The following is a 1153433-nucleotide window of genomic DNA, read 5'->3' as shown; positions in this document are numbered from 1 at the left end:
CCCACACTCTCAGGTACTCCAGACCCCAAATATATAGTAATTGTCAGAAAAGATGATCAGAAACGACTGAATACAAGGGTCAATTATAAATGAATGTTCATGGTTCACAGGCTTCCTGCTACCCAAATTGTTGAAGGAAATGCAATCTTACAAAAATTAATCATAATAGCAATGGCATGGATGACAATAGTAATGCTGTGCATAATAAATAAAAAAGGAAAGGCTAAGAAAGTTTCTGGGGAACAGTGAAGAAGTCTCCCTTGCCATTGCTGAGCACTTAAATATGATTTTCCCATTTATTCACAAATCAATACTTTCATTGCCCACAGTCAAGATTATACAATTGTCTGCTATTTTCTGTGAATACTGGGTAGCAGTTATGCCCTAGTTACTTTCAGAACCACAGCAGCTAGAATCTGACTTGGTTATCTAAGGAAATAGTTATTTTCAACATCAAAAGTCATTGTTTTTTAAGGCAATAAGAAAGATGGTGCTGTGAAATGTGAGCTAAAAAAAAGTTATACCTTTAAAACAGATTTGAAGAAACTGATGTTCATGATATCTTTCAAAATTAAGTCATAGAAATCAGGAGGCAGTCAATTCCATTAACAATTGATAGTGGTATTTTCTCACCTTAATTTAAAAGCTAGGTTAGTAAAGGACACTTATTCAGCTTGACATAGACTACATTTTAATTTAATTTTAGATTTACTGTAGGGTAAGTGGCAATTTTAGTGTATTCAGTCCTGGAAAATACAAGTGGAAGTGAGCAATGAAAAATTCTAGTATGAAATCATAGAGTCATAGAATCATAGACTTAGAAGGAACCTCAAAGTTATTTAGTCCTAACACCTGATCAGGTTCTGCTAAAGCATTTTGGACAGATGGCTATTCAACATCTTACTGAAGACTTCCAGTGAAGGGAAACCTACCAATTCATGAAGCAACCTATGCAGCTGGTGGATAGTTCTTACTATTAGGATATATTGTACCTCATAATCTCTCATCTGAATCTCATTTCTTGTAGTTTCACCTCACTTGTTCTGGTCCTGTTTTACAGGGTGATAGAAAACAAGAGTATTCCCTCCTTTAGATATCTGAAGACTGCTATTGTATGTCTCTTCACTCTTTTATTCTGCAGGCTAAACTCAATCAGTTATTTTAATTCTTCTTCATAGGGCTTAGTTTCTAATTTCCTTACCACCTTGGTAGATGTTTGAACTTTCTCCAGTTTGTCAATGACATTTTAAACTGTGTTGGCCAGAACTAGACATAGTATTTATTGTAAGAGGGACCTGACCAATGCAAAGGAAGTGGAACACTTACTGCCTATGATCTGAAATGGAGTCCATACATCTATGAATACTTCCAACTGCCACACACTGTTTGTTGTTGTTAACTTGTGAACTATTAGAATGCTCAGGTCCTTTCCATGTGGACTATAGTTAGGAAAAGCCTCTATTCCAATCTGTTCCCAATTTTCCATAGTAACTTAATAACTTAAGGACCTACATTAAGCAAAGGTATTCATACTATATCCTCTCACCTTTTCAAATAAATTAGAAACCCAGGTACTTATATATTCAACATACAATTATGGTACATTTTTTAAGACTTTTGCCAGACATTGGAATTATTTATGCCAAGACAAAACTCAGGACAAATAACTAGAATAATAGCAATGATTAAGATCTGTACACAGGGACCAGCTGCATGTGAATATTTCTGCAGGCTTTCTAATCAGAGACAGTAATGCTTAATTTTCAAAGAATTGCTTGAATATCAATACAACCCATTTTCTGAGATTTCAGAAAGTATCTAGAGAGCCACAATTAGTGTGAGATGTTGGAGTAGATAAAATGTTGACCATCAATCCTCATGCTTTTAGGGTGTATTTTATTTTCACCAAACCTCAACGTTGAATAATCAAATAAAAAAAAACCTGACAGCTAAAGAAATTAATGTCCCTCTCCACAACCAGAGACCAGGAATTTGTATTCAGTACCAGTACTGAACTGAACACACACAAAAAAACCTTCTCGTACTTCATTTCAGCAGTCTAATTTAGGTGGGAATTAGTGTTTGTGTGTTACTTTTACTAAAGCAATTAGGAATTATAAAACTTGACAGTTTATTGCAGAAGACTTAAAAATGAAGCACTAGATTCCCATCGATTTTCTGCCTACTTCATCCCTGAATTTTTGGGTCGTAGACCTGAACCAAATTAAAATTAAAAATGCTATCAAAAGAATAATTCTCCCAAAAGAAGAGCTGAAAATCTTGGTCAATGTATCTGAAATAGCTCCATCATCTTTCCATTTTTCATTGACTAAAACGTATTTCCTTTTCCATCTCCCTTAAAGAAAACATATTTTCCTAAGCCCCAGTCTTGCATATTTTTTTAATCCTTCCTTCCTTCCTTCCTTCCTTCCTTCCTTCCTTCCTTCCTTCCTCCCTCCCTCCCTCCCTCCCTCCCTCCCTCCCTCTTACAACAGAAGAAAAATTATTTAGCACAGACCAATAGCTGATGTAAATTTCCTTTCTCTTCTTTCCTTTCCAACTTTCCTATTGTCCTACCTCTCCCCAGCCATGTAAGGCTGGATAAGGCTTTCCAAGATCAGGATTTCCTTGGAAAACATGATGTGAGGAAGCTGGAAAATATGGCAAAATGTGATGCAACTTCCTCTCTTCCTGGGCAGGTTTAGGGCCTATGATCTTAGGAAAATTGTTTTAAAAGTAAGCTATCAGACCAATAGTTTTATACTATATGCTAATCTCTGTAACAAAATAAAATGGGTCTTCATGTTTTTCCTCCTAAATAAATGTCTTTTTATAGTTATCTTGAAAATGAATCTTATCAGTACTGACATATGAGTTCTTCAAGACAAAATTTGTGAAAATTATGAAGCAATATTTGCTATCAACAATCCAATTATTTCATTTCATTTTATTTTCTAGTTTCTTATTTTATGATTTGACATGTTTTGATATTTGTGTTTGTCATCTCTGTGTTTTAGGATGATTCAACAGTCATATTTAATTTCCTTTGTCCAACAATATGATACTGTTTTGAGTACCATGCACTGGTGAGGTATAAATTAAAGCAAATATATGAATAATTATATGCTGTATTCTGCATTTTTAATTACTGTTCTATCATACTTAGTTCTATTTGCAAAAACTGGTGACAGACTAAATTTATGCTACTTCTTAGTGTTTGTTTTCAGTAGTTATTTGTAAATTTATACATTTATAAAGATAAAGATCCAGTATGGTTATGCTTCAATACAAAATGCAAAAAGTTAGGTTTACTGTTACACTGTGACAGAACTAAAGGAGATCGAAGATATATTTTCAGTCAGGCTATTTTCAAAATAGTTTTGCACATGGGAACAATAATAGTCAGAGAGATGTCAACTGACTTTCTCTGAATCTTGAGCCCCTTTATCTTTTATTCTCTTTACAGTTTTCTAAAGCTTTGTGAGGCCTTAAACATCCTGAGTCATTTAAGCTCCCCAGTATTTTTCACATGGTTCTGTTTGAATGCCACATATCACTTATGAACACTAAGAAATGATTAAATTACTATTTCTGTTCCTACTAACCTTTTTTGGAAAACCCCTACACAAATAGAATATAAGGTTATTAAGTAAATCTAGTTTATATAAGCAAGACTGTCTTCATTTCAGGTAACTGTTGCAGTGCTTTGGTGGAATTCCTACATGAGCTGAAATTGTGGGTGACAAATCAGTCTGATTTCCTATGGTAATGAATACACATAGTATAAAGTATACAAAAGGGAACCTTGATAATACTAAAACATTTTATAATACAATACTTGGACCAATGAAGCAAAAACTGAACTCTTCAGCCACAGCTATACAAGATGCATATGGAGAAAAAAAGAGTAAATCGTTTGAAGAAAATAACATCTGGCCAACTCTTTAGCATGAGATGGCTCTATTATACTTGGGTTTATGTGGCAGCCAGTGGCACAGAAAATATTTTGCAGGTGGCAGGAAGAATGGATTCAATTAAGTAACACCTTATCCTAGAAACTAATCATTTACTACCTGGCCGAGGTCTTTCAATAAATGTACTTTACTGAAGCCCAGGAATTATTGAACTTGAATTACATATCAGTATTACAAGCAGAGAGAAAGAGATATCCTTTCAAAATTTGGAAATTACAAATTGAATTGCAATTTTTTGGGAGCAATTTTTTTCTCATAGAAAAATATTTCAGTACATAATTTTTCTGAAAATATAGTTTATGAAACTATATGGAGTTTATGAAACAAGGTCATAATTGACTTAAAGTATTTATTCAGTCATGAAGGCTCTGCAGATTTTCTTATTCTTGTGGATGAATCCAGCCTGGCAAGTTTAATTTAGCATTTGATTTTGTTCTACAGAATAACTATCCCTGATATTGACATAAAAATATAATAGATAATAAAGGCAGGTACTAGACATAGTCTAGTTTGAATGGAGTATACCATGGCAAGCTCTTTCAATAATCATAATCATTACACATGAAGTACTACCTTATATAACTGAGAAATGTGACTTCTGGAGTCAAAGAGCCAGTGGTGCCAACTTTCAAATGTGAAATTATATCTATCAAAACCTGCTTAAAACAGAAATTCTTTTAAAATCATTTAAATTGCTTGAGCACTGTCAAATTGTTTTTACTTCAACCTATTCAGGTAGAATCTTTCTTCTTTTAGTTTAAGACCATTATTTTATGTCTTACATCTTGGGATTATAGAATACTGGATTTGTCTTTCTTTTCTGTAACCTTTTTTACAGAAAATGTAACCCTTGGAAAAGGTTAACATGCCCTTCCCCCACTGAACTGTATTGATTTTTCCATAGCTTTTCCCATTATTCCACTTAATTACTTCTTTGAAGTTTTCATCAATTTTACCATGCAGTTTTTAATTGGCTCTGTTTCTGTATCATATTTTAGTAACAACTTATAGATGTTCCAATAAATTATCTTGATTCTTTATATTGTATGTGTTTCAGATTCTGTCATCTTTCACAAGGTACCTCCTTCTTTCTTGATATCACTTATTCTTTCAGTAATTTGTAGGTATCATAACCATGATAATTCCCTACCTTCATTAACCAATTCTTGCTCTGTCAATAGTCTGTTTTATGAATCTAGATATACAATATTGGCATATGTGATTAAATCTTTCTTACTGTAATTATCTTTGTAATAAAAAAGCATTTGATGGTGATATTAATGGAGAAATAAATTTTCATTTGGTGCTTGATTTTTTTTTCTTCTTCTTTTGTTTCTTTATACCATAATAACTGTGAAATCTATTCACTAAACCATTTCTTTCTAAAATTAATATTCTGCTGTTTGGAGATTCTATCCATTCATGATAAATAACTTGCTTGATAATATAGTTTAAGATTAGGAAAAGCAAGTTCACCTTTTTTCTTTTGAATCTTGTTCTCAGTTTTTATAAATCTATTAATTTTTCTTTGCCAGACTTGCAAACTTTTACTAAAAGTATAATTGCTGCCACTGGAAATAAAAAAGTTCATTTTATTGAATGTATTCATTTTTACTGTCACAGTAAGTCCCAGCAAAGAAAGTTTTAAGTTTTTCCACCTGTTTTATTTCTTTCCATAATTTGTTGTAATTGTTTTGAAATATACCTTTATTACATTCTGTCAGATAAAGTACTAAGTATTTCACTGAATCTTTTGTTGTCTTACAACCAGTCTTTTTTTTTTCCCCACCAACTCTTCTTTTTCAGAAGTTAGGTACCTTGTTATTAATGTATTCTAGTGCATTTATTATAAACGCGGTATTGCCTTTCATCTTTCTTTTTGTAATGTTGTTACCTGGAATTTTAGGCTTCATTATTAGCTTTTTAATAAAGGTGATATTAGCATTTTAGCGTGGCATCCGTGCCTCCTTTTGAAGTTTATGAAACCACGTTTTTCCTTCAGCCAAAACCATTTTCTTTGTTGTACAAAAACTAGCCTGTTCAGAAACTAAACAATGGGACTGTATTTTGAAGTTCTTGGGTGTTGCAAGTGTTAAAGAAACAAGCCCAGTTGGAAAGAAGGAGATGGATCTATCTTTTCTCATGTCTAACAAAAGAAAACCTTTACTGCACATCAATATCTTTTATTGTTTGATTTGTTGCTTTCTTATGCATCACATATATCTAATGTATGTATATTTCTTTCTGAACCCTATATAAAGACTTGACACACACACACACCCCATAAACACTTTTCACTTTGCCTTGAAGTACTTGTGGTTCGTACTGTCAGCGTGTGTGTGTGCAAAAGCCTTTTTGCAAAATTATAGGGTTTCTCTCTCAAAGTCACAGACTATGTTCTTCCCAGCTCCAAACCAACTCAGGTCCCTGAATTTCCAGGCAACAATGTAACCTGTTTGATCTGTATGTATTATTTCAAAAATGTACTTCTTCATAAATTCAGCTCAGAATTGTGGTAAAAATCTTATGATCAACAGTGAATAAAAAACTCAGTCAATATGATTGAGATTTCCTTGCATCATTTCCTTTATAAATCAAAGTTGTATATGGCACTATTTTTGTCACTTGGATTTTTTCCTTTGTTCATAGCAGTGATTCCACCAGTTATTCCTCTAACTTTTTGTAATATAGTACTGAACTGTCAGCCTATCTTGGTGTGGCACCTTTCAAATTTTGATAATCTCTTCTCTTTAAGCCCAACACCCATCCTCATTTCTTTTTGTAAGATATCAGTGATTGGGCTTAAATTGCCATTGTGTGTGTGTGTGTTTTAATACCAGAAAAGTGAATTCCGGTTGGAGTAAAGTTGCTGGTCTAGAAACCACAGGACTGTGAGCTCTAGGTCTCTCTTTAACAAAATCTGGCTGGATGAATTTGGGCCATTCACTTTCTGTCAGCCCAACCAGTTCACAGGGTTGTTATTTTGGGGAAAATAGGAGGCAGGAGTATTAAGTTTGTTTGCTGCCTTGAGATAGGTAGGTAGGTAGGTAGGTAGGTAGGTAGATAGATAGATTACTATTACTAATAGTACTAAAATTACTATTAATAGTAAGTGTTTAAAAAAAAAGTCATACATAAATATTTTGAAGCACTGATGAGCATTTGGGATGAATGGCCATAGACTAGTTTTCTTTTGTTTTGACATTTCACCAGCAGCTGTGGCTAGCATGATAAACAAAGTGAGCTGCTTTGCACTCTACTTGTTGGCAATCCACAGGCAACTAAACTGGGCTGACTGGGCTCTTGCATTTCAACCTGGCAAGCTGCTCTCTGATTAGTCCATGTCACAGGAGCCCAAGAAAGCTGGTTCCTGATTGGTTTCTTATCTGGCTGGACCTCTAATTGATCCATTTTGAAGAAATTCTAAAAGTACTGGTTCCTGATTGGTGTATCTTTCAGCCAAGCTGCTTCTTTGTGTAGGTGGACTTCTGATTCATTTTGGAGACTTCCAAGACAGCTGGTTCCTGATTGGACTGTTTTTGTGTCAGAGTACTGCTTGGTATTCTTTCTGCTGAGGCTGCTGCAGGTTCTTTTTTATTAGATAAGGGCTGTATAATCTTGGTGTGCTTTAATGGTTTTCAAATTCTGCTCCTTTTTTTTGAAGTTGTTGGAATGTTTATGGATCTTGATGGCCTCCATATGTAGTCTCACATCGTAGTTTGATGTGGTTTCCAGTACCTGTGTGTCTTCAGATAGGTCCTTCTGGCAATATGAAGTAGACTATCTTCTGCTAGTGCTCATCAGCAGATACAACAGGTACAGGCAGCCACATCAAAGTACCATGTGTGATACCAGTATAAGAGTCTTTTTTTTAATTCTCAGAGGGTGAGTATGTATATACATGTGCAAATGTGATGTTGCAGTCACAGTAAAAAAAATTACTACCATTTAATAGCCTCAGGATAGATCTTGACTTTGATCCATCCTGGCAAAGAAGGTTAGTTATTATTACATCACCTGAAAAGAATATAACAGATATATAAAAGATAATATGGGTATATTATAGGAATTTGGAAGAGTTAAGACTTGGAGGCTGACAGAGGGAGAATAGGGGTTTGGGAAAGGTATGCATCTCTGCTTTAAGCTCTTATTTTCAGGACTATAAACTACTCCTACAGGCTAATTCGTGTGCAGCTCTGTGCTAATATTTAAAGATTTTATAAATCCGTATTGAATGTTTAAAATGCCAGCAATGAACTTCTGAACAAATTTCTTCTTTTAATCTTTAGCTGAAGCTTTTATTTACTTAGAGATAACCAAACTAATTCACATTTTTATTGGTATTCCAGCTCTCGCTTTTAAATTAAGTTCTTTTTCATGATGTAAGTGTGTGTGTGTATGTGTGTGTGTGATTTAAATGAACTCAGTTGTGAAAATATATCCCTCCCAAGAATCAATCAGATTTTCATATTTGCTAGTCTAGCTGACAGTAGCTTTAGCAAATTTCTTAATTATGAATGAAAACACTTTCTCCTAACACTCCAAAGTAAAGGTTGTCAAAAGAGACTGTTACAAATACAGAAGGGGGTAGATTAAGAACAAAGGATGCCTATTGTGAAAGGACACCTAATCATCACAGACAATGAACACAATTAATCACTAATTATTGAACATTAAAGATGAAGAAAGTGTTTGGGCTAGGCATGACATTTATATCCCTTTCTGAACTGATCCAGATGATGCCTATCAAAGCATTATTTTGGCATTTACAATCAAACCTCAGCTATGCATGATTCTGCTCCCATATAATGAAGACTTGATTAGTTCAGGACTGTATATACAAGTGCACAAGGAATATTTGTTCTCTAATGTCTACATTGTTACTTTCTAGTGGTATTACTATTCATTTTCTACAATTTAAAAAATAAGTATAGTTCCTTCATTCACTGAAAGTCCAACAGGCATGATCAGGTTCGGTTAATACATGGATAAGAGACCATCAGGAAATTCCAGATATGGTGCACCAGGAATTAAAAAAAAAAAAAAAAAACCTAAAGAAGACAGTGGCAAACTACTTCCATACTGCTGCCAAGAACTGGTGTGGTGTTGTGATTAATGTGAGATGGGTGGTGTCTAAATTTGAAAATATAAATATAAATAAATAAATATATATAATAAATAAATATATATAAATAAATAAATAAATAAATAAATAAATAAATAAATGTATTAGGCGATGACTAGAAAAACCAAGGTTCTAGTCTACCATTAGCCACCAGTCACTCACTTTCAATCTATCTCACAGGGTTGTTATTGTGGAAAAATAGGAGGAAGGAATGCAACATACACTTCCTTGAACTTCAGTGAAAATAATGAAATAGAATTTAAGGAAATAGACTGCATATACAGTAATAAATATATTAAATATTCAATTTCATATAATTGTATTTTTTTAATTTAAACTACGATATTTCCCCAGAATTCATCACCATCATCGTAGGCTTCGATATTTCCTTAAAGATCCTTATAAAGAGATAATAAAGTAAATCATGTCTTATTGTATCATTTCTGTTCCAGTTTTAATAGATATTTCCTAAATTTCCTATTCAAGGGAGTTTAAAGGGTCATACTGACATATAAGTGTAAATATCTCTTGAAATATTTAAGTTAGTAATATGTTTGGCTTTAAAATTAAGAAAAGCCATGTAAAAATTAACAAGATACCAAATTTAAGCAGAATGTGTCTTGATGGTTTAAAATGTATCTTTTTGAACGCTCGGTAACACTAGTTTAAACATTATCAGGGTTGTATGAAACATTTACAGAGGAGATTACCCGACATATCTATGTCAAAATAGAAACTCATCCTTAAATTAATGTATTGACATTCCTAATTAATTTTATTAGAGACACAAATTTGAAACATGGAATACCTTAAATCTTGTCCCTCCATCTATCATACAAAGAAATAAGCTATGAATTCTACTGATTTAATAGAGAGTGGTATGTCTATTTCTAGGAGTAGAACTACAGGTGTTTGAATACACACACACACACACACACACATATACAGTGGAACCTCGGTTCACGAACTTAATTCATTCTGTGACTCTGGTCGCGACCCGAAGCAAATTTTCCCATAGGGTTCAATGTAATTACCGTTAATCCGTTCTGGCGTGGAGGACAGGGAGGCAGCTATTGCTTGGAGGGAGAGTCCCCCTCCCTACAACCACGTGTCAGGGGAGGAAAATGGCCGCGGACCACGTGTCAGGGGCAGAAAAATGGCTGTGGACCACATGTCACGGGCGGGAAAATGGCCACGGACCGTGTCACGGGAGGGAAAATGGCCGTGGATCCTGTTCGTGACCCGAGGCAGAGTTCGCGAACTGAAGCAAAATTTTGCAGCCGGAGCTGGTCGTCACTCGAAAAGTTCATGAACAGAAGCGTTTGTAACCCAAGTTTCCACTGTATGTATGTATGTATGCATGTATGTATGTGTGTATATATATATAATTATCCAAAAAGATATTTACTATCACACAGGCACTAAAGGAATTGCAGGTTCTCTTCTGTTCTAACTGAATATGAGAATTAGATACTTTTTTTTCCCTAGTTGTGTTTAACAGCCAGCACAGGAAATGAAATATATCACCTTAATAAAGGGTGTTTATTTATTTATTTATTTTTATTTGTTTAAAAAACCTAAATCAGTTAATTTGCACTAAAGCATATTTTCAAAAGACTGATTTAAGAATAATTATTTCAACCTTGGAAAAATATTAGAACGGATATTTCTATATGGGAAAAAAATAAATTCATCCTGGTTAGAAAAAAATTGCAGCTGTTAAAATGAATGTTCTATCAAGACTGAATTTTCTTTTTCAAATTATTCCATTTTTTATTGAAAATAAAGTATTAAATGACTGGCATAGACAAGTAATGAATTATATATGTTTTAATAAAAGGCCAAGGATTAAATTCAAGAACCTGCAAGACTCAAGAGAATGAGGTGGTGCAGCAGCTCTGAACTTCAGACTATATTATCATGTCAGCTGTCTGAGATGGATTTCATAATGAATAATATCTCCCTTTAGTTCAGTCACCCCATAGAAGGAGCAGGGTTGATACAAACAGAAATAAACAATTTATAAGACACAAAGCAATATTAAGTAATTTATTGAATGTTTGTTGTAAATGGAGGAAAAGAAAAATCCCAGACTTTTTGTATCTTGCTTTGCAATTGTTGTTGTTGTTGTTATGGTTGGTTGCACAGTCAGCCAGATGTGTAGACTGGATTTGGCATTTTTAGCCACCTATCAAGTCCTTTCCAAGGACCTGGGATAGGCAGATGTTTTCGTTTGATGGTGTTAAAGTTATTGTCACAGGATATACTGTAAGCTGTTCCAAGTAAAGCTGCCTCTTGCAATTGACTGATGGTGATTTTGTCAGTGCCGATGGCCTTCAAGTGCTGATCCAGTTTGGATTGCACCTAACTATAACTATTGGTTCTATTTTGCTTTCTTTTGCCATAGTCGTTCTACTTCTATTTGCAGGTCTTTGTATTTTGTTATTTTCTCCAGTTCTTTCTCTTCTCTTCTGCTGTCTCCAGGTACTGCACTGTCCAGACTTTTTTGTCTTTCTTATCAACAGTTGTTAAGTCTGGCTGTTATGTGGCAGGTGCTTTCCTGATTGAATTCTAAAGTCCCACAACACTTTAGCTTCTTCATTTTCTACTACTTTGCCTGTTTTGTGGTCCCACCAGTTCTTGCTTGCAGGCAAATGGTATTTCTTGAAGATATCCCAATGCAACATTGTTGCTACTTTGTCATGCTGTTGTTTGTAGTCAGCCTGTGTGATCTCCTTGCAGCAGCTAACTAGGTGGTCCACTGTTTCTTCAGCTTCTTTGCAGATATGGCATTTGCTGTCTGTTGCTATCTTCTCAGTTCTGGCTTTATATGCATTTGTTCTTGAGGCTTGGTCTTGTGCAGCCAGAATTAACCCCTCTGTCTCTTTCTTCAACTTCCCCGCCCTTAGCCATTGCCAGGTCTTGTTGTTATCTGCTTTGCCTGCTAGTTTGTGTGTCTGTGTGTGTGTGTGTGTGTGTGTGTGTACTGGCCATGTAATACTTTGCCTTGCCATGTCTCTTTTCTATTCTTCATTTGGTCTTTCTTATAGGCCAGTTTTTTTCTCTGGTATTCAGTAAGCCTTCATAGTGTTCTAGCTTCACTGTCCTTCACGTATTCTTCCAATGCCCTTTTTTCTTCTTCAACTGTCTGGTGTACTTGTAACATTTCACACCCACCTATGCTCCTTGGTAAGTAGAGTCTGTCAACAGTGCTGCATGGATGAAGGGCATGATTCTGTGTCATTATTTTTTCTGGTCTTCCTATCCAGGGCTTTATGATCATTATTTCACAAAGAAAAGATTTTGCAGTATCCTTTACCATCTCCTTTTCCATCTATTTTAATAAACTCTTTATCATTAAAAATGTATGTTGAAAGACCATATGAAATATATATTTAAATCACTGTCAGATAAATCTGTAAGGTTTATATGGTATAAATTATAATATTCAGTGCTCCAAATGTAACAAGTCTTCATTGGATATTTCTTCTTCAACTATCAGTTTACAAAACCTGCTGATCAAATTTGCATCATCTTTCACACATTTAGAGTTAACGTTCACATACTTAAAGGTTGGGTGGAGAAAATCCAACCGTTGTTTATCTTTTGGAGGAATATGAGAGTCCCATAGAAAATGAATTTCACTTTCTTTAATCCACTGTTTGTTTCTATTTGATCTCCATGTTGCAAAAATGACATAGAAAAAGATCTTTAAAAGACTTCCTACCGTTATATATTTCCAGTCTGTTTGATCAGTCTTGAACCAGACATTTCTAAGGACATGTTAAAAATAAATATGTGTTGAAGTTAATGTGGCATTGCTTTGGTAGATATATATTAGCACTAGCCTGTAAGATTTCATTTTCCATATTAGCATGCAGTTGTCCTTCCCAGATGCAATAAATGTTTGACCGCTCTTACAGTGATAAGTAAGCCCTCATACTTTCTTGATCAATACTTTGATAATATCTCCCCAATGGAAATTTCCTTACTAAATATTTTTTAATAACATTTGTGCTTAGAATTGAACAGTGTTTCTTTAGCAAAGCAGCACTTTAGATATAATATGCTTTTGGTTTCTATCCTATTTAATTTGTATATAAATGATATTCCAAAGTTTCTACAAGGAACCGATGCCCATATCGCTAAAGTTAAAAATAAACATGCAAACATCCTGCTTTATGCAAATAATATGGTACTGATGTCTCATACCAAGTAGGGATAATAAGATTGCTGTGTAGGTTCAGCTGTTATTGTGAACTTAATTCCTTGAGCATTAATAAGTCCACAGTGGTTGGTTTTGGGAAGAGATGGGGCAGGTATAATAGAGTCTGGTTAGGGAACATATAGACTAGGTTAAATCCTACATGTTTGTTTGTTTGATACCTTCAGGTCAGTGTTGACTCATGGCAACTGCCTGAAATAGTCCCTACAGTTTTCTTAGCAAGGTTTTTCAGAAATGGTTTGCCATTAACTCCTTCCTAGGTCACCCAGCTGCTTTGTGCCTAAACTGGGACTAGAACTTAAGGTCTCCTGGTTTCTAGCCTGGTGCCTTAACTACTACACTACACTGGCTCTCACTTGTATTTAGGTATAGTATTTTCAGAAACAGGCTTCTGTCTTCCACATTTTAAGAAAAGCTCATTAAAGGTCACAGCCAATGCCAATTCCATAATGCAGCTCTCTAACAGCAGCTATCCTGGATCCCTAATTCCAATTATTAAGACATATCCTTGTCAGTAGTTTGAACATTCCATCCTGCTATATTCCACACTAGGATGAATAAACTACTTACAGATCCCTAACTTAGTAGTCAATTATTATGTTCAGTCCTCTTGCTGTTTACAAAACCAGAAGGACTTGCCTCATTTATAACTTGTGCATTATTAGTATCAGTTTGATTTAACCCGTGGGCAGGTTTCTCTTTATTTATTCTTTGACTACCAGTAATTTCTTATCTTGTGGTAGGATTAGCCATTGGATCTGGGCACGGTGTTATTTCATCTGAGATATTTAGTCTGACTGCATTTGTTTGCTTATTAAATCCAAGGGACAAGTTTGGTTCTCCTGCCTGCTGGATGCCATTGTGATTTAATCTTGAAAAATTAAATGCAGGTGGATGCAGGGGTCTATGGCAAGGGCCTAAATTATTTGCTGCCTCTTGGGAAGGGAAGGCAGGCATATTATTTTAATATTGGGGGTTAATATCTGCTATTATCTGAATCTGTTTCCCTGTTAAGATTGTAAGGACTATATTATCTTTTGGAAGAGGATGTTCATTATGTCTTTGCCCAAAGAAATTTGTTTAAAATATCACAAAATAAAATTGCCCCTCGGTACGCACTTAATAAAACCAAAATCAAACATGAACATTATCTGAGGTGTGTTACAGTGCCATTCCTCCAAGAGTTCCAGCAAATGACTATGGTTCCAGCAAATGGCATCAGCAACTAGAGAGGGCTGATTTCTCAGTATCTCATATAATATGTGCTTCTGCCCTCGCTCCAAAGAAATTATAGAAGATTTCAGCCATTATTTATTGTACGGCTCTATTTCCACTTCAACACATGGAAATTTCTGGAACCTCTCTTGATAAGAAAATCATTTTGGCCTGATTCATATAAAATTGAATATCTAGTGAATTTAGACAAGGAGACACTGCTATGGAAATTAGCAAGCTTTGCATGAGCTGCTGCTAAACAGAGAGAATATTTTATCAAAAGTTCCTAATGTTTTCTAATATTTTACTTGCTGTAATAACACTGTTTTGATGTTTTTACTTATTTTTTTTACATTTTAATGAATTTTTTTAATGTTTAGCCACTTTTGTGCAGGTTTTATCTCATTTGTTATGACTGGTAGTCCAAACAATAAATAAATTGAAATTGAATTGAATATTAAGAAATATAATGCCAAAATAATTCTGATTATAATATAGGGTGTGAAACTATGGGGACTTATATTGGAACAAAAAAAAAAGTCTTCTTGAAACATATTTTAAGGGTAGATATATCTACTCCAGCTTCTGCAGAAAGGGCAGAGCTGGTAATACCACCCTCCCCCCCATACAGAGTCACTCACAATTAAAGTAGTTAACTGCTGGCTGAAGATTGTATCAATGGTTTCAGATAAATTAGCCAAACTGTGTTTGAACAGCAGATTCTCAACAAGTTGTCTTGTACCTGAGCTGTTTAAATTGAAAACACCATTTCACAATATGGTGCTAGGTTTTTAATTTTTGTTTTATGGTTTTATGGTTTGTGATTTTATTGTTTGTTGTGAGCCACCTAGATTGTACTTTGAGATGAGTGTCCATACAAATCTTTTAAATAAATAAATAATGGACTTCCTGTTCAATTTTCAATTCAAACAGGCCTGAAGCCCAAGAAAAGTTTCAAGCATATTATCCTGGATTTTTTTATGCTGTTCAGGATGACATTGCATCCCTTAAACATGGTAAGTCCTTGAAGAGGCTGGTACAGCATAAATCTTTTTTTGTTTCCCCAGATAGAAAAATATTTAACTTTACATGCCTCAGTACCTTAGAAAATCTTTTCTAAAGTATAGTTTGAACAAGGTAAGCTATGGGATGTTTCGTGGATTTCCACTTGCAAAAAGATGGTGTACATCTGATGTTCCAGACATCACATCTATCTTGTTTGATTGTAAACTACCATATATATTCATGGATGGGCCCATTGGCAGATGAGCCAAGCCTTGAATTTTTAGCCAAAATACCATGAAAAATGCACCACCTCCAGAGAAGCCAATTCTGAAAATTAAAACATATGAAATTTTTCAGGACTGGCTTATCTGTGGGTGGCACATTTTTCATGATATTTTGGTTAAAAATTTGAGCGTTGGCTTATCTGCAGATAGGTTAATCCATGTATATATACAATATCCCCTTTTTTAAATAATATTTTATTAAAGTTTTACATAAATAAAAGCTAATAGAAAACTAAAAAGATATTTAAAAGAGAGAGAGAAAGAGAGAAAGGGAAAGAAACATAAAAATGACTCCCCCTCCCTCCAAACAAGTATAAACATTTGCAGTAACTTAGCATCTTCTCTAGTACTACAGAAAAAAAAACCCTCTTCTTCCCATTTCTCATCCATTAACAATAGCCAAATTATTAAAAATTCATCAATCAATCTCACTCAGCAAAAGCATTAAGAGTACCAGTAATAATAACCTATATATTTTAACCTTATGACTTTCTCTTATAAGTAAAACATAAAAGATTTATCCCAGTAAGCAGAAAAAAAAAATAACAATAATAGTAACATATATATCTTAAACTAAATCAAATAGGTCCCTTTTACATTCTAACCTATAGCTTTCTCTAACAAATAGGACATAGAAAGTTCATCCCCATATCAAAAAAATATATAAATCCTCGTCTTACACACCTGGTTAATTTTTTTTTTTAAAAATCCAATAATAACAGTCCAAAATCACAACTTGTACAATTTAACCCTGATCAAATAAGTCAACTTTGAATTCCTTTTTTCTTCTTTTTAAGAGGCTTGAGTTTCAGTTGCTTCTTCAAATAAAGAAGCAACTGAAATCTCTTCAGATCTCTTATCATTTCCTCCCTATCTGTTTTCAGAAACAACTTCTGAAATTTAATACTTCCTTTCTGGATCCAAACTAAGATAACTCTCAGAGTCATTTTTCTGATTTATAATGTGGATGCCACCTTTAATTGTTAAAACATCAACCAGAATAATTTGTAGGTCCAGTGAAGCTTTTTTCTCCATGTCATAGTCAAACATTTTTGTCCCTTTTCAAATCCACATCTTTTTCCACATCTTCCATATCTGTGACATTTTTTTTAAGCCTATTTTAAGATCCCTATTCAAATCATTCTCACCCTCTGTTTTATCCAATAGAATCTTTTCTTTTTCTCCACTTTGAAAGTATCGAAAACTTTCAAAAATAAGTCCTGAACACCTTGTTCCCAAGCCAATTTAAATAATATTCCTCCATTATGTTAGTATCTTCTCCTTTAATTGCTCTCTGGTTCCCTCTAATTAACCTTCAATGCTCAGTTTTATCTTTTGTTTATTTTCAGAGTCAAAACTTTCCCACAGAAAGGATTCTTACAGTTAATTCCAAAATCATCAGCTGTATTTTTATAAAATTTAAAGCAGTCCATAAAAACTATTCTTTCAGATCTGTCTGGCTGCTTAAATGTCCACGTTCAACATTCTAAACTGTCTTTTGCTGTTCCAAAAATTAAAATTTTTCCTCTTAATCCTTAAACTTACTTGAATCTTCTTTCTTCAAGGATGGAAGGAAATTCTCCCAGTGCACAGCAACTTGCCATTCAGAAGGCTTTTAATTTTCAAATAAATTGATAATAAGTAGTTTCCTTTGTCAATTAAAAGAGGAAGTGTATGCAAATCTAATGTCCTTTTGAAGGCGCCGAACCACAGCTTGGGCTTGATGTTTCTTTCAACTCCCAGAGTGCTCTTGAAGACTGCTAATTTGTGACCTCTTCACAATAAGCCTCCTTAAGGAGTACTTGTGGGTGATCCAGTCATCTCCCTTGTCCAGAGATGTTTCTGAAGAGCCAGATCCTTTGCCAGCTCCTCTTGTTTGCCATGGCTGTCAGCTCTGCAAAAACAGCCATCTTCAATCTGCCATTACTCCCCTGGAAGTCCCCAAGTATATATGGCATATACTCTGTAGGAAGGGCTGATTACTTATGCCCTTTCTTAAAATTTAAGAAATACTTGAAAAACTTAATATAAATTGTTATAGTTTTTTCAGGAAACAACTTGTATATTACTTGGAGGACCATGTATTTTATATCAAAAACCATTCAGAAGAGAATGGATCACTTAGAACTGATTGAGATTGACTGTGAAGGTGATGATATATTTGGTTGATATATTTTGTGCTTTTTCCATAGACAGACAAATAGGCAAATATATTTTCCCTAATATCGGTATATTTACATTTTTGATCATCACAAAATTCAGAGGATACAAAATAAAGAATACCTTCGTTTTGGTTTCCTTGGTGACATTCAAAATGTAAATCTAATAGATTTACACTGATAAATGACCCAAAGCAATGATCTAGTACCTAACAAAATACTATTTAAAACACTTTTCTGGAGGCAATGTACTAATGTTCAATTAAAAAAAAAATCCCAGCAATTATATACCTGAACTACAGAAAGAATTTTACAGTGTGTACATAGCATATATCATTAATGTCATTTCCATACCCAATAGGGAACTACAGGCCTGTCTACTAGCCTGGAAATAGTACAATTGCTGAGTTCTCATTTCAAAATAAAATACCAGTATTATTGTGCTAAATTTTCATATCTGCTGTCTCAGATTCTCAAAAGATACTTCTTTAGCATTTGTGAATTTAACTTAATCTGCATTACAATACATCTGCAGTATATTGTTACATTTAAAGAAAGGCAATATTTTTGAAGTATCTCATGTTAAGAGCTAGGTTTTGTTATATCTTAAATATCAAACAATCATTGTCATATCCTTACCATCAATTACCAGAAAACACAAATAAGAGTATAAGTACATTTCTTGTCTTTTATATACTTGTCAATCTTGGCTTATCAATCTCAGAGCTTGCATAGCCAGCTAATGTGTGTTTCAGATGCATATTCCATGGATGAAAGGACATCTATTAACTGATTTTTGCTGGTCCAAATGACAACAACTCCAGAGTGCTGGATTTTCTGTCCTTTACAGTATATCTCCATCCAAGTTTACACTCATATAGCTCACTAGTTTAAGATTATTGTCTGCAGATTACATTAACTTTAGTTCTGTAATTTCCTCAGGTATACTTCTATCTCTTGACTATATTCCAGTCTTTCTTTCTTGGTACATTCACCTTCTTGCACAGTTTCACTCTCTCAACGTCTGGCCTAGTGACTGTTGATATGTACAGAAGCTTACCTATTGCAGTCCTATACTCACTGTTGACTTGTAGAGGCTTATTGGTTTCTTTATATTTAAAGAAATTTGTCTCCACTAGCAAATCTACTAAATTGGCCAAGGTAATCTATCACATCTGTTATGTTATGCTTCTGACAAAAGCTTCCACCTCTTTTCTTATGTCCCCTTACAAGAAACCTATCTTTATACCTAAACACCGAACATGCATTTCTCTTAAAGCTGCAGTGTTAAGGGCTGTTCTCATTAAAGTGTGTTTTGCTGTTGATGCAAAGGATTCATCATAATTTCTACATACTCATCATAGTTTCTACAATATCCATATCAGGTTTTGTAGTGTCTGATATTTCCTGCTGCCTCTTATTTAACTGTGAAGACTCATTTGCATCCAATGAACTTCTTCTTGCCTTTTGGTAACTGTGTGAATAACCCTGTGAAAGACCATATTTTATTCTTGTGAAGAAATTTAATCTCTTCTCTATCAGCTTGTAGCTACATTTGTATGTGTCACCTTGTGGAAAGGCTTAGTGTCTCATCCTTTCTGGATAAAAATGTAAGTCTTTTGGGTAGCATTCCCCTGAAATGGTTCCTTGAGCATTTTACCTCTGAAGAAACATTCTGCTGACCTCTGGTTTAGTTGTTTTGTTGCCACTGCATATCAGATTCAGTGAAATAGTTTGAGTTAAAACATTGGGTGGCTCCTCGAATTAATTTCCCTCTATTGAATTTGATTCAGATTTACTCCATAGATTCTCTCTCTGATAATAAATAGTTTGGGTTTTGCTCTCCCTCCCTTTTCTTCTTTTTTCTCTTTTCCTGTTACTTTGTCTCATCAATGTTTCCTTTGAAGTTTGTCTCTTGCATTGAATCTGTTTGATGGACCTTTCTCTCACCTAAGCAATTTTCTTCCTATCCCAGTCCCACAACCCAATTCCAGACCTGTCTCTGTTGACTGTACAGTGGCAAGACATGGTTCTGCTGCTGGGTTAAGGCTTGCCTTGACTTAGCTTCCTTCTCTCTACTGAGGGAGTTTTGTTACCACTGTCAGCTGAAGTACCTGCAGTCTTTCAAGTCAAACAACAGACTCAGCTTCTGCTGCTGCTTAGTTTCCACCCTTCCTCATGGGCATTAGCTGCCCCCAGAAGAACTCTAACCAATTCTGCTTTCTCTGCCATCTGTTCCTTTCACCACCAGCTATTGTCCCCAGCAGCCATTTCTAGCAAGGAACCCTGCTTTTTAACTCATTTTCCACCTGTACATACACACCTTCAAAGTAAGGTATAACAGTAGTACAAGGTGAATAAGGCAGTCATGTTTGTAGGGCTGCACCCATTTCAAATCATCCAGGTGCTTTGTAACATAGTCCATTTAAACTGTTGGGACCATCAACACCCCTATAATATTCTCCCATAATATTATCATTGTACCCATAACATTTTCCAATCACGTAATGCCCACAATGGAAGTAATAGCTTGCAATGGTGTATTTCATACAGCTGGAGCTATGAGAAATGAAAAGAATATATTCTCTTGCACTTTTTGCATATCAAACCATTGTAAATGGGGAAAGATGAAGAAAACATTAGGAATATCACTTTTTGCTCAGAAAGGAAAGATAGAATATAAACCTAACAATCATATATGAATTCTACAACAGACTTCTAGGACCTGTTTCAGGTCATATCATTATGATCATGAAATAATTGTAGTAAATAGTTTTGAGCAGTTTTAATTCCATGGCTTTTGCTTCTCTGTTGTATGTCTCTATATTTAAGTTTGCAGGAACTTAAATATCATTTGTAGGAAACATATTAACTGTGTGATATGTAATTATATAAAAATTTCCCTCTCACCTGTATGGGTGGTATGTGTCTTCTCAATCTCAGGTCCTCTACCAGAGGCCTGGGAGTTTGAGGATTCTGCACAGTGTCTTAGCTGTTCCTAGCACTGCACTCTTCTGGACAGAGAGCTCTGACGTTGTTCCTGTGATCTGTTGGAGCTACTGTCTCAGCTTAGGAGTCACTGCCCCGAGTGCTCCTACCACCGCTGGAACCACTTTGGCCTTTACTTTCCACATCCTCTCTAGTACTTCCTTCAGCCCCTGGTATTCTCCAGCTTCTCATACTTCTACCTGATGTTGCTGTCACTTGGCACTGATACATCTATCACCACTGCTGTCTTCTGGTCCTTGTCTACAACCACGATGTCTGCTTGATTGGCCAATACTTGCCTGCCATCTGGATCTGGAAGTCCCACAGGATCTTAGCCCTGTTATTCTCCATGATTTTCTGTGGAATCTGCCATCTGGACTTGGGAGGGTCTAGCCCATACACTGTGACTCCTAAGCTAGGAGAATGGCTCCAACAGATCCCAGGAACAACATTGAAGCTTTCTGTCCAGAAGAGTGCAGTGCTAGGAACATGTAAGATACTGTGCAGAACCCTCAAACTCCCAGGCCTCTGGTAGAGGATCCAAGATTGAGGAAGATACACACCACCCATAGGGATAAAAGATTTTTTTTTAAAAAAAATCAATAGAGGGGAATATATTTCAAGAAGGGGACGCGGTGGCGCAGCGGCTTAATGATGCCGAAAGTTGCCGGCCAGAAATGGCTGACGCTTCGGCGGTTCGAGTCCAGCCTTCGCGTTAAACAGGGTGAGCTCCTGTTTCCTCCCCAGTTCCTGTCAACCCAACAGTTCGAAAACTTACGTGAGTAGATAAATTGGGACTCTCACTCCGGTGGGAGGAAAAATGCTGGCGGCGCCTTGCAAAAAAGGAGTTGGGAGCAGTTGCCGGTAAGCGCGAAAAACTGTGTGCGCCCGAAAAAGGGCGCGAAGCAACGGAAACCCCGCCTCCTGCGCTCACCAGCTGGGCTCTGCCCTAGGAAGGAGGCTCTGGCAAACCACTTCCGAAAACAGTTGCCTTGAAAACTGCAAGGACTCGTCCAAGCAGTCACTGCAGGGTCAGCAATGACTGAGCGCAGACAAAAAAAGAAATATTTCAAGAATCAGATTATCCACTACAAAAGCAATTCAAACTCATGAATTTGTATAGGAAGTCTCAATATATTTAGTCAGGTTGAATTTCAGATTAGTGTATAGAGGATTGTAGTATTAATGTGGCATTTCCATTTTTTAAACAGAATTGAATTTAAAGATCAAATAAGAAGGAACCTAAATGTTAGATTCTAAAAGAAAGAATCACACATTTGTAATATGCTAGCTTATCTATGCATTATATGTCTGTGTTTGTGTGCATGTATGTATTTGATACATATATTTACTTACCTTGGTGTTTTCACATTCTGGTTTATTATCATGAATAGATACTTCTGTTTCAATTAAATAATCACAAGGAACAATAACCTTCTTAGAATATATTATAGTGACCTTTCAATTTTTAAAGAGAACTGAATTTACAGATCAAATATGAAGGAACCCAAATGTTAGATTCTTAAAAAAAAAAAAAAAAAAAAAGAATCATGCATTTGTAACATGCTAGCTTATCTATGCATTGTGTGTGTGTGTGTGTGTGTGTGTAAATATCTATCTATCATCTATCTATGTATCTGTGTATCTATCTATCTATCTATCTATCTATCTATCTATCTATCTATCTTCTTGGTGTTTTCATATTCTGGTTTATTATCATCAAAAGATACTGCTATTTTGATTAAACAAACACAAGGAACAGTAAAATAAGATCATACCATCTCTGTGTTCAAAACAATTTAGGACATTTTGTTGTATAAATTATATTAATATAGAATATCATCATCACTGGATCACTATATCTTTGCTTTTATGGAGCCACCAATCTCCCTTCCTTCCTTCCTTCCTTCCTTCCTTCCTTCCTTCCTTCCTTCCTTCCTTCCTTCCTTCCTTCCTTCCTTCCTTCCTTCCTTCTCTTTAATTCAGTGGATATGGTTACTGAAGCTTAAAGAATTTAACTACATTGGGGGTCTAGATTCCTTTGTGTATGTTCACATGGGTAACACATAACTACTGTGTTTGAGTCATCTTCTTAAATGATGACAATCTTTAGAGAAAAGTTTGAGCATTCTGCAAAATTTCATGCACACACATATACACATATATACAGTATGTGCATGTACAGAGACAGAGACATACATATAGTATATCACATGCAACATGACCACTTAGTAAACTGAAAAACACTTAGATCTAACTCATTTAAGTCACTGTTCCTTTGAAAGGGAATTAATACAATCATCAATATTATTAATAATAATTCCAAAGTGCCTTTGGCCCCGGTGGTAGGCAACCACTTTTTAAGAATTAGTATGTTGTTAATGATGATGATTTTCATTTTCTTGTTTTTATTGTAGATAGCCTAGAGTCTTGATTGATAAGGTAATTCATAAATACTGTTAAATCAATCAATCAAATCCAAATGTAGTTCACCAGGGAAATGTATTTGAAAGTATGATATACTTCTACAAAAACTGACATTCTTGAGACAAATAATAATCTGAGTATTCAAAACATGCCCACTTACTCATATGTAAAAATTATTTTTCACAGGACCCATTTTTCTTAATCAGTTCTTTTATTGCTATAAGAATTTACCAAATAAATGTATTAAAAAGCTTTTATAGTCTGCTATTATTGATCTTCAATTCCTTGAAAATATAACCTGCCTGTGGTTATATGCCTTTGAGTTGTTACAGAACTTATAGTTGTAATCAAACACTGTTTGCAGATTGATTTTGCCTTTTAAATACTAAACAAAAGCAACAACTCTGTTTCATGAGAGCCCTGACTAATGGCAGTAATGTACCAGATCAGTTTTATATTGAAATGAGAATTATTGAGCATTTGATAAAGGTGTGCAGATTTTTCAGTGGGCACTTTATTTTCGCAAAAGCCTGAGTGATGCCTTTCTCACGGCTGCTTCACAAAATGAAGCAGCCTCAATTCTAAAAATGAAATTGTTTTGCTTTATGTCTTTTCTGAAGTCTTGTTTCTCAGCTTCAACAGCCAGAATGCAGGAACAATAACCAGAGTATTCAGAATTATCTTCCACCAGATGTTTTCACTGGTTGAGGCTATGACGTGACACAATGTAGCAGATCAAAACAAATCTAAGCCCCCTTGCACAAACTGCTACTTATGTGGTTTAATGTGTACCACTGTCTAAATTATTTAATCCTTCTGCTACACCCTGAGACTGAGGCTAAGACAAGTCAGATGCGACCCTGTTTTTGTTTTCCTCAGTTGTTTGTCTCATTCTGAAAGGAAACTTTGTGCTCAATCCTTATGTTTACTCATCAAAAACGTTCAGTTTTCTTCTGAAGAAGACAATCTGGTAGCACTTCACTTCAACAGTAAACTTGTCAAGTTTCAGCAATATTACCATATTCTGACTATAAGAAAAACAGTAGATGTTCAGTTGATATATATCACGTATATCATGTAGGTATGCATTATTCCCTATTAATTAAATAATTAGAAGAAAGTGAACTTTACTGCAAATGCAATAACATAGTAATGGGAAGCTAATAAATTCCTATTCTATGGGAGAACCTTCCCTCTCTGTAATACAGACTTCTTCAGTGAATTCAGAAGGCTTTTGTTCTCAGTAAATAACAGAGAATTACATTTTATTACAATATAATTTTTTTCACCATTGTTAATAAGCAATAGGCCTAATCTTGGCTTCCGAATTCATAGAATAGATCTGAAAACCCCTTTTTGTTTATCAGCTGATTCTGAACTTCTTTCTTTAAATTATGTTTACACATCAGAGCTACATGATAGGCTGAAGTATTAGTTAAAATAGAAGAAGACATCAAGAATTCTTTAAAACAATTAATATTAGAATCCACCAAGACTTTACTGAATAGTGCAATAGAACTTCCAAACTATGCTGTTAAATAACCAAATAAAGTTTTTTTTTTAACCTTCTAAAACACATATTCATGGAACCAACATGATATCATTTGGGTAGAGTTCTAAATGCATAAAATACTTTGGAAAAGGCCCTATCTTTTGTGTGTAGCACCCTAACTTTTCCTGGTCAGGAGACATATAATAGACTATCTGATTTAAAAAAAAAAATCAAATGAAATGCAAGTTATATAAAAGGAATAGTTTTCAGGGTAAGCTAGTTCAGAGCTGGCTAGGGCTGTAAGATTCCCATTCAACACTTTGAATTAGAAACAAGCTGAAATCTAGTGAAATTCATTCAAAATCAGTAAATAATTATCTCTTAAGTAATTCAAGAGAATAATCTGGCAGTAGCTTTTTACACAAAGCTTCAGATAGATATAAATTTATGCATGTAGCCGTAGATATAATTGTGAAATTAAAATAAAATTAATCTTCCATCAAGACAGATAATTGACATTTTTTAATTATTTTTCTAAATAATCAAGGATTGTAGTAGGGAGGAGTCTATTAGCACTAACATTTGTATATTTATATATAGATTTAATGTTCTATGTTTAAAGAATTGCCAGGCAGAGAATTATGAAATTCGATGTTACAGTCTTTTGCTAACTAAAAAAAATAAATAAATAATAAGCCACACTAACTCCAGAGCCAAACTCTTAGGTTTTAATTGGCTCTTGTTTTTACTGCAGCTAATGGTGTATAATTATTCTGTTTCCACTGCAATGATAAACAAAAGAAAAACATTAAAGTAGAGACTGGTTTCAAATCAAGAATTATCCTAGGGTGATTGTTCCCATAACAATTATGTATTGCATCTGGAATAGAAGGCAGTTTCATGGAACAATGTATCAAAACTATTTAGCAATACTTTATGCCATCTGTATCTGTGACACAATTGGCCAAACAATCCGTACAAATCACATATGAAGTAACAAACCATGAAAAAGTAGCCATTTATTACATTTTCTAGATGACGAAGATAAAACATGCAGTGACATGTGTTTAAACTTGATGCTAGTGCTGTTCAATTTACCTGAAGCAAAGATTCAATATACAGTATGTTTAATTTGTTGCTATTCTCTTATACCATTCCTTTAGCAATGAAGTTTCTTGTGCCTTAAACTGTTTATTTTGTTTTAAAAATATAACAGATGTGTGTTTGAGAGAGTAAACATTTAAGAATACATGACATAAGTTGCAATGACACAGAACATTATGTAATACTTAGCATGTTAAACAGATCTCCCTCAGGGGATGGAATGTTTATTGAATGTGGGAGCCTAAACAAGTACTGACCTGGCCAAAAATATTGCCTGCAAGGTGACTTCTCATTTCCCAAAGGAAAAGTTATGTGGTCAAAAAAATACCAGACTCTTTTTGATAAAATACATGCTAGCCCAGGAGGGTAAAAGTTTATCCATGTTATATATGGCCTATTTTTCAATAAGTGAAGATGGCATCTTACATTATAGAAAATGGTACTATATACTTAATGTAGTAATTGTAGCAAGAAAAGTTTGTTGTGGTGTGAGGAAAAAGTCAAGATGGGACCAGATATAGCTCAAAGCCAGGTAGTTCAGATCCTTAACATAGATTAATAACTCACATGGGACTCACTCTAAGTGAATTACTTGTAGTTCAATGGAAAGATAACATTGGAAAAGCAATTCAGAAGAAAAAGGCAATGATTTATAATAAAGTATAAGAAAAGCATTGCTGGTTCAGACCAAAGGCCTATGTGGTTCAGGATACTATCACCACAATAGTCAATCCATTATTTATGGGAAGCCAAAAACCAGACACGAATCTGCTGCCACCCTCCCACTCATGTTTCATAGCAACTGATAACTCAGAAGCATACTGCTTCAAATGGTAGAGATAATATGTGCATCATGATTAGTAGCCACTCATAGTCTTATCTTCCATGAATCTGAATCAATTTTTTTTCACTGAGTAATCTACAACAATTCCATTCTAATTTTTATTTTAATGCATATTCCTTGAGTATGAAGGAATCAATTTCAAGCTCTTAGTAGCCCTTATTGTTTCAGTAAGCAAATTAGATTATTGGCAAAAAGCCAATATACCTAATACCTATATACCTATATACCTAATACAGCTCCTTAGGGTCACATTCCATATATAATGACATTGAAATAACTTTCAGTTGTTCCTACTTTCTATTCTTCAGCTATTTACTGGGTTCAGAAAAGGATGTGTGTTCTTACACAACATCACTTTTTTTAAACCTTTTCTAATCCTAAATAAGCAAGACCTACTAGGTTATCCCTCTCTCTCTTTCTCTCACTCTTTGTGTGTGTGTGTGTGTGTGTGTGTGTGAGAGAGAGAGAGAGAGAGAGAGAGAGAGAGAGAGAGAGAGAGAGAGAGAGAACTCTAAAAATATGACCAAGACAGGACTTGCCATTTCAGATGCCAAATAGATTTTTCTTGCTCAAGACTTGTCATTCTGTATATTTGGTAATTTTGTACCCACCACAATGTTGGTCTATGACCGTAATAAAGATCTGATTTGATTTGATATATCCACCATTTCACTCAGAAAAATCAATAAAATAAATGACCTGTAAATGTGGGAGTCTCCTCCATTCCATATTACATTGTAATATCAGTAATTCTGCATTTAAATTCCTGAAGAACTCTTGGACACAATTCAAGGTGAAATCAATAATTGAGGAATTCCACTCAGTTTAGTTCATGCAGTATTTTACTAGAATGATGGAGAATTTCTGACTTTTATTAGGACTATGCTTACATGAAAAAGATAACATAAATAAATATCTTCAATAATGACATAAGCTGGGACAAATGTCTTCATGATTTGCCAGAATTGTATATGAAGATATCTTTGAACTTAGACTTTCTACATTATATTTTACAAAGGATTACAGGTACATATGAAACCAAGAAGGGGTCAAGTTATTTTTTTGGTTGGAGAAAACAATAGACTGAACTGGCCTTGATGTATTAAAAGTTCACCAAAAATACAGACCTAAATAAGCAGTAAGCTGTGTCTAAACCCTTCAATTTCAAATTTAAAAATAACATGTCATTTTTTTTTCTTATTCACTGATTGTGACAATTAAAGCATACAGTATATTTAAACAAAGGAGACATTACGAAGATATAATCTATTGCTATGATAAGTCTTGAGTGTGTCTTTTTTTATGGTACTGCTTCATTCTGAATATATCTAGGACCACATCAGAATAATTACATATTATGGTGACATTAGAATTGTTTTTCTAGAGATATTTGGAATATTTTAATGTGTGGGTGTGGGTGTGCGTGGGTGTGTATCTGTCTCTCTATCTGTTTGGTTTTGAAATGTTACTTTTCTAGAAAAGTAGGTTATGTTACTATCTCTTATTGAAATTTCCAACTGTTGCATTTCATTAACATAATATTTCATTTGTTTGGATTTAATTTCAGAGTTTGTTCATTTCTTTGTGTTGTTATTGTTGATTTGTAGTTATAACTTCACATTTCTTCCAGATATAAGAAACAGATGGAAATATGCCACAAAATGATCTAATGAATTATGTTACATAAAGAACTGGTCTACCTGCTTCAACTAAAAACTGTTGAAAGAGTCAGATACCCAGAAACAAAATGAAATTTAAATTCTATTTATCAGTGTGTTGGTTGGCAGCTAACACTATTATTATTCAGAACTCCTTCATCTATGGCAACAATCAGCATTCCGGTAGCAAGTGTACCACTCCATCCTGTTATTCACTTTATTATTATATAAGATCTTCCTGCCTAGCCCATCCCAAAGAGCTAATGTAATTCTGAAAGAACAAATTTCACTCATGAATACCTGAGTTGACTGACTTTGGAATGAAATGAAATTAGAGCTAGGGATAGTTTAGGCTGCTGAATGAAATAGACCCAATACATTTGTCCCATTAGCTGATAAAATGTGGGATCTGAGCAGGACATCAGCACCCATTCTTCCTTCATATACTGCATGCAATGATACAATAAAGTTATAAGGAAAAATATGTGTTTTTACTAGCCAGGTTGAAAAAGTCAAGAACTTGTAGAAGAGGCTACTTAAATGCCCTGGGGAAGAAATAATTCCCTTTTCAAGAAATATTACAATATTTAGTTTTTAGTTTAGGGGAAACAGTAAAGAATTGACAAAATATGACAGACTGTAATAGTAAGTGTAGTCTAAGGAAGGTGGATATAGAAATATTATAGAATACTATCCAGTGCAGTCAAACAAATAGAATGGAACATTATCTAATTTGCAAGTATTGTAACTCGATGACTTGAGGGATAAAGCTTTCAATTATTACTAATCGTGATGGCTACATGCTATCTTTAGAATCAGAAAAATCAGACTCTAAATATCAGATTTTGGAGAATGAGAGCAGGAATGGACAATTCCTGTCTTGTTCTGCTTGTGATCTTCGTATAAGCATTTGGTTGACCGCTGAAAAAACAGATTATTGGAATATAGAGGCCTTTAGCCTGACCTTGGCAGGTTAAGTTTTAAACATTTTTATACCACTACAAAGTCTTGTACAGTGGAACTAAACACTTCTTGGCATCTGAGCAAACTCAGCCATAGCTGAGGACATCAATCTGCAAGGTCCTGATAATGAAAAGTTGTTTTTTTTCCCCCCCATAGGCCATTTGCTACTTTAACAGCCCTGACTCAGGCTAAATGCACACAATAATGAACAGAAATTACTTTACACAGCTTCTGAACTGAGAAGAAAATAAAACAAAAACAAATAATAGAAGAGAAAGAACTGGAGAAAATCACAAAATACCTGCAAATAGAAATAGAATGACTGTGGCAAAAGAAAGCAAAGATAGTACCAACAGTAATAGGCGCGTTGGGTGCAATGACAAAACATCTGGAGTACCACCTGAACATCATTAGCATTGACAAAATCATCATCAGTCAATTGCAAAAGGCAGCTTTGCTTGGAACACCTTACATCCTGCAACAATACCTTCAACACCATCAAACAACAACACCTGCCTATCCCAAGTCTTCTGGAAGGACTTGATAGGTATATAAAAATGCCTAATCCTGCCTAAATATCTGGCTGACTGTGCAATCAACAATAACAGCAACAACAACAACAACTTGTTTTCAGTGTTCTACCTTTGTATTCTGGCTGACATTGTTCCTGTCAGTATTTGAAGACCCTTCAACTAAGCCTACAGAAATGAGAGAGAAATCCCATACCTTTCCTATCATGTTAATTCCTGGGAGCAAAACTGATCCTGTTTGTGACATGGACTGGAATCCCTGAGCATCTTCTGCCCAAGCCAGCACATTAACATGTCTCCAATCTGTCCTCCCCAAGCTGTGTGGAGAAGAAGCTTCTATTCCCATTTCTTGGCATCCCACATATTGCTTATCACTCCCTTTTCTAATCCTTCCTCTACTACTTTCATATATCCAGTAATTTATCTGCCCAGCTGAACAGCAACAGTAATGTCTGGGCACCGGCAAGCATTGATGCCAGCATTAATCACTGATTCCTTAGACTATACCTAGTTCCTGATCTATCATCTGTACAATCACTTTCTCTCTCTCTCTCTCTCTCTCTCACTCTCTCACTCTTCCTCTCTCTCTCTCTCTCTCTCACACACACACACACACACAAATGTATTTTTTCATGCTTAGGGATCTGAAATTGAAGGATAAATTGTGATTCATAGGGGCACAGAAGTAGCATTGGAAACATATTAGATGAAATACATTTTTTTCCCTTAGATATAGCAACAGCTTTATATACATATGCATTATCCACACAGAGAGAGAGATTGAGATACATACATTCTATGAGAACAAGAAGAGCCCTGCTGTATTGAGCCAACGGTTCATGTGGTCTAGCATTTGTATTATACAATATATGATCAGGTGCATTCAGGAAGCTTACAAACATGGACAGGAAACTAAATGATCTCTTCCATCATTTTTCCTTAGTAGCTGTATTAGCTACTGTCTGGATTTAGCCAGTAGAAAATAGCCATATCAACTGATAGCCTGCTTTTCCATGATTCTTTCTAGCCACTTTTAAAAATCATATTAATTATTGGCTACTATCACATCCAAATTCTATACTTTAAATATCTGGCATGTAAGGAACACACACACAAACACACACACACACCAATATATCCGATTGCCGACAAAATGGCCTAATGAGATGCCATTTTAAACCCAGCACATTAATCTACATCTGTATCTACATCTGATTCAGTGCAATGAAAAAATCATTTCCTTTAACAATTTGTCAGTCAGCAGAGCTACTTTCAGCTTTTTCTTTCTGTGAACAAGAATTCTTTATCATTATTGTGCAAAATGATCTATTTTGTGTGTTTGCTATTGCTGTCTAAAATATTAATGTTATTCCAATACAATTCCATTTTTGTTTAATTAAAAAAAAGTAAACTATTCTACCTAATAATTCTGAGGCTTTCCTGCCAAAGTCTTATAATCACATTTCCTCTCTGTATTATTGCCCTCCCCTACTGCTGCCCATGTATTTATGAACTGTGGTAGTAGCTATTGCATCTACCATAAACTACTTTGTTTCTACCTTAAGTACTTTCCTACAGTTAATAAGACTTAAATTATTAGTGATACAGAATTCGATTAGTAGTGTCTAGGCAGTGGACATTAAAGCCTCTCTATAGCCAGTGAATAAAATATTACAATGTCATGTTTTTTCTGTAAAGCCATTTCCCTTCTCTATAAAAGAACAGAATACTATCCAGATTTGTAGCAGTAGTTGCTACAACTACTATTGATGGGTGTGTAATTGCTCATAATGTGTATTCTATTCTGTATTACAGAATATTAAAAGTATTACAATTTATTTTGCTTTGTTGTCATAACCCTGTTAATATTTTGCATAATCTCCCCATTATTTGTTGTTATTCTTGGCTTCCCTTCAAATGCCATTTTTTTACTGCCATTTTCACAATATAACCTGGACAATTCAGTTTGTAATCAATTACAGACTTTGATCTGTGAATGTCATGTCATCCTAGAAAACAGTTAACCATACAATAACTGAAGCTTACATTTAACTTTCCACAGACATAAGAAATAGGAAGTTGCCATATGTTCACTGAGATCACTGGACCATTTATCTAAATATTGTTTTCATTATGCGCTCTACACTTCAGATAGGACTTTCTTTTACCCTATTTACATATGCCATTGATGTCCTTGGCTCTTCTGATTGGAATGGATGTTTTCTACCTGTCAGCCTTTACATTCTTAATGTAAGATGGACAATCTACAGGAAAAGAGCCTGGGGTTGTTTTGCTTACAGTACATGCATTTTAAAAAAAATACATTTATAAGTTATAAACTCTATGCAGAAAGCAACAATTACAATAAGTAAAAAGAATAGTAACATTTAAGTGTAAATGATTCATAGAATGATGGGAGCTGATGCTTATATAATACAATGCCATTCTGACACAAAAGGGAGGTATGAGTAGGCTTTGTGCAAATGAACTGTTTTCAGTAACATAAATCCACAGAAAAAAGAATTTAAAATTTTCAGAAGTAGTCCTCAAAAATGACAATAGAGCACGTATGGGGAGATTTAAATTAAAACAGAGAGAAGGAGGAGGAGGAGGAGGAGGAGGAGGAGGAGGAGGAGGAGGAGGAGGAGGAGGAGGAGGAGGAGGAGGAGGAAGAAGAAGAAGAAGAAGAAGAAGAAGAAGAAGAAGAAGAAGAAGAAGAAGAAGAAGAAGAAGAAGAAGAAGAAGAAGAAGAAGAAGAAGAAGAAGAAGAAGAAGAAGAAGAAGAAGAAGAAGAAGAAAGGGGAGTGGGAGAGGAAGGGGAAGGGGAAGGGGAAGGGGAGGGGGGAGGGGGGAGGGGAGAGGGAGGAAAAGAGAAAAATGAAGGAAAAAATTATTGGAATGAAATACCTGGAGTACTAGTCTCTGCACTATTTAGTTGAACCCTCACTTGTTTCACTTAATGTGAGAGCTTCAGAGGAATTGTAATGTTCCAATAGTAGATGCTATTATGAGGAAATTTTTTTTTTAAGGCCAAGAGTTTTTGCCTTTAAAATCAGAATTTTTGGTCCAGTGATAATATATCCAAAGTATATCCATAATATATCCATAGTAGTACTGGTGAATAGTAACAATTCTAAACACCACACTAACTACTCTTTTTAAAAAAAATTCATGATATGAGGCAAATCTTATTTAGATGAGAAATCTTACCAAAAAAAAGTTCCAGACAATATGATGAACAAAACACAAACTTTGTCAAAAAGAGAGAAAAAAGAGAGAGAAAGTAAACATCGCCATTTTAAACGCAAACATTTATTTAATGTTGAAAATGATCACACAATTCATTTATTTAGCAGAATTTTGTTGCTAATGAATATATCAGAACAAAATAGGTTATATTTTCTGCACTTTATATATTTTTAAAAGATGTCCATTCTAGCTGTTCCTTTTTTGCAACAGTTTTATTCTAGCATTAACATTTATGTTAATTATTATTTCTGACAAAAATGTTTAGCATTTCTGGAAAAATTATGCAAACCTGGTAAGTGTTCATAAAAGCTAAATCTATCTCTTTATCAGGAATGCTATGAGTCTTATTCTGGCTGCTTGAGTGTGGAACATACACTCAAGCAGCTAGAGAGAAAATTGGATTGCATCAACAGTTTCCTGTCTTGATAACTGTGCTGGGAAGAGATACAAAAGAAGAATCTGAAGAGAAATATTTATATACCACCACTGATTAGAAGAAAGCTTTGTTTCTGAAAAATAATTTATTTAGATGAGACTTCCTCAACTGGGATCTCTTCAGATATGTGGTAAAATTCCTAGAAAGTTCAACCAGATTGTGTATTCTAGATGTAGCCATTGTAAACCTCTATCTTTCCAGTTATCACATCCAAAGGCTCAGTTATCTATTTATCTATATTTTGTTGTATATGAACTTTGTAGTAATAATACTTTAATTATGGACAGCCAAGAAGCCAACAAAGCTACAATGACAGTATAATGTTCTGTAGTGTAAATACTGAATTGCTTGAAAATTGATTGTAATGTAGTCTAAGCATTTACAATAAATGCTTTTGAACCTCACCAAGGTATATGTTCTTTATATTCCTTCCCTTCTTCACTTGCACTAGAAAAAAGTGGAGAGATTATAACTTGTAAGGTTTAAGATTTGTTATCAGCAAGGTGTGAGGTTCACACTTTCTATTCTTACTCATTGTAAATGTCTAATGGTGAGTATGTCAAATGCATTACAGCCAATTTTCCTACTGCTAGACACAGCCTCTTACTTTTATTTTCCTAATTAATTGAATTTATCTTGCATTCCTAGGTTTCCTATTAAGCAATAATTCTTTTGAAAACAAAAAACAAATTGACTTTATACAGTAGATGTCCACTGTCTGGAGACATAAAAATAAAATAGTAAAAAAAGAATGATCTTCTAAATTCTTAGCTTGTGCTGATTAGCACAGTAGGTAGTTGTCAAGAGCTTGTCACTGGCATACAAAATATTGCTTATACATGAACACTCTTGTCTTGAGAGCTTTCCCATGTTGTTTGCACAACTGAAATTAATGTCATAATGCACATTTAAGGGGAGGAAAAGCTTTCAGTTAGGAATCTATGATCTAAGGCTTACTCCATAATAAGCAACCAAGCATCTGCAACGTGTGTGTGTGTATGTGTGTGTGTGTGTGTGCATACTCATTTTTATATTACTAGTGTTATATTTCTGTTACTATTGTTACTTTATGTTTGTTTGTTTGTTTATTTATTTCAATATTAGCTCCCTTGAGCTTCTGGAGCTGGATAGGACATAAATATTAGTTCATATATAAATAAAAGTCATGCTTTCCATAATATTTTACTATTCCATACATTTCCTCTCATGACAGAGAAAGTTCAGTTCTGTAAATCTCATAGGTATTTTGGCTACATCTTTTAAGGAATTATACTGATTCTGCTAGCTAGTTCCTTGTCTTCTGTTTTGTTGTTGAATATGCAGGGAAAGGGTATTGAAGTAATCCTGGTTAGAATCCTCCAGTATATTCACTAAGGTCCATATTTAGCAGAGCATATACTGTACGTGTACCATTAAATAGAATTAGATACAGATACTTAAGGTCTGGAAGGGTAAGAAAGATTTATTAATGAGATTGCATATTATTTTCTAATAAGGGAAAAGTAGACAAGGAAAGAACAAAAGAAGTTCTTGGTTGCTATCTGTGTCCCTAATGCGCCTAATAGTCAAACAGGATAAAAGTACAAAAAATTAAAACTTCTGGAGCTGGATCCTGAGCAGAATGTATAACTCTTATTTAAAACTGGTCTTTAATCATTTTAAAAATGGTAGGATGGCTATAAAATATACCACTAGCAGGAACAGTGACAGTGGAGAGGAGCAGTTCAAAATGTGGTTCTTTTGCCACTCCTATTGTCTAGCTTCACAAATTAGGTGGCAGTTTGCTCTAACCATAGTTTGTGACTAAGCTACTATGGCTAGGCTCCCATTGCATTTAGTCTTAAACCACCATTTACAAACTATAATGACTGGCTTCACATAGCGTGACATGTAAGCAGATCTAGAGATTGGCTGCAGCAGCGGAAAGAAAAGGAGAATATAAAGTTGTACAAAAGAAAGACAAAAAGACAACAAGGAATGCGAGAGAGAGAGAGAGAGAGAGAGAGAGAGTTTTTAAGCAATATAACTAACAAGATTAACAGTAAATTTATACTTTGGTAAATCAGAAGTTCCTAGCTAAAAAACTGAGCAGGGAAACAGTGGAACTGTTGGATCGTAGTAGAGGACGATGAGAGATTCCAGGAATCTGAATTACTACTTTTCATTTATCTTCACTACAGGAGATGCACAGGCCTGAACTGATATTATCAGGAGGGATGTTGAACTGAGACAAATTATGGTGTCAAGAGATAAGGTTTATTTTTTATTGATTAAATTTATAAAGTACACTTCACAGATGCACTGAAAAAGTCTGAATTGACACTGACTGACTGACTAGGAAAGAGAATTTGGAGTTGTGGTATATAAAAATAAAAAATATTTATGGCCATGCAACTGGCCTATAAGCAGCAAATTTTTGTTGAAGAAGACATTGGAAATAAAATTTCCAACACTGCAACACCTTGCAATAATGATTACAATACTGTTCAGAGTGGGATCACCATATCTTCAGGATGTTGTCAATCTGAAGAAAAATCAAAAAACACAATTTCCCTCTGAAAAAAATTAAAATGTTTGGATTTTTAAGGTTAAAAGGGGCAAGGGATCATGACAGAGTGTATACAATTATGTATGGTATAAAGTTCATGAGTTACATCTACCCTCCACTCCACTACTAAGAAAACTAAAAACCAGGATCATCCATATTTATTAGCTACTGCATGCACTGATGACTAACACCTTAGGCAGTTTTGAAAGCATATTAAATGGATTCATTGAAGGTAAAGCTCTCAGAGGTTATTAACATGATGACTATGTAATTATAGCTAGGTTTTGTTTGTTTGTTTGTTTTTGTGTGTGTGTCTATGTGTGCCTTATAAGTCAGTGTTGACTCCTGGTGACTGCCTGACAGGTCTCTGGCAGGATTTCAGGAGTGGTTTGCCATTGCCTGCTTCCTAGGACTGAGAGAGGATGACTGGCCCAAGGTCACCCAGCTGGCTTTGTGACTAAAGCAGGATCAGAACTCCCGGTCTCCCGGTTTGTAGCCTGATGCCTTAACCACTACACCAATCCAGTTCTCAAAAATATCATATGCCTTTCAGTACCAATTGCTTACTCATATTCTGCTTGTGGGAGTTCTGTAGATCTTCTTATATTAAATATTGTTTCTTTATAAATATATTTTATTGTGATTTTTTAATTGTCCTGTCTGATAGTTCTAAGAGGCTTCATTGCTACAATGACAAGAAGTTTTATTTGCTTTCCCAACCATATCCTTCCTTTTCCTGGCCTCTGTTATATTCATTTCAGGACTGATGTTTCTAGGCTGGACAGTTTTTTTTTTTTTTTTAATGTTTCAGTGAAGTTATTAACCATTTTCTGATTGTGTGTATGCACTATCCATATCTGCTTCATCCATTTTTTTTTATCCTACCTTTATTACTTTTATAAATAACTCAAGGCAGCAAAAATACCTAATACTCCTTCTTCCTCCTATTTCCCCACAACAACCACCCTGTGAGATGAGCTGGGCTGAGAGTGACTGGCCCAAAGTCACCCAGCCGGCTCTCATGCCTAAGGTGGGATTTTAATAAAGTGCTGACTTACCAGCATTCTTTGTTCAAGTAGATGACTAAATAGTTAGAATTTTTGCTGGAGAAATAGTGAGTGGGAAAAGAGGAGGATGAGAGGATGGCATGGAGTGATAACTTCTTGCACATGTATAAAATTCATCCAATGAGGAAAAGAAATGTAAACTTGGCAAGTTGATGGTATAGCTAACTTTCAAAATATATCCCCAAATTGTCAGGGATAAAATATTATACCATCTGGGATCTGACAATCAGTAACATACTATATAATGGCAATAGGTGGCTAAGAAACTACTTTAGAATCAAATGTCTGCACAGTTTTTAATGATTTAGCACTCTAGATGAAGGATGAAAATGACATTGATTTCAACTGCATGTAAGAACTAAAAATCTAATTCTATTTCTCACTGTTTAACTCAATGAATGCATGGGTATAAATTTCTGTAGCGGTATATTTTAAAAAATAGTACATAGGAATCTTGTTATTACTTAACACCTACACACCTGGTAAATTTACAGTAGACACTGCACTGTTTTTTCAGAAAAAAAGACTAGACACAATTTATTCTACCAGGCACCATTATATTAGAATTGTTGTCCTTCTCCTTCTCCTTCTCCTTCTCCTTCTCCTTCTCCTTCTCCTTCTCCTTCTCCTTCTCCTTCTCCTTCTCCTTCTCCTGTTATAATTATTTAATTATTACATGGTGATTAAGCCTGAATGAAATTCATAGAATTATAATAGATAGCTGGATCTCACACAAGTAGGGCTTTACACTAAATAACAGCAAAGCAATTTAAAAAATATATATATGATTTTATGTCATGTGATCTGTATTTGACCAAGATACACCAATGTTTCTGTATGATTACATTTCTGGGCATGCTCCCTTGTCAGTAAGTTCAGGAAATACATATTTGTGTTAGTATTTACTCAATGTATCATCTATTTTCTCTATATAGCTAATATGTAAAGGAAGAGGAACATATGTGAAAAGGTCTCTTTCTGTCCCTTGTGGCCCATTGTTGGGACCCACATGCATTTTGGGTTGGCTTTCTTTAAAAGAGTAGGTTTAGTGAAGATGAGGCTGTGATTTAGTTTTGAAATACCCCATCAAGAAATTGAAGCAGAGGCTGGTTGCCATCCTTCTCCTTCTCCTTCTCCTTCTCCTTCTCCTTCTCCTTCACCTTCTCCTTCTCCTTCTCCTTCTCCTTCTCCTTCTCCTTCTCCTTCTCCTTCTCCTTCTCCTTCTCCTTCTTCCTGCTGATGTCTACCTTCCTTGAAATAAAGGGCAACCTTTTAAAATCTAGCAACCTTTCTGCACTCCTACTTTTCCCTTCTATCCAATTTTCAACTCTTATCACATACTGAAGAGCAATTTAATGCAGAACCTACTCCCTACTCCCTGCAACACAATCAGATTTTTTAAACAATTGAGCTATTGCAGTAAACAAAAAAAGAGATGAAGGAATCCCAACTGCCAGTAGAAATAAATAAATAAATGCCCTTCCATGTTGTTCTGTTTTTGTAGCAGGATTACAATAAATAAACAAACAAACAAACAGACCAAGTTTGGGTCTATTATGGCATGTGCCTTAGATCAATTGTTTTAAAAAAACATTTCTAGTTGGCTTGATGAATTTTGTAAAATGTACTTGGAATTACCTTTTCTTTCATTGATTACCTTAAGTTACTGGCCATGTATTCAAGAGATAAAAAGTAGAATAAAAATAAACCAAATCATTGTTTTACCTTTAACCAGTTGATAGATAGATAGATAGATAGATAGATAGATAGATAGATAGATAGATAGATAGATATACACCTTCAAGTCAGTGTTGACTCCTGATGGACTGCTTGGACAAGTCCCTGCAGTTTTCTTGGCAAGATTTCAGAAGTGGTTTGCCATTGCCTTCTTCCTAGGGCTGAGAGAGAGTGACTGGCCTAAGGTCACCCAGCAGGTTTTGTGCCTAAAGCGGGACTAAAACTCACAGTCTCACAGTTTCTAGCCTGGTGTCTTAATCACTACACAACATTGGCTCTCCTCAACCAGTATACATTTGAATTTTCTCCAGTTCAAGTTCATCAACAAGATTTTGCTTTCATTTCTGCTTATACGCAAAGAAAGATGAACAACTGAGAGACTATGTTTTTCTATAGAACACGATTTAAAGAATACACATGTGCATTATTGAAAGTCATTTAATAGTAGTCTAGATATGATTCATTGGTTAGAATAAATGTAACTATTTAGCCTAAATCCAAATTCCATCTGCATTAAGACAAGTAAGCAAGCAAACCTTTCTCTAAGGATTTTTTACCTTATAAATAAATAGTAGTATTATAGCATTACTGTATATATTAGTAGAAATTATATAAATGCTCCATTATTGAATGCTGTAATGCATAGCCATGATTTTACAATATTTCAAAACTTATCTTAATGTGTTCACCTCCAGCTGTGAAACCGAGGGGCACCTAGGTAACAGTAAATACAGAATATCATTTTTATAGCATTATACTTTCTATTTCTTTGTCAAATCAACATTTTGAATTTAAATACTGTGAACGAGACTACATATGATGGTGACTTGTTACTTAAGATTCTAAGGCTATTTCAACTGGCTTCCCCCCCCCCGCCCCCGCCCCAAATTGTAACTACTAAAAGTGGAAAGAAATTGGTGGAGATTGTTAAACTGCCTTTAGGCAAAGTCCAACCTGCAATATTCCAGTTTAACATCTGCTATCATTTCTCAATTCATTTTTTGACCCATATGAACTCCAAGAGTTTATGGTTGATTTTTAGTCTGGAAGGAGTATAATATTTTTTACCAGGTGCCAAAGGACAATGTTTCTTCATGCATTCTGTATTATGCAAGTTATACAGACAAAAATCCAAAATTCAGATGAAAGTTTATTAAGGGTAAAGAGAGATACAAGGAAGTATGGGGGAAATAAGGAGCATTTAAAAGGAAACAAAACATTTTACTCTAATAATCTAAACCTAGAGGAATGGCAAATATATTTGAAGGTATCCAAGTAATTGAGATATGACTCTTAGGTTATAATGTAAAAGGAAAACAAACCCCATTAAGTTTTAAAGTTACATTGGAATTTTAAAGAGATGGCCATTTCATTCTCACATCTTTTCCCCCAAAGGCATTTCCTCACATGATATGAACCCAACAGAAATTACTCCTAAACTAATATTTTGCTGGGAATGAAGCCAACTTTGGTACAAGACTTTCCTTACAAGCCAGAAAGTCAGCTTGCAATAGGGTGTTTTGTTTCAGAAAAGAGAACTAATCCACCTTCATGATCACTGCAGTCCCTGTCTTTATTTTTCCTTCTAATACCTGCTAGTTCCCATTGCAAAAGTAATCACATTTCTGTAAATGCTGCATTTAGCATCACCTGTACCTTGGCCTCAACAGTTGCTGCAGACAATTGTTGATTTGTGTTTTGTAATGATTTTTGAAGTGGAACACTTGCATCTACTTCCTGTGAGGAAATAAGCATGTTCTCATTGCAGGTAACATATATTGTTCACTGCAGAAGAAATGTAAATGTTCAATTTTAAGATACTATAGAATACGATAGGGAAATAGAGTCCTCTGGGGAAAGGACCAGGATTTATAAGTCCAAAGTAGGGATGATTCATAAATACAAGCTAGCAATAAATGTTCAAGTAAGCATGTCTAGGATTACAGCCTTTTTAAATTTCATATCTGAGTCATAATTCTCTTTGTAAAAATTCCTATCTTATGCAACCCTCTGAGGCCATTTCCACATGTTAGCCAGCATCTCTTCCCCTTCGCAATCATAACCAGCATTTTTGTTTCTATGTTTGTTTGCTCCTTTCCAATGACATTCACTTCATTTTCACTTTAGCCAGACAGTGCTCTGTTTACTGGTCCTCCACCTCTTCCTTGCTTTTTCCTTACAGAACCTGGAGATGAAAAGAGTCAGCCTTCAGTACAACATATCCACTGGGAAAAAAACACTGGGTTTGCAAGTAGCGACTGTGGTGAGGAGCATATTTACACAGTTATGGCTAGGCTGCCAACTACAACTCTTGTTAAGCAGTTTGGGCTAAGTGACAGTTGTCCATGCCTTAATTTCAACCTGTCTTAACTACTGCATTGCATTTTACAAGAGGCTATCCTCAAAAAGCATCCAGAAATTGCAGTTGGTATAAAATGTGGTAGCCAGGCTGCTGACTGGTACAAAATACATGGGTCATATGGCACCTGTAGTAAAAGAACTGCACTGATTACCAACTGATCATCAGTCACAATTGAGGATGCTGCTATTGACCTTTAAGACCCTAAACATTATGAACTAATTTCTGTGATATCTTCTGTACTAGTCAAATTACATTACTTAGATCGGCAAGAGAAACCTCTGAACATGCCCCTTCTTCAGAAACCTGATGATCAGATAAGTTGGAAAGAAACTTCTTCTGTCTACCTCCCAGACTATGGAATGTGGTCCTGAATAAGATGGTTTCCCAGTATATAGGAAGATTAAAGAAAAAGAAAAAGAAAAGAAAAAAAAAGAATGTCTATTTCACCAAGCTATCAATTGTTAATTATTTTAAAGATTGATTTTGTATTAATTTTGATATGAATTTATTCTGGATCTTTATTGCTGTAAACTGCTTGACAGCTGGAATAACCATAAAAGTAAAGAACAATAATTATGATGGTAGTGTTATTTTCATTTAATTTAACTAATGTATTGGATCTTAGATGAATAGATTTAGAGGATTAGATTTGGTAGACAGAGTGCCTGAAGAACTATGGACGGAGGTCCGTAACATTGTACAGGAGGTAGCAACTAAAACCATCCCAAAGAAAAAGAAATGCAAGAAAGCAAAATGGCTGTCTGATGAGGCTTTACAAATAGCTGTGGAAAGAAGGAATGCGAAAAGCAAGGGTGAAAGGGAAAGATATAAGCAACTGAATGCAGATTTCCAGAGAATAGCCAGGAGAGATAAGAAGGCCTTCTTAAATGAACAATGCAAAGAAATCGAGGAAAACAATAGAATGGGGAAGACTAGAGATCTCTACAAGAAAATTGGAGATATGAAAGGAACGTTTAGTGCAAAGATGGGCATGATAAAGGACAAAAAAGGCAGGGACCTAACAGAAGCAGAAGAGATTAAGAAGAGGTGGCAAGAATACACAGAAGAACTATACAAGAAAGATCTTAATGTCCCTGATGTCCACGCTGGTGTGATCACTGACCTTGAGCCAGACATCCTAGAGAGTGAAGTCAAGTGGGCCTTAGGAAGCATTGCTAACAACAAAGCTAGTGGAGATGACAGTATTCCAGCTGAGTTATTTAAAATACTAAAAGATGATGGTGTTAAAGTGCTGCACTCAATATGCCAGCAAGTTTGGAAAACGCAACAGTGGCCACGGGATTGGAAAAGGTCAGTTTACGTTCCAATTCCAAAGAAGGGCAACGCCAAAGAATGCTCAAACTATCGCACAATTGCACTCATTTCACATGCTAGCAAGGTTATGCTCAAAATCCTACAAGCTAGGCTTCAACAATACATGAACCGAGAACTACCGGATGTACAAGCTGGGTTTCGAAGAGGCAGAGGAACTAGAGATCAAATCGCCAACATTCGCTGGATCATGGAGAAAGCACGAGAGTTCCAGAAAAATATCTACTTCTGCTTCATTGACTATGCAAAAGCCTTTGATTGTGTGGATCACAACAAACTGTGGCAAATTCTTAAAGAGATGGGAGTACCAGACCACCTTACCTGTCTCCTGAGAAATCTGTATGCGGGCCAAGAAGCAACAGTTAGAACCGGTCATGGAACAACCGATTGGTTCAAAATAGGGAAAGGTGTACGACAAGGCTGTATACTGTCACCCTGCTTATTTAACCTATATGCAGAGTACATCATGAGAAATGCCAGGATGGAAGAATCACAAGCCGGAATTAAGATTGCAGGGAGAATCATCAACAACCTCAGATATGCGGACGATACCACCCTAATGGCAGAAAGTGAAGAAGAACTAAAGAGCCTCTTGATGAGGGTGAAAGAGGAGAGTGCAAAAGCTGGCTTGAAACTCAACATTAAAAAAACTAAGATCATGGCATCTGGACCCATCAATTCCTGGCAAATAGAAGGGGTAGAAATGGAAGCAGTAACAGACTTCATTTATTTGGGCTCCAAGATCACCGCAGACGGAGACAGCAGCCATGAAATTAAAAGACGCTTGCTCCTTGGGAGGAAAGCTATGGCAAGCCTAGATAGCATATTAAAAAGCAGAGACGTCACCTTGCCGACAAAGATCCGCATAGTCAAAGCTATGGTTTTTCCAGTAGTAATGTATGGCTGTGAGAGCTGGACCATAAAGAAGGCCGAGCGCCGAAGAATTGATGCCTTTGAACTGTGGTGCTGGAGAAGACTCTTGAGAGTCCCCTGGACTGCTAGGAGGTCAAACCAGTCAATCTTAAAGGAAATCAACCCTGATTGCTCATTGGAAGGATCGATAATGAAGCTCAAGCTCAGATATTTTGGTCACCTAATGCGAAGAGAGATCTCTTTGGAGAAGACCCTGATGCTGGGAAAGATTGAAGGCAAAAGGAGAAGAGGACGGCAGAGGATGAGATGGTTAGATAGCATCACTGAAGCAATGAGCATGAAACTGAGCAAACTCAGGGAGGCAGTGAAGGACAGGAAGGCCTGGCGCAATATGGTTCATGGGGTCACGAAGAGTCGGACACGACTTAACGACTAAACAACAACAACAACAACAACAATTGGATCTTATGACTTCCAGGATTTTAGCTATGCTGTTTAAAAAACAAACAACCTGTATTTGATACCATTCCCTTCACTTTTTCATCCAAGTCATTAATAAAACCTTTGAAGAATATGGATGCTAATATGGCTTCCCATGTGATCATTCCAGTTTGATAAGATACCATTGATGAATGTTCTCTGAATATGAGTATTGAGATGTATATTGTATTCTTTGTCATGCTATTCAGCAAGCACTGAGCTAGTTTGCTAATCATTTTACTTTGCTAAATACTAATCTGAGATACTTGCTAAATGCTATGCTGAAATCAAGTACAATACTTGTACATAGTATTCCTATAATCTAAGGAAATCACCAAATAAAAAGTAAGATCATCAGCAGGCATACAAATTCTTACTCTCTCTCTCTCTCTCTCTCTCTCTCTCTCTCTCTCTCTCTCTCAATACCAGCTGGATAGCATAGTGGTTAGAATGCCGTCCTTTGATGTGGAAGACAGGGTTTCGAATCCTGGCTGGTATCTACCTTACCAGTAGGGATCTTTGGGCAGAGACTCCCTAACACTTCACCTGCTTACTTGGATATGAGAGTGATACAAACTAAGAGAGTCATGCCAGCTTGGACATTGCCCAGATTAACAAGGTCTGGGCCAGATCCTGAGAAAACAGGACAATCTAACGATAAGGGGCCACTGGAACAAAGCATACATGGATGAGACAAAAGAGTCTGGAATTGATTAAATGCTACTACAATAGTAGACTTAATGACAGAGGATATATAAAACATATGAAGGAACTATAGATGGGCAGAAGACCTACATCCTCACTGAGAAACAGCTAGTTACCCAAAGCTTTAACATAGTAAAGAGGAACTATTCTCACAACTTGAGATAAACTGACTACACGTTACATCCTGGACTCAAGAAGACCCAGAAGAACTGTATGTATAGCTAGTATGTTAGAAGATGCCAATAGAGACCTCGTGACAATCCCTACTACCACCATAATTCAAACCAATGAACTGGTATACACTACAGCTTCTGTAATCCTGGAGATGCTTGGCTACACAATCAAAAAGAACCTTGGTAGACCACGATGTCTGATTTATTGGTGAGTACCTGCCTATCCATCTGGATCTGGAAGTGCCACAGGACCATTATTCTCCAGGACCTTCTGTAGAATCTCCCATATGGACTTGGATCATCTAGCCCATACATTATGCAGATGTTCCTGTCCACAATGCCAGCTACTTGGTTGTAGTGTTCAGTATATGCTGTTCCTGCCTGCATCTTACATCCTGCCGCTATGTGTTAGACTGTCTCTGAAGCCTCTCTGAGCAGTCTGCAGCTTGGGTCCTGTCTAGTGGGGTAGACCCCTGCTTATATGGACCTGGTCCTTAGTGCCTGTTCTTGTGCTGCTATGATCAGTGACTCAGTGCTGTCTTTTAGTCTAGCCCTTTCCAGCCACTGGTAGGATTTCTCAATGTCAGCCACCTCAGCTAACTGTATCAATTGTATACTGTATCCCATGCAGGGTCTTGTTTTCCCATGGCACTTCCTCTGCTTGAACTTTCTCCCATGTCTGTTGTTGTGTTAGGCATTCTCTCAGCAGCTCATATTGGGGTGCCATCTTGCCTATGTACTCCTGGATGCTCCAGGTTTTGTTTAGGGCAGTGGCTTTGACACTCACCAGACCCTCTTTCTGGCTGGTGTAGAGTCTCTGGGTGTTGGATTTGGGGTGGAAACCTCTGTACATTGTGAGGAGCTTCTGGGTCTCCACATTGACAGCCTTCATGTCCTTCTTTGGCCAGCTCACTATACTGGCAGGGTATCTGATGACTGGCAGGGCATACATATTGATGGCATGGATCTTGTTTCTCCCACTGAGCTGGCTCTTTAGGACTTTTCTTATCCTTTGGTGGTAGTTGGATGTTGCTGTATTCCTTTCCTCCTTATTGTGGTTCCCATGTGACTGTGGGATACTAAGGTACTTGTAGCTGGTGTATATGTGCTATGTGACCCACTGGCAGTTCCACCCTATCAGTCTTAACTACCTTCCTCTCTTTACTACCACCCGGCCACACTTCTCCAGTCTGAATGACATCCCAATGTCCTCACAGTAGATCGATATTCACTCTTGGCATACAACTTGATGTCATTTTTGTAGAGTAGGTGCCTGTTGGTAGTTCCACTCTTGAACTTGTTATCTATATCCAGTCCTTGTGATTATCTGGATGAGGGAGTTCAAGCCTATACAGAACAGCCACAGGGACAGTGCATCACCTTGCTATATACCACACTTGATGACCACTTGTGTGAGCTGTCTTGAGTTCACTTCCAGTGTTGTCTTCCACAGTCCCACTGAGTTCTTGAGGAAGGTCCTTAGTGTCCTGTTGACTTTGTATAATGTCAGGTATTCACAGATCCATGTGTGGCATTGAACCATAGGCTTTCTTGTAGTCAATTCAGTCTGTGCTCAGACTGGTCTGTCTAGACCTTGAGTCTTGGGCGACTGCTCTACCTATGAGCAACTGGTGTTTTGAGCCTCTGGTGTTGTTCCCAATGCCCTTCTGAACTGTGTTCATGCACCGGCACATATGGTCCTACTAGCTTGGCAGCTATGAAGCCTGACAGGACTTTCCATGTTGCGGGGAGGCAGGTTATTGGCTGGTAGTTGGACGGTGCTGTTCCCTTGTGGGGGTCTTTCATGATCAGCACTGTCCTTCCTTGTGTTAGCCAGTCTGGGTGGGAGTCTGCTGCTAATAGCTGGTTCATCTGTGCTGCTAAGCATTCATGTACTGCTGTTAGTTTCTTTAGCCAGTAGGTGTGGATCATGTCTGAGCCAGGTGCTGTCCAGCTCTTCGTGTTCTTAACTCACTGTTGGATGTCTGCTGCTGGGATGGTGACTAGTTCCTGTTCTGGGAAATTGCTGTGGTCTGCTCTCAGGTCCTGCAGCCACTTTGCACTGGTGTTATGTGTCTTTTCTTTCTCCCATATGTTCTTCCAGTACTGTTCAGTTTCTGCTGCTGGTGGCTCTGCTGTTATTGTGTGGTTGCACTGCAGTTGGGAGTAAACCTTGGATGGTTCTTTGGAGAACAGGGCATTTATTTTCTTGGCCTCTGGTTCTCTAGTGTATCTTCTTAGCCTGGTAGTCAGTGCTGTGAGCCATTGTTTAGCAGTCTCTAGGTCTTCAGATGGAGTCAGGCCCTTGTATTTTTTCAGTAGCTGTGTCTTATTGTTAATCTCCACACCCTTCTGTAGTTCCACCAGCTGACTAACTTCTCTCCAAGTTGCCTTGATCTTAGCCTCTGACTTCATTTTCTGGGGTGGGGGGGAATGTACTGGTGTTCTTCTTGATCGTGTACCCAAGCATCTTCAGGATTACAGTGGCTTTAGCGCATACCAGTTCATTTGTTTGAGTTATGGTGGTAATATGGATTATTGTGAGGGCTCTATTGGCATCTTCTAGCATACTATCTGATGGTACTTCTCCACTGAGCCTTGGTAATTGGCTTCGAGGGATGACTGTAGCTAGTTTATCTTATGCCTCATATCAGCTGCTGTGCTCTGTAATGGAGGGGGTGGCAGTGAAGTTCCAGCTTCAGATGTTAGCTGCACATCCAGTTGTTTTTCAGATCTTTTTGAGTCTGGGATGCAATGTGTAGTTACTATCTCAAGTTGTGAGAGTAGCTTCCTCTTCACTATGTTGGATAACTAGAAGAATGTCTGTAGCTCATGGGTGAACTGTAGAGTCCTTGGTATATTCTGAGCTTGGTCGTTTTCTTGTAGGTATTTTGTTACCCAACTAGATAACATCTTGAGTGCTAGAAGGGAGTGGGGTTTGCTCTTTGTTTATATTCAGTAACTTGCCCTGTCGGTGTTGGAGGGGATGTCGTTTTTCTTCTTCGTACAGTAGTTATTTGATTAGGCTGTTGGTTACTGTTTGATTGTTTGACTGGTGTTAATCCTGGTGTTAATCCCTATTTATCTGGGTGTTGATTGCTGGCAAGGAGGTTTTCTGGTCTTTTTATTTCCTTTTTTAGCTTTCTATTGTCTCTTTTGAATGGTGTATAAATATTTTTTTATTTATTTTTTATTTATTTATATTTCAAATTTGTCACCACCCATCTCACTGTGGGATGATGTGCCTGTTGATGGTTGACTTGTCTGAATACCAAGCTTCCAGGAATTCCCTCATGTTTTTGGATTTAGCTTGGTCTTAGATGCTGACAGTTTCCCATTTGAAACTATGGCTGAGTCTGTCCATGTGTTGTGAGATTAAGGAGCTTTTATTGTGTCTTCTGACTGCTTGTTGGTGTTCATGAGTGCGCTCTGCTAGTCTTCTGCCTGTCTGTCCTATAGTGGCTGTTACAGTCCTTACACTGTATGTTGTAGATGACTCTTGTCCCCCCCACCCCCCCAGCTTGGGCTACTGGGTCTTTGGTTTACTTAAGATGTTTTGGAGGGCTTTAGTTGGCTTTTGTGCTATGGTGATACCATGTGGTTGTAATAGTCTGTTGGTTGTTTCTGAGATGTTTGTGATGTATGGCAGTGTTATCCTTTTCATAGCTTGTGTTGGTTGTGCCATAGTGGGTTGAGTGGTCAGGTATTTTTTGATAAAGTTGTGTGGGTATCCATTTTGTTGGAAGATGTTATACAGGTGGTCTGTTTCCTTTCTGCTATTCTGGGTTGTTGCAATGCATTTGTGCTCATCTGAATAATGTTCTTATGCAGCTCCTCTTGTGGGAGGTTGGGTTGTTACTTTGATAATGGAGCACTTGGTTAGTGTGATTTTTTTTAATATATATAAACTTTTGTTTCCAGTTAGCCATCATTTCCTCTGCTGTTGTAGATATCCAGAAAGGGTAGTGTGTTGTTGTTTTCTTCATCCCTTGTGAATTTTATTCCTTTGAAGATGTTGTTGATTGTTTCATGTGTGTCAACATCTAAGGATAGGCAATCTGGCCATCAGCAGAAGTTTTTGGAATTAAACTCCATTAGCCCCCATCAGCATGAACAATGACAAGGTATTATGAGAAGAGTAGCCCAAAAATATAGAGTGCTCCAGGTTGTCTATCCTTGTTGATATTATTTGAGTAGTCAGTTTTTTACCTATGGCATTATTCTTTCCTTTTCAGTGCTCTTCCAATAACTGAAATAATGGTTAATAGACTTTATCCTTCTTGAGCTTCCTTCCTAAATCTTCAAAATTCATGGTATAATTGTAACTGCTCTTTGCAATATCAGCCATCCCGTAATGGGATAGTAGAAGACAATAACTGCCACTGTTTTTAGTATATATTCAAAGTTGTTCTGTCACAGTTTTAATCTGTGTTCCAGGGACCACACTCCATGAGCTGATTGGCCCAGTTAGCAACATTTGATTCCTCATAGTAGTGAGTCACATACTACTACGGCTTTTTGTCTTCTTTCAGGTTGTAGCTCCTCATCATTCTATTTCCCATTCACAGAGTCTTTTTCTTCAATTAAACTCCAAGGTGCCTTCACAGAACAAACAGGTTCTAAGTTGTTTTGGGTTTCTGTACAGAAGAATATCTAGTTTCTTGCAGTCATTTTTATCCATTGGGCTTGCTTCTTTGTATAATTATCTTGGTAATGGAGAGTTGTTTCCAATATCATATTCCTGTTTTAGCACCCAGTTTATTTGATCTGAAATGTAGTCACTTGTTACTTCCAATTCTCTGCCTTTTTCTTCAAGCACTATACAAATTTGATCTTACTGTAAATATATGTCAGGTTATTTTCAGGCAGGTAGGTAACGATTTCAAAATCATGCATATTCATCCTTATTTCTCTTTCTTAAAGTAATCACCAGAATTGCTTTTATTTCTTCTTGTCCCTTTTTAGTACATACTGTTAACTTCAATGGAAAATTTATTAGAGAACTCCTCAAATTCTCCTACCAAAATTCTCCATTAACTCTTCCTGCTTGCTTCATTGTTTTGCTTTCACCATGGAAACTGCCTGAGTTATGTTTTTGCTAAAGTCTCAGGTTCAGCAGCTGTGTTAATTATAAATCCACCCAAAACTTATGTCAGAGTTTTCCAACAGTTTTGTACCATTTTGTTCCACCAAGCCTGGATTTTGTACCCACCTAATTTAGGGGATACTGTCATTTCAAGCCCAATTCAAATGAAACACCTGGGAAGAAATGGAGCCATATTGTCATATTTACCCAGAATATGTGCCAAAGTTTTATTCCCCCTGTCCCCACACACAAGAAAGTAGGTAGCTAACACATCACTTGTAGAAGATTATAGAGGAGTCCAAAACCATCAGGATCCTATCAACCCCAAATTAACACTAATATTTTGTCCACTAAACTGGATGTAATCCCATATATACACTGTACTATACTAGGAATAATTTTATTTTGATATATGCAAATTATTTCTTGTCATGGGGGTGCAGACAAGAGAACTCAGTTAGTAAGGAACCTTGGTACTTTCCTTATTTCTGAGTTTAATCAATTTAGTCCTGTACTGCAATTTATAATGCAACTATTCTATGTTAATTGCAGTGTGGAAAAAAAAAAGTATAGGTGATAAACAACTTTTAAAATGCTCTTTCATGGATGAATCAGTGTAAAAACATTAACTTATTCTAGGTATAACTGCAATTAATTTATTCAGATCCAGAAATAATTATATGTGTTCAAAACATATTTTACTCTGGTATTTTTGGCTAACAATATATGAATTTACTTATATAAATACTTACAATAACAACATTTATTACATATAACAATACTTAAAACTTACAGCAGTCTTCACAGATGAACATAGGAAAAGAACTAAAAATAACTTTAAAAGTAATCCAGTCTAGTCTACAATAATACAGAGACACAGGAAGAGGGAGTTGAAATCAGCACATTGCCTAGCTGATTAGTAATTATTAAGAACTCTTTCTGTATCCTTTTAAACAATAATCAAGAATGTCAACAGAACTACCTGTCCCCTAGGCATTCTTATAAATAGGATTCTCTCAGTTCAATTTATCCTGTTTTTAAACCTTACAGCATGGCCTGATGCAGGCATTTCTTTGGAAGGGGCAAAACTAATTTTAATATACATGAAGCATATTATTTTTCTTAAATGTAGGAAAAAAACTTTTTATATCTTAAATTTCTTTGTAATATTACTACTACTAGTAGTAGTAGTAGTAATAATAATAACCTTACTGAATACATGGTATGTTGCAAGTAGAACAGACAGTTGAAGAAGAAAATGGGCATTGGAAGACTATGTGAAGGACAGTGAAGAGGATGCACTGAAGCTAGTACACCAGGAAAGCTTACTGAAAAGACCAAATTGGCCTACAAGAAAGACCAAATGAAGAATAGAAAAAAGACATGGCAAGGCAAAGTACTATATGGCCAATACACACACACACACACACACACACACACACAGAGAGAGAGAGAGAGAGAGAGAGAGAGAGAGAGAGAGAGAGAGAGAGAGAAATCTAGCAGGCAAAGCAGATAACAAGAAGACCTGGCAATGGCTATGAGCAAGAAAGTTGAAGAAAGAGACAGAGGAGTTCATTCTGGCTGCATAAGACCAAGCCTTAAGAACAAATACCTATAAAAAAGCCAGAACTGAGAAGACAACAACAGACAGCAAATGCCACCTCTGCAAAGAAGTTGAAGAAACAGTGGACCACCTAGTTAACTGCTGTGAGATCACACAGACTGATTACAAACAAGAGCATGACAAAGTAGCAACAATGGTGCATTGGAATATCTGCAAGAAATGCCACTTGCCTGCAAGCAAGAACTGGTGGGACCACAAAACAGACCAAGTAATAGAAAATGAAGAAGCTAAAGTGCTCTGGGACTTTAGAATTCAAACAGACATACACCTGCCACACAACACCCAGACTTAACTGTTGATAAGAAAGTAAAAAAAGTCTGGATAGTGGACATTGCAATACCTGGAGACAGCAGAATAGAAAAGAAAGAACTGGAGAAAATCACAAAATATAAAGACCTGCAAATAGAAATACTGTAGAATGACTATGACAAAGAAAGCAAAGATTGTACCAATAGTAAGAGACGCCTTGGGTACAATCCCAAAACACCTGGAGTACCACTTGAAGACCATCGGCACTGACAAAATTACCATCAGTCAACTGCAAAAGGAAGCTTTATTTGGAACAGCTTACATCCTGCAACAATACCTTTAACACCATCAAACAACAACATTTGCCTATCCCAGGTCCTTGGGAAGGACTCCATAGGTGGACAAAAATGCCAGATCCAGTCAAAACAACTGGCTGACTGTGCGACCAATAATAATAATATAATTCAGTGATTCTTATTTTATTGTGTAAGGCTAAATGTTGAGGTAAGATACCAAAACCCAAGTTCTGGTAAGAAAATATAGTTAATAAATAGTAAAAACTGAGCATGGGTGAAAGAATGGAACAATACTGACCCAGAAGAAAGTCCCACTCTTTTCAGTTGGGGTTATTCCAAGTGAGTGAACTTTTCTTTTTATGGAAAAAGGGTGAAAAAAAATCAATATCAAGTTCATAAACTTAAAAAGTAATTGTGTTGCTGTAAGCGTAGCTATAGAGCAACTCTTTACACACATACATGAAAACTTAACTTTGGAAAGTAGAGCAGAAAAAGTTAATGGTAGAAGTTAACTTTGGAAAGTAGATCAGGAAGTAATACCCAAGCATGATGGATTTATAGAAAAAAGTATTTTTTCATTATTTTTCATTTTTTGGTATATATACCTGTTTGCGAGCTTTTTCCCCAGTTTTCTCCATATTGTATGACGCCATGTATTTTGTATTCCCAAACGATTAATATAAAGGTTACTTGTGTGGTACTGGAAGCATGAGTTATTCACAATGCAGATTTCAATTTATGTTTCAGTATAATAATACAAATCCCAAATGAACATATTTGAGTGATTATACTTTCATTTCTTGTCAAGTTCTCACACATTTTTAGCCCACACAGATTTAAATTGTTTAATACAGTTTAATAATGCAGCCTGTTTTTGTTTTTGTTTTTACAAAAACCAAACAAAAGTAACAAAAACAACGAAAGCAACCAAGTATTTCAAGACTGCTCAAATTTTGTTCTGAAGATTTTTGTTTTCATCCTTTGGTATGAAATGAAATTACCAGGGCTTCAGATGAATTGGTCTAGCTGCTTACGTTATTCTCAAAGAGACAATCCATAATCCAGAATGATAATAAAACTAATCTAACACTGAACTCAGTAAGTCAGTTGAAATAAAAAAGAAATAAAGGCATTTACTACCAGTGCTGGTAATTAGAAAATCAACTTCTTTTCCTTAAAAAAACAGAATAACAGGTATGGATGTTTCTATCAATAATACTCAATTTCATAATTTTGGATTTCTTATCTTTAATCTACATCCTCTCTATTTTTTTTTTTAAATTCCTTTAGTGATATTTGAGGTTTTTGTTTGTTTGTTTGTTTCTTAAGTGGTTACAGCAAAGTAATTTTATATACAATTCTTCTAAGAAATAAATGAGGCTTTCCGCAAAACATCTAGTCATATTTTTGCCCAAAATATTTAAATTTCGCATCAGGATAGATGATAGATAGATAGATAGATTTTTACAAAGCAAAATAATGTATCCTTTATTAGTTTTATAGTATTCAAATTAATCTTTGCTGGTTTTTCTACCTGCAAAGAGTTTTATAACTCCCTGCAACTATGTAAGCTATAGAATGAATCTTCATTCATATTCCCCAAATCCACTATATTCTGTTTTAACTATGACTCCTTTTTATACTCTGTTCTTTTCAAAAACTGATTTTGAAAATAAATAATTACAAATGTAATGTACACATACATTCATCATGAACTTCGGACAGCTGGATCTTTCCATCTGTAGATATGAACAGGAAATACAGGAGAGAATTTACTTTTTTAACCATCAATGAATAAATAGGTTGATTGGCTTACATCAGTATAAAATGAATTTTGAAATGGTAAGCAGGGAGACAGCCTGGAAAGTTGAAATGATTAATTGATGTTCATAGAACTTTAACAGTAATTTAGAAATATTGGTAGAAATACTACATTAAACTACATTGTTTTCTGATGAAACAATCCTAATATAAATAAGTGGGGAAAACACTATTTAAAATGCTAAGTCACAAATAGGCCCATTTGAACTGGGAAAACAAATGGGCCTGCAGACATTTCTCTTAGTGCCTGCCAGGTGCCATGTTTTGTTTTGTTTTTTAATTCAAAAATAAAGATAAATGGAAGCTGGAATTTGTAAACTGCCAGAGTCTAGGATCATTTTTATTTCTACTCATGTCTCTGGATGCCAGAGGCATTCTTACAAATGAAAAAAATGGTTAGCGACAGCAGTAATGTTTTCAGAGCCCATCTCCCCATAGAAAAAAAAAGATAAGGTTAAGTAAAACAGCAATGAGAATTTGAGTTGTAGATAACTTTGGGGGTGGGAGGCTAAAAAGGGTGGTCAGTCCAATTTACTGAGTTTAAGGTTTGGTAATTTAGTGATTATTTTTTAAAAAAGGGTCAGTGATTAGTGATATAGAACAGGACTAAAAACAAAAGAACATGAAAGACATTTTTTAAAAATGATTTATTTATCTATTTATTATTTTATATATCTACCCATCTTGCTACAGTGCCTCTGGGTGGCTTACAAAGTTAAAAATCCAAAAAGCAATAAAAAAAAAAATCAAACAAAAAATAACTGCCAAAATAATTGAAAATGCTTAAAACAATAAAACTATTAAAAATATAACCAGTGGGACAGCACCACTCATTTTCTTAAAAGTACAACATCACTGGATCCCCAGTCCAGATGATAAAGCTATGTCATCAGGCTCTTCAGGAAGGCCAACAAGGTTGGGGACAGTCTCACCACAGGGGGGATGATGTTGCACAGGTTGTGTGTGTGGTAGAAAATGCTCTCCTCCCGGGTCCCGTCAGATGATGTTGCTTTGTAGATGGGACAAACAACTTGCCCTTTCTGCTGGATCTGATGGGATGTGTAGATGTGACTGGGGCGAGGCAGTCCCTCACATATTAGTGGGGTCTTAAAAGTTAAAGGAGTCGTTTTATGAACAAAGCAATGGCAGCAGAAAGAATTCTTATGATTCTCCCAGAGATGTTAGAGTTCCTATTTAACCAGAAGCAAATGAAGTCATCCTCAAGCTGGTAAGATTACTATTAGTAAGCAGAGTTGTAAGAGTAAAGTACAAGTTGCTATAGAAAGGATATCTAGAAATCTGTGGGCTAGAGTTTCAGCTTTCTTCAAGTCACGGGGGCAGATTTGCACAAGGGTATTAGTATATCTTCTTGCCAAAAATTGCCTGCTAAGGATAAAACTCTGCAGTGTAATGGGCAGGTAATATTGAACAGATAATTTGTTGGCATGCAAAATTTCCTATTTATATGATGCCAGTGTCGATTTCTGCTTCACTTGGAGAGGTATCTCAGAAAAGGTGCTGCTGGTTTGTGGTTGTAGCTTCTTGTAGGAGGGCTGCATTTGAGAAACCACACTGGCATTGATCACTCTGGATTCTTGCTCTTTAGGAAGAGGATAATATGTCAGGAAGCAGCCAAGGAGTTGCTAGAAAAGTGATGATTGAGCCAAAAATAAAGCTAGTATATACAAACCCTGGAATCCAGAAGAATCATCCCAGTTTATAATTACGGTGTTACACTAAGACATAGCAAGTTACTTAGAATAGTGCTCTTAGGAATTTGGAGTGGATGATATCTGAGGGCTTTAAGATATTGTATCCAAATATTTGGAAGCTGTATAACATCTGAGAAATGGATTTAGCTTTAAACCAACTTATGGCCACAAATATGTTTTTGCTTCCTTTGGTATAAAATAAGCCAAATCTGGCCTTAGTGCTGTTGTTAGCATTGCCAGAAAGAGATTTGTTTGTGCCACATTTTTTGAGGCTTGGATACTATGCCAATATATTTGAAGGATGAAACCTACTGTTTATCTGCCATTGCTGTTTGCAGCATCTCAGTCCTTTCAAGAAGAACATACTTTTGGTTTTTGAATAGTTTATTGTGAGTCCTTCTTTCTTCCTTCAATAGACTGCTAGGGTCCATAGACTTCTTCTGAGGCCAGCTTGAGCCAAAGGGAGACTAGCTGCATCACTGACATAGAGAAAGACAGCCAACTGTCTATTTGCAAGTTTAGAAGGATGAACTTATATCCCGGTTAAGGTTGTGATCTCTGAATTCACAAAGATATGGGGGGGCAGGGCGGCAGGGGGGGCTTGTTTCTGCATCCTTTATGATTAACCATGTTTCCTGATCCAAAATATAAAGTTGTCCCTTCCCTCCCCTTAACTGAAGTATGGGATGCTAGGGAACCTGTGGACTGCTGGAAAATTTATTGCATAATAAAATCTACCAAGAGTCAGGTTTTGTAACTCTTAGTAGGTGGTGAACTTATTGCAGTGAGAAATATATGCAAAAATAAATAAATAGACAAACAAACAAACAAACAAACATATCCTTTAGCTATTAACATCACAACCATAACAATTTGCTAACGTTTGGATAAAAATATGGTTTCTTTTTCATCAAATTGAATGATAAAATGCAGATTTTTCAACATTATATCTGGAAAACCCTACAGAAGAATTTGCAAGGGAAAATTCATAGGAAAAAGAAAAAATAAACCCTCCTACCTACCTACACTTTCCTCTTCTGTCCTGCATTAGCACTTCACAATGAAAATAGGTTTGGTTTCTTTGCAATGTCTAGCCTACTGAAGGTGATTAGAAGCCCCAAGCAGAATACTCCAGATATTCACCTTTTGTACATGTTTAGTCTCAGCAGATGAGCTATGCTGGAGTCTTAAAGGTTATCAATGGGAACTGCAGTAATTTTTGTCCTTAAGTAGAACAGTGGGGGAGTAGATGAATTATCCAAGACATGAAAGAATCATGCTGGGTAGGTCATTATCAAGTTAGAAAATGCAAGTTGGAAGAAGTAGCAAATCCCACAGCACTGAGGAAGATGAGGATCTGAGTCCATAGCAAATATAAAGGTCACATCACGTTTAGCATGAAACTTAAAGATAAGCTATTCTACTTATCGCATAAATGCCATTCATCTCGGTATGGAAATTGGTATAAAAACCTTGCTACTTGCCTCACTATGGTACTTCTGGGGTTTCACTATTTGGTTAGAATGAATACAATGTGGATTTTTTTTTAATTGCCATATTCAATTACACTAAATTCAGTTTCAGAATAAATGCAATTAAAATATTCAGCTCAAAGTGCATGTTTCTTTTATCACAGTTTGTTCTGGTCACAAACAATTTGACAAGAACCATTGGATTGAAAATGAAATATTAAAGGCACTCTGTCCAGATAATTTTCATTATTTAATGTCCTTGGTGGAAATACATATCATCAACTTTGGGAGCAAGTAGTGACTATGGACAAATGACTAATAATTGAGCTACTAGATTACATTATTGTCACATCTAACAGAGGGTAGGAAATTAAACATGTACAACAAAAGAGAAATAACAAAAGGGATTAAGATGTTTTGTGTTTCAAGAAGGGAAGTATCAGACTCTCAGTAAATGATGGAAACTCCACATTCCCTATGATTGCTTCCTTTTATATTTACATGGATTTTCATTCCATAGAACAGGACAGCTCGAGCAGTGTGGAATGGAGTTGGCTTTTTTCATAGGAAAACAGGAGAGAAAAGTTTCTACTCAGAGTTCTTAATATCAGTCAATGGAATAAGACATCAAAAAGCCTTAGAAATATTTTATTATACCTTTTCCCCACGTTCAGTTCAAAATGGGATAAAATCCTCTAAGTCATGACAATGTGCACAAATGTTTAATTTTGGAGTTTATTTTATCCTGCATAAGGTGAATACAGATACACACGTGTGTGTGTGTATTCATACAATTTTTTAAAAAAAACTGAATCCTAAGCACACACACACACGTATATAAATTTTGTCCATGCATGTATGTGTGTGTGTACAGGTCATTGTATGAAACACATTGTCTCTTCAACACGCATACACTTTTAAATTAGAAGAATCATATTTCTCACTAAAATGCTTATAGGAGAAGGGTTAAAGAAGCAGAGGGTTGAATTTATTCATCTTGATTAAGTCTGACAGTATTAATGCTTATGATTTTAGTGATGTGAGTGTGACTGGCAAAAAATCAATTTGTTATCAAGATAGCTCAATGAAAATAGGAGCTGCAAAATAATGGAAAGAGGAAGCTGGTGATAAATACAAATGAAGCAAGACCCCAAATAGTGTTGTATATTGGAGGATCAACTTTACCAGTCAATCATTATTTGTCATTGTCCATTCAAAAATGCATACACTTCATAGAAATGTTAGAATGGATATCCACTGAAACTGTCTAAATTTGATGCCCACTGAAATACTCTAGAATTTATATTCAGTGTAGAGCCCTTTTGTTAAGCTGTCCAGTATTACAGTCTGCTTAAAAATGTGGGGGTTAAGCTTGAGTAACTATTTGCGTGATTCCTTCTCCTATACTTCTTCAGCTGGACTACCACAATACACTAATTAAAAGAAAAGCAAATACAGAAACAATGAGGCAATATCCCCCTTAGCTCCTAACTGACTAAACTAAATAATGGCCTGAAGTCTTGAGTGAGGTAGAATATTTGTGAAATGGGTAATTAGTAGAAAAGAACACTTTTTTTTAATACTCTGGACATAGGAGTATATTAATATAATGTTTTCTTTTTTCTTTTTCCAGCATAGACTACAGCCCTGGGCTTTTCTAGGAGTCTCTCATCCAAGTTTTCACCAAGCCTAACTCTGTTTAGCTTCCCAGGCCAGTCAGGATCATATATCTGCAGATTCATAAACTAAAGTGGCATTCCCAGAGCTGCTTCAGTTTATTTTATTTTTTATTTTTATTTAAAATGTTTTATTCTCCTTTTCTACTAGGCATGAACAAAACTGATATGTTTTATCTCAGTGAAACACATTGCACCACAGAGGCAATGTGGTTTTCTCAACAAGGTCCATCTATGATACTAGTTTCCTTATTGAGTGTTTCATGTTGCTTCTGAGGTCTTTGTCAACATATACAATAGCCCAAAGAGGCTTCAGTACATGTGCAGTGCATGCACAGAAATTTCCTTTAGCTATTAGGCATGCTAGAGGTCTCAGAAGCAGCATGAAGCAAAGTAACACAACAGCTTCTCTTTGCTGTTAGAAGTGGGGAGATACTTTGGTTCACAAAGCACTTTGAAGGGGTACTTCGCTAAAGCTATCAAAGTGAAGCACTCCTTCTAAGCTTTGCACAGCCCTATTTTCTACTTAAAATGCCTCAAGGCAGTTTTTGCTATTTGAGATACAAATCCATAGGGACTGCCTTCCCAACTTCATACTACATTTCAATGGAGAGTAACTTTTGTTTCCCAAAGTATGGCTTAGTTATACTGAAATGCACTTACGTATTCTCCATCTATCAGTACATCTATGCAAATAGTAGTCATGAAACCCGAAATAGACTAAGATGTCATTAACCTGATGACCCCTTGTAAAATTAATTTCTGCCTTCAAGCTGTACAATGCATATAACTTAAGGAAGAAATAAACTGTGGTGAGTTTATTAAATATAACTCTTTCAATTTAATTATAAAACAGAGTGGAGTTTAGGATATATACACACACACTGAAAAGGCCACATTGTAAAAGAATTGAAGGATGAAAAAAGAACCATACTGTAAAAGAATCCAAAGATAACACTGCTCCATTTTTATCTATTTAGGAAAGAGGAGGAACCCTGATTTTGGGACAAAGAAGGACATGGAGTTTACCCCATTGAGGTGCTAAACAGAAGCAACTAGGAAGATAAAAATCTGCCACTGATTTCTGTGAATGATATTGCAAAGCCAAATAGATTTAATTATAGTATGGACATCATTGAATCAAGTCCATTATAAGCTGCCTTTTTCTGGTAAAAAAAATCAACATATACGCATGCATACACGCATACACACACACATGCCTTACACATTTACATACCATTTGCATCTGGAAGAATGTGCATTTGTGTAAATTGCATGCAAGAAGGAGTAATTCCTGACATCAGAATTTCGTATATCATGGAATTTTGAATCTAAATAGCATAAGTAAAATATTCATAACAAAGTATGACATTTATGATAAGAAAATTAAGTAAAGATACAGTATGTACATTAGGGAAAACTATTCATATATGTCAGTTGTTTACATATGTAAATACAGACTTTTAAAAACTTTTTTTATACTTACAGTTCACATAGGTTGTGAGTATTTACATATTGTTATTCATGATCTGCAAGCTTTTGCAGTCTCAACAATTGTGTTTTAATTCTTATTTGCTTTTTATCAATTTCTTATTTTATTCTTCTAAATAAATCAAGGGAACACATGGGTTCATCCTATTCCATCTTGGCATAAACCCTGTAAAATAATATGGACTGAATGTAGAGTAAACTGAAAGTTGCTCAATATAAGTAAGAAGATAGTCAGGGAAGAAGAAGAAGAAAAAACCCTAGTCCTTTTTATTAATTGCCTCCTATGGTATGATGGCAATTTTTAGATTTACTCTCAAGACTTTAATACTTACTCATAAATCTGGAATACAAGTAAAGTGTCAAAAGGCTTTTCTGTTTTTGCATTTGAACCCAGCACAAACATGCTCAGACATTGTTGTTTTTTCTGCCATGTCCCTATTTTGTCCAGCCCATGAGTTAAGCATGCTAAAACATATGGATTTTAATCAAACTATCCTGAATTTAAAGTAGAAAAGTTTTACACATTCATTTACAAAATGTACATTTCCTCTCTTTTAATATTAGAGGTATCAAGCAATAAATACACACAACACTAAGAACACAAGGATAAAAGCAGAAGACTGGCTTATATCGAAGTTGGGTTGCATAGGTTAAAAACACTGCATTTCTATCTTTACCAGCCCTAGAATATTTCATTCCTAGGAGACAAAATAGCAAGTTATCGTTCAGTTAAATGCTTGAGTTTGATTTAGAATGCATTACTTTGGAATTCAACTTGAAGGGTTTATATGCACATTCCAACTTTCTTTCAATGCCAATACAAAAAAAGAAAGAAATGAAATGAAATCAATAAAATAATTAAATGTTTTGGCATGTGCTTAACTACTTTAAATGTTTGGAAAACAATACCCTTGAAATCTTAAGGTTATAGTCATATTCTGCTATACAGCTGGCAGTTATAAAAAGGCTTCTAAGCTTTCGGAATTAAGTCTGCAATAGCAAGGCTATGGGTGCATAATTTGCTTAAACCCAAAACTATAAAATAGGCATAGCATGTGGGTGGGAAAAATATATAAAGGCTGTGCATATTCAGGAAGTCAAATTATTTTGTACATTACATATGGTGCTTCATTTGCAAAGGATATATGTAATCTTGTTTCAAAACATTACCACTGGTGATGTATACCAGCTGTCCCAAGCAGAGAGAAGATGAACATATTGCAAACATATCCAACCTACAACTCTTCAGATTATCTATCAGGTTCCAGTAAGCAACTGTGGAGAATGTATACCAATGGACAAATTGCTTAATACATACATCTTCAAATAATAAGACATTACATTCACTTTCAATTATTAGGCAGCCAATGACTCCTAATGGGATATTACAGTATTGTGAATGAACTAATTAGAGTAAAATATCTAATGACAGTTTAGCAGCAGAAGCATTTCAAAGCACAGCATTGTGTCCTAATATTATTGATTCATCCTTTAAGTGAAACTTTATGCACCAGAAGCCATTGTAACACATACCTACTGAAGCTTTTGAAAGATATGAAGACAGAGAAAGACATTCATAACTGATTTTATTGGGATCGGTGTTGGAAGACATGCTTATCAGGGCACAGAACTGAAGTCTGACATTTTAGCAGCAATGAAAGATTTCTTAATAAAACTAGACCAAAATACAACTCTCATGCCATATAATTTAATGAACCTGATTTAGAGATGGATTGTGCCAGAATATGAAACTTATTTTTAAGAGCTTCTAAAGACAAAAGAAATAATTAACAGTATAACTCCATTAGCAGACTGAAGACTTTAACAGAAGTTTAATAATAACAAAAGAAATTAAAGAGAAAGTGGTTATGGCCTCCTTAAATTATGACTAATATTAATTTATGATGATGATGCTTTGCTATATGCATGTGAATCCACACATAGTTTCACTTCTTACAAAATTTCTTCATTCCTGATGTTCTCCCATTTCCCAGTAACTTCCAATGATCTGACCAGCACTCCAATCGAAAATTGTTGTGTGTCTTTGTTTTTTTTAATTTTCATTTTGTATTGCTATATTAATGTTCTTAATTGTGTTCTCCTAGAATTGTTTATGTGAGAGGACCATCTATATAAATTGAATTAATTAACTAAATACATAAATATTGGTAGCCCATCACTACCCCCAATTTTTGTATTTATTCTGCTAAATTTATTTTTGTGATTTTTTAAAAAAGACAGTCACTATAGGGACAGTTGCACCTATTTTCCATTCAATTTAATCCTTCAAGGCTATTGTGATACTATGCAGCTTCTCAGATCTGGCAGGGAAGATATTAGAACTCTAGGTTTCTGAGGGTTAGGTAATGACTTTAATTTGTACAGACTTGAATCCTTGTTTCTTCAAGAACAGCCTCCAGTTTTATTTTCTAGTATGGTAGGGAGTTAGATGGCATACAATTTATATTATGTATGTGTGTATGTGTATGTGAATGTGTGTATGTGTATGTATATGTGTATGTGTTTGAGATACACATACGAGATACACAAACACACACACCCCTCTGTAGGTTTCTTTATGTACCACTTACAGTGGTGGAAATTATTTTTAGTGTTGGAAAAGAGGGTTCCACAGCACCTCTTAAGAGTTTTAGAATGGTCTTATAATTAGTATTCCTATGCCTGGTGATTTTAATTTTAATAACATGAATTTATGGTATGTTTCAGCTTTCTCCTCCAAGCATAGGATACTGCTTTGGCTGCTATAACACCTGCCATTTTGATATCTAAATTAATATCTTCCAAAAGTTCACAATCAAACAATATGATTACGGCTTCTGATTTAGTGTCTGATTACTATATATAGATAGACACAGATGTTTGAGGTTATCAGTGTGTGAGTAATTCAGAGTTATTAAATAATGTCTCCTTGATTTAGCACAATCATTGATTTTCTGTAAGAATGCTCTCTTCACCTCTCAGTATTCTGTCAAATTGGCATAATTCATGGTTTCTGCAAATAATTTTATGATTGCGTTCCAATTGCCTTAAATGTTATATTATTAATAGTCCTTAAATTTAATTTCTCTTTCTCTCCTGTCAGACTTAATATTAAGCTTGTATTACTACTTTTGAAAGGCTACTAACATAGCTACAGCTATGGTGATTATATAGTAATAGTAGAAGTAGAACAGAAGTAAAATTTAGAAGAGAGATTGAAGAAGCTGGGTATGTTTAACTTTGAGAAAAGATATTTGAGGGGAAATATGATAGCACTCTTCAAATACTTGAGTGGATATCATACAGAAGAAGGGCAGGATCTAATCTCTTTCTCACCAGAGTGCAGGACATGAAATAATGGATTAAGTTTTATAAAAACAGATTCCTACTAAATGTTAGAAACATCTTAATAATAAGAGTAATTTGGCAAGTGGAATCATATGCCAAGACAGCTGGTGGAGTCCCCTTCAGTGGATATGTTCCATCAGGAACCATACAGCCATGGGGCTTCTGGTGAGAATTCATGGTGAACTAGACATCCCTGAAGGATTGGGACAGCATTGTGGCAGAGATCAGCAGCCAATCAGTGAATTCTGGCTGGTGTAATCTCTCTGGAAAAAGAAGAAATTGTGAGATTGCCCACTTGCACTCTGGACAGCTGCTCCTCATGAATAGACTGCAGGAACTAAGATTTTTGTGGCTGGCTCGTGAGTTGAGCAGCTGGAAGTTGAGGGATTTCAATCAAGCTCACAGCCGTAATGCAGCCTATATGGACATAAGGTTCACACAAGCCTCATTTCTTAAACACTTTTGGATGTAACTAATGTACATCTAAAGAAAGATTTTATGAGTGGCAGGATAAAAATTCCATTTGGTGAGTCATCATTTTTTCTGGATTAAAAAAAAAAAGTTTTAAAGACTTAAAAACTTTGGGCAAAAAACTTAATAAGGAGGGGATGTAAGAAAGTTTAAAACCGATAAAGGGGACAGGTATTTTGAAAGATTATTTTTTGGTGAAGTGCTTTTGAATAAATTGGAATTACAATAGACAAATAAACTGGACCTTTGTGAGAATGTTTTTTTGTTTACCATTAAAGAGTACAGACATTTGGTGGATTTTACAAAACAAAAGATAAAGGTAACATGAGCCGGACTGTGATGCTGACTGTAATTATGGAATTCCACTTGAGACAAAAGTACTAAGCACACAGGAAGACAAAATAGAAAAAGAAAAGGGGGGAAAGAAGGAGGGGGAAGCTTGCCTTTTCTCTTTCCCTGGTTTGAGACACTTTCATTTTTGGATTATAATACTATAATGGCAAACACCAGAAAAGTGGTAAAAATGGAGGAGAGGAGAAGATTGCTAGAGCAACCTGCAGAGAAAGGAATTACACCAGATTTGCTTCAGAAAATGTTTGAGCAACTGGCCAATAAATTAGCTGAATCACTTCATACTAAATTGACAACTTTTGAAAAAAGAATGGATGAAAGACAGGTAAAGATGAAAGAGAAGATGAAACAAGAAGTTAAGAAGATGAAAAGCTCTGTAAAACAAGTGTCTAGGGATGTAAAACAAATTAATGATGAAGTGGAAATTTTGGAGAGCATGACAGAAGTTATAGATAGAGAGTTGGACAGAGAACTAGATATTTTGGCTCTACTGGAATTGAGAAAGAAGAAATGTTGTTTGAGATGAAGAGCAACCCCAGAAGGTTCTAGTGAAGATATTAGGAAAAAGATTATTAAAGCTTTAGCAATTTTTTTTTTTTTTTTGGTTTGAGATGAGGAAGATACAGAGGCAGAAATTGATAAAGTGTATAGAATAGATAAAAGATTTGCGAGAATTAGAAATGTTCCAAGGGATGTTTTGGTGCACTTTGTCAGGAAGAAGACAAGGGATCAGGTTTTGCAGCAGCATTTTAATACAAGACTGAAGATTGATAATATAGATGTAATTGTTCTTAAATAAATTTCTATTACACTTTTGTGCAATAGAAAAGAGTATTCTTTTTTGACTGAGATATTAAAACAGAAAAAGATTCCATTTTAGTGAGACAAAGTGGAAGGTGTGATTTTTACTTTGAAACAGCAGACGTTTTGATTGAATTCTGTCCAAAAGGTGAAAAAAATTCTAGAAAAATTTAAAGAAGAATTGGAGGAGATTCAGATGGAGGTATCAGAGGAGACTACACAAAAACTCCAATGAGTACAACAGGAAACTAAAAGGGATAATACTGAACTAGGCACTACAGATATTAATTTTTCTAAATTTTTGGAATTTGGTGGATTAGCAGGTTTCAAGATTAATAAACAGAAGACGAAAATATTAATAAAAATATGAAGGTAGAGCAAACAGAATTGATGAATAACATGGGTTTTAAGATTGATAAGAAGGTAAAATACCTGTGTATCACTATGACAAATAGAAATTGCATGTTATTTCAAAGTAACTATGTTAATACACGGAATGAAGTTTAAAAAGACATATTAAGATGGGAGAAAGTACAACTGTCATTGCTAGGAAGAATTTCTGTGATACAAATGAATGTTTTGCCTAGAATGATACCTGTTTTGACAACTGATGTACCATTTAAGCATTGGCAGAAGAATATATCTAAATTTGTATAGCAGGGGGGGAAAAACATAAGTTAAATATAAGGTGTTATAAAGGAAAGAGGAGGATTGGGTCTACCTGATTTGAAATTATATTTTGCAGCTTGCTGTTTGGTTTGGTTTGGTTTGGTTTGGTTTGGTTTGGTTTGGTTTGGTTTGGTTTGGTTTGGATGAAAAAGTGGGTGCTGCTGAAAAATAGAAGATTCTTGGAGTTAGAAAGACACAGCCTGAGATTTGGGTGGCATAGATATTTGTGGTATGACAGAGTCAAGGTTAATGTGGATTTAAAAAATCATTATGTTAGACATGCCATATTGAGAATATGGAATAGATACAAACTCAGGTTGTACCCAAAAACACTTTTGTGGCTCTCAGAACAAGAAGCATTTTATAGATGAGAAATAATAGGCAAACATAAATGGCTAACTTATTGTGAGATACTAGAATTTTGTCAAGGGGAATGTAAAATATAATCAAGAGAACAACTGGTACCGAAGAGGTACAGTTGTCAATGGTTTTCTTATTTACAATTATTAGAAAGATTGAAAGTAGACAAAAGAATGTATGATTTTGAACATTTTAAGACTGAGTTTGAAATAGCATTGTGCACAAATGATGAACATGTAATTGTTAAAACGTATAAACTTTTATAATTTTTGGTTATAATATACAGATGGAACAATGGGAAAACATGCTGTTGAAGGGATCGAAATTTACACTATGTTACAATCTTAAAGAGAGTTTTTATAAAACGATATAGTGTAGGTATATGCTACCAGAGAAACTGTCTAGAATGTATAAAGGTACTTCCAATTTATGTTGGAAATGTAAACAACAAGAAAGTACATTTTATCATGTTTGGTGGTATATGAAAAAGCTAAAAAATTCTGGATTCAAATACATATACCAATTCAGAGGATTTTAAAGATTAATATACAATTGAGACCAGAGGGTTTTTTTGGGGGGGGGGGGATTGATGGGCAAACAGAAAACAAATCAGGGAACTTAGTTTTTGTACAGGCCATGGAGAGTAATAGGGCTAAGATCCTGTGGGACTTCCAGATCCAGACAGACAGGTAGGTACTGGCCAATCAACCAGACATGATGGTAGTAGACAATGACCAGAAGACAGTGGTGGTGACAGATGTAGCAGTGCCAAGTAACAGCAGCACCAGGAAGAAGGAGCATGAGAAGCTAGAGAAGTACCAGGGACTGAAGGAGGAAATAGAAAGGGTATGGAAAGTAAAGGCCAATGTGGTCTTAGTGGTGGTAGGAACACTTGGGGCTGTGACTCCTAAGCTGGGGGAGTGGCTCCAACAGATCCAAGGAACAACAATGGAGCTTTCTGTCCAGAAGAGTGCAGTGCTAGGAACAGCTAAGATACTGTGCAGAACCCTCAAATTCCCAGGTCTGTGGTAGAGGATCCAAGATTGAGGAAGACATATACCACTCATAGGGGTGAGAGGGGATGATGATGATGATGATGATGATGATGATGATGATGATGATGATATGCTATACAGCCATGTGCCTCTTGGGATGACTTAATCTAAATTTTTGCACTGAGGCTGCAGGTTGATGGCATAAAATAAACTTTTTCAACTCTATAATTAATTGTTTAGGAAAAAAAAAAGATAACATTAGTATTTTTCTTTAGATGGGGCAGTGCATCCAGTGGCCCCACCTGTTTATACTGTAGGTTCATGTCCTCTTTTACAGTCAGAATATATGGAGCAGACTGCTATATTAAAGACCTGAAGACAATGGTGTTCTACTGAACAGACTGCTCTTTTTCTATTAATTGTATGGACCTAACTTTTGTCCAAAGAACCCTGAAATCTTGAAAAACTTCGAAACATGAAAGAGTCCAATAATTATACTGCATGTTAGAAATTTTCATGTAATTCCTGAAAGTGTACAGAACAAAGTCTGCTACTGTCATATAATTAAATTGTCACATATGAGTTCAATGGTTCAAAAGAACAGAATTATGAATATATAGTAAAGTGCAGGTAGAATGTATGAACATGTACATTACAAAAAGCTTAACTAATGTACACGATAAGAGAAGGCAAAACTCATTCAAATAGGGCATTTCATCACATTTTAAATAAAACTTCTCCATGGATATGCTTTATGAAAAATGAGGAAATACAGTTCCAAGTTATATAGCCTTCTTTATATAATTAGAATTCAGTACTATATATTTCAGAGGGCCATCATATTTCTGAACACCTTCTGCTATGTTCATTTGCACCACCATTTTTTTCTGCTTGGAATCTCAGAAATATTTCAGAATGGAAAATAAATAATAATCTTCATTCCCTCTGTCGAACTACCCGAGTAACTGAAAAGCTGTTAGAAGATTAACATATTTAAAGATATTATTTAGGTAAATTAACTTGGCAACTGTAATACTTAGTAAAGTCATCACAGTTTGACTGAAAACAGTGTATTCAGTGGTGGAGATTGCTTGTTTTAACTTAAACATTAACTCATTTTAAAAAATAAATTATATTATCAAGGAAGATGTGTATTGTTATATAATATATAACAATCACAATATACAATTATATTCAGTAACCATCATTCATTACTGCTTTTTAATTTATTTAATATCTTTATTTTTTCTAACAAAAATAATCTTTAATCTTACACTTGTTACAGAGAATGAGCTGGAGGGGGGTGCTATTGACATTATGTCCTGCTTGCAGGCTTCACATCAATATCTAGCTGGTCAATGTGGGAAGTAGATATGTAGTTGTCTGATACAGTACTGGAACCTCTTCTGACTTATTTCCACTATTTATTTCATTTATATGTCATCTTTTCTTTAAGGATCTCAAGACAGTGTACATGGAACCACCACTTATTTTATCCTCACAATAATGTCCAAGGAAGTTGGGCTGACAAGAGGACATCTGGGCAAGTCATCTCTTGAGCTGTTGAAGAGAAAATAACAGTTTAAACAGGGACTTGACTTTGTGTCTCCCAGACTAATATCTTATCCACTATGTCATACAGACTTATTAAATAATATATACAGTACGTTGATATCTGTGTCAAAATTATGAAGAAACAACAATGTTCTAATTTTTAAATAGGTTTTTAAACAGTATCAAAAATTAAACTATCTATTCCAGGACCCTGGAAATTGTATTAAGTATCAACTGCCATAAGCTGTACAATTTTTGTGCAGATTTGTGCAGATTTTGCTGAGATAGAGTGGTTTAAAAATTGAAATGGGAATAGACCATTTTGTGAAATGGACCATATGTGAAATATGGATAGAGTTCTACCTGCACATTTAGTCTAATAGTAGAATTTGGGGGAGCCCCTGTGCTTTGCAGAGCTGGCTGGCTGGCTGGATGGATGGATGGACAGACAGATGGACAGACATGTATGAAATAGGAAAAACTATCAGTTGACTGGGGAATCTATTGAATCTATGTTTTGAATACTTCTTCTCAACCTCAGTGTTGTGCTGAAACACCAGTACACTCTAAACTACGAATACATCGAGAATAACTGGTGACACGTCTGTAATACAGAAGTCTTTACATGCAGCAGAATATAAAATCTCAAACTGTAATTTCTTAGGGTTTGAACCATGAGTGGAAATGAAAATCACCTTAAATTCTAAATCCTAAACTTTAACATTTTAAAAAATTATTATTGAACCATTTGTTTTTACTATACCCATTCAATTAACTATTCCTTCCTAGATTTTTATTTCAACTGCTTTTATGCTAATTTATTACAACTGACTGACCTTTAAAAGGAATCATTCCAAGTTATGCCATATTTTAAGTGAGAATATCCACAATGTAGTACCTCATAAACAACTGTGAAACATAAATCATGGAATGCAATGTTTTCTGCATAGCCTTTCTGTGACAGTTTGTTCGTGCATACTAATTGGTAGATTCCCATGGGCAGTATTTTTTTTTCTCTGAATACTGAAAAGGTTTAGTGCTACAAGGAGAAAATGCAAATCATATTAAATTACAGAGAACATACAATGTCACACATCATAGAATAATGATCAAAATTGCTAAAGGGAACCTAGCAGAAAATAAAATAAAAAATAAAGTTGTGCCAAAATGAAATTAAATTTCTGACTACTTGAAACTTATTAAAAAGAGATAATTAATATGCAAAGTTGTCCATAATGATTGTATTATCAATGTTTCTTTAAAAAAAAAAAAAAACTTCCAAAACACTTCCTGGTTCAGTAATTCCACAGGGCTGTATCTTGTCCTTCATCCTGTTCAATATGTATGTAAGACTGTTGGGCAGAAGCATGAGAAAATTTAAAATAAGGCATCACCGGTATACAAATGAGAATTCTTTGTTTCTCTTCTCTGCACTAGCCTACAGCCTCTTACTCACATAGTTGAAATGTAACAGTAACCCAGGATTTTTTTTTATTTGCAACTGTGGCTCATAAGTTTCTTTCTTCATTTCATGAATGAGGGAAAATATTTTACATATCACCAGTTAGTTTTAAGGATGATACTATATAAGAATTTATTGTAACCACTCTTTCTATTTTGGCTGGAATTATGTTCAATACTTCATTATGCCATACACTATATTTATCACTAATATTAATTTGTATAATTTCCCAAAAATTTCAAACCATTTTTGTATATATGTAATATCTTTATTATTTTTAAAAAAGTTACGGTTAGCTTGGTTTCTAATTCCACCCACCCCTCAGCATAACCAGAAAACTAGCAAGAACCAACTCCATCCTTGTTATTAGCTAGGATTAGGTAAGATACTGTATGTTGTGCTTTATTTTGAAGGAAAATATTAGCCAACTGCAAAGATGTGTGTCTTGTGCAAGTATTGCTAATAATAGGGTTGAGGTTTTAATGTTATAAGTTGAATCTTGTTGACACTGAGCCTACAGGTAGCAAAGACTACATTGCCCTAGTTTGTTTCCTGAGTGGTGCTAGTAGATTGCAAATAAAGAAGTATGCATTGTGCTAGTTCAGAAGAAAGCAAGATTCAGCCAATAATCAGAAAATCATATTTTTTGTTTTTATTGTTGTTCATGGACCATGTTGATATGAAACATGTTGTCTGCTTTTATTTCCTGAGCTTCTTTTACCATTTAAGCAGCTGGGAAAAATAGGTTTAAATTGTTGCTTCTCTTGTTTCATATGGACATTTTAAAAGCTTATTTTCTAACTTTTCTATAGGTTCATTTGTAGGTAGCGATTGGAAGGGTTCACCAGCACATTTATGTTTGCGACAATATAGTGAAAAATGATGAAACTTGTTTCAAGTTCCCTTTGTTCCTTACTGTGCGACAATTGAAATGTTTTAACTTTTTTCCATGTGAACACAGACAACTGACATTTTCCAAATTTTGTTTCATGAGAACATAGCCATCTCAAAATATTCTAACAGAACAGAGTAAGGCTGCTTGATACCAAGCTTGAAACAAATAAAGCTTTTCTATTACTTTTGCAGAGTGAAATAGTTGGAAAATATAGACATAGAGTATATTATTAACTATCTACTCTGGGAAAGTCAGTTTGGTATAGGAGATAAGGCACCTGGCTAGAAACCAGGAGGTTGTGAGGTTTTAAAAAAACACTGGTATATATTTTTATGAGATGGGAATAAAATATTGGCACTTGTATTTTGTTCTGGGAACAGGTTTTTCAGCTCAAGAATTTTGAGCTTGGAATGTTTTGCCCATTCCTATCACTTCTAATGAAATGGCCAAAGTTTTTTTTTTTATTATTATTATTATTATTATTATTATTATTATTATAATTATTATTATTATTATTTCTATACATGTCAATAGATTTATGAGATACCCAAATAATCTTTACTGATTTACAGATTTAGATTACTAGAAAATGTCTAAGATATTTGATATTTCACTTTTTTTCCCTGTAAAGCACTCTATGCTTTGTTAGTATTGAATATTATCAAGAATGCACCAGGACTAACCCCCTCCTAAAACAAAAACAAAAATTGCCATGTATGTCAGGAGCAGAAGCAGGTTCTGCACTGAAGCAATGAGCATGAAACTGAGCAAACTCAGGGAGGCAGTGAAGGACAGGAAGGCCTGGCGCAATATAGTTCATGGGGTCACGAAGAGTCGGACACGACTTAACGACTGAACAACAACAACAACTTAGATTTGAAGGTTATCAGCTAGATTTCCGCAGCAAGGTTGACTCTTGCTTGCCAAACAGAGATGGAAATATAGGCAATAGCAATAATAAAATATGCTGAAATAACAACATTCTAACTATGAAGATAAAGTCTGAATTATATATAAGTAAGCAGCATTCTTCAACACATTTTCCTACACTATAGTAGTAAACTGATTAGACTTCCATCCTTCTTTCCCTTAGGTTAATTCAATAGATGATTGGGCAACCATACACTTCCATGAAGTAGGACATTATGGTATCAGCTACAGATCTGCCACCTTTTCCGTTCATGACACCAAATTATTTTGTTGCCAAAGCAAAAGTGAACAATGAAAATCTAGAAGAGTCCTTAAAATTTGAAAAAATGCACCTTAAAATAATAAATATGGTTTCAGCAAAATTAAGTGTAAGTTGATCAACTGTTCCACTACCACTTCTCTCCAATATTCTATATATTGTCTCAGCTGGCAGTGATAAAAAAATAAATAAATATTGGATTACTATAGGGAAAATATTGATCTAATGTCTAACTACATTGGGAAAAAAAGCAAATTCCTTTCTGAGTAATATTAGGAAAGGAATTGAAAATGAAGCCATCAATATCCTCATGTCTTTCTATGACTCTATGATGTGACCTACTTGGAAAATTAGTATCAGGGCTGTTCAAACCATTTGGAAAGCATACTTTCCAAAACATGTTAGATCATGTGTCAGCCTTGTGAGGTAGACCCATAGACAGGAAGCACAGCCAGATCAGCTAATTCTATTTTATTGTAAGGTTACATTAACAGAATCTTCCAAGTCTGAAAGTAAATTTCTCCCCCCATGGCCTTTACAGGCCAAGAAACTAGGGAGGGTCCCTTCTGGGCCACTTGCCCTGCCCACATTCCTGCTTTGGGCTAAGTTTTTATTTGCCTTTTATCCCTTGGCTGTGTTTCTTCTCCCTGTCTCCCAAGGTCCATTACCACACACATACCATTACATCTAGAAATGTTAAAAAAGCCATGTCCTTTGAAAGGCTTATACGATTTCTTCAAAGAGTGTTCTCAATTGTCTGCATATGTTTTACATATACAGATAACACTTCCACTGGGACTGACAGTGAAGGCAAGTAGTTGTGCAAGCACACACACAGCTGAGCAGAGCATTCAAAGCAATTGAAGGAGCCTTCCAAACAACATATTGTAGCTCCTTTAAAACTTTAAAGAGAGGCACTTTACTTATACTAACATGCTTTGTGAAGCATCTCTTTCCATTCCTTTGCACAGCCCTAGCACTGGAAAAGAAAAGAGGATAGAAAAAAAAATCCTTATGTATAAAGCAATTCCAAGAACACATACTGTCACTTTGCACAGATTTTTACATGGCTTTAAGGTGAAGGTGCACAGTTGTAAAGGTGAAATATGGGAAACTTACATCCCTTTGTCTGCTGGGAACCCCTCTTTATTTATAGCACAGGATGGGCCACAGGACAAATATTCCACCTCACAAATCTTGTCAACAGTAAAGCTCAAAGCAGCACAGAGACAGCCTGTTTTTATAAAATATATCTATGCATTCTTAGTTGTTATGCAATCCAAGTTTTTTTAAAAATCACATTAGTTAAGAGCTGCATTAGCTTAAGCTAAGCATTACCAGAATTACAAGGCAAAAGACTCATACTCGATAAAGGCATATTTACTATTGGCAGTGTCAGAACATTCCCATTTCCATGTCCAGGACATCTTAACAGTTGGAATCTGAAACAGACAAGAAATTCTATACCTCTTTGTCCTTGTAGCTGTAAAAGTAGAAGGGAATGATGTCAGTGGATAAATTACACATGATACGAAAAATGCTTCTAATGAAAAGGTATTGGATCTAAGACTCCAGAAGTTGATTTCCTTCTGGTTCCCCCCCCCCCCCCATCATATCAAGATCATGTAAAGAAGCTGAATCATGAGTGTTTTGTGAGAAATTAAAGAGAATTCCTTTGTTACCCACCCCCTTCCAAATATACTCTTCAAGTGGCTGGGAATCCTCCCAGCAAAAACATACCTTGATTCCCTCCCCCCCCTTGAGTTATACTTTTGAACTGGAACAAATCAGGATGGATAACTTTCAGGTTGACCCAAGGAAATCAATTTCTGGAGTCTTAGATCCAAACCTTTACAGAAGGCCAGGTGGTTTCCGTACTGCCTGAATACTAACTATTTACTTTAACCTAAATATTGACTCATCTTCTTTGAGGGTTATAGTCCTGGGAAGAATAAAGATCAGGGCAAAATCTCTTCAACAGCTTTAATTTATTCTGTTCAACACTGGAGGCCTTCTTGAAGTCCTAAGTCTGGTATCAAACAGGAATATAGCTGATTGTTTGTTTGTTTAGTAATACCAGTTTCTTAGAATGACTTGCTAGAAAGACTTGGTTGGGCCCATACTATATAACAGTTTAGTTGTTTCTGTTGCTTTTAACAAAAACAAGATTGGTTTGATTTTCTGTTTCTTCTATTTATTTGCCTTATTTTAGTGTGGGCTTGTATTTGCAAACATGCATTTGTTTGTTGTAATGCTGTATATGCAGTTCATTTTTTAGTGTTTAATGCCTTTCTTTCTTTCTTTTTTTAATTTATTGCTGTGAGTTGCTTTGTGCCATTTTTGGGGAGACGATATGTGTATGTCTTCGTATATTTTATCTCCTGTAATTGTTTTTCATAAACAACAACCATTAGATTAAAAAGGATTTTTGTTTCAGATAGCCTTCTATCAAACTTTCTTTTCATTTTAAAAACAGTAATTATTCATCATGACTATTTGTCAGTTGATCCATTAGGGGAATACTCATAAGCCATTTCCAAAATAGCAAGTCTCAGTACACACTAATGGGAATCACCCCTGTGCAGTTAATATTAGTTCTTACACTCTCATCTAACAAGAAGTGCATTGAGCTTAGCTGCTATTTTATAAGTTAATAATACAAGATATAACAAGGTTGTGTTTTTGCTTCTCTAAAGCAGAACATTAAATGTGACATAACTACTAATTTTACTATACCCTTCCAAAATGCCTTAAGGGCCATTTATTAGAATGTAAATGATGCTGCTGTTTCTGCAACTGCTGCATAAATCCCTAAATATTTGAGGTCTTGAAGAGGAAATATTTAGAAATATATCAGAAACAAAATTTGTTTAGTCTGTAGCTTTGGATTTTTTTTTTTTTTTTTTGCTAGAACAGTAGTGCTACATATACTTATCTAAAATGTTTTCTTGGCTGCAACAGCCTTGACTTGACCAGGATTTAAAATGGTCTACCCATGTATTGCCATGGTTAGTCACCAACCGAATATATTAACTACATTGTGAAATTTAACCTATAGTTTGCACATGCAAAATATGTGAAGAAATCACCAATTTCCAGTTCCCTTTCCCTTATGTGCACATTTTCCCCACCCCTCATATTTCATTCTAATATAATGCTTTCAGTCTTCAAACCATGTTGTCTTTGGGGAAGGACCTAGTTTTGTGGTGTCTGAATTGAAGAAATATAAAAATGCATAACTGATTACATTTAAACCATAGTAAAATGTCTGGACCAGGGATAAAAGGATTGTCTACTCTGGCTATACATTAAAGAAACATTCTTATGTACACTTAAGAACTGTGGCAGTATCTACATCTGTATCCCAAAAAGCTGTCTTGCAATTAGGAATATACAGAAGTCATTCAATTCATTCCAGAAATAGTACAGAAATAGTTTCTGTTGCTCTGAGGATAAACTGAAATGCCTTGGTTCCTGGATCCAGAATATTAACTCATGAGTATCTGCAGAGAGGGGGATGTAAAGGGGCCAATGATGATCTGTGCAATAGCAATTCTGTCCCTTTTGTACTTGCGTCACAAAGTCACATGAAAACCTTGCTTGCTACAAACACCCCTGAATATGATTTCAAAAAGAGAACTCCATTCTTATTGGTAGAATTATCTCTGCAGGGTCAAAAGGAGGAAATGAAACTGCATAAAAAACAAAGTAAAGACACCTACTGTATGTACACAAAGCTGTAGAGGCAAAAGAAGTGGGGAGCTAACTAGAAGGACAGAAGACAGAATAAAGTTACAGGCAAACTAGAACTCATGTCTCCCAGTTTCTAGCCTGGTATCTTAACAACTACACCAAGCTGACTCATCATCACAGGCAAACTAATAATGGTGATATTTAAAAGATGAAGTTGAATGCAAATAATCATCTCTGAAAGAGATAAAAAAATCAAATCCGCTTGACATGTTTATCTTTAAAATGAAATAATTATGGGAAAATATGTTAAAAAGAGAAGAAAATGAATGGCAATGAAAATTAAATGAAAGAGTCAAGTGATAAGTACTGCTGATAACCAGTTGATAAATTTGTTATATAATTGGGGAGGGGGGGCTATCATGTGACTATTCTGGATGACTATTAGGCAATATTAAGGTGCTATTGTGAGCAAATTTAGTCCAGCTTTAAGTACTACATTTAAAGGAGGATAAATTGGAACACATCCAAATAATGATTATCAGGGGAGTGGATGTTAAGTCCTATGATTAAGGCCACTGGGTATGTTTAGCTTTGAAAACTGAGGAGAATATGGTGGCACTCTTCAAGTACTAGAAGGATTGTCAAACAGAAGGCAGCCATGATCTATTCTTTGTTGCTCTAAAACTAATAACTGATAGAGGCTATATTCAGACAGAGGATGGATAAGCTTATGGAGGTGATGCTTGGATTCCTATCCTGGCCATGAGATTGAACTTGATTTCTGGAACAAACTCTTTCAACTGTATGATCTATGATACAATTTCCCCTTCAAATCCCTATTAGGCATTCCATACTCATTAACAAAATATATGTATGGAGTTGTGATTGCTATTTATCTAGCTCTAGAAAAGTTGAAGTTGGCATTTATTTTTTTTTACCCTTTTTCTTTTCATTACCTTGTCTATAATCTGTAATGATGCTAAAACCGTAACTAAGAGTACAGTGCCCTAAAAATATATCTGTTTTTCCCTGAATTCTTGGCACATAGGATGTTGCCCTACCTGATTGCAAAAAGCAAAGAAAATTATATAAGGAGACTTCAGTCCATACACTGGTACTATTGTCACAGTAATCATGTAATTACAAGCTGTTTAAAATAGTGATTGCATTTTTTGCATCAACATAACATTACTGATTCATATTCTGACTGGAAATTTCCACAAAAGATTCTGCATTTAAGAAAATGTTTTTGGTATAATCATAAGACAATCCTGATGGTATTGCTGGAATTATGATTTTATATTTAGTTTACATACTGACTTGAGCATAGTTCTGAAACTATTATTGGATTATAATGTAGACAGAATTATTTATAATTACTTGATTTATAATTATGAATGTTAGGGAGGTCACCCATTTCTATTCAGAATGGTGGAAATAATTATGTCAGTGGTCAGGAGTCATAGAGGGTGGAAGAGTGACCTGGAAAGTCCTGCATGATTGCTGCAGAGTCCAAGGCAGTGCTCCTAAACACTTACTAAATCATCTACATGTCTAATCAGGCTTGGCATTGCAGGTCAACCTGCAGCAGATTGAGACCAAACATGACAGCATATAAGTGTACAATACTTATGTACTTAAAGCATCTCTAAACTACTGTTTCATCTAAAAGGGCTAGGATAATATGCATTAAACTACAAATTATACTCTAGCAATAAAAAGATTTTTAAAAATACAATAGCATTAAAAAGTACGTGTGACTTTTTGGCCAACAAAACAAACAGTTGTTCTAAAATGTTTGGAGAGAGAGAGAGAGAGAGAGAGAGAGACAGACAGACAGACAGACAGACAGACAGACAGATGAGTTGGCTTTAAAAAAGGTACAGAGTTACCACCATTTATATTCCTTCAGGACGGTATATCAGGTCAGCATTGTCAATATTATACATGAATCTCTTTTATTTTCACTTCATAATGACTTTCTTCAAACAATGTAGAGCAAAGACCATTCCCCTCTGATTATTGTACGGATAGTTTGGGAAGAGTTGTACTTCAGCAACTATTTGGACCACAACCTGTTCAAGGTTTTAAAGGAAAACACCACCATCTTGAATATAACTCATTACAAAATGAGAAACCAATGCATTTTCATTATTATTTCTATAATCCGGCTACATCCTGAATTTTAACAACAGAATTATGTACTAGTTGAAGGTTCTGGACCATTTCCAAAGATACATATTACACTATAGTAAACTTTCCTGGACATTAAATGAGTATAGATCACCAATATACATTTTTAAAAGGCTATAAATTAAGTCCATGTGAATAAGACTAAATATCTTAGATCAAATATGATTAGATCCTATTTGATGGTTAAAGATGGTTTTGTTTCTTGGAATCAGGAGTACTATACTATAACTCTTATGAATGTTTTGATTCAAGGAAGTGTACTTAGTGAGGCAAAGTATAAGTCCCAAGTTTAAAAGTATTTTTGTACTAATGCCAGACCGGGGGGGGGGGGAGAATGTTAGTATGTATTTTCAAAAAATAAAATGTACTCTTCCTTAAATAGTAAGAAAAAATATTAAGTATAATGGGCTTTCAAAATCAGTTGTTCATAATGGATTTACACAATTAAATAAATTCCTCTGCTCATTATTTTCTCTTCTGCCAAAACTGAATTTGAATGAAAAGGTTTCACTGCAATCTGCAGTTTAGAAGAAAATATTATTTGTCAATTTCTTTCAATTAACCTTTTCTATAGAAAAATGGTCACAAGGTTTGAAATGTTAAGTGAAGTTTGTGATTCTAACAAGGCAAGACAATACAGGCACAAAATGCCTATCTATTCAGTAACCAAATGGGAAGAATCTTGTAAAAACATCAGCTGAAAAACCTATTTCAATGTTTCTAGAATTGGTAAAATATAATGCTGATTATGAAATAGAATAATTATACTCTATGTGTCTTTATAGAGTGGTCTTTTGTATATGCTGAATCTTTAAGTGAAGTAAAGTTGAAGATGCTGACACAATCACTATTTTTTCTCTTTAAGGGAGATAGATAGATAGATAGATAGATAGATAGATAGATAGATAGATAGATAGATAGATAGATAGGTAGGTAGGTAGGTAGGTAGGTAGGTAGGTAGGTAGGTAGGTAGATAGGTAGATAGGTAGGTAGATAGGTAGATAGGTAGATAGGTAGATAGGTAGATAGGTAGATAGGTAATAGTGAACATAATAAAAACACAGCATGTTAAAAAAAAAACAATAAACAATATTGAGCCCTCTCAAAAAACTCACATTCATCCACAAACTACCCATGCCAGGTCCATCAGTATCATGAGCACAATCCCTGGGACAAAAGTCAGATCTTCACTGTTTTCCTGAAGGCTGATAGGGTAGGGTTCATCTCTTGGGGAGAGACTGTGCCAAATCATGCCAAACAGATAATCTCCCTCAGTGTTTTTATGTAGATGTAAAATAGGAGTGGGGGGAGAGTCAAGCCCTGCAGCACCCTAAAAAGCAGCTTACAGCTAGACACCTCCCCCTGCTCAACATTAATTGGAACTGGCTTTTGAGGATAGAGGAGAACCACTGAAGAACAGTTCCTCCTACTCCCAACTCCCTTAGCTACCTCAGGAGGATAACATTATCAACAGTATCAAAAGTTGCTGAAAGATCAGATAGGGCCATGATGAATATACCACCCTCATCCTGGGCTTGCCAGAAGTCAAATGCAAGCATGATCAGCGTTGTCTCAGTTCTATATCCCAGTGTGAAACCTGTTATTAAGAGACCTTGATCAACCAGGAGGGACAGTGTCAGCCCTCCAAGGTAGACCAGACCAGGAAACCAAAGTCATGTAGACCAATACTACTTTTATTGTAAAGTTATGGTAACAGACTCTTGCAAGACTGAATGCGAACCTCTCTCCTTTTATTTTCATTTAATCTAGGGAGGGCTTGTCTGACATTTTCTCAAGTTACAGTTCTGTCCTGGACTCAGTTTCCTTTTATCTAACCATTCCTTTGATAGCAGCATTTCCTTCTGTCCTTCAAGGCCATTCCTGATTCCCTCTACAGGAATGCATTCCAAGTCGGCCCTCTCATCCATGATAACCATAATGACAATATACATGTTAGTCCAATTTTAAAAGAACATATTGGGAATCATGTCAATGTTTCTCTGTTTTGACTGTTTGTTTTTGTCAAGCACCATGGGTAACATTAGTTGTAAGTAAGTGTGTTCACCACAGGAGTTGGTTGTCTTTTTTTTTTTTTCCCTTGATTTTCCAGATATTAATTAAAAGGGACTTACCCACCTGGATGCAGATATCCATAGTACAATTTTTACTTAGCAAAATCAACAGGAGCTGGTAAAGATCAGTAGGGAACTGAGGTAGAACAGCTTCCAGGAGGTACCCAATCTAAAAGGGGAATGACACATCATAATGCAGACATAGATTAACCAGCTATAATAATATAAAGAAATGTCTGAATGCATGTCTGTCCACAGAGGGGAGGCAAGTGGAGCAAATGATGAAACATGTGGGGATGTCCTTGAAGACCATTTGAAAGTTGCAACTGGTCCAGATGCAATGGCATGTGCAGTTTTAGGTGCCCTACAGTTCATCAGAGTAACACTACTGCTCCCTGGGCTGCACTGGCTTCCAGTTGCTTTCTGGGTGTAATTCAAGGTGCTAGTCATCACCTTTGAACCCCTACATGGCACAGGGCCAGGTTACTTGTGGGATTGTCTCTCCCTGAGGGTATCTGCCCAGCCTACTAGGTTAGATAAGGTGGGTACTATCCAGGTTCCCTCCTTTAAATGTTGCCATCTGATGGGACTCAATATATTTTCTTCAATTCTTATTGGAATTATTGAAATAGAAAATTGATCCTTGGTGAAATATTCATTTTTACTATTGATATCTTCCTGACCAGGACAAATTTAACTTTTTCCATATTAAAATGTATGCCATTATGTTTTCAAAATTTGTGAATAGTTACTCTTAAATAAGTCTGTTATACTTTGTTAAGTAATTCAGAGGGACTTAATCAGTTTGACATTGATATGAAACCCTGTTATTTGCTGCAAATATTATTTGTCCACTTCAGATCAATTGAATGTAATCATTTGCATGTTGTTCTTATTAATCCAGTATCCTAATACTGAACCATACTGCTGTATATATTCCATTATTGAATCTAAAGAATCCTTGGATAGGTAAATGTAAATACATAATCAGTATATAATTTTATGTTCTTGATTTGCCAAGTCAATTACTGAAATGTTATTCTCTTGCTGTATATTCCTTGCCAATTGTTCTAGTGTGGATATGCTAGATGATGTCATATTGAAATATGTGTGTGTATGTATATATGTGTGTATGTATTTTCCATTTTCCATTATCTTAACTCCTTGTTCATTATAAATATTCTGTATCCATGTGAGAAAATTAAAGCTGCAATTCATCTTCAAAGTCATGAATATAAAGGGCTATTCCAAATAATCAAAAGCTTTCTCTGCATCAAGAAATATCATAGCCACTTCCTTGTTTTTTTTCTGATTTATATGGTCAATGACATTTAAAATAGAGAATAATTTTTAATAAATTGGTTAATCAGCTCCTCTGGAGTATCCCTTTTTATCCCAAATTGAAGTAATAACTCTTTTCTTTTATTCTTTCTGAATTTATGGGCTAACAATTTTATGTTATCTTTTTCAAAATATTTTTGTTTGACAAAATTAATTTCCCTGTAAATTCAATTTACTTCTATTACATCTAGTTGATTAGAAATCACTTTTAACTTTTTTCTAGATTCCACATTGGATTCTCCTTTTGCATTTATTCTAACTGCTTCAATTCTACTATGTCAATATGACATCATCTAGCATATCCAAATGGCACATACCTGAGATATGTATGTGTATGTATACATACAACGGACAGATATTTATAAAGATAGATATAAATAAATATAAATATTATGAACCAACAAGAATGTTTATTTCTTCTTGCAATATAAGATTCATAACTCAATGAACAAATTATGGTTTATGTAGTGATAAAGTTGCCCATCATTAGCAAAAAAAAAAAAAATCCTTAATAGCTAACAGGTAATTTATATTTATCTTTGTAATAACATAATCTTTAAAGTTTTTTTCAAAAAAATATGCAAGTGTTAGTCTATTTTGATGAATTATTTCAGTGATTTATTCTTCCAGACTTATTCCATAGAAATATCATGATCTATAGAAAAGTGAAAAACATTTTTTTCTTTTCCTTTTTCAGCTTTAAACACTCTGTATGTCAACAACAAGGCAGAAATCTAGTAGGACATTTTTCAATATAGAGAACCACAGAGATGATCTTAGAAAAGGTATCTGGCAGCACTTAGCAAAACATGATTTAAGCCCAGGACAGGGAGGGAACAATAGAAAGAAATTTAAATTGGTTCTGCCTTAAGTCTTTTTGGTATAAGAGGGAGGGAAGGAGAAAAAATGCTGTCTGGCTTTCAAAATTCTGTTACCATAGCACATATCAATAAAATAGAATTGTGGAGTCTGTTTAATGACCAGACCTATCTTGAACACCTGACAATTGCCTAGTACTTTAGCATACCGTAATAGGGTATTATAGTTTCTAAAATAATGTGATAAAGAAGAAACAACTCTGCTGTTTTACAGTCTCCTTACAGAGAGCCTTTGTATGGACCGCTTGTGGGAGATCCCAGGTCCTCTTTTTATCCAGATAGGAATTTCAAGGCAATGATACATTTGTCAGCTCTTCATTCTGCCCTGGTCATTGGCTCCGCTTTCAGTCTTCAGTCTGCCATCACTTCCCTGGAAGTCGCTACTTGTAACAATTAAGATAAAGAGAACAAATAAATTCTCTAATCTGATACCTGTAGAAGGGTGGGAAAGTAGTGGTATGTCAAAATAATGTCTGATTTACAAATCTCTTTGGAAGAGAGTCAACTGGTAGGGTTCCCAAATTATTGACAACTTATACAGTATCATCAGATCATATCCAGGTATGTGGGGTGGAGACCATGTTTTACTTTAAAATATCCCTGTCAGTAGATCAACTTTCTAAATTATGACTAAGTTACTGATAAGATGTGCCATCAAGCCTTGACATAAACCTAAACCATAGCCTAAAAAGGTGCTGTGCATCAGCCAGTCAGTTCAGGGGGAGTATCTGCTGTCATTTTGAGATTCCTGAGAAATTGAAGGAATGTAGTTTCACATACCTTTTCTTTGTCTCTATAACTATCTTAGTATTTATTCAGTAAAATACTTTTTGACCTTTCACCCACGTTTCAGCCTATTGTCTTTGAATCCTGGCCATATGAGCTCAATTCAAGATGCTATGTTTAACCTTTAAAGTCCTACTTGGGCTAGCACTTTCTCTGAGGGGATATTACTAGCCAGTTTAATATTAAAATGCCAAATTGTTAGTATGTAATGCTTCAGAATTTGTACAAATGAAAAATTGGTATTTTTTGTTTCTTGTTTTATAAAAAAATCTTCTATAGCCATATATACAAGTAATGTTAACAAATTTGATTGCTTCAGTTCAACTTTGGCTATGTAAATCTGAACTTTCTCATCAAACATTTGGGATGATAAGGGAAAAGCAGCTATTTTCTGAGAATTATCTGTTCATCAACAGGGCATCTGCTTGCAAGAAAAGTCTGCAAATGATGAGTCAAGCTGCAATATATCTTCATGGCTTCTTCTGGCTGAGACTGTAGAAGAGTTGACAATGTTCCTTTCGGGCATTGCTAGTACAGTAGATGAATGCCAGAAAGGGAGTATATTTCCCATCTATCTTGGCCACTTCTCAGAACTGGTGACCCATGTTTAGTTTTTCATGCTACCTCTTTAGTTAATACTATTTTCCACTGAGTTTTATTTTCAGAGATTATTTCTGATCTAAAACTGATAAGCAAGTACTTTGCTCAAATTTAAGGGACAGTCTTATTCAGGAACTCCTTTTCTCTTACCTTAAATGTTATCTTATCACAGCTGTGCTTACTACACAACAACTATCTGATTAATATGCTTTGACTTCTTAATTGTGCAAAGGGATCAATTACAGAATATTATTATGATGTACCTTTGTCCCTGTAGTGATTGGAACTCAGACTGACACTGCACCAAGCCATATATTATGACAAGTATTCTTCAGGGTTTGAATTAGATACTTGAAAATTGTTCAAAATGATAAAATATAAATACCGAGGTACTCATGCTATGTAATTAATGTAATACACAGGAATCCATAAAACTGATGCATGCATCTGCATTGCTAGGAAAAAAAAAAAGACCCTTCCTGTCAATATAAATAGGGATATCAAAGTTTTATATAGTTCAAAGCAGGAAACTGAAAAGAGTTTAAATTGTACATAAAAGATGCTCTCTTCACATACTACAGAGAAGTCAAATTGCAAGATGCATCATTTTCTCCAATCCCAATGTTGTGAAAGGCAATTAGCCATCTACTGAAGTATATATGTTGAACATAAACATCTGTATTGAGGGCTGCTAAGACACCTATCCTTTAATATGGAAAAGGGCTTTGACAGAGCCCTGTCCCATACTAAACACAGCTTTCATGTTTCAGATGAAGGGTTGTTCCCATGCTCAAGCAAGTGCAAATACAGCTCCTCATCCTATCTTCTGATATGCCCATAGAGGTGGAGAGATCAGGGGACAGAGTCAGTTGTCCATCCCATCTCCCTGCTTTGACGTTTTCACAAGTTTGAGTAAACATCAGATAGGGTTTTGATCTCACTGACTATAGATATATAATAGTTTCATGTGAAATCAAGAAATTCTTTTTCTCTCTGGACATTTTTGAACTATATATCAAAATGATGGATGACCTTTGAAATCTGATAGGTACTCCAAACCATTGGAATTTATGTTATACTTATTATACCATACCTGAACTGAGTCCCAAAGAGGGTTTTGCTGTTTGAATTTGGTTGCTGGCTTTGCAGAGTTGTAAATGTTTATTTGGTAATGGATTTTTTTCACAAGGTTAATAATGCATGCCAGGATGGTGGTGGGTTCACATTGTAGGCTTGTAAAGAGAAAGTCTTTCTGATATATTGTACAATCCTAGCTATGTCTCAGAAAGAAAGATATGAAACTTTATATGATTTGGAGATGTAAGAAAAAAATTCAGTATTTTGTTTAACCATTATATATTTAGGTATTCTGAAATTTTCACCATGTTCACAAAATTTTGAAAGTACTGGAAATTTTTAGAATTCACGTAAAAGAATTGGCTAAGAACTCAGCAGAGTGGTGGATTGTAATCTATAGTATGGCAAATATATTATCTTCACACTACAACTATTCCTATCTTTTCATATTATGCTCTTTGTCCTTTGTGTGGCTATCTTCATCTTCTACACTAACTGGCACTATATTTCTCTAAGCTAAAAGGAATTCCAAGAGTTTAGTGATCTTACTGTCAATTAAGTGGGTATAAACCTTAATTCACTTTGAAATAATTGATTTTATTTACAAATATATCATTTGAGTATAGAAGATACACAGAAGAAGATACACAATGAGCAAATCCATTGCTCTTTCTAAATACCAGAATTAGGCAATTTTCAAAGATGCTTTCCAGAATTTGAAATCAGTGGACACTTATTTTTCAGTCCAATGCAGAAAATGTATAAAAACAAGTCCATTTTACATGGTATTTATTATTTATTTATGTATTTATGTATTTATTTATTTATTGCTGCCTTTGAGTCAGTGTTGACTTCTGGTGACTTCCTGGGCAAGTCCCTGTAGTTTTCTTGGCAAGATTTCAGAAGTGGTTTGCCACTGCCAGCTTTCTAAGGCTGAGAGAGAATGACTGGCCCAAGATCACCCAGCTGGCTTTGTGCCTAAGGCAGGACTAGAACTCACCATCTCCCAGATTCTAGCCTGATGCCTTAACCACTACACCAAACTGGCTCTACATGGTTATTTACTCAGATGGAAAAGATTTGCAGTATCTGGGGGTGAGGATGAGGGTGGGGAACATCTATTTCCATGGTATCTGGAGTTACTTTCTACTCATTGTGATCCCTTTATCTGCAATTTCTTTAACAAAGCATACCTGACTTTGCCTTTTAATTATTTATATATGCAGATAATCATATTGGCCTATTTTTTTTCTTTTTCTGTCCAATTGTTCAATACATAAATTAAATAATCACATTTTAAAAAGTGAGACGTATCAGAAGCCTTATACTTTTACCTTAATATTACAAGTAAATTCCACCAGTTGCTACATTCTATTTAGTATAACTACATGGAAAATAGCTGATATTCCATTTCCTGATATCTTGATGAGTACTTAAATTCATTCTGAGTAGTGCTGCTGCTGAGAAATATCAAGGTATGCATTCAAAGTTCACAAAGTATTAACAATTTGTTACAATAGCAGGGACAGACCAGATTCTGTCTTGAAATTCCTATCTAATCTTCTAAATTATGATTGGTAATTTTTAAGAAAGCAGCATCAGATGTACAATACCCAATTGGAAACTGGAAGCAAGATTTACATATGATTATCTCATTTGTTTTGACATTTTTCATATCTTTTCTCTTCTAATACAAAAATAGCTGGGTTTTTTTTTCTGATAAAAAGAGATCAGTTTGTAGAGAATTGACCTAAGCTGTTTTTCTGTTTTCTTCTGAAAACATCCTATCTATTATCTTTTTAAAAGTCCACTACTCATATGATATAAACCCAGTTGGCTGACTTACGCAGCAATGCAGCAGAAACAGAGGGCAATTTTTATTTCTTTTGAGTTTCTCAAAAGCTGAGGCATTCTCCTAAATAACAACTAAAGCCTTCTTGCTAGCCTAATTTTACTGTGAAATTATGTGTCTAGCAAAATAAGGTATGCCTGTATACAGTGCACAGTGACACCCGCTAAAGCAAAGTAGATGTGTCATTTAAGAAAGGTCATTCTCCTGTGGAAATTATTTTTTCTCTGTTATCTTGAATACCATTGTTTAGTTTTCAAACTTTCTCAAGACATTCAGTTTAATCATGACAGTGCATTCCATTAACTAACTAACCAAATAAATAAACAAGCAAATAAATAAACAAGCAAATAAATAAAATAAAATAAAATAAAATAAAATAAAATAAAATAAAATAAAATAAAATAAAATAAAATAAAATAAAGAATGGCCTTTAATCAGGCAGAAGTTCTAAAGGACCTGACAGTTTTATGAACTTATTTTTAGTTATATAAAAACTGCATTTTGCTTTTGTTTTTCTCATAGTGAATGAAAGAAAGGCAAGTCATTTGGGATTTTCTGACCAGTAATATCTCTGGAGGATACTGTTGTAGATGGCAGACAGTGCAGAGAAGGCATACTTCCTAGGTGCTGAAATATAACATTCTTAAATTAATGGGACCTGAATTAACTGGACAAACTGCAGTTCCAGAAGACTTTTTGAATAAGCAGGTCAGAGAGAAGGCCACAACAAAGAATAAAGTGGGCCATCTGAGAAAACGTAAGAATGACTAAAGCAACATCCAGGTCTTGCCATATGGGAGATCAGTGGTAAAATCTAAGGAAAAATATCTTAAGTCCTCTATGGGGAAGGGAGGGACCTGTTAGTCTGGGGCTTGGTAGAACAACAAATATGGTGTAAGGAAACATAATTTTTGAAGTTTGCTCTAGTCTGAGGCCCCAAATTGTCACAGATAAGGAGAAAGGTAATTTTATGTACCCCCAAATGCCCAGGTGGCTGGTTTTCATGACAGATTTTAAACACTTCCTCCTTCAAGAATGGACACATACTGTAGCTGATTGTTACAGTGAAGTTCTCTCAGGGGAATGAAAAAGACAAACAGCTGCCCTGAAGGTTATATAACAGAGACCATATATAAAGGTCTTATGTCTTGCTGAGCATAGATTCAGTCAATTAAGAGAGGATCCTTCCTTCTATTTCTGAGTCTCACAGATTTGGTGGATGTTGGAACAAGGAAACCAAAGGTTTTACTGTTGTAGAACAGAGACTGAGAGAATGTTATAAGGTAAGAAATATTCTGGTTTATGAACTAAGGCATTGGATTGTTTGTTCTGTGGGCTTGGAATGTAATTGATTAGAAACTCAAAACAAACAAACAAACAAACACAAACAAAAAAGGCCCTCTTGACCCATCATTGAGCAAAGCTGTGAGAGGTCTAGCTACAGTATTCTAAACTTTCAGACTTTCACAGAATACCATGTAACTTCTAGGAGCAAAAAGGGGAACAGTTTTATGTATCTGATAGTATGGAAGGAGGGGAATGCAGTACCCCCAGTAGGATAATAAGGGCAAGTTAAAGGCACATTTCTCTGGCTTACTGCTCCCCCTTGGTTGCCATGACAGGCAGAATCCTCACAGTAAATAAGGAAATAATCTAAATACATTATCAAGAACTTGTCTAGAAACTCATAGAAACACATAAACCTTTGAAAGACCAAGGAGTTGTTCCCTAATTCAAAATCTATTACCATATATTTCAACAAGACAACAATCAGAACTGTACCTCCAAACCAACCATGAAACATTTATAGGAAAGAAAAATAAAGGTTTTGAAATGGCCTTCAAAGCTTCCAGATATAAATATTACTGATAGTCTGAGTGGAGATCACCACCATGCAGTATATGTGGCAGACCTAAGAATATTGCTGAAGTAGAAAAACCCATGAGGAAGAGAGGGGAAAAAGAAAGATAGATTCCTAGCTGCTTATAGCAAACATTTGGACACTTATTTCTTCCAAAGGAGACGTTACAAAGTACTGATGGATAGACTGTCCAAATTTTTCCATCATATCCACAATATTCTTATTCTGAATTAGTTAAAAAAATACACATAAATAGTAAACATCTTTTAAATATTCAGAAAGATGCCGTACTTAACTTTGTGCCATGTAGAGTAGTGTAGGCTTCTATTCATGTAAAGATTAATTTAAACTTACAATATAACCAAATATTGCATGATACTATATTCATCCTTCTATAAGATCAGACCATCTTCACTCAGATCTTTATGGGAGTGGGCAGCTAAAATAAAATTTAAATAATAATAATAAAAATAATATCCTTGCCCTTTTTCTTAGTTTCAGATATTTATAATATAATGTATTATAATTAATAATTTCTCAAATTTATGCCCTTTTCTGCACACCATTCATTATATATAGCATTCCTAGAATCATAGAATTGGAAGGGGCCAGGTTAGGATATCAAGCATTTTTGGTTATTCTTTGTTATCTGTTAGCATTTTGTCACTTCACCGAGAAGATGGTTAAGATTTGTGTCTTTTCTTTTTATTCTGAATACACTTGAACAAGTACTTTTTCTTAGAATCCTTTATACGTTCAGGTTATCTGAGCTTCAGCCTTTCTATTTATATTTGTATTTATGGTTATTTGTGTCTTGGGCCTCTTTCCACCTTGTAGATGTTACTTTTGTTGCTGTTATTGTTTTCAGAATATTACTATTATAGTACTAATATTACTACTAATATTATTAATATTACTACTACTAATATTATATTATTATTATTACTATTATTATTCATACACACTGTTTTTCTGTTCTTGTTTTCATCTCATAGGAGACTATTTGTGCTTTTAGCATCTTCTTTTTTAGAATTTCCATCTACTTTGAGCTGAATATTCCATTAGCTTCTGCTGCCATAGAATCCAGTTATCATTATCCAGTTATTATTATTAAAATCAGCTTTAAAAAATTCAAGGATATGATTGAAACCAAAGTATATTCAGATTTAAGGGGTTTTGTTTTTGTTTTAATCAGAATGACAGAATTAAGTAGATACTTTCTTCCTGCTAATTCTGCTTCCTTGGCTAAGTGCTACTTTTTGTTTCGTATCAACAACTTGATCTTTTTATGCCTTCCTCTACCCTTTGGAAAATAAAGTTGTCTGTAAATCAGATTAGGAATATTTTGGCAGAGTTGGTCTCTGAATAGATGTCAGGGTAAAGTTACCCATATCTATGATTCTTAGAAAAAACTGCAGTTTCCTTTTGGAAAGCATCATAAATATCTTCTCCTTGGATGGGTGTGCAACAGTAACACAAACAACAATGTTGCTTTTATTCAGTTCTCAACCTATTTTACCCAGAGGTTTTCTACAATATACCCCCATGCATTTATTTGGATTTCTGAACAGGTGTGGGCACTTTTATCATATAACACAATTGTTAATCCCTTTCTCTTGTTTCTCTTCCTTTTGAACAAATTCAGGTCACTAGATCTGTATTTGTTAAAATGGGATTTCCTAGCCTAAGTTATTCCTGACCAAAGTGTCTTGGTGTTACTGAAAAATAAAAGTATCGCTCACTGATTTTCTATTATTTTTTAACTGATCTATTGCTTCACTACCAGATGCCAGACAAATGTCGCCAAAGTGTTTGGAATCAAGCTGTTCAAGTTCCGTAGAAGTGAGAGTTAAACTAGTTTCCTCCTCCTAACATTTTCTCTTAATTTGATTGTGGACCAGACTGCCATCCTGCATGGCTTTTAAAGAATTGCAACAAAGGATTCCAGTAGGGTAGATGCTTGCAGATTATGATAAAATCAACAGGCTTTTCTAGATGCCATTTATCTATTTTTCAGAGTTGATGATTGTTAACCTCTACAAACTACCAAAAAAAAAACCCCTCTCGCCATTCATTTTTTCTTTTTGTTTCCCAAATGTCCTTTCCTCCAAAGCAATTGCAATGGAAAAATGGACATATGGCTCTGTATTTTAACTGCTGCAACAAGCTGCTGTACCACCTGGCAAGAGAGTAATGTGGAGGTACAAGCCTTGCTCTTCACCCCTGGAGGTTTAGCAAGTACTATAACAAAGCACCTTCTCAGTGCCTAAATCACTCAGAGTGAGAAAAAGGGAGTGAAATCAGACTCTAAACACTGCTGTTAAATACAAAACAGGTACAATTTATTGCCTCAGTGAAAGGTCTATAGGGCTGAAATTTTGCTGTATTACTTTTCTGTGTTGTTCTCCACTTCCTCATACTGTTGTAAAGCTAGAAACAGTTCTACTTATGCGAGGTAGTATGGGAGACATATGATCTGGAATATCCAAATCAGGAATGAGGGATCTGTGGCTTTCCAGATGTTGCTGAACTGCAGTTATCAGTAATTCCAGGTAGCATAGGTAATGCTGAGGCATGATGGGGCACTTCAACAAGTTCCCTTTCCCTAATCTAAACTATTAATCTATTCACAGGCATACAGTAAAGCTATTCTATAATGTTAGAGACATAATAAAAATGAAAACAACCAAGAGTTGTTAGGAACAGATGAGTCTTTCCAGTGTATTTGAAAGACTACAAATCTAATGGAAGATGCAGAGTTTCCTTACCCCCCATTCCCCCAAGTCTACTGAACCATCTCCCATGCTGTTCCAGAAAGTTTTTTTTTTTTTTTTTTTGGATGTACAGATGGTAACAGGAAAAGATATCAAGTAAAAATGTGCCTTTCATTAGCTGGAGATGCTGTCTATAGGACACCAAGCATAGGATGACAAAATTCAGCTTTCATGAGTTTCAACAGCCATATTTCATGTACTCAGATATATAAACATCTAATTATATATTATATGATATAATGATAGATAGATAGATAGATAGATAGATAGATAGATAGATAGATAGATAGATAATAAAACACACACTCATAATATCAAATATTGTCCTTATTTTGTTCTCCACTAGCTATAGTTTTCAAGGGAATAAGCATATATATTGCAATACCATGAATTCATGAGATTTTTGGTATCCTGCCATAACATTTTTTTAAAATGTGTATATGTGTGTTTTAATAATTTTGAATCCCTTCTGCTTAATAATTAGGCAGATTCAGCTACAATAAAGTGGCACGTTTTGTCTGCATTATGCCACAAATAGATTATAAAAGGTTTCTGCACTTCTGTTTCCATTATCATCTGGTTCACACATTTTAGAAGTGAGAAATTGTATACTGAACTTTTTTTTTTATTAGCATTCACACTGATTTTACCATTGTTATCTAAAAGCTGCATTCAAGAAAATATGAAATGAGTAGGTATTAAAAAGAACTACAGTTAAAGTGACTCTTCTTCTCAAAAACAGAAAGCACATGGAGGGGGGGATAAGCACAATATTCATTGCCCTATTTGGATGGAAATAATATGAATATTTCATGAAAAGTGGTGGGAGATTTGATAAAAATAGGGAAAAGTGCGAAGATTGTCAGCATGTATTCCATTCCATTATCTTTACATTTCAGTACTGACACCATTTGCAAGGACTTCATGGTCATCTGCAAATTCAGTCAGTTAAAATAGTATAGTCCTTCATGGTCTCTACCATTTCAGATTTTACATGGTGATGAGAGAGAAAGAGTGCTTTTGTACAAAACTAGAAGGATAGGTAAAAATATAGGCTGCTGTTTTATAATCTGCATTATTACATTCACAGGATTTAAAGTGTTTTATTCTTTGATATAAGGCCATGCTCAAAAATTAACTAACTTGTAGGTTCAAAGTGATTTTCATAAATATTCAGAAGTTGTTACTATTTCATTATTTTGTATTGCATGGTAGTGGTAATTCAAGAGCTTATCATAACAGTTCCCCTTCATTGTAAATTATGAACCTTAATTATCATGCTACTCCAGTCTGGGTTGGTAGATACATGTTTTTTAACTTGCCAGTCTAGGGCTGAGGGACAGGGTCTTGTTCATTCACCCGAATGGCTTCTGGGCCAAAGGAAGGACTAGAACTTGGGTCTCCCCTAACCACTATATACACAGTGTCTCTCTCTTTCTCTCTGTCTATATATCCCAAAGAGTAGAAATATATAGCATAATGCTGTATTCATTAGGATCATCTGAGACTAATACTAGAGTTCTTGTCTCCTAAACTCCTGTTCTTTGTAATTATAGTAGGTAGTGCTAGGATTGTGGCCAACAATTTCAGCAACATTATTTTATTGTTGGGAGGAACTTTACCCCATTCAAGATGAAAATTCCTCATTGTCAGGTGTTCTTCAGTGTAACATGCCCTATCAATTATCCCCTGCCATTAATGAAATTTCAGGGTATTCCTAAACAAATAGTGCTGTCAGGAGCATATAAGCTTTTCTGACTGACTATTCTATCTTGGTCTTTGAACAGTATGCTGGGGTAAGTTGAGAAATGGGCATAGCTAAGAGAAACCAATTGATTTAATTTGATTCAAAGTTATATTTAACTAAATTAAAATTAAATTAATTATGTAGAGTTAAATGTATTACTCCTAATGCGCTTGATAATGTTATCATTTTGTCAGATCATAAATTATAACTCAGCAGCAATTTTGGGAGAGGCTTTATTGTCCATTCCTGTTATATATTCTTCAGAGTTCAATGAATTCAATGTAAATACAACTACAGATGCAGGTTCATATTTTTCACCTGTTCAAGGAGTAAAATCAAAGACCTTTTAGAGAAGCAATATTATACTTTTCATAGGTATAGCAAGTTCCCTTGAGAAGACATGCATATGATACCACTGAACCACTATATGTTGTTTGCTTAATCATTAGAACTTGAGAGATGTGACCTACAAACCTATAAAGAGCCAATTTAATATCCACATTAAAAAAAAGAGAGAGAAACTCGTTCCTGGCAAGACAGTCAGGCTTTAACTTTGTATATATAAATTTAATAAATAAATACACACACATACACACACATTCACACACACACATACACACACACACATATATATATATACACACACACACATACGTGTGTGTGTGTGTGGTATGGAAAGATTGACAGACACACATACAAACAAAAGAATGCTGAGGGCAACAAGAAAGCAAGTAATAGCTAGTTGTGTTCCTGAAATGGAAAGTTGGGAGGGCACAAGTGTAGGGGGATTAACAAGTGGAAGAATGTGGTCCCTGTGGAGTCTTTGGAGTTCTCTGAGCTTTGTTGTTTTCTTACAAAACATGTTATCTAGCCAGGTAATGAATTGTTTGCAAAAAAAACAACCAAGCTCAGAGAACCCCAAAGACTCCACAGTTCAACCCTGAGCTACAGATATTCTCTTCTATTGGTAATATGGTCCCTGTAGTCCAAACTACATACTTTGCAAGCTGTTGCCAAAGAGTCCAGATTATTCAAACCAGCATAAATGCAGGATAGAAGGAGCTTAAGTATGAGTTTGCCCAGTGCCTTTAAAGTACCACAACATATTCTCACCAATTTGGTATTGCTGTATTCTTCCTACAAGAAGTTTCAAAGCTATTGGAATTCCCCACCCTCTCACCCAATCCAGCAACATTATTTTAAAAAAATACCTACACAAATCTATGCAGAACACTTGGTTTTAATAGTAATTTTTTCCTAATTTTATATTGAAGTATTAACTTGGACCAGATATAAACATACTTAATGTCAATCAGAATAAAAATGTGGAAATAGATGTCATGTGATTCAAATGGTTAGAGCTTTATTGACTGCAGAATACAGCATAAATCTTTATCCTATAAAAGTATTTAAAGTATTCACCCGTGTATTTTGTCCATTGTTTTCACCATGAGATGACTTAATTTTAAGTAGACCTATTCATTGCAATTAATTTACTTGTGATACCTTGCTGTCCACTGGAGAATAAATAAAATAAATATGAGTTACCAAAAGTTCCCTTTCCTAATAAGCACTTGTACTAAATTGTTACTTTAAAATGTAACACTTTCATACCAGTATAATCAGTGAGCAGTATATATAAAACTAAATAGATGCAAGGCTCTCTCGTCTTCTCCCTCTCTCTCCCCGTCTCTCCCTCTGTCTCTCCCTCTCCCTCTCCCTCTCTCTCTTTACTCACACACACACACACACACAAACTTCATTCACCTCACTATGCTGAAAATCCAAGAAGTGACTTCTGAACTGTATAGCCCAGTAAGTGTAGCAATACAATATTTTAACAGTTCCCATGAGATTTGTGGGATGGGGTGGGGGTGCATACATGCACGTGCAATGACAGATATAAATAGAGAAACATGTTTACAGTAAGTAATATTAACATTCTGAGTGTTCAGGGCAAAAGCCAGGGATTAAAAATTCAGGCAGGTATCAAGTCTTCATCCTTCAATCGTAAAGAATGGATTGACAAAGTACACTAGCAGGGGCTGGGACACAAGGTCAGTTTCTCTAGCCACAATAAAAGTGACATTGTGAGATAATTTATTTAAGGGGAGTGGTGATACTTAAAGTGGCATCCAGGGGCTTTTTGGACACATAATGTACAAATGTTGGCATTCTAAATGCATTCACAATTAAAATAAAAACTCTTTTTTTTCCTGGTACAGTCTGTGTTTCAGTACTGCAAAATCATATTAAGTATATAAGAATTAACTTGACAAATATTAAGATTGATTTGATACTTCTCCTGGCATCAGATGGGCTTGGCCCTGAAGCAACAACATTTCTGGGAAGGTGAAATCAAAACCGAAAGAAGCTATTATCTGTTGAAACTATATTTAATGATAGCATTGTTTATTCTTCAAGGGCTGAATGTGTATTTTTTTTTTCTATTACAGCATTGCATAATATCAGTCCTGTTATTCTGTTTCAAAATGTAATAAATTGGAGATCTCAACTTCTAATCATGAAAATCCCTAGCAGACATAGTTAATTTTGTTTTTCAGAGATAGTGAATAGATTTAAATTACAAGAAAACAGATTGAAATGGAATTTTAGGGGGAAAAGATCCTTCCTAGCAGTAAAAGAGGTTCAACAATAAAATCAATTACTGAGAGAGTGGTGGCCTCCCCTTCACTGGAGGCTTTGCAGCCATCAGTTCCAGAATGCTCTAATTTGGATTCCTACCTTGTAAAGAGGGATGGACTTAATGGTCGAAAAGGCCTTTTTTAACTCCATCATACTACATAATACCTAGAGCTAAATAACTCGTGCTCAAGAAACAAACTAAATAATTAAAATGTCTAAATAAAATATATGGTCATCTTTCTGTAAAAAATCAGCACTATTGGTTTTTATAATTTGTCTTTCTGCATTATTATTATTATTATTATTATTATTATTATTATTATTTGAATTTTTGCTTTGCATTCTGTGCCTTGTTGGCATATCCTTCCTCTCAGGCATAGCTGAAATGTTCTTAAGTGCAGATATGTGGCAAAGAAATACACAAGGAATCTGTTGCTGCTGCAATAAAATAATAAGCTAAAACAAATGGGACGCCCATTCTGGTACAGGTACACACAAATATACTTTGCAAAGCAAGGCTAAATTATTCACCAATATGTCATCAATTACACTGCCAAGATGTATCGGACGAAACAGATACAATACTATACAGTAGTATTGTATAGCACTGAGAGTCCCATGGCTTTTTTGTTATTTCTTTTTATCCCCCCCCTCCCCCGCCCCACTTTCTTTCTGATGAACTGTGAAAAGAACAAGAGCTGTTGAGGAAAATGAAAGCCTTGCAACAGACGGTGCCACCCCTGCTTTGCCTTACTCCAGCCCTAACCGTTGAGCTGCAATGAGTAAAAGATTGAGCAGTGATTCAGAATCAAGGGGTATGACAATAAGTATCATACCTGTAACAAAAGCCTCTTATTAAATGCAGAAATCCAAATTAAAGTACTTTAAAAAAAATAATAATAAAAAATAAAATAGCTTACCAGCCTTTGTCTGAAGACATCCAGGAAAGGAAAATCTACTTACCTTGTGAGTGGCCAAATTGGTTTTGCCCATCAAGCTGTTCATATTGTAATTTAAGTGCATTATTCCATATTTCAGAATAATAGGTAATAGAGGTTAAATCAATGTTTTCTTTGAGTAAACAGCTTTATTTAAAGCTTTATCTCCCAAAGAGTTACTTCTCTGAGTGGATTTCTTTCTTTTTTCTTTTCTATCACTGACTGCATAATGTTTACATTAATTCTAATAAGCCACAATAGTGCTCCATTTACTTATTATTTATTTATTTAATTAATTTATAGGCCACCCAACTTCTAAATAATTGTCTGTAAATTCTACTTTCCTTCCTTACCTAAAATCTCAGGATATTTGAAGAAGTGTTTGTTCTGCATAGAAAATCATGGAATGAAACTTTTAGCTGTCAATATTATCATGTGATAATTAAGATACAACTACCTGAAATAAATCTAAATATTCATTTATGTATTATTTGTTTCTTAATTCTTAATGCCTGAATTTCCTATTCAATCTGTGAGGAAACTGTGGTATAAAATGCCTTCCTGATACCTGTTCCGTAATAGATCAGATGCTTAAATAACCCAATATCCAGCTTTGAATTGTTCAAATATATATCAAGGCTGCTTCAGTATTTAAATGTAATGCAATTGTAGATCATTGTGTTAGCCTTCTAAAATACTTGTATCTTTTCAAACTAGCAAAAGCAAAGCCACGCATAGAGCTAGAAAGCATAATATAACTTGATAAACTTCAGGGTCAATGAATTACACAGTTAAAAGTATATAATAAATCACACTTACCATGCATCTTTGAGCACCTCAGTCTGCCCACTAATTCATGTGTCGGATCTATTTTCAGCATACCAAAATTGTGAGTCACTTTAAAAAACTGACATTTCTTTAAAGTTAACAACCCACAAATATATATATTTTCCTCTTTCTCATAAATATTGCTGAGTATTTAATTAATACAAGGTGAAAGATGAATTCTAGTTCAATGACGAGTTTTAAGTTCTATGTGGTTGGCACTGGACACCATATTCCATTGCCAAGCCCATACTGGAGGTGAAAAAATAGGGAATAAGAAAATTTGTTTCTGAAAATAGAAAGAACAGACAAGCATATGGACTAGGCTAATGGAAAGGGTAGATCATTAAAACAAACTAATTAGCAACAATTACACTAATAGCACATTCTGTAAACTACTCAATCAGTGGTCTGGCTGAGATAATCAATAAGAGATAGAGCAGTGTTCTTATGAAGCTTGTGAAAGTGATCAGTTGTCCTAAACAAATTAACCAGAGTTTCAAATGCTCCTAATAAGAAGAAACAAGGTTGTTGTTGAGTTTGTTTGTTTGCCCTACAAACTGATGCAGTCTGTCAATGAAAGTTGCTAGTGATATTGCTTACTTTTTATTTTACAGTCAGATGGTGAAAAGTAGCAGAATGTTATACAATACTCAGGTTATGAAAGGACTTCTGAAAAAGTGCATGAATTAAAAATAAAATATAACTTTACAAAGGTATTTGCATTAGGCTTCACATAGATTTTTGCCAAATAGCCAATTGGATTTAATAGCAAACTGAGTAGCTCTAGAATTATCTGATAAAATTTATGTAGATCTTTACAACCACCATTCTTTGCTATTTTTGTTTAAGTTAGGCACTCAGCGGGATTGCACAAATTAATATTTATTTCGCTAAAATATTTGCACCGTTTATTTATTTGATTTACATCCCACCTTTATTTTTATAACTCAAGGCCATATACATAATGCTTCCTTCCTTTTTTTCCTACAACAGCAACCTTGTGAGGTGAGTTGGACTGAGAGAGGGTGATTGGCCCAAAGTCAACCAGTTGATTCCCAAGCCATGGCAGTTGCCCTTAGAAGAAGATATACATAATTATTATATACAGCTATATTAGATTCTCATATTAAAATTCACATTATATCCCTTGTAAAACAAATAGTAAAGCTTCATTAAGGCACAAAATTTAATAAGTGGATTGAAATGAAACTAAATCATAAGGTCATTTAAGAGGGCTGCAATAACTTCTAGTAGAGTTTGTTCCATAAAGACTCAGTATTGATAATGACCTATGGCTCTGTCATCAACAAAATATTTCTTATTGATATGCAAGAAGATAGGACATCTAAGATATGTATTCAAATAGCCTCTCAGAAATCCTTTAGATAAGCCATGCATTAGCAGTGAGGTTGTTTAAATGTTACACAACAGACTCAGATGCTTCATAAGGCAATACTAGGCTAAGAGGATTACGGGGCAGCTTTGTTGTTTGAACACACTCTCATTCTTTTTGGACCAAGCCTGAAAAACTGTAAAAATGGTATGTAGGGATCAAGCACACTTTTTGATATTGTTCTAAAGGATACAAATTAATAGTTGTCATAAAAATAAATATTATAATATGCCTATACAAAAATTAGACCAAAATGTAAAGAAGTTTAACATTCAGCATTATCTAATTTGCCACACCTGTGACAATGTTTGTTTAATTTTAAATCTGATGTTTAAAACCTCATCAGTAGATCATGAATATCAACCTTTAAATTATTTCCTCAAGAAATGTCATTTTTATAAGCTTGGAAAAAGAAAGACTACTATCTCTTCTCAAAGCTAGTTGATCTAAGATAGAACAGTGAGAAGAAGAATGATTAGCAGTAGGAATGGATAAGAGTTGAGTATCAGTTTGAAAATCAGTCATGAGAAAAGATTGGTTAGAAGACCCATTGGGTCTACTCACTATGCAAAGCCAATCTTTCTCCAACCAGGATGGCTTCTACACGTGTGGGCTTACAATTTATAGAAGTTCCAGCCAGCATGACCATTGCTGAGAATTCTGTGGGTTAAAGAACAAGGTTTTGGAGGCCTCAGAGCCTGGGGAAGGCTGTATTAAGACATTACATGTTTTGTCTGGTTCTGTCTTGCTATGAACTGAGCCAGTTCTTGCTTATTCAATAAAGCATGATCACACAGATTGGATTAGAGATTCAGTTGAATGGAAATTATCAGGCTAGTTGCTTAAAATGGAAGAAAAAGAAAAGAGTAAATATGGCCAGCAGTGTTAATAAATATATATATTCTTAAAAATTGTTTTTTCTCTCTCTTTATATCTATAATTACTAGTATATATTTCTATTTATTTACAATATCTGGCAAATTTGCATTAAAAGTAATCCCAAACCAGAGATGGATGGATGGATGGATAGATAGATAGAATATTTTTTATTAAATACATGTTTCCACAGAATAAAAACAATACAAATTTTGAATTAAAGATAAGAGAAATGGGAAACAGTAATAGAAAATGAAAAAGAAATATAGAAAAAGAAGGAAAAAGGAAGGAAAAAGGGGGGAAAAAAAGAATAACAAAGAAGTAGCTTCTGGTCTTCTTAACAGCAGTTATAAGTACATTTATATTTTGTCCTCTCTCTCAAAGATTACATCAAAGTTTCCTTCTTTCCATAACATATCCTTTCTAAATGTCAAATTTATAAATCATCATTTCATTTTTTTTCTTTTTTCAGCAAAAAGTCCAAAAGGGGTTTCTTGTCACTAATGAATGTAGTAGTTGATCTTTCTCTAAGCAAACTAGTTAATTTTGCCATCTCTGCTAGATCTGTCATCTTCACCAACCATTCCTCCATTGTGGGTATTTCAGAATCTTTCCATCTTGGCACATATAGTTGTCTCAGAACTGTGATCATATATAAAAAAATTCTGCCACGGCTTTTTTTGTAGTAGTTCTGTTTTTGACAGAAACAAAAGTTCTGGTTTCAGCTGAATCTTAGTCTTTAAAATTCTTTGTAACAGTATGTGTATTTGAACCCATTTTTTTCTGGCTTTTTTTACAAGTCCATGAAGCATGATAAAATGACCCTTCATGTTGTCCACATTTCTTAACTGTATACATTGTAGATAATTTTATGGAGTAATATACCAATGGTATATCATTTTATAAAAATTATCTTTTAATTATAATAGAATGTGAATTTCAATCCTTTCAACCCACTGTTGAAACAGCATATTATATCCAAAATTCTTAGGCCATTTTATCATACATTCTTTCACTTGTTCATCCTTCATTTTGAATTTCAGGAAGAATGTATACATTTTGGCAATTACGTGTTCATAATTTATACATAATTCAGCTTCAAATTCTGTCCTCTGTTCCTCAATTCCAAATGTCCTGTTATCTACCTTAAAACTTTCTCTTAACTGTGCATAAGAAAACCACTGAAAACTAAATCCCTCTGCAGCCAGTTGTTCTCTTGATTTCATCTTATATTCTCCGTGTTCTTCTTCTAACAACTCTCAATAAGTTAACCATTCCTCTTTATCTGCTGTTTCTTTCCTATAAAATGCTTCTTGTGCTGAGATCCATAAAGATGTTTTCTGGCACAGTCTGAGTTTATATCTATTCCATACTCTCAATATGGCATAGATAGAGAGAGAGAGATTCCCTCTCATTCCATGAGCTGATTTTGATATACATTATCAAATATACATAAAAAAGCAATTCATGTAGTAGAATAATATGGAAAGTATCAGTGGAAGTGCAGACTCACTGAACTCGCTGAATGAATGGTCTGGTGACCTTTAAAGACCATGGCCTTGCAGCAGATCTCTAGATACATCACATAATGCCATTAGTCTGATAAGGTGCTGAAAACCTTTTGTATTCTTTGAGCTCATTGACAGACGATTTAAAGATATGTCTACTTAAAGCATATTGTTTCTCTAATAATGGAATGCATGACAAAAGCAAAACCTGAGGTCTTAGAACATGCTGGCTTTTATTATAGGGAAATTTTAAAAAGTAAAGAAAAGTAGTCTGAAAAGCTGGTCTAGAGAAAATGGATGGCATTGAGAATGCATAAAACTAAGGATTTATGTACTGAAATTCTAGTGTCAATATTTTGTGAAATGTGGATCAGCAAACCAATGTTAAGTTGATATTTTTCAATTATTAAATAAAGGTTTTCAAAATCTTTCAGGCAGTAAACATTTAAAAGAAAAATCTACTATAACAGGAAAGAACACTGTATTTTATCATAAAAAATCTGACAGTTTCTTTGTCTTGATTAAATCTCCTCCTCCCTGTCCCCCTCATGATGACAAGCAGCTGAATGTAAGCTAAGGCAATATACATAAAAACTGAATTTTATAATCTGTTTAAGAATGATTGGAATATGTTTCCTTTGACTCGTATTACTTTAGCAACATACAAATGATATATGTCTTCTTGATACAGAGCTGGCTTTTTGTAACAAGCAACCTGCATTTTCATGTTTCTGTTGTTTTAAGCATGCTACTGGCATATCACCTTTGTAATTCATAGTCTTCTTAAATACATAAACTATCTTGGGGAAATTCTAACAAGAAAGGTAGAAAATACAGTATTGTGCAAAAGTTTTAGGCAGGTGTGAAAAATGCTGTAAAGTAAGAATGCTTTCAGAAACTTATATTGTAATTGTTTTTGTTTATCAATTTACAAAATCCAAAGTGAACAAACAGAAGAAAAATCCAAATCAAAATTTGGCGTGACCACCCTTTGCCTTCAAAACAGCATCAATTCTTCTGGTACACTTGCACACAGGTTTTGAAGGAACTCAGCAGGTAGGTTGTTCCAAACATCTTGGATAACTAACCACAGATCTCCTGTGGATGTAGGCTGCTTCAAATCCTTCTGTCTCTTCATGTAATCCCAGACAGACTCAATGATGTTGAGATCAGGGCTCTGTGGGGGCCAAACCATCACTTCAAGGACTCCTTGTTCTTCTTTACACTGAAGATAGTTCTTAATGACATTGGCTGTATGTTTGGGGTTGTTGTCCTGCTGCAGAATAAGTTTGGGGGCAATCACACACCTCCCTGATGGTATGGCATGATGGATAAGTATCTGTCTGTATTTCTCAGCATTGAGGACACCATTGATCCTGACCAAATCTCCAACTCCATTTGCAGAAATACAGTCCCAAACTTATAAGGAACTTCCACCATGCTTCACTGTTGCCTGCAGACACTCATCATTGTACCACTCTCCAGCCCTTCAGCGAACAAACTGCCTCCTGCTACAGCCAAACATTTCAAATTTTGACTCATCAGTCCAGAGCACCTGCTGTCATTTTTCTGCACCCCAGTTCCTATGTTTTTGTGCATAGTTGAGTCACTTAGCCTTGTTTCCATGTTGGAGGTATGGCTTTTTGGCTACAATTCTTCCATGAAGACCACTTCTGGGCAGACTTCTCCAGACAGTACATGGGTGTACCTGGGTCCCACTGGTTTCTGCCAGTTCTGTGCTGATGGCACTGCTGGATATCTTCCAATGTTGAAGGGAAGTAAGCATGATGTATATCTCATCTGCTGCATTAAGTTTCCTTGGCCGACCACCGCATCTACAGTCCTCAGCATTGCCCATTTCTTTGTGCTTCTTCAAAAGAGCTTGAACAGCACATTTTGAAACCCCAGTCTGCTTTGAAATTTTTGCCTGGGAGAGATCTTGCTGATGCAGTATAACTACCTTGTGTCTTGTTGCTGTGCTCAGTTTTGTCATGGGGTATGACCTGTGACACAAAACTATCTTCCACAACCTCACCTTAGTAGCAGAGTTTGGCTGTTCCTCACCCAGTTTTAAGCCTCCTACACAGCTGTTTCTGTTTTAGTTAATGACTGTGTTTCAACCTACATATGAAATTGATGATCATTAGCACCTCCTTGGTATAATTGGTTAATCATACACCTGACTCTAATCCTACAAGATCCCTAACTTTGTGCAAGTGTACAAAGTGTGCAAGTATAAGAACAGATGCTGGTTTGAAGCTAAAGGGTAGTTACACCAAATATTGATTTGATTTAGATTTCTCTTCTGTTTGCTCACTTTGCATTTTGTAAATTGATAAACATAAACAATTACTATATATTTTTTTGAAAGCATTCTTATTTTACAGCATTTGTTCATACCTCCCTAAAACCTTTGCACAGTACTGTAAATACATAAAAAAAATAAACAAATGTAGCCCTGAAATCACACTTATATATAAAATTTAAAAAATAGCAATAAAGGCCTTTCTTTTTAAAAAAAATGATATGTCTCCAGAATTTATTTGATTTTAAATCTTTTAAAGATTTCCATTGAAACAAAATTGGAAGTAGAAAATCAAAATAAAATTATACATGTGTCTAGTCTTGGACAGGAAAAAAAGACTGATTAAAACCAATTTATTAAATCAATAAATACCTTACAATAATGTCATCTTTTTCTTGATTTGATTTTCCTTTTTGGGTGGCAAAAACTGACTAAATATTCACTTCAGCTCACCACACTAACTATATGTCTACAAGATGCTCACTATCATGACTCTTTTGATAATGTTGGAACCTCCAGGCAATAAAAGGCCACTTTGAGATCCACTCTTAATGAAGGAATGTTGCTGGAGAATGACTTCTAATGAGTATTTTCTTGCTACTCACATATGCCATTAGCAATAGCAACAACTGAAGAGATTCATCAGGAGACATTGCTTCAATTTTTCACGAGTGCCTTGAAATGGTAGCTCCTGACTTCAAGGGATGAGCAAGAATAGTTCCTCACTAAGCCAAACCTTCAAGGCATAAAGCTGACTTGCTGGAAACAGCCCAGTCAGGAACACTTCAGAGTGTTCCTGGTGCCTTGAAAAAGTAGCTTCCAAAAGCTACATTCACCCTTTGCCTGCTATGTTGGAAAAGTCAATAGCAAGCAAAAGTAGCTCACTACATCTATGAGAGAGGAAATAAATTTGTGTGGGAATGGATATGAGCGTATGATAGGGAAGGTTAAAAATGTGTTAGGAAAACATGATGGAGTTTGTATGCCCCAGTCTGGGTTGCATTCATGTACATTGTGGCATATAACCCTAGATTGATTTATCTGTGCATTTATTACACTTAAACGTTGTTGGAATCCAATGATTCTTGGTGGCTTACAAAGTACATAATATAACCAAAGTTCAGATATCCACAATACAAGTATAAAAACAGTAATAGCATCACAAAACCTACTAACAAACACAAAAAAACAAATAATAAGGAAGTAAAAGATGGCTCAATGCTTAAGTGAAAAGAATGTCTTCCAGAAAATCTCCAGAAAAAGAACAGTACAGCAGGAGGGGGATAGCCTGATTTCTACCAGAGGGCCGTTCCAAAGCATCGGCATGGCTACAAAAGAATCAGCACCTTCTCACCTTGCTCTTTTGCTCAGAAGTGTGCGACTATAAGCAGCTTCTCCCTACAAAATCCAGTGGGTTGTACTGATTCCAGTTGGAGCAGGCAATTCTGTAGGTCAACACCAGCACCTTAAGCTATACAAGGATACCAACTGGCAACCAATGTAGGGCTTGCAGAATCAGTGGTATATGCTCCCAGTACTGGAAGCCAGTAAATTCTACATTCTGAACCTATTGCAGTTTCTGAGTAGACTTTAAGGGCAGATCCACATAAAGCACAATGCAGTAAACCAGTTGGGTGGTAATAAGGCCAGGAATTACTATAACTAGATCTCCCTGCATCAGCAAAGGTTGCAACTGGCACATCAACAGAAGCTGGGCAGAGATCCCTTTAGCCATGGTCTAGTTGCTTTTCATGCAAGAGCTGTGAGTCCAAAAGTATCCCAGATCATGAACCAACTCATTTGTGGATAGTGCTTGTTCATCCAGAAATAACACTGGCATCAGTTGAGAGCCCCAGTGTACAAACAGCAACTCTGTCTTACTTGGGTTCAGTTTTAAACAGTTCCCTCCCATCCAGACCCTTCAGACTCTACAAAATGTAATGGGATGTTGACAGGATCTCCCCTATTGACCACAGTGGTGATATAAAGTTGGGTATCATCTACCTCCTGATGATACTGCACCCCAAACTGTCAGATGACTTCTCTCAGCAGTTTTAGATATTAAAAAGCAAGGACATAGACCTGACCCTGTGGTATTCCATAGAATAGAGGCTGCTGGGCCAATCTCTCATCCCTCACACCATATACAGAAACTACTCATTGAGGAAGGAGTGGGACCAATGTAAAAGTCCAGGATGATTACGGTCAATGGTATTGGAAGCCACTGACATGTCCAAAAGCCAAGGAGATGTGCACTACCTCTATCCAGGTCTTGACACTGACCAATGCCATCTCTGTTCCATACCGGGGACTGAACCCTGACTGAAAATGGTTCATATAATCTGCTTCTTCTAGGTACTGTGAAGTTAATCTGTTAGCACTGTCTCAACATTTTTATCCAGAAATGGGAGTCTGGAAATTAGAAAACCCTTGGATCTGGGGATGGCCTCTTCAGAAGGGTGCATATCCCAGCTTCTTTCAAAATTTCTGTTAACTTTCCCTCCATTACCCACACAGCTAGAATCAGCAGGGGTTCAAAAACAGGTGGCAGAAGGCAACTGTCATGGCCCCAGACTCAGTCTCTGATTCTGACTCTGAAGAAGCTGCTCCAGCTGAATCAGTAGAATGTCAGACTAGGAATCACCTGAGGCTGATCAAACACAGTCACCATTGGAACAGCTGGAGCAGTCAGATAATGCAGTATGACCTCCAAGCCCTCAGACCTGGTCAGTGGAGCAGATACCAGAGCAAGGATGTTCCATGAGGTTCCTTGCCAAGCAAGGGAGTAACTATCTTAATTGAAGATAGTTGGCTCTCATGATTTGAGAGGCAGTCTTGACCCATGCTTCTCTGTTGGAAACAACTGTCTGATCTCTTGTTCTGGTATGTTGTTCCTGTGAATCCTGCTCCTGCAAAAAACCCTGAAATTCTGAGTTTCGGACTGGCTGGCAAACCTGACTTGGCTCTTTGAACTTTGGATTGGATGTTGACTTCATTTATGTGTTCCTGTTGAAAGCAAAACTACCCAGACACTCTGTTTTCATCTACATTCCTTTCCTTGTCTGTTGGTTATCTACTCAGCCTTGACTAAATTGATATTCTCATCTATAAACTCTGTGTGTGAGAGTTTGAAACCTGAAACAGTACAACAAGGTAGACAGCACACTATCTACTGTTTCAGAGTTCAGCAGCCAAAAGGAGTCCCAGATAATCTTGGAACGCAGTGCTTAAAATAGCACTGAATATTGCATAGTTCTAATGAACCTCTCAGAGCCAAAACATTCTTAACACTTGATATAATAATATTTTGCAAACTAAACACTACTGTTGGATATGTACAGAGTGATTTAATAAAATCAAAACTTAAAATAACATTCCTGAAATGATGTCCAACACCCATGTAGTTCTATGACCATAAAGTCTAGTATATCTAAAATATTAATTCATTGCAAAATATATATACATTACTAGAAATAAATTTCAAAGGCTCATTCCACTGATATTTCAGCTTTTATTATTGATTCCATTCTGTTAAAGTAATATACATCCATTTGTTTTAATAGAAATGTCATAAGATTTTTTTTTCCTAAATATTTCTTAATGACTTGTATGAGCCTTGGTCTGGAAAGAGATTGTCATCTACCCCATCAGTTAAAACATATTTGTACTAATGTAATGTTTCTATAACTCTAGTAAACATTATTATATCCTCTGTAATAGTTATTTCAGTCCCGTGTTGTTGTTGTTTATATTATTATGTATTATTATTATTATTATGTTGTTGTGACTTCTTTCTGTCCCATCCCCAATAATTAAATATTTGGGGTAATAACCCTACCTTGCTTTTTCCTGGAAAACCTACTGGATCCCTTTCAATAAACTTGTTCAAAAATTGTGAGGACTGTAATCTATTTTGAATTATATTCATGCTGAATATTGTTGTCTAGGATAATGATGGCTTTTTTTTTTTTTTTTTGAAGTGACTCTGTTCTGTTTAGAATGTAGGGAGAAAAGAACAAACCATTTATATGCTCTCTTTCACTGTCTCAGTATAATATTTAGCTTGCCGCACCAAGGGAAGAAAGTATTTATTCTGCTATGAAGTTATATATTTTTTTTCTTAGCAGTAACTGCAAATGTTGGGCACAACAATCATGCTGTGCTGTTGTGTCTCCTTTTGGAGCTGTGCCTGAATTACATTACTTCTGGAGGTGTTTGACTGTAGTCATTTGAATGCACATCAAGAAAATTCTGATGAGATTGACCCTTTGTTCTACCCACTAGTTGAAGGGTGTCAGTTTTACAATATCTGTGTCTTCTCTGGCTTTTCCTGCTGAGCTTTTAAAATACATTTTATTTTATATACCATGCTTGAAATATTCTTTACCATACTCACATAAGCATTATGAGAGGAGAGGAAAAAGTAAAACCAAACTGTTATAGTAATTAAAGATATAAAAGTATACCTCATAAAATAAATGATCATATATCATTCTTTGGAGCCTTATTTCTTTCTATTAGGCCATGCAAAATCTATGTCCAGACTTGATCTGTCCTTGAATTTAAACCTGAGGGGTTTGGGAAAGGGATAATTGTTTCTTTTATATCAAGACTGGTCTACTCAGAAGTAGCCTTTCTCAAATTTGCAACTGTATTGATTTGAACTCATTTGATCATGCTGACTGCAGAAGATAAGAATTGATATCTAATACATCTTGAGAGAACCAGATTGCGGTAGGCTGAGCTAGAAGATGATTAGTGACAGTAAGTTTATGCCTTCTTATAAAGCATGTTCAAAGATAGATATGAGACTGGAACATATTAACAAGTCATGAATCCCTAATAACTCACTATACAAATTGTTCAATCAGTTAAAATGTTACAGAAAGAGAGAGATTAGTTAAATAAATTAAGTCATACAATCAAAGAGATGACACACCTCTGGACACAAGTGCAGGAAATAATAATACTTACTGTCATCATCTTGTTGCTTGTAAAAAGTATGGTGCTTGCATGCTCTTATAAGTGAAGATGTTTCTCCAGAGTGATTATTAGACTGACCCAGCATGATAATTCTTTGATCCTTATTTGTAGTTTAGGATGCTGTTGCTAAGAGAGACCTTTACCAAACTGTGGGAATAGTTAAGACTGCCCCTGCACAGGCAATAATAATCTCTTTACTGATTCCTACCCCCTAACTGCCAACAATGTCTAGTTGTCAACATTTTCCCTCCTGGGGTAATTCTTTTTCCTTAGTCATTCAAAACAAAGTGTTTCTTTTCAACTGCTTTCTCTGTCACCTACAGAAGAAGCACTCATTCCCTGGCAGCATACTTTCTTTCTCTCTTTCTCTCTCTTACTCTTTTCCCCTATCAATTTTTCCAAATGCAAAACAGTGGTATGGTGGTATGTGAGTGCAAATTTTCTTTCTCCCTAGCCACAGGAACTGTATACATAAAAATACTTCAATGTTTGTAACACACAGTAAATATTTTCCCACCCCAAGATGTGATTTCATCTAACCTGGAATTTTGCACAAGAAATACTATCTTTTTACTTAGTCAGGTGTGATTTATTGACAGCATGTCTGCAAGAAACTAGCAGATGGAAAACAAGTATTTTGAAGCTAGGTTACCAAATGTTCTGAGAAACTAATGAGAGAGAGATTTCTATGTCATATAATTCTAATGGTGGCATATTGGAATTTATTGCAGTCAGCAGGGCATTAGTGCAACTAAGGATATGGGCCACATTTTACAAAATAGAAATAACTATATAACATGTGGAATATGTATCACATAGTGAAGTTGCACATGTAACATGTAACATGCTGCCATGGTGAATTTTGAGAAACCTTAAAGACTAATCAGTTCACCTCTAGAAGAAAAAAAGCTTATTTCATGAACAGCTTCTAAGGTACCATAAAACCCTTTTGATTTTCTGTAGCTGGGGATTAATGCATACATGGCCACCTTATACAGTAGATAAGTCCTCCCAGGGCATCATACATTCACAAAATTAAAATCAGAAAAGGTAATGAAACAGAAACAGAAGATAAATACTTAACCATTCATTAATCAAATAGCACTTAAAACCAAAAATGGCATAATATTTTAATCAATGATGCTGGCTGAATAACTCAGTTACAGGCCAAATGAATCAGGTAAGTCTATAAAGCTCACTTGGAGTTCTAGTGGATATCAGTGACAACATTAAACATTAAAATAGAAGACATTACCAAGAAGATTCTATCTTTCCTAGTCATCATCTTAAGAGGTGGAACACAAGCTGGTGTTTTAATGCATCTCTCAGAATGCTAAAAGAGTAATATGGGTAAAGACAATGTACTGGCCATACTGTCCTTCAGATTGCCTCGATCCAAACTGCATGGAGCTTTCATCATGCAATATTCATGCTTTCAGTTGGCTGCAGGAATACTTTATCAAACAATGTAACTGGTACAGGAAAAAAAAAACACATTTGCATAATACACTAAACAAGGCCTGCACAACATATGGCTCAAGGGCCAAATGCAGCCCCACAAGCAGTCTTGTGAGGCCTACTGACTTTTTAAAAAAGTCAATACATTCACTGCTACCGGAAAGATGTGCTGCTGAGTGCATCCAAACCTTACTGCCACCAGCTCCAGTGCAGGTATTCTCAAAGCTTAAATGGTGTTAGGTAATTTGTGTGGCTCAGTGTCTTGTGGAAACCTAGCTATTAAAGGGACATTCACCAAACTATATTAAAAAATACAAGTTCTTTTCTGCCCAGGTTAATCTTCCAGCATAAAACAAATAATGAAGCAGTAGTTCTACTGATTGTCTTGGTCTTACTGTTTTTTTTTCCCATAAATGTTTATAATACACAAAAACATCAGAAATGAAACAATAAAAATGTTTAAAAAATTTTTAAATGTATTTTAAAATTATAAAAGAATCAGAGTTCTTTTTATCCTGAAAAGTAAATAGAGTAAGAAACTGCACAAGGCTCATTAGTATAATTTGCTATGGCTAATGAACTTGATATGGAAGACACTGAGATGTAATCGCAATAAGTAACTTTCTGAAATATTAAGAGAGATGGATAGAAGTGCAAAATATCTTATCTTCTTTCAGCTAAATACATGCAACCCAGGTGAACATTCAAATTTAAACTGATGTAGTTCACCTTAAGCCATAGCACATAAATTGGCTAAAAACCAAACACTTTGATTTAAATGGGACATGGATCATCTATTAGATATTTAGCTGTCTTGTATAAATATAATGTTTAAGTATGTTTACAATGTGAACAGGAAAGCTACCTGTGTAAATTTTTACTGAGTAAAAATTGATTTGGGAGATTGTAACTGTACTTTATAAATTACTGTTTCATCTAAATATAAAGTTTCTCAATTCATCATACTTTTATTGAAATTGTTGAATAACTTTCCAAAATTCTTAATTTTCAACATTTTGTAAGGAAAACATAACAAATAAAATTGACTGACACATAATTCTCTACTAGTTTACTAAGAAGTAATTCTCACAGAGTTCATTGGATTAACTTCATGTTTAAAACCGCAGTATTAAAAGGCAACACCAAGCTAAGGAATTTGAATGTTACATTAATGTGCTTGGAAACAGGTTCCATACAAAGTTTATCATCTGCAGTGTCAATAACAGACATTGTATTAGTTTTACCAGTTTCAACAGCATCAAATGAAATATTCTTCTTTGTGGAGAAGTGAGTTGCAAGAATAGACTGCAAGAATCACTACATCTGATGGATGCTTAAGGGATCACCTGCTATTGGCTTGGATCATGAAGCTGCCAAGAATATTGATATCAACAAAGCTATTGCAGTTTTTGCTAGTTTAAGATTACACCATTCTCTAGTGATATAGGCAGTTATTTGACAGATGCTATAATCTCTGGTTACCTTCAAGAAGCACAGAAAATTCAGTTTAATTTGTTTATGCTCTTAAAATTTTGTCTTCAGTGGATGATGGACAGTGATTAACCCACAAAAAGCATTGGAAAGGGGCTTAACGGGTGTTGAGTTAAAATGGAATAGAGTTTCCATTCTAACTGCATATTTTTGTTTATTGTCTATTAGAATCACTCCTAATTTCCTGTGAGTGAAAGAGAGTTGAAAGTAAACAGAAGGCATAGTTTACCTGATACAACAGTTTGGAATTAAGCACACATACAGATCATAGAGAGCCAGTTTGGTGTAGTGGCGAAAGCGCTGGCCTACAAACCATAGATCAGTAGATACAAAGCTCAAATTGCACTCTATAGGCAGAATCTCCAATTTCAGTTGAATCAGAAATGTTTCTACCAATCAATGGAGGGACTACAATGAACCAGTCAACACCTGACAAAGAAGAGACAGTGCAATTCTGGGTGCAGCTACAGTATGGGACAACCCAAAGAAATACAACAAGAATGCAGCTTGGATAAAGGAGGTAGATAAGAATAAAATAGAAGCTGAAGTGAAATAACTTGTAATAATGGCAGAAATGGTGGAGAAAATGGCAAGGAATATCAAGAACTGGTCAGCACTAGGTAAAGATGAACTGTATGGTTTTTGGTTGAAACTTCTGACTGCTCTGCATCCACTCATTGCCAAGCAGTTTAACAACATACTGCAAAGAGGTGAAATTGAAGATTGGTTAACGTCTGGCAAAACCAACTTCATAATGAAAGGTCCAGCAAAAGGGCAGCACCAGGCAACTACAGGCCAATTACCTGCTTGCCAACAACTTTCAAATTGCTAACTGGCATGGTAGCTGATGCAGTTCAACAGTACCTAGTTGAAAACAAGCTCTTTCCATCTGAGCAGAAAGGAAACCACCCAAACAGCAGAGGGACAAAAGATAATCTTCTAATTGACAAGATCATTTTGGAAAATTATAAGAGAAGGAAGACCAACCTGAATGCAGCTTGCACTGATTACCAGAAGGCATTCAACTCCCTGCCACATGACTGGATAATCAAGTGCCTAGAAATAACAGGAGTCAGTAGAAACACCAGAAGCTTTGTGCAAAGATCAGTGGCACAATGGAAGACACACTTCCTGGTCAATGGTGATAGACTAGAAGAGTTTAACATCAAGGGAATAATTTTTCAAGGAGACTCACTATCATTACTACTGTTTGTCAATGCATTGATTCCTCTGTCAACAATACTGAACAAGTCAGGACATGGCTATAAAACATCAGAAGTATCTGCCAGGTTATCCCACCTCCTTTACATGGATGATCTGAAGCTGTATGGAAAAACACCATCTGAAATGGAATCGCTGATCAACTCTGTCCGAATACAGTGCCAAGATAATGCAATGGAGTTTGGACTGGACAAATGCACCACCCTGACCATCAAGAGGAAAATAGTGAAAACTGAAGCACTCTAGATATTCTGTGGAAATAATATCAAGAATCTGGATGAAGAAGATTACTACAAATGCCTGGGCATCATTCAGGCTGACAACATCAAGTACACTGAAGTTAAGAAGAAGGTTAGTAGTGAATACATCAGAAGAGTGAAGAAGATCTTAACATCCAAACTCAGTGGCAGAAATACCATCAAGGCGATTAACACCTGAGCAAATCCAGTCATTTGATAGAAAGCTGGAATAGTGGACTGGACTCAAACTGAACTAAAAGCCCTGGATAGGAAGACCAGAAAAATAATGACAGTAAACCATGCCCTTCATCCATGCAGTGACACTGATAGACTCTACTTACCAAGGAGAATAAGTGGGTCTGGAATGTTACAAGTCCACTAGGCAGTTGAAGAAGAAAAAAGGGCATTGGAAGAATATCTGAAGGACAGTGAAGAAGATGTACTGAAGCTAGTACACCATGAAGGCTTACTGAATACCAAAGAAACCAAACTGGCCTATAAGAAAGACCAAATGAAGAATAAAAAAGAGACATGGCAAGGCAAAATATTACACAGCCAGTACGCAAAAAAACTAGCAGGCAAAGCAGATAAGAAGACCTAGCAACCACTAAGAGCAGGAAAGAATGAAGAAAGAGACAGAGGGGCTAATTCTGGCTGCACAAGACCAAGCCTTAAGAACAAGTGCATATAAAACCAGAATTGAGAAGACAGCAACTGACAGCAAATGCCGCCTCTGAAAAGAAGCTGAAGAAACAGTGGACCACCTAGTTAGCTGCTGAAAGATCGCACAGACTGGCTGCAAACAATGGCATGACAAAGTAGCAAAATGGTGCATTGGAATATCTGCAAGAAATACCATTTGCCTGCAAGCAAGAACTGGTGGGACCACAAAACAGACAAAGTAATAGAAAATGAAGAAGCTAAAGTGCTCAGAACTTTAGAATTCAAACAGACAAGCACCTGCCATACAACACCCCAGGCTTAACAATTGTTGATAAGAAAGACAAAAAAATCTGGATAGTGGACACTGCCATAACCGGAGACAGCAGAATAGAAGAGAAAGAACTGGAGAAAATCACATAATATAAAGACCTACAAGCAGAAGTAGAACAACTATGGCAAAAGAAAGCAAAATAGTACCAATAGTTATATGCACCTTAGGTGCAATCCCAAAACATCTGGAGTACCACTTGAACACCATTGGCATTGACAAAATTACCATCAGTCAATTGCAAAAGGCAGCTTTACTCGGAAAAGCTTACATCCTGCAACAAGACCATTAATACTATCAAATAACATCTGCCTATCCCAGGTCCTTGGGAAGGACTCAATAGGTGGATAAAAATGCCAAATCCACTCTTAACATCTGGCTGACTGTGACCATCCATAATAATAGGTGTCTACAGTAATTATACATAGTTTCCAAAAATGCCTTATGTGCATGATTCTGGCCATTTTTAAAAAGCATTTAATTTATGCTTATTTAATTTGGAGGCAAGAGTTATTTGGGGTGCTTTTTTGCTGATTCATGCTTCACTCCCCTTGGAGTGCTCTAGGCCAAGCATGCACCAATGGTTATGCCAGTTTTGTCTCACTAAATTATCAGTTTTGCTTGCCTTGACTAATCTAATGGCATCTGATCCATTATTATTCCATTATTATGGGGTTCTACATGCTTTGGAATTCCCAACAAAGCAGAAATATCAGATAATTTCCCAGCTGCAGCTTATGCCTCTTTTCTTTTCTATCCTATACTAGATAGCCACTGACCAGGAAGGCCTAAAGGCTCTCAGTTTGCTTTAGGATAGACTCAAACCAGCCCAGAGCACTGGACAACTCCCTTACTCTGTGCAGTTGGCCATGTTGGTGGAATTGATGTTGCAGCTGAAGCATGTAGAAGATATAAAATAACTTACCCCTAAATAAGAACAGAGGTATCAAGAAGTAAAGGTTACTGCTTTACAATAAGAAAGGAGAAACACAAGAATCAAGTGGATATAGCTATTTTTCATTTGGCTTTGGGGTATCAAACATATAAAGGCAGGATTACAAATGTCTGCCTGCCTGTCTATCTATTTGTTTGTCTATCTCTCCCTGCCCTCTAGCCACAGTAAGAGGGCATATATAGACTTGGTACACTTAATAAATCTGCATTCCATAGCTGTTTATACTGTAATTTATTTTCATCAAGCTACTAAATTTAATTTAAATAAAAGTTAAATAGAAGCCTTGTTAGTAGCACAGTCTTAAAGCATATGTACCTAAAGTAAATTCCACTGAATTCAATGCAGGAGTTATTCCCCATAAGGAAAAAGAAAGGGGGGGGGGATGAAAATCTGTGAATAAAAAAGGTTAAAATCCTAATTAATTCTAGATAATATGGTAGCTAAGGGTTTAGTTATATTATAAAATAAAAGGGACATAAGGACAATAGGTTAAATGCAAATAGGATGAGAAATGTACTTGGGTCAACATTTTTACTGCAAGCATATACCTTGTTTGGGCAATAGACTAGGTCAGTAGAAAGTCACTATATCTTCTGAACTGGGTTTTTTGCTTTGTTAAATTCATGGCCAGGGCACTAAAACATGTAGCACAGTAACACATTAGGTGTCCTGGCCATGAATTTATTTATTAATTTTAAGTATTTTCCTTTTAACAAATAGGTCTTAGGGTTTTCACAGATGTTTAGGCATGTAAGTAATTGCTTTCAGATTGGGTCTGTTTAGCACCATGTTTTTCTTGACTATATGTTAATTCTGGATGAACTCTCTGCACATATAATTATCCTGCTATGCTATAACCAATATTTTAATATATGAGTATACTTCTGTGCTATTTTTTTCTTTACAAAATAAGTATTTGAAATACAAAACTGACTTTGCCTTGAAAGTGGCAAATATAGAGAATGTATCAGTTTAACCCATGAAATACTGGGTTTTGGAGTTTCAACAACTGAAGACAACTACACATAAAATATTCTGTAATACGGTGGCAGAAAAAAAAAAAAGAGTGAATGAAATTGAGCACAATTATATATCCATGCTTGGGAATATACTGTGGTGAGAAGAACTGTGAATGGTACTTTTTTTGTCCATGTTTATTCAGTTTACAGACTTGTGTCCAGTGCCCCTGTTCAAAGTTACTTCTTCTCTTTTTGGAAGGATAGGATTGAAGGTCCTCCTACTGATCTCTGTGACATGTCTGCAAGTTTTTTTTTTTTTTTTTTTGCAAAACAAATAACCTTGCATTTGCTCAGAACAGGACTCCACTCAACTGGAATCTGGGGAGATGACTTCGGTAACATTCTGACATCCTTTTAAGCTTGTAGAGGATACAGATGGAACTCTTTATGATTAATTCAACCACCTGCATCCTGGATCCATGTTCTCCTGGCTCATTTGAGCAGCCAGGTATGGCTGGATTCAGGAGATGCTTAATATTTCTTCTCTTCTTGAAGAAGATGGTGGTGTGTCACCACCAGCGCATCTCTTGAACCAGTCATTCTAGGCAACTACTCCACAATCTTCAACTTGTTATTTTTGGAGAAGGTCTGGGTGAAGACTGCAGGGCTTCAGCTACAGAGAGCCCTTGGAACAAATGGTTTTTCTTAATATTTTCCAGGCTGGTTTCATGCTTGGGTATGGGATAGAAGTTATATTGGGTCACATGGTTGATGATCTTGGTTGGGACCAGGTTGGAGTGATTGTGCCCCTCCTTGTCCTTTTAGTACTCCTGGCAGCTTTCAATACCACTGACTATGATATCTGTCAGGTTTCTCCGATCCATGGAATCAATTAGGCAAGCAACAATAAATCTTAGAACCTCTGAGCAGTGATCTTTTATTGACTACCAGCAACTGGTATAATATACTGCTGGCAGTAGTAGAGGTAGCAGTGTAACATCAATGTTCCAGTCACTGCACTGACTTCTAATTTCCTTACAAATCAATACAAAATTCTGGTTATCACCCATGAAATATGGCTCAATTTCCAGTTACATGCATGACCATCTCTCCTGAAAAGTTTCATCTGATCCTGTGTGTCTTTTCAGGAGGGTCTACTAGGGGTCTTCATTCTTTGAGATAAATAATTCAGGGTTAGGAAGTATTTGAGGTCTATCAAGAACCTTCAGCTGGTACAAAATGCAGCAGTCTATATGCTGAGCCACTACAGAGCAATTACAATCATGTGGCACCAGTATTGTAGGTTCTGCATTGGTTGAATAGGCTTTCCAGTGCAATTCAAAGCACTTGTTTTGACCTGTAAGTCATGTATATAGGTGCTTAGGTATCTTCAGATCAATCTTCTTCAGGTAGAACCCCACATGCCTGGTCCACACACCTGAAGTAGCGATATTGACATTCTCCCTCGCATGAAGTTGGGGGCAGGAGTGGGGGATCAAAAAGACTATTTTCTTCTGTGATGGCACTATCCCTTAACCTACTGTACTTCCAGACATTCATATGGCACCATCCATTATGACATTTAGCACAATGGTTAAGACCAAGCTTTTAGGAGGAGCTTTTAATTTTTAAGATTGCATCTAGATGGGGATGCCAGGGATTTATAGTATATTAGTTGGAATTATATGCATCTGTTTTTATAGTTTAATTGTTCTATTCTGTCCAATCACCTAATATAGTTTTCAAAAAGATATTCAGTATTCTGGGAGGTCAAAAACAGACTTCCAGGAAATGTGCAGATACAGACTTTTTCTTGTGAAGCTGGAAAAAAAAAAAATCTCTTCAGCCACTGCGAATAAATCCTGGTTAAACTAAAATTAGACATTAAAGTCAAAAGTGGGCATAATTCAGCTAAGCTTATGAAATGAGCTTCATGTTTGACTTGATTTGAGATTCAGTTTGAAAAGAAGTTTCATTCATAGTCTTTAGCGGAAGCATCAGAATACTTACAGCTGCTCCACTTTCTGGCAAAATGGAATGAAATTGTCAGGAATGGTAAATTGTTTCAAACTCATTAACTCTGCCATATTTCAGCAAATCACTTTAAAGGTTTTGATTGATGATAGATAGATAGATAGATAGATAGATAGATAGATAGATAGATAGATAGATAGATAGATAGATAGATAGATAGAAAAATAGAAAAATAGAAAAATAGAAAAATAGAAAAATAGAAAAATAGAAAAATAGAAAAATAGAAAAATAGAAAAATAGAAAAATAGATGACAGATGATAGATGATAGGAGAGAGAGAGAGAGAGACGGAAGGGAGAGGTCCCTTTTACCAATCTGAAGGCAGACATAACAAGGAGGGAGAAAGAAATGCACAGGAGTTCCAAATTGTCCAGTAAAAAATAAAGAATAAAGATTTGTGCTGAACCAATTGCAGAAAATGTCATCTTCCAATGTATAAATAAAACTTATTTAAAACCAAAGTCTTACTCTTTCACATGCTTTTGTGGGGTGGGGTGACATTGCAAACTTAGAAACTTAGTCTTAGAAACTATAAAATAACATAGTTGAAGTTTGATATTTTGATCAGCTGAAGCTTTGAGGCTGTCAGAGTTCTGAGAACTTCATAACCTTTTGGGAACTGTCATGTTCACATAAATATCAATGAGAATATAGCCAATGAAAAGAAAGGCAATAAAGACTGCAATCTTTGTGTGTATGTGTATAATATATTTGTTCATTCATTCATATACCTTTTCAAAGAGAAAAGAAAATGTTCATTTTAGACATATCCTGCAGAAAAAGTGACAGCTTTATGAGGTACTTTACAAGGCTTGCCTCTAAAACAGCTTTAAAACAAGTTGCTGGTTAGATACAAATACACTTCAGCCCTGGGCACCAACCACAAGGGAACCGGTATTTAATTGATGTACAGTCTCAGGAACTGGCATTTGACACTTATGCTCCTTTTTAAAATTCAGAACTAATGAACTTTCACTCAACACATGATGCATTGGTATCAGAAAAAGATACTGAACCCAGGTCTCCAGAGCTAACAAGACTTTTAATTTATCCACAGGTCCATCATTTCTTTTCTATATGCATAACCAAGAAGCTATTTAATCATTACTTTGCAGCTGGAAAAAGAAAATACTCAGGGAATGCTCTGGTTGTTTGTTTTTACATAAAAAAAAAAAGCTTTTGAAAGTTTAGTGTAGATATTGGTCTGATCTAAGAATGACCTCCTTACCTTCTAGCTGTTTGTTGTTGTTTTTTTACATGTGAGCATATCATAGAGATCGCAAGATTTTTCAGTGTTTAAGATTTTTTTTATTTGTGTTTTGCATGTGTGAATTGTGAAGTTGAAAAGTTAAAATTCTTTAAAATTAGGTTTTCTTAGTTAAGATTTTGATTTTTATGTTAAGTCATGTTTCCTGTGTCAGTAGAAAATTGTATAGAACTAAGACAATTGCTGGGTTTCAGGATGTTATTTGATGCAGGAGGCAGATAACAAGCACAGATTTGCATTTTCAGGAAAAGTATGGAAAAGGGTCACTTTAGCATAAAATAGAAAGGAATGTATATCAAGGATAATGAAAAGACTAGGGCACCAGCCTCAAGGCTAAGTCCAGTTGGCTACCTTATTGTTGTATACTTCCTGCCTATGCAAATGTAATTAATTGTTCATGTCTGTTGATACACCTTTTCTATCTCCTAGATAGATAGATAGATAGATGATAGATAGATAGATAGATAGATAGATAGATAGATAGATAGATAGATAGATAGATTATGTGCCATAAAGTCAGTGTTGACTCTTAGTGACCACATGGAAAGATTTTCTCCATGACAATTGAGGGTCATGATGGAGAAAATTATGGGAAATTCGAGGGCCAGAGCATAGATGAGAATGGGAAAGTGCTGAATTAGAGGAAACAGCATCTGCCATATGCTTTTGTCCTGATTGCCAAAGGGAGGATGAGAGTAGTCCTAAATTGGGAATAGAACAGGGAAGTGTTAAGGAAGGAATGCATGTATAGGGATGCCGAGAGATTAGAAAACAGGATGCTTGCTGCAACAATGCAAGGCCTTGTGGCCAAGTGACCTTTGGACAGGGAACTAGGCACAAAGAAACAGCTTCAAAGCAAAAAATTATGCTCTTGTTTGCAATCTTATTAATAATTGATGTCATGTCTGTAACTTCTGTAATTAAGTAATCGGGGAGGTGGAATTGATTATAAAAACTGAGGTGTGGAATTGTTCAGGGCTCTTCTACCTTATTTAGAAGAGTCCTCCTTTATATTGATCTTCAATAAATGAGACAGCTATTTCTCCCACTCTGTGTGATTATTGGGTTCCACACCGAGTGCACAAACTTAAGGGTCTTTTGGACCAACACAATCTATCTCTAACCGGATCTTTCAGGTCTTCCAATGGTGAATTCATCACCACCATAACTGAATCTATCCACCTTGCTGCTGGTCATCCTCCTCTTCTCTTTCCTTCTCCCTTTCCCAGCATTAGAGGCTTCTCTAGAGAACTAGGTCTTCACATAATGTGTCCAGAGTAAGGTAATTTGAGCTGGTCAATTATGCTCAAGTGAGAAATCTGAGTTGATTTGTTTGATGATCTATTTATTTGTTTTCTTGGCTGTCCATGGTATTCTCAGAAGTCCACTCCAACACTAAGTCCAAAAGTGTTAATACCCTTCCTATCCTGCTTCTTCAAACTCCAACTTTCACTTCCATAGAGTATCACAGTGAATACCACTGCTCTTTTTATTCTGAACCTTGAAGGTATAGACACATCACAGCATCTGAATATCTTTTCCAAGGCTTTCATGTCTGTTCTACCAAGTGATAGTTTGTGGCATATTTTTTGGCTACTTATTCCTTTATTGTTAATGGTTGATCCTAAAAGGCAGAAGCTATCTGCCACTTTGATATCTTAATTCTCAATTCTGGTTGCTCAGAAATCTATATTCAAGGCTGTTGTCAATTTGTCTGGGAGCACAGTGTTCACTGTTTCAGGGTATTTTAATAATGAAACTTTGTTGTGGATCTCCATTGCTTTGGTTCATATTACAGTAGATTGCTATTTTTTTCCATGACAGAATCAAAAAATGTGACGGATTACAATCATATAATCCTACTTAGAAATATGTCCCATTTTCTCCAGTGGAGTTTCTTTGTAGATATGGCAGTATACAATTGTAGCTTCAAGTTAGGGTCTGAAAGGGATTTTTTTTCAATTAATTATTTAAAAAAGATTAATTATAACACACATAATTGAACAGTATCTTCCCCAAATAACATTTTTAAATGAATCCCAAAAGATCTTGATTAGGCCACCTGTCAAGTGATGTTATTATCACTAGGCATCTACAATTACCCTAACTACATGATTGTAGGATGGAGCTTTAACACTGACCTCCCACACACAAACACATATACAAGCTTTTTATTATTATTATTTTGATTTTAAAAATACACCTCTCTTTTTCTCACTGAACATATCAACTGTCTGTTATAGAAACAAACATTCTAATTTGTTTCATTATGCAACATGTTCCTAGGAACTCCATGAGAATGTATCTTAACACATTTCTGGAGGAGGTCTGTGCCTGAGTTTTCCATTCTTTGTAAGCAAGGTTTAGTGCTCTTTTAAAAACCATGCTGATGAACAGATTTGTTTAGAGCCAAGTCCGCATTCTCAGTTTTTTACTAAATATTCAGAAACATAATCAGAAACTGGATGGAAAAAGCACTGCATGACTGGCTGCACTTCTTTCCCGTGGGGGAGAGGACAGGGCTAATAGAAATGGGCAAGAGAGGGACAGGAAGAAATAAGGATACCTTACTTCAGATGACTGAACATGTGCTATGCAAATCACCAGGTTTACAAAAAGAATATCTAATAAAGGTGGAGGATGAATAGAAAGATTAGAAATAGTATCAAACAAATTTTGATCAAAAAGTTTTTGCCAGCACTGTGAGATCTTATGGTATTATTTGTGTACTTTGTATTCTTTTTCAGCAGGTCCCACATTTATTGAAAAGACATAGAAGTAGTGAAAAATGTGTGCAGTAGTAGGAAAGATTAGTTTTATATTGAAAATAATATACATTCACATTAGTGGTTGCAAATAAGAAAACAGAGGAAGGGAGAAGAATATGGTCAAAACAGGTGCAGGGAACATTGTGGAGGCGTTTTTTTTTTTTCCTTCTTATTTGCATTTAGAAGAAGGGTTCATGTCTCATTTCAACTTTCTATAGCTTTTCTTCCCATGTGTTCTCTTCCAAGTAAATTAGAGTAATTCCAAGGCTATGGTGCTACTCTGATTTTACTTGGGCCCCATCTAATTTGCTTCCCATATGTTACTGAATAATTTTAAAATAACAGTGTCAGGATAAATTTGTAATAGAAAAACTGGTGTTAAAAGCTTCACACTAAATTAAGTATGGCTACTCAGTAAATAACTGGGCCCAGAGCATTAGTGAGCTTCTCCTGTGGCTGATCAAACTTTCTGAAAACAGCATGCTCCAAGTGAGTTAACAGCAGTGCCGGCTAATTCATATTCCAGCTACCTCACATAGTACTGCTTTAAAGAAAGTACCCTGAGGGAGGATATACCCACCAGCATGCATTCAAGAATGACTGGATTTAAGAGAGGAAAGGGGCTGTGTAACTTTTGATAATAGTGTAGTAGAGGATGGTTTAGCAGTTTAGCTTTCCACCCCTTTAGCACTATGATTTTGCCAGATATGCTTGCTAGAACATGGCTTTACACAGTTATTAAATGTGTGTAAAGAAATGTTCTTTTCTGCATTTTAGTTTGTAGCTTTTCTGAACTTTGGGTTCCAGTCAGTGAACACAGTGTCTTCCTGATTGTTTCAGCCTCATTGGGATCTCTCTCCCTCTCCCTCTCCCTCTCCCTCTCTGTCTTTGTGTGTGTGTGAGAGAGAGAGAGAGAAGAGAGAAAGCGAAATCACCTTGCATTCTCTAGTACAATAACTTCATACTATAGAAGAGTATCGATTCAATTTTTGTCACTTCTTATTTTTCTCTGATAGGTTCTGGGAAGATGAAGAAAAAGTTATCTGAGGCATTGTTTCAGTCAACCATTTCCTCTCCAGAGACATCATGGTTTCTTCTGAGGAGCATTGCATTTGATGGGGATGGCTATTAGGGTAAAACAAAAGCCACATAGAAGATGTGCAGATTTTTGTGGCTCCTTTGATGTTTCTATGTTATGCATTATTACTTCTTGATCTTGCTTTTTCACTGTTCATCAGTTTAGGAGAAACAACAAAAAAAACCATTTTGTTTGTCCTAAGGTACTATTATTGTGCAACTGACAAGTTACTCATCACTATATTTAGAAGGCTTAGAAATCTGCAACTACTACCACACGATGACTCAGTTAAAAAATTGTGCCATCTTCCTTTTCCACACTGATCCCTTTTCAGCTCTGAATTGTTGTGAAAGCTATTCCTTATTATATTTACAATGTTTGGGGCAAAAGTCCTGCTTCACATATGTACTATTTCTATTTTTAATAATTGTAAACCGCACAGATAATTTTGTTATGAGCTTGCATAAAAACTTCATAACCAGCAAACATTTGACAGAGATTTCTTTTTTTTATGCTGAGTCTAGGAAAGGAAAAGAATACTAAATGTCATGGAAAAAGATGAGGAGTCTACATTAATAGCATTTCTATGACATAAAATCTATTTACGTATATCTAAGATAGTATGAAATAGCAGAGTAAATTGCAGTAAGAATATATGCAGGCACACAGATTGCTTTAGCCTTCCACCTTTCAAATTAGCTGCACATTTTCCTTTCATTGAGTTTGATATTAGCATTGAATATCCCAATTTCTGCTATTTCTGGTCACTGGCTAAGTCTCATAACAATTTTGCACGCTGGTTTATTATGACTGAATTACTGCTGTAGCAAAAACACACCTTTAATAAAATGGGGTATCCAAATCAAAAAGACTTTTAAGCATAAGTATATAATAACGCATAAAGCAATCTGGTTTGAATTTGTTCTTTATATGCTTCAACATTCTTGTATGTACTGACTTCTGCGGGAGTAATGGTGGATTGAGGACAGCTCCGTTTTCACCACCGACAACTGTGGTGGCTTAGAGGAGCTGGCAAAAGGTCCAGCTCTTCAGAACCATCTCCAGGCAAAGGAGATGACTGCATCACCCGTAAGTACTCCTTACAGAGGCTCCCTGTGAAGAGATTGCATTTTAGTGATCTCCAGTGGTTTGAGCACTCTGGGAGTCACAGGAAACATCAAGCCCAAGCCATGGCTCAGAGCCTTCCAAAGGACACTTGATTTGCTTTCACTTCCTCTTTTAAGTACCTTTGGAAATTACTTATCACTGATTTACTTGGACATTAAAAAACTTCTGGAAGGCAAGTTGCTGTACACTGGGAGAATTTTCTTCTGTCATGGAAGAAAGAAGATTTAAGTAAGTTTAAGGATTACAAAGAAATATGTTAACTTTTGGAAACAGTGAAAAGGAATTAAGAATGCAGACTGGGGACAGCTAATGGGCCAGATGGATTTGAAAGAATAGTTTTTTGTTTTTTGTTTTTAATGAACTTTTTTTTAAATTTTATGAAAATACAGCAGGTGATTTTGAACTTAACTGTAAGGAAACCTATTGTGGGAAAGTTTTGGCTCTGAAAATAAACAGAAGACAACACTGGTCTTTGAAGGTTAACTAGAGGGAACCAGAGATCAATTAAAGGAAAAGATACATCCTTACATAATGGAGGAACATTGTCTTACTATAGATGGATTTAAATCTGTTTGGGAACAATGGTTCAGGACTTATTTTTAAAATTGGATCTAACAGAGGTTATAGAAAAAGGAAAGATTTTACTGGATAAAACAGAAACTGAGGATGATTTGAATAAGGAATTAAAATGGACTTTAAAGAAATGCCAGATTATAAAAGAGATACGGAAGATATGTAAAAAGATGTTGTGGATCTGAAAATGGACTTAAAGATGTTTGATGACAAGAGTGACATGGAGAAAGAAGTTGGAATGGATATACAAACTTTGCTGGCTGGTGTTTTAATAAGTAAAGGGGGTATCCAGATTACAAATGGAACAGTGAGTTAGAGACTTATTTTGGATCCACAGAAGGGAAGTGTTAAATCTCTGAAGTTGCTTCTGAAAACAGAGAGAAAATTATACGAAATCAGTATGTGGGACTTTATTTGAAGAAGCGACTGAAGATCAAGCCTCTTAAAAAGAAGAAAAAGTTGTTCAAAGTGGATTTATTTGACCAGGGTTATATTGTATAAGTTTTGATTTTGGGTTGTTATTATCAGAATCATTTTTCTGTCCGGGACCGCAAGAAAATGTAAAGATTTTTTTATATATATAAGGACAAATCTTTTATTTTCCATTTGTTAGAGAAAGTTAGGGGTTAGTATGTAAAGTGGACCTATTGGATTTAGTTTAAAATGTATATGTTAATATTATTGATATTCTTTATGTTTATGGGGATAATTTTTTTAATGTTTTACTTATTAGAAAAAGATATAAGTCAAAATGGAAAATAGATTTAGTTGTTTAAGCTTAAAACATATGGGTTATTATTACTGGTATGCTTAATGCTTTTGCTGTGTAAGACTGATCAATTATTTTTTTTAATAATTTGCTTATTGTTTAGTGATGAGAAATGGGAAGAAGAGTTTCTTTTTCTGTAATATCAGAGAAGGTGCTAAATTACTGTAAATGTTTATACTTGTCTGGAGGGGGGGGTGTCACTTTTTGTATGTCTTTCTTTTCCCTTTCCTTTTTCTCTTTCTTTTTCTCTTCTTTTTTTTTTGTATATATTTTCTAATTGTGTATTAGCTTTTAATTATATAAAACTCTAATAAATATTATGAAAATAAATATGCTTGTATGTATAAAATCAACTGAAAAGAATTAATAGAACAGAAAAATCAACCTGTCACAGAATTAATAGAACAACAGAATATAATTGTACACAGGCTAAACAGGCTAAAAGCATCGTGCTAGCTTCCAGACCTAATGGCTGGAGAGGATCACAAAAAGAGTGTTATAAGCATCACCAAGATTATCATCATTATTTGCAGTCAAAGATCAAGTATACTTGAAATGTGCATGCAAAATATGAAGTGTCCCAAGGGCTCAGTCCTCTCCCCCATCTTATTTTACATCCATATGAAGCCACTGAGTGTGGTAATCTGCCAGTTATGGGTAAGTTATTGTCAATGTGCAAAACATACCAGCAATATTTGTTTGTTTATTTATTTATTCAATTTCTATGGCTGCCCATCCTAGACAAGTGACTCTGGATTTTCACCCCAGGTCAAACAGGAGATGTGATGGAAGTCCTGACAAGTCATCTGGAACTGTCAGGATCCTGGATAAGGAAAAAAGCTCAGATTCAACCCAAGCAGGATGGCTGTTAATTCAGAAACAAACTGATTCTGGGATCATACCAACTTTGACTCTCAACAGGGTTCTGCTTCCAGGAAAGAACAGGCTCAACTTATACTGTATGTCTTCCTGAACACAAAATTCTTTTTTGAGGAGCAAATGGAGGTGGGAGAGCATTTGCCAGCTTCAGTTGATTCTTAAATTGCAACTTTTCCTGGAATAGTAAGCCTTGAGGTTAATCTTAACTGGGTTACTTTAATTTGCTCTATATGGGCCTATCCTTAAAGACCATCTGCACACTTCAGCTGGTACAAAATGTGTCTGACGTGTTTCTGCCATGTGACACTACTGCTACAGGTGTTACACTGATTTTCAGTCTGTTTCTGAGTGCAGTTTAAAATGCTGGTTGGTACATGTCTTGGAGATGGCATATTTGAAACCCCTTTTCCAGGGATAATTGGGGATTAGAAAAGTTGCTGAAAGGAGGACATATTGTCCTCTCTTGAATGATCATGAGTAGTGGTTAGAAGGAGTAATATTAGAACTGCCAATTATGCCAAATAAAAAGGGCAGTGAGGGGACATGTGCCCTTTCCCCTGCTCCCCCCAGGCAAAGTCATAGAAGTTCTTGCACAGAAGCATTACAAAATCTACCTTCCAGTAACATAGAAGCAGACCATTGAGTCTGAAAAAAAATGTGAAATCTCTACTAGATGGACTTAACTTTTTAACTAAATATTTAGCATAGGAGAACAGTTTTCTAATCAAGCCTTTCCCATACAAGGACTCACTTGTGCTGAGGTCTCTCTGGAGATTGATATTAAGGACCTATTTCAATAGTTTGAGAGAGTCAAAGTCAAATGTTTAACAGATAGCCACAAAATTTAGCCTCTAACATCCAACACATAACAAGAAATTTGAGACATACCTAAGAACTTGTAACAAGGCTTTAAAAATGTAGACTGGACTACTTCTAGAAGTAATTCTAGATGATTGAATCACGGTGATTACAAATCTGTGTGCTGTATAGCAGGTGGCTAATTACTTTTGCTCTGAAGATTTTTATTGCAGCGGGTGCTAATTGCTACCATTACAATTGGCAAAATGCAAAATGGCATTTCCAAGTTTGTGGGTCTGAAGATAAACAGACATTGTTGTTTCCAGATTGCCAAGGTTTCAAAGCAACTACCTAGGTATTTAAATACCTTAATTTGCTCATAGAAAACCCATTAATTTTCTAAGAACAATGGCGGATGGCCAAGCTTTAAAAAAAAAAAAAACTAATTTTGTTTTTATTATAGTTGGTTATCAGTAGGCCCCATAAGGGCGGAGGGGGGGAACTATCAAAATGACAATGGTTCCCCATCAAAATGGAGCGTGGTAGTAATGGAATTCAACAAGGTTCAGTTCTGGACTCTGGACTCTTAAATAATTTTAAATGAATGAGTTAGATGAAGAAGTAGAAGAAATGTTTGTGAAATTTGCAGATCACACAAAATTGGTTGGCATAACTAATATGTTAGAAAACAAATTCAAAACAATCTTGATCCGTTTAAAAATGAACTGAAAGTAAATGAGTGAGTGTAAAGTATTTGAGTTAATACCAACATACCTAGCATTCCCTCTTCAACAATGGGGTTGCAAGCAAGCAAGCTAACAAATGAACAATGGAAATTTAGGCTGAATATATATAATTTATAATTTCCAATTCACAAGAAATAATATTTTTTATTATGGTACAGGGATGGATATTTGCAGGATTATCAACTCCAGTTATCTCTCCCTATCCAACCAGATTGAACAAAGTTGGCATGATCTGGGTTCTACCTATTAAAAATATTATTTTACAGAACTCGAGAAATTTGCCTCCTGAACTGTTGCATCTGTCTTGTGGAGCCATATCTGCCCTTCCCAAGACTCAGATGATCTTGACCCTGTCAATATTTAGACAGGCCTGGGTCTTCCTTCTTGTATTAGGACAGTGAAGGAATATATAAGTTATTAGCCCTGGTGTTCTCTAAGTTTGTTTGTTTGACTGGGTGTGTTTTAATTATTCCTATATGTATTTTGATGTTTTTAATCTTCTGTTAGCCTCCCAAAATTGCTTGGCAAGTGGGTGGACATAGAAATTGAATAAGTAAGTATCATTTTCTTTTAACACATTAATTTTAAATATTTTTAATTTGCCATTATTATTCAATAAATTGCTTTTTACTTTCAACTCATTTGTGAGTTCATTGCCTCCAAATCCCAGAAGCTGCCACCCGTAATATACTGTGGCAGAACATTTAGCTAAGCAGACTGTGGAGTGGGTAGCTACAGACTTTAAATATCTGAAATGGTCCCATGAAGAAGTAGGTCAAGAGTATTTCCTGATGATAAACAAAAATATTGCTTAATTTTATATTAAGATATTCAAATTACTGTTAAATAAAATTACATTTGTTTGTTTTTTTACTTCATTATTTTAATTGAATATTTTATTATAGAATACTTAAGGCTTACTTTGCTTCATTTAGAAGATACTGATTCCTTCTATGTCATTTTCATTTTCATTTAAGAAAAATTACAGAAAAAGGAATCCATGTATACATATATCTATAAGTGAATGTTTCCACCAGTGACTAGATGTGAAGATATATCTTAGGCCATATGTACATGCATATATTTTCATGCATTTATATTTGAGTGGGTGCCTATGAACATGAATCTGCACTTTAGATGTGCACTGAACCGAAGATTCAGTTCAGGCCTGAGTTATCACTTCAGAAAATAGCCTGAACTGACTTGGAAAATTTCAGAAGCTGATTGATTTGATTTAGAGGCTCAATTCAAAATCATATATTTGGCTCCCAGTGTTTCCCACAGTAAGTCAACAAATCATTAAAAAATACTAGAATTATTTTTTTTCCCAAGTATGTAGACACACTAGAGTGTAAGAATCAGTTTGATTCTTTAAATTCTATTTTTAGAAGGAAAAGGGAAGAAAGGTTGTATCTAGATTGTTCTTATTCCTCTCTTGTGAAAATAACCTGCTAAATGTCATATACAGAAAGGTGAACAAGTTTTCATAGTTAGAGCATACATACCTATACACATACATACCATTAAGCCATTCCTTTTCAAGGTTAGTAACAATGAGCAGTATTGATACAATTTTTTTTTCAATGTACAATTAATTTATTCACTTTTACTTTCAGATACTCCACTGAGTCTCACATGCCTTCTGAGGCTTTGTGGTGCATAATCTTGATTTGTATGTGTGGAGGGGGGGTGAATTTGTTAGTGGATATATTCATGCATTTTCAAAAGAGATAAAACAGTTCAGGTTCTTAGAAAGTAATTACATGTTCAAAGGAACACATAGCAGGCAGAGAATATTTGTTAGCCCAGAAAACCTTTATTAATTACAATTGTTTAAGCATTACATGTGTGTGTACACACACACACACACACACACAATGCACTCATAGTCATTTTCATTACAAAAGTGTAATGAGACAAGTAAGTGTTGGGGAAGACAGGAGATTGTTTCGTGGACAAATTGGGGTCTTCCCACAGAGTACAGCTTGTCCTTTTCTCCTTTGCCAGCTGCATTCCAACAGCATTCCATCACCCATCACCTTAACAGTCCTTTTATTGATTTGTTAGGTTTTGGGTCATACATGATTTGCTTCAGGGCAATTAACTTTCTTATTTTTGGTAGCTGTCATTCCAGACCTGGTCTTATGGTTTCTTTGTTTTTCACCTTCCTTTCCATGTCTATATTTTTTTCTCAAGTTCAAATTCCATATATTTCTCCCAGCATTTTATTTAAGTTAAACTATCAAGAGGATATCATTCATACATGTCTTACTCCCTGCATAATATCGAACCATTCACTAAGTATTCCACTTAATGTCATTTATCCTTTACTTCTAATAGGTACAATTCTTGTTGCATTTATAAATTATCCTTCATATTCTCATAAAACATTCCATATTTTAAGCATATTCACTTTTTTTTCTAAATCAACAACATACAATAAATTTACTTTCTTACATTTATATATTTTTCAATGACTTGTGGAATTGCAAATATCTAGTCTGCATTTTCCCAGTCTGTCATAAAGCTGCACTGCCAAATATTGTTCATTGTCACCTTTAGTACCTTTTCTTTGGTTATTCTAAGCACACTTAACAATTAATCCCCTTTTAGTTTTTGCAGTTATTGTTGCTCTCTGTCCCTTTGTATTAGTCAACAGTAATGATCATTTCTGTTAAGGCTGAGAATGAATGCTGTCTTCATACTCGTTAAACAAGCCACTCAGCCACTCCATAAGCAAACCATATCCATATTTTCCCATTTATCCAGTTACATTGTCACTTGAATTATACATATTTCTCTAATTCTCATTTCTTCATCAATAATTCTCTTCTATTTTTTTTATCCACTCATCTCCAGCCTACATTTGATCATTCCACCAAGCTTCCTTTCTCATATTTTCCATTAGCTTAACTTCACACATTTCTGTGACACTTTCAGGACTTGTCATAGGAATCTACAAAATCATAACAATGAACCATAAAATTAATCATTCTTTTAGATTAATTTGTTATGTTTACATGGATAAACTTATACTTAAATCATATATTCAAAACAATTTTTTTTTTCTAAAGAGATACCAAATGACCACCATTCTCATTCTATTCTTGGAGTCTCCAAATACCCCAATTGCTTTCTGATCTCATTCTCACTTTACCTTTTTATCACCTAACAGAACAAATGTGCCAGAACACATTTATCCATACTGTTCACAATTTCTTCCAAAACTCATCCCTGTTTCTTTCATTATCATCATTTATTGTAATGTAACATGCAACAATCACAAGCTATGAATTCCTATTTTCATAGGTACCCACAACAACCTAGATAATACCAATTATACTTTCTGATATACAGTACCCTTTTTCATTTATAACTAAACCTACAGTCCCACTTCCATGCATACTGTATATTCATTAACTTCATTCTTCAAGATCGGACTATTTTCACTCAAATTCCAATTCTCCTGATTGGTTCACGGAGAGTGGGAGTGACATTGTAGAGGTTGTTGTTGTTATTTTAATTTATCATCCAAGACCAAACCAAGAAATATTAAAAATACAAAGCAGTTATATCATAATCATAAATATATAAATTATATGAAAACAAAACAAACAAACAAACCCCCAAAACAAAAACAAAATTGTGAGGAAGGCACTGATTCCTATAAAGTAAAGTTACAGATAACTTTTTTATCACCAGTCTTGATACCTCTAAAAATTGTTCACTTAAAAGGAAAGCAGTGCTTTCCTCATCATGAAGGAGATTAAAATTTCCAATAACTGGAGTTACAAAGAGTGGACACTTTAACAGAACATAAGATATGGATTCCATAAGATATGGATTCCACTCTGTATTTGAACATATGAGTTTCATATGGGAGGTTAAAATACCGTTCAATTGTTTCCCTGTTGGGTAGCACATCAATCTGTGCCAGAGAAATAACCCTTATTAGATTCCATGCAGATATTTAGATATATATGGATATATACTGTATATTATTTGAAATTTTTCCCACCCACACAACCTGAGATTTCATACAGAACACAGATATTTTTTGCAGAATGTTTTCTAAACACTCATCTGAAGTTTCCTGATGGTACCAATGCAGTTTGAGTTTCATCACAAGTGTCCCACCTTTCTTCATAGGGCCACGGAAACGGTTTGAAGGAATTAAATTTTGCATGAGGTTTTGAAGAAATAGTAGCCTCTTGTCTCCAAATTCCTCAGGGGAACAAAGATCAATGAATGTAGGGAATGATACAAGGTAACTGAAATTTGTAGTTATTTTCTTTCTTTTCTCATGTAATAATAGTCTTGTTCAGGAGTTATTATAAAACAACAAACTAAATAAAAGTGGTTCATCAGATGAACATTTAACCACATGAAGAACTAATTAATTATTTACATTTTATGGGCCAGAAGTTTGGAGGAAACAAGAACATGTTGTTAAATTTTGTGTCTTAAAATTTGCTATGAACTTGAATTCCACAGCTATTTGATATTTTGGCAATAAACCTCAAAGCTTTCTCTAGTAAACATATTGTTCTGATGGATCCACATAAAAACCTCACAGCTGTTTCCAACATTTTTTCTCATGCTTCAAAATAGTGTCCTTGCCTACTACATGTTGAATATAGAAGACAGTGGTTTTGATAACAATGATTGACAATATTATTAAAATTAAGAATAGGTTGCTAATAGTTCCACTTTTATGTGATACATTATTTCATTGGTCATATCCACACAGTTGCTTTGCTGTGCTTTCCTCCCATCCAGAAGCCAACAGGAAATCATACTGCTCTAAATTTTGCTGCTCCACAGTATACTTGTACTGTGTACCCAGAACAGATCTGTCCTGTGCTGCTGCTACCTGTATAATTTTAACACCCAACATCATAAGGGCTGTGAAATTTCCCTTAATGGAACTTTCAGCCCTGCCCAACACCATCCAGCATGTAAAAAGTGTTCTCCTATTAGCATGTGCCACACTCTCTTTATTCCAAGCATGCCTTTTTCTTCTTTTTACCTTCCCTTCAATTGAACTTTTTGCAGCTATGGATCAACTCTTTGACCTGTGAGCCACTGGATGGCAGCAAAGCTTCAGCATATTTTTGTGTCTTTTGGCTGACATCTAGTGGTCTTCAGATTTGTGCAGCCACCACATAAGTTTGAAAAGAACTGGAATTTGAGAAAGGAAGATAACTGGGGCAATCACTGTGTGGGAGCTATAAAGTACCTTAATAACATTATGTGCAAAGAGAAAGTGATGAACCAAGCCTCCTGTCACCAGCAGCCACTTGAACAAGAAGAGATAAGTAGAAGAGATAAGTAGGTTTCAGCACTTTCAAGGTCAAACAGTTGACCAGCACATTTAATAACAGCAGCAGCAGCAGCATCTGTGAAAGCTGGGGTTCCAATCTCCCTCACAGCCAAAAACAGACTGAGGGGGAGATAAGGGGTCAGAAACCAGTTGGAAGGGGATGAACAGCAACTCTCAGAACCAGTTGAAACCACAAGTTTGCCAATATGGATGTATCATTTCAGGCCACCCTCTCCATCTATCAACACACCCTACATTGCCCTGATGTGGATTGAGGCAGGATATGGGGAACAGAACATCTAAAGCCTTCTTCAGGATGCCTCAGCCATGGGTGGACAATGAGATGGAAGAAGTGGACATGTTGATGTTTCCCTTGAAAATAGCTAGTGCGTTGTCCTGGGGCCAAAACAAGAAGGCTCTGTGGATTTCCATGCTCATTACCTGCATTAATCTATTGTTTCCACAGGAGTTTAAATAATGTAACCTGCAGGTTATTTGATCTATATCTTTTAAAGATAGATATTAGTAACTTTTTTAATCTATAGAAGCTGTTTCATGAATGGGACAAATCATCCACATATCGTTTGGATATAATGAGCCATAGATAAAGTAAGCATTCCATTAAATATTTCTGTTAAACTAAAAAGAGTTTCCATAAATATACTTCCATTTCAAAATATTTTTATTTTAAATAAAATAATATTTTAGATATATTTTGAAGAATATATAACACTATTAAATATATTTTGAAGAATATATAACACTATTAAATATATATTTAAACACACTGTTGGTAAAAATATATTGAGACAGCTCTTGGAGTTCCAAAAATAATGTCAGAATGAATTGAGAAATTGCTAATTTTTATTTACTCATGAGTGTTGCATTGTAAAGAATTAATTATATTTAAACCTCTTTATATCCCATATTAAAAGATACAAAGATAAAATGTATGAATACTTGAAGTAGCCTGCTTGCAGTCAGTGTGAGAAAAATCATGTTTGATTGGGTTACATGATGATAATTATTAAATTCTGCTAACAAATTCCAATTAAAAAAAGATTTTTAAAGTACAAATGTCTGAGGTAAAGTGTAGTTTTCTCTGTCTCTTTCTGACAGAAAAGAAAATATTTTTCCTTTCTGAGAAAAATATGAAGAGACACATTATATGAACTGCACATCTCCATTCATCCTCCAGTCTACAAAAGTGTGCAGCAGAGGAAGCAAGGAACAGAGTTACAAACTATCAAAGGACTAGCATATCTATGTGCTCAGTGATTTCTGATAGATAAAAACCTGCAATGGCTGACAACCATGGCCACAGTTACCAGCCACGTTGGCACAAAGAAGGATAATACAGCAAGCAGTGCTCTTCACCCCTGGTGATAGCAGTATTACAAGGCTCCAAGTAACCAGAAGAGTGGAGGAAACAAATACAGACTTTCAGTGAATAATCCACAGTACTCTGAACTGTGCAAGGAGAATAGAAAGTCTCAGAAAGGATATAATTCATACAATGAAATTGCATCAAAGACAGCATTGCACAGCTGGATGGATTTTACTTGTATATCTTTTTTTTTGGTATATATTTACTATTTATATTTATATTTGTGTGTGTGTATGTATGTATGTATGTATATATATATATATATATGTATGTGTGTGTATATATATATATATATATATATATATATATATATATAGTATATATTTACTTTGTATATGCATGTGAGAAATGAATTAAAGTTCATCATTATTGTACCCATATTAGAGAAATACTCAGACAAATTAGCCCTATTAATTTATTCTGTGTTGCTGTACCTATACTGTTGGGAAAGAGAATTGTGAGAGAATCACATAAACCAATCCCATAAGGTGATGTCATATGGTTATGCAGTCTGCTGACGTAATGGCTGAAAGAGGTTTGCAAAATACTTATATGAAGAGAAAGTGTTAATCACCCCACCCTAATACTGTTTCTTATATTGTTAAAAAAAATTAATAAGGGGGAGGAAAATAAGTTTGCTTTGAGCTTCATAGATTTTAAAGTGCATTTTATAATGTGACAATAGAAGAAACTGCCACCAGTCCTGCCAATCATTAGTTGGTTTTCTATCCAAAAATTATATATCTCCTTCACAAAATAAATCCATCACATAGCAAAAAGTCAGGCAAGTATGAGTACCTCATTTTCAGTTTAATCTAAACTCTCATCCAGTGATCAGCTGCACACAGAACACTCATACTTCATATGCACATAACATTTTTGTTCAGCAAAATGCCATGTTATTACATCAAGACAGTCCCAAAAGTGAACCATGTTCCACAGCATTCCTTTTGTTGTGTCTTTATTCCTCTGTTTTGTTTCTTGCCAAAAAAACATAGGTGCATGGGGCTATTATTAGCCAACTTTGTTTTACTGTGCCTAATATCTAAAAAGAAATAAACCTTTTGGATTGGGTTTTCAGGAAAGAACCTAAAAACATGCAGCCTAAATCTTTGGTAAGGATTGTTTGGTGACATTAAAAAAAAAAAGCTAGACTTCTTTTCTGTACTTCATGTTGCATTTCTACAGGGAAAAACATTCTTTATAGTCTGCAAACTATTCTAGTAATCCACCATAAAACTCACCATATTCACTTTTCTTAATCTTAAAGCCAGTTTCCACTGTAATTATCTTAGTTTTTTCTTCATAAGCCAAGATTTCAATCACCATCTACTGCCTTGTTGCCAACCGACTTACCCTAAAGACTAATTCACATTGGGCCATGGAGCCTTGGGTGACATCTAAAGAGATAACAAATGGGGAAGACAAATCTTTCCATCACAGAACAGATGTTTGAAGGCATTTCCACCCGGAACACTTTCAAGAATCACTCACCCAGATGAATGGATGAAACTGGTTTCCAAAGTTTGGTTTCTGACAGCCTTTCTATCTGGGACCACCTTTAAGCATGGATTCCTGCCTTCATCTAACTTGATCCTTCCCAAGGACACAGAATAGAAGTGGATAAAGCTTGCTTTTAGGGAACTCCATGTTCTTCCAGTTTTGAAAAGTCATAGGAGAAATTAGACAGGTTTGGAGATGAAGAATTCCATCAGCATTCTTGAACTTTTCTTCCATTCTTGCTTCACCAAGGAAAATGTAAAAATTTGGCTGTTAAATTTCTGTAATTGGGGCAGAAACATACCCACATGTCCCACCAGAAAACCTAGTAAGCCTCATCTGTGGCAATGGTCAGAAAAAAAAAAATCCACCATATAATTCATGTTTTAAATAATGACACTGTATCTGAACTGATAATTGATCAGTAAGAGTTGAGAACAGAAAAAGCTTCATAATTATTTACTTCATACAGAGGACCAGTATGATTTAAATTATTTGGCAGCCTTCTTGTGATAGAAGGATGAGGGACCAGACAAGCTGGATTAAAAGAAAAAAGAAAAAACTTGTTGTTTTTTTTGTGGGGGAGGGTCAACAATTGAAATAGACTTTGTCAAAATAGCTAATGAACCGACTAGGTAATTTTTCCAACACCGGGAGTTAAAATTGTTTCTTACACCTAGCATTAATTAGCATTTTATTATTATGTATTAATTAGCATATTTATATTATGTAAAGCAAACATATTTGCTTTAATGTAAGTGACTTGTTATGACTTGATTGCCTTGATTGACTTGATATTTTAAATGTTAACAAAGCAGCATATACAGCACAGTAATTCCTTGATATCCTTGATATCATGGGCCATGAGCAAACCACTTTGTGGTAGGTACAATGGCCATAAACAGATATAACCATTTGCAAATGCCTTGGTAACATTATAGGTATGCTGAATGGTACTAATTGGTGTATTTTACCTACTGTAGAGCAGAGATTATAAATAAACAGATTATTTGCTGTTCCATAAATGCATCTGAAGTGGGTCCAGCATGTTAATTTATCTGTTTCCCCCTTCTTCACTAACATATTTATCTTCTATTTAAAATATATGAATGATCAATAAGGTATAGAGGGAGAAAAAGAACATTGATGTTTTTTGGCAAATATTTCTGTGATATGATCCTTACAAATAGCATTTGATTAAGGCAATATCATTATGGGTCTATCTCACTATTCCCCACATATGTTTGAATTTTTCTTGTAAATTATTTAATTTCTTCTAATATTAGGAAGGGAAATACTTTACAGAGGCACTACCATTCCATGTTACAGTGGAAACCAAAAGACAGCTCCTTATAAGGGAATTAATACACAAGCATGTGCAACACAACACACATCTAGGTACAAGCCCTTTTTTTTTTTTTTTTTTAGTATTGGCTGGTATTTAAATTGGAGGAGGGGGACTTCTCCAGTTACAGGGCTATCCAAGAACATTTTAAAGTTTAGATGAAAAAGGAAAAGGTAAAGCCAGGACTTTTATCTGTTCAGATTATTTTGATATCTGAGGAAAAAAAAATAAAAAAGCTTCTCCGTAATCCTGACAATAAAAATACAACATTAATAAATTAAATAAATGTTCCTTTGCTACCTTTTCATAACAAGCAAATTTAACTACCTCAGGCAGTCACCTTTATCTGCTTAAGGGTAGGCTGATTCTATTTTTCAACCACAGGTCTTGGCCAGAAAAAGAGACAAAAACAAGTTGATAAAAGTCAGAACAATGGTTGTAATGAGAATAATTATAAAAGTTTTATAACTTAGAATATTCAAAGACTTTTAGAAGCACTATGTTAGAAAATCTTACAAACATAACAAGTATTCTTCAATTTAGGGCCAGTTCTTTATGGTTAAATGAATGAAAATTAGAGTGCCATCCCCCCCCCCGCCATAAATTGTTCTCCCATTCAGTATATGAAATCAAAATCTGCCCCCAAGTGTTCATTGTTTGGGGTGATCAGACAAATGTATAGGGACTTAAGAAAAAAAATTATTTCTACAAGTCTCTGATTTTCAGTAAAATTCTTGCTGATTGCTCTGAACTATATAACAAGACCACCTAACTAAGCAGTATTTAGTTTGATGAACTTCTGTTCTTGAATCATTCAATTATCTGGATTGTTGCTCACAAATATTTCATGAGGCTACTATCTGCCATGAAGATCTACTTCCCTCCTTGTTGGGAAAAAAAATTATTTCTACAAGTCTCTGATTTTCAGTAAAATTCTTGCTGATTGCTCTGAACTATATAACAAGACCACCTAACTAAGCAGTATTTAGTTTGATGAAATTCTGTTCTTGAATCATTCAGTTATCTGGATTGTAGCTCACAAATACTTCATGAGGCTACTATCTGCCATGTAGATCTACTTCCCTCCTTTTTGGGTATTATTAAATAACAAGGGTTTGTAGATGAGTCTCCAATGTTGTTGATATGATGAAGGAAAGTAGAAGCAAAGTATAGCTCAGGATATGGTAAGCACATGTGGTTCACTCTTATAAGAGAGCAGATAATGCACACATACATACCCAGGACCCTATTCCCTTTCAGATAAGCAATGTTACAGGAGGAGGAGGAGAAGTGGGCAAAAGAATTTAAAGGCAGGAAAAAAGAAAAAAAGAAAAGCAAATTTATCTAAATATAATTTTCACAAAAGTATTCATTATACTGCTCCATACTTTCACATCTTGCAAGCTATTCTTACCTCTTCCACAGCCAATACCTTATGTATTGTCCATTCAACTTCTCACCTCTTCTTTTTTTTTATCAGGTTCTCATCAATTCATCCATCCATTATCTCTCTTCCCATTCACTTTCCTTTCTATATTTGTTTGTGATTTCGTCATTATGTCCTTCTCTGTTTATGACCAAACCAATTCAATATCATTTTTTAATCTTGATCACTCACTTTTGTATTCAACTCACATTCACTCTGCATCCATTCATTCTTGTATACCTCTTCATGTTTTACCACAAAGACTTCTTAAGCATCCCACTCCCACTGCATTCAGCTTACTTTTATGTTTCTCCTGACACACACAAGACTCAATTTCATATAACAAAGTGAGCAAAAGCATGTTGTTATACACTGACATTTTTAGTTCTTTTGATAAACTACAAACTACATAATACCCACTATCTTTCTACCAGCATTTATGCATTTAATATTTCTTTATCCATTTTCTCATCTTCAGCAACTACATATATCTGATTTTTTCCCAGCATTTTTACATAGTGGAAACATATAATTACACCCATATAATTTGCCAAAACAATTGGAAAGGGTCCAAATAATCATGTTAGCAAATACCATGACTCGCTAGATACTGTGCTTTTGGAGCAAAAAGCCCAATTCAAGGTTACTATGAGTATATATAGGTTACACATATATAGTATGCAAGCATTTGCAATAACACCTTTGACAGTGACATAGGTTGTTGCTTGGTAACAGTGAGATAGCTATTTCCTGATGAGCCCCTAAATCCTGACTGTGAAGATACAACAAAGAAGTCCTTTGGTACGTAATGTTTATCCTTCATTAGGGAGGCTATGTGATAAAGAAGTACAGGCCATTTAATCATGCTTTAGGTGCCTGGTCTCCTAGGAAATGAGAGCCTTTCATACAGATCAAGGAATGGGGCTCTGGAACTCTCACTCATGCCCAGTTAATTAAGTGGTATCATTTGTTACAGGAAGCTAAACCAGTATGATAACATGAGGTAATTACATCAATGAATATTTATCTATGGTCCATATATAGTATGAGTATAAATGTATTTGATCAAACCAAGTGTACAGTATATCTGTTTCTAAATAAAACATTTCAAGAGCCAGATAAGATGCTTAAGTAATATAATCTATAGTGTCTTTCCCAATATACAACTTTAAATAATTCATTCCACTTTCTCTGTCAAGCACAGCTACCTGGTTTTAGGAAGAAAGCAATGGCAAACCATTTCTGAAAAACCTTGCCAAGAAAACTGCAGGAACTTGTCCAGGCAGTCACCAGGAGTCAACATTGACTCAAAGGTACATCCCTCCCCCCCCCAAAAAAAATCAGAACCATGCTTCCTGCAATCTATTTAATGTTTGCTGCAAATCATTTGGTTCTCACAGAAGAACAGTTTCATATGTATATAAAAGTACTCACACATTCATGTTCCCAATCAACACTCCTTTAATATCGTCACAAGCATTTCTTATACATTCACTCAACCAAAAGATCATCACACATTGTGTCTCATTCCCTGCTCATTGTTCAACCATTGACTTAGAATTATGTGTACTGTTTTTTATGCTTTACTTCCATCTTATACCACTTTCACAATCAGCAAGAAAACTTCATCTCCATGTTTGTGCAAAATGTTTTATAATTTAAGCCTATACACTTTATCATACACTTCCTCACATTAATACATTTTTCAAAGGCCTAGTGGAAAGGAAACATTGATCTGCACTTCCCTAAACACCTTCCATATTTTACTCACTGTCAGTTCTTTATACTTTCTATTCAAATTCTTAAAAACACCCTCCATCCATACTTAACAAACTAATCTCCCTGTAATCTTGGTTTTCAATCTTGCTACCTTTCCTTTTGTATAACAGAATAGTAATGAGATTCTTTAAATTATCAGGTAAAGATGAACTTTCACATATACAGTATATCCATATTTAACATTTCCCCAGTTATATCAGCCCCTCCAACCTTGCTCTTTTTCAACATTCTAGAGCATGTACTGTATGCCTTCCTTCTAACCACATTTTCTGTTAAATCATTATATTTATGCAGCTGTATTCATTTTGGTTCAACTCTTGGATGTATTGAGATCATTTCCATACATTCCTCTAGCAATTGCTCTGTTTTAATTCCATACCAAATTTAATCATTTTTATTGTTGACTCCATTCGCTGTACTGGAAGCTTGTTGTGTAGCCCTTTTCACCCACTTCCAAAACAATTCTTTATTTTTATCAGAATCATTCTGCATCTTTTGTGCTTCTTTTAATCTTGTTCTTTGATTATACTTTTACCCCTATGCCCATTATACAGCATCTTTTCTCATCATTTTTCAGCAATATTAATTGCATTCTTTCTCACTCACCACCTCTTTCATATCATCATTCCACTAAGCATCTTTTTTCAAATTTTCCATCAGCATAATTCCACATTCTTCCATGGCACTTTGTATTATAATTTATTTATTTCTGTTCTAAACAGCTTCCACATCTACTCTATTACATTTACTTTCGATTCATTCTTTTTGGAGATTAATCTAATCTTAATCCTAATCCTAATACTTTTTTTTTCATATATAATTCATATTTTCTCTTTCTGTAGGCATTCTTCTTTCTACATTTTACTTCTCTCACATTCTTTCTTTCCACGTTCTGCCTTACATTTGGAACCTCCTATCAATCTTACGTTCTTCATTTTCTCAATCTTTCATCATAAATGATCAATTCAGTCATACTGTCAGATGTATGTTCATTTCTTTTCCATATGTATACACGGACTTATTAAAACATGTATTTGAAGCAATTTTTTTAAGTGGATGCTTACCAGACAATTACCAATCTGATTATTTTTCTGTACTCTTGTTTCATTTCCATGTAATATAACACACACACACACACACACACACACAAAAAAGTCAGAGCTATAGAAGTTAATGTTTTAAAGAGTAAGGGTGAAGATAACAAAGCGAATAAAAATATGTAATTACTCCGAACGTCTGGTAACCTGCTTAAACCTTTGTCTTATAAGAATCTAGTAAATAGGTTTCTTTTAGTTGCACTGCAAAACCCTAATCTCTACCAGAAGTTACAGTAGTAATCCATGAAGCATTAGTTCATTTGGGAACAGATTGAGGATACTGTTGCTGCTTGGCAGGATTATTCATCTATAGTGCTGATGACACTGGCCTAAGAAGTGGCATACCTGGCTATATTCAGTTGAACTTTTCTTTCAGTGTTCACACATGACTGTAAAAACAGGGATACATTAATTCCTATGAAACTTGTGGTGTTGTATAAATCAGTCTTATAATTGCATGACTCTGTGAACTGTTCAGAACCCGAAAGCTAAAAAACACCATTTTAAGGTCTTTACTAGGACATGAAGAACAGCTGTTTGGAGCATGACAACTCAGCATGACTTACCAAGAATGGCATGCAGCATCTGTATAGGTCACACTGGGACAAAGCCCTTGTCACTAGGCATTGAAACCCAAATAGATGTTTTCACCATCTGTCTCTGCCCAGCAGCAGTTTTATTACCACTTCATATCATCTACTGTTTATGAAATCTATGTCTGAATGCCTTTGTTATTGTATCACTGCAGCCTGCTGATTTACAGAGAGCAACATTATTGTTTTGGCAGAAAAAATACAAATGTAGATCACTCTCCTCTCCAGAATCAATGGAAATGTGAATATTTTTGATGTAGGACATACCAATATCCAGTTCTGAATTTCAAAGCTTCATATCTATGAAGCTGATATCTTGAGGGAGGTTTCTTATTTTGAAATAATGCCAACTTTCTTTACATTAAGGACTTGCTTTAATTGTCTTTCCTCCTATTGAAAACATAAATAATTTTACCTAAAAAAATGCATGTTTATTTCTATGAAGGATTTTTAAAATTTAATAAGAATAAAAATAATATCATTAAAAACATAATTTGATTTCACCAGTTCTAATCCCTTGTACAGGTTATATACAGCTATGTTCTTGACACAAAAATAAATGGGAAAAAAAGAAGAGCTAAATATATTTAAGTGAAAAATGAAGGAATCTAGTGTAGATGGGAAGGGAGTTGACATGAGAAACAAGGAAATTAACTTGGGTGCTAAAAATCTAGTTGTGAGGTTGTAATTGGAAAGAAGCAAACAAATGAGAGATGCTTTGGTAAATAATAGGAAATAAGAAGAAAATAGATGCCAAGAAAAAATAAGGGGTCTGGTAGCAGAGCTACTGGAATCCACAAAGAAATCAGAATTGGGGATCTCTGAAAGGAGGGGAAAGTTGTCCCCAAAGAATTAACTGAAAATTTTAAAAATTAGAAAGGTAGCCCATGAAATAATGTTGCTATTGTTTCACAACTATGCACAACTTCCATGAAAGCAATGGCAAACAGAAGATGGTTCCACTGACTGCGGTGGAATGAGGAGCCGGTGAATGGACAGGCTTCTCAGAATTCCTCTCTGGATAAGGAGAGGATTTGGGATTGCCCAGAAGTGCTCCAGAGAGTAGCTTCCCCAAGGAGACCACAAGGCAACGGTCTCCAGCAAGTTTACAGCTCTGGGAACCGAGCGATCATCATCTTTGCCCAAGCCATGGTTGGCGCCTTTAATAGGACACTGGGTTCATATACTTCCTTTCTTAATCACTTTGGGAAATTGCTTGTTAATGGTTTTTTGTTTTGTTTTTTTGATATTAAGAAACTTCAGAACAACAAATTTCATTACACCAGGTGAGTTTCCTTCAATCCTAGGTAAAAGAAGTTTTATGCAAGTTTAAAGACTTAAAAAATTCTTACGTTGGAATAAACAGCAAAATTACTCTTAAGATTGTCTGCTATTATAAAAATGGATTTAAAAGAAGTTATAGAAGAAGAACAGGTTTTACTGGACAAAACAGAGATTGAGGTTGATTTGAATGTGGATTTAAAAATGACAGGTTACCAGAATGATATGGAAAAAGATGTTACACTGGATTTACAAACAAAACTGGCTGATGTCTTCATTATTAAAAGGGGTATACAAATAACAAACCAGAAGAGTGACTTGGTTAACTTTCTTATTTTAAGTTTACAGAAGTTTTGAAGGAGCTTCTGAAAAGAGACAAAAAGAAAATGAAAAGAAATCAAGTTGTAGAACACCATTGTCAGGGGAAAAACCACGTTAAACACGGGAGGCAGACACACCATAAAACATGTCACTTCAAAGTTCTAAAAGCTTTATTAAATGTTAGTTCAACAAGCACGTAAAGTTCAACCAATAACATACAAGGTACGTACTTAGATTCACATTGCAATTCCATGAAGGCTACTAACCCTAACCCTAACCACATTAAACACGAGAGGTAGACACACCATAAAACAAGTTACTCCGAAGTTCTAAAAGCTTTATTAAATGCTAGTTCAATAAGCAAGTAAAGTTCAACCAATAACATACAAGGTACATACTTAGATTCACATTGCAATGAGATGACCAACTTGACCGAGCTGTCAGGTAGACAGCTTGACCAAGAGGTGTCATTTACTTGGATGCCATCCTTTTTATCCCTTTAAACTGCAAACCACAATTATGATTCTGAGATCATTCCCAGAACAAAGTTCAGCACGTCCCGGTGCCCTGTCCCTGGCACTTCTGTTCTCATCAACAAATTTGCAATTTCCTTCATTTTGCAAGTTCCTCTTACTTCTAGTCATTGCCATACAGGTCACATTTCAGTTATCTTGGCTTTATTACATGCAATCAAAACTAACATAAAAACATATAGAAGGCTACTAAAATTGACAAGGCTTTGAGAATTTGTTTATAGATAAGAGATGAGATATGGGAATAAGACAACTTTTGTGGTAGTATCAGAAATGGTGATAAGTTACTGAAATTGTTTGTACTTGTCGTGATGAAGAGGGAAGTCATTTCTTTATATATCTCTTTTCTTTCTTCATGTGTGTGTGTGTGTGTGTGTGTGTGTGTGTGTGGCTGGATAGCGTAATCATTAAAGTACTGCCCTTTGATGCAGGAGACCAGGTGTCAGGCCCAGCCCAAGAACAACAGGGAAACAATCCAGCCAAGTACAGTTGTTTATTGCTTACAACATATGGACAGAATCTTGCCTGACTAAATCTGTGCTATGCTAACCTAATAGATATACTCCAGGACAATCTAGGGAATGGCTATCTTAAGTCTCTTCTTCCCATGCTCCTTCTCTGGACAATGTTGCCTCTTTTCTTCCCCTGGAATGCACTCCCTCCTTCATGAGAACCTGGATCTCTACTGCATTCCATCATACCGCCTCCCCCTTTGTAGATACATTCCATCACACCGGGTTTTGAATCCTAACTGGTACCTACCTTATCAGTAGGGGTTCTTTGGCAAAGACCTCTGAATGCTTCAACTGCCTATCTCAAATATGAGAGGGACAAGAACTAAGAGAGTCATGCTGACTTGGACATCGCCCAGATTAACAACAGCATTAGCATTACATAGAAATGTGTGTATAATGTGATGTAATTGCATGCAGTCATCATAGTCATAATTGTCTTATTTTAGAATTATATATTTTTCACGATAAAGTTATTAGTATAATCTAATTTGGAAAAAAAAATACAGACGTAGTTGTCTCAACGGGTAGCAACATGTGGCCAACCTTGCCTGAACTCATGTACGAGTTACCAGGAAATAAGTTTATTTTTTTAATAAAATAGTTGAGCTTGCTACATTCTATTTCATTCTCACTGAGTTTTATATCCAAGCTACATATACATGATAACATGGTTGAGAACAAGGTAGTCAGCAATTGACTTTTTTCATTTAAACATAATTCTTGGCTAATAGGACAAAATGACTGCACACCATATTAAATTAACTTCTGAAACTTTCTAGATAATATCTTTGTGTGTGTGTGAATTTTGGTTTTGATTCCTGGCAACTGCTAACAAAATGTGGGAAGCTATGCATAAAAGAGAGCTTCTTCACCTGACCTCTGCTCACTCATATTGTTATTATATATATAAAAATAGTAATTGATTATGTGCCATCAAGTTGTTGTCAACTGTTAGTAACCATATAGATAGAACAGATTTTATTGATGATGATAGTGATGATTTATTAAACATGAAATGTCCCTAACTTGATCTTTCAGGTCTTCCAACAGTACACCTATTGCCACTGTAACTGAGTCCATCCATTTTGCAACAACAGTAATTATAATAGGTAAATTTTAATCATATTTCTAAACATATATTTCTTGGGCCTATGCTTTTTTTTAAATTTCTTTTTCCTAAATACAGATATTAAGTCTAATATTTCCGTACTAAATTGCTTTATTGTTCATGTGCACTGACCTTTACAAAACCAGAAATCACTGTCATAGCCACGAGATTTTGTTTGAAACCAAACAAAAGAAATTTGTTACCACAGAATAAAGATAGAAAGCTGAAGAAAGAATTTTATCATTATCTCTAGACCCAGGAAAATCCAGAATTACTACTTTCAGTGTGTGTATAAAAGAAATCATCGCAGAGTTCAGCTGTTTATGTCCTATTTTCCTAGCAATTATTAAAATTTAAGAAGAGGATTTGTACTGCAATAGAACAGAAGTTACCCTGTTTACACATTGTTTCTGTTTCCTTCTTCCTTTCATCAAGGCAAAACTGGTTTTAGATATAACTGTAGGCAAGGAAACAGAAATATAGACTCCCAATTAATCTGAAGGGACTAATACTAATTAATATATTAATATATTATATTTATAAGACATATGATAATGAAGCTGCCGTGGCAATTATATGATGATAGCTGTCATAGCAATTATAAATTTGTGAGATTATTTATTTATTAGATTTATATCCTTTCTTTAGTTGTACAATTCAAGATTGCAAATATAATGCTCCCTCCTCCTATATCCCACAACAACATCCTTATAAGGTAGGTTGGGCTGAGAAAGAGTGTCCATAGTCACCTAGTTGGCTTTCATAAGGACTAGAACCACTACAACAAACTGGCTCATTAGATTTATATCCTGATTTTTCTCCAAGAGCCCAAGATGACATATATTGCAGTCCTTCCTCCAATTTTTCCCCATAATAACAAACTTGTAAGATATATTGAAAGAAAATGACTGGTCAAAAGTTATACAATGAGATTGAAACCAACATGTTTTAGTGATACCTTAATCAGTATTACTAAACCACATTGCTTCCAGTCATAATTAAGGTGGTACCAATAATGGAAATTAAAATAATAATATTGATGGGGAGGGATGTGTGCGCTATTATCCAGTCCATATTTATTCTGCTAATTTTGGCTCAATCCGTTTTTCCATCTTGAACCCACTTATTTCTAAGTATGAACATATACGTTTGCATCATGGGATGAGGAGGAGGAGGAGGAGGAGGAGGAGGAGGAGTGGCCAAAATTCAACAATCTGAACTTGCTCTTTCAAGATAAGCATAAATGTGTGCATAAGAGAAAGTGCTAGTTTGTGTATATTTGCAAATTAAAATGACTTGCTTAGCATAGATTTTACAGCTTCCTGGATCTTAGCCTATTTGAGCCTACACCATCTCTGTTGGCAGCCTCCAGGAAAGTACCTTAGGTGGACCCAGAGACACCAGAGGGTCAGAGTAGTACTTTAATTAAACATAGATATTGCCAAAGGAGAGCTAAAATATTTTAGCATACTAAGCAGGAGAAATTGGGTATGCATTTAATTTTTTGATCAAGTGAACAACAGTACTGGATGAGTCAGACGCAAACAATGACACACCACTCTCCCTCCCTTATGATTATTCAGTTTGCTGGTCCTTTTCTCTCTGTGTGTGGGCTTGTTTTCTCTATTCCTGGAATAGTTTTAATTTCCCACATTTTTAGATTTGCTGCAATGACTAAAGTCAGAATATCCTGGCTCATGCTGTTTCTCTCCTTTTAAAATATAAATGTAAAAATAATCATTATAGGGTTTCCTTCCCTTACTCACCCTTCCAAAAGGAAAGAAACCTCAATATCCAGTCCTCCTCCTCATACAAGGTGACACAGAGTGTTAGCTGTGAGGCTGTATTTTAAGGCATTCAGGGGCCAATCAATATGAACATTCTGAGTATAGCTGGATTTAATCCCATATAGAAACAAATAGTAATCTAACAACTTAATCCTATACATATCCATTCAGGACTATGTCCCACTGAATTTAATAGGGCTTACTTTTAATTCAGTGCAAGTATGATTATCTGTCTGTCTTTCTCAAAGCAATGACTCTTCCTCACAGACGTGTTAATGTGCATTTTTCCCATCCTTGAGTCAATAGAAAAGAATGCTGGTACAAATTTCATTACACTCACTGCTGAGCCTTATTTTACATCATAATGAAGCTGGGCAGTGGTGGACCTTACAGTTGCAATGCAGGACAAGTTAACGAAAACAGCTGGTGGATTCCCCTGGTTTCATTTGCCCTCCACTAAAGAGCTACAGTTGGCAGGAGAAACATCCACCAATTGCTGCCCATAACAGCGAATGGGAATAAGAATGGGGAAGAGGTGAGTTTTGATAGATGGCTAGTTTGGCAGGTTTACTTACTGTCAACATTTGCTTTGGTTTTGGAGAAATGTTCTGCATAGATGCATTCAAAGGGATATCAAAATTGCTGTCAGCTGATAGTTGGGTTCCTTTTGAACACAGGGTTAGAACTATTCTGGAGTCGTACTATTCTAAAATAGTGCCAAACCATGCTTAAAAGTAGCCCCCCAAATATATGATGGGAGTAGTAGTTTGCTAAGTGACATGAGAAGGAGCTCTCCATTTCATGTCATAACTACTGTGTTCCTACGCCTGTATGCTGCTTTACCAGACAGCTGCTACCCACCCTGCAGAACAGTTGCAGCACCAGATACACATGGAAGGTTGGAGCTACTTTACTATGTAGCCCAATGCCTACTATAGATCAAGCATTGCTGCTGAGCAGTAAGGATTAGTTGCAGTTGCCTGGCATTACTTTAGAAGCTGTTCCATTTCTGAAAATATGTTAAATCTGTGTTAAAATATAGCTTGAAGAATACATGATAGATGGTAGGTGAATACATGATAGGTGATAAGGGGCATGTCCACTACAGCCTAATATAGCCAGTGGAACTAGGCAGATCCCAGTTCCTTACTGCTTTATCAACATGTCAATGAGATGTCATTGTGATGGAATGGAATGATGAAGGCCAGGCTCAGAGAGCTAAACATTTTCTTAGCTCGCCGGAGGAGCGTGGGAGCTACAAGAAGATGAGACTGGCACCTCCCTGAGGAATTCACACTGTTGTGGCTGGCTGACTTGGGAGATGGGGTTTCAGTCTGGGAAGATTCTTGCTAGAGGTTGTAGCTAATAAACATAGATGAACTGAATTTGCATTGTCTCTTGGAATTCCTTAGGCTAGGCCTGACATCAATCTTCCCAGACTGAAACCCCATCTCCCAAGTCAGCCAGCCACAACACTGTGAATTCCTCAGGGAGGTGCCAGTCTCATCCTCTTGTAGCTCCCACGCTCCTCCGGCGAGCTAAGAAAATGTTTATCTTCCTGAGCCTGGCCTTCATCATTTCATTCCATCACAGTCATGGACCATTGATATGGCAGATGTGTTGGGAGAAGAGGAAATACTCTTTTAACATTGGAACAGCTAAATCCAAATATAGGATGTCTCCACAGTAAGCTAGGGATGAGGTGAAGATGACATCATGAGGATATGTTCTTTAGTTAAGGTTAGTGGAATGTCTTTGTGCCATGGTTAGCAGAACCTGAGAAGGATAGCAACATAAGCAGTCACACTTGGTTTTTATTTGGATTGGGATCCACAGGAAATTTCAGAGCTGTAGACTAGATTGAGGCAGCAGAATCTATGGTGGGGAGGGGAGGGAACTATCACACTAGTCAGTCTGACAAAACAGTGTCATGTTGCTGCAACACAATCCCTTTTAAACGTGCATTACAACATTGCCTGTATGTCCAAAAGAGGAGGACTTTGTGGTGCAATACTACTTTATGAAAGTAGCTGGAGCTGTGGATGCCCATTGACTGCAAAGTCAAAACTGTCATCCTGGGAAGTCAAGAAGTCATTCTGGAAAAAGGCAATGTCAACTGCTTCAGTACTGATACCACAACAAGTACATGGCTATGTCCATGAAGTTGCCAGCAGTAAATATCATACCTTTCTTGATGGCTAGTTCTGAACCTGTGTGTTTTACAACAGTTTTAATGTTAAGCACTGAGTCATAAAAAAACTTCTGTAATAAGAAACTAATATCTAACTTAGGTAAAGGGAGCTTCCTCTTTCCTTTTCTGTTATTGTACAGCATAATTTTATAGATCTTTATTCAGAAATAATCTCATTGAGTTCACTAGGGCATTTCCCTATCCTCTTTTTCCAGGAATTCTGGATTTTGATTGCTTAGTTCTAATTTCAGATTGTGATTTTTATATGTTTTATTTCAATTCTGTTTTATAATTTGTCCTGATATCTTGTTCTTGAGCAACATAAATGGCTATATCATGGTCTCTAACACTAGCTTACAGGAAGTTGTAATTAAGTGAATCTATTTTCACTGGTTTCTTCCACTTGATTAAGAATTACAAGTTTCCAGTACTAGGGCATGAAAAAGAACTAGAAAGGCTAGCATGTTCAGGACTACTTACCTTAGAAAAAGGGTGACTGGAGTGGGACATGATCAAGATGTATAAAATTGTGTATAGTATGAAAAAGTAAACAGGGAGAAGTTTTTATTGTAAATTATTAGGACTAGGAGTTATTTACTGAAGCTGGTTGGAAGACTTAAAGCAGATAACAGAAAACACTTCTTCATACAGTGCATAACAAACCTGTGGAATTTATTACCATAAAAAGTAGTGATGTTCAGTAACTTGATGGGTTATAAAGAGGATAAACTAATGATCTATTGGAGACTGGTAATTTTAAAGAGCAAATTTTATCTTTGGGTTGGGGGAAAGCATAACTTCATATGCCAGTAATATGGAATAATAGCAAGGGATGGGCATGTCTCTATCTTTTGGGGTGAGGTATCCTGTTCACCCATTGTGAGAAACAAATGCAAAGAATGAGATAGACATGATCTTGTTATGAACTACTCCAGAAGTACATTTTGGACTATTATTGGGTAAGCTGAAGCAAAATTTTGATTCTGAGGAACAAGAGGTTGGAGAGGTGGACTGACTGATTCAGTGAAGAAAAGAAAAAAATATTGTAAAGTTTAGGGGATTAGATATGTGAAATTTATTAAAACATCTCTGGTTAAAAAACATTTGAACCTCCTTGTTAAAAATAAAATATGTTATCTGTTATAGCATTGTTGTTGTTCACCCTTAAGACATATATTAAATATTACCTATTGATTAAATATTGGGACTCAGAGGATTTAATTATTAGATCTTATTTTCATTTTTTTCCCTTCATCTTCTTTCCCTTTTCTGTTACTGATAAAGTAACCAATAGTGAGAGAAAGAAAAGGGAAAAATTAATAGAATTACACAGATAAGTATCTCAGTAGGGAGGCTGGGTAGTGGAATTAACAAGAAAATGCTGCAATAACCTTTATCATCACTTCCCAAGAACTTATTGATCTGGCTTTCTCACTCAACTCCCATTGCGTTGAGTGTGCAAGATTAAACATATAGCCCTTTTATCTCTGCAAATAGTTTTTGAATTCAGATTTTTAGAGCTTGCCTGAAATCATCAAGCACATTGCTATCACAGCAGAATTTTTTTTTTCTTTGTATTTTTTTTCTTGCATTACTTCACATTTTACTGCTTAGAATCTGTCATCTATACTCCAAATGATACATTTTCAGTTCAGGTATGTCAGTGTATGCTAAAAGATTGTCAGGAAGACAAGAATTCAGCCTTAACCAATGATGATTGGAAGATATAAGGTCACACTCATAGATACTTACTAAGAGTGTGGAAAGACAGGATTAATTTGGGGGTACAAGGTGATCTTCAAAGGTGGTCTAATTTACTCAATAGTGAATTGGAGGATATTCAACCCAATGCAGCACCTGAATTTGGAACTTTGTTAATCCACTGTCTAACCTAGAAGAAACAAAATTGGCTGTATTTTTTTTTTTTTTACCTATTCACAATCTGGAATGATAATTTGTAATAAAATTATACTTTTATAGCAAGGTAAATCTTGCCAAATATTACCAAATTTAGTGGAGTGGGTTTTGAGCCACGTTTATTCAAAATATTATTTAAAAATAACAGCAACATTTGCTCATTTGCTTTAGCACAGGATTTGTAGAAATTAACTGTAACATTAGACCTGTGAAAAACATCCATGAAAAATACAACAAAAGTTTGAGCTGTTGAAAAGAAAGCAGAAGTGGTATTCATAAGAAATGTGGGGGATGGAAACACTCTTAAATGAAAGGAGAAAACAAAAATAAAAACCCAAGCCGATTCCCATGATTTATGTAGAATGAACAGCAATTTCTGTGTCATCTAGAGAATGATAAAAGTGGCTGCAGTTGTAAAGGAAGGCAATATAAATAGAACCCAACTCTGATATGGAAACCTTACTAAGCAAAGTAAATTAGCTTATACAAGCTTCAGAGATGAAGAATCATTCCTAAGAATCTGCTGATTAAGAAGAGCACATGGAGTAAATTACAATAAAGTATTATTGTATTCTACCTACAGTATATTTTTGAAATATAGTGGGAATGTAAAAGATGGAAATATAAAGATTTGAATTAAACTGCCTACTTCTTAGGAAAAAATAAAACAAGAAAATTGGTTGAAAATCAGTTATCAGTAGAAAAGCAAAAATAAACTTGCAACGTACCGCTTGCAGCTACTGAGATATAAAGATGCCCCTAAGCTGAGATCATTTCCTGGTAACTACTGTACATGGATACATTCAAGCAATTTTCTTGACATCAGCACAATAAAGTCTTGCTATTCCCTTCTATAGAAAAAAGATAATTTCTTATTATAAATATTGAGATTACTATGAATTAAACCAACTGAATGATTTGCTTATCTAAAATACAAATGAATTGTTCTATGGAAGTGCTTTTTTTAAACCTTTTCAGGAAAACACATGATGAAGAAATTTAGAAATCAATTCTTAGCAAAGTGAATATTGTGGTAGTTGTATTCAGAGCTAGATTTTCTAAGGGCGAAAATGCCAATTATGTCAACAATCAACTGACCTAGAACTAAGCATGAGAAACACAAAGCAAGATCCATGAGAAGAAGGTGATGAGAAGCGCTGCTAAATTTAAACTGCCCAGGATATATCAAAGAGTTTTATCTTCATATTTACAAAGGACAATTAAATTTAAGCGGATTCATTCTAAAATGCAGTAAAGATTCTTATCGAGCCATTCCATGTCAAGTGTATTGAGTAACTTCTGCTGAGTTCTAGCTAGCTAAAATAGGTAAGGGTAACAGATTATTTACTTTGCTGCCCTCTCAGTCATAAAGCTTATGAAGAAACCTATCTGGTTTCATGTGTACGAAATTCTTCTGCTATTAGAGAGATTTTGGGGCAAGAAAGTGATAAACTTGCTTGGGATTCTTTCATAATTGTCTGGTAAGGGACGCAGGGTCTTGTTACTGGCTTGCAGCTGATGTTCCTGTTCCAGGATCTTCTGGGACTGCCACCGGAACAGGGCCCAACGGTAATTCTACAACACTGACTGGGCAGCTCACTCATTATTGATTAATTTATTATGTGCTATTAAATCAGTGATGACTCCTAGCAACCACACAGATGGATCTTCTCCAGAATTATCTGTCCCCAACCTGCTCCTTCAGGTCTTCCAATGGTGCATCCATTACTGCTGTTATTGAGTCTATCCATCTTGCTGTTGCCATTCTTCTTTTTAATTTCTGCCCATCCTTTCCAACACTGTAGCCTTTTCAAGAGCTAGGTCTTTGCTTAATGTGTCCAAAGTAAGATAATTTGAGTCTGGCATTTATGCCTTAAGTCAGAACTTTGGATTGATTTGTTACATGATCCATTTGTTCGCTTTCTTATCCATGATAATCTCGGGAATCTTCTTGAATAACAAAGTTCAAAAGTGTCAATACTTTTCTGTAACCTGCTTCTTCAAAATCCAACTTTCAGTTTATCAGGGAATACCATTGCTTGGACTATTCTGATCTTTGTAGGTAGAGACACATCATGACATCTGAATGTCTTTTCAAGACCTTCATGGCTGCTGTACCAAGAACTATCTGTGGCATATTTCTTGAGTGCTTGTTCTTTTACAGTTGATGGTTGATCCTAAAAGGCAGAAGCTGTCCACCATTTCAATAACTTGTCAGTTCTAAGGCTGGTTGTTCTACCTGTTGTCATTAGTTTGGTATTCTTTATAGTTACTTTAATTCCATTTTTTTTTTCACTGTGCTCCTTGACTTTGCTTATTTTGTTATTTAAAATATAGTTACAAACACCCCCCTACTTGTAAACTTTCACGTTGTGAACTTTCACTAATAGAAACAGGATGGACCCGGAAGTCAGAGCCAGAAGTCAGGCCAGAAGTCAGAATTAGAAGTAGGGAGAAGACAGGAAAGGGTTAGTTTGTAGTGCACCACAAACTAACCCTTTCCTGCCTTCTCCCACACTCCATTTGTATTTGAGGTTTGCATTGGTGTTAGAGTTCCCAGAAAGGGTCAGTTTATGTGGCGCACTCCATTGCTCGGTGAGGCAGGAGAGGGGGTGGTGGTCTCCTACCTCACCCAGCAACAGAGCCTGCTGTGCCTCACTGGCTCATCCTTCATTCTCCTCTCCTCCACTACCACCTCCTCTCCTGCCTCACGTGGCAACACATTGGGAGCAGAAGACAGTGCTTCTCTACCCACACCACTGCCCTGCTTCCTGCCTCCTCCTCTTTTACTTTTTACTTGGTTGGACTTACAAACAAAACAGATTTACGAACAGCCTCTTGGAATGTAACCTGATCCTAAGTAGGAGACTGTCTATACTTAAAGAGGAGAGGCATTTATTTTCTCCCACTCTTAAACTAACAGCCCATTCCCCTTATAAATTCATTTCTGTTTGAGAGACAGAGATTTTAAAGAGGACTGTACCTGCTCCTTTTTATTCCCTTTAGCCAGAATTCTGTCAAAACGTATCAGGCCAGATAGATATTTTCTTGCTATTCACTTAGGAGAAATTAATTCAAATGGAAAATTTACTAAAAGTTACCTTTGATGCAGCCTGTTTATGCTCAGTATTTGGTTTCATCTGAAACCCAATTATTGCAAAGATGAAACTTGGAACAGGGGAAAATATTTCCGTTTGTATTTTTGACATATCACCACATTAAACTGCCACATAGAGAAGTAAAGCATCCTGATTCTCAGTTCTTCAGCACTTTCCAAACACAGGCCATTATTCTTCACTTTTGAGTATACTAGCTAATTAAAATCAACAAAAGTTGAAGTGCCACTTGTAGCCCATTCCATTTCTTTTTGTTTCAACAGGTTCCCTACATTTTGGAAACGTTGTGAATAGTATTTATGGTTGGGTGACAAAACTTCTATTCAAAAATAAAACAAGTCTCTTGTTTGAAGATCTTCTTTCCTGCCGGAAAGCATATTTCAGATGCTTTTTATATAACTGAAAATGGGAAAAAAACTGTTTTCCTGAGAAACAAAACAGACAATACTAACTAGATTTCCTTTCTTTGGATTAAAAATGTTTATTTGCAAGTGTACAAACAGGACATAGTTAAATTACAGAAATGTGTAAGTGTACCTCACATGCTTTCAGGAACTCTGAAGAGCAGTTAATTTCAGAAGTGACTCCAGGAAAGAAAGAAAGAAAGAAAGAAAGAAAGAAAGAAAGAAAGAAAGAAAGAAATAAAGAAAGAAATAAAGAAAGGAAGGAAGGAAGGAAGGAAGGAAGGAAGGAAGGAAGGAAGGAAGGAAGGAAGGAAGGAAGGAAGGAAGGAAGGAAGGAGGGAAGGAAAGAAAGAAAGAAAGAAAGAAAGAAAGAAAGAAAGAAAGAAAGAAAGAAAGAAAGAAAGAAAGAAAGAAAGAAAGAAAGTCATTAAACCAGAATAAAGGTTCCTGTTTCTCTTCCCTGGTTCCTTTTAATTTTGAGAAGAGTCACTTTTAAACTTTTTAAATACTGTCACTAAGGGAAAACATTCAGGGTCATTAAGAATAAGTAAGCATTAATATATCAACTCTCTGATATAATCAAAGGCAAAAACATCATAGTGGATTAATTCAAACCAAAACTGATTTATGAGTCTGAACTCCTACTGTTCTTCATATATTCTTTAGCCTAGTTTCCTGCTTTCTTCACATTTCTTATACATCTGTACATAATTTTATTTTCAATATTGTGGGTTACTCATACTGAGGTCATCATAAAAACCTGAATATATACAGAACAAAAACTTCACTCATAGCAATAACTGCTGGAATTCACAAAAGAAGACAAGGATCTATCATTGCAGGATTTGCAATGAGCAAAGAATAGATTATGTTTGACAGAATAAAGCATATGCTTTTTAATAGGATGGAATTTGCCTATGATAACACTGAAAAGGAGAAGGTAAATGTAATAAGTGGTCTGGCTAGAGACTATATAGAAGAAACTAATTTTCTTTTATATGACAAACTTGAGTTAAATGTAGTGACACTTATGTTGCAGTCCTAGACTCTTTTACTGTCTTGTTGATCCTAACTCTGTGTGTGTGTGTGTGTGTGTGAGTGCATATTTTATACATAGTCTAATAGATGTTCAAAAAAGCATCTTTTTGAAGTCCCAGCATAGGCCTGCTGTTTTCCACAATAATACATTTTCAGTAAGACCATACAGTACAGCTGTTCTTATTATGCCAAACATTTGCCAAATAGTGATTCTTGTTTATGCCAGGCATAAGAGGATGAATTAAAGAAAGAAAGTACAATAGTTTGTTACAAACTCAGGAAATTCACTTCTTGTATATTCTGCCTGAAGGCTTCTATCTTTGTATTTGGGATCAATGATCCTATCATAGCTATTAGCCAAAATCGTCTTTCCATCTGTGATTTCTTCACCCTGAATTCTTAAAGTGCAATTTCCCACAAGCAGTGTTATTTTATACCTAATTTAAGATCTGCAGGAATACTGATGTGTGTGTGAGTGTTGGTTAGTAACTCAAAATATCTACTGGAATGCCCACAGCTCTTCTATTTTTGGTACTTCACTATTTCCTGAATACTCAGTTTGATTATCTGCCACTAGGCAGAATTTTATTACCTTTAAGAGGCTATCTTACTCCGTGATGGTCTATGGCTTGTAATCATAGCTTAATGTTTCAATTTTCTTAATTATTTTGTCTCTGATTTTCCTTCCCTTGTGACTACTGTAGATGCTATGATTTCAATTTAATTTTCCACTGAATTTCTACAGTAGGTTGAGTCAATGTGTTAACTTCAATGGAGATTCTTCTGCTTGAACCAGATGTGGATTTGGCCCAGTGACTGGTATGTGACTTGGGCTAAAAAAATAATAAAACAATTACATTTCTTGGTTTCTTACTAAAGATGGACTATGGAATATTTTCAGAATAAAAAGGGGCAGGGAAAGAAATTTAACACTGCATGATATTTGTGAGAGATACATGGGAACTAGACTTTTCTCAGGATCACATGGCAGCTGGAAATGGTACTATGTGGAGTAAAGATGGCTGCTTTGAAGACCTGCAAATGAATGCTATGTTCGCATCTGCACGCACTGCAAGTATCTTTTTTTTAAAAAAAAAAATACTCCAAAGCATTGTATAGTTCTACTAAAAAATATCTACCATCATTTTTTTATATTATCTACTAATAAATAATAGAATGTTTTATAAAACTATCAAATAGAAATAATTGTTTTCTATATAGTATTAATGCTACCAACAGAAGTCAACCTGATCAATAGATGATAGTAACAGAGACGTGCCAGGCATGTTATCAATAATTAACCATCCCTCCACTTTCTTGGGTGAGCTGTTGCCGGGTCCATAGATGAGCACAGGAGATAACTGGAGTGATTGCACTCAGTGTGCTACCAGCAGACAAATGTTAACACTTCTGCCTAGATAGATGGGCTAATGAGGAAGCCAGGATGCTCCCAAGTGATTTGAGACCTAGGTATCTGTGTTTGTTATGATATTTTTATTATTGTTCTTTTTAATGCTATTATCTGCCTGAAATTTTTAAGGAGGAAGAGATATAAATAGAAATGTTTTAGACAATTACTTTATCATTTTAAAACAAATTATGAAGTGAACAGGTATTTGAAGCATGCTCCCCCAGATCGTTACCTTCTTTTTCTTTCTTTCTTCAAAATAAGTTGCATCACAAATTACCAGTTACAGAGCAGTAGGATAACTGAGAATATGTCAAACGGAAACTAACTCTATTGGGGGGGGGGGGACCAACTGGCTGATGCAGTTTTATTTATATTTGTCTTAGCCATTGTCTAAAGAAACTAGACACGCACTTAACATTTTTCAATTTAGCAAATACATATAATACTCAGGCAGAACACATAAAGTAGAGGTGATTATTGTCTGGCAGGCTTAAAATGCCAAAGCTGCCTTCAACTAAAACAGTAAGCTGAAAGAATGCTCAAGACTCACATCAACAAATAAACAGCAGGAGCTAGGGATAAAATTAAGTTTAGTATCATATAAAAATGAAAAACAAAAATCAAGAAGGATGTAAGAGAAATTATTTTCCAAAATGGTGCCTGGGTAATTCACACACACAGACAAATACAGGAACAGCATACACTGAACAGCACAACCAAGTAGCTGGCATTGTATACAGGAACATCTGCACAGTGTATGGGCTAGATTCTCCCAAGTCCAGATGGGAGCTTCCACAGAAAGTCACATACAGATAAACATACTGTATTTTCTTTACTTCTAACTTAAAAATAAAAATAAAAATTGTTCTATTACTATTACTAAATGAGCAAGTCAGAAAATCTTGCTGATTTAATAGAAACCAATTATCATAATTTTAGTAAACTCTAATATGCCATCTACCTGTAATCTTTCAATAATAAGTCATCTTGTAAGTCAAAATACAGTGTTAAAACTCAGAGTACTTCTAGAATAAATGTTTCTCCAGATCAGCTACTGACCAAGGCCTACTGAAGAACACATTCCGAGGAAGCTAGTAAAAGGATGCTGTCTTTCTAAACTAGAACAACAGTGGATCATAACAACCAATTTAAAAATTCACATTCATCAGTGCTAGCAAGAAAATGCATAATAAAATGTTAAAATCCCAGGTTGTTTGGCGGAATGGACTGGAAGGGTATAAAAGAAGAAGCAAATGAAAAAGCGGCTATTGATGGTTGATTTCTGAGTAGGTGGCTGGGTGGTGATGAATTTAGCATAGTCTCTTAATGCAAAACAATCTAACATATTTTTATCAATTCTAACATATTCATAAAAAAAATAGCAAAAATGAGAAAGAGCATTGTGAGTATCATAACAATATTAAACACATGAATAGAAGGATCAAACTAAAGTTGAAGGGCAGAGAAAGTGAAAGGACAAAAGACATATTGCACCATCAATTTAATGTCTATAAGAGACATTGCTTAGATTTTATGTCTTATTTATAGTAAATAGTGAAACACCTAATAAAATAAATGTCATTGTCGTTGCTACAGGGCTTTAGTACTTCCTCATTTTCGTCAGTTCCACTGCACTGTTTCAGTTCTGAGATAGTTTATGCTTTGGACTACCAAACTGCTAAATGCAAGCTTACCTCTTTTAACTCCTTTAAGGATGAAGACCATTTAAATTTCATTTCTACTGTTAATGTACTACTATATGTTTGGTGCTTCTTAAATCCAAACTAAGGGTTATATAAATGCAGCTCAACAGTTTATTAGCCACTGCTCAATTTAATTATACTTGTAAAATTGGAATACCTTGATTCATGTTTTTTGTTACAAAGTTGATTTTATTACTGAATTTTATTTTACTACTTTACTGTTGAATATAATGAATTTTATTATTTTATTTCTAAGTATACTGAAAAGAAAAGATTTTTTTTATTACTAAGTTTTATTACTGAAACTGGCAGGGACAAAATGTGTACATGATTCAACAACTTCTGTTAGTTTCTGCACAGCCAGTCTGGTTTACTTCAAAGGTACTGAATCACTGAAATATAGTTTCAGTTAAACCTGATTCTTCTATATCTTCTAGCACAATCACATATTTTCTCTATACCTGTTTATGGGTACTGAAGTATTGGATCATCTAAAGCAATATGTGGACAGAGTTTACTGTATCTATCTTATAAAATGATCCCAATTTTTTTTTTTCATTCTATGTATTATTTCTTTCAACACCCAAATGTTCTTTCTATTTGAATATATTTTATGTGTAAGACTTGGGGAATTTATGACACAACTAGAAACAGCTTGTTAGCTTTCAAATAAATGACTATATAACTTTATATTACTTTAAAAAAAATATTAGGATTTATATCCCACCTTTCAACCAATCCAGTCCACGGACATATGGCTTTGTTCTTATCAAAATATGTCTCAAGTACAGTATTTTATCTATGCCCAATTCCCATTTGGAGTGACTGAAAATTAAGTTGTTCTCTCTCTCTATTTTTTTTTCTTTTTCTTTTTTTGATGCTTTCAATCAAGGGTTGGAAACAAACTTTGTTTTCCTGTGGAGTGTAGAAATTAGCATGTAGTGTGGAATTTATATTACATTACAGTGTAACCCTATGGACCCTGAAGTAACTGAAATGTTGGAAGTGAATTTGATGCAAATTTCCTTTGGAGATTAGGATATTTTAGAATAGCATTGACAGAGGTTAACCACATTTTTTAAACAAAGTAGCTACATACTTACATATTAAGGGTGAGGCAAACTATTAGGAAGACTTTGACGGTACCAAGAGGATTTTAATGGGTGAAGTGCCACACCATGTACATGTACCCTAAACATTTTTTCAATGAACCTTTTTAGTCATCAGATTGCCACTTTATTTAATCTAAACCAATCTCCAGGCATTTCCAAAATTCATACTGCAATGACAAATGAATCTCTTTAATGAAATAGGAGAAATACCTTGACAAACTGGAGCAGGGGGAAAAAAATGACTCATACAGCTTCCTGGATTATATTTCAACTGCATATCTTTACCCTATATTATTTGTACCTGATTCTCTCAGACAGCTTCTATATGTAACTAATGCCCAGGCTATTTCAATAATGGATACTTTCAGAACATTTTGCTGATTGAAATTACAGTTTCATGTTTTTAAAATAAAAATATTTAATTTCTTTATATACCTTTTGGTCTTTGTACTTTTTCTCCTTGCCTAAGGAATTGGTAAAACTTCACATTATTAATAATATTCATATCAGTATGACTATTATTAGAATCCACAAATGGTAATATGTTTGGTATCTTCTTTCACAAAAGTAGAACGCTGATATTCTTTTTGTCTCCACTGTCAGATAATAAAAGTTAATATGAGAAAAATAATCCCATATGGAAAAAGACGGGAATATTCTGACTGAACTTCACACTCCTTTTTAATGTACAGAACACTCTAAAGCTGCAATTTTGGCTAAAGGCTGGAACCTCTCATTACAGTACTTGCAAAGACTATCATTTTGTAATAAATAAATAAATAATGTGGAAAAATGTTCAGGGCTGAGAAAAACTGAAGGGATCAGTAATGGAAGATAAAATGCTGATATTTCAAACACCATGCTTGCCTCAGCCAGGCTAAACTATTTTATAACCTTGGGAGAAAAAAATACTTTAGTCTGATGAGTTGAGACTAAAGCACAATTGCAGCTATGGGCATAAAATTGGATCAAGTACTTTCAAGGATAAACAATTTAAAAAGCAGACTACTGCTGTAGAGAAGCATTTAACATGCTTGGGAAAAGACTTTCAATAGCACATAAAAGCAAGTGTGACCATCAGTTTGGTTTCTTAAAAACATTGAAAGTAAACAGGGTTTTGAAGAGTAAGTTATATATGTTGTAGAACAATCAAATAATCTGAAAGAATGAGAAAAAAAAGAAGCATTTCTGATCATGAATTAAGTACTGTTGTCATGTTTATAAGATACAGTGGCAAACACTGACTTCCATTCAGTACATTACTAAATTAAGAGAGATTTATATTACATGTTTATACCTAGCTATTGTATTGCAACTTTTAAGGAAACACAATTGATAGAAAATGGAAAAAAATAACAAGGTTATAGGAGGCTGCATTATTTGGGGTGTTTAAAATCTCTCTCTCTCTCTCTCTCTCTCTCTCTCTCTCTGTGTGTGTGTGTGTGTGTGTGTGTGTGTGTTCTTGGAGCTCTCCAACCAACCTGAAGTCCAGTTACATGCAACTTCAATTCAGATTTTTCAAGTTCTTGAAATCTTCTCTTCCCACAACTGATGAACATAAGGAGTACAGAAGTATTCTCATCTGTAATGTGTTCCCTTTAAAAAGACTTAACAGAACTTAAGATCAAAGGAACATGAAAAAACTCTCCCCACCACCAATTTCTCGGTGTGACCTTTAGATGAACTACTTGGTTTAAATTTTAATTAAATTACAATTTAATTGCTAATTGTGTTTTTAAAAAATTTAGCAGCTGTTTTCCTCCTTTTGCCAATTGATGACCTCAGCCTGTGGCTTTATACAGATGTTTAATAAGAGTGGGGAGAGGGTCAAGCCCTGAGCAATGCAACAACTTAGTACCATAGTGCTCAACTTCCCTCCTCCTTCTACCACTGACTTGACCTGCCAACTTAGGGAGAACAAAACAATGCTCCTATGAAACAATGCCTCCCAATCCCAACCCCCAGAGGTGCTCCAGAAAGATATTATGATTGATGATATTGAAAACTGTTGAGGGATGAAGCAGGACTAGTAGGGTCCCACTCTTATCCCAATCCTACCAAAGCTCACTCACAATTGCAATCAATGTGGTTTTGATAAGAATCATCAAACCTGATGGATAATGCAGATAACCTGTTACTTTCAGAGTCCTTTGAGGTTGAAGACCTATCACTTCTTCAGCACCTTTTCCCTTAAGGACAAGATTAAAGCCTGACCAGTAGTAATCCAATTTTGCCAGGTCAAGTGAAGGTTTCATAAGGATTGGGCACATCACTGCTTCCTCCAAGGCAAGCGACACCAACTCCTCACTCACATCCCATTTACTACCCCTGTGAACCAGCTACTGTAGCCCTCCTGGAAGCTTTCACCTACCAGGAAGGACATGCATCCAGTCTGTGGGTGATATAATCGATCTAATACTATACCTTAGATTGGCAGGTTTCTCATCCATACAGGTCCTGGTAATACAAACAAGAATAGCCCTCTTCTGTGCAACAGGATTAGGATGAAGACAGTCTTATTACAGGCAATTCTGGCAAATCAAGATAACACCTATCAAAAAGGAAGAACAACAATAACAAAACAATAAACAAGGAAAGGAATGAGCCTATCCTCCCATGTTTCAATTAATAACCAAAAATGCACAACTGCCGACAACCTGCTTCTACCAATCATAACACTACTGGGGGCTCCTACACTTATCTAAAGAATCAAGTAGATGGTTGCAACCTTTCCATCACTTATCACTACAATGTCATGAGAAAGTAAAGACTTATTATAAAGGGATAAAATCATGGTACCTTTCAATATCCCTGCTTTCTTGACATCAGTTGAGCCAAAATCAGCTAAGTAGCCGATCACAACAATATGCAATTTACCCAACCTAATGAAATACACAAAAATCAAAATATCCAAACTTAGGAAACTCACTGATTTATGCTTCACCACATACGTTCAACATGACTGACAAATCTAAAAATAGTTCAGTAGAATTCCCCATCTCATGACATAGTAGAAGCAGTAATGAAATGACTAGAAATTATAGTCCTTCCAAAAATATATCCCTAAATATGGACACACTGTGTGACATTTTTGCCATAATAACAAAAGAACAATTAGAACACACATAATAACAAAAGAACAATCAGAACAAAAGAACTAATCAATTGCACATTAGAAGGAATCTTCCTACAAAAGAAGATGATACCAGTTTAAAACTTTTTTGACAGCCTTATCAGCAGAGAAAACAATGGCACAGTAGAAACTGAAGTTCGTAGGAAAGCAATGCACACAAATCAAATCCCCAACTACAACATAGCAACCAACAGCACACAAAAGAGTTGTATATAAAACAATATTCAGTTGAGGGTCTGGCAGTAATGTGGAATCATTTAATATGCTCCAAATAATTCAGAAATAACTCAAATGATTGAGAGTTTTTTTTTTAATTAATTAGGATGATCATGTTTGGATCATTTATGGATTAAAGTAAATGAAGATCCAAAGAGGAAGGGTTGATTCTAAGTTCTGCTGTGCTTATTGATATCCTGATGTGACTAGTCATTGCCCCCATCCTTGCAGGAAATGAGAATGCCCTCAATAGGGGTGGTGGGGCGGGAAGTGATAACTGTTGTATGGCTTAAAGTTTCCAATGAAGTTAATTTTGACTTGAACACACTAAAAATGCAAACATGCATGATGATTAAATTATCTTAATGCCATACAATTAAAATATTCAGTTCACTGTGGCTTAATTCTCATTGTAGACTATGAAACTAAAAGTGTACCTTTTTCAGTACAGACGAAAGCATTTTTCCCATAATGCTTTTTATAACCTATTAGTCATGAGTGTTTCTCTTTTACAGAGTTCTAATCATAATATCACATGAGAAATCTCAGTAAATGTCTTTGTTTCTAATTGCTAAAAATGTTGAATTACCCATGCAGTTGAAAATACTTATTTAAAATGACAAGGTATGAAAATGAAAAACAGGGCTAGGCTGCAAGGAGCAAATAAGTTATAAGCATAAGGACAGGAGATCCTTATGCTTGTAACTTAAGTTCAAAAAACCCTTTCCATTGTATACTAGCAATATGCAAAGTCACAAAACAGATTATCCAGAAGTATAATAAAGATTAAATTAGAATTAGCTCCTGTAGAGCTTACAAACTTCATACAACTATAACTAAGGTATAGGTTTGCATGTAAAGAAATAAACTTTCATCATCTCTTATTCTTAATTTAGAAATAAAACCTTGTTAAAAAAAAAAGCATATGGCTTAAATACAAATTGACCCTTTCCATGAAAACTGAACATTTATAATCCATTTAATATCTAACATCAGAGCAGAATCAATTAGCAATACAGTAGAAGAAAAGTTTTCTTTAAGAAGGCAGAGCCTTTAATAAGCTATGTACTTTTAACCTTGCTTTTTCATTTTAAGATTATCATAAACTGGTTAGAATACTATTTTGTTTCTGCTTTCAGTTATATCAGATATACTTCTGAAATCAATTATACTCATCAAAGATAGCATTTCCAGTATTTAAAAATTAAATGTATTTATGAATGAATAAATTCTACTTACAGTCAAAATATAGTCAGAATACAGCAAAATTAAGCATAGCACAACTGGAAGACAAAATCAAGGCTGTATGTTCAAACATTCACTAATGTTATAAAAATATTATAAGAAGCCTGGTGTTATTTCACCTTGAGCTTACATCTTGCTAAACAGAATTTGGCCACATAACTATATGGAATGTAATGCTTGACTGGCAATCAGATAGTAAAAAGGAAGCATAGCAATTGGGTAACTTGGAAGATTTGATTCAATAAGGAGTGAAATGAGCTTACTACATATGTCACTATAATGCTCACTGGAAAGTAAGACATGACTAGTTTTTTTAAACACACTTGACCTACATAGGCATGTTTCCTCCTCGTAGGGAATCTTATTAAACCAGCTCTATAGCAAGGCAGATGGCAATGTATTAAAGTGGACCCAAGAGAAGGCTCTGTGATATCTAGGCAATCCCAAGGTAGTGAGCTAGTTAGCCAACTTTATACTAATATCCAGTCTCCAAATTAAACTAATTAGAAACTAGATTTAGATTGTTTTGCATTGTTGTGGTTCTAGTTTGTTCATATATCATAATGTCAAGAGCGCTGATGAAAGAGCATTATGATAGCTCTTTATCCAGTGAGGCTTTCTTCTGGTTTAACTAATATTTATCAAGGATTATGAAGGTTACTGAAACCACTGACAGAGATTCTGCTTTAGCCAGAAACTATAAATTGCTAGCCATGCTCAAATTTTCATTTTAGACAGTGCAACCTCCAATTGCAGAATTACATGCAGCAAATATCTGGGAATCTGAAATTCCAGCAAAATGTAGTTGAAATGTAGGCATAAATGAGCTCCGCAGAAAAGACCTGACCACAAATAATTTGAAAACAGCAACAACTCTTCTCTTTTGGGGTAGAAGAACTTTAGGATTGCTGCAGCACTACTGGCAGTGTTGTATAATCAGTTGGAGCTTCCTTCTTGCCTGAAACATGAAAAACTACCCAATGTTTAAAACATTTAGATATTATCATCATGAATTGTTTGTTCTAGGTTCCTTTAAAAGAACATAATCCTTGTTTTCTGCAAATTAACTTTGATGGACTATAATAGGAACCTTACTAGGCACAAGTGAACTATCTGAGCAGCTTGAACTCTTCCTGGTTTATTAGACATTGGCCAATGTCTAATATTAACTGAGTGTGCTTATAAAATTTGTTTGATGAATTTATGTGGTACTTCCATTAACTGCTGTGTAATGTGAAACCTTTCATAATGTGTAATTGAAAATATACAATTTGGATTGTGGGTAGGACCAGGCAATCAAAGTCCTGCCCCTTTTATATGTGTGTCATATGCACTGTACACATATAAAAAGCAGCAGCACAGTTGCGCTTGCCTTTTGAAGCTGTTGACCACTGAAAATAACAGGAAATGTATGGTCACAAAGGATAAAGAAGTTCTCTGTTAGGAATTATCTATTGTAGGCTGTGAGAACAATACATAACTTCTATTTTCTGGTTCAGTGACTGGACACAGGATGACCATGCTTTTTCTACATTTGCTTGCTCACTACTTACATTTCTTTCACAATGTAACAATCTAAGAGAACCAGCCTGGCAGACCTCTTTGTTCTTTATTTCCAAGATAGTACGCTGCCATCATTTGTGTGACTTAAAATAGTTATTATTGCTACCTACATATCCTGGGAGAGCAATGTTTTAATTAAAACAAACTTTTGAGGCTCCTTTCTTGGTTCCTTCTAGGATGAGTTGTTAATATTAAATACAAGAAAAATAAGATCTTAGGCACCTTCTAATCCTCTTAATTGTATCGCTGAGCCACTTCCATTTCCATAGGCACATGCATTCATATATACCTACCCAGCACCTTAATAATACATAACACTCAAGAATGAGGCAGTCCTGATAATTAGGAAGCAGCCAAGAGATAGAGGTGGGGATTGGCCATGCATGAGTTTCACAAAGAGAAGTTAATTTAGTGTTAGAGTGCCTTATAGGGTCTCATAAAATAAACCTCTAAAATAGATTGTGAACCTTAAACTATTCCATGGCTCAATTAAATTCCAAATACTTTGCAGGAGTCAGTGTTAGAAATTCTCTAGACCATTGTAGTTTACATCTAGAGGAATGTATTAGCCCATTCAAAATGGCACAAATATTTGGGAAAGCTGTCTTAAGCCAAGCCGAGCCAAGCCAAACCTTTGCTGTTTGGGTACCTGTTTATCCAGTATAATTTGGCAAAATTGTGATCATCTTCATCATTTTACTTTATTAAATATTCTTATTTTATTCATTATAACTTGTCATGCTATTCTAAATTCATTTCTGACTGAAAACAGCCAGACAAACCAGAATATAATTCTCCATGAAGACACTGAGATCCAGAATGTCACAATGCACAAGCAAAATATCCCTGATGTGATCCAGTAACCAGTAACTGAACCACTCATGGTCATTAAAACAACTGAAAGCTTATTCAGACTAAGCAATAACATTTCTGTTATTCATAATTTGGATAAAGCGTGGCTAAGTTGTTCTGTAAAAGGGTAATCAGCTTGTTTCTCAGGAACAGCTGAGAATCTAGCAACCCACTCCAAAGTATCTTGGCCCTGCAAGTTGTACAATTTAGCATGGTCCAAACATGAATATGTCATTATGTGTAGTTGTTTTCATTTTGACAGGACTGGTCACATCCAGTGTGCTTTTCCTGTTAGTTGGAATGCTAGAGCAAGTGTTAAGAAAATATATTTTGATTGGACACACTCATCCAATGTACTGCAATATTTGTTGGGTCTTGACCTGTGTTTACAGTACAAGTATCCTTGTACTGCTTACTGAAAAACAATTACTGCAGTCATAAACATGTCTACAAAGGTTTTTTTTTTCTTTCATGAGAAAAAAAGTTTTTTTTCCCTCCTCAAGTGATATTTGCTATACTTTTTGAAGAGCTATTACAAATTTAAACAGCAGTATAAGTATAGGAATCTATGTTTCCAATATTATGGAAGCACAGATAATAATGGAGTTGTTTTCCATTCAGTTGTTACATAAATGATACAGTTAATAAAATCAATTTTTAATAATACAGATCTTTCACATGGCCATTCTTATATGTTTATATATAAATATATAAATTCATAAACCATGTAAAAAAGAAACAGAACAGAAAGATCAAAAAAGAAGGGGAAAAGATACTATTTAAATCTTTGAACCAGTTTAAACAATGTATATTATCTGACCTGTAAGAAACTGTATAATTTATTTATTTGTTTATTTTCAATATTGGGGCAACATATAGAGTAGAATTAGAATCCATGCCTCTCCTTCTAGATAATGGCTCTTTAACAATACAATCCTAAGAAAAGCACATTATTGAAGATTTGGAAGCATAGGTCCAGCCATATATATGGTAGAGAAGAACATGATGTGAAGTTGATCTGTAGTCTTTATTCATCCATTCATTGTTATATATCATGCTTTCCTAATGGACAAAAAGTAATAGTCCTCACCATCTGCCCAGTGGTATTCAGTAACTGATTACCACTGAAAAAGGACTGTTCATACTGCAAAACTCCATTGTGTTGTCATATCCTCAGGCTCCTAGCCAGCATCAATATCATTGTATCCCTTCAGGAATTTGTCTCATCTGCTTTAAAGCCAAGTCTACCTCACTCTAAAGTTGGTTTTGAGTAATGCCATAGCTAACTGAGATGGCTGCTCTTTTTGTACAAATGCCAGCAGGTGGCACTATGTAGATTAAATGCATTGAGTGCCCATTCATTAAATAAGTGCTATATAAACATTTTAAATAAAAGATTTAAATAAAAATCATTTGGGGAAATTAATTCTACCCAAGAAATCTTCAACATCTTGTCAATGGACAGTTTTAGGATCCTTCCCTATTCAATCTTTCTATAAACAAATTGGAACAACATAAGAGATCTGTTAGATCATACTATAATGCCACTTAACTCTGTCTGCACAACCCTAATTACTATTGTTTATTTTCCAGATGTTACTCTAATATCACTTTCCAGTTGTTTATCAGCATTGTTTTTTTTATTATTATTATTATCATCTGGAGGATAAAATTGCTTATGTCCTGTCCCAGTTGGATACCAAGCATGCAGCATGGTCTATAGAGATGCGCAGGGTATGGACTTACCCTGTTATCTGGGAACAGTTTGATCCTGTTGAACCTGAGGAAGTAGGCAGGGTCCTCCGAATGGTCAATGCCACCACTTGCTAACTAGATCTATGTCCCTCCTGACATAGGATTAAGGCTGCTCGGCAGGTGAACTGTGGGTGGGTCCAGGCAATGGTGAATTCATCCTTGAGGGAGGGGGTGTTTCCAGCTGCCTTTAAAGAGTATGGAGCTACCTTTGAACAGTATTCGGAAGCTACAGCTGGTTCAAAATGTAGCCACACAGTTGATATTAGGAGCCCCTAGGATGGTACATGTCACACCTTTGCTTCGGGAGCTTAATTGGGTGCCAGTTTGCTTCCAGGTCCAATTCAAGGTGTTGGTTATCACCTTTAAAGCCCTACATGGCATGGTCCAGGTTACCTGAGGGACCATCTCATCCCCATTACATCAACCCATCCCACCTGGTCAGGCAAAGAGGGCATGTTGCAGACCCCATCAGCAAGAGATTGTCGGCTGGCAGGGCCAGGAGAAGAGCCTTTTCTGCCATTGCCCCTGCCCTTTGGAATATTCTTCCCCCAGAGGTGCAGTGGGCCCCTACCCTCCTGGCTTTCTGGAAAGGATTAAAGACTTGGCTCTGCCAGTGTGCATTAGGCAATATGGGCTCTAACTGTCCTTGAGGGTGGTTAGTGCCCTGATGATGCTCCCTTGAATTATTTGCCGACTCTCCATTTTTCTTGGAAGCTATTTATTATTAAGACTGTTTTATGTTGTATTTTAATGAATTTTATCTCTGCTGTAAACTGCCCAGAGTTGCTTCAATGAGATGAGCAGTGACAAAATTTGATAAATAAAATAAATACAAATTATGAAAAGATAGTACCAGTGTAGTACTAACTTGCTTTTCCACTATGTCTCAGAGCAAGTGGTTTGTTCCATTTATAAGTTCTACTTTATGAGAATTTATGCTCCTTGACATATAGGGAAACTTCCCATCAGCACATCCTCCCTGTCTTATTAAGACAGCTTACAACCAGATACTGTATAACCCTGTTCCATAACTTTCATTCATATGTTTTCTCCTAACATCAGCTGTACAATTCTTCCACTTTGGTCAAAACATCTATTATTTGCATATAATCACATATACAATCTCATCCTTGCCTTTTCTGTACCATATGCAGAAACCCCTGTGATCTTTATTCACTGACAAACCTCATTTGCTAAATCTACATTGTCTCACTTTGTACAGTTACCCACTTTTTATACTATTGCGTCTAAGGATGATTTTTCTCAAACTGGATGCTCCTTATTTCTTGCTGGCTTTTCACCTGGAATACTTTAAGAGCTTCTCTATTACTTTTATAATAGTACATGCCTGTAAACTGATACTGTCCTGGTCCAAATGCATCTTGATACCTTTTTGTACACACCTAGCTGGTCCCCAAAAATATCCCAGTGCCTTACAGACCCAGACTTTCATTTTATCCACAGGCTAACACTACCAAAATGGGACTCTGCACTTGGAAAATATAGTATTTTTGTTATGTTTACAATAAGAACAAATTGCCGTTATAGCGAATTATAATGAAACGTGATCCACTGCATAGGAGAAGGAATTAATAGCTTATATGGCAAGAAATTATAGAATTGTAGAATTGGAAGGAGCCATGTAGGCTATGAAGTCCAGTTCCCTGTGCAGTGCAGAAATCCAGTTTAAAGATGGCTTCCTAGTCTCCACATGTACACATCTAGTGAAGGAGAGCTTACCATCTCTTTGGATAATTGGTTCCACTGTCAAACTGCTCTTACTATTGGATTCCCCCCCCCCCCGCTTTACATTCATTCACATTCTGCCTCCTAGTTACTTAAAACTATGAGTTCACATCTTACAGACTGAAATCATGGAGGGAACATGTCATTTTAATGTCACATTTCTTTAGCATGATGTCCATTCAGATATTTGAAATTGTTATCATATTCCTCCTCAGTGTTTTTTCCTCAAGAATAAGCCTATCTAGTTTCTTCAGTCTCACCTAGTGTTAGTCCCTTGTTCATCCTCACTGCCCTTCTCTGAACCTGTTCCAATTTCTCTGTATCCTTTTAAAATGAGGTGCCCATCAGTGGACACAGTATTTGAATAAGGTAGAACTATTATTTTAGTGATTCTAAAATTATACATCTGTTGATCTAGCCTAAAATTTCTTTCTTTACTGCCACATCACATTAACTAGTCTTTGGTTTGTCATCAACAATTATTCCAAGTTTTTGTTTTCAGAAATAATTTAACCCCATCTTATATCTATCAATTTGATTTTGTATTCTAAGTGAAGAACTTTGCACTTGTCTCTGTTATTTGCAACTACTCTCAATCAATATCATGTTGAATTTTATTTCTGACTACTCAGGTAGAATGTACTCCAACCAATTATGTGTCATCTGCTAAGCATTCTCTCCTAAGTGTGCTGCTTGATATTCATTTGCTGAAAATTCTAATTTTCATTTCCTGAGTTGCCCAATGCATAAGTTTGTAGCAAAGCTACAAACTAACACTGCTGGGCATATAATAAATAATAATAATAATAATAATAATAATAATAATAATAATAATAAACTTTGACTTCCGGTGACTTCACAAATGCATCTATTTAGTTTTCTTGGCAGTAATAGAGAAGGGATTTGCAGTTGCCTTTTTCTAAGATCCTTTTTTTTTTTCAACTGTCTACCATCCTTGGAATATCCTGTCTTGATACTAATCAGTCCACTACTTCTTAGCTTCTGAACCCAGAAAAGGTTACCCGCATATGACACAAATATATATTACTTTGCTTATACCCAAGTTTCATTTATTACAGTTGTATTTACTAATATGCACATAGCCTTGACATGTCAGTTGAAAAGGTCTCCTAAGAGTGCATAGAACTGAACCAGATAACTGAAGTTGAGCAGACTACTGAAATCAGTTGTACCCTTTCAAATGGAAACCAGTTGCATGGAGGAGACCATAGTGTATATGCTTTATCTCTCTGTCTATGTATGACTTTCTTTATCAATTATAAGTATATACAGGGTTGTTGCATAGGCTAAATAATGGAGAAAGTTATTTACTTTTACAGAAAAAAATCAATAATTCAAATTCTTCTGAAACAGAAGCAAAAGATATACTAGGGCAGAAGAGAACAACGTACAAGAAGGCTCCTGGGGTGGGGAGAAAATAATCATCCTCTACAGAAATGATGAAAATATGACTGTCCAGTGTGTACTGACTAGCTCATTACTGATATTTGTTGTAAGATCTATGAAAGAGCTAACCCTGTCTACATTGTTTATTAAGAATAGAGAATATGCAGTTCTTGAATCTCTATACTGCTTTGGATAAACTATAAACAAGCTAATATTCTGTAAGAAAAAGAATACAGGTAACAGATATATGTAGAACATAATGTGTTGGGTGGTGGAGTTTTCTGTCTCTCCTGCAGTTATTCTGCCTCACATTCCCTTCTAGGATGCAGTAGGAACAAGGCTGTTTCCTGTGCTGCTTAGATAATGATATGGTAACACTAAAATCAAGGAAAGGAAAGGAAAGGAAAGGAAAGGAAAGGAAAGGAAAGGAAAGGAAAGGAAAGGAAAGGAAAGGAAAGGAAAGGAAAGGAAAGGAAAGGAAAGGAAAGGAAAGGAAAGGAAAGGTGTTTCAGAAGTCATCCTTGGCCTTTCCCTAGACATCTTGGTATGGAATTGGCAAATAAAGTGGGGAAAGCTGACATCTTTACCATCTGGTGCTGCTTTCAGGCACACAGACACACACATGTACACTGGTGAAAAAGAAGAATGCATATGATGCTTCAGGGCAACAGAAGGGCAACAGAAGAACGTAGAATGGAACAAAAGAAAAAGGAAGTAGAGCATTAAGTTTAGCTCCAGGTGGTGGTGAAGCAGCTGAGCAAAAAATAAAACAAACTGTCTCAATGACTATTCCCTGTATCTGCTGTGTCTGCTGTTATGCAACCCAGAACTAATATATTAGTCCTGGGTTGCATAACAGCAGAGTATTAGTCCTTTAAAAAAACAAAAGACAAATCTATTGCTTTATCAGAAGAATGTTAAAACTATGTATGTAATGCCTGAGCCTTGCTTTCCATGTCCTCAGCCACATTATTGAGAAGGCATTATAGATCATATGCACAGCCAAAATCATATTAGAAGAAGAGGGAAAACACTACTTTAAAATTGGAATGGCTAAATATGAATTTCAGCTGCATCACTGAAGTCTGGGATGAGATAAAGGAAACATCATTAAAATATGTCCCTTATAAATTCATGTTGTGGTTGGAGGAATGTGCATCTGAACCCCAAGGAAAACAAATTTAAGGATGATATCAGGGAGTTGCACTTCTCCTTATTCATCATTATAACTTATCTTCCCTTCACAATAGACAATAGCCTTTTTTGTTGTTCTTTTATCCCAAATCCCCTTATATTTTGAATTCTTCACCAGAGCACCTGATTCTGAATATTAGTCTTTCTGACTCTATCTTCTAACTCTTTCCGATAATTGAGCTAACAGTTTGTATTCCTCCTTGGTTATCAGCCTCTGCTTCCAGTTAGTATACTTCTACAGTACTTCTTGCTTCTCAGTTAGTCAGTGAGCACACTTTCCTCCATCTAGACTTCTTAAGACTTTGCCCTTTTTTCCTTCTTATGGGGGATTGTTTGAGCTGCTGGTTTCAGCATGTCATTTTTTATAATTTCCCATCCCTCTTTAACTTGTTTAGGATTTCAAGCTATGTATGCTGCCCAGTTTTTGCCTAGGTTCATTAAAATCTGCCTTCCTTAAGATCAAGGTATATGATTGACTTATCTTAGCATTTGCCACCATTGAGCAACGAAAGTATTTTGGTAGTCTGAATAAATTAAGTTACTGTTGTTAAAGTGAAAATTTCAGGCTGTTTTTATAAAGAACTGTTTCTATAATAGAAGCAGTTTGCTAACCATTAATGTTCACCTATGGCAAATAGTTTGTTTGGCAGATGATTCCAAACATCTTTCAATGGAAATGAATTCATTCCTTGTTTCCCATTTCTCCATCCTGGTATTTTATGGAGAAACAAAAGCTTAATGCATTATTTTCCCCTTCTGCATTCAAGGTTCAGCTTTTCTGCATAGTCAGACTCACAAACTGCATAACAAGTATCCCTTCAAAGGGATTAGGCTTATATGAATCACCCGTATTTTGATTTAGATTGGAGATCTGAGATTCAAAAGGGCCATGATTTGACTCAAACTCATGATTCAAGGGCAAACCTATTTCATTCAAGCACCTTCAAGATTCAATTTGAAAGAAAGAATTATCCAAAATCTATAACAGGGAAGCTTCAAAATGCCTGCAGTACCTTCATTTTTCTTGCAGAATGAAATGTGTTTCATCTGGGGGTGATAAAAATAGCAGAGATGGTAGGCCCTTTAGAAGACATTCACCCTGCTAACGTTCAGCCAGATAGCTTCAAGGTTTTCACCACAATAGTTTTTGAAGTATTACCCCCATCCTCTTTTAAGGCTTAGATAGTATGAATAAGAAAAGGATAGCACAGCAATCTCCAAATAATCAAGCAAAAAGAAGAATATAAAGAAGGTTAGTTGTAACAATGAAGAAAGTGCACTAAAGTAAAAATAAAATCAGTTTTAAAAGTAAGCCTTAGTTCTCCATGTGCTTTTTGGGATGCCAGGCATGCATGACACTGACCCCTGTCAATTGATCTACCTTGTAGACTGGTATAAATATACTGTCTCTTATCACTGGATTTTCAGGGCTGCCAGAAGATTTAGTATAAATAGGTGAGCAGTTTGGCCTCGCCTGAAAAGAAGTGCCTTGCCATTTGTGTTGGTGAATCTTCTAGCTGGGCAAGGCACTTTCTCAAAGTTTGGTCATTTCTGGGAGGACATGGTTATGTCAGGATTCTATTTTGGTAGCAACAGTTCATGCTACTAAATTAGAAGATGCAGCATAAGAGTCCCTGATACAATGCCAGGGAAATAGTGAGGTCAAAGACAAATGTAACATTCATATGTCTGCCACTTACCTGTTCCTCAAAACAGAAAATGTTTGGGGCAAAAACTGTAACTGTTAATGTAATACTCATTCAGACTTTCAAGAAACTTTAATCTGCCCCAATTATACAGAATGTAAAAGTAAGAATTGATCCAAGAGTACATATTGGACTTTTCAGCTTTGAGCCCATATTCAGAGTGGTAAGAGCTGAGTTGTACTCCCATTTTTGTGGCAGAAGAAGCACAGAAGTTTAACCTTCCAGCAGCATAAGTGAAAAGGAAGTTAAGGCCTGTGGTTGGCTATATTCAAGAAGTTTAGAGTAAAAAAAACCTGGATAATGCCCATTCAATGTTAATGTTGCCACTCAAAAGGAGCATGGATAGACAGAGTACTTAATGAGGTCATAATAGTAACTGGCAAGCTACTCACATTAATGTTAGGAATATTCATAGTTTTTCCCCACCCCCATTCTCAATCTATGGAATTGAAGTCACAACACTGTGTATTGCTGTATTGTCACAACATCAAAGGTACTAAATCTGTAAGCCACTTTGCAGTGCTGTTGTAAATACAGTTTCCTTGCCAGCTGGCAGAACTCAGACATTCCCAATAAATATCCCATGAGCAGACTGCAGATTTAGAATACACATTTTCATGAGGAAGAGATGGCCTTTGTCATGTAGGCACAAGAAATATCCCCCATCTCTCAGTGAAAGCAGAACATTTTCATCATTTACAAAGGCAGAACTGAGAAAGGAACTGAAGAAGAAATTGTGCAGGAACGCTAAGAAAAGAGGAACCCAAAGTTGTTCCCCAGAGCTTCAGATTCATGTTGAAATTTTCAGGAAAATGGAAAATCCATGTAAAAGGCATCAGGGCTATTTCAAGCAAAATAGAGATTTCTGTGTAAAGTTGTATACTTTCTAGCCAGGATTCACATTTCCTTCCTTCCTTCCTTCCTTCCTTCCTTCCTTCCTTCCTTCCTTCCTTCCTTCCTTCCTTCCTTCCTTCCTTCCTTCCTCCCTCCCTCCCTCCCTCCCTCCCTCCCATGATGCTATCATCATCATCCTGGGCAGCTCACGAAAGAACAATGAAAATATGGGGAAAACCATAAATAAATAAATAAACAAACAAACAACCACAACTCCAGCATCCCAAAGGCAAACACTCCTCTGCACATAAGCATTCATTTTTACTGGGCTCCAGCCTCATCCTAACCCAAGACTTGTGGAAAAAGCCAGCTCTTCAAGGCTTTCTGGAAACTAGGAGGGTTGGGGCCTGCTGGATCTCAGGGACAACTGTGTTCCACAGGATTGGGGCTGCTATGGAGCAAGCATACTTCCTAGCTCTCACCAAATGATAACATTTAAAGGAAGGGACCTTGGACCCACCCACCCTATCTGAACTGGTATTGTTATTATTGTTGCTGTTGTTTATTCTCTGTATGAATAATGAAGTATGTGTAAATTTAGCCTTTACTCACCTTTATACTGATAAGGAATTAATTAATTTTATAATCCGGTAGCTTGTATGTTAGAGTGCATCATATTTCAGTTTGCTCAAAAGGGCTAATTTCTAGCAGACTGTCTTGGGTCTATCTGTTCCTTTTTCTGTGTGTGTGAAATCATGTCTTAGTACCTTTATTAAAAAACAAAACAGAGCTACACATGTATAAAATCAGAAGGGTATCAAAGTGGCATCTGTCACTCTGCCAGACTGTAATGTGCACATTTTGAAAGTGGGGGAAAGTATCATGCTGCCACGCACCCCTCCATCTCCACCCTATAGAAAAGAAGCTGATAGCTGCAGGAGAAAAAAGTAAAACATAAAAAATAAATTGAGCGTGAAAGAATGGAATCTAGAGAGATATAATTGTACTGAAAAGATTGATAACTGGAAATATTCTACTACAAATGGCATTGAGAAGGTAAGGTAAATTCTGTTAATTACTATAAACATCAAATTGGTTGATTCTTTCAAAAATAACATATAAGACTAATCAAACAGCTGCTTTGCACTTACAAAGAGACACTTCTGTATTTTTTTATTGCTAATCTTGAGGCTCTTGATGGAGAGTTGTTTTAGAACAAAATCATTTAGGATATAGAAGCTAAGCAACAGCTTTGCACTGCAGTACTCAGTACAGAACACATAATAGAGCTTTCATTAAAGGAAGCAGCATTTAAAATGAAGGTTTGGTTTAAAAGAAACTGCTAAAAATACAGTTCAAACATTAAAAATAAAAACAAAAAAGTTAGAATGTGAAGAATGTGACTCATAAGTTTCTTCTTAAAATTGTAATTGAACCATTCAGCTTCTGTTTTTCCACTGAGATTAAAATGGCTCCCTGCGATTTAAGCATATGAGACTAATAATAGCATCCATCCCCATAACCATACTATTAAGGCAGAAGATGACAGCAGGAGCAAGAGAAGAAGAAACAATAATATACATAAATTATCCAGCACTAGGAAAAGAGAGAAATATAGTGTTGAGGCCAAAGATAACTATTTACCATTCAAAAAGCTTCCAAAATGATGAAAGGCATTGTTGTGGGCCAACTCTAAAAATAAAAATAAAAAATAAAATTCAAACAATGAAATTGAAAAATGAATAGAGAATTTAGGTTTCAATCATACATATGACTAGTTAGGAGTGACAGGGATTGTCCCAGAATAAAATATGTAGGATTGCCCTGTTAATGAGATTACTGTAGTATCTATAATTATTGCCAATGAGATAATTACAACAAAACCTACAGTTACTCAGGTTTTCCCTAAAGAATTTAAACAGTAATGGAACTGTAAAACACAATTCTTAAAGAGTGTAGTTGGGTGGGAAGGTAAATAAAAGCCACATGCTGTGATGTACAAAAAGGGGGAAATGTAGAGCATGATTAATGTATAAGGATTGTACAAAAACTGCCCCAAATCCTTTGTGGCTGAATCCTCAGGTCTGGAAGGAACCCAACCTGCCTTGTGATAATCCATTCTCTCTCATTTCAGATTCAGGAGCATGAATAAGGAAAAACAGAGTCCAGCCATTAGCATCAAAAACAACATTTCCCTCATGAGCATTTTGTTCTTTCTTCTATTTTTAAATGAGACAGTTGTCAGACCATAGACCCTTCATTTTCCTAGACAGACAGCTCTATGTAGATAGGCTCAGCCAAATAATTTTTTACAAGTCACACTACCACATCATTATGCAAGCCAATTAGCTCCAGATGTCTAGAGAAGATGAAACAAACTGATTCTGTATGTGGCATGATTTTCTTCTCTCCAAAGCCCTATTTGGATACTTTCCTGGTTGCCCCTTTTGGCTTGGAAGACTCAGGTGTTATTTGCCAGAGCAAAAGTGAACATGACTTTCCCTTATTCCCCACCAAGGGTTCCCCAAACAGAATTAGGATAATCAATTGTGGTTTGATCACAAGTGAAAGATATATAGATCCAATCAAAATGCAAGTCCTCTAAACAAATTTTCTCTCTCTCATTTAGGGAATATAGGGCTTCCTGTTGCAGTACAATCACCTCCTCAGCTGTATCCTGGAAGCAGAATTTCATGGGGGATTTTGAATCTGAGACAGAGTGATGTAGAATGGTGTTTCTCAATCTCAGCAACTTTAAGATGTGTGGACTTCAACTCCCAGAATTTCCCAGCCAGCATGGGAATTTTGAGAGTTGAAGTTCACACATCTTAAAGTTGCCGAGGCTGAGAAATGCTGATATAGAATATCCATTACTAAAAAAAAGTCATTGCCTCAGTAGCAGTAGTTATTTATTTTAAATTATGCTTTAATTATTGTTGTTGTTTCTTAGTTATCTTAGATACTTTAAAATGGAGAGAAAAGGAAAAATGTACTAAATGTGTTGGTAAATTGTTTTATACACACACACACACGTATACATACAGACGTATATCATATAAAAGTATGAGAGCTTAAGTAGTGAGATCTGGCAAGTATGTAATACGGAGGAGAAGTCTGCTTATAATAATTTATTTTGAGTAATATTCAAACTACATTAATTTAGAAGGTAATGCTTTCAATGAAAAAAAAAATCTTTAAATGATATTTGAGTGGTTGTAGCTTTTTGGCCACTCCTGGTTGGGGATGTTTCCACTGTTGGTCTTGGATGGGATTTATGTTCCCATTCAAGATTGGTGTGCAACTGGGGATCCGCCTAGACTCACAGCTACTACTCAATGAGGTGGCAGCTGTGGCCAAGAGGGCCTCATCTTGTGTACACATCTTAAAGTTGCCATAAAGTACACATCTCCTCAACCAGGAGCCCATTCAGATGGTTATTTACACCCGGGTCACCTCATGACTGGACTTTTGCAATGCAGTCTACATGGGATGCCCTTAAAGACCATTCAGAAGCTACAGCTGGTTCAACATGGGGTGCTGGCAGTAATGGAAACTTATTTTTATGTCCATGTGTCATTGCTGCTTTATGAACTGGATTGGTTGTCAGTCAGGCTCCAGGTGCAATTCAAGATGATGGCTGTTACCTATAAAGCCCTTAATTGTGTAGGGCCTAGTTAGCTGAGGGACCACCTATCTCCAATAGTTTTGCCCATCTAGTATGTTCAGGAACAGTGGGTACACTCCAGGTCCTCTCAGTTAAATGTTGTCATCTTGTGGGACCAAGGAAGCATGCTTTCTCTGTTGCAGCCCCTGCCCTCTGGAATAGCATCCCCCCAGAGATATGCACAGCACCCACTCTCTTGGGATTCTGGAAACCCCTTAGGGCCTGGCTCTGCTCCCAGCCTGAAGATTGTGTGTCTGTGGAACCTCTGTTATATTAGTATTAGTATGGTTGTTTTTAGTCCAGGCTGCCATATCTTGTTTCATGTTTTTTTAACTGTCTTTAATTGTATATTTGGATACTGTAAGTTGCAGTCTTCTGCATTAGATAGTCATAATAAATTTAATGAAATATAATAATGAGAGAGAAAGGAAGCAGAAATTAGGCACCTTTTCATAATGTTTAGAGAAGGACTATGCCTTGGATTTTGTCAAACCCTCAGCATCAAGGCGAAATAAGGCCCTTTAATTTTCAGTGGTCCAAGACAGTGGATTGATCTGAAAACAGATCTCTCAACCCAGTCAGTTTCTTTGGAGTTTCAGGCTGATACAGTTAATAGTTTTGTGGCAAAATGACACAAAACAAAGCAACCCAAACTTCAAACTCAAATGAACAGCTATTGTAATCTATATTAACTGCATTGTTAGAGAGGAGAGGGAATTAGATTTCAGTGACTACCAGTCTGCCGTTTATATGATCTGTTTGTTAGTTGGTTGAAACTTTTTATATTCAATAATTCTCCTTCTCATATGGAACCTTTTAATAATAACTCCACTCATTAATCCTTTTATGTTTTAGCCACCAGCAATCAGCTCAACCACATTTGAGAAAGGAACTCACAATTCCTTATGAGACCTCTAGACTTATTGCATACCCACAAATAAACCTTCAAAGTACATAGCAGAAATTTGACACTGATGTTTCCACATAAGGGGTTCCTATCACTCCACAACTTTCTGTCCCCGAATTTCCAAGTATAGACACTTCTCTTAAAAAAAAAAAAAAAAATCGTATTTTAAAAGAGTATAAACCAAAACTCCTATGTTGGTTATTATTAAATTTCTCAAACTCCATTCTCACCTAATGTTTAACATGCATCCTATTCTTCTGAAAAACAAATGAAACTTTGGCTTTCCCAGTTTTGGATTAGGTGTAATTGGATTAGCTCAGACAAAGTTATTTCTGAAGATATGTACTGGGTTTTGGATCAGATTGTTTCTGCATACCTGTATATAGATATAGCTCTGGATGACAGCACTTTTTTTCTCAACCAATTAACTTCCTCTTCCTTGGCCAATCAACTCAGAGCAAGCAGAAAACTATCTCTTTTGCTTCTATCCAGCTTCATGACCTGATGATGAATTTTAAAATTAAGGGTTAGAGCTGTTTGCTTTTTTACTCCTTCCTCTCCCTTTTAAATTCTAAAATGCAGCACAGTCTTATTAAATAATTTTTCAGGCATCTGAGAACCTTTACAGGTGAAGATCAGGGTTAATAAATAGGCCGTCTCAGACTTTGTACATGGGCTCAGGAGTAAAACATAGATGTTCAGATCTACCCAACTTGATGGAACACTTCTAGACATAACTTGATTGGTCTGTATCTATTTATTTATTTATTTATTTATCATGTATGTCAGTTATGATTTCTTTATCATATTTATCATATTGTATTGAAGACAAGAACGCAGCTTTTATACAAAAGGCGATTGTCCACAGCAGAATGCAGAACCTTTATAATATCAATGTTCCAGAATTTAATTTTTTCCCCTCCATATACATATGTATGTACAGTATGTATGTAGGTATGTATAATGATGGTGCTGGGATAAAAATGTGTTGTGCAGGTTTTTGAAAGGGTGGATGGCTTTCAGATGCAGAGGGCCCTGGATGAAATGGATCAACTGGATTCTTTTCAGTTTGGGTCCAGGCCGGGTTATAATATGGAAACAGCATTGGTCACACTTGTGGATAACCTTTAGAGGTCTCAGGACAGTAGTGGCACATCTGTCCTGGCCCTTTTGGATTGCTCAGTGACTTTTAATATCATTGACCACGACATACTTCTGGAATGAGTATGGAAATTGGAAGTAAGCAGCACTGTTTTGCAGAATTCTCCTCACAAGATGGCCAGCCATATAAATATTTTAAAATAAACAGTTTTGTATTAAGTTCTTATTCAGGAATAACAGGAGCAAATGGTCAGAGATAGACTTTAAAAAAGAAATCCTTCTGCTGCCTCAAATTTTGAAACTGCTACATATCAGCCACCTTTTCTCAGATTTTGGCAATATTTAGACAGCTTCTACCCTTCAGTGATGAGATCTATAACATTTACACTGACAGGACAAATCATTATTTTGTTTTTATAAGCAATGGAATTATTACATTGTCACAACTGATGTTTCATGCCTTAACTATACAGCCACTCCCACAACTCTAATTATAGATGATGGAACATCAGCAAATTCATTAGTTAATTTCTAGAAAGTTGCACAAAACGTCTAGTGTAAAATTAAGTTCAAAAGAGAAAATGAATGGTTCAGGCAGATAAAATCTTCAGGAAATAAAGGAGAAACACTTAAAAGCAGCTAGGAATACATTCAGTTCTGCTCCAATTTACAGTCAGACAGAATTCCTAGGATCAGCGGGGGGAATTATGGTAAGAACAACGATAGAATGAACAGTGCAGGGGAGAAGCCAAATCTGCACCAAATGTCAAAATAGTGTTTCTGGAAGAAGTTATTTATACATGCCCTTTAAAATGTAATGTTATGGTATTTTTCTGCAAAGCCTATCTCCCCGGAACATTATCATAGATAGCAGTAAGGATCAGGATGCATGCCAACAATGAGGAGGGCCAAAGCCGAAGTAGATTTGGCTAGCACTGACAGTAGATGGAGCTGTAGCAGACATTTCTTCTTTCATACATACATACATAGTTTTGTATCAAACCCACCTACTATACATATTACATAAGAAATCCACCCACATACAGTACTATGCACATTACATAAGAACACTCAAACATCTGTGCACATGGACCATGTACTGTATAACACCCATTCCCCAATTATGCATTGTGGCTTAGAAAAAACTTTCACTGATTTTAGTAGGATTTTATGAAAACAAGTTGCAGGTAAGGGTGATTTGGAGGGAGAACTGCACATGTGACTGCTTCTTCCCCTGTTGCAATTCAGCCTTTCCAGTTAAAGGCATGTCACGGGTTCTTTTTTAAACTGTACACAGTTAGATTGACAGAACCTCAAAAGATCCACCAAAAGCACTGGACCTAAGACATCTGGATTTTTATATCTCCCTATAAGGGTTGGAGAGATGTTTTATTTTGAAAAAAATATATATCCCAGATACAAAAGTGAAATATGAAACTTATAAATCTGTGTTTTCTATTGTCGCTATTCTACACTCTGTTCCTATTCCTATACAATTTTCTCTATACTATAGTCTACTACTATATTACACTCTATACTACTTCTATGCTAATTACTATTACAATAACTACTATATTACTATTCAATTTCTATTACAGTATTTCCTATATACTATACTCTATTGTGTAACTATTCTATTACAACATTTTCTTCTTATCAACCCTGCACTGCCTCAATTTCTCTCTCTGGAATTTCTTCTGCTTTTTGTCTTGTATGTTATTGGCCAGTATGTAGAGAACTTGCAACTTTCCACACTGTGCCTTTATACTTACACGTTTCCTTGCTCTGCCTCTGTCCTTCTTTTCCTCCAGATCATCCAGTCTCTGTGAAAGAAAAAATGACTTTTTATTTGGCTGCTTTCTCTGTATGTGATGGTTGTTGCCAAGCTTCCAAAACACATACTTCTCCTCCCATCTCCTCTTCCACCTGTTTCAAGGTTGCAGCTTTTATGAGTAACTCTGCCATGCCGATGCTGTGGAGAAGGCTCACATAGGAGGGGAAGGAGACAGCACAGCTGCCTGTAATTTTGTTAAGCAGCCTGCTCTTCCAGAAGGCAGTCTGGGGGAAAAAAATGTTTTAGGGAATTACAGCTGGGTGTAAAAGTTTAATCTTTTCCTTCATCTACCACCACAGAAGTTAAACTTTGGCCATTGGCTTTTATGGAAAGTAGTTGCCCCTCCCTAATGTATCAAAGTCAGTTGGTAGAGTTTGAATATTTGGTTATCAACTACCTTATCCCCAAATCAAAAATATTTCTATTCTACAAATGAATTTTTTTGGGGGGAAGAGGGAGCTTCAATTGAGACTGGTTACTAGATTCACCCAATGTGACTTGTGGATATGCTGCATAGACCTTGGCTAATGTTTATGAGTAAAGGAAGTTACTTAATAAAACATGTAGGATTCCAGATGATATTGACTGGCTGAAGAGTTGGGACAAAATTATCCATAATTAACAATTGAAATAAATGAAAAAAACTCTGCAGATAGGAATAGACATACAACTCTAGGCTATGTAACACCTGTCTTGACAAGTGTTACATAGTACCTGTAAAATACCTGTAAAATTGAGCTAAGGATAATCCCCTGAAAGTATCCAGTGGTAGAGAGCAAATACTACATATGGGCTTGGAAATTAAATGCTGAAATATTTGAAAAATGTGATATTTAAATGGAATAAATTTATTTTCTGTTGTTCCAGATGATAGTTTCCAAATGAACAATCTCAAAAAAAAAATTTTTTTTAATGGCATCAATTAAAGGGGTTTTCAGGCAAAAATTGGAAGGTCAAATATATATTCTGTGTATATCTTATATGCATCTCAGAGAAGCAGAGAAATCATAGCTTAGGTAATGATAATACTGATGAAAATTTTTAATCAAGTCTCCACTCAGCTGTACAAGATAAAAAAAGAATTGGGGTATAGAATGCTAAATTGTAGAAAATGCATGTAATTTTTTAATGTCTTTTCCAAAATTTTGCTTCATCCTAAGTAGCAAAATGTGTATTCCGTTGGGTTTTTTGTTACCCATATCTTTTTGGTCTGCCTTTCATAAATTTTCACCTTCGTTGACTTTTGTATTCAAGTTTCTTGTATTATGAAGAATCAAAAACATATCATCTAAGTAGGTGAGCAATATTCTATAAATTCATTCAGATGTTCTTCTGTGGCTTTATATATTATAGTTTATTAATAGATGAGTGCTCTTATAGAACTGATTTCACCCACATGTTCTAGAGAAGCCTACCATAGTTAGATTTCCAGGTATTTTAGTTGTGTTAAAACAATCAAAAGAGTCTATCATTATAAATCAGCATCAGATTAACTTTATAAATATGCCTACCATTTAAGGAATGAGGCTTGATCTTGTCTAAGACTTTAGACCTATGCACACTTCCTGATGAATAACTGCCACTCCATACAAATGAGACTTACTTCTGAGTAACATGCATAATTTCACATTAAAGGCTAAGCAATTTGTGTAACTTTGATTGGATCATATCTTTAATTTTAATATCAAGGTTATTCAACAGAAAGGTTAAAAAGAACATGTGTGTGTGAGAGAGAGTATTTGATTCTGAATATATTCATGCTACATATATCCTCAGTTGAGACAGTGGCAAAAGGAACCAGAAGAAAAAAGGAACAAGTTGCCAACTTTCTACATCTTATTTGGCAGATGGTGACTCTTGCAAATGCCTTTTGGGATCTCATTTGCACAAAAGTTTTTCCAAAGAAAGCACATGAGGTGTTAGAAGGCTCCACACAGAGTGGGTGTCATAACTGAAGATATTCCAATTTATAGTGCTATAAAAAAGCAGCATGATAAAAATATGATTAGGAGAGATGCTATAAGTACAGCATGAAGATGAATTGAAGGGGAAAAATCAATAAGATTAGATCAAATTGGGCACTCTGAAAAAAGTTTTTGTATCAGGATAGATCAAAAGAAAACAAAAAATATATAATACAGTTCAGCATTCTTTACCTCATAAAAAAGCCAAAAAACATTGGAAGAATAAGGGGGGGAAAGAATAGAGAAGCAATTTGTTCTCAAGCATGGAGCATGCAAATGCATCCCTATCATCTTAATAAAAATACTTTGGATGTACTCTTGGCTCAAGGGACGCAAATGACCAACTTTCATTGATTTTAATGGGAAGAGGATTTTGCCCCTAAAATGTAGCTAATGAGTCATGTGTTCATAATGCTGCATAAACATTTAGCATTAATTACACTGTTTTTTTCTAAAAACAAACAAACAAAAAAACACTATAAGCCATTAAATGGTACAGAAGAACGCCATCAACAGCAAAAATAAATAATGTAGAACAGAGGATGCCTAAATAGGAGATAGGGACCTGTACCCATCAAATTCTAGTGGACTATAAATTCCTCTATCTCTATTAATTGAAGATGGTGGCTGGGTACTGTTAGTAACTAAAACCCCAGGAAAGCTGGAGAGCAACCATACATTTTAAGATAGGTAGGTAGGTAGGTAGGGTAATAAAATAAATGCTTATAGAAATAAATAATAAAACTTAGTTACTTTGGTTTAAAGGTTCTTTGCTCTTATACAAAACCAATGAAATCCCAACTCCCAACTGTAGTTGCTTTAAAACACAAAATACAGACACATATAAACAAGATTAATGAGAAAGTTTGTGCTGCATAATAAAAAAATAAACGTTCTCAAATGAAACAAAAGCTAGATATCAAACAAAATTCTTCATATTTTTTATGGCAAAAAGCGTTATGTATTTAGTTAGTTAATTAGTTTGATTTCAGCACCACTCAACTCCAGATTGACTTTGGGTGGCTCACAATTCAAGGAATATTAAAATAAAAATCTCCATAACAGTAAACAGATAGTGAGTCCAGTCAACACATAAAACAAACTTCTTAACCCAATCCAATCACCTTAGCCTGAAGCCTAGGAGAAGAACCAGGTCTTTACAGAATTCCAGAACACTAACAGGGTAGAGCCACTCAGATTTCAGAGACAACCTCATTCCATATGGCTGGTGCTAGGACAGAGAAAGCAGACTTTCCTGGTCTTGGAAGATGACGCTGTTTAATTGAAGGGATCTGTAATGTGCCAGCCCCCTCAATATGAACCAGCCAGGCAGACACTACTGGAGATAGGCAGTCCCTCAAATAGTGAGTCCCCATGCAATATAGGGCTTTATAGGTCATTATCATCACCTTGAATCACACTCAGAAGAAAAGTGGCAAACTGTCAGCTTGTGGAAAGGGGTGTTACATGGGCATACTGAGGCATGCCCATCACTGACCACACCATCACATCCTAGACCAGTTGCAAGCTTCCATGTAGAGCACCTTGCAGTAATGGAGCCATGAGGTGACTAGGGAATAAGTGAAGGGCCTCCTAATATAGGAAAAGGCCCAACTGACACACCAGATGAAGCTCTGCAAAGGTCCTCTTGGCCACAGCCGCCGCCTGCTCATTGAACAGAAACTGTGAATCCAGGACAGTTGCAAAGTTGCACACCACTCTTGAATGGGGAAATATAACCCCAGAAAAAGATAAAGAGGGAATATTCCCAGATTTACGTGGTCCAACATCTGGCGCTACTCAGTCTTGGTAGGATTAAGTTGGAGACAGTTCATCCTCATCCAGCCCTCCACAGCCTCCAGGCACTGGGACAGAAACTGGAAAACTTGGTTAGCATGATGTTGAACGATATAATTGGGTATCATCAGCATACTGATGACACCAAATCCTGAACCAGCATAAGACCTAACTCAGTGGTTTAACATATAGATTGAATAGGAGGGGAGAAAATGTTGATCCCTGTAGCACTCCATATAGGAGGGGCCTAGGGAGTATCCTCTCCCCCACAACCAATACTGACTTGAACTGGCCCCAGAGGAAGGAAGAGAAACACCATAAAATGGCAGTCCAGAAGGATACCATGGTAAATGGTATCAAAAACTGCTGAGAGATCAAGGAGCATAAAGATGGATGCACCACACCTTCTGCAGCTCCTCCACAGGTTACAAAAAGTGCAACCAAGCTTCTTTCCATACTGAATCCTGGGCTGAAGCAGGTCTAGATAATCTACTTCCTCCACAGTTCTCATCAGCTGCAGTCCAACCATATTCTAAAATGGGAAGTTAATGTAACACGATATCAAAAACAAAACAAAGCACTGAAGTTTTCATATGGCAGCTTAAACATTGGGTTAGACTTCTTCTCTTTTGCAGTTTGCATCTCTGAGAGACTCAGATATTTCATTTTTATTGAAATTATATAAACTACTAGAAAAGAAGCTTTAAAACCAATATTCAAAAAGTTTAAGGCAATTCTCTGGTTCTTAGAAGGTATCACAGGACCACTGAACGTTCTTCCACACTAGTAAATATTTTATTCCACAAGACAAAAAGGTCTGCCATCAGAGGTCTCCATGCTGCAGTAAAGAAAGCAATACAATAGTAAGGACACTTATCATATATACGGAACCCGCATTATCTCAATCTTAGGAACTGAAAGATGCCTAAGGTATTGGAGAAAAGTCAACTGTATGCCTAAGAAACTATGAAACATTTTATCACATGCTAGATCATGAAATATCAAAGACTTCACACAAATTTTCATCTACCACATATAGCCAATAATGTATTTTAAGATTAAAAGCTTCCTTATTCATGAAAAATTCATGATCTACTCCAATAAATTAATTATATGTAGAGCTGCCAAATCAGGAGGGGGGAAAATAAACAATAAAGCCGCATAAAATCTTAGTTTTAATTTTGCATATATAGACCATTTTAATATAATCATATAACATTATTATAAAAGTTTAAAAGCTTGATTAAAATATACATATGAAATATACTCACTCATTTTCTCACTATGCTAGGGAAGCATTGTATATTTCTATCTTATATTTCACATTTACTTACTCATACTACTTATATCATAGTGATTTCATATTTTTAAGAACAGCTATGTATGTAGCAAATTCTTACTCATTCACAATTATGCTAATATTTATGTATTAGATTGTTATACAGCATCACAGATTATACATTCCTGAAGAAACTATATCTCTTTTACTGGGATAAGTACTAAAAGCCACCAATTATATGAGGAAGATTCTTTCTCCTAAGGAAAGTCTCTTATCTAAATATTTATCTTAAATAAACATTTCAGTTATCTGCCTTTATATACTTACTTACACTGAGAGCAGGCTTAGTTTGTTCTAGAATGCAGATTTAATGGTAGGCTAGTTCTATCTTTTTCCACAAGAAGATTATATTTGTTAATCCAGAATTATTTTATTTGAAAATTTCCATTATATTAAGTTATCTGGAAGCCCTGATTGATTTCACTTGAGACTTGAGAACAGTATTTTCTGTTCAGCTGAATTAACCTGGACACTTTCCTGCACCACAGAACATTTATTTTCTCAGCAAAAGAAGCAGAAGCAAAAAACAAAAACAAAAAAAAACACCCTCTCTGCAAATAATTATTTTGCGTCTGTTTTGTCAAGGTGTTGTGAGAGGTTTGGACCCATTCAGGTTTTTGACTGGCCACATTTTCTGTCTATAAAGGGATCTGTAGAAACATGGTACAGCTATATTCTTCATGGAGATAGAGATAGACAGATAGACAGATTCACGTGAAGTTGTGTCAAATAGATGATCATGTCTAGCATATATACTGAAATTTTACAGTAGAATCAGTGCCCTCCGCTAAGACAGCATCACCACAGCCTTCATATCTTCACTTACCAAATACCTAACTAGAATTCTTAATTTAAATTAATATGGTATCTATCATTTGATAGAGCTAGGTACTAAATTATCAATTATTATGAGACCTTATGAAAGCTTAGTTGCCAGAATTAATGATCCATTGATTAATATTAGCATTAGTCTTTTATTATCTCAGTAACAAGTACATGGCCCAAAAAAGAGGAAAGTATTTGTGTGTAAAAATAAACTGAACATGACTTTATGTGTGTGTGTGTGTGTGTGTATATATATGTATATGTGTGTGTGTGTGTGTGTGTGTGTGTGTATATATATATATATATATATATATATATATATATATTGCTTAAAACTATTTTTCAAGCTTTGCTGGCCCTATTATTAACTTAGTTGGAAGTCATTCATACTGACTATTGTCAACTTATAAATGTCACCACAAATATACTTGTTCACTCAAATGTGTGTTAGCTATTCAGAACCTTTATTGCTCTCTGCTAAGGTTCATGTTGTGACACTGCTGCCTGGGTCAGCCTTTCAAGCAGCATGACTCTTTATTTCAGCTGCACTAGGAGTGAAAATCTCAGGTGGAAGCTAAAATCTACTTACCAAATTTTAATGAACAGAAAATTGGAGTGGAAAAACTGATAGAAAAGAAAAACTTGCTTTTTTTTTTTACATTGACCTGCAGATTATTCTTGAAAATATAAGCTATTCTTCAGCAGAATATCCTGACAGTTCAGTATTTCATAAAACATGAATTCCTATTGTTATATTTCCTACCATTGCTAGTGTTAGAATAAATTGTCAAATAATAACAGTAATGAAATACCATTTTAAAATTCTGACTGGGTAAGAACTTGTTTGGGTCCTTTAAGTTCTCTGTTATTCTCTTATCACATGTCCCAGTTGTTGTTGTTGTTGTTTAATTCTCTATTTGAATATTTTACTTAGATTGGGGAATGGAAAAATCTCTTCAAGTACTAATAATTTAAGCTTGATACATTTTCTTTTTTTAAAAAAAAATCAAAGTAGGAAAAAATAGCATATTGGTCAATATATGTGAAATAATACAAGTATGTGTGCACACTTTTTAAAAAGTTTCACACAGTATTTGTTTATGATAGGCAAGATGGGTAACAAACCATCAAAAATCACAGAAAGTGAGCATGTAAAGAAGAAATAAACATTTTATGAACCATTACTAAACACAAATGTATATTGTTGTAAGTCAGGTATCTTCAAAACCAGATTACAGTTTTATTTACATCTCATGCAATAAATCAGAAGCAGACTTTCATAAATCAATGAAATTATAATTTGGGTTTTTATATTTCCAATCTATATTTGAAATTCAACCATCCTGAGGATGCCAAGATTCAGAACTAGGCAGAAGAAAATCATCAGTACTATTACATATTTAGTAATGTAAATTTTGGACTTTTTTCCAATAATTTGGCCCAGAATCTCCCTTATTTCAACTATGAGATATCTAGAGCAAGAAATATAAAGCTGAAAATTGTACTAAAAGAATAAAATGAAGCAAGTGGTATGTATATTTTAATTAAAGTGGATGGTAACAGGAACCTTGGAACTACAAAATATGTATAAATACTAAAATAAAACTTTAGCTAAGAAAACCTCAAGATGGAAATTCCAAAAATAGCCAATGAGGCTTATTATGTCCAGATGGTGGCACTGGTGGAAAACACTGGAGAGGGGAAATTTTATTTTGTTGTTCCAAAGAAGGCTTAACAGCAGGATTCACACTGCAACTTGCATGGCAGATCTGACTTGTATACAGTTGCAGTCTCAATTTTCTATATGTTTGTTTTCATTCTTACAAAATGATAATGTGCACTTTGAGATATTGGCTAGGACAATATAAACCAAGTGCACAGTTCCTGATGTTCAATCTATAGAAATGTTAGCCCTGTCTAATCAGTTTTCTTTAGATGTGGTTTAGTTTATGAGGTTTGATGATGCAGACAAGGTGCTTGGTCAAGTTTGGTCAATATGCACATTTACTGTACCTCTTATTCATCATGGTTTATCACATTCAGTAGGAAGGAAATGTTTATCCTGGCTCCAAGGGGTTATAAATTCCTCCCAGAATAAAAAAAGTGGCCTTCACTTCATTAAATGTCAATCACTCGTGTGAGATGGGGGAAAAACTTTGATTTTCCAAGACCTATATTATTATAGGACAGACAACATCCCCTTCTTGGGTGAAATGCATAAGCATGTGGTTGCTGATGAGATTCAGAAACTCTTGGATGAGATATTTGGATGAATACAGCTTTACTATATCTCTTTCAATTAATATTTAGGCCTGCTTTCAATTAATATTTAGGCCTGCTTTCAATTAATATTTAGGCCTGCTTTTGGCACTGAAGCTGCCTTGGGAATCCTCTGGATTATCTTGTCCCAAAGAAAGTCAGGGGAATGCTCCCCTATTAATTCTATTGTACCTCTCAGCAGCTTTCACTACTATCAACCATAGTAGTCTTCTGCAATGGCTGCCCAAGCTAAGTTTGGATGAAACAGTTTTGAAGTGGCTTTGCTTATACATGGATGACTGCTGAACACTATGGCATATATCGTTGGATTCCATGACGTTCCATTTTCCTCTTCATACTGTACAACGTCTACATGAAACCATGAGATTAAAGTAATTTTCATCTTAGTGTCTTGCAGCATATTCACCCATAGATGAAGTGTTATAAAGCCTATTCATGATATTGTTAGTTTGGTGCAATAATGTTTGGATGACTCTAAAAATGATAATATCTCTAATTTGGATAACTCTAGAAGATTCTATATGCCTAATTTGGAAATGACTTTAGAAAAAAATGTTATCAGTATGTTGATAACACTCAATCTCCCTTTTTATATGGTCTAGATGAGATAGTGGAATTACTGAATCAATGCACAAACTGACTCTTAGAGGGCTAGCCTTCTGACTTAATAATCCTGCTCTGATTTTTGGATTTCTGGGAAGCAATGGCAGACTGAAGATGGCTTCATTTTTCTCAGAGCCTATGACTGTGGAAGAATGAGGAGCCAACAAATGGATCAGGACCTCGAAATTCTTCTCCAGATAAAGGAGAAGACTTGGGATCACCCACAGTGCTCCATACAGATGCTCCCCACAACGAAGCTGTAAAATAGCAGTCTCTGGCTGGTTTTAGAGCTCTGGGAGCCGGGAGAGTCAGCTTTGCTCAAACTGTAGTTCAGACCTTCAAAATGACACTGGGTTTTCCCACTTTTGGAAATGCCTTGTGTGTGTGCGTGTGTGTGTGTGTGTATGTATGTGTGTATACACACACACACATACATACACACACACATACATACATACATATGGTTCTTTATATATATACTCTCTCTCTCTGTCTCTCTGTCTCTCTGTCTCTATATATATACACACACAGAGAGATACATACACATACATACATACATACATACATACAGTGTGTGTATACACACACACACATACATGCACACACACACATACTGTATGTACTGTATGTATGTATGTATAGTATATATATAAAGAACTTTCAGAAGGACATGTTTTATTTGACTGGGTGATTCTCCTCCAATCCTCAGTGAAAGAACTTAAAGTGAAAGAACTTTAAGAAGTTACAGAGAAAAAATATTCAGAAATAAGCAGCAAAAGGTTGATTAGAACATTGATTTTCTTTAAAATCCTGTTAAAAATATATGACAATTTTGAGTCTAAGTGTAAGAAACCTTTCCATGGGAATGTTGTGGACATGTTAAGAAGAGACCTTGAACATTGTTTTTTCTTGATTAGGTTTGAACGATGAGGCTTTTAAGATTTTTCTATAGATATAAGACATGGGAAGAAGTTATTCCTTTTGTTGTATTTTTAGAGAAAATGGTAAATTACTGTGTAAAGTAAAGCAATATGAAATCAATTTACTTGTTTAAAGTTAAAATATACATGTTATTATTTCTGGTAACTTAATGGACTTTTGCTGACTAAGATTGAATGATGAGGCTTTATTATTTGCTAATAGATAAAACATGAGATATGGGATGAAGAGATTTTTGGTTATAATGTTAGAGAAGGTGATAAATTACTGAAATTGTATTTGTCTTGATGAAGGGGGAAATCATTTCTTCATATATTTTCTTTATATTTTTCTCTCTACCTCCCGTTTCTTTTCTCTGCACTTTTTATTTTTTATTTCTCTTTTTTGCATTTTTCTTCATTTGTATTAGTCTTTTATCTTTGTATTTTTAAACTTGAATAAAAATTATTATAAAAATGCTGTTCTGATTTTTATTTTTTAATTGCTCCTTTTATTTATGTTTTGTTTTAACATTCATTGTTTATTTTATTCTGTATTTTATAAAATGTTTGAATGTATGTTTTATTGTTTTAACTATAAACAAGTTCATGTTTTTGTTTCAGTCAGGAACAAGTAGAGATGTCTGATTTCATATTTCAGACAAGACTGGAGACAAGTAGCCAAATTCACAGAATCCAAAAAAATTCTAATATGTAAAATTTAGTGAAGAAAGTCCAAGAAGCCATAACCAAAGAATTCTAGTGACTGCTGTGTTTCAAAAGCATGTCTTATGCACAGAAACACTATTCAAACTCTTTTATGCCTCTAATTCTTGTTCTGTATAACACACCACCTGGTCCTGCCTTTTGTGCTGGAGGGCTACTGTTCATCTTTCTTTTGTTTTCAGATTCTCTTTGATTTTGTTCTGAACTAATTATCACAATAGAAATATTTAAATACATACATATGCATACATATATATTAACCAAGTTTATTTTGTTTAGCTTTCCAAGGTTAGTGCTAGCTAAGGTTAGTTAATTTCTGTTGTTTAAACTCATTTTTAGTGTCTTAATCTTTGCCTTTTTTTTCAAACAGTAGAACTTTTAAAGAATGAGCTTTTTACCATTCTCAGTCGATGGATAGTTCTTCTTGGAACCATCAAATAGTATTGGAAGAAACCTTTGTTCCAAGGCTAGATTTTCACATTTTCATACATATTTCCTTCTTTACTATGTTTTATATCCTTCTTTATGTCAATGATGTCTTTTTCCCATTCTCTCTCTCTCTCTCTCTCTCTTCTGTCTCGACACCACAGCAACACAGAGAATTAGGACTGTATGAAATAAGGATGGTGACATGTGAAAAAAGCAGCTCAGATTACATGAGATTAAGGTCTTCAGAATCTCTTCATCTGAAAATGACAAACTTTCAAATACTTTAATCTCACACCACATAGAGCTTTATGGTAAACAACCTGCTTGTTAAATCTAGAATTTCACTGATAACCAGTATAAAATGTAATGTTTAACTTCTCTATCATTTGGACACCTTTCAGCTGCAACTTCATCTGGAATGCGTTTTGGTAGATAATCTTTTATTATTATTATTAAAACTTTTATTAAGATATATAAAAAGTACAGTTAAAATACAAATCAAAAAGTATAGAAAAGAAAGAAGATAGAACTAAAAGAAAAAGACAAAAACTAAAATAGTGAGAATAGGTAGAAAGATGAATCAGAAAGTGACTTCCGACTATCTCCAATACAGATACAGGTAACAATTTGAAAAAAAGTTAATCTCTTACCACCAATTAATCCACATTTGCATTATTTCTATCAACACAAACCATCTAATCATTAAATCCCACAATCAAAGCTTCATTTTTTCCCAACACAAGCATGTAATTTAGGAAGGGTTGCCATGAGGAGACAAATTTAGAAACGGTATTATCTCTTATTAAAACTGCTAACTTTGCCATTTGAGCCAAGTCCATTAATTTAATAATCTATTCTTCCACTGTAAGTATTTGTGGGTCTTTCCATCTTTGTGCGTATAACAGTCTTGCAGCTGTGATCATATATAGAAGCGAAGTTCCATGTTGTTTCTCCAATCCTTTCCTCATCAAACTGTAGAAACAATTCTGAGGGTTGTTTTTTTTTTTTATGCTCACTTTAAGAATCTTTTGAATAGCAATGCATATCTGGTCCCAATTTTTTTTGGCCTTTTCACAAGTCCACCAAAGATGATAAAAGGTTCCTTCACCCTGTGAACATTTCCAACAAACATTTGTTATACCAGTATACATTTTTGATAACTTATCAGGAGTTAAATATCAGCGGTACATCATTTTATAAAAATTTTCTTTTAAATTATAATTCAACGTAAATTTCAAACCTTTGTTCCACATATTTTCCCATTGTTCCAACATGATATTGTTTCCAAAGCTTTTAGCCCATTTAATCATACATTCCTTGACTTGTTCATCTTCTAAGTTCATCTGTAACAACATCTTATGCTTTTTAGTGGAATGTGTTTTGGTAGATAATCTTGAAGTAAACAGAATGTGTCAGTTTTGTCAAGATGGTCCTTCCTCAGGAAAGGCAGCAACAGATGATGTTACATGGCATGAGGCATGTAAAATAACAATCCTTTCATAGTCCTGCTTGCCAGATATCTTCAAACAGTAACACAGTTAGTAACATGAAAAACTGCATAAAGTTGAACAAAACCATGAGAAACAGTCCAATTTGTGTGTGTGTGTGTGTGGGTGGTAGAATCTTCTGTATTGACCAAAACTAAAGTCATCCAGAAACTAGATGAAAAACTAGACAAAATTCTAATTCATAAACAATTATTTTCAGGTAGTGCATCTAAAAATGTATTGAGCAAATTAGTAGATACACACATATATATACACATACACATACACATATATGTTTAGAATTAAGTAGTAAATTGAACAGATCTTCACAGCCTGCCAGATGGCATTTGAGTAAAAACCCTTATACAAGCTAAATTTGTTAAATTAAAATATTTTACCAAAATTGACTTCCTTAACGTAAGTTTTAAATATCACTAATCTCTTCCAATTAAAAGAAGAAATGTCCAGGAAATGTCAGGTCTGTCAATCTTTCATCCCATGAAATCTGAGGAAGTTATGAGGCTGGCATTTTTAGATCTACAGAACGACTGATGCTAAATAAGGACAAACACAGCTTTTATAAAATATAGTTTTAAGCTTTTTTTTCCCCAAGGGGGTAGGGTGGATGGGACTCCTCTGTTTATGATATTTTATATTGTGATGTGATGTCTGGATTGGCATTTTGTAATTATTTTGTAATTTGATTTGGTTTAACTTATTGCATTTTATTATTTTTATGTTTTCTGTACTCTGTGAGCTGTCCAGAGGTAGTTGGAGTTCAGAGGATTCCAAGCCATCACAAATTGAATAAATAAATAATGAAACTCATCTCATCAAGTTCTTCAATGTAAATCAACCATAAATATTGTATTCTTTAGGGTATGAAAATGAAATTGAATTTAAACATGGTTTCATATATTCCCAAACAAATTACAGATTGAACAGAAAGGACAAGAGTAGAAACTAAGTTATCATAACATGACTGTCCAATGTAACTGCAAAATATCACTGCCCTATTTGTGACAGGTTGCAGTGTTTCATGAATGTCTCATATTCAAGGATACTTTTATAGTATAGAAGGGCAACTTTCAAGAAAAAAAAAATGAAAATATCAAAATAGTTCATATATGTGTATATATTGTATCTTACGTTGTTAGTAGAAAAGATTGAAAATAAAGATTATATTCTTTGTTCAAACCATTTACACACTCAGGTTTAACATAATACTGTACAGAATTATATTAGAATATATTTGGCTTGAATTTTAACAAAAAACTGTTTTACACACCTGCATGCCATGCTTTATTGTGATACTGAAAAATTAAAAGAAAGATAGCATGTATATTATTTATTTCCTGGTTCTTTTAAAAATGTAACCGAGAAAATGAATATGAATATGAAACCATCATACATGGTACATCTTCACATATGTATTGTACCACTTCATAGAGGTTGCAAGGACCTGCTTTCACTTTTAATCTAATCTATTTATATAAATATTGGATTTGGCTTTCACTTTGTCTATTACATAATTTATCCAATTATTCCTAACTGCCCATCTCCTTATCTATCTAAAGTATTTCTGTGCTATTTTCCAGTATCAAAAAATTCCAAAGATGTTGACAATAACCATAGAAACTTTCCAGAATAAAAAACGATGAGAACAGAAAATAAAGAGGGCAAAAGAATAATAATAATATATATAAAAAAGTAAAAGCAGACAATTAAAACAGAAATGCTGGAAAGATTTGTGTTGCTAGGAAAGCAAACATAAAACAGTTTTAAAGGAATGCTTGAAACACACCAGCGCTGAGGCCTGGTTGGGGGGAGGTTACTTCATAGCATGACTATCACTGCAGAGAAAGACTACCTCCATGTCGCTGCCAAATACTAAGCAGCAAATTTCTCACAGTAGAGTTCTATGGCTTGTAAAACAATATTTTCTGGGATAAATGACACTAATCCCCATACGCTCAAAAAAGCTCTGTTGGGTGGCTATTCAGTGTTGTAGTGAAGAAAACAAAGTACACCCTCTTTGCAGGCCTCACTAACACTTTACTGTCATTCAAATCTGCTTCATTATTCTGCATGTCCAGATGACCTCAGGCCTTGAAGCAGCCATACTGAGCCTCAAATAAATCCAGAGAGGTGCTTTGCTCATTGGAAGATTTCCATAGTTCTAACCAACAGCAATCCCAAGCTGTTTCTTTGACCTTGGAGCCATCCATAGGAACCAAAGCATTCCTAGTGAGAAAGATGATATTTTTGTTAATTACGGCAATTCTGTTCCTAACAGACTCTTCAATCCATGTTGATGCTAAATGGTGTAACCATAAAAACACAACCTTTCAGGTAATACATCCCCTTCCCTCAATTAATGTACCAATTCCTTTTTTGCTTTTATTTTATTGCTTTAATATACAAAAAAAAGGGGGGGGGAGCAAAAGAAAAGGAAACACACACACACACAAATCCCCCCATCTCCAGCTCAATAAATCAATAATTCTTCATATAGTTGTAAATTCAATGTTTTCATATATAATTCAACATTACTTTCACCTCTTTAACCTTACTGAGCTTTATAACACCATATTAAAGAATTTATGGAGATGGGCAAATGGGGAAATAGTGAGATATACCCATATCATATGAATAACTGTTCCCTCACCCATTTTATACTTCCACCATAATGAGATTAACAGCTAAACCTTTAAAACATTCTCTGGGGTATCCAGTAAATGTAAAAATAAATCTTTTGTTGAACTAGCTTCATCTTAAGATCATAAGAAACATGCAGTGCTTAATATTTAAGACCCTTAGTCATTGACTTGTTAGTATAGGATATTCCAAGTCTTGTAAATAACTAATATCTATCTTATGAATATTCTATGTTTGTTTTAATAAAAATACTGTAGATCTAGAATAATCCACAAAAGACATGCCACAAATGTGTTTTAAAGCCCAATCCCAAAGAGCTTAAAGGGTCTGGTGTGAATAATCTATGTTCCTACTCCTTTGAGGTATCTAATATTTGTATTCTGATACTGTATTTATATGTTGACACTTGTAAACTTAAATGGCTTACCACCACACTGGTAATTGGAAAGTTCTATATGCAAATTGTGAAATCAATAAATATTTTAATGGAATATACTTCCATTTGTCAATTTCAGGCAATTCAATGTTTTTCTTGAAGATGTTACCTAGCTGGGTAACAAAACATTTTCAAGAAAACAACCAAGCTCAGAGAACCCCAAGGACTCCACAATTTATTTTCTTGCAATAAATCTGATGATTTAAAAATTTGATTGCAAATAAGGTGATTTAAATTATTTCTAACTGTACTTCCCCATAACTTCCCCAGCCAAATAATATAATATATAATAGTTACATATTATGTAATTATTATAATATATAATGTTTGCAATTTTCAAATTGGAATTATCCCAGAGCATGATTCTCATGTGAATAAGAATCAGAATTATACTTCTACCCCAATAGCTCCAAATATGCCTTGTAGTCTTTAATAAATATAATAGATCTATGGTTAAAACTGGAACCAAGCCAACTGTGATATCAAAGAAGCAACATATAAGCTTCTGACTGGTGCCCATAGTAGCTTATTTTCTCAATCACATCTGTTCCATAGATAAATTAAAGGCAAAAAGTATGCTTTGTGATAAAGTTCCAAATCATAAAATTAACATCCCCTATCATTCTATGATACATACCTGGGATTAATAATATTTGGGTGTTTGTTTGTTTTTTGGATCCAATGAAACTACAAACATTAATTGCATTTTTTTTAAGTATAGTAATTTAATATTATTAGATGCATGGCAACCTTTAATAAAACTAGACTGTGTATGATAGATAATTAATTATCTATTAATTATCTAATAGATAATTATTATTTGCATTTTTCCCCAAATGGTGATAGGATTGTTAGTTTAAGCTGTGTGTTGAGCTGGATAGTTAGAGAATTAGATGGTAAAAAACCGAGGTTAATTGTTCATTCTAGTGAGTGATAAACAATGGAATGGTAAGAGTGAAAAGAGTTAAATGTCATGGCTGTTGAAGAATGAAGACAAGATTATGAAGTTGAAACGAATGCTTGGAAAAGAGATGTTGGAGTAATATCAAAGCCAACTGACCTGTTGTTGGATAGAAGGATCCTTGTATCACTGGGCCTAATGAAGGCTGCACAGTAAGATTTGTAATGGGGGGGTAAGAGGGTCTGAACTGTTAATTCGTTTTTATTGCTTTTGGCTAGGAAGTTTGGGCTATTTGGTAACCTCCATTGGAGGCCAATGGGCCAATTATCACTTGAGGACACTGGCAATGGCAAGGAGATCAGCAAAGAGAGTGGAGAGACAATGGCCTCAATAAGCCTGATGACACAATATCTGGCAGGTTGTCAGACTGCTAGATGGAGACAGATGGGCACAGCACCCTTAAAAAGAAATCCCAAGTGATCAGAAATAGTAACAAAGTGGCATTGGTGAGTTTGGATGTGGAGTTCAGACAGTTGGATAGCTGCTTTAAACAAGAAATTTTGAGTCATTCAAAATTTCTTTGTGGAAGAATCATATTTTTCATATTTTAAGAGCTGAATGTAAGAACTGGAAATTAACACTATATGAGGAATTTACTGAACATGGGGCTTTACTCATATTTGAAAAACAGTTCAATCAAAGGTTTACAGTAATGTATTGATGATATATGTTTAATTTCCATCTGTGAACTCGCTTTTTATTGATGCAATGGAAAGATTGATCAACCTACTCAAGTTAAATGGGACATCTAAAAATTCAGTGAGTTTCTGTTTTTTAAATTTTTTTTCTGTTTGCTTTTGTGGTATTCCGAGGTATTGTGTTGTTTTTGTTTTTGCTTAGCTTTGCTTTTCTTTCTTTTCTATTTTGTACATTAAAGCAATAAAAATAAATATTAGATCAGAATCATTATATATTTGATCTTGGGCATTTTTGATAGTAGAAATGGTGTAATATTGCTGTAATTGTTTCAGCCAAGAGACTAATAATTTAACAGTCCTTCATCTGGTTCCCAATATCTTTGCTTTATATGATTCAATTAATATTTTGTTTCAAGTGCATAAAGGGAATTAAGTTAGTTTCAACACACATAAAAACTTTATATCAAGGCACTCTTGCATATGTTTTCAAAGGTTCCTTCACTTGTTCTAGCATATTTTCATATTTAACTTCATGATTTGGAAGTTTCTGTTAAATAAAAGCAATAATACAACCATGAGCAAAACAAAACAAAAACATTTGCAGAATGTTCTACCTATAAAAAAAGCAAAAGCTTCAAACTTTTGCTGGATCTGATGTACCAAAAGTAGACTTTATAATAAAAGATATCTTAGCATTCTGTAGAGAAACACATAGTATTCCTATTCAATAACTTTCAGAGAAAGTTCCTCACCCCCAGCCTCATCACCTTGTTATTTTCCCATTGATGCAATTTGTTTTCTAAATGTTAGGTGTTTGCTAAGTGATGAGGAATTAAAATATTTATGTAGGGTTGGACATACTATCATCCTGTACACTGGCAGTATACGATGTATAGGCTGACTGGAGCCTCCACTGAACTGAAAATGGTCTGTGATGTCCCATTAATGGTAGAATGTTTGTTTTAAAGAGCAGCACATATTAATATTTAAAGTTTTCACCACTCAGCACATACCTGTAATATTACTGTACTTCCTGAGATATCAAGAAGATGGTTGATAATGGTGGAAAAGGATCAATCTACTGTGGAAGTACACTAAATGCTACCACAGCAAATATTATACCCTTGCTAAATATTCTTATAGCATTTGTCTAGACAACTCTTTTCATAATAGACCATTTCTGTATATATTTATTTCATTACTAGTTCCCTTGTAGATAAAATAACCTCTTGAGCTTCAGGTAAATAATCATTGGTAACATGCAGAGAAGAGCCACATCTTACCCCCATCTCTTGGCAATATCTCTGAGTTCTCTTACATTCTCACAATGAGAAATAGTGAAAAGATGAGCAAGCTGGCTGGGCCAAGGATGATGAGGAAAATGTTATGAAATCCCTAGTGTATCCAAGGATGTTTTGAATGAATTCCTTGTTGTTTTGCATCACAATTGTCCGGGTGAAACTGTTCAGTTATAGGAGTAGAATTTGTGGAAATTTCATACCTGAATCCAAATACCTAGGCTTATCTCTGATATCTCAGGTTCTTAGTTGTCTCCATTTGTCTTCTTTCTGATCTAGAAGTTCTTACCACCTAATTCTAACCTTACAGTTAGTAGCAATTTGGCTATTAGGAAGGGAACATGGAGTAGAATGGACTTTTCTCAACTGAAAATGCTCAGTAATCATTTTACATAGACATTAAATATGCATGTAATGCAACAATTAACATTACAGGAGCTATAGAATCCATGGCCCATATTTTAACCTATGCTTGTTTTATGAGATATTAGAACCTATTTTGTTTACATTCATAAGGTAAATATCCAGGTAATACTGATTTATTTTAAATAAAAATTATTTTACCCAGTCAAGTAGTTCTTATACAGATGTTGTCAAATTTTGTTATGCTGCCTGCAAAACTAGGCATGAGCTGACTGCTTGTCCTATATTATAATACCATCTTATCGTTATCAGCCTTTGATTGTAACAAGAACACTGATTGACCGATGACAAAGGACTTAGTGCTACGTGCACACTGACACAGAAACTGCATGTTTCTCCTTTGATCATATGTGTTAGGTCTAGTTTTATAATTTTAGTGTTATTGATATGTATTTTAGATTCTAAATATTAGTTTGAGAGTTTTAGTTTTAAAGGTATTATGCAATTTAGTTTCTAAGAATTAGTTTAGAGTTACAATTTTAGTGTTAATAACACCTTGTTATATTATACTCCACTTACATTTATGAAGTCACCCTGGCCCAGTGCTTTCTGTTTTGTATTTCTTTTTACTTGTTTGCCTGCTTGTTCTTGATTTATGCTGGTTGTTGATCAAAATAAATATTGGATTGGGTTGGCGATAATTAATACTTGAAAGTCCTTATTTTATTATGTTTTACCCATTCGTCCTTCTATTATATTGAAATATAGTTTTCCTCAACTTGGCATCCATCACTCATGTTGGACCAACTCCTATAATTCTCTTACTGGGTGGCCACCAAGCTTGGGAAATCACAGTCTTTCCTTTGCAGCACAAATTAAGGTGTTTCCCTAAATGTATATAATGCTTTTAACATTTTATGTGGTTTGTAAATTATGATACAGTGGCCTTAATTTGCTTGTTTAGTTAGCATCTTATGCCCATCATTTTTTTCCTGTTCATTATATGCATAAATATGATTTTTTTCTTACTTTGATGATGATGATGATGGCCATCATCATGATCACAGAGAGAAAAGGAATTTAATTAAGTCATTTCTAACAAAACAAAACCAAGGAAAAAAATCCACCATCATTTGATAAATTGTTGGAAGGGAAATTGTACATAGGTGTTATGACAGCTTGCTGTTTCTTGGTATTTTCTGCTGTATTTTGAAAATATTATGAAAAAAAATATTGCAATAATAATAATAATAAAAAAAAAGATTGAAGCTTCCGCATTTCATTTTATGACTTTGTGCTTACAAGTATTTTCTGGTAGAATATTTGTTCAGTTTTTGATTGAGACTTGGTCTGGCTGACTGAAGGACTAATATAATATGAAGAAGGGTTACTGGCCCTGTTCCAGACATTTCTTCTGTTCTTCCTTCACTTCCATGTAAACTGCAGATGTCTGAAGAGTGATCTTGCTGTACACCTGGAATTTTTCTCATCGTGAAAGGCTTCTGATCATGTGGAAAAACCTCCATGAATACAGTCAGCTTGCCCCTTAGACCTTTTTATAATGCACTATGATTGAGGATGTTCCCATTCAGGAGTATAATGCTTGGTTGAGGCTATATTTTATTAATCTAATAACTAAAGAGATCTGATTGCACACACACTTATTTAAATACCTGAACCATTTTTATAGACAATAGGAATTAAATTTCATAACTGCATGCATACAAACTAAGCACATTCAGTTAAGAGGAATAAAGAGAGACCCAGAGATCCATGGGTATTCTGAGGGTGGGGAGGGTAGGGGAAATGAATAAATAAGCATAGCAACATTATGACACAAGCACCATCCTTTTTGAATATGTGTTGTGACATTACATGCATGTTCATAAGGGGCAGAGCTTAAAGCATGATACTCATTTAGTCATTCTAACACAACATATACAGTAGATCCTGCAGACACCTCTGTTGGAGGTGTAGCATTAACTTTATTACAGTCAATGAGACCAGTACAATATTAAAAGAAAGGGAAAGACATGAAATATGTCCAATCCAAATAAGGGATTATATATCCAGAAGTATGCTAGTCAAGGTACTTGTCGGTTATAATTAAAAATCATTTACAATAATTTATGCATCATGGCTTCAATCATCCTAAAATTACACATTATAGACCATTAAAATTAAGAGTTAATATCGTTTTTTGAGTACATAAATATAGAAACACAGAATGCTTATATCAACTGTTCACAATAATACGTCGGCTCTTAAGAGTTGCTGCACAAAATCTTGCCACATGCACTGTAACATTACTCCACTCATCTTTGAGGAGAATTTGAAGATATTCGGCATCCGGTTGGCCAGGATATCTGCTAATCATTGGAGAAATAAATTTTGTTCGTAATTCTCTATAAAATGAACACAGTAAGAGGACATGCCCAGTGGTTTCCACTTCCCCAGAACCACATGGACAGAGCCTTTTAACCAATGGGACTCCCTTATATTTACCATCCAGCACAGCTGAAGGGAATACATGACATCGGGCAAGTGAAAAGGCCCTCTGGTAGTTCACTACCTCTAGCTGCCTGAGATATATGGTGGCAGCTACAGTATACTGTATCTAGTGGATTCTGGGGCCATAAACGATAGAACTTTTTCTAGATCAGCTTGCCCCTCCATGTCTTCCACCCTTTGTCTCAGGTTCAGTTTTGCCTTGTCAAAACCCAGCTGAAGTAACGAAGGCGGGGTGACGCCTAGCCTTGCAAGTTTACACTCGACAGCCTTGGTCCATGAAGAAACAAATTTATCTTGGAGAATTAATGGAGCAAGGCCTTTGTTGGAGGTGTATATTTAGCAAAATTCTCATGCTAAGATTCCTAAAGCAAGGGATCTTGTATCCAATAAAGGTTCATATACATACATATTCTAACTCCTCTTCCAGATAAACCTCTTTTATTTCATTATTTATAACTTAGTCTTTTATTTATTTTGTCTAGATCCTTTCTTGTGAGCAGAACCTTTAGAACTAATTTTCTAGCTACCAAGCAAGCATCCTACAAAGAATCTCTGACAGCATTCTGGCAAGCATGTGGTGATATTGAAGAAGTTATTGTGGAACACTGGTACTATTTCAGTGGATATTCTTGAAGGTTGCCCATTATATTAAAATCTTTGGTAAAATCCCCTCTTCCTACTCATAATGTGAAAAAATTTAGTTATGTCTGACTGGACTCCAATATAAACAAGCCCTAAAGACGTCTTTGTAATTATCTCAGATATTAAGACTATAATATATGATTAGAGAGCCAGTTTGGTGTAGTGGTTAAGGCACAAGGCTAGAAATTGGGAGACTGTGAGTTCTAGTCCCACCTTAGGCACAGAGCCAGCTGAGCAACCTTGGGCCAGTCACTCTCTCCATTTTAAGACTAGTGCTATTCACATTGTCTAGATGATGCAATGTAAAGAATGCTTAGTAACTCTGCAGATGGTACCAAGTTAGAGTGATTGCCTGATACTGTAAAGAATATATATTTTTTTTAATCAGGACTCATGCGTTACCGATTCTGCAGCGACTACCTGGACGAGTCCCTGCAGTTTTCAAGGCAAGGTGTTTTCGGAAGTGGTTTGCCATTGCCTCCTTCCTAGAGCAGAGCCCAGCTGGCGAGCACAGGAGGCGGGGTTTCCATTGCTTTGAGCCTTTTTCGGGCGTGTGCAGCTTCCACGTTACCAGCAACTGCTCCTGTCTCCCATGCAAGTGCCGCCAACATTTTTCCTCCGACCGGGGTGAGAGTACCCATTTATCTACTCATGTAAGTTTTCGAGCTGCTGGGTTGGCAGGAGCTGGGGAGGAAGCAGGAGCTCACTCTGCTGTGCGGAGCTGGGCTCGAACCACTGAAGTGTCGACCATTTCTGGCCGGCAACTTTCAGTGTCATTAAGCCGCTGCGCCACCGCATCCCCCTTAAAGAATGAAATAATGATTCACAATTACTTCAACAGGCTTGAACATTGGACCAAATCCAATGGGATTCTACTTAATGGTGACAGGTATAAAGTCCTACATCAGGTTTGGTACAAGAATAGATGCACCTAGCTTGGTAGCAATAAGTGAAAGAAGGATCTGTGGGTCCTAATTGGGCTGCCAACTAAACAAGAGCTAGTAGTATGGTGCATCTGCTGAACAAGCCAATGAACCCAATGATAAACAACATATTTAAAGTAATACAATTTACAAGGGAAGACGCAAACAACAACACACTACTTTTCCTGGATATCTCATCAGCAGAGGAAACAGTGGCAAATTAGAAATACAAGTCTATTGAAAAACAACTCACACTAACCAATTCCTCCATTATAAAAGTAACAACCCAACCTCCCACAAAAGTAACTGTGTAAGAACATTCAGATGAGTACAAGTGCACTGAAGCAATCCAGAACACCAGAAAAAGGCAATAGATTGCCTATACAACATCTTCCAACAAAATGGATACCACACAACTTTATCAAAAAGTGCCTGATTATACAACCCATCAGAGCACAACCAACAAAAGTCATGAAAAGGATAACACCACCATACATCAAAACAATCTCAGAAACATCCAACAGACTATTACAAGCACATGGTATCACTGTACCACACAAACCAACTAAAGCCCTTCAAAACATCTTAAGTAAACCAAAAGTCCCAGTAGCCCAAGAAGAAAAAAACAGGAGCCATCTACAACATACAGCCTAAGGGCTGTAACAGCCAGTACGTAGAACAGACAGACAGAAGAATAGCAAAGTGCATCCATGAATACAACTAGTAGTCATAAGACACAATGAAAAGTCCTTAATCTCACAACACATGGACGAAACCACAGTTTCAACTGGGAAACTTCAAGCTAAATCCAAAAACACTAGGAAATTCCTGGAAGCTTGGCATTCATACATATCATCCATCAATAGACACATATAATAAACCATATTTACACCATTCAAAAGAGACAATAAAAAAAGCTAAGAAGGAAACAAAAACACCAGAACACATCCTCTCCAGCAGCCAACACCCAGATAAGCAGGGATGAACACCAGAAAAACAATCAAGCAGAAAACAATACCCTCATCAAGAAACTGCCAAGGGGAAAAAGACACCCACCCACCAAAAGTAGCAGGGCAAGCTACTGTATATAAACAGGAAGCAAACCCCAGACTCACTAGCACTGATGATGTTACCTAGTTGTGTAATGAAATGTCAGCAAGCAAACAATCAAGCTCAGGGAGCACCAGGACTCCATAAGCCAATGAAGTCTTGAGATGCGTTAACAGAAGAATTCTGTCAAGATCATAGGATGCAATAGTTCCACTGTACTTTGTACTGGTTCAACATTTGGAATGCCATGTCTACTTTAAATCATACTTTAAGGAAGTCATAAAGAAACTGGAGTGGGTTCATAGGACAGCTAATATGATAAGGATATGTAAATCAAACCTTATGAAGAAAGATTTAACACACTAGGGACATTTAGCATGTCAAAGAGGAAACTATGGGAAAATATGACAGTGGCCTGCAAATATCGAAAGGCTATCACATGCAAGAAGGGGAAGGTCTGTTCTCAGACTAAACGTTGATAAGGAACACTGGTTTGAAATTACAAAGAGATTCAGGCTGAATATTAGGAGGAATTTTGTAATGGTCAGCACTGTTTAGTAGAACCATCTGCTTACAGCAAAATTTATAAATAGGAGCTGGATGGCCTGTTGGGAATGGTTTAGTGGAGTCTTGAACTGGGCAAGGAGGTGGATTAAATGACCTACCTATACAGTCCCTTCCAATTCATGTATTCTACTATTCTATTTCCTATTTTATCTATATTGCCTTTGTGTATTGATATTAATAGTCACCTTGTGTGAGATGGGCAGCTATATAAATATGCTAAATGAATAAATAGGAAGATATGCTGTTATGCACCTTAAATTATAGGTGGATCATAACTGCAGCTTACCTTGAATTAAAAAAAAATGAAATAAAAATATATGGAAGAGTTAATACCTTTATATATTTCAAATATTTTCCCTTTCTTAAGTGCAGAATGTTTCTAAGCCTTTGTTTTGCTTCAAAAGATTGTATTGCTGAAAATGTGCAGAATTTGAATGAATATATATTGAAGGAGCTGTTTGGATTGAAGAGGTGACTACAGGCACGACACAAGGGTACTACAGACAATTTTCTTCAATTGATATTGTATTGTGAGGGACACTGATGAAATTTGCTGATGGCACAATATACAAAAGGGGATAAGGGAAAGGTCAGTCAACAGAGAGAGGATACAATGCAATTTAGGAAGCTTTAAAACTGTATGTATAAGGACAGGTAACCAGGTTATGTAATTCTATGTTCAGAGTGTAAGATAATAAATCTGAAGACAAAAAGTAAAAAAATAATATTGGAAATCAACACAGTTTATTTGAATTGGAAACACATACAATATTCTGAAGTGTATAAATACATGTAAGACAATAAAAATTTCTCCAATGAAACTAAAAAGTTGAAAGTGTATTATTTGTAATGTAGTACATAGGTTTTGTAAACAGTTTCAGAGATAAAATTATAAATCAGGATACAAGCATTAATCAATGTAATATGGAAAGTCAGTCATTTTCCACATATGAAAGAAATAGTAACTGGATAAAATACAGAGCATATGCATCATTTTGAATATATTTCCTACAAGAATTGTATGAAAGTTAATAGATTAGGTTGAATAATACTGAAGTTCTAGTAATCTATAACTACTAGTCAATAACATAAACTGCTTCATGCTTTTGTTAAGATGTATGTATCTGTTCTAGCTGTTGCCTCAGAAATACTGCGGGTTGATTCAATATGATTGTTGTTCTTATCTATACAAGTATACTATACAATTAAGCCTACCATATTTGGACTGTAAAAACTGAACAACTAGTAGATGGGAATAAAGAGTTAGAGTTCTCTGTATCTCTGCTGCCAACTAATTTTTGCAACCTGGCTACAGTAAACCCAATACTTTGCAGTGCATTGAATTGTTGTTATTAATGATTAATTAAGCATGCCTCTGGTTTTATACTGTTACTTTATTACCTTGGGCTGCCTGTTTACATTGTAATTCTTACAGACTTACGGGAATTAGATGTCAGTAATATAAGCAGCAGAAAAACATATTCCTGCCTCAAGTATCTTCTTGTGATCAGTAGAAAAGACACAATAAGGCTTAATGTGAGCAGTGAGGGAGAGCACTGATATAAAACCCACTCAGTATGATTGATTTATTGATAGATTGAGCACTATTAAATCTGATTTGCCTCTTAGTGACCACATAGATAAATTCTCTCCAGGATGATCTACAGTGTGAGTAGAATAGGTTTCTCAGTAATACATTCATTGATATCATAACCAAGTCCATATATTTTGCTGCTGGTCATCTTCTTTCCTTCAGCTTTTCCCAGCAGCATTCCCAATGACCTGGGCCTTTGGATACTGTTGCTGAATGTCAGGTCAGTTGTAACAAGGCTGTCCTCATCCGTTATTTGATTATGGATGAGAGGGCCAACCTAGTATGTATCACCAAAACCTAACTGGGAGCAGAGGGGGGAGTTCCTCTCTCACAGATGTGCCCAGCTGGGTTTCAGGTGTGGCATCCACTATGACACCAGGGTAGTGGTGGTGGGGTAGCCATTGTCTTCTGAGATACTTGGGAGGGTTCTGGGGGCTCTGCCCTACAGATTGCTGGGTGCAAGGTTCTATTTGTTAAGTTGGGCTCTACATTTCAGGTGGGACTGTTGCTATTGTACCAGCTTACCTGCTGCATAGCAACCTCCCTGACTGAGCTCCTTGACTCCATGGCCAGGCTGGTGGGGAGTTTCCCAACTTTATGGTCCTGGGGAACTTCAATCTGCCTTCCTTGTGGGGTCAGAGGTGGCTCAGGAATTCATGACCACCATGACAACCGTGGGCCTGTTCCAGGTCATCCAGGGTCCAATGCATAACAGTGGTCATACACCTGACCTGGTCTTTCTGTTGGAGCAAAGGCAAGGTGATCTGAATTTGGGGAAACTGGTGATTTCTCCCCTGTCATAGTCAGATCAGTCTCTGGTAACTCTGCAGTCCTCAGGTGGCACCCCCCCCCCCCCTTACAAGGAGGCTAGACCTATTATATTGGTCTGCCCCAGGCAACTAATTCCAGTGGGAGCTTGGGATTGTTCTGGATGATCTGCTGCATGGTCTGACCAAAGTCCTGGTAGCCCTCTGAAATGGGAGGGTGGCTTAGGCTCTGGATTGGATTGCACCTAAGCAGCCTCTCCTCTCCTATGTATTCTGGAACTCATGATTCACTGAGGAGCTAAGGGAAATGAAATGGGAGAAGAAGTTACTAGACCATCACTGGAGGATGACAAGGAGAGAACTCAATTCAATATGGGCTAGATGGGCTATTAGGGCCTACCTCACAATGGTAAAGATGGCAAAACATCAGTATTTCTCTATTCTTATTGTATCCGCAGATATCCACCTAGTGGCCCCGTTTCGGGTGACCCTAGCCCTACTGGGAGGGAATGGTTGGGGATCTATCTGCAGGGCTATCATGAGGAATATGCTTGGCATCTGATGGGTCTGCTGTAAGTTGGACTTTGACCTTGAAGCAGGTCCTGTGGAGACTGTGGGGGCTGGGCATGGATTGATTATCTGGGGGGAATTTGATACTGTTGCATCTGAGGAAGTGGACAGGGTTCTTACAGCTGTCATTTCAGCCACCTCTATATTTGATCCACGTCTCTCCTGGTTGGTTAAGGCCACCGAAGAGAGGGCATGTGATTAGGTCTGGGTGTTGGATAATTCCTCACTGAGAAAGGGGGTGGTCCTGCCGTCTCTCAATGAGGTGTTGCTCAATCCCTTCCTCAAGAGGCCATCACTGGACCCTGCTATTCTGCACAACTTCTATCCAGTCTCCAACCTTCCCTTTTTAAGGGAAGTTGTAGAAAAGGCAGTCATGCTACAGAAGAAGTGGATTATCTGGACCCCTTTTAGTCAGGGTTCGGACCTGGGCATGAAATCTAGAAGGCATTGATCATAGATAACTTCTGGAAGGAGTGGGATGGGGTTAGTGCATCTATCGTGGCTCTTCTTGACCCCTCAGCAGCCTTCAGTACCATTGATCATGGTATCCTTCTGGATCAGCTCCAAGACTTGGGGATGGGTGGTACTATTTGTGCTGGTTCTCCTTCCTCTGGGGTTGGTTCCAGTCAGTGTTGATAGCGGGGAGAAGTCCAGCCAAAGACTGCTCCTTTGTTGGGTGCTGCAGGGTTTGGTACTTTCTTCCCTCCTGTTTAATGTCTAAATCTTAGATTATTAAGCAGTGTGGGATATCATAATTATTTTGACCAAACAGCTTATTCATACCAAGCACCCTGATATTCTGATTTATATCTTCTGTATAGGTTGTTCTGTAAAATTTGATTCATATTTCAAATGTTAATTATGCTTTTCCTGGATGTTTGTGTCTATACGACTAAAAAATGTAGCTAAGCTATATAAGTAAGGAACAAGAACATTTTTTAAAAGGAACTGATTTTTAACAGTGTCTTTGTTTTAATGATCTGACATTTGTCCTGTTTGTCTTCAACTACTTTATCCCTAAGTGTGTGCAAGCAACGTTTTGGAGAAGTACAAAGGATCTTGGTAGGGGTAAGACAGTAAACAATCAAGCCTGATACTTGGAAAATCATCTTAAGATGATTTACAGAATTTATAAACTCCCACAAAATATCTAAAAAAATTCAACTCATTAAACAGCCTTTTTAAATCATTTCTGTTTGTCATGAGATATTTCATTTTTATTATTAGATTTTATCCCACTTTTTTTTTTTTTTTTGGGTCAACTCAAGGTGGCAGACATACCTAATATTCCTGACTCCTATTTTCCCCACTACAACAACCCAGTGAGGTGGGTTGGACTGAGAGAATGACTGGCCCAAAGTCACCCAGACAGCTTTCATGCTTAGAGCTCACCGCCTCCTGGTTTCTAGGCCAGCACCTTAACCACTATCCCAAACTGGCTATATGATATATAATATCATATTATTGGTAATATGTGATTTTTATCTCAAAATTCTTTCTTGCACCACAGAACATGGGCCTCTTAAGAAGGGGAATGGTCTAATGCCCCTTTCAAGGAAATATTGACTATAGCTTGGGTCACTGCCACAGGATATAATCTCTGCTTCTTCTCCAGCCACTTTAATCAGGCAGCAGGAGCAGGGATCAAGTCCCCATGTGGCAGAGACAATATAACAAAGGTTCCTATTTCCTCAGGATCCACACATTCAAAATTTGGTTATTTCCTCATGATCCACAGACTCTACCATATAACATCAGAATACACTACCTCTGTCATATTTTTGTTTCCACCAACCCAGCTTCCAGATCAGAGGGAATACAAGTGATTTTACCTACAAATTATCAGACAAATAATCAGTTTGCAATCATTGTATTCTTGGGCATATCCCTACTCAGCAATGACCAGACTATTCTGGCTGACATTCGATAGATGAAATAAGGTGAAGAAGTAATTCCACCTTGGTAGGCTTATTGCCACAGTGTAGGCAGAAAGTTGAACTCAAGCTTATGTCTAGTCATACTTGCTTCTTGTTTTCTGCAAACATGGCTCTAGGTGTCAAACTCTTGACAGCTGTGTACAACCAAAATCAAGATTTTCTTAGGAGATTTAGCTCTCTATTTTCCAGATAATGGAAGAATGTTCAGATGTTCAACACTTGCAGTGTTTTCCAAACTGCCCTCTTCTTTCTCAGGCACTACAACAACCATAACTTGCTTCATCTCCCAGAGTTCCTCAAAAAACCAAAAAGGTGGTTCAGAGGCCACTTAGGAGCAAATTATGTCTAACTCCTGCTTGGCTTACAGCTTACCTGCCTGGATCATTTGAATTTCCTCAAGCAACACCTAAAATCAACCAAGCTGTTCAAATCAGCCAAACCTCCATATAGTAGCTGTATTCAACCCCATGGTCATAAGAAAGTGATATGTCCATGACAAGGTACAGATGGAAATATCTCCTAGTACCAGATTGCAATTCATCTCCTCCAAGGTAAAGCTGTGCTTAAGTTTTGCCCAGCTCTATTGGTTAGGGCAACCCTAACTGGAAATGCCATAGTTTTCATGGTAAACATGAACATACAACCCTTCTTTGACAACAGGGAGATGAGTTTCACATTGCTCAGAACCAGTAGCTTGGGCAAATGCACAACCACCCCCACAACAAGATCCAGCAGCTCATAAAGATATATTGCTATGAAACTGGGAGGAAGGTATAATAGCTTGTGCCTCTCACCCAACTTCATAGCTTTACACCTGAATTCAAAGCTTCACACCTAGCCACCTGAAGAACAGTTCTCATAATTGGTAGAGTCACTTAATATACTATAATCAATTCCCCTACTCTGAGTTCAAGATTGATTCATTACAATATCTCTTCTCCCTCATCTTCTGTCAATCTTCCCATCAATACTATTATTTTCTCTTCAATTTCTGTCACCTTGGCAACTAGGTTCTACTCTCCCAGTCTAGTACTGAATGATCACACTTCCCCAACCAAACTAATATATAATATTTATTAATAGTGGGAAGTAATGTGGATCATATCTGATCCTTGATTAACTGTTAGTCCATTTCTTGGTCCTGGACTTGAAGTCAAAATATAATTAAAAAATTATTCCATTTCCACATGTCAAAAATATACAGTTGAATGGTAGCTTTTAGCAACTTCATTTTGACTGAATCAGAAACTCATAGAATCAATGTCAAGGACACTTCTTAGAAATAATAATCATTAGTTATCAAACTTCAATTATTTTACAGGTTTATATAATAGAAAACATGGTTTCCTCTGTACTAGTATGTGTGTGTGTTGTTTGTTTGTGTATATACAAAAAAAAAACCAAGCTAAAACCTTTGAAAATTCAGTTTTGTGGTTAAAGGTAGGTGGCATCAGGATGCTGTAAATGGAAACATTCAACAACATTAACAATAATCATAGCATTAATCACTAAGCTCCAATTGTCTTTATGTATTAAACATATCACAACATTCTTTATAGTGTGAAATGTAAGACAAAATGTAGTGAGATTGTTCTATTTACAGAGCAACCTCACTCACAGCTTGTTGATTCCATTGACAATTTTTGAGTTAAGCACACCATATAAAGGCATGTTTTCTTGTTTCCATATTAGCATTCAGCAGAGTTGGGTGCCTGGAGGTTAAAAACAAGGCATTTTTGCACTCCAAAAAGCAAACAACAGTAGAAAGAAGCTGGGCTTTTTGACAGAGTTACACTCTGAATGTCTTTGTTCCTGAGAAGTTTTTCATTTGAGTAACACTAGTGCTTTGAAGTAAGAAGTCTATGTTATCGTGAAGGAAGGGACAAAAGTGCCCTGATAGTATAGAAATTGATGTCAATTCCATATTTTATTCACTCCACTAATTACTAACCTACCTTTGCCTCAACTTATTAAGTTTAATCATTAGATGAATTCCATCTAGAAATCCTTCCTAAGAATAGCTGTGGTTCAGTAAAGTATCCATTTGATTCCCTGAATGATTTCAAGAGGCAGAGTAGAATATGCCCCTGCATTCTAGTCTGTTTTGCACAGTGGTTCATAACAGTCTTTTGTTGTTGTTGTTGTTGTTGTTTCCTTCATTTGAGCTGTGATTATGTACAGGAACATCTGCAAGGTAAGAATTAATGTAGTGCAATATCCACAGGGTTCAGCTTGCAGCTGGGAAAACTCAGTACAAATTCCTACTTGTGATGAAGCTCATTGGCTGCATTTGAGGGAGTCATTATCTTAGCTTAACAGAACCTAATGGGTCATGAAGTTAAAGGGTATGCCATCTCAAGTTGCTTAGTAGAAAGATGGAATATAATGTGATAAACAAATGAATATTGCTCTGAATTCCATGAAGAAAAGATACAATACTATAACTGTAATTTGCCTACTTAATTTAATTTAAAGGTGGTGGGAGCTAGTGGTGGGAAACTTGTAGACCTTGCTGAACCATAGCTCCCAGCAGCTGGAAACTGCAAAGCCAATTTAAGTGATGTTGACACTTGTAATCTGGCAAAAACTGGAGAGCTGCAGGTTCTCTGCCTGTATTCTTTTACTTTTAGTATTAGAGTAAACAGAATTTATATGTATTTATATTTTTGGATGCTTTAAGAATTTTCTTTTCACTTTTCCTAATTCTTTTACAAATTACACCAATGCTGTAAGAGCTAGTCGTCTAAGAATCCTTTCCACACAATCACTTGGGATTTAAATGTACAATGGTGCCCAATCAAAATAGAAACAAAAACACTGATGGGCAGTGTGATCCACTCCAAACATGTAATGTTTAGTTTTCAAAACTGGAAGCAAGAGTACAGAGGATAAATTAATCCAATGGCAGGAAACTCGTGAAACAGCCATAATCTCTGACCCTGGATAATGCTAGCTGAGCTTGTTGAAAATCTTCATCTTTGTGTTCACCTCAATTTTTATGTGTGTATGTGTTTAGCCAAGCAATATGGGCATGCATATTGCTGACACATGTTTGTTAGTTTGACTATTTGGAGTACAGCTGAGTCACAACTGGGACATAATAGATAATTGGAAAGCAATAGTGTGTATGAGTTGCAACAGAAAGTAAAAGATGGCTTCCTGAATTATATGTTCTCTCAGCAATAATGGGAAGACCAAATAGAGGTTAAACTGTTACTAGAGTTTCTATAAAACTAACATTTGTAACTCTGGGGATGGTGAGAAATGTTATCTAACAATAGTTTCTCCATCCCTGTATCACACATAAAGGAACTAAATTATGTCAGCCAAATGCTCACAACAGGTTTAAAGGATTATGAGAATGCAAAAGTTGAGTTTGAAACCACAGCTTTGCAAATGATTTCTGGATATCTTTAAAAATACCTCAAATGTTCATAAAACTCACACAGCCCCATAACTTCTTTAAAAAAATATTTTTATTAGAGAATAAAGTGATATGTACAGAACTGTATTGATTTTAAACAACACAGGTTGCTTTATTGAAATTCATATTTTACATATAACCTTCACCGCTTTCACTTCTAAATAATCTTAAAGACATATAACATGAGATTACATTAATAAAACAGCCAATAATTTTAAGATTAATGCAGTAATTAATTTATCCTATTTATATCTCAACTTGGTTCCAGAAACTCATGGAAAGTAGTAGGATTTAAAGAATTAATTAGGTAGATGGAAAGTGAATATACAATGGAAAGGAAAATTAATGTGGACTGAGGGTGAGAATGAAGGCTACTAGAAGGTGGTTAGCTGAAAGAATGAACAGAAGTGGGCCTCAATGAAGTTGAAGTTTTGGGAATCTTGTGCAATGATCAAGGAAGCCAGAGTATACTGGGACAATGTTTAGCTGGGATCAGGTGGTGACATGTGTCAAGCTCAGAGAGATCTAAAAGATGGCAGTGAGCTGGAGTCTGGAAAGTAGGGCAAACCTGGTTGGAATGCAGAATCCCAGTCTCTCTGGTGTTGTGCCACAAAAGAAAATCTTTTTCTGCAAAGGCAATATCAGGAACCCAGTAGAAGAATCTCCAAAGTTCCAGACAACTATGGCTACTGTTGTGCTGTGAAAATGACAACAGGGAAATAAGCCATCATTGAAATTAGAACAGGATTTACTCTAATACTGGAAACAACAAGACTTTAAGAAATTTGTATTAGAAAGTAAAACTGAGTGGGAGAACACTGACTTGGGAGGAAGGAAGATGGAAAGGTAAAGAATGTAGTTTGATAGGAATGGAGAAGTTAGTATCTTAATTGGGTCTGGAAGAAGAATGAAGGACAAAAGGTTGAAGTCTCAGTCTTTATGGAATATCTCAGGGCTCTGACCTTTCCCTCCCCCCCCCCTTTTTTTTTTAAATTTAACATCTATGTGACTCTTCTACCTGTGTTGTTTGTAGGCACAGGGTGAGGTGTCATTAATATGCTGATGATACCCAAGTCTACATATAAGTCCCTGGTGAGAAAGGTGTTGTGGTGACAGTCCTGACCCAGTGTGTTAATGTGATTAGGGTGTAGATGAGGAGTAAAAGACTCAAGCTGAACACTGGCAAGATAGAGAAGCTGTGGGATCAGAAGCCTTCTGAATCCAGAGAGGTTCAACTTTAGCTCTTGACTCCCTTATTTTCCACTCCCCTATCTAGAGCTGGTTCACATGGGCAGGACCGCCTTGATACATGTAATGTGCCAATTGCATCTTTTCCTGGACTAGGATATATTGCACACATTTACTTATGCCCTTGTCACCTCACAATTGAACTACTGCAATCAACTCCATGTGGTCTACCCTTGAACAGCATCTGGAAGCTAAAACTGGTACAGCATGTGGCTGTCTGAGTAGTTACAGGCACATCTAAATTCACCCAAGTAACACCTTTACTCTGGGAATTGTAGTCAGCTTCTGAATGCTTTTCAATGGGTTAGTTATCTTCTTTAAAGCTTTACATGGCTTGGGACCTGTATATCTTCAAGTCCATCTGCTCTAAAATGAATCTGCTCATCCAATGAGATTTGGAAGAGAAGGTCTGCTGAAAATCTCATTGATGAGAGAGTTTCATTTGCAGGGATGCTATAACTGGACCTTCTGAGATGCAGTTTCCCATTGAGGAAAAGCTTTTCCTTATATATTTGGACCACTTTTTTCTGCTGGGTTTATTCAGTAAGGCCTTCAGGGGAACACCTGCTCCTGATGAATAGTACATTTATTATAGTATTGCTTTTGTTTCCTGCTTTTTCTATAGTTTTAAATGCATTGTCTTTTCTTCTAAGCCATCAGAGCTAGACAGGAGGGCAATGGCATAAAATATCTTAGAAGTAAATAAAACAAGCAGACCCTCCCTTCAATGTTATCCTCACAGCGACTCTGTTTGATGGCTCTGAAAGCCATATAGCGAACTCTGTGTCTGACTGGTACCTGAACCCAGACCGTTCCAATCCTATCCAAACACTCTTAAAGACATGGGATCAGACGAGTGATGAATAATTGTATTGGATTAGTAGCTTAGTTGTTAGTTCATTTTTGGACCCTATAATGGTTAAAATAACCAAGGCAGTAATATTTGGAAGTAATTGCAAGTAACTGAGTATTTTATTAGACTCTTACAATGTGTAAAATAAATACTATATGATTACTGTACCTATACACACACACACATACCTAAAACCTAATGATATCTATAGCAGTCTTCCAGTAAATCTTACCATGGTGGACTAAAATTGTAAACATGTGCATGTTTAAAGCATTGAGACAAAATTCTAATGTTATGTCTTACTTTTACAACTTTACAATGTACACTAATGTTATAGTATGTATGTGTGAGTGTATTATTCCTTAATCACTAGCATATTATTTTGTTTTCCTTTTTTTTGTCAGTGTGATATACTGGATAAATTAAGTGATAAATTAGAGTCTATATACAGCATGACTTTCAACTAGAATAGTATTATAGAGAAATTTAAATAGGAAGAAACATAGATTTCTCTAGCAGTCTTGAAGAAATTCGACATGAAATAAAGATTAATATCAAATTATGACCTAATAAATGCAGCATTATTTTATTTTCCTCACCTTTAATGTATGCTTTATTGTGCCAAGGTATTATTTGTGTAGCAATTACAATATCATCTATTTTCTCTAAAATTCTTTAATTAATTTGATTATTTTAGTCCAAAGGATTCTGTTTTGGAACAATGCTGTAAAATATGTGATCTGCTTTTTAAATAGCATGTTATACAAAAGAAGACTTTTTAATCAGAAATATTCTTGAAAACAAAGCAAAACAACTAAAACCAGAAAATCTTCACATGAAAACAGCAAACTTGTTGCATATTAATTAGGGCTGTGAAGGATACTTTGCTTTGACATACATTTGTTGAAAGCACACTTTAGAAGCTACTTTGTGAAGCAGCACAATTTTACTGTTCCTGTTTCTAAAAACAAATCTCAGCTGTGCTGCTTTGTTTTGTGTCATTCCAAGGCCCACATCTACCACTTCCAGGAGTAAAGTAGGTGTAGAAATCTCACTATCTGACTTTTCCTGTTAGTAACTGGAATTGTCTGAAACAAAACAACAGAATTGCTTACTTTCATGGCATAAAATGCCTTGCTGAAGCAAAGTGTTGCTGCCTACACAAGCCTAATATAAACCCATTACTATTTTTTTACATAGAATCTGAGAAGATGTTCAACCTTCTGGGAACCTTGCAAGATCTATGTTATCTCCTATTTCTGTTGACTCCAACCTCCAGAGCTGCTGAGAATATAACTTCCAACTCTTGACACCAGATGGACAAGAATGCCTCACTCTTTTAAAGATCTCTGTCTGTATTATCTCTATCTATCTATCTATCTATCTATCTATCTATCTATCTATCTATCTATCTATCTATCTATCTATCTATCTATTACAACAGCAGGATTAGATTCAGAAACATTGACAAAAAAGCCAGAGGGTATTAGATAAAAACACATTCAAAGCAATGGGAACAGTTTTTAAAGCAGTCCTTGGAATGTATAGTATAAGTATTCATAATACAGAGCACATTGTACAGCCAGTAAGACCAACAGAAGTTTCCTTAGTGCCACCTAGTAGCTGGGATGTGCACAAACAGCATACATACTGAGTAACTTCTAGTAACACAATAATAAAGCATTAAGAAATTAACTCATGTGATTCTCCATGATATCACTATCTCAGTAAGGATGCGTCTGTCTTTCCCCCCATTCTGGGTAGAAAAGCTGACCAGATTGGATATTGAATCTTACTTCAGATTTGTAACCCACTGTACCTGAAAGCAGGTGAATGCTTTAGGGCATTAGAACATGCTTTATCCCAGTGTTAGCTTTGTTTCCCAGCCTCCCTTCTGCTGCTCAATCATTTCCTAATAGACACTAAACCCAAAGAAGCAACACACCTTTAAGTTGCAAACTTAAACAGGAGTCAAGCAAGGAGATATTGATGAGCAGTCTGAAAAGGCAAGAGCCAAGAATATCCAACAGCAGAGGCTTATGAATCAAAACAAAGATAGGGATGGTAGGAACTAAGAAATCAGTTTCCTGTTACTGTGCTGTACTTGGGGCTGCCCTTGAAGAGCATTTGGAAGCTTCACGTGGTGCAGAATGTGGCAGTGCAGGCAGTTAGCGGCATCTGCTTTTCGGTGCATGTGACACCACTGCTCCGCAACTTGCATTGGCTACCAGTATGCTTTTAGGTGCAATTCAAGGTGCTGGTAGTCACTTTGAAACCCTTCATGGCTTGGGGCCAGGTTTCTTATGGGACTGTCTCTTTCCAGTTCTCTCTACCCATCTCCTCTGGTCCAGCAGGAGGGGCACGCTCCCAGTCCATTTACTAAGGAGTGTCAGCTGGCAGAACCCAGAAGAAAAGCTTTTTCTCTCGTGGCGCCCACCCTCTGGAATAGTCTTTCTCCAGAGATTAGATTGGCCTTGTCCCTGTTGGCCTTCTGTAAGGCTTTGAAGACTTGGCTCAGTACTTGATCCTGGGGCCCTGGGTGCATGACGAAGCCTGTCTCTTGGTTGAACTGAATGATTGAATGATACTTTTGTAATTGTTCCTAGCTGCTGTGTTTTGTTTTGTTTTTTATTTATTTATTTATTGTATATGTTTTATCTTTTTTAGGTTAGCTGCCCAGAGTTATGTATTTGAGATGGGCGACCATATCAATCTTAAAAAAAAAAAAAAGAATGAATAAATAATGTACTCAAGAAAATATTTAATGCATTTATCCAGAAGGAAAATCATGCTAAATTTTAAGAATTAATCCCCTCCCTGAAAAGGAGGGTTACACAGCAAAACAATTATAAAACAGTGTAAATTACCTAGTTAGCTAGTCTCAAGGAATCACATTTTGAAGATTTTTTTCTCCAGTAAATGTGCATATGAGACATATTTACATGTATGTACACATTTCAAAAAGATTTTGAAAATGAATTATGACTAATTGTATGTAAAATAAAGTACCCTGTTTGTAAAACTAATTGACATCCCCCCCGCCCCCCCCCCCATTCTCTCTCTCTCTCCAGGAATGTATTTACCTGTCTTTATCCTGTGTTCTTGATGAGGGTTTAGGATATCAAACTGGATTAACTTCCAGGTAGATGATTGAAGTTCATTTTACCAAGAGTCACACTTGAAATAAGACTGGAAACAATAGCTAAAACCAGCAGCCTGAATGTTCCCTTGGTGTACATTTTGCAAACCACATTGTTAGATTATCTGTACTACCTTCTATTTTGTTTCAGGATAAGGCCAAGGTATTTATATCTCCCTAAAAGCCTTAAATAATTTAGCACTAGAACAAGTGCCATACAAACCTGTTTCTAGGCTCCAATAAACCTCAAAGATCTTCTCATCTGACTCAACTTTAGAAGAGGTTCTACTATAGGAATGTAAGGTAAGAGATTTATCATGATGCTTAACCTTATTACATTGGCGGCAACCTTATTACAATTCTACCTTTGATGACATTTAGTTTGGAAAGGAACAATAAAGTATAAAAAATCAGTACAGTTTAAAACCAAATTATAATTAATGTCTATTTATTTCATAAAGGTGACCTATTAAAGAACTAAATGTTATTTTCATCCCCAAAGGTGCTTAGATAGTGCTATTATTAATACTATTAGACTGGGAATGAAACAATAGCTTTTTCAAACAAAATATCCAGTCAAAGAGCTCAGGGTTGAACTGTGAAGGCCTTGGTGGTCTCTGAGCTTGGTTGTTTACTTCCTCCCTGTTTATATACAGTAGCTTTCCCTGCCACAAGCTACTGTATATAAACAGAGAGCAAACCGTACACTCACTAGCACTGATGATCTTACCTAGTCGGGTAATGAAATGTCTGCAAGCAAACAACCAAGCTCAGACAGCACCAAGGACTCCACAAAATAAAATGTAAAATATCACTATTTTTATTGATTGATTGATTGATTGATTGATTGATTGGATTTCTCACCCGCCCATCTCCTCCACAATAGGGGACTCTAGGCGGCTTACAAAGACATTAAAACTATATATATATATATATATATATATATATATATATATATATATAAATAATATATATAAAATTAAAACTATACCAAAAAAGGAAAAATCCAAGAAGATGGAAAATCGGAATAAGCTTATCTTAAGCTTCAGATTTACCTCCAATGCCTGTTCTGAGTTCTACTAAAATCAGCAGTAGACTCTCTCTCCTCCCAAAAATCATATTACCTTCTGTTTGTTGACATAGGGATGGCACAGAAAAACATTCTTTTATGAATAAAGGAGTTCATTGGGACTCTATTTGAAGAAATGTTCTACATAAACTGTTTTCTTTCCTTTTTCTTTTTACTCCACAAATAACTTAATAATATCCATGTTTGTTTTATATCTTTTCTTATTTACCTATGCATTTATCTAATATATTTACAAGATACACTTGTAAAGCAAAAGGTGGAATACAGACAAACGCTAACAAATTAACAATTAACAAATTAAATTAAAAATTAACAAATGAATAAATAAATATTAAAGAAGGAAAATCCAAAAAGAAGCGAAGGATGCAAGTATGGCCTTTCTATGGCCTTTCTATGGCCTTTCTATGTCCATTTTTATGTACTCAGTAACATTGAAGAGACATGAAGGGAAAAGAACCAAATTCTAAGGCAAAACATGTATTATTGATAAATTATCTACACCACATATCCACTGAAACTGGATGAGACTGAGTAAAGGAAGTGATTCTAATGCCTGTCTTTGGCTCAAATTACTTTTGCCATAATAAACAGCTGTTGTGAAGATTTATAATTATTTAATTAACCTACTTTACTCTTTGTGAAATGTGATAAGTATAAAAACAAAAGACAGATCAGATTTGGCCAGCAGAAGAGACAAGAATGCAAAAACTCTCTTCCAAGGATGAACATTTGTAGAAAGTAGATTCTGTGTTTTCCAAATTTAGGCATGGAAAGAAAATTATATTTGTATTCATGCTATATTTGTTTCCACTACTTGACACAGTGAAAAAATTGCTGTTTTATTGAATCTGAATTTTATTACAAATAAAAGAATTCTGAAAGAATTGCAGGATAATAAGCGAAAGAAAAGGTCAGATGTTAACTGTTGATCTGATGCTCATGACTGTCTGCCTTCTGTGTTAAACTGTGTGATCTAAATATCTATCCAGAAAGCTGTGGAGGTGGGTAGTGGGAAACTTGCTTTACTATCTTTTAGGATTAGGGACTATATGCTACAATACTTAACTCAAAACAATGTTATTTTAGATTTACATTCCAAACATTCTAATTTCATTGTAATGAAATATTTACTAGGACTGTATATGACTGTGTTTACAACTATACTTATACTGGCCACATAAAATTTTGCTTTCCAATCATCCTAAATAACATATTGTTTAGAAGTACTGATGTCCCAGCCTGCAACTCAGATAATTTGTAAAGAGCATTTCAGAGCCTCTATAATTCCAAGTGAGTTTTGAGGGTTGATGGGAAGCAAAGGGATTTACTCATTCCCATAGGCAAGATACAATGAAAAGGGCTGCACTGCAAGGTTAATGTCAAATGCCGTTTCAGGTTATATATATAATTTTTCTTTCCAGAACGTGAGTAGCAGTGAACTCAACCAATGTAACATCAACATTCTGGGCATTGAAAAGGGAAAGGGTACATTCAGTCTACATCCTTATTGCTTCACATGGGCTACAATACTCTGAAAGTGATTTATGATTACCGACTCAATGTTATTTCACTTTAAAGAAATAATTTAAAATAAAATAATACACAGTTGCAACTTTGACTGCCAGCATATTCCTTTCTTATGTTCCTTTTCCTCTCACATTATTGGGGGGTGGGGGAGAGGGTGAGTTCTATGTAGTCACCCAGATGTAGTGCCTCAGATTTATACTATGTGATATGTAGGTGACAGAAACTTTTTTTTTTCATTTGTTTAATCCTGCTGTTCAGTGTTCTTATTTATGCTGCTCTGTTACAAATATCTTACAGAGAAATGGTATCATCCTTTTTTATTTTCTTTGAATCCAATCCAATGTTGAATAAGACTGGGGGTGTTACACATTTAGTTCTTATGTATCAAACAGTCAAGGACACTAATTATTTCAAATTATGTAGAATAGAATTAAATACTGTATTGACTGAAAACCAGATTATAAAACAGAGTGAAGTACTACAAACCTCACTCTCTTCAAGTTTGGGTCCAAACCTCTTCCAGTTTCATTTAGGGCCACCTTTGGGGAGCATTGGATTCAGTGACCAACATGCCTCCTGTTATATCAGAATAAGCTTACCACCAGATTGATGTTGGTCAGACCAGTAGTAGTGTCTATGTGAAGATGGAGAAATCTTGGGTATAAGAAAAATCCTAAGTGAAAGTAAAAATCCTTTACTCACTGCCTTCCAATTTCTATTTTGTGTGACTTTGTTTTATATACTACAATACATTTCTGGTCAGGCCTAATGACTGATTTCTTTCTGAGAAAGAAAGATGCTCTGAACCATTTTAAAGGCATGAACCAAAACTGCATAAATGTTCCAATTTGCAACTTGGCTCCTGAATCAGAGTATGATCTGGAAAAAAATAGATTCTTGTATAATTTAACATAGGAAAAATAAAAATGGTCATAAATGTTTCATTTTTCAACAGTATGAAATTTGAAGGCAAGATAGACTTTAAGATGAGATATACCAAAGTTTATACAGAGGTTTATGAGAGGTTTGAGCTCCACTCCAAACATTTTTTTTTTTTTTTGGAAACATCATTACTAAATTAGAGATTGTGCTGTTGTGAACATACCATATACTTTGAAACTAAAAAAAATAAAATTCTCTGTGACCATTAATATAAATTCTTTCAATTTTTTAATTTGACCTGTTCATAAATGGTTGGAAATTATACAGCATCCCAGGGAAGGAAGGGAAGGAAGGAAGGAAGGAAGGAAGGAAGGAAGGAAGGAAGGAAGGAAGGAAGGAAGGAAGGAAGGAAGGAAGGAAGATATATATATATCATATATATTCAAATTTAGATATCGCCCATCTCACAAAAAGTGACTCTGGACGGTTCACAATAAAACAGCAATAAATATTAAATTACAATAAAAACAATGTAAAATACAATAAAAATAGAATAAAAACCAAACACATACACAAATAATATCTTCCAAGATGTTGATGGTCAGTAAGATGTTAACATATGGGAGCATCTTCAAGGTGCTAGCCACTCCCAGGGTCGGTTGCCCTTTTTTTCACCCCATGCCAGTTGGCAGACCCAGGTTTTGTCTGCTTTCCGGAAGGATAAGAGAGTTGGGGCCTGCCTCACCTCTGTGAGGAGTGTATTCCATAGGGTGGGGGCCACGGCAGAAAAGGCTCTCTTTCTGGACTCTGCCAGTCAACATTATCTCATCGACAGGGTCCGCAGTGTACCCTCCCTGCCTGACCAGGTGGGATGGGTGGATGTAATGGGGGTGAGATGGTCCCTCATGTAACCTGGTTCCATGCCATGTAGGGCTTTAAAGGTGATAACCAACACCTTGAATTGGACCTGGAAGCAAACTGGCACCCAATGCAGCTCAAGTAGCAAAGATGTAACATGTGCCATCCCCGGGGCACCTAAAATTGCCCGTGCGGGTGTGTTTTGAACCAGCTGAAGCTTCCGGATACTTTTCAAGTGTAGCCCCATGTACAGCGCATTGCAATAGTCTATACAGGAGATAACTAGGGCCTGAGTGACTGACTGGAGGGAGTCCTGGTCCAGAAAAGGGCGTAACTGGTGCACAACATGTAGTTGAGCAAAGATGTAATATGTTACATCTAATTGTATGATCTGATTTTCTTCTTTCTACAGGTGAATCCAAATAGACTGTAATGTGGGTCAACACAATTTTCACTAATAATAGTTTTATGAGATTTAACCACCATGTTATCCTCAAGATAAATATAGTAAATATAAATCATGTGACAATGGTTGAACATTTCTAAAATCAAATATATAGTTTTAGTTATAGAGTCAAATCAAGAGTCTTGTCTTCTCTCTCTCTCTCTCTCTCTCTTAGTTGGTAGTGACTATAAACAAGCTAATCATATAGCAGAACTAGGGATTGGAAACTATATACTGTGAATCATAAGGAAATTTTGGTTGATTTTTAAGATACTTGGTTATAGTGAGAAACCTTACTTATTACATGGATTTTGCAATATGTCTGCAAGACAGGTTCACAACCTATCAATTAAACACTTTTGTGAAAAATTGGAGACAAAAGATTTAAATACCCTGATAGTCACAGTATATATCTTATCAAAGCAAATATTGCTGGTTCCTCTGCTGCACCAATTAAATTAGATGTAAACCTCTGAATAGTATGCAGTTGTTATAGTGGAAGCAATACAATACAATTGTTCATAGAAACCAGTATAGTATTATTACAAGATTATTTGAAGCCAAATAGTATCATAGGGCTTCATGGTTACATTGAAGATAAGAACATTGACATCAGTTTTTATCAGGAGAGCCAATATACAAACATGTTTAATAAGTACTGGTTGGTGCTCTACATTCCTTAAAGACAAAAGACTACCTTAGCCTCTCACATGAGAATAGAATAGAATAGAATAGAATAGAATAGAATAGAATAGAATAGAATAGAATAATAACTTTATTGTCATTCCACTATACATTATACACCAAATGCATAATAAAATGAAATTCTGTTGCAGTTGGCTCACAATTTCAATCAGACACTAAAAGTATAAGCAAGATACCATAATGACTATAAAATACACATTCTATACACATTGACATTTACTTATTAAACATTCAAAAATCTAATAGCCTGGGGGACAAAGCTATTTCCCGATCTGGCTGTTCTACATCGGATACAGTGGAACCTCTTCCCAGACAGTAACAAAGAAAACATACCATGATGAGAATGGGAGGTGTCACTGACTATCTTTCGAGCTCTAGACAAACGGTGTGCATATGCTAGGTCTTGGATGAGAGGCAGAGAGATCCCAATTATCTTCTCTGCTGCCCTTACTACCCTCTGCACCGACTTTCTGTCTGAGGCACTAGAGCCTCCAAACCAGATGAAAAGACAGTTAGTAAGTACACTCTCTATAGTGCCTCTGTAGAAACTAAGGAGAATGGAAGATGGGAGGTATATTTTCCTCATTCAGTGCAAAAAATGTAAGCATTGCTGTGCTCGTTTTACCAAAAATGCAGTGTTAAGGGACCAGGTCAGACTATTCATTAACTATACCCCTAGAAATCTAAAGCTACTGACTGACTCCACTGCTATGTTATTAATAAAAAGTGGAATGCAACTACACTGATTATTCCTGAAATCTATAATAATCTCCTTTGTTTTTTCCACATTTAGGACCAAGCTGTTTTTATTACACCACTCCACCAAACCCTTCACCTCCTTCCTATAAGCCCACTCATTGTCGTCCCTTATAAGGCCCACCACCGTATCAAATTGAAATAGTAATGAACAGCAGATAATATTCAAAGTAATATATAAGAGCCAGTTTGGTGTAGCAATTAAGGCACCAGCTGAGAAACTGGAAGACCATGGGCTCTCGTCGTATCTTAGGTACAATACTGGCTGGTTGATCTTGGGCCAGTCACTCTTTCTCAGCCCTAAGAAGAAGGCAATGGCAAATGACTTCTGAAAATCTTGCCAAGAAAGCTAGGGACAAGTCCAGGCAGTCGCAGAGTCAACACTGACATATATGTATGTATGTATGTATGTATGTATGTATGTATTCAAATACAAATGTGTGTGTGTGTGTATTCAAATATATATTCACACACACATACCTAGATATATGAATATGTAGGCATTTTAAAAAAGAGTCTCCTGAATCCTCACAAATAACCCTTACTAAAAATTCAAGCATAATTTCTAGCCTAAGTTCTCCTAAAATGAAGTCATCCTATTTAGTAAGATTAATTTAACTACAGTAGAATTTATACTGGGGAAACACAGAATTTGAAGGGCAACTAAATAATGAAGAGGTTATGCTACCTATTTCTTAGAGGGTCTAATATATAACATGTAGGATAATATTAAAACCAGCTTGTTATCATTACTATTAATTCATAACCCGTCAATCTATAAAATGTTTCTTAATTATTCTCAAATCAGGCTTGCTGTTTTGATCTGATCAGGTACCTAGAATGCAAGGTGTTATTCATATACATATAAAGATAAAATAACGAATGCTAAGAAACACCGAGGTCATCTGAAATCACTCTAAAGGCATCTTATAAATGTGTCTTGAGTTGTCATCAATGAGTGGGAAGCCTTGGCAAATAATAAGAGCATCTGGCTCTACTGACTTGGCAGAGCAATCTGTGAAAAATGGCTCCTGCAGTTCCAGTACAAGTTCAAGTGCAAAATATGACACTTGCAGCAGTTCCTGTTGATCCAGAACGAGACACTTTAGCATCAGAGGAAATATGATTCAAATTAATTCTGTGTCTTCCAAGGAAGCAGCAGGCCAATAATTTTACAGTGAAGAAAGATTGCTCCATAGAGAAACAACTTTGTTCCCCAACTATTCATATTATGGAAGATGTTTTAGTATCAATGATTCACTAGCTCTTCTCCAACTTTTTGAGTTTCTAAAAACACACAATCAAGTTACAAATGGCCATCCCTAACATTGACTGAAATATTTTTATTGGAGCTCTTTAAAATAAAAGAAGAAGATCCATGATTTTGACAGGGTTGTGCTGTTCAGAGAAGGTCCACAGACATCAGCTAGGGCCTAGAATGCATAGAGAAATGCTTAACACAGAATCAGTTGTGTTATGAGGATATACATGAGCAGCAAATCCTAGCAATTTTTAAAATGTCCTTTTACGTTAAGCTGTAGACAAGATCTGGTACATGCAAAGTTTGAGATACCAAATAAAACTCTGCATACTAACAACCAGTTAGTCTGGTTGAGTGTTAGATAAGCATCACAATGTACCATAGATAAAGATGTGTATCTAGATATTCATTCACAATAATAATACACTGGAGAAGGTACTTACAAATGCAGCTCTTTCGTGTTGAGAATATCCATTTTACATATATCAGGTACATTTCTAGACTGCTATCTTATTTCAGACAGCCATTTTAACATGCAGTCATTTTATTTGAAATACTAGCTCTATGCACTGAAGTGTAAAGTGCTTACTTGTAGCCACAAGTGTGGGTCTGCATTTCTGGCCTTGTTCCTGAAACTGGTCTTCAGGGTTACCTTCATTATCAACCTCCCATGCTGAGACTGTAATAGGAATTGGAATGATAGGTCCTATAGAGGATAAACTCTTCAATAATTTTGGGTCCACAACATCTTGGTGCAGAAAATTTACTACAGAATTTTCTATATTTAACATGGGAAGTTCTGTAATGTGAAAGTTTAGAAGCATGACATTAGAGGAAGGACTATGACTGTTTACTGTAGTCCTGGGGCTATGCATAAGGGCTATTGATGGATTGCTTATGTGGCATCAAGGCAGTGTCAACTCTTAGTAATCATACAGATAGAACTTCTCCAGGATGAACTGTCCCAAACCTGTTTTTTCGGGTTTTCCAACAGCACACTCATTCTTGCTGTAATTGAATCTATCCACCTTGCTTTTGCTCATACTCTTCTCTTTCCTTTCACCTTTCCCTGAATTATGAACAGGTCTTTGTATAATATGTCCAAAGTATAATAATTTGAGCCTGGTTATTTGTGCCTCAAGTGAGATTTCTAGGTTGAATTGTTCTATGATTGATTTGTTAATTATCTGGGCTATCCATGGTATTCTCAGGAGTCTTCTCCAAACACTAAATTCAAACATGTAAATACTCTTTCTATCCTGCTTCCTCAAGTCCTATGGAAGTAACTTTCGCTTCCATAGAATGTCATAAGGAAAAACATTGCCTGCACAAATCTGATATTTGTAGGAATAGATGTGTCATAGCATCTGAATATCTTTTCCAAAGACTTCATTGCTGCCCTACCAAGTGGTATATTTCCTGACTGCTTATACCTTTACTACTGATAGTTGATCTTAAAAGGCAGAAGCTGTCTACCACTTCAATATCTTTATTTCCAGTTCTAACCAGTTATAATGCTGATTGTTATACCTGTTGCAATTAGTTTGGTCTTCTTTATAGGTAATCCTAGACCCATATTTTTTCACTGTGCTCCTTGAATTTCATTACAGGTTTCTTGATTGTTTGGATTTTCAGCTAACAGAGTAGTATTGTCAGCATAGCATAGGTTATTGATGTTTCTTCCTCCAATTTAAAAACCATGTTCATCTTCTTCCAATCCAGACTCCCTCAATATATTTTCATCTTATAAATTGACTACATAAGGAGAGAGTATAAAGTCTTGTCTTACTCTTTTGCTCTCCTAGAGACAATCTGTTTTGTCATATTCTGTTATGGTTGTAATTCTGCTTCTTGTCTCTTCTAACACCTCTCTGAAATTGTTTGTAAAGTTCCTTCCTGAGAGTTTTGACTTTCTTGGAGTTGGTTTCTCCCCTCTTCTCTTCTTCACAATTTCCATGGTTTGTTCTGATGTCAAGATTGCTTTATTCTGTTTCTTGATCTGTGGGAGTCTATTTTTGCATTCCTCCTTAACAACTTCTTTAAGTTCATTCCACAGTTCCTTGGTTTCCTGTCAATGAGTTTAGAACTTCAAAGCAATTCCTGATATTTACCTTGAAAATGGTGGATATATGCACAAGATTATATCATGAAAAGTGATTGGATTTTTCTATTGCTTTAGCCTGACTTGGAACTTGAATATGTTCATGATCAGTTTCACAGTCAGACCTTGGCTGTATGTTTCTTGCTATAACTGAGCTCTCCCATCTCCTTGTACCAATAATACAGTAAATTTTATTTCTGTGCACTCCATCTTATGATGTCTATGCCTATACATGTTGTTCTGGTTGTTTGGAAACTGTGCTAAGATGCTTTTGGATATTCTTGTCCTGCATGGCAGTATCCGCGACTAGATCATCCAAATCCTTTAATCTAATTGCATCATAAATAGCATTAGTTCTCTGAAAAATCTTCAGTTCTTTCTCAGTAACATGTTAACTGAAGAGCCCATCATTCAGTGCTATGTCAACAAACAGTTTATATGGCCTATCCATATGTTTTACCACTGCCTTCTCTCACATAGTATGAAATGATGTCTTTGCTGATATCACTAAAGTGATCACTGATCATCCACCTCCGCGCCTTCCTATATCACTGCTTGCTTTAGCTGGACAGCTGGGACAATCTTCAAGCCTTGGGTGACCCTGCTGTATGTAATTATGGCATGCATTCATGATATTCTTTACTTCTTCCTCCCAGAAATATTGTTCTGCCACAGTAAGGCAGCATAGCAGGACTTGAGTGGAATGAGTTATAGTAATATATACATAAATATACTGCCTTTCCGCTGCATTCTCAACTCTACCAAATTAGAATTTCAGGAAAATTCAACTGAAAAATACATTTTGAAGGTGGCCTCTTGGTAACAGAATCTATCCTTAGCATACAACTATCATAAAAATCTATGACTACTCTTGAATGACCCATAATGCTGTTCCCAGATAGCCAAGTGACCCTTGTCAGGATAAAACTAAATTATGATAGTTTCAGATGTATCTCTTGGACCGTATGACTTCTGTATGACAGCAGGCCCATTATTTTCTTTGCTCATATAAATTCTACCTCCACATATCTTCCAGCTGCTGTTTCCTTTTGTCTATGGCTAAGCTTTGTGGAAAGAAGAATCAGGCTGGGAGCTGCTTGACTTCATTTACTTTTATTTTCCTCTATCTGTAGATAGTGGGTCACCTCAGCAGACTACTGGCACAAGCTGAAATTACCATTTTTATTGAATTTGACAAAAACAAAAACCCAAAAACAAAACCCAAACCCAAATAGTTATCACTGGTGTCATTTGTGAATAAGTAAGGAAATATTTGCCACTATGCTTTGATGAGAAGGGGGCTCTGCATGTTGGCTTAAGATATTAAGAACAAAAGTATATTCTATATACTGGTCTAAATTTACTTTTCCCCCACATAAAGAATAGCCATGTGAATATATTTGGTGTTTGCATTAAAAAAAAAAAATTCACATGGTTTCCTATACTATAGAAGAGACAGCACACTTCTATGGTTGCTTATGAGGCCAATAATGCAATAATTGATCTCATTTAATCCTTTATTGATATTTATCCTTTTTTTTTTGGTTTATATTCCTTTTTTTTTCCTTATATTTTATTATTTGCTGAGCTGAACACTATTTGATAAAAGGAAATTACTACTAGAAATCTAGTAGTAATCTTATTTGCAATTTTTATTAAATCCCCCACCCTGTGTAAATCTAAAAAGCCATGATGTTACAGTGAGGTAGCAATATCACCATGGGATCCACAGGGAGAGGGCAAGGAACAAATTAAAAAAAAAAGTTCATTGCAACATTATGACATGAATTTTGCCCTTTTTATATGTAACAGCTTATCATGCGGCATCAGAATACATACTTTATAACTCAGTTTCTCAGTTTGCTGTGGATGTCTGTGAACATCACAACAATGTACCTTTAACTGGCCATGGGACCATAATATCATAAACTATTTGGGGGGAATCCATTCAGCCATGCATTCCAGTGCTGACAGAGTAGAAGGTTCTGATTCAACTTCCTGCCACATTGGACACTTGACATGCACTATTCAGAGTGAGTAGGCTTAATGCCCCTCTCCAGAGAGCCAGACCTCTTACCACTGGCAGGGATGTCATTGGTTGTTATATTCACACCTCCACACAAGTGTCATTACCAATCAGCACCACAAACATTTCTCAGTTTTTTTCCCTTCTGATCATGCTGTTGACCACACAGTCTTAAGTGGGTTATGGCATTGATCCAATGACTTTTGTGGGCACAAATTTGTTCAGCACTTGACAACAGTGACTGCACACTATTTCTGCACATATCCCATGTATGCAGATCTCCTTCTGTAGATTCCCAGACTTTTCTCTTTCTTTTGTGACTTTTCAAGAGGTATCAAAGCATGCAGTACTTTCTTGTGTGCTCTAGGTGTTTTCTCCCTGGATGGCACAACATTGCTGTTAATTGCCAAGGCGTTTTATTGGTCAGTATTACATGAACAGCATGGCATAAGAGGCTGGACAGTACTGGCAATCCAATAAAATGGAAGTCATGCTTCAGCTTGTTCTGTGTTGAGGCACACGGAGATCATGCTGGCCAGCAGTTGCCTTTTCTCCTGTTTGTTGTACAACTGGCTTGGTTTGGACTTAGGGTGGGAGGCAGGTCTACACAAAATTCAAATGGATAGAGTGATTTATATACACTCCTTTCGGAGCATGATGGCCATCCACCTCACCCACCAGTTCCAGTGGTTTCAAACCATGAGGTTATGGGTGGCTGCTGACCAGCCATGCTGGGAGGACTGTAAGGAGATAGGTACTGATAGATACTCATATTTGCATACAGAACTGATCCACAGTCCAGTTGGGACACTACTGCCATATGGCATGATGCCCCCTATTGTTGCATACCACAGGCTATGTGTGTCTTCACTTCACAGTGGTACAGGAAAATCCCATGCAAACTATCCAGGGATGGCGTCTGGGTAAGAAGATAAAGCTTGCATTACCCAACTATCTAATAGCATCATGTACAGGATGCACCTCAGCCCATGGTATTTTTCTCAGGCTCCTTACAGAATGCATAGATGTAGAGGGTCCATACCATCTGATGCTGGGGAGGTCATGCAAACAGGTTGTTATGAATGCCCTTCACACTTAGGCTGGGCAGAGAATGTAGCATTTCTCATAGATCACACCTTCAAAGACCATGATGACTCACCTCTGTCTTACCCTCTGCAGAGCCTGTAGAAGGTGGTGACCCATAACTACTGCTCCTGGAGGAGAGGCAGAATGGTCCATTGGCAGCAGGTTGATGTGGGGAAACTCCCTAATCTGTTCAGTGCATGTTACTCCAAGCAACTGGCCAAAATCATGGATGTGCCAGGAACATCTCAAGTGCAGCATAACCTGCACAAAACTGTTAAAGATAACTGAAACTCTTCTGTAACGTGCACTGCTTTGTCAAGACACAGTGTGTGCTCCATAGGGGATGGTTTTGGTAGTAACAAGAATTGTAAATCCACCTACTTCTGCAGAATGGAACATCTGAGCCAAGCTATCATAGTGGATGTTGTTATTGTGCTGGCCATTGTGAGAAATAAATAAATAAAAATTTATAACACAGACATTTGTTGCCTCCCAAACTTCTTAAAGCCAATTCACTTCCAATGTGGTCTTTATGAGTATTTATGTGGTTGATGGTTGTGGCATACTTTTCACAATGGGCAAAATGTATGGGTCATGGGCCATGTTAGTTCTCTGTGTCTGGAAAAATTAAAAATATCTCCCTTACCTTGTGGTGGTCCCTAAGGCCGATTATTATTTTTTTAGTACCATGTTTTCAATTACCAGGCACACTTATGCCCACTGTTGTTCTGCCCAGGCTAAAATGATAAACAATCTTCCTGTAGAAGGCTCTAAAGGGCAGCCACCAGACTGTTATTGCTAGATGTTTCTTGATTGGCATGGCTTTCCTGATGAGGTGGTGTTCTCCCACCGAATATGGGGCCAGAGGTGGTTATCAATTTCAAGGAGGGAGATGCAGGTCATGCAGAAGTTGATAAACCAATACTAATTATCCCACTGTTGGAATTAGCTTGGATCATCACTGGTTCCATGATGTGAAGTACACCCATCAACACTACCTTTGGAGTACAGCTTTTTGTAAGCCAGCAAACATCAAACTGTTTCAAGCTGTGTCTGCAGAGCCAAGCCAGAAGTCATACAGAGTGCCACTGATGTGCCACTGATATAAGCCAAGCCAAGTCATACAGAGTGCCACAGAGTGCCACTGATATAATGACCAGCAATTGCTGCCACACTGGATTCCCAAACTGTCCTTTTCACAGCACCTGTGATTACAGATACAGCACTGATTGGGCATTCAGTGCACTGCTGCTGTTACCAATATAGAGTGGAACATGTACCATGGCCTCTTTGCTGCAGCTTTATCACAAATGTTTCCTATGTGTCAAAGTAATGCCCATTTTTTTTAAAAAAAAATTTTTGGTAGATATTTAAAAACACTCAGAACAAAATTTACTAATTTACAAATAGAAGAAAACATAAGATTGCTTGATGCATCATCTGATTTAATAAATTAGTCAAATATGTACAGTAATATAACATAAAATAAAATAGAAATATATTCCAGTGCTATGCCCTGTAGCATCAGGATATATCAGGCAATCCTCTGCCCCATCTAAAGGGGGATTGTTTAAAGTTCCCTCCTCCCCCACAACTTCTGTACTTGGACAGAATCTTCCTTTGAGTTTTGAGAGATGATAGAAAGGCTAGCAGCAATTGAACATTGCTTTCATGGAAGCAAAACTCGATTATGTTGCAGCTGTGCAGATTGTACTTCTCTATCAGTGGCTTGTAGAGTCCTTGAACAGCTGGTGTGGCCATGGGATGCTATGTGCCAACCTCTTAGAAGCCACACTATATGGGATGTGATGTAGCTCATGTATGGCCATTTCCAGACCTAGTATTTTGGGCTATTACCCTCCTGTATTCCAGTTGGTGAACCTTTGGTTTTGTTCTGTAATATTGACAAGTGTGGAAAGCCCCTAGCCTGAAGTTCTGCTGCTATATGGTCAAACATATCTGTGTTTTGAAGGCTAAACTGGAATTCCTTCTGGACTTTGGCTTTGCCCCAGATTCCAGGAGAGTAATGGTTTGGTTTCTCCACCATGTGATTCTGCAGCAGCACTTTGCTGGGATGACCACTGCACCAGCCACAATGAAATGGTGGTTCAATGGGCACTTACAATTCTTCCCACACTCTCATCTTATCGGTCCGCACTTCCCAAAAGAGGTTTATAGCTATAAAAGTGTTGCACCTAAAAACTGCCACAGCTAAAAATGGAACAAAGCATGTATTACACACTGGTTGCCAAAGCTCACCCAAAGTACATTTGAGCCCATAATTTGTCCAGAGTAATGATGACCAGTAGCCTGCTGCCACAAGTTTCGGGACTGGATTGTCACTTGATAATTGGAACCAGAAGATGATGGCAGAAAGTACATTTAATGAACAGGGAAGTTACAGTTGCTGGGCCGGCTGCATCAACAATTAAAAAAAAAAAACAGTTTTGGGGAAGTACTTGCTTGATCCAATTCTCAAGTGGGCAAACCCTGAATAAGGAAGGGGATGGATCAGTAGCTGAAATGCCAGGAGGAGGGGTATTCTTAAAACTAGACTGCATCATCAGTTGGCCCAATGTGCTGTATGGTGACTGAATACCAGAACTTGCTGTGTCAAAAGGCACAATAGTTCTGGCAGATGACCCACTAGGGTGATTCAACAACGGGCTAACCACAGGGTGCAGGTGGAGTCATCCAGTCACATCACACAGGATCAGTTGCTTTGGTGACCTTGCACTGTAGTGATAGTGGCTGTGTCCTTGGTCTGGAAAAACAGAACGGGTGGAGTTGATATGGAAAAGAAAAGCAGCGTAATCTAAATCCTATGCTCCTTTATGACACTTACTTGAATTTCTTCTTTCAATGTTTATTCCACATGTGCCTATTATTTTATGTTGCCTGTCACTGCCTCCATCCTTGTGCATTCTTCTCCCTCAACCATTGTTCGGTAATTTTTCCATTCCCTTTTCTTAGACTACGTACCTAGCAAATCATGCTTTTTAGTTTCGGTTGTGCTGCTGCCCGCACAGTGACCCATTTTCCCAGACTCTTGCTCGCTTGTTCGCTCTCTGCTCCTCAATAGCTTTCAAATGGGTGCTGTTTCAGACCGCTGGGCACTTGCTTCGCTCCCAATCCGTCAAGTTAATAATGAATGAATAAATAAATGGGGGGAGGAAAAGCCAACCACTTTCAGAATCACCTTTGGACAGCGTCTCTACTACTTCCGATCTTCCACGCCTCTTATTCTTTTGTCTGTTCTTCCATTGGCTGGTAAGTAACGCCTAGTTATATTTTTAATAGGTTCAAGAACATGCCTATCCAGAATACAGGCAGAGAGGGTGGTACGCTAAGAAATAAGTCTCCTTCAAACACTGAAGACCCTCCCATTCCTCCTCCTCCTCTTCTTCTTCTCCTCCTCCTCCTCCCTCCTCCTCCTCGGCGCTTTCCTCTGACAGGCTGAATGTACAGAATGCGTCCTTTTCTATTGGATAGGTGCTACTGTCTGTCACGTACTAACCGTGAAAAGGGGCGGTTGTCAAGGAGAGCATGGCTATGCGAACGGGGGCGGGGGCGAGCGGGGGAGATTTATCGAAATCCCTGGGAGGGCGTGGTCTGGAAAGCTAGAGGTGTGGCTATTTAGAAAAGAAAGCGTGGTTTGGAAAGGGGTGGTGCTTTGTAAGAGGAAGGGGGGGTGATGGGGGAGAGAAAGAGAGGAGGAGGTGCGCGCGCTGAGATTGCCCTTGTGTCTAGAGCTGGAAAAGCGGCTCGGGTAGCGGAGCAGTCTCGCTGCGAGCCGAGGTGAGAGAGCGCGTGCGAAGCTGTGGGAAGACGAGGGCAGCTGCCGCCACCCCTATCTCAGTAGTCTGATTGACCGGCAAAGAGGAAAAGGAGCTCTGTCAATTTCAAGGAGGAGATAGACGGCTCCACGGAAGAAAGGGGGTGGGGGTGCAATTGTGCCCATCCGAAAAAGGACAGGGCTGGGGACGAATTGATGGGAAGAGAAAGGCAAGCTGACAGCAGTTCTTCCCCACTGCACACCGGCACGACCCTGGTCCCCGTGTTTACCCGCTGGATAGGTTGAGGGAGACACTGCGGCGGCGGCGGCGGCGGCGGCTCTTGCTGGGGGAAGGACGAGCCCGGTGAGAGGAGGAAGAAGAGGAGGAAGCTGCGGTGGTAGCAGCAGCAGCAGCTGCTGCGGGATTCTCTGCTTCACGTCCAGCCAGCCGGAGGGAAACCTCCAGGATGCGGCTGAAACCGAGCGTCGTCTTGCGCTTATACAGCCTCTGCGGGATCCTCATACAAGGTACCACCCCCGCCCGTCCCCCTCGTTGGCCCCCGCTCTCTTCCAACTTAAGGATATGATGTGCGTCCGAAGGTGGGGTATCAGCAGGGCTGAAGAGGCCACAGCCGCTTTATAAAGATTCCTCTGTTGACCTTATTTCCTCTCCCCCCGGAGCCTTGCCCCCAACCTGTTCCTCATTTGTCTTCGTCTCTTGCTTCACTCCCTCCCCACCGCCCTTTCCCCCATGCCTGGCATCTCTAGCTGTGGGCTTCCTTCTTCCCTTGGTTCTCTCTCTTCCTTTTTGCCTATTTTCTTATCCTTCACCCTTCAGAGTCCTCTTCTACAAAAGCCCCACTTGTGTAGCGCTTTCTGTCCTTAAAGTGCTGCACAAACATTAATCCTTTCCTGCCCGCCCTTAATAGTCTCTCCCTCGTGCCCTCCTTCCCTCCCTCCCTCCCTCTTGAGGCTTGCATTCTCCCTTTCAACTCCTTGCAACCTTCCCCTTCTGCCACTCTTTTTCAACCCCATCAAATAGGTCTACAAAAGTGAGAAGGGGAATGCAGTGAGGTGAACCACGCGTGCACTGCAACACCATCCCAGGAGGGTAAAAGCTCAAAATGGGGAAAAGCAGGGCAGAGACAATAAGACTATAGAAGTGTAGCTTGTCAGAGAAGGGAGTCTTAAAGATGAGCAAAGCTAAATATCGGATCCCCCTCTTCTCCCTCCATAACCTATAATATGTAGTGCATTCTCACAGTCCCTTCCTCTGCTCAGTTCTTTGTTATGCGTTATTTGTTCCCTTGTTTTTTTCCTAATTTATGGTCCATCAGCACTGATATTGACCTCTTAAGTGAAATTTAGGAATTCCAATGGAACGTGTAAAGTATTTTGCTTATGTAAATGGATGAATCTGAAAATATGTGGCTGTTAAGTAAGGAGTGGAAAGCAGGGCAGCTTATTTCAAGCTTCCAACACTATCTCTTTTACATCTGTAAAATTGTGGTAAATGGTGAAGGGTGATGTCTATTAAGGAATCAACAGAGAGATTCCATCGTTCCTTCTTGTTCCTTCGAGAATGTGGCTGTGGTGCTGGAATGTGCAATAACGGTAATGGATGTGTGTGTGTGTGTGTGTGTGGACGCGCGTGTCTTTATGGCTGCAGTGTTTGAGTATGTGGTTGAAGGATGCTTTTGCTGCCTGTTTCTCCTTCCCTTCCCACAGGCAAGGGTAGAATGTAACAGATATAAATCCAAATGTGTCAGGATGAAGGATCCTTCAGTGTTAACAATCATCTAGTTTGCTTCTGATGCTTTAAATGAGGTCAGTGAGCACCAGCAACTTCTCCATGTTTTCTTCAGGATGGTTGGCATTTGCCCCCCTTCCCACCATAACGATGTCTGAGTCCAAACGTTTGTCTCAAGATCTCTATACTTACAAAATTAAGAAAGAGTTGTGACCTTGTGGTACCACATACACACTCAATACCTCCTCTTTGCAAGGAGTGGTATTATAAAGTTGTTTTTTTTTAAATGCCATGCCTCCATGCAATTGCAGTAGGATGATATAAGGTCTCCAGAGAAAGCAGTGGAAGCCTTTGCTCCCCGTCTCCCCAAAGCAGAAGTAACCTTTTAAGTGAGTCTGACTCTGCTGGATTTGGGAATCTGCATAGAACCCCAGGTTTATCTTTGATTTTTAAAAGCAATGCTGAACATAGGTGGAATGACTGTTTGGGAACTGAGATGATTTTATATGGCTATTTGCTTTTCTTACTGATCTCTGGGAACTGCTGGGAATGTCACAATACAAGGAGCTGCTGTTGTGCTGCTGTATGGGATTATTTATTGAGGAATCTGGCAGGTAGCACATGTAGGGGGTTGCCTCTCTTGTTACATTTCCATGTGAACTGTCAATTCTCTTTGCTGCAAAAGGAGGGGAAAGCTCTCTTTATTGATTTTTCTCATCAGTGTAATCATGGTTGCTTCTGATGAAGAAAAAACTTGATATATTTTAAGATATGGAGTCAGCTGCATTCCACGCACAATGTATTTTAGAGTAAACTGACAGTGTAAAATTGTCTCTGCCTGTCCAGATACGTGTATTTTTTTTTAAACACAGCAGTTCAGTGATTGTGCCAGGAAAAAAAAAAATGCACCACTGCAGGCAGCATCAGGTAAAAGAAAAAAAAAAGCCATCCGAGAGGTTGCTTTTTGCTGTTGCTGTTATGAAGGTAATAAAACTGTCCGTTCTCAGTCAGATAAAGAAAAACCTATTTCTTTTAACATCACCTGCATGGTATTTGCCCTATATTGTAAAAAGTGGGGTGTTTTGTTTGGCTTACATTTGTCAGTTTGGTTTTCAGCAGCCCTTGATGAAAATAAGAGTTCAGACATTCACCCTTACAGGGTCTGGTTGAGAAGGTTGCTCTGTGAAATACTTTTTATGATTTCTTCTTTATAATTAAAAATTAAAAGACTGAATACTTCTGATATACAGAAGCCTGAGTTGTCTGCCTTCGTATGACAGAAATGAAACAATAAAAAGTGAATGTGTATTTACAACATAAGTATGCTCAGTAGTTATATATGGGTTAAGCACATCTTAATTTCCCATTAGGCTCATAACTCTACATTGGTTTATTTTGGTCATTAGTTTGTCATTATTAATATTAATAAACTTGTTTGGAAAAACTTAGTTCTGCCAGCTTAATTGTTTCTAAACTTTGGGCTGTTCTACATGCACACAGCCTTTCCCTTACACTCCTTATCTAATTTGCAGATAAAGAACTAAACTACATTAATAAATTGAAAATCAAGATTTTTGGTAGATGTTTAGAAAAAGCTTCACTTTTTTCTTGAGGACAATCCAAATCTTTTGAAATGTAAAACCATCTGGCACCTACATTCCTTATATGGAGGTAGTTGTATTAATTGCAGTGGATTTGATAATCAAATCTTAATTTGATTTAAGAAAAGAAAGAAAAATGGGCAAATGAAATCCCAATTTTTCCCCCATAGAATTGAGACTGGGTAATCAAGATTATTTATATGGGAATATGGTTTTGTTGTAATGACCTCTCTTAAACAGGAGGCCAACTGCAAAGATCCAGAATACTTTAATGGATCTTCAGGTTGTATGAAGATTGACACTGCCTTTTAAGAAGTAAGCAGTCTTTATACAAAGTAAAAGACTACATATATAAAGGTATTAGTGGACAGTGCAAAAATGAGTTTAAGGTTTTACTTCATGGGGCTAGACATTTTTTCTCTTCGATTTGAATATAAATATGAAGTTTAGGTTTTCTTGCTACTGGATTCAGTTAAAACACTGCCCCCAGTTTATATAGGTGTAGCCTCGCTTACAAATCTTAGCTAAGCCATTATATAGCTAAGTATGTTATTACATTTATTCATGAACATGCTTAATTGTATTACTTTTATCTGGAAATTTTTGGAAGCTAAATAGGTGGAATTGCTTAATATATTATCAGTTCTACAAAACCAGTTAAAAGCTTAGTTAAACAATCTAAAACTAATCATAGATGAAATAATGTATTTTCAAAACATGTGTATTGCATACGTGGTATGAAGATTGCAGCAGTAAACATTTTACTGTACTTCAAGTGTATTGAGGTGTAAGAATTGGCCCAGAATTGTAGCTGCTATAGCCCCCTGCTGTGTGATAATGCAAATAGCATCCAGTGCTTTAAGCTGCTATGCTTTTCTGAAAATACAAAATAGTTCTGTATTTTTTTTTTAAGTTAATTGGGATTTCACTAACACAGAGTAAATATTTTACAGATCTGTTATAGTCTTACTGAAGTAAAAATCTCATCAAATGATTGTCAATCTATCAGAAAAGTATATTCTGATACGTTCAGTATCAGTAAATGGTTGTCAGTAGATGAATAAGTAATGTTTTATGATCCTTTCAAAACATGTTGCTGAGAAGTCTGTGAATTAGAATGTTGGGGTTTTTTTCCCCTTAAAAATAAGTAGACAATGATTTTGCTTAAATATATGTTAGGAATAATGTTGTGCTGAAAAATTGCAGTGGTTTGGTCAAAATAATCTGTATTTGGGTCATATTTAAAATATATCTCAATGCTTACATGAGATCTATCAAGTTAGTAAGACTTTCCCAAACCTGGTCCTTCCAAACATTTAGGATGACAACTCTTAGAACACCATTTTGTTGAGATTTCTGGGAATTCCAATAGTGAATTCTAATAATATCTTAAGGTTGCCATGTGGGTAAAAGCTGATACATAGAAGTATATTTTGATGAAGTGTAAGACAGGATATCAGATAACATCCTCCATAAGATGCAAGTATTTCCTAATGGTAATGTGTATTAACATATATTTTATCATTTTCTAAAATATAATTTGAACACAACAGGTGGCTGAAAATAATTTAAAATGTTATATTTGTTAAGTATGCATTCCATATATTAAAATATAGTATTCCATATATAATTCTTCCATTTATTACTATGTTGAATATCAATAAAAATTAAAAAAATGGAAATTTAAGCCATTAGCTTCATAAAATGAAAAGAATGTTCATATTTTGTGAAATACTTTTACAGAGTGATAATAAACATATATACTGATATATTGAAACAAAACATCTTGGAAGTAAGCCTTACCAATATGGATGAAAATTTCAGTCTCAAATATTAGAGATTTGGTGCATTTAAAACAATATAACAATCATTAACTTGAAAACTGTTAATTAGAATAATGTGTATATTTGTATACAGTGCAATGCTACTAATAAAATGGATATAAAACTTAATTTCTACAGGATGTGGATCATACTCATTATTTATGTACATGAGTCAAGATGTTTTGAACTGAGAATTACATATTATTAAATATAACTAAACATTTAAGAATATCTCTTTCTTGTGGTGTGTTTGTCTTTCTATCTCATTGTTTTGCTTTGTTTTTAATGTTGAACTTTTGGGTGTCTTTCTTACACTCATGATTTGTTGGCATTCACCAATAGTAATTTTTAAATTTATAATAAATATTAAATCTAAATACAAACTTAAAAAGTGAAAATTAATGTGACAACAGCAGAGTGTAAACAAAACTCTTAAATACAATTAAAACATTTCATTTTGCTATTAAATAGAAAAGAAGAAAGGTACAACATTAAACAAAAATAGCTTGAAGTTAAGATGTTTGAGATTTGCTTACCTTGAACTTTTCCTTTTTCAACCATGGGCTGCATGTATATTTTTTTACTTTGAGTCTTATTTGTATGTAATCATGAAATAATTTCTTGCCATGAATTTAAGTTATTCTTAACTGTAAATTTTCTAATGATTGGCTCACTTTTTTTTTTTTTTGCAAGGGATATACACAGACACATGTATATATAACATTGTTTTGAAGATCACAGTAATTGACTTACTTGATGATTTTGGGTAGTAAAAATAGCAAGGCCTTTTTTTTTAAGAGGGATTTTTGATTTTTTTTTTCATATTTTTCACTGAATGAAAAGAAACAGACAATGCAACGATTACAGGAATGCTGCTTTATTGTTGTAGGGTATAATGACAGAATCTTGAAAGCCTGCCAGTTTTCCTCTGCCTCCTCTTATATCAAACACACTCAAGACAGGGTTATTTTAAGTTTCTTTCTCACGCCTTTTCCTTTTCCAGGACTGAATTTCTCTTATTTTCCTTAATTATTCTTGTTCCTGCATTCCTTCTTCAAGATTATCTACTTATTCCACTACATGCATCAAGATTTAGATAGTCCATGGCTTCTCAAATTATTAAGGACTCTAGTTGAGGTCACTGTATCATAAGGTTATAATGTTGACTTCTGAATGTAGGCTATCATTGTACTGTGATCCTTTTTTTGTGTGTGCTCCTTCGAGTCAGTTTCTTTTGGCATCTGCTGGACAAGTCCCTGCAGTTTCCTTGGCAAGGTTTTTCAGAAGTGGTTTGCCATTGCCTTCTTTGTAGGACTAAGAAAGAGTGACTGGCCCAAGTCATACAGTTGGCTTTGTGTCTAAGGCAGGACTTGAGCTCATGGTTTCACAGTTTCTAGCCTGGTGTCTTAACCACTGCACCAAGCTGGCTCTCTACTGTGATCCTATTATGCTTTTTATGTACTCTCACTTGAGCCAAACTCAATGAAAAATAAGTTCATCTGTTTGTATCACCTCCTCCTGATTTCCCTGATGGAAACTTGACGTACACAATTTGTGAATAATTTAAACATTTATGTACTTGATTAAGGATCTTGTTCACACTATAGAAAAACTGTGAAGTTATGAGAACATGGAAAGTATATGTTCTTTATTTGTTTTTCAGACCCAGCTTATACTTGGAGATGCCAGAGAATCTTTTTCTGTGTGAACAGGTGATCCACTATGAATTGCTCTATAACTAAAAAACTAGGGATGTTGGTATTTAAACACAAAGTTCTCAGATGTTATTTAAGTGTTACAGACAAATCCAATGCCAATTGAAGTTGAAATATATATAAGTCATTTATAAGTGATTTTTAGCTCAAAAGAACTATGCACATTTAGAGATAAGGAAAAATCTTGACCCTTAGGGACAAGGAAATTCTGTGACACTTTATCTTGCATAGCTAAATTTCTAGAGATCAGAAAATATTTGCAATACCACTGACCATATCAACTGTCAAATACAAGAAGCCTAGCTCCATTTCACCATCTGCCTAAACTTCAGTTATATTAAATGTAATACACTAATCATTCCTTTGTAACTTTAAAAGCAGGTTTTGAAATGTTTTGCGAACTTTTATACTTCAGGATTTTTAGGTAAAATAAACCAGCGTGGGTTGGGGAGGTAAAATAGCATAAAAACCAAAGATAGTTTCCAAAAATGAAAATAATAATAATAATAATAATAATAATAATAATAATAATTTATTCGACTTAAAACCCATCTATAATGGGATCTATTCTCTGAGAGATCGAAGTATAAAACCTGACAGGTTTTAGCTAAGAGATAGTGACTGGCCCAAAATAACCTAATGAGATTGGTGGAGACTTGAACTTGGGTCTCCCTGGTCTATGTCCAATATATTAATACGCATAAAGAACACACACATATTTACATTTATATTTGCTACTGTGTTCCCCTTGAAATCCATGCCCTTTGATGCCCCTGTAGTAACAGATTAACACCATAATGTCTTATAGGAAGAATAGTTTTATTTTTCCCAAATCATTGTCTCTGACTTAAGAAATTGAGGTCTTATATAACTTAAATTACACTGATAAGAATAAGAAGTTGTTAAAAAAAACTATGCAAAAATGGTTACAACCAACTACAGTATCTGGAACCCCCTTAAAAATTAGCTTGAAGATTAGAAGTTGCTCTGGAACACAAGTATCTTCTGAATTTAACCCATTCTGTAATACCTAAATAGTTTTTTTTCTTCCTTTCCTTCTCTGTCCAGTAACCTGTCCCTCTGCCAAGTTTTCTGTCCCCTTTCTCTTTCCTTCCCATTATAGCTACTTCTTTCTCTTATCACTTCTTCCTTTTCTTTCCCCTTTTTCCCCTTTCTGTTTATTTTGTAAGGAGATAGGGGATATTTGTGTAATGTCTGTACCAGTGACGGTGAGCCTTTTGGGCTTGGCATGTCAAAAATTTGGAAAATGCTTAACTGCTGATGTGTCACCATCCCCCCCAAACAAAAGAGAAACAATCCTTTACATATCCAATTATTTAAACAAATACAGTCCAATTAAATGTGAGACGGAATAGTTGGCACATTCAGATGATATATGATTGACTCATTTATAAATATTTTTATAAATTTTATTTTAGAAGCAATTAATTTTAATATTTTATGCTGATCCTGGTCCTTTTAAAAAATTTTTTCTGAGGTGTGCCTTGTAGCAAATATACAATCCATATTCATATATGTATATACTTATATAGTGTTTGTCACATGTATACATTTATCGGTGGTGATAGGAAAACTCACGAATTGATTAATCTAGTGGAATAGCAGGACACTGGTCAGGATATTAATCTGTATTTGTAATTATAATATTTAGACAGAAAGATGATATAGGTATTGACATCAGTATAGATATAGGTAGATATAGGTACCCTTTTTTGTGGGAGGAACTTGGCCTTAAATTCAACATCATTTTCCATTGCAATAAATACAGTAGCTGTTATTACAGGTGAAGGAAACCAAGATCATGGATTTGGGGGTCAACATTTTTTTTTTGCAGGGGAGAGAGAAAGGTTGAATCCTAAAATATGAATCATGGAAATATATATATATATATATATATATATATATATATATATATACGCACACCCGCGTATGTATGTGTATGTATGTATATATATGTATGTGTGTATGTATGTGTGTGTATATAAGATCCTGGATAGCAATGTTGTATCACAAGTTGGGGATAAGGAAAGAAGAGGATAGGATCTTCAATAAAAACAGTATAGTGCTTCTCATTTTTTTTAAAGATTTTTTTTTTAATGCCTTGAATAATGATCATTTTATAGGGTGACATCTAGTGTTATACAAGTGGATTTCCCCCCTCCCCTTCTCTTTTATGTTTTCAGCACATAGCCATCGATTTCTGATGATTCTTAACTCTCCAGAGCAGTTGTGAGGTGGGGTTGGGGCAGCAAGAAGGAGGAAAATATATTTGCCAAAAGTAGTAATTTCACTGGTGAATGGACACAGTTGGATACAGTCTGCAACTGTGAATAGCTACTGGCTCAAATAATTTTGGGAAAAAATGGTATTTGTGGAATATTTGCTTCTGTATGTGTCTAGGTTAGTATCAAATGGTCTTTTAGGACTTGAACTGGGATAGTGTTGAATACTACAAAATATATTTTACCAACACATTATTTCTGTTGCAAGGGCATTGTAAAACATAACATATAAATCCCCTTATTCCTACTTGCCTCATATTTCTTCCATCTTTTCCATTAAGTTAAAGAGGGAAAATATGTGAGAAACATTATTAATATTATATTCCACATTATATTTTTACTAGGGTAGATATAAATCAAATAAACAAGTATTGCTAATTTTTGGATATGAAAGAATTATATATATAATAATAAATTTAGATATTCATATCTAAATTAGATATATAATTATTATATATTTTATATATATATAATAAATTTAGATATTCAGATAGTGTGTGTGTATATATATATATATATATATATATATATATATACACTATCTGAATATCTAAATTTATTATAACTGCTTAATTACATTATGTAAATGAATGCACATACATGCATAGATAGCTAAGTAGATTCTGAAGCAGCCACCACAACCCTTTCAACTGCTTTAATAAGTTGTAGTGCTGTGTAAGTGTCCCTGTGTATTGCTAAGCACCCCTTTTGATGGTTTTGCATTACAGTACAATTTTATATAATTAGATAAAATGATATAAATATAATTTCTATATTTCAGTTTAAATAGTACAATGAAGTAAATATTACATGTATTTCAAATTTTGTGAAACTTTGTTAAAAACTATAGAGAGATGGTATTTTTCATTAATTCACCTCTTTTGCAGCTTTACATCTGTCTTCCAAATGATAAAGAGGTCATTTTTTAATTTTCTAAATAAAAAAAAATTAAACTGAAAAGCTTTGCCTCTTCAGTTGCTGAGTGGATTACAGAGGAAACTTCAAAGAAACTCCTGCTGTGTGTATGGTTCTCAGTGCACATACACAGTTATGGCTCAGCCATAAAGATAAATGCACTACTTTAATTTTAATTTAAAAATCATTCAGAGTGCTTTAAACCTGTTTGATAGTTTCATTGTTAAAAAAAAAAAGTTCATGAAACAAGAACCACACAGTCCAGAATAACATGCATACTTGAACACATAGCTCATGAAGTAGCTTTGGGTCAGTCACACTGTCAGCCTGAAGCAGCCTTCAAGGATGTAGTTATAGGGATAAAACGAGGAAGACCACAATGTACTCAGCCTTGAGCTTCCAAGACAGAAAGTGTAACAATGGAATAATAATAATAATTAATAAATAAAAAACTATTAATTTTCAATGTGTGTTTATTTAGAAGAGAATTAAATACTTTGTTCTTTAGAAGAGAGGATATAGTCAACCACAAAACAAAGCCTTATGTAACTAAGAAATCGTAACAACCATTATCAAGAACCAGATAATCAGAAATAAACAAATAGAAATATGTCCTACCAATTCATATAATTAATGTCTGGATAATATAGTGATTTCTGTATCTTCCACTTTAAACATGTATTTAGTGTGTCAGCTCATCAATTATTTTAGTTTCTTTTCTCATTCCCTTCTCCAGAATTTCATACACAGTTGCCCTATTTTTTTTTTTTTAATTTGTGAGGATCATGTCTATTTCTACTTATAAAAACTCTGCTCTAGCAGCTTAAAAATGTCTGACAGCTCAGAGAAATTTTAAGGACAAATTACCTCACAGTGTCGGTTGTGGTGGATGCTTAGGAATAAATATTTGAACAAATGGAAAATACCAAACTGACCTACATTTGCTGGATTATCTCTGTGTCAGAGGACCTGCTTCTATTTTTGCCGTGCAACATGGCGAGAGACTGCTCTAACTATTCCCTAACAGAAAAAGTCCAAATGAATTAATTTGGAGTGTAAAAGGTCCGTTTCTGAATTAGACATCAATTCATTTGAATATTGCTTTTATGCTGCAATTTTTGTTGATGGTATTGAGTTTGTAAAAATACTCTGACAACTAGGTCTAATTTATCAATAGTCTTCTGTCCTGATACCCTTTTTGCAGGCTGTGAAAGCAAAATACCCTGAAGTTAATGTAACTGAAAGGAATCTGAATAAATGCTAATCTGCTAATTACATCCTCTGAGCCCAAGCAGTGAGGGTTCATAGATGGCTGGGTACCTAAAACAGGAAGCTCAAGGAAATCCTTCCTATGCTCTCTTCCTCTCCCTGTGTACTTATAACTGAGGGAACCTCACCCCCACTCTCCAGAATACTACCTCAATACTGAGTTAGTCATGGAATGTTAAATCTCACACAAGGAAAACAATTAATTTAATCATTAAAAAGGATTAAATAGGAAGATGACATACTGGAGAGAAACCACTAATCTGTAGCATCATGTTTATTTACAGAAATGCTGTTTGGTTTCATATAAGTGCCTGTGGAATATTTAGAAAATAATGCAGCCAGGTTCTTTGGTTGGAAATGTGTCTGCCTTCTGAAAACACAAAAAGGAAAAAGAAAAGAAAAGAAAAAAATGTGGGGGGAGAGAAAGCATGTAGGAAACATCTAGAGCAGTGTTGTCCAAACTTGGCCACTTTAACATGAGTGGACTTCAACTGGCTGGGGAATTCTGGGATTTGAAGTCCACTCATCTTAGTGGCCAAGTTTGGACAACACTGATCTAGAGAGTCTAGAACACAGCAGTCTCACAAGTTTCCATTTTGATAAATTAATGATTCCTACAAACATCAGCATACCTATTTTATGAAGAGGTGTAGTCCCTCCTAGCAGCTAATCGTTTAGTTTCCACAATGTGCTCTCAAAATGCTAAATGTGCATATAAGCCTGTAAAATTTGCTTTCCAGGATCTATTGTTTAAAACATGCAAAGTATCTCACTTCTCCTGGGAAATTCTTGTGTTCTCAGTTTAACAGATTCCATAGGATTATTGACAATTGAAAGAAGTGTCATGATAGTGCCAAAGAAGAATAAGTGTGCAGTATAGGTTAAAAAGATTTTACTATTTTTGTATGGTGTACAGGTATTTTAGGTTTGATTCTTGAAAGGTGCCTTGGACTGTGCAGAGGTACAGTTTATTTCTGAAGCCCCGGTCTGCCCTAGTATGTCCTTGTATTCCTGATTTTTTTTTTTTTAAGATCTTGTACTAAACTGAAATCCTGAATGTTGTATCCAGGTTTTCACCTAAAAATGAACATAATTTGAGATTATCATCTAAATTTAAGCCTGCTGCTTTTCGTGAATTAGAATGACAAAATTTCTGGTAATAATGAAATCTGTTGCATATTTAATGTGCTTTATCTGTTAGAGAAATATGCCACATAGATTACTTTTATGCAGTTATCTTTTTCCAAAATGATAAATAAAAGCACTACAGCCTCCACCAAGAGTTTGTTTTTACTGCTTAAATTACACAAATCAGCAATAATAAGGCTTGTTTTATAGATTCTTATTTTTATAGATTTTATTTTAGAAACAGCTCATGCACTTAGAATGCTTACTTATGAGTAGAAACATAGGACTGTGCTTTTATTATATTAATCTAACTAAAATAATGAAGCATGGTTTTGTTTTGTTTTTTGCAGTTTCCTTAATTTATTAATAAAGTGATTATTTAAAGCAAATGCAAATGGCTAATTTATCGTGAGAAACTAGAATTTTGTCAAGGGGAATGTGAAATAAAATCAAGAGAAGGTCTGGTGGCAGAGTTATGTACTTGTCAATGGTTTTCTTATTTACAATTATTAGAAAGATTTAAAGTAGGTAAAAGAATTCATGGTTTTGGACATTGTAAGACTGAGTTTGAAATACAATTATATGCAAATGATGAACATGCTATTGCTAAAATGTATAAACTTTTATTGAAATTTGAAACAGAATGAACAAGAATGTATGATAACGTAGGCTAAAATTTTGGGTTATAATATACAGATGGGAAACATGTGGCTGAAAGGATTGAAATTTATATTATATTATAATCTTAAGGAGAATTTTCATAAAATGATGTATTGTTAGTACAATGTAACCAGAGAAATTTTCTAGAATGTACAAAGGTAGTTCAAACTTGTGTTGGAAATGTGAACAGCAAGGGACATTTTAACATGTTTTGTGGACATCTAAAAAAGCCAAAAAGTTTTGGATTCAAATACATACACTAATTCAGAGATTAGATTAACATACAATTGAAACGAGAGACTTTTCTTTCGGGACTGATGGACAAACAGTTGGAAAAAAGTCATGGAACTTTGTTTTTATACATGATAACTGCAGCAAGATTATAATATGCACAAGGATGGAAAGATTCAGTATTACCCATAATGGAGGAATGGTTGGTGAAGATGATGGAACTTGCTGAAATGGCCAAACTGACTTCTTTGATTAAAGAAAAGACAGTATCGACATTTATTGCTGACTGGAAACCCCTTATAGACTTTTTGTGTGAAACAGAAAAAAATGAACTTTTGATTTAAGTTTTGATGATTAGAAATATTAGATTATAGGAAAATAGAGTTATGTTGTAACTGTAGAGCAAGAGGTAAATTTATAATTGTACTTATAACTGTTGTGAAGAAAATTGGAAGCTAGTTTTTTGTATTTTATTTATTTCTTCGCTTTTGCACTTTTAGCTCTTTCTTTGATTTCTTTTTTTTTCTCTTTCTTACTCTATATTAGTTTCTATTAGATTTTAACTTTTTAAATTTGTGTGTGTGTGTGTGTGTGTGTGTGTGAGAGAGAGAGAGAGAGAGAGAGAGAGAGAGATTTTCTATAGTTGCTCCTATAAAGAACAGATAATGACCCAAAATAGATGTGGAACAAGGAAAAAATGGTCTCAAAAGCCAGATTTTAGCAGTTTTGCTAAGCAGCTTTGCTTACCCCTCTTCCTCCTCCACAGGCATGGCTGGCAGCCATTGGATGGGACCAACCCAGCAGCACAAAGGCCATGATAGGCTGCCACCACCAAGGCTTATATCCTCTGTTTTGTTTCAGACTGCTATACTGGTATTTCAGCAATGCAGTTGCATCTGGGAGGACACCTGCCAGTGAATTGTATGGTACCCTTTACATTTACAGCCTGTTTCTGCATGTCACATTAATGTGTAGTGACAAAATTTTGAGAGAAATGTGCAGTACTTTCAGGATCACGCTTACTTTTTATTGGAATTTTATTGCTTTTTATTGCTTCAATTGTGTTAGACATGGAAAACATGCCTTGGAACTTTTTTTTTTCTTTTCCTAAAGCTGCTTTAAGACCTTTACATTAGCTCATGCTTGCATAACTTTAGGCAAGAGATTTCTTTAGCGCTACCAGATTTGTGCTGCCAAAATCTGGATAACTCCTACATGGTCCATTTTGCTGCCATTTTATTACATCTTTGATTTTATTTTGATTAGAACAATGTTCTCTAGATTTGTATTAAACAATAAATATACTGTTTATTAATAGTTGGACAAATGTGGATGTTACAATGGATAGGATTTGTTAGTTGTGTAATACTTGGCAGTGCCTGTTGTCTTGGAACTAGTTTGCAGAAGTAAAAGCCCATCACTATAGCATGTCTGAAACATTTTAGAGAGGGAACTAGATGGTGCTATTCTTTCATCTTTGTCTCTTGGCTGAGTTCTTCAGTCCTATTCCTGTTCATGGTTTTCTTTTTTAACTAGGAATTTAGGCATGCTACTTTTTTGTTTTTTTGTTTCATTAAGTGCAGTTAGCATTTTATTGCTGTAGTTTATTTCAGGTATCTATTTTAACATTCAACAACAACAACATTGTCACTTGACATGGAACAGAAATGAGGGTGATAACATGTGTTCTTTCATTCCAGGTACACAGTAAGTGTATAGGTAGCTTTTTAAGGTCATGAAATGCATACCTGATCAGACTACTTAACTGTGAAATGGAAATAATAAGAAACTAAATGAATATTTGTATGAACTTATATGAGTTCAATATTTTAATATTTAAAAGAAGAAACAAAATCTCTTAGTCGTATAATTTAACTGAGTAAAGATAGTAAGCTCTAGTTTTCAACAGATTTCAATCCATGGCTTAGTTTCTGCTTAGTTTCTTCCTTACAAGAAAATATCTAGAGAATATTTATCATAAATTTTACTGGTGCTTCAACACGAGTCAAAAATAACTTGATGTAATGCCAAATTACATTTTGATGAATGACTTAAAAGACTCCTAATTTAATGAGGAGTGGGAGCGGAAGTTAACTCTAGATTTTCCTCCAGACAATGGAAAGCTGTAACCTTTCCAGGTTCTTTTTAACTGTGGTTCATCAATTTTAATTAAGCTGGACTCTGAGAATTAAAAACTAATGAAGATAACAAATACTATCTTATATTTATTTCAGAATCGAATTGTTCCACATGAATTAAATGTGCTCCTGAAATCTCCATGTGATTTTCTTATTTCTTTCAGAGTGTATACATAGTTTATACAAGCTACTTGTGACATAATAATAAACACATTGTAGATAATTATGATTTATCATGTAAAGTAAAGCATGCTTAGTGCGTGCTGCCCATTCATCCTAGCTTGATTCCTTTTATCAGTAGAAATGGCTACATAGGGAATCTATATACATAACTTGCTCCATCTAAAGCCAAATTTTTACATGGCTGTGCTCTCATGGCTCATTTACCTGTTTGAGCTGAACTTGCCATTTCCAAACCAAAATTTGACAAAAGACTTGAGAACATGAGCTGGAAAAGCCAATAAAGCTACTATTTCAGTATAACTGGACTTTTCAGTTCATTCATATATATGTCATTTGATATCTGCTATGGATAGAAGATATGTAAATCTTTTAAGATGTTTCAGTGATTGAAAGAAAATTTTATTGCATATTATCAGAGAAGCCTTTTAATTTATTTTTATTTTTTTAAAATGTTGGTATTTTATAAATTCTAGTATTACATGTCCTTTTATTATCTTAGTTTATAGCATTTAGCATTCCTTGAAAAATTTAATTGTAATTTTATAGGATTCTTTTGTGTTTTAATACCTATACTTACTAATTTTACTTTAATAATTTTATCTTTACCTTATTTTATTCTATGACTTTTTATTTTTATTTGTATCTTCCATAATTGTTATGTTATTAGTTATATGCTGGTCTATGAATGAAATAAAAAAAATGATTGATTAATGTTGATAAGGAATTCTATGAATTCTGATTTTTAGAATTATTTATAATTAGTATCTGAATAAATGTGCCTAGAAAAATGAAGTCCACTTCCCACATAAGTCAAGATTTATAGAAGTATTCTAACTGAAAATATGTATTTATTTATTTATTTATTTATTTTATTATTAAACTTGTATGCTGCCCATCTCCCCCAACGGGTGGCTCTGGCTTGCTAATATCCTAGCCAGCAAAGTCATGCCTGAATTGTTCATTTTTTTTTTTTTTTTTAGGAAAATGTAATTCAGATTTGATTGGTCAGGGCAAACATCTCTACAAAAATTAAGTTTTTTTAATTGATCCAAATACATTAAACAGCATGTTCTGGCAATGTTACAATATAACCTTAAGTAGTGTTGCCAGATGAAAACAGGAATTTTAGGCTATTAGTAGATATATAGAGGTGGACCAGATTTAATCAAAGCTAGCTTGTAGATATTTTATTAGATGCAGTGGACATCCATGGGAGGGGGGCAAGATAGGGCAAATTACCAAGTGTATGCTATGATGTAAACTCTGTCCCTTTTGTACTTGTTTCATAATGTCACACACAAATACATAGGAGGCATAGCTTGCACCATGACATCACAATACATGTGTTATTTTGACATAATCTTGGTTTACTCAGAACATCTCTTTAGATTAGAAAGTCTAATGCAGAATAATGACCTTATAAAAATACAATATTAGGATTATTACAGAAGCTTCCAGCTTTACAAGGAAAAATATAAGAAGTGCAAGATTTGACTTCTTAGAAATATTGATGAAATAGGCTGGGATTCAGTTTAGTGGTTTAGTGTGGCAAGTTATAACACCTTCTGTTCAGTATACAGAATTATGTAGGGCATAGTTGGGATTCATATGATAACATAAATGTTTTCACACCTATTTTCAGTTGTAAATTGAAGGGGATTAGTGCCTCTTTGTTCTAGAATTAATTTATATCAGGGCAAGAATATTTTATGGCAATTCATATAAGGTAAAAAAAAAATCATGTAATAGAATATTTGGGAAGAGGGATAAAAAGTTGCTTCAGTTGTAACACCAGGAAATCTGTTGCCTAGACCACCATCCCTAATCCCTGAAGCCAAACACTGACCAACATACAGTATCTTAAAACTCCTGATAGATTGAATGCCAATTATGTATTAAATATCATTGTATTCATCCAGCAAAATCTGAATATAATTCTTGGGGAAAAAATGGCATAGAACATCTAAAGAAATCATATCTTAGCAATGCATGAAAAAAATGCTTCTCATAGAAAAAGAAAAACCTTATCAGTGAAAATAATCCTGATTTGGCAATTGGCACCACTATTAGCTGTATCTAAACCAAGCTGCTCAGGTATCATTACAAGGCCAGGGTCCCATTGCCTTTAAAGCTGAAAACAATGGGGCAATTCATTATTGCTGTGACAATACTGTGGTTTATATGAATCAGAGGAATCAAATACTAGTCTCTATCTTGGTGTGCCCCATTCTTGGTTCAGGAGAACTACATGTTTTGATTATTTCATTTATATGTATATATAAAAGAAGCCCTGTTTGAAACAAGCATTAAAGCAAGATCCCTCCCTCTTTGGAATTATTTAGCTTAGCCTCATAAATATGGTCTACTGAAGAATTTACAAAAAAAAAAAAAAAAGTAATCATACTAATGTTCCATATACTTTCATGGTGTTAAACATCGTTGGAATTTTTGCATTCTAGGAGAAGAAAAAGATGACCAATATAAGCTGATGAATATAATATAGTATTTATTTTCTATATTTAGGTTATATTCTAATATGTAATGATGGTTTCTTAGGGAAAAATCTTTCTTTGATGTAGGGGGAGAGGATTGGTTGTACAAAAATAACAATTTCTTTGCAAAGAAAATTTAGGATATCCACTTATTTTATAGTTCATCTCCTTCTTATCTGTCTAAATTTTATTTATTATGCATTTTATTCTAATGATTTCCTATAGATTTATTTTTACAGGTTTATAAAGGTTTAATTTGAATCTTCCTATAGATTTCTATGGGTTTGTTAATTTCTAAATCTTATTTGCTAAGTGTCTTATTCTATAGGTTTACTATTTATCTTACTGTGCTTGTTTCTATGAATTTGCCCACAATTGTGTTAAATATTAGGGCTTAGATCTCTACCAGCTGTGGACTGTGTAGAAACTAAGGTTCTTTTCTCCTCAGCCTGAGTCCTAGCTGCATTTTAGCCACCCTGGTTTGGTTATCTTGTTTGCTGACTTGAATTTTTTGGACTCTTCTCACCATAAGCCACTGCATCTTGTCGCTGCAAGTAGATAAAAACCATACAAAATTCCTCTTTCTTCTAGGACAGTTGTGAATCTACTGTATAGGAAAGAATATGTATTTTTGGAAAACATAAGTCTCTTGAAACACCAAGGAAAGAGACAGAGGGAGAGAGAACTATACTTTTCCAATATATTACAGCTGTACTTCTCTCTATACATACATGTGAAGGAACAGTCCACATTTTCTTTCCACTGTCCTTTATGCCAGCTTTCTGTCATAGAAAAAAATTCCCATGGCAAAGTTTGATTTAGAGAACATATAGTTAGAATATAGAAAGTATATAAAGAACAAATGCACAGCACTTAACTTATGCAAAACTGAACCTGTGGAGCCATGGGAAGAAATAAGAAACACATCATACATAGATGGCATTTAACTGCAATATGAGTAATGCATATAGATAGTAATTACTCAATAAAAATTGGAGGGGTTATAAACAGAAGGGTACATCTCTTCATATGTGTACCCTTGGACTTGTAAAAAGGTTGCATTATTCTGGCAGAATTATTTTCAGGAAGTAAAATTTATAATTACATTTTATAAATAATTAAATTATAAATTAAATTATATTTTATAATTTTTTAAAAAGTAGAATGTGCCCCTGAGTTCAGGTTATTACATATATTTGAGGGAGAGAATACTAAGCTGATTAATAAATAGCTTATTATATTCTTAGTCTTAGCTTTCAAATCTGTAATAATCTAGAAAGATTACAGTAATTTAGAAATTTAGAGAAAACTGTAATTTAGAGAGATCTAAAAGAACCTGGATGGATGCACTACTCTATCCAGGTCACCACCAAGGTCATCCACAAGAGTGACCAAATGGCATTTCTGTGCCATGCCCAGGTTTGAATTCTTGCTAAAGGGGGTCTAGATAATACACTTTACTCTGATGTTGTACACATATTTCCTGCATTTCCAAGGAGAATGTAAATAATAAGTGCACTACTGTTTCTGAAGGAGAACCTTTCAGGTATACAGGAGATGGAACATGAGAAGATACTATCCTCCTGGATGCAGAAAACATTAGAAAATGGACAAAACAGCATCCCCAACGTAAAATCACATCACGAGCAAAGCCTGACTTCCTGCTGCAAATGCCTGGGGGAACAGCTAAGGTCTTCAGAGCCTTACATAAGGCTAATAGGATTGGACCCATCTGGATCTCTAGGTGGATGCTGTTCCAGAGGGCAGACCCCTCCCCCATTAAAAACTGAAAGATGCAGCAACACTGGGGAGAGTTATTTCCTCCCCCGGCCCAAAAAAAAAAACCAAAAAAAAACCAAAGAAGCAAAGATAAAGGTGGCTTTCAGAACAGGTTATCAGAGTATTTGGAGAAAGAAGGACCATGAATGCTTTGAGGAACGACAACGGTTTATAAAGATTGAGCACAAACTTCCAGGGTTGAGTAAGAAAGGACAATTGAAAGATATGTCAATCAGGAATATCAACAACAGAGAAATTTAACCACAAAAGGAAAACAGAGACTTTTAGGAACATCAGAAAATAAGTTATAAGGGTATAGGAGAAAAGGCTTAAGTTTTACTGTTTGTCAATTAAAATGCAACAAAGACTGTCATAAAGTTTGTGTTTAAACAGACTTGTTGCATATTATAAAGATGCACTGATGGTTTGTCATTATAACTATATACTGATGATTCATTATTTATGTATGAATGACATTTAATACTGAACATGTTGGCCAGTCATCTGTTCTATTGGAGCAAACTGGTTGCTGTTAAAAAATATAAGTATTAGAACAATATTGTTTGTTATTCTGAGACAGAATTTATCTAAAATTTAATTTTAATCACACTTCTACTGAATGCATAGCTACACAGACTTAAATGATGACATCGCTTTATTCTCAGCAAGAAAGATGTGGGCTTGTAGATTTAAAATTTTATTAGATAGTTGTATCGGGCTTTCAGTGTCTAAAATAAATAAAATAAGCTTTACCACTTTTAATCCTTTTTTTTTTTTAAATAGCATTGGCACATATAAATATAGAAACCTCCAAACTGGGACAAGCATTTGGAGGGAGAAAGTAATAACAAATAGTACTTTGACTGTAAAGGAATTGTTATTCATATCCACTTGTTAAAAGTACTATTTTTAAGGTACAATATAAAACTGAATTTTATTATGAAGATACTTCTTCTAACAACAAACCTACCAAGTAGGGAATATGAAGAAATATGATAAAACAAATGGGTAAGAAATAAATTATAGAAGTTGGAAAATGAATGTTCCTCCAAAATATAAACAGAAATATTTAGATATACTGTATGCATTCAAGGGGACCAGATGTCTCACAAGATTTCTAATGTAGTACAGTACTTTTTATCTCTTGATCACGTGCCTGAGTTTGAAGAAGTCTTGTAATTATTAAAAGTTATAATGATGTATTGTATACTTGAAGTAAACTAATAATCAATGCATTGCCAACCCATCAGTTAAGCTCTTTAACAATTACTCTTAATTGGCACTTTACCAAAGGACAATAGAGAAAGTAAAAATGAAGTAGGAATGGCCTTGGTCTAGCTACCAAGTTTTATTGTATTCACTTGAAAGCTAAATAAACAAAGCAATGGGGAAAATGCTGACAAATGTCTGTTTGCTCACAAAAGAGATATACAAATTCAGACATTAAAAAAAAAACTAGGTTATCCTTTGTGAGTACATAGGAACTTCTTATCTCAGACTTATTTTACAAGAACTCAAGCAGCTACTAGCAGACAAATCCTAATGAAATGGTATCTATTGGATCAAAAACAGGAGTAATTGAAGAACTGAATTTCCTGGAATCAAAGCTGCCTTTGAATGGATTATATAAAGTGTTAACTTTTTAATGACTTTTCAGGGTAATAGTTCCTCTGGTTCAAATTGTCTTTTCTAGTTAGCACATTAATTCCTTTTTTTTTTTTTTGTCACCATTTCCAATTTTTTCCATATGCTGATTTTCAGATTTTTGTAAGATTTTTCTATGGTAACACCTCAGAGAGAAAAAGTGTAGTTGTTCTAGGGAACCACAGATGCTAATAGCTGTATTTTATAATATGTTCACATTCTATAACTCTTTTATATAACTAATTTGTTTTGCTACATAAAGTCAGCATGTATTAATCAATTCATAAAGCATGTATATACCTTCATTCAACAAAGGTATGACTTACATGTCATCAGTACCTGAATCTCATTGATATCAAACTTTCATGGAGGGATTATGTAGTCTCAGCCTTTCTCCTGAATATAGAGGGCAATTAAACCTTATGGAGGCCAAATCAATTATAAAGCAACAAATCAGGGACACTGATCATCAGAATTATATCACCACTGTTCCTGAATTTTATAGATAAATGTTAGACTGCTTCAAACCCTCTGTTGCAGGGTATTTACACATTCTAACTTTGAGTAAACATACATCTTTTTCTAAAGCCCATTTAAATGCTCTTCCTTCTGCACTTTGGTGGCTAGATTTCATAAGACTCCTTATCCCCAAGGCTTTGCCCTTGTGGCTCTAGGGAGGTAGAAACTCTTGCCCACATCTTCTTACAGTGTCCCTTATATGATATCTTGAGATGTGCTTTGCTCTCTCCAATTATTTCCAAATTTGAGGGTCATACAGATAAATTTTATGTTCATTATTTTTATAAGGATGTTAATTCTTCATTCATATTCTAGGTTGTCATAGACCTTTACTGAGCTATACAACTGTGCAAAACTGTCTTAGATGTGACATTCTTTTGTTTTATGATAATTTCTTGGTAATTTCTTTGTTGTAGCAATTTATTTTCTTATTTGTAATGCTGGTCAAATGCCATAATAAAGAATTTTCAACTTTGAATGTGAAAGGCTACTCTACCAATTACTAGACAGTGGTAAATTTTTTGACTATTGATTCTTTTACTGTTGTTAGTTGATTCTAAAAGATAAGAGCTATCCACCACATCAGTATATTATTATAAAATCTAAAGTTGGTTCTGGTCTTCTTTACTGTTATCACAGTCCCATTTTTTCACTATGTTCCTTGACTTCAATTAGTAGAGTATGCATATCATTTACATTATCAGAATAGTGTTACCAGCATAGTACAAATTACTGAAGTTTCTTCCTCCAGTTTTAAAACCATGCTCATCTTCTTCCAAGACTCCCTCAATATATATATTCATCATCTCAGTTAAATAAGGGGTGACTATACAGCCTTGTCTCACTCCTTTGTCAGCCTGGAGCCAGTCTGTTTTCCCATGTTCCATCCAGACTTTGGCTTCCTTTCCTGTGTATAGATTTCATATGGGACAATGAGATGTTCTGGGATTCTTGTTTTCCTAATGACAATCCACAGCTTGGCAAGGCTTTTCTGTAATCAATGAAACACTTACTGATTTCTCTTTGGTATTCTTTGGCTTTCTCAATTATCCAGCATATGTAATCAGTAATGTCTCTTGTTCTTCATATTTTTCCAAAGCCATCTTGAGCACTTTGCATCTCCCTTTCAATGAAGAAATTTAGGCTGCATTGGATGATCCTAATTGGATGATTATTTTGAAAGAATGTGAAATTAAGAATATTGTGCAATAGTTTGCACACTCTGTTAAGTCTCCATTTTTTGGCACTGGTGCATAGACAGACCTCTTCCATCTCTTGGGCACTGTTTTTTTTTTTTTTAAAATATTTTTTTATTTTTACAACAAACACAGAACATACATGAACAAACAAAAACATAAAAAGGCATAAAAAAAGCATCTTCCATTTTATACCGTGTGTCAACCAGTTACCAACTCGTTGGTGCCCCTTTCATAATCTTAAATTCTCATATCATCTATTCAAAATATACTTGTATACTTATCAATTAACAATTATTAATCATTCATAGCTAATCTATAGAATCATTTATTACAAGAAATTTTAACTTTCAATAGGATTAGTAATACATTTTCATCTATCGATTATATGTGTATATATATAATAATTAATATCAAATTTCTATTATAAAATTTCCTAATCCATTACATTACTATATTTTCTCATATAAAATTACTTATCTTCTTACTCTAATTTCAAATCTCAATTTAACTCATCTCTGCACATTCCATAATTTTCAATAACTTCCTCCTGCATAAGTACTTTTTAATTTTTCCAATTCTTAAAAGTTACAGTTCTAACCAGTATCAGTTACAATATCAGTTACAGTTCTAACCGGGTTACAGTTCTAACCAGATTCTTCACTACATGTTTCAACAAAAATGTCTCTAGTTTAAAATCTATATGTTACTATATTCAACCATGTATAAATTTTAGTCTAATCTCTTGAAACATTTACAATCAAATACAATTTTTAACTATATATCTCGGATTTATACTTTATTCCAGCGCTTGCATAATTTTGAGTTCACCCTTTCCATTCAATATCCCAAAATATCTAGCTGTTTATTCCTTTTTCTATATTATTGGATAAAAGAAAGCAATAATAAATGTCCTTTCAAACATTCTGCTTTTTGAAGCTTCTGTCAGTTCCATCATTGTTGTATTCCCCTCGTTTTTCTTTAAACATCTGAAGTAGTTTCTTTCAATATTGTTTTACTTCTTCTTTTTGTGCATTCTCTTAGTACGATTTTCCATTATAATCTTGTATAATCTTTTTCTCACCCTCAGTGCCAAGAACAAGTCTGTCCCTCTTCATTTATCAGTTGATTAACCCTTTTAATTCTCAGTTTATAGGCCTCACAATAATTCTATTTAATGTTTCTGATTTCTTGTACTATTTCTTCCTTTTCCATTGATCCCGTTTTATGTTTAATTAAGTCCATTTTAGCTTTAATATCTTTTTTTCTTTTTTTTTTGCGGGAATTTCTGCAGCTCTTCTTCCAGTTTTTTGTAGTCATCCTCAATAGTTTAAAGATCTTTTTCTGCATTGTGTTTCTCGTATAATTTATTATCTTGATAAACCTTTATTGAGTCAAAGGATTCTTTATCTTTGTTCTTGCCAAAAATAAGAAAAAAAAAAAAGCAAGAGGAGAAAAAAAAAAAAGAAGAGGAGGGAAAAGACTAAGTCTCTTTAAAAAAAATCCAACTGAGGGGGGAATGGAGAGCAAAGCAGAGCTTCTAGCAGAAAGAAGAGCTACTGCCACTAATCAGGGCTCTTGTGACTAGCTCAAACTTTCCATCTTAATATTTTCAAAATCGCTTTCAACTCCACTTTCTTGTTTATAGTTACGGATGGCACCTGTATAAACATGCACATCCCACTATCTTTTTAGAAAGCACAGGGTCCTTGAGCATGCGTCACAATAGAAGAAAAAAGGCACTATGTCGAGCCTCTAGATGGCAGTGCAACTTTCTTTCATTTACTTTCTCTTAACTCCACTTTCCCCATTTCAAAATCAAAAAGTATAAATTTCTTATAACAATAAAGAAATCTTAGTCAAAAAAAGGGCTTAAGATAAAGAGTTATTGAGTATTAAAAAGAAAAAGCCAATCCAGTTAAAAATATATTTTTTTAAGAGAAAAACATCTTGCCAATTCCACTAAAAAGGGAAAGTTGAAAAGAAAAAAAAATTTCGCCCCTTTTTTTATAAGGCTCAATCTCGCCGCTTAATCCACTTTTCTTCACTTTTAAAAATCTCTTTAAGTTATTAAGGTGTTCTCTAAGAATAGTTGAATAGTAAAAGTCCATCTCACCCAGTTGACACCCCTCTCTTCCTTCTTCCTTTGGAGCTGTCCCGGCTTTCGCAGCCATTTTGGCTGGCTCTCCTCTGCCGGCTTCAAGAGCTTCTCCCGGGATCAATCTGGGACTTGCGGCGTCCCTGAGATCCGCGGGACGCACCCTTTGCGATCGCCATCTCTACGGGACGGCTTAGGTCCATCGGGACCATCCGGGGGAGGAGATATCGGCTGCGATCCTGGGAGCCCAGGATCGCCCGCCGTATCGCCGCGACGCCAGCTCCGCCCTCTCCATCTCTTGGGCACTGTTGTTCTCCAGGTTGCTGGAATAGTTTGGTTAGAACCTTTATAGAATCTTCTTCTGTTGTTTTCTATATTACTGTAGATATTATATGAATTCCTGTTGCCTACCTACTTAGTATGACTAGAATGCTGATCTAATTTCATTTTCTAGTACTAGCAGTTCTTGCAAATAGGGAATATCTTCTAAGGTATTTTAGATGTTGACATCTCTACAGTACAGACTTTTAGTATATGTCTTTCATCTTTGTTTTATCTTCTTTGAATCAGTTACTGTCTATCCACTGGCATCCTTTAGCACACCAATTTAAGGTTGGAACCTCCTTCTGATTTCAGAGATCTTTCAGATGGCTTTCCTTCTCTTCCTTTGTCTGTTACCACGTTCAATATCTTGACAGCTGTGATAGTAATATTGCTTCTTGTCTCTTCTGACAGCTCTCTGAAATTCTTTGCTAAGCCTTTTCTTGATATATTTGTCTTTCTTAGATTTGGTTTCTCTTCTTTGCAAAAATATTTCATATATCAAATTTACATTTAAATTACATTTAAACTGGATATGTAGGGAAGGACAAATGAATTAATTGACAGGAGTCAATGATAAATAATATAGAAAGAAGAAAATGATATGTATATAGTAGTTAATGTTTATGCATATAGCCATTTTTGTAAATCTTTAAACAAATTAATTTCTTTGCTCTGTAACTTATTTATTTATTCACCCAACTCTAATGCCAGTTAAAATTTGTGAAACAAAGATAGTTTTGGAAAGTATTTAAATTTTGAAATAGGAGATTTCTTCCAAAGTATGTGATTTGGAACTAGTGAAAATACTTAATTTATTGGGCAGTAAAATCTTAACACAAAGCGATGTTTTAGAAAGAATCTACATACAATTTGAATTTGAAATGTGTAGTTGCTAACTCATCAAGCTGTATATCTGTCAGTTTAACTGTATTTGAAAAATGAATATAGTACATGGCATTTATAGCATGACTATTTTTGTTTATTGTATATCATAACTTTTGGTGTTCATCATACAGTATGTCCCATTTCAAAAGTTGTAAGTTATTTCAATCCTTGTAATTTATGGCTGAATGTTGTTCTGACACAAACATTTTTGTAAGGTTGCTCCCCCTCCCCCTTTTATCTACTATTTTACAGTTTATGTGTGTGTGTATTCTTGCTCTGTTGCTGACATAATCTGGATTTTTCTGTGATATGATCTATCAGAATTGTATATACAGTCCACCTTCCTTTAAACTTTCAGAGTAGAGGGACATAGATGTTACATTATGTCACATCCCTATGTATGAGGTTTTGCATGATCTCCCTGCTTATGAGGTCATATTGCCTTCTGGAAGTCAATAAAACACCACATTGGATTTATGCTGTGTAGAAATAGAGAAATGTCCACTCTCCTTCAAAGGTGGTAGTGGACATTATGCAAAGCCTCATACACTGAACCGTGACAAAATGTAACAGCTCTATCTACTCTGAGAGTTTAAAGAAAGGTGAGCTGTATAAATCATTTTTTATAATATGTATCAATTCCTGCAATACCACTGAGCCCCAGGACTTCGGTAGCTCTTAAAGCTAATTCACTGAATATTCTCATCTAAAGTACAATGGTCTGTAAGTTCAATTTCCAAATAATAACAACAACAATAACTATGGCAAAAGAAAGCAAAAGTAGTACCAATGTTAATAGGCATGTTAGGTGCAATCCGAAAATATTTGGAACATCACTTGAAGACCATTGGCATTGACAAAATCACCCTCAGTCAGTTGCAAAAGGCAACTTTACTTGGAACAGCTTACATCCTGTAATGATACCTTTAACACCATCAAACAACATCTGCCTATTCCAGGTCCTTGGGAAGGACTTGATAGGTGGATAAAAATGCCATATCCAGTCAAAACATCTGGCTGATGTGTGACCAACCATAATAATAATACTCTTGATCTTCCTTGCCCTTTTCTCCACCATTTCTGCTGTTCTTACAAGTTCTTTAATTTCAGCTTTTTTTTTATTCTTATCTACTTCCCTTATCCAAGCTGCATTCTTGTTGTATTTATTTGGGTTGTCTCAGAGCTGTGCCCAGAACTGCACTGTTTTTTTCTTTATCAGGTGTTGACTGGTTCATTGCAGTCTCTCCACTGATCATTTGGTAAAAACGTTTCTGATTCGACTGAAATTGGAGATTCTGCCTGTAGTGTGCAATTTGAGCTTTGTATCTGCTGATCTTGGCTATGGCTGTTATTTGCTGCTTTATTATTTCCAGTGCTTCTTTGATCTTCCTTGTTTCTAGATGATATTTCTTGATCAGGTATTCTTTGGTCTTTTTGTTCTTCAGCTTCTTTTCTTTCATCTGTTCTAGCTTGCTTGTATCCGATCTTAGCATGCTGATGTTATTCTCCAACCTGATCTTCCATTTTGGTAGTGCATTGTTTGGCTTTTTTTCTTGTTTGTTGCTTTTGCATTGAAGGTATTCAGTTATAGCTGCAGCCATGCTGTACATTAGTTGGTTTGTTTCTTGCAGTGAGCTGGTGCTTATGTTTGATATTACAGTATTAGCATCTTTTAATACTTGTGTAGCTGTTTCTTTGTAATAAGCTTCAATGCGGCAACCTTATTCTGTTGTTTTTGTGCTGTTCTAGATGCTTGGTTATTCTTTGTTTCAATTCCTCTTGTTTTTTTAGTTATAGGCATTGACAAAATCACCATCAGTCAATTGCAAAAGGCAGCTTTACTTGGAACAGCTTATATCCTGCGATGATACCTTTAACTCCATCAAACAACAACATCTGCCTATCCCAGGTTCTTGGGAAGGACCCAATAGGTGGATAAAAATGCCAAATCCTGTCTAAACATCTGGCTGACTGTGTGACCAACCATAATAATAATTTGATGAGTCCTAATAAGTATGAAGATAGCCAGTAAGCCAGTGGTTAAGGCTCCAGGCTAGAAACCAGAAAATCGTGAATTCTAGTCTCACCTTAGGCCCAAAGCCAGATGGGTGACTTTGGGCCAGTCACTCTCTCTCAGCTCTAGGAAGCAAGCAGTGGCAAACCACTTCTGAAATCTTGCCAAGAAAACTACAGGGACTTGTCCAGGCAGTCGCTAGGAGTCAACGCTAACTTGAAGGCAAAATAAATAAATAGATGAATGGGTGGGTGGGTGGGTGGGTGGGTGAAACTGGTTACTTACTGCCAACTGATGTTTGATACAACTGCTATGAGGTAAATATTAGTTTTCTGTGAAGATGTTTAAGTGAGTTCTGTTTTGCTAGATTGCAAACTATGTAAATAATTAGCTTTTAAGATTTTTTTTAATGTCAAATTCTTTTTCCCAAATTCTTTTGAAACTGTGATCAATACAAATTAAAAACTTATATATAATATTTTTGTTGATTAAAAAATGCCATATTAGGTAAGCTGGGATAAGTTATTGAAAACATTCCCTCTCTCACACACACAGAGACACAGAGACACAGACACAGACACACAGATTTTACCTATCCAAACTGTGTAACTGGATGATTCAGTTCTAGATTTGGACTATTTCTTCATAGGATTCATGGTATTTTTCAAAGTCATGTCAGCTGTCTCAAATTGTATAATACTAGTTCAGCTGTCTCAAATTTTGCTAAGCACTTCCATATTCATCACTTGGTTGAGTCTATTGGTAGCTGGCTATCCATCTTGGTATAGTTCTGTCAGAATATTTGCCACAAATTATAATGAAAAAAGTAATTGTAAGCACTGAAATCCAAAAGTTGGGGCTAATTCAGTCTGTTAGCATTTGCTGAAATTTGTTTTCTGAAGAGTGTTCTTAAAATAGGTCCGGAAACCTGGAAGTTAAAGCTTATTCACTGATATATCTAGGTCTATAAAAGCCTTATTCACAATTCACTTGTCACTGGCGATTGTGCCACTCTTATGAGCAATAACTGGAATTCATCAGAAATGACTTAGTTAAAAACTGAAATTATGGCTAACCTTTAACAGCTTTAAAAAATCTATCTACTTTCTCAGTTCTGGTACTTCTCCAGCTTCTCATACTCCTTCCTGATGTTGCTGTTACTTAGCACTGCTACATCTATCACCACCGCTGTTTTCTGGTCCTTGTCTACTACTATGATGTCATGTAGCCAAGCATGTCCAGGATTACAGCAGCTGTAGTGTATACCAGTTTATTCGTTTGAGTTATGGTGGTAAGTAGGGATTGTTGTGAGGGCTCTATTGGCATATTTCTCCACTGAGTCTTTGTAATTGGTCTCGAGGGTTGACTATAGCTAGTTTATCTTATGCCTCATATCATCTGCTGTGTTCTGTAATGGAGGGGTGTGTGTGATGTTCGAGCTTCAGATATTGACTGCACATTCAGTTGTTCTTGCAGGTGTTTTTGAATCCAGGATGCAATGTGTAGTTGGTCTATCTCAAGTTGTGAAATCAGCTTCCTCTTTACAATGTTGAAGCGTTGGGTAACTAGCTATTTCTCAGTGTGGATATAGGTCTTTTGTCCATCCATAGTTCCCTCATATGTTTCATATATCCTTTCTCATTAGGTCTACTGTTGTAATAGCATTCCATCTATTCCAGGTTCTCTTGTCTCATCCATGGTATGCTTTGTTCCAGTAGCCCACATCATCAGATTGTTCTGGTTCCTCAACATCTGGTGTGAACCTTGTTAATTTGGGCAATGACTGTCTTAGTTTGTGTCCTTCTCATATTTGAGGTAGGCAGGTGAAGCATTAGAGGTCTTTTTGAACCCCGGTCTCCTGCGTGAAAGGGCAGCACTCTAACCTCCATGTCATCCAGCCACACACACACACACACGTACACACATGTGTGTGTGCGTGTACATATAGTGAGTTAATTCATTACACTATTTCTTAAAAAAATAAATATGTACTGTTAGAATGTCTATTGAAAATGCCTTTCTGTAGGACAAATATGCCCTTGCAAGGGTACTCATCCTCTGGGCTTAGGTAGTCTAGTCCACAGTGTTTCCTTTTATAATCTCTCTTATACTATGGAAACTTAATTTACCTGATCCTGATGCAATAGATTTTCCATAAAGGGAAAGAATGGGTCAGTAGTACATTCCAATTAGCATCATTGATATCATTCCCAAATGATGTATTTTGTGTCATTTGTATAACATTACACAAATGATGTAAATTAGTACAAGTTATATAATTGTGTCATTTGTATAATGACGTCATTATGTAAATGTTGCAGAATTTAAGGTGATACACTTTTTCACTGAATGGATATTGTTGAAAAGGAGGAATGCCTCACACACAGGACCATTAAACTGAGGCTTTGCTGTAATTTGTATTCCTCAGAAAGTAAATACAGAAGTTTTCTGCTGAACTTTTTAAAAATCTTTCTGTGAATATTTCCACTCTTATTCTTGAATAACTCTGATGTACTCTGTTTTATAAAGTAGTTTTATATCGAGAGAATAGGAACAGCCTAGTGTACATATTAGTAAAATATTATTCTAAAAACTGAATGACAAATATAACATTGCTTTGGGTAAAACACTCTGAGGTTGACTAAATGAAGTATCTTATGGAAAAGATTCCTACTCCCTCTATGAAATGTAAGGAAAAAAGATAATTCTAGCCAATTCATTGTATGTCATATATTTCAACGAAGTAATTTAATGCCATCTTCTTGACAATCAAAAAATTAAAAAGGGGAATATTTAATTTTTACGTTACTTCATTCATCTTAAAGTCTGGTAAATTTGACTAGTTAATTTTATTTTCATCATGACTGGTTTAAATCCAAGGGAAACTGACCTACAACTCATGGCATGATCTAATATTCCATCTTCCATTTTTTTCCCTTGAAGTTCTTTCTTTATAAAATGCATAACTGATTTTGACCTGAGTTATCTTTTTTTTTCTTTAATTATTGCCTACAATCAAAGATTATAGTTTGACTTGGCAGTGGTAGGAAGTAAATAAGCTATAGTTTAATTTTTAATAGTAATTTATAACACTTGACTACCAACGTTGGTAGTACATTAATTGGTCTTTAATTTATCATACACAATAGTTACCGGATATATTTTCAGATTTAGTATTTGCCAATCTTGCCCATAGTGTCTAATTTCTTTTTTCCACACTGGAAGACGTTCTTTTGTAAACATTCAAACAAATGCTAATAGATAATGTTGTAGGAAAGCTGCTTATTGACTACTGATATATCCAATTCTCTTATTCAATTAGTAAATGAATAATCTCTGTGAAGCTCTAACAGTTTGAGAAGCAGGAATTCATAATTGATTTTTAAATATTATTTTACTATGTATATTATTATTTTATAAATACAAATAGCCACTTGGATATGCTCTTTTAGGCCTAGAGGCTTGAAATGATGAACTTTTGCCTTATTAAGCATTAAAAAATGTAAATGTGAGTATTATTTGCTATATAAAATAAGTAGTCTCATAAGGAGAGTTTTTGAAATGTTGAAGAGATAATTGCTCTATTTCTATGATTAGCAGATGTTGTACAGCACAGCTGGTTTTCTGTACACTGCTGATCTGCATTTCTTAAATGGTAGCTTCTGTTAACTCTTTAGTTGGAATAAAGCCTGCTTTGTTGACTGCACAGTGATAGTTGCTTTATTTTTATTTTTATTTTTATTTTTATTTTTATTTTTATTTTTATTTTTATTTTTATTTTTATTTTTATTTTTATTTTTATTTTTATTTCTATTTTTATTTTTAAGTATATATATAAACCTGGCTTGTGGAAAGTATGAATGGGACAGTATTTAATATACTTCTTCCAATTTATACTCTCTAATTCATTCATGAACATATTTAAATTGTTGGGTATTAAGGCTGAATAGAGATGATTGCTACCACAAAACACATTTTCATATTTAAACACATTTTGTCTACATATTGTGGATTTTATGATGTAGCAAATTGGTTTAATTTTTTTTTTTAAATAACAGAACAAGATAACTCAGAACGTTGAAAATTTTATTCCTTCCTTCCTTCCTTCCTTCCTTCCTTCCTTCCTTCCTTCCTTCCTTCCTTCCTACCTACCTACCTACCTACCTACCTACATTAGTCCAGCAGCTGTTCTGCACTTGATAGTTCATGGTTTCATATCTTAAGGAATAGTATCTTTTAAGAATGCATTCATGTGGTGTATACATAGGTACATATTTTGTTACGTGTTCAAGATTGGTTTGAAATTTGTGTTTAGTTTTCTGAAATATATACAGGAACAAAATGCTACATGATGTATGATGGAATAGCCATCCATTTATTATCTTAATCCATTGCAAGGGCTCCTTAGGCTAATTGATGTACTGTGGTCTTATTTCTGATAGGAAAGTTCTAACATGCAGATTGCTTTAAGAATGTTAGATCCAGTGATTTCCAGGGATGTAGGTTTATTTATTTCAAGATTTATAAGGTGACCCAACTCAAATATGGTCACCATCGCAAATATGGATGGTGTACAACATAATCACACAATAAATCACAAAGGAGAAAAACAACGACAAAGAAAACTGTCTAACAACCAACAAGCAATATATAAATATAAAATGAAAAAAAAAAAGTGAAATGGCAACCAAGCACAGAACAAAACAACCTCAGATCAGGACTCCCACTCAACCAACCCCTAATGCCTGGGAGAAGAGCCAGGTCTTAAGGGCTTTTCTAAAGGTGAGGACAGTTGGGTTCTATCATATATTGGAAGTGGTGTAGGGGAGAGCATTCCAGAGAGCAGGGGCAACCACAGAAAAGGCATACTTCCTAGGCCCCATAAGAGGACAAGTCATAACAGAAAGAACCTGGAGCATGTCCTCCTGGAGCATGTAGGGCAGGGAGATGTTTTTTGGAGAAGTGGTCTCTCAAGTAAATTGGTCCAATGCCATGTAGGGCTTTAAACATAATCAACAGCACTTGAATTTTGGAAGCCTATCAGGAGCCAGTGCATCTTGTGGAGTAGCAGTGTTATGCGGACATACAAGATGTACCCATAACTACTTGCATTGCTGCAGTCTGGACCAATTGAAGCTTCCAGATGGCTTTCAAGGACAGCCCCATGTAGAGGACACTGCAAAACTCCAGGTGGGAGGTGACCAAGGCATGAGTAATCATGAGCAGGGTCTCCTGGTCCAGGTCTGCACACAACTGGTGCACAAGGTTCATCATCTAAACTTTCCTTATGATTGAAACATGCATAAATTACCATATAACCATTGCCTATCACAGGTTTCTATTTTAGGTAGCTAACAAAATTAACAATTTAATGTGGGGGTAATTTGTAAGGCATGTTTAAATAATAATGGCAAGTTTGCTGTATGGCCTATGAGATGATGCATGTAGGTGTTCTTCTGTCTGAGTAATATGGCTGTAAACTACATGTAATTTGTTTCTGATTTCCAGAAGGTGAGATAACTTCTGGTGGGGGGGGGGACCTGGGGGAAGACCTTTATTTTAAGGTTCCTTCTCTGAATTGTATCTTATGGAAGAAGATATGAAACTGCATGCAGGCAAGGTGACAGCCACTAAGCGAGCCAGGGTAAGTAGTTTGCAAGGGAAGGTGGGGGGAGTTACTATTTCACCTATATACAGAGACAAGAGACACTCAGGTAAATTGGTTATAACTGGCTAAAGACAGTGCAACAATTAACATATTAAATACACTTACTGACTCAGAAGAATAACAGAGCTGAGATGGCAGGATGTGCCTGTCTGTTTGAGTTCATCTTACTCCTGTAATTACTTGCTTATAATATGATTAAGTGCCTAATGAGGACATCAACCAGGACTTAGTATGTTTAGCAGTGCTAATATACAGTTAGCTTAGTTGTCCAGCAGAAACTTTAATAAGTTTTGATTTTGTGATTAGCCTTTTCAAATGGCTAAAGGTAGCATTCTGATTATGTAAGGGATTAAATGTAAGAGGGCAAGACAAGCCTTGCAGGTGTATCCAAGTCACTATCCACAGTTTTCCTCAAGTGACAAATGTTCATGGACTGGAGTGTCCAGTGCAATTTTCCCACTTTGATTTCATATATATTGAAATGGTAATAATTATTTTAACAGTGTTGTTGAAATATATGTTTTTAATAATCTGCCAATTGAACAAGACCTAATGAGAGAAAGTAGCACATCAAGGGGCCACTATTTCCATGCTGTACTAAATACTTAAGCTGAAACATTCATTCAGTCACAATCAAAAAGCATAAACTACTGCACATAATTTGCATTTTACTTAAAAAAAAAAGCATTGTGTGGTCAGGGAATTTAACACATGGAGAACTAACTTGAAAAAAATTAAGTAACTGAGTCATGTTACATACTTCATATTGCACTAAAAAAAATAGGTTAAGAGAGTGTATATGGCATAATTTGTGGTGCACATACAGATTTTCATTTTCCCTTGAATATGAGCACATGGGATAGACATGCAAAAAAGCTTGAAAATCAGCACTAGTTATGGCCACTAAAACCACAACTACCACCACTGTTTGAACAAGTGTGAGTAATATAGAGCTGCAGCCATGCCAAATATCTCTTTACTTTTGCTTAAATAATAAATTTATAAGGGGACATTTGGCAACAAATTCAGCCACCTGCTCTATGCATGAATTCAGATTAAAGCATCCCAAACAGATGGCTATCTATTCTCTGCTTGAGCAGATCAGTGAAAGAGGAAACCACTGCTATGGGTAATTGGTTCCATTGTTGAACTGCTCTTACTGTTAGGAAGTGTTTTTTATAAAATTGAACTAAAACTGCCTTCCTGTAACTAAAATCCTATATTATGAGTCTTACACTCTGAAATGAGAAAATAGGTCTTGATCTTCTATGTGATATACTTTTATATATTTATATATTTGAATAGTGCTATCATATCCCCCATACCAAAGGTTTGGTTTATGGTATCTTGATAATCTTTCTGTGTCTCTTTGAATCTATTTCAAATTCTTTGAATCCTTCTTAAAGTGTGGTCCCCAAATTGGATAGAATTCAAGGTGGAATCTGACCAAAAGAGACTAAAGAAGACTTCCTCTAATTTGGAAATTATATTTAGGTTGATATGCATAAAAAAATTATATTCACCTCTGTAGCTGCTGCTTATATTCAATTTGCAATCAATTACCATTCCAAGATATTTCTAGAAATTGCTATTACCAAGCCAGATATCCCCAACTTTACACCTGTGCATTTTATTTTTGTATCCTAAATAAAGAAGTTGCACTTGAGTCTCTTAAATTAAATTATGTTTTCATCAGCCAATTTATCAATTTAACAAGATCATCCAGAATTTTATTTTTGTCTTCTACGGAATTAGTTGTCCACACAATGTTGTTTTCTTTCTGCAGTTTTATTCAGATCATTAATGAAACATTGACGATTAGGGAATCCAGGATGTGCTTTTATTCCCATAGTTCATTAAGGAACATCCCAGTTACAGGTAATTCTCATTTAGCAACCACAGTTAGGTCTAGCAACTGGGTTGTTAAACGAAGCTGTTGCTAAGTGAAACCTGACTGAAGGTTTCACTTACAGTCTTACTTCAGCTTTCCTTTGCTTTACAGACCTGTGAAGGTCGTAAATGTGAAGATTGGTCGTAAAGCACTTTTTTGTCATAACTGTGAATGGTCACTAAACAAGGTAGTCACTAAAAAGGATTACCTAAAAATCAGATACAAGTGTTCAGGCCAGGAGGTTGATGTGATTTTATGATTGGTATGTATTATTCAGAGTCACTGGTATGCATTATTGGTATGTATCACCCAGAGTTGCTGCTGTGAGATTGGTGGCCATATAAATTATTCAAATAAATAAATAAAATCTGCCAAGATGTATTCTTTACAAACCCATGCTGACTTTTGGTACTTTGTACTTAGGTTTGAACTTGACTGAAAAGTTCCAGATAATCTACCTCCTTCAGGGCCCTTTGGAGTTGCAGCTTGAGCACTTTCCCCAGAAAAGAAGGTTGGAGACCGTTTGAAAATTATTGAATAATGTGAAGTCCAGTAATGGCTTCTTGAGAAGTAAATACACTACTCTCTCTTTTAGTGATGCTTCTGACTTTCACTAACCTCATTTCATTCTGAAATTTCATACCAGGCTTATGTAGGTATATGATCTGGCCCTCTTTCCTTTTCCTCTATGTGGTTTTGCTTGCTTGCTTGCTTGTTTGTTTTGTTTTCAGATATTACTATTTTGTACAGCCACACTGCTATCTGCAGTTTTTTTTCTTCATTGGACCACCCAGAGTCACATTTGTGAGATGGGTTGCTATATATATGTGAGGGATGAATGTAATGAAATGAATGAATGAATTAAAAAAAAAAAAACTGCTTATTTAGGTGCTCCCATCCATACTGAACTTTTCCCCCTAACCCTTTACTACTTTTTAATTGGGATGCTGTCAGTAACATTACAGGAACAGATAATTTTAATATACCATTCAGCTTTTTTCATTCTATTGTTCTGTTTATTTTGAACAAATTGTGTGGTTTAGATGCAGTATTCCAGTCATTAAAATCATCCCACTGGGTGTTCATTATATCCAGTAAATTGGATTTGTCTTCTGTACTAAGAGTTCAAGCTCCCCTTGTTCACTTACCATATCTGAGAATTAGTATAAAAACAGTGAAGGCTATGAACTTTATTGCTTGATTTTTCTTTAAGAGGCCCCATTTCATCAACTTTCCCTCCTATAGTGTGCAAGTCTTTACCTGAGATCTTACTTCAGGATTTTTGTTTCTGCTTTTTCATGTATTCTATTTAATGGTCTTCTAATCAAGCTTGTCATGTTTTGGCCAAACACTTTTACCAGTCCTTATAAAGTGCAACCATCTTATGCCAGCAGCCCATCATCTAGATAACTCAGATCATGGTCCCATAAACCCAGTTTCACCCATCAACACCATTTGTGTAGTCACTGACTTGCAGTATTCCTCTTTCCATTTCTGTTCCTATTCCATAGAGTTGAAGGATGAATGAGTGTACCAATTGAGTCCCAAGACTTTTGAACTCCCTTTTTAGATATTTAAAGACATTAGTGATATAGTTGTAGCTGTTGTTTTCAGTATCATTTATACCCACATCATTTATCCCCACATGGATTAGGAGTAAAGGATCAATGCCAGCTTAATTTATAAGTCTTTTTATGATCTTTGTTCCATCTTTGATCCTAATAGACTGCATACATCCCAAGTGAATGGGTCCAGTTATCATACATTTATTTCAGTTTCCTTCCATGATTTTTTCTTTATCTGAGAACTCTAATCTGGTATACTCATAAATGAATATAACTTCTATCATTCCCATCATTCAACCAAATATTGGCAAAATACTTTTGTTTTCACTTTCCTACTAATTTAATTATTAAGGCATATTTGGGAAATTCCTTCTGTGGTACTATCAAAAACTTTTGCAATAATTCAAAACTTAATTCTAAATAAGAAATTGAAATTTAACTTGCTATTTCTGCCCAAAGCTCTCTTATAAGAATTCTATAAAATTATCTTACCACAATTCACATAATATAATCAGAGATAATTATTCATAGTAAACATCTGATATTTAGGTATACAATTCAATAATTCTTCTCCATCAGAACCAGAGGTATGAGAAGGATTATTACTATAGCTGAACTCAGAAACATCTACAGGCTGGTGTATAACATTTCTTGGAAATAAGCAATGTCGCAAATTCAAATTAGGTGAAACCACTAACTATAGCACTCGCTCACTAGCTAGCATTGGTTAATTCCTTAGCATTATCTACATGAAGGCTGAAATGAAAAGAGTTTTAAAAGTGCACATCTATGAACATTGAGTCGTCTCTGTTCCAGAGAAGGAAAGAGGGGAAAAAAGGTGATTATTTGAATTGGTGTTGGAGGCACAAATTCTAGCTTTATAGATTGAACTAAAAACAGAGAGAAATATTTTGCTTTCGGTTTTTACATACCGTAGGTGTAACATTCGCCTTAATTAATATGGTGCTGATCTAGGAATTGAACATTCTGGAAAACTCCAGAAGATTCTATTTCTTTTTGTACCATATAAATTTCATCTTGGATGATGCTGTTACAAGGGTAGTTCAGTTCTAAGGACATAAGGCTGTAGGTTAATGGCTCCTCTGTATCCGGGACTTTGTCATTGTTGGTGGTGGATGCGGTAGCACTGCCCCAGACAGACCCAGTGCGTAAACTGGGGGACCTCCTGGACTCACAGCTCCTACTCAAAGAGCAGGTGGCAGCCGTGGCCAGGAGGGCTTTTGCACAACTTCGGGTTGTGCACCAGTTACACCCTTTCCTGGATAGGGATGCCCTTCGAGCGGTCACTCATGCCCTTGTTATCTCCCAGATAGACTACTGCAATGCGCTCTACATGGAGCTACCCTTGAAGAGTATCCAGAAGCTTCAGCTGGTCCAGAATGCAGCTGCATGAGCTATTTTTGGGGCCTGAAGGACCCATATAACACCACTGCTTCGCAAGCTGCATTGGGTACCAGTTTGCTTCCAGGTCCAATTCAAGGTGTTATCACCTTTAAAGCCCTACATGGCATGGGACCAGGTTACCTGAGGGATCGCCTCTCCCCCACAAGTTCATCCCGTCCCACCCAATCACACAGAGAGGGCATGCTCCGGACCCCTTCGGCAAAAGAACTCTGACTAGTGGGGTCCAGAAGACGGGCCTTCTCCACGGTAGCCCCCACACTTTGGAATATCTTGCCCCTGGAGGTGAGATTGGCCCCCTCACTCCTAGCCTTTCAGAGGGATCTGAAGACCTGGCCCTGCCATCTGGCCTGGGGCAAGGAGGGGGATCATCAACTGAGGGGTTGGCAAGTCCCTTAGTGGCCTAGTGTTGCTGCCTTGAACCATCGGCCTCCTGGATTTCTTCCCTTTTATTTTCGTGAATGTATTGTTATAGGTTTTAATTGTATATTATTTATTGTTTTAATGTGTTGTGAGCCACTCAGAGCCCCCCATTGGGGGGAGATGGGCGGGGGGACAAATTTAATCAATCAACCAACCAACCAACCAACCAACCAACCAACCAACCAATCAATCAATCAATCAATCTTTAGAACTGAAAGTCATTTAAGGCACTCCATGCACAGTGCTATAGATAAAAGAGATATGTGTCTGGGCCAGATTAGTCCCAGAACACCTTGAAGTTCTTCCAGTTTGGAGAATTTATTTTTGGAAATCACCAAACCTCCCCCAGAATGACATGGCCCAAAACAGGGTTTGGTGATGCATTTATTTATTTATCACCTTTATAATCCCACCTTTCTGCTTTAATAAGGACTCAAGGCAGCTTATAATAATTATTTTGTACCAATTACCAGCCTAACAACATTTTGTACCGCTTGAAATTTAAAGACACTTTTCTGAGTAGTATAGAGTGCATTGCAGTAGTTAAACCAGTTGTAGCCAAGGTATATATATCCATTGCCAAGGGCAAATGACACAGGAATAGTTGCAGTTGCTTATAAGCCGTAATGGAAATGTTCTCCTCACTATGGTTGCCACCTGCAACTCCAATGATAGCTGTGGACCACGGAAGTCTACAAATTGCAAATCTACTCTTTCTGAGGAAATACAATATCATCCAAAGCATGATTCATCTATTTTAATAATACAGATTCCAGTTTTTCTCATAATATGATACAGACATCTAGAAAGGGCCTGTTGAGTGCTCTCACTTGTCACAAGGTATACAAGGTATGGGCCACAAGGCCTTCTTGGTGGAGGCCCCCACTCTCTCAAATACCTTACACATGGAAGTACAGGCAGCTTTGCATACCAGAAACAAGTTAAATCAGTGCTATTCGAGCAGGCTTCAGCTATTAGATATTTTCAGTGCACTGTTTTAGGTGGTTATTTTAGTTGCCTGGTTTTTATAACCTTTTGATTTTGTAGTATTCAGTAGTTTTTGCTTTACAAATTTCTACCTGTAATGGTTCTTTTTTCTTTTCTTTTTTTTATGTCTTCAAGTCAGTGCTGATTCCTAGCGAATGCCCGGACTAGGCCCTGCAGTTTCCTTGACAAGGTTCTTGGAAGTGGGTTGTCATTGCCACCCTCCTAGGGCTGAGAGAGGATGACCGGCCCAAGGTTACCCAGCTGGTTTTGTGCCTAAGGTGGGACTAGAACTCACAGTCACCTGGTTTCTAGCCTGATGCCTTAACCACACCAAACTGGCTCTCTATTGGTTCCTTACTATGCCTGATGTTGTTTTTCTCTTCTTCCACTGTTTGCTTTTTCTGGAATAATCCCCTCCTAACTTTACTTCTAGCAAAGTAGAGCATAACAACATCACTTCTTGGGTAGAAAGTAAGATCCTATCAAGTCTGTCTAATTCAGCTTGATTATACCCAGAGTATCTTAAATAACTGGAATAGGCCAAGTGTTTATGATTTCAATTATTTACCCTGCATTTAAATTTATTTTCAAAGTATTTTGGATTTCTATCATATAAGTACTCTTTTTAACTTGCTTATGTAAAAAATCAGTAATCCTAAGCCTTTGTATCATCTTTTGATATCAATTGATTTATGACATTTTCCTCAATTAGCTGTAATTCAAATTCAATAATTTTGTGTTCTTTAATTGCCAAAGTTGCACATTTGTCTAGACCGAATTGCATTCCTGAATCCTCACTGAATACATGGACAGTGTTCAGTAAATAATCAACTCCTGCTTTTGATTTTATGAACAATTTTACATCCTCCATGTTTAGCAAACTGATTATTTTTGGAACTTGTTTTGAGAATTGATAGCCACATTGGGGTTTGGTTTAAATTATAAGTGATATCTCTGCTAAAACAAATAATAAAGGTGACAATGAGTCACACTGAAATATCCTTCTTCTAATTTTACTTTGCCTCTCTCTTCACTGTTTGCTTTTAGATTTGTTTTCCATGCATTCATCTACACTTTCAGTGTTTTTACTAATCCCAATTTTTTAAAGACATTTTCTGATCCAGCCATGTGGAAATGAATCAAATGCTTTAGTCATTCAAGCCAAAAAAGATTTGTTTCTGAGTTTTTAAGGATCATCTTGTCAGTTAGTAAATGGTCTATTGTTGTTTTGATTTAATTCATGTCAAAATTGTTTTCTGCTGCCCAGACTCCTTATATAAATCTATCAGGTGATCTGTGGCAGATGTAGGAAATGCTACATTTGCTATAGAACACCGACAACACCTTTCTATGGCTGCAAAATCTTTAAACACAAGTCCATTCCAATTTCACATCTTTTATTCCAAGTAAAAATGTGATCTGTAACTCAGGAGCTAAATAGGAATAAAATACCTGTGTATTTTTATATCTGTGTTGAAATATGGAAAAAATATGATTTGTTCTGCCAGGTATACCCAGTGTATTGCAAAAGGTGTATGGCATGGAGTAAAAATGTCATTGGAAAAATCTGTAGCTGTTTTTATTTTATTACCATCATTTTGAATGCGCTCCCAGTGCTATTCATTTATATCTGAGTTATAGGGATTTAAAATAATTTTTAAAATAATGCAAGCTGTTACATTTTGGTTTTGCATTAATGGGCAAAAGATTTCTAAAACACTTATTTGTTTCCTTTCAAATTATTTTGCTTGTCTGAACATGCTTAGTTATGATAGGGTGAAAAAGAAGAGAATACTTTGATTTATAGTCTTTACACAAAGGAATAGCAAACCATCAGTGAAGACTTTAAAGAATCAGTTGTGTTGACATTGACAGATAAAAGAAGTTACCAGTGGGGGGTAACTGTTTTGCTACTTTAATAAATGGGTATACATGAATAATTAGTTGGTGACAGATTTAATGACAAGCCAGCCAGGGATAGAAGAAATCTGCATCCTGAGAAGTAAAATATGTCAGTACATGAAATGACAAGGGAAAAAAAAAAAGATGATGATTTGGAAGTAAGACAGACAGTTTGTCTTAATATGGGTAATATTAAATACAGGTAATCATAATACTTACAAATAAGATGCAATTCAGTTATTTTTAAACTGCTTAATATTTTCAGCAGCAGATTTCACCAGATGCTAAGAAAAATAGTAACATCCATATCTCTAGCATTAAGAATATACTTGTCTATGTCAGTGTCAGTTTGTGTCATTCTTCAAAAAGAATGCTGTTAATCTGTTTATGGCAAATACCACCTTCTGCTTTCTTATTTAACTCACAATTCACAAATATTCTCTTTAAAGGCATTAGAACATTGAAATAAAATAGTGAATATACAGCATATGTTGAGTTTCTTAATTTTCAGTATTTTTAAATATATACTGTATTGGGTGGGGGGGGAAAACCTGTATTCTCCAATCAAGTTTATTATACAAGCATTTCAAAAATTACTTAAAATAGAATGCTTGAAAAAACAGTCCTATTCTGGGTGGGGAAGAGAGCCATGATGTAAAGTCAAAATATAAATATTTAATTTTATTCAGGATTTATATTTAATAGTTGTATTATAATATATTTCTAAATTGAAGAAATGAATATAAAAGAAACTTTTCCAGTTCTTTCAAGGAAATGACTGAAAAACAATATTACTAATGATTATACATGTTAACTTGAGAAGCATTATGTATTATATAGCAGCATCTAGTTTATCATCTGGCCACCAAAAAAAAAAAAAAAAAGAAAAAGCCAAACACCAGCTAGCATCCATTGTACCCAGAGTAGCTTCACAGTACTCTTATTCATCATTTTCTCACCAAAAGCTCTTCGCCGTGCCAGCGCGCCATGTAGTACTGAAAATCTTTTAAATACTTACGTCATATGTGCTGATCTGTAGGGTGACGTATTTGCATGCTAGCATAATCTTGAGTATTTTGTGGAAATAATGCATCCATACAGTAAGTTACTGAAGGGTTAACTTCTTTTGGCATGAAGGGTTAACTTCTTTTGGCATGAATAAATGGCAGAATAAATTATGATGAAATTAAATGTTGCCCTGTATATAACGATTAGGTTAGGAAGTATTAGGTATGAAATGACAAATGTTCAGTAAGCACAGCATAAGTAAGCACTATCTTGACATGGAATTATTAAGGGCTTTACTGTACAGCCGTGTTATAACTGTGAGCACTCATTTGCTTTGAAAAGAAACAGTGATTATTTGATCTCTGCTTATAATGGTACAAATCATTTATATTTCTGAATAACAACAGTTGTCAAGAGTAGGTTACATGACTTTATAATTTGTTGGATGAGATGATTGTGAAATATTTACTTTATATGCTGTATATGATTTAAACTTTGATTAATGATTGTAAATATGTCTGAAAGAGATACCAAGTTGTCATAGAGACCAGTAGAAAGCCATAGCATTCATAATATATGGTAGTAGAACTAAACATGATCAAATATCAAGTTTTTCACTATTTAAACAGGTGACTTTGTGTAATTAAATCCTTAACTCAATTATTTCTAGTTGCACAGTCAGATCTAAAAAGACTAAGAAAGAACAGTATGTTGTCATATTTTCTAGAGTTTACTACAATTGGTGAGTAAATGGATTTGACTGATTAATTTAGTCACTGTTCAAATGCACAATTCACAAATATGTTTACTCAAAAAAGTTTAAAATGTTTTCCTCTAATAAAAGGTGAACGCTATACAAAAAGTATAACATTTCAAAATTAAAATGAGATCAAGTTATACACAAATAAGGGAGTTTAAAAAAGACAGCTATCTACAGTACATACAGCAAAGACAGATGTCAAATCACCAAGATTAGGAAGTGTACAATCAATTGCAATTAAACTTTTAATAAAATGAATTATCAAATGATAGATATATGGAATGTGATGCAATAATTTTAAAGAACAAAATTAGCAGTAATTTTATTTATAATAATTGTTTGACTTTACCCCCCACCCAAACCTTGCTCATGTACAAGAACAGGTGCCGATTTTACTTGTCATATAAGATGATAAAGTTAGCTGTTCTCTTGATTACAAGTAGAGTTTGTATTTATATGCATCATCTGCATATAAAAGGATCATTATTCTGTGGCTTGCCAATCTGGGAGCGTGGAAATCAGTCTGTTAAAAATTAATACCATACAATTAATATGTAGACTGAACAAGGAGGATGCCAAGCTGCATCTTTGATGGACTCTCCTTGTATATGTTTTATAAAGCGAAATAGAAACTTATGCTGCTTTTACTCTGGGTAAATATCTTAAGCTCTAGCATGCTCAGAGAGCTAATTTCACTCAGAATGTTTTGCAAAAAATACTTATTTTTCTCTAGTATAAGCTCAAGATACGCAGAAATAATTTTGTTGCTAGATAACACAGTAATGATAATTACTGTATTTCAGTGACATGCAATCTTTTTGTTAAAAGGATTATAAAGACTTCACTCATCTAATATGATTTTTAGAATCTGTTGAGGGCTTCTATATTCCTGTACATTAGCTTTAAGGAATTGCATATTTTAAATTAAGGCTATAGCTCCCTGCTGTTCAAAGAAAAAGTATAAATCACACTGGTATGCACAAACATTCCTGATAGAGCCTGACGGTCTATTTTTCCATATCATGTTGATTCAAGTGTGTCTGTCTACTTTGGATTGCATGCCTCAAGTTTATTGCAGGCTAACTTTTTCACTGGCTACTTTACAAAGGTAGGAATGCCCCTTCTACTGAGTCAAGACTTACTATAATCTGTCACATATTTTAAAACTACCTTCTGAGGAAAGTTGCTGGTTTTAAACTTGTAGATTTTTTGATCACTATTTCTATTTCCCTGAGTTTCACCCTTAGCCCCCAGTTAGCCCAGATAAGCCATGGGATATTTGGGAGCTAGAGGTGAAACCATTCTACCTCAGATGACTGGAAAAATAATGAAATGGTACACAACAGGATATGTTCATTTATTTATAAAGAAAAGCACATGAAAAGTAGGAAGCTCCAAGGGAAAAAAGTAAGGAAAAAAAATTGTTTCTGCTGGGGTTTGAACTGGAATATTCTATTTATAAGACAAAAGTTACAGTCATTGTGCTGTTATAGTACTAATAGTAAGATAAGCTAAAATAATAATAATAATAATAATAATAATAATAATAATAATAATAATAATAATAATATTGGAACAGGAGAATATGACAAAAGTTGCTTGTTGTGCCTGCATGTTATGTTAATTTTGATGTGGAACCTAGAATATATGTTTTTCCCATAGTGGTGCATGACCTTTAGAATGATCTTCCCCCACCTAACATTCCACTGGCTCTAACCCTGCAGGCCTTTAGAAAGGCAATAAAAATACATCTCTTTACTCAGGCATTTGGGTCAGGCTGATTAGAGTTGGTAGGTTAGTCCTGTCATAGTAACTCTTTCTTGAATTAGTTTTTTTTTTTTTTCAAGTCTTTGCTGTAAAAGTTCCTAGGTATACTTTTTAATCAACTTTATTAATTTTAAATGTTTGTTCTCTTTAAAAAAAAAATCCTGAATTGTCCCATTACATAATTCAGTGAGAGTAGGGAACTCTAGCCCTTCATTTTTATTTATCTTCTTAGGCACATTGATCTATGTTTCAAATCTACTTCCCCATCATAATTCCTACTGATAGTTGGATTCATATTTGCAACATGATGTGGATTGAGTACCGTATGCTGAAAAGCCCCAGGCATCTGAAATATAACACTGTTGCTCAGTCCTGAATAACTGAGTACTCTTCTTATGACTTTAACTATTCAGAAGCAGAAAGCCACAGTGAGATATAAGAAGCTAACATAAGACAAGTGGCATTTGTAGCCTTACCTGCTCACCCTATTTTTACAACAGTACGAGTTTCTCTAGTGCCTGTCAAACATTGGACGGCACCCATTAAACCACCTTAATATACCGTATTACTGAAATGTATTTTCAGTAATATGGTATATTACCAAACTTGCTATTATTTGTCACGGAAGATGAATTTGGCTATGAAAAAATAGCAGAAGCTACCAATCAGTTTCATAGTGCATTAAACTCAGTAAATGACAATTCTTTTGGTTTGGCAAGGCTAATATTACTTAGGGCTTCATTAACTTTGTCATCTACCAGTTTGTTTAATGTGGCCAGTCACAAACTTTAATTTTGCTCTGGAGTGGACTAATGGAACATTATGTTTCTGTGCTGGTCTTGCAAACACAAATAGGAGGTTAGCTCAAGTTCTCAGTATTTTAAATATGGGCTCAAGACTACTCTTATTTGGAAATTCTGCATGGTTAAGGTGGTTTAATGGGTGCCAGTCCAATGTTTGACAGGCACTAGCGAAAATTGTACTGTTGTAAAAATAGGGTGAGCAGGTAAGCTACAAATGCCACTTGTCTTATGTCAGCTTCTTATATCTCACTGTGACATTCTGCTTCTGTTGACTAAATAATACAGAGTATTGCCAATGAACAGCAACTCTGATACAACCAAAGCCTATCAGCAATGAAAGGGGCCTTTTCCAGTAGGAGCCAAGATTGCCAACCACTATGCCAAACCTTATGGTGACCCAGAAAAGCCAGTGATCAGAGGCAGCAAAATTACACCACCCCACAAGGGGAAGTCAATAGCCTGGCAATTCTGAAAAGCGACTGAAACAGTGAGAGGTTATTTTTAAATTGGAGTAGTATACTTTCTGCATTTCTAAAGATCAGAGGAAGCAAAGTTGCCTACCCCACAAAAAAAAGTCAGTATTCTTTTGTGTCACGCTAAGCCTGGGACCCATAAAAAGCAAGTAAAAGAGTAGGAACTTATTCTGTAAACAATAGTTTTTGAAGGTTTGTATTTTTAAATACACTTTCTACATTTCTGTAGTTTCTTTGTGGCCATTTTGGAGGCTGTTACGATGTCTTTTACATTATGCTTGCTATTTCTGCCTTAAAAGAAATAAGGAAGGATATTTCAAATGTTTATTGCAGTAAAAGCCTTAAACATATCATGTCCTCTAACAGGTCTGCCATTTCTATTGTTTTCATCCCATTCTGCCCCAAATGGGACAGCTTCTGGTATATTGAAGTGTCCTACTTTTAATGTGTGATTCCCCCGCCCGCAAAAAAAACAAAAAAAAAAAAAAAACAAATCTCAAAGCTGCTTTAATCAAATTGGGTTGCCCTTGAAACTTGAATAACAACTTAAAATGAATCATGTCTTCCTTGATTCTCAAATCACATTGGAACTGATTGACACTGACCTAAAAAAGCAAATAAAATAAAAATAAATGTGTACGCCATCATGGACTTCAGAATTCATTTTTCTGATTGCTTCTCTCAAAATATAAACACCAAAAACATTTGGAGAAAAGTGAATTTCACCTAATGATGAACTGTTAAGCTTTTTAGGTTCATCACATAAAAATGATGCTCAAAGAAATAAAGCCAGGACAAAACACCTGCAGGCAAACTGGATGAATTCGCAGGTTTTACCACTAGTTGCTGATACCTGCTCTGGAATGGCTGCTACTTGGGCCAAACCCATGAGATCGTACAATAGTTTTGGCTACTGTTGAGCTTAGAGAACCTAAAAAGGTGAATAACATTGTCTCTAGTTTGAATTTTGCTATCTGTAGCCTCGAACCATGCTCCTTGAGTAGCTGGATGGGGCAAGAACATCTGGCTCTTGGAGATAATCAGTGGTTCCCTGAGAGAGGATGAATGCTGCCTGTCTTAAAGGAGACAGAAGTGTGCCATTTCTTGAAAATGTCATCTTGGATCCATCTGTGTTTGATAACTTTCACTTGTTTTTCAACTTTTCCTTTTTGGGAAAGACTGTAGGAAGGTGGAAATTCAAGTACAGAAGTTCTTAAAGAAAGCAAATTATCTGGATCCTTTCTAGTCTGGGTTCAGCATTTTGCATGCCATGACTCAGCTGCCTGCCTGTTGTGACCTGGAGATATAATAATTTTTTATGCAGGGATTTATTTGTTTATTTATTTATTCCCTGAGACCTGAAAATTATTTCAAGGGTTCCTCTGGGTAAATGTTAAGAAAGGAAGGAAACAAGCTCAGATAAAGTACTACCACGACTGAGTTGCTAGTCATCAGTAAATATTTGAGTAATTTAACATTTGTCCAGGTAGTTATTGTTATGTAACTTTTGGGGACCTCTTGGATTCTTCACTCCTTCTCAAGCAAGAGTAAGACCTGTGCCCAGGTGAATTCACTCAGTTTCTTCAACTACTGACTCAGTTACCCTACCTTGACCATCAGTTACTCATTAGATTACTGCAAAGTGCTCAATATAGGTTGCCTTTGGAAACAACTCAGAAGCCGCAGCTGATGCAAAAGCAATGACTACTTTGTGGAACAGTTGCATCAGTGCAGAATAACATTCTTAAATTTGCTATGTTGGCACTTTTCAAAGTATTTTCATCTCCTTTAAAGCCATTTGCGGTACATCATCATGGTACATGAGACAATGCATTCAGAATTAAATTTCCCTGTCCAGGGCTGTCACATAGGGAGGACCTGATGAGAATATCTCCTCTCAAGAAGTACATAGAGGATGAACTATGTGACAGGCCATCTCTATGGTACTGACTTCATAAAAGAATGAGCTATTCTGATAAATATTTTGTGCAACTTTATATTTACATATAAATAAAAATATATTGTAATAATTATTTTCCTTTACCTAATTTGTGAGATAAATATTTTATGTTAACAAAATTGCTTTCATCTTACTCTAATATCTTCACATTTTATTCCAATATGCAGCAAGTTACATTATTATGAAAACCTAATTATTCAGTCAATGAACCACATTGATCAAGATATAGTAATTAAAATTGGAAATTTAAATAGCAAACTTTATTGATTGTCTGTATTTTAGTTAGTTACAAGCTGTTTCAGGCTTATTCAGTCTTATGTCGTTTACCTATACAGGAATTAAAGTAATTAAAATCTAACAATCTGGAGGGTGTCAAGAATAAAGATACTTATGAACATTTTTATAACTTGCAAAATGATTTTCATTACAATGTTTTTACACAGTTGCACATTATAGGCAGAATCTCCAATTTCAGTAGAATCAGAAAAGTTTCTACCCATCCATCATTGGACAGATTGCAATGAACCAGTCAGCACCTAGCAAAGAAGGAACAGTGCAGTTCTGGATGCAACTACGGGACAATCCAAAGAAATACAACAAGAATACAGCTTGGATAAAGGAGGTAGATAAGAATAAAAAAGAAGCTGAAATGAAAGAACTTATAATAACAACAGAAATGGTGGAGAAAAAGGCAAGGAAGATCAAGAATTGGGAGGCACCAGATGAACATGAACTGCTTTTTGGTTGAAATATCTGATGACTCTGCACCCACTCATTGCCAAGCCATTTAACAACATACTGCAAGGAGGTAAAATGGAAGATTAGTTAACATCTGGCAAAACCTACCTGATCATGAAAGATCCAGCAAAAGGAGCAGCACCAGGCAACTACAGGCCAATTACCTGGTTGCCAACAACTTTCAGACTGCTAACTAGTGTGGTAGCTGATGCAGTCCAACAGCAACTGGTTGAAAACAAGTTCTTTCCATCTGAAAAGAAAGGAAACCACCCAAACAGCAGTGGGACAAAAGATCAACTCCTAATTGACAAGATGATTTTGGAAAATTGTAAAGAAGGAAGACCAATGTGAATGTAGCTTGGATTGATTACACGAAGGCATTCAGCTCCCTGCCACATGACTGGATAATGAAGTGCCTAGAAATATTAGGAGTCAGTAGAAACACCAGAAGCTTTGTTCAAAGATCAATGGCACAATGGAAGACACAGTTGCTGTTCAATGGTGATAGACTGGGAGAGGTTAGCATCAAGAGAGGAATCTTTCAAGAAGATTCACTGTCATTACTACTGTTTGTCATTGCATTGATTCCTCTGTCAATAATACTGAACAAGTCAGGACATGACTATCAAACATCAAAAACATCTGCCAGGTTATCCTACCTCCTTTGCATGGATGATCTAAAGCTATATGGAAAAACACCATCTGAAATGGAATCACTGCTTAACTCTGTCCAGATATACAGCCAAGTTATTACAGTGGAGTTTGGACTGGACAAATGTGCCACCTTGACCATCAAAAAGGGAAAAATAGTGAAAACTGAAGGAATCAAGATGCCCAATGGAAATAACATCAAGAGTCTGGATGAAGAAGATCACTACAAATACCTGGGCATCCTTCAGGCTGACAACATCAAGCACACTGAAATCAAGAAGAAGGTTAGTAATAAATATATCAGAAGAGTGAAGAAGGTCTTAAAGTCCAAATTCAATGGACAAAATACCATCAAGGTGATTAACACCAGGGCAATTCCAGTCACTAGATAAAAGCCCTGGATAGGAAGATCAGAAAAGTAATGACAATGAATCATGCCCTTCATCCACACAGCAACATTGACAGACTCTACTTACCAAGGAACATACCAAGGGTGTGGAATGTTACAAGTACACCAGACAGTTGAAGAAGAAAAAAGGGCATTGGAAGAATATCTGAAGAACAGTGAAGCTAGTATACCATGAAGGCTTACTGAATACCAAAGAAACCAAACTGGACTATAAGAAAGATCAAATGAAAAATAGAAAAGACATGGCAAGGCAAAATATTACATGGCCAGAACACAAAAAAACTAGCAGGCAAAGCAGATAACAAAATCTGGCAATGGCTAAGAGTAGGAAAGTTGAAGAAAGAGTCAGAGAGCCAATTCTGGGTGCACAAGAACAAGCCTTAAGAACAAATGCATATAAAGTCAGAATTGAGAAGACAGCAACAGACAGCAAATGCCACCTCTGCAAAGAAGCTGAAGAAACAGTGGACCACCTAGTTAGCTGCTGCAAGAAGATCACACAGACTGACTATAAACATCGGCATGACAAAGTAGCAAAATGGTGCATTGGAATATCTGCAAGAAATACCATTTGCCTGCAAGCAAGAACTGGTGGGACCACAAAACAGACATAGTAATATAAAATGAAGAAGCCAAAGTGCTCTGGGACTTTAGAATTCAAACAGACAAGCACCTGCCACACAACACCCCAGATTGTTGATAAGAAAGACAAAAAGGTCTGGATAGTGGACATTGCAACACCTGGAGACAGCAGAATAGATGAGAAAGAACTGGAGAAAATTACAAAATATAAAGAACTGCAAATAGAAGTAGAATGACTATGGCAAAAGAAAGCAAAGATAGTACCAATAGTTATAGGTGCCTTTGGAAGCTATAGGTTCCAAAACATCTGGACCACCACTTGAATACCAACAATATTGACAAAATCACCATCAGTCAATTGCAAAAGGCAGCTTTACTTGGAACAGCTTATATCCTGCAACAATACCTTTAACAGCATCAAACAACAACATCTGCCTATCCCAGGTCCTTGGGAAGGACGCAGTAGGTGGATAAAAATGCCAAATACAGTCTAAACATCTGGCTGACTGTGTGACCAATCACAATAATTTATTAGATTTATATGCCACTGACTCCCAGTGACTTGGGGCCATAAAGTATTATGCAACACCAGAATCACCATAGGTAGCATATAACATACAAAGTTATAGAGTTTGTCTAAAATCTATAAAAGCTAGAACTAATCTAAAAAAGTTAACAAAGTTGATGTAAGGTATACCACTTAAGGAAAGTAAATATGCAAGCATTTTAGCTATGCAGACCTACTGCTACCTATTGTCTATAAAGTTCTTAATCTTTTGGGTAGCCTCTGAGCAAATTCTTGCCACCTGCGCTGTAACATCAAGAGAAGTGTCCTTCAGTAGAAAATGGAAATAAGATTTTGTGGGTTTCCTTTCCAGTCTCTTAATGAGTATAGCAATTCTCATGCTTCTGGCTTGCTCTTAAAGAGGGCAGCTGAAAAGAACGTGTGCCATAGATTCTCCTTCTACTCCACAAGGGCAGACTCTTTCAGAATAAGGGGTCTTGTGGTATTTGCCATCTGTTACTGCAGAAGGAAAGGAATTAGTGTGTGCCCTAAAGAAAGCCCATCTGGGTTTATAGAGGGTTAAATTGCATAGGTATTTAGCAGGAGTTTAGGGAGGCCTTCTATTAATATGCATTAAAAATATGGGGCTTGTGATAAATCTTTCTGGGATTCCATATTGGCTATCCTGGATTTAACTATATTCACAGCATCTTCATAGCTCATGGATTTAAAAATTCAAGTGAGTCAACAACTATTTTTTTTTCCTCACAGGTTAATTGCCAAGTGTCTTTGTACTTGTCCAATAATAAAAGTGGTAGTAAAGCACTGGGGTTTAATAAAACTCTAACCCAGGATAACAGAACAGAACAAAACAGAACAAAACAAAACAAAACAAAACAAAATATTTTATTGGCCAAGTATGAGACATACAAGGAATTTGACTTCGGTGCAAAAAGCTCTCAGTGTGTTTGCATAGCATCAGGAATAAGGAATAATAAAAAGTAATAATGTTATATACTAAAACTATGCAGTCAGAAGAAGAGAATTGGAGGAAGAATAATACTACAGCTATTGACTAACATATATTCATTTTTAAAAGGAGAAGCTATTGTCTAACATATTCACATTTAACAGAACATTATCAGTCACGTCTTAGCAGTCATATCTTATCATGAAATGTCCATCAGTATGTCATGCTGCATTAATTAGGTGTTCAGCAGAGCAATGGCATGAGGGAAAAAACTGTTCCGGTGTCTAGATGTTTTAACATACGGTGCTCTGTAGCGCTGTCCTGAGGGAAGAAGTTGAAACAATTTATGTCCAGGATGAGAGGGATATGCAGATATCTTCTCCGCCCTCCTTTTGACCCTCACAGTATACAGATCTTCTATAGAAGGCATGTGGGTTGCAGTTATTCTTTCTGCAGACTTAACTATCTGTTGGAGTCTGTATCTGTCCTGTTTGGTTGTGGAGTCAAACCAGACAGTACAGGTCATCCTCATTTAATGACCACAATTGGGACTAGAAACTCAGTCACTAAGTAAAGTGGTCACTAAGTGGGAAATCACGTGACTGTGTCTGTGCTTTCTAGCTTGAAACTGACAAGAGCAATCAGTTTCACACCTTTGGCTTTTGTCCGCCTCCTAACCACTCCCAGTCTTTGAAATGCTCATTCTGGCTCTGGATAATTAACAAGAAGGGAATTAATGTTTGTATTTACATTCATTGGAGAGAAAGGATTAGAAGAGAGTAAGCAGGGACACAATGGGGAATACACATTGAAAGCAGTGTGCTGGTGCTGCCAGCTGCAAGCATCCACTGCTCCTGTCTGGTGCCTTTACTCTTGCTTGGTCATGGGGGAGACCGGGTGTCTACCTTGGAAAGATGCCCATCAGCTCCTGTGCATCTCCTCCCGACTGGCCCTGGATGTGAAGGGACCCAAAGGGGCATGTTCCCAGCCCATTTGACATTCTGAGTTGCATGTGACATGCTTGCCAAGAGAAGGTGCCTGCGGGCAGTTTGCTGGCTGGCTTAGGTCATGCCAGCTTGGGACCACAGCTGGCTTTTTCTGTTTTGGCAGGGTGGGAGCTGTGGGGGAAAGTTAACTGGCCTTGTCAAAAAAATAGAACCTCACAATGGTGGCTGCTTCGGAATGATTGATGCCCCCTTTGGAGTTCCGTCCTTTCAGTCAAACTGAAAAAAAGAAAAAAAAAATGTCAGACACAGGACAATATGTACTGACTGTAATGGTGATCACATGACTGAGAGACCATGTCGATGTCATAAATGGTTGTAAATTGGTTGTAAAGTTATTTTTTTCAGCACTGTTGTAAGTTTGAACAGTTGCTGAATGAGTGGTCACTAAGTGAGGACTGCCTGTATTCTGGATCAAGTTTGAGTTACTGGATAGCTTGACTAAAAGCTGTCTAATTGGTAATGCTGATTATGGAAACTGTTGTTAAGAGATACTGCTTTCATTTGTGTGGTGTTGTGTCTGTAATTCCATGATACTTGTTCAGACTTGCATAGGAGGAGGATGCTCTTTGATTGGAAGGTTAGATTGCAAGCGCGTGATATTTGTATTTGTTGCTATGAGTTTTAGTTTTAGTTTTTTTATACTTATATGTATTTAGTTTTTTTGGGGTTGTTTCATGAGTTGATATTGTTAGCAGCCTAGAGGCCACAGGAATGAGTGGCATACAAAATAAATATCTGCAGTTATTTAAGTAGCCCATTTAAATGGGCCTATTGATACTCCAAGCTTTTGTCTTGGTTCCTGTTAACTGAGTTAGGTCATTATATACCTTTGAATGTTTGGATGTGTGTATTACCGTATTTCCTACCACAATCCAATACTACTCTTGGTTGAGTGTTTTATGCAGACCTTTATGATTATAGAACACTGGGAGACCTGAATAAATTGAAATTTACCATTCAAGAATTTTAACAATTTAGTATTGTTAATGCTTAATCCTTTAGAGTCTGCAAATAGAACAAGCAGTCATCCAGATTATATTGATTTTGGCTGCAATCCTGCACATTGGTTGCTTAAATCCCATTGATCCAACGGAGAATTAAGTAGCCTAACTGTGCACAAGATTTAAGTATATATTAATAAAGAGCTTATTTCTCAAAGGTGTTGAGAATGAAAGTATTTAATCCAGTGTGGGAGATCTTGTGTGTATTGAGCTATCACTCTCATACTGGCATGGTCTAGATGTCTTAGTAGGTTCTGTAACTATTGAAATTTCAGTGTATGGAGCTATAATTTTAGATATGCAAAATATTTTATATTAAGCTCTCATACCAAAGTCCTGTTCACACTTAGAAATAAATTTTACTCAGTGAAGTTCAAAGATGTTTATTCCCTAGAAAATATGTTTAGAATAATTACTTTTTGACTATCTGAGAAGCAGTGAAATTTCTATATAAAAAGCAAGACATCACAAATCTTGAATTAAGATCATTTCTTTTAGGCATCCTAAATAATATCTGTGGTATTTTAAATAATCAGTTTATCATAACAAAAAGGTTGTTCTTCTTAAATAATTTAAAAACATATAATGGTTTTTCTTTTAAAATCATACTAACATTAAATATTATTTGCAACATTTATCTGTAGCAAAGCTCAAGAATATGCTAGAAAGAATATTGAAATGAAGGACTGAATTTTCAATAGTGTAATTTGTGATCAGTTTGTTTGTTTTTGTTTTTATGTTGACAATGGATATTCTATGATATACAATAACTGGGCATATTGTGGACAGTAAATAAAATTATGATTACTTGATTAAATATTGCTGTACTTGTTTATTTTGACATTAGCTTAACAGATGTATATATGTATTTCCATAGAGTCCATTGCAGTAGAGCACCTATTAATTTAAATAAATAATAATAAAGAAGAATGTTGTTATTACTGAGGCTTAGCATTGCAGGAAATAATTGTAAAGTAGCTTTAATTACAGGTATAGTACTTCCATGTAGAAGTATTGTAGCTAGCCTTTGTTCAAATTATTTGTTAGCTTTAACTCTGTGTTTATAGTGAATTGCAGGTTTTAAATGTGAACTTTCCAATTACTGGCATTCAGGCTCCCTGTTATCTTACTTGAGAAGTTTTTGGTCCTCCTGCAGTGTCCAGTTAGCAACATTTGATTAATGCTTTTTCTCTTTCTAATTGTTTGTCAAGTATCTTCTCTATGTAGCAACTTTCAGTAGTTCACACATTGAAGAAAAAAAAGTGGAATAGAAATAAAAACAAAGCTTTCAAAGGAGAGGAAAAGATTCCTAGTCAGAAGAATTGGAGGACGGGGTAAATTAAAAAAAAAAGAACAAGATGATAATACTAAAAAAATTAATGAAAACTTAGTGTGATGTTATGGTATGAATGAATATTTTACATGGATGATATAGAAAAGCTTCTGGTGAATTAATGGCAGCAGAATTTTGGTTGCAAAAATGCAAAAGTATTAGTAAACAACCTTTTCATTTTCACAGAAACAAAACTGATTTATCAAAAGGTCATCCAGATCCTGATATTCTGAGTCATCTCATCTTATTTCTACTATTTTCTTGCTTGGGAAATATAATTTCTAGCAAAAATCAATATTATAGATTTTTTTTCATACAATAAGATCAAGCTTCAATATTTAGGGGACTAAGCAGAGCAGGATAAAAGAGGAAAAACTTAAGGCAATATACTGTATTATAGATATAGTACATTTAAGTCTAAGATTTAAAAGTTAAGTTTCCATTTGGAGGAGATATCTTTCTTTTCCCTTTAGACTATCCCAAGAGAAACAGTGGCAATTTTGTATGTCACACCAAACCAAAATTGATTGCTACAGTTTGTTATTTCTTGCCTGTACAAGCAACTAAAACAATGCACAAAAACTCCTTATTTCTAGCTGTACCTGGTTCTAATTCTATACTGTAAGGAGGTGAATAAGTAGGAGAATAAGCCAGTTCACATGTCATGGAAACCATGGAAGCAACTGTGGTTTGCTTATCAGCATCTGTTACCATGTCCAATCTAAAGGATACAAGCAGAGTATGTAGTTTCATAAGCCAGGGTCAGGAACAGAGAAAACATTTATAATAAAAACTGTAGCATGGTTAGAGATTCAGTCCAAGGGACAAAGCAAACTGGGATTCAGAATCAGCCATGAGAAATAATTCAGAATGGATTGGCGTTCAGGACTCTGAAGAGTATATTGGAGTCAGGAAAACAAAGAAATATATAAGTAATGTTCTTAGCAACTGTCTGCTTTCTCCCAGGTTTTTATGAAGAAGTAGTGCATAACTCCATGTTAATGCATCTAGAGTTTATGAGTTATCCTAGATTATAGTTAACTAGAATAACCAAGCAACCAAGGCCTTGGTTGAGTCATGCTGCAGAGCTTCAGGAATAAACTCAAGTGTTCTCTGGAACCTAATTGGGACCATCTGGCTCTTAGGATGGATGTATTGAAAGGGGAGCAACCACAAAGAATTCCAAGGCTAACATGGGGTGATCTGCCATGACAAAAGACTGATGGAAACTTCGCCCAACTCCATATTGGGTTGCTACTACTCTGAGACAAAAACTCAATCTAGTGTATGACCTCTGGAGTGGGTCAAATCATCAATAACTTAAATCAGGTATATGGTGGCCATGAATTCCCTAACCACCTCTGACCCCAGGCCCAGAAAATGCAGTTTGAAGTCCCCCAGCACAAAAGTCTGGAGAACTCCATCACCAGCATGGTAACTACCCACAGTGTCAAACAACTTGGACAGGTAAGCTGCTTTGCAGTAGGGAGGCTGGTACAAAAGGAGCAAACCCATCTGATTCTTAAGCCCAACTTCACAAACAGGGACTCACATATAATCATCTGCAGCACAACTCTGCCACCAGAGTCTCTTGGATAATAACAGCCACTCAACCACCCATGCACCAGAGTCATGGTGGTTCCACATATAAAATCTAAGTGGGCATATGTCTAAAAAGGAAATCCCTCTAGTTTGCACCCAATAATATTTCATCAACACATACAAATTCAGCTCTCTCATGCAGGGGGCAAGCTTTATTACATGCATTAAGCAGCAAGAGCAAGGGACTTGGGCCACCAAAGACCAGGCACTGAGATGAGCACAAGGGACTGAAAGACAGCATTGATAGCAAATACAAACCTGCCTTTATTGAGAGCAGCCCTCCCTCTATCTCCCACCATATCTCCCTATCCCCATCCCCACTGTCCTCTCCTTTCCCTCCAGAGTACCACCCTCAGACTTGTTCTCCCTCAGGTTGAAGGGCTCCATCTTACCAATCAAAAGTACACTTTTAGAAATAGCCAACAAGTCTAGACACAGTCTTCCTCACAGCACCTAAGTCTGACCAGCTAGCCTTCTTACTTTCCCTACCTATATAGAACCATACCACCTCTTGGCCTCTCTTCTCTCAGTCAGGTGGCCAGCAGAGAGAGGAAACAACTCACTACTTCACCAGATAAGGCAGAAACCAGGAGGAGTTGGAAAAACTTTGGAGCTACAACAGCAAGTCCTGTCCCTCTGAATCTTATGGTAGCTGGGCAGCATGAAGAAAATGACTGCTATGAGTATGGTAGGCTACCCAAGAACTATAGGACACAGGATGGTTCTCTTGTAGGACTACCAGCCTACTTCTGCTTCTGACAGTCCCAACAGTGAGCACAAACCTTCTGGCACACCAAGGATGGGCAGCTCCAGTTTATCACCACTGCTGCATAACCAAAAAGACACATCTGGAGCAGACGCAGTTCTGTTTGTACCATCACCCTCAATGCAGTGAGCCCCAGGTCCATGGTGGCATCACCACTTCCTTCCTTCAAACAGCTGATCCATGGTGCTAGACCAGCAGCTGCCCTGCTGCCAGCTCAGGAGGAAAGGTTGGATTTTTAAAATAAAAATAAATAATTTCTTGCTGGCTCTTTTGCATTCTAAACTTCCTTTTCATTACTAGTGCTAAAAAAGTACTGTGGCTAAGACCTTTGTCTCCTACAGTATGTAAGAGTTTGCTGGTTGAAAACCAAGCTGGAATTTGTGGGTTTTTAGAATTTGTTTTTATATATATATATATATATATATATATATATATATATATATATATAATAATAATAATAATTATTATTATTATTATTATTATTATTATTATTTCCTTCAGCTATATAGCTAGCTTTCCCAAGCTCACTTTTTAAAAAATGCCAAGTTCCAGTGTTTCATTTTTTTCCACTCATCTGAACTAAATCTTTTTTACCTCAAAGTGACTAGAGAAATGATGAAAGGCTAGAACCTTAGTGCTGTTGTTTTTAAAGCCTTCAGCTAATGAGGGAAAGCTAAATGGTGAAGCTAAATGATGGAATGCTACACTTTTTAAGGTCTTAGCTAGCTGAAGAAAATTAGCTTGGTAGCTGTAAGAAAGAAAAGAGGAAACATTCAGCCACAATACTATTTAATGATAATGATAAAGATAACCCTTTATAACATCTTAGATCAGGGAAATTATGGCCTCAGCTGAGTGGGTGTCTCTTCTTTTGTGAAGCAGCCAATGAATTGCTAGGTTTAGCTTATAAAGAAGTAAAGTCTCCAGCTGAAATGGACAGGAGCATTCAAGGTGATGTAAGAAATGAGGAATGATTTCAAACTGCAGCAGGAAAAAAACCCAGGGAGATCAAATTTATGATGGGAGGGAGGTGAGTTATGTCTGACGTCATTAGTTTCTGCCCTCAGAAAATGGATACTGCCCAGTTCTGGTAACTGGACAGATAGACAGTATGAATAAGCCCTGAGATGCTCCTGCAGCATGAACCTTTGTGGACTGAAGTCCACTTTGCTAGTTATATGAAGTGTTTCTCTCACCCAGCAACTGTATGTATGTTGTTGTTTAGTCGTTAAGTCGTGTCCGACTCTTCGTGACCCCATGAACCATATTGCGCCAGGCCTTCCTGTCCTTCACTGCCTCCCTGAGTTTGCTCAGTTTCATGCTCATTGCTTCAGTGATGCTATCTAACCATCTCATCCTCTCCCGTCCTCTTCTCCTTTTGCCTTCAATCTTTCCCAGCATCAGGGTCTTCTCCAAAGAGATCTCTCTTCGCATTAGGTGACCAAAATATCTGAGCTTGAGCTTCATTATCGATCCTTCCAATGAGCAATCAGGGTTGATTTCCTTTAAGATTGACTGGTTTGACCTCCTAGCAGTCCAGGGGACTCTCAAGAGTCTTCTCCAGCACCACAGTTCAAAGGCATCAATTCTTCGGCGCTCGGCCTTTTTTATGGTCCAGCTCTCACAGCCATACATTACTACTGGAAAAACCATAGCTTTGACTATGCGGATCTTTGTCAGCAAGGTGACGTCTCTGCTTTTTAATATGCTATCTAGGCTTGCCATAGCTTTCCTCCCAAGGAGCAAGCGTCTTTTAATTTCATGGCTGCAGTCTCCGTCTGCGGTGATCTTGGAGCCCAAATAAATTCTTCCAGCATTTCTGGCATTTCTCATGATGTACTCTGCATATAGGTTAAATAAGCAGGGTGACAGTATACAGCCTTGTCGTACACCTTTCCCTATTTTGAACCAATCGGTTGTTCCGTGACCGGTTCTAACTGTTGCTTCTTGGCCCGCATACAGATTTCTCAGGAGACAGTAAGGTGGTCTGGTAGTCCCATCTCTTTAAGAATTTGCCACAGTTTGTTGTGATCCACACAATCAAAGGCTTTTGCATAGTCAATGAAGCAGAAGTAGATATTTTTCTGGAACTCTCGTGCTTTCTCCATGATCCAGCGAATGTTGGCGATTTGATCTCTAGTTCCTCTGCCTCTTCGAAACCCAGCTTGTACATCCGGTAGTTCTCGATTCATGTATTGCTGAAGCCTAGCTTGTAGGATTTTGAGCATAACCTTGCTAGCATGTGAAATGAGTGCAATTGTGCGATAGTTTGAGCATTCCTTGGCGTTGCCCTTCTTTGGAATTGGAACATAAACTGACCTTTTCCAATCCCGTGGCCACTGTTGCGTTTTCCAAACTTGCTGGCATATTGAGTGCAGCACTTTAACACCATCATCTTTTAGTATTTGAAATAACTCAGCTGGAATACTGTCATCTCCACTAGCTTTGTTGTTAGCAATGCTTCCTAAGGCCCACTTGACTTCACTCTCTAGGATGTCTGGCTCAAGGTCAGTGATCACACCAGCGTGGACATCAGGGACATTAAGATCTTTCTTGTATAGTCCTTCTGTGTATTCTTGCCACCTCTTCTTAATCTCTTCTGCTTCTGTTAGGTCCCTGCCTTTTTGTCCTTTATCATGCCCATCTTTGCACTAAACGTTCCTTTCATATCTCCAATTTTCTTGTAGAGATCTCTAGTCTTCCCCATTCTATTGTTTTCCTCAATTTCTTTGCATTGTTCATTTAAGAAAGCCTTCTTATCTCTCCTTGCTATTCTCTGGAAATCTGCATTCAGTTGCTTATATCTTTCCCTTTCACCCTTGCTTTTCGCATTCCTTCTTTCCACAGCTATTTGTAAAGCCTCATCAGACAGCCATTTTGCTTTCTTGCATTTCTTTTCTTTGGGATGGTTTTAGTTGCTGCCTCCTGTACAATGTTACGGACCTCCATCCATAGTTCTTCAGGCACTCTGTCTACCAAATCTAATCCTCTAAATCTATTCATCACCTTCACTGTGTACTCACAAGGAATATGATCTAAGTCATACCTGAGTGGTCTAGTGGTTTTCCCTACATTCTTCAATTTAAGCCTAAATTTTGCAGTAAGAAGCTCATGATCTGAGCCACAGTCAGCTCCTGGTCTTGTTTTTGCTGTCTGTATAGAGCTTCTCCATCTTTGGCTGCAAAGTATATAATCAATCTGGTTTCGGTATTGACCATCTGGTGATGTCCATGTGTAGAGTCGTCTCTTGTGTTGTTGGAAAAGAGTGTTTGCTATGACTAGCTTGTTCTCTTGACAGAACTCTATTAGCCTTTGCCCTGCTTCATTTTGTACTCCAAGGCCAAACTTGCCTGTTATTCTGATTACTCCTTGACTTCCTACTTTAGCATTCCAATCCCCTATGATGAAAAGGACATCTTTTTTTGGTGCTAGTTCTAGAAGGTGTTGTAGGTCTTCATAGAAGCGGTCAACTTCAGCTTCTTCAGCATCAGTGGTTGGGGCATAGACTTGGATGACTGTGATATTGAATGGTTTGCCTTGGATACACACTGAGATCATTCTGTCGTTTTTGAGGCTGTACCCCATTACTGCCTTTCCCACTCTCTTATTGACTATGAGTGCAACTCCATTTCTGCTAAGGGTTTCTTGCCCACAGTAGTAGATATAATGGTCACCCGAATTAAATTCACCCATTCCCGTCCATTTCAGTTCGCTGATTCCCAAGATGTCGATGTTCAATCTTGTCATCTCATGTTTGACCACATCCAGCTTGCCTTGGTTCATAGATCTTACATTCCAGGTACCTATACAATATTGTTCTTTACAGCATCGGACCTTCTTTTTGCTTCCAGATACATCCACAGCTGATCGTCCTTTCGGCTTTGGCCCAGCCGCTTCGCTCTTTCTGGAGCTACTTGGAATTGCCCTCCGCTCTTCCCCAGTAGCATATTGGACACCTTCCGACCTGAGGGGCTCATCTTCTGGCGTCATATCTTTTAGCCTTTTAACATTGTCCAGGGGTTTTTCTTGGCAAGGATACTGGAGTGGGTTGCCATTTCCTTCTCCAGTGGACCACATTTTGCCAGAACTCTCTGTCATGACCTGTCCGTCTTGGGTGGCCCTGCATGGTATAGCTCATGGCTTCACTGAGTTACGCAAGCCCCTTCGCCACGACAAGGCAGTGATCCATGAAGGGGAACTGTATGTATATCCAAGTTTAAAATGAAAAATTGTAAACCAAAGTTAGGTTAAATGGAAATGACATGTAAAAGAAAAATGTTAGCTGTGCTAATATTGTAAACTTTAACATATGCAAAATCAACACAGTGATCATCTCCAATAGCAGTCATTGAGACTACTGCAGCCTCTTAGTTATCTTTACACCTTTTTCGGGATTAAACCCAGCTAATCCTACTTCAGTTTAGATACAGGCTTATAGATAAATTGTATAATTCTGGATTTTCATGATGCAGTTTCCTTTTGAACCTATTTTATTCAATAACGGTTGTTTTCAGGCAACCAAAAGAACATCCTAGAAAGTTGACTAATTCTGCTGGTGGTTTCTGTTTTTGAGGACAGGTTTGCATTTATTTGATATTTTCCATTGAGAAAAAGTCTATTCTATGAAGAATTCAGAATAAACCCTTGGTGACATGATTAATATTTTTGGACTTGGAATTTTGTTGCCCTAATAGATATGGACACAGAATTGTTACCTAAATTCACTGTAGAGTCTTGTCCCTCTATGTATTTTTACTGTAGCTGGTGAATAGCAAGTTTAGCCTTTAACCCTAGACAAACTACAGTTCAAGGGCTATGTAAAATGTATGTGTGTATATGTGTTTATGTGTATCTCTGTGTGTATGTGTATCTCTATCAATATATGTCTACCTGTATATCTGTGATTATGGACTGTAGTATTCAGAAATGATACCTTGGGAATTGTTCATAGCCACAGGATTTACCATATCAACTGCCCTCTCTCAGTTAAGGAAAGAAAAGTATAGTTGAGGGCCAGCTAGGACATAAAGAATCTACATCAGGAAAATGTAACTTAAAAAACAAACAAACTGTGGTGCATCTATTTTTCAATGGATGCACTGAAGAAATGGAGGGAAGGGTAGGAATGCAGGCTGATTTTAACCAGAAGCTACAATATGTTTCTGTTGCTTTCTTTTCTGAATCTGGGTTCCGATAGAATATTCCCATTCACCAACTGACTTTAATGACTGGCATTTTCATTTAATGGGGTAAGTATTATTGTGTAATAAATTATTATGTAGACCAATATGCTGAGAGTATTTGTCCAATAAACCTGAACAGATGCATTGTATGATAAGGCATGACTGTAAGCAACTCTCATTGTATTTCTATTTGGTAAAAACTGGAAGTATATAGATATGCGCAGTAATCAGTAGATTTTCAATATAAAATGATAATTGTGTATCTCTTATATAGCTGCACGGCTGTGTCCATAAACTGGGCATATGATAACTTAAACCATAGTCATAACATTTAATCTGATTTTCCTTTCCGCTGCAGGATTGAAGTATCTCCACATTGCTAATAACAACTTGATCTAGTTATAATTCTATACAGGTAAGCATCATGGCAGGACATATAATCCTAGCACTGTGTAACTTGCATACAAGCATTCAGGATAAAAGTTTAAGCAGGTAGTGCAACATGGATAAAATCTAGCAAACATTCTCCAGGATTCAATGAAGAAAATAACATATGCGTACACACAGAGATAGGAGAGGATATATGCATGTTTGCCTATATAAGAGAGTGAGGAGGTAGAAGAATAGATTTAAAAAATGATATATGATATATGTTAGAAAGGGTGGCAGAAGTACTGGAATCATTGAGTATAGTTACCTGTAGTTCCTGTGTTTCACTTTGAAAATATTTTTATTCATTTAGGTATTACATTCTGTGCCACCTACAAAGCAAGTAATTTGTGGTTTTAAATTTTATAAACCAATAACTATAAAATAAAAGCAATTAACATAATACAAAGTAATAAAGTGTTTGTCCTCATAAATTATCCTAAACTCAATAGAAAACTAGGACAACTTTTTTGTTTGTTTGTGCCTTCAAGTCATTGTTGACTCCTGGTGACTACCTGGACAAGTCCCTGCAATTTTCTTGGCAAGGTTTTTCAGAAGTGGTTTGCCATTGCCTGCTTCCTAAGGCTGAGAGAGAGTGACTGGCCCAAGGTCACCCAGCTGGTTTTGTGCCTAAGGCAGACTAGAACTCACGGTCTCCTGGTTTCTAGCCTGGTGCCTTAACCACTACACCAAACTGGCTCTGGGCAACAATACAGAAGAAAATAAGTATACAGTTGGGTTCAGAATCAACAAAGAGGAAAATAATTAGTGACAGTAGTTGTAATGTACAAAAAAGTTAATAATTAACAGACCTGGAAGTGGGGTGAAGTCATGTGGAGGACAATGTCACTTTGGTACTGGACAACTACAAGAAAACAGCACTAGACTAATTTTTCCACTTGCAGTTTTTAAACATATTTTGCTGCCTGAGACAAAGAACAAATGGTGTCCCTTATGTTCTGAAGCCAATTGGACTGAAGTTAAATTTTCTTCAACATGGCTGAAAAGAGACATGCCTAAAGGAGCAGCTAAACTTAAGGAACATAGGTCAAACCACATGGTACCTTGTTTGCTACTGCTGCTGCTGTGCAATATCTGTCGCTTAAGATCATTACTTCACTTTACCTAATGTTGATGGCAGGTCTGCCGACACCCATTTTCTAATTTCATGAAGAAACCTGGAGAAACACTTTTGATGAAGACTTTAAAGTCTAGATAGGTAATGATTTATGACAGGACATTTCCTTAAGTCACTTAGTTTCAGCACTTTGAATGGGCTTCAAAATGGATTGGAAGGCAGTAGATACAATGAATCATTGATCATGTCTGTCAGTCATCATTAATACCATTGCTGAAGTTTTTGGACCATTTTCAAAGGCAATGCCATATATAATGCATTGCAATAATCCTGCCAGGAAATTATCAAAGCAAGGATAAATGTCACAAAGCTATCTTGATCCCAGTTGCAGTTGGCATATCTGCCAAATTTGATAAAAGACTCTCCAAGTCACTAAGACGACCAGTGCTTTAGGTCATTAAGATGATCTAACTATAAAGGTGATTATTTTGAGGGACTGCAGGCTATCATTTTCCACTTCTGCCTTGACAGTAGGATCTAGTTCAGCTAGCACATTATACATTTGGCTTCTGTACATGTATCAGTAGTTGGAGAGGATTTCATGTGAGCAACCAGAACTTACATACAAAATTGTCTCCAATTATTGAATTGTATGCATGTCTTCTCTTCCTGCTCCTTTCCCCCCCACTTCTTTTCTCAAATTGGAATCACACCGAGTCGTTCAGAAGGAGGTAAAGGATAATTGTCCTTCTTATGTAACATCTGATTGGTATTTTATTATTATTTAAAGGCTTTATGTAAGCAGCTGATTCACAAACATAACATTTGATTAGTGTGATGTTAGTATAAAATAGTATCTGTGTTGATTATTGTTTCCTTCCCATGTGTTATATACAATGAAATAAAAGGATGTAGGATGTAGCAGCTGAAAATACTTGAGAAGAAATGACAAGTTTAGTTTAATTAAGCCGATATTATTTCATCTTCTGCATGTTTACAACTGGAATAAGTAAGTGCACCTGTGTGATCTTGGACTTTTCCCAAATGAGAAACAATGGCAATGAAATGAAGTTTGATCAAAAAGATTAAAATAATCAGCAGTAATTAATATCATTTTAAAATAGTATAAATATAAAGGTTTTCAGCCCACTCAAGTCCTGTTATGCTGCTGCATAGTGGTGGTGGGTTGTTCTGGGAGGGAGGAGCAGGAAAAAACTCCAGGAATAGTTCCCTCCCAGAAACAACCCACTACCACTATGCAGCAGCATAACCAAGGGTCTGTACTACCAGCAGGGTCATCCTAACTGCCCATCTAAAGCAAGCAGACATCCCTGTCAGGCAGCATTGATATAGGAGGTGGATGATCACTTTAATGATTGGGACTCAGTGATGACTTGGCAAAGGCATTATTTCATATTGTGCAGGACATGGCAAAGGTAAACAGCTCCTGTATTTTACTAAGGTAACCACATGGGTAGGCAATACAAGGCGATTGACAATATAGTGCTGCAGCTTAGATGGGACACAACATTCTACTGAGGGAGAGCTGAATTTTTTTTCAGAATACTATTGGTGTTTGTGATATGGCTAACTTAAAGCCTTTGGGACATCTAATTGGTGATGTTGCTATGGAGGACAAGGAAATCTGAAGTTGCAAAGACTGAAGTACAGTGGAACGTGGAACATAAGCTTGAACATAGGAAAGCTCAACACAGTGAAAGAAGAAATTAATCAACTACACATTTATATCTTTGGCATCAGCAATCTGAAATATAATTCAGTCAGAATTTTCATTTCTTTTAGTCAGAAGGTCGTGTTACTACTCAGACCATGGGGTGGGGGGAGGAGTGCTTGCATAGTCAGGAAGGATCAAGCCAAGACAGTACTTACAGTAGGTGCAGGTCAGTGACCAAATAACATTAAAGATATCAAGATTAGCAAAGAATTTGAGAGACCTGTTAGAAGAGACAAGAAACAGTCTTTTAATAGCAGCTGCAAAAATGGTAACAGCTGTAAAGTTATTAACAGACACACAAAAAAAAATGTCTTCTGAAAGATCTTCAAACTCAGAAGGAGGTTCTAACCTTGAATTGGTATGCTAAAGGATGCCAGTGGATAGATAGTAACTGTTTCAAAGAAGATCATAAAAAGATGGCAGGAGTATTCTGAAAATCTGAATAGTAAGATGTCAATGTCCAACATAACTTGGAATATATTCCCTATTTATACAAACTTCTAATACTGAAAGATGAAGTTACATCACTATTTCCCTTATTCCCAAGTTAGATGACTATAGAAATTGTGGAATATCTACAGGCATATGATGAGCATATGAAGAAGAACCAGTAATGGTTTTATTTATTTATTTGTTTGTTTGTTTGTATTTACTATTAAATTTATATGCCGCCCATCTCCCCCAAGGGTGACTCTCATCAAACCTTGCCATCAAATCTGGAAAACAACATGGTGGCCAACTCATTGGAAGAGGTTGAAGAAAGGAAACTTAATAGATTGTGTAAACTATCATACAATATCCTTAAATTGACATCTCAGCAAACTAATGTTTAAGATCAGCCAAAGCAGACTATACCTCTACATGGAGAGGGAAAATGCCAGATATTCAAGCAGGCTTTAGAAAAGTCCAAGGAACAAAATCATTATTGCTGATGCATGCTGAATAACCGAAACAGCCAAAGAATACCAAAAAGAAGTAATATGTGCTTTATTAATTATAGAAAAGTGTTTGGTTTTGCTGACAATGCCAAGCTGTGGACTGTTGTTTGGAAAATGGGAATCCCAGAACATCTTACTGTCCTCATGAAAAACCCATATACAGGTCAGAAAGCCACAGTCTGGATGGAACATGGAGACTGGTTCCAGGTTAGCAATGGAGTGAAAGAAGGCTGTATATTGCCTCCTTGTTTATTCCACCTTGATGGTGAATGTATGTATGTATGTATGTATGTATGTATGTATGTATGTATATGGAGTCTGAATTGGAATAAGATGAACATGGTTATAAAATCAGCAGAAAGATCTATAACTGTTATGCAGAGTGCAGCTATGACCACAGTTCATGCCAAAAATACGCATCAGCGTTAGAGAGATTGAAAGAATGTAATGTCCTTATCTTGTTCTCCAAAGAAATCCAGCCAGAAAATATAAAATATCTGGTTGTTTATTGAAAAAAATGCAAAACTACATAAAATACAAGTTTCATGCAAAAACATAGAAAAAAATCACTTCTTCTCATATATGTGGCATCCAAGACTTATCCACTACACAAGTTTAACAAAGTCTCTAGCCAAAAACTCTCAGAGAAGAGGTACACTACTTAGTTATTAGTTATTACTACATAACCCATAAAACTGATTACATGATGGCTAAAATCCTACTGAGTAGCTGGGCATGTAATCCTCCCGTTTTATTGCCACCCCTTGAGTAACTAGCATACAGACGCCAATAAGTGGCAGTAAATAGCAGTATACGTGCACACTAACAACAACAATTTGCAGCTGAGCCTGACTTGTTAGCCATAACAATATGTTTGAAGATAGCAAGATGCATTTCTTCCCATGAGAAACTCCTAACAATAACCTGCCCTATGCTGATAACACTGTTCTGATAACCAAAAATGCAAATGAACTACAAGCTCTAGTAATGGAAAATGAGGAGTGCAGTGAAAAAATGGGACTATGATTAAATATAAAAAGACTAAACTAATAATAACAAGTACAGCAACCAATTTTAGAATTGACAATGAAGATAGTGGTTTATAGCTTCTGCCTTTTAGGAGACAGTAAAGGAACCAGCAGTTAAGAAATATGCTGAAGACTAGAACTTCATAAGGTAGCTATGAAGGCCTTGGAAAAGATATTTTGATGCTGTAACATGTCTGTATTTACAATAGGTAAGCCTATTGACCTTTTACGTTGCTGTAGAGGCACAGTTAACTGTTTTTCTTATGGTTCTTTCCTGGAAGCAGAGATGGAAGTAAAGTAGCAGATGTAGTTTTTTTCTAGTTTTTTTCATTCACTTTAATTCATTCAGTTTCATATATTGCATGCGTTTCTTGTGCTACCTGAAACAATCTCAGCTGTTATTTGGGACATTCTAATTCTATTCCACTCAGTCAGTTGAGCAGTATACTTAGTGGCAGGGTATGTTAAACATTTGTATCTAATTCAGCACCTGTGGTTCACACACCACGGTGATGAATATGCCATGTAACAGTTTTCTGAGATTACAGCTATTGCTGATAGTGATCTTCTAGTAAATTAAATAATGCCTTATTTAATACAGTGCATTCTCCCATTACTTTAAATCAGGCTTCTCAATCTAGCACTTTCCAGATACGTTGGTTTACAGTTCCCATCATGTGGTTATAGTCCACATGTGTGGTTATAGTTCACATATGTGAAACTAGAATTCTTATTTTCTTCCTACTATGGCTTTATCGCAACCATAGACTCAAACAGAACAATTTATCATATACAGTTTAGGCCTGAGGTAAAAGCAGACATATAGGATGCAATTTGCAATTATCTCCTTGTCCCACTTTGATTTTCCCAGCGCTTTCCTTTTCATACCTCCCCTGTGCTGTGCACTAAGGTGAAAAACCCAGCAGTGCAACCAAAGGGTGATAGCAAAAGGGAGGTTCTGAAAAGATTGAGGATGGACTGGCTGGTTAGATACTGTATGTACCACTTGAAACAAAAGAAATTGGTGGCTATCCAACTAGCTTGCCTTCCTCCATATTCTCCCATGCTTTCCTTTCTTTATCTCCTTAGCTGTCATCAGTGCACTTGAAGCAAAGCGTAAAGGAAATTAGGGAAGATTGGGAGGAGATGACAAGCCAGTTAGGTATGCTGCACTGAAGCCAAACATATATGCCTACATTTTCTTTTCCCTACCTTCCCTTAGCTGGTGCTATGCATCATCACTATTATTAGCTTTTTCTCACTCTCCCCCATAATATGTTTCTCCAGGACACATAAGTTCCAGTCAGTGTTTTGGTCTGGACATACACAAAAGTGAAAACTACTTGTAGAATGAATGGTATGTTCTGCACATCTCTAGAAAACACTGTGGAGATGGGATTAGAAGAAGAGCTAATAGGAAGGAAAGAAAAATAATAATAAAAAAGCCTGTTACAAGTTGTATAAAATGGGTTAATTCAAGACAGAAAGAGCAATTTGCGCCTTCATCCATTCTCTTGTTTTCAACAGAAGTGATCCCCTTGCCCCATCAATTCAAAGATTCTTTGGAGAAATAATCTTCTGAACTGCTAAATATGGTACATGAATCCTTTGTAGGACAGAGATTACAGTTACTTGCTGCCCAGAGTTGCTTTGTATGAGATGGGTGGCTATATAAATGTGACATATACATACATACATACATACATACATACATACATACATACATACATACGTATGTACAATGAATGGATTAATATACCTGCCAATTTAAAGCATTTAGTTAGCTAATGTCATTTAGGGATAAGAAATACAGTATGTGTCTGTCTATCTTGTTCTATCTCACAATGTCAGATATTTCCAAATCCCTCAGTTCTTTTAGAAAATTTTTGCAGAAGTATGGGGGATTTTTTTGGTTTTTCATCTGTCCTTCTTGAATAACTTCCTATTCAATGTGCAATCTTGTTTGGAGCTATTTTATGCATTTCTAGTGCCTGTGCAAATGGTAAAAAAGAACATCTTAGTAGTGACAGGAGTTTCTCTGTCTCTGCAATACATGAAATTCCTTCAAATAAAACAGCCAAGAATTTACATTTTTAGTGAAATTCTGCTACCATCTATTAGGAATTTAACAGTGAATTAAAAGACAGTTGAAACTGGAACTTCCGGGGAAACAATGGAGGACTGAAGACGGCTCTGCGAGAGCGGAGCTGATGGCCGCAGAGGAAAGAGGAGCTGGTGAATGGATCAGCTCCTCAGAACTGCCCTCCAGATCAAGGAGAGGACTACAATCACCCCTGTGCTTGCTCCATACAGAGGCTCGCCCCCGAAGAGATTGTAAAATAGGAATCCCTGGCGGGTTTGAGAGCTCTGGGAGCCAGGGGAAAATCATCCTGGCTAAGCTGTGGCTTGGTGCTAGGTTTGCCTATTTCCTGTCTTAACTACCTTAGGAAATTGCTTGTTATTGATGTTTTGGATGCTAAGAACCTTCTGAAGGGCAAGTTTCACTATGCTGGGAGAGTTTCCTTCTATCCTGAATGAACGGAGTTTCATGTAAGTTTAAGGATTAAAAAAAAAAAGTAATAATTTTTGGAAAAAAGCAAAAGAGGGACTAGAATGCTGATTTTGGAAAGTAAAGGGGCCAGATGAACTTGAAAGAATATTTCCTGTGGATGGTTTAAAATTTTATAAAATATATATTTGAAGATTTTGAAATTACCTGTAAGAAATCCTCCCCTGGAAAAGTTTTGCTGATTGGAAAATAAACATGCAATAAGAGGGGACTTTGAACGTTGGCTAGAGGGAATGAGAGAAAACTAAGGATTACAATTAAAGGGGAAGAGACCTGTTAAGCAATATTATCTGACTATAGAAGAAATTAAGGCTGTCTGAGAACAATGTACTCAGAAATTACTTTCAAGATTGTCTACCACTATAAAAATGGATCTAACAGAGGCTATAGAAGAATAGATTTTACTGGACAAAATAGAGACTGAGGCTGACTTGAATGTGGATTTGAAAATGGATTAAAAAAAAAAAAAGCCAGACAACAAGAATGATACGAAAAAAGTTGATGTGGATTTGAAAACGGATTTAAAAATAACAGATTATAAGAGTGATATGGCAAAAGATACCACAATGGATTTACAAATGAAACTGGCTGATTTTTTAATAACTAAAGGAGACATACAAACAACCAGAACAGTGACTTGGATAGTCTTCTTTTCTTGGATTTACAAAAGAGATGTGTTAAACTATTGAAGTGGTTTCTGAGAGGAGATAAAGAGAAAATGATAAGAAATCAACTTGTGGGATATTATTTGATGGGATTAAAGACCAAGCTTTTAAAAAGTAAATGGAAGGACTATAAAATGAATTTATTTGATCAGGATTAAAACATATGTGTTGTGGTTTCTGGTAGCTATTAATGGATTTTTTTTTTTTTTTTGACCAGGACTGAATGACGAGGCTTTAAAGGTTTGTTTATAAATGGGGAGAGGTTTCTTTTGCTTTATTCCTTGGAGAAAGTTAGAATACAAAAAGGATGTATTTGATTAATGTTAAAATATTTATGTTATTATTTCTCTCAATGGACTTTTGCTGAATAAAACTGCATGATGAGTTTTTTACAATTTGTTGATAAGAGATGAGATATGGGAAGAAGAGTTTTTTTTTTTAATTGAAATGTTAGGGAAGGTGTTAAGTTACTGAAGTTGTTTATACTTGTCTGGAAGGATGGGGCAGTCATTTTTTATATTTCTCCTTTTCTTTTTTTCTTTTTTCTCTTCTCTTTTCTAACTGCACTTTTATTTTCATTTTCTTTTTATATTTCTCTTCATTTGTATTAGTCATTGTCTTTGTTTTTTGTAAACTTTAATAAAATTATTACAAAAAAAGACAGTTGAAACTAATCTAAATATTCTGCTTATTCCTGCACTTGGATATGTTAAAACTTTTTTTCAAAAATCTTGTAATGATTATTTTGCATGTTTCTGGTAGCCATTTATAGATACTTGCAATAAGAAATAAGATTTACTTCCTATGTATAACTTTTTTCAGTATTTTTTTTTTATATTGGCCAAGAATGATTTAAAGTCTCACATTTAACAATTATTTCTAAATAAAACATACCTTAATTGACAAATACTATTTCTCAATAGTAACAATATGTTCTAAGCCTTTTTGTTTCATTTGCATTATTAAAATTAGTGTTAAAATTATGAAAACAAGTTGATCACACACATTTTCCATGATAAGGTTTCCAAACACCATTGATTATGTGCCATCAAGTTGGTATTGATTCTTACTGATCACATATATAGATAGTTATTCTCTTTGACCATACACTATTAACTCTAAGTAATCCATCCAAAAACAGTTTTCTGATGCAAGTTGTGGTAAATATAAGACTTTGATCAGGAAATACATGCACGAAGAATGATGCCTTTTTTTAGGAATAAGGCAAAATAAAATTTCAGACAGAATACTGCCACAATGAAAACTACTAAATAAAACAGTGTTGTGTCCAGCTCAGAGCTAGATGTGTTTGTTTGTTTGTTTGTTTGTCTTCAAAATCTCACTTTCATCACTCATACCACACAACATTAGTCATTACACCCTGTAAGAGTTCCTTTCCCAGGTTTCCTACATTAACTGTGGGTTGTCAGCCAGTTCTTTGCTCTGTGAATAACTTCCCATGGTTAATTCCTTTAACTGTCAATAGATCACACTCTGAGAATGTCTTACCACATTAACTGCTTTACCTTGTCAGGAAGTTCCTTTTAGACCACTCATATTTGCCAATGGGTGGATGGCCCCAAACCTTTCAGCCGGCCTTAAAAACCTGGATTTCATTCTGGTCTGCAGAATGAATGATTGAATGAATGAATTTTCATTTTCATTAAGGTCATCCAAACCATCAGAAATTCTATCTCCCTAGCTACCTCAAACTAGATTAAAATCCAGGACTGATTTGGATTGTTTTTACTAATGAAATCTCTGTTGTGAAATTAAGACTTTATGGGATAGTTTGTTCAACAATTTTGTGAATTGTTAACTCATAGATAATTGACAGCCATTTCATGCTCATTTACCTTCCTTTCTATGCTGACCAATAAATAAGTCTTTCAATTTGATCACTTGGTTAATTAAACATCTCTCCCCCTTCACAAAAAGGAAGCAAACTGGTAGCACCCTCCTGGTTAATGTATTTCCTATATATACATTGTTTGCAAAATATAAAGACAATTTGAGAAGAAAGACTGACTGTAAAAAATGTAAACAAATGTACTGAAAACTTTCAAAAGCTTTTCAGTTGTCATGAATCCAAATATCCATTGCATTCCAATACTATACATTGTAATTTTAGCATACCAGTACTTTTGCACCTTTCCCAGTAGTTACAGTCATGCCAAAAATTTTAATGGAGGCAGGAGAAGAGTGAAGGAACATAAAGCTTGTTCATTAGGCTGTATGATTCACCCTGATTTGAATTTAATTGGCCATCTGACATTCAAAGATTTATTTGAATTCAAGTTTGTAATTTGATTTAAGCAGTCTTGAGATTCAAAAATTAATTTTAAAAATTTCATAGTTTATAAGGGAGACATTTAAAAACAACTGAGGTTGCTTCATTCTGGGGCAAAACAAAATGAAAATGACAGGAATGGTAGGCCTTTTGAAAGACATTAACTTTGTCATGTTTCAGCTTCATTTTTGGTTTGTTTGTTTGTTTTTCCCTTTAATATTCCCTTTACTTATTTTACAGAAGAGGTAGAGATGTTAAGGAATGGACAATAGAACAGTTTTCAGTGGTTTAATACCTCATAAAGAACAGATATGTAAGTTGGCTGAACTAGTGCAGTTTCCTATTCCAATTAGAAAACCAAAGTTTCAAAATCATGTATGTAGTTTTTTTTGGTTTTTTGTTTGTTTGTTTGTTTTTTAGTTTCTACATTTTTATAGAGTGCTTGGGTTTTCTGGGATACCATGAGTATTGACATAGCTGGAAGACAGGAGTGCTTATCTTCTTCTGAGAAAAGCACCCTTTCATTACTATTCTCAGTGATGTGCCAGACTGGGCCAGGCAGATTGGAAACCCATGGCTACTCTGGGGCAGAAACTGGCGGAAAAAATTACCCTTGACATCCTCTTACGGTATGGTGTAGCTTTACTGCCTCTGTTTTCTGGGGTGTGAAAAATGACAGAGCTAATTGGCAAGCTTTGCTTTTCCTGGAAAGAACCTCTTCATCCCTGTCAGATGCTTCAGAAATTGTGATTTGCTGACAAACTTTGTATTAGGTAGTTAGCAGAAGCATCAGAAGCAGGATTGCACCATAAAATAAACACTAGACAGATAGACTGGCTCAGATAAAGTGGCATTTGCTTTCTTAAAATGTTTGGACATTTGGCTCATATTCAGAGTGCTGGCAAGCGAGTGGGACTCCTATCTTGGCAGAACCAGCACAGAAGTATATATCCATAACTGCAAAAAAGAGTAAAGTTAAGTGCTGGCCATATTAAAGAAATTGATAGCTGAAAAATGAACGAAGCCTGAAATAATATTAACCTTGCCAACCTAAAGAGAAAAGTAAATGAAACCAAACCAATGTTAACCTTTCCACTTAAAGAGAGATTCAGTAGACTGAATTTAATAAGGTGATACACCTATTTGGTTCAGCCACTTATGTCTGTTTCAGAGAGCCCATCACACCACTCACCACCACCCCCAGGAGGTTCTCCATATGTATAATTCAATATTGTGTATTTTCTACAAGAATCCCAAAAACAACACATCAGTCATCAAATCTCCAAAGTGTTTTAGAACCCAAGTATTTGATCTGTTGCTTTGAAGCAGGTCCCTTCTTCATTTCTGAAGTCTATTTTGAAGAGATCACTTAATTGAAGTTCTGCCAACTGAATGTGAAGGTTCTCATAGCCTATTATGGATACACATTGGGAATTACAGGAAGGAGATATTTAAACCCCTATCGGGTAAGTTGCAACAATGAATTTCCTTCAGTGGAAAAATACACTGCTTGTAGGAGTTGTGTATCCACAGCAGATATTTTCTGACAAAGAGGGAATATCAAATGAAATATTATAGTAACAACAACAACAACAAAATAATGTCACTGAATTAATGCCTGGCAGTAGAATTGCATGCAGGTCTAGTGATATGTAGCCATTTCTGAATTGTATTTACTAATCCATATTTGAATTTCAACATCCACAGGAAAAAAACAACAACACTGATACAGACTTGAATTGCATAAGCAATCCCCCACTTACAATATTATGTGATCAATGGGGAATTATTATTGCTCATTCTTAAACCAATAATTTTGTCTGTCTCCTCATTGCCTCCCCTTATATAAAAACAAAGAAAAAGAAAGAGTAAAAATCTATGTTAGTGCAGATACACTTGGGGAAAACAAACAAACAAGCAAACACAGTTTTAGTTTACAGAAAAGCCCAGTGGTGTGCAGGAAATAATAGATATATGTCACAAATGTGTGTGTGAAGCTCACAAACAAGTACAAGAGCCTCTACAGAAAATTTAGAGTGACCATCCACTCCTCTCAAAGATTGACATTATAAGCAAACTAAAGACAAGCATACATTTTTGTATTTATTTGCTAGTTCTTTCTGACCCTCTCCAGCAGCAGAATCTAGATCAAAATGGCTCTTCACTGAGTGATCTTTCTTTCCATATTTCTAGGGCAACTCCACACTGAAGTCTAAACTGCTTGTCTCCCCTGTTGCTATTATGTAACAAATTCCAATCTGGTTTACAGTGATTTGGCAGTTTGGCCTCATCTGTTTGTGCAGTTTGGGCTACAGCCACCATAGCATCCTGCTTCTTTTCCTTCCCATCTGTGCAGGGTCTACCAGTGTCTGCCTTTTTGGGATTGTTCCTTCATCACTAGATTTTGTTCTTTCCTTTGATTTTCCCAATATTTTCACACCTGGATGCCTTCATACCCCATTTTCACATTTTCTCCTCTGGCAATAATGCAGACCATTTCTTTCCCCCCATTATTGTACTAACATTGCTCTGATTGTACAGTGATCGAAGCAAAACAAAACAGATTGTTTGTTCCTACATTCCCTTGAAAATGCATAGAAACTTTGTAGCAAGAAAGACTTGATGGTTCAGATTCATAGAAGCAAAACATGAACACTTCTTAAAACCTTATAGCTTGTTCTATATGTATTACAAAATAAAGATTTAAAAGAAGAAGAAGAAAGAATACCATTGCAGTACAGTGGACACAAGCTAGGAAGAAAGGGGAGTATGGCACTAGGAGATACAAGGGTGGAATGAGGTTGTGCTAACAGAAGAGGTGGTAGCCAGGATACTTTACTGAGCTGCATGAATATTATATACCACTATTACTTCAGCTTGAAGGAAAAAGAACAAGCTGCTGACTAGCTGAGAACATAATGTCCCAGCAGCCCTAAGTGCTCCAGCTAGTTGGAGCTTGGGATGCTGGTAGATTGTAAGGAAACCTGATTGACCAACCTCTTAGAAGAGCTTAAGATGTCAGGATGAAAAACAGTATTTTTAATGCAGAGCTTTAGAACGTGGGTGTATTTTCATTGGGTTAGAAATGTATGGAAATGACAATGACTTCCTGTACTCAAGAAATGGAGAGTGACTCATACTGGAATGGGACAAGCAGAAATTATGACTCTGGTCTTAGCTAAGGAGAGACTGTATGGTAGTATTGAAAATCTGGCATTTCCTGATTTACAGTCTCATTGCTATTCATCAGCAGTCTTACTGAGTTGGAGCTTTAATTGCTGATGCATTCACAGGGTGGGAAAAACAGCAGGTCCACATATCAGCCTGGTTGTAGATCTGGATTCAAACAGTCCTAAAATGAGGCTACTTGATACTAAGAAGCCTGTTAAGGCTACAAAGTCTGAAGCTTTTGTCAAGATTATATCTATAAAATATCCATTAAGCTTCTCTTTCTGTAAATCACCACAGCATTAGGCTTCTTTTCTATATTCCTGCTATAGCTTTTCAGTGGGGCCTTCCAGATTTGATGGGAACTGGCTCTGCTATTTTTTTATTCATTTACTTAGAAAATGTATATGGCGACTAACTCAAATAGTGTGACCATGAGTGATGTACAAAAATCACTAAACAGAATACAAAATAAATATTACAAATATCACTAGAACAATCAAAATCATTACATGCCAATTAAATATGCTGTATATGTTGATACCTTTGAACTTTGGTGCTGGAGAAGACTCCTGAGAATACTGTGGACAGCCAAGAAAACATACTGATGGATCATTAACAAATCAAACCAGACTTCTCACTTGGGGCACAAATGACCAGGATCAAATTATCCTACTTCAGACAAATTATGCAAAGACCCAGCTCTCTGGAAAAGGATCTAATTCTGGGAAAGGTGGAAGGAAAGAGAAGAAGAGGACAACTAGCAACAAGGTGGATGGACTCAGTTATGGTGGCGATGAGTGCACCATTGGGAGACTTGAAGAACAGGTTACGGATAGATCATCATGGAGAAATTCTATTTATGTGGTTGTTAGGAGTAAAAAATGACTTGATGGCACATAATCAATCTCACTAAAAGTGCCTGGGGAAAGAGACAGGTGTTAACTGGCTTTCTAAAGGCCTGAAAAGTTGGAGCCAACTATATGTTGGGGGAGATCATTCTAAAGGTGAAGGGCTGCCATCAAGAAATCACATCCTCTGGATCCCATATGGTGACATTGTTTAAAAAAAAAAAAAAGGAGCTGGAACTTGTGCAATGGGCAGATAGCCTTGGGAGAAGGTGGTGCCCCAAATAGCCCAGTCCTGTGCCATGTTTATAGATGATAATTAGCTTGAATTGCATCCAGTAGCCTGTAGGGACCCAATGTAGCTTGTAGTAGAGGTGTTATATGGCCTTAACAAGGCATGCCATAACTATCTGCACTGTTGGATTCTGGACCAATTGAACTTCTTTATGGTTTTCAAGGACAGCCCCATATGGCACTTTGCAATAATCCAATGAGGGTCCCTTTGATCCAGGAACAGGCAGAAGTGGCACACAGGGCAAAATTAGGACAAAGGACTTCCTGTTCTTTGAGCAGGAGCTGTGAGTCTAGGAAGGCTGCAAATTGTGCACTGAATCTGAGCAGGGTAGTTCACAATAACTAAAATACACACCATACAAATAATTTACTGCAGAGATTACATAATCAGTAGACTCCCAACATAATATAGTACAGTGGTGCCTCGGGTTACGAACTTAATCTGTTCCGTGACTCTGGTCACAACCTGAATTGGTCACAACCCGAAGGAAATTACTTTCTTTGGAGCCATGCTGACAAGCACACCAAAAACCTTCCAAAATGCCACAAAACACACCACAAGCCTCACCGAACGTCTCCTTGCTACCGCGATCTTGCCCACAGGAAGCCGCGACCGCGTGGCAGCAGGGAAAATGGCCGTGGATCTGGTTCGTAACCCGAGGCGGAGTTCGCAAACCGAGGTAAATTTTTGCGGCCGGAGCTGGTCGTAACCCGAAAAGTTCGTTAACAGAGGCGTTCGTAACCCGAGGTTCCACTGTATAATTGAAAAGGAAGTTCAGACAAGGTTTCTCTTAATTATGGTACTTAATTATGTTTTTAGAATAAAAACAGCTATGTTGACTGGCTGAATGAATAAATCTTAGGAAAACCAGAAAATACTTCTTATCTTACTAAAATGATTGTGCTTCTTTCTCATTTTTTTGGAGGGGAGGGGGACTTCTTTCCATCACTTTCTATGTTATATGAACCCTGATGGATTGTTTCTAGGTGTGTGTGTGTGTGTGTGTGTGTGTTTATACCAAGCACTTAATGGAGAAATTATTTGAAACCACTGTCAGAACTAATTTTCCTGGTAGCAAATGAAATTTTAAATGGATCATAGCAAATAAACCCATGGGAAGCAAAAATAACCCCTCCCCCCGCCAAGAAAGCACACAGTCTTGAGTTTTAAAGGCTGCTAGACTCACATGGCCCATTGTCCACATCCATTTCCTTATTCCATCTGTCATCCTGATACAAGTGAATAGACTCATCTTTATCTGTTTTTCTTAACCCTTCCACCCATTTGTTCATAATCCCCTTAGCCTCAATCTATTTGCTGACTCCATCCACCAGCCTGTTTGTCACCTTGTACTTAAACTCTTCTTGTTTTTGGTATAAAGGCTTTTCTATGGAGAAGACTTTCAAATAAATAAGGATGAACGTAGCTAGAAACTACATGTTCACTGTATTCCAGGAAACAGTAGGCACATAAAATAGATGACACTTTCTGAGCAAGTGGGAATGTTAGCTCAGAATTTATATCTGTCCATAACTCAAACCTTTCACATATAATACTCTGGGAGCTTGCCCACTTAAAAAAGAAGACTTGAATTTTCCATTATCTCTAACCCTCATAATGTTTTTGATAGCAGATTCTCATGGATATATTTTCTGCATTCCTGCTCTCCTATTCAGATCAGCTGTGACAGTTTGGTTACCTTGTAGCAGTCATTCTATCAGATGGCAAAAGAAAACATCACCATTCTTTCCAGACTGCTCAGACTTTGCTTATTCGGTCATTCCCCCCTTTCCTTGAGTAGTACGCACTCCATCTATTTGTTATAAGAATATATAACTAATACTTGAATTTCCTTGCATTCCTCCTCCTTCCCAATCTCTTTTCTTTTTGCACTGTGAGATCTCTCTCTCTCTCTTTCTCTTTCTCTCTCTCAGTCCAGGGGCAACTTACAAAGATCAGGATAAAGCATTCTGTGTGTGTGCACACACACAAACACATACATATATATAAAGAATGCTTTATCCTGATCTTTCTAAATTGGCCCTGGAATTTACTTTGACAGAAGAATCTGTTATGCGGAGAAGAAGGAGAAGGAGAAGGAGAAGGAGAAGGAGAAGGAGAAGGAGAAGGAGAAGGAGAAGGAGAAATAATAGTGTAATTCAGTAAATGGTTGGAATTAGGACCTGTTAAGCTAAAAGGAATTTACTTCTATAGTTAGAATTACATCCTGTAACATTTATTTAACAAGTATGAGAAAAAGAACAATATCCAGCTTAGAGAAATCTCATTGAATAGTTTATTTAAAAACATAAATATTAGAGCCAAAACTTTCTACTTGTTTAATCTAGTTCCAGTGTGTATCATGTAATAAAATGTAATAAAATGGCTAAATTTTAATAATATATTTATTATTTGTTATACCTGTATGTACACATAAATAGATAACACAAACAAGCCACCACTGATGCTCCCCAAAACTAGAGAGACAGTGCAAATAAATAAATAAGCATTAGCTGAATAAATAGCTACTAATTTAATTTAATTAATTTAAACTAATGAAATATTGTCTAAATAAGTAATACAGTTTATATATGCTTACAGATAATTCTTTGCTACACATGCTCCTCTCTCCCCATTCCTTTTTTGTTTTGTGTCATACATTTTTTTTTTTTTTACGTTGTAGAATCTATAAAAACATCATGAGTAGAAAGTAGGGAAGAATTCTTTAAATACATAAATAGTATATTAAGCATAACATTTGAAGAATAAGTTAATGTATTTAAATAGTAAATTATATTTTATAATGGTATTGTATATATCATTATACATATAAATACATATAATATAAATACATATAATACATATTATCTATCTATCTATCTATCTATCTATCTATCTATCTATCTATATATCACACATATATACATATAAATTTACACACACACACACATACACATATAAATACAGTAACTTGCATTTAACACTATAATGATGTATTTAAATAATATTATGTTATTTATCTACTTACTTATTTAGATAATCTCCAACAATGAAATAAATTCATCTCAGTCAACTACTGAGATGGTGGTATGACACAGATTACCTGAACCTTTTTCATTCAGAATTTAGGCCTAAGCATAGTAAGGAAACAGTGTTGGTTGCTCTGGTCAGTGACCTACATCAGGATGTGGATGGGGGAATACACCGCCCTCCCACCCCCTATCCAATTATAAGTCTTGATGGTGCTTGATGCAATCAACCATTCCAGGAATCCTTAGAAATTAAACTGGCATATAAAATGAATGAATAAATAAATACATAATTAAATATGAATGCACAATCATAAAATTATTCACACCTGCAGAAAAGGGTTAGTCATTAAAGTGAGAGTAAAAGAAGACTGTCTTGAGGGGTTTCACTGCATCTTTGCAGCCACTAATAAACACCATCTCCTGGGTTTGTTAAACTGGTGCTTTTTGGTTTAAATGCAGTTTGTTCCTTTTATTTTAATTAGCATGACCTTGGCTCCTGGTTCTGAAAAGGCAGCAAGAATAGCTTGGAGACCACAGTGAAGAAACAAAATTATCCTGAAATACCACAACCCTTGCTTTATGTGTCCTGCTAATATTCATAACATATAAATCTCTCCGTCACAATTAATTTGAAACACAAAAGGCGAACCCACAGAAGTACTTTATCTAGACTACTCTAGAAACTGTACTAGAAAGCTTATGGTAGTCTCATGAATTATAAATCAGTTGGGAAAATATTTATACTTGTCATAGAATAGCTTTTACATTGTTCAGTCAACTATCTTTAATTTAAGCAAGAAACAATTTATCACTTTGCTTTTTTCCTATTCTATCCAACCTCAAGTCTTCTACACTATGCCTTTGAGCTTAGATGTTAGGTATACAATTAGAACTTTTAATGCTCTGATGGAATTTGAGGTTCACTTGGTTTCCAAGTTCATAGGTGAAACTAAGGCTAGTTTAAACAGATACAATGAGAGACCTCCATATATTTAGCCTCCATTTGAGTTAAATTTTAATTATATTAATTAACTAATTAATTAGATTTATATAGGTGCCCAACTCACCATAGCCACTATGGGTAGCTAACAACAAATAAAACACCATACAAAATAACACCCCCCAAACAACTAATATATAAAATGTATAAGAGCCACCAAGGTAAAAAACAGATCTAATAATCTAAAAACACCCTATGGGGTTCAGCTTACCTCCCAACCCCCATGCCTGGAAACATATACAGGACTTGAAGGCTTTTCAGATGTTGGGAAATATTGGGGCCAATCTACTCTCAGGGATATTTCAAAGGGCAGGTGCTGCGACAGAAAATGCTCATGTTTGGGGACCCAAAAGATGACATTCTTTAATTGTCAGGACCCTCAGCATGCTTTCCCTGCCAGATGTGATGAGACATGTAGAAATAACATGGGAGAAGCAGTCCAGAAATAATCCAGCCCCATGTCATGAAGGGTTTTAAATAAGCCAACGAGCACCTTGAATTGCACCTGATAGCGTGTTGGAAGCCAGAATATTAGAGATTGACTGGGAAAAGTAATTTTAGTAAATATGTTACCTCTTCCTCTTTAAGATTTGCTGTTAGTTCCATATTCCCAAATGGATTTAGGCAATACTCCCTCCAGCTATTCAGCAAGTCTTCCTGTGGTAGTTTCTGTTAACTAAGTTAACACATAAGGTTCCGGTAATTGTACTGCCTTTCTTTGGTTTCATAACCAGCACAGTTAGATACAACAGTGCCAGTGGTAATGGAACTGATAAAACCACTCTGTTTAAATGAAATGAATGCCAATAGTTTAATCTGCTCACAGCAGACTATAAAGCAGTCTTCCTCTTAAGACAATGCAAAAAAGGTTCATTGGAGATAACACAAACACGATAGGAACAAAAGCTATAAAAATCACTGATTAGTCTTTCTGTTGAGTTGTAGTCTGTATTAGATTAGGTTCTTCATAAATCTTTTGCAACATTAATCCTATTTATAATTCTGGCATAGAGACCTGAGCATAAATGCTAATTTCCAATAACAAGTTATCTAGGGGACTTCATTGTCACTTCTAATACCATCCTGGTTATTCAGGCAAGTAGTCTCAATTAGCTGTGGAAATAGAAATGTGCTTTGAAGCAACAGTCCAAAATATTCTGATTTTATTTCTGTACCTGAAAACAAAATCAAGCCTGGAGTTCTTCTTCCCTTGATGGTTCATTAGATAAGCATTGCATAATGATTGTTTGAAAGAGGAAGATTTCTGGTCTAATACTGACCTCATGCCACTAAGTACACTTATATGTAAGGAGATCAGCAGGCAAGAAACTTCCAATATATTTGATTTATACAATACTTTAGAAAGGTCTTGTTTTCCTATTTTGATTTAGTTTACTGGCCCATATCTAAATTATTAATTATTATAAATTATAATCTTAGGATTGTACAATTTGCATACAGTTAAAATGACAAAGCCTCAATGATTTCAGCAGCATTTATGTCTGACAATGCTATATAAAATGCTATAGTATGTACAGTACTCAGCAGATGGCAGCACCTGGTCAACTTTGTCCAGATTCAGAAGCTGAGCATTGTCAGGCCTGGGTAGTACTTGGATGGAAGATCTCCAGGGAATGCCAGGGCTGGAGGCTATACTGAGATGTCAGCAAACATTTCAGAAGAAGACAGTGACAAATCATATCTATATTATTGAAGAAAAGAAAAAGAAAAGAAACCTACATGGACAGGAGCCAAGCTGTACCTTTATTTTCAAAATGAAGTATGACTTGATTTAAAATAATCAATAAAGCGTATTGGTAAAACAAAATATTTCAGTTAAATACATTTGAAAGCATCAAGCACTGTTTTTCTTTTTAAATTAAAAATAAATTAAATTAGTTAACATTAACATTAAATTAAAGCCCCTAGAATTATTGTCATGGTAAGTTTTTCAGAAGGCCTTCTAATCCTTGTTATGATCTATTTTGAAAACCTAATCTACAGATGCATGCTAATGCTAGTTAATTACCTAATGCTGTTCTTCTTTGGTCTGTAAGAAATTCTGTAGATTTTTTTTTTTTCTTCTTTCTCGTGGTCTTGAAACCAGCCCTTAAATTAATGCTGTATCTTACCAGATGTTTAAAACTGATATTTTTGTAGGCTCACAGCTTTAGCTTACAGTTGACTTCATAATACACTGCACAATGGGTAGAAATTCAATAACTATTGGGGATTTTTTATTTCCTTATTCATTTTAGTTTTTCCATTTGGTAGTGTATTATAATTTATTTTCAAAATTATATTTGGATTCAAAATAGTTTTGCTATGAAAAAATGCCTATTTTTTCTTAGTTGCAAAATTTCAGGCCCTACGTTTTTTGTTTGAATAATTTTACTGTTGTACATAACTTTCACATTGGTAGAAATCATAATGTGCTATAACATTAAATGAACCATCATTAATTATGGTGTTTAAATTTGGTAAATTATGGACCATAATTTTCATGTAGAGAATACATATGTTAGAAATTTACTTTAGAAAATTGATGAGTTTGAAGTTAGAATAATTTGTATAAGTCAATTCAATGTTTTGCCCCTCTTCCAGACAGCAGACTCCTATTTATAGAACAGAAAGTGGATGATTTTAAGCTGTTGGCTGGGACAATGCACACCAATCCTATTAAGTATAACGTAATGGACACTTTTAACCAAGGGGAGAAAATAAATTACAGTGATGAACAAAAGGCCTGTCACCTTTCTCCTATAAGATCAGACACAATGGTCAGTAATCAACATCCCTCCCATCTGTGCACTAGAGTGCTTTAACCTAATCAAATCTGCTATTAATTGAACTTAATTAATAAAGATTGTTGGGTGGACAGAACAGGAATAATTAAATGCCTAAGTACTTGTTAACCAGTGGGCTGTCAATCTGAGAAAAATAGTTTGGTTTCCTTGCCACCTGCTTCAGAGAAGAACCCTCCTTACCTTCAGACAGCAACTTACTCCAACAATGCTTCTGCATATGAAAGCTTGTTTTACCTACCTTTTCTATTATTCCTATAAGAGTTTTTTTTTTTTTTTTAATATCAACTTTTATAGCTGCTCCTCCAAGGCAAATAAGGGGAAGCCAGGCTCCCACAGATAACACTTGCTAAACCCTACTGTGTCAAGTTTCCAAATCTCTTTTCTCTCTTTTTTTCCCCCCACCCACCCACACACTTCATGGGATAAGTAGGAAGGTTCAAAAGAGTGGTCCACAAAGAATGCATTCTATGTGATTTGGGAGAGGGTTATGCAGACACATATCCCAGATATAGAAAAGATCTGGGAGTGGAAAGAACCTTTATAAGTGCTGTGCACTTCAAACTTCAAAGAGGGCAATAAAGACAGAGTTGATATTCCCATGCCCATTTACGGAACTATCCTTAGCAGATGAGATGAAAGCTTGTCTAACACCCCAATATACAAATACACTGCCATTCCCTACAATACCTAAAGGCTTCTGGAAGAGAAAAGAGGGGTCTTCCAAGCAAATGATAATTGAACATTAAGTCCCCTATCCCCTCATGGAGTGCTAAAGCAGAAAACCGAAGCAGAAAACCCAGCAAATCTGGGCATAGCCAAGTATGTGGCCCTCCAGGAGGGACCCTCTCACCTTTAAAGAAATTACCTAATCCCACTGAAGAAACAATTAACTCTCAGATAAATCATGCTGACTTACATCCATCTCATGGATTATAGGAGGATGGTCTTCTTGCTTTAAAGGACACCAGTTTTTCAAGTATTTGTCAAACTTTGACACCCTTTCCTTGTAAGATTCTTGGTTTATATCCAGTATAAAGCTAAATGGTTATTACACCAAAAATCAGCATAAGACAGGGAATCATCCTAAAGGTGGCATAACAACTGTAATTACTACAGGGTTGAAAACAAAATACATATTTCACCCACCCATGGAACATTTGGTAGTTACTTCCTTGCTATATCTCAAAGGGATGGAAATCCTTCTATGGAACTTGTTTTTGGTTATGGTTTAATAAACAAGGAAAGTATTGAAATGGCTGGAAGGGAAAGGAGTGGGGAAAACTAAGAAATGGATGGGATAGGACAAAATTATTTACATATCTGCTGACCATTTGTCATTGTTCTTTATAATTCCACTTCAAAAACACACTTGACATTGTTACCGTGGTAAGAAACAAATAAAACAGTATCTCCAATATGGAGAGTTTTAAAGAAAACTCTCTGAATTTTCAGACTAAGGACTTCTAAGATGCATACATCTTGCAAACTACACTCAACAACAATTATCCACAACCATGAGAACAAATCAGCCATTTCAAGTTTGTGGCAGTGGCTGACTTGTACTGAACCATCAGTATTATTGATGTACCATAAAGTAGAGTACTGAAGCACAGTTAGAAATGAAGGGAAAGCAATGACCAACTAACATGTTGTTCACTCATATTCTCTATTATCATCTTGAGACTTGAAACATATAGTGTATGAACTTAGGTGGTGGTTGTCATTATAAATTGATTATGCATAAGATGCTTATGATCAGTTATACATACATCTACTTTATGTACACTTAAATGTATAATCTTTGAAACTGAAATGCATTTAATCTAAATTTAAAGAACATAGAATTGCAGTCATGCTTGGATGTATAAAACAAAGTTAGCTAGTACTGTGGTAAGGCAGAATCTGTGTTCACTTGTCAGAGTAAACTGTTCTTTATCTTGATGAGAGTAAGCTTAAGAGTATTTAAGAGTATGTCAAGCTTGTGATATTCTACTATACAATTTTATATATGTATGTTTGGCTGTGAATATATACCCTGTATGTTTTTGGAGAAAATGTGAGAAAGAAACTCAAAATAACTCCTCCCCCCTTAAGTCAATTTATATAAGAAGGGAAAAAGGGAAACTCTGACAGGCTTTCACAATTCTGAGACTGGCAGTTTTACTTCCAGTATTCTTATTTTTGAAAAATTCCCAACACTTCTGTACTTGTTTTGACCACCGGATTATATTTCATACTTCTCTTAACTTGTTGAAATTGGCTGTCCTGAAATTTAGTATCTGTGTATAACTATGCTTCAGTTTCTCTTTTTTATAGGGTTTGTGATCCCAAGATGATGTGGTCACTTCCTCTCTAAGTTCTCACTCCTTTATCTTTCCTACTGGTTAGGTTCAAATCCAAGATGCCCAATCCCCTCATCTCTTACTTAATTGTATGGAAGATGAAATAATATAACCAGAATGTGTTCCAAATATATGAAATACCATCTCCATAGCTTTATAAGTATGTCATAAACAAATACAAACATTATTTGATTTTGCTCTGGAATATATGATTGAGAAAATGTCTTTCAAAATGAATGCAGGACAACTCCAACAATTTTAGTTAGAAAACACATCAAGAGTTGAATAATAAGTTTCTTAGAAATACTGAAAGTAGAATTTCATCTTAGAAATGGCACATGAGAAGAAATGGCTGGGAAAGGCATTGCCAAAGTCAGTGTTTTGTTTCTGACATCTTTGAAGGCTGATTTTGCAGAACAGATTGTGAATCTCTGGCCCATTACACACCTGCTGAGATTTTGGTGTTTTAGTTCTCTTGGGTGAGGAATCAGAAGCTCAAACTGTGTTAATCACTGTCAGTATCATTTGTACAAAATGCCAAAAATGCACTGAACTGCATGTTTTATATAATACATATCACAGTATAGTTTAAAAAGTTTATTAGTGCAGTAATTTGCTATAATTTATTTCATATAGCTTTTGAGCATGAGAAATTTAAGTTTTTTTTTTATAGCACATCACAAATGACAAAGTAATACAAATTAATTACATAACTAAATTACCAGTAGAGATGGGGGACAAATCCAGTCGTTCTGTAGTTTGAGAGAAAGTTCTCTGCAGTTTATGGATTGTAATGAGTTTTTAAATATGGGTGCTGGGTTTATTCCTCTTAATTTCAGTTTATGAATGTAAATGGTAATTTACTCCAATTTTTTTTCTTATCTGTTTAATGGTTGCTGAAGAGAATATTCTACTAGCCATAGCACTGAAATTCTCAGGGTTTATTACTATAACACAGCCTTGAGGAGATTTGATAATTCCATTTAATGAACATAAATTCCTTAAATAGAAGTATTTATAAATGCTTATCACTTGACAATTTGAAGCTTATTATTTAGAAGTAGTCCAACTACATATGTAATATTGTGGCTTATATTCATGGAAACCTGTGAGATATTCGTGAAGAAGTCAGGCCTTGGAAGAGTTAAGTATTAATTTGATTCTTTGATATTGCCAAATATAGCAGCAAGGTGTCTATTACTTGTGCTTATTCTATATCAGTTCAGCAGTGCATACTGTACAAAGAGAATTGAGCAATAAAGATAATGGTGGAATAATAGCTTTGAAGTGGAAAGCCTTAAATCCAAGGACTGTACAAGTTTAATAAAGTAAAAGCTTTTGTGTGAAGCAAGAAACAGTGACAGATGATCTGATGCAGAACTGGCTGCCTGCATCTCATAAAATTGTCAGTAGAAGAGCTTGCTTCCTCGTAACATTCTCAAGGGAAAAGCAAGCATCGTGAGAGTATATGTATTCAGTGGCCAATGCAATCTTATTGCTTGAGGCCAAAAAAAGTGAACAAGCCATTTTCATGGGTTCTTTTTTATAAGGGATGTTGGCAACTAGGCAAAGATCAGGCTTTTATTCCAAAAGGCTTTATTGTATAGATATACACAAAATATTCTGAATTTTTTCCATTCTAAAAAGAGCGGATTCCTAGTTGTGTCACTTTTAAATCTTATCCTTTACGTTTCTAAAGGTTGCTCTTTTCCCATCATTTTAACCCTAATTCATTTTAGTTAGACTTCAGTTTTAATTTTGAAATTTTGTACTTAACAAAAATCTCTGTCTGACAAACACTGTTGTTTTGACTCTACTCCTCATATCAATCCTCTAACTTTAATTAAAAATTATTTGACTTTTTATTATTCTGCAACTGTAGCTGTTAGACTTTTGTCCCTTTTACTGTCTCTGTTGCATTTTCCCCGAAGCCACTTGCTTCTTCCAGCTTCTTCCTTCAAGAATCTTGGTCAGTTGCTCATAATGCAATAGGATAACAGCTACTTTTACTCTGTTGATGCATTATGTTTTATCTCTCTCTTATTTCAGCTTTTCCTGACCTGTCTGCCTGCAACACGCTCATGCCTCCAATTGTAATCTTCTTTCCTCAACTCACCACTTTGTCCTTGTTCATACTGGACCATTCTCTGAGCCTTGAGGTGCTTACTTTCTGTGGGCTTGGTGATTTACGGTTGTCTCCTCCTCCTCCTCCTCCTCCTCCTCCTCCTCCTCCCTTCCATTCTGATGTTTTCATTAACTTTACTAAGAGATAGGCATATAATGCCATCTCACATTTGATTTTCATAGGGATCTCCAAGCGTCTAATCAGAACTACAGCAATAAGTTAGGTTAGTAAGAGAATGAAGCCAATTCTACAATGTTGTGTAAAAAGTGAAAAAGAAATGTATGCTTTTAAACAGGGGTTTACTTAAACAATCCAATGAAGTTATATATACTGATATGTATGTGTATGAATGTGTGCGTATGTGTACACACATGTATGCATGCATGTATGTGTTATACCATGAATAGCCAAGAAAATAAAGAAATTGATCGTAGAAAAACATCAATCCACAGTTTTCACTTGAGGCCCAAATGACTAGGCTCAAATGATTACATAACAGACATTCTGCAAAGATTCTGTTCTCCTGAAAAGTCTATAATGCTGAGAAAATGGAAGGGAAAAAGGAAGAAGCAAGGTGGACTCAAGATAAATATAACCTTGAGAGGCCTGAAGGGCCAGGCTGGGCAAAGATTATTCTGAAGAAGGCCCATCTGTATGATCACTAACAGTCAGTGGTGACCTGATGGCACATAATCAATCTAAATATATATGTATGTGTGTGTGTATACCCATACATGTGTATACACAAACAAACTCACAAACTGGACCACCATGGTAGATTAGTTCCTAACTTTCAGTGGCCTTCATCCTCCCATGGATTGATTTGGAAGGTTTAAAAATCTGTTTATCTGCTGACCTACCTACCTACCTACCTACCTACCTACCTACCAGTGGTTAAGGTGCTGGAAGACCCAGCAACAGGAAAACCTAGGTTGTAATTCTTCATTATGCACAGAAGCCACTGGGTAATTCCCCTGCCCCTCCCCACCCGAGTCATTCTTTCTCAGCCCTATCAGAAAATATCTATGTAGCAAACTGCATAGCATATTAGATTATACTCTATGACCTTCAATGATGAGGGCTTCTTCATTCAATGGATTGATTCAGGATTATGATGATGATATATTCTGTTATTATTATTATATACTGTATATTCCATATATTATATAGAATAAGGAATCTGTCTTTCAGCTCCCATTAATCCAGTCAGCAGAACCAATAATCAGGTTGCAAGAGTTGCAGTCCCAAATATCTTAAGGGAACCAGGTAGCTTATCCTGATGAAGAGAGATGGCTATCTGATTACCCATGCTAAGAAAAATAAAATTGTCAGGACAAAGGAATATTTGTTTTTTAGTTCAAGATATTTTGATTTCTATTTTTTCTTAAATAATCATATTAAATAACTTATGTGCACTAAATAGAAAAGCAAAATAAAGCTGAGCATCACTATCACTGTTGTCATCTCTTGTTGTATATCATTATTTTATATAAAAGGAAGTGTAAAGTTTCTTAATCATCAATGAGCCAGTCTGCCACTGCTGCCTTCTTCTCATATAATCCTTTTCTTTATTCTGATCTTTGCTTTGACTTCTGTCAAAAGCAATTGTTTTTAAAATGTTTCTACTATAATGTACAAATAAATTAAGTTACACTACTTACCTGGTTGGAATAGTTCTACTAGGCTGGATGCTCGTATTAGTTGATAGTTGATAGTAAGCTTGTAATCACATTTAAAAAGAAAGAAAAAGGAAATTGTATTGTTTGGGATATGTAAATTGAGGAAGTAGCTTATCTGAAGCCAGCCTCATCCTAAGCTGTACTTAGCAATGTATTGATACATCTTGTATTTTCAGATCTGTGTGTTTCTATTGGCATTCCTTTGTTAATAAATGTTAATATTTATTGTTTTTCCTGTTGAGATTTTGTTTGACATTCTTTGACAAACAAGGATATGATTAGTATAGCTGTAAAGTTCTCCTGGTGATGCCTGTGTTCCCTAGATAGCAGCATTAATGCCTGCCAAATAGTTAATGCTGTTTATCATCATTGACAGAGACTGAAAAAGGATATTTATATAATTTTATCTTTTACCTTGCCAAGTAAAATGGATGAGCTTTGTGGTTTTTAATATTATGTTGTATTTTTTTATATTTGTTACATATATACACTAGTACCCGGATATACTAATATAATGAAGTTAATTAAATTATTATTCTGTGGTAGAAAACATGCCAGGGCTTTTTTTTTCTTTTTTTAATCAGCAAATTCTGTATATGCATTTCTTTAGCATGATTTTGTATTGCAGACTAAAATTGTATGTCTAATGGCTCCTATTGGAATTCATGGATACAATTAAGGATAAAGAATTATAATTACATCATCAACTGCAGCTGAGACTCCTGGTACCATTTTAATAGATGGATGAAAATAAACAGAAAAGACTATCTGCTACTAAAGGGTCTAGATACTGAATAGCGATAAATGGTATCCACAGTAAAAATATGGCTGTCCTGTTTAACTGTAAGCAGTGAGCAATAACTAATAAGCTGCTTATTGGCTTCCTCATAGAGGGTTTTCTTTGCTTTTTGTCTATTAAGTTACACAGATGCTTCAGTACTTTTGAAAGCTCCTTGGAGATGTTGAGGGTTAGAAATATTTATTAACACAGTAAGCATTTTTTTGAATAATAAATCTGTAATAAAACATAAGTATTCATGTTATTGTTGCAAAATATGGCACGAAGGCTTGGAATGAGTAGAAGAAACTAAATTGGCAAAATAGACAAGCCCCAAATACATCTTTCAGTTTTGGATACTTTTTAAACAATTATTTAAAAGTCTGTCAGAGCAATTTTAATCTTTGTGGCAACAAGCCATTCTGGGAAGACTGATCCTTTATGGTTTGCCACTTTAGCAACTGTTGCTTTTAGACTACGGTCAGGCGATAAGAATAATCACAGAAAGGGTAATAGACGTGAAATTCTAGAAAGAAGCAGGCATATTCCATCCCTCGTTGGAGCTCACACAATTTATTCTAAATTACAGTGGGGTAGGTACTTCATCTGTCCTGCCCAACAAAGAGTTTGTTTTCAAAGCCAGGCATGATCTTTTACCCTCCCTGGTTTTTAATGGGTGATGTCCTCCTGTGTTTGAGAATCTACCCATGCAGTGCAAACGCTATTAAGACCATTGCACATGTGATTTTACACAGCACCTATTAACAGTGTAATTCTTGAGACTTATTGACACATTTTATAGGTTATAACGAAATTATTCTTCTTGACTTTATCCTCTCAGGTAGAGGATTTATTTTATTATACAAAATGTTACTAGATTTTGTGTAAACAGATAATTAAGGGTATTGGGCTTGGGCAAATATAATGAGAATCCCTTTTTTATTTTATTTTTTATTTTTTAATAACCACCACAAGAGAGACCAATTATTTCCAAATTTTAAGTTACATTCCCAACCCCTACACCCTTGATCTCCTTTGATTGTATGGAAGCTCATGATCACCCCTAAATCTCTGGAAAATACTAGTTGATAGACTTTTTAAAAAATATATATATACTAATATTGGGGGTGGGTGTTTTAATTTATCTCTTAATACTTAAGTAATTATATTAATACTCTATTTCTAATATCTTATTTCTTTACATTCCATTTTATTCTATTCTTAGTACCTTAAGGACTGCACTTAAACTCTTTTTAAGCACTTCACATATCTATTATATCCACTGTTGTGGATATAAAATGAATGGAAATCTACATGGAAGCCACTTTGACTTCTTGGAAGAAGGGTGGGATATAAATCTAACTAATAAATATATATAGTAGACTGCAGTAATAGAACTTTTTTGTTTTGTTTCTGGATTTTTGTTTTGGTACAAGTTGTTAATACTTTTATTATTTAAGCAAACATGACACCAGCCAACAGGAGATTATTTATCTGTAAGATCCTGCCCTTGGAAAAAGTGTAGATTTCTACACATTGTATGAATTAATTTATTTGTTTTGTATATTAATTTCTATATACTTCTTTCTTCAACCTACTCTCTGCTATAGTTGCTTCTAGTGCTCAGCTCTTTCCCTTCCAATGATACCTATTTTTTCCCTTTTATTGTAATGTAAATCATGATACATTATATTATTTCAATGCAGATTTTAATGCAGTAATGTTTATATAATATGATTAAAATTATTAATACTCTATTATTTATAAAGCTTGAAGTATTGAAAGTAAAAATGGAAAAGTAAAAACTCTATCATTATTAATTACCATTTAGGTTGTCAGTAGTATAAGCTAACATTATTTATCTTTTCATCTGAAGTTGAGTATTGTAATGGTACATGAGAATGACCTTGGGAAACAGGAGGAAGAGCTGTGGCCTAGACAATGGTCTGATAAACAAAATCTGAGTGCAAAGCAGGAGGAGTGGGGAAAGCATCTCAGAAGGACCCTCCGTAGTTTTCAGGAGAGTAAAAGCAAGGGATAGGAGGAGTACTTTCAGACTCGCAAGATTCTGTTAATGCAACCTTACAATAAAGATAGAGCTAGTAATCATAGGCATGCTTCTTGTCTAGACTACCTTGAAGGGCAAACATCAATCTTGCAAGTCTGATAGGATATTTTACCAGTGCAAGCTCTAACCTTTTGACTGGAGAATTTAATTTGGTAATAGAAGAGCCTTCCCCTCTGTGAATTTGTTTCTGTTCTATGTCAGATTGCTTTCAGTTTAGTAGGCCTGATCTGGATAGTAGCATAAATACCATTTTAGCAAAAGCAGAGAGCAAATAATTTAGGAAATATGCTCTAAATAATGGAATATGGCAAATTCTGTTTTGTGTGATTTCAGAACGTAACTGAAATAACCACAGTTTATTACATTTTTAAAAATCATTATTCAACCTTGATACGAAGGATAGTTTAAGAGACTGTGACTCTCCTTAAGAAATCTAAATGAATCGATTTATTAAGACCGATGAAACCAAAGTGCAGTTAAACAGTAATCCAAATGTATCCAGTGGGATTTAGGCATGTCTAATTTTTTGCTGGATCATGTCCTTCATGCTTGATCAATGAATCCATTAAAGCAGCCATTTATTTAATCCAATTTAGCCTTATTAAGTAAAATGCTAATTAGTTACTTGTTCAGAAAATGGCATAGATGTGACCACGCAATCACCAGAAATCAAGCTTGACCCAAAGAATACTTTACCTTTTATAGATATAATGCCAGATTTCTTATGATAATTAATGTATCTAATAAATCATTTTAATAAATAGTTTTACTTAACCCTTAATTATTAGAGATTTTTGTTTGGTTTTATAAAATAAATTTCTATTTAACTCTGCTGTTACGATAAGAATAAAGCTTCAGTGATGTGCATGACAAACAAGTAATGGTAATAATCTAGAGATAAGATTACAACTTTGTGATTCATATTCATTACAAAAGAGATGTTCAGCATTGTTATCTTTTGGAAGAATGGGGGAAAAAACGAAAATGATGCCCTGGTCCAGCCTACAGTTTGCCCTCTACAGAAACAAATGGAAAACAACAACAACAACAACGAAAAACACACCCTGTTGTGATTAATTTTTAATGGGCTGAATTCGTAGTAAAACTATCTTAGATAAAAACATATTCTGAGCTGCTAGGCAAACAGTATACTTATGTCCTAGTGAAGAAAACCTTTTTTTTTTCCAAATTATTTTGAGAATTTTTGTTCCTAAAATCTTTGAATGCTTTCATGAATTTCTCATTTTATGAAACTCACTTCTGTTTTATTTTTCTCTCACATGAATAAGGCTGAGACTCCTGTGAAAATCTAAGATAGTAATTGCAATTATTTGGTATATATTTTATTTTACAATTTATTCATATATGTACATATTGAATTTATACTGCATATTGTGTATGCTTTTATTGAATGTGTTGTGTATTTATGGGCTATAGTAGAATATTTTTTTCTCAATAAAATACTGACTTCCCTAATGTATCGGTGTGCTATTAAATATACGAAATGGAAAGGCAGGCTGAGGCAATGAAATAAAATGTCAGAACAAATTGTGACTTTACAGTTTGATCTTGGTAGCTCACCAGAGGTCCTCTTCAGGACCAATTCATCTTAAAATGTGCACCGGCTTTGAAGTAATTCCACAGGATGTCTATGCCTCTGTCGGTGCTCTGATCAGAAAGTGTAAATCTTTTTGTCAGTGTGTATCATGTGAAGCAATAAATCTCAATCCCTTAGGACATGAACTTTGTGGGGAAAAAATGTTTTTCCCCTTAGCAAAAGAGTAAGCAAATCGAATTCAAACTGATGTTTTATCTGGGGTGAAGAAAAGAATTTGGGATATAAAATGCATCCATTTCAAAAAATGTATTGAATAATATAATGATTTGCTAGGAGGAATATTTTCAGCATCATTAATATTGCACAGGAACTGTATCTGTTCTAAAGATAGAGACTGACACTATAGCAGAACACAAATTGAATGCATTGCAATTTATCTCTTTAGACATTGTAGATATTCTTTATTGATTTAGTAATTTTACTTCTACCTTATTAGCTGTATGATGCTTTCCCAACCTATTTCACATCATTACTTTAATGTATTATTGACTTTAAAAGGCATCTTAGAAGAATCATGATCCTCTTAGTGATTATTAATGTTATTTTATACAGGTCATAGCTAACATAGACAAAAGATTTAAATGAGTGCTTCCTAAGTGTGCTTCATTCATCAGATTTCACAAAGTCACCTAATTATAGCAAATATTGAATAAACTAACCCTCTTTCCCAATATCCCGTAAATATAATTTGTATTTCACGTATTAATTTTTAATCTTAGGAACTTTTTTTATTCCTGTAAATAATGAAACAGAAGCAGAATAATGACAAATGTTTGAACAATCTCCAATATCGTTTTATAATATATTTATATCCCATTCTGTTTGAATATATACATTGAAATGCTTCTCTGTTTTCCAGTAGATACATTCCTTGCTTAGCCTACTAGCACGTCAGAACTTTGCCTTAGCCAATTTAATATGCATCATATTTATATCTTCACCTCCATGCCTAATGGATGCAGGTAATACTAATATGAATGCATATATGGTTTTGCCAATAGTTATTCTGTTTGATTAACTGACTTAATTTTATATTTCCTGATAGTTATTTCATTATTCCAATATAAAATCATGATTTGCTAATAATAATTATTTAAAACTGACTTATTTAACCTTATATTGAAAGTATAATCATGAATTTGTATTCTAACCATTATCTATTACTAATGAAAGGCATAACATATTTTGAGGACTGGGCAGGTCAGTTTTCTTCTGCATTTGTTTACTTGCAGTTCAGACTCTGTATGTCTTGTGGAACTCTTATTCCATAATTTCAAACATTCTGCTTTCTCTTCCTTTAAATCACAAGGTAGGACACGTACCTGCTGAAAGAACATCCTTATAATGATGGTGTTTTCATGAGTTACTTGCAACTTACATTGCCTGAAACATCCATTATAACAGTACCTTTTCAATGCTGCTTTATTCACAATCCAATATAAATTATTAGCTTTAGCTTCTATGTTTAGCGCTTTGCCAAAATATAGCCTCCTTGTAGTTCAGTTGTATTGCCTGTGCTTAGAGTACATTCAAGTTACATCATTAAAAGATAAATAAATTAGAAGATGACTGTGACTCTGACATTTTGTTAAAAATAAGCAAAATACATTCCTGAGCAAAGTTTTTAAAATGAACAATTCTGTAATTCAGTGCATTTCACTGTGCTTCATATTTTCAACACTGATTTGAGTAAATAAAATGTACTTTTCATTTTGAAATATGTAATATTTTAATGGTCAGAGACTACTCTATGTTATACAAAGGTTAAATAAAAAGTAAGGTCTCCAGCTCTAAAACTTTAGTTTAAATAGGAGTATTTTAAATGAAGAAAAATAATATTGGAGTGGCCTATTTTGTTACCTGTATTTAGTTCTCCACATAATAACCACCATTTGCTACACACATTTACCAATGATGGACAAGCTTCTTGAAACCATCAAAAAAGAACTGTGCACTTTGGCAACCAACTCCTGACAATCCTTTTCACCTCTTAATTTGAGTCAAATATCCACAAATGTATTCCTGCAATTTGGGGAAATGGTGGATGTCACATGACACCAAGTCTGGACTATATAGCAGATGGGATAAGACAGTGAGATACAACTTCTCAGATGCCTCTTGGGTGGCTCATGAAGTGTTTAAATGTTGCAGCAAAATTTCATTCTTGTGCTTCTAAACTCTATTTATTGTTATTTCAGTTTTAAGTGTTGTAGTGTAGCACTGTAGGTTGATAGTGCTGCTAAGTTCAAGAAAATCTATGGAAATAACACTATCTGCATCCCAAAAAACTCTATGAGTTTTCCTACCAAAACCTGGGTTTTGAAACCAGGTGACATTTTATGATGATAGTCCATAGACTGACTATGTTTCTGGGTCATAATGATGAGTCCATGTTTTTCACAGTTATGATGCTGTGAGAAAATTCCTCACCTTTGTTCTTATAGCAAGACAACAATTACTGGAGAATTTCAACTCTGAAGCTTTCATCTTTGCCATCAGCATACAAACCTATCATGTGCAAAACTTCTGACACTGAAACACATCAATAATGTGACTCACAAGTCCATGTGAAACTTGGCAGCAATTTCTCTTTGACTGTTCCACCATGCTTCCTTAATCAGTTCATCAACCTTTCCCATGTAGAACTAGTCAGTTGCTGTTACAGGTCATCCACTTCATTCTTGAACACACAAATTTAAAAAGAAAAAAAAAAACAATAAAAATACAGACAATTGTGTATAAGATGGTCTTTAAATAGTACTGGAAGCAGTACAGAACTTTAGTAAAAAGTAGTCATTTTCCCAACATATTTTGGCAGAAACCTTTGTCAGGGGAACTAGAATTCAATTCATAAAGTTATTATAGAGCAACAATTCTACTGCTTGCCATATCAGAGCAACTCAACAAATTGAATTTCTGTGCCTCTGAGAAAGGTTGCCAAAGAAACTCACTGTGCAATATTTTATTAAAGTTTCTTACAGTTTCTAATATTATCTTGCCTTCTTTGGTTCTTTTATATACATACTTTCAACAAATACATTATATTATGATTACTCTGATCCAACAAAAAATTGTCTCTTATTCTCCTATATCAAATTCTTGCAACACCTCTTTTCTTTATGTTATTATTTTGTAATGTGTGTTCAGACCCCTTTGCATGATCCATTTATATTTCAATATATTTGTTAAGTGGCCTCCTTGTTCATTTCTAATTCTGAGATGCCCAACAAATGTATAACTCCATACCAGTAAATATTTTCATTGTCACCTGTATATTCCCTGTTATTTTTAGTACTGTTTTAACATGTGTATAAATTCTCCTCTCACCACTATGGGTGATATGTGTCTTCCTCAATCTTGGGCATGCTACCAGAGGCCTGGGAATTTGAAGGTTCTGCACAATATCTTAGCTGTCCCTTAGCACTGCACTCTTCTGGACAGAGAGCTCTGATGTTGTTCCTGGGATCTGTTGGAGCCACTCTCCCAGCTTAGGAGTCACAGCCCTGAGTGTTCCTACCACCACTGGGACCACTTTGGCCTTTACTTTCCACATCCTCTGTATTTCCTCCTTCAGGCCCCGGTACTTCTCCAGCTTCTCATACTCCTTCCTGATGTTGCTGTCACGTGGCACTGATACATCTATCACCACTGCTGCCTTCTGGTCCTTGTTTACTACCATGATGTATATGTATATGTGCATGTATGTATGTATGTGTGTATGTGTATATGTGTGTGTGTGTGTGTTTGCGTGTGTATTTACAATAGTAAAATGTAATACAAAAAGAAAGAAAGAAAGAAAGAAAGAAAGAAAGAAAGAAAGAAAGAAAGAAAGAAAGAAAGAAAGAAAGAAGAATAGAAAGGAAGAGTGAAAGGTGCAGAAGAAAAGAAAAAAAGTTAGAAAAAAGAAAATAGCGGCTGGATAGCATGGTGGCTAGAGCACTGCCTTTGATGCAGGAGACCAGGGTTCAAATCCCAGCTGGTACCTACCTTACCAGTACGGATCCTTACGTAAAGAACCCCTAACACTTCACCTGCCTACCTCAAATGAGAGAGTGACACAAACTAAGAGAGTCATGCCGGCTCGGACATCGCCTGGATTAACAAGGTCCATGTCAGATGTTGGGGAACCAGGACAATCTGATGATAAGTGGGCTACTGGAACAAACCATACATGGACGAGACAAGACAACTTGGAATTGATGGAATTGCTACAACAGTAGACCTAATGAGAAGGGATATATGAAACGTATGAGGGAACTATGGAGAGACAGAAGACCTACGTGCACACTAACTGAGAAACAACTAGTTACTCAGCACCAATATAATAAAGAGGAAGCTGCTCTCACAACTTGAGAGACTAACTCCACATTACAACCCAGACTCAAGCAGACCTGGAAGAACAACTGGATGTGCAGCCAACACCTGAAGCTGGAATGTCACTGCCACCCCCTCCATTACAAAGCACAGCAGCTGATATGAGGCATAAGATCATGGATAAACTAGCTACAGTCAACCCTTGAGACCAATTACCAAGGCTCAGTGGAGAAGTACCATCAGATAGTATGTCAGAAGATGCCAATAGAGCCCTCCAGACAATCCCTACTACCACCGTAACTCAAACCAATGAACTGATATATGCTACAGCCACTGTAATCTTGGAAGTGCTTGGCTACACGATCAAGAAGAACACCAGTACATACCCCCCCTGGAAAATGAGATTGGAGGCTAAGATCAAGGCAACTCAGGGAGAAGTCAATCAGCTGATGGAACTACAGAAGAGTGTGGAGGTTAAGGATAAGATTCAGCTACTGAAAAAATACATGGGCATAACTCCATCTGAAGCCCTAGAGGCTGCTAAACAAAGGCTCACAGCACTGGCTACCAGGCTAAGGAGATACTCTGGAGAAGCAGAGGCCAAGAAGATAAATGCCCCATTCTCCAAAGAACCATCCAAGGTCTACTCCCAACTGCAGTGCAACAGCAGAGTAACAGCAGAAACTGAACAGTACTCGAAGAACATATGGGAGAAAGAGAAGACATATAACAGCACTGCAAAGTGGCTGCAGGACCTGAAAGCAGACCACAGCAATCTCCCAGAACAGGAAACAGTCACCATCACAGTAGCAGACATCCAACAGCGGGTCAAGAACATGAAGAGCTGGACAGCACCTGGCCTGGACATGATCCACACCTACTGGCTAAAGAAACTAACAGCAGTGCATGAATGCCTAACAGCACAGATGAACCAGCTGCTAGCAGCAGGCTCCCACCCAGACTGGCTAACACAAGGAAGGACAGTGCTGATCATGAAAGACCCTCACGAGTGAACAGCACCATCCAACTACCAACCAATAATCTGCCTCCCTACAACATGGAAAGTTCTATCAGGCATCCTAGCCACCAAGCTACAAGACCATATGGGCCAGTACATGAGCACAGCTCAGAAGAGCATTGGGAACAACACCAGAGGCTCAAAACACCGATTGCTTATAGACAGAGCAGTCGCCTGAGACTCAAGGTCTAGGCAGACCAGTCTGAGCACAGCCTGGATTGACTACAGGAAAGCCTACGACTCAATGCCACATTCATGGATCTGTGAATGCCTGGCGGTATACAAAGTCCACAGGACACTAAGGACCTTCCTCAAGAACTCAATGGGACTATGGAAGACAACACTGGAAGTCAACTCAAGACAGCTCCCACAAGTGGCCATCAAGTGTGGCATATACTAAGGTGATGCACTGTCCCCGCTGCTGTTCTGCATAGGCTTAAACCCCCTCAGCCAGATAATCACAAGGACTGGATATGGGTACAATTTCAAGAGTGGAATTACCATCAGCCACTTCCTCTACATGGATGAAATCAAGCTGTATGCTAAGAGTGAATGAGATACTGACTCACTGATCCACCTGACATGGATCTACAGTGAGGACATTGGGATGTCATTTGAACTGGAGAAGTGTGGCAAGATGATAGTAAAGAGAGGGAAGGTAGTTAAGACCGATGGAGTGGAACTACCAGTGGGCCACATAGCAGACATAGAGACCAGCTATAAATACCTTGGTATCCCACAGTTACAAAGAGTTACAAATACATCATTTCAAAGAACAGCATCATGGTGCCAAAGATGTATGAAGAGTCATGAATGGATGGGAACAAGAACCAGGATTGCCCAGTGTTTGCCGGACAATTATGAAGAGACGCAGTTAAACAAGATATTGTTATCAAATCTTTTAAGAAATGTGGCATATGCAATGCTTTGGATGGTAAAGAGGATGAACTGATTTATGAAGATAGTAGCAGTGAAAGCAGCAGTGTTCAGTTTGATTTTGAAGATAGCATTGAAGATGAAGAGTTCCATGGTTTCCAAGATAGCAGTGATTCTGATTAAAATTTTTGTAAAAACTTATAATATCTAAGTTTTTTCATTCAAAGAGATGCTTTTTCTTTCATATTATGTATTTACCTTATAAGTGGTATAAATATTAATAAACAAAAGTTCAGAGCTCCCTTTATTTGCTTCCAAGTCATTTATTTTAAATTTAACCTTTTTTACTCAAACGTCCTTCTTAAATTAAGGTGTGTGTTATACGCCTGCGCATGTTATACGCTGATAAATATGGTAATTTAGAGTCAGGAAAAATAAAGCAGTCCATTTTTATATGGAAGTTTATGGATACTAAGGGAGATCATTAGTATTGACCATTCCATAGGAATTAGTGATTAAGTTGTTAATTTGTTTAAAATATTTAAGTGATATCAAAGTAGTCTTCCCTCTTACACACAAACACACACATAGACCATACTCATTTTCATTATATTTATTCTTCCCCACAAACTCATAGTTATTTTCTCTACCTTAATGTCTCCATTAATCTGTCCTGTGCAATTCAAAATGTCTGTATCTACCAAAGACTTTCTAGCTAAATACTGTATATGGAGGCTATAGACAGGTAAGGACAGAGTTATATATATTTTCCTTTTCTATCTCCACTGGAATTTGGCAGCAATACTTCTACAGAAGTCTTTTAGTTTTGCTTATATGGAGTTTGGATGGTGTGGTGTCTTGGGCTGTGCTTGTATGTGTGACCTGGATAGAGAATTTTGGATAGCTGGATAGAGAATTTTGGAAGAAACTGTTATTGTTTCCTAAAATAAAAGAACAGATTTTATTTAACTCATTTGCAAGACTAGTGCTCAGAATACTATTAACATTCTAATTATTACATGTCACTATTGTCTAAATCCCCTTCATGGATCACTGCCTTGTTGTGGCGAAGGGGCTTGCGTAACTCAGTGAAGCCATGAGCTATACCGTGCAGGGCCACCCAAGACGGACAGGTCATGACAGAGAGTTCTGACAAAATGTGGTCCACTGGAGAAGGAAATGGCAACCCACTCCAGTATCCTTGCCAAGAAAACCCCATGGACAGTGTTAAAAGGCTAAAAGATATGACGCCAGAAGATGAGCCAAAGCTGAAAGGACGTTCAGCTGTGGATGTATCTGGAAGCGAAAAGAAGGTCCGATGCTGTAAAGAACAATATTGTATAGGTACCTGGAATGTAAGATCTATGAACCAAGGCAAGCTGGATGTGGTCAAACATGAGATGACAAGATTGAACATCGACATCTTGGGAATCAGCGAACTGAAATGGATGGGAATGGGTGAATTTAATTCGGGTGACCATTATATCTACTACTGTGGGGAAGAAACCCTTAGAAGAAATGGAGTTGCACTCATAGTCAATAAGAGAGTGGGAAAGGCAGTAATGAGGTACAACCTCAAAAACGACAGAATGATCTCAGTGCGTATCCAAGGCAAACCATTCAATATCACAGTCATCCAAGTCTATGCCCCAACCACTGATGCTGAAGAAGCTGAAGTTGACCGCTTCTATGAAGACCTACAACACCTTCTAGAACTAGAACTAAAAAGATGTCCTTTTCATCATAGGGGATTGGAATGCTAAAGTAGGAAGTCAAGAAGTAATCGGAATAACAGGCAAGTTTGGCCTTGGAGTACAAAATGAAGCAGGGCAAAGGCTAATAGAGTTCTGTCAAGAGAACAAGCTAGTCATAGCAAACACTCTTTTCCGACAACACAAGAGACGACTCTACACATGGACATCACCAGATGGTCAATACCGAAACCAGATTGATTATATACTTTGCAGCCAAAGATGGAGAAGCTCTGTACAGACAGCAAAAACAAGACCAGGAGCTGACTGTGGCTCAGATCATGAGCTTCTTACTGCAAAATTTAGGCTTAAATTGAAGAATGTAGGGAAAACCACTAGACCACTCAGGTATGACTTAGATCATATTCCTTGTGAGTACACAGTGAAGGTGATGAATAGATTTAGAGGATTAGATTTGGTAGACAGAGTGCCTGAAGAACTATGGACGGAGGTCCATAACATTGTACAGGAGGCAGCAACTAAAACCATCCCAAAGAAAAAGAAATGCAAGAAAGCAAAATGGCTGTCTGATGAGGCTTTACAAATAGCTGTAGAAAGAAGGAATGCGAAAAGCAAGGGTGAAAGGGAAAGATACAAGCAACAATGCAGATTTCCAGAGAATAGCAAGGAGAGATAAGACTTTCTTAAATGAACAATGCAAAGAAATTGAGGAAAACAATAGAATGGGGAAGACTAGAGATCTCTACAAGAAAATTGGAGATATCAAAGGAACGTTTACTGCAAAGATGGGCATGATAAAGGACAAAAAAGGCAGGGACCTAACAGAAGCAGAAGAGATTAAGAAGAGGTGGCAAGAATACACAGAAGAACTATACAAGAAAGATCTTAATGTCCCTGATGTCCACAGTGGTGTGATCACTGACCTTGAGCCAGACATCCTAGAGAGTGAAGTCAAGTGGGCCTTAGGAAGCATTGCTAACAACAAAGCTAGTGGAGATGACAGTATTCCAGCTGAGTTATTTAAAATACTAAAAGACGATGGTGTAAAGTGCTGCACTCAATATGCCAGCAAGTTTGGAAAACGCAACAGTGGCCACGGGATTGGAAAAGGTCAGTTTATGTTCCAATTCCAAAGAAGGGCAATGCCAAAGAATGCTCAAACTATCGCACAATTGCACTCATTTCACTTGCTAGCAAGGTTATGCTCAAAATCCTACAAGCTAGGCGTCAGCAATACATGAACCGAGAACTACCGGATGTACAAGCTGGGTTTCGAAGAGGCAGAGGAACTAGAGATCAAATCGCCAACATTCGCTGGATCATGGAGAAAGCACGAGAGTTCCAGAAAAATATCTACTTCTGCTTCATTGACTATGCAAAAGCCTTTGATTGTGTGGATCACAACCAACTGTGGCAAATTCTTAAAGAGATGGGAGTACCAGACCACATTACCTGTCTCCTGAGAAATCTGTATGCGGGCCAAGAAGCAACAGTTAGAACCGGTCATGGAACCACCGATTGGTTCAAAATAGGGAAAAGTGTACGACAAGGCTGTATACTGTCACCCTGCTTATTTAACCTATATGCAGAGTACATCATGAGAAATGCCAGGCTGGAAGAATCACAAGCCGGAATTAAGATTGCAGGGAGAATCATCAACAACCTCAGATATGCCGACGATACCACCCTAATGGCAGAAAGTGAAGAAGAACTAAAGAGCCTCTTGATGAGGGTGAAAGAGGAGAGTGCAAAAGCTGGCTTGAAACTCAACATTAAAAAAACTAAGATCATGGCATCTGGACCCATCAATTCCTGGCAAATAGAAGGGGTAGAAATGGAAGCAGTAACAGACTTCATTTATTTGGGCTCCAAGATCACCGCAGACGGAGACTGCAGCCATGAAATTAAAAGACACTTGCTCCTTGGGAGGAAAGCTATGGCAAGCCTAGGTAGCATATTAAAAAGCAGAGACATCACCTTGCCGACAAAGATCCGCATAATCAAAGCTATGGTTTTTCCAGTAGTAATGTATGGCTGTGAGAGCTGGACCATAAAGAAGGCTGAGTGCCGAAGAATTGATGCCTTTGAACTGTGCTGCTGGAGAAGACTCTTGAGAGTCCCCTGGACTGCTAGGAGGTCAAACCAGTCAATCTTAAAGGAAATCAACCCTGAGTGCTCATTGGAAGGATCGATAATGAAGCTCAAGCTCAGATATTTTGGTCACCTAATGCGAAGAGAGATCTCTTTGGAGAAGACCCTGATGCTGGGAAAGATTGAAGGCAAAAGGGGAAGAGGACGGGAGAGGATGAGATGGTTAGATAGCATCACTGAAACAATGAGCATGAAACTGAGCAAACTCAGGGAGGCAGTGAAGGACAGGAAGGCCTGGCACAATATGGTTCATGGGATCACGAAGAGTCGGACACGACTTAACGACTAAACAACAATTGTCTAAATAGTTTGCTATCAAGAGGATTATTAAAAAAAAAAAAAGGATCTGTTGATTTTAATGGAATTTAAGTTTCAGTTGTGTGTACTTAGGATCATGATATAAACTAGACTGAATTTGAGCTATCTAGCATAATGCATACATATAATGACAATAGAATATAATTTTATGAATTGAAGTTTCTGAACTATTTGATGTGAGGTAATAGAGGATGTGTGTTCATCCTATTTCTTCATAAAAATGTTGATATATAATTCTTTTCATCCTTGACTACAAGGGTAGTTGGGCTAATGGAATTGTAGTCCAAAATATCTTAAAGGTAGTAGATTGCTCAGCCCTGTTTCTGTTTTATTATTATATACTTGTGTATAAGCCAGTCTACGGATAAGCCGACCGTTGAATTTTTAATCAAAATACCATGAAAAATGTGCTACCTGCAAATAAGCCAACCCTCAAAATTTTTGTATGTTTTAATTTTCCCAGTTGGCGTATCTGTTGTTTATCCATGGATTATCCATTTTTCATGGTATTTTGGTTAAAAATTTGAGGGTCAGTTTATCTGTGGATGGGCTTATCCATGAGTATACACAAAATAGAAGGGTACTTTAAAAAAGTATTACTGTATATACTCATGCATAAGCCCATCTGCAAATAAGCCAAACCCAATTTTGGGGGTGTATTTTGGCACTAAAAATTCTTGGTTTATTCACAAGTGTATATGTGTGTGTGTGTGTGTGTGTGTGTGTGTATTTGTTGTTATTGTTATATTTATTTATTTATCATACTTATATAGCTGCCCATCTCACACAAATTGTATAAATCATCATCATCATCATCATCATCATCATCATCATCATCATCATCATCAATTTTAGAAAAAGAGTGTACACAAAGAGAGATAAAAGACAAATAGAAAGAATAAAGGAGTCATGGGGATTACAGTTAAATTGAATAAATACCGAGAACCTGTTCTAATTGGAATATCCCATGAGGGTCAAATACAGACTCAGTACACAGAAAAACCTGTAACCTTATTTCTATAATTCATAAAGAACTCTGCTGGGAAGACCAAAGGTCCTGGTGACTAACCAGCTTCCCCTGGAAGTGCACAAACATTGTTCATTTGTTATTACTTAAAGAACAGGATTTCAACAGAGAGTTCAGGTGCTGCTGTTGTTGTATGCTTGTACTGATGAAATAATGCTGTTGTGAAAAAGCGTACCTTCAGCTAGTATAACTTAATTCCATATTCCACTTCAAAAAGCAAACAAATCAAAATGCATTGTGAAGATCTTATATTCTTTTCCAGGTACTGTATACTGTGAAAACTTTTTCAATCTCATAAATTATAGTGGCTCTAGCTATTGAGGTGCATGCAGTCATAAAATGCTTCATCTTCATCTTTCAGGCCAGGCTTCTGGTGGAAACATAGGCATCCATGCAGATATTCAATAGAAGGAGCTTCCCAAATTATTTGATAGTTGATTCTGTAATATCGAGAACTCTAATAAGTGATTTTGTTAGCATTGTCAGAATTCTGTCCATAGAAATGTCCTACGATGGTAGGGAGATTTTAGGGAACAAACAAACAAACAAACAGTATACTTTGTATAAATGCATAAATTTATCAAACCTATCTTTATCAAGTGGATTTGGCCTTTCCCAGCTTTAGAAAATGCAGATCAGAAGTTGCTCTTAGAAGCCATGCACAGGTCTGGAATTCCTTGTACAGTATGCCTGAAAAAGTGGGGGGGGGGGGAGGAGAGAAAGAGAGGGGTGTATTTACCCTAATATTGAAATTATTGTATTATATGGAAGTTTTATTACGTAAGACATAGTTTTACTTAACTTCTGTATAATTGTTTCTTTGGGGCAGTTTTTTTTTTAGTTTTAATAATTAATTTATCTTCCTAAATGATACAACCATTTACTTAGAGAGTGGATTCGTCTTAATAGCAATTATAAAATTTTGGAGAAGTTGCTAAGAATAGCTGAGCTGTGTGTTTAATAATTGGGCAACATATGGAAACTTAGCAACCAAATGGCGTCTTAACCAACTGTTGTGCTTACAAGAAAAAGCATATAGATAGAAGGAATAAATAATAAATTATCTTGAAAGTAGGGAAGAAGTGATTGAATTAATTTGCAAATATTGGTAGTAAAATTATAGCAGGTCTACTTTGGATGTAGGGTTTATTTATAGCTGCTGGATTCCTTCTGATAGAACAGATTTTTGATAGAGCAATCCTCACTAACAGTAAACATAAACTGAAGGAAAGGATTGGAAAAGATGAATTCGCAGACAGAATATCATTATGTTAAAGGCACAGCTAATAGCAATGGCTTTCTTTTCGAAAGTTGTAGACCAGGCTTTTTATTGGCACTTCTGCTGTGTATGCAGAGAAAATATAATACTTGCCACACCTGCTTTAACTGAAAAATTTTAACTGAAAATTAATCAAGAAAAAAATTCCCAGGGACACCAATAGAAAATCTTTCTGAAATAGTACTGTTTGGCATTATGAAGTATCTGCTCTACCAGGGTTGCTTGACAGAAGACAGATTCTCTGTGTTCTCCAGATCAGAGTAAGGAAAAATCTAGAACCAACAGACCCATGCTATTAGTACTGATGTAATACTCTGTGGGAATTTCCTTGTATAAGTTGGGTAGCTATTGGGTTTTGCTGAGAAGCTTTTAGGCTTCTTGTCCTGCAGTTGTGATTTGCTATTGCAGTTGCTTAGCACAGAGGTCTGACCATTTTCAAGGAGTAATGACGGGAGGAGGCACAAAACAAAACAAAAAAAATGGAACATCAGCTATTGAAACAGTCACACAATTTAATTCTTCTTTGAGCGAGGGGGTTGTTCCTTCATCCCTTAAGGAGGCTTTGGTTCACCCCTTCCTCAAGAAACCATCGCTGGACCCGACTATACTGGAAAATTTTCATCCAGTATCTAACCTCCCATTTTGGGGAAGGTGATTGAGAAGGTGAGTTCGCAGCAGCTTCAGAGGACCTTGGAAGAAGCAGATTATCTGGATCCCTTTCAGCTGGGATTCAGACCCAGGTATGGGATGGAAACAGCATTGGTTGCACTTTTGGATGATCTCTGGTGATGGTGGGATGGGGGTTGTGCATCTATCCTTGCCCAACCTGACCTCTCTGTGGCTTTCGATACCATCAACTATGTTGTCCTTCTGGATCAACTCAGAGGGTTGGGGGTGGGTGGTACAGTGCTATGTGGTTTGTCTCCTTTCTTTGGGACCGATTCCAGTCAGTGGTGGTTGGGAAGCAGAGATCCTGCCCTTGGCCCCTACTATGTGGGGTGCCACAGGGTTTGATGTTCTTTGCTCTCTTACTGTATTTAACATCCACTGCTCTCCCCTCTCCTATTTAACATCCATAGAGTGATGTGATGGAATGGAATTATGAAGGCCAGACTCAGGGAGTTCCTTGGGCTAGGCCTGACATCAATCTAGTTCAAGGAACTCCAAGAGACCATGTAAATTCAGTCCAGCAATGTTGTGAATTCCTCAGGGAGGTGCCAGTCCCATCCTCTTATCTTTCCCTCGCGCCTCAGGAGATGAAAGAAAATGTTTTTCTCCCTGAGTCTGGCCTTCATAATTCCATTCCATCAGGTGAGCTCATCCATTGCCATGGGGGTGAGGTATTATTATTATTATTATTATTATTATTATTATTATTATTATTATTATTATTATATCATCAGTATGATGATGATACCCAATTATATAACTCTGCCTCTGGTGAATTAAGCAATGATGTGCAGGGAGGCTGTATGGGGAACAACAGGGTTCAGCTGAACCCTGTCAAGAGAGAGTGGCTTTGGGTTTTGGGGCCTTCTGGTTCTAGGACTATGCCATCCTTGGTGCTGGATGGGGTAGCACTTCCCCAGACATACCCGGTGTGCAATCTGGCAGTCCTCTTGGACTCACAACTCCTGCTTGAAGAGTAGGTGGCAGTCATGGCTGGAAGGCCTTTGCAGAGCTTTGAGTTGTATACCAGTTGTGCCTATTCCTGGATCAGGGCACTCTGCTGACTGTCAGTCACACCCTAGTCACCTCCTGATTGGATTTCTGTAATGCACTTTACATGGGGCTGTCCTTGAAGAGTATCTGAAAGCTTCAGCTGGTGCAAAATGCAGCAGGGCAGGCAGTTATGTGTGCTTCTAGAATGGCCCATGTTACACCTCTGCTCTGCAAGCTGCACTGGTTGCCTGTTTGCTTCTATTACCAATTCAAGGTTGTTCTAACCTTTAAAGCCCTTCATGGCATGGGGTCAGTTATCTGACAGCCTACCTCTCTCTGATTATATCTGCCCATCCCACCAGATCTGGCAGAGAAGGCATGCTGCAGGTCCCATGCATCAAGGAATTACACTTGGCGGCTCCCAGGAGGCGGTCCTTCTCTGCCTGGCGCCTGCCTTATGGAATCTTCTCTCCCCAGAAGTGAGGTTAGCTCCATCCCTCTTAGCATTCCTCAGGTTGCTCAAAACCTGGCTAGGCCTTCAGGGGACTGGGGAGGTCTTGTGAGGGCTTTTTTACTGCAGCTAACATTAACCTCTATAGTTGTTGTGCTTTTTTATAGCTTTTTAAAATGAACGTTTTTATATATTTATTGTTTTTTAATTAAGTGTTGTCACTTGAGTCACTTTTTTGTGATATGAATGGCCATACAAATTTGATAAATAAATAAATAAATAAATAAATAAATAAATAAATAAATATTCCTTGAAAAAGTAAAAATGAAAAGTAGTTTTTCTAATTCCAGTTAATATCTAATGAAAATTCATATATAATAATAGAAATATTACTATTTTATCTTCTATTTTTAAAATATTCTATACCAAGAATGTTCTTGACATGGAATAATAAAACGCTAAGAAAAAAGGAGAAGAGTTTATGTTTTTCTGCCAAAAGAATGTCTAATATGACAAAGCTAAAAGTATTCTAAACTGCAATAAGATTTTACTTTCTAGAGGACATCTATGAAGCAAACTGTATTACCAACTAAAGTTTGCCTCAAACTAATATATTTTCTGGCCCTCTGTCTTTGAAATGCTAATTAACTTGCCACCTAGCACAACCTGACCTATTTCTTGCCGTGCCCATTTGGATTTTCGAACATTTGCATTTACCATTCCTTCTCTAGCTATTCTGTGTCTCATTAAATTTTCAAGAGATGTGAAATAGGGCCCTGTGGGAGCAAAGTCTCTGGATCAGAGCCTAAATTTTTATGGTTAATTGTATTCTTTTTTAAGATTTGAAGTACTTTTATGTACTTCACTTATCAGAAATGATTTTTAAAGTCCCCTGTAGGCCAGCTAGTCATGAGGTTAAACTAGATGATCCATGGGAAATGTATGAATTAAACTTTTATTAACAAACACACACTATTGACTTGAGTGGGTGATGGAATCAGGGGAAAGGACTGCTTAAACATTCTCCCTTATATACCTGCTTCAGACTGCTCTTTCCAAGTTCCTCTTTTGCTTATAAGAGGATATTGAAACTTGCTATTGGGTAAGAAAGTTGCTAGGATGGATGATTTTGACTGATAACAGAACAAGAAGTGTTCTGAAGGAGCCTTTCCCCTTTAGCTCCTGAACTGGTAAATTCAGTTTCCAATATAGTAATAATAGTAATAATAGTAATAGTAATAGTAGTAGTAATAATAATAATAATAATAATAATAATAATAATAATAATAATAATAATAATAAGGACTCTGTTTAGGTATTTTATGGATTGTCTTGTTTTGTCTTCAGTGATTAATATTATGTATTTCCTGTTTATAGATATTACCTTGATTCTGTGTCTATTTGATTTTATGATATTTTTACACAATAATTGCTGTGCCATTCTCCAACAGCCTAATTCTCATTTAATGCTAATTTCTTACTGTAATACCCAAACACAATCTCTCTGCCTTTTTATTTCAATCTTACTCATGTCAATACTGATGACAGCATCATTAGTCATCTTTCATTTTCTGTACATACAGATTCTTAAGAAATACTATTTTTAGTTGATCAGTATATACACACACACACACACACACACACACACAATATTTCTGCATTTATGGTCAATTATTTTATTATATTTGATATCCAGTTCATCTTATTTTTCCTTTTGTATTCTTTAATCTTTGCTGTAATAGTTAATCTGTCTGTTTGGAAAAAGAGAGAAAGAGAGAAAGATCTGCTGAAATATAGTAGTTTTATTTTTGTATTCTTCGTTCTTTTATCTCCTTCAGGGTATAATTTTTCTGTGATCCAGTTTTTGTGTGTGTGTGTGTGTGTGTATGTGTGTTCCTACTACTAATTATTAATGGAATCTTATGTAGTAGCTTCCTGGAACTTGCTGTATCAGCCATCTGTGTAAGATCTATATTCAAGTACTCCTTTAATATTCTTGGTTTTCACATTGGTTTTCTAAATTAAATGTCCATAGATTTTACTTTGTTTTCTTTTATCCAGTTGTTGCTACATGGTTTATATTAAGGATGCATGTTTTTTAAGGGCTGCAGTACAATGAATTGAGCCAAGTTATATCAAAAAGGAAATAAGGGCGCAACCAAACAAGCAAAATATTTAATGGTTTTTCTTTTATTAATTTCTAGTTTATTCATTAAATATACTGTGCTCAATACATGAACAGTTTTTCAGTTTTTTAAAATTACCTCTTATTTATTTCTCATTGAATTCTTGCCAGTTTAGCCTATACAAATGAAGAAAGTAATCTGGAATTTGTTTCTCTGTGTGAGAGATTTGTGACTCAATTTCTGTTATTTAAAACAAAAGGTAATAAGTATTACAATTCTTAATTGTAAGAATACAACCTCTTCTCCATCTCTACTTAGTGGAATCTAAACTCAAATAAGAAATATGTCTAAATATTAGACGAAAACTGTTTGCCAAATAAAGAACTATGTCCAAGTAAGAGAAACTAAAGCAGAACCTGTCATTGGCCAGTTCATCAAGTTTTTAAAGAGTTGTTGTTTTGTCTGCAAAGTTCTCCTTGTATCAGATTTTGCTTTCCAAATTAGACAAGTGGTTGATGACCATTCAGTACGACTGTATTTCTTGGTAATGCATATTTAGCAAAATGAGAATGTGCTGGAAAGTGATCAACAGTACAGGGAACTTGCAATTTGGATAGCTGAGACAAAAAATGGATGCACAAGGACTCATATAGATAGATCTGTGAAACTTTAGTACTTCACAAAGTCCATATAAACATTATTTTTTTCTCCTTGGTAGTAACGTTCCAAAATACTTTCATTTAGAAAGATCCATTTTCTCTTTCCACAGAATCAAATTCAACTGCCAATTTCAGTATTCTGTATTAAATGGAATTTGTCTTTACTTCATATAAGCAAGGTGTTATGATAAAATCTACTTTCTTTAGCATGGAACTTGATATGTAAATCACCCAGAGATGCTTCTAGGGAGATGGGCGATGACAAATGTGAAATATAAATAAGTAAATGAAATATGTATTAGATAGCATTTAAGGACTCCTTAAATATTTAAGATTATTAAGCATGATTAATCATTGTGTTTCAGTATATTTGAAAACCCTTTTGACTAGAGATGTGCAGTATTGTGATCTGAAGCGTGAAACACTTTGCATCTGTCATGGGCACAATTGCTATATGTATTGGCAGCTTTTTAAAGATGCTGTGAATTTTCCTGGGCTTCTATGGTAGCTCTGCAGATCCAGGACACATTTGAGTTTGATAGGCATTTTGGGGGCAGAGACAGGGTGATGATGGCCGAAGCATAGATTTTTAAATAGAATTTATGTCATTCAGTATGTGGAAAAATGGAACGAAAATTGGGAGATGAAGTGGCAAGCAAAAGCAGGATATGGCAAGGAAAGAAAGATTGTAAGAGAGTGCCAGTTCTAGTTAAAGGATAAATCAAATAATTTCAAAAACTGTAAGAAGTGGCATTTGTCTTTTTCATGCCTGATAGTTATGTCCTGGCTGTCAGACAAAGAAATAGGCATGGGGACAAGATGAAGAAAAGAAGACCGAAAGTGTGTGTGGGGGGGGAGTATGATGATGTCTTGAGACCTGCACACCTCAAAGTCTGCAAATCTCTGGCTCTTCCATTTATATGCTAATAAATGGTCATGGCTATTTCTAAGTCTGGCATATCTCGGTCATCTTTCCTTTTCCTCTGCCTTTAATGAGCACAGTGCATTTAGAGTAAAAGTGCAGGATGTGGAGGAAAAGGAATCCATTACAGAAAACATACGTTGCTCTTGGACATATGATGCTGCTAAACAAAACAAAACAAAACAAAACAAAACAAAACAAAACAAAACAAAACAAAACAAAACAAAACAAAACAAAACAAAACAAAACAAAACAAAACAAATCACTTCCCTTTGGAGAAAAGTACGTGACCCACAGACTGCAGATTGTACACTTCAGGTTAGAAAGGTAGACCAGTGATCATGTCCAATTTAATTTATTAATTTTAATCTTTGATTAAACTTTCTTAATTAATTATATACAGTATTCCAGCAGCTGCTGCTGGATACCATTAGAAATAAGCCAACTTTTTTCCTCCGTAAAGTGGGTAATTATTTAATTTATTTCTGAAATAATGTGACTTTAGTTCTGAAACAATTATTACTTGTTCAAACCCTTTCCCTGTCGACATTATCACATGTGTGTATGTCTGTTTGTCTGTCTCTCTCTCAGGTTTTTGGAGTCCATGGTATTCTTAGTACAGTCACGGAATTTGTATCATCTTCTGTTCTTTTTGCCTTCATCTATATGCCTCCTGTTATCCTTCCTTAATGTTCAGCTTTCAGAGCTGTACATTCCATACATTAAAGTTATACATTGTTTTATTTTAATCTTTATCATACACATATTCTTATCCTTCAATATCTTATTTGTAAGTCTGTCATTGCTTTCCTTCCTAGATTAATCTTTTTATTTTATTTTTTATTTATTTCATTGTTATATTTTCTTGAGCCCACGAAAAGAAACCTACCATCTTTACTTATGTGCTGATTCATTAAATATATTGACTTATTTTTTCATGTTTCACATTGTTTGAATTTCATTTTTCATTTTTACTTTCATAATAAGATATCTGAAGTCTTCTTTATTTTCAGATAATAAATTCATCTGCGTACCTAAAGTGGTTATTGTTTCAGCCCACAAGTTTTATTCCAGCTGTCATAATGTTCAGTTCTGGCATTCTTATAGTTTCAGTAGAGCAGATATTCAGTAGAGCAGATATGAAGACAATATGCATACTTTTTTCCCTTTCCTATTTTGAACCCCCTTTCTCCCCTCCAGACTAAGTTACTATAGTAGCTTCTTGTTCATTGTAAAGGTATATCAGAAGAATAAATATATATTTTGGAGAAAAAAAAATAGCCTTAATATATTCCATATTCTGGTATGTACTACACAGTCAAAAGCCTTGATTGTTAAATTTAAATTTTCTCAGTCTGTTTGTGGTCAGGATTTCTTGCAGTTTCTCAAACACAATTACAGATTTGTTTTCCCTTCATTTAAATAACTGGGTATAAAAGAAGCAAATAAGTTACTTTCAATTTCCCAGCCACATTTCTTAGTGAGCTGTCATGAATATTTATGGCCAGAGATGCCAAAGTGGGGCTCTCCCACCTTCTGCTTATTTCAAGACAAAGCACAGCCACTTGAGATTCTAAACTGCAGTGACTGAACTTTTTTCTATCTTCCTGATATTATATAAAATAAGCATTTTCTATATGAATAAATACGCACTTTATAATGTTGGCTTAATATATATGTTAATTCCTCTATTTCTATGTCCTACCTACTTCTGAATTTAGAGTTAAGGAAGAGCTTACAGAAACGAGTGGCAATTTTCCATCTTTAAGTCAAACTGGCAAATGGCTTTAGTTGGTAAAACCTTTGATCTTCCATCATCTTTGACTCCCACCAGCTGTCCTGGGTGGAAAGGTCCTGTGGCTCATCTTTCTTTGCATCTTTGGCAATGTTTCCCAAACTTGCACTCCTCTGCCTTGTAGATTTTGAACCACCTCCAACTAACTAGCCTTCAGCAGTGTAATCTGCCCATTCCAAATCAGCTTTGCCAGCCCTCATTATTATATATTAAAATCATATATCTTCAATAGCCAGAATTGTCTAGGTCCGTTTTACCTCCCAGCTAATACCTTACTTTTCTCAGTTTTCCTTCCGAGAGTTACTCTCATATTTGTAGGATTCAAATGCTAATGCCAGCCCTGCAATTTCTTCTATGGGGATATTACCTATGAGAAACTGAATTACACTGTATTCCCAGTTTATTTTTTTTTCAGTAAAATTAGTACAAAATTTTTATTCTGAGTGGATACATGAACAGCTGGTATATTCTTCCATATCCATTCCTTATTATTTTCTTCTGTTTGTTAAGATTCTTGATTCAGATATGTTTTATTGTTGTTTATTGCTTGAGTTGTATATTCTTGTTGCTCAAGGCTTTCCTCTTCGTTCCCTGCCTATCATGATAGCTTGTTCTGAAAGACAACTTGATCTTTCAACTTTCTTCCCATCCCCCTTCAGTTTTCACAGTTTCTCTTATCTGTTAGCACAGTTCCTCAGACTCTCTTTCACTTAAGTGTACTGAATCTATACACTGATCTTATATCCTGACTATATGTCAGTTGGGTCAGATCTTGTTGGCAGACCTGACTCTTTAATCTGGTAAGTTAAACCAATATATTCAAGTCCTATAACTCATATCCTGTTTGTGACAGGATAGCTGAGTGAAAGCACTTTTGCTACCAGGAAAGGTCATGCGTGAAGCAGGAAGGCTTTGAAAAGGCTGATTGTAGAGAAATTAAGATGGTGAAGTGGAGGAGTGTGGATGGCACATTGATGCTGTATGTGGCTACTGCAGTATGTGGTAGGTATTGGTGTCACAGAGGTAGATGAAGATTTGATGCGGAGGAGGGCAACTAGGAAACTGTTGAAGAATGTTGAGAAAGATTCCAAAAGTACCAGGATTTAGGGAAGAAGATGGAAGACTTAGGATAAGATTATGTTGTAGGTTCCAGGAAGATGAAACATTCAAATGCTCCAAAGAGAGGCCCTTTGAAGCAGTAGCTGAGAATTCATTTGGCAGAGCACTGAGACTGTGCAGGGCCAGAAAAAGGAAATCCAGCAGTGTAGGGACTAGACCTTGAGGGAAGCAGTCTGGTGTGGACATCTGGAGCAGATCCAAGAAGAGAGCACCTTGTTCTGTTTGGTAGTGATACCTGAGAAGCTGAACAAAGTGGGAAAAGGGTGCATTTAAGTGCCACTTGCTGATATAACAGGAGCTGCAAACCAGCCCAGCCTTTGAAACAGCCGGAGCCACCAGCAACTAGTAGTAAAAGACAATAGTAAAAATTAGAAGAGTCCCTATAACAGTTTACTCACAATTTCCTCCTGCTGCTGATAGGTAGCTGCAAGGGTTAAGGAAGGTAGGAGAGAAATGCAAGGATTCCCAAATAAGGGGGACAAGCCAGCACTCCTTGTTTTCATAGGAAAAATGAAGAGACAGGAAGGAAATAAAATCCTTGTAAGATCTCTGTGAAATGAGAAGGAGAGAAAGGGAATTTAGTTTTTCACAGATAGTGCTCTGAGAAGTGTCCAAAGCCATATCTGTAGAGTGTAAGGAAGGTGACCATGATGAAGATGTGCAGGATCTGTTACCTAGGCAAAAGGGGATGAAGCAATTTTTAAAGTCCAGACTGAAATAACATTTGGAAGATGTTCAGGCAGATACCTACTAATTCACTGAAGGAGAAGGAAGTACAGAACAATTAGATTCTCAATAAAAGTAGTTTTAGCTTTCTATCTAGTGGGGCTGACATATCACTTGTCTGGAAAGAGTTCCCAGGTGCTAATTTGGACTAATGTTCACAATCTGAAACTGAAGATAGCTCTAAGGAAAGATGGGTGATAAATATAACTTTTCTTTTGTATAACATGACTATAAAACCATAAACAATTAACCAGAAAAGACTCAGATATAATTCTTGAGGCTAGATACCTTCAAAACAAAACAAAACAAAACGACAGCATTGTTCCATCGTTTATAGTATATGTCCTGGCTGACTAGGTTGCACTTCTCCATCTTTTTTCTACCTTCTAATGATTTGACTCATTTGGTGTCCAGATGAAGAGTATTTATGTTTCATCAAGCAGATCTTAGCGATGACATAAATACATACAGTACATGCATGGTAATCTTTATTGTTATGGTCACTGACCAGCATTTTGTACAGTTACTTTTAAAAAGTTACAAGGTTCATATTAAAAAGTATAAACATTTCTAAAACTAGTAAAAGTAAAAAAAAAAAAAAGTTCACTATAACAGTATAATTACGAATAATAGAACACTAATAAAAACTAGAAATTAAAATAATAATAATAATAATAATAATAATAAAAATAGGATTCTTCAGTGTCTTCTCTGCTGAATCTATAGTATGGCCATGCATGTAATATTTACTGAATAGGCACTAATTCTAATAGCTAGGATCCTGTCATTCTGGTTTAAGCTTAGTACATACTTAGCAATACTTTTTTATCATTACCACTCTATTCCTTAGTATGGATTCTTCTCTGAATAGTGTATATTATCTGAGTTAAGTTGGCTCATTCAGATCCATCTAAATTTATTTCTAAATAATCTAATTTACAATGCTTCTGTTTTACTTGAGAATTATAAGTTTTCTTTGGTTGATGCTTCTTAGTTCCCATGTTCCAACTGTAAAACAAGAAACACCTTTTTCAATATCAGCACCATCAGTGATAAGACTTCCTTGCAGCTTTGATCTGGCTGTCATCACCTCCAGATTGATTTATGGAAGTTCAGTGTTCTTGCAAAGTAACCACAGAAATGCCGTCTGATTGAAGATTTCATCATTTGGCATCAAAATGTTTCAGCCATGTCAATATAGAGATTTTTTGTTTTTGTTTTGTTTTTCTTTCTTTTTGGTGCTGGAGGTGGGAACAACAATACAGAAGTAGTTTGCCACTGTTTCTTCTGATTTGATTTTGGAGTTCCTTCTCAAAGGATGGTTATCTTCCACTATACTGTATCTGCAGTCTGTTTTCACTCCCATTTTGGATTATTTTTATTCCTCAACTACTTTTGACCTTACCATCAAGGATTATTTGAGTCACTGAGCCCTCCCATCAAATTGTTAATAATCTGGGATGGAACGTAAACAGTTTTAGCATTTACAGAGCTAAAAAGAGAAAGAACATGATTGCAATGGGATAGCATAATTGTGAGCGAAAAACAGTCAAACTTTTTAAGAAATAGATTTTAATTTATCAGCTATGTAAGAAGTATATGTGCTAACAGTTTTTCATTTACTAGTATGTAATATAAATATGTTGTGAAAGGTGAACAAATGTTAAAAATCTAGCCTATATACCACACTACTAGTTTTAATTTTGGAAATATTGTCACCAAAAGCAATTAAGCTCTCACACATAAGGATTAGAATAAAAAAAAGTTATAATCAATGTTTATAGCTCTGTGCCTGTAATTTATGCAAATAAATATTAACATTTGTAAATTGAAGGACTATAAGAAGGAGAATAAATTTAAAAATAGCAAGTTATAGAAATATTTTTAGTAGAATACTCATATAGATTCAAATGTCTCTTGATTTTATTTACATAAATATTGCATTCAGCAATATTGGAGAATTATTCAGTAGTATTAAAATGTGGTGGTGGCTTTATAAGTGAGAACACTAATGACACTGCCTTAAACAAAAGCATCAAATAGTTAGATACAATGTCTTACAGTATCAGCAAATACCATTAAATTGGATTTTACTCCTGGTGACTGTATGTATATCATCTTGGCCTGTCTTTTTGCATTTACCCCATCCAAATCTTCATGAGCTTGTAGACTTATCTATTTTTCCAACTTTAATTTTTCAATCACTCATTAGTAGCACTACATCCTTTCTTGATGTTGCATCTACATCTTTTAAAAGTTGCTACATAGTTCTTCAATATCTTTCTCAATTGTGCTGTAGATGATTCATTCATTGGTATAACATTAATAATTACTGAATATTCAATAATTCTAGTACATATGTTACTGTTATTTATTTGTTTATAGTGAATATATTTACTAATGTTTTTATGACTATCTTTGCCACTTATTCCATTATAGCATATACAGTAATGCCCTGAATAAATGTGTTTGAACATAGATATGTAATTCAGAAAAGGGGGAGGGCAATGTCAAGCCATTACATAAAATATATCTGAGTCTTGAGAAAAAGCCTGAGAGACAAACTCAAAAGAACTTCACCTTGATTGTATTAGATATAAGTTAAAATAGGACTTTGACAGGATTTTAAGATTCTGTTACAGTACCTAACTGCATTCAAGTACATTCGAAGATTCTTAGCAACTCTTGTTTCCTCACAGATTGAAGTAAGTCACTCTTGTTCTGAGCCTGATGAAAGAAGGAGCAATCAGATGGGCAGTTTCATTCCTGAAGAGCCACAATTCCATCTTAGACAACTATGAAATTTTAATGCAAAGATTTAGAGCTGCATTTAACAATTTGTCCAGAAGAGCAACTGCAAACTGGGAGTTCCAAAAGCTAAGGCAAGACACTTGACTAATTTTAGGAGAAGCTTTCTGATGACCTGAGTGATGACAGGAAACACAAGACAATGTTGTATGATAATAGAAGGCAGACTGGAGAAATTGAGGCAAGGAGGTAATAACAGAGGGAGATGGTTTCACAGCTTTTACTAACCTTTCCCCACTCTCCATTGCCTCCTTGGACTCCAACAGTATGGAGCCCATGCAAATAAGAGCAATGAAGAGAGGAGAGAAACAATGAAGGTGAAAACTCATATTGTGTTTTTGCTATGGTACATTAAGGCACATAGTAGGGATTACCTCAATAAGCTTCATTTTTAAAATTGGCTGGAAAGTATCACACCTGTGGGAATGTAGATCACCTTTCTAGTAAACACCCAGACCACTTCAAAATTTTGTATTTGGGAACTCCCAGGCTCCCCTTCCAAGAGCTCCATAGGGGTTGAGGGTGGGGAAGGGCAATATCTGATACCAAGCAGATTCTGTACCTTCATGAATTCAGAAATACAGCTGTCAGTAGTTTTGGACTCTGGAATTACTGCCGTTGGATCTCTACAGTGCACAGATGGATTCTGCAAAGGCTGAGTCCATATATATGGGGCAGGCACCTAGCAATGTTAAAGAAATATCTTCAGTGTTTTCTGGACTTTGCCAATTTGTATAGAAGATTCACCCTTGATTTTTCAGAGCACATAAGGCCACCAATTCAACTTCTGAAAGAGGACGCCAATTTAAATGGTCTACTCAAAAGCAAGCTGCCTTAAACCCTTTAAACCTCTTTTAATTCCAGCTGTTATTCAGACGTCTGGATCCCAACTACCCTTTTATTGTGTAAATTGGTAATAGCCCAACCTCTCCTTTTGGATCTGTTTTTCTCTAGGCTTCAATGGATTAGATGAGTGGGGCAGGGGGGATTTCTTACCTTATCTTTGTACTTCAGACTCCTTCTCTTGGCTGAACAGAAGTATGATATCTTCAATAAATAGTTGCTGGCAATGAAAGCAATAGTTTAACAATGCAAACATTTCTTAGATCAATCCATAAATGCAGACAGGTCACAAGAATTTGGGGCACCCATAGAAGACACAGATCTTCACTCAGCCTCAGATCAGGTGGGTGTAATGGGAAAAAAAAATTACATTACCTATATTCCTAGCTCGGGGGGGAGGGGAATGTGCCAGATGACCTGTGCATGCCTGAATTTGACATTCCCTGACCATTTCCTCATACCATGATCTAGAAACCTGACAATTTTGCCCCCCTCCCAGAGGTATCTGAATTTTGAGAAAGTAGAAAGAAACTCAAAGTAACTTTGTCTTGGCTATGTTAGATAGCTGTACTAAAGAGGGGTGTTTGGCTTTCAGAATTATGTTACAATACCCTAACTACATCTAAGACTCCTAAAGACACCAGTTTCCTTAACTTGCCCACCTTGAAGGGCTGACAATAATATTATTTGAGCTGAAGTGCCAGTTCTGGTCTACCTAAATTCACTTATTCATCATTCAATTTATTAGGTTTAATTTCTACTGTGACCATTTCAACTTTTCCTTTGTTCTTGCTCTCATATTGCATGCTGTAATTGCTTGTGTCCTCTTAAATAAGAAACTCCTATTTCAGTATAAGAATGATCAGTGACCATATTTCCTTGTGGTTTTAGTCTGGTTGTATGATCACCTCCAAATCTATTTGTTGAAGATCTGTGGTCTTTGAAAGCTAGTAACCAAACATATCATGGAATATGCAGCAATAACTTTGGGCAAATAAATTAATAAATTAATAATCACTAACTTAATGCAGTGTACTTATCTTGCAAATTAACAGTGATAGTCTTCTTACTTTGTATAAACCTAGCAGGTCAGGGGACTAATATACTGCTGTATAATATGTAAGGCAGCTTTTTCTTATGCTTATATTCAAATCAGCAAATGTAAATAATGCAAATAAATAAATAGATAATGAGAATTACTATGGGCAGCCTAAATAATGTGACAAACTAAGTACTTGTCTGCATAGTTGCCTATAATTTACAGCCTGCATTACTTCTAATTCTTCATTAGAAATAATTATGCCACATGCATGTTGCTATAGCCTTAATTAAAATAAGTTCAGCAACAACTGAGTTGTGATATAATAACCAATTCATGATCATAAAAGAATAATGGTGTCCACTGGGGAATAAAGTAATTGTTTGGTGCTGCTCTATCAAAATACATATCAAGAGAGGTCTTAACAAGTTTCTGAATAGCAAGACAACTATGAAAATAAATTCTGATAAATTCTAGGGATCTACACTAGAAAAAGTTCCAGTAGAAAGTTATAGAAGAGATTTAAGGCATTGATAACACATTCACAATTCTTGAAATTGGGCACAGCATATGAATTTGTATCATAACAGTAAAAGAAATGGGGAAAGGTTGGGATGAAATTTCCAAATATATCTGAAAGTGATATATTACATTTGGAAGAAAATGGCACTTTTGACAGTGAATCTCAGACTCCAGCCCAACTTGTGCATGAATTTCAGTGGATTCAGTGAATTCTTTGAAACTTAGGTGTGACTAACATTTACTGATTAATTACAATGGCTCTTAAGCACAGATAATTTTATGTGGATTGGAAACTCATGTTACATTTTCATTTAGGAAGAAAACTCAAGTTAGATATTTGTAGGGGAATGTTACTGTTATGCTGAAGAGTGGAATTAAAAGAAAAGCTATGGAGAAAAAGTGATAAAATAAAATAAATGCTGTAAAGATGTTGAAAAATGATAGGCATGTAAACATATAAAGTATAATTGGAGATAAAATATGGGTATGGGTATAGGATGCTTATGAAATGACTTTTTTTTTAGATATTTATCCTTTTTTATATATTTGGAAAAAATGTCATTTTTGTTCCCCTGTACAAAGAAAAAATAGCAAGAATCAATACATAAACTACAGAGTGATTAATTTGTGAAATGTGCCTAGGCAGGTGTTTGATAGAATTATGACTGAAAGAGGAGAAGAGGTGAGAAAACTTGGGAAGGACAGTGTGGCTTTATACTATATAGGGGAATGTGAAGGCTAGATTTTTGCTTTTCAGCAGAATATTGTTGAATGTGTGAAGCTATGAATACAAAAAAGACAGTTTATATTTGTTAAGATCAAGAAGGGATATAATAAAGTACATGTGCTTGAGTTATGTCATATTTTGCATAACTTTGGAGATGAAGGTTGGTTGATGAATGAACTAAGAGTAGTATATGATGAAAGTAAAACATGCATGTCAATAAAGGGAATGGGATGAATAATTAATGGTTCAACACTGAACAGGGATTAAGATGTTAGCCCTATGAGGTAGTCCAGACAAGAAGCACAACCAGAAGTACTAGCTCTATCTTTTTTTGTAAGGCTACATTAACAGAATCTTGCAAATCTGAAAGTATTCCGCCCCTCATTTCCTTTTACTGTCTGGAAAAGTAGGGAGGATCCCTTCTGAAACTTTTCTCATGTCTTCCCTCCTTCTGTGGGTAAAGATATCTTTTATACACCAGTTGTCCAGTCTGTGGCTTTCCCTCCTGTCTCCAAAGGTCATTCCCATATACCATTACATAAGAAAAAGTTGTGTGATGTCCCCTTAGTTGTTTAATATATTTATTGGTAAATGTATAAGGAATCCTTGTGGAAATATTGGTTGCATGTGAATGAGCATGCACTTTTTATGTAGATAATTCCATGTTGGCTAAAAACTGAATGACTACAGCATTGATGGAACATGGACTATGGATCTGAAAATTAATGAAGTCACGGTAGTTACATTTTCTAAGAAAAATGGACTGAACAATAACAAGTTACTTAAAGGGGAAAAACTGGAGGAAGTAGGCTACCTCATTTATATTGGTGAATATTTACTAAATATAGAAGAAAATTTTTCTCCAACTCAATTGTTTTACTACATTATAAAATGTGAATAATACATTATAGAATACAGATGATAGCTGAGTACAGTCGTATTTATACAATAGAAACTAGAAGTTAATGCTATGATGATTAGATAACTTGAACATTTAAATATGAGGAAAGAAGTTACATCAATGTTAAATGTAATTTCTAAAATGTTAGTGAATATAAGGTTTATGAGTCACTTTATGTGAGATGGGTGGCTATATAAATATCATAAATAAAATCAGGTTGCTTAAATTGTACAATCAATTCTAAGTATAACATTGAAAAATAGTTCTGAAATGCATTGGAATATTTTAAAATATGATAAAAGGTTTTGATCTGAGAAATCTTAAGATAAGTAAATGTTAGTAGAAAAGTGGGTGGTAAATTGTGGTCTGTTGTAAGGTATGGATGAATGCTTGTTGAGAAAAAATAAATAAATGGTTGTATATTACAGAGTGCTTCTGCTTGCATTTTTATATGGAAATGAGAGTTGGGTGTGTTAGGCGAAACATACTGTAAAAATCTCAGAGAGTTGTTAGATTGTGGTGGGATATAAATGTACTGAATGAAAACTAATGTAAAGTGAAATTAAAATGAAGTTAAATAGAACACACTGGACATGACCTATTTAGAATTTTATGTGTGAAAACACAAGGTAGTGTCAAGAATTAATACAAGTTGAATGAATGTGGGCTGAATACAAAAATGAGCTGGATGGAGCTGATGAGTTCCTGAAAAAATTGGTTGGATAGAATTGATGAGATCTTAAAATAACAGAAAGATTAAATATAAATTAAATTTAAATTTAAATTTAAATGTAAACAGCAAAAGGTAAGCTTTGCACAATTCAGCTTCTGCAAATGAGTTCATTAGGTAAGGTTTCAACTGAAAGTACTGCTATTTTTGAAATACTTCCTGAGGTTGGAGGGAGAAAATAAACAATGATAGCGATTCCATTTGATAGTTTTGGGGGGGAACTGTGGGGGAACTTGTGATGTCCTAAATCAGCTGCTGAAAAAAAGTAATATGAAACACTCAGCTGAGGAATTCAAGGCAATGATCATTGTTTGTCATTTAGTCATACTTGGTTGGTCACTCATGAAAGCAAGTCCATCTGGGTGCCACTGAAATACATGTAAAAAACATTGATATGCAAATAGGTATGTCACCTATCACTGTGACCTTACTTTCAATAAAATGCTTATTTGGGGTAGGAGTTTTGTGGACCTCATCTTGCTACAGTTCCACATAGCTGTATAATGAGGCTAAAAATTAATCAGCACAAAAATCTTGCCCCACAGTTTTGGCAGACACTGAATCAACTGGTGCAATGTGGCAAATCAAAAGCACTGGAAGTTTTGTAATAGATGAAACTCACATGAAACAGGGATATTTTGAAATTTCAATTAATCTGTGACAAATTACCCGGTATGACTGGGGCCATTGTTTCATGCTGCATTACATTTGTTACGGAAACTTTAACTGGCTGAGATTAGACAGTAAAGAATAAAACAATCATGGTTCAAAAGAACAAATTGGTGCAGAAGCTACAGTAAGTTGCAACAAATGTGGAAAATAATAACTGTTCATGCTTCTTGAAGTTGAGTTTTTTTTAAAAGTATGAAAATTAAAAGCATGACCACAAGTAAATTAGGATATATCCGCTTATAATAATTTGCTCTTCTATTTATTCATAATCTGTAACAGCTATTTGTGTGCATTATTAGTTGTTATAAGCTGCATACAGTTGAATGTTTTTAGATGGTCATTTGGCGTAAAAAGGTGTGACAGAGCTCATGTTGTCACCTTTGTCTTTTACACCTTTGCCTTTTATTTCAAAGATTTTTTGAAGTTGTGTGCCATTATGATGAAGGTAAGAAATATTGTCTTGAGACTGTGATTGTGATGGTTTCATATATTTAGAGTAACAGCTCCTGCTCCCATTCTGACACTGTGAAGCATCAAGAAAAAACACAACACAATTGCCCCTTCTCATAAGATGGTACACCTTGTATCCCTATTGTCAACTCCAAAAGGCTAATACAAGACAACTCACTTAAAATCAAAAGCTTTGAAGTGATTGGGGTATGCTTTCTAAAACTGTGAATGCTACTCTGTACCATAGAGATATTTTTCATGGTGAAAAACATTGTTTCTGATAAACTTTTCTACTCTCCTCTCTGTAAAGAAGTTGTGCAATGATTTAGTTTCAAAATCAAGCCACAACTTCCATTTTCATGACAAATCTAAGTATCCAAAGATTGCATTTGCAGGAGAGATTAATTTTACAACAAGTATCAAGTATTGAAATCAAACCTTCACAGTTATGATTACATTAGTGAGTTTTCATAGGCTAATTAAACTATTTGTGTATTCCTAACAGTAATTGTAGGAGTTCTAATAGTATGCTACTGATTGGGGTTTAAAGTTCAGAAGACTGTGTAGTGTAATTACTTTTGTGTCCTTCTATTACATTTGTTCTTTCCTCTTTCATACAGTGAGGTTATGTTCTTTTTTTCCTCTAGTGAGCTTATATGATAGATAAAATGTCAGGCATAATTAAAATGAATGATCGTGAAAAATTTCAATAATTCTATAAACCCAATATGGAAGTACTCTCTTTGGAGACTGGAAACTACTTAAAAACACACACACACACACACACACACACACACACACCTACCTTAGATACAGGCATCCTGAGTGTTTGAATTTCAGCATGACAGCACTGTGCTGTTTTAAGCATCCTGATTGATTAGTTTGTGATGAAGAGGTCAAACCCTTAGAGTTTCACATTGGCAAGTGTTTTATTGTTCCCTGAATACTGAGGTGTTTGTGTTTTTTTTCACCCTTGAGAAAAGTTATTTGGCCATTAAAAATGTATCATATTAAATTTGTATTTGAGCAATAGTTCTTAAGCCACTACGACGGTAAGATGCATATATGTTGGGACAGATACCATGAATGAATTTTATTTTAAGCTATAAATATTGACAGGCTACAAAGGAAGAACCCTTAAAAAAACAGCTTTTGTTTACAGTGCCATCCTAAGCTTATCTAGAACCTTTCAACATAAACTCATTGTACTGTTTCCAATACAATGCCTGCCCCTTAATCTCCTCTTATTTGGAGAACCATGTTAGCATTTTTCTCACTGTGCACTGGTTCATGTGAACCCTTTTTTCATTCAAGAATTCTGGAGGGTGTGTGTGTGCGCGCATGCACGCGTATGTATATAGGGGCTCTATTACTGTTTGTGAGGGACAGGGGTTTGAAATAAAGTAAAAACTCTTTCATGAAAACAGTTCCATTCAGAAGCAAGATCCACCAAGAATTTATTGATAAATGTAAACATTTTTAAATAAATAAGTACCCCAAACAAAAATGACATTTCAAGTAAGTACCAAAGACATGGATGAATGAAATTAGCATTAACATTTTCTTTTGAACTATGTTTAGAGCAAGCCAATAAACTTTGGCATCCTACAGTGCAACTGTCATATTGCAGCAAGATATGGAGTACTCCATGGCTTCATAGACTGTCTCCCACAAAAGTTCATAGAAGAGTGTATATTTAAATCCCTGCTTCAGTCTACATATTATAGAAATTTTGACCAATCATCATCATCATCATCATCATCATCATCATCATCATCATCAAGCAATTATTTTGGATCTTTCTAAGAGCTGAATATGTTAAATTGAATTTGTTGACTCTGTTGCCCTGAATGGAAGAGCCTTTGATATATCACAACCCTGTTTTGAAACTGAGAGTTGTTATTTAGTTACATATAATAGAAGTTTGTCTGAGAAAGACAAATGCAGAGATTATATATTTGATTCCTCATTCCCAATAAAATGCATAAAATGTTCCCAAGAAAGCCACATGTATTTGTCCCTGTAGTCACCAAGTTTAACTCAAAAGACCATAACAACAAGGATATCTTTTACTGTAAAAGCATAACAGGCAGCAGAAGTGAAGGAGCTGAATGCTATTTACAGAACCATTTAATTTGGTCCAGTATTTAAAGTATATTCTTAACTACTACTCTATCTTTAGCTGCAAAAAAAAGAAAATATTTTCATGCATATTTATATATCATTAAGAAAAAAGTTGTGTTAGAGCCTTCTGCTACAAGAAACCTTGGAATATATTTGTAGCCCAAGGAGGTTTTCCTCCCCTCTTGCTCCCACCACACACCTATGGGAGTGATTTGCTACCTAACACCTTCCTTCCAGCTCCCTGAACATTTATTTCCATCTGAAATAAAAATGTATCAGGATTTGCAATTTTCCCACCATAGACCTTCAAGGAGCTGTCATATCCTAGTGTTGGAATACAGATTGTTACACTTGACTTTCCTCCATTCCCCTTATGCTTCCAGTTGAAAGATTTCTAAATGTAGTTTGTTTTATAATGTGATGATCCCTGCCTTTAGAAAAATCTGTTTATTGTTATATCATCCTGGAGTTACCAGGATGCCTAGAAGCATCCATTTACCTTTTTCATCTCTGTCACTACCACTTCCCTTATCTGTCTGTCTGTCTGTCTGTCTGTCTAATCTATCTACTAAACAAATGTAGGAAAATTGTATTTCATTTTTATGGATAAGAGACAAAGAAATTTCACTAATTCATGACCTTATTTACTATTAGTTGGGAGATGAGAGTGGGATCAAACAACATTTATATATTGGCCAGAATATAGCAGCTAGGGCAACCACATTGATATTTTTTTTCAGTTCTATAAATACAAAAAGACAGACAGTTGCATGACTATTTCACTATAAATATTTGCTGACTAGCACTTAAAACAGCATATATAACATAGTAATTAAAACTATGTTTCAGTGGCAAAGGCAAAAGAGGGACAGTTTGTATCCAGATTACTTGGGTACTTTTGTTCTAAAAAACTCTGATACATCTGTAGCGCAAAAGAAGTAAATTACTTGGTGAGTTTCCATGAACTTGTGTATGGTAATTATTTTCCAAATTATGTTTCTCAGAAAACTTTCCTTGAATAATTTTTAAGTGTGCAACAAATACAGAGTAAGATAGTATTTTAGGTATCAGTAACTTAGAACATGGCCTAATGAGAGGATCGTATAGGTACAACTGATTCATGATCTTCTAACAAAATAGCTTTATTAAATTTATCAGAAAGCCTTAATTTGTTGTCCTGAATTGTACTGAGCTTTGCCTATTAAATGGGGGGGGGGGGAGATCAAGTGATTAAACTCAGTGAACAGCCTGAGATTTCATAACATCATACAATTTAAGTGAGCAAAAATGACTTTGATAGCAGATAACTTAATTATCTGCCACTATCACTTTGGAACGGGTTTTAAACATGTCCAAAATGTCTACCAAATTTTTCAGTTGGAGTGACAGCAAATTTTTAAGTAAGGATAAAAATTCAGCAGTCTTTCTGGAATAAAACACTTGACAGATCATGATAAATTACCTTATTATACTTGCTTGCATGACAAATGTACTTGATCAGTGCTTCTTCTTGGGAATAGTTGAGCTTATCCAGGGGCAAAGCCAGAAAGGAAATGAAAGCTTACTATTAATCAGGGCAATATATCAGCATATCTACAGATACAACATTTACAACTTAACCAAATATTTATGTCAACAATAAACCACTTGTATACACATAGTACAAACTGTGAGTACATAAGTTGATTTTTGCATCCTTTCCTTCATAGTCAGTATTATTATAAACATGTCCCATTAAAAGCATGATGCATAGATTTATTTCTAGACTTGAACAGACTTATTTAAATAAGTCAACATAGGTTTGATAAAATTTGGTCTCTGACTTTTGTGGGGTCAAACACGCCCCACAAAACATGTCCACATTTCAAAATGTAAGGAAAAAGTAGCTGGCCAATATGAGAGACAGGTGTAACCCTAAATACTTGAAACTTCAAAAAGGTGAATTGTACCTTTACTATGTGAAGAGAAGTGATTACCTCGTGCATATATGTTTTTAGCTGTAGGCAGGAAACTGATAGTTGCTAAAACACACACACACATACATACATACACACATTAGGGTTTTGTTTTGTTTTAAACTATTATTATATTTTCTGCTTCATGCAGCAAAATTTATTTCTACTTACATTTGCTGAATAAATTATTACTATAGACTGGCAACAGATAGCTGGCATATGCATGGGGGAAGCTCAAGGGAGGGCAAGATCACATGCACTTACAAAAGCAATGACATTTGTGGCATGATGTCACAACACTGCCTTTGTCAATTTGATGAAATCATCACATCTTGCAGATCAGTGCCTCTGCTGACATAAGTTGTTGCTCTGTCTCAGGCTGCAGGATGTATTGGGCAAGCCTTACCTTCAGTGGATATAATCTCCACTTCAGAAATAGCAAATTTCGGCTGGAGATCTCATGAGATATACAAAGTAGGAGTTGGGTTTATATTCTTACTTTGAAGAAAAGCCACTGGGAACATGTGAAGAAAACAATCATTTAGGTTAATAGCACTTAGTAATAATGTGTTCATCTAAATGGCAATGACATCTTTAAAGAATCATTTGGTATAAATTTTGCCGAAGGTTAACTTAAAGAGAAAATAAAGCATTACTTCTAATCTTGCTAAATGAGACATGAAGTGCTTGTTTTCCAGTGGGGCGGCCAGCAATTATATTGATTGGGTTCTCTGGAGTTCAAAATATGCTAGTTATTGGACAAAAAGCTGGTAGGGATTGTTCCAAGTGACTTGGCATGAAACAGCAGGAGAACAGTCACCAATCTTTTTTTTTTTTTTTTACTATTTTGACTTTTGGTGAAAATGGGATAATGAAGAATACAATTGATATCCTTTGGTTATACTTTAAAGACCAAGTAAATAAAATAGTGTCTTAATCATTGATCAATTGTCTAGAAAATATTATAATGCATCTTCAGTTACGGAGATAACATTTCTTCATATATGTAAAAAATATGTATTTCTGTACTTTTTTTGCGGGGAGCCTTTGAGTCAGTCTTGACTCCTGAAAACTGTTTGGACAAGTCCCTGCAGTTCTCTTGGCAGGATTTCAGAAGTGGTTTGCCATTGTCTGCTTCCTAGGGCTGGGAGAGAGTGACTGGCTCAAGGTTACCCAGCTGGCTTTGTGCTTTAGGTGGGACTAGAACTCATGGTCTCCCACTTTCTGGCCTGATACCTTAACCACTATACCAGACTGGCTCTCATATTTCTGTACTGGCTTGACTATATTATTGATCTATATGAAATATACTAGAATGATGTAAATTTGAATTATTTCTTGTATTGCTTTCCCATCATTTTTTAAATATGTTTGTATGTGTAGGGGTATATTGTGCAATCTTTTAGAATGCTTATACCTTTTCAACCCTATTTATTAGGGATGTGCACAATTATTTCACTGGTGTTCCCCGTAGAAGCTTGGCTGGCTGTGCACACAAGCATTCAGAGCACCAGAGAAAGCTTTCAAGGCAGTCATGTCAGAAGGGATACATATGCTTTAACTCTTCAAGGACTGTTGCTTGACTCACACAAACATGCTTTGCCAAGCATCTTTTTCTAATGTGTTTCCTAGCTCTACTATACTTAGAAAGATCAGAAATATGAAAGGAAAATATGCAGATATTGTAGTACTACTCAAGAGTAATCAAAGGGAAGATCAAATAGAGATAAAAGAAGAAAAAGCTCTTTAGAAGCAGGATTATAAACACTTGTAAAGATTACATTTTCAGGAAACTACTCCCCTGGAAAATTGAATAGAAGAAGCAATTGATGAGCTATTCCTATCAAACAGGAAAGTACCAAGTGTACATAAAATAGCCATGAAGCTGTTTAAAGCTACAGGAGAAGAGGCAGTTAAAGTGCAAAGAGCTCTGTGTCAACACATGTGTAACAAGACCAAGGGAAAATTTCTAATACCTATACCAAAGAAAGGAGATGGAGATAATATATACATTACTAAACTGTTGCACTAATACTTTCTGCAAATAAAATTCTGCCTAAGATCTTACAGAGAAAAGAGAAAAATACCAAATGAATATGAAGTTTTAGAAAAGTCAGAGGAACATAAGGTCATATAGCTAACTTAATATTATATAGCTAACTAATATTTAAGAGCGCAATTTAAAAACTGTTACCTCTTAAAACAAACAACATCAAAAAGATTTAAAAGAACTAAACAAGACCATTGTACAGATCATGACAGAATGTGGCTATGTTAACCTAATTTGTTTGCCAGAAACCTTCATTGTTCTTCTGAGGGGCTATTATGATGAACTATTGCAAGAATTAGTTTGGAGAAAGAGTGGTACAGCATACGGAACAAATAATACAGGGATGCATATTGTTTCCATGTCTGTTAAACTGGACAGTATTATGTATTATAAAAATGGTAAGACAATAACTGGCATTAAAACTAGAAGTTGAAACACTAACACTTTTGAAATATGCAGAGGATATTTTATTAGCTGAAAATAAACAAGCATTAGAAGAATGTAATATGAAAGTAAGAATGGAAGCTTAAGAGAAAGTGGGTCATGCAGCATGACAATGACCCAAAATACATAAGTTGGATGACATAAGAATGGTTAATACAGAAGAAAGTTACTGTTTTGGAATGGCCAAGTAAAAGTTCTGACATTAATTCTATAGAAATGTTGTGAACTGCGAGGAAGCCCATCAACATCCCTGAAGTGAATCTGTTCTGCAGGAGGAATAGGCCGAAATTCCTCCAAGCAGATATGCAGGACTGATCAACAGTTCACTGAGAACATTTAGTTGCAGTTATTGCTGCTTAAGTGGGGCACACCAGTTCCTGAAAATAAAGGTTCACATACTTTTGCCACACACAAATATGTAGCTTTGTATCATTTTCCTCAATAAATAAATGAACAGATATAATGTTTTTGACCCATTTGTTTAATTGGGTTCTCCTTCTACTTTTAGGCCTTGAGTGGGGAACAGATCATGTTTTAGGCTCTCAAGATATGGCTTTGTCATTGCGCCAGGGATCCTGGAGCCTGTTAGCTGTTGTATGACTAGTCATTGGATTGTACTCTCCCACAAACTAGTTTTAACTGTTTTAATTGGTTTTTAATGGTTTTCATTTTAATGGGTTGTTTTTTTTGTAACTATTTATTGTTTTCTGGTTTTAAGTGTGTGAGCCACCCAGAATCTTGTATGTGAGATGGGCAGCTATATAAATTGAATGAATGCATGAATGAATGAATGAAGTGTAATTAGTACTTTGTAGTATTTTTTTTTACTTGATCCTTTAGAAAATGACTTGCCAGATAGAAAGTAATGCAGACAAATCAGTCAGACTCATGAAAACTCCTATTCATATCTCTAAGCAAAGATAATTTCTTATCTGAAGAAGCTTGAGGATAATACTTTATTATGAATTAGAACATACACTTTTGTTTACAGCTTTGTCTCCTAAATTAGTTCATTTTTCATGACGGTGCTTGCTATATAACACTACCACCATTTTCCCTGTGCTTTTAACATCCAGTATTATCACTTCTAACTCCCCAACTTACTATATATTACAAAATGGAACATGCTGAAAAAGAGGATGTTTTGAAATAAGAATGTATCTTATGTATAACTTATATATTTTCCAAGGCCTAACTACTTAGCAATTCAATACTTCATCTGTAAGGAAATACAATTTAGCCATTTTTAGCAAGCTGATTAGGGAACTCTGACCAAAACTAAGAATTTTTATGGTCCTTGGGATATATTAAGCTAATTTCTGTCCCATTCCAGATCTACGATGGAGTTAGCAATGCATTTATAACAGATCTCAAACTTAGCTGAGAATTCCAGCCAGTATAAGGCAGAGATTCCCAAACCTTCCTGGCTCACAGCATCCGTAACTTTGCAAAGATACAACATGTAAATGGACACAAATACCAGTTTAGCAAATGGATTTCACAAAAATTTAAACTATCCCATGATGTTCTGGTGAGTTTGTTGTCAAGTCATGGGGTTCTTGGGCACACTGTTTTGGAACCATGGGTATAAGGTCCTCTTTGCAATGTTTGACTTTTTTTCTGTTATGTCTCTGTGAAAGTGTCTCTGCAACAGAAGCAGATATTAGTATATTGAAATGTAGACCTCTTGGGATTTGGTGCTTTTGATTAGTTATATGTAGCATATTTATTGATTTAAAAAAAAAAACATGTTTATCAAATTTAACATACTTTTTTGTTTGTTTGTGTTTTAGGTAAGCTAATAAAAGATCCTTCAGTATAATCAGATCCAAAGAAGGTAATCAACTTCAGGTATATTATCTGTTTATGACAATGAAATACAAATGTAATTATTTGATATAAAAATCAAAGTAGACTGATTACTGGGTCATTCTACAAAAATGCTTATTTTTCAAAACATAATCACCCCCCCGCCGAGGTGAAGCTGGCTCTATCCTTGTTAGTTTTTCAGAAGTCCTTCAAGACTTGGCTATGTCATCAGACTTGGGGGCCCCAAGGGAGTGGTGAGTTGTTGAGGTGGTTCCGCTGCTGTTAATATCTGTGGCTCTCTCCTTGCCTTTTTTAATTGTAATATTCATTTTTAATGGTTGATTATTTTTTATATTATTGGTTTCTTTAAATGTCTTATTGTGTGCCACCCGGAGTCATATTTTGTGATATGGGCGGCTACATAAATATGATGGATTAAATAATTAAATAAAACATAACGTTAAATTAATTGAGATGAACCTAATGAAAATAAGGTAGAAGACAAGACTCTAATGAAGTGTGACAAGTAGTGCTATTTGTAAAATAATAATCAAAAGTGTGCAGCATCTAAAATAAATAATAATATGATTTATTATAGAGCCACTCAGAATATTTTGTACAGGATATGGCAGTGTTGTCCAAACTTGGCCACTTTAAGATGAGTGGACTTCAACTCCCAGAATTCCCCAGCCAGCCATGGGAGTTGAAGTCCACTCATCTTAAAGTGGCCACGTTTGGACAACACTGGGATATGGGTAGGTCTGAGGGTACCAGGGTAACCTGCATAGTGGTACTAGGAGCAGTTAAGTAATATATTCACTCTCTCAAACATACATACATATGTCAAGTGTTCATACCAGGTCCAGCCATTTGACTTTTTTTTTTCTTTTTTTTTAGCTCTGTATGCTGTATTCAGCATTTGAGAAAAGTATGAAGCCATGCATACAAGATGTTCTCAATTAAGCAGCAGCTAAAATTACCGTCATATTTGTCCCTTGTTCTCAAAATGGCTTTCTCTGGCATGATACCAGAGTGTGCCACACAAACTACAACTCTTACAATATATATGTAGATACAAATATAGACTGAATATTGTATATATATATATTGTATATGAACTTGGAATGGAATTAAAACAAAATAATAAGCTCTATCAACAGCACAATAATGAAACTGTAAAAAGGATTTATATGCAAAAGGAAATCCTACTTTATCCTGTTCATAAAGAAAGTTCTGACCTTCTATCCTTGTAGCAGGAGGCAGGAAGAAATCCTTGCCTAATTATGTTCCTCAAGAAAGACCTTTCCTCCATGTTGCAGGAAAGATAGAAGTGATTGTTCCTTGCTTTCTCATCTACATGAAAAAAGCAACCAACACTTCCTATATTCACAATTGGCCTAACATTGTCCATGAAGAATGAAGCAGAGAATACCTCTGTTGCTTTCATCTCATTTATGCAGAGGAAGCAACTCCTGAGGCCAAGAATGTCTTTTTGGGCAGAGGTCTAGCACTATTTGTCACTTGTGTGTAGGGGCAAATTCAGCCCTCGCCTGAGTTTTCCCATTCCTCTTTATTAACAAAACAACACTATAAAATTAAAATGTGATCATGTTTTATGTTTAAAATGTATAGAATACTCTAAAACATGAGATTAATTTTCTTAGACTTGTGTTATTTTAGCTTAATATATAAAGATATAGAATATTATAAAGCATAAGCAATGAGGTATATGTTTAATATCCCTTTGGTTCTGCTTGCTGTAAAAAAGCAATGATCAGAGGGGGGGAAAAACCAATATACTGCATATTCCTTAACTAGATATTAATCCCATATATTTACAGTATATATATTTAATCCAATATATTTAGATAGTAACCCCATATAAAGACAAACAGTCTTGTTACTTAAACAAGATTTTTTCTATTTTTTTAGACTTTTTTGTTTTTCTCACTATGCGCTGCTGTAAACAATAAACATCATTCTGTGGCTGATTATTTCAATTAGCTGTTTCAATTAGTAACAGCTGTTTGACTTATAACCTTCTTCAAAGGTTCTGGTATTCTATGAATGGATTGGAACTACAATTCCAAGAATTCCCGACTTCCACTGGATTTTTGTTGTTTTGTTTTAGTTTGATTTGATTATCTGTTATGCAATTCAGTGGTCAAATTAGTAATGGTCACATTTCTAAATATGGCAGTTTGAAATAATTACTGAATCACATAAATACAAATGTTAATTTTAAGAAATCAGAAGTTGTTTTTGATGCTGGTAATGATTATTTTTTGCCACCTGCATGTTTCCTGCATAAAATAAGTTTGTAAAATCAGTATATTATTATACCAGCCACAGTTTAATTTATTGTAGTGATATAATTTGCAATTTCAGGTTGCAACATATATGCAGTCATGTCAATGACCCATTTGATTGTTCAACACAGGATTTAAAGTGTGGAAGATGTAAACAGCTCTCAGTTACATTTTCTGATGATGAATTATAGTGATTAATATGTTATTTCGGTTCCATAGGGCATTCAATGATAGTGTGTTAAAGCTTTTTTTGGAGTATTTTGGAGGGAAATGACTTCTACACTTGCCAATTTTTGAAGATGATTATATTTATGAACTTGTATAGCTGAATTCACCCATAGCTGATTTGGGTCTGAATGTTACAATCATGTAAATAGAAAGCTGCTAGGATACTAAGAAGAGCTGCTAATATATTGGAAAGAAACTCGGACTTTTTTATTTATTTAAAATGACTCTTCTTGTGATTTAATATGGTAAATTTTAGTAAAGATGACATGATTATGGATAAAACATGAGAATACTGGTTCACAATATCATCTATAATGTTTCATCATTGACCATTCTTTGCCTAACTGTTTGAAACATTTATATCTGCTCTGAGGTTGTAAAGCCTCCCAGAGTGGCTCAATTAAAGGGATAGTCCCTGCTTTCTGAAAGAATCACCAATCCCTTCTATTAATGTTATAATTTGGGAGGAGTACACATTCAAGACTGGGGTATGTTCCAGTTTGCAGTTGCACTGGCAGATGACAGACAGGTAGGTACACACCAACTTCTCTATCCATAGGACAGCTCTAGGCTTCATTATGTACTCCAGGGGATTTCCTTCTGTACAGTCTTCTTCTGGCTTATGTGGTTGGTATGGTTTCCTTGTACACAGCTGGTAGACTTGTTACTATGCAAGCAGCTCTTCTGAATGTCCTACTGCCACTGCAGAAGTAGTTGCTATGGCCTGCAAATGAAAATACCAATCTATATATTGTACCTTTTTTAAAGTATCCCTTTCCTGTTAGCACTCTAGTCTGTCATCTGATGTTAAAATAGTTTCTAATTATTGTTTTTTATCTCTCATCGTTTTATAGAGGTGTATACCTTATCTTATTAAATATGTATATGTATATGCACATGTGTGTGTATGTGTATGTATGTGTGTATATACACACACATATATATATATATATACGAACAGCCAAATAAAGGTATGCTCAATAGAATATTTTTATATTGAAATATAATTTATGTATATATTTGAGAATGAGTTTAATTTCTTGGCGAGGAATTAATGGTACAGTTATCAGCAGTGTTCTGGTTAGGGATGTGGTCTTCTATATTTTTTCCAGCTACATTTTCTGACTTCAGAAGACTCAGTCTTCTCAAGCTGTAAATCAGTAGACTCACTGTCTTCTACTGCAATACTTTTTAAAAATCAATTAACGATTAATGTTTTCAAGTTGTTTTTATTTTTAAAAAATGATCTTTACTTTTAAAAATATTATAATATTGACATATCATAGGAAAAGTTAAAAAAAAGAACAATGTGGAATGGGATAGCTTTTAAAAACGATGAAATGTTATACAGAATCAGCTTTCAAGCAGATTATCTTAATAAAATGGAAGGAAAAACAAAAACCAATACAGACCATAAAATATCAGTATATGTTTGCAAGCTATTCATGTTGCAAGTTTTATTTTATTCATTTTTTTGCAAATAATACATTGGTTTTTAAAATAATAATAAAATATCAATAATTTAGAACTGCTTACAGCCATGCCTTAGTCATCTGTTTGGATTATTGCAACTTGCTATAGGTGGGGCTGCCCTTGAAAATAGTGATGGAAGCATCTGGGTTCTCCCATAACAAAACCGAAAGCTGCACTGGCTTACCAGTTTGCATCTGAGTGTAATTTAAGGTGCTGTTTGCTGCCTTTAAAGCCCGGCATGGCTTAGGACACAGATATCGATGGGGTCTGCCTTTTATGAGTGGCTTCTGCCCGTCAAATAAGATTGAGAAGGGTGGGCTCTCTCTGGGTCCTTTGTTTTAGAGACTTCTTTATAGGCCACAAAGTCAAGCCTTCTAATTTGCCGCACCCCTTTTTTAGAACAGCATCCTCCTAAAATCAATTTAGCACTCACTCTGTTAATGTTTAAGAAAACCATTTCAACATGACTTTTCAAGAGCAGGACTGTTATGAAGAGTCAGCTCTCCTGCCATTGATTCTTGGATGATGATGATGATCCTCCTCCTCCTCCTCCTCCTCCTCCTCCTCCTCCAACCCTGGGTTTTTTATAACAATTTGTTGAATTTGTTATTTGGCTGTTTTGGATTATTTTAACCTTTTTTGCTGTAAAAAGAGACAAAAAGCCACCCAGAATCCTTTTAAATTGGAGTAATATATAAGCCCAGTTAAATAAACAAACAAACAAAACAAATAAACAAACAAACAAATAAATAAATAAATAATTTTAGAAAATGTATATGAACCTTCTTCTATGATCGTATCTCCTTCAAACAATGAACAGCACTAAAGAAGATTGGATATAGGACATGGCTTAAAACTGGATTCATCTCTCTTGTTTTTTCTAATGTGACTGAGTTTTCCTGGAGTGGACTGTTTCGGTAGGATTAATGAATTCATTTCATCTTGCAATAAAACAAAGGCCACTTGGGCCTTTATTGTAATATTCATTTTTTAAAAAATTATTTTGAATGAATGAATGAATGAATGAATGAATGAATGAATGAATAATTATTATCTATTATTTATTCAATTCAAAGCCCATTTTTTGTTCAGATGAGCAGTTCAAAATGGATAAAATTACAAATTATTTCAGATATTACCAATACCATAATAAAGTAACAAAAGTGTGAAAGAGATGTATCTTTACAGAGTTTTTAATGCTGCGTGGGCACCAAAGGCAGCTGCCAAAGGACTGCATTCTCTGTGGGTTCAAACTTAATATGAACAATCAAGAGAAAGCCCTTTTCTATGAGTCACATAGGAGATTTTCAACGGATCTTAATGACAGGACAGAAATTTTGTTAAGACTTAAGCTTGTTAGGGCTTTCCACACCTGATAGGCAACTGACAGACAATGCATGTATTTCAGAAGAGGGAATGTGTGACCCCTATACTTTGCAGTGGTCTGCAATCTAGTTTCCACATTTTGTGCCAACTGCAACTCATGCCAATTGGGCACTTTTCAAGATTAGCTCAACATAGAGCATGTTGCAGTAGTTTAAAAAAAAGTGTGGATCATTATTACCAAAACAGACTAGCACAGGAAGTGTCGTAGGTGATGTACTGACCTTAATTATATGAAAACACTCCTAACTACAGCTCTCATCAGTATATCCAGTGACAAATGAGTCTGAACACCAATTATAGGAAGTATTTGGTTGCATTTATTACAGATACAAACAACCAGTTACTGAATCTAAGTGAACAATTGCTTTTCACACTGGCACATCACATCTTGGATAAATTGGTTTATAAAATAAAACAAGCACAAAATGTTTGTGTTATTTGTCCACTGAAACTCTATTTGTATATCAATACTTTTGCCCATCTGTTTTCTAGTAAGAATCCAACCCCCCCAAAGCTTTTTCTTCCATAGTTCTTCCTTCCGTCTTTCATAATGAGACAAAGTCTCTTAATGATGAAAAGCTCTTCTCCTTTCACAACTGTGAAAAATAGATAAAAGACTTGTCAGTACTGGCTAGGAAGAGAAGGCAGGACCTGGAAAAAATGGGTTAAGAACTTGGTAGGCAATGGGGGACCTTAATCCATGGATCATATTTGTTCTATGCTTCATGTAAGATAAATAAAATAAAATAAAATAAATAGGAATCCTAAGAGAAATCCTTAAATACAAACACAATAATGACCATTGTGACATTTACCTGTATATGATAAATTAAATAGGAACAGACTGTCATACAAAAAGCAACTCATTTCATTTTTAATATTCAGCATGTTACATTAAGATGCAGATCGTCTGTCTGTCTGTCTGTCTGTCTGTCTGTCTATCTATCTATCTATCTATCTATCTATCTATCTATCTATCTATCTATCTATCTATCATCTCTGCATTTCTCCTTTCTTGTGCCTAGTGTCTTCAGTCTAAATCCACAGTCCTTTTTAAACAAGGGTGAAATGGGTAATTATTACAATATTATTGTCCCTTGTTATTTTATAAGACTAAATCATTCAATGTTAAGAATCATTAATCAAAATTAAACACATGGTATTTGCACAATTCTCAAAGTATCCATTATTATGTTAGGTCTTTTGTAAAATATGTACAAATTAAAAGTACACCACAGGAATACTCTTATCTAAGGTGTTATTAACAGGTTCATAACAACTGATATAAATAAATGTGTTTGTTGACTGTAATAAATTTAAGAATAAGCAAAATTAATATGACATGTAAAAGAAATATATTTTCTTTTTTCTACTGTTGTCTTGTACTTTTCTGTTGGATGACTGGTCATTGACTGTCATAAAAATAAATGAAATATATAAATTGGAACACATACAAGGTTTTGCACCCTGATGATGTTCAAGAAGTCTCCAAATGCTGGCTGTTCACCCAGGTGTATTTCTGTTGTTGTTATTATTATTTATTATTATTATTATTATTTATCTATGTACACTGCATAGAGTCTTACAGAGTTGGGCAAATTTCTAAATCCAGTAAATAAATAATAAATAACTAAATTCAGTTTTAGAGGGTGTGCTTTTTCTTCCTACTTATTAACAAGTAAAAACAAAGAGTCTACCATGCTAAATTCAAATAGCAGGAATCGGTTACAAGACTTACAGCTACTAAAGATGGCTCTTTGGCAAAAACAAACACAAAATGGGATCAAGACCATGGACTCAGTCAAATAAAGAGATTTATTTATCTGAGTATATCATAAAGCACTTCATATTAAACAATCCGTGCATATTACACTAGAACAAACACAATACAAAATATAAAAGTACCATAAGCACAAGTTAGAATTCAGAGTAACTGGTATTTGTGTGAGCTGGGGAAGTAAACCAACTCTTCATTTTCTGAATGAAAATACTAGTTTTTTTTCTGTACTAGGGACTCATGACTTGCCATATGGCTGGACTTAAAAAAGTAATTTGACTCACCTGGTTTCACTAAGTTGGCTGTTCCCAGCTTAGGAATGAGAATTAGTAAAACAGAGCCCCGTTCTTTCTGGGGAGATTGTCCTTGTTACATTATTTAAAAAAAAAAAATCCCTTTCAGGGGTATGTTTCTTCTGTTCTACTGAGAAACTGATCAGAGCCAAGCTGCTGTGATGCAGCCAAACCTCCTTTTTTATTCTGTTCCTCCCAGGCAGACCATTGTATATAGTCTCTCTGAAAAGTTTACTCCTGTGAATTAGATGCCTCAATCATACAGAAGGGAGGAAGAGAAGAGATGAGAAAGGAAAGGAAGGAGAATTAGAAGGAAATTAATGGAAGAGACAGAATGAAATGAGAATAAAAATGAAGAAAACTAAATATGTCCATCATAATCACAGTGCACAAGGAACACTGATGTTATACAGAACTGCTCACATTGAAAGTAGAGGCCAAATTGTGACCAACATGCATTTAGCTTTCTACGGTATGTTTCTTCACCCACATGCACACCCACAGTTTAATCATCTAAATGTCTGTGACTGAAGTGACTGAGAAATTGATTGATTGTAAGAGTCACTGATTCTAGGCAATCTATAACTTAATCCAGTATTCCCCTTCTCTCAGCTTTTTACTAAGGTGTTTTATGAAACAAGTGTCATTTTTTAAATAATATTTCCTTATTTGCATAGTTGCTGTGGGGTGATAATTGAGAATCCTAAGGAGAGGGATACTGTGGCGGGTGCAGAGCAGGTATAAAAGTGACTGTCCTAACTTTTGAAAACTCTCATGGTTGATGCTGGCTTTGGGCTTTACTCAGTTTCACAATGATCCCTTTTCTCACTAGGGATTTGGTCTGTGTGCATAATTTTTTAATGAGGGGAAAAAGGAGGGGGAAGAAAAATATTTATTTGGTAAAAAATTGAGAAAGTAGCAAATATTAGGAAAGCATTTAAATCTTCTTCAAGTAACATTTATTGCCCTTTAAAAAAAATGAAAGAGAATATGTTCTAGGGTACTGTTGTCTTATTTAGAACTTTAGCATCTGTGGAACAGCTTAGCAGTATAGTTTTATTTAGTTTTTCTTTTTTTCCAATATCATGCTTTTCTTAAATATTAGGATCCATCAGCAATGAGTACAATATATCTATTACAGCAATATGAAAATTTAGTTCATAATACCTTCTTTACATTAGAGCTCCTTTTTTAAATTACAAGCTAAATATATCTATTATGCTAATGGTTCATTATACTTTAGAGAAGCAGTATTTTAATTTGATTACTTACTTACTTTATTTATAGTTATGGAATGTCACCTGCCATTCAATCCACACACTAGCAACAGCAAAACAATAACATAACAAAAGGTCTCATATGATGAACATAAATATTGATATCTGACTTGAATGTGCTCAGCATCTAGAGACCAAAGATTGTTAAGGTGTGAAAACTTCTTCGTGGATTTCAACTTATTTATTTGGATAACATTTTATCAAAATTGCATATTGAAAGTGTTGAAATAGTAATCATCTTTCCTCAGAGAAATCTCCTTAGCATCTATTTTATTATTGTTATTTTGGTACTTTCCATCCTCCCCTTCTGCATATTAATCATGCTGCTATGGTGTGCTTTTATTTCTGTAATATTTAGAATATCTCATAATATCTGTTATTTTAGCTTCTTATACTTTTAATTGGGTCACTACTTTTAAATGATTATTTTATTAGCTGCTTTTGTTTTGGTTCATCTAGATTGGGATTTATTTCAGGTTTTATTGTACTCACCCTATTGTATACAGGATGACTCATAAATCTTAGAAATTGATGGGATTAGGTCATGACTTAGGCTGGATAGAAGCCACAGTGGATAACTCTTCTCAGTACAATATTTGATTACCCCAGTAGATCAGTCAGTTCTTCAGAATTAGCCAGAAAGAAAAAAGGCTGTGATAGGAGGAATAATGCAGGACTATCAGTTTTCCTTTCTCTTTCAGTCTTAGTCCATCAGATAGCTACACGCCTATTTACTGTTTGGCAAGAAGAGAGGGTTGTGTGTCTGTGAGTGTGTGTATGTGTGCAAAACTAGGCCTTTATAAGGCATGGTTGTGATCACTTTTAATTTATACTTTTTATTTTTAACCTTCCTGGGATTAAAGAGTTAGTTTTTTCTTGTCTCCTTGTTGCCAAAGCCAGTCCAAGAATGATTTTTGATTCTTGCAGGAATAAATAGAACAACATTACAAAAGGAAAAAAAAGTGACGATCATCAACATCCATACAGTAATAATGGTAGTAAAAGTAGAACTAGGCTGAACCAGGAAAAAAAAAAAGGCTGTGTATATTTACATTGTAAACCTGAATTCATGACAAACAACAACAATGAAGTAATCACTTAGCTTAGCAAAACCAGAAGCCTTTACTATGGATGATGATGATCATGATGATGATGATCATGATGACGACGACAACGATGATGATGATGATGATGATGATGATGATGATGATGGAGGAGACAGCTCTTCTGAAACTTAGTGCCGATGAGAACCAGTTTTTCTTTTCATTAAACACATGCAGAAAATGCAATAAACATAAAATGTTCAGGAAACACACACAGTTCCACATGCTGTAGATTACAGTAGTCCAGACTGAATATCACCAAAGTGTGAATAATAGTTACAAAACCAAAGTGGCTTATGAAGGATTGCATCTCATATATATAGCAAAAGGCATAATTGTTCAACTGTGTTTCCCACCATAGCCCAACCCATGAATCCAATGGCAGACAGGTTACTGAAGAGTATATAATATAATAACAATAAAAAATAATTAAAAGTTAAAAATCCACATCAGGAAAACTACGTAACAACTGCTTAACCTACATGCATTGGTAATTGCAATCAAGTCATTACAGGTAGTCCTGTGATGGAATGGAATTATGAAGGCCAGGCTCAGGGAGATAAACATTTTCTTAGCTCCCCAGAAGAGTGTAGGAGGAACAAGAGGATGAGACTGGCACCTCCCTGAGGAATTCAGACTGTTGTGGCTGGCTGACTTTGGGAGCTGGGGTTTCAGTCTGGGAACATTCTTGCTAGAGGTTGTAGCTAATAAACATAACTGGACTGAATTTGCATTGTCTCTTGGAGTTCCTTGGGCTAGGCCTGACAAGTCCTCACTTAATGATTGTTTGTTTAACAATGGTTTGAAGTTACAGTGGCCTCAGAAAAATTGCTTTACAACCTGTACATGCACTTACAACCATTGCAAACCATCTCACCCCCCACAGTCACATGATTGCAATTTACAACCATTTTTATGATGGTTGTAAAGCAAATCACCACGGTTGTTAAGTGAATCATGTGATTAAGCAAATCATGTGATAAGTGAATTCTGACAAAAAACATCCATGGTGGAAGCTGGATTCGCTTAACAACCACATGATTCACTTAATGACCATGTGATTTGCTCAACGACTATCATAAAAATGGTTTTAAAATTGGATCTGGTCACGTGGCGACTTGTTTAATGACCTCCCCACTTAAAGACCAATTTTTGGGTCCCTATTGTGGTCATTAAGCAAGGTCTATCTGTATTCAAAGTTAATATTCAAATAAGTATCAGAAATCACTCTTCCCCAGAGCCTGCAAAAAAACACATCTTATTGGATGCTTATTGGATGCCAAGAAACAATAGATCTGGCTATCAACAGCATACAGATAGCACCCCACTCCACAGTTCTGGATGATCCAGTGGTTTTATGTAGATGCTGAACAGCATGAGCCACAAGATGGAACCTTGTTGAATTTCATAGATCAGCAGTCTAGCTATTGAACAGCAGTTGTCTAACAGCACCTTCTGGAAAGGCCCACGAAGAATTAGAATCATTATGAAAGAAGGTCTCTCAAAACCTGGTTCCACCTGGTGGTCCAGAAGGTTATAGTTATCAAAAGCACCAGTAGAAGATTCAGAAGAACTAGAAGATCCATGACAGCTCCTTCCACCTTCTGGTGTAAAACATCACCAAGGTGACAGAAGCAGTTTCAGTGAAATGGACCAGAAAATATTCAAATGTATATGAAGCTGCAAGTTCATCACTTTCTCAATCACCTTTTTCCAAAAAACAAGTACTTGAGACTAGTCTATAATGGTACATGCTGAGTCATTAATACACAGTTGAGGAGTGCTTTACTTAGTTGAAGTCTATAAGAAGACATTAATCCCCTCTCTAGCTGTGGGTCAGCTCTGTCTAGTTGGGTTTAATATTTCCACACATCCTTGAGATCTACAAATTGAAAAGCATCCAAAATAATAGGAGAATCTGTTGCCAGTCTTACATCAACATGCCTCAGTATTGGAGTCCAAGTCAAAACAAATCTGGTTTATTTTTATCTGCAAAAAAATATCCAAATTAATGACAGGTTACAGATGTTCCAGTTCTCCATTTCCAACATTTGATAGAGAAGATACCACGTAGTATGGAAATTAATAATGGCCTGATCCACTGAAGGAGACTAAATAAGCACTCTTTGCTGTCACTGATACCATCTGAAAGTTGGATTTCAGATGGGCGCTTAGTTGGACACTTCATGCTCAATCTGATCTGTCCCTTGAATTCCTCACTTACTGTACATGAATAACTAGATTCAGCATATCAATCAAACCAAAATTGCACTGGCAGTTACTGAAGGTATAATACTATAATAACACATGTATATGAATACAGATACATACACCTGTGATTATTTTTCATGTAACAGCTATGACAGATCTACCTACAGTTATTAACAATTTTAAACTATAGAAAGTGGATTACAAATAGCACATACCATATAAGACACCATATATTAAGAAAAAATATTGAAAAAAAACATAACTAAAATGTAATAATAAAAAAAGTGTTATAGTGTAACCATATTGACCATTCTTCTCTAAGCCAATAACCTCTTCACCCTCATTCCAGCAGCAGCCATAAAAGTGGTTACTCATTCTATAATATTTATTTCCCTAAAATATTATTGAAAAATTCTATAACTTTTAACCTTCAAAATATAATATTTCAGGCCCCACATTATGATAGTCTGTTTTTTATACATAAATAATTATTTTGAATTAAGCAATTTACTTCGAGAGAGATTTCCTGTGAGGCAGGAACAACACTATTCTTATGCTTATTGCTGCTGAATACTGAATTACATCATTCTCCTCTGTGTTTGAATTCCTGTCAGTTTCTCTAAAGTAGAGGTACACAGCCTGAGGTTATGTAATTGTTACAGTGACAGGGAAGGTAAAATATTGAGATCACAAACATATTAACTATGTTATAATGGATTTATTTATAAATGTATCTTTGTCCTGGCCACATCTATTTTCCTGGTTTATCACTCAAAGGCTTTCTTCAGCTTAGAGGAAAATGTGGAGTCATGTTTCAATGGAAATGGCACTGAATATTCCAATTTTATTCTATATAACGCACGCACACGTGCACACACACACACACACACACGGAAACACAGACACATCTATCTGGTTGCATCATAAGCAGTGCAAATTTGTATTTGTCGATAGCTAGGTGAAAACTTCTGTTTCCTCCATTTACCAATGAGTCAATGATTGCACAGGGATTTTAACTGAATTTGAAACACCTAATATTCTGATTTCAGTAATGTTGCTTCTGTTCCCAGTTTTGAAATAATACAGCCATTTTTGTTACATGATGAGTTTAGAACCACAATATTTGATATGATAAAAATGCAAAGATAAATTTTAAAATTCAATCTTATTTTTAATGTTTATAATAATGTGTTTAAATAATTGGCTCTAGAGTGATAGAGTCATCTGCTTATTTGCTCCACACCACCATTCTTTTGCATCTATAGCATTCTTGCTACTATTTCCCTTTCCTATATTCTTCTGCCTTGTTCCAGTGATCCAATACATTTATTAAGACATGGGAAATTAGACATAGCAACAGGGAAGACAGCCCAGATTCTCCATGGAGCAGTTGCCCTGTCAAGGAGAGAAAGTAGCACTTTGAGCTAGGATCCTGGGAGCACAAATCCCAGATCTCAGAAAAACATGACACTATTTCTCTAGCAGTATCTGTATCATATAATTTTGTATTCTTCTCTTTGATAGTGGGACTTGAGTTCTTGTCTCTGTCCTTGGTGGGAAAAGCCATTTTTCCTAGCAGTTAAAATGTTAAAACAATTATAGCAGACTTTGGAGTCCCATGGGAGAGGGTAGTTTGCATGCAACATAAAAAAAAAAAAAAAAGTTGAACAAGCTTGCTTTCACATGTTCATCATTTCATGCTGCAGGCAGAGTACCCAATCTACATCCACTATCTTGTATTCAAACAGAAATATTCAATTTTAAGTATGCTTATTTTGTTATTTGGAAAGTCACCAACTGGTGCTGTTTTTCAAACATACAGGAATCATGCATTGCCTTACTAATTTGTTCTTTTGTTCATTTTCTCTTTATTTTTTCTATATCTATGCCTGAAGTTATAACAGCAAAATCATATTTGAAATGAGAATATTATCAATTATATTCTACTTGCTTTTTTTCATCAGATGTTGTTTTGTATGAGTGCATTGCCTTCATGCAATTAATCTAGAATCAAATGAATGTCTTTGATTTGTTGTTGTTGTTTTTTAAAATAGTAACCATGACTAATTCTCTACATTTGCTATACTTCAAGGTATCTTAGCCTTAGAAAAAGCTTATAATGCCAATCTGGACAGAAGTAGCAGTAGTAATAAAAAGAATGATTGTGTTCACACCATCAAAATGTTTATGAATTATGAACCTTAACTCATTTTTAGAATGCTCTCTTTGCATTTAGCTAAGCTCATAATGGGGGACTTAAAAAAAAAATGAAAAGCTGTAGTTAATATTCAGTTCTCCAAGTGTCATCTTGTTTTAAAAAGCCAAAACAGCATTATTCTCATACTGAAGTGACTGAAGGCAGTCAGCTTTGCAAGAAAAATGAAAAGAAAATCAGATTGAGATTAAAACACCTAGTGATGGCTAAGCAATACATATCTGTTGGGGGAGATACAAAAGCAATAAATAAAGAATAAAGAATAAAGTGCTTTGAAAATAGACATAGGTAGTTGGCTAGAATCCTGAACCTAAGTATTCCTGTGAGAAGTTATTCTAATTTAGAAGGGGAAACTGATAAACCATTCAAACTGCTATACTTGAAACATTTGTGCAAATGCTTTATGACTTTATTTATAAAAACTGAGGGTATTTTTTCCCCTCAATACTCAAGAAGGTAGTAAGAGGGAGTGATGATTAAAAGATGATGTCATGCCCAGTTTTATGCAGGAACAATCAGTAATATGGAAGCAAGATCAGAGCATCTGAAGGATCACAGGTTTTCTTCAAAATGAATATTTGCCTGTCTTGTTGGTGTATGTGATAAGCTACAAGATGGCTTTATATATTTACATTTTTACTTCTAGACACATGATACTTCATAGAATTCTTGGATGACATGCAGTAAACCAAATAATATTCAAATGCCCATATACAAGTAACAACAACAAAAAAAGATAATGAAATAATTAATGAAAATAGACTAAAATGAAACACTATATTGAAAGCTAAAAATATAACAATATTGAAAATTATTTTAACACAGTGAAGTAGGGGACAAAAGTATGCTGATGCCAAGCTTAATATCTACCTAAACTTTTTATAACTGCATCTTAAATTGAAGAAAAATGTCAAACTAGCTTTAATGAACTATAATTATTTAATATTTCTTTTCAAAGATAATACTGCTGGAAGTAATTTGCTGATAGTTATACAGGCTATGGAGTAGCCCTAGATATTATTTCATCTCAAAAAAAGAAGAAGGAGGAGGAGAAAGAGAGAATTATTTGGTAATAAAAAATTAAAGGAAGGCATTAAAATGATAAAACTTATAAAATTATTTTCTCTGTCGGTATGAATAAAATATCCAGGTGTTGAAATTATTGGCTTTAATTATTTCAATGCCAAATTAAAACTTTCTGCTTAGCATATACAAACTCAGATGGCAGGATTTGGGGATATATGCATTTTGAATTGTTTAAAAGTAATTTTAATAATTAAAGCCATCCACTTTAGCATTGCTTAATTGGAATCTTTTATTTTCTGTGTCTGTCTCACCTCCCAGTTTCTCTGTGGTTCTTCCTTCCCATCTCTCTCTTTCTCTGTGTGTGTATCTACATGTCTTTTGGTTATTTAACTGTCCTTATTTCAGTGTAGAAGAATATTGAAACCTGTTGATCTAAATACTTAATTTTATGCATTATATGTATAGCTCTTGAGCTGAACCCCATTATTTATTTTGGTACATTCTTCTATCTTCGTTATGTAAAATATGTAATATGTAGTATGGGACAATTCAGTATGATTGTTACATATAGATGGGAAGATCTGATATATAACAACACCACTTTCATCAGTATTTCAGTGGCCACTGGTTATTCATGAAAACAAACAAACATGAATTTTGTTGCCCATATAATTCTTATAGACTACTTCTGGGCATGCAGTTGACTGCTTTTGAAGTGTGCTGCTGGTTTGATCCAGGGGGGAAAAAACAAACAAAACACCTTCTAATGTTCCCCTTGGCACTAATGTCATATTATACATAAACACTTATTAAAAGAAAACAGCAAATACTTACTGAACTTTCAAGATGCAGATCAGTCAACTTAAAATGCCATAGACAGCTAAGCTTGGAATGACAATCTCCATATTAGTTGGAATGGCGAGTGTAATCTTCAAACAGTTTCTTTGGTAGTGAAGACCAATTTCCACAGTCTTTTTGAGAGACTCAGGAAAAATAGTTGGCTGCTGTTGATTTTTTGCTTTATTTCGTTTTTGTAAAATGTTCATTTATATTTGAGTATTTGGAAATGTAGATTTGATATAATAACAATTTAAACTTTAAGATGGGTTTTTTCTTTAGTATAAAGCTCATATAATTTCATGCTATTTAAATGTTTTAAGAAACAACTTTATTTAAAAATGCATTGTTTACAGCAGCTGCAGGCTAACTAATTTTTAGTAAACAGCTTATTTTCTTGTTGTTATTGTTGTTGCCCAAAAAGTACAAGATAGCAAAACTAAAATATAACAGGATTGTAGGAAGGGCCATTGATCAAATGTTCATCCCATTTCCTTTCCATTTTTTGTTTATTTTGCAGAATCAATGTTTTACATTGTCTTAAAACTCTTGCCAAAAAACACAAGGAAATCAGGCATCCTTATTTATTGATTTGCAACCAAATTTCTATCAGTCTTAAGGAACTCTGAGGATAGTAAAAAGGGAATTTGGGAATAGAAATGTGATCCTTAGGTTTTCAGTTTCGACTCACAATGAAATCAATAACAATTCTTAAGAAGCAGTATCACATGGTGCTTACGAGTTAGACTAGAACTGGATAAGCTTGAATATAAACCCTCATTAGGTGAGTTTGGGTGATCACAATCTATTAGCATAATATAGAATTAAATAAAATGAGATTAGTAATTAGGCATAATTGTTGTTGTTTAGTCGTTAAGTCGTGTCCGACTCTTCGTGACCCCATGAACCATATTGCGCCAGGCCTTCCTGTCCTTCACTGCCTCCCTGAGTTTGCTCAGTTTGCTCAGTTTCATGCTCAAGGCATAATTGGATGATGATAATAATAATATTCTCCAATAACTTTGGATTTCCTCTTTTTTTTTTCCCCCCTCATTAACCCATAAATATACTGTTTGAAGCTTTCTAAGCTTTACCTTGAATTCCTGAAAGTTAATATATGATAGCTTATCACAATGTCAGAAACCCCTTTAGGACATTTATTCTTGTATGTAGAAAGCTATGCAAACACAGAAATGTTTCAGTGTCAGTCAAGGATGGATTTTTCCACTTGATAAATAGAGTTGTGAAATGTTTTGTCATACACAGCTGTTTATCTATAAACAATAAAAGGTAAATTATCGAATAACCTATTTCTGATAACAGAACTATTCCCTTTGTATGTATGAATGTACTAAACATTTAAGGATGCAACCAATTGTGAACAGATTTGAACACACACAAACACAGAGAGATGCACAATAATCTACACATTCAGCTTCTCTTTTATCTTTTCTCTGTGTCTGCCTGTTCCAAGTTGTGATAGCAGAAATTTGAATAAGGTTCAATCTGCTGTAATAGCTGCAGATGTGGTGAAATGGAAATTCATAGCACAACAGTACAAATATCTATAATCAGTGCATATTTATTGGACAAATCACCAGTACTTGAAAGTCAAATAAAGCAAATTGAATACCTTATTTACCTAAAAGGAATATGAGATTTTTAACTCCTGAATAATTACCTACAAATGGGGAAGCAGTTGTTGTATTTGCTGAAAATATAGCAATAGAGGAAGATAATGTCAGTAGTGAGGAAATAAGTGAAAGTACTATATAATGAAAGCAAGTGGCTAATATTGGGAAAGGTGAGGGAGAAACTGATTTCATAATTTCCAAGGTGAACACAGGACAAAAATATTACACCTGCCTCTCTTTTTGAAATCTAAATATTGAGTGGTAGAGTCTGCCGTTCAGGGCACCCCCCCCATGAAGCTAGCACTGAAGGAAGGAACTGGAAAATCAGAATCCTCAGTTGGTGGAACCTCTGAGGGCCAAGAGGCTCTCCACTGTAGCTTCTGTACATTGAAAAGAATGAGAGAAAAATTGGGCTAGCACACTGATGAAATTGAACTAACTCTTAAGCATACTTACAGTACCTGAGAATAAGAACAATTGAACTCAGGAAGACATGGTATAGAGTAATCATGCACTGATTTTCTTAAGCTTACAGCCAAAAACAAAAGTGTCTGTCAACTCTTTTTGGGAAATAAAAGAAAAAAAGAAGGAAACAACCAGCTCAATTGTCAAAGGATCTCTTCTTCAGTTTGCACCTTGACTTACATTCTGCAACTTTCATTCCTGAGGTACAGTTTACAGCATAACAGCCACCTGTACATACATCCTTAGAAATATGAGCCATTGAATACAGTAGGATTTAGTATACAGTCAGCATGCATAACTTTGTGCTTGATGAGCTCAGATTTCCAGAGTTTTTGTTTTGTGTGAATGTGTGTGTGTGTGATAAAGAGTGGCGTACAAATGGTTTGGGTATGTGTCTGCAAGTTGCAGGCCACTTTTACAAATTTGTTTATTAATTATTTTTACTACTTATATCCCACCCAAGATAACAAGATACCTGAAGCTGAAGCACAATCAAACAAGGTAAAACCAACTTTCAACTCGCATTGAAAAATGCAAGCAAGGTTCTGGTCATCTGTGTATTCTAAAGAACGGAGGCTTGTTTTCTGGTTTACAGCCCATTCTTACTGATTTGGCTATCACTCCATTGCTTCTGCTGTTGGAATCTCTTAATGATATTTATTGATATTTCATTCACATTTTCTGATTGCCTTTTGGACCTGTGATCAAGAATTCTGTGTTCCTTGCATCCCAGTTAATACTGAACACAAAATCCTTATTCAACTTCTGCAATTTAATTTGGCCCTTTTCCCTTTAAGTACAAAAGCATATACCTTGGATACAGACATCTTACTGTGTTTTACATTTGGTTTGGTCCCATTTCTTGTTGAAGAGCATTCCTCCTTCTCCTCCTTCTTCTTTTTGTCTTTTATAAGACAAATATGTTGCAATCATTACTACTTCTCCCCAGTATTCTCTGCCAGCCCTGCATCAAGAATCATGCTTCTGGTCTTTTGCAATTAAGTTCTGCTTTTCCTTTCTGCTACACTATTTTGTTTTAGGTTATGAGAATGGATTTGTCATATTTTATTTGGATATTATTCAGCTTCCTTTTCTTTATATTCATTCCCTTTATCAGTACAGAAAATTTTAGGCTTCCTTTGAAATGTGTTGCTGCTGCTTGCAATATATTTTAGCTTTTCCAAAAGTCACCTTTTTCTTTAAATATATCAATGAAAACATATTTTGAAAAAAAAAATAAAAATGTCAAAGAAGTTAAAATTCTTTCCTTGAATTCAGATTAAAGGTCTGCATAAATCTGAACTAATCAGATCCAATGGATTTTTTAAAAAGTCTTTTCTCTTTGATGGCTCTAGGTAGCTCTAGTTGCATTTGCTTAACATGGTCATGTTGCCTTTTATTAAGTTTAAATAAATTTTATTATTTTGTGGCTGAATCTTCTATGCCAGAGTTTCATACAGTCTTTATGTAAACTCACAGTGTTGATTTTCTCTGTTATATTGTCACACTTGTTAGAGTAATCCTGTCCCAATATTCTGTTTATGATCAGTTCACTGTCTTGATAAAGCAAACAGCAATTTTAATTTTCTTTTAAAATAATTTTATACCCATAGATTGTGGCTGTTCTCACATTATAAATAGTGGTTTCCAAGCATGGAGCATAATAGATATCATATATGAGTATTTCTTGAATTTGTTTCTAATTCATTTTACAAATCAAACATACTATCCTTTTTTCCTTTATTTCTGTGGATTGTCTATTTGCTGAGTATATAGGCACTTTATAACTCTTCGAATTCACTGGAATAGTTTAGTTATTGAAATAGTAGGAGGTTGTACCACTGTCCTGATGATTTTGCCCTTTTATTAAAATGTACAGATTCTCCCTCTGGCAATAAGCAGTTTGGGCTTTATTTGACCTTTCTTCTTTGCCTCTTCTTTGTCTCTTTTCCAGTCATCTCACTTTGACAATGACTCATTTCTTTGGAATTTGCCTTTTTCATTCAATCCCTTCAGTGGGTCCCTGGTTTTTACTTTGTCTCAGCAGTTTTCTTTTGCATGCAAATGGACTCTCAAAGAACAGCATTTCCTTCCTGCCAGTTTAAATGCGACTTCCTCTGATTTTATTTCTTTTCTGTTTGCTTTCTGAGATTATATTCTAGCAAACGTTTTGAACAAAAACTCAAATGTTTTCTTTTATTTACAGAGTATTAATAATTTCCTCATATTCTAAGGCAAACTGTTAAGAAGTAAGCCTATTTTAGCTGCTTCTTCCAATAAAGCATTTTGGTTTTTGAATTGTTTTACAACATTGGATGGATAGATAGATGATAGATAGATAGATAGATAGATAGATAGATAGATAGATAGATAGATAGATACGTTAGTTATATAGACAATAAAAGCATTAATATTTAAATCTCACTCTTCTGTGGACCAGATAATCTGATGCTAATTAGCAGTTAATTTTACACAGTGGAAAAAATGCATGAGGAGACAAATAGTAGAGTTATAAATAAAATATTTGTAAGAAAATGTTATTCAGTGTGTTGCTTATGTGAAAGGAAATAAAGTGTGTGTATATATATATACATACATGCATACATATACAGTATACATACACACACACACACATATTTATGTATGTATGTATGTATGTATGTATGTATGTATGTATATAATAACACCATGATAGTAAAGCCTGAGTTACCTAAGTTCATCTAAGGCTAAGAGCCTGTTGAGTGCTTTCTTCCATTATGGAGAAAGAGCCAATCAGGTAAGCACCATTTCTTCTGACCAGAATCAGAGTCAGAAGAGAAAAAGGAGGAAAGTAGTCATGAAAGACCTGATAATATGAGTCTAATCAGAAGGAGGTATGTTACACAGAAACATTCAAAGTAAAAATTTTAAGCAAGGTAAGGGGAAAAAAAAAGCAGAGTCCATAATCCTAACACTAAAACTGTCAAGAAGAATGTATCAACAATTTTTACTCCCCCCACCCCCCTGTGCAGTGGAAACTCACTATGTGCCTTTTGGCACTAAAATAATCTAAGGAAAGAACTGTGGCCCATTTACTTTATGGCTCAATATTATATTTTAAAGGATTATACATTATTAAAAATTATCCAGCTTTTAATAAATATTCTATTTGTGCAACATGCACACCAACACACCAGTTGAAACAAGAAGAAATATGTTTGAGATGAAGTTATATGTTTTCAGTTTTTGGTCAAACTGTTGTTATTCTTACTGGGTTGGTCCCTTTGATACTTCATAGCTTGTGTACATGGTTAAGGTATTGGCCTTGAATTGGGGAGAACCAGGTTCAAAATTCTCATTATGGTATGGAAGCTCACTGCTTCCTAGGGCTAAGAGAGTGACTGGCCCAAGGTCACCCAGCTGGCTTTGTGGGACTAGAACTCACAGTCTCCCGGTTTCTAGCCTGATGTCTTAGCCACTACACCTAACTGGCTGTAGTACTTTATTGAAGATAGGCACCTGTGTCTTCTAAGAACTGTATATGTCATATTGTAAATATGTCATAAATATAATTATTTATGACCTATTTTCATTTGCAGAGGAAATTTGCCTAAGCCAAACTGACAAGGTAATCTGAAAATAAAATTTTTTAACCTGTCTCTCCCATACTGAATTCCCTTTCTCCACCACTCAGTGAAAATGCACAGTTTTATAGAATTATAGAATACACGTTATTATCTAGCCTGAAGGACCCCAAACTTCCTACAACTGGACTAGCTCTTAAAATATTTTAAATAATTTTTTTTTTATTAAATTTAAATTTAAAAAAAAAGATCCATCTAATGATTTCAAGGGTTGAACTGTTGTTTGGATTTCCACTCTTTATGTGCTTCTTAGATTCATTTACTTGTGAAACCTGTGACAAACTAATCATAAAGAGTCTAATATACAGATGCCCTGGATTTATCAACCAGCAATAGTTGTCTTGACAGAAGAAACATGTGTACCCCAAAAAATGTTGTTATCAACCCAAACAAGTTGGATATATTATTTTATAAGTATGATTATTATTTTACAATTTTTTCCAATACTATTTTGAGGCCTAGTATCTTCTTTTGTTTCAGTTGGTCATTTCCAGTCACTCATCCTATTTTTAAATTTCAAAATATTAGTTATACATAGTGAGCTGACTAGGATACACAATAGGAAACTGGAAAAAAAAAATATCAGGGGCCCTGCAGAAATATTCTGTAGTTTATATTCTATTGCATGCTAAAAATAGCTTTTTAAAACCTAATGCAATGTTTTTGATGCTTATACTTAGCTTTAAGAACCCATAGTTATTCTTAATAAATGTGTTTTTAACTTGCAAATTTAATCAAACATTAAAAAAAATAGTTTTCTCCCTGAAGGAGTTGATATTCTTTGGCATCTCAACAAATTTCGAGTATTCCTTCTGAATGCTAGGTAGAATAATCTATTTCTGCATGCAGCATCTAATCTACTTTAGTATACTACTGTATATAAACAGGCAGCCAACCCCATACTCGCTTGCACTGATGATATTACCTAGTTGGTTAATGAAACATCTACAAGCAAACAACTAAGCTCAAAGAGACCAAGGACTCCACTTTAGTATATACATAGAAATATTTATTTCTATCAAGTATATTGCTTCTGATTAAATTGTTGATGTTCCGAAAACATACTAACCATTCCTGATGCTGCTTAAGTATGTTGTGGGATCAGGACCAATATGTGGTGGAAGTTGTTTTCAATTACCTATTTTCAGATAGCAACAATAGTTTACAATTAGTTGTATTAAAATAATTATTTTATGATAATGTGTATTATATATAACATTCCAATTAAATTCCAATTAAATATTGAAGATAATAGGTAGTAATTGTGTAAGTCAATGAAGAACCATTTTTAGAACTGAAAAATCTAAATGTGTCATAAGTTTATTATTTCCTCTATTATTTAGATAGCCATGCTAATGATAATCTTGAAGAAGTAGATAGTTCATGTAACAAAGAAAAGAAAAGAAAGATTTAGATATAGTGTACTACATTTTACAGTAACAATAGTTAAATAGACCTAACTGTGATAAAATTTTGCAGAAACTTCCATTTGATCGAATGAGATTATTCCATCTGCCCTTTTTCCTTCTGTCAATTATAGTTAGGCTGCCAATCCAACAATTATATTAACATGATTTAACCTCGTTCAGTACTAAGGGTTCTTGCTCGTATACTACATATATTACTTAAGAGCAAATTGGCTTAAAATTCTAATAGTGTCAATAGTACTTGGATTGTATTTTATGTGTATCGGCTTTGTATTTTCTCTTTTTTCTGCTATCTTTCTACCTTTATAGAGGAGAATAATCATCTGGATTTTTTAATTAAAGGTGCTCATTTAATATGTCAAATATAAAGAAACTGTGGTTAGTTATTTCCTTCTTAATTCACATGTAGTGAGCAGTTGAAAAAAAAAAAATCCTCTTTCTACTAGTGCAAAGGGAAGAAAAGGTAGGGATGGGATATGAAAACCTGAACTTAGGTATGTCTTAGCAATACGGCAGAGAGTTTCTCTAGTAGATAATGGTGTTCACTTTCATAGTATTCTATTTCATTAGAATAGTATTAGTAGTAGAAGTCATCTTTAATTAGCATTTCTTGTCTTGAAAATTAGATGCTAAATCTCTATTTATAATCCAGGTTTCTCCTCTTCCCCTGCTCACTCCATTTTAGAATGTCAGTATTGTAATCATGCTAGTCACCCAGATTAAAGAATTTTCTATTTGCATTCATCTTTTAGAAACGCTTTGCTGGCAATGCCCATCAATCCTAAATCATCCTGTAGATCAATTCCTGCATCTTTTACTTGTGATGTTAATTAATTTCAGGCCACATTCCACCATTCTTATCCATCCTGCTAAGTAATCCATCATTGTGGTGAAGCAAGGAAAATCCAATCCATCACTGCTGGATCCTGATAGAGGTCTATAAGGGGAAATGCAAGTCATCTTCCCAGCAGTAATCAAACAGCAGTGATACATGCCACTTTAAGCTTGTATCATTATATAATGGATGGGTTTCTTATACATGAGAGTTGCTTCAAATTTTTGGGAAAAAAAAATCTCTGTTGCAGATATTTTAGTTTGTAAAATGTAAAGACTATGAACTAGTTATTGACATATACTTCATCATCAGTTCCAGATGAAGGCACAAACTAATAAGTAAAACATTGGGACTAATCTTTATTTAACCAGCCTTAAAAATGATAATTTCAAGTATACAAATGTGCCTAGGGAATAGATTCCTTACTGAAACTGCTTCTAAAAATATTTCCATATTTCATAGAGCTGGTATAATTCAGAGTAGGAGAAAATTTGCTTTGAGTGAAGACAACCCCAGTTCTGTTGTAGTGGATCTATGAATTCAATATAAAAAATTCAAGCATTCTAATGGAGTAGCATATGTTACATTTTCTGTATGCGTATTTATAAAACTTAAGTATTCTTACACTAGGAAAAAGTTGGAATTTAATATATTTTTTCCTGATTTGAACTGATATGCTTTTTGCCTCTGATTATCATCAGCCCTTCAAGGTAGGGCAGATCAGGAAAGAGAAGATATAGAACTATTGTTGTTCTTAACAACAGAATATTGAAAGCCTCACAGAGTTTCTTTCTCCCTCTTTCTTACACCAAAAAATACTCATGGCAGGGCAGTCTTGACTTTCTTCCTCACTTTCTCTTTCTAGGCTAAACTGATGTTTTCATAATTACTTTGCATACCTTCTCAAAGAATATCTCTGTACTCCTCTACAATTATGCCTTGACTAATTTCTGATTTCCATTTGTTAGGTTTCCACAATTATATTGCATTTGCTTCAACTGATTCTTCATGTTATCACATAGTACTTGTTTCATTTGTTATAAAATGTGTGGATTATTTTATATCACATTTGCAGTGTTTTTCCATAGTTTCAGGAATTTGTTATTGTTTCAATACATTTTAAATTGCACCAAAAAGGAGATTAATATTAATTTAAGATAATTTTTTATCAGATTTCTGGAGTAATCAAGGTTAAAGGAGATAGAAAAACCTAGCTTTCTGGGATGGCAATACTTTTCTACTTTATAGACTTTTTAAAAGATTGCCATGATAATATACACAAATCATATTAAAAGAGTATTATATAAATATTGAATATAATAAGAGTATGAAACTGAGAACACAACTTGTAGTATTTCAGTATTCTCTAGGGGGAGTATATTTGTTAAAGGTTTTGGCTAAATAGAAAACAAAATACTACATGAATTCAAGTTGCATAATAGAAAATTTTTTATTTTTTTTTAATTTGCTTGGTAATCTGAAGAGTACAGTTATCTAGCCTATTTTCATATATGTCCTTCATGTGCTAAGAGGATTAGATACATCAGTGATATTATTAACTATCATCTTGTCTTACAAAAATAGCTTATTTTGGTTGGGGGTGGGAATATTTTGGCAATAACTGGATACACCATAGCTTGGATGAAAGCTATACACAGTACTTTATTATGTTCTGCCCATTCCCCAATTCAAGGCTTTTGCCCTGGCTAGACAAGATTAAATTCACCCTCCAAGTCTAACAAGCTAACTTAACCACATAACCAAGTCTTTGGGCTTTGGCTTACTTAGCCCTTTTTTGGTCTCTTAATTTCTTACAGGATAAAGTAGTGTACAGTCCTTGCTTCCTTTCATTGTTTCCTGCACATTTGGGGGATATTCATACAGCCTCCACTTGGTTGTTTATTGTACAAATCAAGTTGCAGAGCAAAGTTCCTGCTGAACTCAAGCTGTGCTTTAAATAGGGTTGCCACTGAGCATCAAGCTGAACTCCCAAACCGAGCTCCAGGCAGGTCTGCTTCCCATGGCTCGTATCTCTGGCAGCCAGATGTCAGCCCTGTTTCTTGTCTGATGCTGCTAAATGTTCTCAGACTACCTTGTCCAACTGCCATCTTTTCTTCTTCTCCTGTTCTCCTGATTACCAACATATCCTCTGTATTAGCTTTCCTTTTTCTCAGCTGATAGTGTGGGTAGGGTGAACTGGGCTAACTGGCTGGCTATGGATATTTGCATAACCTTGAAAAGACAAGGGTATGGGTAAACTAGACATCTGTGTTACATCTGTGAAAGATATGGGTGTGGCCAATTGGCTGCTGAGATGCCTGCATGGATACCTTTGAGATGGTTCTGTATTAGTTTATCTCTCCCAGGAGAATCCTTATTATGAATCTAAACCATTTTCTTTAACTTGCACAAGTTAAACAGCTCAGATGTTTGGCTGAGCTGAACTTCCAGCAAGAACTCTATTTCTGCATAGGTCTTTTCTGAGGGTATATTTGTCTTCCCACTTGCCATTTTCAAGAATACAAAATTAATTTTCTCCAAGGCAATTGAACTGAGTCACTCCATAGCCTTTCTACTGCATAGGAAAGGTGAACAGCAGATGGGACAAAAGTCTGTCTTGACTATACAGTCTGTATTCTGTCTTTGATGGTTGATCTTTATACTAACTTTAAAGCAGTTCCTCTTTATATGATTAATGCAAATACAATGGTTCAAAAATTACAGCAGATTTAAAAGATCTGCTGTCGAAGCCTTGATTTATAACAAAAGGGGAAAGGGATAGTAGTAGTAAATGAGAGGACTTGAACTGAATAGATGACATTGTAAACAGAAGAATTCTATGCTTCAGTAGCTTGCTGAAGTTCTTCATTTTTGACATGATACAAAACCATTTAGGCATTAAGTAAGCTAAAATTTAAAGATGGATGACTTTTCCCCCTTCATTCATGTTTTAATAGTACATTGCCAAAATCTGTCCCTCCTCCTTTTTTAAAAAGAAAATAACTTACAGGATAGCCCTGTCCATTCTGTAGATAGATGTGTCTATTGAATTTGGCTGGTGCAAATGGGTAAGAATTTTCATTCTGTATCAACATTCTCAGGTAGTTCATAAATTAAGTAGCAGTAACTACTTGATATGAAAAATCAAACAAATGATGCAGAAGGAAGGTTTCTGAACCATCAGGAGGTACTATGTACATTGTGGTATAAGGAACATGATTGCTATTCCTGTGTTGAAATCAATGAATTTTGAAAATGAGTTTTGAGAAGGGGGCAATCTAGAACTGAGTAAAATATCACCAATAGCTTTATCATTCTTTGGAAATAATTTCAAGAGTGTGATAAAGAATATTGAGTTTGGAATGGTCATGTGTGTATGTATGGCGCCCTTGTTACCCTTGACTACCTAATGTCAAATGTGGCTCATTGACATTTTATTGAACATCTTCTGGCTACTTTACAGATCACTGTTATTTATATCACTGACAATGGACAAAAGACTAAAATATTTTTGAGATGGATCCACAAATGTGTATCTCACACAAAATCTTGATCAGCGGTGTCTATGGGATCTCACTGCTTTGATCAGAATGACAAAAGCAGCATTCTACCATTATTGTAACAGCCCACAAACTCTGCCCTTTTTGTACACATGTGATGTTGTAATGCAGATAGAAAAGGGGCAGGGCTTGAGCTGTGATGCTGCAATGTTGTTTTCATCAGTTTGACCTCCTTTATCTCCCCCCCCCAGTGATATCACTGATTCTGTTGTTGGCCTATTTATACCATATGAAAATTACTTGCATGCTTATTTTAGATAAGTCTGGGATAGGGGTTCTTTCCTGTTCTGTTCTGTTCTGTTCTGTTCTGTTTTCCTTGGTTCCTAATACACATATATTATTCTGATGTTGCTAATGACCAGAATAAATGATTTTTTTAAATTTTTATTTTTTAAGGCAAATTTGTTGCTACTAGTATGGAATTTATTTATTATATTTCTAGCAAATATAGTACATATTATCACCACACTCCCCAAGAATTCATATTGCCAGTTGCTGTATGGCTCTCAGTTATATATTTATGAGAATTGTAAATTCTTATAGTGGACTCAGTACAATTTTTTCAGAACATTGGTGCTGTGATGTATGCTAAATGCAATACTTTGGTTGGTGATAATGCAAAGTACAATTAACCAGTGCAGATAGTTCAAAAAGATTCATTTCCTGAAATGAATCCCTATGAGAAACCAAGATAAAATTTAGTCCTTTTTCTAGCAAGACCACTCATTAAAAAGTGTCACAGATGTTGTTTTTGTAGAAGTTCTGATCAACACTAAGGATCATTGGCCATCCTGACACTGTGCCTTACATCTTTCCATACTGGAAATCTCATTAGACATTAGATTCTTTGTGTAATTAACTTTGTCTGTAATAACAGTCTGTAATAACATGTTTCTTGAATAGCATAATACAAAATCGAGTTTATTCCTGGAGGGGTATTTTATACTTATTATAGAAGTACGTTTAGCTTGTTTGACTATAAAATGTCAGTGTGTTGCCAAGAGGAAGACTGTCTGCCAGATCCATTATCTGTGTATATTTGATTCCATCTAGGATTTGAAGCTCAGTACCACTGTATGAGCAGTAAGAAAGACTGCTATAAAACCATAGGAAAATCAACCTATTGATATGTTTCCCCAAATTTTAAGTGTGTATATATATGAGAGGGGGCAGGGGTGAGAGAAATAGCTTAATTTAGAAATCATTTTTATTGTTTTTAGAAAGCTGTATTCTTTGAAAAGTAAGCTAATTTGCTTATTCTGAAGTATGGAAAACATAGAATGATCATTTGAGTTGTATTTGTGGTAGTAGGAGATAATTTTCACTTAGGATCTATTCCATTTTTACAATTGTGTGTCCTTTTGAAAAGGAATGTAAACGAATTCAAATTTAGGTTCTTGTGGAAGTAAATTATGTCATTTAGCTCCAATCGTCTAGCATTTGTCTTCTCCTGAAAAATAATATTTTATTAAGTGTACAAGACTGCCAAAAAAATTGTCACTATTTTTGTTTATTTTGAATCATGTCCCATATTTTCTGAAGCATTCCTCACAGTGGCTCTATTTTCAGTGCTATTTCTGAATGTCCTCAAGGAAATAGAAAATTGTATGATCATGAATATTTCAGAAAATGCTGCTGCAGAGAAAGCTTGTACCTGGAGGGCCTAGTACTGTTCAAGGACTTCTGTTAAGTTCCACTATACACCTCCACAAAACTTGTACCTACCCTGATACTTAAGAGTTTTGGAGTGCTGCAAAGAACCCATAGAAGAACAGAGCTATGGGAAGAATGAAGAAACATTATGTCATTTACATGGTGAGGCGAGGCGGGAAGGGAAGGGAAGGGAAGGGAAGGGAAGGGAAGGGAAGGGAAGGGAGGTATTTGGATTAATGATCAACAGGTCTTCTTCGTATCAAAGTTATCCTCACAATTACTGTATATTAGTATTGGTTACTCTAAAGTGAAAGATAAATGGCTGACAGGAAGAGAAAGAATCCAGATAGAGGAACTGTACAGAACTATAAGGAAATCTATTTATCTATCCATCTATCTATGAATAAACATACACATACACTATACATACACTATATACACTAATATATATACACTAATATACATACATACATGTATTGAAATTGCTCTTCAAAACTATCTTGCATATCTATTAGATATATATTTCATCTGCCCTTGTATACCAAAGTTACATAGCTGTTTCTCTTAATGAACAAACTGTTCCCTGGTCTAGAGGTGTTTTTATCATCTTCCTAAATACTGCAAACAAGGGAACAAAACACACATCCTGGGAGCCGTACACAAGACAAGGATCTTTCTTCTGTACTTGATAATTGAGCTTCTATTATTGCAGATATATTCAGAAGAGCTTTTTCTATGATCTCAGTCAGGCAGTTTTGTAGGAGGACAGAAAGTCCTATAGATAGTCAGCCCCTAAGTCCTGTAGGGCTTTAAAGGTCAAAACCAGCACTTTAAATTAGGCTCAGTAGGCAGTTGGCATTTGGTAGCCAATGGAGGTATGTTGGTATAGGTATCCTATGAACCCTGTGTCTTGTACAGAGCAGCAGCCTAGGTATCACATTTTGTGCAAACTGCAATTTTCAAAATTTTTCAAAGGTAGCCTCTTATAAACTGCTATTCACTATCCAAAATGAATTGTACCCAAATCATGAATAACTGTTGCTAGGTCCAACAGAGTCTGTAATTGTGTAAACATACTCCTTACCAAAGTGCCTATCTGCAAATCCAGTGACTTACAATGAGAATTATTATAATCCATCTATCCTGTTTCCTGTCTTTCCTATCTACATTTGATTCTTGTCCCCTCTGATTCTATAACATGGCAGCATCAGTTTCTTCTTGTAAATTTAGATAAATTATTTCCAAACTATGGATGGATACCTCCTTGGAAGCATAACCATCTAGCAAGAATGACATTCAGGAGCAGATAAGTGTTTTGTTTTGTTTTGTTTTGCTTTGTTTTGTTTTCCTTTGCTTTGTGTTGCGTTGCTTTCTAGTTACGATCTGGACAAATCAAATTATTTTCCCCAAAGACTTGGCACCAAACATACAGAATGTGTACTGGTGACTGTACCATAGTGGAGTCCTTGGGGTTCTCTGAGCTTGGTTCTTTTCTTGCAAACGTTTCATTACCTGGCTAGGTAACATCTTCAGTGCTAAAATGGGATGGGGTTTGCTGTCTATGTATCTGCTGTGGCCTGCCTTGCCAGTGCTGGTGGAGGTGGGGGTTCTGTTTTGCTCTTCTGGTAGTTCACTGATTAGCATATGTTGACTGCTTGATTGTGTGCCTGGTGGTGACCTTTGCTTATTGTGCCATAGTACTCAGTAATTCAGTGTGATTAATGAAAAAGGTGTCTCCAAAAGAATTGTTGTTCTGTTCATATGAATTTCCCTATGTGCAGGTTTGATTATGCAATAATTCTGTTCATAAAAGGAAAAGGGGGACTCCGGAGGATCTTAGAGCCCTGTAACTTGCTATGCCTGCAGTGTGCCCTTACTAAACATCCAAATCAGCACTATGTTGTACTGCTGTCCCTGCAACTGTGCCATTCAGTGCTGTAAGGGCAGTCCTTGGTTGGTTCAGTGGATAAAATGTGGAACATCATCAAATCAATTTTTTATTATGGCCATTAGGTCAGCAGTGTAAAAGAAATAAAATGGCTAAAAATAAGGACACATAAAACTAAAAAGGGAGAAAAATATTGCAAATTTTCCAGATCTGAGGAGACGCAAATAGTAGTTACAGAAATGCAGAATTTGGCAAACTGTAAGTATATATCCAGAAAATGGAGAGACAGGTGAAGAGATAAATGGAACTTATGCTGTCTGCCAGGAAAAAAAAAATCTTTAGAACGGCATATAAAATTTGTCTGTATTTAGCTGTAGAGTGAAGAGTGGAAGAACATGACTACACTGAAACATTTTCACAAGGACTCATACATAGAAGAAGGAGAATATTTTTGCATTCCTCTAACAAGACAGAGAAGGCAATTCATTTGCCTGGCCAAAGTGAAGGCCCAGTGGAACAAGCGTGAGAAAAGCTGCCGCTGATTATTGTACAGAATCTGTGCCAGGGCAGTGCTTATATCATCTGGCCATTCCATCCTATGATTTCTTTTTATCAAAGGACTGTTGACCTGTTAACCTAACAGAATTAAATGTCGGTAAAAAAAAAAAAAAATGTCTTTCTTGACTCAAGTGTGTAGTGGTACCCTGATTTATATGTCAAGGTGCAGCTGCTGCATAAGTGTTCTTGGAGTTTTGGTGTGTAGAAGCTATGTTAGTGTGGAGTCTTTGATCCATCCACATAACTTTTCCAAGGTGGCTATAGTTATTTGTATATCTTGGTTGCCATCTAATAGTGATCTGGATTTGGGCTTCTGAGTTGAAGATGCTGGACAAGTGTTGTTGAAGAGCTGGAGTTTGCCACAGAGGTTTTCCTCTGCATGTGTAAGTAGATAGATTCACCCTTCAAAATACAGCAAATGAACAGGTGGGTTCTAGTCTCCCTTGCAGTTAAAGCAATGGTAAAGCTAGAGGAAGTGCCTGCCTGCGCTTCATACATAACTCATACAGGAAGACCTCAGACCACCTGCTCCACAGCACGGCAGGACTGGAACTGGTATTCAAGAGCAGAAGTGCTTTGTGTACTGTGTCCATCTCTCAGGTGCTTTGCAATGTGTGACTTTTTGGTTGAGGTAATGACCAGTTGAACTACTCATAAGGGGGAAAAAGTAGTGTTAGAAGCTGGAATTTCAGTCTTCCTTGCAGTCAAAGCAGTGTTACAGAAGAAATGCAAAACCCAGCAACTGGATGGAAAGAACAGTCCCACAGAAGACCTGCTGAACCAACTGAAGCCAACCACATAGCCAATACCAAGCATGTCATCTCAAGCCTCTTCTTCCATACTCATAGATTGTGCACATGGAATGTCTTGTGCTGACATAATAGGCGAAATACCACTTTCGCACTGGAATGCCTAAAGCCATCTTTGGGCTGCATTAATAGGCTGATAGCATTGTGGTGACATTATAAGGACATATCCTTGGAAAAAGTGGGTCACTTTTGCACTGAGCCAGTTGGTTGCATATATAGGCCTTTTATGAGCCTCAGACTTCTTGTTGATATACCTGAGATTTAATAGATAGTTCAATGGATAATGTAAATGAAAGAGTTGGAGTAAATAATTGTGAATGGAAGAATAATATCTTCTAGTGATTTAATAAAAATTCAATGGTTATAGAAAATTTCCCTTTGTATGTAATGAAGTCTACGTCAGGCCCTGTATAGTGAAAAGGTTCTAAGAGAGGTGTTAATACTGCTTGCATAAGAGTGTACTTGTTTTCATAGATGGTAAACAATTTTTTATGGAATAGATATGTAGATGATGATGATGATGATGATTTTAGAATTTATTTCATAGGAAATTATATACTCACTACTTGAATGGATTGGAAGAAAAGACACCAAATTATATGAAAGTGATAGCTCAGGCTCTCAAAATAATTAAAATCACTATTTAATGTGTGCAGTTCACTGTGGATTCTGCCTCTCTGCTTTGACAGTTTTCAGATGGCCTTCCCAGGTTTTCCCTCAGAGTGAAGTCTGAAGTTATTGAAAATCTTGAATTAAACAGTTTAATTTATGGGGAAATGAAATGGATCTTGTTGAATAAATCAAATATCTCACCCATGAAGAGTAATTATCTTTCTATTTCTGAAGAAACAGAAATTTAGGAACAAATTTAAAACTTGTGAATCAACAGATGCCACATCTGCATTTGATGAAGAATAAGTATCTCTATACAGACAGTCCCTTACTTACGAACAGGTTATGTTTCAAGAGGCTGTTCGTAAGTCCGTCTTGTTCATAAGTCTGACCAAGTAAAAAGTTAAAGTTAAAAAAAAAGAAAAAAAGGACGGAAAGCAGGGCAGCAGTCTGGATAGAGGAGCCCTATCTTCTGCTGCCAATGCATTGCCAGGTGAGGCAGGCGTGAAGGACGAGCTGGTGGGGTGTGGCACACTCTGTTGCCGGGTGAGGCAGGAGACCTCCACCCCCCTCACCTGTCCTCTGTCACCACCTCCTCTCCTGCCTCACCTGGCAATGGAGCATGCCACATAAACTAACCCTTTCTGGGAACTCCAACTTCAATGCAAACCTCAAATGCAAGCGGAATGCGGGAGAAGGCGGGATTTCCAGTTCTGGCCCGACTCCTGGTTCTGACTTCTGGTCCATCCTGTTCATATTGGTGAAAGTTCGCAACAAGAAAGTTCGCAAGTAAGGGACTGTCTGCATGTGTTTATACATTCAACACTTATAGGTCACAAGCAGGGTCAGGGAATTCTTAGCATTTATTTTCACTTGGAAAATACAGTTATTAATGTTAACAATATTAACTTAGGGAGTAAGATTCCCATCTGAGCTTACTCTACAATCATAAAAAATGAATGCTTATTCACATATGCTAAGAATCTTATAATTATGCAAATTATATTAGTATAAACAGTAAAAATAATTTATAAAAATCAATAAACCATTAAAAAGCATTCAGTTCAGAATAGTGGAAGAGAATCAAACACATTTGTCACACATTTGAATAAAATAATATTAGTTATTTTTGAACAGAACAGTATTCCCTGAAAAGAAAGGGATTAATGTGGTCTCCTGAGGAATGGACTTCTTGATACAAACTCCATACATGTCTGAAAGGGTGGGTCATTAGGAAAGGAGGCAGTGGCAAAGTTTCATGTTTACTCCCCTCTATCACATGGAGATAAAGTGATGTCCAATATTTGCAAATAAGCAAACAAAAAATTTAGTCTGTGTATTGTATTTGTTGCTTTGAACTGACTTTGTATATACTGAAAATTAGTAGGACACAAACATGTTGGGGGTAATATTGCTGATCACAATGGAAGCTTAAACTGCAGAAGAAATAACAAAGCCAAAAAGGAAAAAAAAAAGTCATTCTGAAGACTGATGAGGTTAAGTAGCTTGAAGGGAGTATCAGAGAGCAGAGACCCAGAGCTACAGGCCTGAGAGACATCACATAATAAAAATTATGTAAATCTAAATCACGGCATACACAAGCAAATCATCTCATAAGAAAGTCTATTTCACAATCTCCAGCAGCACTTGTAATGGATTAGATGCAACATTTCTAAGAATGAACAAGAAACTAATGCTATCCTTGATGAAGAAAAGTGCAGTTATAGCAAGGGGAAAAAAAAGAGATGTATTTTGATTGTTTGTGATATATCAGCTATTACAGAACAAGAAAGTTAATTATTTTCACATTCTGGCAGTTTACATTTAGTCAGGTAGCAAATCCTGAATATTTTATCATAAATAAGAAACTCCTTCAGTGGCACACAATTTCCAGCTGTTCCTGTAAACAGAGGCAATAAGCACAATCTCTATCATAACAGATTCTAAAAGAACATCCATAATTAGCAAAATAAATGTTATACTTAATGTTACTTTAATTCACTTTGATAGATTGGCATAGCAAGGAAAATAATAGAATCATAATTAAAATGTGGAATTTGTTACCACAAAATATGGTGTTGACCCGTAATTTGGATGGTTTTAAAAAGGTACTGGATAAAATTATGGAGGACAGGAGTGTTATGTGGTATTAGTCTTGAAACACAGTGTAACCTCAAGGTTGACACACTAATCCTATAATTGCCAACTGTAGAAGAGCATTGGTAACAGTGGTGGGGGTATGTTTCCATCTCCTACTTTCTAGGATACTAGAAGCATCTTTTTTGGCACTATAAGTAGTAAAATTTAGACTAAGATGGGCCTTAGTCTGATCCAGCAAGGCTAATCCTATTTATGGTGTCTCACAAATCTTGGTGTAGAATAATATCATGCACATTTTACTCTGAAATAAATATTTGTATTAATAAGATGATAATTACATCCATTTAAAACCATTTTCATTAAAAGAGAGAGAGAGAGAATTGTGAGGTTTACAAAATCATAACCCATTTATGAGATAAAATAGGCTATTTTTCCCTCCTTCCCGACTATTACTAACTTTATATTATTCAACTTTTTTCTTCTTTTAGGATGTAACTAGTATGCAAACACTTCAAACATCCTTTGAGTACACACTCTTTTGAATTCTGTAAAATCAATAGTAATAAAAGCTTCAGCACAATTAACTTGCAATTTCCTGCTGAGGCACACTTTACATTCATTGCTGTTCAGATGATTTCATAATGAGTGGTGAAGAGATACCTACATGAGAAATACCAAATTTTGTTTATGTTGTGTATGTTTATATGTACACACACACACACACACATATATATATGCACCTGATTAATCATGTAAGTTAAGCACCATATTGGTATTTTTGTACTAATTTAAGGACTAAGTTGTATTTTATAATTATGATTTCAACACAAATATATATTTTGCCATATTTGCCATTTGCATGCTTATGGATTTTTTTTTAGATATTTATTGTTATCCAATTGGCATAATTTTAGAAATCCATGAAGTATAAAAAAAATATGAGGAAACCTACAAGATTGCTAAATGTGTGTATTTAGATTTCTCATAAAGAGAGAAATAAGAGACAATGTGTGTGATTAGAGTGTTGGACTAAAATTGGGGAAACCAAAGTTCAGCTATGATAGTATAGTATCTAGTCCTAGTTGGAAAGAAGAGGAGGAAGAGGGGAAGAAGGAGAAGAAGGAGAAGCTGTTAGCAAATAAAGTTGTTGGTTTCTATCACTGACAACAATACAGTATTATTATGTCAGTTGCAATTAATGTTCCATATATCACTACTCTACTACTTAGCAGAGTACTGAGTACTTAGTAGAGTACTTAGTAGAGTAGTGATGAAGGACTATAATTACTCTGATATGTGTTGAGAAACAAGCTCAGGAGAGCATTGTCCATCAAGTAAATTCCTGAATTATCTGAGAGAGAGAGAGAACGCGCGAGAGAGAGACCAAGAGAGAGAGACCGAGAGAGAAAGACCGAGAGAGAGAGAGAGAGATTGCAATGTTCAGATATGGCTAAAAACAGTCCATACATAAAAGCAGCAAACACATTATTATTGTTATACATATGTGATGTAATCCTTCAATAATGTTCATTTTGCCTTGTATCAACTGTTTAAATAAAGTTTTAATATGTTTCATTTTGCTCTCTGTATAGTCTGAAATGTTTGAAAGTATGCAGTTGAACAAACTCTGTTTAAGTCTTTCATTATTGGAATATGCCCTTTGTTGCCATTACCTTTGTCTGTATGATCCAGGTGTGCTTCTGAATTGTATCATGTTTGTTTAATCTAGCATATGCTTTTAAATTTAGCACTAGCTGCTGCTTCAAAAATGATATTTTGTGGCTGGTTTATAGAATCTTTCAGGATTCAACATTGTATTATTCTTCAATCTGCTTTTGAAAATGTGAAAATGGCTAATATTCTCAAAATACTGAAATGCTAAAGGAAATAGTGGTTGACAATATATGGCACATCCTTATAATATCACAGTAAAGTTCTGATTTGCCAAGTCAATATGTAAAGACATACTGACTTTACATTTCTGGAGATGATTAGCTGCCAGCCCTAATCAAATTGAGAAGTAATTACCAAATCAAAACTTGATTAGCTCTTTGCTTCATTTGCTAAAATTATAGTTTATACAGTTCAAATGATGGGGGACGGGATATGTCTGCACTTCACATAAAGCCTAGCTTGCTGCAGTATGAGAAAGGACTAGTTAATGATTGTTTGTAAGTGGAATTTTTTACTGGTGAAAAAAAATCTTTCTTTCTTTCTTTCTTTCTTTCTTTCTTTCTTTCTTTCTTTCTTTCTTTCTTTCTTTCTTTCTTTCTCTCTCTCTCTCTCTCTCTCTCTCTCTCTCTCTCTCTCTCCCCCCCCCCCCCGAGGCCTGGAAGTTTGAGGGTTCTGTGCGGTATCTTAGCTGTTCCTAGCACTGCACTATTCTGGTCAGAGAGCCTTGATGTTGCTCCTGGGATCTGTTGGAGCCATTCTCCCAGTTTAGGAGTCACAAACCAAGTACTCCTACCATCACTGGGACCAGTGGCGACAGATGTAGTGGTGCCAAGTGACAGCAACACTGCAGAGATAGAGGAGTAAACACACACACTCACACACTGTGGTGGATGGCAACAGAGAACAAGGCTATCGGGAAGGAGGGGATGTATTCCATTAAGGGAAAGGAGACAAAAGACAACACAGTCTGCAGGGAGAGTATGGAAAGCATAAGAGGTTCAGGATAGCCACTCCCTAGAATCTCTCAGGGTATGTCCACTAGTTCCAGTAGTACAAATTTAGTCTGGCAAGATTCTGTCTATATGGTGTAAGCAAATAAAGGAAATTAACTCAACTGGACTGTTTCACCATTGTTCTTGGGCTGGGCCTGACACACACTTTGATTGATTGATTGATTGATTGATTGATTGATTGATTATATGCCATCAAGTAGTTTTTGACTCTTAGTGACCCCATAGATCTTCTCCATGACAATCTATCCCTAACCTATTTTTTCAGGTCTTCCAAAAGTACACTCATCACCGCTGTAGCTGAGTCTATCCACCTTGCTGCTTGTCACCCTCCTGTTTCCTTCCACCTTTCCCAGTATTAGAGCCTTTTCTAGAGAGCTGGGTCTTTGCATAATGTGTCTGAAGTAGGATAATTTGAACATGGTCATATGTGCCATATTTATTTGCATAATTAATTCAGTACTATTTATCAAATCAAAAATTGTCTTTCCTGTTTGAGTCAACTTACACTTTAAACAATTTCTTAGAAAGTCCTTATCAGCATGTGGATACAATCATGATAATTTTAAATAGGAACACATTAGGATTCTTTTATGGTAATTCATTTCTCCCTTTCAAACTAGTTCTTATTTCATTTTACTTCAAAAATCATATCACAATGAAACTGTTTCTTCCCTTTCAATCATATCACTTCAGGGATGTCTTGCTACTCATTAAACAATTACATGAACATTTGTGTTTTGCTTTGAACTCTCCTCATTTTACACATTTCATTCCCACCCCCCAAAAAAAATTCTAAAATTCCCATAAGGCTATTTTTATGGGGGGGGGGGAACTGGTTGCCATTTCTTAGCTACTATATATCAAAAGTGGTCTTTTTCTAATATATTGTTGCTTTATCTATAGAACTGTTCTAATACACTCCTCCCCATCTCCCTCCTCCCTTTGAAAATCACCCTCTTCCCTTGCCCCTTCCCCTACCCTATCCCCACACTATACAATGACTCCATATCCAACCTCCTTACCCTCCAATCCCACTTAGGCCAATAGGAAAAAAATCACAGAGGATCCTTTAAGGATCCTCTTCACGGTCTTAGGGGTTTGTGTGACCCACTGAGATTCCTTCTCCCCATCACCAGCCAATAAACTCCCAAATTTAATTACAATAATTTCTTAGCCATTGTTTTACCTATATTGTTATTTTATTTAGCACTTTACTCTTATTTATTTAACTCCCTCCTTTCCCCCTTTCTCTAAACTGAAAAATTACAAAAAAAAGTAATACAGTCAATATAATATCCTTTACTCTGCAGTTAACTGCAGTATTCTTCGCTAATCTTCAGCTTGTGGTTGAGCCTGCTTTCCACCATTCCAAGGACAAGTCATAGACTGCTTCCTTCATCCCTTGTTAGAGAGCTCTGCCAACAAGTTGTACCTCTCATTCAAAGTAGAACTATGTTTTTTTTTTCCTTTAATGCAAGGAAAAGAACACTAATATTATAAATGCTCTTTATAATATCAGGCAACTAACTGATAGATTTTGTGAGCAATAAGCTTTCAATAATTTTCTGGATGCAAGATAATCTTAACTGGATAGAGAAATTAGAGATGCTCTAAAAATGTAGCTAATGGGAGAACAGTGTAAAATGAATTATTTAAATGTTAGAGGTCTGGGAGATCCTATTAAGAGGAAAAGGACTGTTAATTATGTCAAATCATTTAAACCTCATATGGTTCTGTTACAAGAAACATATACAACAAATAGCTTGAATGATTGGTATTTTGATAAACAATTTTTTGCACAAGGATGTAACAAATCAAAGGGAGTAGCTATTCTTTTCGAGGTTCAAAACATTCTGAAAGATAGGGAAGGTGGATATATATTTATAAAAGGGAAATTTGATAATAAAACATTAACTCTAGCATCCATATATGCTCCTAATCAGGGTCAGATCAGTTACTTACAAAAGATTAGTAAAGAAGAGTAGAAAAAAGTAATACAGAAAAAATTATAATAGGAGGGGACTTCAGTATTGATGCATCAAATCCTCAGGTTGGAATGCACAAGAGATTTCAAAATTGAATGCACAGTATTGGACTCATAGATACATGGGCAATTATGAACCCTGCAACAAAAGAACATAAATTTTACTCAGCTAGACGTAAATTTCATTCTAGGATAGATGGTCATCTAAAACTTTTTCAAGTTTTCTGCAATAAGTTAAAATTGCACCAGTACTTATATCAGACCATGCTCCAGTGATTGTTACTCTCAAATTGGAAGAGATCATTCCATTTACTTATAATTGGCATTTTAATCCTATAATATTTTATAATGTAGCAGCAAAGCAAAGACTAACTCAAACTTTGAGAAACTGTTTTCAAGAAAATCATACAAATGAAACATCAGTAAGAACAAGATGAGATGCTATGAAGGCAGTATTAAGAGGACAGTGTATAAACCAGATGAGCATGATTAAAAAAAAAACACAACAACACAAAAGGCAAGTAAGCTTTCTTTAGAAATTAGCAATTTATTAGCAAACTATAATAGAACTGGATTAGATAGTATTTACAAACAGATAGTAAATAAAAGGAGAGAGTTGGATGATTTCAAGACAGATAAAATCTCCTCTCAGATTATTTTTGCCAAGCAAAGATACTATGAATATAATAATAAAATTCTAGAATACTGGAAAACAAATTGAAAAAGGCTAAGGAGAAAAAATGTATTAGTGCAATTAAAAACAGCAATAGTCGAACTGTGACGAAAACCAAAGGTATAAATGAACAATTCAAACTTTTTTCCAACAATTATATTCCTCAAATAATCCATCACGAATAAAAATTAATCAATATTTAAATAGATTAACAGTCCCAGATTTGGCTCCAGAAGATATATAATTTATGGAATCTCGTTATTCTATTTCAGAAATCACTGAAGTCTAATACTATTCAAAATGGAAAATCTCCTGGCCCTGATGGATTGTCAGGGGAATTTTATAAAGAATTTAAAGAGTTCTTAACACCTGAATTTCTACTGTTTTGCAATACTTTGCACCAAGGGGAACCTTTACCAGAATCTTGGAAACAGTCTGAGATAATTTTGATCCTTAAACCAGGTAAACGTTCCCAGGATTTGGCATCTTATAGGCCCATCTAACTTCTCAATACAGATTATAAACTGTACACTAAATTTAGTTAAGCGATTAAAAATGATTATAGGTAAAATTATTCATGTGGATCAATCTGGCAAACCAAAATATATCTACCCCTATCAGGCAATTACTAAATAGTATACAAATTAGTAAAATTAATAAATTTTCATTAGCCATATGTTCTTTAGATATATTTAAAGCCTTTGATTGTCTGGAAATACAATTTTTAAAATAAAAATTAACTAAATTTAAATTTGGGGCTGGCTTTTGTAAGATGATTGAACATATTTATGGATCAACAAAAGCCCAGAGAAGACTCAACAGTTATGATAAATATCCTGTCACAATTTTAAGAGGTACCAAGCAGAGTTGTCCTTTATCACCTTTACTATTGAATCTAGCTATACAAGTGCTGGCAATAGCACTTAGATCCAGTAATCAGATTAATGGGATACAAATGGAGAAGAAGATATATCTTCTAAATCTATCTGCTTATGTTATGATCTTGACTCTCCCAAATGCTTCTCATTCAGCTAGCTATATTAAGAAGAAGTTAGAGGAATTTGCAGAGGTGTCAGGACTATCAGTTAATTTGGTAAATCACATTTGATGCTTTTTTCATACACCCCCAAAGACACAGAAGGAAACTTCCATTATTTTAGGGATTCCTATAGTATATAAATCTTTAAAATATTTAGGCATCACTATTATAAAAAATATTAATAAAACCTTTACAGATAATTATGTACCAACATGGAAAAAAATAAGGAAATGAAAAATTGGGCTTCAAAACATTTTAATATTTTAGGACAAATTGCAGTGGTAAAAATGAAAATTCTTGCATGGCTTAACCTTTTATTTCAGTGCCTCCCAGTGGTGATTCCAGAACAGGCTTTAAGACATTGGGCAGAAAAAGGAAAGGAAAGGAAAGGAAAGGAAAGGAAAGGAAAGGAAAGGAAAGGAAAGGAAAGGAAAGGAAAGGAAAGGAAAGGAAAGCCATCTCTTTAGAAACCAAAAATAAACATATTGCAAGGGATAGACACTCCTTCAGACAACTAGGTCCCATTACCATGGAGGGGTTTAAAAGTGACAACCACCACCTTGAGTTGCTTATAGAAGCACACTGGTAACCAGTGCAGCTGACTGAGCAGTACTGTTAAATAGGTGAGCTGATTAGTACTCATAACTACCTAAACGACTGCATTCTGGACCAGCTGAACTATATGAGTGGTCTTCAAGGACAGCCCTTTGTAGAGGGCATTTTAGAAATCTAAATGAGAGATTACCAAGATGTGTGATGGTTAGCAGGATTTCCTGCTCAAGGAAAGGTTGCAATTAACAGACAAGATGAAACTATTCAAAGGACCATCTAGCCAGAACTGTCACCTGCTAATTTAGCAGGAGTTGTAAGCCTAGGAAGGACACCACCCCCTGGATTTATGCAATAAGAAGGAAGCAATCATCCTGTCTCTTATATTACATACAGTATAAGTTATGCATACAGGGAATATGATTTATATAGTGGCTTCATTCTGTCTACACAAAGAGTGTTGCACAACAGTAACATTTATTGGAAGTGTGCAGTAAAAGGCTGACATACACATTTCTAGAGAAGCTGTCTTGTATCCCTGCTAGAACTTTTTCCTGAATGAACTTTTATTTGACCCACACTCCTCAGTATCACTCCAAAATAGCAATGAGATGAACAAATAGACAACATTACATTATATACCTTGCTAGTACAATATCTGGCAAAGTAAAGCCATCCTTCAAAACAAAACTGTATAATACTTTAGAAAGGTATAAACTGATTCTAGACATAATTTAAATCATATTTCTTATTCAGGAATGCTCTCAAATAAATACATACTGCTGACATTGAAATAAAGATAGAAGGCAAAATATAGGTTTTGGGTGTCTGTACTATAACATCTTTTAATTAATATGTGGTATATTATATAGATATTATATCAGCTACTAGAACTTGAGATGTTTCTAATTCTAAAAACAGCATATACTGTATGACTGGGGAAAAAAAGTCCTATTTAAACATTCAAAGTCAGGAAAAAGCCCTCCAACTTAGGACAGAAGCTTCTGTTAATTTAGCTAAGGCTATCCCATGTCAGAAATGATTTTTTTTTTTTTACTTTTTTTGTAGGAGTATAAAATGCATAATTTCCTTGATAAATACAGAATGCATGTCTTTAATCATTTACTTTTGGAAAGAAACAACTGACTACCAGTTCAGTGCTAGATGTAAAAGGTTTGAAATGTTGTACAAAGCCCTGCTCTAGCATTTACATTAATATATGATAGCCTATTAAAAAATAAGCATTGGAAATGTACACACTGGTCCTACATTTTGCCCATTACACCTGCCTTACTCCTATTCTTCTTTCCAGTTTGGTAATCTCAGTCATTTCCATTTGAGTACAGTGCTCTACAAAATCTAGACTCTATTTAATAAAAATAATTAGAAGGCTTCCTGATGGCAGAATCGGTCCTGATTAAAATAACTGGTTGTTGATATCAAATTATGAGTTACTTTAACATCTAACTGAGCATGTTTGTTGGTTTGTTTGCTTGGATGGATAGATGGATGGACGGACAGACAGACATAGACCCTTGATTACAATGCCTTTGCATATTTTAACATTTGCTTGTTGTCAGGACATAATTTGCAGTTCTTATTGGCTTGTGAAGTAATGGTGAGAAATATTTTCTCATTACTTCTCTGGTTATCAGTTTACTGGAGTGAGACTTAGTTCAGTGAAATGGAAGAACTTCTTTTTTCACATCCCTTTAGTGCCTGGTATTCCACATCTCTTCCAAGTACTTTTTTTCAGTCTCATGGTGATAGCCACTTCTGTAACCCTGATTTATGCTATACATGCATATGAATGCACAGAGAGAGAGAGTTTATTTGTTCTAATGAATGACCAGTTTATAAAAACACATTACATACACAAAACTTCCATTTGTTTTAAAATTAATTAAGCCTGTCAATCAAACTACTGTGCATCTTATATATTACATGGCAACATTTGGCTGTACTTAAAATGATAGAGTCATTTGAGTCAAGAATAATAGTTGTAAATAAAACTGATCAGAATGACTGGGAAATTTGATTTAGTATGGAGGGTTTGTGACTTCCTGTTTGGGATACCTCTGTGAGTGCATGTCTCTTGCCTCTCTCCTGATTGAAGTGATTTCAAACTTCTGAATTATTGGACAGTATGGAAACCGACTTTGGTCATTGGTAAATTAAACTTTTTATTACATATTATCTTGTTTTTAATGAGCTATGGGGATGGCAACTAGACCTAAACATTCAACCACTGGCTCAATTTCAACTGTGCCACTATCTGCCAAGCCAGGCAAGATGGTGGAGGAAGATTCTTCTACCAATTTGTTAAAAGAGACCTTGGCTCAGGTACAAGTCTAGAAGCTGATCCAACAAGATCTGGCAGAGCTAAAATGTGATTTAAAAATGGCTCGCTATGAGGATCACTTAAATGCTCATGAGACAATTACTCCAGCCAGTCATAATATTTTGGATAAATGAATTACTTATTTAGAGTCACAATTGCATAGGAAAAATCTACATGTGATTGGTATTGAAAATCCTCCAAGTCAATCAAACCTGGCTGAATTTATGGAGGATTTTTTTCAGAAAGCTCCTTCCTTTGGGAATGGATTTTCCAGTTGAGTTTGATCATGTGATTAAAATTCCTTAAACGAGAAGGAAGACTGGAACAAGTTTCAAAATTATTATTGAAACTAGTTCCTCTGTATTATCACAAGAGATGAGATTTCATGTATATTTCGCCAGGAATCAGTAAAGTCTCCTTTGAAATGGGGTTCTAGTCAAAGCAAGATATAAATTTATCCTGATTTTACTAAAGTTTCAGAAAAGAGAAGGATGTTTACAAAAGCTCAAAATCTTGCCAGATCAATACAACTTCAGCATTTCATGTTTTCCAGCTACATTCTGCATTAATCATCAAGATCAGATTCACAGATTTGATAATCCTTTCAATGTAGAGACCTTTATCCTATCTTTAAAATCTGTTAATGGACAAGCCTGATTGTGCTTCACTCCATGGAATCTGTTGTTCGAGTTTGCCTATAGCTCTGCTGTAAAAGCCTTATTTTAAAAGCCTCTATGCCTGCATTTTTCCCCCTGTACTCTTTTTTGTTTATGTTTTGGTTAATTTCAAGATAAAAAGTCTGGGCATACTGCCAACTCTACCATCTATTTTTAACACACAGTACATTTCCTTCAACTAATAATGTTTGAAACTGTTTTGTAATTTTCATTGTAAGAAGAGAGATGAAACCACCCTGCCTTCCCCTTTGGGAAGTCGTCAAGTTCTGTGATTTTCTTTTTCTTTCTCATTTTTTTTTAGGATTCTTTTTAATCTCTTTAATAATGTTATATGCTTGTTCTTTTATTTTTTGCGCATAATCATGTTTTTCTTTTTTTTTTCTTTTAAGTATAAATTATATTTATATACATAATAGAATGGTATTTGAATGCTAAATTGAGTATTTATGGAGGTTCTACATCTGTGAGCAATACTACAAAATATGTTAAATATTGAAACATAAAAAAAATTATTAGATATTTATTAAATGGTACAGGTCATAAAATGAATTGGTATTGAGACAATATTGATAAGTGGGCCAAAATAAAATTAATGGATGAAGTAAAAGGGTCCTGAGAATCTAAGAAACAAAATTTAATCTTACTATATTTAAAATCATTAAGAGCAGATGTTGCTTATCTACAGGAGACTCATTTAATGGAACAGGATAAATCTCTATTAATGAAGGGCTGTGTGGGAAAGGTTTACCTCATGGATACGTCGACAAAAGCTAAAGTGAGGCCATTTTGGTTTGAAAAGGATTCCCAATTGATGTACAACAAGTTACCATTGATGCAAAAAGCCATTATTTATTTTTATGTGGTAAAATATCAGGGACTGCAATAGCTATGGTTCACGTTTATGGACCAAATTTAGATTCTCCTATTGTGTTTTATGAATGTTTTCAACACTTGAATGAGTGTATTTATGATAACTTGTTAATAGGAGGAGATTTCAATGAAATAGTGGACCCTGAGTTTGATAGAAATACACAAGCACCAAATATGTATGTATGTATGTATGTATGTATGTATGTATGTATGTATGTATGTATGTATATGTCATTAGTGAGGGAAACAATTAAGACTTATATGGAGAAATTGAATTTAATAGATCCCGGGTGTTTGATATATCCAACTAAAAGAAAATATACATTTTATTCAAATGTGCACCAGAATTTTTTTTAGGCTTGATTATTTTTTTAATATAATCGACCTTATATTACCAAATTCAAGAATGTAATATTAAAGTTTGTAATGTATCTAATCATAGTGCAATCACCTTGAAATGTGTGTTTCAGAAACCGGTTAAGTATTGAAAAATTGGTATTTCAGTGTTTCCCTATTGAATTATAAAGAATTCATACAACAAATGCAGGTAGAGACCTTACAGTATTTTGATTTGAATTCGAAAACATCAAGTACCTGGATTTTTGAATGAGAAGCATATAGAACAGACATTCAAAGTTGAATTATTGCTTATGCATCATACAAAAATAAGATTAAAAATAAAAGGGAAAATAATTTGAAAGATGAACTGAAACATTTATGGGGACAGATGGTTAGATGCCCATCTACAATTTTGTACAGAGAAGTACAGAAAAAGAAATATGGATTAAGTACTATAAGATCACAATAGACAGAGTTTATGCTAACATGTTTACAACAGAGATACCGGGAGAACCGTGAAAGATCTGGTAAGATCTTGGTTAATCACTTAAAGCAAAAGAAAGATAGGACAATGATTCCAATTATTAGAAATGAAAGAGATGAAATATATAAAACTTCAATGGATGTAAATTGTCAATTTTTAAAATTTTATTCAGAGTTATACAGCAACCAGAGAATGTAACAAATGAAGATATAGAGGCCTTTTTAGATAAAATTAACCTACCACATTTAAATGATACACAAAAACAACTTTTATTTGCTCTGTTATCTGAGGTAGAGATTAAAGAAATAATTTCAAAAATGGCAAGTGGTGAAACACCAGGGTTAGATGGATTTTCTCTTGAGTGGTATAAAACATTTATAGATCTTTTGGTGCCAAAATTTTGTTAAGTGAATGAAGAGATATTTGATAAGGGTATTTTATCCCCAGCAATTAATCAGGCTTATATTACAGTTATACCAAAAGCAGGTAAGATCACGCTCAGTGTGCTAATTATCATCCAATCTCATTGATCAGTGTTGATACAAATATTTTAACAGCAGTGTTAGCAAATATGTTACAGCAAGTGATTTGTTTGTTATTAAGAATGATAAAGCGGGGTTTATAAAAACTAGGCAAGCAGCAGACAACATTAGGTTAGTTGTTGATCTAATAGACTTAAATAAAATAAAGATCAATTTCTAATTTTATTATTAGATGCTGAAAAAGCCTTTGACAAAATATATAAACAGTACATGTTTGCCATACTAAACAGGTTTGGATTTTCTTTGAAATTCATAAAATGGATTAAGATATTACATGAGTCACCCACATCTAAAGTAAAGGTTAATGGCATGTTTTCTCCTACTTGCCCACTACTTAGAGGAACTTGATAAGGATGTTCACTTTTATCCTTGCTGTTTAATACCTGTGAGGAACCCTTGGATTGTGCTATTAGACAATATAGGGAGATCTATGAAGTAGTACAAAACTCAGTTGAATACAAATTGGTTTTATTTGCACACAACACTGTTTTGTTTATCTCTAAACCTCATATTACTATCCTAGTGTTCATGCAAAAGATAGATGCCTTTAGTAAAATAGCAGGATACTCCATTAACTGGTCCAAATCAGAATTGATGTCAATAGGTGAAAATCTGGTACCCATCCATTTAAGAAATATCAGTTCCACATTTGTACTGAATCCATTAAATATCTAGGTGTATATATACCAAAAGATATAACTCAGTAACATGTAAGATAAATAAATATAGAGAGGGGTTTCTTCAGATATTGATAGATGGGAGTCATTAAATCTCACCCTTTGGGGAAAGGTGAATACTCTCATAATGAATATTATTCCCAGATCAATTTATATTCTGAGAGGAATTCCAATTTATATACCTGGAAAAGATTTTCAGGAAACAAATTCTTTGTTTAGAAAAGTTCTATGGGGTTCTTTGATTCTGAGAATATCTTTACAGAAAATACAATTACCAATTAATGAGGGAGGATTTGGTTTTCCAAATCTGGAGCTACATCATCATGCTTATTTATTGTTAAGTATTAAATACTGGAAAGCAACAATTAGTAATAATTTTCTGATTTGGGCAACTTTGGAATATACATATATAGCACTTTTGGTTGGATAGACAATATACTAAAACTCTAGTATCTCTGGAAACAGTTATGTCAGTTAGAAAGTTAGGGAATGTAATGTCTAATAAAAAAAAAATGTTTGATCCTTTTTTCATGCCACATTGACTTTATGGAGAAACCCAACTTTAAAAATTGGGAAAAAGTTGGTGATAATGGAAAAATTGGATGGAAACAGGGATATTGACTTTGGACCAACTGATAGATGATGAAGAAGAATACTCTGTGTTGAGAGATAAATATCATATATTAGATGTAGCCCAATGGCAACATTTGCTACCAACTTTCTTTGAACCAGCAGCATTTTCAGCTTCTGAGACACCTGAGATACTAGAACAACTTGTTAATCCTTTAAAATTAAAAAGAAACAAAAACCCCACGATTAATTTTTATAGATATTTGTTATCAATAAATCAATTTGATATACAGATGCTAAGAAATGAGTGGAATAAAGAATTAGAGGTTCCTATATTGTCTAGAAAATGGGAGAGTGTCTTAACTTCTATAGCAAGAGTGTCAATGTATCCCAAATTACAACATACACAACAAGAACAAAAAATATTTAGAATTTATTGGACTCCAGTATGTTTGTATAGAAAAGGACTGTCAAAAACAGCATTTTGTTGGAGATTTAATAAGGATAATGCTTCTTTAAAACATATGCTTCTACAATGTCCTATACGTACTAGGTTTTGGGAGAAAGTAGTAGATTATATAAATATGATTGTGCAATAAAAACTAAAATTTTCAGAGGATAATATTCTCTTGAACTATATACCTAGTACATGGAATTTGACAACCAGGCAATGTAAATGGATTCTCCATGCCCTCACTATGGTCAGAAGACTAATATTGCAGCATTGGAAAGATAAATGTATGGCCCCATTTGCTCAATGGAGTGAAGAACTGATTGTACTTGCCACTTTTGAGTGGATTGCCTCTAGATGTAGACTTTGTATGGACAAGTATAATGAAATATGGGACTCATTTATACAAAATACAGTAGGTTAAAAAAAAGGTAGTCATATAATAGTATTAGAAATATATACATACTTGAATAATATTTACATTAGATAAGTATATATAGAATTGTAACTGTTTACTGTTATAATGACATATCATAAATTACTATTTTTTCTTTGCCGCATTTCTTTCACTTTTTTGTTAAAGCATTTTTTATGTTTTTTTTTTTTCTTTTATTTTGACAATGTATCAAGAAGAGCGGGATGGGGGTAATGCATCCATCCTCACTCTTCTTGACCTCTCAGCGGCTTTCGATACCATCGACCATGGTATCCTTTTGGGTTGGCTGTGGGAGTTGGGTCTGGGCAGCACAATTTTCTGTTGGTTCATCTCTTTCCTCAAAGACCAACACCAATCGGTGTTGATAGGGGGAGAGAGATCCAGTCCACGGCCCCTACTTTGTGGGGTTCCTAAGGTTTGGTGCTCTTGCCTCTCCTATTTAACATCTGCATGAAACTGCTCGATGAGATCATCTGGCACCATGGGATGAGGTATCATCAGTATGCTGATGATACTCAACTGTATATCTCCATCCCAGGTGACCCAAGTGATGCTGTGTCTGCCCTTTTGGAGTACCTGGAGGCTGTAGGAGCCTGGATGGGGCAATAGGCTTCAACTAAACCCTGGTAAGATGGAGTGGCTGTGGATAAGGGGAGCCTCAAGATCTAGGAGCTTATCATCTCTGGTTCTAGATGGGGTTGCTCTAACCCAGACAGACCTGGGGCATAATCTGGGGGTCCTCCTAAACTCACGACTCCTGTTCAAAGGACGGACTTTGTGTAGCTTCATGTTGTGCATTAGTTACACTCCTTCCTGGATCAGGAGGCCCTCCATGAGGTCACTCTTGCCCTGGTCACCTCCCGTTTGGATTACTGCAATGGGCTGTACATTGGGCTACCCTTGAAGAGTATTCAGAAGCTATAGCTGGCACAAAATGCAGCAGTGCAGACAATCTTGAACACTCCTAGGGTGGCACATATAACACATATTACACAAGCTGCATTGGCTGCTGGTTTGCTTCCGGGTCCAATTCAGGGTGTTGGTTATCACCTTTAAATCTCTTCATGACACAGGACCAGGTAATCTGAGGAGCCATCTCACCCCCATTATATTTGTCCACCACCCTCGGTCAGGCAGAAGGGGCATGTTGCAGACCCTGTCAGTCAAGGAATTTTAGCTGGCAGGGTCTAGGAAGAGGGCCTTTTCTGCCGTCGGCTCCACTCTGTGGAACAGCTTGCCAGCTGAGGTATGGGCTACCTCCACTCTCCTGGCCTTCCGAAAAGGTGTAAAAACATGGCTATGCCAGATGTCCTTGGGGCCTGATGGGGGCTTGCATTGCTGGAACTGGCTCTTGGGATGAGTGATACTGCTTCCCCCATCTTCTTGATTTGTATATTGGTTTTATAGATTTGTTATTTGTGTTTTAATTGGGGGTATTTATATTTTTATTGTTTTTATTGTCTTGGTTTTTAATTGTAAGCCACCCAGAGTCACCCTATAGGGGGATGGGTGGCATATAAATTTAATAATAAATAAAAAATAACATATTTCCATCATAATTATCTTAGTGTTTTGTTCCTTTTCTTTTTCTTTTGTTATTATTTTAAAAGCAATAAAAAAATAAATTAAAAAAAGTGCGGTGGGGTTGTTAGTCAACATAAAGTTGACAGTACAATATGACATGTCTTATAGTTTCAGTGGCTTCTTCTACATGTGGGCATAGTCTACATTTGAGTGGAATGCCCTTATATCTCCCCTCTAAAACCACTGATGGTAGTACACTGAACCACACTAGGCTTAGGGCACCCTGAGTTGGGGACAGTCATTTGACTAAATTATAAAGCAGGTCTGGAAAGTGTCCAGGAACTACTTGAAAATATATATTTACAGAGCAACATCAGATCTGATTGAATGCTGGCTTCTGCTGTGAGTCATGGTTGACTGAAGACGTCTCCATAAATGAAGCAGAGATGATGACTGCTGTAAAGAATGAAAGACTGGAAAATAGACCAGTCCTTTGAAGCTCTCTGGAGAAAGAGAGAACAACAGATTGCCCATGAGTGCTATGAACGGCAGCTCCTTGCAAGGAGACTGTAAAACAGCGGTCTCCCAAGGGCTTGAACACCAGGAGCCAAGGGAGATGACATCTTTGTTGTTAGCAGCAGTGGTGCCTTTAATAAGGACACAAGTCAGCCAAACTCACTTTCTAATCACATTCAGAAATGTTCAATTTAACCACTTTATGGATATTAGTGACCTTCAAAGCAGCAAGCTTAATTTGACACCTGGTGAGTTTTACCTTCTTCTTTGGATTTAAGAAATTTTAAACAGAGACTTAATAATTTATAATAATATAAAATTGGCAAAAAGCAAAAAAAAAAAAAAAGATTTTGATTAAAGAAAGTTTTAGATGGATTGGGAATCCAGAGAGATTTCGAATATTGGTTATTTCTGGTGTTAAGATTTTTTTTAAAAAAAGTATATAAATATATTTGTGGGAAATGACTGAAATGGAACTAAACCCATATTAGGAACTGAGGCTTGATGAAGTTTGCAAATGGACACTAGAAAGAACTAAAGGACCAGGCAGAAAAGAAAATAGCTAAGCTGGCTATAACTTTTTCTTATCTTAAAGAATTTTTTGATAACTGGACTGAGATATTAATAACTAAAATCTCAGAAAGGATACAGATTTCAATGGATAAATGTTTAGAAGGTGATGAGAAAAAAGTTTATAAATCGTTTACCTGACATAGATATTATAGAGTTTGAAAGCATGCAAGAAAACAAAATTGAGATTACTACAATGGGAATACAAAAGACAAATTTAGAAAAGGATCTGGACATGGAACAGCTGTGATAAGAAATCCTGGATGATGACTCTTTATGGAATTTACAAAGCAGGCTGGTGAAAGCTTTGAAAACTCTTCTTGAATGCCAAAGATGATGAAAGATCAAATCGTGCAATGCCATTGAAATGATTTAAAGGTTAAGATTGTGAAGAGCAAAAAGAAGGAATATGAAGTTGGACTACTTGATCACAGATAAATTAGTTGTTTGATATTTCTGATAACTCCTAAAGGACTTTTTGCTGAACCAGGACTGAAAAGATGACAATTTCTGGATTGTGTATAGATAAAAGTTAGGCTCTGGGGAAAGAGGTATTTTTTTTTGGTTTGTAACTTTAAAAGAGGATGAAAAGTTATTATATTAGCTTATGTTCAGTGTGATAAAGGTCAGAAGCCACTTTATTATTGTCTTTCTTGCCTTTTTCTTTTCTACTTTTTTCCTTTTCCTTTTGGTTTTCTTTTTTCTGCACCTTCTGAAGTTTCCTTTTTATGTTTTTTCTTCTAGTTTAGTCTCTATGTTTTTACTACGTTTATTAAAAAGTTCAAATAAAATTATAAAAAATATCTGATTGAATGTTGATGTCCTTAAGATGTTGCTTGATTGCTTCTAGTGCATACTTGTGCCCTGACCCAAGCACTTGAATTAAAGAAAACCTAAATGTTCCAGTTTCTAGTGGAGTGCCTTGGCCCAAGATGAAACAAAGTCATCACTAAGGACCTAGAGAGTTAGACCGGTTGGGAAAAGAAACAGTGTGGTCCAGTATGTAAAGATGTCTATCCAGGTATTAGATTTCATCTTACTAACACGATCCTCAAAGCATCATATGAATACAGACAATCAGTCATTGAAGCTAGTGGTTCTAGGATTGATTGTGGAAGGCAATGATTCATGTTCACCATGAACAACCTGATTAATTGAATTCTATTTGTGTCCATGGCATTGGTGAAAACCTGGATACTAAGGTCTCTTAAGATGGAATACCCACTATCAATCCCTTTGGATCAGAAATTGATGCACAAAATTCTGGCAGCTTTCAAAGAACTCCAAGCATTCAAACATCCTTCATAACCAAACATTGCTATCAGATGGTATCAGATGACACCACAGTTATGTGGTACATAAAGAAGCAAGGAGTTACTAGATCTTACCCTGAAAATATGGATTGGTGCATCCTTCCATGACACTGACCTCATAGTGATTCATATCACTGGAAGTTAAAAAGATAATGCATTGGTCAAGAAATTCAGCAATGCCAAGAAATTAACCATGAATGAAAATTACACTATTCAGATATGAACTTTATTAGGTTGTGAACCACTAACATCAATTGCCAGTGTGATTGGTTTTACAGCTTCTAGTAACTGGTAGCTCTTTGGTGGCCAGCCAGTTTCTGTTCAACCCACTGCAGTTCAGCAGTCAAGGGTATGTTCACCCTCTGTTTACCCTCTAATAGGGACACATCTACCACCCACACTTAGGTTTCTTCAGACTAGCTTTATGGAAGATTTTGTTCTGATATACAAATATATAGTTCTCTCAGTGTCAAGGAAGCTACTGTATCTACAAGAAAATGATGCTGCAAAATGAAAGTATTTGTTGCTGAAGTATGTTTTGAGTCTTCTACATTTGTTATCCTTGAAATATGGCATGTTAGCATTTTATTTTCCTATGTTTTATTTTACAACTACTTCTACACATTATCTTCCTGTTGTGGGTTTCACTAGGTAGGAACTCTCTGAAAAGTTTGCTTCACTTATATTCCCCTATATTTCTTGTGATAGCAATGTGGAGCTGCTCAGTTGTCCTCTTTGTGATTATGTGACACCTATATAAATCCATGGACACTTACACTGTTATTTGCTTTCATTGTGCCTTACCTTAAAATACATGACAAAATAGTTCTGCATCTAGTTGTTTCTTCTTTTTGAAGAATGTACCTTTCTTACATCTGAACCAGGACACTACTCTGCATAACTTTTTTCCTAATCGTACAATTCACTGGAGCAGTCTCTGCTCTCTTTTGATTCCAAAGTCACTTGTTACTTACATTGCTCAGCTGCTTTTAGGATGGAACTGTGTGTCATTTTTAGTTGTCGTTTTTGTTTTCAGGCACCAGAGAAAAAGTTGGGACTTTTTCTTCAATACTTTTAATGGACTGTGGCTAGTTGGAGCCATTCCATGAGAGTGGTGTCTGCTTCTGTAATTTTTCTCCATCTTTTTTTTTGGGGGGGGGGGGAGATTTGTGTCAGGCAGCTATCCTAGCTCAACTTTCTATGTTACGCCAGCCTTATTGATTGGATCTGCATGTTCACAAAGATGTAGTTAGTCTTCTCTTATGTTATAGCACTTACGTTACTCCAGGTAATAATCTATTTAGTTTCCATTAATGCAAATTACGAAGGCCACAATGCAGACCTGTTTACATACCTATAACTGTAGTTCTTTAAGTTAAATCTGTGAATTTCCGAATGCACTTCATTTGGAATCTTTTCAAAGCTTAGACAATTTTGTAGCATAGCTCAGGCTAATTTTGTCAGTTTTCGAAACTGACATAGGAGCCCTTGGATATATGTACTGAATTGGACACAGATGGTAGTTAGTACTAGTTTTCATATGATCGCTTAAAAAAACCATAGTTACAGAAAAATAAATAGCTTTTCAGATGCCAGAGATAAGCCTAAGCAAATATAGGATTCTAAGTATACTTCCCTTTGCTTTATCCATCCCAGTTTTTTTTTTTTTTTTTAATCTTTGCAGTGGTGGAAAGACTTCTATTGCTAATGTTATGGTGAAGCTGGTGTGAATTTAGACTCTTGGTCAGGGATTTATATGTGACTCTCTGGAAATTTTTGAATTCCACCTCTCATTGGCTCCGATCCTCATGAAAAATGGTGAGAAAAATGCAATCCAGCAACATTTCAAATATCATATTGTGGAATATCCTCCCCCCTGAGGTAAGGCTGGCACCATTGCTCTTGACTTTCTGAAGGTGCCTCAAAACTGATTTGTGCCATCAGGCCTGGGGACCTCAGGGAATTGGTGAAAAAGTGAGGTGGCCCCATTATTATTAACATCCCTTCACCCATTATTTCTTTTTAGCTGTGAATAATAATAATAATAATAATAATAATAATAATAATAATAATAATAATTGAAGAAGACAGTTGAAGAAGAAAAAAGGGCATTGGAAGAATATCTGAAGGACAGTGAAGAAGATGCACTGAAGCTAGTACATCATGAAGGCTTACTGAATACCAAAGAATCCAAATTGGCCTACAAGAAAGATCAAATGAAGAACAGAAAAGAGACATGGCAAGGCAAAGTATTATATGGCTGGTATACAAAAAACCTAGCAGGCAAAGCAGATAACAACAAGACCTGGCAAAGGCTAAGAGCAGGAAAGTTGAAGAAAGAGACAGAGAGGCTAATTCTGGCTGCACAGGACCAAGCCTTAAGAACAAATGCATATAAAGCCAGAATTGAGAAGACATCAACAGACAGGAAATGCCGCCTCTGCAATGAAGCTGAAAAAACAGTAGACCTCCTAGTTAGCTGCTGCAAGAAGATCACACAGACTGGCTACAAACAACGGCATGACAAAGTAGCAACAATAGTGCATTGGAATATCTGCAAGAAATACCATTTGCCTGCAGGCAAGAACTGGTGGGACCACAAAAGAGAAAGTAATAGAAAATGAAGAAGCTAAAGTGCTCTGGGATTTTAGAATTCAAACAGACAAGCACCTGCCACCCAACACCCCAGACTTAACAATTGTTGATAAGAAAGACAAAAAAGTCTGGATAGTGGACATTGCAATACCTGGAGACAGCAGAATAGAAGAGAAAGAACTGGGGAAAATCACAAAATATGAAGACCTGCAAATAGAACTAGAATGACTATGGCAAAAGAAAGCAAAGACAGTACCAATAATTATAGGCACCTTAGGGGTAATCCCAAAACATCTGGAGCACCACTCGAACATCATCGGTATTGACAAAATTACCATCAGTCAATTGCAAGAGGCAGCTTTACTTGGAACAGCTTATATCCTGCAATAATACATTTAATACCATCAAACCATCAAGCAACAACATCTGCCTATCCCAGGCCCTTGGAAAGATCTCAATAGGTGGATAAAAATGCCAAATCCAGTCTAAACATCTGGCTGATTGTGCAACCAACCATAATAATAATTGTTGTTGTTATTTATTAATTATTGGTTTTAGTTTTGTTGCATGCTACCCAGAATCACTTGTTTTGTGAGATGGGCAGCTATATACATTTGAAAAATAAATAAATATGTCCCTGTCCTTGGGGTAGTGGCGTAATACATTCTCTTTTGCTATGCAACTTTAGTAGAATGTGGGCTGACATTTAAAAACTCTATTTCCTTTCTCTAAAGGTTATAATGCAACGTGTGGCTTATAACTTTAAAATCAACACAAATTATGAAATAAGACAGTTCTCAATCTACTTCAAAATAATTTACTTGGTCCTTAGTTTTTTAAAGTAGCATTTGCATGCTTTATTTGGACATTCGACTCACACAATATTATACAGAAATCCAGGAAGCAGTCTGTAGTGCTTTGATCATATGACCATCTTGTTTGATTAGTGTTTTATACTGTGGAGTGCAACAGCAGGAGGCAGGTTATTCCTTGGGTATACAAGCAAAAAATATTTTTTAAAACCATTTTGGATCAGTCATTTTATTTCATCATCTGCATTTTGTTTATTCTTTCTTTTTTTTTATGGATAAAGACTTTTTTTTAAAAAAAACAAGGAATATCTTTTCAAAGAAAAGACTGATCAATATTTACTATATATTTCTCAATCTTACTTGCATTTGGCTTGTACAAGTATAAATAATCTTAGTTGTGTTTATTGAGAATATTATGATTGAAGCTATATCCTATTTATTTCATTATTAAACTTTTAGTATATGTTTTAAAATATTACATGTAAAAATGTTTTAAGTAGTGCATATATTTTTCTTCTGTGTTTATGATTATTCATTGTTAGCTTGGTTTTTGAGATAGATAGATAGATAGATAGATAGATAGATAGATAGATAGATAGATAGATAGATAGATATATTTACAACCAGGTATTCATTATAAAATATTCAAGAGCTATCACAACATACAGTATATCAATATATAAATGTAATAATGCCTTCATGTTTCTGATTATATTCCTAGATTGTAGTGCAGTATTTTCAGTCAAAAAGCATGAAATCATCATTACAATTATCCTTATAACAATAAGACCACCCTTAAAATTGTGCCACAGTTTACATAGATTTATAATCACAAATACATCAGAATCAATGAAGTTTCAGTAAATAAATAATAAGCAATACTTCGTTGGATTCATTAATGTTCTAGTATTAAACTGTTTATTTTATTTAAAAAGGATAGAGGAGGTTTTTTATGAACTGCATCAATTTTTAAATTCCAACTTTTAACAATTCCAAATATTTTGGGGAAATCAATAGTCCATTGAATATTTTTCTTGTCAGTGGGTAGACATAAAACATTGTAGAAATAGTACTTTGTACTGCTCCAGAATCAATCCTGGACTCTTGTGATCTCAAAATGTTACTTCAGTTTAGTAGGTAAACCAGTTTATTTCTGGCTCAAATGTAGTGCCACCAAAACCATTGAAAATCTAGTTTTCCAGATGAAATCCTGGAATTTTGCAGAACGTTGGGCAATTTCCCCATTAATAGAACTACTGGTCCTGGCTCTCCCTGATCCCCAAAGAAATTTGGTCATGATGGCATCATACTAATGAAATATAATTTTACAGTTCATATAGTTTTTCTCCATCTCTAGCAACCTCGTTAAACACACACACACACACTAAATGAGCTAACACAGCATGGTGCAAATTAGGTTTAAGATGGTTGGGCAGTGATTTAGTGCATATTTTTACTGCTTTCTCATTGATCAGCTGAAAATTATAATGAAAGATATTATTATTTTGGTGGATTGCACAGTCAGCCAGTTGTTTAGACTAGATTTGGCATTTTTATCCACCTATCGAGCCTTTCCCAAGGACCTGGGATAAGTAGATGTTGTTGTTTGATGGTGTTAAAGGAATTGTTGCAGGATATAAGCTGTTCCAAATACAGTTGCCTTTTTCAATTGACAGATGGTGATTTTGTCAATGCCAACGGTCTTCAAGTGGTGCTCCAGATGTTTTGAATTTGCACCTAAGACACCTATAACTGTTGGTAGTTTCTTTGCTTTCTTTTGCCGTAGTTGTTCTAGTTCTATTTGCAGGTCTTTATATTTTGTGATTTTGTCCAATTCTTTCTCTTCTATTCTGCTGTCTTCAGGTATTACAGTGTCCACTATCCAGACTTTTTTGTCTTTCTTATCAACAATTGCTAAGCCCAGGGTGTTGTGTGGCAGGTGCGTATCTGTTTGAATTCTAAAGTCCCAGAGCACAGAGCACTTTAGCTTCTCCATTTTCTATTACTTTCTCTGTTTTGTGGTCCTACCAGTTCTTCCTTGCAGGCAAATGGTATTTCTTGAAGATATTCCAATGCACTATTGTTGCCACTTTGTCATGCCATTGTTTGTAGCCAGTCCGTGTGATCTTCTTGCAGCAGCTAACTAGGAGGTCTACTGTTTTTTCAGCTTCATTGCAGAGGTGGTATTTCCTGTCTGTTGATGTCTTCTCAATTCTGGCTTTATATGCATTTGTTCTTAAGGCTTGGTCCTGTGCAGCCAGAATTAGCCTCTCTGTCTCTTTCTTCAACTTTCCTGCTCTTAGCCATTGCCAGGTCTTGTTGTTATCTGCTTTGCCTGCTTGTTTGTTTGTTTGTTTGTACGTACTAGCCATGTAATACTTTGCCTTGCCATGTCTCTTCAACTGTCTGATGTACTTGTAACATTCCATGCCCACCTATGCAACTTGGTAAGTAGAGTCTGTCATTGTCACTGCTTGGATGAAGTGTGTGATTCATTGTCATTATTTTTCTGGTCTTCCTATCCAGGTCTTTTAGCTCAATTTGAGTCTATTCCACTCTTCAAGCTGTATATCTAATGACCGGAATTGCCCAGGTTTTAATCACCTTGATGGTTTTCCACCACTGAGTTTGAACTGTAAGATCTTCTTCACTCTTCTGATGTATTCACTACTGACCTTGTTCTTGACTTCAGTGTGCTTGATGTTGCCAGATTGAAGGATGCCCAGGTATATCTTCTTCATTCAGACTCTTGATGTTATTTCCATTGGGCATCTTGATTCCTTCAGTTTTCACTATTTTTCCCCTGTTGATGGTAAGGGTGGCACATTTGTCCAATCCACACTCCACTGTAATATCATGGCTGTATATTTGGACAGTGTTGAGCAGCGATTCCATTTCAGATGGTCTTTTCCATACTGCTTCAGATCATTCATGTAAAGGAGGTGGGATAACATGGCAGATGTTTTTGACGTTTGATAGCCATGGCCTGACTTGTTCAGTATTGTTGACAGAAGAATCAATGCAATGACAAACAGTAGTGGTGATAGTGAGTCTCCTTGAAAGATTCCTTTCTTGTTGTTAACCTCTCCCAGTGTATCACCATTGACCAGCAGCTGTGTCTTCCATTGCGCCATTGATCTTTGCACAAAGCTTCTGATGTTTTTACTGACTCCTATTATTTCTAGGTACTTGATTATCCAGTGGCAGGGAGTCAAATGCCTTCTTGTAATCAATCCGAGCTACATTCAAGTTGGTCTTCTTTCTCTTACTGTTTTCGAAAATCATCTTGTCAATTAGGAACTGATCTTAGCAGCAGTGTTACATACAGGTGCTAATTTCACACCCCTATACTTTAGAATATGAAGTATTACACAGTACTAGATGTACTCACATATGTGTGTGTATATATATATTAATTAAATATGAATTAACTAGTCAATTAACCAATTAACTAGCAATAAAAATCATGAATCTGGCAGGCAAAGATATAATTGTAAATGTAGTGTGAATTTAAAAAAAAATAGTTGCCAAAATTCATAGGGCAAGAGATTAAGAACCTGGTTTCCAAGAAGGGTTTAGAGCCAGAACTAGGTATGACAAATATTCACTTTAAATCAAACATATGGAAAGTTATTCCAGTACTGAACTGTGCTCAGGTGGATCCTTAAACACTAGAAAGTTTCACTGCCCACCTCAGCAGTGTTGATGCTGATCAATCTGATTTCCAGATCCTGCCTGCTCATGAGCCAAATTAATCTCTGTGTAACTGAGAATATCGTTTCCCTGCTGTCTAACTTTCCACATGTGGATTTCAGTATTCCCATGAGCTGGAATGGATCAAACTCTGGTTCAAGGCTGGGATCGTAAAAGCTAGGGTTAAGCAAGGTAGGATCTTTCCTGTGTATCACTCCTTGACTATCTGTATTTATAGTCACCTTTAAAAACAACCTGGCTGGCATGATTGGTATAGTTACTATATCAAACAAATTCACTTATATATCCTCAATATTACTGATGCTATTGAATAGAAACATAGAGGGTGTTCTATTCATTAAGTGTATAAAACAAATGACACATTTTACAAACCATAGCTATGCAATCTTGACAAAATAATTAGAAAGCCCAGTTTCAAGTCACATCGTTACAGATAATGGTAACCTGTCTGATTTGTCAGTTATTGCAACTGAGAATCCATTTCATTCAACAGTGTTGAAGAAAAGTGCAGCTTGACATATTAATACCCATGGACTTATTTTGGAAGATAATATCTAACATCATCTCTTTAAAACAAATGTTGCTCTTTGGAATTTTAGTGCATAGTAACTGCCACATTTGTTAGGACAACTGTTATTCACATAGAATAAGAGCAACTAAAGAAACTAGAAATGTAGAACATTTTATTTCTTTTGAAATGTTATATTTTGTGTATGTGTAGGATCAACATTTTCCTTAGTTATCCTTGTTCCACAACAGTCTGTTGATTTATGTACTTATTTTCCACATATTCTGCTAACAAACTGTCTATAAAATACAATTACAATTATTATAAATGTAAATACAATGCTATTTTTTATTTAGTTTTAATTGTCTTTACAAGTAAAAGATAGTAGCAAAATACCTGGATTCTGTATGAGAAAGTTAAGGCCTCATTATCAAATAATTTATTGTATGTTCTTTTAGAGTTGACCCCGATTTCAGAAACTTATTTTATTTCTTATGACCTTTTGTAACAGCTTTTAATCATTGCTTCTATTTCAAAAGAGATTTTGTCTCTTTTGAATAGGCAGCTTTTTTTCTTGCTGTTTCTTGTAAAGAAAATTTTTCTTTCTCTCCCACACACATGCACATGTGCACACACACACACACACATACACACAAATGTACACACTTGTTTTTCAAGAGGAGAAATTTAGTAGCTTGTTCTATCACACTTTCTGACTGAATAAAATATATATTTTGGTGCACCCCAATCACACTTAACATAAGTTATCTTGTAATTGATGTTAGTGGGATGACAGTGTATCCCTTTGAGTGTTTAATTATGTGTATATAGTGCCATATTTGATTTAAAGTCACTTTTCAAGTTGTTTATTTTTAAATAAATAATACATAAATGGAAATCTTTTATATATTTATATATAGATCTATATTAATTAATTCATTTGTTCATTCATTCATTCCCATTCAAATCCTGTTAGTTTAACAAGGGCTACCAGATTACTGGTGGAGAAAGTTATAAGAACCTGACCAAGTGTGGGTACAAATTCAAGTTCAAGCCTATACTACAGACATAGAAGTGGTAAAGCACCAGTGCTCCTTCCTAATTACATTGGTAAGCTGTCAGTGAATGAGAAATTAGGTAGATCTCCTGCCTGGCCACTGTGATAGTTTTTCACAGCATTTTGCTAATAAAGTCACTTAGATGCATCAAAGTCTTGATTCCTCATGGGCAGGGTCTGATGTAGTGATTGGGATGGTGTCTTACCATGTTAAAGGGACTCCTTTTAGCCTGAATACTCTGATGGAGTAGATAGAATATGTACTAGCATGACTTTTGCTAGACTCATATCCCTTCTGTCTAGCATAACTATCTAGATCTAGGAGATTGTAAATGAGAGGATGTATGCCAGCAGCCATGATGGAAACTGTAATGTGCCTCTTCCTTAAGAGGATTTTCATAGATTCTTCTATATTTGACCACCATTGTCCAGTCTCCAACCTCTCTTTTTTTGAAGAAGGTGGGGGAGGGTGTCAGCTGCAGAATGATGTAGAAGAGTTTAATCAGAGATCAGGTATGGGCATGGGAAAGAAATAGCATCGATCACTCTTGTGGATGTCTTTGGGACTTGGATGAAGTATCCAAGACTGACCTATTAGACCATTCAGAGGTCTTTGTTCCACCATGTCATTCTAAATGATATCAAAGCACACATTACAAAGGGCAATCACCAAAGGAATTATATAATGTCATCTATAATGGAGCTTCAAGATGGCAGGGAGCAGACACCTAGTGCATAGCTCCCAGTCATAACCATCATAAACCAGCTTTTAACCATAGCCAGTATGGGGCTGAGGAGAACTGGAGGCATGGGACCCACTTGTGAATGTGGGGTGAATGAAGAGAACCCCCACCGTTACCTCCATCTGAGGCAGGCCGTCATTGTGGGGAGGAGAGTTGTGGTGGCAGCAGCTGGGACGAGGATGTCAAGAATGGAGAGGAGAGGATGTGGGCAATGGGGGCAAGTGTGGCAGTGGGTGGTGCTTGGACCCAGAGGGTTGATGGAGGCTGTAACGGCTGCCATGGCCATGCTGTTCAAGCCGAGAACAATACCTGGGCTTGAGGGGAGTGACGCCAGAGCTAAGAGTCAATCCAGCTGGGCCAGGAATGTCAGCGGTCCTCCTGGACTCATGACTCCTGTTCGAAGAGCTGGTGGCAGTCGTGGCTAGGAGGGTCTTTGTGCAACTTTGTGTTGTGTGGCAGTTATGCCCCTTCACTGATCAGGAGGCCCTCCGCACGGTCACTCATGCCCTGGTCACCTCCCAGTTGGATTACTGTAACGTGCTCTGTATGGGGCTACCCTTGAAGAGTATCCGGAAACTACAGCTAGTGCAGAATGCAGTGGCGCAGACAGTTCTGAATGCCCCTAGGAGGGCACGTATAACACTGCTGTTATGCAAGCTGTATTAGTTGCCAGTTTGCTTCCGGGTCCAATTCAAGGTGTTGATCATCACCTTTAAAGCCCTTCTTGGCAGAGGACCAGATTATCTGAGGAGCCATCTCACTCTGGTTACTCCAGCCCGCCCCACTCGGTCCAGCAGAAGGGGCATGTTGCAGTCAAGGAATTTCGACTGGTGGAGTCTAGGCAGAGGGCCTTTTTGGCCATGGCCCCTGCCCTATGGAACTATCTGCCTCCCGAGGTCTGGTGTGCCCCCACTCTCATGGCCTTCAGGAAAGGGGTGAAATCCTTGCTGTGCCAGAAGGCCTTGGGGGCTGGATGGGGGCTTGCCCCAGTGGAGGTGGCTTGTGGGGTGATTGACCTTGTCTCCCCCCCCCCCATCCGCTTGAATGTTTTTAGTATTTATGTACAGGGTTTGTTGTCTATATTTGATTTTTAATGGATTAATTTATTTTAACTATTTATGGGGTATTTTTAATTGTTGATGGGGTTTCTGATTTTAACTGTGAGCCACCCAGAGTCACCCATTGGGGGGAGATGGGCGGCATACAAATTTAATAATAAATAAAAATAAGTAAAATATATCTTACATAGGGCTACTATATCTGGTATGGATATGGACAATCACTAGACAGTAGTAGAGAGTCACAGAAAACTCTAGTGGTCAGTTAGATTTGTACAGCCACATATGGTAACCCAATAACTAGGGTAAGATTCAGAGATACTCACTTTGTCTTTCATAATAAACAGACACATTTCACAGATCAATTCATGATTTGAAATGATGAAATTCAGACTTCCCAAGCCAATGTACAAAATTAGCTATATTCAGAACTCAGAGTCTTCTTAATTCTATGTTGAAATTTGCTAATCAAATGTTAAAAATACTTCCAGAGATGTAATATGTGAGAATTTTTTTATATTGCTTACCATTTTTCATGATTTGATTTGATTTAATTTAGTTTTTTTATATTACCATACTCCATATATTATGGTAATGTGCTATATTAAAAAAAAAAAAAAAACAAGAACAGAATAAGAACAAGAACAGAAAAACAGAGTAGTGCAGAAGTGATATTCTTAAAAATGTTCATAAATTATTATACCCAGAAATAATTTTATGTTATTCTTTTCTATACAGTCATAGACCAAATGAAAAATAATAGGAATAATAGGCATATCAATGAGAGATCTTAAATAAATTTTCTTCTGAATAGTTTGTCAAGCCCCTAACATTAGCGCATGGCCAAGGAAGCAGAATTCACACAGGATCTCATTAATTAGATTTAATGGCAGGGAAAAAGGGATTAGGTCGCAGAATCTTGGAAACTGTGTAAGTGTACTCCTGTCCTCATGTATGAGTAAGGAAATCAAGGAGCGGCTCTGTAAATTGTCTGATTTTCACAGATTCCTTAAATGAAAGACTATGCTTTGCTTAAGCTATAAGGTACAAATATCCATCACCTCCTCACCTGCCATGTTTTGAAAATCTCCTCTTTCTTTCCCAAACTGTGAGAATTTTCTCACAAGTTTAGTTTATAAGTCTTTTCTAAAGGGCAGGGGGGATGGAGCTATCTGGATTTCTGGTGAGAAGTTTTTCCACAGGTGAGTGACATTTTTGAGAAACAATGTGTTCTTGTTCTTTCTGGATTTTGTACACAGGAGAAACATTCAGCATCCAACTAATAATTCCAATAGTTTTGTTGGTAAAATATTTCCACAAACTCTTACAGCAGCCTGGTATCATATGTTATAATGGTTGCTAGTGCATTCTATATGGACACAGTGTCAAGAGAAATATAAGAATGTTTTGCTGACCTTTTTGCCACAGGCTTGAATGTGGTACCTGTAATCAATAAAGTTTGTTTATAGACTTTCTTCGCCAACATTCTAAGTGTCTCTATTGTTTCATTTTCTGGAGCTCCTCAGTAAGGTAAGGTGAACTTGGATTAATAATCAGGGTAAGACTACACAACAGCAACATCATCAAATGTTCTTGTCCTTTTTGTAGTACAGAGTTGAACTAGATATTCAGCAAACTGTCTTTCAAATTGCTGAGGAGGAAAAAAAAAAGGCCTGCTGGAATCCATTTTAATCCATAAGGCATCTTGCATGGACCAACTTAATGAATCAAGGTGACAATTTACCCATAAGAACCAGAAAATGACTGTGGCAAAGGACTAAAAACCATGTCCTCCATTTTCAGATCATCACACAATTGCTCTGAGGTGAAAATCATCTAAAGTGTGACCATTCACCTGCACAGGGTCAGAAATTATTTGTGACTAGCCATGAACCCCATGCCAAGAACTAGAAAATGAAGTTTCCCCAGCACTATAAGTCAAACAAACCTGGAGATGAGGTCCAGTAGGACAGGAATATGCACAATATTAAGGAAAATTGCTTGCATAACCATGAATAATGGGTAAAACTGTGTGTTGAAAAGTTAAATTAGGAAAATGTGCATCAAATATGTAAAATGGTTAATGCATAGTTTAAAAAAATTACAAAAATGGTGTTGATGTTGATAGAAAAGAATTTAAAGCTGTATAAAATAGATGCCAAGAGAAACTAAGTGTCTTTTAGCAATGGAAGGCTATTTTGTTTTTAAACTTTTCAGATTAAACAATGTTTTATTCATATGCTGTCCTTTATTGATCCTGCTTCTTTGTTGCTGATAATTTCCTTTAAGCATTTTACATTATTTTTATTGTTTTATATATTGTAATATCATCTTGGGAATGCTTAGGCTACAGACCTTTATAATGGTGGTAGTAATAATAATAGGAAGTTTGAGAAGGTCAGCCTTGATGCTTTAAAACAATATTCCATAAAGGTGAATCATAGTTTTCTGCCAAAATACATTACATGTCTTAATATCCTTTAAATAAAATATAATAAATATTGTTCATAGGCAAATGTTCCCTTTCTTTCAAAACATAAAATAAAGTTTATAGCTTTCCAGGTAATAAGTATGTTCTTTTTTTTTTTTTTTTTTTATGGCCACAGAGTGACAGCTTTTTTAGCGAGCTCCTAATCCTCCTATTTTAGTTACCTTTTATATATAGTTTTAAGATAGTTCATTTTTTATCTAAGATCAATTAGCGATCTTAGTCATTTTAGTTTCTTTTATTAGGATTAGTAATTTTAGGAATTTAGATTTAGGATTAGATAGGATTAGGATTTTAGATTTTGGACTCTGGAACCTATCAGCTTTGGACACTTGTTGACGAAATGAGAGTACGATTTACAATCCTGAATACCACCCAAGGATGCAAAATCAGAAAGCAAAAACTAAGAACTTGAAAGTTCAAAAGGAGGCACAAACTGGAGACACAGCCGAGAGGAAATCCTAAACAAGACAAGGCTGCGATGACTTTTAGGCAACCAAAGATAAAGGATTTATTCCAGCCAATGGATACTGCAAGTAAGTCTCCTTTCTTTTTTTCTTCTCCCCTTGTAACCTCCATTAATAATTCTTATTCCTCATTGGACTGGGATGTGGATGATTGCCTTCCCATTGGAAATGAGGCTTTAACAGGGGAAGATATGGACAATACTAAGAGCAACATTAAAGGAGACTTAGATCTGGTTGCCAAGAAACAGTCATTGCTATATTTGATCAGCTCTTGGAAGCCAATAAACAGATAGACAAAGTAAAGACTCTAATGGGAAATTGTATCTCCAAATTAGATAAGAAAGTAAATAGCAACTCCCATGCTTCAAAACTTGCCCCTAATCCATGGATAGCATGGGCAGCATGGGGGTTCTTAGATGGAGAGGACATGGAGGAGAGGGTAGTTTTGCAGAGACATAGGATTCTACTTCAAGTTGCTGATATACCTTTGCATGGGGCAGGTGGCATAACAGACGAGTAATATTGGACTCTCTTTCTCAACTCTTACACTGTAGGGTATATTCTGCTGAGTTAACAGAGATCTCTTGGCTCCCTAGTAGGCATGGTTGTAAAAGAATATTGTTAACTTTTGGGCAGATTATTCTTCCATCGATGCTTTTTAGGCTTGAAAATTCTTTAAGGAAATATTATATCCGGCCAATACATGTGTTTTATAACACCCAAATTCAGTCTCTGCTAAAATCTGGGTGGAGAGACAAGTCAGTGAGGGAGGATTATATGAACCTTGAAAATTCTAAATGTAACTGTTCATTATCTGTAAAGCAAAGAACACCTCTATTAACAAGGACAGAACAAGAAAAGGATAATGAAAAAGAGATCCCAGATTTACTTAATGGAAAGATACAGTTTTTGGATGATGAGGAAGAATTAATCCATCAGTTTGCCACCCTTCCCCCAGGGGAACAACAACTGATTTTAAACAAACTCGAAATAGTACGATCAGTGTTGAAATCGGTAACTAACGTGACAGACACTCTTAACACCCTGCTCCCCTCTAGCTGCTCCTCTGTGGAAATGAGAGAGAGAGAGAGCGTGCGTGCGCGAGAGCGCAGGTGTGCCGGTCCAAAGCAAAAACATACAAAGGAAAAGGATACTCAGCAGGATATTATAGCACAAGTTCTAATTAACCATTTAGAGGATACAACTGTAGCTGGTGACTTAATATCACTGGCATCAGAAAATCAGATAGAGCAATCTCAAGAGTCACTTTATCCAGTTGAACTTAGTGTGGATCCTAATTCTGATTCCATTCAGCAAGGGGGTGCTCCATCTATATCTTCTCAATCTATATCATCACAAGTTAACACCATCAAGGGAAATTCTGAATCAGAGCAATTTTCTGATAATAGCCCCCAACTTGACATTAGTCACTTTCAAGTACAGCAATTAGAAAATGAGAGGGATGGACTGAGTCCTCTACCATTATCAGAAACGCTAGCATCAAATCAAAATCTGTAGAATATTGGCACCCAAGATAAAGAAGAACAACAATTACAACCTATGATGAGGAAAGTTGAATCTTATAATAACTGTGTTTACATGGGAAGTATTGATAATATAGTCCCAGCTCCAGAAACAAATTGACTGTCTGTACCCTCATTCCTTAGCCAACCACCCCATTTAGAATATTCTGTCTTTGGGAGACCTATACAAATTATGACTTGGAACATAGCTGGCTGGAAAGAAGCAGTTGACAGTGAACTAGTGGGTTTCCTTTCTAAATTTGATGTAATAGCCATCCAAGAAACCTGGCTCACTGGAGAGGATGAACCAGTACAACTTCTGGGTTTTCAAGGATGGGATTCCCCTGCCCAAAAAACAAAGAATAAAAGGCGACCCTCTGGCGGACTATGTGTCTTTATTAAGCAAGAACTACAATGGCAGGGGGAGAAATTATATAATGAAGATAAATTTTTGCATTTTCTAGCCATGAAACTTAGATATAAGGAGTCTGAGTTAATATTGGTAAATGTATATATACCCCCAAACACATCCCCTTACTATAATTCTGATTACTGGACATGTTTAGAAACAATATTGGATGAAATAACCACATTGTATTCTCAATCTATAATTATATTACTTGGAGATTTTAATGCCAAATTAGGACCATCTCTTCATGAGTTTGCTCAAAAGAAAGGATTTCCAAATGAATTTCTTGATAATCACCCACAGTGGTTCTCAAGAGATAACAAAAGTAATACTTCTGGCTTGTATTTAGTCTCCTTAATCTTTAAATGTAATCTTCAAATCTTGGAGGTGAGGATAATAATTATATATACCCATATACATACCACTCAGCCTGCTCAAGCAGTGTGTTAGATCTCTTCTGTATATCAAGAAACAAAGCTGACCTCTTTTCAGGGGTTATTGTATATCCAAGAGGTGAAAGTGACCCACCAGCCAGTGAGCGTGAAATTACGGGGTCGTTCAGATTTAAGGCCGTATAATATGGCTGACAGGTGGATCACTAATAATCTTGAGGTGAGTCAAAATAAAAAGCTAATATGGGCCAAAGTTGATACAAAGGCAATATTAGACAGCCTCACCACAGAGAATGCTGTTAATTGGGCTATAATAATCCACTCACCTACCGCTGACTGGATGTCAGTTTCCAAAGCATTTATTAATCTCTGTAACATGCTGAAGAAACATCTAATAACTAAATCTCCTGCCAAAAGTCTCTGAGCAGGAAGATCTTCCTGGTTTGACAATGAATGTCAGTTGATGAAAAAGAAATTGAAGGCAGCCATGAGACTTGCTCAGAGGTGTTCTACTGCTCATATACAAGTGAAGAGAATATATATAAAAAAAAAAGTTATAAAATTAAAGAAAAAGTTATGTCACCTAATTTGGTCAGAACTTGAGCTGGCTGCAAAAAGCCATAATTTGGTTATATTTTGGCATTCTGTAGCAGGAATCCTAAAGGAACGGAGATTTGTATTTGATATACCAATCTACACTGGGGACTGGGAGAACTATTACCAATGTTTATTTGGTATAACGGAATCTGCAGAGAAACAGTCTTTAAGTAGTGATTTATTGGCCACCAGTCTCAGAAAAAGAAATATAGCCCATTATAAAAAGTCTAAAAAGTTATAAAGCTCCTGGTGAGGATTTTCTACCAGCTGAACTATTCAAGAAATTCCCCGACTGGTGGGGCCCACTACTGGCAGGTCTATTTACACATATAAATAACACCTGCTGTATCCCAGCCAGGTGGAAGATGGCAATAGTCATCCCCATATATAAAAAAGGGAATAAAAAGGACCCTAGTAATTATAGGTCCATTAGCTTAATTGATATTGTTGCTAAAATATATGCTAGGTTCTTTTTGAGCAGAGTTGAAAGTTGGGTAGATGAAAAATGCATTCTTGCGGAAGAACAAGCTGGTTTCAGACAAAGCTGATCTACCATTGATAATTGCTTTGTTTTGAACCATCTAATTGCCAAATTGGTCTGTAAGAAGAGACATTTGTTTGCTGCTTTTATAGATCTTACTGCAGCATTTGACAAGGTAAATAGAGAAGTACTATGGAGTAAACTGACAGCTCTTAAAATAGAACCCAGACTGCTGGCTTTGATTAAAGCTCTCTATACAAGTACCTGTTTGAGAGTGCGGTTTGGGGTTAATGGAGCTTTGACAAATATGATCAATACACACAAAGGGGTAAGACAAGGGTGCATACTAGCACCATTATTATTTAATTTATACATCAACGACCTACCAGGATCAATGAAGGATCCCATGGTACATATGCCTAGGGTCCTAAATACATATTGCAACACCTTGCTCTATGCCGATGATATGATATTATCATACTCGAAAGTAGGACTGTGTAGGCTGTTAAGAAGACTTAGCTTCTATTGTCAGGATAACTCTTTAATCATTAATAAATCAAAGTAAAAAATTATTGTGTTTGGGAAACGACATCAGAGACATAGATGGCAATTAGATGGTGAACCAATTGAACAAGTTAACACCTTTCCTTACCTAGGCGTAACTTTCTCTGAGACTGGATCTTGGGTTTGTCATCATCAGTGGAGCTCACTTAGAGCAAAGGCACGTTTGAATCTACTGCTTAAATTAAAAAAAAAACATAGTTATCCAGGTTCCCTAGCCCCAATAATCAAAGTATATAAAGCTAAGGTTACTCCTATGCTCTTATACGGAGCAGAAGTTTGGGGCTTAAATTCCACTTTGTTATTAGAACAAACAAAATCCCAGCACCTGAGAAGCATTTTGGGTGTAGATAAAAGAATCTCTGCTGCTGCAGTTAGAGCTGAACTGGGAATTTATACAATCTATTCACTGTCTAAAATCAGAGCATATAACTACTGATGTAAACTTAATGAAATGGAGACTGACAGAAATCCAAAGCTGTGTTTACTAGAGCAGATAAAATCCCAATCACAGACCTCTTGGATTATAAAATTGACAAATTGTATAAGAAGCTGTAGTCTTCCTGTCTCTTGTGCAACTGGAGAACAAGTCAAAAAGAGAGCTGCTCAAAGAATCTCAGATATAGAAGCGCAGAAAGTCATAGCCACCCCTAGTAAGGTTGGCAATCTGAAATAGCTGAGCCAATACAAACATACTTTTCAAACCGCCAACTATTTAAAGTTACAAATGCCAAAATGCCTTAGGGAGGTATTTACCTGAGCGAGATTTGACCAGCTTAACACAATGGTTAGATATGGGAGGTTTCACTGTATTCCTTATAACGAACACGTTTGTATCTGTGGAGCGTCAGAGATAGAAGACTTAGCAGATACAGTATATTATTTGACTATAATTTGTATAAGAAGGAGAGAGATATGTACCTTGGATCACACATTAAACGAATGACCCATTGGGAACCACATATTAAAACAACATATTTTATGTGTGGTCAGAATTTGAAAATAACATATAATACAGTTCAGTATTTAAGTAAAACAGTACAGTTAAGATCTGCATACGTGGGTTTCATTGGGGTAAATTGTAGGGGTGACACAGAAATATAATCTGTACTCTCACTTATTTGTAAGTCACCGTATTTTATTTCCATTTTACTTAATTTGTTTTTCTATAAGGTTTTATCAATATTTTGTGTTTGAAATTCTGTATTTTGATATGGCCTAAGGGCTAATCAATAACCTTTGATTTGATTTGATGTTTATTTTTTAATAAATAGAAAAAGGAATATTAATTACAAGTGATCTCATAATTCATATAATTATGCAAAAAAAGAAATGGGTCAAAAACTATAATAGTCAGATGCATATCAGTACTGGGAAGTATCAGAAATAGCAAGGATGTGTTACTGTATAGAGATTGAACAGAGATAATCTAAACCGAATTGAGTAATCAAAAAGATCCAGAAATCTAGAAATGCCCTAATGTGGTCCAGGATACTCCAGAAATAATCTAACCTATTGATGTCTAGATCTGGAATGATATAAATAAAAATACAGTTCAATTCTCTATTAATTTAGAATGGGAAGTTACAATCAACTGGAATTTATCTGTTTAGTGGAATGTTTATAGAATGTACAGCTCTATGAGCAGGTGAAACGTGTCATATTTAAAAGAAATGTGTACAGAAAGTTTGTATGATAGCTTGCACACTCTGTTAAATGTTCTTTTTTTGCTATTGACATATAGATTGATCTCTTCTCATCTGTTGGCCATTGTGTTGTTCTCCAGATTTGCTGGCATAGCTTGATAAAAACTGATTCTTCTTCTTGTTGTTGTTCAGTTGTTAAGTCGTGTCTGACTCTTCATGACCCCATGAACCATATCGCGGCAGGCCTTCTTGTCCTTCACTGACTCCCTGAGTTTGCTCAGTTTCATGCTCATTGCTTCAGTGATGCTATCTAACCATCTCATTCTCTGCCGTCCTCTTCTCCTTTTGCCTTCAATCCTTCCCAGCATCAGGGTCTTTCCAAGAAGTCCTCTCTTCGCATTAGGTGACCAAAGTATCTGAGCTTGAGCTTCATTATCAGTCCCTCTAATGAGCAAACAGGGTTGATTTCCTTTAAGATTGAATGGTTTGACCTCCTAGCAGTCCAGGGGACTCTTAAGAGTCTTCTCCAGCACCACAATTCAAAGGCATCAATTCTTCGGCGCTCAGCCTTCTTTATGGTCCAGCTCTCACAGCCATACATTACTACTGGAAAAACCATAGCTTTGACTATGCGGATCTTTGTCGGCAAGGTGGTGTCTCTGCTTTTTAATATGCTATCTGGGTTTGCCATAGCTTTTCTCCCAAGGAGCAAGGGTCTTTTAATTTCATGGCTGCAGTCTCCGTCTGCGGTGATTTTGGAGCCCAAATAAATGAAATATGTTACTGCTTCCATTTCTACCCCTTCTATTTGCCAGGAATTGATGGGTCCAGATGCCATGATCTTAGTTTTTTTAATGTTGAGTTTCAGGCCAGCTTTCTCACTCTCCTCTTTCACCCTCATCAAGAGGCTCTTTAGTTCTTCTTCGCTTTCTGCCATTAGGGTGGTATCATCTGCATATCTGAGATTGTTGATGTTTCTCCCTGCAATCTTAATTCCGGCTTGTGATTCTTCCAGCCTGGCATTTCTCATGATGTACTCTGCATATAGGTTAAATAAGCAGGGTGACAGTATACAGCCTTGTCGTACTCCTTTCCCTATTTCAAACCAATCGGTTACTCCATGACCAGTTCTAACTGTTGCTTCTTGGCCCGCATACAGATTTCTCAGGAGACAAGTAAAATGGTCTGGTACCCCCATTCTTTAAGAATTTGCCACAGTTTGTTGTGATCCACACAATCAAAGGCTTTTGCATAGTCAATGAAGCAGAAGTAGATGTTTTTCTGGAACTCTTGTGCTTTCTCCATGATCCAGCGAATGTTGCCAATTTGATCTCTAGTTTCTCTGCCACTTCAAAATCCAGTTTGTACATCCGGTAGTTCTTGGTTCATATACTGCTGAAGCCTAGCTTGTAGGATTTTGAGCATAACCTTGCTAGCAAGTGAAATGAGTGCAATTGTGCGATAGTTTGAGCATTCTTTGGCATTGCCCTTCTTTGGAATTGGAACGTAAACTGACCTTTTCCAATCCTGTGGCCACTGTTGCGTTTTCCAAACTTGCTGGCATATTGAGTGCAGTACTTTAACAGCATCATCTTTTAGTATTTTAAATAACTCAGCTGGAATACTGTCATCTCCACTAACTTTGTTGTTAGTAATGCTTCCTAAGGCCCACTTGACTTCATTCTCTAGGATGTCTGGCTCAAGGTCAGTGACCACACCAGCATGGACATCAGGGACATCTTTCTTGTATAGTTCTTCTGTGTATTCTTGCCATCTCTTCTTAATCTCTTCTGTTAGGTCCCTGCCTTTTTTGTCCTTTATCATGCCCATCTTTGCACTAAACATTCCTTTGATATTTCCAATTTTCTTGAAGAGATCTCTAGTCTTCCCCATTCTATTGTTTTCCTTGATTTCTTTGCATTGTTCATTTAAGAAGGCCTTCTTATCTCTCCTTGGTATTCTCTGGAAACCTGCATTCAGTTGCTTATATCCCTTTCACCCTTGCTTTTCACATTCCTTCTTTCCACAGCTATTTGTAAAGCCTCATCAGACAGCTGTTTTGCTGTCTTGCATTTCTTTTTCTTTGGGATGGTTTTAGTTGCTGCCTCCTGTACAATGTTACGGACCTCCGTCCATAGTTCTTCAGGCATTCTGTCTACCAAATCTAATCCTCTAAATCTATTCATCACCTTCATTGTGTACTCACAAGGAATATGATCTAAGTCATACCTGCATGGTGTAGTGGTTTTCCCTACGTTCTTCAATTTAAGCCTAAATTTTGCAATAAGCAGCTCATGATCTGAGCCACAGTCAGCTCCTGGTCTTGTTTTTGCTGTCTGTATAGAGCTTCTCCATCTTTGGCTGCAAAATATATAATCAATCTGGTTTCGGTATTGACCATCTGGTGATGTCCATGTGTAGAGTCGTCTCTTGTGTTGTTGGAAAAGAGTGTTTGCTATGACTAGCTTGTTCTCTTGACAGAACTCTATTAGCTTTTGCCCTGCTTCATTTTGTACTCCAAGGCCAAACTTGCCTGTTATTCTGATTACTCCTTGACTTCCTACTTTAGCATTCCAATCCCCTATGATGAAAAGGACATCTTTTTTTGGTGCTAGTTCTAGAAGGTGTTGTAGGTCTTCATAGAACCGGTCAACTTCAGCTTCTTCGGCATCAGTGGTTGTGGCATAGACTTGGATTACTGTGATGTTGAATGGTTTGCCTTGGATTCACACTGAGATCATTCTGTTGTTTTTGAGGTTGTACCCCATTACTGCCTTTCCCACTCTCTTATTGACTGTGAGCGCTACTCCATTTCTTCTAAGGGTTTCTTGCCCACAGTAGTAGATATAATGGTCACCTGAATTAAATTCACTCATTCCTGTCCATTTCAATTAGCTGATTCCCAAGATGTCGATGTTCAATCTTGTCATCTCATGTTTGACCACATCCAGCTTGCCTTGGTTCATAGATCTTACATTCCAGGTACCTATACAATATTGTTCTTTACGGCATCGGACCTTCTTTTCGCTTCCAGATACATCCACAGCTGAACGTCCTTTTGGCTTTGGCCCAGGTGCTTCACTCTTTCTGGTTCTACTTGCAATTGCCCTCCGCTCTTCCCCAGTAGCATATTGGACACCTTCCGACCTGAGGGGCTCATCTTCTGGCATCATATCTTTTAGCCTTTTGACATTGTCCATGGGGTTTTCTTGGCAAGGATACTGGAGTGGGTTGCCATTTCCTTCTCCAGTGGATCACATTTTGTCAGAATTCTCTGTCATGACCTGTCCATCTTGGGTGGCCCTGCATAGTATAGCTCATGGCTTCACTGAGTTACCCAAGCCGCTTTGCCACAACAAGGTAGTGATCCATGAAGGGGATTCTTCTTCTATTGCTTTCAATATTTCAGTGGGTTAATCAATTCTACTACATTAGTTCCTATAGCATTTTGACTTGGTAATGACCAGAGCGCTGATCTAACTTCATCTACTAGTACTAGAGGTTCTTGTATGTAGGGAATATCTTCTGAGGTATCTTAAATGATGACATTTTTTCTGTACAGTATTTCAATTTGCTTCTTCCATAGGAGGCCACATGTAACAACTTTGCTGCAGGAACTGCATTGGGTTCCAGTTGGTTTCTGGGTCCAATTCAAGGTTTATCACCTTTAAAGCCCTACATGGCATGGGTCCAGGCTACCTGAGGGACCATCTAACCCCCATAACATAGACCTGCCCACCCAGTCCAGCAGAGAAGGCATGTTGCAGATCCCATCAGTGAGAGAATGTCGGCTGGCAGGGCCCAGGAGGAGAGCCTTCTGTGCTGTTGCCCCTGCCCTATGGAATACTTTCCCCCAGAGGTGATATGGGCCCTGGCCCTCCCAATTTTTCAGAGGGAATTGAAGACTTGGCTCTGCCAACTTGCCTGGGGTGAGGAAAGATACAATTGACCCTGGGGATGGCTGGCACCTTGACGAAGCGCTCTCAGTTTATTAACATCTAATTAACATCTGCCTCTTGGATGTATTATAAAGGAAGTATATTTTGAATATATTGTAATTATTTAATTAATATTTATTTATTTTAATCAATATTTATTCTATTTTTACTGTAAACCACCCAGAGTCACCTCACAGTGAGATGGGCGGTGACAAATTTGAAATATAAATAAAATAAAAATAGTTTGTTTCCCTTTGAACCAGTTGCTATCTGTTCATTGGCAGATAGCATACAGTTTGAGGTTGGAACCTTCTGAGTTCAGAGATCTTTTGAAAGACTTTCTTTGTTTTTCCATGTCTGTGTCCATCTTCAGTGGTTTTACCAATGTTGTCATAATATTGCTTCTTACCTCTTCTAACAGCTCTCTGACAGCTATTTGTTAAGCTCTTCATTAGGTTCCTTTCTGAGATTTTTGTCTTTCTTGCTTTTGGCTTTTCTTCTCTTCATGGCAACTTCCACAGTTTGTTCTGACATCCAGTTGGCTTTCTTCTTTTTCTTCATTTTTGGCAGTCTTTTTTCACATTCATCCTTATCAACTTCTTTAAGTTCATTCCATAATTCCTCTGGTTTCTCTATCAATGAGTTTTAGGACTTTAAAGCAATTCCTGATGTTCTCCCTGAAAATAGTAGGTACATGTTCAAGACCATGTTGTAGCTTTCTTCTTCTTTAACTTAACTTGGAACTTCACATGAGCAGTTCATGATCTGTTCCATAGTCACCATCTGGCCATGTCTTCAGTGCTATAATTGAGCTTCTCCACCTTTAGCAATAGTATATTCAATTGGATTTCTATATACTTCATCTGATGATGTCCATGTATATATGCATCATTTTGCTTGTTTGAAGGCGGAAATTGATAAGTAGGTCTCTTGCTTCATTTCGGTTTCGTAAGCTATACAGTCCAACTACATTTTCCTTTTTCATGATTCCAACTTTGGTATTCCCATCTCCAATTACAAGCATGACATCTTGCTTGCATATTCTGTCAATTTCAAATTGGACTTGATCATAAAAACCAATGAAACTCCTGTTCTCCTGCATTGGTGGTTGGAGTGTAAACTTGAATGATTGTCCATAAAGTCTAATTGATTATTTGGTCATTGATTACATTATAGCGAAGTACTGTTCTTGCTATAGCCTTCCTAACTATAAAAGCTGTGCCATTCTTTCTGTGGTTTTCTTGCCTTGAGTAATAAACAGTGTGATCTTCTGACTGAAAGTGTCCCAACCCAGTCCATCTCAGTTTGTTGATGCCTAAGATGTCAATTTGTAGTAATTTCATTTCATCTTTCACTGTATTGAGCTTTTCTGTGTTCATGCTTGTTGCATTCCATGTTCCTACTGTAATTCTATCTTTGCAACTTTGGATTTTCTTTTTCTGTATGGCAACATCAGCAACTAGATGTCCTGAAGTCTTTAATCCAGCCACATCATAAACACCATTAGTACTCCAAAAAATCCTCAGTTCCTCCTCAGTGGCATGTTGAGTGCCATCCAACTTTAGGGGCCCATTATCCAGTGCTATATCATCAACCATGGCATATTTTCTATTCCTGTGGGTTTTTTGGTAAAAATACAGGAGTGGTTTCCCATTGCCTTCTCCCACATAGTAGTAATTGATGTCTTTGCCATTGTCAGTAAAGTGATCATCTACCTCCAGCATCTTCTTCTATTACCACTCCCCAATATAGGTGCCTGCTTGCTTTAGCTGGGCAGCTGGGATGACCTTCATGTCTTGGGTGACCATGCTGGGAATATATACTCTTGGCATATACTGCTGATGTTCTTTGCTTTGTTCCTTCCAGGAACACCCCATCACCACAATGAGGCAGCACAGCAGGACATGGGTGTTTTACAGAATATGATTGAATTTGCAGTAATTATAATCCCTGCATTGTGACATTCTTTTCCCAAATTTCATACAGATAGAATGAGGGATTTATATTCATAATTAATAACAATGGTTGGCATTTGTATCAGAAACACAAAGGGCTAACTTACTGGTCTTTTTCAAATTAGTTGCTAGGCCAGGTCAGCTAGTTACACAACATATGGTCACACAAGTACTCAGAACCAAAGACCTAGTGACAACAAAGTGAAAAGGTAAAATGAAGTGTTTCCCTCAAAATCCAGGAACTTTAAAGCTGTAGTTAACAAACATAAGGCTTATTAAGGTGTATTTAGTAAGAGTAAAGTGAAATTTATCTTTCTACTTTAGCCATCATTACCTTTAGCTTTTCTCCCTTACTCCCTCCCCATTCTTTAGACAGATGATGGAATGGGCTGAATTAAATAAAAACACAAGTGCATAAAATAATTAAAGGCAAGTTAATGAAGTGGACAAGTGTGTTTCAGAACTTGAGTAATGTGTGTCACCATTGACTAAGCTTAATGTAAAGTAATGATCTAATTTACTAAAGGTACATTTGTTTTGGTTATTGTATTAGGCAATGGCATCTCGTCCATAAGTTTAAAGCAAAGGAAAGATAGGTATCCATAATTAAAAGCTATGCTCAAAATGTTATATTGCACAGACATGTGGGTCTTAACATGAATCTTCTTTGTATTCAAGTAATATACTCTTATGGATATTTAAAACTTCCCAGAATGAAGTGCCTTGGAAATGTGATGGACACAAGATTGCAGATACTTAGGAAGATTAGAATAAACATTAGGTGGTTTCCAGGGTTTATCAGAGATAACTTCATAAAAGGCCCATTCCAACTAGGTAGATCATCTGAATGCCACAGCATGATTTCAGAATGGACTAGAATATCCCAGGAAAAGGTACCATGTAATAAGGAAATTATTCTGTGACATTATGCAGAAAATCAGAAATCTTTTTAATATCTAAGCATTATCTTCAAATACTTATTTTTCCTAATTCAAAAGTGATATAGTTTTCAGAAGGAATATAGGTGTGGTAAACATTTCAAAAGGAACACTCTGTACTTTTAGACTTGCAAGATTCTGTTACTGTAACCTTACAATAAAGTTAGAGCTGGTACTACTGGGTGTGTTTCTTGTCTGGACTACCTCGCAAGGCTGACAAATAATATCCCCTTTTCTAGATAGTCTTTGCTCCTGCCTCTTATATTTAAATGTGTCTGGTTATCTGCATGTGAAATTCAAATCTCTCATTTTTCCAGTGAAAACAAGATATTTCTGCAAGATTTCAGTAGTTCTGGAACACCTTCAAGAACCCGGAAATGTCAAAAAGAGATCACTCATGGATACATATTTGCATTTATTTCAATAGCTAAATTCTCAGGGCAACTAACCATATTATATAAAACCATTTTTTTAAAAAAGACAGTTAAAACCTGTGGGGAGGACTTAAATAGTTTGGACAATATCCAGTACATTGGATTAAATTGAATGTTGTAGAAACATACTCTCTCTCTCATGCAGTGAAATTCTCCTTTCATCTATCTTTGCTCTGAGGTCTTCTTATAACTACATCAATCCACTGAAATCAATAGGGCAAGAGTCTGTTTTAAGTAGGACTAATGCCACAGTCTTATACATATCGTATGGAGTTAAATTGGCCTTACCGTCAAATAAATGAAATCACAACCTAAATATGGCTTCAACCCATAGGGATTGAATATTGTATCAGTTCATCTGGAATTCATAGTAATAACTGAGTTAAATACATTTAAGATTGAATTACTAAGCTATACAATTCTCCATTCATTCTAACCATATCTATAATATTTTAATTGATTTTTCTGACTTGTTTATCTAATACATAGTAAAAAAAATAGAACATATAACTGCAACTTATATTAATAGAAGATTAAAATTTAATAAACTTAAATATAAAATACTGCTTCTGTGGTACCTGTCTCTATAAATTCCTTTAAGGTTGTAACATATTTTACCAGTTGTTGCTGCTGCTGCTGCATGGAAATAAAAACACAAACACAAATCTGTTATCCATGACATTAAGAACAATGTACAATTTCAAACCCTGAAGGTCAGCAACATTGCTCTTATTTATTACTGAACCTGAACATGAGTGATCAGCATGGCAAAAGACTATAATCGTAGGCAGAGGTAAAAACAACTCATGAAATATTAGGTACTGTAACATTGGTAAGTGACAGTTTGCTGTAAGAAATAAAGTAGGTTGCCTATTTATAGCAAATGGACTGACAGCAAAGCTATAAGAAAATAATACAAAACCTTGAGCTGTCTGTATTGCATATAATACAGAAGCACTTGTGTGGCTTGAATGCAAAGCAGAGTTGCAATGAATTGTACTTGAAATGTCATTTTCATATAGAATGTATTTTTATTGGTCAATGACTGAAATAAAGTTTCTGTCTGTCTGTCATTTTCATCAGGATACTTTTTTTTTCTCCTCTGACCTTGAAATGCTAATAGTATTTAACATGGAGCACAAACAAACTGAAAATGACCATGCCAATAGAGCTGATGTTACATTAAAGTAACTATCATTCCTTGAACCAGTGTTCTCCAAAGCAGTTTGCATATTATTGTAAGTAGCAGACTTAAAAAAAAAAATGTATCCTGAACATAACGTTAGCAATTTGGATACTCAAATAATACTCATCATCATCATCATCATCATCATCCATCAGGTTGTGAACTCATAGTCACCACATAGATAGATGTTCTCCATAATGATCTGTTTCTAACCTGGCCTTTCAGGTCTTCCAACAATGTGCTCATCACCACTGTAATAGAGTCCATCCACCTTGCTGCTGGTCATCATTTTTCCACTCAAAATATACATAAAATTTATAATTTTGTCATGCCTTTTTTTCCTTTCTTTATTTTTGAAATTCCTTCCTATGATTTGATAGATAGATAGATAGATAGATAGATAGATAGATAGATAGATAGATAGATAGATAGATAGATAGATGATGGATGGATGCTTCTCTCTGTCTCTCTGTCTCTCTCACTCAAAATCTCTCTCCTCCACTTTTTATTGTAGCCTATAGGTTAAATTTGCCCATCCCCAAAGCAGGATAAATCATGTATATATCATATCAAGAAGGCTTCATGGATGTGTCCATAAAGTCATTAGGCATCCAATTTGCCTGAAAGTTGATTTTATATATTACTTCTTTAAAAAAGCTGTGAAATCTTTGCACATTTACATTTACATTTATATAGAAGCAAGTTCCCGTTTTATTTCATAGGACTTATTCCAAGTAAGTGTGCCTAAGATCCTTCTGGTATTACTTATCTTTAGAGCAACATATTTGAATAGTCCCTTTGACTGAACCCATAACAAGTTCTACCTTTGTTCTATTGAGTAGTTTCCTTATTTCTCCCTCCTTCGACAACATTGCTATGCAGATTACACTATATTTTATGCCCTGGTTTTGTTTTTGTGTATCAGGAATTCAGTGGTCCTTTATGACAAATGTCATCAGAAAATGTTATCTCCTTTTTCTTTGGTACATAAAAGTAATGCTGATAATAGTTTTAGATATATGAAATTGCTGATTCATATGAACATGGGACTGTGGTTTTTTGGTTTATTTAGAAAAATCATTTGATTTCAGTTTCAAGTCCTGGATACTAAATAGTGGGATTGAAACAAACTACAAAATTATATATTTGACATAATCAGAAACTGATTTTTTTTCTCTCAAATAAATCCAAAATTAAAAAAAATATATATTTTCACTGAATGAGAGGGAAGAAAAAAGGAAGTTCACAATTTCAAGTCTGCTCATTCTTATAAGTCTAAACTGAAGTTTACACATGAGGCATTTTCCAGGGAGGGAACATAGTAGAAAATTAGAGACATAAATTTGTAAAAATCATTAAGCCAAAATCAGAATGTATTATTCTGATAGAGGGAATTTATTTATTTATTTATTTATTTAGTCATAAATTTATAAATAAATAAATAAATTCCCTCTCACCCCTATGGGTGGTACGTGTCTTCCTCAATCTCGAGTCCTCTACCAGAGGCCTGGGAGTTTGAGGGTTCTGCTCAGTATCTTAGCTGTTCCTAGCACTGTACTCTTCTGGACAGAGAGCTCTGATGTTGTTCCTGGGATCTGTTGGAGCCATTGTCTCAGAATCACAGGCCCAAGTGCTCCTACCACCACTGGGATCACTTTGGCCTTTACACACACACAGACACACACACACACACACATGCAATGTATTTTTTAAAAAATTGATAACAAGATACATCATGTACAGTTTAGAACATACATATAATACAATATTATACCACCTTTTAGAGTAAAGAAGATCCAGTCTGTCTTATACAAAAGAGTTCTATGCATGTTTACTCAGAAGAGCCCAGATAGGAATGATCATTAATATCTAAATGATATACTGGTTTTCTTTTAATAATTGTTATTGAAGATTCTATAAAACAGATAAAACTAATACAAAAATCAAATACAAACATACATTAAAAAAAAGTGTAAAGAAATAGAAAAAAATTCCCCCACCAATAATAATAATAATAAGAAACTTCCCCCTTATTATTTGGGGGGGGGGGTTATAACAACATTAACAACTTATCACTGTCTCTTAAAATACTACCAAATACATCTTCATTCCATACTTCACCCATTTTCTATAATCCCATCTCTAAATGTTCAGCTCTCCTTATAGATCAACAAAAGGTGTAAAGATTAACAGACATAACTAGCAACATAACTATTCAGACCCTTTTCCATTTAAGCACAATCCCCCTAATCCCTCTCTTAATAATCAAAATCTCATCCCAACTGAGAAACATTACATATGAATTAAAAAAAAAACTAATCATCACCCAAGATAGCAACCCATTATTAAACCCAATTAACAATTAAACATTACATAAATAAATAAATAAATAAATACCCAAAAAACTATTAAACATTACCAAAAATGTTTTGAAGAAATAATAATCCTTTATTTGTATAACAAAAATAGTAACAGAGATATTACAAACTAATCCATTGCACCCAATTGGAAATTCCAAAAAACAGTTATCCAGTCAAGGTAACCATTAAACATCACCAAAAATAACAGTCCATTACTTAATCATAATCAAATAAACCAGTTTTATTTTTTTCTTCCTCCCACCAATCCTTGAATCCCATAAAGTTCTAACATCTTTCTTCTTCTGTTATTCTTGTCTCTTCTCTCGAAATCCTTGTCATCTTTATCAAAGTCCATATATATTTTCAATGTAGCCACTCCTATAAATCTCTTATACTCCAATTTAAATGAGTAATCCACATCCCTCTTTTGGTACATTATTTGTATATCTTTTTTAATTTTCAAATGATCATCCAATTCTATTTGTAAATCCAATATTTCCATCTCTTTCTTATAGACTATAATTTTTAAGTCTACCTTTAAATCCATTTCAGTTGTTTTCCAAGGAACTTGATTCTCTTCAGTAGCAACGTTTGGTTCCAGTATGGAGTGAAATATTCCTAAGATTTCTTGAGCCAATTTATAAAATGTTTCCCTTAAGATGGCCATCTGGTGATCTCTACTGATAACCTTCAAGCCTTTGTTATCAGGCTGAAATGTAAGCATAAAATTCTTTCCCACATGAGAGGATCTTTTCAATTAACTTCCAAGTCTTTCTTTAAATCAATTTCATCCAAATCCTTAGCATTTAAAAACTTTCCAAATAATACTATAATTCTCCTTTTGTTATATATTACGAAAAATAAAGATCTTACAAAGCTGGAAACAAATAATTTTCTTTCTTTTTATAAATGGATTGAAGAGAACTCATCCAGCGAATGTCCAACTTGCAGCTCTGAAGGTTTTTCAATCTTAATGAAACAGTAAGAAAAAAATTAAATACCAAAATGATTAAAAAGATGAAGTTTGGACAAACTTTAAGTCCTTAAAAAGTCTAAATTAATGGCTCAGAGCATGATGAAACCCATGACTCCCAGCTGATTGCAAGTGGCTGCAAAACAACAATTTCTGCTTCCGACTGACCAAAAAAATAAAAAGCTGTCCAGAATGCATGAGGATAATGTCAAGATCTCTCTTTTATCCAGAGATAATTATGGGCAGTCTGTATCCCTCATCCAGCTGCCTTTTGGCCACAATGTCCCCACGAAACATGGGTGTCAGTTCTCCAGCCTCACTGGCAGCCAAAAATCATGATATGCCAGTTTTCTTAAAGACATTTCTCTAAGTCTCCATTAAATAAAATCCTGTATAGAAAATGAATTTGGAGGGAACTCTCATCTCAAGCAAATAAATTCATTGTGTCCTCTCTAATAAATTAACACTTCCGATATCCTTTGCCTCCACTTTATTCAAAAGAACCTATTATTCTTCAAGTTGATGTCAAAAGGATTTAACAATTCTTATATTGACAATAACTTAGTCCCCTGCCTTCCCTGATAACAATTTTACAGGAGTTAATTGTAGGTATTTGTCTATACAGTTATAATTTATGAACATACAGTATTAATAGATTCCAGATTTATTAATGTATTCTTATTGTCCTGTGATTGACCTGCATTTTTGTAATTAACACTAGAAATAGAGGCTGCCTAGACAAGCTAGCATTTCATAGATAGATAGATAGATAGATAGATAGATAGATAGATAGATAGATAGATAGATAGATAGATAGATAGAAAGAACACTTTATTGGCCAAGTATGAAACATACATCCTGTCAACCCAACAGTTCGAAAACTCACGTGAGTAGATAAATGGGTATTCTCACTCCGGTGGGAGGAAAAATGCTGGCGGCGCCTTGCAAAAGGAGTCGGGAGCAGTTGCCGGTAGCGCAGAAGCCGCGCTCGCCCGAAAAAGGCACAAAGCAACAGAAACCCTGCTTCCTGTGCTTGCCAGCTGGGCTCTGCTTTAGGAAGGAGGCACTGGCAAACCACTTCCGAAACACCTTGCCTTGAAAACTGCAAAGGACTCGTCCAAAAGCTGTCACTGCAGAGTCGGTAACAACTGAGTGCAGATTAAAAAAAAAAAACTGAAACATACAAGGAATTTGTCTTCAGTGCAGAAAAAACTCTAGGTGTTTTAATAGCATCAGAAAATAAGGAGTAATAAAAAGTAATAACATTATATACTAAAACTATGCAATCAGAAGAGGAGAATTGGAGGAAAAATAATACTCTGGCTGTTGACTAACATATTCATTTTTAAGAGGAGAAGCTATTGTCTAACATAAATTCACATATAACAGAGCATTATCAGTCACATCTTGGCAATCATATCTTATCATGCAATGCCAATCAGTTTGTCATGCTGCCTTAATTAGGTGTTCAGCAGAGCAATGACACAAGGGAAAAAAACTGTTCCGGTATCTAGATGTTTTAACATACGGTGCTCTGTAGCACTGTCCTGAGGGAAGAAGTTGAAACAAATTATGTCCAGGATGAGAAGGATCTGCAGATATCTTCTCCGCCCTCCTTTTGACCCTCACAGTATACAGATCTTCTATAGAAGGCAGGCGGGTTGCAATTATTCTTTCTGCAGACTTAACTATCTGTTGGAGTCTGCATCTGTCTTGTTTGGTTGCGGAGTCAAACCAGACAGTTATAGAAGAACAGATAACAGACTCGATAGTCCCTCTATAAAACTGTACCAAAAGCTCCTGAGGTAATTTAAACTTCCTAAGTTGACGCAGGAAAAAACATCCTTTGTTGTGCCTTTTTGATGATGGTTGTGATGTTAAGTGTCCATTTCAGGTCTTGGGAGATTATAGAACTTGAAGGACTCTACTACTGATACTGGGATGTCAAGTATAGTAAGGAGAGGAGAATTAGAGGAGAATTTATTTTATTTTATATTTATATTTCAAATTTGTCACCACCCATCTCACTGTGGAGTGACTCTGGGCAGTTTACAGTAAAAATAGAATAAACTTTAATTAAAATAGATAAATATTAATTAATTAAAATATGATAAAAACAAACTTCCTTTATAATACTTCCAAGAGGCTGATGTTAATTAGGTGTTAATAAACTCAGGGAGCATCATCAAGGCGCCAACCATCCCAAGGGTCGATTGCATCTTGCAAGTTGGCAGAGCCAAGTCTTCAATTCCGTCTGAAAAATTGGGAGGGTAGGGGCCTGCCTTACCTCTGGTGGGAGACTATTCCATAGGGTGGGGGCAATGGCAGAGAAGGCTCTCCTCGTAGGACCTGCCAGTTGACATTCTCTCACTGACGGGATCCACAACATGCCTTCTCTGCCAGACCAGGTGGGACGGGTCAATGTAATGGGGGTGAAACTGTCCCTCAGATAACCTCTACCCATGCCACATAGGGCTTTAAAGGTGATAACCAACACCTTGAATTGGATCTAGAAACAAACTGGAACACAATGCAGCCCCCACAGCAAAGTTCTTACATGTGCCATCCTTGGGGCACTCGAGATTGCCTGCGTGGCTGCATTTTGAACCAGCTGTAGCTTCTGGATACTCTTCAAAGATAGCCCCATGTAGAGTGCATTGTGGTAGTCTAAATGAGAGATGACCAGGGCGTGAGTGACAGAACAGAGGAACTCCTGATCCAGGACAGCACGTAACTGCTGCACAACATGAAGTTGCGGAAAGGCCCTCCTGGACTCACAAACAGGAATCTTGAGTCCAGGAGGATCCCCAGATTATGCACCAGGTCTGTCTGGGGCGGTGCAACTCCATCGAGAAACAAAGATGGTAAACCCCCAGATACAGAGGAGCTCCAATCCACAGCCACTCTGTCTGACCAGGGTTCAGCTGAAACCTGTTGTTCCCCATCCAGACCCCTACAGCCTCCAGGCACTGAGAAAAGCTAGTAAGAGCATCACTCAAATCACCCAGGATGGAGATGTATAATTGGGTATCATCTGCATATTGATGATATCTCATCCCATGGTGGTATATGATCTCACCCAGTGGTTTCCTGTAGATGTTAAAAAGGAGCAGCAAGAGTACTGAACCCTGTGGTACCCCACAACAGAGGAGCTGTGGGCCGGACCTCTTGCTTCCAATCAACACCGATTGGTACCAACCTTGGAGGAAGGAAGTGAACCAGAACAAAACTGTGCCAACCACATCCAACTCCCTAAGTTGGCCTAAATGGATACCATGGTCGATGGTATCAAAAGCTGCTGAGAGATCAAGAAGAGTGAAGATGGATGCACTACCCCCATTCCGCTCCTGCCAGAGATCATCCATAAGTGTGACCAATGCTGTTTCTGTCCCATATCCAGTCCTGAAACCTGACTGAAAAGGGTCCAGATAATCTGTTTCATCCAGTATCCTCTGGAGCTGCAACACCACCACCTTCTTAACCACCTTCTCTAAAAAAGGGAGGTGGGAGACTGGACAAAAATTGTCTAGTATGGTGGGATCCAGGGATGGTTTCTTGAGGAAGGGATGCACCAGTGCCTCTTTAAAGATGACTGGGAATACCCCCTCCCTCAAGGATGAATTCACCATCACCTGGAGCCACCCACATGTCACCTCCCGAGCAACGTTAACCAGCCAGGAGGGACATGGGTCTAGTTGACAAGTAGTGGCATTATCAGTCCGGAGGACCCTGTCCACTTCCTTAGGTCCAATAAGATCAAACTGTTCCCAGATAACAGGGTAAATCCATACCCTGGGTATCTCCATAGGCCATGCCCCATGCTTGGAATCCAACGGGGAACAGATCTGAGCGATTTTATCCTCCAGATGCCCAGAAAACTCCTCTGCGTGGCTCTGTAAATGGGCCACTGGGCCCTCCTATCCCAAAAAGGAGAAGATAATCTTAAACAGGGCTGCCGGGCAGCATTCTGCGGATGCAATAAGAGCAGAGAAATGTTGATGTTTCGCCACTCTTACCTCCACAAGGTAGGCTTTAATAGTAGCTCTAGACTGTGTTCAGTCGGATTCAGTCCTTGTTTTCCTCCAGCGGTGCTCTAGACATCTCTTAATCCTTTTCAAGAACCTCAACTCCTCCATAAACCACGGGGAGTGTCGGGCTCGATGGAACAAGAGAGGTCGCACAAGTGCGATCTTGTCCAAGGCCTTGGCTCCCTTCCCATTCCAGGTGGTGGCCAAGGCCTCCATTGGACTATGCAGCAGATCCTCAGGTATAACCCCCAGCTCCCTTTGGAACCCAGTTGGGTCCATCAGTCACCGGGGGGAGACCAGTTGAATAGGTCCTGCCTCCCTGTGGAGGGGGGTAGCATGAGAGAATCACAAGGTTATCAGGGTGTGATCTGACCAGGACAATGAGGACAGATGTAACTCCCCCTTCAGATCATCTTGCCACTACTCTGACAAGAAAACCAAGTCCGGTGTGAGACCACTGTCCCGAGTCATGTTGCGAATAATCTAGGACAGGCCCATGGTGGCCATGAACTCCCAGGCTGCCTCCGAGGCATGTCCCAAGGCTGGCAAATTGAAGTCCCCCAGAACCATAAGTCTGGGGAGCTCCACCGCCAGCCCTGAGATGGCCTCTAGTAGCTCAGGCAGGGAGGTTGCTATGCAGCAGGGAGGCTGGTACAGCAGCAACAATTCCAACTGTTCTCACAAGCCCAGCTTCAGGAACAGGGTCTCACAACTGGCCACTTGTACAGCAGCAACCCTGAAGGCCAACAGAGATTCCCGGATGTCAACTGCTACCCCCCAACCTTCCCTGGGGTGTTGTCTGGTGCCAAATTGTAAACCCAGCCGGGCACATTTCCGAAGGGGTACCCCATCCCCTTCAGGGCCCAGCCAGGTCTCGGTGATACAAGCCAGGTCAGCTCGCTCCTCAGTGATCAAATTACATATAAGGGGGGGCTATGATGGAAGGAATGAGTGTGGAGGATTCTGGTATGGAGCTTCAAGATTACAGGGAGGGGGAGTGACTTTCCAAGCATCTCCTCAGCCCCCAGCTGGACTATGTAAAAGTAAGGAGGAAGAGACTGGCCCCTCCCGAAGGGCTTGATAGTTGCTTTTGTTGGGGAATTAGAGTTGGTCTGGCGAGATTCTGTCTATTAGGTGCAAACTAATGAAGAAGCTGAGCTGGTTTCTGGAATCTCTCATGTGATTCTTGGGCTGAACCTGACAGGAGCTTTGTTATTAACTGACCTGGTGTTAAGAAGCAGCAACCAAAAGCCAGGGCCTCCGCAGGTCTGCTGTCCAGGGCCTAGGTCTGAGTCCAGAGGGCCGGAACATGCCACCAGTAATAGACACCAGAGGCATCTTCCCCGAGAGTGGCCCAGCCCTCTGACTCCCGTCATAACACCCCCTTTCCATCACCACCTGAATAGTATGACCCTCCCTAAACCCCTCAACCCTGATTGCTCATTGGAAGGATCGATAATGAAGCTCAAGCTCAGATACTTTGGTCACCTAATGCGAAGAGAGATCTCTTTGGAGAAAACCCTGATGCTGGGAAAGATTGAAGGCAAAAGGAGAAGAGGACGGCAGAGGATGAGATGGTTAGATAGCATCACTGAAGCAATGAGCATGAAACTGAGCAAACTCAGGGAGGCAGTGAAGGACAGGAAGGCCTGGCGCAATATGGTTCATGGGGTCACGAAGAGTCGGACACGACTTAACGACTAAACAACAACAACCCTAAACCCCCCAGGGCCTCCAATTCCCCCCATCCTGAGCCTCCGGCTTCCCTAGTTAGAGGACCCTCCATCCAAACATACAGTAACAATCACCCAATCAATCATCTCAGTCAAGGGGTGGTGGCATGCTCCCTGGCATTCCAGCTCCCAGTGCCACAGGAGCCTTACCCCTCAGACCCTTTGCACACCATGCCCCCCACACTGACTTCTCTCACTGGTCAGTAAGGGACAACACTCACACACTCACTCACACATTCCCACATCCACCCATGGACTCCCTCCCTGTCTCTCACCCTAGGGAGGGAGACCCAGCTAAGATCTACTGGAGGGACCCCAACATTCAGTCTGGAATCAAACTTGCCAGATTCCAAGTCCTTCAGGTCCCCCCAGGGAGCCAGAGCCACTGTTTGGGTGCCAGATGCCAAGCTGGTTCTTAGGCCAATGTCTAGGCCTCAGTCCTTCGCCATCAGTCCCACTCAGGGCACTCCAGCTGCAACTCAGGTCACTGCTAGTGCTCCAGTACCAGTCCACTAGTGCAGTGGTCTGGCCTCGAGCCCAGCTTTCTAGGCCACCGTGAGCCAGATCTCTCTTCAGGAGTCGCGCACTCTGCATCATCCGGCACAACCATAGAGTTCTACCTGGTCCCCGTCATGTTCCAGCTAACCTCCGCCAAGCTCCGCCAACTTCTGTGCATCTGGAACCGAAGCATCAAACAGCCCCAAAGATCCCAGACTAGAGTGAAAAGTTCTTCTCTTGAGCCCAGGCCTCTCCTTGAGCTCACACCTTGAGTGCCTCTTGCCTTGCATGCTGCCAGCCTTTACTGAACAATGTTCCTTTCTAAGCACAGGCTGTGAGATAACTCCCTGCCCTCACCCAAGAAAATTATTTCCTGTTTTTGCCTAAACTAGGTGCCCAATACCTGCTAGTCCTTACAATATAACTAATCCTCACTCATATGTAACCTTCCCTTGCTGATGCCAAAGCTAAGCAACTCTGGGGGTGGAGGGAGGATAAGAGTGAGGTTGAAGGGTTATAAAATCTGCCCAAGGGAAGCAACCCTTTTGTGAGCAGATGCCATGGCATTTCCTCCTCACTGCTACTCCAGCTCACCATGGTAGTTTGGGGTTGGGATCTTTTTGATGCTATAAGTAACTAGGCTTTATTAATAAGCTATTAATTGTAATCATCCTGCCATCTTCTCCTGTGTACACCCTCTTTGGTATCCAACCCAAAAACACTAATGCTGGCAATATTTATTTTAAAAACTGTCTGCCATTTTTCAAACTCAGTTTTCCTTCCTTCCTTCCTTCCTTCCTTCCTTCCTTCCTTCCTTCCTTCCTTCCTTCCTTCCTTCCTTCCTTCCTTCCTTCCTTCCTTCCTTCCTTCCTTTCTTTCTATGTCCTGCTGGTTTCCTTTCTAGAGATAATAAATAGTCTAATGTATAGATAATTTCATGAAAATTACTATCACCACTATACAGTTAGCATGGACAGTGTCTCAGTTTTTTGCATAATGCAGTTTTATAGTAACATTTATTTTAAGTAGTTTTTGGTGGCAGGATATTCTGATGAAGCACAGTGTAAAGCTTAAATGCATAATCTTTATCAAAATAGTCTGTTTTTTTGATATGACTCATGATGCTTACTTGAATATTATAATAAAAAAAGATCCTAGTACTATATATACAAATACTCACAGAAATACTAAACATTTCTGCCAAAAAAAAAAAAAAAATGGGTTAGTGATAACTGAATATTGTATCCTTGCCTTATTCTGTGGAGTTAATTGAACCTATTCTCTGTACGTATAATTTATCCTTGGAAACTAACATTACAGTTTTGTGTATTGTCGAATGCTTTCACAGCCGGCATACGATGGCTGGTGTGGGTCTTCCGGGTTGTGTGGCCGTGTTCTGGAAGTTTTGTTTCCTAACGTTTCGCCAGCTCCTGTGACTGGCATCTTCAGAGTGCAGGAGCACAGACAGGAGCAGTTCTCTCTGTGCCCAGAGAGAACTGGGCACAGAGAGAACTGCTCCTGTCTGTGCTCCTTCTCTCTGAAGATGCCGGTTTAGTTAAGTTTCCCTTATTTCTAAAAAACAACTATTGCAAAACGCCCTTTGGAGTCTTCTTGCATGGATAATTAACATCTAACTTTTAACTTTTTTTTTTTTTTGGGTGCAAGTATTATAATTTGTGGTAGTAACTTGACTCTAGGTGGTATTTCATGATACATGTTATCTTATCATTTATCTTTAAATTCTGATCTTAGTTTAGGTCTAAAACTGTTTTGGTGACCTGTGTCAAGAGGTGTTAGAGATCAGTTTTAGGAGTTAACTGAATTGAACTGGGTATCAAGATCTATAAGATTTTTTTTTTTCCCCAAAGAATCAGAGTCAAATGATTAGGTATTCAGTGAGATGAGAATTATGATGGAGTTTTTCAGGCTCAGCTGTGAAATTAGACAAGAGGGGAATATGACCTAAAAGTACTTTATTCCTGAGGAATTATTGTATGAAATTATCCCTGAACCTAGGCAGTTCATAATATTTGTTTCATTGAAGTAGACCTACCAGGGCTAGCTGCAAAACTACAAAAAAAATTCTCACACTCTGCTGACAAGCTAGTGGTCATTGAGATTTTGGCAACCTAGATCTGGAAGCCCTAAGGAAAGGAAAGGAAAGGAAAGGAAAGGAAAGGAAAGGAAAGGAAAGGAAAGGAAAGGAAAGGAAAGGAAAGGAAAGGAAAGGAAAGGAAAGGAAAGGAAAGGAAAGGAAAATTCCTGTTACGGCATTAACATTTTATTGAATGATAGTTTTTGTCAGAAATTTCTAAAAATATATCCCTTGTGAATTGGCTCTGTTTGTGACGCAGTATGTTGATTATTAGAAATGTTTCTTTATTACATCTGAGTAGTGCTGATCCTAGGCCAGTGTCTAGATGAAGAGCCATGCCCAATTACAGCCTTGAAACTGAGATTCAAATTTTCATTATCCATGCCAGACAACTGCAACCGTTATTAGGCTTGTGCCAAGTAGCACTGCTTCAGTCCAGATCATTGCAGGATTTCAATTCAAGACAGTGTGTTGTCTCAGAAGAGCAAGCCACTATGTCTCATTGCCTTGAATCAGTTCTCCTTTGGGAAGAATATTTTCTACTTGTGCAGCAGCCCTCTTTAGTAGCTCCAGATCCAACTGAGTCAGAGTTACAGAACTAGTGTCAATTCATACATTTATTTATTAGATTTATATTGTGCCTTTCATTCATGAGCTCAAGGCAGTATGCATACCACTCCCTCCTGTTCTTCATCACCACACAACATTGGCCTGGAGTAAGCTTCTGAGGCTGAGGGTAGATTAGAATCTGTGTCTCCCCCGTGCTAATCCAACAATCACTTCACCATACTGAGATTCAGTGTGCTTTGCTTTAAGGTCTTTTTTAATTGAATTGAAGCGACCTTCAAAGCTTTACACAGCCTAGCTATCATAATCAGAAGCATCTTGCTTATGCCATATCCTATTGGCACTTACTAGGGTTGATGAGTGGGAATAACTTTTTGTTATTTGTTTAATTCCCCCTTTTGTTATAATTCCCCATTATATTTCTTCCTCAGAAATCAAACATGTCAACTGAGCAACAATTTAGATGAATGTATAAAATGTTCCCTTGCCATTTGATGATTAACTGTAATTATGATGGTGGTGATGGTGGTGGTGGTGATGATGATGATGATGATGAGAATTACTATTCTAATTTATGTCCACTTACTATATCTGCATTGAGCCTAACATTCTGATTTTCCAGTTTATGTAAATGATTTGTCCAGGCTCTCAGTCATACTCCTTTTTATACACATAATTAACATTTTAAAGCATGTTATGTTTTAGGTTGTTTTTACTTGTACTTTTTTTTTTTTTTATGTATACAACAGCATTCGGGGCAGCTGCTTTGGGGGCCAATAGTTCTCAGAAGGGTCCTTTCAGACTCTTCCAAGGTTCCAATAGAAGAGAACATCTGTAGCTCAGGGCTGAACTGTGGAGTTCTTGGGGCTCTCTGAGCTTGGTTGTTTGCTTGCAGACATTTCATTAGCCAACTAAGTAATATCATCAGTGTAAGTGAGTGTGGGGTTTGCCACTTTTTTATATATAGTAGCTTGTCCTGCCAGTTTTGATGGGGGTGTGGTTTCCTCCTTAGTGGTTCCTTGATTAGAATATTGTTTTTTGCCTGATTGTCTGGTGCTTTTCCTTGCTTATCTGAATGTTGGGTGCGGGGGGGAATGTGTTCAAGTCTTTTTGTTTCCTTCTTAAGTTTTTTATTGTCTCTTTCGAACGGTGTGTAAATGTGGTTTATCTCTATGTGTCTATTGTTGGCTGATGAAAAGGTTTTCCCCACAAATAACTATGTGAAAGTATGAACCAAGTGAACTTCAACTTCACAGATGTATGAGTTTGGTCATCTGAAATCTCTCTAAAGAGACTTGAGTATTTATGTATAAGGTTTGGAATATTGCGCATTTACTGAAAAATATCATAAACATCTTAAAATGTTTGTTTCAACTATATTCTTTTCTTTTCTTTTTGTTTTTGTTTTGTACCAAGTCCATCTCCAGCAGAAATCCATGATTTATTTTTAAAAAAAGCTTGTGATGGCCAACTGATACTCTGTAACGGCATCTTTGCAACAGTTGAAAATTTGTTTCCTTTAAAGTGCAATCAATTTTCTAATTATATGTTATTTGCTATTTTCAATCTAAAAATATGTTTAGATTTGTTCAATGATCTGTCTCAGGGCTTCATTCATTTCTGATTCATTGTGACTATATTAAACCCATCTGTTGATGTTTTCGAAGAAATGTTTCTGAATTACTTTTACATTGTGTTCTTTAATATTTCCACATCTGAATTATCATAGGTAGGTCCCAGTGTACTTTCAGATAATTAAAATCTCTCTTTATCTATATCCAAATTGTGTCTTTTATATCCCAGAACACAAGGATGTGATTTCATTTATGTTGCTCCAGGGGTCTAAAGTTGATAATCACTTTTCTACATCTGCCTTAATCAGTGTCTCCTGCTATATATGTTACACATCCCTTATCCCTTGATTTATTTCATTAATATTCACATTCTCAGCCATGTGTAATATTCCTATTCCATGGTTTATCCCCCACTGTATTCTTATACAGTATGCATATTTGCTTTCAATTTGTCTTAATTTCTCTGGCACAGAAAACAAATTTCACTTTCATAATTTGTTTACATTTAGTATTTGCATAACAGTGTATTGTAACATAATTAAAGGTATCCTGTAATAATAAATTATCCTTTTTAGTTTAACATCAGGTACAAAAGGTCACAAATTAATTAATGTAGAACAATGCAGGTTTCATTTTGATGATATATCTTTTTTCTTTGCATCTCCCCAAGCTGTCTAACTTTGTCAAACTACTTGACATTTATTTGTAAGCTATTGTTAAGCAGAAAGTAGAGATTCAGTACCTGTGGTCTCTAGAAGTTTTTGAACTACTGCATTTAGCCATGCTGATTAAGTTTCTAGAAAGTTTAGTTGAGCACCTTCTGGAGAACCACATATTCCTACACTGTGTTAAGAGATTACATTATTGATTTATTTTGCTACTCTGAGACTCCGTTGTTTTTAAAATGTGATTTGCATGTATTTGATTTGCAATGCTGTCATTGACTATATACTACTACTGCTTTAATCTATACTTTGGCATTTTTTACTGTGCTAACAATTAAGATGGTAATAGAAACACTGTTTCATAGCAACCATTTTATAATAGAAACAAGTGTATCAAAGTGACAGTAAGAAATTATATAACATGTGAGACAAGGTTTTTAGACTATTAAAATCCATTTTTATAAATATTAATTGGGATTATGTAAGACTTAATATTTGATGCATGCCTTGGCAATTAACATTATTATTTCTACATTTATTTTGCTATTGTTCCACTTTTATCCACAGAAGAACCACTTTTATTCTGAAGTATTGTGGGTTGAGATAGAGTAGTCGCATACTGTATAGTCATATGCAAGTGTAGGCACTCCTGGTCAAATTGTATGTTTTAATGGATCTCTAAGTGAACAAAAGCTGACACAGGTTCTACACAGTTCAAACTTAAACACAATGGGTTTCTTCATATTTCATGCATATTTACTATTTAGGTGCCAGTTTTTACAGATTCAAAAGAAGAAAACAGTGAATATTGCAGGTGCAAAAGTTTGGACACCCTTTCAGCTAGTACTTCACAGAAACTCATTTGGCAGAAATAGCAGCTTCCAAATGTAGCCAACTAAGAGCCTTTCTATTTTTGTTTTTAGAATTTTTTTCCACTCTTTCTTGCAAAAGTCTTCTAGCTCAGAAATATTCTTAGGCCTCCTTGCATGCACTGCATCTTTGAGATGTCCCCACAGATATGCAATAATGTTCAAATCCAATTCCAAAACCATATCATTTTTTCCCTAAAAGTACTTTGTCTAATTAAATCAATTATTATTTCCACCTCTACAATATTTTTGACCTATAGGCTCCAACTGAATTCCTCCAAGACAGAGTGACTTTGGGTTAGGGGTCACAATGATCCCAGGACATTCCACATCTGATTTTGTATGGGTTTGTACTCTCCCATTCAAAGGTGGTTCACAACTTCAGAGTTTTCCTAGACTCACAGCTCCTGCTTGAAGAACAGGTAACAACTTTGACTAGGAGAGTTTTTGTACAGTTACATATTGTTCACCAAATGCAACCTTTCCTGGACTGGGAAGCCCTACTCACAGTCACTCATACCCTAGTCACCTCCCATTTGAACTACTGTAACATGTTCTATATAGTGTTGCCCTTGAAAAACATTTGGAGGCTACAACTAGCGTAGAATGCAGTAGCCGAGGCAGTGATGGGGGTGTCCTGATTTGTTCAGGTGATCCCACTGCTTCAGGAGCTGCATTGAATACCAGCTGGATTCTGAGTGTAAGTTAAGTTGTTGGTTCTCACCTGTATGGCTCCAGACATCATTATCTGAATATAGCTTTTGCTATATTCATCTGTCCATTCAAACAGATCAAATTTGGGGTTTTCTGGGACCTTTCATATGCTGACACTGTTAGCCACCTAGAGGCTTCAGGAATGGGCAGCATAAAGCAAAGTAAATAAAACAAATAAATGAATGATTGTAACTCAAATACATGTGTTTGACACCAGGTTAGAAAATACTTAGTATAGTATAAAGTATATGTTATACAATGAAAATTAATAATATGGAGTCATACATTAAATTAAATGCCTGGACTTGTTAATTAAATTGTATATAGGGTTATTTCTTTCAAGTAGCTTTGTACATAGCCATATAAAATTTTAATACAGGTACTGAGTCCATTGTCATATAGTTTGTTATTTATATCGAAATTCTGTAGTGAGCACTGGTATTTTTGCTTTCATTGAGTTTTTAATTTGATTAATTAAAAATAATTCTTTTTAGTTTAATCTTGCTTGGAATAAACTACATTACATTTTCTGAATAAGTTTAAATGCAAATATAGTGGCGTGACAAAAGTGCAAATACCACACATAGCAACTTTGATCATATATCTACTCACTAATACCTTTTCAAAAATGGATGTTTAGGATTTTATTTATTTATTTATATATATATATATATATATATATATATATATATATATGAAATTTATTGAATTATTTAGTTAGTATTATATAGAAATCTACTTGAAAAGATAGCTAATGAGATTTTAAGAAGGAAAGTGTGATACTTGCTTTTGTTACACTGTCTGTAAAATTAGGAAGACTTTGATTGCCCACTGACGATCCCACCATTAAGTGTAATATATTATCATGTTTTGGTTTATTTCATTTTTAATGTATTTTATTTGTAATTCTGGTCTGCGACCATAATAAAATATTGATTGTGATACTTGCATGTTTGTAATCCACCATGCTATTTAATCTGTACCTGCTTATGAAACTTGTCCCAGATAGTAAGGGTTTTGTTAGACAGAAGTCAGATTACACATATACTTTTTATAAGGAAAGCCTTACCCATTCATTGTTCTCCTTTCATTTAGCTTATGTTCCCTGCATAAAGAATTTTGTGCTATATTTATGTATACTCTCAATGTGAAATATATTCTATGAGTATATTAGTATAATTTAAGTCCTACCCCAAGATAATAAATATGCAGCTGGTTAAATACCACTGAGCATATGTTCACAGCTGCAGATGGCTACAAGCAGGTGTCATTTGTCCTCAGTTACACACAGATATACACAGACACAGATACACACACAGACACAGACATACATTGACATGATGGATTTGTTTCAATAGTATTTTAGAATGGTCTGTCTGAAATAAAACTGAACTAAGTTAAATAATACCTATTAATATTTTCATTGTATATTCTTTTGTAATGGTTTTGTTGTTTTGGTGTGGTTTAGTTTCCTTCAAGTAGTTTTCATGATTAGAAGAATGGGGAAATGCCACATCCTGTCAGAGTTGCCAAGAAACAAGTTAGAGCTGTCAACACTAATTCATTCATCTGCATTTTAAGCAAGTCTTCAGAGTTTCCCTCTACCCTTAAATGAATGAATAGCTGCTGTTGTGCTGTGCTGAGAGTTGATTCAGTTCTCTATTGTGAATGTTATACAAAAGTAGAAAAATAAAATTTATACAGCAAGTTTCAGACATTGTAGAGAGTTTAATTACATAGTGACTACTTCTATTGTGTTTAGGAATATAAATGACTTAGTTTTTTTTTTAATTGTACTATAGCTTGTAAGTTACATTTAAATATGTTTCTTAAATACTTCTCATACATGAAATATTTCAGTTTTTGAACTCTGTGTTTACATCGAGATCATACAAACTGAAGGCCTTCAGCATTTACTGCACAGTTAGTGCATTATACCTCCATTCTTTCAAAAAATGTACAACTTCTTCAACAACAAAAAAAGTATAATTATTTAGAAAACAAATGGAAACATGTTTTTGCTTTTTGAATATGAATTTTAAAATAGGGGAATTAGCATATTTGGCAATGCTACCAAGGTAAAGTAAATGGATAATGGAAAAAAAAAAATAGAATCCAATGTTAATTAGTTAGGTGGAGATAAACTGGCAAATGGAATAAAGAATAACTGGAAAACATTCTCTCAACAGAAATGAGCCACACTTAAAAACAGTATAAAAACAGCTTGGGTAATTACCCTGAAGTGGGTAATTTAATAGGTACCTATTAGGGACATAACTGGTAGCTGTGAAAAGATGGAAATGTGAGACAATGCCAAACATTTTATGATCAATTAAAAGCTACACAATAATGAATTTAGTTTTGATATCACTGTGGTGTGTGGCTGAAGGAAGGCTTGGGCCCATTGCAAAGGATGTTTGACACCTTGTAATTGCATGGATGCTATTCTAGTGATGTAACATAATGCAGATAAATTTATCTGCTCATTATAATTTGTTAATTTGTCAATTTGCTTTTAGTAATTCAATCACATTTGGTTCTTCTATGTTTTTTGATAAATAGAAAAACAGGTTAAATCATTACTACACAGATTGATTTCTGAAAAATACCACTCTAGCATTTGACAGAAATTTTACTGATCCTCATGGTATCAGTGCAGATCAGTAAAATTTCTATGCACAAACCATTCTGTTCAGGGAACAGCAGGTTTTGAGTAGTCTGTCCCTGACCCAGAAGTAAATATGTTTTTCTTGGACCACAGAGGGAAAGGGGAGTGTTTTGTTCTAAATACATGCCAAAATGTGGTTGTTCCAAAATGTAGATATTTGTCTATAGAGATTTGAAAGTTCCTTTTTAAAAAATGCTAAAAAGACTATATATACTTGTTGCCCTGATATGTTTAAATGTGTGTGCAGCATGCACAGATTGCATATGTACACCAAAATTCAGCAAGCCATCAGTGTCACAATAATCGTATTTCCCCCGGAAGTCTGTGCTAATTGCTTCCATCCATCCATTCATCCATCCATCTATCTATGAAATTTGTCACTGCCCATCTTGTTAAAAAATTACTCTGGGTGGTTTACAAAGAAGTTAAAATCAATTAAAAATACAACGTAAAATGATCCTTGAATAAATAGAAAATAAATATAATCCAAGAATAGATGTTAAATTGGCAGTAGCTCGGGGAGCATCATCAAGGCACCAGCCACCCCCATGATTGAGTAAGATTCTTGTCACCCCACACAAGCTGGCAGAGCCATGTATGTATGTATGTATGTATGAGTAAGTAAGTAAGTAAGTAAATAGTCAGTCATAGCTGGGCAGGAAGGATGTTTTGTGTTTCCCGGGGAATTTGTTAAATATTTTCTAAGAAAGGATATCCTCCTGTAATTCACTGAATGGGTTGCATCTTGTGTAAGAGATCAAAAACACAGAGCCAAGCTTACTCTTCTCACACAGCTTTCAGTTATAACACCTATAGCCCAAGTCATAAGGCAGCTCTAATTTGAAGGAAAGGTAGGTTTTCCACCAGATTTTGGCTGAAGAAATCCAGCAAAGAATTAGACTTTTCTATATCTTTTTTAAAAACTTTCTCCTATGGTCTTCAAGGTTTTGTAACACAAGTGGCTTCAAACTTACTATTTCCCAAGAGGCCCAAAATTGTTTTCAGTTTTGTTTCTAATGAAGCATAGAATGCCCGAATCATAATGTGTATGTTTTTTAACAATTTTATTAAAAGTTTTAATTACAATTGTAAAAGATAATACAAACTAAAAAAGAAAAGAAATATAGAAATATAGAGAGAATAAAAACCTCAAGAAAACAAAAAAGGAAGGAAGGAAGGAAGGAAGGAAGGAAGGAAGGAAGGAAGGAAGGAAGGAAGGAAGGAAGGAAGGAAGGAAGGAAGGATTAGAAAGAAAGAAAAAAACCTAAGAAATGACTTCCCACCCTCATTATAAGTATAAACAATTTCACTATGGAGTCCTTGGGGTTCTCTGAGCTTGGTTCTTTTCTTGAAAATGTTTCATTACCCGGCTAGGTAACATCTTCAGTGCTAAAATGGGATGGGGTTTGCTCTCTATTTATGTGCTGTGGCCTGCCTTGCAAGTGCTGGTAAGGGTGGGGGTTTTGTTTTGCTCCTCTGGTAGTTCTTTGATTGGCATATATTTGCTGCTTGATTTTGTGCCTGGTGGTAACCTTTGCTTATCTGGGTGATGATTGCTGGTGATTGATTGCTGGCGAGGCGATCTTCTGGTCTTTTGTCTCTTTTGAATAGTGTGTAGATGTTGTTTATCTCTATATGTCTGTTAATTGCTGCCTTGTCTGAATACCAGGCTTCCAAGAATTCTCTTGCATATTTGGATTTAGCTTGGTCTAAAATGCTGACAGTTTCCCAGTTAAAACTATGGTTGAGTCTGTCCATGTGTTGTGTAATTAAGGAATGTTCATCCTGTCTTCTGACTGCTAGTGGATGTGCTCTGCTAGTCTTCTGCCTGTCTGTCCTACATAGTGTTTGTTACAGTCCTTACACTGTATGTTGGAGATTACTCCTGATTTTTCTTCTTGGGCTACTGGGTCTTTTGGTTTACTCAGGGTATTTTGGACTGATGTTGTTGGTTTATGTGCTACAGAAATGCCACATGGTCGTAATAGTCTGTTGGTGGTTTCTGAGATGTTTCTGATGTATGGCAGTGTGATCCTTTTCATAACTTGTGTAGGTTGTGTTGTAGTAGGTTGAGTGGTCAGGCACTTTTTGATAAAATTACGTGGATATCCATTTTGTTGGTGGTATAGGTGGTCTTTTTCTTTTTCTGCTGTTCTGGGTTGCTGCAATGCATTTGTGCTTGCTTGAATAATGTTCTTACACAGCTCCTCTTGTGGGAGGTTGGGTTGTTACTTTGGTAATGGAGTACTTGACTGGTGTGGGTTGTCTTCCGATGAACTTGGGTTTCTAATTTCTTGTTCTTTCCTCTGCTGATGAGGATATCGAGGAAGGGAATTTCACTATCTCTTTACCTCCTGTCAATTAGCAGATATAAAACTCTTCATCCTATAATTCAACTTTTAACAAATCTAATAAGTAATGTCTTCTCCAATCCAGGCGTCAGCAAAAAATCCAAACAGAGCCCTAAAATAATAACATTAATTAACAAATGTAAAACTCGTCATTCCATATCTGAGCTCGTAACTGTAAACAAATCCACATTTAAAAGGAATAAAATGGTTCCCGTATCCTAGTATGAACAGAAGACTGAAATTTAACATGCCAAGGAGGGACAATTTCTTCTTTAAAGAGAACAAGCTCACAAAGATCCCTTACTTTAAGTGAAAGGAAAATTAGATTCAAAGCCAATTTAGATGCTTTCAGATTAGGATACATAAAGTGACTGTAGGGAAAAAGGGTTAAACACCATGTTAACTGTAAGCAAACCCAATACCAACGTGTTTCCAGTACAATTGTCATCAAGAACCACCCAAAATAACATATCCTATTTTAACCCTGATCAAATAAACCAACTTTGTGTTCCTTCCTTTTGCATAAAACATTTTTGTTCTTTATTCCATTCAGATTATTATTGATTGTTGTTTCAAATTTCTTCAAAACTTTAAAAAGTCTCTTTTGTAAGTCCAGCAAGAAGAAATTATTCCAATTACTCTATGGGATTGGCATTTTTATTTCCTTCTTAATTTTTAAAGCCTCATCTTTTTTGGTATGTCTAATGACAAATTCTTGTTCATGTTGTTCTCAGACAAATGTTGTTGCAAATCTTTTTCTGTAACAACTTCATCTGGGAACAGATTGTTCCTGAGAACACACAACACAACTGACATTATTGATTCAAGGTCCTGATGCAATTGCTCAAAAATGTCTCCAAACATCATTATAAGTTGCTTATATTGTCATGTTTCCAATATTGAAAATATTATTTTTTCTTTCCCTGAAAATGAATTTATTCTTTAAAATTAATTTCAAAGCCTTAATATTCAAATCAAATATTCCAACATTTTCTGAGCCCTTAATCTATTTAAAACTTTCTATAGCCAAAACCTTGTCTTTCTTTTTCCTGTTTATTTTGAATTCTTAAGACTTAAAGAAACAGTTTCATTTTCTTATACTAAGGATTGAAGGCACTCACCTGGTGTTTCCAGCCTTGTCATTTTGAAGGTGTGTAACTTGAAAGCAATTAATAGGCAATTTCCAAAAGTGATTAGCAAAGGAAGTGCAGACTTAGTGTCCTTTGGAAGGCTCCAATTGTAGCTGGAGCAAGTATGGCAAATTCCCTTGACTCCCAGTTCTCCCACTCTGCAGAGACCGCTGCCTTGCAGTTTCCCATGAGAAACAACCGTATGGAGCACAGCTTGGGTGATCTTGTATCCTCTCTTTGTCCAGAGAGGGTCAAAGGAGCCAATCTACTTGTCGGCTCCCTGTTCTTAGCCACAATTGTTGGCTCTGCTTTACATGGAACTTTCTTCAGTCCACGATTCTTCCCCAGAAGTCCTGGTTTTGCCAAATCATTATGTGTTTTGTTTTTGCTGAATCATAGTTGACCCAAAACAGATTGGCAGAATTTCCAGGATTGTTTTCCTTCATGTTTTTCTACTTTGTGTACACTTCTAATTTTCAGTTTGGATGTTACAAAACTGTCTGCAGATGTCAAATTATTACTCCTGAATGGTATATAAAATAGATTCAGGCTACAAATGCTTCACTCCAGAGAACTAAATCTTGAGTTTCATAGACTTGAATTTTAACTTTGTATTGTTTGAACAGGAATTTTCTATGCCTATTATCATTGCATTGAAAATTAAAGAACTTTCAAAAGTGAGTTGGCAAAGATAAGGAAGCAAAATTCCCCATGAAGGTTTCTAATTTTTTTCAGTGAATTTTCTTTGATCTCAGCCATAAGCACATAAGTGTTTTTTTAATACTCTGCATAAGTGTTCATGTTAATTTTTGGAAACAAATAATATTACTAAATATATATTTAGCAATATTATTTGTTTCCAAAAATTAACATAATCACTATGCAGAGTATTAAAAAAAGCATAAAATAATCTACAGTATGCTAAATATAAGTTGTGCAAAATAATATATTGTAATATCTATAAGAATAATGAGTCATAGTTTCAGCCTACAGCATGTGATTGTCAAATTGATAATAGGCACACTATTTAACAAAACAAGATGTTAGGAACATGCAAACTGTTCTGTGCACAGAGTCAGATGTTTTCTGTCTGGTCTATACCTGAACAGATACATGCAAGTTTTGGATGTCTGTGCATAAATAAAAGAAAGCTGCTTCCACACAGAAGTAAAGGGGCAGAGGGAGAAGGGAGAGAATCAAGCTGAGGTGACATAGAGAAGGGAAGGCTGGTCCCTGTCAGCCCTTCTCCCCTCTTTCTCTCAACCCAGAATGACATATTCCATTTTGCTCCTCTTAGCAGTATACCTCAGAATGGCATAGCCCACAGGATAAATGATAAAGAAATGTCACATTTTAAAATGATCCTTTACCCTTCCATGTAATAAGTCGAAATATTTGGCAAGAAAGCCCAAGACAAGACTCATGATGATGATGATGATGATGATGATGATGATGATGATGATGATGATAAAGATAAAAGGAGAAGGATAAACTATAGGGCAGAACAATGGAGAAGGTTGCCCTCATATTCAGACTTTCAAGAGCCTTTGACAGAGTTCTTCACCAAAACTTCCTAAACAAAGTTAGCTGCCATGGGGTAAAAGGATGGTGCTGTCATGAAATGGTATAAGGTTGAAAGAACAAGTCAAAGCAATAAATGAGTAATGTTCATGCTGGTGAGATGTGCAGAGTGTGGTCTTCTGGGTTTGGTATTGGAATGAATGCTTGTGTTTTAAAATCTAACTACTGTATCTGTGAATGAATATATTACCTGGAGTAACCATGTTTAATGATGATAAGTATGACTGTATCATGTTTACTGTTTAAACTCTAAAAATAAAAAAATAAAAGAGAGAGAGAGAGAGAGAGAGAGACTCCAAAAGGATCTCTCCATATAAATGGTACTTGGCATTGACTGACTGGGAAAAGATCTTGAAAAAATGGTGGACAGCTAATAAAGAAGGATTGCAGATTGTGTGAAAAGTAGTGTTAATTATCAATCAAAGAGGAATTCAGCTGGTATAATAATCTATTTCACTTTTTCTTTTTCTTTTTTGTGTAAAAGGTTATTTTTGCAATTTTTTAATTTTGTTTTCACTAATACAATCCTGAATTTTCTGAGGAACCATTAATTATTCCACTAGACTTTGCAAACTAGATATGTTGCATTCAATTATAATGTGGTAAGAATTTCAGAAAATAGTTTCTCAAAACAGGACTGGGAAACAGAAAAGAAAATATATGAAACAAATGAATAATTAAGATGTAAAATTGAGATGGCTCCTATTTTCTCGTCATCCTTCACAAGTGTAAGAAGTTATGGAAGAGAGGAGCAATATGATATAGTTTTCAAGAATTTTTATTCAAAATCATCTTAATACTAATAATTGGAATAATCCAATTTTTCAACTACAACACTGATCACACCTTTTTTTTTTCATTCATTACTGATGATGATTTCGGACAAAACTATATTGATTAATAGGGCTTATATATTCAGTATTATTATTACTTTGGTCTAACATTCAGAAACCTTTTTCTTCCACATTTAACTGTTCATAGAAACAGTTTTCAGCATTTTCAATTAAAAAAAAAATGTAGTGAATTAAATAGATGTAGTGAATATTTTGTTTTCTTTCCCTTTATTAATTTAATTTTCATATTATATTTATATTTTGCCTGTCCTTTCAGAATGATGTAATGGGAGCCTCCTTATTCTGCCTTCTCAACCTAGTAAGGTCCATGATTGCACTGTGTTTTGAATCTCAAGCACAAAAAGACATTGGTGCTTCTCTGTGTGTGAGAGAGATGGGGCTCTATATCTATACCTCATCTTTACAGGGGAAAAGAGTTTTTATTAAGCAAATTTAATAGCTGCTAACTAAAAACACTGTTCTAAACTTCCTGCAAAAGAATTTCAGTAGTAAGTAAGTTTTAGGATATTGTTGGTTTGACATACAGTGATGTTGTATTGTGTGGACATCAGGAGGTGTCAATTCTTGATCATAAACTAAACATGCAGTAGTAAACAACTGCATTATTATTATTTTCTTGACCTATCTATAAATCAAAATATTCATATAAACCTAAGACCTATGAGGTGTTATGAGTAGATTCAGAAGGCATAATATAAATATCCAAATGCTCTGCCAAATAAGATCAAAACCTTACCATATATATAACCTTGAATATAAATCAAGTATAGGCACAATTTTTTTTTTAAGAATTACTGTATGGCAGGCAGTTAATTCTGCTCAGATAAATTGAAGTTTTGATTTTTTTTAAAGTAAATTATTTTAATTATCAGTTGTACTGGCAGTTTGGTTTATAGCTAATTGCAATTACTGTTGCCAGTCATCTATTTGAAGCAACATTGGTATCAATGTACAATCCAGAATATAGAATTTATTTATTTTGGTAAATTATAGGCTAGGAAAAAATATGCAGTATGACATAAAACAGATACTGTATTTGAATCTAGGTTTTATTAGACATACACCACTAGTGAAACTTTCTCTATACAGTCATCAGAGCTTCTGACTAACTTATATCTGTTCTCTTCTCCTCTTGCAATCTTTTCCTTGCTCCCAGTGGCTACTACAAAAAGCAAAGCTAAAGGTGAGTTTTAATTTTTATGCCTGATTTGCACTGCATGTGCTTTGCAGTATGTGTTCTGTTATGATTACAATTAATTATGCAGATTTGCTAAATTTGCATATGTCGATAGAATTTGCATGTTTTCACTGAAAATTTGAAGGCATGGATATCCCCCCTTCATTTTGGATTGAACTATATTTTGTAGCTCTGTATTTTTTTTTCTTCTGAGAATAATTAAGTTTTCCTGAATTTCCAAATAATAACTGCATCTCAAAATATGCAACTCGTTCTATTTCTAAGAAATTGCTACCTCGTTAGAATAATTAATTGCAAGAAGAGCATGGCATCTATTATATTTGTATTACCTTCAAGTTTATGAATTGTTCAAGTTTTTATACCAGTCATACACAGTTGCTCAGTTGGTTGAATAGCCATTATTAATTAAATAAACAAATATTGTCATCTACATAAAAATGACAGTGCACACTAATGGGAAAAAATGAAAATAAACTATGGCACCTCTGTAATTCATAAAAAATAATAAATTTCTAAAGAGCTGCAGTTTTGCTGGTGAAAAAAACAAAACCATTGCAGGTATCGAACTGGGATGAGTTATAAAAGTTTCTAATAGTGAGAGGAGGAGGCCAGGAGAGAAGGAAAATGAGATCTACATGAGGGAGAATGAGAAAAAGACCAGAGAGGTTTGCATTCCCCAGCTATAATGTTGGTACCAGCCCTAAATTCATGGGATGAATCTTTCAGAGATTTGCCAAGCAGAATTTCTTCTATCTCCTCTAGAATTTATTCTTAAGCTTGCTGCACTGGAGAAACTCTAAAGGGTGACCTCACTCTGTCATGGGTCATCCAATAAGATAAAGAATATCTCACCTCTAATTGTGAATGTTTTACAGACTTTATTAAGTTAATTAGGAAAGAACATACAGGTACATGAACACCATACACACTAATAAAATATAGGCTGTATACCAACCTATTAAATGAACAGTCATGTAACCAAACAACATTCCTCCTACACCTCTACCTTTGCTTCCTGTAGCTGCTTCTTGGCTGCAGGCTTTCAATCTGTTTTTCTCTTCTCCTCTCTCTCTCTCTCTCTCTCTGGTCCTAACATCTTTCTCTTCTTGGGGTAGATCAACCAGCTGCTCTCAGCTTCTCCTCCCAAGTGAACTTTCAGCTTTTTACAATGCATCAATTCAACTGTCAATCAGTGTTCTGGTACTCATTACATTAAATCCTCCTGCCCTCCATCTCTTTCTCTGTGTGCCAACAGAGGAAGTGGATTCTCTGTTAGTACCAAATGCTTTCTTTTTCTCTCATCCTGTCTCCTGAATCTTCCTTCCTTCTTTTCTTCCTTGCCTCTTCCTTCTTTTTTGCTACTCCCAAAGTTTGGGTCTTTTATATGTTTCTGAGCTGGGTCTCTCTGTTCTTTTCCAGATTACCTTCTATTCTTTTATTTTACCCACTTTCCACTGACTGACCTTTTGGGGTGGGGCTAATTAAACTATAATCTTCAGCCTGCATGTCCTAAAAATCTGTATCTCTCTTTAACTACCTACCCATCATAGAAGATCTTGTATCCATCATTCTGCATCTAGTTAGCTTAATTTACAACTTTAATCTTCTCCAGCCTCTCTGCAAACCACTGGGTTGCATTTAGAGATACTGGCTTCTCACTGAAACTCTGGCCAAATTCTCTCTCCTACAGCCTGTTGGAATGGCTACTGCAGTTGGTGGAAGAAAATTCTACTACAGTTGATGGGGTACTTGCTTCTCTTTCTCCCTGATGGACTGAGGACAGCAATAAAGTTGGCTTCCCAGTAGAGCTGATAGTGGTTCCCTTTTACTTTCTGACAAACCTGATATAATACAGTAGCATTTATTATTTGATAGTTGCAGTTTGCCTTGATCATACTTTGATCACAAATGGGAGAAATATTTATAACCTTAATTATTCTGCTTAGTAAAATATGGAAAAGCACTTCAATAATAGTGTGGTAATAATAGCTATGGTTATTTTCTTATAAACCTTCTTCCACAGTGACACTGTGAACCATCATTATCATCATGATCATCATCATGATCATCATCATACAATTTTTATTTAAAAGGTAAATGTGCATGATAAGCCAATAAGTCTGCTTTTTCCAGAAACACCATGATTAAAGCATTGAAGCTAAGCTAAACTTGAATCTTTGTTTCATCTCAGTATAGTGTTTCAAAAGCATAGACCCTTTCCCTTTGATTTAGATAGTTTCAATTCTCTTGCCTCCCCCGCCCCCCGCTTACATTCTTATCAGATCTTGTGGATAATAAGACTGATGCAACTTGAGCTTCAGATTCCAGATATTCTTAACTAACCACAAACAGTCAAGCAGAAAGAATTTAGAAGAATGCTGACACATAGTCTGTTGGGAGAGTTACTTGATGTGAAAACCTTCACTTATAATACATTCAGACAGATGGGAAGTTAAAAAACAACAACAAGACATTAAGGGTTTCTCAGCCACATATTAGAGAACCAGGGTAAAAGAACCAATCAGAAAGAGAAAGTATTGATTATAAATAATGTCACATTGTAAGGGTTTAAACAAAAGCAAGAAGATGCTGTAAGGGAAAAGAAGAAAGGCCAGCCATCGTATGAACTTGTCTCTCTGGTGTCTCTGCCCCATTCATGTTGCTTCATGTAACCCCATCTCTGATTAGATCAACTATGGGCTGTGAGATTGATTTCAAGCTTGGCTGATTCATGAAGATTTTAAGAAACTTTTCCTTTTCCTTCCTTTCCCTTCCTCTTCTTCCTTTACTGTGCTTTCTTCCCTGTTCTTTCTTAAATAAACTAGGACGTGGCAAGTTAAAATCAAATGCTGAACTTCCAGCAGAGACAGTAACAGATCACTTTATGTGCACTTTTTTTGTATTTTAGTTAAAAACAAAATTAAAAAATTGTGTTCTGGTTCTTTAATTTCTGTACCCAGCCTACTTAAAAGAACAAATGAAAATTTAATGTGGATGTATGAATAATGGTGGTGCAAAAAGGAAGTAATGAGAGAGTAGAGGAGTGATAAACAGAAGAAATAAATTCAGAGGAGCCCTTAGGGATTAATCTAGTAGAGATATCTGTGTGGTTAGATTTATATGGTCTGACTTGCAGTAATCAACTTATGTCCAAAGACTGCTAATATGGGAACCAAGAGGGCATTCCAAGGAATTGTATTAAACTCTTAGAAACTCAAAGTGTTGGGTGGAACTTTAAGAACATCTGTATAAGATTTTTAGATGGTGCTTCAAGGTGTCAAATGGACCCAATACACACTTATCATGACTTCTATAATATTCTGAAGTACTGGGTAACCCCCAGAATCCCAGAACAGATTCACTAAATGTTGTGAAAGTAGGATTCACACATAGCATAGATTGGACCTCACACACAATCATCTTGGAATGCTGTGTATATTAAAAATAACTTTTTAAACGGTCTTTAGGTGTGTGGAAATGCTGTAATCAGGAAAGGGAAAGTGTTACACATGGACACACTTCAAGAAATGTCTGTAGGAGTTGCATCAAAATAGTCTTTGTATAGCAGCAAGGCATATGTAGTATAATCTAAATAAAATTATTTATACACACACACACATATACACACACATTCATTTAATATGTAGCAATATTTCTATTCTGACATCCATTCAAGATGGCCAATACGATTTAAGAATGCAGACTTTTTTTCCTGAATACTTTCCAAGGACACATGGAGTGTGTAGCAGTAGAAAGCTACAGTGATGTACTAATCAGTAGGGTGTTGTTGTTGTTGTTTTATTAGAATTGGGGAGAGTTCTGTTCAGAGTTCAGTTCAGCACAGATTTTGGTGAACTGGGATTACTATTTTCAATTCATTCTGTCCCAGACCAGAGTGCTCTCCTTCAGTTGTTCAAATTTGTGGTCTATGAATCCTAGAATTTCAAGCTAGGGCAACTATTGGGAGTGCTGTTTGGGAATTCTAGGAAATATAGTCCTAAAATTTCTGGAGAAAGAATTCCTGGTTGATGAATTCATGAGAGATATAGAGATGTTCCAGTGCTAATTGTGCAGGTAAAAAAATAATAAAGTCAGTCTCTTATGTAAAGTACAGTATAATAAGGTTTCATTGACTATAATTAGAAAAGGTAGTTCAAAAAAGAAGGTAATTCTTAGAAAGTCCTTAGGCTGGTGTCATTATTTTGCCATATTCATGTATGAAAATCTTCCTGGTGTAGAATCATTTACTTGCAGTAACTCTAATACAATGTAATAATTTCATGTAGACATCCATATATTTTAGCTAAATTGCTTCATTGGTTTATGTGAGCTCTAATATTGCCACTGAGAATATTATAAGCTTAAAATATTTGCCAGATATCCTTTCTCTTCATATATTTCCCTAATAATCATTATTATTTCTACTTCTATTCTTTCATCATATACAGTTGCAGATTGCACATGAGAAGGTACACTGAGTCATTTTACTCATTTTCACTTTAGATGCTATCCTTCAATTATGCCGATGATGATGATGATAGAAACTTTGCACCTTCCAGATGTCTTTTTGAAATAAGAACATAAGCAGTGTCCTGCTGGATTGAACACCGGGCCCATCTAGTCCAGCAGTCTGTTCTACAGTGGCCAGCCAACTACACAAGGAAACCTACTAGTCTTCCAGAGATGGCCTTCAGGCCCTACATTACTATATACAAGTGTCATACATTAGACCTTGTGTTTGCCTCAGAATGCTTTGTATTGATCTGAATATGGAAGACATTGCTGTGGTCAGTTCCTGGTATCAATGAGGTTAACTGACAGTCAGGACTTCCATAGGGTAGAGCTCATTAGAAGGATCCATCCCAGGCATCTGATGGATCTGGAGGGCTTCTGGAAGAGGCTGGGGAATTTACAAACCATCTGACAGGCAGTTCCATTTGATTATTTGGTTTGCCTCTCCCCAGGAACACATTTTCTTGCAGGCCTTATATAAGCTTTCAGTAAGCGTCCAGGTGCAAATCAAACCACTTGGTTTGACACATAAAGCCCTTGGGGGTTGACATTTAGATACCTCCAGGATGAAATCCTCCAATTGGAATTGACACAGCTAATAGTTTTTGTTTTGAGGAGGAGTACCAGCAATAGCAGTATGTCTTGATTACATCCAATTACTCAAATTTAAGTACAGTTTCATGAGAAAAGAAAAATAAGGGTTAGGGTTAAAGTATTAAAGAAGTAGACCCAAAGTTTCTAAAGCAGCTGAAATTGTAGAGTTATTTAATTGTAACACTGAATGATGAATATACAGTAATCCCATATTAATATACAATAGCCTACTAAATTCAGAGTCCTGGAAACTGCAATAGGAATTCCCAATACTTATTTGTGAGTTCATTATTAAGATGGAGTTTCTCGCAATGGTTTGAATAGATCCTTCCTCAGTATTGTGGCACCTCCACTGAGTTGCTATTTATGAGATAAGCTACCAACAGATTCCCCTCCTACCTCTTGGTTGTTTATGTTTAATATTCTTTCCATTACTCTTCCATCTCCCCATAATTTCTCACAGGTGCCAAGTTGAGGGAAGTTAGATTAAATTAAGATACCTAGCCATATACATGCAAATAAACAGTAATAAAAAAAAAAGTCTTCTCACCTCCCCTTCCTCACCCACAAAGCAGGATATTGCAACGGCTATTGTGAGCCAATGCAATCAAATTAGATTTGAATCATATCCAACTGGTTGTAATTGAAGATTGCACTTGGGTGCAAGTGAATCTTTTTTCAGGAAGCACTTTGATTTTTATTCTGAATAAAGTTTCTGTAAATAACTGTAACATCTCTCCTAAAAATACATGCTCTTTGAATCCTTGGCTGCATGCACACTGCAAGATTAAATAATAACCTCAAAAGGAAAAGAATTCTAAAATTCCAGAGCTCAAATAATTAATATTACACACATATATAAATACTAGACCTTGGGAATCAAATACTTAAAGAAATTGCATTCTGTGTTCTCCATATTGTCTTTCTATAAGTTTGTATCATAGGTTCTTTTCAGAGATGGCACAGGTATAGCAGGACATATTCAGTATCATTGGAATAAGAATGTTTTACTAAAAAAGAGGTATACACAAAACTTGCTTTTTACACAAAGATATGAATTCCTGTCTGTTATGTTTTTATTTCTTATCTCCATATGTTACTATGAGTATGTGCTTCACAATCATATTTTTATTTATTTATATATTTTTTCTATAGCTCATCTACAGTATTCTTACTGGTTCCTTTCTTCAGTCAGACAGTACACATTTCATTTTACATCTTAGTTTTTTACTGCTCCTTAATTATCTATCTCCTGTTAATGCTTTCTTTATTGCTTTACTGCTTTATTCCACTCCTTAAATAAAATTAGTTTTTTATTACAATCCTCCACCCAACCCCAGTCATTTGCTACTTTCAGCACCTTTCTTTTCAAGTTCCTTGGTTATTGGTAAGGTTGATTGCCATTGACTCTTCTCAGCTTCTCTCTGCATGATTTGTGGCTCTCTCCAGGACAGCTGTCATGCACCTTCTCCATCATTTTACCACCACTCCCTCTTAGCCTGCATACATCTTCCATGATCTTTAGGGAGTTCTTATGTCTAGTGCCTGATCATTTGCCAGTGCTTCTCAGCATTGCCCCTCCTTGACACTGGGTGAGTACAGGGTCTCTTATTTCTGCCTTTTTAAATGGCTCTTTACATTCCTCTCAGCAGTATCTTGACTCCTGTTTTCTCCTCTGCCCTTGTAATAGTCATCACCATTATGGACTGGCTGTGTGTAACAAAGGATTGGGGAAAATGACAATTGCTTCCCTTCTTCAACTTTAAAGTTTAACCTCCATAGGCTTCCTTGGAATTTGTTTACTGAAGTGTTAATTGCTACTTTTTAAGCTTTTGTTATGCCCACATGCAACTTTTCAGCCAGGACCGTTTCTCTCTAGTCTCACCACCTATGTCTTAGACAGGGTTGCTGTTGCCTATTCAGCCCAAGCAGCTCTCCTGGCCTGTGCCCATACATAGTCATTGCCTTTCTTTGCTCATAATTAGATGAATGTTTGTTTCTGAGTACACTCAGCCACTGTCTCCTCTCCTCTCCTCTCCTCTCCTCAGCAGCTACCACCACCAAGTCATGCTGACTGCTTCCTTCTTCTCTAATAACTGAAAGCTCTTTTCTAGCTGTCTTTCTAGCTGTGTGATGCCTATCAGCACTATTTCTAACATTCTAGAAAGGTAAGATTGTGCTGGAGTTTCTACTCATGTGAAGGATGATTGTAGGTGGATAATGACCTTGGCTGTCTTTGTGTACATCCCCCTGCTTTAGGTGAAGAGTTGAGAATGATTTCCCAAGTGTTCCTTAAATGGGGTTAACTTTATCTTTAAATTTAGTCCCTATTCTCCAGTGCTTCTCTAAGCCTTTATGTTTATCCTCTCCACTTGCCTCATTTCTGCTTATCTGTCTAGTTTATTCTATTGCCAGTTTTAAAAAAAAAATCTTCCATAAACCAGTTTTCCTAACTTCTATTTTAGCAATAGCTTCTATGTTATTTTAACAACTGGCCTTGTTAATCTGATTTTAGCTTCCATCCTCTCACAGCTTGGATCAGAGAATCAAGAAGCCTAGCTGACTTAAGGCATATGTTTCCATGTATGTGTTTTTATTTTCGTGCTGAGGGAGCAAAGTCCAAGGAGTTTCTATCCTGACAGAAATGTTGCTGAAAAAAAAATGCCATTGTTGCATTTTGGTCACTGGTGGATTAAAACCTTAAATCCAGAAATGAAAATTAGGTATTGAGATGATACTCTAGAATCTCCAAAGTAATGTGCTGTGTGTTTTATGGGTTTTTTTTTAAAATATGTTTTTATCATTTTTAATATTGTTAGCTTCCCGAAGTCATATATTTCAGATGTGTGGCCATATAAATCTATTAAATAAATAAATATAAAATCAGATGTAGTAAGTTATGTAGCATTTGATTTATTGATTTACTACTTTATTGTAACTGTCACACTCTGGTTTTCAATTTCCTACTTCTTAGATTATTTAGGCCCATTGATAATCATGGTATTAATTCATTATGGAACATTACTGTCATACTGTATTATATAAGCATATTATCAGAAATTTAAAGTTTGCCTAAATTATCTTTGTTTCCATTTACCTCAACATTCTGTCATGACTTGGAGTATAGTTCAAAGGTTGGGAAACCTGACTGGCTGACCAATCTGCATTAGGTAGCAAAGGAGTAACTGTTATTACTTAACAGGTTATCTAAGTTTCTGCTAGGCCCCTAAATTTAGATAATTTTAATGGCTGGTTTAAGGCCTTTAAGGATTTATCTCTGAAGTATAAAGTTCAGTCACATTATTATAACTATAACATCTCAAAATAGAACAGTAAAGGCACTGCCATAAGCCTTATTTTTTATAGAAAAATCAAAGGATGTAGCCATTACCTTTTCCTTTTCTTTTGGTTATCAAAGATTTTGAAATTAAAAGAGAGAGCAAAAGAGACATATTTACCAATTAGCCTAAATATTTATTAACTATTAATGTGAGTTAAGCTTTCAAATCTTGCATTTTGTATAAGGTCTCTGCACTTTTTTTTCCCCTTTTCCTGTGCAGTGATCTCTGCCTTTTAGCAAATATGTTTGCTGAAGGAAACCTGAAAGTTTTGGTTGTGTCTGTGTGTGTTTTAAAAGTGGGTTAGCTTATGTACATATTTGGGATAATATGAACAATTCATATAAAAAAGGAATCACAGCAATCATTTAAGTTATTCCAGGGAGAACTCTCTCAAATAAAATACATGCCTGCAGTATTTTAATTCTTAGTTTTCTTTTCAGCTTGGAATATTTATCTCCTCTTAATTAGTGAATTAAGTGTCCCATTTCACAGTGTTAAGTATATCTCAGTATTTTTTTTAAATGCATATTACAAACTAAAATACAAACTATATAGGAAAACCAGGTTTTAACAATAAAAACAAACAAACAAAATATTGTTTTTATGGTTGATCTAAAGACACTTCAATAATTAGTGGGAAAAATACTTCAGTTTAAAATGAGAATATAAGTGTATTTCAATTTCCACTATTTCCTTCAAAATCTCAGGATAATATAGATCAAGTTGTTTATTATTATTATTATTATTATTATTATTATTATTATTATTCAGTGCCACATAAATTGTGAAGCCTTCTTCAGCCTTGTGCTGTGAAGATTTTTCAAGGCACGTTATCCACAGTTTACACTGGACTTTCAGATCAACCTTGGACTGAAGAGACATATGTTTAGGGACACTTCCAAGAGGCGTAGATTTCCCATCTACAGCGGTACCCTATCAAATTTGTGTTTAATAAATATAATCAAGGCCTAATGATTCCCCTAAATTCAACCCACAATATTAGCAGTATAGGTAGAAACTCAGCAGGTCTCTAATACACCAATAATCACTTCTTATAAATATACCTGATGGATTTCTCACTGATGCATATCATATAAAACACATTATTATGTACTAAATTTAACCAACTTTGCCTATAAGTTATCAGCAGTAGCCTTCAAAAAGAGCAACATCTTTTTGATACATCGCTTGCATTCTTGCATGGGTTAGATGTTTTAGATATGTATATAATTAATAATCTTTGGATGTCAGAGGAAAGATTTCAGGAAACCTAACCTTTTCAAAAATTGTAGTTGTAGTGTTTCATAATGAAGAATTATCCTGGTACTTCATTTGCTCTGGTAGAAACATGCTTATAAAGAGTACCTGAAATAGTTTTTCTTTATCTTAATAGAGACTCAATGAGGAATGACAGAATTGTAAAAAAATTTATGTAAATTTTACATATTTATAACATTTTATAGCCTTACCTGGAATAGAATCTGGAGACAATGTGCTCCATCTTGACGTTCTGATTAGAAGCAACTGGTCAATTTGTTTTGAAAGAAGTGGTCTGCACATATTGTTGAGCAAAGCCACTCTACTGCTTAGAAGCAGAAGGCTGCTTCTCTTCATCAAAGTGCTTTGAAGGGATGTTTTAATTTAACCTTTATTGAAATAAAGTACCTTTTGAAGTTCTGCACTGCTTTAATATTTACAGATATGAGAGTGTTCTTCCTCTTCATTCCTTGTTAAATTGTCATGTATTAGTGCATCATTGTAAAATAATTTAATTCTATAACTCTATGCATAAAATCATCATTATAGATGTATACACTGGCAATAGTTTTATGAATTTGCATTTGATAATGCTATATGTGCCTATTCATATGTAAGTCCTACTGACTTCAAGCAAATTTTAGGCTGTTGGATAGGTATAATTGTTTCTCCACATGATGAAAGATCACATATCAGGACCTGTTTTTTCTGAATCCCAATTATGTAATCCTTGACCTGGGCAATATACAATCAGAATATAAGCTCAATTTAATGAATAGATAAGCTTTATACATGTGAAAGAGAACCTGAGGAGCTGTAGGAAGAAATAACTGCTTCACTTTTCATACTATTTATTTTTTTTTAATCTGTTTCAGTTTTTATGATATCTCTTTGTCATGATTCCCAAATGTTCTCTTCAAATAATTCTCAAAATCTCAAAGAAGAACAGATCCAGGTATTTGTCAGAACTATCATAATTTCTGGGAAAGAAGAGGATGAAAATGTTGGCAATAGGAAGGATATATGATTACTGAATTCAGACTTCTGAAATCAAGTGAGAAAAGACAAGGGAAATGTTTTCCTTCAAAGTATCAACAAAAAGAAATAACAAGATATGCCTTGAAGAAGCTAGAGAAATACCTACAGAAATTACAGTTAGGGTAAGAATCCTCAAAAGTAAATCATAGAAAATATACATGCTTAAAATATTATGGAAAGTAAAAGTGTGCAGAATTTAAATATATAGTGTACAAGGGTCCTATGGATCTGGCATGGGACATCTTTTCTATAGCTAGCAGCTGCATTTTACAGTTGTTGTGCCATTTCTGTGTCTCATATGGTAGTGGCATAAGCTGAGAAAAATATACATTTCAGTTGAGAAGGCATTAAGGAGGTGAGGACATATTGCACTGTTGTAACAGAAGACCAATAGTTTTAAGATTGGGATTATAAAATGACAGATACATTTTCAGTAAATGAATACATTTAAGAACTGATTAGAATATGAAGTGAGAGAGATATCTAACCAGCTGTCAAAGAGGAAAGCACCAGATGCAGTTAAAATATCCATTCAGCTATTTAAAATTGCATGAAAAGAAGCAGATAAGCATTAACTGCTCTATACTGTTAAAGATGGAACAAAACTATGATGCCTAAAGGTTGGCACATATACCTATATTGAATAAGAGAAATGCAAGAGAATGTGCAAATTACTAGGAAATGCTTTGAATGTGAAGGCAAGAGGTACTTCAGAATATGCAAATTTTCCTGAGATCATGAGTTTGCCCTCTGCAGCTGCTGCTTAATCCTGAGAAATGACGTTTGGTTTATGGAGTTGTAGACAATTGCTATTCTCACATCCTGTGAGCACACTGGACATTTTGCCTTTGAATCTGAAACACTGCCAGACCTACACATTACCAAACTGTTGCACTAATTCCTCACATAAGTGTGCTTGCTTGGTTGCTTGCTTATTTATTTACTGGTATTCAGTTATTTTGTTTAAGATCTAAGAAAAAAGAACCACACCGAGAGAAAGTGAGGCAAGTTTCAGAAATAACAAAGGGATGGATAATGGAGAGAGCAAGAGAATATAAAGAAGAGTGTTAGCTTTTCTTCATGAAGCATTACAAGGCCTTTCACTGTATAGCTCATGCCAGAAAGTACTTATGTATCCTATGTATATAAACTTAGTATCCTACATATATCTACTTAGAAATAAATCCACTGAATTCACTGAGGCTACATGGGTAAATTATAGGTATCAAAAATGATACCACTGGCTTTGTTAAAAAGCAAAAAATCCTACAGAGACAGACCGACCTTATTTCTTCCTTGGTGCTGTTTATCTGAATTACTGTTTTCACAAGGCAGTAAGCATTGTAGCCTTCTTACAGGGAATTTAAAAATAATACTTTGTAGAGGAGGAGGAAAGACTACTGAATTACTTTTCCTAAATTTGAGCCAAAACATCAAACTTGGAAAGCAACCCACATGGTATTTCTTTTCAGAATGAAATGTCCAAGTAGGAGATTGTTCATCTGAAGTAGATTAAACAAACCTTGTGTCACATGCTTGGAACCAAGCTTCCCCATCCAATATAAATATTTCCTAAAAATATTTTCTCAAGATCAGATACCTGTGTCTGTATGTATGAGACAAAAGAAGACAGACAGTAAATTGAAAGATTACATGCATCTCCACATATCATACTTTTTAGCAACTTTATATTCTAAATTATTTTTGATTAGTAACACATAGTAATCCAAAATATTTTCATTGATCATCATGCAGATATGCCAGTTGATTTTGGGTAATTTGCTTGACTTGCTACTTGACTTTTAATTGTTGACAGTTGGACAACTTAAAGTTCTGCTATTCCTCACATTTCCTTGCTCCTGCCAATGTTAAATGTCATTCTGCTTTTCCACATATGTGCATTGCCAATGTATCCCAGCACTACTTTGGGAAAAACATCCTGCAAATACCATGGACAGCCAAGAAAACAAACAGATCATTGAACAAATAAATCCAGAGTTTTCATTCAAAGCACACATGACCAGTCTCAAATTATCCTACTTTAGACACATTATGCAAAGCCCTAGCTCTTTAGAGAAGGCTTTAGTGCTGGGAAAGGTGGAAGGAAAGAGAAGAAGAGGATGACCAATAGCAAGGTAGATGGACTCAGTTATAGTGGCAATAGGTGCATCTTTGGAAGACCTACATGTTTGCTAAGAGTCAACACCAACTTGGCAGCACACAATCAGTTACACAGACATACAAGTACACAAATACTTTATTCTTCCTCCAATTGATGTTTGAAAACATTGTTCCTTACCACAACTTCTTTCCAGTTAGAAGGAAGGAAAGAAGGATTTTGATTTAATTTCTGTCCTATTAAGAAGACTATCAGTGCTCTGGCTTTGGTATTCATGATAATATGACATGTTTCCAACAGCTGCATAATTACATCAAAAAGGGTACTTTCTGAGCATAAATGTCATACTAACATTCTAATCAGAATATAAACATGGGTAATCATTGGGGTGTTCCATACCATCTTGACACAGCTACAGAATCAGCAAACTTCAAGAAATGTTATGGAGTTGATTATTCTTTTTGCAACACAGGGAATATGGGATTTAATAGAACAGTTTTCTGTTGTGCAGTTGACAAATAAAATGAAATTCAAGGCAATTCTTCTAAAACTCCAGGTGATCTTTATCAGTGATATATCTTTAATAGCATGAATTATAAAATATAATCTAAGAGAACAGCAAGGACCTGATCACTAATTCCTAGCACAATTTTCTGAAAATATTTAGCTTAATATGACTGGGACCATTACAACACTGTGCAACCAAATTAAAACCAGATAAATATTTGAATACGTACGATGACTCATAGTATTAAATGCCACTGAGAGGTCTAGCAAAACTGCAGATATCCCATTTTCTTTCCCCTGAACATAATGCATTTGTCTCTCCTATGGTATAGATTTATATCACACTTTTCCTACAGAAGCTCAAAGCAACATACACTGGATTATTTTCTCTTCTCTCCCATTCCAAATAACAATTCTGAGTGGTGGATTGGGATGAAAGAAAGTGTCCAGTGAGCTTCCATGGCTAAGATTAGAACATGGGTCTCTGCAGTCCTAGATAAACAGCTTAATCATTGCATCACGCTGCTTATCCTAACATCAGATCTGAAAACAGACTGATTGATTGATTATGTGCTGTCAAGTCATTTCCAACTCCTAATAACCACATAGATAGATTTTCTCCATGACAATCTGTCCCTAATCTGTTCTCTCAGGTCTCCCAATGGTGCACTCATTGCCACTATAACTGAATCTGCCCACCTTGTTTCTGGTTGTCCTCTTCTTCTCTTTCCTTCCCTCCAGCATTAGAGCCTTTTCCAGAGAGCTGGGTCTTTGCATAATGTCTCCAAAGTAGGATAATTTGAGCCTGGCTGTGCCTCGAGTGAGAACTCTGGGTTGATTTATTCAGTGATCTGTCAGTTTGTTTTCTTGGCTGTCCACAGTATTCTAGGGAGTCTTCTCCAGCATCAAAGTTCAAAGGTGTCAATATTCTTCCTATTCTGCTTCTTCAGAGTCCAATTTTCACTTCCATAATATTCACAGAGAATACCATGGTTTGCATGATTCCGATCTTTGTAGCTATAGACACATCACAACATTTGAATATTTTTCCCAAGGCCTCATGGCTGTTCTATCAAGTGCTAGTTCCATCCAATACCACAAGGTATTTGGGGACAATCACTCACTGAAGGACCATGTTTAAAACAATATTTTTGGTAAAAATCTTACCCCTTTTTAAGAAAGCACTAAAGTCTCTCATGAAAATTGGCCACCTCTTTTCTGGAAGTTCTTACATGGACATAGTTCTAAGTGGTGCATAGTGATCGATTTTTGAGGTAGTCCAAACAAGAAGCACAACCAGGAGTACTAGCTTAATCTTTATTGTAAGGTTACATTAACAGAATCTTGCAAGTCTAAAAGTACCCCTTCTGTCCCTCGCTTTCATTCTCCTGAAAACTAGGGAGGGTTCCTTCTGAGACGCTTTTGCCACCACTCCCCCTTCAGACTCTAATTTCATTTATCAGACTGTTGTCTAGGCTGTGGCTCTTCCTCCTGTCTCCCAAGGTCATTTCCACATGGCATTACACACAGTGAGTCTCACTTTTCCAAATGATTTGTCTACTTCAAAACTGATAAACCAACTATATACTTATCTTAGGATAATATATATATTCGCTGTGAAGTCCAAGTGAAAATGATTTGAGCAAATTTTATCAAGAGTTTTTTTTTTAATTGTCACAGTTGTCATTCAAATTTGAACTAAGTATATGTGTGTGTGTGTTTGAACAGTGTTTTGCAAACCTACAATAGTGCTTAATTGAATTCAGAGTTAATTAACACTTTTTTCTGCAATTATTTGAAAAGGTTTTCTAACCCTTTTCAGTATGAGTATTTCAGATTAGGCAACAGTTATGTACATAAGTAAAAAATGTCTTGGATACTAAGTAGGTTTTAATTAATGACATTACATTCATAGGGAAAACTAAGAGCAAAGGAATCACCAAAGAAAGGAGAACGTGTTTGTTTGTTTGTTTGTATATACCCCTATCTATTAGTAAGAGAGAACTGAGATATCTGGAACAGATTTTCAGGGGGGTCAGGATCAAATGAATAATATCAATGAAATCAGATAGTAATTATAAAATCCACAGGATCACAAAGCAGCCTAAAAACAACTTTAAAATAGTTTTTGGTTTTGGTATTTAATTTTTGGAAAACAGCTTGCCTCTTTAGCTCTAAAGATAATAAGAACAACTGAATGAGACCACCACAGCAGGGGGGGGGGGGAGCCATATTTCAAGTTTTGGTACTTATAGGGTAGCAGGGCCATTTAAAAAGAAAGCTCTAAATACAATTTTAGGTGGCCAGATTTACTTATCAGTAGTAGATCCTTTGTTCCATATCTCAAGTTCTATATTAAAGAATGCAATACATTATGTCATTAAAAAGGAAAAAAAACACCAGACTTATCCACTTTTTAACTGGAAAAGTAGCAGGTGATATACGTGGACATGGGAGGTTGTTTCTATTTTTACATTATTCCCTTTATTTATTTTTAAATAGAGCATTGGATTTTTAGTTGTCTGCTATATTGCCTTTTATTTATATAATATTAAATATTTATATAATATTTAAAGAAATTGTCTCAGGTCACTTGAACAATATGGCAAGGTGATGAGAGGAATTTGCTTTGCTCTCTATTCCTGTCTGTCTATTTCTATTACCTCAAGATTATTCTATACTGACTGGAAGATATTTGTGAGTGTATAATTACTGAAACAATAATAACAACAATACTACAGAAGGAAGAAATCTTTTGACCAATGAAACAAATAGTAACTGATTTTTTTCACATATTTTTCATTACGTGTCAAAGGAATAGATTGTACATTGAGTATTTATGTTTAGTTAAATTGAGCTTCACTGTTTTCAACAAAGTCTAGTTTCAAGCATGCCCAGGGTTGCAGTCTATTCCTGTAATCCTATCTACATTTATCTGAGAGTAATCACTACAGTATTGAACTCCATGGGATTAACATTTCAGTGGATTATAATTTAACTACAGCTGAAATTGTAATTAAAAATGTATAATTAACTAATGTATACAAAAATAATCCAAATAATCATCATAGCATATTATATAAAGCTGTAATTTATATATACTTAATCTTTTGTGGGGGAAAGTCTGATTGAAATCAGTAGGACTTACTTCTGAATGAATAATATCCTCCTTTGTATTGTCTAAGGCTTTCACGGCCGGCATACGATGGCTGGTGTGGGTCTTCCAGGCTGTGTGGCCGTGGTCTTGAAGTTTTGTTTCCTAACGTTTCGCCAGCACCTGTGACCGGCATCTTCAGAGTGCAGGAGCACAGACAGAAGCAGTTCTCTCTGTGCCCAGGGTGAAGTGACCCTTCTGTGGGTATTTATAGAGATCTGGGTGTGGGGGGTGTGGGGGGGAGTTACTGAGTGGCTGCTTGTTTTGGAGTCAGCATCTCTGTGTATTTTCCTGGGGATTAGGCAGGGTTTTTTCTTCTACTGAATTGTTAACGAGGGGCTGCTGGGAGTGATTAGCAAGTTCATTGTGTGAACTGTTCACATGTCCTGGTGGTTGAGCTGAGTTCATTGACCTTTTGCAGGCTGTATTTTTCAGGATTGGTAGCCAGGTTTTGTTGATTTTTAGACTCTCCTCTTTTTTATTGAAACTGTGCTGGTGTTTGTGAATCTCAATGGCTTCCCGGTATAGCCTGGTATAGTGGCTGTTGGTGTTGTCCAGTATCTCTGTGTTTTCAAATAGGATTTTGTGTCCAGTGTGCTTGAGAGCATGTTCAGCTACTGCAGATTTTTCTGGTTGCTGTAGTCTGCAGTGTCTTTCGTGTTCTTTTATCCTGGTATGGATGCTGCGTTTTGTGGTCCCGATGTATACTTGTCCGCAACTGCATGGTATGCGGTATACTCCTGCAGCGGTGAGGGGATCCCTTTTGTCTTTTGCTGATTTTAGCACTTCTTGTACTTTTCTGGTGGGTCTGAAGATTGTTTGGAAATTGTGTTTTTCCATCAGTTTTCCCATGCGGTCTGTGACCCCTTTGATATAGGGCAGAAATACTTTATTGGTGGGTGGCTGATTTTCTTCTTCAGTCGCATGTTGCTTTCTTGGTTTGATGACTCTTTTTATTTCATTCTTGGAGTAGCCATTCGCTTGTAGGACCCAATTAAGGTGGTTAAGTTCAGAGTTTAGCAAATTTCTACATGGAACATTTTGAAAAAGGGCTTTAGAAACCGCACCCGTTACCCCAACAGTCTGGTTCCGATTTGTGGATGACACCTTCGCAATTTGGAGTCAGGATGAAGAAGACCTACAGAAGTTCCTGAACCACCTAGACAGCATCCACCCCAATATACAATTCACCATGGAAAAAGAAGTGGATGGCCAAATTCCATTTCTAGACACATTGCTCATATGCAAACCAGACCTCAAATTAGGACACAAAGTCTACAGAAAACCCACCCACACAGACCGGTACCTACACAAAAACTCCAACCACCACCCACGTCAGAAAAGAGGCATTATCAAAACCCTCATGGATCGTGCCAATCAGATCTGCGAAACCCAATTCCTAAACTCTGAACTTAACCACCTTAATTGGCTCCTACAAGTGAATGGCTACTCCAAGAATGAAATAAAAAGAGCCATCAAACCAAGAAAGCAACATGCGACTGAAGAAGAAAAACAGCCACCCACCAATAAAGTATTTCTGCCCTATATCAAAGGGGTCACAGACCGCATGGGAAAACTGATGGAAAAACACAATTTCCAAACAATCTTCAGACCCACCAGAAAAGTACAAGAAGTGCTAAAATCAGCAAAAGACAAAAGGGATCCCCTCACCGCTGCAGGAGTATACCGCATACCATGCAGTTGCGGACAAGTATACATCGGGACCACAAAACGCAGCATCCATACCAGGATAAAAGAACACGAAAGACACTGCAGACTACAGCAACCAGAAAAATCTGCAGTAGCTGAACATGCTCTCAAGCACACTGGACACAAAATCCTATTTGAAAACACAGAGATACTGGACAACACCAACAGCCACTATACCAGGCTATACCGGGAAGCCATTGAGATTCACAAACACCAGCACAGTTTCAATAAAAAAGAGGAGAGTCTAAAAATCAACAAAACCTGGCTACCAATCCTGAAAAATACAGCCTGCAAAAGGTCAACGAACTCAGCTCAACCACCAGGACATGTGAACAGTTCACACAATGAACTTGCTAATCACCCCCAGCAGCCCCTCGTTAACAATTCAGTAGAAGAAAAACCCTGCCTAATCCCCAGGAAAATACACACAGATGCTGACTCCAAAACAAGCAGCCACTCAGTAACCCCCCCCACCCCCACCCCCAGATCTCTATAAATACCCACAGAAGGGTCACTTCACCCTGGGCACAGAGAGAACTGCTTCTGTCTGTGCTCCTGCACTCTGAAGATGCCGGTCACAGGTGCTGGCGAAACGTTAGGAAACAAAACTTCAAGACCACGGCCACACAGCCCGGAAGACCCACACCAGCCACCATAATATCCTCCTTTGTGCAACTATGCTGAATCCAGAATTGTGTTGCTGCAGTTCAGATGCAAACTGAATACACGTTAAATGCATGTTAATGTATAAGACATGGCTGCAAATAAACCCATATCTTAATCCTACATTGGGATATGCCCTGCTTGGTGATTTGTCATAAATGTGAAAACAATTATTTTACAAAAGAACATCTATATCTCTACTGATGAAACAACAGAATCTGAGTATTCCTTTATTGTGCAAAGATTTTTCTATCAAGCAGTTCAAATTAAAATTTTTCTAGGGATCTGCAATATTCTCAAAGAACAAACTCCCAGCTACCTCTTTTTTAAAAGATAAAATGTTATACCTTCATTTTGAAATAAATATTATTATGTCAAAGAATTTTGACAATGATTCTAATGACCTAGCTATCTATCAAATTACAGGCCATTATTCAACGTATGAAAAGACTGGCAATATATTCTAAACATTGTTGAAGAAGTATTTAATTCTTGGAGGACTCATCAGGAAACAAGTTAAGAACTGCAGATATTATGTCCAAACTATACCTAAGCTCTCATTACTTTCATATAGTTGGCCTTTATGTCAGTTCATAAAGGTCAGCCATCTGTAGATTGGTTCTTTCTATGAATAATGGGATTGCAACAATCAGAATTTCTAATGGTATCGTAGTTAAATACTTTTTTCTTGCACTAGTTCCTCTGATTGTTTCTGATAGTCTTTCTGGAGTCTGCTATGCTCCTGAACCTTAAGTAATGAGAACTCAACATGTTGGGAAAATATCTCTGGTTTCTTGTCACATTGTATTTGCCATATCCATGTAAAGGACATACAGTATAGTATAAAAATATATTATGTGCTCTTAAAGATAATAAAGATAAAGAATAACTTTAAATGTGAACTAACACTAACTCTAGTGTCTGTAATTAGCTGTCACCTCCTTTGGTACCTGCCAGTCCCCCTACAACACCTGATTTTATTTTAGATTATTTTATTAAACAATATTAAAGGGAAAGTTGGCATGCTACAAAACAAAGCATCTTTAAGCATCATATTTATTTCCAAGAAATATTTCCAGTACCACAGAAATCCCAAGGGCATTCTTAGAAAATCAGAACGATAGGTAGCTGCAGTTCATTACTTTGTTTGGAAGTATGTCAGCAAAAAGGCAAATATAAACTGAGATAGTAGACAGCATTTTGTATGTTAGAGGAGGATGAAAGCAAACAATTTTTACCTTCTGGTAAATTGGTGTTCTGTAATTGTCTACAGCATCCATAGCAGACAATGACATCTCTCAAAACTGCCTTATATATTCTGTTAATGAAAGATTTCATCATGAATATAAGTAAAAGGCTCTCCTCCATGAATGTGAACGTATTTCTTCAATTTAAGGAAACATAAGAGCCAAGGGAATGTTTATTGTAATACTTCAGTGTGACACACTTGACCATTGTTTATGACTGGAATCATATAGTGCATTCTAATGGCTTCAGGTCAACGTAATAAAATCTGAGTTCAAGTAGTCTCTTGAAATTTTCCATTCTATTTGTGGGAAAATGGAGGATAAAGACAAGGAAAAAGAAGGTAGTGACTGAAGAAAAGAAATCTAGCAACTATCATGTTGGTAGCATTCCTATCGTTTTATGTCTTGTACCACTTGGAATGTTCCAACAAGACTTGATGGAACATATAATGTTAAAATATGGAAAAGGAACACTTTCTCTCCTAAGTGGTGTGAAAAATATCAAATTTATAAGAAAAATCCCTTCTGTGAAATGTCCATACACAGGTGCTTCATATTGTAAGCTACTTGGCTAAGAGCAGAGCTTCTGGTGCTCACTATTGGATTTTGACAGTGCAACCTCAAAGCAGGAAATCTGTTAAATCAGGCAAGAATTATTCAACATCATTGACCACTATGTGCCTGATCTCTTTACAAGCAGGCACATACTAAAGGACATGGATTGTGTAACAGTGTTGTGTAAGAAATAGCCTTCACGTGCATACTATATTGATGAGAGAGAGAGAGAGAGAGAGAGAGAGAGGGAGGATGGCAATGAGGCAGCAACTGCTGTAAAGAGCTCCTCCAAAATATTTTTTATCATATTTTTTTCTTAATCTATTGTTTTAAATACCAGTTTATTTTATTTTACAATTACCCCTCTACCCATGCTTTTAGTGTGACAGCCTTGTACTGGCCTATCAGAACCCTCAAAGTAAAGAAAACTTCAGGACACCACCAATCATCATGGGAAAAAGAAGGGACACCAGGCACATTCTGCAACACAAGCTACATCCAAATCCATAAACAGCTGAAAGTTAACAGATATCTAACAAGCAGGCAGCCATCTCTTGTATGTAATCCAATCCCCTCTAATCCCTCCAATGGACATGATGCTCTAGAGTGGGATCTACAAGCAGAGTTTGAAAGCCAACAGCTTATAGATCTCCTCTCTTCTATGGAAGAAGATGCCCCCTCCCCTGCTCCGAACACACTCTTCAATCTGCTCAGCAGCTGCACAGCTTTTGCAGGATGAGGGTGGGAATACAAACCTGATAAACTTAAAGAATGAAAATATAACTGACTTTCTAACCAGACAAAGGTTGCTAACAGTGCAAACTATTCTTTCTCTCTTTGAGCTGTTATTCACAGTCAAGACCAAAGTGGACTCTTTAAAAGAGGTTTTCGCAAAGCTTACTGAAACCAATCAAATGTTAATGTTGCTAAAGCACAGATCTCCTGTACAAAGTGTGCTATAAAAGTAGTCAGCAGGGAATTCATGGGCAACCTTACTCCTACACCAAGGAAGAGGGACAGTAACAATCAGAGACAGCTGACCATTCATGTGGAGAAGGGTGAGAAACAAGTGCCTAGTGGTCATGTGACTAAGGGAGAGAGGCATTTAAATGGCAAATACTACCTAGAACCTAATCAAATCACCCAACCAATATCAAATAACAGAGTAAACAGAGGACAGTGAAGACCAAAAAGAGCAATTATCTTATCCTTAAGCCAGCTACTACTATTGCAAAAAGCAGCTGATTGATTTACAGAAGGCTGAATAGGTCCCATCCAGCAGAGGCCAAGAGTGAATTTTATTTACATTCAGGCAATCCACAATCTCCAGCATGCTGTTTAAAATGAGGCCCTTTTCGCATACTTTTTTTTTCAATTTTTCCAATACACATGTTTGGTTCAGAGGAATTCAACCTATTCTTAAGCCATCATGGCCCAGAGAGTACTGTCACTTTAAAGAACAAATGTGACCACTTGATTCCGGATAACCTCAAGGACATTCTACCAGCTCTGCCCCCAAGAGATGACTGCCCAGGCAAACAATTTGAGCTACCTACAGCAAGACAGTGTACAGATGACCTTCTGGACCTACCTACCAGGCTTTATAACATGGTCTACGCCAGCATGTAAATTCAAGACAAAAGGGCAGGTCTCAGGGGGATCTTGTGTACTTGGCAAGGCAGAGCTGGGCTGGCAAGGGCAGAAACTGGTCCTCAGAGAAGATCCCTATCTCCTAGTTATTCAGCTTAAATACAAATCATTTGAAGTAGTGCTGTTACCTCCATACTCCTCTCCCAGATTCTCCCCTGACATCTGGGTGCAATTAGAAAAAAAAGTCTTAGAGATAAACATAAAACATCCCAAAGCCATTGTGAATCTATTAGGAAACTTTAATGCTAGGGTGGGGGCTTCCTTGTATGATTATGCCCACTTGGGCATCATACCTGAGGACTATCTATCAAATGACCCACTCTGGTACTCCAAAAACTCTAAAAGAAACATGGCAGGCTCTAAACTGATCTCCTTAATCTATACGTGCAAACTTCATATACTAGGAGGCAAGGACAGTTGCTTTATATATCCCTTTACCTTCCATGCTGGGAATGCAAACTATGTTCTGGATTATATATGTGTCTCAACAGACAAAATTGACTAATTCTTAGACATTTAAATTTATGTGAGGGAAGACAGTGACCATCAACCAATTGCAGTTAACGTTTGTCAGGTCAAATTTAAGACCTCCCATCCAACATGACAAGAGGCTGCTTGCCAACCCTGAAGTGAGGCAAGCAGGGAGGCTCAAATGGTCTAAGGTGGACCCCAAGGCAATTACCAGTTTTATATACTCTGAGAGGGCCTAGTCCTGGGTGAAAATAGTTGTTACATCTACTCAAGACCCAAACAAAACATTTACTGGGTATGCCAATTTGTCTTATATGTTAAGAAATGTTTTAATAGAAAAATAGCCAGCTAAGAACCAGCAACACATAAGATCTAATTGGTTTCACCATGATTGCTCTCGCTCAAGAAAGATCCTAAAAGCAGCTATGCATTCAGTCCAAATAAACCCCCCACCAAACAATCATGCCAAGATGTTAAAGCTTAGACACAATTACAAGAAACTAATAGGTACCATGAAGACTCAACACACACCCACAGCTTGGTCTGAGCTAGAAAAGTCAGCAAAAGAGTCCAACTCAGTCATATTTTGGAATATCATATTTGGCATGCTGAAGGAGCATAAGCTTCTACTTGATATTCCTATACCAGCTACAGTTTGGGAGAAGTTTTATGCTAACTTATTTGCCATTTCCAAACAAGAACATCCAGAAATTATGACTACTGAGTTTCTGACCCTTGATAATCTCCCTTCTTGGCCACCACCAGTGTTAGTGACAGAACTTAAACACATTATTCAGTCACTGAAACCTAATAAGGCACCCAGTGAAGACTTTCTACTCCCAGAACTTTTCAGGACACACGTTGACTGGTGGGGTCCACTGCTGGCAGGGCTGTTTACATACATAGTCAATACAGGCTATATTCCAGCAGGTTGGGAACTCTCCATCATTGTTCCCATACACAAAAAAGGAGATAAGGAAGACCCAAAAAATTACAGACCCAATAGCCTTATTGATACAACAGCTAAGATGTATGCAAAACATCTCTTAAGAAAAATAGAGGATTGGGTGATTGAGAAGAACATATTAGTTGAAAAACAGGCTGGGTTCAGATCTGGGTACTCCACAGTAGACAATTGCTTTGTACTACACCATCTTATTACCAAATATACAATAGATGGTAAACATGTTTACATGTTTCATAGATCTTAGTGCAGCATTTGACTCCATAAATAGAGACATCTTATGGAAGAAGCTCTCTAAGTGTCAGGCCCAGCCCAAGAACAACAGTGAAATAGTCCAGTCGAGCAAAGTTCCTTTATTTGCTTACATCTTACAGATAGAATCTTGCCAGACTAAATCTATACTACAGCAACTAGTGGATATACCCTGGGAGGTTCTGGGGAGTGGCTATACTGAACCTCTTTCGCTTCCTACACTCCCCCTGTAAACTGTATTGTCTCCTGTCTCCTTTCCCCTCCTGGAATGCACCCCTTCCTTCCTGATAGCTTTGATCTCCCACATCACCCTCCTCCTCGTAGATAAAATCACACTAAGCTAAATATGGAACCTAGACTTTTATACCTGGTAAAGGCCCTCTATACAAATGCATGCCTGAAAGTCTGTACTAGAGTCAATGGCTCTTACTTACAGCATACCCACTTACAAAAGTATAAGACAAGGATGTATTTTGGCCCCGATGTTGTTTAATCTTTATGTCAATGACACCCCAGGATTTCTCTATTTTACAGAAATTCACAAACATCCTGAAAAGACACATCAATGTCCTTTTGTATGCAGATGACATGGTTTTGATGGCACATTCTCAAGTAGGCCTGAGAAGATTGATGGGGAAATTTGGTGCCTATGGCACTTTTAACTTTCTGAACGTTAATAAGACTAAGTCCAAAGTGGTGTGTGTTTGGAAAAAGCCCAAATACAATTGGCACTTGGATGGAGAGCCTATAAAACAAATAGATTTCTTCTCATATTTAGGGGTGGTTTTTATAGATACAGGGTCCTGGATTAACCACTTCAAAGAAAGTTCTATAAAGGCAACAGGAAGTTCCAAAAAGCTAACTAAATTGCTTAGTCATAGCCACCCAAGTACTCTGCTCCCCATTCTAAATGTCCATAAGGCGAAAATTGTACCAATGCTAACATATGGTACAGATTTGTGGGGCCTATCAAAGGCCTCCTTACTTGAACAAAATCAAGCATGCTTTTTATGAACTATTTTAGGGACCAACAGGAACATACATGCAGCAGCAATAAGAGCTAAAACCTGCAACCATTCTATTTATAGTCTAACACTAATCAAAGTCTTTAATTACTGGTGGAGGATCCTCTCAGTGGAACCTGATAGACTAACAAAAATGTGCCTTGAAGAACAGATGGCCACATTTCAACCCACCACATGGATCAGTCGCCTTCTCCAAATCTTCTCACATCTCGGCTTCTCAACACAATACGTATTCTCAGCTGGATATCAGGCAAAGGCAATATTCAAACAAAGAATTCTGGACATTAATGCCCAAACTGATATTGAGTCACTTGCAAACATCAGGTCGTTGAAATGGCTGGCCAAAAATAAAATGTCCTTCCAAACAGAAAATTACTTGACAGTGGGTTTAATTCAATACCATAAGATAGCTCTTACCAGAACAAGATTCAAGCAGTTGGTCTATGGTCAAATACAGATGATTCCGCCAAGCGCCATATTCTGAGCGATTATGTATTTGTGGAGCATCAGAAATAGAAAATATTGCACATGTCCTGTTCAACTATCAAATATATGCCTTAATTAGGGCTTAATACTTACAGATACTACTTGACAGAACCATATATTGGGACACTAACAAAAGATTATCTTATTTTCTTCAGGGCAAAAACAAATGTGTAGTCACTAGAACTGTCAAATTTATAGTCAGGGCTGTCCAACAGAGAACATGTTTATAGAACACATCAGGGTTGCATGCAAAGGTGATGAATTCACCTAAGCACATACTGTTTTCAAATTTTAATATTCATTTTATTATACAGTACATCTCTGCACTCTATTTTATCTCATACTATTTTATCCTACTTTTTATCCTTATTCTATCTTACCTGATTACATTTATCTATTTTATCTCACTATAGTTTATTTTATCCTATTTTACGTTGCTTGACCATATGTTTTGATATGGTCAAATGACTAATCAATAAAGTATACTACAGTGTAAATATATACTGTATGTATGTATGTATATACAGTATACACACACACACACATATATGTATGTATGTATGCATGTATACACACACACACATACATATTCTCTCTAAAATGACTTCTGTGAGAATAGGTGAGGAGAGGGAAATATCTTTTCGTCTAATATAGAATTATTCATAGATGTTTGTGGTATGTATTCTAGCATCTTTGTAGAATGTAAGGTTATCGGATGTTATTTTTAAAGATAGTGTCTTGACCAGCCAGCTATTTTTTTCTTTCTTTTCTTGGAATGTTTTTGCAGCAAGGTGTTTGAGGGAATAGTGGAATTAATGTTATAGAAGGGAGAATGTTAAGATTTGGATAGCTTAGTGGTGAGGAAAAGTCTGGATATGGATGAAATTTTGCAAGAGAAAAATGAACTGAAGAATGACTGATAGGGGATGACATACTGGACTGAGAAAATGATAGAGCTGTGAGAGGAGTAGGCAGAACAGAACTTAATTTTGACCTAACTGGGAAGCTGAGTGGAACTGAAAATATCTTCTGACTGCAGATAATGGATTGGATGGTGAGCTCTTGTTACTGTGCTGCCTGTAGAGAGATTCACAAGAGGACATCAGAGCAATGTAGCCATTTCTATTGCCTAGAGGGTGAGGAAACAGGTCCAGCCAGGATGCTGGGAGCAAAACTGTGGAGGCTGGTACTATTATATTGATGGGCAGAAGGTGGTATAGCAAGGGACATTGGTTAGTATTTTACAGGATAAAGGGGATAGAGGTCCCTTCTGCTATGCCAGTGACCCCTGCCCTGGGCTGAATTGTCAGGCACCTTGCATTCAGGCTGCTTCTGGCAAAAGTCAGATCTGTGGAAAAGATCATAGTCATCTACAGTGTGGTAGTGGATGAATGTGCAGATTGGCATAAATTATTGAGACCTGGTTGGGCACCAATGGCGATGTGACCCAGTCAGAAATCTGCCCTCCTGGGCTTCAGATCTTCAACAGGAGATGCCAAGGGTAGGAAAGGTGGGTTTCTGTGGTTGATGATGAGCCCTTTGTAGTTACTACAAAGTAGTAGTAGCACTGTACCAGAGGTGACCAGTTATTTTATTTTATTTATTTATTAAGTTAAGCCATAGAGATAATCTGGGACTGCTACTGACATACAGACTAGCTAACTGCTCAATAGTTGTCATTCATGAGTCCCTAGGACTGGTATGAGAGCCCCTGAGGGTTCCCTCATCGTGGGAAATTTAAATCTCCATGTTCTGAGTATAGAGTGAATCATAAGTTCATGGTCTCCATGGCAACTGGACTTGTCACAAGTAATAGCAACTGTGACACATACATTAAACACATGACCATGTTTAATCTAGTATTTATTTTAGAGCAGGTAAAATGTGGTCTGAGTATGAAGGACATTAGCATCTGTCTTTCCCTATGGTCATATCACCTCCTTATGGCACATTTTGGCACCTTGAACTTCTGCAAAGGTGGAGGATTTATAGAGATGGTCTGACCAAGATACCTGATGGAAAGGGTACATTTACAAAATGTACTTGGAGATTTTCAGGACAATCTGGTAGGCAGTTCCATTTTGTACTGTGTTGAGTTCTGGAACAGAGAGATCGCTAAGGTGATAAATGAGATTGTTTTCACATGGCCTCTTTCTCAAGCAGCTTCTTGTTTACTAAAGAGCTATGCGAGATGAACCAGCTGAAAAGATCCTGAAACAATGATGGCCTAAAACTAAAGTGAACATGGCTGCAATTTGGTATGAGCTCCCCATCAAGCCTATTCAGTGATAAGCACAGTGAAGCATCTCTTCTTCCCCGTGTTTCTTACAGCTGTGGATTCCTGACTAGCACCCCTGTTTAAAGTGACTCAGATCCTACTGGGAAAGGATGAGTAGGATAAGGTATAGCAGGCTGTCTGGATAAGTTCCGGGGTTTTTTGCAAATAAAGTTGTTCATTTTTATTCTGCTTTGGGCAGAACCAACTGAGATGAGTAGGGAGGCATCTTCTGATATAATCTGAGTTTTGTTATTTGTTTATTTATTTTACCTTGGGGAGTCTTAAGGAAATGCATAGGGCTCTTGCAGTGGGAGCTGCAGTATGTGCAGGCTAGATCCACAGCTTTTTGGGTACCTTTAATCAGTTGGTAAAATTTGTAGGCCGGATTTTGTGGTTAATATTTCATCAGGGGACAATAAAGGAGTCAGTGGTTTGTCCTCTCCTGAAGAAGCCATATCTCAATCCATCTGTATCAGACATATTTGTCCAATATCCACCCTTCCCTTTTTACAAAATGTTTTTGAGAAGATAGTGGGGATTCAGAGTTCTAGAAGAAATTGATTGTTTAGATCCCTTTCAGTTAGGGTCCAGACCTGGCCAAGGGGTAGAAACCATGTTTATTGCTCTGATAGATGACCTTTGTTGGGATGTGGCTGGGAACCATGACACTCCTGATCCCTTTAGATGTCTAAGCAGCATTCAATTTCACTAGCATCAACTATGGGATCCTTCAGGACTGCTTTAAAGGGTTGGAAGTAAGAGGCATCATTTGCAGATGATTAATAATTAAATAAACAAACAATCAGAAAGAAAAACAAGAGTTTTGGCCATCCATCTTTATTCAGAATTTTCTACACTCTTAGCAGCCAACGTAAAAATGTCACCACTATTCATAGTTTATGGCTAGTAGAAATCATATTATGTCTTATATTAGGCTAGTTTTGACCCCTTTCAGTTTGTTGGGAAAATGAAATTTATATGTTTGTTATAAAGTAATCAATTCTGCATATCCCCTGATGTTCTTTATATAAATATGTGTACATCTAAATGTGAAAAAAAAATCAGTCACCTTATCATTAGAATTTTACTTCATTGACTGATTAGGTAATGTACTCTTAATAAGTGTGTGTGTGTGTGTGTGTGTGTGTGTGTGTGTGTATATATATATATATATATATATATATATATATATTTTAAATCACAATTTAAACAAAATAAATGTGCATACTTATTGCTACAACACTGTCTACCTACACATAAATATTTATTGAAATTTTGTTTTTGTTTTTCTTTTTCTTTTTACAGATATGTTAGTATCTATAGCAGTCAATCACAATATGGCAAATAATCACAGATCAATTGACAGTTTAGATCCTTCTGAGAAACATAAGTCATGCAGAAGGAATAACACTTTCCTGTTAAATATCAGCTATCATTAATCCAAAGATATAGAGTATTTTCTGAACACAGAGGTTTCTTGATTTAGATAAATAATTACTGCTTAGCCAAAGCTGCTACTTTAATTAACTTAAACATTTTAAGTCAATTAATTGGTTTAGTTGGTATTGCAGTCTTATTTACTATGGATTTTAGATACAAAACAACTCTGTAACTTATTACTGTAAAGCACAACAATATGTATTTGGAATGAAATGATATGTTGTCATTTTATAAAGCTTTGTAAATTGCATGTTTAATTGAGTAAATCTGCAGATACCATTGCTTTTCTTACAAAGATCTTATTTGTACTTTTATTTATCAGTATATTGCATGATAAAATGAAGATCCCCTATTATTGCTTTATTTTCCTTTTAATTATCTGGTTCTGATTAGCAACACAGGAGAAAAGAGTTTTCAAAATTCAGGTGCTAGAGTTCAAATCTATATAAGGAGTGTGACATCGATCCTAGTGAGATGTAGCAGCAGGATCATTACTTATTGGAATATGGTTAGCATCCATAATATTTTTTGTATGCTGGGGAAATACTTCAGGGCAGCCTGTTATAGTGAACCAACTCTATTCCAATTGTACTTGTCTTCAGGACTAGAGATTATATAAGGAATATAACATATCTGTACCTCCAAAAATCAGAATTGTGTAGGCCTTCATTTTTACTCTAACAAGTGTTAGTCTATGGTGAATTTCTTGACTGCTGGTTCTTTTAGTTGATGGTAAAAAGCAGAAACTACCACAACTTCAGTGTCTTCATTATCAATTCTAAATCTAGTTACTATACCTGTTCTTGTTGGTTTGGTCTTTATATTTATTTACAGCCATTTTTTTTTTCACTGTGCTTCTTGACTTTCATTATTAATGCATGCAGATTTGTGCATTTTCAGCTACAAGAAAAATGTCATCAACATAGCACAGGTTACTGTTATTTCTCCAATTTTAAAATCACATTCTTCCAATCCAGCTTCCCTTAATATATATTCAATGCATACCTTAAATAATAAGGAGAAAGCCTTGTGTCACTCCTTTGCTGACCTAGACTCAGTCTGTTTTGCCATGTTCCATCCAGAATGTGGCTTCCTGATGTATACGTTTTGCATGAAGACAACGAAATGTTCTGGGATTTACGTTTGTTTAAGGACATTCCACAATCGAAGGCCTTTTATATGGTCAGTAAAACACATATTAATTTCTTTTTGTATTCTTTGGCTTTCTCAATTATCTAACATGCATTAGCAACAGTCTTGCTTGTTCCTCTCCTTTTTTAAAACCAGCTTGAATATCTGGCATTTCCCTTTCATGTTGGACTCCATGTTGGAAGATCCTAAACACTGTTTTTCTAGAATGTGAAATTTAGGATATTGCATAATAGTTTGCACACATTATTGAATCTTCTTTCTTTGATATTAGTATATAGACAGACCTCTTCCAATTTTTTGGCCACCATGTCATTCTCTAGATTTGCTGGCATAATTTGGTTAGAACCTTTACTCATTCTTCTTCTTTTTTTTTTTTTTATTATTTTTTTTATTTTTTACAACAAACACATACAAACAATAACATAAAAAACATTAAAAAAAAACCATCTTCCATTTTAAACCGTGTGTCAGCCAGTTACCAATCATTTGTGCCATCCTTTCATAGTCTTCACTCATCATTTATATAGAATCTCATGTCATCTATCTAACATATATTTATATATTTATCAATTATCAATTATTATTCATTTGTTACTAGTCTATAACACCAGCTTTCATAATAAGATTTATATCATTTTTATCCATTGATTATATATATATATATATATATATATATATATATATATATAGTAATTTATATCAGTTTGTCAAGTTTCTATTATATAATTTGCTGATCTATTACATTACTATATCTTTTCATCCAACCATTGATAAAACAGATCCCATATCATATAGAATTGTTTATCTTCTTGCTCTCTAATTTCAAATGTTAATTTACTCATCTCTGCACATTCCATAATTTTCTTAATAACTTCCTCCTGCATAGGTACTTTTTCATTTTTCCAGTTTTTAGCAAATACAATTCTAGCCGCTGTCAAAACATTTACAATCAAATATTTCAGTTCTTTACTATATGTTTCAGGTATAATTCCTAATAGAAATGTCTCTGGTTTAAAGTCTATATGTTGTTTTGTCATTTTTTCCAACCATGTGTGGATTTTAATCCAATATCTTTTAGCTTCTGGACATGTCCACCACATATGGTAATATGTACCGGGCTTCTGATGACACTTCCAACATTTATCAGACTTATTCTTATACATTCTCGCAATCCTTGCTGGAGGTAAATGCCACCTGTAAAACATCTTATACAAGTTTTCTTTATATGCAGTTGACATTGTCATTTTATAGTTTTGAGACCATAGTTTTTGCCACTTCTCTAAATCAATTCCATATCCAAAATTTTTCCCCCATGCAATCATTGTATCTTTAACCTGTTCTTCCTCCATCTTAAATTCTAGTAAATGTCCATAAAGTTTTTTAATCACCTTTTCATCAGTGCCCATCAAAATTTTATCTAAAACAGTCAGCTCATCATAGATACCTTCTGTTTTAAAATCTTTATCAAATCTAGATTGTATTTGCAAATATGAAAACCAGTTCATTTTTATACCTTGTTCTTCTAACGCTTGCATAGTTTTAAGTTCACCCTTTTCATTCAATATCTCAGTATATCTAACTGTTTGTTCCTTTTTATATGTTATTGGATAAGAAAAAGCTTCAATAGTGGATATCCATCGTGGAACTTTTAAATAATATTGTCTTCTTATCTTCTCCCAGTTTAAAAACAATGCCTCTCGAATATAGTGCCTTCTAAAGTAGCCCTGTGTTTTCGTTCCCTTATACCATAAGAAAGCATGCCAGCCCAACAACAGGTCATGTCCCTCTAAAGTCAATAGTCTATTATTTCTTAAAGTTATCCAGTCCTTTACCCACATCAGATTTGTCGCCTGATAGTATAATTCCCAGTTAGGCAAGGCAAACCCACCTCTTACTCTTGCATCTTGTAGTAATTTAAGCTTTATTCTTGCTTTTTGCCCTGCCAGATATATTTCAATACAATTTTATTTAAATCATCAAAAAACTCTTTCCCTAAACGAATTGGAATTGTCTGGAATAAATATAACATCCTAGGCAATATATTCATCTTGATAGTGGATATTCTCCCAGTCATTGATAATTGTAAATTCTCCCATTTTGTCAGATCTATTACAATCTGTCGTTTAAGTTTAAGATAATTATCCTCCTTCAATGTACTACATCTTGGTGTAATGTATATCCCTAGGTATTTAACCCTGTTTGTAACCTGTATTTCCAAGACTTCTTCCAATTCTTTCTTTTGCCTTGCTAGCATATTCTTTGTTAATATCTTTGTTTTGTCTTTATTTATTTTTAGTCCTGCTACTTTTCCATATTCTTCTATCTTTTCAACTAATTTAGGTGCTGTTTCCAGTGGGTCCTCTAGTATAAATACTAGGTCATCTGCAAAAGCTTGCAATTTGTACTCTTCCTTTTAATCTTCATTCCTTTTATTTCTTTCTCTTCTCTTATATTCCTGTTCAACACTTCTAGTGTTAAGACAAACAACAAGGGCGATAGTGGACAACCTTGTCTCGTCCCTTTTGTTATGTCTATCTGTTCTGTTAAATCTCCATTTATCATGATTTTTGCAGTCTGTTTATGATATATTGTTTCAATGGCTTGGGTAAATTTTCTACCAAAGCCCATTTGTTCCAGTTGCAGTAGCATAAATCGCCAATTCACGTTGTCAAAGGCTTTTTGTGCGTCTAAAAATATCAGGGCCATTTGCTTTTCAGGGTGTGCCTCATAGTATTCCAGTGTGTCCAGAATTACTCTCATGTTGTCTTTAATTTGTCTCTTTGGCAAAAATCCGTTTTGATCGGCATGGATAAAATTATTTAAATATCTTTTTAGTCTTTCTGCCAATATTGAAGCAAAAATTTTATAATCTGAATTTAGTAGAGATATAGGTCTATAATTTTTAACCTGTTGTGGGTCAGTGTCCTCCTTTGGTATAAGTGTAATATATGCTTCAGTCCATGTTTGGGGTATCCTCTTCTTTGTCATAACTTCATTCATAACTTCCAATAGTTGAAGGCTCAATATGTCCTGGAAGGTTTTGTAAAATTCCACTGGCAGCCCATCTGGACCCGGGGCTTTCCCGACATTCTGCTTTTTTAGAGCTTCTGTTAGTTCCATCATAGTTATATTCCCCTCTAACATTATTTCAATGTCTTTAGGTATCTGAGGTAATTTCGCTTTCTGTAAATGTTGTCTTACTTCTTCTTCTTGTACATTCTCTTGATAGTACAATTTTCCATAGTAATCTTGTATAATTTTTTTCTTGTCCTCATTACCAAAGCAGATCTGTCCTTCTTCATTTATCAATTGATTAATCCTTTTTGATTCTCTCTCTTTTCTCAGTTTATAAGCTAGCCATCTACCTGGTTTATTTGCATCTTCAAAATAATTCTGTTTAGCACTTCTAATTTTTTGTGCCAGCTCCTCCTTTTCCATTAATCCCATTTTATGTTTAATTAAATCCATTTTAGCTTTAATATCTTTTTTGCGGGGATTTCTGTAACTCTTCTTCCAATTTTTTATGGTCATCCTCCAATAGTTTAAAAGTCTTTTTCTGCGTTATGTTTCTTTTCCTTGTATAATCTATTATTAAACCTCTTGTATAAGCCTTCATTGTATCCCAAAGATTCTGTAATGATGTATCCTCTTTTTTATTTACATTAAAAAAGAAGGTAAGTTCTTTCTCTATTTTTTGTTTGAAATCTTTTTCTTTTAGTATCCTGTTATTTAAAGTCCATCTAGATCTCTTCCGTTGTCCTTTCCAGATAACTACCATTGGGTTGTGGTCGGCCCAAATACTTGTTTGTATTTCAATTTCTCGAATGTTAGCAAATAAATCCGCTGACATCCTTATCATGTCAATTCTAGACCAAGATGCATGTCTGTCTGAATAAAAAGTATATTGTTTGTTTGCTGGGTTTCTTTCTCTCCAAGCATCTTTCAAGTCTATTTCTTCTGTCATTCGAAGGAAGGATTTTGGCAATGTCTTCCTAGTTCTCTTTGTCAATTTCTGTGTTTTATAGTCTAATTGATCATTCATTATTCCATTAAAATCTCCCATCATACAAATATTAACATAATCCAATTCAGCTATTTTCATATGTAATTTCCTATAAAATTTTTCTTGATTGTCATTGGGCGCATAAATTGCAATTAAAAGAGTTTTAACATTATTATCTATTATTTCAACCATCAAAATCCTTCCATCATCATCCGCATAGATTTGTTCTGCTGGCATTGTATCTCTAATATATAGGACCACACCTCTTTTTTTACATTGTGGCAAGGAAGTGAATAATTTACCCAGTTTTTTTGCTGCAACAAATATTCGTGTTGTTTTTTGATATGTACTTCTTGCAGACAAATTATATCAAACTTTAACTTCTCTAATTTATGAAATACTTTCCTTCTTTTAATAGCCAAATTAAGTCCATTTATATTGATCGTAATCAATTTTCTTTCCTCCATGTTAGGCTTTATACGAGGGTTTAATTGCTCTAGTAGATCTTACTTCTCGTTGTTCTCTAGGAGCACCATCTCCCCCACTTTCTTCTTTTTCTTTTCCAGTTGCTGCTGCACCTTCTTCTTGAAACTCAATTAACGACTCTTCCTTTTGTGTGTCTTCTTCTTTTCCTTTAAAGAATTCTGAATAGAATAGCTCTGCTTTTTGGACTGTATCAACTCTTTGTCTTTGCTCCTGCCAAGTGAACTGAAGACCTTCTGGAATCAACCATCTGTAGTTTACTCCTCTTCTAAGTAACTCTTTAGTCAGGAATGAGTATTGCCTTCTTATATCTCTTACTTTTCTTGGCACCTGCTTCAGGACTACAATTTCTTTATCTTTGTACTTTAGTGTTTTCTCTCTTGCCACCTGGAGTATCTGTGCCTTAATAGTTTTTTTAGTAAATCTTATGTGTACTTCTCTTGGTAGTTTATTTCTCATTGCATATCTCGTATATACACGAAAGATTTCATCCATCCCATCCGACATCTTCTCTGTGGTTATCTCCAATGCTTCTGCCAGTATTTCTGTCATTATTTCCGCAAGGTTTTCACCTTTTCCTTCCTCTATGTTTTGAAATCTCAAATAGTATTCTGATTTATCAATTTCCCATCCTAGCAAGTCACTCCTGGCTTTTTCGACTTCACTCAGTCGAGTATCAATATCTCCAATTTTCTTATCTCTTTGTATGTCTTCATCTTCAATTTTCTTAAATCTCTCCTCATATTTTGTCATCATCTGTTGTATACTTTCATCTGTCTTTTCAATTCTATGCTCAATATTCTCCGTCCTCTTTCCAATCTTCTGAATTTCTTGCATAATTGCCTGTAATGTCACTTCCTTCTCTTTTTCATATTGTATCATTGTCTGAATTGAACGTTGTCTCCCAGGAGGTGAAGAGGAAGCTACTGACGTTGATGGGATTGGGGCTGTTATTTTCTTGCTCATCTTGATGCTTAAAGCTGCAGAAAAAAGAAAAAAGGGAGAGAACAAGGCAAGAACCACAGATACTATTCCACAAAGTGAAAATGAAAAACAATAGAAAGGAGATAAAAATAAACCTGGAAATAAAAGGGAATGGAAAAGGAAAAACCTTCAGGCACTTGTCCGCCTTAATCCAATAGTATACAGTTAAAAAAAATTAAAGGAAGGGGAAAAGAAAGCTAAATTTCTTTTCCTTTAAAAAAAAAAACAAAAAAAAAAAAAAAACCAAGGCTCTAGCAAGAAGTACGCTACTGCCACTAAATGTCCAAGGCTCTTGTGACTAAATCAGGCTTTCCACCTTAAACATTTTCAGAATCCACTCTCCGCTGTCTTGTTTATAAATATTCAGGTGGCACCTATATAAACAGTTTATGATGCACTTCGCTATCTTTTTAAGAGTCCTTGAGTATGAGTAAAACAAGTCACAGTAGAAAAAACAATATATATATATATATCCAAGCCTCTAGGTGGCAGTGCTACTTTCTTTCATTAGCTTTCACTTCGCTTTTCCTCTTTCCCAGCCAGAGAGAAAGGAGAGAAAAAAAAAAGGGAAAAGAAGAGAAAAAGAAATATACTTCTTAAAACACTAAAAAAAAATCTTAGTCCTAATGCTTGAAATCAGAAATTATTGAGTATCAAACAGAAAAGCCAGTCCAGTTGAGTTTAAAAATGAAATAAACCACACTCTGCCAGATTCAAGTCCATAAAAAGGGAAAGTTAAATAACTAAAAAGAATTTTCCCAAAGGCTTAATCTCGCCGCTTAGTCCCACTTTTCTTCACTTTTAAAAATTCACTTTGGATTACTTAGGGTGTTCTCTAAGCAAAATTGAATAATAAAGGTCCATCTCACCCGGTTGGCACACTTTCTTCTTCCGTTTGGAGCTGTCCCGGCTTTTGCAGTCTCAATGGCTGCCACTCCGTCGCTGGTTTCAGGGCTTCTCCCGGATCAACCAGAGATTTTGCGATATCCCTGGGATCAACAGGACGTGCCCTATCTAGTCGCCGTCTCTACGGGACGGCTTAGGTCCTTCGGGACCGTCCAGCATCGGAGATATCAGCTGCGATCTTGGGAGCTCCAGATCGCACACCGTACCGCCGCGACGCCAGCTCCGCCTCCACTCATTCTTCTTCTATTGCTTGCCATATTTCTATAGTTTTTCATCAATTCCTGTAACATTCTGATTTGGTAATAACCAGAGTGCTGATCTAACTTCATCTCCTTAAAAATAGGGAATATCTCATAAGATATCTTGAATGTTAACATCCCCACTGTACAGAATTTCATTTTTCTTCTTCCATCTCTGATCTTCTTTGATCAATTACTGTCTATCCCCTGGCATCCTACAACATAACAATTTGAAGTTGGAAACTTTCTGAGTTCAGGTCTTTTGGACAACTTTCCTTGTGTTTCAATGTCTGTTGCCATATTTGATAACTTTACAGATGCCATTGCAATACTGCTCCTTGCCTTTTCTAATAGCTCTCTGAAATTCTTCATTAAATTCCTTCCTGAGATCTTTGTCTTTCTTGGCTTTGGCTTGCCTTCTATTCATGTCAATTTCTACCATCTGTTCCGACATCCAGTTTCTTTCTTCTGTTTCTTGATTTTTGGCAGTCTCTTTTCATATCCATCCTTAACAACTACTTTGATTTCATCCGTCAGTTCCTCTTATCAATGAGATTCAGAACTTCAGAGCAATTCCTGATGTTTTCCTTGAAAATGGTGACTCTATGTTCAAGATCAAACTGAAAGCTGGCTGTCTTCATTTCTCCACCATAGCTTGACTTTGAAATTTCATATGAGCAGTTTGTGATCTCTTCTACAATCAGTCTCTTTGTTGTTATAACCATTTTCTCCAATCCTCTTGTACCAATAATATAGTCAATTTGATTTCCGTATACTCTATCTTGTGATGGCCATGTATATAGGCGTTGTTTTGGTTGTGGAAAAATGTACTAGCAGCTCCTATGTATTCTGCCCAAAATAAATATCCTGATTTATACGTTATCACAGAAACTGACATAACATTCTTGCAATGGCTCTCTCTCCTAGCAATTTTGTGTTAAGTACCAGGTTACCTCTAACTCAGAGAGTTGCAAAATAAACCCTTAAGCTAAAATGTTATTCAGCATAAAAGTAGAATGGCATTTTAACGTGGAAAACAATTTCGGATATGGGTTCATAATTCAGAAAATTGATTTAATGTGTGTTATCAATATATCTTCTGGTGTCTTTTCCTTTGCTATTGTTTCCTTTTGTTTTCTGCCATAAATTGATGCACAGTTTAATAATCGCAGAAAGCATTAAAATTTGCATTTCTAGTGAATCACCAGTGCTGTATGTTCTCCTATCCTATCCAGTCCTATCCTTGTTGAAGCTTCAGAAGAACTTAGTGGAAAGCTGGAAAAAGAAACATCACACATTGAAAACAACATTTAAATTAATAATTAAACTGACAAGCTATACAGAAATGTCCAAATGCAATACATGCATGATTGCACTGAGAAGAGGTTATATAAATCAGGTTATATAAACTAGATTTATCAATGATATTAACTATCCTTGAGGTGCAAACACTGTTGTGACATTGTAATTATAGGAAACAATACCAAGGAAAATCTATTCTCTACACAATCTATATATGCTTATAGGCTACATAGAAGCATGTGCTGGTAACTGTGGAAAACAAGACTTTAGGAGATTCAGAAGGCTTTAAAAACCCTTTTCTTATAGCAAATGCACAAAAATATCTGAGAAAACTTTGGGTTTTAAATATTATAATAATAAATGACAATATATTTCAATCAAGTTGGTCAGGATTGTTAATTCTGTCATCCTTGTACTATATAGCTATTAATATTTCTGGTGGCAAAACAGTTTGATTTGAATCATAGCCAGTACATCCTCCTTTCTTCACAATTACAGAGATAATGCTTCTGACTACCTATGCTGATAACTAGCAAATAATTCATTTCTTGTAGAGTGCATCTGGGAGAAATTCCTTTTAATTGCACAAGAGATCTAAGCCCTTTTTTCCAGATCTGTCCCTGATTCTGTTGTTGTTATTCTGTAATCATTATTCTTGTTTATTGTGAAACAATTTTTCTTTATGCACAACTTTTCCCCCAAATAACAAAGATTAAACTTTTGATCATTATTTATAGGTTAGCTTCCTAATTTTGCTTCTTCATCTTCAGTGGTTTTGGTACCTTAGAAAGCTGACCAGTTAACATTTAAGAAGTCTAGGAAGGAAGGAAGGAAGGAAGGAAGGAAGGAAGGAAGGAAGGAAGGAAGGAAGGAAGGAAGGAAGGAAGGAAGGAAGGAAGGAAGGAAGGAAGGAAGGAAGGAAGGAAGGAAGGAAGGAAGGAAGGAAGGAAGGAAAGTCAATACTGAGATTAGCTTACTAAAACCAGGCAACCAATAATATTAGTAAACTTTCCCTTGCATTGTATTGTAGAAGGCTTTCACGGCTGGCATACGATGGCTGGTGTGGGTCTTCCGGGCTGTGTGGCCGTGTTCTTGAAGTTTTGTTTCCTAACGTTTCGCCAGCACCTGTGACCGGCATCTTCAGAGTGCAGGAGCACAGACAGGAGCAGTTCTCTCTGTGCCCAGGGTGATGTGACCCTTCTATGGGTATTTATAGAGATCTGAGGGGGGGGAAAGGGGGGATTGGGGGTGTGGGGGGGGTTGAAAGTCTACAGAAAACCCACCCACACAGACCGGTACCTACACAAAAACTCCAACCACCACCCATGTCAGAAAAGAGGCATCATAAAAACCCTCATGGATCATGCCAATCGGATCTGCAAAACCCAATTCCTAAACTCTGAACTTAACCACCTTAATTGGCTCCTACAAGCGAATGGCTACTCCAAAAATGAAATAAAAAGAGTCATCAAACCAAGAAAGCAACATGCGACTGAAGAAGAAAAACAGCCACCCACCAACAAAGTATTTCTGCCCTATATCAAAAGGGTCACAGACCGCATGGGAAAACTGATGGAAAAACACAATTTCCAAACAATCTTCAGACCCACCAGAAAAGTACAAGAAGTGCTAAAATCAGCAAAAGACAAAAGGGATCCCCTCACCGCCGCAGGAGTATACAGCATACCATGCAGTTGCGGGCAAGTATACATCGGGACCACAAAACGCAGCATCCATACCAGGATAAAAGAACATGAAAGGCACTGCAGACTACAGCAACCAGAAAAATCTGCAGTAGCTGAACATGCTCTCAAGCACACTGGACACAAAATCCTATTTGAAAACACAGAGATACTGGACAACACCAACAGCCACTATACCAGGCTATACCGGGAAGCCATTGAGATTCACAAACACCAGCACAGTTTCAATAAAAAAGAGGAGAGTCTAAAAATCAACAAAACCTGGCTACCAATCCTGAAAAATACAGCCTGCAAAAGGTCAATGAACTCAGCTCAATCACCAGGACATGTGAATAGTTCACACAATGAACTTGCTAATCACCCCCAGCAGCCCCTCGTTAACAATTCAATAGAAGAAAAAACCCTGCCTAATCCCCAGGAAGATACACACAGATGCTGATACCAAAACAAGCAGCCACTCAGTAACTCAATCCCCCCACACACACACCCAATCCCCCCTTCCCCCCCCCGTCAGATCTCTATAAATACCCACAGAAGGGTCACATCACCCTGGGCACAGAGAGAACTGCTCCTGTCTGTGCTCCTGCACTCTGAAGATGCCGGTCACAGGTGCTGGCGAAACATTAGGAAACAAAACTTCAAGAACACGGCCACACAGCCCGGAAGACCCACACCAGCCATTTCCCTTGCATTCATTATGTGATAGCTCTTTCTGTTAATGCTGTCACATGGCAAGCTTCCAGATCTCACTTGTGTTAAAGTTTGCTTCTGGGAGGAGGAAGGAAAAGGGTCTATAAGGTTTTTACTGGTCTAGACAACATAAACATCTGCTAGATTCATGAGCAGCTTGTTGAAATAATTCATCAAAAAGACTCTCAGGCAATCAGCATTGCCATTTTCATAGTTTTTTGAAGGCACACACACCAAAAAATTCAATATTTTTTTCTGACTTATTTCAGTTTTACATATTTAAGTATGTTGTTGCATAGAGCTGGATCGAAATGACACTAAATACTTATGTTAAACTATTACTTATGTTAAACTATTGCAGTACTGGTTCTAAGTCTGAACAACTGAGAAGGATGACATTTCCAGATGAAATTATTATACATACAGGTAAGGAAAGTCTACTAATAGGAATGGAACAGAAGTCAGTTAGATATCCTTGGAACAGAGAAAACAAGAAACCTTGGTGACCTTACATAGTTTTAATTACATTTTAATTATAAAATGTATATAATATATTTTAAGGTTTTCATTTTTTACAGTGTATCAATAATAATGTACCTGATTTGCACTGCACTGATCTGATCTGCACTGCAGGATATTAGTTCTCAATGAATGTAAATACTTTTTCAATAAAACTGAATATCTGTGTAGTACTTGAGAACCGGTTTGGTGTCGTGGTTAAGGCATCAGGGTAGAAACCAGGAGACCATGAGTTCTAGTCCTGCCTTAGGCAAAAATTCAGCTGGGTGACCTCGGGCCAGTCACTTTCCCTCAGCCTAGGAAGCAGGCAATTGCAAACCGCTTCTGAAATCTTGCCAAGAAAACTCTAGGCAGTAGGCCAGGCAGTTGCCAGGAGTCAGAAATTGATTTGGAGGCATAAGCACACATTGCAGAAATAATATATAGATATGAATTACAGGTCTTATTTCAGAATTTAATTATTTCATGTTATGGTATATGTGTAAATCTTGAGAACCTATCACATAACTTCTATAGTAATTGATATCAGTGATTGTGATTGCATGCAGAAGTTTCAGAAATAGAAGACAACTTTGGCAAATTTATTATAGGTTTACTATAGTCATGAATATCAAAGGTCAATGCTGACATGATACATAAAACAGATAATAATTTAAATGCATAAATAATCAAAAGTAGAAAATGCATTCTTTTTCGACATCACTTTCTTTGCTTTTGATAGCAAAAATGTTTCCTTACTGTGTTATTCCAAATTATACCATATACATCTTCATAAATGTGGTCATTTGTTCAATTTATTCTCCTAAGTATTTTACAAAGTAAGCAAGCATGACAGTCTTCTAACATAGGAAATGTCACATTTGATGAGGTCGACAACCTGTCTAATTCAGCACTCTGTTCTCACAGTGGCGAGCTAATCAAATGCAATAGAAAGCAGGAGTTGAAAACAACTGTTATTGAAATTATTATTGCCTTCAGCATGGGAGGGAAGAATATATAATAATTATGGCAAATAATTCTTCACTCCCTTAAATGTTTCTATTTTGGTGGCCACCTTTACAACTTTTATATGTTTTGTGAATAACTATTTTCTTTTATCTACCTGAACTCTACCATTCAGCTTAATCTGATCATAACAAGTTTTGGTATTCTCACAGAAGGAAAATGTACTGAATCACTATCTCTATATACCATATGTTATTTTATAAATCACTAGTATATAGTCAAATCCACCCATGTTTCACTGGGTAACTTTGGGGGAGTCTCTCTCAGCCCAACTTAATTCACAAGTTATTATTTTGGGGAAAAAATAGAATTGGAATTTGGTGTAAGCTATCTTTTGCTTCTAGAAGAAAAGTGGAATATAATTAAGATATTAACAAAATAAAAATAGAAAACATGCAACTCTGCGTGCATTAAATAAATAGCTTCCCTTATTTTTTCCCCAAATGAAATTATATTCTGTATCAATAAAAAATAAATCTAATAAAATAGTTTTCCTATAGCATGGGAAATCATTTATGTTTGTAACTGCTGATTTCTAGCACACATAAATAATGTTGGGGTGTTGTTGGATTTTGTATATTTCTGTTCCACCATGGTAGATTGTGGTGATGCAATTATACTTGCAGAATTGCAACATGGTTCAGAGATAATCCGTATCTGAAAATCTGCGACTTCTGGAGGAAGAAATGGCAGAATGAAGATGGCTCTGCAAAAAGCAGTGCCGATGACCACAACAAAAAATGAAGAGAGGACAAAGAGGGGATGGAAGATCACCCACAAGTGCTCCAGACAGTTGCTTCTCATGAGAAGACTGGAAGATAGCAGTCTCCAGTGGATTTTGAGCCCTGGGAGACAAGGAAATAGCCATCTTACTCAAACCACAGTCAGCACCTTTAAAAAGACACTAAGTTCACATACTTCCTTTTCTAATCACATTTCTAAATTGCTTGTTAAATACTTTTCAGCTATTAGAAACCTTTGGATTGACCAGTCTGAAAACACTGGGTGAGTCTTCCTTCAATCCTTAATGAAAGAAAAATTTAACTATAAGCTTAAGAATTAAAAAAAATGAAAATAAAATAAACAGCAAAAACCTTAAAGCCAGCTGGGAGACTTTGGGCCAGTCACTCTCTCTCAGCCCAAACTGCCTCACATGGCTGTCGTTGTGGGGAAAGTAGGAGGAGGGAGCAGTATTGGGTATGTTCACCGCCTTGAGTTATTTGTAAAAATAATAAAGGCAGGATATGAAAATATTTTTTAAAAATCTAATTAAGACTTTGATTTTAGAAAGTTATAAATGGATTAAGGGTTAAGATAAATTTGAAATATGATTTGGAATTAATTATAAAGAATCCTTCCTGTAGGAAAGTCTAATGGTTTTGATTTAAAAAAAAAATCATAAGATAAGATTTTAAAAATTCGATGCTAAAGGAACTAAAGATTTAAATTAAAAGAGAAGAACACACAAACTTGACCAGCAGTTACAGAATGGTGCAAAATATTCTAACACTGGAAATATTGAAGGATATTTTTGAAAAATGGAGTAAAAAGATAATATTAACAATGTCAACAGTGATATCTACCTGTATGGATAGACTGTTTCTAAAAGGAGTTATGGAAGAGGAACAAGTTTTACCTGACAAGACAGAAACTGAGTTGAAAATGGATTTACAAATGACAGACAAGAATGGCATGGAAAAAGATGTTACACTGGACATACAAAAGAAATGGGCTGATGTTTTAATAATTAAATGGGACATGCAAACAATAAACCAAGAGAGTGACCTGGATTCCCCCCCCCCTTCCCCATATTGGACTTACAAAAGAGACTTGTTAAAGCTTTGAAGAATCTTGTGAGAAGGGATAAAGAAGATATTAAAAGAAATCAAGTTCTGTGACATTATTTGAATAGACTAAAGATTAAGATTGTTAGAAGTAAAGGAAGGAATATAAAGTTGGCTTATTTGATCAAGGTTAATATAGATATGTTGTTATTTCTGGTAACCCTTAATGGAGTTTTGCTAACACCAGGACTGAAATGATGATGCTTTATGAATTTCTTTATAGGTAAGAGATGGGATATGGGAAGAAGGGATCATTTGCTGCAATTTAAGAGGAGGAGAGAAGTTATTAAAATTGTTTATACTTGTTGTCATGAAGGTTGGAAGTCACTTCTTTATATATTTCTTTTCTTTTTCTTTACTATATTCTTACTTTTCTTACTTTTCTTTTTTTCTTTCTATTTTTTATGTCTTTTCTTTTCTTTTCCCTTTGCACCTTGTACTCTTTCTTTCTATTTTTCTACCTTTAAGTTTATATTAGTTTTTACTATTGTAGATATAATCTTTAAAAAAATTACTTGAAAAAAAAAAAGAGATAATCCATATCTGATTTAGAACTGATATTTGAAATGTGCTCATTTAGCATAGTAAAAGAAGGTCCTGGGCAACGGTATATCTTCTGTTGACTCAGTTTGTGGCTGGATAGAATAGATTATTGCTGTTATGCCCCACAGAGTTATGCACTGATTTAAACAGATAGATTTCTTGATTTATAACAGAGAAATGATGTACAATAAACTATTTCCCTTGTTACAATTTTTGCAAGATATCCAACTAAGAATAAAACTGATTCTTTACACGAGTTCCTATATCTGAGATAACACATTTAATGTATTGTTTTCGTTAAAGGATGACACTTGTATTGGTAGGATGTTTGAGAAAATGAAGCATAATCCAATATCATACTATGGGTAGTACCTAGACCGTAATGAGTTTTCGCTTTATGATGCATATGATGTCCTGCAGTGCATTTGGTTATAAAAATGATACCTATCTCTATCTGGAAGAATTGCATCTGGAGGAATAGTGATAAATCAGTTTCTTAAATCAAATTCTTTACTACTCCATTTCTAAATAATCTACATTAATGTACAATCATTTTTCATATTGTTATCTCTAAATGGCTTGTTAATGTAGGGCTTTTCTTAAAATAAGGAATATTATGAAATATAAATGTGGTCAACACTTTCTCTTCACTTTGCAGTTTTTCAAAAGTTCTTCATTTTTAACAGTCAGTGAGTAGCAGAATGTTTGTCCAACAAGATGTACTGAATTGTAAAATCTGTTCAACACATTGAGTCATACAATACTGAGTGGAATAGATTATAAGTGAATATAAGTGCACATAATGCTATTGAACAAAATTTGTCAACCATGTATAGTACACCCCAGGCATGTCTACTCAGATTAGTAGATCCCATTTACTTTAGTAGAGTTTTCGAAAAGCCTGATAACAACAAAGCCATCTATTTAATTTAATCAGTTTCACAAAATGCCTGTAATGTTTTGCTCCACCTTTTATCCATACAGTAGATATTTTATGATTTACTCTAATTATAATATGGAATTATTTGGTTTGATAGTAAGATGACAATTTTAGTCCTCTGCCTAAATGTATAAAGTGGTGGAATAAATAATAATAATAATAATAATAATAATAATAATTATTATTATTATTATTATTATTATTTTAATTATTTGTAGTTAAAATACTTTTCTAAATTCTGTAACCACACATGGCAGCACTAAATCAATATAATCTTGGTTATCTGTACAAGATAGAAGGAGATATTGAGTACATTTGTGAGATGGTCTTTTATACTGCATAATCAATTTTAGGAAAAAATAATAAGCAAGATTTGTGCAAATAGAAAAGCAGACAACCCAAAGACACTTTTTGAAGTTTTCAGTGTTACTAAGATTGAACTGCACAAAAGACATTGATAAGCCCACATAGGAAAAATCTTCAGTCCCTCAGCAGTTCCAAACCTGTCTAGACATAGAGATCTGTAGGCTCTCCTAGGAATGTTCCATTCTCATGGCATCATCTCTAGGGCATGCAGGAGAGGGCTTTCTTCACTTCTATCACTTCCTGGCTATGGAGTGTCTGTGTGTGTGTGTGTTTCCCCATTTCAGGAGATGTGTTTGATCACTAGTCTCTAATTTTAGTAAATATGTAAAGGCAGATTATTTTGCCAGGCTTTTTAGAGTCAAGTCTGTCTGTCTGTCTGTCTATCTATCTATCTATTTCTGAATATGTGTTGTTTAAAACCACTGGTCATCTTCAGGGTTTATCTTGATGGCTGAAAATAAAGGAGGAAAAAGAATAAATGCAATGAATAATGGGTATCTTCTAAATTCTATAGTGTTTATAATGTGTAGGTTTAGATAAATGTTTTACTAGGGATTCCTGTATTATTGAAAGAAAAAAGAAAAAAAATACAACTTAAGCTTTTGGAATGTCATATAATAGAGTTCATATTCTTCCATACATGCAGCAGTCATCTGATTTTCATCACCTGTGTTATCAAAATACTAAATTTCCCTCCTTTAGTGTTACTTTTGAGCTTTGAAAACACTTCAACTATTCCTGTTTGGATGTCTAAAAAATAATTGGGCCAAATTAGATACAAACAAAACAAGCAGTGGTAAAACTATTATCTAGATTCACATTACCTTAGACACGAAGTTATCCTGAGATCTATCTCAGTTCAGAATCTGCTTTTCAGGATTTTGCTAAACCATTCTTGACAATCTAGCCTTTCTTTAATTACATTCAACACAGAGAGAGATTTAGCAAACTGCTATATACATTGGGACACTAGTTAACACAAACATACATTTTGTGACTTTCCTTTATTCTAAAGTATTTTAAATTGTTAAGATGTTCACCTGGCCTTGCTACATGTCAGGGAATGATACTAACTTGCACAAAGAAAATCACATTCTGATTATTTTTGTGGAATTATTCTTTTTATGACAAAGATGGATAAAAATTATAACATTTGTTTTAAGAGCAACCTGTTCTAATAGGATTTTAAAAAGTATTTTCCCCCCTACTGGAATAATATAAAGCAACAGGAACTCACTGAACAAGCCTCTGGGAAGATAAAGATATTGACCTACGCTTATAACTGTTAATATAATGCAGTTTATTTTTCCTTTTTATGTCCTCCCCAGGCAGCCAAGGCCAGTTTCCACTCACACAGAATGTTACAGTTATTGAGGGTGAAACAGCAACATTGACCTGTAGAGTTGATCAAAATGATAACACCTCCCTCCAGTGGTCGAATCCAGCTCAACAAACTTTATACTTTGATGACAAGAAAGGTGAATATATTTATGTTTGTGTTCAACTGATTATTTAAGTAATGATAATGTTATTGTTACATAATGCTTGCATTCTCTATATTCTGTTTTACCTTAGCCTCAAGCTGAAAAAGTGTGTAATTTGAACCCAATTGTTCAATTATAAAATTATAGAATATTAATATTAATTTGAAAAGAAAGAACTTTAATTGTTTCATTTCTTTTTCTCTCTATTTTTACTGCTGACTAAAGGTATGGATATAAGCTGTGATCAGTATGGGTAACAGCAGAGGATTAAGATTATAAGTGTGGTTAAGCAGTTAATACAGGTCCAAAATTTGCATGGTTAAGCAGGTTTACAGGTCCAAAATTTCCCTTGCCATGGGTGTCCATGCAAGGGAAAGGGTACAAATGACAAGATGTGTGTGATGATATCACAATGCAAATATTGCAACTTATGTACTTGTGTCAGATATTATTCAGGTGCATAATCATGGTAGTTACATTATGATGTAATTGAGCATGCTATGAATTTATACCCAAGAAAATAGCAAGCAGCTACACTGGGTTGATCATCTGTGATGGGCATCAGAAGAAATTGGCTTTCTTGGTCATTTTACTAACTACCACTCCTGCGTTATGGAAATTGAGAGAACAAAAAATCCATGTCTTGAGTCTACATCTGGTGCCTGATCTGAGGAAAGAGTGAGTTGGGGAAAGAATGAAAGAAGCCAATGTGAGGAAAGGAAAAATAGGAGAAGAGTGGGAAAGAGGAGGAGGAGGAGGAAGAAGAAGAAGGAGGGGAAGGGGGAGGGGAGGAGGAGGAGGAGAAATAGAAAATAGATGGGTGTATGTGTGATATAGATAGAAAGTGACAGATTCTCTCTCACACACAAGTTTATCCGCAGAAGAATGCAATCCTTGGCATATAGATATTCTCTACCCCTGCCTTTGATAACAGTATGCCTCTTTATGTTCCTTCTCCCAACCAATACAATTTTGTCTCCAAATGTATGTATTGTTTATTACATGTTTCTTTATTTAAACCTATTCATTCTAATAGTCAGTCTAAGTAGGAAATTAACTCTCTACCAAATCTCACTCACCAATTGTGGAAAACCCATTCGGAGGTGGGGGGCGGGAATGGCAGTTTTCATGTCTTTGGAGAGGAGGAGAAGAATTTCTGAACTGATGAGAAGGTTTATTTTAGTTTATTTTTAATAATTTGTTACGAGATGTCAAAGGAATATTTTTCTTGTATCTTTAAAAATGTCATCCAGGAGGCTTTGCAGAGCACTGTATTTACACTCATACACAAATATGTAAACACAGATAAGTATGCTTTCTAGCCACTTACACTGTAAGTTACTAGGGCAATACCAATGCACCCACTTAATATATTATCATTTTTCTAAAATTATCCCCCCCTAATTTTTTTAATATAAAATTTATTCTTGACCACATGCCCTACAATATGTGTAACAGAACTAATTAAAACATATAGTTTTATAGTAATTAATATTATGTCATGATGTCCGCCCTCTGGAACAGCATCCCAGCCCCACCCTGCTATCCTTGAGGACCTGTTTTGTTTTGCTTTCCCATGCCCTGGGATAGGTTGAGTCCATTTCCTCCTGGATTGAGTTCTGTCAGAATGGTTTATGGTGCATGTCTGTTCCCCGTTTGATCATCTTTTATTAGGGGGCTGTTTTTGCTTTTAATTTGTATGCCACACAAAGTTACTATTGAGTTGGGAAGCCTTAGAAATCTAATAATTCTCTTCTCTCTTCTCTCTTCTCTCTTCTCTTCTCTCTTCTCTTCTCTCTTTTCTTTCTCTTGAATTCTAAATATAAGCCTTATATCTTAATAGCTGCCTTATAATTGCATTTATTTATTTATTTAATTAATTGCATTTATTATGGCCACCCACTCCAATAGCCTATGGGTAGCTTGCAATATCAAAATACATAATTAAAACAACTAAAAACAAGAAGCAAAGTGTGGCAGCCCAGACTAAAACAACAATAACAATAAAAACACGACAGGGATTCCACAGACATATTAACAGAGCCAGATCTTAAGAGCCTTCTGGAACCCCAAGAGAGTGGCTGCCATCTGTAACTTGGGGGGATGCTGTTCCAGAGGGCAGGGGCAGAGCCAGAGGAGGCACACTTCCTTATCCCCACAAGATGACCACATTTAGTTGAGAGGACCTGGAATACCTCCACTGTGGAAACATACTGGATAGGTAGAAACAATGGGAAATAGGCAGTCCCTCAAATAACCAGGCTCCATTTTGAACCCTGACCAAATCTTGAATGGGAAAAAAAAAAAACCTAAGTTTTGTTTGCTTGTTTGTTTGTTCTAGTAGATATTTAAGAACATTACTAGGAGGAAATGCAGAAAAAGAATCAGAAAAGCAGAAAGAAAAAAGGAAAACAGATGTATAAGCTGTATAAAATTAAATTAAAATTTCAAGGTAACATTAGATCATTGTTGCACACTAAAGGTTCTTGTGTTAATTTAAGATTTCAAAAACATTATTAAGATCAAATTAATATTCAATAATTAACTAAAGTGGCCAATATAAAACACTAGGTTTGATATGTTAAATAAAAGAAAACAACTATTACTTAAAAGAAATAGATTTATATTTTATCTTGTTTTGATTGCACTGAGGACGAGAATAAAGCAGCCTGAATTTGCCTCTGTCTATCAGGTCTAAAACTTACTTCCAATACATTATTTTTTAGGTAGAATAAGCCTGGCAAAATTCTGAAATAAAATATGCAGATATGGATTTTGGTGAATCCCTAATTTGGGTGGTCACTTCTAAATCTCAGTAATTAATTTTATATCAGTGTTAAAAAAAAATAGAATGTTCAATAAACATTTTGTCCTTTGAACAAAATACCTTGCAGAAAGACGGTGAGAAACAAGTATAACTAATCATGTTACTGCAAGTGTTCAATATTTATTTAGAAGATTTATACAGCTGCATAACTCATATAATTGTGACTCTGGGTAGCTTGCATCAAATACCCCCTCACAAACAACATTGGAACTACAATATCATCAAAAACAAAACAAAAACAAAATCAGGCTTTTAAAAGATTTCCTAGAGGATAAAAAAGTCAGGGCTATCCTAATCTAGGGGGAGGCTATACCAAAGGGCAGGTACCACATCAGAAGTGAGGCATCCTAAGTCCCATCAAATAGCATTGTCTTAAGGATGAACCTAATGCATGTCTGACCTATAAGAACATGTAGGGTGGGCAGAAATAACTGGGGACAGGTGGTCCTGCATGTAACCCAATCCGGTGCTTTGTTGGTGATAACCAGCACCATAAACTGCATTCAGAAGCCTATTGGGAGCCAGTGCAGCTCACAAAGTAGTGGTGTTATATGGAGAATTCTTGTAATGGAATGTGGAATCACATAAACCAGATAGGAATCACAACCAGATGAGCTCATTCTACTTTATTGTAATGCAACATTCAGGCAGTAACAGAGCCAGGGGGTGGGAGGAGAATTGTGTTTTCAGACTTGCAAGATTCTGTCAATATAGCATTACACTGTCAGCCTCTCTTTGTCCAGTGTCCCAAGGTCTTTCCCACATTTCATTACAATACTATGGCGTTAATAACTACTTGTGCTGTTGCATTCTGGGTGAATTGCAGCTTCTGGGTGGTCTTACAGGGCAGTCCCACGTAGAGTGTATGGCAATAGCGACCAACTGGATTTGAGTAAAGCATACATTACCATGAGCAGGGCCGCCTGATCCAGGAATAGATACAATTGGCACACAAGATGGACTTGTGGAAAGGCCCTCCTGGCCACAGCTGCCATCTTCTCCTTGAGCAGGCCCCATGATCCCAGTAGGACCCCCAACTGCACAAAAGTTCTGAATGGGGGAGTGCATTTTCCTCCAGAACCAGTGGTGGAAAATCTTTAGTTCCAGGTTCAGAGGCACCCAAAGCCCATAGCCATTCAGTTTTGCTAGGCTGAAATCAAGGCCTGTTCTTTTTCATCTAGGCCTCCACTGCCTCCAGGCACTAAGAAAAGACCTTGATAACATCACTGACTGCTGATCACTGTTCCCCATGCCATGAATAACCTCAGCCAGCAGCTTCATGTAGATGTTAATCAAAGAGAGAGTAGAGCCCTGAAGCTTCTCACAAAACAGGTGTCCAGGAGTCCCCCTTCACAATGCTGACTAGAACCAACTGTGGAAGAAGGCAAAAAACCACCACAACACTGTGCCTCTTCCAATCCCCTGAGCAAAAAGGATAGCAGGGGCGATTTTGTACTTTGAACAAAATACCCGGCAAAAGGACAGTGTAAAGCAAGTATAATTAAGCATATTAATGCAAGTGTTCAATATCTATTTATTTAGAAGATTAGTTTACTGTGCAGCTCACATAATCATGGCTCTTAGTGGTTTACATGAAATAACCTATCCCCAAATAATATTGCAACTAAAAACCATGCCAATCATATGACACCTTCCCGGACCATGTGATTTAAAACACACGTGGTCACACTGATAGCCCCAAAGATCCTGTCCACTTTGTCAGGTCTAACAGGCTCAAACATATCCCAGATATTTTTATTCTTTAACTTAACAAGAAGAAAGAATAACTTTACTCTTCAGATCTAAGGTTAATCCTCCCTGCAAATGCTGCCCCTCAGCTCCTCCTTGCCCAGAAAAGATTGGGTCACTTTGAGCAAGGAGACTGGCTAGCAATCACTGAGGTACTGAATGAGGTAATCCTTTTGAAAGGCTCTTACCAGTATTGTCAATTATCATAAATAAATATGAGATTTAATATACTAATGTACCTGTATGTGTCTAAGTAGTGATGCAAAATTGAGAAAACATGAAACTTGTTTTCCTTATACTTTCACAGTATGTTAATGTTTTACCCTTAAAGGGATATGGGGAATGGGGAATGAGATTAACTGTCCTCCCATCCTGTTTTTCCCAGAAAAATCACAAACACTTAAGGTTTAGTTTGTACCAGTTAATTTCTTGATTAAATATTTGGCACTATTTTAAGTGGTATTGAGACACAGAAAAAGAAAATGTAGGAACTTAACACATAGCTACAGTGAAGAATTGGTCTCAGAAAACAGATATTGTCAGTGGGACTAGCACAATGTTGATGCAATTCCATTAAAGATATTAAGACCAAGACCTAATGCCTCTGTGCCTTCAACATGTAAGCCTAATATGTACAGATCTGAGTAGTCCTTAATTTTCTGGTAGTGCTCATTCACTGAATTTTGTGCCATACCATTATATGTGAGTAGTAGTTTGCAGACAGTCATCCCTTTGCAGTTCACCAAAAATAATGATTTGCAAGTGCAACTTCAGGTTTCCAATGCCACCCATGCACAACTTTGCACCTTATTAACATGCAAGTAAAACTTCAATGCTTCAGATTTAACTAATCCATTTCATGCTATAAATGTTCCCCAGAATGTGCTTTTCATGAGCTCCAAACAAACCTAGGAATATTTAAGATTAGCATCTACATCAATATCTTTAATATAAATAATGTCTGAATAGAATAAAATTGGAAGAAAGTGTAAAAGTAAACTTATGATAAAAATATTGGTAGAATACTTACAAGTATAGTATCAAAATTAAACAATTTGATTAATTTTGAGTATATATTAATTAGGGTTTTTTGGTAGGATATAATTACTGTATATTGCTTATTTTTATATTTTATCATTGTACTATTGTGAGAATAGCTAACAGAATAGAATGGTGAGTCATGATGTATTAACAAAATATGACAGCAATTTGTGTTCTGTTTGCATCTGGTGTTTGTGGAACAGAACACCAATGAAAGTGAATGTTAGGAAATAGTAATGGTTTATTGAATGTGAAAATATGCCCTGTCTGATGATTAAAAGCTTTGGGTTTTCACAATATCTATGTACTCATCTCATAACCAATCCATTTTTTTTTCTTTTCAAAATTTTAAAACCTTTAACGTGTTTGTGAATGGCCCCAAGTCCATATATCAATTGCAAATAAATAGTAGGAAGAACTATATAACAGTCATAAAGACTTTACAGTAGCTTAATTCTGTGGTTGTTGTAATGGAAATGATCATGTAACCCACTCTAGATGAGTGTTCCAGATTACCCATGCTAATTGATGTCACAATTGTGGACACTGGCATCTTGAAGGCATGGTGTGGTTTTCATGACTCCCTGCGGAGAAAAAGATACACACACATAGCTTATATTAATAGGCTTTATACACAATGCCTGTAGGGAATCAATATGTTTTGACTCACAATGGTTGGTTTTAGAACTTAACTGGAGTACTTACATGTTGAACATAATAACAGCTATGCAGGGTTCCTATTTATTCACAAGACAGATAATAGTTAACCAATAATAGTCAACCAGATCAAGCTAGATTTGAATTTTGAGTCCAATGATACATAAACACATTGTATTTGTTAGTCTTTTGTTTTAATCAGTAGGACTGCCAAGGGAATTACTGTCAAACTTTTAAAATACGAATATATTTCCATTTTAGATTGTTTTAGATCTATTAAAGCTGGAAAATAAATATTTTTGTTCTGAAGAAGAAATTTACTTTTACTTATTGAGCAAAATAATGATGATTATAGCTATTAAATAAAATGCGAAAAGATTTTAGATGGACCATCTGGAAAAGATCACAACAATATTTTTCTTCCTTAATTTATAAACATGGTAATGAGAACAATGAGTAAGAGAGATTCAGTTCACATCCTTCAGTTTCATTGCATGACACTGAAATATTGGAGCCAAATTGGTCAGTTATTTATATATTGTACTACAGATTTTAAATAGTGCCAAATGAAATAAAATCAACAAAAACTGAAGAGGAAAATAACTGTTCAACATTTTGTTGTATCTTGAAAATCCATTTTAGATAGGAGACATGTCCCAATGGTTAACAAAAGTATGGTATTCAAATATGTTTCTCTCTCTCTTAGACTAACATTTCCTGATTCCTATTTACATTACAAATATTTGTAGAAATATTTTACATATCAATATAAAAATATTTTATTAAAAATTGGACATGCTGTTGTAATCAATTTTTACAACCTGGTGTTACAATGAGAATTTCTTCTGGTGTATGTATGTGTGTGTGTGTGTGTGTGTGTGTGTGTATACATGTATGCATATATATGTATATATATTTTCCCCCTCAATATTTTCCTTCAGTTTAGTGGAAAAGATTTAAAAAAAAAAAAATTCCCCCCCCCCATAGGAAAAGGAAAATTTAGATAAATTAATCACTAGGAAGTTTGCATAAATATCAGATCGTCATCGCACAACATTGTATAGAGGGTTGGAATCTCTCTGGCTTCCTGTGAGTCATTTAAATTAATCACAAAGCATAACTTTTGCCAGATCAGGAAGTGACAGCAGCTAGGGAGCTGCAAAGTAGTAAAATATCTAATGTATAATGAAAACAAGGTAGAAAAACAGGGGAAGAAATCTTTTCAAAAAGTGAAAGATAGAATTTCATAGAATTAATTTGAAATACTCTAATAATTAGGTAACTTTTAAAAATACTTAGGTTACTTTGTATTTTTAGTGTTAAAATATGTCTTATGTAGAAAATAAAATTTATATGTCAGTGGCTTATTGCTAGGATAATGAATGTTGTAAGAAATTCAGCACCTATAGATTGTCAGACCATTAGGAAAAGCATATTCACAAATAATATATATTTCAAAATATATAAAATTATGAATTAAATATACAGTTGGATTGTAATTAAAACTAATGCCTGTAACATAGTTTATTTTTCCATCAAGTAAAACAAATTTACTAATTTGCAAGGAAAATAGTAAAGTACAGGAGATTGTGTGATTCTTTAGATGAAGTGGGAATGATTTCACTGCTGAAAATCTTCTAAATTTGCATTGAGGGAAATTGAAAAATACAGTGGATAAGATGGAGCTGTGATTTAGATAAACGAACTAACTTTTGTCCTTTGTCCTCATATATTCATATATTATCACTCCAGGTCCTCTTTCTTAACAATACCTCCAAATGGTATTTTCCTAGAAATATTCTGTTAGTGTGCAAGTCCAGGAAAAAGCGTAGCTTCCTTAATGAGCTACTGACAGGTATAGTGAACACACCTATTATTAGAACACCTTTTCCACTTCATTTCTGCAGAGTTGCACATCCCTATTTCCTGTGTTCCTTATTTAGAAGAAAAGAAACTCCAGTTTACATCTCAAGGACCATAGCTGAAAACAGTATGTGTCTTGCCTCTTATATTAACTTGTCATGGTTGAAGAGACAATATACAAATCATAAGTCTTTGTATTTCTGTTAGCCCTGTGAGGCAGTCCAGGCAAGAAGCACAGCCAGGAGTACTAGCTCTATCTTTATTGTAAGGTTACGTTAACAGAATCTTGCAAGACTGAAAGAATTTCTCCCCTCCTTTCCTTTTATTCTCTGGAAAACTAAAGAAGGTTCCTTCTGAAATATTTCCCATGCCATCCCCCCTTCTGTCAGCTGAGACATCTTTTACATGCCAGTTGTCCCATCTGTGGCTCTCTCTCTCCTGGCTCCCAGGGTCATTCCCACATACCATTACAATTTCCCACCTTACTTTCTTCTATTTAAATTATTTGCTGGAAGACAGATTCTCAATGTGAAAAATGTGTGGTGTATTCCAATTCCTAAGACTAAAACAGTGACCATGTGTTGCAGGAATTCTCCAAGTCAGACTTCCTTTCGTAAAGAGGGGAAAAAAAACAACTCTTTCCTTGTCTTATTAAGTATATGAATGAAAATGACATGTTACTGAAGTGATGCAAAATATATTTTACATCTACTGGTTTATATGTCCAAGTAAAGAGCAGGATTTAATTTCTCTTAATAAACTATAATTATTCCAGTTGTCTAGATGCTCTAAGCACTTGGAACAAGATAATTAGTACAAGTAAAAAAAAAGAAATCAAAATAAGTTTCCAACAATCTTTTCTAGCATGTGAAAGGATTCCTTTAAAACATATTTATTGTCCTGTCCCAGGCCAAACACTCGCACGCACACACAACAGAGGTGGTTGCAAGTTTTACTGGTAATATTTTAAAACAATGCCCAAGTAGCAGGAACAGCATGAGCACAACACATGTGCAAGTGGGAAAGAAGTTCCAAAAGTCAAGCAGGCTTGCCTTAATAGAGTCCCAAAGTGTCCATATCCAAAGCAGCAGGCAAAAGAATAGTCAGAGTGATTTCTGAAGTTCAAAACATCATAGATGGTTCATCAGCTGGTTTGGGGTCCAAAGTCAAGGCATTCAAGAGTCAAGATTTGAAGCACACAGAGTCTGGGTTAGTGAATGGTTATTGCCAATGGAGAGGTTTAGGTTGCTGCTCTACTTAAGTAGAGCCAGCACTGGTGTTACTCATTATGGGACTGCACAGCTCCCTTCTTGTGAATAGCCTTGCAGAGCACCTTTGCTCTGCTCTCTTCTTTACACAGTGAGCTCTTACAGTGGGGGGAGGCAGGTGATCCAACTCCAATATTTGGAGACCAAAGGCAGCTGCCCCTGTTGGTTACTGGACGACCCTGCTGCAACTGCCTGCAGGTCCTCATCTGGTAACTTGAGTAGGTCGCTCATTGTCAGTCTCATCTGAGTCTGAGCAATCCATGACATTTATTCCTTGAAGTAATATGCAATCAAAACACCCAGGAGTAGGACACAGGCATTAAAATCAGTTGATCTTCATTGTGACCAATGAGCCTGCTCTATATCTTTATTAACATCTCTATCAAATCCCAGTCCATCATAATCAATGAAAAATGTATGTACAATCCCTTTCATGATTCAAGATGAAAAGAAAACGGAAGAGAGGGTATGTGAGGGATATGGGAGCGATTCATAAATATTCTACTGTATTTGCTGTGTGGTGTTTTGTTTCCAAGTGTACTAACATGAGTAGGGGGCATGATATAAAGCGTTAGCATTACTCTAATATAAAGGTGATGGTAATTTTATTAATATTAGACAGAAGTCATAGATTCAACACTGATCAGGGATAGAGATTAAAAAGTAATTTTGAGTTTCTTTTTATAATGCAGTGAAAAAATTTCCCTCAGTATTTAATGAAATATTGGTATAAAATGAAGGATTAAAGGTGCAAACAATAAAACATTGCTCTTTTGAGTTGAAGCAGGGGATTTACAGTTGTGTTGGCTCATTGCTTAATCAGAAGGCAGAAATGCATTCTCACTATGTATTAATTCTTACTAATGAGATATATTATTAACCTATCCCAAATGATATTGTTTTTTCTAATTTTGCTTTTGAAATGGATATGGACTTATTTTAAAAATATTTATTTTATATCTTCCTTTTCCTTGTCTGCATTATCTTATGCTTTGAATATCAATTAATATAAAGGAATATTGTTCCAATTTGCTGCAGATGTTCTCTTTATTTTGAATCATTATAGTATTTTGAATCTTGTCAAATATTTACATCTGTTGCACAATTCATTATTTTTCTATGGCTTTTTTAAGCATCCTTATATAATGTAAGGTTTTCTTATTATTTTCAGTTCTGAGGATTTTTTTTTTAATGAAAAAAAAACTGTATCTTTGTAATTTTCAAAACTATTTTCCAAAAAGCCCTGAGATGTCTGCATTCTGCAACGTGGACAAAAAGGTGTGTGTTTTGCTATTCAAACTGTTTGCTTCCTGTAAGACAACTAATAAGATCAATATACTTCCATTCTGTAAACTATTGAATAGGCCACTGTTTGAACTATGTATGTTTTATGAGGCAGTTGAGGATAAGAGGAGATGTGTATTATTTTAACCTGCTTACTTATGTAAAATAATAAGTCTAATAGCAAATAAGTCTTTTTTGCTTGTTTGTTTACAACCAAGAGATGAGCATTCCTTAATCTTTTATTAGATTCCCAAAGTATGGTCATAAATTTATTCTCTTGTTTCCCCAACCTGGTGGAGGCATTGTGTTAGTGACAAATATGTCTAGAAAAAAGTGTAGAGAGCTAAGAAGAATTCAGCAGGATTCTTGAATAAACCCATTCCTAAATTCACGATCCTTAACTTAGTAGGAGAGATATAACTGCAAAACCTCCAACTGTTTCTAATTACTAGGAGAAAACTACACATGGGCCTGACGATTGCAATGCTAAACCATTGTTTGTTGGGATGAAGTGATGCGGAACTTCAAAAAACTAATCTTGGGAAAAAAGATTCCCAAAACAAAAACAAACAAATCTAATATACAAAATAAGAAAAAAAAATCTCAGAATAATGATGATTTATGATTTTTATTATGATTTACTTATGACATTTACACAAACTATTTGGGAATAAAGGAAATTGTTATTTCTTAGGAAAGAAACTCTATGGAAAATAATACTTCCAATTATTAGGTACAGGATTATATTACATCTTGATCAATTTTGATAGAAATAACAAGTTAATTACCCAGTTCCTTTGTTTGTTTAAAAATTGGAAATTGTAGTAGGCTGCTGTGCTGAGTAACATACATATGCACCATAAAGATCAGACTGATTGCATATTGAATCAATGTCTCTGAAAAAAAAGAAAGGTATAATATTGCATCATCAACTTTATTGACTATGGTGTCAAACTGAGAATCCAGTTCACACATTTTGGATGTTTATTTGATTTCTGCTTAGTTTTATTGTGGAACCCAAGCCAATTTTGGTTTATTCAGTATAACCTGTAATGTCAAACATGGCTTAATGCAGCAGTTGTCAAACTTTGTAATATTATGATCCTCTAAAATGAGGTCTTGCAAATTTTCAAAATAAACTTGTCCATCCCCAAGAATAAACCTAAATAATAAAGAAATAAATAACAACAAACTAATAAAGAACTAAAAATCAAATAATGAATTACTATTATAATACAATTATACTATTATCTCTGGGAACATTTCTCCAAGTAGAAATTGCCTGCCCTGGGCAATCATCTCAAGACTGAATATTAGGATCCTTGATATTTGTCCAGACAAACATCCCATTGGCCAATCTTATTCAGGCAAAGCAGTACTGACAACATTCACTCCAGGCTTTGCTCGCCCCGCCCCCCCAGCCTGTAAAAGTGGGGGCTTGCCTAGACAAAGTAAGAGTGAGGTCATATTAATCTGTTAAATTTTTAAAGCCTATCAGCTAAAAAAAAAAAAGTTTCTCTTCTGCTCCACATCTGAGAACTCCTGGCTTACTATGAAGTGGTGAATCCATTCTTTATAATATTTAGATCTGTTGAAATAGTAAAATAATTATTATCCTGACCATATTAATTTCAATAAACTTCAAAGATTTATTTAATTTCATATTTCTTTAGAATCAACCAATTGTATCTTAAAGAAACTTTCTTTCTTTCTTTCTTTCTTTCTTTCTTTCTTTCTTTCTTTCTTTCTTTCTTTCTTTCTTTCTTTCTTTCTGTCTCTCTCTCTCTCTCTCTCTCTCTCTCTCCCTCCCTCCCTCCCTCCCTCCCTCCATTTCATTCTACATTTTTTCTTCTTTCCCAATGATATTGGTTATGAGCTTCAAATCTCAGAGCCAAGGTTGGCTCACAAGTAAAATTAAAACTTTACAAGTTTTCTTTACATGAATTCTGATTGGTTGGAAACCATCAAACTAAGATAGGCTCTAAAGTGAGTGCCGCTTGATGAAAGGATAGGTATGAATACTAAGATCTGTCATAGTAAAACTGTTGGATTTTTAGATCTCAGTTCTTACCTTAAAATGTCCTGTAAGCAATACCATTATCCCAATGTCAGTTATTAATTAATAGTTATAACATAACAATGGAATGTTATATTTAATTGATGAGTCATACACAAGACCTAAGAATCTTTAAAAGTTTAAATATAAGATCTTCGTTCTGTGGAAGCACTTTGGTATTTCATGTCAATCCTTTTGTCTTCTGAGGTAATGACTTGAATCTAATTCAGAGTGTGTCATCCAGTGCATAATTATCTTTGCACTACTATTCAAAAACAGAATGTGGTTGATTTTGTTTAACTTGACAGCCATGTTTCTTTGGCTCAATGAACGCTATCTGGCATTCTTTGGATGCTCCTATTGCATCAGCTTTAATTAGTTTTTGATTGCTGTTAATTTCACAGTCTTTTCATTTAATAAATTACATCAAAATGCCTTAGTTTTTTGTTGCATCAGGTTTAATTAGTTTTGTGGATTGCTTACTTGAGTTTTGATTTGGTCTTTTTTGAAGAAACGTATTTCTGTCCTTCCCCCAGCAATATAGCAAACTGATTCTTTTTCTTATAATAACATTTTATATGTTCAGGGTCATATTTTCACTTGCTGAAATCAGAATCAGAGTCAGTACTAACATGTACTGAAAAATGTCAGTTATGGCTGATGAAATACCCAATTATGAAATATCACGTTACAATACATTATAACCTTCCATTATCTGAGGGAGACTCTGCATTTCTATGAGAGTGTAAAGCTATACCTGTTCTGTTTCTGTCTTTTGTATTTATCTTAGAAGAAAATGTTATACTTCAGTTACAACAGTAGTAGAGAAGCTTCCTCAAGTGGGCCAGATATAATCCTCAAGGTTTTTTCTGAAAAGGCTGGATTCATATATTGTCCAAAATGATAGTGTGGTTTGGCTTCATTTTAGCTTAGAATGATATATTAATGTAACTATTATGATTTATAAACCATAATTTATGGCTTAGCCAAAAATGTACCTTCATCATGACTGAAGATTCCAGGAGCACATAGATGCAAGAATTTCTGAAATATTTGTTTCCTTTTTTTCCAAGGCAATTGGGTTCTACAAAATCAAGATTCCTCAAGGGCTTTGAAATGCCAGCTCCTACAGATCTCTTTCCTTTTTGTCATAATTCCTGATCAGATGAATAGCATGTGGGTAGAAATTGTATGGGTGGTTTAACTCTAATCCAGATAATGCAAGATACATCAAATGCAAGAGACATCAGTATAACAGTTTTTAATAATAATAATAATAATAATAATAATAATAATAATAATAATGATGATGATGATGATGATGATGATGATGATGATGATGATGATGATGATGATGGAGGAGGAGGAGGAGGAGGAGGAGGAAAAGAAGAAGAAGAAGAAGAAGAAGAAGAAGAAGAAGAAGAAGAAGAAGAAGAAGAAGAAGAAGAAGAAGAAGAAGAAGAAGAAGAAGAAGAAGAAGAAGAAGAAGAAGAAGAAGAAGAGACAACCAAACTATTGCAGTGGAGTTTGGACTGGAAAAATGTCCCACCCTTAGGTGGGAAAATGGTGAAAATTGAAGGAATCAAGATGCTCAATGGAAATAACATCAAGGGTCTAGATGAAGAAGATCACTACAAATATCTGGGCATCTTTCAGGCGGACAACATCAAACACACAGAAGTCAAGAAAAAGATTAGTAATGAATATTTCAGAAGAGTAAAGGAGATTTTAAAGTACAAACTCAGTGGCAGAAATACCATCAAAGCAATTAACACCTAGGCAATTCCAGTCATGAGATATACAGCTGGAATAGTGGACTGGACTCAAGCTGAACTAAAAGCCCTGGGTAAGAAGACCAAAAAAATAATGACAATGAATCATGCCCTTCATCCACACAGCGACATTGACACACTCTACTTACCAAGGAACATAGGTGGGTGTGGAATGTTACAAGTACACCAGACAATTAAACAAGTATAAAGTCATTGGAAGGATATCTGAAGGACAGTGAAGAAGGTGCACTGAAGCTACTACACCATGAAGGTTTACTGAATACCAAAGAAACTAAATTGGCCTATAAGAAAGACCAAATGAAGAATAGAAAAGAGACATGGCAAGGCAAAGCATTACATGGCCAGTACACAAAAAAGCTAGCAGGCAAAGCAGATAACAACAAGACCTGGCAATGGCTAAGAGCAGGAACATTGAAGAAAGAGACGGGGGGCTAATTCTGACTGCACAAGACCAAGCCTTAAGAACAAATGCATACAAAGCCAAACTGAGAAGACAGCAACAGACAGCAAATACCATCTCTGCAAAGAATCTGAAGAAACAGTGGACCACCTAGTTAGCTGCTGCAAGAAGATCACACAGATTGACTACAAACAATGGCATGACAAAATAGCAACAATGGTGCATTGGAATATCTGCAAGAAATACCATTTGCCTGCAAGGAAGAACTGGTGGGACCACAAAACAGGCAAAGTAATAGAAAATGAAGAAGCTAAGGGGCTTTAGAATTCAATCAGGAAAGCACCTGCCACATAACACCCAGACTTAACAATTGTTGATTTTGTTGTTGTTTAGTCGTTAAGTCGTGTCCGACTCTTCGTGACCCCATGAACCGTATTGCTCCAGGCCTTCCTGTCCTTCACTGCCTCCCTGAGTTTGCTCAGTTTCATGCTCAACAATTGTTGATAAGAAAGACAAAAAAGTCTGGATAGTGGACATTGCAATACCTGTAGACAGAAGAGAAGAGAAAGACCTGGAGAAAATCACAAAATACAAAGACCTACAAATAGAAGTAGAATGACTATGGCAAAAGAAAGCAAAGATAGTACAAATAGTAATAGGCACCTTAGGTGCAATCCCAAAACATCTGGAGCATCACTTGAAGACCACTGGCATTGACAAAATCACCATCAGTCAATCGCAAAAGGCAGCTTTACTTGGAACAGCTTACATCCTGTGATGATACATTTAACACCATCAAACAACAACATCTGCCTATCCCAGGTCCTCGGGAAGGACTCAATAGGCGAATAAAAATGCCAAATCCAGTATAAAATCTGGATGACTGTGCAACCAAGAATAATCAATATAATTAAAATGGGGTGGAGCTGAGAGTAGAGTAGAGGAAGAACATAATTGCACCAAATTCTGCACTTGTAACCACAGCTATGGTTATGTTTATAGTGCAAATCTATAGCTATCTACTGTAAGTAATTAAATTAAAGCTACCATATCTAAAGTAGTAGTCATCTAGATTTTTATAGTTCAGATACAGTAAACTTTATTTATTTATTCATTTATTCATTCATTCATTCATTTATTTATAAAATTTATATGGGTTTATATAGTGATTCTGGGTGGCTTACAAAGTAAAATCCCCAATACAAAAACCCATCAACACCAGCCCCCTCTGGTGGCCAAAAACACATTCAACACAATCACTTGATCAGTTCCTTTTCAGCTTGGGGTCCCCAGGCCCGCTGGCAAAACTGTGTCTTCAGGGCCTTCCGGAACAACATCAAGGTGGGGGCCAATCTTTATTCAGTGGGAATAACATTTGACAGGGAGGAGGTCACCATGGAAATGGCCCTTCTTCATGGTCCCATCAGATGTACTTCCCTCAACTATGGGACCCACAACATACCCAACCTCCCCGCTCTATAGGCCAGATAGATGTAACTGGGAAAGGCAGTCCTGCAAATAACCAGGCCCAAGCCATATAAGGCTTTAAAGGTGATAACCAGCATCTTGAATTGGACCCAGAAGCAGATCAGCAACCAGTGCAGCTTCCACAAAAGAAGTGACACATGCGCAAATCTGGACTTGCACAGAACTATGTGGGCTGCTGCATTTTGAACCAACTGAAGCTTCCAAATACTCTTCAAAGGCAGCCCCATGTAGTGCGTGTTACAATACTCCAAGTGGGAGGTGACTAGAGCATGGATGACTGTAAGGGCATGTTGGTCCAGAAATGGACACAACTGACACACAACTCATAGTTGAACTTAAGGCCATGACTGCCACCTGCTCCTAGACCAGGAGTCATAAGTCCAGGAGAACCCCCAGATTGCACACTGGGTCTGTCTGGAGCAGTGCCACCCCATCCATGACCAAAGATGGTAATTCTCTCAGAACCAAGGAGCTCCGGATCCAAAGCTACTCCATCTTGCTAGGGTTCAGTTTCAACCTGTTGCTCCCCATCCAGACCTCAACAGCCTCCAGGCACCGAGAAAGGGCAGTTGTGGCATCGCTTAACCCACCATGGGCAGAGATGTATAACAGTATCAGCAGCATACTGATGATATCTCACCCCATGGTGATGGATGATGTCACCCAGTGGCTTCATATAGATATTAAACAGGAGTGGAGAAAGCACCGACCCCTGTGGAATCCTGCAAAGTGGGGGCCGCAGGTTGGACCTCTCACTCCCAACCAACACAGACTAAAAATGGCCTCAGAGGAAGGAAGTGAACCAGGACAACACAGTGCCCCCCACTCCAAACCCCCAGAGATCTCCAGAAGGATACCATGGTTGATGGTATTGAAAGCTGTGGAGAGGTCAAGTAGAGCAAGGATGGACACACTACCATATTCCCCCATAGCTGACACCAAAATACATTGCCTTGCCCCCTTCACCCCACCAATCTCTCCATCCCCCATCCTCGATCTCTCCTCTCACTCTAAGGGAACCCCCCAACTACCTACATACACCGGGGTAGAGGTAAAACCCAATGGTGTTATAGCAGCAGTTCTCAGCACCTTGAGTCACCACACCCCTCACATGCATATCACATCCAAGAGGAGCACCCCCTACCCAGTTCTTACCGCCCTACAAAAGTAATATCACATTTGAAGATGAAGAAGTCTAATTTCTAATGCAGGTGAACAAACTGAACTTTAAAAAATAAGCTTTTAACTCAGTGCATAAAATTGTCACACCCCCTGAAATTCCATCTCGCACCCCCTGGGATGTGGGCACCCAAGGTTGGGAACCTCTGCCAAAAGACCTCTTCACAAGATAAAATCATGTTATTTAAAACAAGCAGTTCAGGAATAGCTTCACATACAGATGAGAAAATGATGTAATCATGCAGAATCTTCAGCAGCCAGAGAGGCAATGCATCTCATAAATGCTGCTGCAGCTGCCAGCCAACCACCACGTGATACAAAGTCATATAGATGCTGTCTCTGCCACCTCCAAAAGTTTGGAGTTTCCAATGCCTAGAAATCAGATTGAAAGTCCAGCCAGCAGCCTACCATCCTCCACACCAATAGGTCTAGCTGTCACCCTCAGTAGAGACCAGGGAGCTCTTCTTCCTCACCACCTCTCACGCAGCCAGCACCACCTTGATTCCAATAGCCTTCATTCCAACTCCTGACTCTAACTCCTCTCAATAGCTAATCCCCTGGTATGTGCTAATTTGTTCCCTAGGGGATTCGGGCAGGTTGGGCACAGATCCAACTCTCCACTTGCCTGCACAACCCTCCACTCATCTTCTGCACCACTTCCACTTCTCTGCCTCTCCCTCTCCATCTCTTTGTCACTCATGCTATCCATTTAATTGGAACTTTAACTCCACAGCTCTGCAACTCTTCTCCACTTTCTCAACTCTCGATCCACACTTTCAAAACCTCCAAAAAGCCTCACCACCAACCACCTCTCAAAATCACACCAGAGCTCCTTAAGACACATCACACGCCACCGCTGCCATCCAATTAATGGAAGAGGCTGCTCTTTTCCTTTAAATCTGCCTTCTGCCTATGATTGTACCATGTATGTACGGCTGTCAGCAAAAACATAGATTTTTAAAAATATTTATTTATGTCACAGAACAATTATACACACTCTCAGAGGCTAACCACTGGATAGCAATAAAGAATCAGTGTTTTCTACAGTATATTTCTTACTGCTATTACATGGCTGTCCAAATTTTTGCAGTTCTCAAATATCATAAACCTACATGTATGTCTTTCCAATAATGTATGGGATGTGATACCTGTTGCATTTTTATAGAACCTGACTCACTCCCCCTCCCCTTATAATTTGATATAAGACTCTTGGGCTTTATGTGATAAATCTAGCATTCTCTATGGTTTTGGATTCTCCAATTCCCTCAGTAGTTGTAATTAGACACTTGGACAACTAGATAGCTGCATTTTTCCCCCTGTCTTCCTGGCTTAGATAACATGAGTTCCCAGATATTAAATTACACTTTACCCCAGTAAGTGTAGTCAGTAATCTCAATTAATGAAATTTGCAGCCCAAGAACATCAGGCAATTCACATTTATAGCCACAGGTTAATGGCTTAGTTCTTCTTCTGATCATTCTGATGAGATGACTTTCCTTTTTTGTTGACCTCAGATTTTATGTTTGCTATGTTGCCCATAATAGCAGTATTTTTAAAAACCACAATAAAAACTTAGACATTTTCTATTCCATTGCATTTCATCACAGTTCTCATTTTACATGACCTGTTTAAATAACAATGATGTGATGTCTCTCATTTATTGTTTGTTATGCTTGTGACATGCAGATGCTTGAAGGTCAGATTCAGACAAAGCTGAGGTAGTTAAACACTGACAAAAACTTGCTGGATTTAGGATTTTAATTCCACAAGTGAAGAATTAAGGGTGATAGAAATGCAGTAATAAAGCTTCTATCCTACAACCCCACCACTAAATCAGTAAGTTAAATGCTTTGTTTTAAAATGGGGATTTTTTTTTATGTGCTTACTTTAATGTCCAATCATTTAAAAGATACAAATAAATCATTGTACACTTCAAATAATAGTTACCTGAACAAAATATTCCATATTATAAACATGTTTGTCTATGAACAATTAATAACTGCAACAACTTTTAACCATATTTATTCTCTATAAATTGTTAAAAAGAATCACTCATTATATGGAAAAAAATCTGTCATTTAGTTTTTCAAAAATTGCTCTTTTTTTTTCTTTCCAAAGAGAAACTATTAGCGCTGAGTATTCAGTCCCATGATAGAACACATTTTAATTTTAAGAATTAGCTATACTTGGTCTGTTATAGCATAGTTAAACATATCTGCTGATGTAAATTTTTTATTGACTTCAGCAAGTTTTATCTCTTGAATACTGGGTATATAATTGCAATTTCAGCTAGAGTAAGAAATTTGCAACAGCATCTCAGAAGATAATGGACAACCAGGTCTATATTTTTCATTCATTCATTCATTCATTCATTCATTCATTCATTCATTCATTCATTCATTCATTCTTATTAACTATATGTTATTCATTTTCAAAAAATAAAGGAAAGAAAACAATACTGATACATACAAGTTTAAAAGAATAAAAAATAGATGGTACATATAATTATAAAAAAGATCAATGTAATCAATAAAATATGGGTGGATAATCAACAAATCTAAAATATATAGCTAATATATTCTAATGCATTATTAAAAGCTGAATATCAGACATTTCATACCCAATTTCTAATCAAAATATGTCTTCTATTGAATTTTAAAGATACTTGGTTAACACAAATTGGAGTCATTAAGAAGAAAAGAGATAAACTATAGATAATAAACAATACATTAAGAGAATAAATGTTATGTAGAATATAGGTCAAATCATACCTAAATTTTGGATGTGGCATAATTCCATGTGTGAAGTTGTAGTCTAAAGTGGTTTCCAAATAGAGTTGAATTCTACCTCAGATTTTCTTTTTAAATATTAAGTTATTGTAGACATTGAAACATAGTCCCACAATTTGGTTAGCCATTCTTCCATAGAGGGGATCAAAGATCTCTTCCAGTACAGATCTATAAAATCTTTGTAGCTGTTAACATGTACAATGCCAGTTCAGTATATTTTAAAAGATTGTATGGTTTCTTCAGAATGAAATGGAATTACAACTTTCAAAACTTGTTTCATTCTATGATGAATTATTTTCCAATACTGTTGAGCTTTACAATATTGCTTCCACGTATGAAAGAAGGATCTAATCTGTTCATTACATTTCTAGCATTTCATGGAAAAGGGGTTACTTATTTTAGCAATTATGACTGCAGTAATATACCAGTGTAAAATATCTTATACCAATTCTCTCTAAGTATAATGATTGAAGTAAATGTAATATTGTTTTTCCATTGAAATTCCCACTGTTCCATCTCTATAACTGTATTCAAATTTTGCATCCATTTAATCATACAGTCTCTGACTTGTTCTGAGCTGTATCTGACTAATAAATTATAAATCGTGCCTAACAAATGTTTAGTATTATGAGTATAAGATCTTCAAATTCAGTCAAATTTCTCAATATGGGTAGTCCTCAGGTTACAATGGCAATTGGGACCAGGATTGCTATTGCTGAGTGATGCAGTTGTAAAGTGCAACATCATGTGACCACATTACTTAGTGACAACAAACCTGGCAGTCCAGTTTACCATCATACCTCAAGACATGTGGGTCATTAACTGGGAAGCAGCAGGAGTCCCAGATAAGTGTGGGAGTGCCATGGGAGGGTGCTGCAGGGGGTGGGGGAGGCCCTGGGAGGCCCAGCGCAGGCCATGTGTGAGCAAAGGGAGGCTGGGGAAAGCACGGCACAGCTTGGCACAAGTTCAGGGAAGCCAGGGGAAGCAGGATGCTGCACAAGCACACGGAGGCTGGGGGAGATTTACTGGAGCAACTTGCAACCTTTCCCTGCCAACTTCCCCATTGACTTTGCTTGTGGAAAACTGGCAAGGAAGGTGCAAATGGTAATCACATGACTGCAGAGCACTGCAGCTGTTGTAAGTGTGAGCTAGTTGCCTAGCACCTGAATCTCAATCACATGACCATGGGGGTGGTGTGGCAGCCGGAACTTTGAGGACCAGTCATAAGTACCACTTATTCAGTGTCATTGCAACTTTGGTTGCTGAACGAGAGGTCAGTAAGTAAGGAATACTTGTATTTCCCCTTGCTTCCATTTTTTTTTTTTTTTGCTGCTATGCTTCATATCTGAAAGTATTGAAGCCAATTATATGTGGAAGAGCATTATGTAGCAAGAAACTCAAAATATCTTAACTCTGTCCTGTTTATAATAAAATCTTGCAGTCCAAGCAAATTGTCATCTCTCCACTGAGCAAATTTCTTAGTACCTTCCTTTTCTTAAAAATGGACATTCAAAAACGAAGCAAAAGAGGAAATATATAGACAGAGAGAGAGAGAGAGAGAGACACTTATTTTTCTCTATTTGTCCCAAACATGCAATACGTTTCTTAATATGGGTAATTTATTTTAAAAAAATGTTTAGTTTCGTTTGTGTGTCAACCCAAAGGTATCTATGCATCCCCTCAAAAAGCACTTCATATTGTGCACAGTCACCAGAAGTCAAGCTCAGCTTGAGAGAATCTTAACCTTTTTATATTAAAAGAACAGTTAATTTTCAGTATTCTTTAAAGCATAGACTTTATACAAGAATATTAATTAAAAAGTTTGTTTTTCAACCTGAAAAATTGGGCAACAATAAAGAAGTATCCCTAAAATAAATAATTTTAAAAGGGCAGCTGATTAAGCCACATGACAAGAGGTGACATAGTAGTTCTGTTTTTTTCCCATATTTAGCAGTTGAAGCTTACAGAAAGGCAAGTTATGGGAATCCTGTTCTTGTCTCTGTCGGAAAGTGGGAAGTTTAGAAAATATATTTGAAGGTTATCTTTTGGCCTGGTTCAGCATCTCATATATCTAAATCCTGATTTTTCAAAAACTAAACAACAGCTTTAACATTGTGAGATGAGATGGTAGCAAGCTGTATACATTCATGTGAAGGCCACTTTCCCCCTTTCTTCCTTTACTGTCTTCTTTTCTATTTGTCCATTTTGCTCTCCTATCCTAATTTGCATCAGCTTTTTTATCCCTTTTTTAATAAATGAGTTAGAAGGATCAGTCCAGACAGGTTCACTGTAACTACTGACTATTCCTAAAAGACTGAGGTGCATTCTAATAATAGAAGCATTCCTATTGCTTGCAATTTTAGTCGTAAAGGACAAATATATGCTAGAAACAGAAGCAATAACACTGTTACCATGTAAATTATTTTATTATCCTTGCTTTATTGGCCTTAAAATGTCATATCGCTAATTATTAAATTAACATTTTATAGAAAGAAAGCAATTTCTCTGAGGTCATCTACTGATTCCAATTGAGCAGGCATTCAGGTGTACAAAGCCTTAGCATAATATACTTCACCACATTGCTTCTTCTATTATGTTTTATAAAAGCAAAATTTTGTCATTTTGTAGCAAAATATAACCACATCTTCATCTTTAATAGCACCTCCAAATTTAAGGCCATTTCTACAGTAATATAGAAGAAGAAACTGATCTACAACAATCATGGAAGTTTATCTAGTTCATTCAAAAATTATTAACTAAATACAATTCAATTTTACTACAAAACAAATTGCAATACTTCAACTTTTACCTGATGGAAAGGGTTGTAATGAATATAGTACTTTCCATATATTAAGCATGTAAATAAAAATATTTGTTATTGAACAAACTATTTTTTAAAAAAATCTTAATTTCATATTTGTAAAGAAAGCCCCACCCACTCCCCAAAAAGATAAACTTCTTACCTGCCTTATATGCCGTGCTTACTATTTTTTCTTCTTTGGGAATTAAAAGTGAATTGACATTTTCTCTCTGAACAACTGTAAGATTATAATCTTTCTTTTATAGTTTACAATATTCTTAAATGCTTTGGCAGTAATCTTTGATTACCTTAAAACATATGGTAATATTTGTCTTGTTTATGCTTCAGGCTGTGTTTCAAATCTGTAGTCTAGTGCAATACATTCAGATTCACAATATCTATATGCATTATTTGTTTTATTTGTTCTTAGGTGTTCCATTAATTCAACTTTGACAGCCTTTAAATATATTAGATTCACTTGTAATATTTCCCTAGCCCTAGGCAATTTTTTTGCAATATACAGGTCTGCAGATGTGAAACAAAATTAAAGTAGTTTGTATTTCGAAATAGTCTATCCCAATCCTGTAGAATGGCAATTTTATATCATTAATTAAATGTTATAGCCCTTATTATTCTAATTCACAAGTAAAATTTCTGCACACAAAGTTATAAGACTGATATTAATTGCACTACCAAGTGAAAATTTAGGAACATTCTAGCACCAAGGTCATAAACACTAAGTAAAATATGTATAGCTGTATTTGAAATAGCATATATGCTAAATTATCTGAAGACTTATAACGGTTTTAAATCTGTTTCTAAAATATAATTATGAAAGAGTAGGAATATTGTATATATTTATCTAAGATATATTTACCTAAAGATTTTAACATAAAAACAATGGCGAAAGCAGCAGTACTGCATACAAATCAAGTATACTGACAGTTCTGAGGTGGTAAGAGTTTGTTGAATAAATTCACTGTAATGTGTTTATGAGTAAATGCAGTCCATGAAAAAAATGCAACTTTCTAATATCTGCAAGGGATAGACTGGGAGCCTTTGAATAAAAACTTATATCCAATTCTATGGGTTATGGAGGCCTCAAGGTCCCCCTTGTTTGTTGTTGTTTTCACAGAAGGTCATTTGTTGTCTATTCCACAGCCTTCTCAAAATAGAATAACAGGACACTGTAAACTTCCCCATATATATTTTATAGCTTTCTTTGCATCATGTACAGGGTTGAAGACTGTCATTTTTCACATTTTTTCCTAACCTGTTATCTTTCCTGCTTTCTTTACTACTGTCTCCTTTGACCTCCTTTCTTCCTTATTGTTATGGACACTTTTACTACTTCTCCTTTCCATTTTTGAAAATGCAGTATTAGTTCTAGACAACTCTGACGTCTTGTTTTCTGCTACCAACCTAAATAATAACCTTTTAGTTCATTTTTTCCCTCACTATTATGACAGTGGATTATTGGATTTTCTGTCTTCTGCATTCAGATTGCCTACTTCTAGCTTATTAGAATGTTCAATGCCTGTAAGTTTGTTTTACCGCAGTAAAAACAATAAACAATTACCCTATAAATTAAGACATTATTGCTACTATGAGTTGCATAGATTTTAAAAAATATATATTTAATTTACCCTAACCTCATTTTGTATACACTTGTTTTTAAAGAGAGAGAGAGACAGAGATCCACTTGCTCACCTGTTTAAGTTCTGCCTCAACTATATATCTCAGATATTCCATAACTCAGATTTCAGGGAGAAGCTCAATCAGGTATTAACCTGACTGATGCTTCATTCAGCTTAATCAGTTTCACAAACCTGCAAATCTGAATAGTTTTAAATAATTTTGAAACTTGTTTACCATTCCTTGTATAAATTATGGTTTGGTGCAATCTGAATTATGATATGGTGTTATCTTCAGAAGATGCTTAACTAAGGAGGCAGGAGAAATGGGCTTGCATCACAAGGTATTGTTGTTTTATTCCTTTTATATTTAGTTATCAGGGTTCTAAACTCTAGTTAATTATAGCATTGGAGATGCTGCCTAAGTTGAACCAAGATCTGAATCAGATTTATAACTGTCAGAATATTGTTGTCATGGGTTTCCTAGCATGTCCATATATATGCTGGACTGCCAAATTGCTGAGCTCTGTTAGCATATTTTCACATGTGGCCATATGGAATAATTCAGCATGCCTATATGTACTTCATTTAGTACACACCATAGGAGTCACAACATATCACATTGGTAATGGCTATATAATCTAGTACTCCTAAAAGTGTTCCTGAAATCACTGCAGTCAGTAGTTCTTGGCAAAATTACATTCACTGTACAGGTGGTATGAATTAGGTGAAACTATTTGCTAAAGGAGGGCAGTAGGTAAAATTTGTTGAAGCCACAACACATTGTGAACATATTAAGAAATGTGAAACTTTGATGGGGGGAAAAGTTGGATGTTACTGATTATTAATCTGGGAAAACACTTAGAATTTGCATGGTGATTTCTTATGGATTTTTTTTTTAATCCAAAATCTGTATTGATTCAAACATGAGATACAGAGCATTTGATGAGTTGTCTATAAACTCTTCTTTCACACTGAAAAGAGTTACTACATTATTTACTTCTTTTGTTTATTAAGATTGTTATATACATATTTCCATAAATTATACTGAAAAAGATTACCAGTTTCACACCACAGCATTTTCACCAATGTTTCCACTTAAAGAACTATAACAACAAGCATTATAAAGCTAACCTATAATTAATTATATTTTGATTTCAAAATATGGGCAAAAAAAGTTACAGTGAGAGAAAGGAACCAAGGAATGGGATGAGGCATGTATTTTCACCAGTAGTGGAAGAGGGATGGAATAAGGCAAGAGGCTGTGCTGGTGGGGAAACATACTGCCCAGAAGATCTGCCTAGTTGTAGCATTTCCAGATAAAAGATGAGTTTTGCTGGTATTTCATATGCATAGCAGCAATGCCAGCAATATTGGCTTATCTCCTGGACACAACTGATATTATGACAACAGTCATGTCTGAGGCTGGGTGGAAATGCCCAATATATGCCTAAAGGTATATGCCCAGAGTATATTGTTCTCCTAGATGTTCTTGGAATTTTCATTCATTCATTCATTCATTCATTCATTCATTCATTCATTCATTCATTCATTCAGTCTCTCAATGGAATTCCTTTCATTATGTTAATTTTGTTTTATATTTTTTTAGTATTTTGTTGATTGTCAGTAAAAATAAAAGTAGGCCAAAATGTTCAGTTGGTTTTCCACAAATACTTTTAAAAACTTGATGGTTTTTCAGATCAGCAACTTGTTTTAGCACCTGTAAGCAATCTACCTGTCCTTGATAAAACATACATATTATTGTTTAGCTTCCAAATTCAAAGTTCTCTGGCTCTATTGCTGTCGATATAATTTAACTTAATCTCTGATTATCATTGCATTCCTAAGTATACTTTTCAGGGAACAAATGCACATTGAAATAAATATATTGGATCTACTTCAGAGTACCCATACTCAACTTTGGATTCAAAACTGTCATTTCTCTGAGACTTTTAATGCCAGTCTGAAATAGAAAGAAATGATATGTCTACAACATTCTATGCTTATTTAAACCATTTATTTTCAACATTTATAATGATCAAATATTGTTCAAGAGTAAAATATAGTTCTTTCATAATAAATATGTTAAAATAGCCATGCAAAAGAAAAGGAATTTTACATTTTGTATACAAGGAAAATGTTATGGGAATGTCAACCCACCAGGTAGACCAAACAAGAAAATCAATTTTACAGTAAGAGAAGAATTAGTTTCATTTCTTGACATCTCACCACCTCTTGGTACCATCATTCATGATACTCTTTTAGATTGGCTCTGGGGTTTGGGAGTGAGTGGCACTGCTGTGCTAGTTCTCTTCCTTCCTCTAGGGACAGTTCCAGCTGGGTTATTTGAGGGACTTCTTTTTTTTCCAGTTATGTTTACCCATCCCATTAGGTCTGGTAGGAGAGTCATGGTCTCAGTCCCATCTATTAGGGAATGTCATCTGGTGGGGCCCAGGAAGAAAGCTTTTTCTGTCATGGTGCCTGCTTTTTGGAACACCATCCCTCCAGAAATTACATTGGTCCAGACCCTTCTGTAAGGCCTTAGAGACAGAGTTTTGCCGCTAGGCTTGGGGATCTGGATGTGTGGCAGAGCCCATGCAATGGCTATATTTATTTGTTGGTAGTGGTTTGGTTTTTTGAACCTCGGCTGCTGATTGTGTGTGTGTGTGTGTGTGTGTGTGTGTTTTATAGTTGTGTGATGTTTTTAACTTTTATTAGCCTCCCTGGGTTATGAATTTAAGATGGGTAACCTAAATAAATCAACAAACTATATTCTGGGGAGTTGAAATCCACTCATCTTAAAGTGGCCACGTTTGGACAACACTGATCTATAGTATAAAAACAGGTGCCATTTTTTTTAACCATCTGGATATAAAGCAATAGAATAACAAACAGTGTAGTCAGATAGTTATTTACTGGCCAGTTAATAACACTATTTTTAAGCTATGTTGAGATAAGGAGTGTTTATTTTCATGTCTATAGTTCATTATTACAAAGTGTGTAGTCTTAACAGAGTTCTTGAAAGTTCTTTCTTCTGCAGGAGATCTGGGAGATCTGTGAGGCTCAACATTGATTATAAATATAAAAACAACAGTTGCAACAAACAAAATAATTGGATATGTAAATTTTTAGGATTATAATCGATTAGGAGTGCAAGAAGACTGGCTGTCCAGGCTGCATATGACTAATTGGTGGTTTGGTGTTTCCCACAGTTCCTTTTTGTCTACCACATTCTTCTCCCACCTTATGACCATCTACCCATTATGTTTACTATGTGCTTTCCACCACATTTTTACTGCTTTTTGCCTTTTTTTTTCTGCTTTTCTGCTTTTCTGCTTGATTTTTATTTTTTAATTATTCAAAAAATTCAATAAATTTTATTGAAAGTTTTAAAGAGAACATAAAGACTAACATCAACTAATACAAAATAGAGAGAACAAAGGGAAAAAGACAAGAGGAAAAAAGTAAAAGCAAAAGTGCAGTGAGAAAAAATAAAAAGAAATAGAAAAAAATCCTATTTCTTCTGCTTGATTTTTAATGATTACAGACACACACACACTGCTTTTTTTCTATGCTTCCTCTACTCTTCTATCCATTCCACTACTTCTTTCTATAGCCTGAACGTGTTCTGCCTCCCTGTATATTTGTCCTACTGTCTTTGCCACTATCTTTTATGCTTTTCACTGTCCTAAATAATTTGCTTCTCCATATACATTTCTGGAAAAAATAAACTCTCCATCTCTCAAAGAAAATATAAAAGCCATTTTTAAAAGTCTCATTCCAATTAGGGTCTGACATCACCCAATTTTGGAGGACAGCCCTCAAAAGTGCCATGCAGATGTTACCCTTAAACCAAAGGAAGTGCAAGGATTCAATTCACTGGTGAATAAGTGTAAGGCATAAGGGAAACTTGATTTTAAAGCCTGATGTGCTAGAGCCTCTTCTGTTGATACTGTTGTGGCTTTTTATATAACTTGCTGCTTCCTTTCCCTTTTTCTCCTGTCATTGTCCTTTTATTTTTTTCCCTTTTCTTTTGTTTTTCTTCCCATATTTTCTTTTTCCACTCCATTCTCCTTTTTTCCTATTCATTCTCCTCAGAACAAAATCTTCATAACATTATTCTGTATTTAATAGTTTGTTTTCTGTTCTCTCCCTCCTTTCTTTTACTTTTTCTCAGCCAACCTGGAGAGAAATATATATAGGTAACATCTCCTGCTGGGGACCTATTTAGTTTGGTTTCATAGTTTCTTTTAGGTCTTTCATGACTTTACAAGTTTAAAGCTCCCACTGTTTTCAGCAATTGCATTTTTCTCTATAACAAGCTCTCTCTTGAGAGCTCTGTTGTTCTCTGCAGAAAAGAGATTGAAAAGCCTTTCCACCTTTTCAGGAGTTAGTTCTTACTGTCACCATATTTTGTGATCCTTCACATTTGATCATATTATACCTTAGTCAGTCATAGCTTTACGATCCATGTTTAGGGAGAATGGGAAACAATTTAAAAGGACATTCTAGAAAAGCTGGAATTCTTGCAACAATAAATTGAGAAAAGCAGCACTGGTAGGAAGGCAATTTCTTGGAAAGCATATTGTACTTATATTGGGACAGAGGGAAAAAAAGCAAATATATTTATTTATAATTTATTTATGAACAGAGACCAAAGCAAATATATTTATTTATTATTTATTTATGAACACAGACTAAAGGAACCCTAAGAGCTAACATGGAATGCATGAAGTGAGAAATAGTAGGTTAACAGTGAGTATAAAACAGGAGAGAGAGAGAGAAAGGGAAGGAAGTAAACCTTATAAGCAAGTGTGGGAATCATGGATCCTTGTTAGGCCTAGTGTCTTCTAATTATGATTGCAATGGTACAACATTGTATAATTTTCATGGACATTTTGCTGGACTGAACTCTTAATGGTCAACTCACAATTTTGATAAGGAACAACCTGAACATTTGCTGATAATGCCAGAAATTAGTACCAGAACAGCACAGAAGAGAACATGTAATTGTCATGATCTTTGTGCTGAGCACATGCTGTGGCACTCTATCACTTTTGATCATGGGGCACGTAATCTCATCAGAGTGAATATTCTTCTGTGTGGAACAGAAAGGATACCTAGGCATGATGTAAGGTGTGCCAGTAGGAGTTACATTTTAGCCCTATCATTTTGTAAATTTATACTGAATACACTTTAGTTTCAGCAATTTTTTTTTCCAAAGTCAATATGACTAAAGTGTGAACTGAGAGTTCATAGTCAGAAAAATTAGCACCAACCAATTCTTCCAAGTGCGAGTGTATCTGTAGGCAAGAATAAGTTGGCCTTGGGACTTATCCTCAAACATTTATTTCAGCAAATATTTCTACCAACAGAGTCTCATTCAGGCCTTTAACAAGGAACAGCAAGCTATAGCTGAAGAATGCATTGGCAACTAACATCAGAAATTTGGACTGAATTGATTCTAACCCAGATGCACCTTTGAATGTGCAAAGCTTAGAAACCATAGGAAAACCAACTATAGCCCTATCAGCCTGTTAAGCATTGCCAACAAACTATATTCTAAGCACATTTATCATAATTTTCTTGTTTGGATAATGCAAGAGAAAGTCCTAGCATTCTCCATGCTGCTTTCTCTGATTTGACTCAATTCCTTGAGAGAGGGTATGGAAGAAATTAATAACCTCATCTATTGATTGCTACCTCCTCCAGCTGATAATGACTTTGTAAGAAAATACCTTCAATGCATGTCACACAACGGTAACCTGCTAGACCCTATTCACATTTTGAAAGAAGTCAAGTGGAGCTACATTGTTCCCCTTTATTATTTAACTTTTATGGCAACAGTATCTAACTTGTTCTCACCAAATGTGATTGCTACTCTCCGACCTTGCCCATAAATCAGTCTCCATCCTTCTGACTGCTGATTGCACAGTTCTAAGCTGCATTAAAACCATCATACTGCCATGATAAAAAGCTAGAAATTAACCATTTCAAAACTAAGTTGGTTGAATTCTCCAGCAGAGAGTTGATTTCTACTCAGATAGATAGTGTGATGAATAATGCACTGAAGCTAATAATACAACCATTTATTATTCTCATACATATAGGATTGTTCTCTGGCTTTTCACTGATAAGAGGCAATGTTTTTGAATACAAATCGATCAGAATTGAGAATTTCAACAGGTTCAGAGGTGTAGTCTGGTTCAGATTGAACTTGACATTTTCACTGAACGTTCACATTTTATTTTCAAGCGTACTCTAAAGTATGAAATGAAGGACTTAAAATGCCTCCTAAAATTAAAAAAGCATTGAATATTGTCAGTTTAGTAATGAAACCCTTAAATGTGGTCTTCATCATTTGACTAGAAAAACTTAAGTTTAGATTCTGATAGATAATTTAAGTAGTCTTTGTTTCTCAGTGAACACATAAATGTGAGGTTAAATCTTTAGAGATCTTTGGAGAAAGAACTGGATACAAACATAAAAAGTTAAACAACAACAACCCATTCCATTCAATAAACTTGCACATTTCCTCTATACATACCATTATATGACATGCTAGCATAAATATTTCCAAATCATTATCAGTCCATTTTAATTTGAAAATAAATAAATGAATGAAATGCAGTTTATAATGATACAATGTAACTGAAAGAGAGGTTTGCACATGAATCATTCACAAATCAAAGAAATAACAAAATTCTATGTAGAGAGTATAGGAGATAACCTTTACAGAAATACGCAAAAACTGTTACCAGGGGAAAGAGGGCTGAAACATTATGTAAGTCCTGGGAAGCAAGATAATATCCTGAAGCAGCCAAGGTAAATGCCTCCCTGAGAGACTTGCAAAATTATGTTATTATAGTTGCTTAATATAGTTTGTTGCTATATATATATTATATTATATTATATTATATTATATAATATATAATATTATTTTATATATATATATATATATATATATATATATATATATATATATTAAAAGGGGAATTCTGGGAGTTGAAGTCCACTCATCTTAAAGTGGCCAAGTTTGGACAACACTGGTATAGATCATAACACAATAGAAAAGAAGCACTGACCCGTAACATTGCTTAAACTTAGGAAATCATGCAGAGTGTGATTTCCTGGATTATGGGGCCCTGTTCATAGTCCCTCATGCCTTAGTCACCTCTTGTTTAGACCACTGTAACCTGCTGTACATAGGGCTTTTCTTGAAGTCCACTCAGAAGCTTCAATTGATCCAGAATGCAGGGGCAGGAATAATTATGGGTATTTCTTATTACACCCACATGACATCTCTACTCTGCAAGCTGTACTGCCTCCCAGTAGGTTTCCAGATGCAATTCAAGGTGCTGGTTGTCACCTATAGATACCTACATGGTATAGGATCAAGTAAGTCATGGGACCACATTCTCCCAAGAATATCTGCCATCCCACATGCTCTGATAAGAAGGACATACTTCAGGTTCCTTCCATGAAGCAATGTAATATTATGAGACCCAGGAGGTATGTCTTTTCAGTGGTGGCTCCTGCCCTTTGGAATTATCTTTACCCTGACATGCAGCTGGCTCTGACCCTGCAGGTCTTTAGGAAATAGTTAAGATGTGGCTCTTCACCTGGACTTTTGGGCCAGAATGAATAAAGTTCCAATTCTTAGAAGTTATAGTAGATTCAGCCAAGTTTACCATTGATTCTTTATTTGGTTTTAATGATATGTTTGTTTTGCATTGTTGGTTTGATTTTCCTGTTTTTGTTTTTGTTTTATATGCTACCGAGAATCACATTGCTTGAGTTGGGCAACCATGTAATTTATATGTAACCATATAAATAAATAAATAAATTCCAGCCCCTTTACTGCTGCATTTTTTTCTGAATAATGAACAAGTATGTGTATGTGCATATTTCTGTCTTCCCTTCTTGTTGTGTCTATGTATATATGTGTATTGGGAAGCATACGATGTGTATAGGTGTGTATATACCACAAACACACACACATATGCATTGTTCTGGGTCACGTGACTAGGAAGGAATAAGTTTAGAATAGACAGTTGGCAACATTTTGAGTTGCTACCCAGCTGTGTTTCCCACAGGGATGTATTGTGTGTTTTTCCTAAACATTTTTCTATACGATCCCTCAGCTGGATCTAGTCATTTTCAACTTTACTTTTCTTTTGTCAGTTTCACCTACAATATGAAATTTAGTCTTATTCTTTTCTGCTTTTGGAGAATTATCCTACTGAAGGCAGGCAAGAATCCTGATCCCCTTTAGATAATTTGTTTCCAATATTCCTCTGGGTTAGAAAAACAATTAAAAAAAACTTAGCTTTGGGATTGGGCAACACTGCCATGTCTCTTTACTGCAGAAAGGGAATAATGTTTGAACTACAAATTTGAATTAAACATCAACACATCACAAAACATGGGTAATTCACATACATCACATAATACTGTATCCCCAAAGTTTTTTTTTTTTAAATCAGATTGAATTATGCCTGTTGAGAAGAAAACATTCTCATCTCTCAAAACGTGTTCTCTCACGCACGTCCCTGTGCCAGTTACCACACTTCTCTTTGAACAGGTGCTTTGCAATGCACAGGCAATAGAAGTCATCTTGATGAGGTACAGTGGTGATGTTTTGCTTCTGGGCATCTTCCAACATGTCCTGTAATTGGAAGGCACTTCTGAGTGTAGGCAGAGCATGCAGAGAAACTTATAACAACTACTGAATGTACAGAAGGTGGTCTTGGAAGCAACCTGAAGCAAAGTAATTCAGGAGCTTTTCTTTACTATAAGTGCAGGGCTGGGGGCTGTATTGCTTTATGAAGTATATTCAGAGGGACTTCACTTGGCTTCATTTTTGAAGTATGACAACTCTTTAAAGCTTTGCACAGCCATAACATATACTGTATAATTCTCTAAAAGTATTGTTTTGTTTCATGGTTTGTTGTAATTCTATCATGCCCAGAGACTCTTTGATAAAGAATGGCTTGTGAATATTTTGTTAACAGCCTTAGATAATGATAATGGCTTTTGAAAGGGGTTGATAAGTTCATTGAGGGTGTGCCTACCAACTATTACAATAATTAACTTGAAAGTTTTAGAAATAATATACTAATTATTGCAGGTTAACACTTAGAAGAACTTGGAAGGATCTTAGGCTAAATGAACTATTGGTTTGATTCAGTAGGCCAATATATGAGAATTCCAATACTCTCATATTTCATTGCTCACATATAGTCCAGATATATAGGTGAGCATTATTCTTATAACTATGAAGTCCAAAAGGATTCTTCAGCCTCCATTTACCTGGAAAATAGAGACCTTATAGCCTAGAACATTATTCCATACCAAGGTATCACTTTCACATATAATCCATGACTATACTTATTTATGTTTATCCTATATTAAGGTTAGTTTAGGATATTGTATGCTTTTGCTTATTCAAAGTCAAGTTGTAGTCCAAACTGCATAGGCAAAGTAGATCACCATAGGTATTATCTTTCTCAATGCCATGATTTTACACTTCTTAGGGGATCAAAGAATACAAATTAAACCTTGTTATTCTTGTAATTATAAACCCTGCCTATTACTTTATGCAAATTCACTGATATTTAATAGGAAGAAAAATATTTGGAGAACATATGACCAATGCTAAATTGTTTTTCTTTTATGATGGTCTGAACGTTTGTGAGATTAGTGCAAGTGTTAATTTGTATTACTAATGAAAATCATTCCTATTTTATACTACTCCTAATTTATATTACCCCTGATAATAATCAGGGTTTTTTTACATGTAGGAGAAAACCTTTTGCTCCAAGAACTACAACTCCCAAAATTACTTGCAAAGATAATGAAGTCTTTAAAACATATGAGTGACCACTTAGTCTTCAACTAAATACAGTATTTGCTATACGAAAATGACAAAGATCAAATATTTAGGCAATCAATGGTGCTGTAAATCCTCACTGTGAGGCCTACTGGCTTTCATACACATTCATCTTCAGCCGGACTAAACTGAATGGCTGTAATCGAAGCTATTAATAGCACAGTACAATTTCTGTAGGATTACAGATTGATTTAAAATGTATATTGCACAATGTATTCATTATGACTGCAGAATACCAAAATGTTCATTCTGTTCCTAGCTATTAGAATTACTTTAAAATCCAGCTACAGTTCTAAGGATAAAACAGCAAATTCTTTAGTTTATTATAAGGATTCCTTTGTTATGAAAATACATTATCCCAAATTTAATTTGTAACATACTGAGTTCCAAACAGACAGAGGTCAGTTTCAGTATGATGATATTGTCCATCTGCAGCTAGATAAAAAAAAAATCTTTAAAAGAGCATAAATACATGACCATGTGTCTGTCTGCCCCCTTTTGGTTGTGTTGATTTGTGTTGAATAATATTTTCTGACTATTAGTATATCCTTTTTAACAGCATATTAAATTCTTTTCAGTATTCTCAATTTTATATGTTTCTGTGGTTGTCATTAAAGAAGTACCTGATGACACTTTCCTACCATTTTCAGATGGAAACCTTAAAAATCTGTAGTATGAGCCATGATGTGTGCTTAGCATATGTTATAAAGAAACTTCCTCCAAATGCCTAGGAATCATCATCATCATCATCATCATCATCATCATCATCATCATCATTCCTCCTCCTCCTCCTCCTCCTCCTCCTCCTCTTCTTGTGCCTCCAATCATTATTAAAAGTTGCCCACTGCTGCTTTAACTATTATCTTCTGGCCTTAATACACTATGTTTCATTTGATTGAAACTTGAACCAAACTCTGTATCCTTATTGTCACATTTAGAATAATGTTTATTATGTTAATAAAATATTATAATACTAAAAGAAATGTAATCACAGAAAATATATGCAAACATGTTTGTGATATCTTTGTGGTGATTTCATTTTTTTTTTACTATTTCGTATTACATCAATTATGTAATACATGGTCAGGGTGAAGTATAATAAGAATGTTTTTAATCTCCAAGGTCCCAGGTAAAATAGGACTAAACACCATCATAATGTACTAAAGACAGGATGTACAGACCTCTTTCATGATGAGTGACATTAGAACTAAATAATGTATCCTACTGAGCTCAACCCCCATCCAGATGTTAGAGGGCAACCCCCCCCCAATATTCCTTGTTGTAAAACCAACATTAACCCTAAAAATATCACACAAAACTGAAGGAATGTTTATATGCATGCATAAGTAAGATTACTTGTGTCAGAGAAAGCCTGTAAATATTTATACTTGTGCATGGGGCATCAAGGATGTGGGAAACAAAAAAGATTTGTGTGTAAGGGAGGAATAAGGGAAAGTTGGAGAGAGAAAGAGAAAGGGTTTTAGCTGTATATGAAAAGGGAAGAGAAAGAAAAAGTAAAAGAAAGAATATATGTACATTTTAAAGAAAAAAGTATAGGGAAAGGGAAGGAGGGGTATGAGAGAGATCACATGTGCGATAGTTTACGTAGACAAGTGAGGACATTTGTGAAAGGGAGAAACATGAAGAGAAAAAGATAAAGTGGTCTATAAAGTTGCAAAAAGAATAGTGTGCAAGAGAATGTGTGTGACAGAGGTCCAAGAAGGAAAGAAACAGTGCATGAGACAGACAGTAAGGCTATATGTACGTAAAAGAGAAAAAAAAATGTATATATTTGAGACAGAAGAAAGAAATACATGAAAGGAAAAATAGATGTCTGTGAGCAAGATATGTATGTGAAACAAGAGTATGGATCTGTAAGGGAAAGAAGAAAAGTATGTCTAAAGAAGAGCAAAAATGAAACATGGTTGAGCATGGTAATGTCAGGTTTGAATGAGAAAATGTTTGGTTGCACTAAATATGCCTCCTACTAATTTTGTACTAATTTTGTAATTTTGAACTACTAGATCTGGATTGTAAAACTTTGGATAGTGACTAGTTGGCAGCAAAAAGGTACAGAGGGGGGCAAAAAAGCCTCCCTGACAGGTTTGTATCATACATTGAATAAAAAAGTAACCATATGGGTTGGGTCTGCGCAGCACATTAAGCCAAAAAGCAAAACCAAGAAACTAACCAAAGTATAAATTATTCAAATTCAATATGTTGCGCAGATGCAGCTACTAACTCTTTCATGACTTGGTAAAGTATCCTATGGGAATATAGCCAATATGTGTGTGTGTGTGTGTGTGTGTGTGTGTAAAAGAATTGGGAGAAGATAGTTCTTGAATGAGAGAACATGGATGAGTAAAGGAGGGAGATAAAACATAAAATAAATGTTCATTTGTTTTAATCTTATTTATCTTTGGGCCTTTCCATTGGCAAAATATGTATCCTCTCAGTACTTTCTCCTGTAAAAGTGCTTTTTGGCTGAAAAAAGATTCATATTCCTGTCCTATAATGCAAAGTTTAATTTTATGTATTTTAACATTTTGCAGTTTTAAAAAAAATACCTTAAATATATTTTGAAAAGAAATAGGTTCAGAAAGCTTTAGTTTAACTAAACAAAAAGTAATGATCTATTTAAGAAACCATTATAACATTTTGCAGCAAACAGACTTCAGTTTAACAAAGGTTGGCATCAGATAAAAAATGTATTCTGGTCACATCTTTCATTCACATGTGGCATCAGAAAGGGTGGAATGTTGTCAAGCTCTTGAACATGAAAATTAAAATACTGTGTTATCATCTGAAATATGTATGTGCCATGTCTTTTTAAAATAAAATTCTAAAAAACAAATGTTATTTATTTATTTAAAAGACTTATATGCCTGCCCATCTTACAACTCTGGGTAGCTCACAACAGCAATAAAAAACAGTATCAGATAAAAACAATGTGCAGCCAACACCACTATCTTCAGGCTCCAACATAACCCAATCCCAGCCCTTGGGAGAAGACCCTGTTCTTAACCACCTTTCAGAAGAAGTAAGAATATGGGCTTGCTAGATCTCAGAGGGAAGAGTGTTCCACAGGGCAGGGGCTGCTATGGGAAAAGCATGCTTCCTAGGTCCCACTAGATGGCAACATTTAAGAGAAGGGACCTGGAGTATGCTGACTGTGGAGTCCTTGGGGTCCTCTGAGCTTGGTTCTTTTCTTGCAAACATTTCATTACCCGACTAGGTAACATCTTCAGTGCTAAAATGGGATGGGGTTTGCTCTCTATTTATACACTGTGGCCTGCTTTGCCAGTGCTGGTGGGGATGGGGGGTTTGTTCCGCTCCTCTGGTAGTTCCTTGATTAGAATACTGTATGTTTACTGCTTAATTGTGTGCCTGGTGGTAACCTTTGCTTATCTGGGTGATGATTGCTGGTGAGGCGATCTTCTGGGCTTTTGTCTCTTTTGAATAGTATGTAGATACTGTTTATCTCTATCTGCCCATTTTAGTACTGGTATGTTTATAGATCATTTGTTAAATATGCATAAATTCTTGGCTCTGTCCCTAGAATTCAGACATTATTAAAATTGTTGCCTTTTTTGTCATAATATTTTAAAGTTTAAATATTAAAGTTTTACATATATAAAAGGTAATACAGACAAACAAAAAGAAAAAGGAGAGAGAAAGAAGAAAAAAGAGAAGAAAGAAATATAAAAGGTGACTTCTCCCTCCCTTCAAACAAGTATATACATTAACAGTAACTTAATACCTTCTATAATATTACAGAAAAAAGTCCTTTTCATCCCATTTCTCATCCCTAAACAATAACCAAATTATAAAAAAGTATTAGTCTAATTAGCAAAAGCATTAAGAGTACCAGTGATAATATACTATATATATTAAGCTTAAACAAATAAATCTATTTTGCATTTTAAGTTCTGATTTTTTTTCTGAGAAATGAAACATAAAAGATCTCTCATAAGCATAAGAAAGACCAATAATAATATGTGTATTTTAAACTAAACTAAATAAATAACTTTTACAGGTGTGAATCATCATCTTACAGTCCTAGTCAGAAAAAGAAAATTCAATATTAACAACCCAGGATCAAAACTTATACAATATAACCCTGATCCAATAAATCCACTTTAAATTTCTTTCTCTTTTTAAAAGGCTGAATCTTCAATCTCTTCCCCAAATAAAACCCCAGATAGTAATCTCTTATCATTCTGTCCCTGTCTATTTTCAGAAAAGGTTTCAGAAATTTAGTGTTTTCCTTCTGGGGGTCCAAAGTAGGAAAGTTCTCTTCTCATCCATTGCAAGCTCTTTCTGCATATCATTTTCATAATCAAGCGATTTTAAGTCCATCTTCAGATCCTCAACACCTTTTTCAATATCTTCCCTGTCTCTCTGATAGTCTAGCATTTCTTTAAAGTCCATTTTAGAATCCTTATTCAAATCGTCTTCAGCTTCTGTTTTATCCAAATGAAGTCTTTTCTTCTTCTATAACCTTTGTTAGATGCAATTTTATAAATAATTCCTGGACACACTGATCCCAAACAGCTAGAAATTCTTCTATGAAAAGGGAATGTTCCTCCATTATGTTAAGATTTTTGTTTTCTTTTAATTGCTCTCTGGTTCCCTCTAGTTAACCTTCAAAGCCCAGTCTTATCATATGTTTATTTTCAGAACCAGTACTTTCCCAGGACAGATTTTCTTAGAGTTAAATCCAAGATTACTTGCTGTATTTTCTTAAAAGTTTAAAACAATCCATTAAAAACCTATTTCAAACCTATTTGGCCTCTTAACTGTCCCCAATCAACATTTTTAATTCCCTTTCGCTATTTCCAAAAGGTAAAATATTTCTTTTTGATCTTTAAATTTACTTTAATCTTCTTTTTTCCAAGATAGAAGGAAATTCTCCCAGTGTGCAGCAGCTTGTATTTCAGGAGGTTTTTAATTCCAAGTAAATCACAAATAGGCAGTTTCCGATGTTAATTAAAAGAGGAAGTGAAAGCAAATCTAGTGTCCCTTTGGAGTCTCTGCACTGCAGCTTGGGCTTGCTGTTTCCCTTGACTCCCAGAGCATTCAACCTGCTGGAGATGGCTTTAAATTGCAATCTCTTCACAGGGAGCCTCTGTAAGGAGTACCTGTGGGTGATCCAGTTATCTCTTTCATCCAATCACCAGATGTTCTGTTTACCATGGGCATCATCTCCACAAAAAACAGAGCCATTTTCAATCTGCCCTTGCTACCCCAGAAGTCAAAAAAAAAAAAAAAAAAGTTGACTTTTGAGCTTGGTGGCTGGGTAAAAGTAGCTCTTGAAAGGGAAATCAATAGTTTTCTGTTTTGTTTTCAAAGGAACACACAGTATTTTTGAGCAACATACATATGAATGCATTTGCTTTCTCCATTACTAGTATCATATGCCTGAGATTGTTGTAGGATTAAACTGAAATCATCTATTCTGCACTCCTTTCATTGACTTTAAATCCTGTACTCAGGACCACATAGTTGGGGGCAGGGGCCATTTGGCCTGGGTCTCTAGTTCAAAGAGGCTTCAAACTTGACACTTGCTCTGTGTGTGTGTTTGTGTGCATGTATGTGTGTTCAGATTATGCTCATTTTATTCTTTGGTCTCACTTTATTGTTTTCCTTAAGAGGCAGCTTGGTTTTATTTTCATGTGTCATCATACAGCTAGGCTTAAAAAGGGAAGAGGTTTAACTGATCGGTGCTGACACTATGCATGATTCATATACAGCCTTTCAGTAGTTTTAATGTGGAGTTCTTGGGGTTCTCTGAGCTCGGTTGTTTTCTTGTAGACATTTCATTACCTAGCCAGGTAATGAAATGTCTGCAAGAAAACAACCGAGCTCAGAGAACCCCAAGGACTCCACAGTGCAACCCTGAGCTACATATATTCTCTTCTACTGATAATAGTTTTAATACGTGTTTAAAAGATACAAATTCATACAGCAAAGGGAACTAATGCACTTAGTCAGCACAATTCCAGTATTCCAAAAGAAAATTATCGACTTTGGGCTACTTCCGTGCATCTATAAAACATATACTTGAAACCTGACTACTTCATATGTTTTCATGTCATTTCATTTCAGCATCTTTTACAGATTCAGCACTTAATCTCACCTATGCAAAAAGACATTAGTCAATTAAATTGTGTGGTACCCTTGGGTATAAAGCAAATATTCTCATTTCACAGCCAGGAAATTTGTCTTTTGGAGCTAAGCATTCTCAGAAGGGGAGGGGAGGATAAGTGAATGTCTGACAGTGACTCACATTTCAAGCAGGACTCAGAATCTGCATCTCTTGCTGCCTTTATTTCTAATTAAATGGTGTTTTGCCTGGAGATAGGATTTAAAATACCACAAAAAATGTCATATGATTTTGATAGTTCTCAGCTACATGCTATTTTGGTAAACACAGCTTTAAAAATATGTTCAATATAATGTTTGAGCTGATTTCACATCTCTTCAAGATGGGGGTTAGTAAATATGATGACAGATCACAAATAAAATCTGATTACATGTTGACACCACAATATAAATATGAGATCAATATAGAATAAGAAGAAATCAGGCCCTGAGCTTTTATAATTGGATGTAAAGTGGACTACTCATAAACAACAACAACAAAATCTCCATATAGATGCTATGGAGGATTACCCTAGCAGAAAAAAAGATAGAGAGAGAGAGAGAGAGATTTACAGAGAGTTACAAAGTTTCCTATTCACTGGAAATTTTTCAGCACTTGTGGATTTCAATTTTGGCAACAGACTAAACCAGTAAAATTTGGTTTCTGCCATTCTTAATGTCCATGAGCAAAATTGGCTTCTAAATTGTGTAGAACAAGATTCAGGAACTAAAATAAACTATTGTTCCATATGCATAATAATTTATGTTGAGAAGTATTTTATTGTAAGTAATGTAGATTTCCGCTTTTACTACATACACAAACATTTCTTTTGAGAATTCCAACTTTATAACTTGTAAATATTTTTATTTTACAAGAATGCTCATAGAATTCCATTTTGTGAAAGTATAGCTGCATACAATAGTGTGTATACCCTGGTCAAAGTGTATGTTTCAGAGAGTCCTTGACTAAACCAAGACTGACACAACCTTTACATGATACAAAATTAAATATGACATCTATCTGCAGATTAGAATGCATACATTCTTATTGTTGTATTGCTGAAATATCCAGCCTATTTTCAGGTTCAATTTCTTTTTTGAAAATGCATGTCAAAGAAATATTACAAAGTACTGACTAGAAGGATATCCAAATTTTTAAACCTGCTATAGATTCTGGTTTCTTATTCTGAATTTGTAAACAACTGCAGTAGTACATTGGCATTCAAATTTATAGAAAATGTTGGGTTTAACTTTGTGCCATGTAAGGTTGTCAGCTTTTGTTCATTCAGGGATTCACTGAAGCAGAGTTTAACAGGGGACCCAACACTATATAGATTTTTTTTCACTGTACATTTATTCCGATCCATTCATCCATCTATCCATCCATTTATTTATTGGATTTAGAAAGCTGCCCAATTCCATAAGGTTCTTGTTCCAAAGATATATGAAACTTTGTGAGGTGATAGTGTCACATATATACATTTTGAGTTTATTTTAGTTTAGTCTCAGTGATTGAATTATTTTTAATGATAAAAGCATTTTTTTAATTCAAGGGAATGTAAAGAAAAAAGGATTGTTATAGCAAACTTGTCATAATGCTATATTATTACTGTATTGCTCAGATACCACTATTGTTAATAAAATGATTATTGCAGGATTTTTAAAAAATCAATAAAGTTGCCAGTAAAAGTTGAAAAAGGAAAGCAAAGTTAGGATTGGAAAAGCCAATAATAAATAACACAACCCTGAAACCATCAATATGCTTTTCAAACAAAAGTGCACACTGTGTGCTTGAGACCATGCCCGTGTCTACCTTCTGTCAATCACACACATTCTTTTATTAGTCTAAGACAGAAAATAAACAACAAGACTGACAGTTTTGTGTCCTTTGGCATTTTTATGTCACCACCACAAAAGGAAGAGGGTATTATGTCATCAGTCAAGTCTGTCAAGTTTGGTTCGGCTGCTGTTTGTCTTTAAAAGTTCTGTCTATCTATTTATTTACTTATCTTATTTACAAGCTAATATTTATTATATATTGTTAATTCCAGATAGTTACTGCAAACATTAGTCTTCTAAAGTTGTTTGACAAGGTGTATAGAAGCTAGGCCTAAAAAGATGATAGAGTGATAGGCAGTGAATTCATTGGATTATTAACAACAGACTTTCCAGTACACACACACACATCCAGCACACACACCCCTAAAATGTATTGCTGAGATTTAAAAAGCCAAGATAATTGGGAGTATTTTTGTTATAACTGAAGGGTACTTTTGCCATGGAAACAATAAGTTCCCAGCCTTACAGTTCTATAATTCTGTTCCATACCCAAGATTTAAAAAAATAAAAATCATTTTTCAAGCTTAAAATCTCTACCTCTGCTTTAAGAAATGAATTGATCACAGTGTTGGCAGTGTTCTGCATAAAGTGCATACTTCATTGGGATGACTTTTTGTTGTTGTTTTGGCTTGGTTATTTCAAATTACTATAAAATTACTATCTGGAGACATGTTCATTTTCTAAACTTCTGTGTCTGGTTTTGATGGGTTTATTCACTGTATCATGGTGTTGTCAGAACCAAAATATTTTTGCTATCTTTAAAGTTTGATGAAACACTACCAAAGGTTGCTGTCTTAAATAAATCTGTGTTTGTTTTGTAGATAATAGTTAAGTAACAGTAACATAGGCAGTTTCTATAATTTTGTTATTGTAAACAGTGACTTTACAATAACAAAATTATAGAAACTGCCCATGTCTTTTTTCCTAGTAAAAGTACACCTTCTTGCTTCTGTTCATTCTAAGTTCTTCCTTGCCATAGGGGGGAAAAATGATTCCTCCTAATACCGTTCACTGATTAGAATCCCATTTTAATACATTTCCTCTCATTTGATTTATAAAGTTCATGGAAGCCCCAAATACCCATTAAACAGCCACATTAAATTTTTCAGTTTCCTAACTCTGAGGTGGATGAGTAGATTATTAGTCACCTCTAATAGCATCCAAGTCCTGCTGTGCTGCCTCACTGTAGTGAGGTGCGGTGTTTTCCTGGGAGGGATGAGTGAAGAACGCTAGAAGTGTATGCTACTAGTGTAAATTTCCAGCAGGGTCACCCGGGGCGTGAAGCTTATCCTTGCTCCCAGCCACAGAAAACGAGCACCAACAATAGAAACCATAATACAGGAAAATGCTGCAGGCAGATGTTCATTTTAGTGACAATGACAAAGGCATCAATTCATACAACACAGGAAAAGGCAATGGTAAACCACTCCTGTATTTTTACCAAGAAAACCACACGAGTAGAAAATATAAAATGCTACTGAGGAAAAGCTGAGGAGCTTTCAGAGTACTAATTGTGTTTATTACATGGATAGACCAAAGCCTTCATGGCTTCTAATTAATAATAATAATAAAAAAGTTTATTACAGTCATAGACCAATACAACTAAAAATGCACATAACATGTCTACTTAAATATCTTAGATATAATGATATCAAGTAAAATCTATATCATAAGTATAATTTGGCCACCTAAATGTTATTTATACATGAAGTCAAACAGCCTATCCTATAGTGTTATTTATTACACTACATAATTATTACTCCTTAAATTATAATATCCTACCATTATTAATCGTTAGCTAAAATAAGGTGATGATAAAATGATAATATCTAAAATTGAAATGTGTTGGTGATATTTCTGTCTGTTTTTTCATGATCACCTACTTAGTCCACCGGTACCAAATCGATTCCACTCAGCAAGGCCCCCTGACTCTCAAAGTAGTATTTTCAGGTCTCTTTGGGAACTGTTAATGCAAACTAAAATACTAGTTGGCTATAATCCATTACTCCAAAACCTTTCAGCAGCTTCCTATCCGATGTTGACGGATCTTTATTGCTGCCGCGCAGAACCTGGCTACCTGCGCTGTAACGTAAGGCCGGTCATCCATGAGAAGCATTTGAAGATAATCTGATTCTTGACAGCCAGGCTGCTTGCTGATCAGGGGGGTGAGCAATTTACTCCATGGGACTTGGTAAAAGATACAGCGGAGGAGAACATGGCCCATGTCTTCTACTTCCTTGGCATCACAAGGGCAAAGTCTTGCAGCTAATGGAATTTTTTTGTATTTGCCATCTAGCACCGCTGAAGGAAGAACATGGCAACGGGCTAGAGAGAATGCTTTCCGCTGACTGGGGAGCTCAAGCTGCGCTAGATATCTGGCAGCAATGACTGTATACTTGCTACATGGCGGGGACAAAAAGGATGGAACCTTCCCTAAATCTGCTTGACATTCAGTATCCTCTGTCCTTTGCTTTATGGCCATTCTTGCCTACTCATAATCCATTGCTAGAATCCCAGCCGAAGAATAGTCTAACTTAGAGAGGTTGAGCTCGATATCCTTTTTCCACAAGGATTGAAATTTATCTTGAAGGATAAGTGGAGCTAGGCCCTGCGGGTAGTGCTTTATTTTTAGCCAAAAATTCAGCGAAGCTAGGCGCACTTTCGACTCGACCTTTATCGTGCCTGTTTCCAAGCGTAATTGTGCATTGGAGACACATCTGGACATTTGCAGGACCGCCCTGATGAATTTAGCTTGGACTCTTTCCAAGTATGCCACACTTGAAGCTGGAGAGCCAACAACAGACACATAGAGAAGTTGGGCTAGCGCCCTTGCCTGGAAAAGTTTGAGAGCTGCTGGGACAAAATACCCCCCTTTACTTCGAAAAAATTTTAGAATGGCATTAGCAGAACAAAGACCTAAATCAGCTGCATATTCACAATGAGCTCTCCTTGATCCAGAGGAATGCATAATTATGCCTAAGTATTTGAAACTATTCACTTGTTCTATTCTATGACCGTTGATAGTCCAGACGTGTTGTTTTGGTCTTTTGGAAAAGGCCATAATTTTTGTTTTCTGATAGTTTATATCTAGAAGGTTGTTTGCACAGTACTGGACCAAAGTTCTCAGAGCTCTTCTTAGACCAATCGGTGTCCTAGAAAGGACAACTGCGTCATCTGCATAAAGCAGCAGGGCAATGCTACGAACCCCTAATTTAGGTGGGTGAAAATCCGGGTGGTTTAGGTATCTCACCATGTCATTGATGTAAAAATTAAAGAGTAAGGGAGCCAAGATACATCCCTGTTTCACCCCCTTTTGCACTTTAATTGGTTTTGAAAGAAACCCTTGCCTATTACATTTGACCTTGAGGGTGGTATTAGTATGTAGCGCCCAAATTAGATAGAGAAGCCTACTGTCTATTGATGCAGCTTCCAGCTTCTCCCAAAGCTTGGTCCTGGAAACAGAGTCGAAGGCTGCCTTGAGGTCTATAAAGGCAGCATACAGTGATGTTATCTTGTTGCTGGAATACTTTTCTATCAGATGTTGAAGAACTTGACATTGTTCGATGGTATCTCGTCCCTCTCTGAATCCTGCCTGCTCATCTGCTATCAGATTCTTCTGGATCATCCAGTCCTTGAGTTTTTCCTGCAAGTGTCTAGCAAATAATTTGCTGATTGTGTTTAGTAATCTGATTGGCCTATAGTTTGTAGGGTCATCCCTCCTGCCTTTTTTAAAGATTGGGACTATAATAGCCAAGCCCCAATCCTCCGGGATTTGTCCTGTCTTATCAATGTAGGTAAAGAGAGATGCTAGCATAGGAGCCCACCATTCCATGAAATTTTTCAATGCTTCTGCTGGAATAAAATCCGCTCCCGGGGCCTTCCCTTTTCTTAGTTGACCAATCAACATCTTGATTTCAGCTGTTGAGACAGGCGGCCACTCGTTTAGGCCATCTTTCATTTGTATTTCCATCTCAGTGGAGGAATCTTCATATAGTCTCTGAAAGTGAAGTTCCCATATTTCTGGGGCTATGTGGGAGTCTAACATGGTAGAGGATCTCGCAGATTGATGGGAAAGTAGATGCCAGAACCAGGAAGAATTCTTCATCTTAGCAGCTTCAATAAGTCGTTGCCAGGTGGATTTCATATCATTTTTCTTTTTGTTAGCCAACAGTTTCTTATACTATTTTTTAATATTAAGAAGGTGTTCAAGAGACTTGGTGCTGGTGCTATTATTCTCTATTTCATTTTTATACTGATGGTAGGCCAGTGTAAGCATTTTCTTAATGTTAACACATTCTCTATCAAACCATGGCTTGGAAAAACTTGCCCCCCTTTTGGCCACTGAATTTGGGGTGCGAGTTATTATAGGTTGTAGTTTTTGTATTAATGTTTTATATACCCTGAAGGGGTCCTGCATGTTATCAGTTGACATAATGGATGCCCGAAGTGTTTGTAAATCTACGAGTGCTGACCTCATCTTATGGTCAAGAGAAGGAGATCATCTGCCACGACACTTGGCTTGGCCTTCTGGGACAATTCCAGGAATATAATGACTCACCAGAAGCTCCTGCATAGCTGGAGTCTCCAGCTGCAAACAGAGTGGAAGATGGTCATTTTCTGGATGTGGAAGTACCTCAAAGTTCTTCACCAGGTGTGTTAGATTTGAATTGACTAACATATAGTCAATAGTGCTTTTTCTGTACCCAGCAATAAAAGTGAGTTCACCTGGATAGTCATTTGTAATGGAGCCATTTAGGATGAGTAAATTAAATTTATTTGCCAACTTGGCGAGTCATATTCCAGCATAGTTAGATTTTTTATCTCTAGAGAGCCGCACCAACACGGTAGGGGGTAGATTAGGCACAACAGAAGGGGGATGCTGATGGAATTTAGAATATAGTGCATGGTTATCAGTGCCTAGCCTAGCATTGAAGTCACCCCCAAGAAGAACCATGGCATTAGGGAATTCCAAAAGAAGATTGCCAACATAATCCTCTAGTTCCAGCCAACTTATCACAGTTTCATTTTTTTTTTTTTTTTTTGCTTTGGAGAAAGATAAACATTAATAACTAACAAATGCATACTACCCATGTTCAAAAGTATTGCCATGGCCATTTGTTTAAGAGGGGAGATAGGTATAGGGGCAACTCTCAGGGCGGTGGAGATGAGAATTCCCAGACCGCCTTTTAGTCGCCCTGGGCCTTTACCTTCAGTTGCTTCCAATTTATATGATTGGAACCCATTAAATAGGAGATCATCAGCTATCCAGGTTTCCTGCAGCAGTAGAACATGCATGTCTGACAAAAACTCAAGATGGTTGAGGCCATTATTGCGATGCCAACCGGCTAAATTCCATGATATAATTTTTAAGGGGCTTTGCCTTGTACCAGTCCGCGTGCTGCTAAACCATCTGTGTTAAAGGACTTTCCCTGCCGGAGTCCTCTATCTGATCCATCTCATCAGTACATCTATCTTCTGCAAGTCCAGGATTGGGTGTATCAGAGGGTTGCTCATGAATCTGAGCCACTGTTAATATTTTTTTTCTAGTAGTTTCCTGTTGCTTCTGGAAGAAATTGAAGCTTGCACTATGCGTACTAGGGACTTCTGACTCCAATGTTATAACCGGCTTTTGTGTTTTGTGTATCTTTACAGCATCTTTATCAATGCTGATGGGAAGTTCCACTCCATCTGCACGTTTACTTTGATGTTCAAGAGGGGGGGGATTGACCTGCATTTTGCAGAGTTCTAGGTTTATAAGTGGCTTTGCTGCATGACATATTGACATCAAGGATCCCCTTAAATCATCTAATTTCTTAAGTATTTACACTTGTCTGCTATCGGTAAGGGCACCGAAGGAGTTAATTAGACTTTCTTCTAATGAGTCAGCAGGCAGCTGTGCATACGTAGGACAAGTGGGTTGTTTGCTTTCATCATTCGTTGTCCCGGACTCCACTGGTGGAATAGCCTTGAAGTTATCTGAAGTAACCTTTCCACTACATATTACAGCTCCATCGTTCTCTCGGCTACACTGAGCTGTTAGAGAGCTAATTGCCCCAGAATGAAATACCCGGATTGGAAATATTGAAAAGGATTTCAAAAAGACTTTCATTTTTAGGAGCATACTAGGAATCACTGGCTGCCCAAATGTCAGCAAAACCCGCTTAAAACTGCCTCTGGCTGGTAGCCATTCTATCTTATGCAAGTCCAGGAGCTGTTTTTCACAGCGTAATAGCAAACTTAATGATTGGGTGACTGTCCTTTTGGTCTCCCATTTGCCTCTATTCATACCGATGTTTAAAATTTGAAGTGTTATCTTGTTGGTTTGTAAGTAACAATTACTTATTACTGGTCTGTCCCCCTTATCTCCTGAGTGTACAAGGCTGTTTATCTTTACCTTGTCCTCCCTAGCTGGTCCTACTGAGGGGTTTGTTCTGAAACAAGGGTCTTCCTTTCCTCTGATGAGTGTTTGCAGAGGGCATTTTGGAGGTGGATTCTTGGATTTGTCGGGGTACTCAAATTGCTTCTGATGGTTTTTAATAAATTCTGTGAAGGATTCTTTTAAGGCGTCTACTTGGTATTTAACTGTGGTCAGTAAGTCGAAAATTGAGAGAACAGTCTGTGCCGTCAACAAACTGTGTCTAGATAATATATCTACAGCATTTTGATCTTTCAAATTTTGGAGGTCAGAAGCTCCAACTCCCTTCTGGATAAACTGTTCGGCAGCTGAGCTGATAGCAACAGCCTGTGGAGAGGGGGCATTTTCTATCAGGGAAGAGGTAAGCTCCACCAGTTGCTGACTCTCTATCTCTGCTTGTAAGTCCCACTCTAATGGATCATATCTGTCCGATAAGTGAAGTAGGGAGGAATTACTTGCCAAAGAGATACGTTTATTGGTTATAAATTTATCTACCTTCTGTTGCTTCAGCGGCTTTGCTGAAGGTTGCGTTGCGGAGGGTATTCTTTGTCGCTTCTTCCTTCTCCCCATAACGCAAGGAGTTAGTTGCAGATTTAGCTGTTATCCAAAAATACTCCAGAAGGGAGGGTTGTACCGTCTTGTATTGTAAGAAGATCTTAAAGTTTTAAAGGATATGTGGATTTAGAAGTAGAGAACCTTTTTGCGGGAGCTTGTTGTTAAAGCTGCAGCCTCGTCGCCATCTTGTTTCCAATTTTTATTATAGAGCATATGAACACCGCAGATGAAGGTTTGGGTCTGCTGCATCCACCCTTAAAATCCAGTGTATCAGTCTTTGCTTACTAGGTTGTGTTTGGGATACGGAGACAGCAACACTCTGGATGATGGAAGAGGCCTAATACAGTCTGCACCTCGATTAGCCTGTGAAAGCAGCACATGCACAACTCAGCCATGGCTTCTAATTGTTGATGTTGCAATGGAGGAAAAGAAAATTATATATATAATAAGAATGTTGAAATAAAAGATAAAAACTAACAAGAACTAAAGTTTCAAATGAAAAAAGAAGAAAAGGGAAAGAAATAAGGAAAGTATAAAGGCAAAAATGCAGAAATCAAAGAGAAGGGAAAAAAGGAATATAAAGGAGTAACTTCTGATCTTCTCTTACAGCAATTATAAGTATAAATGTAAATTGACCTCTTAATCTATGGTTACATATTGTTTACATTTTTTCTTTAAGCTATATTTTTTCCTAACCATCAAAGCCATATATCATAATTTCATTTTTTTAAAAATTTGTTTCCTGCAAAAAGTCAATAAGGGGTTTCCAATCAGCATTAAACTTAGAGTCCTGTCTCTAATTAAAGCTGTCAATTTGGCCATCTCAGCAAGTTCCATCATCTTCACCATCCATTTCTTCCTTGTGGGAAAAGGTGGAAAGATTCAACTTTACTTACAAGAAGGAAAATAAAATTTGAAGCTGCAAAGATAGAATTATAGTAGGAATATTGAACCTAAGAAGCATGAAAACAGGGAAGCTCAATACAGTGAAAGATAAAATGAAATGATTACAACGTGACATCTTAGGCATCAGTGAATTGAGATGGACTGTGATTGGACATTTTCAGTCAGAAGATCACATTGTTTATTGCTCAGGACATGAAAAACAAAGAAGGAACAGCATTACTTTTCTAGTTAAGAAGGTTATAGCAAGAACAGTACTTGGCTACAATGCAATCAATGACTGAATAATATCAATTAGACTTTGATCCATGTTTATGCTCCAACCACTAATGCAGAAGAGAAGAAGTACAATGAGTTTTATTATCAAGTTTGATTGCAAGAAAATGTGCTGCTTGTACTTAGAGACTAGAATGACAAAGTTGGAAATAGTAAGGAGGAAAATGTAATAGGACTGTATGTCTTAGAGAACCAAAATGAAGCAGGAGAACAACTGATCATTTTGTGTCATTCTTATGATTCCTTCATAGCTAACACTGTCTTCAAACAACCAAAATGACACCTATATACATGGACATTACCAGATGGAGTACCTAGAAGTCTTATTGATGATATTAGTGCTAAAAGAAGGGAGAATGGCTCAGTAATAGTTCAAAAACACAGCCAGATGCTGACTGTGGGACAGATCACAAACTGTTCATGTGCAAGTTCCAAGTTAAGCTAAATGATAATAAGAAATCCAACCAGTTTCCATAATACGAACTTCATAATAAACCCACCATTCAAGGAGAACGTAAGGATATCACTTTGAAATTCTGAATCAGAAGAATTATGGAATGAAATTTTTAAAAAGTGGTTAAGAATGAATGTGAAAAAAGACTGTGGAAGATGAAGAAAACAAACTAGATGTTAGAACAAACCATAGAATTTGTAAGATGAGAGAAGCCAAAGCCAAGAAGACAAAAATCTCAGAAAGGAACTTAACAAAGAGTTTCAGAGAGCTGATAAAACAGACAAGAAGCAATATTACAATGACATATGTAAAGACATTAAAGATGGAAACAGACATGGAAAATTTAAAAAAAAAAGTCTTCAGAAAGATCTTTAAACTGAGAAGGTGGTTACAACATCAAATTGGTACACTAAAGGACCCCAACTGGTATATAGTAACTGATTCAAAGATCAAAAAAGATGGAAGGAACATATGAAATACTGTACAGTACAGATATCAATATCCAATTTACCTTAGAAGGCATTGCCTACTTACAAGAACCTGTAGTACCAGAAGATGAAGTTAGTAAGCACTTCAATCCTTACCAAATCTGAAGGCTATAGAAATATCCACAAAAAAATTTCAAGCAACAGAAGAGGAATCCATTCTAACCCAGCTATGCCAGCAAATTTAGAGAACCACAGTAGAAGAGATCAATCTACAGTTTAAAAGAATGTGGAAATGATTGTACAACATCCTAGAATCATTCCTTCCTTCCTTCCTTCCTTCCTTCCTTCCTTCCTTCCTTCCTTCCTTCCTTCCTTCCTTCCTTCCTTCCTTCCTTCCTTCCTTCCTTCCTTCCTTCCTTCCTTCCTTTCCCTTAGCATTTTCTTCATCTCTCTCTATCCTACTCCTTTATCAATAGCTTGGCATAAGAAAGCATATACACATTCTTAACAGACACTATACTGGATGCTCTCTTACCCATTAAATCTCCAAACTGTGTTTGATATTTTGGAAGCACCTACTTCATTTCAGACTATTTTATAAGCAACACATGAGAGACAAGGTTTGAGCAAACAAAATGTATACCCAGTAAAAGGTATGTACATTCTTAATGCATTAAGGGACACCCATATTCAGTGTAGAAAGTGGAATGGATAGTCAATAAAACTAAGATCATGGAACTCATTGGGCTGTGCAAAGTATATGAAGGAGTGGCTGGTGTGGGTCTTCCGGGCTGTGTGGCCGTGTTCTTGAAGTTTTGTTTCCTAACGTTTTGCCAGCACCTGTGACCGGCATCTTCAGAGTGCAGGAGCACAGACAGGAGCAGTTCTCTCTGTGCCCAGGGTGATGTGACCCACCCTGGGCACAGAGAGAACTGCTCCTGTCTGTGCTCTTGCACTCTGAAGATACCGGTCACAGGTGCTGGCGAAACGTTAGGAAACAAAACTTCAAGAACACGGCCACGCAGCCCGGAAGACCCACACCAGCCATCGTATGCCGGCTGTGAAAGCCTTCGACAATATATGAAGGAGTGATTTGCAACTTTGTTAAAGCATCCAGTTCTCTTACAAGACTCACATGTGTACTTCAGATGCTGTTTTCATGTTTATATGACTGCATATTCACTTCATTACTGGTCCTTGTTGAAGGTATTGTCTGTATGTAGAGAGAGCCAGAAACAGCTTTTGCAGATGTTGTCTGAAACTTTCAAAAATCAGGCTTTTTTAAAAAAAGGTTCTTTGTTCACATTCCTACACATTGCAGCTTTGAAAATATGTACATATTTAAATATATTTCACACACACACACAATTCAGATAACTGAAGACCGAGGATTAAGTATAACATAGTAATTAAGTTATTGGACCTCTGCCAAGGAGGCCCTGGTTAAAGTCCTAATTCAGACTCTCATCATAGAGCAACTTAGGAGTGACTTGGAGGCTATCACTCACTTTCATTACAGCCTTCCTCATTGTTATTGTGGAAATAAATTTTCGGTATACCTTACATGTATTGTCTAGGGTTCCTGGACAAAAATGGGTTATAAATGCAATAAATATTAAATAAATAGTACTGAACAATATTTTCTGAGATGTCCTATTATGTTGCTTTTTAATATGTCATTCTTCCTTTCCTTTGGTGATAATTTTGGTTAGTTTTTATTGTTTTTGCTTGATAAATTGCACAGAATTAAGTGTGCTTACTTATTTGTTTATGCTGGTCTATGACAGTAATGAACAATTCATTCATTCATTTACTCAGTGTGCCTACTGAGAAAGTTTGTATTTAAGAGTTTTTACTAGTTAAGCATGCATAGATTTGCAGTTTTAATATTGCTTTTATTTCTTTCATTTTTAATTATATTATTTTTTAAAAATGCAACAGATTTTAGAGCAGAAAAAGGGGGGGGGTGTGTAAGTTTGGATAGATAGACATAGTTTAGAACAAGGATGGAAAAGTAGTATTCAAGATACTATTAAACTATTATCAGCAGTGATCTATGGTAAAGGATTCTGCTTCAAAAATATCTGAAAGACTAAAGGTCTCCTCAAATTACTCTTCTCTTCTCTTCTCTTCTCTTCTCTTCTCTTCTCTTCTCTTCTCTTCTCTTCTCTTCTCTTCTCTTCTCTTCTCTTCTCTTCTCTTCTCTTCTCTTCTCTTCTCCTCTCCTCTCCTCTCCTCTCCTCTCCTCTCCTCTCCTCTCCTCTCCTCTCCACACCTCTTCTCTTCTCTTCTCTTCTCTTCTCTTCTCTTCTCTTCTCTTCTCCTCTCCTCTCCTCTCCTCTCCTCTCCTCTCCTCTCCTCTCCTCTCCTCTCCTCTCCTCTTCATATAATGGACTGGCCATTCAGCTCAGACCAGGTCTCCCTAGACTCCTGGTTTCTGATAAACAGATATATGTGGCCTTTCTTGGGATCTGAAGACATTAAAGAGGGATCTTCAGGTATAAAGAGAACCTCTCACAACATTTTGTTCCCTTCAGCTGATGAGAACAAGCACTTGTTCAAAGACTACACACACAAAATAGCATGAAAAAAATAAGTATGTTTAGCAATGCTTTAACCAAGCATAAGGTTGTGGTATATAAACTCAGCATGTAGCTTAAGCACTGATTGAGCATGATGCATCTGGTTTGCAAGAATTGCCAGGTTGTTGTTATTGTTGTTATAAGCAACAAGCACTTTAATTACATATACTTCAAAATGCTATAACATATAAAAGGGGAATGAACATTAGGATTATGCTTTGTTTGATGGTAACAATGTACTGCCTTCCAAAAAGACTATTTTACAAAACTGAAACTATTCTTTTTTCTTTTGTTTTTGAACACTAATGTATTTGTCAAAATTGTCCTTTAGAAATCATCATGTACGTAAATGTCATGCTGTATCTGTTAATAATATTTATTTATTAGATAAAACTATACCACACATATTTCTTCTAGCTCCAAATAACTGTCATACAGAATGTAGAATTTACTACATTTATTAATGAATATATATATTTCTATATTTTTGGTTTACAGCCTTGAGGGACAATAGGATTGAACTGCTTCGAGCTTCATGGCATGAATTGACCATCAGAGTCACCGATGTTTCATTGTCAGATGAAGGGCAATATACCTGTTCTTTATTTACTATGCCCGTCAAGACTTCCAAGGCTTTTCTCACTGTTCTAGGTAAGCATGTCATACTGAAAATAACTAAACTGGAAGAGCAGATTCAATGATTACTAGCACTTCCTAAAAACTTCAGAAGAAAATAGTTGTATTTCTACGTAGCACTCAGTCACAAGAAGAAACCTGATTTACTCCTGGACCTACACAGCTTCTTCTCCCCTTTTGTCTCTTGTTCCAACCATGAAAAGAGTGGAAATTTTCTCTTCTGTTTTAGATCGGACATAATTTCAATTTATGTCCTGATAAGCAAACTGTGATTAAAGGTGATAAAATACAGCACACCAATTTCATAAAATGTGGTTCAAAGTTGGCTTGTTTCCACTATTCATAATTGAAATTAATTACAATTCATCTAGTTTGAACTTGACAAGCTATGGTTAATAAAAACCATGAAATGAATCATTCAGATTGTTCAAGTGTGGAAAGCAAAAGGTGAAGAGGGGGTATATAAGTTGAAGAGAGGGGGATAGGATTGTTCTTATGCTAAAATCCATACCAAATACAAATGCTAACATTTTGGGACTGATTTTAATGGGTAATAGGCTAAAATGAATGCAAGCAAATAAATAAGGAACTTATGAGAATGCATTATGTTCATTATTGCCTTCCTGAAATGGTAAACAATAATTTTATGACCACTGCATATACCTTCCTAGGTATGGACAATACAGAAAGTAAATTTCTATATCTTGTAGACATGAAGAAAAGCTCTGCATTATGGAAGTCTTTCCTCAAAATAAATTTTACTGTGTTATAATGGTGCTGCTAGTCAAAATCTGCAATATTAGACTAAACTGAAAAATATTTTGACCTGATGTGAAAGAGTATACTAACTCCATGAAACAGATAGCTCAGGAATGTTCCAAGGCATAAGAGAAAATGTATTTTGTTTATATTTGAATAAAAACTTATTTAATTTGCACTTTGTGAATGTGGAGATTATATCCTAAAATTTGCATTTATTCCAATTTGTACATGGCAAATAATAACTACAGGAAAAAAAAATGCTGCACAGGAAAGCAAACTATTCTATATAACCTCACTTGTAAGAACTGTATGCACTAGGGAAATTGCATACAAATATTGCATACGAACATATTTAATTTAATAAATTAAAGAGAAACGTGTACAAAAATGCATGTATTAATAGAAATAAGTGAAACAGTGCAAACTGCTGTAATAGACTGATTGTAAGATTATATAACATGAAACTGAACAAAATAGAACTTGACAGAAGTGCTCACTCCTCAACGTTTGTCAAAGCCATGGTACATTTTACAACACAAAGAAGCAAGAGTTATTTTTAGGAATATGCTCAATCTCTCAAAAACTATTTTTCCCCAGGAAGGGAGTAAGATTCATTGGTGCATGAATCAAATGGTGCAAGAACTTATAATTTATTTTGCTGTATTCCACTGTGTCATTTCTTCTAAATATGTATGGGTATGGTTGGTTCTGTAATGTCTAAATATTCTGCTGTTTTTCACAAGATTTATCCAATTATTAAAAAGCAAATAATAATCATACAGTAATTTCAAAACTATTTGAGACATAAAGATTAATGAATTGAAGATCATGAATATCTGTTTGTTGATGTTCAGCCCAAAATGTTACATGTTAGAATGTCAGAGAGAAATTGGCATCTTAAGGAAGGATAAACTCTGTGGATTGTTTTCCCTTATTCCTATCTGGTTTTGTCTTTCTGATTTACTGCTCTTTTGAATATCTCTGGGTGTCTACTTATGCACATACTCCTACAGAACAGGAGTGATGGCTCTATAAGGAACGGAGAATTAGCTACAGGGACCTCCACCTCTGATGTTCAAACACTGTCTGTGATGATGGTACTGGGGAGATCTCTGAGCATGGCAACTTTTATGTAAGCTGTTATTGTTCATGAGGATATATGGTTCTGAGAGGGTCTCCGCTCCCCTACAGAATTGGGCTCATTTCCTTGCCTTTTCTTATTTGTCCATTTTCCAATGTTCTATTTTTTTTTTTTAATCTTTGTCTATAGTAAGGTGAGAGTTGAATTTAATAAGGCTGATGTAAAATGTTCTGTGTACTAGTAATATTAAACTTAATCCAGCCAGGGAATTGCCTTTGTGCCCAGGATATGAAATATGTGCCTCTGCTAGTTCCCCTGAGACTATTTTACCAGTTTGATGTTAAAAGAGAGGGGGAACCATCTCAGAACAGAGTATTCCAGGATAAAGACAAATGCGAGTCAGTTTTCAATCTAAAGAATTCTATCTTGTTAATAGAAACAGATGACCCTTAAATTCAGTGTAACATACTACATTTCTAGAAAGTGTCTATAACAATATTAAAAAGATGTGTATCAATTTGTAGTTTTGTATTTCATGGAATATTAAAACAATTGTTGAAATAACTATGAATCATTCACTTTGTGAAGTATTTAATTGGCTTAGAAATGTAAGTATTTGAATAATCTTTTCATTTATTTCAGATTATTAGATGTTAATGTTAAGAGATTATTAAGTACAACATTTGCATGTCTCTGAGATAGTGCAGAGTGTTGACTCATGTTCAGCCATAATCACTTACTTATGAGTATATTGTGAGATTCAAGTAAAATCTGTCCTTTGTCTAGTAATAAGAATATATGAATCTCAAAATAGATTTCTAAAAATGTCAACTTATTCACTTTGTTGAAAAGATAAAAAGACTGTAGGATGTATTCTGTTTACCTACCTTGTTTTGTAGAACAGTACTTAGTATACTCTTTGTTGTTTTTGTGCTTTTGAGTCAGTGTTGACTTCTGGCAATTGCCTGGACAAGTCCCTGTGGTTTTCTTGGCAAGATTTCGGAAGTGGTTTGTCATTGCCTCCTTCCTAGGGCTGAGAGAGAATGACTGGCCCAAGGTCACCCAGCTGGCTTTGTGCCTAAGGTGGGACTAGAACTCACCATCTCCAGTTTCTAGCCTGGTGCCTTAACCACTACACCACACTGGCTCTCATTTAGTGTACTTACCCAGAACTATATATATTTACTCAGAAATAAATTCCACTGAATTCACAGTATTTATGCCATGGTAAGCATAGGGTTGTAATCTGCTGCATATTTTAACATTTATATAAAACTATTCTATAATTTGATGGGTAATTACGGTAGAATCTGATCTTGTTTGCAATTGCACTATTACCGTAACTTCTACTGGACTATATATTATATGTTTTATGTCTGAAAGAGGCATGACTAGACTCAAATTTAACACACTAAGATTTGCCTTGTGTCTGTCAATTATTTCCTTTCTTTTTAATCTATCATATTTTATCTTTTTACCTGTATTATCATTAAATCTTTTTGTTTTCAGTTGCTATCCATTTTGGCCCTCCTTTTGTATGAACTTTTTCTTGCTCTTTGTTATCACGTGCTTTCTCTACTCTTTTTTATTCAGCCCATAGAAAATACTTTTCCCTTTCTCTCTCTCTTAATGGCACCGATTTTCATTCTTCTGCTTCACTCTAGCCATTTAATTTTTCAACAAGCAATACATATGCAAAATTGCTGCCAGATTTGCTAGAAAAATAAGAAACATGAAAAGAAATAGTCCAGCATAATTAACTAGCAGATTTTAAGCCTTGGTTGGGGAACTGTTGAAGCAGATGTCCAACATTATTTGTTATAACAATGCATAACACATAATCTGCCCTATGTCTGAAATGAAAGCCAATAAGCAGTAGCTTCACATGATTCAGTATACTTACTTAAGTCTGACCTTTCAGAGGGGGCTGTTGGGCATAATCTGCAACAGCTGGGTTTTGAATATAGAATTGATGATGATGATAAATAGTGAAATATGATGTTCAGAGGCTGACTGTGTTTAAAATGAAGAATTCATAAGGATCAACTTAATAGAAATATGGCTGGTTCATTCAGTTATTTTAGGAGTGATGAATATATAGACAATTGATATTCTATGAATGGGAACATTAGAATATAAAATGCTAGTATTGTGGAGTGATACCACATCCATATGTAGTAGAAAACAGAAGTTTACAGACATTTCTATTTATTGAATAGAATTTTCACTAACAATTTCCCAGCATATCTATGAAAGAAATAAATATCAGTACTGTATAATATTATTAAGTCTATCCTCTGCTTCTTCAGCTCTGTTGTCTTCCTCTTTCCTTTGCAAACTATTTATATTGCTATTGCTTCATTGAGTCCTTAACTCAGAACCACTGAAACTATTTTCCATCTTTGACTAAATATTTCCAATTCATATTTCATTTCTTTAACTACTGATGATACAGGTAGACATTTAAGAAATTCAACCTAGTGATAGCAAAATAGATACCCATCAGATGTTGTATTCTGGAAATGTTGCAATATGAGTCCTTTTTGGGGGGAAAAAACATCAAGATGTAGTTTGAGAGAATATATGACTAATGAATTATTTCAGAAGAAGTATGTTTTAAAATATTAAATGCAAATGTTGGTGCTGATTTCTTTTTAAACTACAGATTAATGTCAGTATAGGATGAATGCAGTTATGAAAGATACAGTATGTGTAAAAATGACATGGGCCAAAAATTCATTTGTAGGGATAAATCAATAGTAAGCACTCCATTCTATTCCCCCTCTCTCCTATACTCCATTCCTCTGTTCCTCCCCATTTCAGTACCATCCCATCATATGAAATATTTGGGGGGGGGGACAGTAAGAATATATTTTGAAGGATTTGTACTGAGGTGGAAATGAAGGCAAAGATAGAAAAGGAAGAAGCAGTACAACGGAACTACAGATAAAAGAGTATATAGATTATGTATATACAAACAAAAAGTGTTGACCAAGTGAGAAAAATGGAAACTGCTGGGCTCCGCTTGATATGCTCTTTCCTGCCCCAAAGCCGGCACCTCATCCACTTTTCAATATAAAGGCTCCTGAACTTCTTGGTAGATCCAAATGTTGTCAATTGTTTGGCTGTCAACTGTAACACACAAAGGTCCAGAGCTCCAGATGTACCCTGAGTCCAATTTCACAGAGTGCATGGAAATTCACTGTCTGTGTAGACCATGAAATTGTAATTTGTACAAGATAAATTATATAAATAATGATCATGTGGGTTAATCAAAATCATAGTGTGGTTTAGAGAAAAGACTAAGTGATATGGTGAATTTAAGTTTATTATTAACTGATTAAAGTGGAATAAATATAATTTGGTATTAATCTGTGGCTCTTTTCTCATACTTTAAATTATTAAAAATGTCATACCCATTCTCTTGACAGTTTGTTCTCAAACAGCTATTTTACTGAAAAAAATGTTTTAATGAATATCTCTGTTGTCTTCACAGCATGATTTACTTAAATCCTGAAATGCAGTAATTGGCTCAAAACCAAAAAGAAAGTCTGCTTTACACATCTATATATTTTCAAAGTTCACCTTCTGTATTTGGTTTGGAGGATACGTTATGTAATAGACCTATTATTGTTGTGTAAATGAATGTATTTATTATTTGTCCCCTATTGTAGCAACACACACTTTATTACTAATGCAATTTTCCTGATCACTACTATTATTTTACTTCCCCTTACTATTAAAAAAAAAAAAAAACATCAGCAAGAGTGTAATTCATTTGTTTGTCTTTTGTTAGGTGTTCCAGAGACTCCTCAAATTAGTGGATTTATTTCACCAATTATGGAAGGAGACTGGATGGAACTTACATGCAAAACATCTGGTAGTAAGCCAGCTGCAGATATTAGATGGTTCAAAAATGACAAAGAGGTGAAAGGTATTGTTTGGAATTGTATACTACATTTATAAGAAGCAAATGTTATTTAAGCATAAGAGTGAGTGGATTTTATTTTCATAATGGTTACCATTTTATTCCATGCAGAATAATCAAAAAGAATATTAGCAAGCAAATACTGGAATTTCTCACAATGGTGACATGAATGGAAAATTGGGTTCCCTGAAGGAGAAAGCAGGAAAGACTCTGTTTATCAGCATTATTTCAGTTTTGTTCTCTAGTCTAGTCTATATAGTAGAATTCTCCCATCCTAGATGGGACCATTAGCCCCTTCTTTCTTTCTACTTTTTCCTGGCAAAATCAGAGTATGTCTGTTCCCTACCCAATTAGTACCTGAAAGGTACTTCCACAAAATATTTGCTGCTTTCTCAGTGGCATAACTGTTTCTGTATACCAAATAAATACTTTATTTATTAAGATGATTTATGTCCCATACTTATGGAGCAATAATAATATTCAGTTCAGTTCATTAAATTAAAATTATATAAAATCATAAACAGTACAGCATTAATACAGAGACAAATACAACAGATAGAAAGATCTTGTGTTAGCCCTCTCCATATCATTCTGGATCTGTTAGTTGAAGCTGTGGACCAATTATAGCTGTTCAAGGACTCACAGTGTTTCCATACCCAGAAGAGACATCTACCAGAAGAGCTTGGAAGGACTTTGAAAGAGGTAGACTGAGGCTTCATATGACATAGATGGTGGTTGCTCTGTATCTTTGAGGAGTGGAACCAGAGACAGTCGTGAATCATACAGCCCAATCACAATACCACCAGCTCAAATACTGGTTCAAATAAGTCTGATGTAGAATTAGGAACACATAAATCCCTGAAGGCAACTGTTACTGTTTATGCTAATTAGAGATGGAGAAATGTGTCTGTACATTGAACTGTTTGGTTAAAGGTTTATTGTGAATTGTTAATCATTCTTTTTATTACTGATACATTGTTATTACCAATAATAACAACAAAAAGAATAATTTGGAGGATTTTATGATTCAGAAGCCAAAATAACCAGATTGAAAAAAAACTACTCTGGATGGAGTTGGATACATTAAGTTGAAGGAGAAGTAACAGTTTGTAATGTTTCTCTTTAGGCAGTAAAATATGTTGGGCTAAATAATTCATAATTATGTGAATTAGAGTGCTGGATAAATAATAATGTATATTAGAACTGGCAGCAACCCCACCCAAAAAATCATCCCTATATTATTTGTTTTTACAAAATCTAATTTGAAACTGTGTCTTATGTAATTGTTTTCATTTGTTTTACTATTTCATTTTTACCATCAAATGCAAGTGTTTATATCACTCTACTGCTAGAATTTTTAAGGTTACCCTTGAAATAACCTTTAACAAAAGCTAACATATACATTTTTAAATGTAATTACTTTGTCGTCGGTATGAAGAAAATGTCCCATTTTCTCTAAAATTAACATCCCTGTCATAAAAAAAAATAAAATTAGAATCAGAGAATGGCAGTAAAAGGGGGAAAAACATGAATCTCATTAAAATGAACACCTCTATGTCTATTCCTATGGTCAAGTGGAAATGGAACAGAAAACAGAAGACTGAAAATGTATTTTAACTTGCAGCATATATGAGGAAGAATCTGCTCGCTCTTAATCAATGAATAAGATGGAATTCAATACTATTTTTCAAGGCATTTTTTTAATGTCTTAAGGATCAAAGTGCAACTTTTGGGGGGGGCTTTTTGGGGAAAAAATGCAATAGAGATGGAAAAGTAGAAACATTGTATCCTGGTATCTGAGATATTGCAATGTTAAGGTAGATACTGTACTTGAGAAAAGTTCACTACCTACCTCTTATCAAAATAAAATGTGGTATATTTTGCATTGAGAAGAAACATGGTCAAAATTCAAATCTATTGCTTAAATAAATGGGGTACCTCACAGTTGTTTGTTACATGTTTGGCAATTCATTAATATTATAGTCTTTCTAGAGTTGATCATTTCATATGTTGAGCTGGATTAGAATGAATATGAATCTAAAATCATGATTTTCTTTTTTATTGTTTGCAATGAAAGAAAGAATTAGTGAAGGATGCAAGGGTGGTTAGAAGTTCTAAATATGGGATATACTATGTCTTGGTAGTGAAAACAGCAGGTTGGGGGCTGGGGGGAAGTAAAGGAAAGAAAGTGAAAAATGAATGAAAGTACAATGTCTGCAAGAAAAAGAGTGTGAGTCCTTTATAAAAAAGAATATAGTTTAATCTGCATTCCAATGAATGGAAAGTGAAGGTAAGGAAATAATGTGGAAGATGCCTGGAACAGAGTGAAAATATTATGTTTCAGAATGCCACAGACGTGTATGGAGTTATGTTACTGGGAAGGATGTTACATGGAAAGATGAAATGAAAAAGACTATGGACAGGAGAAAAAAGCAAGCAAGAGAATGATTGCTGCTAAAAATGAGGATCAGAAAAAGATAGTTGGAAACAATGTAGTCAAAGGCAGAAAATAACATTTAAGATTTAAAAAACAGAAAATATGGGATGGCTTTGCTGAAAATTAAAAAAAAAATGTTTTGGACTAAGACTAACAAAGAGCCTATTGCAAATTACTGGAATTAGAAACCAAAAGTGATGAAATAATGTGGGGATTGTTGGAAAAAAATATTTTAGAAATCTGTCAAAAAAACAAATGTATCAATGCTGTTGTCTGAGAAAAAAAATGATGAAAAGGAAGATACTGTAAGAATGTTCAAAAATTCTAAGGCTGAGGGGTAGATGATGAAACTGGAGAAATGTTACTAGTTTAGTTTAGTTTAGTTTAGTTTAGTTTAGTTTAGTTTAGTTTAGTTTAGTTTAGTTTAGTTTAGTTTAGTTTAGTTTATTATTGATTAGTCCCACAACCTTATCAATAAAACAAAACAAAATTAAATCATGTACTATACAATATATAGTCCAATTCCAAAAAGGAAAACAGACAGGAGAAAATACAGTGATAAAATACATATGTGATAATACAAGGAGTCAGTAATCAGATAAATGAATCTCCCTTACAGAACACCCCAGTTTGTTCAATGTATTGGGTTCTTAAGACTGTTGCCTTAGTTATAAACTTAGCAGTTCTGCATACAATATGCACATTAGAACCCAGGAGGAAATAAGACAATCTGTGGTTTGAATCCCAGTATGCTGTTCTTTCCAATAAGGATGATAGATATTTAAGCCTAATGGGTGCATCTAATTGGCAATTGAACAAAATATGGAAAATATTTTCAGTGGCTGGTGAACTGCATATGCAGGTTCTCTCATGATATGGCAAGTGTAGAAGCGCCCATATTTGGCCATGGAATCCTTCAACTCAAATCTAGCTCTGGAATAGGCCCTTTTTAAAAATTGTGGCAGACCCATTGATAGACATTTTTCAGGTTGAAAAGTAATTTTATTTGTAGCCAACCATCTTAAGGATCTATTTTTAGTCAATAATTCCATGTCAGTTTGCACACTAATATCTAGGACTCTCTGTTTAAAAATTTCTCTTGCTTGATGTTAACATATAGAATTGGCTTGCTTATGAATTGGCTGTGCAGCTTTATAAACATGTGTGAGGATTGCACAATGACATCTGTGGAGTATCAAACAGGTGTGTCTGATGAAAGCAACATCACACTGTTGCAATCTCACCCACCTCTTTGGAATGTGAATTGCTATGTCATCCACAACTCCAAAAGAGGGAGAGTTATAGCAGAATGATGCATCAGGATTAACAACTTGACAAAAGCAGCTGGAACATAAGAACATAAGAAGTGCCCTGCTGGATCAGACTCCTGGCCCATCAGTCCAGCAGTCTGTTCTCACAGTGACCAACCATCTGCATAAAGAAGCCCACTAGTCTCCGAGCAGTTGGCCTTCAAAGACAGTCATGCTGCCATCCAGAGTAATAGCCATTGATCTCCATGACTTTCATTAATTGGCCCAATCTTTTTTTGACGCCAGTCATAGACATCTGAAATACCAACATTTAATTATGCATTGTGTAAAAAATATTTCCCAGAATTCTGATTAAAAGAGTATAAGAGGCAACAATGAGCAAATTCTGGGAAGTGCAGTGAAGCTCTATGCTTGGTGGGGCATGTGCAGACCAGAATTTTGCTCCTCAGAAATCATAAAGAAATGTATAAATGTAACAAATATTTGTTTATTTAGATAAAGTATATTTTGTATTTCATATTTTATATGCATATGTAATAGAAGGTTGGTTGCTAAATGCAAGAAGAACAGTATATAATGAAAGTAAAGGATTCACAAGAATAAACAATAAACATTAGTGAACTTAGCACTGAGCAGAGTAAGACAAAGATCTGTGAATCACCTTGGTTTTTTAATATATTTAAGAATAAATGTATAATGAATGACTGTGGGTAGCATTAAAGTTGTCAGTTGGCACATAAATGTATACACAGTATGGTACAGATAATCTGTTGGTGGCTAAGAAACTGAACTATAGACTATATGATAAAAGGAGCATGGATTTGAAAATTAGTGTATCTCAGATCAAAGTAGTTACATTTGATAGGCAAAATATAACATATATGAATAGTGAAAAACTACAGTTAGTAGATAAATTTGTGTTCCTTGGTAAAATATTTACTAAAGATACAGTAAGAAAATCAGTGGGGACATTTTAAGGCATGCAACTGCTAGTAGCAAGGTGTTAGGTTCTGAAAGGAAAGAGATAAAACCAAAAGTACACCTGTGTTCCTCCCTCTCTGATTACTTTTTAAGGCCCACCTATCACTTATGTGTTGTGTTGGCCTCTTAAACAGGAGTTTAAAGCTGAAAAGAATATATGAGAGGTGAAGAAAAGAAGAAGTGTGGAGAACTGAAGGAGAGGAGAAGAGAGCTAAGGAAGGGAAAAGAAGAAATGAAAAGATGAGCTGAGAAGAAAATATAGGAAAGAAGAAGGATCAAGACTTGAAGAGAAGGAAGACATAATGAAAGGAAGCAAGAAGTCCATAGTCCTCTGAGCAGCAGCAGAGGAGAATAGTTGGTGTGGATGAATGCATGGACATGAACAGAACCAACAAAAAGCTCCAAATAGATACTGTTGGCAAGAGGCTGAGTTGGGATGCCAAGTTATTTGTGGGTTGGGAAGGAGGTGTTGATAGCCCAAATGGTGGCCTAATAGTGTCCAACTGGTTGGCATAACCCAGTGTTTCTCAGCCTTGGCAGCTTGAAGATGTATGGACTTCAACTCCCAGAGTTCTGGCTGGGGAATTCTGGGAGTTGAAGCCCACACATCTTCAAGTTGCCAAGGTTGAGAAACACTGGCATAAACAATCTGTAGAAGCCATTAGGTGACAGAGTGAGCTGGATGTATCAGTTATGAGAGAGCCAGTGCCAGAGAGCTGAAGGCCAGAGACCCAGGCAGAAGACAAAAAGGGGCAGCAGCTATTAAGACACCATCACCACTACAGATGAGCTGTAGTAGCTCCATGGAAGAAACACCAACCAACCATCCCATAACCAGTTAGCTGAGGCCACACAAGTGACTATGAGCAGTCTTACTCAAGGAGGGCTGAAAAATGTGTACAGCTCAGAAAGAAATAACCCTGGAAGTAGTTGAAAAGAAAAAAAGTTAAGTAAAATACATAGAAAAGAATGCTCGAATCTTGACAGGCCTAGCCCAAGGAACACCAACAGGCAATGCAATTTCAGTCCAGTTATGTTTATTAGCTGCAACCTCTAGCAAGAATCTTCCCAGACTGAAACCCCAGCTCCCAAAGTCAGCCAGCCACAACAGTGTGAATTCCTCAGGGAGGTGCCAGTCTCATCCTCTTGTTCCTCCCACGCTCTTCTGGGGAGCTAAGAAAATGTTTATCTCCCTGAGCCTGGCCTTCATAATTCCATTCCATCACAAATCTAGAATTAGAATGCTATAATATAAATGAAAAGGTGATAGATTTTAGAACTGTAAATAGAGTGGAATTGAATAGATGCTAAAATAGGAAATAGAGAGATGGATATGCCAGTGAAGGGGAGGAAAGGGGGGGGGATTTTCTCAGCCTGGCTCTTGCTATCTCGCTTCTGTACTTTACGCTTGCACTAGGAAGACACCATTATCTTGAAGTGAGAAAGACATGTACACAGAAGACCTTGAGGGGAGGGTCCAGGGAAAAGGTCTTGAGGGTAAGGGGGAAACTGGTTCAAACTGCCTTAAACTGCCTTATTCATTGCAATCTATTGTCCTTGCAAAGCTATAAAAACTTTGTTTGAAATCTTGTTGGTGTGGCCCCTCCCAACACTTTTTGCCACCTGTGTCTTGGGATTGCTGCCCACCCAGCTGCTTCACTTGGCCAAATAAAGCACTGTTTTCTTTTTCATGAGCCTCCACTTGAATTCTTGACATCAGATTCCCTAAGATTCAGGTCTACAAACCTTACACCAGGATTATGGGGTACATTGGAAGTATGTATGATATTAACAAGAACAGAGTCAAGAAAGTTTGGGTGCTAAATATATATGAACTGAGTATAAAAGCTAGTGACTAATATGAAAGAAGCACATGAATATAGTTTACTTGTATAGAGAAAATGAACAAGGAATAAGTTGAAAAACTAGTATATGAAGAACAAGTGATTATACTGATAGGAGAGGGAAAGCCAGAAAGGTATGTATGGAAAGAGTTGATGAGTTCCTGAAAAAAAGAGAAGTAGAGGTTTAAAGAACAAATGGTAATATTTGAAGCAATATATGAAAATGGTGAAGGAAAACTGGTTTGCAAGGATAGAACATGAAGAGATATGGTGGTGATCTAAACTCATTTTAGCTATGATTTATTTTCTTTTTCTCATCTCATTCCTTTACTTTTATTGCCTTACCATTTCTTACTCCTTTTCTGCCTTATATTACTTCTGTAATACTGATATTGTAAACAGAATAGTATCATAGTATATCATGTCTATGAATAATTAACAAAGAAGAAGCTGTTTAGAAAAGGCAGTTGTAATAAAAAAAATAGTCTAAATCAGACTTACTTATAGGTAAATTTATATAGGGTTTCAGCCTCAAAGAAGCAATAGGTAATGTGGACTTTTGGAAGAATTTGGTGATTTTTTTTCCCACTTGGATCTTTTTTTCATATCACCCCCCCCCCCCCGAGAACATTCAGTTCAAGATTAATGCACTCCATGAATTTGTATAACTAAATTCTTTTTACTAAACCAATTCTTACAAGCAGCACCAGTGCCTCTGATAGAGTAAGTGTTCCTATTTATTTCAGAGAAGTTGTGAATGGTGTGCATTTTAGTAAATTAGCTAATTATTCATACTCCATTTTGAAATATCTGAAAGAGATATCTAAAAATCCTCACAATATCATGTCTATTTTTTTTCCTAAATTAGACTTCTAAGTAAACATTCAGAATATTGCTTCATAATCAAGATATATTCATATATTATGAAACTGAAACCATGGAACAGACTTGGATATGGGTGTCACAACAGTTATTAGTCTCCTTTCCCTATCAATATGATGAGTTTCAGTTGGAAGTAGTAAGACCACCTGGTGTATCTATGTACTGGCTCCATGACTTCAGTTCCCTAACACTTAGGACTATATCCTTTCTGTTTTTCTACCTTGGTTTTGTCCTGTACTATACAATCATACCAGACCTCTGGTGCAAGATTCTTTGCTGCTATTCATCATCTGGATTTTACAGCCCATATTCCATAGCCATACCTAACAATTTATCACATCAAACTGAGTGTAATATATTATTTTTAAAAACTGATTTTTCATAAATTGTTATTTATGTATTCAATTTATGTATTCAATTCTCAGATGATTGTAGGTCAGATTCCTCAAATGAGTCTTAATGAAATTTATAAAACTAAAACCACTTGCCTCTTTTGCTTATTTTGATTAAAGCTCTGAGGACACATTTAAATTCAATACTTTCTTTTTCTGAAGTTTAACTTCTCTATGATCCCAAATGCTGCAGGAAGGCTATTTTAAACAATAAACAAAAATGAATCATGAAAGGTATAATTTATGTAATATAAAAGTTGTCCCATACTTTGACTGCTTATTTTATTTTTTTTAATTGTATGTTTTTCTTCCAAAGATGGTTTATACACAGCTAAAAAAAGCTAATAGTGGTTAACATTATGGAATAACAATTACTATGGATAGACAACCTGAGTTTCAAAAATTCAGATTACCACTATATGGCAGCAAAGAAATGCAGGAAGCTAATTTTTTGCTATCATTTAGTGGACATCCAGATATCTGCAGCCATGATTCCATACCCTTAAAAGTTCAGGAAGAAGAAAGACTGTATAGTATAAAAGCAGTCCAATAGCACACCTAAAATAAGGCATCTATAAAATTTGCATTCCCTGTGAAATAAATTGTTTTCTAAATAACAGTCTTATTTTTATCCCACCAACTCAGCTTCTACTGTTGTGGAATATAGAAAAACTGGCCAATGGAGCTGTTACAAGAGAGGTGCCATGTACTTTTGCCTGCAAATGCAAACCAGTATTCCTGCTGTTGTACTCTAGACTAATATAGATAACATCATGGCCACGCCTGACCTTGTCAGTAATGGAGAATAGAAAGTTTGGTTAAGTTAGACACTCATGGCTACTGCTGACATCTACAAGTGCACAGTATAGAAACATTCTCATACTGAAAAGACTTTAGAAGGAACACCACCTGTCTTAGATTCAAAAGAGCAACACACAACTGTAGCAGTTGATTTTATTTTAACTATAGAAAGAATACAAAAGGGTCATGTCACTTCAGCTGGTGGGAACTGGCTCAGACAACAGCTGATGAACCAGAGAATGAATGGCTCATCACATTAGTCTTGTCAATGAAGAAATTCAAAACAGCATAGAGTCAGGCTAGTTTTCTAAAACATACCCATTTGTTTTTAATTGCCATGCATTCCAAGGAGGATTAAAATTTAACTAAGTGCATTATCTCAAATTAAGTGCTTCTAGGGCTTCAGAGACCCAGTATTAGAGAGAAAAGCATATTTACCACAGGCAATTTGAGAAAATGTTCATCTCTACTCTCCAAAGCCATATTAACCCTTGGATCCCTGAAACAATTAATTCAACTCTGTACCATCCTTGAGATGCAGTTATCTTATGCAGGAATTGTCCCCATCCCAAACAGACTAAATTTCTATTCCATATTTTGTTTACCAGAATCACCTCTTATCTTCTGTAGATTAAGTATTAAATGTTTAGCCTTCATCCATTGTATTAGTACCTGGTTGGGAGAAAAGGGAAGGCAGAAAAAGTTGTGGTAGGCCAGATGAGATCCTCAAAAAAATGATGAAATTTATAGAACAAAAGGTTATCTATGAAGTAATGAATGGATTTGGCAGAAGCAAGGATAAGTCACAAATACAAAATGGTATGGAAAATATAGTGAATGGTGTTTGGTATAGTTAGATTTCCTTCTCTTTTATCTTCTTTCTCCAGTTTACTTTACTTATTCTTTTAGTCTCTTTATGTGCTTTGCTTACCATTAAAAGGAATAATGTAATGGTTACATGGCTATAATTAAAAATAAATATTTTTGTGCATAAACAATTAAAAAATGATTGGATTTTTAAAAACCCTAATCAGATTATTTAAGAAAAAGATATTCTGTTTCTTTTTTAATAGTGATTTTTATTATATTATTGTAAAACTTACATAATACATAGATTATTTTGATACAGTGATATTTATACAGTGTTGACTAAAAATTGTTAACACTCTAATGTTTAAGTAGCTTAGACCACTGAGGATAGAAAAAAGAAAGTAATATTATATCAATCTTAATTATGGTTTAAAATGTCAGTGTTAATAAGTGTAAGACTATTTGGCTTTTTCATCCAGAATTGAATATAACATTAAAGAACTACTGCAGGCTGCGTCAAAGTTTTTTTTGGGGGGGGGGAGTATAATAAAGGTTTGGTCTTAAGCTGATTACTTAGTTTTAAGATCTCCACTATATTGTTACTTAAGGTTGTTTGTGCATATTGAAAAGGAAAAGAGAAGATAAAGCAAATTTGACAACAATTAAAATATCAACAGTTATAGAAAGAAAAAAAATGGGGGGGGAGAAAATAGTCTATATGGGAAGAATATTTGGATTGTAATCTAGTTATATAAAAATAATGAGGAACAGAATCTCATTCTGACAGTTCTGCCTTTTGATTCCTATTGAAATTACATTTCCCATATGTGCCTGTGTACATTTGGGAATGACAGCATTGGTAGTTTCATAAGACAGTGGAATGTTTGGAAATAGAACTTTGTTTGCCTTGATAAGATGAGCAAACATAATGAAAGGTGCATTTTTCATTTGCTGTTTTAAAATGGCTTCGTGTTCTGTAGCCTTCTTTTCCCTGTTGTTATATGCCCTAAACTATGCTATAGTTTAGCATATGTAATAGAAAGTTGGTTTTCTTTATTTTCACAGATGTTAAATATTTAAAAGAAGAGGATGCAAATCGGAAAACATTTACTGTTAGCAGTACAATGAATTACAGAGCAGATCGTTCTGATGATGGTGCAGTTGTAAGTTGCAGAGTAGATCATGAATCGTTGAACTCCACACCTCAAATAGCAATGCAAGTCCTAGAAATACACTGTAAGTATTATGTATCTGCATTTTATGGATGATGAGCTATTAGGGATATTGTTTATGTCCTGAAATTGTATTCATTATTTGGGTTTTTGGGGCATCACGTTTTCCTTGCATAGTGAAAATTTTAAACATTATTTAAAATATGTGGAACACAATGGGGATTTAACCTTATTAAATAGCCATCACAACATTATCCATGTGATGTCTTTCCTACTGATATCTATGGACTCACTATACAGCTAAAAGCAGATTAGTTCCTTGTGACTATAGTACTTTAATTATTTTAAATTATGGAAGATCACATTTCTTATTTGTTCTTTTGAAAAGATTTCTATCAGCAAAAACTACTTAGAAACCCAAAATTGGTGTATTTTAGACTGAAACATCAAACTGTTAATGCCACTTGTTCTGCCTATTATTTCCATAGCCTACCGTATTTAATTATTTTTAAAAAAATAAACATAATTTTTCATTGACTCTGATCCTATATATTATACCTATCAAAATTATAACAAGAAAAATCCAGTGTTTAAAACCGTAGCCTATATTGAATCTGATTATTTATTTATTGTCACTTATGGACAATTATGGTAAAATGAAAGTTCTCCATCTTATCATTGAGAAGTAGGGGACTGCTGCATGTAGTGTGCTGTATACTGTGGCTTATTAAGTCAGGATATATCTGTCAAAGGATAGTCTGAATTAATCCATTCTCTCAACATGTATTAGTTTTAACTGTCTTGGTTGTCAGTATTACTCATTATTATAGGTTTGTCTGACTAAGAAATTGGAAGTAATTCAAAGCTTAACAAAAGGAGGTCCATTCTTTTCATGACCCTGGATTCTTTCTCTAGATTTAGATAAGGAAACCTATCAGACTAGGTAGGTTGGTAACTAGGAGGTAACCCTGAGTCTTAAGACTAATAGCCCTTAATATAATCCCCTTACCAACTGCCGCAAGTTTGCAACCATCACCATGACTTGTGATGGTAATGATTCAAAGCTTTAATGATGCACTGTGTGAAATGAGCTATCTAACACCTGTTTCCAATCAGCTTCATTGAATAAATCCTGATAATAATGTTTTGAAAGAACAAGAAAAATATATCTTGTCCAGTTTCTCCATCCTTTACATGAGTTTGAACAGTTCAAATATGTTCTCCCTTAGTCAACTTTTTATCAAACTAAAGAATCCATTCATTCTAGCTTTTTCTCATGAAGACGTTGTTTGAGCACTCTGATAATTTACATGACTATTCTCTAGCATTATTATATCCTTTTCCAAATATTGGGACCAGACTTGTATACAGTGTTCCTGATGCAGAAATACCACAAATTTGTATAAGGGCATTACAAATGTTACTTTCAATTTCTTTCCTTATGACTCCTAGCATGGAATCTGCTTTGTTCATACCTATCATGCATTAAATCCACATTGATCCATCCATTATTACCCCCAATTTTTTTTTCTTTGTTCATTGCAGAAAACTTGGACTCCATCAATGTGTGTGTGTGTGTGTGTGTATGTAGCTTTCACTCCAATACGTATCACTTTACCCATATTAAATTAGACCACATCTGCCATTTGAAAACTGCATTTGTCATTTCATGTAGGATTATTACTTGGAAAATATTCCCTAAGTATCTGTTTCTTCTGCTATCTTATATTATTAATATAACAAATATTTATATATTAATAAAACAAATATTGCAAAGACACCATAGGTCACCAATGCTGTTTTCAGGCTGCAAGCTATAATCTTGTAGCAATTAACTGGAAGTAAACACTGTTGAATAAATGGGGCTTAAATAAGCATCCCCCAAAATTGTGCTGTAAACTAAAGCATACAGTATGTCCCCCCCATCCCTGGGATATAAACTTGATGATTGGATATATAACATCAGATTCAATATACCTTTACAGTATGACCATTTGATACAGCTTTCATTCAGGATATTACTAGAATTTTTGTAAAGTAAGTTAAAAAAAACTATTAGCAAATTGAGCGATGCGATTACTTTCAGTTTTATATTTTTTTATTTATTAGAAACAGTGGCATTAGCAACAGGTAGTTTAGATTTATAGTAGTATTGCAACGTATTATCTGTTTATATAGGTGAAAAGAAATTGTTCTGTTGGTTATAAAGAAAATGTTACAGTAGTATTATTTTGCCTCTCTTATAGCAGAAGGATATGCAATGGATTCAACTGAATCCTACATTTCATCATCAATTTCTGAGGTGACTAGAATCTACTCTAGACCTTCCTGTACCATTGTAAACACTTCAGCATTTTGAAGGGCTACAGAAAGCAATTTCCAAACATTTGCTACTTTCCTTTTGCATTTACATATGTCGAGAATGCTACAGGAGTGATAATGATGGAAGAATAGTAGGGAAGGAGCTGATGGATTTACTAGCTACAGTTTTCCAGAGGCGCTCCAGTCATAGTGCTATGGGGAAAGAATGTTTAGTCTTACATAGTGACATATCACATTCCTTTTTTGGCTCTTCATTAATTCTATTTCATCTGAGCAGAAATATGTGACAAGTTTTGGGTAGAATAAGTGAGAGAAGAGAGTTATTAGTGTCTTATCTCTCAAATTAAACTTCTCAGTCATTTTTCCAAAATGTGTCTATTTCAATTTATTTATTCCTTGATTTTTAATCTATAAATTAAGTTTAAATCATGGTTACTGTTATTTGTTAGCTGACCTTAACGGACATTAAGCTCATTATGTCAAAGCACTTGCCTTTAATGAGGATGGCAAAGTGGCTTTAGCAGAGAACATTAGCAATAGCCCCAGTAGAGATGACACAGTGCAAAGCAATGAAATCAGTTGCTGCTCTATTTCATGGATTACAAAGATACTGTTAACCTTTAGAGAAAGTCAGATATTTCATGAAGAATCAGTGGGTTTTACATAGTTTTCACTGCTTCCTGCATTTACTTTAATGCTAAAAAAGGAGAAGGCATCTGTTAAAGCAAGAGTTCAGTGTCATGAACTAGAATAGACCTGGGTTCCTTCTTTGCTGTATACATTATAATGATGCTCTCCATTAAACATGATGATATAATTTTACAATACAATATAATACAAGAATTTAAAGTGGAATCAGTGACTTGAAAAATGCAATAAAATATGTGTGGCATAAATCAGTATTTTGCTGATTCACTTTATTAAAAGAATGCCTGAATGTAAATTTTTCAAGCATAAGTAATGAGTCCATTGCCATATTCAGGTTTCTTAAGATATAATAGATCTTAAATTAAAACTAATAATAAGGTAAATTATTAGGGATAGAATACCTAATGTCATTGCCTACATTACCTTTGCAAAAATGATATTAATTTCAGAATACTGATTTCCAACTAAAAGTACAAGATCTAGCTCATTTTCAGTAACTGATTTAAAATCACCAAATATATCTGAACTTATCCTTTATTTTCTCTGGAACACTTTCTCTTCTTTATTTTTTCTCAGCTACATATGTGGATGGTTTTGGAGATGTAACTGTGATTTTTAATGCCACCAATTTAATAGGGTTTTTTTTTCCCCATACAAATCTCAAAAACTAAACTATGTTTTTCAAATTTAAAGTGATATTATGCACAATATACACTTAATTCTATCTTGCTGATCTTTGTATAACATATATTGTAATTTTTTAATTCCCTCCAGAAAATTAAGAAAGAAACCAGTGAAAAATCAGAGTGGTTCCATTATGAGGAGTTATTATCAGGTGGTTAAAAGTGTTTATTGCTCTTAAATTTATAACATTATTTTCAGATCAGTTTTCATATAAAATAGTGGAAAGAAAACCAGATATATGATGAATAAAACATACTAATTGCTCTGAGATACATAGAAGAATTGCTGGTAGACTGCACAAAAATTAAATAGGAATATAAATATAGTGGCAAATGAGTTCAGCAAGGCAGGTGCATTCTAGGATATGAAATGCTTTAAAAATTATTTTTTCAAATCTAGTCACAAGCACTTGCTACATTACTATGCTGTGTATGAAGGATTTACTTTATTAAACGAGGTATAGGTGTTAGAAGGATGGCATTTTTTTGTTTGTTTGTTGTTTTGTTTTTTAGAGAGAGAGAGAGAGAAATACAGTATTTCCAGTTTGTTATGCAATCTACACAGTCCTTACCCCATAAGCTTAACTGTGATGAAAGAAGCACATTTTTATAAAATGAAACATAATTAGCAAACACATGATATGTCATAAGCCATATATCAGACTAATAATTTGATTACAGTTTTGTATAACTATAAAAATGGCAAAGTAGTCATCAAGAAACTCTAACAAGACCGTGGTTTGAGACCAAGCCAAACTATGGTCCCAAAAGAATATGGAGTTCCAGTGGGGTACTTTTCCACCTTCCCTGGCAATAAATTATGCTGAATTAAATAGATAATTATTTGTCCTTTCCTGACTTCTCCATTTAGCTACATAAGTTGGCTGCATCACGTAGTCTACCTGGTGTCTGCTCTGTCATAGCATTATGAAAAGGCCTGCAATATTGGCATCTAGAATGTCCTAAGTAAAGCCTCATCTGATATACAGCATGATTTAGCAGATGTTATGTGCCCATTTCATAGAAGAGCATTTACTCTCACCCACCATAACATTTTGCCATCCTTTCTGCTGGTAAATAGATTTAACAGTATCCCTGCATAGGATAAACTCTGTCCATCTTTGCTGGAAGAAAAAGAATCATTGGTGAGATGATTTAATAATATGCCTCCTAACTCATTTTCATCCCAGATCAGAGGAGAATACACTCCTGTTATTAGCTGACATGTTTCTGTATATTTTTAGAAAGTCACCAAACTTATTATTATTACTATTAGGTACTCAATTATATCACAGTTTTGGGAACATTAATACTTGTTATTTATAACTGATTTCACTGTTTTCTTGTATCCTTTTTGTCTTCTTTGCAAATTCAAATAAAATTGAAAGTTTATTATTGTTATTATTATTTAAAAAATCAACCACCAGCTGTCAAACACATGAAATATGTTGTTCAAATATATGTTCATATATATATGTTATGAAAAGTTGACTCCATTTTCAACAAAAGTAAAGTTCTTATTCAAAATACCATCAAGCAGATGTTGCTTCTTATGACTGAAAGAAGCCTGGTAAAAACAGGCTTACTATGGAAACTGCAGCATGGCTCCATTACAAAATTTCCAGTTGAGATTTTGCCTTATAGAAACCCACAATAAAAAAAAAATTGCAACTGAAGATTATTTTATACAATCCACCACCAGATAGTATTTTTTTTAAAAAATGACATAGTGTCTAAATTAATATTTTCCTTAACAGAGATGTTCTTAGAAAGCTCCAAAACCCAGATTGTCTAATTTCTATGATCCTGTTCAAGCATGATTCCCCCCACATGACTGATCTAGTGGAACTTCAAAAGCTTCACTTTTGAGCTTCCTGCATGTCCCAGTCTCTGCTGTCTAATCTACTTTCTGAAAATAAACTTTGAATTCATTGAAGCTCTTTTCATGATTCAGAACCTTTAGAATTAACTTAAAGAAGTTCCTAGAATATATCTGTAAATGGCAATTAGCCACATTAGCTAAATATTCAGACACAGTATGCCTCTCAATGCCATTTGCAAGGATTCAATAATTGGCTCAGTTGTTTTCATGTATGCATTATTTTGGTTTCTGTGGAATGAATGTATTCATGTAACTTATCAAGAAAACTTTTCATGAATAAGTTTCTCTCCAAGTATTTGGGTCTATAATTTTCATAAACTCTGACCAATTTTAAAGTTGAGTATGGTCAATAGAAATTGTAATCCAAAACACAAAGAGGGCATCAGAATGTGTACTGTGTGATGCTTACAGTATATTAATAAAAATGACTATTTCAGTAGCTTTTGATCAAAAGTTATACTTACACCAAGTTTGCCAGTTTTAAATAATATGCAAAATCTGCATATCTAGGATTCTTAAATCAGAAAGAAAATTTTACAAGAAAAGCATGTAGTTATAGAATATATAATTCTATATATTATCTATCTATCTATCTATCTATCTGCTTACTTGTTACATCTTATTGCCACCATACTCCGCAAGGTATAGTACGGTGGTAGTACACAATTAAATCCTGTAATCATCACAATATACCATGAAATCAAATACAAAACAATAATCAAAAACATCAATTCAACTTAACAGTTCACCCCAACAAATTAAATTATTAGGTATCTTGGTTAAAGAGTTAAAGATTTTAAGGCTCTTCTGAACAGCTCCATTTATATATAAACGATTTTTATGTTGTTAGCTTTATTGGTTTATTTAGAAACCACAGAAACAGATAATCTGTGTGAACTTTTAAGGATATTTATGTGACAATTCTGTAGTCCAATTAAACTCGGTTATTCTTATTCAACACTTCTCCCACAACTTTTGAAAGCTTATGGTAAAACAAAACAAAACAAAAACCTATTCACCCCGTTTGTTTCAGGTTTTAGAAAAGAAAATCTCTCTCTCCTCCCTCCTCTCTCTCTCTCTCTCTGTCCCTCTCTGCACACAGCTACACCTTCTCAGTGTCTGTAGAATTGAACTTTCATACTCAAGGGCTGCATAGCAGAGAAAGCAGAGATATAGTTAACCATTCTCAGAGCATTCAATCAAGTGTTTGAAAAGCTGATCACAAAGGGATTAAGGATATTACCTTTTTGAAAGTACCTAATTGAATTCAGCAATTCATATTATTTCTAAGAACTAAATAAAGCTTTCTAATGTGCACTCACACTGTTTCATAATAGGCAGTACTTTTGTGGGAAGATTAGAATGCAGAAAACAAGAATATTTTTTTAATGTATAATTGTAATGTGTGGGTTGTTCTTCCATCTTTCAATATTCTTTCTTCATTTTGACAAGACCATTTACTTACTTGGTTTACTTTCTGTAACTATCATATGACTATCAAACACCATATCCCACCACATATATAACAATTCCAAGAAAACTGATTCAGGACTGAAATACTGGCTCCGTTCACCTCATATAGTTCATTTTTCACCTCCTAAGTAGTTTGATTCTGAACATAGTTTCCCATTCTGTGTAATTCACTACATTACATCATTGTTCTAATTAGGATGCAAATTTACTCATGCAGATACTTTATTTTGAGAAATGAAAATTGTGGATATTTGCTGCATCCCTTTATTAGCTTTATATATCTTTCTGTAATGACTTAATTACTGCTGAATCTCAAATGTAATTGCATAATCTCAAGACAATGTATGACTTCCATTATGGTATGGGAACTATATGAACAATCTCTACAACTAACATCTATTATGATGATAAAAAGTATGATGACAAATATGTACACTTTAAATGAATGGTGCTTTAGTGTCTATCCAGTCTGATAGACATAACTGAGAATATTGATGCACATCATCATACTGTTTCCAAGGCTGCTTTTCCTAATACATGTTTATTCCCTCTTGAAACAAATTATCCAGCGTAGCTAGGGTAGCACCAGAATGGTAGCACTGACATTCTTATGAGCACACCAGCACAAGTACAGAGTACATGTATGCTCTCAGCTAGATGTCCAAGACAGTTTGCTTCTTGGAAGCCTTAATGGTACTGTTTGCAACGCATTTGGATAATATGATCTGATGAAACTGCCCATTAATTTAGGCCAACTATCCACATAAAGGCATCTACTCAGAAAGATGGGGATGGCTCAGATGGAATGGTGACGCCAGACATTCCTCCTCCATTTCCAGAAGCTTAGGAGTTTACCATACTTTGCCTAATGCAAAGCCAGTCCTGTTGGACTGTCCATGGAGAATCCATATAATCTGTGACAGTCTCAGATACAGATTTATTGGAAATGATAAAATGAATTGTTGCATCATTGCTGCTGCATAGATTCCATTCTTTTTCCACACTGGATAAGAAAAATATAATTTAGCTAAATTGCTTACCAAATTATTTATTAAATATGTTTGCATTGCATTATTCGATGAATAATTTGTCTTAACTCCTTTCATATTCTCAAAAAATGTAATAAGCATTATTAGCCTAATATTTTCTGAATTTTCGTTTAGACTCTATTCAAAATTTCGGAATGTTTTCCACTCCCAGGCCTTTATATAATTAAAATGCAAGTAATATTTTCAGACATCAAGCCCTTTTCAGGCATGAATAAAATATGCATGAAGGGGCTACTAGGAATGGATGGAGTAGATAGTGCTGAGTGACTGACATCAGGCATTTTGGTTATAGATCTCTCTGATAAAGCAGGTCATGTGTATTTGAACATAAACTGATGGGCTAATTAGATACTGTTTTTTGTAGTTCAGCTGGTAATCAGGTCAGAGCAAGGTCATTGCAAGAAATGGATTTTACTACAGTGAATAGTGATTATTCACAGAACTAATGAAAGCTGTGCTTCCATATGAAAGTATTCAGAAGCTGTGAAAGAAGTACCACTAATTAAAAAATGAATATCAAATACTAAATCAAAAGAAGAAGAATGATAAAATCCCATGTTCCAAGCAAAACCAGGTAGTTGTTAGATATATTACTGGTACTACAATTAAGCTATATGTTATGTTTGTCATTTGTGGTTTTGAAATTACATGTGTGGTGTACTAATAGAAGTCCACTGATGTTGCTTGAAACAGCAAAATTTCCATAGGAAGAGAGATAATGCAGGAAATAATTCTAGCTGACATAACAAGGCTTGAATGACATAACAAGGACTGCTTGTGGTACAATTTTCCAAATGAAAATTGAACTTGTTATCAGGTCAAATTTACTGTTGCATCAAACTGAGTCCCCTGCCTGCCTTGTGAATGTAAGATGTTCTGTAAAATCCACCCTAGATCATATTTTCTCTGTATCTTATTTTCATCATGTTACTGTACGTTTATCTATGAGCAGATTGTATGCATTATAACTTTTCTTTAGATATACACTGAACCATTCACAGAGTTCTTTTAAGTGGAAGAACAATAATGAATTAAGACATATTTTCTCTATAGTATTTTTTTTTCCCCACAAGAAAACATTCATCATGGGATTCTTATAGTTACCTAGTATTAAACGAGTAGCCAATTGTCATTTGTTTATATGGAAGAAAAGAGCCACTTGGATAACAATTGGGTTTAAAAATAAACCTAATTCTATGGAACAACTCTCTCTAATTTTTCAGTTTGTAACCCACTTACTTACTTGTAAGTAAGCCAGTTTAAACATTTGAAAAAATAGCAAGTCCACACCTTTTCTTTTGGGGTTCAATTTCAAGTGTGTCAACAACAACAACAAAAACAAAAACACAAGAGTTTGTGACTCAGCTGGCTTTTATAATTATATCAAACACAAGTCATATTTTAAAGTTTAGAATAGATTATGCACTGTTGTGTGTAATAATTTTATCTAATAATTAATACCATTCAAAAATCTAGCTTAAAAAAAATTAAAAACAATATTCTGTATTAGAAGCAGTATTCCATTCCAAAAAAGATACTTTCTATAATGCCAGTAACAATTAAAAAAAAAAAAAATCTAAGAACCATCTAAAGGCCTCTATTACAATTTTAGGTTATTCCAGCAGTCAGTATGCTTATTCAAATGCACTCTTAATGCAGTTGTTTTTCTAATAACATTCACATCCATCTACAAGAAAGAATTGCTTTGAGTGCTCGTTACTCCTTTTCAGTAAATTCCTTTTTGTATATTACCTTTCAATTTCAAATTTGTAAATGCTAATATAGTTCAGCCATGCACACCAAGCAATTTTCGTAAAGACATAGGGACATGTTTATTTCATATTTGAATTGTGCAGTTCCTAATTCAGTGGCTTGCTGTCAGACCACTGTGCCCACTGCACACCATGGTGAATGGTCAATAAGAACAACATTCAGATGAACATTTGAAGAATGGATATCAATTTCTGTCATAAGGAATTTCGGTATTATTGGTGACAGACACTGATAGCCACTCAGAACACAGTTCCATAAAGACAGCCTTGGTGTTCTGCTGCTACATTGTAATGCCATCTAGGACCCATATAGCCATTCTCTGTTGTTTAATGATAAATGTTAAATAGTAAATCACTGTACAGGTTCATACAACCACCTGGATTCAGAATCATAACTTGAATGAATCCAAGGTAACCTCATCCTTAAGTCAATTCTGATTTTGCTTTCATAATTTGCATAGTACAATGTGTATACAATTTTAATCTAATTTTACAAATATTGTTTTTTCCAGATATTCCTTCAGTTAAAATAATACCTTCCACATTATGGCCAGAAGAAGGACAATCTATAACTCTGATTTGTGAATCCAAAGGAAAACCACTGTAAGTGATTTAACAAGCAATATGTTTTTGTTATTTTCTTTATTCTCCTTTGATTGCAGCTTCTGACTGCAAAGCTGTACTGTTTTTCTTTTGTCCTGGGGTGTAAAATGATCTCTACTACAGAAAATCCCTTGAAGCATGTCTTCATTAAGTGCCTATGGAAGACTGGTCTTTTACTTTGTCATTTATTTTAGTCTTGGGAAAGGATTCCTGCTGTGCATTTTTTTTATTTTATTTTATTTATTTATTTTGTTTTGTTTTGTTTTTAAGAAAGCTATTTCAACCTGAAAGAATTGCTGGCTTATTTGCTGTTCATATCATCAGACTGATGATGGGTACATATTTTCAAAGCAAAGTCTCACATCTGATGAAACGCTTCTAAAATCAACACTTTTTTAAAAAAGTAAAGTGTTGAACTTTTGTCTGCTTCAGTTGTCATTTACATGGTATTTGGAAACTTAGTGATGTATGCAAATGTCTTTTCAACCATCCAATTTTAAAATAGCATTAAGAGAGTGAAGGTGAATATGTTTGAAGTTGACTACGAATGTTTTTATTTCTTTACAAACAAACCTTAAACTCATTCTGAATATAGTTTAAAACCGATGTACAGTATAATTTACCACTAAGTAAATATGAGCATTATTATATCCATCTACATTATGAGAAATAATTCAAATGATCTTTTTCTACTTCTCAGTATTATGTTAGATGCCCTCCACACACATACCTTTTAATTTGTTGACCTATATTTTCATACTACACTTTAGGCGAGGTATTACCATGTTTGTTTGGGACTTGTGTTTCTGTCTATGTCTATAAAGAATATTGATGGAGTAACCAATCCTGAAATGTGAATGGAAGAATTTAGTGTAAGTATAAGCGTAAGTGATAGGGAGACACATCAGCACCCTGTTTTTCTGAAGAGCAGGTTATTAGCAGTCCAGCTTTTCTGACTCAGAAACGAGTCTGTTTACCACAATTAGTACGTTGACTATCCCTGCTCCCCACTCAACAGGAAGACAACAATGTAGCAGCAGCAACAAATGACTTTTTACCACCCAATTACATTACCACAATATGCTCTCTTCGGGATTCTTTGAAGACTACTTGGAACCCCCAATCTATTTATTAGTGGTTGAGATAGTGGTTGAGATTTGCACATAACACCAGTCCTGAAAGGTACACTTCAAAGTGTTGGTTTTTAACCTAAAACCCCCTATGCCTTTGCGAAATGCTGGTCAGGTGCTACTTGTTTACTTGCAGGACTTCTGTTTCGTATGAGTGCTACCATGCATGTTGAGGATATGGATGCTGAGGCTCCCTCCCCACAAAAGTTTTGGGGAAACTTAAGTTTTCTTAGCACCCATTCTTTGAAGTATTTTCCAACAGAAAACTGGATGGCATTGATCTTGATTTTCAGGAAATCGGTTAAACAGCAAATTATCAGGAAATCTGACATCTAATATGAGAATAAAGGGTGGTAATGAATGTATTGTTTTGGTATTTATTTTCATTATGGCTTTTGATTATCTTGTATACTACCATGAGTCCTTGTAGACTATAGTGACATTAAAATATGGTAATAAATAAATAAATGTATATACTGCCCCATTTCATAAACAAATGAAAGAACAAAGCAGTCATCCATAAAACTTTCATAATACATGTAAAACCACAACATAACTGTAATTTTAAAAAATCCTCAAAATCAGTCAAGCCAATTGCAATCCTAATTCCTGTGGAACAAAATTGTTTTAATTGTAATTGTGAGATGTAATTATCACAGTGACCTTTTAAGGCAGCCTATCATGGAAATCATTTTTTTAATTGAGAAGTTAGAAGAAAAAAGGCAATTAGTTAATTATAAAACTTGCCTTCAAAAACATTGAGATAGAGGGGAAAGGAGAAGGTTGGCGTTTTGTGTGCCTCTGATTTAGCATCTGGGAAAAGGAGAGAGGCTGAGATGGATATTGGAATGATGGAAAGAGAAAGACGTATTGTCTCTGACTTATGCTGTTGCAAACCACTGGAAAGGACCTCCTTGACATCAAGGTCATGGGCATCTGCAAAAGTTTCATTAAAATGACAGTGTATTGTGTAGAGGAAGGCAGAAAAAATGCTAGCAAAGGAATGCAAAAGCTATATGCAGATAACAGACAGTAAACAACATCTCAGCCCTGGTAAACATAAAAGCATGATAAAGAGACTCAAAATAAACCTGCCTTGATTCTGTATTATATGAGGAGCAGAGGAAAACTTTATAGGCTTCTGAGGTTCTGTTATATCCTACAACAATAAAAACAAGTTGCAGTAGTTCATGAAGTATGTTTTTTCCTGATCTGGTCTACTTTGAAAAGTCTGACATGTTGTGAGGTCACAATGCAAGCTTCACCCATTTAGTACTTGCATACAATGTTACAATGGAAGTACAAAGGAAGTAGAGTTTGCATTACCTTCTCCCCGCCCTTGTCTCCACAACCATGATCAGTTTAGATCCACAAAGAAAAGAAGACAGAAAAAAAGTCCCCTAAACTCTGCAAGTAGATTTGGAAGATAGAAAAGTTGTATTTGAAAGCTGATATTCCTGAATTGCAAGGCTATTTCTTTTCACCAATAACTCTTTTGAAATATACTATTGTAGAGCTTGAAATGCTCCACAAACTAATGAGATTAGGTGGGAATGCAATTAACAATAAAGATACATCCAAAGACAAACCGTCTCCAATAGGATAGGTGTTTCTCTCTTACACTGAGAAAGTCACAGACGTATTGGAATACTATTAGAGAAACACAAGCTAAAAACAATCCATAAGCTAACAAAGAATATTCAAGGTATCATTCAATTTCCCAAGGATGGCAGAAATCCACTTTCATCAGCAGCAATCTACCACATTCCCTGCAGTTGTGGACAGATATACTGTATATTGGAGCCACAAAACACAGTATTAATATTTAGTTAAAAGAACAAGAAAGGCATTGCCTGAAAAGTCAGCAGTAGCTGAACATGTGCTGCTCATACTGGACACAAGGTCCAGTTCAAAGACCAAGAAGTTCTGGCAGCCATGACAAACTACCATGTGCAACTACATAGAGAAGCTATTGAGATCTGTAAACATTCCAACAAGTTCAACAGGAAGGAAGGTTTGAAATTCAACAAAACATAGATCCCAGCTGCATGCAACACCAAGACTAAAAAGTATTTGCAGCACCCTCACCAGCAAGAACACCTAGGAGTATTCTGGCTCAAAGAGCAGCCAATCAGGAACCAGCTCTCTTGGAATACTCCAAAATAGACCAATTAGAAGTCTACCCACACAAAGAACCAATCAGCAGCCTGGGTCAAGGACAGGATAATCAAGTACTGATTCTCTTGAAATTTCTTCAAAATGGAACAATCAGAAGTCTACTTAGATAAAGAACCAATCAAGTCCAAGCTTTCTTGGACTCCCGTGACATGGACCAATCTAAGATCAGTTTGTCAGGTTCAAATACAAGAGCTGAGTTAGTTCCTCTTCAGTTGCCTGTGAGCTGCCAAAAAGTACACTACAAAGCAAGTCACTCTGCCTCTGATGCCAACTGCTGGCAAAACATCAGGACACCAGAAAACTAGATCACAGCTATTCAGCCTGAAAGCTCCTCACTCTTGAAATCATCTGGAGTTAATCTTACAAGGCTGCTTATCTTGGAAGTCATTTAAAAAGAAAAATCTGTGCAAAATGTATTTTCTAGCCCTCTTCATTTTCTTCAGATTTCTTCAGATATCCAGCTTGAGCATCTGAAGTATCACAGTAGCCCAGCTGCTACATAATTACTCACCAGAATATTTCTAATTTTACAGGATTTCTTTCATGGGAAAGGAAACATCAAGTGACCATGGTTTCCTATATATTTTTCTGTAGGTGTTCATGTGTGTGTGTGTGGTATGACTTCTACTGTATGTACATTGTTGAGGGAACAAGATACTTTTTGTTGTTGTTATTCACAGATTGAGTACCATACTGAATACCTGCATAAGATTTATGAGTTTGGGAACTCTAAAACTATCACTACCTTAGAAAAAAGATGCAAGCAAAATAACAAGCTGATCTTCAAATGAATTTTCAAATTAAAACAAGAAATATTAACTTTTACTTAATAATGGAAATGTCCCTAATTTTAGGTTGATTATACAATACATCTTTTTAAGGACATTCAAAAATCTCAGTCTTCTTAATGGCCAACTAATGTCACACAGTGTTGCTTAGTGATTTAATTAAGGAACAGAAGGAGATTAAGCATTAATGATTCCAAAAGTTCCTATGCCAGTATGTAGACATCTTATCCATCTCAATGGAGAGTGTTGGCAGGAAGTTCAAATACACTTTGTCCCAACTTTTAGATCTTTCCTGCCAATGTGTCAGATTTATAAGCCAAGGAGATTCTGGGAAGAACTGGACAGATAAAACCAGTAGATAAAATAGGTTAAAATTTGGCACATAAAAAACATGATAGTACAAAAATGTATTTTCTTCAAGCCAAGAGTTAACAGAGCAGGTGCTAGCTGTAGCTCCCTAAAAAGAGACTTCCATAAGTAGGACTCCACAATCGATTTGTTCTTCACCCACTTAATTTAATCTTAATTCAGATAGAATAATCAAAAGCATCCCAATCCAAAGGTTAATATGGGAAACAAATCTGAAATCAAGGTCCCAAGTCACATCATTCATGCCAGAAGATATCATAAGAAAGGGAAGGAATCTGTTTATTTTTTATATGATCAACAAATTATTACTGTAAATGTAAACAAACATTAAGGACAAACGTCAAACATCAGGCAAAGTTATAAAGGATGTATCTAAGGTTTATATTTGCTACTTTGTAAACAGTAGATTGTTTATAGTGTCCTTCGATGAAATAGGCTAAAGATTTCTGGTAACATGAAAAATGAGACATTGTGAAAGTATAACCAAAAATAACTTTAGGCATTCAGTTATCAGGGAAACAAACAAAATCAACACATGTATAAAATCCATTTTCTATGCCTTCAGTTTAGTATTATTATAATACTTCGAAATGCTATTTTTTTAAAAAAATATTTATAGCAATTTAAAATATATATATATAGCAAGAGATTGTAAAACTACTTGCTAAAGATTGTGGATTTTAAAAAATGTTTTTATTCTTTATCCTGCCTTTTTTCAAGTAACTTTGTGCAGGTTTTTGGGGTTTTTTTTTATTATTATGATAAATATACAAATAATAAACATTATTCAAATAATAAACATTATTTGTATATTATTATTTATTATGATAAACACGCAAATAATTAAAGGTCATCCAGTACATTTCACTATAAATTGGAGAATTGATAATGGGAATCAGTGCTCTCCCAAGCCAACCTTTTCCCAATCTGATATTTTCCAAGCTTGTTGGACTCATTTCAAAGTGGCAGGCAATTGGCATCCAAAACATAAACAATCTCAGGCTGTGTAAGTGTGTATTATATTGTTTTCATTTCTCTCTAATTCATTCATTTCATTCTATCACCTGGCTACAGAAAAGTAAGGTAATCAATACAGTAGAACACATAAATTAAAAAAAGAAAGCTGTCAAATTTTCTTGGATGTGGAAAAAGCCTTTAACAATTTGCAGTGGCAATTCATGCTGGCTATACTGAATAAAATGAACCTCAGAGAGGAATTTCTAGCTTGGGTTAAAAGCATATATCAGTGGCATAAAGCAAAGATTATGGCTAATCGAGCCATAATCTTTCTGCTGATTTTCAAATCAGTAAAGGAACAAGGCAAGGATGTCCACTCTTTCCTTTACTATTTACTATTATTGTGTTAGAAATACTGGCAGGAAAGAATCTGAAGTGATCAACAAATAACAGTTCTCAAACTTTGTGCAGACGAATATAAGCTTAAATGCTATGAAGATGATGTAGTACTATCATTGAACCACAAAAGGCAATAAAACAGTTAATGTAAAAAAATATATAATTATGGAAAATATTCTGGATATAAAATCAATGTTCAGAAAACAAAAATAATTACAAGATTGTTAATGCATGAAGAAATCACTTTTTTGCAAGAAGAATCTGGCTGTCAGCTCACTCAGTGAAATATCTTGGTTTGCACCTGACAATCAGGATTATTTATTTATGTATTTATTTATTTATTTATTTATTTATATGTCAAATTTATATTACCGCCCAACTCCCCTGCAATATATAAAAATAATGATGTTAAATTATGACAAGAGATTTAAAGAGACCTTGAAAGGTGGAGGAACTTAAAAATATCTTGGTTAGGATCAATTGCAATTATCAAAATGAATGTACAGCTCAAGATAAACTATTTCAAATAGCATCAATTCAAATTTCAAAGATAATCTTACAAGAGTGGCAAGAAACTGTCAGTAAATTCATATGGAACAGGAAAAGACCTAAACAAAAAAATCCTACAAGATTCCAAAGAGAGAGGTGGCCTTGCCCTTCCAAATTTTAAATTGTACCATAAAGCAAGCTGCTTGTTGAGAATACCACAGTGGATAAAATCTCCAGATAGCAGAATGGCAATTTTGAAAGGAGCTGGCTTAGCCAATGGACTTGATATATATACAAAGCAGGATAAAAACTTAAAAGGGCATATTATTAGACAAAGTTTGATGAAGAATGGAATTCCACAAAGGGAATAATAAGCCCAACAATTTCACCTCTAGTTTCTCCTTCAATGCTTTTCACATTGGAGATAGTTACAGCAAGAAAAATGTAGTTACATATGCAGATATGGTTCACTCAGGTTCTACGAATAGACTAAAAACTCAGCAAGAATTACTTAGTGAAGGCTGGAATATATCATGGGTGATGTATTTACAAATTTTTGGAAGGATAAAATCGAATCTCAAGAAGGAAGAAGGAACATTAAGAAATAAAATTTGAAACACTAGTACAAAACCAACACCACCTATTAGGGCATATATATAAGCTTTTACTTGGATATGATACACAATCAGGACAAACAAAAACTGAATGATAAAATGGATGCAAAACAATGAGAATTATGGACTAAAACTATAAATTTTATACCAAGTTATAATTAAAAGAAAATTGGTACAAAATGTTTTACAGATGGTACACAACTCCATCAATAATATCTACGATAGACAAATCATACAGCAACAAATGTTAGAAATGTGGTGAAACAGAAGGAACATTTTACCACATGTGGTGGACATGTTAAAAAAACCCAAATGTGCTGGAAAGACATACATAGCATAATGCAGAAAATCTTGGAATTTAAATTTGAAATGAAAGCACAACTTTTTCTACTAGGTATAACCTTGGAAAAAATTAACACAAAACACAACTTAATGATATATATGCTTACAGCAGCGAGAGCAAATTTTGTTCAACACTGGAGGAAAGACACAATTCTAACAATATCTAATTGCTAACATAAACTTGGAGAATATGCAGCAATGGCAAACTAACAGTATATGTGTATGTGTGTGTACACATACACACACACACACACAACAATAGAACTAAATAATTAAACAAGTATGATTCCAGTAACATACAACTCGTCATGCAGCATGGCAATATAATCACTCACAGTCTGGCTTCTAAGGGGGCCTAAATACTGTATGTACAAATACCACAAGTTAGCAGATGTATAAAGGACGAGTCAGAAACCCAATAGTTTTATTATTATTATGGTTGGTCTCATCGTCAGCCAGATGTTTAGACTGGATTTGGCATTTTTATCCACCTATAGAGTCCTTCCCAAGGACCTGGGATAGGCAAATGTTGTTGTTTGATAGTGTTAAAGGTATCGTCGCAGGATGTAAGCTGTTCCAAATAAAACTGCCTTTTGCAATTGACTGATGGTGATTTTGTCAATGCCATTGGTCTTCAGGTGGTACTCCAGATGTTTTGGGATTGCACCTAAGGCACCTATAACTATTGGTACTGTCTTTGCTTTCTTTTGCCATAGTCGTTCTACTTCTATTTGCAGGTCTTTATATTTTGTGATTTTCTCCAGTTCTTTCTCTTCAATTCTGCTGTCCCCAGGTATTGCAATGTCCACTATCCAGACTTTTTTGTCTTTCTTATCAACAATTGTTGTTCTTGTTGTTGTTGTTGTTATCCTTTTCCTTTTTCCTTTTTTCTTTCTTAGTAAATAATTCTTGATCAATTTGCTGTTTATCTATTTTTTTCCTTTTATTATATGCTCACACATACATTTATACACACACACACACACACACACACAATGTAACAATGCAAGGGAGATTTTAATAAGTAATCATTTTAAGACCAAGACCTCTAGTATATAACAATTATTTTGATGTGAGTTATAGTGATTCTTTTTCAATGTTATATTCAACTTTAGATGAAAAAAACAAATAATTCTATGTTTGTAATATTGACACCTTAAATTGTTAACATTGATAGAATATTTTTTCTTTCTCTTTTCTCAGTTTTGCAAGCTATGTAAATAATAGAATGTTAATAATTTTCAAACATGTTATACAAATATCAGTGTACTGAAACAACACAATGTATTAAGATTTAGAACAACATAATAAAAAGGGGAAAATGGAGAAAGAAGAAAGGTAAGGCTAAACTATATTGGGTTCTCCTTTTCCATGTATCTAAATACATAGAACATAAACATAATACATAAACATTATACATTTATGATTAACAATACTCAATGAATTTTGGTTGACTTCATCGGCATCTCCTTCAATGGAATAAAAAAATGATATATTTCAGTTTCAAGAATGTATGTGTGTATTAATCTATTTATGCAATTTAAAGGCTGCTGACTTCAAAATGACTTTGGGCCACTTACATCCAAAATAAGAACAACAACAAAAGAAAACTAAGGCAATCCCATGCATCTGGGCAACACACTTTTTGTAGGCAGAGAAATACTGATGTTTCATCATCCTTATTTCCACAAGGTAATCCTGAATGTGGGCTCTTACCCATCTTCAATCAACTCTTGGTTTGTCTTCCTCCAGGAGTGTTTCAGGCATGTCTTCTGGCACCATCTGCTGGAGCTGCTCGATTTACTGATCAGCACACAGGGAGAGACCTCATAGGAACAATGCAGTTCAAGATTCCTGCCAGGTACCATTCCAGGCAGTGTCAAAGGCCTTAGCCAAACTGCCCATATTTTTTTTTTCAGAGAGAACACCAAGCTCTCTCTGGAACCCAACAGGCTCCATAAGTTGCCTGGGACAGGCTGATTAAATAGGCCTATCTCCCTGCAGAAGAGGTGGGGGGCTGGCATCAGTGAGCCAGAGGACAATCAGTGAGAAATCTGTTCACAGCAGTAGATTGATGACCTACTCTCTAATACAAAATCATGTCACAGCTGCCCTGAAGAGAAAAACAGTTATAAAATATGACCACCACTATATGTTGGGCCTTCAATGACTCAACTTCTGGAGGCTACAAAGATTCCTTTTTATAATTTTTTTAAGGAACAACATGAAAATTGTTTGCCACTGTCTTTTTCCAGGATGCTTTTCAACTTCCTGTCTCTCCAACAGATTATATTTACAGGGACAAAAGTCCTCTTATGGTGTCAAAATATTCTGAAGAAGCAGGGAAGCTGGGATGTGCCCTTTTGCCTATGATGCCTTCCTGTCTTCCTCACTAATAGCGAGGAAGGAAGGAAGGAAGGAAGGAAGGAAGGAAGGAAGGAAGGAAGGAAGGCAGGCAGGCAGGCAGGCAGGCAGGCAGGCAGGCAGGCCGGCCGGCCAACCAGCCGGCATATTTATGGAAATACCTTTCAAGATAATTATCTTGGGAGCTTCTATCAAAACAGGTTTTTGTGCTTTTGAGGTAGGGTAAAGGGACAAATAAAGGTCTCATGGCATATGCTGGATAGAAGAATCATGACAATGCGTAGAAAACAGATGTTGCAACTGCTGCTATGAACAATGAAATGTGTTAACTGTAACAAGCTTATTAGGAACTAAAAGCCATTAAATGAATTGCTTTTTGCTCCTAATGCCATTATACTGTAATTCTGCTTTGTTTCTGAAAGCTCCCACAGTTTAGTTCTAATTATGACAAATAATTACAGCATCTTTATGATGAAAAGGGTGCATGTTGGTTAAAGATGTATGTGTAGTGTGGAAAATATGTTTAAAAAATAAAAGTAGTATAGAAAATAAAAGGAAAATCAAATTGTACAGTTAGAAGCAAATACCATATAAAGAAATAAAGATCCGATTGAAAGGACACTGTAAGTCTACAGTATCAATTATTTGTTAAAGTATATAAATATAATGGGTTTGTTTATTCCTGGAAACTTAATAGCTGAGTAATATGCAATGTTTATCTAGCATTGAGATACTATATTACAACACAGTAATATAATATCCCAGTTGGGACCTGGAAGGTCACTCTCCCTAAAATGAGGCAGAGCAGGGTTGGGTAAAATATTTCCCTGATTAACAGGATGTAGCAAGAAAAAAAGTGTTTTTGCTCAGTACTATTCGCCATCCATGTCTTTGACCTGTCAGGCTATTTGTGCATGGGGATCTGGTGTTTTGAAAGAGCATTCAACCCATATTAAAACAGTCTTGCTGAACAGTAACAAGCACAGAGGAGGGATGTGGGGTGAAGCAGAAGATCACAATCACTAGGGTATTGTACCCTCAGCTGCTACTTCAAAAAACGGCAGTGTTCACAGTGAGTGATCAAGAAGTCCATTTCTGACCTTGTGGCCAGCAGCATCTGGAAGTAGACACTGAACAGCCATGGATAACACGCAGTTGTGTTTGGCCCATGCCCAATATCAACAATTATCACCATGGCATTTAGTGTCTCCAAATCTGGGCTGGATTGGCAAAATGTCGACATCATCCTTCAAAGTAATTAAAGGTAAAAACTATAATACATAACCCAATTCTCTTTTCCAGTTTAAATCAGCTTTCTCTGCAGCACAGGACTAGCATTCTGTATGTTTAAAGAGAGGTTGTTTGTTTGTTTCCTATCCGTTCAATCATGTCCGATTCTCAGAGAATGCCTGGACAAGTCCCTGCAGTTTTCTTGGCAAGGTTTTTCAGAAATGGTTTGTCATTGCCTCTTTCCTAGGGCTGAGAGAAAGTGACTGGCCCAAGGTCACCCAGCTGGCTTTCGTGCCTAAGGTGGGACTAGAACTCATGGTCTCCTGGTTTCTAGTCTGATGCCTTAAACACTACACCAAACTGCCTCTCTAATGACAGGTGTAGATTTAAAAGACTGCTAAATCTGTTTTCACAAATAGATCTTGCACTCTTTCTGAAAGTGCTGCACTGCTGTACATACAAGCACACATAATTCCTGACCAGCATTTTCTGCTTTTAAACTGTCTTACATATGGGCTGGGGATGAGATGAAGGTAACTTCATGAGCACATGGCAGAAGAAAGTAGGTATTAGGGCATGTTTATGCTATGATTGTGGGAAGGAAGGAAAATGCATTGTTTGAATTTCAGCATGCTAATTTAATAACATAGTACTTTAAAATGCTACTATTATTAGATTTTTATTTCTTGACCAGCACCTTCACCACTACATCAGACTGGCTCTCATGTTAAAAAGTTGTTGGATTTTAAAGATTTGGCAAGGAAAGGTAGATGTATTTTCTTACCATTCAAATGGTTGTGACCATGACACTTATTTTTTCAAGGAAACTATTCTTAAGTGCTTCTTTATTCTTTATTTGCTTTATTCAAACTCTGATTTTGTTTCAATAACAACACTAGAGATAATAAGGCTCAGGTAACCATGATGACTGGGGAAAAATAAACTGATAGTGATAATATTCCCATGCATGTTTACTTAAAAGGAGGCACAAGTGGATATGAGTTGAGTGACAGATCAAAAATAAGAAGTATCAAGTATATATACTTGCTCTCAGAATGGTTTTTTTCTGAGAAGTAGAAGTGTGGGACAACAGTGCATATCAGGGGCCTGGTAGTCTTCACTCCATTGTTCTTGACAGCAATCCAATCTAGATTGGTTATACTTCTGATAGGGGATATAGATTGCATGTAGGGGATAATGTGAAAATGAATAAATCACTAAGATCTGAAGCCTCTACCTATGTTGTATCATCAAACTATGACTAGTATAGTCTTTACCACAGTTATATCAAATAATCTTCCCTCCCTTCCCATCTTCTTTCCATGCTTTGTGTAACATTGATGAAAAACATGGACTTAAAAAAAAAACCACTCAGTAGTTTAGGACGACCACATTAAGATGTTCCCATACTGTTGATTGTGATAAATTCATACACTCTTGACCTTGCTGACCAGAAGTAGTTTACTACTTGCTTTTCTGCTGTCTTCCTGTCTTAACTTTGGACACCTGTTCCTAGCTTTACTCCTGCCCTGATTTCTTGACTGATGGTTAATTTCCAGATTTCCTGGCATATGACCACTTTGCCTGTACAGCATGCTACTGATTTATCTTTTTGATCTGACACTCAACCCAGCTTGATTTCATTCATGACTCATCTGGTATTCTGGGCTGTTTGCCTTTGTTTTACTATTTCTGGCTTCTTAGCATTTATCTTCAGAAAATTAGTGAAGATTTTTTTAAAAAAATCAAATATTAATAAATGAATCATTCTTATGTTGGAAAATAAAAAGCTTCAAACACAGAATACAGGAAGAGTATAGATGAATCCAATTTGGGAATATTGCTGTATGCAGCTGTTGATGTGAGGTGATTTGCCACTTTGGCATAACTTGTTATCCCTGAATGGCAGTTCCATTCCCCACATTGCATTTCCAATAGCAAGTCAGCGTTTTAATTATTCTCACATTTAAAAGCAATTTGCAATATCATCAAGAAGAATAAAGGGATAGCTACAGTTTAGATTTTAGGTTAGTATTTCCCTAACAAGCATACCAGTTCCCTAAAGGACATGTGTAGCAATCAAGGCCTTTGTCAGTTTCCTTTTATATGTATTAGCAGCTTTAATAAATGAAAAAAATGTTAGATTCTAAAGTTTCTCTTCTTAAAATATGTAAATAATGGTTGTTAAAATTGTTAGCATACTTAAAGGACAATAAATAAAAAATATATATTCCAAAAACATGCATATGTAAGCAGTTTCAAAATAATGAAACATTCAAGTGGGTGTATCAGATGGTAGTAACAAATTACTGAAATTAATTGAGAGCTGTGTTGTTAATGCTAATGAAATACAGTTGGGGATGTTGAGGGTGAAACTGTACAATTTTGTTCTAACTATACGTTCAGTTAAATCCTTGACACTTTTCTTCCATTAAATGATCACTTTTTAGTTGCTTCACCTATTCATATCTTGTGTTTATTACTTATATTAGCATTATTGTTCTCAGTATTAGGACTACATACCCAAAGAAGAAGAGTAACTCTGTTTTAGGTATTACTTGTGTTCATTCTATCTCTGTTATCTATCTGTCTATCTCTGTCCATCCATCCATCCATCCATCCATCCATCCATCCATCCATCCATCCAAGATTCAATATATTCTATCTGATAGCTTCCTTTTTTTTCCCCGTCTGTTTATATTTTCCTAACAGTTGGATATTTTATTTGCTTTAATCTTCCAATGCAACAATATTTGTAAAAGATATGGGAAGCGTGATGTGTTTCCCCAACTGTTGAAAGATTCAAGGGAAACAGAATAGAAATCTTCTTCAAATTAGTGCCCATTAGTTAAAAACCTCCACAGCTACTGGGTGATGTGTCTTGCAGTTCAGTATGTTAGCAATACAATTGAAAGGCTGATTTATACTGCCTCATTAAAACAAAACCAACAACAATATTTTGTTTATTGATTAGTCCTCTGACCATATCAAAAAGCTATAAAACGAATTTCTTCCTCATATACCATTTTTCTTTAATATGGCAACCTGCCAATAAAGCTTACCAAACAACCAACCTAAAAACTGAGTATTATAGCAATGTAATCTGTATTACAGATTCACAATACACATTTTTACATTTTACAACTACCATTGGGAAATAGAAAACACTATAGAATGTACAAGGACTCTAGGGCCCTTCATGTGTCTCTAGAGAAGATACATGAAACAATCAACATCTTCAAAGGAATAAAATTCACAAAGGAAGAAGAAAACAACAACAAGCCACCCTTCCTGGATATCCACCTCAGCAGAGGAAATGAGGCAAATTAGAAACACAAGTCTATTGAAAAAAACCCACACTAACCAACTGCTCCATTACCAAAGTAACAACCTAACCTCCCACAGAGAAGCTGTGTAAGAACATTATTCAGACAAGCACAAACACACTGCAGCAACCCAGAGTAGCAGAAAGGGGAAACATACCACACACAACTTTGTCAAAGAGTGCCTGACCATTCAACCCACTACAGCATATGTTACAACATAACACAAGTTATGAAAGGGATAATCATACATCAGAAACATCTCAGAAACAACTGACTACTACAACCATAAGGCATCACTGTAGCACACAAACCAACTAAAGCCTTCCAAAACATCTTAAGTAAACCAAAGGACCCGGTAGCCCAAGAAGAAAAAACAGGAGTCATCTACAACATACAGTGTGAGGACTGTAACAGCCACTATGTAGGAGAGACAAGCAGAGGACTAGCAGAGCGTATCCATGAACACCAACTAGCAGTCAGAAGACACAATGAAAACTCCTTAATCTCACATGGACAGACTTAACCATAGTTTCAGCTGGGAAACTGTCAGCATTTTAGACCAAGCTAAATCCAAAAATGTGACAGAATTCCTGGAAGCTTGGTATTCAGACAAGTCAGCCATCAACTGGCACACAGAAATAAACATTTATACACTATTCAAAAGATACAATAAAAAGGAAACAAAAAGACCAGAACGTATTCTCTCCAGCAATCAACAACCAGATTAACACCAAGATTAACACCAGACAAACAATCAAGCAGTAAACAGCAGCCTAATCTAGGAACTACCAAGGAAAAAGCAACTCCCCCACCAACACTGACAGGACAAGCTACTGTATATAAACAGAGAGCAAACCCTACTAGCACTTGTAGCACTGAAGATTTTACCTAGATGGGTAATGAAACATCTGCAAGGAAACAACCAAGCTCACAGAATCCCAAGGACTCCATCATATTTAACATTAATATAAATGTTTTTTCCTGATTTTAAATGTATAATTTATCTAAATTATCACAGTGTTAACAGTTTATAGTTCCTGTTGTATAAATACCACTGTACTCACTTATTATCTGTATTCTGTAATGTATTATTTTATTTTATAATTCAATTAAACAATTAACTTCCAAGAAAAAAAGAAAAATAAAAACCTAATCAATGTCAAATCTGTTAAACATTTGGATGCAATACTACAAGCAAATCTCAGGGCTATAAATTAGACATAGAAAATGCATCCTAGAAGAAGGCAATGATAAACCATTTTGGTATAGTTTCCTTTGTATAGTTCTATAGTCATGAGATGTTGGGCTTGACTTAATCTTTACCTTACAAGTTTAACCAAATTTTGAGTTTAAAGGGGATTTAAAATGGGATTGTAAGCGAATTTTTATTTACAAAGGAACTGATTCTGCATAAAAGTTAGGATCAAAAGTAAGGGTTTCCCCTTTACATCTGCACTTTGTGAACAATTGTACAGCATCTCAAAGACTTGTGTGAATGTGATTTGTCACATGCAGGCTGGATGCATATAGGCAATTAGCAAATCAATATATAGATTTATTTTCTCTCTACATAGGTATTTTCTGTAATGTAGGATGCCTAAAATAAGCATTTCTGTCTGCACCTATTCATCATGAGTCTACTTGTATGTATTACCGAATTGTAAAATACAACACATTTCAGACAATACCAGATTTTCATGTACATATCTTTTGCAATATGTTTGAGTATTACAAATTGGGTCAATGCACCTAAAAATGTGGACAGAACTGATTTCTTGCTCATCCCAAACTTCAGTTGTCCCTTCCTTCTGAATTTAGTCAGGCTTACAACATATTCTGTTAGGGTAATCCCTTATGGCCTCTTTTTAGTATCAGACTTTTTTCTTTTTCTTTTGCCAGTTATTCTTAAATGTCAGCTGAGTTTGTTTATTCTGTGGCTTTATCCTTTCTCTTTAAGTCCTTTAATGTTATGCTGCTATTATTCACCTTGCTTAAATGGCTCATTGAATTAATTATTTCACTGCTGCCCTGAAAGCTCTACCTAAACCCAAGTTTGTACTTTTTTTTCACTGCATGGACAAAATGCATAAAGGAAATAAAGAACTAAGCAGTATGAGATGTCTTATATTTGTATGCACTGAACATTCTTTGAATGATTTTCAATATGATGAATATTTTACTATTACCTAGTGATATTAGATAATCACATTATCTAAAATGTGTTTAGCCAAGCAACTTTTTTTAACAAAAGTGAATCATAGTGGAACACAATCCAGGATGTGATCTTAGCCCCACAGGCATTTAACCCTTTCCATTAAGCTATTTTCTCTTTGTCAGACAGACTGTTTCCTTGGACAGCAATTGTTGCCAGTGCTGATTATGCTGTTCGTAACAAGGAAAAAAAAAACATAAATACAGTAAGTACAGGAAAGTCAAAGAAGTAAGGCATGTTCTTCTGGGGATTAAATTCAGCAGTCTCTTGAAAGGTACTGTATGTCTAAGGGACTGCGCTCAAACAAAAAACATTTCATAGCAAGGTCAATGTAGTCAGTGCTCTTTCTTACCATTGATTCAGCAAACTGTTGTCTGGTCCATCTGATGCAAGCCTTGCCTTTGCAATAATTATATGAATACTAACAGAGCCTGCTTAGTTGCCAGAAGAACAGAGAAGGGCTTCCTCTTTCAGGCTGTTTAATTTAGCCTTTAGTAATTTAGAACCCTGAAATATAGCCGGCCAGGTTAAAGAATAATTAGAAAAGGCCTACATGACCCATAAACCATTGCCTGTTCACAGGATATTTTGCCACATATTCTCTCTTTCCCTCTTTCTCTCCTACATACATACTGTATACACATACAGTACAGAATAATCTGCCTCATTAATACAAGATAGTTTGTCATTTACAGAGATTTCCTATGCTGAAAACTCTATATATCCCTGACCCACATGTAAGTAATGCTACCTTCTTGTTGAGTTAAAATATTTTATTAAAACAAATTTGCGTTTCCACATATTTCAAACTGCCCTGCATGCATATAGTAGTTGGTTGCTGTATATTCAATATAAGCATAATTTCACATCCTCTTCCCCCAAAACAAATGGATGGTTTGTGTTTGACAGTGTAGTGCATAGCATCTGAAACTGTATTTGTTCTGCGGTCCTCAGAAAGGAAATCAAGTTCTCTTTCTTTTGAATATTGTGAGAGGAGGTGGGAGAAGTAAAGTAAGAATATTTGCAATTTCTCTTTTTCTTCTGTTCTCTCTAAGGTGAACAAGCATCTTCTAAAAGTATTTTTGTAATTGTGGAGAAATTAGTTAATTTTCTTCTCTTTTTGAAATGGAAAAATGAAATACTCTCAGAATCTCAAAGTAATCCACATTTCATTTAAGCATATGGTTAATTAATTGTTAAAATTGTGTGCTGACTCATTAAAAAACAATTTTATTCATTAATACTCTAAGAGTGAAACATTAGTTCTACAAGGTACTTCCTGTGTTAAACACAACTGATTCTGAAGTTGGTCTTAGTTTTAAAAAATGTTTACCAATCAATGTTGACTGCATTCAAGGAATGTGTTCAAGGCATCATGAGTGCATAGAAATAGTTGTGGAAATAGATTCTGGACATTATTTTTATAATTAGAGGTCTCTCAAGTTTGGCATGCAGCCAATGGCTTATCTATGTTCTGTGTCATGGTGGCAGGCTGGCTTAGTGTGAGGGAATAGTTCAGGTCATTTCTCCATTTTCTCTTGCTGCTTGACCTGTTCCATTTTAGCCTGATATTTTTGCTTCCTAGAGAAAGGGATATCACGATGCGGTAGGGTATTAGGAAAGAAAACACCTTTATTTTCTTTCTTGAATCTTACCTCATCAATGTCCTTATTCTTCTCCTATTTGAGCTAAGTAAGATTTTGTATGATAAAGCTGCACTGAAAAATTGCAGAGACCTAAATTGCTGTTTGTAGTCATGTCACAATTTCATGTATTGTATCAGTGTCACCTTTTTTTTTAACCTTTTCCAGGCAGAGAAGTAAGAAAACACAAGAAATGATACTTTAAAATAATATAAGCCATCTCTTGTAGTTTTAAAATAGTTTGCCTTTCCATTATTCAGAATTCACAACATATAATATATTTAATAAATTAATCTATATACAGTATTTCTTTTTAGAATTCATTGTCTGAGATTTAAAAGCTTGAGATGGGAGGAAGCAGCTAAGATGAGAAATTATGGATGAACTGAAGATGAAAATATATGTATCTTACAAAGTTGGTTTTAAATCATTACAGATTTTTGTCTGCTAAATTTAGTACCCATTCTTCTCCACCTTAAAGAGAAATAAGTTCAGTCAGCACTTTAGCAGACATGCCCAAGGAGTTTGAACACAAATGTTTTCTGCTAAATTACATGTGCAAAATTGGCTTCAAAGCTCATCTGTTTGCTAGATAAGAAATTCCCTTGGGCTTCTAGCTTTGGGTTTGGAGGTTAGCCAGAGGACTGAATAATCAGACTCAGCACAGGTAAAATAATAAATGAAGAACTGAAGTGCTTACTTTACCAAGGAAATGCTGTTTTGCAATTTGAAATGCAGTTATATTTGGAATGCATTTATTATTATTTTTCCCCAGAATGAATTTGGGGCTCTGTTTTGAAATATTTTTTCCATAACAGAAAAAAATGTAAAATCATTTTCAAGAAATCTATTTGAATACTTCTAGTCTTCTGCTATCATGTTTTTTTTTCCAAATTTCCTTATTCATACACACACACACACACACACACACACACACACATAATAAGAAATTTCTACAGCATATTTATATATAGCATTATGATCAGTTTATGGATACAGATTCTATTAAAACCAATTATTTAACTTCTGAATGTTTACAGTTATTACATGATATGAGATGTAGCAGGACAAGCCAGTTTTAGAAGGGTAGTTATCTACTTAGGATTTCTAAGGTTTTCATATCCCAAAACTTCAGGGATAATTGTTAGTTGTACCATGGCATTGTGGAAGTTTGTTATTTGTATATCCGCTTGCTGTTGATGTTGTAACAATACTTCAGCAAGTTGTTTGGCAGGCAGTGGAGTGCTTTGAGGATCTGACACCATCTCTATGATCAAAGGCAAGGTTTAATGTCTTTCTTAATAGAGAATAATGAGGCATTCAAGATTAGGTAAGTCAGATCAAGAAACAGACACTACAAGAGCTACTGGAAATCGACTTTATTGTTATTAGGTATAATAACAGAATCTTGATAGCCTCACAAAGTTTCTCTCTCTCCTTTCCATAGCTCCCTCTTATACCAAAGAGAGGGAGGGAGAAAGGAGGGGCAATCTTGAGTTTGTTCCTCATCCCCTCCTGTCTTTCTGGACTAACCTGATGTTTTCATTACAGCACCTGCATACCTTTTTCAAGACCATCTCTATGTAAGGTTTGCCCCGTTCGACAGAGAAACTCCCGTGACACGTGTGGTTCACAAAAGAGGTTTACTCATGCGTAACGTAGCAGTCACAAGCAAAGCCAGGACTGGCTTGGTACAATTGCATCACTCGTTATATTCCCCCCCTTCCCGCGCTTTTTCTGCCCCGCGATCGCGTTACCGCTGCGGATTATCGCCCCCCCAATAATCCCTCTTGATTGTCCATGATGGCAGGTTCGGTCAGGGTCCATTGTCCTTGATTGGCAGTCCCCCTCCGGCTTGGGTTGGTCCCCCCCCCCGTTACGTGCAAGCCCGAGGGTTCTGTGTTGCGCGGCGATCTTGTTTCGCTGCCTGCGGCCCCATTCATTGTTGGCTCGCGACATTATCAGTGTATAGTTAAAACTTCCGCTGTGGTTTTCATGTTTGGCTGGGCGCAGGTGGCCCATTAATTAGCGGCGCTTTCAGTTCCTCTTTCCCTCACTAGCTGCCGCCGGTGGAGTTCGCGTGGTCTGGCTGCAAGCTTCCCCGAAGCCCCGTGCTGAGCGAGCTTCCCCGAAGCCCCGTGCTGACCGAACCTGACATACCGCCCCCCTGAAGACAAGTCCCCCCCAACTCTATTTCGGTTTCCCGGGGTATTTGTTGTAAAAGTCCCGCACTAGGTCCGGCGCTCTTATGTGGGTTTTGCTTACCCATTCGCTGTGGGACTTGGGAAAATGTTTCCATTGCACTAGGAGCTGGACCTGCCCCTTGTGCCTCCTGGCGTCCAGTATCTGGTTGATCTCGAAATGCTGCTCCCCACCGATCATGATGGGTGGTGGCACCCCCTCTGCCTTGTGCCAGGCGTTGCCCGGCTGGTGCAGCTTTAGCAGGCTGCAGTGGAACACCGGGTGGATCTTCCCGAGGCTTTTTGGGAGCGTCAGCCTGACGGTTACTGGATTGATGACCTCTGCAATGGGGAACGGCCCCACAAACCTCGGGCTGAGTTTTTTCGATGTCTGGTGTCTCTTTAGGTTTTTGGTTGACAAATACACCTGGTCCCCCACTTTCCACTGCCCCTCAGGGAGTCTCTTGCGGTCCGCGTGTTTTTTGTAATCGGCTTTGGCTCTTTGCAATGCCGCGTGCGCCGCTCGCCGGGTGGCGTCGATTTGGGCGAACCAGGCGTCCAGGGAGTTGATTTGGGATTCCGGCTGAGGCAACTCCGGCATGGGGACGAAGTCTCTCCTGGTGGCTACTTTGAATGGAGAAAAGCCGGTACTTTTGTGGACGGCGTTATTTTATGCTACTTCCGCGAATGGCAGTAGCTCTGCCCAATCGTCCTGTTGGTGTCCCACGTAGCAGCGCAGGTACTGTTCGAGCCCCCCGTTCAGGCATTCCATGGCTCCGTCCGTCTGCTGATGCACCACGGAGGAAAGGGCTTGCTTCGTCCCCACCCGCTTCAGGAACTCCCTCCAGAACCGCGCGATGAAGTTGCCACCCCGATCGCTGACGACCCATCGGGGCGCGCCGTGCAGCCGGTAAATATGTTGCACGAACAGCCTCGCCAACCTCTCTGCCGTGGGGACTCGCCGGCACGCTAAAAAGTGCGCTTGTTTGGAGAATAAGCCCGTAACCACCCAAATGGCGGTCTTCCCCTTACTCTCCGGGAGCTCTACTATGAAGTCCATGGCGATCTCTTGCCATGGGCCGTCGGGGTCCGCTACCGACTGGAGTAACCCCCTAGGCTTGCCTTTGGCCCCTTTCGCCATCGCGCACACCGGGCAAACCCCCGAGTATGCCTCCACGTCCTTCCAGAGCGTTGGCCACCAGAACTGCCGCCGAATTAAGTGGAGCGTCTTCACGAAGCCGTAATGCCCCACGTTCCGGCTGTTGTGGGCTCTTTCCATGACCCCCCATCGGCACCCCTCGGGCACGTACAACTTCCCTTCGTGCCACCACCAACCCTCTTGGCTGGTTAGCACTTCTCGGTTTTGCTTGAGCCAAGCGTCCCGCTCCGCCGCCTCCGCAAACCCTTGCTTTACCTCAGGCGCCGCGTCCCGTCGCTCCCCCTTGGTCTGGCTCCAGGTCACCGCCTTTGCAGCCAGCCTGCTAGCAGGGATGATGTAGTCCACGATCTCCTCTCGTAGGCTGGTGTGCTGGGGCATGCAAGACAACCCGTCTGCTAGGAAATTGCGCTTCCCGGGGATGTGTTTTAGGGTGAAACTGAAACTCCCGAAGTATTGGGACCACCGCGCCTATTTGGGGGATAGCTTACGCGGGGCCTTCAGGGCCTCGAGGTTCTTGTGGTCCGTCCACACCTCGAATGGTTCAGCTGCCCCCTCCAATAGATGCCTCCACGTGGCTAGCGCCCACTTGACGGCGTACACCTCTTTCTCCCACACCATCCACCTTCTGTCTCCGTGAATTTGCGGGAGACGTAGGCGCATGGGTGGATGGCCCCCTCCGGGCTGGGCTGGAGCAGGACCGCCCCCATTGCCACGTCTGACGCATCTACTTGTATGATAAACCGCCGATCTGGGTCAGGATGGCGCAGGATAGGCTCCGCTGTGAACCGCCGTTTTAGCTCCTCAAATGCCCCCTGGCATTCCGCAGTCCACGCGAGTGTCATACTGGGCTTGGGGGGTTTTCCAGTGCCCTTGGTTTTTAGTAAGTCTGTCAGGGGAAGGGCGATTTGGGCGAAGTTCGGGATAAACTGTCTGTAGAAGTTTGCAAACCCCAAGAAGCTTTGAAGTTGCCTCCGGGTTCGCGGCGCTTCCCAGCCCAGAACATCTTTTACTTTCGCTGGGTCCATCTCAGTTCCCCGACTGGATATCCGGTAGCCGAGGTAGTCCAGCTGCTCCCGATGAAACTCGCATTTTGATAGCTTCGCGTACAGCTGCGCCTTCAGCAGTCTCTGGAGCACCGTGCGCACCAGGCTCACGTGCTCCGCCAGGGTTTCGGTGTAGATGAGGATGTCCAGGTAGACCAGGACGCCCCGGTGGAGTAGGTCGTGCAGCACCTCGTTTATTAGCTCCATAAACACCCCTGGGGCCCCTTTTAATCCGAACGGCATCACGGAAAACTGGTAGCTTCTGAGCGGCGTGTTGAACGCCGTTTTCCACTCATCTTTTGCGCAGATCCTGACCCTAAAGTAAGCTTTGCGCAAGTCCAGTTTTGTGAACACCCTCCCCTTGGATAGGTGCGACATTAAGTCCTTCATCAGGGGGAGGGGGTATTTGTACTCGGTGCTGATTGCGTTCAGCCACCGGTAGCCCACGCACATCTGGAACGAGCCATCCTTCTTCTCCCGGAATAGTACCGGGGCCGCTAATGGTGACTTCGTGGGTTGGATGAATCCCCGCGCTAGGTTCTTGTCTATGAACTCCCGCAGAGCCCCCATCTCCCTCATTGACAGGGAGTACATTTTCGGTTTGGGCAGCTTTGCCCCTGGCTCTAACTCGATGGCGCAGTCACTGGGTCGGTGTGGAGGGAGCTGGTCAGACTCTTTCTCCCCGAACGCCGCCACCAGGTCTCGATATTGCCTCGGGATTCCGCCGCTCGTCGTGGGTTCCCCGGACTCTGTCCCTTGTTTTGCAGTTGTTCCACCAGTCGCCGCTGCCTTCCCATGCCTCGGGATCGTTGCGAGTCTCCGGGGTTCCGGCGCTGCTGTTGCCGCTGTTGCCGGCCGGGTCTCGGGCTCCGTCTGCTCTCGTCTCGCCTCCCTGTGCCTCAGATCCTCCACTTGCCCGTCTGTGGTTGCGGTCGCGCCCGTCGCCACGGCCCAGTCCCATCTGCTCTCGCACTCCACCGGCCTCTCGACCCCAAATCGCACTGCCTCTGCCGTCCAGTCGACCCGTGGGTTCCGTCGCCGCAGCCACGCCAAGCCGAGCACCACCGCGTAGTCGGCCACCGGGACCACCACAATCTTAGTTCTTCCCAGTGGCTCCCGATCATCATCTGGACCGGCTCGGTGTAATACTGAGCTGCCCCCCCCCCTGCCAGCGAGCCGTCTAGCTGGCTGAATGCAATGGGCTCCTGGAGGTGCCTCAGCTGTAGTCCGAGTCCCGAGACCACAGCTGGGTGCATCAAGCAGTGGGTACAGCCTGAATCCAGTAGCGCCCGCAGCTGTGCCTCCCCTCTGGATCTCACCCCCCTGATGTGTATCCTCACCCGGAACGGAGGGCAGTCCTCATCCCCAATTGGGTTCGCGCGCCTCGGTTCCCCTGCTCGCACTGAGACGCCGTTCAGTGTGACCGCACCTCGTTTCCCGCCGGCTCCGAGTCCTCTCCGGAGGACTCCGTCTCCGGGGTCAACCACCCCATCCATCCTCTTTCGGTCACCGCCGCCACTGCACTCTTCCGCAGTCGGTCGCTGGCCCTTTTCCCGGTAGGACGCGGGGGCTTGACTTCGGGCCGTGGTGAGGCTCCTTCCCGCTCCGTCGGGCACTGCGCCGCTCGGTGGCCTCTGCCTCTGCACCGGAAGCACAGGTTCGGGGTTTTGGTTGCCTCTTGGCCCCCGGTGGACTGCCGCCGACTGTTCCGCCTTTCCTCTGGGGGTCTCTCCCTCGGCCGGTCCCTCGTCTGGTCCCGTCGCCTCGCGCTTTGTTGAATCTGCCGCCACGCCGATTCCGCCGTTCCGGCCAGCCAGATCCAATCTTTCACTGTGGACGGGTCATCCCGCCCCAGTGCCCGCTCCAGGATCTCCGGATTGAGCCCCCTCTTAAAATACTTCACCCTCAGGGACTCCGGCCAGTCCATGAGCTTCTCTACCAACCTCCGGAACTCCAGGGCGTACTCCAATACCGACTTGTCCCGCTGTCTGAACTGCAGGATGTCATCCTCAGTCTGCTTGGCGCTCAATGTGTCCTTGAATCTGTCCTGGAGTGCCTGCATGAAGTCCGGGAAACTCCGCAGTTCCGCCGCGTTGGCGTCGTATAGTCCGATCACCCAGCTAGCCGCTTGGCCGTCTAACAGCTCGGCCACGTAGGATACTCTATCCTCGTCCCTAGCGAATAGGTGACCACCCCTCTGCATGAAACCCCTGACGTGCGTCAAGAAGTGCGGCAGCTGTTCAGGGTCCCCTGAGAACTTCCCGGTGATGCCTTGGAGTCTCAGGGCGTCCGCCGCCCATTGGTCCACCGACCGGGGCATCGTGGGCGGTGCCAGCTGGGGTGCCGGGCTGCCACCCCTGTTGCTTGTGCCATCGCTCACCGCCGATGGTCCCGCTCTCTGTAGCAAGGTCTGGAGCATCGCCTCCATGGCGTCTAGGCGCCGCTCGATCCTCTCCTCTAGTCGGGCGAACTTCTCATCCCGCTCGCAGTTCCGGGCCCCCGAACCCCAGGTCATCATGATGCCTGAGCTGTCTGGCCCTTGGTTCACACCCATCGACCACCGCTCCGTTGGAGGATCCCCGGCCCTGGCCGCTGTCCCGTCGCTCCCGGGTGGCTCTGACCGTCCCTCCTCGAATCCGGGTTCCTTGTGCTCCAGCTGACCCACGGATTCCTCATCGCTGGTCATGCCTGTATTAGAAAGGGAAACGCTCCTCGGTGGCACCGGGTAGCGCTAACGGTGAGTCCTGGCTTTATGTAAGGTTTGCCCCGTTCGACAGAGAAACTCCCGTGACACGTGTGGTTCACAAAAGAGGTTTACTCATGCGTAACGTAGCAGTCACAAGCAAAGCCAGGACTGGCTTGGTACAATTGCATCACTCGTTATATTCCCCCTTTCCCGCACTTTTTCCGCCCCGCGATCGCGTTACCGCTGCGGATTATCGGCCCCCCAATAAACCCTCTTGATTGTCCATGATGGCAGGTTCAGTCAGGGTCCATTGTCCTTGATTGGCAGTCCCCCTCTGGCTTGGGTTGGTCCCCCCCCGTTACGTGCAAGCCCAAGGGTTCTGTGTTGCGCGGCGATCTTGTTTCGCTGCCTGCGGCCCCGTTCATTGTTGGCTCACGACGTTATCGGTGTATAGTTAAAACTTCCGCTGCGGTTTTCCTGTTTGGCTTTTGCAGGTGGCCCATTAATTAGCGGCGCTTTCAGTTCCTCTTTCCCTCGCTAGCTGCCGCCGGTGGAATTCGCGTGGTCTGGCTGTGAGTTTCCCCGAAGCCCCATGCTGAGCGAGCTTCCCCGAAGCCCTGTGCTGACGGAACCTGACACTCTATACTTTCTGTACTAATGCTCTATTTTCTAGTTTTGTTGTCTCTAGCAGTATAGTCTTGTCTGTGTTTACTCAGAAATGGAGTGTATTACCAGGTAAATTGGTATACGGTTACTGCCTGTACATGAGGGATGGGCAGCTGTTGATTGCTGAACACTACTGTGTTTTTGAATAGGAGTTAAAGCCTGCAGTATATAAGGCAATGAAGTTAAAATGTAGGGGAAAATGTAAAATGGGCAAAGCTTCATCACATATATAGGTGAGGCCAGATTTTTTTTCCCCCTCCTAGTTTGGGGAATACTTACTTTTATTAGTTTGCTGTATTTTCCATTTAAAAAGAGAATGAAACCTTGTTGCTGCTATTTAGTACCAAATACAGTGGAACCTCGGGTTACGAATTTAATTCGTTCCGTGACTCTGGTCGCACCCCGAATTGGTCTCAACCCAAAGGAAATTTCCCCATAAGGTTCAATGTAATTACCGTTAATCCGTTCTGGCGTGGAGGACAGGGAGGCGACTATTGCTTGGAGGGAGAGTCCCCCTCCCTACGTCCACATGTCAGGGGCGGAAAAATGGCCGCGGACCACGTGTCAGGGGCGGAAAAATGGCTGCGGACCACATGTCAGGGGCGGAAAAATGGTCACGGACCACGTGTCAGGGGCGGAAAAATGGCCGCGGACCATGTGTCAGGGGCGGAAAAATGGTCGCGGACCACGTGTCAGGGGTGGAAAAATGGCCATGGACCACATGTCACGGGTGGGAAAATGGCCACGTATCCTGTTCGTACCCCGAGGTGGAGTTCGCAAACAAAGGTAAATTTTTGCGGCCGGAGCTGGTCGTAACCCGAAAAGTTCGTTAACCGAGGCATTCATAACCCGAGGTACCACTGTATTGTTATCAAAATTTGGCAATGCAGCCATAGGAGGCTCTAGTTTTCATAGTTTGTGTGCTACATATGGCTTGTGAGTTACAGATTTTCCAGTTCTGCTCTATACTTGGAGTCCTCAATGACCTGTTTTTTTTTTTAATTTGTTTGTTTTGTTTTAACTATCTATACAGATAAATGCACTGTTATCTCTTCTAAATAAAGCAAAGTTTGCAAGGGAGAAGACATAACTAAAACAGAACATTGGATCAAATAATTTATGTGTGTATTCCAGGCCCATATCATGGTTATACTTAATATTTAAAATGTAATTTGGGTTATTTGTAATGCTTCACAGGAAATAATATCTAGTCTGAAAGAAGATGAAGGGGACTGGTCACCCATCATCCTTGAAGATACTCCTATTTGAACACTAAGCCATAAGCAAAGAAGTATGAACCCTAAAGCTCAGTTTTTCTAATACACTGATAAGATTCCTTGGGCACTGAAGCTTGATTTCTTATTGTATTCCAGGAAATATACTCTTGGATTATAAATGATAATAAAAACTTATTGTTAGCTAGAGTATAAGTGTCATCTGTCCTTTCTTCAAAATAACTATCTATCTCTATTTAAAATACTGTATACTGTATACTATAATGAAAGTGATCCTCCATATATTAAATGTTTATCGAAAGTTGAGTTTAAAGGTAAGAAGAAAAAAAGAAAAGTTCCTAGCAATAGTTACACCCTGATCACAGGATTCTGCACTTTGGGATTGCATTATATTTGTATTTTACCACTATCATGAAATGTATTATAATTATGTGAGGGTCAAATGAAAAGTAATGCTTCCAGTGTCCAAAGTTGCCAACACATGTTAGCAGCAATGCATTAGAAGCTTTGATGTGTTCTTTAGCATTTACATCAGATTTATTTATTCATTCATTCATTCATTCATTCATTCAATCAATCATTCATTTGTCAAATTTATATGGCTACCCATCTCACAAAAAGTGATTCCAGGCAGGCTACAACAAAACTATAAAATAGTTAATATATAAAAACTATTATTTAAAAAAATTAAAGATCACAAAGGCTAAGAGAAAACAACAGATATTAATAACAATGGAGCCACCTCAGTACCTCTCCGGTCCTCTGAAGTCCCCAGGCCTGATGGCATAACCAGGTTTTGAGGGACTTCTGGGAAATCAACAGGGATGAGGCAACCTTACTTCAGCGGCGAGGATGTTCCATAAGGTGGGTGCCGCAGCAGAGAAGGCCCACCTCCTGGGACCTGCCAAATGTAGCTCCCTAGCAGATGGGACATGCCTCTTCTGCTGGATCTGATGAGATGGGCAGATATAACTGGGGAGAGCCAGTCCCTCAAATAACCCATCCTGATGCCATGTAGGGCTTTAAGGGTCAAAACCAGACCTTGAATTGGAAACAAAATGGCAACCAATGCAGCTTTCAGAACAGAGGTATAACTTGTGCTGTTCTAGAGGTACACATAACTGCCCACACTGCTGCATTTTCCACCACCTGAAGTTTCTGGATACTGTTCAAGGGCATCCCTATGTAGAGTGCATTGCAGTAGCCCGATTGGGAGGTGACTAAGGCATGAGTGACCATGAGCAGAGCCCCCCAATCTAGGACCGAGCACAACTGGGGCACAATACAAAGTTGACGGGAAGTTACTGTGAAAAATTTTGTGTAGCTATTGTTCATGAAATGGAAGCCTGCAGTAAGTACTTGCCTGTCTTTAAGCAATATGCTGTGATAGAAGGAACCCATCCAATTGAAATTCCCTGCCAAATACAAGTTATTTATAGAGATGAATATGTTGATTTGAGTGTTGTGTATTACTAGGCCAAAAAAATATACAGATGGGAAGTCAGGAAGAGCTGATTTGAGTGATCAAGATTGAAGTGGATGACCTGTGACAGCAACTGACAAGTTTCACATGAGAAAGATTCATGAACTGATTAAGGACATATCAATCAAAGGGAAATTATTGTTAAACTTGACATTCACATGAACATGTGGGTCACATTATTGATGTTCTTCAATATCAGAAGGTTTGTGCAAGATGGGTTCTCATATGGTGTTGGCAGAGATGGCAGGTTCAGGAGTCGAAATTTGCCAGCAGTTGTATGCTCCTTCTAAAATGTGAGTGTGTGCACTCAGACACTACTTGTCAAAGCTGCACACACAGTAAAACATAAGTGCACACAATATTAAGTCCTTCTAAAATAATAATAATAAATTTAAGTGCCATAAATCTCTGGGCTAGTGAGGGGTCCTGCACAAGTTCGCTGCCTCAGAAAGCTTCAGCTTAATTGCAGCCATGAGGGTTGCTCGGTGCTGCCACAGCATGGTCTGAGTGTGTCAGCCTTCCCATATAGACCAGAAAGGAAACACAACCAGATGAGCTAATTCTACTTTATTGTAAGACTATATTAACAGAATCTTGCAAGTCTGAAAGTACAGTTCTCCTGCCATCTACTTTACATCCAAGAAATTAGGGAGGGTCTCTTCTGCGCATCTTGCTCCACCCACTGTGCAGCTGTGGGCTATGCTCCCTCTTATCAGACCATTTCCTAGGCAGCATCTCTTTGCCTGATTTCCCAAGGTCATTCCCACATATCATTCCAGAGTGGGAGCTCCTGAGGAGACACCTTTCATCCCGGACAGCAACCAGGCAGACCTTTTCCAACCTTGCAGCCAATCTGCTCCATGTTGGACCTAGCTAGAGACACATCAGTGTTTACCCTAGAGTAGGGTTTCCCAAACTGTGAGGTGTACCTCCCTTGGGGAGGTGCAGACAAAGTCCAGGGGAGGGGTGAAGAACCTTTTAGTTATATTGTTACCATAAATCCACTTTTCCCAAAGTTTCATTGTTGTGTTTTCATTGTTCATTTGTGTTTATTTTGATGCTTGAATTTTTAAGGGAAGTGTGTACGTTAAGATTACACTAAAGGGAGGTGTGATGGCAAAAAGTCTGGGAACTTCTGCCCGGGAGCCTCCTGTGCCTAAAGGAGCCATGCCACAGCTGAGAAGTGTCTCCTGACAGGCCCCCTTGGCCCATATCCCTCCTCCCACCAAAAAACATATGTTATCTGTTGAGTTTCAGGCACACTTCCATGATCATTGCTAACTATATAAAAAATTCAAATTTTAAATTAATAATAATTAAAGTTTAAATAAGTTCAGAATATATCCAGAAAAGAAGGAAAGAATGGGAACAAATAAAAGAGAGGGGGCTACCTAAACGCTTTTTATATAAAGTTTTTCTCTTTTATATATATTTTATTTTTATTTCATTATAATATCAAAAAAAAAGGAAGAATCCATTTTAAATACTTACAAAATATTGATTGCAATTATCAGTTACTAATGACTAGCAAGTTTATATTATAATCTGTAAGCATGTTGAGCAAGTTTAGTATCATGGTTTAAGGCATCAGGCTAGAATCCAGGACAATGTGAGTTCTAGTCCTGCCATAGGCACAAAACCAGCTGGATGACTTTGGGTTAGTTACAGTGGGTCAAAAAAGTATTTAGTCAGCCACCAATTGTGCAAGTTCTCCCACTTAAAAAGATGAGAGAGGCCTGTAATTTTCATCATAGGTATACCTCAACTATGAGAGACAAAATGGGGGAAAAAATCCAGAAAATCACATTGTCTGATTTTTAAAGAATTTATTTGCAAATCATGGTGGAAAATAAGTATTTGATCACCTACAAACAAGCAAGATGTCTGGCTCTCACAGACCTGTAACTACTTCTTTAAGAGGCTCCTCTGTCCTCCACCTGTTACCTGTAGTAATGGCACCTGTTTGACCTTGTTATCAGTATAAAAGACACCTGTCCACAACCTCAAACAGTCACACTCCAAATTCCACTATGGTCAAGACCAAAGAGGTGTCGAAGGACACCAGAAACAAAATTGTAGACCTGCTTCAGGCTGGGAAGACTGAATCTGCAATAGGCAAGCAGCTTGGTGTGAAGAAATCAACTGTGGGAGCAATAATTAGAAAATGGAAGACATACAAGACCACTGATAATCTCCCTCGATCTGGGGCTCCACGCAAGATCTCACCCTGTGGGGTCAAAATGATCACAAGAACGGTGAGCAAAAATCCCAGAACCACACGGGGGGACCTAGTGAATGACCTGCAGAGAGCTGGGACCAAAGTAACATCAGTACACACTATGCCGCCAGGGACTCAAATCCTGCAGTGCCAGATGTGTCCCCCTGCTTAACCCAGTACATGTCTGGGCCCGTCTGAAGTTTGCTAGAGAGCGTTTGGATGATCCAGAAGAGGATTGGGAGAATGTCATATGGTCAGATGAAACCAAAGTAGAACATTTTGGTCTAAACTCAACTCGTTGTGTTTGGAGGAGAGAGAATGCTGAGTTGCATCCAAAGAACACCATACCTACTGTGAAGCATGGGGGTGGAAACATCATGCTTTGGGGCTGTTTTTCTGCAAAGGGACCAGGACGACTGATCCGTGTAAAGGAAAGAATGAATGGGGCCATGTATCGTGAGATTTTGAGTGAACACCTCCTTCCATCAGCAAGGGCATTGAAGATGAAACGTGGCTGGGTCTTTCAGCATGACAATGATCCCAAACACACCACCCGGGCAATGAAGGAGTGGCTTCGTAAGAAGCATTTCAAGGTCCTGGAGTGGCCTAGCCAGTCTCCAGATCTCAACCCCATGGAAAACCTTTGGAGGGAGTTGAAAGTCCATGTTGCCCAGCGACAGCCCCAAAACATCACTGCTCTAGAGGAGATCTGCATGGAGGAATGGGCCAAAATACCAGCAACAGTGTGTGAAAACCTTGTGAAGACTTATAGAAAACGTTTGACCTCTGTCATTGCCAGCAAAGGATATATAACAAAGTATTGAGATGAACTTTTGATATTGACCAAATACTTATTTTCCACCATGATTTGCAAATAAATTCTTTAAAAATCAGACAATGTGATTTTCTGGATTTTTTTCCCCATTTTGTCTCTCATAGTTGAGGTATACCTATGATGAAAATTACAGGCCTCTCTCATCTTTTTAAGTGGGAGAACTTGCACAATTGGTGGCTGACTAAATACTTTTTTGCCCCACTGTACTTATGATGTGGATCTCAATAAAAAATTTCCCACACTCATACCATGTTGGCATTCATGCATACATGCAGTATGACAATTCATGCATTGTTTTTGTGATTTTTAATTCTTCTATTTCATTATTTACAGACATAATTTTGTGTAATTCTATAAAGTTGTTTCCCAACATCATCTGCTAGTTTCAGTGTTCAGAGTAAATGCAAAATGGAGGAAATTGTTCTGGTTAGTGATAGTGGTAGACTTCCAATTTAAACGGCTGTTCATCTAAACTGCATTATTAAAATGATTCAAGTGTTCCTCAACTATATACTAGGCTTCTTATATATCTGTTCTGCCTGCTTAAACTATTATATCCTGTGAAATATCTTTAAATATTTAATACAGTTTTCCATTTTCAGTTTTATTACGGCAGAGTATGTTATACAGAGTATGTTGTATACCTTAGAATATCTGTACTATCACTGTAAATATATGCTTGAACTGAGATGCCTATATAAGGAACGTAGTCATTTTTCACATTGTTTTCTGAAATTATTATATTTAATATATTATGGCACTAAAAGTGTTATTTATTGTTATTAATTGTTCTGTTCTGTTACCTATTACAAAAATATATTTTGTATTTATATTACCATTTATCCAGAGGCTTCAGAATAGAGTGTTTCAAAATAGGTATTCCATAATAGAATTTATAATATATAGTAATCAGCATTAGTTTTTCTCCAACCATCTCAATTTTTTTGTGTGCATGAGAGAATTTTCAGCTTCTTGTAGTTCTCCTTAGAACTATGTCAAACCTTTAACAATTATCTTACCCAATTCCACCAAAGTTTATTCCAGTTGATCTTATTTTATGGCACTTGAAAATGAAATATATTTTCATTTTCTTTCATGGTTATTGTGAAGTATTCAACTTTTCTGTAGCTTTTTCCCACTGCAACTTTCAACAATGTGTCAATAAAGGGGTGGAGAACCTTTTAGTTCTATTGTTACCATAAATCCACTTTTCCACTTTTTTTTGATATTGTAATCAGTGTGTCTATTGACTTCATTAATGAATTAAAGCCTTGAATTATTGCTTTAAAGGAGTTATTATTTTATCCCAGTATTAAACTATGAAACTGATTTATATACCACAGTACCTGTTTTCTACTATTCCAATAGTTGTATTCTATTTAGATGGCTGTTCTTCTGCAATCTTCTTTTTATTGTCTTGGGGTTTTTTTTAAGTGTTTAATAGTTGTGATATTGTTCTAACTATTATTTGTATGCCACCCAGAGTCATGTTTAGTGAGATGTGTGGCTATATAAATGTGATAGATGATTGATAGCTAGATAGCTAGATAGCTAGATAGCTAGATAGCTAGATAGCTAGCTAGATAGATAGATAGATAGATAGATAGATAGATAGATAGATAGATAGATAGATAGATAGATAGATAGATTCCAGTGATCATAATAGCATATGATACAATATTGGTTTCATTCATGGCTCTATAAGTGTATTTTAAAATAATAATAATAATTGCAAAAGGCATCTTTACTTGGAACAGCTTATATCCTGTTACAATATCATTAACAACATCAAATAACAACATCTACCTATCCCAGGTCCTTGGGAAGAATTTGATAGGTGGATAAAAATGCCAAATCCAGTCAAAACGTGTGGCTGACTGTGCAACCAACCATAATAATAATAATGAGAAGACAGCAACAGACAGCAAATGCCATCTCTGCAAAGGAGCTGAAGAAACAGTGGGCCACCTAGTTAGCTGCTGCAAGAAGATCACACAGACTGACTATGAACAACGGCAAGACAAAGTAGCAACAATGGTGCATTGGAATATCTGCAAGAAATATCGTTTGCCTGCAAGCAAGAACTGATGGGACCACAAAAGTAATAGAAAATGAAGAAGATAAAGTGCTCTGGGACTGTAATGGAAGGCATGTGCAAGGAGGATACCGGAATGGAGGATCAAGGTTATCAGGAGGGAGGGGGAGCATTCCTGAAGAGGTTACAGAGCAAACACTTCCTCAGCCCACAGCAGGACTGTGAGAATAGGAAGAAATTGAGACTGGCCCCTCCCTAGAGTTTCACAGGGTATATCCACTAGTTGCTTTGGCATAGGTTTAGTCTGGCGAGATTCTGTCTATTAGGTGCAAGCTAATAAAGGAACTATACTGGACTGGACCACCTCATTGTTGTTCTTGGGCTGGGCCTGACAGGGACTTTAGAATTCAAACAGACAAGCACCTGCCACCCAATACCCCAGACATAACAATTATTGATAAGGAAGACAAAAAATCTGGATAGTGGACATTGCAATACTTGGAGACAGCAGAATAGAAGAGAAAGAACCAGAGAAAATCACAAAATATCAAGACATACAAATAAAAATAGAATGACTGTGGCAAAAGTAAGCAAAGATAGTACCAATAGATATAGGTACCTTAGTTGCAATCCCAAAACATTTGGAGTACCACCTGAAGACCATCAGCTTTGACAAAATCACCATCAGTCAATTACAAAAGACACCTTTACTTGGACCAGTTATATCCTGAGACAATACCTTTAATATTATCAAACAACAACATCTGCTTATCACAGGTCCTTGGGAAGGACTCGATAGGTGTATAAAAATGCCTAATCCAGTCTAAATATCTGGCTGACTCTGTGAGCAACAACAATAGCATATCATCAACCAAATGAAATTGTGAAGTCCATATTTTACACATTGCTTCTAAAAAATTAGTAATTTTTCAGTGTACAAATATGGAAAAATGTATACTTTAAAATATATTTTTCTTTGTCCTTTTCATTGAGAAACTTGAATTCATCCAGAAAACTGTATCTGAATATTTATTTATAGCCTTTGAGGGTTAGACATTTCCAGTGTCAAAATTGTTTGTGTGGACTAAAGATCAAGATCGTTAGAAGTAAAAAGAAGGAATATAAGTTGGTTATTTGATCAACATTAAAATAGATATGTTGTTATTTCTGGTAACCCTTAATGGATTTTTGCTAACACCAGGACTGAAATGATGATGCTTTATGGATTTGTTTATACATGGGATATGGGAAGAAGAGATCATTTGTTGTAATTTAATAGGAGGTGAAAAATTACTAAAATTATTTATACTTGTGATGAAGGTTGGGAGTCACTTTTTTATATATTTCTTTTATTTATTTTTTTACTACATTCTTACTTTTCTTTCTTTTCTTTTTTCTTTCTATTCTTTATATCTTTCCTATTTTTTCCCTTTGCACCTTTTAGTCTTTCTTTCTATTTTTCTATCTGTCTTTTAGTTTTTGCTATTGTAATTACAATCTTTAATAAAATTACTTGGGGAAAGAATGACATTTCCAGTGTGTCATATAACTGAGAGATAATCTCTAACTGTGAAAGATATTCAATTCTTATGATGTTATAATAAATTACAGAATAATCCTACTGGAGCAGGAGGAGATATATCATACGTGTAATCCACAACAATATTCAGAGCTGCAATTAATTAGAAAAATGGGGGGAAGAACTGAACTCTTGATAGATTTTTCTTCCCACTGTTCACTTTTTTAAACTGTCCTCTTCCACTGAAATCATTGGATATTAAAGCAAATATGCCAGCTGGAGTCTTCATGTGGATAGAGGAAGTTTAGATTCCAAGAATTTAAATCAGTCAGTTCTTCCCTCATGCTTTGGATGATTAACAAGTGCTGGTACATTTATATCTACCAATCTTTTCAAAAGTGTAACTGGCCCAAGGTCACCCAGCTGGCTTTGTGCTTAAAACAACACTAGAACTCACAAACTCCAATTTTCTAGCCTGGTGCCTTAACCACTACCCAAAACTGGCTCTCTTATTGCTCTTACAGTTGCTGCATAAAGAATCTATGTTGGGTTAATTTGGTATATATGTATGTATGATATATGTATGATATATATAAATAAGTATATAAATAAAGAAATAATAATAATATTATTTTGGTTTATCATGTATTTTTCATAGGCCAGATCCAGTATTATGGACAAAGGATGGTGGAGAATTACCAGATCCTGAAAGAATGGTTGTCAATGGTAGGGAGCTAAACATTAATGTCCTAAATAGAACGGACAATGGTACTTACAGATGTGAAGCAGAAAACTCTATTGGCCTAAACAGTGCAGAGTATGTTCTTATTATACATGGTGAGTACTTTATTATTGATATGATGTGCATTGACAATTATTGCAATTAATTTTATTTGTAGTGTTTAAAAATATTTTACGTTACCTTTCTAAAACTAATGTTGGTTGTGTTGTAAACTTAGAAATGTATTAGACATCATTCTGAGCTCATGAGTGTATGTGTGTGTAAGATAGAGAGGGATAGTGTATAGTGATGGAAGTTGCTTTCATAAATTAAATGACTGAATGAGAAAAAAAATCATAGAATCATAGGGTACAGTTAGAATCGGCCATTTAGGCTATCAAGTTCTGCACCATTGATTGCAGAAATCCAAATTCAAGTATCCAAGACAGACAACTGTCAAGTGTGTGCTAGAACACAGCCAGTGAAGGAGACCTAATTGTAACTTCTGAACAAAGTATATAGTTATTGCTTCAAATGGGATGCCTTTAATGCAAAGGAAAAAATAAAAATGACAAAAGTGTTGTTTGTTAATCAGGAGTTTTCTATTGGAGTTTTCTATTGGAGGTTTTCTGTTGGAAATGATCATGGTAGCAGTATGCTTTCCTGTGATACTGTGATTTATAGCTGAACATCCCAAATTCTATTTAGTTGGGGCTTATTTATTTATTTGTTTTTCAAATTTAGATACCGCCCATCTCAAGAAGAAGTGACTCTGGGCAGTTCACAATAAAACAACAATAAATATACAGTAAAAATAGAATAAAACCAAACACATATACAAATAATAATATCTTCCAAGATGTTGATGATCAGTAAGATGTTAACATATGGGAGCATCTTCAAGGTGCTAGCCACCCCCAGGGTTGGTTGCCCCTTTTTTCACCCCATGCCAGTTGGCATTATCCAAACGTTAACAAAATTTAAGTAGTAAAGCAGAATTTAGATCCTTATAAGACTATGTTTCCATATTTAGAAAAAACAGAGTGCAAAGAACAAGCAATGTGTACAAAATGTGCAATTTCCATGCTTTCAGTTAACAAATATCATTTTATCTGAGTCACTGCAGTGAGTTCCTGAAGTGTCTTAATATAGAATCATTCTTTCCTCTTTTTTTTTCAGAATAAGTTTGTGTGTGTAGGAGAAGTATGAAATTAATTTTATCAGTACTTATTGAGTAGAATGACTCGAGATTACTAGCTGCATGGTAGCCCAAGTATATATGTTTTTTTTATTTAGTCAGTTGTGTTCTGTTGTTGAACTATAATTTATCAAAATCTTCCCATGGATTAATGCTGCCCTTCTTATAGATAAGTGTTGTGAAATGTATCATTAATTAGCATCAGATTAGTGACAAAAGTATTGATACACTTGTAGAATTTATAAGAATTTATGGACTTAGATTTAACATTTTCAAACTGATTAAATGAAACCAGCAAATTGGTTCATCCTTCTTCCCCTTTTCCCAGTGGAAACTGTATACTTTGTCTACCAAGTGCTATGATATAGAGATTATATGTGTGGATCAGATGTTATTCTATTCTTTTCTAAAAGTTTCAGTTATTTATATGTTTCTTTGCTTTTTAAAGCAATGTTTAAAAAATTATTCTGTGATACGAATCTGCCCTCTTCCCTGTCCCTAAACACCCATCAGTTATTCTGTCTACTCTTAGCTTCATCAAAGTCCATTTGACTAAGAAATAGAAACCAAGATAAGGTCATAGAGGTGCCAGATAGAAGCAGGCATATGATACTCTGGCTATGTCATCCATTATAGTTCTTCAGAAATAAAAACAAAAAAAAATTGTGACTACAACTGTCCAGAAAAAAACAAAACAAAAACAAACCAAGTTTGGCTATGGAGATATAATGGATTAGATGCAAAGGCAGGGAACAACTTCGATGGATTACTTTCTGGTAAATGAGTATTTTGAGATGGGGCATTTTATTTCTTTATTTATTTGGTATGTTTCTAAGGCCACCCACTCACCAGTGACTCTGAACATCTTACAAAAGATCAAAACATATAAAATAGTAAAAATATATTGAAGGATGGTCACAAACAACCACAGCAGGGAGGCAATAGTTTATATACTTCAAAATTACAATGCAATTAGTGGGATCCCACTCCATCCTTAATCCAATGCCTGTGGCAAGAAGCAAGTCATCAATGTCCTCTTACAAATCTTCATAGTCAGGCTCATACAAACAAAACTACTATGGAAGACAGTTTGTGACAGCAACCAATCATGATTTTAAAAGGTCAAAATCAGTCCTGTGATTTTAATGTAAAGTTGCTATTTACTCCTGACGGAAGAAATTATATTTACTCCTAATAGAAGAAATTCAACCACTGTTGTTGTTTTTTCCCCAGAACACATCCACCACTAACTTTGCATTGCCCAGTACTTATTGAGAAAAGTTTCAGAACACAAAAAAATTTATAAGTGAACAAATAAATTATGCACCTTATACATTTCTTCGTACAATCTTTCACTTCACATAATTCCTGCCATAAAATGGCAAATACATTTTCAGAAACCATAATATATTTTGCTAAGTAAAAATGTTCATACCACAGTACGATAAGTGTTTTAGAAATATGGGTGTATTCAAGTTTATGAAATCCTTTTTTGTTGTTGTTGTTTTTGTTACTAGCTAATTGTTTGCACCCTATTGATCTGATTATCTAGCTCAATGGGAATCAAAAAAATGTGTCATTATAAAGATCATGTTGTAATGATAAAAGTTTATCATTTGCTAGTTGCTGACACATTCTGTAATTTGGTAGTCTTTCATATTATGTAGCTGAGAGTTGGCCTTGCTGTCATTTCCTGTAATGGCTAATTGAGATTTTTTTTTTTTTTTAAATCCTAATTAAATTTCTGCAAATATAGATTTAGAACACAGAGGATAATTGCAGTTGTGATGAGAGAGAGACAAAGGGTGTTAGTTTAGCAACACTAGACTCATCTGAAATGAAATAAGATTTTCCTGGCACTTCCAAGTTTTTAAAAGTTCCATTATTTAGCAGTCTTTGTGGTCAAATGTTTCTTCAGTACAGTTTGATTTTACAGATAAACATAGACAATTTCTTATTCTTATCTTATTTTTGAGCAATGAGATTATATGTATAAGTTTTTGAACTGTTTCAAATGGGACAGTTTTCTTTTTTTCCCCCCCTTTTGTTTTTGCAGTGTGAACATGGAAGAAAGGTTTTGACATTTAATAGAGGGCATACCCTTATCTTCATTTTGCACAAAAATTGTCTCTAACATTTAATATATTCTTCCAATGCAGAGTTAATAAGCACTGTGGTTGGGTAAGGGAATTTATGATAGTCTTTTCTCTCTCTAAGAGTTCAATTTAAGAGGACCAAGCACAACAGAATGAAGGTAATTTCTTTCCAAAATATGCTGAGGACATGTATAGGGGCTCAGCAGAACAGAGACTACACATTTCATATTATTTCTCTCTAATTGGTCATGTGACATGTGATTATCAGTTATGCCCTGAAAATCTGTTTCTTATAAAAGGAATACATTGGAAGAAGTAAAAACTGAAACAGACCTGGCTTAAATATTACCACCATTTTCTCTAGTCCCCCCCCCCCTTGATTTTTAATTATGTTCTTTTTAGGAATTTGAAAACTTGAAAAACAACTGTAAACCTGTCATTGGCTTAAAATTTATTGTCTCAGTGGACAATAAATTAAAATCTTATGAATCTAAAAACAAAATCATATCCATTCATGATGTATGTGTGAATTTATCTTTTTTTTTTTCCTAGCATTTCTTAATGTGAATCTCAAATGTGAAATGAGAATAAACCTGATGGATCATACATTTCTTTCTATCTATCATCTATCTATCTGTCTGTCTGTCTATCTATATCTATCTATCTATCTATCATCTATCATCTATCTACCTCCAAACTGAAGAAGAGAGACAGTTTTGCTGATCATTATAGGTTTGTCAGACTAGGAAATTGGGGTGGTGGGAGCCTTCACAAAAGTATATTCGTGCTTTTCACTGGCTTGGATTCTTTCTCCAGCTTTAAATAATAAATCACATCAGAGTTAGGGATGAAAGCTAGCTAGCGATTCAGCTTGTAGTCTGAATATAGAGGAAAAGTGCTGGCTTTATTGCACTAAAGTTAATTTAAAATCGAAGGAGCCTAATGACCTTCCAATAAACTTGGGGAAACTCATAAAAAACAATATAAGAATGGCTTTCCTGATCCAGGCCCATCTTAGGCCTATATTTTGTTTCTTACAATAGCAAACCGGATCCACCTGTGGTCTTTGCAAGCAAAAAACTGGAAATATACCTCTTTCCCATTATTGTTCCCCTGCAACCTCTATGGGAAGTATGCTATCCCTAAACTGGAGGTAACATTGTGTGTCCATGAATTTTATCCATTACCTTATCAAGCAATCCAGGTTAGTGACCATCACACATCTTGCTGTCATCAATTCAAAAGTTAATCCTGTACCAGCTTAAAGAAGTGTTTTCTCTTGTCTGTACTAACATTTTCTTCAACTTCATTGTATGATTCCATAGCTTAATATTTTGAGAGAGGGAGAAAATGTCTGCTTTGCCTCTCATGATTTTATATATCTCAATCATTCCAGGCTAAGTCACCTTTTTTTCCAAGCTAAGAAGCTCAAAATACTCTATCCTTTTCAAAGCAAATAGGTTTGTTTGTTTGTCTGTAAACCGCCCATCTCAAGCAAGTGATTGTGGGTGATGAACAATCATAAAATCAATTAAACCAATTAAAAACCCAATAAATAAATACATACATACATACATAGCAGCCGAGAAATATTATAATCCGTAGGTGTTAGCATAACCAGGAAACAGGGTCCTTCACACACTCAGGACCCAAGGCCTGGGCACATAACCAGGTGTTCAAGGCCTTCCAAAAGGCCAACAGGGTCAGGCTATCCTGATTTCTGAAGGAAAGATGTTCCAGAGGGCAGGGGTTATGGCACAGAAGGCACGTCTCCTGGCTGATGGGACCCAGAGCATCAGCCCATTCTGCCTGACCAGATTTGATGCGTAGAAACAACTGGGAGAAGACGGTTCCTTAGGTAACCCAGTCCCAAGCCATGAAGGGCTTTAAAGGTGACAACCAGCACTTTGAATTGCACACAGAAACACACTAGCAACCAATGCAGCCCACAAAGCAGTGGTACATGTGCCGAATAACCAACACCATTTACAACCCACGCAGCTGAATTCTGCACCAGCTGAAGCTTCTGAAGGCTCTTCAAGGGCAGCCCTGTGAAGAGCTCATTGCAGTAATCCAGATATTCTAGCCTCATGCCTTCTACCCATATAGTGGTTAAGGGTAGACTTCAGGTGACATGCACCCAGAAGAGATGTAGTGACAGCAGGAATTGCAAAGCTGGTACACCACGCAGAAGATGCCATGCTATGAAGAACCAGAAGAGAAAGGACGTATCAAACTGACTGGCAGGGGGTCCTAGACTAAATATGCCTTTTCCAGCCTTACCTAGAAGTGCTACGGATTAAATCTGGAAGTTCTTGCATTCTAAGCATTCATCCATCCCTGAATGCATTATCATACTGACAGATTATTAGGTTTCACTCTCTCCTTCTATGGAAAAAGCTGCAATAGTGATATCAGTTTACATCAACAAGGTTTCTCAAGAGTCTTGCAGTTCAAGGTTCTAAACAACTCAGTACCCAGCTGCTTGGTCCCTGTTTCATTTCTTCCTTGATGTATAACATTACATAAAATCAACTAGAATGGTAGGATAAGGAAGGCAGTAAAAAAGATAAAAGCTAAGAAAGAGTTGCAATGGCAGTTGGTGAGATGAGAAGGATAAGTAACAATGCAAATCATTATGATGGGTTCTTTGATAGCCATTTTCCATATTATAAGACCTATACTTTAATAAACCCAAGAAATCCATTTACTCTGTTTCCTATTATTGTCAGACCTTTTTTCAAATAATTATTTTACTATTTATTTTCTGGGCACAATCAGTATTAATAACTTTTAATTTCCATTGGCTCTCAAATCATAAATGCTAGCTGCACAGGTAATGAGGGAACTTCTGTAAGTAAATATATTAGCCATCAAAATTTATTATTCATTTATTTTCACTTATCTATTAATACATCTTATTGTATACAAACAATTGTTTTATATATATCAACTAAGAAATGACAGCTGCTGCTGCTGCTGCTGCTGCTGTTACTTTTCTTTTTCTGAGTTTTGAATTTTTATTCAATTACTGAATTCCTGAATCTTTATTCATAACAATGACTCACATTTCCTAAAAAGTCTGAATGTATAATGCTTCTAAATTGCATTTTGATTGGACTTGTTATATAGGAATTTACTCCAAGGAGGCAGCCTCTGTTTCCTTATACAGTGGGGTTAATGGCTTATGACTTACTAATGTAGAGGGGTGGTTGCCAGTCTCTGGAGAAGTAGTCTATTTTTATCTAATGAGCAACACAAGAGATTGAGATTCAGCAACAATAAAATTTTATTGATTTGTTTTCTTGGGCGGGGAGGATGGAACACAATTCACTCATTCATACAAACATGCTTCTGTCCATGGCTGAGTTGGTTAGACTTGACCCTTTCCACATCACCTCTGCCTTTTGTTGTCCTGCTACATTACTAAGTCAAATGTGGCTTGCTTCATGGCAGTTAACTGTTCACTTCCTTATCTCTGGTTGCTGTCCTCCAGTCCCTGTCTGATCTTGATGAATTGTTTTCCAGTTCCATGCATCACTGCATGACCTTAAATATACCTGGCTACTGACCCCATTATCCTATTTTTCAAGAGGTAAAATATGTTTTCACATTCCATTTGCCTATTAGTGTACCAATCAGTGGTGCCAGTCTGCTTCCTGTCTCCCAGAGTTCATGAAAGGTTAAAATGGAGTTGCTTCAACCAGACTTGGACTTAAAAGCAAACCAAAGTTTTGTTCTGTACTTTTCTTTGATTTTTCAAAATGTGTTTGTTTCTTATTCTTTATTGTCTCTACTATAGCTTAAGGGCTCTCCGTTTCAAATAAGGATTTTGAAATAACTGTTTTAGTAAGTGGCCTTAAATGAAACAATAAAAAGAGGAGACCCACTACGGATTGGAGCTCCAGTGAAGAGTCCGTGTCACTCTCAGGGAGATCTGCATTAGGCCACCTCCGCACAGCTGTTTTTGATATCCTGGAATCAGTGGAAAATCATGCTGCCCTAAGTCTTGCTACTCACACAATGAATCCTTAGTAGCCATGCAGAATGGGCCTATATGTGATGTTATCAATGTCGCTCTAACAAACATTCTAAAGGCCACAATTGATAGTGCTATTGGCTAAAATTTCTGCCTTGCTTAACATCATCCAACATGTGAAAAGCCTTTTCCAAGAAGCATACTCTTGTTCCACCATATACTGCCATTGTTTTCCTCTCAATTCCACCATTAACTGTTTGAACTTTTTTAAAAACAGTATTCCTGAAACTCTGGGCCAATTATTTGACCTATCAACCAGAGGTAGCAGCAAAGAGTTTGTTTTTGTATCTCTTGGCTGCTATCTAGTGGTAGTCCAGATATGTGCAGCTGCTGGCTAAGTGCTGTTGAAAAGTTGGAGTTTGAGAAGGATGTACCAGTGGGGATCAATGTGGGGACTATAAACTATCTTAATAAGGATACATGAGGAAAGAAAATGAGAAAAAACAGCCAAAAGAGAACTGAATGGTGGGAAAACAAGTCAGGAATCAGATGAAATGGGACATTAAAAAAAAAAAAAGCAGAATGAGTTGGAGCCACATGTTTGCCAACACAAAATATGCCATTTAAGGCTGACTCCCTTAGATTCATCAGTGCAGTGTCTGGAGGTAGGATAGTGGGAAAACCTCTGGAGGACCGCATCTAAAGCTCTCCTTGAATTGCCTCAGCTGTACATGGATGAAGTCCAAGCTGTGTATGCAGTTCTGTCCTCTGGAAATGGCTAGTGAGCTGTCCTCACGGAGAGCATGGAGGCTGTATAGATTTAGCATTAGTTTCTCTGTGCTTGAACAGAGGGACTGGACCATATTTGTAAATCAAGGAAGCTTGGAAAATGGAGGTGTAAAAGAGTGGAAATGCTGTTCTTTCTAGATGACCCACAAGTGTTTCTAATATTTGGGAATTTAATCCTTTCTTATTAATTGTTATTACTGTAATATACAGTAGTCCCCGGGTTAAAAATGCCTGATTTACAGGTGACCCATAGTTAACAACGGAGCCTATTGTAACAAAATTCGAGTTAAATACACAGTGATTTGAGTTAAATGTGCAATGGTTTGAGTTATTTACACCATACTACTTATACAGCATTATACAATAATACTGTTCTGGCTTACATACAACTTCGACTTAAGGGCAGATCTTGGGAATGGAACTGGGGACTACTGCACATGAAAAATAAAAGAAGGAACAAGAAAAAAAGAAAATCAATGTTTGTAAAAATAAACTTATGTTTATAAAAGTGTATAATATTTATAAGATGTAAATATAGAATCCCCAAAACACATTCTAATACTGATAATAATTCAGAAGTTTTAGATGCTACCAAGGCATCTGGACCAGACTATGTTATCGAGAGGTATTTTTAAAAGTTGTCATTTTTTAGTATTAGGTGGTATTTACTCAAATGTTTAATACCGTATTTTTCTGTCAATAAGACGCCCCCATGTACAAGACAACCCCCACTTTTCCAACCCAAAATTAAGAAATCAATATTTTAAAGATAGTGCAGAACACATTTTTATTTCATAATTAGTTAACATTTACCTGATACACTCAGTGGGAGGAGATCCAAACCGTCTCTCTGCAGCTCTATTTCCATGCTCTTTTGCATAACTGATTACATTCAATCACGAGTGAAACTGCCGATAGTTTGTCTCTGCAAACAGACTTCCTCTAACTGGTTTGTTCAGCATCAGCTGACGTCAGTTACATAAGGCTCGTGAGTGGAGGAAGCCTGTTTGCAGAATCAAGCTATTTCACTCATGATTGGAGGCTAGAAATAGGAGGAAGCCTGTTTGCAGAGACAAAGTATGGGCAGTTTTGCAACCACGCGGTTTTCTCCTTGGCTTACTTCCTTGAATAAGACGCCCTTCAATTTTTAGCGTAAGGATTTTAGAAAAAAGTATCGTCTTATAGTCGGAAAAATATGGTAATTTGATTGGCAATAACTTGTCTATAACTTCCAAAAGGCCCAAAAATATTTTATTTAAAATTTTCAATTCAGAATATTCAGACAGTAAGTATATCATGTGAATAAATTTCAGAATTTACTTCCCAGCATCATCCAAATGTGCTTTGCAGTTTTTAATGCAAGAAACGTAATAGAAGTATGTCTAAAGATGAAGCCAAGTCCTTGCCATGATATCCTTTTTATTAGTTGGAAAAGCCCTTTTAAATCAGTTATGCCTGGGACTGCCCTTGAAGAGTATCTGGAAGCTTCAGCTGGTACAGAATGCAGCAGAACGGACAGTTATGTGTGCTCCCAGAAAAGCACATATTACACCTCTGCTTCGCAAGTTGCATTGGCTGCCAGGTTGCTTCTGGGTCCAATTCAAGGTGCTGGTTTTGACCTTTAAAGCCGTTCATGGCATAGGGCCAGGTTATCTAAGTGACCATCTCTCCCTGATCACATTAGATCTGGCAGAGAAGGTATGCTATGCACTCCAATGGCCAGGGACTTGCATTTGGTGAATCTCAAGAGGCAGGCCTTCTCTGCCATGGCTCCCTCCTTGTGGAACATTCTCCCCCTCTGAAGTTAGGCTCACCCTTTCCCTGCTGTCATTTAGGAAGTCCCTCAAGACCTGGTTATGTCATCAGGCCTGGGAGTCTTTGGGAACCAGAGACATTCTTAGATGGCTCCACTATGATTAATACTCTCTCTCTCCGTGGGGTTTGTATATTTTAAAATTTAAAAGTCTTAAACTTTTTGATGTTGTATTTTAATAATCACTTTTTAATATTTTATAATGATTGTTTTTATCTATCTTTTATTTTATTTAATTGTTGTACACTGCCCAAAGTGTTGCTTTGTGTGGCAGCTATATAAATGTGAGATAGATAGATAGATAGATAGATAGATAGATAGATAGATAGATAGATAGATAGATAGATAGATAGATACCTCCCTTACATTTATTTGCATAACGTCATGAGATGCTGGGATTCATATGTTCCTTTTTCTCTCCCATTACCAGTTGTTTAGTAGAAGAAAAAGAATGTCCTGAGGCTAAACTGCATAGCTTACCAGCCATTATCACTCTAATATTTAATCTATTTTGTTTTGATTATATATACCACTATCTATGGAAGTACTATGCAGCCATCCTAGATACTAGATAACCTATTGCTTCATTTCATCAAAGGATATTTGAGAAGTACAGGTCAATGAGTTATACAATATAGAAAATGTGTAGGAAGAATACCTGAAAATTGATTCATTTCAATTTAGAGTGAGGTCAAGCCCTCCTTATTGCTTAGAGATGCTGTAATCTAACTCATATGTTCCTTTTCTGGTAGAGTTTTGTGGTTTCCTTTCCTTTTTCCTCCCTCCTCCACCTCCTCCTCCACCTCCTCCTCCTCCTTCTCCTTCTCCTTCTCCTGCTCCTCCTTTTAAAAATCTGGAGTCTCCAACATGCTCACATGTTTAGATGCAGTAATGAGAAATTAAATGCAGGATGTATGAATACCTAGACATAACTTTGAATAGTTTGCTTTTAGCCTTTGTTTGGTTGATTGATTGATCAGTTTATATAGCTGCCCAATCAATGTGCAACTCAGGGTGCCATTCAAAGTTTTAAAAAAAGAAGACAGTAAAAACAACATTAATTGTAATAAAACATATTCTGCCAGAGGCAACATCAAGCAACCCAAAACAACCCAAAACAAACTCTACTATTAGAAAAACATGTGCATGTATCAAATTGTTGTACCTGGGAGAGGCGAGATGAGATAGCAGATTTCTACTTCTCCCAAGACCAGCAGCTGCTGGAGGAGAATTTGCAAGCTTCAAGAACACCTGAAGACATATCTGATTACAGTGAGAAGGTAGAAATAGGTTAGGGTTATTCTATGAACTAAGCTCAATTTCACAGTTTAAGGATCCAAGCTATAATTGTTTCTGCTAAACTTTAATGTCACCACATGGAAATATATGTATGTTTAAATTATTTTTAAAATAAACATGGCTTACCCAGGGTTATATAATAATTTGATAATTTATTATATTATTTACAAAATAAAAGACATAAGAATATTCAACCAGCTAGTAAAAGAAAAGAAATAAAACAATTACAAATAGAATATCAAAAACTTTGAATGTTTTTAATGAGAACTCTTTCATTTGGTGTTGAAATAAAAACAATATTGTCACAAATAAGTCAAGATACTACCACTTTCTCTGTTGAAGATCTTAATACAAAAGCATGATGGTATGCGAGAAGGTGCTCTTATAGGTATTTGGTGTAATACAGCTCCATTTCAATAAATTAATTTGATTCGAACTGCTGAACCTTTCCCAGATTGGAACCTGCAAGCTTTTTTTCAATTGCATCCCTAAATAGTATGCATCATATTAATCCAACAAATAGATCATCATACAGCTTTACCTTGGCAAGGCCATTCCTTCCCAGGAAAGACCACAGTTCATGACTTACCTAAAACTGGTAAAAAGTCTCCAAGATGCTGAAGATATTAAAGAGCATGAAGAAGGGGGGGGGGGGGGGAGGAAACTTGCCCGTTAGGTCATGCAATCAAGCAAAAAACCCCAGAACTACTTTTGAAAGCACTTTATCACTTTGATTCCAGCCCATAGAATTTGCTTTGCTAGATTTCATGGCCAGGAGTTTAAAGAGAATTAATAAGGTCATAACCTTCTTGTATCTCTCTTGACAGAATTCATTTATCAGGACAACCAAGGGTATTTCAGTGCCAAACCTTGCCTTAGACTTTATTTTTTCCCCAAAGGTTACTGGAATCTATTGCTGATTGCCTTCCCATTCAGATTTGAAACAACAGCATTTCCAAGTCTTATTTTTGTGTGAAGCTTATCTCACACTTAATTTTAAGTCACAGCATGTAACAGGCATGATTCCTATGTTGAGGGAAGAATCACCTTATGTTCAGCTCCCAGAGCCGGAGAAATAGCTCTTGGTACAGTATTCCTTGTTAGTCCTATCCATATATTATCAAAGAGATAGGGAACCTTTTCCTGGTCTTCAGCGATTGCTCTTCCCCTCTGCATTACTTTGAAATCTCCATGAAAATGGATTTTGGCATAGGATTGTGCTGTAGTTCACATATTCATTTACAAAGCACATATTCACTAATGCAAACAATATTTCTTAGCCACTTCTATTTATGTAACATTGAAAATACTATTTTTCTGGAGCACTTGTAAGATATTTATTATATGGCAAACATACTCTGAAATTCCAGGCTTTTTTTTTTTTCATGTATGATTGGTAACCTATCCATTTTTAAAATGAATTATGCTGTTTAAAGAATAATGCAAAGGAATGCACAAGTTGTTTCTTTTAAAAAAAAAGAGTATCCATTATTAATGTTGACTAATGTCAGTTCTGTTTAGTAGTCATGGCAGTTGCTCTCCAGGCAATGTTGTAGTTTGTCCTTGTGATTAATGTGGCAACATTAGATTTTGAAAAGCCTGCCTTAATTTTGCTAGCCAGGGTTATCTCTTACTGGAGAACTGCTTTAAATGTCAGTATGTCAAGGATGTAAGCATGGAGTTATATAGATAATTTATGAAAATTTTGCAAAAGTAAATTTGAGAGAATAATACTATTTGTTCTAATTAGTTGGGAATGTGAATGTGACATTTTAGGGTATCTCAAATGTATTAACTAGGGAAAGGACAGACAGTCTTTTAAAATGACAATATAATTTGATATGCATGAAAATTAGGAATAGGTCTAAAATCAAAAAGACTATTGGAATAATTAGCTGGGAATACCAGGCTGCTGGTATACTTAACATATTCTGAACCTCAAGATTCAATGTTTTAAATAATCCTCCTATATGATGCTACCTGATTTTACTTTTTTGTTGTCCCCCAGAGGTAATGCTCTGTTATGGTTTCCAAAGAATATCACAGCTATCATTAGCTATTCCTGAACTAATGGTGTTTTTAACTGTGTCTATGTAGCTACTTTCCTAGATATGCAGAGCTTAAAGCCAAGTTTCTGAACATTTTAAATTGTTTTCTTCCATGCTTTCTCTTTCTTCTGTGTCTTTTTGACCCCCCCCCCCAAAAAACCTTTGCTTCAGGCAGTGCAGATTTTAAAGAGGGTTTCCCCCCATTCTCTGTTTATTGTGCTTTCAGTATTAAAATGTCTGTCTCATATACATTTTCCATACACACGTATGCACACATAGGCTTGCAATAGGGAATTTATGATGTGATTTAACAGCAGTACCTTTAGACGGATGTGCAGCAGCCCTTGATTTAGAGTATGACCTGAATGCTGATAATGCTTGTTTATTTCTTTTCCAGTAAGTGTCCTCTATGGATCACTCATTTAATTATGTAGCACATTAGTGTGAATAGCTCCCAAAACTGCCCCCCCACTAAACATTAAGGTTAATAAACTATTGCGTTGTGTTATGCAATTAATATTCAATATATTCACCAATGCTGTTGAATGATAGTGAACCCTATAAAAGTTAAGGGGTTTTTTTTATGTGTTCTCTGCTCTGGGTCTTAGCAGATGACTGTGTCTCTAACAAAATGTGGAAGAAGACAAGCAAAGCAAAACCAGCAGCTTTTAGAGTTAGTAGTCATTTGCTCACTTTTTTTTTTCATTGAGTCTGTCTGAAAAGTAGGTGTTTTAACATACAGCCATCACTTAACACGTGTATTTGTTTTAGCATGATGATATTGTGTTGTCATCTCCCACGCTGACACAGCATGTTATTTCATCCGTATTTGCTTTCTTACCGTACGAGGCATTTAAAATGGCTTAGCAAAGAGACGGATTCTTGTCATAAAGATTTACTCTCTGTCTTCAAAACTTCTGTTTTGAATCATCTTCTTTGTTGGTTGGTTCAAAATTCAGTCTGTTGCTGTTTGAACATTCAAAAAGAGAGAGAGAAGAAAGAGAGAGAGACAGAGAGAGAGAGAGATCTGATGTCAAGAATTTCAAAGTATATTACTGTACCTTTGTTGGTCTGTGCTAAGCATGTTTTAATGGATACATTTTCTACACATGTGTATTGACAAGCTGAATCATTGTTATGCTGCTTCTCTATGTTTGCATGATATGATTTTATGTTATATTTTTTTCCACTCACCAGATGTTTCCAACATTTTGCTTCCCACCACTGTCATCCCCTCCCTTACCACTGCAACAGTCACAGCCACTGTAGCCTTAACAGGCACAGGCACATCGGCAACAGCCATCAACACCCGAGGTACAGTATGCTTCTTTGTTATGGCCAGAAAATCACAATATAAATAGGCTGTCATGGAGCTAGAAGCCTTAAAAAAATGATCAAATGCTAAAGGGAGAATGACATTTCTGTGCACATTTTAGTTTTGATAACTAAAAAGTCCAGTTTGGTTGTCTGCAATTAACATAGCTGTGAATGATTCAACAGCACTTTCTCTAATGACATTTATGAATGTGGGTGGGTGTTTTAACTGCTTTCCTAAGTAATTGCTTCCTTTAGGATTATCATATTAAACTTGTGTTAGAAGCAAACCTACTTAATTTTAAATTAACATTATCTCTTAAGAGGATATGTGTTCTGTTGCTAATATGTTGTGTTTGTGTAAAAGATTTGTATTTAACCATATATTTGTTTAGAACTGTTTGATTAATGATTTTAGTGTAATTTCTTAATAATTCTGCTTAGTGAACAAAATGATAGGGCTTTCCAGTTTCTTGTACTGGCAATGTTCAATAGTTTCTCATCTTCAGTGGATAATTTACTTTACAGTTTGGAAGAGTAATGTGTCTTATATTAGAAAAATACTATAAATTATTGGAGAATATATTTATTTTATAAAAGCAGTCCGCCATCCTCCTACTTTCCCCCCACTCACCTCCACCCCTATGTTATATATACATTTGAGTTCTAAGTACATTTTTCAATCTAATGGCTGAATTCATGATTTTAGTAAGTTAGAACAAAAATTCAATAGCAAGTAGTCATTTGTCAACTTCAGATACTCTTGAATGACACTGAAATGGGCTTTGGTACCAGGGACTGAGATAGAAAGGGCAAAATAGAAAATTTGATAGAGGTATCTCTGGAAGAGGAGCATGGCCCTGTATACCATAATCTGCTCTTCTCAGCAGGATCCCGAGTTCTCAAGAAATCATTTTCAGAGGGCTTTGTGCTCTTTCAGGAAGGCACAGAACAGCACGTTTTGGGTAGTTCCATTCTGTGGGCAGGCATCTAGATGTGTGCTTGACTAAGAACTCCTGGCTATGATAAAGAGATAATTTAGGTTTAACAGTGCATTTTCAGATTGAACAGCGCTACTTTTTTTTTTTTAAGAGAATCTTGAGATATTTAGAATGTCTTTATACAGTCATGTTAAATTAAATCAGTTTAAATTTAAATATTTATCTTTTTAAAAATCATTTAGCTGTTGTAATTTATCATCTAGGTCACTTTGTGATAGCAGCACTGTATTGTAGCTCTGCTTTTCAATTCCCTCTTTTTTCATGTCAGGATCTCTGAAGTTCTTCTCTCTGGATATCCTTGAAACAGTAGTTTCAGGAGGGAATGGAGATAAATATTTAATTCTGAGGTTTTGTCTTTCTTTTCTAAGGCACTGTACAGTATTCAGTATGAAATTACTACAGATGTCGCTTGTATTAGGATAAAATGTGTCTTTTAAGTAAATCAAAATAAAGAGTGCCATAAAATTAGAAGAGGTTGTAGAATGGAGGCTTGATACATTGATGAAATGTTGAGAGCTGGTGTACTGGTTAAGGTTTTGAATTAAACCTGGAGTAATCATGTTTAAACCCATCCTCGCTATGGAAACTGGAAACTGACTCCATGACTTTGGTCCAATCATTCTCTCTCATTTAATTTACCTAACAGTATTTTTGTCATGTAACAAGGGTTGTGATACTGGTTGAACTGTAGAGTTTCTTAATTAATTAATTACACTTGATATTTCATTTTTCTGCCCTCATTGAAGATTGTAGAGTTCCAGATAAGATATATACTGAATATGTATTGAAATATACAGAGATGACCAATAAATGTAACATATCTTCTACATTATTTTTTGTTTTGATTTTTTATACCACCATGTTTGCTGTTTCAGTATGAGTTAGATCAGAATATTTTATATATATATATATATATATATATATATATATATATATACACACACACACACACACACACACACACATCACATATATAGGTATAGGTATAAGTCTGGCCTTTGCTTCTACAGTTTAGAAAATTGTACAGCATAAAACTTAATTGTGGGATAAAGTGACTGATTTAGCTCTCCTTATCCCAAAAGCTGAGCAAGATGAGTGACCACTTCCCAGGAGGTACAAATTCATGACCTTTTTTTCATTAGATTAGTACACATTCCCTTAGTTTTGTTTTCACATAGTATCTTCCAATTTGCATTAAATTATAGCTTATCGTTAATCATAATCCTTGTATTTCAAGTGCTATTAAATTTGGCTTTCTAGCATTCCACATGCAATCAAAGAATGTGCCATTTCAATAAGGATGTTTCGTACAATATGTAATGAGAACTCCCATCTTAACTATTAGGTCATTACATACTAAACTAATTTCTTATGACACTGAGGCCTACATTATTGGTTATATTCCGCAAGAAGTAACATTTACAATTGACTGTGAAGATTTCCATTTTAAACTTATTTTTATCTGCATAAAGTTCAAGAAATAACCTTAAAAGTTACTAAATCTATTTAGATCATTAGTATGCTATTTCACAGAAAGTCTTGTTTACTTCCGAGTCAGAGACATATTTGCACTTTTGTTCTGTCTGTGTATTAAGTGATGTTCTTATGTGCTTCTGAATCACCAGTTAAATTCAGAAATCTAAATATAGTTCCATGTAGGAAAAAATGTTGTTTTATACTTTGTGTGTCTTGAAAACTAACCGTATAAGCAAAAGTATTAGAACCAAAATGGATGGATGGATGGATGGATGGATGGATGGATGGATGGATGGGAGAAGGGAAGGGGAGGGGAGAGGAGGGAAGGAAAGGAAAGGAAAGGAAAGGAAAGGAAAGGAAAGGAAAGGAAAGGAAAGTAAAGGAAAGGAAAGGAAAGGAAAGGAAAGGAAAGGAAAGGAAAGGAAAGGAAAGGATTCTTTTACTGTATCCTTTTGTATAAAGGAGTTTATTTCGTTTATATTGTTAATTAATGAATTGATATGTTTACCAACAATAATGGCCTCTAGCCTGTATTATAATGGAATACCTCAAACAGCTGTTACAGATGTTCAAAGTCTTCAACTAAAAGAGGTTCAAACATACCAGTTATTTAAATTTAGTATAATAGACATAATAAATTATACTATACAGATTGTGCAGCTTTCTTCAAGTCATGCAGGTAGTTTTATTCATTTAAACATACCTGAAGCAAACATACTGCCAGGCCCAGTGGCCATGCATATCAGAAACAATTCCTGATCAGCAATTGCCTTTTATTTTTCCCACTTTTCTCTAATTGTGGGAGCAATTGGATCTCATTGCTTGTAAGTCCTAATTAATTTAGTTTAATTTATTCAATTTAGGCACTGCCCAGCTCCAGAGTACACTAGGCGGTTCACAGTGTAACAACAATAAAATACAATATGAATAATCAGAAACAAAATAAGGAATAACAACAACCACAGAAAGGAAGGGGGGGGGAGGAGAAGGGTTGACAAATCTTCAACTGATCATTCAATAATAAAATATATTAAAAACAAGGAAGATAAATTATTTCATATTGAAAATGCATCTAAAGAAAAAAATCACTAGAGGTATATTGTTTTGTTTTAATGATGAATGCTACATATTTAAAACAAAGTAACATTTGTTCTAGTTACTATTATTTAATACATTTTCATTTAATTCATTAAATTTGTTATAGCCACTCACTCTAGTAGATTCTGGGTGGCTTACAAAATCCAGAAGCTATAAAAATAATTTAAAACAATTAAATAGAAGCACACATAAATAGGCAGTCCAGACTAAAATAACCGAAACAATAAACCATATTACAGTAGCCCCACAAATACGTCAATAAACGTATTTACCCCAGGCTTGGGGACAAAGCCATGTTTTAAGGGCTTACTGAAACCCCAGGAGTGGGGGCACCATTCATATCTCTGGGGGGGAGCAGCCACAAAAAAGGCACATGACCTTGGTCCTTCAAGATGATGGTGTTTAATAGAGGGGTCCTGGAGTGTACTCACTCTGTGCAAATGTACTCAACAGGCAGAGACAATTGGAGATAGGCAGCGCCTCAGATAATCATTCCCTATGGAATGAAGGGCTTTATAGATGACAACCTTGAATTGCACACAGAAACCTAATGGCAACCAATCCAGCTCACATAGCAGTGGTGACACATGGGTATATCATGGAGTGCCCATTACTACCTGCACCACTGAATTTTGTACCAGTTGTGGCTTCTAGAGCCATGTAGAGTGTATTACAATAGTCCAGTTGTGAAGTAACTAGGGTGTGAGTGACCATTTGAAGGGCTTTCTAGTCAAGGAAAGGGTGCAACTGGCACACAAGATGAACCTATGCAAGGGTCCTCCTGGCCACAGCTTCCACCTGCTTTTTGAGTTGGAGCTGCAAGTCTTGGAGGACCCCCAAGTTGTGCAGCAGTCTTGAATGGGGAATTGCAACCCCATCCAAGACCAACAATGAAAACATCTTCAACCCAAACAGCCATCTCCACAAAGTCTTGTCAGGATTCTTCCCCATCCAGATCCACACAGCCTTCAGACATTGCATCAGTACATTGACAGCTTCAGCAACACAGCAGAGTTGAGATGTACAGCTGGGTATCTTCAGTGTGCTGATGATACTGAACTCTGAACTGAGCGATGACTTCAGCCAGCAGTTTCATGTAGATACTAAACAGGAAGGGGAAAAGGGCACAATCTCCCCTCCCCTGTCTACACCGACTGACCACTGAGGAAGGAAGTGAACCACAATGCCTCCCACTTCCAGCCCCTGCTGCTGGCCTAGAAGGATACTGTAGTCAATGATATTGAGATCAAATAGCACAAGGGTGGAAGCACCATTGCATTCTAGCTCCTCCAAAGGTCATTGACAAGTGTGACCGATGCTGTTTCTGTATAGGTAGTCCTTGTTTAGCAACTGAAATTGGTTCCAGTGAAATGGTTGCTAAGTGACATGGTTGCTAAGCAAACCACATAACTCAACGGGAGAGAGAGAGAGAGACTCTGCAAAGATCACTGGTTGCTGCCATCTCATTTAAAGTTCTCTCATGCGACAATGCCAGCATTACTCTCACTCTGGTATGCATTGTTGTCAGGCACAGAAATTTGGGCATAAATGCATTCATTGGTCAGAAAAAAATTTTTTTACTACTGTTCACTACTGTTTATTAACTTCGTATTCACAAATGATCTCTATCCAAGACAGTTGCTAAATGAAGACTACCTGTACTATACCATGGTCTGAAACCTCTGAAATATGTCCAGATAATCCGTTTCCTCCAAGATCCTCTCCAGCTGCCACCCAATCACTTTCTCCACCACCTTCTCCAAGAAGGTAAAATTGGAAAATGGATGTTAATTGTCAAGAGTAATGGGCTCTTGATGATGGGGCACACCATGGACTCCTTCAAGGCCAACAGTATCACTCCCTCCCTCAAAGAGGCTATTACTCCACATGGATCCATCCCTTGATCACTTCTCAGACCACCTTAACCACCCAGGAGGGGCCAGAATCTAACAGACAGTTGGCCAGACTGACAGATTAGAGGACTTTGTCCAAATCCTTAGGAGTCACAGAATCCAGATAAACATTAATGTGGAAATATTAGTGGAAAATATTAGTGGAAAAAAATTATCCCAAATTGAAATAAAAACATATGGAAGTGGGACTTGATGAATACTGGGTACAAGTAAAGAATGAATACATTTAGCTTGTGGGGTGGGGGGAAAGGCTCTGGTAATCCTCATGCAATTTTCAAGTCTTACCTGTGCAAGCTGGGATTTACTGCATTCACAAACATAAAAACTATCAAACTGAATAGATTACAAATGGTGGAGGAAGAATTCAGAGTGTGTTTATCCAGTAGTCCATCTAATATGTAAACGTGCATAAATATTTTCAAGGCCAATTATCCCACTAGATGACAAAAGATAAATTAAATTCCAGGAACTGTTTGCATGCTCACTTGTTCCATAGTAATTTAAGCTTGGAAATATGCCAGTAATGCAAATGTATATAATCATTAAGCTACTTTAAAGGTAAATGATTTATTGCAACATTTATTAAATTTTTAATTGCAACATGGTGTTTTCTGAAAATTAACACTTTCTTTAAGTCTTTATAGGTTCCATGTTATCCAGTAATGCAACTCATGACTTCAGTGTACATTTATGAAGCCACTATACCAGTGGAACATGGAACAGTATTGCCACATAGTACATTATATGAGTTTAGGGTGCAATCAAAGAGAAAAAATAGGTTGAGAGCCACTATACTACAGGCTACAACATAGGAGTGTACATAAAGGGGGCAAAAAGGTGTTTTGCTCCATGTATGGATCAAACACATTGTGGTTCTGAAGTTTGGTGATACCGTTCCAGGCTGGCCATGATTTGTTGAAATAAAACCTAGATCATTTAATTTGATCCAGGTTTTGCTCAAGACAAATTGGAGAAGGCAATTTGAGGACAAGAAGTCTCTTCTCTCCCTCTCTATATGGCCTGGGCATCATGCCACCTTCCTGGCATCCTTTCCTTTCTTCCTTCCTGTTAGTTATCACCATACTTGAATTCAAGCATAGCATATCTGTCCTCCCCACATAGACCCACCTGACCCTTCTTACATCTCCTACTTCTGTCACTGCAACCCAACATGTGCTTGAGTCACCCACCCTATTTACACTGTCATGTACTGTCTTTTCCCACTCTGTACACACCTGTCCTATCTCTCTACCATTGTACACCTGCCTTCTCTGCCATCACTGCCTAGTCCATGCACAGAACACTCCATATAGACATGGAACCTTTGGACATCCCTACAACATTTTCAAAAGCTGTTGCATATTATGAATATTCTTGTATTGTCAAGTATTTCCCATAAAATTAGAGCTTGCTTTATTATATTAATATACTATGTTTATTCATGCATTCCAAAATAACTTTTTATTTGTGGTATTGAACTTTTAAAATTGCTTTATAATTTTTTTAGATAATAATTTGATGCATATTTTGAAAAACTAAAGGCAATAAATTGATCAATGGAAATAGGAATTCTTATCATTATTTATTTATTTATTTATCAAATGTATATAGCCGCCAATCTCACAAGAAATGATTCTGGGCAGCTTACAACAATTAGGTAAAACAATAAATACATAAAAATAATCATTATAAATATAAAACAATCATTATTAAAAATTAAAATACACAAAGCACAAGGCACAGGAGAGAGTAAATATAACTACAAAAGGGAGCCATCTTAGAATGTCACCACTTCCCTGAGACACCCAGGCCTGATGACATAGCTAGATATTGAGGGATTTCCAGAACATTAACAGGGATGGAGCTAACCTGACTTCGGGGGGGGCAGAATGTTCCATAAGATGGACTCCATGGCAGTGAAGGCCTGCCTCCTGGGACTTGTTAAGTGTAAGTTCCTAGCAGATGGTACTCACAGCATGCCTTTTCTGCCAGATCTAATGGGATGGGCAGATGTAATCAGGGAGAGATGATAAGTGTAAATATTTATATTTAATCACATATTAATTCAACAGTCCAAATTATAACATCATATACTTAAAGCCCTAAATGGCACAAGGCCAGCATACTGCAAGACCACCTTTCCCTGAGGATATCTGTCCCAGTAGACAGGATTGGCACACTCCAGGTCCCTTCCCAGTGTTGCCATCTAGCAGGACCTAGGCAGTGTGCCTTTCCATGTTAGTGGCTCCTGCCCTTTCGAACACCCTTCTCTCTGAACTCCATCAGACCCTTACCATCATGGCCTTCCAAAAAGCTGTAAAGACTTGGCTTTTCCCACAAACCCTGGAGTAATGTGAGGCTGGAGCCCAAGGAAGCTCTACAGTTGTTATACAGATGTGTGCTAGTGCTGTGTTTTGGGTACCGGGAATGTTCTGCTTTGTTAGTTTTTATGCTTTTTGTTGTCTTTGTTGCTTTTAATCTTTTATTACTGTTGTGAGCCTCCCAGGGTTATATTACATAAGATGAGAGGTTATACCAAAATTTTAAAATAAACAAACACATTTTCATTTTTTGTATCTTTTCTATCTATTTCCCTATAGGTAAAAATTATTTAGAACTCTTATTTAATTAGAAAAGGTTAAACTGCAAGAATTATGTGGACAATAGCTTTATTTTTCAGCTCCTTTGATATTGAAATATAAACCACAATGCCAAGCTTCTGCATGTGTCTTTAAGTTTTCTTTTTCATGATCTCATTAAAATACCTTAGTACTTCCTGAGATATTGACAGAGAAATGCAATAAAAAGCAGCAGCAAAATCGTACACTAAAAAAATAGGCCAGCTCTCTTCAGTGTCCCTGAGATAAGGGAAGAATTATCTTTCAGATAGCTTTTATTAGGTTATTTGTACGTACGACTGATAAGAAATGAAGTGATCAGTCTCTAACCTTTAAAGCAGCTGTGTTCAGCAACATATAAAATAGCTATTTTAGGTCATACAATTTTATCATTGTTGTTAATTTATTAAACTGATTTGTCAGTTTATTTGATTTCCATGGGAGAGAATGCATTTATCATTTCATTCATAATATTTTTATGTACTTCTTAAAACTTTGTCTTTCCTATTCATTCTGGCATTTTTTTTCCTTAGCATCTTCAGTACTTCTGCTAATGATCAGTGATATTTGCAGATACTGATAGAAGTATCAGCGAACCCACTATTTCACTCATAGAAAAGCAATCACTTTTTAGGACTGAAACTTAAAAATAATTTTATTGATTTAAAAAAAACAATAATAAAGACAATACAAACTAAACTCAGAATGGAAAAGAAAAATAAATAAGGAGAGAGTAGAAAATGCAAGAAAAGAAAAAAAAGAGAAAAAATAAGAAAAAAGGAAAAATATTTAAAGAATTGACTTCCGATCTTCATCACAAGTACAAACAAACTTAGTAATTCTTCACCCCCTATAAGGCTACATACAAGTATCTCTTCTTTCCATAACCCATCCCTTATCCATACACAAATCCATAAAGCATTAACATTTCAGTCCTGGTGTCTGCAAAAGTCGATAAAGGGTTCCCAGAATTTTATAGAAACATGTCTTATTTTAACTTTGGTCAAGCAAACCAATTTTGTACTCCTTCTTTTTGCTTTTAAGAATTTTGATCTTTAATTTATTCAGACATTATTACAGGATGTGATTTTCAGTTTGTTTTTTTCTTCTGCATTTCAAAGGCTTCTTGGAGGCTTTAACAAATCTCTTTTGTAAATCCAATAAGAAGTCATTGCCAAATCATCCTCTTGGCTTATTATTTATATTTCCACTTTAACTATCATCTCTGTTTTATAATCCACAATTGTTTCATTTTCCAGTATTTCAACAATTTCTTTATATTCTAGTTTTTCTACATCAGATAAGGCTCATTTCTGCTCTTTATCCTATAGATCTTGCAAGGTATTTCAGCAGCTATTTTATATGTTGCTGAACACAGCTGCTTTAAAGGTTAGAGACTGATCACTTCATTTCTATCCATAGAAGCAGAGAACATTGCTGACATTGTAGGTGCTCGTTTCTGTCCCATTCTTCAAATATCTCCTGGAGTATTTCAAATATCATACATTTTCTGAAATTTTGTCCCAATGCTGACCAAAGACAAAAGGCAAGCCTGTCCCTCCGCCCCCTTTCTTTTAATCTTTAGTCCCCTTTACTTTCTAATTCCTAAGTTCATAAAGTCTCAAATTTCTTTTATGACTTAAGAAAAACTAAACAATTTAGTTACCATGAAAGTGCTGTTTATTTATATAATTATTTCCAAAATCTTATACCAAAAGTCCTAATTTTCCAAATTCATATGGTTCCCTAATTCATTTATAACTTTCTTGAATTAAAGTCTTATTTAGCTTTTGCCATTTATTTCAAATGCTTTAAATTCTTAAGCTTATAAGATTAAGTTAATTTTTTTCTTTTATTTTAGAATGAAGGTAGCCTCACCAGGTGGCTTTGCAAACTTGTTTTATTAGCCTTAAGATAGTTAAATAGGTAATTTCCAAAAGTGATTAGAAAATGAGGTTGGCAAACCCAGTGTGATTTAAAAGGCTCCACCACAATTGAGAGCATGATGGCTTACCTTCATCTCCTGGCACTCAAAACCACAGGAAATTGCTATCCTGTGGTCTCCTCACAAGAAGCAGCCATCCAGAGCACAAATGGGTGATCTTCCATCCTCTCCTTATCCAGAGAGATTCCATGGGACTGGTCTACTCGCCAGTCCTTTGGTCGTAGCCGTGGTGTCATCTCAGCTCATTCAGAGATGTTCTAGCCCACCATTCCTCACTCAGGAGTCTCCAGCAGTTAGCATGGAAATTTCTTCTATTGCTCTCCTTCCTTCCTTTTTTTTTTTTTTTTTGAAATAATGATAAGAAGCAGTAGGTAGCAATGATGAGAAATATTGCAAAATTATTCAGGAACTAGGCAGCAAAAGGAAGCCTGACACAATGGCTGGCACGAAAGACATAATTCTTGGCATGCAGTTGGATACAAGGCTATCAAAAGTTATGAGTAAGCTTAGACAAACCAAATACCCAGGTAGCTGGCAAAATCTCTTCCCTCAACAAAAGGATATGCAGCTGGCCATTGTGATGCAACTCTCTCTGCACTCAGGAAAAAAAAGTGTGTATGTGTTTGGGGGAGAATGTTTATGTATCCTGTCCATGCATTTGTGCTTTACTCTTGCTGAGTGCAGATTCAATGAATGATGGAAAGAGACTCATTGCTCTTACTAGTAGAATCCTAAATTTGTTTCTGTGTATTTTTCCAACCCATATTATAACATTCCTTAGTATAAGCCACCAGATATAGGTATCACTATATTTTTCTGGACATTTGAAATCCATGGTTGCCTTTTTAAGATTATAGTAGCAGCTTATTTACTGCTATATATCAAATGAGTGAAATATTTGAAATCTCTTGTTTTTGATTTTATTTTGAAACATCTGATTACAAAATTTTGGGAGTCTTGAGTACTAAAAATAAGTGAATCATGTATTGCCATCAGTGCTGGCTCTGCCACAATACTGGTCACTCTGCCAAATATTTTCTGAAAGTATTTAAAGATTTCAGGGCTTTGGATACATAATAAATCTCTTGTAGCCTGATGTGATCATTGAGTTTCTGGCAACAATATCTTAGGAAACAAACTTTCTAATTGTTAAGTGTAACTCAGGGCTCAGCTTCATTTCCTGTTTTTCCCAGAGCAAAGATGCCCCAATAACCTTTTATTGAAGACATAAATGCACATTATCCTCAACCTACCTCTGGCCCACCAAGGGCAGCCTCCACACATATTTTCTTGTTCCACTTCAGTAAAGATATTTTCTGACTTCTGGAAGCAGAAGCAGTGTTTTGCTGTCTGTCAGCAATGCTTCATTTAATTGTAAGCGGCACTTCTACTCCTATTAGCAAGTGTAGACTGTCGTGGGCATTCTCCACTCCTCCAGTCACTTGTAGCTGTGCTCCATGGTCGTTTTGTCTTAAGCTGCAGGTTTTCCTCCTAAGGAGGAATTCCCACATGAAGGCAGTGAGGCAGGGACATTTTTTTTCCTAATCTAATGCCATTTTAAGTACTTTGTGGTTTAGTGTTATGGCAGGTACTATGGCAACTTCCTGCCAGCCTTCCCTTCCATATTTAATGGATGTGCAATATTGGGCTGAAATTGAGAAGAGTTCTCCCAGTTAACCTTTCTAGCCCAAGTAACAGGAATAACAGCAAACCTGTTTACTTGTCTGGTAAAGACTGGTAAAGCTCTGTCCAAATATACATGTAGCTTAGTTGACAGTATGGTGAGCTGGAAGATGGCCCTGAACATGCCCCTCTTCTGTCTTACTGACATATCAGTGGACTTAATTTGGGACAGAGGTTTACCAATCTTATAGAAGACTGATAGATAGGCTTGGCATTCTTTCTATCACTTGGCGTTTGGGAAACTGGTAGACATGCGTTCAGAAATAGCCCAAATAACAGATTACTGATGTGGGACATTTCCTCACTAGCAACTTTTTACTCAGACAACTTGAAAGGTGATTAAAGCCTCATCCCAGGTACCCACCCACTCTTGCCCAAGCAACTCTTCTACTGCTAGTAAATGATACCAAAGGGGACATTCCTCAGCCCAGCTTCTTTCCTCCCCTCCAGTTCACATGTGGACAAAAGATATATTGTATTTCATTAATGGAACAAAATAAGAGTTGCAAATTTAGTCAGTATTTCTGTGACGCAGCTCAAATTAGTGTCGCTGTGTGAAAGAAACCAGAGACATGCAGTTCCTTATTTCCAGGCACAATAAGACAACTTTCTTTCAATAGAACCAAATAGATTGAAGTGCTGAACCTTTGGGAAAATCTGGCTTTAATTCTGAATTTGTTGATATGAAGGAGAAAGATAGAAATAGGCCACCAAATTTTAGTAATGTATTAGAACTATTGCTAGGTATGTTCAAAAGTAATTTTACTACCTAGCATGATGAATAGAACTGTTCACTTTTGCAAGGGTATCTGGGGCAATTCTGATCTTATCTTGTCTTCCTAATGCAGTTACATTTGCAAATTAGTGAACAATAGTGTTTCAGGGTTATCATAGAATCATAGAGTTGGAAGGGACCTTGGAGGTCTCCTAATCCAATCCCCTGTCAAGGCAGGAGTCCTCATGCCATCTTGAACAAATGGTTGGCCAATCTTTTCTTGAAAACCTCCAGTGATGAGCACCCACAAGTCCTGGAGGCAAGCTGTTCCACTGCTTAATAGTTCTCACTGTCAGGAAATTCCTTCTTACTTCCAGGTTGAATCTCCCTCTCCTGAGCTTCCACCCATTGCTTCTTGTCCTGCCCTCAGGTCCCTTGGAGAATAAATCAATGTCCTGTTCCCTGTGGCAGCCCTTCAAGTATTGGAAGACTGCTATCATGTCTCTCCTCAGTCTTCTCTTCATTAAGCTAAACATACCTAGTTCCTTTAGCAGATCTTCATAGGATTTAGCCTCCAGACCCCTTATCATCTTTGCTGCTCTTCTCTGTACTCTTTCTAGGGCCTCAGCATCTTTTTTGTGTTGTGGTGACCAGAACTGGATGCAATATTCCAAATGTGGCCTCACCAGTGTGGTGTAGAGCATTACTATCACTTTCCTTGATACTGAAACTATCCCTCTGTTGATGTACCCCAGGACTGTGTTGGGTTTTTTGGCAGCTGCAGTACACTGCTGACTCATATTTAAATGGTGGTTCATTAGGACACCTAGATCCCTCTCATAGGCACTACTGTTGAGCCAGGTACTGCCTATCCTGTATGTGTGCATCTCTTTTTTCCTGCCTAAGTGCAAGACCTTACTTTTCTCTCCACTGAACTGCATCTTGTTGGATAGGGCCCAATGCTCAAGTCTGTCAAGATCCCTCTGAATCTTGAATCTATCTTCCGAAGTGTTAGCAATTCCTCCCAGCTTTGTGTCATCCACAAATTTGATGAGTGCCCCTTCAATCCCCTCATCTAGGTCATTTATGAAGATGTTAAAGAGCACTGGGCCCAAGACAGACCTTGAGATGCTCCACTGCATACTTCCCTCCCACACACTGAGTGTGGTTAGTCAGCCAACTGGAAATCCATCAGGTAGTGGTATTGTCTATCCCACATTGTTCTGTTTTACCAAGAAGTAGGCTGTGGTCTACTTTATGAAATGCCTTACTAAAATCTAAGTATACTATATCCACAGCATTTCCTTGGTCTGCTAATATAGTCACTTTATCAAAGAAGGCAATAAGATTTGTTTGGCACCATCTGTTCTTAACAAAACCATGCTGGCTTCTAGTAATCACTTTGTTCATTTCTAGGTGCTCACAAATCTGCTGCTTGATTACCTTTTCCAGGATTTTTCCAGGTATTGATGTCAAGCTGATTGGTCTGTGGTTTCCTGGATCCACTTTTTTCCCCTTTTTAAAGATTGGAACCACATCAACTCTTTTCCAGTCCTCTGGCAGTTCTCCTGAGCTCCAGGAGCTCTCAAAGATTTCCTTCAGTGGTTCTGAGATCACACCTGCCAGCTCCTTCAGTATCCTGGGGTATAAAACATCTGATCCAGGAGACATGAACTTGTTCAGAGCACCTAGGTGTTCTCTAACCAATTCCTTACCTATTTTGACTTGCATTCTTCTTCTGTCTCCCACGGTGCTGCTTTTGACAGGTTAGACTATTTTTTCCTTTTGCGTAAAGACAGATGCAAAAAAGGAATCAAGCAGTTCCTCCTTCTCCCTGCTGCCCGTCACCTTCTTGCCATCTTTTCCCACTAGTGGACCAACCATTTCCTTGACTTTCTCTTGCTCCTTACATATCGAAATAAACTTTTTTGTTATTTTTGGCATTTGTTACAAGTCTTAGCTCATTCTGAGCTTTAGCCTTCCTGACTCCATCCTTGCAGTTTTGGGCTATTTGCTGGTATTCTGCTCTAGTTACAAGCCCCTTTTTCCATTTTTCATACTTGTCCTTTTTGTCCCTCACCTTGTCAGAGAACTTTTTGTGCAACCATGCTGGTCTTGTTAGGTGTCTCTTGCTTTCCTTTCTCTGTGGTATTGTTTTTGTTTGGGCCTTTATTATCTCGTTTTTCAGAGTTTCCCAAGCATCCTGAACTATTTTTCCCTCTAGGATTTCCATCCATTAAATCTTTCATATTCTTTCTTTTAGCTTGTTGAAGTTAGCTCTCTTAAAATCTAGAACACTTGTCTGACTTTGTTCAGTTACCCTTGCCTGCATTATGGTGAATCCTAGTATGACATGGTCACTGTCTCCCAAAGTTCCTACAACTTCCACCCTCAATCACGTCATCCCTATTGGAAATATCAAGTCCAGTATAGCTGACCCTCTAGCTCCCTCCTTCACCTTTTGGATGATAAAGTTGTCAGCTAGGCATGTCAGGAACCTGTTTGATCTCTCACTTGCTGCAGTTTGTTTCCCAGTTGATGTCAGGGTAGTTAAAGTTCCCCATTACTACAGTGATGTGTTTCCTGGCCACCTCATTTATAAAAGGTTCATTTATAAAAGGTACATCTATTCCCTCTGCTTGGTTGGGTGGCCTGTAGTACACACCTAAAGCAATGTCATCACCTTTTCCCCTAATATTCACCCAAATATTTTCAAGAAGGCTTGCATCCTTGGTATCATATATTTGTGTATTATACGATACCAAGGTGTAGTAATTCTTTACACACAATGCAACTCCTCCTTCTCTTTTGTTGGGTCTGTTTCTTTTGAATAAATTATATCATTCTAGTAGTATATTCCAAACATGAGTCCCATCCCACCAAGTTTTGGTAATACCAACAATATCATACCTGCCCACATATACTAGTACTTCAAGTTCTCCCTGTTTGTTCCCCATACATTGAGCATTAGTGTACAGGCATCTGAGCCGTCTATGGCTGACCTTGCATTTGCATGCTGTGTCTCCTGTTTTATACCTGAGTGCCTCTTCCTCCTCACCACTTTCTTCCTCATTGTCAAATTCGTTGTCTTGGGGCTTATGCTTTGGGTCCTAGAAATTGACCTCCTTCCCCTTCCAGGTTCAGTTTAAAGCCCTTCGTATGACCTAAGCAAGATGTCTTCCAAACACATACTTCCCAGTCCTGGTGAGGTCGAGCCCGTCTCTTGCTCAAAGCCCATCTTGTAGGTATTATAGACCATGGCCCAGAAATCCAAAATTTTCTTGATGGCACCATCCCTTGAGCCAGCAGTTTACCTCTAAAATCCTCTGTTCCCTCACTGGATGTTGACCATCCATTGGGAATATAGATGAAAACACTACCTGTACTCCTAACTCTTTTGTCTTTCTGCCTAGCTCCTCATAGTCTCATGATATATATTTTTTCCGGCTATTTTTTGTTGTATTGTTTGTCCCAACATGAAAGAGAAGAAAGAGATAATAATCAGTGGGCTTGATTAGTTGGGTGAGCCTTTTTGCCATGTCTTTGACCTTTGCACCTGGGAGATGACATACTTCCCTCGATAGCTTGTCTGGTCTCTAGATTGCTGATTCTGCTGTTCCTCAAAGCAGTCACCAATCACCACCACATGCCTTTTCCTCTTTGGAACACCCAGCAGACTCCTCTGTGACAGTCTGAGCTACTTTTCTTCCTGTTGGTGAAGACCCTTCTCCAGATATTTACATATCTTCTTCCAGGGGGAGGGTATGAAATTGATTGCTAAGCTCCAGTGGCAGTCTTCTCATTTTCTTTGTCCTCTGAGTGACATGATGCCATCCCTCTGCATCTAGGGCTCCATTTTTCCTGGTAGTTGCTGTGTTCAATTTGTAGACAGACTTCTGCCTTTTCCAGGAAATCCTCATTTTTACGGATGAGTCTCAGAGTGACTAGAGGTGACTCTAGACTCTCCACTTTCTCCTCCAGCAATTTGATCAGTTTGCACTTGGTACAGGTATAATTGAAGTCCTCCTGGTGGGGGCGGGGGGGGGGGCGGTGAACATAGCACATACCTTGAAGGTCATCATGGTGCTAGCCTTTTTCTCCATGACTTTATTACTCTTGAAGGTTGTGCAGTTCCCAATACATTTTCCAAATAGATTTTTCCTTGTAGACTTCCCGATTTAGATTCCTTAGCTGTAAGGCTGCTAGCTTGATCTAATGAGCCAAAGTCTCACTTCTCTGTTGCTCACGGTGAGCTCCAATGTCCCAGAATCCTCTGGTGGTATCCAAATGCTCCCAGTGAGACAGTTCCCAGGCCACTAGCTTGATCCGATGAGCCAAAGAGCCACTTCTCTGTTGCTTGCAGTGAGCTCCTCTTCACTCTCCCAGAATCCTCTGGTGGTATGCAAATGCTCCCAGTGAGGCCCAGTTGTTTGTTTATTTGTTTGATGTGTGCCTTCGAGTCAGTGTTGACTCCTGGCAACTGCTGGACAAGTCCCTGTGGTTTTCGTGGCAAGATTTTGGAAGTGGTTTGCTATTGCCTTCTTCCTAGGGCTGAGAGAGAGTGAGTAGCCCAGGTCACCCAGCTGGCTTTGTGCCTAAGATGGGACTAGAACTCACAGTATCCTGGTTTCTAGCCTAGTGCCTTAACCACTACACCAAACTGTCTCTCTTCAGTTTGTTTACATGCTTAAATATATTTGACCCAAACAAGCCAGATTTATTATTTTAAAAATAGTGTAGACCAAAGTGCAAAACCAGCAACTGATGAACTACCCGTCATACAGTCACTGATGCAGGCCAATTCGTATATGTATTCTCTCCTATCTTAAACTATCAAAACCGAAAGAATATATCAGTAGAAGGAAAAAAACCATGCAACACTAGAAACATTGCCTACATACCCAAGGTCTGAAAAAGCTTTCATTTTTCAGGGGAATAAAGCTATCAGTTCACCTAAATGTTTGTGATGACTTTCAATTGTTTTCTTTCCCTCAAGGAAGTGAAACTTTTTTCTTCAAATAAGTTCCTAAGTTGTAACTCATTGGGTTCCAATCACTATAATGGTTTACTTGTAACTTTATTATATTCCCACTTGTCAACAGTAAATGTTTATTATTGCAGCCTGTGACTATGAATGTTGCAGCCAAAGAAATGGAAACTACCTGTATAAGTTATTTCATACTAGGGCTAGGTACAGTGATGGCCAACTCATATAACCCCTGTTCAGTGAAAGTCCCTTGTTTGCTGCCAAAGCAATAATCTAAATCTGAATGGTAAATGTGAATTGTTGGTGACAGAATGCTTAAAGCTTCCCAAAGTGGGTATCTCAAAATATTGTGATGTGTGGCAGTAGTCAACTGCACAAATAAGTGATGCACTTAAAACTTTGAGGGCTAGGTTAGAAATGAAAAAGCATTATTCATTTCTTCCTGTTTCTGCTCTTCCTGTTTTTGTCTTTGGAAACTCTGGGTTGCATTCTGAAAAAGCAGAGAGTAGTGATCAGCGATTAAAAGTCATTTATTTATTTATTTATTTATTCATTCATTCATTCATTCATTCATTCATTCATTCATTCATTTATTTATACACTGCTTTGTCCAAATGTTTTGGTGGAGGGTGGACACCTGGTACAAGTATATGATGTGTGTGTGTGTGTAAAGAGAGAGACTGAGATTCATAATATGCAAGGTGAAATCTTGCATGTCCCTTTCCAGCTTTCCTATACCTTCAGTGGAAATAAATAGTTTATAAGAACTACATCTGTTTTCGTCTAGTAACTTTTCATAATGCTACAGGTTCTGTTCATGAAGGAAGCTGCCTGAATTAGCAAACTGGACTAAGCAGGCTTGATAACTTGATAATAAAACTGTACACAAAAGTTCTGTCTGAAAGGAAAGGAAAATATTCAGATTTTGTCAGCAAGTAAATTCCTGACATATTTGTCAAGCTTTTCAGATGCTTAAATAAATGCAGCTAGGCTTTACAGTTTCTAAACACTGAACTATAATTGTCATAATAACTCCAGTAAAGCTCTTGGCAATATTCAACTGAAATACTCAAGGAATTCCCAAGCCTTGACTTTTCTCTAGCTGCTTTAATGGGCCCCAAAGGCCACAGACACTTTAAAGCTCTTAAGACTCCTGTAAATTGCATGTGGGTTCCATGCCAGAGCAGTGGGGAATTCAGGAACTGCAATGTTTGCTTGAAGCTATCTAAACTGAGTATCCCCCTCTTATAGAATCATAGAATCATAGGGTTGGGAAGGGATCTTGGAGGTCTTCTAGTCCAACCCCCTGCCCAAAGCAGGAGTAATTATGTTGGAAATAAATAAATAAATCATATTAAAGTATCAATGTTCATGATGTATTTCCCTATTAGTATGGTAAGAGAGAATTTCCTATTTTTTTAACTAGTTCTACATTTTTGGAATTTTAAAAGATATCTCTGACAGTTACTTTTAATTGTCCAATATGATTCCTTTTGCCTACTGGACAAAGCTTTTTTCTTTAATGATAACTGGGGGAAGAAAACAACCTTACATTCCCCATGCCCTTAAATACCCTTGGCATTCAATTTTACACACATACACACACACTTACACACACACACACAAACACATATACATATACATATGTACATACTGTAAGGCAAATAATTTCTTCATTTCATCACTTAATATGAAAGCAAAGTTCTCATTCTGTAGAAGCAAAACTAGCTATTTAACTATAAACACATTTTATAAGTTTCATTTTTTAAAAAAATATATTTCCAAACAACTTTATAAAGAATAGTAATTATAGCTAGATCATTTAAAAGCAGCATGTGTGTGGGTGTGTATATGTATGTATGTGTGTATGCATATGTATTTGTGTGTGTGGGTGTGTTTATTTGCTATGGAGTTTCTTAGGACAGGATTTTGCTCGCTTGCTCGCTCGCTCTCTCTCTCTCTCTCTCTCTCCAGAATCTCTTGAGTTTTCTTTATATTTATTTATTTATACACACACACACACACATACACAGACATACTGTACATGTGCACACACATATATACATACACACATACTTTACACCACTGCAAGCTTTATCTAATACAATGTATTGTCGAAGGCTTTCACGGCCGGCATACGATGGCTGGTGTGGGTCTTCCGGGCTGTGTGGCCATGGTCTTGAAGTCTTGTTTCCTAACGTTTCGCCAGCACCTGTGACCGGCATCTTCAGAGGGCAGGAGCACAGACAGGAGCAGGGGCACAGAGAGAACTGCTCCTGTCTGTGCTCCTGCACTCTGAAGATGCCGGTCACAGGTGCTGGCGAAACGTTAGGAAACAAGACTTCAAGACCACGGCCACACAGCCCGGAAGACCCACACCAGCCATTTATCTAATACAGTTTTTTATATCCTTTTGGGATAGAAGAAAAGAGCTCATAGTTATTTAGTCCAAAATGAATTATTTAAAGGGGGCCTATAAATAAGGAAACCTCAGATTTTCTTTACCTATGTTATTTTTTCACTTACTTTCCTAAAAGCTAGTGAATAATTGTTATTTAATTTAAAATACTTTTTTATATTATAAAAGCGTTGCACTTCTGCTTTCAGCTTGGTCACACAAAATCTGCAATTATTTTCAATGCAGTGTCTACAGCTCCATCTTCTCATCTTCCTTCTGATCTACCATATCTTAGGAACTATATTTTTAGCAATTATAACAATTCTGAGGTTTCTATTTTTTCTCAGCCCCACCTAATCCTTGTTAGATGTGTCTTGGACATTCCAATCCATTCTGACTCATTCTTCATAACCAACAGATTTGCCTTCATCTTATCTGGTCAATTGCCTAGAAACCATGCAACAGACCAAATGTCTCTGGGTGAAACACATCTCTGCCTTATAGTTTGAACTCAGATAGCCCGACTGAAGCCACATTGCACACAAAAGTATTGTGAACATTCCTTTATTAGAAAATAAAGGAGAGTATGAATATTTTTAACCAATTGGAGACTGGAAATAGTGGTACAAGGTACATTTTCACATTATTGTCTTTCAAGAGCACTGAAAGTGCTTTCACAAAGATTGAATGCTGGCTTGATTCCAGCAACAAAGAAGGGAGATGTTGCCTACACAAATCAACATAATAGCTGCCTTCTTTTTTTAGTAGTTTTGATTTTTTTTTCCATTTCTCAGGTAATGATTCATAATGAGTGGAAATTAGCTGGCTGGTTCATTGGTAAGTTTGAATACTGATTAACTAGGGACTTAAAACATCCATTTATGACCACATCCAAGTATTTTGTTATTCAGTTGTTTCTGTTTTTGAATATGCCTGTACATTTTACAAAAGAAGAAGAAGAAGAAGAAGAAGAAGAAGAAGAAGAAGAAGAAGAAGAAGAAGAAGAAGAAGAAGAAGAAGAAGAAGAAGAAGAAGAAGAAGAAGAAGAAGAGGAGGAGGAGGAGGAGGAGGAGGAGGAGGAGGAGGAGGAGGAGGAGGAGGAGGAGGAGGAGGAGGAGGAGGAAAAACACTTGGTTTTTAATTTAAGATAGTTTGGAATGATTGCTTCCCTTATCTGAATATGCATTTTTCACTTCCTTACATTAAAGATTGACTTAGATATTAGGGCAAGAGTGAACATTGGTGTTTGCAATAGAAAATCAGTTATATGAAAGGAAATTATGAAAAGAATAATACCAACTCCCAAATGCTTCATTTCATTTTATTTGGTTAACATAAGATCACAACTGTCTTAAAAAAAAACATGAGAGTACTGAATTGTACACTGAAGTTCTACCCATCTTTCTCACCATCATGATTTAATGAATGACATTAAAACTCCTTAAACTCTTTAAAACATGATGTTCCTAAGAAAGACATGTTTTTATAAATGACATCAAAACTTCATAACTTTCCACAATTATAATGTGTAGTCCTAAATAAGATTACAACTGGAAACTCTCCAACATGATTATCCCACTCCTACAAGCACTTCCCATCAACATAGGAAAGTCAGGAGAGAAAGGACAGGGTTGCAGTGGGTATCACCTTACACATTCTTCAAACAAAAATAAAAACAAACCAGCCAACTAAAGTTCAGTCCTACAGTCATGCTACATTTAATGGATATCAAATATTATTCCAACACAAACATTGGAAACTGATTTGCTGTTCATTACAAATAAAACTATTGTGAATCTTACAGACCGCCCAAAAATTCAAATAGTGCACAAAGACAGTGGATCTTCCAGTTCTGATATTCCAATCTGATCAATGAAATGTCTAAGGAAATTTCTTTTGAAGGGAAAAGAGCAGAGAGATAATGGTTACATAGCACTTTATTCATTAAGTTTATTGGAAGACTTGTGAACATACTTCATAGTAAAGAGCAATAGTGATGTACGTAAATATGTGTGTTGTCCTGATATGCACTCAGACACATAATTGTAGTTTTGCCTCTTAACAGTGGCACTCTTGATGAACCCTCCATTGCACTTTTGAAAGCAATTCATAAACAATGGGGTGATTTTCAGCATTGCTGAACATGTTCATGAAAAGCCATCACTTTCAGATTAACCATATTGAAAATATATTCAGGCATTATTAATTAAAATGACATCGAATTATTTTGATGCCTTTTATTTTTAACTATGTATTCATTTTCTCCTTCTCTTCACTGAGTAACAAATAAATAATTAATTTTAGAAAGAACACATTTTTGTGTTCTAAAATATTACCAGTATGTTTTATTTATCTATATCATCTATATCTATATAATAAATACTAGAAATAAAAAACTTTAGTATTATTTTATTTATCCTTCTACTCAATTGCATTGTGTAAAAATTAAAAAAAATGTTGATATCTTCATCTTATATTAATTGTGCCCAATGCTTCATTTACAGTCTCAAAACCAATTTTAAAATTCTGAATATCAGCAAGAGAAAAAAAGTTTTTTTCTTAACAGTGTCACTATAATAGATTTAAAGCTTAAAAAATAACAAAATAAGCTAGCTAGTTTCCAAGATACCATGGGGATGCAGGGACTCCTGTTCATTTCGATGTATAACATTTTAAAATATTATGCTAAATAGCAATTTCTACTGAAAGGAGTTTGGCTTTTTTGATTTACAGTAATGGTTCTGCTTATCATCACTACACATATGCTGTATTAAAAAATTACTTACTTTTTCACTACTATCAAATCTTTTACAGCTTCAAGCTTTTCTGGAGCTGTCTAGAAGAGTATTTTGATTTGAATGTGTATGTTTCTTCTAGTTAGAGCACTTTCAGAATGGGTGGTGACAAGGTCATGAGTCACTGTAGCATGGTCTTTCCACTCTCAGTAGGGTCACAAGTGGTGCAACAGTTGAATCTGGGAAAAGCTCCCTGGCCACAGCTTCTATCTGCTGTTCTAGGAAGAGCCATGAATCCAAAAGAACAAGTCACAACCCTGTTCCTTCAGGAACCATGCCACCCTATCAAGACACATTACTGGGGGTTGAGGAAACCCACCTTTTCCTTCAAAGCCACTGGCAGCCTTAATGAAGCATTCACAATCTTCATGATCCAGGACCCTGCCAACTGCAGAACCAGCAAATATATATATACTACAGTAAACTATGCTATAGTAAACTAAAATATATATTCACACATACATACATATACATACATACCAATATATATACTCATCATGCTACTCCTTTTCAGAGTAAGTACCCTTATGGAAAGTATTGGGGGGGGGGGGGAGTAAAAAGTAGAAAGCAAAAGAAATTAAATGCAGAAAATAAGAGAAAAGAAACTAAATTTAATTTAAACCAACACCATTCACTATCTTTTCCACCATGTTCATTCACTAATTCATTCATTGCCTTTTGTTCTTTAAACTCCTCACATCATGCACTCTATCCAACCATGAATTTCTGACTCTTCTCCTTCCTCTCAAACTATTCACTGTTTCTTCATATCATTGTTTTGCAATGTGATCCTCTTTCCTTCAACAAATAGAGATTCTTGAAGGCTTTCACGACCAGAATACGATGGCTGCTGTGGGTCTTCTGGGCTGTGTGGCCATGTTCTGTAAGTTTTGTTTCCTAATGTTTTGCCAGCATCTGTGACCGGCATCTTCAGAGGGCAGGAGCACAGACAGGAGCAGTTCTCTCTGTGCCCAGGGTGATGTGACCCACCCTGGGCACAGAGAGAACTGCTCCTGTCTGTGCTCCTGCCCTCTGAAGATGCCGGTCACAGATGCTGGCGAAACGTTAGGAAACAAAACTTCCAGAACACGGCCACACAGCCCGGAAGACCCACACCAGCCATCAAATAGGCATTCCTTTCACAACCAGCTACTACTTTTACACCAGCATCTGCATAACTTAATATATCTCTATTCATTTTCCCATCTTTAATAAACATTCTAAGGTAAAGAAATTCATCTGCATGCTCTAATGTTTACCTTTTATACATTACAATAAAATTTCAATTATTTGCTACATTTTCTAAACCAAACATAACTACATAGGTCTTTGATACATTTATTTTCATAACCTTCATTTGATCATACGATATGTCTTACCTTTTTTGCAAATAATTCAGGTGCTCTTCCAGCAACAGAACTTTGCATAGAAAAGTAGATACAGTGTCATTTCTCTGATAAAGCAAGGCTAATGCCACCACAATCATTTCTTATACATCTATGTATAAATATGCAAAACAACCAAGGGGACATTATATATCCTTTGTTTTACTCCCTGATCAATGTTGAACCATTTTCTAAATATTCCATTTATTATTATGCATACTGTGTTTCCATCGTGTGCCTCTTATTGCATTCAGCAACCAACTTTCAGTTCCACATCTTCACAAAACATTGCATAGTTTCAGTTTATTAATTTTATTATAAAATTTCTCTGAAACAACTAATGAGGAATAAATTCTGTTTCATGGACTGATACATTTCTCAATGACCTGCTGAAGTCCAAAAATCTACACATCTGTCTGGCATGAAGCACATTGCATTTTCCAAATGTTCTTTGTCACCTTCCCTATCCTTTTGATCAGAAGTCTGCCAAATGATTTTCCAGGTTAGCTTAATCTCCCCTGTAGTATTTGTACTTCTTCTTGTCATACTTCTCATTGTGTAATGGAAAATGACATTCTTCCTGTTGTCATCCACATATGCACTATCACATATTAAAAAAATTGCACAACCACTCTCTATTTTGACACTGCTCATTTATACAATGTATACCTGCAGCCTTACTATTTTTAAGCATTCTGACTTCCATATTACTTATGACTTCCTTTTCACCATTTTTTTTTTCTTGGACACAACATTTACAGAATTCATCTCAATTCTGCTGTTCAACTTATCACTGCAATTATCGTACAAATCTCTAAAATCTTCCTTCCGGCATTTCCTCCTTTCAGTTTCATTATATATCATTTCATGTTTTTTATTCTTAATTCCCTTCACTCAGCTGGAAGCTCCTTTTCACCTACTTCCAAAACATTTATTTCCATTAGAATTGCTCTGCTTTCATCTTAATTGTTCCTTGCTCTCTTTGACAACACATGCTCTTTACTATATATTCTTCTTTATGTTTGAAGCTGCAATATCATTATGCCGTGGCTATCACCAGAAAGGCTCATGAATGTTGACTTTCACCACTCATCCTGACTTTAGTCACTGCAGCTTCCACAGAAAGCTTTTTATTGACGTAAAGAATGAGTAAACTAGGTGATGGTCTTACCCGTGCTTTGTGAAGCGTTCCATGCTAATTGACCCCCTAAAGACAAAATAATAATCTGTTTTTGGCACATCTTAGCCACTATGTTAGAAGGGCAACCAAAGCCCGGTTTTATTCCAAGCATATTCACACCATTTTATGAAGAAAGGATTTTCATACAACCCACCAATTATGAGGCATGCATGCAGTGTACTAACAACCAGGAAAGTGAGACATCATTTAAATATGATGAATGAGACATAAACTGAATATTTTTAAAAAATGGAAAACAAACAAACAAAAAACAGCAGTTAGTGCATGTCACTCCTTAAAGTGAAATGCTTGAAGCAAAATGGCTGTTTTGCCTCTGGGTGTGATTTATAAATGCTGCAATCCATCCTACCATTTCATTCTGCTGACTGTGTAGGCCTAGCCTCAGTTTAAAGAACATAATCGTTATTAGGTGACATACGTATAGCACTGCACATGTAGGCTTTTCTCCTAGAGACAATTGTGCTGAGCATGATTTAATTGATGTGTGTATGTGTGTGTGTTAGGGTGTGTGTGTGTGGATTTAAGTACAATGGTCTAGTTTAATTAATTTAACAAATGCACCATATAAATTAAGAGTATATTGTAGATTCTAAGAATAGAGTACAGTTATCTGTATAAATAACTGAAAGTTACAGTTGAAATGAGATACCTAAACAAAAAGCCTATAAATAAAAATCATGTCAAAATTCTTATACCCAAGAACATATTTGAATTTCATATAAAACTAACATGTTGTTTTGGACATAAAAACTGATCTGAAATTAAAAGGAATATGCACTATTTAAAGGCACTGTTTATACCTGAATATGTGTGTTTCAACTACCTTGGATTATAATTACCTAAATCCCCAGATTTTGGCCATGCTGGCTGGGATTTTAATGCCAGTTGTCCAATTTATCTAAGAAACAAAGGTTGGGAAAGGATGATCTGCCTAATTGAACATGATAATCTTAATAGTGCATATTCCAAATTCTGTTCTCTAATGAAGCACGTTGAATATATCAAGAATAAAACTTAACTGTTATTTAGTGGCATGGCTTGGGTATACTGGAGCAAATGGTGTGTGATTCTCTGTGTGTGTGTGTGTGTGTAATTTCAAGACTATAGTATTTTGAATTCTCTAGGCACTGTGCTTTCCAGATGAATGAATTTCCAGTTCCCAACATTGTTAGTGATAATCATGCTAGATAGAGAATTCCTGGAACTGGTAGTCAATGCAAATAGAAAACATTCATAATGGGGGAGCCTACAATAAGTTTTGTGAATGGTCAGTCTGATTTTAATTTCAGTAACCTTCGAACTGCAGCTCAGTGCACAATTGGGTTTACATACTTCAACTTGTTTTAGCATAATTGTAATTTAGTAAAATGAAACAGCTATATTATTTGGTAATGTCTTGCCTAACCACTTTAAGATTAGACCATATTTTACTTTCTCCCAGTGGGCAGCATTTAAGAAGTGAGTAATATGTCTGTAAGCCTTAGTCAAGCAAGCCCAAATGTTAACTAATTTACAGGATAACATTAGAACTGTTACGAGTGACATATTGTAATATGTCATTGAAAATCAGCTTCCCTTTGCACATTTGATCAACTGCCAGATGGAAGCTTTTATCACATTTATTTAATCTGAAATATACATAGTAATTACACTGAACCTTTTCATTTAAACCTTTATTACTGTCTCCAGAGAAACCAGGAATGAATCTGTCAGTGGCACCCTGGTGTAGATGCAACCTGGTAAGGCAAATTCTAATACTTTTTTTCAGCAGTATGTTGACACAGGGGCAATCAGCCCTGCTGGGAAGAAAAACACAGTGAGGGGTAAGGAAATGCCATGAACCAAGAATACCCTGCTTTTTTATTATACATATTAAAATCCCTTAGAAAACTACACTCAATCTTGGCAAGCTCATAAGCCCAATCAACATTATTAGGAGTCCATTTAATTGTTCTAACACTGAATACTATTTTAGGAAGGAAGGAAGGAAGGAAGGAAGGAAGGAAGGAAGGAAGGAAGGAAGGAAGGAAGGGAGGGAGGGAGGGAGGGAGGGAGGGAGGGAGGGAGGAAGGAAGGAAGGAAGGAAGGAAGGAAGGAAGGAAGGAAGGAAGGAAGGAAGGAAGGAAGGAAGGAAGGAAGTTATCAGAATTTTGCATTAATTTGGTTACACAAAATTCCTTCAAATAGGCTACAATTAAATATGACACTGAATTTATTTTTAGATTAACTTGGAAAAAGTCTTATGTTAAACCATGAACTTAACTGTTAAAATAAATCAATGTCATTTTACTAGAACAAAGAAAAAATAACTCCCTTAAAATGTATTGCTGCTGTCATAATTTATCTTATATTTTTTTATCCTTTTGATCCCCCATCCACAAACCCCCCCAATATTTTGAATGGCAACACTTGCACCAATGGAGATTTCTATTTTTAAAAAAAATGGAGGAGGAAGGCTTCTCTCTTCTCATGTGGTGGTTTTGGTCCATTAGGAATCAGGGTGCTTATGAATAAATTTAAAGAAGGGGGCAAGATGCATGTTATGTATTTAACATAATACGTAGTTTGATTCTCAGAGCACTATCACCACTCTGTGGAGGAAATGTTTTTTGCATTGTTCATACCCTCAGGAATAGTCTGCTTTTCTTTTATTAGTAATTATTTCATAACTTTTTTTCTGGAAATACCCAGGGGTAGATAATTTAATATCCTTCGGAAGTTTTGGAATTAAATTTCTGTGCAATCTTGTCATAGCAGTATGGCTATGACTAGAGACTGTGGGAACTATAGTCTAAAATTTCTGCAAGGGACCAAATGCCCTATTTCTGGATACACCCCTATCTGTGTCTTGCTCATGATATTTGTAAGTGATCTTTATTTTTTTTTTATTTTATTTTAATTTAATTTATTTGATTTAGACACCACCTGACTCTAACCAAATCTATTTTAATCCTCTTTTGCCACTGTACTTGCTTCCTTGTCTACGTATGAATTAGAAATAGGTTAAAAAAACTTGTGAATGCAGAGAATTCTAGCAAATAGCACAGGCTGTAATTCATGTGCATTATATTTAAATGATTTTGACACACTACAGAACAAAAGAGATGCAAGCAAGATAGTTCCACTGAGAAATATCATTTTGTCAATTATAAAAATCAGGCAATGAGCTGATCACTTTAAAGCATTAAAATAGATATTTCCATTGTAAAATTACTTTATATGTGATCAAAAATAAATTTGTGTTATCCTCTAATTAGAAAAAGAACTTCAAACATTTGTGAGGAAGCTCAATTTTTCCTAGAGAATCTTTTAACCGAAACACATTTCTATGACAGCGGAATATAGGAAAAGGAGGCCTTTAAATAAAAAGTATCCAACACTAATAGAGTGTCATAGTCCATACGTAATGTAAGTGAGATAGAGACATGTCTGATGCCAGTTCAGACAGATTTAGGTATGGCTCCAGCTGACATACTAAATATGAACAATGGCCCAGGATGTATTGCTTCTTAAACTGAGAGACACATGACACCTAGTCTCAAGTCCATGGTCAAAAGACAAATAGATTGATAGATAAAATAAGTTTCAGTGTTAATGGACATTATAGGATGTTATAGGCCAATGACTATTGTGCTAAACTATACTTTAAATCATTGGATTGATTACTTTACCATATGATGACTTTTGCCTAAAATAGAATGTTTGAAAGGAGGTTGCACAGTCTTCCACAAGGAGTTGCTACTTCCCTTGAAGGTAGTGCCACAACCGCCTTGGGAATTAATCAGCTACAAAGGGTAAATCTTAAGTAAACAAAAAGTTTTTATCTATTCTCTTTTATCAAGAACTATCCACACTCTGAAGATGAACAAGCTGAAAGGAACTGAATCTAACTGGGCATACGATTGCCTAGATTACATTTTCTTGATTTGCCCCAATATTGGAGTCAAAATCAGGTAGATCTCAGTCACTTTATTCACAATGAAAGAAATTATTCCTAACAAGCCTCTGACCATCATGAGGCTGAGAAAGGAAGGGAAGGAGGGAGGGAGGGAGGGAGGGAGGGAGGAAGGAAGGAAGGAAGGAAGGAAGGAAGGAAGGAAGGAAGGAAGGAAGGAAGGAAGGAAGGAAGGAAGGAAGGAAGGAGATAGAAAAACTTCATGAATCTATTTGCTAAGTATCACATGCAAAGACTTAAGAACAGAATATAATGTTAATATGAAAATATGAAGCGGTAAACTGATGGTAATTTTTGTTTTCTAGTCGTATATTAAGTTTATTAAACTACTGAACATAAATGTTATATGAAATAATATCTGAGTCTACATCAATGAAAATATTCAGTGTCCTGGAAAGCAAATCATAAGCTTGGGTCACATTTTGAAAAAAATCAAGCCACATTCATTTTACTTGAAAAACTGACCTCTGAAAATGGGCTGATTGAAAATTGCATGAAGACTGTGTTTTACTATCAGACACATGTGAATCCAATATGGGAGGAGGCTCTTTTCTTTGCAAACTTTTGAAAATGATCTTTAGCACTTTGTTCTTATTCTGTTACAGAGAAGATTATAACTGTATCAATCTATTCTTCTGACATTACTGAATGAATGTATCCATGTATCTACTATATCTTTGTATCTATATCATCCATATAATTTATATTATCTATATCTCCATCTGTATCTCTCTATAAAGTCTATATATTTCTCTATCTATATCTATATACTTTTGGGGGGACTTTCTTAAATCCTTAAATTTCTGCTGTTATAGGAACACCATTAGAAGCATTTTCAAGGGAGAAACTTTGTTTTTCAATTATCTGAACCTACAATCTGCTTTTTCTGCTAAAACGTTTGTTGTGAGCCATTAACATTTCAAAGACCTAAGATGAAGTTAATCTATTTTTATGTGTTTTGGAAGTGCATGAATTGAAATAGTACTGATATTTTTTTCTGAAACCATATGAAAGTTTTCCAAGTGGTCTTTTGGTCTTGTCAGTGGTGTATTAAGACAGTGAGCACAACAGGTACAACTAGGAGCACACCCATAACCCATGTTGCTTCCTCTAATGCAGTGTTCCTCAACCTTGACAACTGGAAGATGGATGGACTTCAACTCCCAGAATTGGCTGAATTGGAATTTTTCTATTACAGCCCTTCCTTCCTTTCTTGGCTGGCTGGGGAATTCTGGGAGTTGAAGTCCACCCATCTTCCAGTTGCCAAGGTTGAGGAACACTGCTTTAATGCTTCTTTTCTCTACCACATCACACAACTTACTATGAAAAAAAAAAAAAGAATGCTGCATTAGTAAGGATATCATTTAGAAATGTACATGAATACAGAAAATAAATTGTTTCAACACTATTAAATATACAACTAGCATCTTTCTTGTGCAGATGCTAATTATCAACAGTCTGATGGGAAAAGAGATAGGGACACATTTGATTTTTCTTGGCAAGCAAATGCTTCTCCTCTTTCCACATATAATCCCACACGTATTTACTTCCCAAAGAGTTGCAAGCCTTAATTTATGTGTATCCTCCCTCTTACTTTCACCCAAATTATTGGTGTGTGTTTGTGTGTGTGTCCATGAATGAAAAGGGACAAATCAAAATCTATCCTTAATTCACCCTGAAGAACATAACACAGAAATACTAATTGTATAAAACAATAGATAACTGAAAGTGAATTTACTTTCTGAAATTCACTCAAGGGATTAGGCTTCTATCAGAAAACTGCAACAAGGTAACACATTGTTCCGTACTTAATACATTCCTGTATGTTTAATGGTTTGACAATAGTGATTGCTTTTTGGCTTGCCATATATTATTTGTTAAGTTTTTTTTTCTTTTAACTTTTGAGATGACAAAAATCTCAGTTTCCTGGACCATTGGCTCATATTTCTGAGGGTACCTTGCTACCTTATTAAAATTTTTAAATAGCAATAATTACAATTGGAATTTTAAATTTCCAAATGCCTGTGTTTTACTGGCTTGTTATAGCTAAAGCTGAGTCCAGGTACTATGGATGTGCTCTCGGATTGAAGAATTAGGAAGATGGCTGCCTTATATTCCCTTCAAAAGAACTGTTGTATAGCTTGGGGGTTTCTTCTTGATTCTGCATAGGTAGCTTTTGTGTCAAGATGGGCATTAGCTGTAACCATACCTGGCCCAGGAATGCATAGCTTTAGTGACCTACATACTAATAACTTCACAATTTGATTGCTACAATTCACTCCATGGATGATCCTTAAAGGCAGCACAGATGTTGCAGCTGGTACAGTGTGTGTGTGTGTGTGCACGCACACCTTCATGTAAATTGAATGATTTAATACCAGTCTTCAGAATATGTCTCTAGCCTTTTTCAAGGTACTAACTAGAATCTATAAAGTCCAAACAGTTTTGCACTCCAAGTATCAGAAAAGACTACCTTTTCTAATACCTTCCAACCCGTATTTTAATATGGGGATGCTCTGATTCTGGTTCCACCTTGGCTTGCAGTATGTTGAATAGGAATAAAGTCTTCTTAGTAGAGAAGACTTTATTAGTAGCCCAATTTACAGAACTGTCCCAGAGGAAGTGCAGTGGCTCCCCGTATTTTATTGTTTTAAACAGCTACTTAAAACATGCTTGTTTATCCAGGCATTTGTGGGATTACATCTGCTCCAGTAACAGACTGTGTTTGAAGGGAATTCTGGTTTTGTACAGTACATATTAAATATGTCCTATTAGTGTATACATTTAATATACATTATAAATATGTTTTAATTGTCTTGGGGGAGCAGATTATATTTTTATCTTTTGTTTTCTTGTTCCTTTTCTGTGTTCCACTGTAGAGTCCTTCAGGAAGAAGACATGTATAATACTGATAATAATGACAACAACAACTAGAACAATAAAAATAATTATACCATTTGAATGACTGGGGCATCTTAGACACATTGATTACTTTGTAATATGACCAAGAACTGATACCAAATTGCATCAGTGAATGACTTTCTTTGTGAAGCAGGGATAGAGGAAGTGTTGTTGAAGTTACAGTTCTGCAACAGAAGTTCTAGAGCTTGGAGCCAGGCAGCTTTTATTGGCAGCAATTAGTGCCTTGTCTTCTTGGCTCCCCCTCTTCTCAGTTGGGCTTAATGTACTGTGTTGCCATAGCATTCTTTGATTAGTGAGAAGAGGCAGCAAAAACAAATACAGGGTGAAATTAGGACAAGAACAATTGGCATTGTAGAAGCCAGCTGCTTATATCTGTACTCCTCTAGGGGTTACTGGAGGGAGTTCCAGTTGGTCCATAAGCAGTATATGAAGATCATAGCAGGAATGATCATGGCAAGAACAGCTGTGGGGTATTGTAACTTATATTGTGATGTTTAGAGTAATGAAAATAGTAGCTGTGTGAAAGTTCCCTTAGCTGCATTATCTCTGGCTGCAAAAATATTACCTCACATGCTACAATTTATGACAAGAAATCCACAGAGCATCTCACATATATCCTAGGCATCAGTCCACGTCAGAAGAGGGAAAATAAAGGCATGCATTAGCCAACCATGAGCAAAAGGAAGGAGAATCTTAAAAGCCCATGGTGGAAAAGTTGTTGAGTCTTTCTTTTCAACTTTGGTTAATAGGCTTAAATATATTGTCATATAAGTGGAGTATGAATGGTGTGGGGTTGGAAATCCACTTCCACAGACAATCCCATAGTTGATTTGCTATTTCCTCTTGTCATGATCATTCAGCCCCTTTTTCTCCCTGTCTTCTGACAACAGATATGAAAGGGTGTTTTACTGTCATCTGCTTTAGCATAAAATTTTTGTTGTTGTTCAGTCGTTAATTTGTGTCCAACTCTTCATGACCCCATGAAACATATCGCGCCAGGCCTTTCTGTCCTTCACTGCCTCCCTGCATAATCCAGATCCCTGATGAAATAGGGTCCTGGATGGTACAAAGAACTATAATATGTTCAAGAGAATAGGAGCACAGCTCTCCTTCAGACATTGTGGAAACAAGAGAGACCAAGGAACAGGAGATAAGATATGTGGATATAGGAACGTTCAAACTAACATGCATATATTCATGTTGGTTGCTGGTAACCTTAGCCTATATGCAGTATTTAAGAATCCTTGAAGAGGGTTTTTGATTACAATACTCATATTTATATGCTACAAAACATAAATAGCAATTTTCAAACTAATTGCTAAAATTAATTCCACCATGCATATATGCTAACAGTATCGTTACAGAGTTGAAGTTTTGTTACGTACAAATACATTTTAACATTACATGGTCTGCTTCTTTTACCTCAATATTCATAGCTACCATCCCCAACATGGCATCCTCCTGGCCAGGAATTCTGGCATTGGAGTTCCAACACATCTAAGGAATGCCAAGTTGGAGAAAGCTGTCTTCAAGGCAAACAGACAAAATGCTAGTTTTGGTGCTTGAGAACAAGGCTCCACAAAAATAAATGGTCGATATGGCAAGTTTTACAATATAAAATATCTGATGGATTATTAAAAGCTGTTTGAATTTGTTCCAGCATAAATCAGAATACTGCTTTAAATTCAAAAGTTAACACTTGAGAATGAACCATATTCTTTAGGGGTGCATTTCATCTGGTTGAATTAATGCAGATTCAGTCATCTGTGGGACTTGCTCAATTATACTTTATCTCCCTCTTTCCTCTTTTTTTTTTTTTTATTTCTAGAGAAAGAAGGATAGAGATGACAAAAGGAATATATAAAGAATTCACACTGAGATTCATTCCTATAAATTATGTATTATGTAGAGTCTATTCTGCTGATTCTATCTGATCCCCAGTTCTCAACTTCTTATTTTTGCTTCTATAAATAGTCATGGATAGATATTCAGTTATAGAGCAGTGAGGACAGAACTAGAAACCTTTCCCATTTAGTAACTTCTGATAGAGATTTTCTTCTTTTTTTGTTCTGCTTTTGTGTTGTGATGTCCAGAGGGCTGTATCAGTCTGGGACTACAAGCACTGCTCTATTGGTGATAAGATAGTATGGAAAAGAATGGGGAAATAACTCCTCTGTGTATTTTTAAAATGCCATATCCTTCCTTTCCACACACATACACAAAAATCCCCCCGTGTTATTTTAAATTTCAGTGTTGATACTTGGGTCATTTCATAGCCTCCTGAATAATCTATCATTTTGTCACTTTTTTCTCTACTAGATCCCAATACTTTCGCTGGAAAAACTGGACCAGATCATGCTCTTATAGGAGGGATAGTAGCTGTTGTTGTCTTTGTCACACTATGTTCTATAATTCTCCTTGGTCGATATCTGGCAAGACATAAAGGTAGGATGGATTTAATCAAACTGAAGTCACCTTTTATCTTCTTTTCTTGGTCCCATGGAAACTCAGCTCTGATAAGAAAGTATTAGAGTTTGTTTGTTTGTTTGTTTGTTTGATTGTTAAGGTCCTCATTTTTATCCTTGTAGTGTTTGCAAAACCCATCAATTTTACAGATGGATTATCTGTGGCAAAATAATATCTAGTAATTTGTCCAAGGTCATGCTGGAAGTCAGTGACTCAGAGGATCTGACAAGTGAAAAGATAGTTGGGATATTGGTTTTTGCAATGCTACAGACTTTCATGTATGCTTTCATATGTTTGCTTGTTTTCTTTAAGGAAGTTTATTATATCAATCTTCTGTGCAAAGTGTACAGAGGTGGGTGCCTATTTCTCACCCAAACAGATGAGAAATAGGCAGTCATAAACTGTAGGCCTCACATATGTGTTTTAAAACTCATAATGGGAAAAAAGATTATTAAATTCCAAAGTCATTATAGTTTTTAATCTTTCCAGGAAAAATGTACTAGCATTGAGAGATACCTGAAAATGAATGACTAGACTTGGTCGCTAAGCATTAATTTCAGATGTGAAGTCAGTTCCTACCATCAAGACACAAAACTGTTCACTTAACTTTTATGTAGGTTGATGAAAACATGCATTTTTTTTTTTAGTTTTACCTCAAATTTATTTTACATCTTTTGGGTTTTTTTCCTCTTTCAGATATTTAGGTTTTGCTTTTTATAACCATAGACAGAATGTTTCATACAAAATCCAATTAAACAATCTTTCTATTGCTATTTTCCATATATATATATATATATATATATATATATATATATATATCCAAGAGATCTAGATCTAGATTGAGATAGATAGATCACAAAATATGGTTTGGGACTATTAATATTATATCCCATAAATAGCTACCTGAGAGTAAGCTTATTTGAATGCTACATTACTTATTTTTTTGATAGTATATGTATAGAGTTGTATTATGGATGTCTAGTGTATTTTATGTAACATTTTTAGTAGATGAATGTAATAAAGACAACATTGCTTTTGTGCCCTGATAGTAATCCATTTAAATCAGTGAGACTTACTTACAAGTGCATAGGTTCAATCAGAAAAAAATTGAATGCAGCTTTTAATTCTTAATAAGCAAATCAGACAAGTTTATAAATAATTTTTTCATCTTTAAACAGCTAGTCTGAAACAAGAATCTCATCCTTTTCAGGGGTGTGGGGATGTCAGTTCCCTTAATTGCTGCAATGGTTCCAAAACAAAATGTTGATATTGTTTTTAGTTGGGTTCTCTGCTTGTTGTAATTGATTATCATAGTTAACATCATTTTCTTGGAAAAACTAATTCAGCTTAATTAGCTCTACCAGCCTTCTTTGAGGTGGTGCCAACTAGAAGTATTACACTATAATTTCCATCATCCACAACTAGAATGGCATGTTTGCTGCAGGATGATAGAGATTAATTAATATATTTGGATGACAGCAGATTAGGGAAAGCTATTAGAGAAAATAATAAACTCAGTTTTTTTCAAGTAGGAGTTACTACTATGTATTTTTAAACTTTCTGAATTACAGTGTGTCTGTCACAAATACTAAAGCATTATTATCACTCTATTCCCTTCTCAGAGGTGGCTCACTACCATAGTAAATATAAAAGTAGCCTTGACAAAGGCTGGTCAATAGGCATACAGATGTGTGTGTTTTGTTGAAAGAGATATGAAGCATGATAGAAAAACTTCTAGTTCAGGTTCAGATTCATAGATCTTAGCAAACCATAGTGTGATTTGTTTGTTTTTACCTTAGTACGTTTAATGTACCCAGTCAACTTGGTCCAAAAGCTGGGATAAAAATTCTTAAAGATACTAATTACAATAAGATGTATGTAGATGGAGTAGTGGATTGTGATTACAGCTTCTTTCTTCTCTATTTAAATAATGGCATGTGCTTCTACTTATATGTGAATGGATTTGCTACATGCATATACAGATCCCCTGTAATGTCTAATTTCATCCCATGTTAAGATTGTATTTGTACGTATGCATTAAATGTCAGCTTGCAAATCAGAAACATATTTAGCTTGTGCTTCTAGGTCTTTTTTTCAAGAACATTCCAGTGCCTATTAAATGTTATCAAATAGATATTGCTTGCCATCTGTGATGCAAGGAGGAATATCCATGTCCTTTAGAATAAGCACCTATTAAATAATATTCCCTGATTTATTGGGTGTTTGGAATATTACGGAAGATAATGAAGCTCTTGGCCTAGGCTTTCAAAGGCCGTTTGCTCAGATAACTCACATAAGCTTCCAGATAATAGTTTAATTAACCAGGCTTCCATAGTAAAAATGTAAGCTGTATGAGAATACTAGTGCAAAATGTGACACCTACAGTAAGTTCTACCATTTTTAGGGAGGACAACACACATGCTCCAATTTCTAAACTAAGCAGACTTTCCCATTAAATGAAAATTGACTTGTTTCAAACATCACCAACAATAAATATGTTACTGAGTGAATTCAAGATTTGTTAAACTAGCGAATAAATCCATAGAGTACCCGTTGCTATGCCTGTGTAACAGAATGAAACAGCAAGGTTGCAGCAAGAATACAGGTAGATATTTTTACATACATATTTATTTAAAATATTTCTAAAATATTCCCAATGAAATTGGCAATAAGAGTATGGCTAAAGTGTAGCTGCTTTAAGAAATGATGTATTAATCATTATGTGCAATTAACATTTTCTGTTGAAGGGATAGAACTTCAAAAGTGCTCATTTTGAAATTGCAGGACATGCCGATTGATTGATTGAAGAAGATGAAAAATGTTCTGTGTTTTATATCACAATGCATCAAAAACTAATTAAGGCATTTTCCCCAAAGCTAATGAATGTTTGACAGCTTACAATACAACAGACCCTTTCTGTGCAATTGATAGGCAGTTATGATGATGACAGGGCTATACAATAGTATCACAATAACTACTTTGACAAATACAAAAATGATGCCTACTATACAGATTCATGGTAGAAAGACTCACTGTTGAATGTTAGAAAAATTCATGATAAAATTTTATGTGAACTTCAACCTGATCCTCACCCAGACCAATTAATTTTCTGTTAGAAAATCCCATCTGAAAAGCAGTATCAAAAGTGCCTATATCTCTAACATTTGTCTTTTAATCACACTGTTTCCTACAGGAACATATTTAACAAATGAAGCTAAGGGAGCTGAAGATGCACCTGATGCGGACACAGCCATTATCAATGCAGAAGGCAGCCAAGTTAATGCAGAAGAGAAGAAAGAATATTTCATATAGATGCAGACTTAGATTCTCTGAACACCACTACTCACAAGGCTGACTCTTGGAGAAAACTGGCTCTCATATTTCTGAATTAATTTATCCTGTCTTTTTTCTACCCTTGTTAAAGTGCATAATTGCTCTCAGTTGCCAGTTTGTACCAACAATCAGCCATGAACATAATTTTTTTTTCTTTAATTACGGTACCATTCATAATGCAGGACATTTCTTATTGCCTAATCATCATATCCATTGCTCTTTTAACATACAGTGCTTGAATATACAGCCTTAACAATTTTAATCATCATCTGTTCATATTTGGTTTTTCTACATTTTAAAAAAAGTGTTCCTTTTGTTTCCTTTTCTTTTATTATGGTCCTTACCTGTATTGCATCAGACCATTTTCATAGCAAATGTTCTTAGGTGAGGACCTAACTGTACTTACATAAACCATTACAAGTAAGATTAGACGTTTACAAAGAATGTTTTATATATTGTCTGTAATTCAAAATCAGCCGAGCATTGAAACATTATGCCCTAAGAAACACTAATGAAAGCATTCTACTATAATTTCTTGTGTGTTTGCAAATGGCAGCAAAGGAGTATGAACAGAACTTTTATTTAATGAAATACTGGTATTAACAGCAACTTCTGGGTGGTAACCAACACCATACACTCTTTTCTACACAGAATCCAAAGTGATGGATTATGTAGCTCCATTTTGAAAATGGTTGTCCAGCTCTTTTACTGCTCCTAGAATCATAAAGACTTCCATATATATTTCTATAATTTGTATTCCTTTTAATTTATTTGCTTCACGTGGGTCTATCTGCCTACTCAAATTGAACATGTTCATGGGGCACAACTGCAAGGCATTTTAATATCTGTATATAGTGCATATAATAAATCCAATTAAACATTATTTGATACATATTTAACTTTTGGGGCTGTAGGTAAATCAGTCACAAGTAAGCATTTTCTAATGTCCATTATATCCCTTTAGATATAACTTAAATTAATATTCTAAGTAGATAACATGTATTAGTACTTTTTGTCTGTATGTCCTAGCACTGTTCAGCAGCAATTTTTTCTAGTTCCAGTTAATTTCTCTTTGTTATACAATGGAAGCACAATGTTATATGGAAAGGTAGTTTTAAGCTAACAACCAGTGCACAGCCTCAGGTTTTGAATTATAACCACATTAATGATTAAAGATTAAGTTACTAAAATTTTCAATATACGTATAATTTGGCAGTTCCAGAGCTGCTTATCAATGTTGGATTTGCCAAACCCAAGCAGAAAATGTTACAACAGCAACAACTCTCTGTGTTTTGTGTATATGGTAAATGACTAATCCTTTATATTAAATTTCTGTCTATGCATTTTGTGAGGTACAAACTTATGTCACAGTGAATGATCAAGAATATCTGCCATGCTTTTAGCTCCACAGTAGAGACCTCTCTTTGAGATCATGTTGAACACGTGGGGCAAAATGACAGCTTAAAACAATAATAATTAAAGAGTCTAATCCAACATAAAAATTCCTCTTCCAGACCAAAAATTAAAAAAAAAATAAAAAATAAAAAATAGAATAACCAGATGAGCTCTTACTTTCTGGTTCCATGTAAACATAATTGACTAAAACAGTAGAAATTGTTGTTCATCTCCAAAGCACTGTACACTTTTTTTAAAAAGACAAAAAGAGGAATACATTTCTATATAGAAACTATTACTGGTGAAGTCTAAAAGCATAATGGCCTATGTAAAGAATTAACTCCTGGGGTTTTTTTTTTGTGTGGGGATTGGAAGGAGGGTGGGTAACATTTGAATATGGCATCATGTGTCACAGTCAATGGAAATCAAAGGTATTGTGTCAGATTATTTATCCGAAGACTATACACCTTTTAAGGACAATAGTAGTTTTTAAATTGTTTTTGTTAGAAGGAAAAAATTACTTTGTTAATTTCAATGAGGAAAAAAAAAAGAGCGAGAGAGAGAGACCATCAATCAAGCAGCACTTTTACAAAGTATACAGAACATAAATAATATGATGTGGTTGAGTGTTAACATAATAAATCATATACAGTATGATATTTTAAAGAAATACGTCTGCATTGATGTGATTGCATGCTTGTTTTTTACAGTTCATTCAAAAATCTGTGGAAAAAATGCAATAATATGATAATCTAGTATGGTAATTTGAGAGAATCAGGTAGAAATACTAGGCACATTGAAGCTAGTATAGGTTTATAACATAGTCATGTTTTCAAAAACTGATTTGTAGAACTAAGGTAAAGGCCAGCAATGCACTTAAAGATGTGTTGAGGCGCCTTGCTGCATTAGGATTATGTTTACTAAAATTATATGCCTACTGGTGTGTTATATTTACACATTTATACATTTTTCTCAATTCTGTTTAAATTATATAGAAATACTTCCTACATTATCCACTTATTCATCCCCATGAAGTAAGATTTCCAGACATCTTTGGGCATCTTTCGATGTAAGCATTTCAAAATGTTTAGTCAGTGTAGGATACAGGAAACACTGGAATTTTGCAATAGAGATAGGAATTAGACTGTTAACTTTTGCTTGCGGTAGATTAAAAAAAAAATCTTTCCTTGCACCTTGAGATGTGCAGCAGGCCAAAAGGCAATGAGAAAGTCCACCAGAATGGAAAATTCTGACTTACCATCACTTTCTATCATCACTTTCTATCACCCAGTTAAATCAGCTGCTCTCAAACTTTTATTTGAGAGCAAAGGAAGCTTTTGAAACAGAATAAAAATTATTCTTTAAAAATGATACATTCCATAAATGAAGCAGACTTTAATATAATGATTTTGGCCATTAATCTTTCTCCACTCAATTCTGTTTTAATGTATTCAGTCCCATTTTTGGCTTTAGGCAAAATAGCAATATTATATCAGAATATTTTCAATAACAATACTGACATTTTTTCTTACTATTGTTTGATTTTACAGTATGAAACCCAATTGAGTTTACTTATACCATGTAAAATCTCTTATACTTGGAGCTATAATTCTAGCAATGCTGCCTCATTTTTATCCGTGTCCTTGAATTGTGTTGATTTTGCACTAGCACTTGAGCAGATCCCAAATAATTCTGCTTCCTATTTCAGTGCCTTTTCAACCAGTACAGATCAGAAAAATATGGGAAAAGCCAGGTAGTGAAAAGAGGTGGTAGACTCCATCTTTGTTGCCAAGATATTTTAGTCTAGTGACAATTTGCTCGTAGGTACTTGGTTATTCCTAAAGCTTCAATATCGAGTCTTCTTTTCTTAACCAATTCCCTGGTTAATACATAGCAGTCATGTTGTCAGAGTGATGGAAGTTGTAGTCCAATGTACCTGGAAGACACTATCCTGGATAATGTCTTATAAGCTGTCAGAGGGTGGAAGATGGCCCTTTCCAAATGGAATGTTGAGTGTAATAGGATGAATAAGAGGGACACACATTTATAAGCTTTACCCACCCAGAGAGAAATGCATGTGTTCAACACTTTGTATAATTTATCAGAATTATTAGTAACAGAAGGGGGTTATATAAATCTAAATCCACTTTGTGAATCCCATGTTTAGATTAATGTATTAGAGTAAGATGCCAAAATTCTATGGTAATGATTTAATTGCCTACTTTACCATATAAGACAGGTATAAATAATGACAATCTCAAGGGAGCAACTAATGAAAATATGGAACAAGACAGTTGTCACTGAGAATGTATTCTTGTTATCAATCCAGCATATCAAGTTATTACTAATTACTATTGTTGTTTTCTTTTGCAAACGTTATAATTCTTCATTTTTTAAAAAAATAGAAGATGGCATCTCAGGTTATATGGGTACATTATCTCTCATTCTGGAATGCCGTTTGCAAATCTAATAGTTGTTGGAACTTAATATATGATCTAAGGCTCAGAGATGAACTTTTACCTGTTTTTCACACATATGGAAGGCAAATCATCTTGCACTGAAATTCCTGTTATTAAAAACAAATGTGGAAAAATCATGTTACTAATTATTCCGGTGAATTGGAGACTTTGAGTTAATTATTCCCAATGTAGGCTACCTATTTGTGATAAATCTCTCAGTGGAAAAAAAATAAAAGAGCTTATATAATGTTTGACTGTAAAAGCATTGGTTACCATGTATTCATACATACATTAGGCATTTTGATCAACACATATGTTACATGTGCTTCCATGTAACATTGCAGTTATAGTGTAATTTAGTGCCACTTATTATAAAGTGTTACCAAGAGGAACATAAAACTCTTACATTTATTATTCCACTGAATAGTGGCAATTCTAATCAATTAAAAAAAACATGCAATTACAAAGAATTATCATGGTCACACTCGTTTTCTCCAAAATGTTCTTAAACCTTATCTTCTTAATCATTAGTGATAATAATTTATAATGAATGTGAACACTTATCTAACAATAAATTAGCTACTAACAAATTATGTGATTAAGCTTGAAACAGAAATTATCCACGTAATACTTTGAGTTAAGTGGCACAAAGTACATGCTAAAAACTATGCAAAAATATAGGTGACTACAGTGTACTTACATGTAAGTATCTTGTACTTTCTCTGTATGGATATTGGAAACCCATGTATTTATAATATGCATTTTGATTATTTTATAAGGTAGGAGATAAGAGTTTGCAGTTACAATCATGAATTATAATAATACATGCAAAACTGTCATCCTCAAATATGTATATTTCCCAAAACCTTTAATTTACTGCGAGTCATAGTTTCTTTAAAACCTAACCATCAATTCATTTTGTCTATTTTCTTATTTGGGTGTCATCGGGCTCCTTTCAGACACCTTTGGAGCAAAGACTCCTATCTGCTAATAGCTTTGCTGCCAGCACTCTGCCTGGGAACTGCTTAGAAATCTATTTCTAGCCAAGTTTGTCCTTTTAGTCTTCCATGAGGGAACCTGGCATGCTAAGAAGCTGAAAAGTGTTATCATTTGTTTTAGTATTTTTAGTGTGATCAATGGAAAGACAGCCAAAGAAAGAAGTACCTTATCTCAACCCCTTTTTCATTGAAGCATCTCACCTGGAATTTCTGCTGTCTATTTCCCAATAAACCCAGGTAATCTTACATAGTGAGTACAAAATACTTCCATCAAACAGCAGACGATGCCTTTACCAATAAAGTTATTTTCCCCCAACATAATTTTTTTTATCATTTATCCTTTTCATTTCATCATTTTTTTCTATCATGATCTTCCAACAGCAATGCATTCAAAGTAGTGAGATAACACAAAAGAATCACAGAAAGAAATATTGTTAAACTGAACCTTGCAAAGATTCCAAGCGTCTTCTGCCATAGCTGTCCTTCTCTGAAGCACTATCATTACTGTCCAAAGCACTGAATCACTTAATCTACTTTCAGTTGGCCAATTTTAACAGGTCCCTAAAATAAATCTGAGGTTTATATCTAATTATTATTATTATTACTACTACTACTAATGATGGTGCTTTTTTAATTTATTTTTTTTTATTGTACTTCTATTGGGCTTCTTGAGATCTTTAATCATCTGGGGATTTTGACTCTGCAGACATCAGGCTGCAGTAAATGTGTATGTATCTGCTATACTTCTAGTACATAATGGCCTGTGATTAGGCTATAGTATGTATAATGGAGATTTCTGAGTGGCTTACATACGAAGGATCCCATATTGGGTTATCCAGGTACTGTAATCTTGGCATGAGTAATTTGATGGCACTGATGCACTTTGGATCCCAAGCTTGCTCAAGGGAGGGGAAGAGGAAAGAAGATTGCATTGAATCACCTCACTTTTCATAACTGACCCCACTGAGGTAATGCATTGCAACATTTTTTTAACAAAATATTAATTTTACATTTTTTAAGTAAGATCTTATAAAGATATAATATTTCAATATATAATTTACTTGACTGAAATATATTTTACTTTCAGATAAGAGCTGCTCAGCTGACAGCATTATGAAGCATCCCAAATTATAAATATGCTGCTTTAAGGGTTAACATGTTTAGCTTAGGCTGCTATCTCTACTAGTCATCTCATTTTGTTAACACAAGAAAAATGATAACAGAAGCCACTTCCAACAAAAGGATTATTCTAAATAATTAGCATTTTTACTTTCTTTGAAAGTTAATGGAATATTTTCTGCTACAAGAGCTCTAGATGGAAAAGCAATTGCCAGACTGTCTGGTCAGGCTCTGAAAAAATGGGGAGGGGAATAAAAATAATTTTGTCTAGCAGATCACCTTCTTTTGGTTAACTCTAGAGCAGATTCCACAAGCTGTGACACCCTAAATATATTGACCACACTTTTATAGTAACAAATGCTACAGCTCAATGGTTTCAGAGATCTTAAGTGTCATTAGGTTTGCTTTGACAATTGCCTTTAAAATAAGTTTGACTTGAGGAACTAGTTAAGCAAGATTTATAGCTTTTCTGTCCTTTAGAGCATTTACATCACATCTCCATGTATGCAAACTACAGTCTTCTATAGTTACATACATTCAAGTCATTGCTAAGTCAGACTTAGCCTTGTTTGGCTGCCTTCATTATACATGTACTAAGTCTTGCATGAAAGTAATATAGATATATCCCACAGACTAAGGATACATTATTAAAACCACAGGTTCAGTTTCTGCTGCAGATATCATGTAAATCTTCCTAATGGCCAATTTTATCTTATTATCCTATAGGAAAGAGTTAATTAGCAGCTGGATGCACAAATGCTTGGGCAAGCTAAATGGAAAAGAGAAAGCTGAAAGGACATCAAAATGTTAAGTATGCTCAGTATGAAGTACATATCAATTATACTCAAGAGATTTGCAGTCCATTCTGCATTTGAACATGCAGACCCATCCACAAGTAATCAATTTGTGTGCACCAATTCATTGCTATAGTGTGTTTCATTTTGTACAGCACTTTCAGGGGCCCGATATGTTTTGAAAAAGGGAGTGATAATTCATGGACATCTGGGGAAAAAATAAAATAAATAAATAAATAACAGGGTAGCAAAGAAACTCCACAGAAATAAAGTAGTTTTCCATATCTTAGAATAGATGAAATCGGTGGTGTTAACCTATTGCACTTCTCAAATTGTTTTGCATAATTATTCAGTTGTTTGCTTTAAAAACTATCCCATAATTATTGGTACTGATACTACAACAGTCACTTGTCAAAACTATTTCTGTCTCTAAGTTCTGATAGGTAAGAAATTCTTACATATGCATTTTGAACATTGTTCCAATTTTCAAAACATTGGAAAATGATATGTGAAAGTACAGAGAGAACACCAAGAAAGATGAATGTTCTAATCCAATGTGCAGTGATTCATACAACAGAACAAATGTCTCCATATAATTTGCCTGCAATGTATGTTCAAGAACCTGCACAGAAGAAAATAAATTCCTTATTGATATCACTGATAGTTCTGGTCCCAATCCTTTAAGTTAGCTGTAGCCAACCTGGCAACCTCCAGTTGAATTGGGAACCCTACTTTAAACTTATTATAACACAGCTATAGAAACATTTCAGATAAATTATTCCTTACCTTTTTTTTTAAAGAAATGTAGACAAACTGCCCAACTCATGGGCATTTTCATGTGGATTCAGAAATAGTCTTTTTCCAAAAGGATTTTATTTTAGCACAAGATTTACAATTGCTATACTAATCACCAATACACTGTGCATTAATATTTCTTTATAGTTTTTCAAGCTGAAAAGGTGATTTAATTTTAAAAAATGTTTATAAAAGAATGATGCATTGATAACTGTAAGAGATTATTTTTTAATTCTAGAAACATAGATATTCAAATTATATATTTTCTGTAAACATCTGACTAATTTGGCAATAATATGTATATACTTTAAATTATATTTTATATATTTTCTGCATTTCCATACGTGCATGCATACATATGCAGACATGCCAAAGGACTGCTTTCTTTTGGAACATAATTTGTACAAATTCAGCAGGTCCTCATTTCTATAATCGGCCTCACAATTTTATAGGTGAGAAAAAAAGAAAGCAGCTATTTAAAAAACAACAATCCTATGCACTATATAATTTCCCAGCATTTTCAGTTCAAAATGCACTTTATAGTTTCACCAAAAGTTGGGCTGTTCAAAGTCTTTTACAATTGTCTCTTCTTTCAATCATTCTTCTTCTTTTAAAAAAAAAAAAAAAAAACTGAAAAGGGATTTCTTGAGTAAACAAGGTAGTGCTCATGAAAAGACTACCGACTTCCAGTTGTCCCACTGAAGTAGATCCATAAAGGTCAAGTTATAAACTATTCCCCATTCATTTTATTTTTAGGATTGCATCTTTGGGGAATGCATTTATAAGTCTCCATTGTTCTAATATATAAAATATTTTCTGTCCTATCTGATCCAGGATTGCTAGACCAATGGGACTGGTAAACACTATCTTTCCCCAGGTTGTCAGCTAACTGCAAAGTGACTACAGTGGCCTAAGAACTACAGTGTAACTGACATGCAATTTCAGCCATGTTTTGGACACTTCATCACTTAATTCCACACAGAGGAATTAAGCATGCAGCACTGACCATGGAAGCACAGTTTCTCCATTATTTCATAATTTTTACTGAACAAAATGCATATTGTAATGTTAGGTACATGACACTTGCATGTTGCTATGCCTATATACTTTCAGAGTATTCAATGTGTACTTCGTAGCGCTTAAAAATGTCATGTACAATTTTTATCAACATTCTACAGGGTTCCCATTTGCACTTCATCTTTCAGTAAAGTCTTGTCAGAGAAATGTCTGAATATTATTAAAAAGAATAAAATTTCAATTTTAGTTATCTGTTGGACATTACTGAAGTGTCTATTCATTCAATACATTTGGGAATTCTTGAATTTAATATGGAAAAATACCAGAGGACGTATTGGCAAGTGTAAAGGAAAAAAAATGCCCTGAATAAGTATTAACAATATGAGAAAGATTGAACCTTTCCCAGTAAAAATGTTTCAGGCATCTTCCATAATGAAGTACTATGAAATGGCTTATACAATATGCTTAACTAGGAGCCTTATTTCATGAACTGAAATGTCAGCTGGATGATAGAGCAAGAGGTGCAAGACTGCCAAATTGGAGACTGAAAGCAAAGATGATCCATCCACCCATCTATTCATCAGGAAGGAGATCAGAGCCAGAAAGAATCTTGTCTGAGAATTGCCTATGTAATGTCAAGTTTTACACAGAAGGTTTTATAGCTGTGCCAGCTCAGACAGAAGCAATAATCTGGGCCAAGAGCTTGTAAAACATCACAATTCAAACTAGGAAAATATCTGCATGATATTAGTAGGTAGGACTTTAAATTATAAACATAGAGCATGCAAGGATTATATCTTAACATCAGAAGTGGATCCCCAGAATACTGCCCATAGACATTGGTTAAATTTGATAGGAGACCAATTAAAAAAAAGGGGGATCATTAGGCAAGAGAATTTCAAAACGAATCAGACCAAATACCAGTGCTTGTGTAGGGTTGGTAAGAAGATGGAGACATGCACATTTGAAGCAGGCAGACGTGGACAACTTTAATTCCCTTCCAACATATTGAGAGAAAAAGCTTGGGGATGGGGGGGAGGGGGAATAAATGCTCCCTCTTCAGCTTTTGATCATAAACATAACCAGCACTAGAACTCTGAAACTAGTAATTTTGTATTTGATCGAGAATATGTTGTACTAGAACACCAGTCAGCTTCTCCAAACAACAACAACAAAATCTGTGTAAAAAGCAATTGGGTTTTAAATATGTGCTCCATACAGTACATATTTTAAATAATGTTCTAAGCTGATAGTATCAGGTCTGGTACTATCAAATCTAAATTTTGTTTCAATCAAAAAGCAAAAAAAAAAAAGTGTGTGAGAACGGGCAGTAGGAATGGCAGTTGTATGTAGTTTTTGGTGTCCCTATGCTACAACTGCCATAATTATGTCAAACAGTAATCATGGCAGCAAACAATATGAAGCCATAGGACATCATTTGACTGTGGATCTATGGTTTGGCAAACTTGCTACTGGGTGGTTAATTTAGTCTAATTTAAACTGTTAAGAAACATTTCTTGAGTTAACCAATGGTTCCACTAAAAGCCAGATGTCTTGTCAATATAATTCACAAAAAGACAACTTTTCAGCCATTTTCTAAAGCACCAGCTAGGTTGAGCGGTTGATTTTCATGGACAGCAGGCACACTTCTGCGGAGACCTCTGATGAGAAAGGTGTGGAAAAACAGCACATTAACCTAATCACAAAGACTAGCAGCAACCATGCTTAGATAACAACCCAGGCAGAAGTCACAGGGTGTGTGGACTTACTTGGGAAGCCTAACCAGGAGCTTCAATGGTCTATTCCAGGGAAACACTTTGAAATTGCCTCGCCTAATTATCTCTGCTTGCAGTTCTTGCAGAGCGAGCAGAAGCTCCCTTTGAAATTCAAAGAGGGAAAAGGGCTCCCAAAAGAAGAGAGCATGTAACATCTATGACAACACCAATCTCCCAGCTGTGCTCTAATGTGGGTAAGATCACGGAATCGTAGAGCTGGAAGGGAACGGAGGTCTCCTAGTCAGTATTCTTTTATTGGTGTGACATTAACGTGGAATTTAAGGCTTAGAATCTATTAGCTGCTATGTAGTATCGAGGCTTGCTACAAGCTATATTATGAATTATTTTACTTTATTGGAGTGCTCATGATTCTTATTGTTAAGTTTTCATTTAATAAGAAGTTAAAACTATTTCTGCTCTCTCATGAGTTTAGTCTCATGACTTTTCTTGTATGGGTCTTACCTACCTCATATATCTAAGAAATAAATATAGCCCAAAGTAAATCTCACACAAAAGCTTCTGTACTTGAAGCAATTGGCAGCTGTGTGGCTTTCCCATGGGACACCCTCTTCCTTAATAGTCACCACAAACAGGTGGAGATCAAGAAGAGGACCATTGTCAATCCTTTTTAACCTGACAGCATTACTTGCTCAACACATTGAACTGGATCGTTTAAAAGTCCACTGGATTGTATGAACCCTGAAATCTAGTTATTTCTGGGTCAGAATCAAGACCCAGATCCCCAAGAGTACCCTGAGGTAATCATTAGTTACATCCCTTAGCTGATCAGGTATGTTGTAGGAAATCAGAAGAGACAGTTAACTTGGTCTTTTAGCCTCATATAGAGGTAAGAGTTAGAACAGCCCTCCAAGAATAGGACTGTTCCAGGCCCTCTGTAGGATTTTGTTTTCCTTTGCTTTGGTTTATTACTTTCTACTCTTCCATTAAGGTAAAGACAGGGGGCTTGAAACAAGAGCAGAGTTGATATGATTAGTTACCACTAAATTACCACCAGTTTTAATCTTATATATTATAGCATGCATGCATTATAGCATATATATATATATCAAAGGAAGCTAGGATACCAATTAAGATGACTGCTCCCAAAGTAACTACAACAGCTTCAGATTTGTTCTCTACTCAAATGGCTCACAAGGTAAGTCATTTACCCAGGAATAGCAGCAAATGTATTCAGCTGCATTGTGCTCTGTTTTTACTTCTATATCCTATAAACTTCTGTTGTTTGTTTTGAATGTATTATATTCCATGGGGTATGATCTATGAATAAGTCGTACTTTGAAAAATACCTGTGCAATTTCGTATAGTACGCTGTCTTGATACAGAAGCACTGCATAAAGAATTTAAGGGACATAAAATGCTTATCTTTGTTTTTATGATAACCATCCTTTTCGTGCTTGATAAAACTGTTTTGTTTTTTCAAGTCCATAAAACTTAACCTCATGGATCATTGTTTGGTGTCTCCAATATTCATTCCTAAGACACTATCAACATATTTCGGTGCCAGCTTTAGGAAAATGGATGCCTTACTGTGTAGGCTTCAGTCCCTAAAATAAGTAACTTATCAGGAAAATATTTAGCAGACAATTCTATGTAATATACATTGGAAGGGCTACTGGAAAAGACTTACCCCTAAATAGGAGATATTAAATTTTATGGGAAGAAAGGAAAAATACTGGTAAAGTAAAAACTGGTGAACTAGTTATCAATTTTTTCACTTCATTTTGTTGAAACCATTTTTATATCACAATTCATCTAATAAATTCCAGAATGATGATATATATATATATATTTCAGGGTTTATTTTTTTTTCATTATTTCAGTTTTTAACTATCTATCTATCTATCTATCTATCTATCTATCTATCTATCTATCTATCTATCTACACTGTATATATAGTTAAAAACTGAAATAATAAAATGAGGTAAGCTAAGATTTTAGTCAAACTAAAGGGCCTGGGTAAATTAAAAAAAAAAAGTCTTAACTGGGCACCAATATAGTCAATAATTATCTCTCTTTAGGAATAAGACCTTTGAAAAAACCATCTCCTCTGTAATTACATAGCGGTCTTGCACTAAACAATTACTTGACTAAGAGTGTCAATAAAAGATCCAATTCTATTTCTACTAGTCTGAAAGAAAGAGTTCCTGTGTAGCAGTTAAACATTTCTCCTCATCTCAGTTTGAACTGAATCGGTATTCATAAATTCTCTCAGAAGTTTTGTTTTCATAATTCTGATCACATATCATAGATGATGCTACTTGCATGCACATTGTCTCATGTTTCCTAAGTATGCATTGTTTTTTCTGGATGTATTAAACTACAGACTAGACAGACCTATTTGAGCTGCTTCAACTTGGTTTGCTATATGGAGCAGAGGATTGTATCTGATGACCTAAATGGCTACTTCCAACTCTGTGATTCTATTATTGTTATCATTATTTTCATGATCATTATTATAGTCTTCAAGCTATTGTTTGAACAGGCCTGTCTCAATCTATAGTCTTGGATAGAGTATACACTTTATGAGACCAGAATAAATGATTACCAGAAAAGATGCTCTCCAAATCCATGGTGGACAAATGGGTATCAAAAACTTTGTTACCACTTCAGGGCAGAGGAAAGAGATGTAGGCTTTAAATATGGAAGGTGACATATGAATCTGGCAATAGCTGATTTTCATTGTTATAAGAGCTCCTTCCACATCTGCAGTAAATGCAACTTACCCAATTGTCCTTGATCTGACTCTTCTGCTGCTAAGCTCATGAGCGCATGCTTCCGGGGCTATAGATTTACTACCAAGCCTGGGATGAAGGAGGAACAATGCAGCATGAAAACCATAGCTAAAAATCAAGCATCAAGTTGCCAATACCTTATTCTAGTACCAGAGCTGCATGACAGTCCAGATGAACCAACTGATCCAGGCAAAGAATCAACTAGTCCAGCAAGTGAGGCAGAATTTGCTCTAACTAGCAGTTCCTGTGCCTCTACTGGCTTATAATAGATTTCAGAAGTTTAACCCGTATAGCTGGGAGCCAGAATAGCTTCTCTATCTGCTCAAGAAAAGCTATGCAAATGTATAAAAGGTGCACATTATATTATGGAGAATCTGGCCATTTCACAGCAGAATGTATCCATCCTTCTGAATCAGTAGCAAAGTGTTATATTTGGGGAAGCAGGCATTTTACATGCAGATTCCCTAAGAATTCAGCATTGAACTTATTGGGGAACAAGTCAGTACCAATCTCAAAGGGCTCAGAAATGGGTTCCCTAGATATTAAATGGAGCCCAAATATCCAAAACTATGTGCTGACATTTACTCATTCCTGTTACATTTCAGGTTTCCTGCCTGAGCCCCAATCCACTGCATCGACAGCCCCCATTTACAAAGGAAGCTGTTCACTCTGCCATTTCCCACTGGAAGCCAATTGAAATATTCACTATTTTCCAAGTTAATAAAAAATAAAAGATGTATTAAAGAAAAAAAAAACAACCTGCATATTAAAGAAATACCCTTCCCAACCTGGGATTCCCCTTTTTTTTAATATGCTACCTGGTGTTACATTCTTGGAAAGTCAGAAGCTGGCAGTTATCTGTAAAAATGTCAGTTGATCAATAAAGTTATTACAATTTTCATTTTATTTCTTTTTAATTAACAAAATTCTGAAACTTCCTTATTACTGAAACTTTAAAATTCATCCAGCTGAGAAAGTGCATTTTCTTTTAAAGTTTTAATTTATTTTATTTTTATTTGCCTTTTATTTATGTTAAAATATTGAATTCATTTAAATGCTAAGCCAGCTACTGTACAATTTCTGATAAAAGCAAAATCAATATTCTACAGTAAAGCTACTTGTAGTATGACATGCAGAAGGGCAAAACAATTATTATTTTGAAAAACAAAAATTTGAAATTTGGAGAAATAAGGACTAATGAGGGCTCAGTCCAACCTTCTGGAAGGAAAACCTATAAGGCAGATGCTATAGCACAAGAAATATCAGCCAGGTGTCTTGTCAGACAATTACCAGGAATAGATGCAATATAGACCGGCCAGTATAGTTTATATTCCATTGCCAGTATTTCAAACCATGTCTGAAAGAAATGGCAAATGTATAGGAATAAAGAAAGTTGCATAGCCCGCTATAGCTAATGTTATGCCTTCCTGTATTTGAACGGCAGGCTTACTGCTTCAGAATAAAAGTTTAAATCAGGAAAATGTGAGGTCATAGTCCAATCTTACCACTTACCCTCCTTGAAAACAATAGATCACTAGAGTCCATTGGAATTTTTAAAGTATATATCCAGAAATCAAAATAATCTTCAATTATCTGCATTTTAATCCCTGTTTCAGGGTTGTTTGTTTATTTTTTTCATAACCTGGCTTGGATCCTATGCACTTTTACTTGGGACTCAAATGTAAAATTTTCTTGTGATATCACACACTTGTGGAATATCCCATACTTTTTTGTTTACTTTCCTAAGTATGCATGTATTATGTGTGTGTGTATGTATGTGTGTCTGTGTGCGTGTGTGTATATATATTTCTTGCATTTTTTAATATATTTTATCTGGTTGTCTTAATAAAATGTGTTTGTACTGTAATATTTGAAGAGTTTAAATTTATAAACTGCTTTGTCTCCAAAGCAGATATAACTATTTTAAAGACATGAAGGTTGCAATACTATGGCCTCTGGGTAGCATTGAAAAACTATAGTACCAACCAATTTCTCCCCTTAATGGTCAGAAACCAGAGCTTCAACCCCAGAAGTGGATAGTTATAAACTCCTCTCCATTTTCCCCACCCAGCCTTAGAAAACTCTAATTATGATATGTTGAAGGCTGCTTGAAAGCTGGGGATTATAGAATCCAAATACAAATCTCATTGAAAAAAGGACAAAAACAGACAAACTATTTCTCTGCAACATCCTACTGTATCTACCATATGGAGAGGTTTAGTAACCACCACCCCATCACCCCAGATGACAGAACATTAGGAAATTCAATCTTTATCATGTGACTTCTAGAAAAATGCTGCGCCCTACAGAAATATTGCAGGTTGCATGACATAATGTTGTATACCTTATAAGACTGACTCTCCGCTGTAGAAGAGGTATTCATTCTATAGTCCTCAAAGACTGTGTAATATCCCGAAGCTTCTTAGTCATTACAGATATATTATGATGGAGTGCTTTTTGAATTGTGCAAGGTATTGTGCCAGATAAGCAAGGGCATAGGAGATGGGTAAGAACAGCCTAATTTCACCTGACTGTTGTCTTACTTCAGTTTTCAATCATTCCCGCATTTTATTCGAAGTTCAACTTCTTGCTGCATATTGGCTGCCATCTGATCTCTCTCTGCTTGCTCACTTCACCTCCTTGTTGGTTCCACAGCAGCTAAACAACACTTTATAATGCTTCATTTTCTTTCCCCTTGCTGCAATTCTATTCCTCTCTCTTCCATATTCTTTCCATTATAGTTTATCCCTGTTCTGTTTCTTTCCTTGTTAGTTCTTTTCTACTGTTTCCACTCTAGTCAGTTCTTCCCTTTCCTCATCTTTGTCCTATTTAGATATTTGGGAGGCAGGGACAAGATTCTTTCTGCAAAGATTAACTAGAAGGAGAGAAGGATGATAAGATGTATGCATGTTTGTGTGTACACAGAGATAAGGAATCAGCTGGACAGATGGAAAGTCTGATGTTTACAGGCAACTATTTTTTTTACGTTTAAATTAAATAAAATCATATGCGCTTCAATATTTTGCCCTTGCCTACAGGTTCTTGGAATGTAGTTGTCCACTCAAAAGCCATGGCACTTTTGCTGTACCAGTTATACTGACTGTCTATTCATTCCTGAATTTAGTTAAGAGCAGGTTTTGATTTCAAAACCAACATCTGCTTTGAATCAGATTATGTATATTAACACTGACGTCCACACCAACTTTCCCAAGCCTTGAGCAACCTAAGATGCTACACTCACAGGCTGGTTATAAAGGTATTTTAGATTGCCTGGCATTAGTAAAAAAAAAATCCTTTTCAGTGATATCCCCATATTTCACAATTCCAAAAGAGTTATATATGGACCAATTCTTTTCAGATTTTAAACAGACTTTTAATTGAGCGTGTCTGTTTAATTTAAAATATTCTAGATGTTATATTGTTTAAACTGATGCTATGATATTCTCAATACTTAATTGTAATATTTAATGATTGTTTGTTTCAGTTGTGACTTTGCCCCTAAAGGTGCCAATAATATATTAGTTTCAACATTGGTGATGTTATCCTCCTACAGCAGGTACTAGAGTGATGTGACATCTTAAAGATTAATTTATTTTTGTATGAGCTTTTGTGGATCACATCTGATGAAATGGATTGTGTTATTTATTTGGGTGATTGATTGACTGACTGACTGCCTTCCTAGTAACTACTCAAGGTGACTAACAAAATTAAATAAGTAAATATTTTTTCTAAATATACTACAGCTTTCAGACTGAAGGGGCTCTGAGGTAGTAGAAATATAATGATGCATCAATATATATAGTCAACTCAGGGCGGTGAACATACCTAATACTCCTGCCTCTTATTTTATTCACAACAACAACCTTGTGAGGAGGGTCGGGCTGAGAGAAAGAATGACTGGCCCAAAGTCACCCAGTTGGCTTTCATGTCTAACGGAAGCCTAGCACTCACAGTCTCCTGGTTTCTAGACCAGCACCTTAACTACTACACCAAACTGGCTCTCTTTAGTATTATTTATTATTTAATATATTAATTAAAAGTAAGCAAGTAAGTATTTCGTATTCTCATCCCTTCAAGGAACTTCTAAGTTACTTCAGAGTTAACTATAGCTAGTCTTTTAAAACCATCTCTCTTCATTTTGTAGGGATGTTTGAAAAGTAATGCATTAGAATTTTTATATTAGTAAATTGATTTTAACACTCCAAATATATACAAGGACTTCTTTATACACAGATGCATGTTGAAATACACATTTTAAAGAATTTTACAAACTGCTGCTTTTTGATAAAACATAACTCACAAAATGCATCTACTAGGGAAAACGCACATAGAAAATGTTGACACTGGAGAAAAGTATGTACAAAACCTCAATTTTAATATTGAAAACCTGTTTACAACAAGTGTGTATGCACATAAAGTATGCATTAGGAAAAGTGTGTACAAGAGAGAGATGTTTGGAAAACCACACATGTAAAATATGTCTGTTTAGTTCTTTTGGCCAAATACATAGATGGGACTAAAAAGATTCAGTAAAATTAAACTATTACTGAAATTGAAAGTGACAACATCACCCATCTCTTAGAGTCAGACTTACTTAGAGCAGCTCACGCATTGCTTAATAGTATCTTTTCAACTACAGGGAAGAGAGAGTCACTATGCTTGAGAAAGTATGAGTGGACTTCTAATATTACTGGGTCAATTCAATTAGCTGACATGAACATTCTTAAAAATCCCTTACACTGCAAGTGGGGCAAAAATATTTGTTCAAATTGTTAAATTTGAACAAAAACTGTTAAATCTGAACAACTTATGAAGAAGTTGGACTTTTACCAATTATTCACCTTAGTTTTTTAGGCTGAAGCAGTATTCAGTACTTCCCTCTGAATTCCTGGGGTGGTTACTGAATAAATATAATAAGGTGAACGAAAGAAATTGCAATACATAAGAAATCATGATTAAAGATTTAAGTATTAAAGATACTTAGGATAAGTGTTTCCATTATTCCTATAATCTGCATATTGCATTATATACTATCATGTTTGACATATATTGTCTTGTATTGGTAGCTCAAAAAAAATTTTTTTTTTACAGAACTGCCTGACAGTAATATATTTTCCAGCTGCAATTTAGTGCAAACAAATTCTAAATTTTACTTGCACAAATATGATTCTTAACTAATTCTGTGCCATCTTTCAGCTATGACTAATTTCATTAAAGACCTTAAAATAGTGATGATTAGATAAGCTTCTCAGTCATGTGATCTAATTCCAGCAAAGCTTGACTATATATATGCAATAAAAAGTACTGGTGTTTTTTGATATACAAGGGAGCTAACTCCATTTTTACACTATTTTACTATAGCCCCATTTGAAATATATATATATATATGTATGTATGTATGTATGTATGTATGTATGTATATATATAAAAGGTTAAAGACTATATGGATATGTGAGATAGTAAAAGTAGATGGTTACTGATAAAAAGATTTTTCCTTTTTCAAGCTGTTACTGAAAACGGGGTCAGCAAAAACTTAATGACGAAAACTGCACTTCAAGTGTTTTGTTTCCTTGTTTCCTATTACAGAAAACCTACCTACTTAGCTAGCTACCAACATAGATAAAGGAAAGGCTATTCCCACAAGGCAAATACTATTAATAAAAACAGCAAGAAAAAATACAGCAAAATTAGTACAAGCTTAACAGACACCTCAGCCCAGGAGATCAAAGGCTGTATATCCCCTGTCTTAGGAGAACAACAATTAGGATAGGACTGTAGTTTCCATTCTAACCAGATGTCTAAGAATTAAATAGAAAATGCTGCTCATGGTAAGGAGCAACACTGTTCCTCCTCGAAGACTGTTCCCCTGAACCACTCACTACATGTTAGCTGCCTAGTTGTGGTGGTTTTTAATGGTGGATGTAGTCTTTTAACTTGCTGGTTGTACAGAGTAATGTGGTGAATGGGCAGGTAGTTACAGAAGGAAGGAAGGAAGGAAGGAAGGAAGGAAGGAAGGAAGGAAGGAAGGAAGGAAGGAAGGAAGGAAGGAAGGAAGGAAGGAAGGAAGGAAGGATTTGATAATTCTCTAATTGCCTTACAATGTACCTCACAATGTTTTGGCTCTAACATTTTGTGAGATGGCTGGCTATATAAATATGAATAAATGAATAAATAAATAAATACATTTTCAAGAGCTGTTCGTGCAGTGAGAAATTAGTAAGTCTCCTTCATCCACAGAAAACAGCATCCCATCAAGAAAATACCACCAAAGAATCTCTTGCCAGCAGGGGTTGGACATATTTTCAGGCTCCTAGAAAATATATTTCTCTATTCTAAGGACCTATTTTTGTCCTTTAGAATGAAAAACATGGAATGCCATGAAAGGAAAGTGCTATTCAGTGACCTGTGCGGGAAATGACAAAGACCAAGTCTGAATCAAATTTAAATTAAATTTATTTAATTAAGTAATTAGGATACTTTTTCAGTCTTCTTTAGCCAAAAAAGGGCACTCTGATTTGAACTTACAATTCAAAAGTAATCAATCAAATGTAATGTATTAGTATGACTCACTTTCATTTATAGCAAGACATTATTAAGTAGTGCAAAATAGATGGGAAAATGCTTTCTATTAGGGAACAAGAGGACTAGATTTGGGTCTTGTTCAGCCTAATTTTATAGGGATAAAGCATTTCATAGAAACAAAGCAGCAACACATTTGACATTTTCTTTCTAAGCCTCCTGCTGCCATTGCTATAATTTGGATTCCAGCTTTCAGATAAATCAAAAGCTTCATATCCAAATTTTCATATCCAAAATTTATGTATACAAATTGGGAAACACTTGATTTTTCAAGGGCTGCTTACAGACATAGGCATCCGAACCACACATACCCATTTATACGACTAATAATATTCTTGCTTTATCTTCTGTGTTTTATACTGCAAAATGATGGGTGAAAAACTATGGTGAAGGACTCTGTTTTTCCCTATTCAACCATGTGGTATTGTTTAATACACCACCCATTTGAAAGCTGTAAGTTATAATAGTTGTTATACCCATATCATTCAATTGCACAGCATGACAAATCATTGCTCAGTGATTTTCCATTGACCACAGGAGCCTTTTCTGTGGGGAAATAACAACATTGTATTGGGTAGTGACACGATAGTTCCATCTGTGGCTTTGGAAGCACCTGCTGGGCTTCCCTTGATGGATTTAGTTGAATTTGAAAGAGTACGCTGACTTTCTTAAATCTTTGGCTGAGAAAAGGCATATCCCACAAAAATGGATGTTGTCTGCTAAATAAGAAGATATATGTTTACTGAGCATATTGTTTGTTCTACAGGAAAAAAGCTCTGAAGACTGGTTCTCCTATGCTCATTGTTTGTATGACGTATTACTCTTCTTTGACAATATTGGCTAATTCATGCAACTTCTATATTTGAAACCAAATACCTGCTAGCACTGGAGAGATTTTTTTTTTTTAATTTGGCAAGATTGTTTTTTCATTGAAACAAGAGTTACAGAGTGTTCTATTTAAAGAAAAATAAGATTGTCTTCCAACATTTCTTCTGTCATTATTACATATTAAAAGAAGTGACCAATTAAATATTAATATTATCCCTAGCTACATGGGAGTAATTTATGTTACTGAAAAGTAAATTTAGTATTTGGATATACTGTACTGTACTAATTAAATAAAACTTGACCAGTTATTCATAAATATATTCCATAATTCAAGTATCTGCTTTTATTTACCTAAAGGCAAACTTATGTGGGCATGTTCATTGCTTGATAAGGATAGGACTCAATGGCCATTTGCATGTATGAATGGATTCTCACAAATATAATGTCACAGATAGAACTTTTCTCCTGCTGAACTGTGATTTGGTGCATAAGCACAGTGTTAGGATTCACATAGCGTGCTAAGTCATAAACAACATTTTATAAATCATAGCTAGGTTCACACAAAACGCTTAGTCAGATCTAAATGGAACATGCGATATGATGTGAAAATCATCCACTTGAGGGTAAAACCAATTTGCTTAGTTAAGCAAATATCAACTAGTTATATTAGTGTATCTCCATTAATCATTTTCAGTAAACTCCATTCCCAAATTTTCTGTAGTGCTGCACCACTATCATAGACAGATCTGATCTCTGAGATCACAAAGGTTACAGAAAAGTCAAGTCTTAGTTTTGTGGTGGTGTGTTGTTGTTTGTTTTGTTTTTGTTTTTACATTTGCTACTCATGTAGATTGATTAGTTGAGCAAGTATGAAAATCTTACGCTAGAAAGAAAAGCAACCAAAACATGAAACTGGCTAGAGAAAGCAATGGGTCAAAAGCAATGATCACAAGCAAGCTTCCCAGAGTTAAACAAACACATTTACATGCATACCACTGCCCCCTAGTAACAAAAGGTTATTAATGCAAATATGCACATTCTAAAATAAATTAATAAATGTGTAGATGTTTATATGTATTACTTTTATATCTACAGAAAGCGTCCATGGCAAGGAATAGGAAAGCTATAGCACTTGTAAATAATGCAAATGCAGCAGTTATTATGGGTTCCAGAAGTCCATGCCAAAATGAGGACAGACAAATAATGCTCAGTATAATCAATATTTAGGAAACATAGAAGTACAGAATTCAGGAGAAAATTGAGGAGAGAATGTCAAAAGTATTTTCATCCTAAACATGCTTATTATAGACTAAAACTATGGCTGAAATACAGAGGAGATGACCAGGACACCATCTTGAGGTTGTGAGGCAGAATTGAAATGAATTTTCACAGATTCTCTCTATGAGGACTTCCCCACATTCAGATGATAATACCAAAGGAGATTCATTTCCAGACAATATTCTGAACTTCTCTAAACACTGAATAGTACAGGCACACACACCTTTCTGAAACCTGATTAACTTCATAAATGCATAAATGGGTAGCAAAACTATCCTCAAGGGCACTGTGCTTTATTATCAATATATTAGTTATTTCACTTGTCTTGATAAGCCCAACACTGTGTGTCTCTTAAAAAAGAATGACTGCAAACCACAAGATTCTCATTATATGTAATTGCTCTTTACAATGACGGGCTATCTCTGGTGAAAATGAATCAGTGGTCTCCACTATAATAGAATCTATTAAAAAATTGGAGGGTATGGCTGGTCTCTTTGATGCTGAAAAGGAAGGAATTCAATAGGCAAGTCTCATCAGGCTGTCTAACAAAGCAGAAGTAAAAGCTGCAGGCAGGAGCATGCTGATAGCATGGGTCACTGAGGGTTTACCCAGGAAAAGAAAGTTGACAGCAGCAGCACATAGCTGTTCAACTATTAGCCAATCACCTAAGTGAATAACAGAGACTTCAGTTGGCAGTGATGGAGATTTCAAAATGTACAGCTATTTGCTTAAAACAAAGAGATTTCTAAAATGAGCCCCTCTATGCTTAGTACTATTGTCCCAAGCAATTGTCACAGCCCTCTCTGAAAATTACAACTAACAGAGGGATGCAGGTGGCTGCTTTTAGATGGGACTGTAAATCTGATCATGGAACCAAAATCCCTGTCATTAAATGATACCATTGCTGGGTAATCCTGGATTATCCTGGTCCTGGCTGGAAGTTTTCTTCTGCTACAGAAATCTCATCTTTAAGCAGTGAGAAACTTTCACTATGTAACATGGGGAGTCTGAGTTATTATTACAGGGGAATGCCTTGCTCACCCTGTCTCCTAGCAATTTGTTTCAAAATGTGGTGGCTGCTGGACAACAGAATTAGTGAATATGGGTTCAAATATAAGTGAACCATCAAAACTGAATAAGGCAAGCCCTGCAACACGATGACCATATAAAGATCAATAGTGTACAGGTTGTCCTGCTTAACTGCCCTGTTTAGTGACCATTCGAAGTTACAACAGTGCTGAAAAAATAACTTTATGACTGATCCTCACACTTATGACAATTGCAGTGTCCTGTGGTCACGTGATCACCATTTGCATGCTTCACAGATGGCTTCTGAAGGAAAGTCAATGGAGAAACTGGCAATAAAATCACAAGTCGTGGTCATGTGATGTGTTAATGACTGTGGGTGATTCACTTAATGACCATGGCAGAAGTGGGATCATAAGTCCATCACAGTCACTTGATATCTTGCTTAACAACCATGTCACTTAGTGATGGAGTTGCCGGTCCCAATTATGGCCATTAAGCAAGGACTACCTGTAATCTCTTTGTGAGGCAGCAGCAGCAACAACAACAACCATCACTGCCTCAAAATGTGGCAGCGTGAGTATTTAAAGTTGGTCTCCGAAGTCCCGCATTACCTCCGTGCTGCAACAACTTCACTGATATTGCTTTCCAGGCCATTTTTGAAGTTGTAAACAGAATGGACACACTAACCCAATGAACTCTATACCACTTTGAGGAAAATGGAGTATAACTATAAAGTGGTAATTTCTCATTATCGATGTTTTAACATTTCAGCTTTTTTTTTTTTTTTTTTGGCCTTACCAGCTGTTTGATAATTTAAGATCTTCCTGCTTTCAAGTCCTGAGCGGAACAGCAGGTAGACAGTAGTAGGAGCTGAAGTGCTACAGTTGGAAAAGCACTGTAATAATTAATGAAGGAGGAAGAAGGACAAGGACTAAAGTGGTGGCACAGCTGCAACCCAAACTTGTGACAGCAATTTATGACACATTGGAAAGAAAAGATTTACAGACTAAGAAGATGGTTACTAACTAAGCATTCAGTGTTAATTGATGTATTTACTACAAGTAATTTAATTTAGAAGGTTATTAGTAATATAAGAAGAAAAAAGGGGAAAGGTGCAATTGAGCTATCTACTGTGGTAAATATCTGTGAAAGTCTGTCTTCAAAGAGAACAGCGTTGCAGCTTCTTAATGGTAATCTCAGATTAAATCTATTCATGCCAAGTTGAAGGGAAGTGTTTTTAAATCATCCCCAGTTCCAATTTCAACAACACAGAAGTAGTTACATTCAAAAAGAGAGAGATTTTTTATAATTCTAGATATTGTGAATCAGTAGAAGAAGAGTCTACCCTGATCTGAATCATGAAAAGGATTCATTGGTTCTATTAAAAAATTCCTTATGGATTGTATTAAGTAATTCAAATATTATTGAAACTAATTTCACTAATTTCACCTATCCTATGTCTCTTATGAAATTTAAATTCACTCCATAATAAAATTGATTTGCCCATTGACCTCTTACAGGAGAGTAAAATCTCTCTAGCCCTAATTACAAAATTTGAGTTCTCTGCAGATGAGCCATCTGTAATGGCAGCCTTTATTTCAACTGACCTATTACATCGTCTGCTTCCACAGGGTACAGGAAGGATGAAGGAGCTGCTATTATTTTGAAAGGATATATTCCATATCTCCTTCCTATTTTCATACATACATCATTTGAGATACCTGAGGCATTCTAGTGGGCCACATTTAGACAGGCAGTATATGAAAGATCCACTATCCCTAATGATGCCTGGAATTAATTTCCATTGTCCCACCATCACTAAGATTTAATAGTGACTTTAATAGCAAGACTCCTGCTTGTCAGAGTCTACTTCCACCTTGCCTCCCTAGGCTTTGATTGAATATTACATCTGCATCTGCCAGATGCAGACAAAGATCCATTGCTCAGAATGACAGTGGCAAAAAAATCTTCTAGAGAGACAAACCTAGATGTTTAGTATTTAGGTAGGTAGGTATTTAGTAGCCCTGAATGAGGCCAAATGAAACTTTTATCACCAGATAATCTTCTGCCAAACCTAATCCTCACTTCAGTTTATCTGCACATTTTGTTCTCTCCCTTGACTCCAGTGGTTCCATATTGTTATTAAGTGGATATTAAAGGATCAATTTGACATAAGATGGGCACTGTCTATGTAAGAGAAAAGAAGAAAAAAAACAAAGGTGCTGAGATGTGACTATGATTGATTAAGGTAAAGGCATACAATACCAGGAAGAGATAAATTTTTATTCAGCTGTCATTGTGGACATCAAATAATCAACCCATAACATTTTAGTATGCAAATAGAGTCCAAATCAGGGTGTTTACAAAAGCTAAATGTAAGTTAGAAAGAGAGATGTAGAACTTAAAGTTACAATTCTGTATTAGAGGAAAGTCTCTACTTGAAAAGAAGTAAAATTGGAACATAGAGGGAAATAAAAGTATGTTTTATACTTTTAATAAATAAATAAAAGAATCTGCACAAAGAGATAGTGATGCAAAGCCCAGTAGGATATTTCAGCAACCCATTCAGGCACAGCTCTTGGGAATACAAAGGAATAGGGATTCTGACTAGATGTGCCAGGTGGAAAATAACAACAAAAGCAAACCAACAGTGGAGAGCACCTTGTGGGTCAATTAGTAATGTTTCTTGTATCAGAAATAGTTTCTCCTAGTCCAAGTCCTTTAATCTAATCTGGAATTCTTAAAGGATGCTGTGATTCTCTTGACCATCTGCTTGAAATGTTCCTGTACCGGAAAATGAACTCAAATCCTTTTACAGAAGAGCCACCATATGGTCTTATACCTCAATCTACTTAATAATAGAAGTCACATCTTTCTGCCAATGGCCAGAGGTTATTGAGTCTTTTTAAACAGATCCTTTCTGACAGAAATATCCTTGGAACCAAGAACATTAAGTGATATATTCTGCTGTTATTGTTATAGTTGTTATTATAATTTACACACATACACTTACAGGGCACAGCATTGGCCTTGATTCCAGTCTTAAGAACAGCGTATATATAATCAGCTAACAAGTAGTCATGTTTTGCCTTACATGTTTCTAAGTGAGTGGAATACTGAAGAAGTCTGTCTGTGAACTTTCTATTATAAACTGCTAGATTTAATCCATCTCTCTGACATTATGGGCAGAGAGCAAGGACATTGGGGGGGAGGGGCCAAAGAACAGGTGTGTGATTACATAATTACACAAATGCTGAGATGTACATATTTGCATCAGACATCCTGATGAAAGCACATAATTGTGCATTAACACAATCAATTCATTACATGAATGTAATTATTTCAATGTCTATAATTTTTTTCTGCAGACACTGACAGAAAGGAAAGAAATCAAATGCAAATCACACATATCCAGCCTCAATCTATTAGTAGAATAGTTCATAAAAAAAAATTGCAAGTTCATTCAACTGTCTTACCCTGCCATTGTTGCTATTGGTAAGCTAAAGAACTGGAAAGAGTATGAAATCAACATTATGCAAATAGAGGAATTATTATACAAGGGATCTTCCATGTTTCTTGTGCAATTTCCCAACCTTATTCAAAGAATTTTTGCCCTAGCAAATGTTGTGTTTGACCCACAAACTATCCCTTTCTCCACCATATCTTTCTATATACTTCTTTAGATTTTTCTTTCTATAAAAAATAAGAAGAAATATAATATAGAATATTTTTGGATTAGTCCCTCCAGGAATAATCCAGCTGAAGCATTCCATTTCAAAAAAGCACAGAACAATCCAAAGTGGTGCTTTTGCAGAGTGGTGCTAGAGAATATTCCCTCTGGGCTAGCATTTTAAAGTTACAGGTATTCTTAATTTTAAAACTGACTTCCAGATTGGAGTTGCAAGAAAAAAGATGCAGTGCAGAGAATTTTGGCTTATTTTCCAGATATTTCATTTCCACTCCTTCCTTGATTTCTCACCCTTGTCAACATCTAATAAGCAGTTTGTAACCAATCAGCATACTTAATCTCCAGTGAGATTCTTTATTTGAAGGTTCCTAAGGGTTTCTTTTCTTTTCTTTTTAGATGTGAGCAGACTGAGTTTTCCTCAAGCCTGCTGTATGTGTACAATAACACTTTGTTTATATAAATGTTCACATTCAGAAATGAATTTGCTATTAGAAGAAATAATTTCTCATGTGATTCAATGGCAATTCTCTCATGAAACAGATGTGTATGCCTGCAGCACTGTTTGGGAATTATTTACTGTGTTAATTGACCAAAATGGCCCTAATTTCAGAGACCTTCATGATCTGTGTCCTTCCCAGGAGCACAGCACAAATTACCTTACATTGATTGTACTGGTAGGACGTTGTGAATGAGCAGCTGATGGCACAGCTTGCCCCTTGCCTTCCACAAAGTGCTAAATGGGTCTGTTTTTATGAAAAGTCTGTTACATAGCTGTGTTGTCTGAAAAGGAATCTAATAGAGAAATACTTCCACGGAGTACAGCTATAGCTTTCCAAATGGCTCAGATATGGTTGCTACAAGGCAGTCTTATGTAAAACCTCCCTTCCTTGACCTTTGCCAAGCTTAAGCAAATTAAATAGAAAACTCATTGACAAACTGGAGAGAAACTAAAACTTATTAGACTTTTGTCTTTCCTTTTCTTAGGATCACCAGCTTTTCATCTTGGAGTTTTGATTTATTTGTCCCTTTTTCTTGTACAGTCTCTATAACCTCCAGTATTTCTATTAAAAATGTTTCACAGGATCATGGTTTTCAAATACGCTGAAATATTGGGTTTAGAATTTATTTTATTTTATTCTATTTTTTATTGCAAAATGCAGGTTAGCAAAATGGAAATTGCCTTTTGTATTATTAAAGGGTTCTAAGGGCTCTTTTTGACATTATGTATGAGTAGCAAATTAAATAAACATGGAGCCTCTGTCACATCTGAAAGGTCAAACATAATACTGACATATGGAACTGCAGCACAATTGAACTAGTGATAAAAACACTGGACATTGCGTGAGCTATGCTGGATTGAACCAAGGCCTGTCTAGCCCAGTATTTCTTTCCCAAAGTGACCAAACAAATGTCCAAGGAAAGTTCATAAGTGGGACAGGGCCAGCCTTACCATTGCACAAATAATCACCTCAGATGCTAGGAGGCAGAAGCAAAATATTGGAGGGGACAGCAATGTGGCATGCAGCCAATTGTATGCTTTCAGTTAGACTTTTGCTGTATACTGATGCAGTATAGGATGTATTGAAGAAAAATTAGTTCTCAGTCTAACTGTTTTTATACAAAGAATGGGAGGGAAACCATCTTGCTGTTTCCCTCAGGCCCCAATTGTTTGCTGTGATCAGGACATAGACTTAATAGCACCTTCCTTTGTTAAGTGTTAATACATAGCCATCAGACCAAGAGTTTCTTCATCTATTGATGAGTTTCATCATATTTTCAAATAGACCAAAATGGTTGTCATTGCTATGTCATATGGTGAGGAACTCCAGTTTGACTGCTTTTTGTTTTTTCTGTTAAAATATTTTATTTCATCTTTCAGAATTCCTTCACACAGCTCAGCTGGATAATTCAGATTTCAGTATTTTGGTGGGGGGAAGAGGAGTGGGAGGGAGAGAAACCCTTCGCTATACACAATTTTTCTTTCTAGTTATCTTTTTTCTTAGCAAAAGTTCTCAAATATGTTAACTTTCCATAAAGGCAATTCTATCCCATTGTTTATTTGGTTCCTTGAGGTGAGGTGGGGGACTTTTCAAGTAGTACTGTATTTGGGAGTGAGCTGATAGGACTATATATACTATTACATGTCATATAGAATAGTACATATGTATAAGGACAAATAAGATTGGCAGTTTGATTTCAAATATCTTCCCGGTTATCCCCAATCTGAAATGCAACAAGATCGCAACAATTAGATAATGAACAGGCATTCTCACTGAGCTACCATACCTTTCCTAGTCAGTAACTATCAAGTAAGACCCATTCAAGTTTTCTTCTGATTTTATGATTCCTTTCCATGTGAATCTGATGACATGAGTTTTTCTGGAGCTAAACAGTTTCTTTGTCATATCTTGAACATATCTTCCAGAAAGCCTGGAACATAGAATTCCTATACTTTTGATTTTCAATTAGAAAAAAATGCAAAATTGTGGGCTTATTCCCTATTGACCAAAGCACAGAGGATAATTAAGAATTTTATCTAGAATATGACTTAAACTGCATAAAATTCCCCATTTCATCTCTTTACTTGGACCCAGTTTCAAACCATATCCACAAGAATGGAGCTATGCTTATTATTTCTAGTAAGTTTATTAATCTTAGCAATAATGTTAAACATTTATTATTGCAATTTTTATATTTCTTTATTTTAATTGGTTATAAAATCATAAAAATAAGCAACTCAGAACCCAAAAAACTCAATACAAATTTTTTATGTTGACCTTTATACTGCAACTCAAAACTATCCCTTTCCCACCGTTTAGGAAATTTTGTAAAATAATAATTCATGTAGTTAACACATCAATAAATTTCATCATAAATAAATCTCAAACTGAATTCCACTCAAGATGTTACAAAAATATAATAATTAAATACTGACTTTTTTTATAAAAAAAAAGACATCATTTCAAATATACCAGTATTTAATTAACAGCTTGTAAGTAATTTTGATGTGAAATATAAGAAATCTGGAATAGAAATAGAGTTTATATAGGAATGTTGCCTTAACTTTATAATTAGCATCAGAGAAAAGGTTTTTTGCCCCTTAAGAAGAGCTCTTGAATTTTTATTCCTTTAAGCCTCAAAATTAGGAGTTGTCACATTTGTTCAATTTATCTTCACCCTATAAATTGGCTATGTGGTTTGTGTACAACTGATTATTCATACTATCTCTCTGTAACAAAGTGCATCGGCACCCATCATTTACTCTCGTACAGCTTCAACTGTACAAGGTTGCAAACTGAGCACAAAATTTGAATATTTTAATAGTTAGCACAGTCTAAAAATAGCATGTTTATGAAAATTTTGAACTTTAAGATAAAAATGTTAGCTTATAAAATATGTAGGCCCTTTTAAATTGTCACTGCAGTTCTAGCTGGATATATATCTTAACAATAAAAATGTCTCATTTGGTTAAAAAGATGGCTAATTAACTCTATTCTTGTGCTACTTTTAGAAAGATCTGTATAGGAAAGAGAATTTCCTACCTTGTTACAGCTATCTTTTCTTTCTATATTAGGCACAGCAGGCATTCAGTTAAGTTATGAAAGAATATAATTGGCAATTGCAGGAAAAAAGACTGAAAATAGTCACGGAGGTCATGGCTTTATTCATTTTATTGATAGCATTTATATATTGTCTTTCCCACCCAGGGAAGAGCCTTGAGGCAGTTTCAACAATTAAAACAATAAAGTATTTCTAATAAAATAAAATTTGAGATGTTTGAAGCAATTATTAAAATACAGAATAAAAATAAGAATAACACAAAGTTCTATTAATATCTATTAAAAGTTCTATTAACATCTATTAAAAGGATATTTTGGGGGGCAAAGGTAGTCAAAACTGTGTATCAGCCCTGTCTCATATTATTACAAGTTGTACCTCCCTTTTCATGACACCTAAAATTGAAAGCAGGAAGAATCATTCAGGAGAAGGGTTTAATAGGAGATAACCAGCATTTTGTTGTGACCCAGGAACAGAGCAGGTGAACAAAATTGATGAAATGTGATTCAAAATATTGAAGCATTGTGACAACTGAATTTGGTGCCAACTATTGTTTTTTAATACATTTGGAAAGTTATGAAGGAATGAGTTAGAATCTGAATAAAGTGTGCTGTAATTGCATAGCTTAAAATGCCATTCAAGGTTCTTTTAGGAATCAACTAACATTTCTCTAAAGATGTAGTTAATAGATGCATTGTTTTTGTTTTTTTAGACAACTCTTTACCTATCACTGCAGTTCCCATCTTTATACTAACAAGCTTTTTGGCATCTGGCAATTATGTTGCCAAAAGTTTTGGTTAGAGTAGATCACTTATGAGGACATGATCCAGAACAGGATCACAGTAAAAGAAAAAGTGATAAAGCTTTCCTGCTCCCCTGTATGATCCTGATCTCAGTATGGGAATTAGAGGGAAACAAATATTTATAAAAATGGTAAATAGCCCCTTTAAAAGTGTATTTTATGGCATTCTGCTTCAAACTCTATGTTGTGAGACTTTTCTTTTTTTTTTTTTTCCTGGAAAAGGAATTTAGCCAGAACTGAATCTGCCTGAGTCATCTTTAAGATTAGTCCAACACAATATCCTCTGAGGTTAGTAGAAAAATAACTTCTCTCTAATCTACAACAAATTAGATCTTACACTTCCCCTTGGATTCTGAATCAGCCTTCTTAGCACCAAAGAGCTTCCCACCATTAAGATACAGCCCCATTACATAATTGATTTCCAATATTTTGTGTGATGTAAAGAATAAAAGGGTGATGTAGATTCTCCCACTCAAAAATTTTTTTTTTAAAAAATCCACCAAATAATTTTCTAAGCTGGCATTGGGCTCGAAGGCTGTAAAATGAATTAGTGAAGTTATTGTGTACCTTAACCTGAGGACATAATTCAAAATATTTTAGAGGTCGAAGGCATTTTGTAACATTTATTGCAATATTATTATACCATATATTATATGGTATAATAATACCATACCTTCCTGTAATTCTAGATACTGTATATGGCAAAATAAAGTGTGCATTTGCCTGTAAACTTTAAAAAGAGAAGTATACAGTTGGGATTAATCTTACACAAGATGTATAGACTTTGCTAAATTAAAATTATTAATAATTTTGAAACTGATTTTTTTTTCACTTTTAGAGTAGAATTGCCAAAAAAAAAAAAAAATCTTTGTGTTTGTAGAAATGACACTCTGGAATAATAGATACTTCTAATTGTGGATTGATTGCCCATATACCTGAATAAAGCTATTATACAAGGATAAGATAAGATACAGTTAAAACTTGCCAGAATCATGAGCTAGATATTATTTTATATTTCTACATTTTATTCATTTATTATTTTATTCAGAAATAAAAATCTGCCTGTTGATTCTTCCCATTCAGTAGACAATTATGATATCTGAAGTCCTACAAGGGAAAAAAATGACAGAAAATTAATGAAGCTGATTTTTGATTCAGCTACTACCTCGACTGGGCTATTTTGTATTGTCAAGTTAAAACTGATTTTTTTCAGAATTACTGTAAATTATCAAGACTTTTGACTGCCTAAAATATCATACAAATTCTCTCTCCCTCTCTCTCTCTTTCATCATCACATGACTGTACTATAAGGTTATTAACTGGAATTATCCCATTTTTTGCTGTATTCATGAAATCCTAAAAACTGAAATGATAAATGTAAAATAGACAAATACAGAGAGAAAAAGAGAGAAAGGGAAAGGAAAGTAGGTAAAACCCCAATATTCACAAGTGTTTAAGGAAAATTGGCAGTTAACACATCACATCTGTCTTATTGGACACAATGGCTTAAATGGTTTAGAATCTGCATTCCTTAAAGCTCCAATATTTTTTTTCCCTTTTTACCCAGCATAGGTTAATATTGCATTGTTTTTCTGCTTCTAGATTCATGATATTCATAGTTTCTTCTCTGAATTGTCATATTTGTGTGTGGTATCCTGCTGTTTTCTGCTTGCATATTCATAGTCTCATGTTCCTTCTGCCTTACTAGTAGGGATATATTATGATTATATTCATTTGAAAGTTGTTGCTCATATTAGCTGAAAGAAGAGTAGCGATCCACATGGCACAGATAAACAGTGGTGTTTAGAAAAGCCCTCAAAAAAGTGATCCTTGTAGAAAGGCCACCCTGGGCATCTGAAACCTGGCCGTAAAGATGATTCTGCAGTTTTTGCTTTCTTGTTTCGATCTCAGAAAATTAACTAATGGTTAATAACCTGCAATGAATCATTCCCTTGTTTTCTCCATATTGATGACCTGAATTCCTAATTTATTATTCATAGAATGCAAAGATAATTTTGATTACAGTTCAACTGAGTAAGGATCTTACACATAGTTAGATTCCTTTATGGCAGTTATGAAACTAACCTCAGATAGTGACTTTCTGGAACTTGATAACCAACCTAAAATAGGCATGTAATCAAATCTGGGATTCACTTAAATGTTAAGCATTTATTTGCAAAGTGAATCTTCAGTTTCAAATATAACTTGTGATGCTATGTATTCATTTTCTCTCTGTGTGTCTCTCTGTCTTTCCCTCTCACACACAGATCCCTCTCAGATGATTGACATTTAGGGTGTTAAGGTCAATACAAAAGATGAAAATACAGTGTGTAATACTTTTTGGCTTTCTTATCATTGGGAGGAGCTGAACCTTGGGTAATGAAGGACAGTAAAGAACCTTAAGACTGAAATCAGGAACATTTTCTGTCAAGGCTATGTTCAGTTTGAATAAGCATGTGTGTGTATGTGTGTGTGTGGGGGGGGTTATATGTCAATAGTGCAGTGTTGTCCAAACTTGGCCACTTTAAGATGAGTCAATTTTGAACCTAATTTTCTTAATTCAGGCCATTTCCTCCAAGATATTGTAAGAGAGAAAGAGACAGAGACAGAGAATGGTTCCACCGATACTGTAGGTGTGCCATTGTTTGCTGAAGTCCAACCCACTATTTCCCATTTCCTGGGAAAAATGTTTCCATTTCTAACTATTGATGATTTGGCAGTTGGTGTTATCAGCTATACAATAACAGTTATATCTACAGTTTTCTCTTCCCATTATATTTTTATCTGCAAAAATATACTTCCACTTTTCTCTGTCAACTTTGTTGTATTGTAAGAGAGAAAGAGACAGAGACAGAGAATGGTTCCACCGATACTGTAGGTGTGCCATTGTTTGCTGAAGTCCAACCCACTATTTCCCATTTCCTGGGAAAAATGTTTCCATTTCTAACTATTGATGATTTGGCAGTTGGTGTTATCAGCTATACAATAACAGTTATATCTACAGTTTTCTCTTCCCATTATATTTTTATCTGCAAAAATATACTTCCACTTTTCTCTGTCAACTTTGTTGTATTTGTTTCATTTTCAACAAAAATTAAGTGAACTCATCATCATGTTCTAAAGGGAACCATGTGATAAATGAGGTGCATAGAATAGAAATAGTTTTGATTTTAGCTTGAATTTATATTTTCAGGGGGGAAAATGGAGAGCTTACAAACATTTGCTTGTTCTTTTCTTCCCAATACACATTAGGAGAGTCTATAGTGTAACCCATCAACACTCTGTAGCTGATAAAGACTCAAGGCTTTCTCTCAATCTATCTAATAATGTAGATTGATACAGATATGTCTCAAAAAAACAGGTTCATATTTAATCCACCCCACCCTTCTAGCTTCAAACTTCCTTGCCTGATTATGAGTAATAAGATACTTGGAAGCTCACAACTATTACAAAATTTAGGTTGACCTAACAAAGGTATTATCTATGTAGATTTTTTATGGAGTACCCAGCTATTGTATTATTGGATTCTATAAAAAAAAAATAGATCAGTGATGAACTATATGCATTTCATATCAGACTTTCAAGCTTCTAATAAGATAAAGACACAGCCAACTAAAAGGATTCAAACAGTGAATGAAGCTGTATAAGACCCTAGAGTCCTGCTCTATCCACATAGACCAAACTGGACTAGATGGACCAGTGAGATGATTCAACACCTAACTGAGCCATGTGATGACAAAGGCCACATCTAAAGTTACATTATGCTGCACAGAGTCACTTTAAGTGAGATGGGTGGCTATATAAATGTGATTGATACATACATACATACATACATACATACATACATACATAAATAAATGTTTTACATCAGAAATCATGTAAAAAAATTCTGTACAAGGGGGCATGACATAATAAAACTTCCTTATCTCTCTGCTCTGAAAACTTAAAGGAAGGTAGATTGCATATACCTTCCTGAGAGCTTCTAAATATCTATTCCTACAACCACTGAACACCAAAATCTGGATAGCTCCTAAAACTAATGCACTGTATAAATTCATCTAAAATGTAAAGGTTTGTGAGTTCAATTCCTGATAGAGAGTTTGAACACCATAGAATTAAGCTGGCTACCCACATTTGAAGAGTCCTAATAAAGGACAAAAACAGTCATGTGGTGCCTCTTAGTGGTCATCAGAACTGAAAAATACCAGACAGGATTATACACTCTGTAAAAATAGACAGCGAGAATTTAAGGGAAGCTAGAATGTATATACCATTCTGACAGCATGCAACAAATTTTTCTTGTACACTTTGGGGAAGTTTTAAGATCCAAAACATTATCTTACTGCATCATATCTAAGTTATCCATAGCATATGCATGATTGGCAATGTTCTGATAAATTTGTTTTGAAACAGTGAATAATATGTGGGAGATCATTATTGCCAGAGCACAGTAGGATAGGGTTTATTGCTGGATAATCTGAGGAATGTTGAAATGCAACACTTGCTAATAAGCAGCTATGAAAGGACATCTCCTGAAGCTTCATGCTTGCCATCAGAATTGGGAAAGCATGCTTTCTTCCACATCATCCTCTTTAACTGAACTCAATCACTCTGTATAGTTGAAAGAGAATAAACAAAAAAACAAAAAACAAAGCAAAACAAAACCATGTAATTCGACTGTCAAAAATTATTGCAGGATATACTGTGAAGATATAGAAGTAGCAAGAACAATAGTTATAATGTGCTTTGATCACTATGCTATATGGATTATATAATTGAATAGAAGATGACATTAATCTCTGCCAGGTAGGAAAAAAGTGATGACACTCATAGTATGCTACATTAATGCATTGCCTTCTAGCAAATCTATGCATGGTCAAACATGGAAGAACAAAATGGGGCAGGATTTAACTTAAGGAAGTTTACTCTCTAGAGCACACTGTTGATTTGTAATTTTCATGATATATTTGATCTGAAGTTTGCAACATAATCAAACTGTAACATACAGCTTCTTTGCTTGGGAATATTAGTTTGGTAGTTTTTCATTTTATAATATTTTGGGATGATCCCCCAAATAGACCAATATGACTCTCTATCAGCTATATGATAGCTGGATACTCCTCTGGAACAGTGTCCCCCTAGAGATAAGGATGGCACTCTCTCTCCTGGGGTTCTAGAAAGCATTGAAAACCTGGCTTTGGCCCCAGACCTGTGGCTGATGTTTATAATTGTTTTGCTTTGTTGATTTTGTTGTTTTTCAGATTATTTTAGTCTTGACTGTCTGATTTTATGGTTTTAGCTGTTTTTGTGTTTTTCTAGTTTTGTATGCTGCCCAGAGTCCACTGAAGTTGGGGGGGGGGGCAATAAATTTAAATTGATGATGATGATGATGATGATGATGATGATGATGATGATGATGATGTTGCTACAGACTGTAGGGATTGTATAAATCTGAAGACCGCCATTTCTGGAAGGCTGGTAATAGTTTATAAACTGTATAGATAACTATGGAGTTATTTTTGTTGAGAATTACGATGGGTCCTAAAGTTCCCTGTGCTGGAATTCAAAGACTTTCAACAAAGCAACAGCTATTTCTTTCAGCATAGACTATAGGAATCATAAAACAGGGTTTCTGTTAAACCATAGAAGAGGTGGAAGGAAATGATACTGAAATTAAATCCAAGAGGTTATATGGTAGGGCAACAATCTCTAGAGGTAATCAAGTGTTGGAAATGGCTTTAGTAACAATAAAGATTCATTTCTAGTCATACTGTGTCGAGTTTCAGAGAAGCTTTCACTAAGTTAGAGTCTGTCCAGTGAAGTCTGACAATTTTGATAATGAGGGACAGCAAAACATGCTGTTTATTCTGCTGTAATAGTAATGTGGTAAAATAAAAATCTTATTAATTTTAATACATATGGAATGAATCATATTATTTATGAATTCTCATATGCTAGTGATAATAAAATATAAAAGTGTTATAACTAGGCTTATGTGTCAGTTGTATGAGCAATGACTACTGTGTAAATATATCACTAGGGTTTTCCAGAATTCCAAACTAATAGTACTCTGTATCAAGTAAGTAATAACTTTAGTTGAAAATGTTTTCCACATTACACTGTTCTTCAGAAGCCTTTTTTTTCAGTTTTGAAGCAAAACTGAATTTAATTTTCTCAATGTGTCAGGTACTGTGATTGCTTTATTATGTCACTCCTATCCTATCAGGTTTTAAATTACCATATAAATCTACATTTTTAGACAATATAACAAACATTGGTTTAAATATATATAATCTCATTTTCAGAGATAGATAACCAACAATCAGCCCTTTAAAATGCAAGCAATAATCCTTAGCTGGGATCTAGAATCTAACAAAATTATCTACACCAATCATCATTACCTATAATAGTAATTGCAAAACAGAAAACACTGATGTAATAAATTCTAACTCCTGCATGGCAAGGTGAGCCAGGACAAACCTTCCAAAATTGCATATTGTTTGCTAAATTACAATGCTGCAATAGAAAAAGAATTTCGACCAATAGGAAGCAGTTCTCACAATCTTTACTATCAGTGTGACAGAGTGAGTTGCCCCAATGGACTGGGGATGATTGAATGATCTCAAGGTTAAAAATATTTTTTTCTGTGGATGAAAATCAGGCTCAGTGTCATGTAGAATCTAAGAAGTTTAATGAGTTGTTAAAACCCCTGGATGCAAACACGTCTGCCTTCTAGCTGTAAGCACAGAAAAAGGCAGAAGCATTACATAAAGGATGTGGAGGTTGTTGGGCATTCCTGGAGCTGTTATACAGCATGGACTGGCAATACTATATACAGACTCAGCAGGAGCAAGCAGCAACCGAGAGAGAGATTCACTGACTGAACAGACTGGTAGAAAGGACTGCAGTTTTGAGGGAATAGACCAGATGTCTGCAAGGGCAGCTTGACAAAAGTGTTGGAATCCAAGAAGCGCAGAAAACAGTTAGTTTTTCCATTTCCCCTTCTCCTCCTTCAGACTGAAATGAGTCCAGAAGTAAAAGTACAGGAAAAAAGTGTGCATGTATGTGTGTGTGTACACACACACACATGCTAAGACCACTATAGAGAATAGCTCTGTGTACATGCCTACAAAGCTACTGTCCCTTTTTTTCACCCTCCAACATATGGAGCAGTAGTGGGATTTTGAACCGGTACAGACATATCTTTGGTTCCTAATATATAAGGGAGAGAAGTAATTTGTGCAGTGAAGTAAAAAACTTGGACTCAGAACTCTAAGGTCTGTCGAGAAAATTCATACAGCATTAGAAGGAGACCACACACACACATGCTTACACCCAGCAAGCTGAACAGAAATTAGAAAACCCTGCAGAGATAGAAGGGGCTGCAGGTGGAGAGAATTCCTCAATTAAGCCTAAGCAAAGAAAACAGGAATCAAAGGAGAAACCCTCTGAGCTCTGGATAAAATTGTACGAGCTAATGATACAACAGCAAGAGGACAGACACTGGAGAGAAGCTGTGAGACATGAGAGATCAGAGCACGAGTGAGAGAATAGAGAAGGAGACTCATTTAGAGAAATTCAAAGAAATAGCTTTACTTCAATATTATATTTTATCAATATAGTATTTATTTCAATATTAAAATCCCACTACTGCTCCATATGTTCAAGACTATACAGTACAGTATATACAGGCAGAGTTTAGGGAATGTTGATATGTGCTCAGGAAAGAATAAGAGAATTGTGGGCTCAACTGACAGACTGAGGTAGTAAATGGAACAAGCAATGTTGCAACAGTTCCTAGCTGTAATACCAGTCTGTTTTGTATGGATGCAGCAGAGGCAGAGGTGAGCATTCTTGGTGCCGTCTGCTACCACACAGAGTTTTGAATGGGCCTTCAGACAGACCTCACTCCATATATAATCCGATCTCTACCAAGCGTTCTTCTACCTGTGCTTAATTATTGTTCCATCTTCTTCTTCATCACTCTCAGAGTGCAGAGCACAGGGAAGAAAGTGCAAAGGAGCAATAGTTCCACCCTGACTTTCTCTATACTTCACATATCAGGCAGATATCAGCAGTTTTCCCAACAAATTATGCAAGAAATTGTCCAAGTATCTTCAGGAAACCATTAAGTACCAATTATTTTGACTGATCTGTGAAAGGATCACCAATGCTGCCAACTTGGTTTTCGTGATTAGACTGCTACTTGAAAAGAAGAGGGGCCAGCTACTGGCCTACCCATCTATACCTGCAATGGCTATCATGACATGGGAGGCACAGAGAGAGGAGGACAGGCTGGTGACCGCAGGCTGACAATGGTGGAGACAAATATAGGATGGCAGGTAGATGGATACAGAAGAAGAGGCAGCCTCATAGAAACTTTCCCAAACAAAATTTAAAAACAACTTTGGTATGGTTGTTGGAATTTTGTTTCAAATTATTATATCATTTTAATCCTTGTTAGCTGCCCAGAATCATATCTGAGTAGGCACTCATAAACGTTGCATTTATAAACAAATATTATTATAAATAAATAAATAAGCAAATTTCAAAATAATAGGAGATAGAAGTATTGAGGAGTAAATTTAGTTAGTCAAAGGATAATATTAATCTTGGCTAAGACTACCCTATATGGACTGTTAAAATCCAGACAAGAAATAGATGAGGAAAAAAAAAAAAGCTACAGAAACAATACACTTCTGAAGGGACAGACATACTGTATGTTAAACCTGTGTCCCCTAGCTCATAATTCATATAACTATGATAAGGAGTGCCAATATTTAAATCAGTATTCTTAAAATCTTAAATGTCTGATTCACTACTGAGAGGTTGAAACTAGCTCCAAAGAAAGAGGTGTAGATATCACTAAGCAAGGCTGCACGTGAGGCCTGGCAAGGTTGTCATTGCATTGGTCAGGTTTCATTCACTTTTTTAGCTCTCGGGTTCTTTAATGTGACAACAAAGCTTAAGATTGCTCCCTCTTACACTACTGAAACGTTGTATTTCTGTCCTGGCTCTGTCAGTACAACTGTCACTTAACTCAGTTCTTAACTCTCCAGATAGGGGTTCATGGATGGCATGTACAGATGTTACTTTGAAATCTGTTTGGAGAAAGTTGCATTACAAGCCATTTCTCCACCATGTGATTTGTGGCATGTATAAGTTCACACATGATATGGAACTCACCTATCACTCTGGTGTACAGAAATGCCCCCCAGGTCTGTCTTATGCCCCAAACACTCTGAGAACAATGCAATGTGAGGGAAGGATATGCATGGCTTGACTTTTTTTGCTTCAGATGTCAGAGGTGGTGCACAATCACTTCTAACACATACACACACTCTGTATGCAGTATGCAGGAGGCACCCTTATTTGTGAGGGCATATTACAGTCTGGAACCCTATCTCCACTAAATGGAAAAAAAAAAACTTTTCATTCCACCAGTCTGAAGGTTCGGTCAACTAATACTGATTTTCAGTCACCTCTCATCCCTTTGGGATCTTCTGTGCTTTGACTGCAGTACAATTCAATACCGTAAGGTTATTTGTCTGCCCTTTCAAGGAAAGGAAACTGTTGGGGGTGGGAGGTTTTTGTCTTGCACCCCTGTCACTGTCTTTCATAACAGTGTCAGGGTAAGGAGGTGCTTTTAAATATTAAATAAATGAATAGTAATTATATTACCAGAAGCTTCATATCTGTTCTTGTAATAATTGCAGATCATCTCTGCCTTGCTCAGAATGATCCCATGTTATCTACCAAGTATAACCTTCTACTGCAGACTTAGCAGAAGAAACAACATTTCTGCCCACTAGTGGAGGAGAAAAGCTGCAGAGAAATGGATGGTGTGTCTCCCTTCTTCTACCATGAGCTCTCTCTCCATATTTCAATGTCCTTCTCCCTCATTAAAAAGCCCACCACTGGCATATCATTACTTTCAGATCTCCTTTGTTGCAGATGGCATAGAAGTTCTTCCATCTGTACTATTGACACCTGACTCACAAAGAAGGAATAAAATCCAGCAGTTTAGGTCTGGGGTATGTGTGTGTAAGGCCACGTCAATATCACCATTGTGCATTTTATTATTTTTAATAACTGGCAAACTAATGTGATCTTGGTTCTTGTACAGTAAATTTTAACCTCTCAGCTCTGTCTGACCATTGTTTTACATGTAATATATTATGAAAAAATAGTCTATAATCAAGAGACAACAATCTTACCTTAAATACAGTATCTCACATTCATTCATACCTACCAAACCATACATTCAAGGCAGAGAGATTTGTTTTGTTTTGTTTTATTTTAAATGAATGGGAACAAGGAAAATAAAAGACAATGAATGGGAGTGAATGGGAAGCTGAGGTTAGCTACACAGATGCACTGAGGAGGACTAGGGGGTCTAAGTCAGGCAAACAGTAGGATTAATAATATATGGGTCTGGAGAAATGTAGACAAACAGGAAGAAATAACTGAATGATAGCTTTTCTCTCTCTCCAAACAAAGCTGCTGTCTAAGTAAGTCCCAGCAGGTATTAAGAGGGAAAAAGAAAGGAAGAGGAAGAGAAGACAAAGAGAAAGAGAAAGAGAAAGAGAAAGAGAAAGAGAAAGAGAAGTGCATAGCACAAAGGGAAAACATGTCCCATCCCAAATGGGCTATGGTATGCAACAAATTTAATTAGGTGATAAACGTAATTTGCTGGCTATCCATGTTAATATGGGAGAGTGGAATTCATCATTCAACCTGCTTCCCTCCACTAGGTTTGTCATTGTTTAAGCTTCTGCAAAGCCCTCAGATCCCTGAATCATCTTCAAAGGAATTTGAAGGCACCTCGTCCAACGCATCAAAACAAACTGAATATTCCATTCCAATCTGTCAGGGTATTTCTGTAGAATTTCTTTTGAATTGAAGTTCCCCATTAAAGATTTGGCCAGTTGTAGTTGCCATAATTTATTTAGAATGTAAGGAATAAACCTGAGTACATATTTCCAGTCATGAAAAAGAAAACTGCTTTTAAAAATAGTCTGATATGTGTATATATTAGAGTGTAGATTTTTTTATTTCATAGTGCTAGATACTACACAACAAAGCTCCAGCACTTCTTTTATTGTATCAGAAAGGACAGCAAGGCTGGTGACAGATACTAATTTTTTGTTTTGTTTTGCTTTCTCCAAGATCTGAAAATGGTATTTTAGCACATCATTGCTTGTAGTACATACTCATATCCCACTGTCTAAAATACTGCCTTCCCCTCTATGAGAAGACCCATAATTTACCTTAGCCATCAGATTCAGCGGGAAAGTATCTAAATCTAGTCTTTATACATAACTTTCCCTAATACACATATTTTACTTAAGAAATATTTCAAAATGTATACCAGTGGACTTAGTGAAATATGGATTCTGTTTAGACATACCATGCAATTTCTCTTGAAAATTATTTATTTTATATTCTTGCATCAAAGAGATGTTCCCTATATTTGAGACTCAATATTTGTGGTTGCATCCTGACCAAGGAAGGTCAGGTCCATTCTTTCCCTATACAATTTTAGACATGTAGTAAAAACAATTGTTTCTTTGAGCTTTTGATAGCTTCTGGTAGAATGCAATATTATTTGGGCTTTTTTAAAAACAACATTTTGTAGAGCTATAGAGTTAAGATTTGTAGATTCAGTTTCATAGTGATCCAGTCAAATCCCTGGATTAAAATTACTTTCTGGATCAAATTGATAAATCTGCATTAAAATCTGCATTAAAAATCTGCATTGGATGCAACAGTATAGCAGATATTCTTCCATATCTAAACCAAGCAGTGGGAAAATTGAATAGTGTGATAGGCTTTACTATAATAACTTGACTATGATCAAATATGTTATTAAATCAAACCTTGAATTAGCCCATATCAACTCTTGCTGCCTTTGATTACTGAATGTCAAATTCAAATCAAATTTGATACTTTCAGGTCTCAACTTTCAATATAAATTAGATCTTAGCTGATTCACCCACCCCAAAACTACTTGCAAGACCCTAGGTACGTCAAGAGAAGCACATGCAAATGGGACATTAACTGTAAACATTGGGTCTGACGGTACTTGGAATGCTGTTTACAGTTCATATTACTATATCTCTAAAAGGTTATTGTAGAACTCGGAAGGTGTAGAAAAGTCTATGAGGAAAGACTATATTTAGGTTTTATTTTAGAGTGAAGGTGGATAAAGGGGAACACGAGAAAGATGTCTAAGATCATTAGCATTAAACATATGGGCATAGATACTTTTTTTGTTTTGTTTAATCCTCTGTAATATAGATTAATACTCAGCACATGGTTGGAGCTATATGGTAGAGATCTGAGACAGACAGAGATAAACACTACTTCTGTACACAACACATAGTTTAATTCATGGAACTGGCTGCCATAAGATGTGGAGATGATCATCAGTTCAGATTGTTTGAAAAGAAAATTGCTTACCTTTGTAGAGGATCAAATAGTCAGTAACTAGGCTTAATGACTGCATACTACTTCCTGAATTATGCAACTTAATTTGAATACCTGCTGCTGGAGAGTAACAGTTGAAGGAGGTTATTGTTCTCCTGTTCTTCCATGAGCTTCCAGGATACATCTAGTTAGCATCTAGTTTTGTGAGCTTCCAGGATGGGGTTTTATTATAAATCATTCCTTCCTTCCTTCCTTCCTTCCTTCCTTCCTTCCTTCCTTCCTTCCTTCCTTCCTTCCTTCCTTCCTTCCTTCCTTCCAGTTCAAAGTGGGATGTACTGTTTTTGCCTTCCTCATTGATAATTCAATAAAATAGGTTGGACTGAGAGACAGAGAGAGTGAACAAATAGCCCAAAGTTGTCCAGTATGCTGTATGTTTTGATTTGAATCTGAATCTCTGTACTCTGAACCCAATACCTTACTCGCTACTCTATACTGGTTGTCTGTGTTCTGAATTCATCTTAATGTGTTATAGTGTGACCACAACAGCCACTGTAGGAAAAAAGAAACAAACAAGAAACAGTTTTGGATCTTAATACTTCTGCTTATGTTTATAGTGAAACTTGCAGTAGTGACTTAGTACATGTTTGTTTTAAAAGTGACTGCAAAGGGAAGATTCTCAGTGGACTCAATAAACAATAGCAGTTCTTCAAGAACCATTGCCATTTATCACATCAGTGTGAACAAATATGAGACCTCTCATCCAAGGGCAAATCTCACAGAATACTATCTGTCATCTCAATGAAGGCTCCCATAGTTAAAATATATGCAGCAATAGCACGATGTTATGCCACATTCTAAAAAAAAAAAAAAAAGTCCAGTAAAAAAACCATTATCATACACACATAAGCTGCCTGTGAAACTTCATTATCAGCATATTATTTATCTAAAGTGCCCACAGGCTGTAGAATATATTTAATTTCCAACAGTTAACTTTCCTAAAGACACCTTTCTTAGCTGGAAGTAAGTTTCACTGAACTCAGTGGGACTCAGTTATTACTAGACATATACTGTACATAGGATTGTTAAATTAATAAATTAAAGCTCCTCTCTCCTAATCTCTTACTATTAATTTAAAAATTAGTATAAAATGATGAGGATGTTAGTAAAGTTGTAATTATACTATAAAAAGAAAATATTTCCAAAAATTAGGAATACTTTATCTAGACTGCAAAAATCCAGACAATCAATAGATGTCAGCAAAGAGATATAGAAAACTGTGATTCTTTGCTACTATCTTCTGGTCATCTGGACTTTTGCAGCTCATATTTGACATTAGCCTGACATTAAAAATTAAAACACCCAGCTGAGCCAAGGCCAGTGAGATAGCAACAACAGAGCAGGACTTTCCCTTACTCTTGTAAATTGATAGAATTTGCAGAGATAATAAAATTCATTGGCAACTACTCATGATAATACCAGAGAGCCCATCCTACCACTCAACCTATCGCTTAGCTATGTTGCAGGACAGTTGAAGTACCACTGCTGACACTGCAAAGCCAGAAAGTCTGTCAAATTACTAAAGTACCTTTGAGTTTCTCCAGAATAAAAGTACTGAATTAAATTGTGCCTTGAATTTTGATTCAAAGATTTTATTCCAAATTTTGACTTAAAGGAGAGATTGAATCTCCTTTGAATCTAATCACTGTTGGAATATTTTACATCCTTATTACAAAGAAGAAAAACATAGGTCCTATGGAAATACACCTTCCTGATAGTCAGCAGCAAATATACCAACTGGTAAAAAAAAAAAAAAAAAAAACAGTATGTGGATTTCATGAGATATTCCTAGAAATCAAGCTATTCCATTACTTCTGGACATCCTGCTATTTCTAAAAGTGAAAAATGGGATAAGAGTTAATACAGTATAGGAAATAAAACCATTCTATCAAATTTGAGCTATCTTGTAAATGTGGCCTGCACAAATTTCAACAGTAATTGACTAATCCAGGTTTAATTTACCATTAAGTCTTATGTGAGTCTACTTAGAGGCAAGTTACATTTACTCCAGTGGGTAGTATGCTTCAGTCAGTATACACAGAATGCAGGCTTAATAACAATACCATGATTTCCCTCAGTTTTAATAAATGTCCAGATTAAAAAATAAGTATACTTGTACATTGGGAAAGAATTATGAACTCTAAGCCTTGGCTGGTGTGGGTCTTCCGGGCTGTGTGGCCATGTTCTTGAAGTTTTGTTTCCTAACATTTCGCCAGCACCTGTGACCGGCATCTTCAGAGTGCAGGAGCACAGACAAGATCCTGCACTCTGAAGATGCTGGTCACAGGTGCTGGCGAAACGTTAGGAAACAAAACTTCAAGAACACGGCCACACAGCCCGGAAGACCCACACCAGCCATCGTATGCCGGCCGTGAAAGCCTTCGACAATACAACTCTAAGCCTTCTTGGTTTTATTTAAGTGATCTGAAATCAGCTTTAACATAAAACAACTTGGCAGAAGTTTAGTTAGTTGAGACTCCAAATATCCAAGTGATAATTAATAGCCATCTTCCTTGTTCATGTTCAAGGACAACATTTACACATATGCCTTCTCATTTCTATTATCCCCTCAATACTGAGCTCCACCTCATCTGTGTGTTCCTGCAGTAATTGAATATGATTCTGAGCTGGGCACAGCTATATAGTGATACTTGTAGTCTAAGTCAGAGCTTTCTGTGAAATCATAGCTAGACTTTCAGCTTCAGCATTTGTCCTGATATTTCGCAAGAACTAGGCAGGAAACTGCTGGAAGTAATTGTGCTGGAGTTTGATGACTTGTGTACATGAGAGAATACATTAACACCTGCAAAGGGCCAACAGCTTCCAAGGCAACAGGAGAAAACTGAAGAATTAAATCTTCTCACTACAGTATTAGCATCCAGTATGTCACCAAGTCAGTAAGAAGATGGACAGGGAGAGAGAACATTTAAATTTTCTCACTAATTTAACAGAGAGGAAAAGACAAGGAGAAAAAAAAAATTGGTTAATTTTCTAGTGAGCATCCATGACAAGGATCCTACAAGGACAGGCTGAGAAAGCCACAGAGTTGTGTGCAGTGTAATAAATTGAGAACTGATCTATTGACTGGGAGACCGTATTGCTATGCTAAGAGTTCTGAGGCTTAATTCCATAATTCAGTGGTTCCAGCTCAATGAATGTTCTTCTTCTCTTTTTACTTTGCTTATTTAAAATCTCAAGCAGTATTTTGCTGTCAGTTCCTATTTGCATCTTTTGCCGTTCATGTTTCCTCCCCCTCTTTCCATTTTCCTCAGTTCTTTCCTGTCACATCTCATCTTGTTTCTGACATGTTGTCATCTTTCCTTGAGTTGCTTCAAGTCACTTTTTTTTTTTTTTTTTTTTGCTGTCACCTATAGTTTCTGTCATCTGGAGGTTAATGAAGCAAATCTCTGTTAGCATGGGCACAACTGGGGCTTGTAACCGCTGTTGTTGTTTATTTTTGATAGCCCTGGTTCTCCCTCAGGATCTTACTTAAGGCTTTTCATTGCCATTATTCTTTTATCCAGATTCTCAACAGAAGTGATTAAGATGGTTCTTCTCAAGCCATTTTGCTGCCTGAAGAAGGTTAAATGGACTGTCTCTAAGTCATAATGCATACAGTAGTAACACAGGATAATCAAATCAATGCTGCGATGGGAGAATTGCACAAGCACTTTGCTCCTTTCTGGCAGTGAGCTCCTGATAATGTATTAAAATAATTTATGATTTGTGGCACTTTCACAATGTCCCATACCAGTTATCTTACCCTATTTAATGGTAGAAGTGGTTGTTTATACTATATGCCTTTGGACTGCCCAAAATGGCTATCATTACCCATAAAATACTAGTTTTCCAGAAAGCAAGTTGTAGAGATTCTTTCTCGCAACTCTTTATAACCTCCTGGTTAACTTACACCCAGATTTTGGCCCTACAGAATCACAAGCTTCCACTGTGAAGTGGAAAAGCAAAATAGATTTATCCCTATCATGTTTATAGAAAGGGGGAAATAAAGAGGAAAAGCAAAAGAAAATAATGTTAATGTTAAGGCGTGTATTAGAATTCCATTCCTTTAAAGTTATGTGCCAGGGTCCTGTTAAATGTTATTCCTTAGTAGACAGGACCTGTAACATGTGTCTCTTGCCGGATCTGATGGGATGGGTAGATGTAGATGAGGAGAGGTGGTTGCTCCAATATTATTTCAAAATAAGCATCAAAATCACTTAAAAAAAACAGAAACAAAAACAAAAAACTCACTTATTTTTAAACAAAAACCAAAAAAGGCTGCAAAACAACTTTAACATTCTGCTGTTTTCAGTAGTGTTTTCCTTGCTTGCCAAATAGTATTTTCTGCAGAGGAGACATGTCCCTCAAATTGGAACCACAAATGTAGTAAGAGTTGTTGCTGCTTTTCATTTGAACTAAGTTTTTTTTTTTTTTTTTTTGGTACATAAAATCCATCCCTTCCCCATCTTTAGCAATTTATCAAACCATAGGGAATTAATTTTCTCTTCATGCTTCTCCTCATTTCCTCCTCTTAATTTGGCAATAATCTGGCATCTGACTGGCTTTGTGCATGGATGCTGCTGAGAATGCCTCTGATTGCTTTTCCTCTATTACCAATACTCTGTTCTTCCCTCTCTGGCCATGCTGATTGTGCTTTGCAAAAATCCAGAAGGAAAGGGCAGAAAAAAAAATAATTTAAGTTCAGAAGTACAGAACACTTAACAACTTCAGCTGCACATCTAACCTGCTCTTCTGTGTCCTATCCTGCTTCATCTGAGGGTCTCAGATGTGCATTATAAATATTCCTTCTTGAGCTAGAGGAGCACAGTGTGCTTGTTCAATCTAGCCATTGGCAGACAGTGAGTTACAGCAAAATAAGATAGATACCAAACTGTAACCTTGTATACTGTTGAAAACAGCAGAATGTGAAAAGACTAAGTAGTTGCTTAGTTGGGGGAGTAGTAAACAAATTGTCCCACCTATAGAATTGTTCTTGATTCTGTTTAGAGGCAAAATGTAGAGGCCTTACCTCCTGTATTTAAAACTGGTGTTTCTTATTCAGGATTAAAATGTAAAGTCTCTTTTCAAGTTATAAGAAAAAATAATTTGTTCTTCTTTTTTTGGCCTAGATGTAGATGCACCATAATTGCCATCTTTTTAAATAGATTCTGATACTTAAAAAAATATATATATTTGCAACACTTGAGAGATACATTAAAAGTTACAGTGAGACAATTAGCTATAACTAACTTGTCTCATTCATGTCAAGGGAGCAGTCTAAATATTTTCTGTGAACTTGCCTAGAAAGACAGTATATAAATATATTAAATAAATGTCATACATTATAGTCTAATAAAGTATTGTATTCCAGCATAAATATTATTCTACTACACTCTACAATATTCTTATTTTAGAACTCTTCAGGTGGCAAGACTACTATACATAAGTGCAATCATCAGTGCAAACTATTAAGAAACAAGGATACTTAACCTCTGGTTCCAAGTCAGGCATTTACAGAGCGCTGTTATTGTTTGGCTACATCTTGTCATGGTGCAGTCATAAATTGCCAATTGATTTTGACCTTGACTTTTTGTGAGATAGCAGATAATGTACACTGAGGCTATCAAAGCAGATCTGCAGATCCAATATATTTACAGCAAGGAATAGGACTGCATTAAACATTCAAAAGCAATATATGAAGCAATAAATTTTAAATAATGTTTTATAAATGAAACTTTGCCCTAGAGTGTAATAACATTGGTTTGTTGTATATACATACTAAACTAGAATAGAAAGTAAATTAATGTTGTTTTTCAAAATTTCAAATAATATTTTAGACTATGTTTAGTTGGAGTGACAGGTAAATATCAAATTTATAGAGATTAAAATCTTGAGATATGACATTCCCTCACTGTAAATAATTCAACCTGCTCTCCAGATGAACATAAGCTACAGTTGTTTGGCTGATCGGTGTGGCATGGTATAACTTTGCAAAACCAATGAGAACACTGGCCTGCACAGAAAATAAGAGAAAACTAGCAAGAACCAGCTGTCCATCTGAAATTGATTCAGTGGGTTTGTTTAAACAAAGAAATTATTTTCATTTAGAAAACAAATCAGAATCTTATCTTAAGAAGGAAACCTACTTGAACACTCTGCCATTCATGCTCTTATTTAGCTATGAAGTGGCCAAAGCATGTCTATAAATGTCCTGCCTTTAATTATATAATCATCTTTGTAGCCTCTACAGCCTATCTGGCTTCCCATACTTGAATTAAGCCAAGAAGAGCGACCAAATTAAAACTCATCCCATTGAACTTTTACAGACTGGGGAGAAGAGGAAGCCAAGGGGGGTTACGGGTATTGGAAAGATGTGTTGCAGAAAGAAGACCAACAGGTGTCACCTCTAATAATCTCAAAAATAGCACTAAGAGAAATTTGCAAGAAATTCTCATGTATCCTGAAAATAAGGTGAAAACACAAAACTCCTTTAACAAGGGAAGAAAGAAGAATTTTGACAGTTTTCAGCATTATATTAGTTATATCCGTGTGTGTGTGTGTGTGTGTGTGTGCACTGTCCTTCATTTTCCTTTATCCCTTTTCATCCTGAATTATTTTCATGCAAATTTATTTAGCCATTGTCTCTAATCCAACACTACATTTTCAGTTTGGTCCAAGAGGAGTTATGGTGATTTGATTTCTTTGGCTAAATATGTCAGTGAATGAGAGTTAGTGATACATAGCATGAGTATATATCTCTTATATTCTTCTATGAAATACATACTAGGGTTGTTTCCTTAATTCTCCAAAGATAATTGGGGAATTATTTATACTTAAATCACATACATATGTGAACAAGGCTGGAATAAAGCTGTTAGATATATAATTTGTAGATAAATCGGCCAAGATCCATATTGCCAAGATGAAGATTCCCTTTGCACATGTGGACCAGCTTATGATCATTCATGTGTCTGAAAGCCTGTGTGTAATATCAATGCAGCATGTAATATAATATTTCTTCTAGTTTCAGTTCTAGTAATGCATATTGTATTGCATTCCAATGGGCACTCTACTTAGTAATAATGAATCAATGAAATATTTTTATTTGGATACTTAAATAACTTAGACAAATAATTTCTAGGTCTAATGTATCCAAAAAAGAAATATTACCATCCCGATAACTATCAGTGCAGCAGAAAGGAGTTGTTGTATCTTTGCTATTGAAGGTCACAGTGTCTTGAGTATAATTTATCAATGCATGTTGCCCCTGCATCAAATCCATAAATTAAAAATATAGTTAAGCAGTTTAAACCAGGAAAAACTCCCAGTTCAGATCTTATTAATTATGAAGCAATGAAAATAAATTTAGATTAGTAGAACCCATTGCTGGCATAATTTTTTACAGCAATACAGGTAATCCTCAGGTTGCAACAGCAGTTGGGATCAAGATTGCCATTGCTAAGTGATGCAGTCATAAAGCACAGCATCATGTGACCACATTGATTAGTGATGACAATCTGGCAGTCCCAATTGCTGCTGTAACCCCAAGATGTGTGGGTCATTAAGCTGGAAGAGGCAGGAGTCCCAGGTAAAGAGCACAGGGGTGGGCTTGGTTATTATAATGACAACATACAAGAGAGGCCAAAGAGATGATCCTGCTAACTTCTGCCCAATTAGTTTGTTAAGCCAAAATAGCAAAATGTATGCTCAAGGCTTACAAGACAAGTTACACTTCCTGACTGGCTTGAATAAAAAGACATTTTAATGGATGAACAGGCTGGGTTTAGGGCAGGTCGATCAATATTAGATCATGCTCTAATGCTACAACAATTAGCAGAAAAGTCTACTCATACATCTGGTTCATCCCTTTATGCAACCTTGATCAATTTTAGATTTGCCTTTGATACAATATCCAGATCTAAACTGTGGTCTATATTTAAATAATCTACAATAGAGAAATGTTTTCTGCTTCTGCTTGTTAAAATTCATGGGGATTTGAGACTGAAGGACAGGTATTTTAACCAAGGATATTTTACCAAGGAAATACCAATAAGGAGGGGAGTCAGACAAGGATATGTATTGGTATCAGTTTTATTTAATTATTCTATAAATTTACTGGCTCTCTATTTAAGTAATTTTGCCTTCCATCCTCCCAAACTAGCCCATAGGCATATCAGTACATTATTTTATGCTAATAATGCAATAATTTTGTCTTTACCTCTATGATCTAAATATAACTGGGATCACACATCAATAATTTCAGTGAGGTGATATTAACAATAAACTGTCAGGACCAAGATCTTTACCTTCTCCAAGCACTCAAAACATCAAACTTAGAAATTAGATGGACACACCATTGAGCAGGTTAGGACCTTTAAATAAATAAGGGTAGCTTCCAGAAACTGAAATGCTCACCTAGATTATGTATCCCAAAATGCACAGAGTTCAGCATCAACCATCCAAATGTATTATTTTGCCCAAAAGTGCAATTTATGCCTGCTGCAATTAAGTTTTTTACAGTGAAAGGCCAAGCACATTTTTCACAGCAATAGGTTTGCTGTAAACTTGGATTGTACAAGTTCTAATGGTGCAAAATTGGAGAAATAGCCCAGCCAGGTGCCACACAGAAGTTAGGTTATTGGCTTGGCTTTTGAAGCACAGTATTGTCCCTTTGGCATGGGTGTGATAGGAACGATGGTCCATGTTCTTTTTTGTCAGTTTTACAGGGACATTCATCAGCTATACTATTTTAACTAAATTTCTGGGGCATTCTGAATACTTCTATTTGTTACATGATTGAGATAACTCTAATTAAAACTACCAAAGTTTTGTTACATTACATGTAAACACTGTCCACAAATGGCCAATAATAGTTATTTATGCAGTTAGATGCTAATTTTATTTTATGTTATTTTGTACAGTTCATCATAATGTAGGCATTGGAGCTATCAGGATGATTAAGGCAATACCCATTTAGTCTTCTGATTCTCTGTCATCTCTTTCTATGCCTTACCTAAATTTCTGTACCATAGTATTACAGCCACACCATTAATATTCATTTTGGAATACCTGCAGATTTTAGTAATTTTATGATTTTATGTACAATCTTAGGCATTTGTATTTAATCATTTTTAGCATTATATGCTAAATAGTATACCTATTACACCAGTTTGGTGTAGTGGTTAATGCACCAGGCTAGAAACCAGGAGACCATGAGTTTTAGTCCCACCTTAGACCTGAAGCCAGCTGGGTGACCTTGAGCCAGTCACTCTCTCTGAGCCCTAGGAAGGAGGCAATGGCAAATCACTTCTGAAAAACCTTTTCAAGAAAACTCCAGGCAGTTGACAGGAGTCAAAAAACAATAAGGCACCCCCACCCCCCAAAAAATCCTCATACATACATAGATTTATATATACTTGTATTAATAGCTGATTTTGAAATTCTAATTACATTTATAATTGTAATGGTATTGGTACTATGTTTTTACATTTGTGCTAGTACCATAAGCTCTACATACCTTATGGTATATAGGTTAAACTATTGGCACAGTGGGATGGCTTTAATTTTAGTATTAAATGTAAATGTGGCTGGTCAATGACAGAAATGGACAGACTGACTCAGTGCATGGTGGTGTATGCTTGCTCAATTTTCTTTCTTTCTGACAATTTCTCTCTTTCTCTTTCTGCCATTTTTTTGTGCTTCTCTCCCAAAGTCTGAACTGATTGCTTGCAGAAAGCTTTTTGAGATTCTGTTGAAGCCTACTTAAAATATATGAAGACTTCTGATCCCCTCCCTTCCAATCTATGATCAGATCGCTGTTTTTTATCTGAAATTGGAAATATCACAGTCATTGGCTTACACATTAAAAATATGCATAGGTAATATATGATAGGCCACAGGAGCAAGACCTAAGTATTTCTGAGGATAAAAGGAAGGCAAACTGGGCTAATACAAACTGAAAAAATATATTAACAAATGCATGTCAGACAAGTAGTTCATCTTCATAAATGGTAGCTTCTTCCAATGTTTTAATTAAACTTTTTTCTTAAATGTAAAACCTGGAGTTTTGACAAAACTATTTTTCAGCAATTTTGAAAATCAAGAGGTTTTTTTTCCCCCTTGACTCCTTCTTGTGTACTCTTTCCCCATTATGCAAATAGATGTTAATTAAAATAGTGGCTGCCATATAGATAAGCTATGTATCCAAACTGTATGTAAAGTGATAATCAGCTAGCAGTGGTGGAACAGCGACAATGTTAAAAGGTAAATATCTGAAGGATCCTGGATGAAAGAGATTCTTCCTGTATATGCTTTCCTTGTGTGTTGGCAAGGCTAATATACTGCCCAGCCATTACATTATAGTCAAGTATTTCTACTTAATAATGTGTTTAACTGGAACCAAAGTGTGACAGTTACTTGATTTCCTTTTAATTTTACCAAGTAATTAATATGCTATTCTTAAAGACCATGCTACCCATTCTTGTTAAAAAAAAAAAAAGGCTGCCAAATTAAGATAAATATTTTAATGACTTAAAAAAAATAAGTTGTACTATAGCTGAACTTCATATTCTTTCCTCTCTTTAAAATTAATTATGCTATTTTGGAAGTTCAGAACTTTACCTCATTGTAATATGCAGGAAAAATGTCAGTAGAACAACTTCTGGGAGGAAATTGCTACATTCTTTGTTTGTTTATGGCTCTGGGAAAAATCTTTAAGCTTCAATATTTTTATATTATTGTACATTAGTATAATAGTATATTTACTTGGCACACTCTGTGCCTGTAAATATGTGTGTTTTATAAAACCAATTATAGTGTGTCTAGGGGCAATTTATCTTTTGGGTGCTATTGCATCTCACTGATTAGGAATAAAAAGTTGAGTCAGAACAGTACAGCAGCAAGTGTACCTTCAACTCCAATGAAGAAGAACAAGATATCTCCCTCATTAGAATAGTCTATTTTTCATATTTATGTGATGATTAAAAGCATCAATTTTAATGCCAGCTTTCAATTTTCCATTTGTTAACGAGTGGGTTTATGCCTCTTTGCTGCTTTCTCTGCCTCTATGTTTTAGGAAAGAACAAAGTTAGAATGTTTGACACTTTCTTTTAATAGAAAAGATTGTACCCTCCTTCAGGCTTTCTTGAAAAAAATGCACAGAGGGAAGAAAGTTATGAGGTAGCCAAAACCAATATTTCATTCTATCGAGCAATCTCCAGCCTTCCTGGCTTCCCGCGCCTCAATTACGTCCCAAGGGAAGATATTATGAGTGAATTTTTCCAATGAGGCTTTTTCAGAGCAGGAAGCAAGAACATCCACAGAGGTTATCGAGTGATAGTGACATTTTAACCAAAACAAAAAAACCAAAAAAGCAGCTGCCACCTTGCAGCAATACAGTAAGCTCAGAAACTCCACTGAAAGAAATTCTTCTAAAACTCCCTGAAAAACAAACCTTTTTCACAGGAAAATAAAACATTTGGGATATTGGTAAACAGATACATGCATAATATTTGACAAGATCAAGATATATGGACTTATGATTTCTTGCAATAGAGTTCAGCTTCATGTGATTCAGTTATATCTTTGTGGGGTTTTCAATGATTGAATTACATATTGATTGCCTTATGATCTCTAATGAAACGCAGGCTACAGTATTTTCTGTACACATATGAGAAATTTAAGAGGTGTTTACAGCAATGAAAGACAACCATTTTACATTGTGAATTTGACTCAGAACTTTCTGAACAAGCAGGAGTTCTTATTTGAGACATTTTCATCCCTTGGTTGTATTGCTGGAGGGATTAAAGTTCAGTGGATGTATTAAAAAATTGTACAGATGAATTAAATATTGGTTTGAAACAATGCATATATAGACTGTGGAATATCCAATATTACTTTATTTTAAATTATATTTTCTCATATGATACATTATTTCCCATACATTCTGCTTTATATTTCCTCATAACTGTATAAGCCAGTCTAAACATTCCTCAATAGACTTGGGTCATTTCTAAGGGTAGGGGCAATACATTTCCATCTTTTAAAAAATGTTTTTCTCCTTCTTGACTGTTTTTGTGGTTTCTGTAATGATTTGATAAAGTAATATGGTATAGTGATCAAGAAAATACTAGAAAAATCTAATATTATAAGTGGGACAGAAAAGACCTTTTGGGTCAGGGGAATAAAGTGAAGATTGGTCTGGAAGGTCCAATAATTTTCTTTCAAGAAAATTAATATGTGTTAGCTTCTGCTGTCTTCACCAATCACAATGACATTTCCTCTTTCTTAGCTGTGCAGATGGTATTCAGTTGTTGGGTTCTGAACAAAGAATGCACATATGGAAATAAATCTGAAGATATAACAGAAATGAAAATGTACTGATGCATAGCAAAATAATGATGATGATGATGATGATGATGATGATGATGATGATGATGATGATGATGATGAAGAACTACTATGGCAAAAGAAAGCAAAGATAGTACCAATAGTTATAGGCGCCTTCGGTACAATTCCAAAACATCTGGAGCACCACTTGAAGGCCATCAGCATTGACAAAATCACCTCAGTCAATCGCAAAAGGCAGCTTTACTTGGAACAGCAACGACACCTTTAACACCATCAAACCATCAAACAACAACATCTGCCTATCGCAGGTCTTTGGGAAGGACCTGATAAGTGGATAACAATGCCAAATCCAGTCTAAACATCTGGCTGACTGTGCAATCAACAACAATAATAATAGAGTAATAATATTTTTGCATTTAGTGGAGGAAAGAACTGAAATACAATATAATGAAGTAGTAACATTTGCAATTATGAACACTTTAAAAAATGAGCATATGGCACATGCAATATATTTCAATAGTTTAATTCCATGAAAATATACTTTATGCTATATGGAAAATGTATGTAGCTCTTTATACTTATTAAGGGTGATCCAATAGTCAGTTTGCAGAGTTTTTGTTGTTATTAATGTATATCTTACATTATATAACTGGGTATTTAAAAGTTTGTTTAAATTACACCTCATGAATACATAAATCTGTATTTCAATTCCAGGGACAAAATAAGTACAATGAGTTCCATAAATCTGATTTCTGAAGTACATACATCAACATTGTAATGTAATAATGAACAGGTGTTTTACAACCTGTTATGCATAAGCTTGAAGAAGTAACTGGTCTGGAACTTTGCTTAGCATCTATATGTTCTAGGTGCTACAGTGGGATTTCCATATGTTAATTATTGAGCTTATGCCTTCCTCCCTTAAAAAGCTATCTTTTTCTAGCACCAAACAGATAAATCCACTTATCTCACAAGTATGTCAGGATATTAATCAATTGATTGTTGCTTTCAAGCAGTTGGTATTGAAGATACAGATTGCGTTTGGGGGTAAGTACATAACCCTCAAGGGTAGCAGCCACTATTCACTGTCACGCATGAATTTTACAACTTCTCTTTTCAAACCATCTAAGTAGATAGCTGTTGCCAAATTTCATGGCAGCAAATTCCATAGTCTATCAATGTGCTATATCAAGATGTATTACTTTTTATCCATTCTGAATTTTCAAGCATTTAGCTTCAGTTTTTATTTATTCATTTAACAATATTTTTAGACCTCCTCCTTGAAAGAATCAAGGCAGTGTGCAAAATTATTATGAAAGATAGAGAAAAACGTTTTATAAACATCTTTCTGTGACATGCATGATTTTATATATTTCAGTTATGTACCTCCATGCCATCCTCCTTCTCATTTAGGAAATCTCAAATACTTTCTAATAAGGAAACTGTTCTGTTTCTCTCATTCAACCCCCACCTGCCTTTCATGTTGCCCTTACATCACATACTAAGGTATTCCCAAATATGTTCACTCCACAGATTTATATGACATTGCTATCTTTGACAGCTTTATTTCCAATCCCCCCCCCCTCCTATTTTTAAATGAATCTTAGCATGGAGTTTGCTTCACTGTCACTCAAAAACCCTTTTCCTGGTCAGGCCGTTATTTCCAAGCACTCCATTATGCTGATCAGACTTTTTGTTTCTATGGGCAGCAGTTTGCTATTGTTAAGCCTATCTATACAATTTGGAGAGACTTTTAAAATTTGTTCAAGAACAGGAACCAGAGAGTACAAACAAATAGGTATTATTTTGCATTTATTTATGCAAAAGATTGAAGAATTACAGCGGAATCCAGGTTTGAACTATTTAATAATACCATTTTCCATTTAGAGATTTTGGCTTTACCTTTTTTGTTGTTGTTGTTTGAAAGCAGAAGAAAAAAAAAAAAAACAGGAGTAGTCTAGTAGCACATTTTCCAACTAGTAAATTTTATTAAAAGGCACAAGCTTTTGTGAGCTGCAACTTGCTTCATCAGATGCAGAGATTATCCAGGCTGATGTAAGATTTAAATGAAGAAGAGGGGAAGACATGTCAGTTATACAGATGCAAGTTACATGTGAGGCAGATTGCAAGTACTTTATCAATTAACAAATGTAATGTATTAAAAAAAAACATTGCTGAGAATTTGCCTGATTTTTTTTTTAATGTAAGTGAGTTCATCAAACCCTCATTCGGTGATGGTGTTAATGTCTCATTTTTTTTTTTAACAAATGGTCATTTTGAGGTCTGCCATAGAGTGTCATGGCAGATTGAAATGGTTTGTCCTTATTTTGAATCCTGATGTCAGGTTTGTGTCCATTAATTCATTTCTACAAAGTTTGTCTTATTTGTCTTATGTAGAATCCAGAGGGGCATTGCTGGTAGATTATGGCAAATATCACATGAGGAACAGTATGTGAAGGCACCTCTAATCTTGTGAGTGTACTTTTTAGGGCATGTGATAGTGCTGTTGGTATAAATGTGAGAACAAAGTAGAAATCTATTTTTTTGCAGGGTCTGTTAGCATCATTGTTAGCAGATTATCTGGATCCTTTTCAGTCAGGATTCAGACCTGGGTATAGGATGGAAATGCCATTTGTCATGCTTTCGGATGACCTCTGGTGTGGGCAGGATGGGGGTAGTGCATCCATCCTTGTCCTACTTGACCTCTCAGTGGCTTTTGATACCATCAACCTTGGTATCCTTCTGGATCAGCTCAGAGGATTGGGGGTGGGCAGCATGGTATTGTGCTGGTTTATCTCCTTCCTTCAGGGTCAATTGCAGTCAATGATGATCGGGGTGCCACAGGGGTTGTTGCTTTCTTCTCTCCATTTTAACACCTACATGAGGCCTCTGGGTGAGCTCATCCATCACCATGCTGATGATAATTATATATCTCCACTCCTGGTAAATTAAGCAATGCTGTGAGCATCTTATCCCAGTGTCTAGAGGCTGTGATGGTCTGGATGGGGAACAACAGGCTTCAGCTGAACCCTGGCAAGACTGAGTGGCTGTGGTTTTTGGGGCCCACTGGTTCCAGGGCTATGCCATCTTTGGTCCTGGATGGGATTGCACTACCCCAGATAGACCCAGTGCATAATCTGGGGGTCCTCCTAGGCTCATGACTCCTGCTCAATGAGCAGGTGGCAAGTGTGGCTAGGAAGGCCTTTGCAGAGCTTTATCTTGTGCACCAGTTGTGCCCATTCCTGGATCGGCAGGCCTTGCTTACAGTCACTCATGCCCTAGTCATCTCCAGATTGGACTACTGCAATGCACTCTACACGGGGCTGTCTTGAAGAGTATCCAGAAGCTTCAGAATACAGCAGCACAGGCAGTTATGTGTGCTCCAAGAACAGTGCATGTTGCACCTCTGTTCCATGAGCTGCATTGGTTGCGAGTTTGCTTCCAGGTACAATTCAAGGTGCTGGTTTTAACCTTTAAAGTCCTTCATGGCATGGGACTGGGCTGTCTGAGGGATTGCCTCTCCCCGATTATATCAGCCTGCCCCATAAGAACTTGCAGAGAAGGCATGTTGCAGGTACCATCAGCTAGGGACCTAATTTGGTGGGTCCCAGGAAACATGCTTTCTCCCCTGCGGTGTGCACCTTATGGAATATCCATCCTTCCCAGGTTAGGTTAGTTCCATTCCTTTTGCTGTTCTGAAAGGCCCTCGGGATCTGGTTATGTGATCAGACCTGGGGCTCCCAGGGAACCAGAGATCTGTTCAAATGGCTCCATTACTGAGGGGCCATTTTAATTCTCTCTCCCCCATGGTTTGTATCCTGGTTTTTATGATACTGTATTTATTAATGTGATTTTTATACTTTTTCATGTTGTTTTTATATTTATTTTTATCTGATTGTTATACACCTCCTAGAGTTGCTTTTGGTGAGATGGGCGGCTATCTAAATTTGCTAAATAAATAAATAAATAAATTTGTCCTGAAACAACAAGATTCCCATTTTTAATGCATGTACTTTATATAATTTTCCAGTTTGCTTTTGCACAGGTAGAGGAGCATACACTTGGAGAAATGTCCTGAAAATCAGTGGAAACCACAGGCTCTCTTTGTAACTTTTCCCATGAAATACATTAATGTAAGAAATATACAGGCATGAATGCATGGAATGTGGTGGTGGTGGGATAACAAGGTCACACTTTTTATCCCAATTTATCCAAAGCTGTGAATACTGCTATATACATAGAACATGTTTACCTCTTTACAGTGGATAAAGAGAAACTATGGTCTCATAATCCACAAGTATCACTAGCCACATCTCATCATTAAAGGTGGTAAAGCAAACATTTCAGCTACCAGAACCTGATCAGATGCTGAGGTGGACCTGTGATATCAGCAGAAAATGCCCATAATAATCTAGAATGCCAATCTTGCTAACCACTAGAATCAGGTACTTGCAACTGGGATTTTGTACCATATATTCATACACATTTTCCTTATAAATTACAGCAGAGAAGGGATTGGAATATGTTCCTTTGCTGTGCATGATGGTAGCCCATGTTCTTAATAACAGGCAGATTGTTGTGAACCTATAGAGTTCTCCTTTCATCTACCAGGAAAAGGAATGATTGTATGTGTAAACATGAAGATATCCTAAGGCATCCAATGTTACAATATTCTATGAACCAGCCCTATCCAAACTACAAAAACCTAAATAAAATAAGCAATCCATCAATCTTCAAAATGTCCCATTCAGTTTTCGCACATATATATGTATTTAAGGTCCAATTCAAAATGCTGGTTTTGACCTTTACAGCCCTTCATGGCATGGGGCCAGGTTATTTGAGGGACTGCATCTCCCCAATTAATCTGCTCATCCCATCAGATCTGGCAAGAGAGGCATGCTGCAGGTCCCATCTCTTAGGGAACTACGCTTGGTAGCCCTGAGGAGGCAGGCCTTCTCTGCCATGACACCCACCTTATGGAACATTCTCCCCCACACACACACACACACACCAAAGTCAGGTCAGCTCCCTCCCTCCTTATTTTCCAGAAGTCCTTCAAGACCTAGCTATATCATCAGGCCTGGAGGTCCCAGGGGACTAGTGAGATCTTGAGGTGGCTCCATTGCTGATCTCGTGTGTGTGTGATCTATATCTATATCTATATCTATATCTATATCTATATCTATATCTATATCTATATCTATATCTATATCTATATCTATATCTATATCTATATCTATATCTATATCTATATCTATATCTGTGTTTGACATGTTTATTATTTTATACTTTTTTGCTGTATGCTGCCCAAAGTCACTTCTTGTGAGACAGGTGGCCATATAAATTTGACAAATAAAAAGATACATAAAATATTCCTTTCCTGTATATATATTCCTTTTCTGTAATTGTTGATCTCTTCTCTCTCCTGTTTAATTATAGCCTCTTTTACTATTATTTTATGTTCTATTACTATATTCATCTGTCAGCTATTCCAGTAACTGCTGGGTTTTTTTTTTCTTCATTGCATAGTTGAATACTTTGCTTGCCATTGTTGCTTTTGTGCATTTCCCTTTCCCTTTTCCAAATATTTATTTTCATTTAAGATGCAAAATAAGGAACTATCAAGAGAGAGGTGTTTTTATAATCAATTACAGGAAACATTTTCTTGTTTGGCTTCTGAAGAAAACAATTAGCAGCCATTTTTTTTGTTTTCCACAAGGATTTTTGTACTCTGTAGAGAAGGTAATATTCTACTGAAGTAAACACAACCAGATTAGCAAAGCAAAGTTGGATGAAAGTAAGCAAATTAAAATTTAGTAATCTGACTTCACCTGACATTTTGAAAAAGTACATTGCACTGTAGCCATTTCCTCAAAAAAAAAAAAAAAAAGTACATGTAGGTAAATGGGGCGGGGGGGGCACTTTAATATCAGTACTCAATATAGAATACTTAAAATTTATCTAAATTTTCTCCTAATTGCAATTAGATTTATTTATAATAGAGCAGCACACATGTGGAAAATTGGATTTTAATGAATACTTTGTTATGTAGCTTTTAAGACAAAAAGCTGTGTTCTCTCATTTATAAATCCAATCTCCTTTTACCTCTAAGGTCAGACTGTATTTAATTTCAAGCAGTCAGAGAATTTCACCTCTAAGCATTATTATGAAATGACCTATATGTGTATATTTCAGGTACTAATAAAAAATTAATCCTCATTGAGGCTGTTGTCTCTTCAAGTGTTAATAGTTCTTTGATTTTCAATTTACCTTCCTTGGCTTCTTCCAACGGTGGACAATGGTATTGGAAGAAACAGTCCAAACTGCTTTTCAGCACCACTTAATCACTCTGCTTTGCCAAAATCCCACTTATAGATGCTAGGCTTTGAAGCTGAATCCTAAACTTCTAAATCTTAACACTACCATCCTGTTGTCACTTTTGTGTCAAAGTAACTTTTATTAAATGCTCTTGAACTTATTTTTATCTTGTGTTTGTGGATTTCATACAACATGGAATTGGTCTTTGGCTTCTTATACTTCCAGCTTGATGTTGCTTTTGAACCTATGCTTAGATCTTGATGTACTGTAAGTGGTTTTTTACACCTGTCTCCAGTTGTGTACATTTATAGGCCTGGAATATTACCAAAGAGATCTTAATTGAAAATCTGGATCTGGCATACCAGATAGAGATATGTAAATATTGTCTTCACCAAATGACAGCATAGAAACAGGCAACTATAAAGAAGCTACCTTGTATCATGTATTTATTCTTTCAGTGCAAGGCCATCAGAAATAGGCTGAACATAAACACCTGATTTAGCTTTTTTTTTTTTTTTTTAATTGAACAAGCATTAGCAATGCTGGGGTCACAAACATATAACACAACGATCCCTTCCTGAGATCTCTATCCTCTCTCCCCTCTTCTTGTCTTCCAAATAGAAAGAGTTCCCCCTGCTCTTGAATGGGGAGATATACTCCCATTTCTTACATATCTATGGACTCCGAATAAGGTAGAACAGGGGATTCCCCTTCCAGCCATTTTTATACAAATGACTTCAGCTTCCAAATGTAATAATTTTGGGTGTAAAATGCTAGTGCAAACCTAACAAAGAATACAACATTGTTAAGATACAGAAAATTAATACTTGGACAATAAAATGAACTAATTTATAAGAGACCTAGACCAATGTATAAGAACTACCAGTCAGCAAACAAACAAACAAGCAAAGGAACACAAATGTGATTGAAGGTGGAACTACACAACTGACCAAAGCAGAACTACAAAGAAATAAAACACTCCTGATACTTCTGCCTATATTTTTCCTGCCAACTTTACCCTGCCAATTCTAATTCTCCCAAAGCTTTTGGGCAGAGGAACTAAGTTCCAGGTCCAGTCAGGGAAACTTTTTCTACCCTCCCTGGAACAAATTCTAGCTGCCTCTCAAAGCTGAAATCCTACCCCTTACTTTTTATTCCAGAAAGAGAGTGGCTGAATGGAAGATAGATAATCTAGAGTTATCAGATAACCTATAGCCTTAATCTACTTCAGGATGATAGATTATTGTTATCTTTTTAGCAATTGATTTGATGTAAAAAAAAAAAAGATTTGACTCTAATATGAGCATATATATTTATTGTCATCAAAATTTACTCGTTAAAAGGAGGGAAGCCTAAACACAGTCTGCTGTCCTTTTTCTGCAATGGCCACATTGAAACCTAACCCATCTACCCTTATAATAATATCTCAGGAGTCATTTCTTCTCTCTTTGTACTCTTAAAAATATGACTTAATACCAAAATCCATGTAAGCAGCCGTGTAAAATACTTTCCAAATAAAAGCCCAACCTTTTCCACTCATAGACAGATAGACATTCACACGTAGTCTCTGAATCTCTTTCAGGAGCTCACAGAAGTATAATGATATTGTCTCTTGGTGGTAAGCCCAAATGTGATTTCCACCACATTGCCCAAAGCAGCTTGAATTTTGAAGCCTCCAAGCTAGTAGTGGATCACTGGGATAAGCCAGTGGAAAAAATACTGACCTAGTCTAGGCAGAACAAATGCTTGCAAGTGAACTGCCAAGGAGTCTAGCAGCTCATTTGCTTGAATGACAAGTGATTCAGAAAAGGCCTTAGGCAGGCAAGTTATTACTCATGTAGAATATCTCCTTTAGGGGCACACAGTGACCTTCTATCGCTCTTCAACACCATCACATACAGATATGCACATCAGTTAAAATAATTATATGATTATGATAAAGAGAACCTCAGCAGAACTGAATGACATACTTTAAATATTAAATAGGAAAGGGCTCATTTCCCATTATATAATCCAACAATAATGTTATATAGATATTTGTACACAAATGTAAATAAATTAATAAACAAATCTGTAATTGAATTTGGATGAAATTGTTTTATACGCTTTAAGACAGTTGTTCTGGTATGGTAGCTGAGAACACATATTCTCTTCCTGGTCACTTTTATATTGGATACATATTTTTAAAGCATTTTAGGACCATTGATTTCAATTTAGTTTTTTTTTTCTTTTTAAAATCAATGGGATTTGCAAATGGTGAATTCTAATTGGATCACATTGATAGATACTACTGTTCTACCAATATAAAAATGTACTTTTTCTTAATTATTGACATCCACTATATTTTCATTCCATTCCCAATGAATTTGTTCTACTTATTATCCTTTCAAAGTTCTGTTTGCCTATATACATGTGTTTTTACCAATTTCCTTTGAATTACTTAATGTCAGTATCTATAATCTTCATTGATGGTTTTCATGGAGACTCAGTTCCATTCTGTAATGCATTTGGAGATTATTTTTCTTATTAATAACTGATAGAAATATTGTGTTCTATGATAATTTAATAATTCATCATCTTATTTACATATTGATTTCTGTTTTCAAGTTAGGATTTCTCTTTTTATAGATGATGACAATTTTTACAACTGTGAGTTAAACATGTAAACTATGTAAGAATCAGCAAAAAAGGGGGGAAATCCTGTAGAACAAATTATTACTTGATAATTTCTGTAGTTAGTGGGCAAACTGATATTACTCTATTTTTCCCCCAAAGCAAACAGCTGTATTTCTTTTCTTCTTACATAACATTTATTTTTCCTTTTAAACCACTTCTTAGTTTTACTATGGCTTGGTTGCAGATATGTTTCACCATCAAATACTTTGCGTATTACATATATTTTAAATATATTTTATATTTTATACACTCCATATGTCTTTCCAGGTAAAGAAATCTACTAATTGTTCTGTCATGCTGCTTCTTCTCACTGTTCTTATTTAGTGTACATAGTGAATATCCTGAATGTCATATCTGTCAGGGCAGATATTAGTACTTACCTTCTTCTCACAAAACAATCTTTAAAAAAATCTGATTTGGTACTTCTTAATTTCCCATCATTTTCCCAATGTGACTGGGTTATGAGACACCATGGTAATTTAAAGTGGCAGTCCCTGCCAACTAACATTAAGCAACTTTGACAGCACCATCAATGGAAGCAGACCAGCAGAAGGCATTTTGACCAGCTCCTTTTCAATACTGTAGTAGAGCTGGTACTGATAATTTATTATCCCAGTAATGTATGAACTCCTTCCTTCCTTCCTTCCTTCCTTCCTTCCTTCCTTCCTTCCTTCCTTCCTTCCTTCCTTCCTTCCTTCCTTCCTTCCTTCCTTCCTTCCTTCCTTCCTTTCCTTCTTGTTTGGACCCACTCAGCATATGTTGTGTGTGTGTGTGGCCAGAGTTCTCACTCAAGGCACAAATGACAAGGTTCAGATTATCCTGCTTTGGACACATTATGCAAAGACCTAGCTCTCTGGAGAGGGCTCTAATGCTGGGAAAGACAGAAGGAAAGAGAAGAAGAGGATGACCAGCAGCAAGGTGGATTAGTTACCATAGTGATGAGTGCACTGTTGGAAGAGCTAAAGGACCAGGTTAGGGACAGATCATCATGAAGAAAATCTATCTATGTGGTCGCTAAGAGTCGACAATGACTTGATGGCACATAATCAGTCAATTAATATATGTACACACATTCCTTCTGTCTAGTGGTCAATTACAGTATCCTATGTGCTTTTCCTACTGATCATAACTACTAATTATCTACATACACACATTCTACTGTTCATTTCCATATTTTGTGTGAATAGGAGGTATTGGAAATCTGCTGGTATAATCTGTAGAGAAGCGCTGAAATATATATTCTGTGATAATTATTTGGAGTGAAGATAAGGAACAAGGATGAAGCTAATGTGAGACCTGAAGAATTTCATCTGAATTTTTCAACAAATTGGATTGGGGAGTGTAGAAAGGAAAAAGTAACAATTACTTATTTGGGATAGGGTGGATAAAGTCTAGTCCTTTGTGGGGAGAGAGACAGGAGATAGCAGAAGGTTCCAGGTGGCAGAAGGCAGAAGAAAAGAGAAGGTTCCTTTCAGATATAGCATTACTGCACTTAGCATTCCATGTTGCCATGCCACTGGATGTAAAGTAGCAGCAAAGTTTCTAGTAAAAACAGAAGTAGCAAAATATCTGAATGGAATATGCTATCACCTTCTCTCCTAATTCAAGAATACTTCATTACTTCCCCCAAACATGTAAGTTTTTGTTTCTGTAGAAAATGTAACTTTTAGGAATTGCTGATTAAGAATAGTGCCATAGTTAAAAACAAACAAAGGATTAAATACATTCAGGTATTACATTAGCTACTGCTTTACCTATTACATACGTACCCTTTAACCTAATCAAAGTAAACCCTATAATCCTATGGATATATGTTGAGCTGAAATATGTGGAAACAAAGTTTGGTTCTGGCCCGGAAAAGAAGTGTGCCACTTTCCTGGACAGATGTTGTTGAAGGAGACTTCTTGTTCAATCAGGTAAGGAACTGTGCAGGCCTCTGGCTTACTTTCTTCTCCTATAAACCAAGCTTGTATATTCATGTTGTATTCACACAGATCCTCTTCTAATTGGTACTTTTACTTGGCTTGGGACTAAACTTTTCCCAATTCTGGGAATCAGTCCAGTTCTGGAAATCAGTGCATGTTCAGGTATCTGGCTCCTACTTCTGTCAGGCTTTATGTCACATCTCTGGTTTCTGCCTTTTGCAATATAGTTCACATTTTATTCCCAAAGCTTTCAGTTTTCTTATCACATTCTCTCAGCAAACAGCTTTCCTCTAGGTGAGAAGGTAAATGCTCCTTCTGGTCTTCCTACGCTTTTGCCCTCATATTACCTATATGAAGCATGGTACATAATAGGGGAAAAATCACAGCATTAGTATCACACAGAATATGCAGGCCTGTATAACATTTAGTGAACATTTAATTATGTGATAACCTGGTTTATATGGCAGCCTTGTTATCAAATTGCTCCATTTGAAAAATCAAGACACATTTTAATTTGTTTTACACATACACACACACAGACTATTTACAGTAGCTACCTCTGTCTGTCTGTCTGTCTGTCTAGCTATGTATCAGAATTTACAGCTGTTTTCATGAGATCAGTTTGTTTTCATCACACACCCATCCATAAGGAAAATCTTCCTTGAGTGGAGTGTTGTTTGGCAACTATTTCTAAAAATTGCAGTACCAATTTGAATTATAATTTCAAATTACCCAAACTATTTCCTTTCCAGAAGACTGTGCTTTTTCAAAGCTAAACAGATGAAAATTAAACATTTGCATATTTCTGTGAAAATTATTTCCCTGTTATGAATGAGCTTTCTATCCTACCAGGACTCCTGCTTTTATTAATACAAATTCTCACCAAGATTCTACTAACATTAATCAACATAGTTAATAAAAGCTAAACAACCTGGGTGAAATAAATATTCTTTATTGCCAAATGAAATGGTCACATTGTCCTAATGTGTAAGTATGAGATAATCAAATGTGCTCATTTTATAATAAACCCATTGAAATAAATATAACTCTAAAATGGTTTGAGGACAGCAGCACATACATGTTAACTAGAGCTTAAAATGTTACTTCTACCTTATGACTATATACCATATGAATATTTGATCTATGAAAAATTACCAAAAATAATTTGCTGATACCAACTTTTTTTCTCTCAAAAAATAAAGCAGGAAGGGGTGCTAACTTTTATAGATATGGAATGGATAACAGCAATATTTATTCACACATGAATCTGCTTCATTACGTAGCACATTACTTACTTATTAACATTTTTGTTCAATTAATAAAATTTCCAACGCACTATTTTCCAGCCATAGAGATGATGTGATCCTTCTATTCTGTTGATAGCATATATTATGAGGAACTTAAATGTTCACTTATATATGGTCAACCACATTGTGTACAGGTTTGTCCTTATCACAAAGCAGAATTTGCATACTCTATGCTCATGAAGAGAATTCATACTCTCATGTTCATGAAGAAAACAATGAAACAATACCCAAACATGGATCTGTAGAACTGAGACTGAAATGATTGAAACAATAGTTTTTGTTCCTCCTTCTTCTAAACAGCAGTTAAAAATGTAAGCCCTCTTCTGTTTTACATATGGGTGTTCAATCTGGAAAGTAGTGGTGATCAGATATAAATTTGGTGACAATAATAAATTCAGAATTGCAGGGCTAGGGTTGATAAATTATTTTCTAAAGTTTAGGCCTCCACAGTGCCCCTTCTTAGTTAAACCTATTTAACTTTGTTTTTTAATATCAAAAAGTGTGGTACAATTAACTATTTTCATAAAGTAAGGACTTCACTTTTGCTGCTGCTTCTTATCTGGAACTAAAAGAAACTTAGACATGGTAGCTTGCTATTAATTTTGTGATTTATATTTTCCTTAAATATTATGCAGATATCTTGGCTCATTTTTCATTTTATTTCAGAGAAAAAAGCCAAACTAAAAGCTTGTGGAAATGCTAGGAATAAAGACTTTCATGAATTAGGAACTGCTAGGAATATTAGAACAATTGTTTATATAGCAATGGAGGTGAATATGTGTAGCTCAGGGTTGAACTGTGGAGTCCTTGGGGTTCTCTGAACTTGGTTCTTTTCTTGCAAACGTTTCATTACCAGCTAGGTAACATCTTCAGTGCTAAAATGGGATGAGGTTTGCTCTCTATTTATCTGCTGTGGCCTGCTTTGCCAGTATTGGTAGGGGTGGAGATTCTGTTTTGCTCTTCTGGTAGTTCATTGATTACCGTATGTTGACTGCTTGATTGTGTGCCTGGTGGTGACCTTTGCTTATCTGGGTGATGATTGCTGGAGATGATTGCTGGTGATTGAATGCTGGTGAGGCGATCTTCTGGTCTTTTGTCTCTTTTGAATAGCATGTAGATGCTGTTTATGTGTCTGTTAATTGCTGCCTTGTCTGAATAAAAGGCTTCCAAGAATTCTCTTGCATATTTGGATTTGGCTTGGTCTAAAATGCTGACAGTTTCCCAGTTAAAACTGTGGTTCAGTCTGTCCATGTGTTGTGCAATTAAGGAATTTTCATCATGTCTTCTGACTGCTAGTTGGTGCTCATGGATGTGTTCTGCTAGTCTTCTGCCTGTTTGTCCTATGTAGTGTTTGTTACAGTCCTTACACTGTAACAATGTTGTAAATGACTCCTGTTTTTTCTTCTTGGGGTACTGGGTCTTTTGGTTTACTTAGGATATTTTGGAGTGATTTTGTTGGTTTGTGTGCTATAGAGATGCCATATGGTTGTAATAATCTGTTTATATTGTTTATATACCCTCCCCTCTTTAACCTAACCAGTCCTGGATGGGTATTGAAGGAATGGGTGGAGATATAGCAGGTGATTCTATATGTGTCGTAAGCAATTAGACAAACCACTTTCCAGCTATTTCTCATTGGGTTCATCCTTCATTGGATTCATCCCTCAGAACTGTCCATGTGATACAGCCAGTGGAACGGATGTATTCCGTTTCCATTTTATTCTCCCTTACAAGTATAGTAAATTTGACAAAATGAATGATGTTTGGGGAATATGTCTTCAAGATTTAATTCTCCCCTGAAGCTTCTTTCTTCAAGAAAAGAATACAGTTTTTTAATTGATCCATGCTATAATGGATACACACACACGCACCCAAACTTAGTGGAAAAACTACAAAATAAATATATTGGAGTTGATTTATACTTTATTTTAATGAACTGTGTACTGCATCTCCAGTGTATTTAACATACTTAAGTGTGGTCCTAATAAAAAGTTTGTAATACAGAGTTTTACAGAATTGCTTTTTTATTGTAGCTGTTTGTATTCTGAGATGTACAAAAATGGTTGGATAAAACACTGCATTTGGATTTTTAATTTTACTTATAGGCAAATCTTTTTGAAAACGATAATGCCTCAAAATGAAACTGTCATTTCACCTTACACATATCAGCTGTCATTTAGGATTCTTAAAGTGACACATTTTATGCTTGATTTACCATTAAATATGTAATTAGTGATTTATGTGTGGAGTGTGAATTAATTATCTTAGGGAATCTTTCCAAATCCCAGGAAAGACAATTAAAATTTAACACTTTAAAAGAAGAAAGATTTAAAACCTTCCATATAGCATTACTAACACTTCACAAAAAATGGGAATAACATTTGAAAACATGTCTTAGCACTACAAATTATTAAATTGTCTTTCTCCTTCATAACAATTTTGCCTAGTGTCTATTTTTAATGTCCATTTTGGGTCTGTTTCCTATGATATACCACCCACTCATTTGGCTCTGAGAGTTATTATGGCATATCTTCTAGATCCTGCACTTGTTAGGATCATATCCTTGAGGAAATATTAGAAGCAAGGGATTTTTAATATATGCTTATATGCATGTGCATAAAAGTAATTAAAGAAGTCTTGATTGAGGTTAAAAAATGTTTGGAGAAAGTGGATTCTGATACTTCTTGCTCTTTCTCATGTCAGAATTTTGAATTCCCCATGGTGAGTGATCCCAGAAAGACAAAAATAAGTACTTGATAATACAGAATAAAATCTATTTCATGGCATTTGATTTTTCAATATGTGCTCTGACTTCCAGTGGCTCAGAAATCTTGTGCGAGTTTCCTTTGGAAATAACTTTCATTTATCACCCGACAGTGAACATCTTACTTCTAATATGGTAGAACTATCTATCATCATTTCATGCTGAGTGATCTCATACTGAGTAGGAGAGGAGAACCTAACTCAGGTACTGGTCATCTATATGAAAAATTAGATAACAACAACATAACTTCGTGCATTTTCATATGGCCACTGCTTTCAACATGGCCAGTGATTGTCCTAACCACCAGCATCCTCTAAAACAGTGTTTTTCTAACTTGGCAACTTTAAGATTAGTTTAAAGTCTACACATCTTAACCAATGCTACAATCAGATGACTAACTAGGGCTTAAAAAAAAAAAATCCTGACATTCAGCCTGAACAACCCACCCCCCTCACTCCAAGTGTCTTGTTTTTAAATTATAAAAATGACTTGTGCTCTAGCTCTAGCTAATCATGCCTGTTCAAAAGACTAACTACAGAAATGTCTGACTATTTTTGATTATTTCCTTTGATAAGAATTGGTGTCTTGCATGTTGATGCATGCTTGATATCCTTGCCTGATACTTTTATGGCTCAAGGTTAATGTCTAAAAAAAAAAGAATTGAGAAGATTCTTCCTTTTATGCAGTTTAAATGAACACTGTTGTAGTCTTCATCCAATAATTCAAAAGCAAGTGAAGCCTTAGATTTATTGTTTCCTTCTCTATATGGGAGTAGCTAATTTTTCTTAGCAAAAGCCCAACCTTACATCCTGCATCTTATTCACAGTGACAATCAAATACACCTCAAGATTTCAAGTGTGTGTGTGTGTGTGTGTGTGTGTATTAGTTGTTTGGTTGGTTGGTTGGTTGTTTAGTTGAGGTATAGAAAGGACCTGCTGATCTTATGCCATTGCAAAGACATGAGGCAGTGGTTTAATGGATATTATATTGACAAAACAAATCTTTCACAATGGGTATCCATTGCACAAGCTTTGGAAAATATAATTGGAAATATAATGGATGAAAATGGAAATACATTTTAAAGTTTCTGAAGAGGCTAGCTGGGGACTAGAGTGTCTCCACACAGAAATACCCACAACAGTGGAATGGATTGTAAAGATGGCAGAGCTTCCATGGCTAAATTGACTTATTTGATTAAGGAGGAAACAGCAAATACTTTTATAAAAGACTGGAAACCCTTTAGTGACTTTTTGCTGAAAATGGATAAAAATGATACGTAATTTGAGAGAGTGGAGATGGTAATTACTATGTCTGTAACTACTGCAAAGAACTTCAGAAGTCACTTCTTTAGATATCTTTCTTTTCTTTCTATTTTGTTATCTTTCTCTTTTTTATTCTCTCATATTTATTTCTTTTTTCTACTTTTCCTTTTATGTTTCCATAGTTTTTTAATCTTATGTAAAATTTTCTTTTAATAAAAATTATTTTTTTAAAAAAAGGGTCTCTTCACAGATGACACATCCTCTGTATGGGAATATTGTGAAGGGACTGAAAAAGACCAATAGGTATTGTTGTTCTTACCAATTCTCCTTGGACACTAGAAATTTGTCCTTAATTGGTTAAAATACATTTTGCTTTTACCATGTCTAAAACAAAAATTTTTCCTGACATGTGAAGCAGAGCTCATTCAGGAATATGAACATATTAAATCCCCAAATGTGTAATCAGCAGGACTTTAACCACTTTCAAATAATAAGGAAAAAGTATTTTTTTCAATTTTCCCTTATTAAAAATATGTTTTTAAAATAAAATAATAAATGAAATGAAATGAAATGAAATCATACCCTCAAAGTATCTCACAACTCTCAGCACTCTTAACAGAAAAATATCAAACAAGACCTGGAGTTGTTCTTTTCATTTCAGACTCTATAGTTCCAGATGCATGTTATTGCCATAACAGTTACTCAGCAGAAGTTTCATCTATACCCTAGATGACCATTTGTGTATCAATGGGTTATCTTTAGACTTATTTCTGCCTTTAGGACAGCCTGACGTCTTGTTATAGCAACCCAAGAGCCTGACTGGCTTAAAATTCTGACTTATTCTTTACCTTCTTTTGATGAACAAAACAACCCTAGTGAATCAAAGGAAAATGAAGAGTAATCCTTTGCCTGAAGCAAGGAAAAGGGATTATTATTACTGTTTTTGTGGTTGGTCACACAGTCAGCCAGATGTTTAGACTGGATTTGACATTTTTGTCCACCTATCAAATCCTTCAAACAAGATGTTGTTTGATGGTGTTAAAGGTATCACCGCAGGATGTAAGCTGTTCCAAGTAAAGTTGCCTTTTGCAATTGACTGATGGTGATTTTGTCAATGCCGACGGTTTTCAAGTAGTGCTCCAGATGTTTTGGGACTGCAGCCAAAGTGCCTGTTACTATTGGTACTATCTTTGCTTTCTTTTGCCACAGTTGTTCTATTTGTATTTGCAGGTCTTTATATTTTGTGATTTTCTCCAGCTCTTTCTCTTCTATTCTGCGGTCTCCAGGTATTGCAATGTCCACTATCCAGACTTTTTTGTCTTTCTTATCAACAATTGTTAAGTCTGGGGTGTTGTGTGGCAGGTGCTTGTCTGATTAAATTCTAAAGTTCCAGAGCACTTTAGCTTCTTCATTTTCTATTACTTTGTCTATTTTGTGGTTCCACCAGTTCTTGCTTGCAGGCAAATGGTATTTCTTGCAGATTTTCCAATGCACCATTGTTGCTACTTTGTCATGCCGTTGTTTGTCATCAGTCTGTTATTGTTATTGTTCTTATTAATCAGAGGGAGGAGCACAATCTGGTTTTAAAAGAAGTTATTCTCCAGCAAAGTAATAAAACTTGAAAGTATAAAAGAAGAGAACAACTGATTGGAGTAAATCTAAATAACAAAGGCTTTTACCATTTTAAGCACAAATAGATTTTAGACCTGCTAGTTGCCCCACTGGTGAAATGAAAAAGAGTTTTCTGCATTGAGTTAAGCAAGAGTGGCTTTCCATCTTTCCAATAAAGAGTTAATTGTGAATTCATTTGTTTTGTGATAGAATCAGGTTAGATGCAATGAAATCACTTCTGGTTTGCATTACACTGATGAAGCTAATCGGAGTCAGATGTAGTACCTTATTCTATTTGTTCCCTGTGTTCCATTTTTACTGTTCTCAGTATTGTGTGCCTTTGAGAACAGTTTTACAGGGTTATACTATTAAAGAGAATTTAGCTTCTTAGGGATAAATGTCATCCTCTTTCATACTGCTTCAAATCAGTGGCATGGCATCTATGTAGCTGAAAGTATGATTTTCCTTTGAAAACTCATCTTGCTCAAAACATTTGGCAGCTTCTCTATTGATGGCTCAAAAAATCAAGTAGCACAGTTTGTTTCAGTATTTCTTTAAAAAGTGTAACTTAAATATAAATATTTAATTTATACATTTCTTGTTTCTCAGGTCAGAAAACAATTATAATTATTTCATTTTCCATACTACAAATAACAAAAATTATTGGATGCAACCTCTTGTGCAATTTGTTCCACCCAGAAATAAGATCAGCATCATTGTTGCTATTATTTAGAAAATTAGTGAAAGTTTTGTTATTTAAGTGGACATTTGGGGGACTGCAATGTGGAAGCAATATGTACCTAGAATATATGTGGGCACTGCTAATGATATAGTTATTGTGATTTTATTATGCTGTTGATTTACTGACATCCTGTGTTGTATAATTTATTGTACACTACTTGCATAAACCACTTGGATTCTTATTCCCATTCTTATTATTAATGAAGTGGCATAAAAGCATTTGTAATAAATAATACATAAATAATCTGGGAATTCAGAAATCTACATGGCTGTGAATGCAATGCAAAAATCAATGATAACAATTAGATCCATGGAGAAATAAAAAGTTAGATCAAACTAGCCTATAGCATTTCCAAACTATCATCCAATGGTATGAGCAGGGTTGGATAAAAACAGGAAATAAGGCATATTTGGTGTCACTATCCATACCATACCCTTTTTTACATGTATGTAATGTCAGCACAAATACAACAGGTGCAGGGTTTGGATTATGACATCATGTCCACCAACTTGCTTGTTTGGAACACCCCTCCCCCATGGCATTCCTAAAATCTTTTCTTTTTCATAGTACACTTCTATCAAAGTGAAAAATACCATTTCCTAAAGAAGGGGAGACGAAATGATACATTATTTTGCAGCCATTAGTTAAACTGTGATTCAGTGGGACATAAATGTATTATACTTTCTCCAATAGAACTAAGATAGTAACCATACAAATTTTAGAAATGATTTGTGGTTGTTTTCACTTAATGCTTTTTTTTTTCCTTATTCCTTCAGTTTCTATTATATCAAAATGTCTTGTTTTGTAGATGATGCAGCCTGCAAAATAATTATTTTCTGTGTATTACATGCAATTTGCAAAAGTTTTCATTTGTTATCAATAGAAGAGTTGGAATTAACTTTCCCAGCATTAAATGCTCTCCTTTTTTTGGAAGGGGGCAACAAGCCCAATAATCTACAAGTAGGAGGTCCCAGATTCTATTCCATACCTTTAATTAAAAGGCCTTGCAAAGTGGCTTAATTAGTATATTAATTATATGATTAGGGCTTTAAAGGAAGCTGTCTTATATCAAACTCAGAATGAACTTAGACCAATATGAATAAATAAGACTTCATTAAAAAGGGGAACAACTTTCCTATGATTTAGCCTGTTCTTGTAATTGCTGCATTTTTCTAGGCACTCCTACCTATACTGAGTTCCTTGTCCCACTATCTTCTCTTGCCATGGAATCCTAATTATAATTACTTTTCACATATTAACATTTTAATATATCAAAAAAGCTTGCAAGGTATTCTGACCGGGCCTGACTGGGCCACAGGCTAACACAGTTGTTCTTAAACTGGGGGTAATCAACAAATGCGGGGGGGGGGGGATAATTTGGGCACATTCTAGGAGGAATGGAATAATTTGTAATTGCTTATTTGTGAGTTGAGAATTCAGTTTGGGACTGCAGTTGCCAAGATGCTTGTATAAAACCACAGTTAGTTTTTGTTTTTTGTTTTTAATTTTGTGGGGGGCAGGGATAATGATATTATTCAAGACCAGGAAAAGGGGTGATTGGGCCAAATAGTTTAAGAACCACTGGGCTAGCATATCCCTATCACTGGATTATTCCCATGCTGCTGTGCTGTCTCAACATTTTCTTCCAGGAAAATGATTGCCAACTGCTTTGTGTCTTGTGGGTTGGGTGTTCCTGCATGTATATGTGTGTGTGTGTTAAATCTGGTTGCCTTCAACTTGATCTTTTCTCTCACAGGATTTAGATTTTGACTTGCACAGTAAATTTTCTTTCTTCAACTAATAGTTAATCATTCTTTGTTAGTTGCAATCCTTATTAAGAATACATGCAATTGAAAAGTCTGTGTTACTCAATTTATTTTCAGTTGGCAGCTAAAATGGGACATGATTACACATTAAGTCCTAATTAACATTTCTGATCATGATGCTGGTCAATACATCTGAGTGCAAGAAACCATTCAAGCTTCTCTGGTCTTCAACACAGAAATAATTCAGCTCCCCATTGCAAATCCTTTATAATTAGGTTATATTTTTGTCCTTTAATCTCCTACACTGAGAGTTATTAGTGATTTAGAGCTGAACCACATCATATATAATAATTTAGCTTATCTGGTTTTAAAACAACATTTGTTTTCTTTTGAAACTTGGGAGACCCTATTTGAGCCTAAAATTGTATGAGATAAGTAGCAGTGCAGAAGGAAGAGTAATTTCGTTTTTATTACTGTATGTGTGTTGTTTCTTAACCCATTAATAAGGAATGCTGTTGCCAAGTCAATGATCCTCTGAAGTGCTTGAAAATGAGATGTACAAAATTTAGAGAAAGGCTAGGACAAAGTAACTAATGGATTCAGCTTAGAACTATATCATCCAAAATTATATAAATTCAGTATCTGGAAGAACAAGATATTCTTGCCTAATGTTTCTGCTTTTGACCTCCACATATTGATCTGAAGTTGGGCTTAGTGTATAATACTTGCATGTCCTTAGACAAGGATAGAAGTATGCATTTTATCATGATTCTCTTTTTAATTTCAAGCCTTAAGCTCAGTTTCTTCTGTTTTTAAAGCCTTTTAATTTTGTTTAAGTCTTCCTGAATGTGTGATGCAATTTTAGATGGAAATATGGAAGTTGCTTCAAGATACTTAGAAGATACTATATTGGGAAAGGATTATAGGACAAAAAAGGTAAGTTATAGTAGGGTGGCAACTTTTGGGGGCTGATGAGCAAGAATCCACCAGGGTTCTGGGTAGACCATTCCACTGCTTAATAACCCTATCTTTTAATTTTAATCCACTGATTTTTCATGGCCTCAGTTTCAACAGTGAACAAATCTGCACCTTCTTGCATGTGATAGCCTTTTATATACTTTAGACAACAACAAGAATTTGATAGGTAGACAAAAATGCCAAATCCAGTCAAAAAATCTGGCTGAGTGTGTGACCAACAATAATAATTTATCCCCACTTACCTTTGTACGTATCAGCATGCAGAGTCCCTCAGTCTCTTTACCATTTGTAGAAGAAGGGGCTGATGGAGAGCAAATTATGAAACATAGTTCATGGTTTTGTTTTAAAACTCCACCCCTTTTGTTTTAAAACTTCACCCCTTGCTTTGCATGTAAGTTCATAAGAAGTAGAATTTGCATTGAGATGCTACAACACATATTTGGTATTTGATTCATAAATCATTTTGACAAAACTTCTACTTACTGCAGATGAGAGTTCTCTTTGCAGTCTAAACATGTCCAGCTGCGTTAATGATTTCTCATAGGACTTGACCTCCATATCTTATCATCCTAGCAGCTATCCTTTGAACCTGCTCCTACTTCTATATGCCCCTTTTAATAACTAGGCACAGTACCCAAGTGCAATCTGAACAATGTAAAGTAAACAACATAATAATGGACTAGTAGCTTCAGTGAACCTGTTGCAGTGCTTCTGTTAATGAACCCCAATATTGTATTTGACTGTTTAACTTATGAATGATATTCTTGCTTATAATCAATTGTGGGTCTATTAGGATTCCTAAACTCTTTCTCGTATGCACTATTACCAGTCCTTTGAATCAATTACATTTGATTTTTTATGCAAATGCAAGACTTGATCATTCTCACTGTTAAACAATATCCTGAAGGAGCTGGTCCAGTGTTCAAACCTTTTGAAGCAACTGTGAATTGCAATTTTGTCCTCTAAAATGTTAGTCAATCCTCCTGTCTTGTAGATCATGTTTTAAAATGTTAAATAGCATTAGGTTGAGGGCAGAGACCTGGAGTCCTCCTCATACTTCCTTTCCCTTTAGGTTTAAAGAACCACTTGTGAGTTCTGTTTGGGTGTGGTGCTTCAACCAGTTGCAAGTCCATCAGACCATAGCACTCTCTGGGCTACATTTAATTCATGTCACCCATTAGGATATTATGAGAGCTATTCATCTCTTAATAACTGGCAACTTAATATTTACTGACACATTTAAAACCATTATAGCTTTAGCTAGTATTTGGATTACTCATTCTCATATGAAAGTCATTGTCTGATGCTGTAGTCAGCAAGTACTGAACTTGCAGGTATAAATAAAGGCTTCATTACTCTGGGGTTCCTCGTCCACAGAGACAGAGATTTTTACTAGCATGATATTTTGCTTACACTAATCAAGTTCATTGCAGATTCAAATTTTATCTTGAATTAAATTATGAATTTAGTTACTCTAAATCCTATGTTTTCTAAACATATTGGATGCTAGTTTCATTTTCAGGTAATTAGAATTTAAGTTTTATTGTATCTATCTACCTGAAAGTAAGCCTCACTAAGTCTGATGGAATTTATCTGCAGATAAAATGCATACAGCACTGCAGCCTAAGGAAATAAGCTTGCCATTTGTTTTAATGTTCTAGATGATACCTACACTGTATAGTTAAAGAATGTAAATAAAAACTACTACTTTCAAATAATCTTTCAAGCATAAGATGACTATGTAAGGGGGGAAAAAATCATGATTTTGCTAGAGCTATTTAAGCTTAGCTTTAACCCATACTGAGAGAGAAGGATGAAGGGAGCTGTCAGTGATGTAAACCCATTATGAATTAACAATCATATAATTCCTAGAAAAATAGAAAACACAATCCCCTTAATCCATTCCATTAAAAATGTGGTTAACAGGAAGGTCAAGGATAATGACACATACAGCAATTAACAGCTCCTCAATCTAGCAATAGGCAAGTAAACATAAGACAAGTTTAATAATGAGCAAATCCTTTGATACCAAGGACGTATTTATAGAACAGAAATTTGCATAACTCTATAGAGATCCTGTTTTCATTTCTTGATATACCTTGCTAGGAACTGCAATACATAGTTTTGCTTTTCCTTCTCATTTCCTTTCTTGCCTTCAGACTCTTTAAAAGTTCTTTTGTATGTTGCATAGCACTGATCCCCTCAAAAATAAAAATTAATTTGAAATGTACACACTACCGGTGCTCATATGATCTGTACATAAAAAAGAAAGTGTAAATACTGATATAGATAGTACAAAATATGCTTTGTTTGTTTGTTGCTTTTCAAGTGCATATATTCGTAGAAAATTGACTTCTAGTCTTTATTTTTCTTTTTAAGTTACAGAGCTAAGAATAAGACTATTTTGATATAAAAAGCATGAAGACTACATTTTGAATTTAATAGGCTGATACCTTTGTAGTGAGGGTGGTTTCCCATTATATTTTTAATAATAAAACAGATAAGGTAGGAAAAACTAATTTTGACAGCTATAGGGCTATGCAAAACTTCATTCAGCAATAATGCTTTGACTGAAACACCCTTCAGAGCAATCTGTTAATTCAAGTGGATCTTCTTTAAATTAAGATATTGAATGAATTGGGTGGCCTTAAAGTGCATCAGAGCTTCAGTAGCATTTTTGCTGCTTCTGGGATTCCAACAGACTATGTACAATGTTGTAGTTTTAATTCCATCATGGGAGAGTGCTGGGAAGGGAGTTCTTGAGTGATGTGGTGGCTCTCTGATATGGACAGGATCGGCTGGTCAGTAAGTTTTATCACCACAGTAAATTCTGCCTACTCATTTGTGGTGGGATGCTCTTCTTTTTCTGTTTCTGCTACTGTGTCTTTTCACATACCACCTATTAAGATTTTGCTTGCTCTGAAGCTTATTCTGCACAAATGGAAGTAGGGGTGGGGGACACCCATATAAAAAGAGAGAGAGAGAGAGAGAGAGAGAATTATGTTGTTAGTCTTGTTTCTCATGGGCCTGCTCTTGTGTGTGACCCTACATTATCACAATCTTATCTGATTCTGACCTAATTCCCTGTTTTGGTCTCTGTGCCTGTTTGGTCTCACTTCTCATCCAGAACTCCCAGCAACAGTCAACGACTGGCTGGGTCTTTTAGTAGCAACCACTGACAAATGTTGATACAGAGTCCTTCTTGGGCATAAGGAGTGGGTAGGAGGGAAAAACTTGTTGGGGTCTGAGGAATCCAACCAAGGAAAGTGGGCAGTGCAATAGTCTTTGTTGTTGCCTACTGATAAGAACTGGAGTTGTTATCCAGCAGCCCCCTGATATTCTAGAGCAGCGTCTCTCAACCTTAACAACTTTAAGATGTGGATTTAAACTCCCAGAGAACTGGGAGCTGGGGAATTCTGGGAGTTGCAGTCCACACATTGTAAGGTTGTTAAGGTTAAGTAACACTGTTCTAGAGAGCCCAAAGCCAGATTTGGAAGGATCTGGTCATGGTTGCCTAGGCGCATCTGTTGTGCCCCCCAAACACATTCCAAGTCAAAGGATGTTCAGCAGAATAGTCATGATTGGACATCTGACTGCACTTCTCTAGAAACTGAATTGGTAGAACAGCTGGTGTTCTTGAAAGTAACTTTTCTACTTCTGGGGTGCTAAAAGATGGACTTGCAGCTTTTGTTGATACTTGGCTTGCTTTTCTCTGTCAATAAAATCCCCAAACCCTGACTGTGTAGGCTATACAGTTTGGGCCACACTTAATGCAAAGTTAGACAAATTAACGGAATTTATAATATAGTCTCTCAATTAAAGTTTATTAATTAAGGATTTAAATGTCCCCCAAAGTCTGCATCTTCTGGGAATGAGGCAGGTATGGAGATTAACTTGGGACACATCAAATTAAAATTTTCTTTGGCAGACATAACAATTTAGAGATGTTTTCTTTATCCATGTTTTTTTGATTCTCTGCCTTAAAAGAAGCTCAAGGTTTCTAAAAGTTCAAGAACACTGAATGAATATCTCGGTGGCTCCAAATGTGTATGCATGAACTATGAATTGTCCTTAATTGTTAATACTAATGGTTGCTTTCTTTCAAGGAGAGATACAGCAATAGTTCTTGTCTCTCTGCTTGCAATAAAACAAGGGCACTAATGTGCTGCTTTATAAAAGGCAAAAGTTGTGCTCTGGAATGGGAAGGCCTAACTCAGCTTAGAGTTTATTTCACTCTTGATAAAAATAGAGGGCTGTGGCTGTTTCTCTCTGTGCCAGCCTCCCTCTGTTTGCTCTCTCTCTGTGCCAGTGGCATGATGTCTTGAGTAGGTTGTTGGGTACAAAGGTCCAATAAATAAATGTGTGTGTCACTTTCTACTCCTCCTACGTCAGTCTGCCAAGGCTGCCTAAGCTTTCAACCAAATCTGACCAAGGTTTCCAAGCCTTGCCAAGCCTGCTGTACCCAAATATGTTACTGTGACACTGATAGACTGTAGTCAGTTTTCTATGTGCCAAACTGCTTCTGTCTACCTCTCTATGAACCCATAATGCCAAAGCAACTTAGGGGGGCTGTTGACAATAGCAGTCAAATAAATGAGCCATTGTGTCACTTTCTGTTCCACATGGGCTCATTATTTCAACCCTGATAGAATGGCACTATTTCCATCTGTTCTAGCCTCCCTCTGCCTGCCTTTCTCTTCTCACAATGCCATGTACTCATTAAATGCCAGCCTGTTGCACCTGGATAAAATAAATTCTCACAGAGTACGTTTGTGCCATATTGCTTATGTTGCCAAAGCTTCCTAGCCTGTTACAACATCTAGCACCTAACTGTATTTCTGTAATGCTATTATCACTGGGAGAATATTTCCAGGAATCTACAACCTTGGAGTTAGAGTATATTATACTGAAATGTGCAATTGTGTTCTTCAGAGTCATTCCTTAATGAACTACACTTTGAAAGTTGGCTTTAAAACTTCTTTGAGAGTTTGGATTTTTAAGTTGGAGTAATACACTGCATTGGTTAAGCCAACTTCTTTATAGGCTCTTTGCTACACATCAGACAATCTGGACATTTCCTGTGTTGTTCTAACTCTGTCCTAAAAGAGGTCTGTTCAGTTCAAAACATTATTGCAGTAAAACTCTTGAAGATATTTGATTGAAACATGTTATGATCAACGTCCTCTAAAGGGTTTACCACCCCAATTATTTTCCTCCCATTCTGCCACAAAATGAAGAAACCTTAGAGGTTTGCCTCTGGATACTTTTTTTCCAGTCTGAATCTCAAATCAGACTGATTGTCATGGGATATCACATTACAAACTTGAACTGAGTGATGTCCTATTCAAATCTCAGATCTCCACTTTGAACCAAAACATAGGTGATTCCCACAGGGTTAAGAACTATAGGCTTTAAGCTCTGCACATTAATCTATATATCAACATTGGGCCATGAGAAACCATGGATATGTACAATGATAGACTCTGTCCAGGAATTAGTAAAATTAGTAATGAGAATAAATAAAAATAAGAACTAAGTTCAATCATATTGTTCTCATCTATTTTTGCAAATAATTGCCACGTGATGCATTGAAATGAGTCAATGACTATTTTAAGCATGCTAGCTCAAAATGAAGCTGAAGAGGTAAAAATGACACAGAAGGCAGGTGAGATACTGATGCTGGTTAAAAAATATCCCAGTCGTGACAATGAGATTGAAGACAGCTGAGAGGCAAAAGAGGTTTCATATGAAGTACTAGCATGTCCATGTTCCTGTTGGTGCAGGAGTCATTAGGAACAGAGCAATGAATTAAGCTAGCTTTCAAAAAGCATAAAGAACAAAGAAAACAATATGAATTTCAGAAAGAGAAGGAAATAATTACATAAGATATAGAAAACATAGCAAAGGGAATCGAACAAGTTCATTGAACAAAGAACAAGTCTTCAGAATTTGTACAAAATTTCAAAAAACTTTGGAGATTTCTCTCTTGAAATGTAGACTCTTTCCTTTTTTCAGTGTATGCACTGCAAAGGAACACCCACATCAAAAAGACTTCAAAAGTGCTCATGTAGAAAATTTTCAAAACAGTAACTGGGAAATTATCAATGCACAATGTATTTTACCCAGATGCACTCTGTCACAGGCACTATTACAAGGTACCCCTTTATGGGTCATTATACTGTAGTGGGGATGCTATACTATTGTGGTGTATCCTCCCAGAAGGGTCATACTTGCCCTTTGCTCTTCTCAGTAGCCTGTTGGATATTTTTCAATCTGAGGAGCTCATTTTCTGGCATTGTGTTCCCATTGTATCCACGGTGAATGTGCAACTGCCCCAGTGGGTTATAGCTGAGCGAGCAGACTAAATACAATTTGCTGGAGAAGGAGAGGACAATCTATTCCAAAATTCTGCCAAGAAAACTAAATGGATGTTAACAATTAGGCAATGTCAACACAACATGAGAAAATTGTACAAGTATGACTAGTACTGATGTTTATGATGTGGCTGGATTAAAGTAAAAATAAATAAATCTAGTAGTTGATGTGTTCAGAGGCAAAAGGAAAGTTCAGTGGTTCAAAAATGTGTATACCAATGGTATATGGAGTGCCAGAATGATGAACCCAGGTAAAGTTAATATTGTCAGACTAGAATTGTCAAGACATGAGCATTTTGGCAATCTTTAATCTGATATGACTGGAATGCTACTCACAACTTCTACTGTGAACAAGAAAATAATGCAAGAAATGGAGTAGCCATTATTAATGAAAAGTGTTAAAGTCAAATACAATTAAAAATGATATAATTATCTACTCCATAAATATTCTATACTCCATATATTCTAGGTATATACTCTAACCATAGGGGCAGACAAAACAGAAATTGAATCTTTTTATGGCAACTTGTCCCGCTCCCCCCCAAATGTCATAATTACTAATTAAACAAAGTAAAATAGGATCTGGAATAACAGAAAAAAAATGCCATGATGGAAAAAACAAAGGATCAGACAGATGCAGTTCTGCCAAGAAAATTAGACATTTATAGCAAATACACTCAACAAAGACACATGTACTTCTACAAACTGACTACACTAAAATCAAATTGACCATATACTGTGCGAGTAAAGATGGAGAAGTTCTATTCAGTCAGCAAAAATAAGATTGTGTGCTGACTCCAGTTCAGGATACAAAGTCTTTGTTGTAAAGTAACAACATAAACCAAAGAAAACAAAATTATTAGAATAACAAAAGATGACCTCAGCAGTCTTTCATCTGATTATGTGGTGAAAATAAAGAATAGTTTTAATGCACGAGATTTGATAGAGAACCTGAAGAATTCTGGACTGAAAGTTGTGACACCATTATAAATATTCCAATATACAAAAAGCAAAAAAAAAAAAAAGTGAAGGCTGTCTGAAAGGCAGAAAGCAAAAGGCAACAAAGACAGAAAAAACTGGCCAACTAAATGTTGAGCTCCAAATATAAACAACATGTTAAAATAAGTCATATAAAAATGAGGACAACAATTAAATGAGAAAGACAAGAATTTGATTTAAGCAAATTACATACATCAAAGGAAACTTTTATGCAAGTATGGGCATGATAAAAGACAAAGAAGGCAAAGATCTACTGGGGAAACGAGTTATAAAAATTAGATGGTATGAATATATACAAAATATTACACATGAAAAAACTGTACAAAAAAACTCCACAAAGTGATGATATATACAAAGATTTGATCACAGCACTAATGCCTGATATTCTGAAAAACAAAGTGAGACCTAAAAAATATTGCTAACCATAAAGCTGTAGGAAATGATGAAATTCCAGTAGAACAATCCTACAGGGTGATGCAGTTAATGCGCTACTTGTAGTTTGCAAGAATGTATGGAAAACCCAGTAGAGGCCAAGGGACTGGACAAACCAATTTATATTCCAATGTCAAAAAAGAGCAGTACAGAATTCTCAAACAACTGAACAACTAGAGTTATCTCACATGCAAGTCAGATAATGCTAAAAAGTTTTCAGTAGTTCAATAGTACATGGAACAAGAACTGCCAAATGCACAAGCTGTATTCAGAAGAGACAAGCTCTCCCACAGATAATGGAAACAGATAATGGAAAATGAAAGATGTCTAACATCTGACTGATAATGGAAAAGGAAAGATGTCTTTTTTTTTTTTTCACATACTAAGGCTTTGTTCAGGAGAGAACATACATATTGTGGATAACCATTAAAAAGGTGGGAGCACAGGACAACCTGATCTGCCTATTGAAGAATTTGCATGATGGCCAGGGAGCAATGGTTAGAATGGAAAATATGGAGCAACCGAATGGTTTAAAACTTGGAGTGTGCTAAAAATGTGTACTCCTACTTTATTTAACTTGTATGCAGAATATATAGGTAAGAAATACTGGACTATAAAAAAAGGAATTGGAATTGAATTACTGGTAGAAGCATCAATGACCTCAGATAACCTGCTAATACCACTCCCATGGCTGAACTTGAGGAAGGTTTTTATTGTTATTGTTGTTGTTATTATTTATTAGATTAGATTACATATAGTTGACCACTCCAGTGGACTCTGGGTGGCTTACAAAATATGATACTAATTAAAACAACTAAAAACATAAACAAAATAAAACAAGACAGCCTGGAATAAAAACAACTGAGCACAACATTAAAACTGAGCACAAAGTCCTCGCTCCCCCACCCCCCACACACATTAACTACAGCCTGGGACCAAAGGCAGGTTTTAAGGGCTTTACAGAACCCTAGGAGAGAGGGCTCTGTCTGTATCTCTGGGGAGATGCTTTTCTAGAGGGTGGGGGCCTCAACAGAGAATGCATGCTTCCTAATTTCATAATAGAAGGGACCTGGAGAACACACCCTCTGCCCAAATGTACCAGGAGGGTAGAAACAATGGGGAAAAGTGGTCCTTCAGGTAACAAGGAATCTTTTGCTGAATTTAAAGACAGTGCCGAAGCCAGTCAGTTACTTAATATTAAAACAAAATAAAATAAAACTAAGATTATGTCAAAAAGCAATGTCAGCCCACTGCAGATAGATGGGGAGGAAGTTGAAATAGTAGTAGATTTTATCTTCCTATAGACTTCCTAAAATAAATCACAGGGATGGTGGCTGTAACCAGGAAATACAGAAGCATCTGAGGGAAAGTCTATGGCATATCTTCCAAAATATTAAAGCGTAGATACATAAAAGATACATGTTATCTAGGCATGGTCTTCCCAGTTGTAACATATGGGTAAATTAATATTACTTAGTAGGTGTTTTTTCTTCTGTGACTTCAAAAAACATGAGTTGCATCACAGAGAAGCAAGTAAGCCATAGAAAAATTGTGGTCATGCAGATTAGAAATCTTGAAAACAATTGTATAAACAACCAATAATATATTTTGGAATACTTCCACCCCACTCTGAATAAAATGACAGTAGATCTCTCTAGAAAAGCTAGCATGAAAAAACTACAAATTGGGAAGCCCATTTCATTTCTGTATTGCAGGAAGTCTTGATTTAGCATTATTTATTTATTTATTTATTTATTTATTATTATTTATTATTATTTATAACTTAGCAATAAATTTTATAAACATACATGCTATGTGCATGATGTTTAATGAAGACATCCTAGCCTATGCAAGATGTGAACTAAAGGGAAGAATGAAGAAATCGGCTACTTTCAGCAGCCTCTAGCAGATGAGCAGACAGAAATAAGTAGTGGTGAGATCAAAAGGTCTGTAGGGAAACGAGTGTACACATGTATGATTGTGTTCTACAGCAGAAATCTGAGGTTCTACAGTCAGCAGCTCATCTCTATCTATTTCAAGTCATTATATTTGGAAGTCTACAATAGTCTAGGGCAGACCTGCACAACATACAGTCTACAGGCCTGCGTGTGCCTGTGCTAAGAACGTATACTCTCACTTTATTCTGCAGTATAAACTGTATAAGTCTGCAATAGTCTAGGGCAGGCCTGCACAACATACAGCCCACAGGCCTGCATGTGCCTGAGCTAAAAGTGTATAGTCTCACTTTATTCTGCAGTATAAACATGCAGCCTGCCAAGCAGTATTTTAAAAAGTCACGCTGCTGAGCACTTCCAATGCCTCCAGGCCTCATCACCACAGCCAGCTTCAGCATTGCTGCCACTCCACTAGCCACTGACCATCTAATTAGTATGCCAGGTATTCCTTTGTGGCCCTCAATTATTTTTTAATTCATTAATTTTCCCTCTCGAGTTGTGCAGGCCTGCTCTAGGTATTAATTATCTATCTTAATCACTACCTACAACTTCCAATGTTTTTGAAATATGAGTTAACCTATCCCTAACCCTGACAGACATTAGCCAAATCTAGTTCCTTTTTTAAATAAACATTTTATTAAAAATTACAACTACAACAATACAAACTAATACAAATTAAAACAAATAAAAGAATAAAAAGAAAAAAATAGAAGTTACAGAAAAAAATAGAAAAGAAAAAATAGGAATATAGTAAAGAAAAAGAAATATATAAAGAAATGACTTCTCTTTCATCGCATGTATAAACAATTTTAGTAGCTTATCACCTTACCTTAAAATACAACAAATGATCTCTTCTTCCCATATCCCATCTCTTATCTATAAACAAATCCTGAAGACTTGTCATTTCAGTTCTGATGTCAACAAAAGTCCATTAAGGGTTACCAGATATAACATGTCTATTTTAACCTTGATCAAATAAACCAACTCTATATTACTTCCTTTTACTTCTAACGATCTAAAGGGATTCTTTAGTCCCTTCAAATAATGACGTAGAACTTGATTTCTTTTTGTTTTTTCTTTGTCCCTTCACACAAAATTCTTCAAAGCTTTAACATGCCTCTTTTGTAAATCCAATATAAGAAAATTATCCAGGACATTTTCTTGCTTTGTTATTTGCATATTCCTTTTAATTATTAAGACATTGGCCAGTTTCTTTTGTATGTCCAGCGTAACATCTTTTTCCATGTCATTCTTGTAGCCTGTCATTTTTAAATCCACTTTCAGATCAGTCTCAATCTTGTCAGGTAAAACTGGTTCCTTCTTCATAACATCTTTTAAATACAGTCTATCTATAGAGGCAGATAATCTTAACATTAATTTCTGGGTCCACTGTTCAAAAATATCCTTCCATATGTCAAATGTTAAAATATTTTGCTTCATTCTGTATTTGTAAGTCAAGTTTGAGTGTTCTTCTCCTTTAACTGCAATCTTTAGTTCCTTCTAGTGCCCAATTTTTAAAGCCTTTTCTTATGTTTTTTTGTTTTTTTAAGAATTCGAAACAAAAACATTTTCCCATGGGAAGGATTCAGGGATGGAATGGAATTATGAAGGCCAGGCTCATGGAGATAAGCATTTTCTTAGCTCACCGCAGGAGGGTGGGAACTGACAAGAAGATGAGACTGGCACCTCCCTGAGGAATTCACACTGTTGTGGCTGGCTGACTTGGGACGTGGGGTTTCAGTCTGGGAAGATTCTTGATAGAGGTTGTAGCTAATAAACATAGCTGAACTGATTTTGCATTGTCTCTTGGAGTTCCTTGGGCTAGGCCTGACAGATTCTTTATAATTAATTCCAAAATCTTTTTTTTTTTTTCAAATTTATCTGGACCCTTAGTCTGTTTGTAACTTTCTAAAATCAAAGTTTTAATCACCCTTTTGCTGTTTATTCCATATATATATATGGAACTTATATATATATAACTGAAACTTGTATTTAATACTTCTTTTGCTAAGGATTGAAGGAAATTTATCTGGTACTGTAAAACCTGTTGATACAAAGGTTCCTAATAGCTGAAAAGCAGTTGACAGCAATTTCTGAAAGTGATTAGAAAAGGAAGTATGCGAACCCAGTGTCGTTTCAAAGCCACCAACTGTGGTTTGAGCAAGATGGCTATTTCCTCATCTCCCAGAGCTCTAAACCTGTTGGATATCACTGTCTTATGATCTCCTTGCAAGGAGCAACTGTCTGGAGCACTTGTGGGCAATCTCAAATCTATCCCTATCAGGAGAGGAATTGTTGAAGAGCCAGCCTACTCGCTGGTTCTTCATTCTGCTGCAGTTGTCAGCTCCGCTTTTCTTAGAGCCATCTTTACAAACACCATGTCACAAGAGGCAACTGGGGTTATACTGTCCTCTCTCCCATAGCTGAAGATAATGGAATATTTCATGAAAGAACAAGTATTCCTTATTTAAAAAAAAAAAAGTCCAATTTATTTTAAAGTATATTATGTAGCTTTCCTCTGACTTTCTGTGTACCACAATTTTAATTACAAAATAACTAGATGCTGTACTTCCTCCATGTTAATGAATAACATGCCTTGACATTCTCACTTTAATTCAATCAGTTTCAGATTTTGCATATACAGTAGGCAGTATCAAGCAAGTTCTAGGATGGGAAACTAATTAAGCACCAGCTCTGAACAATATTCTTTTCCTATTCATCCTTAAAATTCATTTTCGTCTACTATATATGTGTTAAAATATATCAAATATATCTCTGGAGATCATTCCAATACCTGATTTTGTTAATCTTACACCTTCTCCTTTGCAGAATGATCATGGTATATTTCACTTTCATTCCTTTATTTTCCCCTCATAGATTTTAGCCATCTTTTCAGAGCAAATTTGGTGCTCAGTGATGTCTACAGACATATACACTGATATATATGTACCTTTTTCTTCCTATAGAAAGGCAGCATTTTCCAAGTTAGTAATCACTTTCAGCCACATATATGTAAATGTATGGGTAAGAAAGGTACAAAGGTGTTTGCATATTATAATTTTCAATTAAGCATGCAAAAAGTATTAAAACTAATATGAAATCCCAAAGGCATAAAAAATCACTTTTCTTTAAAATGCAGCGTTAGCATTTGAACCATTATGGTTGCTGTCCTAAGCACATGTACATGAAATTCAGTCCTGGTGAATACACTGAACATTGTGATCATAGTTCTGCCCCTTGTAGATTAATCTTGTCCCCCTTGGCTGGTTAAAGTGGCTGGGAAAAGGGGAGCTTATAGTCTGTCTCTCTGTGAGAGGGGGAGGTTCCAGCATGATTGAAAGAAGCACTGGTTGACCCTTTTCTTTGAATGCCTGCCTGTCTTGGAACTATTTGTGGGAAAGTTTGTACAAAAGGACTCTGAAAGACGTCCATGGGTCTCAAGATTCAGCTGAGGCATAGGACTAAAATCTGACTGGTAACCCATATTGATGATCTATGGCAGGAGTTGGATGGTGATAGTCTGGCCATCTTCATGCTTCTAGACATCTCAGCAGCCTTCAGTACTATTGACCACAGTATCATTCTGGCCTACCTATTAAGGTTGGCAGTTGGAGGCACCACCTTCTGAGTTATTGGAGAGAAGTGGAATAAGGTTAGGATGTCTACATGTTTGCCTCTGGGGTGGCCCCAGGCTGGATCTTCTCCCCAATCCTGTTCAATATTCATGTGAAGCTGTTAGGAGAGGTTACTGGTTAGTTCAGGGCGAGGTATCTTCAATATATGGATGATACCCAACTATGTATCTTCTTCCTGGGACAAATGGAAGAATGAGATAGAACACCTGGCTTGGTGTCTAGAAGCTATTAGAGTTTGAATGGGGAAACACAGATTCAGAGCACAAGCAAGTTGGGATAGCTATTAATTAAGAGGCCTGCTAATTCTAGGATAATAATGTTAGTTCATGATGGGGTTACGTTCCCCTGTGGAAGACAGGCTTGTATCCTCCTAGCCTCACAGCTTCTTCTGGAAGAGCATGTGGAGACCATGGCCATTTGTCCAGCTTCAGCTAGTATGCTAGTTGCAGTCTTATCTAGAATAGGAAGCAATGAAGATGATTACTCATGTTTTACCTTTCATTTGGATTAATTTTACTTCTCTTTGTATTGGGCTCCCTTTGAAGTCCACTTAGAAACTTCAGCAGGTGCAAAATGCAGCATCCTGTATGCTTACTGGATGATGACAATGCTGCCTGCCATACTATATAGCACTGTTGCTATGGAAACAGAGTTAGTTACTGGTATATTTCTAAGTGAAGTTCAAGGTTCTGGTTATCACCTATAAAGCCCTACATGGCTCAGGCCTACCTTTCCCAGATAAATCCTGCCTACCCATACTAGATTGAACAGGGAATGCCACAAACCCCCATCTAACAAGATGTAAAATGGGAGGGGATATATATATGTATGACTGATGATCTTGCAGATAGTCAACATGAGCATTAAAAACCCTATCAAGTATTCTTATCCTCATGATACACATCTTGTATTTTCCTGTGAACTTTTTCCTGTTCCATTTTTCTGGATAAATAAATATTGATATGAAGGTAATTTTGAGATACGTTATACTAGACAACCTGTGACCAGTTGGGTCATCGTTTCAGACATATTTTCTTACCCAAACAAAGAAACAGAATGACGAAGGGCAAAAAAGCAGGGGAATGTGAGTAACTTGTGATTCGCTGCTGGCTTCCCCACCGATTTTGCTAGTGGGAAGCTGGCAGAAGTCTTCCTTCCTTCCTTCCTTCCTTCCTTCCTTCCTTCCTTCCTTCCTTCCTTCCTTCCTTCCTTCCTTCCTTCCTTCCTTCCTTCCTTCCCTCTTTCCACATATAATATAGGCTTGTGGCATTTGCCCTCCCCTCATGATCCTCAGGAGAGGCCAGGTGAAGCTGCCTCCTCCTTCTCCCCCTCCTCCTCGGCCTGCCACTTTGCTGCGGGGAGGTAGAACAAAGGGAGCTGTGGTCTGTGAGAAAAACTGCACCCCCACTCCCCATTCCAGTGTGTCCCCAAGGGCCCCTCCCTCGAGAGAGTAAGAGAACTCACCCATCAACCACCGGCACCCCCCAGCTAGCCCTACTTTGCCAGCAGACATCCAACTTGCTCCCTTGTCCTTCCCTCACTGCCAACTGCCATTAAGAGATTTCAAATTTCTGCCTTGGTTCCAAAGCAGCCAAATACCATTTGCCCATCAGGCCTTGCCACCATTGGGTGCAGGAACAGATGGAGGTAAGAAAGAAGTCAGGAATACCCATGATGATCCCTTGACCTGGGGTGCTTGCTGCAGTGCAGTGCTGAAGCAGCCACAAATTTCCCAAATTTCAATCCCACGGGAGTAATGCATCCTGCAATTTACAGGTCATTCAGTATGTTAGCCCATTTGAAGTATTTGGTTCAAAAATTGTTGCCCTATACACACCATTTTGCCCTAGTTGAATGTTATAGACATGAGAATTTTAGTAGTATATAGATATTCTGTTCAACTATGGCCTGAATGCAAATACTCCATTTACTGATGAAGTAGTAGATTGCCAGGGAATGGCTGAAAACAGGATGTGAATATAACAATAACAAGTAATGTAAGTGAAGACAAGATATGGGCATCTCTTAATAACAGTAAATGTTGCATAATGTTCAGTAATAAACAGGAACAGAACACATTTTTTTCTTCATTCACTATTAATTCAAACTTTTGCACTTTTGAATCCATATGTGAATAGTACAGGTAGTCCTCATTTAGCAACTGCCTTGTTTAGCTACCTTTCACAGTTACAATGGTGATGAAAAAATAACTTTATGACCAATCCTTGCATTTATGACCTTCGCAGTTCTATAAAACAAAGCAAAGCTGAAGGAAGATCATAAGCACAGTTGCAGTTTCACTTAGCAGCTGCTTCACTTAACAACCAAATTGTTGGTCCCAGTTGTGGTCGCTAAACGAGGACTACCTGAAACCCTAATAATGATTCAACCAACCATATAACTCTGTACCTCTATGAAAGAACAGACATAACAATTCTCTGCCAGACTGCTTTTATGTTTGCAAACCTTTTTATGGATAAAATTGATCATATTCCCTTGAAATTTGCCCATATTTTCTGGGCAAATCTTAGCATGATGGCAGGACTAATATCTTGCAGTGTTATCTGTGATTCCCTTGACATTGTGGGAATAATGAAATACATAGGATTCTCTCTAGTGTGAGCTCTGCTACCAACAGATTGGATCCATGTCTGTTCTGGCTAGATCAAGTATGAGAGTGGTTGAATTAAAGAGGTGATAAATTATTCTTTGAATGAGGGCAAGATGCCACAAGCCTTAATAGGAGTAGAGTTCTGCTCTTTCTTAAAGAAGCCATTTATCCATCCAACTATACTGGGGAAAAAATTGGCCTGTCTCCAGTCTTCCCTTTTGGGGTAAGTTTGTCAAGAAAGTGGTAAGGAATTTAGCTACATAGATTCCTAGATGATGCAGATCACTTTGAGTCAGAAATTAGGCTCATATATGAAAGGTGTTCCACTCCTATAGATGGTTCCAATCAGTAGCAGTGGGAGAAGAGTAATGAGCCTGCAGTTACTCCAATAGGGAGTGCAACAGGTCTCAGCCTTCCCCTTGCTGCTATGTGAAACCCCTGGGGGTGATAATTCATCAATTTGGAGTGATACATTGATTGCCACTCTGGGTGAAGCTAGAGGTACTCTGAAAGTCCTAACCTAATGTGTAGTACTGGTAGGATCTGGATACTTAGGGGAAAAAAAAAAACCTCAGGCTTAAGCCCAGCAAGATGGAGCTGCTGCTTGTCAAGAGACATCCTGGCATAAATAGGGTCTCAGTAATAGCTCTGGATGCAAGTCTACAATCTGGCAGGTCTGCAGTTAGGCTGACATACCAATGTTCTATCCAGACTGTGAAACCCTGGCAACAGTAACTCATATCTGATCATATACAGGTTGCTATAATATATTCTATATGGCTTTGCCTTTGAAATCATCCCAGAAACTAAAATTAGTACAATATTCAGCAGCCAGCATGCTAACCAGCAAAAATCACTAAAGCCTATTTTGCAGTTGCTGCATTGATTAACAGTACATTTCCAAGTCCAATTCAAAATACTAGTTTTGACCTAGGGAGTGCTACACGTTTCCAGGATACCTCAGGGATCATCTCCTGCAAGTGAAATCCGCCAGCTCATGCATGCATGCAGGAAAGGATAGTAAGACTCCTATCACTGTGTCATATCAGTGGGACATGGACTGTAACACTTTCATGAGCCCATGAGACACTGGCTTAGAGGTATGATGAACACCTGCCTTTTTGGCTTTTCACAAGGCAGTTAAATCTGTTATGTAATCGGATGTTAAGTAAATTATTTTTGTGGGTTTGCTTTTAATTTTTACAAATTGCCTGGAGTCAATCACCTGGCAGTATTTAAACATGTTATTTGTTTGTTTGTTTGCATGGATGTATACATATATCTTCCAGCTCCCAAGACTCAGGATAGTTTCCATAAGTCTTCATATCAAATGTGCATATTAATGAAAATGCACTGTTTTAAAAATAATGCTTACGAAGTATATATAAGGAAAAGTATATACAAGCATATATACATTTTAATATGAGGGGTTTTTTTTTCCTTTTTAAATCTCAAACTGATCTAGAAACTAAATGTAGCAAATTTAAGACTGGAAAAACTGAATAAAACCAAAAGTAATATAAAGAAACCCTCCACTATTTATCTTTAAAATAGAAGGCTTAGATTTATGGAAGTGCAGTCATGAAGACAGTTTTCTTTATAATCTCTGATCTTCCTTAGGACATTGTCTTAGATTCAGTTTTTTTTTTATTGAGTAAATATAGGTAATAACTTCCTTTCATCTTAACGATGATCAACAGTTCCTCACTTCATCCCCTTTCCTGCACCATTGTTGGGTGACCATCAATTTACAATGGTGGATATGATGTAGGATCAGGATAGATAGCTAGATGATAGATAGATAGCCTTATCTGCATTTCCCTTTTGTATACACACAGAGGCCTGTTTCTTTTTGTTGATCAAGATAATGGTGGCAAAGAATTAGCAATGTCCAAATTTCTTCATATTTGTCAATACTATGTAACTCTGTGATTTTTTTGTCATAAGAATGTTTTCTGTCATCTGTCATCTGCCTAAGTATCCATACATATTTTGCCTATATATTTCAATAGTGTTTGCTCCATAGTCAATAAAGAAAAAGAAATGTATTTAAAATTCAACAGAACCTGCATAGCAAAAAAGGTAATGATTTTGATTAAAAAAATAAATACATAAACTTTGAAAAGTTTTAAAAAACAAATTTAATACAGAGTTTCAAATGGAAAACAAAGATATTTATAGGACAGCCTAAGAACATTATTCAGAATTAAATCCTACTGAGTTAAATGAAGCTTATTCTCAGAAAAGTGTAGATAGATTTTTCAGAGTTCATGTTTTAAGCTGCACCCTGAATGCAAGCAAAGTCATTTTGCGGTAAACTGCAGTTCACTTCTCTGTGAACTTTCCTTATTAGAATGGCAAATTCAAGAAGTTCATTAATTTTTCCCTATTTGATACAATACTTGTATCATAATAATTTGCTGTAGAGAAAGACATATCAAACATGATTTGGTATTTGCTTTAGCATTACTCCACCTACTGGATCTGTTCAATACTATGTTCTTACCATTTATTAGTAATAACAATCTGTATTTAAAACAGCTATGGATTCTAAATAAGTGACTATGGAATAATATAGGTGTCTTCTCCAGTAGGTAATTACATAACATTACTTTTGTCTGGGAGAATACATGGGAAGAGAAGGGCCTTTTTGTGTGTAGTGCAATAGGAAACAGGAATTAGAGAAACAAGGAATAAATAGGTTTAGCACACCATTTGTAACTCCCAAATCTCACAAGATTATACCACAAAATTTGGCAGCAAAATGGCCAAAATCTGGCAATGCAGTTTTCAGTAAAAATAGTAAAAGAAGTGTGGAAATGGAAATGCAAGGCTTCTGTGAGCTATCACACTCACCCTTAAAGTTCCCCAACTCCTCTTCCCCAATCCATCAAGAAATGTCACAATTTTTTAAAATCCCTTCAGGAGAATGAATTGCTTAAGGCCTAATATTGGCATAGACAAACTCAATGTTTCTTCCTCCTCCAAGTGCAGTATTCTGAATTGTATATCTGCACTCATACAAACCTCATGAACATTGAGGATCTTGAAGAAGCCAGTTGCAAAAGCCAGTTTTTTGCTGTACAACCCTTGCTCTTTTCTAGTAATGTTTAGTACCTTCCTCATACCTCACAACTGCAGTTAACATTCACTGCTGCAGCTGAGCAGAAAAAGTGTTTACCTCATCTATGTGGGAGAACTGACTTTACAAGCTATTTTTGGACAAAGTCTTTTTGAGCTTTTATGGATTAGATTTCTTGAATAGCACTGCTGCCAAAGCAAGAAAAGGTTGGCATATAATGTAGTCCATATTTTGTAAATCAAGTCCCACTCTGCTGAAGCTTCACATAGTCCAGGAAAGAAATATTATACAATGCCTATAGGCAATGCTATGCCCAGGGACATGACACGATGCTCATCAGGTTCCCTGGCCCTCCTGCTTTTTAGATAAGCTTCTAAACTGGGAGTCCAGCATGCCAAAAAGCAGCTCAACATTTTCCTCTGAAGGATATCCAATCTCCCAGAAATGAGAGGTATAAAATTGAGAGGTTGAGTATGCAGTGAAGTGTGTATGTGCTTTGTGGGCATGCTTCTTTGAGCATTGTTAGTGTGTATCACAGGGACAAAGATGTGGTGTGATAATTGGAGTTCAAACCTGCAACTCCTGGGTTGCTTAAATTCTTGGACAAGTTGCTTTTCTTTTAATCTCAGCAGCAATTTCTTTTGAGAAATTGGGCTTTTCTGGTGGATAGCAGTTATTCTGTGAATAATGGAGTTCCCCTGCCCCTCCCATGTTTACTACTTCTGGCACCTGGTCAACATCCTAATTATGCCCATCATCGCTGAAAAGTTGGGGGCCTCTGGTAAAACTTAAGGCATTTTCTTCAAACTTCCCATCTCCCATATAATTCGGCTCATTTTCAGATTTAGAGTTCAGCTAGGACAACTTCAAACACTTATTCAGGCTCATAATTTCTTTCTTTATTCTTCTATGAAGCAGGCTTTTCCCCCCTACATTATTCTCAGGATGCTTGAGAAATAATTTTTCTTGTTTTTTCTTTGAACCTTACTTTTTCCTGGAGGTAGTCAAAGTGCTACTGCTAGTACTTTTTTGCTGTTATACAACTTTTAATCACTCTAAAGGCTCAGCCCCTTACCGACCTTGAAAAAGCCCAGTGGGAGGAGTTCCTTCATAACACCTTCCCTTGGGATCAGCTGAAGTGTCAGAAGTCAGAAAGCATGCAGATTGCTGGAGAAAATATTCTATGATGGAAGACAGAGCATTTACACATAGACCTTGGTCCTCATGACCAGATAAATACCATCAGAATGTATCCCAAAGGAGGTAAAGGTAAAATCTGCCTTAGGTCAAACTTGTTTCCTTGTAACTATAGTTATACTGTTGTTTTCTTGTCAGCATTGTGGAAGTAGTTTGTCATTATATTCTTCAAGATTTTTTCCCCCTCGTCCTGAGGTTTCCTTGTGTTCTCCCACTGAAGTACTAACCAGGTCTGGCCCTGTTTAGCTCTCTGGAGATCAGCCCAAATTGGATAGGTGCTGGCAGATATTTTGATCCTGATCAGAATGTTCCCTGAATTCTGTTTTTATTTTTTATATACAATTATTTATGTGTTTATTTCTAATTTCAATGTATAAAGTTGCTCCAACTCAAAACTGACTCTGGGCAGTGTATAACTAAAACCAGTATAATGCCTAAAAACAAATAACATCACATAAGGAGGGAAACATGTCACAACCAAAACACATCAAATGGGGGTACCACCAACATATCCTAGAGCTTAGGGCAAAGCCAAGTTTTTTTAAAAAAACATCTAAAGGTTTGCAGGGTTGAGTGGGGATGCTATTCCAGAGGATAGGTGTTGTGACTGAGAAGGCACACTTCCTAGGTCCCATCAGATGACATTGCATGATGATGATGATGATGATGATGATGATGATGATGATGATGATGATTTAAATTTATTATGGCCACTCCAAAAACTCTGGGTGATTTACAACCTTAGAATATACAATTAAAACAGTTAAAAACATGACACCAAACAAACCACCCTGTTAGATCTTATGAGTCTGGCAGAGATAATAAGAGAAAGGTGTTAATTTAGATAGTCAAGCCTTGTGCCATAAAGGAATTTATAGGTAGAAACCAGCACCCTGAATTGCATTTGAAAGCACACGGGTAACCAGTGCAGCTCATGTAGCAGAGGTGTTACATGGGCTTACCGAGGTGTACCCATAACTGCATTTGAACCAGCTATAGATTCTGAGTGGTCTTCAAGGACAGCCCCTTCTAGAGTTCATTTCAGTAATCTACACATGAGAAACCAAGCTATCAATTGCCATGAGGATGAATTAGGCCAGGAGAGTGTGCAATTGGCAAACTAGATAAAAGCCCTCTTGGCCAGAGCTACCACAAATGGGAATTGATAGGTAAAAATAAGTAATATAATTAATAAAACTATACCAGGGGACAATTGCTAGGGAGGAATGTGGAAGAAAATTTGCCTCCAGTTCTCCTAGGATCTTCCCTAAAGACTGCATTAGTATTACAAGGAAGCATACGGTTTGAAACCACCATACCTTCTTCCTAATGCCTCTGAGCATAACCTAATGTGATTTATTTATTACCTTAACCATGCAGTATAGCTTTGTATTGAATAGACAATCCATGGAGAAATCATTTAGCAAGCATCCAGCTTTGAGACAGTTGAACTCTTTTTCATAAGTAGAGGTGACTTTGGAAGATATGAAATTACTCCTGTATTCTTGCACATTTGTGCTCTTTATTTGCATCTCAAAATCTGTGGAAATATCTAGAGTTGTAAAAAGAGATGATAGGAAGTCTCAATTTTTTTCTAAGAGAAAACTCCTGAAGTATATGAACTACCACTGATATCTAGTTTAGTTATGATCTGCTTCTTTTTAGAGAGAAGAAAAAATCATTTTTTAAAAAATGTCCCTATGGAAACAACTGATGATCATTCAGAGGTGTTTCCATCTCCATTGCAAATATACTTTCAGCCAGCTGGGAATATACCAGCTTAAATAATATAGCTTGAACATTTGTAGCATATTATTTATAGAGATTATAGAACTTCCTCCAAGTACACCAAAAGAACTCAGAACATCAGAAACAGTTGCCAGAGCAATATTTTCAATATGGGCCCCCTTCCATGCACATACTGAAAGGAGGTGTCCCTTTTTCACTCAAGATGTCAGTAAGAGTGTTGGCAGCATTCAGCCTCAGCAGAACATACTGTGGAGATATTTGGACTCCATTTTTAACTAAGGATTGAGTTTGCAACCCAAGCACAGCCTGTTTTTAACTATATTTGTACTTTATCATCAATAGCTTTTTGATGATAATGGAGTGTGGTCTGTGTGTGTGTGTTTAGCTATATATCTAGAACTATATATATGTACCCTATAAATCTATAGGTACCCACTTACATGGAAACAAGTCATATTCGATTTAATGAGATTTATTTGTGAGACGACACTTATAGGGTTGCACTGGAAGTATGCACAGGCAAGGAAAAAAATCTTCACATATCTCTATTGGATCTCAGTTTAATAGTAATAAAGTAGGATTGATTATTTCAACTCTTTTTATTCAAATTGCTGGCAAAATAGTGCAGTCTGCAACGAGATACAAACATTTACAAATGTTTAAGCTATTTTCAGCAGATAATAATTTGGTAATACTTCCTTATTTTCCATAAAGAGGTTGTTTGATTTAACCTTCATTTTCATTGCCCTAAATCAGTTTCATTCTAATTACTGGAATAATACTCAAAACAAACAAAACCTAAGCTATGTTTTCCCAACATTAATATTTCATAACAAGTGCTGTGCATCAGATGTAAACATTTATTTCCATTTTTTGTTTCTGTTGTTGATGCTGTTTTGAAAAAGTTTTACATGACGTGTTTTTGTTCTGAACTGACTATGGTTTAATTGTGATTTCCTCTGATTTGTAGTGCCTACTGCCTTAGTTCACCAACACAAATTTAACTAGATAATCCAAGTGATTTTTTCAAAAGCATCGTCCATCCCATCTCTAAGTTTAGGCTAACTATAGCACAGGGTTCTTACCCATTTCCTGCAATTTTGCTAATAGGGCTCATCGTCCTTCCCTGTCAAAAAATAATTTCCCACATCTCTACTCTAATTCTATTATTATTGTTTAAGCCTAGGTGGTGGTATGCTAAACTAAGCAAAGATTTTTCTTTTTTATGAAAATTTATGAGAGCTATTTTGGTCTGTTATCAAATAGATCAAATTTGGTCTGTTATCAAATAGATCAAATTTGAAGTTTTTATGATACAGGAAACCTGAAGAACTTTAATCTGCTTCCCTTTGTCCAAATACATGGCATAATGTGCAGTAAGCATGCTGTGCCTTTGCAAACAATACAAATTCTCCATGTCTGTCACCTTTATGTGTCTAGATGAAAGTTTCCATGTGCATGAATTAGAACATGTGATAATATGGGAATGATTTTATACAAAAAGGACAAATTTCATAAAATTACTGCAACATTTATATTCTCAGTTATGGCCATATTTAGGAGACAAGCATTATGTGCAAAAAAGTAGATCTGCAGGAAGCCATATTTTAAAACTAAGACTTCTCAATGCTCATAAAGAGCCAGTGAGTCTGTGATGTGTAAGTTGAAGTAAAGTTCAGTTTGCTCATAGGTACATTATATGATGGGAAAGATTATTATTTCTGTTTTAATGTAATGTCTATTTTCACCATGCAGCACTTATAATCTGATCAAAGAATATAAATTTGTTATTGTAAATCTGATTTGGGGGGGGGGGTGGATTTGTATACAAAATCAGATTTTCTCTTAACTCCCAAATTTGATTTGTTCATAAATGCTGTGCACAGTCCTTTTTAAATTATCCCATTACATATTTAAATATGTACTGGGGAAAACCCATATTTAAAATTAAGGCATATAACTTAAATGTCAATTTAAAAATGGAAGACTAATGCAAAAGTAATACAGAACAGGTGGTTAAAGTGTTGGATTAAAAGGAAGACTCAAGTTCAAATCTATCTACAGCCATGGAAATTTACTGGATGATTTTGGGCAACTCATTATCTCTTATCAGTAAACCTGAAATAGGGTTAGGATAAGAAAAATGCAAGGTGGAAGTATTAATGCCACTTTAAGCTTCTGAAGGAAAGGCAGGATATACATATATAAAATAGATAAAAAGTTTGTTTTTTGTCTGTTGTTTTTCTTTAGCAAGAGAAAATCAAGAATTTTACTTACTTTTTAAAAATAAAATGTAATTTTCAGCAAAAGGAAAGATGCTACATTTGGCAGAACACTTCCAGCGAGGCTAGCAAACTGATACCCTGTGCTCTGAGGGAGACATTGCAGCCAAAAGGCAGCTGGATATGGATCCAGACTGCCAATAGTTCTCTCTGGATTAAAGAGAGATCTTGAGATTACCCTCATGCATTCCAGACAGCTGGTTTTTTGTTGGTTGGTTGGCTGGTTTTTTCTGAATCGGTAGCAGAAACTGAAGTTTTTGGAGTCACTTGCGATCAGCTGGGAGTCGTGGATTTCACCAGGCTCTGAGCTGTTAATGTAGCCTTTCAAGGACTCAAATTTAATCTAAATCTCATCTTTTTAATCACCTTGGAGTTTAATTTTTTTTCTTACTGCTTCTTTAAGATTGAAACCTTTGGAACAGTAAGTTGGCATTCACTGGGTGAGTTCCTCTTCAATCTGTTTAAAAAGAAAGAAAACTATGTGTTTCCAGCTTTGTAAGATCTTTATTTTTTGCAACATATAACACAACAGGGACAATACTGTTGTTTGTTGGAAAGTTTTTGAATGTTAAGGATTTGGATGAAATTGATTTAAAGTAAGACTTTGGAAGGTAATTAAAAGGAGCCTCTCATGTGGGAAAAAAATTCATGTTTATTTTTTGCCCTGTTAACAAAGCGTTGAAGGTTAATCACCAGATAGCACCAGATGGCCACCTTAAAGGAAACATTTTATAAATTGGCTCAAGAAATGCTTGGATTATTTAATCCTATATTGGAACCAAAAGTTGCTACTGAAGAGAACCCAGCACCCTGGAAGATCACTGAAATGGATTTTAAGGTGGACTTAAAAAATTATAACCTACAAGAAAGAGATGGAAATAGTGGATTTACAAATGGAATGGAATGATCATTTGAAAATTTAAAAAGATATAGAAATAATGTCTCAAAAGAGGGATGTGGATTACCCATTTAAATTGGAATATAAAAACTTGTAAGAGTGGCTACATTAAAATTACACATTGGACTTTGACAAAGATAACAAGGATTTCGAGAGAAGAGACAAGGGTAATAAAAGAAAGGAGATGTTGGACAAAGCAGATGTTATCTATGGGGTTTAAGGATTGATGGGAGGCAGAAGAAAAAATAAAAAATGGTCTATTTGATTATAGTTAAGAAATGGGTTATTACTTTTGGTAATGTTTACTGGTTACTTTGCCTTGTTTTTTTAAAAATCAGACAATGTGATTTTCTGAATTTTGTTCCCCATTTTGTCTCTCATAGTTGAGGTATACCTATGATGAAAATTACAGGCCTCTCTCATCTTTTTAAGTGGGAGAACTTGCACAATTGGTGGTTGACTAAATACTTTTTTGCCCCACTGTATATCATCTTCTCCAGCAGTTCTGTTCCTGATAGGTTTTTAAGAAGTGTTGTTTGTGTTAGAAATTGGTTACATAAGAATAGTCCCCCTTCATGGATCACTGCCTTGTCGTGGCGAAGGGGCTTGCATAACTCAGTGAAGCCATGAGCTATACCGTGCAGGGCCACCCAAGACGGACAGGTCATGACAGAGAGTTCTGACAAAATGTGGTCCACTGGAGAAGGAAATGGCAACCCACTCCAGTATCCTTGCCAAGAAAACCCCATGGACAATGTTAAAAGGCTAAAAGATATGATGCCAGAAGATGAGCCCCTCAGGTCGGAAGGTGTCCAATATGCTACTGGGGAAGAGCGGAGGGCATTTCCAAGTAGCTCCAGAAAGAGTGAAGCGGCTGGGCCAAAGCCGAAAGGACGTTCAGCTGTGGATGTATCTGGAAGCGAAAAGAAGGTCCGATGCTGTAAAGAACAATATTGTATAGGTACCTGGAATGTAAGATCTATGAACCAAGGCAAGCTGGATGTGGTCAAACATGAGATGACAAGATTGAACATCGACATCTTGGGAATCAGCGAACTGAAATGGACGGGAATGGGTGAATTTAATTCGGGTGACCATTATATCTACTACTGTGGGCAAGAAACCCTTAGAAGAAATGGAGTTGCACTCATAGTGAATAAGAGAGTGGGAAAGGCAGTAATGGGGTACAACCTCAAAAACGACAGAATGATCTCAGTGCGTATCCAAGGCAAACCATTCAATATTACAGTCATCCAAGTCTATGCCCCAACCACTGATGCTGAAGAAGCTGAAGTTGACCGCTTCTATGAAGACCTACAACACCTTCTAGAACTAGCACCAAAAAGATGTCCTTTTCATCATAGGGGATTGGAATGCTAAAGTAGGAAGTCAAGGAGTAATCGGAATAACAGGCAAATTTGGCCTTGGAGTACAAAATGAAGCAGGGCAAAGGCTAATAGAGTTCTGTCAAGAGAACAAGCTAGTCATAGCAAACACTCTTTTCCAACAACACAAGAGACGAATCTACACATGGACATCACCAGATGGTCAATACCGAAACCAGATTGATTATATACTTTGCAGCCAAAGATGGAGAAGCTCTATACAGACAGCAAAAACAAGACCAGGAGCTGACTGTGGCTCAGATCATGAGCTTCTTACTGCAAAATTTAGGCTTAAATTGAAGAATGTAGGGAAAACCACTAGACCACTCAGGTATGACTTAGATCATATTCCTTGTGAGTACACAGTGAAGGTGATGAATAGATTTAGAGGATTAGATTTTGTAGACAGAGTGCCTGAAGAACTATGGACGGAGGTCCGTAACATTGTACAGGAGGTAGCAACTAAAACCATCCCAAAGAAAAAGAAATGCAAGAAAGCAAAATGGCTGTCTGATGAGGCTTTACAAATAGCTGTGGAAAGAAGGAATGCGAAAAGCAAGGGTGAAAGGGAAAGATATAAGCAATTGAATGCAGATTTCCAGAGAATAGCCAGGAGAGATAAGAAGGCCTTCTTAACTGAACAATGCAAAGAAATTGAGGAAAACAATAGAATGGGGAAGACTAGAGATCTCTACAAGAAAATTGGAGATATGAAAGGAACGTTTAGTGCAAAGATGGGCATGATAAAGGACAGAAAAGGCAGGGACCTAACAGAAGCAGAAGAGATTAAGAAGAGGTGGCAAGAATACACAGAAGAACTATACAAGAAAGATCTTAATGTCCCTGATGTCCACGCTGGTGTGATCACTGACCTTGAGCCAGACATCCTAGAGAGTGAAGTCAAGTGGGCCTTAGGAAGCATTGCTAACAACAAAGCTAGTGGAGATGACAGTATTCCAGCTGAGTTATTTCAAATACTAAAAGATGATGGTGTTAAAGTGCTGCACTCAATATGCCAGCAAGTTTGGAAAACGCAACAGTGGCCACGGGATTGGAAAAGGTCAGTTTACATTCCAATTCCAAAGAAGGGCAACGCCAAAGAATGCTCAAACTATCGCACAATTGCACTCATTTCACATGCTAGCAAGGTTATGCTCAAAATCCTACAAGCTAGGCTTCAGCAATACATGAACCGAGAACTACCGGATGTACAAGCTGGGTTTCGAAGAGGCAGAGGAACTAGAGATCAAATCGCCAACATTCGCTGGATCATGGAGAAAGCACGAGAGTTCCAGAAAAATATCTACTTCTGCTTCATTGACTATGCAAAAGCCTTTGATTGTGTGGATCACAACAAACTGTGGCAAATTCTTAAAGAGATGGGAATACCAGACCACCTTACCTGTCTCCTGAGAAATCTGTATGCGGGCCAAGAAGCAACAGTTAGAACCGGTCATGGAACAACTGATTGGTTCAAAATAGGGAAAGGTGTACGACAAGGCTGTATACTGTCACCCTGCTTATTTAACCTATATGCAGAGTACATCATGAGAAATGCCAGGCTGGAAGAATCACAAGCCGGAATTAAGACTGCAGGGAGAATCATCAACAACCTCAGATATGCGGACGATACCACCCTAATGGCAGAAAGTGAAGAAGAACTAAAGAGCCTCTTGATGAGGGTGAAAGAGGAGAGTGCAAAAGCTGGCTTGAAACTCAACATTAAAAAAACTAAGATCATGGCATCTGGACCCATCAATTCCTGGCAAATAGAAGGGGTAGAAATGGAAGCAGTAACAGACTTCATTTATTTGGGCTCCAAGATCACCGCAGACGGAGACTGCAGCCATGAAATTAAAAGACGCTTGCTCCTTGGGAGGAAAGCTATGGCAAGCCTAGATAGCATATTAAAAAGCAGAGACGTCACCTTGCCGACAAAGATCCGCATAGTCAAAGCTATGGTTTTTCCAGTAGTAATGTATGGCTGTGAGAGCTGGACCATAAAAAGGCCGAGCGCCGAAGAATTGATGCCTTTGAACTGTGGTGCTGGAGAAGACTCTTGAGAGTCCCCTGGACTGCTAGGAGGTCAAACCAGTCAATCTTAAAGGAAATCAACCCTGATTGCTCATTGGAAGGATCGATAATGAAGCTCAAGCTCAGATATTTTGGCCACCTAATGCGAAGAGAGATCTCTTTGGAGAAGACCCTGATGCTGGGAAAGATTGAAGGCAAAAGGAGAAGAGGACGGCAGAGGATGAGATGGTTAGATAGCATCACTGAAGCAATGAGCATGAAACTGAGCAAACTCAGGGAGGCAGTGAAGGACAGGAAGGCCTGGCGCAATATGGTTCATGGGGTCACGAAGAGTCGGACACGACTTAACGACTAAACAACAACAACAACAACAACAAAGAATAGTCATTTCCAGTGTGCCATCTTCTGCAGCGTAATATTCACTAAGATGGTTGAAGTGACCAAGGTTAAGACTGTCTAATTTCTTTGCCAGCACTTATAGATGGTTAAATAATCCCTCCACTACCTGTGGTTAAAACCTTAAGTACTAGGTCAGTGCAAATCAGTCCTGATTCAATCTGAATTTAAGATTCAATGAGGACATTTAAAAACTATCTACTAATACAAATCTGTCTTACTCAATTTGAATTTGTGATCTGAGATCTGAGAACTTGTTCAATCTGAAATACTTAAAATGTAAATATTTTATTTGAAAAAAAGTATTTACTCATAGTCTATAATATGAGAAACATTAAAAAAAGAAACCCTGTAATTGCTTCAATGGCAGAAAATAATTTAAAAAAAAATTAGGGAACATTAAGCACACCAAACTTTAGCTGAATATCTTCAGGAATTTCAGCACAAAAGATCTTTGAAATATTTTCCCAGTTTCTTTTTAAGACAAGATAACAGGGATGAGGAAAGGAGAATATAGCAGGTTCCAATTTGTCCCAGAGAGAGTTTAAATTGTTACGAATTAAGAGTATACCAACTTAAAAAATTAAACAAAAAATTAAACACTATATAAAATATATATTTTTACTCTGCCATTTGTTCCTGAGGTGCCAGGTTTGACATGGCGCTCCATAATGACCATTGCTTTTGCTGCCTCTGATCACTGAGTCTTATGAGGTGCCAGAGGCCAACATTAATGGTTGGCAAGCTTAGCCTCTCCTGAAAAGAGTTTTCTTATCTCTTGATGGGCACACTGGTAAAGTTTGGCCTCTTCTGGGCAGAGTTCAGAAAAGCATTTAACTCATCTTTTGGGGTAGTATAAGTTTGCTGCCTCTGATCACCAAGGGATTTTCTGGGATATGAGGAGAGTCAGCATAGCTGTTTGGCAAGTTTGGCCTCTTCTTGGAAGGATGTTATCATTACTAGCAACAATTGGTTGTATCAGGACAATACTCTATATTGTTGTTCAGTCATTCAGTCACTTACTTACAGCTTCATGAACTGATGAACAAGAGTTTGCTATGATGTCTGTCAGTAGCCAATTCTTGAGTTCTGTAAGCGTTTATGGTATTAGTGACAATATCTTTGTCTTGGGTCAGCCTCTTTTTCCCTTGGTTTCAATTTTTCTAAGCATCAAAGCCTTCTCCAAAGATTCTAGTTTTTATATTATGTATTCAAAATATTGAAACTTTCACTTAATTATTAGTGCATCCAGTGAATAGTATAATTTTACTTCATTAATTATTGAATTGTTTGTTCTTCTTGCTGTCTAGGATGCTCTCAACAATTTTCTCCAGCAGCATAAATTCACAGGTGTCAGTTTTTCCTAGCTCATCCTGTCTGATGATCTAACTTTCACAGTCATAGTTAAAACTGGGAAGATCACTCCTTGGCCATATGTACCAGAGTTGGCAGGGTGCTTTTTCTAAATTATAATATTTTGTGTAGATTTGTCATAGTCTTTCTCCCAAGAAGCAAGTTTTTCTCTTCTTATTTCATGGTTGCAGTCACCATCCTTGCTGATTTTTTAGCTCACAAAATAGGAAACTAAAACCTGTTAGTACTTAACTTCTTCTCTACTTGTTTGTACTGGATTGGCATTATCTGTTGCCATAATGGGAGAGAGCTGATATGTATTTTTAATATGGAGCAACAGACTGGCTTTGGCATTTTCTTCTTTCATCCTCTACAAAAGATTCCTTAAATCTTCCTAGCTTCAAGTCTTTGAAACAGTTTCATCATGTACCATTTCTCCCAGCACTTTCAATTCTATTTTTTTTCCTACTCCAGAATTTTTCATATTAGATAGTGAGACAATATACATGCTGAGCACACTCCTTTCCCAATTTTGAACCACCTAATTGCTCCATGTTCCATTCTTAGTCAAAATACAAATTCTTTATTATGCAGATGAGATGGTATATTACACTCATGTTTTTAAGGGCTGTCCACAATTTGTCGTGGTCAGTATCAACAAAAGTCTTAATATAATGTCTTTTGGGAACTCTGTTCCCTTCTCCACTGAGTATCAGATGCTTGTATCTTGATCCTGGGTACCTTTGACTCTTCTGAAACTGTTTTCAGTTTGCAAAATCTTAAGCATTATAGTACTGGAAATGGAATACTGGTTGATATCAATCATTTATAGTAGCAGAGGTAGTGGAAATAATGCAACAGAAAAAGGTTGGTGAAAGGGAATGGCATTTGTAGCATATTATCCCCTATTCTTAAAATCAGCAAAATTTTCAGCCTATGCTTGTAAATGTTAACCATGCACCGATTTACTGATGGTGAGAGCACTAAACCTATGTAAGCCATGAAGAATTTAAAAGTAGGTTTTGCCCTAGTACTATATGGTGACTTGATCAAACTTGCACTCATATTTAGAGTGTTAAGTTGAATTCCCAGGACCAACCCAGAACTATAAAATTCTACTAGCATAGGAGAGTGCAGAGTAAAAGCTTCCAGCTGGCCATATTAAAAAAAATTGAGAAAGTTAATGAAAGACAAAACCATGTTACCTTGACACCCGCAAAAGAGGTCTGTTAACCACACAGTTCACTAAAATGAAAAAAGCATGAGCTGCCTGGCTATGAAAGTTAGGTTGATAGTGGTTTTGGTAATGTATGTATTGCATTATATTGTATATTTGTATTGTGACATTTTGTTCTGTATGTTGCCCAGAGTCATGATCAATCTTCTGAGTGTTATGGAAGGTTACAAAGCATTCCAAAGCCACCTGGTCTGATTTGCTGCTTCAGAGTGAATCCTAGATTCTGTTAGTAAATCTGCTTTGATAGGGTGATTTAATCAAAGCTTCATCAAGTCAAAGCACCTCTTCAAAGCTTTCTATAACCCTATTAACTATATTTATAAAGAACAAAGCCAGTTTGCTTTATCCTTTTTCCAGTAAGCCATTGTTCTGCTTTCCTTCCTGCTAATATTCTTTCAAGACAGGGTGTAATCCTTGCAAACTTGTAATCCTCCAGATATTGTTGAATTCCAGTCCCCTCATCCATACCAAGCATGGCTAATTGTCTGTGATATTGTGTAGTATAGTCCAGAAATATCTGGAAGGCTGCCTACTCCTGTTTTAAACATTTTTTTCACAGTATTTAAATGTTTTAACTGTTTTCAAAGTATTCTGTAATCCCAATTAATATTTTCTCATTCATTTTTCTTTCTTATCTCATTTTATGGACACTTCTTATATACTCCATTACTGATATCAATAGCATCCAGAATTGAATGTAAAGTACCTTATTGTTATCACCTTTAATCTTATTTAATCTAGAAAAGATTACTATCAATATTCTGAATACTGTTCTATCTGCTGCCTAAAAAGCAGTGAGCAAAATTAGATTTTAATCTCACTACTAGCTGTGCATGTTTCATTTTACAGAAAGGTAGAAATCATCTGGAACTTATTTTGAAGATAATGTCTTACATGCAAGAAAGAAACCCTAGGTAGTGTAATTCTTTAAAGAGAAAAATGAGCCAGCAGGTAGGGAACAATAATTTTGAGAATGAATGGTATGATGCCCTACAACTTCCTTTTTCCTCCCCTTCTCCATTGTGTGGGAGTGATCTGCAGTAATATAAATTTTGTAAATGCAGCAAGTAGAAGCTTTAACCAGGCTTAATTGCTTCATAATTAATTCCTGTGAGAGTGTGCTCAGGCTTTTCCTAGTAGAAGAGATAATGAATAAGCTGTAATATTTGACCAGGCAATGAGAATTAAAGTTGCCTTTTTCAAACACACTCACCTTGGCTGGGGCTACAGCTGTTACTCCACTAAGTATTGATAAAAATGCATGTAATTTAGGAGTCCACAAAACTTTAAAGGGGGTACTTCTCTTCTACAATACTTTGACTTCATGAAAGGTGCTCCATGAAACAAAATAGCCCCATTTCTAAAAAGCTAAGAGAAGGTGTGCCATCGTTTTGTATTATTCCTGAGGCCACCTTCATATTTCCAGTATTGAAGTGGAAGTGCCGCAAGAGGTTGATGTATATGTTGGATGTGCAGGAGGAGACTCAAAAAGTGATACAAAACACCTGAGTGAAGCATTATCAGGATGCCTCACTGAGGCAAAATGCATTAGACCTGCACAGGCCAAATATATTTTATTCAGTTTATGTGCAAAAAAAATAAAAAATAGAACTTAAATAATCAGTTAAGTTAGGGCAAATGCTCAGAAGTAACATTATGTTTCACCCTGTATGTAGTGAAATATATACAATACTTCAAGAGCTGCACTGGCTATCAGTTGGTTTCAGGATATAATTTAAGATGCTCAATGACCCCTTTAAAGACCTTATTAGCTCAGGACCCAGATATCTTTGGGATGACCTTCTCCCAATTGTTCCTGCCTATCTGGTATGTTCATATAGAAGAGATTGTCTTCAGGTCTCTCCACTCAGGGATTGCCACTACCAATGGCCTTAGGTGCAGTCCTTTCAATTGCTGCCTCTTACTTTAGGACAGGATTTTTCCTGAGATCAAAACCTGGCTTTTTCAGCAGGTACAGAACAGAAATATTGCAGGAAGATTCCTCATATAATGTAGGGAATAACCTATCTAGACTTATTTTATTTATCTTTGGACTAACCCCTGGTGTTTTGGGTTATGTTGTGTTTGTTATTGATTTTTTTAACCTTATTTGTGAAAATAGGGTATGCAAACTTAGTAAGAAGTAGCAAGTAGCCAATAAAATAAATACATAAAAAATCTAACAAACAAAGATGAAAATGGTTTATCTAACTTAGTAATGTCAGGAATTCAGACTGCAGAAATACTCCTGTCTTTCCAGGCATGGCCTTTACCAGTACTTCTTGGAGTTAGTAGAAATAGGATCTCCTAAAACCCTTGTATAGGTTCTACCCCTAAGCCGTAGTCCATACTCAAAAGATTATTATCTTGAGAAACAGAAAGTAAAAAATTGTCTTGGCAAGGTGATACCTGTCCAAACTTGCCTAGGTAGCTAATCAGGGTTAGGCTGGTTAGTACTTGGATAAGACCAGGGCTGTAGACTGGGAAGTTTAAAAAAAAACCAGAAGACAATGGCCATAGCTTTCATACTGGTGCCAAGAAATTAGCATGGATGTATCCAAGTAGATACCATCAGCTGAACTCAACTACAAAGCATTAACAGAACAGTTAATACACTCCAACCCAAGTTATTACTTAATCTACTAGAAAATGCTACTAAATGCTAAGTTAAGATTAAAAGAAGAGTCTCTTCATAAAATCTTCCTATTTTCCCATGGCTTTAAAAGCATTTCAGTTTTCCACTTTTATTATTGCCTTATTCTGATATCAAATTTCTTTTTACTATTTCCTATGCTGCTTTTAAAACATTAAGAATAGATTGTTTTAAGACTATGATATCTAGAAAATATAAAAAGAACTAAATACTTAAATACCCCATAGGAACTAGGTGTAGAAGAGTACAGAGAAGGCCTTGAAGAAGGTATTCAACATCTGTTACGTAAATACCACCTTAGTCCTGAAAGGGAAGAGTGAGTGAGAAAGAAACTCAAGATTAATTCTCTTGATATGAGAAGGGATAGAGAAGCTCTGTTAGGCTTTTAAGATTTATACTCTGCAATAATGAAGTAGAGTTACAATAATCCTTGTAGAGTCTGTTTTCTCACCTGGTGTACCTCAAAAGCCTGACACCAGGACAGCAACTGTCACCTGTCCAAGTATAACTATTAGAGTGTACTCAGGCTTTTCCTTAAGTCCACCTTCCCTTAACATATCAGAGCAGAGAGATACAGATTTACATTAGGGCATGCCTCCAAGTATAGGGCTTTACATGACTTCCACCCCCTTCTCTTGGAGATGGGAAATTTATCTATTTTTATATAGTGTGTATCCTGTGATTTCAATTACACTGACCATCAGGAAGGACCACATGATGGTCATGTGGTGACTCCTGGTGGTCAGTGTAACTGTCCCAGTGTAGCAGTTCATTTCCACATTAAGCTTCATCAGTATATTCTAATCTTCCACTCTACAATGTTTCAGGCTGCAGAAAATAATAATAGTAAAAAAAAAAAAAAAAATCTGGAGTCAAGTTTAGTTTTTTGGCCAATGATAGATATTACTGTCACAAATGTACTGGTCAATATGTTTGTTCCCATGCTATCTTATCAAGGAAATCATTAAAGAAACTCTATGTTTAAGAACTTAGCAGAAATTGCTCTCCTTTGACTATAACTCAATGTCTGCAAATTCATCATATGAGTCAATGCAAAAGCTACATTAAAATATTCTGCAGAATTTAATGAAAGTTTTGGAAACTTTTAACCTTGTATTTGCTTCCCAGGTCTTATTTCTCTGTCTCTAGCCTATAAGATAAGCCTGAAAAAGACTACAATCCGAATGTGACATAACACAGAATATATCTCAAGAAGAATATATAATTGAAGTTAGAAAGAGATCAAAGACCTGGAACTTGTGAACAGAGAACCCAGGAACTGTGGGGATAATTTTTTTTTTTTTGGTAAAACAAGAAGCTGGAAAGCACATAACTAGAGTTAGAAAGAAACAAATTACACAATGCTATCAAACAATGGCATAAAAATAGCTAAGAATAGTAATTTTTTAATGAGATGGGCAGTGACAAACTTGATATAGAGAGAAAGAAAGCAAGAAAGCAAGAGGGAGGCAGGCAGGCAGGCAGGCAGGCTGACAAAAACTAGAGAAGATCATGGGAACACTAGGGAAGTTAATATAAACTTCCAGTAACAAGCAACAAGAGATGAATAGGTACAGTGGTACCTTGGTTCATGAACTTAATTCATTCCACGATTCTGGTCATGAACCGAATCAAATTTCCCCATAAGGTTCAATGTAAATAAGGTTAATCCATTCTGAACCATATGTATTTTTTTTAACCACAAAAATATGAAACAAAATACAGTACAGTACAATACAGTATGAAGAGAGAGAACACTAACCTTGCTTGAGGCAACACCAAAAAGCTTTACAGCAAGTGTCTGTCTGTGACCACAATCTTGCCTAGAGGAAGCCATGACCACATGTCAGAGCAGGGAAGATGGCCACGGGTTGTGTTCATCACCCAATGTGGAGTTCGCGAATGGAAGAAAAATTTTGCGAACGTTGCTGTTCGCGAACCGATTTGTTCGTGAACAGAAGCGTTTGTGAACCGAAGTATTACGTATATCTGAATTCAAATTGTAGACAAATAGAAGAGAATAACAGAATAGGAAGAAGAGGGGGTCTGTTTAAGAACATAATTGAAATCATGCAACCATTCCAACCTCCTATCAATATCATAAGGAACAAGTATGGAAAGGAGTTAATGATAGAACATAATGTGAGAAAAAGATGGAAGGAGTATATGAAAAAACTGTACAGGAATACCAACACAGATGATATCATGTTTGAGAAAGAATATGAGGAATAACCAATGGTGTCTGAGGTAGAAGTCAGATTACTATAAAACAACTAGCAATTAGAAAGCCTCAGGAGTGGATGAAATACCCATGGAGCTCTTAAGTGGGTCTGGTGTGGAAACAATAAAGATCATGACAGCCTCTGCCAAAAAATATGAGAGAGAGGGAAAGCAAACAAACAAACCCCAGCATGGCCCCAAAGCTGGAAAAAGTCTGTTTGTAACCCAGTCCCTAAAAAGGGCAAATTAAAGGAATGTTCTAATTTTAGGGCAATAGCCCCAATATCATATCCCAGATGGAATGATTTGATGAAGGCCGCGCTCGGGGAGATAAGCATTTCCATAGCCTGCAACAATAGTGTGGGAAGGTTAAGAAGATGAGACTGGCACCACCCTAAGGAATTCACAGTGTTTTGGCTTGCTGGCTTGGGCAGTTTAGATTCAGTCTGGAGAGATTTCTGTCTGAGAGGACGAAGCTAATAAATGCAACAGAACTGTATCTGTACTGTCTCGTGGAGTTCTTTGGGCTGAACCTGACAAATACCACATGCCAGCAAGATACTATTGAAAATTCTGCAGGAGAGATTAGAAACCTATATAGTGAAAGTAGTGGCAATTGAACAAGCAGGGTTCAGAAAGAATGGTGGGTATGCAAAAGAGATTCAGAGAATATCAGTGGGAAAAAAGACATTGGATGGCCTAGATACACAGTTTTAATTGTTCTCCACAACCCATCATTGGCACTGTTCTAATTAGCATGGGTTTCTAGAATGGAGGTTGCAAAGAGGTAAATGGAACTGCTTCTGCCCATGCCTCCTATGACACACTGGAGCCTCAGCAAGACACTCCCCTGGCCCGAAGGGCTCTTCTTCCAATTCTTCCTTTACTTTTTCCTCTGATAAGGTTTGATTTGTGGGAATTGTATCAACTGCCAGTAACCTTGGGCAGAGAAACAGCAAAAGAGGGATCATGTCTATGTGCATGCATGCAGAAACTGTAAACAGCCCAGATATGTTTATTTGGGGTTATATAATAAGGACATATCCTTATTATACAAGACATTTCTGTACCCTGGTGGAAGTGTTTAGTTCTGTTCTGTGGTTATTAATACTCCTACTATGTTCTATCAATAAGGTTGGATTAAAGAGGTGTGTGTGGCTGGCTGTTCTTGCAAAATGAAGCACTGGGGCCCAAATTATTTTCTTAGTTGATGAATAGTTTTATAGGCACAGCGGACTACTTTGCCTACTCATAAAGTTGTGCTCCTACAGGCACACCAACTTGCTGCAGATTTTACTATAGTCTCCTATTTTGGCATACCCAGCAGACTTGTATGCAGTCCTCAGAGTAGCTTTTCTCCTGGCAAACTAAGCAGCCTGGGTTGCAAGCAAAAAAATAAAGGATGTAGATGATACAAAATTATGAGGAGATGCTAATACTTGGGACGAGAGGGAAAAATTCAGAAAGACTTATACAGACTAGAACAGTAGGCGGAAACTAATCGAATTAAATTTATCAGGGGAAAATGTAAAGTCATGCATCTAGGTAAGAAAAACAAAAGAAACATGTACAGAATGGCCAAAATCTGGCTCAGGAGCAACACATGTGTGAAGGACTTGGTGTACTAGTGGATTACAAGCTCAACATGTCCCAGTAGTGTATCGTATCTGCAATTCTTTGAGGAGAATTAAGAGGAACATTGAATCCAGATCTCAGGAAGTAATTATCCCACTCTACTCTGCCTTGGTCAGGCCTCACTTGAGTATTGCATTCAGTTCTGCACATCCCAGTTTTAAAAAGACAAAGATTAACTTGAGCAAGTACAGAGAAGGGCTACCAAGATGGTGAAAGGACCAGAAACAAGTCTTACAAGGAATGGTTAGAAGATCTAGGTGTGTTTAGCTTGCAGAAGAGAAGGTTGAGAAGGGACATGATAGCTGCTGTCAAATATCTGAAATGCAGTCACATTGTAGAGGGTTCAGACTTATTCTCACTTGCTCCAGAGGGTAACTAGAACTAATAGGATGAAACCTCAAGGTTGTAGATACAGATTAGACATGAGGAAGAAATTCTTGACAGTAAGAAATGTCAATCAGAGGAACAGGTTACTGCACAGACTGGTTTCTTCGCCTTCACTATGTTTCTTCTGACAGAGGCTGGATTGTCATCTAGTGGAGGTGACCATATCTACCAAAAAAGGAGGCCGTGATGCAGCAAAGAAGTCTGATGTTATGTTTTATCATAAAGTTTTATATTGTATACCTCTATGTATATATTATATATATTGATATATAAGTGGAAATGTTGTGTTACACACTATCTTTCAAATGTTGGTTTTTCATTTTGTTTTGTACCTCTGTTCTATGCTTGTATATATTTCTATCCATTTCAATGTTTTTAAAGGTAATGTTTAATGCAACATTCACGTGTAGGGAAAAACATATCAACATGGTTATTTTTCTAATACAAATCTGTAGCATTTCCTCTGCTCTTGGAAAATATCACCATTCAAAACTACAAATTTACTGTGGCTTTTTCACAGGTAAGGCAAAACTAGGGGAAGGGGGAACCTAGGTGCTTTACTTTCCTTCCAAATACATGCTTCAACAATGCTTCAGGAATGTAATGGTTTATTAGTGCTATGACGTATTCGGTCTTGTAAAGGCTAAGGCGCACAGTTTTTGTAGTTGATCTGTAGCAAATATTTGAATCATATTACCTTTTTCTCCCAAACAGCAAAGACATATTTCTCTGCGAGTGTATAAATCAAGCTGCAGTTAAATGCTTTCAACTGTTTTTGTAAGACAGAAGAATAGCAAGATATAATTAAACTGTGGAGCTGCTCCTTTCCAGATATGTAAAATATATATTTTGATGAACACTCTATAGTTTTAGAGGCAGTGCACTGCAGCCTGGTGTGTGAGGAATCTTAAATATGCTATTTACCCTATGAAATAGAAGCATTCAGAGTTTTATTATATAGTGTCTGAAGGGGAATTAATTATGCCATTTTGATGGTTTAGAGATCAAGGTCCAACATAATCTGGCATTTTCAGCAGTTGTCTATTGTTTTTACTGAGAAGATGGTTTACTTGAAGATCCATTAATTATATTATGTATTTAATTTCAAGCTAAAAAATAATTATTAAAACATTTTGTGAATAAGCCAGCTGCTGTACTGAATCATTCTCACATTTAGTAAGCAACTTACATGGCCCAGCTTAAAGCACTTTTGAGATATTTGTGGGTGGGGGAAAGAATGTTAATGATGCTGTTATTTGCACATTATTATCAAGAGTCTGTATATTATGACAAATAGATCTAATAGTGAAACTTTGGCATCTGCTGCCTAAGTGGACTCTTTAGTTTAATTGTCTCTTTTGAGATTTCTTCAGCACTAATGATGAACATTGCATTGCTACCTGGTGTGAGTGTGGCACTGTTCAGAAAATGTTCACATAAAAGTATGTCAAATATTTCACTTGCCAAGTGGGAGCTCACTTTGCATTTATATGCAGAACAGTGGTGATCTTGCCTCTATGCAGACAATTAAGTCACATACTGAGAATGATGTCTGGGATGGAATTTTCTGCTGTGACATATTGGAAGGATACTAGCATGAAAAAATTCATCTGTCCTAATGCTCTGAGCAACAAACTGATTTATAAGTATTCTGGGATATGAACAATAAAAAAAAAATCTCTTTCTTCAGCAGAGTTGAGAACCTTAGACAGCTTCCTACAATCTCTGCTTTTATTCCTGCTTCTTTATTGTTGCTTCATTCCCATTCTAAGGCTTTCATTGGTCATTCCTGTCTATGAACACTGTGTCACTGGAACAACAAGTGTCATAACTTGGAAGCTGAAGTCCAGGGCTTATTCTCTAAACGGCTTCTAATGCCCAGCCAAAATGGATCAGGTAATTTTTGTTCTAAATATCAGGGATGTAGATGATTTTATGACTTTATCAATATATTTCCTATCATTTAGGAATAATTTGTTGGTGTTTCTTTGATATAGAGAAAGAGTATCCAAATGATATAAGGCTTATCTATCAAACTGATTATATTTCCAGGAAATTTGTAATAGTATTCATTTAAATCAGGGTTCCTCAGGGTGGTCAATATCATCCCCCAAGGGTTGATGGGACTATCCAAGGCATCAGTGTTGTTGTTGCTGTTGTTGTTGTTCATAGTGCTATTGGTTAAAGTAGTATTTATTAAATTATTTTCATATAATTTTGGGGGGTTAGTGAAGGGTCGATGAGCTGAAGACTTTGGGGACCTCTAATTTAAATACTTACTTCTTCATCTGCATTTTAAGAAAGATTTGGAGAATCCTGAATAGGATCAAAGGAGGACAAGAAGAATGATCAAGAAGTGAAATGTCCTATAATGAGAGACTGAAGGAGCTGGGTATATTTAGCCTTGAGAAAATGTGCCTGATGGAGAACATGGTAAAACCTTTGAAATATATTAGTATACCCACTGAAGAAGCTATCACACAGAGGAAGGGCAAACTGGAGAGCCAGTTTGGTCTAGTGGTTAAGGCTCCAGACTAGAAACCAGGAGACTGTGAGTTCTAGTCCCACCTTAGGCATGAAAGCTGGCTGGGTGACCTTGGGCCAGTCACTCACCCCAACTCACCTCACAGGGTTGTTGTTGTGAGGAAAATAAGAAGAGGAAGGAGTACTAGGTATGTTTGCTGCCTTGAGTTGTTTATAAAAATAATAAAGGTGGGATAAAAAATCTTTTTAAAAAATATGTTTTCTATCATTTCAAGGTAAAAAACACAGGTTAAACACAGTAAGGAAGATTATGTCTGTAGTTCATGATTATTTCTACAGTGGATCCAATTTCTGAAGGAGATTATATGCTGTCCTTCACTGGAAGTGTTAAAGCAGAGAATGGACAGCCATCCCTTGGGTTTGTTTTAATCTGTATTCCTGCACTGAGTAAAGGTTTGGACTAGATGGGCTAAATGGATCTCCTAACTTCAGGAATCAAAAACAGATGTATGGCTTTTTTTTTTTTTTTTGTATTTTCTAAAGTTATGTTCAAACATGTTGAAGAAAGGAATCAGCAAACACAGAAAGACATCAAGGAAGTACAGACTGGCTCCCAACCAAATAGTAATGTGAAGAGGAAATCCAAAACCACCTCAGGGAAACCATTTAAAACCTGGAGACCTTACCAAAGGATTCTCCATTATTACCCTTAAAGCAAAGACAACAGAGTTAATTCTCAGGTAAAAATCTGGGAATAGGTCAAAGATTCTCCAAATAGTGCAACAGCTCTCTGACATCCCTTCAAGTAGCAAATGTGTGTTTTCAGCACTTGATCAAATTGTTCACCTTCATGAAGAAGCATAATGGCCCCAGCAAACAGAGTGGTAAATGCTTCAGTATTCCACAATCCACATTCTGTGTCAGGGAAAAAACACAGCTGGGGATTCTATTTTTTGCTTGTGTTCATTCCTGCACAAGCTGAGTGAGTTGGCACACTCTGTGTCTGATTTCTCTTGCTTGAATGAAGATCTCTTTTAATAAATGAATGAAGAACGCCAACTCCAAGATATCTTTCATTCAATTTACGCCAGCACATTTTCTACAACAGCAGTGACTAAATACCATTTTCATTAGAGTTGTGCGATGCTTTGGAATTGATTTCAAAAAGGTGTTTCGGTGCAGGCAGGAATAAAATACAGCAGAGCCACATTTTTGTTTTAAGGATTGTGTGAATCCCACACAACCAGGAACACATTTTTTGAATTGAAATCTATGCTTTGCACAGCTCCAATCGCTATAATGTGCACAAGGTAACTCATGTGCTGAAAATGTTGACATTTCTGGCTCTTCCTTTATAATGTTTTTGCAATGTAGTTGGTTGCAGTAAAGGTGGTATAAGATAATGAAAAGGTTGAAATATTAAGATAAATCACAGGATGTAGGAAATAAGGACTATGTCAGATTCAGCTGGCATGGCCCGGTACAGTGAAGGCACCGCTCAGCTTCGCCTAAGTCAATTTCGCCGCCCAGGCGCAAGCAGAGAAAAAGGGGAAGTGAAACCGCAAGTGGACGCTCTGCTGATTGGCAACAGGTGGTGGCACTTAACTCAAAACCGCAAGCGGATACTTTGTATCAGCGCGGTTTCTCCTCAGGTGCTGCAAAAAAAGGAAAGCGCAGAGGCTCAGAAGCGGAGCAATCAACGAACCATCGAGAATTCCCGGCTTTGCACGCAAGCAGGCAAACCCAACAAAGGCAACAACAGCACAACCCATAGACGGCAATCAGAAAGACAAAAGCACCGGACTGAATCTGCCATTTGGGTGAGGGGGGATTACTGCAGGTAATCTGTAACTAAGCAACGGGTAAAAGTGCAGGAACAGGGAAGCTATAAAATATCATGTAAGCTATGCCAAGCCAACCCTGGCTTTGTCTGTACTTACGTTACACTTGAGTAAACTTATTTGGTGAACACACGTGTCACGAGAGTTTATCTGAGATGAATGGGGTAAACCTTACAGACTAAAGGTAGATAAATAGCCAAATTGTGGGATTTAGAGGAAATAAGAGCTGAATTGCTCTTCTTCAACCTGTTGGTTTCAGGTTATAGCTTAACAGGTACTAAAGAGAAATAGAATAGAACAGAACAGAACAGAACAGAACAGAACAGAACAGAACAGAACAGAACAGAACAGAACAGAATAGAATAGAATAGAATAGAATAGAATAGAATAGAATAGAATAGAATAGAATAGAATAGAATAGAAGGGTTACAAGGGTTAAAAGCAGCTTTGAGATAGAGGTAGTTAGCTCAGAAGCATATAGTCCTTCACTAAGTTTGGGATGACAGAGGAAGAGAAGAAATGGAGAGTTCTGAGAACCGGCAGAGCATGGACCTTTCTTCCTCTGCTGGCAAAAAAACTTCTAGTGAGGTAGTCCTCGACTTACAACCACAATTGGGACCAGAACTTCTGTCACAAAGTGATGTAGTTGTTAAGTGAATCACACCTGATTTTATAACCTTTTTTGCCATGGTCATTAAGCAAATCATATGGTCATTAAATGCATCCAGCTTCCCCCATTGACTTTGCTTGTCAGAAGCCCCTTGGGAAGATCACAAATGGTGATCACATGATCCCAGGATGCTACAACTGTTGTCAATACATGTTGGTTACCAAGCACCCAAATTTTGATCACATGTCCATGGGGATGCTGCGATGGTTGTAAATGTGAAGACTGGTCATAACTTACTTTTTTCAGTGCTGTCATAACTTTGTTGTTAAACCAATGGTCATAAGTCAAGGACTAACTATAAAGAAGAGAAGGCAGAAAGCTTTATGCAAAGAATTCAGAGCAGTTATTGGCAGCTTGGCCAATGGGGAGAAAGAGGTTGTCAAATTTCACCAACTAGGAGGTTGCTCAATGAATTCAGCTGAGGATAAATTGAGATTAAAGGCCTAGCCCAGAATGAGAACATTGTTAAAGTATGTACTGTGCTTTTCACATGTATTATGCCTGTACTAGCTATTGAGTAAAAGAGAAGACTCTAGCAAGAACTAACTTCCCTGCTGAGATTCATCCCCATAAAGATCAATAGCTTGTTTAATGCTACCATTGTACTTGTGTTACATTGTTCATGTGTCAGTATGCTGTTTCCTAATGACATAAGTAACAGTTGTAAAACTGTTAAAAGATGTTCATAACTGGAGGCAGATTTTTTTTCTTTGTTGGATGCTCCAAGAAGAAGAGGAAATCATCCCTTAGAGCCTTCATCCTGCTCTTTAAAGGTTTGATTATTTGATGAGAATATTTTCTGTAAGACAATCTACTTGGGAGATTCTCTGAAGTATCAACTATGAAACACAAAACTAGTTTTTTTGTATTATACCAGAGATTATATTTGCCTTTATTTGTTCGATATCCTCTCAAGTTAGTGCTCAGCCAAAGCATGTAGGATATATTTTTTTTAAATTTTACCTGCACTCAATCGTTACCGATTCTGTAGTGACTGCCTGGACAAGTCCCTGCAGTTTTCAAGACAAGGTGTTTCAGAAGTGGTTTGCCATTGCCTCCTTCCTGGAGCGGAGCCCAGCTGGCGAGTGCAGGAGGTGGAGTTTCTGTTGCTTCATGCCTTTTTCGGGCATGCGCGGCTTCCGCATTATGGGCAACTTGGTCCCATCTCCCATGCAAGCACTGCCAGCATTTTTCCTCTCACCGGGGTGAGAGTACCCATTTATCTACTCACATACGTTTTCGGGCTGCTGGGTTGACAGGAGCTGGGGAGGAAACGAGCTCACTCTGCGGCCTGGGCTCGAACCGCTGAAGTGTCGACCATTTCTGGCCAGCAACTTTCAGCGTCATTAAGCTGCTGTGCCACCACATCCCCTATGTAGGATATAAGCATCCTTAAAAGAGATGATAAACTGATAATCTGTCATATCATTGCAATGGTTGTTCTTATGTAATGTGCGCTTGCTGTCTTTCCCAGGACAGTATGTACATATATATGTACAGAATGTATTCATTTAATCAATCAATCAATCAATCAATCAATCAATTTTTATGGCCTCCCACCTCAGGTACATAACTCTGGGTGGCTCACAACATTAAAATAGAGTCACTTTGTGTGGGATGGGCAGCTATATAAATATGATAAATAAATAAATAGGGAGGGCGGGAGGGAAAATATATATACAAATTGAAGCATAAAACAAAGAATAAAACACACAGCAGCTGGAGAAACATTAAAAAGCCCTCCACATAAACAGGAGATGGGCCCCATCACATACCTGGGGCACAGAACAGGTCTTCAAGGCCTTACAAAAGGCCAGCAAGGTGGAGGTGGATTCTGTTCCAGAGGATGGAATAGTACAGTAGTAATGCTCAGATTTTTTTTTCCTGTACAATTATTGTTACAATGTTCAAGCATCTTCTGCAGTAATATTGTCATTATAATGTATGTATGTATATATGTTTATCTGTATGTGTATGTCTGTGTGTGTGTATTTGTCAGTGAAAAAAATATAAAACACATTTGAGCAATGTACAGCAATTTATGAGGATTTCTGCATGGTTCATCATATGAAATGAGATGCAATACTGATTCTTTTCTAAATAACATTGGTGTCTGCAGGGGTGGGCAAGTGAGGTAAATGACAAAACAAATATTGTGACATCAGGATGCATGCTCTGCCCCTTTTGTATGTGCAACATGATGTTACACAAACATATATAAAATTCAGAGCTTCTTATCATTACATTGTGACACTTATTTTGCCATTCTAATGAAACTGTTAAATTCTGCAGGCACTCCTTCATACAGTTTTGTGATACCAATTTTGTAGCCCCCAAGCGGTCTTCAATGACAATTGCTGCAAATCAGCATCTTGGTTTCCCATGCTATCACTTTGATGCAGGAAACATAGAAACACCTAAAACAGGCTTAACACAGTTTTAAAAGATAAATAAAACTAAGACTTCTCCATCCACAATAACCAGGATAGAAATGAAAAAAGTGTCCTCCATTTTCTGTATAGTTCAGATGTCATCCTATCATTGCCTGATACCAAATGTGTTTATTTAAATATTATTTTCTAAAGAACTTTTGTAGAACATTCTAATGTTATTGATAAACATGATAAATATGCTTCTGAAATTGATCTTTCCTGTTTTTTATGGATGGAAACATTGGATGTAATAACAAACTGTGCCTGAATTATTTTAATATCTATATTGCAATGTAGTAAAAAAAAAAAATCTTGTCTGATTTTTTATTTTAATTTAATTTTCCATGTTCTTATGCTAAACAATTACTACTACTGTTAGAATTTATCACTCTGGAGTGAACAGGGAAGTATATGACCTTAATATTGGGGATCTTGCACCCAGTACATTTGGGTGAGGGGGTTACAAGCTTTTTTATTTTTTTAATAATATTTTTATTAGCAATCACAATGTACAGATAAAACTAACACAAATTTTAAAAGGTAAGAAGGAAAAAAAGAAAAAAGATAAAAAGTGCAGGAAAAGAAGAAAAAGAAAAGAAAAAAGAAAAGAAAAGAAAAGAAAAGAGAGAAAAAGAGATAACTTCTGCTTTTTACCAAGCAAGTATAAACAACTTAAGCAACTTATCACCATCTCTTACAATACACCACACAATCTCTTCACCCTCTAGATCATCTCATTCTCTAAAAAACAAATCTTTAAAACACCATCGTCCATCCTAAGCAGCAAAAGTCTATTAAGGGTTACCAGAAATAACATATCCATTGTAAAATTAATCTAATAAGCCCACTTGAAATCCTTCCAAACTCATTCAAATACAAGCAGTAAAATTCCAATAGAAATTACAAAGAGAACAACATAATTATAATAGCCTTAATCAAATTTCATTTTCTGTTCTTAAACAAATCCCCCAAACCTCATCATTCAAATACAATCAGTAAAGCTCTAATAGAAGTTACTAAAAATAACAGCTTTGCTGTGTTAACTTTAGTCAAATAATTTTAAAATATAATGAATAATCTCTTATCCATGTAACTCTTATCTATAAAAAAACCCCTTAAAATCTCTTTTTCCAGTTCTAGTAAAAGAAATTCCATTAAAAATTGCCAGAACTAACAACCTATCTATTTTAACCTTGGTCAAATAAGCCCACTTTAAATTCTCTCCCCCTATTCCCAACCTTCTTGACCCTAGATCCCTTCAAATAATATCGCAACATATGGTTTCTCATCAATTTTCTCTTTATCTCTTCTCACAAAATCACTCACAACATTAACCAATCCCTTTTGTAAATCCAAAATAAAAAAGTCATCCAAGTAACTCTTGTGGCCTGCTATGTCTTTTTTAATTATTGTAACATCAGCCAGTTTTGTCTGTAGGTTCAATGCTTCACCTTGTTCCATGTCCTTCTTGTAATCTGTCACTTTTAAGTGAATCTCCTTGTCCACTAAAGTATGTTTCTCTTCCATAGCATCATATATTTTGTCAATAAATAGTGGCAGAGATCTTTAAGAGTAATTTCTGAGTAATTTGGTCCTATACATCTCTCTGTATAACCATTATTTTGTTTGCTTCTAGTGCCCTCTAGTGTCCAGCTTTCAAATTCCCATCTTATCTTGTTTGTTATGTGGAAAATACAAATGCGACAAGTTTCCCACAGGAAGTATTCTTAAATATAATTAATCCATTTATAATAAATCCATCTGAACCCTTAGTTGGTTTGTACCTTTCTAAAAACAATGCTCCAATCCCCCTTTTGCTGTTAATACCTTAATACAAATGTTTATAAATCCTTAAAATCACACTTCAAATTTATTTCACAAAAGGTTGAAGGAAACTCACCTGTGAAAACCATAAAACTTGCCATCTTGGTGGTTCTTAATATTTAAAAAGCAATAAAAAAATTAAAGTCCAAAGTCATTAAGAAATGAGGATCAGCAGAACTTTGAGTCCAAAAAGTCTGCATTATGATTATGAGTTCCAATGGAATTTTCTCTCAACTCCCAGCTGCTCCACTTACCAGCCAACCACAAATACATCCATTCCTATGGTTTACTTGTGAGAAGCAGCTGGCCGGAGTGCATGTGGGTGATCTCGAGATTTTTCCTTTCTCTGGAGAGATTTTCCCAGTTTATATTCTGCATCCAGCTTCAAATTTCAACCATAATGTCATCCCCCCATTATCCAAGGATGTGTTCAGTTCACCATACCTCACTGGGAGTTTGCTTTTTTGAGTACAAGCTTTTAAAGATGCTTTCTTCATTATCATAACAAAAAGTCTTAGGAAACCAAGTGGGAAGATAGGCAATTTTGTTTGAACTCAGATTCTTTCCTGCAGTGCACTCAGATAACTTCCTATTACAATTTTACTTTCTCCCCCACACCCCAATATGTATGAAACTGAGCATGTGTTTGACTAGGGTAAATATTCAAGTAAGACATGTGGGGGCAGGAAGATAAGGCTCATCTACTTTAATTTGTTCTAAGAAATTATATCATTTCAACTGCTTCCAGTGAGGACATGGAGAGCTGAAGGTCCTCAAAGAAGCAGGGATGGCATTGCGGCAGAAATTGGTGACCAGAAGATGAATGCTGTGATTCACCAGAAGGTATTTTTATGGTGTATTTTAATTAATATTTATTCTATTTTAATTCATATTTATCCTTTTTTACTGTAAACAGTTCAGAGTCACTTTGGAGGGAGATGGGTGGTGACAACTTCAAAAGATAGATAGATAGATAGATAGATAGATAGATAGATAGATAGATAGATAGATAGATAGATAGATGCCACTTTTAAACTCTCAAGAAAAAGGAGAGATTGTAAGATTGCCTACATGCACTCTGGACAGCTGTTTCTTACAAGTAGACTGCAGGAACTGAGGCTTTTGTGGTCAGCTCATGAGTGGACTGGCTGGGAGTCAAGGGAGTTCCATCAAGCTCATAGCCATTAGCGTAGCCTATATGGACAAAAGTTCAGTTTATCATCATTTCTTAATCACTTTGGGAAATGCTTTTTAATTGCTTTTCAACTATTAAGAACCTTCAGATCAGCAAGTTCTACAACATTCACTGGGTGACTTTCCTTCAATCTTTGGGGAAAGAAGTTTTAAGTGCAAGATTAAGGACTTTAAAAAAAATGGGGGGGGGAATAAACAGCAAAAGTGTGATTAGAATTTTGGTTTCAGAAAGCTATAAACAGATTAAGGGTCCAGAGGGATTTGAAATAATTTTGAAATTAATCATAAAGAACTTTCCTGTGGGAAAATGCTATCATTGCGGGGGTGGGGGGGACATGATAAGATGGGATTTTGAAGGTTGGACACTAGAGGGAACCAGAAAGAACTAAAGATTATAATTAAAGGAGAATAACACTTAAATTCAATTTACTAATGGAGCAACATATTTTAACTTTGGATAAACTCAAGGATATTTGGGAACAATGGACTCAAGTTAATTTTAAGATTGTCTGCTATCATGGACAAACTGGATTTTAAAGAGGTAATAGAAGAGGAACAAGTTTTACTGAATAAGACTGAGACTAAGGCTGATTTGAATGTGAATAAAAATGACAAGTTATAAGAATAATATGGAAAAAGATGTTACATTGGATATACAAATGAAACAGGCTTATGTCTTAATAATTAAAAGGGATATACAAATAATAAACTAGAAGAGTGACTTGGGTAATTTTCTTATTTTGGATTTACAAAAGAGACTTGTTAAAGTTTTGACGGATTCTCTAAGATGAGACAAAGAAAAATTGAAAAAAAATCAAGCTCTGGGACATTATTCAAAGGGATTAAAGATCAAGATTGTTAAAATTAAAAGAAGGAATACAAAGCTGGTTTATTTGATCAAGGTTAAAATATATATGTTGTTGTTTCTGGTAACCCTTAATGGATTTTTGCTGACCCGGAATGAATAATAAGGCTTTAAAGATTTGGAAAAATACATTTTTTGCTGTATTTTTAGAGAAAATTATAAATTACTGTATTAAAGTAAAGGGAAGGAATATAATGTTGGATTATTTGATTAAGGTTAAAATATACATGTTGTTTTCTAGTAACCCTTAATGGATTTTTCCTGACTAGGACAGAATAATTAGGTTTTAAGAATTTGTTTATAGAAAAGAGATGAGATATAGGAAGAAGAGATCTTTTCTTGTATTCGCAAAGAAGGTGATAAGTTACTGAATCATTCGTACTTGTGACGAAAGGGGAAGTCGTTTCTTTATATATTTCTTTTCTTTTTCTTTACTATATTCTTATTTTTCCTTCTTTTCTATTTTTCTTTATATTCATATTTTATTTTCTGCACTTTCTATCCTGCTTTTTTCCTCACTCTTTTTTACTTTTTTAGTTTGTAATTGTTTTTTTTAATCTTTGTAACTGCAAACTTTAATTTTAAATACATACATATATACATACATACATACATGAAAGTATATGATTCTAAGTTTGCTGCTTGCTTTTGGTAGTAACATAAAAATGTAAGATAAATAAATATTCTTTGACATATTAGAGTTTTGAAAGGGGGTGCTTTTTCTAAAAAAAAGACACGTTAATGAAAGAGTCCTTCTAATCAGCAGGTGATGATAGGAATGCTAATGACAGCAAGTAGAAAAATACAGGAAATTTGTTATGAACTAGAATGAACTTGTATTAAAAAGCTTAATGTTATCAAGAGATGTTTACACTAGAATGTTAAATAAGTTAAATGTAACCCTAAAGAAGCTGTAGGCAAATGTTTTCAGCTGAAACCTCATTCCCTTATTTATAATTTGTTGATGGTCAGGGTGAATGGGTGGATGATACTGAAATCAGTAGGGCCCCAAAAGTCTGAGCTGATCCTCTCTTTTTTGACATTTTTTCCCTTTTCTAAAATATTCAGAGATTTTATTTATTTATATATTTTTTTGCAAAACTAAATCTCAGAATAAGTTGAGGCTTAGAAAGGATACTAAGAATAATAAAGAATAACAAAAACACTTTCAAATATGTTGAAACCAATAGAAGAGAATAAAATTAGTACATTACTACTATGGAAATATCAAAGTGCTGGTACGTAACAAATAAAGGAAATAGATATTCAACTCACATTTTGGCTCAATCTCCTTCAGTTGGATATCTGTTTCAGCAGGAAAGTGTGACAAACAGGAAGAACAAGTGGCTTGAAGTTTGAGAGTAATTAACTATATTATTTTTGAGATATCATGGAAAACTGGTGACATGCCAGATAATTGGAGAATGTTGAATACTTGTATCTTTACAAGGGGAAGAAAGAAGGATCCAGGGAACAAGAGAGCAGTCTTACATGAATACTTGAGAAGATTCTAGAATAGATAATAAATTAATCAGAGTATAAGAACCTCAAAAACAATGCAGAATTACCATAAGTCACTAGCATTTGTCATGATTTAATCTTATTTCTTTTTATGAGATCAGTAACTTTCTTAATAGATTGTGGTTATGTTGAACATATAATAGATTTTGACTGTAAAACTGCAGAAGACAGAATTACAATTCAAAATTATCTTGGTAGGTTAGTGAAGTGAGCTGAAAATAGAATAAAACTTAGCAAGGTTTTCAATTAAGAAACAGAAATAATATGCATAGCTATAGAATGGGAGAACTGAGAATCACAAAATGGACTAGGCCACATTTCAGGAGAGTTTGTTCTTAAATTGTGGTATACCTGTCTTAGCAATTACAGGATTATTGTTTTTATGCATTTCCAACTTCAAACTGGCAGCAAACTGTTTTATCTGTTTTCTGAGAAGTCTCCACGAAAAGAGGATGCAAGCATTACATACAATCCTTGACTGTAGAGTATTCACCCCTGCCCTATTGATACAACACATTAGATGTAGAGACAAACAACATTTCATTTTTGATGCCATGATCTTTTCTGATAACCAGTTGTCATTGGCTGAACACCACTGAAGGAAGGATTGGTGCTGTTTCTGTAGTTTGATTACATTCGCCAAAACAGTGAGTGTTCATCCTAGCTGTAATTAAATGTGATAGCCATTCAACTATTACTTACAGAAAAGCATCATATGGTTTATCAACAGTAAAATCCAAATCCACATTTATGAAACCACAAACCAGCTAATCCACTAATAATAATAATAATAATACACACACCATTTCTAAATGAAAGGTTCCACTTAATCCAAAATAAGATTAGGTAATCAAAGAGATAGGCAGGGAAAGAAAGAGAGATGAATAATGGCTGTTATCTATGTATTTTTTAAAAAAAAAAAGCTAAAAGAAATATATGGTAGATATGGTGTGCAAGTATATCCACTATGACAGCAACTCTTGATAAACTTTCAAGATGAGCTATAAAAAAACAAGATTAGGATGCTTTTAAATGTGGAAACTGAGATCAAAAAGAAAATCTGAGTGTTAAGTACACAAAAGTACTCATATCTATTCAGAATGCATTACTCAGTCATTGTAAGCTACCACTTTAGATTCATGATTACCTAGAAAATGCTTTCCAGCTTTCACTCTATAGATATGACTTCTAAAATATGCTGTCATTCAAGTATTGTCAGAAACAAGCTAGGCAAGGCATAAGAGCTGTAAAATAGTTTAGAAAATCAGTTGGGAAGCGTCATGCTCAGGATCATGTCACAAGATCAAAAGAAGCTGTGCTGATAGATAAGAGGTGTATTGATTTTTTTACAAAAAGTACATGTATAAATAATAAGACAGTCTCTAATACCTAATTTATTTAAGAATTCTAATATAACACTTTTTATTTGGTCAATATTGAATTATAAATATTATGAAAGATCTCCATAATTTACTTGCTCTTTCAATAACTGCATAAAGAAGAATAATGTATAATACAAGAATACAAGGAAAGGCTTAAGTAGGGGGGAAAAAAAGGATGTGGTCGGATCTACAAGTAACAATGACAATCTTCTTCTTCATTATCATATGGAATGCAGCACAACTGAATATTTGAATTTCCAAGTTTGAGCAATTTACTGCTTGCTTCAGTTCTGGTTGGCATGCTATTGTGAACTCAGAGGTTCACCAAAATAAGATTAATATATTTTTTCTATGGGTATCTATCAATTCTGCTTTGGGGGAATTCCAAAAATAATATTCAGACTGTCCCTTGATAGAAAATAAGTGTTTTAGTCCAAACATTTCTGAATGCCTCTGGATATTGTTATTTTCTTGACCATCAGCTAGCTAATTAGCTATGGAAAATCAAATCAGCTTATTACAGCCATAAGGCCAGATGCAGTAAAATATCCAATAGTAGAACTGTTACATACCTCTGTATATATAACAGAAAAACAATAATGAGATCTAAAATAAATAGGAACATATGTAATAAAATAAAAATTAGTGTTATAAAAAGTGGAGAATAAATAAGTATCTAAACTTAGTTAATGGTGCAACATATTGAATAGATGGTAGCACAAAGCTGGGAAACCTAGGAGGATATTTTTGAGTCCTTGTCCAAAAGAAGTAATAGTAAGTAGAAATCCCACTCCCTGCCCATAAATTTCTTCCAGATCAGATAAATAAAAGTCTGTCTAGTATCCTTATATAGGGAGCAACATAGTAGCATATGGCTTAGACTTTCTATTGAGCCATCACTGCATGGAAATGGTGTAAATAGTACGCAAACTATTGTCTGTATATTTTAACGTATATAACTGGTTGTGTATCTGATGAGATTATATAGGAAAATGGTGAATGAAAACAATAATAATGAATCAAGCTCAGCTACAGCTGAACTATCCCTTACTTCCCTTCAAATTGCTGTTGGGTTGTTATGTTCTGAAACTGCTTTACTAATGTTTATTAATATGTTGGTTTTACTTGTAAGTTGCCTAAGAAACTCCTTTCTTAGGTAGCAAAGGTAGTGTAGCATCATGGAATATGCCTGATGTACATTTCAAGACTGTCATAAAGCACACAATTACTCAGCTTGTTCAGAGATATAAATATTGGACTTACAGTAATCACCACCACCACCACCACCATCACAAAATAAAGAAAACATAGCTTCTGCATAAAACTTTTACTATTTTTTACTTTTACTATTTCTCAGAGATCAAGAAGTTTCCCCTGCCTCTTTTCCCTGGATCTCTTGGGTAATTCCAGCTGTCTGTCAAGCTGTTTGAGAGAGAGTACACTCCATGTATGTTCTCAGCTCAGGTATATCAACTTCCTACTCAGTTTCCCTGGAGGTCAGTTTTTACTTTCAAAAGAACAAAGATTTTTCTGTACAAAAGGGAAGGATGGGAGTATCCACCCTCCATGTCCATGACCATTATATCTCATTCCACATTGATTCCTTCTCTGAGATTTCAGCTTGTAGTCTGTGATTGTCTGATGGAGGCTGGAGGCTACCTCACAGGAGGAAGGCTAATGTAATTAAGATAGATATCTAATTATAGCAACTAATTGGACAACAGAACTGTGGATAATATGGTTAAAATCTGAAGCAATGAGATTCCTTGACTAACAAAAATTAGTATTGTTCCTATTTTATAGAAGTTGGAAAGTTTGCAGAGTTGAGTACCAAACTTTCAGGAGTAAAATATTTATCTCTCTAAAGCATTATATTAATCTCAAGGCAACAGAAGAATCCCTAGTCTTTCCTTATGATTTATAATGTGATGGGTTTTATTCCCAATTCCAATCTATTTGTGGTTCCCAAAGCTCTTCCTGTTCTCCCAGGGCTTTTTGCTTAATGTTAACATGTTTTGCCTCTCCATCAATCCTTCTCTCTATTTCTCTCTCCCTATTTCTGCTACTTTCTTCATCTTCAAGTTCTAACTATAGAAGAGCATATTTGGGTTATGTGACCTTTCAAAATGTATTTATTCAGAGCAGAACATATTTTTAGTTCCTTACTAGAAGCAGTCATTTGCACAAGGCAAATTACCCACTTTTATTTTGTCTTCTTTTTCTCTTCATAAAGTGGCAATCTGCTCTGCTTTCAAATGTTGTATATGTTCTTCCTATTTTCAGACTCCACAGCAACCAGAGATGTAAGCACTTCTCATCTACCAAGTAACTCAATTGCGGATATGTAAAAGTGACCAGGTCAGCATGTCTAAAGGAGGTTTTAAGTTTGCTTTTTTCCCCCCCTTTAACATGATATTCTGCAGTGAACTGAAAAACTGCCTTTGAAACACTGAGAATTTCAAAATATATTGATGTGGGAAAATAAATAAGATCTGGGAAAGATAGCTATTGGGACAGAGAGATAAAAAGCAGACCAGTTTGATCAAAATGTTCCATTGCTAAATTTCAGAAGAAAAAATGTAAATGCAAGTTAACTATTGAAATAATGTTTCACTCTAGTTAGTTACTGAGTAGTGAAATCATATGGTTGGAAGGGGACATTTGTGCTATTGAGCCAACCTGCTTAGTGCAGGAATCTAAATTAAAGCATCCCAGTCAGTTGGCTGTCTAGCCTTGGCTTGAGCACATCCAATGAAGGGAAGTCTACCACCTCACTAGTGGTGAACTGCTCTTACTGTTAGGGTTTTGTTTTTGTTTTGTTTTGTTTTTGTCCTCCCTAACATACATTTGGAATCTTCTTTCCTGTAATTTCAACCCATTATTCAAAGACCTGCCCTCTGGAATGAGAGAAAACAGGTCTTGACTTTCTGTGTGATACCTTTTCAGGTATTTGAGTAGTGCTCCAATCATTCTTCATAGGTGGTACTTACTAGTCCCCTAAATAGCTATGTAGCCCTTTGAAACTTTTCCAATTTCTCTAAAGTGCCCAGAACTGGGCATAGTACTTGAGGTGGGTTCTGACCAATGCAAAATAGAATAGAATAATTGTTTCCTGTGATTTAAAATTATATTTCTGTTAATGCAAACCATGCCAGATAATGTATATCCCATCCTTTCTCTGTGCATTTGATTTTTTTCTAAGTGAAAAATTTTAGGCTTGTCTCTGTTAAATTTCATTGTGTTACTTTCTATCTTTTACATTATAGCTATCCCACCCAGTTTTGTATGATCTGCAAATCATCTTTACCTCTTCATCAGAATCATTAATGAATACTGAAGAATAGAGGACCCAGGACTGATCCTTGTGTCAACCTGCGCACTTGATACTTTTCTCAAGTTTGATGAAGAATCTGATGAATATTCTTTGAGTACAGTTTTAAAGCCAGCTACAAATCCACTTAATTGTAATGCCATTTAGCTCACAGTTAACCAGTTTGCTATTCAGCAGGTTATGAAATACTTCAGCAAATCCTTTACTTCATCAAGTGTTTATGTCTACAGCATTTCCACAATCTATTCAGGAATTTACATAGTGAAAAATTAGGCAAGATTGGTCTGGCAAGATTTGTTCTTAACAAATTAATCTCTTTATGATCTGTTCTAAAACTTTTCAAAGGTATCAGTGTCAGACTAACTGGTCTATAATTTGTTGGATGTTCCTTTTTCCTCTTTTTGAAGATAGATTCAATGATCACTTACCTCCAGCCATGTGGCAGTTAAGCAGTTCTGCAGAATTTCTCAAAGATAATATATAAGATTTCAGGTAGATCACCAGCTAGCTTCTTCAGTGCCTGAAAGTGTCATTCATCTAGTTGTGGAGATTTAAATTTATTCAAAATAAACAGGAATTCCCTCATCATGTTTCTATCAAGCTCAGGCTTCAATCCTATGCTTTAATCCAGTTCTTCACAATTTCCTGACGGAACACACAGTTTTTATTAGAGAAGACTGAACTGAAACAATCTATTATAGTATAATCTTTATATTGTCCATTCTAATCTCATCCCCTTGCTTATTATTTAGATTTACCTGAAAAGTAATAAATAGCTTGCATTTGTTTCTTACATTTATTTATTTATTTACTTGGCTACTTATCCATCCACTAAAAATGGTGTTCAAGGTACCCCATAATAAAATATAGATAAAATAAACTGTAATTGAAACATGAAAATTCATTGAGCTAATATAAATAGTGACATTTACTAGAATATCTGTATATTTGTCAGGAGTAAGAGAAAATTTCAGAAGCCTTTTTGGACAAAATGCCAGTGAAAAGACAGCAGAAAGTGGAGCTAATCTTATCTTCCATGGTAGACACTCATATGGTTTTCCTGATAGTTTAGTCCCAAATCATACAGAACTTTTTAGGTCACAAACAGATGTGGAAACAGTGCCACATGGTGAAGTTGTTGTAACAAGGATCTTACACAATGACTCTGTTCACCTGACAGACTAATTCATTCTGGAGAAAAGATACATGTGTTGTACAAACACCCTGGTCAAGTCAGCTAGCAATGGAAACTAATTCCCAGCTATCTACATTTAATCTAAAACATCCTCATTGCTTCAGGCTAAAATCCCCCCCCCCCCATGTCAGTTGTTTTATCCAAACAGGAATATTTTGGGGATTGTTTTGGGGCTTCTGTTTAAACATTTTCATCTGTTCATTTTTCACCTGCCCAGTGATCGCATGAGAGAGTGAAAATTGGGCAGAAAAAAATGGGGAGGATAATGCCCTTGACTATGAACAGTAATACTGTTCCTGATCATGCCTTTGTCAATTTATCCAAACATTTTTTGTCCAAACAGAAAGAAAAAAATTACAAAGGTGAAACATGATTGCTGTCCAGTTTCTTTTGAGGCATTTGGGAGTATTTAAAAAATGGCTGTTTTTCCGTTAAAACTTTAGCAATCATGTGTGCTAAAACATGGCAGAGATTTAGATAATCTTGGGAATGACTAGTTTCAGTGAATGGGCCAGGATAATTCCTAGTCAGAGGTTTGGCTGTATCATTTGGAACAGTTGAAGTTTTCAATTACTTTTTAAAGTCAGCCAATATATAGCAAGTTATGGTAATCAAAATGGGATAGAAGTAAGGGCAAATCTGAAGACTATATTATATTAACTGCTGATATTTTAGACAGTGTGATGTCTAGAGTCTAGAGTCATGGAATTGCATGGGGACCCTAATTCAAATCCACATCCACTCAATTGTAAAGCTTTCCAAGTGACTATAGGTCAGACTCTTCCTTAGGCTAATATAGGATTATCCTGCAATTGAAAGGGGATACAGTTGAAAAATATAATTTAAAATAAATATTGGGCCTTTAGTGATAAACTGTGAAAGAGGCAGTAGTATATGCTTCAGCAAAAGAAAAATATATGTCAGCACAATATTTACTTAAATAAGTAAAGAAACAAATAATACCTAGATTGACTTAGTGAGCAGTCATGAAAACTGAATAAGAAATAATTATTATACTATTCTAGTACTTGTTTTAACATACATTTTAAAATCATAAAACACCTTACAGCACCTTACAGACCAAGAAATGTGTATTGCCTGTTAATATATATTCCTTTCAGGCATATATGTACCGTATGTAATATGTATTATATACACATTATATACATACACATATCTGCAAGAAACAGAACAATAATATTAAGTTAATAGCTACTAATTAAAATTAATTGCCTGTAAAATAAAGTAGCCATCTATAAATCAGTTAATTCTGCATCTGCATATACCAACCTATCTTTTTCTCATATACAAATCACTCTCCTATATATAAGAGAATGTACAGACATATGCATAAAAGGGTCAATAATAAATGATACATGTGCCATGATGTTATTACACAACTGATGTGATTATGTCCTTGCATAATGACATAATGATGCAATTATGCAGGTGTCATCATTGGCTGGCTGGTGTGGGTCTTCCGGGCTGTGTGGCCGTGTTCTGGAAGTTTTGTTTCCTAACGTTTCGCCAGCATCTGTAACCAGCATCTTCAGAGTGCAGGAGCACAGACAGGAGCAGTTCTCTCTGTGCCCAGGATGATGTGACCCTTTTGTGGGTATTTATAGAGATCTGAAGGGGGGGATTGGGGGGCTGGGGGGTTGGGGGGTTGGGTTAATGAGTGGCTGCTTGTTTTGGTGTCAAATATGCGCGTATCTTTCTGGGGGTTAGGCAGGGTTTTTTCTTCTATTGAGTTGTTAACGAGTGGTTGCTGAGAGTGATTAGCATGTTCATTGTGTGAACCATTCACACATCCTGGTGGTTGAGCTGAGTTCATTGAGCTTTTGCAGGCTGTATTTTTCAGGATTGGTAGCCAGGTTTTGTTGATTTTTAGACTCTCCTCTTTTTTATTGAAACTGTGCTGGTGTTTGTGAATCTCAATGGCTTCCCGGTATAGCCTGGTATAGTGGCTGTTGGTGTTGTCCAGTACCTCTGTGTTTTCAAATAGGATTTTGTGTCCAGTGTGCTTGAGAGCATGTTCAGCTACTGCAGACTTTTCTGGTTGCTGTAGTCTGCAGTGTCTTTCATGTTCTTTTATCCTGGTATACAGATCTTTCCAGAAGACATCACAGCTTTATTTCAGCACTGCCTAACAATCAGTTACTTCCAATGGGATAATGAGTTCTATGAACAGATGGACGATGTTGCCATGGGAAGCCCCCTGAGCCCAGTCGTAACAAATTTCTACATGGAACATTTCAAAAAATGGTCTTTAGAAACCGCACCCGTTACCCCAACAGTCTGGTTCTGATTTGTGGATGACACCTTCGCAATTTGGAGTCAGGATGAAGAAGAACTAGAGATGTTCCTGAACCACCTAAACAGCATCCACCCCAATATACAATTTACCATGGAAAAAGAAATGGACGGCAAACTTCCATTTCTAGACACGTTGGTCATACGCAAACCAGACCTCAAATTAGGACACAAAGTTTACAGAAAACCCAGCCACACAGACCGGTACCTACACAAAAACTCCAACCACCACCCACGTCAGAAAAGAAGCATTATGAAAACCCCCATGGATCATGCTAATCGGATCTGCGAAACCCAATTCCTAAACTCTGAACTTAACCACCTTAATTGGGTCCTACAAGCGAATGGCTACTCCAAGAATGAAATAAAAAGAGCCATCAAACCAAGAAAACAAGATGCGACTGAAGAAGAAAAACAGCCACCCACCAACAAAGTATTTCTGCCCTACATCAAAGGGGTCACAGACCGCATGGGAAAACTGATGGAAAAACACAATTTCCAAACAATCTTCAGACCCACTGGAAAAACACAACAAGTGCTAAAATCAGCAAAAGACAAAAGGGATCCTCTCACTGCCACAGGAGTATACCGCATACCATGCAGTTGCGGGCAAGTATACATCGGGACCACAAAACGCAGCATCCATACCAGGATAAAAGAACACGAAAGACACTGCAGACTACAGCAACCAGAAAAGTCTGCAGTAGCTGAACATGCTCTCAAGCACACTGGACACAAAATCCTATTTGAAAACACAGAGATACTGGACAACACCAACAGCCACTATACCAGGCTATACCGGGAAGCCATTGAGATTCACAAACACCAGCACAGTTTCAATAAAAAAGAGGAGAGTCTAAAAATCAACAAAACCTGGCTACCAATCCTGAAAAATACAGCCTGCAAAAGCTCAATGAACTCAGCTCAACCACCAGGATGTGTGAACGGTTCACACAATGAACATGCTAATCACCCTCAGCAGCCACTCGTTAACAACTCAATAGAAGAAAAAACCCTGCCTAACCCCCAGAAAGATACGCGCATATTTGACACCAAAACAAGCAGCCACTCATTAACCCAACCCCCCCAACCCCCCCCCCAATCCCCCCCTTCAGATCTCTATAAATACCCACAAAAGGGTCACATCATCCTGGGCACAGAGAGAACTGCTCCTGTCTGTGCTCCTGCACTCTGAAGATGCCGGTCACAAATGCTGGCGAAACATTAGGAAACAAAACTTCCAGAACACGGCCACATAGCCCGGAAGACCCACACCAGACATTGTATGCCAGCCGTGAAAGCCTTCGACAATCCATTGTCATCATTGGCCTCTGAGGATGCCCATGCACACACAAACATATATGCTGTATTTTTCATTTCATAAAAAAGAGCAAAATAAGAGGAAGGTGAAAAACCAGTAGGGATGCAGAAGGGGAAAAGATAAAGAGAAGAATGGGAACAAAACTGGGTGGCGATGAAGAAAGGGGATAAGGTAAGTAACAGAGAAGGAAAAAAAGAGACAAATAGTTAGTGTTATAAAAAGGGTTAATTCAACAAGTGAGCTTTCCAAGCAATAGTTAATCTTGAAATGCATCCAGGCTTTTCCTACATGCTCCATTTTGTATTCCTCATGTATGAACAAAATTACCAATTCACAATAATTATCTGGGAGGAAAATAGTCTTCTTCTTCTTCTTAATAAACTGGCTATCATAGTTCACAGAAACTTATATTAAATAAATATATTGGTTTTTGAGGTGTTGCAAGATACTTTTGTTTTTGCTGATGCAGTGTAACACTGTTACCCATCAGGAAATTCTGTGTTGAGAGCTTCAGTTGCTAGGTGATATATAAATATAACAAACTAATTGTGAGGCTGTAGTTCTTATTTCTCTCTTCCTACCCCCTTTTTTAATATAAGTGTTGTACAGCTGCTAGATAACTGGGGAAGGTCAGAAATAGATGAACTGCAAACCACCTGTCATAAACTCCTAATGTATGATAATTTAATGATACCAAGTAAAAATAAAGCAGCTATGAGGGTTATTGTGAGGAGAAAATGGGAAGAAACCAGTTAAGAGTTATGCCTTGCTAGTAACAAGTGTTGTTAGTACATTAGGCAAAGCATTAGTTGACATATGATAAGAGCCAATTTTCTCAATAAATAGTCCATCTTTTACAACAACCCTTTCAATAATTAGAGATTAAGGGATTCAAGGGATTAAAGAGAGAAGCCTATTCTTTAGTGTAATTGGGATCTGTCTGGGCAGTCATGAGTATGTGAGGTTGGGTTATTTAGCAGGGCAAGTAAAGAACATTCACAGTAGTGAGGGCTTTACAAAACTGTAGGTTAGGGGATAACTGAGAATTTCAATGATTGAAAGTTACCGAACGTTTGTTCAGTGTTTGTCTAAGTCATTTGTTCCACAAAAAAAAAGGGTGTGTTTTATACTTTATGGGTTCTGTTTTTCATATGATCACAGTTATAGATCACCCTGTACTAGAAGCAAATATGTATACTATGACATCTATGACATGGTAGCAGAGGCTAATTCTGGCTATTTTATATACAGTGGGTCAAAAAAGTATTTAGTCAGCCACCAATTGTGCAAGTTCTCCCACTTAAAAAGATGAGAGAGGCCTGTAATTTTCATCATAGGTATACCTCAACTATGAGAGACAAAATGGGGGAAAAATCCAGAAAATCACATTGTCTGATTTTTAAAGAATTTATTTGCAAATCATGGTGGAAAATAAGTATTTGGTCAATATCAAAAGTTCATCTCAATACTTTGTTATATATCCTTTGTTGGCAATGACAGAGGTCAAACGTTTTCTGTAAGTCTTCACAAGGTTTTCACACACTGTTGCTGGTATTTTGGCCCATTCCTCCACGCAGATCTCCTCTAGAGCAGTGATGTTTTGGGGCTGTCACTGGGCAACACGGACTTTCGACTCCCTCCAAAGGTTTTCCATGGGGTTGAGATCTGGAGACTGGCTAGGCCACTCCAGGACCTTGAAATGCTTCTTACGAAGCCACTCCTTTGTTGCCCGGGTGGTGTGTTTGGGATCATTGTCATGCTGAAAGACCCAGCCACGTTTCATCTTCAATGCCCTTGCTGATGGAAGGAGGTGTTCACTTAAAATCTCACGATACATGGCCCCATTCATTCTTTCCTTTACACGGATCAGTCGTCCTGGTCCCTTTGCAGAAAAACAGCCCCAAAGCATGATGTTTCCACCCCCATGCTTCACAGTAGGTATGGTGTTCTTTGGATGCAACTCAGCATTCTCTCTCCTCCAAACACAACGAGTTGAGTTTAGACCAAAACGTTCTACTTTGGTTTCATCTGACCATATGACATTCTCCCAATCCTCTTCTGGATCATCCATATGCTCTCTAGCAAACTTCAGACAGGCCCAACATGTACTGGCTTAAGCAGGGGGACACATCTGGCACTGCAGGATTTGAGGCCCTGGCAGCACAGTGTGTTACTGATGTACCCTTGTTACTTTGGTCCCAGCTCTCTGCAGGTCATTCACTAGGTCCCCCCGTGTGGTTCTGGGTTTTTTGCTCACTGTTCTTGTGATCATTTTGACCCCACAGGGTGAGATCTTGCATGGAGCCCCAGATCGAGGGAGATTATCAGTGGTCTTGTATGTCTTCCATTTTCTAATTATTGCTCCCACAGTTGATTTCTTCACACCAAGCTGCTTGCCTATTGCAGATTCAGTCTTCCCAGCCTGAAACAGGTCTACAATTTTGTTCCTGGTGTCCTTCAACAGCTCTTTGGTCTTGGCCATAGTGGAGTTTGGAGTGTGACTGTTTGAGGTTGTGGACAGGTGTCTTTTATACTGATAACAAGGTCAAACAGGTGCCATTACTACAGGTAACGAGTGGAGGACAGAGGAGCCTCTTAAAGAAGTAGTTACAGGTCTGTGAGAGCCAGACATCTTGCTTGTTTGTAGGTGACCAAATACTTATTTTCCACCATGATTTACAAATAAATTCTTTAAAAATCAGACAATGTGATTTTCTGGGTTTTTTTCCCCATTTTGTCTCTCATAGTTGAGGTATACCTATGATGAAAATTACAGGCCTCTCTCATCTTTTTAAGTGGGAGAACTTGCACAATTGGTGGCTGACTAAATGCTTTTTTGCCCCACTGTAGGATTTGTGTGATATCAATTATGTTGAATGTGTTTCACATCTTGCACATACTTTTATTTTCGCCCGTACCATTATTTTTAGACATATACTTTTATGTCTAAAACATTTTGCATGTTTATGTATTTTGGCACCTTGTATTCTTTAGGAGCTACTCACATGAATGGGACCAACAATTGCAGCCATATTCTAACACACAATCTTACTCATAAAGTTCACACTTATTCTCTTTCTTCCCTTCCCCATTTCGTCTCTTGCCCATACATACTACATGATGCTATACGTTATACAAGCAAAAGGCAAGCAATGAAAACAAGTGAAATATACCTATATTTTTTTAATTAATGTAGTATACTTTACATGGATAAATAATATGTAGGTATGCATACCTCAGTTCAAAATACAGTGTAATAAGCAATTGAAAAAGGTTATGTTTTATCCAATTGCTTGTTACTGAACTATATTTGATTTAAATATATTATATTCATGATATTCCTGAAGATAATGGCTCTCTCCCTCTCTCAGAATGGGAGATCTTGCTCCATGAAAAGTATACTTGGGAAAACGGTTGTTGTCTGAGTTCCTGAGTGGTTTGTAATCTGGGTTGACCAGACATTTAAGAGAGATTATCTAAGGGGTGTTGGTACAGTTGTTATGTTCTCCTCTTTCAGTTGAGCCTTCTTTAAAAGCCATACATCTCTGGATGTTGGTGAATCATCAATAGCACACATGCAACCTACAGATGCATTCTTTCATATACACAAACTACGAATATATTTCTGTTTTATCTCCCTCCCAGTGACCTTGGCAGACTATTTTTTATCTATTTCTGGTTACAGGAAGCCAGTGATTTGATTCCTTTTAGTAAATAGTCAGTAGTGAGATAATGTGTTAGCTGGTAGAGAATACAGATACACACACACACATATACAGACATATGTGTGAACATACACACACATAGTATAAGAAACAAACAAGAATAATAAAAATATTAGTGAAAGTATAATAAAAAATTACATACATTACAATGATTAAAATAAACTAAAGATGAAAGGGAAAAAGAAAGAAAGAGAGCCAGTAGTGAGCCAGTTTGGTCTAGTGGTTAAGGCACCAAGCTAGAAACCAGGAGACTGTGAGTTCTAGTCCTGCCTTAGTCATGAAAGCCAGCTGGGTGACTTTGGGCCAGTCACTGTCTCTCAGCCCATGACATCAGGCTAGCAGACAAGCTGGTTGGTCAATTCTTGTTGCAACCAATGGATCAACATTTGGTTCATCCGGAAAAAAAAATGACAGGGAAAAAGAAACTAAGGAAAAAAGTAAAAAAGGGATGCATATGATATCAATATAAAATTAATTCAGTAGAATTATTGATATACACCAGATTTTGGATTCCTGCCCATTATGACATTTCCTGCTGATTGGTTAGCCCATGGGAAAAGGGTTCAGGGAGCCACACTTCAGGAAAAAAAAATCTGAGGGCTTCATGCGGTCTGGGCATAAATTGCATACCTGGAGTAAAAAAAAAAAAAAAGTGTTTTGTCTACAATGGATTTTAGTGGATTTTTTTTTTATAGTGTAGTAAGCCATGAATGAAGCTGTACAGCTTCAGAGAACACACAAATAAGTGAGAAAGATAATACTGCTTTCTCCTGAGCAACCTCAGCTTTTGAGTGCCATTGATTTTTTAGTTCTTTTATAAGAGTGGACATTTAGCTATTTCTTATAGATCCAAACTTAAAGTATGTATGTATATATTTGTTTATTATTGAATCCTCCTGTTCCCACCTTATCTGCAATGTTTCTGCATGTTTCTTCTTATGCTGTGCTTGCTATTCTCTGAGTCTCTGTGGGACATTTAGACCTCTGGTTCATTTCTATTTTTATTTAATGTGACTCAGAGAGGAATTTCATCTTTTGTCAGCTTTCTCAAATTGTTTCTGACTTCTGTGTTCTTTTGTGCTTCTCCCCTTGCTGGACAGAAACCTGACTGGTGTCTGTCAATACTTCTCTTGCTTGTCTGACAGGATACTCCTCCTAGATAACATTCAAACAACTTTACACTTTCACTGTGGTGAAACTTTCAAGCATGAATATTCTAACACTCAGAATGATAAAACATTAAATGAAAATAGAAAATACCACAAAAACATTTCTTTTTAAATGTTTACCAAATTTGCTGCATTTATTAATGATCAAGGATTCTCATCACTCTGGTCTTTTTTTATATGAGTCATATATGAATTTATACAAATGAATACATCTTTAGAATATAGCCTTTTGGGCTTGGCATATCAAAAATTCAGAAAATGCCTAAGTTGACTCTGCTGGTATGTCACCTCCCCCCGAACAAAAGAGAAACATATTCATTTGTTTTTTAAAAAAATACAGTTCAATCATGTGTGGTGCTATGTATTATATAAAAAATTTCATACAATTACAAAAATGAAATACGAGTAAAACAAACTCAGTTTCTTTGGTAACTCAAACAGGGAAAATAGTTGTTGGGTGTTGGTGAATGCTGGCATGTCACCCAAAATGTCGTGGCATGTCACCTTTGACACGCATGTCATAGGCTTGCCATCACTGACCAATGACACCATCCATATAAATTGGAGGCATTTTTTCAGTAGCAGTCAAGATTACTGAGATCCATGTAAATATATTAGCATCATTTCTGTATCATTGCCACTTGGACTTTACTCAAAAGCTAATCCTCAACACCATAAATTATTTACAAATCCTTTTCCTTTACTAAATATGGAGATATGTGCATCAATAATCATTGAGTAGATAGCAGAATTTGACTCATATTCTCTTCAGCTCTGTTTTGAAAAAAAATTGGTTAACTCATATTGCAATGAACTCTTATGAAGTGAAATACTAATTTCTATAATTAAACATTTATTTACTGAGAAAAGCAGTCTAGTTGCACATATACCAACACTGTGTCTGTGATCCCCTATGATCAGGATTAGTAACAGTAATTAATGAGATGTCTGACTTCCATTGTGACTTAAAGCAATGCATCCATTTCAAATATGCATGCAAAAGCGGTCCTGACAACAGTGCTAGATAATGTGTATTTCCAACGACTGTGGGGCTGTATTAATGATCTACAGTCGTGTGAAAAAGAAAGTACACCCTCTTTGAGTTCTATGGTTTTACGTATCAGGACAGAATAAAAATAATCTGGTCTTAGCAGTTCTCAGAAGTAGGTAAATACAACCTCAGATGAACAACAACACATGACATATTACACCATGTCATCCTTTATTTTACAAAAAGAAAGCCAAAATGGAGAAGCCATGTGTGAAAAACTAAGTACACCCTTACTGCTTCCATAGGTATGAAGAGGCTAAATAGCAGCCAGGTGCTGCTAATCAAATGTCCTTGATCAATTGATCATCAGCAAGTGTGACTACCTCTATAAAAGCTGAAGTTTTAGGAGTTGCTGGTCTTGAGCATTGAGGTGTGTGTTAACACAATGCCAAAGAGTAAAGATGTCAGCAATGATCTTAGAGAACAATTGTTGCTGCCCATCAATCTGGAAAGGGTTCTAAGGTCATTTCCAAACAACTGAAAGTCCATCATTCTACAGTGAGAGAGATGATTCACAAGTGGAAAACATTCAAGACAGTTGTCAATCTTCCCAGGAGTGGACATCCCAGCAAATTTACCCCAAGGTCAGATGGTGCAATGCTCAGAGAAATTGCAAAAAAGTCCAAGAGTTACATCTCAGACTCTACAGGCCTCAGTTAGCATGTTAAATGTTCAGGTTCATGGCAGTATAATTAGAAAAAAACTGAACAAGTATGGTTTGTTTGGAAGGGTTGCCAGGAGAAAGCCTTTTCTCTCTAAAAAGAACATGACAGCATGGCTTAGGGGTACAAAGTTGTATCTGAACAAATCACAAGACTTCTGGAACACTGTCCTTTGGACAGATAAGACCAAGTGGAGATGTTTGGCCATAATGCACAGTGTCATGTTAGATGAAAACCAAACATAGCATATCAGCACAAACATCTCATACCAACCGTCAAGCACAGTGGTGGAGGGTTGATGATTTGGGGTTGTTTTGCAGCCACAGGACCTGGGCACCTTGCAGTCATTGAGTTGACCATGAACTCCTCTGTATACCAAAGTATTCTAGAGTCAAATGTGAGGCCATTTGTTCTACAGCTAAAGCTTGGCCGACATTGGGTGATTCAGCAGGATAATGATCCCAAGCACACCAGCAAATCTACAGCAGAATGGCTGAAAAAGAAAAGAATCAAGGTGTTGCAATGGCCCAGTCAAAGTCCAGACCTCCACCCAATTGAAATGCTGTGGTGGGACCTCAAGAGAGCTGTGCATAAACAAATGCCCGCAAACCTCAATGAACTGAAGCAATGTTGTAAAGAAGAGTGGGCCAAAATTCCTCTACAATGATGTGAGAGACTGATAAAGTCATACAGAAAACAATGACTTCAAGTTATTGCTGCTAAAGGTGGTTGTACAAACTATTGAATCATAAGGGGTACTTAGTTTTTCACACATGGCTTCTCCATTTTGGCTTTCTTTTTGTAAAATAAATGATGACATGGTGTAATATGTCATGTGTTGTTGTTCATCTGAGGTTGCATTTACCTGCTTTTGAGAACTGCTAAAGGCCAGATGATTTTTATTCTGTCCTGATACATAAAACCATTGAACTCAAAGAGGGTGTACTTTCTTTTTCACACGACTATAGAGTGTTATTAATTTTTTTCTCTTCTCTATTGGGGAAAGAAGGGTCTTATCAGGTATGATTTCTAGTTTCTGTAAATTACAAAAGGGTTGAAAAATAACCACAGTCTTGCAGGTTTCATGATATGTATGTACTTCAGAGCTAGCATTTGCCAGTTGGTATTAACAACATTAATCAGATGACATTTTGTAATCTGATCCCCTTTATTGGAAAAGTATAATTATAACCTTGGTCACTTGTGATCAGAAAGATTTGAAATATTTCTCAATATGACTTTTTAAATGCCTTTTCAAGGTGTTTTAGTAAATTGGAGAAGAAAGAATAGTGTGCCTTGCCAACTGTAAGCACCAACACATTCACAGAGCTGTTGCTGGAAGACAAAAACTAGATTCCCCCAACCCCACCCCGAATATCTAACTGATGTTCCTTAAAAGCCCATTATAGCAAAATCTCTGGCAAAGGGGATTTAAAAAAAAAAAAAAAAACAGCCTACAATTTACCATATTAAATTGTATGGTACAATTACACATAACACAACAATACTATACTGACACCATTAAGCTCATGTAGAACTGAAAACACAAGTTAATGTTTCAGTGTTTAATATTGCTAACTTTTGTTTGATGGGGGTTTTTAATGGTTACCTTTATATCCATGATTGTTCTTCTAGACCATTGCTTCTGAATAAAACATTTAGAAATCAACCTCCAAGGACTTCATTGGAACATTCTAGAACAAATTTGCCTGAAGCAACTTGTAGCATGGAATATTCAACACAAACCAGCGAATCTCTGTAGGTTAAACAAAACTTTTCTAAAAGGTTTGAGGCAACACAAATCTCTGTTTCAAAATATAAAACAGGAAAGTATAGGATTATACATGAGTTGCTAGTTTCATCAGATAGATGCCAAGTTTATACAAGCATTTGTGTTATATACAAATATTTAAAGAAACATTTATTAGTTTCAAAGTCAGTATGGAAAGGATACTTTGCTGCATAGTTAAATGTCAGCCAAAAAAAAAAAAGTTTGGCTTAGGAAAGTAAAAAACCTTGAGTGGTTTGGGAAGAGAAAAAGAGGAAGAGACTAGCTTGGCTCCATGTTATCCTTAGGTATAATTTATTCATATTTCACAGAGATACATGTGATTTCTACAGATTGTTCAATTGAAACCTTACATTCCTCACAAGGCTCATTTTCACTATGGAGGAGGGAAAAATGCAGGAACGGCATCTTAGTCAAGTAGTTTAAAATTATGTATGTGCCATCTGGAATGATGGTGATTATCAACACAATTAAAGGACAGATGAGGCCCTGATAGAACCATTACAGACCATTATACTACAATTTCCTTATTAGTTACAAGTAGGGATTATATGTACAAAAAAACCCCTATCATGATCTGGGTTGGGAACCAAGTTGCATTCATATGCATCTAAAACTCAGCTAGAAAAAGAAGGTAACTGAACTCCCTGACTGCATGCCAGTGAAGTGTTGCTGTTATTTAATTTGAGAATAAATAAATATTAACAGAACCTTCTTTGGAGTTAGATATTACTAAAGTCAAAGGAACATTTCGCTTTCATGAATCACATACATGGATCTATCTCTTACAGTTTTCTTACAAGCAAATCAATGGCTGGACAAAAACAAACAAACAAACAACCTTGGAATATCCTTCTATAGGATGGATATTTATATTCTGCCCAAAAAATAAAAAATAACAAAATAAAAGAGAGAGAGAGAGAGAGAAATACATTTTCAAGAAAGAATGTATACATGCATAAAAAGTATGTGCCAATTTATACGGCAATTATAGGAGTATGTGCAAATGTAGAAATAACCATAATTTAAATAGAAAGACAGTGCATCATGTGGGAAAGGCTAAAGTCATGTGGGAAAGGCTGCAGTTACACCTGCTTGCCTAATTGTTCAGTGTAAATGGTTGACGGTCAGTATCATCCATGCTTAGTCAAGCTTTGAATATGTTTGCAAACTTTCAGAAGGTATCAGAGTCTCCTAATCTTCTTCCAAATCCTTTTCTTTAGGAGCCTTCCGGGTTCCTCCTCTTGCACTAGGCACTGTCCTACAAATTAAAAAAGAAGAAGAAGCTGAATGCTTACCAAGTAACATATAGATACCAAACTCCTAACCAAACAACATGGTGTGTTTCAACAACAGTTCCAACTGTGATGAACATTCCATCTAATACTGTCTTTTGAATGTAACAATCCAGGAAAGAAGGAAAGGCATCTTCATCTGGATTCTATTCAATAAATGAGTAGCAACTTCACTTATTGTACTAGCATTTACCATCTGAAAAGATTCTCTTTTCTCTTTCTTTTCCTGCCTGCCTTTCCACATGCATTAACAGCAGTGTTGCTTGTTCTCTTCCTGTGTGGGATTTGACTATGCTCAGATATTTTGTGCTTAGTCCTGAAGTTTGTTTCACAGTATCTCTTTCTCTCTTTCCTTTAGGTTTTCCTTATGTATTATGTTTATATATTCTTTCAAAAAAGAATAAAACAACTGCCATATCTAATTACTTAAAACTAAGCTATTTTATTAGCTTTCTCTGAAGCTTCTGACAAAGAGGATTTCCAGACACCCAGCCCATTCATTTCTCTTTAACTTCTTTAAAATAATGTTTTAATGAGTTTAGAATGCTTTGAAGCTCCATTTACATTTTTTAAAAAAGTTCTACACTGATATTCATAATGCTGCTATCATAGGAATATTTTTGTGTCTCGAACATGTGGAAAATGTTAACCAGTCAGTGTTCTCCTTAGTACTCTCTAAGCTGACCAGTAGCTGAGTGCCCTTGGAGCCTGTCCATGGTTTCCAGCCTTAGTACATTGAGTTGTAATGTAACAAAAATCCCATTAACTCCTCCCTCCCAAAAAATAAAAGAAGATTATATGTAGAAAGGTTTATGGAAAGTAAAACTTCCGTAGGTAAAGGATTCTGCTAGTGGACTGAAAAAGACACTAGGAATCCCTCAAATGCACATTACTATCAAGCACTCTTGTTGTTATTCCAATTGCAAAGATAAATTACAAAATACATCCTAAGTGTGTGACAGTATACCATGTATATTCCTTAGTTGGTGGAATGTGGGCAATATGTTGGCTTGCAAAATAATGTCTAGATTAGAGCCTAGCTTGCATAGAATAGAATAGAATAGAATAGAATAGAATAGAATAGAATAGAATAGAATAGAATAGAATAGAATAGAATAGAATAGAATAGAATAGAATAGAATAGAATAGAATAGAATAGAATAGCTTGGTACTGAATTCCTGAGATTCAGGTCTACAAACCTTACAGTTTAACTCTTTATGCCTGAGGTTTTCAAATGAAAATAAAGTACACTTTTCTAGCTGCAACTTGAAGAATGATTCATTGCAACAGTCCAGAATTCCATTCGTATACAAATAGCAGATTTGTAGAGATATATTATTATTGGGAGGGGCATAGAGAAAGCTTAAATTGCCCTTGAGGCTGTTTTTAACCACTATCACCCCTTACATACAGCTGCTATTTTCATATGTGCTATTTGTTTGTTTATTTATATGATTCATAAGGCCGCCCAACTCAGCCAGGGTTTCAGATACCTGAAAACCAACCAATGTCCATGACTCCAGTCCAGGTTTGTATAGGGACATGGGCGATCTTTCTCATACGGTTGGTAATTTCCTTAATTGCCTTCCCCTGGTCATTAATTTGGAGGCAACAATTAGAAAGGTTGAATTTACCACAAACACCTCCCTCCTGGGCCAATAGATAGTCAAGGGCAAGGCGATTTTGATAAATGGCTGTGCATAACTGAGTATTCTGTATAGTAAGTAGATTAAGTGCAAGGGCTGTTTCATTGGTAATTATTTCTAGAATAATTACCTGCAATTTAATAATTCTATTAAGCATATAAATGGGTGTTCTGTATCCCTATGACCCATCCTCTGCCCAAGTGGCAGGTCCATAATAGGCAATGATATGCTCAGGGGGCCATTCATCATCCTTCCAGTCACCAATTTTAATATTTCTTTTTGTTCTATGCCCTATTTCATCATAAACCGGCACCCCTACTTGTTCTGCCTGTTGGACTGGTATCAGGAAAAAGCTTGGTTTAATAGTTCCTAATACACAGGCATCATTCCAAGTGGCTGGGAACTTTACATAGGCATACTTCCCACAAATCCAGAAGAAACCATCAGGAGCATCCCAAGACACAGTAGTGTCATTTATTTTGTCCCATAAATCCTTTAGTTGTTGCCAGTCTTTTACTGGGTTCTCAGGTTTAGTCAAATTAGATCCACTCCACCAATGAATATGTGTACCATTTGTAGTTAGTGCATTTTGGCATACTAAGTTCCCCACACTAATGTTAAAACGTTGGACCTTTTCTCTTTCAAAACACATATTTCCAATGATGGAGGTTTTCAATGCTCATTGAAATGGCCAGTGTGAGGTATTCCAAGTCAGTTTGAAAAACTTGAGGGAGGTCAAATTAATTTCTCAGGACTCCCAGGGCCATTGCTCTCCCATGTTTGTCCCTCCACAAACATAGCAATTTGTAACATTTAAAGTCTGAGCCATCTTTTCTGTTAATTCAATAAAAAGATTTTTAGCCTGTGAGGAAACTTCAACTCTTGCACCTAATTCTTCACAGAAAGAGTGAAACACTAAATGCTTCTTAGGATTCAGGTCCTTTCTAGTTATCATAACTCGAATCAAAGTTTTAGGGCCTCTTCCTGTCCCGTCTATACCCAGCCCATAGTCCTCAGTCTTTGCTATGGGGTCCCTAAAGATAAAACATATTGGGTTACACTTCCCTTCGGAGCAATCAGTTTGACTCACCCCATTAGTCAGGTTGAACCAGTTTTCTTTATTGGTGGTATCTTGGAACGGCCCTGGTTGACTATGGGTTAGGGAGGGAGAAGTGTACCAGTAGGTTTGAGACGTTTTAAAAGCACTCCCTCTCTGTTGTTCCAAGGTATATATATATTTCTTTTCTGTCGTATAACTCCTCTGCCAATTCAGTCCCCAACAGGTTACCCATGGGCTGTAACTAGTGGCATTGCATACGTCGAAACAGATTTGACCCTCGTTTTGCTCTGAGGTTGTTAGGTTGTTGCCCATTAAGTTTCCATCTGGCCTATTATCCTTATAAGCCCAAATCCTAATAGTTTTTATATATTTTACTCTAGTAGGATTAAAACAGTCTTACCCCCTATCTTGCAGGTTGAATATCTGGTAGCATTATGTATACATTCTGCTCTTTCCCCTGTGCAGTCACAGGAGGTATGATAAATGAGAGTCTTTGTTACCTGCAATCCCTGTCGGGTGGTGGTGATGCATTTTTCACACCCCTGTTGTGTATACACTTTCATCACGAGGACCAAAAGCATTAAAACATGCAGTTTTTCCAAAATACAAATCAGACCCACCTTCCCCTTCCCAAAGAATGTCCTTGGGAACCTGCAACAACACAGCCAGAAAATTCCAACTAGAACAAACACACCAAATCCCACTACTTCCAGAAGGGTCCAGTCCATTTAAAAAGAATTAGGATCCTTCCTAGGCAGATGGGAAGAGTCCAAAAAAAAAAAAATCAGCTGGCGAGGTGGGAGCTTTCTGGAGTTTCAGCTTCAGGGCGTTCAGCTGCTGCCACTGAGTTGGAGGAGGGTCAACCTTCTTGATCCCGGAACCGTGGACCCATGCCTTGATCCCCTCAACTTTCACTGCCATTGGGGTGCTGAGCAAGACTTGTTGGGGTTCAGACCACTTGGGATCAACAAAGAAAGGTGCAAGTTCTTTAACTCGGACCCAGTCTCCTGGATTGGCAAGCAGAGGGGTGTCTGAGACTGGTCGTAAAGCAGCCTGAGCCTGTTTGGAAATAGATGACAAAACCTGCACCAGATTATGCAAATACTGAGTTACATTCTTCTCTCCCTCATCAACATTCTTTAACCTTAAAGGGGCTTCCATACATCATTTCAAATGGAGACAAGGCAAGTTTTCCTGCAGGTAAGGCTCGAATACAAGTAAGGGCTAAGGGGAGAACCTTGGTCCAAGGTTGACTAGTTTCCTGACACAGTTTGGCAAGTTGTTGGCAAAAGGTTACTAGATAAGTACTGTTAACAAACATGCGGCCACTGTGCTGGCATCTGCTTTTCTGGTAGCAAATGCTTCTACATAATTACTGAAGGTGCACATTACAATCAATAGGTGCTTCTTCTTTTGCTTACATAGAGGCATGTGAGCAAAGTCAATTTGTATCATCTGGAAAAAGCCCCCTAGGCAGTCAGGAAGGACTTGCCCTCAGTCCTCTCCCCTTAGAATGGGCCAGACAAACTGCACAGCTGCCAACTATTTGCTGTGCTTCTAGATGAATCCCTTCGCTTGCCCAATGTTGCTTAAACCTCTGAGCTAATGCTTCTGCTGCTTCATCATCTTTTATTGCTTGGCTCTTTTTCCATTTCTCTTTTTCTTGGATAGTGGCATGTTCCTGCACTCAAGCTGTATCTATAGGTACGGTGTGGGGTAACAATTGTAAAAACCTCTGTTCTAGCTGTGGTTTGAGAGCAGCTTGCTTTACTGCACTATCAGCCAATTCATTGCCGTTAACTCCTGAATGTGCTTTGACCTTGACTATTGCCAAAGCTTTCGGATTCTGAATGAGATCTAAAATAACACAAATTAACGGGCCATGGGCTATATTCCCCAAGCCTACCTTTAATCAGTATAGATGTTAGCTAAGTCTGTCCCTACATAAGACAGGGCTTTATGTAAGGCTACTAGTTCTTCTACCTGGGCTGAAACGGGGGTGGGGGGGGGGCAATGCTGTCAGCTTCTATAACAGAATGTTCTGTGGTGACTGCGTAGCCTGCCTTGTGCTCTCCCCCTTCTGTGATGAAACTAGTACCACCACAGTAAATTTCAAGTCTGCATTAAGAGTAAGTTCATGGTGCCCTCAGGCAGCCATGGGAACTGTTGGTAGCCCAGAAAATAAGTGGGCCATACAGTAGTGCAGAGGACCCTCAACTTTTCCTTTTTAAAAGTAATTTTTCCCCTTTTTTCCCCTTTTTTCTCCCCTTTTTTTACTGCCACCTGAGGTTTCATCGTGCTCCAGTGGGCTAAAACACAGTCCAGTGTGGTGCACGGCCCTGACTTCCCATTCTACTTTTCATTTGCCAGAGGCAAACTACTTTTTCCCTATTTCCCATGGTTCCCAGGAGATTTCTCGGACCTTTCCTTTGGCTCGGGGTGTGGCCAAGCACCCTCTCCTTTCTTGGGAACCTTCCTCTGAGTGCTTCCGTATTCAACCAAACACTCAATGCCTTGCACTTTGGTCATCTCCAGCCATTCCCCTCGCAGGGTGACGGAACCGCAGGTCAGACCTCCTCACTCACTTCGCAGACAAATTCCTAGTGAAAATTTCTGCATCTCACACACACACACACTTGCACACAGCACTCCCCAAAACACCCTTCCTGGAATTCCAATTTTCCACTTACGTTTTTCCTTGGCTTGATTAGTCCCCAGTATCAGAAAAGAGCCTCCTAAACAGACGTTCAGGTTCGGGCTAACAGCAGGGTCTGCCAACCACAGATCAGTGCGAGGTCACTGGAACAAAGGAATCCAGGAGTGCTCTTGACTTCATCATTGATCCATGCCGGTTTCTCCTGGAAGCTGCACTGAAGGCCGTCGAGCCACAAGAGAGCTCGCTCGTGGGGAGCCCAATGGTGAGCCACCCAGAAGAAACGATGCCTTCGAGCCCCACATTGGGCACCAGAAAATGTAAGGTTTGTAGACCTGAATCTCAGGAATTAAATACCAAGAATTCAGGCGGAGGCTCTTAAAAAGAAAACAGCTCTTTAATCGGCTGAGTGAAGCAGCTGGGTGGGCAGCAATCCCAAAAAGTTCTGGGATGCTCCACACCAACAAGATTCCTCAGCTTTGTTTTTATAGCTTTGCAAAGACAATAGATTGCAACTAATAAGGCAGTTTAAGGCAGTTTGAACCAGTGTCCCCCTTTACCCTCAAGACCTTTTCCCTGCACCCTCCCCTCAAGGTCTTCTGTGTGCATGTCCTTCAGGCAGTTTCTTCCTAGCGCAAGCAAAAAATACAGAGGCGAGATAGCAAGAGCCAGGCTAAGAAAATTCCCCCCTCCCTTTTCCTTCCTTTCAAAACTCTATCTTCACAACTTTTCTCATTCTAATGTGCTTGTTCCTTGCGAGTTGCACTACATTTTTCAAAGCCTCAATTATAATGAAAATGTATAATTAAGGCCACTTCTACTTTGCATTGGTATGGTTACAGAAAGACATTGAAAGTACTTAGGGCAAGAGTCTGATTTTCAGATATTTCCATGGGGCTTGGGGATGGGAAAGACAGCCAAGATCATACTGTAATGATATTCTTTCCCCAGCCATTGGACTAGGATAGCGGTTGAGCTGCAAGGATATTTGGTCTGGTGCCTGGGGGAACGGGTACCTTTGTTTTTAACCATGTTTTATGGATCGTTGTGAGCTGCCTAGAATCATTGTATGAGATGGGAAGTCATATAAGTTCTGTAAATAAATAAATATGGATCCCTATGATTCCCTATTTCTAGCCTATGGATATGCAGGTACAGTTTGATTCTGTTCATGTTTATATGGTTATATATGACAAATCATTGCAATAAAGGCTTGGTATTTAAATAATAATTGGAATATTCCATTGTAAACTGTTGTTAATTTTCCAGTTGATATTATTATGTCCTGACTTCACCATGTGGTTAATAAGAAATTGTACACACATACACACACACACACTATATATATAATAAATAATAATAGATTTTTAATAAAAGGTTTATTTTCCTGCAGATAATCAAATGGATACTTAACAGATATACTATATATATAGTATATCTGTGCATAGTCAGCACTGGTTGCCCTTCTATTGAGTAGCCTTTCCCTATGAGGCCACTGCCTTTGGATTGACATTCAACACATCTGAATAGAAGTATGTTGGAGGTAACTGCTATAAAATTACATTAACTTACAAGTTCAAATGTTCCTATGGATGCAGACCAGTATAAAAAAACACAGTGTCCATTACAGTCCATATTATCCAGCATGAATATAGGTGGATGCTGTTTCACTGTTCTATTTTAATATTTTGAAAGAAATAATGAAATCCAGGTTTGATTGGTTTTTACTGTATATTTACAGGTACTATTCCACAAAGTTTTGTGGTATAGTACCTGTAAATATTTTATTAGAAAATTTCTGTAACATTACTGCCTGTGAATCATTGAAGTAAAAATGTTGTGGTTCTACCATGTTGCATTATGAGGCTATAACCTACCTCCAAATGAAACAACTTCATCATAGTTTCATAATAATGGCAAAGTTCTAACTGTGGTTATTTTATAAAGCTACTGCATGTGTCGAACTTCATTATTTTATTTTGACAAGTTGCAGTTAAATGGCAATAGAGTATCTCCTGTCACCAGTGAAATTAGACCACACATATTCTTGAGATTTTAACATATATGACCAGGAATATCAACATTAATGGAAGCAACATGATTTTACCAAAGATGAAAGAATCTGGAGTGGCAGAGAGAGATTGTTCAGGCCATTATAAATGTGTCAATAATACCATAGGTTTCATATGCAAGGTTCTACTGTATCTCTAGTGGATTACCAAAAACTCTTTTGTTTTTCTATTTTTAAAAGTTAAATGCTAGGCTGCATAAAACATTTGAAAGATTGTTTTGTGAAACAGTCACAGTGTTCTTGCAACCTATTGGTTGAAGCAGAAACATGGACATATTTTTTTACACTTTGGCACAGTCACTTTAAGGTCTTTTCTCCTTCTTTTGAGCATGCATGTAATACACAGAAAACACTCCTTCTAGGGTTGTTACCAGATCAAAAGACACAACTCCCTTGACTGTCCAAGTAGCAGTTTGTCAGATGCTTCAGCTGCTTAGCAAAACATCCTTTCTAATGTTTTCCATGCTCCTATTAAATTCCTTTTGACTGTCTTATATATTGTTTTTTTAAAAATGTACACTTCTTCACAGTTGATATAAATGCATTTCTCTCCTGCACAACTATAATTTATATTAGGACATATCATAGTTGTTCCAGGGGGTGGGGTGGGGTGTGGGGGGGGGGGTAATCATGTTAATCAAGTAAACTTTTTTTTTTAATCTTTTTAAAAATCTACTATTAGGAAACCTTTCTTTAACCTGAAGAAAGATTCTGCATCCAACAATCAAATGTTCTCCTACTTGCTTGAATACCACAACTAAGTGCTTTTCAATTTTATCTGGATAGCATTCAAATTGGTTAAAGAGTCCAGCTTCATAGATCTGAGATCAGATTTTGAAAAAAAAATTACTTGAATTGAAGCAGGTAATAGTAGATCCTTAAGGATATACTCATAGTTCAAACATAGGTTAATAGCTATGTGAACTTTTGTAATTTCCATACAGGCCCACTGAAATAGAAATTATCAGCCTACCTATCAAATACCATTGAGATGAAATGGGCTTTTGTTGAATCTTTGGTGACGGAGATAACAGACATGCTTGTATAGGGAAAAAAAAAAGGGGGGGGCTATAGGTTCTGGCAAACAATTATTAGACCTGATTAATTCCAATATATATTGTCATACTTACAGGATTTTACAGTAAGGATGAGCTACTTGCAGACCTGCAGCCCCTAACCCACCAAACCCTTTTTTACAGTCCGACAAAAACATGGAAAATCTCAGTTCTCATATATGTGATGCAGTTCCACCTATTTTGCATCATCAGCTCACTCACTGCAGTCCACAGTCACTGAACCCCCATATAACAAACTGATTCCAGCTACCAAAAAGTTGCCCACCCTATTTTATAGCATGGAATTTCTGCGGGGGGCTAAAAATAAATGTGCTTAGTTCTTATCAATTATTAACAATTTTGCAGAAAACTATAAACCAACCTTAATTTTCTAAAATTAACCAATTATCACTCCCTACTTAAGGATTTCTGTATTTAAAATAATATTTCTTTGTTTCTATTTCTAAGTGTCCCATTTGAGATAATGTCTTCTAAGTTTTTTTAAAGAAATATGAATGCAAACTGAGATAACCCCACATCTCATTAATGCTGAAGAAGCATCTTATCTCAACTGTCCTCTGCATCCATATGCTTCTTTGGTATTACATATTACCAAGCCCTTGGAGATACTGCTCAAGGACTCACTGTAGCATGGCTGGTTGGCTGTTCTTCTTCTTTGGGCCTTTAACACTTGTTCTTATTTTAAAGCTCTACACTCTTTGCTAAATAACATATAGCATCAGTTCTAAAGATAAGAGCTGGGGCTTTAGAGAAGGGAAACCAATACCTTAAATGGATTATTGTCCATATTTCTTCAAACTCTTCCCCCCCCCCCCCGCTCCAAATATACATATTATGCCTGTCCTGCCATTCCTTCAAAGTTAGTTTTGGCTACTGAAAGAATGGAAAACAGATGTTAGGAAATTTGTACTTTGTATTCTTTCAGTGAAAACTGGGAAAGCAGTTGAAAATTTCAGTGGTGTCACTATAGCCAAACCATCTAATGAAGATTTATGAAAGCGTCCTCCACCCACTGTAATGGGTTGTGAGAATAACCTGGAGGAACAAGAAGAATAGCCACAACCAACACAAAGGTCAGCTAAGTGACATCTAAGTCCATAGCAGGAATGTAATTTGAGAAAGGGTCTCAGACTTGACGCTCCCTAGTTCTCTTGAACATCAAGGCAAGGGCAGGAGAGGTACATCCAGACTCGCAAGATTCTGTTACTGTAATCTTATAATAAAAGTAGTATTAGCACTCATTACTTTGGTTTTCTGGTCTGGACTACCAAACCAACCCCAAAATATTGTTGCTATATATCCACAGCTTACCCTGCTACCTTTATAAGGCAATAGCAGACAGAAAACTTCAGCTGAGAGAATTTGGACCACTTACAGAAAATAGTTATTTTGTCCCTAATATAACTTCTTGATTCTTTACAGTGCCTATGGGATGCATATTGCACCTTGGCAGTGCCACTGGGTGGGGGGAGGGGGGGTGGGATTTATACAAATCTATAACATTGCCATATTTAAAATGGCACTTCATTTACTATGTAGACTTCTTGTCACCATATCTAACAACCAGATTATTTAGACATAGAAAAGACACAGAACTGGTAAGCAAAATTATTAAGTTCTAGAACAACGTGTCATATGGGGAGGGTACAATATTTGGGGCTTTTTGGTGTAGAAAAAAGTGAATAGAAGAAAGACAAAGAGCCAAAAAAAAAAAAAAAGGAGGATGTGTTTGTTTTAATACTAGAAGCAGTTCTTCAAATCATATCACATATGGAATTTGCTATCATATTTATGTTTTCCATAATTAAACTCATATCCACACATTTTGTGACACTTTGGTTGGATTTGAGCTTCTTAGAATATTGTAACACACTTCTTGATACATCATTGTTCTCTCTTCATGTATGCTATTGTTCAGTTACGATATCTAAACAATTCTATCTAGCACTACACATTTTTTTAAAATGCTACACTACATTTATTTTTTTTTATTTGCTTTCTGGTAGTGTAGTCAGCAGTACTGCATTCAGACACATTAGTTTCAGAAGAAACACTTGTGGAATTATCAAAGTGCTTCCTTAAATACATTAAAATCAAAGAAATAAATTTTTAACTTAATTACAGCACCAGTGTGGTGAGAGTAATAATGCATTTGGAGGAAAAAAAGGGCAAGCTGTCCTGAACTTCCTACTTTTATTGAAACCAGAAGTGACACAATGAGGTCCTTCATCTGCAAAAGTTGGAACATATTAATAAAACATAAAATTACAAAGTCATGGCATGACCTTTTCACATGAGAGTTGGAAAAAGTTAAGTTAAAAATGAGAGAGATACATCCATTATTGCACAAGAAAATCAGCACTGACTTTTAGTAGTAATGCCAAGATTTCAAAATAATCTTGAGGGATAATTCCTACCCTGTTTGATTTTGAAGTGTGGAAGAGATTATTTGCTAGGCATGTAGTAATAACTTTAGTTGGTATGCATTGGATGTTTTCTCAAATAATTTGATGCCATTTCTCATCAGATTGAAGCACTTCTAAATAAAAGGTTTCCTATGGGGAGCGAGATTCAGTAAAAATGTTTTAATGGCAAATTTCTTATAAAAAACAAAAAAAAAACAATCATCCAGTTGTATTTTATCTATTAGAACTGAAGCCCTAGAACCTTTTACCCAATATAATAACATTGGAATTGACACTAAGTGATCTGTTATCTCTTATACTAAGGAATTCTCTGTACCAATTTCTCTGGTCCCCTTCATGGATCACTGCCTTGTCGTGGCGAAGGGGCTTGTATAACTCAGTGAAGCCATGAGCTATACCGTGCAGGGCCACCCAAGACGGACAGGTCATGACAGAGAGTTCTGACAAAATGTGGTCCACTGGAGAAGGAAATGGCAACCCACTCCAGTATCCTTGCCAAGAAAACCCCATGGACAATGTTAAAAGGCTAAAAGATATGATGCCGGAAGATGAGCCCCTCAGGTCGGAAGGTGTCCAATATGCTACTGGGGAAGAGCGGAGGGCATTTCCAAGTAGCTCCAGAAAGAGTGAAGCGGCTGGGCCAAAGCCGAAAGGACGTTCAGCTGTGGATGTATCTGGAAGCGAAAAGAAGGTCCGATGCTGTAAAGAACAATATTGTATAGGTACCTGGAATGTAAGATCTATGAACCAAGGCAAGCTGGATGTGGTCAAACATGAGATGACAAGATTGAACGTCGACATCTTGGGAATCAGCGAACTGAAATGGACGGGAATAGGTGAATTTAATTCAGGTGACCATTATATCTACTACTGTGGGCAAGAAACCCTTAGAAGAAATGGAGTTGCACTCATAGTGAATAAGAGAGTGGGAAAGGCAGTAATGGGGTACAACCTCAAAAACGACAGAATGATCTCAGTGCGTATCCAAGGCAAACCATTCAATATCACAGTCATCCAAGTCTATGCCCCAACCACTGATGCTGAAGAAGCTGAAGTTGACCGCTTCTATGAAGACCTACAACACCTTCTAGAACTAGCACCAAAAAAAGATGTCCTTTTCATCATAGGGGATTGGAATGCTAAAGTAGGAAGTCAAGAAGTAATCGGAATAACAGGCAAGTTTGGCCTTGGAGTACAAAATGAAGCAGGGCAAAGGCTAATAGAGTTCTGTCAAGAGAACAAGCTAGTCATAGCAAACACTCTTTTCCAACAACACAAGAGACGACTCTACACATGGACATCACCAGATGGTCAATACTGAAACCAGATTGATTATATACTTTGCAGCCAAAGATGGAGAAGCTCTATACAGACAGCAAAAACAAGACCAGGAGCTGACTGTGGCTCAGATCATGAGCTTCTTACTGCAAAATTTAGGCTTAAATTGAAGAATGTAGGGAAAACCACTAGACCACTCAGGTATGACTTAGATCATATTCCTTGTGAGTACACAGTGAAGGTGATGAATAGATTCAGAGGATTAGATTTGGTAGACAGAGTGCCTGAAGAACTATGGACGGAGGTCCGTAACATTGTACAGGAGGCAGCAACTAAAACCATCCCAAAGAAAAAGAAATGCAAGAAAGCAAAATGGCTGTCTGATGAGGCTTTACAAATAGCTGTGGAAAGAAGGAATGCGAAAAGCAAGGGTGAAAGGGAAAGATATAAGCAACTGAATGCAGATTTCCAGAGAATAGCCAGGAGAGATAAGAAGGCCTTCTTAAATGAACAATGCAAAGAAATTGAGGAAAACAATAGAATGGGGAAGACGAGAGATCTCTACAAGAAAATTGGAGATATGAAAGGAACGTTTAGTGCAAAGATGGGCATGATAAAGGACAAAAAGGCAGGGACCTAACAGAAGCAGAAGAGATTAAGAAGAGGTGGCAAGAATACACAGAAGAACTCTACAAGAAAGATCTTAATGTCCCTGATGTCCACGCTGGTGTGATCACTGACCTTGAGCCAGACATCCTAGAGAGTGAAGTCAAGTGGGCCTTAGGAAGCATTGCTAACAACAAAGCTAGTGGAGATGACAGTATTCCAGCTGAGTTATTTAAAATACTAAAAGATGATGGTGTTAAAGTGCTGCACTCAATATGCCAGCAAGTTTGGAAAACGCAACAGTGGCCACGGGATTGGAAAAGGTCAGTTTACGTTCCAATTCCAAAGAAGGGCAACGCCAAAGAATGCTCAAACTATCGCACAATTGCACTCATTTCACATGCTAGCAAGGTTATGCTCAAAATCCTACAAGCTAGGCTTCAGCAATACATGAACCGAGAACTACCGGATGTACAAGCTGGGTTTCGAAGAGGCAGAGGAACTAGAGATCAAATCGCCAACATTCGCTGGATCATGGAGAAAGCACGAGAGTTCCAGAAAAATATCTACTTCTGCTTCATTGACTATGCAAAAGCCTTTGATTGTGTGGATCACAACAAACTGTGGCAAATTCTTAAAGAGATGGGAATACCAGACCACCTTACCTGTCTCCTGAGAAATCTGTATGCGGGCCAAGAAGCAACAGTTAGAACCGGTCATGGAACAACCGATTGGTTCAAAATAGGGAAAGGTGTACGACAAGGCTGTATACTGTCACCCTGCTTATTTAACCTATATGCAGAGTACATCATGAGAAATGCCAGGCTGGAAGAATCACAAGCCGGAATTAAGATTGCAGGGAGAATCATCAACAACCTCAGATATGCGGACGATACCACCCTAATGGCAGAAAGTGAAGAAGAACTAAAGAGCCTCTTGATGAGGGTGAAATAGGAGAGTGCAAAAGCTGGCTTGAAACTCAACATTAAAAAAACTAAGATCATGGCATCTGGACCCATCAATTCCTGGCAAATAGAAGGGGTAGAAATGGAAGCAGTAACAGACTTCATTTATTTGGGCTCCAAGATCATCGCAGACGGAGACTGCAGCCATGAAATTAAAAGACGCTTGCTCCTTGGGAGGAAAGCTATGGCAAGCCTAGATAGCATATTAAAAAGCAGAGACGTCACCTTGCCGACAAAGATCCGCATAGTCAAAGCTATGGTTTTTCCAGTAGTAATGTATGGCTGTGAGAGCTGGACCATAAAAAAGGCCGAGCGCCGAAGAATTGATGCCTTTGAACTGTGGTGCTGGAGAAGACTCTTGAGAGTCCCCTGGACTGCTAGGAGGTCAAACCAGTCAATCTTAAAGGAAATCAACCCTGATTGCTCATTGGAAGGATCGATAATGAAGCTCAAGCTCAGATATTTTGGCCACCTAATGCGAAGAGAGATCTCTTTGGAGAAGACCCTGATGCTGGGAAAGATTGAAGGCAAAAGGAGAAGAGGACGGCAGAGGATGAGATGGTTAGATAGCATCACTGAAGCAATGAGCATGAAACTGAGCAAACTCAGGGAGGCAGTGAAGGACAGGAAGGCCTGGCGCAATATGGTTCATGGGGTCACGAAGAGTCGGACACGACTTAACGACTAAACAACAACAACAACAAATTTCTCTGGTAAATTTCTCAGAGTTCTCTCACAGTTAAACTACAGAAAGCTGTTCTCTAAATTAAAAAAAAAATAGCATCTTTCAATAGCACAGCATATAAATTTCCTTCTTAAAATAGGTTGCTAATTTAAACCACATAGTTTCTCAATCATTTTTTCCATGGTCCAACATATAAGGGCCATGGCTATTTTATGTGCTTTTCAAATGTAAATCTGTTGGAAGGTAGGACTGCTTTTGTATATGCCATCCAACAAAGTAGACAGCATAACCTACAAGCACATTGAAAGAAAGAATAACCTGCAAGGATGATTTATCTGAAAAATTATGCATATGCATATGCAAAAAATCCCTTCTCACCCCTATGGGTGGTATGTGACTTCCTCAATCTCGGGTCCTCTACCAGAGGCCTGGGAGTTTGAGGGTTCTGCACAGTGTCTTAGGTGTTCCTGGCACTGCACTCTTCTGGATAGAGAGCTCGGATGTTGTTCCTGGGATCTGTTGGAGCCAGTCTCCCAGCTTAGGAGTCACAGCCCAGAGTGCAACTACCATCACTGGCACCACTTTGGCCTTTACTTTCCACATCCTCTCTAGTTCTTCCTTCAGGCCCTGGTACTTCTCCAACTTCTCATACTCCTTCTTACTGATGTTGCTGTCACTTGGCACCACTACATCTATCACTACCGCTGTCATTTGGTCCTTGTCACTACCACGATGTCTGGTTGATTGGCCAGTACCTGCCTGTCCGTCTAGATCTGGAAGTCCCACAGGATCTTAGCCCTGTTATTCTCCACAACATTCTGTGGAATCTCCCATCTGGACTTGGGGGGGGGGGTCTAGCTCATACGCTGTGCAGATGTTCCTGTACACAATGCCAGCTACTTGGTTGTGCCATATACTGTTTGAGCCTGCATCTTACACCCTGCCACTATGTGTTGGGCTGTCTCTGAGGCCTCTCTGCATAATCTGCACCTTGGATCCTGTCTAGTGTGGTAGACCCCTGCTTCTATGGATCTGGTGCTTAGTGCCTGTTCTTGTGCAGCTATGATCAGTGCCTCAGTGCTGTCTTTTAGTCCAGCCCTTTCCAGCCACTGGTAAGATTTTCCAATGTCAGCCACCTCAGCTATCTGTTGATGGCACATCCCATGTAGGGCTTGTCTTGCCATGGCACTTCCTCTGCTTGAACTTCCTCCCATGTCTTTTGCTGGCATTTTCTCAGCAGCTCATCTTGGGGTGCTATCTTATTGATGTACTCCTGGATGCTCTGGGATTTGTTCAGAACAGTGGCTTTGACACTCACCAGACTCTGCCCACCATCTTTCTGGCTAGTGTACAGTCTCTGGGTGTTGGACATCGTGAGGAACTTCTGGGTCATCACATCAACAGCCTCCATGTCCCCCTTTGGCCAGCTCACTATACTCGCAGGGTATCTGATGACTGACAGGGCATACATGTTGATGGCATGGATCTTGTTCTTCCCATTGAGCTGACTCTTCAAGACCTGCCTTATCCTTTGGTGGTACTTGGATGTTGCCATCTTTCTTTCCTCCTCATCATGGTTCCCATGCGACTGTGGGATACTAAGGTACTTGTAGCTGGTTTCTAAGTCAGCCATGTGGCCCACTGGTAGTTCCACCCCATCAGTCTTAACTACCTTCCCTCTCTTTACTACCATCAGGCCACACTTCTCCAGTCTGAATGACATCCCAATGTTCTCACTGTAGATCCATGTCAGGTGGATCAGTGAGTTGATGTCTCATTCGCTGTTAGCATACAGCTTGATGTCATCCATGTAGTGGAGGTGGCTGATGGTAGTTCCACTCTTGAACTTGTGCCTGTATCCAGTCCTTGTGATTATCTGGCTGAGGGGGTTCAAGTCTATGCACAACAGCAGTGGGGACAGTGCATCACCTTGGTATATGTCGCACTTGATGGCCACTTGTTGAGTTGACTTCCAGTGTTGTCTTCCACAGTCTCACTGAGTTCTTGAGAAATGTCCTTAGTATCTTGTTGACTTTGTATAGCACCAGGCATTCACAGATCCATGTGTGTGGCATTGAATCATAGACTTTCCTGTGGTCAATCCAGGCTATGGTCAAATTCATCTGCCTAGACCTTGAGACTCGTACGATTGTTCTATCTATGAGCAACTGGTGTTTTGAGCCTCTGGTTTTGTTCCCAACGCCCTTCTGAGCTGTTCTTATGTACTGGCCCATATGGTCCTATAATTGGCAGCTATGATGCCTGATAGGACTTCCCATGTTATGGGGGGGCAGGTTATTGGCCTGTAGTTGAATGGATGCTGCTCCCTTGTGGGGGATCTTTCATGATCAGCACTGTCCTTCCTTGTGTTAGCTAGCCTGGGTGGTAGCCTACTGCTAGCAGCTGGTTCATCTGTGCTGCTAGGCGTTCATGCACTGCTGTTAGTTTCTTTAGCCAGTAGGTGTGGATCATGTCTGGGCCAGGTGCTATCCAGCTCTTCCTCTTCCTGACCCGCTGTTGGATATCTGTTACTGTGATGGTGACTGGTTCCAGTTCTGGGAGATTGCTGTGGTCTACTTTCAGGTCCTGCAGCCACTTTGCACTGGTGTTATGTGTTTTCTCTTTTTCCCATATGTTCTTCCAGTACTGTTCAGTTTCTGCTGGTGGTGGCTCTCTGTTACTATGTTGTTGCACTGTAGTTGGGAGTACACCTTGAATGGTTCTTTGGAGAATAGGGCATTTATCTTCTTGGCCTCTGTTTCTCTAGTGTATCTCTTTAGCCTGGCAGCCAGTGCTAGGAGCCTTTGTTTAGCAGTCTCTAGGGCTTCAGATGGAGTCAGTCCCCTGTATTTTTTCAGTAGCTAAGTCTTATTCTTAATCTCCTGTCAGGGCTAGCCCAAGGAACTCCAAGAGACAATGCAAAATCAGTTCAGCTATGTTTATTAGCTACAACCTCTAGCAAGAATCTTCCCAGACTGAAACCCCAGGTCCCAAGTCAGCCAGCCACAACAGTGTGAATTCCTCAGGGAGGTGCCAGCCTCATCCTCTTGTAGTTCTCATGCTCCTGTGGCGAGCTAAGAAAATGCTTATCTCCCTGAGCCTGGCCTTCATAATTCCATTCCATCACATCTCCACACCTTCTGTAGTTCCACCAACTGACTAACTTCTCTTTGAGTTGCCCTGATCTTAGTCTCCAACCTCATTTTCTGGGGGAGGGGGGTATGTACTGCTGTTCTTCTTGATCATGTAACCAAACATTTCCAGGATTAGAGTGGCTGCAGCGTATACCAGTTCATTGGTTTGAGTTATGGTGGTAGTAGGGACTGTCGTGAGGACTCTATTGGCATCTTCTAGCATAGTATCTGATGGTTCTTCTCCACTGAGCCTTGGTAATCAGTCTCAAGGGTTGACTGTAGCTAGTTTATCCATGATCTTATGCCTCTTATCAGCTGCTGTGCTCTGTAATGGAGGGAGTGGCAATGACGTTCCAGCTTCAGGTGTAGCCTGGACATCCAGTTGTTCTTCTGGGTCTTCTTGAGTCTGGGATGTAATGTGTAGTTGGTCTATCTCAAGTTGTGAGAGCAGCTTCCTCTTCACTATGTTGAAGTGTTGGGTAACTAGCTATTTCTCAGTTAGTGTGGATGTAGCTCTTCTGTCCATCCATAGTTCCCTCATACATTTCATATATCCCATCTCATTAGGTCTACTGTTGTAATAGCATTCCATCAATTCCAGTTCTCTTGTCTCATTCATGTATGGTTTGTTCCAATAGCCCACTTATTGTCAGATTGTTCTGGTTCCCCAACATCTGACACGGACCTTGTTAATCCAGGCAACATCCAAACCAGCATGACTCTCTTAGTTCATGTCACTCTCATATTCAAGGTAGGCAGGTGAAGCATTAGGGGGTCTTTGCCCAAGGAATCCTACTGGCAAGGTAGGTACCAGCCAGGATTCAAACCCGGGTCTCCCACATCAAAGGGCGGTGCTGTAGCCACTATGCTATCCAGCCAGTGTTTGTGTGTGTGTGTTCCTTTAAAAGTCAAGAACTTTGCAAAAAAAATTGAGAAAAATTATATTATCTCCAAGATTATTTTTATAAAGCTATCCCATTTAAACTCTCTGATTTGAAAGTACTGTTTTCTGAGGACCACTTCAAAATCCAGTGATTATATTTCATCTTATTTTAATCCTGCCTTTATATTCATATCCATTCAAATAGAAGCTGTCAATAAAAAAAACTTTTAAATAAATATTAAATAATTCAATATTATCAAAGACTGATAGTGTTTTCTGCTGACTGTTGACTGGCTGTACAAATTTTTCTGTTAAAACAGAATAGGCTTAACTGGACTTTTGAACTGTAAATTGACATGGTGGACTTAATGAAGACACTATTACATAATTGCTTTTCAACAACTCAAAACCTCTTGTTCCTAGAAGATGGCATTTTATGGCAGAATCCATTCTGTCATGATGACATCCATAATGAGTTTATTCAGAAAATAAAAGTTGATTAGCATAAGAAAGGTTTTGTTTTTTGTTTTTTTAAGATTGTAATGGTTATACAACAGTTTCACTGAACTTTGGGAGAATAACTATTCTGCAAACATGTTTTGGTTTATAAAACACATTGTTATATGTTGTACATAGGACTTCTTTACTTGCCGCAGTCAAGTAATTTCTGCAATGCTATTTTGAGGTTTTGCAGATGGACTTATTTTCTCTGGTAACAATCATGTCATCTGAAAAGCACTAGGTATCTCGTAGAATTTGGTTCATGGCTCACTGTCAAAGTATTGGTGCAGATGTTACTCCACAACCAAGCAAGTTTTAATGATGTGACCAGTAGTGTGAATTTATGGTGAAGAACACCTTGGAATTTTCTCCATTTCCATTTCTAAATAAATCTCACCTGTCTATTGTACTGAAATGGTTCCCTGGTGAGGTTAACAAAAATGCCCTCAATGTTAGGCATGATTGCAAGATTCAGCTTGTAATCATGGATTAATGGTAACTTTAAAATCACCACAGGTCCTGACAGTTCTGTTCTTTTTAGCTAAGGGAATGAAAGATGTAGTCCAAAGGCTCCAATAATCTCTTTTAAAAATTCTTAGTTTCTATCCAATCCAGCTCAAATTCTATCTTTCTGCATATGGCATATTAAACAGAATGTGCTTTGTGAAACTTAAGCCTGGTGTTCTTCTAGAATACTATTCCACCTTTGATGTGCTTGAGTGTGCCAATGCTATCTGTGAGCGCAGGTGCAGTATTACTAAATGCTCCTTTTTGGCTTATTCAGCTGAGCTCTGAAGCTGTCGAGGGAAATCCAGGCCAATGGCAGCTTCCTGAGCCAATCATGACCTCAGAGGACTGGGTGACTTGTTTTCACAACATAGAAGTCCAGCACACCTTACTGGTCATTGTAGCTTACAATTAAGGTATGATCTTTTCTGCAGTATAAGTTTTTAATTGTATTTCTGATGGCTTTAGTTTAGCATCTATGAAATCCTGTAAAAAATCATGTGTGATATAACTGATATAGCAGAACAAGCGTCCAATTTCATTGATATAGTTTTGGCATTTACTTCTGGTATGGGATTAATTGATTCACTGAATGAACAGTCATAAACCAAAGAGGGCATGAGACATACTGCTAGTCTCATTACATATTTTATATTACATCTTTTATGCTACAGATTTTATAAGTTACTTACCCATGTTTCACTTTCATTATCAAATTCTTCACCTATAGCATGCACTCTACTCCTTTATTTATTTTCAGAGGCTCACTAAATAGGTCCCAACTTATTGAATTTTCGGTAGGTTTTTCTTTATATCTACCTGGAACTGGTGTGTATGAATCTCTGCCACAATGGTAGCATAGTTCATTTTCATCTGTTGCTCTCTGATTGGTATTGTAAGCATGTTCACATTTGCTTTCACTCCTGAGTACAACTTTATAGTATCTTTAGCAGCAGCTTCCATGGAGATAGCAATTTCAAATGCTCTCTTAAATGTTAAATCTGCCTTTGTTAGTAGTCTTTTTAATGATGTCTTTCAAAATTCCATATACTAGCCAATCTGCATCATTTAGCCTTTTTGCTCAGTTTGCAACATTCAGACATCATTTTAAAGTTCAGCTGCATAAACTGCAATGAACATTCCTCTTTTTATGTTTATTTACCTGAAAAAAAACCTCCAAAATTAATAATGGTTTTGCTGCCAGATGTTCCTGCATTATTTTTAACAGTTCTACAAAGTTGAATTACAAGGATTTTTAATTCCTGAAGAACTAACTCCAGTGAGTATGTAAAAATTATGGTATATATAGGCAGCCTAAGATAATCAACAGTTTAATTTTCACAAGGAGGATTGCTGGTTTGAAAGCATTTCCATTTGAAAATTATGTCTTGTATCACTATGTGACTCCCCGACAGAGAAGACATCAAGACAAATTCTTTATGAAATTTCAAAAATCCCAAGGATGTGAAAGCACTTTTAGAGACATTCTTGTAGACTCATAAGAGCTGGAATTCCATTTTTTTACTTAGTGCAGGATCCTCTAGAGTATATCTGATAGAGGACCAGGCTCTATTTGAAGACCTCCAATGAAGAACTCACCACTTATATGACAGCTTGTTATACTGTCTGATAGCCTGTTCAGTCAGACAATTTCTGAACCTACTTTCAAATTCCAGGGAAGCAACAGCAGGCTCAAGATGGCTTTGTAAGAGCAGAGCTGATGACCATGACAGAAAGAGGAGCCAGTGAATGGATTGGCTCCTCAGAATTCCTCTCTGGAGCAAGGAGAGGACCAGGATTACCCACAAGTGCTCCATGCGGTGGCTTCCCACAAATGGAAAATGTAAGACAACAGTTTCTGGTGGGTTTTAGAGCTCTGAGAACCAGGAGAGTCATCTCACCTAAACTATGCTTTGTCGCCTTTGAAAGGACACTGGATTCACATACTTCTTTTCTTAACCACTTTAGGAAATTGCTTATTAATAGCTTTTTGGATGTTAAAAACCTTCAGAAGGGCAAGTTTCATTACACTGGGTGAGTTTCCTTCTATCCTTGACAAAAGAAGTTTTCATGAAAGTTTAAAGACATTAAAATATATATATATATTTGAATAAACAGCAAAAGGGTGATTAGAAAATTTATTTTGGAAAGTTATAAGCAGATTAAGGGGCCAGATGAACTTGAAATAAGATTTTGAGATTAATTACAAGAATGCTTCCTATGAGATGTTTAAAATTTTACAAAAAATATATATATGAAGTTTTTGAAACTAACTGTAAGAAACCTTCCCATGAGAAAGTGTTATTGATTAGGGGGAAAAAACATGATAAGAGAGGACTTTGAAGTTTGATTAAAGGGAACCAGAAAAAGCTAAAGATTATAATTAAAGGACCCACTAATACAGAATGGAGCCATATTATTTGACTGTGGAAGAATTCAAGGATATTTGAGAACAATACACTCAGAAATTACTGTTAAGATTGTCTGCTATTACAAACATTGTTTTAAAAAAGTTACAGAAAAGGAGCAGATTTTACTGGATAAAAGAGAGACTGAGGCTGATTTTAATGTGGATCTGAAAATGGATTTAAAAATGTCAGACTACAAGAATGATATGGAAAACGATGTTACACTGCATTTACAAATGAAACCAGCTGATGTCCTAATAATTAAAGGGAACATACAATTAATAAATCAAAGAGTGACTTGGATAGCTTTCTTATCTGAGATTTACAAAAGAGATGTGTTAATCTTGTGAAGGAGTTTTTGAGAGGAGACAAAGAGAAAATGATAATAAATCAACTTTCCTGCTATTTGAAGGAATTAAAAATCAAGATTCTTAAAAGTAAATGGAAGGAATACAAAGTGGGTTTATCTGATCAAGGTTAAAATATATACGTTGTTTCTGGTAGCTCTTAATGGATTTTTCTTGATTAGGTCTGAATGATGAGGGTTCAAAGATTTGTTTATAGATAAGAGATAAGATATGGGAAGAAGAGATTTTTTTCTTGTATTTTTAGAGAAAGTCATAAGTTACTGTGTTAAAAGTAAAGTAAAGTAATTTATTTGATTAAGGTTAAAATATATATGTTGCTATTTCTAGTAACTCTTAATGAACTTTTGCTGACTAGGACTGAATGCCAAGGCTTTATAATTTGTTTATAGATAAGAGAGGAGATATGGGAAGAAGTTGAAATGTCAGAAAGTGATGTTACTGAAATTATTTGTACTTGCTTGATGAAGAGGAAAGTCATTTCTTTATATATCTTTTTTCTTTATTTTTTTCTTTTTCTCTGCACTTTTTCTTATTTCTTATTTCTTTTTATATTTTTCTTAATTTGTATTAGTTTTTTATCTTTGTAGTTTTAAACATACATACATACATACATACATACATACATACATACATACATATATAGAAATTCCTGAACCTATTTTCTTATTCTGGGGAAACAGAATAAGTGGTACACTTATATGTGAAGACTGCTAGCGTATCTCCTTTCTGAAGTATTTTCTGAGAGCTAAGTGTATCCAGATCCTTTAACTGTTTCTCACAGTGTTTGGTTTTCCTAACCATCTTACTAATTCTCCTCTGAAATCATTTCAATTTGTTGTTTTCCTTTTTGAACTCTGGTGAACTGGATATAGTCCTCCAACTAGAAATACTAACCAGGGCAAACATAGAGTGGAAAAATTATTTCCATAACCTGGACTCTATGCTCCTATTAATTAACGTACCCCAAAATAATATTTGCTTTTTTAGCAGCTGTACCACACTGCTGACTCTTGTTGAACTTTGGTCAGCCAGATTCCTTTCACATGTGCTACTGTCAAACTAGGTTTCCCCATCCTATGCTTGTGCCTTTCATTTTCCCTACCCAGATATAGAACTTTACATTTATCTCTGTTAAATTCCATCCTATTCATTTAAGCCTGCTGCTGAAATCTAGATTGTTTTGAATATATCTCTCATCTGAAGTATTAGCCACCCTCCCAGGCTTGGGTCATCTGCAGGTTTGAGAAGTGTATCTTCAACATCCTCATCTAAGTCATCAACAGAAATACTGAATAGCAAAGGCCATAGGGCAGAGCCCTGTGGCACTACAATTGGTACTTCCCTCCAAGCTGGTGTGGTTATTCTGATAACTCCACTAAGTCTTCAGACCTAACTTTACCTTGACAGCTATAGCTCAAGGTAAAAAAGGATGGAGTTCTTATTACCAGAATTCATTAGTCTTGGGGTGCTTGTGTTATTGATATTATGGATGATGCACCTTTACTGCTCATGATTAATGACAATTCCTTTTTGAAGTTTACACTTTTTTTTCTCCTTGGCAGGTTACTCACAGAATTAGCAAACTGTAGGTACCTCCTAAATCTTGGATTTCTTTTGTAGGAAGTCAAAGTAATGTCCCTCAGTCCCAATATGTATTCATATGCTGTGTTAAAATACTTTTCAGCAGGTTATGTATTGTTCTCCCTACCTCAGATGCTATATATTTTCCTGTATTTTGCATCATCATTTGTTAAATGTACTCCAACATGCAATTTATCTTAGTCAGCAGATTTAAGACCTTTATGCCACCCAGCATGTCTAAGGATTTCAGAAATAAATCATTGCTGCTAGGGTTGTGCCTTATGCAACAAACGTTTTTTTAGTGGGGAACCGAAAAACAGTGATGGCCAATAATACACTGGATCTCATAGCAGTGAAATGTATTCCACCTGTTCTCCTGGGTATGAGGACAGAGATCTGACTCCATTTAACTTTACATTTGCTATTTTGCTATTTCTTTTTATTTTTAATAGCTATTATTAAATAGCATAACTATTTTATTGAATCTAGAGTCTGAAAGTTGTATTAAATTTGGTTTCATATCATATAGGGATGCACTCCAAGAAAGTGATTATAGTCTCAGGGAAAGCTTTATTTCATTATTTTATTTGAGATCAATTTTAGAACAAGCAGACACAATAAAAGATGCATCAATATCAAGCAGAGAAAAATGTATCTGTATGAAGCATTAATTGGGTAGTCCATTATGTAGTCCATTATGCTGAAAGACATGTGGGAAAGAACAGGAAACTGCCTCTGCATATATGTTTATCATTACTTATGCACAGGGACTGTACACATATACATATCCACTAATAAATGTTTCTTACTGAGGTCTACCTGTGACCCCCAAAAAACCCATCTCCATCCCACTTATTACACCAAGATGTTCTTCAAAGATATATATCTATGAAAAGTCAGCTGTGTTTTCTGTGGAAATACCCAATCTGTGTTATACATTTCTGCCTCTAATTATGATTTCTTGTTCTGTAAACAGCCCACTGTCTAACAATTACAGCAGACAGACTACAAAACCCAAAAATTCTCCTTTTACACCAAAATCAGCCAGATGGCATCTCCCCCCCCCAGAACCTGGGCAAATATCACTTAACGTCTTAAAACTGTGTCCTTCTCTAGTCTTAACAATGATGACCACAACTGTAAATCACCACCTCAGAACACATCAACATTGCTCACCAACTTTTCAACATGGTTCAGGAACCTATCAGCATTTAAATCACTCCTATGTCTCCTAACAGAAAAGAGTGGTTGATTCACAGCTGAAATTAAATGCCCAGAATGCCCGGACATATCACTCCACCCCCATGACTGACTTCAGCACCTGTCCAGAATCATGACTCTGACAAGTCTAGACATCTGGCCAAAGGAGTATCATTGCTTTCTGCTGGGTTGGAGCAGTGTGTGTATGAGTATTTGTATTACCAGTTAAACCTTGTCAGACTAAAATATGTTGCTGCCTTAATCTTCATGGCCTGCTGGAGGAGAAATAAGACTTTATTAACGGTGTGCGTCAAAAAGTTTATGCATATGTGTGTATTTGTCTTATCAGTTAAACTTTGTCAAAATGAAGTAACTGACTTTTCTAGCTGAAACAACTGACTTCAACACGTGTCCCAGAATATTATATGTCAGGACTGTAGCCAATTCCTCCTTCAGTTGCTGTGATGGAAGGCATGAGCGAGGAGGATCCTGGAATGGAGCTTCAAGGTTACAGGGAAGGGGAGAGACATTCCAAGCATCTCCTTAGTCCCCAGCCGAGCAGAGCGTGTGAAAGTGAAAAGGAGGAGACTGGCCTCTTCCTAAGGGATTCAGGGTTATAGTTGCTGTTGTTGAGGGCTTAGTCTGCCAAGATTCTGTCTATTAGGTGTAAGCTAATAAAGTAACTGGGCTGTTCCTGGACTGTCTTGCTGTGGTTCTTAGGCTGAACCTGACAGTTGCAGACTTTACACAGGAGTACCATTGCTTGCTGTTGGGTTGGAGGATATGGGTGTATGTATTTGTGTTACCAGTTAAAACTTTGTCAAATTAAAGTATGTTGTTGTCTTAGTCTTGCTGAAGGGGAAATAAAACTTTGGCTTTCTTTCTTACAAAAGAGCACAAAAAAGTTTGCTTCAAAATTTTTAAGTGTGCATTTCTATTATCAATTAAACTTTGCAAACACATTTGTGTGCATGCATGTTTTCCAGTTAAAATTTGCCAAACTATGTCTCACTAACCTTTAGAAAAGGTAAACCAAACTGTGATTTAAAAAGTTCCTTTTTTCAGAATTCAAGGGAGTGATTTTAAAAAGTCCACAAAAATTAAAATGTCATTTTATTTATTTTCTAATTCATAAAATAGGGTTTGCTTCCAAACTAGAGTAAAGCCTAGGATTCTGTTATTTTTTTTTTTTATTTATTTATTTATTTATTTATTTATTTATTTATTTATTTATTATTTGAATCCATACAGGATTGGGGCTAAGGTTAAGATAATCTTTCATTCTAGAGTTCAGTAGCAGATTTTTTTTTTTTTCTTCTTGATGGGATTAGGTAAACATGTCATATCTGATAGAGATCATGACCTGGTAATACCAGCATCAAATGGATTTTGTTTGCTTACTGTGATGACATCAGTGATTAAACAAACAGGTAATGTCCCATTAAAATTAGTATATTCTATAACTACGTTTGGAGAAACTCCTCCCATGGAACTTTTTCAGAAAAGGAAGCAGGGCAGCTATGACAACTATAAAGCAACAGAGTTATATGTAAAAATAATAGCAAAATGCATCTTCTCCTAAAGTTCAAATTACTATAATCATTATATAAATAGTTATCATCTTCTTCCTTCCTCTCTACTACTGTTACTAGTACTAACCTATCTTTCTGGCCATATAAAAATAAAACATTCAAAAACCATTCACAAGAATTCTAAAGCATCCTGAGAATACTGTGTATTAAAAAAATCTCTCAATAAATAAATATTTAGAAGACAAATTCCAGCATGGTTTTAACATGTTCTCAATCTGTGTCAGAGGTGGACAACTTTTAAAGTGCACTCAGGGGTCATGCTTAACACCTTTAAGAGCCATAAAGGTAGGGTGATGGTGGGCAAGATGAACATTGTATAGTTTCTTCTTAGGTACATATGGGGTCTTTCTTGCCTTGAAGCCTGATTTAAGAGCTTAATACCACAATTTTTGAATATGTCCCACCTTAAAAGGGTAAGAGGAGCTATTCAATGGGGAATTTAAAACTTTTTGCAACACTTTAGTCTATCTCTTCCCATCTTTTAGCCTTTATTTTTTATTCTTTTTAGTTGTTCTTCCTGTAAAGAAGTATTTTATGACCTGTATGTTTCTCTACATGAGTGTGATTGTTTGTAAGAGAGAATGAAAAAAACAGTTGGACTATACAGAGGAAAGATCAGTTAATTTTATAAACAGGGTACTTTATTTTACGATTAATTTTCAAATCAAATCAAACCTTACTGCGGTCATCAACCAGCAAGGAAATTGGCATTCAAATATCCAAAGTATCCAAAACTAACTTGACAATATCAAGATAATTAGGAAAAGTACATACAGAGAGAAAATTTGACTGAAAGACAGATCTAACCATTAGTTTTTTTAAAAAAAAAAATCCTGGTTTTGCCATCTTTTGAAATATGAATTCTGAAAGGCATATATCCACACGTAAGTGCAACCCATGCACACAATTATTGGTGAAAGGGAAAGCTTCAGGAATGGTTTCATCTGGACTAGCACTCTTAGGGTGGCAAAATGGGAAAGTTGAAATTGTATAGGATTTTCTTTTATATATAATGGTATTTTCAATTCTTTCTTTTGTGGGAGGTTGTTATTTTAAATTCAGACTGATCTTCCTTCTGGATAAGCACAGTATGCCACCAGTGTTCAGCAACTATATCTAAAGATAGCTGTAGAAACTACAAAGAAGTGGGGTTGGGGATGTTTCTGAATGTCAGATTGTCCACCAATGGCCTATGTTATTGGATATTATCCTTTCACTATTCAACTCATACTATTTGAATGTACATGGGCTATCATGCATTCATTTATTAATGAAATGAACATCATCAGCATCATGATCTCTGAACAAATGATTCCAGGTAAGCATCTCCACTTAATTTAATTAAAGGAAGGGAGAATGATGATATAGTTATGAAATAAGCTGCTTTTCAGTGATCCAGTTACTATCTACTAGCTATTTTCTACTCTTCTGGTAAGAAGAAAACTCATCAGATATTCAGAGGAAATCTTGAAATATAGTGGGTAGAAGAAAGAGTAGGAGAATAATTTACTGTATCATAGTGAGAGTCATGCTATCAATCTTTGGAACTTTATAGCTTTATGAATTCACCTCAAACTCTTGTTGGAAATAAAAGATTTGAAATGCCTGCTTAACTGAACCTATGCTATTTATCAGTTTCTACAGAGAACAAAGAACCCTTAGGCTTTGTTGAAAGGTTACTCCTGTGCCACCCAGACACAAGCAAGTGCTTTCCACAACAGTGGTATGTTCGATGTCCAGGGAACTATGAAGTCAGTGTGTAGAATATGTTACTTATGTCTGCAAGCACAAAAGGAGAGAAAATGCAGGATTTACACTTTGTAAGAGTTTAGCATTATCAACTTCAGGAGCAAAATAGGATAAAAGAATTGCTGTCCAAGAACTGGGGGGATCTATGTTGTATGAACACTAAACTATTATAAGTACTTAAGAAATTACAGATAACTCATGAAATCATTGGTTCAGTTGTTTAGCTGACACTTTTCTTATTAAACTATTGAGAGAGAGAGAGAGAGAGAGAGAGAGAGAGAGAGAGAGAGAGAGAGAGAGAGAGAGAGAGAGCATGCAGAATCATCATTAGCAGCAGGAATCAGAAACATTCTCACACAACTAACTTTTTTTTTTTAATTTGAAAGCAATTAAGAATGGAATACAGCAGGATTGCTGCAATAGAGCGACTCATGTCACATTTACTAGGCTACAATAGGATTGCTTTGATTTCTGAACCAAATCTAATTCTACAGAGTATTTAGCTCCAAATAAGTGCAGACTATGGAAAGAATTGGAATAATCAGATCCTTGGGTTTTACATTGTTACCGCAGTAATAGAAGGTGAAATAGTATCAACTTGCTTTATTCAAAAAAACTGAAATCAATCCAAATAAAATTATGTTCAAGATGTTTATATGCTAATATGGCAGGGATGTTTTTGCAAAGCTGTTTCAATATATCTTTCATTTTATCTCCTTACACACAATATCAGGAGTCAGTGTAGACAGTATCTACTGAAATGAAGAAGCATTCTTGCCAATGTACCTGTATCATTTTCTCCCACCACCTGCCCTTGTTTGTATAGTTAACTTATGAAAACTTAGTCTGAGTTATAGACACAGTACTTTGGTGGAGAGAGTTATAAATATAGTTTTATGGTGATTAATTCAATGTTCAATATTGCTGAGCCCACAGCATCTCTTAATGATAATGTTGCAGGGGTGTTGAAATTTTGCACACATATGTTAATCTCAGCACAGTTGCCCAGGAACAAGATTTTAGAAAAAAGAAAAGCATAATTGCATCATATCATATTGGCATCATATCTGAAAAGTCCTTGTGCTATCCACTGAATGAAGGGTCTCAGATACATTTCCCCAAATGTCCATTTGGCCCTAATCCACCTTGCATTTCACAAAGCCCTGAAGACAAAATGGTTCAAGGATACTTTTAACCTTAGGTAATTATGGATAACCTATTTTGATATTATTAGCTATTATTTTATGATGATGCTTTTTTCATAATGTTGATTTTTCTTGCTTTGTTGTACCCTGTCAGAGTTGATATGATTTGGGTGATTTACAATAATTGTAAAACAAACAAACAAGTAAAGCCTGTGTTAAAATCCAAGGACAATAGTCCATAGTTTCACAAGCCCTATCCAGATATGAAACTGTAAGGATGAAGGTATGTATTTCAGCCCTGACACCTGTACCCAAGAATCTTACATTGTACAGAAGAGTCTGAAAAGAGACTTTATCCATGTTTTACTACCAGTAGCTACAGAACTTCTTATAAAGAAGAATAGTTACATAATTTCTTCCTGGTCAACATAGGACAGTTGGGATGGATAGAGGAGAGCAAGCACATTTATTTCTTGTCATTTCTGTGCTTACAATTCAAAAAGTTTGCACTGAGTTACTCTTTTCAGAATGTTGACATTATATTAAACTGATCAGAGACTGAAGAACAAACAGAACAGAAAATTTAAGAAAGGAGTACCTTTCCTTCTAGCATTTTGAAGAGTGAAACTTAATGTGAAAAGCAAAATAAAGTTGATTTTATTTTTAAAGCAATTTGAAAGCTTAGCTTCTTGCATGTCACAGATGAAAATGGAGACTTTTCGTCTATCTCTAGTATACCTGGTTTCACTTCATGAATTGCTACAAAAGGGAAAATTCCCCTCCCATTTTATTATAGATTGCAGAAGCCTCTTTTCAGTCTCCTTGCCTTATGTTGCATTCATTTCTTATAAAATGACCTATCTGATCATTGGTTTGTGAAGCAGAATCTTGCCCACAGATTAGACCAAAGTGCTGGGTGGGGAGAGAGGGGGTGGCATGGCTGTAGATACCTTGGATACTCACTGATTATATGGCTACAAACCATTCTGGGTTTGGGCCTGGATATGAGTCAGAACTGGCCTTGCTGATCATGATGGATAACTTCTATTGGCAGCTCTCCACTGGCTGCCCCCCTCCCCACTTTGTGTGTGTCTGTGTGTGTGCGCGTGTGCACCTTCAAGACAGTCTTAAATCCTGGAATTGCCTGCACAAGTCCCTACAGTTTTCTTGATAACATTTTCAGAAGTGGTTTGCCATTATGTTCTTCCTAGGGCTGAAGGCGAGCAACTGGCCCAAAGTCACCCAGCTGGCTTGATGCCTAAGGCAGGACTAAAACTCTCAGCTCTCCCATTATACTAGTTTCTAGCCTGATGCCTTTAACTACTACACCAAACTGGGCTCATGCCTATTAAATTATCCAGTCATTGTTAATTAACTAATAAGCCATTTACTGGCCTATAAACAGTTCAGGACCAGAATATATAACGAAATATGGACTTCCATATAGAGCTACAAAGATTTTATACCTGGTGATAATGTTCTGCTAACCAGACCATGGCTTGCTGATATTCATTCAGTTGTGCTGCAGAGGTGGGTGTGGCATAATCTCCCAGCAGAGAGTAGATGAGCCATGCTGTAGAATGTTTTTGCTAGACGCTGAAAACATTGAACAGCCCAGGCCTTTCTTTGATCTACTGGTGGCCCTACCTAATTACCATACATGTATTCTTTACCTTGTTCATCTGTTTTTATTGTTTCTATAGTTTTTTAACCCTATGTTTTATAGCACTTATTTTAATTCTTATTATGAACAAAGTTGATTTTTTAAAATGAAAAGTACTGTTAAAATGCTGTATATAAATAAAATATAACACGTTCCTTCACACTGACCACAGTTTGATTTAACTTAATCCTACTGGTCACACAGTAATTACTGCTGAAATACATCAGGCAATATCTGAAGTCTGGAAGGCCAGTTAGGAAGGGGAAAGAAATAATGTGCTGATGTTTTGCATCCTGGTGTGCTTTTTTATATATGTTCCTTGAGGTAAAAGAGATGGCATCCCACTGAAAGGGTGAGACAATTTCTAAAACCCCAGGAGAAGAAAAGTGAAAAATTATACTGTACTTGGATACCAAATAACAAATTTTGGTATAACCAATATATCTGAAAAAATCCAGAAGTGGAGAAGTTTTCCCACTAATTTTTCCAAGAAGGATCGCAAATGGAGTATTGATGGAGCATATATGAAAGGAATATGCATTTTCCTGAAATAATCTATATACCAAAAGCAAAATAGACTGCATAGGCTAAATAAGAAAATACCAGCATTTTCTTTTTCTTGTGACTCAGAGAGAAAAATATCAGTAGTGTGCTGATGTTAAAAAGGAATCACCACAATCTAACAAGAATTTGGATGTAGAAAAAAGATGCTAGCAATTACAATAATTAACAATAGTCAATAAAGCAGTGCACATGAATAATGGATAAAAAGTAGAGCTTTTTTCTGAGAAGTTGTTATACTCAGCAAGTCACATTTTAAAAAGAATATTTGAAAGCAAGGCACTCTTTACAATGCTATTCTAGCATTCACATGGAAAGATCAATAGAGATTTGCCACTGAGTATTCAAAAATAGTCTGTGAGAATAAAAAGACACCTGAAAAGGTAAAAATTTAGCAGAAGGGAGGTTAACGCCTCTTTCTTTCTGTTCTTTCTCTGGTTTTATTGCACTACTCAAATGAAAACTGCTGGAAGGCTTCAGTTTCTTTTTTTCATGTCTACAATGAGTTCTGTCAATAATAGCTAATGTATCACTGTGTACTTTTGTATTAGCAGCATAGGAATAGGTGAATAGGAAGCTGTGTTGCTCACGCAGGGATTCATCCTGTGAACTGAAGAGTACTTCGTGAAAGTGACTGAGATCCACCAGCATCCCTGCAGTAGTACAAATAAGGAACTAAACAGTGTGATACAGTAGATAGTATATAAGACTTTCTATCAAACATAAGGCTTTTGTGAAGGGTAAAATATACATTGTCTTAATGTTAGGCTTTCGAATTAGGGTTGTATTGTGATTATATATAATACAAGCTATAATAAAATTCAATTAATAAATTGCTAGCTTAAGCACATAGTAGGATACTGCATTTTAAAGATCAGTAAATTAAATAGTGTGCCTCATCGTTCCAGCCTTAGGGCATGTAGATTTGAGTTGATTGCTGGCTGGCTGGTGTTTCCTGCCCATGCCCTAATTTTCAACTGCTGGGTTTAGAAAACAGCATCTCTTTAATGGCTATAGATGTGAATAATTAAACATGGTCAGTTTGTGACAAATACTGGATTACAAAAAGAATCTCATTATTTGAATTTGATACATTGGGCACATTTCTGTGATGAACATTTCATGAAAAAATGTGTATGCAGTTCTTTCACATGATGAGATTGATCACCCGTTCCTAGTAGGTATGCACAGATAATTTAAGGAGTTTGCATTCAGCTACCCCCGTGGAAGTGTTATTCATATTTTTTAATCCTATAACACTCCAGAATTTCCATCTGAGAGCTCAAAGGAGAGTTATTTTAAGGAATGCATGAGGGATAATTCTGCAGGGTGGAGAATTATTCATGTTCTTATAAGAATGTGAAATAAAGGTGTGCACTTAAAATGCTAAACATATTTTCATGAACAAAAGCAAGAATCATAGAGCTTTTTCTTTAAAGAAAGTATGCTTATCAGAGGACCTACAGAACTGAGTGGCATTTCTGACACTGTTGCTAATTTCTTAATTCAGATTAGCTCGCAACTTCATTAAATAAAAATTCCTGTAAAATACCTGTTTTATGTATCTATGTTTATATCTCCTTTCTTGGTCTATCTTGTATACCAAATGTTTTTAGATGCTAAAGATGGGGAAATCCACAACAGCTGTTTTCTGAGCAACTTCTATGCATCCATCCAATATCTGGATATGACAGCACCACCACACTAACCTTATTAATTCAGTATGTGATACAGTCTGGATTAAGTATTCCTAATGCTTAATATTCTAGTAGCAATTACAAAAGCAGTTTGAAAAGGTACCGAAATGAAGTAATATGTGCTTCATTCAGTGAAACTACTGTATATAAGGGCCATCTTTTTTATATGTGATTAATATGTTACTTTAATAAGAACCAAGCTCAAAAGAGATGTATCATTGTAAAAAATGACTGTATCTTTTATGTTGGATTGCATCTCCTTGCTGCTAATGTTAACCCAGTATCTTTAAATAGGGGTGAAAAATTGCAGGCTGAAACTCACAGTAGGGGCATTCTCTGGGTGCCATGAACTAAGGAGTGTCAGCTGGCAAGGCCGAGAAGAAGAACCTTTTCTATGTGGTGCCCACTCTGTGGAACATCATTCTATCTGAGATGAGGTTAGCCCTGACCCTGCTGGCCTTCCATAAGACCATGAAAACTTGGTTTTGTCCCTGGCCCTGGGAATGTGATAAAGCCTGCCTCTTGTCTTTGTAGACACTTATTTTTGAAGTTCAGCTGTATGTTTTCTATTTTCTATTATGTATTTTATTGTTTTTATCTACATATTTATTATGTGAGATGGGTGGCTATATAAAGCAGGCAGGCAGGCAGGCAAGAAATTTCTTGTGGTGATTAGCATTTAGTAACTATGGTGGTTGAAGGTAAGGAAAGGGGTCACAACAGCCAGGTCTGTTTGGATTTTATAAACTTAAGCATGTTTCCTCAAAACATCCAGAGATTACAATAAGAAAAAGTTGAAAATGACAAAAGCCTATGATATAAGCACATATACTCTATTAATAACTAGGTAACTGCTGCAATAGTAACTTGCTGTGGACAACAAGGCTCTCTTGAGTTTCATTCTCCACAACTATTCAATAGCAATCTGGTTCCTGGCATTTCTACTCAGTCCCACATCATCTCCCATGGCCATACTGTGGTTTCCTAATTGATTCTAGTCATCCTAAACTTTCAGGAATAAAATGAGTTCTATTCCTTATACCGGGATTTAATTATGCTAACAAAGGAAACCTATGCCTAACCTTCAGAAGTAAGCCTCATTACGTCCAATGATATTTAATCCCAAATAAGTATATAAATGGATTGCATTCTAGAAGGATCATTTAGTCTAATGCTTGTTAATAAATCTAGTTATATTTTGGGCATATAATACTGCTGCTGCAACTTATTAATGAGATATAAATCCCTAGTTTATCCAGAGTATACATTATTTTGACATTGTTTGTAGAATTAATGTTTAAAAAATGAAGCTATGAGGGGTCTTTTACAGGTCATTTTCTGAAAAGGGAAAGTGGAAATATAGGTAAAAGTTTTACTAGATGTAAAATAATTTTAGGAAATAAGCTGTTCAACTATTATTTCACATTTCAGCTTTGGAATGTTGTTATTATTGTTCCTTGTCTTAAAGAATCACACCAATGTTAATTTTCTGGGAGAACCATATTTCATGAGTATTTTTTCCATAGTATAAATTATAGTGCTCTGTTTGTATTTGGATGTGTCAGTCTACTGGAAAAGTATTATTAGTATTTCATAGCAGCCATGCATTATCCAAGCTTCTGGATTATGACTGTAATTTCTCTCAAATTATTTTAACTGGGAGGCTTATATTTGTATTGGATAAGTTAGCTTCAGAAACTTTGCAAAATTAAAATGCAGCTCCTCTACATTTTGACATTCCTCTGCAAAAAGGTGTTATCTAAAATTGTACAAAACACATTGTTAGCTTTAGAAAAAATAGAATCACATTTAATGCTTCAAAAATCTTATCTAGAAGAGTGGTTATAAGGTTTGTTGTACCAATACAAAAGTATACAGATTGTGTATTAATGTTCTATGAAGATTCAGAATAATAGTAATTCTCATGGTTCAACTGCATTGTGTGTTATGCTGCCCCAAAGGCTCTGGTCTTTACCTCAGAGCTCAATCCTCTATTTCTGAAGCAAGAAACCAAAATTAGGAGAGAGAGGGAGGGAGAGAGGGAGGGAGGGAGGGAGGGAGGGAGGGAGGGAGGGACCTTGTTAGTATGTGCAATCTGCATTTTGTTCACTACTACTTAGCAGACTGTGACTAAAGAACTCCCAGAGGTTGAGTAAGATTGGTAGGCAAACAACCTAGGCTATTTCTTACAAAATACAACAAAAAGTTTGATGTGTTCCTGGGGTTCTGTTCCCCCCACTACTTCAAAAAAAACAAAAACAAAAACAAAAAACCTCCAAACAGTCTCACTTTCCCCATTAATTCAATCTCAGCAGTTCCTCCAAACTTTTCGCATGTTATTGCTTCACTGCTGCTTGGTGAAACCACCCATTACCAGAACAAAAATAATTTTTTCAAATTTTAAATCATCATCATCATCATCATCATCATCATCATCATCATCATCACCATGGTTCAGTACAAGGCAATACTTAGTTTGATATTTGATACTACCTGGGTTAGAAACTTCTTGTATGTATGATATCTTACAACTCAATGTAAGAAAACAATGGATATAAATGCAATAAATGGATTTTTAAAATGTAAAGAGGATGCCAACTGAAATATATTGAAAGGAAAGGAAAGGAAAGGAAAGGAAAGGAAAGGAAAGGAAAGGAAAGGAAAGGAAAGGAAAGGAAAGGAAAGGAAAGGAAAGGAAAGGAAAGGAAAGGAAAGGAAAGGAAAGGAAAGGAAAGGAAAATTCTTCAGACCATTGTATCTTTGTTGGGAGTAGTTCTCTTTGAAACCTTGTAGGATCCGACTTTTTTACAATCATAAGTGTGCATGACTGCCATTTTCATTGTCCTCTTACTAGTTTCCAAGATGTTGGTTTCAAAAGAGCATGGGCATCTACAAAACTTAATGAGTCTTCCAGAACAAAATTAATATCAGAAATAGCTTCTGTCAAAAAAGGAACTATTACAGCACATAAACATGACATGAATCAATATTTAATACTATATACAAGCACCATGTACAACAATGAGCTGAACTGGTCTATTTCATCTTTAAAAAAACCTCCAAAATGTCATACTGGGTTTCATACATTGACCACTTTAGTGGTATAATTTGTACTGGAATGAGAAAAGCTGCATAGGAGCACTCTTAGAACTCTGCCACATTTGCTGCTGTGCTTGCACAATGTGGTCAGGTTGTTGCAACTCTTCTGCAGATGAACTAATTCACTTCCAGTTCATCTGTGGTGCATGGGGAAACGCCATGAGAAGAGTCCTTTGGCATTAATGTCAGAGTTGTGAGGCCGGCAGTTTTGCGTGGGTGAAAATATTTATCCTGACTCACCTTTGATTCTTTTTCTCTCCTCTTGAAGGCAAAGCACCATGGTGTTCTGCCATCATTGTGCCATACTTTTGATATTTTTACTCCTTCACTGTAAAAATAAATGCATGAAGCAGTAAAAAAAAAAAAAAAGGGGGGGGGAAAGGAGTAGAAAACTTGCTGGACACTGATTTTTATGGTACCTGATTGGTTCATGCTGAATGTTCAGCATTGTGCGAGTACAAGTGAAGGCATAGATGGGGCCTTGAGAAAAGGTTGAAAGTTCAGAAAGTGAAGCCAATTGTGAAAGTGCCCTTAGGGATATAAATATCTTGAAGTAAGAAAGTGGTAAAAGGGAATTGAAAGCATTTAGCCTTAATTTAGCCTTTTAGAACAGTAGCCAAACTGATACCATGAAATGCCTCCTTTATGTGCAGTTTCAGTTTGAATGTCCTTTGGACCATTTTTTTAAACTTCCATTTCATCTAATAATTCTTATTGTAGGCATAAAATTCAGTTGCCAGGTTTTTCCTCTGTGGATATGAAAGCAAATCTGTGCAGCAGTTCTAGGCAGTAAAACAATGGAGTGAGAAAATAAGATATTTTAATTCAGCACTATCTATTGCAATAGCATTTTGAGAAACAGAGCAAATGATTCCACCAAAGAGTAAAATAACAAGTGTGTGTGTGTGTATGTGTGCGTGCATGCACACGTGCATGTGTGTGAATGAATGAACAGATCAATGGTACAGGAGCGATATAAAAGACCTCAGTAAGTGTTCTTTTATAATCTTCATTTGTGAAGTGATTTGCAGTCCAAGACAACCAAACAAATCATAAGGAGGACTAATATTTTAAATAATAGTTTCTAATAATGTATTGTTATAAGGTGATATCCAGACCCATATTAATCTACTTTTACATTGTTTGGGCAGATTTTTTAAAATGTGAAATGGGGCATTCTGAATAAACTTACCATTATAATCTTTAGCCAAAATTGTCCTGCTACTGAAACAACAGGTTCATGGCTAGCACTTTTCTTCTGATGTGCAGCACATGAAATCTAGGAAAACACAAACCTATTCCAACTTCCAGATGCTTTAGCTCATGGCAAGGCAGTCATGGGTATCATTATCACACAGAATTCACTCAAGACAGGCTCTGGCATACAATTATGTATATAGCTATTCAAGCATTTACACCAGTGTGCCGAAAAGCCATCCAAGATTAAATTAGTTTCTGGTGACAACCACACATCTACTTGCCGTAGGATGGATGCTAGCATAGCCTTGGCTTTGTCCCAAAATTCAGTCCTGCTGAGATGGTCATCTGAATGTATCCCCTAACACTCTTAGGACTGCTGTCAAAATAATTAGCAATATGTCACATTAGCTTAGTGTGACGACTGTAGTCACATCTTGCAGGAGACTTCAGTTGTGTTATATGCTCTGAAAGAACTTCCTTAAACTTTATTCTTGTACAACTGAACCGTTTTAACAGAGGATGCTATAATTTGTTATATTAATAAAAATATGCAGAAGTAAGCGTTAACATACTAGAGGTTTTTCTAAGAAAAGAAATCCATGATAGTTAAATCACCATGATATTTTTTCTCAACAGCAACTCTCAGCTTTTGTGTGTACTTATAGCAGCTTTTATGGTATGTATCTTCTCAGTTTCATGGATGCAGGAGACAAATTAGGAGGAATGGATGCCTGTGACCCATTCCTATAACTTACCCCTCCCCTTTTTATTCTATTATATAAAAAATTAACCAAATTTTGGTAAACAAAAATACAAAAGATAAACAATGAAATACACACACACACACACAACCTAATAAGCAACAACAACAAACCCTAAACAGAAGAAAGGAAAAAAAAAATTTAACCCCCACCCCAAGATGCTATTTAGAAATCACTGGTTTATAAAAAAATGCCTAATAATACTGTATTGTTATCAAATAGAGAAAGAAATATAACATTAGAATGCTACTCTATTGTTGTAAGATATCATGAAATCTGTACCAAAGGGGGGGAAATGCTTCATTTTCTGTTTAGTGGAAAAAAATGCTTTTCAAAACTGAAAATTACACATTTCCAAAAGCCAATCCTTAATATCTAGTATAATATCACTTTCCTAATTTCTCAAAAAAAAAAAAATCCTTTTGCAATTCCACATGCCTTATACAACTATAATTCTTCAAAGAATGTCAGAATCCAAAGTTTTGGGATATAATTCAATACAACATTAACAACTTTAACATTGAGGGATTTTCCCATAAATTTGTTTATGTAGATTAAAATGTTATTCAAAAAAACATGCAAGTAATTCACAAGATTAAATTACATGGGTCAATGAGCTCTCATTTTTTTACATCTCAAACAAAGGAAATTTGATGTTCATCCTTTCAAATACATCCTTTGGGCAGTCCAATAAACTCAAAATACAAAATTTTGGTCAATCAATTTTAATCCCAAATCCAATGGTACCAACTGAACATTCTTAAGGATTTACAACCATTGATATGGCATTATTGGATATTCCTATTCTTTGGTCCACAATAAATCCCAGTGGTATTCACTTTAAAAATGTTACTTAACTATTGGTAAAGATAAGTTGTAAGTTTAATTTCAAGCATTCTCTCAAATAAAACACCCCAGGTACCTTTGAAGCAACTAAATCATCTGGTCCATATTGAGCCATGAAAGCATGCTTGAGTTGAATATATTGCCACTGTTGTGAATTAGGAACAGCAAATTCCATTTGAAGGTGAAAAAATGCCTGAAATAAGCATTACTTATTAATTGATTTAAAGTAACTACAATGGCTTCTGCCCATACTTCCCAGTAAAACATTTTACCACCTATTTTTAAAGAAGAATTCTTCCAAAGATTTAAATACTCATGAGTCTCAGTATTAAAATCCAACCTACACCCTAATACAGCCTAAATATTTCTCATAGCATGCACTTTTCTTCCATATTCCTATAACTTGTTGGGTAAATGAGATGCAAATTACCAAAGTCAAAATTGTTCATCTTCGCATGAATCATCCCTTCAGAGTTTTGCACCGCCTATGTAAGATGACAGTTTTAAGAAGGATTTCCTAAAGAACAAAATAAGATGTTCACAGAGCAGGCTGGTCTGATCTATACGGTAAATAGTTTCCAAATTTGGTGCACTCAAGCTGTAGAAATGAGAATCGTTACGAGTTATAGTAGTTGAAACAATGAATATTTTGCCAGTTTGTGTCAGACTGCTTACTTTTGTACATTACTCATTAGCCATAATTTAGACCACAGAAAGAATAAAGTCCTTAGCTATGCCAGTTTGTCTACCACATAAAGTAGTGGAGCATGTCTGCTCCTTATCTGCAGCATGGTCTCCTTGTTCTCTATGGCTTTTCTCAGACTTTTTGTAATTAGTCTTCTGATTGTGTGTTTGTTTCTATCCACAGTAGGCTCCAGTTGGTCCTGATGCTGAAGTCTATTCAGCAATTAGTTTTTCTTTGCTAGGGCTTTGTTGCCACGGCAACCCACCTGCTCACCAGGTGTCAGCACTCAGGCTGTTCAGGAAACTTTTGCTGTCACAAACTTGTGACACTGATCAGATTCTGTAAGGGTGATGCCAAAAGTGGCAGTATTGTGTCAGATTACTGTTGGCACTTAAAATTTTTCAAACAAAAAGAGGTTCATTATAGGTCAAATTAGTCAACTTCCCATTGCAGGCATTAATTATCTGTGCAATGGCATGTAGCCAGACTAGTATATTTTGAACATCCAATATTCCGTAAACTGCAAATACCTGGGAGACCTCACAAAACTCTTACTTTAATTTTTAGTACATTTGCAACCATAATATTTCTGGCTGATATTGGTGGGAGGGACAAGAACTTGGTTTAATAGGGATTTCTTTCTCTAACTGTACCAAACATAGTTAAAGCTTTTTTTTTTTTTCCCCCTCTATAACACTGTAGAATAAAAGTAATAGATTTTTTTTTCATGTTCTGTTGTGAGTGTTGCAGCTTTGCAGCACTTTTTGAACCATTGTTCACAAAAGTAAACTGCCACTTTGTTTAGCACAGAGGAAGAAAGGTGCTGCAGATATTTTATTCTAGACTGTAGTCGTCCATCATTTCCAGACCTAGACTTCTGGAACAGTCTGGAATCTAGCTTCCCCCAATAGGCAGCATTCTGCAGCCAGAGAATAAATTCAGCAACACACACACACACACACACATGTGCGCGTGCACACACACGCATACACGTGTTCAGTGTTTTGTAATCTCTGAGTTTACCTGAGTTCCAAACACTGAACACGTGTATGCGTGTGTGTGCATGCGCACATGTGTGTGTGTGTGTGTGTGTGTTGCTGAATTTATTCTCTGGCTGCAGAATGCTGCCTATTGGGGGAAGCTAGATTCCAGACTGTTCCAGAAGTCTAGGTCTGGAAATGATGGACGACTACAGTCTAGAATAAAATATCTGCAGCACCTTTCTTCCTCTGTGCTAAACAAAGTGTTTTCTACTTGCCAGTAGAGATCTTAATTAGATTCAGATGGCTGAAAATAATATAACCTCTGACGAGCTTTCCTAACAAGGAAAAATCATCCAAAACTGTGACCTATTGAATTTGTAAATGTCATGTGAAAAGAATTTTTAAGCAACATCCAAGGACATACTATACTCTAACTATGAGAGTTCCCTGATGGTATGTGAACCTTTGCTGTGAACTTTACGCTACCAGCAAAATGTGTAAAAGGCAGCTGCTAAAAAGGATGAGCATGCCAAAAAGAAACTATAGATGCAGAATTGTGAAGCAATTGTGTTTAGCGTTTATGCAGAAGTATACCGAATCCCTGAGAGCCAGTTTGGTGCAGTGGTTAAAGAAATCGGACAAGGAGATTGTGTATTCTAGTTCTTCCCTAGGCACAAAAGCCAACTGAGTAACTCTGGGCCAGTCATTCTGTCTCAGCCCTGGGAAGAAATAAGTGGAAACCCACTTCCAAAAATGTTGTTAAGAAAACTGCACAGATTTGTCCATGTAGTTGCCAGGAGTCAAGACTGACTTGAAGGGACCAAAACAAGCAAACAAAAAGAAAAAAAAAAAACCACCAACTCTGAATATCTCTAAATCCAAGGCACTTTATTAACTGTGCTCTTTCTCCAGAAATATAGAACTGATCTACAGTTTACTAGAAAACAGAGAACAAAAATGGTGTCATATTTGCATTCGGCCTACTCATATTTCCTAAAATAGTTTCAGAGTTACCAAGAACCTCTTCTCAAGCCCAGTCATCTAACACGGGATGGGATTAGACAAGGTCAGTTCTGATTAGCTTCTTACAGGGCAAACACATTTACAGAGAAGTTAAGATGTGTATTTTGTCAATCTGTTAGTCAGGAGACAATTATTTTTTCCTGGAATTACAATATACCCATTTTCACAGCTAAGGAGAAAATATTTATTTAACAGATTCCTTATTGTTTCATGACATGAAAACAGGTCCATGAATATGCAGAAAGGTGAACAATAGAAATCTGTATTTTCTTTTGACATAAGAAAAAATATTTTTATAATATTTATAAACAAAGGTATATAAATCTGTTACAGTTAAAGTTTTGTACTAATCTCTAAATCAGTACAGATTGGGAATGAAATAGAAATGCACAATAATCAGTCACTAATGCCCTAGTTATCTCCCATATAGACTATTGCAATGCACTCTACATGGGGCTACCCTTGAAAATCTGGAAGCTACAGCTACAGTTCAGAATATAGCTGTGCAGGCAATTTTGGGTGCCCCAAGGATGGCACATGTAACACCTTTGCTGCAGGAGCTGTGTTGGGTGCCAGTCTGCTTCCAGGTCCAATTCAAGATATTGGTCATCAACTTTAAAGCCTTACATGGCATGGGACCAGGCTACCTGAGGGACCAACTCATCCCCATTACATTGACCTGTCCCACCTGGTCAGGCAGGGAAGGTATGTTATGGACCCCATCAATTAAAGAATGTCAACTAGCAAGGTCCATGAAGAGAGTCTTCTTTGCCGTTGCTCCTCTCTATGGAATACTCTCCTCCCAGAGGTGAGGTAAGCCCCCACTCTCCTGGCCTTCTGGAAAGGGGTAAAGACCTGGCTCTGCCAGTTTGCGTGGGACTTGAGGAGGGGTAACCACCCTGGGGGTGGTTGGCACCCCGAAGATGCTTCTGTAGGTTGATAACTTATTATATATCATTAATTCCTTGGAATATATTATTTATTTATGATCACTGTTTTTATTGTATTTTAATTGGTTTTTATTCTTACTTTATTGTAGACTACCAGAGTCACTCTCTGAATGAAATGAGCAGTGACTAAATTTGAAATATAAAGAAAGAAATAAAATAAAATAATTATTATTTTGAAATATCTTTTTAATGATTATGTATTATTTTTGAAATACATGATACTTCTCTTGGTTAAATTTAAAGGAGATAAAACAAGCAAAATGCCTATTAAAATGCAAATAGTCTTGTTAAATTTTTATGGTTTTAAATTATAATATATGCTGTTTTGGAAGAATTTGACCCGAAAAGCATATAACACAATTTTTAAGTAAATAATAAGCTAACAATATATCTGCTTAATAATTACCATGGCTGAATTATTTATTGATTAAATATACATGGATGTTCACTCATCAAGCGACTCTGGTAGCTAACAATAATTAACATTCCCCCCAAAAATACAATTAATAAAAATCCCCCCAAAGAAAAGTAAATAACATGAGACCCACATATATACACCTATAAAGCAGGTCAAAATTCACCTCACCCATGTTAAATACTTACTGAGGGCTCACAAAAGATGCTGGACCAAAGCTGGAGGGAACAGCCATTTGTTCTGTCCTAATCAGGACCTTGAGAACAAACTTCAGTGCCTGCCATAAGCTGACAATGATGGACTTTACTTCCAAACAGTGAATATCTTTTTTGTGTGTGTGTGTTGTCTATACTATGTTATTCTTTATAACCTTGGTACCTTCTATAGAGTTTTTACTGGCCTAATCACCTCATTATAATAGATAAAATAATAAGACCATTTTCATGGTGAAAATCAAGGCATTCGGTCAACTAATTTATACTTTACTCAATCTTTTTTAAAACTAGGTGGTCATGAAATTGTTACTGCAGTGGCATTTGTTTTAAATGCAATTAAAGTAGTTTTAATAGTTTAAAAGCAGTTGTCTCAGCAATGGCAGTGCCTGGCCAAGCTTTTCTGGGCCTAAAAGCTATGCAGATTCAGACTATTTGTACTTAGATCAGTGTTGTCCAAACTTGGCCACTTTAAGATGAGTGGACTTCAACTCCCAGAATTCCCCAGCAAGCCAAGGCTGCGGAATTCTGGGAGTTGAAGTCCACTCATCTTAAAGTGGCCAGGTTTGGACAACACTGCTGTAGACTATACTGTGGAGTTTTAAAAAATCAGAAAATAGTACTGGTAAGCCACTTCCATGTTGTTGCCAAAGAAACTACAAGGATATGTCCATATAGTCCCCAGGAGGCTTTACTTCACAGTTATGCTATTTGTACTACAAAACAACACAAGAAAATGGCATCCATTTTAAAGTTTCCCTTTCTTCAGACAGCAGGTTGAGTATTTTGTAAATATGGAAGCATGGCTGAGGCCTTATTAAGTTGTTCCATCTTCTCCTAACCTTGTACCCATACTGTTGAGAGCCAAAAGTACTTGTTACAGCTTTGGCCTTGTGATATGCTGATAAATATTCTTTTGCTAATTACACCTGTTTGTACTTTTTCTCAACCTAAAACCAATCTTGGTAATAAATACCTTTATTTTTCTTTGTTTCGGCAGTGTTGTTTCTAGCCTTCTTTCAGCTTGGCTTCTATGGGGCTTGAGTCCTCTGAAGTGAGCAGAATAATATAGAGAAAAAGAATTTGGTACCAATGTTAATGGATGTTGGCTCCCTTCATAGTAGCATATTCTCTGGCTCTGCCCCACTGCAAGCCTCCCAGTTGCTGACATTTTTACCCACTTGTTTAGAGCTGGTGGTCTTCAGTATGTGCTACTGTACTACAAAAGTGTCCCCAGTGATCTTGAGTCTTGGAAGATTAGCATTATAAAGCTTGTAAAAAGCTTACTTAAATAAGAAGACTCCAACCTTTGGAAGTTCATCTGTAATGAACTCAGTGCAATAAAACAAATGACAATGCTGTGATAGAGGCATGGGATCAAGGATTGTTTCTAGCTCTATTGTTCAATTAATTTCAAACATACAAACATTGTAATTATATGAGATTGTAGCTAAAACAATTGTTTCAAATTCAAAAGAGATTTTCTAATCTTATTAGAAGTGTTCAAACACAGTTCTGACCATTCTGGAAATATTTCAAGCTTGAAACAACTTTGTTTTGAGACAAAAAGAGTTATCAGAATAGAAGTTTCAACCTTGGAGCAGAGTGTTTCAACCTTGAAAGAAAGCATTTCCATCTCAAACTGTTTCAAATTAGAAATATTTTGCTCACAACTAAATGTCATGTGTATCCATGCTGGAGGTATTGTATATTAATATCAAGCAATGTTATGATGTAATTTCTGTCTCTGTTTTCAGAGCCATGAACTTTTTTATTGTAGGTGAAAGCCTTAAGAATGTAATTGTCTTCCTGAAAGGAAATAATCATTCCAATTGGCCTTTCATAGAAATGTCCTGGGGGAATAGTATCAATTAACTGATTGTATCAATTATCTGCTTGGAATTGAGTGATGTACTTATACCCACCTTCTGTGACTCCTCTGGGTGAGGGCCTCCTGATACTGTTTCAGAAGCAGCAGGTATAGTCAAAACATCCTCCTTCATTTATATTAAGCCTCTTAGAGGTTTACACAAGTCATTCACAGAATTTTTAAAAGCTTCACCAGTGTCAGCTTTATGCAATAAAAACTAATCCTTCTTTTGGGGGGAGAGATTTGCCCTTGAAACATGGTTTACGTTTTAAAAAATAGTATAGTAGATTAGGCTCTTAGGCGCCTAGGCTCTCAGCAGAGCTCTTAGGAATGTCAGATGGGAAAGCATCCCTGAAATGAATTTTTATTTTTAAAATTCCTTTTCTAATTAAAGCTTGTAGAATTTGAGCCCTCTTTCCTCATCTTTTGCAAGTGGAAAGGTTCTGCAGTCTGTGATGCGAGCTGTGTGGAATTTTAATTTGGAGATGGTGAATCAGTCCAAACTGATTCAAATTCTGTTGCAATCTTGGAGATCAAGGCATGCTTATGCAATCCTCACAATACTGCAGCAGTATAATGAATGGCAACAGCAGCAGCTCAGGGAGATAGGACGAGAAGTGATCTCTGACCTATTTTGTTTATCTGCATGCTATCATAAGGTCATGCTGTCACAAGATACCGAAGCACTCAGAGGAAGTCTCCAATTCTGCTCAGATGATTTCTGAAGGGAGTTAGAGGTTACATCTAGACATGCAAGACAAGCACTTTTGGCCTTTAGCTGATACTAGAGGACTGAGTCCCCAAACTCTCTAACAAGATGTTTTACTTTTTGCTTAACAAGAAAGCCCATTCCTGGGCATAATCCACCAGGATTCACTGACTGCAATGCATAAGGGTTAAGAGCAAGAATCAAATTCGTATGCTGTCCTTCTCAATTCTTTCAGTGAGAATAATGTATAGGTATCATTCATTTCAATAAATAATAAGAATAATTTAATAATAATTTATTAAGCTTGTATGCTGCTCCACTCTCAACAACTCTGGGTGGCTCATAATAATCAAAGAAATTACAATAAAATCAATAAAAGATAAAAGATAAAGATAAAAGATGGCAAGCACTATGAAGCAAGGGCTCCCACTTGCCCTCTCCAAAAGCCTGGTTCATGGCTCTTCTAAACAACAGCAGAGTGAGGTCCATCTGTACCTTGGGGGGAACTTCATTCTAGAGGGCAGGCACTATTACAGAGAAGGCAAGCTTCTAGGGTCCTGATTGATGACATTGTTTAATCAAAGGAACCTGGAGCACACCAACACTGCAGGATTGAATTGGATGGGCAGATATTATGTAAGCAGGCCCTATGCCATTGTAATGGAATGTGAGAATGACCTTGGAAGATGGTGGGAAGAGATGCTGCCTAGGGACTGATCAGATAAAAAGGGGAGGAGCCCACAACTGAGTAATGGGAGGAGAAAGAAACTTAGAAAGGATCCTCCCTAACTGATCAGGCAGTAAAAAGGGACGGTGGGAGATTTGTACTTTCAGACTTGCAAGATTCTGTTAATGTAGCCTTACAATAAAGTAGAATTAGTTCATCTTGTCATTTTTCCTGTCTGGTCTACTTGGGAGGCTGATAGCCATTTAGGGCTTTATACATAACAGCCAGCAACTTGAATTGCACCTGGAGGCAAACTGGAGCAGAGGTCTTACATGGGCATACTGAGGCATGGCCATTACTGCTCCCACCACCACATTCTGGACCAGTGAAAGCTTATGGGTGTCTTCAAGTGAAGCTCCATGTAGACCATGTTGCAGCAGTCAAGCCACAAGGTGACTAGGGCACAAATGATTGTCTAATGTGTCCTCCAATCTAGGAAAGGGCACAACTGGTGCACCAGATGGAGCTGTGCAAAAGCCTTCCTGGCCATAACTGACACCTCCTCTTCAAGCAGAAACTATGAGTCCAGGAAGCTGCCCAGATTGTGTACCAACCTTGAAGGGAGCGCTACTCCATCTAAGGTCAAAGATGGAATATTCCTCAGATCTGGGTGGCCCAAACACCCTCAGTCCCTCAATCTTGGTAGGATTGAGCAGAGATGGTTCCTCCCCATCCAAGCCCAAACAGCCTCTAGGCACTGAGACAGAACTTTGACAGTATCACTGGGCTGACCCAGGATTGAAAGATATAATTGGGTAACATCAGTATACTAATGATACTGAATCCCAAACCTGATGACCTCACACAGTGGTTTCACTTAGATGTTGAAAAGGAGGGGAAAGAGAGTAGGACCCTGATACCCCACAAGAGAGGGCCCTAGGGAATGATCTAACCTCAAACAACACTGACTAGAAAAAGGAAGAGAATCACTGTAAAATGGTGCCCCAATTCCCAACTCACAGAGCTGGTTCAGAAGAATATCATGGATAACAGTATTGAAAACTGCTGAGAGATCAAGGAACACAAGAATGGATGTACCACTGCCATCCCAGCTCTGCCACAAGTCATTGACAAGTGTAACCAAGGCTGTCTCAGTACTAAATACTGGCCTGAAACCCAACTGAAATGGGTCTAGATAATCTGTTTCCACTAGGTTTTTCACCAGCTGTAGATCAACCACCTTCTCAATGACCTTCACCAAAAAATGAAGACTGGTCTATAATTGTTGAAAATCATTGGGTCCAAGGATGGCCTCTTGCAGAGGGGACATACTACTGCCTCTTTCAATTCAAGGGAGGAAGTACCACCACCTCCTTCAGAGAGGCTGACACTATGGCATGGACCGAACCATAGGTCAGTTCCTTGGCTGTTTTTATGATCCAGGAGGGGCCTGGATCCAGTAAACAGGTGGTTGAGCTGACAACACAGAGAACCTTGTCTACCTCCTCAGGAGTCACTGGCTCAAACTCATTCTAGATCACACCCCCAGACTGTGCCCCAGGCACCTTAGATGGTCCTGCCTAGTCAGAATCCAAGTCTGAGTGAATCTGAATGACTTTATTCATCAGATAGCCTGAATAACCCTCACAGCAGCCTAACAGATGTTCCGAGGGGCCCTCCCTATCCAATAGGGACCAGGTTAACCTAAACAGAGCCACTGGATGGCTATCAGTGGACACAATAAGGACAGAGAAATATTGATGTTTTGGAGTCTTCTTCCAATGGCACTCCAGGTATCTCTTCTGGTGCCTCATCTCCCAGAGCCCCTTGGTAAACCAAGCTGCACCCTGAGACTTGTACACAGGGAAATACTGAATAGAAGTAATACAGTCCAAGGCCCCAGCCACCTGCCCATTCCAGACAGTGACTACAGTCTCAGACAAACCGCCCACTAGATGAGGATAAAATGAGCAGGGAAGGGAGAGGAGGGGAAACTATGTTGACAGTGCTGTGTTCCTTGAAGAAAGGATGGAATCAAACTATAAAAGGGTACTAAATTAGTAAAATATTTAGGGATAGCATTAGTGTAAATAATACTTAAATCTCAATTTAAAAGTATGTCTCAAAACAAAGCAAAACACAGAATCCTCCTTATATCTCCTGAGAACTCTTAGATTGGATGTTCCAAAATTCTGTGCTTTACCTTTCCCCACTCTTCTCTGTTGTGGTTGTTTTATCTTTTTTATTATTCAGATTCACTCCGATTGTTTGAAATAATTTAGAGCAGGAGAAATAGCTTAGACCCGGTCAAGGACTGGTCTTAAACTGAAATATTCTCCAGGTTGGGAACCTAATTGATAGCTGAGAGGTCTTTGGACCCAACGGCTCCCAGTCTTTACCATGCCATGCCATTGCTCCTTTCCATGATGCTTCCTGTACCAATACCATTTCCTTCAAGGTTAGAAGGGGAACTGATGTTCATTTTTTGTCTCTGAGTTAAAGCTTTCCAATCTTGCAGAGGTAATTCTAATCTCTCCCATGATCCCAGGGCCATTGAATTGCCACTGAATAGACATAAAGCTTAAATAAGTTATTTTATCAAACAACTGAGGTTGGCAATATAATACAGAAATGCTCTGAGCCTGAACTTTAACACTGGAGAGATCTGGTTGCAATATCAGTAATGACATAGTTCTAATGGTAGTGCAATGAAGCCACTATAGCATTATGTTTTATGAACTGAGAGCAGAAAACTGTGCGCATACCTCATTCTAAACACATGATGCTAAAGGAAATCTTGGTTTGGGCTGTTGCCAAATTGACAAAACCAGTGAGCTGAACTCAGTAAAGTAGATTGATTGGCATCCTACTGACATATATAAAAGCATCCTCTCTCTATATTCACATACTATGAACACAATTTACTAAGGCAACAACCTATGTACTTTTCCAGTTCTCTCCTTTGTGTCTCCATTATTTTCAGGGAATGTGCCTTTGAGTCAGGCAAAGGTTCATGCCTTATTTTCTCAGTCACAACAGCAGGGGATTTTCCCTTACCGTTTCCACAAGCAATAGCTAGAAGGAATGACTGAATGAATATGTTTGTGTGTGAAAAGAGAAGGTCTAGAGTAGTATTTCAAATACAGCTGATAGTCTGGGCACTTTAAAATGGAAGGCATGTTTCATTTACACAAAAGTTTTACTATTTTTTAATAATTATATTCAGAGATGTTTACCACTATAACTATTACTCTGGAAATGCCAGAGCCAAGTTTTAATTCCTGGTGACTCCACCTATGTCATTTTCCCTATCTTTGTTACAGAAGTCATTTGCCACTGCTTTCTTTCGAGATTTTTTTTTTCCCAGTCTAGCCAACAGCCCTGGAAATTTCCAGCCAGTTAGCTGTGGAAGTACTAACATGGCTACACTTCCTGAGATGAAGCAATGTCAGCCATGTAAGTGCTGCTGCCTACTGAGGGACTCTTCCATTTTATACTATTGGAAATATTTGAATGACCTAAAGCAGGGCTTTTTAAAAGGTGATGGAACTTGTTCATTAAAAAAAAAGAAAATCCTGGAACCCTTGACCAGGGGGGGTGAGAGGGGTGGGACTTCTGAATGACAGATGCTAAGCCTTGCTCTTTTCCTGAACATTATTGATTAAAGGGAAACAAACAAATCCTCTTCACAAGGGACACAGGGAGTAAGTCTCCATAATGGACTAAGAGGGCGTGGTGGGTTGTTGTTTTTTTGGTTTTAGTCCTTTGCAGAGAGTTAGTCCATAGGAAAAAGCAAAACAGAGCAAGGAAAAAGCAAAACAAAACAAAACTTTCCACAAGGGACTATGCCTTTTTTAACTTCAGTCCCTCGCAGAGAGTTTTTTCCCCCTTAGGCTTGTAGAAGCTTAGGGTTCTACAGAGCCCAGTCTGAAAAACCCTAACCTGAAGTATAAGTGTATAACTTGTGACCAAGGGCTACACAAACCCCTTTTTGTGCAATTCCACTTGCTGGTAATTTTCAATGGATTAAAATTAAGAAATTTTGAAACTAGATCAAGTTGAGAAGGTAAGTGGAAACAGGAACTACTTATGAAAAAACGTGGAATATAAATATGATTGTCCCTGTGTGTGTGTGTTTCCTAGAGTCATTCCCATTTCCTGTTTTGGCTGTATTCAGTTTGGTCCTTGTGCCACCCACATATATATCCCAACTTTTCCACAAGACCCACATACACTCCTTGATCCAGAAAGTTGTGCACCCATGAACTAAAGATATTTCAAGCTCAGAGGTATTACTTGCTTCCAGTAAAGCCTAAATAATGGAGACCTGGCTGAAGGTAGACAATCCATTAATCATGCAAGAATACAGTGGTGAGCTTTTAATTTCTTTAAATTGAATTCATTTCTATGGTACACTAGTCACTTTGTGAAGAATACAGCATGGGAATTTCAGTTCAAGGAACCTGTCTGATTCTCATTTGCATCCAGTGGAAGCAATAGAAGAAATAAAATGACCTTATTCTCTCTATTTCATAGCTGCAGCTCATGGTTACAACACAGTATGGTGCTGGCAAATCTTGAGTGTCAGTGCAGACTTACTAAAGATTGTCACACATTTATAAAATACAAAGCCCCTTAATTCCCCGTGAAGTTTATGGTAACAGCCTGTGAGAAACAAAGTCATCCACTGTTTCAGTCAGTGATTGCAATTGTTCGGTTCCTAACTTAAAAAAAAAAATAATAATTTATTGCCACTGCTAGCAGGATGCCTATTTGCCTTTTGTTGGGAAAAATGTTCATTACCAAGAGTAGCTTTTTAGATGCAAATCTAATTCCCAGGGAATCACTTTGATTTTCTGTGCTAATGATACTAATGCAAGTTTCTCCCAACTCCTACCTTCTGCTTGGACTAATACTGCTCAGCTCTGAAGTTTATCACCAACTGAATGACAACCTGGAAGTCTCAAGTCTCTCTCAAAGGGATGATAAATGTTATCTGCCAGTCTCTTCCACTGAATAAACTCACTTTGATCTGCATTAATCACATTTGGCAGGAGCTGTTCAAGCCTGCTAGCAACAATCTTGGTGAACAGCTTGGCATTATTGCTTAATAATGAAGTGGAACAGTATTAAAACACATAGACACACATGCAACCTGAAATATCCTTCTTTCTTTTATGCCAAATCAATGTATCATTTATAGAATCCCATCAAATAAATAGAGTTGCCATAGAATTGGGTTTGAAAAAAATCCAGACCTAGCAAAAATACATGTTCTGACTCCTGATTTTGGAGGCTTCCAAACAAAAATCCCACCCCTTAAAACAGTGTGTGTGTTATAGCCTTATTTATTAAAAAAGCGAAATAATCGATCTTCTTGTCAAGAACCACAAAATATCCAATATCCTTTTTAAAAACCTATAAGACATTATTGGATATGTTGAAATCAACATTATGAATGCCCATCCCAAGGAAGCTTGTCTGGTAACTATATTATGGTCTTTCAGGTTACACTATACCATCTTGGCTATCATAGGGGTAGAGAAGCTTCCTGGTTATTTGTCCTCCATTTGAATTTATTACAGGTAAAATGAAGTCTGATGATCATATCAGATTGCTGTTTAGAATGAAATAAGTCAAGGCCTGATCTGAACTGAATCTAAATTTGCTTAGTTATAGGAAGCTCATTTGGGTTGAACAATGGGGAAGTTTATTACTATTATTATACTTATATTTGTGGTCTTATGCTCTATGGTTAGCATTTCTTGATTTGTCATTTTTGTTGTTTTATTAATCTGAGGTACAGTATGAAAACAGAGTAAGGATTTAAAGTTTCAGTGTATTATCCAACTTAAATTACTTCTGCAATTTTTCTCAGATTAGTAAGGAGAGGCATTAAACATTACTGTTAGCAGAAATTGAATTTTTGTTATGCTAATATATTTGTCTATACACTTTTACATAAGTGTCTTCTATGTGACTGTACAAGATTTTGAGAATTGTTTTAAATTGAATTAATATTTGTTACTGTTGGCTTTTTCATTCCTCAAAATATTTATACTATACTTAATTATACTATATATAAAATTATACTATATATAAACAATCTAAGATAAAATCTACACCTATTGCTAAAAAAAATAATAAAATTGCTAAAAAAACATTTGATCTTATACATACAAAATAGATAATTATTTTTTCAGTGCCAACAAGTGTTTTTGTGTATAATTATAATTATGATTGTGATTTTCTGTATTTATCCACATAAATGTAAGAACATTGTAACTCAGTACAGAATCTTCTATCTGCACCTACTTTGTACAAAATTTCATTGTTCTTAAAACCAAGAAAATAAAGGTAGTTAGACTGTCCCTTATAATCTTAAAATCTAAAGTGGAAAGTCAGTGCCACTATTCTGACTATTGCAGCAATAGATAGACATGGCTTATTTCAGGAGATTAAGAATAAAATGAATGCCTTTGTCCAATGAGAATATATGGTTCAACAATAGTCAACTAATGAAGGATCTAGAAAGTAATCTATTGATACAGGTCTCCAATGTGCCTTTCCCTCATTCACTTCCCATTTCTATGACATTTCCATTTTTGATTCTTAGTCTATATCTCTGGCAAAATGTACAGTTTTCTGCCCCAGGTATAGAAGCAACATGAATTTTAAAAGTAAATTTTACAACAGTTAATTGTTAGTTCCTCACTAGGCCAGATACTACTGTATATCATAACAGATTACAGCCTTACTTCTAAGTTCTAAGCATTATGATTGACATGGCTGCTATATTGAAATACAATTATGTATCCTAAGGAAAAGTTTAGTCACTCTATTATAAAGTCTTTGCATCAAGGATAAGTTATTGCACTCTTCATGATAATTTAGTCAGGTATAGTTTAAAAGATAGAAAATGGGGGGAATAAAATGAATGAAAAGCTGAAATAGTAACTCAGTACAAAACTGTCTTCCCAGGTGTTGTATAATACTTGCCAAAGTGTTAATAATCCTAATTTTTTTCCTTTCTCATTCTATTATCATTTCTTCCAAATGTTACATAAAAAAGAGATTTTGATCTTAGTTTAAATGTTTATATATTGAAATACAAAATAACAGAATCATAAAATATGTGTTCAAAGGGATAGTATAGCTCATTTAGTACAAGCTTGTACTCAGTAGCGGAATCTTTGAATTATCCCAAATAGATGGCCAACCAGCACCTATTTAAACCTCTAGTGTGCCAGGAGCTAGCTGGACACATATCCCCAGATAAAGAACAAGCCAATGAACCTAAAAACTGAGAAACTAATCCCCATATCAATGTTGAAAGGGAAAATGCAGGGCCTATCATTTCTGGCCCTGTTTCAAACAATTCTGACCTGGAAATGGAGGCAAGACTCCTCAGCTTCCAAGAACACCAACAGAAAGGTGGACAGCAAGAAAGTAACAAGACAAAGGAGTGGCCATTTGTAGTGAAGGCTTCTAGTAGGAGCTGAAGCTTCACAACATCTGACTCTAGTAAATCAGAGTTGAATAATTTCAGCTATTCAGCTAGGTGGGAGGTAAAGGATTCTTAGGTATATGAAGCATTGTAGGAGGTACACCATGTTAGCAAGTGGTAGCCAAAAATCAGAAAATAAAATTTGCTAGTTTGCAAAAGTGTTACCAGACTCCTCCTGATCTGGAGATATATGAGATATATAAGCTCTTCCTAGGGAGATTCCTTGCTGAATTACCTTTTGGTATAGTTGTATTTTTGAAGCTATGGATATTATGCACATTTTTTTTTACTTCTGAACTGGAACCAGCAACTGTGACTGTCTTTGACCACTATATGTTGGCTCCTTATTGGAGATTATTTTTTGGACTGAGTCATATGTGCTGCTACTGTCTGACACTATGAGGCTCAGAGGAAAGGTTTCAGACTGATTTATAGTTTTATGAATAAGTATTGTTATTTGTTATGTTTATGATTATTTGGACCTGTTCCAGGATAGGGTTTATGTCAGGTTCAGCCCAAGGAACTCCACAAGACAGTACAGATCTAGTTCTATAGCCTTTATTAGCTTTCACCTTCAAGACAGAATCTTGCCAGACTGAATCCAAAATTCCCAAGCCAGCAAGCAAACACTGCGAATTCCTTAGAGTGGTGCCAGTCTCATCGTCTTCATCTTCCCATGCTCTTTCTGGGGGCTAAGCAAATGCTTATCTCTCTGAGCACGGCCTTCACCAACCCATTCCATCACAGTTTAGTACTGAGATAGTGTTGGTTGACCTGTGGCAGATCCAGAATGCAGGTGGTACATCCATCCTTCTGCTCCTTGATCCCTCAGCAGGTTTGATATCATCGACCATGGTGTTCCAGCTGATGATCCACTAGTACTCCTCAATTCTTTTCACACAAATGCAGGATATTATATTTCTCACAGATATATATCATCCTGAACGTTCAAGCATATTGAATTATGATGTTGCCCTCAAGTATTAAATTCTCTCTCTCTCTCCATATATTTTGCGTGAAACAAGAGAAAATGAACTTATGATTTATGGTTTGATGATTAAACAGAATAGATTATAGAAAAAAGAGAGGTAAGTTGTAACTACAGAATAAGAGGCAAGCTTACACACACATATACATATACATTCATGCACACATACATACAAAATTTTATTAAAGATTTAAAAAAAAGAATATAAAAACTAACACAGACTAATATAAAGTAAGGAAAAGTAAAGAAAAAATAATCAAAGAGAAATACAAGAAAGAAAAAAAAGAAAGAAAAAATAGAAAAGAAAGAAAAAAGATATAAAAATCTTCTGATTTTTTTACAACAGTTAAAAGTACAGTTATAAGCTTACCTCTTACTCTGTGGTTACAACATACCTCTCTTTTTTCTATAATCTACTCTGTTTAATCATCAAACCATAAATCATAAGTTCATTTTCTCTTGTTTCACGCAAAAGTCTATACGGGGTTTCCAGTCAGCAATAAATGTAGATATTATCTTTTCTCTGATCAAAGACGACAATTTAGCCATCTCAGCAAGTTCCACAATTTTCACCAACCATTCCTCCATTGTGGATAATGCCCAATCTTTCTATCTTTGTGCATACAATAATCTTGCTGCAGTTATCATGTACAAAAACAAAGGTTTTTTTCCAGCTGTTTGTCCACCAGTCCCAAAAGAAAGACTTCTGGTTTCAACTGTATATTAATCTTTAAGATCCTCTGAATCAGTGTATATACTGTATGAATCCAGAATTTTCTAGCTTTTTTACACATCCACCAAACATGATAAAAAGTCTCTTCTTGTTAACATTTCCAACATAAATCTGAAGTGCCTTTATGCATCCTAGATAAATATCAATGGTACATCATCGTATACTGTACATTTTTTATTTAAGACTATAACATAATGTAAATTTCAGTCCTTTCAGCCTCATATTTTCCCATTGTTCCCTCTGTATGTTATAACCAAAACTTTTAGCCCACTTTATCATATAATCTTTCACTTGTTCTTCTTCTGTTTCAAATTTCAGTAGAAGTTTATACATTTTAGCAAGTATATGTTCATAATTTGTACACAATTCTATTTCAAACTCAGACTTACAATGTTCAAAACCATGAATTATTTTGTCTATTTTAAATCTTTCTAATAATTGTAAATAAGAGAACCATTGACAACTATCCCTCTCTGCTACCAGTTCTTCTCTTGATTTTATTTTACATTCTCCTTGACAAAATTGTAGTATCACACAATAAGTTAGCCATGTGTGTTTGCTTATTATTTCTCATCTATAAAATGCTTCTTGTGCTGAGAGCCACAGAGGCATTTTCGGGCACAACCTGAGTTTGTATATATTCCATATTCGCAATATGGCTTTAACTTACTTACTTATTTATATTTAGATACCGCCCATCTCACAAGGAAGAGAAAAATAATGATCTTGTAGCACCTTATATTTAACTCATGTTTTTTTCCCTTGCCACATAAATTTAGATATATCCTTCTGCCACAGTTTAAATGGTTCATTAATTGTCAAAACAAATATTGTCTGCAACAAAAACATCATTCTAGGTAAGATATTCATTTTTATCATAGAAATTCTCTCCAACAATGACAATTATAATTTATCTCATCTTAACATATCTTTTTTTAACTTCATTCCATATCTTAACATAATTATTTTGAAATAACATACAGTTCATATTTGCCAGCATGATACCAAATATTTCACCTTCTTCTCAATCTTAAAACCTGTTCAAGTATTAAATTCTCCTAGCTTGATGTCTTATGCAAATTTGATAAGCATCCCTTCTATTCCATGTTCTAGGTCATTTATAATTATGTTGAATATGACTGGGAAGGATGGAGCATAAGGAACTCCACTCCAGGAACACTCTGGGGTGATGCAGAATCAATTACAAGCATCTCTTCAGTATAGCTATTCAACCAATTGTGAATTCATCAGGTCACAGTACTATCGTTCAAATTTGTCCATAAGATAATGATGAGATATATTGTCAAGTGTTTTACTGACATTACAATATTATTATATTCACAGCATTCCTTTGTCTTCACTAACACTCAGCTTGTCAGTAAAATAAGAGATTAGTCTGACATAACTTGTTCTTGACAAACCCATGCTGGTTCCTGGTCATCTGCAGCATGCTTTTCTGAATACTTGCAGACGTGCTGCTTGAAATTGGTTGTATTGCCTTACCGCAAGAGATGTGTTTGTTTTATGATTTCCCTGTTTCTTTTCTTTTTTTAAAGTATACAAACTGCTATCCAGTATGTAATTTATTTCGGTGACTATCACTTTCATTTTATGTTTGAAGCCTCAGGTATATAATACTAGATGTTCATCAACTTTTGATAGAAACAAACATTCTCCTATGCTCAATGGAGAATGTTGGGGGAGAAACAAAAGAAACATACTTTGAATGTAATTCCATGTGATTTCATCATCACTATGCCTGTTAACTATTTTACCTTTTCTACATCACACCTTAACTGTGAAGATAATTTTCTATCGTTCCAGGGAGGGATATTTTCAAGAACTTGCTTGGGGTATAACCTGGGCCCAAAGCATGACTGCATCATGCTGCCATTGTCTTTTAAGTAGCACCTGAAGAAGGATTATTCAAACAAAGTGTTTATGTTGCCTCTTTACTTCTTGATATGCCCATGTGAGCATTCCCAGTATACGCTACCTCTTTTTTATTATTATTAATTTTTAGTGAAGAATTTTACATAATAATGAAAGCAATACAAATTTAAGAAAGAGAAAAAGAGTAAAGAAAAATAGTGAATAGCTAAAGGGAAAAAGGGAAAAAAACGTATAAAGTAGCAGCTTCTGATCTTCTTTACAGCATTTATCACCTATTCTCCCTCTGTAAGCTCATGTCATAATTCCCCAGTATATGCTACTTCTTGATGACTTTATCCAAATAACATAATTCTCCAAGACCTATGTGCTTAAAGCCTGGGGATCTGCAGAAGAAGGTTTTTTTTCCAATTATAATAATAAACACATTTTGCATACAAGTGAGAACCTGTACTATCCGTAGCGAACACTCCTACAATAATAAGTACAATATGATGATTCTCCCCCGTCCCCCAGAGATCTGCACTCTCTATATAAGTGTCCTCAAGGAATTGACATAATTTGAATATCATTGGGAGGAGACAGGGTTTATTATGTATGCTTGTATGGTGAATATACAATACATTTGATCTGAATGCCAGAACTGGATTTTATTTATACTACATTGTTAGTTATCAGACACTGTTATTAAACGTTTTTAACATGCATGCTGTTGTCCTTTATGAGGCAATTATTTACCTATTTGTCTTAAACAGATGGAAAAGAATGACTTGTTTCCACAATGTCCTTTATCATTGTGGCCATTTGTATATCTTCATTTAAATGTGAAGTATATATTTTAATATTCAGTGCTTTGGGGTATTGTTTTTCTCCTTTATCATATAAATTGTTAAGAACTACAGTGCATTGTATTTATCTATGTAACAGCCTTATATCCCTTATTCTTTGATCAGTTCCCTAAAGCATTGGGACAGTGATTTAATCAGCCAGAAGTGAAGGGTTGAATAAATAAATAAATAAATTTTATGCACACCCTTTTCACATACTTGAGATTTACAATGTAGGGGGGGAAAAATGAAAAAAAAAAAAAACACCAAATGATTGACAAGCTACATCCCTATAACCAACCCTTACACTTGAGTCCAGGTTCAGGTGGATCTGCTCCACTTCATCTCTAAAGAAAGATACAAATTGTTTACAGCAAGCTACAATTATTTCAGCTCTCACCTTCAACATTTTAGTGAAGGATATGTTTCATATTATGGAAAAGCAACACTAGTCTCTTCAGTGTAGACACAATGGAGGCAGAGAAGTTAAACACATTATGCTAGCTTCACTGATATAGAATAAACATCAATACTTCAACTGATCTGTCCCAAGAGTTTCCCCACTTGCATGCCACTGTCATCCTATTAATATATTTGCTTTGGCCCTTTTCCACTTCAGTTTACAAATTCAAAAGATGTGCATCTGTCCTACATACCTAACATTTCCAACTTAACCTTGCATACCTATCCCAGTGTGTACATTTTTTATAAACAGTTGTCCATAATATTCTGTATTTTAATGCATTTCTCCCATAATATTTGCAATTTGTCTGCAATGTATTCTAGTCCATATACAGGCTTAGAAAGTGCAGAATGAATATGCTCATCAAAAACTTCAATGAACCTTAAGTCTCTTTCATCTATTGGAAATCATCCCTCACCTGCTTTGTCTTTGCAAATGTGAAGGTATGCAGATATTCTAAAAGAGTTAAGTGTTAAATAATTATCTCTTAGTGTCACTTCCTGGGACAGGAAAAATCCATTGGCAGTGGCAGTATTGCCCGCTGCCAAGGCCCTGCTTAGGCATCTCTTTCTTGTGGGAAATTGTGTCAGTGAGAAAAGTGACTGTGTTACGGCTGGAGAAAACCCATTTAATTACTATGTTCTTCCAATCCAAAGTTTTTGGATCTTGGAATGGAAAAAAGAAAGGCAGCCAGTCCAGGCTTGTAGTATATACAGCTCTGCAATATTCTGTCCTATTCTTGAAAGAAATGTAGTTGCTTAAAATATGTTTGCATGCACACACACATATTCACATACATCATATATATTGGGTGGGCAACCTATAGGCCGTGGGCTGCATGTGTCCTCATCCAACTATGTTCTCTTATTTTGAATCTTACTTTTTTATTTTCATTTATTTTGTCTGCTTATTTTTTTTCTTTTCTAACTCTTGTATCGAGAAAGGCCTTCCATCTGGAAGCAGAGTTCAGTAGTGAAGTTTGTTACCCAAACAGTAGAATACTGTTTCATGAGAGAATATGTATTGTCAGTTTCTCATAAGCATGCTTTTATGCTACAGAATAGTGACATTGGGCTAAGTTACATCCCATTACTTTTGAAGTCCATTCCAATGCTGTAATTAATTGTATGTGAAGTTAAGCATTTTCTAAATATCTGTTCTACAAAGTTGTTTTTGCAAATGTCAAATCAGTGGGAATCTGTTTCTTTCCACACACAGTTTGCTGTAGGCAATAATTTACAAAAAGTGAGGTCATTACTGAAGTAGACTGCTCTAAGTTTCAATCAGAATTTATGTCAGATAAAGGATAATAAAAGATAATCGTAAAAAATCCCTTGCATAAATCAAAGGACCCAAAACTTTTTTAAAGGTTAGTGTAAATAACATGTAGCCATTTAATATTTTTATTTTATTTGCAAAGATTAAAGGATTTATTGCCTCTCAAATTGCATCAGTTACTTAGAATTTTGTGTTTAAACCTGGTAACAGTGTAAGCTCTACAGAGGGGTGTGTGTCTGTGTTTGTGTGTGTGTGTGTGTATGTATTTGTATATACTATGTATGCATATGTGTGTGTATGTATGTGTATGTACGTATGTATATATGTATATGTGATATAAATAAATCTTGACAGAATTATTTCATAGAATTTGTAAGATGAATAGTTCAAACAAACAAACAAAAAAATATCCCAGAAGGAGATAAACCACGTATATCATGCTGCAAGGAAACTGCATGAATGTAATCAACAGGAGTCAAGCTTCACTTGAGGGCATTTTTACCTTTCATATAGTGTAATCCTGAGACTGCATCTGTTCATCCAATTTGCATCCTATTCCTGCTCAGAAAAAATGTGGATAAAATTGGTATAATCTGATAACACTGTGAGTCAGATCAAGCTAAATAAGGCCAGCCAGCATTTGTACTGCTATCTTGCACAGGTGGATTTAGATGGATTTGAAATAGAGGGGCACAATTGTAGAAGTAGAATGTATTTTAATCATAGAAAGAGAATCGTAAGCTTATGTCCCTTTGGCTTGAGGAACTCAACTTATTATGGCACCAGGATAGAATCCGGATGTGAGTCTTGTTAATGTAGAGACTGAAAATAGCATGCTCATTTTATCATATATTTTCTTAATTGCTCTGTTTTTCATGGAATAAACAGGTGCATAACTGCAAACTAAGAACTTCCACAACTTCAAGATAACAGGTTTAGTCTCAGTAGAGGAAAACCAACTTACTATAGGTTATATCAACCCAGGTCATATTAATCCTTAGCAACTGAACTGATTTGAGTGTGTAGCCAAGTGTCTTCTATGGCCATTATCCTTATAGCATTTGAATAGGGATGTGAATTCAGATCTTTACAGTCCAATGTTAACACTTATCTAGCTAAAGATGGTAAACCTTTTTTAGTACAATTTATTTATAAATAAATTAGGTGTTGCCTATTCCAAAGGCCCTGGGCAGCTTACAAGAAAATATAAATCTTTGTAACATGTAATATTTTTAAACTATTTAAAATTCTAAAACAATATTAAAAAGGAATGCTAAAACCTCTAAATTTCTAAAAAGACCTGGATAAAGTGGTAATAATAATATACAAATACTAATAATATATTAAACTTGTATGCCATCCAACTCTCAACTGTGGGCAACTCACAACAATCAAACAAAGAAATTACAATAAAACTGATAAAACTGATAAAAGATAAGGAATGACAGACTGGATGGAATGAAGAAGAGTGAGGTCTTCAATTACTCTTCTAAACAACAGCAGAGTTTGGGGGGGGGGGTTTCCTGTACATTTTAAGCCTATTTCTAAACTGTATTATGAAGATAGTCACCCTCAACACCAATGACAATTTATTCTGCAATATGGGGAACAGCAGAATGTTATGTTGATGTTAAACATATTCATGGTGAAGCCTGAAGAAGATGCCTCACTAAAGACCTAAGATTGTGGAGCAGACTATCCAAAAGTATTATTTTGGTTCTGCAAGTACTTTGGGCCCAAGCCGTTACACTTTTATATGCCAAAGTGATTTGGGCTTGAAAAACTACTGGCAACCAGTGCAGCTGTTTCAGAAAGGTTAGATGGGTCTATACTGGATCTATATTTAAATGATTTTTTGAAAATGTCCAAAGAAGCTTATTTATTTATAGAACCATGCTGGTACATATTACACAATTATGTTGGGGTATAAGAATAACATCAGCAGAGATATGCCTGGAATTTCAGCCATCCTATTATCACTGAAAACCCATCACACTTGAGAGAAAAGAAAAATAGAACTGAGTTGGCGTAACAACCATATAAAGCATTTGCTGAAACTATTTAAGAGGATTAATTAACCCAAATGAGGGAAGAGATCCTCAGGAAGGACAACAAAGGCTCCCTGATCAGACGGCCTAGTCATGCAGTTTATAACAATCAATGAGTGTTTCAGCGAAAATAAAGATTATTTTTTTTTAAAAAAAAATCCTTTTGTCTATGTTTGCACAAAGTTTGCTGTTTCAGAACACCCAGGAGTTTCAATTAGAGTTTCAGCAAAAGTAGGAAGCTAACATTATAGAACTCAAACAAAGCATATGCTATCTGAGCAAGTTAGTTAAACTAGCCTCTGACAATATACCTACATAATCTCATTTTCTATTCTGAGCCAGGCAGACTTTCTGGAAGTGATGCTTGCTTTGTAATATTAAAAAAGCTGGGAAATTTCATTTTCTGAATCAAGTAATTATAAACTATGGTGATATATAGGACTCATATCTACACTCAATATCCAGGGGTCCAGGGCCAACTGCTGAAAGCTCATGGGTATTGCTGATTCCTGTTATAGATTCAGTTCACACACCTGCCTCTTTTCTCAGTCTTCATTGTTACCCACCAGTAGGTAGCTGCAAGTCATACTGGATCTCTGTGGAAAAAATGAAAACAAAAATATAAGTGACTTATAGAAGAGAATATACATAGCTCAGGGTTGAACTATGGAGTTCTTGATTGGTTGTTTGGTTGCAGACATTTCATTACCTGGTTAGGTAACATCATCAGTGCTTGTGAATGTGGGGTTTGTTCCCTGTTTATATATAGTAGCTTGCCCTGCCACTTTTGGTGGGAGTCTTCTCCATGGTAGTTCCTTGATTAGGGTATTGTTTGCTGCTTGTTTGTTCGTCTCCTTGATTGATTGATTGTCTCTTTGGTGGTTCCTTGATTAGAGTACTATTGTTTTCAAGCAGAAAACAATACTCTAATCAAGGAACCACTAAGGACTCCACAGTAAGTGACTTGTCATCATCACTAAGGGTCATAGCACTGTTGCTGGCTGTGAGCCTCTAACCATTAGAGGAGTTTGTAAGAACTCCATCACACACATATGGAAGAGCTACAGTACAAAAAGCATTCTGTATATGATGCGATTTTCCCACCTGAAAACATTCTGTTCCTTCATCAACCTTGGCTTTGAATATACACCAGAAATGTGGTTTAAGAGTCAAGATGAATTTGTTTAACCTGTTGCTTGGCCATTGCAAATTAATACTGGCAAAGACACATTAGCAAAGACATCTTTGTCTTGTGATTTATCTAAGCACCCAAGGATAAACAATAACCCTGCTCACTGAAAAAAGCACATTGATAACAACAGAGCTCATCTACCCACCTGTCAGAAATGCCTAGGGGAACATCCAGGTCTTTATTGCCTTGCAAAAAGCTAACAGAGGTGGGGTCATCCAAATCTCTGGGGGGATGCTGTTCCACAGGGCAGTTGCTGCCACTGAGAAGGCACAACTCTGGGGTCCAACAAGATGGCATTGTTTGATAGAAGGACCCCAGATCTTACCCTCTCTACTAGATCTGGTGTGGTAAGCAGAAAGAATTGGGAAAGGTGGTCCTGCAAGTAGTCTGGCCCCATGCCATGGAAGGCTTTATAGATGATGACAAGCACATTGAATTGTACCCAGAATCCTACTGGGTGCCAGTGCAGCCATATACTATTGCTGAAATCAAAAGTTTTATTTAACATGCATATATCCGAGGCATGATAAAAATTCCAATGTACCTGTGAAAACATATGTTATAGCAAGACAACATTTTTCTGGAAGTTCTTGAACTGCTATTTCATGATGCTTCTTACTGCTAGCAGTACAATTTCATTCACCACTACCAGCAAATAATAATGAAATCTGAAAACAAGAGTTTCTTTTATGTCTTTTCTTCTGAGTTTGGTATCTATGAAGCCCACAAATATGTTCAATACCTCAAAGCTTTATCATCTGGTAATAATGAAAATGACGTTCACTATACAGAATTACATATACAATCCATCTGTCCCTAATTTCAGTCACATCACAATATGCTCCATTTGTTATCCATATTTACTGACCCTTGGAAGGAAAGTACTACCCAAAAGCAGTTATGCACTTCCATTGTTTCCACTCTCCAAATTCTCAGAAGCAGTTCAAAGATGATCTGTGATTGTCTTCATTCCTTGTGCCAATTTGTTGTGAACAAGGAGTGAAATTTATTGCCTTGCTGCAGGCTGTCCCTGCAACGGCAAAAATCCTCACACCCAGTCCACAAAAAAAGGAAGAAAAAGGCAAAAGATTTATATGACCTGGAGAGAAACTAGGGGTGTTGGCCTCAATACAAAAAACTTTAATAGATTATGTCTTATTCAACAAAAAATATATTGGACTTATTGCCTCCATTCCCCTTATATAGAAAAGACTGGAGTAACTCATAATATTGTTGGATAAACAGTGATATTAATGTTCCATTTAAATATATATTTGTCTAGTATAGCATAATTGTTCCTTTTGGTGAGGAAAATTATTACATGTATTAATTCAACTTAAAGCCAAGACTTAATATTCTCAAATGTTCGTATTGTTTCAAACAGTATTTCTATATCATGGAAATTGGCATGTGGACAAAGAGAGTGAATTCCTTAGGTTCTACTCATAGCTAAAGAACTTATTCTTCCGCACTGAAAGATAAACACATGGCTCTAAATACTCAGTGTTTTACAGAGTTATTATTAGCAATCTACAATACAAATTAGTTATTGACATAGATAAGCTAGAGATTATTTTTTTTCTATTTGAAAAAATAGAAATATTTTTCTATTTTTTTCTATTGCATATCTATGTACGTAAGTGTGTGTGTGTAAAATGGAAAGGCAAGGCAAGGCAAGGAAAAGCAAGACAAGGCAAGGAAACTGAGTAGAATCTGAAGGTCAAGAACCAGAAGAACAGGTGAGGCAAACTGAAACCAAAACCAGAAACACCTTAGTTTCGCAGGGGTTTCACCCATACTGCACTTGAGGTAGTCACAGCATTGTAGAATTGAGTAGTGTACAATCTTCATGAGAAAATACCCACAATATGAGGATTTTCAAAATCACATTCTTTCCCTTTTGGCATAGAAAATATAAATATACAGAGTGGCCAAGCCTCTGATAGTAAACACTGAACAGAAACCTAGAAGGCTGAGTATTTCAGGACTGGCTGAAAATTCTAGCAGCTTTGGCCAATCCATAAAGAGTGTATATGCACCACTGAGATCAGAAAGGTCTCCAAACTTGTTGACACATCCTTGCTATTTATTATTTGTCAAACTAAAGTATAGAAAAAGGAAGACTTTACTCTTGTCAAAGTAAAATCTTAACATCAAAATCCAAGGGATTACAATATGTGTCCAACTATATCACAACAGCTTTCATCTACATTATTTCTTTGCTATTAAACTGAGCTATGGCAGTTGAATATATACACACACAAACACTAAATAGATGTGTTGCTAGTATGCTAGTCAGATTATTAAAGTACTCAGTAATCAGTAAGACAAAATGTATTTTTCTAGAATAGCGTTTCTTGAATGTTTCGGATATTTCTCTTATTATCTTTCTAACTGAGCAGTAATAAAGCATAGGTGTAGTGCATAACAATGAATTTATTGTTAGGTATTCTCACCAATTAGCTAACACATGTACACAGAAATCCTGCTTCTCAATTGGAGCTGTCTGGTAAATCTAGCATCATACCAAAACATACCCAAAAGGTATAAATGAGGGAGAAATAGAGTTCATCTTTTCCCTGCCATATTTTTCCATTCCCCTGGATTGTGACTGGTGAGTGAGAATGAATTCAGACTCTTCTGAGCTGCAGGCATTATAGAACTCTTTGGAGGCAGAGACTCTCTCCAACATCAGTTTCTAGTGTAAGAAGCAAAGGGGGAATACAATGCTGGATTGCCCCTTCTGTGAATGTGAATGCCACCCAGTTTTCTAATCTCAGAGGAGAAAATCTGAGATGTTGCTTTTCCAGGAACCATAGAACTACAGTCTAAAACTTCTGTTTGCTTCATGCCAGGAACATATTTTGAAAACAAACAAGGAAGTGAATGTTAAAGTATTGGACAAGGATATGATTTGTTTTCATTACAGGTAGTCCTCACTTAATAACCACAACTAGGACTAGAAACTCCATCACTAAGTAACACATCATTAAGTGAGACATCAGGTGACTATGACAGACTTCAGTTCCGCTATGGTCATTAAGCAAGACATCATTTGAAAGTAATTTGCAATTTTACTGCCAACTTCTCCATTGATTCTGCTTGTCAGAAGCCAGCTGTGAAGCATGCAGATGATGATGATGATGATGATGATGATGAAGATGATGATGATGATTCACATTTATATAGCCGCCCATCTCACACAAGCGACTCTGGGCGGCGTACAACATATTGTACTTAACAATTACAATTATAATTACAACCTATTCTAATTACAATTACAGTACAGCCCTACTCTATTGTGGCCAGCAGTGGTCTCAAGGGAGTCAGCTCATGCAGGCTTTCTTCCACCGAAGAACTTTTCCGCCCAACGTATTAGTCACGTCCAGCGCCTGGCGTTTTTTCTGCCAATCAGGTCTAGCACCGGTTTCAGCTCCCACACGCAAAGCACCACTGGTTCCTCCCACCGAAATGGGAGTACCTATTTATCTACTCACAGATGGTATACTTTTGAACTGCTAGGTGGGCAGGAGCTAGGGGTGAATGACGGGTCCTCACCCCGTCACATGGAGCAGGCTCGAACCGCTGGAATGCCGACCATTTCTTAATGAGCTCCAGCCTCATTAAGCCCCTATGCCATCATGCCCCTGGTGATCGCATGACCATGGGACACTGCGATATGCTTGAATGTTTCCAAAGTTAGAAGATTTTGCTCCATTCTATTAATGGGTGTCTTCCCCTTTAATTATAATCCTTAGTTCTTTCTGTTTCCCTCTAGCATCCAACCTTCAAAATCCCATCTTATCTGTTTTTGTTTTTGTTTTCCTAATCAACAAATGTTTCCATGGCAGGGTTTCTTATACTTAATTTGAAAATCTTCATATTTTTTATAGAATTCTAAACAACCCACAGGAAGGATTCTTGTAATTAATTTTAAAACCTTATTTCAAATTCATCTGGAGACCATTGGAGAGAGCTGTCTTATGGTCTCCCCACAGGGAGCTGATATCTGGAGCATGTGCAGGCAATCCCAAATTCCACTGTCATTATCAGCTTTGCTCTCAGCGGAGCCATCTTCAGTTCACCATTGCTTCCTTGGAAATCCAATTGAAACCCTTTTCACATGGATGTGACATACACAAAGAAAAGGCAGGGCTTCAGTTGCATAATCATGCCCACCATCTTAATTTTTTGCATCCCTCTCAGATTCCCCTATATTCCAGTTTGCCATGCATATTCATAAAACAATTGCATTTTGATTTATATTTTCATTACATTCAAGCCCAAGGGAATAGAAATTAATTTAACAAGCCCAGAATCTTCCTATCCTTCAAATATGCTAATATGGCAATTTCCAGAATTCCTAGCCAGCATGTCAGTTCAGGAATAGCTGACTAGACTGAGAATTTTTTAGCCCCTGACCCTGTATATGCATTCTTTTGCAATGGCATAAACCAGTATGTTCTGATTGGGCTCAGGAAACAGTTCTAAGAAACAATGGCCTGAACCAGGACCTTATAGCAGCAGAAAGGGGTTTTTTTGGAGCAAATTGAATGGGTAGAATACTAGGTATTTCTTACTTAGCAATAGTAATTAGGACCAGCAACTCCATTGCTAAGCGATGCGGTCATAAAGTATGACATCATATGACCATGCTGACTTTCAATGGCAGTTGCAGCAGTTCTGGTTGCTGTCACTAAACAAATCCTGTGCAGTTAAGTGCAATGTCACATGATCACCATTTGCGACCTCCTGCTGGTTTCCCCACTGACTTTGCTTGTTGGAAGCTGGCAGTGAAGGTTGCAAATGGCAATCATGTGACCACAGGATGCTGAGACCATCATAACTGTGAGTCAGTTGCCAAGCTCTTGAATCACAATCACATGACTGCAGGGATGCTGCAACAGCTGACACTTCAAACTGTTGCTGAATGAGTGGTCATTAAACAAGGACTACCTGTATTTGTTTCACACTTTGGTATATTTGTCATCATTTCACAAACTTTGCGGCAATATTTCTTAAGTAACTATTTTCACTTTGTTCATCTTTGGCAGGGTAAAAGATTACCTATAACTTCTTCAGCAACTTTACATTTTCATAGAACTCTACAGTCAATATAGCATGAAACAACTGGACTACAGTTAAATGGACTATTTGCTCTTTCATTGAGATTTTGTATGATTTAAATCAATCCATGCTGTTGATGAAGATGAAAATCCATCTTCACTTTTAATTTTATGCTTTTTAGGAACAATATAATCCATAAAAGCTAACAATCGTCTTTTAAATTAAATGAGGTACATGTGTGTATGTATGTATGTATGTATGTATGTGTGTGTGTGTGTGTGTGTGTGTAGGTAGGTAGGTAGGTAGGTAGGTAGGTAGGTAGGTAGGTAGATAGATAGATAGATAGATAGATAGATAGATAGATAGATAGATAGATAGATAGATAGATAGATCAGATCTCATTGTCTTCATTTTTCTATAATCTCTCAAACAGCAAGATTTATTATGGCCTACAAGGACTGAATATTTTTCTGAAATATGCATAATGGATTCTCTTCAGTCTGAGACCTAGCAGCCTGAGAAGGATTCAGCAAAGCACTCTTTTCAGAATTTTCAATTTTTTTTCTCTAAGCGTTAAGAATGCCTTACAGAGTTTGTATGGTTCATGTTCCCAGTCCTATTCTAAGTCCATTATTGTTTGCATGTTATAGATGAGAAATGGAAGCTGGAACAATCTATTTATATACTCATAGCCAGTGCAATTTGCAGAATTATGCACTTAGTACCCATTCAAGTAACAGAAATGACTATTCCTAGAGCAAGTGTATGTGTACACACACACTGTATTTTAATGACATACTGTGTTCATATAATATACTGAACCACAAACTAGTCAAATCCAGTACATGTGCTCACTATATAGTTAGCACAACATGTGAAACCAGAAAACTAAGGTTAACTGAGAAATATTCTATGTTGGTATGGTAGGTGGTTATATTAGTGTAAAATTTGACAGAACTGAAGGAACTCACTTTTCCAGAAAAGATGGGGCTGGCCACCTACTCTGTGATTCTCAGTACTGCAAAGAACTGTCAAGTGATTGTGGATGAACTGTAGACCAGATCAATTTCTGTCTCCACAATAATTATCGTAGTATAGTACCAATACAGTAACTGGTAAGAATAATAGGGATTTTGTCAATATAGATTGGACTCCTAAAATCATAAGAACATACAAGGCTCAGCAAAGTCTTCACAAGCTATATTACATGGTTATTAAATTAAATTTCTGGTTTGCCATGCTTCTGAAACATGAGAAGAAGGCATACAGATACATTGGATTTTTGCAATAAATCCAATAGCTCTGGCAAAATATCTTGGGCTACCCCATGAACAACTGAAAAAAAGTCTAACACAATTTTCAGTACAACTGCTACAATTTGTGTAGCATTCACAAATTATAACCACAGATGGTATTTTATGTCACTTTCCAATCCACTGAACAATGCTGTTTGATGGCATGTAAGGTATTCTGTATTCCTGATAACTGCACGGAACCGATTCACTGTGAACATATTTTCAAGTTGAGTGCATTGAAAACACATGATGAATTTGTATAAATATTCTTTATGTTGAGCTTAGAATAAAATAGGATTGACAGAAAGTAATCCTTTATCTGCATGGCTTTTAATATTAGAAGCCTTTTTATAAGTCTATGGCTAGTAGGAACAACAATACTATCTTGAGCTGTAGTTGCTAAAGATTTACAGATCAGCTTGCTGTGCTTAGAAATGAGATGGATATTTCCATAAGCATGTGGGAATTTTGAGGTATAGTTTGTTTAGATTTATCCTATTGTGTGTCATAGGAGGAAGGGAAGGAAGGAATACTTCAGAATTATTTGAAAAGGGAAAAATGTGACTTGATGATACCAGTAGTTCTATATACTGAGAAACCAATATTCCACATAGCAATTACTGCTACATTCTCTGAAGTAAATCTCCCAAATTAAAAAAAAAATGTTTGAGTGCAAAAACAATGCACTCAACAATGCATTGTTTTTATTAACAATGTTCAAGCTTTATTAAAGCTATTTGCCAAACCAAATTTGCTTATATAAGTAGCTATGTCAAATTAAACAAAATCTAGAGTGATATATAGCCACAGGAATACACATGCACACAATTACACACACACACACACACACACTTGCAGACATAGAGTTTTGTTTAAATTTTATTGGAATTTAGCAAGAAAATAATTCCTCAAGTAACTGTGAGCAAAACAATTAATAATCATTTCATCAGATAGATTATATCACAGAGATTTCCACTAGAGAAAATATAAAATGATAAAGCTAAGTGCATTGCCAATACTAGATCAATCGGTGAAGAAAATACAATACCATTGGAATCAGTCCGTTATTATTGTAGCGTTATGAGTATATAAGTGAATGCACAGGACAGGAAAGATTCACACTGTATAATGTCATAACTATCAGGTTGACCCATAAACACTGCCAACCAACATTCTTGAATTTAAGATGATGGGATACTTGGCTCTATTCCTTTTAACGATGTCTCATTTAAAAGGTGAGTATTTGGTTTCATGTTTCTAAAACCATATGTTAATACCCTTTCCATATATTTATATTCATGAATCAGTGTGCATGTTTAATGGAATTTTCTTCACATGCTAGTGTTAAGAAAAAGGCGAATTGAAATAAAATTATTAATTTTACAAACACATAGCTCACTAGAAAAATTGCAAATAGGAACTCAGCAACATTCCACCATGTTTTCTGTAGTTGACATTTTATGTTTTAAATGCAAATTATCAGTTATTGTAGTACCTAATATTTTCTGAGCTGTGATATTTTTCAACAGAAGTAAAATTAAATTTGCCTGCTGTCAGAATAGGTGAGAGGTATAAGGTTAATACACACCATCAGCTTAGTAGTGAATGCATAGAAGTTTGTCTGTTTCTTATAATTCAGACAATTATTATGAGGTAGTTTTTGGCAAACGTAGACAAAATTGCATAAGAATGTTTCTTAGCAAACGCATGAGCGAAACTATAGGAAAAGGCTACCAATACTGCCTGCCTGTTTGGTCAGGAAATGGACATCTTAGTAATCAATCACCCTTCATAATTTTCCATGTCTATCATACATCATTTTCAAAGTTTTCTCAGAAACAGTTAATTTGGAATCAAAGACTTTGTGAAAGGAAATATTTAAACCATTCTTCTAAAAATATGTCATATAAACAGTGCTACTAAGAACCAGAGCAGTATCTGAAACTTAGCCCTAACAATATTAATATTGAACTATTTGTTGAAGGACAACAAGAAAAGATATGCATTTTGTGATGAAAAAGGGAAAGTGTCTGTAATGGAGTTTCTCCATCCCTCATTGTATTTTTATTCAACATCTACTGGAAAAAAATATTTTGCATTTGCACTTATATCCAGGTCTATTAATACTTTATACTGTTAAATGTCTGCTGACACATGATGAAATAATTAACTTAGACTTATTATGGGGTGACAATAAGGTCCTTATTTATAAGGAATTAATCTATACTAACTTATACTAGTGCTATACAGTGGAAGCCATCTTTTCCTGCATTGCTATAGGACACCTTCCTCTTTCTTTTCTCTACTGGTAGTTTGGGAAATAGATGGCTATAGTCCCTTATCTTAAAGGATCTTTCATACTGATAAAGGTTTGCTCCAAAATGACCAATAAATCATTTCTTCCCTTTCCCTGAACAGAGTTACAGACACTGTCTTAAGGGTGAAAATTTTTGGGTCTGAAAAAATTGTGTTGCTTATACTGTATGCCTATGCAACCATCATTTTGTCCAATTTTAATATAGATCACCACCCAATCTCCTCCCCAACATATAGAAAAAAATAACTTTAAGGATATGATGATTTAATTTCTTAACATGCAATAATTTAGGTAACTCCCAGAAAGTAAGGTTACTGAGTACAGTTTCCAAGAACTGTCTGTTGGACCTGAAGAAGAGGAAGAAGTAGCAATTGTAAATTCTTCTACCTTATAGTGGTGTTATTATATCAGTGCAGCAATGACGTGTCCTGTAGCGGATCCCCAGCAAGTAGACTTCATAGCTGTCTTTACCCTTACACAGTTAGACAAGTAAAACTTAGGATAAGTGATAAGCTTGCCCTGTCTTCCCCATTAGTTTCAACCAAACAAAATTAAGTATTCACTTAACTTTCCATTTGAAATCAATGTGTTAAATTTGCTAGATTCTACTCATATTGTTATATTTACAGTGATATCTGCAATACATTATACTTTAAAAACCAGTAAAAACATGTTTATGTATGTCAAGTGTAAATAAAATTGTTTTAAAACCCTTCTTTGATACTAATTTTTCCACCTGCACTCTTCCCTGATGTGTCAGGGAAGTGAAACATTTTACCAACAGAAAGACAATAAAATGTTAAAATTTCTTTCCAACAAGATTTCTTTCTTAATAGGAATTTCTTTATATAACAACCTCCAGGTGGATTCAGTAGATTGTCACTATGTAATAGTCTCCTTTTATGCCTTTAAGTCTTTTTATAAGATTATTGTTCAGTAGGTTTTACTGAAATCTTTTGTGCTACATCCAGGAAGACAACAGAATAGAAAAGAGAAGAGGTGCATTTTATTTCTCTCTGTGTGAATGCAGAAGAGTAAACAAATAGAGAAAACGCAAATATACTCTTCCACACCAAAATATGAAGCAAATGTAAAGAGAGTTCTTAACAAAGGAAAACAGGAGGAATGTTAATTTTAACACAAGTGAACAATCAAAGAATGCTATGCTGTAGCATTATTCTTGCAAGGCCAGGAATCAAGAAGCTGCTACAAAATAACTTCTTTTCCCAGCTGTATAATGACAAGAATTGCAGAGCATGCTAAAATAGTAAAATTAAACACAGTAATTAGACTTTCACTGTCAGTGAAGCTCTTGAAGGCCTAAGAGAACTTTTCCTTAAAAAAGAAAATGATGGGGAAAGTGAGAATAGCTGAATAGACTCACATTTTACATTAGATTTCGCCCATGCACAAGGCAGCAGGATGTGAGTGCCCAATCTCTCTCTTCTACTGTTTCCTATCAGTAGCATTCTAATATTTCTTATTCCATTCAGCCCTCAGCTTTACTTCACCTACTGTAATATTTGCTCACAGAAATTATGTTATATAGATGCTTACCTGACTGGGGTCGGGGGGGGGGGGAGCGCTAACCAAGAATTTAAAGGGGATCCATGAGAGAGCCCAAAAATTTAGGAACATTGGAAGAAGTGATAATTAAAACAGCAGCAAAAACTGGTAATAATAGCTAGGCGCAAAAAAGAACCAACCTGGAAAAACTGCAGAAGCAGACAACCCAAATGATCAGGGAACTCAATACTTTCCTACAAGAAAAGGTTAGAATGTATGGCACTCTTTAGATTGGAGGGAAAAAATCTGATGTCAGATATTATTTGGGAGAGATATGAAATGCATAGCACAGAGAAAGTGGACAGAATACTAGGACCAGTGAGTATATAATAAAGCTGATTGGAAGGAGACTTAAAGCAGGCAAAAGGAACCATTTCTCCATACAGCACATAATTAATTTTTGGTATTCATTACTACATGATGTGGTGTGGATCATTCACTTGGATGGCTTTAAAAAGATATTGGATACATACATATAACCTATCAATGGTGACTGATCTTAAAAATTCAGTGTTACCTTGCAGGTGCACAAGAGTGGGAGAAGTATACACTATGTCTCTTGTGTTCTGCCCACAACACCCTAGAAATACAGTATCTGATTGGCCTCTATATGAAATATAATGCTGAACTAAAATGGGTCGTGACCTGATCCAAGAAGCCTGTTCTTATGCTCCAGGTAGGAAAAAAAAACTGTTAAAATAACTTTTATTGATGCTTAGAAATATATTGCAACATTTTGCTGTACATCCAAATGTTTGCACCTAACATCATGCATGGTTCTGCATAATACTATATTACAGTATCTGCTATCTGATTATTGTAACAGAATCTTCCAGACTTTCTAAATGGAAATTATGTGCTTTAGTGTATGGTCCTTCCTCATATTGATCATATTACTTTTAGTGATTCAATTTGCAATCTTTCTCATCACTTTTCAAAATGTTTTAAAAGCCTTCCTTATTTTTTCTCTCTCACATATTTCCTGTCATTTCATGGTTCTGTTCCTATTGTTCCTCACCCTTTTCTCTTTGGATTAATTTAGCATGGTTATATAGGAGTAAGTCTGAATTGTTTTGCTATCATACAGTACTTACCTACATGTATAAGCCCATTACATTCAGTGGGACAACCAAGTATACCAACTTTACATCTTTAATTACTTATAAATTATTTTTGTGTTTGCAAATTAATCTTTCTTCAATTTTAAAGGCAGAATAAATTAAATACATTTAAAATATTTTCGGTAATACTTTGTTCTTATTGCATGTGTGACATTTTTAATTTTGTTATAGAGAATACCGAGTAGATATTGCTGGTGAGATGAGAGGGTTTCCAACAAAGGTGATTAATAATCTCAGAAGACTGACTGATGGATGATCTGCAGTGGCATCTCATAATGCTTCATCCCATTCTCATCACCACTCTGTTCATTTTTGACAATGCATATTGAATGCTGAATTGCTAGGAATAAAATGAATGAAACAAAAAATGATCAGCTTTTTAGAAAAGACTCCAATTCCATATAGATTAGCCATTTCATAAATCATGACCATGACAGCCAACTGTCACTGCACACTTAAAAGTCAAACAATTGAGTACATCCTATGGTATAATTAAATGAAATTACATAGAAACTGAGCATTTTTCCAGGAGATAATTTGTAATATAATTTCACCAGTCATTCTCCACTTTTCTCCTGAAATTACATCTCATATAGACAAATTCACTGCTGGAAATAATTCTGAACGTATGCATAAATACAATTAGTGCAAGAATAATTCTTGAATATCTTTGTGGTTCACACTTAGAATGGGTGTACAATAAGCCAAAAACTAACTACAGTACAATTTAACATGATACATGAACCTAGCCTAGGTTTATGTTTTCATAAAACATAAAATAAAGACCACAAAATGCATTCTTCATCTTCTTCAAAAAAATACATACTTTTTCATCCATTCATGAAAAAATAATAATGATTCAAATATGGCAATAAACTATTATAAGAGGAATGACTTATTCAGTTTGATTTAAGGCAATAGTAGAATCTTTAAGGCAATAATATAATCATGCCAAGAGCACTACTGGAGCTGCTGGAAGCTCCTGGTCCATCATCCTTACCAGCTGTTCATGGAACTTGCATATGAAGGCTGAATACCTATTTGTCCCTCAGCTAATTGTGTTTGAACATTCCATCTTCTTTATCCCTATAATTTCTTTCTGTGTTATTTTTTTTCAGTAGTTCAGTGGCTTGGAGCCAATTGCCATTTGAAACTGAAGTTCATCTGGTATTTTGGGGGCCATCCATTTTCTCTCAATCCAGCCTTATTTGGGTTACTTACTTACCTTATTTATAGGAACAAAATTCAGGGACTCCCCAGTGTATGCCACCTTGAGCTCCAAAAGACAAGGTGGAGTATTAAAGAAACAAATAATATATTTACTTGGTAAACCCCTTGGAGGAGCTACTGCTGAAAACATGAAGTTATTACATTTTAAATAAGTAAATGCCCAGAGTAGTCAGGTGTTGAAGATGTCATCAATTTCAAAAGCATCAGGACTGAACATTATGCTTAACTGAGCATTGCTTAAAGACCAAGTATTCAAGAAGTTATTTTTCTTTTGTTTTCTTTTTAAAAGCAACATCAAAAATACTCCATAGAAATAGAATGCCATATGCTAGTGGGACTATACCTAGACATCTGTTGAGTATCAAATACAGTACAATTAGTTATGGATCAACAAAGGGCTTACTTTCAAATTACAAAAATGAGATTGAACTCTATTTTTTTCCCCAAGTTCAAACTTCTGGGGAATAATTAAGCATATAGACTACTCTGTAAAAGGGAGTCACTTGGAAAACAGTGAATCTGCCAGACACTGCATCAGTGATGTTGAGTATATATTAGGTATGACTATCCAATATTCTGTGTCTACCTATCACTGGCAGAAATGTAATGGTATTATAAAAGCAAACTATCAGCTGAAACCTTGCAATGTTAAGTGCTTTCTGTAGAATATGTAAACTTAATTTCTATTATTTTGAATGTGAAAAGAATACTATTGCTTAGAAGATGAACCTTGTAGTCTATTCTATTTCTATTTCTGTATCACTGAAACTGTCAAGAACTCGGAGTACAACTGACAATTAAAACATGCATAATATAAATACATAAATATAAATTAATGAAATCTAAACATAGTTACAATAATTGACTGAACTTTAACAACCAAATTAACAACTATAGCAATAAAAATAACAAAAAGGGCCAAAAGTTAATCAATTATTGTAAATAGTTTGGGACCTGATTATGAGGAGATTATGAAGCGACAGAATTTAAAACAAACAAAAATAAAAGCAGAAATTACTTTCCAAGTTTAAAAAAAAGCAGCAAGTATGTGTTGAGACTTCTAGGAAACAGTAGGTAGGCTGGAAATGGATTGTGGAAACTCAGCCAACATTAGTGGTGGAACAGAATAATTGGTTTGGTTGGTTAAAAGATTTATATCCATCTTTTAGGGTCAAAACTACACAGGACACTTTTTTAAAACCTAAGATTAAAAACATCAATAAAGTCATAATTTTTTAAAAAGCCAAGCTACTTAATTAAAAAAAGCAATAAAACAACTAATAATATGAAGCCAGCAAGAAAACCTGCCAGGAGAATAATCAATACAAAAAACACAAGAAAGTAATGTGGTAGAGCAAAAATCTCTCTGAGATAAAATCTTTTTACGTTTAGCAGTCTTAAATGTACTTGAAGTAGGTGAGATTTACTTAAAGTGAAATGGCATAGAACTGTACTGTTTCTCTGAATTTGGAAGACCAGCAAAGACACATAGGACAAAGTTCCTATGGATAGAGTCAGTCCAAATTTTGCCTAATATATTATTAATATCCATAGGATATTTCAATACACAATACAAAAAGCAGATCTGTCACATCTTCCACCCGAGTACTGAATAAGATAAAAACATTAACATAGAGAATGATAAAATCATGTTATCTTTCAGAGTTACTGTGCTATTCACATCTATAGAACATGACTGCCTGAAAGAAACAATCCACAGACTGCTACACAAGAACAAACACAGAAACAGAACATCAAAATCTCAATTCCCAATCTCATGGAAATATTCAATCAACTATAGTAACAGGTCATGGGTACACCTGCAGGAACTCCCATCTCAATGTGCATAGCAAAAGCACCCATGCCAAAATTAAATCCAAAATATGGATCAGATATGTTGATGAGATATTTGCCATCCTAAAAGAAAATCAAACTGATTGCACATTTCAAACACTTAATTCCACATTCCCAGTGATCAAGTTCACCATAGGGACTGAGAAAGAAAACAAACTCCCATTCCACAATGTCCTTATCATCAAACAGAACAATGGCATGCTATAAACCCAGGTTTACAGAAAACTAAGACATACTAACAAATTTTAAATTTCCATTGACGTTACCCCACAGCTCACAAAATTAGCTATAGAATTCTCACCAAGAGAACAAAAACACACTGCAGCTCACCAACACTCACAAAAGCAGAACTTAACTACCACCAAAACTCAAGACTAACAATTTCATTTTAAAATTTTGCTAGGAAACAAAGCAAAGAAAATAAAGACTTCTCAAGAAGGACTGTAACACTACACTCCCGTATATTAAAAAATGCATCAGAACATACTACCAGACTACTCCAACCACTAGGCATCACTATTGCGCACAAAATCACAAAAACACCACAAAGACTTATGTGCAAACCAAAAGACTGCACACCCCACCAACTAGAACTAACAATCATATGCAAATTAACTGCCTGGATTGCAACCAGCACTACATAGGACAAACAAGGCATCAACTGCATGAAAGAATTAAGGAACAGAAAACTGCAAACATGTACCAATCACCCATGCCTTTAAAACAGATCACGTATTTAATTAACTGAGAGAATACTGAAATCTTAGACCAAACAAACCACAGGAAACCCAGAGAATTCTCAGAAGCTTGGTACTCCAATAAATAGGCCATTAACAGGTCCACTGAGCCGGATGCAATCGACCACTCAGTCAGGTGCCTGATCCAAAACAGACAGACATGGAGGACCAGTCAAAATGGAGACAACAGATACCCCATAATCAATTGATGGAGATTTTCTAGGTAATCTCCAATCAACCCCCCTGAGTGCAAATGGTGCAAAGCAAATCCACCTTATGCACCATTGCCCTGAGGAAGCCTCAGAGAGATGTGGGGTAAAATGAGTGCAGAAAATCTGATTAATAACTTGATTTTGATCTCCCAAAGTCCTGAAAACCTGGTACATCCATTTTATGATATTAATCTACTCATGTGATACTCGTAACCTTTAATTATTTTTTTCCAAAGTTTCATTTGTAGGTTACTGAAGACTCCCTGGAAGTCTATGAATTCATTTTAAGGGTTTAGAAGATTTTTCAACAAACTGGTGAATTATTTGTACTTCATATATTTATTGAATCAAATATTATTGATCACTTTTATCATATAAATTAATACTGACATTTCATATGAGCAGTAACAAGTTGAAATGGAAGAAAATTTATTCTTAAAAATTTAACTTGAACTCAGCTAATTTTGCACATTCAGACCAATATGTGAACTAAAACACAGCTTTTCTTGGACAGTTATACATAACGAATTTTGTCATGTGGTGTACACTATGCCCTTCCAATGTGTACATTAAGGAAAATACCTTCACAAAAATGTATATTATGGGAAATTGCGCAATATGCATATTGACAAGGAATTTTGTGTTTTGCGGGATTATTAGCATTTAAAACTGGAAAAATGAAAAACTGTCAGGTTCAGCCCAAAGAACTCCAAGAGACAATGCAAATACAGTTCTATTGCGTTTATTAGCTTCAATCTCAGGACAGAAATCTCACTAGACTGAACCCTAGTTCCCAAGCCCGCCAGCCACAACACTATGAATTCCTTAGGGAAGTACCAGCCTCATCTTCTTTAACTTCCCACGCTCCTGTCAGGGGCTAAGAACATGCTTATCTCCCTGAGCCTGGCCTTCATAAGTCCATTCCATCACAGATTATTAGCATTTAAAACTGGAAAAATGAAAAACAGAACAAAATTAAGTGAAGGGTTTTTTCATCCCTAATATTAATACCTGGCTAGTATTTTGCTTTAGGAGATAAATGAGATAAAACTAGTAAATATTTTTTATAGGAAACTATGAAAAAAGCTTGCAGCCAGTAAAAGGTGTACTGCTATATATTTTTTAATAAATATGGGCTCAAAACTCACCATGTTCCTGTTTACCTACAAAGCAGAGACAATGCATAGTGAAATCAAAGCTGTTCCTTTTCATCATGCAATGAAAGCAGATCACATACCTTTAAAATAAGAACTATGCATATTGCATCCCACTCTCTGCCATTCTGGATTTTGTAAACATATCTAAAATAAGAAATACGAATCCTGGATTCCTTTATGTTAGCATCTTTTATCTTGTATCTCTTATGTTAGTTAATATAACGATCAGCATCTGATACTATTTTATGGCAAAATGAAATTTTCCATGAAGGGAAGTTCAGGCAGATCCCTTGATACTTCTTTAGCTGGCAATTGTACCTGTTTATGTTCTATAGCAAATGATTTAACCAAATTCTAATTATTTTCTGAAATCCTAAAGTAGCTTATAGTTTTTATGGAACACATCTATTTCGCCAGACACAATGGTCTTTTCCCCCCATTTCTCAGTTATATAATATATCATCAAAGAGCCTTTTCCTGCTCTTAGCTTTATTCTTCATGTGTTTTCATTATCTGCCCAGGAGAGGCTCTAATAGGCACCACATGTGATCATCTCTGCTCGGAAAGATCCTGCATTGAGTTTATTTATTTATTTAGATATACTGTTTGAAGTCTCAGACTGTTGCCTCTTTAGCCTTCTTAAAGATCCAGACTTTTCTATTCTAGCAGGGACTCCTTTTTACTTTTACCATTTCCTTTCCACATTATTTGTCTTCAAGGAACACCACATATTTTGCTCCTTCCTTCCTGAGTCTCCAGGTATCTCCTATAATCTGCTATAAGCTCTCTGTCATCCTCTGAAATAGCCTGAGCCATTTTGTCTGCTTCCTGCTTGATATTCCATGCTAAAACCTGACTATCTCCTAGGCTTCTACTCCTTTGTCTAACCCATTCGTATATATTATAGCAAATTAGGAATGCAGTTATGAATTTAACAGCCATCCTTTACTATTGAAATAATTTGTTCTTGCTGAAGAACAGTGCCTTACTTTCTTCTCTTTAAAAAATGCTTAAGTTGTTTAAAAAGTAGTCACTAAAGCAGTTTTGAATGTTTCAGGATTTTTATATGTTCTCATTAAAAGAATCTATCAACTTTTTTCTCCAGAGATGCATATTGTAGATACTAATCAAAATACTCTGAACACCTTGCAGACAGGTAGCCTGATCCAAAGCCTTTTTAAGACTGAATATTCCTGGGCCTGACTTTCAGTTAGATTACAGCTACCCTACATGGCTACAAAAATCTAGATTAGATGGCACCATGTAGTATATTTGCTGCTATCTAGTGGTTGCCTGGATTTTTGTGGTCCAGTTTTGGTAGCTAACTTAAGTCTTTCTTCCTTCTCAGTACATCCAGATGTCTTTTTTCCCCCCTGAATTACAACACTGTAGTTGTTAATGCAGATAATCTTCACTATAGTGCCCAGAACAATTACTATTATTTCTCCTATATATTCACACTGAGACTTGATATACATGTTAGCTATAAAAGGAGCACTTGGATTTACATTATTTATATCCTGTATACCTGAATGGGGAATCTGTGGCCTCCAGGCACTGCTCAATTACATCCTTAGCAACCATAGCCAGCAAAGCTAATGGTGAGGCATGCCAATTACCATCATCTGTAAGGTATAATTAGCAACATCTGGAAGGCCACAAATTCCCCACCTCTGCAGCATACACATCAAATAGAGGCTATTAAAAAACATTTTTTAGCTTTAACTGCATTTACTTGTGGCTGTCACAGTGAGCCCTTTTAGGGCTTATCCACATTGCCTAATTGCAACGTCACCACAATCATTTTTCAAGGGCAAAAGTGAACAATGTCAGCTTTTACCCTCTCATAATGAAGTTCCAATCTCCAGATATCAGCCCTTCAGGACTGACCAGATCAGGAAATTTGGAAGTCTGACTGCATTTTCCCTTCCCTCACTCTTATACCCCAGGGAGTCATCAGTCTTCTTTTTGCTGTTTCTTAGGCTCAATGCATGTTTTTGAATATGTTGTTGCAACCATCTCTGAATAGTTTCTCTAAGGTCATATTCATGGCTCCTACACCAGATGCATTTTCCTGTCATTTAAAAGTGCTGTTATACTGGCATGGGTGCTTCTTTCACAGAGCACTTTATTTTCTTATTGGCTAACCCCAGCAGTTTATTGGCTATTTCACAGAAGAAAGAATGACCTCTCAACTAAGGTAATGGTTGGCCTGATCTGAGAGTTCTGAAGATCATACCATTACTATTAGTGTTAAATAGCATGGTTGTTAAGACACTTGCCTTGTATGTGAGAGGTTGCCAGTTCAAAACTTAGCAGAAATGTTTTTCTTTTAATTGCTATTTTCCTTCTTAAGTGCAAGTTTGCAGCTTTTTATCATTTTTCAAGCTGCTTGAGGAAAAAGGGGAATGAAACTATGCAACCATGAACTTTTTTTAAAAGCAGATATAGATTTAAGCTGCCATGAGCAATGGACAAGGTTAGCTTAAATACTCAGTATGGAAGTGCCCTTAGTGGACATTGCTGGAATGAAACTTTTATTTTCCTTATTAGCAAGAATCATGCTTCAGTAGATCAAAACAGATCCCCATTCATAGGTAGCTACTAATTTATATAAAAGAAAGAACTGGGGTTCAAAACTTTTAAAATCCCTGGCATGTGAGTATTTTCTGGAGCTATTTGATGGTGACAGAAATCCGCTCTGTTCCTTTTCAAGGACATTTTTCATTTATTCATACTTCATTTATTCCAGGGATTGACCTTGGTATAAAAGTGATGCTGGATTTGATCTGGTGATACCTGGAATAACAAAACAGAACCAAAATGAAACAAAAAACCAACTATCTCAAAGCAGATTTTTTTTTCAGACATATAACTGTGAGTTGAGAGTTTAAACTAGATGAAGAACTTTGGGGGAAGGAAATCATTTTATTCAGAATGTTGATTGCAAAAGAATAGTCATCTTCAGCCACTAATAGGAGTTTATTCTTTTTTCTCCCAGGACAATCTACAGACACTATCTAGAGGATGTCAGAGAAGAAAATTATCTTTTCCAGAAGTGATCGAGGAAACTAGGTTTTAAAAAAATGCAGAATATGTGAATGCCTTGAATTTAACAATGCATCACTGCTGCGAAGTAATTTCTTATTGTTGTCTTAAAAAAATTATCCAATAAGAGAAGACTTGACATTATTCTTTAGGATAACAAAAAATATCCCTCAATTCAGAAGTCTAATATTCTCAGGCTACCAAAAAGTAATTTGTTCTCCACACATGAGTAAACAGCTATATATTTTACAACTCCAGAAGTATGTATTTTTTACTTCCTACCCAGTGGAAAGTCAGTGTGAAAGAAAATGTATAAATTATTTTTAATTCTGTTTGGAGAATGTATATGTTCATGGTTTTCTATTCTGAAGTGTAAGAAAAAAGCCTTTTCATTATAAATTATTTGTATATGTGTGTGCGTGTCTAGCTGGTATGCTATGAAAATAATCAATAAACATAGCAACAGCAATTACCTAGAAAAGATTAAGAAAAATCTCCCCGATGAAGGCATGTGCAAAAATGGACATATTATTAATTCTATAAATCTCTGCAAAAAATAAACCATATAAAATTTAAAAAGGAACATGAATATTCCAGAATCATTAGAGATTCATGTGCAGTGGGTGGATGGCTAGATAGATATGTTGTCTGCATGTCTGAATGTGTGTTATACTGAAATGATTTGTAATATTATTGGAAACAAGCTAAAGAAAAGTAAAGAATATGTACATTATCCTTCTATGTAATAGCAAAGTTGGACAAGCGTGTTAACTGTTATTTAACTAAATAAAGATTGGAGAAGGAGGTAAGAACAGATAAAATGAAGGTAAAATGGCAAGACAACTCACAGAAGTAAAAAAAGAAAGAAATATGAAGAGTGTACTAGAATAGGAATGACATTTGGGAGAAGAGAGGAAAGACTGCATGGAACACTAAATTCTTTTACTGGTACACTCAGAAAGTTTTGTTCCAAGCTTTCACTTGTTTATATGCCATCCTAAATACATATGGAGTGGTATATAAACAAGTGGTTTAGTTTGGCTTTTGTATAGCTCTTTTTCTGGATCCACATCTATTTATTCTTTCATTTTATAGTCTTTTTATAGTATAAAGCACCTAGAATTGTTGGGAGTCAGAAATTTTTAAATCTATGCTAATAGACAGTCTGCCTCCATATGTATTATGTATAATGACCAGCGATAAATCGCTTTTCGGTGGTTATACATGGTGTCAAGCAAAGATCACCCAGTCCAGTTTGGGGAGATGATCAGCTTGACATTAGTCACTGGGAAAATCATGAAAGACAAATCATCAGCAGTGGACTTGCAAGCACTTAGAAAGGAACACAATAATTACTAGAAGGCAGCAAGGTTTTGTTAAAAACAGGTCATGCCAGACAATTCTTATTGCTTGTTTTGACAAGGCAACTAGATTAATAGGCCAAGGGAATACTGTAGATATGGTGTACTTAGATTTCAGTAAGGAATTTGATGAAAGGCAAACCTCACAAAGTAAAAAACAATGTATCTATCTGATAAACTTGCAATTAGCTGAACAAGTATACCCAACCCATGATCTTCAATGGATCTATGTTCTCATGGAGGGAAGTATGCACTGGGATATCTCCTGGTTCCATCCCGGACTCAGTGCTCTTCTTCATTCTTCTACGCTCTGATTTACTTAGACAAGGGAATAGAAGACATGCCCATCAAATCTGTAGATGACACAAAGCTGACATGGATTGTTAACACCTCACAAGAAAGGCTCAAGGTTCAAAAGGAACCTTGATGGACTTGCGCCCCATACAACAATATGAAGTTCAGTGGTGAGAAATGTAAGGTTCTACACTTAGTAAGAAAAACAGATGCACAGTTACAGAGAGATAGTAACTGACCTGGCAGTATTACTTATCAGAATTATCTTAATCATGAGCCATCAGTGTGCTACAGCTGTGTAAAGAGCCAATGCAATCTTGGGGCTGCATCAACAGAGGTTTAATGTTTAGATCGTGAGAAATTATAATTCTGCTGTATGCTGCGTTGGTCAGACCACACCTGGAATATTATATTCTGCATATTCTACACCTGGAGTATTCAGTTCTGGTAGCCACAGTTCAGAAAAGATACTGATAAACTGGAAAGAGTGTAGACAAGAGTGACAAATGTAACATGGACTTGGAAGCAAATGGTATGAAGAACAGTTAAAGGAACTGTTTAGCCTAAAAAAAAGGGGGGGGGGTTAAGAAGAGATATGATATCAATATACCCATACTTGAAAGACTGTCAGAGGGTGGACTGAGTGGATTTATTCTCCATAGTGCCTGAGAATAGTGTTAGAACCAATGGGTAGAAGCTTTACAGAGGGAAATCAAAACTCAAAATAAGGAAGAATTTCCAAACTATAAGATCTATTAAGCAGTGGATTAGTCTGTCTTCAAGGGTTGTAGGTGCTCCATCACTGGAGGTTTTCAAGAAAACATTTGACAGCTATTTGTCTAGAATGGTATGAAGGTTCCTGCCCTGGGCAGGGGATTGGAGTAAAATACCTCCAAAGTCTATTCTGATCATATTCTTCTATGAAAAATGAGTTCCTCAGATTTGGGTCTCTCTGGAAGTATTCTAAATAACTGAGTATCCAGTTCTGACTAGAACAGTAGAGCACATCCACCCTAGTTAGCATAGGAAAAATACGAATGGCTGTAAATCTTATTATTTAGTAGGCTACCTGGGCATTATAAGAAGATCAAGTAAGTAATTCAAGGAAATTAGTGCAAGGTTTTGAGCTAGGAACCTTTAAAATTGGGCTTTAGAGGGACAGAATGTGACGAAAATTCTGGTAATAGTAGTCCTTGCATAGTAAAGCACCTACTGTATGTCAAAATGGAAACAGGTAAGTTCAAAGACTTTGTGCAAATTCAAGGGGTATTTATAAGATATCTAGGATCACCTCCACACCTAAGCAAGATTACCTATGTTGTTTTCACACAAGAAAATTCATGTTGAAGTGAATTGTGTTCACCTCTCATGCCTCTACTAAATCTTTTCAGTTTCAGGGGACTCAAACAGATTGCAGCCTTGACAAGAATTTTCTCTCCCTTCCTCCCTTGTTGGATGTATGGAGCCTTGAAGTGAAAAACTTGCAGCATGCTTAAGGAGCATTCCTGTATATGTCTGTGTATTCTCACTTTTTAGAAAGTGGGAATGATACACTAAGATACAGGGATTAAAAAATGATTTTCTTAATACATTACATTTCTATTATTTTCTAGAGGTAATGGTAATGTGTAATATGAAAAAATACTATGAATTGATTTGAAAAAAATGAAGGAAAAAATTGGCAACGTAAGGTATTAGAAAAATCCCACATTTTCACTGCATTACTAGCCAAAGTATATAATGCAGAAACACAAACCTATGCACAATGTAAGATCAATGCTGCTACACAAGGAGAAAATTGACTAAACGATTTTTTGCTAATTGATCACAGTATATGAAGAAATATCATTGTACTCTCTGATCCACACATATGCTATATGGCTCCATACAGCCCTGTTCAGACCTTACAAAATTGTTGGAGGAGCCCAGGCCAGCACAAATAGAAACAGCTCCCATTAAACCCTTCAGTTGGTTTTCAATCACCATAACATTAGCACATTTATCCTTCAGCTGATTATCCTACTTTATCAGAATGATTCCCCCCCCCCTTTAATTACTTATTTTTAATTTCATTAATGGTCTCTCAGCTCTTTAGAACTCACTAGAGGTCAGGATACTTTGTCTTCTTATCTCAGGTATAGTGGCCATAAGGGTCAATTTTACAAGTATTATTGTTGCAGGAACAAACTTTCTCCTTCAAATGGACATAAACTTTTTTTGACATGGTGAGGGTGATGGAGTGGATCATTGTAAGCACTGACAAGCATTTACTAGGTAAGTTTTATACAACCATGCTCATTTCTGAGCCACTCTGTGGAAGAAAGCTTTAAGAATGTCAGACTCCAATTGTATAGCTCTTTTGTCTTCCTCGATGTTCCAAAAATTTTCTGGCAGTTCCCTCATCTTTTCAAGAGGTGCATCTAATTTTCTACCATCCTCAGGTTTGTATTGTACCATTATTAGCACTGAGGAAATCAAAATTAAACATTTAGGATTTCTAAGTGTCTGCTATCCCTGATCCCCACCATGTTAAAAAGAAAAATAGGGATAAAGGGTGTTTGCATTACCAGTATCAGCTCCAGCATCCCTGAGTTCTTCTCCTTTATGACTTTCTCAACTCTTCTACTGATGAACTCTCCAATTTGTACAGTTTAGTCCATATCACTTATTCAGTACCACTATCTAGATGAGGCCTCTGTTCCCTTTGTTTGCCTCTTACTGATAAGAAGCTTGCTACTCACCCTTTGTTATGATTCACAGAAACTACAATGAAGAACTGGTTATGTAACTGCAGTTCCTTGAGCGATTACTTGAGCTTTCACACAGCCAGCTATCCTACCTCATTTTGTCTCATGTGATCACAACTATTCTTTGAGATCCTCAATGTTGGTCTGAAAAACTGAAGGCTTTTGTACATGGTACTAATGTAGGAACTTACAGTCACTCAAAATACTGCAGCTGCAGGTAAGTAACCAGGTTTTTTTTAATACAAAGTTAAGAGTTTTATTTATGGAAAATTGTTAAAATATTCCTTTGTTACAGTGTTGATAAAGTTCTGAATGAAGTCAAATAAAGGGAAAGTCAGATCAGAGAAGACAGAGTTACTGGTCACTGATTTCCAGATGTAATCGCCTAAAGTGGAGGTAGCAATTGAATCAACTCTAATTTTGCTTAGTTTCTGTATATTTCATTTTGATTCAGTTTTTGTTTTAATTCACATGCACATTTTTTCTTATTTATCCACATTTGCATGCTTTTTTTCTAATAAACAAATATGTGTGTATGTGTATATAAGTACATCACAAAATCTGAAAATATTATGATATCCATATACAGGTAGTCCTTGCTTACTGTCTCATTCATCGACTATGCAAAGTTACAATGGTGCTGTCCATCAGTCATGTGATCACCATTAAAGTCAGTACCTGTTGTTCTGTGCCTGATATATTGTTTTTCTTTTTTTTCCCCTTGCAGAATAGAAAGATTGGAGAGGAAGGAATTACAAGAGGATAAGCAGGCACGCAATGGGGAAAACACAATGAAAGGAATGTGCTGGAAGCTGCAAGCGCACTATGCAAACAGACTTATATATTCCCCATTATGTGCCTGTTTACTCTCTTGTAATCCCTTCCTCTCCAATCTCTCCATTTTGCAAGAGGAGGAATTAAAAAAAACAAACAATTTCTGTAAGCAATCTCTCCTGTACCTGACCCATTCCACCACCCCCCTTGCAAAGTGGAGAGATTGGAGAGGAAGGGATTAAACAGGCACACAATGGAGAATACACTGGGCTGTTTGCATAGTGCACTCACAGTGCCAGAGCATTGCTTTCAATGTGTATTCCCCATTGTGTGGCTGCTTGCTGTCTTGTATTCCCTTCCTCTCCAATGAATGTAAATACAAACATGAATCCCCTTCTTGCTAATTATCCCAATGATGAGATGATCATTTCAAAGGGTGGGGGAGTGGTTAGGAGGCAAAAAAAAGCCAAAGATAAGAAACTGATTAGTCTTGTCAGTTTCAATCTGGCTACCCCAGTGCCTCCAAGGTGAGCATTCCAAAGGGCAGGGGAGTGGGGAAAAGGAAAGCACAGTCACAGTCATGCAACTGCTTCGCTTAGCAATGGAGTTGCTGGTCCCACTTGTGATTGCTAAGCAAGGACTACCTGTATAATGTTGTAGTTTTAAAGTTCAGGAAGCGCACTTCAAAATGTGAACTAAATTAATTTCTCTCCCATCCAACCTAAAGGATGAGCTTTGGGTGGTTTTTCATCTATAATATGCCTTCCTAGACAGATAATTTTAAAGCTTGTATTATGTTCACTGTCACCTTATCCAAATTAAACAGTCTGGTCCAAAGTAACCATTAGGCCAGCTGCCTTTCAGACAATCACAGTGTGTACAGGCGATTACAGTGAACAGGCATTATCCTCCATCAATAGCTTGGACAGGAGTCATGCATTCCCAGGAAAAGACACAGCCACTGGAAGGAAATGCTGATGGGTGCGGCAATAGCATCTGCACATCTTTTTGACTTTAGATCCAAAGTGCTGAACAACCCTGTAGATAATATCTTTAGTACTGGAAAAAGATCCATAAAATATAAACACAAAATAAAAAGGACATGCATTAAAACATAGTTAAGCATATTTTTTAAAAAAGAAACTCCCTCCAAAATAAAAGCAAAAGAATCAAACTACACTGCAAAAATTAAAATAACAAACAGAATATGTTGTATAGCTAAAATAATTAAGCTAGTGTAATGAAAATCTATGAGGCCAGGTAAAGAAAGAAAGAAAAAAACTCTTTGTCTGATGCTAAAAACATGATGTCAGGAGTATTCTGTGGGGAAAACAACCTTTTTCTTCTTGTTGTCTACTATCTTCTTACTCTTCTTCATATTCTTTAATAAGAAACCCTAAAAACAACAATAGCAATGATTGATCTCTGAATGTTTTAGTGTAGTGGATATAAGGCACATTACTTTCATTCCACTATAATAGGGAGAAGATGCCAGTAGTTATGAGAGCTAATCCCTTAGCCTACACCCACCATTGCTCTCCCCACATAACAGGATAGGATGCTTCCACCAGAAAGTCTTTGTAAACCAAACCAGGAGATCTAACACAAAAGAGAAGCAGAGAGAGAAAAAGGAAAAAAAAGTTCTATTTTTCTATCATTTTTCTATCCAGCTATTGTCATGAAATGACAAAACTTCCTTCCTGAGATTGCTTTCTCTTCAATAGCTCATTCCCCATGCATAAGAGCATTAATGACAATGCAGAGGGAGGATCTGATTTACTATGTGATTAGGATTCAGAAAAGCCAATGTAGTCACAAGTTGCGTATCTATAGCTTGCCTTCTGTTCCTGCACATAATCAGTCATCCCACAAAGCCCAAATTAGTTCACATACCTAAAGGCCCTTCTATCTGAATCAAACAAGATGTGTAAGTTATCTCTTATGCTCCCCTTTTTTATCTGAGTTCTTCTTTTATCATTCTTGCTCCAGATCCCAGTGCCTGAAAGTACTTCTAGATCAAACAGGTGGTCTTCATGAAAGCTCTTGTAAATCATCAAATCAGGAAGGTAATTTCAATAGAGTGGATGAGTTAAAGTGAAAGACCTTTGCTTAGATGATAATTGCACACTTCTGACCCAAGTATTAGTCAAACATTTCTGAAAGACAACCATTGGCACAGGCAATTATATTTAATAATGCTTAATTATAGAATCATAAATATTCAGGATTGGAAAGACCTAATAGGTCATCTAGCTCCTTCCCCATCAGGGCAGAATATTTTCTTGTACATTTGCTACCATACTGCCTACACACCAATGCAACATCTTGTCAGGAACATTGGCTTCTACCTAAATTTTCCTTTTCTTAATTTATCTTTGTAGCTATACCTGTTCACTCTGCATTAAGCAATTCCTCACTTCCCAAGTGTTTAAACCAACCAAATATTTGTAGATGATTAGAGTGCTTCTCTTCAGATAGTGCTTAGCCAAACTTTACATATTTATTTTGTTCTTTTAATCTTCCTTACAGGCAAATCCCAACTGTTCTGTAATTATTTTGTTGCTCTTCTTTGATCTTTCTTGTGGTTTCTTTCTTTTTGAAAATGAGTTGACCAGATTTATATGCATATGGATGATTGTTTTCTTCCTTTTTCATTAAAAAAAAAAACAGTGAAGAAAAGGTTGAATGCATCTTCATGTTGATCATTGAAACTGGTCTTAGTATTTCATTTGCAGGACACTGCTTTTGCATTCTTTCTGCAGTATATGTTCTGTTATTGGGAAGAAAAGTCAAGGAAATGCCTGTTTAAAATTCTATTTTATACCCTCCTTTTTTTAGTAGTGTTAGCAGCAGTCTATTTCTTAATAGAAGCTTTCTTTAAAATACTTTTTTACAGAACGACATTCTGAGAGCTGTAATCCAAACACATGTGGAGAGCACAAGGTTGAGAAATCTGATCTATCAGATTGATATGATGTGATTTGAAATTTAAGAACCAAAGAAAATCCCTGCTTGATCCATCCAGAGGTCTGTCTAATCCTGCCTGTTGTTTTCTACAGTGATCAGTCAGATGTTTTTGGGAAACAGAAGCTGACAAACAGGATAGGAATACAGATACCTCATCCATATATTCCCCCAACAGCTAGCATTTGGAAGCATCCTGTATCTGATGTTTGAAAAGCAATCTAGAAACCCTGGTCAGTAAGTGCATTTCTTTCTTTTATATCTCACTTTACTTCTATCTATATGTGGATGATAAGGGTGATAGTTCCCAAATACTGCTTAGCTTCGTGTAACTTATCCTATCATGTGTTTTTGAGCCTAGTCCACAATCCAGCCTGGTGCATGATGCTCTTATGATTTCTTAATCTAATCCCCATTTGCTTGTACCTAAAATTGAATTGAACACTCGGTGTTTATGAGCAATAACAACAAAAATTAACTTAGAGATCATACCAAATGTCAACACTTCATTGATGGATTGTTTGACTGATTTGAAAAATAAAGTAAAATAACACAAATGTATAAAATTATTGAGATGTGCTTTGCTTGCTTCTTTGAAGTCAGAGAATGAGGGCAAATGACACCCAGGAATACATTTCATGGCATGGAAACAGACCAGAAGAGCCTCTCTTGGGTGCCAGATAAACAAGCATCTGACACCAGGGACATCTTCAGAAGTTCCTCTCTACCAACTCTTAATGCCCAAGCACAATCATTTGGGCATTTTTTTTTTTACTCTCTCTCTTAACACCATTCTCTGAAGACACTACCTGTTACTTGCACAACACTTATAATTTTTTTCAGCAATTTAGAGGCCAATTTGACTTTATGTGTGAGGGATTAAGATAAAATAATTAAATCCTTTATCTTAATGTGGTGCTGTCTAGTGGCTTTGTAAGGCCCAGATAAAGGTGCACTGATTTTTCCCACATTGTGTTTATAATTCCCTTTGGGTTTCCCAACAATATAACTATAATCTGACCCTTCAAGTAACAGAGGAACCTGTGTTTTGTGTTCATAATTCTGGTTCAGAAAGAACTGATACTTCACATGGATCAAGTCATTATATTATTTTAAACAGTCTTTTGAGAGTATTGATTGATCCATATTGATTTCTCACTTTGGTTATTTGCTTGCCTTGGTTTAATGTCTTTACTCAGTATGATTCAGCTGTTTATACATTATACACATATAATGTTAATTTTATTTTATAATATCCATATATTATAAAAGCTAAGCAATTGTATTTCTTTTATATAACTGAACACTTACATTAATGCAATCTTCTTCAATCTGGCATTTTCCAGTTATACAGAATTTCATGCCTAGTTGGGAATTATGGGAAATGAAACTCAAAATGAGAGACACCAAGTCAAGAGAAAGTTGGATTGGTGTTGATTGGAAGGATTAAATTTTAGCAATGAACTGTTAAAAATACCTCTGGACTGAAAAATACCTTTGTTCATTTGTAAATCATTCTATTTATGAAAAGGAAAAATGTGATAATGCAGGTAAAGGACTACTGAATGTTTTATTTAAAGCATTTCAGTTCAACAATAAAGATACTTCTATGGTTGAACAGTATATTTTTAAAAATAAGTATTTTTTAAAAAGAATATTAGCACTGATTTTTATTTTCATGCAATTCATTGTAGCCTCTCAGACTGACTACATTGAGGATGGTTCCATCTATTGGGAAAACTCTGATAGTGCACCATTAAAAAAGTCTTGTCCCACTTTAAAATATTTGATAGAGATATAAAGCACACGTGGGGTTCTTGGCTGATGACTAGAATTTAGGTACATGTAGCCCTTCCTGCATTGCTCACATTTGTTTTTTTAGGTCTTCTTTATTGACAGCAGATACTTTAATAATATATTTATTATTTTTCATAAGTAAAAGACCATAGGGAATGTTCTGATGCATATTTTTATCACTTCTCCCCTACATTCCAGAATACTTGCTACTACTTGTGGAGGAACCCAGTTAGACTGGTCAACTTTCCCTTCCAGTCAATGATCCACAACCTCCTCCACCCTATTTTTCAATATATAGTCAATGATCTAAGCTGGACTGGAGGAATTTTGAAGTGTTTGTTGAGAACTCAGTGAAAGTGGTCAGACATATTACTGTAAAACAGAAAATTCTATGCTAGGACTGACTGACTGACTGACTGACTGACTGACTGACTGACTGACTGACTGATTATGTGCCATCAGATTGGTGGCAACTGTTAGCAACCACATAGATAGAACTTTTACGGGATGATCTGTCCCCAACCTGGCCTTTCAGTTCTTTCAACAGTGGATGCATTGCTGTTGTAATCAGGTCCATCCAATTTGCTGCTGGTCATCTTCTTCTCTTTCCTTCCACTTTTATCAGCACTATGGACATCTCAATGTAGGTGGCTCTTTGCTTAATATGTTCAGAATATGAGATGACCCTGATTATTTGTGTCTTCAGTGAGAACCTTGGACTGATTTGTTTAATGATATATTTGTTTGTTTTTCTGGATATCCATGGTGTTCTCAGGAATCTTCTCCAACACCAAAGTTTAAAAGTATCAATACTGTTTCTATCCTACTTCTTCAAAGTCCATGTTTCACTGCCATAGAATGTTACAAGGAAAACCATTGCCTGCACAGTTCTGATCTTTATAGCCTCCCTCAATATATATTCCCCCTTCATGGATCACTGCCTTGTCGTGGCGAAGGGGCTTGCGTAACTCAGTGAAGCCATGAGCTATACCGTGCAGGGCCACCCAAGACGGACAGGTCATGACAGAGAGTTCTGACAAAATGTGGTCCACTGGAGAAGGAAATGGCAACCCACTCCAGTATCCTTGCCAAGAAAACCCCATGGACAATGTTAAAAGGCTAAAAGATATGACGCCGGAAGATGAGCCCCTCAGGTCAGAAGGTGTCCAATATGCTACTGGGGAAGAGCAGAGGGCAATTCCAAGTAGCTCCAGAAAGAGTGAAGCGGCTGGGCCAAAGCCGAAAGGACGTTCAGCTGTGGATGTATCTGGAAGCGAAAAGAAGGTCCGATGCTGTAAAGAACAATATTGTATAGGTACCTGGAATGTAAGATCTATGAACCAAGGCAAGCTGGATGTGGTCAAACATGAGATGACAAGATTGAACATCGACATCTTGGGAATCAGCGAACTGAAATGGACGGGAATGGGTGAATTGAATTCAGGTGACCATTATATCTACTACTGTGGCCAAGAAACCCTTAGAAGAAATGGAGTTGCACTCATAGTCAATAAGAGAGTGGGAAAGGCAGTAATGGGGTACAACCTCAAAAACGACAGAATGATCTCAGTGCGTATCCAAGGCAAACCATTCAATATCACAGTCATCCAAGTCTATGCCCCAACCACTGATGCTGAAGAAGCTGAAGTTGACCGCTTCTATGAAGACCTACAACACCTTCTAGAACTAGCACCAAAAAAAGATGTCCTTTTCATCATAGGGGATTGGAATGCTAAAGTAGGAAGTCAAGGAGTAATCGGAATAACAGGCAAGTTTGGCCCTGGAGTACAAAATGAAGCAGGGCAAAGGCTAATAGAGTTCTGTCAAGAGAACAAGCTAGTCATAGCAAACACTCTTTTCCAACAACACAAGAGACGACTCTACACATGGACATCACCAGATGGTCAATACCGAAACCAGATTGATTATATACTTTGCAGCCAAAGATGGAGAAGCTCTATACAGACAGCAAAAACAAGACCAGGAGCTGACTGTGGCTCAGATCATGAGCTTCTTACTGCAAAATTTAGGCTTAAATTGAAGAATGTAGGGAAAACCACTAGACCACTCAGGTATGACTTAGATCATATTCCTTGTGAGTACACAGTGAAGGTGATGAATAGATTTAGAGGATTAGATTTGGTAGACAGAGTGCCTGAAGAACTATGGACGGAGGTCCGTAACATTGTACAGGAGGCAGCAACTAAAACCATCCCAAAGAAAAAGAAATGCAAGAAAGCAAAATGGCTGTCTGATGAGGCTTTACAAATAGCTGTGGAAAGAAGGAATGCGAAAAGCAAGGGTGAAAGGGAAAGATATAAGCAACTGAATGCAGATTTCCAGAGAATAGCCAGGAGAGATAAGAAGGCCTTCTTAAATGAACAATGCAAAGAAATCGAGGAAAACAATAGAATGGGGAAGACTAGAGATCTCTACAAGAAAATTGGAGATATGAAAGGAACGTTTAGTGCAAAGATGGGCATGATAAAGGACAAAAAAGGCAGGGACCTAACAGAAGCAGAAGAGATTAAGAAGAGGTGGCAAGAATACACAGAAGAACTATACAAGAAAGATCTTAATGTCCCTGATGTCCACGCTGGTGTGATCACTGACCTTGAGCCAGACATCCTAGAGAGTGAAGTCAAGTGGGCCTTAGGAAGCATTGCTAACAACAAAGCTAGTGGAGATGACAGTATTCCAGCTGAGTTATTTAAAATACTAAAAGATGATGGTGTTAAAGTGCTGCACTCAATATGCCAGCAAGTTTGGAAAACGCAACAGTGGCCACGGGATTGGAAAAGGTCAGTTTACGTTCCAATTCCAAAGAAGGGCAACGCCAAAGAATGCTCAAACTATCGCACAATTGCACTCATTTCACATGCTAGCAAGGTTATGCTCAAAATCCTACAAGCTAGGCTTCAGCAATACATGAACCGAGAACTACCGGATGTACAAGCTGGGTTTCGAAGAGGCAGAGGAACTAGAGATCAAATCGCCAACATTCGCTGGATCATGGAGAAAGCATGAGAGTTCCAGAAAAATATCTACTTCTGCTTCATTGACTATGCAAAAGCCTTTGATTGTGTGGATCACAACAAACTGTGGCAAATTCTTAAAGAGATGGGAATACCAGACCACCTTACCTGTCTCCTGAGAAATCTGTATGCGGGCCAAGAAGCAACAGTTAGAACCGGTCATGGAACAACCGATTGGTTCAAAATAGGGAAAGGTGTACGACAAGGCTGTATACTGTCACCCTGCTTATTTAACCTATATGCAGAGTACATCATGAGAAATGCCAGGCTGGAAGAATCACAAGCCGGAATTAAGATTGCAGGGAGAATCATCAACAACCTCAGAAATGCGGACGATACCACCCTAATGGCAGAAAGTGAAGAAGAACTAAAGAGCCTCTTGATGAGGGTGAAAGAGGAGAGTGCGAAAGCTGGCTTGAAACTCAACATTAAAAAAACTAAGATCATGGCATCTGGACCCATCAATTCCTGGCAAATAGAAGGGGTAGAAATGGAAGCAGTAACAGACTTCATTTATTTGGGCTCCAAGATCACCGCAGACGGAGACTGCAGCCATGAAATTAAAAGACGCTTGCTCCTTGGGAGGAAAGCTATGGCAAGCCTAGATAGCATATTAAAAAGCAGAGACGTCACCTTGCCGACAAAGATCCGCATAGTCAAAGCTATGGTTTTTCCAGTAGTAATGTATGGCTGTGAGAGCTGGACCATAAAAAAGGCCGAGCGCCGAAGAATTGATGCCTTTGAACTGTGGTGCTGGAGAAGACTCTTGAGAGTCCCCTGGACTGCTAGGAGGTCAAACCAGTCAATCTTAAAGGAAATCAACCCTGATTGCTCATTGGAAGGATCGATAATGAAGCTCAAGCTCAGATATTTTGGTCACCTAATGCGAAGAGAGATCTCTTTGGAGAAGACCCTGATGCTGGGAAAGATTGAAGGCAAAAGGAGAAGAGGACGGCAGAGGATGAGATGGTTAGATAGCATCACTGAAGCAATGAGCATGAAACTGAGCAAACTCAGGGAGGCAGTGAAGGACAGGAAGGCCTGGCGCAATATGGTTCATGGGGTCACGAAGAGTCGGACACGACTTAACGACTAAACAACAACAACAACAACAATATATATTCAGGATAAGGTACTCTTTGGCTTTCTCAGTTATCCAGTATGCATCAGCATAATGTCTCTTGTTCCACCACCTTTTCTAAAACTTGAATATCTGCCATCTCTCTTTCCATGTAGGGCTCTAAGCTGCATTGCATGATCATAAGGATTATTTTTCTAGCATATGGAATTAAGTTTGTGCACTCTGTTAATTCTCCTTTCTTTGCTATTGATGCATAGATTGACCCCTTCAAATCTGTTGGCCCCTGTGCTATTCTCCAGATTTGCTGGCATAGCTTGATTAGAACCTATATTGATTCTTCTTCTGTTTTTTATCATATTTCTGTAGATATTCCTATAAACATCCAACTCAATAATGACTAGAGTACTGACCTAACTTCATCGTCTAGTACTAGAGGTTCTTGTCAATACAGAATATCTTCAAAGATATCCTGGATGTTGACATCTCTACTATAAAGATTTTCAGTATACTCCTTCCATCTTTGATCTTTGAATCAATTACTGTCTGCCCATTGAAGTCCACTAGAATACCAGTTTGAGAAATGGGGGTATAAGCTCAAGATCATGTCATAGAAACTGGTTGGCTTTGTTTTTCTGCTTTAGCTTAACTTGGAATTTAGAAATGAGCAGTTCATAATCTGTTTCACAGTTAGCCCCTGGTCATTTCTTTGTTGTTTATAACTGAACTTTTCCACCTCTTTGTACCAATAATATAGTTGGTTTGATTTGCGTGTATTCTGTCTGATAATGTCCTTTGTATATAAGAATCATTTTGGTTCCTTGAAGACTGTTAGCAATGAAAACAATAATTGAATTTGCAGAAATTAATAAACTGTTCTCCTGCTTCATTTTGCTTTCTTGGCCATATAGTCCAATTACATTTTCCTCCTTACTATTTCTAACTTCAACATTCCAGTCACCAACAGCAAGCAACATATCTTGCTTGCATGTTCGGTCAATTTCAGATTGAACTTGGCTGCTTCATCAACCTCCTCTTTTTCTGCATCAGTGGTTGGAGCATAAACTTGGATAATTGTCATATTAAAAGGTTATCAGCAAAGTCTAAATGACATTATTTGTTCATTGACTGTGTTGTACTCAAGAACTTTTGTTGCTATATCCTTCCTGACTCTGAAAGCAACACTGTTTCTTCTTGGTTTTTCATGTCTGGAGTAGTACATGGTATGATCTAATTAAAAAATAAATCTTTGTTTCTAGAAAAGAACATCCCTGCACTTTTCAAAACTGGAAAATTACAGATCCCAAGTAAAGCAATAATCCCACTGGGCATTTCCTAGTGATATAGCCATTATTTGCAAAGGTGTAACAAGAAAAAACATGCTATTCACAACCTTGTATGTAAGAATTTGTTGCTGCATCACATTTTGGCATTAAGATTAACTGGAAATAAGTTTTATTCCTAACCTTTTTAAAAAAACTTGGAGCTGCATGTTCTTCTGGGGTCCTATCAAATTTTTCTAAGCTTTCACTGTCTTTTCTTTTTTAAAATTTTTTGTAGCTTTGACATGCACTTTTACAGGAGCTCAGGAATAGGTACAGTCATGTATTCATACATACAAAAAGAAGTTGTTGTTTTTTTCTTTAGATCTTAGCACTAACAGAAACTCAGATGATGCCTTGGGCATCCACTATCAGAGCTTCTGCTATTCTTCATTCCTTGTAAAACCAGGAGATGAGGTAGGAAATGAAAATCATGGAACTGGGAAAGTAGGATTTAATTCTCTTTATGTGCACCATTTTTCCCTTTTCCTTAAGTTATTGTCCCTTGTGCCATCTTTGCTGCTGTTTTTCCTATTAAGGAAAATATACAGTACAGGATAACTTACATTTCCGTGATGAGGAAGGATAACAATATTTCTGAAATGTGACTGATTAGTAAAATTACATAGAAGGAATTAATAACCATCTTTGATCCATCAGCTTTATCTTGTTCAAACCATTTGTGTCAAATCAACACACTTTTCCCAAAAGTAACTTCTGAAAAAAGGAGCTACTTTTCTTTCTGTTTTGGTTTATGACACACACACACACACACACACACACACACAGATGTACATACATACACAATTCTACTCAGAAGCAAGTTCCCTTTAGTTCAATTGAATTTTTTTCACAGTAAATGGGTATAGCATTGCAACATAATAATATTAGAGATCATATAGTAGATTTTCAATACGTTGTTTCAAACTGTTAGGGAGGCTTCATTTTCTCATCCCCCATATCCACCCGCTCTGTCTGCAATGTGAAATAATAGTGATCTAACTTAAAGGGTTGTATTATCACAAGACAATGTATGGGATGCTGTGAAAGTACTCTATGCCTATTATTATATGACAGTAGAAGAAAGCATCATATATAATGAACTCAGTTCCAGGCAGCATGATTTAGAGCGGCCCTGTGTCAGGACTTTTTGTTTCTCTGTTTCTTGTTTTTAAACTGTTCAGCTTGTTGTTCACAGTAAACCTTGGGTTCTTAAATGGGCTGCTTTGTTTAGGTCAGCTCATCTGTTTCAACCAGCTAAATGGTGAGATTGATGCCGTTGGTTCAGAACTGTATCTGGAAGGCATCATACACCTAACAAACAAAAATAAAATTGTCTTTAATAAGAGGGAAAGTCAGTGTTACTGCAGTCATGAAAAGCCTTGTCTTCTTTGGTCTCAATGAAGACCAAATAAAAATTACTGCCATGAAAATGGTTTTCCACTTTTTTATACCATTTTATCTGTTTGATAGGAAAAGAATTGGTTTTGAGAAGGAAAAAAAAGGCAAAACAAAATCGTTACAGAGTGCAGAATTCTGCTACTTGTGAGGCAACCAAGGATGTATGAGAAGATCTTCCATTTTATTATACAATCATCAATCTAATGTTCTATGATTTCTGTACTTCAATTATATTTCTGGGGAGGATTTTGCAGATTAAAAAGTGAGGGCAGCAAAGAAGCCTGGTGGAGAGACTTCTATGCAATGACTCTTTTGCTGTTTTTTTTTTAATTTTAATATACTATATTTTGTAAATTTAATATATTGCTATAGTTTTATGGTTTGAATCCTTAACTAGTATTAGAGCACTATATATCTGGATTTACCTTCTTTCAGGTGACCAGGTAAGATGTATATTAGCTTTCAAAGCCCTTCAAAGAGACCTTCACTGACAGAGGTGAAGATGAGTAACATGTTTTCCAGTTGTTATACCTTAAATTATGGAATATGCTCATAATTTTTAAATTGTATTCATTTTTCCTATTCTGATTTACTATCTAGCATGATTTTATTTGATTATTTGGTTATTTTTTTCTAGATATACTTTCTTATGAAAAAGGTTAAAAGGAATCTTCAACTTAAAGTTATAAAACTTAATGCTGTAGAATTGCTGTATGTATGTATGTAGAATACTGATTATTTCAATAGAAAAATAATGGGGTCAATACATAATCATCCATTTATTGCTGATAGCAAGTAAATGTAGCATGAGCAATAACTGAAGAGACTATGCAGAATTCAGTTCTAAGTGATACCATTAAAAATTTAACTTTTCATTGGTAAAATAACATAGCTGTCAGCAGAAAACTAGTATAGGCCCAGGGAACATACTTTGAATTCTGAAGACAAAACCAAACAGAAAAATGGGAAATACATGGGATTAAACCTGGGATCTTTTCCTGCAAGATTAAGATCAACAAATTATCCAATATTGTTAAAAGTTATTGTCATGAATGTAATTAACAACTACAATGACAACAGCTTTAGAATTGCTAGTGAGGACTGGGTGGATTAAGGGGAGCCTCAGGTCTTAAAACTTCAATCCCTCCCCCCCAACCTATTTTGGATCTACCACCTACAAAGCTTAGTGCAGCTCTTAAACTGCGAAAGGTTACACACATCTCTTAGAGATTGTTGCTGCTTTTACTTGTAGTTATGATTGTTCCAAATTTTAAAGAACATCTTCGATAGAAGACAGAAACTTTGGGGAAGCTAACATACTTGCACATCAGCTGTTGGCTTAAAAAGAGAGCACAGAACATTACATTAGGCACACTGTATAAGTCTCATAGTTATTACCTGGTAGGTTGCCACTTGAGTGGCAAATTAGAACTCATTCAGCTAGAACTGTTGCAATGATACCTCTTCAGGGATTGCAGGCCTGGATACTTGAAGTACATTACATCTTTTCCCACAGACTCATGTTTTCACATGGCTCAATATTAAAACAGCATGAAATCATCTGTTATGTATTCATCTGGGTTCTATCTAGCTTTATACATTAATCTTCAGCTATGTTTGGGTTTAATCAGTACCTCTATAGTTTAGATTGAGCAGAAAATGAAGAGGCATCACTTACAGAGATTACAAGTGGAGTTTGCACCAATCTGATTGGCTCCCCCTGAGAATTTGTGGGGGAATATGTACCAATTTTGTTCTGTTTTGGTGTGATCCATTCCTAACTATGCATAGCAATTCCTGTTTAAATGTTAACACCTAGAAATTTGAGGGTTTTTTTCTTGAATGACCTCTTCCCTTGAATTCTCTTATTTTCCTTGAATTTCCCAAAAAGGTTTGATCCTAATTTGGGGTCAGCCAGAGATAATGTCCAGATATTTCCTACTCCCCCTTTCTTCTGGAGTTTCATCTCTTAACTCAAAAAATAAATGATTGGTGAGACACCTTTGAGAATAGTCTAGGTTACAGTATGAAGGCTGTAACTGGAGGGGCAGTATATTAAAGCAAGCAGGTAGAAAAGCAAACAAAAATAGGGGACTTTTGTGAGAGATTGTGAGTTGTGGAACTGATTTTCTTCTTCCTTTTTTTTTTTTTGGCTGACTAAGTGGATCTGTGTGGTTTCCTGGTTAAGTGTGTGTGTGTGTGTGTGTGAATATATATACATATGTTTCCTTGTTTATTGATCATACAATCTGATCACATGGTCTGAAGGCTGCACTAATCATCTGTTACTGATCACTTAGAGCTTCATACTTTAGGAAGAAGCTCAGTGTTGGACCACATCCTTTCAAAAGAAAACAGGCACCTGGGAGCTCACAACCAGAATGGATAAAGAGGAATAGGAGAGTTTCACAGGAAGAGAACCAACCCAACCTAAGCCCTTTTTGGAAGGAGAGAGCCTGATAAAGCAGAGCAGTGCTACCTGCCAGATATGCTCCTTGTTTGTTTTCTTACCCAAAAACCTGTCTGCCTGCTGCAGGAAAAGTTGAAAGGACCGAAAATCTGTCTTCTTTAGGATCCACAGGGAAAGTGAAGAACACAGACATCACACAGAGAGCTCTCTATGAAGGCCAGAAGAAAAAAATCTCCAGGATGGAAAAGGAAAACTCCACAGGGATAAAAACGCTATCAACTAAGCCAAAGAAGACATACTATAGAAGTTGTCTAGGAGCAGAAGAAGCAGGAGAATGACCCAAAGAAGGAAAAGGCACTCCAGTGATAGCGATAAGTGCTTGAAAATAAGTGCAAAGAAATAAAATGGACAACTAAGGAGAAGGTTCATGTTTTTTGATATAACCAGCCAATTTGTGGATATGGACATGTAAGACAAACTCCAAACATCTGAGATAGTTCTATCCCTTGAACAACTTCAGAAAAATGGAAAGGAAAACTCCACAGGGATAAAAACACTATCAACTAAGCCAAAAAAGAAGAGTAGTGGTGAAGGAAAATTTATGATTGTGAAAGAGTCAACAATCAGACCAGACAAACTATTGCAAGCAATATACAGTCTTCCTGCTGCACATATTCAGAATATGGTAGAAAAAATAAGTTTATAAAACTACCTGTTCACCACTGATTCTTACATATATGAAGTGGGGACAAACAACATTGCTAAAGAAGAGTGTAACAGAGAAGGACAGAGGACCTCTTTTACTAACTGTATTTATTGTACTACAAGCAGTACAAAAATAAGTTAACAGGCAGGGAAATGCTGAATTCCTAAACAGCTGCAGTGCTAACAAACAAATTACTGAAATAACCTCCATGGTCAAGCAGAGGGACAGAATTGAGCATAGAGATGATATGCCTCTCTTCACAAAGCAAAGTGGCTCAGTATTTTAAAGGGGTGGGATTAGCAACCCAGGAGCATCGGGGCAATGTATTCACTGAGTAGGAAAAACCAAAAAGCCTCATTTCAAGGATTAATTGGTCATCACTGAGTTCATAAGAAAAGATTGCCAACCCAGACTTCTCTTCCAGCATATTGGATCAAGATGCCAATAAACCTGGAACTTCTGTTTAAGAAATTGCTTGTCAGCCTGAAGATAAAAGCCCTTTTTTCTCTACTTTGACTTTGACTTCCTCTAACAGCAGGCATGAATAGAACATTGGTGCTGGACTTTTCAGTTTATTTTCCCATGTCAAATTGAAATTCAGAATAACTAAGAGAGGAAATGTCAGTCATATACCTTGGTCATGAGGAAGGCACATTTTAATTAAGTTATACAAAAGACAGGGAGAGTGCCATGATTTGAAATACTTAATGATAAACAAGTTCCAAGGGATAGAAAATCATGAAAAAACCAGACAGTGAAAGGTTGGGGATTTTTTCCCCATGAGCAAAGAAAGAAAATGGAAAAGCTTTAAGAGGCCTGTATGAATAAATGGTGAACTCAGTGCAAATTGAGAAGCAAAAAGGTATGTATAATAAGTGGAAGAAGCTGGGTTGGGTTACTATGGCAGATGCCTGAAATAGAGTTTGAGCCACTCTTTAAGTTGCCTGAGTAACAGATCACCATCATAAAGGTGCTCCAGCCTGATTACCTGCTACTCAGCTCTTTCTGAGCATGGGTCTAGCGTTCTTCTGGAAGAACACTAAACCTCTACAAAGCAAATAGTCTGGCTGACAGGTTGCACATGTAGCAGAAAAGCATGCTTTGAAGTGGATGTTCTCCCAGAACATTGAGAATACTTCCTTCAATTTTTTCCTATTCTTCTGCACCAAGCATACAACTTGTCACTTTGCCTGGTTTTGGACATTGGTTCAGTAGTCATCCAGACTTGTGTTCAGAAATAGTCCAGTTGGCAGGTCATAGGCACAGTGGAGGGCTTGTGAACAGCATCATAAGAAGTCTTCCCCCCCACAAATACTCCTCTTACAGCTTTCTGCCATGTATGTTACCTGTAAGTTAAGTAATAGGGATAGTTGAGGGATGTAGAGTGAAATGAGATGCGTGTTAACAATTAATTGAAAACAGGGACTGATGTATCTAATGTACAGTATTGTGAGGAAACTGAGGAAATTCTTATGTTCTTAGATGTTCTTATGCAACATGTTGGAAAAATAACCTAGCAAACTATTTAAGATTAATTGGAACATTGTGGAATAAACTGAAACAATAATAGTGAGTTATTGTTTTATTTTCTTTTGTTTTTTCCTTAAAAAAACAGGTGATGAAATTCCAACAGTAGAAGAATGCTGACTAATTCAGTTATTAGTAATCTTATTTGTAATGATTAACTGAAGCTCTAAGATTTCACATCATGCTGTGTTGAAGCTTCTCTGTTTTGCACATGGTTATTCCTATGGATTTCAAAGGACTATGTTGTCATAATGGTCTAGTGGGCCTGCAAAATCTAATCATTTTTGTACTGATTACAGTGTCCATCCATCTGAAATGGATTTTTGAATTTGTGGAGGTTGGAATTGCATTTTCAACCATTGCTTGATCGTTTGTAGGTATTGCAGATGCCTTTGGATCTAGGCAAAATGCTAATGATTTCAGGCAGAGTAATGGACTTGCAGACTAGTTTCTGTGGGGTTTATATATATTGTCCAATAAGTTTTGCTGTAAAATATGGTCTGCTAAATGGTGCTATCAAGAGGTGACAGCAGAACCTAACTTCTTCAATGAATAGATGACAATACTCGTACTTTTGTTTGTAATAGTAATTTAGAAGGAGAATGGCACATCTGGCAGCCCAGAGAAGAACGCCTTTCACATTACTTTCCCCCTTGTAAATAGCTTTCTGAAAGTTAATAGGAAAAAACTCACAATTGTGGATGTGACGATTTCAGAAAAAAAGGGGCTTTATATAAGCTATGGCTTGACACGGTTGAATCACAGAATTTATTGCCATGCTAGAGATGAATCCGAAGCAAGCTTCCTCAGCTTTTTACTATTGTGGTATGTTGAGACTCTAAAATTCTGAGCTTTGTGTAGCTTTGGTTCCTTGTAGTTCTGGGCACTATAGTCCCACACATCCAGATAGCTATAGATAGGAAAATGCTTATAAAATGAAGCACTCTGAAAATGGACATATTCCTTTTACTAATAAGTTATTACAATCAAGTTTTGGTATGAAACCAAGTCTACCATGTGAGCAGAGAACACAAGTTTGAAATATAGCAAGTTTTAGAAATTAACTACTATCCTGTCTTTGAAGTTTTACTTATTATTTGTTACGTTTGTATATTACCTTTTCTTTGGAATATCAATATGCATACATAGCATTCCCTTCTTTATTTTATTTTTTTTCATAACAAGTATCCAGCAAGCTTCCATGGATGAGGATGTACCTGCCCCTTGACTGTGACATCACACTGGTTCTATTAGAATGGAATAAAACAACAAATTACTTTAAATTGGGTTCTGGGGAGGTTTCTTTAGACTAGTTTCCTGAAAAGGTACAAAATAAGGAACACATTATGCTATACAATGCATATGAGAAGATAAACAATTCTCTATTAGAATATATTGCAGTGGAAATTGATATTTAATCAATTTGTTTCTAAGCAAGCATGTTATTTTCCTACCATTTAAGTAGGATAATTTCTTACTTGATGCCCAGACATGTTAGAGCCAGAGTTTTTCATAATATGGCAAATTTCATTTTTATAAAATATAATTCAAACATATTTAAGTATTCAACAACTGTTTATTCTTATAGACCTTTTGATGGCTTCCAGGTCCATTGACCATGTTATCCTTTGGACCACTGGTGGGATTGGGCCTTGGAGGTGTTTTGCTGGGATGCATCCAAATAATTATGGTAAGATCCAGAGTTCCATCCTGTCTCATATGCTTTTTAACACCTATGAGAAACCTGTGGAGGTTAACTGTGGGTCTAGAGCAGTTTGTCTTCAGTATGTTGACAACATCCTGCTCTAGTGCTCATTATTTCTAACTTCAAGAAAAATATCATTACCCTTGAACATTGACTAACCTCAATAATGGGTTGAATGAAAGAGAACAAGCTGAAATTAAATCCAGATAAAATGGAGGTGCTGTTGATGAGAAAAAAAGCTTGAGTTGTAGATTGTGATAAAATGTGCTTTAGGTAGAGTTGTATTCACCCAGAAAGTATTAATTAAAAGGTGTTCATTGATTCCCGACTGACAGTGGATTTGCAAGTAGTGGTTGTAAGGAGGAGTGCAGTTCCACAACTATAACAAATACCAATAGCCACCCTTTCTGATCCAGCTGGAATTAGTGATAGTTATCCATTCTTGGTTAGAAACCTGAATTAATTATTCCAATGAACTGCAAACCAGGCTGCCTTGACAAGTATCCATAAATTGCGATTGGTGTAAAATGTGGCAGCTAGGCTGCTGACTAGTAGTAGATGCATCACTGAGGGAGGGGATGATCCTGCCACTCTTAAAAAGCAGTAGTCCATACTTTCTTCAACAAACCACCTCAGGATCCAGTGGTGCTAGAGAAATTTCATCCTGTCTCCAGCCTGTCTTTTTTAAGGAAGGTTGCTGAGAAGGTGGTCAGGTTGCAACCTTAGAGGACCCTGGACTATCTGATCCCCCTCCCAAGAAGATCACTTGGAAGCTACAGATTATCCAGAATGTAGTGGCATGGGTTGATATGAGTCCATCACAATTTATCCATGTAAGATTACTGCTTTGTGAGCTGCACTTGCTCCCAGTAGGCTTCTGGGTGCAATTTGAGGTGTTAGTTATCACCTATTAAATTCTTCATAGCATAGGACTGGGTTACTTGCAGGACCAACTGTCTCCAATTATCTCTACCTGTCCTACAAAATCTGTTAGAGTGGGGATACTTCTATGAAATAATGCATTCTAATGGGACCCAGAAGGCATGCCTTCTCCTTCCTGGCATCAGCCCTAAAAACAGCATTCCCCTCCCTATCCACACACACTATTACCCTTTCACAAGGCTTTGAAAACCTGGCTCTTTTCCCAGGCATTGGGCTAGGTATTAAATGAGCTAATTCTATAAAGGTTAAAAGAATGATGGATGTATTATGTTTTTCATTTATGTTTTGTTTACTTTGTGTTCATTTGTTTTTAACCTAATCTTAGCCACCCAGAGTCACAACTGCAAATTGAATGGCCCTATAAAGTAAAGAGAAGGAGAGAAAAAAAGAAGGGGGAATCATACACTTCATGTACTGAAAGTTATGTATTGGCTACAAATTGCCTATTGAGCAAAGGTGTTGCTTCTGTCCTTTAAAGCTTTAAAAAGTTTAAGTTTTGACTATTTAAACAAACAAATGTCAGATCAATATTCATTCCTTTGCCATGTATATGTATAAATAGACTTACACTTAAACCAAATACTTGAAACAATCACACCTTTTTCTAAGTACATAGTCATGAAATTATCACAATTCACATTCATTTTGTGTTCCAGGAATGACCCAGTTACTTTTTGTGTTACTGTCTCATCTTATTTCCCCCAATCCATTAATGTTACCTATTGGAATAATTTTCCCTTAAATTACATTCATTCAGAATGCTGCACAATTTTCCCCAAAACTCATCTATGGTTTTCTTTTTCCATTATTATAATTCACTGGAGCATAACTATCAATAGCCTATGGATTTCTACTTTCATACTCTTGCGAGTTTACAGGTTCCAGTGCTGCTTAGGGGCTATTGTCTATTTGTAGTCTCATTCAACCTATATTTTGTCAATTGTTGGAACAGACAAGGCAGCAGCACTCGTCTGCCAGTTCTTAAAAGATTAATTCATTTTAACTAAAGACAACAACTCAGTACACAAGACTTCAGTTATCAGTGAATCAAATCAGAATCAATATTTTCCCATATCCATCTTCATAGTCCTAAAGCAATCCCAACTACTTATTTATACTACCCAGGTATCACTTTGCTGCTCCTTTTACACCATCTAATATAGATAGAGTCAGTCCTTCTGCCTGAAGCCCTCATTGCCTGACATGAAGCAGACTACAATAAGAAAAGTATGGTTGGATAGAAAGTTGCTTTAGGGGTATGCAGGTATGGTTTGAGAAAATAATTCAAACAGAAAATATTTTTAGCCACTTCAATTTCAGGAAAGTAGCATCCATCTAGATACTATTACAGTTGCAACTAAAAAATCCACAGCATTTTCTATGGTTCATTAAATCTGTTCCACCCCCTGCATATTTGAGATACACTTTATTGCACAGACTGTGATAATCAGCAAGCAAATTCATTTCAACCAGCAGTATTCAAGAAGACTGTGATCAGTCACTTGGATGTCATTCAAAAAACCTGCCTGAAGTGTAATTTCAGATTTCCCAGTTTGTATGTCTAAATTATCTGCCAATTAATTATCAAAATCATTGCTGGAACATTAAGATCTTAGCTTTTGGCTTCAGTGTTCTAAATCTTCCTAAACAACTTCTGCATGTGTCCCTAGACTTTTATAAAGGTTGTGATATTAGTATCAATTTGCGGGAGATAATAACATATGGTCCTGTTTGGACAAGAATGTGCCTGGGCTAATCTTGGCTTCAAAAAACATTACTGCAAGAAGAGTTTTAAAACTTTGTATCTGTTTATGATAGCTTGTTATATAGCGAAAAGCAGCATGATTAACTATTGTTAATTTTAATTATGGTTTGTTTAAAATGTTTTGGAGCCTCGAGGTTGACCTACTTCAACATACCATGCAGTCAAAATGTGTAACACTTTAGGATCTGAATGCAATGCCACACTGAACTGAAAGCTACACTGAATTGAATGACAATTGATTTTTCTTACATCCATATCATAAAAGGAGGAGAGGAAAGGAGAGACGAGGAGAGATGTAGGCCTGAGGCTCACCAAAGTTAACTCCTACCATGATAAAGGATGATTTATTCTTCCATCTATATGTAGCCAGTAAATTACAATAGAGCTGAAGAATGTAACCTGAGAGAGTCAGTACACTGCATCTCTCTCCTAGTTGATAGAATACAGTCATAAGTATTTAGACTTTCAAGATAATTTTTAGATTAGACATTTTAGTTTGCAAAGATGCTTGGGGTAGGCCAGGATGCTTGGGCTAAAAGTGGGCTTTGATTATGTTTGGATGTACCAAATTTACCTGTATTATGTCCTTACCATTAACAAGGACTACTGCATGTGGCATGGGCCAGCTAACTCTGGCACCCTAATGTCCTCTATCTTAATAAAATACATACGTAGTGTGAAACCGTGGTTAAGCAAAGCTATGAAGTTATTATTCATGAGCTAATTATTCATATGCATAGTATATGAAAGATTGCAATTTTAAATATAAGAGGAATGAATAGTAAAGAGTATGAAATAATGACATGGCATGACAGAAAATAAAAACTAAGAAAAGGAAAGGATGTAATAGAGGTGCATGAAGACCATCTAACCATGTGGAATACAGTTGAATATGTCCATGGAAGTGAAAGTCTAGTTTTTTTATTTTGAATGAAAGGTCTAAAATATATACTGTACCTGAAAATATGTATGTGTGTATGTATTTAACAAATTTATATAGCTCCCCATCTACCAAAAGGAACTCTGAATAGTAAAGTATGAATTAGCATTATATACAGCAGATTATTGTGCGTGGCTATGAAAGTAAGAATTCATAGGTTTAGTGGTAGTTGCATGCTATGCTTCATTGTAATGAATACAAATCCCAATAATAGGATTTGGGAACTTGGGAAAAACAGACTTTGAAGAGAAACAAAGAAGTGAATGAAATTAGAATGAAACCAGAATGATTGTGGGAAAGAAAGTTATGAGTCTTACATGAAAAACAATTATAAGATGATTAATCCAAATCAAATAACATTATTACAGTCTTAGACTAACCTAGATAGATTAAACTACCAACAGAATGAATGGACAGTGGATGTAAGTAAATAGGATACAGAAGCTGCTTGGAACAGAGTGAAAATAATTTAATTACGAAGTACCACAGAAGTGTAGTCATGCTAATGGGAAGTACCAAGAAGAATGACTGATGGATTGTGAAATGAAAGAGGCTGTGGAGGAGGAAAAAATGTGCATAAAAGACAAAGCACCCCAACCCAAGTGATCAAGTAGTATTGGATGATATTTAATTGTTAGTTATTGAGAATGACCTATTTGTTTGGTAGCTAACAACCTTTTAAAATCTAATTTGCTGGTGGCACCAGCTGAGGCTCCGGTCATTAAGTGAGTTATTTCTTTGTGTGAAATTATGCAATATAATGATGATCACTAGAATAAATGGCACAGAGCAGATATTTTATAAATCATGGTAGCATATTGTCGAGTCACTAATACTGCATGGGATTTCATCAATGCACAAGATATGGCTAAGAATTAAATCTATTGTTTTCAGTTTTTTAACACAATTGCCAAAACAAGCTGATTACTTATTTTTAGTTTTATTTAGTTTTATTTTTAAGTAGTTAGCCATATATATGCTTTCTCTACTCATTATTGGGATTTGTATGTTTTAATTTTGAATTTATTTTGAACAATGAAAGCAATAAAATAAACTGAACTGAAGTAGATGCCAAAAAAAAACCCAGGATGTGTAGATGTTTCAGAGAAAGAATAAGAGAAGTACAGATTTGTTATTGCATACTGCAAGCATTCATCCAAGTAGTTTTGATTTTATCACATACAGTGCCTTATAAATTGTGGACTCTTTTGATTTTGATATATTGCTTCTGGGTTGATAAGCTCTGGCCAAAAGGGACAAATGGAACTATAACACAGTGTTCCTCAACCTTTGCAACTTTAAGATATGTGGACTTCAACTCCCAGAATTCTGGGAGTTGAAGTCCACATATCTTAAAGTTGCAAAGGTTGAGGAACACTGCTATAACACATTTATTGAGCCCTTAGCCCTTCCACAATGATGCAGAAATAATTTTTTTTTTTTAAAATGTATTCCACAGTATATTATGGAAAAAAGCCAGATCCTCTCCAGAACTTTCTCTTTTTCAAAAGATGCAGTAGGGAAACTTAAATGTTCCTATTATAATGTATTTTAGTAATTTTGAATTTGAATTTTACTAATAAAAATAGTTTTCATTATTATTATTATTATGAGCACATCTGCTATATATCAGAATAAACTAATTTCCAGGAATAAAAAACAAATATACTGTATATATATGTAAGTGTTGCAAATCAGGATCTTTCAACTGTTCATGAATCTTGTCACAGGAAAAATGGCCCCTAAGAAGAAATGCTAGCATGATAGCAAATATAGTCAGATTTTATAAAACAGGTTTCAACTCTAAGATTATCATGTATTTGCCCAGTGGAAATTCTGGCAGAATAAAGGTTCAGGCTTCCATAAGCCTTCTTCCTACTTTTGTTATTATCTCATTATCTCAATAACATTTTCCAAACACTGCATAATACTTATTCTTGGCCTTTTTATGAGCCTTGATACATTTACTGAGAAGAATAATTTCATCAAATATAAGTAGAGGTTTTCTTATCACACCAGTGCATGGCAATTTTATTTAAAATGTATTGCTTCATATTTGCCCTGTTATGATAGCAGTAGTCTGTGTGACCTCTTCACTTCTCCCTCATTTTTCTTATGTGATGGCACTTCTGGAAACAGTTATTTTGATAAAAGTATATACATGTTTTACCGATAATGAATGTGTGGTTTAGACTGTAATATTTATTTCATTTACAGTGGTCATGATCTCTGAGAGTGCCTCTGTTTTTTAATGCTGCGCATACCATTCATCTAAAGCCCAAGAAAGATAAGTGTTATTTAAATGACACTTCCAATCCATAATCTTTCACAAGAAAAAGTCTTAATTGGAATACTTTTATGTGCTAGACTCAATACATCTGAATGACAACAACTGTGAAGTTTTATCACTGCAGGCACCAGGATGCATTTTTTCAAAAATGAAGGTAAGTAATCAGTTTTTAATAAAAAAAGAATATGTATTTTTCCCTTTCTTCTTATAGAAAAAAACCATCATGCAATCTCCAAACTTTCCACATATGAAGTTATATTGGAGAATTGATGTTGAGATAAAGACTGTGAAAGGACCTAATCTAATAATATAAAATAGTTGTTTTCAGGTTTCAGAACACTGGTAAAAATGGATTCGAATCATTTCCACTCTACTGCTGAGAGATATTAACTCAGCACAGGTGACACAGGCTTAGCCCTTGATAAATGATTGGGAATGTAAAATAACAGTTAACAATTAGATCCAGTTTGGGGTCACTTGGCACCTGATCCTGCTTTTGAACAGGAATAGAAACAATCACCTGAACTGTATTGGCCAGGGAGAATAATACAACAGCGACACTGTTTCAAGAGAATTCCAAGCAAACATATGCACAAATGTCCTGCTTCAGTTAATTTTTAAAGTGAAAAATCCAGGAAGTAAAAGTTTAGCAATTGAAACAAGTCCAAGTTCAAAAAGAAGAGACCTTCTACTGGTAGCCAAAGTTCACAAGGCAAGGCAGGATGATTTAACACAAAGGCATACATGATAGGGCTTTCCAGAAGAGTTGTTCTAGGCCTAGAGTACCCTTAGGTGGAACCCTAAGTACAGGAAGTATTGGAAATTGCTTGAGCACAGCTGGCAGGGATTAATCCTGAATAGACCTGCCAATGCCAATTGCTTCTTATGCATCGGGACACACATCCATTTCCCTACTTTCTGATTCTTCACATTGAGATAGCAGTGTTGCCAAAGTCTGGGTAAATTGAACTTTGGTTCAAGATCTGAATCTCAACAGCTAGGGTTAGGAAAAGTAAGTCGGTGGACTCATCACTGGACAATGGCTTGTCAGCCAGGGGCATGTTATCCTGCAAAGTAGATCTTCCTTCCTTCCTTCCTTCCTTCCTTCCTTCCTTCCTTCCTTCCTTCCTTCCTTCCTTCCTTCCTTCCTTCCTTCCTTCCTTCCTCTTTATCAAATGGCTAACTTAAACTATATTCAGAATGCACATACTATATTAAATATTTCATATATTTCTATAAAATCATGCATAAAGTACAAATTGCTGTTGTCATGTTTTTCTAGTATGCAAATATTCTAATTGTTTCAGCATTATAAAAACTTAAATTGGTTTCTGGGAGATGCCTTGATGATTAATTATTGTCATGGCATCTATTCCCTATTGTTCAACATTTGATAACCTGATTCCTCCAATTTACACCCAAGCCAGGAAGGTACGCAGATTCATTGATGTTATGGTGGTATGAAAGTTATCTAGGAATTTTAATCTTTCCACATTCTGGGTTTATATGTATAGAAAACTTACTTGCAAAAAAAAAAAAAAAAAGGATTTTCTGTTCTCACTCTGCATACTAATTAGAGAAGCAGCCAGATGGATCTTGACATGTTTTTGGTCAGCAGCAAAGTCAAGTCTTCTCTGTGGGTTTAACTTAACCTAAAGACAATATGGTTTTCTATTTTCAGGCTGAGAACAAATTATGGACAACAGTGAATATGAATGTTTTAAATGACAATCCCCATAATCATCTGTTCTTATAGAATCACTTGGAGGATAGATAAAGATTGCATTTTTACAATGAGGAATGATTTCTGAAAAATAATCACTATTCCAATGTTACCAGGGATTTCACTGGGCTTTTGCCAGCTAATCGCTTTGGATTAACTATTGGATGAACACTGCGTAAAACCCAGTCCTAATCCATCCTGAACCATGGAAATTCATGAGTACTTTTGAACCAGCCACTTGTTAAAACCAACCAACCTTGCAAGAATATCTGTGGGGATAAGATAAAGAAGGCCACAGAACCTTATCCAGGACCTTATGCTCCTGGAATAAAGGCAGGATATAAAACTAACAAATATATAAATGTAGGGGTATTGTGTATCATCAATCAAATTAAAATCAAATCAGGGATTATTCTCAGATGTTAGGTGGGGATTTGCATGAAGCTCTGGGGACAACCTTGCAGGCTATCTTTGCTTTAGGCTACCAATTTCTGGGTTATGTTAAAACAATTGTTCTTAATGATTAACGATAAAATGGATTCTTCTCCCCCTCCCCCACTTTAAGCCCAGTACCCCAAGTACAGTGTGAAGGAGAAAACTTACCTTTAGTTGGACTCTATTTATTGTAGTTGGACTTATATCTGCTATACTATTGCAGCAAAGAGTGTAAAAACAAAACAAAACAAACAGCTAGGTATTCATTCTGGATCCTCATTGTGCGTGTCTCAGAATGTAATCTAAGCAAGTGATTTAGTGTTATTTTAATTACTTGGCAATATAATTATTTAAAGTATATTTCTGAAGTCTGTAGTTTTATGTTTCTGATATTAAGATTATATTTACAATGTTTAAAATCCTATCTTTTCCAGAGCCATGCTATTAGACCAACAAGAGCTATGCATTTATGCTGTGTTAGCAACACATATGATAATTACTTACTGATGTCAAAATTAACAGTTTCCAAGGAAATACTTGCACACCCTTACTATTAGTTCACTAATTGCATACCTAGTTTGGATTTTGTATGGCACTTCATAATATATTCCACCCTCTTTACAGCACCCTTCAGCATAGCTAAGTGCTTGCAAAGCTGTAAAGAGGTCTTGTTATTTTTAATGAGGTCAAGGGTATTTAAGAAAGAACTTTAATGCAATGCTTAATGTACAATAGCTTAGAATTATAAAGCCATATTTAACTAAAAAGGTCTATGAAGGTGGCCTCTGTTATCAAGCCAATTAATAAAATCTGATAATATTGCACAATTCAGCAGTCACAAACTATAATCAAGCAAGGAAATCATACAAAAGACATACAGCAGATAATTACCCTTTATTTTTTTGATAGTGTTTTTTGCAGGATAAATGGAAAGTATTAAAAATCTGTATTAAACCTAGTCAAATGTTTTGTTTATTTTTAAAACTAAATTTAATATTAATTTCCAAGGTTGGTTTACACTCTTGATATATATCACATCTATGAAAATAAAGAAACAAAGGGATCTGTTGGTCCTTTATTTTTTCTTTTTCTCTATTCTCTTTGCCTATTGGCAAAGATATCCTTCTATGATTTCTGGCCCAGAATTTATGCAGATAAAGTCTAAATATGTTTTATTATAGGTAATTCCAGATTTTTTTTCCCCAGCCACTTAATCAGCATCATTACTAAGAGCTCAGGAGAGCCATTGTACAAACCTGACCTTCTTATTGCTAATGCAGGTGGATTGAGCAAGGTAGAAAGAGACAAGAAATTCCATCATAAGAAAGTATCGGAGTGTGCATGAGGTTTAAGTAACCCAGATAGATTTACGCTGTCCATTTCTTGTAGCAGAGTGGATAAAAGTCCTGGCAGCTGTTGCCTGAAGATGCTTCATATTTTGTTTCACTGTAATAGACTGATCACGATCCAGATTTAAATTCTCTATATAAATGTCCTTGAATAAGAATGACAGAATTAAATAATGACTGATTTTAATTATTATTTAATTATTAAAAAGTTCAGCCCAGCAAAAAAAGGTTAATTTGAGTAGAGGTCTCACGTTTCAGTTGTTTGCTTATGGAAACCCCATATGCTGAAAGGCAAAAACTAATAAGAATTTTAGAGCAATATTTAAATTTAGCATAACAATAACATTGCAATGTCTAAATTTGAAAAAGCTGACGGCAACATTTAAAAGTATTGTTATTACAATTGCATTTAGCATTGCAAATGCCCACTTTACTTGAAATGCTTGTAGGTGTCTTCTCTGAATTAATGAGAACTGCAATATTCACTACACTGTTTCTACTTTCCAAAGAGCTGTATGAAGCCTCAGTAAGTGATCTGAAGCCTGATATCTAATCAGGTACTCTCCTATTACTTCAGAATGATATAACGGACATTCCGTTTTTTAAAGATTTAATGGACATTCTGGTTTTATAAAGTCTGAAATGTTACTGAAATCTCCTTCCCTATATAAACAAAACTACAAGATTTCAGTGGTATGATGGCCACTTTGATAATGACATGATTGTCTGGATTTTATCCAAAACCTACCTAATACAATATTTTGATATCAGGGGTGGGGTGGGAGGCCACACATGGATGCTGCTCTGCTGTTTCTGTGTCTTCTGTTATAATTTGTTTCAACCAGAAGATAGGGGCAGGGGGAATAAAGAAGAGATAAAGAAGATTTATTGGCAATGTAGTTTGTTCTTTCTTGTAGATCCTTGCATAACTTTCATGATATTTCTCCAACTCCTGATTGGGTCCCAGTCCTTTAGCTTTTTTAGTCCTCCATTTCATTCCTCTTTCATTTTCTCCATTTTCCTCCCAATACTGAGAGGATGATGATTTTTGCTACTTGTCTGTCTCTTATATTGCACAGTCTGAATAAATCTTCTTAACTGCATTACAGAATATGAGATAATGGGTTTGCTATTAGATTATTCAATATAATAGTATGGTATATACAGAATAGTATTAATGCATACACTGATTACATTTCAAAAAATGATGCACAAGGATCACATAATGCTTTAGTTCCAGCAGAGGGCAAAAATGTAAATGAGCCAAGCCCACAAGCCTGGATTCCTTAGAAAGCAAGAGATAAGAATGTGATAAACCTCTCATATTTAGGAGACTTTACTTTTTAAGCAGGTTTGGAAGCTATTGATTTTTAAGTTGGATAGGGATTTGTTACACAACAGTTTTGTACAATTTAGCTATACGTTCTGTATTGTACTGGACAGTTTGGAGTCTGCTGCCCTTTCCTCACGCATGCGATCTCTGCCTTAAAAGAGGAAATGTGTTAGAAACTTATTTAAATAAAATCCTTGAAGCTATCTGGATAAAACATTGACTCCTAAAGGCTCTACCACCTTCTTGATTTTTCATCATCTTCTCCTTAATTTTATTACCCATTATAGCCTATGATCAAATCTTGAATCAAATCAGATCTAGAATTGGTTGGGATTGATTTTTTTTTTAATTTTTAATTTTTAATCTCCCATTCAAATGGAACCTTACTGCCTTTAAATTAAGAAGTCAGATTGGCTGTTGGCTAATTTTCATACTCCTCTGTTGCCACAGAAAGAAACATATGGTCTGGATAAACCTCCCATTTTGCTAATAAGTGAAACAGTCATCCTGTAATACAGATTGTTTTTTAAAAAAGCTCTCCATTCCAGTATCACTATTGTTTATCATCCAGGTGCCATTGTAGTTTTAAAAAATTAAAAGGGAAGCATTCACAGGCTAGTTTTTAAAGAAGTATGTTGCATATATTATCACCAGATATTCCTGTAGAATAAGCTAATATTATTATTCCTATTTTTAATAGGTTTAAGGATGAAAATAATGATTCTCGTAGGACCTCATGAAAATTCATGGTGAATTTAAGCTTCAAAGCCAGAACATCCTGGGTATTTTGCTCAAACTCTCAACCATTATGCTCCATCATTTCAAAACTGATTCATTAAGCAAATGAAAAGGCTGATATGTAAATATGCCTCATTACAGAATCCTGAACAGTGTTACAATGTTGTTTAATTATGTATGGCTTTGATTAAAATTACCATAGACATATAGGTAATCCATTCATTTCTATTGAGAAGCTGATAACAGTATCCTACCCTAAACTGAGCATTGCATACAATTTACCTAATACTTTACTAGGATTACATTCTTAAACACATTTAGTAAAATGTTTCAGCAAGGTGGTAGCATGTGGCTGACCTTGACTCAGCTTAGAAGCTATAATTAGCTAACTTTATAATTACACTTGGGTAAAAGACTGTCAGGGAATATCAGGATTATAACCAAGACTGACGATTTTTTTAAAAAAGCATAAAAAAGGCAATGGCAAACCCATCCTGTTGCCCCAGCCCTAGTTATTGGTATCAATGTAATCACCAGGAGCTGAACTTAACCTGAAGGTACCTTTACCTTTCTGTAATAACTACATCATAGAGACTGAGCAAATTATTATTCAGAGCAAATTTTTAAAAAGTAACAGCCATAGATGTGATGTATATAAATTTATAAACATCTGTCTATTTTTCTGTTTTAACAGCTATATTAGCGTGCTGAAAAACACTTCAGACTGTACACATGGCCTGCTTTTTTAAAATCTGCAAATAATAATAATAATAATAATAATAATAATAGTAATAATAATAATATCACAAAGAAGATAATTTGATGTTCTAGTCTGAAACTTGTAGTCTTGAAATATAAGAATATACCAAATAGCAAATTGCTACGGTCATGCTTATTAAGACATAGCTGATATTCTCCTGTCAAAGCCAATGCTGTATTTATTGAGTAGTAATTTGCATAGTGATTCCCACTCATAACACCATGCCTGGCTCAAATGACTAGAAAAAAGTCATTGATAGAGACCATTTAAAAATAAGAATGTGTATTCCAATCAGTTGCTATATCTCTTGCAAGAACTCTTCTTTTGGTTAAGAATATAATAGTAAGATTTATAGATATAAAAAAAATGTGAAGAAATCTAAAGAAATATTATAAATTTAATATTTATTAGTTGAAAGTAAATCCTTGCAAGCTTTTTGTAAGCTTGTAGCCTTGAAATGCAATTAATATTAGTATAACTGCATATATAATTTTTTAAATATTATTCTAACATATGGTACTGCTGATATACTTTGTTCAACTGTAAACTTTGAGGATTTGAGAAACATATACATACTAAGCCAATATGTAGGCCACTGTATTTTGAATTTTAAAACTAAGAGTAATATAACATTCCACGCCAAAAAAGTGTTGATCAGATAATAAGCCAAGAATTTAAAGAACCAGGGAATGAAGGGACATCACATCTATATGGAATTAGTTTATAGCACAACCTCTCCTTCTGGGATTTTAGTTTCCATAATCTGCAGTAGCATAACCTTTGGCCTTACAGGTTGGAGTTATGGGAGCTGAAGTCTAATACATATAGAAGGAAACCAGTCATTAAAGAATATACATGAAGAAGATATGGGGATATCAAGGTAAAATTTCAACTACTCTTTTAAAACAATCCACCATATGTATCGTCGAAGGCTTTCACGGCCGGAATACAATGGCTGGTGTGGGTCTTCTGGGCTGTGTGGCCGTGTTCTGGAAGTTTTGTTTCCTAACGTTTTGCCAGCATCTGTGACCGGCATCTTCAGAGAGCAGGAGCACAGACAGGAGCAGTTCTCTCTGTGCCCAGAACTGCTCTTGTCTGTGCTCCTGCTCTCTGAAGATGCCGGTCACAGATGCTGGCGAAACGTTAGGAAACAAAACTTCCAGAACATGGCCACACAGCCCAGAAGACCCACACCAGCAATCCACCATATATTTAAGTATAAGTAAAAAAAGTTAGAGTCATTGTCAAACTTGTGAGAGTCAGGTATATTGGAATCAACCTTGCATCAAGGCAATTTCAGAGAAAGAACTTATACTTAACTTCCATTGCATTATATTTGTCTATGCCCTAGGATATTTTTTCTATAAATGTTACAATTTATTCAATAATCCAGACTGTTTCATGTGCTTTGAAGAATTTAAATAAAGATGACTGATAACAAATTATGATATTAGGAATGCCATTCTGAACCTGCAAAAGTAAATAGAATTCTCTTATGATGCCAGAGTTTTCATTCTGAAGGCATCTTTTTTGCTGTTACCTTAAGCAATATTATCAGACAGTTGTAAATGGAAAGGAAATATTAAGCCATTTGTAGGGAATTCTGAATAATATTGTCTGCCTCTATACCCAAGTTGTTATTTGAGCAACATTATCCATGTGGAATCTTTATTACACAAAGTCACAGTTAGTTGATCAGTCATGATGTGCAATTTGGCATTCTAGCATCAAATCATGTTTTACAAAATGTTGCTGAGTTTGGTTGCCAAGAATTTTGAGCAACACACTTTGTTTCACCACAAATGCATCCTGATATGATTTATTTATGCCTTGTGTTTTTTTCTGATGCAAAGAAAAACCTTTGCACAGGGAGAGATGACAACAAGCAATGGCAAAAATTCAAAGAGGTACTTTAAGGGTATAGGTACTTTTGTCCTCAAGTTAAAACACAGACACGTGTCTTTTTTCCTCACTTTTGGTTGGTGATAACCTTCATCAGCCTCAGCTCTCATGTGAAATTGAACCTATATCTTTTATATAGATATTCTGTATTATTGAACCTAGATCTGTATAGTTCAGGACTTCTCTGGAACATCTCGTTGAATTTTCAAATAATGCAATATAATCCCCAATCCTTTCTTAGTTCTCATACAAACATTAAATGCAAAACTCTGTTTATTGTCATCCCCTGTTTAGCCATCAAAGGTTCAGTCCTTTTTATGCTTCCAAGCCACATCTGTTTTTGCTTTGGTACACAGAAACAAACTTTTCTTTTGCTTCATCCTCTATTGCTATTGCAGAGTGAAATCTGCTCTCGTCCTTTTCAGAGACATACAACTTGGTTTAAATATGCCTCAAAGCTGGGAGCAAAATGGACAAAATGGAAATATTGCTTTTTTTTCCCTTCAAAAACAGAAATGTAAAATAATCAAGGATGTTTAATAATAATCAAGGTTAGAGGAGCTCGATATGTTTAACCTTGAGAGGAAATTATTTAATAGGCAATATAATAGACATTGTGAAACAGATAAAGTACTGCCATACAGATGATGGAGCAATTTTATTTAAGAAGTAGGACCAGTAGCATTGAGTTCAAAGTACAAGCAACATTAAGTAATTAAACATTAAGTTCTTTCTATGGTACAAAGTGGAATATAAGCAGTTCAGGAGAAGAATGGATTGCCTTGGAAACTAGAAGACTCTCCATCATAAGAAGCTTTTAAGGAAAGCTTGAGAGCTATGTTTCAAGATCACTGGCAGTGAACATCCTGTATTAGCTAAATGTTAGGCTAGAATTTCGTTACTTATTCTATGCTTCTATTTCAACCATCCAGGGACGCAACATAATTGACTATGCAGGATTACAACAGAGATCTTAGGGAATAAATATAGTCTTAAAAATGGTAACTTTCCTTCTTCTATTAGCCTTATGTCATGTTTTTCACATAGAACAAAAATATGATAATTCGTTTTTGAAAAAAAATGGACATATGACCACCATTAATAAAAAGACATGTTTTCAAGAAATGTATTATTGCATTAGGAAAGTGTTCCATTTTACACAGTTTCAGTTCTGCTTCACTGAATACTATTAACAAACACATTGCACATGTTATACATATATGAACAATTGACAAATGAACAATTAAAAGTAAATGTCTTTGTTGGAACAAAATATGAATTACTGGCTGATCTACAGTTTGAAATCCTCATGGAAATATCCTCTATGCTTCCAGTTCTCCAGTCTGGATTCTGAAGCCAACAGAGACATAGTTTTCAGGACCTTATTGTATCAAGAGCCAAAGGGCAGTGAGATGAAAGATTGCTTGAAAGTATGCCTTGAGTAAACATCCTCTGCAGATGACATGATATTCAGCAAAGTGCTTGAAACAAACTTCCATCAGCTTCCATCAGTTTTCCTCCTTAAAAGAGGTGGAAGAAACTATTTTGTAACAATGTCTACCGTCTCTCTCCCTCTCTCCCTCCTTCTCTCTCTCCCCACCCCCCATCTATCTTCTGACTGACTGACTGACTGACTGACTGACTGACTGGGTCTTATGTGCTACTCCAGTTCAACAGGTTAATCCAACAATGATTACATATGTCATCACATGCAAAATTTATGATGCAAGGGAAGGGAAAAACTTGGCCCTAACACAGCCTTCCTTAATCAGGCATTCTCTAGATTTGAGAATTTTTGCAAATACAGAGTATCTGAAGGGTGTCTCATTAGGCTTCTTTAGGGAATATATATGCTCCTGGATTTTCCAATTGTCTCAGTATGCATCATTTTACCCCTTTCACAGAATCAGTTACAAAAATGTGACTATAAGATTAATGGAAAGTCCAGAGTTCTCAGCTGGTGCCCCATAGTAGAAATAATCCTAGATTAAAAGTTCAATAACCAGTAACTCTTACTTTTAAAGCAAAAACTTTTCCTAGATCTGGTCATTTGGTTAATTCATAATCAAGTATATATTCAGTAATATATTTAAGTATTTTCCAGAGGTCAAATCAAAAGCCTTAAACTCCATAGAAAAGCCTGAAACAATCAGTTCTGGGTAAAAATGGCCCAGTATCAATGAGGAATGAGCCAGAATTCCTATACAGTAACACGAGAGACTGCACACCAATTACAAGAAATGTTTGGTTGCACTATTGCATCTATAGGTGATGTAACCAGTTTCTAAATCTGAAGGAGTGGTTTTTTTTTTTATACCAGCAAATCATGTGTTAGATTATTTGGTTTATGAAATACATTAAGTAACCACCAAACTCAGTCAGACAATGCAGTGCTGTCTCAAGGATATCTGGCACCCCTAAGCCACTTTGACTGATGGTGTCACCTCCCACCAATGCAAAGATTTGCATGTTTAGAATGATTCAGAAGGAGGGAGTATCATTGGTACCCCCTAAGTTTTGGTGCCCTAGTGTCTACTTAGCCTAAAGCTGGCCCTCAGATTCTGTTTAAGTATCACTAGGACCAACATGAACTGTTGATAAAATTCCATGGCAAAGTTAACCAAACTCCCAAATGTTCAAAAGGGGATGAATACTGTTTCAGTGAACTGCATTGCTGGGAACAAACAGAAACAAAATTGGGAATCAACAGCATGCCAGTGAAACTCTACTCCATGTCTCCTAATGGTCATCCCCAGACCCTGACTCCCCTGACTCCCCACTTACAACCAATACTGTGATCAATATATTGGAAACTGCTGAGAGATCCAGGGGAATCAACAAGCTTCTGTCATTCTAGAATGGCTGCAGATAATTTATATCTTCCAAGACAGTCAGAAACTGTGTAGCTACCAGTCTCTTGAATGGATTTCCAAGAAAGGGATAGTGGTACCAAAATGCTAGAGTGAGATTTCAGGAAATAGTACTTCTTAGAATATTTCACTTTGCACTCTTCTTTCTCTCTCCTATTTAAGGATGTTGTTTGTATAATGTATGGGTACTCTTCCAATTAAGAGTGTTTGTTTATTTATTTGTTAGTCAATTTCCACATCACTGTTTTCCATCACTTTGGGAATAGCATCAGATAACTTCACAAAATTTTGGGAGCTGAGTCAGTTTATTTTAGTTTCTCCTATGGCTTATTGAGATGTGCACAAATTAATATTTTATTCGTTTGCTTGATTAATTGATATCCTCTTTTTGTTCGAAAGCTGAAGGCAGTTTATATACTGCTCCATCCTCCTATTTTAACTCAAAACAATTACCCCGAGGCAGTCTGGACTGAGACAGAATGACTGACTGAAAGTCACCTAATGAGCTTCTGTAGTTGAGAACTGAACCTGGGTCTCCCTGGTACCAGTCCAGTCCCTTAACCAGCACATCACACCAGTCTCTAATTTTGCTTTGAATCATTTAGATTTTGAAGACTTTGCAGGTAGTTCATATTTGCACTGCTGGGAACTCTTTCTTCATGCCATGACCTGCATCCTTGGCTCAGTCTTTTGTGCCTGGAGCTTGTTTTTTTTTTTAAAAAATTATGCATTGATTAGATTATTATGTATTGATTATCTTCACTTTTTCCCAATTCATCCACAAGAGCAATATGCAACTAGTCTGGTGTAAAGCAAAATTGTTGCATATATTCACCTTCACAGTTAACAAGGTCTATTTAATTGGATTGGGGAGTAGCTAGGATTCAAAAGCAAAAATATCATTTGAAGACAAAAGGCAGTCATGTAGCACCTGTTTGGAACCCCTTAAAGCAGGGGTTCCTAAATTTTTTGCCATCACGCCTCCCTTTAGTGTAATGTTAACGTACACGCCTCCCCTAAAAATCCAAACATTAACATGAACACAAATGAACAATGAAAACAATACAGTTGAACTTTGGGAAAGGTGGATTTATTGTAACAATATAACTAAAAGGTTCTTTACCCCTCCCCTGTACTCTTTCTGCACTTTGCCAAGGGAGGTATACTTCACAGTTTGGAAAACCCTGCCTTAAAGCAAATATGTCCCCCCCCCATTACACAGCAACCCTTCATGTTTGCCATGTGCCCCAGGGAAAAGACTTACCTGGTTTAAAGAGTTGTAAACAGCTGTTATGTGTGTGCTCCCATGCACTCTGAAGCACATTTTTGCTATACTACTATGCAGTCCTACTTTTTAACACAAGGGAAGAATGGCTGCTTACCAGCCAATAAGTTTTTTCATAATTTCAGTGCTTTTCTTTACATATTTTACCATTGACTTTCTTATTCATAGTTTTCCCACATAGTAACTGATCATAATTAGTTTGTTTTTCAAACCATCACATAAATTCACATCAACTGAAAAAATATGAAGGGAGGCGCTACAACTTATTTTAATTCTTTTTGTGTTGTGGAATGGATGAAATTTTTGTTATTCCAAGATTGGATCAAGATCAGGAGATGGGACACTGAAAGATTCTTTGCACTCTCCTGGAGGACAAGAAGTTGTGCAATGGTTGTCTCCTGTGTTTCAAGTTTGTCAAAAGTGGAGACAATTACAAGTCAGTTTCTAGCTGCTTTGTAAGAGATTGGGGCTGGAAGCACTAGTAGTGTAGATGAGCCCTCAGTTAATTTTAACAAGACCTTAGTTAGCCATAATGACTAATTGTCTTATTGACTGTAGTATTGCTTCTCATGAATAATTTATTCTGAATGAAGCCCCATAATAAACAACAATAACTATTTTGAAATATAGCAGCAAAATAAATCAGCTGAGCTTGATAACAATAACATTTGAAGCAATTCAAATAGATGCTAAGTTACTTGCGGGGGGGGGTGTGCACTTAGTGTGTATTTCTTGTAACTCCTTGCAGCAGTAAGATGAGACTTGTCACTCATGCTTAACATGTGGAAATCACCATCTGACAGATAAACATTCATAATCATAAGAAGCTCCCTCTTCATCAGGTCTAGAGAACATCTACTATATTTTCATGCCTTCTTAACATTATTGTTGCAATTGAATATTGTTGTTGGTTGGTTAAATAAAAAGAAGAAGAATGGCATGATGATAGAACATAGTTAGAACATAGAACATATGTAGAAAAGAGAGTTTCTGTTTGTTGATGTTCTCTGATAACTTCTCTGCTGATGGGCTGACACTGCCTCTGAAAGGACAGATCCATGACTTGGGGTCCTCCTGGACCACAGCTACTGCTAGATAGGGAGATGGAGGCTACAGCTAGGAGGACCTTTGTTCAGCTTCACCTGGGGCATCAGTTGTGGCCTTACATTGAACATGAGGACTTTGCAGCTGTAGCTAACTGCCATCCATTTGGATTATTGCAATGTGCTCTATATGAGACTCTCTTTGAAGACCACCCAGAAAAGGCAATTGGTCCACAAGTCAGCAATCCAGGGGATTGAATTGAGCACAGTTCAAAGTACAGGTTTTAACCTTTAAAAACCTACATGGCTTGGCATCAGGTACTTACAGGTCCATTCTCCAGCCAGTCTCAAACCACCCAGCATGTATATCCCAGGAGAACCAGCTAGTTCTCCCCTGCACACATAAAGTGTGTGTGTGGGGGTGGTGGGGGGGGGGTGGAGGCTTGCAGGTACTGTTTTTTTGTTTGAAATAGCCTGGTTGTAGGTACTTTGATTCTTCCTCCTTATAGCTTATGGCTGAATTTTTTTATCAATCAGATCAATCTTGACACCTTTGAATATCAACATTTAAATTCAACTTGAATCTTGCTACCTTCAAATACTGAACTGAAATTAGACCTTGATAGATTTATACATCTCTATTATTTAATGGAAAGTTATTTGACCTGAGAGAGACAAAGAAGCTTTCTCAGAATAAGCCATGGCTCTAAAAGTATAGCTGTTTTCTGCTTTTTTAATCTTTATCTACTGTGATCTTCTGCAGGGGTAAAGTTTCAAATCCAAATACAATATTTTAGCATGTACTATAGTGGCCGATTGCAGTAAAGTCTTGTAGCTGATCCACAGAAGACCATTTTCTAGAGGTTTGTGATGTTAAAAAGAGTCTCCTTCTTGTAGGTGCTATTCATTCCAGTCACTGACATGCCTGGCCCAATTCTGAAGGCCCCTATTAAGGAGCAAGCTGCCTCTTTATTCATTTGAAAAGGAACATTACATTTTAATTTTAATAAGAAATACCTCATTAAATGGAATATATGTCACAGCAAGTGTGTTTGCATATAGGATGACAGACAGATACACATAGTACAAGTTAAAGCAGAGAATTCTTAAGAAAGTTTGAATAACTGAATAATTTCTGAATGGTTTCTAAGCAATTAGTGCTATCTAGCATAGAATGTACAGTGTTTCTCAAACATATATATTCCTAAGGTACTATTACTCCTTCACCACAGTTCTCATAATGCATGTGAGTAACAAAACTATTTGATCCATTCTGGACAAGTACGGTTCTCATATAGTTGTGTTCTAAAAAATCCTCATGCTATGCAAAATCCTGCAACATGAATAACAGGCCTTACAGAAAAAATAGGGTTATGGGTACATAATTCAAAAATGAAAGTGCCGTTTTAGCTAAAACATTACCCATAATAATAAATAACCCAAATAAAACACACAGTTGAAGGCGACATTTCTTCAGGATTTTCAATTTAGGTTTTTTTGTTTTGGTTTGTTTTGGTTTTTTGCTTTGGTTTTTTCTTTTTTTCTTTTTTTCTTTTTTCGAAGGCTTCATATATTGCTAACACTTGTTCTTTTATAATGAGAAAACTTGCCTCTGATCTCTTTATCTGATCTTCAGTCCAAACACTTAATAGATGTTCCATTACTTCCAATTATTTCTGTCTTCTTCTAACAGACTTTATAGATTGTTCCTGCTTTTAAAAAAAGCTTTTATTAGTATTGTCTGATTGTCTGCAATGTTATCTATTTATATAATATATAATATTTTCAATTGGAATTGAATTCAATTTTCAATTTTTACTCATTTCTGAAAAGAAAAGCACCTTTAAACCATAATAACACCAAGAATGAGGAAGGACGCACAATAGATGCTGACAAAGTAGCGCATGTGTAACAACTAACTCGAAAGGTCAGCAGACAAAGCAGCAAGCCATTGTATTCAACTGAGTAGCGCTTGCCACATTCACGTGCCGTTCTTCATTTGCACAAAACAGAAGCCCAGAAAAATTGTCCATAAGCAAACCCATAGCTTTGTGCTATACATTGTTCCCCTACTTATCAATCATATATTAGCAAAGTCATGTTGCATAAACATTTGCTGTATAAGAAGTGATTGTATTCATATTTGATTTAAAATACTGATAATACAGAACAGTTGTACCTGTCATCCTATCTCCCCTTTCTAACCATTTGTGAGCAGACACAGATCCATCCTAAAGCCATAACAAAAGAAAGCAAAACCTAAGAGCAGAAAATAAGAATAATTTCAGAAGATAAGCTCTTATGGATGAAAATGGGATGTCAGTGTAATGTACTCACCTGCAACATTGAAATGCCTTTACTTTTTTCTTCATCTCTCATTGTTGCTTCTCTATCTTGTCATTTTCAACCTTGTCAAAGAATATTGGCATTTAATTCTAAAAGAAATGTGAAAGAGACTTCTGTGCAACACACATAGCATTGCCTTCTCTAAAGTGTTTTTAAAATGAATCACTAAGGACCTGGAGGTCACTTGCTGCAATGAAGTGGACATAACTAAGATGTATTTTAGTATCTCCTCTTTGCAAACGGATTGCCTGTGGATGACAGTTCACTTTGATATAGATTTTTCTCTAAATGCATTATTCTGACAGCTGAAAATAGAATGGGGATTTTCAAATTATTTTTATTTAATAGTTAACTGATGTACTGATCTAAGTACACATTATCTAGATAAGACAGTTATTTTTGCTTCAAAAATACAGTAAGTCTATAGAAGTATAGCTTAGAAATATTTGTTTCAATATGTCTTTATAAGTACAATGAGAAATAGATCCGTAAACTCAGGTTATCACAGTTTCAACCCTTCTGCCCCATATTTTCTTAACAAGAGATGTCAGTGGTAAACTGATTCATCCAAGGCATTGTTCATCCATAATTTGCAATATAATACTCCTGCCTTTTTAGTAATAGTAGCAGGATTTTCCCCCCCCTTGGATTGAAAAAGAAATCTACCTTAACCTCTCAAGAGATTAGGGAACTTCTCCAGGCAGGATGAAGACCTTTTAAGCATATCTTCTCATAGTCTAAAAGTCCTAAAATAGGCAAAGGTCAAAACAAATAATTCCCTCCAAAAAACCCGCAGTCCCTCCTACTTTGCAGACCTAAACTCCTTCAAGACTGAATTTGTCTTTAGACACTAAAAAGTTGTCTATTCTCTGATCCCAGGCAGTAAAAAATAATAGCATATGAGCAGCTCATATACAAGAGTTTTCACTCATACTTCTGAGGACTGTAAATTGTTTCAACAGAAGAGTGGACCACCCGCACCCTCCAAAGATGCCTCTTTGCAAATGATCATTCACTGAGGATCTATTTTATTTAGCTAACATAAACCAACTTCCCTTTTCATTAAAAGAATGAACATGGGGAGTTTAAGGCTAATGATTTGGCATTACATGTGTTTGATCATATGGTCATCTTTGAAGGTTGTGTGGAAGAAATTATTGAATCTAATCATGCCCCAGATGCTAGTGAATTTTTAAAAAGGTACTTTGTGGTTTCTTACTATCCCCAGGTAAATCTTGAAAGCTACATATGAGTCAATGCAGTTCCTAGGCAGCAGTGAATTATGCATAATCTCTTTTAAACCAGTTTCATTTTTGTCATGAATATTCATAATGAAGAGCTCAATTAGAATTCCCTCCACAGTAGGTGACTCAACAGCAAATTCCTATTAGTATAAAAATTGCTTAAAGAGTTTGTTCTTTCTCACAAATATGCAGTAACACAAACATAGTACACATTTCAATGTGTTTGAAATTCAAGTTTTGGATACGTGTCTGAGAAGCATTAATTTGCAATTATTTCATGGTAGCTAGATATAGTGATCATGAGCTTATTGGCACTGCCAGGTTGCCCCACCACCAGTACGGGCCAACAACTGTTTTGGGTATCAGGAATGGACATGGCCCACTACTCACCTCTCATTCATCACAAGGGGCCTCAGGCACATTTTCCTGAGCTGCTTTCAAGGTACTGCTTTTCTACTTCTGCCACCTTAAGTGCTACTGTTTGTTATGCCTGGGGCATATTATTTTTTATAGGTCAATCTCTCCTTCAGTTGGCTACTGCACAGAGGTATGAATGGCCCATCAACTGAATCAGTGATTGTCATGGTCATTAATTATATCATCTCCTCCTCCTCCTCCTCCTCCCACCTCTTGATAACTGCCTGGAATGGCAACTGCCTGGACTGGTTCCACTTTTTCAAAAGTGGTTTGCCATTGCCTCCTTCCTAGCACTGAGAGAGAGTAACTCGCCCAAGGTCACCCAGTTGGCTTTATGCCTAAGGCAGGACTGGAATTCACAGTCTCCCAGTTTCTAGCCTGATGCTTTAATCAATACACCAAACTAGCTCAGTGGTCTTCTAGAGCTACCTTTATCAGTAGTCCTGCAATAGCACAGTGGTTATAACACTTACTTAGCATATAGAATGATGCTGGTTTGAAATCCATCAGAACTTTTTTTCATAACTAATCTTTCTCTGAGTTCCTTATTTTCCACTGCTTTTTTTTTTAAATAAAGAGGATATTATTAAATCCAGCAGTGCACTGTTTTGCCACTTCTCCAGTTATCTGAGGTAAAGGATTGTCATATATGCTGTATAAAAATGAAAAAGCCAGGAGCAGAAAGCTGCAGCCAGTCTGCTTTCAGCTGGTTATTGGCAATTCCTGGTGGAAAACAAGCTAGCTGAGCTGCCTGGTCTTTTTTTACTAGCAAGCAAAGAGCAAGAAGTGCTTTGGCCACATCTGAACATGTATACTAATATCACTGTGCAAGCTCTCCCCTGCAGATATCACAGCGCAGGCATATAAAGAAGGGTCTCGCACAGTGATGTCACTGCAAAGTGGGGCTTTACCATACCTTATTCAGTTTCACTGGACATCACTGTCACTTTTATTTCTGTTTCCAGCATGCATAGAAGAGCCATCAGATATGCTAAGCTTGCTGAATGACTACTTTTGTCTTTGCTCTTAAACTATGCATTTTATTTCAGGCATTTGGAATTCTCTCCAGTAAAATGGGTTACAAATCTCTTTGCTTTCTTTGAATTGCTCTTAAAAATGGAAATGTTCCATCCTCTTCATTGCTTTGTCTGTGCAAACAGAATAATGGCTAAAAGTATTAAGAATTAAATTATCAGTGATGGTTGAGTTTATGAACAGCCTGAATTATAATCTCAGTAAGCAGAAGAAGCTTACTAATAAAAATTGCAATTAGTTGTAAGATTTCCACAGTTCAACATGGGAAATAATACTTGTCTAAAATAAACAAAGCTGTCAATCATTCCATCAATGGGTAATAGTTAAGCAACTGTGCAATATGCAGTAGTTAAGATACCAAGAAGAGTTGTTAAGGTTCCTGGATTCCAGGGGGAACAGGAGAATGAATCTATTTTGTCTCTACAGGAGATGACTAGTGTTCTTATTCACTAAGTAAATGTTAGATTATATGCATTTGTTTTTTGTTTTTTGCTTTGTCGGGCAGGATTGGTTGAGGTCAGTAGGTGTTTTTATAAATTGATTTAATGAAAAATTATTTCTCTGGGCTGAAGAAAAGCAGCTTAGGGAGACTGCCATGAGTCAATATGTGGATTCTGTAATTTTTGGTAACCTTCTAGAAAATGGAAAGATTAACAAAAGCAGTGCTTAGTCATTTATTGAGTGTAAGGGCAGAAGTGTATTACACCAGTAGACTGGGAGCATTTTGTCCATGAATTTAATGTCACCAAATCCTCTTTGAAGTAAAAATAGGGTTCAAGAAAACTTTTGCACAATGCAAAGCAACAAACAACCTCTGAGTTTTTTGTATTATACTTCTTTTGAAAATGGTTATATAGCAATGCATTCCAATTCTCAGTGCAGCAAAATGGGAGGCTATGCAGAATCTTAAGTCTGTCCTATTTACAAGAACTCCTTCATCCAGACTAAAAGAATGGGTGGACAATGCTCTTAAAATTCTCGATAAAAAGGAAATGTTCTACATTGTCATGAGACATAGCAAATCTTTATACTGATTTGGTAAGACTAATGTACTAATTTGGTTTTTTTTTTTAACTGATATTACTTCTTTTAATTTCTGTAAACTATACAGGCCAACTGGATTGAGGCAAGGTTAAACTGCATAAATAAATAATTAAAGGTTTGGGCAACCAGATCTGTACTTCAAAACTGGGACAACAATCAAATGTTAGCAAAGAAATAAGGAACACTTTGCTGCCATCAAATGGTGGAGCCAACATTCATAGCCCAGTTTTGGTAGCATTGTTAAGGTAGAAAGTGCTTCCATTTACACATATTGCTTTGTTCTAAAATACACTGGAATGAGGGGATGGAGGAGGTGATAAATGAGGTGATTGGATGGAGTAAGGATTTAGCTGATATTCTATAATAGCCAATGTTTACTCAGTTAATGCTTGAAATACATCATCATGGGCATTGTTTGAAAGTGCAAGAACTATTGTGCTCATGGCAATAAAAAGAGAACCCTGTAGATTTTTATATGCACTCTGAATCAGCTACAGGTAAATGGCTAAAAGCAGAGCTCTTTAAGTGAAGAAATAGAATGGGATTGGGCTTGAAAATTCTGTAGCAGATGTAAGTCTAATGGAATTTGAAGTGAAGGAGGTATTGATCTCCTATAAAAGCAGTCTTAATTTTTCAGTTTCTGTTAAGTTGGAGGGAAGAGGTCTTTTCCAAGAGCTACTAAAATGTATTTCTATTCATTTGACACAACTATTGGTTTTTTCTAACTTCTCTGTAGAAGGGTCAGATTACTGGTTTCTACCCATAGGACAAAGCTCATTTCAAATGTGCTTGTCAAGAAATTGAGCCATGCTAGTTTTCATGTGTTATGTATTTGTTTTTATTATACATGCATTACACTACTACCTAGTTTAAATTATCTATACTAGAGAGTTTCTGATTTTCTGAATTTCTGATTCAAGTTACCAGAATTTAAGGGGAATAATTACCTATTTATTTGTTGTAATTAACTTAAATAGATGTCTCCATGGGACTTCCAGGGAAAAGTGGCAAATTAAAGACAGCACTGCTAAAAGCAGAGCTGATGACCACGATGGAATGAAATGCTGGCTAGTAGACCAGCTCTTTGTAATTCCTCTCTGGACAAGGAGAGGATTTAAGATTCCCCACAAGTGCTCCAGACAGTTGCTCCTCATGAGGAAACCAAAAGACAGCAGTCTCTGGTGGGTTTATTGCTCTGGGAGATGAGGGAATAGCCATCTTGCTGCGCCTTCAAAAAGGACACTAGGTTTGCATACTTCCTTTTCTAATCACTTTTGGAAATTGCTTGTTAAGTGCTTTTCAGCTATTAGGAAACTTTGGATCAAGAAGTTGTATAGCACTGGATGAGTTTTCTTCAATCCTTAGCAAAAGAATTTTTAAATATAAGTTTAAGGACTTTTTTTTTCCTTTTTAGAATAAACAGAAAAAGTGTTTTAGAACTTTGATTCTGGAAATTTACAAATGGACTAAGGGTCAAGATAGATTTGAAATAAAATTTTGGAATTAATCATAAGAATCCTTCCCATGGGAAAATGCTTTTGTTTTGAATTCTCTTGAAAAAACGTGATAGGATGAGACTTTGAAGTCTGGATACTAGAGGCAACCAGAAGGAACTAAAGATTACAATTAAAGGCAAAGAACACTTAAATTTGACTTACTAATACAGAATGGAGCAAAATATTTTAACATTGGACATACTGAAAGATATTTTTGAACAATGGACCCAGAAGTTAATATCTGCCTCTATAGACAGACTGTGTTTAAAAGATGTTATGGAAGAGGAATAAGTTTTACCAGACATTATAATTTACCAGACATTATAATTCCAAATTTATGGTGCCTCCTAAAACTGATTTAATTATTGCAGTCATATCACATTGTTGTCTCATTTTGAGTTTTCAGCCAACAACTATTCCAAGATCTTTTTCACGAGTGCAATTACCAAGCCCTATATTCTTCATGCCATATCTGTGCATTTGATTTGTATTCTTAAACAGAGAACTGTGCAATAACCCTGTTAAATTTTATTCTGTTACTTTAAGCCCATTTCTTTAGCCTATCAAGATCATTTTAAATTTTATTTCTGCCTTCTATGACTATCCCATTCAACTTTGATAAGCTTTCCCTCTAACTCTTAATCCAAGTAAATTAATGAAAAACAAATGAAGAATAGATAACACAGGACCGATTCTTGTGATACCCCAAATGATAAGCCTCTCCAGTTTAATGAGAAATCATTCTTTGAATGCAACTTTTAAGCCAGCTATAAATCCACTTTAAGCGTGATGTCATCCACCCCACATTTATGTAGTATGACATGGGAACTTTTTGAAATTCTTTGCTGAAATCAAAATATTATGATTCCACAGTGCTTTAAATTTGAAAGCCAAAAGGTGAAAAATAACATATTTGTGCAAGTCCATAAATAAAGAATGTATTAACCAGGATTGTGTAGCAGCTGCAGCCATGCAATCCTGGGGAAGGCGACTGCTTCTTTAAGGAGTTGCAGACAGATACTAAATGTGTGTCACTATATGCTCTGAAGCACCCTTTTTCTTTGAATCTGAAGTGCAGCATGGTTCTACAAGTTATCTTATGACTACAACATTCGCATAATATATTAAACAAGTTACCAACTCAGAGGCAAGATTAGTCTGGTAAGATTTGTTCTTGGCAAACCCATGCTGATTTCTGGTAAGTACTGTATTATTTTCAAAGTAGTTACAGATTGTTCTAGACATCCAAGCATTGATATTAGACTAACTGGTCAATACTTTGGTAGATTTTCACTTTTCACTTTTTCTGAAATTAGGGACATTTGTTCTTATCCAGTCACTTGGCCCATCACCAGTTCTCCAGGAACTATTACAGATAATACATAAAGGTTCAGCCAGACCACCACCTAGTTCCTTTAGAACTACAACATGTAATTCATCAGGTCATGGAGATTTAAACTCATTCAAAGTAAGGAGATATATCTTGTCCAAATTAATTTTACTCTCAGACTTCAACCCTACTTCTTCATATCATTATTATTATGGTTGGTTGCACAGTCAGCCAGATGTTTAGACTGGATTTGGCATTTTTATCCACCTATCATGTCCTTCCCAAGGACCTGGGATAGCTAGATTTTGATGTTTAATGGAGTTAAAGGTATCGTCACAGGAGGTAAGTTGTTCCAAGCAAAGCTGCCTTTTGCAATTGATGGTAATTTTGTCAATGCTGATGGTCTTCAAGTGGTGTTCCAGATGTTTTGGGATTGCACCTAAGGCGCCTATAACTATTGGTATTACCTTTGCTTTCTTTTGCCATATTCGTTCTACTTCTATGTGCAAGTCTTTATATTTTGTGATTTTCTCCAGTTCTTTCTCTTCTACTCTGCTGTCTCCGCATATTACAGTGTCCACTATCCAGACTTTTTCGTCTTTCTTCAAAGGATTAGAATTTTCTTTATATCTTTAGTGCAATATAATAGTGATCTACACTTTTGCAGTCCAGATACAGTAACCTTAAAAGAAATAAATATTTACAAATTCTAAAGAGTCCTCATCTCTAGACAGACTATTAAGCACCACAAAGTTATCCTTCATTGGGTTTCTCACATTAGATATTTTAATGCATCCTGAAAGGACCAAAGCCAGCCACACAGTCAAAAGCCAAACCATTTCATCTTTTGTTTCAATGTCTATGTTTCCAACTATGAGAGCTCCTTCAGTTCAATTTCTTGATGTGATTGAAGGTTTGAATGTGTATAAACATTGTTGTGCACTCCTATGATTCTTTCAGAATTCAATGGCTTGCTGCTCATTGCTCATGACTGACTTGTAGCACTATTTCTTAATCTACTGCTAAAGCAGTAGACATTTCCAGGTCCAGATTTATTTATTTATACACACACACATACACACCCATACAGTACATACATGCATACACATGCACTATTCTGCTGCTTTGTTTTCCCACCCCATGCTTCCCTTCCCATACTGTGGAACAACTATGTTTCATGCAACCTTTTTTTCAGCAGTGCTATCCAATCATAATGGGAACTAAGTCACTTACTTGGCTAAATATACTTACTAAAATACTTGAGGGACTTATATTTTCTTTGTAGAACTGCAATAATGGGATCACAATGCTTGTGATTTGAAATTTTTGGAGGCTCCTTTTTAAATCATAAAGTTGGAAGTGGCCTAGGAAGTCATATAGCCCAACACCTGCTCAGTGAAGGATCTGCTAAAACATTTAAGATAAATGGCTATCTAGCCTCTATGTGAAGATATCTGGTGAAAGGGAATATGCCTCTTCATGAGGCTACCTATTCCATTTGTTGACACCTGTTACTATCAGGGAATTTTTCCTAATATCTAACCCAAATAGAGTTCCCTGCAGTTTTAACCCATTCTTTCTGTCACTGCCTTCCAGGGTAGCAAAGAATAAGATTACTCTTTCCTCTATCTGGCAGTCCTTTAGGTATCTGGAGAGTGCTATCATATCTTTCTCTGGCCTTCTCTTTTGCAGGCTAAACCTAATTGGTTCTGTGTCTCCAGTGAGCACACAAACCTCAAGATCAATGGGGTATGGTCAACATTTATTAAATAGGTAGTGATTCCAAGTCTGAATTAATCTGTGCCTTCTGAACACTCCTCACTTCCAGTGCAAACTACCCAGAGATAGTGACAGTTGATTGCACTGTCAGGAATGAGTCTTATTATCTTACTTCAGGAGGCTATGTGTTCAATTTGGTGTACTAGTATAGGATAGAGTAAGACACTCAAAAGGTTTGTTCAGATTGAAATCATTCAAAATCATTCATCTATTTTTATCCTTTCATATATCTCTTCCCACTCCTCCCCCAGTGCTTCTGCTTCAGGGTGCTTGAATGAACACAATTAGGCATTGGAGAAGTAAGTCATAGAATTACTCCTGACTCTGGCCCTACATAACCAGAGCAGGCAAGCCACTGCTGATATCTGAACAGGACTGTTCTAAATTCTCTGGATTTGTGTTCTTACCTACTCCTGGTATGTCATGTTCAATCTGTACTTGAATCCTAACAGCCAAACCTTACTTATTTACTAATTTTAATTTATAAGTCACCCAACTTCAATTAAAAAAACACAATCCAACAATATCTGACTGAGAACTTAACTTGGAGAATATGCAGCAATGGCAAAACTAACAGTATACCTACACAATAGAAATTTAACCAAATTTAAGCAAGAATGGTTCCCATCATGCAGTATGGCAAATATAACCACTTACAGTTTGGCTTTTAAGGGGGCCTGAATGTCCACAAATATTGAAAATTAGCAAATGTATAAAAAGGGGGAAGTCTGAAATGAATCCTCTTCCACTTCTTCCTCCTCCTCCTCCTCCTCCTCCTTCCTTTTTTCAACCATTTAGGTATTTTTCTTGTTGTTAAATTTGCTTCATCTATTCCTTCTATCATCTCTCTCTCTCTCGTAACAATGCAATGGAGATTTTAATATTAAAGAAATAGCTTAACCATTATCATATAACCAATACTTTGATCTGAATTGGTTCTTTTTTCAGTGTTCTTTTTTCAGTGTTATATGTAACTAGATGAAGCCAAACAATTTTATGCTTGTAATACTGACACCCTAAATTCTAATTAATATTAATACGTTTTTCTTTTGTCTATTTTCAATACTTTGTGCTATCTAATCAATAGTATGTTAATGATTTCTAATCATATCATATATACACCACTCTATTGAAACAATACAATGTATCAAGATTTATAACAATACAATAAAAAGGGGGGGGGACTAGAAAAGAGATCAAATAAAACAAATAAAAACATTAAACCCAAAAGGACCGCCCAGACTGAAATAATCTTATACACAACAAAAATCAAACAAGACAGGGGTCCTAGACAAACAATAATACATCAATTCCAGGTCTGGGACCAAAGCCAGGTTTTCAGAGCTTTCTGGAATCCTCTGGGGAGATGTTATTCCAGAGATGCTATTCCAGAGAGGGCTACAACAGAGAAGGGATACTTCCTTGGTCCCACAGATGACAATGTTTAATAGAGGGGACCTAGAATGCACCCACTCTGCTGTAATGTTTAGGGCAAGCAGAAACTATTGGAGACAAGTGGTCCCTCAGATATCCAGGCCCTATGCCATATAGGGCTTTATAGGTAATAACCAGCACCTTGAATTGTACTCAGAAGCCAACTGGCAGCCAATGCAGCTTACGTAGCAGTGATGACACACATGCATACTGAAAGGCACCCATTACTACTTGTGCTGCTGCATTTTGAAGCAGCTGTATCTTCCGGGTGGTCTTCAAGGGCAGCCCCATTACAATAATTCAATTGTGAGGTAACCAGGACATGAGTAACTATGAGAAGGGCCTCCGAATCAAGGAACGGGCACAATTGGCACACAAGATGAACCTGTGCAAATGCTCTCCTGGCTGCAGCTGCCCCCTGCTCTTGAGCAGTAGCTGTGAATCCAGAGAGACCTCCAAGTTTTGCACTAGTCATGGATGGGGAAGTGCAGCCCCTTCCAAGACCAAAGATGGTGACAACCCCAACACAGGTGGTCCAAACAGCCATAGCCACTCAGCATTGTTAGGACTGAGCCACCCCATCAGATCCGAACAGCCTCCAGACACTGGGTGAATACACTGATAGCTTCCTGTGCAGCTCAGGGATGTAGAGCTAAGTATCATCAACATACTAATGATACTGAACCCCAAACCAGCACATGACCTCACCCATGGTTGAACCCTTAGGCACCAGATGCAATCTCCCCCCCCCCCCCCATCAACACGAACTGGAACTAACCACTGAGGAAGGAGGTGAGCAACTGGAGCACAGTGCCTCCCACTCCTAACCCCCGCAGCCAGTCCAGAACGATATTGTGGTCAACAGTACTGAAAGCCACTAAGAGATCAAAGAGTGTTAGGATGGATGCACCACCCCATCCTGGCTCTGCCAAAGATTATCTGCAAATATGAGCAGTGCTGACTCTGTATTGTACCCCAGCCTGAAACCAGCCTGAAAAGAGTGCAGATAATCCATTTCCTCCAAGATCTGTAACTGTCGTCCAACCACCATATGGATATCTCCAGCTCTTAATCCTCTGTTGCCTGTGATCCACATCCCATTTTCCCTCATTCATACATCTCATATAGCACTCCCAGCAACAAGTCACAACTTATAATAGTTACTTCCGTTTATTTGTGACTATCCAATCATAGGTTATATCCATAAAGAAATAATCACACTTAAACACCTAAAGTCTGCACCTCATTGCCCCAACTCAAGAATGTTTAAATTAACCAATTCTATAAAGTAATGTTTACCCCTGGTACAAATAGAAGAAGATCAGATGGTCAGTCATTCCCCACCTATCAGGATGAGAGATGATTAATAGCTGGAGTGTGCTGGAGAAGAAATAGGAAGCAATCTGCTGAAAAATGCAGCATACGTCTAGATTTCCTTTCTCCTGGCAGTTGTTCAGCATCTTATAATTCTTTGATAGTCTAGGTTGCTTTCCAGAGATCCCTACATCCTAGGATCTGACTGGTTTCAGTCCTTTTTCACTTGCTTGAAGTTATTTTCCATGACTGGACATTCTGAGCAGCCATTCAACTTTGGACCATTACTTAAGAGAACCTCACTTATTGACACTGATGCATGCCAGTTCAAGAATAGTACAGACTGTACTATTTCTCAGCTTTCTTTTACGTTCTTCTCAGCATTATCTCTTCCCTCCCTCCTACACTGCAGTTAACAGGCAGTACAGTTTCAGAAAGAAAGAAAAAAAAACAACAACCAAGCAACAGATAATATTCCACAAAATGTGTGGGTATATAATACTTAAATATTCATAGAATTAAACATATGCAAATTTCATTTCAATATTAAATTTTAACATATAATTAAAATTCCATTCTTCCACTCCCTGCTGGCATTCATGAATTCTTTATTGGCAGGTGACACCTTACAGGCTCGGGGCTCAATAGCATTTGCAGGAGGGGCAAGAGAAGGTCAAACTGACAAAAGCAGCATTGTGGCATTGTGATGCAAGTCCCACTCTTTTTTCTACATGCACTGTTTATACATCACATGCATGCCCCAAAAGGGTGGAACTTCTGGTGCAAGCTGTCATCATTCTGAGATCAGTGAAGCCCTGTGGATGCTGCTTCCTGGAGTATTCTCCAGTTCAGTAGCCTTCCGGTGCCAGGAGAACAAAGCAAATGATCTTTTTCATATTTTTTAGTTACAATGTATATTAGAGTGTAAGGTATATAAGTATATACGTGACTGTATTTAAATACAGTCTATGAGGCATCACTTCTTGAAGATAGCTGGGAGCAATTGCAATGGAATTATTCAACATCAATAATGCTACAATAATTTTGTTATCCTGCTTCAGTTAGGAAAGCCTGACTGATATGCTAAAAAGCAGTGCTGTAACTGTAAACCTTATAGACTTCCTATTGCCGTAAGATAATTCACAAAGTGAATTTCTTTTTTCCTTTTCCTTCTCCCGGGTCATCCATTCAAAATCAGATATTTATCATATGCAAAAACAAACTGAAAATTTGCAAATGGCATGGCACAGTATGGTATGTTCCTACAATAATAACTGAAACCATGCAACCTCAAACAAACATTTAAATGGCATCACATTTCAACATTTCCTCCGGAAGTTATATGTTAAGCCAGTTTTATTGAAGGTGACATGTAATAGATACTATAATTATTTCAGGTGCATAGTTGTCAGGGTAAAGATTAATAATTGAAACAGTGCTTGCAAATATCTTTTTTTTTAAGTTTGCACAGTAATATAATAAAACTTTTTTGTAACTTTTTTCCATTTGGAACCATCATTTTAATATTTATAATTAACATATGAATATTCATTTGCATTTGCATGAAATATAGAAATGGGATTTCTATATCTCATGTAGGAAGCCATATAATTTAGTACAGACTCACTCTGACAAGGCTTGTACATTCTTCTACTACAGTGACAGAGACAGAGATTTCTCATTTGAAGCATAGTTGGCATTAGGAAGAACTGCTTCTTTTTCTTAAGCTACCACTGAAATGGATCAATAGGCTTACGACATTCAAAGGAGAATCTCTAATGGACTTTCTGTATAATTTCACTTAGGTTAGATTTTAACTTACTAATAATTAAAAATAGGTCCAATATAATGTTGGAATCAGTGAGTCTTAAATCACAACTAAGTGTAATAAATGAATATGATAAAATCTTAATTTAACTGTATAATCAATTTACTGTGTGATCAAATTCCTGCCCCTTTTGTATATGTGTCAATGTTGCCATGGATTTCAGTCAGACTGCCATGAGTGCAATCTTGACTTTTTTGATACCGTCAGCAGAAAACATTATATAAATCTCAACCTTTTGCAGCAAAACCAGCAAAGACTCTTGTGCCTTGGAGGCAGGTCCACAACATGTAAGTGCCACAGGCATGACATTGCCTAATCTGCAGAAATAAATCTTATTAAAAACTATCAGTCATACCCTTTTCTGAAATAGGACTATGACATATGCTGGGGAAAAGACTGATAATCACTGAGATCTATACAATCAAGGACTGTGTCACTTGAGTATTTTGTATGTGAAAGGCTTATGACAAAATGAACTGTCCTATCAGTGTGTACTTAATAAAGTCATAGAAAAGGCACTAAATTGATTTTTAAAATAATTATAACCACATGAAGTAAGTGTCTTCTGTAGTCTTGAGCAGGAAAAAATTCTTTATGGAACTGTGAAAACATAGAGACGATTCCCCCACAAAAACTAACTCTCTCCTATAGTTTTGTAAGTTAGCTTCTCTTCCGTACATTGGAAGTCTTCTCAAGACAAGAACTTTAATCTTCAGTCTTTATCTGCTCACGAGAAGACTGCTACCACCCCAAAAGAACTCTCCATGAGCATCGAGGGGCTTTCTCTATGTTCAACTCACAAGAAAGAGAGACTTCACAGAATAAGAGTTAGGATCCAAGTTAAATATCTTACAATTTTTTTTGCACTATTTAACTCTAGGAATTCACCTCCTTTTCTTATATGAACATTAATTGCTTTATTATAGATATAATATGAATATTTTAAACCAGTTCTCTGTATTTAGTACATTTTCAGTTCATCAGAAACGGAAGGAGGTGATTTGTGTCTTATCCACTAGATGTCAGTCAACAGTTAGAATAGTTTTGAAATTCAAGTTTATAAATGAAGCAGTAAGTAATTATCAATAAATTTTGTTATTTAGAGATGTAACAACACTTCCACTTAAGTAGAAGTGATTAATTCTATATTTCTGGAATGTGTTTTCATTTATATGAATGTGTTGTGCATTCGTATAATTTTGTGTATCAGAGGTGGGCAAGTTTAGACCTTGAGAGATCTACTTAGGCATTGTTGTTATTTTACTCAGTCCTCAGAATTAAGGTAAGAGACTTATATAAAATAATGGAGACTGAAAATGTGTAATCAATTCCTCAGCCTTGAAGACAAATATTGTTCATACAAATCCAAATCTATTATCAGAGTTGCCAGTGTTAATTGGGGCTCAAACATAAAATTCCCAGTTATGTGAACTTTGATACCAAGTTCAGATCACCATATTTGAATAAATGAATTCAAACAATGTAGCATTGTCTAAAGCACATGTAATTTTAATCTGTTCTATGGAAATCTTATAAAGCAATGATAGGAAGAGAATGGAAAATGTGTAATGCAAGTAAATACACTCTAACAACTTTCATAGCATAAATGAAACCTTGCAGCAAGGGATTCATCTTGAGTCAAAAGGGATTTTGAGGGATGGTTCTACCTAGGTTGAAGCAAAACATTGGATGCGCTTGTTTCAAGCCCTTCTGCTTGTGTGACAAATGAAGTAGGAGAATTGTATTAGGCAAGCAGACTTACAATAGAAGCCAGTTCTGAAGTCTAGACAGATGTTAGTGGTTAGATAAGCCTGAGCTTTTCTGATAGCAGCCACTTCCGAGGTCTTAAGGCAGTTATAGAAATCTGCTGTGTTCTTAGAGAAAGTATATGTTCACCTAAGCCAATTCCATCTACTCTGACTGGCAGGAAGTCTCGAAGGCTTTGTGATCACTTGCTTCCAAATACTTTGGAGATACCAGGGTTAGAAATTGAAGCCTTCTGCAGTCAAAGCATGTACTCTGCAGACTGGCAAGCAATACTCTCTTCCTTTGGTCAACAACTTCATTGCCAGGTAGAAAAACATCTTTTTCATTATTCCCTGTCAATCTAATGAAAAAGAATGCTGTCAAAAGTAACTGTTTGAGAAATCCTAATATGAGAAATGTAGTGCTTTTGTACATTCCTGTGCTTGTGAATGGTCTTTTGTAGACTCCTTCCTGCAATGATCTGTACAGCCTCCCCGGTTCCAATTAAATGCCAAGGGAAGATCTGAGCAAACTCTTCCTACTGCATTTGTTCCTAACTAAGGAGAATCCTGCCGTTGAGAAAAGATTGCAGTATTTTTCACTCCCTGGAAATTTAAGAGATTCATTCACTTTTGTTTCTCTGACCCCAAATTTGATGGAAATTTTTGATAAGCAATTTGTATCCAGCAGAAGTTCAGATACAGAGTTCTTGTCTTTAACAACGTCTCACAGTGTGCTACTTATCATCTCCAAAAGGCTCAGGGCATGCACAACATAATAACATTTGTTACAAAATAATTAAAAACATACCATGAGAGTAAGACTTAACAGGAGATATATTCCCCCCTAATCTCAAATGGTAATAATTATAGTCTTGGCAGTGGCATTTTGCTAAATTAATAAACATTATGACTACTGTATGAAATACAATGCCTAAGGAGCTCCATTTAACATAGTAGAATGGGATGTCAAATAAATATGCAGAGAGTTAAGCGGCAAGGATGTCACATATTTACTTGTTTTGAAAGTGGATACACTTTCTTGCATTCTGTAACATCGGGGACTATGGTTACTAAAATCAGATACAAAAGAGATAGAGATTGTATTATAGCTGTTCCAGTTGTCAAGGGCACTGTCAGACACTAAAATTGCTATGGCTTTTACTACACAATAATGTACATAACCAAGAAATGTGCCAAGAAGCTTGATGAATCTCCTGCTGATTCCTGATTAGTGCATCTACAGCTATTGCCTATAATTTTGATGTCTGTGATGATTCTGGGAGCATTTTCTTGATGCAAGCCAAGCTTACAACCCCAAACAAGGTTTTATCTGCGTAATAATCTTCTAAGGGATAAATACATTCAATGTGAATGACATTGCTCTGGCTGCTTTAGCTGCAACAGGCCAAGGGACTCTGATTACAAAAGAAACATTTGAAGGCTACAAATATGCATAGGGCTTTGAATAAGTCCAAACTGTGGGAGGCTGGTGCATGTTTGTCAGTATTCCAGTGAGTGAGAATCTGATCTGAACAAGGATTAGGGAAGTGGATTTTATAACAGGAAGGAGATTTACTAACAGGAAATACATTATAGTGATATGCAAATACTAGCACCTAGCTAGCTATATGCTCCAACACAGACATTTTGAGTTTCCATCTCAACCATTTTTTACCTATTTCCAAAAGAGATTGGGGAATTTAACCATCCTTATTCATTGACAATTGCTCTGATTATCACTATGATGTTGAAGAATTTTTTGGAATAGAATAAAACAAAAAACCACATTGTAAATAATTATGCAGCACTTTGAATACTTAATAAATAATAATGCAGGTAAAATATCTATGATTTCCTTAAACTGACCCCTGGCCCTTTGTGAAGAAAGGTATGTGAGTTGGTAGGTAAATGTCTATGGAACATTTAAGAAGTACATTAACAAACCAGAGTAACTTCAGGAAAGGGCTATCAAGATGGTAAAGAGACTGCAAATCAAGTCCTGTGAGGAATTAAAGTGAGGAGGTTAAAAGGACTGCATAAGCCTGCAGAAGGGAAGATGGGGGAGATATCATAGTGCCATTCATACTTCAAATGATTTGTTCTTTATTGTCCCAGAGAACAGGACCCAAACCACAAGCTTGAAATCTATATAGAAGTAAATAGACGTTAGATATCAGGAAGAATTTACTTTTGTCCTACTGTCAGTCACTCATGACTTAGCCACCTCCCGGATGGACTACTGTAACAGGCTCTACATGGGGCTGCCCTTGAAGAGTATCCAGAAGCTTCAGGTGGTATAAAATGTAGTGGTGCAGGCAGTTATGAGTACTTCAAGAACTGCACACATTACACCTCTGCTTTCTGAGCTGACCAGTTTGCATCCAGATCCAATTCAAGGTGCTGGTTATAACCTTTATAGCCCCACGTGGCATGGGGCCAGGTTATTTGAGGGACAGCCTTTCACCAGTTACACCTGTCCCATCAGGTCTATCAGGAGAGGCATGTTGTGGGTCCCATCAGCCAGGGAAGTTCACTGGGCGGGACCTAGGAGGAAAGCCTTTTCTGCCATGGCCCCTCCCCTGTGGAATATCACTCCCCCCAAGGTGAGGCTCGCCCCAACCCTGTGGCCTTCCAGAAGCCTTCAAAGCATGGTTTTACCAATGAGCATGGGGATCCATTATTAGATGGAATGACTCTAGTTCTCTGAATTGTGAATTATGCAGAACAGCACTGTTAATATAAGGTTATAAGTAACATCAGTACATTTGAGTACTTAAGCAATAGTTACAAACCTTAAATTTATTTGTGAATGCAATGCTTGTTCATTGCCCAGTATATAATATAGTTCTTTTTAAAAGATTTGTTTTGTTTTGTTTCACTGATGTGTCACTAAACCTTCAGCTGTTGCACCACTTGATGATTTGAGATTTCTTCCCATTTCTCTCTCTGGCAATATGTGTAGAAGATAATTAAGAAGCAGTTAGATATTTGCTGAGTCGTGCAGTCTTCTAATAAGCTTTAAGGAAAATATAACATTATGGATGCATGAGTAATTCTTTCAGTTGATAGCAGCAATTTAAAGTGGGCCCTGTAATTATGCTAATAATACCTGCCTTTATATTTCATATTATACTTTGCATAGATGATAGTGAACATTTTATCTGGAATGTATTCTTTTCAAATTCTATAGGGCATTATACTGAGAGGTTCTTTGATAAGTGTTAGGAAAAACCAGAAAACTGCATTTGTCCTTCTTCAATTAATTAAACTTTTGAAATTAATTAAACTTTGGAAATGCTACTGCAGTGGAAATAATGATGGCATGGAAGTGCTCTGAGTACCTCGGGAAAGTGAAGACATTCTAGGTAAAGTGATATGAAGCCAATATAATGTTGCCAAAATAGTTTATGAACATATCAGTAATCAGATTACAAAACAATCCATATAGTTTTTGATTATATAGAGAGAAAGCTCTGTGTGTGGTGGTGGTGGGGTATGTGCATATATCTGAGTATTTAAGCAATAGTTACAAACCTTAAATTTATTTGTGAATGCAATGTTTGTTCATTGCCCAGTATATAATATAGTTCTTTTTAAAAGATTTGTTTTGTTTTGTTTCACTGCTTTATAGGCTTTTGGATTCTGGATTCCTCTTCCAAGACATACTAGACTGTCTGCTGTTTTCCAGAAGTATTGATCTGGATATTTCTAAGAATGTATAAAATAAATGGCTTTTATACTAGAAATGACGAGAATCAAACTTGGCTATGTCTTTGATGGCTTTATTATTTCCTATGGTCTTTTTCCTAGATGGATGGGTATGTTTCCATAAAAATTACTGGGCTGCAACAACTCATCATTTTTATTTTCCAGGATGCATTTGGAACCTATGCTGGGTTTAGATACATACTTAACATTAAAGATTATGCTAAAGTCTGGAAACTTTCTTTGCAGTATGTCAGTTTATAGGGTTCAATTTTAAACATTGAAATATTATGAGACAGAGAGTTGATGTACATCAAGGAGACCATCTGTAGATACTGCACATTGATATATGACTACCAAGTGCCTAACCATACTTCACTGATTTAGAAATAGTGACCTATCTTATACAGAGAAGGTTTCAGTTTCAATTGTTTCTCCTGAATGTATATCCCAAAGTAATCTCCACTCTTGCTTTGGATTTTCTAGACAATTAGTTCAGCTTCCAAAATGTCTTTTAGAACTCAAACATTGCTGGAATTTTTTTACTATTTATGGAAATGTTCACACACTCTCTCAAAAGCCTGAGAAAATGAAACGCTGCCAGAATGGTTGTTTGTTTCCCACCACCCTTGGTATGATGCAGCAACTGTCACCTCTTCCAAGTCTTTGATTTATTGGCTCATACACTTATGTATTTTTAAATATTGGTAAGTATCTGTGACTGTTAAAAGACTGAACTATCAGAACATTGTAACAGGTGATGCTTTCTAGGCTTCCTGGCCCAGACGAGTAGGAAGGAAAAAAAGGACAGACTCTGTTTCAATAGCTTCAAAGAACACAAAACTGTATCACCCAAAGAATACAGTAAGTGATGATGAATTATTTTCATTATACTGTATATTCAATGTGAGCCATTAATAATATTAGATCCCAGGAAGGAGGATAATAGAAACTGCCCTCTCCCCACAAACATGAGCTATATCTTACCTAAGGGTCCAGAGTTAGTTAATCTATGTAATGAAGGTAATACTCTGCAAAGTTCTTGCAGGACAATGCCTCTTCACTGCAGATGCAATGACTCTGATATTCCAGAATTTGCAAGATACTGAATAAGTAACCTGTCCACCTGCCCACCAAAATGGATAGTTGTTCAAGACACCAGTTAAGAAGAAATTCTTATCTCAGTCACTTCCAGAAATAGAACTCTGTCAACAAGAATGTCAGGATCCCTCTTTCTCTCAAGATTATTCTATTTTCACTCAAGTACTCCAAACAGCCCAAATGACACTTTCAATTATAAATAATAAAATGAACAAGCATAGATAGTTTTCACAGTTATTATTCTTTCACTGAGCCAACCGCTTTATATTTACATGTCACAAATTGACATGAAGATGACTGGTGACTTCCTAAGAACCATGATGGACATAGCATTTAAAATAAATTTAATAGTTCAACCATCCCATCCATTTTAAATAAAATGAGAGAGTATTTGAACTTTTACAAAACTATCCAAGCTGAGTATTCAAGAAATGGTTATTAAAGTATTATTATCTGAAAAAAAAGTTGGACACAAAGCCAAGGAAGTTAATTTTGAGACAAACTATAACAATGATAAGATGGCTTTGAACAAAGAAAGCAAGGCTACCTGTAATAAGCCAACAATCTCATCACTATTAGAGATGACAGAAGAAATCTCAGTGACAAATGAATTTTGTCAGCTATCAAAGAAATACCAAACAGACAGTCTCCAAAGATTGACTTATTTAAAGCAAGATTTATAGGGATTATATGTTAAAGTGTCTTTACTTAACTCTTCAACAGCAACTGTTCTCACAGACATAATACAAAGGCATAACTTTCCCAGATTCAAATAGCTAATTCTGAAATATCTCAACTCCACCAGCACCACCCAAAGGAATTACTATCTGCTTTACAACCTAGCCTGCCAGTAGCCTTCTCTTCTGACATCTTGTGTGAGAAGCAGTTTTGAGAAGCCAGTGTTGAGAAATAATCATGGAGCTCTAAATGAAACCAAATTGCTAACAACAATGAATTCTAGTGATCCACAAATACATAAATGTATAAAGTATGGAGCCCATCCTTAAGCTTATAACCCACCCATCAAGTTTCAAGAGGGACTTCAGATGCAATATATTAGCACTTTGATTTCAGGAACCAGCTTGAGATGATAACAGAACCAGTTCCTAGGGAATGAGTCTCAGCAAGAAATGTTCTTAATCTCATGGAACATAGCAGATGGCATTCAAAAATTAATTACCCCTTTACAAATGGTGGTATCAGCTTCATAGAGGAAAGATAGGTGACAGAGTAGAGGTGGAGAGATATATAACCTTTCACTGTAGGCTACCTCCTGCTGTAATGGGGTTCATGCTCATGGTGATATCAGTATCTTAATTTCTGGCAAATTATGATCCATCACTACAGTCTATAATGTGTAATTAGTTAGCTATTGCTATTAACTAGCACATAAAGAATCAAAGGGCTTTTTAATTGATTAATGTCTTCCAATCCCCATGTAAATTGCTGTCCCAAACAAATGACAAGTAAAACCAATTTGAGGACTATTTATTAGAACTGCTACTTAAACTTTCCAGTGCAAAATTGATTTTGACAAGAGACTTCAATGTAAGATTAAGTTCTAACAACAAAGTACTCACTGCATATATCAGTAAGATTGGTTTTGGATTTAACAAATTAAAAAAAGGCCAGAGAATGCTGCTCAAAGGACAGTATTAACGAAGCCGGCCAGAGCTTAGCCCAATTAGCTTTTAAATTTGATTTATTCATTTTCAGTGTTTTGAGTGACAAGGATTCTGAAAATTAACTCATGTTTGGAGGGTATGGCAGCAAATACAATCATTTGCATTATTATCTGTCTTAACTCCCCTTTTTATGTTACAAATTTTAAAGTTCTTTTCCAACCAGATAGTGATCATTCTTTTCTCATTACAATACTAGCCTCTGATAGGCAGGAGAATTTATGTATGTATGTATGTATGTAACTTTTTATTTATTTATTTTTCAAATTTATATATGCTGCCCATATCACTGTATAAGTGACTCTATAAGGATGATGTGGCCACTGATAGTAATTTTCAAATAACAGTGTACAATATATGGCTGTACAATCTGTAACATGGCCTCCCAAGGTGCATCTGCAAGGGATATAAATAAACTCAAAATGGTTGTGACTGGATGACTGAATCTCCTCCAATTTTTAATGTGCATTGAATGCATCACATGTATATAAAAAGGGTGAAACTTTGATCACCTGGTCATATATACCATTTTGGCATCTCTGATGTATCCTGTGGAGGCTCCTGGTCTTCATTATCTTTATTTATTTATTTATTTATTTATTTATTTATTCATTCATTCATTCATTCATTGAATTTATATAGCCTAAGTAAAACAGAGCAGTTGGATTTCTTATGTGTTTATTGGCTTGTCCAAATATGACAATCTCTCTAGAATTTAAAATTGTCCCACAATTAAATATTAGAGGGACTAGAAGGATAGGAGTCAAAAGTTCCTCTTTGCATATGGAACTTGTAATAAAGTTTTCAATATACAGTATAGTAACTGTGTCATTTCCTTTTCGGTCCCTATCATATGGAATCAACACGACTTCTAAAAGTCAGATAATCCCCATTAAAGTCTGTAACCCTGACATTCTACTTTAAAATCTGCTAACATGACAGCATTGCTCCTTTATTTGACTAATGGAACAATTAAACCTTTTACCTACTGTTCCTAATTCATCTTCATAATTCCCTGTGTTCTGTTTATTTCACGCTTTGAGTTCATCTCCACGGGGAATATATTTATAAATTTGGCTGACATGTGAATAATGTTTTTGACCTTTGATAATAGGAAGCTGTTTTGATTTTATGACATGAGCACAATCTTTTATGTTATAAGAAAGAGTGTTCTTTGTTTGGAACATTTTTTGATCTACTCTGTCTCTCTTCTTTTTGAAATAAAAAAGATGGAGAAGTAATGTGCTTACATTTCAAAATGCCTATGTTTGTTAATCCACAGAACATGAATAATGTAAACTCAAATGGAAGAGGGTTAACCAAGTTCCCAATAAGGGTTTAATTCAAAAGAAAAAAAATTGAGATTATAGAAAAGTTAGATGATAAAGATGAAAAGGTTAAAGTGGAACAAAATGAAGTGAATGTTATTGAATGTTATAATTATTTACTTAAGAAAAATAAATTCGAAAGGGATTGAGGAAAAATCAGAATGATAATAATAGATTTTGAGAGCTGTTATACACAGAACAGTGAAATACCAGAAACTTAAGAAGACAATCCAATTTTTGATGCATCTTGTCTTAGAACATCCCTGTTGCTAACATCCCTGCCAGGTGAAAAATGCAAACAAACCAAAGAAAATGGGAAGGAATAAACTTAGATTAGATCTGTGGCAAAACTAAACTTCCGTACTATTCAGATTCATGGAACCATTCAGGTCATGAGAGACCTTATTCCAAGCCACCACTTTTTGTCTCCCCCTCACACACACACATCCAAAAGGTTAGAGACTTGTGAAGAAGTGGGTGCAACAAATCCTAGCAATCCTATGATACTAGGGTCATTTGCAGCTTAATAAGATGAGCAGAAGGTCAAAACAGAACAGTTTAAAATAATTGAGCTAGTAGAAGTGTCTCTGTAGGATAAAATGCCTGCAATATCACAAATGGATAACACTTCTTTTTAACTGCAGCATTTCAAGCCTTTGTGATGGCAAAAATTATCCCAGTGATAAGACTGCCCACATTCAATGAATTTCTCAGCAGGTAGTTAAGAACACCTGCTACACATCAGCTGCTCATGCCTACTAGTTCTGTGAATGGATTGCTAATGAAAAATGCTGACAAACGGTACTCATCCCAAGTCATCCTCCTATTATCTCTGTTTTCAATTTTGTGCATGGACTTCTTAATACTTGATCTACATGAACTGTATCCAGTGATGTGCATGTGTGTGTGTTCCAATGATGTATTTCCCCCAGCCTGTGCCCTCCAGAAATGGTTGTCTATAACTTGCATTATACCTTCCCAGCATGGCCATGCAAGATAAGGTAATGGGAACTGGGGTCTTGTTGCTTCTCTTTTAGAATGCCTCCCTCCTCCCCCACCCCCCACTGATGTTTGGTTGGCACCCATTCTGTTTGTTTCTTGGTTTTTTAGAGCAGTGACTAAAACGATGCTATTAAATAGGGCCTTGGAGTGTGACCATCTTTATGGGAATCATTCCTACTGGAGACATGTTTTCTGCTGATTTTAATGTGTTTTATTCATTTTTATTCATTTTTAATTTTTTGTGGAAATTGCCAGGAGTTGTACTGGAATGTATAGAACAAAACAAGAGTAAAAACAAGAATAGTCCAATGTCTCATTAATGTAATTGTGCTTAATTGTGAAACAGTACCCTAGTGAAGTATGGACCATCTTTTTCAGTATGTCAGGCCAGTGACCAAACAGCGTACAGAGAGACATAGTTCAATGTTACAACAAATGGTTGATATGAAGCTGAACCCAAATTCTCTTCTAGGCATCTTTATTTTTTTTCCAAGTAATTTTATTAAAGATTATAATTACAATAGTAAAAACTAATAAAAACTAAAGAAAGATATAAAAATAGAAAAAACGAGTAAAAAATACATAGGGAAAAAAGTAGGAAAGACTTTAAAAAATAGAAAGAAAAGAAAAATTAGAATATAGTAAAGAAACAGAAAATAAATAAATAAAGAAGTGACTCCCAACCTTCATCACAGCAAATATAAACAATTTTAGAAACTTTTCACCTCCTCTTAAATTACAACAAATGATCTCCCTCCCATATTCCATCCCTTATCTCTAAGCAAATCCATAAAGCATTGTCATTTCAGTCCTGGTGTCAGCAAAATTCCAGTAAGGTTTAACAGGAATAACAGCATATCTATTTTAACCTTGATCAAATAAACCAACTTTATATTCCTTCCTTTTACTTCTAATACTTCAGTCCCTTCAAATAATGTCATAGAACTTGATTGCTTTTCATTTCTTCTTTGTTCCTACTCACAAGATTCTTCAAGGCTTTAAAAAGCCTCTTTTGTAAATCCAAAATTAAAAAATTATCCAGGTCACTCTCTTGGTTTATTATTTGTACATCCCTTTTAATTATTAAAATATCAGCCAGTTTCTTTTGTATGTCCAGTGTAACATCTTTTTCCACGTAATTCTTATAGCCTGTCATTTGTAAATCCACTTTCAACTCAATCTCTATCTTGTCAGGTAAAACTTGTTCCTCTTCCATAGCAGCTTTTAGACACAGTCTATCCATAGAGACAGATATCACTGTTGACATTATTAATATTAATTTCTGACTCAATTTTCGAAAATATCCTTCAGTGTTTCCAGTGTTAGAATATTTTGTGCCATTATGTAACTGTTAGTCAAGTTTATGTGTTCTTCTCCTTTAATTGAGATCTTTAGTTCCTCTAGTGTCTAATTTTTAAAATCTTATTGTGTTTTTTTTTAATAAAAACAAAAGCATTTTCCCATGGAAAGGATTCTTTATAATTAATTCCAAAATCTTATTTCAAATTTATATGGACCCTTAGTTAATTTGTAGCTTTCTAAAATAAAAAATTTTAATCAACCTTTTGCTGTTTATTTCAAAAACAAAATTTAAGTTCTTAAGCTTGTAGTTAATTTTCTTTCATTAAGAATTGAAGGCAGACTCCCCTGGTACTTTTAGACTTGTTGCTCCAAAGGTTTCTAATAGCTGAAAAGTAGTCAATAATCAATTTCTGAATGTGATTAGAAAAGTATGAAAACTTGGTGTCCTTTTAAAGGTGCTTACTGCAGTTCAAGCAAGAGGCTATTCCCTCATCTCCCAATGCTCAGAACCTGCTAGAGACCACTATCTTGCAGTCTTCTCATGAGGAGCGACTGTCTGGAGCATTTGTGGGCAATCTCTGGACCTCTCCTTTATCTGGAGAGGTTCAAAGAGGTGGTCTACTTGCAAGTTCTTTGTTCTTTGCCACAGCTGTTGCCTTCATTTTTCACAGAGCCTTCTTCAGTCCACCATTTCTTCCTCCAGAAGCCTACTGTTCTAGGCATCTTTATGAGGACTTGGAAATAGTGTTGAAATCCTGGATAACAGCTGTAGGCAGAAGTGCTCTACTAGAGTAAAAGTTATAAACTTTTATTTTTGCTGAACTAAGTGACAAAAGTTTACATGCATACAATTGTATTTATGAAATAATATAACTTCAAAGTTAAGAGTCATTAAAAAAAGGAAAAGAAAATTTGATAATTGAAAAAAAATTGAATAAGGGACTGAAGAGATATTGTAATGTTAAGGAGGGTGGAGGGTAATTAATTTCTTTGCAACTTCTGTAAAGAAGGGCAGAAGAAACTTCTTTAACTATCTTTTTCCCCCCCTTTAACTGTATTCTTTTCTGCACTTCTTTTCTCTTTTACTTTTTTCTTTCTTTTCTTTATATATTTCTGTATTTGTCTATCACCTATGTAATTTAATAAACATGAATTTTAAAAAATTTAAAAACAAAAGAAAAGAAGCAAAAGAAGTTATAGACAGAGAGTTGGAAAGATAATTTGCCTCTACTGGAATTAAGATAGAAGGAATTTTGTTTGAGATTTAGAGCAATCCCAGAGGATTTTGGTGACAATATTAGAGAAAAGGTTATAAAAGTTGTAGCAAATTTTTGGTGGATCAGGAAGTTACAGAAGCAGAAACTGATAAAGTATATAGAATAAATACGAGATTTGGAAGGATGAGAAATGTTCCAATGGATGTTTTGGTACACTTTGTCAGGTAGAACATAAGGAATACAGTTTTGCAGCAGCATTTTAATACAAGAAGGAAGATTGATAATACAAATGTAATTGTTCTTAAAGAAATTCCTATTAGAATTTTACATAAGAGAAAAGAGTATTCTCTTTTTACTGATAGATTAAAACAGAAAAGGATTCCATTTTGATGGGACAAATTAGAAGGTATGATTTTTACTTTTAAACAGCAGAGGTTTTGACTGATTTCTATCCAGAAGGTGATGGAATTTCTAGAAAAAATTAAATTGGAACTGTAGGAGAGTCAAATGGAGGTGTCAGATGAGACTACACAAAAATTTCAACAGGTACAACAGGAAACTGAAAGGAATATACTGAACTAGGTGCTACAGGTACCAACTTTTTTAAAATTTTGGCTTGACTATGGATTACAAATGTTTAATGTGGTATACAGTATAAATGGAGCAAATGCTCCTCAAAAGGGAAAAAAATAACTATTTTTAAAAAATTAAAACAAGATATAATTTGCCTACAAGAGACATATATTAGGGAAAAAAGGACATACAATATTTGATTTATTTTAAAAAATGGGTGAAGAATTTATTTCAGCAGGAACAAAAAAGAAAAGAAAAGAAAAGAAAAGAAAAGAAAAAAGAAAAGAAAAGAAAAGAAAAGAAAAGAAAAGAAAAGAAAAGAAATAGAGTTGCTTTGTACATAAATCCCCAACTAAAACAAGAACTTTTACTGAATGAGGATCATGGTAGATTTGTTGGGGTGGAAGTTAATTTGCATGGCACTAAGATTTTAATAATGGGAATTTATGGGAGTACTGTTTTATAAAGGACTTCTCTTATAAAAATTGGTGTTTGATGGGTGATTGGAATGGAGTGATCTCCTGGATAGAACTTCTGAGAAAAATATTAAAATCACTCAAGGCAAATTACCAAAAGTTTTCTTTGATTTGATGGACAAGTTAGGGCTGGATGATATATGGAGAGAGGAAAAATGGCAATTCAAGAGAGTACACCTTTTCTGAAAGATATAGATCCTTTTCAAGAATAGACATGATTTGGATTTCAAAGAATTTGGCTACTAAAGTTTCTAAAGGGGAGATATTACCAACAACTTTTTTGGGATCATAATTCTGTGAGTTTGGTTTATAAAAGAAAATCTAGTTATTTTAGATGGAGACTAAATGAAAGGTTGCTAAGAAAGAAGCAGTAGTAGAAGATTGTAAAAAGAAATTATTATTTTTTTTAAATAATTTAGGTAAAGGCACTGATTTAAGAATGGTTTGGAATGCAAGTAAAGCTTTTATTAGAGGTTAGTTTACACAATGTAATAGTGAATTCAAAAAGAAGAGTCAAGAGAAAAAAACAAGCTATTTTGGATGAGATAAAGAGAAAAGAAGAGTTAAAGAAATGTCAAGAGAAGATAAGTATTTCTCAACAAATTAAGCTTTTACAATGACAATAATCTATGTTAACAGTAAAAAGAAGGAATGTAAAGCTGGTTTATTTTATCAAGGTTAAAATAGATGTGTTGCTATCTCTGGTAACTCTTACAATACAATACAATCAGTTTTATTGATTAGTCTTACAACCATATCAACAGGAGGAGAAACATCAGCAAAAGCAAAACAAATATCTAATATACAAATCCATAATAGATTAAAATATATAATAGTAAAATGAGATGGTACCGAGTTTAATACTACTATAAAATAGTTATGTATCACTAATATCGTAAGCCAGATTCATGTGAGACCGTCCCCCCTACATGATACTCCAATCTGTTCTATATATCAGGCTCTCAACTGAGCTGCCTTATCCACAAACCTGGCAGTCCTACTCACAATAAAGATATTTGTGCCCGAGAGAAAATAGGATAATCTGTATTTGGAGTCCCAATGGAGTGTTCTTTTCAACAGAGGAGACAGATGATTAAGCCTAAGTGAGTCATAAAGTTTGCAGTCGAACAAAATATGGCCAATGTCTTCTATAGCTGGGTCCCCACAGAGACAGCCTCTCATCATAAGGCACATGATGGAAACGACCATATTTGACCATGGAGTCCAGTAATTCGAACGTAGCTCTAGTGTAGGCCCTTCTCAGGTTTTGATTTAGACTCATCGATAGATGTTTTTTGGAATTAAAGGTAATTTTGTTCTTTGCCAACCATTTTAATGACCCATTTTTGGCCAATTCCTCCATGTCCCATTGGGCACTGATATCCAGGGCTCGCTGTTTAAAATATCCTTTGCCTGTGAAGAATTTGTGAGTACCTGTTGTGTAGAAATGGTAACTCTTACTGGACTTTTGCTGATCAGGACTGAAATGGTGAAGCTTTAAGGATTTGTTGATAGATAAGAGATGGGATATGGGAAGAAGAGATCATTTGTTGTAATTTAAGAGGAGGTGAAAAGTTACTAAAATTGTTTATACTTGGGATGAAGGTTGGAAGTAATTTCTTTATATATATCTTTTCTTTTTCTTTACTATATCCTTATTTTTCATTGTTTTCTTTCTATTTTTATATCTTTCCTACTTTTTTCCCTTTGCACCTTTTACTCCTTCTTTCTATTTTTCTATTTTCTTTAGTTTGTATTAGTTTTTATTATTGTAATTATAAACTTTAATAAATTTATATTGAATAAAACGAGTTTTAAGATTGAGAAGAAAGTAAAATATTTGGGTATCTCTATAACAAATATGAATTGCATATTATTTCAAAATAACTATGTTAAGACATGGAATGAAGTTAAAAAATATATGTTAAGATGGGAGAAACTACAATTGTCATTGTTGGAGAGAATTTCTGTGATAAGAATGAATGTCTTGCCTAGAATGATGTTTTTGTTTCAGACAGTACCTGTTTTGAAAACTAATGCACCATTTAAACAGTGGCAGAAGGATATATCTAAATTTGTGTGGCAGGGGAAAAAAAAAACACAAGTTAAATAGAAAGTGTTACAAGATGCAAAAGAAAGAGGAGATTTGGGTCAACCTGATTTGAAATTGTATTTTACAGTCTGCTGTTTGGTTTGGATTCAAATACATACATTCAGAGGATTTTAAAGATGAATATGCAGTTGAGATCAGAGATCTTTCTTTTGGGATTGATGGACAAACAGTTGGGAAAAGTCATGGAATTTTGTTTTTATACATGAGAACTGCAGCAAGATTATTGCATGCATAAAGATGGAAAGATTCAGCATTACCCACAATGGAAGAATGGTTGGTGAAGATGATGGAACTTGCTGAGATGGCTAAATTGACTTCTTTGGTTAGAGAAAAGGTGATATCTACATTTATTGTTGACTGGAAACCCCTTATGGACTTTTTGCATAAAACAGAAAAAAAGTGAACTTATGATATCTGGTTCTGATGATTAGACCGGGTAGATTATAGAAATAAGAGAGTAATGTTTTAACCTTAGAGTAAAAGGTAAATTTATCATTGTACTTATAACTGCTGTAAAGAAGTTCAGAAGCCACTTTTATTCTTCTTCTTTCTTTTCTTTTTTTCTTTTTTTCCTTCTTTTCTATTTTTCTTTTACTTTTTTTTCCTTTCTTGAACTTTTAGCTTTCTTTCCAATTTCTCTCTCTTTCTTTCCTTCTTATTACTTTATATTAGTTTGTATTAACTTTTATCTTCCTTTTTAAAACTTTTAATAAAATTACATTATAAAAAAGAACATGCAACATTTCTATGAAAGTACAGTGGCAAAAATGGATGTTTGCATCATGAAATCACCATGAAGTTTAAACATTTCCAGCCACAAGTGTCAGATTTGCAAATTATTGTATTAATTAAAAAAAAATGCATAGTTCTACTGTACTTCTCTGCTTTTTGTAATATGATATCCAGCATAGCAACCAAGTGTTTTAAATGTAAATTATATGAAGTACTTATCACTTCTTTGTTTCTCATTTTGCTGTAAGCCTATTTTTTATATGTCAGCTATTTTAGAGTATAATTTATTGTGCTTGGGACTTATTAAGTTCCAATGATAGGCTTTGATTCAAAGCTAATTATAGTAATTAAGTCATTGCCTACACTATTGCAGCAGTGCAGATTGCAGTACTTATTCTTGACATTGCTCAGAATATATGGCCTCCAAGGCCTTTTCCATCAACTGCACTTTCAATCACCTTCTGAGCTGTAAACTTTGAGAATTTCATTTATAAATTTACTCCTACAGAGTTGCATATGCCTGGTACCATATCCACCACCAAAGGAGTGGAGTGTGGGAATAATTAAGGTAATTTGTTAACATCTTGCCCTTGGAGAGCCTGTAGGAAGAGAAAGGAAAAGATGGGGAGCTGAGATAAATGACAGAGCTGCTCCTCCCATGCCAGCTGCCTGAAGAACATCTCCTTACACTAAACCTTGTAAACATGGAGCAATATGAGAAGCCCACCCAAACTAAAAATAATAAAAGTGTTTTTTCTAGCTATAAGAGAAAGAAGACTTTTTAAAACAATGCTATCAGTGCAAGGCTGTCCTCTTCAATAGTGATTGGTTTTGGTACCTAATAATGAAAGCTTCATTAGTGGATGGCCAAAATGTTCACTAACCTATTTACTTCTATTTTCAACTATTTTATGATATTATATATTTACAAATTTATCAGCTGCTTCTGTCAAGACTAGACTAGGTAATGTTGTGAAAGCAATACCCACAGCCATTGCAATAATAATGGTAATATACAATAGCATATAATCAGAAATACAGCATACAATATAATACAGTATACAGTATAATTACAGTACAATACAGTAAAATATAATTAATACCTTATTCCTGGCACTGGAGTCTCTACAGTGTTTAAGTCCCAAAGGCCTTCTGGAACAGCTTAGTTTTCACAAGCTTCCAGAAGGCCAGGAGAATGGGAGATTTCCTTGCCTCATATCTATCAAAGCTTATGATGTTTTACAATAAATATATTAAATCAAAATATTAAAGAAATAAAATGTTCAGCAATTAACTACTGAAGCTTTGAGAAGCAGTTTGAAAGGTATGAGTCTCCCACTTCACAATCCAAAACAACTCATCTGGACATGAATTTGGAGATACAACATGTGCATTGAAAAGAAAGAAAAAGAAAAAAGGACTCCTCTTTGCTACAAATACCACAAGAAGTTAAGCCTTCAGATGGAATTTATGCTGTGCCTTATTATATTTTAATTGTCTTCCTCCACCTGCACACTAACTATCTAAACTGCTATTTTAGCTCTTCCAGTTCATCCATAGGGCCTTCTGAAGCAGATGGAGAGAGTGATTAGGAGCAAGTGTCTGAACCATTCTCTGTTCCAGGTTAGAATTTTGCCAAGGCCACTTAGAATCCAACAAGTTCCAATAGCTGAGCCAGTCACACTGGTATTTCCAATTGGTTTTCTGTGACAGTTCAATTTTCTAGATGTAAAATGCCACAATTCACAATGGGAGAAAAAGAATGCATGGCTTTCCTGCCTGCTTAATCCTGTCAATTCCAGTCCCATTTCAGGGATCTAGAAGAAAGTTGCCTTTAACTTGGACCAAATCAGAAGTTACCTACTTCCACTCTGGATTTGCAGAAAATGTAGTCACAGAGAGATGTTTCCCTGTTATATAGTATTAGAATTATCCATAGAAGCAGAATACAGGGAAGCTAGGACTAATAAAAGGATCTACTTCCTTATACAGTGCACGGTTAAACTATAGAATTCTCTTCCATCAGATGTGGCAATGGCTACCATTTTAGAAGGTTTTAAATAGGGCATGTATAAATTAATGGAGGATAGACCAATCAGTGGTTATAGCCAGTATACTTTAAATACCAACTTCTGGGCAGCAACAATGGAGAAAGTTATCTTTCTCCTGTCCTGGTCATGAGTTTCTCAGAGGCATATAATTGGGTGCTGTATAACACAGGTTGCTGACAGACTTTGGTCTAGTCCACTAAAGTTCCTATGTTTTATGAAGTCCTTTTCTTTTTAGTAACAACATTAGAATCTTAAAACCCAACTTTTTATGGATATGTTATAATATGTGGAAATTTGTTTTGCCATTGCTTTTCTGATGGTCAAAATTTTTCCTTTAGTATTTTTTCCCCCCTGAATTATAACCACTTCATTCTCCTTTGGCAATTTTGAGGATCTTTGAAATTTTCAGCTAAAGACTTGTCTACTCGATTTCACCAAGCATTCTTAAGCTGTGTTATCTTTTTATCTGTCCATTTATCATTGTCCTGTACTTAATTCTCTTTTCTTAAATTACTATGTTTTCCCCATTGTTCCTGTCAATATATAATTCATTACTAGCAATCTATACTGAGTGGATGCTGCCTCCTCTTATCACTTGACAATCTGTTACATTTTTGTAATCTTCTTTCTTGGAAGAAAGTAGCCAATCCAACTTTTTCTTCTACTCATAGAGATTACTGAATTCCACTCTATCTTACAAAAATATAATTGTACCTACAAGATTGTCCATGAAATGCTATTTTCTAAAAAGTAGGCCCAAATAAACCACAAAAGTAGAAGAATTCACTTCCAAAATGAACAGGACTTATTACTGTAGGAAATGTAAAAATTATATTATCCATTTGATAATTCTCTGCCAGTCTGAAAGCAGCTGCAGACCACTTTATTTCCATGATGTCAGTAGTGTTGGTGAGCTGAACTAATTTATTTCCAGTGCAGTTGAAACCAATAAACTAGGTTTATTTTTCTTTTAGGAGCAGAGAGAGGAAGAGGAGATGTTGTGGCTTCATTTATCCATTGGAGGGAATTCTTGTCTTATGTCTCCTTCCTGCTCCTGGGCTTCAGATCATTCTAGCTCACACAAAATGAGCAAGCATGTAATCTGCAACTGATTTGCCAGTTTCCACTTCTCATCAGAACTGATCTACAGTATACCAGACTTCCTTCCTTCCTTCCTTCCTTCCTTCCTTCCTTCCTTCCTTCCTTCCTTCCTTCCTTCCTTCCTTCCTTCCTTCCTTCCTTCCTCCCTCCCTCCCTCCCTTCCTTCCTTCCTTCCTTCCTTCCTTCCTCCCTTCCTGTTGCTGCATGATCTGTAGCAGCTCCAGGCAGGGCAGTGATTTTTTGCTTCTTGTTCTCAATACTTCAATTTTCAGAAGTAAAATCAATCACTATATCTGAAGTTTGGGAAAGAAAGTGGGAGCAGGATAAAAGTATCTGAAAATTGCAATGGAGTTGTCTTCATTTAATTGTGTGCAGATTTATATCTGACTATCATGTGTAGAATTTCATTGTTACAAGGCATCACATATTACAAAATAGTACCTGCTATAAGTAACAAAGCAATACACAGAGGCAGAATCACATGAATACACAGGTATGTGGGATCTCTTGAAATGCAATCCAACCATATGTAGGCATATCTGGGGCAAACTGGTGCCCCCAGTGAGGATTATTTGACAGTAGAAAAATGTTGTATTTGTGCGGAATGCCAGACCTGACGTTTAGTTTCTGCCATGGATCATGTCTCATGTAAACTTGAGGTTTCCTCTAGGTTTAAAAGACTGGGTGACAGATGGTAAGGAAAACTCTCTCTGATACCCTGGAGCTCCAGTGTCAGCCAGAGGAGAAAATACTGGGCCAACAGGTCAGAGAGGTGCTCATCGGATAGAAAGAAAGGTCCTTCCTATGTATATATTTCCCAGTTCTGGAAAGATACCATTAAATGAAAAGTCTGGCAAAGGGCATTACCACATGGGGATCTATTGACAGTTTAAAGCTAATTCCAGACCCCTGTGATTTCACAAACCTGGCAGTGTTTCATAAGCTGAGCTAAGTTTTTATATACAAATGTAAAGGTTAATTTCCTTTGTTCAGGGGAAGCTTCTGAGAAATTATAGGTAGCCTGATTTTTCATTGGCAAAACTTTCACATTGCCCAATATCTTTATTCCTGGGAGCTCAACCAATCCTTCCCTCCTCCATGTACAGATAAGAACCATGATCTTGTGCCAAAACATTTTTGAAGGTAATGAGCAACTCTCCAAATCCAACGAAGCTTGAATTATTACAGAAATATCTCTTTCAGGGTTTTCATTTCTGTCATTTTTACCACTTAATGGGAGTAGTAAAAAAAAGTAAATGTCCATGTGTATGCCTAGAATTCACACATTTTGGGTTATATTAATCTTTTTTAGTAGTAAACTTTAGGGGATTAAAATCCTTCTGTCCTCATCCATCTGAAAGTCATGGCTATGTCAAACTCTTTCCAGTAGCATAGCCAGAATAATGGACAAGTAAGGAAGTTAGCCTACCTGAGAAATTCACTTCAGAGCAAGCCCTCTATGACCTGTTATACAGAGTTAAGCATTTCTCTGATCACCTTTCTTGAATTAGTGAATGAATTCAATACTTGTTAGATAGTTTCTGAGCAATGCTAGCCACTGAGAACAGCCTTCCCTGACCTTGGTGTCCTCCAGATGTTTGGATGACAACTCCCAGAATTCCCAGCAATGGCCATGTTGGCTGGGTAGGAATGAGATGAAAATAACAACAACAACAACAACGACGACGACAATAATAATAATAATACAAAAATCCACTTGGAGACCCAAGAATTAATAAGTATGACGACTGGTGAGTATATGCTTAGAAAAGGATATACATAGTTTAAATATAAATCTATTTATGTATATGCGTGGCAAAGGAATAAATCTAAAAACAATTATTTGTTTATGGAGCAAGATTAACCATGAGAGGTCTTGAATGTGGGATAGACTGTTCTTTGGTAGTGTCTATAAGAAAATGATTTTTTCAACCAAAAAATAAGGCTGAGATGAAAATATTGTTTAATGTGTACTGAGAGAAAACAATAGTTGCAAAGAAAGTAGTCAAGGAGTACAACAAAGGTTAAGATTAAAAAAGGTGGAGAAATGCAGAGCAACTTCACTGCAGTAGAGTAAATAGAAGTAAAAATTATGATGAAATTATTGGGAAGAAACTAAAGTTTGCTGTAAGGACTATTATAGAAATTTGTATGAGAATCATAATGATATGTTGAAGAATATTATTGAAACAAATGTGCTAAGTGTTAGTGTTTAAAAAATGAAAAAGAATTAAAACATGCTGTGAGAACATTGAAAAATGGTAAGGCTAAAAGTGTAGATGGTATAACTGGAGAAATGTTACATGATAGATATCATGTAACTATGGATTGGTTATGAAATTTGTTGATTTGTGTGTGAAGGCTGCATCTGTGCCTGATATTTGAGAGAATGCTGTTATTTTCTTCCTCTACAGAGGGAAAAGTAGCAAACAAGACTGTACAGCTACAGAGTGCCTAGGAAGGGGTTTGAAAGAATTCTGATTGAAAGGGTACAAAAAGTGTCAATGCGCAACATTTAGGAAGTGAAGGTTTATCCCCTGTGAAGGCTTATCCCAAAAAAGAAGTGTGCAGATCAGAGTTTAGCTCTTAGCATGTCACTGAGAAATGTGTGAGAGAAAGTTTATTGTACACTTAAAGAAAGCTTATGATAGTGTGAATAGGCTTGAATGGTTTGCAGAAGGATGAAATTGAAGGTTGCTAACACAATGAACAGTACACAGTGGAGATGAAGCATGCATGGGAATAAATTGGAAGTTTGGTGAATGGTTTAACATTGTAGAGGGAGTTAAAACAAGGAGGTGTAATTTTTCCATGGTTGTTTCATATATTTATGGATAAATGTGTAAGAAACGCTTGATATAATGGTAAGCATTTGGTAGACATGAATTTACATGTGCAGTATATATGTATGCATATGATGCAATTGTTGACTGAAACACTGGATAATTTGTAGCGAATGATACATAGATTGTATGATGGAACAAGGAGTATGGATCTGCTAAGCTAAGGCAATTGTAGAACTGTGTTTGATGGGAAAAATGGAGGGAACAATTGTTAAATGTGTATATATATATATATACATAATTTATACAAAAATCTAGAGCAATTTGATAAATTTCAGTATCTTAACAGAATGTATACTACAGACATGAAAATTGAGGAAGAAATTTAAAGGCGTGCATATGCTGTTCAAAAGGTAGTGGTAGCTATGTGGTCTGTTACAGGAAATGAATGTTTGTTGAAAGAAATGAAAATGTCTTTTTATGAGAACTACTTCTGTCCACTTGGAAATGAGCAAATTAAATGCAGCAGTAATGCTGAAGAAATAGGGTCAAAAATGAAAGGTTGCTAAATGAATATGGATTGAATACCAAAGTGAATGACCATTATGAAAGAAGTACATACACCCCTACCAACACTGGCAGGGCAAGCCACTGATATAAACAGAGAGCAAACCCCATTCCATTCTAGCACTGAAGATGTTACCTAGCCGGGTAACAACGTTTGCAAGAAAACTACCAAGCTCAGAGAACCCCAAGGACTCCACAGTTTTTTTCTTTTTCCTCATATCTCATACCCCATTACTTAATGCTACAATAACCAGAACAAAGGGAAGGTGTTCCCCGCCCCCCCCCCCCCCCCCCATATTTCATTGTAGGTCCATAGAAATTTTGTAGCATGGAAGAACTGATCAGAAAGGCAAAGTAGCACTTCTGAAGCAGAGCTAGGTATACATTTAAAATAGACTGGGAGTGAATGGCATCATCTGTTTCTGCACTCAAGAAGCTATAGGTGGCTGGTACTGGTGAGGGAGTAAATAGAAAAGTGTGGACTTGCCCTTAGAAAGAATGACAAAGAATAAAATTACAAGACAAAAGGAAATAACAAAAAGTCATGGCTGGATGGAATTGATGAGATCCTCAAAAAGAAATATGCGAGCAGTTTAAAGAACAAAATGTAATGTATGATTGCAGTTCCATTAAATTAGAAGAGAAGACTTCATGAGAGACCCACTACAGCCTATTTGCTCCAGGGCATATCACGACCTTGAGCTGAACTTGTTTGGTTGGATGAAACTAAGTTTCTTTTAGGCAGATAATTACATAACCATTCTCCATTCAGAAACCTACAAGATAAGAAGACAAAGAGTGACCTCTTTCCTTATATTTCAAATGTAAATGAAGAGCTGCAGGAGTCAAATTAAGGAATGAATGTTTTTATCCTTTTCCATGTTTGCATTTTCCTGTTTTCTATTTATATAGCACATCCTCTGTCTTCCGCTGGTTCCACTTTCCAACTTTAATTTCTTAGCATTGTACACAAGGTTTCTTATTTTAATTTCCATTAAGCTTCAATGAAAAGTAAGGCCATTTGTCGAGCTGGGATGCTGGCATGGCACAGGTGTGTTCTTGGGAGTGAAGCTGAAGGCTGAATGACACAACTGAAGAACTCCTATTATTATAAATCTCATTATCGTGAGTGCTAAAGAAGCAATCTTTTCTCCTATTCAAGTTAAACCAGAAAATTGAGGTTTAGAAAATCATAAACTTGCAGTAGTAGAAGAGATGAGAGGAGCCTTTGAGCAGTTTATTAAAACAACTGGAAGATTAATCTGCCTACAGAATGTCATTTTTAGCTAGTGCTGAGCCAACCACCCCTCCACTTTTCTCCATATTTCCTTTCAATCTGATGAAGAATAAAGGGTGTTTTTAAAGGAAAACATTTCAGTAAAGTTCTATGGGTGAAATGTAACTTAGCTTAGTTCTAAGATGACCGTGCGTATGCATGTGGATGTCCTGTCTTTCATTGCACAAACCAATTTTCAGTGGTTTGACACCCCCCCCCTTTTTTTTTTTTTGTTTCTCACAGTTCCACTCAATTCTAAAGGAAGACTTCTGCAATAAATTCCACATAGGAAAATATTTCAAAACTGGAACAAGGAGCAGCCAAGATAGTTGTACTGTTAAAAAAGGTATACACCCCTCCCACTAAAAATATCCAGCAGTAGTTTTTCACAATAATTAAGCATGATAAATAACACAGTCAAAGAACATTGGAAATACTGAAATAATTCAACAGAGTCCTGAGAGAGAGAGATACCAAAACACTAGAGTATTTCACAGAGGCAGTGAACCTTGGAGATGTTAGTACACTATTACTGTTGATAGTTGCTTCAGCCAAGCTCTTTGCTGCTGAAGGCAAAGGAACAAATGGCAGGGCTCTTCTTACTCAGGGAAGGGCAACCTTTTTGGTGGCATGGGCTGCATATCCTTTTTACATACTTTTTGGCATCCAAGGGGCTAGCAAGGCTGGTGATATAATAATGGCCCAGAGTGGGCAAGTCTTTAACTTTTTAGATGATGATGATGATTTGAAAGGCATAGGGAGTAAACCTTGTAGGGCTTGCTCATTTTATGCAATATTGTTGTGTCTATTCAATTTAAGACTTAAATTGAAGAGGGAGGAAAGTAAGAGACCTCCAATTTTCCCACTGAATTTTGGCAGCAAGATAGTATCTAGAGAATCCTGGGATCTGCAAAAGGAGACCTAGGTATGTTAGGATATTCCCATGGGAAGAAGAACAAATCACTTATCTGCAAACAATTGTTTTGACTGCAAAAGTCAGGCCATCTGTATTTGTTTTTTCTAGTTTGCCCGTATACTGCTATTTACTGCCACCTATTGGCATCTGTATGTTAGTTACCTAAGGGGAGGTGCATAGTGTCAATAAATTGCAGGTGATTATATGCCTCACTGCTTAGTAGGATTTTAGTCATCATGAAATCAATTTTATAGGTTATGTAGTAGTAACTAATAACTAAGTAGTGTACCTCTTCTCTGAGAGTGTTTTGACTAGAGACTGTTAAACTTGTGTATTGGATAAGTCTTGGATGCCACATATATGAGAAGAAGTGATTTTTATATGTTTTGCATGAAACTTGTATTTTATGTAGTTTTTATTTTTCTCAATAAACAACCAGTTATGTTTTATAACTTCTGGCTGGATTTCTTTGGAGAACAAGATAAGGACATTGCATTCTTTAAATCTCTCTAACACTGGTGTGTATTTTTGGTGTAGAATGTGGTCATATCTGCACTCTGCCTAACAAGGTAGCATAAGCAGAAGATTGACCATAGGGCAGGTGATGCAGAAATATCACAACATTTGTGTGATAGATAGATAGATAGATAGATAGATAGATAGATAGATAGATAGATAGATAGATAATCAGAAACATGTGACCATTTGCTGCCTTATGTCCAAATATAAATTGCAATTATTTCACCATGCCTTTTGGAAGGGCTTGACCTGAATATCATGATTAAGAGATACTCTGGCTATATGCACATTTAGCTGGAGCCATGCTTCATTTCAGTGATCTTCATTGTTAATAATAGATATTTTGTTCAAACGATGGAGACAATCTGAAATGGCGGGATTCACACTGTGTCCATTAATACATTAAGCTTTTAATAAGATACAGCCAATGTGATTACTTTGTACATTCTAAACCTAGTCTTGAATATTCTGGCCAAATATACATATGGATTGTTTATTTCTTTACTTAGTTAGGAAAGTGTATATGTCTTAAGCAAATAACTCTGGATGGCCAACAAACAAAACAACAAACAAGACACACAAGAAATCATATTATATAGTTAAGGCACCTCATGAACCAAGTCACAACACCCCAAGACACATATCAGGTTCCACTAACAACCTGGCCATAAGGACTGGGGGGAAAACTCTGAGGCCATCTGGAAGGAAAGCTGTTTCATAGGCAGGGACGGTGACAGATAAGGTATGTCTCCTGGGTCCCACTAGATGACATTATTTTACCCAAGGGGCCCAGAGCATACTTTCCTGCCAGATCTGATGGGGCAGGTAGAAACCATAAGAGAGAGGTGGTCTTGCAGTAATATATTTACATCTGCACTTAAAAAAAAAAAGCAGAATCAAAACTGAATAACTCCTTCTGCAACTGGTAGCTATAACCACCAGATGGCAGCTGGAGACTATTGAAATTTGTCAAGTCCTAAATAAAAGAGGAAGATGAAATACTTGGAGATGCTATTACTTCATTCATGAAATAGTGTTTTAATAATTTTAACACAGAATAAAGTAACGAAGAGGAATAATCATGTCAATGTGTTACAGCAGAAACAGGTAATCTTATGTTTTGTTAAAGACTAACAACCTTATTGTGACCAAATCATCTGTGAGCTACAGATTATTTCACCAGATATATGAGATCGTTATTGTTGCATATATGCCTGTTTAAAATACTATGCTTTGATAGAATTTATGCTTTTTATAGTAGTGAGTAATTACTAAAATGTTATGGGACAAAAGTTATAAATTTATATGTTGTCAGCAGAAAATAGGTTGAGTTTATCCTTCAATGCATTTTCTTTTTGTTGGTTCAATTCAGATTAAAACAATTTAAAACTATGCTTGAAAAACTTTTTTTATCCTCAATTTTTTTAAAAAAAATCTGGAATTCCACAAAAAAGTAGCCTATGCCTAAGAACTTTAATGGATTTTCTTTCCTTGGAATAACAGTAAATTTACAAGGCTCTGAGTCTTTTGAGGCCATGATGGTAGCAGATTGTACCTGAGTCACAATTAAAATTTGGATCTTCTTTTCATGCTGCTTTCAGTGGCACACATTTCTCATAGCATTTGTCATTGACACATTAATGGTGGACTCAGTTCTGATATTATTTGAATTTATCAGAAGTATTTATAAATCAGTTATCTGCTATCAAGGCTTATAAAACAAATCACAACACAATAAACATTTTAAACAGGAAGAGAGAAAGAGAAAAGAGACAGCCTTGCTAGTATAGGGAAGGAATGAATAGGTGTGATAAATTCTCTTGGCAGTGGGACATAAATGGGAATAATGAACAAGGTAGATTTTAGGTCTATGCAGTGCTTCAGATTTTATTCCAAAATGGTGTTTTGGATTTGTTTCCAAAAATGTGCTTTGGAGCACTCTGCATGGCTGTGTGTGAAGTAGCACCTGCTGGCACCTCTTTAAAGGAGCAACATTTCTTTTTCTTGGGATCACGTGGCAGCTTCAGAGGGCAGAGAGGTGATCCTAAGGGTGGGAGGGAGGCTAAGAGTTCTGAAGCATCTTTTCTGAATTCTTCCCAAAGTACTTCACAGCCGTAAAAATTATATGTAGGCTCGTATTGGAGGGATGTATATTAGTTAAAACGGGAGTCTGGAAAAAATGGCGGTATCAACATAACTTGAGGGAATTTCAAGGTTTCCAAAAAGCAAAAGAAGAAATAGCTGAGGCACTTCTCTCTCTCTCTCTCTCTCTCTCTCTCTCTCTCTCACACACACACACACACACACACACACACCAGGGTTCAATGAAGACTGTGCATAATCAGTAGGCATGGCATTTTGATTGTTTGTTGGGGAGCAAGAAACTTAAAACACAGTAAGAGTAAGGGAGGTATAACTGTCTAACTGGAGAGCCAGTTTGGTGTATGTTCTAGTCCCATCATAGGCACAAAGCCAGCTGGGTGACCTTGGGCCAGTCATTCTCTCTCAGCCCTAGGAAGCAGGCAGTGGCAATCCACTTCCAAAATCTTGCCAAGAAAACTGCAGGGAATTGTCCAGACAATCACCAGGAGTCAACACTGACTTGAAGGCACACCCCCCCCCCCGGGAAAAATTGTAGCTGGAACACTAAATAAAAGTGCTTCATGTGGCAACAGTTTTTGCAGGTCTCATTGCTGTAATCATTAGCCAGAGCAGGCCTCTTCAGATTGGTATTGGAGTCTTCTGTGAGAGTTTTATGAGAAGCACTTCTCTGCAACATGTTGAACCCTCTTTCTCTGCAATAAATCACTAATCTTGTACATTCTTGGTCTACAACAGGCAAAGCCTGTTAATGCAATATAGTAGCCAAAGTATTAGACCAGGACTAAAGAAAGATTCAAGTCACCACACAATCACAGAGCTCACTGGGTGACTTTTGATCTATCAGCAAAGATAAAAGAAGATGCTTCCTTAAGTACCACCTTGAGCTCCTGGAGGAACAGTGGGATATAAACATAATCAATCAAATTCTAACTTGTATACTATACCAGAATATTATTTGTCGACTATGGAAAGCTTTTCAGAGGCTGGTTTCAATGAAAATGTCAGAGCAGCTTTTCCCAATCTAATGCTATCCAGCTGGGTTAGACTATGATTCTCTGAATTTCCAGCTAACACAGCTATTGGCATATGTTGGGCAGAGTGGGGAAAGCTTTTCCAAGACAAGAAACTGTACATAGTAAGAATGGCACTATCAAAAGTGAAAATATACAGAGAACAGCATTGATTATTACAAAGGCTTTTGAACACTTTGTATGTGATGCAATGTCCTATCCATTTTCAATTTATGGAACAGATAAGTCATCACAGAAATACTCAAAAGTGGAAAAGACTATTACAAAGATGAGAGTGATGCAAAGTAGAAAAAAAGAAGGCACAATCAATCAAGGTATGGAAACAACAGATTTAGTTTGACTATATGGAAGCAATTCTTGAATTTAGAAAAATGGCATTGGAACCAATTGATGAGCAGAGATGACAAATATTTTCTAGACAGTGGTGAGGTTTTTAAAAGGGAAACTGACTAATCTTTTATCATCAGAAGTGGGCATTTGTTATTATAAATGGAGTGAATCAGAAGAAAGCCACGAGAGAGCATAGAGGCAATCGTTTTGGGGCGAGGGGGTTGTTTTGTTTTTGTTTTTTGGATTTTTGGATTTTTTTCGATTTTTTTTTTCCCCAGATTTTTGAAAACAGCCAAGCAACACATCATTGCCTGGGCTTACATAATCATCCCATGATGGTCATTGTGAAATATTTTGCAGCTAATTTGTATTATTTAAAACATGCATAATCTGTTTAAATAGGGATGGCAGGGAAAGGGAGCATACACAGCATGGGCACCAATGGTTTTCATACATTTCAAAGTGTGCAAATTATTTCCAGCCTAAGGTCATAGGAGTAGACTGTTGAGGGATTTTCTATGCACAGCCTTCTGCTGCACAATCTAAATTTTCTGTAAGACTTAGAAGGCTTGGCAACCCCAATGCTACAGATGGACCTGGGCACCCTTCCTATTCTTGTACCCTAAATTAGGAGTGGGTGGTTGTAAACAAGCAAACATATAGCATTCATTGTTATCTTAATTTCCAGAGGAGTATCTTTACCCATCTGTTTCAGCAAAAAACGTAGAGTAATGGCTCTGGTGGAATGGAATGATGAAATGGAATGAAAACAAATGCTTAAGCAATAATAAATGTAGGCTCCACAAGACATTACCATAGTGTAGAATTTCACTCTATTTGTGTTTGTTATTCTTCCTTAGTCTCTTTCCACAATAAACAATTGTCTAATGTTGATATAACTGTTCTCAAAAGCTTTCAATATTCTCTATATCCAGCTACAAGCTGTCTTCATCAGGAAATTTCATCATGTGTCTTTATATTATTTGACCTTTAGAACAGTTTTCATTAGAATCTGGTGTCAACCCCAATATCTACAATAACTGTGGGAACTGAAATGTTGGCAGTTTGGATCTTATACTTGAACCTGCTCACAAGGAAAGAGAACAGTTTGGAACTATCCTTTAGCAAGCAGAATCTATAGTACATAGATACCCAGCCAGTTCTGCATTTTACAGCACTGAGGCTGCATGGATGAGAAATACTCTATCTACTGAGTAGTTTTCAGCTGTGCATATGACCACAAATATCTATGCCTTTATGAAATATAAAAGGCTATGGAATATATAGCCACTCCTTCACAGCCATGAGAGGCAGTTGGAATTTACTGATATAAGAATTTTCTCAAGTTTGGGAACCACTAGTTCCTGTCTCACCATCTTAATTCCTAACACCATTATGCCAACAACCATTATGCTATGTATGTATAAAGACATAGAGCCTCAGTGAGATAAATACCATAGACCTGTCACTGAGCGCCATTGTTCACAGAATAGTATACTATTTGTAAAGAAGTTATAAGTTATGTTTTTCTTCCATCTAAGTAGCAATGGTTAAGGTTCCCTTCTTGGAAGTCAGTCTAGATCACCTGAGATTAATTAAGTTTCAAATAGGTCTAAATTTTCTCAATTTGAAGCAGGCCCTTTTGGGTTCCAAGATTCATCATACTTTTGGTAACATCACCAGGACTGCAATCAGGATTCAGTTCCTTCTTGTTTCTGGAACTGCTGGTAAGTTCTTGTAAGGCATCTGCAACAGCAAAAGGACTATTATGCTAGAAATTTTTTAGCCAGGCTAATTGTAAGCAAAGCTCAATCATCAAGAAAGTTATCCTTGGCCATATGGTTCTGGCTAAGTATAACTTTGAAATGGTATTCGCACATTATACTAAGCCATGCTTTGCTTTATCATGTTCTTTTGAGTAAGCTAGTTAGCAGGTTCTTCCAACACCAAACCATAAAACAAGGTTGACAAGCTAGACTGACACAACATAGAAAACCACTATGGCCTAGTACAAAAATATGAGCTCTCACTTCATGTAAAATTAGTGGAAATAACAGTTTGCACACGTTAGCTTCTTGCATTAGTGCCTTTATTCGATTCCTTTGGTGTGAGCAGCAAATTATATCATTTCATTTTCTATCTTTGAATAGATACAGACATTCAGGTATCTTTTGATAGCCATAGAATAAATGCCCTTGCTGAACTATTGCCATGGCAGATCAGCAGTGATTTCAAAATGTGCTCTCTTGGCCTTTCAGGCTGGTCAATGAGAAGCACGTTTGTAGGGTTGCTCAGGCATTCCTGGAGTGGTTGAGGCATTCATAGTGCAAGCCACTGTTATTCAGACTGTTATAATTCCATTGCAGCTAAGTCATTACTAGCGGCCAGAGTTGGCTTATACTACAATGCCTTATTTGGGAATGTCATGTGAGAGGCTCAGAGCAGTATGAAAAACAAGAATGGCTAATTTGTCTGGCTCTGCAGGGATTTATAACTTATCCACGGGCAAGGATCTTTGAGGAGACAGTTTACATTCTTGCACAGTTGGTCACATAAACACCAGAATAACAGGTGTATTACACTTGTGCACTTTTTTCCCTTCAGGTAAAGAGGTACAAATGAAGTTTTCTTTGATGAGTGTAAAAAAAATCAGAATGCTACTTGTATGACATCTAGTGGAAATTCTGTGTTTTGAGAAAGTCTGAGTTCAGTAGTACTTGAATTGCAACTATATTTAAAACAGTTCTTGTGGGAACTATAAAAAGTTTAAGTGCTAAAGGAGCAGGTTCAAAAATATACGTCCAGGCAGAATTTGCTATCTGTATTTTTTGTCCTAGTTTTTACTCATACACCCACAAAGAGAGAAAGAGAGAGAGAGGGAGAGAATGTGAAGCAATTTAGTATATGGAAGTTCATATGATCAACTGTATTATTATTATGGTTGGTTGCACAGTCAGCCAGATGTTTAGACTGGATTTGGCATTTTTATCCACCTATTGAGTCCTTCCCAAGCCCCTGGGATAGGCAGATGTTGCTGTTTGATGGTGTTAAAGGTGTTAAATGTATCATTGCAGGACATAAGATGTTCCAAGTAAAGCTGCCATTTGCAGTTGACTGATGGTGATTTTGTCAATGCCGACGGTGTTCAAGTGGTGCTCCAGATGTTTTGGGATTGCACCTAAGGTGCCTATAACTGTTGATACTATGGCAAAAAATAACTATTTATTGGAATTGTGCAAAAGCATAAAAAATTTGGTCTTAACTCTAGATTGAATTTGTCAGTCCAGAAGTTGGTTTTATCCTTCATTTCCTGTTAATCATACTGATAACACTGTTAATTTTTAGAATTATCCTATCATATTGTTTCTTTCAGAGAAACCTTGCCAAGATATACTGGGATTAGAACTCAAAGAGTTTCCAGCCACACATTGGATTCCAGATGGAACAGATTTACAACTCCCAGAATTCCCAGCCATCATAGTCAGGTCCAACATATCTGCAGGACATCAGGTTGGGCCAGGCTGTTTCAGCAATCAGAGTAGATATGATAAGAGAGCTGAAAGCATTTTTTTTTCCCCAAAAGAGTAACAACAATTAAAAGATTATGTGACATGATGTCACTCTACGTAAGACTGCAGTCAGTGAAGAAATTGTAGCTTCAAAGAAGCTGAATATTTCAGTGATCTAAAACATACCTCCAGATCAACCATGAAATACTTATAGGAAAGAAAGATAAGGGTTTTGGAATAGCCTTCACAATCTCCAGGTTTGAATATTATTAATAATCTGTGGGAAGATTTTAAATACGCACTGCATGCAAAGACATGCTGCTGCTTAACGCCAGGTCAGTTAACACCAAGGCCCCCCATTTATGTGATCTGATCACTGAGGAGTGGGCCGACCTGGCGTGTATTACTGAGACCTGGCTGGGCCCTGAAGGGGGGGGTGCCCTTTTCAGAAATGTGCCCAGCTGGGTTTACAGTTTGGCACCATCCAAGACTGCAGGCCAGGGGAGGAGGAGTAGCTGTAGTCATCTGGGACTCTCTTGTGGCCTTCAGGGGTGCTGTTCCACAAGTGGCTGGCTGTGAGACCCTGTTCCTGAAGCTCAGTTCATGAGAACAGTTGGAATTGTTGCTTCTGTACCAGCCTCCCTGCTGTGTGGCAACCTCCCTGCCTGAGCTGCTGGAGGCCATCTTGGGGTTGGTGGTGGAGTTCTCCAGACTTATGGTTCTGGGGGACTTTAATCTGCCATCCCTGGGATGTGCCTCGGAGGCAGCCTGGGAGTTCATGGCTACCATGGCAGCCATGGGCCTGTTCCAGATTATCCGCAACCTGATGCGGGACAGTGGCCTCACACCGGACTTGGTTTTCTTGTCTGAGCAGTGGCAATGTGATCTGAAGGGGGAATTACAGCTGTCCCCCCTGTCATGATCTGATCACCTTTGATAGTTTGATATGTCAAAGTGAAACATTAGAGCATAGAATAAAGTTAAACACTATGGTATCACTATGGAGCTGATATAATACTTGTAAAATCTATAGGGTTTGGGCCATGGCAATTTTATGAGCTGTAGTATCTGTGTTTTTATTGCCTGCATTATTTCTTTATTGTCTTGCCGGCTGCTCAATTCCTGCAAATAACGAGAGACAGACTATAGTAGGACTTAGAGAAGCACAATTGGGATAGTACTGCAATAGTTAGTGAAAAAAGAAGGAACAGGGATGACAGAGTGGCATAGCTGTAAGTTAAACCTGAGACAGAAGTTTATAGTAGATTAGGGCAACTAAAAAGAGAGTGGGTGCTTACCTTGTGGATGTTATTCACTTGTTTACTATGCATAATTTGTTTTAGTAGTTGTAGTAGTAAACTTCATTAAGGTCTCTGACCAGCATATATACATATATGCATGCATACATAACAATCTACATAGTTGATAAAAATAACAAGTGAAAGAAATTAAAAAGTTAAAAAGAAAAAGGAAGGGGAAAAGATAAAATTGTGAAGGTATCAAACAAATGCAATTTTATTAGACAATATTTGCTGTCTCACCTTCCTGGCAGCAAAGCAAAATTTGGCTACATAATGACTACTAGCAATCTTATGGTCTAACCAGTGATCATCTCTCCCTGGGACTTCCTTTATGAATGGCTGAAGTCAGTAGTAGTTTTGTGGTGTGATGGTAAAGGGAAAAAACTGCATCTAAGATATATATTGTGATATTAAATATTTGTGAGGGTTTGTCCCTCTTGTCCAGTGGGATTTTTTATGATAATTCCAGGTGAGTTTATTCCAAAGTAAATCAGAGTAATGTGTCTTACATCATCCCCAGTTCCTGTTTTAACAACACAAGGATATCTGTATTCATGAAGGAGGAGAGGTACATTCTAAATTGTTCAGATCCGTAGGGAAAGAGTCTATTCCAATATGAATCACACAAAAAGCTTCGTTTTTTAAAAAAAATAATAGGGATCTTATTTAAATAATTGAATCATTATTCAGACATCTTTGCTAACTGCTATTCTTCTTTTCCTACAGATTATAAAATCACTCCACAATGAAACTGACTCGCTAATTGATCTCTAACTAGCCAGCAGCATCTCTTTAATTCCAATTACAGAAATATTGCTTTTTACAGATAAACCAGCTATAATAGCAGCTTGTACTTCTGCTGGTGTATTATGCCATCAGGTCCCATATAGCTACTAATGCTGGGAAAAGGAATATGTAGTGGATTGTTAGGAACTCAAGTCATTATTTTTGAAGTGTCATTGAAGGTATAGGTAGTCCCCAGTTTAAGAACGAGTTCTGTTCCCAAGGTCTATCCTTAAGTCGAATTTGTATGTAAACCGGAACAGTATTATTGTATGAGTAGTATTGTGTAATGAACTCGAATCATTGTGAACATAACTTGAAATTTGCTACACTAGGCTCTGTTCTTAACAATGGGTCATCTGTAACCTAGGCGTACTTAACCCAGGGACTACCTGTACTTGAAAATCCATCTGTATTGGTTGCTTGTGTAATCTGATTCTTGGGATTATTGCTGTGATTATTTCATCTTGATTATTGTGCTCTTCTGTATTGGCTGTTTATTTTTAACATTTTTATATAGCATATCTTAGACAGATTTGTTGGGTACTGGGTGATTTAGAAGTATAATATATAAAAATAATGCACTTGCGCTTAGATATCTCGTTTTATTTTTCAACAAATGAGTTATAATTAAAGTAGAAGGAAATAAGAGTGATTCAGCACTGAAAAAAAGAACATTCAGAGATCCTTTTGACTGGTTGTTTGATACTCAGTTTGATATACTGTTTGAAATACAGTATTTGTTAAGACTGGCCCTTCTATTAGGCAATGAGGCAGCCACCTCAAAGGGCAAAAAGCAGCAAAGACGGGATACAAAGAAGCATGCAACTAGACTGGGTACAAAACTTAACTTTTAATACTGCAGTAGCTCAATGCAAATAATTTCATGGTTTTATGTTTTATGGTTTTTATAGTTCAGGGGTTTTTTTACTGTTGTTGTAAGCTACCCAGAGTTGTATTTTAAGATGGGTGGCCATACAAATCTTTTAAATAAATAAATAAATGAATAAAATAAAATGACTGTGTAAGTAAGCTTGCTGCATTCAGATACATTAGATGATTCTGAAAGATTTAACTATCTCCCAGAGGGGGTCAAAAAGTCAAGATGGTGGCTCCAACTGTGTGTCACACATAAAAAGAGTTTGGTTACATGATCGTGCCCAACATCTTGACTTTTTTAACTCCTTCCCTGTGGACCCCTGCCTGTCTAAATATGCAAAATGTCTTGTGCTGGCCCTGCACTGAAGTAGTTGGAATTATTCTTTTTTCCTACAATCATCATCATTATCATCATCTTCACAATTTAGTAGCAATGTCATTTTGTAAAGAATTCTTTGTAAATATAAAATGTGATTGTCCATTCCAAAATATTTATGATTTTAGAGTACATTTTGTAAAACAATATTTAATAGCAATGATTTCCTTTACCTATGTAGCCAGAGTACCTGCACTTTTGTTACCAGTGCCCTATAAATGTCAAAATCTTGGGCTTAAGATTGGGTTATCTTGGGTTATCTGGATCACTTCACTTATGATCACAGTCATGCTGGAAGAGTTTGTTTTGAATTGCATAGCTGGATAGAGAGATGAATCTTTTTATAAAAGGGAGGCATTTGGCTCAAACACTTGTATATAGAAAAGATTACATAAGGGATTTTTAGAGAAATACAGCTTTCTGGAATGGACAAATCAATCTGCACAGTGCGCTGCCTATGAAAGGCTTATTTGCTCAGGATCCATTTCAATTGCAGCTTCCATCTGAACATATAACAAAAGTCCATTCTGATATGTAAAACATGGTATATTGAAAAATATTTGAGTATTTATTAGAATATTTAAGTATTCTAGAGTATTTAGTTACATATTATTAGAGTATTTAGGTATTATTAGAATATTTACTCAGTCCTAGTTCCTGCTTTGAAATCTGAAGCAGGAGAAGATATGCTGAAGCTATACTGGTAACAAAGAAGGTATTACTTGTTCCTTCCAAATCTCTGCTTTGTTTCTCTTGATGCTTTTTTAGGTCATTTTGCTGAAATTTTAAGGAAATGATTTGCTAGGATTATCATCCTGAAGTGTTTACTCTGAATCGTATAAGCACATTGTATCTCTTTAGTGCACATGAATATAAAGATAACTTTCAGTTTCTAGTTTGCCATTTTACACATGAATTAATATCTATTCCATAACTATTATATAATTTCTTTTTCTCTAATATGCCTTTAACTCAGGAATCTGCAAGCATCAGTCATCTCCAAACAAATTAGTACAATAATACAGATAACTGATTTACCCAAAATTAAAATAAACAATGCCCCAAATCTCACAAGATTACCACAATTTGTGAGATTTAGTCCATATAAGCTTGAAATCCTGCATGGTCTTCCACAAGAATGCTGAAATTTCATGAGATTCTAACACTAATGCTCAGAAGAAAAGAACTATTCTAGCCAAGTATAATGACTGGAACTATTGGGAACACAAAATAATGTGGCTTATGAGGCTGAATTGATTTGAATATAGGCTCTAGGCTAAAACTGGCTCTGTATATTCTGGGAATATATAGCTTGCTAATCACACTTGTTTTGCATTTTTATTCAAGAACTATGTTCAGACTTGGAAGTTTACTATACTATGGTGGATTATGCTATTTATTATCTTACAGTAGGTAGGTAAGCAATAATTTAGGAGGTCCCTGTTCTTATGTATCTATGAAGTTGGAAGCACCCACTGGAATATATAGCAGATGTTTGAGGTCTTTTAGTGAGTGAATGAGATTATGTTTCCATGTATAGCATATCTACATATATTATCAAAATGATGGAACAAATGTTAGCTTCAAAAGTTCATCGTAAGAATTCTGGAAAACTATTCCAAGTTACTTTACCAAAGAGAAATTCATTTTACAGCATTTAGTACATTCTTTCTCCCTGTGAAACTTGTAAATCACAAGTCTATAAACAGAAATGTGGCTTGATTAACCTGATTCTATGAATGTTTTATGATTTTCTGAATGTGAAGAGTACTCCAAAACAGAAATGATAAACATTATTAAAATACAAATTACAAGTAAGTGCTCCCAACATTAAAAATTATATTAATTCCACTGGAACCAAAATAGATAAAACCATCTTATTGCTAGCAGTAAACCATGCAAATATTTGTTACAATCACACTGTTTAACATTTGTATTGGTTATAGTTATTTTAAAAATAAACCTCCTTACTTTTATAACTCCACTGTCAGAACATGAAAATATCATCTCATCGTATTAAAAATATAACCTGCACACATTTTCTGAATTCATGAAACTGATATTTTTAAGTAACTTGCAGAATGTGCAGTTTAGCAGAATTGGTATTAAATATGCGCTACACCGTTTCTGTATATCCACACATTCTGATATGGATTTATTCCAATCTGCACAGTTTATGTCTGTGAGTTGAGTTGTTAAAAATTGTGGTGACTAGTTTTGCTCCTATGGTCATAGGTTGGTGACCTGCAGCATGAAAGTCACTCTGATATTCCACTAGCATGCCATTGGTAAACCAACAGATAAGACTGCTGCTACAAACCACCATTTTAATTTACTGAATATCTCTCAAAGTAAATAGAGTTGTAGTAGCTAGTCTGTTGCCTTATTTGGGATCATGAGATCAGTGAAATCATTAGAAAGGGGAGAGGGCAAGTACGTTGTCACTCCAGACTGCTCACTGGTGCTATGATTTCAAAGATGATATTAGATTGGATGTTATTCTGTGAAACCTTTTAACTTATTTATTATTTATCTATTTATTAAATTTATATGCCGCCCATCTCTCCCAGAGGGTGACTGTAGAGTTATGTGAAGGTAAAAGCTGCAGACATGATTGCTTGTGCTATGTGCCATTCTTCATTCACTTCAGCTAACTACATAGGCAGATTGGCCAAAAAGCACAGTAGGGTAACAGCTATGTGACAAGTATCTTGGGAAAGAGGCCTTCTGCCCCTTTCATCTCTTGGAATAGTTACAATAAGGAAGCACATAACCCCTCAATGGATCACTGCCTTGTCGTGGCGAAGGGGCTTGCGTAACTCAGTGAAGCCATGAGCTATACCGTGCAGGGCCACCCAAGACAGACAGGTCATGAAAGAGAGTTCTGACAAAATGTGGTCCACTGGAGAAGGAAATGGCAACCCACTCCAGTATCCTTGCCAAGAAAACCCCATGGACAATGTTAAAAGGCTAAAAGATATGACACCGGAAGATGAGCCCCTCAGGTCGGAAGGTGTCCAATATGCTACTGGGGAAGAGCGGAGGGCAATTCCAAGTAGCTCCAGAAAGAGTGAAGTGGCTGGGCCAAAGCCAAAAGGACGTTCAGCTGTGGATGTATCTGGAAGAGAAAACAAGGTCCAATGCTGTAAAGAACAATATTGTATAGGTACCTGGAATGTAAGATCTATGAACCAAGGCAAGCTGGATGTGGTCAAACTTGAGATGGCAAGATTGAACATCAACATCTTGGGAATCAGCGAACTGAAATGGACGGGAATGGGTGAATTTAATTCGGGTGACCATTATATCTACTACTGTGGGCAAGAAACCCTTAGAAGAAATGGAGTTGCACTCATAGTCAATAAGAGAGTGGGAAAGGCAGTAATGGGGTACAACCTCAAAAACGACAGAATGATCTCAGTGTGAATCCAAGGCAAACTATTCAATATCACAGTCATCCAAGTCTATGCCCCAACCACTGATGCTGAAGAAGCTGAAGTTGACCGCTTCTATGAAGACCTACAACACCTTCTAGAACTAGCACCAAAAAAAGATGTCCTTTTCATCATAGGGGATTGGAATGCTAAAGTAGGAAGTCAAGGAGTAATCGGAATAACAGGCAAGTTTGGCCTTGGAGTACAAAATGAAGCAGGGCAAAGGCTAATAGAGTTCTGTCAAGAGAACAAGCTAGTCATAGCAAACACTCTTTTCCAACAACACAAGAGACGACTCTACACATGGACATCACCAGATGGTCAATACCGAAACCAGATTGATTATATACTTTGCAGCCAAAGATGGAGAAGCTCTATACAGACAGCAAAAACAAGACCAGGAGCTGACTGTGGCTCAGATCATGAGCTTCTTACTGTAAAATTTAGGCTTACATTGAAGAATGTAGGGAAAACCACTAGACCACTCAGGTATGACTTAGATCATATTCCTTGTGAGTACACAGTGAAGGTGATGAATAGATTTAGAGGATTAGATTTGGTAGACAGAGTGCCTGAAGAACTATGGACGGAGGTCCGTAACATTGTACAGGAGGCAGCAACTAAAACCATCCCAAAGAAAAAGAAATGCAAGAAAGCAAAATGGCTGTCTGATGAGGCTTTACAAATAGCTGTGGAAAGAAGGAATGCCAAAAGCAAGGGTGAAAGGGAAAGATATAAGCAACTGAATGCAGATTTCCAGAGAATAGCAAGGAGAGATAAGAAGGCCTTCTTAAATGAACAATGCAAAGAAATCGAGGAAAACAATAGAATGGGGAAGACGAGAGATCTCTACAAGAAAATTGGAGATATGAAAGGAACGTTTAGTGCAAAGATGGGCATGATAAAGGAGAAAAAAGGCAGGGACCTAACAGAAGCAGAAGAGATTAAGAAGAGGTGGCAAGAATACACAGAAGAACTATACAAGAAAGATCTTAATGTCCCTGATGTCCACGCTGGTGTGATCACTGACCTTGAGCCAGACATCCTAGAGAGTGAAGTCAAATGGGCCTCAGGAAGCATTGCTAACAACAAAGCTAGTGGAGATGACAGTATTCCAGCTGAGTTATTTAAAATACTAAAAGACGATGGTGTTAAAGTGCTGCACTCAATATGCCAGCAAGTTTGGAAAATGCAACAGTGGCCACGGGATTGGAAAAAGTCAGTTTATGTTCCAATTCGAAAGAAGGGCAATGCCAAAGAATGCTCAAACTATCGCACAATTGCACTCATTTCACATGCTAGCAAGGTTATGCTCAAAATCCTACAAGCTAGGCTTCAGCAATACATGAACCGAGAACTACCGGATGTACAAGCTGGGTTTCGAAGAGGCAGAGGAATTAGAGATCAAATCGCCAACAGTCGCTGGATCATGGAGAAAGCACGAGAGTTCCAGAAAAATATCTACTTCTGCTTCATTGACTATGCAAAGGCCTTTGATTGTGTGGATCACAACAAACTGTGGCAAATTCTTAAAGAGATGGGAGTACCAGACCACCTTACCTGTCTCCTGAGAAATCTGTATGCGGGCCAGGAAGCAACAGTTAGAACAGGTCATGGAACTACCGATTGGTTCAAAATAGGGAAAGGTTGTATACTGTCACCCTGCTTATTTAACCTATATGCAGAGTACATCATGAGAAATGCCAGGCTGGAAGAATCACAAGCCAGAATTAAGATTGCAGGGAGAATCATCAACAACCTCAGATATCCAGACGATACCACCCTAATGGCAGAAAGTGAAGAAGAACTAAAGAGCCTCTTGATGAGGGTGAAAGAGGAGAGTGCAAAAGTTGGCTTGAAACTCAACATTAAAAAAACTAATGACATCTGGAACCATCAGTTCCTGGCAAATAGAAGGGGTAGAAATGGAAGCAGTAACAGACTTCATTTATTTGGGCTCCAAGATCACCGCAGACGGAGACTGCAGCCATGAAATTAAAAGATGCTTGCTCCTTGGGAGGAAAGCTATGGCAAGCCTAGATAGCATATTAAAAAGCAGAGACGTCACCTTGTCGACAAAGATCCGCATAGTCAAAGCTATGGTTTTTCCAGTAGTAATGTATGGCTGTGAGAGCTGGACCATAAAGAAGGCTGAGTGCCGAAGAATTGATGCCTTTGAACTGTGGTGCTGGAGAAGACTCTTGAGAGTCCCCTGGACTGCTAGGAGGTCAAACCAGTCAATCTTAAAGGAAATCAACCCTGATTGCTCATTGGAAGGATCGATAATGAAGCTCAAGCTCAGATACCTTGGTCACCTAATGAGAAGAGAGATCTCTTTGGAGAAGACCCTGATGCTGGGAAAGATTGAAGGCAAAAGGAGAAGAGGACGGCAGAGGATGAGATGGTTAGATAGCATCACTGAAACAATGAGCATGAAACTGAGCAAACTCAGGGAGGCAGTGAAGGACAGGAAAGCCTGGCGCAATATGGTTCATGGGGTCACGAAGAGTCGGACACGACTTAACTACTAAACAACAACAACAAGCACATAAAATCAACATTATGAACATGGAAGTACTTTTCTTGTTTATTCCTGTGTTGGAATAAAATGGATAATAACCTACAGTATTCTTACAGTGGTAGCAAATGAGGCTGCTGTACTGTTGTTATAAAAGAAAACACCAGATTCGGAATTTTGATATGACCAAATAAAGAAGAGCAATGCATTGGTCATTGAAAAGGAAAGGAATTTTTGTCTAAACAAAAAGAAAGGAAGGAAGAGGTAGTAGAATGTTGCTTTTCTTTGTAGAAAATAGATTAAGAAACTTCTTTTTTTATTTACTGTCACATTGTGCCATTGGTCTTGATTCAGCTGTCAGCAAAGATAGAACTGGATGTTCATGTCTTTTTCTGAACATCTCTTTATGTTATCCATGTATAATATCATTATTTGTGTAAAAATGCTGCATGATTCTTTCCATTCCTCACATTTTAAAGGATATTCTTTAGGTAAGGCTAATGTAGGCAAATGGTGCCAGTGGACAACATTAGAACCATGGTTACCTTCCTTAGTGCCTTTGAAGCTCCTACTCCAACTAACTACAGTTTATTTTATTGTTAATTAAATTGATAGCTACAACACAAGTATCACTTTCTAGCAGCATCTTTAATTGCCTTACCTCTCTGGAATCCCACATATTGTAGATTCGTGTTCTTGGAAACAGAAGTGGTAGGTAGTTGCTCGGTTCTTTGTTTGACAATGTGCCGAATTGACCAGAAAACTCAGAAAGTAAGCTAGGGAGGGAAAGCACAGAGCATGCTAGGAGGCTACAAGACCTAATGGGGAGCAGCCTCAGCAGTTTTCCTTCTGGTAAGTGGGTGTGATGTGTCTGAAACATGCTCATTATAACATGTAATTTTAAAATAGACAGCCATCCTCCATGGCAGTCATTTTGTGAAAATGCTACATTACGCTGTCAAAGTTTCAAATGTGCTTACTGTACAGCTTTCCCAACATGTGTCACTGGACATAATAAATAGCCTACCAATAAAATGCATATTTTTTTTTTTGTTATTCCAGTGGAGAAATTATTTTTACTTACTGAATTAATATTTATTCAAGGAAGATATTTTTTCAAAGTAAAAAAATGTTCAGTTAAATATTATTCAGCATTTGTAGCACTAACAATGTCCAGTTATTAAAATACTCATAGACACTACATTTATGTGGACATCACTGATTTTCTTATGTCATGCATACATTGAATTATGTCTTGGAAGCCTCAGGTTAGCCTTTTCTAAGTTCAAATTCAAATTCTTGGATTTCTTGAAATAGCAACTTGTTCTTGAAACTTGTTGAAATGGCAAGTGAGTGGATTGACCGAACAATTGTTACATGATCCAGTAAACCATATCTTTGTTTTCTTAAACTACTTTTGTTGATTCTTTAGTTATATACTTAGGAGTAAGCCCACTGAACTTACAGGTTTCATTTAACAGCTGTGCATTTTTATTTTCTGATTCTCTCTATGTTTGGGTTTGTTTCTGAACAAAACACTGAAATATAATATATGCTTATAGTAGTTAATGCTTTAAAATAAATCTTGGGTGAAACTTGATAGTTGGGATATAGAGTTCCTGAACTTACCTTTCAGCTTTTCCTGCCTTCGAACCCTTCAAATTCCATGTTTCAATCATTTTTTAGGAAGGAAAGAATCATGAACAAAAATTTATGGGAAAAACAAAATTATGGCTGCTCTGCTTTCTCTCCAAAATGTTTTGTCCGGCTTCCCAGAAAGGACTAAAGACCTGGCTCTGCCAGCTTGCCTGGGGCAACAAGAATCTTAATCAATCCTGTGGGAGGGGCTGGTACCTTGATAATGCTCCCCAAGCTACTTCAATTAACATCAGTTCTTGGACTTATATTTATTTCTTATTTATTCAAGACTATTTTATATTATATTTTTAATTTATTTTAGCTTCTCTGTAAACCTCCCAGAGTTGTTTTTTTAACAAGAAGGGTGGTGACAAATGTGATATATAAATAAAAATAAATGAAGTATCAATTTAAAGATAGGTAATGGATGAGAAAACATCCACGTTGTATTGAGTTAACTTAAGACAGCCTTGATACATAGTCTGCTTAAATATGGATAGTCAACCTATGATTCTTGGGATATGAACATAGGATTCCTGCCTATATTGGTGGGTTTTTGTTTTTTGTTTTCCTGGTAGTTCCTTGATTAGGGTATTGTTTACTGCTTGATTGTATATCTGGTGATAATCTTGGTGTTGATGTAAAAACCACCAACACAGGCAGGGCAAGCCACGTATATAAACAGAGAGCAAACTCCACTCCATTCTAGCATTGAAGATGTTACCTATCCAGGTAACAAAATGTTTGCAAGAAAACAACCAAGCTCAAAGAACCCCATGAACTCCACAGTTCAACCCTGAACTACACATATTCTCTTCTATTGAGGAATTCTTTCCAATCTCTTAATAATAGGTCCACTCTGGATCACATGAAGGAAGGAAGAGGGAACAGGCTTAGAATGAAGTTGTCAGGAGCATTCCAAGCCAGTGCTCAGCTGCTTTTCCCAAAGGAATGTGCTAGGATTCCTTTTTTCCTCTGTAGATCTGGGCTAGTTTCAGGCAATGGTCAAAATCAGTATTTGATTTTTGTGTACACCATCTGGTGATGTCTATATGTGTGCATGTATGTCTATGTGTCTATGTGTATGCACACATAGACACACACACGTTTCATTTTGGCTGTTTGAAGACTGTTTTAGTCTTAGAAGAAATCATTAGATGGGCAGAAATGGAAAAGTCACTCTCTTGCTTCTTTTCTGTTTCTTAGGCCATATAGTCCAATTATGTTTTCCTCAATATTTCCAACTTTGGCATCCAACCGCACGCAGCATATCTTTGTTGCCTGTTCTGTTGATTTCAAATTGGACTTGACCATATGCAGGTAGTACGCACTTAACAATGGCAACTGGGACTGGCAATTCCTTCGCTAAGTGACACGGTTGTAAAGGGTGATGTCACATGACTGCGCTGACTCACGGCAGCAGTTGCGGCAATCCTAGTTGTCATTGTTAGGCAAATCCCATGCAGTCACAGCATCCCACGGTCACATGATTGCCATTTGTGACCTTCTGCTGGCTTCCTCTTTGACTTTGCTTATTGGAAGCTGGCAGTGAAGGTTTCAAATGGCGATCACATGACCCTGGGATGCTGCAACATTGTAATTGCAAGTTGGTTGCCAAGCACCTGAATTGTGATCATGTGACCATGGCAACACTGCAATGACCACAACTACAAGGACCTACTGTATGTCCCCTTCATTCAGTTCTACTGTAACTTTGAACAGTCACTGAACGAGTGGTCATTCAACAAGGTCTACCTATAATTCATCAACCTCCTCTTTTTCTGCATCACTGGTTGGAGCATAAACTTGAATAACTGTCATATTAAAGGGTTGTCCATGAACCATGAAGTCTAACTGATATTATTCAATCATTGACTGCATTGTATTGTTCTTTCTGTATCCTTCATAGCCATAAAAGCAATATCATTCCTTCTTTGTTTTTCATGTCCTGAGTAGTAAGCAGTATGGTCTTCTGAATGAAATGTCCAGTCCCTGTCCATCTCAATTCACTAATGCCTAAAGTGTCAATAAGGTGTTTCAGTTAATCTTTCTGAACTGTCTTTGCAGCTTCAAATTTTCTGTTCCTGAATAGCAACGTCAGCAGCCAGATGACCCAAAGGTTTTAATGTAACCCATCATAAATACCATTTATATCCTGAAATATTAACAGTGCTTTCCCAGTAGCATGTTAAGTGCCAACCTACCTGAACGGCCCATCATCCACCCACCATTGTCAATTTTTTTTATTATCTATCCATGAATTAATTCCTTTATATATATGCAACAAGTTCCTCAAGGCATTATAAACTGTTGTTCCCTTCATACCCTAAACAAAAAGACAGAGTTTAATATATGATAAAATAAAATAATGCTTCCAGTTGTGTTTTCAAGAATATCTAAAATGCTTGGAAAATCTTAAAAATTAAAATGCTTTCCCAATTCCACTTTAATGTTATTGCACATTTCAGACACCTTTAATTTTGTGACTTTTGCTTTGAGCAGTGTTCATCTCTGTGGCAATAGGTTTATTGATCACAGATCCCACAATCATTGAAAAAGTATTATTATTATTATCATAATCATCATCATCATATCATCATCATCACAAGATGTCATTCTTTTCTTTTCAGAAACATTGTACTGTTATAGCTACACAAAAAAGGGAGGAGGTTGGTCCTCTTTTAGGGCACTGGAAGGAATGCCAGTTATGCAGGCAATTTACAAGTATATGTTCTCCCACTTGCTGATTTCTACAAAGGATCTATCTTTAAAACTGTCAGAGAGCCTCTTCTGGCAATGTTGAAAACAGAGAAAAGCTGTCAATAGTGTTTTCATATGGACATTTCCCTCTCTATGCTTTCTGAGGAGGATATATAATAAAGTTCTTTCTCATTCATTCATGTACTGTAGATGCCTGATGTCTTCCACTCAGACAGACACCTTATCTTAACCAAGTAACTCCACAAGAGGTCTTCATTCTGGTATGCTGACAGCTCTTCGGGAATATCTGAAAAAGAAGTCCCAAGGCAGCTATGGTACACAAGACTACAATGGAGGTGATGGACTGCTGACATCTCCTAGGGTACTGTCAATCAAGAAATTCTTGGATGAAGCCAGACAAGTGACAACACTGTAATTCCATGGGGTTTATTTTTAAAACAAAATAATAGACTTTGTCTTTGCCTTTTGGACAACCTCTGGCTACTGCAAACTAGCTAATAACATAGCATTTGTTAATTTGAATATAATGAGAGTTGATACAAATTGGATTTTAATTGGACTGTGGTTGGTGGGTTTGTTCTGAAACTAGCAGATACAGTATATCTGAACTGAAGATAGCAGAATTATCTTGATTAAACTCTTCAGAGAAACTATTTTCAACTGTCATCAAATATTTCTTTTGGAAATAGCCACAAGATTTAGGAGTATAAGAATTTGTATTCTATTTCAAAATCATGCAACTTCTTTTGAAGAATTACATTTGTAAGTTGTGTCCTCAGGGGACAGGGAATTTGTGTGATATAGTGTTGTTTCATAGATTGACAACCATGAGAAAGAATAACAAGAAAACTTTACATCTGTTTTTGTCTTGTCTTGATGTCATCAGTTTATTCTTCTATTGTCCTTTTCATTCTTGGTATAATCAAGAATCCCACTTATGCAGTGTACTTCCAGACTATTGAGAGGCTATAATATAAGAAGTCACAGAATGCATTATCTGATTAAAAAGGATCAATGTGTAATGGAATGAAACCATTATGATCTTTTGTAAACATTGTTTCTTATAACTCCAGAGATTAATATATTGAAATTAAATAGATGGTTTTGGTGTAATGAGCCTTACATATCAGTTAACACAAAAATGCATAAGACAGTTAAAGCATCTATTTTGACTCAGGGATGAATACTGCAGTCACTCTGATTTTCCAAACTTTTCATGTAAAGTTTGTACAATCCAAGCTTTACCAGAGACCAAATTGGGAATTTTCTTCCATTTGAATTATATTTTTCACCAGTGAGGTATAGTTGTACCTAAGATTCTAAGTATTTAAGGGCAATTTGTAATCCACAAGTGGAGCTACTCTTTTTTTAAAGTTGTTTTATTTGTTGTGAATTTGTTACTAAAAATAGTTATGGCAAACTAAATCTGATTTGAAACTACTGAGCTCCTTTCATATTTGTGAATAATAAAAAGTGCTTCCAATTTTTGGTGTTTTACTGTATTGATTTTTTATCACATTTATATTGTTTTGCTGTTATTGTTCTCTGTGCCATATCATTTATTTTATTTTTTTATTTATTAGATTTTTCATCTGCTGCAATCCCAAGATTCTCTGCAGTTTACAGTAATAACATATGTGGAAAATCTTCCATGGTATAAAGTTATAAAGTATAAACCAAGAGCCATAGCACTTTAATCTACCCTAGGCATCCTGAATCACTGTATAGACCTTCAGGAACAAGTCTGTTTTCAGTAGTTTGCAGAAGAGGCCAACTTCAATTCAGGCAGAAGTCATTTTAATTCTTTCACCTCACTGTCCATGATGCCTACATTGTTCTATACAGATGATAGGTGAACTCAAGGGCTCAGACCTTGAAAATTTGAACTATCTTCTTGCAGGCATGTTCCCAACTGTCAGCAGCCAAATTGCTACTTTTTCTCTGCTCTCATTTAAACTTAAAAAGACTATTACTATTTTTATTACTTTATTTTACAATCTTACTATTTCACTGATATTTTATTTTATGGTGCATTATATGTTATGACCTGGGGTTACAATAATAAACTTACTTATTTGCTTACTTATTTACATTGTTCTATACACTAATATCATGATATTTCATGATTGCTACAGTCATATCAATGGCAATTGGGACACTTGACACTGAAGGAAAGAAAAGGACAAGAAAGAAATTAAAAAATAACTTGGACAGCAACCGGAAGTGAGAAAGGTATTACTGAAATGTATAGAAACTAATTTTTGATAATCTGTTCAGCTTTATCAAATCCACTCTGAAATGGATGTAATTACAAAAATACATCATGGCCATGACTATACTATTTGTACAGACATGTCCCTGCATGATGAGCAAAAGTAATCCAAACTTATTATATTCATCCATTTGTTTTACATCACAAATGAACATTTCTATTTCAATCATCAGTATATTTTGTCCTTTGTCACCTATGAACATTTTTGTTCAGAAAATATCAGCAAAAGCATGACTGTCAATCAAATCTAAAAAAAAAAACTTTTAGAGTTAGTCTATAAAACTGTTTTGAACACTATGATGGAATCAGTCTACAAAATTTGTCCCCACAAAAATGAACCAGGCATGAGATTTCTATGGAATATTTTACCCTCCCAAACATTTATGTCTGTGATACATTAAACAGTGCAGAATGTCTCATGATACCAAATCATGATGTTACTGTTAATATGTCACCACATGATCTCATAGAGTGCAATTTCAAATTATTAGAAGAGGTCTACAGAAAATGGGACAAGAATGTTAATGCAATACATAATTCTTTTCAGCATAAAAATATGTAGAATATTCATACTGCAGAGTGGACAAATATTACACTGGGATTTGGCTGAAAGTGGCTGTGAATGTTGGAAGCATACATATGATTCACCCTCTTAGAAAATTTACATCAGGCTTGCACAACCAATACAGACTAACAACCCCAGTGTTCTACCAGAAATTAAGTCATTTCATAAACAATATTAAGAACTTGAGGAGCATCAAAGCCCCAAATGATGTATCCCTTTAACTGTTTCTTCTCTGGCACCGATAGCAGCCCTAGTGGGATTGCAGGCAACGATAGCAGCACTTTGATCTGTGTGGGACCTGCAATCTAATATTTTAATTATTTTGTAGTGTATTCATCTTTCTCTTCTTCCCTAATATAACTCAAAATTCTGTGTGTGGAATTATTGAAAGTTTTAGAGTTGAGCTTACTGAGATTCAGCGGGATGGCTGGCCCTTAACCATGATCATTTTTATTGCTTATTTCTACCATATGATAAGTTGGGATACTGGAGGAAAGTGCAAAGACATTACAATTTTTCTACTGTTAATGCTGTGATGGCATTTTCCAACCTTTAGTTGTGCCCATCTGGAGCTTATGAGCCCAGGGAACTTTAAAAAAAATTCAACAGTGATTAAATTTCACAGGTTAAAATGCTACCTATTGTATATCTTCAAGCTATAGAGCTCATATTTGACTTGTTGTATTCATTCTAGCAGTGCATACTTTGCAATCATTCGTACAAATTTTATATTATTACACAAGTGTTATACATGAAGGCAGCAGGGCTCAAACTCTGTCAATGTGATGATACAGCAAATGCATATAAATCACAGAGCTAGGTTTACCACTGTAATCCTTCCCTCTCCACATGAATTAGTTTTTGTTGTGTTGTTACAATTGTAGGTTAGCTAACTGCAGCACATTTGTGGCTAACAAATCATCATGCTGACATTTATTGTTATCTAAAAGATATAGGAGAAAAGTGTTCAAACATGTAGGGTTGAATACTAGCCCAAAATACAGATTTCTTTATGGATGTAAATAAATGGTTGCCTGTTTCCATAGTAGAAGCCTTCTAAGCTTGGAATAATAAAACCAACAAATAGCAATGTGGAAATCTAGAGACAACTATGCCTGTAATTTCCATGGACCAGGTCCCTCTTTTTCAGACACACAAAGCTGCTGTATACTAACTAGGATTATTTTACATAGCCTTTTTTTTAGATCAACCAAGGTCAGATTGGTGCTGCCATCTAACTGGACAATCTGGCAAGATATGCTTTTTTAATAAATTCATGTTAACTTCTGGTAATCAATGCATTCTTTCAATGATTATCTGTTCTAAAATGGTCTCATGTATAGATGCCAGTCTGACTTTTGTCTCTTTTTGAAGTTTGAGACATTTGCCATTTTCAAGTCATCTTCCAGCCATCGTGCTCCAACATTTCTCAAAGATAATACATAGAATTTCAGCCAGACCATCAGCAGGTTCCTTCAGTAGTCTGTGAAGCAGTTCATCTGATTGCTCCTCACAGTTACCTAATGGACAATAGAAAATTTTACTGGAAAAGAATGAGCAAAAACATCTGAGTAGTTCTACCTGTATTTTGTTTTTTTTATTTTTCGCATTTTATCAGGCTCCTTGGGCACCTTGATTTTCTTTTATTTTATTTTAACATGCAGCATATGTCAAACCATTTTTGTTCTTCTTGTTTTCCTTAACATTCTTTTCTTAACAGCTGATTTTGAGCTTTATTTTGACATCATCTTTATCTTTCCAGGATATTTCTATGTACTGTTCCTTGGAGACCGATCTTTCCTTTAGTATGTATATATGTATATATGCATTTAGTATGTATATATGTATGTATTTTCAGACCTTCATTAAACTTTTTATGGAGCCACATTTGCTACCATTTTTCTCCCCTTTTGGAATTGTGTACAAGTATGATTTTGCCACAAGGTCCTCTTCTCATTTGTTTCACTTGCCAGTGAATTCTACTTATAATTCTATGTTTCTAAACTCTGACTGTACTCTTTAAATACTATAAATTACAATATTATTAGTACTTTAATATTTTGTATTAAATATTTAATATTTAAAATCTAGAACCGCATTTCTAAAACAACTAGACCATTAGATCAGAAAACATGTAATAGTTAATTTAGGGAAGCCACAACCACAAAGAATTTCTAAATTTGCAGGGTGGGAAGTAGAACATAAAGGCAGAAATAGCATACAGAGAAAAGATTGGGCAGTGTGGCATATGTTACAATATTGAAGAGAAATGCTATAATAGATTAGCACTTGTAAATTAATAAAGATTAAAATCAGTGTGACAAACATTTTAAGTAAATGCATTTATGATGAAATTAAAAATTTAATAGAGCCCCAAAATTTGATAGAATCCAAATCCTTTAGCTATTGAAAATACAGTTTTTCTTCTCTCTTCCATGTATAGAAAATGTGTTTGCAAATATCACCCTGTCTTTGCTGCATTTGGTATGAATCTTCAGATGCAGAAGAGGTGGACCAGATTCTGTGGTTGCCTGAGAGAACAATTTAGTAGCTGCCAGTTAATTCCCAAATAGCTTAAAAAGCAAAATATCACTAGAAAACGTTTGTTTCTTGTCATGCCATGCCATTAAATGAAATGTATCAGAACTTTTAAATTAGCCAAAGAGTGTCACTGATTGGTTCAACAAATTGCAAAGCTGATACTCATAAAGGTGTGGTAAGAATGTTCCTGAAAATGGCCTCCCTTTGGTGAATTATCCCTGGTTCTTTGGGATAAGTAAAGACAGCTCTAGCATGGTACCATAATGTTACATGCCTACATAGCTTTCTTATAGCTGGTGGAAGTTAAAGATGCCATTTCAGATTTGAACTTAAGGGGACTAAGAAGTTTTATAACGGAAGGCAAGGCATAGTCTCAATCCATGATTTTTCTTGTCCTATTCATGGATCCATTTAGCATTTAAAAGCAAAAAAGTGCCCACCAAAAATATTTCTTGTGACTAACTTTCACAAAACAATTTGGCTTTCTCCCTTCAGTGCCTTCTGTGTATGTTGGGACTCCTGCTCTTAGAATTCCCTATCAACGTCACTGGAAATTCTGGGAATTGCAGTCCCTCTGTGCAGTACCATATAAGAGAAAACTATCTTACATTAATTTATGCAAATATTTCTTTAACTGATAGAACTATGACCTTTCCCTAACACATAAGAATCAGAACATGTAGGCGGCTGTCCCTGCTAAATAGACTTCCTGCTGAGAGGAGAATACATAGAGGTGGCAATACTTACCAAGATATTCCATTATTTCATTTCATTTCATTTCATTTCATTTCATTTCATTTCATTTCATTTCATTTCATTTCAGTGCCTTCAAGTCAGTGTTAACTCCTGGCAACCGCCTGGACAAGTCCTTGCAGTTTTCTTGGCAAGATTTCAGAAGTGGTTTGCCATTGCCTTCTTCCTAGGGCTAAGAGAGAGTGACTGGCCCATGGTCACCCAATTGGCTTTGTGGGACTAGAACTCATTATCTCCCAGTTTCTGCCTAATGCCTTAACTACTGCACCTAACAGGCTCTCTAATATATATTCCATACTTAGTGATATTATGTTCATAACAGTTGTTCTTGCAAGACCACACCACCAGTGAATGTATTAATACATTTCTTCAATTGGCAGTCTTGCTCAAGACCAAAGTATCTGAGATGGTATTTTTATCTTAGAACAGTCTGGGCTCAACAATTGTATCTACATTCCTTAGAAAGCGATTATGCCTAAATTCTTCCAGAATTCAAAAAGTGTCTGCTTAAAATGATAAAATATCAATCAGCCTTTGGTATATTTGGATCTGGATGTAGCTTTACCTCATTGTAAGAACAGAGTATGTTTTCCATTCCATTTCCTGCACACACACTTTTTGCGATTTCAATGAAATAGAGAAAATTACCTTAATTATTCTAGAAAAAAAAGTTGATCTCAGTGCTCCTTAACCATGTAATATCCGTCCTCCTCCTAGCCCATCACAAACATTTTCTGCTTTCAAGATGTATTGATCTGAGACATATATAAACTACTACTTGTTGGTTATTAGAATTTTGTGACTGAATAAACATGTCAGTTGGTATATTTCTTATTTACTGAGCTTTTTCCCAAAGGAGCTTTCTGAAATGCCTCCAGAAAAGATTTCCAAAATATTAAGTGTTCCTGTTAGCTCTTTCACTGCTTCAGACATTTTCTGAATTGTTTCTTTCTATTGGAGAAGGACTGCTATAATAGGGGAGAAAAATTTATAATGTAGATATAGCTATAATGTGATGAAGTGTACTTTTAAGTATATTGTTGATTGCAATATTATCATTCCCATCCACAATTTTATTCAGATGGAACTTTGTCCTACTGTGTGTGTGTGTGTGTGTGTGTGTGAACCTACACAGATACAAATATATATTATGCTGTGAATCTGTTGCAAGGCACAACACTGATTCTTATGCAATAAACAGTTTTGCAAACATTTTGTCAGCTTTTCTTTCAAAGCACTGCCTAGGCAAAAGCCCAAAATGCATTTAGGATCCATGTACATATATGAGACCTAAATATAGAAGTTGTGAAAAATAGTGAAGATACGTTGGGGATTACTTTAAACCTGAACAGATGGTGGATGACAGAGCTCATAGTGGGAGGACATGGCCAGCCTGGACTTTGGAATAGAACTACTATTAGTACTTTGAAAAAACAGCAAAAGGTTGGGAGGATTTACCCTGCTTTTTCAGGGACTGCTTCCTGATGCTCTTAATTTTTTATAATTTCTTCTTTCTCATGCTTAAAGTGTGCAGGTTTTGTAGTTTAAGAACAGGTCCTATGAAAGTTGAGAAGCATTTTCAACACTAAAGAAAGTACTTTAGTTTTTAAGGAGCAGAAATGTTTCTCTAATGAATACCTTGCTGAAGCACATTGATGTCAGGAACTGTGGTAGTTAGAAGTTGTTATGCTTAAAGCGCTGTGAATAAGTCCAGTGTGACTCAAGATTGGCATTTTGTTTACCTGTCTTTCTGCACTGCAGTGAATTATCCACTCAATTTGCTCTATTATCCTACCATCATCAAGTGCAAAGGATCATAAATGCAATCCCAGGGATACATTTACCTTGAAGGAAATCTCATTGAATCACTGGTGACTCATTTTGGGGAAGATAAATAAGTGTAAGATGTCATTATCAAAATCTTATAGCTGCAGAACTGCTGTTTGTAGGACCTAGCAACCGCTTTCTGAACAGGAGGAATACGTACAGTTCTATGCTAACTTCAGCAGGGTTTGCATCAGCAAATCATTTTGAGGACTTGGTTGAAAATGGCTTTTTGAAAGGAAAATTATTTTTGGGTTCTGACATTTAATAGATGAATGTACTGTGCAAATGCTATCCAACTGGCATAAAAATGAATCTTCTCACCCAGAGAAATGCAATTTAAAGAAAACCTTATGAAGACAACATCCAAATGCTTTTTTTTTTTTTTTTTTTGGCCTTTTTCTTTGCTAAAGGCTTGGAATCCAATGGTGGTGGGGGAGGAAGAAATGTATCATTTTCCCGTAGGCAGTAAGGCTTCTTCAAAAGAGTAAAGAAAGAATATTTCTTGCTGACGGGGTCACTTACAGTTTTCTGTAGGCTGAAAAGTGGATTGCAGGCCCGTGAAACTGCAGTAGACTTTTGTTTCTCCTTCCCTGCCCCCACCCCTGGCAAACACATGGCTTGACAAAAAGCCATCAGAACATGCTTGCAAACAGTGAGCTCATTGTGAAGCTCAAGCCGAGTTGGATGATTGAGGAGCACAACATGCTCAACAGATGTAAAAGAAAGGGGGAGAAGGAAGGGAGGAAAGGCAGATATAATTCATGATTTTTTCAAGTGTGGAATAGCTTCCACAGCCGTGTTCTAATTGACAGCAAGAGGGGTGTGTGTGTGTGTGTGTGTGTGTGTGTATAATCTAATGATAGTCTATATGAGCATAGCAGCCATTGCAAACCTTTACTCTAACCACTAGGATTAATTCCTTTTCTTCAGCAATTTACTTAATAAGAGCATGTGGACTGCATTTACAATTTCAAAGCAGATTCATATGAAAATCTTTAAATTATGAGTCCTTCACTTGCTTGTAGGTACTGGATATCAGCAGGAGGGTCTGGCCAAGCTATGAATGCATAGATTTGTGCAAATTTAGTTAGTGTCACTTTTGCACATGTTCTCAATGAGAATCATGTTGTCCTTTCATCAATTTCTTGTTTAAAAAACTGAAACCAAATGCACACATTTTATATTTCATGAGGTTAATAAGAGTAACCTATAGTTCTTTCTGAAGAATTGTTCCTTATTCTTCTTTCAATGGCAAAGATTCAAATGCCCTTACATAAGATTAGAAAACTAACTCTTTCCTACCATTTAGTGGCTTCCTGGATTTTTCCAGCCCAAATCTCATAGCACTAAGAAGAAGGAGAATAAAGACAAGAATTTCTGATTTGGTTAGTCTGGATGCTGTATATCATAAGCTTTTCTTGGAATAAAGACACAATCAGTTCCTCAAACATTCCTAAACTAAGCCAGCTGAAATCTAGAACTTCAACAGTAAATAATTTGATTCATACTTTAATATAAACTTAATTAGCCTTTTCTGAATTAAGAATCAAACATATAATTCATTGTATAGTTACATCTTTATGAATATTGTATTGCATTTGCCAGTTATAAGTTATTTTTAGAATTTATATATTAGGGTGTATGCAGGCAAAAATAATATTCAAGCAAAAAGAAAAGTGTATTAACGCAATATATTACAGCATGTTTTGCACAAAAAAAAAAAAAGTAAAAGTGCTTACCAAAGGAGAAATAGTTTTTCATGTTTTTAAAAAAGCAATGATGCAGAAAGAGGACAAAATGAATTTAAGGTTAGAAAAAATGAGAACCTGGGTGAAATTGACATTGACAGATTTGTTCATCCCAAGAACTCAGTTGCAGTTCCTCTGGGAGAAAGTAAAATTTCAAGAATCATTAAGCTAATTAAAATTTTGATAGCTCAGAGACTAACAGTATTATGATCTCCTTAATCTGGAGAGGAAAATGTAATTGCTGCTGATTCTTGCAAAAATAGTCTTTGGAAGCTCAACAATAGAAACCTTGAATAAACATCTCCCACTCTTTTTTTTAAACCACCAGTGGTACAAAGCTTCCAAGGTTAATGAGAATGGAAAGTGGTATTTTGTGCCATTGACTATCAGCATCAGAAGAAAGAGAGCAATGTGAGCCCCTCATAAATTTGAAGACAAATTAAGTTTTGTTGTGGTGTAACTGACACAGCTATGTAGATGAATTATGTAGGAGTTAAGAAGAAAGCAGAAAATGTGCCCTATTATTAGTATTTCATAATTGCAGTAGAAATAATACAAAAACCTCCAGCATTCCTCTATGAGTTTATAGCTATATTCTTCAATAAACTAGGCCAGATTCTGTACTGATTTCCTGTTTCAATGCAGTGCCAAGAACACAGAAAACAGAGGTTCTGTAATGACCTCTTTCCTCATCTCATATCATTTCCTGAAAAGATCTTCAGATGACTCTCTCCATACCTAATCAGTGAACTCTTGAGGGGTTAGTGGATTCATGCTTACTAGCCACACCCCACTGTCAAATGCTTGCTGATGAATTCTTCAGTGACTACAAATGTTACATTAGCCAAAAACCACATTCTTATTCATGCTTATTGCACAGCTGCTAAGTGGGACATGGCCAGTAGATAAAGTCCTATTTTTCTAAACACATTGCTATGAAAGAAATCAAGCAGATCCTTATCGACTCCAATCCACTGCATGATTTGACTGTTTAAATCAAACCAGGTTTTTTTTATAAACAATGAAATAGACTTAGAAACTTGTTATGCAAGCCAGAGTTCTATCTAACCCTAGCCCCCTGAAAAAGGAAGCCACTACTTTCCTTTAGGAATTACTGTCACCAGGTATTGGTGGTCTTATACTGATTGTCATATTTCATATTTTAAAAAGCAAACATTATTTTAAAAACACACGAGCAGCATTTGTGATATATAAACTTCAATACGGCACACACTATTATTCATTTATTTTAGTCATTGTGAATCTGCCTGCGTTTCATAAGGCTTAAAAATGATGTTGTTCATCCTGCTTCCACTTTCTTCATATGTTTATCAAAAGATGAAGAGTTGTGAAACTAGCCCCATAGACCACAGTTTCCCAAACTGTGAGGTGTATCTCCCTTGGGGAGGTGCAGTCAGAGTCCAGGGGAGGGATGAAGTACCTTTTAGTTATATTATTACAATAAATCCAAAGTTTCCCAAAGTTTAATTGTACTGTTTTCATTGTTCATTTGTGCTCATTTTAGTGTTTGGATTTAGTAATCTCATTTTAGGGGAGATTACTCTAAAGGGAGGTGTGATGGCAAAAGCTTTAGGAATCCCTGCTACAGACTATAATTAAAAAAAAAAAAAATATTGAACCTTTTAGGTTTTTACCGGCTTTTGATTTTAATCACTGCTGAAATGGAATCATCTACCTGGCTCCAGTTTTGTTGTTTTACTGTATTTTAAATGGTTGTTAATAATGTTTTATCTAAGCCATTTGTATAGGAATCATCAAAGAAGCAGATTTTGTATGACTGAAATAAAATTGCAGAAGAATATAAAGTCTATAGTAGCTAGTATATACACTGATTTTCCTCTTCTACACTGAATGCATATTGAACATTAATAACCGTTGGATGCGGTATACATACAGGTCAAATTATATATTTTGTAATTCATTTATATCATGAGTACAAGATTTTTTTTTTCACAAATAAGCAGCATAAGTGCAGAAGCCCTAGTAGCAGAGGAAAGGGTGCTTCTATTTATTTATTTATTTTGTTACAGCACTTCTTGATCTAGATCAGAATTCTAATGTTAATTCTTATTAGCCTTCTTATTGATTTAGGAAATCAGCAGGGGACAAGGAGGTCATGCCATAGTATTTGTTATGCTAATGTCCTGCTCCATATTTTACCATGCAATATTAGCAAGCTGATAGTTAATAACAAGCTGGTGCTTAGTAATAATCTTCTAACTATTTTATGCTCAGAAGGATGTAACTGTGTGGTATGTGCATATATATAATCAATAAGCAGTTTGGAACATACTATTTCTTTCAATGCACCAATTCACATGATAAATTCTTAAGAGATCTTTCTACCAAAAGTGCTATTATGAGGAGAGGTGTGAATCAGCAGGTGGTTTGAAATATGGGGTAAATGCTTTTCCCTAAATGATGCTGTTTGTTTTCTCTCCTCTACAAATAATTAGTGAATTGGCAATAACCAACCCTGAGCTAAAAACAAGCAATTTTTATTTTGAAGATACTATTAAGAGGGTATGGAAGTTATCCAGCAGAACTGAATATAGCAAAGGCAACTGAAACTCTCCATTGTTATTTATATCTTAGCTTCTGTTTATGGATCTTTGATTCCTATAGCAGATGATGTGACTTTTCTGCTTCTTAGAGCAGAGTCATTTCTTAGTATGCCTATTTGCATGAAACTTTTCTGAGAATCATTGGGCTCAAAGCTAAGCAATACCTTAATCTAATTGTAATTAATGAGGCGTGACTTAATCATGGCCAGCTTGATCAATTTATTTCATGGGGGCTACAGAATGACTGAATTCATCTCAGTTGTTTAGGATTTGTGCTATCTATCTACTGTACATAATTATATGCATATTTCATTGAAATTATTACTGATAAAAGTTCAGTACTGGAAAACCTGATTTTTTTTTACCCAGTCTGTTCTTGCTGTTTCAATAATTTGTACAATGAATACAATTAGTGTCACTCTTCAAAGATGATAAGAGGTCATGCCACCAGATTTAAAGAACTCAATTATCTTTAGTCTATTACTTACCAATTTAACCTCCCTTCCAAAATATGAAATACCACTTTGAAAGATCCATTAATATCAATCCAAACTCTGTAATTCAATTAATGTAATAAATACCATGTGCACAATTGATTGCTAATTGTTATATTTATAAAGATGAAAGATGGCTACAATATATTGGTGCATGGTGTGTTTCTAAATAGATGGTAACTTTTCTGACTGACCTTGTCTGGCCTGTTAAGATTTTTCTTTAAAAAAAAAAAAAGGAAGAAAGAAAGAAAGAAAGAAAGAAAGAAAGAAAGAAAGAAAGAAAGAAAGAAAGAAAGAAAGAAAGAAAGAAAGAAAATGGGCATTTTTTAGATAGGCCACTTTGAGGTTATGGAAGTTTTTTCCTTCTACCATATCTGTCCCTGTTATAGTCTGATGGCATTTTTTTTAATATGACTATTATGACTTTAAAAGTTGTCTTGGGTTCTAAATACTGGGTTAGAATCCCCAGTATTATACATTTATACATAAATTAAATTTATGTATAAATTAAAGAATGTATGTATTTATTTGTTTATTAAATTTATATCACCACCCATCTCACTTAAGAGACTCTGGGTGGCTTATATAATATCATGAGTAGTGGGCGAAAAAACCCTGATAAAAATAACAAGGTTATAAAGCAAAATATAGAGTCTCAGTTTGCTTTAATCTAACCTGGTGCTATTCACTTGTGCCAGAAAATATGGACAAAACATTCCCTTCCCTTCCAACTCTTTCTCTTTCTGGGTCACACACCACACACACACACACATGCAATCTGACATCACCACACACAATATTAGGTTATAGTTTTTCAGTATAAAGAGAGGGCTGTGCATAACCCTCTGAAAGAAAAAAAAATAAGGATGTTCAACTTGAAATATTTTATTGCTGAATATAAATGCATGTATACAGTATGTTAGACTTATTCTGAGAATATTTCCCTATATGTGTTAGTCATTTACTGCACTGTTATCCAAAACAATAGATACAAAATAGATGCAAAATAAGCACAGAAATTATATGCTCCCTACAGAGAACTTAAAGTCAATTCAACAAAACAAAATCATCAAGGGCTTAAGCAGCAAAGAAGATACTTTCCCATATATAATAATTTCAATTCTGATTCAAGAATAAATGTTTCAGTATTTACTTGAATGCCTTGTAATACATTTTGCACAGCTGGTCCCTAATTCATTGTATTAAGAGGAAAGAAACATATTTGGCCCATTTAATATTATCAATACAAAGTCACACTGCCATGCCATAAAAGTTATGGCATAAATCTTGGCATAGATCAGATCCTCGGATATTAAAGGACTAAAAACCTCCGCCAATTGTGTTCAGAGTAAATGAGGCTGCAAAACAGTAAGTAAACTGTGGAAGATCGCTGCGATCAGAATATATACTATCTAGTGTTAGCATTTTCATCCAACAGTTCAGATCTGAAAGTGCACCTTGAAGCAGTTTAGGAGCATATTTATGGTTTCAATGTTTTTTGTAAGTAGCCCAGAGTCCCCCATTGGGGGGAGATGGGCGGGGGAGAAATTTAATGAAATAAATAAATAAATTAGGAGGGATCCCAAAGGTCTACTAGTCCAACTTCTTGCCCATTCAAGGAGTCCATCTTACGGAATCCCAAAGGGAATCAATATACTGTACCATTATATTTATTCTGAATTGAATTGAGTGAGTGACTGAGTGATAATTTGGTATTTTTTAAATAGGGACAGTTGAAGAAAAATCAGATCAGTTTATTACAGCCATAAGGCCAAATACAATAAAATATCTAATAATAGAACTCTGTGTGTGTGTGTATGTATCAGAAAAACAATAAGTATAATAGGATCTAAAAATAATTAAGAACATACAGTATGTAATAAAATAAAACAGAATAAAAATAGTATTATAAAAAGTGATGAGTAAATGAGTATCCAAACTTAATTAATGGTGTGGTGTATTGTACAGATGGTAGCACAAAAGTGGGTGACTTGGGAAGATATTTTTGAGTCCTTGTCCAAAATAAGTAACAATAAGTAAAAATCATACTCCCTATCTGGAAATTTCTTGAAGACTGGATAAATGAGGGTCTAGAGCATTGGTTCTGAATGGGGGAGGTACCGCCCCCCGGGAGGTGGTGGGAGGATGCTGAGGGGCAGTGAACTTGTTTTGGGTGGTAGGGGGGCGGTGGGCATGTTTTGGGCAGTAGAGGGGTGATGAGCATGTTTTGGCATTTGAACTTAATTTTAAAACTCAAAAATTTTTTTTATTAAATCGATTATCTGGTTTACACCATTTGTACCAGCAATAAAACAAACTTACGCGATGGCTGCCCTCACGCACTTCTAAGAATGGTGAGAAGAATTTGTATTCTAGGTAGGATGACCTTGAAGAACTCAACACTACGATTCTTCTCTGATCCCAACCAGCACAGCGCATGCGTCAGCTGTCTTCCCCCGCAATTAATCGCAGTGCATGCGTTGAGCATCCTTTCAATATGAATGTTTGATTTGACCCGTGTTTCTTGAGTTGCTTTTCGTTCGCTTCATTTCTATTTTTTCCTCTCAATTTCGATTTACTTTCATTGTTTGTTTGGCCAGTCGGCTAGGTAAGTGCGCTTATTAGTTCTTTATCATAGTCGTGAATTATTAATTTTGAGAAAGAGCATTAATGCATTTTTTTTGCATTAGTCATTTTAATCTTAATAAAAGGAATGCAATTACCTTCCAGGGCAAAAGTATCGAGTTAAATCGAACAAATTTGGTGTGTAAGTCTACTGAAAAAAATTACTTAAAATTTTTGCCTTTTATAACTCAGTAACTCCCCCCCCCCCCTCCCCATACCCTAAATTACAGGATTTTCACAAAGGGTGGCGTTGAAAATTTTTCTGCTCCTTAGAGGGGCTGCAGCTTCAAAAAGGTTGAGAATCACTGGTCTAGAGTGCTTTTATAAGGAGCATCATAGTGGCATATGGCCTACCTAAAAAGTCCAAAAAGGACTGCTGAGGGTAATGCATCCAGCCTGGCTAAAAGTGAAAGCCTTACAAAAATTCAGAATTGTTGAAGAAGAATTGTTTTGGAACATCTGGGCAAGAAATTAACTGAATAAATTTGATATCTGGGAGTTATAAGATATATGTATGTATGTATCTATGTATATATTTGTTTATTATTTATTTATTTGATTTATAAAAGCACCCATCTCACAGCAGAGACTCTGGGTGATGTATAAAGATTAAAACCATGACAACACCATATAACCCATGATGCCTTTCTTCCACCATGCTGTTAAGAGATTCACTTTTCATTGCAAATGCTTATCTAACTGCGGAGTATATAATGGTCATGTTATTTGTCTATACCAGACATAGGTACACCCTCTTTGTAGCATGCCAGCATTCTGAGATTTCATTTCAAAAAATTAGTGGAACTTATTTTGGCACTGCAATTTATAGGATTTTTTTAAAAAAGCAAAGTAGGGTCTTCTGGGAGGAACCCCCTTGTTTTTTATTTTATACTGTCTGAAAATCCCAACATTTCACATGTAAGGTTTACCCCGTTCGTCTCAGAGAAACTCTCGTGACACGTGTGTTCAGCAAAGAAGTTTACTCAAGCGTAATGTAAGTAAGTACAGACAAAGCCAGGGTTGGCTTGGCATAGCTTACATGGTATTTTATAGCTTCCCCGTTCCCGCGCTTTACCCATTGCTTAGTTACAGATTACCCACAGTAATCCCCCCTCGCCCAAATGGCAGATTCAGTCCGGTGTTTTTGTCTTTCTGATTGCAGTCTATGGGTTGTGCTGTTGTTGCCTTTGTCAGGTTTGCCTGTTTGCATGTAAAGCCGGGAGTTCTCGATTGTTCATTGATTGCTCCGCTTCTGAGCCTCTGCGCTTTCCTTTTTTTGCAGCACCTGAGGAGAAACCGCGCTGATACAAAGTATCCGCTTGCGGTTTTGAGTTAAGCATCGCCACCTGGCCGTAATCAGTTCGCGGTTTCACTTCCCCTTTTCCTCCGTTAGCACCCGGGGGGGGGGTAAAATTGACTAGGTGAGGCTGAGCGGCGCTTTGCTGTGCCGTGCCGTGCCGTGCCGTGCCATGCCGTGCCATGCTGTGCCGTGCCGGCTGAATCTGACATCTCAGACCACACCAATGAATATCAGTGGTCTGACTTTGGGGCTTTGAGAAGAAAATTGGAAGATGTTTTAAGTGTGAAAATGGGACAGGTTTGCCAGTGAAAAACAGCTCCCCTTCCTGTGACATTAGCATCCTTCTGGTGTTGGGAGTGAATTGTGTTCCTTTACCTTGGCAAATCTGACCATCTCTGGACTGTCCACTCCCCATCAAAAATTATTTCATAATAATTATTTCAAACTATTGAAATACATTGCACATTATTTTATACTTGTATTCTGCAATCTGTCATCAATATGTTCTGTTTTATTGTTGTTTGTATTGTTATTATTGATTATTAAAAACAATTATCTCCTTCTCCTAAGCCTGCATTTGCTTAACTGGTGGGAATAGACACATTTGTTAATAAAAATAAATTGAGTCTCATTAAGCCAAAAAATGTAAGACACAGCAGTTAGCTGGAATACAGTTTCAGGAGATTTAAACGGTCAGTGAGGGATTCATATTGTGATAATAGCTACAATACTTCTCTATTCATGTTCAGAAGCCAGCCTTTGCCTTCCTGGTATTCTCAAACTGGAAGGAGAAAGATTGTGTCTGAAAGATGCCCCCTCTCCTGTAATCCAGATAGCTCCCATAATTGTCATCTTTAGGAAAACAATTAAAAATGTGGCTTTTATGGCAAGCTTTAAAAACTGAGCATTATGCACTTTGAATGGCCAGTTTTAAACTTATAGGATCTTTAATTTTAATTACTTCTTGACTTTAGGAATTTGAATTAATGTTTTGTGTTTCTGAACCACCTAGAGTTTTGATAATTTGGAAACAGAAATATGTGAAATAAATAAATATTGGGAATAAAGGAAAGCTTCTCTGAACAATGGGTGCCTGAAGGGCTGTTGGGAGAGATGTCCCAAACCAGCAAAAGTAATTATTCTGTTTTCAGAAGATGCAGAGTAGCTGCAGTCTTCCACGCTGGAGGAAAAGGAAACAGGAATAGGAACCTTCCTTTTGTGAATATGCTTCCATTTACTTACCATAGGAAAAAAGCCAGTTCTTTCATTTTTATTCCAATCCTAAATTGTCTTATATATTTTGTCCTGTCATTCCTGATTTCAAATATTTTTGGTATACTTTTCATAAAAACAATGTATTTACTTGCACAGGAACAAAAAGCATCCACAGAGCAAACAATGACAACCATGTGTCAGACAGATAATATTGGCTTGGCAGGATGGGTCTTACAAATATCCTTTATTTTCTTGGTACTTTTGTTTCAAGGCTTTTATAAACCAATGTATACTTTTATTTACAGTGAGGTGCCAAACATCTGTAGTTATTTCATTGTAAGACTGAGTCAGAATTCTATGAAGTTGCAGTATAAAATGTTTACCTTTAAGAATGTGAAGACTAGAGTTGATGCATGCATGTATGGACATGAGGGTATAGCTTTAATTATGAATGAAAGGGCTAAAATGTGTGTGTCAGAAAACATGAATTGCTGTGATCTAGATGATTGTGAGTCCATATGAATACAGGAATTCTTCTGGATTGGAAAGGAGAAGGGGTAAGTGTATGAAACTAGAAATCCATAGGTTGGTGAGAGTTGCAGGCAATGGTGCACTGGATCTACGTAGCTTGTGTTGGCTCATAGGAACTGATAGTTAATTTTTTTAAAAAAATTTGCGAGCCACTTGAGAGCAGAGTTGAACTGCTGAACTGCTAACCTATCATGCCAGTCAGCTGTTTGGCAGATCCTGAAGTGGTGCAGAAAGAGCCATGAAGCTGGCACAGCCAGTTGTTATATATACATTTATCAGTCATTCCTGGTTGCATGCTATACTCTAGAGCACGGTGATAATGTAAGAATCAGAGGTTTTATTATGGGAACAACTGAACTCAAGTAAACCCAAAAGTCTGCTTTAATCTGTAGGTTTATCTGTAGAGGCAGAGCCTTCATTTTCTGCCCATTTAGTCTGAGCAAATAAATTATATTGTGGGTTACCTTGACTGTAGCTTTTTTTACTATGGTGGTGATGATTTGGAAATCAAAAAAAGAATAACATTTATGGGTTTATCATACTACAAGTTGCCAGATCAGGCAGGAAACTGTTTCTGGAAACAGAAATGTCACCCTCCATTAATCCCTACTCACCTTCAAAGCAACAGGGCACATTTTTCTGTTCCACTTCTGAAGTTCACCTTTCCCTGTTCTGTTGCCTTGAGTGTCTGTCTGTTTGAGATAGAGTGCTTCACTTTGTTGTAGGCTAATCTCAGCAGTTCTTTGGCTATTTTGCAGAGAAAGGACCATCCTTTCAATTGAGCCAATGCTTATCGTTCACTCTAATAGTTTCTATACCAGCCTTTATAGACAAATGAAATAGCACAGTGCTTAAGATCTTTGCTTAACCCCTGCATTGATTTAAAAAAAAAAAAAAAAGGCCAGGGAAAAAAACTAGCCACTCAAATATATTTATAATAAAAATATAAAGTTATAAATGCTCACAAAATAAAGATCATACTTTAAAAAAAAGTTTCTGCTGGGTTTTGTTTTGAACTGGCAACCTTCTCTATAATCAAAGATCTTAAGCACTGTAATACTTCAACAGTGCTGCCAAAGAGAGATGTATAAGTTAGTAGAATAGACCAGAGTGCGAAGGAAGGGATCTTTTTAAACTGGTTAAGTTGATTATTGTGCCTGCATGTATATGCATTTTGATACTTTAACTTTGTATACCTGATTTCAATTTAACTTTAATTGTGTCTGTGAGTGTAGTATATTGTCCAGGAAGACCCACCAATAGGAAGGAAAGTGATTGGGAATTACTTTTCTGGAAAAGAAAGATGAGAGTGCAAAGCAGGAGGGGAATTATCCAATGGAAGGGCATGATAGTCTGCAGTTCAGATCTAGCAAGCTGTTGCCAAAGTCTCTGTCTAGATTTTCCTAAGCAAACTTAGAAACAAGTTGGAATGAGCAAAGGACAGGAGCAGTTCAAGGTACTTGCAGATATGCCTATGTTAAATTTCCGGTATTTGCTTTACTACCACAAGAACAACTCAACTTACTGTAGAAGAAGTGGGCCATAAACTTTAATTATAATGGACGTAGTTAGCATACTATGGGCCAAATCATCTTGCCAACAAACCTTTCTAAAATAAAATGCAGACTAGTATCATTACTTAAGGAACTAGGGCATGGGTACATTGTAATCAAAGTGACATTTTTAGTGTGCTTGAAGGGAAACATAATTTTTAAAATGAGTAGATAGTCATATTAGCTGTATTTAATTGCATTTAATTTTTGTCATAGTCCATTAGGATGAGAGAATAATGAAGATACCATTTAAGCTACTAACTCCCTGTTCAGTGCAAGTATCCCAATTAAAACAGTCACTTATTCATTCAATTTACATCCCACTTCTGTGTTAACAAATAATTTTCTATGATCTGTCTAGAATCTTCCCTGGTGCCAATGTTAGACTAACTTTTCTGAAATTCCCCTGTTTTCTACTAGTCACCTGGCACTTCATCCATTCTCCAGGATTTTTCACATAAATAGCCAAATCATCCAGTTTCTTCATATTATCCCAAAGTATACCTCACTAGAACCCAGACCCTGCCCCTTCATCCTGCTCTTCATAGTTGCTTGGTGGAGCGCATAACCGCTTGTTGGATAAAACTGAAAGGAATCGAACAGCTTTGCCTTTTCTTAGCTACCTGTTAGCATTGTGTCATCTTATCACCTTACCATCTTCGCTGGGCTGCTGGTATACTGATTCTTTTCTCTTTCTTTTATTTTGAGCATATGTGTTTTTAAAAAAGGGTGCTTTGTTGTTTTAATACTCTTTGCCAGCCTCATCTCATTCGCTGCTTTAGCTTACCTCACACACTCACTCACAATTTTGGGCTATCTATATATATGCTTCCTTACTGACTTATCCCTCTTTTTGCCTCCTTCTTTTTGTGTCCTTCTTTGTTTTCAGATGTTCACTAAGTGGTCTCTCTCTCTCTCTCTCTCTCTCTCTCTCTCTCTCTCTCTCTCTCCCTGGCTTCTAATGATTTTGGCATCTGAACTAAAGTGTCTAGCTTAGCAACACAAGGAGACAAAATAATGTAACATTACCATATGTCTTTGTGCTTGTCAAAAGTAAAGCCGGGAGGTAAAGCTTAAGTAGTATTAGGCTTCTAACAGCTGTGGTTATGTTTGTTAGTCTAATCAGCCATCTAATTATATTGGAATGTGACTGTAAAACAAAAAACAAAACAAAAAAAAGTGGAGGGAAAAAAGTTTTATTTTGACAACTCAGGGTTCCTGTTTCCCAACAGGCAACTAATTAGACTCAAGAAGAAAAGGGGAAAAATGCATTAAAAAAAAAAATCTGAAGGGTGATAAAAAACGGTGTGATTTCTGTCCTTAATTCCAGAGATACTGATTGCTACATCCTAGAAAATGGGAGGGGGCATGTGTACATATGTAGAATATACATACATACACATATTGATTAAATTAATTGATTATGGATCATCAAATTGGTGTTGATTCCTAGCAACATCATAGGTGGATATTCTTCAGGATGATCTGGTCTTTCCAATTGTTCACCCATCACTTCTCTAACTGACTCCATCCATCTTGCTGCTGCTGCTGATGGTCCCCTTTTTATTTTTCCTTCCAACTCATGCATACATATCTTTGGAGATTATCAATGAAACCTTCTTTTGACATCTGGCATATTATTTTGCTCTGAATCTGATATATTAGTATCAAAGAAAACAAAAGCTATTCTTAAATATAAAATGCATAAATATAAAATGCTGATATGGCCTTAATGCTAAATTCCAAATATGCATATATCAACTGAATGTTATTGAAATGAATGAGAGTATATTGGCTAAATCCAAGTAAAACTCAGTACTTTCTTCAGAGTATATTGCATAGTTTCTCAGAAAAAAACTTGAAATATTTATTTAGGATTCAATTATTATTGTCCTCATGAAATAAACAATGGAGAACATAGGCAAGGCATTTAGAATTAACAGTAGAAAGGACCATAATTCTGTTTTAGACATTTTTCTTTGTATGCACAAGGCCCCATATTGATCCCTTCTATCCCCAGAAAATATTCCCATCTGAGATCCTGGAAATCTGTTCTCAGTAATAGTGACTGTATTTGAATGACCTAGTTAATCATGGCTTTTTGGGTTCATACAATACACTGAACTACAAACAAGCCAACAGTATTTGAGCATAATGTGTTCTCCAAACCTTGGCCTCCTCCAATTTGTTTTCCACATGCATTGGATTTCAGCTTCAGACATGCTGGCTGGAGTTAAATATATCAGCAGAGTTCTGATTTGGAGAACACTAGGATAAACAATATAGAGAAAGGTTGTCTAATTCAATATATATAGCCTTCAGATTTGTGCCTACAGGTTTCAATGCATAGAAAAGTAATTGATTGGAATGGGATGGTTTTTTTGGTTGTTGCTGTTGTTTTTTGCATTTTAATGTAATTGTTCTGTAGTTCTTCAACAGATTATTTAAAAATCAAACAGTTGTATAACAGATTGAGTTAACAATGCAGGTTCCAACTTTTCTCGTGGAGCCAGTTAAGAATAGCAAATATTAGGCATATTGTAATGACTGTTTCAATCTGCCTATTCCTTTTTGACTACCCCACCTAATAGTTTTCCAAATATTCAGTAAAATCATAAATGAGATATTTTATTCCATTGGAAATAGCACAATCAACCGTAGGCTTAGTTTTTGCAAGACTGCAGCAAGGAAACGAAGTTTAAGCTTCTCTTACTGGTTGTGCCATTTGCAGTTACTGGGGGACCCAGCCTTGTGTGGCTCCTGAATTTAAAATAGCATATCTTGAAGATAGTATTACTTTTAATATTATGTTTAGTATAGCCCATTGTGAAAAATAAAAACACTGATTTATTTATATTACTGATGGACAATTGGTTTTATATATGGCAGCATATATAAACATATTTGACAAAGATGGAAGAATATAGACATATCCACAATGGAGGAATGGATTGTGAAGATGGCAGAATTTGCAGAAAATGGCTAAACTGTGCTTAAGGAGGGAACAACAATTACCTTTATAAAAGACTGGAAATCCTTTATGGACTTTTTGCTGAAAATGGATAAAAATGAACTGGTGATTTCTGGATTTACTGATTAATAAGGGATGGATATGGAGATAAGGGAACATGTTATGAAATTTAGAGAAGGGAAATGGTTTCAGGTATGCCTATAACTTCTATAAAGAAGATTGGAAGTCATATCTTTAAGATTTTTTGTTTGTTTTCTCTTTCTTTCTCCTTGCTTTCTATTGTTTTCAACATCTTTTTCTTTTTTGCTTTTTCTTCCATATGGTTTAATATATATAATATATATGTATATAGAAATTAAGCATTACAGAGAGGTGCATGTTCCATTTTAATCAATTTAACCATAGCTTATTTAGTGGGCTTATAAAAAGCCATGTGAAGTTTTTACATATGGTTTTAAATCAGATTATTAATGGAGTACACAGAGTCTTTTCATGCTAGAAAGGGAAAAAATTGGCTTGCCCAACTTTTTATTAGAGGAGAAAAAAAATCTAATTCAAATTGCCTAGGAAATTATTTAATGTTTAATTTAAAAATAATATCACTTTGTTCTAATCATCAGTTTTCCAAGAGAAGGACACAAGCAGCACATTGCAGTGATTAATAGGTTGGAACACAATTTAGGAAAACCAGATTCAAGTCTTCAACTCAGCAATGAAAGTTCATTGGGCTGTTTGAACTTTCGTAAGTCAAATCTACCTTTCAGGATTGTTGTCTGAAAGAAAATTGGAGGAAGAAATGTTAAGTATGATGCTTAAATTCCTGGAGAAAAAGCAGTGTAAGGAATAACCAGGAGACCATGAGTTCTGGTTGCACTTTAGGCACCATCTGGTGACTTTGGGCCAATCATACCCTCTCAGTCCTAGGAAGCAGCCAATAGCACATCAAACCACATCTGAAATCTTGCCAAGAAAACTGAAGGAGCTGGTCCAGGCAGTCACCAGGAGTCAACAATGACTGGAAGGCACCAAAAAAAAAAAAAAAAAAAAGTCATTAGTAAACCAGTAACTGTTGATAAGTATAAAATCAAAGACTCTTTCTTCTTTTTTCCTTAGTTTGCATTTTTAGTTTGTCTTTAGCTTCCCTCTTTTCTATTTTTTAGTTTTTTTATAAGATTCTTTTGTTTTGTTCATTGTGTATGAATAATTTTTTTAGAAAAATAAAAAATAAGAGAAGTCTCGAATATTGCATAGGAAAAAATGTCAGAAATATGTTGCACTTTAGTCATTTATTTTCTTGTAAATCTTCATAGTTAGCCGCACTTAATTTTAGCTACTAGCTTCATGGGGCTTTTCTGGAATAGATCTATATATCTATATCTAGACATATCTTAGGTGGAGGAAAATCTTAGTTCTAATTTTTTCCATTATTGTTCAGTAGTTCCTTCTCAAAAAAAGAAACAAAAAAAGCAAAAAGCTGGACACATGATGTTCTTCTGCTCTTCATACAGTTTAACAGCACAGAGCATCCAACCATTGTTTCTGGTTGTCAGGCCAGTCATACAATTCCACAGCTGCAAGGGTTTTCAGCATAACACAACAATAGACCTTTTTCTGACTACAGATGGCTTAAACCTGTTCTTTTCAAATGAGGGGGTCAGATATTTTGGAGAAAGGGGAAAGAATTTTACCTCCTGCTGCAGTAAAATCATGGATTTCTTCATACAAAAATGCATTGTGTCAGAGTTTATATAGTAGTGGAGCAAATTCTGAGACAAGGTAGCATTGCATGTAGTAGTAGTAGTAGTAGTAGTAGTAGTTATTTTTAAGGGTTTTTTCCTGGGGTCTGTCAGTTTTAAGAGAATTAGTGAAGAAGTGCCTGGGTCTGGCACTTGGCATTACTGAAATCCACTGGATTAAGGCTTTTAAAGGACTCATGGTTGCTGAAATGCAATATGTAAGAAGGAAGGAAGGAAGGAAGATGCATTCCAGTACATTATCTAGCAAGAACAAAATAAAATGTATTGTGCATAAGTGGAAATACAAACTTTTCCAAAAGCATGACACTACAAATTATAGATTAGCCTTTCCCAACTGTGCAGAACATGGACCATAACAATAGTCCTTCAGTGGAGGTCAAGCATACTAGATAGACTTATTTATTTATTATTTCAATTATATTCCACAAGCCATATAATAAAATAAAATTTAGCTTCCTGTCTGCATTCATACAGAACATACTTCATGCAGGCCTCCAACCCCATTTGGTATCCTCTAGAAGACTCTAAATCAAGTCATTGAAATTCAGCAGCAAATTTACCAATTCTCAGAAATGTGATTTTACACCTTTTTTGCCCCTTGGCTTAGGGCACTCATTTTGCCTCTTTAAAAAAATCCCAACACACGCCAAAAAAATCAGGGGAGTAATCTCTATATCAGTTAGATAAAAAATAAGAGAAGGGATGGTTGGACTAACATAAATGGTAACATCTCTGTATTTTGATAAACTCATTTTAAATACCTCTTTTTAGTATATAGCAGAAATTGAAAATTTCTCTAGGAAAGGAATAAATTGTGCTCTGCTGGTATATGAGGCTTTGAATTGCTTTAACAGTTTTGAAAAGTTAGATTTTACTTCACAGTTACAATCTGTTCTTCTTCTTGAGTAGAACTGCTATCAAGTATCCTCTGTGCCTGTTATTCAGCTGGGGGGGGGGTAATGGAGGTTTTACTCATGTGGATTGCGAGAACACCCCACAGCTGTTACCCTTGTTTTGCATGTTTTACATATTTGCATACACCAAACATTTCCAAACATCCCAGTGTTTATTTTAAAATTCATCACTAATATGTCTGGCAACACTGACCTCTGTGGATATGTATTCCCTGGGTGAAACTATTCTGGAAACATTTTAAAATGTTTGCTCTGCTTCCAATGAAGGCCAAGACAAAACCAGCACTGATGATTTAAAAGGAGCAACGTCATTTTGTTAACAAGAGTAATGACTTTGAGACCACAGTTATCTTCGCTATCAGGATCCCTCAAAAGTGAAGAAAAACTTGGAAGTTACCAGCTGTGAAGAAACCTTGTGATCAAACTGTGATCTTGAATTATTATAGTTTGTCTTAAGTGACAAAATCACCTTGATTTTTTGAGGGTTACTACTTTATTCTCTTTCCTTTTTTAACAGACAAAAGGCATGAACATTTTTTGCACAGTGAAGATGCAGTGAGAAGCCTTGATTTATTGAGTCTGACCTGTCTAAGGAATGTAATTTATATCCTTTAACAAGCTAATAATCCCACCCATTGCTTAATATAAAAAGACAACTAACAGAGTTCCTAACTAAAACATTTGCTGGTTAAAGGAGACAACATGAGACAGAATTTTTTACTAGTAGAAATTACCTTCTGCTTATTGTGCTCTGCCAGTGGTCCCCAGAAGATCTCCTTCTGCTTGCTGGCTCAACTTTAAGCTGGACATCTACTCCACCAGAAAAACTTGTGACAGAATGGCCAAAGCATGCTGTAGTAAGGAAGGGCATAGGCAGAGGACAAAAAGGGAAAGATGCCATCAAGGCAAACTTGACTTAGTAATTACATGACATAATAATGCAGGTGTCTTGTCAGAGTACAGAAGTGCTTCACCGTTGCCTTCTGCCATGTCTCACTTCTTTCCATTCCAAAGATGCCCCTCTTGATGTTACAGTTAGTCAAGGGCATTTCCTCCCTACTGAGTTTGTGGGACAGAGGTAAATATGCTGGACACTTAAGGATGAATGTACTGGGTGTTTGCTGAGGGCATCACAGTGAAAGGAACCATACCAGGATTAGTTTGGGGGTCAGAGTTTACTGCCTGAGTGAGATATATACACAAGCAAACAAACAAACAAACAAATCTGATGTGCAATCCAATATTCTCTGGGTCCTACATGTTCTTAGGAATACAACCAAAGTATCTTATCTTTCTAGACTCAAGAGAGCACCAGCTGAACTCTGAATATCACTGTCTGTTGTGCATTCTGTCTGCAAGATGCAATAAGCCAGGATGTAAACTAGGTATGCCTCAGTAAAATGCAAAGGGGAGCCTCTCCAGAAGATATAAAACAGGAACTCATGGTAGAAATGATTTTGTCTCACAAATAAAACACCCATTTGTATACTGTCATTTTAATTTGTTTGTATGCCTATTATGTTTATATGCTGATGAATCAGCAATTACTCACACCAGCTTACAATGTACATAAGCATAAAACAAAATATATAATTAAAACCATCCATCAAATAATAACATAAAACAACACAATCAATAAAAATGTAACTTTAGGGGCTAACACAATGACACCAGTGCAGCACTAAACTTCAAGCTTCAGAGGCCACAGAAAAGCTGTTTCAGCAGCTTTATGAAAGGATGTCAGGGTCAGTGCTGACTGGGCTTCCATAGACAGGCTGTTTCACATGGTAGGGCCACCTTTGTAATTAAGGGACTGATGCTCTTTTGTGCTTTGTTCATGTCCCAAGTGGTTCCACTGTAGGTCTTCAGAAAGCCTGAGATGCTACCTTTGAAAACAACATTTATTTAATGATTGCTGACACTATTGGAGGTACTGTTGGAATACCTCATGACCTACTTACCACAAGGGAGTAGTAGGGTATAGATAGACAGTTAAGAATATGCTCTGTTCCCCTCTTCATTTATCATTCAGCTCTTTATCTAAGAGATTGCTAATCTGAGGTCACTTCATCCTGCCCTTTCGGCAAACACACACAGAGAGAACATGCGGTTTGTTTCTTCTCCTAGTAGGATGTGTTTAGTTAGGTACTAGATTTTGCTTATCCCGATTGTGTATTTCCTGTGCTAAATCCCTTTCTGTTATAGTTATTGCTTCATTATTCCTTGCTCAAGTTAGATTCCTGCTCTCAGAAATGCTCACAGATACACATAGCATGCTTCAACCTTCAACAGTTACACAGTTGAATGGAATGGCCTTTGGAAATTCTGGTCCCAATACATGCTTAAATCATTGCTTAACTATTCTTTATTGAAAGAAATTTTGGCTTTTTCCACTCTTCTAAGCTATAAACCATGGTTTATGACCCATAATGGCTGGCTTCCTAATGTGAACCCCATGAAAGGATTATACGCACAACACATTTAGCAATGCATGTTTCATTAAAATTGACAGGACGAGGTACTAATTATGTGAATTCCATTGTGTGATACCAGTTTCAACAAACTTCATCTTGGTTGTGTCCAGTGGGCTTTACTAGATCTATATGTAGCCCCAAGATGAGATGAATTTCCAGTTCATCAAATGATATTGTGACTAGAGGTTTGTAATTACATGAAACTTGACAAGTTCCTCTTGTTTCTATTAATGGAACATTTTTGTTGCAAGGCTGTTTGTCTTTAGACTGCTCAGAAGAAAACAGTCCAAGCTACCTTATTGTTAATTAATACTAATCAATTTTACTCCTGTTCATTTTGCTTGGTTTATGTATACATAGGAATACATTTACAAGGAGGAGGTTATAGGGAATAGATCCACAAACAATCAAAATAATCCAGATCAGTCTCAGGTACCACTTATATTGGAACCTAATTTCTCTTGTATTATACATCTAATTTCTCTTTTTCATAAAATGAATGTTTTTCCTTACCTTTTACTTACAGGTTTTCCCCTTTTTTGCATTCTAAAAAGTAGGAATTTATCTGATTGTTTTGGAAGAAGTATTTTACCTCATAATCAGAATTTCACTGGATGCACATCAGATGTCAGTACTTCTGATCAGTATTTCTCCCCTTTTATTATGTCCACAGATAGCCGACCAGTGGCCCTGTTTAGGGTGACCAGAGCCCTCTTGGGTAGAGGGGACTCTGGGATACACCTTCAGGGCTGGACAGAGGAGTTTGCAGAGCATCTGTTGGACAAAATCTCTCCAATTCATTCCAGCTGGTCCTGTGGAGATCCCTGGGGCATAGTCTTGCCATGTTATCTAGGAGGAGTTTGAACCTGTTGGGCCCAAGGAAGCAGACAGGTCCTTATGACCCAGCCACCTGCTTATTAGATCCATGCCCTTCCTGGTTGGCAAAAGCTTCCAGGGAGGTGACAAGTGGTGGGGTTTCAATGCTGGTAAATTTGTCTTTGGGAGAGTGGATGATGCCAACACCCCTTAAAGAGTGGCTGTTTTCAGTTGGTGTTGATCAGGAGCAAGAGGTTCCTCCCTTGTCCCCTAAATTGTGGTGTGCCACAAGATTTGGTATTATATCCACTCCTATTTAACAGCTACATAAGGCCACTGGGCGAGATATGCATTACTGTAATGCGCTCTACATGGGTCTGCCCTTGAAAAGTATTTGGAAGCTTCAGCTGGTGCAAAATGCACATATTACACCTCTGCTCTGCAAGCTGCTTTGATTACCAGTTTGCTTCCCGGTCCAATTCAAGGTGCTGGTGATAACCTATGAAGCCCTACAAGGCATGTGACTGGGTTATTTGAGGGGCCGCCTCTCCTCAGTGACATCTACCTGTCCCATCAAGTCCAGCAGAAGAGGCTTGTTGCAGGTTCCATCCGCTAGAGAATGTCACCTGGTGGGACCCAGGAGAAGGGACTTTTCTGCTGCTGCACCTACCCAATGGAACATCATTCCCCCCAAGGTCAGGCTGGCCCATAAAATGGCTGTACTGTTCTTGAATGTCTGTCCTTTCCCAATGACTGTATTGTATGGCTTTGAATTGTTTTTAATGTTTCTATTGTTTGTATGGCTTCTTTATTTTTGTTTTATTTTTTTGGTACTGTTTATGTTTTAATTGTAAGCCACCCAGAGTCACAAATGTGAGCTGGGAAGCTATATAAATAAAATAAATAAATAAATAAAATACCACTGGTTGTTTAACCATTAATGTAATATAATGTAGCATAGTTAACAGGCTTCACGTAAGATCCTAAGCTATAAACCATGGTTTAAAAACTACAGTATATATTGTGCTAAGCCATAAAGTGGTTTCTTTCCTTGCTGTACGATCCCAGTCATTTTGCTTTTAAATGTGATGAGGAAGAAAGGAATTTTTCACTAAGAAACTGTGTAGCCCACATATTATGTTCATCTAACTTCACCCAGAAGAAAACAGCTATATATGTAGCTCAATTGATAATGGATCTTGTAGTTGTATTGATAAAATATTTGTGTTATTATTTAGCTATTGCGACTACCCTCCTAGAATTCTGTGGATGAAAGAGGAATTAGGATATGATGCAGTGATCTTTATAGCATTAGAGACAAACTGCCTGTTTTTCTAATGAAGTGATACAAGGAGCATTCACAAAGCATGATTTGAAAGCAACAGAGGGTTGACTCAATTTTTCCCTGCTAGTGCAAAACAATAACAAAACTAGTTGCAGATGTGCAGATATTGGTTACTATCCAGCACTCAGCGAGCATATGCACATCCAATTGAAATCCATGGATCTAAAACAAATGACTATAATCACAGAGCAAAGCTTTCTGATAGATAGCATGAGAAGTTAAAATAATTATTTAAATTACATGTATGTTCCTCCCCAAAATACCCTCATCAAAACATTCCCCCCCCCCCAAATTTTTTGATTGGGAATTTTTAGCAGATGTCTTAGTCTCCATCCATTTCCTTCAAATAAAAGGGTCATGCCTGACTTTGAAAAAAAAAATCAATATTTTTAGGTCATGGGGATCATAGAGACAAAGATATTTACTGCTGTTGGGAACCTTGCAAGTAATGAAGCACCCTGGCAAAACCGTATATCAGTGATGAGTTGGGTAATAAATATACTATAAAAATAAATAAAATGTCAGGTATTCCCACTACAGAGCAAACAAGTGAACTATGGCAGAATATGCTCAATTATGTGGTCTGTCATAGCTTGCTCTGAAGTCCTGTTGTATGCATTGTCGTTGAATAGTATCCATGTTGGTCCAGTAGTGCACGATGCACTGCATGAATCGAGAGTAACATTTCAGAATGTTCTGCAATTTCAGTCATTTATACTACATATTTATTTCAAGATAAATATACTGAGATTTTCATGCCTGTAATTATTATTAACCATTAATGTAGGCCACATGCAAACCATAGCAAAGCACCCCACTCCTCCACCCTCCCCAAAAAGTGCCGTTCATCATTCAGCTAGTGGTAATAAAGTGGCCCTTGGAGTGGCTGGAATTGTACCTTCCTGATAGACACAGTGTTGAATTAATACATAAATAAAATTTTTTTGAGGGGGAGGAGGGATCAGAGGCTACTACATTGTTTACTGGAAACTTGTTGTGAATATATTTTAACATATTCCTGGAAACAACCTACATTTTGGAAGCATTTTCATATCTGTGGAACAGCATATGACATGAACAAATTCCATAATATCCAAAGATAAAATTCTTTGCTGTACAGCCAATAGCCATGTCAATACTGAAATCTTCTTTTTGTGGGATGGTGGTGGCATTGAGTCCAGTCTATTGCAGAGTGAGGGGAATTTACCTGCATAAGCTGTGGAATTTGTTAGCTAATACCAATTGCTCGCACCCCTATAAAAATTAACTTGGTATCTGGGACAGTAAAAAATGTTTCCAATGACAATGTTTACCCCTCTCATTTTAATTTTTTGTCTAAAATATTAAGGAGACTATGATTTCCGGAATCGTAACCACTGTCTGGAAAATAATTGTTATGTATGCTAGGGGACAGTGTGTGTTATTAATACCTTCTTGGCCCCCTGCAGTTCATGTAGTTTGAAAGAACAGTATTGTTGGTAGAAGTTTTGTCAGTATTCTTTTTCAGTTGATTCATAAAAATTAGTTCTCTATGGCATGTGAATGATTGTTCAATTATTTATTGCAACAGAGAACTAGAGAACCATTAAACAGAGAACTAGCATCTGCCAAGGCTCAAACCTGAGTATATAGGTTGGTGGGTAAGGAATGGTTACTGCCAAACCCCAGAGCCACTAACTGTCCTTCTCCTGCTCCATTTAACCCAGAAGTTCCAGAAGAAAGAAAATCTGTCTCCATATTTCCTGCCTTTCCATTTGTAAGTTGCATTCACTGGGGTAAAGTGAGTGAATGGACAGCAGAAACAGCAATGGAACAAAGGAAAATTGGACTATTCCAGAAGCACATCTAAGAATATCTTGGTTATGTCTCCACCCAACCTGGAAAATGTCACAAATTACTAAACTTGTTTCAAAGTGCTGCTCCTAGTATTTTAAAGTGTTTTCCTCCTTCCCTAATGAAGTGGAAGAAAATGTGTTACCACCTTAATTTCACTGTACATGGTTTGGATAGTAAAGGAGGATGCAAAATGCCACGTTTTAAAAGAAATCTGCCATCTTAGTGTCTTTCCAAGATCAGCAGGAGAACGAGTTTTTATTGCCAATGAGATAAAAAAATTATTCTTTCTTTGACAGTGACTCTTTAACATTGTTATGACAAAAATATCAAACAATGCAAGTACAGCCCTGCCATTTGGACATTAATAGTTTGTGTTATAATCTCCATCCAATTGTATTAGATGAATGGATATGTACTTAGTGAGGTTTTAATATATCATGCCCAAACCATCAGTCATGTTTAGAAAACGGAGAAAATAATGACTACAAATTCATATTTGCAGACATACTATTTGTCTCACCATTTATATTTCTGTGAAAGATATTGGATTTTGTATATATTATAAACATTCACAGTATCAAGGCTAATGTTATATTGCATTTATTTGCATATATATTTATTTCACCAATTAATATATATTTTTATTTAAACTAGTGTTACGGACTGTCCCAAAGAAGCTCTGCCAAGCCACATTCTGAGTTGCAAAGCACATCCAAGATACTGTAATTCATATGTTCTCCAATTTGTACTCTGCAGTGACAACTTTCAACCATCTTTATTGTGGCTTTTAAATCTCTCTTCAAGCTGGAGTTGCACATCTCTAAGGAAGGGCTCTGCCGGCCTTTTGCAAGACCCTGGACACATGTTTATGTTCCCAGGCATGGGGGCCAGGGTGTCAGTGAGAGCCCATGAGACGGGGTTTTAATTGTGGATTGATTTGTTTTTTACCTTGGCTTCTGGTTGTGTATTTTATTTTGCTGTTGCTTGTTTTTAACTGCTGTTAGTTAAACAGATAGAAAGACATATAAATTAAATAAACAAATGTCTATGTTGAATGATGGAAGCAATTTGATTTTTCTGTGTATTTCATCAAATCCTGATAACTTATAAAAATCCCATGACAGGAAGGGAATGCGTTTTGTAGGTCCACCTTTCTTATTTATCTATCCAATATAGGATTATCCACCCATTTGCATTTGTTCTTTTAAGAGATAAAAAAATATTACACAATGAAGTGTTACGGCACATATATAAGAACTCTTCTATCACCAGTTGAAAAAGCCTGCAACCTGATCCCACACATGGCTGTTCTTTACTCTTGGCTTTATCTATTCAAGTTTATCACTGTAGTCTAATTCCCATGGCACAAACATGAGAAATAAGCATGCTCGGGTGAGGATCACTTGCAGAAATGGTCCTGCTGCCCATTTATTTGCATGCAGTTTCATAGCTGCCTAGAGTTTATAGAAAATTAACTCTCCAAGCAAAATTGGAACCCTTAGAAAAACAAAAAAATCTACATGAGTAAATTTGTAGATTTCCTGTGTAGAAATTAAACTGCATCTATTTGCACTCATTTATTAAAAGGTTTCATGTGCATACAATTTGTGGGAGGGTAATGTCATGTTGTCAGATGTATGATAGCTAATTGGTTTATGAAAAAAAATTTCTAGATTGTAGAAAAACATATTCTATAATATCAATATTTCCAACTCTTTGCCAAGGCACATCACTAGAATTCCTGGAAAGGGCATGATTTGCTCTCACTACTGTGCTATGAGAAATATATTTTTCACATAATTCAAACCAGCCTCTTGTACTTTCTTGAATAGTAAAGCTGTAATTTTATCTGCCATTCATTCCTTTAAGACACAAGATTCTGGTGAATCAGTAGTGATGCAGTCTAGAATGCAGAATCCTGTCTAGGAAGGAAGGAAGGAAGGAAAAGGAAGGAACTTGATTGCAAAAAAAATAATAATAATAAAAATTGCCCAAAAAAGAATAAAGTAAAGCCTATATATAGAGAAGAACATTTTATGAAACTGCATTCTATTGGGAGCTTTTTCAAACTGAATTATCTGATGCAGGTGTACAGAAGCTGCTACTAGAACAAAAAAAACAAACAAAAAAGTTGCATCACAAGAATGTTTGATTTATAATTAAAGGAATCAGGGTTTGTGGACCAGTGAGTTTGGAACTAAGCAATAGAAGTCACTTCTGAGTAATTGTATCCACTTGTTCTATTTATTATAAATAGATGGCTATGATACTGCTGGGACTCAGGGACCTCCACCAGGGCACTCTTTGTAGTTCTCTTCCCCCCCCCCCCGCTCCCCCACTTGATAGCTGGTTTCATTTATATATCCTTAGTTTCTTCTCCTGGCCCTCTGCTTCTTTTTCTCTCTTACACAGCTTTATCCCTCCTGTTCCTTTCCAGGCAATGGCACTTTTCTTGTCCGTTTTTTAAGCCACATATGGCTTTGAGTGTGGGAAACTTCAGACAGCTTCAGTAGAAGCTTTACAGTCAAGGTAAAATAACAGTTTATTTTAGAACATGTGAAATCTTTGGCTAAATTAGAAATCAATAGGTTAACTTAGGTTTCAGAAAAAAACCAATTCTGAGAGAGGTAGAAAAGACACTCAATAGACTGCCAAAAAAAAAAAAAAAAACCCTATGAAAAAAGAACAGCTTTATTCCAGTATTTAATAGTAGTGAGCATTCTGTAAATATATAAAGCTTCCACAAACAGAAGGCCTAATCTAGATCACAAAAGACATTTTCCCTTGCATTTGCCTCTTGAAATACAGCCCATTTTCTGATTCCCATTAGAAATATTCCTAATTAGTTAAAATATAACTTTGGACAAACCAAACCACATTTTTAATAAGTTTCACAACATATTGGTGTTTAATATTTTGATGGTAAACTTACCATATTTATCGTTGTTACCTTCCCTGACATTTACTGAAATTGTCAATGAATGTCTTTTTTCCATGCTCAACTAAGCAGCTCACAGAACAAAAGTTAAAAGAGTTGATTGAGTGATTAAATATGTCCCTTTAAGTCAGTGTCAACCATTGTAGCTAGATTTTCTCTAGGATGAGTTTTGCTTAAATCTATGTAACTGTACTTGTACAAAATCTCTTTGCAGTATCATATAGTACTTTCCAGTCTACTGTACATGCTACATAGATTGCTTAAGGATGGTATGAGCAGGAAATTTCCAAACAGTTTACAATAAGGGAAAAAAGTGAGACACATACAAATACTGTATAAAGTGGTTTCTAAAGCACCCAACTAGGTGTTTTAATCTAGGTTGAAGTTGAAAGGAATTAGGTTAGCATCAGGTATTTTGTGCTCAACAGCAAGACATAGAGCTAATGTCAGTGTAAACTTAAGAATCAAGCTTCCTTTGCAATTAGAACTTTCAAAGTCCTAATTGCAAAGGAATTCTGCATCCTGTTACATTTTCAAACCAGTTGTCCAATTCAAAGTTGTCATTAAAAGCAGCAAAGCTTATACTTGTGTTTTCAGTGATACAGCTATGAAAACTATTTTACATATGAATGATTGTTTAAGAAGAAAGTAAAACACATTCAAGAACCTGTGATACTGTTATCTATGTAGGACTGAACCTATATTGCTAACAGTGAAAAATGACAAGTTATTGAGCAATGAACAATGAAATTGCATAAAGAACTAAAACTATGCATTTTAAACATTTGACAGTGCACCTCTGCAAGCCAGTTCTTTAAACAGAACTTTAAAATTATTTAACTTTTTTAAAAAAAATAATTTGTTCTAAAATAGCCTGTAAATATTTATGTAAACTTTCTGCATTTCTACAAAAAGTGATTCACAAATAGCTACCAAAGATGCATTCCTGAAAGTTAACTATTAGTTTCAGCTAGATCATCTCCTGATTGTGCATTAATATTAGAAGCCAACGTACAACCAAGCCAAATGCTTATTTAAAGGTGTAAAAAGATGGAATGCAGAAATGCTGTGGAAGGTTCAGGTGACAAATGATGGATGATGGATACCTCTTGGCTTTTCTTCTCATTTTTACTCAACAATCCTGGGATTGAGAAATGGGCAGCAGGGTATAAAGGATCAGTCACACAATTCTATCTTGTTGGCTCAGCATCTGCTTAGCAGAATGTCTACTACTGCTGTGAAGATGCAAAGAGAGAGAGACAGAGAGAGACAGAGAGACCCCTTTTGCAAGGATGGGAACTCTTAATACTGATTCTTTAGAAGTTCCTTTTGTACTTCAAAACCATGATGTGTCCTTACTTTTGTCCTGATTTTGGGTACCTGCTTCAAAAGAAAAAGGAGAGGATGCATAAATGAAAAACTTAAATGTATTTTATAAACATGATGTTAATATATTTTTATAAACTTGATTTTACATATGTATATCTAATTCAATTTTCTTGGAAAAAGATAGTTTTAATTGCAGTTATTTTTTTTAATTTCATATAGAGTTACTAAAATCCTTTGGCATGAACTTTACCTCTCTTAATAAAATTTAACATATGCCTAAGACAAGAGATACAGGTACTTTCACTGAGAAATTATAAGACACCAGCATTCAGCATGACAGGAATAAGCCACAATGAATCTTAAATTTATGTGGTCCCCTCCACCCAATTCCTGGAATGCTTGTAAAGAGATTGGAAGCTTGTTCTGCTTTTGTATTTTGAATAACAACACTTTAGTATTACATTCAAAACCTATAATTTGGTAATGCTTTGAAGTTTGTTTGTTGCTTCAATCATAATTATGATTAATCACAGTTGATAAATTGTAATTCATATAAAATGCAAGCAAAACTTTCTCATAGCTGGTTAGGGTGAAGGAAGGAGGGAAAGAGTCAACATTTACTGCATCTTGATTCATATCACTAACTACACTTTAGAATGGCATTCAAACCAGCGAATACAGAGCATCCAACCAGTGAACTTCCAGCATGAATATTTATCCTAGTTTTGCAGCTAAGATGTAGATTTGATGAAATATTGTGTAGTTTTAAAAGTCTTCAAAAAGCCTGTTCGCCCAGAAGTACTGCATGAGAAGCTATGTCTGCCTTTCAAGTCACTTCTTACTGCAGCTTGTCCCATTAAATTTTTCAAACTTACTTCTGTCAAAAATAAAAAAGCAAGCCCAAAGCAACAGATCAATATTAAAAAAAAAGAAAGATAAAAAATAATTAGTTCAGACTCCTTGTTTACCAGACCAGTGAATCCATAAACAATGTGTTAAAAAAGTTTAACACATGGAAATTGAAAAGAGATGAAACTGTTATTAGTCTCTATCTTAAACTAAAATACTTCCTTGAAATTGAAGATGGTGCTGAAATTCCCACACTCAAAGGGGAAAAAAATGGCAACACTCCTGAAATTACTTACTGCTGAATAATTTCCATATGCTTTGATGGAACTGTTCTGGTTTAATTTATGTGCTCTTTTACAATTGTTTAACATCAACAAGACTATGTAAGGGCATTTAGGATTTGCATCTGGTCTGCTGCCTCCTCAGCAAATGGAGATATCTTTTTTGGGACCACGAATGAGGCCAATGACTGGATGTTAGTTTTCCATTTTCATTCTGTTTAAGGATATAGTTAAGTAGATGTAAGTAGAGGTTTTCCTTTATTTATGCATAACTCAAAAGAAAGCTTTTGGGTGAATGTTTGGAACCAGGGTATGGGAAATAAACTTTCCTTGGGTCATTGAGCCAAATATTCCTGTGTATTCTCTCCAAGTCCTAATAACCATTTAAATGATACTGCATTTCTCCATAGAAGAGCTCAAAGCTAATTCATGCATGAGAAAGCAAGGGTGCCAACAGTCCTTCTGTATAGACAGTGCAGGTATCAAAGGCTTAGGTTTGGGGGTTTCCTTCCCCAACGCTCCATTCCTGATACTATCAAGCTGGAAAATTGGGTGACTGAAATTATAAGTCCCTCAGTCATAATGTAGTGCATACCATTCTATTCTCTAGCAGTGCTGCCTAGCATCCTATGAATCATCTAGATTTTATGAAATACTTTCATCAAATTCTGTAACCAAAGATGTACAAGAGTATGAATGATGGCATGTACCCCAGCACTACTTTTTATGGCCCCCAAAGCACTCTGAATGTGTCAAAACATTTATTTTTGGGAGTGTGGTAAGAAAAAAAAACAAATATGTATTTTAAAGCTTAATGCACCTTTTTAATGTCTCCCAGAATTGCCCCCACAAGAGCCAATTGCTTTCAACTACAACCCCTTCAGTGACATCACTTCATTGTTTCTATTTTCTCTGTTACCCCAGTATTCCTCAAAAGAGGGATGATTGTCACTTGTGATACAGTTAGAGCAAAGAAAAGTTTGGATAAGAGCAATGTATAGTGTAATAAATTCTGAAACACTAGGTCTGTATACAAAGCAAATACAGTATTATGAGTAAATGTTTTGTGACTACTTCTGGGCGGATCCTGTTCGTCACCTGATGCAGAGTTCGTGAATGGAAGCAAAATTTTGCGAATGGTGCTGTTCGTGAACCAAATTGTTCGTGAACAGAAGCATTCGTGACCCGAGGTACTACTGTATTTTAGTAGTACAAACTTTAATTGAAGCAGCATAAAAAAGAAATAAATGAATCATCCTCTTTCTAGAACAGCAAAATTATATTGATTAAATCTGTATGACATTAACAGATAGAGCTATATCTTTTGTCATGACATACCCTGATTTATAACCAGGGGCATCTGAAGGGGAAGTTGTGAGGGGGAGGTGTCAAAAAGGCAACATGGTAATTGCGGCCACTTGATTGAAGCCCACACTGATGCACGTGCAAAGGGGCGGAGCTTTGTACAGTCATGACCACATCTTGACCTTTTTTATCCCACTGTCCCCGTAGATACCACTGATTGTAACCAGAGAAATACACTTCCTTAATTTTTACTTCAACGTAGTAAAATAATTATGAAACTAATGTGTTTCCAGCAGGTTCATCTTGTCTTTTTTCTCAACAATATCATCCAGGAGATTAAGTTAAGATGTGAAAAACAGAATATGGGTTTTGACTGTAAAAGCCACGTAATTAAAATATATCTATGACTTGTAAACAATATATATTTCTTTGTAATCCAACGAATACTATCCTAATTGTGTTTTCAAATGATTCTGATATCCAAACTCTATCATGGTACTTCTTCACCCTTCACCATTCCTACTTCAGCCCCAGTCCTCAGCCACACAAAAACTCTGCATGTGAAAACTATGTTTCATAACTGAACAGAAAAGAAAAGGACATGTATCTCACTTATTATCTTTTTATGTTTAAAAACTGTCAACAAACTTTGGATAATGATGAGAGGTTGGTGCAATAAGGCAATGATGCTAACAATAGTTTGCACTGTTTTGACAGGACATATTGGGAGCATTGATTGTTGAGCTCTCCTTGCAGAAAGAAGGCTCTATGCCATTTTATTAATGGAGAGAAACAGCAATGAATGAGATTATTGTTAGCAATAAATCATAGGAGTGCAAAGAGTAAACAGAGTCAGAGTGACCTTAAGCCAATTATATTTTCTCCACCTGATCTTCCTCACAGGATTCTTACCAATATAAAATGGAACACACAACCATGCAAGATGCCTTAAGAGAGGAAACATAGGACATAAATGTAACAAATGAACAAACTGTCACTCCCATCTCCTACAGCCATAGATTCACAACTTAACAAGCCTGCTCTTCATTTTAAAATAATCTACAAGGAGGAAAAAGAATGATTATTCTTTCTTTCCTGCTGGTACCTTATTCATGAAATGATTTTATCATCATGGCAAATGTACTCTCTCATTGACAAAAATAAAACAGGCATCCTTAATGCCACTTCAAGGCCAAATATGTCATGGAGACTGTTCTTCATTATGTAATTTCTCAGGTACATAGTTTTTAAGACTAGATCACACATGCATATAAACTGCTGAATATAAACAAATTTATACTCCCCCTCACCCCCAGAAAACAGAATAAACACACAGGGCTTATCCATTTTGTTAATGTTATATACATGTGGTAGAGGATCTATTAATTTCCAATTTAATGATAGAGTAGTATAGGAATTAAGGAAACCTTGAACAAGATGCCTTCTGAGAAACCATACACTGAAACCCAGGCATTCTAATCCCTCCAATTTTCTAACCCAAGCAGCCTCTCTCTTATTCCTCCCTACATACGCTCACTCAGTCCTCATGGCATCCTTCCTTTCTTTTAACTTTTAGAATATTTGAGGTGTCCTACAGACAGGATCTCCAGTTATCCATTTAAAAAAAGACATATTTTATCATACACTTTGTTATACATACTAAGCTTTTATGCGTCATAACCCAGGTAAAGCTGGATTCGGAACACCATGCAAAAATAAGTTATATTCATGCTGTTAAAAAACTGAATTTAGCTTTAACACTTTATTCAATTCATTTCTTAGATTAAGAAGTCACAAGTGTAGCTCTGACCAGTGAACTCAACATTATCAGTCTCAATAATGCTACTCTCTTGGTATGAAAAAAGAGGCCTGTTCTCTCTACTTAATTGGTTCTTTAATGGCAGCCACAGTCAACCACCTTGACATATCAGGAAACACACAAAGACATAACTCGCTGCACTGGAGTATTAGTATTTTATTTTTAAAGCATAAATTATGGCTATATTAAAGGTATTACATGTGGAGGTGCACACAGCCAATTAGATGACCTTCTGCCCTTACAACTTTTCTTTTACCCAGGGAATAATAGTCCTGTATTTCCTGTTTTTTTTTTTTTATCTTTCCTTTCAATTTGTTTTTTTTAATGGAAACAACATTTTTTTTTATTTTTGTGGGTTAAGTGATAGTCTAGACAAAAAAGAAAAAGAAAAAAAGATCTGCTATAATATTTGACTCACCTTTCCTTCTATTTGTTAATGATAGCAAATTTCACAGAGAACTCAAATCTACTAAAAATATGCCTTGCCAAAAAGCAGAGTCCATCAAGAGAAAACCAATTGTTGCTTGTCTTGGCAGATGATGACATTATAGCTCAAAACATGAAATGTAATTACTATTTTCTCATTTCTGCAGCTGCAAATATTATTAATGGCCATAAAATCATCCAGACCTTTTAAAGATCTAGTTGTGCTATTTTTTCTTAATTTCTTGAGGCAGCAAGTAGCACTATTTGACTCTATCATTATATAAATGAGAATGTGAGAGTAAAGCCTGCTGGTTTCCAGCAACTAGTACAGAAAATGAGATAGAGAAAGTCAAAAACACTTAAAATACATCCACATTATTCACCTTTTGATGTTTTATCTTTATTCTAGTCATTATTTGTTACTTCTCTCACTTCATCACTCCCAAAAAGAATTACTTTGTTCAGTCCCATGTTTTAATTCAAAAATTTTCTCCCCATTTCCCTTTTGATATTTAGAGTAGTCAGCTAGAGAATGTATTTTATTCTAATCTAATCTAAAAAGAAAAAAGGAAAAATAATTTAAAGTAATAAAATTTATCTAATGTAATTTACTGACATAACACATAGAAATTGTGAAGTAAATGAGCCTGTCTCCACTGATCCTTATGGATAAATAGATTTGCTTAAAATAGTGCCAAATGAACCTATTGATTAAAAAAAAAAAAAGTCAGCATTATGTTTTCCTAAATTATACTAATTGGTGAAGGATTTTATGAGCCTTGGATTGAAATTACTTTTCCCCCTTTCCTTAATGGTGTCGTCTCAGAATGTAAATAGCTGTTTTTATTATTTGTTAATAATTACTTAAATTTTTAAAATTAATTATTTTAATTATTTTGAGAACAAAAACATAAAAAATACATTATTTTCTTTAAATGTGGCATAGTTTCTAGGGCCTGAAACTTTGTGGTCTACTATCTATGAATAGGTAAAAAAAAACTATATTTACATTTTATATATAAGGCATGATCTTTTTGCCCAACTGGCCTCAGCTTAAGGACCATCTGGACTAGGTGATATCCTCAGCTGTGTTTCCTGGGGATTCTTCTATTCCTTTCCATGTTATTGTGAAGGGATGCCATTTTTAAATGCCTGCCCAGGAAGAAATGGTTTACTCATATCCAGCAAAAAAAAAAAAAAAAAGTTAGGACTAGAAATAAGAGGAATTCCACCCTCTGGAAATCCATGCCCTATGCAGAGTTGATAGACAGCAGGTACCAGGTTTTCACAATTCAATGTGGGTTAGTGAGCAATAATTCATATTTTGTCAGAGCTGAGTTATGCCATTCATGAACAGAAGGTACAAGTCCCACAATACTTTGGAAGATTTACGAAGGTCCTTCAACTGGCTTTACCTCTTGGGCACTGTTATTCTTTGCATTTCATATGGTCATCTCAGCAATGCCAATGAGATATGCTATGTCATCTGCTAGATGATATAGCACAGGAATATTTAAGACATACAAATGAAACATCCAGATTCAAATGCAGTGGAGTTCTGAATTTAAGTTTCTGTGTAACAAAATTATGCTTTGCTATTTTGAACCAAAGAATGCCAGTAACTAGATGATCCATCTCATTAGGGTTATCTTTTTTTATTCCAACTATGACACTTTAATGTTCTGGTAAATCTAGCAAAGGTTTGTGCATCTTAAATCTTAAATACACAGGCTTGGTATATAGATCACACTAAGCCATGTGTGATTTAACTCATGGTTTGTCAAACAAATCATAATGGCCTGATTTGCTCATAACACAAAGCATAAACAATGGTTTGCAAATGATGATGATTGGTTTACCAATCATGTTAAGATGAGTTAAAGAAAACATTTCCAGGATGTATGCACATACAGACATTAGAACAGCTTTGAATCACTACTGAGTTTGCATATCAATGCTTTAAATAGTAGTTTGCATCAAATTTAACATTCAGGTAGTAATAATGCAGTCAGATCTACTAGAGACCACATCTGAACTTATCATACTTAGAAGTTGTGGATTCAAGAAGTTGCTTTAAGTGACTGATTCAAAATAGGCCTAACAATAATTTTCTCTGTGCCAATGATTGAAACAACTGAGCTTTTGGGTTAACATAACAATTTAACATTTTCTGTTCTTTCTCGTAAGATTATGTCTGTCCTGAAGATAAAACATAGCTTTGAGAAAGTTTTCCAGGGACAGCAACTTGTCCCTGCATCTGTGGGTGCAGGAAACATATTAATGTAATATCTACTCCAAAATATTGAGTTATCACAATGGAATTTGGTATGTATAATTATAATGCAGTTGTTTGTAGCCCAAATGGTAACTTAACATTCTGGGGAATTATGGCAATGTCAAGGCTGAAACCAGATGTCAATTGCCTTAATGACTAAAGATTATAAAGTTTCCAAGCTCAAAGCCCAGAAGTCAGAAAAAGCAATTCAGTTTTAGCAAGAAACTTCTATTTACAAATTTTAACATAATTGTATTAATAATTGAGTAAAATTGATAGCGTATGCTGGTTTGTTTGGAAAAAGGGTACATACCACTGCACATACCACTGAATTTTTAAAAACATCCCTTGGGTCTACACTATGTGAATTTAGAACATCCTATTCTTGAATAAGATTAAGAAACCAAATTTATTACAGATGCGTATACTAACAAACAAGAACCCTAGAATTAAAGAACTTTTGAAGAAAACTATTCCCAAAAACAGGTATGTTGAGCTATAATAAAGAAAAATTCTATCATCTTATATTAAGAAGTTACAGTATCTATCATATATCTCAGATCTTTGCTACAAAGACAAAATATAATGCCTTGGGTTTTGCCTCCCTGTTTTATTTCAGTAGTGGTGAACAATTCATTTTCTCCCTTTGCAAATCTATTCTTGCAACTGCAGCTTTCCATAACAATGATAAGGATTCATAATTAGCAACTTAGCTGAAAAAAAATCTAGCAATTACAATGTTGAACTAGGACTATGAAGATCCAGCTTCAAATCTTCAATCAACCATAAAGCTTATGGAGTGACCTTAAGCCAATTATTATTTCTAACCTGTCCTAGGGTTTTGTGAAGATTAAACAGGAAAAAACAAGTGTACCACCTTGAACTCTGGGAAAAAAAGGAAGAATGTAAATGCAATACTCTTAAAGACATATGTCATACATTTTCTGAAATATCTGTCGATATTCCAACTTACCTGTTTCAAAACCAAATGTTGGCACAATATCAACTGTTCCATGAAAGGCTCCTGCCCAAGCTGAGGTAGCACAGCTGACAGTAGTAGGATCTGTCTTTGTTGCATCACACTGTGGTGGAGGAATCTTGCCTGCACAAACTGAAGGCATTGGCAAAGGTCTGTACCGTGGGTCAAGGTGTGAAGTTGGATGATGGTGATGATGCATGTGTACATGGGGATGGTGGTGGTGCATGTACACATCATGCGTATGTCCATATGAAGAGTTCACCTGAGATGCTAATGGATAATGCCAAGACTCTGGCATGTTAGATGGAGGAGGTGGAGCAGTCTGATGCAACGTATGTCCTGGCCAGCTGTTAGGATCTGCTACTGAAAAGGTGCTTGGTATAGTAACCGGAAAATCATGATGAACTCCATTTAAGGAGGGTGGAGGTGGGGGTTGATAACTGGTCCAAAATGAAGCTGGGAAACCACTCCTTTGGCTTGCAATTGTGTTCTCTTTTAAAAGAAAAGCAAATATGATATAAATTCTTAAAATGGACTTAGAAACACCATTGCTAGTATCTAAAGTAATTGATGATATTCATAATTGTTTTTTAAATGTTACTGAAACTACATCATGAAATATAACAATCAAAGCACATTTTATGATCTATTATTAAAGTGACCAGTGCTTTATATCTATATCTACTATACTTTTTAAATTGAAACTGGGATTAAACTGATATTATTAAAATGTAATAATTTAATGCAGAATAATTGAAAATCTGACGAACTAGTGATTTTTGAACTAAGAAGGTATTTTTAAAAAGCTATATAATGTTATAAAAGCAATGCATAAGGTTATGAAGACAAATATTTTTATCCCAACTTTCTTATAAGAGAAGGATATCTCAAACTGCCTTATGAAAGATCTCTGAGGGGACACTGCTTATAAGATAGGTGCCACAACAGAGAAGGCACAATTCCTGTCCCACAAGATGATATTTCCTAATAGAAAGGATGTGGGACATGCCTACCCTGCCAGTATTGGTCAGATAGGCAGAAATGACCATAGACAGATGCTCCTGCAGGTATCCTTACCCTATGCCAATACTACTCAACCTCAGCAACTTTAAGATGTGTGGACTTCAACCCCCAGAATTCCCCAGCCAGCATTGAAGTTCATACATCTTAAAGTTGCTGGGGTTGACAAACACTACCATATGCCATGTAGGGCCTTATAGGTGACAACCAGCACCTTGAATTGCACCAGAAAGCCCACTGGGAGCCAGTGTAGATCATGGAGCAGAGGTGTTGAACATTCACTCCGGCAATAATCCCAGGAGTTAAATCAGCCTAATGGTGGATTTGTTGCTGGTCGGTATGGATTCATGTTAGATTTTTAAGCCTGGGCACATGTTATGTATTATCAATAGAAATTTAGGTTTTGAGTGTTATGAAACAGAGGCTTTAATCCTCTGTTTGCTACCCAGAGTCACTGTTGTGAGTGATTTGTATCAATTTAGTTTGTTAATTTTAGGGTTTTTTCTGTTTATTTTATTTTTTGTTTGTTATGGCATTATAAATAACTAATATACTTAGAAGTAATAAGATTAGTTACAATACTTTTACAAATTCTGTAAAACCATATCATTCATTTGTTCATGCAATTAAGTTACTCTAATTAGAATAATGAATCTATGAATTCAAGATTATTGTCTCTCTTTAGATCTGGTCATCCAAAGCAAACTTAAATTACCTCTTAGCTGTACTTCTTCATTAAACTTTCTATGGTCTTAGTTTAATGTTACATTAATGAAAATAATTACAAGAGACTGTGTTATATGGCTTTAAGTTTACTAGTATCTGAACAAGCATGTGTAGTAACATTATTGGAACTATCTAATGTAAAATAAAATAAAATAAAATAAAATAAAATAAAATAAAATAAAATAAAATAAAATAAAATAATAATAATAACAACAACAACAACGACCTGCAAATAGTTATAGAACAACTGTGGCAAAAGAAAGAAAAAATAGTACCTTTAGTACTAATAGTAACAGGTATCTTGGGTACAATCCCAAAACATCTGGAGCACCATTGAAGACCATTGGCATTGACAAAATCACCATCAATCAATTGCAAAAGGCAGCTTTACTTGGAGCAACTTACATCCTGTGATGCTACCTTTAATACCATCAAACAACAACATCTGCCTATCCCAGGTCCTTGGGAAGGGCTCGATAGATGGATAAAAATGCCAAATCCAGACTAAACATCTGGCTGACTGTGCGACCAACAATAATAATTTTATCCCACCTTTTTAATATATAACTCAAAGTGGTGAACGTACCTAATACTCCTGCTTCCTATTTTCTTCACAACAACCCTGTGAGGTGAGTTGAGCTGAGAGAGAATGACTGCCCCATCTCGCTTTCGTGGCTGTACAAAAGCATAACTGCTGATTGACACAAATTATTGGATTTGTGCTACTTTTTCCTATTAATATGATTACCTCTCTCATGAGAAGAAAAGTGAGAAAATTATTGAGTAGCACACCAGTGCCCAAATTTCTGAAAGTGGAAAACATTTCATGATTTTTTTTTCTGCAACAGGAGTGTGCATAGCCAATTGCAAAACAGAAGTATTTTGAATTTAAGCATACTGTATTTTTAACTCACTGTTCAGTCAAGATGAATTAGCAGCATCTAAACCTGAATTATTTTCAATATTGGTTTGGTGATGGGATGATTTTGAATCTACAATCTATTTTTATAAATAATTAAATAGTACCATTGAGGTAGATATTAATTATTTGCAAGAACCTTAGAATAAAGGGCTAGATTGCAACATACTAACAAATCAGTAGTTAAGGACTTTGAAGAATAGAAAGTATGTTTGTTTATCTTTAGATGAAATCATTCAGTAAAATATTGTCTCTTATGTTTATTGAAAACTGAGATAATGTTTTAACTTTTTTAAAGTGTTTGTTGTCAATCTCATAATTCTAGAAGTGTAAAATGGGTGGGAAGACATTTACTCCTACAATATGGGCTTGTCTCACTATGTTAATTTAATATCCGTACATTTATTTAAATGGTTTAAAGTGGTTTGAAGAGCTGAATGTACTTTTGAATTACATATCCCATGTTTGAAATGTATCATTACATGAAGAACTATGCCAACTATTTGCAAAGTTTGAGTTGCTCCAAAAACATACAGTACTACTCTTCAATGTCATAAAAGCAGTAAGGCCACAGAATTACAATTTTGGATCAACAATGTGGGTTCACTTTGTCTGTTAATTGGGGTAATGACCAATATTTTTTCACATGATCACACACTGATATGTTTAAAATTGGGCAAATGAGTAATTTTTCTCTGCATGTGATATCTGTTTCTATTGCTTTCCTTGGTCTTTTTCTTTTGCATTTTCAATTATTCTTATGTTTTTATTTTTCTATATATTAAAGGATAACACTAATAATAATTAAAACATTCCCAAGCATTTCCACATTTTGCTTGCAACTATTTAGGTTGCATCCACAGCAGTATTTTGACAGCTAGAGAGATTTCTCTAGGGGCATCTCACAAGTGTTGGTTGTAGGTACAGGTGTGTTTTTGTTTTGTTTTGTATTGTTTTTGTTCTTTAAGTAATAGTAATGCACTTAACTGGAAGAAATCACAATATATGTTTGTACACATCTATGAAGAAAACAACGTGCAATTCAGTTTTCCTTTTAAAACTTACCTCTCCGTAGTGGATTTATTTCTGTTTTGCTTTTTGAAAGAATAGCCTCTGAACTAAAGTTGTTAGCTTGATTTAAAGCTCTTGAGAAGTGTTCATCCACTACTGAGCCAATGTCTCCCTGAAAGTAAGTGAAAAGGACGCAGCGAGAATTAAGGTATTCCATTTCAGTAGGCTGATCTTTCTCATCTTCCTCTTGCTTATTAGAAAGTGTCACTTCGAGAGCTTCTTGCATCTTGCTGTATACAACTACCTTACTCTGAGGAGAAAAAAATGGGTAGACAAGAGATATGCTAATTACATAACATAAAAGCAAACGATCATTTAACCTATTAAAATGAATAAACATATATCTGTTATAACTGTACCCATGGCCCAATCTATATAGTAGGAAATCTGCCAGTTAGCTAGTGTCATGGCCTGTTAGGGTCCCCTTTTTATTTTCCATCTGGCTATTTGCTTCTGCTAGAAAAAGCAAATAAAACAAGCCTTTTTGAATGTTCCAGAACTGGCTGGAAAATCTTACCTATCTTTCTCCTAACAGATATACAATTTTTTCTGATGTCTCTTTCCTAGGATGATCAATCACGGACAGTAGGTAATAGAGAATCAAGAGAAAATTAACTCCTTCCCTCAGTGAAAAAGAGGAAGAATTCAGATATGAAACATGGAAGTAATAGATTTTGATGAAAAAGAGAAGAATGCCAGCAATTTATTATTTCAGTGCTAGTCAATGTTAAGATGCATGTTAAGATTTACAGCCCTCTTTTATGCACCATGTGTTGTAAACCATTTTAGCCTTATCATTCAATTATACATATTCATCTTTGCTTTTCTCATTATTTTTCTGGGTATTATTTGTGTCAGAGACTGTTAATGTACAAAGATGGGGGTATTAGAATTAAACCCTTTGTACAGAATATTTTTAAATCATAGCATAAGATGCTGCTAATGTAAAATGTAAAATAAGTCTGCCTTTTCTCATTTAAGTATATGTTGTTGTCATGTAAAAAAAAATTACATGTACAAGATGATTAAAAATAAATAAACCCTTTAAAAATGTAAAAAAACAAAACAGGAAAATAATTAAAGACAAATGATAGATAGAAGCTTCCAAATAACTATTCTTAATTATTTTTATCTCCAATCAAACCCAACTGCCAAAATAATTAAGCATAAAGATCATGATTTTTGCCCTGATAAATAATAGCACCTAGTTAATATTGGCTGATCTCAAAAGCCTAATTTGGTCCAGTTAGTATGTGGATGGGAGTCTACCAGTAAATGCCTAGGCTGCATTTGACTGAAAATTATCTGTCTGTCTGTCTGTCTGTCTGTCTATCTATGAAAAGTCAATAGCAAGCCACTTCTGTAGTGGCCATGAGGTCATCCGAAATGAAGCTTAATTTGAAGGAGACATTGCTACTGTTATGTAATTTTCTGTCCATAAGAGTTTCGCCTTTTGTTTCTAAAGGTGTTGAGAAAACCAGGAAGCCTGTAAGATGTTGAAGACTTGTGGTCGAGTAAATCTTTTCCCAAAGAAGCAACGTGTTTCTTTTAGCCAAACCTACCATACAGAGATATTGTGCTGTATATCCCAACTTTAGCTCCTGGGAGAAAGATGAGAAATATAATATGTGGATCCAGTTAACTAATATATGGGAAGAAAAACTAGACTAAAATCAGGATTTTGACCTCACAGCCCAACTGTATTAAGGCATTGGGAAACTGGCAGTGACTTTTTTTCCCTCCAGACACAACAGATAATTTATAAAAGGTTAAGTTCAGAATGAGCAGACACATAGTAAACTTACATATGGTATTCTTGCAACCCATAAGTGGAAAAAAAAATCAAGGATAACACTGACACTGTGTTGAATATTTCATGTGGCACTGATGGCAGATTGTAAGAAGACAGTAAATCTTACTGCTGAGGTAAGTTAGTGTATGATTGATGGAAGAGTGTATGACTGATGGAAGAGTGTATGGGGGCGTGAGAATGTCCTCCTCCTAGGAAGAGGGAGAATCCTCAGGACACTGATGATACGCCCTAAGATGATAATCATAGGGGTAGAAATACCAAATGAATGGATGATATCAGACAAAAGAATCTCCTGGTATCCTGAACATTATCAATAGCTTTAGTACTAAGTGATCAACTTGGGAATATATCAATTCACCTTTGTTTTTGACCATATAAAATCAACTGAGCATGGCAGACCATGTTTCTGAGAGACTAAACAGCCATGGGACTGGACTAAAGGGAAGGGCAAGAAGTTCTTTCCTTTACCTCTGCTTCTGCCATCAAGTCCAGGACCTGGAGTTTGGCAGAAGGTGCTCTATATTGGAAACAGAGGACTCTAGAAATGAGGGTCTTGAAATAAGTACCATCACAATCAGTATTGGAATTGAAGTCAGTCACTTGAAATATGTGCCCTGTTCTTTCTCTGAATATCATATTTGATGGGCCAGTGTGCTTCCCTGCCTCTACAAACACTTTACTTGATTCCCAGTGTTGATTAAGCTAGGTCTCACAAACTCATCTGCTGCGGGTGCCACATTTAGCATACATTTGGGACAAAATGTCCCAATTTGACACAATGAGAAGTGGCAAAGAGAATGAGTTACAGTGGCTTTGGACTATATTGTCTTTATTTCATCAGCCACACCAAGTGCTAGCTCTCCCCCCCCCCAAAAAAAAAATCTTTAAATGCAGTGAATCATTTCTGCAGGTTTGTTTCATGAAGGTCAGATACTTAGTATATCACATAGTCAAGCAGATTAGACAACATGAATGCCCTTCTGTTTGTAACTTCTGTAACTTATTTGCCAGTTTCTATAGATGTGTTATTTTCAATCACTTCGTTCTCCTCCACCCAATGAATGGCTGATCACAACCTAGTCAGTTGCATTTATCCCATTGTATAACACCTGATGAGTTAACACAGTCATAGCAGAACTGTTTGCCTCCTCTTTTGGGGCTACTTCTGTCCTGGTGTCTCCCCATATATTTATTTCACATTATTTTACTTTGGGGGATGCCCAGTAGGGGGTGTGGAAGGAGTCCCAAAGAGTCTCTGCCCAGAAGCTCAGCAGAGTACTGAAGTCAAACCCACCCTGCTTTGAAAGCCTGGGGGAGAAAGCAAATCACTTTGCCTATAACAAGCAGTCCACTCAGAAATCAGGGCACATTTAGCAGTGCAACAGAACCAATTAGTAAACTGACAGGCAAAGAAGACAAAAAAAAACAAAAAAAAATTCTGCCAAGTCAAGGATAGTGGATAGCAGGTTAACATAATTTAACTTAAAAGTGGAGAAATCCCCTGGTGTTCTATGAATCCAATGTCCATAATGTAAATATAGGGCAGATCAAGGAAAAGTGGATAGTGGAATGTAAAAGAGCGTTATTATAACCATCCACCAAATCTCATGTAACTACAACATGGTTAAGCAAGTGAGATGTATATACTGCAGTGTGTTTTTGGCCTAACATATCCAGTAATCTTGAGAAGCAAGAACTTTCTTCTTTTAAAACAAATACATATACAGAATAAGATTTCAAAACCTCTCCTTGAAAACATAAATATTTTTATGCTGCTTTTTCTGCTTTTAGTCACTCTGCAATCTAAATAAATTTCACTAAAAATTATACTGAACTTCTTACCACCATAATCCTTTGATGTGCATGCAACATCGCATAAAACAACACATGATCAAGTACAAAGTTTATATTGTAATTCAATAGCAGCCATATACATTTCTGTAATTTAAAAAGGCAACTCTTTTCTTCAAAGATAGGAAATTAGTACTTTATTTTATAAAACTCTATTTAAAAAAAAAAGCAGTAAAAAAGATTTGTTAAATAAATAAAAGGCTTCTAAAAATGATATTAAGATCCCAATGTCTTTTTCATTATGCTTTCAGTATGTATAATACTGCTGTTTCTTATTTGGCAAAAGCAAATTCTTTTTTGGTATTTTTGTGCACTGAATAAAAAGGCAGGCTTAAACTGAATTAATAATAATGTGGGAAACAGAAGAATAATAATGTCAATTATCTGCATAATTACTTGGAAGTAAGTCTTAATTATTTTGAAATAAACCAGATACTTATGCTAGAAAAAATTAGCCCAATTTAAGCCAGTTATTTTCAAAATATTCCCTTATTTCTTTAAAAAAATGTGTATTATGATATGATACTCTAATGTTCTATCATAAAAACAGAAAGTAAAATTTAAATATAATAAATTCTAATATTTCAAAGTAGTTTATATTTCTAGATACAAAAAAAATCTGCTTTTTGCAATGCAAGTTTGTTCATAGTAGATATTAATGTCATACAATTTTAAATTATAAACAAATAAATATTGCTTCAAATAAATCTGAAGACCTAAATCTTAAAATCAGTTTCAATTCAACTGAATGGTGGAGGGAGCTCCAAATTTATACTGCCCTGACCCTGATATATGATGGTCTTGAAATAATTAGCCAGGCCTTGATAAAACTACTCTAACAGTAGCAGGAGAGAAAAATAAGTTTTAAAACAGAGATCATTGTATTTTAGCCCATATTTGTTAATCCCAAGCAAGCTGGTATTAAGGGTCACTTCCCATGTATGGAGAAAACATTTTGTGTGTTTGTGTGTGTGTGCACAATAATGATAAAACCTCATGGAATGCAGTAATAACCAAAAAAAAAAGTGAATTCTCAGATGACTACATTGGGGCCAAGTCAATATTAGTCCCACTTCACCCACGCACAGCATAGTCTAAAAATGCTGTCATCCTGATAAGAATTTCCTGATTTACTTTGTTACATCAGATTCTTAAGTCAAAGGGTAAAAACTGAATTTTAAAAATAAACTTTGATCTATTATTTTTAAATGTTTTAGCTGTTCTTTAAAATCAATACTGTAATCAAACACATAGCAAAATGCTGCTTCCTATCTTTTTTTAAAATGCCAGCGCATAATTCTGCACACAATTAGCAAAGAAGTCAATGAAATTGTATTTAATAAAACACATCTACTGAAACAGCTGCCACGGTAAACATTATGCAGAAGTTTGATTCATATAATTCTTAATTTTCTGTATTATGTCTGTTTGGAACTGAAACATGTCAGAACTCAGTAGACTTAGTTAAAAACAAACAGCAAGCAGTTGTTGTTATAACAGTCTTGCGGCACCTTTAGCAGAAATATATTTATTTACCGTAGCACTAAATTTTCACATTTTTCATCTCAGTTAATCAAATAATCTTATGCAAAAGATTGTAGTCCATTATTATGAAGTCTAGAATAATAAATCCTATAGTTTTTAATGTTTTTTTGCTATAACAGACCAGCTATGTTCTCTTTTTATAATTAAGATACTGCATTTCTGGTGACATATCTACAAAACTAAAACTCAAAACTGACTAGGCTTTCCATTTAAGGATGGACTTATGCCTTAGGGTCTACAATCATCACAATGATCAAACTTGCACTATAACAAGGCTCAATAGTTTTGTTAAAACTTACTTCCAACTGTACAGAAAACAATTTTATACTAACTTCTAAAAGAGAGTTCTGGCCATTTATTCTAAACACATTTACTCAGAAGTAAAAGACCTTACTGAATTTAATGTGACTTATTTCTGGCATACTGTATATTCAAAACTGGGGCATAAATGTCCAGAAATGCAGTCTTCCTTAAGGACACTCTCTGGACTTTATTCAGAATTAATAGGGAATTCATGATTCACTATAAACAGATAAAGTTTTCTGTTGCATTCTCACTTACAGCCTTTATTTTGCATAAATATCTGCTACAACTCTTCTTCAGCTTCAGCCACCTAAAAATTGTTGTGGTCAGCATGGATGGCTAGGTGATAGTATGATTGAACTCTGCCAACCCTACCTGTCTGCATCTAACTGCAGCCCCACCACCCCTTCCTATTAGCAGTTTGTGCAAGCAGACTGACCTCACACTTCCAGGTCCTGTGCACTCTTCTTCTAAGAGAATAGCTGAACACTTTGCACAGTTCCCTCAGGTGACTACCTTACCTTACGTGCCAGAGAAGGGATACTGTGGCTCTTGGTAGTGCCTTCACAAGGGTCTTCAAGTCCCAAGTAGAGAACAAGTTAAGAATCCCCCTAGCCCTGGGCACAGAGGGGGTAAAAAAGATGAAAAAGTAGCAAGCTGGCCTCACAAGCTTTAATGAGTATCTACACACACACACACACAAACACAATTCATATTCTGTCAAATATTTACATACACCTCATGCTAAACCAGTTTCCTTAACAAGGTTTTTGGAATAAACACAATTGACTGGGTTCACACATCCTCCTGGGCCATAAATATTGGTTTATGAAAAAAAAAAAGAGTTTACTTAATAGGTTAAGTTGCAAACAAACAATATGATGACTTAGCAGGCCAATAACACTGAATTCCTTTTTCCTTTTCAAGATATATTGGCATATGTATCTGATCCCCTCAAGAAACCACATTTCATTGCAGCATGTTTTCTCATATTCAAAGCTTGGCTTGCCTGCCATCCAAAGTAGCATGTTTGGGAACACAACTGGTAGTCCACACATTGCCAATAATAAAGCATAGTAGGTTGGTCTGAATAATACAGAAGACATCTCTGATGCTAAAAAAAGGCTCAGCAAAAGAGGGATAGACATGCCAGCGCCCTTTGGATGCGCTGGTCTACATCTCCCACAATCTCCTGATATTGACACCACTGGTCTGGTGGGAAATAACTTTAAAATAGATGATGTACTACCAGTTTGTAGTATATTCACTCTGCTAATGAAGTGGCAGTGACTTCTCTTCTGTCATAGATTCCCTGTTAAAGACTCTGCTCATCTGACAGGCACCCATAAGCTTCTGCTCAGAATCCTCTCAAATACTCATATGATGGCAAAGATAAACTGCCATTCACTGTGCAGTGGTATTTTGCATCATATTCAGATTAAGATTTGTTGGGCTATGTGTGAGATGTTAGTAGTGAGCCAAAGCATGTGTTCATGAATACAACTGTGAACAACAGCAAGTAACTGAGTAAAATATTTCATCTGATCAGATGCATATGCCCTTTTATATGGAGTACGTATGGTGAAAACATGGGTATTACTCCTGGACTGCAGAGTGCCGGAAGAATGTTTGCACACATGGTGCATGTCCTGAAGACAGGACTCAGGTCAGAGCAACCAGCCATTCTGTTCAATCAGGTATGTTCACCTAATGAGCTAACGCCCAGGCATCTAAGTGATGCACGGCATTTGTTCAGCTACAAAAATCACTCAGGGCCCTCCAGGGAAAAAGTTCCAGTGTTCCTTGTTTGAGCAGACACTTCATCAATTTTTTCCGACTCCTGGGTTCACCCATCCCACCTTTCCCAAGGATGGGGCTCACGGACTCCGTCATTCCCATTTCTGCTTTCTCCGCCCACTACGAGAATAACAGCCTTCCCGTCGGCGCGCTAAGAGTCTCACCTGTTGGCTCGACGTGAACGCTGGTGTGGAGAACGGACAAGGAACCGTGGAACGCACGGCAGATGCTGCGGGCAATTTCACCTGGGGCGGGCGACACGTCGCCTGCGCCTGATGCCTCACCACGTCCGAGCAACTCATGACAACAGCATGCAACTGCTATTGCTGAGCTCTGCAGTTCTACGTTCCGGTCACAGCTACCTTCTTGCAAGTGAGCTTGACGACAGAGCTTTGGTGGGACTGCGAAGCCAAGACGCGTTCATCTTCAGCAAGCGGCCGCTTTAACACTTATATAGAAGTCCTGGAGCGGCGGCAGCAGCAGCAATTGCGAAGGGCGCATAAGGTGGAGGAGGCACTACAGCCTCGGGGAGGCAGAGAAGCGCAGTACGCCTCTGCCGCCCTGATTATCATCTACGCAATACGGAGCCCCCAAGCTCGACCAGTTGCTAGAGCGCCAGGCAGCGCGTCCCAAGTTAGGAAACTCCGCCCTGCCATCTTCGGATTGGAGCAAAGTTTGCATCGGGGCGAAGCGAGGTTGAAATTGGATTGTCACAGGAACTGTACTGAACTCCTCCCTTTGTGCAGGTTGATGGTGCGTACTGTGTCAGTCCGCGGTGTTAGACAGGAGGGTACTGCGCTTGGGGGCAGTCGCATGTTGAGCTTTTTGGAAGCGGGAGGCAGCAACTGCGCCCAAGAAAGGATGTGGAAATATTACAAGGTCTTGGTTCCCCCCCGCCCCACCCCATCTTTTGCTATCAATGTGTTCGGCAGTTTGAAATTCATCGTGCTCTATGGAATGTGCACCAGCTTCTAATTTAATTCTGTATTATTCCCCCCCCCCCCCAACAAAAGCATAAAGATAGGACATACAAAGAACAGGAAAGCAAATTTTCTTTCTAGTCTAAACAGGTACAACGTCAGTTGCTTTTGTAAAATGTGTTATAATGGTCAATCTGTAGACAGAAATGATCAGTGATTAGAAGATAATTTCAGGTTAAAAATGATGATCTGTGAAAATTGATGCAAATCTAACATTTTCTCTTGTGAGATTTTAAAAGGGATGCCTCGTGCAACTTAATACCAAAGTTCAAAGAAGCACAAACAAACCACTTCCAACTGGAGCATTTTGTGAATTATGTGCTTTTGCTAGCAGAAGAAAGTTTTATCACCCAAGTGCACCTTTGGAAAAATGCTTGTAGCTTTCTTTTTCTGTTCTTTTTCATAAAGGATAAGCAGCATAATTGCCTTTATCAATTGATTTCTTTCTTGCAGGATAGAGTGAAAAATGGATGAATAGTGTTATTTTAGATTCAGGATCTGAATTGCCAAATGTGGGAACTAAGGAGCTTGTATTTCAAGGGAAGGAAACAATTCTGAATTTTTTAACTCTACACAATGTCGACTCATTATTACAATGTTGTGCATGTTTTGATATATTGTTGAGAAAAGGCAAATTCACGCAATCCCACCTCTGCTTCTATGCTGTGCCAGACTACAGAGTACTCAGAATCTTTCTACCTGCACAGTGCACACTGCTCACTCACACCCATGTGCATGAAAGTGGGTTGATGCGTTGTTGTGGTCCATACAGGGGCAGCATATGGCAGTCAAAGACTATCAATTGATACTTGGTATGTAATGTTATAAACTGCTTCCTGTAGTCAGTGTTCAGAAATTGCCACATGCTACAACTCATTTTTTCCAACACTTCCATCATACTGTCATCCACACATGAAAATGTCATGCTGCCCCCTGTTGTAAACAAATAACACATGTTCATTAAAAGCTTGAGCACAGTCATATAGTTATATACAATATAGTCATGGGCATTTAAGTGGGCCATGGATATCTGCTATATTGGATTTAATTGTGCCTTCACTGGGATAATGTAGATTTACCACCCACATATATGTGTTTTCTGTTGAAATGTGGCCCATTGTGTAATCAACTGTTTGAGTGGAGGGGTCAGCATGTGGGACCCATGTGTCAGTGTTGAAGTGGCAATCACACAACAGAACATAGGGCTGCATGTGGTTTATGTATTATGGCTGGTGCACGGTGGGGACTGAACAACCTCTTATTCTTATTGATTTGTGGTGTGTCAGGCTCCTTGTCTCAGCCTCAGCATCTAGATTCACTGTCTGTAAGCTAGGGGTTGCTGCAACAACAATATGATCAGTCAGTGCTATCTCCTAGCTCCTTCGCTCCATTGTCCTTTTCTCCAACATGGCTACTCAAGAAGTTATCCTGGCCCTGCTTCTGCAGTGGGGGTGTAGAGGCAGTGGGTTGCAAGTAGTTGCCTGGCCTCCTCTGCAGTTTACTGGAGGACATCACAAGAGCTGGAGTGGAAGTGCTACCAACCACCCATGGCCCACCAGGTGTGGATGAAGTACAAAGAGGTGAAGGGGTACACACAGTGTGAGGCAACCAGCCAGTTAGCAGCAGACTGTTACCTAAACACATGGCAGTGGGGGATGGCCAGTCCCTTTGGACAGACAATTCTACAGAGGTATGCATTATATCCATTTGTTTACCGATGTGTCAAAATTAACATGAAGAAAGACTCAACAATATCCCCTCCCTTCTCCTGCCTCCTTCCCTCCTCCCTTTCTTCTCCTAGATATATTTTCTTATACAGTAGGCAGTTACAGTTGCACTTACAGTTGCTCCATGTGCTATGAGGCTTGAATCCTGCCCATGCAACCCACTCACCACTTCCCCCCACCCAGAGCAACACAAGCATGCAAACAGATTCCTTTCACTCCATGGCTGGGATACAAAAGAAAGTGGGTATCTTTGCAATTATGGATACCTTGGGGTGGGGGGTGGGGAGCAGAGACTGAGGGAGCACTGACATCACAAAACCTAAAACTTTATATCTGACCTGTTATTTATTTTTAGCAGCCTTTGGGTCACCAGCATCATTCTGCCCACAGGCAAAGGTTGCTAAGGTATCTGTATGGGCTGTGGTATGTTAGCAAGAGGCTCAGTGTGAGACTCTATGAACACAGTACAAAAGCTTGGCAACCATGTTGCATTTACAGTGACTCACTGCTACTGCTAGATATTCTACCCTGCAAATCCATCAGTGCAGGACCTGGCTCAGCAAGAAGCGATGCCCTGCTACAAATTGTACAGGTTTCTACCAAACCATGAGACCTCAGGAACTACCAAGGAGAAAACCACACCCCCACAAACACTGGCAGGGCAAGCTACTGTATAAAAAATCAGGGAGCAAACTGCACACTCACTAACACTGGTGATGTTACCTGGTTGGGTAGTGAAATGTCTGCAAGCAAACAACCAAGCTCAGAGAGCTCCTCAGGACAGTAGAAGCCAAGCCATTGGTAGAGATTCAATAATAATTCAATAGTATTGAACTAATAGTAATTCAATATTACTGTCCTACTGGCCCACAGCACAGCACACAGAACAGCAATGCTGTGGTGCTGGATCTATTCCCACATCATGTTTGGCATTGCCACGTCAAAATTTATTTCCCATGCTGCAGTATGGAGAGGACGGAAGCACATTGGGAGTCCATCTCTGTGTCAAACCTGGTGGAGTTCTATGCAATAGTAAATTGACAAGAGTCCATGGCTGAGCAAGGGTCTATGAAAACACATCCACCCACAACCTATACTTGATTACTGTTTTAGTTGTGCATGGGCACCCAGCCTGTGCTTATGGTTATGAGCAGCCAATTCTTTTGCTCTTGGGTCAATGCACAGCATGGTACTTCTCTTCAGTAGTCCCTATCCCAAGGTGAGAGAAGCACAATCTCTCCTGTTCTTAATTCTTATTGCTGATCTCTCCACATTTCAGAGGTGTAGGGGCACGAGCTGATCAGACAGCTGTTGAACTCCAGGAGCACAAAAAGGCCTTCACAGAGGGAATGACATCCCAGAAGTGTGGTAGGATGCCTTCAATGCAGAACATGCAGGTGACCATGGACTCCCTTAATTCCCTTTGACATACTTTCTGTTTTGTCCTTTGCTTGAAGTTGTGTTGTGTTCTGAAAAAAAAGGTTTTGCTAGTTGTATAATTTTGCTGTAATCTACCTCCAGTGTTCTGTGGTAACGTGGGGATTAGCAGGAATGGGGGTTGGGGTGCTGTGCATCTGAACACAGTAGGTCGTCAGTTGCTATTCTAGGCAGGCACAGCTGCTTTTCTTGGATTTTACTGGAGAACACAATCTGCAGATCAAAATTGTACATGAGTCTGGAAAGCTACATATGGACTTTCCTGGCCAGTGAACCAGAATATGGGTAATCATGCAGAGAAAGAGATGCCTACAGACATGAATAGAAACATATGCAAGCACAGACACGCAGATGTGCCAATACCAATGTATACCTACACACTATTACTAGTAGTCAGTTCCATATCGTAGTTAAGAAACTGATGGTTTGTGGTTCTATGAGTACCACAAAGATGGGTCACTTTTCCTTCACTTCCCTTTTGTATTATTGTCTCTCATTGCTGGGGTAGTGAGATAAAATAAAGTCTTTAAAGTGTGTTAAGTGTTCTCAGGAAACCTAGGGTTGTAAGGCAACATACAGATTAAAGTGATTGAAGGCATGAAATCCAGGCCTTTGACCAGAACTTGGAAGGAAATATCTCCTATCATTGTCTGGATCCTTGCCAGAGAACCCATGTAGTGGAGAAACACTCCATTGCAGACTTCAAAATGCCTGTTTTGGAAAAGTGGGACTTTAAAAGTGGGACCATTGACAGAGAAGGTTTCAGGTAATCTCAGAAAGTCTTAACAAACACAATGGGTTTTTAACACATTACTGTACAATTGTTATTTGATAAAGTATCTGTATCCTGCATCTCACATGTAACCTGCATCTACATAACCAATCTAACTTCACCTCATTTCCCTCCATCTATCACCCCATCATCTCACCCCAGTTTAAATCCTACCATCAGCCTAGTCACTCTGTGCATCTGATGAAGTGAGTTGCAGCTCATGAAAACTTATGACTTTTAATAAAAGTTGTTAGTTGGAAAAGGTGCTACCAGACTCCTGATTTGTTGCCACCATAGACTCACACAGCTTATGGATTTCAGATCTTAATACACATTGTGTATTACCATTTTGTCACAGCTGGTAGTTTACCACTATGGAAACCGTTATACAAAACTGTTCTAAATGATTTATGGACCATCCTTATGCTGGATTGAGTAGGTTGTGTGGATTTGCTCAAACACAACGAGGCTACCCCATTTTAAGTGTTCAAAAGGTCCCAAAGCTTTAATTTGCCCCAGTTTATGGTTACAGCATTTCCAGGTTTGCATTCCCTTCCCCATATGTTTATACTAAAAAGTCAAGAATACTGAACTTTTGGATGCCAACAAGTGATCTGAAAGAAAAAAGGCAATTGCCCAACCCAGTTTATCTGATACACTGGTTGCTTTTTTAGGCTTAGATGAAATTCTTTTTCATTTCATGGACCTTTTTTATTTTTTATTTTCTAAATTGCTATTTGTTTAATCTTTTATTAATATTTTCTATATGGAATGAACTCTGGTAATAAAAGAAATCAGGCTGTTCCTTTTTATACAATCCAAGAAAATGAAAACTTGTCCATCTTCATCTTGTTAGGTACAATCCATTTCACACCAAAAACCTTTAAGTAAAGTGAGGAAACATTCAGGACTGTATGCACTGCATACCTTTTTATCAAACCTTTACTTAAATAATCACTGCTTTTTTATTTCCATTACTTTGCAGTATCTATGAGGAGGGCATTAATTGAGAGATGAGAACAGTCATTGAGTTATTTCTAAACAGAATTGAAGCAGAGAGACATCTGCAGAAGAACGTTCAAATATAACATAATTATTTGTGTATATTTAATACCTAAATCCTACCTGTAGTCACTGAAAGAATGATAATTTATATTTGTTACATAAGTCACCCCAGCTCTTATCTTTTAGAAACATGATTTTAAATCCTTTTAAGGATTCAATCGTATTTTCTTTTCTTTTTGTTCAAATACATGAATAAAAGCTATGCTTTTCCTAGGAAGTTTGCACTACCTAGGAATTTACAGTAAACTCTTTGGGCAGTGTCAGATTACTTCTACATAGAGATGCACAGGACTGGACTGTAATACAGAAAATGCCACTATTTATTTATTTATTTATTTATTTATTTATTTATTTAGTTTATATAGCTGCCCAACTCACAAACGGTGTCTCCAGGTGGCTTACAAAAATCAAACCCCAAATACGAAACCCACTATACTCCCCACCCCCATGGCGACAACAACACATTTACACTAGCCGTTTGATGGGCTCTGTATCAACCTTGGATCCTCAGGCCCACTGATAAAACCATGTCTTCAGGGCCCTTCAGAAAAGTATCAAGGTGGGGGCCAGTCTTATCTCTGGGGATATGATATTCCATAGAGAGGGAGCCATCACAGAGAAGACCTTTTTTCTCAGTCCCACCAGATTCCTATTTCCATCCACTCTTTATCTATATTCTCTGATTAAAGAGCAAGTTCCCTGAAGAATTCTTTTCTAATATAAATTAAGTATATAAATCAAAGGCTAAAACTAAGTGAGATTTAAGAGCTCTCTTATGGATGTTCTGGATTTTTCCATCCAAGAAAAGAAGAAAGGATCAAACTGTTTTAATTCTGGTGCAATGTGCACAATGGTTATATATATTGCTTGTTTGCTAGTTTTGGGGGAAAAAAAGTAATCAAGTCTTGCCTACATGGTGCACAGTTAGCACAGAATAAATCCATATAGAAAGATACAGAGAACAAAGAGAGAGAAAGAAGAAACAGCAAAATATGTAAAAATAAAGCAAAAGTCCATAAAGTGGACTCCATGAGGATTCCATTCAGAAGTAATTTCATATACAATAATGACTGCAATTTCCAAGTGCTCATGCTTACAACGCTAAAACACTAATGACGCCATGCTCACACAAGACAGAACATGATAGAGTACATTCACTGGTTTGAGAAATCTGATTGAAAAAAACAAGGCCACACAGTTTCCAGTTCTTTTTTTTTTTAATTAGCATTTCATTTTATTAACAACAGTAAGAAGAAAGTTCAGCCAAGCTTTATCAGAACAGTCAAACAGCTTCACTTGCCCAGATAACTCTTCTGTATTCTTTTGTGGGTAATTCTTCCATGCCAACATATTCTGTTATAGAAATGTAGAAGACAAACATTTTTTTTCCTGTACTCTAACATTTATCTCAACCCATTTAAAACATGAATCACCTAGCAAGTTAGGATAGGAACCTAAGATATGTGGGTACCTAGCATGAATGTAGCTCTCTATGTTGCTAAATACTAAACATATTCTATCTAGAGTTAAGAAAAGTGTTTACAGAACTTAGTGGCAGTTTTCCATTTCTTACAGTCAATTGGCTTGGAACCACCTGGTGATCCTCTAATAGATAAGCCTTTGATCTTCTTCCATCTAACTTCTGGCACTCGCACATGCCATCTGTGCTGGTAACAAATTTGTCCCATGGTGCTTTTCTTCTTCAGGGAATCTTCTTCAAGTCTCACCATCTAAAACTTCATGAACTCCCCCCACTCAGGAACAGACAAGCCTTCAGAAGTACAAAAAACTCCCAGATTTCCAGGAAAGCAATGGCAAACTGAAGATGAATTGGCACCTTGAAATTCCTCCGCAGACAAAGAGGAGGACTTGGGATTGCCCAGGGGCTCCTTACAGAGGCTCCCTGCAACGAGACTGTAAAACAGCAGTCTCCAGCGGATTTTAGAGCTCTGAGAGTGAGGAGAGTCAGCTTGGCCAAGCCATGGTTTGGAGCCTTCAAAGAAAGACTGGGTTCGCCCATTTTCTTTCTTAATCACTTCTGTAAAAGGCTTGTAAGTTGCTTTTTGGATACTAAGAATGTTCAGAAAGACAAGTTTAATTTCATTGGGTAATTTTCCTTCAATCTGAATGAAAGAAGTTTCATGAAAATTTAAGAACTTAAAGAAAAAAAATTATTTGGAAATAAGCAGCAAAAGGGTGATTAGAACATTGATTTTGAAAAGTTATAATTAAGGGGCTAGATTGACTGGAAATAAGATTTTGAAATTAACTATAAGAATCTTTCCTGTGGTTTGTTTAAAATTCTATTAAAATATATATGAAGATCTTGAAATTAAGTGTAAGAAATCTTTCCATGGAAAATGGTGTGGATTAGAGAAAAACATGATAAAAGGAGACCTTGAAGGCTGGTTACTAGAGGCAACCAGAAAGAACTAAAGATTACAATTAAAGGAGAAGACCCATTAATACAGAATGGAGAAAAGTATTTTACCTCTGGAAGATTTCAAGGATATTTGGCAAAAATATACTCAGAGTTTTCTCTTAAGATTGTCTGATATTATAAAAATGGGTTTTAAAGAGGAGATAGACCAGGATACAACTGAGAATCTGGCTGTTTTGGACATGGATTTAAAAATGATAGAATACAAGAATGATATCGACAAAGATGTTACACAGGACTTACAAATGAAACCGAGTGATGTCTTAATAGCTAAAAGGGACAAAAAAATAATAAATCAGAAGAGTGACTTGGATGTGTGGATTTCAATGCAGAAGAGTGACTTGGACAACTTTCTTATATTGGACTTGCAAAAGAGATGTGTTACACTTATGAAGGAGTTTCTGAGAAAAGATAGAGAATGAAAAGAAATCAGCTTTTGGGACATTACTTAAAAGGAATACACGTCTAGGCTTTTAAAACCAAACAGAAGGATTATAAAGTCAGTTTGTTCAATCAAGGCTAAAATATATTTTTTCTTCTAGTAGTTTTTAAACAGGACTGAATGATGAGACCTTAAAGATTTGCGATTAGATAAGATATGGGGAGAAGAGATTTTTTGTTGTATGATTAGAGAAAGTGATGGGTTATGATGTTAACATTGAAAGAAAGGGTTAAATTTGTGAAGGAATTTCTGAGAGGAGACAAAGAGAAAATGTTAAGAAATTATTTGTGGGATATTATTTGACGGGTTTAAAGATTAAGATTTTCTGGTAGCTCTTAATGGAATTTTTTTTATTAAGTTTGAACAATGAGCTTTTATAGATTTGTTTATAGATACAAGATTAAATATGGGAAGATCTTTTGCCATAGTCATTCTATTTGCAGGTCTTTATATGTTGTGATTTTCTCCAGTTCTTATAATAATTACTAGTCCCCTCACAAGGAATTCTGAAAAATGTTTTAAAAGAAAGAGAATTATTCAGATAAATTAAGCATTGGGACTCTTTTCTGGCTGTTCAATTGGATTCTGATTATATTTTCATGTAATATAAATTTGTAATGTTATATCTATCTATCTATCTATCTATCTATCTATCTATCTATCTATCTATCTATCTATCTTATCAGCCTGAATCAATCCATTGCAAGTTAAAGGCCTTACCACTGAAGATATTTATTTATTTATTATATGTGGAGGCCAAATCTAATTTAATTTACAATTAAAAACAGACAACAATAAAGGAAGAATCTGAACAGTCCAGACAACAACCCATATAAAAATAACACTGATAGGGCTCCACAGCCACTCGACCTCAAGGCCTGGAAGAACAGGTTTTTAAAGACATCCAGAACATTGTTAGGGTAGGAGCCACATAGATTTCTGCAGATATCATTCCAGAGAGCAGGTGTTATGATAAAGAAGACACACTTCCTGGGCCCTTATAGATGGCGTCGTTTAAGTGAAGAGATCCAAAGCTCACAAACTCTGCCTGATCTTACTAGATGGGCAGAACCTGTGCAGACTCATGGGAAACAGACAGTCCCTCAAATAACATGGACTTTTGCCATGAAAGGCTTTTTAGGTAATAAGCAGCACCTTGAATTGTACCCAGAAGCTCACTGGTAACAAATGCAGCTTATAAAGCAGTGATGTTACATAGGTGTACTGAGGCATGTCCAACACTGCCTGCACTACTGCATTCTGGACCAGCTGTAGAATGGTCTTAAAAGGCAGCCCTATGTACAGTGCATTCCAATAATCTAACTGTGAGGTGATTAGGGCATGAGTGACTGAAGGGCCTCCTGATCGAGGAATGGGTACAGTTGGCACACCAGATGAAACTACAAAAAGGCCCTCTTGGCCATAGCTGCCACCTGCTCTTTGAGCAGGAGCTGTGAGTCCTCAGTCTGTTCCTCCCCATCCAGATCCACACAGTGTGTTGGTCATCAACAGTGCCATCTCTGTGCTGAATCATGGCCTGAAACCTGACCAAAATGGACTTCCTCTAGGGTCCTCTGCAAATGCTCTCAGACCACATTCTCAATAACCTTCCTGGACATTGTTACCCAGGATCACTGAGTCCAAGGATGGTCTCTTGAGAAGAAAGGACACCACTGTCTTCTTCAAGGCCACAAAAACCATCTCTTCTCTCAAAGAGGCTGACACTACTGCATGGACTCAACTATAGGACACCTCCCAAGCAGCCTTGACAACTCAGTAGGTACCTGAATCTACTAAGCAGGTGGCAGTTGTTTATGGTTATAGACCAGAATCTACCAGAATCTATCATGCTGTGGTTTGTCAAAGAAAGGTTTTTTAGCTTGTCATTCTAGGGCTGAGAGAAATTGACTAGTCTAATGTTGCCCAGGTGACTTCCACAGGAATGTTATAGTAATTGTAATGTTATTGCCTCCTTTCACAAATTGGTAGACTACATTGAAAGAAATACATTCATATCAAGACAATTTATACTAGTTAAAACTAGTATAAACTAGTTGTTGCACTAGGTACAACAAATGTAGTGTGGAGCTGTGTGTGTGTGTGTGTGTGTGTATGTGATTTTATCCATTCAGTAATCTATCCAGTAAGGTACGTTCTTCCGTGATTCTCACAAACTCTCTCTCCAGTTTCTGTTCCCTTCCAAATAAGTCTCAATACTCCCTGGCCAGACACTCTTGAAAGGGAATGGACTGCTGTCTTTAATTTTTCTTGCCCATATGAATTCTTACCCAGCATTCATTTATCCATCCCTTGTTTCCCTGTGGCCTTGATTTCACTGCAATGCTTATGGCATCTGACAACTACTTTCCAAATGAAAAGCAATGGTATAAAGGGTAGTAAAAGCAAAAATTTACTTCATCTACTGTACCATAAGGATTTGGAGAACAATTGTCAATAATGAATTCAACATACAGAAAAAGCTAATATATTCTGTAATGAATAAGATTATCTTTTATCATCTGCAATAACTTCTGCCATCAAACAAAAAGGCTTAAGTTAGTTTATCCAGAAAATGTTCCCATTCTGGTATGGGAAGTAAAGGACTTCCTTAATGAAAAGAAAACCTAAAGAATGACTTTCTGCAGCTGAATACAGATAACCGTTCATGCTAGAATACTCTTTACATAGATACCTAAGAAATGAGACAGAAGTAAATTTCGCATTATTGTATCAGCCATCTACAGATTTGGAGCTTGCTGTCTCCAATAAAAGAAATTGTTTTTTTAGAATATATTGTTGATATGTGTGTATGTCTGTGTGTGCATTCCACACACAGTTTGCTGCATTTATAGATAAAGAATTCATTTCCAGTATGCAGGGTGGCCCTAGTTAGTACTTGTATGGGAGAATACTTAGGAAATCAATGACTATAGATAGCTACACTGAAAAGCTGGAAAAAAAATAGTCCAGAAGGAAGTAACGGCAAACCACTATCACATTGGGTAAATAAAACTCCCTGGATGGGTCCATGTAAATCACTGGGAACTGAATTCTTCCCAAAGGCACTTCATTTAACCTAGCATTTTGGACCAAGATGGAAGCCCTGTGGAAGGAGAAACAAGGTGACACTACTGCTCTCCAAGCTACTTGAAGCAGCCGTCTTGTTCTACCTTGGTCCACGTTTATTAAATTCATGAGAACATTTTCAAATTCAAGCAACATGATGAAATATAAAGGAAATAGATCTAGATCATTATAATTGTTCCCACATTGAATTTCAAATATCATCTCAACTAAAAATGGTGCATTTATTAAAGCTTTATTGAACCAGTACAAATATTTGTACTGAATGTTAATGTAATCAATAAATTAGTGAAAAAAAATCAAACTGGTCTTTGCTTTGACTACCATTAAAACATGGGAGGGCTTTTTTCCTTTTTATGTGAACATTATTCCAACTAGTTCAGGGTACTCCATTTTGTATAGTTTTATAACAACAAAAAGAAAAACAACCAAACTGCTTCTTCTTCCCTTTTGTCCCAGGAACCTATAGTGACATCTGCTACACTGTTTAATTTTATCATCACATACAGCAAGAATGAACACAGCAGAAATTGCAGTATTCAGAACTATGAATGGAAATAGAACCAAGAGGGTTACATACAAATGCATTATTATTAGCCTTCCAGACAATGACATGCACATAGAATTGATTCAAGAAGATGCATTAGAGATGAAGAGGACTTTTAGATCCAGCTCTACAGATTAGAGGATGTAGTGGGGGAAATATTGTGAGCAAAGAAAGCATTTTATGCATAACTGAACATTCCAGGGTTTAAGTGTGTCTATTTTTAACAAAGCAAAAAAGAAAACAAAGTAAAATCAGCTGTATATGGGTATAAAGAATGAAGAAAAGTTTAAATGTTTAGGTAGAATTTCTCTAAGAGCTCATAGTCTACCCTGAAGGCCCATACAAAAAGGTTTATGGCAAATGGAAGGAGAAGTGGAATAGGCCACTACTAATCAATAATAATGACAGGTGGTGTATACTGAGCACAGGGACTTAATCAATGTAAGTTTATTGCCCATAGTTATTGGGAATTCCTTGTTCTTGGTGAATAACTGCAATCCCCTTTCCCCATAACTAAAACAGTTCAATAGGTTCAAACCTACACCTGTTAACATAAGGTAACAGGCAAGCTATCATGACTGGTGGAAAGAAACTCACCTGTTTATTGTCAAATAGGAAGGAGAAGCTGTTAATGCAGCTGCTATACTAATTTCTTGGGACAATACAGAAACTAGGCCCACACAAAAACTGCCAAGTTCACTCTGCAGATGGATCCTTGGCTCTGATTCCAGGCCATTTAATGTAAATCCAGTGGGAGGGTAGCTCAGTCCAATTCATCTGAGTTATAGAAAACACACCCATCCATAAACACACATACATATACACACATGAACACATTCCAATCATTACCTAGTATTAGAAAAAACTACATACTATAGATGAATAGTTGAGTATATAAACACTAGCCCAACTTGCCCCAATCATCTCTGAGTTTAGGATTTAAACCAGGCTGGTGCACACTCCTAATAGAGGCCTAGGATTAAAATCCCTTTAAGCTAAAGAAAATGTATATCTTCAGAACGCTTTTTTAAAATATATATACAGAATCCCCAGTAGGAAATTTGTCTGTTGGATCTTTAAAATATATATACTTTTACAAAAATTCTCAACGTTTTTTTCTTTTTTCTTTGCCATGGATTCATGGTTACAAAATTAATACTGGCTGAGATTCTTATGAAAGCCTTTTGTACTGTTGACCATTGCAACATAAATCTGACTCCACTGACATAGATGCAATTTTATGCAGACATAATGCTATCATAAAAAGCAAACATAGGTACTTAACATTGCCATGGCATCTCTATACTGACGCATAATGTTATGAAACAAGATCTGCTTTCAGAGTTTTTGTTCTTGTTTCCCAGACTGTTATCAAGTATAATTACATTCTATTCTCTGGGTCCTCTATAATAAAAGTTTAAAAGACATAGACATTTTGCTTCTTAGTATGGGGAGAAGTGAAAAAAGAAGAAACTTTTGTAGTGGAAAGAATCAGTCTCATCTGTGTTTGCTTATTTCACTCAACTCTTCAGCCAGTTCTCAGGATCATAATCTAGCGAGAAGGAGAAGGAGAAGGAGAAGGAGAAGGAGAAGGAGAAGGAGAAGGAGAAGGAGAAGGAGAAGGAGAAGGAGAAGGAGAAGGAGAAGGAGAAAGGAAATGGAACAATACAACTTAAGGTACAGGTTCTTAATGTTACAATTCTTAAAATAGCCAGATGGGATTGAATCAGTTCAAATAACTTTATGAAATGGCTACTGCTGAATGAAACAAGGAAAAAAAAATAGCAAAGGCAATGAGTTCCACAAAAGAAAAATAGAATATCTTTGTTTTCTTTTCCATTTTTGCCACAGCTTAATGTTGAGCTTTTCTGGATTCCTTTAATCTAATTGCCACCCCCACACCCATTTTTTTGGCCAACATCCAAGATGTTTCCCATTCCTATATTGCTCTTTCACATTCCTTTTAATATGCAGAGCTGCCATGTCTGTTAGCTCCATTAAATTTCATTATTTTTAATAATTATTATTACCTACAAAGAACTTGGCAAAAGTCATCTATCATAAGATGCCAAAGGGCTTCTGGGTGAGGGATGGCAAGCTAAGATGTCTGCAGATGAGTGGAGAAAATGACTACAGCAAAGACCAAAGGACTGACAAGTAGACCAGTCCCACACAACCTCTCTGGATAAGGAAAGGATGGGAGATCATCCAGTTGTGCTCTGGACAGCAGCTTCTCACAAGGAGAGCACAGGACAGCAGTTTTCTGTGGGTTTGAGTGCCAGGAGACAAAGGGATCCATCATGCTCTCAACTGCAGTAAAGCCTTTTGAGGGACACTGAGTTTACTCACTCAATTTCTAATCACTTCAGCTACCTTAAGGACATTAGAGATCTTCAAAATGTTGAGTTTGAAAAACTACCTGGTGAGTATCCTTTTGAATAAAAGAAAAATTAACTATAAGCTCAAGAACTTAAAAAATTAGATATAAATGACAAAAAGCTAAATAAGAATCTGCTCTAAGAAAGTTATTAAGGGACCAGACCAACTTGGAATGAAGGAATATTAGTACTTTTGCTGTGGTTAAGGCACCAGGCTAGAAACTAGGAGACTGTGAGTTCTAGTCCTGCCTTAGGCATGAAAGCTGGCTGGGTAACCTTGGGCCAATCACTCTCTCTCAACCCAACTCACTTCACAGGGTTGTTGTTGTGGGCAAAATAGGAGGAGGAAGGAATATTAGATATGTTTGGTGCCTTGAGTTATTTATAAAAATAATAAAGGCAGGATAAAAAAAAATCTTTTAAAAAGATTTTGGAAATAATTATATAAATGAACAGCACATTCATGAGAACCAACTTGTTTAATCTATTTTAAGTCAAAACAGCAACTTGAGACTTTATGATTTGACAAATTGAACACTAGAGGGGACTAAAAATTCCAGGTAGAAAGGGAAAAGGGGGAAAAAAGTGAGCCTGTCTTTTGTCTTTGGTCAACATTGGAACTTGCAAAATGACAGAAAATGCTTTGACATTTGAAATACTTCAGGAGATTTTTGAAGATTGGGGGTCAAAAATAGCAGCTTCAATCTCAGCAATGATACGTGCCTCTATGAATAGATTATGTCCTAAAGATATTGAAGAAGAAATTACTGATCCAAAAAGAACAGCTTGGAAAACTTACAAGATAAAGAGATGAAACAAATTTTGCCTGATGAAGATTATTAGAACATAAAGAATTTGCAGAAATCCTGGAAAATTAAAAAAATAAAAAGACTATAAGACAGAAAAAACAACTAAAGTGGAAGTACAAATGACAAGCCAAGAAATTGACCTAGATAAGGACTTTTTATTGGACTTACAAAAGAAGTTGGTTAGAGTCATGAAGAAACCTTCAAGATGGAAAAAAGAAAAATTAGAGATTAAATTCTACAGCAGCATCTGAATGAACTAAAGATTAAGATTGTTAAAAGCAAAAGGAGCAAGTACAAAGTTGGTTTGTTTGATCAAGGTTAAAATAAGTCATGTTTGTATAAATCTGGGATCCCTTTATGGACTTTTTGCTGACACTAGGACTGAAATGTTAATGATTGATGGATTTGTGTATGGATAAGGGATGGGTTATGGGAAGAAGAGATACTTGCATTTAATGTTATAGGTTGTGATGAATTATTAAGTTTGTTTGTATTTGTTCTGATGAAGCTACTTCTTTATATTTCTTTTTTCTTTTTCTTATTCTTATTCTTATTTTCTTTTTCTTTCTTTTTTGAAATTTCTCTTTTTTTAGTTTAGTTTATATATTTTTTTACTATTGTTATTAAAAATTTCAGTAAAACAAGACACCACAAAAAGTTATCAGCACAAGACACAATCAAGCCCAAACTTCAGAGATGAAACCACATCTGTCACTTCCTGCAATTTTTTGAAGTCATAATCTCTCATCCAGTGGCAGTTTCTCTGATGCACAAAAAGTGCCCCCTTTGAGAAAGAACATCTATCATTTTGATGGTAGGGATAATTCTCCAAATGCATGTAGACCTGTCCCTGACACAGAAATAAAAGACAAAGTTGCAGATACTGTGGAAACTCTTATGAATGCAGTATATATCTCTAGAACAGCGAATTAGGGCCAGTGTGTGTTTCAAAATGTCTTGCACTTCTTAACTCATAGGTACAAGTTTATCCATGAAGTATGGTGCCAGGCATGTTAAAACATAGTATGTTAGGAATTCAGTGTTCCTGCCCTTTATTCAATGTGCTTCAATTTTAACCTGTGGGTGTTGGTAGGTTGATTATTCCTTTCTATGATATTTGATGGTAGAGTAGTTCAGATGTCGATCACAAGTGTAGAATTGTCACTAGATCTTTCTCATCTCCCTTACATAGCTCTTCCAAATCTCTTATGTTCCACATTGAGCAAGGCTTTAAAGCACAAAGTTAGCAATGCCAGCTTGAGGTGCTACACTTGTACCTTCTGCTAGATAGGTAGGTAGGTAGGTGGGTAGAATAAGAGACAGGGAGAGGGAGAGGGAGAGGGAGAGGGAGAATACAATTTCTGTGTTCCTGGTCCCCTCTGGTTTCTCTCAACATACATTGGAAAAGGCTATTAGGTTTAGAGCTTTCAAATTAAAGTAGATATGACACTGAATAATCCATGAAAATATTTCTGGTGATTCTTTAAAAAATAACAATGACTTGGTATGAGAAGAATGCATTAAGTACAAACCAAAAAGCTGGAAGGACTGTTTCTTCCTCATACAACTTTTTCCAAAACTAAATCCAAGCAGTGTAGTTTCTCTTCTAATGTAGAACGCAGTTCTAATTCTTAGATTGCTGTGCTCTGATAAGTGATTTACCCAGGATCATTTCTAATTTTGCCCCAGAATTTCTTTCATGCAGAATAAATTTCCACTCTCAGACATACAAGGCATGTCGAGCCATCTGAGATTTTTGGATCTAACAAGTTTGTTGTCAGTTGTATTGATGATTTTAAAATACTTTAATTGAATTCATTTGCCAAAGGCTGCCCTATGTCTTGATATTTCTTCTGCAAATGATGCTCAGGGTGCCTAAATATGGAGATGACATCCTTGAATTATTACATAGCTTAAAACAGTCAATCTTAGAACAGATGCTTAAAACTTCAAATTTACATTGGAAGGCCTCAGTATCTATTTCAAAACCAGCAAAGAAGCCAAATTAATGTCATAATAGTATTTTCTGAAGTTGAATAATTACAGCATAATCTTACATCTCATGCTCTAGTAGGCAAATTTTGCTACTGGGAATGTCACAGAAGGTGCTGTGTGGCATTAGAACAATGACATCACTAAAATATTAAGAAAATATAATTACTATCTTCCTTAATCAAACTTGTATTTTTGAATTCCAAGCATCACTATGTTGGATAGCAGTCAATCATATGTTATAGTGTTGAATACAATGCAGTTATTCCACTAATGGAATAGTATTTTTCTCCTCCATTTATATATACGCTCCGAATATGTTCTTGGGAAACTTGGGGCTTTTGAGCGTGCATCACAGGTTACAGTGCAGGAAAAAAAAAAAAAAAAACCCAAGGGAATAAGGAGTATAAGCAAAGCATTTTATTTGGAAAAACATGCAGTCAAGTATGAACATTGTGGCTCATGCAAGTACTTCAGAAACAGGCTACACAAGTGATATTGAATGGAAGGGGAAATGGCTTGAAAAATTACTAGTAGATGAGGTAAATAAGATTTGGTAGTTGGCCAGATGGGAGAAGGATGGAAGGTGTGGCTTGTTCTCAAGAATTCAGGGGATCTTTCTGAGTCCTTTCTATTTAATGTAAATGTTTGCACCACTGGCATACATCTGATGCTAGCAGAGATGACACACATTTTTTTAAGCATAGAAATATAGCAAAATATGTAAACCAGAGCTGCAGTAGAGTTGAAAAGTGAGTAAATCCAGTGCAAAATGGTAGAGGTGTGCCATGAAAAGCTAGAAAATTAGCTTGGATACTAAGAATCTAGTTGCAGAGGTCTGTAATTAGAAGGAGGCCAAAGTGGAGAGAACAGGAACCTCTCATGTTATGATAAATAGTAGGAAATGGAGGTGAATGGGTCACAGGAAGAGATAGCAGACACCATGGTTCTTAGCAGACAGCATGAAGTCTTCAGGAAAATCAGAATTGAGTATCTTGAAGGGAAGGGAAGGGAAGGGAAGGGAAGGGAAGGGAAGGGAAGGGAAGGGAAGGGAAAGAATGGTGGTTGAGCTCCTTTGGTTGTGTGTTGGTGTTTGTTTGTTTGTTTTTCCTTTTGCTGTTTAGCTTCTGATGTTTTGTCTCCGGTAAGTTGTCTTATTTTTTCTTGATGTACTTTATTTTAATTTGTATCTGTAGGCTACCCAGAGTCACTATGGTGACCTTGAAATTGATCAAATAAACAAATGAATAACTAAAGGTTTACTGAAGGAGTTGAGCGAAAAGAAACAAAACTTCGAGTTTGGGAAAGGATATAAAAGCTATGAATCTGTAGATGAAAGGAGCTTTTGCTAGACACTAGCAAACCACAGGGGAAGAGAACAGAAGCTGAAGTTAGCATAGAAGCAATGAGTAGGAAAAGAAAAAAGAGAAGGAAATGGCTAGATCTGAGTAAGAAACAATCTTACTCAAGGAGATAAATGGGAATCAGAGCTATAAAAAGAGACATACGGTTTACTCAAAGACTGAGGGATTTCACCCCCCGATGGGATATAAGGAAGAAACAGAAAACTTACTTGTGAGTAAGAAGTAAAGGAGGGAAGGTTGGGTAACTTGGCCAATATGGAGTGTGAAAAGCTGGATAAGGGACACCCAGTACATAAGTGCTGGGGGTAGTCTGAAACCACAAAGAAGAGATATGCCCAGGGTATGCCAGTGGGAGAGGATCACAGCTAACAGAGCTAAACAGAAGTAGATGGGATTTGGATGGGCCAGCAAGGAGGAGATTCAGGATGGATCAAGCAACTAAGAGGAGGACAGCAAAGAGCATGTGGCTTATCAAGGAAGGGAGAAGAGATAAATTGTTTGAATATGTACTGTGCTTTTGAACTACCTGCTACATTCAAGAAGCCTTTCCTGTTGTTGAGAGAGATAGAGAGCGCTGCTATCTCTGAACCAGCCTGTGGAGTCCTTGGGGTTCTCTGAGCTTGGTTGTTTTCTTGCAAATGTTTCGTTACCCAGTTAGGTAACATCTTCAGTGCTAGAATGGAATGGGGTTTGCTCTTTGTTTATATTCAGTGGCATGCCCTGCCAGTGTTGGTGGGGGTGGGGGGTTTGTTTTGTTTTATTCTTTTCCCCTTCTGGTAATTCCTTGATTAGGGTATTGTTTACTGCTTGATTGTATGTCTGGTAATAATGGTATGTCTGGTGATAATCTTGGTGTTAATCTCTGCTTATTTGGGTGATGATTGCTGGTGAGGAGATGTTCTGGTCATTTGTTTTCCTTTTTATTGTCTCTTTTAAATAGTGTGTAGATGTTGTTTATCTCTGTGTGCCTGTTGATGGCTGCCTTGTCTGAATACCAAGCTTCCAGGAATTCCCTTGCATTTGGATTTAGCTTGGTCTAAGATGCTGAGAGTTTCCCAGTTGAAACTATGGTTAAATCTGTCCAAGTGTTGTGAGATTAAGGATTCTTCATTGTGTCTTCTGGCTGCTAGTTGGTGTTCATGGATTCGCTCTACTAGCCTTCTGCCTGTCTGTTCTACATAGTGGTTGTTACAGTCCTCACACTGTATGTCGTAGATGACTCCTGTTTTTTTCTTCTTGGGCTACTGGGTCTTTTGGTTTGCTTAAGATGTTTTGGAGGGCTTTAGTTGGTTTGTGTGCTATGGAGATGCTATGTGATTGTAATAGTCTGTTGGTAGTTTCTGAGACATTTCTGATGTATGGCAGTGTTATCCTTTTCATAGCTTGTGTTGGTTGTGTTGTAGTAGGTAGGGTGGTCAGGCACTTTTTGATAAAGTTGTGTGGATATCCGTTTTGTTGGAAGATGTTGTATAGGTGGTCTGTTTCCTTTTTCTGCTTCTCTGGGTTGCTGCAGTGCATTTGTGCTTGTTTGAATAATGTTCTTACATGGCCTTCTTGTGGGAGATAGGGTTGTTACTTTGGTAATGGAGTACTTGATTAGTGTGGGTTGTCTTCTGATAGACTTGGGTCTCTAATTTGCTGTTGTTTCCTTTGCTAATGTAGATATCCAGGAAGGGTAGCATGTTGTTGTTTTCTTCCTCTCTGGTGAATTTTATTCCTTTGAAGATGTTGTTGATAGTTTCATGCATGTTCTCTTGTTGTTCCTTTTTTATTATAACAAAGGTGTCTTCTACATATCGGATGCATACTTTAAGTTGTATGTGTGGAAGTGCTATAATTTCTAGATGTTGCATTACAATCTCTGCTATGAGTCCTGACAGTGGTGATCCCATGAGTGTGTCTCTGATTTGTTGGTATATTTGTCCATCAAACTGAAAATAGGTAGTGAATCAGAGGTTGATAAGGTCCATGATTCTGGGTATTTTAATCTGGGTGTATTTGGTTAGGTCGGGTGTGCTGTGTCGTACTGCTGATATGGATTCTTTCACTGGTTCTGGGTTTATGGATGTAAAGAGTGCTGTGACATCAAATGAGACCATAGTTTCAACTTCGTCTAAGTGTACATCTCACAGAGCTTGGACATCTCACAGAGAGGAGCAAATATTCTATCAACTCCAAGTAGTTAGGAGCAGACAAGAACAGCTTTACTTAACTAGCAGTTTATATTTTTCTTATTGGATCAGAGAGGACAGGGAGAAAATTGCCCTTTAGAGCCCCCTGCTGGTTGGAAAGTTGAATAGAAGGTAATAGAATGCTGCTTTGGGAAGTTCCCTGGGGGCCAGAATGGCAGGCACAACCACAGATTGAAGCCACACTTTCACATGTGTCAATGTCATGTGCATGTAGAAAGGGGTGGGCTTCAATACATGGTAGTGCCTGCCATTTTGCCCCCTAGCCCCATTGGTGGGCTCCTAACAAAGCTACCCAGGACCCATGCATATAAGGTAAAAATTCCCTCAAGTCAAGCACGAGACAAGTTCATGCAGTTGAGTTGACCACAGTATGAAAATAGTTCAGCCCTGCATTCTTTCATTTTTTTTTTTTTTTACTCCCCTGTCTAAACTACAACTTTGATATTTCATAGTGATCTCCAATCTGTATCATCAACCAAATCATCATCATCAACCAAAGTCAGCCCAATGCTCTTAATTTCTCTGATCTAATATGATAAAAGTAAATAATAAGTGGGTATTTTGTGCTGATGCTGTTATATTTCATGGAAATTCTGATAACCTCTTCATGCTAGCTTTTGTTCCAGTCTGCTCAAACATTTTTGCTAGAGTATTGGAGTATTCAAATGGAGGGATTCTCTCATTTTTCTTCTTGAATCCTTAAATCACCTTCTGGGCAGCTTCTACAGATCTTTCCAGGTCTTAATTCAAGTTTCTAAGGAGCTCTGTTCCTCATCATGAATCTTTTCGATTCATTTAATTCCAAGAACACTAAAATGTGCTCACCCTGTACCCTAGGGGATACTAAGCACCCTTGAAATTCTATGTAATGGAAGAATTAAGGCCAAAATAGCATCATTAGGTGGTGGTAAAATCAGAAATTTTACCAAATCAAAATCAGAAATTTTACATCCCACAAATTATCAGATCAGAAATATGAATCCAGAGGCTTCTGGGGGAAAATGGGTTGAATACAGCTCCATTTCTTTATAGAGCTGACAAACATGGCAATTACAGGAATTGGCAATTGGTTCAGCTCTTCGGAATCATCTCCAGATAATTCTCCAGGAGAATGACAGGATCACCCACAAGCACTCCTTACAGAGGTTCCCTGTGAAGAGATTGCTAGATTGTAGTCTAGTGGGTGGAGCACTCTGGGAGTTGAAGGAAAAACATGGAGCCCAAGCTGTGCTGCTAAGCCTTCAAAGGAACACTAGATTTGTTTTTATTTCCTCTTTTAATTAACATCATAAACTGACTATTCCTGATTTATCTGGCAATTAAAAACCTCATGAAAGACAAGTTGCTGCATACCAGGAGAACCTCCTACTATCTTGGAAGAAAGAAATTTTAAGTAAGTATAAAAATCAAAAAGAAATATTTTAATATTTGGAAACAGCAAAAGGGAATTAAGAATGCTGATTGGGGACAGTTAAGAGGCTAGATGGATTTGAAACAAATTGTTTAAGGTTTGTTTTAAATATCCAAGAAAATACAGTAAGCGAATTTGGATTTAATTGCAAGAAAATCTGTCCTGGGAAAGTTTTGCTTCTGAAAAAAACAAACAAACAGATAAGACTCAGCTTTGAAGGTCAGAGGGAATGGTGAACAATTAAAGGAAAATATCTCTTTTAACACAATGGAGGAGTATCCTTCTTTCAAAGAAGAATTTTTAGCTGTTTGGAATCAGTGTATCCAGGAACTATTTTTAAAATTGAAACTAACAGAGGTTGTAGAAAAAGAAAAGATTTTATTGGATAAAATAGTAGTTGAGGATGACGTGAATAAAGACTTTAAAATAGACTTTAAAGGAATGGCAGATAATAAGATGGAAGATACGGAAAAAGATGCTGTGGACCTGAAGATGTTCTTAAAGTTGCTTGATTGTGAGAATGATATGGAGAAAGACGTTGTAATGGATCAGAGGAGTGACTTTGAGAGCTATTCTATTTTGGACCTACAGAAGGGAAACACCAAATCTCTGAAACCTTTTCTGAAAATAGATAAGGATAGAATGATAAGAGATTACCATTTGGGGTTTTATTTGGAGAAGAGACTGAAGATTGAGCCTTTTAAAAAGAAGAAAAAGGAATTTAAAGTGGATTTATCAGATCAGGGTTAAATTAACTATGTTTTGATTTTGGGTGGTTAATACTGAATTTTCTTTTTCTGACCAGGACTGTAAGACGATGATTTATACCTGTAAAAGTGATTTATTTGGTTTAGGTTAAAATACATATGTTATTACTACTATTGGTCTTTTGTATACTTAAGGGGAGAGATCTTTTAGGTGTTACTTTTCAGAAAAAAAATTAGAAGTTAATATGCAAAATAGAGCTATTTAAATTTAAAATAAATAGTTTATTATCACTGGCACTCTTAATGCTTTTGCTGATTGATTGTTGAATATTTTTCATAATTTGGTTATTGTTTAAGGATGAAAAAGGGGATAAAGACAGCTTTTTAAAGGAATATTAGAGAAGGTGTTAAGTTACTGTTACTGTTATACTTGTTTGGAGGGAGACGAAGTCATCTTTTATATTTCTTTCACTTTTCTCCTTCCTTCCTTCCTTCCTTCCTTCCTTCCTTCCTTCCTTCCTTCCTTCCTTCCTTCCTTCCTTCCTTCCTTCCTTCCTTCCTTCCTTTTCTCTTTCTTCTTTTTTTCTTTCTTTTTTCTTTTTGTTTGTAGGTTTTTTAGTTCTGTTTTAGTTTTTATATATAAATTTTAATAAAAGTATTATTAAAAAAAGAAATATGAGTCCAGAAATGATAGCTCCTCTTCACAGCAAAATATAGAATATTCTTTTGCTTGCTTGTTTGTTTGTTTAAACATTTTCTTTTTAAAGTAATTTTTCTAACGCCTATAGTGGTTAAAACCACCTTCACCTCCTGTTTTGGATTTACCACCTCCACTTTGGCAAAGCTGAAATGTTGCTGTATATTGATGCTGGCATGTTTATACATCCTTTTTAATAAACATGTTGGGTATGCTAGTTATGAAAAATTCAACCACCTACTTTAATTATGCATCATGATACCTCTCTCTCCACCCCAAACACAACAGAAGGAAAGATGTAATGCATGAGTCACAAAGTCATATCATTATTCTACCCATGATATATCTACTGATTTACAAAGGAAAAAAAAATGTTTTTAAAGAAATTCAGATGGCACTATTCCAAAACCTTTCAGACAGAGAATTCAAGCAATCCAGATATCTTAGTGAAACGTCTTTTAAGAAACAGCTAAGATTTTAGGAAGAGATTAATAAGCCTGATCACATTGATAGGACACACTTTTCCTATACAATTATGAATCATTTTGAAACTACAAAATGTGTGGACATTTGGTTGTAGGTGGGCATCCATCAGTTTGAATTTTGGACAGGAAGAATGTACACCCAGATGGTGGACAGCTTGAGACACCCAGTCAAAAGGCAAATACATTGGCAGGAAAAAAAACCAAGACTCATGCGCCAGCTATTAACCATTTCATCTATTTTTGAAAGTTTAGGTGCAAATATATACCATATTCATTTATTTATTAGATACATTGGCCTACTACCTGTCTTGGACAATGCAAATGAGCTAAAATCAATTGGAAACCAACAGAACATTAACAAATGACAAAAATGCAATAAGAGCTGCAAACAAGAACATCAGATAAACAAAAATCAGATAAATTAATACAATGATGTACACTACCAATTCTTTCAGGTTGAGTTCTATGGAGTGGAAAGTGATATTGCTGTGGCTAACACTGAGCAAAATATTCAATATAATTCATTCACACTCTGGGCTATAGGGTAACAACAAATCTCCTTTGTTCTTTTTCTTTCTCACCCCTTATTCCTCTACCCTGTGCCAGCCACCACTTTTTTGACAAGATCTACTGCAACCATATTGGACTACAAATTAGACCCAGGACTATTCCCAGCTATCGTCACTTTGCTCAAAAAATGAAAGGAGACTCACCACTAAAAAGGGGAAGGGGACTGATTCTCCTCCCTGGGCTTCATGGATAGTAAGGGAGGACTCATATCTGAAGCCATAGCAATTTCATTCTTGTTAAAAGTTATTTCTAGTGTGCAGCTTTGCTCCCTTCCTTAGCTCCCCATAAATAATCATATTTTATTTTAAAATCCTCAGTAATATTCATAAATTTACTCATTAAAAAGATATGCAGAAGTGCTTCCTTTATGCTGCCTTCCTAAACATTATTATGATAAAGTTATCCTAAATATTACCAGAGACAGGATATTCTACAAGAACAGAGCAGATATTGAGAAACATCATGCTGTTCCCTCCAACCCCCAATATCATGCAGATTTTTAACATCCCAGCTCAGATAATTGCACCGGAAGAATACTCCTACCTGAGGGAAGCAGGTTTTCAAGTATCCAGATGCCAAGCATAAAAAGCTTTATAGGTTTAAACCAGCTTTTTGATTTGTCCTCAGAAGCCTATTGGAAACTAATGCAGCACACATGCTACTGCTATATGGCATGATTGTTCTCACCTGCCTCCAGGTAGACTGCTGTACTTTGTACCAACTACTGAGTAGTCTTCAAAGGCAATCCAATGCAGAGTGCAGTGCAATAGTCTATCCAGAGGTGATAAGGACACAAGTAATTGTTGCAGGATTAAAAAAGGTTCAACAGTGCACCAGCCTCAGCTGTGCAAAAGCCCATTAACCATGGCCTCTACCTGCCATAAGTAGCCATGAATGTAGGAAATCTCCCAAGGCTTTCAATGGGAGTACATCCCTGTTGAGAGCTGTCATTGGGCAGGCAAAATGACAGATGGTTTCTGAACAAAGAGTACTTCTGCCTTGCTGGGATTCAATCCCAAATTATTTCTTCCCATCCAGCCCTATACATCTTCCAGACACTGGGACAAGATTTGCATTGCATTCCCCAGGTTGGCAATGTAAAGATGAGTATGACCTGCCTACTGTTGATACTTTACCCCAAACTGATTAACTCTTTCAATAACTTCATACAAATATTAAAAGGCTGAGGGAAGAATGACAATTTCCATGGCACTCCACAGGTGAGTAATTAGCTGGATGACAGTGCCCTCCCCTTCTAACTCTTGCAGGTGCCTCTGAAGAATTCCATGGTCACTAGGAATACTTAGAAGCCCAAAGGGACCAGGAGGGGAGCACTCCTCATATCCAGGATTTGAGTAATCTGACAAAGTAATAAATATGATTTCCATCCCATGCCCAGGTTTGAACCCTGACTCACTGAAAGGATCTTGATAATCTGCTTCTTCTAGGGCACTCTGCAGTGTAATCCCAGCACTCTCTTCACCACTTTCCCTAAAAAGGGAAGGTTAGAGACGAAGCAATAATTGTTTAAAGCTATGTTATATACAGTTTTGTGCTATGTATTTGTGTGGACATGTATGATTAGACTTGAATGGTCTACTTGGGACCTCCTCAACGAGAGATAGATCTCAAAATCAGAAACCATTCTCACCAGAAATGATGATTTCCAAAATAAAAGATGGTTCCTTTATGAACTGGATGAGGCAATAGCACTCAGGTGGAAAAATACGAAGAGGTATAAAAAGAGGACTAACCTGAGACTAGTCAAACATTGTTCTAAAAGAGGATGGGAATTCTAGTACTTTGGAGCCATCAGATAGAACAAGATAATGTTGCATGGTGGTCATCTTGCCTCAGTTCTTTTGGAACTCAGTAAGGTCTATAAGAGTATGTGTACACTTGCATCTAAAAATTTAGTGCCCCCCTCCCCCTGACCTGGTCACATTGTATGTTTCAATAAATTTCTAACTGAACAGAAACTGACACAACCTCTATATGACACAAAGTTAAATGTGACATCTTTATGCAAAACTGAGTGCATACTTACTATTCAAGTACAGTTCTCCAGATTATTTATGTGCAATTCTTAATACAAAATAAGAAAACAATATGATAGGTGGAGAAATTTGGTCGCTATGTTGATTCAGTGCTACTTCTTGTTGATTTGTTTCTTTTACTGTAAAGCTGTTAATTAGGTCCAAAAAGGCAATCAACTTGTTAGTTTAGGCCTACTGTGAGTGGAACACCACAAACAAATATGCTAACCCTTCTAACCTCTCAGGTTGAGAAAGTGATTCTACCTACTTTCAGCTTGACTCCTAAGCATTTGAAAATGAAAAAAAAAAAAATCTTCTAGCTAGCAGCTTCAATTATGAGAAACTTAGTTAAAAAACCAAGTTACATGCAACTGTTGAAGTCAAGACAAGTTTTGGAAGAGAATTTAGACTGATGAAATGAAAATTGAAATATTTGGCCACAACCCATGCAATGTACATTTGGAGAAAGAAAAACTATAGCATTTGAGGAAAATAACAATTTACCAACTGTTAAGCACAGAAGTGGCTTTATTATGCTTTGGAGTTGTGTGGCAGCCAGTGACACAGGAAGTATTGTGTGGGTGGAAGGAAAATGGATCCAACTAAAAATTAGCATATCCTAGAAGTTAATATTCCAAAATCCAATTGGAAGGATTCATTTGTAATGCACTTCTTGAAATGCAGAATTAAGTGAAATGATTCCACTTTTTTCTCCATTTTACTATATGCAAATAGGATAACTCATCTCCTTAAGCAATGAAAGAAGTAATATAAAAATATGTTGTTTATTTAATTAATAATCAGCATCATTCTCAAGCACTCATACAATCAAAAGCAAATATTATAAAATAAAGCATAATTATAAAACCAAAATGATAAAAATGAAGAAAGAATTACCAAGTCAATATGACAAAAACCAATACCAAGCCAAAGAGTAAGCAGATAAATCCAGCCATGAGATATGAAATGAAAATAAAATTATATTAAATTAAACTAAAATCCAAGAAGTTTTATTATGTTATTTGCATATTGGGAAAACTATGAAGGGACTTCCACAAACAGTTTGCATACAAACAGAATTTCTTTTCAGACTTACTTTTACTTATTGAGTCAATAAATCACCTGTGCTTGCCAATAAACTGTTGTGTCTTTTTAACTTAACACCTTTCTTCACTCAGCACTCAACCTGTCACTAAATTGTGCAAAATGTGTTGTACATATATTAATTAGTAGTGCATGACTGCTTGAAGAACTTAAAATAGTTTTTAGTACTGATTTTCTAGAACCAGGAATGTAACATCTGGAAAATGATAGTATGGTTCATTCATTGTACATTTTTGGTTTATTAAAATGATTTTGCAATGAGTCTGGTATTCAAATTATGTATTTTAGAAAACAAAAATATTTTTTTGTCTAATCTCCTACACTAATTGTACACATACAGCTACTTAGATGTGCAACAAGGAAATTCATTTCAAAAAGTATTAAAATGGCAGATGCTAACAGCTGCAAGCTTAAGGAAGTAAGTAAATAAAATCAAAAGTAGAGTTGTTAATTATGATAGCTGATATCTGCACTGTTCTTTCATTCCAGGATTTTTGTTATGTTATTGGTTGATAGCCATTCAGTTTATGCATTATTCTAGACATGGACTGAATCAAAAGCAATAGTAGCTGAATCAGTCATGAGAAAAAGAAATCTAAAATCCATAGATGCAATAATTTTATCAGACAACTGAAATTTGATAAAGCTGATGTTGCCAATTTCAAGAACTTTTCATCAAGGATATTGTTAGGAAATAGGAGGAGGAGGAAAATGTGGCCAGTTTCCTAACTCTCTACATCTTCAAGTTGAGCTTTATTCAATACATAGGAATGTTGGGTTGCATTAAGAATAATCCTAAGATTTTCTGAGAAAAACAAGCAAAGATTTGTACTCTTTGGCAGAATTTCCATCCGTTTTTTTTCACTGACTGAAGATCCCAATCTTAGACTAGTAAAACATGTAGAGGCACTATTTTTGAAAGTTTGTGAAAATCATTATTTTGAAAGTCTGCAATTTTTGTATGAAGTTTTCCTAAAGAGTATTATCTTGTGATTACTTCTTATATTTTGAGCATACTTTTTAAAATGTACCTATATGTGTGTGTGTATATACATACATAAATATACACATATATGTTTGTGTATTTATGTGTGTTTATGTATGCACACAGAGATATATTAATGCATTAAACTTTAGAAAGTGAAATGCATTGAAAGTTCAGAAAAACAGCAGATTGTGCAAATAAATGTGCATTCAAATTTACCATCAGGTTCCAAAAGTAGGAACTAAGTTCACATAAAAATGCAAGCTGAACTAATATATCTCCCATCACTAATTACACGTACTAGTTCTAGAACTATAATGGTCCGTCTTTTTCTTTCAGAAAAACAAATTTAAAAAGCATAGAACTGGGTACAGGCTACATCCCCTTCTCTCACATAATAGATTGTATAGCAACAGAAAACTTGTAATAATTTTAGAAAAATTCAGTTGGCTTAGATCCCATATTTTGGATTTTTTTCTTCCCTAAATCCAAATTCTTTCCAAATCTAAAAACAAAAGAGGACCGCTCCCAATCTGGTATATGCTATATGCAGGTAATAACAATGGCACTTACTCTATTTGCCCAGCTTGATCGTAAAATGTGGTACTGCTCTAATCTTCAAAGTATGATGCCTGCCGAAGCTAATGATGTTGCAGCACAACTGTCACATCCCGCAATTACATTTTACACCATGGATTGCTTCTATTACTCATTCTAATTCCTGTACTTGAGGCTTATTTCTATGTTTATGGAGCTATCCTCCTCTCACTTTTTCACAGATGTTCCCTATCTTTATAACCTATATAAGGAGAATGTTTCATGCTTTAAAAAGATTAGATATCCGCATTTAAGAAGCCTATGAAGTTGATTTGATGGTGTGAATAGAGGGGTAAGATAAGGTTTGTTCCTGTATCTGAATCCGAGAAGCGTTAAATACTGCCCATTCTTTGCTCCGAGTCTGCTGGTTATAAATCCATGCAGAATTTATACACCCTGCACCAGTACTATGAGAGTTCACACATATTGTTTGAAAGTAAAATACACACCAAGGAACAAATATAGCTGCAATAAACTATATCAGCAGAGAAACTGCAATAAGACTGTCAGCATGTAACAAGCTTATTAAGTATGTGATTTTATTATAAGGATATAAATTATACAGTACAGGCTTACATAAGTTAAGACTGTGTCAAAATTACTGTAAAGAAAATAATAATAATAATCCCCAATGTGGAATAAAAGGGTAAGCAACAATGATAGACAATATACAGAAGTCCATGGATTTATGACCAGGACAGGCAATAAAAATAAGCAAATACAATTTCATTCCAACAGGAGACAGCTAGAGCTATAAATTTATTACAGATTCTATACAAAAGAAAGTTACAGCATTTCAGCTACTATATGTAAATTGAAACAAGAATTAGTTATTTTGATTTTTTATCCAAAAGACAAATTCTCATTTAATGTAGTTCACTACTTCAGTCCACGTATTACTCAATGTAGTACCAGGCTATGCAAACTCCCTTTTCACAGCCATGTCTTCAGGATGCATTCTAGTAGTGATACCCATCACTTGCTAGAAAAGGGCAAAGAAAACTGGAGTCTGAATTTAGTGTCCTTAACTGTCCAAACAGCTGACGTAAAGATTATTATACTACCCACCTAGAAACCAGTGCAGAACTGACCCAAACAAAGATTGTCCAGCAGACAATAGTTTAATGCTTAGAACCATTCTCTTAAAATTCTTATTTATTTATTTGCTGCCAAAGACCAGAGGGATTATCAGAGGCTTCATACCTCTGTTTTATCGCTTTTTTTTTTCGAAATAAATACTTTTTTAAAAAATGGTGGCGTGATCTTAGGGGAGCACCCTTGGCCTTTAATAACCACTGCTTACTTATAGGTTCAAAATTTCTTTTTTTCCCCTCCCAATCCTTTCATGATCATTCAATCCAACATGAACATTTACATATAAAATACACTTGCAAATTTGAACTGTTCTTTCTAAGTTGGACAAGTCCTAAATACTCATTATAACTCTTAATACTAAAATATGGTAAAGTCAACATAGTCACAGCAGGTAGCAATACCTAGTTGATCCTAGCTGATCTAAAAAACAAATAAAAAAGCAAATAAGCAAGCAAGCAATCAGGGAAGACCAGGCCTGCTTAGTACTTGGACAGGAGACTTGTTTGCATAATTACCAGCAGTCAATCTGGACCTGAGGTAATCTTTATTAAAGCCATCACAATTACTGAAAATTGAGCATAGAAATCAACCATAGAGATTGATTATGGGCCATCAAGTTGGTGTCAATTCTTAGTGATCACATAGATAGATTTTGTTCCATGAAGATCTGTCCCTAACCTGGTTTTTCAGGTCTTCCAATAGTATAGCCACTGTAATGGAATCCATACACCTTGCTGTCGGTTGTCTTCTTCTACTCTTTCCTTCCACCTTTCCTAGAATTAGAGCCTTCCCCAGAGAGTAGGTTTTCACATAATGTGTCCAAAATAGGATAATCTGAGCCTAGTCATTTGTGTCTTGAGTGAAAACTCAGTGGTCCAATTGTTTGTTTCTTGGCTGTCCATGGTATTCTCACAAGTCTTCTCCAACACCAACGTTCACAAGCAATAATACTCTTGCTATCCTGCTTCTTCAAAGTCTGTTCTAACAACTCGCTGACATTGTTTGTTAAGTTCCTTCCTGAAATGTTTTGTCTTTCTTGAATTTGACTTCTCTTCTCTTCTTGGCAATTTCCACAGTTTGTTCTGATATCCAGTTTGCTTTCTTGTATTTCTTCATCTTTGGCAATCTCTTTTCACATTTATCCTTAACAACTTCTTTAAATTCATTCCACAGTTCCTCTATCAATTAGATTCAGGACTTCAAAGCTATTTCTGATGTTCTCCTTGAAAATGATGAGTATATGTTCAAGATCATATTGTAAAAACCGACTGGCTTTCTTCTTCTTTAGCTTAACTTGGAGCTTACACATGAGCAGTTCATGATCTTGCTATATCCTTCATAGCTATAAAACAATGCTATTATTTGTTTTTTATGCCCTGAGTAGTAAATAGTGAGATCTTCTGACTGAAAGTGACCAGTTCCAGTCCAACTCAATTTGCTGATGCCTAAGATGTCAACTTGTAGTTGTTTCATTTCATCTTTCACTGTGTTGAGCTTTCTTGTGTTCATGCTTCTTAAATTCCATGTTCCTACTGTAATTCCTGTAATCCCAAAAATCTTTGCAGCTTCAGATTTTCTTTTCCTAGCTAGCAACATCAGCAATCAGACATCCTGAAGGCTTTAGTCTAGCCATGCCATAAGCCCCATTAGTACTCGAAAAGATCCTCAGCAGCATGTTGAATGCCATCTGACCTGGGGGCTGCATCACCCAGTACTATATTGTCAATCATTTTATATTTTCTATCCATGTGGTATTCTTGGTAAAAATACAGGAGTAGTTTAACAATGCCTTCTCCTGTGCAGTATGAATTGATATCTTTGTCACTGTCATTAAAGGAGCCACCTGCCTCCAGCATTTTCCTGTATCACAGTTGCCCAATATAGGTGCCCACTTGCTTTAGTTGGGCTGGACTAACCTTCACGCCTTTGGTGACCCTGCTGGGAATATATACTCTTGCCATACACTCCCAACATTCTTCACTCATCCCTCCCAGAATCTACCTCCTCACGATGAGGTAGCACAGGAGGACTGGTGGCAGGGGGCAACCCCTTCTTAAATTAACCCTATATGTGCACTGATTTAAATGGTCTTAGGATTTCTAGCATATGCAAGATAAATGTAACGTTTATTAGGCAGAAACTTTCATTGCAATAAAAACAGATTATATGCAGGCTTCTATTCCACATTAATAATTTATTATATACATTATAACTTTATAGTATATGTGTGTGTGTGTGTGTATACTATATATATATAATTTATTATATATTATACAATAAAATTTATTATATATAAATTTTATACATATATAAAATTTATATGGCCACCCATCTCACAAGAAGTAACTCTGGGCAGCTTACAGCAAACAATATAAAACAATAAACATGTCAAACACAGTCATATTTTAAAAAATCACACAGAAGAGATTAAATTGTCAAGACAGCCACCTCAAGATATTACTGGTCTCCTAAGACCCCCAGGCCTAATGACATAGCCAGGTCTTGAGAAACTTCCAGAAAATAAGTATGGATGGACCTGACCTCACCTCAGGGGGGAGAATGTTCCATAAGGCAGGCGCCACAGCAGAGAATGTTCCATAAGGTAGGCGCCACAGCACAGAACTAAGCCACTGCTCCAACAGGAACACCAGATCAGGAGTGTAACTACTGTCCCATGTCGGGCTCTGGATGATCTGGTGTTCATGAACTCCCAAGCCACCTCAGACCCCACTGCTAGAGAAGGCAAACTCCAGACCATCAGTCTGGAGAACCCCACTGCCAAACCATAAATGGAGTCAAGGAGCTCAGGCAGGGAAGTTGCCTTGTAGCAGGAAGGCTGGTACAATAGCAACAATCCCAACTGATATGTAGAACCCAACTTAATAGGGTCTCACATCCAGTGACCTATGGAGCAGTGCCCCTGAAAGCAGTAAGTGATTCCCAGATGACAATTGCCACACCATCACTCCTGCTCTGGGATCTCGGCTGATGCCATACCTGGAACCCAGCTGGGCATATCTCCGAAAGGGCCAACCCCCCCCCCTTTCTGGACCCAGCCGGGTCTCCGTAATACATGCCAGGTTGGCCCTCTCATCAACAATTAGATTGCAGATGAGGGAGGTCTTATTACAGACCAATATTGCATTTAAAAATAGCAGCCAGAAACCTGGACCTCTGATGGTCTGCTGACTGGGTACAGGGGCTAAGACTAGGGAGCTGGAATGAAACCAGTATAGCCAAGAACAGCCCACTCCCTATCTCCTACCATATCTCCCCATGCCTGTCACCTCCATAACACTTTGGCCTAACTCTGCCCTACCATAATACTTTGGCCCACCTCTACCCCCCCAAAGGCAGCACCATCCCCCAATCCAAGCTCCCCAGTTTCTGAAACTGGGGTCCTCCTGCTGTCCTCCATTCCATTCATCCTAGAGAGGAGAAGCCAGGTACCCTGAGGCACTTTAGCTTCACAAGCTCTCAGTGCCATTAGGGTACCCAGTGACCACCTCCCCAGCTCACAAACACAACAATCCTACTCACAGGCCCCCCCCCATGCTCATGCCAGCTGGTTAAGGGCATTCACACCCCTAGCCCTACCAGTGTAATTTAGGTTAAAAAACAAACTCCTAGTAATTCACAAACAAATTAAGTTGAAACAAGAAATTGATGTGGAAAGAATACTGCAAATTCTTCTAAGTGCAGCAATTGATTGAGAATACATCTGAAGAAAAAGGAGTGTGATACTGCCACCTGTTGGACAATAAAGTATGTCCCTCATTTAATTGGATAGAAAGTGACTGTGGTTTATGGAAACTTTTATGTTCTGGCAGAATAGGAATTCCGCTCTCTCTTGACTGATCCCTCCACACAGATAGAACTAAAGTTCTTCTTATTCCCAGGCAAAAATGCTAGGGCATGATGATCAGGGCTAAAGTTTAACATAACCTGGTACTGCATTGGAAAAGTGAAATTCCATGTAATCCACAGACATACAACTCTCATGTTGTATAAAATGTCCCTCCCTTCCCCAAAAACTATTTTGAGTTCCCAGTGAATTTTTTTTATACATATATTTTCTGCCTGAAAAATATATTAGCAAGAATAAGAATTTCAAAGCAACTTCACAGTAGTAAATAAAATTATATATATAAATTTGCTTTTTTTTCTACATCACTTTCAGCATTTCATAATTACAGCAAAAACTTTAAGAAATGCAAACTGTAGTAATAATATACTGCATGCATTCATGAGTTACATAGATTTTATATACATTTATTTAGTTGTCTTTAGAGATGTAAGTTATGAAAAAATAACTGTTGAAATTATATATTATTATACACCCTTTCAAAATATAAAGATACAATTTCCTTAGTTCAGCCTATAAATCGCTAAAAAATAACTGATACAAAATGTAAATATTTCATGTTATGGTAAGTAGAAATCTGTTAATGCCTAAATTCTTTAATTTTTGTTTTTCCATTCATATCCAATTTTATATCTTTGATTTAAAAACAATAGGACACATCTGTGTGGTTAAAAGACACGTTTGGTACTGATTTACAAAACATAAAAATGAGAACACTGCTTAAATTTTGTAAGCAGTTATGATTGTTGCATTGCTAACTTCTAGAAGAAAAGTCACCAAAATCAATGAGGATCCCACAATTGATTTCCATAGGGCAGGGATGGCGAACCTATGACACATGTCAAAGGTGACACACCAAAACAACTATTCTCCCTGTTTGAGTTACCAAAGAAACTGAATTTATTTTACTCGTATTTCTTTTTTTTAATTATTTGATGTTTCTTTATATAATACATAGCACCACACAAGATTGGACTGTATTTTTTTAAAAAATAAATTAGTATGTAAAGAATTGTTTCTCTTTTCTTGAGGGGTGACACACTAGCAGAAGCAAGTTAGGTGTTTTCTGAATTTTTGACACGCCGAGCCCTGAAGGTTCACCATCACTGCCATAGGGTATGGATATACAGTTCAGAATCAACTGTACTACAAGGTGAAATGAATAAATGAAACTAGCCATTTTAAATATCTGCTTTTCTAAAATTATTTATTCTATTTATCCAGTGATAGTTGTATTATTAACCACCTTAATTAGGCTACTACCTTTGAATATGCTGTTTTAATCAATATACAGTTTTATATAATTGTGCTTATATAATTACAGTTGTGTACAGTTATTATATAAGCAGAAAACATACTGCTTTGCAATTATTTTCCATTTATTTTTGGTGTTTTTTATAAAATCAACTATATATTATTCAGAGAATTCTACTGGAGTCCAAACACTGTTTTCATTCAACTTTAGCTTCCTTTGTTTTTTTCTCAAGGCTTTTCCCACCTTTTAACCTATCACAGAAAGTCTATTAAGGAGCAGAAGATGGAATAGCTTTACGATGCCTTTTGAGCAATAGTAATAGGAACCATCCATCTAGAAACACTTTTTGCCCAATTCATTATTTGAACAGAATAAGTAAATATGCCATTTAAAGGTGTAATCTAGAATACTCTGTCAGTTAGAGTGGAATTATTATATCATTTTTACTCCTAACATATATGTGCTTATATCAGCGTCTAAATATACAGTAGCACCTGCAAAATGAGGTATCATGTCCTAGACTATTTTAGAACAGACCACAATTCATAACTATATCTCAGCTGGATTCCCTTATCACTAAATAGATGTGAGCTATATTAGATGTTACACCTATTCTGACATAAGAATACAACTAAGAGTAAAATACTATTACAATCCATAACAGAATTGTTCTAATACCAAGTGGCAGGCCATTTTGTTTGTCACTGGAAAAATGAAATGTAGTAACTATTCACCCTCCAGGAAACACAGTATAATTTGCTAATGAATACCAATTTTGCATTCTCTAATTCCAACTGTCCTTGAAATATGGTTTTTGAGGTACAGTTATTTTTGGGCAGTTTGATGAAACGGCAGCAGTGGTTCTTTGTGTGCCAGAAACAGGAGCCTGGTTGCTCCTTCACCAGAATGGGCCAGCAATCATTTTTGGAGGGCAGGAACAGATGACTTTGCTCTGTACTCACCTTCTCTCATTCGAAATGCAACCTCCAGGCATGTTTTCTACTGTGATTTTAAAGTATTCTTTTCCCCCTACATTGCTTCGAGTGCCCCTGTCCACTTTAGCTGGAGTGCTTTACTCATAAGTCACTAACCCTAGCAGTTCATGGCTACTTCACAGAAGAACACCCCTTCTACTGAGTCAACAGTTAGCATGGTCTTTAATGTTTGCTATAACTATATTTATCATGAACGCTATAGTACCATAACGGTTATAACTTTTACCTTGTAAATACAAGAGTACTGGTTTAAACCCCAGCCTAAATGTCTTTCTGTTGCTTTTAATTTCTATTTTTTCTTTCCCTGACCTAGCTTCTTTTTCTTCCCGCCTTTTCTTCCCCCCAGCATTCAGGGGTATCTGCAGGGAGGTTAACAGAATCAAAGAGGTGGTGTTACAGAGCGATCAAAGTCCCACCCCTTTAATGTGTATTGCATGCATCAGGCACATATCAAAAGGAATGGGGCTTTGATTTCCTGGTCATGCCTGTCGTTCTGAAGCTGTTGACTCTTCCTGTGGACACTCCTGCCAGCACTGCATTGTTTCATTGTTTTTCCCATCACTTGGGGTAGAAAGGTTTCATCTCCAGCTCCCAGAGAATTGGTAACCTTTTATTTCAAAGGCAAGGGTTATAACCATTCTGGTATTATACCATTCCTGATAAAGACAGTTCTAGAAGATAGAGACTAATAGGGGCAGTAAGAAAAGAATTTTTATTCTAAAGGTTGATTTAGGTTATTGCGTATGTGCATTTTCATGTTTTAATTTTGCATATATACATTCAACTGAACTTTATATCTTTATGCATGTGGGTGTCTGTTTGTTGTTGTTCAGTCATTAAGCCATGTCCGACTCTTTGTGACCCCATGAACCATATTGCGCCAGGCCTTCCTGTCCTTCACTGCCTCCCTGAGTTTGCTCAGTTTCATGCTCATTGCTTCAGTGATGCTATCTAACCATCTCATCCTCTGCCGTCCTCTTCTCCTTTTGCCTTCAATCTTTCCCAGCATCAGGGCCTTTTCCAAAGAGTCCTCTCTTCACATTAGATGACCAAAGTATCTGAGCTTGAGCTTCATTATCAATCCTTCCAATGAGCAATCAGGGTTGATTTCCTTTAAGATTGACTGGTTTGACCTCCTAGCAGTCCAGGGGACTCTCAAGAGTCTTCCCAAGCACCACAGTTCAAAGGCATCAATTCTTCGGCACTCAGCCTTCTTTATGGTCCAGCTCTCACAGCCATACATTACTTCTGGAAAAACCATAGCTTTGACTATGTGGATCTTTGTCGGCAAGGTGATGTCTCTGCTTTTTAATATGCTATCTAGGTTTGCCATAGCTTTCCTCCCAAGGAGGAAGCATCTTTTAGTTTCATGGCTGCAGTCTCCGTCTGTGGTGATCTTGGAGCTCAAATAAATGAAGTCTGTTACTGCTTCCATTTCTACCCCTTCTATTTGCCAGGAATTGATGGGTCCAGATGCCATGATCTTAGTTTTTTTAATGTTGAGTTTCAAGCCAGCTTTCGCACTCTCCTCTTTCACCCTCATCAAGAGGCTCTTTAGTTCTTCTTCACTTTCTGCCATTAGGGTGGTATCATCTGCATATCTGAGGTTGTTGATGTTTCTCCCTGCAATCTTAACTCCAGCTTGTGATTCTTCCAGCCTGGCATTTCTCATGATGTACTCTGCACATAGGTTAAATAAGCAGGGTGACAGTATACAGCCTTGTCGTACTCCTTTCCCTATTTTGAACCAATCGGTTGTTCCATGACCAGTTCTAACTGTTGCTTCTTGGCCTGCCTACAGATTTCTCAGGAGACAGATAAGATGGTCTGGTACCCCCATCTCTTTAAGAATTTGCCAGAGTTTGTTGTGATCCACACAATCAAAGGCTTTTGCATAGTCAATGAAGCAGAAGTAGATGTTTTTATGGAACTCTCGTACTTTCTCCATGATCCAGCGAATGTTGGCAATTCTAGTTCCTCTGCCTCTTTGAAACCGAGCTTGTACATCTGGTAGTTCTCGGTTCACATACTGCTGAAGCCTAGCTTGTAGGATTTTGAGCATAACCTTGCTAGCATGTGAAATGAGTGCAATTGTGCGATAGTTTGAGCATTTTTGGCATTGCCCTTCTTTGGAATTGGAACGTAAACTGACCTTTTCCAATCCCGTGGCCACTACTGCGTTTTTCAAACTTGCTGGCATATTCAGTGTAGCACTTTCACAGCATCATCTTTTAGTATTTTAAATAACTCAGCTGGAATACTGTCATCTCCACTAGCTTTGTTATTAGTAATGCTTCCTAAGGCCCACTTGACTTCACTCTCTAGGATGTCTGGCTCAAGGTCAGTGACCACACCAGCATGGACATCAGGGACATTATGATCTTTCTTGTATAGTTCTTTTGTGTATTCTTGCCACCTCTTCTTAATCTCTTCTGCTTCTGTTAGGTCCCTACATTTTTTGTCCTTTATCATGCCCATCTTTGCACTAAACGTTCCTTTGATATCTCCAATTTTCTTGGAGATATCAAAGAGATCTCTGGTCTTCCCCATTCTATTGTTTTCCTCGATTTCTTTGCATTGTTCATTTAAGAAGGCCTTCTTATCTCTCCTTGCTATTCTCTGGAAATCTGCATTCAGTTGCTTATATCTTTCTCTTTCACCCTTGCTTTTCGCATTCCTTCTTTCCACAGCTATTTGTAAAGCCTCATCAGACAGCCCATTTTGCTTTCTTGCATTTCTTTTTCTTTGGGATGGTTTTAGTTGCTGCCTCCTGTACAGTGTTACAGACCTCCGTCTATAGTTCTTCAGGCACTCTGTCTACCAAATCTAATCCTCTAAATCTATTCATCACCTTCACTATGTACTCACAAGGAATATGATCTAAGTCATACCTGAGTGGTCTAGTGGTTTTCCCTACGTTCTTCAATGTAAGCCTAAATTTTGCAGTAAGAAGCTCATGATCTGAGCCACAGTCAGCTCCTGGTCTTGTTTTTGCTGTCTGTATAGAGCTTCTCCATCTTTGGCTGCAAAATATATAATCAATCTGGTTTCAGTATTGACCATCTGGTGATGTCCATGTGTAGAGTCGTCTCTTGTGTTGTTGGAAAAGAGTGTTTGCTATGACTAGCTTGTTCTCTTGACAGAACTCTATTAGCCTTTGCCCTGCTTCATTTTGTACTCCAAGGCCAAACTTGCCTGTTATTCCGATTACTCCTTGACTTCCTGATTTAGCATTCCAATCCCCTATGATGAAAAGGACATCTTTTTTTGGTGTTAGTTCTAGAAGGTGTTGTAGGTCTTCATAGAACCGGTCAACTTCAGCTTCTTCAGCATCAGTGGTTGGGGCATAGACTTGGATTACTGTGATGTTGAATGGTTTGCCTTGGATTCACACTGAGATCATTCTGTCGTTTTTGAGGTTGTACCCCATTATTGCCTTTCCCACTCTCTTATTGACTATGAGTGCTACTCCATTTCTTCTAAGGGTTTCTTGCCCACAGTAGTAGATATAATGGTCACCTGCATTAAATTCACCCATTCCTGTCCATTTCAATTCGCTGATTCCCAAGATGTCGATGTTCAATCTTGTCATCTCATGTTTGAACACATCCAGCTTGTCTTGGTTCATAGATCTTACATTCCAGGTACCTATACAATATTGTTCTTTACAGCATCGGACCTTCTTTTCGCTTCCAGATACATCCACAGCTGAACGTCCTTTTGGCTTTGGCCCAGCCGCTTCACTCTTTCTGGAGCTACTTGCAATTGCCCTCCGCTTTTCCCCAGTAGCATATTGGACACCTTCCGACCTGAGGGGCTCATCTTCTGGCATCATATCTTTTAGCCTTTTGACATTGTCCATAGGGTTTTCTTGGCAAGGATACTGGAGTGGGTTGCCATTTCCTTCTCCAGTGGACCACATTTTGTCAGAACTCTCTGTCATGACCTGTCCGTCTTGGGTGGCCCTGCATGGTATAGCTCATGGCTTCACTGAGTTACATAAGCCCCTTCACCACAAAAAGGCAGTGAGCCATGAATGGGGGGTGTCTGTTTATGCACATATAAAAGTATATGTGACCTGCCCAAATAAGGAAAATGACTGGCATTGCTTTCCTGGAAAAGAAATATGGTAGGGGACAACAGCAGGGGAATGGTCAAATGGGAGGACATGATAGCCTGCTATACAAAGTGTTTCAGTCCTGATAGGATTTTCTTTAAATGGCTTAGAAATAAGCTGGCATGAGTGCAGAATAGGAGCAGCTTAAATATACAGTGGGGATATGCCCAGAGACACATAGAAATAATAATGATATTTCTTCCTTATTGTAAAATCATAAGACTGTGATTAAAAATTGGTTTATTTCCTAGTCCTTGTTGCAAGCTCTTTGTCTTCCAAATCACAACTGACACAAAATGTATAAGTTTAAAACCAAGGGAGTTCAATGGATCTATTGTAGCATGATCTTAACCTATCACAAAATCATTCATACTTGACTCAAATTAGAAGTATCAGAGAAAATATATGTAGGTTTTCAGTATTCAGTTCTATATTACATATTGCCATGCTGCTAGTTATATGTTCCATAGTTCGGCAGAAAGGGACCTAATCATTTCTATCCGGGAGGCTGAAAAAGCTATTTCTGGATAGTAGTTTGCCACTCACCAATCCACCCTTTTCTTGACATCAATTCTACTGGCCTGGCTAGCCAACAATAAATCCATGCAAAGGTAATCAATAAATAAGACAAGAAAGCTATAATTCTAACTCTTCCACACTTACTATTCCTTCACATGAATAGTGCCCATTTATAAAAAGGGCATCCGAGACCTGCTAATTATAGGCCTATTAGCCTTTTAAGTATAATAAGTAAGCTCTATGCCAGACACTTTCACAACAAATTAGTTGACTGAATCGACCTAGAGCATATATTGGCAGATCAGCAAGTTGGCTTCAGGACTGGACATTCTATCTATGGACATACCCTCATACTTCAACACCTGGCCAAAAAATATACATCTAAAACAGGCTCAATGTTATATATTGTATTTATGGATTTTAGGTCCACATTCAATCTAGTTCCCAGAGCAAGGCTATGGACTAAACTTATGAATGCTATAATTGACAGACAGTTACTGCTGCTTATGCATAATCTCTATAACAATTCTAGACTCAAAGTTTGATGCAGTATGTAAAGCCACCACACTAATGAGATTCCAACTTACAGAGGAGTGAGGCAGGGATGTATTTTATCTTTCCTGCTGTTTAATCTGTACATAAATCCACTCGTGGCAAAAATAAATCAATTAGATCACCACCACCACCCCCCAAAACTAGCAAACAAACAGATTGCAACTTTGTGGTATGCAGATGACATAGTACTTCTATCACAAATGCTAACTGGACTGAAATGAGCTCTGAATGCTCTGGCCAATTACTTCTCTGAGGAAGCACTTGAAATCAACTATAGTAAAACTAAGATCCTGATCTTTGCAAAGAGACCTAAACTGCATGCCTAGAGGCTAAATGGCCAGAGTATTGAACAAGTATTGAACCAGTGAAATCTTTTAAAATAGTTGGGCATGGTTTTCCATAGCTCCACCAAACTCAGTGCACTTCAAAATTATGTCATACAAAATGCTCAAAAAACAGTGACCGCAATTCAATCTTTTCACTTCACTAGAGAAGCACAGCATATCCCAACAACGCTGAAGCTATATTCAGCTAAGGCTTGCGCACAACTACTTTTCAGTGCCCAGCTAGGACATTACACTTCCTTTACTCCTCCCGAAAGGGTCCAATCTAAATTTCTAAGGGCTATATTCCAGGTAGCCCCTTGCATTCCAAATGCAGTATTAAGGAAGGAGGCAGGGCTATCTAAAGTCAAAACAGGTGCCTGTCCCTGTATCATAGCACATTGGTTGAAGTTACTGTTCTTTCCCATAGCCTTGACTTCTTTCCTTATTGATGATAATTACAGATCAGTATGGTTCAGGACAATCTCACAAAAACTTCAACAACTTGGCTTTTCAAGGGAATCATACCTAATGATGGATTATGAGCATGCATTCTATGCATTTAAACAAGGTATCAAAGACCTGGAAGTCCAACAGGACCAGTATGCTTTACCTAAGAATGTTTTTCTCAGCAGTCAAGCCCTTTTTTACAAACCAGCAAGATACTTACACCACATAACTGTTTTCAAATTCTGAAGAGCACTAACTTTAGCATGCTTCAACACTCTCCCAACAACAGTTTTGGAGGGCAGATACAAAAAAGACCCCTATGAGCTGAGCCTGTGCCCCTGTGGAAAAGGGACTGTTGAAACTACAGGTCATGTCCTGCTATACTGTATCCTCTATAAGGACTCAGGGACCCAACTTATAACTCCTTACCTGGTAAAACACCTGGGAAATTCTGATCTTTTTTATGTATAGTTGTTATCAGATCAGTATGATTCAGTGTCCCTGAATGTAGCTAAATTTTGTTATACTGCCTATAAAATTAGGCAGACTTTTATTATCCACTGACAAACCCACTACCAATTGTAATATTTTATCTTGTTTTGTTTTTACTTTATTTTTATTTTTAATGTGTTTTTGTTTGTAATTCTGGTCAGTGACCATAATAAAAAAAATATTCATATTCCTTCACATGAACTTACTGTAATTATTTCATTTTGGTGTGCTTCATATCATAAAGAAGCCAAGTCCATCTCTACCATAATCCTGCACTATTCCATGTTCCAACATGATTCCTCAAGGAAGGATTTACACAATATTAAATATATACCTGAGACCTGGTGTGGTATACTAGTTAAGTTAATGGACAAGGAATGGGGAAACTTAGGTTACCAGCTGGGTGACTTTGTCCTAGCCCTAGAATAGGAAGTAAAAAAAATAAAAATAAAAATCCATCTACCAACCTGAACTGGTCCAATGTGATAGATAACTGTTTGTAGCCATCAATGAAGAGGTCTTCATTCTATAGTTGATTGCTTTGGATTGGTAATAATAATATCAATCAACATTTTGGTCCTTACTCTTCATCTGAAGAAGTTAATAAAAAAATCATTTTCAAACTATTGAAAAGTTAGAACCAACTAATAGGTGGAAGTTTCAGTATCATATTCTATTTTTTACATCTGAGAAAAAAATTAAAGAAAATACAAAAATCTTGCAAACATGGAATGGTAAACTACCATAAAATGCTCTCAACAGGTCCACTGAAAGCTAACAGGAGGTCTGAAACATCACAATTATTCACAATTGCTTGAATAAAATCTGTTTGCTTGATATATTTTATTTTCATCATACATTATACATTATAAAAATGAGAATTGTTGCCACTGGATTTCAGCAGTGCACATTTGAGGGTCTTTGGGGGCTACAGAATGGAGAAGGGGGATTTATTTATTTATTTATCAAATTTGTCACTGCCCATCTCGTTGAAACAGGCTGCAGCTAGCTGACATCTACGTAAAAATACTGGCACAGGTCTATAATCAATTAAAATGAAATACCATTAACCATAGTATCTTTTTTTTTTTTTTAATATTTTTTTTTTTTTACAACAAACACAAAACATACATGAACAAACAAAAACATAGAAAGGCATAAAAAAAGCATCTTCCATTTTATACCGTGTGTCAACCAGTTACCAACTCGTTGGTGCCCCTTTCATAATCTTAAATTCTCATATCATCTATTCAAAATATACTTGTATACTTATCAATTAACAATTATTAATCATTCATAGCTAATCTATAGAATCATTTATTACAAGAAATTTTAACTTTCAATAGGATTAGTAATACATTTTCATCTATCGATTATATGTGTATATATATAATAATTAATATCAAATTTCTATTATAAAATTTCCTAATCCATTACATTACTATATTTTCTCAGTGTCATATACAATTACTTATCTTCTTACTGTAATTTCAAATCTCAATTTAACTCATCTCTGCACATTCCATAATTTTCAATAACTTCCTCCTGCATAAGTACTTTTTAATTTTTCCAATTCTTAAAAGTTACAGTTCTAACCAGTATCAGTTACAATATCAGTTACAGTTCTAACCGGGTTACAGTTCTAACCAGATTCTTCACTACATGTTTCAACAAAAATGTCTCTAGTTTAAAATCTATATGTTACTATATTCAACCATGTATAAATTTTAGTCTAATCTCTTGAAACATTTACAAATACAATTTTTAACTATATATCTCAGATTTATACTTTATTCCAACGCTTGCATAATTTTGAGTTCACCCTTTTCATTCAATATCCCAAAATATCTAGCTGTTTATTCCTTTTTCTATATTATTGGATAAGAGAAAGCAATAATAAATGTCCTTTCAAACATTCTGCTTTTTGAAGCTTCTGTCAGTTCCATCATTGTTGTATTCCCCTCGTTTTTTCTTTAAACATCTGGAGTAGTTTCTTTCAATATTGTTTTACTTCTTCTTTTTGTGCATTCTCTTAGTACGATTTTCCATTATAATCTTGTATAATCTTTTTCTCACCCTCAGTGCCAAGAACAAGTCTGTCCCTCTTCATTTATCAGTTGATTAACCCTTTTAATTCTCAGTTTATAAGCCTCATAATAAGTCTGTTTAATGTTTCTGATTTCTTGTACTATTTCTTCCTTTTCCATTGATCCCGTTTTATGTTTAATTAAGTCCATTTTAGCTTTAATATCTTTTTTTCTTTTTTTTGCGGGAATTTCTGCAGCTCTTCTTCCAGTTTTTTATAGTCATCCTCAATAGTTTAAAGATCTTTTTCTGCATTGTGTTTCTCGTATAGTTTATTATCTTGATAAACCTTCATTGAGTCAAAGGATTCTTTATCTTTATTCTTGCCAAAAATAAGAAAAAAAAAAGCAAGAGGAGAAAAAAAAAAAGAAGAGGAGGGAAAAGACTAAGTCTCTTTAAAAAAATCCAACTGAGGGGGGAATGGAGAGCAAAGCAGAGCTTCTAGCAGAAAGAAGAGCTACTGCCACTAATCAGGGCTCTTGTGACTAGCTCAAACTTTCCATCTTGATATTTTCAAAATCGCTTTCAACTCCACTTTCTTGTTTATAGTTACGGATGGCACCTGTATAAACATGCACATCCCACTATCTTTTTAGAAAGCACAGGGTCCTTGAGCATGTGTCACAATAGAAGAAAAAAAGCACTATGTCGAGCCTCTAGATGGCAGTGCAACTTTCTTTCATTTACTTTCTCTTAACTCCACTTTCCCCATTTCAAAATCAAAAAGTAAAAATTTCTTATAACAATAAAGAAATCTTAGTCAAAAAAAAGGCTTAAGATAAAGAGTTATTGAGTATTAAAAAGAAAAAGCCAATCCAGTTAAAAATATATTTTTTTAAGAGAGAAACATCTTGCCAGTTCCACTAAAAAGGGAAAGTTGAAAAGAAAAAAAAAAAATTTCCCCCCTTTTTTTATAAGGCTCAATCTCGCCGCTTAATCCACTTTTCTTCACTTTTAAAAATCTCTTTAAGTTACTTAAGGTGTTCTCTAAGAATAGTTGAATAGTAAAAGTCCATCTCACCCAGTTGACACCCCTCTCTTCCTTCTTCCTTTGGAGCTGTCCCGGCTTTCGCAGCCATTTTGGCTGCCTCTCCTCCGCCGGCTTCAAGAGCTTCTCCCGGGATCAGTCTGGGACTTGCGGTGTCCCTGAGATCCGCGGGACGCGCCCTTTGCGATCGCCATCTCTACGGGACGGCTTAGGTCCATCGGGACCGTCCGGGGGAGGAGATATCGGCTGCGATCCTGGGAGCCCAGGATCACCCGCCGTATCGCTGCGACGCCAGCTCCGCCCTCCAACCATAGTATCTTTCTGAAGAGGCTGGACTGGCTTCCAATTCACTTGCAGCCCCAATTTAAAAAGCCTTAATTTAGTATCTGAAGGAACACCTTTTCTCTTATGTTTCAACCCAAACACCTAGATGGTCCTTCAAGGGCCTATCCTGATTCCATCCCAGAGTGAGCTTGGCAGGTGTTAGACTGGGAGTATGCCACTGCATTTTAGAATGTCCTCCCTGGAAAGAAAAAAAAGAGGAAGGAATCACGAGAAGAGAAGAGAAGAGAAGAGAAGAGAAGAGAAGAGAAGAGAAGAGAAGAGAAGAGAAGAGAAGAGAAGAGAAGAGAAGAGAAGAGAAGAGAAGAGAAGAGAAGAGAAGAGAAGAAGATTTCTGACTTCTGACTCAGGAGAATGGGGAAAAGTGTCATCGAGCCAGCCCTGGTTCACAGCACTCTTCCAAGACAGCCAAACAACCAAAGACTGACAAACCTTTTCTACAAAAAGAAACAGTAACCCCCTTTCCCATTTCTAATCATTTGAGGCTTGCTTATTTATTTATTTATTTATTTATTTATTTATTTATTAAATTTATATAGCCACCCATCCCACATACGTGACTCTTGAATAGAACTTACAAATAGAAATGGAAAAACGGCAATTATTGGAGTTTTCTGTTTCTCTTACAGACAATTTAACAGACTGGTCCAATTCTATCCCAGCCTTCCATCATCATTCTTCAGTCTACTCCACTAATAACCCAGTTCCTTCTAAAGAAAATAAGAACAAGATTGCACAGGGTAAGACTGGGAGAAGCTGCTCTCACGGGGTGACTCAACTGAATTTACGTCAAAACAATGTCTGCTGACAGCACAAATGGTCATTTCAGTGTTTGAGCAATTAGCCTCTATTAAAAATAATCTGGACTTATTAAAAAGTGACTAAGGTTTTTGTATGACAGCATACAGAAACACACTCTGCTTTTATTGAAGCCCAGGCCAGACAATTTAGTAAAGCAACATTCCTCAGGACTAAGTGCCAAATAATCACAAGCCAATAAAGTTGTTAATGTAACTGCTTACAGAGGTGTGCAAGCAAAGAAGTTACCTCATCAAAACTTACTTGCTTCCTGCAATTCAATCAGGTTACTCTTCATATATCTTTGAACATCTTTAATTTCAGTTGCTGGGTCTCCAAAAGAGCAATTGTCACTTCTTTGGGACAGCGTGTTTGCTGCCACCACTGGCAAGTAGATTTGTGCATGGTTGAATGTCTCATAAGCTCGCCTGACAGTATACAAATCTTACTGACTTGTAAGCAATCCACTATACCTCACATGTCACTTAAAATGAAACCATTTCTTGCCACCTTTGAAATTATCCCAATTTGAGTTGTTCACAATGAAAAGGCAACCCTTTTGTTCAGCTCTGCTACTTCTGAACTGCACTGTCCTCCAAATAATAAGCCTGTTGTTAATAACTGTATCTCCTCTCCCTGTCTGTCCTTGGCTAAGCCAGGCCATTAAAGTAAAGCTGATATGCAGAATGAGGCCAAGTTTGACACTGATGAAACTGTACTTATCAGTGCCTTTGGATTCTTGCCCAAGGTTGAGCAAGAAGATGTTTTACAAAGGCTGGATAGCCTTAAGATAACTCTATAAGCTACTCTTGCTACTGTTGAGACACTCACTGAGCTTGTGTCACCTAAAACTTTGCATCATCAATTTTAAATGGATAATGAGGAGTTGGCTGAAATACACCAGGCTTGTCCAGATGATCCGAGGATTGAGTTTCTGGTCCTTCGCAATGATGCTGAAGAGAGATTTTTGGATCCCAGCAAGCCACTCTATGGGAGCTCAGCCTCAAATCTTGTTGAGCCCTCCTATACTGTGCTCTTCTCTTCTCTTCTCTTCTCTTCTCTTCTCTTCTCTTCTCTTCTCTTCTCTTCTCTTCTCTTCTCTTCTCTTCTCTTCTCTTCTCTTCTCTTGATTCCTTCCTCTTTTTTTTTTTCCAGGGAGGAAAGAATCATTCTAATTTTAATGTTTTTAAAGAAGTACACTCAACCAACTGAAGGCTACTCCCCAACCTCAAAGAGCATCAAACTCTGCACTAACTGAGCCAGTTCCATGTGTTTGCTCATGTCTCTCCCAGGTCTCTGTGGCTGCAAAGCAATCTCTTGATCTGCTGTAAGTGGAGACCCTATGGGACTAATAAGATCATCAGTTGAGGTACTGAACACCAATTGACTCTCCCATGATAATGACTCAATTTCCATTCTCTCTTGAAACATAGCTGGCTGGAAAGCAAAGAACACAGCTGCTTCTTTTCTGGAATATATTTTGTTTGATATTTTGTTGCTCCAAGAATCATTGATACACTCCTTACACACTCAAGGTACAGTGTTGAAAATGGAAGACCTTCAGAAGATTTGAACATAATGGTTACTCCAAAATTTAACATCTCTGTGACTGTGTTGGAGCCATGTGCCAGCATGGCCCTAGCCCTTCTGATTCATCTTAAACCATACAATATGTTACTCATTAATATAAATCTTCCCCCATTGTACAGATATAATGAAGTTAATAGTACTTAACAATTATATCACTAATCTGCTTTGCCAGTATCCATACACATTAGTTATTACTACTGGTGATTTCAATGCTTGCATGGGGAGTCAGATGCTTTCTTACAAGCTCATTTTAAATTGTCTTTCCCCACAAAAAAAGTAGTTTGCCCTTTACAGGCTCAACAGACTAAAGATAAACACTGTAATATGGCAGGCTTCCAATTGGCCCAGCTTTCTAGATAGTTTGATTTGATCATACTAAATGGCTCTACTAGGGGAGACTTAGATGGAGAACTAACCTTCTGGGGATCCAAAGAAGCAAGCGTGGTTGATTATATTATGCTCATTTAATAATTTATTATTAGTGGCCAAAAAAAAAAAAAAGTCTGCTTTGTTGAATTCAAAACCCCTCCTTCAATTCCATTCTCAAATTTGTTTAGCAGACTCTTCTGAACAGATGTTGTCACATTATCAGTCTATTATCCACACTCTTCAGGACTCACTAACTGGAGTACCATCAATTTGTTCTAGCCCCTTTCATTTGGGATCCAAACCTTGGTTTGATGCAGTTTGTTATGAAGCAAAAAAGGCCCCTCTTACTGCAGTGTATGTATGGGTGTATGTGTGTATAAAAGTATATACTGCAGTATATACTTTTTGATCTGACAACTCATTAGGTTCCTTTCAATCACTCAGAAAGCATAAGAAGTTATATAAAGCACTTATAAACTATAAGAAAGAAGAAGCACTGAGAGAGGATTGGAGGAGATTAATTGCAGCAGCTAAGCTTAAGAACTCTGCCTAGTTAACTGCTCTTCTATGAGTAGTCACTTAGGTTCCATCTTCCAAATACCTGCAGATACTTGGTAAAATTACTTGCAGAACATTTTCAACCCAGAGCTATCAAATAATCCAATGTGGTTCTCCAGCCAGTGGTGACTTTTCCCAAATGGTCTCCTGTTTCTTCAGCCAAGGCTAAGGAACTCATTGCACAATTGAAATCTGCAAAAGTTCCTGGAGGTGATTTTATCCCTCCAGAGTTGCTAAAAGAAAATAAAGATTGGTGAGCCCCAGTGCTGGCTTTACCTATAAACAGCCCAATGTGTTTTTGATCAGGATGGAATGATGTCACAGTTATCCCTCTTTATAAGAATATAGGAAATAAACTTAACCCTAATAATTACAGGCCTATTAGCTTGCTTAATACAATTAGCAAGCTTTATACAAAATATATTTACTTAAAACAATTGGATTGGGTCCAAACTGAAAAGATTCTTGTTCACCATTTAGCTGAAAAATATACCTTACCCCCCAGGCACCCTTTTGTGCAGCCTTTGTGGATTTCAAATCAGCTTTCGATCCAATTTCAATGGAGAGGCTATAGGAAAAAATGCAGGGATCCTCAATAGATAGAAGATTGTTCCATCTTATCCAAACTCCTTATTCTAATACCTCATTGAGAGTCAGATGCTCCCTCTGGGGGCATCTTTCTGGAGGTGTTTCCACCAAAAGAGGAGTAAACCAAGGATGTATTCTAGCACCCTTACTTTTCACTCTGTACATTAATTCAATAACTGAGGATCTCCCATCTTCTAATCATCACTCTCCAAAGTTAGCTGACTGTGCAATTCCAGCCTTGCTATATGCAGATGATTTAGTAATTTTTTCTGTCTCCCAGGTAGGAATGAAAAGGACATTGAGGGCATTGGCTTCCTATTGCCCAAAATAACAACTCATAGTAAGTTATCAAAAAACAAAAGTGCTAGTCCTTGCAGGAGACAACAGCAGGATACACAAATGGCAAATTAATGGGACCCCAACAGAACAGGTACTTACTTATAAAAATCTTGGGATGTAGTTCTAGGCTTCCTTATCTTGGAGCACACATTTCTCTTATCAGACAAGTGTTGCTCAATGTAGCTCCACAGCTGTCTTAAGATTTTTCTGTTGTAACGGGGCGCATTTTGTTCCTGCAGCTTGCAAGTTTTTTTGTGTTTTGTTTTGTTTTTTGCTAAGGTTGTTTCCATGTTTCTTTATGGTATTCAAATTTGCATTTTTACAAAGTTTAATATTCTGGAAGATGTCCAGTCCAAATTTATAAGAACTATACTTGCACTTCCAAGATACATCAAGAATGCCACCTTACAGTTAGAGACAGGTTTAGTTTTTCTGGGTGCCAGAGCCTGGTTCTATTTGCTTAATTTATAGAATTATAAATTTATATATTTATTTAAATTATAAATAATTTAGAATTAGAATTCTAATTCTGAAATTTTATGGGGTCTTCACCTTGGCTAGGTTGGATGCACTACCCCCTGCAGTCCTGTGGGGGCTATATATAAACATTCCTTTTCGGTAGTGTTTCTGCCCAAGTGGGGGTGGGTCTGTGGAATCCCTGAGCCACATGCTACTCTGTGGCTTTCTTTACAGGGAATTGCAGAAGACATATACCTATCTCATTTTAAAGAACTACACAATGCTTATCTGTCAGCTGGACCCTGACATATCTTTCCAGGTTGCCTGGTTTTGTGCCACCATTTGTACCATCTGTCCTATCTACAACTGAAGATTAGTACAAATTTGGGTAGTTGCCACTGTTATTTGTATTACTGTTACTTTATTGATTTATTTTATGTAATGTTATTGTATTTCATGTCTACTTTTTAGTTTTTTAGGTTTATAGGTTTATGTATTTTATTGTAGTGTTCTCTGGCCTAAATGCTATAATAAAGATTTTGATTTGATGTGATTTGAATCCTTCCCCAGTGAAGCTCAACTCACACACACAGTATTGCATTATGACCAGACTTGCAACAACCATAGTGAATCAGTTATTTTATTTTCAGTTGAGTTATTTCACTAAATAACAACAGTAAGCATATCTTGGGGCCACAACTACAGTAAATTGTCCTATATCCATGCTATTAATCTCCTTAATCACTTCTGTTCAGAATCTTTGTACAACTTCAAAGGACCACTACACATGCATATAGGTGCCCTTTGCTTCACTGCACTTCCAACATTTATATGGGTCTTATATGAGAGTTCTGTAATAGACAGAGATCCAAATGAAGAACTAGAAGAAATGGAAATTCCCTCTTCCTGCTGTCCTTAGTCAAGAGAAGGAAGAGGTAGAAAGGCTTAAAATGGGATAGATCTCCTCAGTTCAGTTGCCAGAAATTGAAGGAGCCACCCACAACCAGAAATGTCAAGAAGAAGCACTTAATGCATCCAGTTTCCAAGGGGTAGGAAAATATAGTGAGGGAGGTGGTTTAAAGGCTGAAGCTGCCCAGGCAGGAACTGTTATGTAAGCACTTCTCACCCAGGGCCACCCAGGTGAACTTCTGCATTTACTTAGAAGGCAGAAAGAAGAAGCTAAGAGTTTAAATTCTGGTGCATAGATATACAAAGGCTTTTAATCTTTTGCTCTGCAGCTAGCAATCAATGATGCATTCAAAGATTCATTCTTGTCCACAGTAGAATTCAAATCTAGCCAAGTCACATCTGAGAACCTTCAAACCAAATGTTGTATAAGGGGTAAATGTTCGGTAAACTGTGATTTACTGAGCCCTGGTAAGACTGTCATAATGTCCCTTAATTCACATGATTTATATAGAAATCTATTGAATGAAACCCAGATAAAACTGGACCAGAATATCTATACAGTGCTTTAACAACATAAGTTTACTAACAACAACCTCATCCTCTTGGTGAGAATCCTTAGGGAGTGATCTCAAGTGACATTAACCACATTTACGATGAAATATATCAGCAGGGTGGTTTGCAGAAATATAAGAAATCTTTTAAAAGCCATAAACCTCCCAGAGTTGTTGGGAGTTGTGTGGCATATATAAATGTAAATAATAAAAATAAATAATTAGTTAAAACAAAGCTTGTACAGGAACATGGAATATTGAATGTAGGCAAAAGGATAGAAAAAAGTCAGAAGACATAAAATAAAATGGACTATCTTATAAAAGAGTCTGGTTCCAAAGTGCCCTATGCTGTTAATTCTTATTGTAGGATCCTTAAAACACATAAACATGAGAATTCTGATCAGTTTTATATATGGCAAAAATCTCCTATTGTTGAGCATGAGATATGCATGGTCAATGAGTGTTTTCTGATTTTTATTATAAATAGCTACTTATTAAAATTTGAGAAGCAGTAAATTGCTTTCTGGTAGCAAAGGATAAGTATTGGTTATTTTGAGTGCAGGTTTTTGTATATTCTTCATCATCATCATCACCATCATCATCATCACCATCATCATCTATAGAAATATTTTTGGACCACAGAAGTCCAAAAACCCTTCTATTTTTTTATTATTATTATTATTATTATTATTATTATTATTATTATTATTATTATTATTTAACATTTAATATCCCCATGCCCCACCCAAACTTATAGCAAACCAGGCCTTTTGTAAAGAGGCTGTCTTTCCTGCAGTGCTTAATGAAATAAACATGTAACCGTGGCACAAGCTTCTAATCCCTTCATTAGTTGTTATCATGAGTAAAACCAATTTCCTTTTCAAGTTTTCCAAGGAATATTTTATACATATATTTGTATATATTCTGTTTCTATTGCATAATTATGCCACAAGGAGTTCTCATATTTATTAAACCACCTCAGCAACAAGGGAGAAAAGAAAACTAGTAAGCCGTAACAGCAAAGCATTATGCAGCTTCCCAAAGCTGATTTACAACACACTGTTTTCACTTTATGAAGAGAAATGTTAATATTTTTCCATGTGGATAAGATGAAATCAGAAGGGATGTCCTACTGAAGGACTAACTCTCCTTAATGCCCTTAGTCTTCACTCATTATGCTCTCTGGTCCCATGGTAGAAGCATTAATTTGACACAGCTGAGTAATGCTACCTATGTTCCTTGTGCAACACACTCAATGCCTGAGGCAGGGCTTCCTCCATTTGAAACTGAGGCCAGAAGACTACCCATAAATCCAGTGCCATACAAGGAGCAATTAAGTTACAAGTTCTCTTGCTGTGAGCAGTTTAGCAGATGCGCCTAATAAATTATTTTATTATATTTATTTCTTTTTGGCTTTAGATACTAGTATTTTTTTTAGGCAATTAATAAGTGCTAATTCTGTAATTCTAAAAATCATACTTCAAATAATCATACTCTCTGCATCAATCTTAATAATTCCTCTGCGACAAACAGTGCCTTAAAGATGGAGAAGTAAACCAAAGACTATGTTCACTTGCTCAGGATCATTCATTAATTCAGTAGCATGAGGGAATTGGATAAAAGGGCATCCTGATCTCAGCCCACTTTTTATGACTGACAAACTGCACTTTGTCAAAAGTTTGTTTTGTGTCCAGAATGACCTTGAATACTGTAAATTATACAAATTATTCAGTACAAGATTTTACTCACTTTATGAAAAGCTGCTCTTTACCCTACAAGTGCTGAACACTTTTAATTATAAACTATTTTTGTAACCAGTGAGTTGGCCTAGTAAAGATATGTAATACAGAATTTAGAAATTTTCCAATGGTCAACAATCATTTTATTTTTGTATTTAAATATAACAGTACTCCTCTACCTCAGGAACTTTAAGCTGGGTGGACTTCAACTCTCAGAATTCCCCTGCCAGCATGCTGGTAGGGGAATTCTGAGAGTTTGAAGTCCACCCAGCTTAAAGTTCCTGAGGCTGAGAAACAGTGAAATATAGGATATTGCTTTATATAATCATAGGATTGGAAGGGATCTTTTACTCCAACCTTCTTCCCAGGGCAGAGATCCTCATTCCACCCCAGATAAATGGCTGTCCAATCTTTTCCTGAAAACTTCCAGTGATAGAGCACTCACAACTTCAGGAAGCAGGCTGTTCCACTGCTTCATAGTTCTCCCAGTCAGGAAATTCCTCCTTACAGGAATAAGGCTTGCACCCATTGGTTCTTGTCTTACACTCAGGTGCCATAGAGAATAAATCCACACCGTGTGTCCTGTGACATCCCTTCATGTATTGGAAGATTGTTGGAATTTCTCTTTAGCCTTCTCTTCTTTAGGCTAAGTTTGTTTAACCATTCTTCATACTCTTCTGGCTGTGAGAGCTGGACCATAAAGAAGGCTGAGCGCCGAAGAATTGATGCCTTTGAACTGTGGTGCTGGAGAAGACTCTTGAGAGTCCCCTGGACTGCTAGGAGGTCAAACCAGTCAATCTTAAAGGAAATCAACCCTGATTGCTCATTGGAAGGATCGATAATGAAGCTCAAGCTCAGATACTTTGGTCACCTAATGCGAAGAGAGATCTCCTTGGAGAAGACCCTGATGCTGGGAAAGATTGAAGGCAAAAGGAGAAGAGGACGGCAGAGGATGAGATGGTTAGATAGCATCACTGAAGCAATGAGCATGAAACTGAGCAAACTCAGAGAGGCAGTGAAGGACAGGAAGGCCTGGTGCAATATGGTTCATGGGGTCACGAAGAGTTGGACACGACTTAACGACTAAACATCAATAACAATACTCTTCGTAGGATTTAGCTTCCAAGGTTCTTACCATCTTTCTTGTTCTTCTCTGCACACTTTCCAGTTCCTCAGCATACTTCTTGTAGAGCATTGTGGCAGCCAGAATGGGACTTAGTATTCCAGGTGTGGTCTGACCAGTGCAGCATAGAACAGTACTATCACTTCCTGTGATCTTTTCCCTTTATCTATATTGATCCAGTCCAAAACTTAATGGCAGCCCTGCACATTACTGGCTCATACTTCCAAAATATTCAAATAAAATACATTTTTTAAAAAAAATCAAGCATGGGAAGTCTTTGGTCTATAGGCCAGATACTGTCTATGAAGATTTCCATTTGACCCACTGGATTCACTTCAAACAGCACAGAGAAAACCTATCAACTGCAAGGAATAGGTAAGAACTTTTCCTAGCTCAGAAAACTTCATTTTGCCAATCAGCATCTGATCAGAGATATGTTGGCACTGAGAAAGAATGTCTTCTTCATTCAGAAGAAAGAGAGCAAACTATTTGTGTCTTCCACCATATAGGGGAAAAGTTTTGGAATTTTTTTTGGCTTAGATAACAGAACTTTGGGTAAGGGCTATCACTCCCTGAAGCCCTATTTACTACTCCATGGAAACTGGGTGCTCATTTAATTCTCTGTCATGTATCTTATCCTTTACTTCAGTTGATGTTCTCAAGATATAAACGTTGTTAAAAAATATGGAAAAAATAATTCAACAGATACTGACTTCATCAAGCACATGTATTAAGGCATTATGCAAACCTGAAGCCTACAATATTCTTGTTATTACAATTTAAATTTTGAACCCAGAGGAAGAGTATACACACTACAAAACTGGTTTAACATAAAGTAGTGTTAATCTGTATTTACTCTTCCTCTGGTGGTTTAGCAGATAAATAAAATTATGGTTCACTTTTCAGAATCTTGAACTGGAATATTCAACTCTGTATAACTTTGTAGCAACTTATATTTTTGATTATTCACTTGAATTACTTGGTTGATATAAAAAATCAAGAGGAGTCTGGTAATCCTTTTCTGACTAACACATTTTATTAAAAGGCATAAACTTTTATGAACTTCAACTCACTTCATCAGATGCATTTGGTTGTCGTAGTCATTTGGGTAGGTTCACTGCCCGAAGCAACAATGCCAACAAATAGTACTAGTCCACAAAACAGTCCTTCAGAAACTGTACCCAATGTTTCCTTTGCTTGCTCTTAAGACTCTCTGTTGGTTGTTTCTATCAATTAGCAGGTGGTTTTATCCTTGCAGGTTGCTAGGCCCAGAAGAGGTGCAGCTCTGAAGTTTCCAAATTTCAGGTCTTTCCCTGTCAACGTTTTGCCTACTGTTTGCAGTGGAGGATCTAGGCTCAGTCTCTTGTAGTGCTGGTGACCATTTGGCTTTTCATGTACCTTGATATTGCCATAGCTTTTTTTTTCCCCCATCACCAACACTTGGAGGAGTTGACATTGGTGGTTATATTGGTGAACAATGACTTAAAACTGGCACATTTCTAGCTTTTTTCTCTTCAATAAACATCCCACAAACCACCTGACAGTCAGGTAACAAGTTTGTGGAAACTCTTGAGAATTAAAATAAAGATAAAGGTCTCAGTTGTAACACACCACAGGGATTTGCAACAACATGTTGCAGTGTAGAATGTTCCTGTTGGATTTTGGACATCCAAACATACTGTATTTTGGAAACTCTACTTCCTGCCCCTCCTCTAATGTTTTTCAATTTTTCTATCCTCAACTATTAGCATAACATGCCACCTTATCATGCTCAATCCTCATGTAGCGGGGGGTACGGGGAGGCAGAGAAGGCAGGGATATGAGAGTTGTGGCATGCTCATCCAGTGCTGACTAAGAAAAGAAAAAGTCTCCAAATGTTCTCTATCTTCTCACCCATATAAATGCTAAAAAATAAATAAATAAATCTCTGAATCAAGGTCAATTTCTAGGGATTGCATGGGCATATCTATATAGGGTTTTTCTTTGGCAACAGTATGAAGTACGTTGGCTCTGCATTTGTCCAGAGAATGAATGAATGAATGAATGAATGAATGAATGAATGAATGAATGAATATATATATATATATATATATATATATATATATATATATTGTATTTCCCAATCTATGCTACAATTATGTCATTTCTTAGTGGTCTTCCATCAACAAAATCTAATTTTGCTTATCTATTTTCAAGATCATCTATGTCAGCTAAGTGCTATCCTCTGTTGTGACAAAGTGAGATAATAATATAAATAATGGTTGGATATTTTGTGGTGTCCCATCTAACTACTAATCTAGTCCAATATGCTTAGATTTTCAGTCAGCCAAGGTTGGCTAAGTGCTGTTTCCTATTTGGCCCACATCAAGGTTAATTCCATACATTAGATAGGATTGTGGGCAAAGAAATGATATTGGAATTGAGGTCTAAGCAAACAGAATGACAGACAAAAACCTGTTTTTAGACATCCGAGACACCCTAAAATCAACAATAGAATATCTTTCCATTACTCTCCATGTGAATTAATAAACACAACAGTGTAAGAATGGTTTCAGTATTTAGCTAACCTAGCAAGTTATAATGAAGCTAATTGGGCAATTATCAACAAGAGAACTACTGTGTGAAATATCCTACTCAGCAGAAATGTGAATGAAATGTTTAGCTCCACTGCTGTAATAGTACCACAGAACAGCTATGCTATAACAGCCTTCCCCAACCTATTGTTCTTTAGATTTAGTTTCAATAATCCCCAATGAAATCCAGAATGTTTATATCTATCTTCAACTCACACACACATACACACAAAGGAATAGGCAAATATATTACAGAGCTAGAGGAAAAGCAATTGCTTGTTCAAGGAAGTCTCAAGTGATGATGAAAGGTGAATTAAATCTCCCTCCCTTTTTAGCTCTATGAATCTTTTAATTTTTGTAAAGTCTTCCTTATTAGCCCTAACAGGAACAAAACAGTTGTGTAATCTGCAGCCACATGTTGGGGAAATGGTTGGGCTTTGGAGATGTAGCTCCAAATCATTCCAGCTCACACTACATCCTCCCTGAAATGTCCCATTTAGGGACCTAGTACTAGGAGAGTCACTAATTTGTCTTATGTATTTTTAACATTATTTTTAGATCTGATCCTACTCAATCTTGCTGCAACCAAAATATTGGTATTACAGTATAATAATCCCAACTATGTTTTTATTAATTTTAGGATTACATATTTAATTAAAAACAAAAAGGGGATTAAAAATCATAATTGTTTCATGAAGCTACAGAAACAATACTCAAGGATCTATTTATAAATGCTTCTGCACTGCACAGATAATGGATTTGTCATAAATGGTTTGATTCATCCTACATGGACTTTCAGTGATAAAAAAACAAATCAAGATGAAGGACAAAAAGCTATTTTTAAATAATTCTTTAGGGTCCAATCCACTCCCAAAAAATTGCCTGATTTTTTGATTCCACATGTCCTGGGAGCTTATTTTTAGTGATTTCCAAGGCTCTATATCAAGTTTCCAGGCAGACATAGAACATATTAGTATTGGACTACCTTTGTTGACTGCCACTTTATATTCTCAATTGCCTGTATAACTGACAAATATTAACCAGTGTGGTAGAACAAAACTTATTAAGGATCAGAAATAACAAAAATATCCCTGTTGCAATTTTTAAATTATTAATAATTCAAATTCTGTGAAGTCCAGGCAGCGGTTTTCTAGTTTTGGCAAGCTAATTTTTATTCCATTCCTTTGAATTATTGTTTTCATGATTTATTTAATAGCTGTGTTATCTAATCAGTACCTTCTGAATTAAGCTAAATTCCTATGCACAGCTATTTGAAGTATGATTCTATTATTAGGATTAGAATACTATTTTATATTCTTCTAAATATTCCATTCAATGTTTCATATTTCAACAATTCCTTATATTATTTAAAATGAAAATTCATTTGCAAAGATTACTGGTAATTAAACAGATCTTAAAATAATACAAAAGCATTATAATTTTATGTAGTTTGGCAGTAGCTTCATTAAGAAAAAAGTAGAAAATAATTTGATAACAAATAATGATATATTTAAACCAAATGTCCAAAGCCAGGATTAATAACTAGTCACATGTGAAATGTATATTAAACATGACATTATGTACACATGAAACAAATGGATAGGAATAAATTAACTTTATTTGAAAATAATTTCTTAAGTAGTTTGTTAAAGTGTGACATTGGACTATAGATTATTTGTTAGCACTCAACACAGAAAATATTAATTCATATAGCATCAACTACAAAATGCAACATCCTCTAACTATCAAGGGTAATATATTTTGCATATTATTTCTGGGAATTCCTCCAATCCCAAACCATTTTTAGTTTGCAATTCTGTATAATTTATTAGACATGGTTGAAGAGAATTTGCTGTATGGCCAAAAATCTGCAATTTTACATCTTCTGCCCCCCATTATCTCTGCATATAAAAAGTCAAAAAGCTTCAGGCTAGAATTAACTCAAGATTGGCTATTATGTTTGTAAGAGCATTTAGGAGCAGTCCCAGTTGACTCTGGAGTATATAATAATAAATAATTTCATCTAATCTATCTATCTCATTTTTAAAAAATAAACCTTTGCCTTAAGGATAACTTGAAGCTGATGATGAAATACTAACAATATTTACTTTCTGAAGTAGCTAGCCACCCCTGGTGTTTATTCTACCTTGGGCAAAGTCATTTAAAGATAGAAAGTTTGCAAGTTAAATGCCTTTAAAATATAAGCTCCAGTTTTTATAAATGCCCTTAAGAAACATATTTACCTACTTTCCTTGGTTGATGAAGCTAGACTTGGCTGAAAGCCTTAAACTACTTCTCTTTGGCAGGAATCATTTATTTCAGTGCAAGCACAATACAGGGAAAATTGTGCAAATCTTGCTCAGACAAATAATGGCGCTTTTTAAATGTATATTTTAGGACTATACCCCTCTTATAGTTAGATTAAAGGTTATATCAAGTACACTTTTCATAGCTCACTGTTTCTCTTTACTATAAATATTAAATGAGACATATATTAAAGTTTTGTATGCATAGTGAATGAAGGTGGCTTACAAAGAACATAAACAACTTATCTTCTGGTACATTTGTCTTCTCTACTACACCATCAGCTCCTGCAGAAAGTCAAGAAACAGCAATGATTTTTGATATCTTTTATTGTTTTGCAGCTTTTTATTTTAAAATAATCTCATAGGACCCTAGACAAAAAGCATTTTCTAAGAAATTTTATAGGAACCTTACCTATTTTTTACAGTTTCTAAAAATATTCTAGTAAGAACTGTATAAAGCAATTTCTTTGCTTCCATGCCTGTTAAAAGGGGGGGGGGGGGACTGAATTAGAAACAGGTATCTCATGAGTTACCAGTATACAATTCAGTTGTATTTTTCTTTAATTTGTTTTATTTCCACATATCTTTCACAGTATAAGATTACGTCTCATAACAGTGCTAACATGGAAGTAAGAAATGCTTCTAGCAGTTACTGGTACCAAGATGGACATGTATGACCGAGGCAGAAGAATACCTTTCTCATTTTTTCTAGTCTGTCCTGCTCCAAAGTCCTGTGGATTGCATTATGTTCTGTTTTTTAAAGAGACATTTATTGTTATATGCCTTTCACAAATTCTTATCTCACATGTAAAAGAACTGTGAATAAGGTAAGTCCTTCAAGGCCAAAAGCAGACATTGCATAAATGCATCTTTTTGTTATATAATAGCAAATATATGAATCCTGAGAAGTTTAATCTCCCCTTTAATCATAGTTTCTATTTTCAATTCAAGCGAAACTTTCCCATTGTAACAGGAGTAGAGAATTAGACTGCACTTTCAAACAACCTTGGTTTCAGGACATTAAAGCTTCCCCTCAATTCTTACACTGTATGTGCAATTAAAAAATATGCAAGTTAGTTACATTCAATCAGCATTATGTCTAGTAACCAAGGAATCAGCCAGGAGACCAGGGACTATGCAACACTGCATCTTCAGTTTCCCGAAACAGCATGGTAGGTTCAGCCAACCAAAGTTGAACCATTCCATTGATGAAAAAAGCAGTAGTGCAGAGAGTTAACAGAAAAACTATTTTGTTCCAATCGTTACTTAACCATCTTCTCCAGAATTGATGGGACACATGCTACAATCTGATAATCAGAAGGGGGATCAAGGATGACTTGGTTGTGTGCAAAAAGTACCATGTTGCTGAATTTTTGTTTTATTGTTTTTTACTTGATTGTTTGTCTGGTGTTAATCCCTGTTTCTCTAGATGTATGCTGCTAGACACTGAATGGTGGGTAAGTGTGGTTTATGTTTATGGACAGACTCAACCATAGTTTCAACTGGGAAACTGCGAGCATCCTAGACCAAGCTAAATCCAAAAATGCTAGAGAATTCCTGGAAGGTTGGCACTCAGATACAACAGCCATCAATAGATACATAGAGATAAACCACATTTGCACACCATTCAAAAGAGACAATAAGAACGCTAAAAAGGAAAAAAAAAAGACAGAACATCCTCTCTAGCAGCCTATACCCAGATAAGCAGGGACTAACACCAGACAAACAATCAAGCAGAAAGCAATACTCTAATCAAGGAACTACCAAGAAGTCAAACAATCAAGCAGACAAACAATCAAGCAGAAATCAATAACCTAATCAAGGAACTACCAAGGAGAAAACCACACCCCCACTGGCAGGGCAAGCTACTGTATATAAACAGGGAGCAAACTCTACACTCACTAGCACTGATGACATTACGTAGTCAGGTAATGAAACATCTGCAATCAAACAACCAAGCTCAGAGAGCACCAAGGACTCCACAGTTCAATCAATCAGCTGAACACAGAATACATTCAGTATTATCCATCACAGTTTAGCATATTTCAAATTACAAACATGATAAAAAATTGTATTCCAGGATAAAATGATCAGTACAGACTTTATAAATTCCTCTTTTCCATCAAAAGGGCAAAAGCAATATTCATATGAAATTTTCAAATATCTGTCTAGTAAAACTGTCAATGGCATAGTATTAAGAGGCCAAAATAAAAGTTTATAATTGTTTTAATTTGAACACATGGGACAAATACATAAATAGTTTGAAGTTGTTTTTAACTCCAATCAATTTGCTTGCAACAACTATTTTAATTAACTTCTCTTGATGATTACAAGACAAAGAACTTCAAAAGATGAAGAATATCTGCAATGGTAATCTTCAGATGCAATGATTGATGAATACTAAATATGAATTTTCTTAACTTAAACACTTAGGGCTCTCTTTTACAACAGAGCTTAATATGCTTTCTTCTAGTCCATGAACCAACAACAAAGTATGCTAGCAAACTTTGCAATGCCTTCATTACCAAACCCCATTCTGCCTCATTAATGAGACTGTCATTACAGTTTAATGTGGGACAAACTAAGGAATGATACTGGATTGCTTGGCCTTGCTTTCCCTCCTACAAAGCCCCCTGTGCCAGTCTTCCCTCTCCTGCTTTATTGGGCAGCACCTCACACACCACACATTAGGTTTGCAGCTGACTTGTGGGATGGTGAAGGCTTCCTAGTAAAGCAGGAGAGCTCTCACCAAATTGGAAGAGTGAGAAAGGTGAGGACCACTCTGCACTTGTGACCTATCATTTAAAATATCTCTGAACATGTGTCTAGCACTCTTGGGGTTGTAAACATATCCAAAATAGCTCAGGTGAGAGGAGGGCTCT

At 36.1% G+C, this 1153433-nt stretch overlaps 2 protein-coding genes across 8 annotated transcripts; one reads left to right on the top strand and one right to left on the bottom strand.

Annotated features, from left to right (window-relative positions):
* Positions 1-238619: 238619 nt before the first annotated feature.
* CADM2 (cell adhesion molecule 2) lies at positions 238620-707591 on the top strand. Of its 4 annotated transcripts, XM_088144568.1 has the most exons (11): positions 238620-239211; positions 481307-481333; positions 528619-528768; positions 583589-583741; positions 589366-589503; positions 599981-600151; positions 610429-610519; positions 646278-646456; positions 660760-660876; positions 695288-695413; positions 698628-707591. In XM_088144568.1, the coding sequence occupies exons 1-11, from the start codon at positions 239151-239153 to the stop codon at positions 698744-698746; spliced, it is 1332 nt and encodes a 443-aa protein (XP_088000694.1). In that variant the 5' UTR covers positions 238620-239150; the 3' UTR covers positions 698747-707591. The 4 variants fall into 4 exon arrangements, with proteins under 4 accessions (XP_088000694.1, XP_088000696.1, XP_088000697.1 ...); XM_088144570.1 differs by lacking the exon at positions 481307-481333; XM_088144571.1 differs by lacking the exon at positions 660760-660876.
* Positions 707592-1055582: 347991 nt separating this feature from the next.
* Positions 1055583-1090517, bottom strand: VGLL3 (vestigial like family member 3). Of its 4 annotated transcripts, XM_088144567.1 has the most exons (6): positions 1089912-1090041; positions 1088472-1088567; positions 1082433-1082688; positions 1078697-1079194; positions 1060765-1060882; positions 1055583-1058374 (listed from the first exon to the last, which is right to left on the bottom strand). In XM_088144567.1, the coding sequence occupies exons 3-6, from the start codon at positions 1082662-1082664 to the stop codon at positions 1058365-1058367; spliced, it is 858 nt and encodes a 285-aa protein (XP_088000693.1). In that variant the 5' UTR covers positions 1082665-1082688; positions 1088472-1088567; positions 1089912-1090041; the 3' UTR covers positions 1055583-1058364. The 4 variants fall into 4 exon arrangements, with proteins under 4 accessions (XP_088000693.1, XP_088000692.1, XP_025029620.1 ...); XM_088144566.1 differs by lacking the exon at positions 1088472-1088567 and having other exon boundaries at positions 1089912-1090517; XM_025173852.2 differs by lacking the exons at positions 1055583-1058374; positions 1060765-1060882; positions 1088472-1088567 and adding an exon at positions 1069164-1070819 and having other exon boundaries at positions 1089912-1090511.
* Between the last annotated feature and the right edge of the window lie 62916 nt (positions 1090518-1153433).

This window comes from Python bivittatus, unplaced genomic scaffold (genome assembly GCF_059951505.1).
Source record: "Python bivittatus isolate LINGU-HERP-01145 unplaced genomic scaffold, Pbiv_v1 ctg000350_np1212, whole genome shotgun sequence".
In the NCBI taxonomy this organism is placed as follows: Eukaryota; Metazoa; Chordata; class Lepidosauria; order Squamata; family Pythonidae; genus Python; species Python bivittatus.
The sequence above is the reverse complement of the archived record's forward strand: the minus strand, read 5'-3'. Positions and strand labels throughout refer to the sequence as shown.

What these genes read in the sequence shown, in the direction of transcription:
- VGLL3 (XM_088144566.1), bottom strand. Translation starts at nt 1,090,049, where the DNA reads ATGAGTTGCTCGGACGTGGTGAGGCATCAGGCGCAGGCGACGTGTCGC. An exon ending in CGTTCACGTCGAGCCAACAG is followed by an intron (nt 1,082,689 to 1,089,911) that starts GTGAGACTCTTA and finishes TTTTCTCCTCAG; the next exon opens with AGTAAGGTAGTTGTATACAG. An exon ending in AACATTTGGTTTTGAAACAG is followed by an intron (nt 1,060,883 to 1,078,696) that starts GTAAGTTGGAAT and finishes TCCTTACTACAG; the next exon opens with CATGCTTTGGCCATTCTGTC.
- CADM2 (XM_088144568.1), top strand. Translation starts at nt 239,151, where the DNA reads ATGCGGCTGAAACCGAGCGTCGTCTTGCGCTTATACAGCCTCTGCGGG. An exon ending in AAATGACAAAGAGGTGAAAG is followed by an intron (nt 589,504 to 599,980) that starts GTATTGTTTGGA and finishes TTATTTTCACAG; the next exon opens with ATGTTAAATATTTAAAAGAA. An exon ending in GCAAGTCCTAGAAATACACT is followed by an intron (nt 600,152 to 610,428) that starts GTAAGTATTATG and finishes TGTTTTTTCCAG; the next exon opens with ATATTCCTTCAGTTAAAATA.